This window comes from Mesoplodon bidens, assembly GCF_964165515.1.
Source record: "Mesoplodon bidens genome assembly, chromosome: 2".
Classification (NCBI taxonomy): Eukaryota; Metazoa; Chordata; class Mammalia; order Artiodactyla; family Ziphiidae; genus Mesoplodon; species Mesoplodon bidens.
The window spans coordinates 143,912,039-145,065,471 of record NC_138177.1 but is presented as its reverse complement, the minus strand read 5'-3'; the positions used below and the strand labels follow the sequence as shown (position 1 = coordinate 145,065,471).

At 39.6% G+C, this 1,153,433-nt stretch overlaps 7 protein-coding genes, 1 long non-coding RNA gene and 2 pseudogenes across 14 annotated transcripts; 6 read left to right on the top strand and 4 right to left on the bottom strand.

The window, feature by feature from the left end:
• Positions 1–182,284: 182,284 nt before the first annotated feature.
• DMRTA2 (DMRT like family A2) lies at positions 182,285–187,956 on the bottom strand. Of its 2 annotated transcripts, XM_081224841.1 has the most exons (3): positions 187,886–187,956; positions 185,782–186,345; positions 182,285–184,260 (listed from the first exon to the last, which is right to left on the bottom strand). In XM_081224841.1, the coding sequence occupies exons 2-3, from the start codon at positions 186,335–186,337 to the stop codon at positions 183,209–183,211; spliced, it is 1,608 nt and encodes a 535-aa protein (XP_081080967.1). In that variant the 5' UTR covers positions 186,338–186,345; positions 187,886–187,956; the 3' UTR covers positions 182,285–183,208. The 2 variants fall into 2 exon arrangements, with proteins under 2 accessions (XP_081080967.1, XP_081080966.1); XM_081224840.1 differs by lacking the exon at positions 187,886–187,956 and having other exon boundaries at positions 185,782–186,821.
• A 16,842-nt stretch (positions 187,957–204,798) lies between these two features.
• Positions 204,799–690,986, bottom strand: FAF1 (Fas associated factor 1). The gene is made up of 19 exons (XM_081223886.1): positions 690,829–690,986; positions 592,263–592,331; positions 518,730–518,776; positions 506,921–507,132; positions 482,752–482,843; positions 471,470–471,561; positions 446,784–446,898; positions 400,308–400,394; positions 351,131–351,226; positions 340,366–340,492; positions 339,337–339,400; positions 338,090–338,171; positions 324,303–324,457; positions 304,045–304,181; positions 299,443–299,531; positions 250,943–251,023; positions 249,801–249,878; positions 245,808–246,023; positions 204,799–205,199 (listed from the first exon to the last, which is right to left on the bottom strand). The coding sequence occupies exons 1-19, from the start codon at positions 690,871–690,873 to the stop codon at positions 205,116–205,118; spliced, it is 1,968 nt and encodes a 655-aa protein (XP_081080012.1). The 5' UTR covers positions 690,874–690,986; the 3' UTR covers positions 204,799–205,115.
• On the top strand, positions 592,756–594,070 carry LOC308612661 (proline-rich protein 3-like; annotated as a pseudogene). The gene is made up of 2 exons: positions 592,756–593,164; positions 593,387–594,070. The product of its transcript is annotated as a proline-rich protein 3-like (transcript).
• Positions 690,987–695,248: 4,262 nt separating the features above from the next.
• On the bottom strand, positions 695,249–697,707 carry LOC308612249. Its single transcript, XR_014015092.1, has 3 exons — positions 697,138–697,707; positions 696,593–696,772; positions 695,249–696,496 (listed from the first exon to the last, which is right to left on the bottom strand). It is a non-coding gene; the product is annotated as an uncharacterized lncRNA (long non-coding RNA).
• A 162-nt stretch (positions 697,708–697,869) lies between these two features.
• Positions 697,870–704,132, top strand: CDKN2C (cyclin dependent kinase inhibitor 2C). Its single transcript, XM_081226334.1, has 3 exons — positions 697,870–699,065; positions 699,524–699,663; positions 703,099–704,132. Exons 2-3 carry the CDS (start codon positions 699,535–699,537, stop codon positions 703,474–703,476), a joined length of 507 nt encoding a protein of 168 aa, XP_081082460.1. The 5' UTR covers positions 697,870–699,065; positions 699,524–699,534; the 3' UTR covers positions 703,477–704,132.
• A 199,833-nt stretch (positions 704,133–903,965) lies between these two features.
• LOC308612213 (rho-related GTP-binding protein RhoQ-like) lies at positions 903,966–905,111 on the top strand. The gene has a single exon (XM_081224557.1). It carries the CDS (start codon positions 904,064–904,066, stop codon positions 904,655–904,657), a length of 594 nt encoding a protein of 197 aa, XP_081080683.1. The 5' UTR covers positions 903,966–904,063; the 3' UTR covers positions 904,658–905,111.
• Positions 905,112–925,205: 20,094 nt separating this feature from the next.
• LOC308611786 (uncharacterized protein C1orf185 homolog) lies at positions 925,206–953,801 on the top strand (the record flags this gene model as incomplete). Its single annotated transcript, XM_081223819.1, has 5 exons — positions 925,206–925,263; positions 933,102–933,207; positions 937,138–937,273; positions 952,082–952,118; positions 953,326–953,801. The coding sequence occupies 5 exons, from the start codon at positions 925,206–925,208 to the stop codon at positions 953,718–953,720; spliced, it is 732 nt and encodes a 243-aa protein (XP_081079945.1). The 3' UTR covers positions 953,721–953,801.
• Positions 953,802–1,022,966: 69,165 nt separating this feature from the next.
• On the top strand, positions 1,022,967–1,025,185 carry LOC308612411 (serine/threonine-protein phosphatase 1 regulatory subunit 10-like; annotated as a pseudogene). Its single transcript has one exon. The product of its transcript is annotated as a serine/threonine-protein phosphatase 1 regulatory subunit 10-like (transcript).
• Positions 1,025,186–1,037,470: 12,285 nt separating this feature from the next.
• RNF11 (ring finger protein 11) lies at positions 1,037,471–1,076,094 on the top strand. Its single transcript, XM_081225609.1, has 3 exons — positions 1,037,471–1,037,632; positions 1,072,331–1,072,500; positions 1,074,166–1,076,094. The coding sequence occupies exons 1-3, from the start codon at positions 1,037,510–1,037,512 to the stop codon at positions 1,074,335–1,074,337; spliced, it is 465 nt and encodes a 154-aa protein (XP_081081735.1). The 5' UTR covers positions 1,037,471–1,037,509; the 3' UTR covers positions 1,074,338–1,076,094.
• A 6,831-nt stretch (positions 1,076,095–1,082,925) lies between these two features.
• Positions 1,082,926–1,131,695, bottom strand: TTC39A (tetratricopeptide repeat domain 39A). 4 transcript variants are annotated; one of them, XM_081224387.1, is made up of 18 exons: positions 1,131,594–1,131,695; positions 1,124,460–1,124,564; positions 1,116,199–1,116,330; positions 1,115,227–1,115,303; positions 1,113,885–1,113,952; positions 1,111,966–1,112,030; positions 1,109,815–1,109,914; positions 1,100,536–1,100,601; positions 1,099,086–1,099,194; positions 1,098,575–1,098,642; positions 1,098,434–1,098,493; positions 1,097,111–1,097,272; positions 1,092,266–1,092,357; positions 1,090,195–1,090,357; positions 1,087,891–1,088,002; positions 1,087,356–1,087,470; positions 1,086,315–1,086,431; positions 1,082,926–1,085,779 (listed from the first exon to the last, which is right to left on the bottom strand). In XM_081224387.1, the coding sequence occupies exons 1-18, from the start codon at positions 1,131,629–1,131,631 to the stop codon at positions 1,085,656–1,085,658; spliced, it is 1,773 nt and encodes a 590-aa protein (XP_081080513.1). In that variant the 5' UTR covers positions 1,131,632–1,131,695; the 3' UTR covers positions 1,082,926–1,085,655. The 4 variants fall into 4 exon arrangements, with proteins under 4 accessions (XP_081080513.1, XP_081080516.1, XP_081080514.1 ...); XM_081224390.1 differs by having other exon boundaries at positions 1,090,195–1,090,315; positions 1,131,594–1,131,646; XM_081224388.1 differs by lacking the exon at positions 1,124,460–1,124,564.
• Between the last annotated feature and the right edge of the window lie 21,738 nt (positions 1,131,696–1,153,433).

The following is a 1,153,433-nucleotide window of genomic DNA, read 5'->3' as shown; positions in this document are numbered from 1 at the left end:
CCTAGGGGGAAAAGACTGCCTAAGGTATCATGAAGTCATATTAAAATATGCTCTGAACTTTACAGATGAGCTTTTCAGTGATTTCCTAATATGATCATTCATTGATGATCTACTGTCTGTCTTTTTCATCTTCTCACTAATTGAAAATTCATAATACCCCATAAAACATCACATCACCATCCACAAACTGACACTTGAAGAAGAAATGCCCCCACTGATGCAGATGAAGGAATAGTCAGAGTCTCTTCCATTTCTCATTAGCTCCTTTTTTATTATTATATTAAATTACCTCAATGGTTGGGATAATTAAATTCAGGGCAAAGAATAGGATTTAATTAACCAAGCTAAATATTAAAACTCTAAGTCAGCCTGAACTTCGCATACTTAAAGGTTCTCCTTTTAGTTTTGTCTTAAAGACAAGCTGCTATGTTCGTTTTCTGAAGAGAAATGAGCATTCAAACTAATTACTACCCCCAGGCATAACAGAGCTTTGCAAATGTGTACATAGGGTCTAAAACTGTTGCTGCCAAACCTATGATAGTTATTACCAATCATCACCACCCCTGCTCCTTAAAGGGGTCATTTTAGTGCACTTTAAACAAATGGATACTTATTTTGGAATATTGGAAGTTGATGGGATCTTACCAGTTCATGTAGTTCATTCCCCAGCCTCCAACAGATCTATCCTGAAAGTTTCACAATTATCTGTAGATGTTTCAATAGATCTTTAAAACATCCAAAGAAGGACATTCTACATATACTCTCTTGGCAACACTTCCCATCATCAGCACAACTTGTCTGCCTAACATCTAATAAAAAATCCATCTTGCTGCAAGTGTAAGCCTGTTAACCTCAAATCTCCAGGCAAACATTGTATAGTTTCTGTACGTGTTTGTAGGAAAGGTCTAACAAATCACAAGAATGCAGAGATTATTAAATTTCTTTCAGGTCCTAGGTACATTATGTTTTTTTTTTTTTTTTGGTACATTATGTTTTGCTTGGATGAAGAATTGCATGCCAGAGAAGGCTGAAGGCATTTACTTAGTGTTATTTCTGTCAAAATGATAGGAAGAGAAGAGGGCCAAAAACACGTGCTGGTGTCTATAACCACCCCACATCATCACCACCAGCATCAAAACTACTTACATCCACTACCAAAGATCAAGCACTGACCAAATGATGGTTGCAGCCAGCAGTTTTTATCAACTTGAGTCCTGTTTAAATTTCTTTCATCAAGATTCATCATTATTTATTGAATAAAACATTTAAACCCCAAAGAATAACATTTAAAAGTACGTTTGACACAAAGTCTCCTGGGGCCCCTACTCAGTCAGTATTTGGTTCTGGCTACTTTATCCTTGTCAAAATTCGGCATTTAATTGCCTTTTACCATAGAAGATTCAGGAAACTCCCAGTTCCTGAAATTGTTTTGTCCTGACTTTCCGTAGGCACTATGCATTTGTTCCCTAACAGACATACACGTGCAAACACACAGAGGCAAACATTTGTACAGTTGAATAGGAAATGGGGTTTTCTACTTTCACCTGCAAAGTCAAAAATCAGATCTAACAAGACAGCATTAAAAGCAAGAGTGTGATTTCTAAATGGAAGAGCCATTAAAACCTTAATTTGAGGGCATCCTTCCTGGATCCATTCCACAGCCTTAACAGGAGTTCACAGAACACAGCTGTATAATATCCTTACACCCTTCACTGCCTTTGTTCTACCTGAAAAAGAGAATAATAAAAGGAAATTACATTTTATTTCCAAGAGCTAAAATCAAGTTTTAATATTGTCCAAAAATGGCTCGTACTGTTCCTTTATCTTATTAACTTTTTGGCATATTAGGTAATAAGATAATTTCTCATGGTATAGTATTTATGTTAGAATCATATTTCTCTCTGTGCAGATCACTTACAGAAGTGTCTGTTAACAGGAGAGAATGATGCATAATCAGCACTTAAGATTAAAATAGACCTGAGAACATAAAAGTGTTCCTTCAATTAAAGGAATAGCATTTCTCCAGTCTCATCTTTTTTTGTTTCTGCAGCAGAATGAAAACTGGCTTAAAATCACCCAACCCCAGGTTAATTACCAAACAGCTTCCCTATGCAAGTCCAGCTTGATCTACTAGTAGTTCAAATACAAAGTGGACTCACATGCCACTCCAAGGTGCCATGTAATTATTTTAAAGAGTTTCCAGCAAAGTCCTCAAGGTTTAAGCAATGGTTTCTAGAAAGAGCACTAGCATTTATTATCTTTCCAATATGCCAGACACTATACATTTAGCATTTTGTCCTTCCGCCAACCCAGTGAAGGGTAACATCACCCGTTAACATTGAGCACAAAGAGATTCAGAGAGATCTGATATCTTGTGCAAGTGAATAGGTGGTGAAGACAGAATTCAAACCCAGGCCTATCTGGCCCCAAAGCCCCCGGTTATACCACCCTGGCTATGATCCAATTCTGTCATAATTAGAGCTTCATTTCAATTAAAGGTGGAGATGAGTCCTGTTCTGTAATGAACAAGGGAAATAACATTAATGCCCTGTGCCTGGGGCTAACCTTCTCCCCAAATCTTTAATGGAAAAACAGATCCAATAATATTGGTTTTCAAGCAAATTGACAAAGAAAAACTAAAAGTAATAGTATTTAAACACTGTTTGCTCAGCAGTGCCAAAAAACAAGATTATTTGTTGACAGATCTATTTAAACCACCAAAAGTCATTGAGGTAGAAAAGAGTCAAGGATAGGATCAGAAGGTAAGAATGTTTACAAGCCACCTCAGCTGCCTTTGGCGCTGGCCCTATGAGTCTTCCTACAAATTAAAGCATTTTGTGAACCAGTATTACTGTGGTGGGAGCTCCTTCACTACCTGGGTTGCCCCCAAATCCTCAAAACAATTCTGGGAGGCACATAACATAATCCCCATTTTACATCTGACAAAACAGACTCAGAGACGTTAAGTATCTTGCCCAAGGTTGCGCGGAACTGGAATTTACACCCATGCCATCTGGCTCCAATCCACTGTCTTTCCACTAAAGCACACTGACGGCCTTTTAATGTGACCACCACCATCAGTTGAACACCCACCTACTTGTGAGGTACGGCAGGGTGGTGGGGGGAAGGGAGAAACTCACCTAAGCCTTGTCTACACTAGAATCCTTACCCTGAACATCTGCCACATGCCAGGCACTGAGCTAGGGGCACACGATGAGTAAACATATTCAGCCTTTTTTTTTTTCTTCCACCTATTTCGTGCATGACACTGTGCAGTAGGCTATGACAGAAAACAAACAAACAAGAAACAGGAATGGAAGTTTGGGATTCTGTTACAAAGACAAAATGTATGAAACAATTATTTAGCCATGCCAGAGAGTTTCTGTGCTGAAAGGGGAATTACACGAAATTTTATAAAATCTGTGGGGAGGGCTTCCCTGGTGGTGCAGTGGTTGGGAGTCCGCCTGCCGATGCAGGGGACACGGGTTCGTGCCCCGGTCCAGGAGGATCCCACATGCTGCGGAGCGGCTGTGCCCGTGAGCCATGGCCGCTGAGCCTGCGCATCCGGAGCCTGTGCTCCGCAACGGGAGAGGCCACAACAGTGAGAGGCCCGCGTACCGCAAAAAAAAAAAAAAAAAAAATCTGTGGGGAGTGAAAGGAGTATTCTGGGGCCCAGAAAGGGAAGAGAATATGGCCTGGAGGTAAGAGGAGAGTTCTGGTGAAAGAAAGTTCTGGGTTTGAATTCCCTGGCAAATTGTTTAATGTCTCTGAGATTCCTGATCAGAGAAGGAAGGATTAGAGATAAAATACGTCAAGTCTCTGGCGCTCAGTGAAGAATAGTAGGAATTAAACTGTAGCCAGAAAGATTCCCAGAGGAAAAGACCTTGGACAGGGCCGACTGGCCAGGTTGGTGGATGCCCCTGGATGTAAAGAACAGAGAAACCCTCAAGTAAAGGAGGAACAAAATAGTAGGGATGCGTGTGGGAATAAGCTCTTGGAAATCTCCCTTGGTCTCATGGCACTTCAGCTGCTTTCGAAATACAATAACTCCAGCCGCACACCAGCAGAGGCTCTGATTGCTCCTCAGCAAACAGAGAACAAATTGGTCTGTCCTCTGGAGCCCGGCCACTACAGTGACTCAGCCATTTCCTTACTCCCTGTGGCTCTTCAGTGATTTCTCTTTACCAGAGGTCCACTTTTCCCTGAATAAACAGTTCAAATTCCAGAGAGAGGGACCGGATTGGCCCTGGTTGGTTGGTGTTTACAAGTTGCTGGTACCATTAATTCACCTTCTCACAGCCCAACCTGGTCCAAATAGCTGAAGCCAGGGCTGGGGTCATGTGCTATACAACATGGCCCGCTGGTAAAGAATGGCTTGGTCAGGGCAGGCAGCTTGAGCAGCCTGTGCAGTACAGTGGGGAGTGGTTGGGCAAGGTGGAACTAAGACAGGCCTTCCTGGGGTTGGTGAAGGGATGAAGGCAGGTGCTGAGGAGCTTAGGTAGGCAGTGGTGGGTGGATGGCAGCAGAATAAGAGAAAAAGAGTTGAATTCTCAGGCTGAGGCAGGGGACTTCTTTAGAAAAGCAGGATGCCAGAAGGCTTTGGAGCAGAGAATGAGGCACTTCCATTCATAAGCAAATACCTGGGAAAAGACTGTTATCCCCAAGCCCTACTCCTCCTGGCTGTAGGCACAAGAGTCATAAGTTCTGTTTCACCCAAGATGATCCAATCAGACTACCTGTAAAGGGCAGCCCTCCCCAAATTGTCACACAATTGGTCTTGGCCTTGCCTGCTTTGTTAGCTGTGGAAAGTCCTTGGAAGTCAGTTCAACCTCCTTATTTGAATCCTTCGGAGAAAAGGGGCTTTGGGTTGCCCCCCAACCCACCCACCATGTGAATATCTCATTATCCCAACTCACAAATATTAAGATTCCTCTCCTTAGAATGCCCTGCCCTCCACCACCAGGCCCCATTTCACTCAAAGCACACACAAACACACATGTACCACCCACGTGGCTAATCCAGCTTGTTCAGCTCATGATTCACTGCCTCCCGAGAACCTTCCCTGAACCTCAGGCTGGGTTAGAGATTCCTGGACAATCCCACCTCTCTCTGTTTTCCTGTGTCACAGCACACTTCACACATCACATCTGTACAGAGGAATCAGATACAGTGCTTGCCTTGGAAGAGCTCAAATTTAAGCTGAGGGCTTCCCTGGTGGTGCAGTGGTTAAGAATCCACCTGCCAATGCAGGGGACACAGGTTCGAGCCCTGGCCCAGGAGGATCCCACATGCCATGGAGCAACTAAGCCCATGAACCACAACTACTGAGCCTGTGCTCCAGAGCCCGCGAGACACAACTCCTGAAGCCAGGGCGCCTGGAGCCTGTGCTCTGCAACAAGAGGGGCCACCTCAATGAGAAGCCTGCACATGGCGATGAAGAGTGGCCCCTACTCGCCACAGCTGGAGAGAGCCCATGCGCAGCAACAAAGACCCAACGGAGACCCCCCCGAAAAAAATATATAAGCTGAGCATCGCAGGGCAAGATCAAAGCTGGAGGGTGTTTGGGGAGCACAGAGAAAAGAGCAGTCAATTCTAACTTTGGCAGGGTGGGATGAAATTGAGGTGTAAAAAGAAAGGCATCCTAGAGATGTTTAGGAATCAGCTATATCTTGAAGGATGAATCATACTTGGATAGGCAGGCATTGGGGCAAGGTCAGGTGCATCATACTGGGAGCCATGGAAGTAACCCAGAACCAGGGGTCAGAATCTTCAGCTCTTCCTCTGACTTACTGTGTGACATTGGGCAAGTCACTGCACCTCTTTGGGCCTCAATTTCCCAAAGATTTAAGGAAAGTGTTGGACTAGGTGCTGTCTGACAGTCTTGCTCCTGCTTTTACTCCTAGACTCATCTTCCCCTATATTTTTTATTGATTCAGCAAATATTCATTGACCCCCTACTATATAGCACTGAGAATACAATGAAGGGACAAAAGAGATGTTTGTATACAGTAGTGGGTAAGTGCTGTTAAGTGCAGGCTACTCTGACAGTGAGTAACAAGGACACCTGCCCCGTTGAGGACAGGAATGCCCTGATACTGTGGCATTTCAGCGGAGATCTGAAGGATAAGGTGAGTATGTCCCACCCTAGGCAGAGGGTAATAGCCTGGGCAAAGGCCCAGAGGTGGAGAGGAACGAGGCTCAGCTGAAAGGAGCCCCCAGTGACTCAGCACTGGAGGTGGGGATGGGGCTGGGATGGGAGTGGTAGAAGGGACCTGATCACCAAGGGCCTCATGAGCCATGGAAAGATATTGATATTTACCTGAAGAGTAGTGGAAAGGGGGACTTCCCTAGTGGTCCAGTGGGTAAGACTCCGTGTTCCCAATGGAGGGGGCCCAGGTTCGATCCCTGGTCACGGAACTAGATCCCGCTTGCATGCCGCAACTAAGAGTTCGCATACCTCTGCGAAGATCCCACATGACACAACTAAGACCCAGCACAGCCAAAATAAATAAATAACTATTTTTTTAAAAAAAAGAGTAGTGGGAAGGACCTAAATTCCAGCCAATGGATCATCTTCTCAAAGCCTCAGTTTACTCATCTAGAAAACAAGGATGATAAAGTACCCACCTTACATGGTATTGTGAGGATCAAGTGCATTAATATGTGTTAAGTGCTTAAAACACAAACTGGCAGATAGCAGTAACTAATAAATGTTTGCTTTTATTATTATTATTATCATTATTATTCATCTGGTTAATTCTTACACATTCCTCAAAATTCAGTATGGATACTGTCTCTTCTGGAGCTCCCTCCCCCGCACCGACCGCCCACACCAGATTATGTACCACTCCTCTGGCTTCCCAAAGCCCCTGTTCTTACCTCTCTCACCCTGCACAGTAATTTGCTATTGACTTCTCTGCCTTTGCCCCTAAATCGTGAGTTCATCAAGGGCAAGGATTGTGCTCTATTTGTCAGGCACAAGGCTGAGCACAAAAAGAATGAAGGTGCTCAGCTGTGGTAGGCTGAATAATGGCCCCTCCAAAGATGTTCACATCCCAATCCCTGGACCTCAAGGGTATGTTACCTTACATAGTCAAAAGTACTTGGCAAATGTGATTCTGTTGAGATGGAGAGATTATTCTGGATTATTATATCTGGATTATCTAGATGAGCTTAATGTGATCACAGAGTTCTTATAAGAGGGAGGCAGGAGGATCAGTCAGTAGTAGGAGATGTGATGATGGAAGCAAAATGTGCTGGTGATGTGAAGAAGGGCCCACAAACCAAGGAGCACAAGTGGCCTCCAACAGCTGAAAAAGGTAAGGAAATGGATTCTCCCACAAAGACTCCATAAAGAACACAGCCCTGTCCTCACCCTGATCTTTTTTTTTAAATATTTATTTATTTATTTGTTTGTTTGTTTATTTGTTTGTTTATTTATTTCTGGCTGCATCAGATCTTAGTTGCCGCATGCGGGATCTTTCATTGAGGCATGCAGGCTCTTTGTTGCAGCACATGGGCTTCTCTAGTTGTTGCTCGGGCTCCAGAGCACGTGGGCTCAGTAGTTGCAGCACGGGTTTAGTTGTCCCATGGCACGTGGGATCTTAGTTCCCCGACCAGGGATCGAACCCATGTCCCCTGTGTTGGAAGGTGGATTCTTAACCACTGGACCACCAGGGAAGTCCCTCACCTTGATCTTAGACTTCAGGCGTCTAGAACTCTAAGAGAATAAATTTGTATTGTTTTAAGCCACAAAGTTTGTGGTAATTTGCCATAGCAGCAATCGGAAATTAACATACAAGACAACCATGAAGCAGGGATTAGAGAAAGAATAGTTGTGGGGAGAAGCTGATGCTCAGTTCAGGCCCTCCCTGATCCCCAGCATCAGTGAGAGCAGGGCTGGGCTTTATGGTGGCCCCATCTGCCCACCCCCTTAGCACATCCTCGTCAAACTGGGCCCTCCAGGAGCAAGGTGCTACCATCATATTAACTTCATCTCTGGGCTCTCATGACTTGGTGAGTAGAGAAGAGAGAGAAGAATCAGTGGATCCAACAACATCAGTGGACCGTTTTTCCTGGCTCCAGAGGATAGAGGTTGGAGAATAGAGTAATGGAAAGAACACTGGCCCAGTAGAGCTGGACTCAGTTCCTAGCTCTGCCACCAACATCCTGTGAGATTTTGAACAAATTATACAGTTGACCATTGAACAACTCGGGGATTAGGGGCGCCAACTCTCCTGGCAGTTGAAAATCTGAATATAACTTATAGTCAGCCCTCTGCATCCTGGATTCAACCAACCATGGATTGTATAGTACTGTGGTATTTACTATTGAAAAAAATTCGTGTATAAGTGGACCCATGCAGTTCAAACCCATGTTGTTCAAGTGTCAACTATATACTCCAGACCTACTTTTTCTCTTGTATTCCTCATCCCAAGAAATGGGGGAAATCCAGGGGTATTTCTAAACTCCAACCCCTTTCCCCTAACTATACAATCATTTACCAAACCCTGTCATTTTTATCCCTGAAAATTTCTCAGATTCTTCCCCTCCTCCCCCTCCTCATGGCTGATATCCTAGTTTAAGTCTTATCATCTCATTCAGAGATTAACTGGAGACCTTCTATGTATGTACATGGATTCTGATACTAACCTCATAGGAGACCTCCCCTCCTCAACATCTGCACTCCTTTCCTCCCCTCAGCCAGAATGATCTGCCCAAAACACTGATCTGACCAAATCACTTCCCTGCCTACATCCCATCAGTGGAGTCCCATCACCAAGGTGATATGGTCCAGAAGCCTGAGAATGACTTCCAAGGCCCTGCATCACCTAGGCTCTGATGGCTCAACTAGCCACATCCTTCTCCTCTTCCTGCCTCACAGTTTGTGGTCCAACTATGCAAAACTATGTACCATTCCCTGAATACATGCAGCATTTGTCACAGGTCTACCCACATTTCTTCTACCTTTCTAACAGAACTCTGATTTTATTGGGGCAACAAAACGCTTAGCTACAAAACACCTTTCAGTTTTCCTTACAGTTAGAGGTGGCCACATCACACAGCTCTGGCCAATGAGGTGTAACAAGTCCTTGGTGAGGCTTTCAGGAAAGCTCTTTAAAAGATGACGCAGGGCTTCCCTGGTGGCGCAGTGGTTGAGAGTCCGCCTGCCGATGCAGGGGACACGGGTTCGTGCCCCGGTCCGGGAAGATCCCACATGCCGTGGAGTGGCTAGGCCCGTGAACCATGGCCGCTGAGCCTGCGCGTCTGGAGCCTACGCTCCACTACGGGAGAGGCAGCAACAGTGAGAGGCCCGCGTACCGCACAAAAAAAAAAAGATGACACAGTGTTTTCCCTTTGCCATTGCCCTCCTTCCCCTCTTCCTTCCTCCCACTTGGAATGCTCATGTGATGTCTGGAGATGAAAGTGTCTTGTTGCAACCATGAAGGCAATAGTCAAAAACTATGAACAACAGATTAGAAGCACATGAGGCGCCTAGGTCCTCGGTGGTATCTCTAAGCTGCTACAGCAACCCTGGATTATCTCCCCAAGACCTCTTCTTACTTGAGAAAAATACATTCCTTACTGCAGAGCTTCCTAACCAGTGAATACATTTTATTGATGTGTTCAGTTTATTTCCTCAACCCTCTGAGCAGCCAGGGAGTTGGGCTTTTACAACCCAAGCCCTGGGCTCTTACAACCCCCAATCCATTCATCTCTGGCCCCAAACAGTCTGTCCCTCTACTCTACTGGGACAAATACATATTTTTGTACACACACCACTATGTGACAAAGATTAGAAAACTTTGTCTCAGTGGTTTAAGTTTGCTTATTACTCTGTCCCACTTGGCCATTGCCTGTGTCTCTCAGTTTGACCACTTTGATGAAGCCTATATTGGACTTCAGGTTCACCCCAGATGTCCACTGCCCCTACTGTCTCCACTGCTATGAGTTCCATCCCAACTCACCTCCAGATTGTCATTGCTGCATTGCTGCCTGCATCCGTCTGCTGTGCAGCCAGGGCTCCTCTTGGGCTACCCATTCAGTGGCACTGACCTACCTTTGACCTCTCATGCTCCATGTGGGCTCAATCCCTGTCATCCCACTAACTCAGCATCTTCGCTCACCTCCAGATCCCCAGGGCTATCTCTCTTTCTCACCTGCTCTCTCACTCTTGCTTATCATTAGGGGTGCACCCTTTATCTCTCTTATCCCACTTTGCTGGACCCCGAGTGTCTTACTGAAATAGTTTTCTGGCCAGACAAAAGTGGGCTAAGAAGAGCTTTACACTATGTCCACAACTAGTGCTCCTTATCTTCAAGCCACTTTACCAACCTGGTCTGCTGTGCCAGCCTCCCTCCACACTTAGAGTGATGTTTTCTCTCGGGACCCCCTTGTCCTCGTTGTGATCTGGCTTCCAATGCCTCCTTTCCCCACAACCTCAATATCCATCAGATATGCTTATATACATCTGAACCTCAAATATGAACAATCCAAGTTCTTACTTGTGGAGTCTATGCTAACCTGGGGATGCAGCTAGACACCCAAAGGGCCTAGAATATGTGCAGAATCCTGAGCCTCCTGTGACAGAATGAATATTTAAATTCTCTAGGCCTCAGTTTCCCCATTTGTAGATGCAGGAGCAGGACTACCTGATCTTAGCTTCATCAGTCTGATACCAGGAAGAACCCCGGGGGCAGGCTTGAGGCCCCAGAATACATTAGAAGAAGTCTAGGATCTGGGAGAGGGGGAAAAATGAGGGGGAGAGGAAGTTTTCAATCAGGTGCTGAGCTTTCACTGCCAAAAAATTTCCCACAAACAAACCCACCCCAGCAAAGGAAGTTACTGTCGGCTGGCACGCTGCAGAAAAGAAGGCGGGCACGAGGCCTCATTAATCCAGCAACTGTGGGATCAGCTGCAGATACCCCCAGCCCACCCACTTCTCACCATCTGCTGCTGCCGCCGCAGAGCTGAAGGCGTGCGGCTCTGGTGGGAGTCCAGCCTGAAGCCCACAGAAGGGCCTGCACCCTAGACTACGGGGCAGCCTCGCAGCAGGGACCCGTAAGTTCCCTTGAGGCCAGGATCGTGCCCCAATCTTGTCTCCCAACCTCCACCTCAACCTGAAATGCAGTGTCACAACCCTCCACGGGGCCCTCCCTTGGAAGCACCTGAGGGAGAAGCCCCAGCGCCCTGAATAAATATTAAGCAAATAAGTGATCAAACTGCATTGATTGGGAACCCACTGTGTGCCAGGCACACACTTTATCCCCCATAAATACTCCCCAAAACCACACTAAGACTCTCCAAAACTAATCTGTCATAATTCTTGATGATTTCAATATGCACATAGATGATCCTTTCAATATCCTAGCTTCTGAATTCCTCAACCTCTGCTTCTCCTTCCCCCTCATTACTCCCTTCCTGCTCATACCTTAGGCCTTAAGACCTGAATTTCAATTTCAAGCATCCTCTTGTCAATGCCTACTTCCTATCCCACTCCCTTTAGTACCCTGACTCAAAATAACCCTTCAGCCCACTGGGACCTTCAATTCACTTTTTACTGTCCGTCCCCCTCCCACCTCCCATGTCCCCAATTCCCTTCCTATTCAGTTTAAATCCATGATCAAACATAAAATCCCATCCTTGCAAACATCCTTTTTTTGAGCCCTCCCTCATTTCACTGTATTCTAGTTCATTTGCACTCTCTCGCTCCTAGATGATGTCTTCCTGCTTTCTCCTCTTTCTTTCAAACCTCCAATACCTCCTCCCTCATCTTCATTCTCAAGTGAAGACTCTGCTTCCTATTCCTACCTTTCTGGCCACCTCTCAATTTCTTCCTCATCTCTTTGAACTCTAAATATTGGAGGCTCTTGGACCTTTTCTCTAACTACATTCACTTCTCAGAATCACTCATCCAGGGTCATGGCTTTTAATATAATTAATGTTCAGAAGATTCCCAAATATATTTCCATCCCATATCTCTCCCCTTGACTCTGGAGACATATATAATATTGTCAAGTTGACATCTCCACCTTACTGTCTAAAGGGCATCTTAAAATTAACATAGCCAAAAACCCATTCCTTTTTACCTTCTCATCCACTGAACCTACTCTCTTCCCCATTTTAGCAAATGGCATCACCATCCTTCTAGTCTTTCAAGCCAAAACCCTTGGAGTGATCCTTAACTCCATTTGTTTTTCTTCTCTTCCCTAGACATTTCCCCCATTGTGCAGAGACTTGTATCATTGTTCACTATTGTGACCTCAGCTCCTGAAAGAGTGGCCCTTAGTAGGTGCTCAATAAATATTTGCCTAATAAGTGAATAATTAAATTAATTGAATTGAATGACTTGGGTACCAAGTCATTAATCCATCTGTTCATTCAATAATTAAAATAATTACAGATTGTGATAAGTAAGGGCTGGGAAGGAAAATACTATGGAAGAAATAGCAGAGGGGATCTACCTAGGCAGGGTAAAAGTCTTTTCCCTGAGAAAAGGACTCAAAATGAGACCTGAAGGATGAGAAGGAGTCACTGTGAAAGAGACAGGCAAAGAACATCAGTGCAAAGCCCTGGAGGTAGTAAGAGCTGAATACTTTCTAGGAAATAACAGATGGCCAGAGGGGCAGAAAAACAGGGAGGGAAGGGACGAAGATGCCAGAAGACATTGGAGAGCTGGCCAGATCATGCAGGCTTTTGCAGACCCGAGTAAGGACTGTGGATTTTATTCTAAGGTCACTGACTTCATATGTCTTGTCAACTTTCTAAACAAAGCGTATGGAGTAATATTAAGACCTGAGGATTTGGATCCCTGTTCTGCCAGGCTTACACTATACGACCTCTACCAAGTATCTCTCCCTCAGGATAACCATTTCTGACCTGCTTACTTTGTAGCATTGTTTTCAGGTTCAAGTGAGATTAGCCAGGGATCTTCAGAGTTGTCATTGCCAGAACTTATAGGACATTTTAACCAGATTGTTAAAGACACAGACCAAGCAAAACAGAAAGCTAGAAATGGATTGCATTTAAAGAGGTTAAATATAGTTTAAATGAGCAAGGACTCTTCTGCTATGGTGCAAGTTAAAAGGCATTATCTAGCAATGCCTGGGGATTTCCAGCCAAGATTCCAGCTATGTTCCTGGCATTTGAGAAGGCAGGTTGAGAAGTGACCTACTGACAGGAAATTACCTGGAGCCTGGAGTTCTGTCCTGTTAAGGCCACAAAGTTGGGGCTTACTTTGCCTACCCCCAGCTCTGGCTTGGCCATTAACCCTCACCCCCAACCTTCTCCCTCTGCAAAGACTTGTTGGGCCCCATCTCTGTGCTCAGGGAGAGTTAAATATAAACCTAATTAAACTGCCTTGAAGTCAGGGCAGCCCCAAGAAGAATTATAAAAGGATTAGGATATCTGAATCAGGCTGGCCAGACCTATGTGCACTGGCGACCTAAGAGAGCCAGGCTAGAGTTCTAGCTCAACACCGGTTGGACAAGGTGGTGGCTAAAGGTAGCTACAGCTCCTCCCCTCCATCTTCATACAGTTGCTCACAGGTGCCCAAAGGAAACTGAAGCAGTTCAGGGAAAAGGAATAGACTTGCACACGCTAACATGCCAGGCCAAGCCCAGGCATGGGGTCTGGGAGCTCAGAGCAGACTTAATAACAATGATGCCTTTTCCTGAGTACAAACCAGGAGACAGGAGCTTTAATACATTATCTGTCATCTTCTTACACCCCTTTGAAGTACATAGTATTTTTTGCACTTTACAGGTGAGGAATCTGAAATGCAGAGGAGTCATGTGACTCTCCCAGGATCTACAGGTTGTCCGTGGAGAAGCTGGGATTCTAGCCCAGTCTGACTCCAAATTTTATGTACTCTCTGCTAAATAGCATTACCTCTCCCAGGATATTTGCTTCCTCCTCCTCTTACAGAGGGAGAGGACAGCTAAGGCACTTTTGCAATGGAAGCCTTTGCCCCTCAAAGGTGGAAATTTAAGAATACTTACTTTATCATATTGTCAGGAGGATTTAATGACTTCGAACACAGGCGAGCACACAGTGAGTGCCTAATGAATGTTGACCCTAGTCATCATCGTCATTGTTTTCATTATCATCATCGTCTAGCCAAGATCCCTTCCTATGCAGCTGTGCCTTTACACTCAGGAGACCTCAGGTTCTTCTTCTCTCATTGGGGTGAAATCCTTGAACCTGGTATAAGAGTTAAGGCAGTGATTCTTAAAGTGTGGTCTCCATACAAGCAGCATCAGCATCACCTGATAAATTGTATAAAAAATACAAGTTTTCAGGCCCCATCTCAGGATCTATTCAATTGGAAATTTGGGGTGGGGCCCATTAATCTGTGTTTGACGAGCTCTGCTAGTGATTTGGGTGTATGCTGAAGTTTGAGGATCACTGAGTAAAGGTATCTACTAGCTACTGTAACAGATCACCCACCCAGTAGCTTAACACAGGGAAGTTTATTTCTCATTCACACAAAGTCCTAATGGGTGTTCCCGATGGGTAGGAAGCTTTCCTTTAAGTGGAAATATGTAGACCCAAGCTCCTTCCATCTTGTGGCTCTGGACTCCTCCGCATCTAGTCAGCTGACAGGGGACGAGAAAGAGATCACATGTTGCAGGTTTCTGTGGAGCCACTCTAACTGCAGGAGAGGCTGGGAATGCAGTCAAGCTCTGTGCTCTGGAAGAAGAGGAATCACGTAGAGATTTTGGTGACCCCAGCAATGACCGCACTTGGTATTTGAGGCCTTCCATGACCTTAAGCTTGCTTATCTCTCCAGATTCATCTCCTGTCTTGGCCCCTTTCACTCTGGAACCCCAAAGTCCTCAAAATGTTATGATACCCCAGGAATTCTATGCCTTTGTACATACGATTTCCCTGCCTGGGATGCTCCTTCCTCACTGGCCCTCTCCACCCACATTCCCACTCGCATCAGCAGTGAACCTGCTCAGGGTCTGGTCCTCCCTCACTCTAGGCCCTGGAAGAGGCCTCCACCCCACCCACCACGTACGCCTTAGAGTCATTCTGTCTCCTCACTGCAATGTTAACTCCTGGAGGAAGCAACTAATACACTTGTGTGTCCACAGAGCCCAGCAAAGGCCTGTCACGGAACTGGCCTCAGTAAATGCTTGCTGAATGAATGGAGGAGGTAGGGAGTGCCTAAGAAGAAACTCTGAGCCAACAAGGGACAGGCAATTTCAACAGCAGAATTACACCTGCAAACACTGGGTAAGAAAAGCATTTCCATTTGCAAGTGGCACTTTCTCTCCTGTCACTGGAAGGAACAGCTGAAACCTGCAGCTAAACCTGCCCACTATGAGGTATGTGGGAGATGTGTGCTGGGGTGGCACTGGTGACAGAAGCAGAACTGTCACTGGGGCCTCTCCCAGGGATCAAAGGGAATGGAAGTGGTAGATCAGAAGCAGAGAATCAGAAATGTGAGGTGTAACTAGTGAGAGGGGTCAGGAAGTCTGCCATGGTAGAACTTGGCCATATGGAAGGACCCCTGGCACTTGGTGATTTGCCCACCTCCATAGCAGACCAACACTTGTATCCCTTTCAATTTCCCATTCCCTGTCCTAGCCAGTTTCCATCTCTTCCTTCGTCTTTTCTAAGAACCCCTGACATGCTGCATAGCTGCCCTTCTCCCAGCCCCATCCCACATACATAAACCAACTCTTCTTTAAGGTAAGACACAGGCACTGTAGAAAAAGCATGGGTTTGGGGTGAGACCTAAGTTCAAATCCTGACTGGGTCACTTACTGACTTTGCAATGGTTGGTTTCCTTGTCTAATAAAATAGAGAGAAAAGTATTAACCTTAATGAGTTGCTGTGAGAGTTAAATGAGAAAATGTATGTCAATCACACATAGTAGATAAGAAAGCTATTTTTGTTATGCTGATCTTATGACCATGTGTTAAATCTTCCCTACTAGATTAAAAGATCCTTGATAGCAAGGACATGGCTTCTTGTGAACACTGAATCCCTGGCGCCAGCATCTAGGGCAGTGTCTGGAACCTAGTAGATGGTTAAGAAATATTTGTCAATATAAACTGTTTTGTTAATATAAAAAATATGCTGATACATGACAAGTAGCACAGATACACAAATCCAAAGCTTGACCCATCCTCTGAAACTGGCATCCAGCTGTCATCATTCTTATACACAGCAAGAATTGGACTCATTATTAAAATCTCTCAAAGTAACTTCCCTACCAGCTGTCCTTCAGGCTGCAATAAGATGACAAAGATCTGACATCTTCATCACACAATTACTAAAACATCCTTCTTGAGTTGCCATTTTTAAATGTTTGCCTAATTTAGCTGGAGTTTGGGTTTAACTACAGGAAGAATGTGGGCTTGAATTTGGGAAAGGGAGGAACAGATAACTAGGTCCCTTTCACTCACTGAAAGACTTTTGTTAGAGAACTCCCAAGTAAGACTCGCCTAGTCAAATAAAACAAGCAACACACAAAAAAAGGAACTTGGAAAGAAAGAGGTCTTGGAACAGGAGTCTGAGAAGACCTCACTCCAGCAAAAAATCCTTCAGTGTCTCTCTAGGGCCTCAGAACACAGGTCAAGATGCTTGGTCTGGCGTTCAAGCCTTCCAGGATCTGGCTACACCTCCAATCTCTGCAACCTTGTCCCATCCTCCCAACTGTCACCCCCATCACTACGCACCCAATTGATTATGTGGAGCTTAGGGCTCTTCCAGCTTCTATCCTGACCAGGGGCCAGTTTTATTTCTTCTGTGCAGTGGGGCTGGTCTAGTCCATCAGCCAACAAAATGTTTATTGGAGATTTGCTATGCACTCAGCATGATTCTAGATGCTGGGGATAAAGCAGTTAACAAAACAGATAAAATTCTCTGGCCTCAAGAAGGAAACAGATGATTAAAATGACCACATAAATAAACAATACAGTCATTTAAATGGTGATAATTGTTTACTATATGAGTTCCTTCTTCCTTTGTGCTGGCACTGGTGAGTGAAAGTGGCAAAACAAAACTTGTGCTTGATTCAACGTATAGTTGGTTTTGGGATTTTTTTCTGGCCACACCACAGCTTGTGGTATCCTAGTTCCCCAACCAGGGATCGAAGCTGGGCTCACAGCAGTGAAAGCAACAAGTCAACCACTGGGCTGTCAGGGAATTCCCTCAATGTATAGTGTTAAACATCTTTCCTGGATGTTCTAAAGACTCAAAGAAATGCTCTGTACCTTCTCCTAGCACTGCATTGAGGCCCATTAACTGATATTTACAGCACATTATCTTGTCCTTCTGACTAGATCGGTAGCTGCCTGAGGGCAGGGACAGAGTTTGACTTTCATGAAGGCACCAGAGACGACCTGCTGAATGAATGAGAGAAGGATTGTGCCAACCCTGGGCTGTCTTTCCACTGACCCCCTAGTCGTAAACCCTTCTCAATATTTTTCAATCCTTTAATTCTTTTCTGCCCTACAAAGTTTCTGCTACTCTTGCAGTGGGCCTGTCCTGGTTTCTGAAGGGGTCTGCTGGGGATAAAATCCCTTGGAGCTGAGATCCCTGCAGACATTAAATAGCATCCTGGAAATAAGCATGGCTATTTTCTAAACCAACTCAATGAAAATATTGATTGCAAAAGTCATCACCTAGTGAGCATCTTCTATTGCCACGCACCATGCTAGGCCCTCGACATAGAATGTCTTTCTAAAAAGTAAAAAATTCTCCCTGGTAATCCTCACAGCGCCAATAACCGTGTGAAATACATGGAAATTACTAGCTGCTATCAATATTACTGTGTCTAAAACTACCGTTTTCCCCTACATTAGAACAATCTGAACATTGTTAGGCAAAGACATCTAAGCAATTTTAAAATTATTTGAGTCATGACAGAGAGACTCACAACTGAAATATTTACCTTTCAATTTCAGGTGAGGATGTTCCCAGAGATGGAAGATGTGACAAGTTCTCGCATCGTGTGAGCATCGGAGAAAAGTTCCCCTGACAAGTCACGTGCAGAGCTGGGAACTGCTGATTAAGGAGAGGATTAATTTTATCTTCCAAGTATTTCTGCCAAGGAAGTACTCTTAGATTTGTAGAATGGTGAGGCTGGAAGGCTCTCTTGAGGTCTCCTGCTCAGCTCCTTTGCCTTATGGATGGGGAAACAAAGGCCCAGCAATCATAAGGGCATCCTAATTGTTCAGACTGCCTCTTTACAGTCTTTACTACACTCCAACCCGTATCCCACACGTATCCTAGAGTTCACTGCAGGAACAAATGGATAAAAATAAAGGGGGAGTTTTGATCTTGAGTTATCCATTAGTTTACTTAACAAATATTTATTGAGTAGTTTCCAGGCACTTTTCTGTTCTGGACACTGGAAATATAGCAGTAAACAAAGCAGACAAAAATCTCTGCCCTCATGGACCTTACATTCTAGAAAGAAGAGGAGGACACTAAAAATATATACATTCAAATGTAAATTGCAAAGACTGTTAAATGGTCATAAAAACTAGAGAGAAGAATAAAGCAGGAAGGAGATAGGAGGGCCAGTGGGGAGGGGGTAGGAACTTAAGTAGAATAGTCAGAAAAACCCTCACTTAGAAAGTGATAGAAAAAGGAAGGGAGCCATGTGGATATCTAGTGGACAAAATACAGACAGAAGGAACAGCAACTGTAAAGGTCTGGTGTGTCCAAAGGACACTGAGGAGGCCCATGTGGCTAGAGCACAGGGAGTGAATTGTAAGATTTTGGACATGAGTTCAAAGAGATAATAGGGGGCTGGAGAGGGGTGTACCATATCCTGAGTGTGTGTGCCATCAATGGCTGGTTCCCTCTCATATTCATCCTTCTCTGTACCTCTCCCTTGCTCTCTGGCTTCTGGCTAGGTTTGACCAGTGGGAGGCACTGGCAGGAGGTTAGAGAGAGAGGGAAGAAAAAACCAAGTATATCTCCCACTCTTCTCTGTTTCAAGTGGTATATCTAGTAGGGGCCACAGCTTCCCATGGCTCCAGCTCCCACCAGACAGGCCCACCTTGGTTCTGGCTCCAGTGGGGCAGCTCCAGCCCTTGGGCTCCCTTTATTCCTGCATCCCTAGGGGAAGTTGCATTCCCCTGCAATTGCAAATCTCAGGGTTGCCTCACCTTCCCTTTGTTGCCCTTTTAGCTCTTCTAATGCCCTTGTAACTAACTCCCTGTATTAAACAATCTCTACTAAATTACCTGGTGTGGGTTGTTTTCCCAGCTGGACCCTGACTGATGTAGGCTCCATAGGCCCCTGTAAGACTTGAGCTTTTACTCTAACTGAAATGGGCAGCCATTGGAGGGTTCGAGCAGAGGTGCACGAAGGGCCTGCAAAGCCCAGATGAAACATTTGTGCTTCCATCAGTATTTCTTGAATTGAAGGCACCTGCCCAAAGTCACACAAAATTTGTGATTGAACAGACCCCTGGTGTCTGCTTCTCTGCTCTCCACTCAGTGTTCAACAACTGGCATTGAGGAGCCAGAGATTTCAAAGACAAGGAAACGTATTTGCATATTTTTAAGCAGTTTTGCCCAAGACTCCAAGTCTTTGAAGTCCTTTGGAGGTCAGGAGGGGAGACGACACTGTGCAGAGGAAGGCTTTTCTCTATTTGGTTTCCCAGGAATGCCAGCAGAGATGAAGAAAAGCTAACCCTTATAGGGAGTCTCTGCAATATCCTAGGCACCCTGCCAGGCAATTTCACATCCAATGGCTCATTTAATCCTACAAGGACACTACTCAGTAGGTGTTATTATCTTTATTTTGCAAACACAGCTTTTGAGCTTCAGAGAGGTTAGGTAACTAGTCTAAGATCACACAGCCTCCTATTCCATTGACAAGTAGATGAAGGATTAATTCAAACCTTCAATGTGGCCATCAGGGCAGTGGAGTAGGGAAGTCTTTAGGGAAAGTCATTGGACAAGAGGCCAGATCTTTGGACTAAAAGTCATTTTGCCTCCCTGAGTCTCAATTTCCTCATCTATAAAGTAGGAATAATATCAATGATACCCATTTCAAAGGATAGTTTTGAAGGTTAAGATAGGCTACTGCATGATAAAGACTTTATACATTTTAAAGCTCTATACCAGGGACTTCCCTAGTGGTGCAGTGGTTAAGAATCCGCCTGCCAATGCAGGGGACATGCGTTCAATCCCTGGTCTGGGAAGATCCCACATGCCATGGAGCAACTAAGCCCATGGGCCACAACTACTGAGCCTGCACTCTAGAGCCCACAAGGCACAACTACTGAGCCCACATGCCACAACTATTGAAGCCCATGTGCCTAGAGCCTGTGTTCCACAAAAAGAGAAACCACCGCAATGAGAAGCCCGCGCACCACAATGAAGAGCAGCCCCTGCTCGCTACAGCTACAGAAAGCCCGCATGCAGCAACGAAGACCCAACGCAACCAAAAATAAAAACTAAATTTAAAAAATAAATGAATTAAAAATAAAGCTCTATACCAAAAGCTCTGAACTTGAGGTCCATGCCCGAGCTTTGAAGTCCATGAACCCCTTGAAGTTGATGCCAAAATTTGTAAGTACAGGCAGAGATCTGCTGATCCTGCCAAAACATCTGACTTTCTTCATGCCTCTTCTACAGATAAGCATCTTGCTGTGTGGGTGGTGATTCTATTATTTAAAGAAAGGCTTTGAGCTCCCTTCTGCCTTCCCCAAATGATGATACAAGAAGTTGGAAGTTGAGGATTGGTACAAGATGGCAGAGTAGAAGGACATACACTCACTCCCTCTTGCAAGAGCACTGGGATCACAACTAACTGCTGAGCAGCCATCGACAGGAAAACACTGGAACTCACCAAAAAAGATACCCCACATCCAAAGACAAAGGAGAAGCCACAATGAGACAGTAGGAGGGGTGCAATCACAATAAAATCAAATCCCATAACTGCTGGGTGGGTGACTCCCCAACTCATTCTACGAGGCCACCATCACCCTGATATCAAAACCAGAGAAAGATACTACAAAAAAAGAAAATTACAGACCAATAACACTGATGAATATAGATGCAAAAATCCTCAACAAAATACTAGCAAACAGAATCCAGCAACACATTAAAAGGATCATACACCATGATCAAGTGGGATTTATCCCAGAGATGCAAGGGTTCATTCAATATATGCAAATCAATCAATGTGATACACCGTATTAACAAATTGAAGAATAAAAAACATATGATCATCTCAACAGATGCAGGAAAAGCTTTTGACAAAATTCAATACCGATTTATGATAAAAACTCTCCAGAAAGTGGGCATAGAGGGAACCTACCTCAACATAATAAAAGCCATATATGACAAACCCACAGCCAACATCATTCTCAATGGTGAAAAACTGAAAACATTTCCTCTAAGATCAGGAACAAGACAAGGATATCCACTCTCACCACTATTATTCAACATAGCTTTGGAAGTCCTAGCCACGGCAATCAGAGAAGAAAAAGAAATAAAAGGAATCCAAATTGGAAAAGAAGAAGTAAAACTGTCACTGTTTGCAGATGACATGATACTATACATAGAGAATCCTAAAGATGCCACCAGAAAACTACTAGAGCTAATCAATGAATTTGGTAAAGTTGCAGATACAAAATTAATGCACAGAGATCTCTTGCATTCCTATACACTAATGATGAAAAATCTGAAAGAGAAATTAAGGAAACACTCCCATTTACCACTGCAACAAAAAGAATAAAATACCTAGGAATAAACCTACCTAGGGAGACAAAACACCTGTATTCAGAAAACTATAAGACACTGATGAAAGAAATTAAAGATGATACCAACAGATGGAGAGATATACCATGTTCTTGGATTGGAAGAATCGACATTGTGAAAATGACTATACTACCCAAAGCAATCTACAGATTCAATGCAATCCCTATCAAACTACCAATGGCATTTTTCACAGAACTAGAGCAAAAAATTTCACAACTTGTATGGAAACACAAAAGACCCCAACTAGCCAAAGTAGTCTTGAGGGAAAAACACGGAGCTGGAGGAATCAGGCTCCCTGACTTCAGACTATACTACAAAGGTACAGTAATCAAGACAATATGGTACAGGCACAAAAACAGAAATATAGGTCAATGGAACAGGACAGGAAGACCAGAGATAAACCCACACACCTATGATCAACTAATCTATGACAAAGGAGGCAAGGATATACAATGGAGAAAAGACAGTCTCTTCAATAAGTGGTGCTGGGAAAACTGGACAGCTACATGTAAAAGAATGAAATTAGAACACTCCCTAACACAATACACAAAAATAAACTCAAAATGGATTAGAGAGCTAAATGTAACACCAGGCACTATAAAACTCTTAGAGGAAAACATAGGAAGAACACTCTTAGACATAAATCACAGCAAGGTATTTTTTGATCCACCTCCTAGAGTAATGGAAATAAAAACAAAAATAAACAAATGGGACCTAATGAAACTTAAAAGCTTTTGCGCAGCAAAGGAAACTATAAACAAGACCAAAAGACAACCCTCAGAATGGGAAAAAATATTTGCAAACGAATCAACGGACAAAGGATTAATCTCCAAAATATATAAACAGCTCATGCAGCTCAATATTAAAAAAACAAACAACCCAATCCAAAAAATGGGCAGAAGACCTAAATAGACATTTCTCCAAAGAAGATATACAGATGGCCCAGAGGCACATGAAAAGCTGCTCAACATCACTAATTATTAGAGAAATGCAAATCAAAACTACAATGAGGTATCACCTCACACCAGTTAGAATGGGCATCATCAGAAAATCTACAAACAACAAATGCTGGAGAGAGTATGTGGAAAAGGGAACCCTCTTGCACTGTTGGTGGGGACGTAAATTGATACAGCCACTATGGAGAACAGTATGGACGTTCCTTAAAAATAGAATTACCATATGACCCAGCAATCCCACTACTGGGCATATACCCAGAGAAAACCATAATTCAAAAAGACAGATGCACCCCAATGTTCATTGCAGCACTATTTACAATAGCCAGGTCATGGAAGCAACCTAAATACCCATCGACAGACGAATGGATAAAGAAGATGTGGTACATATATATGCAATGGACTATTACTCAGCCATAAAAAGGAACGAAATTGGGTCATTTGTAGAGACGTGGATGGATCTAGAGACTGTCATACAGAGTGAAGTAAGTCAGAAAGAAAAAAACAAATATCGTATATTAACGCATATATGTGGAACCTAGAAAATGGTACAGATGAACCAGTTTGCCGAGCAGAAATTGAGACACAGAAGTAGAGAACAAATGTATGGACACCAAGGGGGGAAAGCGGTGGGGGTGGAGGTGGGGGTGGGGGTGTGATGAATTGGGAGATTGGGATTGACATGTATACACTGATGTGTATAAAATGGATGATTAATGAGAAAAAAAATTTAAAAAAGAAAAAGAAAGGCTTTTCCATACAACATGGTTTCCAAATGTAAACCGACTATCTGCTGTATAGACTATGTACTCTGGACTTTAGAGGAAATTCAAAGGATTTGCAAGGGTAATTTCGATTACATATGATTTTTGCTTCACAGACTGTCTTTAGAATCCAACTCCTGTATATGATGTGACTTCTCTGTGTGTTTGTGGCAGGAGGGTCTGTGACTTCCAGTAGCAGATTCTCAAGGGAGAAAGTGACCCAAAGTTGGCTGGGAAGCACCATTCTAGACAAATCTTACAAGTATTACGATGTTAATAATGATGACCATGCTATGGTGATTGTCACTACGTATACGTTTACTGAGCACCTACTGTGTGTGTGTCAGGCATAATTCAAGAATGAATTAGAGAGATCCATGACCCCACATGGCTCATAGTGCTGTGAGGATAACGAACCAAGTGTAGCTGGCAGGTTTCTTGGAGGAGGTGGAATATGAGCTGGATCCTAAAGGACGCAAGGAATCTTAACAGGTGAAGATGATAGAAGTGCTTGCCAGGCAGGAGGCAAAGACATAGAGTAACGAAGGTGGCCGGGTCTCCTTAGAGAATGCTTAGGTGTGACTGGAGTACAGGCTGAGATGTGGGATGAGCAGAAATAGAGCCTGGCTATGGATACCTTCCGTGTCAGACAGGATAACAAACTCTCCTCTCTGTCCCTACTTCCCCAACTCATTCAGCCCTTTCTCTCCGCCAGCACCCATTCCAGGGCTGAATACCTATGGGTGCTTGGAAGAGGGAGACCCTTAACCTAGATAAAAGCAAGACAGACTTGGATTCCTGTCCTAGTTCATCTACTATCCAGATATGTGACCTTGGGCAAGACCCTTCCTCTCTCTGAACCTCAGTCTCTTCATCTCTAAAATGGGAATAGTCATACTTCTTGTGCCAATAGTACCTGGTAGGGTGCTTGGCACTTAGTGGGAGCTCATTTCATGTTAGTTGAACTGGGCTTTTGGAGGGCATCAAATGAGGTGGTAGATGGTTGCGTGATTAGGAAGAAAGACCAAAGATGGCCTCAAAGCCCTGCATTATTGCCATGGTCACTGACCTTGAGCTGCTCTCACTCCAACCAGAGGCAGCAAACTCTCAGCCCTCTCTCTTCATGCCAAGCTCCCGCTGCTGCAGAGGAGACAGGAGGGAGATTCATCAATTGCCTGGACTGATGCCAGACATTGGAAATCTCCGGGTGCATGCTAATGCCATCGACCTCGCTAGGATGTGCTGGGTTTTCAAACAAGTTTATTTGACTCTGATTCACCTCTGAAGAAAAGAAAGGTTACATTATTGCTATGAAGAAATACCAAGAACAAAGTCATCCAAACAACAACAATTCTCCCCAGGCTTCAACTTTCCCAACTTCTGTTTACGTTTAGGTGACATGCTCTTCCTAGAGAGGCCACCATCCACTTACTTGATTAACAAATGCTCACTTTGAGCAGACCCTGAGCCAGGCCCTGAGAGCACCAAGAGAACACAGAGCAGACCCAGTGCTAAAGAAGCTCCAGGTCTAGGGGCAAGAAAAGGGCAGAGCTATGGACGCAGACAACTGGGTGTGATGGGTCGTAGGATGCGGTAGCCCAGAGTGCTGTGAGAGCCAGAGAAGGGAACACTCACTAGCCTGAGGTGGGCAAGGCCAAAGAGGTTTTAAAGGTACCGGACCCTCTACAGGCTGGGCCCGACTGCGGCCACGGTGCTTCTTTCTCTGCACCTGCCTGCATCCTCTGCATCACCACGCCAATGACCTGCAGCCTTTCATCTGCTCCAGGCTATTTCATGCAATCACACCGATGATAAAGTATGTAAAGTGAGGCTTGGGAACCGATGAGTGAAGCCTCTTCCTGAAGAGGATTCAGACAAGGTCTCATAGGGAGATGCTTGAGTTGGCTCTTGGAATGAGTAGGAGTTCACCCAAGGAGTCGTCCAGGGGTTCCTCGTGGCATGTGAGTAGGAAAGAAAGCATGTACAGAGTTCATTGTAACTGGAGCATAAGAGGAGTGTGGGGGAATGTGGGAGTTGAGGCTAGGGGCAGGGAAAAGGTAGCTGAGGGCCTTGGATGCCAAGCTAAAGAGTTAAGACTTTATCCTGTAGGTGATAGGAGCCCTTTGTGGGTTGTAAGCAGGGTAGTGACTTGATCAACCCTCAAAATGATCCCAGGGTCCTTGAAGTAGGTCCAGAAGAGGCCAGATTTCTACAAACTAAAGGAGAAAATGCTGAAATCGGACTCAAAGGCAAGAAAGTGCATTCCAGGCCCCAACAGAGGCTCAACCAGTGTGTAATCGCTCCTCCTGCTATGGCCTGTGGGGGGCCAGGACTTCCCAAGGTCACCTTTCCTGATGGCCTTTGATGTCTCCAGCATTTCTCCCCCACTCTTCTAAACCGTCGCCTTTCAGCAGGTTCTGTGCCAAGGACAGATTTGATGGCGAGCAAATGGCCCGCTGGAGAAATAAAATGCTTGTGTTTCTTCAGCAGGGAAAGCTGTTGGGGTTTTTTATTATCATTATTTTTATATTTTTCTGAGCCACACAAGTGGCAGAACATAATAATATCATTTATTCTAACTCACTCTTGCAAATCAGAACTTTTTAATATTTTCCTTTCAAATGAAAATGCCATTTATCATTATCAAATGAAGTGCTAATGAAAACAACATGTGTAAGAAACACATTCACACAGCAGAGCGTGATGGAGCACCTTGTCAGCAGTCCATAGTCTTGCCGTTAATTTGATTTCTGCCAAAAATCACTTAAGTGAGACTTGGAGATTTTTTTCTTAGTGCTCCAGGCCCTTCTACTGAGGCCTGCTTATTCCCCTCTCCTGAGAAGGCTCTGAAATCCCGAGCCTGTTTTAATCTGACTTTTAATGGAACTCCTATTGATTGCATGAGGGATGTGTACATGTTGGGGAGATGGGGCTACGCTCGCCTGTCTGTGTGTTATTGCTCATTTATTTCACCCAACACGTATTTGGCTGGTGGACTTTGGCTGTGTCCTTGTTGAGGTACGTGTGTGTTTGTGTACTTCAATCTGGGTGTGCCTCTGTAGGTGAGGCCTACAGAGGTGTGTTTGTGTCCTTAAGCCACTCGGACAGTAATTATATCTATTCATTCCCCATTCAGGCCCAGCATCCCGCCTATTGCCTGACACATGGTAGGCACTCAATAAATATTTGTTAAATGAACATTAAGTGAATGTGCCCACATGTCTTCATGAGGCCTGTATTTTTGTCTGTATGGGCTCATATCCGTGTGACTTACTTGTGTGGAACCTTCAGGGTAGGAACTATCCCTAATCTATTGTGCTTCATACAGTGCCTGGCACACAGAAGGCACTCAGTAATTATTTGTTGAGTGAATATGTCTGTGGGTTTCCACATATGTTTTTTTAATCAAGGTAAAATTTGCATAATATAAAATTAATCAATTTCAGTAGCATTTCGTACACATTCACAATGTTGTACAATCATCGCCTCCATTCTAGTTCCGAAACATTTTCATCATCCCAAAAAGAAACCTTGTACTCATTAAGCAGTCACTCCACTTTCCCCTCCCCCGAGCCCCAGGCAAACACTAATCTGCTTTCTGTCTCTATGGATTTACCTATTCTTGATATTTCATATAAATACAATCATATCACTTTTTGTGTCTGGCTCCTTTCACTTAGCATAATATTTTCGAGGTTGTCCGTGTATGTTTTTACATCTGTGTGTATTTAAGTCATAGACGTGTGTTCACGTGTGGGACATTAGGCACCACTGCTGTGTCCCTTGCATAGGGCGCGACAATGAGGAAGACTTCGTTTGCCATTCCTCCATCCTCTTTCCTGCCTGGTACCTCCAAGCCTTTGCGTAGTCGGTTCCTCAGCCCAGATCACCTTTCCTCACTCCCACCTCTGCTATTGCCAGGCTACTCTGAATGATTCCTTGGTGATCTGTCCAAGTGTTATCTACTCCAGGCAGTCTTTCCTCACCCCAGGCTGGGTTGCAAGATCCTCCTCTGGTCTCCCACTGCCCCTGTGCTTTCTTTTGTCACTACCCTGCCCCACTGTGCAGTCACTGTCAGTCTACTTGTCTCTCTCCCTCTACTGGCTCATGGCCTCCTAAAGGACAGGGGCTGTATCTTCTTCACCTTTGCAGTGCCAGTGCTTAGCATGTTTAGCTTAGAGTGAGTAGCCCATAAGTGTCGGTTAAAAAAATGAATGGTTTTTTAGTAAAAGACATTCCACGTAGAGAGAACAGCCTGTACGAAAGCCCTGAGGCATGAGAGGATGCGTTCATTTTCAAAAACTGCAGCAGTTTGGTATGACTTGAACCCTGGTGTGTGTGAATGAGGAGGAAAGTGAGAATTTATATAAGGCGCAAGAAGTGGGAATGGGTCTATCATGAACCATGCTGAAGCCAGTGGGGAGTCCCAGGAAAGTTTAAGCAAGGGCATGACATGGTCAGATTTATGCGCTAGAACAATCCATCTAGTTATTAGGGGGAGGATGGCTTGGAGAGGACCAGAATGCATGAAGGTGGACCATTTAGGAGACTGTTGCAGAAATAGGCAAGTAACAGTGCTCGCTTAGTCCAGAGCGGTGGTAGTGGAACTGGAAACAGGGGCTTGAGCAGTGCTCAGCAAAGAGTGTTCTGTGAACTGGGGCTGATCCGTGAGCTATAACCAGTCCATAATGACAGAAGTACAAAAAGGGAAAGGTGAGAGTAGGGACCTAGAAACCTTTATAGCAATTTGATATTGCTAAGACTTTTTTATTATATTTTACAAGAGGGTTGGTCCAAAACATAGCAGAAATGGAAAAATAAAAGGTCCTTCACCACAGATAGTTTGGAGGACATGTTAATGAGTGGGGCATGTTAGGGAGTGGCAGAGAGGAAGCAGGGATGTCCCCTGAAAGACTGTCAATGACACAGGCCATGTCTGAAGCACGTCTATGTCCTCAAAACCCCTTGGGGAGGAAAGGAAGTCCCAGGGTTCATCAGGAATTGATGCTCCTGAACAATGCCAAGGCTCCCACAGAATGCCAGCAAAGACATCTTAGTCTGTTTGTGCTGCTATAACAAAATACCAGGCTGGGCAGCTTAAACAACAACAAAAAATTATTTCTCACAGTTCTGGAGGCTGACAAGTCTGAGATCAAGGCATTGGCAGATTTGGTGTCTGGTGAGAGCCTGCTTCCTGGTTCATAGAGAGTCATCTTCTTGCTGTGTCCTCACATGGAGGAAGGGGCAAGGAGCCCTCTGGAGTCTCTTTTATAAGGTCACTAAGCTCATTCATGAGGGCTCTGCCTCATGATCTAATCACTTCCCAAAGGCCCCACCTCCAAATATCATCACATTGGGGGTTAGTTTTCAAAGTCTGAATCTTGGGGTGACACAAATATTCAATCTATATAGAAAGGGAGGACAAAAAGCTGGACCCAGAAAGAAAATGGGATCCGAGTCTAGGTGGTCAGGAGCCACAGAGGAGTCCAGCCGTGTTTCCTTCTCCATTTTCCCCCAGCTTTGGCCTTGCTCTGCTTAAAGGCACAAGACACTATGAGCTTCTATAGAAACTGGGAGGCATGATGGACGCTCCCTTGTCCCACACTTAATCAGCCACCAAGCACTGCGATCTCAAGAGGCAGTAGAATGTGAGGTTGAGAGCATGAACTCTGGAGCCAGACTGCCTGACTTTGAATCCTGTCTCCACCACTTACTAGGCATATAACCTGGAATATGACATATACCTCTCTGGGCCTGTTTCTTTGGGTTATTGTGAGAACTAAATGAGTCATATGTCCAGTGCTTAGAACGGTGCTTGGCATATGGTGAGAGTTCTGTGTGTTTGCTGTTATGGTTAATGTTATTATATTGGTTGCTTCTACTTCCTCAGTGTCACCCAGGCAAACCTGCCCCTCTTTCCATGCCTTGTTCTACTGCCCCAATCCAGGACACCACCATTTCTCCCCAGACACAGCAGCCTCCTCCACCGTGGCCTCCATGTTTTCCACTGGATAGTCCTTTGCTCCACTCTGGCCCCAAAATGCTATTTCTGAACCATGAGTCTGGCCATGTCACTTCCCTGCTTAAAACCCATCAGTGGTGCTCCACTGTCCCCAGGAAGAGGTCTAAGCTTGCAGACATAACTCACAACGCCCTTCATGAGTCAGCTCGTTCCATCCTCTCACAGCCTCAGCATTTGCCTCGATTGCCTCTGCCCTCTATGCATCAGCCACCTGAGCACTCCTCAGCTCCCCAAATGGCTTTTGCATATTCTGATCTCTGTGCCTGGACACCATCCCCAACTCCTTTATCAAACCAGGTGCTCTGTCTCCTTCAAGCCGCAGCTCCTGAGATGCTGTGCCTGACCCACCAGGCAGAATTAGGAGCCCATGTTCTGTGTTCCCACAAGCCCTGTGCCTCCTTGACATAGAGCTGACCACACAGTGCTTTCTTCCTGTTTCATATCTGCCTCTCCAGATTTTGAGCTCCTCCAGGGTAGACTCTGGGCCTGACCCGTCTGTGTAGATGCTCGACAAACCCACATAAAATAGGATTGGATTGGAACCAGCCCAGTATTGCATTTAAAGAGCCAGAAAGCGGAATAAAGTGGCTGGATCCAACTTCTCCAGGAGAGGCTCGTGCGTGGGCAAGGGGAGCATGAGATGTTCTTTTCTCACACCGTCCTCTTCCTGCTGCCAACTCCCTCCTAGCCGCGTGAGTCTCGTGAGTTGACTCCAGATGGGATGGGCTTGGCAGTGGCTGCCTGGCTGTGTGCCCTCCAGCCGTGGGCGCCCAGGAAACACTTGCTGAAAGGAGCTGAGCCCCACCCAAGCAGTCCAGCCCTCCAACTCCTACCATAGGGCATCGGAGGCAGGAGTAGGTGGCAAGCAGAAGGTAGGTCACCTGAATCTACAATATCTCTATGAAATGGAGTCAATAATCCCTGCTGTAATGGTCGTCAGGGGCAGTCAAGGAGGTCACAGATGTGGGCACATAATGGGCACTTTCTACTCTTGCTAAACCCCTGTTAACTTTCTTGGTATCACAGAGGGAAACTGAGGTGAAGAGAGTGAGGAAAAGCACAACTTTGGGTAGGATCCCACTTCATTGCAGTGTAGATAGGAAGGTTCTCTGCAAATGTACAATATCTTCCAAGGACCTGGCCTGTTTTTAAAAGGCCCTGTGCGTGGTAAACTTGGGCACTGATTCGTAATGTTTAGGAAGCAGAGGTAAGCAGTTCAGGAAACATAGGGTTGTGAGTATATGGAAGGGAAGTGAACTGAAACACTCTTGCTGACAAGAGCTAACATTTATAGAGAGTACTTACTACGGACAGAGACGGTGTTAAGTGCTTTATGTGTATAATCTTATTTAAGCATCACACTAGCCCTAAAAGGATGGTACTATTATTATTATTATTATTATTATTATTATTATTCCCTTTTTACAGATGAGAACACTAAGTCAGAGGGAGTTAAGTAAGTTGCCCAAGGACCCTTTAATGTAGAGCCAGGATCTGAACCCCAAAGCTATCTGATTCCCAAGCCCTTGCTCCTTCCATCCTGCACTGGATGTTGTCATTGGTCTTCAGCCCTACACCTGCTGTTCTATACTCTTCTATGCACCATTAGGGCTGGAAACCTGAGAACTACATTTTTCAAGGCTCCGTGCCAGCTGGGTTCCAGTCTGGTTCTGCAGTTGGAAGGCACACATGAGCCATAAGAAGACAGGAAGAAAATTGAAGCCATTTTCAGCTTCCATCACTGCGAGTGTATGAACTCTTGGATTCCAGGAGCTGTACTGACATCGGTTCCATGAGTGGCTGCAGGGGTGCAGCCTCTACTCTCCCCCTTTTACTTCTCCAGACCGAGGAGCAGTAATGGCTTCCTTTCAGTAACTGATTTCTGGGGAGCATCCCCTTTAATCCCCTTTTACTCTCCAGCCCATCCAATAGCTTTGTAACAAAGTCTCTCTGCTTAAAATATCTAGAGGGGTTTGCTTCTCGACTAGACACCTGCTGACGTGGTATTGCTCTTAGTACTCCTTTAATCAGAATGAATAACCAGTTATATATAGAATCAAGGTATCAGCCGAGCAGGCTGAAGGTTAAGCTGAGGGCTCTGGCAGACAATGGAGATCCATCAGGGAAACTGAGGCAAGCATCCACTGGGCCAACACCAAGAAAGGAGGTTGCAGGTCAGAGGGCTCCCAGCAGGTATCCAGCATGGTAGGCTGGCTGTGAGCCTAATTCCAGGACCCACCCACTACTGAGGCTGAGCCCCAAAGCATCCCACCAGAATTAGGATGGCTCAGGGCCTGAGTGCCTTGGGGCTGGCAGCTGAGCAGGGTAGGAGATGAAAAGCCAACAGAGTACCTTCTCCCAGCCTCCACTACCCCTAGACACTCACATACACTGGGTTGACTGTTCTTTTCCTTTGGGAACTTGACTGAGAACAAGCTTTGGAAATTTTACAAACCTGAGTCCACATTACTGACCAGCTAGTTCTGTTAATCACTTACTTAGCCCCTACACCACCCTAACCTCAGACTCCTTGTTTATAAAATGAGGGCTGTCGTGCCCACCGCACAAGTGTGAGGATTGAGGGAGATAATGTATGTGAAGTACGTAGCTCAGCACCTGGTCAGTTGCGGCTGCTAAATAACTGTGCATTCCCACTCCTTCTTACCCATCCTAATAAGCTCCCTTATTTACTTATTTAACATATCCTGTATGTGTGTCTCTCAAGCTCCATTATAAGGTCTGAGAAAGTAAAGACCGAGTTGTAGCCTTCCTTGCCTTACTCACCTAGTTCATTTTAAAATAATCATATGTCTTCAATAATAAATAAACCTTCACATTCATAAAAAATAAAATGAAGACGGGGAAAGAGAAATGAGGTTCCTCCATTCAGCCTGAATATGGTACACTGAGAAAGACTGCAACTCTAGAATCTGCTCAGTTTATTTTAATATAATTATTGCTCTTTCCCCACCTTTCTCTTTCCTCCCCTCCCTTCCTTTCTCCCACAGATACTTATTTTCCAAGCCTGGAAACACAAAGATAAATAAGATATAGTCCTTACTCTGAGGAGTCCAGTTTCTAATGGGGGAGACGTAGTGTAGACAGATGTCCACAACACATGGGCGCATATAAGGTGCATTGAGATACATGCCCACAGCAGAGACCAGCGCCATGACAGAGGGAAGCACAGTAGTGTGGAGGCCACAGAGGACACCTGAGCAGCCAGAGGAGGTTCTCTGGAAACTTACTCATGGGCTGGATCTTAACAGAAAAGTGGAAAAGAGCCACTTGCCAGGGGAGGAGTGAGAATATACGGTAAAAGGAGTACAGCCACCAGAGTCAAGCAGACTGCGGTCAGAGTCTTCTCAGCTGTGTGGCCCAGGGTGACTCATGTACCCTCTATGGAACTCAGTTTCCTCTTCTGTAAAGTGGGGTAATAATACCTGCAGAAAACTTTATCATGGGTTTAATGGCAATACAGAAAGGACCTGGCATAAAGTAGGTGTCAGTGGATATTAGGTCCGTCCCACCAACCACCACTGGGACAATGGCCTATCCTAAAAGAGATAGGAGCTCAAAGCTAGAAGTGTGTGCAGCCAAGACACCTCTTGAATAAGCTTTGCTGGAGTTCTACACATGCAGAACCACTCCACACCTTCCCCAGTGGATCTCCTTCTGAACGGAGCTTATTGCTAATTATAAAACAAAAAACAGTGGATAATGAAGAATAAAATCCCTGTCCCCAACTCCAACACACACAGCCCTGAGGTTAGAACCACTCAGAATACAGTCAGGCCAAGAGACTCCCCAGATTTCAGTGAGCCACTCTCAGCTCACACGTCCTCTGCTTTTTTAGATTTGGGACACACAGCTCAAGAAAAAAACATCCCTGACTTTTTCCCTCCCTTTTCAAACTGAACAAGTTCCTGAACTTGTCAAACATAAGTGCAAAATTATGAAAAAACAATCATAAGTGAAAACTCCAGTTATTAAAATGTATGGGGACTAATTATTGATCTGATGATATGCTGACTAAAAAGAAAGTGACACACTTGGATAAAGAGGAATCTTTTAAAGTCATAAATATGTATGTGTTTATTTTCCTCATCTACACTGGAAGCTGCGGTAGGGCTGTATTGCCTAACAGATTAGAGGGGGTGACAATGCCATGTTTTTTTGTTTTTTTGCGGTACGCGGGCCTCTCACCGCTGTGGCCTCTCCCGTTGCAGAGCACAGGCTCTGGACGCGCAGGCCCAGTGGCCATGGCCCACAGGCCCAGCCGCTCCGCTGCACGCAGGATCCCCCCAGACCGGGGCACAAACCCGTGTCCCCTGCATCGGCAGGCGGACCCCCAACCACTGCGCCACCAGGGAAGGGCAGACAATGCCATGTTAAGCCTGACGTGTGGTGTCTCTCTGCTCAGACTTATTAATTTCTGCCAAATTAAAACAAGGGCACTCCCACCACCATGGCACACAGGGATATGTAATGCAAATATGGAATGCCACTAGGAAGACCTTGCTAGGGGAGCCTTCACACTGACCTCAAGTTGTTTCAAAGGAAACTGCTGGCATTCCCCACAGAAGGTGCTGCCAAGAGGGGTAGCACCTTGGTTCTATTCCTGGAAGGGTGGCCCTCTGCACCAGCCCTGTCTTTCCCCCACAGACAGTCCTTGAACCTACCCACCCCCCATGTCACACCACTGCCCTGCATCTCCCTTCCAAAAGGATTGCCAGGCTTCCCTGGTGGCGCAGTGGTTGAGAGTCTGCCTGCCGATGCAGGGGACACGGGTTCGTGCCCCGGTCCAGGAAGATCCCACATGCCGCGGAGCGGCTGGGCCCGTGAGCCATGGCCGCTGAGCCTGAGCGTCCGGAGTCTGTGCTCTGCAAGGGGAGAGGCCACAACAGTGAGAGGCCCGCGTACGGCAAAAAAAAAAAAAAAAAAAAAAAAAAAAAGGATTGCCACCTCTCTGAACCTTGGTTTTCCCATCTGCAAACTGGGTCTTCTGATACCAGGAGACTTAGTACAATGGTGTGGTGAGGAGCTGAGACTCCATCCAGAGTCAGGAAGATCCCACATTCTAACTGCGTGATCCTGAGCTGTCTGTCTAACCTCTCTGAGCCTCTGTTTCATCAGTTAAATGGGGAAACGACAGTCATGTTAACCCTATGGGATTGTCTGAGAATCAAAAAATACAATACACGAAAAGCACTTAGTCAGAGCTAGGCTACGTAGTAGATCCTCAAAATTTGTCAGCTACTGTTGTTATTATTGCCTTCCTCACAGTTAAATTAAATCACGTAAAATATGTGAAAGCAATAAACATGATGCCTCTTCAAAATATTTTCTCAAATTTAAAAGAATGGTTCTACCGTCACTCCCTCAAAAAGACCTCACAGCTCACAGATATATTGGCCAGGCTGGTTGACCTCTGACTGTCAGGTCTGGGCCCCAGGACTTAGCATAAGGCCCAGCCCAGGAAAATGTGCAGAATAGCTAAAATTTACCAGACATTTGCTCTGCGGAAGGCTCTGGGCTAACCAATTCACAAACACAATCTCACTGAATCTAATAGTACTTCATAAGGTAAGAAGAAGCACCACATAGTTTAATGTAGGCTCAGAGAAGTCAAGTCCCTTACCAGAATTCACACAGCTAGTGAGCAGTGGATCCTGATCAGACTCTGTGTCTTTCTTCCCCAGAGCTTTAATCACTTCAGAGCCTAACCTTAACCACTACTTCTTAGAGGGGAGGGAGGGAGGAAGGAGGAGAAACTGCTTCACTCACCTCTCTCAGCTTTGACTAGGGCAGGGACATTTGTTGAGAAGCTGTTTCCAGCATCCAAATGAAACGTGACCACAGCCTCAGCAGTTGCGCGTGAGGGGAGAGCAGGTGGTGGAATGGAGAGATGTTTCAGAAGGGGAACCTTCAGGATTTGTTCACTTGCTAAGTAAGGGAGTGCTGAGGGAGAGGGATGGATGGATGAGTAGGTGGTAGTGCTGCTGTCAGAAATGTGGACTGTGAATCCTCACCTTCATCACTGCTCATCATCACTGTCATCATCATTGATAGAGAGAAGTAATTTCATGCCAGGCACCATACTAAGTGCTTTACATACATGATCCCATTCAGGCCTCACAGCAAGCAGCTCTATAAGAAGGTATTATTATCCCCAGTTTATAGATTAGAATATGAAGACTTCCAAGCAATAGCTTATTTGGGACACTTTACATTGAAAATGACTCGAACCTTATAAAATAAATATTTTACCAGCCCCTTTTAACCATGAAATATATTCCCTGGCTACTCAGGCCCTCCCCCTGACATAAAGAGGTTAGGGTGTCCTATGCCCCTATTTTTGCCCCACAGTCACAATCCCAGCATCCTGGGACCTGACTGCCCCTCCTAAAGTGTTCCTCAGGCACCTCTCCCAGCAAGTTTAGCTGTTCTACAAACAGAACTTGAAGGCATCCAGGAGTTCTCAAAGGGGACAGGCAGTCAGCATCTCCCCACTGATGTACCCAAATTACTGATGTCCACCCAATGTCTACATTCCACTGTTCCTGAATCCCCAAATTTCCCACCCCACTGGATCAAGGACTCACTCTACAGCCTGGGTGTCAAGCTCACAGCTACTTGGAGCCCTGGTCCCTGGAGAGCTATCACAATTGGGTAAATGCAGCAGTTCTTTGGAAGGAGTAAGTTGAGGGCACTTAGCAAATCAACTTCCTAATGAATCTTTTCAGGTCTGGATGGAAGCTGTTCCATTACTATGGAACTTGGCTTGATTTGGAAATTAATGTGGTAATTTACAGCCACTCTGCCAGGCAAGACGATTAAAAGAGAGGGAGAGAGAGAATGAGGGGAGAGAGATGTGCAGTGGCAGAGCCTCAAGAGACACCAGCCTGGGGCATGTCTGGAGAGCTGGGCCACACACACTGGTGCACTAGGGTGGCTTCTGCCAGGCTGGGCCCACGTGGGTCACAGGCAGAGAAAGACACTCCTCAAAGCATATCCTAAGATTGATGTCCTAACTCCTCCTTAGGGATGTGAGAGAGGGAGAGAAAGAGAGAGAGAGAGAGAGAGAGAGGAGGGATGGGGGTGGGGGAGGAAGGAAGATAGAGATAGATGATAGAGAGATAGAGAGATAGACAGATTTTTTTCATTGCTGTGTTTCTCTAACTTCCAGGATTTACTTCTCAGTATCGCTATTTTTGCCATGTCCATAAATCACCAATACCATTATTTAATTTATATTTTTCTTTAAATTTATTTGCTTTTTATCTTAAGTAAATTTTATATCACGTCATAAATGGAAAATCAATATTACATACCAGGAAGAGAAAAGTAAATGTAAAATTAATTACATTGAAAACAAAATTATTACATTCTAGACAGGCCCTTGCCTGCTAGAGGTTCTGAGTCTGAAGCCTGCCTTCTATTTGGGAAAAAGCAAGTCTTAGAGAGATGCTCAAGACATATTAGTGTGAAACCAAGGTGTATGTACCTCTTGATGTAATCAGACAGATTGGAAGAGAAGTTAAATGGAATCCACTTTCTCAACGTATGAGTTCAGTGCTGTTTAATGCAATGACCTTTGCAGTTTACTTATTTAACAAATAAACAACAAATGTTATTTATAATATATATGTTATAACATATTTGTTCAAACAAATAACAAAATTTAACAAATAACAAATGTTTACATAGTACATACTATTTGTCAGAGGCTGTTCTAAAAGATTTTTTTAAAACTGACTTATTTAATCCATTTAATTCATCTAATAGTCCTATGTGGTTTATCATTCTTCCCATTTTAGAGAGAAAAAATTGAGGCATACAGACGTTCAGTATCTTGCAAAAGGTCACCTCAAACCATCTTACATATCACCTAAAATCAAGCATGCTTTGGTGAGTTACAGTGGCCCAGGCCACTGTCCAGGCCTGAGCTGCAGGCACATGGCAAGAGATACTGCTCTGACTCAGAGTTCTGAATGGCTGCCGGCTGATTCCTGCAGGCGGCATCTGTGGTCCACCCCCTTCAGGAGCTCCTCCAGGGCCCTCTGGGGCTCTCCGCCTGACTGTGAGTCTGAATTCTATGGTCGGTGGGGGAGAGAGAGTTGGATGCTGATCCAGAGAAGAGTTTCCAGAAGGAGAGAAGGGAGTGGATTTTGGGGTGTTTGGTTTTTTTAAAAATAAAGAAATATAACACAAGCCCAAGAGCTGCTGCTTTTCTCTGTTAACTGTTGAAGGATGTCTCTGAACAGTGCTCTGAGGACCAGACCAGGGCTGTAGCTGGAGATCAGGTGGCTGGATCTGCGTTCCCTACAGGAGTGGCAGCAAGGGGTGCAGTTGGGGCCTGTGGAGAGACGAGGGGCCGGCTGCTGAGGGCTTCTGTGACCAGCTGCCTCTGCAAGTGCAGGCAGGTGCCCTCAAGGGGCCCCACTCCAGCAGTCCCGCCCAGGATAGCCTGTGCCTGGTTCTGGCCTCGAGGTATAAGATGTGCTACAACCTTAGCCACAGCCTAGAGTGGATGGTGTGAGCCTGCATCTTTAATACAATAATAAAAGTATAGCAGAGGCAACATTTTGGAAATTATTAATGCATTATTTTCTTTTGCTTCTCCAAGTACATGAGCCTTGCCCAGTCTAATGTAAAGTTGAGAATCTTCCAGAAAGAATTCCAAGAGAAAGATGAAGTAATATGTAGCCTCTGACATTAAAAAAATAGCCAGAATTTTATCTTGGTTGGAACCTAAAGCTATATCTTCCCCATAACTAGCAGGGGGAGAGAAGGGAGTCTCAAAAGGAAGGCCAGATCATCAATAGAAAACATAATGCAATCTTTCTGCAGAGTTGGGCTGGAGTGTGAGTTAAATTTGAAACCTACTGTAATAGTTAACATTGGCTGAGCATTTCCTTTGCATCAGATCGTTCATTTGCCAAGTGTTTTGCCTACACAGTCTCATTTAACCTTCTGAATAATTCTGAGACTGGTGCTACTATTATCCTCATTTTGTGGCTAAGGAAAGGGAGGAAGGTTAAGTAACTTGACCAAGGTCAGACACCCAGGAGGAGGTAGAGCAGAGATTTGAACCCTTGGTGCATTTCTCTAGACAGCAATTTTCCCCAAGAAGCTACCAGTCCTATTGGCCACTATGACTCAATTCGCAGGAGCAACCAGAATACATCTTAGGAGAGAGGCTGTCTCCAAGACCAACATTCTTAGGCTCATGTCAGTCAAGGGTTCATGTCGTGTCAGTCTTGGCTCAGTCAGTCAATGACTCACCCAGGGAACTTCCAGGTGAGAGTCTCCATCCAGCCCCTCCCAGGTGCTAAAGCCCATAGAGGTTATAAAGGCAACTGGAGATGCACAGACCCTGCACAGGGAGATGTGGACTGTAGGGGCACCTGCCTCCTCTGGGCGCCTCCTGGGACCTTAAACAGACCAGCACCTGCTCCCACATTCAGGTTCCAGATCTATAAATAATGCCAGGGCTTGACCCGTTTACTTGGTAGCCCAGTGAGCCCCTCAGCTGCCAGAGGCTCCAAGCATCAGCGCCCCCAGCCCACATGAGTTACCACTCCCTTCCTCCCAGGGGGCAGATCAAAGGTCAAGCAGGACCTGGCTTTCCCTCTGACTCTTTGGACATTGAAGAAGGCCTATCTCGCCTTTCCACCATTCCCCTGTCCTCTGCCCTCCAGACACAGTCCAGCAGAGAGGGCTGAGGCTGGGTTTATGTGCAAGCTCTGCCCCTGGGGTACCCAGAGCTCTTCTCTCCCCTCAGGCCTTGGGCCTGGAGGTCAGCCTGGCTCTGCTACTACCTACCGCATGACCTTCAACTGGGAAGTTACCCTCTCTGCACCTCGGTGTCCTCATCCACTAAGTAAAAGGTGGAGTCTCTGATGTTTAGTACCTCCTGTTCCCCCTGTCTGGCAAATCCTCCCTCCGCTTCTCGACTGGCTAACTCCTGCATCTTCCTAGACTCAGCCCTTGTTATTAGATCCCTTCGGAGGTCTTTCCCCAACTTTCATCTTCTAACTCCTATCCCAAGCTGGATTGCATCCCCCCATGCTAATAGTGATCTTATAAAGCATTTACCACATGCCAGGCACTGCTCTAAACATGCCACGTATATTGATCTATTTAGTTCTTGCAACACTACCACAAGGTGGGTACTATTAGTGTCCTTATTTTACAGAGAAGGACACTGAGAAATAGAGGCAAAAAGAATGACTCAAGTTCACTTAGCAAATAAGTGGTAGAGCTGGAATTTGAACTCCTGCATGGTTCCCTTGAGTGATGAAAAACTCTGAGGAGGTAAAAGGAAGCCACCTTGCCTGGTCAGAGTCTCCGTTTTGATAGATGAGCCTGTACAGGGAGGCTCAAACAAAGTTTTTTAGCCAAATTACATCTTTTTTCTGGGCAGTTTTATTCCTCAGGGATAGCCCCAAATCCAACTTTCTGGCCAAACTCCCAACATCATAATTCTATCCGTCACAAGTGTCAAGCTGACCCTTGGTTCACTCAGAACAGAAGTCCTAGGTGTGGAGGCACAAGGGCATGGCAGAGCTGTCAGAAAACTTGGGGTCAGCATCTGACACTGTGTGTGATTTTAGACGAGGTCCTGCTCCTCTCTGAGCTGGTTCCTCATCTGAAGAATGGGCATACAATACCTACCTTAAAGGTTGTGAAAGGATCAAAAGCTCATTGAAGCCCTGGGCAAAAGAGAAATGATTCATTCCACAATTACTCAGCCAGCACCTACCTGTGTCTGTTGATGTTAAAACAGACAAAAAAAAAAAAAAAAGACCTGCTCTCTCAGAGTTTACATTTGAAGGTGACATTTGCAATGGAGTTATTTCCCAGACCAGCTCTTCCTGAAGGAGCCGGTTTCTATGAAACCACCACATTCCCTGACACATCAGAACCTCAGGATCCTCACTGACAGGGACCCACCACCCCACTGACTGCCGTCCCCTCTTCTCCCTCCCCTGCCCCCCACCAGGTTCAGGAGTGGCCTCTGCCCATCCCTCCCCTACTCTGGGCCTGCTTCCTTCTCTCGAAAATAAGGAGCTGGGGTCAGATGGATTTCCAGGAACTTCTAAGTGGCCGTCAGTGATTGTGTGGTTTGTTACTCTTTCCTAGAGGGGATCTCCCCCTTGCATGATGAGGTGAGAGTGGGCAGGAAGATGAGCCCACACATCCAGAAGGACCTTTAGAGATTACCAGGCATGACCTCATTGACACTGAGGCACTAAGTTTTACTCCCTGGCCACATCAAACATCTTCAAGTTCCCTTCACCTCCTGCTGAGATCACAAGCTGCTTCCTTTGCCTAGGAGCTCCCCTCCGGTCCTTGCCTTCCTGGCCAGGCCCTATATTACCTTTAAAACTCAGAGCAGAAATCACCTCCTCCCTAGTCCGTCTATTTTTGCACTTATTGCACTGGAGTATAATTTATTGATTTGAACATCTGTTCTCCCACCACACTGAGAGCTACTCAAGGGCAGGAACTATATTTTATAATGTTGTGTCCCCAGGCCCTAGGTCAGCGCGCAGCTCATAGCGGGTGCTCAATTGGTATTGAATGGATTAAACTGAATGTAATTTAAAGTCACCTGCTGAAGTGCTTAGTTTCAGGAAAAGGCAAGACTGGGACTAGAATGCAGACCTGGAGAAGCCAAGTCCAGCACACATCATCTCCCTGCAGCTGTCAAGAGCAGCACAGAGGAGACTCACCCGGAGAGGAGGGGTATCCAGACCAGCCACTCTCACTACTCTTCCACCAGGGCAGGGATGGTCTCCAGGATCCAAGCTGCCAGAGACGGTCCTCAGGATGCCCTGAAGCCCTCTGTCCATGCCGGCATTGCCGCCCATCCTGTTTCCTTCCCTGTTCCCCTCTCAGCCCCCACCAACTCAGCCCCCGGCTCTCTGGGGGCTGGAGCCAAACCGCCCTTTCCCCTTTCTGCTCTCTCTCCCCGAACCTCTATAAATATGGTGGGAACCCAGCGTTCTGAATGAGGTGGGAGGAGACGAGAGTCACCCACTCCCATGCCGCATGTGGAGCGCCCAGTTCATATTCCTGCTGCGACTGTATCTAAATTTTCAAATTGTCACCCCATGCCCCACCATCATGTGTCATCTTTTATGCATGGCCACCTCTGCCGTGCTGCTCGGTCAGTTGCTACGCAACCGACGACAGCGCCGCAGGGGCCTGACATTAGTGAAAGCAAATTGACCAGAGGAGACCTCATCCCGCATGCAAAGCAGCCGGGGCCTCCCTGAGCCACGCTTTTTCTCTCCACGGCCAGACCCTTGGACCACAGCCTCCTCAGCCTAAGCTGTGGACCCAGGAAAACCCCCGCACTCCTACTCCTCCAGAAAAAGCTGAAATCTGGCCAGGGACAAGAGCTACCTCCAAAGGGAAAGGTGGAGCCAATGTAGCTTCAGGTTCTAAAATTCTGACCCTCCAGTGGGATGGACATTGGTTCCTGCAGGAAGGGAAAGAGCTACTATTCGCTGAGCGCGTACTATGTGCTAGGCATGGTGAGAACAGTGCAATGCAAAAAGCTCTAACTTCTTGGATTCCAGCCCAGCTCCACCATTTCTCAGCTGTGTGTTGTGCATGCAAATCATTTATCAGGACTGAGACCCAGCCACGGAAATAGGCTGTCCCCAGACATCTCTGAGTGTGATAAAAGGCTGGTTAACAGGCTGGAGGGGAAGGGAGGCCAGTAGAACAGCAGGGGTGAGAAGATGAGAGAAAGGAAGGAGGGGAGAATACTGCCTTGCCCACCTGGTATTGCAGGCCTCTGAGCCTCCTGTTGGGAGGAACAGAGGAAATCAGGAGTTGGCAGTTCTGGTCTCTCCTTCTGCTCAATCCCTCATGGTCCCCACCCGCAGGAACTTGACCTCACCAATTTCCCACTTGAGTATATACCGTTTTGCACTGGGTGGCAGCGAGCTGTGCTAGAAAGAGCAAGGGTTTTGGAAATGATTAGAGCTAGCCTCAAATCTTCAAATCCTGACTCTCACCCTTCCAAACTGTGTGACTGTAGCAAGTTACTTCTGCCTTTTGAATTTCTGTTTCTCAGTCTGTAAAATGGGCATGATGATACCTACCTCACAGGGTTAAATGGCTGACATATGCAAAGTGCTTATTGGGAAATCAGCAAATGCTACTCTTCTCCCCCAAACTTTAATGACTCCCAATTGTCAGAAGAACAAGTCTGCTTCCTTAGCCCCACCTGGTCCCCACCCACTGCCCAACCTCTCCCTCCCCTGCTCTCTGAACCTCTGAATATTTGCTCAGGCTGCTGCGTCTGCCTGGCAAACCCTTCCTCCAGCTGTTTGCTTTTTGAAATCTGGTCTACCTCTCAGGACCCAGAAAAAATAAAATAAAATTCAGCTCCAACAGGCAAGCCTGACCCCAACCCCAAGGCCATACCCGAATCTACTGAAATTTCCCAGCAAAAGAAGGAGCAGGGAACCAAGAAACAACCTTCCCCTCTTCAGGAGTGAGTTTGAGAAGCTTTCCCAAACTTTATGATGAGATCTCTCAAAGCTCAATCATTTATTGAGGAATGCCATTTCTGTGACTCCTGGAACTGAAGGGCTACAGCTCACCTCAAGGACGGGCATGCCCTGAGGATGGGCACAGGAGCAACCCCAGAAGGCACGGCTCACAACTTGCTGGGCACCAAGCATGGCTCTAAGCACTATAGCATCTTGGACTTGACCAGTGTCTAACACTTCACAACCGCCAATTAACTAATTCACAGCTATTTGTTAGCATATTAACAATGTCTTTAATTTTCATAAAAATCGGTGAGGTAGATATTACCCCCATTTGCTGAGGAGGAAACTGAGGCTCAGAGAGGAAAAGTGACATGCACAGGGTCACACAGTGGCTTGATAATGATAAAACTGGGGCAGGAACACAGTTCTATGTGAAAACAGACTATGAGGCTGTAATGTATGGACTCTGTCTATTATCATCATTCACAATTAACACTTCGGATTAATTTACCCATTTTTAAAACCCACAGGTTACCAGGGAAAGCCATTTACCTATTTCTTGTCAGGGCAGAGCCTTTACCAAACCCAGAAAGGGACAGCATGGAGGGTGCTGAGAACACTAGCTCAGCTCTGTGCCCCTGGGCAGATGACCCCATCCTCTCAGTCTGAGTTTCCTTTCTCTGAAATGGAAGGTAAGGTGGCCTACCTGCTTCCATGTCTATTCTAAAGGGCAAAAATGATACAGACACCAAGGACTAAACTATGAAGCCTTGTTAGGTGTTAGTATCCCCTTAGAAGAGGCATCCACCCAAATCAGAAGTCTACCTGTTTCTGACATATGCGTTTCTTTAATTATTCAATGTTGTGAACTGTATTGTCATTGTTGTTTAAAGGAAACATGCCAATTGTATTGCCTTCGTGTTGTATTGAAAAGCATTTCTTCGTTATTTGGACTAATTTCCAAACAAGTTAAAACTGTTGTAGCAGTCAAGCTCTGACTGCTCCATCTATTAGATTCAGAAGATGGCAAATTCCTTAAACACAGATATAAACAATTCTGGTAACACAATCTGATTTTATAATCAGATTTTAATTTTCTGCCTGGGAGGACGAAAGTTCTCCTTCCCACTTGCTTTGCCCTCAAGTTACTGACAGTTCTCACAGTCTGGCAGACTTTTGGTTAAGGAAAAGCAGATTCTGTTACATGGGATTCTGTAGCATGTAAAAAGATAAATCTTCTCAAATGTCCTTTGATCACAGAGATGGCCAGGGTAAAGGAAATCAGGAAGTTCCTTTATGATCTGACCTTATTGGTTCCTGTTTCTTGCCCAGTGCAGCCACAGTAAACACACCTTCTCAGCAGCCTGCAGAGGCTCCACCCTGGGCTAGCTGTGGGGCAGACATGCCCTGGGGGTGCTCAAGGGCTAATAGAGATGTGAGGTTGAAACAGGTGAAATAAGGGGGAAACATATGCAAGGAACAGTTTAAATAGCAAGAGAGTTGGCTGGACTGAGCCCCTTGTGAAATGATGGGCGTATTAGATGGATCCAGGGTCTAGTCTACGACCAAGATCAGGACTCAGTCTGGGGCCAGGTTTATGGCTCAATATATGGCCAGGATCAGACTCAGGCTAGGACCAAAGTCAGGGCTCCGATTGTGACCAAGATCAAGACTCAGGCTATGAACAGGATTAGGGCTTAGTCTCTGGCCAAGAATTGAGGCCTGGGGCCCAGAATCAGTCTCTGGCCAGAGCCAGGTTAAATTGTGATCAGGATCATGGCTCAATTTGTGACATGACAATAGGATTCATAAACGACTTTTTTTTTTTTGGCCACACTACTCAGCAAGTGGGATCTTAGTTCCCCGACCAGGGATCGAACGCTCGCACTTGGCAGCAAAAGCACAGAGTCCTAACCACTGGACCACCAGGGAAGTCCCCATAAACGATTTAGACCTAGTCCCTGCTCATGGATTTCATAGTCTAGTCAGGGAGACAGTAAACTGAAATTACCAGCTATTAAGAGTTGTGAAAGAGGGTAACAGGAAACAATAAGAACACAAGAGAGGGCCAGATTGTCCAGTCTTGGAGGCCAGGGAATACCTTCCCGAGAAGGTGATGCTAGAACTGTGAGTGCATAAGAACCTGAGCAGCTTCATATCATTGTTTTGAGCATGTGGCCTCATTCACGTAGTACGTTCTTCAATTGACCCCAGTACACTGTGAATGCAGAGTTAGTTTTAAGGGATACTCATGCTCTTCCTCTAGCCAACAAGGTCCTGAAGAACACACAGTTTTCTTCAACCTCGGTACTTCCCAGTATTTTCTGTCCACCATTCAGGTACTCTGTTTAACCCTGACACTAACTCCCAGACACCTTTGTGTCTTTGGTTTGGTTGGATGCACTGGATTTCTATGCAGGAATCCATTTACTCCCTGGTACTACTCATCTTCATCTTGTAGCACAAAGGTATAAACCTTTTCCCTAAGTTTAGATACAGTGTCCCTCAGAGGAATAGAATGGTGAAGAAAATCAGACAGTGAAATCAAGGAAACCAGGTGAGTTCTGTGCCCTCCAGCAAGCCACCCAATCACTCTGAGCTTCAGTTTCCTCGCCTGTTAAGAGGAGCTGGAGTAATCCTTGCCCATATTGCAGGACGTTTTGGATGACCTGTGAAAGAACTGATGTAAGAAGGCAGAAGAAGTTCATTTCAGCTTTATGGGATTGGTCAATTCTCACTGGGGTCCTAGAAGGTAGGATCCATTGTCCCCTGTATCTATTCACAGACCTGGTATGTGGGGAGGGGGGAGTGTGTGCTTCTGAGCCACTGCTTTGGGGCATGAGCACTGTTTGTATGCCCAATTGTATATCAATGTGTATACCCACGTATGTGTCTTACATTGGCTTCTTCAGAGCAGACTCTGAGATGGGGATTCATGTGCAAGTGATTTATTAAGGAAATGCTCCCAGGAGAAACTAGTAAGGAAGTAGGAAAAGCAGGACAGGAAGGGAAAGGAGCCAAACAAAGGTGTGATCTCAGGTAAAAGTCCTACAGAGAGTATATTTTAGCCTGATCCTGCAGGAGAACTCCAGAGTGTAAGTTGTCCCAACTCAAGAGTAGAGCTGGACTTTCACACTCTCCCTTCCAACAACCCAACAATCATCAGTCAACTCCCAGATATTTTTGGCTGTATGTGATAGTGGGCTAGTGCTAGCATCCACTAGCCTGAGAGCCGTCCTCTGAAGAAAAGTCACAGGTGCCATTGAAGCACATGAAGTGAGGTGTGGGTATATAAGGAGACCTGTGTAGAGGTTTTCATTTGTGTTGGTTTCCCCCAGGCTGTGTATTGGTTTCCCAGTCTCTCCGTCTAACCCTTCTCATTTTCCTATAAGAACTCCACTTTCTCTATCACTTAAATGTTGGTATTTCAGCTGCTTAAAACCTTTCCCTGGCTCCTGACTGCCTACAGGATAAAGTCCAAGTCCCTTCACAGGATAAGAAGCCCCTTCATGATCTGTCCTCTGCTGAACACCCCAAGCCTCATCATTCACGTGGGCCCCTCACTCTAACCCAACAAAGAACTTGCTGGTATGGAGATCATATGGGGTTCTGGGGAGCCCTCAGACTCCTCATAGCCCAGTAGGGAAGACAGGGGTATGACAGGAAAATCTAAGAGCTTTGGGAATAGAGATAAGGTACATGACTCAACCTGGGTTCAATGAAGACTTCCCAGGGAGACTAATGTGAAGGATATAGAGGAAATATGGCAGAAAAGAGTTATCTTGGCAGTATTTGCAGCATAGGGGAAAGGCGGGAAGAGGTATAGGAGCAGACCTGGCAGAGAGTGGTCACACATTAAATATCAGTGGAATAAATAAATGAATGAATGACTATGCATTACACAGCCTGGGCTTTGGAATTCAAAGGCCTTGATTCCCGACTCTTCTGCTTACTCACTGAGAAACCTCCAACAAGTCATTTAATTGCTCTGAGCCTCAGTTTCCTCATTTAGAAAATGGGGTTAATGAGAATATCTGAGACAATGGATAAAAATGCTTTGTATGCTGCAAAACCCTGCTCAAAGGTTAGTTTTCATTTATTCATTCCTTCAAAGAATATTTTTGAGTTCCTACACTCTGCCAGGCCATGTGCTGGAAATCCGCCTACAAACAGGAATTAGATGGGGACTCTACTTATAGATGGAGAGGAGACAAGTTTAGGAGAGTAGACGAGGAGAGGAGAAAAGTTTAGCTCCTAATGAGACAAGATGCTGTATTCAAGATCTGGGAGCTCAGAGACAGTTTGACTTACGTTGTCTAATGAGGAAGTTTCCCAGAGAAGGTAACATTGTATAATTGTGCCCTGAAGGATGAGTGGAGACTTGCCGGATGAAGACTAGGTCTGGGTAGAAGGAACATATGTAGAGACACAGAGACATGAAAGAGAGGTGTGTTTAGATCATCAAGACTGGTCCAGATGGCAATTGTGTATATGGGATGGTGTTGAGACCTGAGAGGAAATGGGTAAGTCTCTTGAGGTCAGATAAGATAGAGGAATTGTGAATACTTTTCTACAGGTAATGGGGACTTTCTCTGGCATGAGAGTTGCAGTGGCATTGAGATGAGAGGAATAGGTGGACAAAGTCTGTTTGGGGCTGAGGAAGAAGAGTTGTGGCAACTTGTACTTTAAAAACTGGAGAAACGTCTGGACCTTCATAATCATTACCACCAACATACAACCACAACACCACCACCACCACACTTCAGTGCTCTCTCCCTTAGACAGCTATCCATTGTGGAAATACCTGCTCAACCTGGTTCTTCTTGAAAATTTTGCTCCTACACCAAGTAGTCATTACACACCCACTCCCAATGAGCTTTGTTTGTGATTCTATTGGCAGGGTATAAGCTGAAACACTTTCTAATTAGTCCTGAATATCCCCCTGAAGAGGTCTTAACCAGTTATCGATTGCTGTGTAATAAACCATCCAAAACTTAGTGGCTTAGCACAACCCTAGCTCAGGACTCTGTAGGTTGGCAATTTGGGCTATCCTCAAGTGGGTTCTCCTGCTGGTCTTGGCTGGGCTTATTCATCTGTCAGTGTATAGCTGTGGGTCAGCTAGGAAGTTTTGTTTCTGGAGGGTTCACTGACTATCAACTGAGGGTAAGGAGGTCAACGGAGCCACATATTTTTCATCAGCTAGCTGGCTAGCCTGGGCTTGGTCACATGGTGGTAGTCTCAGTGTTCCAAGAACACCAAGAGAGGAAGCTGTGAGGCCTCTTGAAGCCTAGACTTAAAACTCTCCCAATGCCATTTATTCTATTGGCCAAAGCAAGACATAAAACCAGCCTGAAATGCACTACACCTCTTGATGGAAGAATTTGAAAGCATTGTGGCCATTTTTGCAATCCACCCTAAGGTTTAAGAACATTTTTCTGTTAATCCTGGCATATGCAAGGAAAAAAGAATGGAGAACATTCCAAAGAAAGTTTTTATTATTTTTGTTAATTGAATTATTCCCTATAACCATAACATATACTAAGAGTATGGTGAAATCCCTGTGGTTTAGTTATTATTATATGTTATTATTATTTACTGAGCACCTCCTATGTGTCAGAGCCCAGTCAAATAGCAATGGAAAAAGCATACACAATACTTTTTCCCATGGAATTTACAGTGTAATATAGAAAACATCTTAAACAAGTATCTATAATAATTTGACAAGTATTATGTCTTTATGGCTTTACTAATCTTTTCCTTTCTGATTTCTGTCTTTAGAGTCTTGACTTTTAAAGCCTTCCATAGCCCCAAGATTAAATAAACATTTACTTGTCCAGATGGGTTTGTGAAAGAAGGAAGGTAGATCCCCGGCTGGAGGCCCTCTTAATTTGGGTCCCCAGTGAACAAACCCAGGCCCAGCCAGAAGGCCAAGACCAAAGGAGGCGAAACCCTAGTTCAACGCCAGACCCAGGTCTTGGCCCCTCCCGAAAAGACTGATGCTGTGTTCCTTTCACATACGTGGCCTTCCCAGGTGGACACTATTAGAGAGAGGTTAGAGACCCTACTTATATCAGCCCAGACTTGATGTCGACCCAACTCTAGGCTGTTTTCTGTTACCAGATCTCCTGTTGGGCCCTTCTCACAGATGTTTTAATGCACAACCTGATGGATAATGGGACCTCTCAGTAGCATTTGACTGGATTTCATTCAAATGTATACATTCCTATATACCTACATAGCTGTACATGATAGATAGGCAGATAGATAGATGATAGATAGATAGATAGACAATAGATGATAGATAGACATGATAGATAGATATAGATAAACAATAGATAAATAGATAGTTTTGTATTTTTCTTTTTTCCATTTAAAAATGTATTAGGAAAATTGCCACATACTGTTAAATAAATCTACCCTGAGGGATATAGAACAAATAAATGAATATTAAAGAACCATAAAAGAGAAGTTGTTTGGGGACTTCCCTGGCAGTCCAGTGGTTAAGACTTCGCCTTCCAATGCAGGGGGTGCGGGTTCGATCCCTGGTTGGGGACCTAAGATCTTACATGTCCTGGGACCAAAAAACCAAAGCATAAAACAGAAACAATACTGTAACAAATTCAATAAAAAGAATTTTAAAATGGTCCACATTAAAAAAAAAAGTCTTAAAAGAAAAAGAGAAGTTGTTTATCCAAGCACCTCTGTTTGGAGGGTCTCTCCAGCCCCAACCTCCCACTGCAACCAAGCATAGGGACAAGCACCCACCATCACTCCCTCCCTCCACTTTTCTGGGCATTGGATTAGCATTTCCTTGAATCATAGTGATAAGATACGAGAGCTGGATTTTAGCACCAGTGGCCTGCTGCAGTCTGGGAAAATACAGCCCGGATGAGCTTAGGGAAAGAAATTTACCCTGCGGCCCAGCTCAGCTCCCTGGAGCTTGGAGTAAAAACCTTAGTTAACAGTAAAGCATGTCTGGGCCTTCCAGTGCAACCTTGGGAGAGTTCTGAACCCCATTAACAAAATGGAGTTAGAAACAGTACATACTTTGTAGGGTTGTTGTGAGGACTAAGGCAATCAACACAAAGAAAGATTTTAACAGGGCCCGACACACACTAAGAGCTCACTCAGTGTTGACTCTACCCACCACTATTAACATTAATTTCTTTTATTGTTATTACTAAGTAGCCTTGAGTGAGTCACTGAGCCCCTTTGGGCCTGGGTTTCATTTTTCACCCTGACACGTTTCATGGCTTCATGATGCTTTTGCACAGACTTCTTCCTCAGCTAGAATGCCCTTTGTCTGTGCCTACTGGACACATTCCTGCTTGTCCCCAAAGTCCTCACTCAGCCATCACGTCCCTGGGAAACCTTCCTTGACCTCCTCAGATAGGCTTAAGTGTTCTCTTCAGAGCTGCTGCATAACGTACCGCCCTCGCCATGGACTGCTTCCTTCCTCATTTCTACTGTTTATTTCTGTGTTGCCCCACACCCTCCCCTCCTTCACCTCCTCCAAGTTTTTGCTCAGATATCACTTTCTTCAGGAGACCATCTTTCACCACCCCATTGAAAACTACGTCGCACAAGATATTCCTCATACCCTCCTCAGCTTTATTTGTCTTCTTATGTATTTCCTTTATTGTCTACCCCTCACCAGGATGTACGTTCCCTGAGGGCATGGATTCAGGTCTGTTTGGGTCACTGCTGCAACCCCAACCCCTCTAGAAGAGGGCCTGGCACATGGGAGACAATATTTAATGAACAAATAAATGAGTGAAGTGGGCCTCCTTCTTACAACATTTCATGCTGGGTGTTGGCAATATTGGTGAGACCAGCCCTCTAGTAGATGGCGCTGTGATCAAGAGACTCAGGACCAGCTGTACCCCACCATGCTGAAGTCTCCCTTCCCCCTTCCTCCCTCAGTATTTCCAGGGAAATACTTGCATAGGATGGGGATCAGCAAATCACAGTTTTAAGTGGTAGAGTTGAGCTTTGATGCCAGTGGTCTGGTTCCAGAAGCCACACCCTCTGTCTTTACAGCCCAGTGTGGACTCAGAACTGCATCTTTCTATTTCACCAGCCACTTCCCTGGCATCTAAAGGCCAAAAGTTCATTTGGTCCAGCCCTCTGCCTTTGGACTGGTAAGATATGAATGTTCTCATTTGAAAGATGAGGCCCCTGAGGCCCAGGGAAGATAAGAGCTCAGCCAAATTCACACAGGTAATAACAGAGACCATTTTTGTATCCAGGGCATGTGGCCATCAGGCCACCTCACAGTGGGCTTTCTTTTCTTTACAGATGAAGATCCTAGAGTTCATCCAGTCCACTATTTCTCAATCTTTTTTCCATTGTTTACTACCTAAGAGTGTTTTTAAACAGTTTTTTCTCTTAATCCCCTCTGCCCCATGAAATTTTAATACTACAGATGCACTGTGTATCTGTGTACTCTGTGTATCTGTGTTTTATACATTTTTGAAAGAGTAAGCTTTTTTCAACCCCCAAGAACCACTTTTCACTCTCTTGGGGTAAAATGTCGCCACTTTCTTGGGGGCAATATTGCCCCCTTTGAGAATGCAGGATCTAATCTAAACTTCTCATTTTACAGTTGAAGAAACTGATACCAAAGAGTGCAAGGCAGTGCCTCAAGGTCACTTAACTCAGACCTATGGAGTCAAGAGCAGATCCAGGATTCCTGACTCCTCCACTCCACACTGCCTCAAATATAGCTGTGGAGGCCTTTATACCTCCTGTCTCACTGTCACCCCTGCCTTTCCGTCCCCATCTTGGGGCTCTATCCGAATTCAGACCCCCAACTTTCTAAGAGCAAGATCATCTGCAACTAAGGATCCAGGTGCCTTCTAGACTGAGTCATGGACCAGTCCATCAGGAGGCCCAAAGGGTCATCTGGGGCTTCCTTCACAGAGGGCTGGCGTGAAGGGACAAGCACTGCTCAGCTCAGGTCTTCACCATGGAGCCAACAGATCACATTACCGCTTCCTTGGAGGTTCAGCCCCATCACCTTTTCCAAATGCAAGACAAGCATAAAACTATTGCAGCAATGAAAAAAAAAAAAAACTTGGAAATAATTAAACAGCAAGGCAGCCACCCATAATGATATTCTGCAGCACACTTTGGGGACAGTTTGCTGCAAAAGCGCCCGAGCACTCCGGTTGTTTAATTAACATTGAAACGGCAGTTCCACAAGAACTAAAAACCCTGTTAATTTATGTGTCTCTTAATGATGCTCATTTAAATACTGTCAACTTTCCATCGGTTTAATATTCATGATTTTGAATCATTAAAACACCCTGATGGGGGGGTTGTGGGTGGGGCGGGAGACGTGACTTTCTTATACACCCAAAAAACACAAACTGTCTGAGACAACAATTTCCAAATTCCTACCTTTCCATCCCTCCCTCCGAAAGCTTAGCTCATTAAAGAAGCTGTAAAGCAGCTTGGGTGATTTGGGGGTTGCCGACAAGGCAGGGGCCTGAGCGCAGTTTCACCATTTACCGCCCACTCCCCTGCAGAACCAAGCTGGTCCACTCTCACTGCTGGTAGTCACAGAGCTGGGGAGCTCAGCCAGCGAACGCAGGCTCTTGATAAAGCACCAAGAGGCCAGACTTCAAACCCCACGGTGTTCAGAACTATCTCAATCACGGCTAGGAGACAAAAGTTACCTTGAAATGTATTTCTGAAAAAGAGGGACATTTAGGATTGGTCAGGATATGATGCCAATGAGGTGAAGAGGCACAGGGTTCAGAAGGGGCTGTGGATGCCCTTACAGGAAACATACAGATGCAAGACCCCACACAGGAGCTACACGCCTGCAATGCAAACTATGAATGAGCCCACACAAAAACCACAGACTCAACACACACAAATGCTCACAGAGACACATGCAAACTCTGTAAGAGCATGTAAAAATCAATAAGGAAAATCCGAATCAATCCAGTTCAAGATTACCACATTCTGACAGCAGCCCGCACACTATGCTGGGCTCTGAAGATACCAAACTGATCAAGTAAGGAAGACAGACAAATGAATGGGCAAGGACCAAGAGTTGTTCACCATGAGATAAGAACCAGGGAGATGAAGGTGGGAGCGTGTTGGGAGCACAGAGGAAGGGGCATAGGAGGGGGAAGTGGGACTGGCATCAGAACCCCAGGCTGTCAGTGGGCACTTCCTAAGTGCTAGTTCACATCCCCTCCTCAAGATCTCTCTCTGCAGGAGCATTCTACAACACTGGATCCTGCTTCCAATGAGTTAAAAACCAAGTACAGGGGTAAGTCAAGTCTATCAGCATCTCTATTTATACATTCTTTCCTCAAGGCAGACAGACCATGATTAAGTGTCTTAGGAGCAGGGAGCAGAGGGCTGGCCTCAACACCACCCAGAGCTGGGCTCCACTTACTGTCCTTATGAGCCTGGGCAAAGTCAGTTAATAAATAAATATGAGTCTGAGTTCCTCATCTGCAAAAAAATGAGATAATAGCACCAATATTATTTTTTTATCATTGAGGTATTTTTGATGTATAATATCATATAAGTATCAGGTATACAACACAGACTCAATTTTTAAAGGTTATATTCCATTTATAGTTATAAAATATTGCCTATATTCCATGTTGTATAATATATCCTTGTAGCTTATCCATTTTATACATAGTAGTCTGTACCTCTTAATCCCCTACACCTATCTTGCCCCTCCCCACTTCCCTCTCCCACTGGTAACCACTGGTTTGTTCTGCACATCTGTGAGTCTGTTTCTTTCATGTCATATTCACCAGTTTGTTTTATGTTTTAGATTCCACATATAAGTGATATCATACAATATTTGTCTTTTTCTGTCTGACTTATTTCACTCAGTAATACCCTTCAAGTCCATCCACATTGTTACAAATGGCAAAATTTCATTCCTTTTTATGGCTGGGTAGTATTCTAGTGTGTGTGTGTGTGTGTGTGTGTGTGTGTGTGTGTGTGTGTGTCGCATCTTCTTTATTCATTCATCTGTTGATGGACACTTTGGTTGTTTCTATATCTTGACAATTGTAAATAATGCTACTATGAACATTGGATCACCAATATGATTTTTATTGAAAATAATCTGTTGATAGGTGTATCTTTCCATTAGAATGTGAGCTACCTGGGGGCAAGAACAATGTATGATTTATCTCTATATTTTCAGAGCATGGCACATAGTAGGGACTAGATAGATGTTGAACTGAACTTCCCAGTTCACCTCAGAGGGATGCCATAATGAATAAATGAAATGAAGTATGTAAAGAGCACTTAGTAGGTCCTCAAAATAAATTACTTTTGACCAGAGAAGGGGTCAAGGAAGGCTTCAAGAGAGAGTTTGAATCTAAAGTGGACTTTGAAGGCGGTGTGAGGCGGGCCAAAGAGAAAAACATCTTACGTTGAAAGAGCAGAGTACACAAAGAACCAGGCCAGGAAAGCCCAGCCCCGCCTGTCCCTTACTCCGGCCTGGTTCCCCCCAAAGACTCCCTGAACATACCATGTTCTCTCACAACCCCCTTTCTGTCCTCAGGATTGCCTGTTATTCCTCAATCACCCAGTTATCTCCTACCCAGGTTTCAAGAACTGGTTCTGGAGTCACCTCTTCCAGGGAGCCTCTCTTTATTCCCAACCTCCCTCTGGTGTCCTCTCTGGGCTCTTGCAAGTCCTCTGTCCCAGCCTTATCACACCATATTGTCATCACTATTTATACGCCTATTTTCTCACTTGGAGGTCAAGGCTCACTTCTGAATCACCACTGCCTGCCCAGTGCCTAGCACAGAGCATGGCACAGGAAAGTTTTTGCCTAATAGATGGAAAGCAGTCTGAGTAAGAATGGTGATTAGAGAATGCAGCCCTCAAATCCACTGTACACAGACAAGTGTCAGAAGTGGACACCTGGGCCAAGTTGCCAAGGCCTGGGCCAAACCAGCTTCTTCCTCTCCCTCCCCCACCCACTACACAATCATACTCTGTGCTGGGAGTATCCTCTTCTCCCAGATAACATCTCCTCACATTTCAATCTCAACTTCAATGTCACCCCCTCCAGGAAGCCTTTCCTGATGCCCCTCAGGCTGGCCCAGGCCCCCTCCTGTCTTCCCTGGGTCCCTCTCTTTGGACATTGGGCATTTGTCAGATGAGAAGGAAGGTGCTCAGTTAGTCAGTGGTAACATTATGGGACAGGAGGGAGTCCTCCGGGGGGCCTGTTCTCTCCTGGCTTATTTCACTCTAAGGAGTAGCTCTACGTAGACCCCCAAGCATGTCTGTGTGGGCTTTGCCAGGGGAGGGGAGCTGCCACAGCAACAGCGCCTTCCTCCTGACCTTCTGCCTCTGCACTTTCCCGTGACTCACTGATGGAAAACATCCACCGCTTCTGGGCCTCTTCCTTATTTCATCACTTTAATAAATTAAGAACAGATTGAAAGGCAGGAAATATTGTCTCCTGGGCCCCAGCACCCACATTCCAACTCAATTACAGGATTTGTTTTTCGGGTCTGGCCAGAGGCAGTGGGATGTGGCAGAAAGTGCAAGAGAAAGAGTTTAAACCAAGAGGCCAGAGAAAGCAATTCAGATCTCAGCTCAGTCTCTGACCAGGAGCCTCAGGGAAACTCATTCACCTCTCTGAGACTCCTCATCCACGCCTAGAAAATGTGTGCTAACAATGACACGCCCTTCATAGGGTGTCGGGAGCATGTCAAATGAGCTACTAGAGAGTGTAAAAATGCTTTGTAAACTGTCGAGTTCTAGGCCACGTGAGAAATAGCACTGCCAATTCTCTTCATTAAAGTTAACATGGCATCAGGCCCGCTTTCCCTTCTAATAACTTAGCTCTGGGATTTTGAACCAAGACTCCTGAATTCCTTGAGGTAAAGTCTTCTTTCTCCCACTCCTTGCTGCAACTAATACCAGGAAGAGGGACTCTATGAATCTTTAGCCATAGATTCAATTGTTGCTCTTGTTTTTTTCAATTGATAGCCAGAGTGCTGTATTGGAAAAAAGCTTAGGTCTGGGTGGGAGATGGGAGACAGAGCCTTGTTCCTGACTGTACTACTTGTTTTCTTGCCAATTGTATCACTTCTGTGGCTTGCAGTCTTAGTTTCTCTGTGTACAAAGTGAGGGCAGAGAGGGAATGAGTTAATAATCCTTGTCTTGATAATCTCAGAGGGTGGCGATTAAGATCAAATTAAACCTTTTACAAGCTGTAGAGCTGTATACAAATGTACACTGCTGTTAAAAGGATATTAATAATTTAATTACTACAATAGCAAGTAAGTAGTGATGAAGAAGAAGAATATTCCAGCTAGATGATAATGTCTCCTCTTCTTCAGGGAAGAGAACTGCATGGCTTCCTTTAATCACCCCTTCTGAGTTCTTTACAATCTATGATACTGGAAGTTCTCCCTTCTCTAACCCAATTATCCCATGCTTTAGGTTAGACCATTCTCATTTTCTGCTCTCACTTGGAAAGAAGAATAAGGTCACCATATCCTCTACGAAACTTTCCTCCAATTTATGACCATTCGTAAGACACACTTCTTCCTTCTAACATGCCATCTGAGGAGAGCACATTGGAGGAAAGTGATAAATTCTGTTTTGGAAAGGTAGGTCAGAGGTACACATAGATCTTTCAACTGAGATGCACAATAGGCTAGCTGGAAATAAAGTCTGGAGGTTCAACAGAATGCTCTGTGCTGAAAATAGCGGTTCGGGAGGCCTCAGAATAAAAGTGGCAGCTGAATAGCTTCAATCTTATTAAATGATTCTCCATTTCCTGGCCAAGTCATCTACTCTCATGCCCCCCTGCCTTTGGTCCTGCTGTTTTCTTTGCCTAGAATGTCTTCTCCCTCTTATCCACCCATGAGATCCTATGTATCACCTCCAGAGAGGTCCTAACATTACCAGAGATTTCATTCACCTTTCAACAAAGTGTTGCAAGCTAGCTGTACATTCCAGGCACTGCACAAGGTGCTTTGCTAGATCTATCTTACTCAGTCCTTACAACACCACTGTAAGCATCATAAACCTCAATTTACAGATGAGAAACTAACTAACCTGTCCAAAGCCATGCAGACAGTTTGTGATAGAACTAGGATTCAAACTTTCATCTTCAGATGATAATTCCAGAGATTTTATTACTACAAGATTCTGCCAACCATTCCGACAGCAAGAGATGTAAGGCAGAGGTGGACTAGCTTCCAATTCTCAGACTCAGACTCAGAATCTCAGATAGCAGCCCGACCTGAATTTAGAACAGAGTTACTCAAGCTTAGGGTTGAGTTGGCCGGGCAAATCAGCTGGTGGGCAACCAGGGCACTCCTTTGCTTCAGGCGCTCTCTTCAGAGGTTGGCCTCCCTTGGAGCTCTCCATGGTACTGACAAGACTTCCATTTGCCAGTCCTAAAAGCCTCACACATTCTCTCCATAGGCATTAAGTAGGTTTGTTAGGAATGGCACTTCAGCCATTTCCCACTTATGATCTCTTCTCCACCACTAGAATATAAGGCACAGAAGGGCAAGGATTACTGTCTATCCAATAATTTATCCCCAGCAACTAGAAAGGTGTCTAGCACATAGTAGTTGGTCAATAAATAATTGTTGAGTGATTAAATGAGTTATCAAGTTATAGACAAACAGCATTATAACATAAAGAGAGCATTATGATTTCATTTTATATATAAGAGCTTGGGCAAAATGACTTCTCACGGGTGTTTCTTGTCCTTTCTAGATCCAAATTCACAGTGGACTCTGAGAGAACTGAAATATCAGAGTCAGCCTGAAGAAAACAAGCAAGGTAGACCCTACAATTGCCCCAACTTACTGCCTCGAGAGAGTTTCTAGGCCTCAGAACAAAGAGGGAGTACCCAAGGAGAACCTGGTGGACTCCCTGAGTTAAGAAGTCAGAGCTGACAGTCCAGAGAGAGCAAGGCAATGAGAGTTCACAAGACAGAATACTGGGGAGGGGAAGCACCACATAGAAATCCAGAGATCTAGGGAGGTTTCTCCTTGAGAATTGAGTGCATGTGTGTGAGAAAATTACACAAGGCCCAGGAAAGACCCATCAGTGCCCAGCACTCACACAGGGTCAGAAATAGCGTCTGTTTCCACCAGTCAATTTGAAAAAACAACACATAATTCACGGGGCATTGAGTAGAGCATTCAGAAGGGTCTTACCTTAATAATGGGAAATAGTTAGCTCTAGACTAGAAGCTGCTCTGGTCTGACTTAAAAAAAAATCTTAAAATCAAGACCCAAAAGGATCAAACTGTTGCCAAGTAACTTAACCATATTCCAGAACAAATCTCAAGAATATTTAAAGAAAGGCAAAAAATATCCAGCCCCCAACAAGGTAAAATTCACAGTGTCTGGAATCCAAGTAAAGATTACCAGGGATGCAAAGGGGCAGGAAAATATGAGCCATACTGAGGAGAAACATAAATCAGTCAGAACTGACACTGATATTAGAATTAGGAGACAAGGACATTAAATAGGTATTATGATTAAATTTCTTCTGTTCAAAAAGTTAAATAGAGTCATGAAAGACATGAAAAAGAGACCCAAATTAAACTTCTAGAGGTGAAAACTACAGTGTCTAGGATGAAAAATCCATTGGATTGGATTAAAGGCAGACTAGACCTCCCCCCCCAAAAAAAAACAGTGACCTTGAAGAAATAGAAACTATTTAAAAGGAAACACAGACAGAAAAAAAGAAGAACTTTAAAATTAGAAGATCATCGGTGACCTGTGGGACAACTTCAAGCAGCCTAATATATGTATAATTAGAGTCTATGAAGGTGGGGGAAGAAAATTTATCTGAAGAGATAATGGCTCAAACATTTTCCAAATTTGATAAAAACTATAAACTCATAGATCTAAGAAACTCAGTGGACCCCAAACACACACCAAAAAATGAAGAAGACTACATGAAGACACATCATAACAAGATTTCTCAAAACTAGTAATAAAAGAAAATCTTAAAAGCAACCATAGAAAAAAGAAACATTAAGTACAGAGGAAGAAAAATAAGGTGAAAACAGATTTTAAATTAGAAACAATGTAAGACAAAGACAGTGGAGCAGCATCTTTAAAGTATAGAAAGAAAGCTGTCAGCCTAGAATTCTATACCTAGTGGAAATATCTTGCAAAGGGAAAAGCAAAATAAATCTTTTTCAGACATACAAAAGCTGAAGTAATTCATCACTAACAGAACAGTACTATAAGAAATGTTAAAGGAAGTCCTTCAGTCAGAAGGAAAATGAAACCAGATGGAAAAATTGTTCCTCACATGGAGTGAAAAATACCAGAAATGGCAACTACTTAAATGTATAAGATTTTTAAATTGTCTAAATCTCTTTAAAAGATAATTGACTTTAGGGCTTCCCTGGTGGCGCAGTGGTTGAGAGTCCGCCTGCCGATGCAGGGGACACGGGTTCGTGCCCCGGTCCGGGAAGATCCCACATGCTGCGGAGCGGCTAGGCCCGTGAGCCATGGACGCCGAGCCTGCGCGTCCGGAGCCTGTGCTCCGCAACGGGAGAGGCCACAACAGTGAGAGGCCCGCATACCGCAAAAAAAAAAAAAAAAAAAAAAAAGATAATTGACTTTAATAGGTATAGAATTTCAGTTTTGCAAGATGAAAAAGTGCTATGGAGATGGATGGTAGTGATGGTTGCACAGTATTATGAATGTATTTAATAACACTGAATTGTACTTTTAAAAAAGGTTAGATATGGGCTTCCCTGGTGGTGCAGTGGTTGAGAGTCTGCCTGCTGATGCAGGGGACACGGGTTCGTGCCCCGGTCTGGGAGGATCACACGTGCCGCGGAGCAGCTGGGCCCGTGAGCCATGGCCGCTGAGCCTGCACGTCCGGAGCCTGTGCTCCGCGACGGGAGAGGCCACAGCAGTGAGAGGCTCGCGTACTGCAAAAAAAAAAAAAAAAGGTTAGATAGTTAATTTTATGTGTATTTTACCACAATAAAAGAAAAGTTAAGATAACTGTTTAAACAAAAATAATAGCAATGTATTGTGGAATTTACAGGCACAATGCATGACAAAGTTAGCATAAATATCAGAGGGGGAGAAATAGAAGTACACTATTGGAAGGGTCTTATACTCTATGTGAAGGGTTCCAATGTCACTTGAAGGTACACTGTGACGGTAAAGATGTTTACTATAAACTGTAAAGCAACCACTAAAACAGCACACCAAAGAGTTAATAAGCCAATAAAAGAGATAAAAATACTGTCCATCCAAAAGATGACAGATATAAATCTACCGCACTCTGCATCAGTAATTACATGAAATATAAATGGCTCCTTTCCTCCCCAGGCCTGTTGAAATGACCATGTGATTGAGCACTCATCTCTCATATCTGGATTCAATCCTCAAAGCCATTTCTGAGGTAGATAGATCATGGTTATTGTCTCCTACCACAGATTAGGAAACCAAGACCTCCTGTGGGAAGATAACTTGCTCAGATCAACGGCAAGTTAGCAAATGAATCCCTGACCTCCTTCCGCCCAATTTGAAGCTGCTTTGACCAAGCCCAAAACAGACTCCTCCCTTCAAAAACTCATTTATTCCCACCTACCCCCACTCTTCTCTCTCTCTCTCTCAAAAAAAAAGAAATACAATTTGCCATGAATTAGTGATGAGCCTGCCTGGCCAATTACCAGGGCTAAGTGCTCTCCCGCTGGGAGCACCCACACAAAGCACTAAATGATGTGGGTCTAGCCAAGGGGGCCCCGCCCAGCCAGGCTAGTGCCCTCCTGGGTCCAAGCTTAGAGGAAGCAGCTTTCCAATTAGCTCTTGCCAGACAGACTGGCTTCTCCGCACAGCAAATTGGGTTACAGAGCTCTCCTCCAGTTGGCCTCTTTGTCTGGTCTACCCACCCCAGCAAAGAGGGAGCTAATCAACTGTGAGGCCAAGCCTGCAGGCTTCAGGCCTCCATGGAGGGAGGTGGCACAGATCTCAGACCTCTTCCACTAAGGTGGCACTCCAGAAGCTGGGAAATATGCCCTACACAAGGCAGACAATGGCCTCAGAGCCCTGGAGTCCAGGCTCCTGAGCTAATCAGAGAAAACAGTGCTCAAAGGAAAGAACCCAAGGTCTTACACTTTCACCCTGCCCGTAGCCACCCCCTTTAATAAAGCAGAGAGTTAGGACTGCCCCCTGTGCCTTCAGCCTGGGCTTTTCTATTTTTTTCTCTTCTAGCACTTCAGAGGTAGCCCAGACGTCATCTGAATCTGGAGAGAAAGGTGAGCAGAGGGGAGACTGGGACCTCATCATGATATGTCTTGAACCCTGAATCCCCTCTTTCTGGGCCAGCCCAGGTTCTCAGCGCTGGCACCTCCTGCCCACAGGGCTCTAACGTGGAGGGCCTGGCCTGCTCTGCCATCCCCTCTAGTGGGCACTGCCGCATTCTAGTGCTGAGCTTCCCCTCAAAGAGAGGGAAAGTACGGGCACGCCACTTCACAGTTTACTGTAATTTCAGGGACACCGTTGCACCTGATCCTCACAAGAACTCTGTGAGGTAGGCTGAGCAGGGCTTGTGGTTCCACTTTTAGAGCTCAGGAAACAAGTCTGGACAGGTGAGGAGATTGCTCAGAGCCAGCGTGAAGCAAGGGTGGTACCGAAGCCCAGGTCTCTCTCCAATCTGCAGCTGCGCCTTCTCAGCTCCCCTAATGACAGTGTGTTTGATTTGCCCTGCGAGCCTGAGGGTTGGGTGTATCTTCTTACGTGCTGTAACCCTCGGCCTCGTACCTCCTGCGCACTAAGGTTTGACTCGGAGCAACAGAGAAGGTCCTAGCACAATGTTCCCACACAGCCAGACGGCCAGCACAGACCTGGGTGCCTGTCACGAGCCAGGAACTCGGACTCCAAAGTGAATTAGACCAAGTCACTGCCCTCAGGGAGCCCACAGCCTTTTTGAGAAAATAGACAGACAATGACACCTTGTGAACAGCACCATGATGGAGGTGCCACAGTGGTCAGGAGATACAGAGGACAGGCTTCTGGCTCCCAGGAAAGGTGACACCTGAACCAAGCAGAAGAGCCAGTAGGAATTCATTGGGCAAAGGTGGGGGGATAGGCAGGTGGAGACAATTCCAGGCAGAAGGAACCATAAAGAAAAGGGAAATCACAAGGTGTCTTCAGGAAACTTTTCAGTCTGGCGGTAGCCTGGAGCGTGAGGGTGCAGAGAGGCAGGGCATGGGGCTGAGATGTGGCAGGGCCACACCAGGAGACTCCCTGTATCCCCGGCTGTCCAGGTAAGGCTTTCTCAGGGTGAGCTTCCTGTGAGGTGGTGGCTGTAATCCCACAGTAGGTAGGTTTATGGCCAAATGTTCTTGTACCCATCGGGGAGCTGAGCAGACCCAGGGCCTCCGGGGAGGGAGCTGGTGACGCTGAAGAGTGTCTGCCAGGAGGATTCAGCTGTGAACATTTCCCATCCCCAAGAGGTCAAGGGACCTTTTGTTCCTCCCTGGTGAGGGCCCTGAGATCACCCTGTCGTTCATAATTCACTCAACAAACACTCACTGTGCCTCATGCCTGTGCCAAGTTCTGAGCCAAGCTCCAGGGACATCGATATAGAAAGACGCGGTCCCTGCTTTGGAGGATGCACTATCCTTGGGGTTGGGGGGAGCCATAGGGAACAGAATGGGAAGTTATTGCAGTGCAACGGGAGGTGGGCACAGAAGGGGAACAGCAAACCTTGTATGGGAGCCAAAGAGGAGAGGGAGGTTGAGCTATGTGCTAGAGGATGGGTAAGAATTTGCCATCTAGGAAGCAGGAAGAGTCTGTAAACCGTGAAGACAGAAAGGGGCATGGAGAGGCAGGGAGAAGCAGGAAGCAGCTGTGTGTTGAGGTGCGTGGTGGGGGATCAGGCCACAGGAAACCAGATGTGCCAGGTTGAAGATCTGGGGTGCTGTCCTAGGTTGGGTTTTGGTTTTTAAAGATAACTCCAGCAGAGAGAGAGTGGCTGAAGCCGAGGCCTGGAGCAGGAGGCTTAGATCTGAAAGGTATGAAGGAGGCAGAAATGGCAGGGCCAGGGACTGACTGACTGACAAACCATGGGGGGAGACATTCATTTATATCTTGCTTTTTTAAAAATGTATATTTATTTATTTATTTATGGCTGTGCTGGGTCTTCATTTCTGTGTGAGGGCTTTCTCTAGTTGTGGCAAGCGGGGGCCACTCTTCATTGCGGTACACGGGGCTCTCTTGTTGCGGAGCACAGGCTCCAGACACGCAGGCTCAGTAGCTGTGTCTCACGGGCCCAGTTGCTCCGTGGCATGTGGGATTCTCCCAGATCAGGGCTCGAACCCGCATCCCCTGCACTGGCAGGCAGACCCTCAACCACTGTGCCACCAGGGAAGCCCTATATCTTGCTTTTTAAAATTGCCAAGCTCTGCTAAGCGAACCTCTTCTGCAAGGCAGATATGAGGATTCAAAGAGCTAAGGTAAGTGAAAACCCCTGATACAGACATCCTCACTACCACACCCAGTAAACATAAAGTCAACACTCAATACAGATCTACTGTAGCTGACTCTGGACATGACTCAGTGAGTGAGTAAATAATGAATGAACAAGTGGCTGAGGGAATTGATGACCTGTGGGCCCCTAGCAGGTAGCATCAGAACTACACAAGTCTCTTTGTCCTGCCAGAAGTTCGGGAGAGATGCTACCCAGAAGCCTTGCCTAGAGGTTTGTGTTGCTGAGAGGACCTGGGTGAGAGTAAATGTCAGGGGCTGTCCTGGAGCTCGGGGTCCAGCTGACCCTCCTTGGAGTGTCTAGCCTTCATTCTTTTGGCTGGTGTCAGGCAATGGAGGCGTGACATATCTACACCTGACTCTGAGGGGCCCCCTCTCTAGGATTCAGGTGTGGGCCCTGCTGTCCCATCGTCACTGTGCAAACCTCAGTAAAGTCAGAAGACAACATGTGAGGAATGGAAGAAACCTCAGGGGAGTCACTGACATCACTTAGTCCTACAAGGCACAGGCACTGTGCTAGGTATATTATATATGTTATCTCATTAAATACCGCAATCCTGAAAAGAAAGGGATTTTATCCACATTTTATCGATTAGGAAACTGAAGCATAGAAAGACGTAACCTTTCCAAGGTCATCCAATGACATCCTGGGCTAAGTCCACCAATTTATTTATACTTAAGCAACTTATATAAAGTTGGAAAAGGAGACGAAAAGGGCTTAAAATTTCAGCATCCTAACATAGCAGGTATTATTTTGAATAGCTCGTGTATGCTTGGTATATATATATAAGTACTTGGGATTTTATTATTCATAAAATTTTATCTTACTTTTTTCTTTTTTAAACATTTTATCATAAGCATTTTCCCAGGTAACTTTGTTGCCTTCAAAAACCATTATTTTTCATGGCTGCAGACTGTCAAATCAGGTGTAAATACCAGAATTTACTTAACCATTTCCCATGGTTGGGTACTTAAGTTGCTTCCAATGATTTGACATTATAAATAATCACTCTTCTTTCTTTTATTTAGAATGGTCTTCTTTCAGCAGGATTATTTCCTTATGGCAGACTCCCAGAAACAGAAATAAGAGGTCAGAGGGTATGAATATTTTAAGGCCTTTGATACCTGCTACAAATGCCTTTCTCACGGGGCCTTTCTACTTCGCTCCCCATGTCTGAATGCCTTCTTTACCTCTCCCTCTCTCTCTAGTCCCCTCTGCCCAGGCACAATACTTCCTTGACCCTCAGTCTCCTCATCTGTGAGATGGAACTAATGACCCTCCTCTGCCAACCTCAGGGGCTGGAGATAAAAGTGATTCAGAGACCCTAGTAGGGAATAGAATGCTATACTCTGCCAGATAGTAGCTCTACAGCATGGCCTCTGGCACCAGACTACATAGATTTGGAGCCCAGATCTGTCGCTCAGAAGCTGTGTGACTTTGGGCAAGTTCCTAACCTCTCCATACCTCAGTTTCCTCATCTGCAAAGCAAGAGTGAAGAAAGTAATGGCAACCCCTTAGGGTTGTAGATGAGACTCTAAGGACTTATTCTGTGCAGAAAGCACAAAGCAGGAGCTGTGGCTGTTATGAAAGCGATGTCTGATGTGGGAGGCAGCACTAGCAGAAAGAACTTCAGCACCCCGCCTGCAGGGGCTGCCCCGACGGGAGGGGGCACCTGCCGCATGCCCAGCAGACAGGCTCTTTGTGGAAACAGCTGACCTAGCTCTAGCGGCAGTGACCGTTACACCTTCCCTGCTGCCTGCCCAGCACGGGGTCTGCGTCTCTCTGCCCCCCCGCCCCCTCCACGCTGCCCTCTGGCTGCTGTGGCCTGATCTTAGCCCTCTTTCATCAGGCTACCTAACTGACCAGAAAATGCACACGCATCCCTGAACGCTTGCAACCTGCAGTCCCATCCCCCAGCCCTCTCCCCCCCTTCCAGGAAGCCCAGCCGCAGCGCCAGCCTGACGAGCAGCACTTAATTCTTTATTGAAAACCATTAACTAGAGTTCAGTTCTCTGAGCCCCAGTTTCAGATTACCCACAGGAAACGCCAGACTGAGAGAGCCGCTTTCAAGGGCAGAGCCATCTCCTCTAAGAGACTGGTTCCGGGACCCCGGCTGTGGGGGCTTTTTTATTTTGAGAGGCAATAACGACAATGACAACAGCAACAGCAGCAATCGTTTCAACTTCTGGACGCCTAAGAGCCGACAGAGCGCTCTCCTCTTCCTGCTCTTCCTCTAACAATAACCCAAAGCAGTGGGTCTGGCAGGAAGTATTATCACCCATGATGGATGAGAAACTGACGGCCTTGGGGTCACACAGGCAGGCAGGGGTTGAACTGGGCTCCAGATCTCCCTGCCAGTGAGCCCCATGACCCTCCTGTCAGAGCACTTCATGGACCACCCACAGTGGGGCCTGACCTGTGACAGGCACTGCAAGGGAGACAGGTGAGGGAGATGGGACCCTGGCCCTTGACCAGCGACCAGTACTGATTGGGAGAAGAGACAATGCAAATGACTAGGGCCTAAGAGACTCTGGTTCTATCCTGGGCCTGCCACTGACTTCCTGGCACATTGTGGCGTTCATTATTATTCACGGGACATGCAAGGAGAGGTAAGGTGAGGGGAATATGGACAGGATTGAGGGAACTGAAAAAACGTGTCCTCAGCCCTCTCTATCAAGATTTCTAGCCAAATAGAAAGTAACTTCATTCATTCATTCATTTTGAATTGCTTAAGGCCACCTGTGTTCCAGGCACTGAGCAAAGTAATTTACAAATAGTTCTCACTGACTCCTTCAAACAGCATTTTGAGGTGGTACTATTACTCTCCCCACTGACCAATGAGGAAAGTGAGGCTCAGAGAGTTTTGGTCACTCACTCATGACTACACATCAGTGGCAGAATTGAACCCAGGTCACCCTGACTTCATGATTCCCATGACTTTTTTGTCACCATCACAGTCACGATTTTACAAACACCTGCATTGTGACCCAACAAGGGCACAAAGAGAACAAAGTCCTCTGTGGAAGTTTTCCCAGAGTTGAAAGGTGGGAAAGACTTGGCCAAATGAAAAAGGCAGGGGAGAAAATTCCACGAAGGGCAATAACACAGGCTGGGTTGGGGAGTATCACAGCATGTGGCATGTTAAGGCAAGTCAGGAATTGCTGAACCGTCTGAATTAAGCACAGAGGGTACAGAGGAATGCTGCCCTCTGAGAGTATGCAGCCCAGGAAAGAGACGGAAACATGTCAAATGACAGTATTTGAGGCAAAAATTGGGTAAGAATTTTTATCTAGGAACAAAGAGCTTTCTGCTTGTATATCTTGCCTTCTCCTCCAAGGAGCCTGAGAAGCAGCTGAACAAGGAGGCCTCCAGCTGGGGAAGGGAAAGAGTTTTGGCCTCAGAGACCAGGGGCCTGCTTCCAGGAGGTTGTGTGACTTACCGCCTCTCTGAATCTGGATTTCCTCTTCTCTACAGAGAGCCACTAATGCCCCCTTCCCAGCACTGCATGTTACTATACCTGACAGTAGTTTGAAAAGAACGAAGAGATTGGGTTTTATTCTAATTTACTTCGTTATACAAATGTGAATGCTGAGGCTCAGAGACATTAATAACTGGCCTATAGGCATACTCAGAAAATGCTTGATCTGAAATTTGATCTCAGATGTAATGGATTCCTCTGCCTCTTTGTCACTTCCACCCACAGACCCTAGTTTAGCCCTCTGGAGCCCAATGCAGTAAGCCTGCTCCTCTGTCCACAATGCCCCTTTGGGTGGATGAAGACAACAGCTGTGTCCCCAGATCTCCTCTTTCCAGCTAAACAGTCCCAGGTTTATCACCCTATATGATTTCCCAATTGTCTACAGGATTTAGCTGCCTTGAGGAAGAAACAAGAAAGAACAAACAATAGAAGTAGCTCCCTAGTGCCCTGACCAGATGTGAAGCATCCCCGGCCTCAGGACCAGCAGCTAGAACCGCAGCAAAGTTCCTGCAGAAAACAACAGCCGCAGCCTGTTTGCCTTCCCCAGTCCATCAACTGCCATGGCCAAGCTGGACACCAGCTTTGAAACTCAAGGGATCTGTCTCCAGCTAAACCTTGTCTCTTCCCTACCCCAGATGGCCCTTATCTGAGCTGGATCCATTTTCTTGGCCACATTGCTGAATGCGGTGCACACTCATTCCAGAAAATGCCGACCTCTGCTCCAAGCCGCCTTGTCGGCAGTTTCCCAGACATAGCTGGACTGTTTATTTATTTTTGTGTTAGCAAAGAGGAGAAAATCACATCGGCCTAAAATGAATACTAATGAAATGCCTTCGTTAACTTCCTTTGTGATCAGAATGAAAAATCGGATTTCCGCAGAATTGCAAGCCATATATTTCTTTCCCCCGACGCTTTTTCTTTCTTTTTTTTTTGCCCTTTCCTCTGATAGGAAGATTAGGGACAACCAAGAAGGAGAGTAAAGTCATTTCATAAAAAATATCTGCATTTTTAAGTGTGTGATTGTTGCAGAGGGATGTGGAGATGCAATTTCTCCAAACCCACTTTTCTCAGCCTGTAAAGCAAATGTACCTATTTGTCCTCTGCTGCAACAATGCCAGCTGCATTCAATCAACTGAGAAGCTGCAAGCCATAAACCTTCTTCCCCAGCTAGGGGGGTGGGGATGGGGGGAGGGAGCAAGCAAGAGAGGAGGCATGCCATAAAAATTCATCAGAATAATGTAGGGATGAGAAGTGCTCAGATCGCCAGCAAGCAATCAACCAATCAGTCATCCTGTGGCATTCCCCTGTTCCTTAAGGACAATTGATTTTTCCTGATTCCATTAGCATAACGGCATGGAAAATGTCTGCAGTGCAATATTTCTGGAAAGTTCCAACAAGTAGGCTGGGCACTGGAGTGTGACCATCTCCATAAAGCTTCCTCAGGCTCTGCGGCAGACGCCGCCACAGCCGCTGCAAAAGGCCCAGAGAGAATGGCATAGCCTCTAAAACTTGGGGGCCAAGGGCACCTCAGGGGTGTCGAACCAGGTAATTGACATCAATATAAAGCCCCTCATCTTCTCATCCCTGAACACAGAAGCATCTTTTCCTGCAAAACAGGGTACTATGGAGTGATAAGGAGCATGCAAGACCCACCCAGGCCAGGAAGGACGATGTATGTCTCCCATCCTGGGTCCATTTGTGGCCTTCCGAAGCTCCTGGATCTGGGAGCTGAGAAAAGAATGCTTAATGTGATTATTCCTTCATGTGTGAACAGGAGGCTGCAGGAGTGGGTGCCCAGGAGTCATTATTCTGCTCCTCTGTCAGCTGGATCTCCACTGTGTTCTCCACTGAAACAGCATATACATGAGGAGGGAATGTGTGGAGTTTGGGGCCAGGCAGACCTAGGTTCAAATCCTGCTTCTTTTTATTTTGTGTGTGGCCATGGGCTACAGTTAATCTCTCTGATCCTCAGTTTCTCTGTGCAAATTAGGGGCCTCATTAATTCACAGGTCATTGGGAGAATTAAACGAGAATGTGATAAGCACCTAGCATGGTGCGGATGCATAATGACTATTTCAACAGTTAAATTCTTGTCCCTCCCCCTTTCTCCAGACTTCAATTCCCTCCTCTCCATCAGCAACTCAATTCTCTCACTGTGTCAGTTTCAGCTGGTCAAGGTCAATCTTGACAGTGCCAAAAGGAAACATACAAAACCTAGAATGTTTCCATCTACTCTTACAAGCAAGATGAAAACCTGGCTATGCCTTTTAGAATGTGCTTGAGGAAACTCCGTACTCTTATTCAGTCTCCTGAGTCAGCCCCTCTCTTCTCTCACCCCCTTCTTTATTCTCACATTGCACCAGGGGGAATCTTTCTAAAACACACGTGTGACCTGGTCATGGCCCTGCTTAAAACCCCTCCATGGTTCCTCACTGCCATTTGCTCTCGTCAAGATCCCTCTCAGGCTGGGCCTCCTCCAGGAAGCCTTCTTTAATCCCATGACCTCTGTGCACACCTCACACTTTGTTATGGTTATCTGTGTCTATGTCTTCTCCATCCTAGATGGTGGGCTCTGTCTAGGGCAGTTTTCCATCCGTATCTCTGGCACCTCTCACAGCACCTGATAATCAGTAGATGTTCACTCCATGTTTGTTGAGAAAACCAACTTACAAACGCAGTGCTGATCTCATTGGCTAAGGCTCTACACTTTGATTTCAGGGTTTGTAGAGGCTGTTTGGGTGCTGGCCATGGTCCTGAATCTTTAAGCTCTGAGGAGAGGAGAAGGAAGTAATAAAGAAACCTTGAGTGTGGTGAAAACAATCCACATTCAGATAACCTCTAACAGCCAGCCTTGGGAGAGCAGAAGGAGGGCAGGGATTCTGGGCACTTCCAGTCCTGGATCTGCTGTGAATACTCTGCTCAAGACACAAAACCTTTCTGGATCTCAATTTTTCTCATCTGTCAAATGGAAACAAATCTTGACCTACCCATATCACAAGATTGTTCTAAGGGTTACAAAGATGATGTCTGTGGGTACCTTAGTAATCTTTTTCGAAATTGCCTTCCATGACTGTCCTCTAAGTTTCCTTCCAGCCCTTTAAGTGCTCACTGTTCAAGAATTATCTACAACTGACCACCTCCACTTCCTTACCTCCAGCTCGCTCCTCAGCCAACTCCTGTGTGGCTTCTGGGCCATCACTCTGACAAAACAGCTCTCAAGAATGACCTCATGCTGCTAAACTCATTGGCATTTTTCAGTCCTTATTATACTTGCTCTCCTAGGACCATGTTTCTTGCTCTCAAGCACTTACTTCAGGATATAATTATGCATTCATTTGTGTGACTGTTATATTAATACTTGCTCCCCAGCTAGATGTGAACTCCATGAGGTTAGGAATTACATCTGCTTTTGCTCACCAATGCACTCCCAGGTCCTGGTACAATGTTCACAGGGAGAAGCCTCCGCCATGACTTAGCAGGAAGGTAGGCAATATGCCCAAAGCAGGCCTGGCCATATCCGGCACTGACTGAGACACCAACAGAAGGCTTGAAACCTCTCTGGAAGTCCCAGAGTCAACTTCCCAATGCCAGCACTTCCGCCTAATGGGACTTGGAGCTCGGAGAGGCCTCCACCCTCTTAAGGAACATGGATGGTATGATGAAGATTGGCATGGTGCCTATCAGCAGGAGTGCAGTAAGTATCAAGAGGTAAGTATTGTGGGATAAGATCTGGGGAAACTACTGAGCCCAGATGCTTTGCTGTGTGAAAAATGAAAACACGGCCAGAGAGTAAATGTGATCTGTCTAAGATCTCATAGCGAGTTCATGTCCTCCATAGTACAGAGAGAGAAAGAGGCAGGAAGTGTATCTCTCATATCCCTTGGGCTCCCTTCTCTGGGCCACCATGACCTCTGGGCTGCCCTCTTTCATAATCTATGTCTCCTTGGGTGTTCATTTTCTGTTCACATGTCTGCCTCCCCCTGGAGGGCAAAGATAGTATCTGATTGATAGTATTGTATTTCCTGGGCCTAGCTCAATGTGTGATACATAGAAGGGGTCAACCAATGTTTCTTGAATAGACATTGGATGGTGAAGAGGTTGGAGGGGTGGGTGTAGAAGTATAAGAAGGCTGACTGTGAACAAGCTTCAGAGCCCCACCCAGCTCTAGAGCCCAATAATGAGAGATGGTCAGTCTCAATACTGGATACGCCCAAGATCCAGCCTTGGGCTCCATGGTGAAGCCCCATAGATAAGCTATTGCATTCCTGCTGAATTTTCAGCCTTTTCACCCAAGAAAGCCCTAGCCATTTCATAACCTTCTGAGAATGACAGAACTTCAGAGTTTATGATTCATCTTTACAAGTAACACAAAGCAGAGAATATTATATCTGTCTGCATTTGAAAGCCAGGAAACAGGTTCTTTCATCCATGCCATTGGGAGGCAAAAGCAGGGATTTTGCAGTCAGAACCCCCAACTGTGAATTCCAGCTTCTTCACTTACAGCTGTACAACCCAAGTCCCCAGTGTGAATTTATGAGGATATAGAAGATATTAGCTTTGCCTTCAAGGAGCTTGCACTCTATTAATAAGAGAAAAGGCATGTCTACAGGAACTCTATTGCCAGGTAGAATGTGATTAAAAGCACCCAAACAGGATGGTAGGGGAGGCTCATAGCCAACTGGGAAGAAATCTTTATGGAGAAAACAGCCTCTCATCTGAGTCTTGAAAGATGCATGGGGTTTTAATGGCATAGAAAGGAAGAGCATCCTGGTGAAGGAGGAAGCGGGAGAGCATGGGGCATGTTCCTGGAATGAGAAGTAAGTTTGTTTGACTGGAGGGCTTAGGGGATACATGGAATATAAGTGGGAGCTGAGGCTATAAAAGTAAGTTGGGCCAAAGTAAAGAGAGACTTGAATGCCATTTAAACACTCAGAGAGGTTAAATAACTTATCCAAGAGCACACAGAGTTAGTGGGGGATCTAGGACTGGACTCCTGAGTGCTTCCCCTTTGCCTCTTTTCCCTCATCTTCAATATGGGTAATGGCACAACAGTTGGCAGAGTCAGGGGCTGTCCCGTTTATAAAAACACTTGAAAAAGAAATAACCAGCATTAGTGTGGCTGATTGTGGGGGAGATGTTTAGAGACTCTAACAAAGAAAAGTGTGAATTACAGTATGAAAGCAAGGAAATATGTTTTGCCCTGCATTTCTGCAAGTGGCGTATTCTACTGCGCATCAAACTCATGCTTAGAATAACTCACTTCTAAGAACGGATATGAATCTTTGCCATGGGCACATCATGTTAATACATTTAGTATCAATTAAACATCGCCATTGCAATTTTTTCCTCAGAAATATTTACCTTTGCTAAGACTTTTCATGGAAAATGCAATGGCACATTTCAGGTCAGCTCACAAATTCTGAATTATCACAAATTGTGAATTTGTTGGTGGAGAGAAGCTGAGATTGGAACCAGGTTGGTCGATTGAAATATTCAGCAGTTTTGGAATGCTCTATCAGAATGTTCTAGCACACCCCAGGCTCTAACCAACTGACTTAGCAGAGTGGTAGCATGGGCTCAGCCAGAGCCATGTCCAAGGATCCACTCAGACACTGCCTGGCTATGTGATCAAGCACTCCACCTTCACTCCACCCCCCTGGGCCCATCTCATATTGTGAGGACAAAATAAATCAGATAATGGATTTGGAGTCTGTCACCGATCTCACAATCTGGAGGGAAAGACAGCAAAGAAACAAAACAGGTGAAATGGGATGCCTCAGCTCTGTAGGAAGGGTTCCAGGCCAGAGCAAGGGAGCTATTTGTGTGCTGACAGCAGGCATGAAGTCACCTTTTCCTCCTGCCTCTCTGAGAGGCACTAAGCTTACCCTTTTATATAAGTTATTTATTATTGTTGTGAGGTAAATTATTAAGTCTCCATTTCACACAAGAGGAGACTGAAGCTCAGAGATATTAATATCTTGCTTAAGGTCATATGGCAAAGTAACGGCAGGCTTAGATTCTAACCAACACCTCTCTAAGGGTAAAGCCTTTATGTGCCGTCTCTAAGTTATGCCGCCTTCCACTTGAAGCCTGGTGGGTATCACCATGGAGACCTACTCTGCATATCCACCTTGGAAGCCTGGGATAGTAGAAATCTTTCTACAGTGGAACCTTGGAAGAAATGGTAAAGGGAACTTTGGAACTGATGCTCATGTAAGAGTTACAAACTAGAAGAGGAAATAAAGGCTGTCTAAACTCAGGATGGAGGACTAGGGTGGAGGCTCCTTTCGAAGTAAGAGACAGTTGAAATATGAGTGTCTCAACGGGGAAACTAAAGGAGCCCCAGGGTTCCCAAGGTCTGGAGGGGAGCTTCCAGCTCAGGGATTCAATAGCAAAGTGGGGGTGGGGGAGCAGTACTGGTCCCAGGTCCAGGCTCTCAGCTACTTCCTGCTCCCCACCAGGAAGAAGTAAGACTCCTGGTGTGGCTGAGGATAGAGGTAGAGCCTGAGTGTGTCTTGCTGTGGAGGGGTGTGAGCTAGAGGAAGAAGCTAAAAGTTTGGTAGAGACAGATGCTCATCCTCATAGGAAGGCACACACCTAATCAAGAAAGTGCAGTACCCAACTCTTCAGCATCCTTAAAACCCCGCTTGAACTTCATTGGCTCTGAGATGCATTCCATGACCTATTCCCTAGATGTGATCAATCTCTCCCTCTGACTTTCTGTTGTGACATCTTCCTCACCATATAAGCCACTGTCAGTTTACATGTCCATTGCCTTGTCCAAAGTGAGAGATTCCCTGGGGCAAAGACTTACATCTGAGGCATCACTGGGTCCCCAGGGCCTGGAATAGAGTCCTGCTCAAGGGACAAGCTCAGGGACTGTTTGATGAACTGAATAACAAAAAGAGTGCTCACCCAAAAATAACTGCATAAGCATGAGAAGATCAGTAGTGTGTGTGTGTGTGTGTGTGTGTGGAAGGAGAGCTTCTTGGAGGAGAGACATGAGGAAAGGAAAGCTTTGTTAAGGGAAGGGAAGAGGTTAGACCCTGCCCCTGCCTTTTGAGGGGAGCAGAGGTCATTTCTAGGACTGCAATGACCTTCCTGCCCACACCAGTTCCAGACAACTTTCAGCTGCCTTCGCAGCTTCTAGGTTGAACCTTTTGCAATGGGGTTCATCAGCAATTACTGGTGTTTTCTAATGAACTTCAACTACTTAAAACCAACCTCAAGCTGATGAACACCTTTGGAGATTTCCAGAAGAAATGCAGATAGACACCCCACCCTTTGCAGAGAGGTCCTCAAATACTAAATTGAGACTATTGTCTGGACAGAGTTTTCTGCATGGCCATCTGAGGGATCTTTCCTAAGCCTGTCCCCATCATGGCCAAACTGAAAGTCAAATTGTAAGGTTTGATAAGCCCTCTGCCCCAGCCATACTGCTCTCCTGGCCATTCACCAAGCACAGATTGTTCACATGTCTGTGCCTTTGCAGATACTGTTCCCTCTGTCAGAAATTCACTTCCCATCTCCCAAACCTCACTTCATCTACCCCAATCCCAAGCAAAAAATCTGATACACATTAGGAACTGTCTTAGTTTGGGTTTCCCCAGAAGCAGATTCTAAAACAAGGATTCAAGTAGAGGTCGTATATTTGGCAAAGGGTCCTAGGAAACACTAGAAGGAAGCTTGGGAAGTGAGACAGGGAGGGAAAGGCACCAAAAAACGGTGCATGTTTAAGCAAGCCACCCCCATGAGTAAGTAGAACCTAACTGTGGAAGCCAGTGTAGAACTCTTGTCTCAGAGTTCTCCCACCTGGGGGTGAGGGAGCTGGGATATTTATCCCTCATCGGCTGAGAGCTGCTCTGGGGGAGGTGGGATGTTAACACCCCTGGTACTTCTGACCTGCCCCTTGTGCTCAGAAATGGTAAATGCTGGGGGCATGTGGGTGGGCACTGACAGCATCTGCTTCAGATACTTAGAAATTTTGCTGAATGAATGGTTGACACACAAACAACTCAATGATGATGATAATAATTACTATAATAATTAGTAATAGTTTGCTATGTGTCAGGCACAGTCTAAGTACTTAATACTTTTTTAACCCTCCTAACAACCTTACAAGTTATTACTATGTCTGTTTTACAGATAAGGGAACAGAAGCACAAAGAGCCAGGTAACTTGCTCAAGGTCACACGGCTAACAATTGACAGCACCAGGATTGGACCATGGCAGTCTGGCAGGTAGGTGCCCCACTAACGCTACCTGTACCATCTGGAGATGCTCCACTTTGGAACCCTGGGGCTGCCATCTCATGGCCATGTAGTCTTGGACAAGTCACCAGTCTTCCAAGCCTTCGTTTCCTGATTTGTAAAATGGAGGGGCCACGTCACTTGATTCCTGTACACACAGCAGAAGCTAATGTATTAGGACCGGGACAGAACTTGGTCTCCATCTGTCCAAGGAACTCTAAAGCCTCTCCCGTCTCCGACACTCTGCAGTCTTATAACTCAGCTTCCTCCACCCTCCTGTAACCCCCTCACCCGGATGCACAGTCCCTCCTGAGCCTCATTTGTCTCTTTCGTGAAGGAAAAGTGACCCCAGCATCATCAGGGGAGAGGAGCTTGTCTTCCTGCCACCCACTCCTCCCACCGAGCTAAGAATCCTGACCTACTGGCTACAGGAGACTCCAACCCAAATCCTGGGCTAGGGGTCAGGTTCAAATGCCAACTCAACCACCACCAGCTGTGGGGCCTTCAGCAAGTCATTCATGCAAGTCTCAGCTTCTCCATCTGAAACATGGAGATCACGGTCCCTACCCCCAAAGGATTGTGGTGAGCTTGACGGAAGCCCCAGCACATAGTAGGTGCTCAACACAGGCAGTTTCACATTCTTTGTTATGAAGAAGTACGCTGATATATTTCCAACAGGGAGAAAAAAAATCTTAACGTTCACTTTAATTCTAAGCCCCCGGAGGCCTTTAGCAGGGCTGACAACTTCGTCTGGAGGATGGTAAATATTTGTCTATTTCAGAGGCAGCATTTATCTTCTAAGGCGCTCATGCCAGTGCCCGTGCTGACAAGCAACTTGTTTATTTATTACCCTAATAGCAAATAGATTGTCAGGCCCGGAGGCTCTGCATGCGCCATTGTTGAGTTTGGGCCTGCTTCAAGCCCCAGTCGCCCAGGCTCTGGCCAGCTTTATGGGACCTGGGGACCTGGGGGGTGGCGGCCAGCAGGGACCTAGCTCCCTCCATGTCCTGCCATTTATATTTTTATTTGTTCTATCCAAAAACTCCCCTTACAGAGCCCATATCATGAGCCTTGCCCTGAGCTGGCCCTGAACTGTGAGCAAGAACCACACACAGCCATTGCCCTTAAAGGGTTTGCAGTCCTGACAGGGGGAGATGGTGAGGATAAAAATAATAATAATGCTGCTAACAGAGTAGCAGCAAACACTTAGTCTGTGCCAGGTCCAGAGCAAGGTACTTTGTATACACTAACTCATTTGATCCAACCAACAAGTAGATACTGTTATTATCCCCATTTTACTGATGAGGAAACTGAGGCATGGAGAGGTTAAAGGACTCGCCCAAGATCATTTCTATAAAACTTATGGCAATAGAGAGCAGGGGTAGATACTAGAAACTATATAATAATTATATAATAGTAATACATATACACTTTTTGGTGACAGTCACGTGTCCTTCTAGCTATCCCTCCCACATGCCAGGCACATTCCTGCCTAAGGGCCTTTGCACTTGCTGTTTCCTCTCCTAAAACGGTCTTCCTCCAGACATCCACCTCACTCACCTCCTTCAAATATTCATTCAAATGTTTCTTTTTCAGTGAGACCTCCTCTATCTGCAGTTGCAGCCCCACCTGACCCTCCCTAACTTTTTTGCTTAATGAGCCTCCAGAGCACTTACCATCATCCGTCATACTACATATTTTACTTTTGTGAATGTCCACCTCTCCACGCTAGAAGGCACCTCCACTGGGCAGGTTTTTTTCCTGTCTTATTTTCTGCTGCATTCACAGCATGAAGGGCAGAGCCTGGCACACAGACAGGGCTCAGTTTGATGAATGAATGAATTACACCTGAAGAGAGCATCTCTGCAGCCCACCCCTGTACTTCTGGTCTCCCTTCAGGTCCAGTCTTTCATCATCTTTCCTGGTGTCACCAACATTCTCCCTGAGGAATTTCACCCCCTCCCATGCCTTCAGGTTCTTCCCTCCTCTGAGGACTCTTGGATCTTTATCTCTAGTCCAGAGCCCACTCCTGAGCTCACCTGTATAGGCAACAACCCAAGGGACACCTTCACCCGGGTCCCACCTGAGTCAGAGACCAAAACAGATCTCACTATGTGCTGGACTGTAGGAAGGCTAAGGGTCCTAGGGGAAAGGCCAGGTCAGCTGCTGCCAACTGGTGTAGAAATATTTCAACATTTTGGCAGTCAGCAGGGCTCTGTTGGTATAGCCCAGCCATTAGCCCTGGCCACACCAATGAAGGGGACCTAAGGCTTTGTCCTGAAGGAGTTTACTCCCCAGTGGGGAACTAAGGGGCCGAGCAGAGAGGTAAACACCAGTTACCACCCAGTGAAACAAGTGCTATAAAAGGACCACATGCAAAGCGTGATGGGAGTCCAGTGAAGGAGAACCTGGACCGTTGTGGTGGAGGGGCGGTGTGGTTGTTTTAGGTAGGCTTCGGAGCTCTGGCTGGGCAGATGAGGGGGACCCAGCACCACAGGCAGTGTGAGCAGCAAGGGCAGAGGCCTGGAATTGGGAATGTACGGGGCATGTGGAGGGAACGGGGCCAGCAGGGAATGTGGGAGATGATACTGGAGGGCAGGCAGGGCTCAGACTCAGAAGGGTGAGACACTTATGCCCAGCCAACAAGTTTGGAGTTTTGTTCGGTTGGCAGAGAAAAACTAAAAGTGTTTTTTAGACAGGTGAGTGACGTGGCAAGAAAACTGATCTGGCTTCAGTGTGGACACTGAGTTGGAGGGGGCCAGATAAGAGGTAGGGAGGCCAAGCCGGGCCCTGGTCAGGGCGGATGAGGATGAGAGCAGGGAGTGACCAGTGAGACAGAGAGAAGGGAAGCTGGGCAGTGTGAGTGGGCAGCACCATCTCAGAAGAACATCAGCCACGTTAGGCCAGACTCGGCCAGCAGGAATTGTTCAGTTTCTGGACTGAGGGAACCTGGAAGGCATCTGAGAGCCAAGGGGAACTTGATAGGTGAGGATTTTAATCCTCATGCATTTAGCCAACAAACAGGGGAAGATTATTGGTGGTACAGTACAGCTCCTAGGCATGGCTATCTATCTGAACCACTGTTGTAACCTCCAGGCCTTGAAAAGGAAAGGGAGAAGTAGCTCCAACTCATTGCAGAAGATTAATCGCCATTTATCTTTCACTAAGGGACTCTGTGGGTCAGAGCAGTTCTAGAAGGCTCCTGGATTATCATCCAACCCATGAAAGAAATGCTGCAAAGCATGGAATCAAAAGGCTGTTGTTTGAGGCTGAGCCCTGGAAAGATTTCTGGGCCAGGAGTCCTGTTGCTGTCACTAATAGGCAGTACGACCTTGGGAAAGTCAGTCCTCTGACCTTTAGCCTCAGTTTCCTCATCTTTAGTGGAGGACCATTCAGCACCTCACCTGAGGATGACATTTCTGCTCTTGGCCCATCTCTTGCTCTGTGGTAACAAGCCAGCTACACAACCCCTCAGCTGGCACACAACAAAAGCAACCATTTATTAAGCACCTATCGTGTGCCAGACTGTGTAAAGAGTACCACACACACACACCTACAATGCAGACAGACACTATTCTCACCATTTTAGAAATAAGAAAATAAGACTCAGTGAGGTTCAGTCTTATTCAAGATCAAGGGCAAATCTGGGATTTAAACATAGTTATGTTGGATGCTAACATGCACGAGTTTTCTGCAAGCAATGCAGGCTCCTGGATACAAGAATGTAAATGGGACTCAGAAGAACTCAAGATTCCTTGTCACAGTCAGCAAACTGGAGGACACTTCCACTCCCTCACTGCTTGCTCTCTCCTCTGAAATATACACAAACCACCTGAAATGCCACACTTAACCACCCGCCCTCTCATCCTTTAAAATAAGTCCTTCAACTTCCCAGGGGAACGTGAAAATACGATTATGATCCCCATCTCCTTAGTATTCTTAGAGTCCAGCAGTTAAGAGTTTAGGCTTTGGTCTCATTCAGACCTGTCACTTACTACATGTGTGACCTTGGGCAGGTCAATTAACCCCTAGGAGCCTGGAGCTCCTCATATGTAAAATGACGACCATGACAATTATCTGCTTCTCATAGGTTTGTAGTTAATCCATGTGGAGTATGTAACTTTGAGTCTCACCCACAATAATGCTCAACAACAATACTGTCCACAGCACAGATTCTGCAGCCAGACTGGGTGGATTCCAATTCTGCCTCCACCACTGGGTGACCTCAGACAAGTTATTTAATCTCTCTGAGTTTCAGTTTTCTCATTTATAAGATGGGATTTTTATAGAACTTATCTTGTAAATGGTTGTGAAGATTAAATGAGTTAATATATGTAAAATGCTTGGAAATTTTCAGGCACATCATCAGCACTCGATAAGTGCTGTCTACTATTACAGAATAACCTTCACCATCTACTATAAGATATATTACAGAAAACTCTTCACATATGCAGCCAGTCTTATACAAATATCTGGTACCCTATCAGAAATAATGAGAACAAAGGAACTTAGAAGGGGGGAAGAAGGAAGAAAAGGGGGATCAGTTGAGATCATCAGGGTTAAAGGGACAGGTAGATATTGGAAGGTTGAAAAAGAATTCATAACAAGATGCTGGCTAAGACAGAAAGAGCAGCCTCTCTCTCTCTCTCTCTCTCGATTATTGTAAGAATAAAATAGAATGATGTGTAATGGAGACTGGCTAGCTCTTTACCAACCCCACATCCTCTTCTTCTGGGCACATGGCTACACCACACTTTCTAGTCTCCTGTCACTGGGAGAAGCCATATGACTCAATTCTGGCCAATGGAATGTGAGCAGAAGTGATGAGTGCCACTTCTTGACCTGGCACACAGAGACCCTCCATGCTCTTTCCCCTTCTGCTACTGGGTGTAGACAAGAGAGTGTTTCCACAGCCACATGTTGAACTTGACAGACCCACAGTGTGTAAGGAGCCTGGGTCTTTGACTCACAACTTGGAGGAGAGCTTCCTCTCAATCAGGAACACCCATTCTGTGGGTAAAGAAGATATGGTATATATACACAGTGGAATACTACTCAGCCATAAAAAAGGAACAAAATAGTGCCATTTGCAGAAACATGGATGGACTTACAGATTATCATACCAGGTGAAGTAAGTCAGAAAGAGAAAGACAAATACCATATGACATCACTTATATGTGGAATTTAAAATATGACACAAATCAATGTATTTATCATAAAACAGAAACAGACTCACAGACATAGAAAACAAATTTATGATTACCAAAGGGGAAAGGGGATGGGGGAGGGATAAATTAAGAGTTTGGGATTAGCAGGTACAAACTACTATATATAAAGTAGATAAACAACAAGGCCCTACTGTATAGCACAGGGAACTATATTCAGTTAGCATAATGGAAAAGAGAAAAAAAGGTACACCATTCTGGACTTTACCAGAGGATAAAATAAACTTCTATAACATTTGAACCATTATGCTTTCATGGGTTTGCTTGTTACAGCAGCTATTGCTAGACACTAGCACTTACACTAGCTAAAGCTATTGCATACACTAACTAAAGCTAGTATTTGCAAAGAGTTTAGTGTAGTACCTGGAACATGGTGATCACTCAGTTTATGGTGGCCAAGAATTCAGGAGGCCAGAAAGCCCAACAACATTCGCAGGAGACCATAATATATCAAAGTTCACCATGGTTCCAGGAAACAAGACTTTTGTTCTCCGTCTTTTCTAAACCCACAAAAGAACAGAGGGGTACATCTCTGGCTCTCTGTAAAATAGAATAAGTAATCCCCATCTGACAGGGCAGCCCTGAGGAATTAAGGGAATAATTATAATGACTGCCATTTTGTCAAGATACTTATTGTGCCTCAGGCACTTAACTAATGTCTTTACCTACATTATCCTATTTCTTTTTCCTAAATACACTAAGAATCCCCATTTTACAGATGAAGAAACTGAGGCTAGGAGGTTATGTAACTTGCTCAAGTCACACAGATGGTAAGTAAGTAATGAAGCCAGGACTTGAACTCAGGTCTGATTGACTACAGAGCCAGAATCTTTAACCACTGGCCTTCCCTGGGTGAGGGGATGCCCTCCAGGGCCCATCTCAGGCTGATTGGCTCCACAGCAGGACCCTCAGCTAACAAGGAAGGACAGTTAGGTCTGGGGTCACAAGGCCTGATAAGTTGAGTCTCAGTGTAAGATTTGGGAGTCTTACTGGCTCAATCCATCTCTCCATGCTCAGCCCCATCCATATCTCCTGGGACCCAGCCAGCTACTGCCTGACCAGCATTGGTGAAGCATGTAAAACACCGAAAAGAAAATGGAGAAAAACAGCTCCACAGTAGGGAGCAGGGAATTGTCACCCAACTCCCTTCCACTCCATTCCCAGACTCCCAGGAGGCAGCTGGAAGTTGGACCCTGGCTTTCTCCCAAGGTCACCTTCATGACAGTTCCACCAGGGCTCTGGCTGGCAGCACCTGCCAACGCCAGGCTGTGATGGATTACTGCTCCTCTGACTACTGTTCATTGCACAATCCAATCTAGGAGACACACATATTTCTCAATTCAGGGACTTCTTTTATTTTATGAAAAATCAGCCAGCCGCTCAGGCATGAGTGGTTAGGCTTGGCAAGCGCTTGGATTTTGTGAGCCTCCTCCAGCCTTGTTGCCTTCCCAAATTCCCTTCCCTCTGCCCTACTCTACCCATTACCCACTCTTGGCCCTGTAGAGTATAGAAGAAAGAGCACAGTCTGGGGAGTCAGATAGCCCTGGGTTTAAGCCCACCAACTTCTGCCACTTATTGTCTGAGAAATTTTGCATGCGTCTCTTGCCCTTCCTGATTATGATGTCATTACCACACTTGAGAGTTTTTTTGTTTGTTTGTTTGTTTTTTGTGGTACACGGGCCTCCCACTGTTGTGGCCTCTCCCGTTGCGGAGCACAGGCTCCGGACGCGCAGGCTCAGCGGCCATGGCTCACGGGCCCAGCCGCTCCGCGGCATGTGGGATCTTCCCAGACCAGGGCACGAATCCGTGTCCCCTGCATCGGCAGGCGGACTCTCAACCTCTGCGTCACCAGGGAAGCCATTTTACAAGGCATAAATGAGTTGTGGGTGTGGAGTTCCTGGCACAGTAAATAGCTCACCTGCACCTACTGTGCGCAGGAACTTAGTGTCCTCTTCTCCATCTCTATTCTTAACCACTTGGTCTTCATTCTCTCTGTCCTCTGCTCTCCCTCCTTGTCCCTTCTCTCTTCTCTGCTTCACTGTACTTCATGTCAATCCAGAGGAACTCCCAGACTGCTCTGTTCTAAAAGTCAGACAATTACTACCCCAGGCCTCTCTGAACTAAGTTTGTTCTTTATTTTCTATTTTTATCAGTTTGTGTTGTCATTAGGACATAATCCTTATGACTCAGACAATAGTGATTCTGAGACTGCGTCACTAACTTCCAAAAAGGCTGATTTCAATGTCCCTGAAGATCTCTTGTCATTATCCTTTCAAATTCTGGTGAATCATTGTTCCCAGCTCTTCACCTGCTCTTTATACTTAACACCTCAGATTTGAATGGGATACCCCTACCAGCTCAAAGAGGGAGGAAATTATTCTCTTGTGGGAAGTAACCAGGAGATTATCTTTATGGAGGCGGGTAAAAGCAAAATAGCAGCTTGATCTGGACTATGAGCCCAAGTTCCCCCACACTTCATGGATCATCTGAGTCATCTTAATGACGAACTTTCAAACAGGCAAAAAATCAAAAAGATAGGTTATATACAAAATCAAAGCTGAATTAGTGCTATAAGAGAAGATAAAAATTGAGGACAGCCTTATAAGACATCCCTGGGTCTCCTTCTGCTGATGCCAGCTTAAGGGTTAGAGGAGGTTGGTCCTTCAAGTCAAGAGAAACCAGAGACCCTAAGTCCAGTGCAGCCACATCCTGAGCACTGGCAACAGCAGTCAGAACAGAGTCAGAGGTGCTGAGTTGCCTGACTCATCTGTCACACATGTCAACACCAGAACACAGCATCTCCCCAAACATCCTTGACTTCGCAAGTGGACCTTCCCCACACAGACACCCAGCCATTCTTCAAGCATCACCAGTTCTACCCTCCTCTCTCCCTTCATAGTGCTTCTGCCCCATTCCAGGCCCCATCGTTTCTCTCCTGGGTCACTGCACCAGCCTCCTTCCTGGTCTTTCAGCCACCCACACCCCCATCCTCTCTGCAGAGCATCTTTCCAAAATGCAAATCTGATCAAGGCCCTCTACTCCTTGGAACCCTTCCATGCTTGCCACACCTCTCAGGTTAATCTGACTGGTTAGAACAGCAAACATTCTCTGTAAAGGGCCAGGTAGTAAATATTTTAGGCTTTGTGGGCTATATGTACTCTGTTGTAACTGCTCAACTGTGACATTGCAGCAAAAGTAGGCATTGACAATAATCCAGCAAATGGGTGTGGCATGTTTCAATAACATTCTCTTTATAAAAACAGGCAAGGAGCCAGGTTTGGCCGGAGACCCATAGTTTTCCAACCGCTGGGATGTAAACCAACCTCCATGCCCTGAGTCACTTGGCCACTACCTCACAGAGATTAGCCTTGTCACTCACCATGCAGTGAGGTTTACTGGCCGGCCATACAATATGACTCAGTTCCTCCGAACAGGCTCTGTTTTATCAAGTGCCACGCCTCTGCTCATGCTGCTTCTTATATGTCCATGACCTTACCTCACTATTTCCTACTCATCTTAAAAGACTCAGCTCAGTATTTGAAGAGAAATTTGGTATCAGCCAAGTTTGGTATCATCCAACACACATTCCTCTTTGACTCAACAATTCAACTTCCAGGAATTTGTCCCTCAGACAAGCTCCTCTACAAATGTTCAAAGGCATACCTATGAGTATGTCTGTTGCATTATTGTTGCACTATTGTTTAGCGTGTGAAAATATTAAATGTTCATCAGTGGGGGTGATTCAATTATGGTATACACATATAATGAATAGTATGCTGGCATTAAAAATAATGGAGCCGGGGACTTCCCTGGTGGCATAGTGGTTGAGAATCTGCCTACCAATGCAGGGGACACGGGTTCGAGCCCTGGTCTGGGAAGATCCCACATGCCGCGGAGCAACTAGGCCCGTGAGCCACAACTACTGAGCCTGCGCGTCTGGAGCCTGTGCTCCGCAACAAGAGAGGCCATGATAGTGAGAGGCCCATGCACCACGATGAAGAGTGGCCCCCACTTGCCCCAACTAGAGAAAGCCCTCGCACAGAAACGAAGACCCAACACAACCATAAATAAATAAATTAGTTAATTAATTTAAATAATAATAATAGAGCAGATCCAGATGTTCTGACAGGAAATTAATTTCAAGATGTATTAAGAAGGCAAGATGCAAAACACCATGTATGACATAATCCCATTTGTGTATAAAAGGATACACACACACACACACACACACACGCATGTACACACAAATGCTTGATATGTATAGAGCATCTGAAATGATACATAAGAAATGTAACAGTGGTTACCTCTGGGGAATGGAACTGTAGTTGAAGGATTGGAGCAGGGCTATCAGGTATGGTTGTAAAGCCTGTGCACTGTGCAAGCCCAGATGGAGCCACACATCTAGACCACGATAGCAATGGTGTCCCCTGCAATTGTGTAATACATCAGCAGCCCTGATTTTGGAGAAAATAAATATTTTATTACCTACACTTTTATACCATTTGAATTTTTACAACATCAAATCCTAGACCCTGAGAGTGGGCCCTGGATTTGAAGACTGCACTACTGCCAGGCTGTACGTCTTTCGAGGAGAAAAAGCCTGCCTTATTCACAGCACAGTGTGAATCACACCATCGAAGACGAGTAAAAGATACAGAGACCACAGATTTACCTGACTTGGAGCTGAATCTTGCCAGAGGAAAAGAAGTTGCGCACTCAGTAGGTGTTCAGAATAATATAGAGAAATAGACTTCATGTGTGCAGATGGGTATTAGACTTAACAAACAGTTCCTCAGATCTACCATGTGCCAGAAAGCATGCTGGCCAAGTCATGGTCTTCTGAACAAGTCACGTACAGTCAAGGCCAGCCATCCAGAGCTGGACATGTGATGGCCTTCTGTGCAGGAAACAAAGACGAGAACAAGCTCAGATCCCCTTAATACAAGGTAAAATGTTGCTGGCATCCCGGAGGTCGGAGGCAAGAGACAACTTCTGATAAGGGCTGTCAAAGAAGGCTTCATGAAGAAGCCGGCATAGGTTGTGATGCGTGGAGGATGAGGAGGGTTTCGCCAGGCAGAGATTGAACAAAGCGGGACAGAAGGGAGTGACATTTTAAGCAAAGGAAGGGAAATTAATAAGAGAGCCCAGGACATGTTCAGGTCGCTGGAGCAGAGAGCTGCATGAGAGGAAGGCTGTAGAGGAAGCAAGTGAGGTTGGTTGGCTAGATGAGGAGGTCTTTGAACATGAGGCCAAGGATACTGGCCTGTTTCCACACCATTGGTAGAGTCTGGGTTTCCAGCTGACATTCTCGGAAGCCGAGGGTCATTATCCAGGACATTAAGCAGCTAATGGGCCCATCCCAGTGCCCTGTGCAGCCTGGAGCACGAATGTTTTCCAAATGCTGTTTTTATCTCTTGGCAACAGCGAGGCCAAGCCCTCTGAGCTAAAAGTCGTTCACTTGCTGTGGTTCACTCTCCTCTCCACCGCCCAGGGCCTAAAGCCCTGAGAACTATCTCCTCATCATTGCCATCGCACCCCACCCCAGCCCCAGCCCAGCCTAGCCCTTCCCCGGAAACAAAGCCAAGCCCCCACACCTGCTCTCTCTGACCTCATTTCTTCCTCACTAATTGATCAGAGCACAATAACAGCAGGCAGCAGGAGGGCTAGTCCCTGGTGGATGCAGGGCTCGGGACAGAACCTCAATTATTAATCCTGCACCAGCTGCTGGAGCCAACAGGCCACCTGGGTGCCCAGAAGAGTGGCCTGGTCCCAGGTGGGTGTGGGATCAGGGCTGGGGGTAGATGAGTAATACCCAGCAGCTCCTAGGCACATCTGGAGTAACTGTGGCAGCACGATCTGGTGCCCAGCCTGACTGAGTGGGGAGACCTGCTGGCTATCTTGGCGTTGCTGAGAGGCAGGCCATTTGAAAGACCCTGAGGACACTTTCCCACTTCCCTTCCGCCCATCTGTAGCTGATGACCTTCTTGCTGCTTCCCCTTCCCACAAAGGCCCTCTGGACAGAACCAGAGGAAAAAGAACAGCAGAGAGCTTGTCCAGTCATCTTGGCCAGGTCCAGGCCTAGTGCCTCCCAAGTTTTCTCTCCATGGTTCAGGTCTTCTCCCCATGGCTCAGATCAAGGTCTTCCTTGGGAGCTGGGGTAGGGACACAAATATTCCTCTAATGCCTCTGCCTGCCCTAGCTGTACCCAACCCCCATGGCCAACCTACCCAGGCCTCACCTCCTCCAGGAAGTCTTCTCTGACTGCTTCTGCCTTCCCTGGCTCCGTTCACCCCTGAATTCATTTTACTCTCTGGCACTCCATGGAGTCCACAGGATTATAGCCTGTTTTTCTTTTATGGCTCTGAGTTAGCCATGGTATCCCTGTAAATTTTCAAGTGCAAAGATCTGCCTTCTTCTTGCTTGTGGGAAAAAGGGAAAGGCATGGAACTGGGAGCCACAGGAACAGAGTTCAAGCCTGGCCTCTGCCCCTAATAAGCTGCATGACCTCAGAGAAGTTGCTCAGCCCCTGTTAGCCTCAGGGTGTCAGTCTGTAAATGAAGAAGACAGTAATGCTAGCCTCCCAGGTAAACTGTGACAGGCCAGTGGGGCTGTCCTTTCCATGTATCCTAATCAGAAACTCCACCTACTCCACCTTCCCCAATGGGTCCACTCCCCCAAATACTGTGTGCTCCCAAAAGAACCTTTTCTCTACTTAAAAATCATATAGGGGGCACACAGTTTTGAGAGGCAGGAGTCCGCTGTGTTCACCTCTTTGCCTCGCAAAGCAATAAAGCTATTCTTTTCTACTTCACCCCCAAAAAAAAAATCATATAAAGCAATACATGTATTAATGATTTATTGCACCCTCCAGGCTGCCGATGTCACTTTAGGGGCATGTTCTAACCAAGGTGGGTTTTGTGCTCAATAAAGGGATGGATAATTATAATACTTCTTAAAATGAAAGTCCCTGGTAGAGAGGCCAGGAACCAGGCATGACCCTGGGATACCTTTTAGAACTCATTAGGCTGCAAGAAAGGGCTGAGGGATATGGGACTCAAGACAGCCATCCAGAAGTAGCCCAGGTCCTAGAGTCATCAGACCTGAGTTCAAATCCTACCTCTTCTTTGTCAGTTCCCATCTGAGCTTTGGTTTCCTCATCTAGAGGATAATCCCACCGTGAAGTGGTATTAAAAAGAAGGGAAACAAATACTGTAAAATGCCTGGCACGTAGTGGATACTCAATAGACAGTAGCTAGGGGTGTTTGATTTTGTGAGGGGGAGTCATCAGCTTTCTTGAGGTATATACCAAGATACATACCATAAAATGCACCAATTTTAAGTGTATAATTCAATGAGTTTGGCCAAATGTATCCAGTTATGTAATCACCACCACAGTCATGACATAGAACATTTCCATCACCCCTGCAGCACACTTTGCCCCTGCTCCCTTTCAGTCAGTACCCTCCCCCTACTCATGGCCCCTAGAAACCACTCATCTGATGTCTGTCCTTATGGTTTTCCTTTTCTAGAATTTCATATAAATGGAATAACACATTATGCCATCTTTCATGTCTTCCTTTTTTCATTTATCATAATACTTTTGAGATTCATCCACGTTGTTGAATGTATCAATAGTTCATTCCTTTTTATTGATGAGTAGTTTTCCATTGTATGGGTATACCACAATTTGCTTATTCTTTCCCCAGTCTGATGAACATTTGAGTTGTTTCTACATTTTGGCTCTTATGAATAACTGCTATAAACATTGTCTACAAAAGCCATGGTTATTATTTATTATGGAATCGCAGAAAATCAGAGCTGGACAGGTGCTCAGAGATCACCAGGTCTAGTGCCTCAAAGATAAAGAAAATGAGGTTCAAAGGGGAAAGCTCATGCTTTAGCTCCTTACTACTCAAAGTGTGGTCCATGAATCAGCAGCAGCAGTGTCACCTTAGAGCTCATTAGAAATGCAGAATCCCAGGCTCCATCCCAGACTTTCTGAATCAGAATCTGGATGTTAGCCAGATCTCCAGGTTCCTCCTAGGCACATTCAAGTTTGAGAAGCACAGGTCTAACCAGCAAGCGATCCATACAGGACTAGTACTAAGTCATCTGACCCCCAGGCCAGAGCTGCTTTCCCCACGTTACAATGATTGGCAGTGGAAGTAGTGGGTCATGAGGGCCCAAGGCTTCAGGATCTGGAAACCCCTTTGAATCTGGGTCTGGCTGGTCTAGCTAAGGGCAGAACTGCAGCTGCCTCTGTAGCCTCATGGGGCCACAGGGCCTCTCAGTGTCTGGGTCAGCTTGGCTCCCAGAGGTCCTGGGCTCCTTAATTGAAAATCATAATTATTTATTTAGGTAGCAGTGCTGTTAGCATGTAGAATTAATGACAGCCACGTGGCCTATGTTGAGGGAGGCAGAAGGCAAGAGCAAAGGAGTCCTAGGTGGGGCTCTCAGAGCCCAGAAGTGCTCAGTAAACTCATCTCCCACAGACACCTCTTAACTGTGTTGTGTCTATTAAACAGATACATGTGAACATAAGCGCACTTTCCCTAAACAGCTAAGGAAAATAATAATATTCATTATTATTATTAAATTATATAATAACATTTTATAGGTTTTTTATTTATTTTTTTTTTTGCAGTACGCGGGCCTCTCACTGTTGCGGCCTCTCCCGTTGCAGAGCACAGGCTCCGGATGCACAGGCTCAGCAGCCATGGCTCACGGACCCAGCCGCTCCGCGGCATGTGGGATCTTCCCAGACTGGGGCACGAACCCATGTGCCCTGCATTGGCAGGCAGACTCTCAACCACTGCACCACCAGGGAAGCCCCATTTTATAGTATTTTTAAATAATAACTATGAACTGTTTCCAGTTTTAACAAATTATAACAGCTCGTTCTCATTAATGGGTGATAATTTCAGCATGGTAAGTTTAGAAGTGAAAATAATATTGCTAATCATGAAATTTTCTTTTATGCTGTGATTGGCTATTACAGTATGTTTCCCAGCTAAGAAACAAGGAACAATCTGGTTCACCCCAAGATGGACATCAGGTGGTAAACTCAGAGGCTTAGGGCCTCTCTAAGAGAGAGGGTACCACTGATCTTTAGACATCTGCTGAATGTCCATGATGTTCTGCTAACTGAAAGCAGCGGGTAGAGAGATGTAGAGATGTGAAAGAATCCTTGCTCTTCAGGAGCTCACAGTCTAATGGGGGAGAGGGGAGGATAAATCTAAGACACAAGTAAATAACTATACAAGGCATTCTGCCCATGACCAGTGAGTAGTACAAAATGTCAGTGCCTCTGTAGCTCAGAGGAAAACAAAATCTCTGTGGTTGGAGCAGCTATGCAATACTTCCAGGCAGAACTAAGACTGAGCAAGGTCTTAAAAGGAAAAAAGGAGAGAACGCACCAGAAAGGGAGAACAGCTTGAGCAGAGGGGTAGAGGTGGGAAACACACATGTTGCAGTCTTTGCATGGCTAGCATAGGGCGTGGTCGAGGACACGGTGTGAGATGGTCTCATGGTGTGAGATGAGTCCAGACACGGAATTGGGGGCCAGCACCCAGCCAGGCTAAGAAAGTACGTCTTTATCCCCAAAACAATAGGAGTCACCGAAGAGTTTCACACAGGGGCCAATATGGTCAGATTTGTAACTTATCTTAAAAAAATTATAGACCCACAATATATTAAATCTAGGAAGAACCAATTTGTTCACATGGAGTGTAGTCCACATGTCACAGTCACCTGGTTTCTTATTAGCAGTACAGAATCCTGGGCCCCATTTCATGTCCAATTAATTAAAGTCTCTGGGGTGAGGCCTGAGAATCTGCTTGAGTTTAAGAATGCTCACTTTGTTTGAGAATATTGATTTTAAGTCCCTCATTTTCCAGAAGAGGAAACTGAGGTTTAAATGGCAGATTAATTTTCTAAAGGTCATACAACCAGTAAGTGGCAGGGGCCAAGACTCCAGACTCCAAAATCCTGGAATGGCCTGCCTCACCAAATTGATTTAGGTTTTATTTTATTTTATTTTATTTTATTCTATTCTATTCTAGTTTAATTTAGTTTAGTTTAGCTTAGTTTACAAACACTATACAGTACCAGACACTGTGTTCTGTAGACATATCTGGTAGGACTATCCTATCTATAACCTCCCCAAGAGGAAGCATTCTGGTACTTTCTGCTCACCCTTCTCCACTGGTTGCCCTCCAAGCTCTCCTCCCACCCAGGCCACTCAACACAGACCAGCCAAGGCCAGTATGGATCAGCCTTCAGCAGGCCTTCCTATTGCTGTATAGAACACTAATGCCTCTCAGCATCCTCTGGACGCAGGTGATGGGTGTCACATGATCAGATTAAGGGTAAAGAAAGGAGTCATTCTAATTGCATTTCATGTCACATAGCACAGAGACTTCATTAAGGGTCAAATTTTGCAAAAACCAGTTATAAGTTCTCCTACGCAATCTTCCTTGCCTGCTCTGCCCTCCATCCCCAGACACTTGGAAGTCATTCTCACAGCTAAACCTGGGGGAAGGGAGAAATAGAATCATAGTTTCTAATGTAGGTAGACATGTTTTACATAATGCAAAGGCCCGAAGTACTCAAAATAATAACATCCAACCTTTATATAGCACTTACTCTGTGCTAGGCATTGTTTGAAATGCTTTACATTTTTAACCCTTGTAACAACTTATGAGATAATTACCATTATTACTTACTCCCACTTTACAGATGAGGAAATGAAGACCGAGAGACAATAAGTGACTGGCCCTGGGTCTTCAGGCTAGTGAGTGGTCAAGCTGGGAACCAAACACCAGGCAGGCTGGCTCCAGAGCCCACACTCCTGATCACAATGCCAAACCCACCATGTGCCAAGCCCTGTGCTGGGAGATGGATACAAAGATGAACCAGCACCAGCAGCAGAGGAGCTCACAGTCTCATGGAAGGAGAGAGTCACTAACTGTATAACCACACAGTGTGATAAGGGCTGGGACAGAGAGAAGCCCAGGGATCTGGGAGCCTGGAGGAGAACCGCCCCAATGCAGCCTGGAGATCAGAGATGAATCCTGAATGAAGGGGTGCCTGGGTTGCCCTTGAAAAATAATCATCTGTCAATAATTGTTCCCCAGGAGGCAGGCATTAGTGTTTCCTGTGCCTGAACCAGCTCTGGTCCTGATAATCCCTTCCCCTCCTAATTGGATCAGTATGCTTCACACCCAGATCCTGCCCTTGATGAGAGAAGACTCAGTAAAACCCTACTTCCTGGATTCTCGATACTCAGGCCTCATAGAAGGCTCAGCTTAACAGTCTCCCAAAGTTCCATGGCCACAGTGTGAAAGAAATTTTTTGCAGTAAACCTTCTACCAAAACATAATTCAATTATGTCCCCCAAATCCCAAAATAGAATAATTCTCCTCTTCTCCCTTCTTTAGGATCTTTATGGAGAAAGGAACACACATGGGGCCTGGCTTAATCCAGCCACTGGAAGGTTTCAGCAAAGGAGGAGCATGAACAGAGATGTAGACAATAACCCCTAGGTTCCTGCCTAAATAATGGAGAGGACAGTCCTCAACTGAGATCAGGGACAAAGGAGAGCATGTCATGGCTAAAACAGCCTAAGAAACTGAAAACATACTAAGGAGTGTGCCAGCTGTGTCATTCTCCCATCTGGAATCCTTTGAACAAAGAAAAAGGTACAGGTGACTTCATTTATTAGTTTGCAAGGGCACCCCATGCAGGTGAGACCTCTAACCAATTTCTGGGAAAGAGATTTTATCAAGCACCCCTAGGGCTAAAAACTGGATGGGGGCAAAGACCAGTATTGCTCCCCAAGGCAAGGGAGGAGTCCAAAAGAACAAGACTTTGGCCTGTCTTCCAAACTGACTTGCATGAAAGCAGAGTTCTGGGCACTAGGACACTGGGGGTGGGCTGGAAATGCAGGAGGGGAGGGGAGGCTGAGGCTATATTGAGATTCAGCCTCCGGGCTCATACTTCTGCTGAGTCTCAGTTTTCTCATCTGTGAGATGAGGCTAATAATCTGTGATAGGCTCACCCCTATAGGCTCATCTCACAGAGCTGTTAAGGGAATTGGATGGGATAATGTCTGTGAATGCTCTTTGAAAATGGATTCAAGGTACAAATGTAAGTTTACAGTAGCAATGCCCAGTTTGCTTTCTATTCAGTCACTGATCCCTATCCAGGAATATGGTCATACTTTTTGTTTGTTTACACCTATCATTTTATCATGGGTATTTTTCACTTTATACCATTTCTTTAAGGTAGTTGGGACAGGTATCATCTCATTCCATAGACAAGAAAGCAGGAGACCAGAGAGGTGATTCAACTATGAGAATTAGAAGAATTGTTTCTTCTGCATCAAGCTCTATACAGGAGGAATAATAACAATTCACATATATATTACTTTATCATATATCAAATGATATCAAATATTATATATTTATAATTAACTAAGCACTTACACTTAGGTATTTTCTACAATCATCCCATGACCTTGAAAGGCACAAAGTAGTCCCTCCCTCGATTTTATATTGAAACAACTCAGGGTTCTAGAAGTGGGAGTAGCAAGTTCAACGTCACACAGTCAGAAAGAAACAGAATCAAAACTGGAACTCAGCCCTTCAGATTCCAGATTCAGTGTCTGCTTCTCTCCACTGTTCCAGCTTAAGCTACTCCTAGGAAGATATTCCTTCTAGTCAGTGGTTGCAGAAGTTGGGAGATGGATTTTGGCATTTGCTACCTAACCTTGATTGACCTTGACCAGTTCATGTGAATTCCTTTGACCTTTGAGTGGGCTACTCTATGAGAGTGCTACTCTATGAGTACCCCTTCTTTTCAACTGCACAGGCCACACATAGACTCTATCCTTACCTCTGTGACACCTGAATGTGCCTACTTGTTTCCATGTCCCTCCTTCTATCAGCCTGGGAACCTTCTGAGAGCATGGACTCTGTCTTACCTTCCCTGTGTCCCCAGCGTCTACACATAAAAAGCCTGCCTTAAATGACTTCATAATACTGAACAACTCCCTCAACTCTCTCGATTTCAGTTTCCCTGTCTATAAATGAGGGAGCGGCAAATGATCACCTCTAAGTTTCTTCCAGCATTAAAATTGCCTGGTTTCATGTGACTGATGTTCTCTCTACCTATCACAATCACATTCACCCTCCAGTGCCAGTTTGGCTCCCACCTGCTCTCTGAGGACTTCTCCAATCTTCCACAGGACTTTGGAGACACTTCCTCTCCTGAAATCCTGGAGCAGTCACTCTCTGTGCTACTCACCAGCCCTTGGCCATACCGCCTCATCCATTACCTGTTTCCTGAGTACCTGTACCTTGTTTCCACACATCAGATGGTGTAGATTATCTCCATGATTGGATTGTTTAATAGTTTGCAAGGAGCATCCACGTACCACCCTTCAGTTTTTGCTCCCCAATGTGTTAAGTGCAGCCCTGGGTTCATGACTAGGAGTCAGGAGAGTTGGATCCAACTCCCAGCTTCTTCACTGACTCTCTGTGTGACCTTGAATAAGCCACTAGACCTATGAGCCTCAGTTTCCTTAGTTATAAAATAGAACTAATATTATTGCCTACAGAATTATTGTGATAATCAAAGTAGATAACAGATAAAAAAGCACTTTGTCAACCATAATAACCTTACAAATATAAAGAATTATGTTAGTGTAATTGGTATTATGGTATGGTTGCTATTGAATGTATTTGACTAGGGAGGAATAGAAATAACATGCATGTATTCATTTGTTCAAAAAGTTTTCCAGACACTAGGATCAGTGAATAAGACATGGCCCCTGCCCTCAAAGGCCTCTCTGACTACAGGAACATCGTAGTGGAGGAAGCACTGAATTTAGTGTCAGAAACTTGGGCTTCGATCTCAGTTCTGTCACTTAGAAGTTGTGTAACCTTGGGTCAAGTCATTTTAACTCTTTGAAGACCAATTTCCTTTATTTATAGTGAGGAATTTGGAACAGTCCATGCCTCCCAGATTTCAGAGTCTAAGATTCCATAAATATAAGAAAATTCACAACATCTTTTCAAACTCTGGAGGATCTGTGGGAGTGGGAAAAACACATGGTTAGCCTCTGAGTGGCTGCTGTCATGCATAAGAATAGAAAAATGCACCATGCCTAGAGTGGAAGATACTGTCCTCAAAAACGCATCTCCTAAGCACTACTGGGCCCTGGCCTGCCTGTGCTCTTTATCGAGGCCGTGAGGCATGTGTTTCAGCACCGTAGATAGCTCCATGGCACTGCCCTCATGGCCTGGAGCCTAAACAGGCCTTTCCACCACCAACCAGATGTTCCTGCTTTCTCAGCCAGCTTAAGGCTAAAACAAACCTTTTCAAACAGGGTTTATCAGAGTTTCTAAATTACATACTGGGAAGAAATTTAACTGCTTTAATTAAGAAAGTTTATTTCATGGTAATTCAGTTGTGTTATGCTGCAAGACTTAATGTGTCCTCTGGTGGGAGAGTCTATTATAAATATTCATTGCCTCACTCAGATACCCTCTCCCGGCCCTCATCGCCCTCCCTTACCCCACAGAGTTTGAAAATGTGTCTGAAGAATATTGAGAAAAGTGAGGCCTTCCTGAGCAAGGACACCAGGCCAGGACAAGGTCAACTGAGTTCAGTCAGGAAGGCATAGAAGGTAAGGCTTTTACAGTGTGTTACTCCTGCATTTTACAAATAGGGAAACTGAGGCCTGGAGGGGGGAAGGGCAGGTCATATACTTAGCGAATGGCAGAGCTGAAACTATGGAGCAAGTCTCCTGATTTCCAATCCATGGCTCTCATATCCCAGTTTCTAAATTCAGGCTATTTTCAAACGAACTCTAGAGATCGTCTGGTCAACTTTCTTACTACGAAGGGGGACTCCTAGACAGGGCTGACTTGCCCTAAGCCACAAACAGCCCCGTCTACCTCCCTCCCACTGCAGGATTCCGTAAGTCCTGAGAGTCATGCAACTCCTGCCAGATTACCTCCGGTGAAAAGCAGCTCAGTGTTACATTTGCCCACCTATGCTATTTGTAGTAAGGAGATAAAATTGAGATGTGACATTGCCTTTCCTTGGAGGAGCTAACAGTCCAGTTGGGCAAAGGAAACAAAATGAAAATAAGAAGCAAGATGGTAATAATGAACACTTGTTTTGCATTGCCACACCCTCCTCACAGTTCCCCTAAGGTGCCCCATTATTTCATGCTTTTGTGCCTTTGTCCACAGAGATCCTTCCCCAATGCAGCTGCCTAGTCAACTCCCATACATTCTTCAAGACACCAGAAAATCTCCCCAACCCCTCCCCTCCCCTCTCTCCCCCATGCCCCACTGCACTCTACCATCCTATCTCATAGCATTTATCACACTGAACAGTTCCTTTTTCACTTGTCTGTCTCCTCACCTTGGAATCACAGTGCCAAGAGCACTGTCTGGCAAAGACTAGAAGCTCAGCAAATCGTAGCTAAATGGATGAGTATGAAACAGATTTACTGTGGAGTTTCAGTTCATTGGGGTGTAAACCTGGAATAGTTTTATTTTTTCCAATAACTGCTACCAACTGTGCTTGGATGAACCCTCCTTTTTCCCGCTGGGTAGCAGGCCGCCTTAACAAGCTCTCATTTTGAGGCCACAACTTTTCAGTCACTTTCAGTTATGAGAACAGTCTCATCTGGGTTCCTTAGGACTCAATCCTATTTATTTATTTATTTTTATTCTCATGTTGGGTTCAAATCCCTTCCTACCCAACCCCTGTGGTTCCCTGCCCGCCGCCCCTACCATCCCTAACCCAGATCAAGCATCTGACTCTAACTGGGGGTGGGAGGGGCAGGGTCTGCTCCCACTCACCTGCTCTCTCTTCTACTGCTCTGATATTGGGGTGCAAGGAGGGCAGGAAGAGGTAGTGGACTCCTAGTGTGACAGCTCACAGTGAGGGAGTCCTCTCCTAACTATGCCTTAGCCACTGACCTGGTATGTTGCCTCTGGGATCCCTGTGGGTGGCGGGGAGGCTCTCATACACTCAGCGATGCGGGTCCCCTATGCACTGGTGATCCCCACTGGGATTCACCTCATCACTGGTTAACACCCTCACATCCTGTCTCACAGCTCAGTCCCCTGATACCCCTCACTGTATGAGACCCTTAATCTCATCTAGTCTCTGTAGCTCCCACTCAGAGGCCTGTGAGCATATGTGAGAACTGAATCGGGCAGGGGGGCTGTCCTTGCCCCTTTTGTTAGACCAAACCACCGCCTGTCTCTCCTTTGCTCTTCCACTGCCAGAGCCAGGCCAGGTAGTTACATGGAGCCAGGCCAGGTAGTTACATGGAGAAGCAAAAATTCAGTCTACCCTTTCCTTAGGGCTGTGTCTCAGGGAGGGAAAATCCTTTGTCTCCTCCAGGGCATCGGGATGGGAAAGTAACAGCTTTTCCCCCTCTCAATCCTCCCCTTCTAGAGAGAAGAGGTCAGAGTAGGATTGATTTTCTAAACCAGGAGACTCTCAGCCAGCAGTGGTCATCCTGACTCCTGGTCAGTCTCTTTAAAATGTAGAGACTTGGTGTCTTTTTTCTAAGCTGTAAACTCTAGTTGTCAATTCCTGGGGAAGAAAGGATCCACTTTGCATCTCACTCTCTCCTACACACTATTTCCTGGAATTGAGGCTAGCACAAGAGAGGTTCAGAAAAGAGCGATTCCTGGGGGTAATCTGGGGAAACTTCCTGAAGGGAACAGTCTGAAGCTGAACCTTAAAAACTAGACAGAATTAGAATTTCTGGAGAAATAGTAGTCTAGCCATGTGGAAGAGGAAAAAGAATGATTATGACATTTTACAGGAGATAGCACAGAGCTCAGCAGTGTGGGCACTCAATAAATAACACAATTAAACTGATCCCCCTTCAGCTGGAAGTTCTCTCTAGAAAAAAAGTAAAATTGCAGGGACTGTGCAGCCAGATAGACTGAATTCAGATCACCACCCTCCCATTACTTTGGCATCTTCAATAAGTCATTTGACTTCTCTGAGTCTCTATTCCCTCATCTGGAAAAAAAGAGAAAGGATAATAAAACCATTTAGAGGATTGTTATAAACATTAATAAGGTACATGGCACACTGTTGCTAAGAAAGTGCCATGTGTCCACCACATTGGTTTGTTTTCTTCCTGGACACAGAGCTTCATTTCATTTCCCAGTTCCTACTAGGAACCATGGGACTGAATTCTGGCCAATGGAATGTGGACAAAAAAGTGAGGTGTACCACCTCCAGGCTTGGCCCTAAATCCACCATGCACCTTCCGTGCTTCTCTCACCCTTGTCAGTGAGGCTAAAAGGGAAAGACTCCAGGAAAATAAAGTTAGAAGAGAGCTGCTCCCAAGAGCCATCTGGCCAACCTCTGACTCTGAAGGGCAAGAAATAAATCTTTATTGTTTAATCTACTGAGATGTGAAGGTTGTACGTTCCAGCAGCAAGCATTAATACCTCAACTAACACACACACATAGAAAGTGCTTGGTAAATGTTGGCCATTGTTATTAATAATATTTTTATATCACTGTTTAGTTTATAAGCGGTTTATAAATAGCTGATCCTCACAGCACCCTTGTGAATGGTGTATGGAGAAAGATTACAGCTCACTTTTATAAATGAGGAATCTGAGATCAAAGCGTGCTGGTGAATGGAGGTACCCACTAACCACACACAAGCAAGGAAGTCACACAACCAAGACCAGAAGCATTATATGTGACTCAAGCCCCTCTTACCCTGCATGCCCCTGAATGCTTGTTCTGCTAGGCCACATAAAGCACTAGCCCCCCAAGTATCCATCCAGGCCAGGGGGTGATAGTAATCTTTGGGTCAGTGGCAGGACACAAAGGGTTAGTAATTCCTGACAAGCCTTGTACAAGGGCAGGTAGACAGATACTAGAGCCAGGTGAGTTGACATCATCATTGGTTCAGAAGCCCACATGCCACCACAGAAGGAACAAGGAGATGTGGATTCTAGTTCTGGCTCTGCCACCATCTTTCTGAGTGACTCTGGGCAAGTCACTGTGATCTCAGGACCACAGTTCTGAGCCAAAGTGTATAGGGTAACATCAGGACAGAGGGTGTAGCCTTCCCCCAGAAGTCTGGGGCCCCCATGGTTACCAGGTGTTCCCCACCTCCAGGAGACCTTGAGAATCCCCTTAGAGGCCCTCTGAGAGTGGTCCAGCTCCAGCCCCCACCCCTACCCCACACAGCTGCTCATGCTCCAAAACCCCAGTCAAAAGGCGTCTGTCACCAGAACAAGTGGTCCACCGTTCTAGCAAGCGGCAAGAGCTGGAAACAAACGGTGTTTTGTCTAAATAATTGTTTCTAACAGCAATTCCCTTTCCAGGATGACTTTTATTATGTTATTATTATTATCATTGTTATTATTATTATTATTATTAATATGCTTGTTCACTAATTGGGTTGAGACACATAAATATTTCCAGTGTACAGGTAACAAATGCCTCCATCTGAGGGAACCAGCTGCCCTCAGACTGCCAACACTGGTGAATTACCACCTGCCAGGGGAGGGACCTCAGAACCAGAGACTGCAACGTGAGATCCCAGGAGGGGAGGGCCTTGCAAAAGGTCACACATAGATCAGAGGCAGGGCCAAGACGAGAATGGAGGTTATCTTGACCCTGACAGCAGTGACTAGCTGGTAACTGTTACTAATATTGATATTATCATACTTTCATTGCCGCTGTTATTATTTTAGAACAGATAGACCTAGGTTTAAATCCTGACTCTCCACTCACTAGCCACATGCCCCTCTTTAAGTCTTAGTTTTCTCACCTGCAAAATGGGTAAGTAATTTTCATCATCTCAGGAAGATCCAATTAAAAAAACATACTAAAGTCCCTGGCCTGATCATTCTTAACTAACATTTAAGCATAAGTGGGAAAGGTCCCAGAAGAAAAAAATAGCATTGTGGTTAAGAGCACAGATGTAGAGCTGGATTGCCAGGGTTTGAGCCTAGCTCTACTATTTATTAGTGGTGTGTGCTTAGGCAAGCTACTTAACTCCTGGAGCCTTGGTTTCCTTCATCTTCCAAATGGGGATGATGATGGTGGTGGTGGTAGCATATACAGTATAGAGTTACAGCTGCACACAGTAAGTACTATAAAAGTGCCACCAATTGCTATTTCCAATTTACCTCACTTTTATTCAACCTTTAAAGAATTTTCGCATTAACCTCTCTTTGTGGCCTGGAAGGTGGGAGGGCAAAAATTATTTTACCCATTTCACAGAGGTGACAAGGAGGCTCAGAGAAGCCTAGAGACTTGCCCAGGTCACACAGGAGGTGGCAGAGCTAGAACTTGAATTCAGTGCTCCAGCTATGAGTCCTGAGATCGTCCTGGCCTCTGACAACAGCTGGCCCAGGCCATAGAGCAGAGCGAGGAGAAAGAGGCTCCTGCCCCTTTCTACCAGCTCCAGCCCAGGCCTGTGCCAGGCACCCAGTGGTTGAAAGTGGACCTAGGGGACACATGAAGTGAGGAGATGAGTGAGAACAGATAATGCTGCATGGCTAACTCCTAAAGTGGGCAGGGGGAAGGAGAAGGCAATAATTCTAACTGGATTGATTTCACCTGTAGAGCCATTAACTTAATGCTGCCCACTTGGTTAGGAGCAAAGCCAAGTGCAGCTTCAGGTCCTTGCAGCCTGCTGCCTCTGCCCAGGTTAGGTAGAAGAAAGGGGTCGCCACCAAGGAGGAGGCCAGACTGGGCTAGAACAAGGGTGAGACAAGAAAAGAGGCACTCACCCTCAGGATTTTTCAAGTGCCTCCCTAAATTTGGCACCCTAAGCACCTCACTTGCCTTACCCCATCCCTGACCCTGAGCAGAGAAAAGGCCCCAACCAGACTGGGGATCGGGACCCCTGACTGCAAGTCCTGTCTCGTCTGCTCGCCAGACTATTAACCTAGGCAAATGGTTTTACCACTTCCCAGAAATGGGGTTGTGCAACCCTATAATGAAGGACTGAAGAGTGACACGAAGCCTAGATGAGAGAGCTCAGCTCTCACAGCAGATGGCAGCCTTTAGTTACTACCTGCTCTACAAACAAAGAGACCTGCTCTTTGTTCCCTCCCAAGGTCAAGGCAGGTTGAGGTCACCATCCTCCTCCTTACCCACTCCCCTCCATTGCCCAGCCTGCATATTCACACTTAGTCCAGCCCCCATAACCTTGCCCAGCCTGCATATTCACACTTAGCCCAGCCCCCATAACCTTGCCCAGCCTGCATATTCACACTTAGTCCAGCCCCCATAACCTTGCCCAGCCTGCATATTCACACTTAGTCCAGCCCCCATAACCTTGCCCAGCCTGCATATTCACACTTAATCCAGCCACCATAACCTTGCCCAGCCTGCATATTCACACTTAGTCCGGCCCCCATAACCTTGCCCAGGTTGCTCTCCCTCCTTGTCTTCACTCTAGGCCACTAAAACCCTAATCTTCTGGTCCCTGACCATCCCGGTCTTCTGCCTCTCCTCTAAACACCCCATCTTGCACCCTTTGGCTCCACAGGACACACAGGAGTGAGCGTGCATAGAGAGAAGGCCATGTGAGGGCACAGCAAGAACGTGGCCACCTACAAGCCAGGAAAAGAGGCCTCATCAGAAACTAACCTTGCCAGCACATTGATCTTGGACTTGCAGCCTCCAGAAATGTGTGAAAGAGTCTGCCTGCCGATGCAGGGGACACGGGTTCGTGCCCCGGTCCAGGAAGATCCCACATGCCGCGGAGTGGCTGGGCCCGTGAGCCATGGCCACTGAGCCTGCACGTCCAGAGACTGTGCTCTGCAACGGGAGCGGCCACAACAGTGAGAGGCCCGCGTACCAAAAAAAATTAAAAAAATAAAATAAATAAATACTGGCTCAATAAATAAATGTGAAGAAACCAAACGGTAAGGTTATCACCTTGGCTATACCCTTGGTCTATAAAGGCAATCTGGTTCCCCACCATACTGGCAATCCCCCTAATTACTTCTTTGACCCTCCCAACCAGCCACAACCAAGTAGAACCAGAACCAGAACTCAGATCCTCCTAGTTAGGGATCGTGTGCTATGGAGGGGTGCTTTCACACTCAATACTTCATTTTATCCCTTCAAGGACCGTCCTAGGTAGAAAGATCAGCCCCACTTTGGAAGTGAGGAAACTGGGGCTCAGAGGGGTTCAAGCAACTGGCCTAAGGCCACCTGGGCTCCCTTACTCCATCCCACAGCTTCTTGTCTCCTTGGGGGCTGAGAACTTTTTACCTTTGATAGAGAACAAGAATAAATTCCTGGAAGTCATCTGCTGCACCATTTGGCTGGAAAATATTTCTTTTAAAAGATATCCTGTTGTCTTCTCCTTTTTTCTTCATATTTCAGAGTCTTGGGCCACAGCTTTTAACGTAATCTGCTGGAAAATACAGCCTGGCCATGCATCCTGTCACTCTGATCTGAGGCGTGGCTCTCAACCACAAATTATTTGCACTTCTCATTAATAATATTCATTCATGGGACTTCCCTGGTGGCGTAGTGGTTGAGAGTCCGCCTGCTGATGCAGGGGACATGGGTTCGTGCCCCAGTCTGGGAAGATCCCACATACCATGGAGCGGCTGGGCCCGTGAGCCATGGCCGCTGAGCCTGCGCGTCTGGAGCCTGTGCTCCGCAACAGGAGAGGCCACAACGGTGAGAGGCCTGCATACCGCAAAAAAAAAAAAAATAATAATAATAATAATAATAATATTCATTCATCATATAACATCCAGGGCCCACTTATCCTTCCCGAAGCATATAATTAGAATAAAATTGGAATTTCAGAGTATCAGAACTTCCTCTGGCCTGCCCCTTATGGTCAGATGGGGAAACTGAGGGGAAGGGACTGGCCCAGAGTCACACAGCCACTCAGAGGCAGAGCTGGGATTTGAACTCCAGTCTTCCGGCTCCGCATTCAGTTTTCTTCCCACAGCCCTTGCATACTCTCAGTGAAGCCAGAAACCAGCAGGCCACTCTCGTGGGTCAGCTCACTGCCTCCTTTGAGACAGATTTTCTGTGGCTTGATTCCTGAGGCTCTGAGCTGCCCACTGAGCTCTCCCTTTACTCGCTTCTGAAAAGAAGAACTACGCAGCAGAGCCACATGCTGACACCATGGTATGAAGAGCCCAAGGAACAAGAAAAGGTGAGTGGAAAGGGAGTTGGGGCAGCTGGAAAACAAGGCAGGATCCAAAGATCAAAGAAACAAATGAACCCACATTTTTGAACATCTGCTCTTGCCAGGCACTGTGCTAGACAAGGCGCATTCATTTCCTCATTTAATCCTCATGTCAACCCTATGGGGTGAAGATTATTAATATCCCCATCTTAAAAATGAGGCACAGGGCTTCCCTGGTGGCGCAGTGGTTGAGAGTCCGCCTGCCGATGCAGGGGACACGGGTTCGTGCCCTCGTCCGGGAAGGTCCCACATGCCGCGGAGCGGCTGGGCCCATCAACCATGGCCACTGAGCCTGCGCGTCCGGAGCCTGTGCTCCGCAATGGGAGAGGCCACAACAGGGAGAGGCCTGCGTACCGCAAAAAAAAAAAAAAAAAGAGGCACAGAGAGGTTAAAGTAACTTGAAGGTCACTGTGCTGCAAGTGGTGGCAAGGATCCCAACCTGTCTGACCCCAAGCCCAGTGCTCAGTCTACATACCTGGCTCTCCCACAGGCACAGGATGAGTGGGTCCTCACCCTGTGTGGGCCTCGTGGCCCCATATGAAAATGAGACAGGTGTAGCGAGAGATCTAAGGGGAATAGAACAAGAGGAAAAACCGCAAGGAAGCAAGGGAGCGCTGAGCCCCTCTGCCCACTGCTGCCATCAACAGAAAACTCTGCTACTCAGAGCAGAGCAGGATTCTGCACATTTCCACCTCCACCCCCTCCCCAACCTCCACTTGAACCTGACTCAAGCCCTCCCAGATAGCTCTTTGGCTCTTTGGAATGTCCCTCCACCAAGAATGGGACCTCTGATGGGCTTCCCCTCCCCTGAACTTGACCCCCAGACATTTTTAGGCCCTTGCTGCCAGGCCAGCAACAGACTCACAGCCTCTCTTCCTGCCAGGGAGGCCAGGAAAGGGAAGGAAAGGGACTGGGGAGCCTGGGCCTCTCCCACACACCCTGTGAGCAGGGCCAAGTCACCACTATTCCAAGTACTACAATTTCACAGTCATTCACGTGTCTGCCCTGTGTGAGGCCCTGTGTAGGGACAGAAATGCACAAAGCTGCAAACAAAGAAAGTTAATCTAGTTGAGCCTGTTTCCTCACCTGTGTAAAATGGGGACAAACCTCCTCATTTAATCTACACACAACCCCATGAAGTAAATATAATTGTTTACCCCATGGAAGTTCTGCTCAGTTCATAGGAAATGCTCAGTAGACTAGAACTATTATAGTACACAAAAGCACAGTCCCTGCCCTCAAAGAGCTCCCAGCTTAATGAAGACGCAGACCTACTTGAGAATGGACTTGAGGATATGGGGAGGGGGAAGGGTGGGCTGTGACAAGGCGAAAGAGAGGCATGGACGTGTATACACTACCAAACGTAAGGTAGATAGATAGTGGGAAGCAGCCGCAGAGCACAGGGAGATCAGCTCGGTGCTTTGTGACCGCCTGGAGGGGTGGGATGGGGAGGGTGGGAGGGAGGGAGATGCATGAGGGAAGGGATGTGGGAACAGATGTATATGTATGACTGATTCACTTTGTTATAAAGCAGAAACTAATTAAAAAAATAAATAAATAAACTTAAAAAAAAAAAAAAAAAAGAGCTCCCAGCTTAGTGAGAGAGGCCCATATACCCAAGCAATAACATTTGCTACCATTCACTGAGCAACTTCTCTCTCCCAGGCACTATGTCTACAGTATCTGTAACCTTCACAGAATCCTACACGACAAGCCCTGGCATCCCCGCATTTGACACCCAAGGAAACTGAGCACCCCCAAAAAGAGAGACAACTTGCTAGGAATTTGACCCCAAGATTCCAAGTGTCTCCTCTCAGCTCACTCTGTTACAAAGCAGGCTTCAAGAAGCTCTGGAGTTGAGATCCAAGCCAGAGGCTGTGTCATCCATCACTGGCCCTTTTGGAGGACTGAGATTAAAGACAGAAAGAATCCAAGAGGAAACCCCAACTAGCCCCACTGAGGACTGACCCAGGACTCCTGAGCAATAGAGGCCCAGGTGCAAGTGGTTGGCCCAGACAGAGTGCCTGGGCAATCGCGTGGAGTTTTTAGAAGGAGCCATGGGAAGAACCAGGCTTCCTCCCTGCATGAGCTCTGGGAAGGACGGGCAAGACCCAGAAGGAGGTTGGGCCACAGCCCAGGGGGCAGAGAATGAGGCCTCACCTGATGGCTGTGGAGATGGAGAGGAGGGGAAGGCCCATTAGCAAGCATCCACAGGACACCATTTGCATCTTCATCCTTTGGAGGAACAAGGGAAATGTTTGAAGCCCTGCCCTCCTAGAAGCTTCACTCTCCTATGTGGGCAGAGGCCTAACCACTGGAGAAGGGAATAAATTCTTCATAACAACCTTGTGGGCCGAAGTTATCATCAATCCTGATTGACAGATGAGGAAACAAAGCTCAAAGAGAGGAAGCAATCTGGCCCCAAGTCAATTTACCCCCAAGCTGAGCCTTCTCTTGCCCCTGTGAGTCTTGTGCCTTGGTCCCTCATCCAGTTTCTCTTGTCTTTAGAAGAGGAAGGAACCCATGGGTCTCCACCACAGAGGCCTAGGGATTGACTGCATGAGATACACTTCTGAAGTTCTTGAAAATACTGATCCCCAGGTCCTGCCCCTAAAGATTCTGATTTGAATGGTTTGAGCAGGGACCCAGGACTCTATTCTTAAATAAATGCTGAAACTGATTCCAATTTGCAGTGGTGGCTAAAAGCGAGGGGACCCCTTTGAAATATCCATTGACTCCCACCTCCATCCCAAATCCCAGTGAGGAGTGTGGAAGAGTCACCCCCATGGTATGAGTTGGGAGGGCTTTAGGGAAAACAAGTGTTTTCCCTAAAGTCTGTGAGAATTCAGGTTTAATTATTCTTTAGGTCTAAGAGACTAAGATTCTATGATTTTGTGAGTTTGCCCAGAGGTCTGGCTAAGCAGGGGATGGAGGTGGACTCTGCAGTTTCCTGCTAAGGAGTAAAGAGAAGGCAGGCAGAATGGGCTTGGGGGTAGTGAAACGGCCTTACCAATCTTTTATACCATTTCACTAGCAACTAGCTCAGTGGCTAACATAGCATAGGTGTTTAATAAATACTTGTTCAGTGAATAAAATATTTGTCAGGGTTACAAGTGTTGGAAACCCAGTTGAAACTTGCCAAGATAAAAAAGGGAAGGATACAGGGTGTCCCTTATGACTGAGGTGTAGTTGGGCCTCAGGAAACCCAGGAGTCAGGGCCTCAAATGCTGCCAGGTCTCTCTGTCACCCATCTCGTCCTCTCTCTGCATATCAGTTTCATTCCATCCAAGAAAGGCATGCTTTCCCCCATCTGGCATGAAATGTGACAACCTACACCTCCCAAGCCTCACATTCAACAACTCCCACTCTCACAAAGAACCTAAGATTTCCCTCCTTTCATTCCAGTTTGAAAAATCCCAGAGAAGCCCTCCAACTGGCCCAGCTGAGTTAGGGATGCACCTTTGACCAGGTGGGTGGGATTACATAGTACAGACACTATTCCTAGAAAAAGGAATTGTTATGAATCAGGCAGTTACTCCTACTGGTGACTATTACCAAAAAAAAAAAAAAAAAAATTATATGAGTGCTTTCCATTGTATAGCATAGTATAGTCCATTTTCCATTTTCACATTATCCTATTTGGTCTTAAAAACAACCATGGGGACTTCCCTGGTGGCGCAGTGGTTAGGAATCTGCCTGCCAATGCAGGGGACACAGGTTCACATGCCGTGGAGCAACTAAGCCCATGTGCCACAACTACTAAGCCTGCACTCTAGAGCCTATGTGCCACAAATACTGAGCCTGCATGCTACAACTACTGAGCCTACTGAAGCCCGTGGGCCTAGAACCCGTGCGCCTAGAACCCGTGCTCTGCAAGAAGAGAAGCCACTGCAATGAGAAGCACACGCACCGTAACGAAGAGTAACCCCTGTTCACCGCAACTAGAGAAAGCCCGCATGCAGCAACGAAGACCCAACGCAGCCATAAATAAATAAATACATTTATTTTTAAAAAAACAGCCATGATTGGATGATTGGGGGTGGTAAGAGGAAGCATCCTTTATTGTTTGACAGATAAAAACCCTGAGGCTCAAAGAGGTTAAGTGGGGCCCAAGGTCACACAGCTAGGTTCCAGGGCTGGGACTAGACATCATGTCTTCTGACTCTTAGTCACATATTGGATGAGCAAATGGATAAATAAAAAACAACAGTAATAGCTGCCGTGTACTAAGTGCTAGGCCCTTTACATAAATTATTACATTTAACTCCAACTACCCTATAGGTATTATTTTCACTCCCATTTTATAGATGAGAAATTTGAAACTCAGAGTGATTCTGTGGCATGCTAAAAATTAGCTCAGAAAGAACAGAGCCAGGATTGGATCCATGCTGTCTCCAATGTGAAAACCTGAGCTCTTTCTCCTGCCACATGCTGCTAAAAGGTCATAATATCAGAGCCATGTAATTTTGGAAATGCCAGAAATTTCCTCCTCTCCAAACCCTCTCCCCCATTTGCCAATTACAAATGTTCAGCGTTCCTACTACTGTAGAGCACAGGGAACTATATTCAGTATCCTATGATAAACCATAATGGAAAAGAATATTTTAAATAAAATGTATAAAAAAATAAATAAAAAAAATAAATTGCCCTATTAAAAAAAGAATGTAGGGGCTTCCCTGGTGGTGCAGTGGTTGAGAGTCCGCCTGCCAATGCAGGGGATATGGGTTCGTGCTCTGGTCCGGGAGGATCCCACATGCCGTGGAGCGGCTGGGCCCGTGAGCCATGGCCGCTGAGCCTGCGCATCCGGAGCCTGTGCTCCGCAACGGGAGAGGCCACAACGGTGAGAGGTCCACGTACCGCAAAAGAAAAAAAAAAAAAAAAAGAATGTATATACATGTATAACTGAAGCACTTTGTTGTATAGCAGAAATTAACACAACATTGTAAATCAACTATACTTCAATAAAATAAAATAATAAATTCAAATTGAAGGAAAAAAATGTTTGACATTCCTTCCAATTAATATTATAATTCTTTGAGCCCAAGTCTGCTCCTGTTCAGGTGCATATACACCAGAAAGAGGGGTAACCACTCTAAGCCAGTGGTTCTCCAAGTATGGTCCCCAGACTGGCATCACCTGGGAACTTGTTAGAAATGCACATTCTAGGCCCTCACCCCAGGCCTACTGTTATGGGTTGAAATGTGTCCCCCTCAATTTCATATGTTGAAGTCCTAACTCTTCAGTATTTAGAATGTGACTATATTTGGAGATAGGTCTTTAAAGAGGGAATTGACGTTAAGTGAAATCATTAGAGTGGACCCAGATCTGACATGCCTGGTGTCCTTATAAGAAGAGGAAATTAGGACACAGACACACACAGGGGGAGGACCACGTGAGGACACCAGAAGAAGATGGCCATCTATGAACCAGGGAGATAGGCCTTCAGAAGAAACCAACCCTGTCAACACCTTGATCTCACACTTCTAGCTTCCAGAAGTGTAAGAAAATAAATTTCTGTTGTTTAAGCTACCGCAGTCTGTGGTACTTTCTTATCGCAGCCCTAGCTAACTAATACACCTACTAAATCAGAAATTCTGGGACCTAGCAGTTTGTGTTTTAACAAGCCCTCTAGGTGATTCTGATGCACAGTAAGTGTGAGAACCACTGCTCTAAGCCGTAATCAGACACGTATACCTCATTGTTGCTAGGATGTGTGAATATAAGCCTGGACCTGGCTTCAGCTGTGGTTCTAGCCTGGTGGGGGCAACCTGTTTGAGAGAATGAAGTCAGAAGCAGAGAGAAGCAAAGATGAAAGAAGGAAATGGAGAGAGAGAGAGCAACAGTGAGCAGAGAAGGAAGAAGCAGATGACTGTTCAAGTCCATAGGAGGCCACTCTGGGATAAGCTTGGCCTGCTCACACCAAAGTTTTGACACTTAAAAGACATCTTTGTCAGTTTCATGTCTGTAAATAGAGTATAGGTTCCCAACAGATAATGCCTGGTTCACTTCCCTTATATTCTCCATAGCTCTGAGCACTAGGATCATAGAATAACAGGTGTCTTCTAAGTAACAATTGCCTGGTGAACTCTTGCAAAGCCACCCCTCCTTCCCATCCCCATGGCCATGGCTGAGTGCTGGTCTCATCGACTCCTGCCTAGATCCCTGCAACAGCCCCTAACTGGTCTTCTACATTGAACCTGTCCTCCTCACCCTCCCACATCCTTCCACGTTGCAGTGGAGTGAGCCAAGTAATCCTCTGGCACTTTCTGACCACATTGCTGCCCTGATGACCTCCCTCCAATGGCGCCCCACTGTCTTCAAATCAAGATCCATCTCACTGGCTCCTCACCTAAGTCCTCACCATTGACCCCTGCTCATCTGGGTGGGGTCACCTCTTAACACCCAGAACCTGGGGCAGAGACCAGATAGCTAGTCACCAAATCCATTTTGCCTTCCTTCTGGGAACACATCTAGACTATATTACCCAAACTCCCTTGCAGCTAGGTGTGTCCATGTGTTAAGTTCTAGCCAATGAAATGTAAGAGGAAGTGATGTGTGCCACTTCCAAGCTTGGCCCATAAAAACTTCCTGCATGATCCTCTACACACTTTTCCCCTATCTGCCAGCTGGAGGTAAATGCCCAGGGTGACCTTGGAAGCCACAAGGAAGATTGTAGAGCCTCAGGGAAGGTTGTTAGCCTGGATTAATAATGGTGAGGCTCAGAGTACCCCTACTCCCCCACTGTCACTGACTGAACTTTATGTGAGAAAGAAATTAATACCTATTTTGTTAAGCCATTTACTTTTTTTTTTAACATCTTTATTGGAGTATAATTGCTTTACAATGTTGTGTTAGTTTCTGTTGCATAACAAAGTGAATCAGCTATACATATACATACATCTCCATATCTCCTCCCTCTTGCCATTGACTTTTTAGAGTTTTGTCTGTTACAGCAGCTGGTGTTAGGCAGAAACCATGGCCTCGATCATTCCAGACTTGTTTGGGGGCCTCAGAAGAGCCTTGCTGTGTCTTTCTGTTCCCTCCGCCTCATCCTCCTGTCCAATCCCATTCACCCTTCATGTCTAGCTCCAGTCTCCCCTCCTCCACAGTGACTTCCCTCACCCCCCATGCCCCACACCCGGGTTCAGTGGACCCCCCTTTCTCTGCACTATGAACTAGCTAACATTTATTGAGCACTCACTATGTACGAGGCTCTGTGCTAAGGCTTCACAATCATTATTTCTTTGAATCCTCGTGACCACATGAAGTGGAAGCAACGATTCTCCCCATTTCAGAGACGAAGCACAGAGAACTAAGTGAGTTGCCCAAGGTCACACAGCTCGTAAGTGGCAAAGTTAGGATTTCAACTCACAAAGACTGGCTCCAGAGGCCCTACTCTCAATGGTGACATGACACTGCCTCTACATAGCCCCATCACTATTCTTACACCAAGTAAGAATGTCTCCTATGGTGAGATTTTTTAAATGCAAATTAAATATAATGTGATCCTTTAATTAGAGAGCACAATTTACACTGAGCAGATCAGGGTTGGTTATAACACAGTGGAGAGGAAGAATCAGCTACAGGGGAACTAGTGGAGGAGGTGGGTGGGGGGATGGCAGTGCCCTGATGTCTCTAGGATGCTTCCTTAGAGGGACTTGGCCCTTTGTTGCTCCAGCAGTGGATGGTCAATGTAAAGGAAAGAGAGAGAAATTTGCCCTAGGACAGTGCTGGGGTGTCAGAAAAAGAAAGGCTGTTCCTCTTAAGCAAAAGCATGGGGAATTTCTAAGGCTGGATTTGCTTGGTGATGTTCAGGTTTTACAGCCGTACACTTATAGCTGTAAAAGCACCTTTATTATTGACATTCCTGAAGGAAAAGTAACTTTGTTATGGCGAGTCTGAAACTACTTAGGCTTTAACCTCTTTCTCTCCATTGAAGCAATTGTCTCTATAATTCCTTTTTTTTTTTTTTTTTTTTTTGCGGTACGCAGGCCTCTCACTGTTGTGGCCTCTCCCGTTGCGGAGCACAGGCTCCGGACGCGCAGGCTCAGTGGCCGTGGCTCACGGGCCTAGCCACTCCGCGGCATGTGGGATCTTCCTGGACTGGGGCACGAACCCGTGTCCCCTGCATCGGCAGGCAGACTCTCAACCACTGCGCCACCAGGGAAGCCCTATAATTCCATTTTTTATAACACAAGATTTCTTTGGAATGCAGCCTCTGCATCCTGATAGAACACAGCACATGACTGGTGTCTGTTGGGATGTATGTTCCCCCAGTTGAGCACCCTGAGGGTGAGGCCAAGTCAGCTCCATTGCTGGGGCCTCAAAGGTTGTCCCAGAGCATGGGATGGAGCAAGTGCCCAATGGCTGTTGGCAGTGCATTGCCTCTGCCACCACCCAACATCCCTCCTGAGAACCCACTCTTCTTTACTCTTCTCTGTCATATCTTTTGGCAAATGAAACATCACCAGCTGGTCTGACCCACCTGGTCTGTCTCCTGTACACAGCCTGGCTCATTGCAAACCAGTATTGCCCAGAGCCCATATTCATGTGAAATCACACCCCACGTTATCACACGTTGCACCATTACTATTACGAAACTCACAGCAGCCCAAAGAGACCTGGGTTCAAACCCCAGCTCCACTACTTCCTAGATCAAAGATTTTGGGCAAGTCATGCAGCCTCGCTAAGCCTCCGTTTCTTCATCTGTAAAATGGAGATAATAAAATACCTAGTGCTCAGGGTTGCTGTGAAGTTAAAATGAGATAATGTATAGAGCCTGGCATAACACTTGACATATAGGCATCAAATGAATTGTTGTTTAGCACTGTTTCTTCCTCACAAAAGTCCTGAGAAAGCAGCAGAGTTGGTCCTGGTATTAGTTTTGGAAGAGGAAACTGAGGCACAGGTGCCTAGGTGCTGAGCCCTGGATCACACAGGTCCTGCAGACTCTACTTCCTCCCTTCCTGCTTCAGTATCCAGTGGGCCCCAGAAGCCCACTCAAGGAAGCAGACAGGGGAGGGCAAGAAGTTTTGTGGTGGCTGAGGGTCTGGATGAGCCAGCTAAATCTATAAACTTTGGCCCTGTGAGCTGGACCTGCCTTTTGCCTCAATATCTCTCAAAAAGCCCAGGACCACATGAGCCATGGGATAGTGACCCCCTGCTCTGGCCACTAACAGGCCTGCACCAAGAGGAGGGAGCACGAGCTTCTACCTTCTACTCCACAAGGCAGCAGGTGTGTGACTTTAGGAAAGTCACTTCCCCATTCTGAGCCTCCATTTCCTGACATATGTCTCTCCAGAAGTAATAATACCTGCTCTGTAAAGTTATACAAAAATCCAGTAAACTATTGCACATAAGGTACCTAACACAGGACACAAAGCCTTGTCCACACAGGTGTGCTCTATAAGCAGAAGCTGTTTGACAACAATGATGGTGGTGGTAATAATGGTGGTGTTGACGATGATGATACAAAATCTCTTCTCAGCAGAGTGGGACCAAGGCCTCAGAGAGATTTGGGGACCCCTGGATAAGCACCTAACATGTTTATCCTGCTGGGTCAGGGGACACTATCAGAAACCAGGGTGAATCCAAGTGCCACTGGATATTACTGTGCCCAAACCCTGCCCTGCCTCCACCTATCTCTTACAAGTCCCTGAATGAAGAAAGAACCCAGACAATAACTAGAAAAGGAATGGCTTTGTTACACTGATTTTTAAATGCAGACTTGGCCCCAAACCCCGTGCTGAGAACGGGGCTGGGCTATGGAAAGTCTCCTTCACGTGAGTGAGCTGGAACAGGACCTAGGCATGCCCCTGACTAGTTATTCCAGCCCATGACCAAACCCAAGTCCCAGCAAACAGCCCCTCTGTACCTGGGTAAACATGGGAGGAGACCAAGGGCAGAGGAGAGAGGCTGCCTGATGCCCAGAGTAGTGTGGATATCCTGGGGGAGAAAGCGAGCTGCCAAGGAACCAGGGAGCGAAGGAACTCCAAGATCAAGAGATGGAGGAGGACTGCAGCAGGGAAGAAAGTGCAGCTACACCCATGGGTTGACCTTGATCACCTCTGAAAACTCCAAAACTCCCCAGACCCAGAAAGGACCCCGCAGATCAGCTATCTTCTAAAGGCTGAGTTACCCCCATACTCCACCAGAGCCTCTGGGGATCCAGTCATTTGCAGCTGGTGTGAGAGCTGCAATGCACCCCAGATGTTGAGCCCACATTTCATCTCCTGCTGTCCCCAGGTCTCTGCTCCATCCAGGCCATCCCCTTGCTGGACAGACAGCAGTGAGAACTGGTTCCAAGAAGCACAGCTTCTGCACATTGGAATCTGTCCCAAATCCTTTAGCCTTGTGCTTTAGGCCCACGTCTCTCCTACCCACGGCCCCAGGCCCAGTGTGTCTGCACTTCACTCATCCACAGCCCCATCTTCCCAAGCCCACTCCAAGTCCTGCTGGCTCCAGGAAGCCCTCCCTGTCCACCCTAGGCCCCTCCCTCTTCTGAGCTCCCACAGCCCTTTCTGTCTGCTTCCTCATTTAATAGATTGGCCATATAAAAAACAAAAAACAAAACAAAAAAACCCACCTTAACAGAAAGCACCTTGTATTGTCAGCAAACAGATTTTTAGCACCTATTTTATGTTAGAGGTGTGGGGAATACGAAGACAAAAGTACATGGTCTCTGACTTCAAGTTAGAGTGCGGGCAGCAAACACACTCACTCCTAACTAGAATCCGTGATGGCATGGTAAAAGGGTAAGAGACAGACAAGCCTGTGTGGCAGGGGTTCAGAAGAGAAAAGGATGTGGGCAGGCTTCTTGGGAGAAGCAGCATTTTAGCTATGTCATCAGAGATGATTGGATTCCAGCAGGCAGATGGAATAGAGAGAGCATTTGAGGCAGGAGGATATTGTGGGCAAAAACTTGGAGGAGGAAATTTCCTATTTGAGAACAGCAAGTAATTCCATTTGCCTGGAATGTATGGTACTAGTAATGATGTAGAAGATTCAGCTGATTGAGTCAGCCTTTGGTGAAAGAGCCTTGAATGGAGGAATGATACACTTGTTCCTAGTTCTTCTGAGGAAAAAAACAAGAAAGAGAAGGAAAAGCCTCTGAAACATTTTGAGGAGGAACAAACATGACATGATCAAAATATCATCACAGAAATATTAATCCAGCAGTGTGAGGAGGATGGATTAAAATGGGAAGAAACTGAGCACAGATAAACCACAATGAAATACTGTTTCACATTCATTAGGTGGGTAAAAATAGAATGCCTGATAACATCAAGTGTTGGGGAAAATATGAATCTATGCAAATTCTCAGATGCTAGTGGTGGAAGTGTTCATGGTCACAACCATTTTGGAAAACAATTTGGCATTAACTTATACAGCTGAACATTTGCATATGTTCATATTCAACCCTTTGACTCAGCAATTTCACTCTCAGACCAATATTCCCTAGAGCAGCAATTCTCAAAGTGTAGTCCAGGGACCCTGAGACTTTTTCAGGGGAATCCATGAGGTCAAAACCATTTTCATAATATATTTGAAAGACATTATTTGACTTTTTCTCTATTGTCTCACAAATATACAGAGGAGTTTTTGAGAGGCTGCATGATGTATGATATCACAACAGACTGAACACGGAAGCAGATATGAGAATTCAGCTGTCTTCTATTAAGCCAGACACTAGAGAGATTGGCAAAAATTTAAACAATGCTACTCCTCTTACTTAATTTGTCTTAGAAAATGTAGTGATTCTTCATTTAAAATATATGACCTATGCTAACATGTAATGAGTTTGTTATTGCCATTTTTAAATGAATTAATAAATAATACAGTTATATTTTTCTGTTTTAATTTCTAATATAGTAAAATCTATAGCTATAACCCACATAAACAAAAGTTCTTTGGGATACTGAAACTAAAATGTTTGATAACCACTCCCTTAGGCAAACTCTTGCCCATGTGTACCAGAGACTTGAACAAGAATACCTGTAACAGCATTATCTTCACAAGATACTTGTAGTAGCAAAAACTGGAGACAACTGAAATGTCCACAAACAGGAGAATTGATAAAATTATTATGGTATAGTCACACAGTGAAATATTATACAATAATAATGAAAATAAATGAACTACAGCTAAAAAACCAACAGGATATTTCTCAGATTTATTCTGATTTACATTGAGTAAAATCAAGGCAGATCACAGAAGAACATACTTTGCAATATCATTCTTATAAAGCTCAAAAAAAACCTATAAAATAAACACGCATATTTAAGGACACATACATATGTGATAAAACTTTTTTTAAGCAAGAGAATAACAAATACACAATCCACCCTCTTAGAGGGAAACTGAAGTCTAAGATAAAAGAGGGGAACCTACACAATGAACTGTTGTTGATAAGGTTCCATTTCTTAAAATGGACAGTAGCTAATGAGTAGCCATTTTATTATGATGCTTCATAATTATATATATGGTACATATCCTTTTTGTAGGTATCAATTATAATATTAAAAAATACTGTAACCCCTAGTACCCAGACTCTGGTCTCTAAATACCATTTCCCACTAAAAAGAAAGGGAGACAATAGATAAGTAGCATTTTAAACCAGGAGCCTACTGAAGACCCTTTTCACCTCAAGCCCTTGGAGAAATGGCTGATTGCAGGTGTGAGGCAGGAAATGCACAAAATGGAACATCTTGTCATTCTAGAAAGCAGGGAAGCTAGTCTAGACTACCGAGGTCAAAACCAAAAGGACCTGGGAGCCCAACTGAAGAGGTTCCCATTAACCAAAGATGGGACCATTTGAGCATCAATAATGATAAAAACTGAAATGGATTGAAGCACATCACATTTATTCAAATCCATGAGTTCATAATGATACAATATCATCTCATTAGTCACCTTTGGGTAATGCTAGGGAACTAACTCATTATTTTTAAAATTGAAAATAAATGGAAAGAATCAAGCACTTATCCTGCCTTTCCTATACGAACTGTACCTCAGGGTATCCAAATAGTTTACAAGAGGATGTTACTCTTTAAACAAGTCCAGCTAAAGAGCAAAGGAAAAAAATGACACTGTGGTGGTTATCATTCCCCTTGAGTCTATGAATACCTAGATGTCTAACATATCACTTGGCAATGCCTCTTAGGTTATCCACCTGTGCCCCCAAACTGCCCATAATCAAACTGAAACACCTCGTTGGTCAACTCCCCTGAATTTATATCAGCAAGTTAGAAGGGTCTTACCAGAAGGCATTCATGATTCAGGATTTGTTTCCTTGGGCAGGTCCCTACTTCCCTGCTTAAGAGAGAGTGGGAATGAGGTTATAATCAGGAAACTCTCCTCAACTCTTGAAGATATTGCAAAATCCACTGCTAAAGCAATAAGCTGCCAAACAAAACTCCTAAGCCTCTTTGGCCAAAGTTGTTCTTGATAATAGGATAATCCTTGATTACCTTTCAGCTGAGCGAGGAGGTATCTACTGTGGCCAATACCACTTGCTACAGCTAGACTAATATTTCTGGGGAAGCTGAAGCCCAGCTACTTAAGATTACTGAACAAGTCACTTGGCTTAAGAAAGTGACTCCTTCAATGGGGTCTTTCTTTGACTTATTTGATGTTGACTGGTTTGGGTCTTGGGGACTGTGGCTCTGAAGTGCACTCCAGATATTAGGAATTATCCTGTTTATAACAATCATAACAGTCTCCCTGGAGCACTGTATTCTCTCAAAACTTTTAAATGCATGTTTGCAGCCACTAACCACCAAGCAAATGATTTTCCTAAGACTGGAACATCAGAAAAAGAATGAAGAAGATGACCAAAAATGTGAACTTGAAGTCATGAACTATGAATACCAGAGATTCTGCAGAAAGACCTTATGACCTGTGAACCCCACACAAGATTAGCAAAAACAGCAAGAACTTCAGAGCAGTAGCAGGGAGTGGTGCTAAGGCCCTAAATTTTCATCAGATCTCTGTTAGGCTCTCTCAGTTAAGACAACATCCCAAAATGGAGTCACTTACACTAAGCCCCACGTCACCAAACCAAGACTTAATACTTAACAATTACGGTTTCAGCCTCTCCCAAGAATGGAATCTTCAACCAGTCAGTCAGGAACTACCTGGTCAGAACTAGTGAGGCAATCTGCCTGATAGACCCCTGCCGTCCCCTAAAGGAAGGTGACCTTGCCAGAGCCAGTTCGCTCCCTTCTGCCTGTAAACGTTTTCTGTTTTGTTCAGCTCCGCAGAGCTCCTTTCTATCTGCTAGATGAGATCCTGCCCAATTCATGAATTGTTGAATAATGCCAATAAGATCTTCAAAAAACTATTTTATGATAGAATATCATTATTGTGCAAACGCTGACGAAATAATGGATCGATGGCAGCAAATGACAAAAAGAAACATGACAATTAGACAATTCTGTGCCTCATGATAAAAGTTCACCCCACCTCCTCTGAAGTATTCTTAAAATACTCGAAAATCAAATCTGATGAAGCCTCTAGATTTAACTAATAATATACAGGAAGCACAGGGGACAAAATAAACATATCAAATGATACCATGGGATGCAATCAGCAAAATCCAGATGTGGGAAACAGGATGAACAACCCAGTTTCTTCAACAAATATAGACCTGGGGAAAAACAAGAGGAGGGGGTAACCTATAGATTAAAAAAGACTTAAAAGACACTATAACCTAATTGTAACATATAGAACTTATTTGGATTCTGAATCAAATAAAATTTAAAAGAAATAAAATTATGGATTAACTCAGGAAATTTGAACACTAACTGCATATTTGATGATATTAAGGATTTTTTTATTTTTAGGTATGGTAATGACTTGATATATTTTTTCCAATTTTTTATTGTGGTAAAATATACAGAATATAAAATTCACCATCTTAACTATTTTTAAAGTTCAGTGGTATTAAATATATTCATAATGTTGTGCTACCATCACCACCATCCATCTCCATAACTCTCTTCATCTTGTAAAACTGAAACTCTGTACCCACTTAAACACTAACTCCCCATTCTCCCCTCCTACCAGCCCCTGGCAACCACCATTCTACTTTCTGTCTCTATGACTTTGAGTACTCTAAGTACCTCCTATAAGTGGAATCATACAGTGTTTGTCTTTTTGTGACTGGATAATGCCTACAGTTATGTATTTTAATGCATCCTTATATTTATAGGCATGATGATATGCTATCTAGTCTAGGCTTTGCTTTAAAATAATCTGGGCGCATGGTAGGGTGGGGAGAGTGGGCAGGAGTAGATGATACAAGGCAGGCCATGGGTTGATAATTGTGAAGTTGGGTGACAGGTACACAAGGGTTCATTAGTCTCTCTACTTCTGTATGAGTCTGGATTTTCCATAATAAATCTTTTTGTAAAGAGCAAAGGCAAAATAAAGATATTTCCAAGTGACAGCAGCAACAGAAGAAAGAATACGGAAGCAGGAGGGGATTACAGTCATGCAGGTGTAAGACAGTGATGCCATCGCGAGGGGGAGAGAGAGAGAGAGAGAGGGAGAGAGAAGCAGTTTGGGAGGAGCAGTGACGAGTTGGGTTTTGCACATGTTGACTCTTGCATTTAAGCATCCAAGCACAAATCAATGCATCTTGGAAAGATCATTTCCAGGTCATTTAAGGAAAACTTCAAAACCAAACAAGTTCCAACACCACCATGGAATCCTCTATTCAATCCTCCGTATTCAATCCTCTATGCTTCCTATCTGGGAAAGCAGTTGTTTATCTCTGCCCTGTGTTTCCTGTCCATAAGCCAGTTCCGCATCTGTGACAAACAACTTCCCCGGTCCCATGGTGACTCAGATGTGATGCAGTAACATTCGGTACCTTGGAAACCATGGAAAAAGGGAGGAAACCTTGACAGGGGTCCAGGGGCGCTTCTCAGAGAAACGACTTCACCTCACCTGACAGGGAAACTGAGGCTCGGAGAGCTGAAGTAGCCCACCAAGCACAGAGCTCATCCCTGGCAGAGCCACGAGCAGAGCTCAGGGCTCAGGGTTCTCAGCTGAGAGGGACTGGGACCAGGAAGCAAAAGAAAAGTGGCGGGCTTCCCTGGTGGCGCAGTGGTTGAGAGTCCGCCTGCAGACGCAGGGACGTGGGTTTGTGCCCCGGTCCGGGAAGATCCCACGTGCCGCGTAGCGGCTGGGCCCGTGGGCCATGGCCGCTGAGCCTGCGCGTCCAGAGCCTGTGCTCCGCAACGGGAGAGGCCACAGCAGTGAGGGGCCCGTGTACCGCAAAAAAAAAAAAAAAAGAGAGAAGTGAGAGTTTAAACTACCAACGGAGGACCCTTTTCATGCCAAGCCCTCTGGTCACCCTACAGACAACCCATCACTCCTAGCAACACTGAAAGTTCAAGTTTACAGGGACTGAGACCTGCTGGACATCAGCAGTGGGGACCCCCCCACCTCCCATGCCCTGCCCCTCAGCTCCTGCAAAATGGAGCCCCTCTTCCCAACCTCGTATCAGGGAGGCCCCACCATCGACCCAGGCACCCAGGCAGAAGCCAAAGGACCAAGCCTTATGTCATGTCCCAGCCCCTCATACCTCACAAGGATCCATCCACCCATCCTCCATCCATTATTATTTTCTGAGCACCTGCCATGTGCCAGATACGCTTTTATGGTTGACAATGTGTCAATGAACAAAACAGAGAAAAATCCACGCCTCTGTGGAACTTACACTGCAGTAGAGGTAGACAGACAATAACCATAACAAGGGAGTTAATTATGCAGCACATTTAAAAGTACGGAAAAGGAGCAGGGTAGTAGAGATTGGGGCTCTGGGTGGACAGCGGTCAGCTACTGAGAACCCTCTCTGCACCCTCACTGCCCTGAACCAGGCCTCCTCCTATCCATCTTGCAGTCAAGTTCATCTTGCTCAATCTCAGATCAGATCATGTCACTCCTTATGTAAAACCCACTTATGACTCCCCACTGACTGTAAATCCCTCCAGGACCTGGACCCACGTAGCACCTGCCTGCTCAGCTCATCGCCCACCACACACTCCACACACAGCCCTGCCTTCCAACCACACCAAGGAATGTGGCATCCCTGCCCCTCCTGCATGGACGTCAGCCATTGCTGCATGGACGTCAGCCCCTCCTGCATGGACGTCAGCCCCTACTGGATCCTGAGTTCTGCAACAACCACCCTCAGCCCAGCTTTCCTCACCCTGCTGATGAATCCTGCCCCAATATAGCCTGGGAGCTCAGGATCTCCACTACCTGACAAGGCAGCAAAAAATCAAGGACTGTGGCTTCTGCCTTACCGTGGGCTTCCTAGAAACAGACTCTCAAGTGAGGAGTCGTGTACAGAAAGGAGTCCTCTCTGGATTTACACCTGTAACTGGGCAGAGGGACAGCTGACCCACAATGAATTGCAACTGATATCTCAGCAGATCCCACAAAGAGCCCCGGAGCTGCGATGGCCCCTCAGAATTATCCCAAATGAGGGAAGAGGACTGGGCTCTTATACCCCGACATGGGCCAGTTCCTGGCCATGGTGATCCCCTGAGGTGAAGCGCATGCAAGGGTGAGGTAGTTCCTACAGCCAAGGGCAATTTCCAGCAAGCCACCAGCAACCAATATCCCCAGCAGCTGGAGGATGGTGTGCTGACCCTGGAGAGGGGATCTAGCCAAAGCACCACAGTATCCACTACCGCCTCTGACAGATCTGAGTTTGAAACTTGCTTCTGTCACTTACAGCTGTGTGACCTTTTGTGGAGGTAATAATAGTCTCTGCCACTCACTGGATGTTGGGAGTCTTAAATAAGAGAGAATTGTCTGGATAAAAATGGCAGCTTGAACTTTAATGTTTATCTTTTTTCCCTCTCTACACCTCCTCCCTTAAAATGACAATAAGGAAAAGAGAAGATATAAACCCAGAGGACAGGAAGAAAAGAAGAGGAGTCATAATGGATGAGAAAGTTCAACAAATTTCTGTAAGATTGAAAGGGGCCGAAGGAGTGAGTGGTACTTATTTTGCAGAGTGATGGAACCTAAGCTCTCACGCTCCACCACCGCTGAACGAGTGCTCTCAGAATAGCCACACTTGCCTTCTCCCTACAAACTCTAGGGGCTGAAAACCCCTGTCTGGTAGGATGTTCCTTAGAACGCCTATATATATATCTCTTCCAGTTAATTCATCTGCTTTCCCAGAAACAATTGCTTATTCCCAAACCTGTTTATGCCAGTTGTACTTGCTTTTATAATTATGTGATTCAATTTAATATTAATAAACCAATAAAATATGATTGTGAAAGGGAGTTGTTTTATGAAACTAAGTTGAATGCCTTGAAAAACTCAGTGAAGACAGATTGCTATTAAAAAAAAATGTTCAGATGAGTTACAGACAAGCCATTGTAACAGATTGGGAGGAAATTATATAAATCTAGAAGGAATCTGCGTTCAGATTGTTCCTTAAGTTCCTTTATGTTTAGCTGCACTATAAAGAAACAGATCAGGATCTGGTAGACAATGCTTTTAGCTCTGGGGTTTGTTCAAGAAAGACCTTACAGAGTTCCTGAGAACAGACCCATACTCATATAAAAGGGAATAGGCATTTATATGTTTCAGGTTAAAATAAAATGTTTACAATGTGTGTTTCACTTTTTAATGATTTCTTGCTTGGAACAATTTTTTGATGAACTAAATGTGCACTAGTTTCTACTGAGTCAGATAAGACCTGCAGAAGGTATACCACTGAGAAGAAAGGAAGCCAACTGCTTTGCTGAGCCGGGAAGGGGGCAGGGAGTAGGAGATAAGATTTTGAGACCAGAAAGGTCAGAAAACAGGAGGATTAACTGAGAATCTACACAGGGGAACAGTCAGACCCCACAGCCCTCTCCCCTATTCTGTAGAGAATGAGGCTGAGCGCAGTGACCCCAAGACCCATCACTGTGTACCAGGCTAATAGCTTTACAAACCCAACAACCCATGGAGTAATATTCTTATTAGGTCTAATTTACATATAGGAAACTGAGGCACAGGGAGATTATGTGACTTGTCCAAAGCCACACAGCTAGTAAGTGGCAGAGCTGGGACTCAAACCCAGGTATTCTGGCTCCAGAATCCATACTTTTAACCACATCCATCCTGCCTAACAGAGCGGTCCCAGAGAAAAGAACTCCCCTTGTTGATATTTCTCTCTCTCCTAAACAAAAGGCCAGGCCCTGCCTCATCCACCTAAAGGGAAAGTGGTACAACTGCCTTCACAGGACATCCAATGCCAGTCAACTTCTTGGACCCTCGTCCCAGCTGTGTACAAAAACCTAGGACCACCAAACATCTGAGCAACCTCCAACATGAGGAGGGACATGGAGCCAGAGAAGACCACAATAAACCAAGCAAACAAAACAGGTAAACTAGAGGCAAAGAAAAGTCAGAGAATAGGCAAGGGAAATCGTTAAGTAATATCCTCAGAGAGATAAAGAGGTTATAACTATTGTTTTATTTGGGGGGGGGTCATGGGAGGGGGAGAACAGGGAACAAATAAGAACTCTTGGAAATTAAAAATATAATAACTGAAATTAAAAATTCAATAGAAGGATTAGGACAAAAATTTAAGGAAATAATCTAGAGAGTAGAACAGAAAGACAAGGACAAGGGAAATAGGAGAAAAGAGACCTAGAAGATCAGGTCCAGGATCCAACTCATAGGAGTTCCAGAGAGGAAACAGGGAGAAGAAAATTATTAAAGGAAAAAAATGTTTTAATTCCATAGAACTGAAGGACATGAGTCTCTAGATTGAAAAGGGCCACCCAAGGACCAGCACAATGAATGACAAAGTCACCAACATGTCACATACATTGTAAAATTCTAGAATTCCAAGGATAAAGAGAAAATCCTGAAAAACGGAGAGGCGGAGGAAAAGAGAAAGAGAAAAGTTACTTATAAAAAGAAATCGGAAAGCATGAAGCTTCTGAACAGTAATGCTAGGTGCAGAAGACAATGGAGCAGAGTGCAGAATTTCTGAAGGAGAATAACTTCCAACCCAGAGTTCTATGTTTAGCTAAATTATCAATCAAGTACAAGGGTAGAATATAGATTAAGGCCACATACATGAAAATTTTCCACCCCTGCCCAATTTCTTAGGAAGCAAATGGAGTTTCCAAAAGAAGGCAGTAAACCAACACAGACAGAGGACCAAGAAACAGGAACATGGGGAGAAAGCCTTGGGGAAGACAGCCCCTGCAGATGGCTGGACAGTGCAGTCTGGGAGGGAACACCCCTGGGAAAAGGAAGCCCAAGTCCGAATATGGAACGTGACAGAGCTTTCGTGAGGGAAGATATGCGTTGATAGGTGGAAGGAAGTTCTGATAGAGCTTTTGGGGAAATGAAAAGCCACATTTTCTTAACAGGAATGTTGATCACCTAGTTACCTGAAAACAGTGTTCCAGATATACTGGGTAGATAGATGGGGTTGGAACACAGCTAATTCCTTATTTATTACAAAAGGAAGACAATAGATAATGTCTGAAGTTGGTAAATGGAGAAACAGCTGTATAAGCATATTACTTCAAAATATATAGGTAAACAGTAGAAAACACAAGTTAAAAGGGCTCAAACAGCTGCTACCCTGGTGCGGAACTGGGTGAGCAGGGTATAGCTATTTTTCAATAAAAGCATCTGGCCCAGCCCTCAGATTTCCTAAAGCATTTTCACATGCAATATCTCATCGGCTTCTTAGAAACTTCCTGGCAGAGACAGGAAACCCAGGCTCAGACAGGGGCTGTGACCTCTCAAGGTCAAAGAGCAAGTGAGACCTGACCTCCCAGAGCTGGTTCCTTGCCCCCTGCCCCCACCCACACACCGAGCTCCAGAAACGGGCGGAGGGCCAGTGGGTGCGCCGGGTGGCTCGCCCCCAATCCCGACGCCCCAGACGGTGTCTCGGAACTACTGCAGCAGCAGTGTGGGCGCGGCAGGATTCAGCCAGCCACTGCCCCTGCGCCGCCCGCCGCGTCCACACTGTCCTTGGGAAGACGCGCGGGGAGCCGCGCACAGTGCGGCAGCGCCCCCTGCCGGACGCCGGGCGCTCCGCTCCCAACCAGCCCCGCGCTGTACTCCGGGAAAAGGGATGGGACCCCTACTCGTGTGGCTCTCACGGGTAGGCTCAGACCTCGGCTGGGCTCTGGACCGTCCATGGCCGAGGGATGCGGTAATGACAGAGGGACCCTCGCTAGAATTACAGGACCCCTTCCTTGGACGGACACTGGAATGGGGAGGGTGACGACCTGCCCAAGGTCACACAGCACGTCCATGGTACAACTGGGACTAGGACCAAGACCTCGTGTGGAACCTTCCAGGGACCCAAACCTCCTGGTTTCCAGAGCCCCCTCGAACTGGCCTCTTGGGCTTTGGGGACGAGCCAGGGATGAAGGGAGTTGAGGTCCCGCCCTGTTAGCACGGACTCCTGGGTGACCTTGGGCGGGACCTCCCCGCACCCGGGGGCCTCGGTGGGCGCATGACCTCTAAGGGTCTTTCCCGCGCCGAGCCGGGCTGTGTTCAGCGCTTGGCAGCCGCTCACCGCTCACCAGAGCCGCCAACAGCGGCCGGGGCTGACCCCTGCCGGCCGAGGGAAGAGTCGCAGCGCCGGGGACAGGCAGCGAGGCGACACCCCCCCGCCCCCCCCCAACTGACCGCGCCCGCTCAGAGTGGGTGGGACCCCTCCCGCCCAGCGTGAGCATCAACAAGCAGGAGTACATCGGGCTGCGCTCACGGGGAGCAAACAGGCTCAGACACGGGCCTGGGCCGGCATAAGACGCCTAAACACCCTTCCCAACTGCAGGTTTTAGATGAGGAGAGACCTCCACAGTGTTCCCACGAGGGAGCCAGGTCTTCAAATTCGTCTTCAGTAAGAGCAACACAATAAGGTGGTTAAGAGCCTTGACTTCTAGAGCCCAAACAACTGGGTTTGAGTCATACCTTTGTCCCTTCTCAGCTGTGTGACCTTGGGCAAGTTACCAAAACTCCGTGTCTCAATTTTTGCCACCACAAAGTGAGGATAATACCTAATATGTAACTCTTTACATATGTGAACTCATTTAACCACATTGCAACCCTGTTGTGAAGTAGGTACAGTTATTATCCCCATTTAACAGTGAGGCACAGAAAGGTTAAGCAACTTAACTAAGGTCACACAGGAAATAAGTGGTAGAGTTAGAACAGAAACCCAGGTAATCCAGCTCCAGGATCACTGCTCGTAATCATCATACTGGGATGATAACAGTACCCACATTATAGGATTGTTGTGAAGATTTTATGAACTGATAATATGTAAATTGCTCAAAACAGTATGTGGCAGTAAGCACTGGGTCAGTGTTACTATGATTGTTCACTGAGCACCTACTGTGTGCCAGACACTGTACTAAACCTCAGAGTCACTGCCCTTGTGAAGCTGCCAGCCTAGAGAACAGACATTGAACAGGCCTGAGGAACATACAGGGTCCTCTGAGAGTCTGGATCCCAGACCAGAGGATGGCCCAGACCCGTACATGGCCAATGATCCAAGGGTGACTGAGAAAAGTGTAAAATAGATGCAGGAATCCAGTACAGAGAGGTCCCAGAGTAGGAAACAAATACCTCAAGCTAGGGCTGAGGAAGGCACTCAAACAGGGTAGCTTCTGGGCTGAGCCAGGGAGGTGAGATATTTGCCAGGCAGAGGTGACACCAGGTAAGGGACCCCTGTGGCAGCCGTCCTCTCCATCCCCACCTGGAAGTGCTCAAGTCCGCCATCTAAAGCTGGGAATCACCTGCAGGTTGGTTTGGATGCACAAGTTATCTTGGTTTAAAAAACCACCCCAATAACCCAGAGGAAATATCGGATTAGCCAAAAAGTTCGTTTTGGGTTTTTCCGTGAGCTGTTATGGGAAAATCAAAACGAATATTTTGGCCAACCCGATATTTGTTGTGTGAGAGCTGGGGGCCCAGCTTGAGGCCTGAGGGAGGGAAGCTCTAAACGCCTCCCTCTGGAAGCAAACAACTCAACCCCCTCAGAGGTGAGCAAGAGGCTGGAAAGCCACCAGCGGGAGCTTGTGTGTGGAGAGGGTGATGGGACAGTCTGACTTTCCTGGTTCCTTCCACTGATAAAAAGATTGCTCTTTTAAAATGTCCTTGTTGATGCCTCCCAAAGGGCTAAAGGGACACCCATCTCTCTCCCCTAGTGCCAACCAATTTAATCAGATTGCTTTCCTAGTGGCTCCTGATTGCAGCCTGAGCTTGTAGGAGAAGAGGCATGTTAACCAGGTAAGGAGTGGTTTTAGGACTTCAGGGCCCTCTTAGGGAGAACAGACAGGAGAACTTTCAGAGGGAAGGAAAAGGAGCAAACATCTGTTGAGCCCTCTTTTGTGTCAGACCCTTAGCAGGTGCTTTACCTCTATGATTGTTTTATTCTTAATCCTCATAGCAGTCATATGAAGGTAGAGGTAGCATTTGTTATTCCCCATTTTGTATGTAGCGGAACCAAGACTCCATTAGTGGTATAACTTTCCCAAGGTCACAGAGCTGGAAAGCTGGAGGGGAAAGATTTGAACCCAAATCCAGGTGATGTTGGAATGGGAATCTTTCCCACCACATTCCATTGCTTTCTTAGAGAAGCCCAGTGGCAGGTAGGGATGATGGGGCACAGGAAGGAAGAAAGGATAGAAGAGGGGTTTTTGCCAGGCCAGCAAAGGCAGAGAAAGGCAGGTTAGAGGGAGTCAACATCTTCACCAAGGTCTTCATTTCCCTCCCGAGCCACACAAAATCAGCAAGGCTGGGGCCTCCTGCCTCTGCAGGGTATTTTTAAAACGATCCACCTCTAAAACTCCTCTGTTCCCGTGCTTTAAAGTTCCTCTGAAAAGTTGGAATAAATTTGCCTGTCTTTTCTCCCAAACAAATGCAGAGGAGGAAAACAAAAAGAGCACATATTTTATGAGGGCAAATTTGGGACAGTGACACCTCCAATCATCATTTTACGGCACAATGATATACAGTAATTAGGTGTCAGGAGTAATCTATGGCCATAAGAAGAGAGTCATCTCTGTGAGAAAAAAAACCTTTTTTCTTCCCAGAAGGAAATCTGAGCAGCAGGGAGAGGGAGACGGTGGGAACCACAGCCTGCAGAAGGCAGGGCACAGCTGTCCATGGGGCACAGGGTAGCTCGGGTGGCACCCATGAAGTAGAGAGGAGAGGGGTCGCAAGGAGGACTGGATTTGAGTCCGGCCTCCTGGCTGTGATCTTTTGCAGTTGGTGATCCTGGGCAAAACTGTTTCCCGGGCTTCCCTGGTGGCGCAGTGGTTGAGAGTCCACCTGCCGATGCAGGGGACACGGGTTCGTGCCCCGGTCCAGGAAGATCCCACATGCCGCAGAGCGGCTGGGCCTGTGAGCTATGGCCGCTGAGCCTGCGCGTCCGGAGCCTGTGCTCCGCAACGGGAGAGGCCACAACAGCGAGAGGCCCGCGTACCGCAAAAAAAAAAAAAAAAAAAAAAAAAACTGTTTCCCTCTCTGGAAGGCATTTCCTGGATATGCCAGGGCCCGGAGCCCTCCTGGAGGGTTTCCTGAGGAGTGAAGGAGTGGAGTTAGAGATTGGCCCTGAGAGATGGGAGAATATGATTGTCCCAGTGAAGCAGGAAAGACGTTCCAGACTGAGAAGCTGGCCCAGGCAAAGATGTGGAAGGGGGAAATCTGCCTTGAGGACCCTCTTAAGGGGAGAATTGTTTTTAAGGCTGCATCATTCAAAGCATTGCCAGTGTAATCCTTTATGAGATAAAATTCTGGGCTTTTGCCTTTATTTTCTTCACAAAAACACCACCCAAAGGGCATTTTGTCCCTGATAACTTGGGGTCAATTCGTCTCTACCACTTCCTCAAGTAAGTCGCCACTCAGCCTCAGTTTTCTGATCTATAACAGGGGGATATTGAATCTGAGGCTATTGTGAGGATTACATGAGATAATATAAACCCACGCATATAGTCATAATTTTCGAGAAAGGAGCTAAGAATAAACAATGGGCAAAGGACAGTCTCTTTAATAAAGGTGTTGGGAAAACTGGACAGCCACATACAAAAGAATGAAACCAGACCACTATCTTATACCAGACCACTATCTTATACCATACACAAAATCAACTCAAAATGGATTAAAAACTTGAATGTAAGACCTGAAGCCATAAAATTCCTAGAAGGAAACAGGGGGAAAGCTCCTTGACATTGGCAATGAGTTTTTGGATTTGACACCGAAAGCAAAGGTAACAAAAGCAAAAATAAACAAGTGGGACTACATCAAACTAAAAAGCTTATGCATAACAAAGGAAATGATCAACAAAATGAAAAGGAAACCTATAGAATATGAGAAAATATCTGTAAACCACATATCTGATAAGGGGTTAATATCCAAAATATACAAGGAACTCATACAACTCAGTAGCAAAAAAATAAAATAAATAACCAAATAACCAATTTTAAAATGGGCAAAGGATCTGAATAGACATTTTTCCAAAGAAGACATACAGATGGCCAACAGGTACATGAAAAAGTGCTCAATATCACCAGTCATCAGGGAAATGCAAGTCAAAACCACAATGAGATATCACCTCACAACTATTAGAAAGACTATTATCAAAAAAGACAAGAAATAACAAGTGTTGGCAAGGATGTGGAGAAAAGAAAACCCTTGTGCATTGTTGGTAGGAATGTAAATTGGTACAGCCACTATGGAAAACAACCAAGATTCCTCAAGAAATTAATAACAGAACTACCATATGATCCAGCAATCCCATTTTTCAGTATATATCCAAAGGATACAAATTATTATCTCAAAGAGATATCTGCACTCCCATGTTCACTGTAGCTTGGGCTTGTTATATATGATCTTTATTATGTTGAGGCCATTCCATCTATACCTAATTTGTTGATAGTTTTTATGAGATGATCATATGATTTTTGTTAATATGGTATATGACACTTGTTGATTTGAGTATGTTGAACCATCCTTGCATTCCTGAAATAAATCCCATTTGATCGTGATATATGATCCTTTTGATGTATTAATGAATTCAATTTGGCAATATTTTGTTGAGAATTTTTGCATCTATGCTCATTAAGGATATTGGCCTGTAATTGTCTTCTTGTCTGGTTTTGGTATCAGGGTAATGCTAGCCTTGTAAAATGAGTTTGGAAGTGTTCCCTCCTGTTCTATCTTCTGGAAGATTTTGAGAAGAATTGATACTAATTCTTCTTTAAATGTTTAGTAGTGAAGCCTTCTAGTCCTGGCCCTTTCTTTGTTGGGAAATATTTGATTATTGATTTAACCTCCTTACTGGTAATCTGTTGAGATTTTCTATTTCTTCATGATTCAGTCATGAAAGGTTGTACAATTCTAGGAATTTATCCATTTCTTCTAGATGATCTAATTTGTTGACATGTAGTTGTTCATAGTAGTTTCTTAAAATCCTTAGTATTTCTGTGTTATCAGTTCTGATGTATCCTATTTCATTTCTGATTTTATTTATTTGACTCTTCTCTCCTTTTTTCTTAGTCTAGCTAAAGGTTTGCCAATTTTGCTTTTCTTTCTAAAAAACCAGTGTTGGTTTCATGATCTTTTCCGTTATCTTTCTAGTCTCTATTTATTTCAGCTCTAATCTTTGTTATTTCCTTCCTTCTATTAACTCTGGGCTTAATTTGTTCTTTTTCTAGTCCCTTGAGGTGTAAAGTTAAGTTGTTCATTTGAGATTTTCATTTTTTTAATATAGGCATTTGCTGCTATAAACGTCACTGTCAGAACTGCCTTTGCTGCATTCCAAAAGTTTTGGCATGTTGTGTTTCCATTTTCATTTGTCTTAAGATAATTCTTATTTCCCTTTTGATTTCTTCTTTGACTCATTGGTTGTTCAGAAGCATGTTGTTTAATCTACACATATTTGTGAATTTGCCAATTTTTCTCTGGTAATTGATTTTTACTTTTATACTAATATGGTTGGAAAAGATGCTCAATATGATTTCAATCTTTTTAAATTTATTAAGACTCATTTTTGTGGCCTAACATATGATCTATCTTGGAGAATGTTCCATGTGCACTTGAGAAGAATGTGTATTCTGTTGCTTTTAGATGGAATGTTCTATATATGTTTGTAGGTCCATCTGGTCTAATATGTAGTTTAAATTCAATGTAACCTTATTGATTTCTGTCTAGATGATCTATTCAATGTTGAAAGTGGGGCATATATGTATTGTTCCTTTTAGTGATCACAACAATTCGAAGAGGTAGGCATTACCTTCTTTTTTACAGTGGGGGGAAACTGAGGCTACAAGTCAGTAGAAAAGCCTACACACAGAGCCTCCCTTACTATCATCATCCTGAGCCAGAGTGGTACATTTGTTACAATCAATGAACTTACATTGACACATCATTATCGTTCAAAGTCCATAGTTTACATTAGGGTTCACTCTTGGCGTTGTACTTTCTATGGATTTTGACAAATGTACAGTGACATGTATCCACCATTATAGTATCATACAGAATGGTTTCCCTGCCCTAAAAATCCTCTATGTTCCACCTATCCATCTCTCCTTCCCTACTAATCCCTAGCAATCATTGACCCTTTTACTCTCTCTAAATTTTTGCTTCTTCCAGAATGTCATATATTGAAATTATGTGGTATGTAGCCTTTTCAGATAGGTTTCTTTCACTAGCAATATGCACTTAAGGTTTCTCCATGTCTTTTTATGGCTTGATAGCTCATCTCATTTTCTTTTTAGTGCAGAGTAATACTCCATTGTCTGAATGTCCCACAGTTTATTTATCCATTCACCTACTGAAGGATATCTTGGTTGCTTCCAGGTTTTGACAATTGTGAGTAAAGCTTCTACAAACATCCATGTACAGGTTTTTGTGTGGACATAACTTTTCAGCTCATTTGGGTAAATAGCAAAGAGTGAAATTGCTGGATCATGTGGTGAGAGTATAGTTAGTTTATTAAGAAACTGCCAAACTGTCTTCCAAAGTGACTATATCATTTGCATTCCCACTAGCAATGAATTAGAGTTCCTGTTTATCCAAATCCTCACCAGCATTTGATGTTGTAAGTGTTCTGGATTTAGGCCATTCTAATAGGTGTGCAGTGGTATCTTACTGTTGTTTTAATTTTCAATTCCTTAATAACAATATGATGTTTATTATCTTTGCAAGATATTTGTATATCTTCTTTGATGTGGTGTCTGTTTAGGCCTTTTGCCCATTTTCAATTAGGTTGTTTGTTCATTTTCTTATTTTTGAGTTTAAAGAGTTATTTGTATATTTTGGATAACGGTCCATTGTCAGATGTGAATTCTGCAAATATTTTCTCCCAGGCTTGTCTTCTCATTCTCTTGACAGCATTTTTCACTGGCAGAAGTTTTTAATTTTAATAAAATCCAGCTTATCAATTATTTATTTTGTAGATCATGCCTTTGATATTGATTTTAGAAAATCATCACCAAACCCAAGGTCATCTAGATTTTCTCGTTTCCTTCCAGAAGTTTTATAGTTTTGCACTTTACATTTAGGTGTATTAGCCATTTTGAGTTAATTTTTGTGAGGAGGATAAAGTCTGCATCTAGATTCTTTTTTTTTTTTTTTGGTATATGGAAGTCCAGTTGTTCCAGCACCATTTGTTGAAGAGACTATCTTTTCTCCATTGTAATGCCTTGACTCCTTTGTCAAAGATCAATTGACTATATTTAAGTGAGTCTATTTTTGGACTCTCTATTCTGTTTCATTTATCTATTTGTCTATTCTTTTGCTAATGCCATACCATTTGGATACTGTAACTTTATAATAAGTCATGAATTTGGGTAGTGTCAGTCCTCCAACTTTGTTCTCCTTCAATAATTTGTTGGCTATTCAGGTTCTTTTTGCCTTTCCATATAAACTTTAGAATCAGTTTATTGGTATCTATAAAATAACTTGGGATATTCATTGGGATTGCATTGAATCTATAGATCAAGTTAGGAAGAACTGACAATATTGAGTCTTCCTATTCATGACTATGGAATATCTCTCCATTTATTAGGCTCCTCTTTGATTTCTTTTCAGAGGTTTATAGTTTTTCTCACATAGATCTTGTACATATTTTGTTATATTTATATCTGAGTATTTCATTTTGGGGATTGCTAATGTAAATGATAATGTGTTTTTAATTTCAAATTCCACTTGTTAATTACTGGTATATAGGAAAGTGATTGACTTTTGTATACTAACCTTGTATCCTGCAATCTTGTTAAAATTGCTTAGTTCCAAAAGCTTTTTTGTAGATTCTTTCAGATTTTCTACATAGATGATCATGTCATCTGTGAACAAAGACAGTTTTGTGTCTTCCTTCGAAAAATGTGTAACTTTTATTTCCTTTATTGTCTTATTGAATTAAGACTTCCACTGTGATGTTGAAGAGGAGTGGTGAGAGGGACATCGTTGCCTTGTTCCTGATCTTAGCAAGAAACCTAATAGTTTCTAACCATTATGTATGTTAGCTGTAGGTTTCTTGTAGATGTTCTTTATTGAGTTGAGGTATTTCCCTCTATTCCTAGTTTGCTGAGATTTTTTAAAAACTTTTATTGAAGTACAGTTGATTTACAATATATTAGTTTCAGGTGTTCAACATAGTGATTCAATATTTTTATAGATTATATGCTTAGAGTTTTTATCATGAATGAGTGTTGGATTTTGTCAAATGCTCTTTCTTTTTTTCTTTCTTTCTTTCTTTCTTTCTTTCTTTCTTTTATTTATTTATTTATTTATTTTGGCTGCGCCAGGTATTAGTTGCGGCAGCAGGATCTTTGTTGCAGCATGCGGATTCCTTAGTTGCAGCATGCAGACCTCTCAGCCATGGCATGTGGACTCTTAGCTTCAACATGCAGACTCCTAGTTTTGGCATGCATGCAAGATCTAGTTCCCCGACCAGGGATCGAACCCGGGCCCCTTGCATTGGGAGCGTGGAGTCCCACCCGCTGGACCACCAGGTAATTCCCTGTCAAATGCTTTTTCTTCATCTGTTGATATGATCATGTGATTTTTCTTCTTTGGTCTGTTGATATGATGGATTACATTAATTAATTTTCAAGTGTTGAATCAGTCTTGCATGCCTGGGACAAATACCACTTGGTCACAGTGTATACAAACCTCTCAATATTATAAAAACATTTTTACTGTGGACATTTTTTTAAATATACAAAAGTAGGGAGTATAGTAAACCTGCATGAACCCATGTCCCAGCTTCATCAGCCATCAACCCCTGGCCTGTCTTGATTCATCTACATTTCTACCCACTCCTCTTCACCCCCAGCCCCTGGTTGTTGGGGGGGGGGGGTTTAATTAAATTCCATTCACTTTATCCCTAAACATTTCAACAGGTACCTAAAAAAATAAGAATTCTTTCTGTTTTAAAATATACCCTTAGCCTACCTTAAAACTTTAACAATTATTAGTATCATTAAAAATGCAATCAGCACACAAATATTTTTAAGTAAACTGTTTTGTTGATGTATAAAATAGATACAGAAAGTGCACTAATCATAAGTTTGCAGATTGATGAATTTTCACAAAGCCCACTGCCTGTCTAACTAGCTCTCAGATCAAAATGCAGAGCATGGGGCTTCCCTGGTGGCACAGTGGTTGAGAGTCCACCTGCCGATGCAGGGGACACAGGTTCGTGCCCCGGTCTGGGAAGATCCCACATGCCGCGGAGCAGTTGGGCCCGTGAGCCATGGCCGTTGAGCCTGTGCGTCCGGAGCCTGTGCTCCGCAACGGGAGAGGCCACAACAGTGAGAGGCCCACATACCACAAAAAAAAAAAAAAAAAAAAAAAAAATGCAGAGCATGACAACACCCCAGAAGCCTCCCTTGCCACAGAGTAATTCCACTGTTCTTTAAATCCTAAGGTTTTCAGGGACACAGTCAAGCAAGAGTAGGCCCAGCCCTATGGCTCTACGACCCCAGCACTGAGAACAACAATTTCAGATAGAAGCAACACAACCGATATCTCAATTACTTCTCCTATCAGTCAGCTCTTTGAAGTTTTTAAAGATAGATTTTTTTTTTTTTTTTTTTTTTTTTTTTGCGGTACGCAGTCCTCTCACTATTGTGGCCTCTCCCATTGCGGAGCACAGGCTCCGGACGCGCAGGCCCAGCGGCCATGGCTCACGGGCCTAGCCGCTCCGCGGCATGTGGGATCCTCTCGGACCGGGGCACAAACCCGTGTCCCCGGCATCAGCAGGCGGACTCTCAACCACTGCGCCACCAGGGAAGCCCAAAGATAGATTTTTAAGTACTCCTTATGTCATTTCATCCTTGCACTGACCTAGTGAGGAAGGCACAAGAGCTTGTCCATTATTTCTCCCGTTTTATCAAGAAATTGAGATTTGGAGAAGTGGCATGATATGCCCAGAGTCACACAAGTAGAGAGAAAGGAAGGAACTCATACGTGCCAGGTTATTTGTAAGATTTATGTCATGTAAACCTCACAACAGCCCTAAAGGAAGCTGAGGTCCAGAGAGGTTTGGAATCTTGCCCAGGCCACACAGCTGATAAGTGGTAGAAGCTGGGATTTGAATACAGGTTTACTAGAGTCTAAAACCCAGCATCACCCACCCCACCCCAGGGCCATCCTTCCTCTGGATTCTGAGACTGAGCCTCACCCACAGTTGCTGACCACCACCCCAGCCCCTTCCAGTGAACGCATCCACTCTGTTCACTCCAACACAGTCCCTGAGCAGCTACAACTCGGCTCAGACCCACACAAGTTGCCTCCTTGTGTCCAACACCAGGCCTTTCCCGGGGCCCTGAGATTCGTGGACGCAAAGGACAGTTCCCACCTTCTGAACCCCAGAGGCAGGCAGAAGGGCAGGGAGAAGAGGATCCCCAGGGCACCACCCATCTTACACCCTCCCTCAGCCCCTTCCTTCCTCCTCTCCAGCCCCTCCCCCTTCCCTCCTCTTTCCCTTCTCCCTCCCCCATGATTCCCCCCTCCCCTGCCCCTCTTGCCCCTTCTCTCCTCTCTCCCTTCTCCCCCCCACCATTCCTTCCTCCCTTCCCCCTCAGTTCCCTCCTCTTCGGCTCCCCCACCTATTTCTTTCCCCTCCCTCCCCCTCCATCCCACAGCCACCACCCCCACCCACCACCACCCCTCCTGACAAACTTCCTGACCCCCAGTGCCTTCAACAAGCAAGGGGAAATGTTTTCATTTAGAGCCGAGCCTGAGAAGGGAAAGACCAAGGAGGAGGGGAATTAAAGCGGCTCTTGCACCGGGGTTGGTGCTGCCTCCCGGAGCAGTGCCGGCAGAAGGCCACTCTGGACACTGCAATTCCCTCGGTTTCTCATCACCATCGACCTGTGACCAGCCCTTCTCAAAACCAAAGGGGGGAAAAAGGAAGATAACCAGGTGTGGGAGTAGGTCTGTGGCATGTGAGTAATATCACTTAATTTTAGCCACCTCTAATTTTCCATCTTGTCATCACATGCGATTTCTTCTTCCGTCCTCATTCCCAGCTGAACAATGACTTCCAAATTAGTGGCTCATTCTGGCCTTATCATAGAACAAATAGGTGGGCAGACTCCAAATAAGGCAGTGCACCGAAATGGAGGATGGGGAGAGAGGGGTGCTTATCACCCATAGCTACCTGACCTTCAGTAAGTTATTTAGCCCCCGTGGCCATCAATTTCCTCATCTCTAAAGTGGGGATAGATAGAGAGCAGCTACCTCATAAACTTGATGGAGATTAAAGGAGTTAATATGTGTAAAGTACCTCCACTGCCAGGGACATACTAAGTGCTCAACAAATGCTAACAAATATCATGATGAGCAACGTCCCCAGCTGCAGCTCCGTGGGGGACTCTGTCCATCTCTGAAGCACCGGCTGCCCCTAGGGGTTGCAGAGCTGCTATCTCAACACTCCTAGGTTCCACTTAGGTAAGGACTGCAGCTCACCTTTCATGCCTCTGGGTTTTTCATGTGCTGTTTGGCTGAGCAATCTTTACCTCTTTCTCTTTTCTCTTTTTAATTTTTTACATCTTTATTGGAGTATAATTGCTTTACATTGTTGTGTTAGTTGCTGCTGTATAACAAAGTGAATCAGCTATACATATACATATATTCCTATATCCCCTCCCTCTTGTGTCTCCCTCCCACCATCCCTATCCCACCCCTTTAGGTGGTCACAGAGCACTGAGCTGATCTCCCTGTGCTACGCAGCTGCTTCCCACTAGCTATCTATTTAACATTTGGTAGTTTATATATGTCCATGCCACTCTCTCACTTCGTCTCAGCTTACCCTTCCCCCTCCCTGTGTCCTCAAGTCCAGTCTCTACATCTATGTCTTTATTCCTCTCCTGCCCCTAGGTTCTTCAGAACCTTTTTTATTTTTTTAAGATCCCATATATATGTGTTAGCATACGATATCTGTTTTTCTCTTTCTGACTTACTTCACTCTGTATGACAGACTCTAGGTCCATTCACCTCACTACAAATAACTCAATTTCGTTTCTTTTTATGGCTAATATTCCACTGTATATATGTGCCACATCTTCTTTGTTCATTCATCTGTCGATGGACACTTAGGTTGCTTCCATGTCCTGGCTATTGTAAATAGTGCTGCAATGAACATTGTGGTACATGACTCTTTTTGAATTATGGTTTTCTCAGGGTATATGCCCAGTAGTGGGATTGCTGGGTCATATGGTAGTTCTATTTTTAGTTTTTTAGAACCTCCATACTGTTCTCCATAGTGGCTGTATCAATTTACATTCCCACCAACAGTACAAGAGGGTTCCCTTTTCTCCACACCCTCTCCAGCATTCAATGCTTGCAGATTTTTTGATGATGGCCATTCTGACCAGTGTGAGGTGATACCTCTTTGTAGTTTTGACTTGCATTTCTCTAACAATTAGTGATGTTGAGCATCCACTCATGTGTCTGTTGGCAATCTGTACATCCTCTTTGGAGAAATGTTTATTTAGGTCTTCTGCCCATTTTTGGATTGGGTTGTTTTTTTTGATATTGAGCTGCATGACCTGCTTGTATATTTTGGAGATTAATCCTTTGTCAGTTGCTTCATTTGCAAATATTTTCTCCCATTCTGAGGGTTGTCTTTTGGTCTTGTTTATGGTTTCCTTTGCTGTGCAAAAGCTTTTAAGTTTCATTAGGTCCCATTTTTGTTTTTATTTCCATTTCTCTTGGAGGTGGGTCAAAAAGGATCTTGCTGTGATTTATGTCATAGAGTGTTCTGCCTATGTTTTCCTCTAAGAGTTTGATAGTGTCTGGCCTTACCTTTAGGTCTTTAATCCACTTTGAGTTTATTTTTGTGTATGGTGGTAGGGAGTGTTCTAGTTTCATTCTTTTACATGTAGCTGTCCAGTTTTCCCAGCACCACTTATTGAAGAGGCTGTCCTTTCTCCATTGTATATTCTTCTTTTTTTTTTTTTTTTTTCGGTACGCGGGCCTCTCACTGCTGTGGCCTCTCCCACTGCAGAGCACAGGCTCCGGACACGCAGGCTCAGCGGCCATGGCTCACGGGCCCAGCCGCTCCATGGCATGTGGGATCCTCCCAGACCGGGGCACGAACCTGTGTCCCCCCACATCGGCAGGCAGACTCTCAACCACTGCATCACCAGGGAAGCCCTCTCCATTGTATATTCTTGCCTCCTTTATCAAAGATAAGGTGACCATATGTGTGTGGGTTTATCTCTGGGCTTTCTATCCATTGATCTATATTTCTGTTTTTGTGCCAGTACCATACTGTCTTGATTACTATAGCTTTGTAGTATAGTCTGAAGTCAGTGAGCCTGATTCCTCCATTTTTCTTTCTCAAGATTGCTTTGGCTATTCGGGGTCTTTTGTGTTTCCATACATACTGTGAAATATTTTGTTCTAGTTCTGTGAAAAATGCCATTGGTAGATTGATAGGGATTGCATTGAATCTGTGGATTGCTTTGGGTAGTTTAGTCATTTTCACAATGTTGATTCTTCCAGTCCAAGAACATGGTATATCTCTCCATCTGTTTGTATCATCTTTAATTTCCTTCATCAGTGTCTTATTGTTTTCTGCATACTACCTCTTTCTCTTTTTGGAGAACTCCTGTGCATCTTCAAGACCCAGCTCACATGTCACCTCCTCTATGAAGCCTTCCTGACTCCCCAGACCATTAGTGCCTCTCTGCTCAGTGTATCCCTGACATGCTGTGCAGAAGCTCAGTTGAGGAAACTAAAGACCAATCCAAGTCCAAAGTGTTTTGTAATAGTATCTGCTTGGCCTCTTCCAGGGCCAGGTGGTCAATACGTGTTTCCTGTGTGATAAGAAGTCCTGGAGGACGGGGCCTTGATTGTCAACATTCCACTCCAGATAGTTACTGAGGACCTGCTGTGAGCCAAGGACCACAGACTGAGTCTTTTAATCTACAGCTGAGGAATTACTTATGACAAGAAATAGTCTGTACCACAACATCCCAAACTTCGAAAATGTAAGATGTTTGGTAGAAAACAGGAATCATGATATCTTCACCCCCAGAGTCTTTGTTCTGCTCAGCTCAGCTTCTATGTCAGTAGTAGAGAGAGAAAGAAAATAGAGAAATACAGCAAACCCAAACTAGAGCAAACCCAGCTGTCACCGGAGGGAATGGAAACCAGCACTGTCACGCATCCATTGGTTGCTGGGACTTTCATACATTCCTTATTTCATCACTGTAAGGCAGGAACTATTACCTGCTCCCTGATAAGAAAACTGAAGCTCAGAGGGGTGAAGTGACTTTCCCAGCCTCACGGGCAAAAGTGGCAGATCTGAGACCGCAGCCCAGTGTGTCTCAGGGGAAAACATGATTGGGGCCATCCCATAATCTCCCCTCCCTGGGTTGACTTGCCTTCTCCCTGACTTCCTTCCCTGTTCTCAGGACACATCCCTGTTCCGAGGTTATTTATGAGCTCCCCATTAATCAGAGATCGATTTCCACATATCTTTTGACTTTGCAGCAACTACAAGGGAAACAAACAAATAAACCAGGCCTTCCATATACTCAAAGCTCTGTGTCACTTAGGGCGCCTCTCACACACAGGTGATCGAGCGAATTGCCAGACATACTAGTCAGGGATTCGGTGAGATTCCGGAGAGGACTCCTGTGAACAAGAGAATTAAGTGTCTGCTGCACATCACAGCAGCTGTGACTGGGCACTGCCATAAGGTTAAAAACATCTAATGGAAGGTAGATACTACATTTCATCCCTATAAAGCTCAGGTTAAAAAGGTGACATAAATATTTTAGTCTTTTATCTCAGGCTCAACCATTAGAGAATCACCACCTCTTTCAGCCTCTTTCCATTTTTTGAAATTATATCCAAACTGAAAAACTTCTCTCAAATCTCTAAGGCCTTCCCCTGTGTTCTAAAAATAACAGCTTGTAAAGTCCACCTCCGCCCAGCTCGCCGTCTGTCCCCTGCCACCCATCTGAAATGGGGAAGCTTTTATGTAGCTGCAAAGATGTTTGCTGTTTAGAAGGCAACTCAAGTAGAATCCATTAGTATCTAAACATCTTTCAGTTGGAAGCCTCCTGCTCCAAGGGACAGCGAAATTGCACAGGGACTGCAGCATTGCATGGTGACAGAGCCTGCCTTTTTATCTCATTATTTACACAGGACAAATGCGCAGTGTGCATGGCCCTTGCAAACAAGCGCTAATCTGTAGGGAGCAGATATCACATGTAATGTTGCTGACTTCTCGGCCATGCCAGCTGGAGGGGAAGGCCATCCTGGGGACAGGGAATGATGAGTCCAGGAGGCCGCAGCCTCCTTCTGCTGGTCCCTGGGGAGGCTCATGATTTCTGTTTGGTGGCATCCAGAGTTTTCCAGCTGCCTGTACCAGCACTGCCATCTGGGAGTTCTCTGCCCCTGCATCTGCTGGCCTCCTCCATGTGGGCCCTGCACCAAACTAAGGGAAAGACCTGAAGACTGCTGTTCCAACCCCAGCTCTGCCAGTTAATGGCTGTGTGACTTTGGGGAGGTAACTTACCCTATCTGAACTTCAGCTTCTTTAGGTATAAACTGTCTGGGCCCAGTTTATAAAACCAGATTGCCCCAATTCTCATTTCTGGGTTTCTACTAAGCACCCTTGCCATTCCCTTTAGGAACCTGGAGTGTTTGCTGGACGGCTGCCTTGGAAGCCACTTCAGGGTCCCTGCTCAGAAGTGCTCCCCTCCACTGAAGACAGATGACTGACTGGGCCCAGCTGCTGCCTCTCCTGGACACCCTTCCCAGAGTCCCCTTTTCTTTGACTCAAGTCCTTAATATTAGTGTCTGGAAGCTAAAGTTTTCATTCCTGGTCTTTTTCCCAGAAAGTTAGTGCATCCCCATGAAGACTGGAATCCTAGTGAACCACCCTAATACCAACACCAACACCCAAAAGCCACAGCTGATAGAATGGGATGCTCACTGAGGTCAGGCCCAGGTCTGAGCATATTATGTGTAGTATCTCATTAATCCTTCATGTGCCCCTTTTACAGATGAGGCAACTGAGGCATAGAGGAAGGAGTGGCTAACTCTGGAGGAATGAAGGAAGGCATGCTGGAGGAGGTGGCTTGGGAGTTCTAGTTGCCAGATAGAGAAGAAAAGGAGGGTCTTCCATGTAGAAAGGACAGGGTTCCACTTGCCCCTCTCCCCTGACCCCCACTACCTTTGTAGCCTAGTGGTGAAGTTCATACAGTTATTTTTAAAGTTAGGATCCCAGGGTGTGAGCCACACCCTGGCAGAAGCAAAGGTTCTTATCCACGTGCCCATTTACTTGTCCAGCTAGTGCAAGCTGAAAACACAATCTCTCCCAAAACAGTTGAAGCATAGATTACAAAAAGTTTCCTTCCACAAGGAACAGACTGTATTCCTAATTCTGTTGAAGCGATTTCTGCCCTCTCCTGAGGGCTGCCCCGGGTCCTCAGGCCCCAGTTCCAGCTGAGCTGGAGGTGACTTTATCCAAGAAGAAGAAGCAGCCTGTACCACCTGGCAGGCACACTCAGAGTAGAGGGGGAGGGTCGTGCAGGTGCAGGCAACAGGGGAGATATAGAGGAGCACACAGTCAGGTGCCCCACTCCCCGCCAACACCCCCACCCCAAGGGAAAGAGCTGGGCCCAGCTCATTCCAACAGAGAAAGAGAAGCGGAGAGGGACCTGGGCCCACCCTCAGGATGGGGTCCTCAGTCCCACAGTCAGAGCAGTGACAACATCAACTCCAGCCAAGGTTTTCCTATTTGTTACAGGGTAAGAAGAGGCAGGGACTCAGCCACAGAGGTGTGACCATAGCAGACAGCCTTAAGCCCCTCCTGCCAAAAGCTGAGTTTGGGGCTCAGGATGGGGAGGGCCTGGACCTGCATGTTGGGGGCATCATGAGCCAGCTGCAGGGCTGTTGAAGGTGATGAGAGAGAAATGCCGAAGATGGGAGATCATAGGGAAAGGATGGGAAGGAGACTCTATCAGGAAAGTTTCCCATCTGCCTTCTCATCTGCCCCAAATTACCAGCTGCCAAATTAGATAAATCCTGAAATATCAGTGGCTTAACACAATAAAAGTTCAGTTCCTGCTCATGTTCCTGGCTGGACAACCTTCCACATGCTCATCTAGGGACCCAGGCTCCTTCTATATTGTTGCTCTGCCCACTGATAGGTCCTTGGTATGCTCTCCATTCAGTCAAGAGATGGAAAAAAGCAAGGGCAGGCAGGAGTCATGGGAAGTTCCTGGGGCAGGCCTGGCAGTGGCCACATCACTTCCACGCTCCTTCCTTGGCCAGAACTCAGCCCATGGTCACACCTAACTATGAGGGAGACTGGAGAAAGAGTCTGTGTGCTCAGGAGGAGAGGGAAACAGGTTTGGTGAACAGCAAGCCAGTGTTTGTCACTTCAGATCACCTCTCAACACTTTAGAATCACAGAACCTTAGAATCATAGACCCATAGAATGTTAAGGCCATGAATTTAGAGAATCTTAAAAATATGAAATCCTAGAACTTCCAAGTCCCATAATCAAAGAATTTTGAAATAATAAAATCCTGAACTCTGAAGAGTTGGTTATAGATACATCCACCTCCTCCGTCAGATTATAAGTTAAGTGAGGGACGGGGTGTATGTCCCACAAGTGCATATCTCCTCAGCACCCACCACACTAATCACAAAATGCTCATAGAGGTGGCAGAAACGGACACAATGCCTCCTATATGCCTGGCACTATTCTAAGCACTTCGAATGTTTAAATTCATTTACTTCTCACAACAACCGGGGGGGGGGGGGTGTTATTATTATCCCAATTAACAGATGAGAAAACTGAGGCAGAGAGGTTAAGGAATTACCCTGGAGTCAGACAGCTAGTAAGCATTCAATAGTTATTATTGATGTGTAAATGTTGAACTAATATGAATTGCTATCCAAATGTGGAACGTTTTCCTTTCACTTTATCCCTCTATCATAAAGGAGAAAGACAGTGACTTGTCAGGGAATAATTGAAATATAAAAGAGGCCCACAGATGGAGAACAACTCATGTTGTTTGCTCCCCAAACTTCTGCAATGAATTCCCCATCACAATGGGAAAATTGGCAGGGCCTCATTAATTTCTGGGAGGGGGTTTGAAGCGGGAGCTACGGAAGGGCTTATCCACCCGCTTACTGAGGCTCCATCTAATTAACAATAAACCAGACGCCAACGCAATCCACCTCTACATCTGTAACACGCTGACAGTCTAAAAATGCCAGCCTCCTCCTTGTGTGTCAGCTAAATGTCACTGGCGACATTTGATGCAATTCAGAGATGAAAGTAAATCCAATATTATCGCTGACTAAATAACCACAGGCCCAATCGGGGGCCCCAGGCCCCAGAGCAGGAGACAGCGCAGCAGGAATGAGGGGGAGATAGCTCCTTCCGAGATGAGCCAGCCCCCAGCTGCCCACCCGCAGGAAACTCCGACTTGCTGGCCCACTCTGCTTAGGAAGATCAGGACTGAAAACGCCCAGAGCCTCCTGGTTAGCCACAGGAGGTTGTTTCCCCTCTCCCAGCCTCAGTTTTTTCACCTGTTAAGGAAGCAGAGCAAAACACTGCCCCTAGGGAAGGGTTGATGCAGCTCTGATGATCGGCATTCGTTCAGTCAACCCCTGCTTACTGTGTGACAGGCACTGATCTAGACGCTGGGGACGCAGCAATCTGTAAGCATCATGAAGGTAAGCACCAGCTCTCTCTTGCTCACCTTTGTAGCCCCGCCCCCGCCCACGGACGTGCTCAGTAAATGTGTGTGGAATGAATACATGAAAAAATGAATGAATGAGTCTACTTGTTTCTCCACCCACTCACCTGGGAGCTTCTTGGGAGGCTGTGTAGTCCTCAAGGGCAGGCATTAAGTTATCACTTGTCTCCTCATGCCCAGTTCCCAGCAGAGCGATGACCACCTTGATGCAAATTCCCAGTTCCCACCGCACAGGCCCCTTCTCGGTGGCATCCAGCATCAAAAGTTAACATCACCAAAGATGGACATCGAGCACCTCCTGATGTTACCCTGAGAAGGACACAACATCACCTATGCAGTGTTCCAGCCACAGAGGTAGCACCTGAATCTAATCACAAGGAAACATCAGACAAACACAAAAGGAGAAACATTCAATTGAAAAAGGAGCAGGGAGCAGGCAGACTGTATCTTCAAAAATGTCATTGTCATAAAAGACAAAGAAGTGCTGAGGAATTGTTCCAAGTTATAGAAGTCTAAAGAGATATGACAACTAAGCACAATGTGTGACCATAGACTACAGGGGGAAAATGCTATAAGGCAGCAGTCCCCAATCTTTTTGGCCCCAGGGACCAATTTCGTGGAAGACAATTTTTCCATGGACCTGGGCGGCGGGGAATGGTTTCGGGATGATTCAAGCGCATTACATTTATTGTGCACTTTATTTCTATTATTATTACATTGTAATATATAATGAAATAATTATACAGCTCACCATAATGCAGACAGGAGGTGGAGCTCAGCTGTCTGAGCGATGGGAAGCAGCTGTAAATACAGATGAAGCTTTGCTCGCTTGCCTGCCACTCACTTCCTGTTGTACGGCCCCGTTCCTAACAGGCCACGGACCAGTACTGGTCCGCGGCCCTGGGGGTTGGGGACCCCAGCTATTAGGGATATTACAGGGTCAATTGACAAAATTAGAATACAGTCAGAATTGATTAAAGCATTAATATTAGTTTCTTGGCTGCCATAACAAATTATCACAAATTTAGTGGCTTAAAACAACACAAATTTATTTAGGACATGGACATCTTTGGGGGCCATTATTCTGCCAACTCAGTCAATAATTGATAAAAGGATGACATTGATGATAAATTTACTGAAGTTGATAACTGTTTATCAGTTATGCTTATGTAAGAAGATATTCTTCTCCTTCAAAAATATACACTAAAATATTTAGAGGCAAAGGATCACAATGTATGCTACTGTCAAATGGTTCAGGAACAATAAATAACATACAGAGAGAGGGGGAATGGGAAATGATAAAGCAAATGTGACAATTTACAACCGGTGATTCAAGATGAAAAGGATATGGTATTCTTTTGACTATATTGAAACTCTTCTGTAAATTTGAAATAATTTCCAGATTAAGTGTGTGTGCGTGTGTGTGTGTATGTGTGTGTGTGTACTGGATTCTCAATGTGAGACTGCCAAAGAGCTGAGATAAGAGGTTTCCTGTGTCTTAGTTCCGTCTCACCAAGTAGATGGAGAGCTCCTCAGGGACTCCTCATTGTAGAGGGAAGAAAACCCTGTGTCCTCAACATGACATTCAGGCTCATCTTCTGACAATCACATCTTCCATCTCCCATCTATTCCTTTATCCACACCCAATTACTCATCATCCCTCAAAACTGCATCATAATAATTTCTCCCTTTATTAAGAAACTAGTATGCACTTCATCCAACCCCATGTCATTTCATTTAATCCTCAAACAGCCCTTCAAGTTAGGTACCAGTATTTTTCTCTTACAGATGGCAAATCAAAGGCTTAGAGAGCCTAAGTAAGTTGCTAGAGCCAGAGTTTAAATCATGTCTATCTGATTCTAAAGCCAGGCTCTTTCCCACATACTGCACTGTCCCACCCTTCAAGTGCTGATTCAGTAAACATTTCCTAAGCACGCACTCAGTGCTGGGCTCTGTGACGGGCACTGGGAGTACAGATGCAATCCACTCCACCCCCAACCTCCAGGAATGTATGATTTAACCAGGCAGACAGGGCCAGGGCTGAGACTGGGGTTAGGTAGGGTCAGGCTCAGTCAGGTTTCCAGAGTTTGGCTCCCTGACCCTAGGAGCAGAGCCTCAACCAGAAGGCTGTGCCTGGAACCGTGGTAGTCGTGCAAGTAGAGGGGGAATACTTCTGCCCACCCTCAGGTCCCATGGTCAAGCCTGGCAGCAGGCTTCAGCCACTGGTCCCTGAGCGAAGGTTTTACTGACATTTTCCTTTTTAGTCAAGTCTCTGCTGCCCTCTAGTGGGAAATGTGGAGATGACAGGAGGAGAGGCTTCACCCAGAGGACAGGGAAAATTCACAGTAACTGGGCCTCTGCTCAGCCTGGGGTCTGCTAGGTGGTTCCCAGGCTTGTAAATGGAGAGGCCTGGGGTTGAGACTCCAGTCATGCAGGGGTCAGTCTGCTGCACCAGGAGAAATGCTCAACTTTTCTCAGGTCATATACCGAGCCCCAAAATTAACTCCAGATGGAGCCCTGCAAAGACTGGGCCACGATGAAGGTCACAGCCTGAGCCTGGCCTTATCCACAGACTGAGTTCTGACCTTAATTAGAGACTACAGCCACCCTCAGAGCCCACCAGACCCTGGCCTCCTCCCCAGTTGTTAAATACAGCCATTATTAAAAACTAAATTCTACATATTTACAATTAAATAAGCTGTATAGAAAAACAAAGGTGATACATATTCAAAATGTATTACTGCTGAATTATTTTATTATATTTTACTCTCCTCCACGCTCTTGAGGATATTTAAATCTACTGTATCTGTATGGCCCAAATACTGCATAACGGTGAGCTGCCGTGCTTCTCTCCCCACCTCTGTCTCTAGGGACGTCACACTGGTAGCTTGAAATCACCATGATGAGAGTATTTACACCACAGAAATCAGTAAACACAACAAAGTCAGGCCTGAGTTATTGTTTTGTTGATTGTCTAGACCAAAGCACAGCCAACATGCTATTTTTGTATACTGACCTGAGAATGATTTTGACATTTTTAAAAATGCTAAAAAACCATATCAAAAGGAGAATATGCAACAGAGACCATAGGAGTCTCACAAAGCCCTAAAATATTTACTCTCTGGCCCTTTACAGAAAGAATTTGCTGACATCTGGTCCAGACAAAGAAAGTGATGGAGAAAATGTTAATACTGCGGATTATTAACATGTCGGGTCTATAGCTGTTACATCGTAAATCACACAAAATATTGAAGAAATATTTTTCCAGCATTTGAAAGCTATTATCTAATGCAGGAAAAAAAAAAGTCATTCACATCTTTCAAAAACAGGTGAAGTTCCAAAATAGGTAGTACTGAAGCCAAAAGAGGTTTAAATTTAATGACTACAATTTGTATGAGGTTTAGGAAACGATTTCACAGAAGAACATATATCTGATTTAATGACAATAAATTTATATGGAAAAAGAGCAGATTGGAATGCAACCCTGTCAAATTATGGTTGAATCACAACCATGCATTAGCTACAGGTGAAAGAATTTGGCAAAAATCAGTGAAAGTATTCTGTGAGAATCAATCAGCTAGATAGAATTTACAACAAAGAATATTGTATATTTTATTATTGTAAATTTTGTGTTACTCATATCAGTAAAATTTATAATAAACTTATGGATGCATACACATGCACACATTTTTGGAGAGCTGGTTGTTAAAAAACTTTTCAGCACACCCCTACCCAACAACTCTCAAATACCATACCTGAAAACTTCAGCTCTATCCCTCATTTGGTAAAAGACCAGGTTTGCCCATGTCTACCAACAAACCGCCTCTCTTAACATGGACCTCAACACCATTTTCTCTCTTCTCTTTTTCTAGAACTCCTACCTTTCAGAATTTGGACCTCTGTTTTATTTTTGCTCATATATTTTCCATTTCTGTCTTTTTGCTTCCATTTTAGGATATCTCCTCATCTTTATCTCATAGCCCTCAATTGATGTTTTCATTTATGCTCTCAAATATTTAACATCCAATAGTTGTTTCTCCACTAATCATTCTTTTTATGGCATCCTGTTCTTCTTTACTGGATGCAGTGGCTTCTCCTGATTCCTTGAGAATATTCATGATAGTGTGTTGAATATTTTTTAAGTTTTTATCTCCCTCCATAACCTCTGTTTCTGCCAAGTAGCTTTTATCTGTTTGTGTTTGACTGATCGATTGACTGATTGATTTTGTCTTGTCTCTATCTTTTCTACTAGACACTTTCCTTGGCTCTCTGGCAAGCCTTTGTTGTCTTCATTTGAAACATTACTAAAAGAATGAAGTCTCCTTGAAGAAACGTCTGATTCCTGAACTAGGGGAGAGAAAGTAGTAAATGAGGCCAGAATATGTTTGTGACAGATGTGCTCAAAGAATGACATAATGATGACATAAGAACCAGTTTGAAGGAGCTCTCACAGGATAAATCTGGAATAGAGTAGATATAGATGCAGACTGATAGACGTCTCAATAGTAACAGACTATAACTCATTGATTGAAATGAAATCCATGAGTCCACACTGGTATAACTTTATAAATAAATACACGGGAAGAAGAGGAAACTCTTCCTCATCCTAGAAAACCAACTAATAAATGTAAAAGGAGTGGTGAAATTAGCAAATTACCACCAGATAACATCATGATAACAAGTGATTCAAACAAGAATCAATGATGCTGAAACTAGTGAGTGATCAATAGTTATTAATTATAAAGGGAAAAACAATAACAACACTGGAGAAATCTGACATACACCTCCTTAAACAGGTGATTGAAGCTAACATCACTGACAATGGGATAAAGAGACGCCATGTGCCTCCTGAATGATATAATGAGAACACATTTCCGAGATGTTCATGCCAACAGTGCATAAATCAGGAGGAAACATCAGAGAAATCCAATCTGAGGGACATTCTGATAAATACCTGTCCTGAACTCTTGAAAAAAAATGTCAGTGTCATGAAGGCAAAGAAATACTGAGGAACTGCTTCAGATGAAAAGACATTAAAGAGGCATGATAACTAAATGCAGCACACGATCTGGAATTTTCTGCTCTGAAGGATATTATTGGCACACTCTGAAGGATATTATTGGTGAAATCTGAGTAAGGTCTGTAGATAAGATGATAGTCCTGAATCAATGTTATTACCAATGGTAAAAAGAACAAAAGAACGTCCTTGATTTTGAGAAACACTCACTGAATTATTCAGGAATAAAGGGATAATGTTCAGTAAAATAATAATAATAATAATAATAGTACATATTAGGGCAATTTGGTGAAGAGTAGACAGGAATTCTTGCGATTTTTCTCTAAGTCTGAAATTAGGCAAAAAAAAAAAAACAGTTAAAAGAAAAAATTGGGCTTCCCTGGTGGCGCAGTGGTTGAGAGTCCGCCTGCCGATGCAGGGGACACGGGTCCGTGCCCCGTGCCGGGAAGATCCCACTTGCCGCGTAGCGGCTGGGCCTGTGAGCCATGGCCGCTGAGCCTGCGCGTCCGGAGCCTGTGCTCTGCAACGGGAGAGGCCACAACAGTGAGAGGCCCGCGTACAGAAAAAAAAAAAAGAAAGAAAAAATTAAAAAGCTGACTGGGTGTGCACATCGGTGGGGCTTGTTGACAGTGGGCATCCCTGGGGTGGACGCCGTGTGCCGCCCCTCTTCCTAGGATCAGATTCCAATCTCCTGTATCTACCAAGGTGTCTGCCTGACTGCCAGGTGCCAGGAGCTGAGGCGAGCAGAGAAAGGGGTGTTATCGTGGGGACTCAACATTCAGCATGTAAACGTTCACTTAATCTCCTGTTTTCCCACCTTCAAGTCTCCCCTCCCCCCAGGTCAGAAACCCTCTGTTTTACCTTTTCTAAGGAATAAACCTCTCATTTTCTGCCCACTTGGGGAGGGGCGTCATCTGGCCGCGGAGGAATGAATCAGGGAGTCTAACTGCTCTTTGTTTTTAGCCCACCTACTTCTAGAAGTGCCTGAGCCTTGGGAGGGTTCCCAGTGTAAATCCAGTTGCTTGTAGAGACCCACTGGGGAGTAAGATGCAGCTTTCTGAAGTCTTGGGACTCAAACGTGCTCTCTCTGCTCCCAGCTTGCAAAATGCTGCTGCTGGCATCCCCTCTCCTGTTCTCTCTGTTCTTGTGGCTTTAAATATATTAATCAAATCTCCTTGCTGTCATTTTAGTGGAGTTTCAGGAAAGAGCGTACGTTTCCAACCCGTCATCTTTAGTTGGCAGCCCTTTGCTGGGTTTTCTAATGTTTCTGCAACGACCACACATTGCTCATGCAATTTTAAAATATATTTAAGCACTTGAGTTAAATGTTGTGAAACCATATAAAACAATTTAAGAAGAGGGTGTTCATCAGGTTTCCGACGGGAGAATATACCTCAGCTTTGCGAAGGGTCTGGTTAGTGTAAGAAAAGTATTTATTTCGAGATGCCAGCGCTCCGAGTCCGTGCGCTGTCGCTCATTGGCCCTGTGCCACGAAGGCGAATAAATTCCTCTGCGTACGCATGGTGACCACTGTGACCTTCAGTTACAACAGCAGCAATTAAAAGGGAGACCACTGGGTGTGGCGGGGAGAGCGGTCCTTGGGCGGAATGAGGCTAGCGAAAGACCATCATAGTCCCTGAGTTCAAATTTCACCGAATTCTAGAGGCGGCAGCACGCTCGCGCACCCAGGCCGAAGCCTTCCTTCGGGCTGTGGCTCAGGAAGGAGCCGGGCAGCGACCACAGCTGCTCCGGCTGGGGGGAATGGGAGGGACGGGGTTCACACAGAACCGAGGTTAGAGCCCGGCCTCTGGCCCCCGCACCTAGACGAGGTCACAAAGCTCCGCGGGTGAGCCAAGTCCAAGGATGGGTTCCAAACCCACACGCTCGTCCGACGGGGGCAGACGGCGAGCTTCCAGCGCGGTTCCACATCTGGATCCAGCAGCGCTCGCCCCCAGCTGCGTCCTCCGGAGCGCAGCGCCCTAGACGGGTGGGGTCCGCGAGGAGCGGCCTTTCTACCTTGGGCCACAAGAGGGCAGCAGAGGACAGGAGAAAACTGAGAGGTTCTTGGGGATGGGGGTGGGAGAGGGTAGGAGACTGAGAAAGAAAAGACCTACAGAGAGCTAGAAAATACACTAAAAAAAAAAAAATGAAAGTGAAGGCAGTAAAATGAAAGGAGGGGTGACAGACAGACACTCAGTGAGGGTGAGCCTGGAAGTCCCAGAGGCATAGGGGGACCAACCACTACTAAACATAACAGTAATCCCTCAAGGTGCTGTTGGTGCATGTTATTGAGTATTGTGAACCCATTTCATAGACGAAGAAACTGAGGAAGAGAGAGGACGTGGTCAGCTGTAAAGACACAGAATTGGCACTAGATCGTTTCCTGGCTGGGTTATTTAACTTCTCTGCCTCGCTTTCCTTACTTACCTCACAGGGTTGTTATGAGGATTAAATGAAATAACATATGTAAAGTGTGAGACTAGCCCTCAGTACATAGTAAGCACTCCATAAACACCAACTATTATTATTATGGTTTTGTACGTTGTGCCAACAGGTTAGAACAGTAACTTATCCATTTAAAAACTTAATTATCTTTTTTTTTTTACTTTAAGTTTTTTCTATGAAATAATTTATTTACGGACATCTTCCTCTTCCCTTATCCCTTCTAAACCTTACACGTATCACAGAATCAACCAGACTGGTTGCCTACTCTGAAATCTGAATCCTAATCAGTGATAAAAATGTTAACATTGTTGGCACATCACACCTGAAAAATATTTGTATCATTTTGTAACTTAATTTCTAAATATACCACATGAATTTATAATTTAATGTCTTAATTGTAATGCTCGAATAAAAAAACTAGGATGGTTCCTTTAAAAACTACAAGTAGAACTACCATATGACCCAGCAATCCCACTACTGGGCACATACCCTGAGAAAACCATAATTCAAAAAGAGTCATGCACCACAATGTTCACTGCAGCTCTATTTACAATAGCCAGGACATGGAAGCAACCTAAGTGTCCATCGACAGACGAATGGATAAAGAAGATGTGGCACATATATACAATGGAATATTACTCAGCCATAAAAAGAAATGAAATTGAGTTATTTGTCATGAGGTGAATGGACCTAGAGTCTGTCATACAGAGTGAAGTAAGTCAGAAAGAGAAAATCAAATACCGCATGCTAACACATATATATGGAATCTAAGGGGGAAAAATGGTTCTGAAGAACCTAGGGCAGGACAGGAATAAAGACACAGATGTAGAGAATGGACTTGAGGACATGGGGAAGGTGAAGGGTAAGCTGGTACAAAGTGAGAGAGTGGCATGGACATATATAGACTACCAAGTGTAAAATACATAGCTAGTGGGAAGCAGCTGCATAGCACAGGGAGATCAGCTCGGTGCTTTGTGACCACCTAGAGGGGTGGGATAGGGAGGGTGGGAGGGAGATGCAAGAGGGAGGAGATATGGGGATGTATGTATACATATAGCTGATTCACTTTGTTATATAGCAGAAACCAACACACCATTGTAAAGCAATTATACTCCAATAAAGTTGTTAAAAAAAGAACTAGGATGAACTATAACATGAAGGGATTTTCATCTTAGTGTTTTTGCTGTATGAAAGATAATTTTTATATCACATTTTGGGAGTAATAACAGCTTTTCTGTACTATGTAAATACTAATGGAGATTCTTCTGTAACTAACAAAATGATTATTGAAAAATAATAATCTCAAAACATTGAGCGGGGGCCTTGGTTTCCAGGTTTGCGCAGTGCTGCTGAAAATATTCCCTCCATCCTATAGATGGGGAAACTGAGGCAAGGAGGGATTCAATGACTTTAGCATATGGATCCAGAGTCAGGACTTAAAATAAGGTCCTTTGACCTTTTCTTCCACAGCTGGCTGACTCAGCAGGGGACAGAAAGTGCCTGCTCAGTCCAAGTGGCTGAAATTTGGTTCCACTGTCTTGCTGAGCACAGCCTGCCGCCAGGCCCCGGCTGGGGCTCTGCGGTGGCCAGCACGGTATTTTGCTCTCAGAAGGCTTGCTGACAGGCTTGAAAGGACAGCGCTGGACAGCGGTGGGAAGTCTTTTGGACGTGCTCACCGTCCCCGTCGGGGACGAACGTCTGGACAGTGAACACTCCGAACAGGTGGCATGGGAGGGGCACACGCTGGAGCAGAAGGAGGGCTGCACCTGGTCTCCAAAAGCTGGGCCCTGGGTGCAGCTGGGTGCCCCGGGCTCAGGTACTTAAATTCCCTCCCCCGCCCCACCCTCTTCATCTGCAACATGGGGATAACGATGATCTTCTCTTCCTCCACAGGGCAGGCAGGAGGGTGGAATGAGGTGAGGTGACAAATGCAAAGGGCCAACCTGGTGCACAGGATAATCCAAACAAGGAGTTCCATTATTATTCCTAAAAGAGGAATAGTAATACTCTCACAGGATTATTTCAAAGAGTAAAACAAATGAAGATGTTCCAGTGCCTCAGACACAGTAGATGCTCAAAGGAGTCTTCAGCTGCACCTGCTGCCATGCCTTGGAGCGCTGGAGACCCCCAGGGGGATGCATGCCTCCACACAGGTCAGTCTTTTCAGCCAACAGCTGTAACTTGTGGACAGAGCCCCTGGCACCCCCCAACCAGGCACTTCAAGAAGAATGTGTGCACAGAACAGTGAGGCCTTTGTAGGAGAGTGAGCTTTGAGGCTCCCTCAAGGAGGCCCTGGTCAGCCCCTGCTGTGCCCACTGGTGGTAAATGGTGCTCTCTCCTTGGGCACCACCCTCACCCCCCAGCCCTCACTCTCAGCAGGTGACCCCAGGCCCTGCCTCACAGTCAGCTGTGGCCCCAGCTCTCCCCTTCACCGGTTGTCAGCATCCTCCTGCCATCCTTGCCCCGTCCTCCTGTCCCTCTGAAAATCAGGATCCTTCCTCTTGCCCAAAGCCACCGCGAAACCCCTGCACCTCTTCCATCAGCTCCTCCTTCTCTGAGCACTTCCTTACCTGCATTTAAACCTGCCCCCCAACACCAGCAGGTGGCCCTCCCACATTCGTTGCTTCCTCTGCTGCAGCCCACATGCGCCTCTTCCAGCCCCCACCAGCTTCCATCCCCAGTCCACTCAACAAGGGTCCTTGTCCCCTCCTGTCTCTGACCCTCTCTGAAAAGCTTTGTGAGTTTTTCAAACAAGCAAATGAAAGAAAACCTTCTTTCTATTTGCCAAAGCAACCCCCTGGCAGCCTGTGGCAGTGTTGACCTCCCTCCTTCAAGAAGGCCCCATGCCCCCTTGATGTGGTCACTCCAGGTTTCCCTCCTACCTCTCTGGCCACATTCCTTCCCTGCTGACAATTCCCAAAATCTCTGTCTCCAGCCCAGAGACCTCTCCTAAGCACGGACCCGCATGCCCAGATGCTCCATCTGTCTCCACTTGTGTGTCCCACAGAAACCTCCAACTCAAGATGTTAAAACCTGAGCTGACTTCCACTCAAACTGCTCTTCCTCCCCACCTTGGACACTGCCGTCTCCACACCCTCTGTCAACCAAGCCCAAAACCTCAGCCTAACCCAGCACTTCTTTCTCTCACCCACCCGCAACCAATTCACCTTTGCCTCCTCAGTCAAGCGGGACACATTCCTCCAAACCACCACCCCTGGGAAGCCTTCCCTGCTGCCCCAGGCACCACCAGCAGCTCCTCCTTAGCTCCCCTGCCCTCTGTCACAGCAGGTCCCAAAGCCAAGGGTGTAAACTGGCAACTCAGGGACCAGCCTCCAGAGGTGTTTTACCCCCCTACCATGGGGGGCAGCACAAAGCATTTAAAAATGAGTCACTGCCAACTGTATTAGTGTCCTAGGGCTGCCATAACAGAGTGCTACAGACTGGCTGGCTTAAAACAATAGCCAGGAGATGTCAGCAACCTAAGTGTCCATCATCAGATGAATGGATAGAGAAGATGTGGCACATATATACAATGGAATGTTACTCAGCCATAAAAAGAAACGAAATTGAGTTATTTGTAGTGAGGTGGATGGACCTAGAGTCTGTCATACAGAGTGAAGTAAGTCAGAAAGAGAAAAACAAATACCGTATGCTAACACATATATATGGAACCTAAAAAAAAAAAAAAGTCATGAAGAACCTAGGGGTAAGACAGGAATAAAGACACAGACCTACTAGAGAATGGAATTGAGGATATGGGGAGGGGGAAGTGTAAGCTGTGACAAAGCGAGAGAGTAGCATGGACATATATACACTACCAAACGTAAGGTAGATAGCTAGTGGGAAGCAGCCGCATAGCACAGGGAGATCAGCTCGGTGCTTTGTGACCACCTAGATGGGTGGGATAGGGAGGGTGGGAGGGAGACAGAAGAGGGAGGAGATATGGGGATACATGTATATGTATAGCTGATTCACTTTGTTATACAGCAGAAACTAACACACCATTGTAAAGCAATTATACTCCAGTAAAGGTGTTAAAAGAAAAAAAAAAACAGAAGTTTATTCTCTCGCAGTTCTGGAGGCTAAAAGTTCAAAATCAAGGTGTCAGTAGGGCCTTCCCCTCCCCCAACCCCCGCCTAAGGCTCTAGGGAAGAATCCTCGCTTAATTCTTCTAGCTTCTGGTGGATGCTGACAATCCTTGGCACTCCCTGGCTTGAGGCAGCACAAGTCCAATCTCTGCCTCTGTCTTCACATGGCTATCTTCCCTCTGCATATCTAAGTCCCTGTTTTCTCTTCATATAAGGACACAGTCATTGGATTAGGGTCCACTCTAAGCCATAGGACCCCATCTTACATCTGCAAAGACCCTATTTCCAAATAAGATCACATTGCGAGGTTCCAGATGAGCATGAATCGGGGGTGGTGGGGGTGGTGAGGAGGACACTGTTCAACCCAGTACATTTAAAATCAGGAGATTATACATAAATATCTAGATTACCACTTTTCTTTTCTTTTTTTTTTTTTTTTTTTGCGGTACGCGGGCCTCTCACTGTTGTGGCCTCTCCCATTGCGGAGCACAGGCTCCAGACGCGCAGGCTCAGCAGCCATGGCTCACGGGCCCAGCCACTCCACGGCATGTGGGATCTTCCCAGACTGGGGCACGAACCCGTGTCCCCTGCATCGGCAGGCGGACTCCCAACCACTGCGCCACCAGGGAAGCCCGGCAGGTGGATTCTTAGTCACTGTGCCACCAGGGAAGCCCCACCACTTTTCTTTAAAAAAAAAAAAAATCTGACCCCACATCATCTTGCACCCCAGACTCCCACATGGTGACGAGTGGCTGGAGCAGAAAAGCCTTCTTATTCCCACTTATACTGGGCACACGCTGTCCACCCACCACAGTCCCTGCCTCAAGGGGTCTAACAACTCTGACAGCAGCCCAGGATCAAAGACAGCCTCCACCCACATGCATCCTCCTTAAAACTAGCAGTGACTTTCTGTCAGAGTAAGAGGGACTGGCAAAGCAGAGGGTAGGCAACTTTTAAGAGGCAACTGCTCTCCACCCAAGCATTTCTCTCTTTTACATCACTTACCTGGTCCTTGGAATTTTCACCTGGAGGCTGGCCGTACAGTGACGACATGTATATGTGACTGTCACTGGCTGGATGTAGCAGTCACTCTCCACTCTCCACCCACAGCCCTTGTCCTTACCACTCCACGGCCAGCATCTGCACTGCTTTCCCTAAGGGCCTCCTCTGGCTACCGGAGCCCGTTTTCCCCACCCTCGTGACCGCCCTCAACCGCTGACTGCCAGAGTCCCTGTATAAACAGCACAGCTCCCTCACCCTCAGCGTGAGAGCTCTAAGGCATGTGTTCTGCACAGGAGTTCCCAGGGTTTCCTAGCGCGATGAAGTTCCAGCTGCTCACTGTGGGGACATGAGCTTCAGTGACACAGCCTCAGGTGGCTCTCTGCCTGCTTGCCTCAGTTCCTCTCTGTCCTGGGAAAGTGCTTTCTGGGATCACCTCTCAGATAACCTATTTGCACAAGAGCCATTATCTCAGGGTCAGCTGCCAGAGGAACTCAGATTTGAGGACAGAGACGTGGTATGCCTGCCTTGTTCATTTCCACAGCACACAGCACCTGAATGGGCACATCATGAAGAACACTTATTAGTCATTCATTTATTCAACTGTGTGTGTCAAGCTCCGCCATCTCCTCTTGGGCCGGGCCTGGCTTAGGTGCTGGGAGACAGTGATGAAAAGTCCACTATGTTTCCTGCCCTCCAGGAGTTTCCAATCCAGGGAAGAGAGCAGAGATGGCTGCCTCCCTAGAAGCCTACAGCTTGGCCTTGGAAAAACTTAGGAATGTGAAAAAGTGGGGAAATAGCACAAGCTAGCAAAGAGTGAGAACTACCTGGCAAATATCCACTGAGTGTTCCTTCAGCCTCTCCTGGCAGGGGCACAAACACGTAAACAGGCAAACAGAACACCAAGGGGTCAGTGGTCTGATAGAGAGCCCAGAGACTGTGGCAGCACCAAGGAGGGGCTAACTCGGCCTGGCAGGGCAGGAGGACTCCCTGGAGGAGGTGTCACCTAAGCTGAGTCTTGAAGGACAGGAAGGCATTTGCAAGATATTGAAAGGAAAAAGCTTTTTAGACAAAGAAATCTGCACAGAGAAAAGTAGGAAGTTATGAAGATGGGTCTGTTTAGGGAACTGCAAGTGGCTTGGTATGGCTGAGACAAAGGAGAGGGCTCAAAGTGAGGAAGAGCAGACAGGGACAGCATTATGAAGGGTGTTTCTGTGCCAGTCAGAGTCTTTCAAACCTCTTTGGGACTCAGTTTTCTCCTCAGTGGAATGAACATGATGAAGCTCTTGTAAAGATAAAATGTACTAATGCAAAAGCAGACCTTTATACAACATCTGGCATTTTACTGGCCCTCAGGGAACTGCAGCTACTCCATCCTGAGAACCACAGGAAGTCATTGTAGGATTTGAAACAGCACAATGGCATGGTCAGCTTGGAGCCTTGGGACACACCAGGGAGGAGGTTGTGGGATCAGAAAGGAGATGTGGGTTGCCTGGAGCCCTACCCTACCCTGCAGAGTGCCAATAGCTTATGTCTCTGCCTGACAACTTTCTCTAGTAGTGGAGTCTTCTCAGTCACATGCAGGGCCGCCCAGAAATGCTGAGGAGTTAATACTCCAGAAACAACCTAACCCAAGAAGAGCCTGGACTTTGGTGGGTAAGACCTCCTGCCTGCTAGCCCTTAGAGGGTCCCCAGTTGTACTGAGCTGCAGGTGATGCCAGAGGTAACCCACTCATTAGCATAACTTTTATTAGCTTTTCTCCATTTCCTACCTCATTTTTATACTCCCTCACTGTGCCTCCTAGAATCACCTTCCAAATAAACTACTCACACCCAAATTCTTGTCTCAAGATCTACTTTCCGGGAAACCCAAACTGAGTAGCTGGTAACAGAAATGACCCTAGAAAGCAGATGTTAGGAGGAGATTCCAGAATTATATCACTAACCAGTCACATGGCAAAAAGAATCCCATTCCTGCTGGGAAGTGGGATGCTTTTGCAGCATTATAATTCATGACTCTCACCTGCGATGGACTGGGCAGATATGTAAGTGGAAAGGGAATCAAACGCTATGTAAATCTCCAGCACTTGAAAGGTATGGAGGCAGTGACAGCTACAAGGATCATGGAGCTGGTTAGCTTTTGTTGTCTGCCTCAGAAGCCTTGAAGACAGAGAATCTGACTGGCTCAGTAAAGTCCACCAGCAACTCAGGGTGCACTGTGAAAACCAGAAGGTCTCCATGGCACAATTTAAAGAGACATTTATCCCTTGCAGCTGGAGGACAGACTGTGCCAAAAATCAGCCCAAGATTTTATTGTAAGCATGGCCGGGTAACCAGAGAGACTGAATCCACAGCCCCAGGAAGTCCTGGGCTAAAGTTAGGGTCCACGGGGCAGAAGAGACCCTGAGACTTAGGATCCAGATTAAGAACTTCAGACCTCCACATTCTCCTGAACCCTGTATGTTGGCACAAATGCCTCCCTTCTTCTCCTCACAGAGAAAAGAAGCGTCCCATTGCCAAGAGACCATGCAAAGTCCTCACCTAAGACAAATGCCTCCCAAGACAATGGTTCTCCTCCTGCCTCCCCCCGCCACCCCCCGCCAACTCTACCCTACTGCCCATAACATGTAGACCAAAAACTATGGTCTGATCTCAGCATGACTTGATGGCGCAGTACCGGCCTTTATATGGAAGATAACAGATTCTTCACCATCAGAGCTACAGGAACTAACTAATAAATAGTTCCAGGAGGAACTGGAAGATTATACATGTGGGTGTTCGACCGTGGTGGAAGAAAACTATAAGGGTAGACAGGAGATAGTTTATTGAAGGGGGTGCTCCTGTCACTCAGAACTTCACAACCTGACAAGGATGTTCAAAGTCAACCTTAACACGTTGCTAGGATGGTTCCTTGAAACTTGGAGAGGACGATGGTCTACAGTAAATGAGGTGGAAATACCATAGCTGCCTCGGCAGAGTATTGTGGAAGAGGTCAGAGGCTCAGAGTAGTGGGCACGCTAGAATGGATTTATGATGTAAGACCAGACAGCCACCAACTGACTAAGTTCTGTAGGAGGGCTAGAAGACACTCACTCTACAGAATAACAAGGGAGGTTCTAGAAGAAACTCAGTGGTGGCTTCCTCTGTAAGCCAAGTCGATGGTAAAGACACAGCTATGGAACTGGGCTACCTAGTGGTGGTAGGAATATAGAAATCTGAACTCTCAGAGGCCAGGTGGTAGCACTTAAAACATCAGAGGCAAGGTGGGTGCTATGGGCAACAAAACTGGAATGTAACCAGAGACTCTGACCCATAAGTATGTGTGGTGATGGCTAATAGACCAGTGTTTCCAGAGATGAGATAGATAGGCAGCCTTCCAGAGTGTAGACTTATAAACCAAAAAGTACCAAAGCATGGAAGCAGGAGGCTGATAATCAGTTGACACAGTGGAAAATGATGGTCCCTTGCCCAGTTTCTAGACTTGAGCCAGTTCTCAGATCCAGAGTCCATTAATTGAAGGAGAGGCCAGGTCCTCTTGAGGAAGGAGCTGGCAGTGCCATAGCAAATATATATAATACATATTATCCCCCTTTCCCCCAAAAGCCCTATAACCAGTTATAAGACTAATTACATACTGGAGAAAGGGAAACACCCAAGTCCCTTGAGAGCTATTGAATAAAGTGCCTGAACTGGCACTCTTACCAAGAAACACAATATGCCATCATGGCTCCCTTGCTGGGCTGGGATTGTATGAAGGCCAGATGACACAGGGAGTCCTGGTCCAAGTCCATCTTACAGTAATATCCATCCTGTGAGAAAAGGTCAAGTGAGAGCCCCTGAAACTGTCCCCTGCCCTGGCCAAGAGAAGGAATCAGAAGCAGTGCTACATCGTGGGTAGAACAGCAGGAATTAGTTCTACCCTCAGTGATTTAAAGGATGCAGGGGTGATGATTTTTACCATAACCCTCTCTAATTCACCATTATATCCCCTGCAAAAAATAGATCATAGTGGACTACCAGAAACTTAACCAACCACAGCCATTGTGCCAGATATGTATGGTACCTCTGCTAGAATCAATCAGCACTTGGTATGGATCTACTGATTCACAAATGTACTTTGTAATCCCCATCAAAAAGGAAGATCAGCAGTTCACAGTTCTCATTTCACATTCACCAAGGATGAGCACCAGTACACACTGACCTTCTTGCCCCAGGGCAACGATAATCCTCCTTTCTGTCTCAGTATAAGTCAAAGAAACATTGATCATTCTGACCTTGCCACAGAATATCATCATACTGATCCACCAAGCTGATGATATCCTGTTAATCAGATCTCATGAGCAGAAGTACTCTTGGAAAGAAACTTGTGTGCCAGAGAGTAGATTCACCCTACATAGATTAAGGGGCCTGCCACATTAACAACACTTTAGTAGTCTAATGGCATAGGGCATTGGAGGACATCCCACCACCCCAAAGTAAAGGCTGTTATTGCACTTTAATCTCCTACAACTAAGAGTTACAGCCCTTAGCAGGCTAGCCTACACTTAGGTATACTGCTCTAATCCATTTTCTGGGTGACTTAAATGGTTACCTACTTTGAGAGCTCTCTACAGCTGGTTCAGGTTGCTGTAAAAGCTGCCCTGACCCTGGGCTATATGACCCAGTAGATGCAATGATGTTAGAGGTGTCCATGGTAGACAAAAAGACCATGCGGAATCTCCAACTAGCCTCAAAATAAGGGTTTCAGTGTAGGCTTCTAGGATTCCAGAAGAATGGTATTCATATTTCTACAGCAGAGAAGTCTTCATTATTCAAAGACAAGTTCCTGGCATGTTACTGGACCTTAGGATATAAACCAAGCACCTGACCTAGAATATCAGATGACTATGGAATCAGAGATGCTTATCAAGAGATAGGTATTATCAGATACACCAGCAATTCTATGACATAATTTAAATGGTACACTTGGTATCAAGCTTGAGAAGGTACACATAGGACCCAAACTCCATGTCTCCTACCTCTATTGCATTGAGGCCTCTCCATCAGCTTGACCTATGGCTTCAGAGGTTTGCAGCAAGCAGCTGATGGGAAGGAGAAAAACCCAGGCCTTGTTCATGGACGGATAGACTCAATGTATTTGTGCAAGCTGAAAATGGACTTTTACACCACAGCCCATTCATGGGTGGCTCCAAGAGAAAGGGGGGAACAGAGTGGAGAATATGCATATTTTCAAATTCTGAATTTATACTAATATTACCAATTCAAGTTAACATTATAGGAGGTTTACTTAACCCCTTTGACTTCTTAACACTAACTGTATGGATGCATAATTTACATGCAATAAATTTCACTTGTTTTAGGTATACAACTGTGTAACATCCAACACCCTAAAATATTCCCTCGCGCTCCTCTGCAACTGGTCCCACCTCTTGACCCTTAACCTCTGGCAACTACTGATCTGCTTTCTGCCACTTTAGTTTTGCCTTTTGTAGAATTTTATATAAATGGTATGTGATATATAGTCTTTTTTGTTTGACCTCTTAGCATAATGTTTTTGAGATTCATCCATACTTTTGCATATGTTAATATTACATTCATTTTTACTGCTGAATTAGTATGGATATACCACAATTTGTTTATCCACTCACCAGTTGATAGATATTTGGATTGTTTTCAGTTTGGGGCTATTATGAATAAAGTGGCTATAAACATTCCAGTACAAGTCTCGATGCGGACACGTTTTTATTTCTCTTGAATAAATACTTAAGAGTAGGATTTGGGGGAAATATGATAAATGTGTGTTTATTAAACACTGCCAAACTGTTTTTCAAAGTAGTTTAGCTATTTTGTATTCCCACCAGCAATGTATGAAAGTTTTGATTGTTCCACAAACTTGTCAACGCTTGATACTATCACTTTTTCACTTTAGTCATTCTAGTGGTTGGATAGTGGCATCTCATTGAGCATCTTTGCATACAGAGATTCTCTGATTGTATCTTTTTTTTTTTTTTGTGGTATGTGGGCCTCTCCCTGTTGTGGCCTCTCCCGTTGCGGAGCACAGGCTCCGGACGCGTAGACTCAGCGGCCATGGCTCACGGGCCCAGCCGCTCCACGGCATGTGGGATCTTCCCGGACCGGGGCACAAACCCACGTCCCCTGCATCAGCAGACGGACTCTCAACCACTGAGCCACCAGGGAAGCCCCTGATTGTATCATTTTTTATTGCACTGGTAATCTTGATTGCTAACAGCTATTTGTCTGCATTGATGGAATTGTTTCTCTCTTTTCCGTTGCTCTCAGTGCTGGCTGTAAAATACAATAATTCATGGGAAGCAGAAAAGTGGGAAAGTGAGGGTTTTGGAGTCTGGCAGACAAGTGGACCCTGAACCATCACTTTCAGGCTGAGTGATCTTGGGCAAGTCCATTAAACTCCCTGAGCTCCAGTCTCTTATTTTCAAAATGGGGATTGTCATCATCAACAACCAGTAATTATTATTAGCTACCATTTATCAGCACCTTTTATGTGCCAGAGTGTATTATTTATATACTAAGTAAGTGTGCTTATATTATGTAAAGTGCTTAGAACAGTGCCTAGAACATAGTAAGCTCTACATTAGTATAATATTTTTTTAAATTTACTTTTATTGCAGTAAAATATGCATAAATGTTACCATTTTAGCTATTCTTTTCTTTTTATAAATTTATTTATTTATTGTCTGTGTTGGGTCTTCGTTGCTGCACATGGGTTTTTTCTAGTTGCGGTGAGCGGGAGCTACTCTTCGTGGCTGTTACTCTTCGTGGCAGTGCGTGGGCTTCTCATTGCAGTGGCTTCTCTTGTTCCGGAGCACGGGCTCTAGGTGTGTGGGCTTCAGTAGTTGTGGTTCGCGGGCTCAGCAGTTGTGGCTCACGGGCTCTAGAGCGCAGGCTCAGTAGTTGTGGCGCACGGGCTTAGTTGCTCTACGGCATGTGGGGTCCTCCCAAACCAGGACTCAAACCCGTGTCCCCTGCATTGGCAGGCAGACTCTTAATCACTGTGCCACCAGGGAAGCCCCATTTTAACTATTCTTAATGTACAACTCACTCAGTGGCATTAATTACATTCACATTGCAAACATCCCCATCATCCATCTCCAGGACTTTTTCATCATCAAAAACTGAAATTCTGTACCCATTTAACACTAACTCCCCATTCTCTCTTCCCCTCAGCCCCTGATAACAACTGTTCTACTTTCTTTTGGTTGTTGTTGTTGTTATTTATTTATTTATTTGGCTGAGTCAGGTCTTAGTAGCAGCACACAGGATCTTCGTTGAGGCACGTGGGATCTTTTGTTGCAGCACGCGGGCTTCTCTCTAGTTGTGGCATGCAGGTTTTCCCTCTCTAGTTGTGGCCCGCGGGCTCCAGGGCTCGTGGGCTCTGTAGTTTGCAGCACGCAGGCTCTCTCGTTTAGGTACATGGGCTCAGTAGTTGTGGCCTGCGGGCTTAGTTGCCCCGTGGCATGTGGGATCTTAGTTCCCCGACAGGGATCGAACCCACGTCCCCTGCATTGGAAGGCGGATTCTTTACCACTGGACCACCAGGGAAGTCCCTGTTTTACTTTCTGTTTCTATAAATTTGGCTATTCTAGGTACTTTATATAAGTGGAATCATACAATATTCGTCCTTTTGTGACTGGCTTACTTCACTAAGTACAGTGTCTTCAGGCTTCATCCATGTTGTAGCATGTATCAGAATTTCATTCTTAAGTCTGCTTTCCTTGTTTTCTGTCTGGTTTTTCCATCCATTATTGAAAGGGAAATATTGTAGTCTCCAACTATTATTGTAGAACTGTTTCTCCCTTTGATTCTGTCAATTTTTCCTTCAGACATTTTGAATCTGTTATTAGGTGCATAAATTTATTATTATTATTATGTCCTCACAGCAAACTCTGAGGTAAGACCACCATCATCCCCATTTTGCAGATGAGGTAAAGAAGACTTACAGAATTTATCTTGGCTGAGGTCAACACATATCATAATGATCCTCTTTAAAAATGCATTTATCACCATTGGAGATAGCTATTATACCCACTCCTAATTCTGAATTTTGACAATTAATAGGAAAATATAAATCATTTAGCCTGCCTTTTCGACTCAAACTGCCTGTCAAATTGCATGTAACCAAATATCTTGGCTAATGAGGAAAGGTCTTTCCTTACAAAAGAATTTCAACTAGAAAATATTGATGGAAAGATGGAATTAGAAAAACACTATTTTGCAAGCCCTCATGGAATAATGTTCTAGGTAATGATGATCAATGGATGCAAAACATATTCGATCAAAGTTTGGTGGATGTATTCATTTTCTATTGCTACTGTAACTACACATTTAGAGGCTTAAAGCAACATAAATTTATTATTTTACAGTTCTGGAGGTCAGGAGTCTGAAATGAGTCTCAACGGGCTAAAAATCAGGATGTCACGAGGGCTGTGTTCCTTACGAGGCCCTAGGAGAGAATCTGATTCCTGGCCTATTCTAGGTTCTAGAGGACGCCTGCATTCCTTGCCTAGCTGCCTCTTTCTCCTTCTTCAAAGCCATCAGTGTAGCATCTTCGAATCTCTTTCTGACTTTGACCCCTCCCCCCATGCCCTCCTCTTTAAAGAACACTTGCGCTTACACTGGACTCACCTGGTTAATCTAAAATAATCTCTTTATCTTAACATCAGTTGATTATCACCCTTAATTCCACTGCAATCTTTATTCTCTCTTTCTAGGTAACAACATATTCACAAATTCTGGAGATTAGGACACGGACTTCTTTGGGGGAAAGGTGTTATTTTGCTTACCACAATAATGAACTAGATGCTTGCAAGGTATCAGATTATCCATTTACAGATTACTAAGAGGTTATAAAGGGGGGAAATGCACCTTATCAATCAAGGAGTCAGACTGTCCCCAACTAAACCCACTGATCAATTTTAGCATCACTATTGGTGTGACAACAGATGGACATAGTATGCATTCTGATGTTGTGTAGTATGAAATAAAAAGTATCACCTATGAAGTATTCTTAACAAGGATGTTTTACATGACTTTAAACAACCTTTTATGACTAACTTCTAGTTTACTAGAAATACAAGGGGGTGAAAAAAAGAATTAAATGACACCATGAAGAAACAAGAAAATTGCCTCAGTTTCTTTAGTAAATCACTGACATTAAAAAAAAATGCCCAATGGCTGTTCTAGATTAAATAGTAATGGTTCCCCCAGAAGAAGACTCTGATATACGGATTTGAGTGTATTTGGGAGGTACTAGAGTACCAAGTAGGGAAGCAAGGAAGAGATGCAGGGAAGGAAATGCAGGGTTTACTAATGCAGGGTTTACTGTTAAGCCAGCTACAATAGTGCGCAGCTGGATCTCACTCTCATGAGGAAACTCTTGGAAATGGCACAAAACATAAGACTCAGAATTACCCCCACCCAAGAAGCAAGGGAGCTGGAACAGTTATATACCAACTGGCAAAAGTCATTTGTAGAGGACTGATCCCTGGGAGTGCTAGTTCCTTGGCCTGTGACAAGCAGGTAAAGCAACCTTGTACAGTGGTATACCTAATATATTTGATACTTGCAATGGATCATATTTAACCCCTTTCACTATATGAAAAAATTATTTTCAATAATTAATATGAAATAAAATGAAAAATAATCAGATAGAAAAGAAATATAGTGAAAAGTTTCTTTTGTTGAACTTTGTATGTATAATCATGCCATTAAAATTAAAAATAATAAAAAATAAAACAAGTATTATAATACCAAAAAGCAAAAAGGAAAGATAAATGCTTTCTAAATACATCAATGTGGTTTTTAAAAAAGGGGGGAACATACCCCCTACTGATCTATTGCAATAATGAATAATAACAATAAAATTTATTTTCAAGCTTTAACTTTTACAAATTTGCAAGTGACTTCATCAAAATTATATTCTTCACATATGCATGTTAAATAGACAGTATAACCTATCAATCTGTCTTTACTCCTTTCTATCAGTTTTAATTTTGAAAAATCTCTTTTACATGAAGCAACCCATAAATACTTTGATGGAGATTCTTAAAAACCCATTTCACAACAAATTCCAGAAATCATAACGCTGCATATTACTTTGTTTTTGGAGGATGCATGCTAGTGGATTTCAGTTTGTCTCCAGAGTCAAAAATTTCCACTAGAGTATCTTCACCATTCTACTATGCCTGGTAAAAATCTCCATTTTTATTCAGCAAAATAAGATGAAATGGCTGAATGATAGCAGATATTGACATTATTTGAGTCATTGCTTTAGAATAAGTGTCCAGTTCTTGGTAGAAATGATCAGAGTATTCAAACATTGCCTTTTTACTTCTTCTGGCACCTTTTGTCATTTCTCCTGGAATTCTTCTTCAAAATTTGTTTCTTTTTTTCCTTGTAAATGTTCATTCCTTTCATTTTCTGTTATATAGCCAATGACCTTCTCTACAATTTTTATGTGCCAATCTTCAAGCATGAATTTTACTATACATTGTTCAAGGTTGATTCTGGCCCTCTGCAAACATTTGTGTCTTACTAACCTCATCTAAAATTTCACACCAAATATTAAAATATAATTCAGAAAACAAATCATGTGGGGCAAAGAACAAAACATGAGTTGATCCTCTTATGTCTATGCTTTCTTTTAGATTGCACAGTATTTCAAAAGCTAACATTAACTTTCAAACTTTGTTCTTATTATGCACACGCTTCATTTGCCTGGAATAGTCGTTTCACCAATATACCTACATTCAGCAGCATTTTTAGTAGACAAGGTGATATTGAAAAGAAAGGATCATTTTTTTTCCCAAAGTTTAAAAAAAATCACACATTAAATAGGACTTCCAAAAGTGTGAACTCCATAAATGTTCGGAGAATATTGTAAAAGGCACAAATAAGGATTTGGAATTAATATCTTTGATTTTTACCTGAACTACAGCATGCTTACCAAACCAAAATATTGTACCTCAAATTTCACTTTGTTTTCCTGTTTTAAATTTCAAACACAAACAAAAATCTCCAAGAGGTCACATACAGTGACAAAATTAACTCAAGTTCTCATTCTTCATCTTTACACTCACTATGCTATTATCATTTATTTCAGATCTGCTGTTTAAACACAGGAATATGTAGTTCCACAGAGGCTGGAATAATGGACGGCATACTAAGCAAGCTCCAATGATTCCAAACTTCACTAACTTATTTTTGAAACAAATGCAAGTAGCTGAGTCTGCATATGTTGGGAGTCGACTGTATACCCTGGATTGTCCTGAATTAACTTCCATGTGCTTGTTAAAGTATAAGTAATTAAAAGGTGATCATTTGGCTCTGGTTCCAGTTAAGATGGAGTAAGCACATTCCACCCTATCTCTGCCATTGTATGCAACCAAAAAAATCCCAGAAAGAATACATGGAACAGTTATCTGAGGACTCTGAAAAGTAAAGAATAGCAGGAGGGTTGAGGAAGGAAACCAGAACTTGAAGAACCACTAATCCAGTGGTGAGTCTTCTTGTTTTACTCCTCTAGTATCTCCCAGCCTGGACTCAAAGCTTGCCTGAAACCCAGAACTAATATCATATTTAAGGGTGAAAGACTAAATCTTTCCCCCCTAAGATTAAGACATGGCAAGGATCTCTACTCTCATAACTCCCAATCAGCATTGTAGTGGAAGTAAAACTATCCCTACTCAAAGATGACATGATTATTTATGTAGAAAGTCCCAAGGATTATACAAAAAAAGCTCCTATAACTAGTAAGTGAATTTAGCAAAGTTACAAGATACAATGTCTGCTTATAAATATCAAATGTTATATCTATATAATAGTACTGAACAATTGGAAACCAAATGTTTAAAAGAGCACTTTCAATGGTTCCCCCCAAAATGAAATAGTTAGGTATAAATCTAACACAAGAAGTTAAGAATCTGCGTGCTGAAAACTATGAAATGCTGATGAAAGAAATGAAAGAAGATCTACATGGAAGGAGAGCCATATCATGTTCATGGGTTGGAATATGCAATATAGTTAAAATTCAGTTCTTCCTTGAAACTGAAATTGAGCTATACATTCAACACAATTCTAATCAAAATGCCAGCAGGAATTTTTGCAGATACAGACAAACATATTTTAAAGTTTATAAGGAGAGCTAAAAGGAACTAGAATAATCAAAGCAATTTTGGAAAAAAAAGAATAAAGTTGGAGGATTCGTGGCACCCAATTTTAATATTTACTATAAAGCTACAGTGATGAAGACAGTGTGGTATTAACAAAGGGATAGATACATAAATCAGTGGAACAAAATAGAATCCAGAAATAGACGCACACAGACATGGCCAATTATTCCTTCAACACAGGTGCAAAGACAATTCGATAGACAAAGGATAGCCTTTTTAACAAATAATGTTAGAACATTTGGTCATTCTTTTGGTATGCAAAAGAATGAATTTCAACCTAAACTTCATGCCTTATACAAAAATTAACTCAAAATGGATCATAGGTCAAAACGTAAAATGTAAAGCTATTAAAATATTAAAAGACTGGAGAAAATCTTTATGACTTTGAGTTAAGCAAACAGTTTGTAGATATGATATTAAAATCATAATTCTTTAGAAGTTGATAAATTGAACTTAATGAAAATTTAAAACTTTTGCTCTATGGAAGGTACTGTTAAGAGAATGAAAAGATAAGCTATAGACTGAAAGAAAATGTTCGCAAATTACATATCCAACAAAGGACTTGTATCCAGAATATATAAAAACAAATGCTCAATATTCAATAATAAAAAGAATAAATCAAACCCAAGGAAAATAGAGGAAGGAAATAATAAACATTAGAGTGGAAATTAATGAAATACAGCATAGAAAAACAATATGCAAAATAAAAAATAAGGTTTTTTTCTTTAAAGATTAACAGAATTGACAAGCCTTTAGCTAGACTGACCAGGAAAAAACACTAAAGACTGAAGAAAAAAGACTCAAATTACTAAAATCAGAAATGAAAGAGGGGGATACCACTACTGGCCTTACAGAACTTTTTTAAAGGATTATAAGGGAATATTGTAAAGAACTATGTACTAACAAATTAGATAACTTCAATGAAATGGACAAATTCCTAGAATGATGTAAGCTACTGAAATTGATACAAGAAGTATCAGAAATTTTGAACAGATTTTGAATAGATCAATTACAGGTTAAGAGATCAAATTAGTAATCAAAAAACTGCCCACAAAGAAAAATCCAGGCTCATATTGTTTCACTAGTGAATTCTACCAAACATTTAAGGAAGAATAAATACCAGTTCTTCACAAACTCTTCCCAAAAATAGAAGAGGTGATAATATTTTCCAACTTATTCTATGAAACTGATATTACCTTGATACCAAAATCAGACAAAGACATCACAAGAAAACTACAAACCAATATTCCTTATGAATATAGATGCAAAATTTCTCAACAAAATGGACTAAATCCATCAACATACAAAAAGTATTATACACCATGACCAAGTGGGATTTACCCCAGGAATATAAGGTTGGTTTAAAATCCAAAAATTGATTAATATAATACATCATATCAACAGAATAAATGATAAAACCATATGATTATCTCGATGCATAAAAAGCATTTGACAAAATTCCACACCACTTCATGATAAAAAACATCCAACAAATTAGGAATAGAAAAGAACTTTCTCGACCTAATTTAGGCATCTACAAAAAATGCACAGCTAACATCATACCTAATGGTGAAAGACAGAATGATGCCACCCTAAGATCAGGAACAAAATAAGGATGTCCAGTCTTGTGGCTCTAACCAACATTTTATTGGAGATTCTAACCAGGGAAATTAGGCAACAAAGTGAAACGAAAGGCATCTAGATTAGAAATGAAGAAGTAAAACTAATATCTCTGTTTACAGATGACATAACCTTGTATAGAATACCCTAAGGAACCAGCTACAAAAAACTATTGGAACTAATAAATGAGTCAACAAGGGTGCAGGATACAAAGTTAATATACAAAAATCGTGTTTCTATACACTTGTAATGAACAATCCAAAAATAAAATTAAGACAGCAATTCCATTTGCAATAACATCAAAAAGAATAAAATACTTAGGAATACATTTAACAGAATAAATACAAAACTTATTCCTTAGAAACTACAAAACATTGTTGCAAGAAATTTTAAAAGACCCAAATAAACAGGACACCCCATGTTCGTCAATCAGAAGACAATATTTTCATGATGGGAATGCTCAAATTAATCTACAGATTCAATACAAGCCACATCAATTTTCTGACTTTGTAGAAATTGACAAGTTAATCCTAAAATTTATATGGAAATTCAAGAGACACAAAATAGCCAAAACAATCTAGAAAAAGACAAACAAAACTGAAGGACTCACACTTTGCCGTTTCAAAACTTAGTACGAAACTACGGTAATCAAGACAGTGTGGTACTGGCATAAAGATAGACATATATTAACAGAATAGAACTGAGAGTTCAAAGTAAGTCCTCACATTTATGGTTAATTGAGTTTTGACAAGGGTGCCAAGATAATTCAATGGGGGAAAGAACAGTCTTTTCAACAAATGGTTCTGGGACAGTTAGATATCCACATGCAGAAGAAAGAATTAGGTCCATTACCTCACACATATACAAAAATTAACTCAAAATGGATCAAAGACTCAATTTAAGACTTAAAACTATAAAACTTTATTTTGAAGAAAATAGAGGTGTAAATCTTCGTGATCTTAGTTTAGGCACTATTTCTTAAATATAAAACCCAAAACACAAGCAACAAGGAAAAAACAGATGCATTGTTCCTTATCAAAATTAAAAACTTGTGCTGCAAAACACACCACCAAGAGTGGTTAAGAATCCGCCTGCCAATGCAGGGGACACGGGTTCGAGCCCTGGTCCGGGAAGATCCCACATGCCACAGAGCAACTAAGCCCGTGCACCACAACTACTGAGTCTGTGCTCTAGAGCCCACGAGCCACAACTACTGAGCCTGTGTGCTGCAACTACTGAAGCCACGAGCCTAGAGTCCGTGCTCCACAAGAGAAGCCACCGCAATGAGAAGCCCGCGCACCACAATGAAGAGTAGCCCCAGCTCGCTGCAACCAGAGAAAGCCTGTGCACGGCAACGAAGACCAAGTGCAGCCAAAAATAAATAAATAAATAAACTAATTAAAAACATTTTTTTTATTTTTAAAAATTAAAAAAATATAGACACCACCAAGAAAGTGAAAAGATAACCCTAGAATGGGAGAATGTAAATCATCTAGCTGATAAGGGGCTCTATCTGGGATATATAAAGAATTTTTACAACTCAGACAAATAACCCAATTTAAAAATGGGCAGGGCTTCCCTGGTGGCGCAGTGGTTGAGAGACTGCCTGTCGATGCAGGGGACATGGGTTCGTGCCCCGCTCCGGGAGGATCCCACATGCCACAGAGCGGCTGGGCCCGTGAGCCATGGCCGCTGAGCCTGCGCGTCCAGAGCCTGTGCTCCGCAACGGGAGAGGCCACAAGAGTGAGAGGCCGGCGTACCGCAAAAAAAAAAAAAAAAAAAAAAAATGGGCAAAGGACTCAGCTCTGAGCAGGCTCTGGTCTCTGGGCCCCGCGGAGGTCGCCCCCCGCCACTGACATGGGATCGAGGTGGGCTGCCCTCTCCTCCTAAGCTTCCGTGCTTAGCTCTTGCCAAAAACCCAGGCACCTTGGAGAAGAACACTGAGCGTCAATGGAACAAGATCCTGAATAATACAAGGAAGGTCAAGGAAGACTGCAGTGCCCCTCAGCCTGCCCCTTCTCTCTCCCCACCTGCCTCAGAGACTGCAGACTCCCTGCCCCTGGCCACTCACCCTTTGGAGGTCCCTACTACTACCACCGACTTGGCCGACCTATATTCCAGGTCCCCCATCCTGTCTTTCCCTCCACCTTCCCCAACACCTAATATTGATCAGGAAACAAGATACACAGTCCCTAAGTCCCCTCCTCTTGCTATTCCTGCTGATTCTCTTCCTCCTGCAGCTTCCAATCCCATTTTGGGAATTCCACTTAAGAAGAATGAAGGCCCTTTTCATTCAGTCACAGCCACAAAACCTCTTATTTCTGACCTCCCCACACCTCCTAGCATCCCAGCTTTCTCCTTCCAGCCACCGTCCCATGAAAAGGAACCCCCAACACCCATTTGTGTAGATTCTACCCCTCCTTTATACTTACCTACCCCTCTTCCAGTCCCTACCATCAATCCCCCTATTTTAACTGGGCAGCCCATGACTTCTATGGCAATCCCTTCCACTAGCATGGTCACGGTATCTGGAAGTTTGACCTTCCAGCCTACTGTAGATCCTGATGTCACTGACATGGACACTCCTGCCCCTTCCCAAGCTGTCATTTTTAGGTCTCCCCCAGGTTTCAGGATGGAGCAGAGGCACCCTGCAGGGGTACCAGTGTCCATCACCCGACCTGTGCCCATGGTCCCCTGTGCCACCCCAATTTTTAATCATCCCTTTGGCCACAAAACCAACCCTCAGCCCATATTTGGGACCTCTGATGGGCAGCAGAGGGCCTCTCTCCCTGGTGCTCCTGTTTTCCCCAGCCCCCCATTTATGGCTTCGGCCGTCATCGGTGCTTCAGTAGGCAGCACCTCTGACACCAAAGCTATGGACACCATACCTCCTTCTTAGGCTGTCATTTTCCAGTCTGCCCCTGTCTCCAGGTAGAATCACTACCCATTTCATGCGGCTGTTCCTATTTCTGGGAACACACCATCAGTAGTAGCAATGCCTCAGCCCATGCCTCAACTCATTTACCTACAACATCGGCCAACAGATAGACCAGCACTTCAAGCTTCTCTTGGACCCAGGTGTCCCGTCTCAGGCCACATCTGGGGCTAACGATGGGCAGAAGCCTAACGATTATTTTCTATTGGGAAACCCAGCAGCCTCAGCACAAGATAAAGTCCTAACCTCTCCTGCAGCCCAGCCACTGCGAGTCAGCATCATGCAGTCAGCTTTGCCAGCTCCCCTATTGGTCACCACCAGCAACACGCAGCCGGCCTTTGGCAACAACCCAGGCATTCTCCACAGGGCTGTGTCCATTGCTACTGGCTTTGGAGTTGCCACCAGGATGCCCAGTACTGGGGACAGTAGCTGGCTGTTTGCCGATACCACACCGGGCGCACTGTTCATGGGACCTGCAGCCCCTATGGCTGGTGGGAGTCTTGGAGTCGGTGTGTCAGCCCCAGGCCTCACTCATTCAGAGGCATCCAGACCACTTAACTTTGGGGCAGGACTAAGTTGGGCACCCAGCACCGCTTCTGTTCCTACTTTGGGCCAGACAACCTGTGATCTACCTGACCACAGCAAGGCTGCTGCAGTAGGAGGGGCAGGCACCATCCCAGCATTTGGGAACATACCTGATTCCACCTAAATCCAAATACCTGGGGCCTACCTAGGCTGAATACAGGTGGTACGGTGATGGCAGGGGAAAACACCATCCCCACGATTGGAGGCCACTTTCCATCACTGCACCCAGGGCCCATCTGGATGTAAAAAATCTATGTTTAAAAGTTCCATCACCAAGGAGAAGAAATCTGTGTCAAGGGACATGTCAGTTTCCACCTTCCATCAGAGCACACCACATCTGTTGGAGTTGCAAGTGTGGGTACCACCCGTGGGTTTCAACACACTTCTAGTTCTACCTTATTTCCAAACACAAGGGGCCCACCTGCTCACAATCCAGGTGGTAGTCGTACAGGAGGGAACAACATCATGCCCATGATTGGAGGACCTGGTATTCCCGCTTACAACTAGGACCCACCTGGCCAATACACAGGTGGTGCGGATGGAGGGCACAACATCTCACCGGTGCTGGGAGGCCCTGTGTCAATAACTGCCATCAGACTTGGAACCTATCTGTGCAGAGAACAGGGCGGGGGCCATGGGGGACAGCACCACACCTGCTGTGACTGGATACACATCTGGTGCCGCATTCATACAAAGCACCTGGGGCCCCCCCTGGCCAAAACCGAGGTGGTGCCATGGGGGATAGCACCATCCATATTTAGAGAGGAACCTCTACTCTCAGTAAGAACACTGGGGTCCCCAAGTCAGGACACCCCTCTGACTTAGACGAGCCAGCATTGTGTTTGGAGGCTCCTGGTCAGGGCAGCTGTGCCTGTGCTCATAGGAGTCTGGCAGCCTCATAACCTGCCCAGGGCTTCATAGGAGCCATCAGCGAATTCCTTTCTTCTGTGAAGAAACTCAACAAATGAAGAGCAGATCTTATTCTGCAAACTGTGTGTAACCATGAATGGACTTTGCCTCACTGGAAAGCGGCTCAGCCCCTTTAAGTGAAACTTAACCTCTCTTCCTACAGCAAGCCGGAGGACCACACCTCAGGGGTGTGCAAGCGTGTGTGTGTGTGTGTGTGTATGTGTGTGTGTGTGTGTGTGTTGGAGGGTGAGGAGCATATGAGCCCACTTCAGAACTACACCAGACTTGAGAAGTTCCAGTTAGGAGAATGGAAGAGAGCTGCATGTATCATCCACTGTGCCATCCCTGGCTTCACTGTTAACTTGGCCGACCAAAGCTCCCGGCCAGTTTTCCCTAGACTTGGAACTGGCAGGATGCCCACTGCTGTTTTCAGATGCTTTCTCTCCCCCTATGCATTTGCCTCAATGGGTCCTTCTCTTTCCCAGCTTTATGTACATATATATATATGTCAATAAAACCTTGTTCATATTAAAATAAATTAATTAATTTAAAAAATAATAAAATGGGCAAAGGACTTGAAAAGACATATCTACAAAGGTGACATACAAATGGCCAAAATGCACATGAAAAGATGCTCAGTATCATTAGTCATCAGTGATATGAAAAACCACAATGACATACCACTTTCACACACACTAGGATGGCTAGAATAAAAAAGACAGATAATAACAAGTATTGTCAAGGATGCAGAGAAACTGGAACCCTACTGCACTGCTGGTAGGATTGTAAAATGGTTCAGTTGCTGTGGAACACATTTTGGCAGCTCCTCAAAAGGTTAAATATAGAGTTATGATCCAGCAAGGCCACTCCTAGGTATATAACCAAGAGAAATCAAAATGTATGTTCACAGAAAACCTTGTACACAAAATGTTCATAGCAGCATTATTCATAATAGCCACAAACTGGAAGCAACTCAAATGTCCATCAACAAATGAATGGATAAACAAAATGTGGTATATCCATTTTATGGAATATTATTCAGCAGTAAAAAGGAATGAAGTACTTATCCATGCTACAATGGATGAACCTCAAAAACATTATGCTCAGTGAAAGAAGCCAGACACAAAAGACTACATGTTTTATGATTCCATTTATGTGAATTTTCCAGAACAGACAAATTTATAGACCAAAAGTAAATTAGTGGCTATGTAGAGTTGGAGAGTCTGAGGCAAATGAGTAGTAACTGCTAATGGGCACAGAATTTCTTTTGGGGTGATGAAAATAGTCTAAAATTGATTATGGTGATGGTTTCACAACTATGGAAATATATTAGAAACGATTGAATTGTACACTTTAAAAAGTGAATTGTATGGTATATGTATAATTTCTCAAAAAGCTGTTATTTAAAAATATTCAACTGTAAGAAAACAAACAATTTAACTTTTTAAAAATTGGGCAAAATAGCTGAACAGACAATTCAGCAAAGAAGATATATGATAAAAAATAAATACATGAAAAGGCGCTTAAGGTCACTAGTCATTAAGGAAATGCAAATCAAAACCACAATAAGATACCACTGCACTACTATCAGAATGGCTTTAAAAAAATGAGCCAGACAAACCAAGAGTGATGATGCAGCAACTCTCATATGTTGCTGGTGGGAATGAAAAATGGTATAACCCCTCTGGAAATATCTTATAAAGTTAAACATACACTTAACCATATGAATTGGCAATCATACTCCCAAGTATTTACCCTGGAAAAATGAAAGCTTGTGATCACACAAAAGCCTGTTCATGGTTTATAGCAGTTTCATTCATCTATTCACAATCACCCAAAATGAAAACAATCCAAATGTCTTTCAACAGTGAATGGATTAGCAAACTGTGGTACAGCCATACAATTGAATACTACGCAGCAATAAATAGGAATGAACTATTGACACAGGCAACAACTTGGTTGAATCATAAAGGCGTTATTCTGAGTGAAAGAAGCCAATCTCAAGAGGCCACATACTATATGATTCTATCTATATAACATTCTGGAAAAGAAAGAACTGTAAAGACAGAGAACAGGTCAGTGGTTGCCAAGGGTTAGAGGTTGGGGAGAAGGTTTGATTATAAAGGAGCAGCAGGGGGAAGTTTTCTGGGGTGATGGAGTTGTTCCAAATTCTGATTTTGATGGTGGTTACGCACATCTATTTGTGTGTTGCAACATGTAGAAATGTACTACAAAACAAATATTTAAAAAATGAAATTTTAAAAATTATAAATCAAATTTTAAAATATATGAATATATTTTACATATGTGTGTATCTATCTGTATACACACAATCACTGCAGGGACTGTTTAGAACTTTGACCACCAACAATTTTTTTGAGGTGAGTAATATTTTCTTCCTGAAATTTTTCAGAATTGCTGGGCTATGGTGATAATTTAAAGAGCTGACCAACTTGTAGTCAGTTTTATTATTGTTTTAAATTCTCTACAAGGGGCTTCCTTGGTGGCTCAGTGGATAAGACTCTGCGTTCCCAATGCAGGGGGCCTGGGTTCGATCCCTGGTCAGGCAACTAGATCCCACATGCATGCCACAACTAAGAGTTCAGATGCCACAACTAAGGAGCCCATGTGCTGCAACTAAGGAGCCAGCGAGCCGCAATTAAGGAGCCCGCCTGCCGCAATTAAGACCCGGTGGAACCAAATAAATAAGTAAATAAATAAATATTTGTAAAAAAATTCTCTACGAACAATGCACCCTCTAATTGCCTACTCTGGGGAGATGGCTCCCACTACCCCAACTCTGGTGTGCCATCTGCTTCTGTGGTTCTGACCTTAGACATAGAGAAACTGTTTCTGAAAGCTGGAAATCAGTGAACTAAAAGGTCCAAGGGGTGTGAGTGGGACTCTGACAGCATCTGCTATAACTGACCAAATCCTGGTTCAAACAATCAATCGATAAGTTATATGTTATATGTATGTATGTATGTATTAACAAACAAACAAATAAGTCCATCCTCAGTGGGGGCAGTTGGGTAAATCTTAATATGTATTGAGTACTAGATAATATAAAGGAATTATTTTTCCTATTTATAGTGTATCAACGATACTGTGGTTCTGTAAGAAAATGTCTCATGTTTTAGAAATGCATACTGAAGCATTTCACAGTGGAATTTCACAATGTTGATAATTTATTTTTAAATACTTCAAAGAAAAATTTAGGCCAAACAAATATGGCAAATGTTAGTAATTATTAAGGTTATGTGATGAATATGTAAAGGTTTATCATACTCTTCTCTCTACTTTCTTATATGCTTGAAATCGTTCATAATAAAAGGTTTTCAAAATCTTAAAAATGCATTAGAAAATGCCAGAAATTTTGAGTCTCTTAGTGCCAGAGCCAATGAAACCTCATTCCAATAAGACCCCACAGTCTTATCATGATACATCCGAGATGAATTTGAATCAGAGAAAGTTTGGAGTATTTCACTGTCCCTTGAAAAAGAAAATGGAAAAGCGTGTAGCATGTTTTATAAAGCTTCCACCCTAAAATGCTAAAACAAAGACTAATAGGGCTAAAATGGGCAAACATTCAGCTGTCCTGAAAGCTTGGTTTTCCAGAGGCCCTATATCCTGCAGAAGCCTTAGTAACTGAGGACTAGCTTCTGCGAGGACATCAATTACCTCTTTTTAAGTCAGTGTGACTTGGGTGTCAGTCACTTGCAAATAGAAGAGTCTTGTTACATTCCTTGACCTATAAGGCTAGGTCATAAAGGACCATGTAGCTTTCAGTTTGTTCACTGAATATCTGCTCTTGGAACCCTGACATGTAAGAGGTCAGATACCCTGAGGCTACCATGATGAGGGGCTACATGTAGGTGCTCCAATCAATGGTCCAGCTGAGCCCAGCCTTCCCGCTATCTATGCAAACGCACCAGACACGTGACTGAAGCTGTTACCCTCCAGACTAACACTTCCACCAGCTGAATACCACCCAGAGATCTCCATCAGCACTATATGGAACAGAAGAATGATCCAGCCATGCCCTGTCCAAATTCCTGACCCATGAAATTATGAGATTAAAAAAATGGTTATTGTGTTAAGTCACTAAATTTGGGGCCATTTGCTACGCAGCAATAGTTAACAGAAACAGGAGGCCAGAAGGTGTGACCTATGCTGTGTAGTGGCAGATGCAGTTTTTAATGGAGCCTGAAACTTTTAAGAAAAAGAAGCCACTTGACCATGTGCACAAAACGAAAAGAACCTGTACAGGCGAGGAGTCCTGAAGTTTAAGTTTTAAGTTACATTGGCGTCACAATAGATACATGACTGATTGCCCAGGGTCTTGCCCCAGGACAATGACCTTTAAAGGGTGCGAAGTTTTAGGAGAATGACTTTAATAGGCATGAACAAAAATGATGAGAGGCAGAACTCCAACGTCTGGGGTCTCAACACCCTTCCCTGGCCCATGGCCTCCACCAAGAGAGTCCTGTGTCCTATGGGGGGTGGGGGGAGGGATGGTGCTGAGCCGTTTCATCCTCCCAAGGCCCTGCTGCCACCCACATGGTGACTCTTTCCACCATTTGGTGTCCATTCCTAGAGGCCCTATAAGCCCTTCAAAGTCTGTATTTTCTTTTCTTTTCTTTTTTAAGATATTTATTTATTTATTTGCCTGCACCGGGTCTTAGTTGTGGCATGCGGGATCCAGTTCCCAGACGAGGGATCAAATCCAGGCCCCCTGCACTGAGAGTGCAGAGTCTTAACCACTGGGCCATGAGGGAAGTCCCCAACGTCTGTATTTCGAATATTGAAAATTCTTTCCTCACCCTCCAATCTTGCCTCTGTTCCAGGAGCACACGACTCTGAGTGTCACCCTCAGTGAGTCACCCAGCCCAGACACCTGCAAATCAGCCATGAGTCCTCCTCCCAGCTTGGATCAACGGTGGAGAGTCTGGGTCCCAGCAGTTCTTGAAGTCAACCTCTTCTCTCCCTGTCCCTGCTCCCACTGGTCATTTTTTGGTGCTGCCATCTCTCACGGCTCCCCCTCGGAGGGGTTCAGCCTTCCTCCTAACAATCTATCCAATCCAAACGCAAATCTCACCAGGCACTGCTGTCAATGGCTCCCGGTACCCACACTCTGAAAGCCTTATTCTGGAGTTCAACAATCTCCATGATCTGACCTCTAACCTCTAACATCACAGCCTGCCCCCTCCTCCTCCCTCTCCACCTGCTCCTTTAGAGGAACCCCTCACTCCCTCACCCATTTCCTGCCATGAATTGCAATGCTGCCCCTCATCAAGCCCCTCAGAACCCAGCTGCAGCCTCACCCCTTCTCAGAAGCATCTCCAGAACCCACACTCTCCAATTTGATGACCTTTCTCTATGGCCCCTTGCTCTGGGCAGGATGCCTCCCATAACTTGTGACACTTTAGAGGATTGATAAGCTGAACTTGCTCCGAGCTGTTCACTCCTCTGTGAAATGGGACAATATCCACACCAAAGAATCTGAGAATTATAATAATGGAAGCCTAGTGAGTAGGCACTGAGCCAAGAGCTCTTTGCACAATACCTCATTTAATCCTCACAGCACTCAAAGTGGCATACACTACTATTAGCCCTATTTCACTGAGAAGGAAACTAAGGTGAAGCACCTTGCCTAACTTGCCTTTCCCTGGCAGACCTCCCTGGCAGACCTCCTTGGCCCTGATCAGTGCCTCCTCCTTGCCTGCTTAGTTGCCTCCCCCACTCAACTCCCAACACATAGTTTTTATTGGGCAGGGATGGCACCTGTGTTGCACTGGGTTTGGCATTCAGTAAGTACTTAGCAAATATTTGCTGACTTGAGTAACCTGTGAATGAATAAACCTAGCCAGCGACGGAGCCTGGATCCCAGCTCTTGGCTCTTTCTCACCCACTGAGCAGGATCCTGTGCAGGGAATGTGCTTAGTACAGGACCTGGCACACAGTAGGCACACAGTGCTGCTGTTGGAGGAGGAGGAGGAAGAGGAAGAGGAGAAGGAGAAGATAATTTTAAAAGGACTACCATTTCGGTTGAGTGTGTCTCCCGCAAGGCACAGGACTGAGTCGGCTCCAGCCGGCTTAGGGGAGAGTTTGGAAATAAACACAGACAGTAGCGATCAGGAAGGGAACTCCTGTCCCATCTTCCCCTCCCAGGAGAAAAGAGGTGATGCTCCCACCTTTGTCCTCTCCATCAGGGGTGAGAACAACGCCCCAAGCAAGAACCCCAAGCTCCTCCCCAATACGGATCCCAGGGGAGCTCAGGCCCCAGCCCCCTCCCGCCCGCTGCGGAAGCTCCCTGAACCAAAGGTGCCACTCTTCCGCCCCTGCCACTCCCACCGCTGCAACCTAGCAACCCGGCTTGAGTGTCCTGGGCTCTGATTCTCGCTCCTCAGAGCCTGGATGTGCGACCCTGGGCCGGTCACTGTCAGCCTCTGAGCCTTAGTCTTCCTGACTGCTCCGTGGGCAGCGGAGTCCGGGGCCCCGAGGGTGCAGGACTTTGCCAGGCGCCTGTGGCTGACCACCCTGGGTTTCTATCGTCGGGCCAGGGAGGGGAGGAACCTTGGAACCCCACTACTCCACCCCTTCTAACTTCCACCGCGGAAGAACCATTCTGAGTTCTACGGAAGACGACGCTTGAAGCCCAAAGCTGAGGCCGCGGCCTCTCTGGGCGCTAGGAGCAAGCCGCTTCTCCTCTCTGGGCCGCACAGGTACACAGGAGGTGGGTTACCGCAGAGCCCCCGCCGTCGGCCAGCCGAGACCGCTTCACGGGAGGAGAGGGAGGAACAGGCCCACTGGGAGAATGGAAAGGAAAAGTGATTCAAGGTCCCCGGATGGTTGGACAAGTCCCTGAACCACTCTGGACCTCGGTTTCCTCCTCTGTAAAATGGAGACGATAATAAACAACTCACTGCATTTTCCCGGGTTTGCCGTGAGGATAAACTAAAATAATGACCTTGAAAGCTATTAAGCTCCAGGTGTTCTAGAGAGTGGGTAACGCGGGCCCACAGGCCGCCTCTCTCCGTCTGACCTGAGCACCAGCAGGAACCAAAAACTTCAGCGGACCCAGTATAGATCCCTCCTGAAACCAAGAGACCAAGACCGATCTTAAGCTCACCTAGAGTGGGGAAGAGGGCGGATGCCGAGGAGGGGGCAGCTGGAGCGCGGGTTGAGAGAGGACGCGAGGCCTCGGAAAACCTGGAGTGGGAGGAGGGAAAACCTGGAGTGGGAGGCTTGAGAGCGCACAGCCTTGAGGCGCAAGAAAGTTCACACTTCTAGAAGCTCCCGCGCACTTTCTTCCGCCTTCCTCTCTACTTCCTAGGTAACTCTCCCCTCTTTTCTTTCTCGTCTCTCTCTTCGTTCCTCCCTATCTTCACTGCCCGTCTCGCCCCATCTCTCTCTTGCCCCATCTCTCTACTCTCGCCCCTTCTCCCCCCACTTCCAGCTCCTCATCACCCTCGCACTTTATAACCAAACAGCCAAACCCCTTTCCAATTAAAGTGGAATTAGGCAACTCAATCAAATTAGTTCCCTATTAAAGCCCTTCTTTATTAAACCGTTTTCTTGTCCCTGCTATTAAGTTTCACCGCCTGGCGGAACTCGAGCCGGCCCCAGAAGTTTACCTTGGGAAGTCGCCGGCCCAGCCTAGGGGAGGGGACACCCTGTTTCTCGGAGAGGGGGAGTCACCCAGCCAGAAGCGGGAGGGACTCCGGGAGGCCGGAGACGGGTGTCGGCCCCGGAGCCGCCAATTTCCTCAGCTCCGCTTAAGGAGGGAAGGTAAAAAAGGGGCACGGAGTGAGGTCGGGCTGGAAGGCGCGTCCTCACCGCCGCTCTCAGATTACACTGTCTAGGGCGAAGGCAGCGCCCCACCACCCCAAAAATAACCCCCAGGCCGCTGGCCTCTGTGAGAGAGCGGTCTTAGCCTTCCCTCCCCAGCCGCCGTCTCGGCTGCCGTTCCTTCCAAACCTGAACAGGGAGGCGCGCGGCGGGCGCCCAAATCTGCGCCCCGGGGAGAACGGGAACCCGGCCGCCGGCCTCGCAGGACTCCGGGGACCGAGAGCACTGGCAAGGCGACCCCTCCGCAACCCGCGCGCCCGAGCGGGGAGTGGGAGGGGACACCAGGTCCCACAAGCACGGCGGGCGCCGCTCCTCCCGGAGTGCTGAGCGCGCGCCTCTCCCAGGCGCTGCAGGAAGTTTCCTCGCCCCGCACTCCCGAGGGTCGTAAGCACCCTCCGGACCTCGGTCAAGCTTCTCCCTGATACCGCGGTTCCGGCGAGGAATTAAGATTATCAACCCGGCCGCCCGAGAAGCGGGACGGGATTCGTTGCTGTTTTCTTAGAAAATAACATTTATTTCTAGCTTATGTCTAGGCAAAGGAAAGCACAAAGTGAGCCATTCTCTGCAGCAGCGTTTTCCGCTGCCGGCCCTTCGGCCGAGGTGCCTGGCGAGTCCCGCGAGGCGGGGATGGGCCCTCCGGCGGGCGGTTCCGGCTCAGTCACGGGTCACTCTGTTCCTGCTTCAGTGCGCACCTAGACCGCTCCTTAGGGAGAGACAGGCCGCAGGCAAGAGGGGCGGGTGGGCAGGATTCGTCTCGAGTTTACAATATATTTAATCTATAAAACCTGATAAGTACAATGCGCGCATAGTCTAATTTTTTTCCGTTTTGTCCTTTTTTTTGCTTGTTTTTGAATATTTTTCACGTTAATACCGAGGTCACCTACAGATTACAATTAATAACTTAGAATTCCATTTTATAACATTATACACTGGCTTGTATATATATGTATAGTTTATATATAGATTTATACATATATAAAAACTCACACTGCACCAAGGAAACCCATGCTTATCGGCATAAGCAACAAAGAGAGCGACAAATACCGCAACGAAGAAAGTGCACCTTAGAACTTGTTTCCTTTTTTTTTTTTTTTACAATTGATATCGATATATATGTGTGTCCCAAAGACTCGACTCAGTGCCAAGAGATTTATACATCCTAAATTTATATTTGTTAGAGCGAATATTAAAAATTTTTTAAGGGAGGGGGAGACACAGAAGACAGACTCTCGGACTATCCTGCCAACCATTTGGGAGCGCGGGCAGGTGTAACGAGCATAGCGACAGGAGAGGCAGGAGCTTGCGCAGCGGCTGCAGCCTCTGAATTCTCAAGAATTCCCGGCCTTCTGAAGGGATGGGGAGCCTTGATGGGGTCGCGGGACGAGGATGGGGGTCTCACATCCCCTCCGAGAACATCTGCATCTGAAGCTGCTCCTCTTTGCTCAGCTCTCCCCACCCACCGTCCAAAACAAAACTGAAAACCACCTTGGAGCGAGAGGATCCCAGCCGGGGCGCAGAGAGCGCACCAGGCAAAGACGGGCCGGCAAGCCCGCGGGGCAAGCCTGGGGTCCCTGTTTGGGGGCCGCCCGACTGCCGGGCCGCTCGCCCTACTGCTTCTCAGGGGCGCCATTGACCATGGGCCCGTACAGGCCGCCGCCGTAGGTAGGCTCCTTGTGCACAGCAGCGGCGGCGGCCGAGCGGTCGCGCATGAGATCACTGAAGGCGTAGTCCATGGGCGGGCGGAAGCCGAGTGTGGGCACCAGGCCGGCGGTGGAGTAGGGAGCCATGAAGGCCAGGCCGCGACTGTGCGCCGCCGCCGCCGAGTAGGCCAGGCGCAGGGGGCTGAGGCCGAGCGGCGCGCCTAGCGGGTAGGCGCCCGCGTCGGCGCCGAAGTGACTGGCGTTGGGCTGCAGTGGCGAGAAGGCCGAGCGGCTGCTCAGCGAGCCCAGCGCCCCGGGCGCCATGGCGCCGGCCAGCAAAGGTCTGTGGTGCGGAGGTGCGGCTGGGCCCGCCTGCAGCGGCGCGGGCAGCCCCGGCCCCCCGGCGGCCGCGGCGTCGACGCGGCCAGGCCACGCGTCATCCGCTGCTGCTACTGCCCCTACCGCGGCCTTATCGGGGGGCACGGCGGGGCCGAGGCCGGCCGCCAGGCCCCCGCGGTGGTGGTTCAGCACCTGCTCGATAGCCTGCACCACGTCGCCGCCGCAGCCCTGCAACACTAGCTCCAGGACACCCCGCCGGTGGCCCGGGAAGACGCGCGTCAAGATGTCTAGCGGCGTCCGCTGCCGTGGACCCGGGCCCCCGCCCAGCCCGGGCGCGGGCGCGGCCTCTGCCTCTTCTTTGTCGGCCTCGGAACCGGATTCTGAACCCAGAGGGCTGGCGGATCCCGGGCTGTCCTCCTCGCCGCCGCCTCCGGGGCCAGCGCTGCCTGGGCAGCCGCCACCTGCCTCCTTGGAGGCCCGGGCCAGGGGCGACCCAGAAAAGGACTCGCCGTCGCCGTTCTCCGAGCCCGAGCCCGCTCGCACCTCTGGGGACGATGTCCCGGGACCAGAGTCCGCGCCGTCGGGTGATAAGGGCTTTCCCGGCGGCGGCTGCGGGCTGCCTGCGCGGCCTGCCTGAAGCAGCGTCTTGGGAAATACGTCAAACTTCTGTAACTTGGCCTCTAGGAGGGGAGAAAGGGGTATGTAAAGGAGGGTTATCAGGGAAGTGACCGCACCCCACAGCACCAGAGCCCTTTGGAGTCCAGCTTCCTTTCCTTCTGAGCCTCACAACCCTCATTCACTGGCTCCAAAATCCTTCTTTCTTTTTCTTCCAGCATTCTTTCCCCTCTGAGCCCCTACAGCCCTGGCTCTTTCTCGGCTCCCAGAGCGCATTCTCTTTCTGTACCCAGAACCCCAACCACCTGTGCCCTGTAACCTCAGTGTCCAGTGACCCTCTTCCTACATCTGTGCCCAGTACCTTCACCCTTCCTAGTCTTGGCCTGCTCTGGAGAAGTGGCCTGACCCAGAGGTCAAACAGGAGCCAACACAACTTGCACCTGCACCGCACCCTGTATAGAAGACCTCACTCCACCCCTGTGATTCCAAGAGCCAACCCAGCCCTGGGTGCTCTGTGGCCCTGGGCAGCACAGCCTGGAGGGGAATGCACCTTGGGCATTTACAAGATCCCAAGCCTCTCTACAGGCAAAAGTAGAGCCTCTATTTCTAATCCATCCTTTCCAAAATTAAGACCTAAGTGGGACTTCCCTGGCGGTCCAGTGGTTAAGACTTCACCTTCCAACGTAGGGGGTCCAGGTTTGATCCCTGATTGGGAGCTAAGATCCCACGTGCCTCCCGCCAAAAAACAAAACATAAAACAGAAGCAATATTGTAACAAATTCAATAAAAAGACTTTAAAAGTGGTCCACATAAAAAAAATCTTAAAAAAATTAAGACCTAAGAAGTTCTTCCCTCCCAAGCTGGAAGCTGAGTGAGCCCAGGCCTAATTCCGCACCCCCTCCCCCAAAAGCCTAGGGAGTCTCGAAGAAGAGGGTGCGGCCAGAGCCGGACAGGGAGTGCACTGGGAAGAGGAAAGGGGATTGAGAGAAGGGAGAGAGCGCGTACTCTGAGAAAAGGGAGGCGAGCGGGGAAGGAAGCTAGAAAGAAGGAGCAAGGCGGTTGACCAGGGAACATTAGGAACAGGAGAAACGGAATCCTGCGGGGGCGGGGGGGGGAGTGGGGTGGGGAAGGAATTCGGCGTCTTCAGTACCTAGAGAAAGCGAAGCGGGGCGGGGGAGGGGACTTGGAGAGGGTCGGATTGCTGAAGAGAGTTGGGAAGGAGCGGAGGGATCTGCGGCTTGTGGAGAAGCGCAGAATGAAAGAAAAGATAGGACGCGTGGGTTCTCGCGCTGGGGAGCAGACCCAGCGAAGTGATCAAGAAAGCTGGGACATGGCTGCGTTCGGGTAGAGGCAATAAGATTAAAGCGTTTACATTTGGGCCTGCGGTGAGAGAAAGGAATAAAGTGCAAATGCTTCAGAAAGGGGAGAAAGGAAAGTTTGTGTGTTTGTGCCTCAAATCGGGGGCTTGGTGCGCGGGCAACTCCACCAGGTGGGGTGTTTGGAGAACGGGATTCTACTCTTTCAGTACCGAGACAAGTCCCTGGGCCGCGCGCCCCTGAACCCCGTCCCTTTTCCCCTCTCCTCACCTGAGCTCCCCGCGCCCGCGGCGCCGCCTCCGGTCCCCGCGGGCGCTCCCGCTCCCGGCCCCCCACCGTCGGCGGCGCACACTGAGCCGAAGACCTCGTAGGCGGGTCGCGGCGGGATGATGCCGTTGGCGGCGGCCAGCGCCAGGCCCTCGGCAGTGCCGTAGAGGAGCTGTAACTCGCGCGCCTCGTTCTCTTCCTGCGCCTGTTGCCTGCGCAGCGCCACCTGCGCCGCCATGACGCGCTGGCGCTCGGCGATGAGAGTGCACTTGGCGCACAGGCAGTCCTTCCAGCGGCAGTAGCGCTTGTGGCCCTTGAGCGCAGACACCACGCCGTGGTTGCGGCAGCGCGCGCACTTGGGGGTCCGCGGGTACTTCTCCGCAGCCCGCAACAACAGCGGCGGCGCTCGCAGCAAGCCGCCCGCCACGCTCACAGGTAGCGAAGCGGCCGCCGCCGCCGCCGCTGCCACCGACGCCACCGAAGCCACGGGCGGCCCCGTCGCTGTCGCAGCCGCCGTCGCCGCGCCGGGTACGCTGGGCAACTCGGAGCGCAGCTCCATGGCAGGACCTGGCGTGGAACACCGTGGGAAGAGGGGAGAAACTTGCGGTGAGGAGCGCATGGTGCGCTAAGCTAAAGCGCACCCTGGAGGAATCCAGGTTTAGAGAGGGGCATTTCGGCAGCGGGAGGTTTGGCTAGCAGTTGCCGAATCGCTGGGAGGAGATGCCTTTGGAGTCCCCTTGTAAATGCCCAGCTCCCCGACCCCACTCCCACCAGAGTTCTTATAACTGAATTATGTATTGGGTGTAAGATTTCATCTGAATCAGTGGTTCCACTGAAAAAAATTAAAAGACATATAAAGTTTGAAAGTCATTGGTTCAGATGAATGTAACACGGGTTTGGAAAAAAAAAAAAAGATCCCCCAGAGTTTAGCAGAACTGAGGTTAGACAGGCAGAGAGAAATGTTTGTTTGATGGGACTCGAATTAGAAAATTTTGACCCAACAGTTAGACTGATGCCAAGAGCAAAACAGGAAAACCCAAGGCGAAACGTTCAGTTTTGTAGAAGGGTGAAGAGGAGGGTAATATCAAAGCATAGAGTTCAGCTGGTTGGGCTGGAAGATTTTTTGCTGGTGGGAGCAGGAGTTGGAGAGAAAACTCAGGGTCGAGAAAAAAAAAAAAGCTCTAGGAAGTGGAGTGAAGGCTAGGAAACAACTCAGGGGCAAAGTTAGGCCCAGGAGCCCAGGGACCCGTGGAAATGTGGGGGTACAAGTTCCAAGGGGCGGGCCTCTAGCGGGGAAGAGAAAATGGTGTGGAGCGGAGTACAGGAGGCCTGGGGAGGTGGATTACAGAGGAAATGCAGTAGAAGCATCTTTCCTTCTATAGGCAAACCCAGCCCGAGGATTAGCTTGAGGGGCGAAGAAAACAGTGAGAAACAGGTAATATGGGGGTCTGGGACCCAGGGTCCACGCGGGAGAGAGGGGTGTGCGTGAAAAAAAAAACCCTCAGGCATAGGCTGGGCTTGGAGATGGAGTAAACCTGTGGCACAGTTTTTAGCCTTGTAGTCTGGAGTAGTCGGGGAGGAAAAAGTATCTTGCAAAAGTTAAGCATTGCAGGAGGGAGAGCCTTTTAGCTGACCAACTCACCCGGCCTTCCCCTCCCCTCCCGGTTTAGGGATCCTGTCGTCAGACACACCCTCTCCATTCTGGGGCACCGCGGGACCCCGCTCGGGAGCAGATTCCCAAGTTCTGGTCTCGGAGTTGGGTTCCTGGGACTTGAATGGCCCAGCAGGCACCACCGAGGCGTGGGAGTCGCCTCTGGAACTGGGTCTGAGAGAACGCGGGAGTCCCCCCTGCGCCGTGGCCTCAGAAGGCCCAAGCGGGCCCAACTCTAAGCTTCCGCCGCGGCCTCCTCTGGGTCCCCGGTTCCCCGCCTGAGCCCGAATCCTGGTGTCTCCACCCAAGAATTCTGGGCCCCGTTCCTTTGCGCGCTGCCTTCTTCCCTCAGGCCCCTCGAGCCGCGCAGTCCCCGAGGCCAGAGTGGCCCGGGCTTCATCAACAGGGGCGGAAGGCCGGGCCGCCTCCCCTGCCCTCCCTGCGGCCCTCAACTACCTGCCTTGGGCTCGGGGATCCTCCTCCGCGGGCGCTGCACGCGCCTCCCAGCTCCGCTCGCGACGCTGGCGCTCTCAGCCTCTTCCCCTTGCCCCCGGCCCCTTATCTGACCACGTCACCCTCCTTCAGTCACCATGTCCGAACTTCCGGACCCCCTCAGAACGCTGCGCAGTCCAACCCTTCCGTCGGAAATCGGAGCCGGGGAACCGTTTAGGGATCGACTGGCTGGAACCCACGACCCGGCCCTTGCCGCGCCGCGTCCCCTCGCGGAGCGCGCCGGACGCTGCACACAGTCTGGCCCCAGCTGCCCGGCGCTGCCAGACTCTCAATGAGCAGCTCCCCAGCTCTATTGTTGCTCCTTAGGGCTCCATTAGACAGAATTGGCCAACAATGTGGCGCCTGCCATTGGCCAGGGGAGGCAGACGGCGCTCTGATTGGCCGGGCCCGCGCCCGGGGAGCCCCGCACTCTACAGTGTCCGAAAGATTCGAAACTCCAAAAGCTTCTCTGAGGGCCTCGGGGAGGGGAGGGGGCGCTCCAGGGAAGGAGGGGAAAAAAGTGGGCAAGGAGGAGCGTTGAAAATACCGTGACAAGTAGTTTCCGTGTGCCCGAGAGCGTGTGAATTGCGCCTAATTACCGTGTCGGGTGCGCCTCTACGCAGACGTGTGTAACCCCTCGGTTTCTGGGGCGCGGGCTCCGCTGCGCCGCTCTCACTGGCCGGGGGCGCTTGGCAAGGTCAACCTCCCCAAGTAGCCCTGGCGGCCCAGGGCGGGATGGGGGCAGGTGACAATTTAATTACCGCGGTCGGGGTGGGGGTGGAATGGGAGCGCGGGGGTGGAGAAGGGAGGGTGCTCATGGCATAAATGCCAGGAAGATTTTTCCTCCATCCATCCAGCTCTGTTTCGGCATGCTCCCAAGTCCAACGCGTTTGGGGTAGTGGAGGCTGTTTTCCCCCCCTCCCCCCACGCCGCCTTTAAAAGGCAGATCCTTTATTTTTAAAGTCCTGGTACGATAGGCATCACGGAGGGTAAGTGTGGCTTGAGGATTTTCGTTTTTAAGGAGCCGGGAGAGGAGAAATGGGATAGCGCTTCCTGTCGGCGCCCGCCGGGGCAGTGCGCTCTGCGCCTTTCCTTTCCCAGCCCCTCTAACCCCGTCCTTCTGCCCATTTTTCTCTTTCCTTTCCTCACTTCTGCAGCATCTAGATATCTTTTCCGTCGTGGTGGGATTCTTTTCGTCGTTGTTTTAAGTTAACAATTTGATTTTCTTTTTTAAACGAAAGTAAAAAGTGGCTTCTCTCTGTCTCCCTATATCCTCTTGGACGCAGGACGCACATCAGTCTGCCTGTTCTTCCGGTCCAGAGACAAGGTCGCCGCGGGCCCCAATGAGTAGTTTTAACTTTCGCCTTACCCTCCCGTCCTGACGTCACGGCTCTGAGGAACAGCTCGGTGCGCAGAGGAGGTAACAGTTTCGGATTTTGTTTCCCTCTTGAATGGCAACATCTGGAATTAATGCCGCGGTCCTCAGGCGGGATCGCCTCGGGTTTCTCTCGCTGTGATTCTCTTTCCCTTTACTTTCTGTCTTTTCCTCATTCTAATGTTCTCTCACTCATTTTTCTTTTCTACCTTTCTCTCTCTCCTTCAGAGTAAAGAAAATTCGTTTAATTCATGAGAAAAAATGAGTTTTCCAGTCGTTCTCCCTCCACTCCCGACCAAGGGTTGCCGCGTTGCCCTTTCGAACTTCCAGGGCCCCCAGGCTCTGGCCCGCGCCAGCCGGGGCTCGGACGTACTGGGCGTGCAGACTCGGCCGGGGGCCTCGGAACGCAGCCCCTTCCACTTGGCAGGTCTACTGCTGCCAGCCCGAACGCCTCTTACGCCGGGGGCTGGGGATTGGGGTAGGAAGGCGAGACAAGCGAGGCCCCACCGCACAGCGCGGGACCTCGCGCAGGTTCCTCGGCGAAGCCAAACCGAATACCGGGGCGGGGAGGGGGTGGTGCGCGCAAGAGCCAGGCAGATTCGGACAGATTGCTTCCAGAAAGTTGACCAGGGCCGCGCGCAGCGTGCTCAGACCTTGACAGTCGGCGATAAGACTAGAAACCCGGCTGTTCGCTCCTAGCAAATTCCACTCGCTGGAGCCTGAGAACATGTTTGGGAGAGAGAAAGGGGTCAGCTCCCGCTGGGTCTCCCGCATGGACTGAGGGTAAGGGAGTGAGTCTGGGATAAAAATCCTTTAGGAGCGAAGGACCCAGACCCCACCTTCCAACAACTTGAGGTTATGAGGTCAAGGAAATCTATGCGTTAACTGCACCCTGGCAGGGCAGTGGGTGGAGGAGAGACGACAAAATCCGGCGCCTCCTCCCAGAGCTACCTTGGATAAAGTTTTCGAGACATTAATTTAAACCCCAAACGAAATGAACAATAGAAATCTGCCTAGCTTCCGGAGGGGCGTTGGCCCAAACACCCCTCTTCTCACTTGAGGCCAGGCCACTGTGAGATTTCCCCAGTCCGGTCCCAGTGATCCTGCGGCAGCCAAGCGTCAATCCACAGGATTTGGGATCCCCGCGTTTTCCCGCTGGCGTAGAAGGAATCTCATTTTCTTAAGTTGGGGAGAGGACACATCCTGGAACCCAGACCAACCAGAGGGAACCTGCCCACCCCTAGAGCAGTCACCTCCCTCCTTGGGATCACAGCCCAACAGGTCCGGGACCCACAATCTTTCTTTTGATATCCCCGAGGTTCTGATGTCCCCCCTGCTCATGGGAGTGAATGTGCCATGGAAGGAGTCAGAGTAACCGACCTTGGTCGAAGTCACTGCACTCACACCTCCATAGGCCACTCTGAGCTAGTCCTGATTTGGCCTGTGCTCTCAGAGGGGAGCAGACCAGAAGGGGGTGGCTGGACAGAGCTGCCAGCGGTGGGGAGAGCATGCCCAGACTGAGGCATTAGGGGCTACGCCCCTGACACACACCAGAGTGTGGCTTCACAGCTGGACACACAGTCTGCACGTGTGACCTCATTCTGCACAAGTCTTGGACACACCTCGTACCTGCACGGAGTGTCCGCCCAGTGGGTGCATGCATCTCTGACGCTGCTCTCCCACCCGAGAGGATCCCTTCGGAAAGTTTGATGGACTTCACAGCACTCTCATAAGCATGTCCTTATTCTGAGACATTCACTCGGTGAGTGACCTCTCACCCAGGTGTTCACAGATTCCCATCTCAGTGGCTGAACACCAGACCGGAGCATATGCTCGTGCACTTGCGCCATCGCTCGTCCACGGACCTAACCCTACCCGAGGGCCTTGCGGGCCGCTGGACCCTGAGCAGAGAAAGCCAGACCTCCGGGACAAATGAAGTGGCTGAGGGCAGAAAGCCCATCTTCACAGAGTCACACACATACACACTCACTCATGCACGTCCTCCTGGCTCAAACTCATTTGCTTACGCCTCTGCTGTGCCAGGGTGTGAGGGCCCCGGGGGAACACTCTGAGCAACGAAAATCCACCTCCTTCATGTCTGAGACTGGTCCCCAACCCTCGCCCCTGCCCAGGCAGTGGTGGGGTACAAAGGGATAGCCCTGCTGGAGACCCAGGGTGAGGCCGGGGCTGGGGACTGAGGGTATGGAGGGGGCTGGAGGCGCGGCGCGGTGGCGCAGAGTTGGAGCAGGGCCGGGGGCGCTGGTGGGGAACCCGGGTGGCATTGACTTTTGCGCTGTTTGCCCGCGGCCTCGGAGCAAGCAGACGCCATCTGTTTGCCGGCTGCGGCGCGTCGCGTTTAATTACCCTCCCGGCAGCCTAATAGAGATGATATTAAACTAAATCTTTCTGACATTAAAAGTAATTATCCTCAAACCAGTGGCTCCGGGACGGAATCGCCCCTCCCATCCCTACCCCTCCCCTGGCCGCGCCAGATTCCGTTAGTTTGGCTGAAACTCCTTACCCGGAGAGGGGCGTGGAGAAAAGAGGGAAGGTGCCTTTGGGAGGATTCTCCGCCGGCCGCCCCAAGCACGCTGTTTCTTGAACAACCACGGACGCTCTTGTGCATACGACACGCGCGTGGATACTCACACACCTGTATACGCATAGACACACGACAACATTTTCCTCCGGATCAACTCTCGAGCCACGTTAAGATGTCAGCCGCGTGCACCCCCAGATGGACAGGGAGAAGCGCAGCCTGGCTTGCAGTGCAGGTCCCCAGCCCGCTAAAACGGCTTTTGCGTGGTCAAGGCCACAGGTCCGGCCTAGGCCAGGACCAAGGACCCAGGTACAACTTTGCAGCCAGAAAGACCCTCTGCCATCGTGGCGCTTGATTTCTCAGGCGCTCTTCCTGGGAGGGACCCTGCGCCTCGCCCTTCCTTCACAGTGTCTTAAGTCGCACCACGCCCTGTCTCTTGAGAGGCAAGTCCAGTTAGCCCACTTGACAGGTGAGAAAACAGACTCAGAGAAGTGAGGCGACTTGACCCACATCTTACAACTAGTACAGGACAGAGCAGAATTCGAACCCAGGCGTACCAGGGGAGGCCCCTACCCAAGGCCCAAGTTCTGCCGGGGTCTAGGCGAGGGCTCGGGCTGGATGCGGGGGACGGATGTCTGGCCTGAGGCCCCTCTCGGAACACTTACCTCGCGCCCCCGCAGGACCAGTCCCTTCCCCGGCTCTCCGCCCCCAGGGAAGGAGTGGGCCGGGGCCCTAGCTGAGGGCGGGGGAGCCAGGGCATCCACGCGGGGTGTGCGGACGGAGCCCCAACACAGAGCCACAGCAGCAGCCCTCCTTTGGATCCAGCCCCGGTGTCTGCAGGTCACGCGCAGGGGAGGCGGCCGCCCAGGGTCGCCAGGCTTCCTGTCTCCACATCCTTCTCGTTGAGTGCATCTGAGCCTGGGACAAACGCGCAGAGTGGTGTTCATTGCTCAACTACTTGCTTCTAGTTTTGAGCGCCTACTGTGTACCGCCACTCTGCTAAACGCTTGGTGTGTGCTGTCTTGCTTGGTAGGCAGTCCTTGGGGGAGGTGTGACTTTCCGCGTTTCAGGGTTGAGTCGGCGAGTTTCCAAGGTTCAGCGAGGCAACGTAACTTGCCGGGGTTGCAGTGCTGCTGAGCCTAGAGGAAGAGAGGCACCCAGATCCCACTCCCACTCTCAGGCATTTTTCTTCTCACCTTCAGTTCTGGGCGGGTAGGAGCAGGCCTGGGGGCTTTCAGCCGATTCGATTCCATTCAACTTGCTGATTATTCATGAAAATTTGAATACTGGTCATTCATTCATTCATTTCACTAATATTGAGCACCTAGTATGTGCCTGGCCCTGAGGACTGGAGATAAATCAATCGTGATGGGCCCTTAAAGAGCTCGTTGGCCAGTTGTGGACACAGTCATCTGTCAATGACCTCACAGTGAGAAAAGGGCTGCGGTGGGAGTGGGCAAAGAAGGGTCAAGGGACGCTTCTGAAGAAAGGAACCCCTGATGCAAAACGTCAGGTTTCCCAAATGGAAACATTATTATTGCCTGTTCTGATAAGTAAAACATTATAAAACATTTTACACATTTCAGCAAAGAATATCTGGAATATATATATTTCTGTGTGCCTACATTTACAAAAATATACTTTTTGTTACTTGCTTTTTAATTTACAAATATAAGCATTTTTTCTTATCAGTCAATATATCTGCATAATCTTTTAAAAGAATTGCTATGAACTGTAGGTACATTGTATGAATGTACCCTAATTTATTTAGCCAATTCCCTATTAATAGGTATTTAAGTTTGTTTCCAATAATTGCTGTACTGAAAAAATGCTACAATGAACATCCTTTGTGAACTTGCCTAATTATTTTCTTAAGATAAATTCCTAGAAATAAGATTGATGGTCAGAGGGTCAGAGGCTTTTTTTTTTTTTTTTTAAGGTTTTGATAGCTGCCTGTCAGCCCTCAGGAAAAGTTGTATCAATGAACACACTCAACAGTAGTGCATCTGCTGATCTTTTTAATCTTTGCCAGTTCAAGCAGGAAAAATGTATCTTATTGTCACTGTAATTTTCATTTCCTTAGTGATTCCTTAGTTTTTCCTATATGTGTTGGTCACTCATGTTTTTAAAAAATCTATGTATATCTTTGCTTATTTTTCTAACGTATAGTTTCTCTTTTTCTTAATTTGTAATAGCTGCTTATATAGTAAAGGCAGCAGTATCCTCTTATATGGACATATGCTGCATTTCTCCATTTTTGTTTTTGTTGATCCTGTTTTGTTATTGTTATACCAAAATTAAAATTTTTCATGTAGTCAAATCTGTCATTTTTTCTTTATAGATTCTATTTACAGGTCATACTTAACAAGGGTTTTTCAAATCCAACTTTCTAAAAGCATTCTTATATTTTATATTAGAGCTTTTAAAATTATTTACATTTATATCTTTATTTGAAATTAATTTTGGTGGAATATGTGAAGTTTGTGATTTAATTCCCCCCCACCACCAATGATTTGCCTGTTATTACAGCACTACTTAATAACCCACTCTGTCCCCACTGACCAGATACCTACACTGCATTCTCAGGTGAAATTAGGTCCTCTCAGTGCTTTCTCTTCTAGGGAGCTATTTCCTTTTGCACTAGTGTCATATTTTAATTATTGTAGTTCTGTAATACTTTGAAGGGCAAGTCACCTTCTGATTTCTGATTCTTTTTTTTTTCTCCAAAATTCTCATGGATGTTTTGGAAAAACAGTTTTCTGAATAAATATGTTAGAATTTTTAAGGCTAGTTCCAAAAAGAAAGTGAAGTTTAAAAAGCCCTTTGGAAAGTTGGTTTAACTGCCTTTAGAAATTAATTTGAGGGAGATTATACGTCTTCACAGTATGGTATTTTTCCATCTAGGACCCAGAATGACTTTCACTTATTCACAACTTTTATGTCTCTTTGTAACTTTTATCATTTTGTTCCTATAGCTCTGTTCCTTAAGCATTCCTTGACATTTTATGTGGCTATTGTGAATGGAATCTTTTCACTCATTACAACGTCTAACTGGTTATGATAGGAGCAGAAGAAAGTTATGGATTACAGTATACTTATCTTGAAACCGGCCTCCTTTCTGACCCCTCCCCCTTTTAAATTAGTTCTCACAGTTTCCTGGAGCTGAGTTTGGAAGGACCTGGAATTGACCAGGCCGAGGAAGGGAGGGAGAGAGAGAGGCGATTCTGCCCAGACAAAACGGTGCAAAGGCCCAAGTGATTTGCAGGTCCTCCTGGGACTTTGGGGACGGTGTGTACACGCAGGGTGGTCTTCTTTGGACCTTCCTTCTCCTGGCCTCCATCTCCCAAGAGGGCCTTTGGAAACAGCGATTCCGGGAATCAGCCCTGGGGCCGACCCGCCAACCAGACTCCCCGCCATCCAGACTCGCGACTCGGGAGCCACCGCTGCTGTGACCCCCTCTGGGCTTGCCTCCCGGCCACACAGGAATCAGACTGCCTGGAGGATGGCAGTGGTCTGGCTACCGCATTTGGAGGGAAGAAAATGCGAAGAGGAAGGGCATTAGGGCTCGGTTCTTGGGCCGAAATCAGCCGGGTTTGAGTCCTGACCCTGCTTCAGAAGTGGAGGGATCATCTGTCAGCAGCCTGTAATCCCCAGGTCACTGACCAAAATGAAGACATGAGAGAGGGGTGTGGCTTGGAGGGAGAGACCTAATCCATCCTCGCTGGCAGCCTCAGACTCCCCCCGCCCCCCAGCCTATCTCCCTCAGATAAAAGAGCTCTCCTACTCTGACTTCCACCACCACTGCCCTGGGACCGCCCAGTCTTCTTTCATACTGTGTATGGTGGGTGAGTTCCAAGCTGCATGACTGGCTCAGGACTGGATACTGGTTGGCCTGGAGCCCAACATGTTCACTCTCTTCCCTGGCCAGGGCAGTGGCAGGGTTGGGGTTGGGAAGCTGGCTCACAAGTAGGCCCTTTTGCCCCAGTGGGTGGCTCAGACTCCAGGCTTGGGGTGGCAACGAGGTACAGACACCCCCTCCTGGTTCCCAGGCCCAGGCCAGTCAGTTACCTGGGAAACTTCTACTGGCTCTTTAGCACGCAGCCCCTTGGATGCCCCCTGTACTTGTCAGAGGTACCGTCCGCATAGGCTGACCCTGTGAGCTCTCCGAGTGCCTCTGCATTGCCCCCTCTCTCAAGCCATGCAGCCACCCATCTTCATCTCCAATTCATACTGAAGGAAACTGAGAGAGGAAGTGACTTTCCCAGGGTCACACAGCTGGGCGGGGGGTGAGGACGAGAACTGTTCTTTGCATCTACAGAAGAGACTGGTTGGAGACTTGGAGGTGGAGTTGAGGCCACTTCCTTCACCCCCATTTCTCTGAACTGATCCCCTGGGGATGGGTAGAGGAGGGGTGGAGGAAGGTGTTTGGAGCCTCTTTTCTTGGAGGTTTCTTCACTCCCTTCTGTGCACCTAGAACCCCCCTTCGCCCCTCAGGACTGACCACACTGTGCCCTCACTGCCAGGCAAGAGTCTGGCACCACCCTTCATGTATCCCCAGTACCTCTGGTCACAGGGCCTGGCTGAGCAGGGCTGCCAGTGTGGAAACAGACCTGGGCTGGAGTCCTGCATTTGTCACATTTCCTCCTACCTAAGATGGGAGTAAAAACAGTGCTTTCATGGGATCATTGTGAGGCTTCAGTAACACAATTGATGTAAAGTCCTCAGTGTCTGACACGTAGCAAACACACAGGTATATTGGGTATTATTATTTGTTAGCAGTTGTTGGATGAATGATTTCCTCTCTTTGCCTGCAGAGAGGAAAACCGTTCCTTTCTTGGTACCTTTTTACCTCCATTAGAAGGAAGACTGGGGAGCTGGGAGCTGGTGACAGGAAGTGCCTCTGCACTTGAACCATAATCTGAAAACTCCCTCAGAATCAGAATTCTGATGGATTTGCATGGCTCAGAGATCTTCTGGCAGGCCTGGGGTATCTCCCTCCCTCCCCACTCCACCGACCACCTTCTCCAGGGGCTCCATTAACCAGAACATGTTTGTCACAAAGCACAAAGCACAAAGTGGTACTGTGTCAGTAAGAAAGGAGCAGCCCAGCCCAGGGCCCACCCCCAGCCTCTGGAAGCATCCCCCACTCCTCTCTCCTCCTCCACTATTTGGAGCACACCCTGGCAACTGCTGGTTCTTAGTGGGGCTCCCCAAAGGCAGGGGCTGGGCTCTGTGCCCCCGTGGCACAGTACCACTTTTATTCCAGAGAACCTGTTCTTCTGTGTTCATGACCTCCCATAGCATATAAAAAACTCATAAAATGCACCCCTTTTTTATATGAAGAAACTGAGGCATGTAGGCAACAGCTGTGCAAGCCAGTTCCCCACTGATACTTGGTGTAGTTGAAGGCATGCCAGAAAGGAGGCCTTGGCCAAGTCACTTCAGTGCTCTGGTCCTCCATTTCTTCATCTGTAGAATGAGAAAAGGTAGACCTGCTGGATTTGGAAATGCTCTGAAATGAGAAATGACTATGCAGACCCAGCTAGGAAGAAGACGATTCCCATGTGGGATGCTCCATCCAGCTGAGGCCTTGGCATCCACCTCTGGAAATAGAGCAAAGTTCCTGGCCTCCACACCTGGTTTCCCTTGCATGTGCTTCCACCCAACTCCCAAAACACAGAAAAATTTCAGTAAGACTCTCTTTGTTGCCAACTCCTCAGGAAAGTCCTATGCAAATGTTACCAGTGTGTGCTCAAGTAAGGCAATAACATTTCCAGGGGCCTGGAGACCCGAGCCCAGAGGGGCAGGCTCCAGTCTGATCTTGTAGGCTGCTTACCTTCTCAAACTCTGGGATCTGACTGTTGGGCTTGGGTGGCCCCATTCATTACAGAGCGAACTCTGGCCAGAGCTCCTAGATGGGCTTCACCCCTCTCCAGAAGCCCTCTGACTGCCCGGACTAGGGGTCTCCTCTGGGTTCCCACAGCTCCTGGAACTCCTCTAGCATTGACCACACTGCCTTGAAGTTGGTAGTCCCACCCCAGCCTGGGAATTCTGGGCCAAGGGTAGAGGCTGAGAATCAATGTTTAACGAAAAGCCTAAATGATGAATGGATGGATGAGTCAAAACTGACCCAATCTCCATATGGAAAAGGGAACTTAAAAGTACTTAAATTAAATGCTGGTCTGATGAAAATGCATGGTGGGAAAAAACATTTACCTTGGAGTTAGACAGGGTTATGTTATATAGTAGCTATGAGATTTGGGGCAAGTGATTTAACCTCTCTAAGCCTCAGTTTATTAATGTAAGAGACAGGGATCGTATGTTCCACCTCAGAGGGCAGTTCTGTAGTTCATTCATTCGTATAACATTTACTGTCTGTGCCCTGTGCCAGGCCCAGTGGGGACAGACCTGTCGTGGTCTCCAGGGGAGACTTCTGTGCATATAATCACAGTAATGTCATAAGTGTTCTACTAGGGGTAAACACGAGGATTAGAAGGGGCCCTAACTTGTCCTGGGGATTCCATGAGGCTTCCTGGAGAAGTAGTGGGGTGGAGTGATAACTGCCTGAATTCTGGAGCCAAACTGCCTGTGTTTGAATCTGACTTCTTGGTTTACTAGCTGTATGACCCTGGGCAAATTACCTACCTAATCTCTTGTGCCTCAATTTGCTCACCAATAAAGTGGGGAGAGTAATAGTTCCTACTTCATGGGATTGTTGTGAGGAATAAATGAGTTCAGCAGACATGATATAAATGTTCACTCTCTTACCAACAGCCATTTATCAAGCACCTACAGTGCCAGGCCCGTGCTGAGGGATAAAACAACAAATCAGGTTGACATGGACTCTACCCTCATGGAATTTATACTTTAGGTAAAATCTGAATTGAGTATCAAAGTACAAATTGCCTCTTATCTAAGGAAAGTTTGGAAGAGCAGAGAGCAGAGGAAGGAACTCGGGCTGCTGACATTTCACAGGCAAGCAGAACAGGAAAACTACAGAGGGGACGGGGGGGGGTACTTTCAGACAGGTGGGAGGAAAACTAGGGAAGTGTGGCATCCTGGAAGGCAGAGGGGAGTGTGTGGGAATGTTTCTTATACTCTATCATCTGTAGGCTAGAAGTCACAGCTACTGAAGCAGCTCAGGGAGGGAGCCTCACTGATGAGGGGAGACAGAGCCGGCATGAGGGTTGGGCTCGGATCCAGACTGGAAAGGTCAGCTTCTCTCCCTACCACTGCATGTCTCTGGGACAGTGACATAATTTCTCTGAGCCTCAGTTTTGCTAACTGTAAAATGAGGACATTAACAGTAGTGACCTCACAGTGATTCTGAGGCAGCTGTGGGAGGACAGGGCATAAAGCCCCCAGCACAGTGCAGGGCTTACCTGGGTGCTCAACACCAATTCCCTTACTCTTTGTCTCTCCTCACCAGCTCCAGCTCCAAGCAATTAACCGCTTCAGTAACTACTGGGTGCATGACTGCTACGTGCCAGACCCTGGGCTGGCTAGGGGAATAAACAGACGACGACGACCTGGCTCTGCCCTCACAATGTTCCCAGATAAGCCGGATGTTAGAGATGGAAGTGACCACCTTATTGGTACATGACCATCATTGTTTCTTTGTTTGAATTCAGTTAATAAGCACAAATTTACTCTGTGCTTACTATGTACTAGTCATTTCACTAGGCCTTAAGGATATGAAGTGACTCAGACTCTTTGGGGAGCTCACAGCCTGCGGGTGGGGGAGGGAGGACATGAGAGCTGAGAGTTACAGTTCAGAGCAATCCAGTGCTTCAAGAAAGTCAATACAGGGCTGAAGACTCACAGCACAGGCACCTAACCTGCAGAGTGTGCAGAGGGTGTGGCAATGGTCGGGGAAGCCATCTTGGAGGAAGTGAAGTCTGAACTGAAAGTGAAGGCTGGATGGATGGTGGTAGGAGTCTAATGGTGATGGAAGAGCGCTCAGGGCAGAGGGAATAACATGCAAGGACAGAGGTGATAGAAAGCTGATGCCTTCAGGAAACTGTAAGGTAGTTCAGTATGTGTGTTGAGGGTATGGCTGGAAATACAGATGGGGAGGGAGGTAGGGAACAGATGACAGGAGTTTTAAATCCAAGCTGAGTTTGGATTTTATTTGGAGGGCAATGGGAAGCCTTTGTGGGGATCGAAGCAGGGGTGTAGCATGGTGAGGCAGGTGTTGTAGAAAGCTGTTTCTGACAGCTAGGTGGAGACAGGTCTAGAAGAGAAGGAACTGGAGAAAGGGAGATCAGTTAGGATGTGGTTTTATAACCCAGGTGAGAAATGATAACGGTCTGGAGGGAAGAAATGTCAGTGGGACAAAGGATGAAGGAGTAGGGAGTGGAGTTAGGAGATGTCAGAGGCAGAAGCTATGGGAACCTTCTTAAATCACTGCAAGTACTTAAAAATAAAAGGCATTGCTTAAATTCTGGCTCTTGACACACTGGGGAGTGAGTCATTTTTGGAAAGCTGAGTTTTCTATAAAACTGACTTTTTATCCCTTTTAGCATCCTCCAACATTTAAAGATGTTGTTATTGTAATTACTATTTGAAATGCCTTAGTTATGTCATAATTTCCTTGAAGGTAGCACTGCATCATCATAAACACAGCAGGAGCTTTGGAGTCAAAGGTCTGGGTCCGACTCTGCTCTGCTCGTTACTAGCTGTGGAACTTGGGCAAGTCACTTCACCTCTTTGAGCCTGTTGCCTCTTCAAGATGGGGTCAAGATCACTCACCCAGCAGGTTGTTGTGGGGTTACAGGAGGTAACATATGTAATGCTCTGAGCATGATACAGGGCTTATCCTGAGTGCTCAGCAAGTTAGTCCTCCTCCCCCTTCCTCCTTCCCATCATGCCCCGGGCTGATCCTTATGGACACCAGTAATGCAGTGACACTTTGTGCAGGGCTCTTCGACCTTCCCTGAAGGGCCCTAGGGCAGTGCTCCTGGATTTCTTGTAACCGCTTTTCATGTTTTCTGTGTCTTCCCCCATAAACTTCCACTTCTCACTGCTGTCATCACCCATTCTCTTTTCCTTTTGTAATCCCATGAGTTTGCAGACCAGACAGTAGTTGTTCTAACTGCTTTACATGTTAGCTAACAGTTAAGTGTTAATTCACTGAATCTCTACAACTTTATCAACCAGGTACTGTTATTATCCATTTTATAGCTAAAAAGCTGAGGGTAGGAAGGTGAGGTGACTTCCCAAGGGCACATGAGTAAGTGGAGGAGTGGCTTGAACCCAGGCAATAAGGCCCCAGAGGCTGTTCTCTTAACCACACATTATGTCACCTCTCAAAACCGAGAACCACAACTAATAGAGAGTCTGCAAACTGAGAGTTAATGGACTGAAGACTGGAGAGCAAGTCTCTTTTTTGGCGTCTCCTTTCAGAGCACACTTTCAAAATGCAAGAGCTATATGGCCAGTTGGGCTTGTTAAGGGTTATCTTCCAAAGCAGATTATGTGAGACAAGGGAGAAGCACTAAATGTAGAGAGAGGTTCAAGGCAAGAAAGCCTAGTTGTTGCATCTCACCCTCTTTGTGGCTTTTAGATTGAAAAAAAAAAAAAGGCTTGATGAGAAGAAGAATGGACAAATTCAACTTCCCAAATGGTCTGATGTTGTTTGCATAATGTAAGTGGTGGCTGTTAAATTTTGGCGGGTCAACTGAACCCACTGAGAATCTGAGAAATACAGACACCCCTCCTAGAAAAGTACACATCTAACTTTTTGTATACAATTGTAGGGGATTCTAAGATCCATTCTTGGACATGAAACTTAGAGGTTCTTTATAGAATAGTTGTGGCCCTGAAAGTCAGAGCCTGGGGCTTGAGTTCTGATTCTTCTACTGACATTGTGTGACTTCAGGCAAGTACCTACCCTCTGAGCCTCATGTACAAAGATGGAATGATCATGCCTGCCCTGCTTCTCTCACGGCAGTGGACTGTGATGATGGGTGTGGAAGGCGTGGTAAACTGCAAAGTGCTGTGTGAATGTTATCAGGGCACTGAGGCTCAGAGAAGTTACTCACCTTAAGGTCACACAGCTATTAAGTGGCAGAACCAAGTTTCAAACTGAAAGACACGGAGGTCTCTGGAATGTGTGTGTGTGTGTGTGTGTGCGCACGCGTGTGTGTAGATCTGCCTCCAGGAATTTTAAAAAGGATCAAATGGGCTAATGCATGTGGAAGGGCCACTTGGACTATAAAGTGCAATGCCCATGTGAGTTACTCCCCGACTGAATTCAGGATTCCATGTTCCATCTGCCTGTGGGATCCAGGACTGGCTGGATGAGGGGCTGAGAGGGACGGTGGAAGTGTGCCAATCAGAGATGCTTGCTTATGACAATTAAGACCCTTTCTCACAACCAAATGAACAACTTTTATGCTTTTGGGGAAATCTGCCAGAGCTCTGCAACCTCTTTAAAACCCATGTCATTGACCAGCACACTCAACTCAGAATGTCTAGCTTTGGGAGTAGCAATTTTAATGCAACTGCAAACTTATTTTATGTTTTTAATGTCACCAATAAAATCCATAAAAGCCTGATTCCTATTCTCCTACACTGAAAAGGGAAGATTCCATGAAAGAACTCAGACTTCATTCAGATGCTTGCAATTCCAAGACGAACACCTGTATGTCCCATAAAACTAGTGGTGCCAGAGCATGACAACATAGCAGACCAGAAAACTCCCCCAAACGGCACCTTCTGAGAGGCAGTGGGAAACTGGCAATACTTCCTTAAACCTTCAAACTGCTGCTCCAAACATACAAGTGGTAATCCAAGAAACACAGAGGAGTGAACTGGAATGGGGCAGGGATGACAGCAGCCCTGGAACTTCGCCCCAGACAGCTGGGCATAAGCACCCAGAGCACATATTCTGATTGACACATTTCTGCGTCTGGAGGCTGGGATATAAAGCCCAAGGACGTGTAAGGGTAGGAGGAAGAATTACAAAGGACTTTGCTATTTTTGTGGTGATAGTAAGACACTTAATGCTTTTCTTGGATCCTAACTTTATATAAGTCATTTTAATGTTGTATTTGTAAGAAAGGGCATAAAATTGCTCTGGCCTCCTGTTCTGGAGCTCAGTAGAACAGAATGGTATGAATGAACAGTGACAATTAGCTGAGGCCTTTCCTAGCAAAGGGGCCCATAGGATAGGATTTCATGGGACTGAGCAAGAAGAACCTTCCAAGGCAGGGTTGAAAAAGGGTGTGTAAACTTCATACACATTCAAGTAGCATTTACTAACTTTTATGAAATTGGTTTCAGAGTAAAGTCTGTATTATTGGAATGCAGAAGTGAAGATGATGGGGGAAACAATATGATGACGTCAAACCCAAATTAGATGGAACAGGTTAAACATGAAAGTGAATTCAGAGTCGTGTCTCTCCAATCCCCACCCACACATTGCTGCTGTTCCTGAGTATGGCCTGAGTTCGAGGTTGTGGCTTCTCTACAGCAGCTACAGAACACAGTCTCCCTGGGAAAAGAAAAGCTGGTGCCCTAGTGCATCTGTAGCATTGGAAATGACTGTCTCGTGGGGCCATTAGTTTAGGAAGGTGGGAGTGGAGCTGGACTGGAAGTGCTCAGGTTGAACTCCCCCACTTTGGGTCTCTTTTCCTTTCAGCCTCCCTGGAGAGACCCCTGGGGCCAGAGAAGGCCTGCACCCAGGCAGATATAGCACTAGTCTTTTAGAGACACATTCTTTGAAGAGAGTGTTCAGGGGAGGTCCCTGGTTCTGGTGTCAGAGAAGAGACACAAGGTGGAATTTTCCTGGCCAATGCCCACTTCTGGGCAGATGGAAAATGACCAGGCATATCTCAGGCTGTGGTTAGAGTCTTCTGAGAACCCCTTGGCTTGGGCCAGGGGGAAAAAACCCAGCACTCAGACTCTTTTGGACAAGTACAAAATGTCAAATTAGGATCCCAAACCCTAGGATAGAGACCACACTGGACACAAAAACAGATACGGAGAAACATTTCAGGACTGAAAAGAACTCATTGGCGGTGAAGGTATAAACAGTGCTTCCATGAACTAAACTCCAAACCCCAAATCCATAGATTAACAAGAATCCACATTTACTAAATCATCCCAAATTATTATATGCAAATTCAGGCAACACGTGTCTTCTGAGCTAAGACCCCAAGCCCCTAAGTCTCTTAAATATATGAAGTCAGAATTTTCAGCCACAGAATGAGATCCCTTTCATTTGAGATGGGAGTCTACCATCTAATACTGAAACATTAAAAGGATGAAATAGTGGAGCCAGTTCCTTATGACAGCAGGGCTCAGAGTCCATGGGGTGGCTGATCAGATTTTGGTGACAGTCAAGGTGCTTAAAGCACCAAGTGACAAGGTCCAAATGCGTGATGGAATAGAGAGAGCAGAAAGCAGGAGAGAGCTGTGTTGAGTGTACACTGATGGACCAGCAACCTGGGAGCTGGTATCCAGGAGGTTCTAACTGCCCAAATGCAAACCCAACAGCAGCTTCCTGCAGCTGGGCCAGATACTGAAGTCCTGGTACTGGTCCTCTTCACACTATCTCAACATTCACGTTGCAAGCTTAAATAGTTTCTTACACTGTAATGGAACAGCATATACCTCCTGGATGGAACCTGGGGACCCAAGGCAGGAGCAGTAAATGAATATCTTGCATATATGTCAAATGCAGTCCTCAAACACAACCTTACGTCTTAGTAAAGAAGTCAGGAAGTACCAACAAAAGTGATATGTTTTTTTCCTACAACAATGTTTAATCTCCATGCCAAGAAGTCCCATTTGACCTTTTCCCCCGCCTCTTAAAATTAGGTGACAAAGTAGAAATTCAGTCATGAAAAGAAAAAGGCAGAGGTGTATGAGCCCTGGCTCAATGAGACACATCAAATGCAGAGCAGCTTGGTGTCACAGGTCAGACAGAACTGTCCCAGACACTGTGGGGAAGATGGGCACTGGAGAGGTAAACATCCTACTTCATGATCACTCACACTTCAGCAGCGCATTAGTCACTGAACGAGGGCGAGGTGAAGGGGGTAAGAGAGGCAGAGCTATAGTTCTCTACGATGAGGGTTGGGAACATACACTCGTGGATGGGAAATGTTAAGTAGCGATGTTTATTATTACTTTTTTCCAGCAATCTTGCAAGAGGCAGAAGTGTGACACTGAACTGAGTGAGACGAGTGTGTAGGTGGCTTGGCGAGGAGCCCTTCTCCTGATGCAGGCCTCTGGCTTGTCAAGGAACGGCTGGTTCCACTGCTGGACCATGTTTACTCTTTTGCTTCAAGGAAAAGGGTTTCTTGAGGGAACAACTTTACCTCCAATAATGATTTATTTGGGTCCAGCTGGGTTACCTAAAAAGAAAGAAAACACATACTCAAAAAGACTGGAAGAAGCACTATTTTCTCTCACGGCATTCAGATCCTATCCTGCACATTGATTTTGAGCCTACTTTGCACAGGCACGAGCATTTTCACATCTCTTATATCATTTGATCCTCAAAATAACCTGTGAGGTAGGTGTTGTTACTCCCATTTTTTAGAAAAATCTTAATTTATATTTTTTTACTGCTTTTCTTTAATAAGCTTTAAAATTTTTTATTTATTTATTTATTTTTGGCTGCGTTGGGTCTTCGTTGCTGCACGCTGGCTTTCTCTAGTTGTGGCGAGCGGGGGCTACTCTTTGTTGTGGGGCGCGGGCTTCTCATTGTGGTGGCTTCTCTTGTTGTGGAGCACGGGCTCTAGGTGTGCGGGCTTCAGTAATTGTGGCACTCGGGCTCAGTAGTTGTGACTCGCGGGCTCTAGAGCGCAGGCTCAGTAGTTGCAGTGCACGGGCTTAGTTACTCCGCGGCATGTGGTGTCTTCCCAGACCAGGGCTCGAACCCGTGTCGCCTGCATTGGCAGGCAGATTCTTAACCACTGCGCCACCAGGGAAGTCCTGTTACTTTCATTTTATAACCGAGGAAACCAGGGCTCAGAGAGGTCAAGTCTCACAGTTTAGTGGAAGAGCTAGCTTTTGACCTCAGGGCCAGCAGAACAGGAGGGTCTTAGGAAAGGGTACTGATTACCAAACAACTCACTGGCATTGCTGGGGACCCGTGTCTGGTTAACTCCTGACAGTGGGGAGGGCCTTTTCTGCTTGGTGGGAAAGAGCTAAGCTTTGGGGGCTGATCTTCCGCTAAACATACCTGTAGTAAACTAGAGAGTGCCCATCCCGCCGTGCCCAAAGATGAGTATCTCCCCTGCTGAGAGGCTCCCTAGGGAGGCACATCACAGTCTCCTTGGTGGTGGTGGTGAAGATATTTAGTTCCGAAAAATGAGTCAAGTTCATAATATGACTTTATATTTTAGAAATAAAAAATGATTATTTTATAATATGAACTATGGAGAGAATAAAGCTAGACAAAATCTTCTTGGCTCATCTGGGATATGTTAATCATATAGGAACCCTACATGAGGTTTATGACCTCCTAGGTCAGGGGCAAGGATGTGATGTGGAGGTTTTCTGAATCCGAGAGTGAGAGAAAAAAACCCAAAAATTTCCTAAAGGGAACATAAATTTTAAAAAGCTGAGAAATACTAGGACAACGGGCTTTGGAACCAGAAAGATTCTGGTTTAAATCACAGCTGTGTTGGCTATTAGCTTTGTGGCTTTGGAGTTGGTATCAACCTTGTAGGACTGATGTGAGGATTAAGTGAGAAAAAATAAATAATTAGCACAGGGTCTGGCACAGAGCAGGTGTTCAATGCGGGCTGCCGTGTATGTGAGCAACTGTAAGGATGGACAACAGACACACAGATAAATGGACAGCTCCAAGTGTGTATGATGGGAGGCCGGGCAGTCTGCTCTGTCAGACATGTACAGGAGCTCTGGGCCCCTGGGCAGAGACTACAGCACCTGAGACGGACAATCTTGTCCTCTGCTCAACTCAAGCCATACCTAATGAGATGGCTCCACTGTCTTCTCCAGGCGGATGGGGAGGGGATGCCCTAGGGGCCTGAGTGTCACAGGCAGGCTGGCAAGCTGAAGGAGGAACACTATCTTTGACTGTATCCAGAGGGAAACCTGGTATGCCCAGGAGGGTCATTAAGGAGATACATCTGCCTCCAGAAACCTCTGTGCTTATAAGGAACCCATAGCAAGGCTGCTCTACTCGTATCTCTTGGGCTCTGGGCAGATGGGCAGGCAAGGTGGTGGGGAGGGCCTAGCCTGCTGTCTGTCTTCCAATGCACCCGGGGGCAAGCTGTTGGCAAATGTTTACCCACTTCCCCAATTAACATACAACACTCTGCTGGCTTCTGTCAACAAACACAGCTACTGCTGCCTCTGCTTCTGACTCATTGGCATTTTCTGCCCAGCTGTTTCTGCTATTGTTCTTAATTAACATGCCAGAGCTCTTCCGGCATCTTCTACTTTGTTATTTGTGGTTCGTAAATATGATGCTTGCTGGGAGAAACCAAAATCATACTGCTAGAGATGTGCATACTGGCAAAAAGATATGCTAGAAAGCAAAAAGGGGTTGGGAGGTTGGAGCCTTGTTGCCATGTTGTCAATATGCAAGGTTAGATGTTCAGAAAACACATCCAGTTTTCACTGTGTCTGAGAAAAGTTAAGTGATTTTCCCCAGTCACTTTAAGTGGGAGAGCTGGGACTTGAGAAGGAGAAAACTAGAATTTCTTGAACACCTATTACATGCCAGGCACTTTAAATATGTTATTTCATTTAATCCCTAGCAACCATGCAAGGTTGACAAAATTGAGGCTCAGCATGGTTGCCACTTGTTTAAGGCCACATAGTTAGTGAGGGTCTGTCTATACGGTATAATATTGATAGTAAAAAAGAGTGAAGCAACTAAGATTTAAACTCTAGCTCTGTTCCTTACTACCTATATGACCTTGATGATGTAATACAACCTGAGAGCCTCAGTTTTCCCACCTGTAAGATGGGAATAATCAGTTTCTCTTTTATAGGTTGTGCTAGTTAAAAGGAATAATGTTGATGAAGCCTCTGGTACACAGACTGAACCAGTAAGTGCTCAGCTGGTAGCAGCCATTACTGGCTGGAGCGTTGCCTTGGGTAGGGCCCTAGTCTGTCTAACTTCAGCTGGAGCTCTTTCCCCAAAGTCTCCGGAGACCAGGCCTGCACTAGGCTGTTTCTCTTATTTCCATCTTGCTGCTCAGCAGAAGGGCTCCCTTTTCCCTGATAGGCTAATGTCTCAATATCTGGAGACCCCCTTCTATAGCTTCAGTGGGGCTGTGCCATCAATGGACTGCTTCACATTAAAGATGGTTTTGTTGGGGCCGCTCCCTCTGGTGCCCTGTATCACAAGCAATTTTTTTCTTTGAAGGTCATTTCAGACAGAAATTTAAAGTGAACAAGGACAATTTTTGTTTCCATTCTCATCTGCCTGGAGTGGACAGAGAGACTATAGGGAACCTAGGGAGATGCAGGACACTATATTGTGAGTGGCCATATTGTGAAACGATCCTGCAGTGTTCTGGGCCCCATTCAGGAAGGATGGGGAGTGTGCCAGGAGGGACCTCCTGTTAGAAGCCTAAAAACCCCGTTTTCTAAGACACATCTGAAAAATGGGATATGTCTTCCTGAGAGAGGGCACTGCTGCTATAGGGGCAGGAGAGGGCTATCTCAGTCCTCTTTGAATGTCTGAAGGGCTGGCAAGTAGGACAGGTAGACAGAGTCCTGCAGTCCTCTGCCTACTGCAGTTCCAGTGGGTAGAGCTGAGACCGGTGAGGTAAAATTGTAGGGGAGCAGAACTCAGCTGGTCAGAAAAAACTTTTTCACAAAGCAGCAGCTGCTGGTGTGGCTACTACTTCACTTTCTTTTACCTTTCTTCCTTCCCCTCCTGTCTTGTATTTTCTTTTTGTTCTTCATCATCATCATCATCATGGTAGCAACCATCAATTACAGTTGACCCATGAACAACCTGGGGGTTAGGGGCACCACCCCTCCAAGCAGTTGAAAATCACATATAACTTATAGTCAGCCCTCCATATATGCAGTTCCTCCCATATTGGTGGTTCCTCTGTACGCAGGGTTCCACACCCAAGATTCAACCAACTACGAATGGTGTAGTACTGTAGTATTTATTACTGAAAAAAATCACATGTAAGCGGACCTGCATAGTTCAAATCCATGTTGTTCAAGGGCCAGTTGTATTTAGTGCCTCCTGTGTAGCTGGAACCATGCTAAGTACTTTATATAAAATACCTTAACTAGTCCTCAAAACAGCCGAACGAAGTATGTATTATTGCCATTTTAAAGTTGAAGATACCATGGGTTATCTTGCTCAAGGTTGCAGACAGAATAAGGTTTAAAACTCAAGTCCATCTGATTCCAAAGCTCATGATAACCAGAATGCTTCTGGCCTACATGTTGACAGGCTACCTTGGGAAAATAAAGGGGTAGGGAGGGGAGAGGTGAGGGTACTCTCTGCTGTCCCTAGAAGCATTCAAATAGGGGCTTATTTGTGGAAGAAGATCATGATGATAAAGCTAACATTTACTGAGCATTTAATTTGTACCAGGCATATTCCAAGCACTTAACATTTATAAAAGAATTTAATTTTCATAATAACTTAACATTTATAAAAGAATTTAATTTTCATAATAACCCTCTGATGTAGGTATAATTATTATTCCCATTTTATAGATGAGGAAACTGAACCATGGAACAAATTAAAAACTTGCTCAAGGTCTCAGAGTTGTTAAGAGCAGAGCCAGAATGTGAATCATAGCAATCTAGCTTTGGAATCCATACGTTTAACTACTGGACTATTTTGCCAGAGGTGCTGCTAAGAGTAGAGTCCACACAGAGGAAGAAGTTGGATGAGATGACCCTGAGGTTGTTTTCTAACCAAGCTTCTACGACATAAGATCTTCACTTTAAGAATGGCAAAAGGTCAAGGGTCAAGGAAAAAATCCTGAAATGTTTATAAAATACGAATACAGAAACGCAATCTGAGCTTATGTTCTGCCATTTACTTGGGATTTTACTGAATTATTGACTTTCTAAATCAACAGAGAAACCCACCCTTTGGGACTCCCTGGGGGGAGGAGGGGCATTCTCAGATGAGAGGTATGGCCTAACTTTGTCTATGTTAGAAAAGGAAAGTCAACCTTCTTGACATTTTATTCATTATACAGTACTTAGGAAACCTAAGTATTTTAGCAAATTGACTTTGTGAAACTTGTCTATGTTAACAAAAATGGGACATGTTCTTTGCCAAAGAGAGTTATTCTTTTCTAGGTCCCTTTTCTCAGCAGTTCGAACTTTTCATGTACAGCGTACTTCTATTATTTCCCTGGGCTTCAGTTTTGTTTTTTTCCCTGAAAAAGTGTAACATTGCTGCTAAGAAAAATGTTAATCAATGTGACAGATTCTCATTCTTAGGCCACTCACTCTGAGTGAGTTCCAGAATGTTAGGGTGGGAAAGCTCCTTGAATCCCATATAGTCCAACCCCTTCATTTCACAAGTGGGCAATCTGAGGCTCAGAGAGGTCAAGTGACTTGGCCCTGATCACACAGTTGATAAGTTCAGTATTCTACTCATTTCTGACTTCTGTTCTGGGGTTCTTTCTAGTCACACTATTCTGCTTCTCACTTAAAAAAACAAACAAACCTGAGCATAAATATAACACTACTACTAGGCTGGGAGCTACTTGAGGGCAGGAGCTGAGTAATACTAAAAATAACAGTAGCAGCAATATATGAATAGTACTTTATAGTTTGTAAGATATTTACACAAACATTAAATCACAATCTTGTAGGGTTGGTATTATTATCAATCCTTTTTATTTTATTTAATTTTGCCAAGGTAAGCTTTTATTTTGAAATTGAATAAAGGAAAGTCTAGATCTAATATTTTCACATTTAGAAAAAATGCTAGGTTCAACAATTGATTTTGGAATTGAACATCTGCATGCAGAAAAATGAATCTAGATGTGCAGACCTTACAGCCTTCACAAAAATTAACTCGAAATGGATTGTAGACTTAAATGTAAAACATAAATCTATAAAATTCCTAGAAGATAACATAGGAGAAAATCTAGATGACCTTGGGTAAGGTGATGGCTTTTTGGATACAACACCAAAGGCACAATTCATGAAAGAAATAATTGATAAGCTAAACTTCATTAAAATTAAAAACTTTGCCAAAGAAACTGTCAGGAGAATGAGAAGACAAGACACAGACCGGGGGAAAATATTTGCAAAAGACACACCTGATAAAGAGCTATTATCCAAAATATACAAAGGGACTTCCCTGGTGGCTCAGTGGTTAAGAACCCACCTGCCAATGCAGGGGACACGGGTTTGATCCCTGGTCCGGGAAGATCCCACATGCTGAGGATCAACTAAGCCCGTGCGACACAACTACTGAGCCTGCGCTCTAGAGCCCGTGAGCCACAGCTACTGAGCCTATGCTCTACAGCCTGTGAGCCACAACTACTGAAGCCCTTGTGCCACAGCTACTGAAGCCTGCACACCTAGAGCCCATGCTCCACAACAAGAGAAGCTACCACAATGAGAAGCCTGAGCACCGCAACGAAGAGTAGCCCCTGCTTGCCACAACTGGAGAAAGCCTGCGTGCAGCAACGATGACCCAACACAGCCAAAAATAAATAAATAAATAAATTTTTAGAAAAAGGAAAAAATATATATATACACAAAGAACTCTTAAAACTCAACAATAAGAAAATGAACAACCCAATTAAAAAATGGGCTGAAGACCTTAAAGACACCTCATTAAAGAGGATCTACAGATGGCAAATGAACATATGAAAAGATACTCCTCCACATCATATGCCATCAGGGAAATGCAAATTAAAACAACAATGAGATACCACCACACACCTATTAGAATGGCCAAAACCCAGAACACTGACAACACCAAACGCTGACACTCATATATTGCTAGTGGGAATGCAAAATGGCATAGCCACTTTGGAAGACAGTTTGGTGGTTTCTTACCAAATTAACCATATTTTTATTACATAATTCAGTAATCGCACTCCTTGGCATTCACCCAAAGAAGTTGAAAACCTAAGGTCCACAACAAAACCTGCACACAGATGTTTAATAAGCACCTTTATTCACAACTGCCCAAACCTGGAAGCAACCAAGATGTCCTGCAGTAGGTGAATGGATAAGTAAACTGGAACATCCAGACAACGAAATATTATTCAGTGCTAATAAGCTTTCAAAGTACTCTCACATATATTATCTAAACCTTAGAGCTATCCTAAGAGATTGGACTAATTTATCCTCATTTCTGCAGATGAGAACACCAAAACTCAAATAGGGACATTAGTTACATGTGGTCATACAGCTAGAAATTGGTGGAGCTCAGGTCTTCTCACTCAAATCCTGAGCTCCTTCTACTCTATGAGGCAGCACAAAGGCTGCATATGTAAATTCCCATATTATAGTAAAGCTAAATATATCTGCCCTTGGTTTTGTTCAAAATTAGCATTTACTTTAAACTTAGGAGAACAACTAATCTTTTTGGTAAGCTACAAGTAACATATTTTGTTAGTTATTTTGTTATAAAACATGCATATTAAATATTACAAGTTTAAAAAATAATTGTTAATGTCATCACTACCAAAAAAGTTACCATTTGTTTGGCATTTTATAAGTGCCAGGAACTATACTAGTTGTTCTATATATTACCTAATTAAATGGTCACAACAATCCTATGAGATAAGTACTCCCATTATTCTCACTTTATAGATGAATTCTCTGAGGTCAAAAATGGTTAAGGGACTTGCCCGAGTAGGTAGGTAGGAAAGATAATGCTGGAATTTGCACACAGGTTTGTGAGTGTTTAGCCTGTGTCTGATGCACTGCCCTTCACTGCCTCTTAACCTCTGATCCTTCTTCTAAACAGGGGACAGTTAATGTGACTAAAAGGCTTTCCCTTGGCCATAAAGAAAGCAGGCATTCTGCAGCTGTCCTGGCTCATGTCCCTGTTGTGGCACAGGCTTTGCTGTTCCCCACAGGAACATAAGCTAACTTTCGTTACCGTCAACTTGGTTCTAATAGCTAATTGTCCATTTTCTTTGAACACCTTTTGATGAGCTGGGAATCTTTAAAGAGGGCAGTTACACCCACAAAGTATCAGAGGGAGAACTTAAGAGCCAACCTGCTGGTCATGTGCTGATCAGGGTGTGAAAAGGCTTTGGTAATTGTAAAGTCTTTTGCGAACATAAGGGATTGATCATCATCATTATCCACAACACCAATTGTAGCTCCTACCAACCTCTCCTCTACATTTGCTGCAGGTGGTAATGCAACCCCAAAAACAACTTCCAATCTGGAAGGGTCCCACTATGGGACTACACTCTGGCTTATTTACATCCCAGCTTCTGGTGTAGTTTCTGGACCAATCTGCCTCATTGGATCACAGACAAGCAGTGGTACTGGGGTGAGGGTTTCCAGGAAACAGTGTCACATGCTATTCTTTCCATTATTAAAGTGTGGTAGAACAGCTAGGGTGCTAGAAAGTGAGGTTGGGTGGGTCCTCTGTGGCTGCAAAGCACAGGATGCTTCTACGACATTTTCTTTCTTTGACTTTAAAATTTTTTTTAATTTTAAAGTTAATTTTTATTAATTTTATTTATTTATTTATTTATTGGCTGTGTTTGGTCTTCATTGCTGCACATAGGCTTTCTCTAGTTGTGGCAAGCGGGGGCTACTCTTCTTTGCGGTGTGCGGGGTGCTTCTCATGGCAGTGGCTTCTTGTTGAGGAGCACAGGCTCTAGGTGTGTGGGCTTCAGTAGTTGTGGCTCGCAGGCTCTAGAGCACAGGCTCAGTAGCTGTGGTGCATGGGCTTAGGATTCTTAACCACTGCTCCACCAGGAAAATCCCTTTCCTTGACTTTTTCAGTTGGGAAGAAGGGAGAATGAAAGGAAAGCTAAAGGAAGAACAAAGGGAGAGAAAACTAAGGCGTAGGCTGCCCTATCTGTTCTTTGTTTTATCATATTACAATAATGATAACAACAGTTAACATTTACTGGGGGGACTTCCCTGGTGGTCCAGTGGTAAAGAATCCGCCTTCCAATGCAGGGGATGTGGGTTTGGTCCCTGGTCAGGGAAGTAAGATCCCACACGTTGCGGGGCAACTAAGCCCGTGCGCCACAACTACTGAGCTCGCATGCCTCAATGAAGATCCCGTGTGCTGCAACTAAGACCCTACGCAGCCAAAAAAATAAAGAAAAAAAGAACTGTTACTTAAAAAACAAACAAACCGGACTTCCCTGGTGGTACAGTGGTTAAGAATCCGCCTGCCAACACAGGGGACACGGGTTCAAGCCCTGGTCCGGGAAGATCCCACGTGCCACGGAGCAACTAAGCCTGTGTGCCACAACTACTGAGCCTGCACTCTAGAGCCCGCGAGCCACAACTGCTGAGCCCACACGCCACAACTACTGAAGTGCGCATACCTAGAGCCTGTGCTCCACAACAAGAGAAGCCAGAGCAACGAGAAGCCTGAGCACCACAAAGAAGAGTAGCCCCCGCTCCCACAACTACAGAAAGACGGCACGCAGCAACAAAGACCCAACGCAGCCAAAAATAAATAAATAAAAAAAAAAACCCCAAAACATTTATTAGGAGCTTACTAGGTGCTAACTGTTCCAAGTATTTTATAAGTACTACACAACCCTATGAGGGAGGTACTATTACCTCCACTTTAAAAATGAGGAACAGAAGCTCAGAGAGATTATATAACCTGCCTAAGCTTGCACAGGCAGGAAGTGACAGAGCAAGGATTTAAAACTAGGTCTGGCTCCAAAGTCTGTTTTCTTAACCACCACACTAGATACTTTTAGTACTGCAGTCATACACTAGACTATTTATTCTAAGTCTCTTGCTTGGAAAGACTATCCCTTCATGTAACTGAAGCATATACTTCCCCACAACAAAGTATATTACTACCTCGGGCATTTGGGGAAATTTCACTCATCTAGCTCCTCAGTTATCACAGACCTAGTGATTGTTAGAGCTGGATGGGTCTTTAGAGGTCATCTCTGTAACAGATGGGGAAAGAAAAGCCCAGTGAGTGGAAAGAACTTACCCAATGTTTCTCAGCACTCATGGCAGATCTGGGACCAAATCTGGAGCCTTCATTCCCAGCCTGTGCCTTTAGATGGGCTGTTAAATGAGGATACCAATTCTAAAGTGTTGCTAATGTCACAATGGCCTCAAACTTGGCACATTGTCAGGGAGATCCTAGGCACCAAACAAAAAATGTGACGCTTTCCTTGCACTGGTATCCCTGATGGTGGTTTTGGTCACTATACGAGCTTTTTTTTTTAAAGTGAAAGCAGGTTTATTGAGAGAGACACATATTCCAATGGTAGAATGCAGTCCATCTCATAAGGCGAGAGCAGCCTGGTCACTATACTATTAAACAATGTTAGTGGGGAAGGCCCAGAGGGAACAGAGGGACTTCTACCAAGAAGGGTAGGGTGCGGCGGAAAGCCGCTTTAGTCTACAAACACAAGAAGATCGAGGTCCTGTCCCTCTTGGGCTCTGGAAGACACAATTTCAAGTAACTAAGAGGAAGTCCTGCTTTACAGAGTGGTTTGCAAGCTCACTGTTTCTGAAAGCTTAATAAACAAGGTATAGGCCAATAATGAGTGAGGATTCTGGAGTGTGGCAACAGAAATCTAGTGCAGATCAGCCCTAGTGGTGTGCCACTTACAGGTGTACCACGATACTGGTCTCATCCCTCAAAGCAGCCAGAATCCTCAGGGCTGAGCTGCCTCTGACCCTGAGCAACCTGGTATGATTACTCCAATGACGCACACAAATATTTTCAGTGTGTGTGATGATCTGACACAGGCTGGGAGGCAATGATCGAGGGGACATGCCTCGCTTTCAGAGGCTGGTATGATGGAAGGTAGCCGGGCTCTTGTATAAAAGGCTCCGAGGACACCTCTGTTAAAAGACTGGTCCACAACACTAACCATTGTGTTTGGAACAGGACACTAAGAGACAAATGAAAGGAGAGAAACCTGTTAACCGGTCAGGTTAGAACTGCTACTTCAGCTTAAAAGCCCTCTGAGAAACCCTGATTATTGTTTGCCCCAGATCACCAGTAGACATGGATTAAATGCTAATTAGGGAGGCAGTAAGAAAAAGTTCTAGTGGATTTTGAATCTTGGCTCTGCATGAATACTCCTGAGCAAGTGATTTACCCTCCAGAAGACCCAAATTTCTCATCTGTAATGACAACATCATTCAACACCCAATAAGCTCTAATACATCATTTCTCTCTGGGTCTCTCCTGCCACTCGAGACAGAGTTGAACAAAGTATCTGAGCCTGCCTCTCTCCTACTTAAAACTCTTACATGATTCCTTACTACAACAGGATAATTCCTTTTTGCTTTGACCTCATTTCCCCCGATTTGTAAATGGGTGGTGTTTCTGGCTAGGCTCATAACACATCTGTAGTGGAAGACATGGCCAGAAAGACAGTTTGGAGATAGATTGTGAGGGGCTAAAATGCCTTATTATGTTTAGTTTAAACTTCTGGAAAAAACCTTTCTGCCTGGCCTCAGAGAGATCTGGAATGGCATACTAGATGTACTCTTCAGGCAGAGTACCTGGGGAGAAAGTAAGCATTTTGAATGCATTTTAATACTCAAGCAGGGCCATGCGAGCTGGTGCGTGCGTAACTCTGAACGCAAACACCGCTCAAGAGCTGGAGCTTTGAACAGGAGTTAAAAGAGTTGAGTCCCTAACGACATACAAAAGACTTGCTGGTGTGATTTATTCTGATGTATTTACTTATCCAATTACCAAAACAGCAGGAGATCATTAAATTTTCTAGTTACCAGATGCAGCACGTTCAATATCTTAAATGTTACCAAGGCTCTCTCTGAGCTATTTTGATATTACATTTCACCCACCCAAAGCTTATGAAACTGGAAGGCAGGAATCATGAACAGAGCAGGAGTTTCCTTTGAAGGTTGGTCCAGTGGACGTCTGTACTACGCCAAATTTATACCAGCTCCCAAACTCGTGGATTTAAGGAAAAGTACTGTGATAAGAAACAAAAGTATTTAGGAGAGAAGATGTTAAGAAAGTGGTACTTGAGGGTGGCTGGAGATATGCATTTTACCTGGCCAGAAATTTCTTCATGCTTGTTTCCTATCAGTTCAGTCCTTATGTCCACAGAAGGTCAAGCCTCAGAGTAGAGGAGGAGAGAAGGGAATAAGCACCCTCTGAGCGACCACACACCTGGCTCCTAACCCTAGCATACTATTTCTGACCAACTGTGTGATCATGAAAGTCACCTTTCCTCCTCTGAGTTTCCTTGTTTGTTAAACAAGGATGTTGACATCTGATGCACCACCTTATGGGCCTGCAGTGAGCATCATCACAGCCTGTCATCATGCAAACATCTCCTGGATAAGACTGAATAGCTTAAAGGCAGGACTGTTTCATGTATCCCCAACATCCAGCAAAGAATCTGGTGCATTATATGCTCTCATCAGTGCTTGATGAAAAAATGATCAAACCAGAGAATGTACATCATGGAACATCGAAAAATACAGAGCAAGCCTTTATTAACATTTTAGGAGTAAGTCACAAAATAGACATTTATTCTATTTTCTTTAGAAAAAAATCAAATAAGTAAAATCTGGGCCTAAACTTCTTGAAAGGGTGGTGGTGGCTTGGCCTCAACACTCTTTACTATTTTGATCTCTAAATACTATCCCCTCAAAGACCTTATGCTCCAGTTGACCAGAGCAGTTTGTTATTCCCCATTTACGTCTTGTGCTTCTCTTCTCTGAACCTTTGCTTATGTTGTTTCCACCACTGGACTGTCCTTTACGCCCAGTTCTACCTGTTGAAAACTTACACATCCTTCAAAGCTCAGCTCAATTGCTACTTCTCCCGTGAAACCAGGCCTAAGTGACAGAGCATCTTCTCTGATTCACTGGGCCATGGCTCCTGTGACAAAGGGGCCGTACATGTTCACTGTGGTCTCTCCATCATATTCCTATTCCACTGCCCTGCATGCGGCCAATTCATATGTGCTTAACTAATACCTTTGCTTCCCCTTATGCTTCTCAGACAAGGTGGCTTAAAGGTCTGCTGGCAGACTCAAGGTCAGTGTTTAAACTGGAAAACAGGCACAGGCAATGCCAACCTCGTCGTTTGTTAAAATAATACTCTTATACTTTGACCAGGCAAGGCAACCCATTTCTGGGGACCTACCCCAAAGGATCAGCTACAGTCTCATACTGAGTTATCTGTCTGTTCTGTCTCTCACGTTATCTTGCAATTGTCTATGAGTCTGTCTCTCCAGTTACACTGAATTCCGAGGGCATAAATGAGGTCTTATTGGCTATCTATCCCCAGGGCCTACTATACTGCTGGAAACAGTATGAATTCAACAAATGTTTGCTGAAAGACTGACCTACCGAATGACTGAGTGGAAGCTCCCCACTCCTCCCTAAAGCCTCCACCGACCCAAAGTCAAAAGAAGCCATATCCCCAGACCTCTTCCCGTAGCCTCACTCCTATGGCAGGCAGAGCCTGCCACTGATACCATCATCAGGTCACCCAGGCAAGTCCTCTAGCTCTGGACTCTCTCTGGCCCTTACCTCAGTCAGCCCTGCTGCACAGACATAGGGACTGAAAATAAGTTTGTATCAGTTGCCCTTTCAGAAGGGACAGATTTTTCCCTGTCTATTTAAACTGCTGTTGGAATTGGATAATTAGAAGGATTTAAAAAATCTTTAATACTCTAAACAGAGAAAACTGGTTCTGAATTATTAAGCAACATTTTCAATGCATTTGAATAACCTTAAGTGACTTAACTGCCACCTGATCCTAAGCTCTGGCTCAGATAAATAAATGTGAAATATTGTCAAAGCCCCAGCTTATAGGAGCTGCCAGCTACAGTAAATAAAAGCTTAAGTCACCATAAACTGCCTGGGACAGAGACATTCTCATATAAAAGGAGTGAGAAAAGATGATCTTAAATAAAGCCAGTAGGATGGGGAAGCCAATGGTTTTGTTTTAGTTTTCAGAAGAGAGTTGTCAATGGAGCAGGTATTATCTATATCCAGGTCATTTAGTTATAGAATCATATAGTATCAGAGCTGACAGAAGATTAAGAAAGCACTTATCTTAATCTCTTCATATTTCAGATGAGGAAAACAGGACCCAGAGAAGTATGTACCTTCCTTGAGATCACACAACAAATGGCTGGAAGAGTAAAAATTCTGTCCTAGGTTGCCTGGCTCCCAGCTTAGTCCCCTCTCCACTACATTCTTCTGAGAATGTCCTGCTGGAGATGTCAAAATAAGAGGCTGACAACTGACTGTTAAGAAACACCTGAAATATCTTTTTCCATCCCCTCACTTTCAATCTATGTGCATCCTTTGTCCTAAAGTGGGTCTCTTGTAGGCAGCATATTGTAGGCTCTTGTTGGAGGTTCCTTAAAAAGCTAAAAATAGAGTTACCATATGACCCAGCAATCCCACTCCTGAGCATATATCTGGAAAAGACAAAAACTCTAATTTGAAGAGATACATGTACCCCAATGTTCATATAGCAGCACTATTTACAATAGCAAGACATGGAAGCAACTTAAGTGTCCACTGACAGATGAATGGATAAAGAAGCTGTGGTATACATATACAACAGAATATTACTCAGCCATAAAAAAGAATGAAATACTGCCATTTGCAGCAACATAGATGGATCTAGAGATTATCACACTAGGTGAAGTAAGACAGAGAGACAGTCACATATCATATGATATCACTTATTTGTGGAATCTAAAAAAATGATACAAATGAACTTATTTACAGAACAGAAATAGACTCACAGAAATAGAAAACAATCTTATTGTTACCAAAGGGGAAAGGGGGGCAGGAAGGATAAATCAGGAGTTTGGGACTAACAGATATACACTACTATATATAAAGTAGAAAAACAAGAAGGACCTACTGTATAGCACAGGGAATTACATTCAATATCTTGTAATAATCTACAGTGGAAAAGAATCTGAAAAAGAATATATATACATATAGATATATGGTTGCCTTCCTCAACCATCAGGATACCATAAATTATATATGAGTTGCTGCCTGGTGAGATGAGAAATACAAAAACAATAGATGCATGAATGGGTAGGAATATTTTATTTCTTCTCATTAATTTACTAGACAAATATTTCCTGAGTGTTTACTACAATGTCAGAAACTGTGCTGGGCACTGAGATATAATAGTGAACATGGCACTATCTCTGCCCTCAAGGAGTGTAGAGTCTAGAGCAGGACGCACAAGAAATTGGCCCACTGCAATTCAGAACAGTAAAGGGCTACAATATGGAAGAGGGCAGCAGGGGAGCACAAGGAAGGTAAACACCTAACTTGCCCTAGTGTGTCAATCAACTACACATTGCTCTTTCCTCCTTGTCTCATTCTAATATGCACAACTGTTTCCTACAATCTAATTAACCATTTTACTGACATACTTTCATATACAATAAACCAGTATTAGTCGCTTAGTTATGTGCCAGGCACTGTACTAGGGAACATTCAGATGAATTAGACATAATCCCAAATAACTTCAGACTTCACGTGTACAATTCTTTTTTTTGTTTAAAAAAATGTATATCTTACCCTCATTTTGTGACTATGTAAACTTGGGTCAACAATTTCTGCTTTTGGTGTCTTTGGTTTTTCTATGCCTTGATCAAGTTACTTTCTTTCTCTGCATCTTGGTTTTCTCATCTATAAAATAAGGGTCTTTTCTAGTTCTCACAGTCTAAAATGCATGCATGGGGAAGGCCTGTTCACACAAGGCTCTTATAACCAGAGGACAGAAAGTGAAATAAATTTGGAAATATCAAAAGAATCTTCAGGTTTGAGATTCAGCCAAAGACACTAAACCTGAATCCTTGAGGTCCTGGTTCTGAGTGAAGAGCAGGGTGTGGTCTGGGTGAAGTAGGCAGGGGCTGGAGCTGGAACTGGCATTGCAGTGAGGCCCGGAGGATCTGGCATCATGATGCACATGCTACTGCACTGGAACTCCAGCACTGGCTTTGAAAATTACAAGGAGCGTCTAGAAAAGGTTAATCTGTGCATATACACATTTGCAGTTGTTTGTATTTAGAATGGGGTTATTATACAGACTTTAAGTGAGCAACACGTGTCTGCAGAAGCACCTGGAATACTGAGCACAGAACTAACGATTTTTTATTTATGGCCAGATGGAGCCAGATTGGATTGTATGTAGAGCCTTAACAAGTTTATTTGATTTCTGATAGAGCAATTTCAAATGATATAGTGCTTTATAAGCACCTTATAAAATTAAATTCTGGGGCAAAGTAAATAATTTTGGAAGGTTTAAATACACCAACATACCTATACACAATCCTAATAGTCACTCCATTTTATTTTCAGCATGGTGTAGGGAAAGAACCTGGGCTTTAGGAATCAAATACTGGTATTGATATTTATTGTGCAACCTTGAAAATTTAAGCTCTCTAAGCTTCTGTGTCCTCATCTGTAAAATGGGGGTGACATGCATCTTTCAGAAAACTAATATACTTGATTGTGCATATAATAGGCATAAAATAAATGGCTTTAGTCATTGTTATAACCCTCCACTGTTCCAAGTACTTTGTAAATGAGTTAAAAAGGGGCAAAGGTAGATTTTATTAAGAATCTGAATTCCACTCAGCTTCCATGAAATGCCTGCAATCACCTCAAACATATTTTAAAAACTCCTTTGTGTATTCCTTTGATCTGGTCAGGGGCATACAATGATGGGTTTTCTTATATAATATCACTGGTTCTCTCAATACCTTTGTGGGTTAGCAAGATCCTTTCCTCTCCTTACCGTCAACTTCATCACGACGGCTTAGATATACCGAGCATTTACTGTATACTAGTGCTTTACAAGTATCACTTCATTTTTACAGCAGCCCTGTGAAGTAGGTACTATCATTATCCTTTTCTTTTTTTTTTTTTTTTTTTTTGCTGTACGCGGGCCTCTCACTGCCGTGGCCTCTCCCGTTGCGGAGCACAGGCTCCGGACACACAGGCTCCGCGGCCATGGCTCGCGGGCCCAGCCGCTCCGCGGCATGTGGGATCCTCCGGGACAGGGGCACGAACCCGTGTCCCCTGCATCGGCAGGCGGACTCTCAACCACTGCGCCACCAGGGAAGCCCTATCCTTTTCTTATAGATGAGGAAATTGAGTTACATAGAGGCTAAGTAATTTGCCCAAGATTAAAAAGCTAGGAAATGCAGAGTTGAGATTCAGCCTGGGACTCCACAGCTTAGTCCTTTAACTACTGCCCTGTACTGTCTCTCTGTCCCTCATGTCCTTTAAATCTACTCCAGTTACTTCCAGGGGCCTTTTTTTTTTTTTTTTTTTTTTGGTATTAAACTAGTCTCACAGTTTAAATCTCTTTATCCTCTTTAGAAAGCACCACCTAGACTTTCTCCTGGCACCTCAGACTTAACAAATCCAAAAGTGAACCTGCGTCATCTGTCTTCTTTGATTTCTGCACATGGTAACTAGCATGTTCCTAGTAATTCAGGCTGGGAACCTCTAAGCACCTTTGAAAACTCCTTCTTCCTACCCTACCCAGCACCCTGACATAGCTGGACAATCACCAGATCTCACTGATTCTTTCTTCTTCCTGATTCTGTGCCTCCTCTTCACCCCCAATGCTGTCATCTCAGTTCTGACTCCCATAAGCCTGTTGTCTTGTCTACTTCAAATCCTATCTGGTTTCCCTTTCCCAGGCTCTCACTACTCTAATCCTTTCTGATAAAAATAATCAACAGGTTTGAGAAAAAAACAGAAATGGGGCATCAAAAGACCTAGCTGGAGTTATTGCTCTGCAACTTATTAGCTACCCAATTTGTGAGATATTTGACAGCTCTAAGTCTAAATTCCTCATCTTTAATACAAGGCTCAACATCTACCTTGACTTAACTAGTTCAAATTTCCACTAGAATTGGTTTCATGAGGGCAAAAACTTTGTTTAGCCTATTCACTACTGTATCCCCAATGTCTTATGCATAAGTGGCACTCAAATATTTGTTGGATTAATGCAAAGAAAACTCTCCAGTATTTTTCATCTCCTATCTCATTTTCCTCCATGCCCAACTTCATATCCTAAATTCAGTCATAGCAAACTGTGTGCAATCCCCAGTCAGTGGCCCCTAAGCATAGTGCTGAAGTGCTACCTAGTGTTCCTAAGTTTAAGAAGGCTGTGATGTGCCTTATGGAGACTGTTTGTGTGTTAGATAAGCTTCATTTAGGCATGAGTTGTAGTACTGCTGGCTATGAGTTCAATATTAATTAATCAACCTTATATATTAAATAAAGTGTCTTTAAACAGAAACACACATAAAACAAGGTTATGCATTGATTGATGAAAATGGAGGCTCATAGTAACTTAACACTATATTTCCCCTGAGGCAATGATTGAGTATTTACTAATTTAGTGTTTGTGACACTTTATACAACATAACTACAGCAAATCATAAAAACTGACTGTAACACTCAGTTCTAAAACCAATAGCTCCCACAGCCTTCAGAATAAAATTGTAATTTCTTAGCTTCAGGTACATTGCTCACTACAATCTGCACCCCTGACACAGACCTTTTTGTTCAGCCAAATCTGTGTATGCTTCATGTTGTGCCTTGTTTGGTGATATGTGCCACTTGCCTGCTAGGGTGATCTCTTGCTTATTTCCCCTACCAGACTTGGCCTTGTAGACCAAGGCCATGTTATAATTATCATCATATCCTCCACAGTGTGTATACCATCCACCCATCCTCCATCCACCCACAATTCAGGGAGCCCCTACTCTGTGATAGGCCTGTGTGGTCCCTGTGTCAGAAACAGGGGGTGCAAAGGCAAATAAGACAGTATAGCTACTGCCCTAACTGAGTTTACAAAGAACAGGTCCTGGAGGACGCTGACATAAATGAAGTAAGTCTCCATGAGAAAATAAGCCTGTCTTTGACCCAAGGAAAAATATCATAAACTAATTCAGGAATGTTTCCAACTATGAAAGAAATCTGCTGTCTTGGTAAAACAGAGTGCAGATATTAAACTCTAGATATTTCTACCTGAACACCCCTTCAACCTTTTGTTATTGGGCATGTAAGGTAGACTGATATCCTTCCTGGAAAAGCTGGTAGTTTCCAAACAGTTAACAGTGGATAAAGATTCCTTGTCTTCTTGAAACCAAAACACAAAAGAAAAAATAAGGATAGGAAAGATGGAATGGGAGTGAAGAGAGAAATAATCACCACTACCATCATACCAATTACCATTATTAGATTCTTACTCTGTGTTAAATGCTATACATATTAAACATTTTACGTTTATTCTTTCAGTTAATGCTCACAACAACCCTTTAAAGTAGCTACTGTTACTCTCATTTTACCAAGAGATTAAGTAATCCCTCTAAGATCACTCAGTGAAAAGTTGATCTAGAATTCAAGTCCAGGTCCATTTGACTCCAGGCCCGTGTATATGCTTGTTTCAGGCTACAATGCCTCTGAAATGTGATTGAAAAGAAGAGGTACTGTTAAATAAATCATCCTTACAGTGTTGATTTATACTTGCTTATAAGACAAGCAAGGAAAAATAAATACCAACAACTCCCCCTTTATTTTAAGTAGCCAGTTTGGATAAAATATTATATCTCTGTGGTGAGGGAAAGTAGCTGCAGCTTCAAGAACAACTGCAGGAGCCCTGAGCAGACCACTACAGATTTTGGGGCAAGTTTACATTGAATATGTTGGTACCCTAGAAAGTAGGAGATGGCCATCTCCAGGGACTGAGTTTCCCTCGGGTTCTCTTGAAAGTCTCCTTTGAAAATACAGGATTAACTGATGCCTGTTAGTATTTTGAAGCTGCTTTTACCCTTCACTACAGGACTAAGTTCTGCTACAAGTGAAGATGAGAGGCAAAGTCAAATGCTTAGAAGCTTCCCAGTTTACAGAGTTCCACCTCCATATCCAGTAGTAAACCCCAGAAGTGAATTTGAGATGTGACTATCTTAAAAAAATAAAACTATATGTGCACAGAAGAGGCCTGATGACTATTCTTTTGAAAGGCTTGTTTACAAGGTTGGCATCTGGGAACTTGGTTTTCAGGAGGATTCGCACTATTCTGATACTAGTGGTTCACTGTGCCTAAACTGCTTGTGCAAACAACATAGTTTATGCTGAACACCTGCTTTTTTTCTGGGACTCTGAGATTTTGGTATATACCAGGCAGAGGGTACCTACGTGATCAGCCCCCAATGAAACCCCTGGGCACTGAAGTCCCTAATAAGCTTCCTTGCTTGGCAACATTTCACATGTCTCAAATCATTGCTGGGGGAATTAAGTTCATCCTATGTAATTCCACTGGGAGAGGACCCTTCGAAGCTTTGCCTGGTTTCTCCTAGACAACCCATGTGCCTTTTCTCTTTGCTGATTTTGCTTTGTATCCTTTTGCTGTAATAAATCACAGCTGTGAGTATGACTACATGCTGAGTTTTGCTATGGAATCATGGAACTCTGGAGTGGTCTTGGGACCCCTGCCCCACAGATGGTGTCAGAAGTGGGATTCAAAAGCCTAACCCGGCTCATCAAAATATGGTGGAAGCACTGTTTTTTGGGGGAAAAAAAGGATGAAGAAGCAGGGAATGATGAACCTTTGGTGCCTGGGTGGATATAGAGTCATCTGTCCATGGTATGAAACAGCAGCTCAGCTGATGGTCTGTTGTAAGAGGTAAAATTTACCTCACGGAATTTTAAAATGATAGATCCAATTCCAGGAGAGTTGGTTTATTGGCTCCCCTGACTGCTTTTTGGCTGTACTGGCTAATGTGAGGGGAAAAAGGTACAGCCTTGTAATGCCTTTGGTTTTTGTTCTCTTTTCCAGGTGGCAAGAGATTGGATGGGTCAAAAATGTTAAAAGTTTGTACTGTTCTCTCCTTTAAGTGGGAGGGAAAAAAAAAGTTAAATCAGTTCCCTGGACTGGAGCACAATTTTAGATAAACCAGCGGGAAAATTAAGGGAGAAAAATACTTCAGCCATTTCTTGGCTGTTGTTACCCTTGCTGCAGCAGCCTAGTATGGCTCCCTTCCTGACTTCCCTTGCATTCCAGGAGGGATCTTCCCCCAGCAAATTTAATATCATCCTTCTAAATGCTAAATTTACTTCTGGAGGGTTAAGTAAATTTGCAATGAGGAAAAAAAGCGGGAATTAAAAAAATAATCGTTTTGTGGCTACTACATTTGGGTATATGGTAAAAATTGATATGAAACATTATACAGTACTAATTAATTTCATAAATGCTAAAGGAATCAGCTCAATTAGGGAAAGCCGCAAAGAAAAAGCGTTAGTAGAACACGATTGCCTTGCTTTTTGCTGCTGGTGAATGGGTTAGAATTTAAACTCTTTGAATAACAGAACAAGTCTCCAGAACTAATGATTTTTGCTTATTGGAGGCTCTGGAAAAAGGGAGACAACACAGACAAGAGAGGCAATCTCCAGATAGAGATACGTGTAGGGAGTTTTAAAAAGCAGTTTTTAGTTTGATAATGGTACTTATAAAATCAGATGTCTGATCTTTAGAGGCTAATGATTTTCCAGCATACTGTGCATATTTTTGAGTAGGTAAATTTGGACAAGACCAAAAGGGCTTAGGAAAGCCTGCTTGTCACTTGAACTTGTAACACAGCTGTCTGTCCCTCTAGCATCTTGGCTTTGCTGCTGCTGAAGAAAAGTTGTTGACTTCTATTGGAATCCTAACTCCACAAATGCTAACTGTCCAGACCTGACTCTAAACTAAAACCTGATATTGCCTGCTGTGAGTGGCTTCAGCATGAGAATGTACTGTGCTGAACTGCAAGCAAGCATAGGCTCAATGAACAGGACTTTGATTCTGGGACCACTGTAGATTTAGGATACCTGTGGGTGGCGCCTGAAATTGTGAAAGCATCATGGATGTTGTCTGTATCACCTGGGTCACATACAAATTCCAACAGGAAAGAGCTTGTTTTTTGATGGGACCATCTAAAATCAAGCTGCTGGGCTTCCCTGTTGGGGCAGTGGTTAAGAATCTGCCTGCCAATGCAAGGGACATAGGTTCGAGCCCTGGTCCGGGAAGATCCCACTTGCCGTGGAGCAACAAAGCCTGTGTGCCACAACTACTGAGCCTGAGCTCTAGAGCCCGCAAGCCACAACTACTGAGCCCATGTGCCACAACTACTGAAGCCTGTGCGCCTAGAGCCCATGCTCCGCAACAAGAGAAGCCACGACAATGAGAAGCCCGCACACCGCAACAGAGTAGCCCCCGCTCGCTGCAACTAGAGAAAGCCCACGCACAGCAACGAAGACCCAACACAGCCAACAATAAATAAATAAATAAATAAATTTATTTTTAAAAATAAGTAAATAAAATCAAGCTGCTGACGGGTTTATATTTGATGCAGAGACTGAATGCATTCCTGCAAGTTGGGGGAGAGCATATCACAGGGAGTGTGACCTCCTTGCCCACTCTTGACAGAATGGACTTTTGACTTCCTTTGGGGGATGTCTCACTGCTCATGACTTGTGTTCAACTTCCCAGAATAGTTGCAGTTTCCAACAGTGGACTAACAAATAGCTTGACTCTACTTCTTTCACCCTTCCCTGGGAGCACACACCTTAGAAAGACAGTCTGATTATTAAATGCAACTGTTCTCAAAAAGGGATTGATCTTTTCTAGGCTGCTCACTGGATGAATGAACAGGACAAAAAGGATGGGAGGTTATATAAAGTTGTTTTGAAAATTTTTCATAATTAAGGATTTTGTACTAACCAATTCCTAAACATGATGTGCCTTTCTGGTTAAGCTGTATAAAAATGATTTTCTATAAAAATCTTTGGCCCTGTTGCATATACAGTCCTTCCTGAGGAAAGGTCTGGGTGAAAGTAGGGGATAATCATAAAAAAAAAAAAGGTAAAATTATGACTGCTGAGACACAAGGATTTTATAAAGAAGATAAAACAAAACAAATCAAAACCCTGGCACCTGGCAGGGGAGGGGGGTGCAAAGGAGGAAGAAAGTGTTAAAATCTTTGCTATTCGAAACTGTTCCTGGAAACGTTCCCCTCTTCCTGAAGGAAAACTCTCCATGCTGCCTTTCCAAGCTGCTGCAACCACTTTGAATTCAAACTGACTGCTGAGTCTACAATCACACATGACAGTGGTGACTATGAGGCAGCCGGAGGTGGCCTCAGCTCCTTAACTTCCAAACAGAACGCATCCAGATGCCTTCTACATTCACGAGGTGAATGAACTGGTGTCACGGATAAGCAAAACTGAGACTGCCTTAGGCAGTCCCTCTGAAACCAAGGGCTGAACTAAATTGCTGACTGAGAACCCAATGGTGGGAGGTATCACAGTGGCCCTGACTAATGTATGTCCTGCTTGGGGTGCTCTAACACTTGTAAACTTTGTTTCCAGGGGTACCATGAATGCCCTCTGTGATTGTACTTCTGGTGTGTACCCTGATATCATGACACTGCCTCAGTATTGGAAGGCGTTCAAGTCAGCTTCATCTTGGCTAGAATTGTGCTGTACCTGAACCGATTCCTTGGGCAAGGTGAGAAAAAGGGTTAATACAGAAACTCAAAGAGGAAGCCATCTGGCTTTCTAAGACAGACTTTAATGGTTAATGGAATTTGTTTTAACTGGCTGAGTCCAGGATCCCTAAAAAGCATAAATAACTGAGATCAATACTACAGGTTTTTCTCACTCTGTGTGTAGCTTCCTACTGATCATAATTTTTCTGTAAAGATGCCTTGGTCAAGAGCAAAAGGCATGATGTCTGCAGAAAAGAGTTAACATATAGCAGGCCTGACTGCTATTCTTTGAAAGGCTTGCTTACAAGGTCAGCCTTTGGCTGGTGTCTGGGAACTTGGCTTTTAGGAGGCTTCCCACTATTCTCAGAACCGATAAGAGTAGCTCACTAACCTTAAATCGTTTGTGCAAACGATATAGTTATGCTGAACACCTGCTTTCCTTCTCGGATTCTGGAATTTGTTATGAACCAGGCAGAGGGTACTTATATAATCAGCCCCCAACTAAGCCCCTGGGCATTAAGTCCCTAAAAAGCTTCCTTGCTTGACAACATTTCACATGTGTTGTCCCACACCATTGCTGGGGGAATTAAGCTCATCCTGTGTGACTCCACTAGGAGAGGACCCTTGGAAGCTTTGCCTGGTTTTCCCTAGACTTGGCCCTGTGTGCCTTTTCTCTTTGCTGATTCTGCTTTGTATTCTTTTGCTGTAACAAATCACAGCTGTGAATATGACTATGCTCAGTCCTGTGAGTCCTCCTAGAATATCATGGAACCTGGAGGTGGGTCTTGGGGACCCCCCAACACATTATATGAAAACGTTTCCCGTTTAGGATAAACAGCATAGGCTCTGGAGGTTTAAATCACAAATATGTCAGTTACTATGTACGTGACCCTGGAAATGGTACTTAATGTCTCTTAGCCTCAGTTATCTTATTTGTAAAATGGGGCTACTATCTATGCTTTAGGGTTTGTATAAAGATTGAGAGAATACTTTCTAAAGTGTCTGGCACAGAGTGGCACATTAATAATTATTATTATCCTTGTCTGACTAAAAGCTGGAAAAGGCTGTGAGAAGCAAAGAGATCACCAAATCAGGCATAAAAATTTCAAAGAAAACTTTCACATCAGCAATCCCTCACTTTCGGAAGGCTTAGACCCAACTCGTCTTGAAACTAAGCAAAAAATTGTACCAACATATTTTACTGAAAACCTCTTTGGTGTTTAGTCACATTTCCATCCAATCCCAACTAAGAGGATTCTGCTTTATGGAAACAGTGATGTGGAAGGAGGAGGAGAGAATATACTTCCTCACAGGAAAGTCTGACTGAAAGTGAGATGGTGTGGTTTCATCCTACACACAGTGCCCTGCCCAGGGGCATGAGCATGGTGAGCTGTGTTATTCCTTCCCAGCACAAGGTCTACATGTCTTAAAGCCTCACATATCCTGAGTACCTACTATGTGTCATATCCTCGCTCTCAAATCACCTCACTTAATTCTTACAACCACCCCATAGGTGGCTATTATTATCTGCCTTTTTACAGGTGAAGGAACCATTTTACAGAGATTATGTGACACATCCAAGGTCCACCTGATAACTCGTTCTTTATACTATAGCATCATGCCCTCTCCCCCATCATGACTGCCAATGCTCAGAACACATTTTTCCTGCACTAAAGGAACTACAATAAATAGTGGACTTTCTTCCAAGGAAGGGTGTTTTATAATCCAAGTGACAAAGAGCAGGTCACCTCACATTAAGAATGAGGAATGTGTCTAAAAACTTATTTTTTAAAGGCAAGAGACAGGTCAAAAGCAGTGACTTCCTGGAGATGGATCAAAGAAACTCAGCATTACCCAATCAAATGGCATGGCCCTCTGCCATTTACCAAGTGTTTTCATTATCACTTTTGATCTTATCATCACAATATATCTGTGAGGATGCTTGATATTATCCTCACTTGAAAGATGAAGTAACTGAAATATAGAAAATAGAAATAATTTACTCAGTGTCACTCAGAAAGTGGATAGAAGTGCCAGCATTAGAATAGGATTCGTCTGACTCCAAGTATAGGGAGGGCCGGAAAAGCTATGGAACCATTTATCACAATACTTAGTCTAGGCATTAGAATTTACATACAACCATCTCTCTAATCTTCCCCTGCTTGGCTGCATTTTTATCAGTCTTATTTTAAGTACTGCAACATCCCCTGACTATTCTGGCTTCGGTCTTTTTCCATGTCAATTCATCTTTCCAAACTGCCAGTGAGATAGAACAGAAAAAGAATCAGCACCTTCATATTTAATTTCCAGCTCTGCCACTTCCTGGCTAGGTGACCTTGCTCAAAACCCTTAGAGTTTCACTTTCTGTATCTGTAAAATGGAGATAATATTTGCTTGGTATAATCGATTCTCGACCTGGGTTTTAAATCTGGTTTTTTGTGCCTTTAATTTTTTCAATTATGGAGTAAGGATAATACCAATCTCACAGGATTGTTGTAAGGATTCAATTAAATGATACCTGTGTAGTGCATAGCATAGCTGCCCAACACACAATGGGAACTCACACAGTGGTAGGCAGCATTATTATTACTTCGCAGGTTGTTTGTCTGCTTCATTCATTCATTCAACAGATATTTACTGATCATCGATTAAGTTCCAGGTACAGTTCTAGGTGCCAGCTATATAGCAGTGAATAAGTAAAGTTCCCACCTTCAAAAAGCTTTTTATTCTAGTAGGGTGTAGATAATAAACAAGTAAGTATCTATTATTACCTATGTCAGATGGTGATCAGTTCAGTAGAGGAAAATAAAGCAGGGTAAGAGGCATAGGGATTGCCAGTCTGGCAGAGTAGGGAAGGTGGCAACAGAGAAGAGGGAAGGAGGACTGTTTTTTTATATAGGTTGGTCAGAAAAGGCCTCAGTGGAAAGGCAATATTTGAGCAGAGACCTAAAGGAAGTAAGGGCATGAGCAATACGGATATCTAGAGGAAGACAGTACAAGTACAAGGAGCCAAAGTGGGAAAACGTTTCGTGGTTTTTCATAAACAACAAGGATGCCAGGGTGACTGAAAAAGATGGAGCGGGGTCAGAGAAATGCCAGGGAGTCACATCAGGGAGGGCCTTTCAAAAACTCAGAACTAGGTGGGGAGCCATTACAGGGTTTTGAGAAGAGAAATGACACGATCTGCTTTATATTTAAAAAAACACAAAACTATTTTTTTGTTTTGTTTTGTTTTTTTAGAAAAAAAGACTGAAAGGGGGAGGGTATGCAGGTGGAGGGAGGACACCATTACAATAATCTAGACAAGAAACCACAGTGGCTTGGACTAGGGTTTAGTTGTGCAGGCAGTGAGAAGTAGATTCTGGATATACATTTTGAAGGTAAAACCAACAGATTTGCTTATGAGTTGGATAGAAAAAGAGAGAAAGAGGAGTCAAGGATAAATCCAAGGTTTCTGGCCTGAACAAGACTGAAGCTGTCATTTAGTGAGGTGAGGATGACTACAAGAGGAGCAGATTTGGGGGAGGGTAGAAATCAGGAGTTCAGTTTTGACTGTGTTTAACTTGAGATGCCAATCAGACATAAAATGGAGATGTTGAGTAGGCAGTTGTATGTATAAATGTCTGGAGTTCAGGAGAAAGCTTGGGCTGGAGATACACACTTCAGAGCTACAACTGTATATATGGTAATTGAAGCCACAAGATGAATGAGATCCCCTAGATATTAAGGGTAGAAAGAGATCAGAGAATTGACATTTACTGAGCACCTACTATGTGCCAGGCAATGTGAATTTGTACATTATGGAGTAGTGTAGGGCTAACTGTTCTTATGTTGAAGATAACCATGATGACCATGTCATTCCCTTCCTCAACAAACTACATGGAATAAAGCCAAGCTCCCTTTCCTGATATTCTAGGTTTTATACAATCCCCATTCAGCCTTTTCTCAGAACTTTATAATACAAACTCCGTATTTCAATCAATCTGGTCTATGCTCCATTGTCTAGCCATGCCTTGAACTTTCCAAAGTTAGATTCTTTCTTTAAGCTGGCCCAAGGGCTGGAGAATGTTCTCCCCTATCAGCCCACCAGAAATCCTATCATCTCAAAATTTTGTTCATCTGCTACCTCCTTTACAAAGCTTTTCTTGGTCACCCAGGCCAGCTCTGACTTCTTTTGCCCTTTTGGTCTGACTACTCTTAGGACCCACTGCGTGAACTGCACTATGAGGATTATTTATATGAGAGGCCAGAGTATTCTCAAAGGAAGGACTGTACCTCATTCCTTAGTACTTAGCACAGTGCCTGGATAAACAGAGTATGAAATACAACTAAGTGTATACTTTACCTACATCTGGCTGTGACTTAGGAATAAAAATTACAAGGACAATATAAAGAAATCAGAGATAATGCAACCTTTCCAAATGTATAGAACTGAGCTTCATTTACACATTGAAAGTATTTTTCCAGATGATAAACTACCTCACTGATTTATTCCTTACCTGGCTCAGGAGCGTAATGGCATAGGGATTAAGAGCACAGACTCCAGAATCACACACACACAGGTTTGTACCCGGTTCTGATATATACTATGACATTGCGCAAGTTTTGTGCCTGAGTTTCCCCCCTCTCAGTGCGTACAGTATGAATACTGACCTTTAGAATAGTTTTTAGGATTAAATGAGATAATGCATACAGGACATAGTAAGCCCTCAATAAATACTATTAAAATTTTTTTTAATCCTGCACACTTGGCTATCCGAGAATCATCATGATCATCTTTACTCTTCATATTTGGACAGTATCTCACAGTTTACAAAGCACTCATATACACTGCCTTATTTGAGCCATGCTATGGTCCTGGGAGAAGCAGAATTTATTGCTTTTGTTTTATAGAAAAGAAAACTGGGATACAGAGAGAGGGTGTACCTTGTTGAAGGTTGCACAGCTAATAATCATGCGATTCTCAGTCCAAAGTTCCTTCCTCTATACCATTGTTTTCTCTCTATTCCCCTCTCCTCAATCACTCCAACGATAAAGTAGAGGCCCCAAAAAGCTATGAATTTTCAGATTGATTCTGCATGTAAGGCATTATTAAGGCAGAGGATGCTTCATCTCATTACTTAAAAAATTGAAACTTACAATTTAGAAAATAATAGATTTCTTAAAAAAATGAATAACCTGAAGAAATATACACCACCCTTGCTAGAAACAATATTCTTTTCCTTTAATTAGACTGCTGTTACGCCAGATTAGAGTTTCATATATAGACTTATTTAAGAAGCAGCTATATTATTCTTTTAAATCCCTTGCTATTTCGTTTCTTTTGTAAATATTATGTAAACAGTTTACCAAATGACTTCAACCTATAAACTCAAGTGTCCTGTGGTCAAAATACTCCAGGACCATTTTTCCTTACAAAGTTGCTTTTGGAAATAAAGCAATTGAGAAGCCTGGGCTGCAGTCCTGAGTGGTCATTAACTGAATGTGTGCTCTCAAGCAAGTCATTTCACCTCAGGCCTGCATATCTGTTGAATGGCACAGACTACCACCTATCTTGCTACTTCCCAAAGCTGACAAGAAGAGGAGTGCGATAACTGTGAATGTATCTGCATCTTAGTAAGATCTTTTGGTTTCTTTCATTCAAGAAGTTTATTGTGGCTAAATGGTGGGATGCATGTGGTAGAAAAGTAATGGAGGGAGTGAGAAGAACTGAGGGGTTGGGGATGGGGGGAGGAGATGGCATGAGATTATGAAGGCTTTTGTATGCTTTGGAAGGAGTTTACAGTTTTTTCCTGTAGGGCATTAGAACCACTAGAGGCTTCTAAGCAGGAGGGAGATGAGATATCATCAAACCTATGTTTCAGAAAAATAACTTGAGAGACAGTAGGAAGGACTGATAGGAGGTGGGGTAGGCAAGATTGGAATCAGCGAGATGAATTAGGATGCTGTGAGGTTTAATCTGGGCCATGAAGACTTGGGCAGTGGTGTGGGGGCAAGGAAAAGAAAAAAAACAGATTTGAGAGAAGTTTAGAGTCAGAATTAATATTGTGACCAACTAGATACTAATTGCATTCCATCCCACAATCATAGTTCTTATTCTCTGAATCTCGATTATTTAGGGATACTGGAAAATCTCAAATAATTAGATTTGGTGATATACAATATCTGTGGGGAATGGAACAAGCTCAGCAGTAGTAACTTTAACATGTATTTCATTGATTACATGCTTCATCTTGCTTTATCTTGAAGTCAAAGCTTTTAAGGTATAGGTAGTACAATGGTATTAAAGTTTTTCCTTCTGGTTCTTCTTCTTTTTTTAAAAAAAATCAAACTCAGTCTAACATAAATTGGAAATCAGTTCCACTGCAATATTAGAGACATTAACATATGAAAGTCACTGAAGTACAGAATATTTTAAAATATTGGTGCTTGGAGATGCAATTTATTGCATTTACTAGGTGGTCTCTAATGTTGATTTTTTAAGTTCTATTGTTCTTTGGCTCTAATTTTAAGGTGGAACTCTATAATCTATTAACAGAATTTTAAAAGGAGCCAATGATCTTAAACAGTAATGGCCATAAGAAAACTTGGGTTTTCGGGTCAGCTCTGCTATTGTAATTGACCACGTGACTTAAGGAAAGTGTATAATTTTACCATGCTTTGATTCTACCATCTGTAAAGTGAGTTGGCTTTGATATCTCTGAGATCCTTTTCAAACATGAGATATTATGATTCCAAAGATACATTCTTTTGTCTGGTTTGGAGCATTTGGATATTTTAAATGGAAATATCCATCATTGCTCTAGTGGAAGAATTCACCGCTATCATGCTTTCTTTAGCTGTAAACCTTTCCCACCTCTTCTGCCTCTCTCCACTTAGGACAGTTATAGCAGATACTGTTTATTACATGGCAGGGACATAGTAGTTTACATTCACTTATTTAACTTTTATCACAACTCTCTGAGCTAGATATTATTCTCTTTTAAAGGTGAAGAACTAAAAGTTCAGCAGGGCCAAGTAAGTTGCCCAATGTCATAAAACAAGTATGTGATGAGGTGAGATTCAGATACAGGTCTAAGTACCACTGAAACTTTTACTTTTAACTAAGCTATTCCGTTTCCATTCACCCAACAGCTCTCTGTGAAAGGCTCAGGTCAAATTCATTTCCTTTATAATGCCTTATCACTGCAGGCTGAAATTACCTATCCTTCCAACTGTCGGTATGATCTGTAATGCAATTTGCTTTACATGTGTGTTTTTACTAGAATGTGAACGCTTCAAGGTCAGTAACAATTCCTTTTATTTCTATATCATCAGTGTCTGGTATGGAGGTGGGCCAAGTGGTTGCTCAGCAAATGTTTTACTCTATGAAAGAATGAATACCAGCATGACATGCAGATTAACCTATTTCTATTTCCTTATGGTGGCAAATACGATATCCTTGTATTATCAATGAAGTCAAATGTCTTCCAGCAGTAGCTTCTGGATACAGACTGTAAGTTCAACAAGGGTAATAACTATGTTATTGTTTTTCAACACTGTGTTTCCAGTGCTGAGCTTAGTGCTTAGCTTGGTGCTTAGTGTAGCAAAGGTGGATGGGTGACTGAGGAAGGAATCTGTGTACCCTAAATTTGTAAGGCTTTCCTCCCAGTTCATTCAAAGAAACCTTTACTGAAGGTGTACTTTGTAAAAATCCCTGCTAGGAGTTTGTTTATACTCACTCTCCTGTTCCTCTTTGTTCTAGAATATAAAATTTCTGATAATGTATTTCTGCATGCATGTTTGCCTGTTTTGGGGGTTCACAGCTATAGATCTGGAGGAAGAGAAGTTCTTGGGGCAAGAATGGGGGCTGTGTGATTATGTAAGTGACAAGGCACACAGGCCACCAGTTCTGAAGCTCACTGCCATCACCATCCATGTTTCCCAGTAGGCTGCACTCCTTTGATAAATAGAAAGACCTCATGTTCCAGTTGTAGGTGGAGCTTCTCTGAGTGAGGTGGATATGAGTACGGAAAAGAAAGAAAAGAGAGGAGGCAGGAAGGAGAAGAGCTGTGGGATTAAACAAACAAAGAAAAAAAAGGAGGGAAGAGTGGAAAGAAGGGGGAGAGGGTTAAAAGGGTGAAGTAGAATTGGAAAGAAGATGGAGTGGTGGGAGAGAAAGGCAGAAAGAAAAGGGAAGAGGAAGGCTGGGAGATATTGACAACTTCACACTGAATGGTGCCAGACAGTTGCAGGTCCAGAGGGCAATTTGGGCCTGGAGGGGCCCCTTACTCTGACTCCAAGAAAGGGTAAGTAGTAGGGGGGGTCAGCTTTTAGACTCAATTACCTCACTGCCAGGGCAATGCCCGAGTAAGGCAAATGGGCCAATGATGTTCACATGGCTCGAACATACCCACCAGGTAGGGCTTAATGACGGCAGCTCTGAAATGAATATTACTTCCTCTCTTAGTAACTGTTATTAGCAAAATGGAAAACAACATAACAAAACTAACAAATAACACAGTGTTCTCAGTATCTTGACAATCAGCTTCTCCCAGGAAGGCCCGTGTCTGCTGCTATTTTGGTTGTCCCACAGCGCTCGGTTCAGTGGTATACCCAGCAGACATTTAGTAAATAGTTGGACAGTTGGGAAATCTTAACATGAAGTATTGCTTTGATTTGGGGGTGGGGATGCAGAAGAATGTTTAACAGGTCCTTTGGTGAGAAACTAGTCTCTGCTTTGTGGAAAAAAGGCTAAAGACACAGTAAGACTCCTAGAGCTAAGTCTTATGTTATTTGTTATTAAAAAGGCAAGGTCTTACGATGTGCTTTTTAACAGTCTTTAGTTTGGCTGTAATTTAAGATGACTTTTACAAATTAGATCCTAATCCTTGCAGACACAGATGGCTGTCACAGAATAGCCTTGCAAAAACACTAGTCATTAGACTTGGAAGAGCATTCAGAGAAGGATGAAGGGCCATTAACTCTCATCCCACCCCTAGGTCTAGGAGGTCTAATGAGTCCTGGGTGGGCTTTCTGGGTTTAGGCCTGGGTCTGGAATCTGGGAGGGCCTAGGGCACCGGTTCTCATTTGGAACAGCCTCTCTAGTTCACTCTGGAATCAGGAATTTAGGATCAGACCTGAGGTTATTAACACTTGGCAACAGTAACTTGAATACTTATATGTGAGGCACCAGGCTGGGAACTTCAGGGGAGATAAGACATGAACATGATATGGACAGTCTCTGTAAATGATTACAGAAGAAAAGGACAAGTCCTATGAGAGAGGAATGTATAAACTGCAACGGGTACATAAGTGAGGAGCCTGGGAGATGGGGAGGGCTTCCCAAAGGAGATGACATTTGACTGGGCATTAAAAGACAAGCTCAGGAGACTGGTTCAAGATGGTGGTGTAGAAGGACATGCGCTCACTCCTTGCGAGAGCAGCGGAATCACAACTAACTGCTGAACAATCATCAACAGGAAGATACTGGAACTCACCAAAAAAGTTACCCCACATCCAAAGACAAAGGAGAAGCTGCAATGAGATGGTAGGAGGGGTGCAATCACAATAAAATCAAATCCCATAACCGCTGTGTGTCTGACTCACAAACTGGAGAACAATTATACCACAGAAGTCCACCCACTGGTGTGAAGGTTCTGAGCCCCACATCAGGCTTCCCAACCTGGGGGTATGGCAACAGGAGGAGGAATTCCCAGAGAATCAGACTTTGAAGGCTAGCGGGATTTGACTGCAGAGCTTCGACAGGACTGGGGGAAGCAGAGACTCCACTCTTGGAGGGCACACACAAAGTAGTGTGCGCACCAGGACCCAGAGGAAGGAGTAGTGACCCCACAGGGGACAGAACCAGACCCACCTGTTAGTGTTGGAGGGTCCCCTGTAGAGGTGGGGGTTGGCTGTGGTTCACCAAGGGGACAAGGACACTGGCAGCAGAAGTTCTGGGAAGTACTCCTTGGCGTGAGCCCTCCTGGAGTCCACCATTAGCCCCACCAAAGAGTTGGTAGGCCCCAGTGCTGGGTTGCCTCAGGCCAAACAACCAACAGGGAGGGAACTCAGCTCCACCCATCAGCAGACAAGTGGATTAAAGTTTTACTGAGCTCTGCCCAACAGAGCACCACCCAGCTCTACCCACCAACAGTCCCTCCCATCAGGAAGCTTGCACAAGCCTCTTAGATAGCCTCATCCGTCCGGAGGGCAGACAGCAGAACAAGAAGAACTATAATCCTCCAGCTAGTGGAATGAAAACCAAATTCACAGAAAGACAGACAAAATGAAAAGGCAGAGGACTATGTACCAAATGAAGAAACAAGATAAAACCCGAGAAAAACAACTAAATGAAGTGGAGTTAGGCAACCTTCCAGAAAAAGAATTCAAAATAATGATAGTGAGGATGAACCAGAACCTCAGAAAAAGAATGGAGGCAAAGATCGAGAAGATGCAAGAAATGGGTAACAAAGACCTAGAAGAATTAAAGAAAAAACACCTAGAAGAATTAAAGAACAAACAAACAGAGATGATCATTACAATAACTGAAATGAAAAATACACTAGAAGGAATCAATAGCAGAATAACTGAGGCAGAAGAACGGATAAGTAACCTGGAAGACAGAATGGTGGAATTCACTGCTGTGGAACAGAATAAGAAAAAAGGATGAAAAGAAATGAAGACAGCCTATGAGACTTCTGGGACAACATTAAACGCACCAACATTCACATTATAGGGGTCCCAGAAGGAGAAGAGAGAGAGAAAGGACCCGAGAAAATACGTGAAGAGATTATAGTCGAAAACTTCCCTAACATGGTAAAGGAAATAGCCACCCAAGACCAGGAAGCACAGAAAGTGCCAGGCAGGATAAACTCAAGGAGAAACATGCTGAGGCACATAGTAATCAAACTGACAAAAATTAAAGACAAAGAAAAATCATTAAAAGCAACAAGGGAAAAATGACAAATAACATACAAGGGAACTCCCATAAGGTTAACAGCTGATTTCTCAGCAGAAACTCTACAAGCCAGAAGGGAGAGGCATGATATATTTAAAGTGATGAAAGGGAAGAACCTACAACCAAGATTACTCTACCTGGCAAGGATCTCATTCAGATTCGATGGAGAAATCAAAAACTTTACAGACAAGCAAAAGCTAAGAGAATTCAGCACCACCAAACTAGCTCTACAATAAATGCTAAAGGAACTTTTCTAAGTGGGAAACACAAGAGAAGAAAAGGACCTACAAAAACAAACTCAAAACAATTAAGAAAATGGTAATAGGAACATACATATCTATAATTACCTTAAATGTGAATGGATTAAATGCTCCAACCAAAAGACACAGGCTTGCTGAATGGATACAAAAACAAGACCCACATATATGCTGTCTACAAGAGACCCACTTCAGACCTAGGGGCACATACAGACTGATAGTGAGGGGATGGAAAAAGATATTCCATGTAAATGGAACTCAAAAGAAAGGTGGAGTAGCAATACTCATATCTGATAAAATAGGCTTTAAAATAAAGAATGTTACAAGAGACCAGGAAGGACACTATGTAATGATCAAGGGGTCAATCCAAGAAAAAGATATAACAATTATAAATATATATGCACCCAACATAGAAGCACCTCAATAAATAAGGCAAATGCTAACAGCTCTAAAAGAGGAAATCGACTGTAAAACAACAAAAGTTGGGGACTTAAACACCTCACTTACACCAAGGGGCAGATCATTCAGACAGAAAATTAACAAGGAAACACAAGCTTTAAATGACACAACAGACCAGATAGATTTAATTGATATTTATAGGACATTCCATCTGAAAACAGCAGATTACACTTTCTTCTCAAGTGCACATGGAACATTCTCCAGAATAGATCACATCTTGGGTCACAAATCAAGCCTCGGTAAATTTAAGAAAATTGAAGTCATATCAAGCATCTTTTTCGACCACAACACTATGAGATTAGAAATAAATTGCAAGGAAAAAAAGGTAAAAAACACAAACACATGGAGGCTAAACATAACATTACTAAATAACCAAGAGATTACTGAAGAAATCAAAGAGGAAATCAAAAAATACCTAGAGACAAATCACAATGAAAACACGATGATCCAAAACCTATGGGATGCAGCAAAAGCAGTTCTAAGAGGGAAGTTTATAGAGATACAATCCTACCTTAGGAAATAAGAAAAACCTCAAATAAACAATTTAACCTTACACCTAAAGCAACTAAAGAAAGAAGAACAAACAAAACCCAAAGTTGGTAGAAGGAAAGAAATCATAAAGATCAGAGAAGAAATAAATGAAATAGAAACAAAGAAAACAATAGCAAAGATCAATCACCTAAAAGCTGGTTCCTTGAGAAGATAAACAAAGCTGAAAAACCTGTAGCCAGACTCATCAGGAAAAAGAGGGAGAGGACTCAAATCAATAAAATTAGAAATGAAAAAGAAGTTACAACGGACACCACAGAAATACAAAGCATCACAAGAGACTACTACAAGCAACTCTATGCCAATAAAATGGACAACCTGGAAGAAATGGACAAATTCTTAGAGAGGTATAACCTTCCAAGACTGAACCAGGAAGAAACAGAACATGTAAACTGACCAATCACAAGTAATGAAATTGAAACTGTGATTAAAAATCTTCCCACAAACAAATGTCCAGGACCAGATGGCTTCACAGGTGAATTCTATCAAACATTTAGAGAAGAGCTAACACCCATCCTTCTCAAACTCTTCCAAAAAAAATTGCAAAGGAAGGAACACTCCCAAACTCATTCTGTGAGGCCACTATCACCTGATACCAAAACCAGACAAAGATACTACAAAAAAAGAAAATTACAGACCAATATCACTCATGAATATATCACTCATGCAAAAATCCTCAACAAAATACTAGCAAACAGAATCCAACAACACATTAAAAGGATCATACACCATGATCAAGTGGGTTTCATCCCAGGGATGCAAGGATTCTTTAATATATGCAAATCAATCAGTGTGATACACCATATTAACAAACTAAAGAATAAAAACCATATGGTCATCTGAATAGATGCATAAAAAGCTTCTGACAAAATTCAAAACCATTTATGATAAAAACTCTCCAGAAAGTGGGCACAGAAGGAGCCTACCTCAACATAATAAAGGCCATATACAACAAACCTACAGCAAACATCATTCTCAATGGTGAAAAACTGAAAGCATTTCCTAGAAGATCAGGAACAAGACAAGGATGTCCACTCTTGCCAGTATTATTCAACATAGTCTTGGAAGTCCTAGCCACAGCAATCAGAAGAAAAAGAAATAAAAGGAATATAAATTGGAAAAGAAGAAGTAAAACTGTTTGCAGATGACATCATACTATACATAGATAATCCTAAAGATGCCACCAGAAAACCACTAGAGCTAATCAATGAATTTGGTAAAGTTGCATGATACAAAATTAATGCACAGAAATCTCTTGCACTCCTATACACTAACAATGAAAAATCAGAAAGAGAAATTAAGGAAACAATCCCATTTACCATTGCAAGAGAAAGAATAAAATACCTAGGAATAAACCTACCTAAGGAGGTAAAAGAACTCTCCTCAGAAAAGTATAAGACAGTGATGAAAGAAATCAAAGATGACACAAACGGATGGAGAGATATACCATGTTCTTGGATTGGAAGAGTCAATACTGTGAAAATGACCATACTACCCAAAGCAATCTACTGATTCAGTGCAATCCATATCAAATTACCCATGGTATTTTTTACAGAAATGATTTTTTATGAACCAAAAAATCTTATAATTTGTATGAAGACACAAAAGACCCTGAATAGCCAAAGCAAACTTGAGGGAAAACAACGGAGCTGGAGAAATCAGGCTCCCTGACTTCAGACTGTATTACAAAGCTACAGTCGTCAAGACAATATGGTACTGGCACAAAAGCAGAAATATAGATCAATGGAACAGGATAGAAAGGCCAGAGATAAACCCACGCACCTATGGTCAACTAATCTATGATAAAGGAGGCAAGGATATACAATGGAGAAAAGACAGTCTCTTCAATAAGTAGTGCTGGGAAAACTGGACAGCTACACGTAAAGGAATGAAATTACAACACTCCCTAACACCATACCCAAAAATAAACCCAAAATGGATTAAAGACCTAAATGTAAGACTGGACACTATAAAACTCTTAGAGGGGGGCTTCCCTGGTGGCACAGTGGTTAAGAATCCACCTGCCAGTGCAGGAGACATGGGTTCGAGCCCTGGTACGGGAAGATCCCACAGGCCGTGAAGCAACTAAGCCCGTGCACCACAACTACTGAAGCCCACGTGCCTAGAGCCAGTGCTCCCAACAAGAGAAGCCACCACAGTAAGAAGCCTGCACACCACAACGAAGAGTAGCCCCTGCTCACCACAACCAGAGAAAAGTCCACGTGCAGCAATGAAGACCCAATGAAGCCAAAAATAAAATAAGTTAAAAAAAAAAACTCATAGAGGAAAATATAGGAAGAACACTCTTTGACATAATTCACAGCAAGATAATTTTGACCCACCTCTTAGAGTAATGAAAATAAAAAGAAAAATAAACAAATGGGACCTAATGAAACTTAAAAGCTTCTGCACAGCAAAGAAAACCATAAACAAGATGAAAAGACAAGCCTCAGAATGGGCAAAATATTTGCAAATGAAGCAACTGACAAGGGATTAATCTCCAAAATATACAAACAGCTCATGAAGCTCAATATCAAAAAAACAAACAGCAGAATAAAAAAAATGGGCAGAAGACCTAAATAGACATTTCTCCAAAGAAGACATACAGATGGCCAAGAGGCACATGAAAAGATGCTCAACATCACTAATTATTAGAGAAATGCAAATCAAAACTACAATGAAGTATCACCTCACATTGGTCAGAATGGCCATCATCAAAAAATCTACAAACAATAAATGCTGGAGAGTGTGGGGAGAAAAGGAACCCTCTTGCACTGTTGGTGGGGATGTAAATTGATACAGCCACTATGGAGAACAGTATGGAGAGTTCTTAAAAAACTAAAAATAGAACTACCATACGACCCAGCAACCCCACTACTGGGCATATACCCTGAGAAAACCATAATTCAAAAAGACACATGCACCCCAATGTTCACTGCAGCACTATTTACAATAGCCAGGACATTGAAGCAACCTAAGTGTCCATCAACAGAGGAATGGATAAAGAAGATGTGGCACATATATACAATGGAATATTACTCAGCCATAAAAAGGAACGAAATTGAGTTATCTGTAGTGAGGTGGATGGACCTAGAGTTTGTCATACAGAGTGAAGTAAGTCAGAAAGAGAAAAACAAGTATCGTATATTAACGCACGTACGTGGAATCTAGAAAAACGGTTATTGATGAACCTATTTGCACGGCAGGAATAAAGACAAAGACATAGGGAATGGATGTGTGGACACAGGGTGGGCGGGGGGGATGAACTGGGAGAATGGGATTGACATACGTGCACTGCCCTGTGTAAAAGAGGTAGCTAGTGGGAACCTGCTATACAACACAGGGAGCCTGCTCGGTGCTCTGTGGTGACCTAGATGGATGGGTTGGGGATGGGGGTGGGAGGGAGGGGATATGTGTATACATGTAGCCGATTCAGTTCATTGTACAACAGAAACTAACAGAACATTGTAAAGCAACTATATACCCCAAATTTAAAAAAAATGTATCTTAGAGATAAGCTAGTCTAAGCCCCTTTTCATATAAAGTAGGAACATATAAAGTAGGAACTCCAGGAATGACTCCTTCTCCCTATTTATCCATTACTATAAAAAAAGTGATAACTCAGTAGCGCTTCGTTATCTCCAAAAATAGAAAAATCACTACCTCACAACACAAAATATTCTTTTCTTAGAAAGTGGCTTTCTTACATTGGGCCAAATTTGCCTCCCAATAACTTTCAACTTATTGGTCCCACTTTATCATTGAAGCTGCACAAAATCAGATTCCTCTTTTTCATGGCAGGCTTTCAAGTAGCTGAAGACAAAAATCACATCTCCCATGGCCATACCTTCTCTACAGGAAAATATTTCCCCAAATGATATGATTTCCACTTCCCTTCCCTTCCTACCAGCCCTGTTCTAGATAAGCTCCTGTTGCTTTTTTTTTTTGGCCATGCCATGCGGCATGCAGGATCTTAGTTCCCTGGCCAGGGATCGACCCTGTGCACCCTGAACTGGGAGTGTGGAGTCTTAACCACTGGACTGCCAGGGAGCTCTCAATCTCCTGTTTCTTCAGGCGACAGCACAGAGTTTCAGCATGGAGTCTAAGGACTACTCAGGGGTAGTTTATCTTTGTAAACAGTTGACTACGACTTGTTATTCTCTTGTTGGGATTATACCTCTAAAAATGCAGCTGGCTTTTTGTTGGGAGTCACAACAGATTATTAATGTATATTCAGCTTAATTCAACCACAATAACCTCTACTAAAGCATGATTCTTTCATCCCAAACTTGAGCAATTGGTTTTCTAAGCCTATGGAGGCATCTCTTTCTATGTCTATATATTTCTGTAAAATTTTTCTAGGTTCATTTTTGCCTATTATTTCACTATTTTAAGGCTTTCTTGAATCTTATTTTTCATAATCCATAAACCTGATAACGTCTTCATTCAAGTTGCCAATAAGTGTGATGAGTAATAAAGAATTAAATATAGAGCCTCTTGTTTCCCTCCAGGGAGAGGGCAGTCTCTTAGTCAACAGTTTCTGGACACATCCATTTAATCAGCAATGAATCTACCTGCCGATTTACATCTCTCTATTTTTCCCCAGAATACTATGAGAGACTATCAAAAGCCTTGCTGAAATACAGATACACAGTGAATACAGGTCACCCTCCCTGACTTCCCAGGCTAGTAAGAACTGTCAAATCACAAAATACTCTTGGTTTAGCATGACTCGTTCACGAACCTATAATCATTGACCCTGATCTGACTGTTAAGCTGTTAAGCACATAATTCTCAGATCTACCCTAAGGTATACAGAGATGAAATCTTGGGAAAGCCTGTATGAGTGCTGGAATAGGGGAAACAACTAGGAAGGAAGACCTAGTACCTAATTTCTTACCTAGGCTACTAGGCACATGTCTGCTGGCCTGGGAAGCCATACCTTCTCCAAAGGCTGAGGAGAGAAAGGGGTGCAGAACAAAGAAGGACTCCTGAGTGTGTGGTCTTGTGGTAAGTTGTGCCATGGCACTTTTCTTGGACTACTTTGTCCAGCCCTAATGATGGGCTATCTCCCATCTGGACACACTTCCCGAGATAGGCATGGTAACTTACATCTCTCCTAGGAAAGGTACTCAGTAACTTGAATTCATCCCATGGAAATCCTTTGGAAGCTACAAAATCAAAGACGATCTGGAGCTTATTGCTGGCCAGGAAACGCCGCTCGAGGAACTCGCCACTGGGTGTCCGGATCCGCAGTTTGCTCACAGGCTCAGCATTTTCTTCCTTTGGCTCTGGAGGCAGGGCCTGCTCTAAGGAGAGTCTGATGGCCTAAAGAGGGCAAAAATCAGGTGTTAAACTGTTGATGGATGGAATTGTGGGGGGTGGGGGAGGGAGAGACAAGAAAAAACCTGCTGCTTTCTAGAAACTCATCAAAAGCTATTGCCCATTTATTAACTAAGCCTAATGCTTGGACAACAGAATTACGTGTTTTTCATTTTCTTAATATTAGCCCAATAAGCAATTAATTAAAATAAATCCCACCTTGATGACACATTAAATTGATAGGTAACTACACAGAGAAGAAAGGTAATTTATTTTTTACTGAAGGGCTCAGGTATTTGTGATTCCTTTCTAGGGTATGAATTAAGGCTATTAGAAGCATTTGCAAAAGACGCGTGCGCACGCGAACACACACACACACAGATGCGGGTGGAGAGAGAAAGAGAGAGGGAGAGAGAGATGGGGGGTGAGGAAAGAAGAGAGAGGGAGAGAGAGTGGGAGAGAGAGCGCGAGCACACAAAAGAGAGAGAGAACATACATTTCCCAAGTAGAAATGACTGAAGATTTTGTAGAATTCTGGATAATATATTAACGACAAAATGGAGGAAAGACTCTGTTTGGGGTGATGAAAATGTTTGGAAATAATGGTCGTGGTTGCAAGACTGTGAATTTAATTCATGCCACTTAACTGTACTTAAGAAGGGTTAAAAAGGCAAATTTTTGTTACATGTATTTTGTTACCATAAAAAAATGGAATGGAAAGAAATTAAAATATCAGGCTTATTGGGGGCAGGAGACTATGGTCCTAGTTCCAGGTTTGCCACTAAACTGCTGTGAGATTTGTCCAAGTCCACATTTCTGGACCTACATGTGGCACAGACTCAAACAGGTGCGGTAAACTGTTGGGAGATCTCATGGCTAGAGTTGGGCTCTAGTTCTCAATCTAGTATTACGTTGTTTCACATTCAAGATATTCCAGTGGAAGGAGTTTAAAGATCTCTGATGTCCCTGCCTGTGGCAGAAATTCACTAAAACCTTTTTGTTCCTAGAACTGTGGCAGGTTCCTTAGACAAGTAAGCCTGGTATTAGCATGCTCAGCTTCACAGTTATATTGTGTTCCTGGTTACTTTCACATTTCCATGTTCCCAATTTTCATCAATAGGGAAAACAAAAATTTCCCCCAATTAACATGAGTGAGAGAAATTGGGATATATGTTCTCTAAAATCTCAACACAATTTTCAAAGTTGGTGTCACTCCCTTTGGAGAAAAAACAACAACAAAAAACCCTATTAAACAACTCTTAGGTAAAAGGGGACATATAATGAAAATACAGAATATCTAGAAAACAACTGTTGAAATTTCATATTCATATTGGAATCTCTGGGATTCATTTAAAGCAGTGCTCAGAGGAAATTCATAGCCTTAAAATTCTTATATCATTCAAAAGGGAAGAATAAAAATAAGTTAATTGGGTCTTCCCTGGTGGTACAGTGGTTAAGAATCCACCTGCCAATGCAGAGGACATGGGTTTGAGCCCTGGTCCAGGAAGATCCCACATGCCGCAGAGCAACTAAGCCCCTGCGCCACAACTAGTGAGCCTGCGCTCTAAAGCCCGAGCCACAACTACTGAGCCCGTGTGCCACAACTACTGAAGCCCGTGCACCTAGAGCTTGTGCTCCACAACAAGAGAAGCCACAGCAATGAGAACCCTGCGCACTGCAACGAAGAGTAGCCCCTGCCTGCTGCAACTAGAGAAAGCCCATGCACAGCAATGAAGACCCAACACAGCCAAAAATAAATAAATAAAAATTAAAAAAAAAGAGAAATCTCTTCCCTTGTAGCTTGTTTTAATGGTCAATGAGTAAGCATAGGTAAAGCAGGTAGCAGAGTAGTTGATACACAGAAGATGTTCAACAAAATATTTTCTACCTTCCATTACTGAGAGTCCTCAGCATGGACAGATACTAGAGTTCGTCAGGCATAGTATTTCGTACTTGTGTGATAGGCACCTGATAAGTGTTTGAACATGAATAAACTCTGATTTCCAAACAGTGAAATCTTACACATCTCTCAAGACCTGGCTCAAATATCAGTTCTTCTGTAGTGTTGACTGATTCCAAAAGCTGTGAAAGATTTTTACTTTGCCCCTGAACTCTAAGTATTTTGCTTTTATTTCTCTTATGTTATTTAGCACGTTTTTCCTTGATTTGCTGTTACTTGTAGACATGTTGTATCTTCCCTACAAGATGTAATCTCTCCTTGCAGGCAGAAAATGTCTTACTATCCTTTGTTTCTCTTAGAGTGCCTAGAATAATTCTTGCTCAAAAACCATTTGCTGATGCTGGAGAGGGTGTAGAGAAAAGGGAACTCTCCTACACTGGGAGAGTGGGAATGTAAATTGGTGCAGCCATTATGGAGAACAGTATGGAGGTTTCTTAAGAAACTAAAACTATAACTACCATATGATTTAGCAATCCTACTCCTGGGCATATATCTGGAAAAGACGAAAACTCTAATTTGAGAAGATACATGCACCCCAATGCTCACAGCAGCACTATTTACAACAGCCAAGTCATGGAAGCAACTTAAGTGTCCATCAACAGATGAATGGATAAAAAATATGTGCTACATATATACAATGGAACACTACTCAGCCATAAAAAAGAATGAAATATTGCCATTTGCAGCAACATGGATAGACCTAAAGATGATCATACTAAGTGAAGTAAGTCAGACCAAGAAAGACAAACATTATGGTTACCATAGGGGGTTAGAGGTGGGGAGGGATAAATTAGGAGTATGGGATTAACAGATATACCCTACTATGTATAAAATAAACAACAAGGATTTACTGTATAGCATATATATATAATATATATATTATATATATATATATCTGAATCACTTTGCTGTACACCTGAAACTAGCACAACATTGTAAACCAACTATACTTTAATTAAAAAAATTTGTTGAATAAGTTACGAGGTGGCATTCTCTGACCAAGAGTGATGACTAATGGAGTTTTCATCAGCCCAAGTTAGGGCCCTCCAGGTCTTTCTATCACTTGTTAGATGGCTTCCTCTATTTATAAGTGAATCTTGTCATTAATCCCATGTCTAGAAAAAAGTTCTAAGAGCCGTTTTTTGTGAGTCATCCTAGGAAGTCATTTGACACCCCTTCTCTTTTTTCCCACTGCACTTTAGGTAAATCTCTATAATAACTTTTACATATAGTATGTAATTCTAGTTTTATAAGACTACAACTGGAGCACAGGGCCCACATCTGTATCCCTACTTCCTAAAAGATTTTGGGCACACACTAAGTAGTCAAAAAAATATTTGCCGAATGAGTGAATGAAAAAATTCTCTATATTGTCACAGACATGACCTGAACTCAGGGCGGAAAAAAATCAGCCAAGCTAAATGGATTTCTCACATATAGGGGCCCAGTGAAAGATGTTGCAGAAGTAACTCCCAGTGTCTTTTGGTGGGTAAAGTAAAGCCTGGGAAAAGGGGAGAAAATACAGTCTTTGTGTTTTTTGGGTGAGACAATATTTAGGAAGGATGGGAGTATTTGTCAGGCAAGAAAGGGGAGAGGAATTGAAAAGAATAGAAAACCATGAATCTAGTACAAGTTCAAGTTTTCTAAGAGTTCAACACAACAGTTTGGGAATGATTCTTCTAAAGAAAATCAGTCTTCCATATCAAAATGAATCTGGGAAAAGTAGAAAGAAGTAAGTTGTAGGAAATATTAACATCCTTAGTATCAAATGCAATGGAAGTAGACCTAGCATTTGAATAACTTTTCTCAAAATTATGCTCTACCTCACGTTCCTCTTCTTGTTCTTTGCGAATCTGTTCCAAACGAAACTGTTCTGCCATCTCTCTCTCATGAGCTTCCCTCTGTTGATAAAAGAGAAAGGAATCCAACACTTAATAAACACTGGCCTACTTTTTTAAAAAAAGAAAAGAAATAAAAAGAGAAAGAAAAAGAAAAGAAAAAAAGTTCATTTTCAGCATGGCCCAGAGGTACACTGTGGTAATGAAAGTGTTTCTCTCTGGAACAAGGATGGAAATAAAAGCAACAACAAAGCATACCTCTATGATCATGGTGGGTTCCTATTCAAACATTTAGGTAGCTCTGGGTAGTGTAGCATTCAAGATCCTTCAGACCTTTCTCTGGTCTTCCTTTCTGGTCTTTTCTGCCACCTCCCCTGTACCCAAATATCAAACTCTATTCACATCAGCCTCTATCTTGAACCCATGCTTTCTGGCCCCTTACTGCTAGCATACATTACTTCCTCTCCTACCCCCCTTTCTCTATCCAGTTCAAATACACAATCTCTTCTATGAAACCCTCCCTAGTACATTCCCATTTCTTGGCTCTCCAAAAAAGCTGGAAAAAACTTTCCACTGAAAATCCTGTTCATTGAACTCTCACAGAACTCAGTGCTTCCCTTACAACATTTAGGATCCTTGCCTAAGTGTTCCAGCTATCTGTGCCCTTGACTGAATCTACTCTACAGCACAATGTGAGCCTTCTTTTGAAGGCAGAAAGAGTGACTTATTCATTTTCCTCTCCTTCAACGCCCAGTACAGAAGCAGGTGCTCAAGAAGCATTAAATAAGTCAGTGGTTCTCAACACTGACTGCACATTAAAATCACCTGAAGAGCTTTTTAAACATTGCTAGATTTTACCACAGACTGATTAAAAACAAATGAAGTAAACACTAGGCCCATTTTTGTTTTCACTTCTCATGATTCTTGAAAAAATGTATCTTGTCAAAATGAACCATGCTTTAAGAACCTGAGGTAGAATTATATTCTTTCTGTTAATTGAAACTAGCTTTCTCCACTGCAAACCCAACTCTCTTAGGTTTCAAAATGATTAAAGGGCTGGCATTTAAATAATGAAAGACTATTTAGGATTGAGTTCTTTATCCCAGAAGTCCCCTGACCAAACCTACCTTTGCTCTGTCAGCCTCAAGTGAAAGGCGATAGGCCTCGTCTTGTTCTCTCTTCACATTTTCTCTGGCTTCTCGTTCGTCCTTAAAAGAAAGGAAAATATTCCAATGCATTTTACCACATTACTGGTTTTTAAAGAAAAAAACAATAATAATCCCCTTGTCTTACTCCTGTGTAAATGTATTATAGTTAAACAAAACACTTTTAAAGTGTACAATATAAATAAGCTAACAAATAATAAGGTGAGTAGCACAGTAGATAGTGAAAATAAGAATGTTTGAAGCCTAGTCTACCACTGACAAATTGTGTGACCTTGGGCAAGTTATTTAATCTCTTTAGGTCTCAGTTTCCTCAACTGTAAAAAAGAAATAACATTTGTCTCATGGGGTTGTGAGTATTCAATGCAATGATATATAAACTGTCTAGCAAAGTACCTGACATTTAGTTAATTTTCACTGATTAGTTCCCTTCTCCTTTACTCCTGATTTTTCTAAGATAAACTTGGAGATTATCAGCATTGGGACTAAGGGCTGGGAGAGAGTAAAGAACTAGGAAGTAATCTGGTCAGCACAGAAAGAGGCTGAAAGCAAAATACCCTGCTTAACTTTAGTCCACATCACACCACTAAAGCTTGGTTATCAAATAAGTATTTCCTGACAACATTCACACTCATAAAGTGTGGATAATGTAAGTTATCTAAGTTGAAGATCTTTTAGAATATTTTTAGTGTCAAGTGATTATGCCATCTGCCTACATTTTAATTGTGATTTCATATAAAATTAAAAGTTAATTCAACTACCAGAATTTCTTATTTGTTACATTCTGGAGTATAGCCAATATACATGTCCTTAAATTTAATAAATACCCACACCTGTTGACATTAGAATATAGGTTCCCTTTCTGGTCATTTTTTTTTTTTTTTTTTTTTGGCGGTACGCGGGCCTCTCACTGTTGTGGCCTCTCCCGTTGTGGAGTACAGGCTCCGGACGCGCAGGCTCAGCAGCCATGGCTCATGGGCCCAGCCGCTCTGTGGCATGTGGGATCTTCCTGGACTGGGGCACGAACCCGTGTCCCCTGCATCGGCAGGCGGACTCTCAACCACTGTGCCACCAGGGAAGCCCCCTTTCTGGTCATTTTGCACAATAGGCTGAATCATACATAAGTTACTGATATTTGACTGGTTTTGACCTATAAAAATGGAAATTTCATATGGTTTAACTTAATTCTTTCTTTTTGTCTCCTCAGTTCAATATATGCTTGCTCAGGCTGACTGTATGCTCAGCACTGTCTTAGGTACTCCCTCTGATATCTATTCAAGACTGGCCTTCTCCCTGAAGCCTCATACTCCTTTTGGTTTCAATGATTCCATTAAGTCCACAATCTCTGGTATAAATAGTAGTATTTCATTGATTCCTAATCTTTCAAATAAAAAATTAGGAAAAATTAGATGTTGTTGGCCTGAAGCTAATTGCTATACCATCTGTGATAAAAGAGTATGCCAGAGAAATTATATGTTGGGGCAAAATATCAGGAACAATGTTTAACCTGAGAGACCACTTAGGCTGCAAAGTAGTCAAGATAATTTATGTGTCATGTAATATGACACATGAATAAAAACAGGTTTTAAAAACTCCTACTTGGAGACGTACTTAGCCATTAGTATTTTTATTTTAAAGAAACAGAAGCATATTCCTTTAAAGACATTTTCACTGATTCCAACTGGGTATTTCCTACTTTGGTCTATATACTACAGTTTTACTATGACCAGATACAATCAGCCTGATAGGACTTATTCTGTATGTTTGTGTTTATATTTGCATTTATATTTACTCTGTAAACACCTTCACCTGCTCAATATACAAGCTTGTACAGACTGGACACTTAATAGTTCATTTGGCCATGGCTGATCTATAGTTGATGTATAATGTCTTCATTTTTTTATGTCACCAAGGAGAGGTAATGAGGAGATTAGAAGACCTGTGTTCAACTCCTAGCCCTGCTAGTAGCAAGCTGTGTGTTCTTGGGTAAACACTGTCTCCCTTTTCAGTCATTTATTAAAATAAAGAATTGAATTTTTAAGGAATCTGTGCCTCTCTGAACAACTCTATCTTTCCAAATTTAGATATTCCTAATATTATCAACAACCTATGGGAGTAATCTTATCTTTTTACATTTCAAATAGGGAAATATTTAAGATGTTTAGGATTTTAATTGTAACATACTTTCCTGACTCCACCTTTTCAAATTAGTTTAGATTTCTCTTGTAACATTCTGTTCTTTCCCTTTAAAACATTTATCACAATTGTATCAATTATCATATGATTATTTATTTAATGTGAGAGTCCCCCATGACACTGTAAGCACCATAAAGGCAGGGATCTTGTCTATATTACATACCTCTGTATTTCAAGTGTTTCACACAATGCCTAGCTTTTGGGAGGTATTTAATAAGCATCTGTTGAATAAATGAACCGTCTTTCCAGGCATAAAACATTTATTGTCTAGAGTAAAAATTAAGGAGGAAAATGATATAGCTCATTCATAAACTGGCCCTATCTGAGTCAATGAAATTGACTGGCTAGGCAGAAATGACCCGTTATGACACTATGTACACACACAAAGGGACCTTCTAAAAGCTACCACAGCTGGAAGCCCTCTCTGAGCACAAATACAGTTTGTTATAAAAGCATTCTAAGTAAACAGCTCTGTTTTAAAACAGACTGTTGCAGATACAAAAGGCCATTAAATACAGGGATCCCTGCCACAAAATGTGGCACCTGTTGTGAGAGGACTTCTTGAACCAGCTAACTTCCTTCCTTCCCTCCCCACTTCTCTCTCTTCTATTTCTCTTCCCTCCTTTCCTTCTCACAAATATTCATTAAGCACCAATTTTACTTTAGTCATCACACTAGTAGTGGGGTTATAGAGGCAGGCCACAGTTTAATAGAGTAAGACATAGATAATCATGCTTGGACCACCTTCATCATTATTTTATGGAGTCTACTGATTTTATTGTGAAGAGTTCAGTATTCAAGTTTTGCGTTACTTTCCTTTTGTTCCTTAAATAATGTCACTCTCCACCTGGAAAACTTCTTGTTTCATTGGCTCCATCACTCAAAATCCTACCAGCTTTTCATATACTTTTAGAAATATAAGATATCAACATGTCCAACAAAGCCAGTACACAAATGGAGAAACTGAAATCATATGAGGGTAAATAATTTACAAAAGACGATTAAGTCAGTGGCAGAACTGAGATGTGAATCCAGATCTCCGACATTTTCCTCTCCTCTCTCCTGGCAATCTAATTGCTCTTTCCCTTATCCACAGCTCTCTCTGACCGTCACAGATAGAAGTGTGGCTCAGGGAGAGCTGTGGATAAGGGAAATGATGAATTTTCCTAAACTCATCATGGCCATAGCTTCTTGCGTGTTTGGTAGTTGCTTGTGAATGGCTATTATTTCTTCTTTTCTGTCTTGTAGTTTTTATACTTGCCTCTCCAACTGTCCTATTCACAGTCATTTCTAATTTGGGGATTTAGAGAACATTGCTTAGCCTTTCCCTCATATTATTCTGTATAATTAGACTTTTAAGAAAATTCCAGATGCTGTGGTTAACAGTTCATGTATAAATTTGTTCTCATAAACTGTAAATGTGCCTCTTGGAACTTCTCCTGTGTCCTACAAATACTGTCCTTGCAGAGGTTCCCCCTGCTGCATCTTAGAGGACACATCAAAGTGATTAGAAATACTTTGTTGATTGTGTGGAGGTAGAACAGCTGGATGATCAGGTTCAGGAATAGTTTTCAGGTGCTACCTGGGTTATGGCTTGGGCTACTTGGTATGAAAACACTCCTTGTTATAGTAAAGTGAGAAGCTGGATTGCTCAGAACTAAGTGATAACCTCCACTGGAGCCTTTCATCTGTAGCATACTTGTCACTGCTCCCATGCTGCTTTATGCTACAGTCATCTGTATACTTGTCTCACTACTCCTACCAGAGCTGTAAGTTCCCAAAGGGAAAGGACTCTATATTTCTTATAGCATCCAGGCCACTATCTTACATATGGCAAGCACTCAATACCTATTTGGTAAATGAATAAGTGGAATTATCAGTGCTCAACAGTTTTATACCTGAAGTTCTGGAACCCCTAAGTATCCTTCAGACTAATAATTTTTTATTTAAGTGCATTTTTCCTATTCTGAGTAGTATAATAACTTGTTAAGAAGTGCTGGAATTAGTATTCAAACCTAGTCTTTCTCTCCTGAAATCCTGTGCTTTTTTTCCACTGTGGCACTCTGGGTTGCTCAGTATAGTTTTTTTTTTTTTTTTTTTTTGCGGTACGTGGGCCTCTCACTGCTGTGGCCTCTCCTGTTGCGGAGCACAGGCTCCGGACATGCAGGTTCAGCGGCCATGGCTCACGGGCCCAGCTGCTCCGCGGCATGTGGGATCTTCCCAGACCGGGGCATGAACCTGTGTCCCCTGCATTGGCAGGCGGACTCTCAACCACTGCGCCACTAGGGAAGCCCTCAGTATAGTTTTACATCTCTGAAACAATGGCCATTGAATTAGATTTCTCTACAACCCATTAAAAATAATGTCTATTAAAAATAATGAAAACATCTTATGAGCTATCAAATGGTTCCTAAATGAGGAATTTAACCAGAAATGAGATTTAAGTGTAACTTGTTACTCCTCAGTAGTGTTTAAAATTAGTAATCATCAATTAATTCTCAAAGGGCTAATGCAAAGTTTCACATTATCAAATTGAAGCAAGCTATAGTGGTTAGGCTTGTTTCAAATAATAACCAATTGCATACACAAATATACACATACATATATACATATGGTATTTTTTGTTCTTCTGAATGCCTGGGTTAGAATGCACACACTGTTCTTTGCCTTAATAAGTAGGACCTTGAAAACAGGGAAATGGTCCTGGTCTGTCTCTAAGGAGATATGGACCAAGATAATGTGAAATTCTTTCAATTTAAATACTTAGATATCTCTAGATAAAATATAGCAAAAATGTTAAAAAGTATTACTCAGCATGTGAGAAAGAAAGAACAAAGAAAAATTCCTAGGTACCAGAAATAAAGAGGAAATTAAAAATCAGCACTGTAAATGGTGAGGTAATATGGAACCTGACAGGCAGATTATCCATCTTGGTAATCTGAAAGCCCAGCTGGAACCAGAAGATCTCATTTTGGACCCAAGCAAGGTAGGAAGTTGGAGAAGTTATCTGTGGGATAACTTTTGGCAACCTAATGTAAGTGTAATTGGAGTCTGGAAATAGAGTGCAGGGAAGAGTGGGAGAAAAATTATTTTAAGAAATAATAGCCAACAATTTTTTGAATTTGATGAAAGCTATAAAGCCACAGATCCAAGAATGTAAATGAACATCAGGCAAAATACACATGAAGAAAGCTACACCAAGGCACATCATAACCAAATTGCATAAAATTAATATTAAAATGAAAAATGTTAAAATCAGTCAGACAAAAGAAAAGACATAATATGTACAGGGAAACAAAATGAGAATGCAATCAGACTTCTCATCCAAAACAGTGCAAATGAGAAAGACAGTGGAGCAACCTCTTTAAAGCACTGAAAGAAAAAGCCAAAACAACAAAAAAAACTTGTTAACTTAGAATTCTTTCTATACCCAGTAAAAATATCTTCAAAATTGAAGGTGAAATAAAGACTTTTTCAAATATACAAAACTGAATTAACTACCAGCATGTGTATGACAGTAAAAGTTAAAGGAAGTCCTTTAAGGAGAAGGAAGATAATACCAATCAGAATCTGGATCTACCCAAAGGAATGAGGAGAACTGAAAATGGGAGCTTCATGGGTAAATTAATAGACATTTTTTCCCTTACTATTTAAATCTCTTTAAGAAACAATTGAGTGTATCTCAATGGCATTTTTTATAGAAATAAAAAAACCATTCTAAATTCATGGAAACTCAGGGACCATAAATAGTAAAAAAAAATCTTGAAAAAGGAGAACAAAGTTGGAGGACTCACATTTTCAAAACTTACTACAAAGTTACAGTAATCAAAACATTGTGGTACTGGCATAAGGATATATACCTAAACCAGTGGCATAGAACAGAGCCCAGAAATCAACTCTCATATATACAGTAAATTTATTTTCAACAAGGGTGCCAAGACCATTCAATGGAGAAAGGGGAGTTTTTTCAACAAATGGTTCTGGGAAAGCTGGATATCCAGATGGAAAAGAACGAGGTTGGATCCTCACTTTACACCATATACAAAAACAGCAACTGAAAATGAATAAAAGATCTAAAATTGAAGAGTTAAAACTATAAAACTCTTAGAAGAAAACATAGGTAAAAATCTTCAAGACTTTGGATTAGGCAATGATTTCTTTAGTATGATACAAAGCACAGGCATTAAAAAGTAAAAATAGATAAGTTAGGTTTCATCAAAATTAAAAAATTCTACTGATTGACTTTGTTATAAAGCAGAAACTAATAAAAAAAATAAAAAATAAATAATAAAAAAAAATTAAAAAATTCTGTGTATCAAAGGACGTTATCAAGAGAGTGAAAAGACAATCCACAGAATGGAAAATATTTGCAAAATCATACACCTGGTAAGAGTTTAATATCCAGAATTCCTAGAACTCAACAACAACATAAAGAAAAAACAATCCAATCCAAAAATGAGAAAAGGCCTTGAATAGATGCTTCTCTAAAGAAGATATATAAATGGTCAATAAATACAAGTTCATAGCAGCATTAATCACAGTAGCCACAAATACATGTTCATAGCAGCATTAATCACAATAGCCACAAGGTGGAAACAAGCCAAATACTCATCAATGGACGAACAGATAAACAAAATGTGGTTTATACATACAATGGAATCCAGCCATAAGAAGGAACAAAGTTCTGATACACACTATAACACAGGTAAGCCTTAAAAGACATTATGCTAAGTAAAGAAGCCAGACACAAAAAGACAAATATTATGTTTCCACTTACATGAGGTAGCCAGAATAGGCAGATTCAGTGAGAACATTAGAGGGGAGGGGGAATGGAGACTTATTGCTTATTAGACTGGCTAGAATCTCCAGTCAGGTTCCATATTACTTCACCATTTACAGGGCTGATTTTTAATTTCCTCTTTATTTGTGGTACCTAAGAATTCTTCTTTGTTCTTTCTTTCTCACATGCTGAGTAATACTTTTAACATTTTTGCTATATTTTATCTACTATCTCTAAGTATTTATATTGAAAGAATTTCACATTATCTGGAATAGAAGTGATGTGAACAGGCATCCCTGCCTCTTTCCTGATCTTAGTAGGAAAACATTCAGTCTTTCACCAGTAAGCAAAATATTAGCTTTTAGGTTTTTAAATAGATGCCCTTTATCATGTTGTACTCTATTCCTATTTTACTGAAAGTTTCTATCAGGAATGGATTAACTTTTGTTTAATGATTTTTCTGCATCCATTGAGATGACTGAATGGTAAATCACAATGACTGATTTTCAAATCTAAGGCAAGAAAAAGAAATAAAAGACATCAAGAATGAAAGGAAAGAAGAAAAACTCCCTTTACGCAGATAAAATGATTAGGGATCTGGAAAATCGTATGGATTCTACCAAAAAACTATTAGAACTAATAGGTGGTTTTGGTAAGGTTGCAGGATATAAAATTGATATACAATAAGCAACTGTATTTCTATACACTAACAAATAATCAGAACTTATAATTATTTTTAAAAGCTATGATTTATTTGTTTGTTTGCTTATTTATTTATTGGTTGCGGCACGCGGGATCTTTGTTGAGGCATGTGGGATCTTTCATTGCAGCACGGGCTCTTCATCGTGGTGCGCGGGCTTCTCTCTAGTTGTGGTGTGTGTTTTCTCTTCTCTAGCTGTGGCGTGCAGGCTCCAGGGCACGTGGGCTCTGTAGTTGTGATGTGTGGGTTCCAGAGCACGTGGGCTCTGCAGTTTGTGGCACGCAGGCTCTCTAGTTAAGGTGCATGAGCTCTGTAGTTGTGGTGTGTAGGCTTAGTTGCCCCGCAGCATGTGGGATCTTAGGTCCCTGACCAGGGATTGAACCTGAGTTCCCTGCATTGGAAGGCGGATTCTTTACCACTGGACCACCAGGGAAGTTCCAGAACTTATAATTTTTAAGATGCCAGTTATAATATAGCATAAAATATATGAAATACTTAGGAATAAATTTGAAAAAACATGTACACTGAAAATTTCTAAAACATTACTGAGAAATTAAAGAAGACCTGAGAGAAATTAAAGAAGACCTAAATAAACATGACATATATCCTTTTCATAGATTAAAAGAGTCAATTTTTATATGTCAATTTTCTCTAAATTAGATTCAATGCAATTCTAATAAAAATACCAGCAGTATTATTTTTTTTTAGAAATTCACAAACTGATTATAAAATTCATATGGAAATGGACAGGATCTAGAATAGCCAAAACAACTATGAAAAGAAGAACTTCAGAGGACTTACACTACTTGATCTCAAGATTCATTATAAAGCTAAAGTAATTGTATGTGGTATTAGTGTAAGACAGAAAAGAACAATGGAATAGAATGAAGTCTAGATATATACCTACACATATACAATCAGCTGATTTTTGACAGAGATGCAAAAGCAATTCAGCAAATTGTGCTGGAACTACTGAATATCTATTATCTCCCTTTACCTCCCGGAAAAAAACAAAACAAAACAAAACAAAACAAAAACACCTTCAATCCTACTTTATACTATACATAAAATTTAACTCAAATGGATCATAGACCTAAGCATAATATCTAAAGGTATAATGCTTTTAGAAGAAACATAGGAGAAAACAGCGACCTTGGGTTAGGTCAATATTTCTTAGATATGATGCAAAAACATAATAAAAGAAAAAAATCTAACTTGGACTTTATCAAAATTAAAATCTTCTGCACTACTAAAGACAGGTGAAAATGATAATGAAAATTAAGCCAAAAACTGGAAGGAAAATCTTTGCAAATTACTTATCAAATGAAGGACTTGTATCTAGAACATATTAAAAAACTCTTAGATATAAAAATGATACAGAACACAATTTTAAAACTGGGCAAAAGATTTGAAAATACTTCATCAAAAAAGATATGGTGGGACTTCCCTGGTGGTCCAGTGGGTAAGACTCTGCACTCCCAATACAGGAGGCCTGGGTTTGAGCCCTGGTGGGGGAACTAGATCCCACATGCATGGCGCAACTAAGAAGTCTGCATGCCGGAACCAAGAAGCCTGCATGCTGCAACTAAGAGTCCACATGCCGCAACTAAGACCCCGCGCAGCCAAAATAAATGAATAATAAATAAATAAATAAATAAATATTTAAAATAAAAGATATGGATAGTAAGCACATGAAAAGATGCTTTATCTCATTAGTTATTTGGAAAATACAAACTAAACCCACAATAAGGCACCACTATAAACCTATTAGAATGTCTAAAATTAAAAAAGACTAACCATACCAAGTGTTGACATACAAAGTGGAGCCACTGGCAGTTTTACACACTGCTGGTGGAAAAGTAAAATGGTACAACCACTTTGGAAAACATTTTGGCAGTTTCTTAAAAAATTAAGCATATACCTACCATATGATCCAGTCATTCCAGTCCTAGGTAGTTACCGAAGATAAATGAAAGCATATGCCTATATAAAAACTTGTATATGAATGCTCATAGAAGCTTTATTTGTAATAGCCCCAAACTAGGAAATATTCCAATTATGTTCATGAATAAGTGAACAGATTTTTCAAAACGTGAAAAAATACAAACACTATTGAAAGCAGCAGTAGGGGCTTTGTCAAACCATTCCTTGTTCATAGCAATTCCCCTTCATAGGATTTCAGAGAATGAGAGTAGTAAGCCATTTACCAGGGACTTTTATGTAAATTTTAAGGTAATGATGAGTAGGTTTGCAGACCTGAGTTCTCTAATGAAGACCAAATCTCAGAGACTCAAAAGAAGAGGTATGCTCAGAAGTGAGTGATTTAGGTTCAGTTACTGAAGGTAACCAATACAAAGTGGGCTCCTCTCAAGACCCAAGACAGCACTGAAATAAATTGAGGGTTAAATGAGACCACCCAGCTTCACTCTCAAAACAGTGAAGACAGAGGAGATAAAGAGAAGATACAATTTGGTGAGAACTGAAACTACCCATTCTTAGCTTTATCTGCTTCATTTTACTAAATGAAAATGATGATGATGGTGGTGGTCACATACAGGGCTGCATCAAAGTGCAGACTGACAATCTTTCCACTGAGGACTAGGGGGCACATCAGTATTTAGAATGAATCAAGTAAAATCTGCAGTGTTTGTTTCAGTGACTGATGAGTACTAAGCTCAGGCAGTTCCCTTGCATGCACAAATTTTATAGTCATCATATTGCACAATGGCTGTTGGAGACTAGACTTGTTCTATATGTTGGCAGCCTGTTTTAGGATGCAGGATAGCTAACAATGAATGAAGCATTGGGGTCAGTTGGAATATTGCATTTCAGTATAGTGGAATATTCAAGCATTCTTGTGTGTGTGTGTGTGTGTGTGTGAGAGAGAGAGAGAGAGAGAGGGAGAGAGAGATGAGCTAATCTGAAAGAACAATATTGTGTAATCTGAGCTATTTGCTGTATTTTCTTTAACTTGTTTTTAAAAAGGCACTTATGCAAAAAGTTATAATGCAAATGTTAAATTATTCTTAAATGTAGCATTGTTAATATTGCTAGATGATGGCTGCACAACATTGTGAATACACAGACTGTCACCGAATAATGCACATTATAATAATTAACTGTATGCTATGTGAATTCTGCTTCTATTAAAAAATATTACTAGAATCAAAAAAAATTTGTAAAATTGCTGTATGTCCACACAACAGAGTACTACTCAGCAATTAAAAGGAATGAATTATTGATACATGCAACAGTATGGATTAACCTCAAAATAATTATGCTGAGTGAAAGAAGTCAGACTAAAGAGTATATACTGTATGATTCAATTTTTCATAAAACTTGAGAAAATGCAAATAAATCTATAGTGACAGAAAGATCAGTGGGTGCATGGGACTTGAATGGTTGGGAGGTAGAGGCAGAAGGAAGGGATTACAAGGTTCATGAGGAAACTTTTGAGAGTGATGGATATGTTCACTATTTTGACTGTGGTAAAGATTTTATTAGTGTATACATATGTCAAAACTTTTTAAAATTGGACAGTTTATATAGGTACAGTTTATACAATTATACTTCAATATAGCTTTAGAAAATAAGTGATTAATAATACTGAAAAAATTAATGTATGGATTAAACAGCAGCTTGGACACAGGTGAAGAGAGAATTAATAAAGTGGTAGAAACCTGAAGAAATTACTTAAACTGCAACATGGAGAGACACAGAGAAATAAGATATGATAGAGAAGTTAAGTGGACATGGAGGATATAATCAGAGTGCCTAATATGCATCTGCTAGGAACACTGGAAGGGAATATAAAGAATGGAGCAATACTCAAAGAAATAATGTTTTTGAATTTTCCAGTATGGATGAAAGATAAGAATAAGTGGCCAAGGACCATTTCAAATGGTAACCTCTAGGTCTATAGAAACTACCAAACTGAATAAACAAATAAATTGACTAAAGTCATCATAGTCAAACACAGCTTTGAATGCCACCTCACCTGAAGAAGACCAGCTCTTGATTCTGTGGATCCAGTGGTAAGACCTTGGATGACTGGGTTGTAATAACAGAAATAGTACTTAGAACCTTGCTAACAAAAGTGTGGTCCAAGAACAAGCAGCACTGAAATCAACTGGAAGCTTGTCAGAAATGTAGAATCTTAGGCTCCACCCGAGACTGACTGAATCAGAATATGAATTTTAATAAATTCTCCAGGTGATTCCTATGCACATTTAATTTAGAAAAGCACTGCTTAAGAAGCTTTGCTTAAAAGTAATGTATACTGCTTAAGTGACAAGTGGTTGGGATGTTATTTTTGCCTGCAGGAAAGCCATAAATGGGGAAAGTTCATCTACTCTGGTGCAGAAAAATAGTTAAGTACTAGGACCAGGACCTATCTTTTTTACATGGAAAGTCAAGCTAAATGCTCTGGAGATTTTTTTGGTGTGTGTGTGGGTATGTCTGTTTGTGTGTGTATGTGTGTGTGTGTGTGTGTGTGTGTGTGTGTGTACACGCATGCAACAGAGATGATGTAATGGTCTTTGATAAAATCTAGATACTACATTCTGTGCCCACTTCTCCAGTCAGGATTCCTTCCTGAAGACAGACAGATAAGACAGGAGGAGGAAGCTTACTTTCAATCACAGGTCAGCAAACTGTGGTCTTTGGGCCAAAGCTGGCCAGTAGCCTATTTTTGTAAATAAAGTTTTACTGGAATATAGCCATGCCTATTTGTTCATGAATTATCTATGGCTACTTATGTGCTACAATGATATAGTTGAATAGTTGTGACAGAGAGTATATGGCTTCCAAAGTCGAAAGTATTTACTATCTGACACTTCACAGAAAATGTCTGCTGACCCTTTAAAATCATTATAAATGTTGGTTTCAGCCTTTTTAATTTTTAACTTTTAGTAAGTAGAGAATAAAACCCTAATGAGATTTTAAAGTTCATAAGTCTAAGGGGAGCTTCAGTAAAAGGTCAGATGGAAAGAGTAACTGATTTGTTTATTACATACAAAAAAAATCAGAAGCCATAAACTAGCTCTGACATCAGTATGAAAGGTTTAAAGTCAAAGGTCTCATGGCAGCATATTTCAAATTTTACATGGGAAAGGGAGTTCATATCATAGATAAAAATAATTTCATTAAATGTAAGAATGCAAGAGAATTACATACTTGGACAGGTTTCCAGGTATCTAGGAAATGTGGAGGAATGATTTCTAACTCTAGACACATGTGAACAAATCATCTGTCTTAGAGGCTTAGGTATAGAACTTTTTGTTCTGCACCACTTGGTACCCTGGCTTAGTTTTAGGCAATGACTCTGTTGAACATCTACTATGAGTAATCACTGGGCCAGGTATTGTAGGAAAGACATATGTTAAACTAGTCCTACTTTAAAAAGTGCTTTAAACTTCATCTAAAAGAAACGGGACAAATGATTTGGGTGGGGCTATTTTTATGGAGATTTTGTAGTTATATCCTACTGTTATCAAATTTCTGTTGTTAAAAGCATAGTGTCAGACTTATTACCTTTCTAAAATGAAAATCACATCATAACACTCCTCTTTCTTAGCCTTCAATGATTTCCCCATATCTTCAGGATGAAGTCTAAATTTCCTAGCACAGGTGCCCTCAATTACTTTATCAGCTTCATTACCCACTTCCCCCTTCCCTATACGCTATGCTCTAGCGTTACAAGCCCTCTCACAGCTCCCTGAACAGACCAGGCTTTGCATGCTTCTCTGCCTTTGCATATACTTTATCCTTTGCCTGGAAAATTCTTCATCACTCCTCCTTCGGCAAAATCACACTCAACTTTCAGGCTCAACTTAAGTGTCTAGGCATTCACAAGTACCTCACCCTGGGTTGAATGGCTTCACTTCTGTGTTCAATTCACACTGTTTATTTAATCATATATTTACATATTTCTCTCTCAGAGTATACTGAGCACTGAGGGCAGGAATACTGTTTTATTAATTTCTGAATTTCCAGCATAAGTTAACACTACCAAGTTGGCACTTGATAGATAATAGCAGTTAACATTCAGTGAATGTTTCCTATATGCCAGGCATTCTTCTAACTACATTATTATCATATATAATCCTCAGATATATTGAGGGAAGGAGGAAAGAAAAGAGGTGACTATACATAAAAGAAGAAAGAAAGGGAAAGGGAGCTAAGGTATCTGTTCCAGGAACTGTCATGGACCTAAAAAAAGGCCAAAAGCCTTTGCAAGCTAAATGCTCTTGTTTTACTTCCCTCTTGCTACCATTACCCTAATTTGGGTTCTAAGATTTATAACACAGCTAGAAGCCTTGAGAGAAATAATAATAGGCAGGACGGGAATAAGAAAATAGCTCTACTGAGGAAAATTATCCTCTTGTGTAGGGTGCTAGATTATTCCAGGACTATCGTCTTTCTGTAACATAATCTGCAAGGGTGACAAATTTCTTTTCAGGGGACTCTTCATGTGATGACTGGGCACAGTGCCTGGCACATAGTAGGTATTCTACAAATGTGGACTGAATTGAACTGGGAGGACAATTAACTGACTCTTTCTGAGTCACTAAAACAGATATACCAATCCCTAGCAATTTTGTAGATTCAGTGATGTCAAAAAGAAAAAAGTAAAATAATTCAAATATTTGATCATTTAAAGCCAAGTTTTCAAAGCCTGCCTCTAAAGCTAAATTGATCATTTTATTTTCTAAGTAAATACCTGGTTGGTGTGAGAACAGAGGAAGCAGAGATTTTAGCTATTAAATTATTCTTAAGGGGCTAATTCATTAGGCACCAAAAAGATGTAAGATTGCCTCAATTTATTCTTTAGTATTTGGGTGGTAAAAAGCACCCCCCCCCTTTTTTTAAATCTCCACCTTATGGTCTAACTGGGACAGAATTGGAGTTCAGATATTTAAGATCTTATTTTTGAAAATTCTCAGGCCACAGGATGTTCTGATAATCTTGTTTACAGAACATTTAAATAGTATCTCATATTTTAACGTATCAGAATTAGACATTTCTCCAAAGAAGATATACAAATGGCCAACAAGCACATGAAAAGATGCTCAACAACATTAGTCATTATTAGGGAAATGTAAATCAAAACCACAAGGAAATACCACCTTATCCACTACGATGGCTATCATTTTTAAAAAGAGAAAAAAATGAGTGTTGGCGAGGATGTGGAGAATCCTTGTAACCTGCAGGTTGGAATGTAAATGGTACAGACGGTGTGAAAACTGTTCGGTGGTTCCGAACAGAATTGCCACATGACCCAGTGATCCACTTCTAGTTATATACCCAAAAGAACTGAAAACAGGGACTCAAACAGATACCTGTATACAAATGTTCATTCTATCATTATTCACAACAGCCAAAAAGTGGAAACAGTCCAAATGCCCATTAACAAATGGATAAACAAAATGTGATCTATCCATACAATAGAATATATTTCAGTCATAAAAAGAATGAGGTAATGATATATGCTACAATGTGGAGGAACCTAAGTGAAAAAACCAGTCACAAAAGTCACATATTGTATGACTGCATTTGTATGAAATATCGAGAATAGGCAAATCCACAGACAGAAAGCACAGTGGTTGCTAGAGGTTGGTGGGGGGCAGAGGGGGTTGGGGGAGTGACTGCTTAATCGGTTTGGGGGTGATAAAAATATTTTGGAACTAGATAGAGGTAGTAGTTGCACAACACCGTGAATGTAAAAAACACCACGGAATTGTAAAATGGTTCATTTTATGTTACCTGGATTTCGCCTAAAAATAAACCAAGTATCAAATTACAGAGCCAAGAACTAAATAAAAACAAAGCACTCTACTGTGTAAAAAGGAGAAGAATATTTATACTTGAAGTATAAATGATGAGGGCACTGCTTGAAAAAATGTGTTAAATTGGCCTTCAAAAGAAGTACTGCCTGGTAGCACTGCCTCCATGGTGTACTGTGGCCAGGACATTCATCTTCCAGCCAAACGGCTTGGATTCTAGTCCTTGTTCCATCCTGATGGCAAAACAGTTCAGGGAAAAAGTACAGCTTCAAACACAAACAACTCAACTTGGTCTGAATTCGAGGTCTGCGGCTTAATTTCTGTGCCCTTGGGCAACTTCTTTGAACTCTTTCAACACTGAACAATTTTATCTCCAAAACAGGAAAACTACCTCCTAGTTGGATTACTGGAAGGATGAAATGAAATGATGAATACATATCACCTAGCACAATGGGCATTTGATAAATGTTACCCTAATAATCATCACCATCATCATCATCATCCTAGTAATGTTAATCCTCTTCCTTGTAATAACTAAATGTGTAACCTCAGGCCAAACAGTTTAACTTCTCTGAATTTCTTCCAAGGACTGCCTGCGGAGGCCCTGGGGCAAATTATCCCTCATTAACAGCATCATTTTTTGATAGGTAAATTGGCAGTGGTAGAGGAGGGTAAACAGGGGAAGGTTCGCGAACAATTATATGGACACGAGTCTCAGGTCTCTGAAGCATCTTCCCATTGTTCTGTAGCTGACTGCTGTACCCTATCAAGTCTATGTACCAGGGTTCTGACAGATGTCCCAGGGCCCAAAAAGAACATTAGAGGTCCTAAGCAGAGATTATGCACCATATGTAATTTAGAAGAAAAGCAATATTAAAGTGTATTCAGAAGTCTGACAAAATTCTAATTTTTCTTAAGACTACTTTTTCTGAAATATTAAATTTCATAAAGGTATCTCTCTGTCTACATATATTTTTCCTGTCTATTTATTTGGTGAACCTACTTTGCTTATTCTATAAATGTTTGGTCTGCCTTTACGTAATCACATTCTAAGTTGCAGAGGAGGGAGACTTTTTAGTATGAGGGCCCAGGACAAACTCTTAAGTTTGCTCTATTTTCGAGTGACCTGAGCTGTAAGAATTAAATAGAAGAACACACGGTGGGATAGTGCTCTGAAATGGACTAAGGTTCCAGACTGAAAGGAATGATCATTTTGTTAATAGAATCAGGAATGACTTAGAAGGCCTCATCTACTCTGGGGTAAGAACGAATTCCTTGGCCCTAGGCCTAATTTATCACTGTGGTTTCCACGGCGTTAAAAGTTCTCACTTCCTTGTTCTTTTTTTTTTTTTTTTTTTTTTTTTTGTGGTATGTGGGCCTCTCACTGCTGTGGCCTCTCCCGTTGCGGAGCACAGGTTCCGGATGCGCAGGCTCAGAGGCCATGGCTCACAGGCCCAGCCGCTCTGCGGCATGTGGGATCTTCCCGGACCGGGGCTCAAACCCATGTCCCCTGCATTGGCAGGCAGATTCTTAACCACTGCGCCACCAGGGAAGCCCTCACTTCCTTGTTAATCAAAGCTACCACTGGGCTTCCCTGGTGGCACAGTGGTTAAGAATCTGCCTGCCAATGCAGGGGACATGGGTTCGAGCCCCGGTCCGGGAAGATCCCACATGCCACAGAGCAACTAAGCCTGTGTGCCCCAACTACTGAGCCTGTGCTCTAGAGCCTGTGCGCCACAACAAGAGAAGCCACCGCAATGAGAAGCCCGCGGACCGCAACGAAGAGTAACCCCCGCTCGCTACAACTAGAGAAAGCTCATGTTTAGCAACGAAGACCCAATGTAGCCAAAAATAAAGAACAGAAAAATAAAATTTTTAAAAAGCTACCATTAACCAAGTATTTGCAAGAAAAATGTAGTAAGTAGTACTGAATATCCTCCTGCCTATATCTTTATCTAAGACTTTTAATCCGTTAAAGTCTTATATTTCAAAGTTTACAAAGCACTTTCACATGTGATACTCACAATAATGAGGTTGGCCAGGAAGAGACTTTGATTCCCATTTAGAGATGAGGAAATTGCAACCGAGAAACTTCAAGTGATTTTTTCCAGGGTCACTCAGCTTGTTAAAATGTAGGTCATCTGTTACCTCATTTAGAGCTCTTTCTGCCATTTCACCTTTCTTCAACCTATACACTTATTGTGTTTTTCCCTCTCTAAATTTTCTTCCTTCCAAACACTGCAAATATAGTCCTTAAATCAGTGTAAGGAATAGTTATGGAATGATTTTCTTGGGACTAAACTGTTTTCACTTGCTGAATGATCTGAATAGGAAAAACAGATACAGGTTTAGTTTATTTCATTACCAACGGACTCTCCACCTAGAAGAGCAAGATGGTATAGAATGGATAGGTACCTCCAGCTTTGTATTATCCTGTAGAGTTGTCATCATCTATTTACATGTCTATTTCTCTTTTTAGACTCTAAGCAAATTGAAGAGACTTTTCCTTGTTTATCTCTGTATCCCTAGTTCCAATCCCAAGCAGTGCCTGGTACTACTTCCTAGATCCTTAAAAACGGAACAATGAATGAGCATTCTGGCTCCACCAGATATCTGCATTATAAGTTTATATTTGTTAAACTGATTTGCCTGTAAAATCATTAATGACCTGCTAGTGTTCAAAAATGGTGAAAGAAGGATTATGGCAAACCAGACACTTGATATTCTTTCAGGTTATATACCTGAAAGAATAGGTTTGATACCTGTTACATCAAGGACAGAGCCTAAATGTTAGACTACCTGGTTATTTTTTAAAATCTAGTTATCAGAAGTTTTAAACAGAGAAATTTCAAGATATTTGTATCTTGTTATCTATCACAGTCCTACTGCAGGACTATAAAAACAGAGAGATGAATTCACATGTAGCAAGTAACTTCCAAGTCCTAACTAAGACTGTCTTGCTTTGCTAGAATGTAAGTCTCTGGAATTTCCGGTGCAGATGTTTAGAAAAGATTCTTTTTCATCTGGATAGAAGTGGTATGCGGGAGTGAGTTGAAAAGCTGGATTTAAGACTGGTTTGCTAATTTCTTTATTGGCAGGGTTTCAAATGATGAACTGTCCTCTCAGTGTCTGCTTTAGAGGGAGTGGGCCAACTTGTGAGAGAGAGTTTATGTTAAGCTAAACCTATCCAGAGAGAATCTACCTATCTGCCTGGTAACATAGGATGAAATGTGAACGTTTTTCAAGCATGATATCTCAGTTCAGACCCTGGTCATCTCTTGCTTAGACTATGGCATTGGCCTCTTAGTAGGTTTCCTAACTTCCAGTCCCTTCCTATAAAATTCATTCATCCGTTCATTCACTTACACATTTATAAAACATTTATGCTCACCTACTATATACGTTAAGCTTTATGTTAGGGAATGGAAACAATGATTAAGAGGTTTTGATGATGGCCATTCTGATTGGTGTGAGGTGACACCTCACTGTGGTTTTGATTTGCATCTCTCTAATGATTAGTGATGTTGAGAATCCTTTCATTTGTTTGTTGGCAATCTGTGTATCTTCTTTGGAGAAATGTCTATTTAGGTCTTCTGCCCATTTTTGGATTGGGTTGTTTGTTTTTTTCATATAGAGCTGCGTGAGCTGTTTGTATATTTTGGAGATTAATCCTTTGTCAGTTGCTTCATCTGCAAATATTTTCTCCCATTCTGAGGGTTGTCTTTTTTATGGTTTCCTTTGCTGTGCAAAAGCTTTTAAGTTTCATTAGGTCTCATTTGTTTATTTTTGCTTTTATTTCCATTTCTCTAAGAGGGGGGTCAAAAAGGATCTTGCTGTGATTTATGTCATAGAGTATTCTGCCTATGTTTTCCACAACAAATGCTGGAGAGGGTGTGGACAAAAGGGAACCCTCTTGCACTATTGGTGGGAATGTAAACTGATACAGCCACTATGGAGAACAGTATGGAGGTTCCTTAAAAAACTAAAATTAGAACTACCATATGACCCAGCAATCCCACTACTGGTCATATATCCTGAGAAAACCATAATTCAAAAAGATACATGGACTACAATGTTCACTGCAGCACTATTTACAATAGCCAGGACACGGAAGCAACCTAAGTGTCCATCAACAGATGAATAGATAAAGAAGATGTGGTACATATATACAATGCAATATTACTCAGCCATAAAAAGAAAAGAAATTCAGTTATTTGTAGTGAGGTAGACGGACCCAGAGTCGGTCATACAGAGTGAAGTAGGTCAGAAAGAGAAAAACAAATACTCTATGTTAACACATATATATGGAATCTAAAAAAAAAAAAAAAGGTTCTGATGAACCTAGGGGCAGGACAGGAATAAAGACGCAGACGTAGAGAATGGACTTGAGGACACGGGGAGGGGGAAGGGTAAGCTGGGACGAAGTGAGAGAGTAGCAATGACATATATACACTACCAAATGTAAAATGGATGGCTGGTGGGAAGCAGCTACATAGCACAGGGAGATCAGCTCAGTGCTTTGTGACCACCTGGAGGGGTGGGACAGGGAAAGTGGGAGGGAGATGAAAGAGGGAAGGGATATGGGGATATATGTATACATATAGCTGATTCACTTTGTTATACAACAGAAACTAACACAACATTGTAAAGCAATTATACTCCAATAAAGATGTTAAAAAAAAAAGATAAGATGTGGTTTCCTTCTCTCACTAGTTTCAGGAGATAGATGTATAAAATTGGAAAGGAAGGCAATATGTATGAGGGCCTATTATGGGTTAGTTATTTTACAAGATGCTGTTTCTTTTCATTCTCACAAACTGTAATTATTACTTCCACTTCACTACGGGGAAACTGAGACTTGGACTGGCTACATAATTTGTCCATAGTGTGTAGCTTGTATGGGACTGAATCAGCTTTTATACTTAGGTCTATCTGTTTCTAAAGCCTGTGTTCTTTCCACTAAACCAGCGGTTCTCAGATTTTAAGATACAAAGGAGTCACTTGTTAGATAGGAGACTTGTGAAGACACAGATTCTCTGGCTCAACTGCAGAGATTCTGATTCAGTAGGTCTAGCAATGGAAGCTCAAAAGTCTGTACTTTTTTTTTTTTTTTTTTTGCGGTACGTGGGCCTCTCACTGTTGTGGCCTCTCCCGTTGCGGAGCACAGGCTCCGGACGCGCAGGCTCTGCGGCCATGGCTCATGGGCCCAGCCGCTCCGCGGCATGTGGGATCTTCCTGGACCGGGGCATGAACCCGTGTCCCCTGCATCGGCAGACGGACTCTCAACCACTGCACCACCAGGGAAGCCCCAAAAGTCTGTACTTTTAACAAATATGTGCTCAATGGACCACACTTTGAAAAGCACTGTACCTCAAAAAGAAAAAATAACAGAAGATTATAACACCAAAATAAGTACTATCATAAAGATATGAACAAAGTGATGAGCAAATAGCATAACCATCATAATTAGTTTCCTAAATTACAAATCTAATTATGTCAACTTCTTACTTAAAAGATGTGAATACTCACTGCCCACAGTCTAAAGTTCAAATTCTATAGCATAGCATAAAAGTACGGTGTGACCCTAATGCACATTTTTAGCCTTTTCTCTCCTCCCTTTCTTCTACCAATACCTCTTTCTTGCCTTGCTGAATTACTTCTCATTTCCCACATGTCCCAAGCCATTTCACATCTCCACGCTTATCACACTTCCACATTTTTTCAATGAACTTCTTCCTTAATCCAAATGATTATTTCCTACTCATTCTTCCAAACTCAGTTTATATGTTATTATTATAGAAAATATTTCGAAAGTACTTACTAGATGCCAAGTACCAATCTAAGCACTTCACATGTATCAACTGATTTAATCCTATCAAGTAACTACTAATTGAGGAAACTGAGGCACAAAGAAATTAAGATAGTTTTCTCAAGGTTATAGAGCTGCTAAGTGGCAGAGGTAGGGTTTGAATTCAGGCTATATGGCAACTTGAGCTCTTAACCACTAACTTACAGTTGCCTCTTATGAGACAGTGAGCTATTCTCAAGCAAGGACTCTCTTCCAGATAACCAGGGCCTAACTCAAACTATATTTCTCTTCATGTTCCTCTAGCCCACTCTTATCTCTTAATCTTCTGAACTAACTTCCTTCCATTCCACTTGTGTGAACTATCTCTCCCTGGTTTGAACCTAATTATTCTCTAACTGCTTCACATACTGAGATTTCATTTTTAGAGATTAAGTGGCAAGCTCTCTGAGGGCAGAAACTGTCACCCAGTGTAGCTTGGCACATGTCAGGCACTGAAAGAATTATTGTTGGACTGAAAAGCAGAGCAAGCATTTTACCAGCTAAACTATGGTCACTGATTAAAGAGAAAGCACGTGAATGGGGAATGGGGAATTCCTCCAAAGTGGAATGAGGGAGTGAGTGGGCAGCTATTTCTTAGTTCCTTTCTTGACAGAAGGCTGTCATTTTGAGAAGCAAGTATGAAAGGGCTCTTAAGCATATAAGGGATTGTTATCCATGGCTGGCTGGTCCTGACTTTCAAAGTGAAATTCTGGAGTTTGGACTCCTAGTAAATAGTAGTTAGATAGCTATAGCTATGCATTTAAATTGTTATTTGGATTTAAAAGCCTTATAGAAGCTATCACTTCCTTCCCAGATAAGAGATGTTCACAAATACTTTGGGTTGGTTGCAAAGCTGAATCTTTCTACTGCTTTGCATGAATAAACTAGTTCAGGACTATAAAGTGTATCTTCTTTGTCTTAGTCACACCTGCAATATATGCTGTGAATAGATTCCATAGGTTGTATTCTTTCACTATACACAAACACACAACAGAATATTATTTAGCCATTAAAAATAAGAAAATCCCATCATTTGCAACAACATGAATGGAACTTGAGGGCATTATGCTAATGAAAAAAGTCAGAAAGCGAAAGACAAATACTGTATGATCTCACTTATATGCAGAATCTAAAACAACAAACAAACAAACTCCAAGTTCACAGATACAGAGAACAGACTGTTAGTTGCTAGAGGCAGGGGGTGGGGAGTGTGCAAACTGAGTGAGGAGAGTCAAAAGACATAAACTTCCAGTTGTAAAATAAATAGGTCATGGAGATACAACGTACAGGATGGCAACTAACACTGTAGTACATCTGTGAAACTTGCTAAGAGAGTAAATCTTAAACGTTCTCATCAGAAGAAAACAAATTCTTCAAATATATATAATGATGGACGTTAACCAGACTTATTGTGGGGATCATTCTGTAATATATACAAATACTGAATCATTATATTGTATACCCAAAACTAATATAATGTTGTATGTCAATTACACCTCAATGAAAAAAACAAAAAGGAAAATGTTATTTAAAAACAAAAAGCGAGAATTCACAATCATTTGAAAATACTTCCTCCCAACCCCCCCACACCTACTGGAGGTGTCATTACAAGGGAAATACTTAGTTTCAATTAAGAGAAAATAACACTAAAAGGGGAAACAACAACAACAAAAGGTCTGACTCAATAAGTAATCTTGGGCAAATAACTTATATAGCTCTCAGTTTCCTCAACTGCAGAATGAAGTTAAGATTAAATGATCTCCAAAATTCCTTTCAGCTCAGCCTAGAGTGAAAATAGCAATAGATGATATTTATCTATATACTGCTTACTGAATACTGGGCACTAGTGCGTGCTTTATATGTATTATCTTACTTAACCTTCAAAACATGCATATCAAGGGAATTCCCTGGCGGTCCAGTGGTTAAGACTCCGAGCTTCCACTGCAGGGGACACGGGTTTGAACCCCGGTCAGGGAACTAAGATCCTGCAGGCCACATGGCATGGCCAAAAACAAACAAAACCACCACCAACAAAAACATGCATATCAAGTAGGTACTATTATTACCCCCATTGTATATAAGAGTAAACTGGAAACTGTCTCAATACATCAGAGGCCCTGGAACATGCATTTTAAACAAGCTACCCAGGTGATTGTGATGCAAATAGCCACTGCATCACATTTTTGAGTACTGATAACTCCAAAGGTTGCATTCCATATTGGTAAAGTTAGTGCAATCCCAACTGCTATGTATAAAATAAGATTTTGTTTCCCCCAATTAGTATCTGACTTGGGAAAGTCATTTAATTCTCTGCCCTCACCCGTAATGGGTATAACACCTGTCTTGAAGAATTTATACTAGACATGTAAATGGCCCAGTCCTATGCCTAAGAGTAGGGATTCAATACATGGTAGCTAGTATCACAGGCATCCAAAAAAAGTTAATACAACTAAAAGAGCAATAAAATTTCATTAAAGCCCATTTTATTTTTTTTAAATTAAAAAAAAATTTTAAATTGAAATATAGTTGATTTACAATGTTGTGTTAATAATGCCCATTTTAAAGTCAATTCTATGGACTGTTGATTTTCCTAGCTTTTAATCTTATTTTTTAATGTGAATATAAAGTAAAATGGATTATTTTTGATGTACATTTCTATATCTTTAACACATGTATAGATTCATGTAACCACTACCAACATAGGATACAGAACAGTTTCATCATCTCCAAAATATCCCTGGTGCTATCACTTTGTTGTCATCCTCTCCTGAATCGTAACTCTCAGCAACAACTGACTGTTTCCCTGTCCCTAGTTTTATCTTTGCAAAAATATAAAATAGAACTGTATAGTACATAACCTTTAGAAACTGACTTTTTTTTAAAACCAAGCATAATGCCTTTGTAATTTATCAAAGTTGCTGTACATATCAATAATTTCTTACTTTTTGATTTCTGAGGATGTAACATAGTATATTTATTTATTCACCCACTGAAGGTGAATTGGAGAACAATGAAGGATATTTTTGTTCCAGCTTTGGCAACTATGAATAAAGCTCTTAGGAACATTCATGTACAGTTTTGGTGTTAACATAAAATTTCATTTTTCTAGATTTAATAAATACCTAGGAAAAAGACTGTTGGGTCATGTGTTAAGTGTATGTATAACTTCCTGAGGAACTGTCAAACTATTTTTCTGAATGGCTGAACCATTTTGTATTCCCAGGAGCAATGAATGAGAGTTACAGTTGTTCTTCGTCAGACACCTTAGCGTTCTCCCTTCTAACTCACGGGTAATGAGCATCCCTAGTCCAAGTCCCCAAAGCTATGCAAAGCTGTGATGAGTATTTTAGCACACAAGCAGTAAATTGCTTCAATAAAACAATGTGCACAGGTGAGAACTCCAAAAGCAAATCCTCTATTAAAATAGTTTTCGCGGGACTTCCTTGGTGGCTCAGTAGTTAAAATTCCACTTGCCAATGCAGGGGACATGGGTTCGAGCCCCGGTCCAGGAAGATCCCACATGCTGCGGAGCAACTAAGCCTGCAAATCACAATTACTGAGCCAGAGTGCCACAACTACTGAAGCTCCCATGCCTACAGCCCGCGCTCTGCAACAGAGAAGCCACCGTAATGAGAAGCCCAAGTACCACAATGAAGAGTAGCCCCTGCACAGCAACAAAGACCCAATGCAGCCAAAAATAAATAAATTAAAAAAAAATAGTTTCCGCTAAAATTTTTTTTAAGGATATTTTCCTGTATCTGTCCAGACATTAAAACACACACACAGATAGCCTCATCCACCAGAGGGCAGACAGCAGAAGCAAGAAGAACTACAATCCTGCAGCCTGTGGAACAAAAACCACATTCACAGAAAGATGGACAAGATGAAAAGGCAGAGGGCTATGTACCAAATGAAGAAACAAGATAAAACCCCAGAAAAACAATCAAATGAAGTGGAGATAGGCAACCTTCCAGAAAAAGAATTCAGAATAATGATAGTAAAGATGATCCAGTAACTTGGAAAAAGAATGCAGGTAAAGATTGAGAAGATGCAAGAAATGTTTAACAAAGGCCTAGAAGAGTTAAAGAAAAACAAACAGAGATGAACAATACAAATAACTGAAATGAAAAGGACACTAGAAGGAATCAATAGCAGAATAACTGAGGCAGAAGAACGGATAAGTGACCTGGAAGACAGAATAGTGGAATTCACTGCTACGGAACAGAATAAAGAAAAGAGAATGAAAAGAAATGAAGACAGCCTAAGAGGCCTCTGGGACAGCATTAAATGCACCAACATTCACATTATAGGGGTCCCAGGAGAAGAGAGAGAGAAAGGACCCGAGAAAATATTTGAAGAGATTATAGTCGAAAACTTCCCTAACATGGGAAAGGAAAGAGCCACCCAAGTCAAGGAAGCACAGAGAGTCCCATACAGGATAAATCCAAGGAGAAACATGCAGAGACACATAGTAATCAAATTGGCAATAATTAAAGACAAAGAAAAATTATTGAAAGCAACAAGGGAAAAACAACAAATAACATACAAGGGAACTCCCATAAGGTTAACAGCTGATTTCTCAGCAGAAACTCTACAAGCCAGAAGGGAGAGGCATGATATATTTAAAGTGATGAAAGGGAAGAACCTACAACCAAGATTACTCTACCCAGCAAGGATCTCATTCAGATTCGATGGAGAAATTAAAAGCTTTACAGACAAGCAAAAGCTAAGAGAATTCAGCACCAACAAACTAGCTCTACAACAAATGCTAAAGGAACTTCTCTAAGTGGGAAACACAAGAGAAGAAAAGGACCTACAAAAACAAACCCAAAACAATTAAGAAAATGGTAATAGGAACATACATATCGATAATTACCTTAAACGTGAATGGATTAAATGCTCCAACCAAAAGACACAGGCTTGCTGAATGGATACAAAAACAAGACCCATATATATGCTGTCTACAAGAGACCCACTTCAGACCTAGCGACACATAGAGAGTGAAAGTGAGGGGATGGAAAAAGATATTCCATGCAAATGGAAATCAAAAAAAAGCTGGAGTAGCAATACTCATATCCAATAAAATAGACTTTAAAATAAAGAATGTTACGAGAGACAAGGAAGGACACTACATAATGAAAGGGATCAATTCACGAAAAAGATATAACAATTTTAAATATATATGCTCGCAACATAGGAGTACCTCAATACATATGGCAACTGCTAACAGCTATAAAAGATGAAATCAACAGTAACACAATAATAGTGGGGGACTTTAACACCTCACTTAGACCAATGGACAGATCATCCAAACAGAAAATTACTAAGGAAACACAATAGACCAGATAGATTTAATTGATATTTATAGGACATTCCATCCAAAAACAGCAGATTACACTTTCTTCTCAAGTGCGCACGGAACATTCTCCAGGATAGATTGCATCTTAGGTCACAAATCAAGCCTCAGTAAATTTAAGAAAACTGAAAGCATATCAAGCATCTTTTCTGACCACAACGCTATGAAATTAGAAATCAATTATAGGGAAAATATCATAAAAAAGACAAACACATGGAGGCTAAACAATACGTTACTACATAACCAAGAGATCACTGAAGAAATCAAAGAGGAAATCAAAAAATACCTAGAGACAAATGACAATGAAGACATGATGATCCAAAACCTACGGGATGCAGCAAAAGCAGTTCTAAGAGGGAAGTTTATAGCAATACAAGCCTACCTCAAGAAACAAGAAAAATCTCAAATAAACAATCTAACCTTACACCTAAAGGAACTAGAGAAAGAAGAACAAACAAAACCCAAAGTTAGTAGAAGCAAAGAAATCATAAAGATCAGAGTAGAAATAAATGAAATAGAAACAAAGAAAACAATAGCAAAGATCAATAAAACTAAAAGCTGGTTCTTTGAGAAGATAAACAAAATTGATAAAACATTAGCCAGACTCATCAAGAAAAAGAGGGAGAGGACTCAAATCAATAAAATTAGAAATGAAAAAGGAGAAGTTACAACAGACAGCGCAGAAATACAAAGCATCCTAAGAGACTACTACAAGCAACTCTATGCCAATAAAATGGACAACCTGGAAGAAATGGACAAATTCTTAGAAAAGTACAACCTTCCAAGACTGAACCAGGAAGAAACAGAAAATATGAACAGACCAATCACAAGCACTGAAATTGAAACTGTGATTCAAAATCTTCCAACAAACAAAAGTCCAGGACCAGATGGCTTCACAGGTGAATTCTATCAAACATTTAGAGAAGAGCTAACACCCATCCTTCTCAAACTCTTCCAAAAAATTGCAAGGGAAGGGACACTCCCAAACCCATTCTATGAGGCCACCATCACCCTGATACCAAAAGTAGACAAAGATACTACAAAAAAGGAAAATTACAGACCAATATCACTGACGAATATAGATGCAAAAATCCTCAACAAAATACTAGCAAACAGAATCCAGCAACACATTAAAAGGATCATACACCATGATCAAGTGGGATTTATCCCAGGGATGCAAGGATTCTTCAATATACGCAAATCAATCAAGGTGATAAACTATATTAACAAATTGAAGAAATAAAACCGTATGATCATCTCAATAGATGCAGAAAAACTTTTTGATAAAATTCAACACCTATTTTTGATAAAAACTCTCCAGAAAGTGGGCATAGAGGGAACCTACCTCAACATAATAAAGGCCATATACGACAAACCCACAGGAAACATCATTCTCAATGTTGAAAAACTGAAAGCATTTCCTCTAAGATCAGGAACAAGACAAGGATGTGCACTCTCATCACTATTATTCAACATAGCTTTGGAAGTCCTAGCCCCAGCAATCAGAGAAGAAAAAGAAATGAAAGGAATACAAATTATAAAAGAAGAAGTAAAACTGTCACTGTTTGCAGATGACATGATACTATACATAGAGAATCCTAAAGGTGCCACCAGAAGACTACTAGAGCTAATCAATGAATTTGATAAAGTTGCAGGATACAAAATTAATGCACACAAATCTCTTACTTTCCTATACACTAACGATGAAAAATCTGAAAGAGAAATTAAGGAAACACTCCCATTTACCACTGCAACAAAAAGAATAAAATACATAGGAATATACCTACCTAGGGAGACAAAAGACCTGTATGCAGAAAACTATAAGACACTGATGAAAGAAATTAAAGATGATACCAACAGATGGAGAGATATACCATGTTCTTGGATGGAAGAATCAACATTGTGAAAATGACCATACTACCCCAAGCAATCTACAGATTCAATGCAATCCCTATCAAATTACAAATGGCAATTTTTACAGAACTAGAACAAAAAATCTTGAAATTTGTATGGAGACACAAAAGACTCTGACTAGCCAAAGCAGTCTTGAGGGAAAAAAATGGAGCTGGAGGAATCAGACTCCCTAACTTGAGACTATACTACAAAGCTACAGTAATCAAGATAATATGGTACTGGCACAAAAACAGAGATATAGATCAATTGAGCAGGATAGAAAGCCCAGAGATAAACCCATGTACCTATGGTCAACTAATCTATGACAAAGGAGGCAAGGATATATAATGGAGAAAAGACAGTCTCTTCAATAAGTGGTGCTGGGAAAACTGGACAACTACATGTAAAAGAATGAAATTAGAACACTCCCTAACACCATACACAAAAGTAAAGTCAAAATGGATTAGAGACCTAAATGTAAGACCAGACACTATAAAACTCTTAGAGGAAAACATAGGAAGAACCTTCTTTGACATAAATCACAGCAAGATCTTTTTTGATCCACCTCCTGGAGTAATGGAAATAAAAACAAAAATAAACAAATGGGACCTAATGAAGCTTAAAATCTTTGGCAAAGCCAAGAAAACTACAAACAAGATGAAAAGACAACCCTCAGGATGGGAGAAAATATTTGCAAATGAATCAACGGACAAAGGATTAATCTCCAAAATATATAAACAGCTCATGAAGCTCAATGTCAAAAAAACAAAAAACCGAATCCAAAACTGGGCAGAAGACCTCAGTAGACATTTCTCCAAAGAAGACATAAGATGGCCAAGAAGCACATGAGAAGCTGCTCAACATCACTAATTATTAGAGAAATGCAAGTCAAAACTACAATGAGGTATCACCTCACACCAGTTAGAATGGGCATCATCAGAAAAATCTATAAACAACAAATGCTGGAGAGGGTGTGGAGAAAAGGGAACCCTCTTGCACTCTTGGTGGGAATGTAAATTGATACAGCCACTATGGAGAACAGTATGGAGCATCCTTAAAAATCAAAAAATAGAATTACCATATGACCCAGCAATCCCACTACTGGGCATATACCCAGAGAAAACCATAATTCAAAAAGACACATGCAGCCCAATGTTCACTGCAGCACTATTTACAATAGCCAGGTCATGGAAGCAACCTAAATCCCCATCGACAAATGAATGGATAAAGAAGATGTGGCACGTATATACAATGGAATATTACTCAGCCATAAAAAGGAACGAAATTGGGTCATTTGTAGAGATGTGGATGAGTCTAGAGTCTGTCATACAGAGTGAAGTAAGTCAGAAAGAGAAAAACAAATATCGTATATTAACACATATATGTGGAACCTAGAAAAATGGTACAGATGAACCGGTTTGCAGGGCAGAAACTGAGACACAGATGTAGAGAACAAATGTATTGACACCAAGGGGGGAAAGCGGCAGGGTGGTGGTGGTGGTGCTGTGGTGAATTGGGCGATTGGGATTGACATGTATACACTGATGTGTATAAAATGGATAACTAATAGGAACCTGTTGTATAAAAAAATAAAATTCAAAACTCACACACACACACACACACACAACCTCTAACAACAACAAAAATTTAGAAGTGTGGAGAATCATTTCTTCTTCGCCTTGACTACCTTTAGTGTGCTTTTTTTTTTTTTGCGGTATGCGGGTTTAGTGTGCTTTATGGTAAAAATGGTCTGCAAAGAGATAGATGAGTATAATAGGATGCGGAGGGTATATATGGCTATCATTGAAGTGAAATATCTAATCTGAAATTAGAATCTTTCTGCCCATTTAACCAAGTAGTCCTCATTTAATTATAATGTGTGTCTCTTCTGGCTGATGATGTAGTCTTCCAAACTAGCCATCTATTAGAAAGTACCTTTTTTTCTTCTGGAAGACACTTCCCTACAAGTCTACCTGCTACAATGTTGCTTTATAGAAAAGCTTCAACTTAAAAGAAATTTCCCTGATAGGCAGATTTAACACCCTACATCTATCTCCATCTTGGAATTATATCATTATACTGAGATCCTTTCGTCTGCATGTCACTGAACATCTAAAGGACTGTGTCATCCTTCTACCTACTAGTGCTTAGCAGAAATGAGGGCATATAGCAGGTCCTTAATAAAAATGTGTTGATTTAGGGGCCAAAGAAATGAATTAATGGTGGTTTACTTGGTGAACATCTACATATCATGTTTTAATATTCAAATGTTTTCACCTCTAAGAATTCTTTGTGTCACCTCTGTACTTTGTACTTATTGCCATTGCTGTGTTTTCATACTATATTGCAATTACTGTTTGCTGGCATGATAAGTAACTGAATAGGGTTAACTGGAATTAAGGTAAATTTGTAGCTGTAAGAATGGTGCCAAGGGATTCTCACGATCCCTCATGAGAGGCACAAAAATAAGAGAAAAGTAACTTTGGAAGGCAAAGGTGACTTGTTAAAAATACGAATGATAGGCAATTTAATTTCGCTTCCTTCTATTTTTTCTATACAAACTCTCTGTTTTATCTAAACTGGACCAACATGACTTCAACTTTTTTACACTATTCCTTTGGTCATACGTTCTCCACATTGTAATGCTCTCTCCTCTTACCTCTGCACATGCAAACTCTTCTGTCCTTTGCAGTACCAGATCCAATCTTACCTCTTCAGAAAAGTCTCTTCTGACTATACAAAATGCACTCCTGAATTCTTCTAAGTCATGTAACAAACATCTATTTTTGTAAGGATGTGCTTTAACTTTCAAATTATAGATTAAGTTCCTTAAAGAAAAATATTGTCCCTCACACTTTTTTTTTTTAAACCTCTCCAAAAACAACCAGAGGTAGGCCCTCAATCTGGTAGCATAAAAGTTCAAGGTAAAGGTAGAATGCACATGTACTTCCAGCTCCCAAATTCCTTCTAAGATAGCCATATATTTCCCAGTGGGAAAGAAAAAATCATCAAGGACATGACTGTCTCCAAAGACAGGGATTTAGGTAGCATTTAAGACATTAACAGTTTGCTCTGAATCTTTTTAAAGGATTTGCCTTAAGAGAGTTTCAGTTAACATTTTCTTTAGGTGCCTGTCAGGTTTATGACATTGGGAAAGTCTCAATAGCCACTTAAGAAGACTTTAGAAGTAGTAGAAGGCTTTAATTTTTATTTGGAGAACACTAAGATAGCTACTTTTAAAACAATGGTACATAAAAGAAAATACAACTAGATATACTTCCCCCAAAGCTAGCTAAGACTGTATAACTAGAAAAATAAACATACTTTGTTAGACTCTACTGCTACTAAAAACAAAAAGTGGACAGGTTGGGCCAGCTGTTTAAAAATGAGTGCCTTTACAGTAATAAATGTTGACAGCCCAAATAAAAAAAGAATGCATTACTGAGATATCATCAACTGTGGGCTGTCAGTACAAGGCAGCTCCACCCAGTCTAAGCTTGTCAAAAAGTGTTACTGTAATCCATGAAGAAATCTCCACCTCAGGCAAAGGAAGGAAAAATGTGAAGGGCTGGCTCTGAACAGGTGTGTTGAATTGTAATGCCAATGTTGAGTCATAAATCTCTTTACATTAGCTTCACAAATGACAATTAACTTCTACTCTGAGGTGTCAAGCATGAATGAACAGATCCATCAGCAGGCACTTTAAGAGCAACAAATGTAAATAAACAGGGTGTGGATATAATTTTTTAACAGTGAGCATTATTCCATGCTCAAGAGTAGACAGTTATGACAAACTTTTTTACTCTACTCAAGTGAATATGATATTTGGGAATCTGTGAGTGTCTGACCTACTCTTCAGGTCAGTCCACTGACTCTACCTAATCTTGATAAGAGTACTACTTCAGTTTATCCCATGAATCTCCCCCCCCCCACCGGTACACGGGCCTCTCACTGCTGTGGTCTCTCCCGCTGCGGAGCACAGGCTCCGGATGTGCAGGCTCAGCGGCCATGGCTCACGGGCCCAGCCGCTCCACGGCATGTGGGATCTTCCCGGACCGGGGCACGAACCCGTGTCCCCTGAATCGGCAGGCGGACTCCCAAACACTGCGCCACCAGGGAAGCCCTATCCCATGAATCTTTAATGTAAATGTAACTCAGCTTTACAAGGGATGATAATGTATGAAAAGCACATAAGTATGTATTCTGGTTTTGACACAGCTGTGTGACTCTGGGCAAATTATTTAACTTCTATAAGCCTCACTTTCCTCCTCAATAAAACAGGGATAATAAGTATCCCATAAGATTACCATGAAAGCTAAAAGACAGTATTTAGAGAAAGTAACTAGCATAGTGCTTGGCACTAGCAGACAATCAAACACATGCTTGTTCCATTCTTTAAGGTACTTCAAGTGACATCCTTGCTTCCCTAAGAGGTAGAAGTTTGGAATTTAATACAGAGTAATAAACTGCTCAGGATTAAAGCTCACGAAGGCAGAGCTGGAATCTTTCCCACTCTACGTCAGTCCCCAGTAGTGTCCAGTAAATTCTGAGCTCAAGAATAAACAAGATTGCCAGCCCACAGCAATCTCTCCATTCCCTGCACTCAAAAGTACCAAACATCCATGTGTATTGTGTTGTCCTTTAAAAAAAATTATTATAGTAAGATATGTGTAGTATACAATTTACTATTTTAACTATACAACTTAGTGGCATTAATTACAGTCACAGTGTTGTGCAAACCATCACCACTATCTATTTCCATAACTTTCTCATCATCCTAAACAGAAACTCTATACCCATTAAGCAATAACTCCCCAACCCACCCCATACCTCCAGTTCCTGGGCTCTAATCTATTTTCTGTTCTTATGAATTTGCCTATTCAAGACATATTAGTGGAATCATACAATTTGGTCTTTTGTGTCTGGCAGTTTTCATTTCAAGGTTTACAAGGTTCATCCATGTTGCAGCATATATTAAATCTTTATTATGACTGAATAATAATCCATTGCATGCATATACCACCTTTTGTTTATCCATTCATCTGTTATTAGACATTTGGATTGTTTCCACATTTAGGCTATTGTGAATAATGCTGCATGAACATTCGTGTACAAGTTCTGAGTCCCTGTTTTTGATTCCTAGAAATGGATTTCTGGGTAATGTGATAATTCTGTTTAACTTTCTGAAGAACTGCCAAACTGTTTTCCATGTACCATGTTACATTCTAACCAGCAATGTACAAGGATTCTAATTTCTCCACATCCTTGTCAACACATGTTATTTTCCATTCTTTTAGATTACAGCCATCCTAGTGGATGTGAGATGGTATCTTATTGTGGTTTTGATTTGCATTTCTCTAATGACTAATGATGTTGAGCATCTTTTCCTGTGCTTGTTGGCCATTTGTGTATTGTCTTTGGAGAAATGTCTATTCAAGTCCTTTGCCCATTTTGAATTGTGCTGTTTGGCTTTTTTGTTGTTGAGTTGTGGGAATTCTTTATATATTCTGGATATTAAACCCTATTATATATGATTTATAAGTATTTTCTTCTATTCTGTAGGTTGTCTTTTCACTCTCTTGATAGTGTTCTTTGATGCACAAAAGTTTTAAATTTTTATGAACTCCAAACTTATCTATTTTTTCTTTTGTTTTCTGTGCTTTTCATGTCATATTCAAGAAACCATTACCAAATCCAAAGTCATGGTGATTTCCCCCTATGTTTTATTCTAAGAGTTTTATAGTTTTAGCTCTTAAATTTAGGTCTTTGATCCATTTTGAGCTAATTTTTGTATATGCTGTTAGGTAAGGGTTCAACTTCATTCTTTTGCATTTAGGTATCCAGTTTTCCCAGAACCATTTGTTGAAGAGACTGTTCCTTCCCTATTCAATGGTCTTGGTGCCCTTGGTAAAAAACATTTGACCATACATATGAGGGAATATTTATTTCTGGGTTCTCTTTTCTATTCTGTTGGTCCATATATCTATCCTGATGCTAGTGCCACACTGTTCTGATACTGTAGGTTTGTAGTGAGTTTTGAAATCAAGATTGTTTCAGTGATTTGGGGTTTCCTGAAATTCTGTATGAATTTTAGAATGGGTTTTTCTGTTTCTGCAAAAATCACCTTTGGGATTTTGATAAGGATTGCACTGTATCTGTAGATCACTTTGGAAAGTGTTGTTATCTAAACAACATTAAGTCTTCCAATTCCATTATCAGGGGAGGTATTTCCATTTATCTAGGCCTTCTTAATTTTTTCCAGCAATATTTTTAGTTTTCCGAATGCAGGGCATGGGCCTCCTTGGTTAAGTTTATTTCTAAGTATTTCATTATTCTTAATGTTATTGTAAATGGAATTCTTTTCTAAATTTCCTTTTCAGATTCTTCATTGTTAGTATAAATACAACTGATTTTTAATTTTATACCCTGCAACTTTGTCAGATTTGTTTATTAGCTCTAACAGTGTGTGTGTGTAATCTTTAGGGTTTTCTACATATTAGATCATGTCATCTGTGAACAGAGATAATTTTACTTCTTTCCAATTTGAATGCCTCCTATTTATTTTTCTTGCCTAACTGCTCTATATAGAACTTCCACTACTGAATAGCAGTGGTGAAAGTAAACATAGTTGTCTTGTTCCTGATCTTAGGGGAAAAGCTTTCCAGTGTTTAACAACTGAGTATGAATGTCAGCTGTGGTTTCTCAAATATGGCCTTTATTATGTTGAGGAAGTTCCCTTCTGTAACTATTGTTTTGTTTGTTTTTATCATGAAATGGTGTTTGATTTTGTCAAATACTTTTTCCTCATCAAATGAGTCTCATTAATACCAGATTTACAGATTATGTTGTATAATAGTATGAACACACAATATTTGTGGGCATATTCCCAGTTCAGTCTTCATGTTAATTTGTGTACCTCATAATTCATTGGCAAAGAAACAGACTTTAATTCCTTTAAAATAGTGAACTTAATGATACTGGCCCATGTGTAAACCATCAATTTTAGGAAAATTTCTAAGATCATAATTTTTAGATAACAAAAATAAGCCATAATTTTTTTTTTTTTTTTTGCAATACACGGGCGCCTCACCGCTGTGGCCCCTCCCACTGTGGAGCACAGGCTCCGGACGCGCAGGCCCAGCAGCCATGGCCCATGGGCCCAGCCGCTCCGCGGCATGTGGGATCCTCCCGGACCAGGGCACGAACCCGCGTCCCCCACATCGGCAGGCAGACTCTCAACTACTGTGCCACCAGGGAAGCCCAGCCATAATATTTAAGTAATACTAGTAATAGTTTATTATCTTTACCTTTTAACTAAAAGGTAATTGATATTGTTTGCAATATTTCACCAAAGTTATTTGTATTCAGTTTGATGACTCCTAGTTTCAGCTGTAGGGTAGCTTTCATATGCCATTTCTTTTCTTTATTTCTAATAACTTAGAAAATTCCAATTAGAGATTATTAAGAATATAATCTAACGCTTGTTGGCTTTTTCAGTTGCATCTGAATATTTGGATCAAATAAGGACTCAAATTATAAAGACACTTCTCATACAGGGTTACCTTTTTTTTTTTTTTTGGCCACACAGAGAGACATGTGGGGTCTTAGTTCCTCAACCAGAGATCAAACCCATGCTCCCTGCAGTGCAAGTGCAGAGTCTTAACCACTGGATCACCAAGAAAGTCCTCATACAGGGCTACTTTAAGCTATGTCAGACTTAAGTCAATGAGTTTATCCCACTCAAGAGACAAAGAGTTGACCGTTTAACCTTGGGAGATAGTGGTAAGTAGATTCCTAATTCATTTTTTTGGGTGCTCTTGCTCTAAAAAGTAGTTCTTCTTGAAGCCTTAAGGGATTGGAAACATCCTCTATTATATATAATCAATTTCTTTTACTGAAGAATGAAGAAGATTATCAAGTTTTTGGAAAGAATCAAGCTCTTGATAATTAAAGCCATGTGCACCACAGTTCATTTTTTCCTAAGAAATCTTGAAATTTTATTCTCAAAATTAAAAACTATGGTATTTTTAGCCCCGAAAAACAGGTTTAGGATGCTCAAGAATATATTACTGAGATATAAAATTTGAACAAGGCCCTTGCATTTTTTACCTTTACTATTAGAGTCATAAAAAGTTTTTATCACATGCCTCATTACAAAAACTTATGCTCAAACCTTTCCCTTAGGGAAGAGGATTGCAAACTTTATTGTACAGCAGAATCAACTGGGGGACTTGTTAAAACAGATTACTGGGTCCCACCCTCATAATTCTGATTCAGCAGGTCTGGGGCTGGGGCCTGAAAAATTGCATTTTTAACAAGTTCCCAGGTGACACTCTGAGATCTGACTTAGATAACCAGCATACTTGTTTGAGAAGGAACGTCTTAGACTCCTTTTGCATTATTTAAATGGTTTACCAGAAAGATGTCTACTTGAAGCTGCCTAAGATACTAGCAATTTTCATTATTTTCTTCAATACCATATCAAGACTTGAGGGGAATATTATTAATTACTAGCTATTCATTTCAGTAAAGCAGTGTTTAGATTGACATTCAGGTGCAATCCTTGTCATCTGAATAGTCATAATCTTTCTTGCTGAACTTATAGTTTGTTTGTTTTTTTTTAAACCAGCTTGATTGAGATATAATACATTCATATCACACAATTCACACGTTTAAGGTGTACAAGTCAATCAATGGTTTAAAGTGTACATGTCATAGATATATGCAACCATCACCATAGTCAAATTTAGAACATATTCATCACCTCAAAAAGGAACCACACAGGGCTTCTCTGGTGGTGCAGTGGTTGAGAGTCCACCTGCTGATGCAGGGGACGTGGGTTCGTGCCCCAGTCTGGGAAGATCCCACATGCCGTGGAGCGGCTGGGCCCGTGAGCCATGGCCACTGAGCCTGCGCGTCCGGAGCCTGTGCTCCACAACGGGAGAGGCCACAGAAGTGAGAGGCCCGCGTACCACACACACACACAAAAAACAAACCTCTGGCTATCACCCTCCTATCTTCCAAAACCACTTACTCCCCACACCCAACTGTAAGAAAGCACAATTCTACTTTCTGTTTCTATAGAGTTTCCTATTCTGGACTTATTATATGAGTCCAGAACCATATAATATGTGGTCTTCTGTGATGAGCTCGTTCACTTAGCATAATGTTTTCAAAATGTATCTGATATTGTAGCATGTATCAGAATTTCATTCCTTTTTATGGCTGAATAATATTCCATTGTATGTATATACCACATTTTTCTAACTCATTCATCCCTTGATGAATATTTGGGTTGCCTCTATCTTTTGGCTACAGTAATGTTGCTATAAACATTCATGTACAAATTTTTGTATGGACATATCTTTACACTCCTCTTAGGTATATAACTAGAAGTGAAACTGCTGGATCATATGGTAACTATGTTTAATCAATTGAGGAAGTGCCAGACTATTTTCCAAAGCATTTTCACCATCTTATATTCCCACCAGCAGTCTATGAGGGTTCAACTTTCTCCATATCCTCACCAACACTTGTTATCTAACTTTTTGATTCTAGCCACTATAGTTGGTGTGAAGTGGTATCTCACTGTGGTTTTGATTTGCATTTGCCTGATTACCAATGATATGGAACATCTTTTCATGTGCTTATTGGTCATTTGCTTATTTTCCTTGGAGAAATGTCTATTCAGATCCTTTGCACAATTTTTAATGGGAGTAATTTACCTTTTAATTATTGAGTTGTAAGTGGTCTTTATATATTCTAGATACAAGTCCCTTATCAAATATATGATTTGCAAAGATTTTCTCCCAATCTGTGGGTTGTTTTTTCACTTTCTGGATGGTGTTCTTTGAAGTAATTTTGTCATCAATACTGATTCTACTTTATCTTTTAAAATCTAACTCAGAACTTGCAAAATAATCACTAAGTTAAAACTTCTCTGGTAATATACATTTCTAATTGATGAACAGAATGAAGAGATGATTCTACCTCATATATATATATATATATGTATAACAATATGCTAAGAACCGATTCTCACTTCGCACACAATAGTGGTTTTATCTAACCGAAAAGCAAGATAGTGAGCACCGTGTGGTCACTGCTCTTCCACAGACCATCCTATTGCCATTGCATGCCATCCAACAGTGCCATTTGATGAAGTACTTCCCTAAGAACTAATTCTCCTGTCTTGTTTGAGCATTTTTTTTTCCTATTGTTAACTTTGTAGTAACTGGATTTACAAGTTTCTTGTCAGGAGTAATATCTGAATCCATTTTTACCTCAAAGAGTCGAATTTGTAAGCAATTTCTCCTGGTTTGGTTGCTTCTCTGACTTAAGCAATAAAATTAAAAAATTTATTATAGTGGTAAGTATTCTTTTTTCTCTTGCTCTGAAAAAATCTATTGATTTAACAGAGAGGTAGGTCATTGGGCTTTACTTACAAATGAAACAAAAACTTTGAAGACCTCATGCTTTTATGAAAAATTTTATAACAGTGGCATTAAGGGTAAATAGATTGCTTTTCCTATATAATCAATTTTCATATATTTACTTCTCAGTCAAAATTTTCTTTTATAGAAGCTAGTGTGAAATCATCAGAGTCAGCTGCCTTGGCATTTCCTACACTAGCACTATAGTTCTCTGAATTATGTTTACACTGATGTTGAAGTAGTTCCAACTATCTGTACTGATTTACAGTATTTATTATAGTATTATTATTACAGTATTTATTATAGTATTTTCATCACTGTTTTTATGCTTCAATGAACCACATGTAAGCCACGATCAATTCTGGTGAGCTAAGAATATAATATAACTAATTTAGCAAGGAAAAATGAATGTAAACTTAAGAATAACACATGAATGTCATGAAAGTTCAGAAGCCAAAATCAACTGCCCCAGTTAAATGAGTATTTGTCAAGACTAAACAACCAATGCAATCCTTGTTGTACATGAGGAGTCTAATAAATCGTAAAAGATATGGTGAATGAGACAGGATTTGGAGGGATACCATAATTTATTTTACATTTCAAAATGTGAAATAAACATGAACAAAACTGATTATGTTGCTTGTTCATACCTAACTGCCTGGAATCCTTGATAGATAGCTGAGTACACCAATAGTCTAGGAAACATACTGAAAAACACTGCCTTAGAGATTAGAACTATACCTGATATATAGGAGGAACCTGAAGAATGACTACAATTATTATCTTATTTCTTACCTGTACTACCTGCCTCATAGCTTGCACTGGCAGAATGCAAGAGCTCTTCTGTGTTCCATGTTAAATTGCTTATATAGCATGTCTAGCTCACCCTAGCTGCATGCTCCTGGGGCTGCATCAACTTGGAACTGCTGGGCTGTAAGTCCAAGGACCCTGTCTGTCTTGCTCACAGCTATGTTACTGGTGCCCTACATCTGGTGCATAGAAAAAGACCAATAAATATTTATGAAATGAATATATACAAGCAAGATGAGCGAAAACATCATCTTCTGTGATCTGGGCCTAACTATGGAGAAAAATCATTGGATGAAGAACCCTTTTAAAATATTTAGGGACTTCCCTGATGGTCCAGTGGGTAAGACTCCACGCTCCCAATGCAGGGGGCCCAGGTTTGATCCCTGGTTGGGGAGCTAGATCCCACATGTATGCCACAACTAAGAGTCCACATCCCACAACTAAATATGCCACAATGAAGAGCCCACGTGCCACAAGTAAGACCCAGAGCAGCCAAAATAAATAAATGAATGAATGAATAAATATTTTTTAGAAATTAAAAAAAAATTTATGCACCCAACATAGGAGCACCTAAATATATAAAATGAATATTAACAGACCTAAAGGAAGAAATAGATAGCAACACAATAATAGTGAGGACTTTAATACACCGGTTTCATAATGGATGGATCGATCATCCGGACAAGAAACCAGTAAGGAAACACTGGAGTTAAACAACATGTTAGAGAAGATGGAGTTAACAGACATATATAGAACACTCCATCCACAAGCAACAGAATACACATTCTTCCCAAGTGCACATGAAATGTTCTCCAGGATGGATTATATATTAGGCCACAAAACAAGTCTTAACAAATTTAAGAAGAGTTAAATCGTATCAAGCATTTTTTCCAACTAAAGTAATGAAACTAGAAATCAATTACATGGAGAAAACTGGAAAATTCACAAATATGCAAAGATTAAACAACATGCTAATGAACAACAAATGGGTCAAAGAAGAAATCGAAAGAGGAATCAAAAAAATACCTTGAGACAAATGAAAAGAAATACAACATAACAAAACTTATGGGATGCAGCAAAAGCAGTTCTAAGAGGGAATTTCATAGCAACAAATGCCTACATCAAGAAACAAGAAAGGTTGTTGGAGAACAACCTAACTATATCTCAGGGAACTAGAAAAAGAAGAACAAACAAGACCTCAAGTTAGTAGAGGGAAGAAAAATAACAAAAATCAGAGTGGAAAGAAGTGAAAGAGAATAAAAAGACCACAGAAAAGATCAATGAAGTAAGAACTGGTTTTTTTAAAAGATAAACAAAATTGACAAACCTTTAGCTAGACTCACTAAGAAAAAAAGAGAGGAGTCAAAATCAGAAAGAGTATACATTACAACTGATACCACTGAAATATAAAGGATCATAAGAGACTACTATGAACAATTATACACCAACATATTAGATCACCTAGAAGAAATGGATAAATGTCTAGACACATACATAATGTATAGACTGAATCATGAAGAAACAGGAAATCTGAACAGATCGATTTAAGGAGATTAAATCAGTAATCAAAAAATCTCTCAACAAACAAAAGTCAAGGACCAGATGCCTTCACAGGTGAATTCTACCAACATTTAAAGAATTATTAATTCCAATCCTTCTCAAACTCCTCCAAAATACAGAAGAGTAGGAAACACTGCCAAACGCATTTTATAAGGCCAGCATTACTCTGATACCAAAACTGGACAAGGGCACCACAGGATAGGAAAATTACACGCCAATATTCCTGATGAACATAGATGCAAAAATCCTCAACAAGATATTTCCAAACTGAATTCAATGACACATTAAAAGGATATTACATCATGATCAAGTGGGATTTATTCCAGGGATGCAAGAATGGATTAACATATGCAAATAACTCAATGTGATATATACCACATTAACAAAACAAAGGATAAAAAACATATGATCATCTGAATAGATGCAGAAAAAGCACTTGATAAAACTCAACATCAATTTGTGATAAAAACTCTCAACACAGTGGATATTGAGGGAATGTACCTCAACAAATTAAAGGCCATTTATGACAAGCCCATAGTTAACATCATACTCAACTGTGAAAAGCTAAAAGCTTTTCCTCTAAGATAAGGAACAAGACAAGGATGTTCTTTTCTTTTCATTTTTATTCAATGTAGTATCAGAAGTCCTAGCCAGAGCAATCAGGCAAGAAAAAAAAAAAGCCATCAAAATTAGAAAGGAGGAAGTAAAACTGTCACTATTTGCAGATGTCATGATATTATATATAGAAAACCCTAAAGGCACCACCAAAAAACCATTTTTGAACTAATAAATAAATTCAGTAAAGTTGCAGGATACAAAATCAACATACAAAAATCTGTTATGTTTCTACATGCTAACAACAAACTATCAGAAAGAGAAATTAAGAAAACAATCCAATGTACGACTGCATCAAAAAGAATAAAATACCTAGGAATAAAAATGTTCATACTACCCAAAGTAATCTACAGATCCAATGCAATCTCTATCAAAATTCTGAGGACATTTTTCACAAAAATAGAACAAAGAATCCTAAAATTTGTATAAAACCATAAAAGATTCTGAATAGCCAAGCAATCTTAAGAATAAAAACAAAAAGCCAACAACAAAGATGGAGGCATCATGCTTCCTTGATTTCAAACTATATTACAAGGCTATAGTAGTCAAAACAGTATGGTACTGGCATAAAAACAGACACATAGATCAATGGAACAGAATAGAAAGGCCAGAAATAAACCCATGTATATATTGTCAATTATTTTACAACAAAGGAGCCAAGAATATACAAGGGGGAAAGAACAGTCTCTTCCAAAAATGGTGTTGGAAAAACTGTACAGCCACATGCAAAAGAAAGAAACTTGGCCACTATATTACACCATACACAAAAATTAGCTAAAATTGGATTCAAGACTTGAATTAAGATCTGAAAGCATAAAACTCCTAGAAGAAAACATAGGTAGTAAGCTCCTTATAATCAGTCTTGGCAATGATTTTTTTGGATCTGACACCAAAAGCAAAGGCAGAAAAAGCAAAAATATACACACAGAAGAGTACATCAAATTAAAAGGCTGTTGCACAGCAAAGGGAACCATCAACAAAATGAAAAGGCAAGCTACAGAATGGGGTAAAATATTTGCAAATCATGTATCTGATAAGGGATTAATATTTAATATATGAATAACTCACACAACTCAATAGCAAAAGAAACAAACAATCTGATTAAAAAATGGGCAGGGGTTCTGAATAGAGATTTTCCCAAAGAACACATACAGGTGGCCAACAGGTACATGGAAAGGTACTCAACATTACTAATTATCAGGAAAATGCAAATTAAAACCATGAGATATCACCTCACACCTGTTAGGATGGCTATTATCAAGAAGACAAAAAATAACAAGTGTTGAAGAGGATGTGGAGAAAAGGGAACCTTTCTGCACTGTTGGTAGAAATGTAAATTGGTGCAGCCACTATGGAAAACAATATAGAGTTTCCGCAGAAAAATTAAAAATAGAACTACCATATGATCCAGAAATTCCATTTCTGGGTACTTATCTGAAGGAAAAAAAACACTAACTTGAAAAGATATATGCACCTCCATGTTCACTGCAGTATGATTTATAACATCTCAGACATATAAGCAACCTAAGTGTCCATCAATGAATAAACGGATAAAGAAAATGTGGTGTGTGTGTGTGTGTGTGTGTGTGTGTGTATAATGGAATCTTATTCATTCATAGAAAAGAAGAAAGTCTTGCCATTTCTGACATGATGGACCATTGAGAACACTATGCTAAGTGAAATAAGTCAGAGAAAAATACCATATAATCTTACTTATATATGGAATCTAAAAAAAAAAATCAAGCTCATAGATACAGAGAAAAGATTGATGGTTGGCAGAGGTCAGAGTGAGTGGGCTGGAGTGGCTGGTTGAGAGGCGGGTAAAATGGATGAAGTTAGTTGAAAGGTACAGACTTCCTGTTATAAAATAATTAAGTCATGGGGGTGTAATGGACAGCACGGTGACTGCAATTAATAATACTGTTTTGTATATTTGAAAGTTGCTAAAAGTAGATCTTAAAAATTCTCTTCACATGAAAAAATTATAACTATGTGTGGTAATGGATGTTAACCAGACTTATTGTGGTGATCATTTTGTAATATATACAAATATCAGATCATTAACGTTGTACACCTGGAACTAATACAATGTTATATGTCAATGATATCTCAAAACAAACAAACAACCACCCTTTTATGAGCAGAAAGCAACCACCTACAGAAAGACATCTATGGTATACTCAGCTATCTATTTAGTGCTTGAATCATTAACAGCTAACTCAATTAGCTCTTCTTCCTTAAAGTTACTGCTGAGTATTAGATCTTCTCTGACTTTTACACTTTCAGTGAAAGTCTGATGTTTAAAAATACTGACTTTTGTTTTTGTTTTTAATCTCACATATAGATTTACATATAGCTATATCAGGGAAAAATCTCCTAACAAAACTATTGATACTATTCTTGCTAGCTTCAGGAAGTAGTCCATATATATATATATATAGATATATATATATATCTATATATATATATATTTTTTTTTTGAGGTACGCGGGCCTCTCACTGCTGTGGTCTCTCCCGTTGCGGAGCACAGGCTCTGGACGCGCAGGCTCAGCGGCCATGGCTCATAGGCCCAGCCACTCCACGGCATGTGGGATCCTCCCGGACCGGGGCACGAACCCGTGTCCCCTGCATTGGCAGGCGGACTCTCAACCACTGCGCCACCAGGGAAGCCCCAGATATATTTTTAAAGAAGCCTAATAGTGAAAGATCCTTTTAAAGGTTGGTCTGTTGTATATGTTTTGCTTTAGTTTTTGCACAAAGATACTGTTTTTATTCTCTATCTTGTGATGACTTACTCCTGTTTTAAAGAAAACATCAACAGAAGCCAGAATCTGTATCCTGTTTATCACTGTTAGTTCTGGAAAGAGAATGGGTATGACAATTGTGAGATTTTAAACAGATGAAAGGAAAAGGAGTGCAGTGCTTCAAACAGTAAGATAAAGACAAAACTTAAGACAAAAAAGTTACACATTCCATGGGGCAAACACAAAGCCAACAATTTCCTTTAGCAACACAAAAAGCTGCCTTGAGCCAATAAATCTACCCTCCCTGTGCTGTGGCATACTGTTTTTAAGTCTCAAATCATAATCCTTAAAGGGTAAGCCTAAAAAGGCCCCTCTGGCATATGTTGCCCATGTTCCACTAGTATATCCTTACAATTACCAAAGAAATGAGAATGCTGTTCCTGACCTTGAAATCTGCCCTGATCTACAACATTTGGGTTTTGACAATTACAGAGATATTGCTTAGATACAAATTAATCAGAGTGGTTAGGCTGGAAAGGGGTAATCCTTGCACCTACAATAGAGGATTCTAAGTAAATTAGTGTTGAATGGATGAACGAACAAATGAATGAAGCAACAAATAGATCAAGAGCTAAGTATAATAAACTCTTGATAATCAGAGGTTTTGAAATTATTCACGGCTAAAAAAACTGTGCATATGAAAAAAACTGACTCCATTTACATGTTAGAAAGCATCTATTGTTTGGAACCAAGCTGTAATCAAAAACAGATGCTAAAATGTGGCCACTGTCATATAGTGATATTTGCTTTTCTCCTCATCCCTTCTTTGCCAATAGTCCCTCACTAGAGCAAAGCACCTCTCTGTCCCCAGGACCTAGCCCAGTGCTATATTCTTCGTAGATGCTCAGTAAACACTTATAAAACCAAACTAATACCATTAATAAAAATGTTTATGAATATATCCATATGGAGATAGTTCTGTCAAAACAGAGGCTTATACATAATTTATAATTCCTGGTTAGAGACAGAACAATTAGCGATATAAAGGTTAGTCCATTCTGAGCCATTGAAGAATGACTCAGAGTATGAATATGCTTTGGGCTTGGTTTTATTTAATAAAAGCGTTATGTAATATAGGCATCTCTGGTTGCACTAATACAATGGTATCATTGAAGTGACGGATGTAACTGAACCAAAGATAAGTTTAAATAAATTCAGGCTTAGGAAGCCATCCTTCAAACGTGTTCACAATTTAATTTTAACTGTATGCTTAAGTCTTATTTGAAATTTTTTAAAAAGTAAAGCCAAATTCACAATTACAAGGGACAGTGCTTCTTATCACTTACTCAGCAGATACCAAATCATGATCTATGCATAGTCTAAAAGAAGTTTTTAAACTTAGAAAAGCTTTTCTTAGGAACTCTATTTATGACCTGAAAAGATAACTTTCATAAGACACTCTAAAAACAAAAACAAATCTTTTATCTCTTGCAGTTAAATTTCAATAAAAAATTTCAATTATATGGAGTCTTAGATTTTTCCTGCAACCCTCATATTAAGCTTTGTGCTCAGTATTAAATGAATTAAAGTCAATTTCCTTACCAATGAATTATGAGGAACACAAATTAAAATGAAAGAATGAACTGGGAATATGCATGCAAATATTGTGCATTCATATTATTATACAGCATACTCTGTAAATCGAGTACTAATGAGACTCAAGATTTAAATGGCTGAAGAATGTGTTTAGTGAATTATTGTCAATCAATGCCTCTATTCCAGGATAAATGTAATCTTGAATGGCAACACACCTATTATTACAAATTCCTAACTAAGTACAGTACTTCATTATTTCAAAATGTCAGTGTCAATTTATAAAGTAACAGATAAACATTCTACCATATACCCGATTACCTTTCCCTCAGAGTAAATGAAACACTACTAAGAAAAATTACAAACAACACTTTTACAGCAATAAAAGGAACCTACTGAGTATTAAAACTCTAGGTATAGTGCTCAGAATTTTCATATTTGTTAATGTGGATACATCAGGTTTTATATCACTGTAATCAAGTATTATTTTTTCAAGTCACATTTCATGTAAATTCTTTCAACTATTCATTTATTCAATCACTTACAAATATTTTTTGAGTGCCTACGTGTCCTAGGTACACTGTTAGAAGACAGAGTTACAAACATGAACACGATACAACCCTTGCTCTTAAACTCACAGTCTAGTAGAAGACAGAGGCAAGTAAATAAAGTTAAATACAACAGTACAAGGTTAAATGGAAACTGTTTACGTGTTTCCCATTTGTAATAGCTAAAGAGTATTGCATTGAAAACACTCATTATATGCGGAAACTTTTCATCATTGCTCAGAAATCAAACTCTCCTTTATTTTGTTCTACATAAATCTTTCTTTAAAAATTAAAAACAAAGAGAAAATTAAAAAGAATAATTTGATGGATATACGAACTTAGCATCTCAAATTAACAAATGATAAGATCTGTTTCATATTTTATCTTGAGACTGTTTTCCAAATCCAGAAATTTCTTGACTAATAAAGCACTAATAATACTTGAGATTATTATAGATCCTACTAGCTGTGTGACCCTTGGGTAAATTAACTTAAACTTTTTGATCCTCAGTTTTCTCATCTGAGAAGTAGAGATGACAATACCAATCTGTGTTGGATTATATTCCATTTGCCCCTCAGTATCCATGCTCTACCTAGCTTTTTGCCCAGGGAGGTTCACTTGCCTGTCTTTCAGTTTCTAGTTGGGTTAGGTCAATAGGAGGTACTAGCAGGAGATCAGAGTGTAAAAGGAAAGGGAAGCTATTCCTTAGTTTCCTCCTTACCAGGTCACCAAGGGTTGGCTATATCTCTCTAAAAGAAGCAATCCTCTTCATATACCACCCTCTCCTAGGCCTTTAGGCCTAAGGGTAGTAATGGCTTCCTTTAACCCTAGAGTGTACTATCCATTGTTGACTCCCATAAACTCTGCCCATATCTTTATAAATAGTTCCCTTATTAAACTCTTCTCAAATAACCCAGTTTGAAAGTGTCATCTGTTTCCAGTCAGAACTCTGACTCATATGCAGCCTCAAGGGATTGTTTTGAGGATCACATGAGATGATAAATGTAAAGTACTTTGCATAGTGCCTAGTACATTACAGATATTCAGTAAGTGTTGACTATTATTGTCATTATGAATATTGCTGTTATTATTATTCTATTTGAGGTTCCATGCTCATCTCATCTATACCATCTAAATATGTTCGGGAGACTGCTAAATTCAGAATTCTAGTGATCTTTTTACTAATTCTCACAGTGCTTCAAAAATATGTTCAAGTGTAAAATGTGTTTATTGCTAAACAATCTCAATACTTAAAAAGAGTAAGAGGACCTTAAAAGTGAGTGAAAAACCCATATAATAGATAGGATTTCCTGAACTGTAGTTTCTTCTGTAAACATGCTTCAAAATTCGTTTCCTGTAAATTGACCTCCTGCCATCAAATCTAGCAAAGTATAAATGTCCATAAAGTTAAACAAATTGTTGGGTCTTGGGTCATGAAAAGAATGGACTGAAAGGTAAATTCAGTGGCATAAAAACCCTTCGTTCATGTGGAAACACATCTTCATCAATGCCTTATTTATCCATCATGACATAGGCAAGCATCACCATTTGACAAATTATCTCAACAAAATCCTATTAAAGGTCTACTTAACCTTTCACCTTACCTCATCCTTTATATCTTCCTGTTGTTGGGCCGTGAAGATCTCCATTGCAGCCATGAGTCTCATCATTAATTCATCCACTGTTGTGTTACCTAGCAACACATGGAGATAGCCAAATTTAACATTAAGATCATTATAAAATGGAAAGTCATTCTAGAATTAATCAGTAAGGAATAACTACAGTCTAAAAAAATTACAGACTGGCATGCTAATAAAAACTTTCATGTTTTCACTGAAAAGTTTCATATTTTCAGAAAGAGAACAAAGCAGTATACTGGCAATTGAAATTTCAGAATACTTAGATTTGAGGGAACAGTCTGTTACTTAATAAGAAGGACTTTCAGCACTACAAGAAGAATATCCAAGTCATGAGGATCAAAGTATCTTTCAAGTTAGGAAAACATATCTACTTAATAATGCTAGCAACAACTACCATTTGTTTATATGCCAAACAAATTACATTAAGTGATTAGGTTTATAGATATAAAACCTCATTTAATCTGTACAACAATTCTATGAAGGTGTTATTATGATTTTGACTGTAAAGAGAAGGAAAATGAGGCTTAGAGAGCTCAAGTAACCTGACTAACCAACGTCAAATTGGTTAAGTTATAGGGCCAGGATTTGAAACCATATAAGTCTGACTCAGAAGCCTGTCTCCTTTGCCATCTTAGCATACTGTTTACTTAGAATTATCTCCTATCACTAAAAATTCTTTGGTGAAACAAGCAGTAATTAAATTTCTGAAAAAAAAATTTTTTTTTCCCAATTGATATTTTTCTCTTTCAGCTGCTTTCAATTGACTATGCTATAATCTTTATGGAGAAGGTAATGTTTGATTTTCTTGAATGCTATTTTATTCCCTGTCCAAGTTTGTAACAAACATATAGCACATATATGCCATTTCTTGCATGCATTAAGTTCTGTTATTTGCTTTGGATGCATCTACAAGAGAGAAGGAAACTCATGAAGATACATAAAGATATAGCAATTTTTCTCTTCTTTCAAACCTACAGGCAAAAGAGCCAGTCTTCTCCAGGGCCTGAGAAGGTGTCTTCTTGTCCCGTTAATGGAATGGCCACCAACGAGACAACAAATAGTAAGCATCCTTGCTTGTATTCTTCCAGAGTAGGGTTTGACTAACATAATCTTTCAATGGTCCTTTCCCAGTTTCCCTTATGACCCCTGGCAACATGCGGTTAGGGAGCAGCTGTGGTCCTTAGCCAAAGAAATAATCTAATTTGGTCACATCAGCACTACTCTCTCAATAAATGAGCTAGAGAACAAGTATTATCTTGGTGTGATATCATGTTACCAAGAAAGCAGAACTGGTTTTGTAGTCAGAGTTCTAACCCTAGTTCTGCTACTTATAACTACATCATCTGGTACCTAGAAGTTGCCTAGCACATGACAAGGGCTTAATAAATATTCACTTAGTAAACAAATGAATAAGAGAAGAGAGAGTGACTTTAGCTCTCTAATGATCAATTTCCTTATCTGCAAAATGAAGATAACACTACCTCTGTAAGGTTCTTAGAAGGATCAGAGATAATGTAAAGTGCCTGGTACATAGCACACACACAATCACTGATAGTTATTATTAACAGATATAACAAATGGCAAAAAGTTTAATAAGAGAATCTTCAATGTAGATTTTGTTACCAGGAAAATCTTTGGGTTCCCATTTCTCTCTCTTTTTTTTTTTTTTGGCGATACGCGGGCCTCTCACTGTTGTAGCCTCTCCTGTTGCAGAGCACAGGCTCCGGACGCGCAGGCTCAGCGGCCATGGCCCACAGGCCCATGGGCCCAGCCGCTCCGCGGCATGTGGAATCTTCCCGGACCAGGGCACGAACCCGCATCCCCTGCATCGGCAGGCGGACTCTCAACCACGGCGCCACCAGGGAAGCCCCCATTTCTTATTTGTAAACTGTAGTGACTAACAACGAGTATGGGGCATGAATACTTTGTGGAGGGTACTAGAATCATCAATGGGGAAATACTATAATTTCACAGGTGACTACACACTGGTCATTAATTTTCAGGCTTAAAGCCACTGCTTATCAACTATGCTTCAGCCCTAACTATATGGGCTCATTGCCAAACTGTACTTGAAGGTATTTTATACCTAAGCCCTTAATGATCCAAGATGGAGAAAGGTTCCAGTTAATGCAGTTCAGGGAAAATTTATTTTTTATAGCTTATTGCAACAGAACCTCTTTATACTCTTAAAAACTATTGAGATCCCTGAAGAATTTTTATGTGGGTTATGGTTACCAACATTTACTGTGTTAGAAATTAAAACTGAAATTTCTAAAACATATTTAACAATTCATTTAAAAGTAACAAAAATAACCCACAATTTGTTAATATAAATATCACATTTATGAAAAATGACTATGTTCCAAAAGAAAAAGTTCAGTGAGAAGAATGTAATTTTTTAAACATTTTTGCAAATTTCTTTAATGTCTGGTTTAATAGAATACAACTGGATTCTCATATCTATATCTACATTAAACCAGCTATAATGTGTTGTCTTGGTTGAAATTTATGAAGCCATTATGGACTCACACAGATATATAGTTAGAAAAAGGAGGAGCATTTTAATAGATAATTGTAGATTATTTTTCTTTAATACACCCAAACTGACAAGTGGAATTTTTTTCAAGGTTAGGTATGTGAGGAATTTGAAACCATTATCAATGAACTTATTGTACTTTGTTACATTAAAATCCACTGGTCTATTTTGCCCTTTGAATGGATCTTTTACTCATGCATGAGTTTATAACATTATGCATTGGTCATTTGGAAAATATTGGTTCACGGAGTCATGCATTTCTTCTGAATGTTGACACACCTAATTTTATGATATCAAAAAAATCACATTTATTGTCATCACCATTGACGTCACCAGAAAAGTATTTAAGCTGTCAATCTTAAATGGAGGATATAACTTTTTGCTTAAAAACTCAAATTTTATCATTGGCAACAAATGTTGTCAGTTCTTTTTCTTGAAGTAACAGACTCACTTTGTTCATCTTGGAGAAATATCTGCACATTGCATCATACAAACTATAAAGATGGTTAAAAATTAATAAAATAATAATTAAAAAAATGCACATACATGGAGGTGAAAAATATGACTACCAATACAGTTCTGTGTCATGGCCTTGATTTGTGCTAAGATGCCAGCAGTTTTACACAGCACTGATTTTGTGCCACTTAGTACAAATGTCAACACAGTAAAAAAAAAAAAAAAGCAAAAAAAGAGCCTATCAAAAATAGACCTTGGGGCTTCCCTGGTGGCGCAGTGGTTGAGAGTCCGCCTGCCGATGCAGGGGACACGGGTTCGTGCCCCGGTCCGGGAAGATCCCACATGCCGTGGAGTGGCTGGGCCCGTGAGCCATGGCCGCTGAGCCTGCGCATCCGGAGCCTGTGCTCCACAACGGGAGAGGCCACAACAGTAAGAGGCCCGCGTACCAAAAAAAAAAAAAAAAAAATAGACCTTGTAGATTCCCTGAAAGGATCTAGGGGACCTCTAAGGTCCGTGGACCATGCTTTGAGAACCACTACTGACTGTAATATTGCTGGAAATATTACAGCAAACAGGAATGAAATATTATCTTAATTAATATGAAAACAGGAATGAGATATTATCTTCATTATCTATTTACTCTATGCATTTTGTTCCCGCAGTAGGTCTTCTTTAACATTGTTTGTGAAAGTGAATGCTCTAGCTATAGAGAAAAAATAAGATACCAGAGGTTTTGTTTTATTTGAGTTTTAAAGGCACTTGAATTTATACCCCTTCCTCCATTACATTATCTGCTATAGAACTTGTGACTTAAATAGGGGCAGAAATTAAGTATCTCAGACACAAGCTTTAGCTTGGAGCATTTGAAACATCCTTTTCCCTGTGGCATAGAAAAGATACTGTTTTCAATTTAAGCTTTGCCATGTATAAAGGAATTTTTTATACTGATCCTTAGGATACATTAGTAACATAAAAAATATCACTCATTATTTTGGTAAAGAATGTGTGCACTGTGATTAAATTGACAGGCATCCTATAGCTTCACACCTCAGGGTTGAAGCATTCTAGACATGGATTCACACAAATGAGGAGAAACGACTGCCACTGTGAACTATTCAATTCACAATATCCAGTCACTGGTTTTTCCAGATAACTAAATATAAGGATTTCCTTCAACCAATCGACATTACAGCAAGAAATATATATGTGTGTGTGTGTGTGTGTGTGTGTGTGTGTGTGTGTGTGTGTATGAATGAAATATCATATTTGATGACTGATTATGGCTTAATTTCTAGTTTAGAAAATTTAGCGATTCTGAATATTTAACATGATTATCCTATGTCCCAAGGGCTGTGCAGTTTTATTAAGATGTTTCTGTTGGATTTTCATGCAGCGTATTTCATATTTCATAGCACCTATACTTTTTGAAGATATTCTTCTTCTGGGTGTTTTATATTTTAAAATGCAAAGATATTCACCAATCCAGAGAATTACTTTCAGCTTTGATGGTAAATATTATAAGGTTATCACATACATAAGGAGACACTCTACTCCCCTTGTGATATGTACTTTACCTTGTATCACATTTAACACTTCATTAGATGATCGCTTTCCCATAATAATCAGAAAAAGTGGAAACTGATCTGTTTTTTGAGTCCGAATGGTTTGTGCAACAACGCTGCCAAAGTGTCTATTGCACATTGTCAGAAATCTAAAATGAGACAAAATCCAAAGTTAGTTTCATTTCAGAGTTTAATAAATTTATCACTACGCTAAGAAAAAATTCATTAAGTGTTTTATTAGCTATATTAAAATTAGTCTGATATCAATATGTAAAATTATAATGTATTAAGTTTTCAACTACATCATAAATGCTATAGAAATGATTATCCTACAGAAAAGCAGGCCACACACCCTATATTACCCTAAACTATGAGAAAAACAAACAAAATGAATTTTAAGAGGAAAGAATTTCTTAAAGAGGACAAATACCAGGTGGTAAAAGTTAAATTAACCGGCATCAGGATCTAGTCTAAACAGGATCTAGCAACATTTTCACAAGTCCTTAGAATCAAGAATTGTACTTTAGAATTGTGTTTTCTCCAGTAGTAGGAGGTCTTCTAGTTTCATACTTGGTATGGGATAAAAATAATAATTCTAAGCTTTTGACCAAAAAAAGCTCAGAGATATTAGCATACTGAAGTCTAGCATTAGTATTCTTAACACGATCTGGAATAAATGAAAAAACTGATAAAGCTTTTCTCTTCTATTAGAGGACTGTTTGAAATTAGCATTTCTTTCAAGAGAAAAGGGTAGCTTATGATATGTTTTCAGATCTGATGGTAAAAAGTAAATGTCATAATAATAATGAATTATGAAAGACCAAATGCAAATATAGAATGCTTTAATAAGATCCAATTTAATAAAGTCTGTAAAAATAATGGACTTTTAATAACACAGGTCACAAAAGGCAAAACAGTGGAAATTCTGGGGACTAGCCACTGGTACTGGCTTATTAATTCTTAATTATGTTCATGAAAGGCAACTTAAATCGTGTGTTTTCTTATGCCTTATGATAATATTTTAGGTAACAACTCCTCTGAAATGTACGTTCTAGCTGATGAGCAAAGTCTTGTCATCACATGCATTAGAAGGTAAATCTATTTGAAAAGACAAACGGCATTAAAATGTCATGTGCTCAGATTCATTTGATATCCATATTCAAAACAGAATCAAACCTCTTAATTTTTAAAGCCAGTATATTTCTTGTCCATAGAAATTCATCCCAGAAGTTTAGGCTGAATCCTCCACAAAACCTGTGCGGTGACTACACACAGGGCCACTAGAACTGTTGGCAAGAGTGTCAAGACAAGTTAGCACCACTGCAATAAGTTCATTGGGAGGCAGGTTCATATACACATTTAGAGCAGCAATAACCGGACCCCATGGCAATCTGAAATGACAAGGCCTTTAAAAAACCAACTGTTGGCCATGAAATATCAGTGCCCCCATGAAAATTCAGATCTTCACATTCCACAACTATTGTGGGATAAAAGGTGCTCAAGCAGCCTAAGTCTCCATACCAAATTTCACACCCATATAGCTTTAATTCATCAGTGGAGACGTGTAGATCAGGAGACTAGAAAGTTAGGATCTCATTTTTCTTTCTGCTTCTTACTAAAATATTTGAAGTCAATCTTGACGCTGATCTGATCATTGGCAACCTCTAAAATTAAAGATGTCAAAAAACAGTTGGAATGCCATTTCCTACAAAAGGGAGAAAATAAGTCCTTGTTGCTTTCATATCAATGGATTAAGTGGATATCATACAGTAGATGGCCATCACAGCACTAGCCTCACAAGTGATATTAAGTACTAGCCAAACAGGAGACCCCCAAAAAAGGAAGGAAGGAAAGAAGTCAGGAAGGAAGGAAGAAAAGAAGGGAGGCAAGCAGGCAGGTTGGCTTAGTGGTTTTAAGAATTTGACTTCAAGACAATTCTGTCTGGCAACTGTGTACATCCCAAATCCTCTTTCTGTGAAAATGAGCTAGAAGAGAAAATAATTATGAAAATGTAGGTATCTTATTTGGTTTAAATTAATATATAACATAAATTTCAAAACTACACAAAACATATTCAAGGGAGGTACAGCTTTCAACATCACATTAACCATTAAGCCATTCAATTACTATAAAAAACACAGTGATCAGTTTTCTACCAGGTATTAGCAAATCATTCTAATATTTTAGAAGCAGTTGAGAAATATAAAGGGATCACACAGCCAGCTGATGTTTTCTAGTGGCCTTAACTAACAATCTGTTCTAATGAAGAGAGACTTTGTTAAAAGTTTAATTAATCTGATTAATCTCCTATGATCATGTTTACTTTGAGATTTTCAAATTGCAATCATTGACATCCTGTAGGGCCAATGGACATCCCCAAATTAAAAAATTCCTACTTGTCAGTTCCTTCCATTATAATTTACAAGAACTTCACAACACAAATATCAAATCTTTCTCGTGGCTGGGAGGTTCTGCTTCTTCCTCTCAAGATCATTCACAACACAAAGTTACCATTTGCAGCACACTACCAGCGGCAAAAATCCAGTTCAAAACATTAGAGCAATCAAACATGGGAAAAACAAGTTGTTTTAAGAGAACAAATGTGGTTCTTATATTTGTGGTATTTCTTCCTTTTGAAGATATAGAAGTGTGCCAGTGCATTTAGTGGCAACAACAAACTTGTCAATCTAACTGCATATGGTGTTCATCAGAGTCAGATGTCATGAAGGGAGAAATGATTTCTACAGCAATTGCATTCCTGCAACTCACTGGTCCCTGGAGGGGTGGGTGGGTAGGTCGTGGTGGAGGTGGTGGGGAGAGGGAGCGGGAAGCCTCACACTCTGGCCTTGGTAAAGAAACAAGATATAGGGAATTCCCTGGAGGTACAATGGTTAGGATGCTGTGTTGCCACTGAAGGGGGTGTGGGTTCAATCCCTGGTAGGGGAACTAAGATTCTGCATGCCGTGCGGCGTGCCCAAAAGGAAAGAAAAGAAAAAACATAATTAGTAGCTTATATTCACCAATTCTTGCTATTAGAAGGCTAAAATTGGAAAGATAAGATAAAGTGGTTTTAATCTAAAGTTTGGGGAGAAAAATAAACAGAACATCTGATGGCTAGCGTATATTAATCATTAGTAAAATTTTCAGTCTCTGAAGCAGAGATCACTTCTATCTTGCTAACGGAAACCAGGATTACTAATAAATCAGATATACGAAAAAGTAATCTCATTTTACTAAACTGTACTTCAACATAAAATACATACTAAAAGAAACACAGCAATTTAGGGGGAGGGTGATGAAATTCCACAAACACTTACTGCCTACCTACTGTATACCAGGTAATGTAAAGAGGCACGTTTGATAAAGAATGGAGGCTACAAAACTGCTAAGCCTCTGTGTGAGGCTTCCTGATTATGCATTTCAATGTGACTTCCATAAGTTTAAAAGAGCCTCATATATAAACTGGAAATAGCACATCTTTAAAATACGTATATTCTTGTAAGTTACAGCAAGTACTCAGAATTGTGCTTAGAATATGGTAGGCCCTAAAAATTGGTAGCTATTTAATCATTATTAAATGCATAATGATATTTAACATTTTTTATCATAATTACTTTCAGGATTAAAATGGTAGCTTATACCTATGGGCCAACACTGAAAGATTTTTTTGCATAGTAAGACACAGCATGAAAGAATTGTTGACTACACAAATACAGTCATTGGTTTTATTTTCATTCAGAGAATGAAAGGGTAGGTGTTGATATTTGGGAAATAAATAAGTACAATTATAAATGCTGTAATTTATGTTTAGTAATGTTAACTAATTTAAAACCAAGAATCAGTATCACAATTCCTGGCTGCTTACCCTTGAATCATTAAACACATTAAATGTCTTTCTGATAATGTGTGAACCATTTCTCCAAAACGAAAGGTCAATGAGCAGAAGAAATTCACATTCAACAGTACTATAGGACTTTTTCAATATGGGTTGCCAAGTGTTTTTTGGTTGTTGTTGTTTGTTTTTTATACTACTTCTTTTGAAGTCACTTTGATTTAAGGAGGCTCTTCTCTTTAAAGCAAACCAAGCTTGCAGTTTTTGCTATAGTAATAAGCCTCATTATTTATACATATTCATTCATGTGTTCAGGGTTGGTTAAAGAACATTTATGTACAACAGTAGAATAACCAGAACACAAAATAGAGAAAGGACCTTAGAGATCATACCTATCTAGCCAACACACAATTCTCCTTTCTTCTTCTTTTCCTTTTAATAGGGAAGTTAAAGCCAAGGCCCTTTAACGTGTGAAGTAAGTCTTATCAAGGTGCTAGCATTGTCAAGCATACCAAAACCAGCCAAAGACTTTTGTCTCCTTCCACAACATCATTTCCACAAGTCTGCATGCCTATCCATTGTTCAGCTCATTCCCTGAGATGATCTTCAGCACCACTGGCATATGTGCCTTTGTCCTTTAAGGGTGGCTTTGATTTTTTGAAATAGTCCTAAATCTTTGGTTCAAAATGAGTTAGGTAAACAAGCTGGAAGACACTGACTATAAAGGCAGTTATTTGCAAGCTTTAATGGCCTAGGAATCACCTATGAAGTTTATTCAAAAGGCAAGTTCCTCAGCCCCATCCCCCAGAGATTCTGATTCAACAGATGTGGGGTAAGGCCCAGGAAACTGCCTTTTTAATAAGCTCCCAACCCCATCCAAGGTGATTCTGATATAAGTGGTTAATGGAACACACTTTGAGAAATACTGCTTTTAGGACGCAGGACTGCTTTCCTTGAAAGGCTTTAAGCTCTCTCTGAAGGTAGCTTTTAAAGAAGTTGTCCCCTAAATGTTTTGGGCAATGGCATATTCACTGGACCAAGTGTCTAGTCTCCTGAGGTGATGACCACATTGAAGATGATAATTCTCACTTGCTTCATTTGTATAGGTGAGCTGCAATTCGATGTGAGACAAAATTACAGTCTGTGAGCTCCAGGTGATGGAGGAAAAACAAGGCGGGGGGGGCGCGGTTTGCAATATTAAATAGAGAAGTTAGGTCTCACTGAGAAGTTGATATTTGATCAAGGATTCAAAAGAGGTGAAGGAGGAAGTGGAAAACATATCTCTAGGAAGAGAATTCCAGGCAGAGAGAACAGCAAACACAAAGACCTTAAAGTTGGAGAGTATCTAGCATATTTGAAAGGTGACAAGAAGGTTAGTATAGCTGAAGCAGAGTAAAGCATAAAAGACAAAATTGATAATTTTGACTATTTTCACATGGTAACAAACACCATAGCTAGGCCAAAAGATAAATGATGAACAGGGGAAAAAATTCTGAATTTCAAACCACAGAAAAAGGGCTAATTTCCTTAATATATAAAGAACTCTTAACAAACAATTAGGAAAAGATCCACAAATAATATATAAAGACAGCTTCAAGAAATGGAAACAGTAATGGCTCATAAACATGTGAAAAAATATTCAAAATAGCTCATAATGAGTAAGTCCTAATTAAAGGTACACTAAGAAAAAAAAAAAAAAAAAAAGGTACACTAAGAAACCATTTTTCATCTGTCAGATTAGTAAAGACAAAAAAATTTTGGTAACACCTTGCATTGGCAAGGTTACAGGGAAACAGGCACTACTGTACACTGTTAGTAGGAGTGAAATTGGTACCAACTCCTTTGTGGGCAATTTGCCAGTGTCTATTAAAATTAAATATGCACAAACTCTTAATCTAGCACTCCTACAACTGGGAAATTAGTCTACAGATATATTTTCAGATGGAAACATATGTACATAGTTATTTACTGTAAGCTTGTAATAGCAGAATATTGGGCATAACCCAAATGTCAACCACTAGGATCTAGTTAAATAAATTATAGTACCTTATAGAATTCAAAGGAATATTATGTAGCCATAAAATAGAAAGGGTTCTTTATGAACTGATAGGAACTATCTTTTAAGATATAATGTTAGTGGGAAAAGCAGGGTGTTAAATAGTGTTTACCATTTGTGTAAAACTGGGGAAAAATAATTATGTATTTGTTTGCTTACATATAAAATAATCTCTGGATGGACAAATAAGAAACTTAAAACATTACCTCTAGAAAAGGTAACTTAGAAACAAGGATAAGTAGGAGACTTTTCATTACATACCTTTCTACAACTTTTGAGTTTTGATTAAAGTGAATGTATTGCCCAATCAATAAATAATTTGAAAGTAAGTAACTTATAAAAATAAAGAAAAATTGCATGCAATTCCAAACTTTTAACACAATGTTATTCACATTTGTCTATTTCTTATCAGTCTTTTGCCCAAATATATCTTTTCCTTTTTGTGGTAATCAGTGTTTGGTTGGATACAGTTTTTTAGCCTTCTATACTATAGTAATGAACCAGCATGTTAAACGGTTGAATAATATTCCATTGTGTAGATGTATACACTGTTATATTCTTACCTATTCACCTACAGCTAGATTTTTCTTTCTAATTTTTTTTATCATTATAAATAATACTTAGATAAATTCTTAAAGTATTTCCTTAGGGAAAAAAGCCTGTCTGTGAAGTGGAATTATAGGGTAAAAAGGTATAGAATCATTTAATGATTAGTGGTTCATATTGCCAAATTGTTTTCTAAAAGGATAGTATAATGCTTCTCCGTGCAAATGCAAATACTGTATCCATGTAAAGGCAAATTTAAGAAAACACAGGATGAGACTTTGGGAAGATTTAATCTGAAAAGCATCTCTCACCTGTCTGTGATTTAAGACTACCCAGTAACAGTAAACTGCTAAATTGTCTTAATAGACTAGTAGTCAGAGTTAAAAAGAAAACACAAATATCTCCTTGTTGTCATCTATAAATCACTCAAGTGGAAAGGCTCTGAGGCACTGACAGTTTAATGACAGGGCTATAACTAATCTATAGGGACTGATTTATACTAATTTTTTTGGAGGGACAATAATCATAAATAAATAGATAATTGGCTGCCTTCTCACCAAGAGTAAGAACATAAACATGTAAGTACCCCATTTTATTTTAAGTTGGGAGAGATACAGAGAACATTGAACCCAATGTCTTATCAAATGCAGAAATTCCTTCTCTAGCAGTGTAAAGAGAAGATTCATTTTCCAGGGGCTATACAAGAGAGCAAATTTATGTTAAATGCCAGATAATATTTCTTCTGTGTTCTGCCTTTTACCAATTGATCGGTATTTATGAGGGCCTATGAAATACACAACAAGGTAAGACATGGTTTGTGTCCTTAAGACACTAAGAATATTTAGGGTTATAGCCTCAAACAGGAAACATAGTCTGATATATAACTGGGGGCTAGATTTATTAGTTCAGATGAAGTGCTGGAAAAAATCAGAGAACGGAATGGGAGTTTAGAAATCAGGGAGAACTTTCTGTTCCAAGATAGTGCTCCTGGACTGCTGTTAGGAGAATTATCTCTTATTCACCTCTGCATTCCTAGCACCTACTGCCAAACAGTATGTATTTGCTACATGAATGGGCCAGTTCATGCTTTAGTAACCTTTATCTCCACCATGACAATGTTGACTATACAACCTTCCTTTTCCTCTTCCAACTACTTTGCTGAAATCAGTTTAACTTGGACAGTTGGTGTGAATTATCATGGTCTCCCAGGCCTCTTTAACTATGCTTCTACCTTGATAGGTCACTTGGTCCCATTTCAAAATAGCAGGTATTGTCCACAAGTTCATACTCTAAGCTTCCCTCATGACTTTTAGCATACTGCAGTTTTTACATAATTTCATCTTGCCACCACTCACTGAAAATGTGACTTAGAAGAGGTGTAAAGTTTCCAAATATTAACATAATAGAGAAAGTAGGAATTACTGCAAGCAGCATAATATTATGGGAAGAACAAAGACTTTGGAGTCAAATAAACCTGATTTTGTCACTTACTAGTTGTTTCTTTTTTTTTTTTGTGGTACGCGGGCCTCTCACTGTTGTGGCCTCTCCCGTTGCGGAGCACAGGCTCCGGACGCGCAGGCTCAGCGGCTATGGCTCACGGGCCCAGCCGCTCCGCGGCATGTGGGATCTTCTTGGACCGGGGCACGAACCCGTGTCCCCTGCATCGGCAGACAGACTCTTAACCACTGCGCCACCAGGGAAGCCCACTAGTTGTTTCTTTGGATAACTTAATCTTTCTGAGCCTTAGTTTTCTCACATATAAAGTGAAGGTAATGATACCTACTTTTGGAATTGGTCTGTGTGTTAATCAATACCTCTTCTTCCTTCCTTTTATATGCTTCAAAGTCAAAATTGGCTTTTCCTTTCTCTCCCCTTCCCCCCAAATTATTGATATGGCAAAATGTTTCCTAAAATAAGTGTTAACAGCAAATCTCAGACTCTTATCACTGAACAAATATATTATATTGCTGTATAACTTCTACAGAATCATCATAAGATTATTCCCTACTCTAAGGTAGAGACTGAAGATATATACATGTATTTTCATGCTATGTTCTCTGATTTGTTTTCCTCCTGCAAAATTTGGAGACTTTGTGATTTTATTATTATATACAAATTGTTCAGCATTATTACACAAAAATTTTTCAGAGTTGGTTGGTTTCTCTTGAAACCCTGACATTTATACACAATTTCCTTATGTATTTGAAAAGAACTATTATTCTAATGGATAAAAAAATGTGGGAGAGCATTAGTAGAAATCTTATACATAGGAGAAGTCTTTAAAACATAAATGACCAACAGCACAGAGTATTAGCACTTCAGTCACTCATCAAAGCTTTCAAGCAAGAATCGATTACAACCCAGCTCTTGACAAAGGCTCATTTGAGACAGCTGATGTCTGACAGAAAGAGCTGAATGAACAAGTTTACTATGTAGGCTTTTTCTCTAAGCTCTATACCTGTTATGAGTTAGATCATGAAAAAAAGGAATATCTAAGGGCCATATCACCTAAAGAACTACCTTTACTGAAAAACGAGTTAATACGGAGCTCTCTGTTTTTACAGGGGAGTGATATAAGAAACGTCTACTTAAAGTGATCTATTTTACACAAAACAACAGTAGAAAAATAACTGTTTATTATATTTCCTGATGATTGTCAAATAAAAAATCATGCAATAAAATTCTTCCTTGAATTCAGTGCCAGGAAATTTTGAGATAAACTATTAGGCTTCCTTTTATCAGACAATGAGAATTTTAAATGGTAATCTGTAAACTCTAAGGCATAGCACCTGGTGCATAATAGAAACTCAATAAATAAACATTGTATTGATAGATGAATGAATGAGGATATGCCTATCACATTTCCTTTTTCTCCTTTAGCTGCCAGAATTACAGAGTTGAATTCAGTGTTTATATACAAAACTTAGCTTCTGTTTATTTTTCTTAAAAATCAGGTGGAGTGATCATCTCCAGCAATGTTCAACTGCCAGGCACAGGCATAAGGAAGGTGAATAGTTGGGTTTAACAAATTGAGTGCAGTGGAGGAGGACAGAGGTGAGGGAGTTTAAAGTATTACAAGGAAGTGATAATGATGGACCTTGAGATTTAATTAGGACAAGGAAGGAAATGAAGATTGGACACAGGAAAGGGTGGATGGAGTGAAGTGGTAGGGGTCAATAGACTGAAGGGCATGATAAGACAAAAAAATTTTTAGCACTGGTGACACTTGAGCAAGTGAGCGGAAAAGGAAGTGCTGGTCAGAGCCAGATGTTTGAAATCCAAATATATAAGGTGATACAGTTTCTATTTATGATCACATCTAAGTGTGGTGAATAAAGAGAAGAAAAAAGTTTCTCTGGAGTTGGACAGGTCTGGGAACTGAGAGAAGTATCAAGAATGATAACAGAAGTAGAGATGATAAGAAGTTCAGTTATTGTTTATGAGTGATAAAATTTGGGAGAGTTAATAGAGAGAGTCCAAACTTCAAAAAATCTTGTCAATCAACTGCATTAGTAGAGAATGGCAGAGATCTGGTTTAATAACAACTCAGACCCAGCCCATTCTGGACCACCCCATACCTGAAATACTGCTAGGGGATTTTAGTTGACTCCTTCAGTTCAATAGGAGCCAATAATAAAATTACAGACTAGAATTGAGCATAGCGTCAGACAAATTTCCTCTGAAGCATTATGCTCGATTCTGGGCCCCTTTAGAATGGACTAGGTCTAGACACCCTATCACACGAGGAACAATGGAAGAAATAAATATATCTTGGTTGGAAAGGCAAGAAAATTAAGGCAGACAAGATAGCTGTGGTTAAACTGATAAAGGACTATAATGAAGAAGAGAAGTTAGGCTTATGCCAGGTAATTCCAAGGCCAAAACTAGAACCAAAAGGGAGAAAGTTGCAGAAACTCTCTATGGGAAGAAGTACTATAGCAAAAACCTTTCCCAGCTTCAAGAGCAGCTCAAAAATACACTATCTTTTGAAGCTTTCATTTCTCTGTCCCTACCAGTATTCAGGTAGAGACTGTAATAATATCAGTTAGACATAATACAGGGAAAAATGCCTGCATAGTTGCAAATTGGATGTTAACTAAGAATGCTTCTAGCCCACAACTCTAAGATTTGGTGAATTCCATGTTTACTTGTTACCTGAGCAAAAGATCCATGTCTTATACTTCTCTTATATCTCCCACAGGGCTATGCACAGTTATTTAGTACAACTTTGTTGGTAATAATCCAGCTTGACAAGGTCATGGGACAAGAAGCATTATGTAGCAGAAAAGCACAGGTAGATCTGGGATTTATATCTGGTACAATCATTTGTATGACCTTGGGTAAGTTACAGAATTTCTGAGCCAAAAATAGTTTCCTCACATGTGAAATTGGACTTTGCCATTTACCTTGCAGAATTGTGGTTAAATGGAGTAATGTATATAGAGTGAGGATTAAATGAGCTCATATATATATAGTGTCTGACACATAGCTGGGGCTTAATTAATGATTGCAGCTATGTGTGTGTTTTTTTAAAGCAGTAGCGGTAATCTTGATCTTAGCTACTGACACTCTAGAAGCTCCCATCACAAATAGCTAGAGCTTGAAGGACAGTTCTAAGGGTAAGGAAGATGCCTTTATTGGTGAAAGAGGTGGAAAATGACTATGGCTTCCTTAGCTATAGCCCATTAAGGTCACTCTGACTAGATCATAAGCTGGTAAGGGCAGTATGCTACAATCTACTTACAAACTTTACTTTCATTTTTAATCTTGCTTATATTGAAAACTATGTGTTCAAGTCATCAGAAAGTCACAGAATTTTAGAGATAAAAGTTCAAATAGGGTCACCCCTCCCCCATTTTCATAGAAGAAAAAAAATCTAGATGTTATACCACTTGCCTAATAACCCCTTGTTCTTCATAATCCCAGACTGACTCTTACCTCTTAACTGCCCTACATTCTATGACTGACATGTGACTGTCCGCATATAAACAGTGAAGAAACAGTTGTATTGAAAATCACAGTCTTTTAAGAACAGCAACTGACATGTTTAAATGTGAATAGGTTTTGCTTTAGGAACTAATAAATAATACTTACATAGCTTTTGTAATGTCCAAATAATAAATTTTTGTTGCTGTGGCTGTTAATTAAGTAACTTATTTGGGAGCAGCTCAGAACCTCCAATACCTTATTTGAAACTGGGACTGGGAAATATAATTTCTCATATTGAGATATAATAGTCATAGCATCTTTATTGTTCATATAAACTTGCCTCATCTCTTCCCTGGTTGAGATCTGTAGAGAAGTATGTTAAAGAGGACTTTCTTGGTGCTGATCACATATTAAGGAAAGGAAAGATACACAGAAGGCAACAATTTAGGAGGATTTAAAAAATTGTTGCTGTGGCTACAGACTGAGTCAGACAACAGCAGATAAATTAACGGATGGCTGTTTAAAAATCCCTATAGTTAATTCTTTATTTATAAATAATATAAAACTGTCACTTTATTACTAGAATGCAATCAAATACAAAGATACAAACATATGCTGAAGGATACCAAACCTATTCCCTAACAAATTACCCAGACATGTAAGAAATAGGATTTTACCTCACTCTCCAATCCAGACTAACAGTTATTTCCTCTTTCAATTTTTGGTGGTATATTTGGCAGATTCGATCATTAAGATTATTGGGCACTAAAACCTTTTTGCGCATCTATGTAGACTGACAGGCAAATACTGAAAAAATGTCGGAGGAACCAGTTTCCATAGGTGGTTTTACATGACTGAACTAACATGTTTCTTTTACAGTTTTTCTCAGTGTTTTACTACCAGTATTTATGAAAGAGAGAAATGTGCTACCAATTTAAATGGCATAGGTGACATGATTAGTAAAAATTCTTCAGAAACAACCATGAATATAAAAATTATCAACACTGACAAAGCAATTAAGAAAACAAATAAATCTCTTTAGATCTTATCAATTTCAGATAAGAAGAAAAGCAAAAGACATGATGGGGTATATTACTTTAAAAAATATTTTATTTTGGAAATGTCTTATTTTTAGAATTTGTTTCATTAGATAACTCATGTTTTGTAATCTATATATATAAACTGGATCGAGTACCTCTGGCAGTCATATTCATTTGAATCTGTATACCCTAAAATACGAGAATAACTAGCTACTGGAAGTGAATATTTGCACGTAACTATACATGAGTACACTGCAGGGAGTCACAGAACAGGTAAGGGTTTGGCAACACAGCACAAAGGGGAGAAGTCTTGGTGTGAAGCTCGAACTTGATATATCTTGAAAAGGCCACGATTCTTTCAATTCTATCACTCTCAAAATCAAGATCCCTAGAATACTCAAAGCACAGAGTGTTCAGGAGAAAGACCAAGAAGAACGCCAAGAGAGTAACAAGAAAAGTCTAGTGCATGAGGAAAATCGGATTTGATAAAAACTTAAATGTTCTTTTGGACTATCTTGTCAACAGTATCACCTTGTATTGTTCTTTCCTAACAACAGTTTTCATGTAGACTGTGAAAACAAACAACTGTATCTGAGTTAAATATATATTTCCCAAATAGCATTAATTTGATTAATGTCAAGGAAATAAACTTTTTTAACACAAATGCTTGATTCAGATACAATGCATGCACCACCAGGCAGTTATGATTATAGTATTAGGTAATAGTGTGGGAAGTATCCAAATCAGAGTTAAAAAAGCTTGTAAACTGGTAATTTAAAGTTATCTCAAAGAACACTTTTAAAAGGATAATTGTCTATTTTAAAAAGAGTAAAGAATGTATTATAAACAGTTTAGCCATCATCTATATACAGGCTGGCTTCTTCTCAATTGTAAGAGGCCATCACCTTTTATCCTTTCCTGCTTTTCCCTCCTTTCAGTACTATTAGGAAACTATTCACAAGTGCACCCTTGGACAATGCTGAGCAGTAATTATGACTTGCTGACAAAGAGATATGAACAATTACTGAGCCCATTTTGAAACCCTACACTAATAAAGTCATTAGATGCTGCCCTTGCCATGATCCTTCTAAAAGCTTCTGAAGTTACAAGAACACACGGCATTGTTTGCAGGGACAATTGCTGCTGGCAGAACGCAAACCTTGAGTTAAACCATGCTGCAAATTGATCTTGACATTCTGTTAAGACCGCCACTAAAAATCAAAAGCAGAGGAGAAAAGGAGAAAATGAGTGGGTAGGATGTAATCATGGAACAGGAGGGGTTCCTCCTCACCTTCTCTCCTCCCTCTTCACAAAACAAACCAGGGAGAAAATGACAAGCTCTCCTAGTGTTTTAGAACCTTTATTTTAAAGCATTAATTAAGCCTTGACCTGGGATGTTTAGGATGGCAATACACTTCCTTTACACATATGGGAAGGAAAACGTGTCACAAAGGAAATAAAGAAGTTTGGGCAAAATTATATGGAAATCTGGCATGAAGGCTCTCTGGAAGTCTTAGTACTCTGACCACAACATGTCCATCTGTTTTATCAGCTACTTTTGCAGAATCCATATCTCTCCTAGGGTAGCAGCTGGATATTAACACTCCTTGTGTCTCCCATGCAGACCCCACACCTGGGCTATATTTGCTGGATCAAATGGAAGTGTAGGGCTAGGGTAACATGGTCAGCTAGCTTCAGCCAAGCATGAACCAGTGAGTAGTTTGGAATTAAGGGTAAGCCACTATGATGGAAAGTGCAGGCAAAGACAACCTACTGATAATAAGAGATTTAAGCCAATTAACTCTTGCCAAAGATTATGTGGAAAACTATCACTTGATTATTAAGGCTAACAAGTACCTGTCAGCATAGAAGCAGAAGTCTACAGTGACCTGATATACTGCACCCAAGTGTATTAAATTCAAAAGCTAATACTGATAGGTAATAGAATTCTGTCTGTGAACATCGGTACTAACTGTGTATGCAAAATTTAATACAAAGCTATGTATGTTACATGCAAGCTGTGTAACTCAGGCACTGTCAGCAATTCCTAGGGAACACTGCTTAGAAATAGTGTGCAATGCCTGATTTAACACTGTGTAGCATGTACACTGATATGCCACACACTTTCAACTCAGGAACTTACATATAAGCAACTCATTTTTCAGCACTCGTAGCCGGCTAATTACCCAGTTGGCACTATCCTAGTTAAACTCAATGTTTAAATTTTCTAGAATTAGATAATCTAAAACAATACCTATATTGGATGTACTAAGTAAGACATTTGCCATGTGGGCCTGTTCAGAACAAGAGATACCCATTAACCCACTTATTACTGGTTAATATTGGTGGTTTATTGTGCCACATATGTTATATGGCTTTCCTTCATGAAGCAACTTCAGTCAAGAACCTGCAGTTCAGCACCAAGGGCACTCATGTGCCAATGTTCCCACTACCCAGTCCCAAACAGCTCTAATAGAGGTAAGCAAATCAATACTTACTGTGCTAGTGTTTTATATAGTTCTCTCTATATTTAATTCTGATGGTGCCCAAATGGACCTTTGCCTACCTTCTTGGCACAGCTCATCATGAAGCCAGTCCAGTATTCCTATATATCCTATGGGCATATTTACTTTAATCCATGTCATCACCAGTGCAGAAGGCTCAGAGTACCATCCCAAATGGCCCCATTTGAGAGGCCAATTACTTTAGAGATATCATAGAGACTTGGTGAGTCTGGGGAAGAAACTTTGGGACCAATGGACAAACTCATCTTGGTTGGAATTCAATCCTCTTTCCAGATGGTGGGTGCCTGGGGCACATGAGCATAGGCCACAATAGCCTGGGGTGCTATAGTGTCAGCAGAAGACGAGGTACCCAGTCTGGACATTTTTAGTTCATTCTGCAAGGAGAAGGCTTTTGAAGGCTTTTGCTTTATTATTCCTATTAATGGCTGTGTGTGGGGGGGTCGCACAATTAGAGGGATATGGTAGCCATTTCCAATGCTTTTTCTACTACCCAAGCTGGTCTCTCTTATCCATTATGTTTCAATAAGCCTATGAGAGATTATTGAGTTATTTACCAATATAACACTTATTTTTTAAAAGGCACTTTAATGCATTGAGATTATAGACATAGCTCCCTTGGGGAGCTGACAACCTAGTAGGGAGATAGACAATAAACATTCAGTATAATGAGTGCTATCAATACAAGTTAGTACAGTGAGTGATACCATGGGAGCATATAGAATGTGCATTTTTACCCAGACTGAGGCAAGGGAAGAATGGGAAGATGCAAGGCTTCCTAGAAGTGATATGTGTTCTGAATTTTAAGAAATTATTCTTTCATAGACCAAGCATTCATTCACTACATTGCGCTAAAAATACTCTTCTGCTCCACTGTCTGCATATAAGCATATGCCAGTACCAGGATGAATCATTAACACAACAACTTTTTGGAATCTATCCATCCTGGTTGGTTGGCCTTAAATCCTCAGTTTGGTTCAGACCACACAGGATTACATTTTTTCTCTATTTTTTTCTCTCTTCCACAATTCTGATAGCTAATTATGAGGTTTAAAATACCAATATCCTTTTATAAGAATAGCAAATACCTGCAACCCAACAAACTAGGAATGTGGCTAATATTAAAAATCTCTGAATAGGGCTTCCCTGGTGGCACAGTGGTTGAGAGTCCGCCTGCCAATGCAGGGGACACGGGTTCGTGCCCCAGTCCGGGAAGATCCCACATTCCGCGGAGTGGCGGGGCCCGTGAGCCATGGCTGCTGAGCCTGCGCGTCCGGAGCCTGTGCTCAGCAATGGGAGAGGCCACAACAGTGAGAGGCCCGCATACCGCAAAAAAAAAAAAAAAAAAAAAAATCGCTGAATAGAAAGAGTGAAATTCTATTATCACCTTCTTGTGTCATCTCTTTCAAGTCCTTCCCTGGCTCACTCAGGTAGAGTGACTCAGTATGAAGTTCATCTATACTCCCAAAGCACCTTGTACATATTTCATGTTACATATTAGCTCTTATGTCTGTCTTGCTTACTAGACCGTGAGTGTTTTAAGCATTAGCACTGTGTCTTTTTCAACTTTTCATCCTCAGTGCATAGCACCAATCCTGGTTCATATTAAACACTCAGTAAATGTTTATTCAATGAATAAACATGGAGGAATATATACCTTTCTTAAGATATTTTAGCCACTTCTAGAAGCGATATGCAAAATCTCTTTGTTTACCATTATCTATCTGTTTTTAGCTTTTTCTTTACCGGCATATCCTACTGTTTCTATCAGGACCATTGTTCAACTGGATATTTGGGAAATTATACCCTCCAGCACCTCTCAAGACTAACAAGGGCCTTCTGCCTGCTGCTTTAAGAAAGAATGGCTCTGAAATGCAACTACACATGGCAGCCAGTAAGACTATAGAGAGTTTTCCAAGAAAGAAATCTTATTTAGATATACAATACTGAAATTATAAGCAACATTCTTAAGTGGAATTAGAAGAATACATTCATTTGCCAAATTTTTATTGTTTCTTTCTCCGAGAATTTTGTAAAGTTCCTTGTCTAATGAGACAAAATAAGTCCTTCCAGAAGATCACGATTTAGTGAGGGAGAAAACAGGCAAGTAATCACTACTGCTAAAGTGTGATCTCTCAGTTCACATTTGGAATGTTCCAAGATCAATCTAGAAGTTATTCTAATCCATTATACAGATATAGGTTGGTTAACTTAAGTATTCAACTTAGAAAGTTACTAGACTCATTTTGAAAGTGGGAAATACAAATCATCAACACTACAGGGGTGTATACCAGTGACATTCTATAGTTCTTTTTTATTCTAGTTTGTTAGCGAAATCAGGTATTCTGGTTTGTTAGCAAAATCAGGAAATTTGACTTATAACAGCAATTCACATTCATATTCTAGTAACTTTACCAAAGCATTCACTTAGTTCAATATCTTTCACTTGTCTTCTAGAAACAGGAGAGATTCACAGTAAATTATGGAGGACTAATGTTTCTGGAGGCTTAATCCAAGTATTTCTTAAGCAAAAATAAATTTGCTTGGCAAGTCCCTTCCTGTCTTGGGCATCAATGTCTCCAGCTATCATACCAGAGGATAGTCTCAGAAAACCACTAAGGAAGCATCCAGGCTAAATAGCTTATAGGCTTAGGACTCTTGAAACTTGTAGGATTAGCCTGAACTAGGATAACTAGATATGGGACCAGACAAGAAATACACCAGGAATTTATTTCTAAACTTTAACATTTGTCATAAAGAGATCACAGTTGAAAGGAAACCCACAGCAACAATCTTATTTGTGATGTCTAGACATCTCTTCTGTATTTCCACATATTAATTTGTCCCATTTTAACTACCTGGTAATAGCAAATGATGGCACAAAAACTTTTGTTATATAGACCACTGACCAATAAACATTAGTACAGAAGACTTCTACTGAACTGAGAGAGGGAAAGTTTTAGGTTTTGTTACTCATTGTTAATCACATCAAATGGATGATGCAATCAATTTTCATGACAAACACTTTTGAATAAATGTGATAAAGATCCAAGAAACATCATAGAGATGGAAACTCAAATAATTGTATTTAGATTAATCTATGGTAGATGGTGAGAAAATTGCGGCTAAAGCTAAACTCTTTTTGGGGGGCAAGAAATCAGCCTAACTTATAACTTCGCATATCAAAAGGTAATCGACTTTTACTCTCTCTTAGGAATATGCCATTCCAGTGAATTTTCATCTTGTGTTTGTAAAATGTGAATTTTACCATAGGCCTTAACTGTAATAACGAGGAGATGTACATGAACAGTAGCTACATAATTTTATTTATTACTTTATAGAGAGAAATGTAATACCTTAACTTTAAATATCAATCAATAGTTTTTAACTTGTAATATGAATAGAACTTGACTTTGAATAAGGACGTCAAGTATCTTAAATCCTAGAAATTATGTTCTCTTTCTCCCCACTGCCCTGTTTTTTGTTGCTATAAATGTTTATTAAATTCCTAGATGTTTCTATTTAGTTTTTAATATCATTTCTTTTTGTTTTCATAACAGTAACCTAATAATGGGATGCCACATTTTTTAAAATGTAGATTGAAATATCCTATCATACTTCACAGTTGGTCTTGCAATTCACTGGGAAATAGCTCTAAAGCCTTAAACAAGGCCTTTATTTTGTGTTTTAAAAAAGTGTCATAAGGAGTTAATAGGACACAGCTGTACTGGTTCTTTCTAATAAGCAGCTTCTGTCGCTTTGGTCACCACAGGTGTCTCTGTAACCTGCAAACTCTTATTACTAGTGTATCAAAGTTGTGCTACTTAACAGACTTCTTTAGTAAAACATAACAAAGCAATTACATGGCTGTTGATTGCCAGTCATAAAAAAAAACCCCTCAAACACTACTTTTCAAAAGAAACTACACTGCAATTTTTTGTCATTGTAAAATAAAAGGAACTAAGGAATTAAATGGAGGATAGAACAAAATAACAGCAGGTAGCCCGCTGAACTTAGCCACTACAGATGGTTTAGAAATAGTGTTTCCTTCTCCATCAAGTTGTGGATAAAAGGAAAGGAGGAGATTCCTTACTGCCAGTGAATGGCAAAAGATTTAGCCAAGTCTCCAGTCTATGTATTTTGCCTCATGAAAGCCCTTCGATGCTGCATTTTTATCTGTTTTTGGCACTGCTTTTCATCACCTTTAACTGAGTGTGAATAATAACCTGATTTAATTTAAACAAATACAGGTGCTAAAGGTTCTTTATGTATAACAGGGAACATTTCCAAGGCAGAACGAAGTCATCCTATGAAATTTCCTAACCATTTACTTAAAGAAATGAAGTATTAGATGAAGAAATTGCTTCAACATTCTTTTGCTTCACATTTAGGAGAAGAATCATCTTTTTTTTCAGATTCAGATTACATAAAACAAAGTCTGAATGATGAGCAAAAATTCAGTGAACCATAAAATAATAAAAAGACAAATCAGATGATTTCTAATTGTTCTACAGTCATTTAAATTAGGTAACTACAATAGGATTGCCTTGAAATGAATGAATTTAATCGCCCTGTTCATAAACCAGCAGTCTGTGATGATGATTGTGTTAACACACCCAAAGTAGCATCACAGGATGTTATGGCCACATGTGTAATTAAACACGATGAAATATATTTCAGATGGCAAACTCAAATAGGCAAAATATGAATAATTATTCATCACTTACAAATATTATGATTAACAAACTAAGTAAATTTATCCTGACAGCTAGGAAGGGACTTTTTTTTTTTTTCCCATTGAGAATATGGACGTAATGCTGGCTGTGTGCAAAAGAATGTGTGCAATAAAGCGATTACATCAATTAGCATATGCTAGAGTTAAGCTATTACCAACTCCAATGGACTGGTCCAGAATGTCCTGCCTTCATCACTGGAATTATTAAAAACTAAACTTACTAGTAGGATTATATATTAGATTTTCCTTGTCTTTTCTGAATATTATTAGAAACAGATTTTAATATTCAACAACATATTAGAACATAAGGACATACAGTACATAGGAAGGTACTATATTATTATTATTGCAAAAAGACAAGAACAATGTATTTTGGTTTTGGTTTTCAGGTTATTCTTGAATTTAAGAAATCTTTTATTAGTTAAGGTATTTTTTCACAATTGAAAATAACTGCATGTTAACTACAACAAATAGCTTTTATCTAATTAAATGTAATAATAGAAAATTTAATGCTGAGGATGAAAATGTTTATGATGATAAGAAACCAAATACAATGATGACTTTTAACAATAAAAAAGCCCAACTTATAACTTGTGAACAACAGTATTACCTTGCTCTATTGGCGTCCTTTGTCAGGTCCCAAGCCCAGGTTATAAAATTTTGACTCAGATAAGAGACGATAGATTCAGCACAAAGCATTTGTGAGCAGAACACGTTGGTTAATACACTTTCATCGTGGTGGAGGTAGACAGCAAGAAGCTTTCTCTGAAAAGAGGGGGAAAGACTGATGAATTAAAATATGCACTAATGTAATATTTCTTGAATTCTGGAAAGGCACAGTCAGTCAATATAAACAACAGTAAAAATTAAATGCTATTCCCTAAAAGAGTACCTGACACCTGGAGCTCCTAAAGCATCTACTAATGTGAATACATTTTGCTTCCTTACACTCTGAAAAGCCTAGGATGATTGTATTGTTTTACAGACTGCTGTCGCAGATTCCTGTTAACATGTGCAAGCCTATCTCAAGCACAAATTGTAACAGAATGGCATTTTCTTTAAATAAAATGGAATTACCATTCTTTGTATTTAACACATACTTTATATGTAAAGGGAAAATTAATTCTGAACTATTCAACTATACAGAGAAAAAAATACTGATTAAGATTGGATGCCAAAATCTCTCTTATATATTTTTTGTTTTTAATCTGAGCACTAAATAGTCTCTTCTACTCGAAAGAAAAAGGTCTGAAATAAACTTGTTTTAGTTCCACAGGTAATTTCAAAGCCCTTAATGTGTTCCCATGTCAAAGTCCTTACTTAAGAGCATGTGACATCTAATTGCCATTTGAAAGGATGATAGAAAAATGTTCACTTCACATGAATTCTTTCTAGTTTATATTTCAGAAAATGTCCAGTGAAGTTTTTCATATGGAAAATTATTCTTTCCCTTTTGCCTGATAAAACTTGCTTTCAAGAAATGACATTTGCTCTCTTAAAAGTATCCTCTGTAATAGTTGGATAATCAATAAAATAACTGAAACTAAAAACTGAAATTGAGCAACATAATTTGCAAATGTCAGCTTTAATCACAACAATGATGATTAAAGAAACTAAACTGTCCTTAACTTTTTGGTGCTACCTCGTAGAAGAGCTGAGTTAAAGAACAGTCAGTTACCAGGACATGGAAAGATAAAACTTTATGGTAAGGACAATATACACATCTAATCTGTGAAATTCTGGTGAAGGAAAATTTCAAGGAAGTTGTAAGAATGTGATGAAGAAGAAATCTGCTGTGTGGGATTCTAAACAAAAGGAGGACATTTACAGGAAAAGGGCTCGTGTTGATGAAAGTCCGATGCTTGGAATTATCCTGATAAATAATCCAAATAATAATCCTAATAATCCTAATCCTAATAATAATAATTAAAATATTTTCTTCAAAGAGAAATTTTGTACTAGATGAGGGCAGCCAGAGGTACTTTAATCCCCAGAATAAACCTGTAAAATAGTATTCTTAACTTCATTAGCCTATGCGGAAATTGAGCTTTAGAAACCTGACTTATCCTAAATTCTACAACTAGTAAGTAAGTGGTACATCTGGGATTGGAACCCAGATTGACTGACTCCAAGCCTAGTGTTCTTTCTTTGGATACTGTAGCAGGGAACCTAACTGCACTATAGTCAAGACTTGGGGAGCTTGTAGAATATTAAGGCACGAGATGCTCATATATCAGTGCTTCCGGGGCCTCAGAGACAGCATGTAATGGGAATAAGGACAAAATGCTTCCATGTGTCCATTCATTCATTCATTCATTCAACAAGTATTGGTTAAAATATTCTTCCTGTCAGGCCCAGCAGGAAGCAGTGGTGATTAAATGCTAAACAAGAAAGATTTAGGGTTTTTTCATCTATGTTGATATATGCAGATACCAGTAGCTGGTATCTAGGAAGTTTGTAATCAGATACATTGTTGGAGAGATACTTATCTAGAAAACTCCTACTCATCCATTAAGGCTCAAAGCAAATGCCTCTGGGAAGCCTTCCCTGATTCCTTCAGGCAGCGTTAAGAGCTTCCATTACTGGGCCTCTATCTCTTCTATTTTAGTATTACAATTGTTTACCAGTTTCCCCTCTAGACAAAGTTTCTCAAGGGTGAGAACCAGGTCTCTTTCAGTCTTCTTTGTATCCCTAAGTTAGCACAGGTCTCAGCATGTTTGAGGAAAGAAACATGAATGCTGATATCAACCATAGCACTCTGGCAAAAAAGACACCAAATGGTAGCAGCAATGCCAAATCACTCTTAGTAAACAAATCTAGAAATCTGCTGCTTTAGGGAAAGGAACGTGAACCTGGCAGCACTAACAAATTCAGAGCTCCTCTTCTTAGAAGCTCTCTGGCCCAATAGACAGGGGGATATCAACCTTTAATTCTGCTTGATCGTATCTCAGCAACTACCTTTAATGAGACACTGGGAACAAGAGAGCTGTCCACTTTTGAATCAGCATATTTCTAACCAAAGAATAGCAATGGCTAAATCTTTAAAATGCCTATTTCTCTCAAGAACACTGCAATGGAATATTTAGACTTTGGGAAAGAGATTAGCGATTTACATTGCTATCTCACTGATTTAATTTAAATGCTCTTCCAAACCAAACACACATGTGCTGAAGAGGCTACTAGGAAACCCAACATGGAGAGTTCCCTATACGTGCAGCTGACAGTGTTGACTGAAACTAAACTTGGAAATCCAGGGCACTAATGCACAATATCAAGCAATAAAACAGCATCTCTTTGGCAATATTTAATTTAAAAAAGAAGAAAGAGGTAGGCGAAGATCAGGCACTGTTTTGGAGGATCAACCATTCTGCATTTCAAAGCATTGGTCCCTGCAATATCCAGGTTACTGTGCTAGAATCTCGACTATTATATCGCAGTTGTGAGAGGGAGGGCAAAGATGTGTTTACTCAGTGATTAGGCCCTTAGAATAAGCCTCTAGCTCCTAGAGAGACAGCTCACCACTTATTCATTTGGGCCAATTCACAAAGCCTAGGAAGATTAAACATCCATGCTGAGAAGACAAGCGAATGCAGACGGTGAAAAAGAAATAAAAATTCTTTAAAAACTCTGAGATGACTTCATTATTTTTCCACAAGGAAACTTTAGGAAAGTGTTTAGTTAGAGAAAAACCCACATTGACCTCTCTCTAAACCCTTAATCTTTCCTTTGTGGTGGCATTGCTTTGTGGTAAGCGACTGGCTCGCCTCACCCCTCTTTTCACTAGAAGCTGAGAGAAAAAAGGCTCTGGAGAAACAGTTTTCGTTCTAGGGACACAAACCCCTGACACTGTTAAACATGAGATGCCAGGAAAACACACTTAAAAAAAATTCTCACTTTAAGCTCTAAACTGTGAGAAAGGAGATGATACAAAGAGTATCAGAAAAGGATCTTCAGGTTAGGGGTACTCCCACAGTAGCTTTCAAAAGAGAAACTGAATAATCTTAAAATAATCTTTTCTCTCAAACACAGTAAGCTTTCAACAAAAATTTTTCTTCTGCTATTATGACAGTAAAAATAAGCAAAATATAAAGGCTCAATAATACGCAAATGCTACTAAATTTGGGCTACATAAATCTCTGATTAAATTATAGGCACACCTAAATGAACCCCAGACTCAGATTTCTGATTACTTTATTGAGCTCAACTAAACATGGTCCAAAACAGTGAGAACTGGGTTCAGCATATCAGAAAACTGCTTTTGTGAAGAAAGCGCATCTAGTACATAGAAAAAGCATAGGAAAATGTTTTGTTTTCCATTACTATAACCATTTTTCCCTTTGGCCCATTAATAATTTAGTTCAATAACATTTACAGAGTGCCTATGTGTTAGGCATTGAGAATACAAAGATGAATAAAACAAAGTTCCCTTGCTCTCTAAGAGTTGGGGGTGGGGAGGGGGTGGTGTATGGAGAAAGCAAAGAGTTAATTGCAGTATCATATGAGAAGCAATAAGATTGGGGCATTAAAAAACCCTACATTTTATTTGTCCTTCCTAATTTGGCAGAGAGGTGTAAGTCTGGCTGACGACAAAGGCAAGCAGCCCAGCTATACTCTCCTCAGACTCCCTCTTTGTGATCTAGGTTTTGGTTAACAGTTAAAGGAAAGTCTCCAAGCATTAAAATAACAGAAAGCTCTGTGCTAAACCCGGTTTTGCCACTCACCAGCTGTGTGACTGTGGGGGTTAGATGGGTGTTGTAACAATTGTGGATAAAGTAGGTAAAGTGCCTATTTACAATGCCTGGCCCATAGTAGGTGCCAAGTAAAATGCAGCTGTTAGGATCAAGATTCTGGAACTATCCATGCAAAATAAAGGATTTGAAAGCCATTTCAAGAGAAATGATAGCCATGAAAATGTATGAAAGATTATACAGCTCCTTCATTTCTCCTGCTGGCCATAGTGTTTGGGATGCTTCATTGTGTCTGTGCCTTCAGGGCCTCACTAATCTTCACATTCAAACCCAGGAGCTAAGGTACCGAGTTGATGCTTAGGAAGTGCCAAGCTGACAGCAACCAGTGTGACTTGGCCTTGAGCTACAGTAGCTATTGTATTTAGACACTTAGCATCACAGAACCACAGAACATTAGAGCTGGAAGAAATAAGCTGGCTATGTCTCAAAATAAGCCAGGCACAGAGCAGACGCTTAGAAAATATTTGCTGATGGACTGAAAAGGAAGTTGTCTAGTTTCATTTTAAGTACGAGAACATCTATAATCTGTGTGTTCAATGATTTTGAAGTTGATGTGACAAATGATTTCTAGAAATGGTATATCAGAGTTTTTTCAGTATAAGAATTAAAATAAATTAAAAATAATTTCCTTTGTATAAATTGGGAGCTGATTTTATTTCTCCTCTTTCAGTTTCCCTTCTCCTTTTCTATCATCATTATCATCACCATAATAATCAGAATTATCGCTGTTCTTTTCTTTTAAGCTTGGGGGTGGTTTACTGACACAAACAACAGATACACTGATACAACAATAAACACTCTTTTACATTTTACCTAGATTTATCAATTATTAACAGTTTGCCATATTTGCTCTATCATTCTTTTTATGCTTCTTTCCCTGAAACATTTAAAGTTGCACATATCATGACACCTCCACCCTACTTTAGTGTCTGTCTCCGAAGAAATAAGGACATTCCCTTACATAACCATAATTTCTTTAATCACACCTAAGACATTTAATATTGTTTACAATATTTAAAATTTAATATTGCTATAATCATCTAATACAGAGTCCATATTCAAATTCCCCAGTACCTCAAAATGTCCTTTGTAGCTGTTTTATTTATTGTTTTAAATCCAGGCTCTAAATAGGATCATCCTAGTACACTGCCCATTTCCACAATCCTGTTCCTGTATATGGATATTCATAGGTCCAGCCCAGTACCCAACCATGACTCAAGATAAGCACACTGTAAGAATAGAGGCAGGGCAGCATGAAGCTACATTGTCTGGATTCAAATTCCTGCTTTGCCACCACCCACCTGTGCAACCTTGGGAAAGCTACTTCTCTTTTCTGTGCCTTGGGTGACCCAGTTCTGGAAGTCCAACGCTCTGTCTAGATGGCAGTGATGACATGACTGCTATAATAGAGGTGGTCCTAGGGTCTAGGCGTGAACAACAGATTGGCTGCTTCTTTATGAAGGTGATACTTGAGCTGAATTCTAAATTTAGGTGATAGTGAGGAAAAGAAGAGTGAAAAAGAGGAAAAGCAAAGAGAAAAGGTTGGGAAAGGCCCTGTGCTGTCAATGGCCTGATGTGTTCAAAGAACTCCAAGCTAGTAATTTTTGAAGAGTGAAGAACCAGAGTGCAGATGGATTTTGGAAAGAATTGTGACACTTTGCCTTTTTTGTCTCCCAAAGCTGAGTTTAGGGACCAACAGGTAGCAACCAACTAGAGAGGTTCCAAAAGGAAACAGCCAGCTACTGAAGATGAGGAGACACCAGGATGGTACCTTCTTCCACTCACTTCCTGAAGCAGATGTTGGAATGGCACTCTTGAGGACACAGATGTACTTGAGTCTCACAAAGGGAGAACTCTCATATGAAAGTCACAGGTTAAACAAGCAAACAAACTGAAAAGCCTAAAGCAAAATCAAACTCTCTTCATAAAATAAGTTGACACATGTTCACTGGGTACAGAGCTTTATCAGTTTTCATTGTTCAAATGGTAATACTCAGGTTATAAAATACCTTTGAGGAAGATAAACTTGTGTCTAAAGTTTCTATGAATAAGGAAACTGGAAGCTCAAGTGATTGGCTGTTACAGCAAACTGTTTTTACTTTCCTTTTCTGTGAAATATTTACTTATATTGCTTGCCCATATTGGGTTGTTGTCTTCTTTTTATTGATTTTTAGAGTTCTTCATAAATGTATATGCTAGAGAAATTAAGTTTCCAATATCTTTAATAAAGATACTAGGCACTACTTAACATCAGAAATACTTTGATTTTCTTAATACAGTTATTTATAAATGATTGTAAATGACAAAGCAAATATAAAACCAACAGATTCTACTGAAATGCTTCACAGAGGAAAGAAAGGTCAAAACACATTACTGTAGGTCTATGACAAAAACAGTATTATTCTCTGTTTTGTTAGGTACTCCAAGAAGGGTGTGGGAGAAACAGGATACTAGAAGATACACATGTATAAAAAGGTATACAAAAGCTAACAGGCTGTGAAATGTAGGAGGCAAAAAGTTTGTAAACTACACTGTGCTATTATCATACTATGATTTTCTAATCATCGCCTGACACTCCACAATTACACATATACAAACGCACACAGTTGCTCAGTCTCTGCCACGAATTTCTCCCCTCCCAACCATCCTACAAACTGCCACCACATTACTTATTCCTCTGACAGTGTCACCCTCTTCTTCAGAACTTTCAAAAGCTAACCATTACCTAACAATAACAAAAGTCTTTACCTGGCATTCAGGGATTTCCATGATGAAATCCCAATCTATTTCTCTATTTTAGTCCTATTTCCTGCTGCTCCTTTACATGTAACAATTATGCAGGCCCACTCATCTTCTCTAACATGTGCATCTGAATAACTTGGTTACTGTTAAGGTAAGGGTCATTATTCCAAGGTGGGTTAATTGCCATGATATTTTAATCTCCATTTCAGAGAAAATAAAATGGAGGCTTATATAGCTAGTCAGTATCAGGGTCCAGTTTCAAATCCAAATCTGCCTGATTTATTCAATGTCCATCTACTATAAGCAAACAATCTTAAAGCTGTTTCACATACATGTTGAAGACATTTTACTTATATTAATTGCTTGTTAACCCTGTGAGGTATGTACTACAATACAAATTTTTAAATTGATGCTCAGAGAGATTAAATAACCTAGTTTTAATAGCACACAGCAAGTAAATGGGGACTCAGAATTCAAATATAAGAATTCCGATTATTTCTCTTTCTACCATGCCTTTTATCTTTAAGTGAAAATGTTTAAGATTAGATATGGAACAAACTTCTTGAATTTACAGATGGAATACTTAAGGGATCCAATTTAGCTTTTTATCCTTTAAAAACAGGTAATATGAATAACAAATACTTTCTAGGGACAGGGAGGGCTCTTTGAGAGAAATAATACAAATATGAATAAAGTCTACTAAAAAAAATCAGCCTTGTTTTTGATATTTTAATAAATTTTACCTATATTGTTTTTCGAATATGGTTATATGGTCCTCAAAAAAATGGTGAATAGCAGTAAATTGAGAAGAATGTTTTACACAGCAGCATATCTTAAAACTAACTTAATTATTAACTAAAAAATAATTTTATTATAAACATTAAAGATTTTTACAATTTTGCTTAGGTAGATCTGATTACTCAGTTGGAGAATTAGAGGCAAATTCTAAATATGATGCTAACAATATACTGTTTAGTGGAAATATCTAATTACAGAACAGTATATTTGGTACGGCTGCACTTATATAAAACTTAACTTTTTTACTGATATATATGTTTGGAGACTTTTTCAAGAAATCACATTTAAAAGTAAAAACATTTAATAGTGGTTATTTTCAGGTTTGGGATTATGACGCAATGCATTTTTCGACTTTAAATGCATCTGTATTCTTTTCTTTTCAAAAAATATTTTATTTGTATAATGAAAACACATTTCAAAACATTATATTAGCGTCATAGTTCTTATCTCACACATGTGCAGGATGCCGTCCTAGCTGTCATAAAAAATTACTCTAAAGACACTGTCTGCCTTTAAGGAATTTAAATTGAAAAGACAACAAAGACAAGATGAACAGACTGGGCATATTTTCCAAAGCACAAATAGGTTTGTTTGCCTGATTTTTCTGGATGATGGAGTGCTAGAAACTCACCAACTGCAGTTGTGGCTTCCGATTTGTATAGAGCTTATTTTGCCTAACAAATATTGACCAGTGATGGTTATTTAGGTTTCTTTTAACCTGAGGAAGTAGAAATAGCACTACTTTAAAATGGGTTGATTTTTAAAAATGAATGTAATAAAACTTGATAATGAACAAGCACTGTTAAAAGCAAAGCATTCATCTCAGTGCCATAAATGCTCAAATGGGTTCTCAAAATTCCTCTGTGGAACTGTTCTTAGAGCTAGTTCATGAACAATCAATTTTGTTACTTTATAAACACTTCTCAAATTTGTCCAAAACTGTTTAAAAAGCACCTTAGCCATGATGCTGGGTGCATTTATGAATAGATCTCATTTAATCCTCAAAACAACCACATAAAGTAGATATGTATTATCATCTTTTTTTCCCCCTAGATTAGAAACAGGCTCATTACTTGTTTGGGAACAGAGTTACTAAGTGGGAAATCAAGATGTAAAGCACTAGTTTCCTTAATTTATGTGTAATATTTGGAAACAGCACTGGGTGTGAAGTGAAGATCTAAGGAGGTGTAACAGGATTACTGATATCAAAGCCCAGTCTTCCAAAGGGCTGCTGGGATAGGAACAATCCTTCCCATGGGACATAAACCCTGGCACTGGGATTTTTATTGCTGTTGATTTTCAGTTACTACAAATGTCTAATCATTCTCTAGGGTACTTTTCGTTGTGAAGAGAACTCAGGGACAGCAGAACTGAGAGGTGCGGAGGCTCTAAGGAGAAAAAAGAAAACCTCTTTAAGAAAGTCCCAGGGAATCATGGTGTGGCCAGTGGTAACTCTTCTGCACATAATTAAGGAAGCTAACCACTGGCTCTTACTTACCTAAAGATAAAATATAAGGTTCATTCAACAAATATTTTTAAATGCCAGGTAATGCCAGGGCATCACAGTCCCCTCCATGCTCCTGTTGATGTTCCCAGCCTCATCATACCATGCAATCCAACTCTCTGTCTTGCATTTTTTTGCTCTCTGTCTTAATTTTTTTGGTTTTAATTCCCTCAATTGTAATCTTCTGGACTTTGCTTTTGACCTTCCTTCTGTTTAGAATTCTGTTATTTGCCTAAGTTTCATTTATCTTCTAAGATTCAGGTCAGAGATACCTCCTCAAGAAATCTCCCTGAATTCTAAGGCAGATGAAGTACCTCTCCTCTTTGCTTCCATAGCATGTTACACTATATGGAACTATTTATATTGTCTTATCATCCCTACTAGACTGTGAACATGTCAAGGGCAGGAAACCTCTACATCCTAGGTCCTTAATAGGCATATGATACATATTCATGGCCTTCAACTCAATGAACATCCCTAATAGTTAAGGGCAAGGGAGAAGATCATAAAACTGATCAACCCACTGCCAGAAGTTGAAACTTTGTCACAATATACTTAAACACAAGAACTTAGAATACCTGTTTCACTGAAGTTGGACTCTGCTTTGAACAGTATTGTAAATTCCTCATGAAAAAGGCAGAAAAAACTATGAGTGCTCTCACCAAGTGCTCTCAAATGAAATCAGTCTGAAGCAGTTTTCATTAAGATGGATTGAATGTGGCATCGTGAGAAACACTTTATCAAATGTAGTGTTTTACTTAGTGATTAACTATATACCAGTTGATGAAGCTCCCCAAATCCTTTGTAATCCCACCACTCCAATAAACATTTAATGAGTATATAAGTTCAAAAAGCCTAGCAGAGGATTTAAACCTTCAATCTTGTTTTTATTTACTCTTGGAACTCAATTTCTCACTTCAAGTGAAGAATGCTGGTGCTCAAGGCTCATCTGTTGCCCTGGTAAAATTAATGTGCCTCCCACAGTTTAAATTAAACATGCGATGTTTAAGACGAAAGAAATTTAGTAACAATGGCAGAGTATCGGTCATTCTTGCCTTAAAATATTTGAACATCAGCAAACTGTTTTCTTAAAAATGATTCATTCAGAAGTTTTTAAAAAAATATTGAAAACGATTTGTTTTCACTCTCAAATGTACAGTCTGAAAAGGAGAGATGAAGTTTGAGGATCGAATCTTGTAGTATAGCAGTTAGCACTGAAAAGCTTCTGGAAGTAAGGTGGTATAGTGTAAAACACACTTACATGTGTTGGAACACCTGCACTTTCATTTGGCCTCCACTACTTACCCTTGATTTGTCTTTGGTTAAGTCATGTAGCTTTTCTGAGTTTCCTCATCTCTACAATGAGAATATTGATATTATATATCCCCATCTCACTGGTTTGCTGTGGGGTTCAAATGAGATATGCATAGGAAGAAGCTTCATAAACCACAGAGCACAATATAAATCTAAAGTAGCAGTGCTATTTCTATACTTTCTATACAGCCCTCTCTATTTTTGAAAGGAGATGTATATAATTTGGTTGATGACTATAATAAATGTCCCTGCTTAGATCTAATTTTGAATAATTTACCCATTCTGTGGATGAATTTTACTTAAGTTTAGGGCAATGTAATAAATGATACATAAACTGTTATTGATCTTTAACTTGGGAGAGAGAAAAAAGGAAAGAAAAAAGCCCTGGACAAGGGGAAAAATATAAAGACAGTTTAGGAGTCCAAATAGGTCAGTGGATTTGGGTATCAATCTAATATGAAACAAAACACATGAACCAATGATTTCCAGTTGTTAAAATACCAACACACTCATCAAAAGCAAACAATCAATTGTTTCATTAGAAATACCCAGAAGTTAATAAGAGTTTACGCTCCTCTGGGAATCATCAGTCTGAATAAATCCAAATGCCAATTTACTATACAAAGACACTCAATAAAAAGTTCTTTCGTCTATTATACACTGTATATTTAAACAATGTATTGTCACAAAGTTATAATGTTTACAGTAGCTTTTTAAATGGAATTTAAAAGATGTCTATGCTTATTTGGGAGCTATATTTAGGTTATAAAAGGCCCTCACATCTTCTGGTTACTTCAACTGCTTAGCAATCTTACTGGAAAAGCAGAGACGACTTAATCCCAAATACATTCTTATCCAGGAATGAATTGAAAAATAGATTATTTTAAAGCTATAATTACTCTTTCAAACATATTTATGTGCAACAATAAGTGATTGTTTAAATATAATAACATTGCTGTACAATGAGAGACTTAATAACCATTAGAAATCCTGTTATAATAAAGTATTCAGCATTACTTACAAAGCATTCTTGCAACAACAACAAAAAAATTGACCTGAATCTAACAAAGCTTTTAGACTTAATAGCCATTTCTCAGGAAATACAGAGATAAAGGAACAAGTTAAATCATATCACAAGGAAACAATCACACAAATCCAGAATCTGGAACAATCTGTAAGTCATCCAGCATGATTCCTTCACAAAGCAAATGTCATAAAAAGGGGTGGGTGGGGGAAAAAAGCAGGTGTCTGCTTAAAAGGATTTAAGAAATCTAACAACCAAATGTAATTTGTGATCCTTGAGTGGATCACGGTTTTCAAAAAAAGAGCCAACTGGGGAACTTTGAATATGCACTGGATACTAGATGACATTAGGAAATTATTGTTAGTATGTTACATGTGACAATGGTATTGTGATTCTGTAGGGGAATGTCATTATTTTTGGAAAGTGCATGCAGATGTTTTTAGGGGTAAAATATGATGTCTGTGATTCACTTTGAAATGGCTTAGCAAAAAATAATGAATATATAAGAGTATCCTAAATGTTTTATGCAGTTTAAGTTTTAATAACTTCAAAAGTTTAATTGCTAGAGCTCCATTAAAACTTCGGGATGCCCTGTATATAGAAGAAGCAAATATGGAAAAATTTTAGTAATTGTTAAATCTAGGTATAAGGGATTTAGTGCTTATTGTACTACTCCTTTACTTTTTCTGTATTAAAAACTGTTTTAATAAAAGTTAAAATATTATAAAATATAATTAAGTAAATGATTATATAATATTAAAAGGTGAAGATAAGCTGTTTTAACAGGATTTTAACATGACCAATTTTATATTAAATATGCATGTGCTCTCAATGAAATAAATAATAAATATATGGAAAGAACATATAAAGTTAATCTGTGTTAGAATATATTCTTTTAGCTTTTCAGTATCTTCCATAAACCTGTATTTATGGAAACTATAAACCTGTATTACCATAAATATATATTTCTTCAAAAATAAAATCCATTTAATATAGATTTAATAGTTAAAAAATAGATATTTAAAATTGCCTTTACAATGGGATATTCCACTATTCTTAGGGTAGAGAACAGTTTATGTTTCTTAATCTACTTCATTGAACTATCAATGATAGATCTAAGCTTGATCACTAATTATTGTCTTGGAATTCAAGTTTTAAAACCTGTTTAAAATGAATTTTTCTTTCTTTAAGTCAGAGTTTAGGTCAGAGCTTAACATAAGTAGAAACTAGAAATTTCAGAGGCATCCTTGCACTCTATTCTCAAAATCCTTTGTCCTCTTTAATTCCAATAACTTTCCCTCTAACTCCACCTACACCTTATTCCTTCCTTCCTCTCTCTTTTTTCCTTCATTCATTAAACATACAGAGTATTTACTATGTGTAGGGATGTAAGGTACATCGTCACTGCCAAAAAGAAAATCAAATCTCTTGAGAAGACATATATATAAAAGAGAGAGAATGGATAATTAAAAGCAATGTGTTATCATTGCAAAGTACTAAAGGGTGGGTGTGGAAGAGCAGGAGTCAACCAGGTAACGAGCAGGATGAAAGGTATTCCTGACAGTGGGGCAGCATGAAAAAAAGAGTTAGATTATGGGGAAGTACAAATGGCACACTACTGCAAGATTTATTAAGTGTAAGGCAGGAAATGGGAAGAGCTGAAGCTGTAAAGATAGGCAGGAGCCAGATAACTAGGGTCTCGACTACAGTGTCAACATATAAATAGAGCAACAACACAGAATCTTTGCGCTCAAAATGTAACTTCTGATTTCTTGTTACATACTTGGATCTACTTGATTTCAAGATCACACGACCCATTTCTATATTTAAGGAAAAATCTTTTTCTTGTCTAAAATGACTTTTAGGAAAAAATACTACAGTTATAAGATATATACTATTAGATGGAATAATCATTTGGGGAAAAGACTGAAGGACAAATCACTTAGCAAGAAACTGTCAATCACATAACTGAAAAGAATACGAACACGTAGCCTGGTCCCTTCTAAGCATGTCCACCCCTTTCACCCCCTAAAAAAAAAAACCCCGTTTCAGAGCTTGACAAAGACTTCTGTAAAAGCTAGCAGTACCCTATCATACTACTGCCCCTCTGAAATGGGCAGCTTGGTGATGATTAGGTTAGTAGATGAACCAGAAACAAAATCAAGTCTTCAATCTGAAAAAAACAGAAAACATCAAGCATTGCCTCAGGCCTGGTGGTAAATCTATGGGATATACTTTTTAATCAGAAAAGGTAAGATTCCACTTACATCTCGGGCTTTCACATAGAAGGCCTCTTGAAAAGTTGCTTCTAATGAGCCAATAAAAAATACAGGATGGCAGTCACCATATCTATAGGAAAAATTGTGTCTATTAATTAAAATACATTTCAAATTTACTTCAAATTTCACAAGTCTAACCAATGAGTTTTAAGTAAATGTTGGGGCTAATGTCTCTTAAGTATAGACAAAACATTAAAACATTTCTTTAAAGGGTTAGGAATGGGCTTCATTAGCTTTTTGAACTCTTCTTGGCCTATACCGATATATCAGAACACTGGAATTTTAAGTACATCTAGCAAATGGACTTAATGAGTGCTATGAAACCATGCCATTTACAAGTAGCAATTCCTGGTTACCCACTTCCCTAAGATTTTCCTAGTTACAATAGCCTTAACTTTCCATTTTAGTTCATTTATTCTCTAACACAGAGGGAAAAAATGGTTCCTTGCTAAGTTTCCAAATTACATTATATCAGAAAATAGAACTAAAGAGAAATATTGTTTACATGAAAATTTAGGTTTAAATATTTAAATCTTTTTAAACACCTCTAGGTGAATCTCAAATGCATAGAAAATTTTATATTACACTATTAAAAGAAGAAATGCTAAATGATTCCAAAACAAAAATTAAAAGAAAAAATTCACTTATATCATTTTTAAATTATTTTTTTATTCAATATTACTTTTTAAATATTTTGTTTGGGGCTTCCCTGGTGGCGCAGTGGTTGAGAGTCCGCCTGCTGATGAAGGGGACACGGGTTCGTGCCCGGTCCAGGAAGATCCCACATGCCGCGGAGTGGCTGGGCCCGTGAGCCATGGCCGCTGAGCCTGCACGTCTGGAGCCTGTGCTCCGCAAAGGGAGGCCAAAACAGTGAGAGGCCCGCGTACCGCAAAAAAAAAAAAAAAAAATTTTGTTTGTCCCAGGATATACTAAAACTTAGTATCCTATAACCTAGTCCTTTTGGAAATATAGTCAAGATATTAAATTAGTAATCCATTTATTATGCTTCTATAAAGATATAGAGAGAAGATAAATACATCTCTGAAGCGGCACAGTTTACTAGTTATCTGACTTGAATACTCTGTATTCACTATTAGGACTATATATATTGATAAATGTATCCTTTGAATACTTTAAGAAGAAACTGAAAACAATCTAGGATTAAAGTTGCTCCAGAAAAATCACAGTAGCATTAAAAGAACATCAATTTTATATAGTTAATGTCCTAACCCTACCTTGAAGAAAACTCTGCTGTAAATTGTAATAAGGCATCTCCTTCATTTTCTGCGTTTTCTGGCACTAAAAAACAAACAAAAGAAAAAACAAAAACAAAAAACCAAAACAAATAGACACAAAAAACAAACCACATAACATCTAATCCCACATATAAGAAATATATTTAATCAATAAAGAGGAATTAAATTTTAGTTTCTGTGATACATCTGAGGAGACATTTTAACTCGACATACATTAGAAGATTTCATCAAACCTTAAAAAAGAACCTCAAAAAATTTTCAAGCTCATAAATTTTTGAAAACCAGCTGATACAATCCTGCTAGGTGTTGAAAATATGTGCCAGTCATCAATTATGCTTGAAATGACATCTTATGATTAAATTATATAAAAAGTTCTCAAATTATTCTAAAGACTTTATTAATCAGGAAAATAGTCATTTTATGTAAATATCACATCTATTTCTGCCCATGAATGTCCCCTAATTTCACAGAGTAAATGAGCCATTTATGGACTTATTTTAATAGTCATTTTGTATGACTATTATGTAGCACCACTTACGATCCTATACTATGCATCTTGTCAGGTGCAGGTGAGGGAGATGGCACATTTAGTTTACTTCTTTCCTTCCAAAGATGGGTACCAGTGAATGGAAAAGTAATATAACTACTGATAAAACTGATATCTCCAATAAGATGTGTGGTGACAAGTACAGTCACAAAAAGTACAGCTATTTTGTTTATCAATTTCTGGGTTTAAAGTAAAGAGATAAACTCATAGCTAATTATACGTGTGAAACAAAAGTTACATTCCCTTGAGTTTTTAATGAATTTTACTAAAGTATTGGGAATGGTTGGGCTTAAGATCAAAATTCAAGAGGCTCTAGTTCCTATGAATAATGTCTACTTCCTATATTTTCTCTCTCCAAACCTGAAAGTCAGTAAGAGATTTTTAAGTTCATTGTTCCTCATAAGTTTCTGCACTAGGAGGGAGAATTATAATGCTGGACCCAAAGAGCTATTAATACTCACTCATTGGAGATTTCCTCAAGGCAGATGACGCCATGCCGAATACTTCTCCATCATCCACCCCAAATTCGGAAGCATCTTCAAAGTCATCTCCATCACTATCACTAACCATATGAACATCGGTGCTTTGCTATTTAAGGAAAGTCCTATGATTAGTTTCATACTGACTTTAGGAAATCAAATTCCAAAATATAAATTATGTAATTACAATAGGACATTAGCATTATAAACGTTTTATTAAATAAGAAGCTATTTGCTAGAGTGAAGCTTAATATTTCTCATTTTAAGGCTTACATATATTTCTAATCTTGCTGTGATACCCCTAGACTAAAGGCTGGAGCCTGAGTGAAAAAGAAGAATGCTTACAAACTCAATGAAGACTGGGATTTTTATCTGTTTTACCCCCAGCCTATGGTATACAATTAGGTGCTCAAGAAATATTCGCTCAATAAATGAAGAAATGGGTACAATTAAGAGGTCAGAGATAAATAAGCTATACGAGTCTTTCAAAAAGCTCATGGTAGTCTAAACTTTTGGGCAGAAGTAATGGTAGCATTTAAAAATTTGCCTCTTCCCTACTGCAATGGTTCTCAAATTTCTCATTAGTGAAATATGGTACACTATCCCCACGTGTTATTGGAAGATAACATGAAATACACTATATACGAAAGCTCTTTGTAAACCGAAGGCCATTAAATATGAGATGTAATAATGATGCTTCAATTCAATAAACATTTACTGCAAATTTACTACATGCTGGGCACTAATAAATATGCTCTGTTTATTTTGTTTTCAGCAACGTCCATTGAGATATAAGGTAGTACAATGAAAAACATCAGTTTCAAAATATGAACTTGGCTCCTGATCTCTAAGTTAGAATGGGATTTCAAAAATACTGAGATTTCAAACATTTGAACTGAGTTGTGAATACTGACAAATATTAATGCCTTGGATAAGAAGGGGGTCCCAGCAAGGTATCTGGCTAAGTGCCTATCTATACCATGTTTAATAAATAAAGTCTACAAAGACCACTGAATAAATGAAATTTCTATCTTTCAAAATATGTTGCTATGTACCTAAATTATGAAAATGCATTAAAAGAAACGCAGAATCAAAGACTCATGAAACTTGGTTAGAGGGGATGTTAGAGTTCAGTCAGTCATAGAGTCATAGATTTTAAAGCTGGAAGGGATTTTAAAGATCTCTCACTAACAGTTTTCAAATTTCTTTTCACAGAGTTACCTCCCTCCCCTAGCCCCAAGCAAAATATTATGTAAAATTATAGTGCATACAATAGATAAAAGTAAGGCCACTCTGGTTGATGCAGGGAGAGGGCAACAAGTAGCCTAATGCTCCTGGCCTTGGCCTTTTCTTCCTCACATCCCTTTGATAGCTGGGGTACCTCTGAAGGCTCTCAGGATATTACGGAACAATTTTTAAAACTATTAATCTAGTGAGTCTAACAGCTCCAAATAAGGAAGGCAAGATATTTACTCCATATGACTCAGCAGGCTTAGCACGTCCTCCTTGGGCATAACCAAGCATTAATGCCCATAATTGTTAACATTTTCCCTCTTACCTTAAAGACAGTTTTCCCAATGGTTTGAATAGAGAAGGAAATGTACATATACTTACTGGATGAATAAAAATGAATGGTCCTTGCCCTAAGCACCTATCTGCTATTCTGACTATACCACTATTTCTCACAGAAGCCTTGGTTCTACTTGTACTCCTAATGCTACTTTAGTGTTTTGCTTTGTAGAGCCAAGACCTCCTCTTGATTTCAGCAATTCAACAGCATAAAAATTCAAAACCCTTTCTCATTTCAAAACAGTGAAGGAGCCTCCCCTTCAAAATAACACATTTACTAGGACTATAACTGTACTTGAATTCCATCTGTTTCAGGTAGGCAAATATCTGGAGCATGAACTTCCTTTGAATTCTTAAATGGGTAAAGGCTCAGGATCTAAAAGGTACACTACACATTCCTCCTTTAGGATACTTAGCCAGGTTTGCAGGCAAGTGGAAAGAAACAAAAGTCCAGTATGACAAACTTTCTCACATCTTTTGTCAGCTAGGCTATCATCTCAGCCTTCACTTAGTCTTGCCTAGTACTCACCCTCCCTTAAAGAGGCATTAGATTAAGGTTTGGAAGACACAGGGATGAAAAAGAAAGGAACTGTTCTATATATCATCTTTTTTTTTCTCACTGCTTTTACCTTACTCCCCCACATCTATCCTCTTTCTTCTAATCCAGCTTTCAGTCAAATAATAGCCCCTTTCCATAATAAGAGGACTAGGACAGTGATTTTAATTTTGTGCCTATGTAACACATTATTTAGTCTTCACAAAGTACAGAATTCCCAACTGTCTTAAGATCCCAGAAAACAAAATTCTACAACAACATCTTCAAAGGGAGGTATCTAAAAAGCCGATTTTGTTGAAAAAAAGTATATTTTGAATATGAATTATTGAAGTATCTGCAAGAATGAGCTACTTAATTATGTATAAGGAACTCCCAATCTCTTTCTTATCAGCCATCTAACAGGTTAGGAAAATCTTTTTCTAAAAAATGAGATAAACAATCTTTTTTCATTAATGTTTGCTGATGAGAATAGATAATCTCTTGGTTCAGTCATGGTTGCTCTAAAATTCTTTAAAACCAGAGAAGCTATTTATTCAAAAATTTTTAAAAGGTAAAAAAATTAGTGATTCTGGGCTTCCCTGGTGGTGCAGTGGTTGAGAGTCCGCCTGCCGATGCAGGGGACACGAGTTCGTGCCCCGGTCTGGGAAGATCCCACATGCCGCGGAGCGGTTGGGCCTGTGAGCCATGGCCGCTGAGCCTGCGTGTCCAGAGCCTGTGCTCCACAACGGGAGAGACCACAACAGTGAGAGGCCCGTGTACCGCAAAAAAAAAAAAAAAAAAAAAAAAAAATAGTGATTCTATTTTGGCTCTCTATTGCATTCATTTATTCCCTTTATCATTTACCATACATTCATAAACCCTACTAAATGCTACATTGCCTGGACTTGAGTGAAAGATATACAGTGTATGTTCTCTCAAGGAATACAATATATATATATATAGATATAGATAGATAATTATAATACCTAACAATAAGTGTTATGACAGGTAAGTTCAGAGGAGAGCACCTAAATTATTGGGAGTGGGAGGAATCAGGGCAAACTTCTTAGAAAAGATGATAACCAAACTGCTTGAGACAAAAATTTAGAACTCATACATGCATAAGACAAGCTTATAATTGAAGCTGATATTTCTTTCACCAACTACTTATTATGTCAAAGAACCAGGTTAAAAGCTTGGGGTACAGAGAGAAAACATGGTTTCAAATTTCAAGAAGTTCCCATTTTAAAGGAAGCTATATTTAGTTGCAAATATGTCTTTTCCAGTGTGTTACGAGATACAATAAAAGTATAAGCAAAGACTATTGGAGAATAAAGGAAAGAGTGATTAATTAGTTTAGAAGACTGTGAAAGGCCTGACGCAAGTGCTAATATTTAACCCATATCTTTAAAAAAGATATCAGTGTTGTGGAGTGTATGTAATGGAAGATTGGTGGGGAGGGAGTTGTACTCTAGGCAGAGAAAAAACACAAGCAAGAAACTGGATATTTTAAAAATCAATAAAGAATTCCAAAAAACAAACTGAATTATCAGCTCTATGTATGGAAGAGGAATGTGGACTGGCTATAAGGCCAGACAGTTTTCATGAAACTAGATTGTAGTAGTCCTTAAATTGGTACACTAAGGTATTTGGACTTTACTCTGATGGCAATAGGGAAATCATTAAAGGTTTTTAGGCGGAGGACTGTTCAAGGGAACAATTCTGATGGGTGCGTGTGTGTGTGTGTGTGTGTGTGTCTGCATGTGCATGTGCACGCATGCGCATGTGTTTGTGGTGGTTTGGCAGCATATGGCAGATTAGACTTGAAGACATGAGAAGAGATACTTATTTCAATGTTCCAAGTGAAAGGATTTGAGAGCCTATACTTTAGTAGTAGTGGGAATTCAATGAAGGGGACAGGCTTAAAATATACTTCAGTAGAACTGATAGGAATTGTCGACCAATTAGATTTGAGGATGAAAAAAATGAAAGAGGCATATGAAACAAAATTTCTAGTTTGGGTGACTGAGTGGTAGGGAAGGTCAGGTTTGGTGAGGAAGCATATTGTGGCCAGTTCTCAGATAGAATACATTTGAGGAAGCTGTAGGGCATCCAGGTAAAAACATCTAGTAGGCAACTGGAAAAAAAAAATCTTTTTAGGAGCTCAAGAAAGAGACCCAGAAAAGATTTAGATTTTGAAATAATCAGCAGATAAATAATAGTAGAGGCTACAGAAATGAATAAGATCATTCAGTTAAAAAATAAAGGAAGGACAGTGATAAGGATAAAAGTTTACAGAATATATATTTCAATTGGTGAAGAAAGAGAAACAGTAAAAGAGATGGAAAGTTAACTGTCAAAGATTAGGAAGGCAATTAAGAGAAAGAACATGAGAAGTAAGGTATGAGAAAATCTCAATGGAGACAAGCAATGTAAACAGATTCAGTAGGATGAGAATTAAGAAAGAGACAGTTATGGCACTATGACAAAAAAAAAAAAACACAGCACAACAAAGAAACCTGGATTTATAATCAAAAGACCTAGTGTTAAAAAAAAAAAAAAAGACCTAGTGTTGAATACTTTGCCATTTTCTGTATGGCTTTGGGCAAGCACCATTGCATCACCACTGTAGAAGGTGACCCACAGAGTTGGCTGTGAAAGTGAAAAAAGGTGGCATAGCATGGTATTTTATAAAAACTATTTTTTCCTGTCCCATACTTCTTTTTACTGAAGTATAGTTGATGTACAATATTATATGTTACAGGTGTACAACATAGTGGTTCACAACTTTTAAAGGTTATATTCTATTTATAGTTATTATAAAATATCACCTATATTCCCTGTGTTGTATAATATATCCTTGTAGCTTATTTTATATGTAGTAGTTTGTACCTCTTAATCCCCTACCTCTGCCTTGGCCCTCCCTTCCCTCTCCCCACTGGTAACCCCTAGCTTGTTCTCTATATCTGTGAGTCTGCTTCTTTTTTGTTATATTCACTAGTTTGTTGTATTTTTTAGATTCCACACATAAGTGATATCGTATAGTATTTGTCTTTCTCTGTCTTATTCCATTTAGCATAATACCTTCCAAGGCCATCCATGCTACTGCAAATGGTAAAATTTCATTCCTTTTTATGGCTGAGTAGTATTCCATTGTGTGTGTGTGTATACACACACGCACACACCAGGACCCCTGGGCTGGAGAGCTCATCGTGGGGCTCAGAACTTACTCCTGTGGGAGAACTTCTGCAATGTAATTATTCTCCAGTTTGTGAGTCGCCCACCTGGGACTATGGGACTTGACTATATCATGAGTCTGCCCCTCCTACCCATCTCATTGTAGTTTCTTCTTTAGGTCTTTAGTTGGAGGAGACCTTTTCTGGTAGGTTCCAGTCTTCTTCATCAATGGTTATTCTGCAAATAGTTGTGATTCTGGTGTGCTTGTGAGAGGAGGTGAGCTCAGGGTCTTTCTACTCCGCCATCTTAGCCGATCTCCCAAAAACTATTATCTGTCTCTAAAAGTTAAATTCAATTTTAGTCGCTCCGTAGAAAGAAGCCACGTTGTAGTGAGTTAAGTAAATAAGACAATGAAGAAATAGAGTCAGCCGGTACAGATTACTCTAAGAAGCTTGACTGTGAAAAAATAGAACAGATGAGCTAACGCATGAAGGGGAGCTAAGTTTGAAGGAATATATATATATTTTTAGGATGAGAAGATCTGAACATATTCTTAAGATGAAGAGAAGGAACCAATAGAGAGGGAGAGGATAAAAATGCAAGAGAGAGCCCTTAGCCCTCTCATATTGTGGGAGAGGCTAGTGGGGGTAGGATCAAGATAATGGGCAGAACATAAACTCTAATAGCAAACACCTCAACTAACAAATTAGGGTAAAAAATTTGATGCTGTCATAAAAATATCCTAATTTGAACAGTCAAAAAGGAAAGGATCATAAAAATCTTGATATATCAGATCAGTTGGGACAGTTTCAAAGAATAGCAGGTCCCTCTATGGCTGGAATAAACAGTTTTTGTCTTGGGTTGACAATGAGCATTAATAAGGGTGAGGAGATGGGTTTTGGGGGAGACATGGTAAGTTCAGTTTTATACAGAGTGAAGCTGTAGTGGACATTCAGATGGAGATGCTCAGGAGGAACTGAGTTATTATTTAGCTTGTCTGCCTGTGGTGAGTATGTGGCATTGTACCCATAGGCAAACAAGTTAAATACTTGTCTCAACAAGTTTTAAAAACTGAAACACAGATTTTTGGCAACTATCTGCATTCAATTTCATTTTGATAGGTACAAGCTCCTTTACAGAAAGACTGTGCTTTTTCCACAGCCATATTCCCAGCACTTATGCCAGTGTCAGGTGTAGAGTAGGTATGTAATCAGAATTTATCGAATGACTACTGATTGAATCTTTTCTGTCATTTAAGCCATAACCTACATATCCATATCTCCTCCCTCTTCCTTCTCCCACAGATCCTATCAGTTACCAATCCTACTGATTTTCCCTTCAAAATATATCCTGAATCCATTTCCTTCTCTCTTTTTTTAACTAGTGATGTTCTAGTTGAGGGTCTCATTATCTTCTGCCTGTACTAGCACAATAGATTCATATCTGATTTCTCTGTCTCCAGTCTTGCTTCCTTTACATCTAGCCTCTGCATAGCAAAGTGCTTTTCTCTAAAATGTCCATTTGGGAAAATAAAAAAAATCATTCCCCACTTAAAAGCCTTCTGTGCCTGCTCAGAGTTCAAGTTTCCAACTTGACATACAAGACCTATTCACCATTGTCTCATCTTTTATCTTTCTTTGTCTCGCACTTTATTTTTTTTTTTTACAAAGTTCTTTTTTTTTAAAGTCTTTATTGAATTTGTTGCAATATTGCTTCTGTTTTTTTTTTTTTTATGTTTTGGTTTTTTGGCCCAGGGCATGTGGGATCTTAACTCCCTGACCAGGGACTGAACATGCACCCCCTGCATTGGAAGGCGAAGTCTTAACCACTGGACCGCCAGGGAAGTCCCCTCCCACTTTATTTTGCATGAACAAACTGCACTCATGTCACCCCATATACTACATTATATCATGCTATTTCCTCTTAATGGAATACTATTTCCATGTTTCTTCATTTGTCTGACTGTGACTCATTCTTTTAATTCGATTTGGATGTCAACTGCTGTAGTTCCCTCCTCCCTCCACTCCTTCTTCTTTTTAAAAAATATTCATTCACAGATATTTATTCTGTGGCTGGTATATACCAGGTACTTTATTTTATTTTATTTTGCTTTTTATAAATTTATTTATTTCATTTATTTTATTTTTGGCTACATTGGGTCTTCGTTGCTGCACAAGGACTTTCTCTAGTCGTGGCGAGTGGGGGCGACTCTTCGTTGCAGTGCATGGGCTTCTCATTGTGGTGGCTTCTTTTGTTGTAGAGCATGGGCTCTAGGCATGTGGGCTTCAGTAATTGTGGCACGCGGGCCCAGTAGTTGTGGCTCGCAGGCTCTAGAGCGCAGGCTCAGTAGTTGTGGTGCATGGGCTTAGTTGCTTCGCGGCATGTGGGATCTTCCCGGGCCAGGGCTCGAACCTGTGTCCCCTGCATTGGCAGGCGGATTCTTAAACACTGTGCCACCAGGGAAGCCCCTCAGGCATTTTACTAGGTGTTAGGGCTACAGAGATAGATGAGGCAGACAAGCCTTTTGCCTAAAAACATTCCTGAAGGTTATAAAACCCTTCCCCCCATACATGTGCTCCCCTAGTATCTTATGCTTATCTCACTTTTCTCATTAGTTATATAATATGAAATTTTCAGTTTATATTCGTTTGACTAGCACATAGTAAGTATTCAATAGACATCTCTGTAACTGAAAATATAAATCAATAGTTTTAACATCAACTATATTTTAAATTTCTTTTTCTGTTATTCTTGGAATACCCCTCCTGCTCCTCCACTATCAACTGAGGATTGGACAACTCCTAAGGAACCTGGGTCCAGGGGGTCCCTATACTGTCCCACCCAAGCATCCATGATGAGGAGAGATAGGTACCTAGCTAGGTACCCAGAAATATGGGAAGGTCATTGAAAGGGGGCTCAGGAGCAAGGGGAGGATGGGAAGAAAAGAGAGAATATTAAATTATCATAAGGAAAATGTATTTGCAGGGCTAGAAAGAGGATGTAAGAAACAAAATTCTCCCAGTTAAAGAACACATAACCACAATGCATAAAATTCAAAACCTGAATTTAACTGCTGGTCTCAATTATCTTCTTCCTAACTCAAGGCTGAAGACAGTCAATAGCAAAATGGTAATTATCTTGAAATACATGAAGTCATATAAGAGAAGGGTTAAAACCAGAAGAAAGAAGCCGAACCACTGGGTGGAAGCTACAAGGTCACAGTTTCCAATTTAATATAAGGTTGGGGCCTCCCTGGTGGCGCAGTGGTTGAGAGTCCGCCTGCCGATGCAGGGGATACGGGTTCGTGCCCCGGTCTGGGAGGATCCCACATGCCGCGGAGCGGCTGGGCCCGTGAGCCATGGCCGCTGGGCCTGCGCGTCCGGAGCCTGTGCTCCGCAACGGGAGAGGCCACAGCAGTGAGAGGCCCACATACCGCAAAAAAAAAAGAAAAAAAAAATATATATATAAGGTTGATATCAACAGACAGAGATGCTCAACAATGGAACTGGTTGCCTCATGAGGACAGAAACCTGCCATTGGAGATAAAACACAGATATATTTTGAGTGAGCTCCTTTAGCACACAGACTGTGATCCTAATGTTTGGCATGAAGAAGACATTAAAAAAATGTTTAAATGAATGAGGGATGAATGGATGGGAGAGTGTAAATCAAATTTTAAAAATCCCTTCCAGTTTTATAATTCTATGACAACATAAAAACCAAGTCACAGCTTCTTTCCTGTTTCTCACCAGTCCCCTGGAGGAAGTGGTATTTACAGTTAGCCAGGGAAGGAAAAATAATGGACTCATCCCAGATAATCAGATTTAAAGATATTCCCAAGGGTGGCTGTTTTAGTTTTGCAAAGCTCCTAACCCTATTCTACCTTCTTCCATAATTAATCTAAAGTGTATGCCAGCCTCAAAAACGCTAGTCCTCAATATATGGCATTGACTTCTTTCCACTGAAGGGATTGCCCATATAACACATATAATGGTGAGGGTGAAAAAAGGAAATAAAATGAAGTGAAACAGTTAACTGTCATATCTCAGAGCATAGAATAATTAAGAATTTTGGGTGGAGCTAGTTGGCTCCCTTTTAATGTTAGCAGATTTATCCATTAAAGAGTTGACGCATAACGTACTTTAGTCATTAAGAATATACTCAAGCACTAGAAGGAAATATTTCAATAAATTATTTCTGGCAACTTCTGCCAAGCAATGAAACCCTATCATTTTTCCTTTCATGAGGAATTAGTGAGATAAAGTGCTGGAAAAAACGGTGTGGGCTCTTTAAAGGAAATTAACATTTTTAGTCTCAAGGAAACAGTACAGTAGTATTTGTAGTAGGAAGAAAACCTCCCTTCTTTGTGGATTTCCAAAAACCGAGTAGCAAATTATCATTTTCACAGGATGATCATAGACTAGAACTTCACTTATGCAGTCCCTTTTCTCTTTCACATATTTAAACGATATAAGCACTTATTCAGAGGATGGCTGCAGAAGTCTTGTGGCAGCTTCCATAATGAATGTCTAAAATACATAAGTTTAAATAAATATTTTGCAACCATATTTTGCATAGAATGTAAGTGGGAAAAGGTTTTACTGGACGAGCTCAAGCTTTTGAATACTTGGATCAGGTACTAGCCTAAAAAACACTGGTATAAATAAAGTTTTTTGTACTATTTATTTATGACCTCTGTTGCATGCACTTTTTAAGTCATGGTGATGATTTTTCCTAGTACAGAGTAGCAGCTTAATAAATACTTTTAAAACAGATAAACTGTAATGTCCAGGCTCTCTTTCCCATTCCCTTATAACCAAAGTCATGGTTGGACACAATGCTATTGTAGCCAAGGAAAAGATACTGTCTTTTAATATAGTTCAGACCCACAAAGACACATGCAGGCATATCACATACATAAACATGTTCAATGTCCTTGCTCCTCTTTGTTTCTACAGCACCCTGTATGCACTGCCATCACTGCATTTATTACATTATGTCATTATTATTGGTTTACTAATTTATCACCTTTGACTGAGCACCTTGGTATAGGTACATTGTTATTCATCTTTGTTACCTAGTATTGAGGACAATGTCTGGCTCATAGAAGGTGCTCCAACTCAATGAGTTAAAAGACCTTCAGGATGAATCCTAATAAATGTACTGAACTATATGGTCAGCAGCAAAGAAAATTCCTTTGTTAACCTGACAGTTCTAAGTAAAAATTATTTCAACCAATCCACCCAAATTCTGTCTGTTTGAAACATGAAACTTACGGAACAAGAAGGAGCACATTAGCAATAATCTCGCATGGAAAGTTTCTGCCTTTAAGAATTTACTGAGACTTTATTCACGCTACATTAACTTTATCTGTTCACTGCTGTGGCAGATAAAAAAGAATAGGAAGTGGGCATGTGAGTGGAGGATAGGCCTTCTGTTCAATGAAAAGCAAGCAAACAGGCTTACCTCTTCGGATTGCTCCCGGGTCTGTGCAGGTGAAGATCTTCTTCCCACTGTAAGTCGATGGCACGGATAAGAGAGCCCTGATTCAGCAAGACACATCTGCAAAAAGTAGAATCCACCATTTGTAAACAAAATGAAGTCATATTTCACAAAAAAATTTTACTTTTCAGGTATTTTCTATTATTTCTGAAGCAAGATTAGAAAGTTCACTCTAGTAGCCTAGGCGTTACATTCAAAGGAAGGCTTTGAAAATTTGAAAATTTTTCCATATACAGATGTTACAACAGCAAGGCTATTTTTCATTAGACAATAGACTGGAGCTCCAGGAAACTGTAACAAGCCTAAAGTAAAGCTAATCATATACACCTCCCCACCCCAGCATGTCCGTTACTTTTCTGATTAGTATAATAACACCTCCATTTCCCAATTCCCAGGGCAGTACTTTATAAATCTATTTTGAACGGTACTTGAAGAGTGTTTGCCGAAGGCATTAAAAAAAAAAAAAAAACACATTTCTATACATGGTAACAATGTCATTTATGCTCTAATCAATATTAATCCACAATTTCAGATCATTATAGCTGATGAGTCTATAATATATGTAAAGCACCTAGCACAGTAGCTGGCACACAGACATTCAGTTTTATTACCATTATGATCTAAAACGCTAACTAAATTTAGCCAAAACAATGAAAGTAATATATATTTATTTCTATCGAATTTTATTTTGGGTCTGATATTAAATAACTATTTTGAGATTTAAATTAAATTTAGGAAAATATGAATGCATATCACTTTTGTCTGCATAAAAATATTAAAACAATATTAAATAGCCAAAAGACGGTATTTTCCTTTGGTGTTAGTAAAATGACACACATTTAATGTAATGATGATATACAGTGAAGTTCCTTTTATTATCATTAGAAATAAAATAGGGTATCCACTAGCACACTGAAAGCATTCATTGTAACTTTGGGGGAGGTGTGAATTAAATTGATATATGAGGAAACCCAAATATCTGTAAATTCATAGGGACCAGACACAGTAGTGGGTCAGTCCTAACTATAATTCAAACGTGTTATAATTAGGCTAATTATCTGAAGACAAATACTGGAATGGAAAATGCAAATGTCACCTAAATATCCAGGTATTTTCAATCATGTATGGTGTGCACTGTCATATAGATTACACAGATAAAAATCATGTGTTTTTTTATTGTTATCTTTCCTTTAGTCTCATTAGAGGTTTTTGTTTGTTTGCTTTTGCACCTAGATATTTTGGCATTGTACTTTACAAATGCTAGAAGGTCTGATTAATAAAATAAATAAATAAAAGCAAAACTGCAATGACTGTCATTTCTATTCAATCATATCCATCAAAATAATTGTCACTATTAGCTCAATTTATTTCATTTCAGTACAAATAAAAGCAAAGCTAAGCTGGATAAGAAGCACAGGCAAAATTTCAAGACACGCTGCCTTCATTTTTTCATTTGAAAAAAGTTCTCCTCCCTCACTCTGAAATCCTCTGGTAATGAAATAGTAATGATGGTAAATGTCACTGACAATCAGAAGCAGTGTAGAGTAATGGAAAGAGAACTGGAAGAGCCAGAAAAAATCTCAATTTAAGTACCACGTAGCTTCCTGATCTTGGAAAAGTCATTTCTCTGTTCTAAGCTAGAGTTCCCTCTTCTATTAATTGAGGTGAGTAATCCCTGCCCTAACTACCTCAATGGACTTTTGAAAGGGTTAAAAAGAATAAGATAAGAAAAGATGGCTTTGAAACTATACTGAAATAGGCAGAAGAGCTGTTATCACTCCAATGGTCATTATTTTTAGGACCTGGCGAAGAGGAATGGTGATTAACTTCCACTGTCACTACCTTTGCATACAGAGCAATCGTAAATTAAAAGAGGACATATTTTGGGAGGAGCTGGAGGAAGGCGCTCACTAAAAGTACATGGTACTACAAATGGGCTGGCTCTTTAATGGGCTTGTCTCCACAGTTATCAATATTAACCTCCCCCATAGCTACTAAAATTCCTGAAGATAAGAGGACAGTGGCCAGCACTTTCTCCTTAGTCTATAGCTGAACAAGCAGGCCTCACTCTACACTGAGGAAATTAAAGGGTCAAGAATTTCTATGTGCCCGGCATTGATTAAATATAAGGTATAGTGTCTGTTTTAAGGGAACAGATATACCAGTCAGGGAGACAAGAGATACACATAGGAACAGAGACAGAAAAAGGAATACAAATGAGTCAAGCTGGAATTATATCACAGTCTCAGTAGAGCTGGGGACCCCTTGGAAGGGACAATAGTTACTTAGAGAGTGATTTCAAGAAGTTAGGGCTACAGTAAAGGTTTGCTGGGACTCATGACCAAAGCTGTAACAGATGTGAAGTCAGAAGGCGGAGGTTCCAGGCTGTCTAAAGCACTCAACGACAATGGGCAAAATCACTTAGAATTTCTGTACTTCAGTTTTCTTACTTAGAAAATGGTGTATTACAATTGTTCTATTTCTCTCACAGAGTTGGTATGAAGATCCAATAAGATAATGTATGTGAAATCAAATGGTTATGTAATTGTAAATAACCAATATTATTATCATTGGAGTATTTATTTTGCAAGAAATTACAAAAAGAAATTTCTAGGTTTGTTTGACTAGAAATTTGCAGGTTTGTTTGACTTTATAGTTGAAAATTTACATTTAGATTTACATACATCATATTAGTTAATTAACCTCTACATAATGGTAATCTTTCAATCACAAGATTGCTTTAACCTACTTTTTCACCAACCTCTCCCAATCCTTAAGTATCCAGAAGATTATACCCCCAGGTGTGCGGCAAGTATGTAGAATTAAACAGTAAAATAAAGGAATCTTGACTTTATCCTATATTGAATTTTTGAACCCATTTTGAATCTCTGCATCTGCCATGATGGGAAGTCAAAGAATTAAGTCTAATATTGCCAGAAAAAAACTGAATAAAGAGTTGAAATAGATTTTGAAGTGAGTCACAGTCCTTCACTGTACTAGGTTAAAGCAGTTTTTCCCCAGAAAGTAACACTGTGAGTTATACTCTTTCGTTACCTACTTGAACTTGCATATTTAAACACATTGGTGGGGTGGAAAAATTTGTAAACTGGTAATCTCTAGGAACAGAAATACTCAATAAAGGCCTTCTATATAAAGAACAATGATCCCCATTTGAGCGAATACCATAAATTTAAGCTTGAAATTATACTGGAAATAAACACAGACCTTTGCTATGTAATGAATAAGAATACGATAATATTTGTAACTGAAAAGTGGAGAGGACAAAAAAACCTGTAAGTCTAGCTTAACACTGTAGAAGGTTCTATGAGGGCAAGAACAGGGCCTGTCTAGTTCTCTCCTAAGCTTATCATTAAGAAAATTGTTAACAATCCCTACAGTTGAGTGGAAAAAGAAAAATATCTCTGAGATTAAAATAAATGGCTCTAATGTACATGGAAATCAGATATGAGTATTATGAAACCTAAAAAATATAAATTGTAGGAGAGACACAGAATCAAAGAAATTCCATAAGACACTTATATACCTAAAACACCAAAATATAAGTTTAGGTCGTATCTAAAATTCTTCCTCCGAAAAGGCTGCCTTATATTTGTGTTTACAAAGGTTCTCATATTACAGAGTGCTCCCTCAAATACTTTAATTTTAACTACAATAGACTGTTTGGGAAAAACAAATTAGCCTGAAATAACCCTTCCCCTCTCCTGTCAATGATGCTTCAGGTGCTTACAGAGCTCATCTGTCAGAATTGGTTAATAAAAGAGACAAGGATATTTAACACCAATTTCATGATTATTCTTAGAGGTATAATCTCACAACTGCAAGTGTTGGAAGTCCTTATAAATAAGCCTTTAAAAGATATTCTGGAAAATGTCTTGGGGAGATGATGAATATACACCTATAAGACAGATGAAACTAAACAAATAAAAAACAAAAAAACCATAGCTGCCCTAATGATACATAATAGAGATAGTATTAGACTAGTACTTTCTCACAGGGTTGGGATAAGCCTGAGCTAATATGTGTAAAGCATTAAGAACAATGCCTAGCCCACAGTAGATGCTCAACAAACACTCTTTTTGTTATTCTGTGAATGAGTACCTGTGGCTTGGGATAAAATGACCAGTAAGAAAATAACACTGATTCAAAATAATGCTAAATTAATGAATTAATTTGACAAGTATATATTCTACTACATTAACACAAAAAGCTTATATATTTTAAACTGTTCAACAAACTCCTCTTTACAAAAATAAGCAATTTTACGGTATTTACATTTTAAAAATAAGACCACATTTTTAAGCATGATAGCCACTGTAGGCAAGAATTCAAGCTGATTCTTCTTGTCAGCTGATGACTGAAAGTGTAACAGGGAAGAACAAATGTGACCCCATATTGGATCTGTTTCTTTTACTTTAACCTCTGTATTCTAACTGCTTTTTCTACAAGTTTGGAATGTTGCCTATAGCCTGAAAATATACATGATAGCCCATTCTCAAGGCTCTGACCTTCAAAGGTATAAAACGTTTCCATTCATATACAGATAAAAAGCTGCAGAACAGAAAATAACATTTGTCTTGTTGGAGGTTTACAGGAACACTGTGACTGGACCTATCTATGTGGACAGCTGCAAGAACAAAGGATTCCGGGACTAAGAAGTTTGCAACAACCAACAACACCCCTCCCCTTTTAGTATAAAAGAAGTCTGAATTCTAACTCAGGTAAGATGGTTCTTTGGGACACTAGTACACCATCTTCTCGGTCTGCTGGCTTTCCAAATAAAGTCACTATTCCTTGACTCAACAACTTGATTTATTGGCCTGTCATGTGGTGAGCAGTATGAGCTTGGACTCAGTACCATAAGGATGTCAAATTTGTTTTTAAATTAGACTTGAAGAGGGCTTCCCTGGTGGTGCAGTGGTTAAGAATCTGCCTGCCAATTCAGGGGACATGGGTTCGAGCCCTGGCCTGGGAAGATCCCACATGCCGTGGAGCAACTAAGCCTGTGAGCCACAACTACTGAGCCTGAGCTCTAGAGCCCGCAAGCCACAACTACTGAGCCCACATGCCACAACTACTGAAGCCTGCATGCCTAGAGCCCGTGCTCCGCAACAAGAGAAACCACCGCAGTAAGAAGCCCACGCACTGCAACAAAGAGTAGCCTCCGCTTGCCGCAACTAGAGAAAGCCCATGCGCAGCAACAAAGACCCAACGCAGACAAAAATAAATAAATAAATAGATAAATTTATTTTAAAAAATCAGACTTGAAGAAAAATGACCAAAATCAAGTAAATCTGCAGTGTTAATAAATAATCTAAGGAAAATGCAGGCACTTAAAAAATTCTTGTGGATTGTTAAAAGCAACTCTTTCTATTTAATAACAGGAGACAGGTGAATGTAGCATGGACCTTTTGAATTAATAATATGTATTTAAAGTTCATCTATGTCTTTTCATGAATTGAGAGCTCATTTCTTTTTAGTGGGGAATAATATCCCATTGTCTGTTGTCTGGATGTACCAGATTATTTCTACATTCACCTACTGAAGGACATCTAGGTTGCTTCCAGGTTATGGCAATTATGAATAAAGCTTCTATAAACATCTGTGTATAGGTTTTTGTGTGGACATAAGTTTTCGACTCCCTTGGGTAAATACCAAGGAGCACAATTACTAGATCATATGGTAAGAGTATATTTATTTTTGTAAGAAACTGCCAAACTGTCTTCTAAGTGGCTGTACCATTTTGCATTCCCACCAGCAACAAATGAGAATTCCTGTTGCTCTACAACCTCACCAGCATTTGGTGTTGCCAGTGTGCTGGATTTTGGCCATTCTAATAAGTGTATAGTGGTATATCACTGTTATTTTAATTTGCATTTCCTGATGACATGTGATGTAGCATCTTTTCCTATGTTTTTTTGTCATTTGTGTATATTCTCTGGTGAGGTGTCTCCTAAGGTCTTTGGCCCATTTTTTTTTTTTTTTTAAATGTTGGGGGTTGGAGTTTTATTTATTTATTTATTTATTTTTGCTGTGTTGGGTCTTCGTTTCTGTGCGAGGGCTTTCTCTAGGTGCGGCGAGCTGGGGCCACTCTTCATCGCGGTGCGCGGGCCTCACTATCGTGGCCTCTCTTGTTGCGGAGCACAGGCTCCAGACGTGCAGGCTCAGTAGTTGTGGCTCATGGGCCTAGTTGCCCCATGGCATGTTGCCCCCAGACCAGGGCTCGAACCTGTGTCCCCTGCATTAGCAGGCAGATTCTCAACCACTGCGCCACCAGGGAAGCCCTGGCCCATGTTTTTAACTGAGTTGTTTGTTTTCTTGTTGAGTTTTAAGAGTCCTTTGTATATTTTGGATAACAGTCCCTTATCAAATATATCTTTTGTAGATGTTTTCCCCCAGTTTGTGGCTTGTCTTCTCATTCTCTTGAAAGCAAGGACTTTTAAAGTCAGAGTGTCCTGAGTTCAAATTCACTTCTGCTAGTCACTGTTCTACTATTTACTCCAATCAATATTTTATATCTCAAAGCTCAGTTTCTTCATCTATAAAAATGGATAATATTACCTCTCCTAACAGGCTTTCTGTGAGAATGGCTTAAAGAAGAATATTGAATACTCTTAAAATCTACTGAAGTTCTTTTCTTTTCTTCTTATAGAAAGTATTTAGTATTTTCTTAGGAAGACATTATGCCAATGATTCTCAAAGTGTGGTCTATAAACACAAGGTTCTTAAGAACCTTTTAGGGGTTCCACAAAGTCAAAATAATTTTCTAAATAAATACTTATATAGTATTTGACTTTTTCACTATGTTTTTTACACTGATGGTAAAAAAGCAATGGTGTTGGGCTTCCCTGGTGGCGCAGTGGTTGAGAGTCCGCCTGCCAATGCAGGGGACACGGGTTCGTGCCCCGATCCGGGAAGATCCCACATGCCACGGAATGGCTGGGCCCATGAGCCATGGCCGCTGAGCCTGCACGTCCGGAGCCTGTGCTCCGCAACAGGAGAGGCCACAACAGTGAGACGCCCGTGTACCACAAAAAAAAAAAAAAAGCAATGGTGGGCAAAACTGCTGGTGCCTTAGCACAAACCAAAGTAGTGACACCATATCGTGTTAAAGTCTCCAGTACCATGTACTCACTGTAAAAATGCCAATTTCACTTAAGAATGCCGCTGTTGAATGGGCAAAAATTATTACTTTTAATTAAACTTGACTCTTGAGCACATGCCTTTTAATATTCTATGTGACAACTGGGAAGTATGCATAAAGCACTCACACTGCACAGCAGAGAATTAAGGTTGTGCTGAGGGAAAAGCACTTGTATAATTGAGTTGTGTTCTGAACCAGCTACTTTTTCCATGGAACACTATTATTACTTAAATGACTGGCAGACGAACTATGGTTATTCAGATTTAGGTATTTGACAGGATTCTCCTCCAAAATGAATGAGGCAAGCTTGTTATTTCAAGGCACAAGTCTGGAAGTATTAATTGTCAATGACAAAATTTGAGTTTTCAAAATTAAAAATTAAAGTTTTGGAAAACCATCAGCCACCATGGACTCAATAGCTCCCTAATGCTTAAAGACTTTTCTAATGAGATCAGTGGTGATACTAGCAGAAGTAATTTTTTTTTTTTTTGCGGTATGTGGGCCTCTCATTGTTGTGGCCTCTCCCGTTGCAAAGCACAGGCTCCGGACGCGCAGGCTCATCAGCCATGGCTCACGGGCCCAGCCGCTCCGTGGCATGTGGGATCTTCCCAGACCGGGGCACGAACCCGTGTCCCCTGCATCGGCAGGCGGACTCTCAACCACTGCACCACCAGGGAAGCCCCAGAAGTAATTTTTTGATATTATATAATGAAATCTTTCAACATTAGAAAATCTGTATAACTCAGAGGACCAATACTCTCCAAATAACAATGAATTCATGACGTTGTAAAATCAGGCATGGATAAAGGATCTACTCAAAGTGCAAGACAGACCAAGGGATATTGCTGTAACAAAGTTCAAAAAGTACATTGATATGGCTCCAGATTCCACATTGAAACCAGCCTTTAGAAAACTATCACTTGTCAGTTTAGTATCAAAGAAGAATATTCACAATTATCTGAAAAGGCTATTAAAATACTCCTCCCTTTTCCAACTACAGATCAGTGTGAGGACAGAGTTTCTTCATATACGTCAACAAAAACAACATATCAGAACAGGCTGAATTCAGAAGATATGAGAATACAATTGTCTTCAATTAAGCCGGACGTTAAGGAGATATGTAAAACTGTAAGACATCACTCTACTCACTAATTTTATTTTTTGGAAAATACAATTACTTTCCATTAAAAATATACTATTTATATTAACATATAATCAATTTATTATTGTTCTCTTAAACATTTAATTTTTCTCAATATTAATTTTGAATATGACAAATGTCAGTAGATATAATCCACATAAACCAAAGCTCTTTGGCATCTTGATGACTTTTTTTTTTTTTTTTTTTTTTTTGCGGTAAGCAGGCCTCTCACTGTTGTGGCCTCTCCCGTTGCGCAGCACAAGCTCCGGATGCGCAGGCTCAGCGGCCATGGCTCACTGGCCCAGCCGCTCCGCGGCATGTGGGATCTTCCCAGACTGGGGCACGAGCCCGTGTCCCCTGCATCGGCAGGCGGACTCTCAACCACTGCGCCACCAGGGAAGCCCCTTGATGACTTTTTAAGAGTACAAAAGGATCCTGAGACCAAAAAGTTGTGAACTGCTGGAGTATGCAATGTGCACAGATGAAACCAATTTTCATAAATAATAATGGCAATTATTTGAAACAATTGAGAAGCCTCCAAAGCACATTCTTCTATGAAGTTTGAGAATCTTCTCAATGTTTCCTCTTACATAATTTCCTTATAAACAAATTAAAATGAAATACCAAAACAATGTGCAAAAGACAACTCCTGTAAATCATCATAATTAATCACTGGCTATCTCTGACAAGTATTATTATTATTTTAGGCCCTTCTAAGTAATGCTTTCTCTAAACATATGGATTAGCTCTTAAAAGTATTTTTATTTTGTAGCCAAATTTTAGCCTTTTCCCAAATACCCACTTGTAGCCTGTCTTTATTCCTCACTGTTAATGACATGTTAAGACATTTAAAAAGTACTGAACAAGAATTTAGGAAGCCAGGTTATGGGACCTTGAGCCAGTCATCAGGAGAATTAACATTCTCTTTTGCAAAATATGGGAGCAACCCACATGAATGACCTCTGAGATCCCTTCCAACTCTAATGGACTGTGATCTTAATACGTCACTAAGAAAACTCAGTTCAGTCACCTGCAGGATCCTCACCCTGCATGTGACACACTTAGTAACACACACTAACAGTTCTGAAAGTATAGCTTTACTATATGTATCTTTAAAAAATCAGTTTGTAAAATACAATTCCCTTGTGTTTCAAAAACAACATTAATAAAAGGAAGTTTTTTTACAACCATGTTTTCAAGCTTGTCATCATCTTGACACCAGCATAATTAATTCCATCCAGGTTTGGGAATGCTACTGGGCACCAGAATTGAATACAATCAACACAATATGAAGAATATATAGGGGCTTCCCTGGTGGCGCAGTGGTTAAGAATCTGCCTGCCAGTGCAGGGGACATGGGTTCGATCCCTGGTCTGGGAAGATCCCACATGACGTGGAGCAACTAAGCCTGTGTGCCACAACTACTGAAGCCCGTGCACTTAGAGTCTTGTGCTCCACAACAAGAGAAGACACTGCAATGAAAAGCTCCTGCACTGCAAGGAAGAGCAGCCCCCGCTCGCCACAACTAGAGAAAGCCTGTGCACAGCAACAAAGATCCAACACAGCCAATAAATAAATAAATAAATAAATAATTAAAAAGAAATAATGTTTTAAAAAAGAATATATATATACATACCACATATACACACACAATCACTAAGTACTTCTTTATCGAGGTATAATTGGTCCACAATAACTACACATATTTTGAAGAGTATCATTTGATAAGTTTTGAAATATGTATATTTACCCATGAAACCACTCAGTAGTTTTAAAAATATTTTTTAACTAACTGCTATTATTGAGAGTTTAGTGTGTATTGGTATTGTGCAAATTGCTTTATATGCATTACTCCACTTAACCTGCCAGATAGGTATTATTATAATCCCCTTTTTAAAGATGACGATACTAAGCCTTACATAGATTAAGAAGCTTGCCCAAGGTCATACAGGTACTGAGTAGCAAACCAAAATTAAACTCAGGCAGTCTTATCTCAGAGCCATTTAAAAAGAATTCTATCAAACAACTATTAAGGCCCTACTATATGTTGTCTTATGGTCTGATAAACAATAATTACTTTCTTTGGCTTAATTAAAACAGCTACTCCTAGATACCATCAATTTGCCAGGTACTATATATTAAGTGCTTAACATATGTCTACTCTACATGATGATCCTACAAATTAAAGACAATCATGACTGTATGAATCATAAAACAGCCTTAGAGAGGTAGAATAATTTATGTAAGATCAATCAACCACTAAGTGGCAAAGCAGATTTTACTCCAAAGGCCATGGAGTTTTCAACTACATCATGTTTCCGAGCAACACGAAGCCTTTTTACGGAGCCCCGAAGATGACTGCTGGATCAACCCTTTAAAATTTACAGAAGCTCACTGCTTAGCTAGACAGATTATTAAGGTAGTTTTAAGCAAAACTGAATCATGAGGCTGAAGTTTCATTTACTGCCAACCAGAGTGCAAATCAAAAAAGCTTATTTATTCACAATCCAAGCTTTTTTTTTTTTTTAAATCACTTATGTGCTAGAAAAGTCACAGAGCTTTTAATTTGTGGCAGGTTGAAGCAAGCTTATTAAGAATGTTAGTTACCAAGTGCACCTCCACTTGTCTGGACTAGCCCATTGTCACATTCTTGTAGCAGGGTTAAATAGCAGTTTAGTCACCTCATAAAAAAACACACTGTTAAAAAGGAAGTGACTAATAATAATCTGGAACCAATAGAATATCATAAGAGATGTATAAGTCAAGATCAATTATTTACAAAACTCCTGTGTAAATAGCTAAAAAACTGTGTCCTCTGTCTGGCCTTGCTGTGTTATAGTGCCCAATTGATTTGGCAAGTTGGTAAGGTTTAATGAAATAAACCAACAGTAACAAATTCTGAGGTTTTTTTGTTATGTACATAAACATGAATGTTATCATATAAGAAAGCAGAGTTGGAAGAAACAAGGATGGCTTCCTACAGATGGCTTCATTTTAGACTCATAAGATACTAGAGTCAGAAGCGTCCTTAGAATTCATCAATTGTTGGCATCCCAGGCAGGAGACCACAGATCTTGAGGCCTTAACTGAGTTAAGCATTGCTGCCATACCCTCCCTGTCAAGCATCCCCAGCTCCATTCCAAGCTAGCACTGAGAATCTCCAGAGGGAAATGTATCAGCAGCCTATTCTTAAACTTATTCTATCAGGAGTCCCATCATCCTCAACAGATTCCAAATGAAAGGCAGTTTCTTCTCACAAGATCTAGTCTAATCCTCGCATTTAACAGGGAGAGGAACTGAGATGTAGAGAGGTAAAACTGTTTGCCTCAAGTCACATATCTGCTTAATGATAGCATAAACATATTCTCTTGACTCGTATCCTACATCTTTCTACTAAATAATGTTAACATAACATTATTATGTTATGTTATAACATATATAACAGATAACACATTATAACATCTGTGTTCTTCAGATGTTATAGTTAGTTGTAAAATAATAACTATCTTGATTTAATTACCTCAAACTTCTAAAAACTTTTAGGAAATATATATGAAAATAATCAAAAATGCTTCTGACTTGTTCTTTGTTTCTTTTAATCTGCTGGGAAGCTTCAGAACAAGGAGAATCACCTGATGCTACTCTTCCACATTATGATTGCCCACCTTCATGCTTCTCTGCACTTGGTCCAACATTACCTTGAGTTCTTTCTATCAAAAAAAAAAGGATGCTCAACACAAAAGGTTTTTTAAAAAATCTTCTATTGCATCCTAGCCCCTAAAACCAGATTACACCATAGGGAGATAAAAAGTTGCCCACTGCAACAGAATTAGATGTATTTTTATAAACAGATGTATTTTTATAAACTAAATATATAGATAATAACAGCATCCTTGAATCCTACTATTTATTGATTCTAATGAGTACACTTAGAAGAGTATCTGAAATACTTCAGAATACTAGAATACTACTGAAGAGCATTAAATTATGCAAGAAATACTGCCCTATTAGACCATCCTGATGCTGCCTAGTGGCATAGTCTTTCCCACACCTATTTAGCAAAAATGATCAGGTTTACTTGCATAAAGATAGTAGGACAGACAAGCAGACAAGTTGTTATTTGCAAGGCAACTTTAAACCGAAGCTATTTCAACTGAATCAAGAGTTCTGTTTTAAAGTCAACCATTTTGCACAGAGGCCAATTATCCATGTTGCGAATTAAAATGGTACTGGTTTCTCAATTTCTGTCTCTACTGCTTTGTTATTTAATTGCTTATGAGCACCCTCTGGTGGAGGGCAGAAGAGAGAAAATAAGATATTAAATATATTGCTTCTAACCCACAAGACTGGTGAGGGGGAGAAAGTAATCTGAAACATGTGCAGATTTCTCTTGACTTTGCCCTTCTTCCCTATAATTACTTCATAATTTAGAGCTATTTGCTGAATAAGCTATACTAACCATATCGTTACTCAGAGTCTATAACTTAGTCATTCAATAAACATTTATTAAGTTCCTATTATATGCCAGGTAACCTGGCTTAGGATCCTAGTTTTGATATTTAATGTCATTTCCCAGGTAAGTCACTTGACCTCGTAAGATTTCAGTTTTGTCATATGAGAAATAAGAATAATATCTTGGTTGACAACATTAAAAGATGATAAATAAAAAGGTGCCTAGAATAGTGGACTTAGTTAATTTTGCAATTTGAAACACACACACACACACACACACACACAACTTAATCTTTGGCTCTTTGACAGAAGGAAGGACTATCGTATAGGTGTTTCCAGATGCAATGCACAATTATTTGTCTTTTAAGAAATTTAAGCCTACTCACAGATATAGGGAACAAGCTAGTGGTTACCAATGGGGAGGGGGAGGGCTGATTTAGGGGTGGGGGAGTGAGAGATACAAACTATTGGGTGTAAGATAGGTTCAAGGATGTACTGTGCAATGCATGGAATATAGCCACTATTTTGTTTTGTAATAATTGTGAATGGAAAGTAACCTTTAAAATTGTATAAAAATTAAAAAAAAATTTCTTTAAAGAATTTAAGCCTAGATGCCAATAATTGGTATTGGTTAAGTGTTTATTGGTATAAGTTAAGTGTTTTATACCTTATTGGTATAAGTTAAGTGTTTTACACCTTACGTCAACTACATTTAACTTAGTTAATATGTATTCTGAAACATACACAGAGCAACCAAATACATTACTTAATCTTTTCCATACCAAAGACATCCAGATGTTGACCAATACTTAGTAAAATAGTTTTTTCCTAGGTGAACAAAGTTTATTTAGATGTTTCTCATCTCTTCTCAAGAGCTTATATGACATTCTTATAAGTGCCACCCAGTGGAGAGTATGTTTATTTAGATATATTTTGGCTCTCAGTTTGTCTAAGAGCTCATCCCTGACATTCACTCTCTGCTTACGACTGGGATTTTTAAAAGTATATCTTATAAGTGATGCCCAAAAGTGGAACTTTCTACAAGTTTGCCATTTAACTCCAATGAAGTGAAATTAACTGAGACTGAGAGATAGGAAAATAGATTGTTGGGGGTACAGAAAAGTCACTGCTGTAGTGATTTTAGGAGACCAGTTAAGCCTACTGAGAACTTTCAGCTTAAATACACTTAACGAGCCTATAAGCTACTTCTCTTCTGTCACCACCATTAGAGCAAAGCAAGTATTGTTCTTTTATGTCTTAAGGCTGCATGGTGCCTTTTTATGACTTTCTCCCATCAATGCTGCCTGTGATATGATTCCACGTGTTTAAAAATATTTGTGGCTAATATATGGAAAGAGCACTGTACATAGATAAAAGGACCTGGGTAAAAATCCTAAATCTGCCTCTTACTAAAGTGATTTCTGGACTTCCCTGGTGACACAGTGGTTAAGAATCCGCCTGCCAATGTAGGGGACATGGGTTCGATCCCTGGTCTGGGAAGATCCCACATGCCGCGGAGCAACTAAGCCCATGCACCACAACTACTGAGACTGCACTCTAGAGTCCACAAGCCACAACTACTGAGCCCGCACACCACAACTACTGAAGCCCGTGTGCCTAGATCCTGTGATCCGTGACAAGAGAAGCCACTGCAATGAGAAGCCCGCGCACCACAACGAAAAGTAGCCCCTGCTCACAACTAGAGAAAACTCGCGCATAGCAACGAAGACCCAATGTAGCCAAAAATAAGTAAATTAAAAAAAATAAAGTGATCTCCAAATTCTTTTCTCACACTCTGAACCAACTTTTCAAGGCTGTAACATGGCCTACCTTTCCAGCTGTTATGCTTCACTAATTTTTATACTGTATACAGGTTTGTTTGCTCATTGATCCAAAAATATGCCTTGCACTTGTCTAATCCCAGGCTTTTGCTCATGCCACTACTCTCTCCTGGGCTCCTCTCCCCATTCTTCTCCACCTGTCCACCTCATAGGTTTGTTAGGATTATTGGAGAAAAGTAAGTAAAAGTACTTCTTTAAAACTCTGCTCAATCTCCTCATGAAAACCTTCTATAACCTCCCCAACCTCAAAACAGTTTCTGTTCTCTAAAACACCCGGTGTCTTTTGGCAGTCAGTCATACCTAGTGACACTTTGACAAATATTCCACAGACAAACATCTTTCAGTCAGCTTGTTACTTGAGGGGCATACCAAAATCACAGTGGGAGCTGGGTAAAAGGAGACAGTGGAGACTTTAGAGACAGAGGTCTTACATGGGTAGGTCAGGGGCTGGGTTGAAGGCACTGAAGCCTGGTTCAGGAACTGGACTCAACCGAGTGGAAAAGCCAAATACCTAGGGATCAAAACTCTGCCACTCTACATTGGTGGAAGTCTGCCCAGAACATAGCCCTGTGTGATATTTCTGTCACTGGGGAAGAGGTGGTCCCAAGAAAGGCAGTGACACTACTTCAGTGGGTAAAATAGATCAGGGAACCTGCTGTTCTAGAAGGTGAGGGAGTAAGGGAATATCCTACTGAATAAGGAAGGAATCTCATCCCCAAAATGTACCCTATGTCTCCTGATTCATTTGTACAGGTGACAAGGAAATTTCTAGAAAAAAGTGTGTCACTGTAAGGCGAATTCTTTGGTAATCAGGTGCCACTATACTTGCTTGGAGAGGTATATAAGCAGAGTGATTATGAACTTGACTCCAAAGCTACACTGTCAGTGTTTGAAATCCTAGCTCTGTATGACTCTGGATAACTCCTATCTTCTCAGTGCCTCAATTCCCTCCTCTGTAAAGTTTCTAAGTCAAAATACTGTTGTGAGGGCTTCCCTGGTGGCGCAGTGGTTGAGAGTCCGCCTGCCGATGCAGGGGACACGGGTTCGTGCCCCGGTCCGGGAAGATCCCACATGCCGCGGAGCGGCTAGGCCTGTGAGCCATGGCCGCTGAGCCTGCGTGTCCGGAGCCTGTGCTCCGCAACGGGAGAGGCCACAACAGTGAGAGGCCCACGTAACGCCAAAAAAAAAAAAAAAAAAAAATACTGTTGTGAGACAAACTAGTGAATATAACAAAAAAAGAAGTAGACTCACAGATAGAGAACCAGTGGTCACTCGTTGTGGGGGGCAGGGGGAGGAACAAACTATCAGGTGTGAGATGGGCTCAAGAATGTACTGTACAACATGGGGAATAAAACCAATGTTTTGTAATAACTGTAAACAGAAAGCAACCATAACAAATTGTATAAAAATTAAAAAATAAAAACATTTTAAAAAGTTGTGAGGATTATCGTTTATATGTATATATTATATAAATGTAGATAGGTATAGGTAAAGATATATATAGATATATGGTCGATGGTAAGGATTTTGGTATATAATTCTGAGGAAAAGACAAACAGATGGTACTAAATTTGTTTTAAGTAAAGTGCAAAATATACTATTCATTCACTTAAATAATCGTTTCTGAGCATCTACTATGTGTCAAGAACTCAGCTGAGCACCAAGGACACTGCCAATAGTCAACAGAGTTTCTACTTTGATAAGTTAATAGCTTTCTAGGCTACAGGTTTGTGAATGAACTGAAGACCATGTTAGCTCTATTTTATTCTGCTATACCTAATCCTTGTTATCCCCTAAATGAGAATGCACTTGGCCTAGTTTGCTACAGTCCCATTCTACAGGAAAGAAAAATGAAGCTCATATTTTCACACAAGATCTCAGAGCTAATAAACACAGCAGTCAGGATTAACATATGTTGTCATTTTAAAAAATGACATCACCTCCACTTTAAATGTGAGCCAACCTGGCGATCTTGTTAAGCCTCTGATACATTGGGTGGAGGATAATGGTAAAGATGAATTATGAAAAAAATTTAAAAGTCTCTAGATGTCATTAGATCACCTGAAATCATAACTCTAGAAAGGCAATGAAAGAAAGATAGCAACTTATGCTGCAAAATCTCATCTGTTTCTTTGCACAGTTAGCTTCTAGAGACTGGAAATTTATAAAGAAAAATCATACTATAACTTTCCTATACTTTTTTTTTTTAAGGACATTGTGATTATCAGCACATCCATCATGGGGTACAGGAGTGGTAATACATGTGCCACAGATTTACCATCTCTGTTTTCTGGAAGAAGTTCTTTCAAACCAACCTCACAAATTTCAAGAGACACTTTCTTAATAAAACCCTCTGTGCAAAAGTTCTTAGAAACCCATTCTTCTGTCACCGTCAAGTATTACATTATATTTTATATATAGTAACTTTTATACACTTCTCTTTCATTTTTCAGTCCAACAAATTTTAGATGTCAATAAAGCCTACAGAGAAAATCATTAATTGAAATCCAAAGAAACATCATTATGGAATATGTAAGTTAAAAACAAGAAAGACTAAACAGGACCGGGAATCAAACTGGCAGTAGGAAAGCTTAAAACAATCATGGTTTTTTTTTTTTTTTTTGCAGTACGCAGACCTCTCACTGTTGTGGCCTCTCCCGTTGTGGAGCACAGGCTCCGGACGCGCAGGTTCAGCGGCCATGGCTCACGGGCCCAGCCACTCCGCGGCATGTGGGATCTTCCCGGACCGGGGCACGAACCCGAGTCCCCTGCACTGGCAGGCGGACTCTCAACCACTGCGCCACCAGGGAAGCCCACAATCATGGTTTAAAAAAATAAGAAAGGAAGATATGAATGCAATCAAATAATAGTTATGACAAAGAAAATTATCCAGCATAATTTTCCAACTTCTGTTGCAAAGTCTCATCTGTTTCTTTGCACAGTTAGCTTCTACAGACTGGAAATTTATAAAGAAAAATCATACTATAACTTTTCTATACTTCTTACATTAGGTAAACACAATCATTATGCCATTTGAATTATTTTTTAAGTAAACTAAAATCTACTTTAAAAATACCACTGTCAAAGAAAATGACAATGGATGGTGCTTGAAAAACAGATTGAAAAAGATTTATCAAATCTTCCCTGGATCCTACTCCACTCAAGAAGTATAGTGCTGTTATACCTCTCCAAGGAAGCATAGGCAGCAGTGCTGATATGATGACTTGCATTTCATTCAGCTCATTCATATATATTATTCTGTTTTATATGGGCAAGTCCAATATACTGAACACCTCTCAAAGTATCTGAAAACCAAACTTTCTAGCTTTTTTTGTGCTAACTGTGAAAGTATCCTTTCCCAGAAGATAATTTTCTATAGACGATTTGAGATTTCACACCATAATGGCTTACCAAAACAAGAAGCATGAAAAAAAAAGGTTGTTACCAAAACTACCACTAAAAAAAAAAAAACAAAAAGAAACCATGTGTTAACCTAAAAAACAAATGCATGTCTTCCAGAAATTTATACTTCATGATAATAATTATTGTTATGGTTTAATTAGGCTCCATGAAAATACCTCTTGAAAGGTATTCAGCAGTTTATGTTAAATGGGTGAAAAATCTATCTTGGGTCCAGTGTGTTCAGGTTATAAAAGCACCAGTGCTTATTTTATCTCCCCACAAAGTGTTGCTGAGATAATTACTGCTGACAGCTTTATTCAAGGTTCATTTCACTTTTTCTGCTATTTTTCTCTGGTTAGAAGTTCAACAGAGCCCATGGGAAGCCACACCCCTCACACCTGTTAGGCTTCTTCATGTTACGGAGGGCCAGTATGGACATGTCACTTCAAATTAGCATTGTACCAGGGCGCTAACTGTGACAATTACTTATCACAGGTTTAACTAAAAAAAAAAAAAAAAAAGTTTCTAATTCAACCACAAAAACAGTGTCACAGAATGTAATTTAAACCTGTAAAAGCAGGTTGCATAAAAAACGTTGAGAGAGCAGCAGCAAAGGTTCCCAGGGTCGAGCTTTGGGCTATATCTGAATTATGCAGGAATGCTCTGCAACTGAACACTTCCTTTAAAACAAAACAAAACCAAAAAGGTAAACAAGGAAAAGCCAGCAGTTATACTTTAACAGCAAGCAATGGTGATGAGTGGGCCTCTCTAAGTTTTCTTCATGTTTCTCTCCCAAGCTTGAATATTTTTTTCATTTTGCTAATTCTTTTGTGTCACGTAACTAAATCAATAATCAAATTTCCAGCTAAAGCAAAGCAGCTACTTCTAGATTTACCAAAGGAAAGACAAAGCTCTAGAACTTGGCAGGACAGAACACTCCAAATATTTGTGTTTTTTTTCCACTTGCAAACCAGAAAATTATCATTAGAGAGGGCAGACGTTAACTCAAAAGGAAAAAGGAAAAACCTCACACTTCTTAAATGTGTTTCAAGCTGGTTATTATAAGTCTCTCTGTTTCGAGTGCAAAATAATCTCAGAATTAGGCCACCTCTGAAAGACCTGGGATGGCTGGAGGTGGTTAACACAGACTGCTGTGAGGCTAATTGTGGATCCTGAGTTAATTACTCTCTCCTGACAGGGGATTTTAAAAATAAATAAAATGGTCATTTACTCAGTTTTTACTTCAATTTGGACTTAAGGAAACGCCACACGATGATGGCTAAGCTCTGGACACTTCATTATTTGTTGCTGTTATTTAGATGAAGCAAGTCTGGGAAATAAGTATGTACACATCATAATCAATGCTAACGTGTGCTAACAAAACAACAGCGAATGGCTCTGTACTTGCCACAGCGCGTGCACGATTTGATTCACAAATGCCCAGTGTCTGTTACCTGGGCAGAGTTAAAAGGGATTCAGTGTTGCTTCGCACACACATACATGCACCCACACACGCGTGCACGCACGCATATAAACATCAACAACCTGGTTGGAGAATGCAAGCCAAAGCTCATGGAGACTTCTTTGAAAAAGAATCTGGAATCATTAAACATTCATGAAAAGCAAAGGACAAAATAATGATGCTGAGAAGGAATTCAACAGAAGAAATCAGTTGCTAATTTTTAGCAAATCACATCGATTGGTGAATCCATAGTAATTTTGGTATGGCAACATAATTTCAATATCTTAACAGTTCCAGAAATTTAAAAACCATCATATACATGAATGATGCAGTAGAAATACAGAATTTTTCTCAATCCGAAATACAGAAGGGGTATCTTAAAAAAAAAAAAAAACCTCCTCATATTTTTCTTCATTTTTCTAACATTTGGAAAGTCATTTATTAACAAAAGCATATTAAGTCAACATAGGAAATATTGATCATAAGAACCCAAGATCTTATCAAAACAAGCCCTTTGCCTTATTCTATAATCACAACATATTCACAGAGAATTAAGACAAAATCTTTGGTTAGAAAGGTGTTTTTTACCTCAAGCTGGGTCCTCATTTTAAGTCTGATGAAGAGGTACTGTTAGTGGAAAAACCTCATTATTTCAGAGAGCTACTGTATTAATCAATGGTGGCTTCAGCTCATCATAATCACAGAACCTTCAAATCTACAAGGATACATCTCAAGCCTGTTTTGTATGTGTAAAGAGTACCAACCAGCCATTTGGCACATATGTAGTCAATAGTGGGATGCCATTTACCCCACAACACTGTGGAACTCTTTGGACAGCAAACATAGGAGCTCTGAATATTTTTCCAGCAGCATCTAATTCCTTGGCAAACTCAGGCAGTTATGCTAACAGCTTTGGTCTCGGCACATGGACATAATGCTGCTGGGCATCTTGGCATGGGTTTTCCTCCCGGGAAAAATGGAGTCAGAATTAACTACACAAAGTTAGGCACAGCAGCATAAGTGGGTGCTATCTAGAAACTAGAAAGAACTTCACCTTTCTAGTTAATCCATGCCTGGCCCATCCAAGCCAAGTGATTTTTCTCCTTCTGTTCAACTCATATACCCTTACTGTGAACCTCTAGAACTCTTGGTTTGTGGTCCTTTTCACTTTGCTTATGTCTGTGTTTAGGTCCTGAAGTCCTTGAGGACACAGCATGGATCTTATATTCTCATTTTCAGCCCCCATAGGGCTTAGTAGGTTGCTTTGATGGGCCAGCCACATAATAAATGTTTACTGCTTTAATTTAAATGGGTACTTTCCTAGACAAAATAAAATGCAAAAGATACTTGTAATTTTCTAGAGGAATACATAATCTACCTGGAGAGGACGCTGTGCTTGGAAATTATTCCAAAGTGAGGTAAGAAACAGTAAAAACTATCATCAGAGTACTATTTTATTGACCTCTGGGTTTGAGTGAAAAGTATAAGGCTCAAAAGGATTCTGACATAAGATAGGTTAAATTTAATTCAGTAGTCACTAATAACTTGAAACTAGTCAAAATAAGTAAAATACAGACCACTCAAATTCAACATCAATATAATTTGAACTTATACATTTTCATTTTTTGAAAGGCACATTAGTTTCATTTCATATTTAATGTTTCTCTATAATTATCTTTCCATTCTAATATATTTCATCTCTGTGTACTACACAAGAATTAGGGTAATTCAAATGTCATTTAAACTCTACTTTGTAAGACATGATGGCTCTCAAATTTATGAGGATGCATAATATAGCTAATAAAAATGTTTTCAGATTGGTAGAGAAACTATCCAGTAATGTACACTATACATCAAAATACTCTAACACATTTTAAATAATGTCTCATATAAAAATAATAGTATACCAGCATTATTTTACTGTTATATTTTTTAGGACTCACACTCAGATAAATACAAGAACCAATAAGTAATCCCTCTATTATACATGTGTATATGTTTACTTACTGGTTCACTGGTTCTTGTACACAAACAAGCTGACACACACACACACACACACACCAAGAATAATATTTTATATTAAAAAAATAGGAAAATCCTCAAATTCAATAATCTTTAAAAAAATATTTGACACAAGATAAAATAATGCTTCTTTCCTGAGTCAAGCATGTCTTCTGTCGCAGATTCATACCTGTAGCACTTATTTATGTCAATGCCAAAAAAATTATTGTAAAATGAAACTGTGCTAAAGTGTTAATTCTCCAAAACATGCAGTAATCATTTTTGTGTGCTAATTACAAGTCCTAATTTTCAAAAAACTAATCAACATGTAACTTTGAGCTAAATAAATTTACTGAAAAGCACTATAGTTAAAAAAAAAAAGAAAAAAGAACCTTTAATGTGAGTATAACAAAACTAAAAAGTAAAAATTTTTCTCCAGAGGCTAGGAATAAATCATTTTATACAAAATTATTTTGAGCAACATATAGTGAAAATGTTAGAAATACTCCCTGAAAAACCAAACAAAACAAATTCTCTAGAGATTGCTCAGCAAAATGAAAGCAAGAAATGATCTGAGAATTAAGGAAAGTTTTATTTTTTAAAGAACACTAGTAAGGTTGTCATTCAGGAGTTTTTTATTATTTGAAATTTACCTACTTTTAGTTGATCCATTTCATTTGCTGAAGATTTATGTATTAGAATTGTATATAGTATTGGAAAAGTTTAGAGTTAAGGGAAACCTTGGAGTTGAGGGTAGGGAAGATGATGGAAAGGGAAAGGATTCCAATATTTATTGAGCAACTACTATGCACTAGACACTTTAAATTCATCTCCCCACTCCCCATTAACATAAGGGCTCTATGAGGTAGGTATTATTAGCCCCGTTTCAGGAAACAGAAGTCCTAAGAGGCTATATGCTCCTGATAGGGTTGAGATTTAATTTTAATTAAAGATGTTCTGATTCTAGAATCTATATCTGTTCACTCATATGAAAGAAACTTTTATTCAGCAAAGCAATCCATATTCATGAACTCATTTAATCCTAAAACTGTTAATACTGCCACATGACAGTTGAAAACACAGGCTTAGCAAAATTAGTAAATATATCTAAAGCTACTTTAAGATCTATTATACATGGTCATATGCATATTTTCTAATATAACTCATTTGTCTGCTAAGAAAACCAACATTCAGAGGACTTATATGACTTTTCCAAAATCAAAAAGGTGGCAAGTTACAGAGGGAAGACTATGAGGGAGGTCTACCGGTCTCTATACACCATACTTTTTCCATTCTTTGTCATTCAAGATACACATTTCACCAAAACTTAATCCAAGAGCCTCCTAAATGATGTCATATAAACTCTTCTCCAGCAAAAAAGACATTCAAAGCTATGTGACAAGACCAAAATAATGTTACCCAAACTTGACCTTCTCCAATTTCCTAACACTAAAACCTTTACCCAGTTATGGCCTGGGAGAAAATAATACCATGCTGTAGCCAGTCTTTGGTGAAGTCTGCTAGGAAAGAAGGATAATGAAAGTATCTCCTTGCTTTGCTAACTCAGGAGGCATTCACCAAGGTTGGTTTCTTGGAGCTTAATAATGAGTAGGCTGCCACTTTGGACACATACAGGAAGCTAAGGAACAAGTGGCAGTGATCAACTCTACTAGAGTTGGATATCTTTGGGGATACCATGAGGAGAGGGGAATTTGGCTTCCCTGGGGAGCCTTTGATAGTATCGCTGTGTATGTCTGGGAGCAGCGGTAGTCACAATTGGGCAAAACTGGGAGGTAGCCTAGAGCTTCTTCTACACTCTATCCCTGTTCCCCAAATCCTCTTCTAGGATCTGGTTCTCTCCTTCATCATCCTCGACTTGGTAACTCCATACTGTACCCTAGGCTCATTAATATTATCTTCTCCTATACCATGACCCTGCTGCTCTTACCATCTCCCAACTGTACTGAATCTTATCTGTGTTGAGTTTCATCTCCTCAGTGCCTCAAGTATCAACTAACTCAACAGAGGCACCAAGCCTGAACCAGCCCATATCAAGTAAAGAGCACTTGAAGACTTGGCTAGATTTATATTCATTCATTTTAACTGTATCATTTGAGGGACAATGTTCCACTTTGAATGTAATTTGGAAACTTTCAGAATTTTTGGCTCAGGTTAAAAAATTTCTTACAGATCAAAGCACAAATGGCATTGCACTGGTATAGCCAACCAGAAAGGCCAGGTGGCTCCATGGCAGGCATTCTGGTAGACAAGTCAGTCTAGTCCAGACTCCGTGACTTTCTAGTGTTCTTGCCAAAGTCCTTTACCTCTCTGACCCTCAGTTTCTTTACTTGTAAGAGAAAACAATAACCCTTCTGCCTGATTAAAAAGATTATGAAAGAACAATGAGTTAGTTCATGTGAAATGACTTTAAAAACTGAAAAACAGGTGATTGATTTTATTCCTTCAACATTTGCTAGGCTCATCCTATGTACTATATAACATGAGCATAGCTTTAACTTTTTGTATATGTTCACCTTGGTTACCTTATAAGACCTCAAAGTAAAACTCAAATGTCATATAGTAAGCAGATATGCAATAAAAACGTCAAACAGTTAAGTTGATCTTGATGACACAATAAGAACCCTAACGAGCTAAAGTCAAATGCACTGTAACTCCCCCCTCTATATAGCACCAGGATCCTGCAGCTGACCTCAGTCTTAATAATAATAATAGACGGAATCCACTATACAACATGAATTTGACCTTACGCATCTTCCCATACTTTAAAATCTGATGATTCCTCATTCCTCTTGGTCACTCTTCTCCTCTAATCAGCCTGTCAGTAAATCTCAAGTATCTGCTATATGTCTATGGATAGAGAGATTAAAAAGAATAGTATCCCTGCCTTTGAAGGGTTCACAATAACTAGTGAAATGTACTTGTACATAAGAAGTGTAAATAACTAATTTTACCAATGTGGTTAAGTCCCTTAATATGTGCTTTGGGAAGAAATGTCTAACTTTGCCTGAGGACTTCAAGAGAAAATGTCATAAAGGAGTACCAGCTGAATCTTAAAAGGATGATATGATTAAGGAGTAGACCAAGAGGAGTACAAGCACCTTATAAGAGAAGGAATATGATATCAGCAATGGCAAAGTGGCAAGAAAGAAGGTAACACATCTAATAAACAAGTAGTTTAGTGTTGCTGGAGGGCAGGTAAGGTGGAAAAGGGTGAGGGAGACAGGTAGAAGGGAAAGCATATGTCAGATCATGCAGAGTCAAATATGCCCCATTAACGAGCTTAGATATCATCCTGTAAGCAATGGGAAACCATAGAGTGATTTGAACTAAGGGAGTAATATGATGCAAATGCATTTAATAAAGATAACTATACTGAAGAAGGGAGGATGGACTAAGGGAAGCAAGAGAGGAAGATCTGGAACAGGGAAACCAGGAGAAAAGATGAGAGTCTGAACTATGGCAGGAATGATGGAATGACTGGAACCAGATCAACAAACCAAAAGAATGAGAACTGAAACCACAATAACTTTTGCCATTTGTTTGCATAATCTTAGTATCACAGCAAAATTTAATAATTTTAATCTTTAGTAGCAAGAATCTATCTGCTTGGGTATAATAATACCAGTTCCTTACATTTCTTTAGTGTGCTGTATTTTAGGGTGTATTTCCACATATTTCCACATATATTATCTTATTTGAACCTTACAACAATGTTGAATAGCTGTAAGAATTGGAAACCAATGCTCAGAAAGGTTTATTCATTCAACGAATATTTACTGAGCACCTTCTATCAGAAAGCATTAGTTATACAAAGGTGAACAAAAATAGACATCTGCCCTTATGGAACTTAAGTTTATGTGGTAAATAATTACTTAAATAAAATACAAAATCACAACTGTGTTAAACACAATGAAAAAATGGCTTCCATGGAGCAGTGACCGAGTTGGAAGAATGAGCAAGAAATATACAGAAGAGACTGGAGGGAAGATGACTGTTCCAGGTAGCGACAACAGCATTTGCAAAGGCCCAATGATGGTAATTAGGAGAACTGACAGAAGACCAGTGTAGCTAAAGAAAAACAGGCAGTGTAATATAAACAAACACTAAAGAAGTAAGAAGGAATCAGACTATACAGTGCCTGGTAGGTTATGTTAAGAATCTTGGTCCTTATTTGGAAGATTTAAACAGGGACATTACTTAAGTAAATATATATCTTTTTAAAAAAGGATTATCCTGATGTAGTATGAAGAGTGGATTGAAGGGGAGTGAGAGTGGATATGGGAGCCCAGTTTGGGGTCTCTTGCAACAGTCCAGATTCAAAAAGTTGGTAGCTTGTATTAGGGTGATGGCAGTGGGGATGGATAGCAGAGAATGAATGAGAGATATATAAGAGCTAATATTGACAGGAATTGATGATTTGGATACAGTCAGCAAGGGAGAGAGAGGTATCAAGAGTAGCTCCTATCTTCGCTTGTGGACTGGATAAGTGATGATGCCACTCATGGAATTAGGGAACTTCAGAAGCAAAGGTATGGCCAGGGAAGAACATGAATTCAACTTTGGATATGTTGAATTTAAGGTCCTTTGGGACCTCTAAGTGGAGAAGATAAGCCTCTTCTGGAGCTGACATGTCATGACTGGGCTAGAAATACAAATTTGTTAGTCACCATCACATGGGTGATAATTTAAACTACAGGTGTGATGAGAATGCCAAGGAAGAATATACGAAGTAAGACAAAATGAGTAAATGGGGTTGAGCCCTAAGGAACTCCAATATTTAGTGACAGGGTAGAGAAGGATGAGCTTCTAAAGGAGACAGAAAAGGAAGGAGCACCACAAGGGAAGGGGAAAAACCAGGACAGTGTGGTATCCTGGGAGCCAAGGGAAGAGCATTTCAGGGAGGAGTTTTCAACAGGGTCAAATGCTGCTGAAACGTATTTAAAATAGCCCAGCAGTAGAGACTACCCAAAGGCCCCATCAACAGTAGAAGAGATGAATAATGTGGAATATCCACATAAAAAAATGAGAATGAATGAACTATAACTACATATAAGAATATGGATCAATCACATAAACATAAGGTTGAAAAAAAAGGAAGGAAGGAGGGAAGAAAGGAAATAAGGAAAGAACTAGACAAAGAATATATACTATATGGTTCACTTTATGTCTGGAACATACTATATGTTCCACTTATGGTTCCATATGTTTAAAACAAGGCAAAACTAATCTTTGGTCTTATCTCCTAGATAAAGGGGACATGAGAGGGTTTCTAGATGCTGGAAATGTTCTCTTTCTTAGTCTGGATGCTGGTTACCTAAGGGTATTTACTTTATGAGAATTCATCAAGTAGTACGTTTATGATTTGTACACTTTTATGAATAAATGTATTTCGATAGAAAGGTTTTTTTTTTTAATGCTGCTAAGAGGCCAAGTACAATGAGGTTTAGCAGTCATTGGTAACTGAAGAAAAGCTATTCTGGTGGAGAAATGGATTGAAGGCCAGAGTCGTGTGAGCTGAGGAATTAGTGGAAGACAAAAAATTAAGATAGTAACTATAGATAACTCTTTTAAAATTTTGGCTGCAAAGAGGAAGAGAAAGTAGCAGCTAAAGTCAGAGAAGATTTTTGTCTTTGTTTTTATTGCATGTATGTGTGTGTTTCTTTTAAGGTAAGAGGCTTTTCATGTTTAAATGTGGATAGAATATCTAGTTACTTTGAGATTAGTAAAAATACTAAAGAAGAGATTATTGATAATGATAATTGATAATTATTAATAGTTCTGAGAATACAGAAGGGGATGGGGTACAGAGCACAGGTAGAGGAATGATCTTACTCAGCTTAGACTAGAAACAAGGTTTTCTGACCCTCAAATCCAGTGTTCTTTTTCTACACACAGTTATCTGATTTGGAAGTGTGGGTTGGGGCTAGTGGCAATATCCTAATGTTCAGTGTAAAGGAGTTTCTAATTTTTAGTCCTGTCTCTGTGGCCTTGGACAAGGTTTTAAATAACTAGTCACAGTATTTTCCACGTTTAAAATGAGGATAACATTTCATATCACTTCTGGAGTTTTATGATCAATTAGTAAACTGTCAGCTAATATTGCTTTAGAGATGAAAAAGACTGGAATGATGATACCTTCTTCTTCATGGATGTTAAAAGCTTATGAGTAATTAAACAACTGTCTCCAGACCAATGAAACTAAAAGAAAAATAAAGAGAATTGGCAGACATGGTGCCTACTGTGGTTATACTTCACAGTAAATTGTAGAAAGATCCAGTTTCCATTTCATGCTTCATGAAAGTAGAATTATGGCCACAATGAATGTGGCATGTTCATCCTTGGGTTGCTCCACAGTGAACATTACAGCATGGTGAAGAACAAAGATGATGGATAGGCTTTCACAGATGTCCTGTCACTGATCTTCCTCTGTTATTATGAGAGGAACAGGGTAAGGCCATGAACTCTATTCTACTTGGGTTCAAATACCATTGCCACTGATTATGAGGTCATATAAATATGCCTCAGGTTGCTCATGTGTAAAATGAGCAAACAAAAACCTTTACCTCATGGGGTTGTTAGGCAGATTAAGTGAGTTATACTATTAAACATATATTGCTAAGACTAGTGCCTTGTATATGGTAAGTATTTTTTAAGCACTATCTTATTTTATCATTATTTGCAGAGACACAGGTCTAAGATGAGCTTAAGGCAAAGGGACCAATCTTATGGGGATAAGACAGATTAAGGAAAATATCTGAATGTTCATAATAGGTAAAACTGGGGAACTATGCTAGGGAAGAAAAAATAAGGACCTGGAGTTTAAGGTCCATAAGGAAATCCCTATGGTACAGTGCAAAGAGGTAGCCTTTAAAGTAAAACCTGGGACAGGATCCCCTTCCCACACTTCTTAACTGCGTGTTGTTGGGCAAGTTACTAAACCACCCTAAGCTTGAGTTCCTTCATGTGCAAATATGGGGATAAAAACATCTACCTTTCAGGATTGATTAATGAGAAGACTAGAGATAAAACATATAAAGGTCCAGCAGAGTGCCTAAAAGAAAGTAGATAAACAGATATTATTCCTGTTATTCCTGTTGTTATTAAAACAACCAAAATAATAATTACAGAAGTAAAGAGAAATGGTTACATTTCATCTAGACTTTTTTTTTTACTTCATAGGGTCAAGTCACAGAAGTATTTCATATTGTGATGTCACATTGCAAAAGGCTAACTTTCATTAAATTATTTTGACTTTACAGTTATCTGAAAATAGATAAACATCAAAGGCAAAAACTATGATGAAATTTTTGAGTTTCTGAATTCAGGGGATAGGTTGTTGTGTTAGTAAAAAGGAACAATCCCCTTAATATAATAACCATTTTATAGCATGGTGTCACCACAGTTTTTGAGAGACTACATGCCCTTTTCCTCTATCCTATAGGTTTCATTACTTTGGTTTGTTTGCTTGCTTGCTTGTTTTGTGTTTTGTTTTAGTAAAATTTATAAACTGATATTTATGAGTTCTAAACTTTTGTGGGAATGATATGGTCTTAAAGACCTTTTCAGTGGATGACTAAATTTTGAGACAGACTCCTAAGTGTATAACCACAGCACAGAAAAGCACACGATATAATAATACAACTCTTACAAATTTCTCTATATCAAAACAAATGATTGATGATTAAGTTAAACCATAAGAAGTAAGGAATGCAATGAACATCACAGGGTAACACAGTGTTAATAAAGGTCTACTAAATATCATTTGAAAATGTCATATTTGTTTGTCACTAGTCTGAAGGTTTGTCTGACTACAAATATTTGAATTTTGTGAGAGTGAGTTTATATCTGCTTGAAATGAGCCTAAAAGGTTAGAAAGTAACAAAAAGTAGATCTCCCGCTTTTCAATTGCACAGTTAATCCAAGATAACCAATTAGATTTTTAGGCCAAATTTCTCTTCTGAGCCCTCATTCATGTGCTATCCGTATGCTTGTTCATCTAGCATGGGTTCACCAGCAATTTTGAAACAAGGGAACACATCTATTCTTTTTCATCTCTTCAGATTCTCAAGTTACTTCTCTATTCAGCTAGTTCTACTTGCTTCTTGTTTAACTGCAAATTACATTTAAATTTTAGGGGTAAGATATTTAAGTGCTTTATAACTCCCTTCAGATTTGCATGGTTTAATTTGGGTTAGTGTTCCTCTTCTTCGTGGTGTTCTTTTTTTGGTGTCTTTTCAATAACATCAACTACGCAGACAGTGGTTTCTTGCTCTCAAAGTTTCCTATAATTACCCATTGTCACTGGAGTTCTCCTTCTTGCAGAATAACGACTATTAACTCTCCTAGCTTTAAGAGTCTATGGGAAAAACATGGCTTCTTAAGACATCTATATTTTTTCCAGGTAAGATTCCATTTTCTCCAGTTGTTTCTTGAAATGTACCCCCCCATCCACCATGCTCCATCATAGTGTTTTCTTCAGAATTGGAGGTACTTTATACAAGCTATTTAAAAAATACTCAGTTTTAATTATTCCACTGCTGAGAATACTAAAAAGAAATTGTAATAACCCTGACTAAGAATGCTTCCTAATAAAGCTACCTGCCTCTAAACAACAAAATGTTAAAGCAATAGTTTCAAATGAGAAAATGATATATAGAAATGAAAGATAACTTCTAAACTTTGAGATGGAACAGCTAGCATGGTTCACCAAGCAATTTAGAAGTCAGGTGCATTTACTTATTGAGCAAGTGACTAACTACATCATCACAATAGCTTAAAATGTCCAAATTAATTTGTTACGTATGGTTATGAAACATGCATTGGCTCTTTAAAGTTTTATTTGTAGTATCAGTCCTGTATTTTCTAACCCGTCATAATTAATTCACTCCCCTTGCACTTTGAAATCTCCACAATAATAAGAACTTTATCAGGCTGGTGTTGGTATGAAGTGGCACAGCAAACCGAAATCCCACTGGGAGCAGTCCACAGACTTCTCTTCTAAGCAGCAAAAAGCTGTTATCATTTTCTGAATTACAGGAACTATAAAAGGACACTCTACTCAAGCTGCCGCTGAATGTCACCTGAAAAGCAATCACAAAAGGGCTCTGTCTTGGCTTATCTCTGAGCTCTGTCACTACGGCAACCAGCAGGGAATAAGTATCTGTGGGTCTATGAATTTCAGAATCCCATAAAAGCCAGGGCTAAAAAGGCATGTGCAGCCTCTCAGAGATTGACTGCATTAATACATTAGCAAATACTGTGAAACACTGGATAAATGTCAGCAATTATGGAAAAAGCATCTAATAACGATATTCGTTGCCTGTCAAACCCCCATGAGGTTTGATATGTAACTGCCACTCAAAGTTGTCTGTAATTTTATCTCTTTTATACATCTGAATCCACAGCATTCAAATTTGTACTTTGAAAGTAATAAACTGTAAAGCAGTTCATTCCATGTTGATCACAACTGTCAACAAACATACAATGAAAGAACAAAAAGACTTTCTTTGGCTGTGGGAACAATCAGTACCAACAATCTCTTGTGGATGATTATCAAAAAAACACCCTTATATATTCTACATGTAGAATATTAAACAAAGTCATGATGTGGGGGCAGCAATTGATTTGACTATTGATTAAGTCACCTGGAGCTCAAAAGGCTACTTATCATGCATACGTTTTCATTTGAAGCCTTCTCTTTGGGTTAGAAAATTCATAAGAATTTAGCCAATTAGACACAGCTGCAAACATCTCTTTTATTTGCACATCAAAAAATGCCATGGAATTTTTGTTAGCCAAAACAGGCTACCATGCTATCTTTACTACCTTTCTCAAATACAGAATTATGGGCAATTGATTATATCAAAACCCAAAGATCTAAAGCACAACTTAACAAGCTGGGAATAGTACTCTTCATATTTCAGTTGCTCAAGAAAATGACTTATTAAGAGATCTTATCACATATGTTACAGCTGTTCAAATGCAAAAGACAGCATGTTAACTTGAAAACACAAATGCCAGAGGTTAAGCACTGCACATATGTATTATAAACAACCTTCCATTTCTCAGTTATAGAATAGGGTTGGGTACAAGAGTTCCAATGAGACTTTTCTCAGTTAACAGAGGAAAAGAGCTTGGTTTCTTGAAAAAGAGCAGGGGTGTCTCTGAAGAAAGCAATGATAGGTATTGGAATACTAGGCCAGCAGTTTTTATAGCAATTTAGTGCCAATCACTTGACTTTTCAGTGTTAAATTTAATATAAATGCAAGAAACATATACTGAGTGTTTATTTTGTGCCGGGGCTATGCTAGGCACTTGAGACATAAAAACGAGTAAGACATGCTTACTGCCCTCAAGGAGCTCATAGTCTCATAGAGGAAAGTGTATGTAAACAAGTTACCACAAGTACTCTTTCTAAGAGGTAGCTATTAGAAAAATGTGGTTTGAAGAAACTCTGAGGAAAATTTACAATAACAGATAGTAACTGTATTCCACTGTATACTATTTCTATCAAAAATTATTTATTTATAATCTACTACTTGGCTCAAATGAGATCATGTATATGAAATATGCTTTGTAAACTACAAATCACTATATACATGTCTCTTAATAGACTCACCTACCACTATGTTAAGTAACTATGGGTACCAAAATAGAGTATTGCTGCTCATTCCCTGCCACCTTAATAATATGGCTACTATTCAAAACACACACGCATATAAGCAAAAGTGCTCCAGTGAAAATTTTAAATTCATTTATATTCAAAGACTCCTAAGTGCCAACTTAATAAAGGAAAATAAAGGCAAGGTTTGTTTCTCTGTTTCTGTCTCTTACTGAACAACTGTAAAACTTCAAACCAGTATGAGTACCATTCTGGAAAAAATTAGACTGGGTATTTTAAAACTGGAACTACTTTAAACAACATGGAATACATAAGGACTAGCATGGCACGAGAGAAAGACATTGGCATCAGGGATGGGGGCAGATTGAGAGTTGAATACTGGTTCTGCATTTCACCTTCTCATTTACCAGTTATGGTTTCAGATCAACATATTCATCCTAAACCGCTAGTTAAAATTAATTGAGGTCCAGTTACCTACAATAAAACACACCCATTTTAAGTGTGCAGTTCAAGGAGTTTTGGCATACACACACACACACACACACATACACACTCTTTTAACTACCACCACCACAATCAAAATTTCAAAAAGTTCTATCACTCCCCCAAATTCCCTTGTGTTATTATTTAGTTGTAAGACTTCTTTACATAACCTGGATAGAGGCCCTTTGTCAAATATATGTTTTGCAGATATTTTCTCCTAGTCTATGGCTTGCTCCCTCCCTTTTTTTCTAAATGGAGTCTTCTGAAGAGCAAAAGTCGCAAATTGTGATGAAGTCAGTCTAATTTATCAGGTTTTTTTTTTTCCTTTTATGGCGAGGGCTTTTAGTATCCTCTCTAAGAAATTTTCCATACTCTAAGGTTGTGATTTTCTCCTGTATTTTCTTCTACCAGTTTTACAGCTGTAGCTTTTGCACTTAGGTCTATGATCCATTTTGAGATAATTTTTGTGTGTGGCATAAGGTAAAGGTTGAAGTTGTCCTTATTGATATCCAGTTGATTCATCACCATTTGTTAAAAAAAAAAAAGACCATTCTCTCTCTCTGTTGCATTACTTTGGTATCTTTGCACAAAATCAATTGACAACATGCATATAAATCTATATTTGAACGCTTTGTTTTATCCATTGATCTATATGTCTATCTTTGCACAAATACCACACTACCATGAATAATGCATTATATTTTGAAATCAGGCAGTGTAAGTCTTCCAACTTTGTTCTTTTTCAAAATTGTTTTGGGAATTCTAGGTCCCTTACACTTCCATATAAATTTTAGAATTAACCTGTCAATTTCTACCCCAAAAGGGCTTACGGATTTTTTATTGGGATTGCAGTGTGAGAAGAACTACCACCTTAAAAATACTGTGTTCCAATCCATGACCATGATCTATTTATCCATGTTTAAGGACTTTATTTTTTCATCAATTATTAGTAGTTTTCCAAAATGAAAAGCCAACCCACAGAATGGGAGAAAATACTTGCAAATGAAGCAACCAACAAGAGATTAATATACAAACAGCTCATGCAGCTCAATATCAAAAAAACAAACAACCCAATCAAACAATCCAATGGGTGGAAGATCTAAATAGACATTTCTCCAAAGAAGACATATGGATGTCCAAAAAGCACATGAAAAGATGTTCAACATCACTAATTATTAGAGAAATGCAAATCAAAACTACAACGAGGTATCACCTCACATTGGTCAGAATGGCCACCATCAAAAAATCTACAACAATAAATGCTGGAGAGGGTATGGAGAAAAGGGAACACTCTTGCACTGCTGGTGGGAATGTGAATTGGTACAGCCACTATGGAGAACAGTATGGAGGTTCCTTAAAAAACTAAAAATAGAACTACCATATGACCCAGCAATCCCACTACTAGGCATATACCCTGAGAAAACCATAATTCAAAAAGAGACATGTACCAAAATGTTCATAGCAGCTCTATTCACAATAGCCCGGAGCTGGAAACAACCTAAGTGTCCATCATCGGATGAATGGATAAAGAAGATGTGGCCCATATATACAATGGAATATTACTCAGCCATAAAAAGAAACGAAACTGAGCTATTTGTAATGAGGTGGATAGACCTAGAGTCTGTCATACAGAGTGAAGTAAGTCAGAAAGAGAAAGACAAATACCGTATGCTAACACATATATACAGAATAAAAAAAAAAATGTCATGAAGAACCTAGGGGTAAAACGGGAATAAAGACACAGACCTACTTGAGAATGGACTTGAGGATATGGGGAGGGGGAAGGGTAAGCTGTGACAAAGCGAAAGAGAGGCATGGACATATATACACTACCAAACGTAAGGTAGATAGATAGTGGGAAGCAGCCGCAGAGCACAGGGAGATCAGCTCGGTGCTTTGTGACCGCCTGGAGGGGTGGGATGGGGAGGGTGGGAGGGAGGGAGATGCATGAGGGAAGGGATGTGGGAACAGATGTATATGTATGACTGATTCACTTTGTTATAAAGCAGAAACTAATAAAAAAAAATAAAAGGAGAAATTTGGCCAGTTGGGAAGGAGCTGAAGTAGAATTGTATGCCTAGCACATCGTAGTGATTTTTCTGGAATATACTAAAATATTGCCAAAGAACTGTGGATTACTGCAAGTAGACTGTTATCAATTTCTCTATATTATAGGGGTGACTTTCAAGATGGGGATTTTTCTTTTTTTGTCTTCTACTATAAATGTATATCTTTTTCTTTTATCCCCACTTTCTTGACCCAGCTTTTCTGAAACATAATCAACAATTTATTTTTCCTTGGGTTGCTTTCTGTTTGTACATCTTTCAACTCAGTGTATTTCTCAAGGTAACTACATGTATCTCTTGCTTTGTTCAAGGCACACAACTGAATTCATTTTATACATGAAACAAACAAAACATGGGATGGACATTTCTAAAAGATGACATTCCATCTTGGTTCAATAAAATAAAAATAATTCTCTTTTTTAAAAAAAAATCTACAACAATAAATGCTGGAGAGGGTATGGAGAAAAGGGAACCCTCCTACACTGTTGGTAGGAATGTAAATCGGTACAGTCACTATGGAGAATTGTACAGAGGATCCTTAAAAAGCTAAAAATAGAGCTCCCATATGATCCTGCAATCCCACTCCTAGGCATATATCCAGAGAAAACCATAATTCAAAATGAAACATGCACCCCAATGTTCGTTGCAGCACTATTTACAATAGCCAGGACGTGGAAGCAACCTAACTGTCCATCGACAGAAGAATGGATAAAGAAGATGTGGTACATATATACAACTCAGCCATAAAAAAGAATGAAATAATGCCATTTGCAGCAACATGGACGGACCGAGAGATTGTCATATTGAGTGAAGTAAGCCAGACAGAGAAAGACAAATATCATATGCTATCGCTTATATGTGGAATCTAAAAAAAAATGATACAAATGAACTTATTTACAGAACAGAAATAGAGGCAGATGTAGAAAACAAACTTACGGTTACCAAGGGGGAAAAGAAGGGGGGAGGGATAAATTGGGAAATGGGGATTGACATACACACACTACTATATATAAAATAGATAACTAATAAGGACCTACTGTATAGCACAGGTAACTCTTCTCAATACTCTGTAATGACCTATATGGGAAAATAATCTAAAAAAGAGTATATGTATATATATATATATATATATATATATATATATGTATACCTGTTGCACTTTGCTGTACAGCAGAAACTAATACAACATTGTAAATCAACTATATTCCAATAAAAAATTTAAAAATAAAATAAAATCACTTTCCGTTAAAAAAAAAGTTTTCAGTGTACAGATTTTACACATATTTTGTTAGATTTATCCTTAAATATTTCATGTTTTTGGATGGAATCATGAATGGTACAATTTTTAAACATTCCATTTTCAAATGTTCTTTGGTGCTATATAGTAACCCCCCCCCTTTTTTTGTATGGCTATCTTGTAACCTGTGACCTTGGTATAACTTCACTTGTCACTTTTAGTAGCTTTTTGTTGATTACATTGGATATCCAAAGAAACAAACTACTAAACATTTTTTATAAAAATAAAGGTAACTTATGTAAATTACCAAAATTATAAAATATGTAACTTAATTTTGTTTTGGTCAGAGAGAATACTCTTCATTTCAATCCTCTTAAAATTCACTGAGACTTTATGGTCCGGGCTATGGTCTATCTTGGGGAATGTACCATATGCACTTGAACAGAATGCGTATTCTGCCATTGTTAATGAAGTGTCTATAAACTTCAAATAGGTCAAGTTGGTTAAGAGTGTTGCTCACATCTATATACTTATCTGTCATTTTCCTGTAAATTGCTGAGACAGAAATGTGAAACCTCTATAATTGTGGATTTGTTTATTCTTTTGGTCCTGTCAGGTTTACTTCACATATTTTGAAACTGTTATTAGGTATATACACATTTAAGATTGTTATGTCTTCTTGACGAGCTGTCCTAAAATTCTTTTTTTATAATTTAATTATTTATTTATTTATTTTTGGTTGCGTTGGGTCTTCGTTGCTGCGTGCGGGTTTTCTCTAGTTGCAGTGAGCGGACGCTACTCTTCCTTGTGGTGCATGGGCTTCGCACTGCGGTGGCTTCTCTTGTTGTGGTGCATGGGCTCTAGGCGCGCGGGTTTCAGGAGTTGTGGCATGTGGACTCAGTAGTTGTGGCTTGCAGGCTCTAGAGCACAGGCTCAGTAGTTGTGGCACAAGGGCCTAGTTGCTTTGCAGCATGTGGGATATTCCTGAACTAGGGCTTGAACCCGTGTCCGCTGCATTGGCAGGTGGATTCTTAACCACTGCGCCACCAGGGAAGCCCCTGTCCTAAATTTAATTGTCATGAAATGTTTCTCTTTAGTCCTGGTAATATTCCTTGTTCTGTATTTTGTCTGATGTTAATATAGTTGTTAGAGCTTTCTTACATTTAGTGTTTACCTGGTAAATTTTTCCCACTCATTATGTCTAACTTACTATTGTCATTATATTTAAAGTATATTTCTTATAGGCAGCATATAATTGAGTCCTGCTGTTTAAAATTCATTTTGATAGTCTCTGCCCTTTAATGTGTAGACCATTTATATTTACTGTAATTATCAAAATGGTTGGATTTAAACCTACCACCTTGCTATTTGTTTTGTACATATTTCACCTTTTCTTTGCTCCTTTTTTCCCTGCCTGATTTTTGAATGTTTTTTTAGTATTCCATTACATCTCTTTTAATGGCTTATTATCTATACATTTTTGCGTGGTTTTTTTTAGTGGTTTCTCTAAGGTTTACAGTTTACATTTTTAATATAATAGACTACCTTAAATTAATATTATACCATTTCAGGTATAGGATAAGAACCCTACAACCATAAAATTCCATTCTGTCTTTTGTGCTATTGTCATGTATTTTACTTCTATATATGTTCAAAACTCCAGATTACTTGTTATTTTATGTTTCAACAGCTATCTTGTAAAGAAATTAAAAACATAAGGAAAAATGTCTTTTATATTTAACCACATTTTTACCATAACTGGCACTCTTCATTCTTCTGTATAGAGCCAAGTTTATTCTGATATCATCTTCCCTTTGCCTAAAGAACATCAATATTTCTTGTAGTGCATATTTGCTGGGCCCAAATTCTCTCAGTTTTTGTTTGTCTGAGAAAGTCTTTATTTTTCCTTCAGTCTTGAAAGATTATTTTCACCTGATATAGAAGTCTAAGTTGTCAGTTTTTAAACACTTTCAGTAGTTTTAAAATGTCATTCCACTGTTTTTTTGGCTTGCATTATTTCTGATGAGAAATCTAAAGAGTTTATGTTACTTCCCTTGTGTAATGTATATTTTTTTACACTCTCTGCTTTGAAATTTTTCTTTTTATCACTTGTTTTCAGCAATTATGATACTCCTTAGTGTGGAATTTTTCTTTGTGCTTCCCCTTCATGGCATTCATTGAGCTTCCTGGATCTATAAGTTTTATTGTTTGCATCATATATGGACAAATTTCAGAAATTATTTTTTCAATTTTTTTGGTCTTTCTTTGACCTCCTTCCCCCCATCCTTTCTCTCCTTCTAAGACTCCAATTGCATGTTAGATGGCTTGATTTTGTCCCAGAGGTCACTGATATTTTGTTAATTTGTTCTTTTTTTTTTCCTCTGTGCTTCAGTTTTGATAGTTTCTATTGCTATATCTTTAAGCTCATCGTTTTGTTTTTGGTTTTTTTTGCAGTTTCTAATCTGTTGTTAAGCTCATCAGTAAAATTCTCACTTCAGATATTATATTGTTTATCTATCTATCTTCTTTTATACATCCTACTCTCTCATTAAGTTCATGTTTTCCTTTAAATTCTTGAGTCTATTCATAACATTTACAATAGCTGAAATCCTTATCTGTCAATTTCATTATTTATGTAACTTCTATGTCTATTTCTTTTGACTGATTTCTCTCCTGGTTAGGGGTTAGATTTCCCTGCTTGTTTGTATATAAAGTAACTTTTAACTGGATGCTGGATTCTGTTCTTAGAGGCGGTTACCTATTAATCAGCTTATTCCTTTGGAAAGTTGTTTTTAAGCTTGTGGAAGGGCAGTCCTAGAGTAGCCTTCACTCTAAGTCTTTTTTATCCACTCCACTAAGGTGTGACTCTCCTGTGGGTATCTCCTGAATGCTCCATGTATTCACTGAGGTGTCTCTACTATGGCTTGTGGGAACTCAAACTATTCCCAGTTCTGTGTGAGCTCTGAGAATTGTTTGCCTTACAGCTCCCAGTTAATTGTTCTTTTTCCTGGCAGTAGTTCTTTGCCCAATCTCCTGGAATTTCCTCTATGAATGCACAGATTGGTATTCAGATAAAGACCAGGAGAACCCTATATAGACTTCTGGAGCTTTTTCTCTGCTAGTACTCTGCCTTGCAAAGTCTAGCTGCCTTGACCTCCCTAAACTCTACTCTCTGTCTCTTCAAACACAATAAAATCACCAGATTCTGTTTTGGTTTCCTCTCCCTGTCCTGGGACCCAGAAACTGCCTCCAGGCAGGGCTCATTTGCTTCCTTCTTCACAGTCCTGAACTACCTGTTGTCTAATATCTGAAAACAGTTGTTTCACATATTTTATCCAGTCTTCTAGTTGTTTACAGAGGGAAGAAAATTCCCATAGCAGTTACCCCTTCATGGGCAGAAGCAGTAGTCTTCATGTTTCGGATTTTAATAAACTGAAATCAAGATTAACAACATCAGATCTTAATGCTTGCAAATGTCCTGCTGAGGGCTCACTTTCACGTGTTCTCCCTCATATTTACTGAGTAAATATGTCCCTTGACTGCTTCATCCACCCTCTCGAACTTCTCATTCTCACTGTTCAGGGTATAGCCCATTTCAAAACTTTCCATTCCTTTTAAACTTAAACTTTCTTCTACTGCATTCAAAGCTGTTCTTTCTGTCTGTTTAGTCTTTGCCTGTGTTATTTGTAAAAGACTCTATATGTTGACAAGGGTAGTGAACCCTCTGAAGCTACTGAGTCTCACCACTGTTAGAAGCAACATTATCCATGACCTTGCCAAATAAAGAAAAAGCCAGTGAAAATGTCCAAAGATTGCCTGAATCTGTCTGACCTAGGACAGGCTAAGAAAGTAATTTAAATAGCATAAGATGACCCTGAAGCTACTCAAAGAATGCTTCTGATTCTGCATGTGTAGGTGATATAAAGAAGGTGCTTACTCAAGGGAAAAGGAGCCAATGTTTGTTGAATGCCTACTAAATGCCAGATATTACACCAGGGGTTAGCAAACTTTTTCTGTTAAGGGCCAAATAGTAGATATTTTAGGCTTTGTGGGCCATGTGGTTTTGTTGCAACTAAACATCCCTGCCATTACAGTTATAGTGTAAAAGCAGCTGTATACAATACATAAGCAGATGGTGTGACTGTGCTCCAATAAAACATTATTTACAACCGTCTTGGTGCTGAATTTTTGGATTTGACTCTAAAAGCAAAAATAAACATGTCGGACTATATCAAACTAAAAAGCTTCTGCATAACAAAGGAAACCATCAACAAAATGAAAAGGCAACCTACTGAATGAGAGAAAATATTTGCAAATCATATATCCTATAAGGACTTAACATCAAAAATATAGTAAGAACTCAAACAACTCAACAGCAAAAAAACAATCTGACTAAAATATGGGCAGAGGATCCAAATAGACATTTTTCTAAAGAAGACCTACAGATGGCCAACAGGCACATGAAAAGCTGTTCAACATCATTAATCATCAGGGAAATGCAATTCAAAACCACAATGAGATATCACCTTAGATCCTGTTACAATGGAGATTATCAAAAAGGCAAGAAATAACAAGTGTTGGTAAGGATGTGGAGAAAAGGGAACCCTTGTGCACTGTTGATGGGGATGTACATTGGTACAGCCACTACAGAAAACAGTATGGAGGTTCTGCAAAAAAATTAAAAACAGAACTACCATATGATCCAGCTATTCCACATCTGGGTATTTATCCAAAGGAAACAAAAACACTATTCAAACAAGACATAAGCACCCGTACATTCATCGCGGCATTATTTACAATAGCCAAAATGTGGAAACAACCTAACTGCCCATAGATGGATGACTGGATAAAGAAGATGTGGGGTGTGTGTGTGTGTGTGTGTGTGTGTGTGTGTGTGTGTGTGTCTAATACTACTAAGCCATAAAAAAGAAGGAAATCTTGCCATTTGTGACAATAGGAATGGACCTTAAGGGTATCATGCTAAGTGAAATAAATCAGACAGAGAAAGACAAATACTGTATGATTTCAGTTATATGTGGAATCTAAAAAAGCAAGCGAACAAGCGAAACAAAATGCATAGTTACAGAGAACAGACTGGTGGTTACCTGAGGAAAAGGAGTTTGGAGGGTCGGTGAAATGGGTGAAGGGGGTCAACTGTATGATAATGGATGGTAACTAGACTTATTGTGGTGATCACTTTGCACTGTATACAAATATCAAATCATTATGTTGTACACCTGAACTAATATAATGTTATATACCGATTTTACCTCTATTAAAAAAATTTTTACAGGACTTCCCTGATGGTCCAGTGGTTAAGAATCTGCCTTCCAATGCAGGGGATGTGAGTTCAATCTCTGCTCAGGGAACTAAGATCCCACATGCCGCGGGGCAACTAAGCCTGCACACTCTAGAGCCCACGCATCACAACTATAGAGCCCGCACGCCACAACTACTGAGCCCGCGCACTCTGGAGTCCAAGTGCCACAACTAGAGATCCTGGGTGCTGCATCTACTGAGCCTGCACGCCACAACTAGAGAGAAGCCCACGTGCTGCAACGAAGAGCCTGCATACTGCAACTAAAGACCCAATGTGGACAAATAAATAAATAATAAATAAAAAAAATATTTTAAAAAATATTTAGGGCTTCCCTGGTGGCGCAGTGGTTGAGAGTCCGCCTGCCGATGCAAGGGACACGGGTTCGTGCCCCGGTCTGGGAAAATCCCACATGCCGCGGAGCGGCTGGGCCCGTGAGCCATGGCCGTTGGGCCTGCGCGTCCGGAGCCTGTGCTCCGCAACGGGAGAGGCCACAACAGTGAGAGGCCCACATACCGCAAAAAAAAAAAAAAAAAATTTACAAAAACAGATGGAGTAGGGTTTGGGATGAATTGCCAAACCCTGCACTATGTTATGTGCTTTACATATTAGGTAAAACCATGTGGAAATGCTAATATTCAACCATTTTATCCTTTAAAAATAGAAATTTCATATGGTTCAAACTATTATGTTAATTCATTTAATCTTCAAAATAGACTTTCAAGTGTATTAACATCATCTTCATTTTGCAGATGAGGAAAATGAAATTCATATGATAAGTAACTTATCCAAATGAGAGCAATACTGGGATTTGATGAACTTGGATTGTCTGCTTGCTTGTTTCTCTCACACACACACACACAATTAAACATATGCTGATAAAAATTCGCTCGGTGTAGTGGCTCCCCCATTCCTAAATTTGTTATTCTACTTACCAATAAAGAAATATCGAGTTTTGATAATTTTTATTAGAAAGAAAATAAACCTGATTCTCACACGAGTCACTTTCTTCTTTATCAAGTCACTATAATCATACCAATTCATCATTTGTTTATTGTCATAGATGTCAACTTAATGGAGCTCTGAACAGCTCAGATGAGCGAATGTATAAAACACTATGTTTAAAAAATATATACTACATTTGATCCTGCAGAGCATACAAAAATGAGGAAGAGACTTCTTACTCCCAATATTTAGAATTTACAAAAGGGAGGAACACATGTATACAAATTAAAATATAATTAGGTTTGTTTAATTTGTTTAACTTAAGGGACATTTGGTTCCTTTCTCTGGGAAGCCATTTTTTCTCCAGCCCATCTGTTAGAGAAATTGGTTGTTTCCTCTTCTATGATCCCACTGCATTTACATGAACTTCAATTGCCACTGTTTATATATCTGTCTCACACTATACTTTGCAAAAAACCTGAGGAATAGGACCCTATGCTTGCAACTTTAAGGGCCAGTGTGGTTACTGGCCTATAAGAGTTGTTACACAAATGTCAAGTGAATGAACAGATGGATGAAAGAAAGAGTAATAGCCAAAGGTCAGCCATATATTAGACATTACCTAGTACAGACTACTTCAATCTTCAAAATAAATGTAGGAGTAACTATATTTGTAACTACTGACTTAGTTTTCACGAAACTCTGGGAGTATTATTTGTGTTTTATGGTTATAGAGACTGAGACCCAAAGGGTTTAATCAAGTTATTTGTGGTTAGTCAGGTAAGTAATGGAACCAGGTGAGAGGAATAAGGAAGGAAAGAACAAAAATAAGGGAAAATAAAAATAATTTAAATAGAAAAACAAATAGAAACTAATTTCTAAGATGGTTGAAGAAGGTGGCATGGGAAGAGGGATATAGGCTAAGTTTCTTAAGGAAAGGTCTTGAAGAAAAGAAATAATTGTTATAGGTATTCTAGGTAGAAGGAACAGTATGATTAAATAACAGAGTGGAGCACTAAATATGTCTGAAGAACAGCAAAAGGAATATTTAGCTAAAGTGGAGATACATGTGGTATCATACTCAATCATTTATTCAAGAAATATTTATTGAGCAATTACTCCGGGCCTGTATGGGAAAATAAACCTAGAAGGGAAGTTTCAGACTACAGAATGAAGGTTTTAAATGACAGCATAAAAATCTATACAGACATAAGCACGTATTGGGTTGCCATTGAAGATAAGTAAGGCTGAATGTGACTTGTTCTGCGCTTCAGAAATATTAACCCTGCAGCAATGGATGAAATGACTATAGTAGAGGTTATGAGTTTACTTAGTTGGTAGGTAACTATAGCTTGGTAGGTATGTGGTAACAGGGAGAGTCTGTACTGGGACAGCAGCTCCTATAAAGTGGAGGGTGGGGATCTAGTATCAGGGGAATGTTTATAATTCAACACCTGCCAAACACAAATCATCAGGGAGAAGTTACAGGAGAAAATGGTCTCCATCAGAAGGATCAAAGTAGATGACATTCCCTCATTCATGAATTCTTTTTAATTAAAAAAAAGGAGTAAGTCATGTGTATGATTTTTTATTTTTATTTCATAGAAAAGCCACTGTATAATGATTCTGTTTATAAATGATCGTATTTTCAATGTGAAAATATTTAGTATTTAGTAAGTAGCTTTCTGACTCCTAACACATGTCTAAAGATATCTGGTCCTAAAATCCCTAATTTCTCAAATTCTGAATGAACATTCCTCAGCCAGTGATGGAACCACAGAAGACCATTAGTAATCTCAAAAGAAAAAAAGGGGGTGGGGCACAACAAAAAAGTATTAAAAACTGAAGGATTTTTCTTCCATTGTATAAGTATTATTAAAACCTCGAGTTTTAAAAACTACATATATTCAAATTGTCTGCATTATAATAAGGTGCCTTGACATAATTCACAGTGTTAAAATTATTTCTACTCTCTGGAAACCAAGAGCGTCCTTGTTAAAGTGTAAAAAGATTTCATCTACTCCCAACTCCTAGTTCTCACAGCTGAACTGTCACAGCATGAAAACATTCCCCTATTGGTGAAGCTTTAGATACCTATTTCCCTGGTCAAAGAGTGCAAAAGGAACTGAAAGTTATTGACAATTCATACACTATCCCATATCCCATTAGAGTACAACTACAAGCAAAGAAAATATTTTAACTCTGAAGACAGATGGGGCAACAATGTTTTAAATGATTGTTAACTTCACTGAGTAGTACTGCAAATGTCAAGATTGTAGTCTATCAGGTCTGAAGGAGACTCAAGATTATACAAGAATCTACTTATAAGAAGTCTATTTCTTTGTCCTGTTTGCTAAGTAAAAGGTTAACGAGAAGTACATTGAAGAAAACACCTTCTGTGTTACTGCAAAGTATTTCTCATGCAACATAAAAACGTAAATGAAAAAGTATTTTAATCTAGTTCTTCACTAACTTCCTTTAAAAAACAGCTTTACTGATGTATAATTTACATGCCATAAAATTTACTCTTTTTTGTGTGTATTCAATTCAATGATTTTTAGCAAATTTACAGAGTTGTGCAACCATCACCACAATCTAATTTTAGAACATTTCCACCATCCTAAACTTTTTTTTTTTTGCTTGCTCTTCTTATTTTTTAACATCTTTATTGGAATAGAATTGCTTTACAATGTTGGGTTAGTTTCTGCTGTATAACAAAGTGAATCAGCTGTATGTATACCTATATCCCCATATCCCCTCCCTCTTGTGTCTCCCTCTCACCCTCCCTATCCCACCCCTCTAGGTGGTCACAGAGCATCGAGCTGATCTCCTTGTGCTATGGCTGCTTCCCACGAGCTATCTATTTTACATTTGGTAGTGTATATATGTCAATGCCACTCTCTCACTTCGTCCCAGCTTACCCTTCCCCCCACCCCCGTGTCCTCAAGTCCATTCTCTACATCTGCATCTTTATTCCTGTCCTGCCCCTAGGTTCTTCAGAACCTTTTTTTTTAATTAGATTGCATATATATGTGTTAGCATACAGTATTTGTTTTTCTCTTTCTGACTTACTTCACTCTGTATGACAGACTCTAGGTCCATCCACCTCACTACAAATAACTCAATTTTGTTTCTTTTTATGGCTGAGTAATATTCCATTGTATATATGTGCCACGTCTTCATCCATTCATCTGTCAATGGACACTTAGGTTGCTTCCACGTCCTGGCTATTGTAAATAGTGCTGCAATGAACATTGTGGTACATGACTCTTTTTGAATTATGGTTTTCTCAGGGTATATGCCCAGTAGTGGGATTGCTGGGTCGTATGGTAGTTCTATTTTTAGTTTTTCAAGGAACCTCCATAGTGTTCTCCACAGTGGCTGTATCAATTTACATTCCACCAACAGTGCAAGAGGGTTCCCTTTTCTTCACACCCTCTCCAGCATTCAATGCTTGCAGATTTTTTGATGATGGCAATTCTGACCGGTGTGAGGTGATACCTCCTTGTAGTTTTGATTTGCATTTCTCTAACGATTAGTGATGTTGAGCATCCTTTCATGTGTCTGTTGGCAATCTGTACAACCTCTTTGGAGAAATGCCTATTTAGGTCTTCTGCCCATTTTTGGATTAGGTTGTTTGTTTTTTTGATATTGAGCTGCATGAGCTGCTTGTATATTTTGGAGATTAATCCTTCGTCAGTTGCTTCGTTTGCAAATATTCTCCCATTCTGAGGGCTGTCTTTCCGTCTTGTTTATGGTTTCCTTTGCTGTGCAAAAGCTTTTAAGTTTCATTAGGTCCCATTTGTTTATGTTTGTTTTTATTTCCATTTCTCTAGGAGGTGGGTCAAAAAGGATCTTGCTATGATTTATGTCAGAGTGTTCTGCCTATGTTTTCCTCTAAGAGTTTTATAGTGTCTGGCCTTACATTTAGGTCTTTAATTCAACTTGAGTTTATTTTTGTGTATGGTGTTAGGGAATGTTCTAATTTCATTCTTTTACATGTAGCTGTCCAGTTTTCCCAGCACCACTTATTGTAACTTCTTGATCTAAGATATTTCTATCAATTCATGGAAGCCACTGGTATCTAAAGCTACTATATATTCAAAGCCACACAAATTTCTGCAACTGAGCAGGAAAAGTACAAACTAACCTCACTTTTAATGACCTTTATAACCAATCCTCTATGCTGGCACTGGGAAGAAAATGTTCAGGTGCTTTCTCTGAAAGTTAAACCATCCTAAATATTCAGTTATGGCACATAGTCTTGGAAAGAAATTAATTATATTTTTGTTGGTAACACATTGCAGGCTGTTTACACAGCTGACATTTCTCAGCTGTACCCAATTCATACCCTAAGCTGTGAGGACGATCTTATTTTGTAGCAGATGCCTCCACTTGAGTGATTTAAATAAGTATAAAAACACCATCATTGCCTGCAACAATATAGATTACAAGCACCAGCTTTATGAGTTTTTATAGTCCTAATGAAAGAAAGGTTTCATGACATTTCTTTAGGTAGAAACTCCTTAAAAGACTACAGTTATAAGCAATTTTTGCCAAAACTCAAGCACTGGAGTTAGTGGAGCTGCTATGGCACTGATTAAAAGCAGCTTGGCCCTAAACATCTTTGTTGTATCAATCATGAAGCTCAAGGCAACATCCTGACAATGTGGCAACATATGCTCTGGGGAGGTATAGGCAGGCATCACTTGACAGGTTCTGGGACAAGGTGGAAATATGAAAAATGAGGCAGTAAGATCAAGCTTCTTAATGGAGATTTCCTCTTGTGTCTGCTGTGACTTATAGTACCAGGTAGAGCCACAGACTTCAATATGGTAAGTTTTAGATGCTTTCCATATTTTCCCATGGTAATGAAATTGCATAGAACTCTTTGGTAAAAAATTAAATAAAGATCATTAAAATGTGAGATCATTAAAATGTGAGACAGTGCCAACTCAAGTCAATGCTTTACAACTAAAATGTATAAGGTACTATGTTACAGAAGAATTTATTGTATTTCACTGATTTTGCCTATCCCTCTTGGAACTTGCTTCTGATAAGCCTATTTCAGCCTGGTTTCTACAGGTGTGGAGCCCAAGAGCAGCTGCCATTTCCAACCCTATTAAGACCCACATCTCTGGACCTTATTACCTTAAACCAGACAATTATTTTTGCTTCAAACTTTTTATTACAGAAAATTTGAAACATACATAAAACTTGAGAGAATAGTATAAAAAAATCAAATATACACATTACTCACCTTCAATAATGATCAATAGACAGCTAATTTGGATTTATCTATATCCCCACTCACTCCCCCAACCCCAGAGGTTATTTTGAAGCAAATCTCAGGTACCATTTCATTTACATAAACCAGCCAATTGCTGCCTGCGATCTCTTTCTGAGTTATGTTAATTTTAATTATAATACTGACTCTCATTTACTGAGTGTCTACTAGGAGGCAAGTACTGTATATATATATTATCGCTAATCCTCATTACAATTCTTCAGATCAGTGAGGTAACTGAAACTCAGAGAATTTAAGTGACATGCTCAATCTTAATTATTTTCTTCTATTAAAGTTATTATTTATTGTAGCAGGTTATTAGACAATGCTAAGAACATTTCTGGTTTCCTCAGTCTTCTCAGGTAAACAGAAAGCTATTATTTATGTACGTTACTCTCTTAATTTTATAAAAATAAATGTATCACATCTTCTATCAGTCTAATGGCGAAAAAACAAACTAAAAACAACAACCACATCCTTACTACTTAGCCATGGACAACCAACCAGTAACTCTAATGATATACTATAATGTCAATATTAAAATCAGTTGTTTATAAATAAATGTAACTGCCTATACACAAATAATTTTTTTCTGAAGGGTTCATTTAAAAAACAAATTTTACTATCTTCTGATTATTTTCAAAGTTGCATAATCCATAAAACATTTTCCAAAGGCACAGTGTTTAGATTGTGGAATAATTAGACTCAAGTGGCATCTACATAAACAGATAGTTCAACAATGTTTCTGTCTTCCACAAAGAATTCCTTTAGATTAAAGTATATGATGGTAGTGCTAAGAGAGGAGTAGTAATTATTATCCAGATAGAAATGTAATATTTACTAGAAAATAAGGAAAGGTAATTAAACTCTTAGCCATAATCATTATTGGGTATTTATTCTTAGAAGATGTTTACAAAGTCTTAACATCTTTTTAGCCCTATTTACTTTAAAATTAAGACTTACTTCAAAATTCTTGAAACATTCTAATTTTTTACTTTAAAAGAAAAATGGGTATCTGGTTAGAACAACCAAGATTATGATAAAAGTAGCCAAAATGGCCTCCTCAGATGATAAAATTCACTCTCTTGGAAAATAATAATCACTGGAAACAGGACGGAGATAGGAAACATTTCAAAATTTACAACAGGAAATTTATTACAAGTAGACGTAATAATAGTTAAAAATTACAGACTAGGTCTTTTCTTCCAGTTTTTTATGGTAGTGAAAATTATGAGTGTGTTTAAGAATAGAGTGCTATTAATATTAACTATAAAAAGTAACTTTTTAAAGTACAGGTCTAACTACAGGAGATGCAGTTTTAAAATTAAATAAAATGATTAGATTGATTTTGAAGTATTTGTAATTTAGGGAAAAATTTTTGTGTTTGGGACATTTCATTAGTAATATCTGAATATCTGTATTTTTTTAATCAAGGAAAAATTTAAGTCAAATCAAGCAGCATCAAGTTCCTGATACTGATGTTGTAACATTACCAAGAGAATGCTGATATACTTGGCTTATGACACCAGTTCTGCAAGTGAACTCAAATTATTACAATTCGTCTTATCCTCAACATTATTTGATTTATAAAATTCTTCCAATGGATTCAAAGCATTTGATTCTGCTTAATATCACTGCCAATTAGACTGAAAGTGGCAAAAGAGAGAGGAGGATATAAAACTGCCAACTCAACTGTCACTTACAGAGTCATCTGTGGCAGAAGTTGGCCAGCCCTCCCACAACTGATGGCGAACAGGGATACTCGTAAGGTCATACACATTTCTCTTTACCTATAAAAAGAAAGAGAACAATTAAAATAGGGTTTCCACGTGACTTATGTTAGTTGCCAGTCAATTTATGTGATACACTGTGTTTCCTCTGTTTTCGAGATTCAAAACAAGAATTTGAAACTAGAAAAACACAAATCATAAAAATTTTATTAAAAAATCTAAACCAAATTTAAACCAAGGTTAGATGAAATAATAGTTTAAGCCACAACCCCCCACCCCACCCCGCTGATTATTTTTATGTTCCTGGATGGCTTCAAGTTTCTTTTCAGTCAAGAAACTTCAGGTACACAGTTCATGTAGGACAGACTACATGACCTAATTTATAATTATACATTTTTATAATCTATTTAATTTTAACAATGACTCAAGATATGCAATGGTTCAAATAAAAGATACGTTTCTGGTTTCTAAGTGGGACAGAAAAGGGTGTTAGTTTTTTTTTCAGTTTTTTTTCCAAGGGGGTGGAAGGAAAAACCTGAAGTTTCCTTCATTGTTTTATGTACGTTTCAAGGATATAACAACTTATTAATAAAGCAGCACAGGGTTATTTCTTTCAAATCATTCCAAATTAGAAACTATTTCAACAGAATATTTATTAGCTGAGAGCCATCCATTAATATGCTATTTAGGCCTTTCCCCAAAAGAAAGTATAGTAATGATAGTTTTTATTTTAAATACTGGTAAAGTTAAAAAACTGTTTCTCTCAAAAGTAACATTATACCTTTTAACTTTGTTTGTTTGTTTATTTTTGGCCACACCCACGTGGCTGGTGGGATCTTAGTTCCCCAACCAGGGATCGAGCCTGCGCCCACAGCAATGAAAGTGCAGTCTTAACCACTGGACTGCCAGGGAATTCCAAATACCTTTTAACTTTAAAAGGAGAAGAGGTAAGTAATTTATCAGAATAAAGTGTTGGAAGGTTAAACTCTTTTACCCAGTAATTATCATATCTTTCTTTAGTTTTTTTTCTAAATAGATTACAAAAATTCTCTTTCATTCCATATTTACGAATAAAATAAATTATCAAATTGTAAGAATGAAGAGATCATCCACCTTAGCTAACTCTTCAGGTTAGTTCTGGGGTTACCCTGCTGTAACAATGAAGCTAATTTTGAAATGCTGCACATAATAAGTTCTATAATGACTTCAATGTGGAAAACAAGCAGCATTCATTCATGTTTTTAAAATGCAGAAGCCTGAAGTATCATGCTGTCCAATTACAGCATTTTGTATCACATTACTGTTTGCTATACATAAACACATCTAAGTTACCTTTCCAGTGAAAGAGAGAAATATATTCACTGGGGAAAGAAAGAAACAAAACAAAACCCAGAACTTAATCTATTTTTATCTCTAATGTACACCTGTGAAAAAAGACTTAGTAAATGAGAACTGAGGCGCTTGGGGGCATGGCTTGATCCCCACTCAATTCAAACACACAGCTTTTTTTCACAGATTCTTAGCAATGGCCAGTCTACCATGCAGTATCTTGTTTATGGTCAGTCACATCAAGTTTGGAAATTTTCATTAGTCATTATCAACCCAACAATTTAACCAAATGCAATCTAACCTCTTACCACTTCCACTAGCTAGGACTATTCTGTCACTCTTAAACATTGGTGCTCTTGGGGGAAAGGTGTTCCATACACACGAAATATTATTACTATTGTTTATTAATAAAAGAAAGTGAGAGGACAGAAGAAGGGAGTATGAGGAAATTTTAGGCCTCAAGGCAAAAAATTCCTTTCTTAAAGTTAGTTTTAATTATGTTGTCTAGATAAGCCAAGGGTCAGCAGCTATTTTGAAGGTGGAGGGGAAGGCAGGACAAATATTTACATCTGTTGGAAAGGTGGCAAGGCTACCCTTGCACTGGAGAATATACACAAATACTATGAGTTGAGTATATAAACAAATAACTCTGGAGTGGGATTCTTTAAATTCCACCTTAATTCCCAAACACAACAACACGGTATTATGAAATAAACAGTATTTTTCTTCTTTCATTAACTCATCTGTAACTGCGCTGAATGAATAACATTCCTTTGCTATTCTAAGCCTGAAAAGCATGTTCTGGCTATAGTGTTATGTTGGTATAAAGCACAACGCCAGACTGATGTGCTGAACAAAAGTGATCAAAGTTAGAGTAATGTTAGCCATTGCACAAGTATTTGGCTTCATTGTTCTCCCCAGAATGACATCTGTTAAGCAACTTGTCATAGAATAAACTGGTTAATGCAGAAAGAACTTGGCTGAGAGGGTACAACGTAAACCATATTTGGCTAATGTTTGATTGTTCCAATGGAAAAGCTAAATTCACAGCGTTTCTGAAAGTAAGCCAAAAGAACCTTGCGTTAAACCATAATCACTAAACAACAACATAAGTGAAAACAAGTTAGTTTTTCAAAAATAATTCCATGTTTATCAGTGCTGAAACCATAGGCAGATTTTACCATTATATGGAAGAAAGACAAGTGATAAGACAGCAAAAGTACATAATGAATGATGGTCTTATTAATAGGGATTAAAAAATTCTACTGTCTTTATTGATGGTCTTATTTAATTAAAATTTTAAGTGACAATTCTGTAGGGAAGAAAAAAAATCAGAAATGTACACAAAGCAAAAGTAAAAATGATTCTTTTAAAAAATTAGTATTCTAGGAAAGCTGAATGACAAAATATAGCTAAGTATAAAATGATGCAGATGAATTTATGGTCCTCATGAATCAAATGAAGGACACAGTTTTCTCAGAGAGAGAAGGATGGAGGAACAGAGGAGGGAGAGAGGAAGGACTAAAAGGAAGGGGAGAAAAGGGGGGCCAGGCGAGGGGGAAGGTTGAGAGACTGATTGATTTGAGAGATTTAAGAGCACTTGAGAGAGGCAGAAAGAACACACATACAGGCTAGGATGCTGTAGCTGGCATGCCCAGCTGCAATTACTGTGCTACTTCTGATGGAGTTTCATCTTTAGAGATTTGTGTTAAATTCCAGTTAAGGACAAGTGGCACTTCACAGGGTAACATTTCCTAAGGGCCTTTTTGTCTTACATACTTTCTTTGATCAGCATTGGCTCAAGATTATGCTGAATCTTCATAATCTTTTCAATTCTTGTTATGCATTAAGCTCTAAATCTATGAGATTTTAGGCTGCTAAACTATGCAAATGTTTCAATTAGTTCTGAAAAAATTTAATAAATGCTTTGATTACCAGCTGAACATTAAAATTATGTTACAAACTATACTGTATTTGGATTAAGTGTTCTAGATTGACAACAGATTTTCCAGAGCTTATTTTCCAGATTTTCTAAAAGGACAGTTTCACTTCTCCCCCATTGCTTCATATAAGACAGTTGTTTGTGACTAAGAAAAAAATATTTGAATCAGATTACCTTGAAATAGTACAGAATTAATGCAGTATTGATTTATTTCCTTATATTTGTTTTCATTGTTAATAAAACAATGTAAGCAATGATCTCCACTTCAAACTTCATATTTCCTCATTGTGGAAATTTCAATGTTAAACACAGCACTGGGAAAAAGATCATTTTTTTATGACCTGCTCAAAATAAAATTATACAAGACATTCATCTCCCACAAAATTTTGAGTTCCATAAATTTTCAAATAGTTTTATATTTCAGTTAAATTTTATCAGAATTTCTTAGAAAAAACATTCTTAGGAAGTTACTCTGCTAAAGGCCGAATTTTGAGTCTCAGATTAGCCTTAAATGAGCTGTCTGTAGCTATTCAAACTGAAAAATATAAAACTTGGTAGATAACTTTGTCAGCTATATTTTATAGCTAAATGTTGTGAGCTAAATGTTGGTCACACTACTGAAAAACATTTTAGGGAATTTTAAATTTCATTCAGGTATTATCCAAGTGAAAGCAGATTCTGATTATAGAAAAGCCACAAAGTTTGAGGTATTGTGGCATAATGAGAGGCAGAGAACTAGATTTCTAGTCCTAATTCTGCTGTTACTGTGGTGCAAGTTGGTGGAAACTGAGACCTAGTTTATTCAATATTCGAAAAGAATAAAACAAGATCACTACTGATTTTCAAAGCTCTAAAATTCTATGATTTTTTGAAAATACTGGAGTTAATCCCAGATACAGGAAAAGAAGAGCTAAATATATTTAAGATAAACAAATAAAGAGGGAAAGTTTAAAACCATAAGACTAGAAAATGAAAGAAAAATAGTAAAGAGTGATTAATATAACACATCAAAAAGGAAAATTGCAAATAATTTCAGTTAAGAAATACAGATATAATAAACATTTTAAGTGAATTTTTTTTCTTGGATAAAGAAAAGTCTTAGTTTTTGCTTTTAATTACACTGAAAAGTCTAGATTATTTTTTTTTAAGAAAAGACTAAATAATACTCTTCTCCCAGGAGATCTCATTTAAAAATAAAACCTATCATACTGGTTTTCCAAATAACTATTTCATCAACCAAACAGGTTATGGTTTTGCCAGAATACTACAAGCTAAGTGATACAGTTGTAAAGTTCTATTAATTTATTTCAACATCTTTAAAATTTTGAAATCTGGCCTATGACTTTTCACATATCAAATATTTTAATATGGCAAAAAATAGAAACCAAATATTTCATTGCCGTGGGCTTAGAACAGTTATCAATTTGTTAGCACTCTAGTTTCTAGATTTTCTGAATTAAGAATACGATGACAGATTACAACCCTTACGAAAAAGCACGCTGAAACTACATATATGTATCTCATTTTCTTATCAGTCTTAGAAGAAAGAGGCCTTTGGTCATATTAGAACGCGAGCTTATCCAAATTTTAGAGTATCAAAATTTGAACTCCAAGTAATTCACACCATCAAATGATGCTCCAGTTAAGAGTTTGCTAAATAATAACTGCACTGAATAAATAAGTATTTGTGTGTGTGTGTGTGTGTGTGTGTTTTAAATAAGACATACAGACTAGGCTTAGTTCCAGTTTCTTAGCAATCACTGGTGCTCTGAAAGGCTTATAATAGTTAAGAAACCAATCACTTCTGATACAGACTGGGTTTGAACACATACTTCATATCTAAGGACTTTTTCTTTTTTTTTAACATATTGTATACTCGTTGCAATTGCACATGGATTTGTTTTACTATGATGCAAGTTAAAACCCTCCTAAAAATCCTTCCTGAACAAAAACACTTGAAACCGGATGGTGCAAGGGGAATGAGAAGGTGGCATCAGTAATCAAATGTTAATTAGCAAGCTTTTTTTTTCCCCTTTCCCTCAGGGCTGGCCTGTGTTGGAGAATTCAAATCAGAAATCAATGCTTCAAGTGTTTAACTATTACTTCTTCTCATTAACCATTTAAGAGACTCAGCAATTCTCTCCTCATAAAAACAGTAACTCGAGACATTTCTTTTTCTCAAATACCATCTTTCCAGAAAACAATGAGGATGTTGTTTGAAGAAAACTGTAAAATTGAAGTTGCTTTCAACCAGGCTTTAGGCTGCGTTCTGTTCTATTAAAGCATTTTTTGGCTCTAACTGAATTCTTCATTCCAAAAACTGTAACTAAGTTTTGCTTTGTACCATACTTTAAAAACTTATTTCACCTCTTACTTGTCTGCAAAGAAATCTGACAACCGGCATCTTAAGAGATTACTGGGAATGATGACAATAAAGCTAAGCAAATACGGAAACTAGTTTGAATGCATATAGTTAGAAATGGATTTTAGCCATCTTGAAAAACTATCAAGGATAAAATTTAACACTTTCATTAGAAACATGGTTATATTCAGAATTTCCTATCCTAAAAGTTTGGTGTGGGTGAAAATGATATAAAAATTGCAATGTTAGATCATAAAGTAACTGAACTAATGGCCATAAATTTATTAAAATTAATTCATAGCTTTAGTTAAAGGTTAAGCCTGGATTTTAAAAGAGAACTCTTAAAGAGTGAAGAAAACGTTTATAAATGAGCAAGGTTGAGTATGTTTCACAAATGGGAACAATTATTTTTCTGCATCTGTGGTTCTCAAAGTGTGGTACCTGGACAAGCAGTATTAGTATCACCTGGGAACTATTAGAAATGAAAATTCAGGGGACCCGTCCCAGGCCTAGTGCACTGGAAATGCTGGGACCCCACCATATGTGTTCTAACAAGCTCTCTAGGTAATTCTTACCAAGCCAAAGTTTAAGAAGCATTGTGTGAGTTATAGGCTCTCCCAGATAGCCATGTCTTTCTAATTTACTGATTCAAAAGTTCTTTGAACTCTTGCCTAAGGTAGCTAGTCCTTTTGAGAATGAACATGATTAATAATGATTTGTTAGGGAAGTTCTAGAAGTGCTGTAATTTTTTCGATGATAAAGTAATTATTTTTAGTCTAAGAAAGTAATGAAAGATAGCACTACTTCACTACAGACTCCATAGCACTGAAATAATTGATAAATAGTAATCTTCATCATTGAAAATCTGTGTTGATCTTCAGTTTTTCTGCCTTAAGTTTAAGTGTGATTGCTTTCTGGCTATAATATATATTTGGTATTGCAGTAAAACTGCAAATCCACAATAAATGATCTATTGTCACACTAAATAAACTTGGAAGACACCTGTACCTATCAGCTGAATTCAGGAAATGTCCCTAAAGACCAGAGAACTGTTTGAAGCAAAGGAAAGACTAAACAGTTTTTGGCTTGTTTTTTTGGTCTCTCTCATAGGCTACCTGAAACAAGACCCAAAGGAAAAACAGTGGGAGGTTAACCTCATATCAATCAGTCAAGACCTTATCCTAGAAGGCAATATTTCCTCTCTATACTTTATGGAAACAGTGTAAGAGCAAAGTTTTTCTAACAATGGCCTAATAGATACCATAGAGCGAATGTTTTTTATTGTCCACAATGAATCAAACATCAGTCACTCATTAAATGCTCTTAAAACTTCCCCTTTTAGAATTAGGTAAATTAATTTATAAGTCCTTCCACAAAGGAGAACACTAATTAAGTCAAAAGTTGATCCTAGGGACTTCCCTGGTGGTACAGTGGTTAGGACTCTGTGCTCCCAGTGCAGGGGGCCTGGGTTCAATCCCTGGTCAGGGAACCAGATCCTACAGGCATGCCACAACTAAGAGTTTGCATGCCACAACTAAGGAGCCCGTGAGCCACAATTAAGAAGCCCACGTGCCACAACTAAGGAGCTCGCCTGCTGCAACTAAGACCTGGAGCAACCAAATAAATAAATAAATATTTTTTTAAAAAGTAAATCCTAGAAATAACTGGAACAATTATAAGAACATTTTTACGGAGTTTTACTTTAACCTTAAACCATTTTATAAAGTTCAATTTTATGTACAACTTTAAAAATTGGTCACATAAACCAAGAGATACTTGTATACCAGAAGTACTTTGATTTTTAAGTCTCAATTTTAGTAGACAAACCATTTGTTATAATGTCAGAAGCGGTATACAAGTTAATCTTAAGGACATAATAGTACATGTAAGCCAAATATTTAGCTACAAAGATATTCACTGCAGTCTTGTTTATTATCTCTCTCTCTCACACACACACACACAACTGGCACAAATTTAATATCCAGTAATAGGCTAAATCCAGTCTGCTGTCTGTTTCTGTAAATGAAGTTGTATTGGAACACCACTATCTCCATTTGTTTACATACTGTCTGTGGATGCTTTTGTACTACCATGAGGGCACACTTGAGTAGATGCAACAGAGATCACATGTCCTGCAATACCTAAAATATTTATCATCTAGCCCTTTGCAGAAAAAGTTTGCTGACCCCAATAGAGAAGAATATTTAATAACGTAAAAAGTTGTTAAATATTAAAGAAAAACAAGTTACAAAATTATGCCCATTTCTGTTTATTAAGTTATACATATACATATATGTATGTACACTATATATATGCACAGAAAAAAGATATAGAACAAATGTTAAAATTTGTTCCCTCTGCATCATGGGATTATGACTCACTTTTATTTTCTGTGTATCTATCTTTTCTAAGTGTCTATTACTTCTGCAATAAGAAAATTTAAAAAAAATTTTGTTTTCATTCAAAGTAAAGACATGTACTTGGAGTCAGAACAACCTGGTGTTCACTTCAGCTGTGCCACTATCTGAGTGACCCTGAGTAAAGGAAAGGGAAAGGAAAGAGAAAGGCAACTGAACATTTATTGAGCATCTTCTATACACCAGGAACTAGGTTTTATGTTAACATATCCTCACAATAAACTTTTACATGTATTATTATCTTCGTTTTACAAATAAGGAAACTGAGGCTCAGAGACAATAAATAATTTGCCTAAGGTTACTCCAGTTAGTAAATGGTGAAATTTGGATTTAATTGAGTTCTACAAGACTCTAAAGTCTAGATTCTTTTATGACTATGACATATCTTCTCTGAGCCTGAATTTCCTCTTCTATAAAATAAAGGGTTATTATCTTAAAAATTTTTTTTTTCACCTGACACTTTTATAATTGTAACGGGTAAGAATTTTCCATAAGACTTGGGCTTCCCTGGTGGCGCAGTGGTTGAGAATCTGCCTGCTAATGCAGGGGACACAGGTTCGAGCTCTGGTCTGGGAAGATCCCACATGCCACGGAGCAACTAGGCCTGTGAGCCACAACTACTGAGCCTGCGCATCTGGAGCTTGTGCTCCGCAGTAAGAGAGGCCGCGATAGTGAGAGGCCCGCGCACCGCGATGAAGAGTGGCCCCCGCTTGCCACAACTAGAGAAAGCCCTCGCGCAGAAACGAAGACCCAACACAGCAAAAATTAATTAATTAATTAATAAACTCCTACCCACCCACCCACCCCCCCAAAAAAGAAAAAGACCCTGTCTAGTTCTTAAAAAAAAAAAAAAAAAAAAGAATTTTCCATAAGACTCATTACCCTTACTCTGAACGGTGAGTATTAACTGGTAACAAGTAAGAGTACGAGTGACCAACTATGGGTGAACCCTCTGTCAAGAGAGTAACTGAGCCTCTTCATACCTGTTGTGCTGTAACAGGCAATGAAGAGCAGTTACAGGCTGTCAGTTCTGTACTTTAAGTTAGAGGAAGGACAACTGCAAGAATAAATAGCAACTTGTTAGTGTTTCAATGACTGAATGCTGCCTTCACAGTAAGAGGGTTCCTGGTGTCACACACAGCTGGGAAAGAAATAGCAAGATAAAAATTTTTCAAGGAAAATAAATCAAGGTAAAAGGAGAAGAACAGTTAAAACAGTAAATAAACTTTAACGTGTGAGGGTTAGCAAAGGCTCTTCCTTGTGTAAACTTTTGCCCAGTGCCGTCTGAGTCTCTACCCAACACTAATGATAAGAGTTTCGTCTGGAATAAAAATATAGGAAGACATTCACACTATGGGCCTGCTGCTTCTACTTTGCCAATATACAGTAAATCAATTTGCCCCATCTTGTTATTCCAGTTTTCCCTCTCTCAACGGTTGGGCACTGTTGCCAACCCCTCTTCTGTGCTTTTGATTTGAACAAGTGAAACTCTGATCAGATATGTCTTATTTGAAACCTCTTTAAGTTCTAAAATAAAATTGCATCTATAAGGAAGAGGATGTAGGGCGATGCCATTAATCTACTCTGCTAATTTGTTTTTCACAGAACTGTATTTTCTTTTAAATTTTACACACACACACACAGACAAATTAAACCACTTGCCTTGCAAATGTCATTCACTTAGTTAATGCCTAAGTCAGGATGATAATGCAGATTTTAAAAATTCTTAATCCATTTCTTCTTTCCTCGTAAGAATTTTTTTCTTTCCCTTAAAGGACCATTGCTTCTATAGAAACTTCAAATTTTTTCAGATGCTGGCAGTCTTACTGTTTTTGGTGAAGACCCATATTTATATTTTGATGAAGACTGTGTGTATCCTTCCCCACTCTGGTAGCACCACAATGATGCTCAGACATAATGTTTATGTTTGCTTTGCTGCTGTCTGTTGCCCATCCAGGCTTTTGCCTTTCTCTGAGATGTTGAAAAAAGTGGTGGGAACCATCAGCAATGGGACCTCAGTCTATAATCAGGTCTCTAATAATTTTATCTTTTCTTGTTAACAAAAAAATGCAAAAAACAAAGACAACAAAGGGACTTAGTGTGGGGGTCTGCCATGAATACTAAAGTGCCTGGGGGTGTGGCTCATCAAGTGAAAATAAACCATTCAAGTCACCCACATCAAGGAGAAAGTTTGGGAACAACTAGGCCAGTGTTTGCATTTGGGGCCCTGGAGTCAGGAGAGTTACATTTCCCTTCCCTCTGCTTAACCAAGGCACCAAAGACAACCTACTTAACCTCTCCTTTTGGAAATATTAAGTAGTCTCCAAAGAAGAGCCCTGAGAGATATTTAAAAGTGTGTCTGGTCAGGATTTCTGCTTTTAACTTGCTACTTTCCAAGATCAGCTTAATTTTAGCATTACTCTCTCTGAGATAAATGTGGGTGGAAGGGCAGAAAGGATATCTTAAGAAAAGTAGCTGCCTTCGCCAAGAGCAAAGTTATAATAAGAGGATAACCACCAAAATTACATACCTAGTTAATTTTAGGTGAAGGAGGTAGAGTTGGAGACTGGTTCCAAATGACAAGTTAATTAAACCTTTCAAAGTGAATTGACACCATGAACGAAAGTCTAATACTGTACACTAAACCCTAACTAAGGACTGATGATGCCAGTGCTCAGAAGCTCCACACAACTGGCTTTTAATTGAGGCAGTTAAAATCGCACCCCAAAGGTTTTACTGTTAGGACTGGCTCTGAAATGAAAATACAGCTGGTTTATAAAGAAAATAACAGGAATACCTTAGTATCACCTCTTAATGTATTATTAAGATCAGAAAAAATTTTAATCACATGATTTATCAAATAAGCAGGCATTCTAAATAAACAGCCTGAAGTCTCCTGTTAAAAAAAATTACTCCTATTTATTCATTAACAAAGCTATTCCTTAGCTCATCCCTGCCATAACCTACTCTATTCAAAACCATATGGGAAAGGACATTAAAAAACCGCCACAAACCATGGACTTCTGGTATTAGTGCTACACACTGCATACCCCTATTCATTATTCTACCTCCCTTGTTTAATCTATCATTAAGATTCAGTGACCCTACACTAAATTTAAAGCAGATCCTTCCTTCCTCCCATGCCTAAATTCACATACTTTTCTAGTTGGGGATGCCCTCAAGTATTAACAACTCTATGGGGTTTCTCTAATCTCAGCTCTGAACTATGTCATGCTATAGAACCAAGAAATTTGCTGTTTTACATCTCTAACTATGAAGGCTTCCATAAAAAAGGTCCATATAATTTACTTAATAAGATAAAGGGGGGAAAAATCACCATTTAATAAGCATTTTTTTCATTGTATATGGTAAAAAAGGCACATGGAGACATTATCATATGTTGTGTTGTCTTAAAAGTGAATAATAACTAAAGGCTGTATTCATCACAGAATTTAGAGTCTTAAATAATGATGAAAATGGCACGTGTTGACTATCTTAATATATGGAAAATAGAAACATTGTTTTAAATATATAGTTGATAAAACAACCATTTTGGGGAAAAGAGATTTCAAGAAGTTAAGCAAGGTAGTATTTCTAAGACATATTAAACTTCATTTTCAAATTACAAACAAAAAAAATCTAATGTAAATGTGGCAAAATAAGGGATAAGAAATTGTGTATATGATGGCCTACCAGCTGCTAAAAGAACTTTCTGTGGTGACAGAAATGTTCTATATCTGTGCTGTCCAATAGGGTGGCCACTAGTCCCATGTGGCTACTGAGTAATTAAAACACAGCTAGTGTGACTAAGAAAAATGTTTTCAAACTTTATTTCACTTTAATTAATTTAAATTTAAATTGCCACATGTGGCTAGTAACTACCCTACTGGATAGTGGATTAAAATGAAGAAAGTAGAGAACATAGAGCAACACAAAAATATACCACTGATGTTTACTATACTATATATACATGCTATATATACTATGTATACTATATATACATACTATATACTTAAACATGCTTCAACTCATTCTTATTTCTTTATAGTCCTTGAGACACAAAGAAGAAATATTGTGCTAAATTAATTTTTCATACTTATTCTTTCATTGTTTTTAATAGGAACTATATGCACTAATTCCACATAATTAAAGGAATAATGATAGAATACACATAATGATACCTTACTTGAAAAAAAAGAAAAAGAGCAATAATGAACTATAACATATTATAGTAATTAAATATCCAAGACAGTAGAATATTCTTTGGTTAAAAATGTAAGCTTATAACTTACATAGCTGCCACATTATATGGGTCTAATTATTCATCAATTCATGCATTATATATAAAATGGTTACCTGGGAATGACTACAATGATTTAGATGTCACTATAATAAATCATGTTTCCTGTACACCTGGCAGGTTTTTTTTTTTATTTAAGTGAGTGATGATTCAAAATTAATTCCTTCTTTTGGGCCAAGATACCTAAAACATTCAATAAAAGCAGAGCTGGAAAGACAGGTGTAAGGGATGCTACAGCCACTACCAGTCTCATACGCAGTCCTTTATTGATTCAATAAGTTCTTACTGAGCATCTATTAATTAAGTGACTACAATACAGCAAAGAAAGTGGTGAGTAGACAAGATACAGATTTCTACACTCCCTTAAGGAACCAAACCTAGTTGGGAAGAAAATGTATGAATTGTTATTTACAACACACATACACTTGTTATAGGACTTTTATTTTAAAGGTAATGTAAAATTTTTATTGTAAAGGTAAAATGACTGAATAAATGAATGAAAAAGTTGCAGATAGGACTGAGTTAAGAATTAAATATAAAACTTTTGCCTCCTTACAAAAGCCATTTCATCTCTTTATTAGTGCTAAAAATTAGGGTGACAGTAAAATATATTTTTAAAGAAATACATAATGTACTGCTTGCTAACAAATTGCTAGGAGAATTTCTCACTGGACTTATCAATATAAGCAACTAATAAACCTGGTCTAAGTTTAACAAGTACATTCACTGAGTGCTAATAATTCATGAGCATTCATTCAGCTGTCCAGCGAGTCAACAAACATTTATTGAGTGTGTCTACTAGAGGAAGGCACTATTTGGTAGTAGTGACTAAAAAGACATGACTAAAAAGACAAAGTCTCTGTCTTCAGGGAGCTTATGTTCATTCTACCTAGTAGGTGTATGGTGGGGGGAGGGGTGCGAAAAGAGACAAAAAAGAAATATGAATATATAAACAAGATAATTTCAGAATTAGGTTAAGTTCTACTCCTCCCAGTCATTCTCTACTTTGGATGGGTTGAATCCTGAATGAGAAGGTACAAATCCCAGAAAGAGTGTTCCAGGCAAAGAAAACATGAAATGCAAAGGTTCTGTCAGATGCTTTACATACATGTATATATTCTCTAATTCTTATTATCAACGTCAATGCAGTTTTTATTCTTTATAGAAAATGCAACTGAGGGTCCAAATTCTCCAAGTATGTAGCAGAAGCAGGATTCGAAAAGAAACCTATGGGACCCTGAGGCACTTTCTCTTTTTCACTGTTTATGATATTTCCCCCCAAAACTAAAACTAGTTTTCCAGTAGACTATTACCCCCCCACCAATCCTTACCAAAGAAATGTTACCCATACTTTTCACTTACTTGGCTAACCCCTCCGTCACAGACATGCATCAGTTCAACTAGACTAAATAATCATAAATACCAAATTACTGTCAGGTACAAATTAATAAAGTTTATTATACTAAGAGCTAACTCAAAGGAATATTTCAGAGTTCTGATCAAAGATACCTTGTCTTCAAACACAGTTGGGTGTTGTTTGTATGTTTTGCTTAAGTGAAAAGATATTGTCATGCACTCCAAAATAAATGGCAAGTGCATTTGATCATATTTTATTTTGTTAAAATAAATTTATTTATCTTTTTATTTTTGGCTGTGTTGGGTCTTCGTTGCTGCACACGGGCTTTCTCTAGTTGCGGTGAGCGGGGGCTGCTCTTTGTTGCGGTGCGCGGGCTTCCCACTGCAGTGGCGTCTCTTGTTGCAGAGGACGGGCTCTAGGCACGTGGGCTTCAGTAGCTGTGGCACGTGGGCTCAGTAGTGTGGCTCACGGGCTCTAGAGCGCAGGCTCTAGCTCTAGTAGTGTGGCGCACGGGCTTAGTTGCTCTGCAGCATGTGGGATCTTCCTGGACCTGGGCTCGAAACTGTGTCCCCTGCATTGGCAGGAGGATTCTTACCCACTGTGACAACAGGGAAGTCCCCATATTTTACTTTTTGTTATGTTTCACTGCATTATACTAGTAGTGAATAAATTTGAGGGTGTCTATTCTTGAAAATGTGGCAGCCTAGTAATCACATCCAATGAAAGCCAGTTATTTCAGAGCATCATTCTCTGACCGCCCCCCAACATAACCATTCCTTCCTCATGCTGTATATTGAAAAAGATGATGGGAATAGCTGTTGCTAAAGTACAGCTAGACCCCTATCACCTTCGACACTTTAAAGTAAATCTGGTAAACCTTCTATACGTGCATGTTTATGGTTCTTTCATTCATTCATTCAGTCAACAAACATTTGTTGAGCACTTCCTAAGTTCCAAACCCTGTTGTCACTAGAGCAAGCTTTCTCATATGCAAGTGTCTAGAGTAGCCAGAGAGGAAACATAAACGAGTGAAATGTGATGGGCAAACGGCATTCAGCCTTAGTTGTTTGTTTGTCTGTTTGTCTGTTTGTTTGTTGTGGTACGCAGGCCTCTCACTGTCGTGGCCTCTCCCGTTGTGGAGCACAGGCTCCGGACGCGCAGGCTCAGCGGCCATGGCTCACGGGCCCAGCCGCTCCACAGCATGTGGGATCCTCCCGGACTGGGGCAGGAACCCGCGTCCCCTGTATTGCAAGGCGGACTCTTTACCACTGGACCACCAGGGAAGTCCCCATAATTTTTCATTTTTAAACTACTTTATTGAGGTATGATTAAAATACAAAAAGCTATACAAATTTAATGTGTACAATTTGATGAGTTGAACCCACGAAACTATCAACCCAATTTATGCCATAAATCCATCCCTCACCTCCAAAAGTTTCCTCCTATCCTCTTCATTTATTATCATTACTATTACTTTTATTTTGTGATAAGAACACTTAACATAAGATCCACCCTCTTAGCAAATTTTTAAGTATACAATACAGTACTGTTAACTATAGACACTGTGTTTTACAGTAGATCTCTAGGAATTATTCATCTTGTATAACTAAAACTTTGTGCCCTTCCACTAATACCTTCCCATTTCCTTCTTCCCCCAACATCTGGCAACCACCATCCTACTTTCTGCTTCTATAAATTTGATTATCTTAGATTCCTCATATAAGTGGTATCATGGAGTATTGTCCTTCTGGTCTGTCTATTTCACTTAGCACAATGTCTTCCAGGTTCATCCATGTTGCTGCAAATGGCAGGATTTCCTTTTTTAAGGATGAATAATATTCCATTATATTTATAAATCATATTTTCTTTATCCATTCATCGAGAGATAAGGCATCTGAGGCACAGAGAGGATATGTAACTTAACCACCATCAAATAACAATAAGTTCTAGAAGTAGTATTCTGATCCAGGCATTCTGGCTCAGTAGTCCATACTTTTAACCACTGTGCTATTCTGCCTCTCTATATTTTATTCCAATTATGATATAGTAAAAAGAGCAATAAATTATACACTACAACATATAGTTGGTCTACAGTAAAATTAACAATGTGAATCAAGTGTGTCAGTGTCATTATAATATAACTGTTACTATATGCATGTTAACTAATCACTTTTTAATTCAATAAATGCTAAAATAATCTGGTTTGGAAACTACTATAATATCACTAAGCTAATGATACAGAAAGAAAAGTGTTTAATTTCAGGTAATTAAGGAAATGCATATTAAAACAAAATATCATTTATATCTTTCAATTAGGAAACAACTAAAAATATTGACATAGTCCATTGTTTGGTAAGAATACAATGTAACATGCATGCTTAATACTGCTGGTGGGTGAAGAAGTAGGTAAAGATTTTTGAGGGGGGGATTTGGCAATATCTATCAAAATAAAGTGAATGTAACCTTTAACCCAGACATTTCATTTCTAAGTAGCTATCTCAGAGAAACCCACCCAATTCACAAAGTAGGACGGTCATGTTTTATTTTTTAGACTCCTGAGTTCCTGAGTCATTTACCATGAAAGTATTATTCATGTATTTTTTGAGTAATAAAAAAAAAAACTATGATGGAAAAATTGTTGTTATACTTTTCAATGTCAACCTGAGTGTATGGGATACTTTCCTCACTTTATTTTACATTAATACATTTTAAAAAGTATGAATTGTGAAGCAAATCTAGGCCACATGTGTAAACTACAAAAGAAAAATAATCAATTTGTATTTTTTGGATAACTTAAGACTATTTGAGATAGCCACTATCCATTCAAAATTAACACTTGGCATCAGGCCCTTCCCCTGTTATAAGCAGCTTTAACCAACCCCTAACCCCCCACCTCACCCTTTAAGATATCTCAAAATACAGAATCTAAAAACTGCACAAAAATCGAATTTCTCCAATCTCTCATAAATCCAAATAGCATTAGCCTCATAGACAAGTGTATAGGGACTGAGTAACCAGGCAACTGTATACTATTAAAACCGCAATGTCATTTTTATTTAACTCATGGGTCAGGCAATGTCAAGCATATATCTAAGGGCAAGTTCATTAGTGTTTGACCAGGGTACTAAAGGGAAACCTTTTCAACTCTAGCCTACACATTTCACAAAACTCACCGATTTTTATGAGTAAAACAGAAGGAAGAGGGCAAGAACTAGACAACCTGATAAAGTAAAATTAGTTGCTCTTTAAAAAACATTTTCCTATGCCAGAATCTTTATCTACCAAATATGATAAATGAACACACGGTACATTGTTTTGTAGTTGCTAAATGTGGCAACAAAATTACATAGGGAAAGTAAGCCAGTTCCAATTTTTTAAAGGGTGTAGTTATTAGGTTTTTAAATATCAACTTCATTCATTTATTCCTTTATTCATTCAACTATTAAATGCCACATGCTTTATACATTACCACATCCCTCAGTATCCTTATTAAATATATGGCATTATTTCCACTTTAAAGATGAGAAAAGGACTTGTCCAACTTATACACCTGCTTCTCCACACAGACATTTAATAGACAATGAAAATGTAACAGCCAAAACTAAATTATCATCACGTTCAGTCCTCCCTATTTTAATAAATGACACTACCATTCACTCAGTTACTCAAGTCAAGATTTCAGGAATCATTTTTCATTTTCCCCTTAATCTCACCATCCATTCCCTTTTAATCCAAAACCAAAGCAAGACTATCATAATCTCTCAGCTGGACTATAATAAGAACCACCTTACTAGTCTAGGTGCTTTCACTTTGGCCTTCTGCAATCCACTCTACACACAGAGCAAAAAGAGCATTTTTAAAAATAAAAAACTAGGTCATATAATTTCTCTATTTAAAACCTCTAAAGGCATCCCACTGTTCTTAGAATGATTTGGCCCCCACCTACTTCTCCAAAGTAATAATTTACTATGATCCTATCACCCACCAAGTTATTTGTTTAAAGATTAATATGTGACCCAAGCTGAGTCACTTAAATCAGCAGCAAGAATTCTGCTGTAACCATGAGAAAGGCAAATTTCACTAAAGTTACTAAACTGGCAGAATAAACTCAGAGTTTTATGTACTAGCCACTATATCACTACTTGGGAAGTTACTGACTAAGAATAAAGATACTTCAGAAGAAAGTAGAAGCAAGAGATGGACATAGAGAACAGTTTATGCGGACTTGTACTAGACTCAAATCACTTCGTTTATTATTCAAACATTAATAACTTTCTATATGTCAAGCACTATGCTGGGTAGACCCTGACAGAATTTGAAGATAAAAGAAAACTTTTTTTCTATGTATATCAAAAAAAAAAAAAACGTTTCCCTAAAACGTTATTTTAAAGGAAAAATAATTTTCATGCCTCCATGCTTTCTCCTCTTTCCCCTTGGAAAATTCTTACTCATTTTTTCCTTTTAACATCTTTATTGGAGTATAATTGCTTTACAATGGTGTGTTAGTTTCTGCTTCATAACAAAGTGAATCAGTTATACATATACATATGTCCCCATATCTCTACCCTCTTGTGTCTCCCTCCCTCTCACCCTGCCTATCCCAACCCTCTAGGTGGTCACAAAGCACCCAGCTGATCTCCCTGTGCTATGCGGCTGCTTCCCACTAGGAATCTGTTTTACATTTGGTAGTGTATATTTGTCCATGCCACTCTCTCACTTCGTCCCAGCTTACCCTTTCCCCTCCCCATGTCCTCAGGTCCATTCTCTATGTCTGGGGCTTTATTCATGTCCTGCCCCTAGGTTCATCAGAACCATTTTTCTTTTTAGATTCCATACATATGTGTTAGCATACGGTATTTGTTTTTCTCTTTCTGACTTACTTCACTCTGTATGACAGTCTGTAGGTCCATCCACCTCACTACAAATAAACCAACTTAATTTCTTTTTAAGGCTAATTAATATTCCATTGTATATATGTGCCACATCTTCTCTATCCATTCATCTGTCAGTGGACACTTAGATTGCTTCCATCTCCAGGCTATTGTAAATACTGCTGCAATGAACATTGTGGTACATGACTCTTTATGAATTATGGTTCTCTCAGGGTATATGCCCAGTAGTGGGATTGATGGGTTGTATGGTAGTTCTATTTTTAGTTTTTTAAGGAACCTCCCTAATATTCTCCATAATGGCTGTATCAATTTACATTCCCACCAACAGTGCAAAAGGGTTTCCTTTTCTCCACACCCTCTCCAGCATTTATTGTTTGTAGGTATTTTCATGATGGCAATTCTGACTAGTGTGAGATGATATCTCATTGTAGTTTTGATTTGCATTTCTCTAGTGATTAGTGAAGTTGAGCATCCTGTCATGTGTTTGTTGGGAATCTGTATATGTTCTTTGGAGAAATGTCTATTTAGGTCTTCTGCCCATTTTTGGATTGAATTGTTTTTTTGATATTGAGCTGCATGAGCTGCCTGTAAATTCTGGAGATTAATCCTTTGTCAGTTGCTTCACTTGCAAATATTTTCTCCCATTCTAAGGGTTGTCTTTTCATCTTGTTTATAGTTTCCTTTGTTGTGCAAAAGCTTTTAGGTTTCCTTAGGTCTCATTTGTTTATTTTTGTTTTTATTTCCATTTCTCTAGGAGGTGGGTCAAAAAGGATCTTGCTGTGATTTATGTCATAGAGCATTCTGCCTATGTTTTCTTTTAAGAGTTTGATAGTGTCTGGCCTAACATTTAGGTCTTTAATCCATTATGAGTTTATTTTTGTGAATGGTGTTAGGGAGTGTTCTAATTTCATTCTTTTATATGTGGCTGTCAGTTTTCCAAGCACAACTTATTAAAGAGGTTGTCTTTTCTCCACTGTATATTCTTGCCTCCTTTATCAAAGATAAGGTGACCATATGTGCGTGCATTTATCTCTGGGCTTTCTATCCTGTTCCATTGATCTACATTTTCGTTTTTGTGCCAGTACCATACTGTCTTGATTACTGTAGCTTTGCAGTACAGTTTGAAGTCAGGGAGCCTGATTCCTCAAGCTCCATTTTTCCTTCTCAAGATTGCTTTGGGTATTCGGGTCTTTTGTGTTTCCATACAAATTGTGAATTTTTTTGTTCTAGTTCAGTGAAAAATGCCAGTGGTAGTTTGATAGGGATTGTACTGAATCTGTAGATCGCTTTGGGTAGTATAGTCATTTTCACAATGTTGATTCTTCCAATCCAAGAACATGGTATATCTCTCCATCTGTTTGTATCATCTTTAATTTCTTTCACCAGTGTCTTATAATTTTCTGCATACAGGTCTTTTGTCTCCTTAGGTAGGTTTATTCCTAGATGTTTTATTCTTTTTGTTGCAATGGTAAATGAGAGTGTTTTCTTGATTTCACTTTCAGATTTTTCACCATTAGTGTATAGGAATGCCAGAGATTTCTGTGCATTAATTTTGTATCCTGCTACTTTACCAAATTCATTGATTAGCTCTAGTAGTTTTCTGGTAGCATCTTTAGGATTCTCTATGTATAGTACCATGTCATCTGCAAACAGTGACAGCTTTACTTCTTCTTTTCCAATTTGGATTCCTATTTTTCTTTTTCTTCTCTGATTGTTGTGCCTAAAAGTTCCAAAACTATGTTGAATACTAGTGGTGAGAGTGGGCAACGTTGTCTTGTTCCTGATCTTAGTGGAAATGGTTTCAGTTTTTCACCACTGAGGATGATGTTGGCTGTGGGTTTGTCATATATGGCCTTTATTATGTTGAGGTAAATTCCCTCTATGCCTACTTTCTGCAGGGTTTTTATCATAAATGGGTGTTGAATTTTGTTGAAAGCTTTCTCTGCATCTATTGAGATGATCATATGGTTTTTCTCCTTCAATGTGTTAATATGGTGTATCACATTGATTGATTTGCATATATTGAAGAATCCTTGCATCCTTGGGATAAACCCCACTTGATCATGGTGTATTATCCTTTTAATGTGCTGTTGGATTCTGCTTGCTAGTATTTTGTTGAGGATTTTTGCATCTATAGTGATATTGCCCTTAGTTTTCTTTCTTTGTGACATCTTTGTCTGGTTTTGGTATCAGGGTGATGATGGCCTCATAGAATGAGCTTGGGAGTGTTCCTCTGTCTGCTATATTTTGGAAGAATTTGAGAAGGATAGGTGTTAGCTCTTCTCTAAATGTTTGATAGAATTCACCTGTGAAGCCATCTGGTCCTGGGCTTTTGTTTGTTGGAAGATTTTTAATCACAGTTTCAATTTCAGTGCTTGTGATAGGTCTATTCATATTTTCTATTTCTTCCTGGTTCAGTCTCGGAAGGTTGTGCATTTCTAAGAATTTGTCCATTTCTTCCAGGTTATCCATTTTATTGGCATAGAGTTGCTTGTAGTAATCTCTCATGATCCTTTGTATTTCTGCAGTGTCAGTTGTTACTTCTTTTTCATTTCGAATTCTATTGATTTGAGTCTTCTCCCTTTTTTTCTTGATGAGTCTGGCTAATGGTTTATCAATTTTGTTTATCTTCTCAAAGAACCAGCTTTTAGTTTTATTGATTTTTGCTATCGTTTCCTTCATTTCTTTTTCATTTATTTCTTATCTGATCTTTATGATTTCTTTCCTTCTGCTAGCTTTGGGGTTTTTTTCTTCTTCTCTCTCTAATTGCTTTAGGTGTACGATTAGGTTGTTTATTTGAGATATTTCTTTTTTCTTAAGGTAGGATTGCAGTGCTATACACTTCCCTCTTAGAACTGCTTTTGCTGCATCCCATAGGTTTTGGGTCATCATGTTTTCATTGTCATTTGTTTCTAGGTATTTTTTGATTTCCTCTTTGATTTCTTCCGTGATGTCTTTGTTATTAAGTAGTCTATTGTTTAGCCTCCACGTGTTTGTATTTTTTACAGATTTCTTCCTGTAATTGATATCTAGTCTCATAGTGCTGTGGTCAGAAAAGATACTTGATATGATTTCAATTTTCTTAAATTTACCAAGGCTTGATTTGTGACCCAAGATATGATCTATCCTGGACAATGTTCCATGAGCACTTGAGAAAAATGTGTATTCTGTTGTTTTTGGATGGAATGTCCTATAAATATCAATTAAGTCCATCTTGTTTAATGTATCATTTAAAGCTTGTGTTTCCTTATTTATTTTCATTTTGCATGATCTGTCCATTGGTGAAAGTGGGGTGTTGAAGTCCCCTACTATGAGTGTGTTACTGTCGATTTTCCCTTTAATGGCTGTTAGTATTTGCCTTATGTATTGAGGTGCTCCTATGTTGGGTGCATAAATTTTACAATTGTTATATCTTACTCATTTTGAAAAGTCCACCTCAGATACTGCTTCCTGAAAAGGCTTTCTTCCACCCTGTAGGTAAAGCTAATCCCAGTCTCTACAGTCCTTCAACAGACTTCTGTTACAGCACTTATTAAATCATCTTTAATATGTATGGGTTTACCTTGGATAGAAAAGTCCACATGGAAATTATCCTTGTGTTATAGGCTGTTAGAATGGTGCTTAGCACGTGATTGGAGCACCAGGGATATTTGTTGAATATAAGAGTATATATAGGGACTTCCCTGGTGGTCCAGTGGGTAAGACCCCATGCTCCCAATGCAGGGGGCCTGGCTTCGATCCTTGGTTAGGGAACTAGATCCCACATGCATGCCACAACTAAGAATCTGCATGCCTTAAGTAAGAGCCCACATGCCACAACTAAGAAGTCCACATGCCACAACTAAGAAGGTTGTGTGCCGCAAGTAAAAAGATCCCGTGTGCCGCAACTAAGACCTGGTGTAACCTAAATAAATATATTAATTAATTAATTTAAAAAAATGTTTAAAAAATAAAATCAATGGATAATAAAAAAGAGTACATATATATACACATACATATGTGTATATATATGTGTGTGTGTATGTGTATATGTATATATAAATATTTCTTTTACACAGGCAGATCTTTATACAAATATCCCAAATTTAAGATACTACATTATTAAGTATCAAAAGAAAGTCATTCTATCCCTATGAAAGATTAGCAAAAGTTTTATGGAGGTGGCACTTTTGAGCATGGATCTTAAAAACTTTCTGGATATGGACATGGAATGTAAAAGCAGTCAGAGCCGAAATAGTATGAATAAACAAAGGTACAAGAAGTTGCAGGAGTGTGTTTCTGAAGAATGCAGAGCATCCCTGAGTGGTGGTTAGAGCTTCTGGTGAACAAGGGAGAATAAAGGTGAAATTGTTTTTAGCTCACACGAACACTCAGACATGAAGAGAGCAATTATTATTACACTGTAGATATTTAGGGGATAGAATCAAGCATCAAATTGGTGTTGAATTAGACTTCAACTTGCTACAGAACATTGTACTAGATAACAGTAGTATAGACAAATAAGTAAGATATATCCACTATCCTCCTGAAGCTTACAGTGAAAAGAGAGTAATGGACACAGCAATAAAAGAATTTCATACAATCTAGGCAATAATACACCTTAAAATAATGTAAAAGCATGTGTTGAGGCTTATTATGTTTTAGTATTGTTAAGAGATTTAGATACACTAATATCTTTGTAACAACCCCCCGAGATATGTCATCTCAGAGATGAGGAAACTGAGGCAGGAAGAGGTTAAATAACTCTCAAGGTCAGAGAGTTTGTAAGTGGAGGATCTAGTACAATGTTCTATATCAGTATAGGAGAGGAAGAGAGTGACTTTGACTGGGAATGTTTCTTAAAGGCAGTAAAATTGTGCTGTAGATATTGAACTAGGTGCTTGGGTTATGCCAGGGAATGAAACAACATGGTTTTACTCCCATGAAGCCTACAGTCTAAGAGAAAAAACAAATAAGCAAATATATAATTACAACTTATGATCAGTCCTATGAGAGAAGTAAACTAGGTTTAATAATGGAAACTAACAAAGGAGTGGAGACCTACTTAAACTGGGGGGACGGTGGCAGAGAAGGTCAGACGATATTTAAACCAAGACCTGAAGAATGAAAAGCCAATCATGCAAAGAGACAGAAGGGTAAGAGGCAGGAAAGAGCCTTATGTGGTTTTTTTTTTTTTTTTTTTTTTCTCGGTATGAAGGCCTCTCACTGTTGTGACCTCTCCCGTTGCGGAGCACAGGCTCCAGACGCGCAGGCCCAGCAGCCATGGCTCACAGGCCCAGCCGCTCCGCAGCATGTGGGATCCTCCCAGACCGGGGAACGAACCCGTGTCCCCTGCATCGGCAGGCGGACTCTCAACCACTGTGCCACCAGGGAAGCCCAAGCCTTATGTGTTTAAGTAAAGGAGGCAATGTGATAATTCTCAGTAAATAATATTTTATTTCTATCAGTTGTATTTCAATTTAGTATTGCTGAAAACACATTTTTACTGATTAATAAAATAATAACTCTATGCAATTAAAGTGTAAAGCACATAGTAGGTAAACAGAAAATAAAAATATCTTTCCACCTTCATTTGCATGTCACAGATATTCTAAATGCAAACCGTTTTTGTCTATGCATTTATGTATAGTCTGAACCACACATCTTGGCAGTTAATACAACTAATAACAATATCACACAGACCAACAAATATATTCAATTTCTGATAAATGACCTAAACAGGAATAAGTTCTAGAGCCTGGAACTTATACCTTTGCTTCAAAATAAGTAATATTTTGCCTTGAGATAATATCTAGCTAAAAAAAGGAAAAACATTTTCACTGTGATATATCTAGCACACTTAGTAGGTGCCCAAGAAATCAGTTTTGTTTCATACTGAATTAATTATGTTACAGAATTAGGGGGTCTTAAAAGATTAAATAATGTTTTCCAAGTTGAAGAAATCTTAAGCTCTGATAGTGTATGACAGACTGGTAACAGGAATATCTAATTAATGTTTGTAGAACTAGTGTTCAAGTGTTACTGACAGTTAGCTTTACCATTTTAATTATAATTTTTTAGTTTGTTCCCTGCTATACATTATTTAGATAAGATGCATTTTATCAAAAAGATACCTTTGAAACAGAAGTTATAATGCTCTATCATATTATTAAGGAAACACTTTGAAAATCCAACACAGATTCTAAGAACTTTAAAGCTAAAAGTGACCTATGGGATCATCTAGTCAAGACAACTACTCAGTGCAGTGGTCTCCATAACAAAATTCTCTCACAAGTGATTAGAGTTTTGAGAGAATTTCTATCCCTCTCCAAGATACTCAGATCAACTTAAAATACTTCTAATTTTCCCTCTTTGCAAACGAAGCAACTGACAAAGGATTAATATCCAAAATATACAGGCAGCTCATACAGCTCAATATCAAAAAAACAAACAATCCAATCCAAAAATGGGCAGAAGATCTGAATAGACATTTCTCCAAAGAACATATATAGATTCCCAACAAACACATGAAAGGATGCTCAACATCACTAATCATTAGAGAAATGCAAATCAAAACTACAATGAGATATCATCTCACACCAGTCTGAATTGCCATCATGAAAATATCTACAAACAATAAATGCTGGAGAGGGTGTGGAGAAAAGGAAACCCTTTTGCACTGTTGGTGGGAATGTAAATGATACAGCCACTATGGAGAACAGTATGGAGGTTCCTTAAAAAACTAAAAATAGAACTACCATACGACCCATCAATCCCACTACTGGGCATATACCCTGAGAAAACCATAATTCATAGTCATGTACCAAAATGTTCATTGCAGCACTATTTACAATAGCCAGGACATGGAAGCAATCTAAGTGTCCACTGACAGATGAATGGATAGAGAAGATGTGGCGCATATACACAATGGAATATTACTCAGCCATAAAAAGAAATGAAATTGAGTTATTTGTAGTGAGGTGGATGGACCTACAGACTGTCATACAGAGTGAAGTAAGTCAGAAAGAGAAAAACAAATACTGTATGCTAACACATATGTATGGAATCTAAAAAAAAAATGGTTCTGATGAACCTAGGGGCAGGACACGAATAAAGCCGCAGACATAGAGAATGGACCTGAGGACATGGGGAGGGGGAAGGGTAAGCTGGGACGAAGTGAGAGAGTGGCATGGACATATATACACTACCAAATGTAAAACAGATAGCTAGTGGGAAGCAGCTGCATAGCACAGGGAGATCAACTCGGTGCTCTGTGTCCACCTAGATGGGTGGGATAGGGAGGGTGGGAGGGAGATGCAAGAGGGAGGATATATGTTTATATATAGCTTATTCACTTTGTTATACAGCAGAAACTAACACACCATTGTAAAGCAATTATATCCCAATAAATATGTTAAAAAATAAAATACTTGTAATTTTCCCATTCTTATAGTTAGACCACTTAAGCACAGAATTTAAGCAAACTAATTATATGCAGAGTCTACACAAAGCTATTCTGTAATCTGAACAGTTGCTTCTACAGATATAAATTGACCATATATTACAGATCACAGATACATTAAGAATTCTAATTATTTTAACAAAATGCCTTTAAAAAGAAAACTCTTAGTCATATGCTTAATTTGTGATGACCTTGACTTTGTCAGAAAGAAAGTAGTTAATTTTTTATGTTTTGATTTATTATAAATTTTAAATGTTTATTAGTCTCTGGATGTTTCAATAATATTCTCATATTCTCTCACTTGAAAAGAAATTCTAACACACTATAAATTTTTAACCCAAACAAGAATCTCCCATTTTTCTGAATAGCTTCTTTTAACTATTCCATAAAAATAGGTAAGGTTTTATTAAAATGTCATCACTCTATTATTATCCTTGAATCAAACATCTTTAGTATCTGTGGTACATTAATTCTATACAGCACAAAATTTCAATGTGCAACTGAGTAGCTGATGCTGAAAGATGTACCTCCAGAGATTGAGTGCACTTGCACCTAATTAGAACTGTTTGAAATTTTTCACACTTTCAATAAAACCAACAAATATGCCTGTTGTCTAATGTCATTTTCTGTCCGTCTCGATTTTAACCAACAAAATATTTAACCTATTGTGTAAAGTGAGAGCAGAACTTGAAAAATAAAAAATTATGTTAGTAAGTGATTAGCCTATTTACCTCCTTGATTACAAGTGAGTCTGCTACATATTTAATACATAGTGGTATTCTCATCAGCCCTTTTAAAAGCAAATTAAAGTACTATAAGTCACATAAAATATGGTGTATAGAACATCACACTTACTGAGATCTTCAGAGAGTAAGTTGGTATATTTCATTCTTTTAATAATTAGTGTTGAGATCTGAACATAGTGTTTTCTTCAAATTTTAAAATAAATTAGAAATGGTTTCAAGTTTAGATGGTAATAGATAGCACATGGAATGGTCAGAAAGCTAGCATTATTTTTAAAAAACGTATATGCATCATCATTATGGAGGATGTTTTAGAAAAAATTACAAAGTCAAATGACTGTTAACATCTTTAAATTTCATTTTATATGTTATGTTGATAAAATCAACAGGAAAATTAATAAAAAGAACAGTACAAGTTGTTTTAATATAGTAATTTTTAAAGTAATATTTTAAAGTCCTAAGACATTATATTTTCATTTGTTGGTATTTTTAACATCCATGACAAGAGAGAATTAATTGGTTAGTTACCTCTTATAATGGGAAAGAAAATCTTTCAGCTAATTTGAGATGGTTCACACTATTGGTTTCCAACTTGGAAATTAAAAGGTAAGTCAGTCAGTTAAGCAATAGATGCCAAAAACTTAGTAGGCAGCAAAGTCATAGCAGGAGTAGCTTAACAAGGTGATAATGGGCAGAAATGCCATCCTTACCGTGCTATTGAAACATGTGTGTTTAATAGCCTTATTTTCCAACAGACACTTTTTTTGGTTCAAACTATTAAGCAGAAAGAAAACTGCAGTCCATGACAATGGGTCATTTCAGAACTTGGTCTCAAAAAATACATTAGATTCTAAAATTTAGTTTCTGCTAGCAGAAGTCAGACAGTAGAGGAATAAGGCAGTTGATATATTCAATCATTTATTTATTCATTAATTCAGCAAAGAGGTTTCCTATCACAGGCCAGGCACTGAGGCAAAGATGAATCTGAAGAGTTCACCATCTACTGGGGGTAGAGACATACAACCAGTAGTGTGCTAATAAATCGGCTCTCCAAACAAAAAGCTGTGATTTGAAAAGTTTGCTTATTTCCGTGGTGTAAATACTCTCACTGTGGCCGATTTCAAGCTAGCAACAGTTCATCAGGTTCACAAAATTCCTGAATATCTCAGTTAATTTCAACAAACGCCTTTTCTTCTATTCTAAAAGCATTCTGTTCTGTTCTATATAGAGAGAATATAAAGATCAGAAGATGTAGTATAATCCCTCTCTTCTCAAAGAGCATATAGGCTGGACAATGGGCTAAGACAACTACACGTAGAGTGTATGAGGCACATATAACACTTTCTGGCATATGAGGACAAAATCAAGAGATAAGGATAGGTTACATTTATAATAGGACAGAGGATTTTAGGTTTCCTGGAGGATGTATCAGCTAGGTATGGTCTTCCTGAAACATATAGGGGTTTTTGAACGGTGTGAAGAGAAAGGGTCAAGCAGAAGGAAGAGAGTTAAAGGAACCTTTTTAAAAATGGTGGGGTGTGTTCAGACACAAGTAAGTAATATCATTTAGTAAAAATCTAAGGTATGTGGAAAGAAGTGAGAATAACTCCTATAAAAATATTTTAGAGCTAATAGTTATATTCACCTATTTGTCTCACTTTCATTCTCACAATTAAATACCTGTCAGGCAAGTAATATTACCACTATGCTAACTTTAAAGATGAGGAAAGAGTCTATGTAGAGACAAAAGGAGGGTGAAGTAGGTTACTCCTCAATATAAACCTCGTTAATGGATTAAAGATTTAGGAAATGGAATCACTGAAGGCACTACAAATCATACAATGGGAAAAAGCAGTGATTTTATTGAGGACTCTTGGAGACCACTTACCTACAATCTGCATCAGTATCTCTATTTATATAGCAGGAAGAGTTACCATCAAGTCCCACATTCACATGCTCATCAAGACCACAGCTTTCAGGAGGTGCCATTTTCAACCTGCATAGCCATATGCAGCAGGCCTGACTCTAGTAGAGCCTATAAGAATCAAACGAACTAAGGCAGGGGGAGGGGAATTGAAAAGTATAAAACACTAACCCAATGTGAAGCTTCCTCCTCTTTCCCCTCAATGAAGCTACCAACAACTTTAAGGTTAATAGCCAGAATATCACTGACTAGAAAAGTCTCCATAGAAATTCATCCAAGAATTTGAAAAAGAACAGATACATGAATATGTATAACTGAATCACTTTGCTGTACACCTGAAACTAACACAACATTGTTAATCAACTCTACTAAGAGTTAATCAACTCTCCAATCTAAAATAAAAATTAGAACTAATACACTACTGAAAAAAAGAAAAGAAACACACAAATAAGTCCAAATAAAACTAGGGAAATCTGAATTGAAAAAAAAAAAAAGAAATTCATTCAAATTACTGTGAAATAAAAACCATTCCAGTTTTTTTTTTTTTTGGTACGCGGGCCTCTCACTGTTGTGGCCTCTCCCGTTGCGGAGCACAGGCTCTGGACGCGCAGGCTCAGCAGCCATGGCTCATGGGCCTAGCCACTCCGCGGCATGTGGGATCTTCCCGGACCGCAGCACGAACCCGTGTCCCCTGCATCGGCAGGCGGACTCTCAACCACTGTGCCACCAGGGAAGCCCCTATTCCAGTTTTTAATGAGCCTCTACTAGATTATAGATGATAGATAATTTCCCACAGAGAATATGTTTTTTAACAGACTAATAATTAATATCTTTATTCTTCATACAAAGTATTCATTCCATGCTCAAATATGCTTCAACAACAATACTGATGAAGAAGCACTATGCAAAATTAAATCACAGAAACTCGTATGATGATGTCATCAGTACCGTTTAATAGTACCTCTGTCCATGTTACCACCAAAAAAAAAAAAAAGGGTATTAATCCACTTGGGATATTATTCTAGTCATGCAATAGACTTGCCATCAAGTAGAAACAAATAATCTGTCCTCTTTTAAATATTTAACAGAAATGCTTATGAAATGTGATTCCATAAAACTCTCCAATGCTTAATAATATCAAACTCAAGAAAAATTCTCTCCAACATTACCAAGTCTGTTTTCTCTTGGTTTAACTTCAGTAGAAAGGGGGGAAATCTAGTTACTTGTCTCAAAAAGAGTTCTTTAAATTCTTGGCGAACATTGGTAAATTGAAACTTGGTGTTCTTATATACTTTATCCTAGTGGCATCATCCCCAGTTCTTTAACCTTCCTTTTTGGTACAATTTTTCTATTTGTAGGTGTAGCACTCTCATTAGCTCTCAGTTCTCCATATCCATTTTTTTGTTTGTTTGTTTAGCTTACATTTTTACTACTTTTAAGTGTACAATTCAGTGATTTTCAATATGTTCACAAACTTGTACAACCATCATCACTAATGAATTCCAGAATATTTTCATCATTGCAAAGGAAACTCTCCCCAAATGGATAAAGGATTTACATGGATATTTCTCCAAAAAAGATACACAATAGCTGATAAGCGCATGAAATGATGCCTGCTCAGTATCACTAGCCATTAGTAAAATGAAAACCAAAACCAAAATAAAATACCACTTCACATTTACTAGGATGGCTATTATTAAAAAGACAGGAAATAACAAGTGTTGGTGAGGATCCTGGAATAACTTTGTGCATTGCTGGTAGGAATGTAAAATAGTGCAGCCACTGTGGAAAACAGCATGATAGTTCCTTAAAAATTTAACATAGAATTACCATATGATCCAAAAATTTCACTTGTGGGTAAATATCCAAGAGAACTGAAAGCCGGGGCTTGAATATTTGTCCACCCATGTTCACAGCAGCATTATTCATTATAGCTAAAAGGTGGAAACAACCCAAATGTCTCATCAGTGGATGAATGGATAAAACAAAACGTGGTACAAAAATATAATGGAATATTATTCAACCTTAAGATATTCTGACACATGCTATAACATAAATGAACCTTGAAGACATTATGCTAAGTGAAATAAGCCAGTCACAAAAGGGCAAAGAGTATATAATTCCATTTATATGAGGTACCTAGAGTAGACAAATTCATAGAAACAGAAAGTAAATGGCGGCTGCCAGGGGCTACAGGGGAGAGAGGTACAGGGAGTTATTTTTAATGGGTATGGGATTTCAATTTGGGAAGATGAAAAAATTTCTGGAGATGGATAGTGGTGATGGTTGCACAACAATGTGAATGTACTTGATTCCACTGAATTATATGCTCAAAAATGGTTAAAATGATAAATTTTATGTTTTGTAAATTTTACTAAAACCATGGAAAAATCATATATATGGCAAATTCAGATATTTTTTAGAAAGCCAAAAGTATTTAGAACTTTGAAAATTTGCTTAAGTAGTGAGAGACATGCACACAAAAACAAATGTGTACACAAATAAACATGAAGATTTAAACTGACTTTCCTAATTTATTAAACATTCTATGGGTACCCATATGAAGACCACTGTGCTGCATTTAAATTACATTATATTTCTCATTATGAAAACTGCTGCATGTAAATAAATACACAATTATTTAAATATATCTAGTATTTTTAATGCATTGTGTTGCATACCTAGTGGTTTATTATTAATGAAGTGTAAAAAACAAAAACAAACAATAAGACAAAGGAAAACAACAACTAAAAAAATATATTCATTAGCAGCCATGACCCATTCCCCTTTACTACTCAGCCAGGTACCCCTGGAAACCATTAATCTACTTAAAAAATTTTTTTAATAGGCTTTATTTTTTAGAGAAGCTTTAGGTTCACAACAAAATTGAGCAGAAGGTACAGAGTTCCCATATACCCCTTGCCTCCACATAGCCTTCCCCATTATCAACATACCCTACCAGAGTAGTATATTTATTACAACTGGTGAGCCTACACTGACATGTCATTATCACCCAAAGACCATATTTTACATCAGGGTTCTCTCTTGGTGCTGTACATTCTATGGGTTTGGACAAATTTATAATGACATGTATCCACCATTACAGTATTATACAGAGTAGTTTCAGCCCTACTAATCTACTTTTTGCCTCTATACATTTGCCTATTCGGGCATTTTATATAAATGTAATCACACAATACAAGGCCCTCCTTGTGTCTGGCTCTTTCACTTAGCAAAATTTTCTCAAGATTCGTCTATTTCTTAGCATGTGTTGGTACTTCATTCCGCTTTATGACTGAATAATATTCCATTTACGATGTATCATATTTTGTGTACCCATTCAACAGTTGATGGATATTTGGATTGTTACCATGTTTTGACTATTAAGAATAATACTGCTATACACAGGGAGAGCAGCTCAGTGCTTTGTGACCACCTAGAGGGGTGGGATAGGGAGGGTGGGAGGGAGATGCAAGAGGGAGGGGATATGGGGATATATGTATACATATAGCTGATTCACTTTGTTATACAGCAGAAACTAACTCAACATTGTAAAGCAATTATACTCCAATAAAGATATTAAAAAAAGAATAATACTGCTATAAATATTCATGTGTACATTTCTGTGTGGACATATGTTTTCAATTCTCTTGGTGTGTGTGTGTATCTGTGTCTGTGTGTATCTATCTATCTATCTACCTAGGAGTGGAATTGCTAGGTCATATAGTATACTCAATGTTTAACTTTTTGAGGAACTGCCAAACTGTTTTCCAAAGCTACTGTATCATTTTACATACCCGCTTGTCTGAGGCTTTCAATTTCTCAACATCCATACCAATACTGTTATTGTCATCTTTTTTACTCTAGCCATCCTAGTGGTATGAAGTGGTATCTCATTTTGGTTTGGGTTTACAATTCCCTAATGACTAAAGATGTTGAGCAACTTTTCATGTGTTACTGACTGCATATCTTCTCTTGAGAAATGTCTATTCAAATATTTTCCTCATTTTAGTATTAGTTTATTTTTCTTTTTGAGTTGTAAGAATTCTTTATATATTCCAAATACAAGTCTCTTACCAATATATGACTTGGAAATATTTTCTTACATTCTGTGAGTTGTCTTTTAACTTTATTGATGTTGCTCTTTGAGGCATAAAAGTTTTTAATTTTGATGAAGTCCAATTTACTTACTTTTCCATTTGTTACTTATGTTTCTAAGCAACCACTACCTAACCCAAGGTCACAAATTTATTCCTATATTTTTCTTCTGAAAGTTTTATAGTTCTAGCTTTTACATTGGGGTCTTTGATCCAATTGAGTTAATTCTTATATATGATGTAAAGGAATAAGCCAATTTCCTTTTTCTGCATGTAGATATCCAGTTGTCCCAGAACCATGAAATTTTTTTTTTTTAATTTTATTTATTTATTTATTTATTTTTGCGGTACGTGGGCCTCTCACTGTTGTGGCCTCTCCCGTTGCGGAGCACAGGCTCCGGACGCGCAGGCTCAGCTGCCATGGCTCACAGGCCCAGCCGCTCCGCGGCATGTGGGATCTTCCCAGACCGGGGCACAAACCCGTGTCCCCTGCATCAGCAGGCAGACTCTCAACCACTGCGCCACCAGGGAAGCCCCCAGAACCATATTTTTAAAAGACTATTCTTTCCATGTTGAGTTGTCTTGGCAATCCTGCTGAAAGTCAATTGACCCTGAGGGTAAGGAGTTTATTTCTGGACTTCTAATTCTATTCTACTGATCTATATGTCTATCCTTATGGCAGTACCATAGCCTTGATATTCACATAGAATTTTAATTCACTTACCACAAGTGAAGTTAATGACATCAAATTAATAACACTTTTATTGTATCTCAATATTTAAAAACTCTTCTTATATATTAGAAAGACTTTCTATGTTTGCACAATTCACTTTTAAAGTCTTGTTGCATCATATGTATTTAAAAAGGTAAAAGTCTACTTTAAGATAAAAATAAAACTATTCAGAAAAAAATCTTAATTATAGAAGTTCAAACATCATGGCAACAGAGGCCTCTATTTCAACCTTAAACCTCTTAAATAACACCTTAATGAATAAAGGGATATTTACATTCCACAGTGACAAATATGCATATTTACATACACAGTTATTGCCTACTGACCAGTTTTCTCCTTTGCTCCCTCCCACTCCCACACACAAGATTGACTTGAAGCACATATGAAATTTTTAAATTCACATGTAATCACCAAATTTTAGAACTAGAAAAATTTTCAGAAATCATTTCCTATTTTTCATAGATGACCCAGACCCAGAGTAGTTAAATGAACTGCCCAAACTCATATAGGTAGAAAGCACAATATCAGATATTAGAATCTAGGTTTCCAAACTTCCTTTCAACCACTGGATGCTGACTCATGTAAATATTTGCTCATTCAACAATCATTTAAAAGGTGCTAGCCACTAGGCTTAGTGCTGTAAATATGAAGATTAAATGACTGAGACCTGCCCTCAAGGAGCCTACCATGATAAGGTAAAGAAACACAAAGCAAATAAAAGGACAGAAGTGCTGCAACAGAAGTGCTACAACAGATGTGCCTGATAGGTTCAATGGGACACAGGGAGTTTATGCATATTTTAAGGTTCTAAGACACTTTGTATTTTCACTAGCAAAAACTGAGCTTCTGCAGTTCTACACTATGAAAAAGCCAAACAAATGAAAAAGAAATATCAGGCCACTCAAGGCTAGACAATCATATAGCTTGTTAGTGGCAGGGGGTTAGAACTCAGATTCCTTATACCATAGTGCAATAATCTTTCCACTACCACAAGCTAACTAATTGCCAATTGAGAAGTACTGTTAGTTTGATTAAAATCTGTAACACTGCATCCCTAGATTCAGAAAACATTTTTTAAAAATCAGTTTTTATTGATTTAAAAAAATTTTAAATCAATTTTTACAATCTCATTTAGAAGGGAAACTACAAAGAAGTTACCTGGCAGACACTAGAAATTAAGGATAACATAAATCTGCCTTAATACTTGGAGTTTTATTTTTTACTGCTGTGCACACTACCTATTCTCAGCCTCATTTTTAACAAATGAGAATTTAGGAAGCCAAATCAGAGAGATCCTCTCATAATAATCCCCTTGAGAAAGTACATATTCATGTCAACATTAATCCTTGAAATGCTTGAAATATTCAGACATACTTGGATAACTTCACTTTTACAAATGCCTCTCAGTTACAAATAATCTCACTGATTTATAGATTCTTCTTTTTTAGTTGTCATTCATTAAGCACACCTACTCTGTGACAAATTCAGTGAAAGGCCTAGAAACAAAGAGATAAATTCAATACTTTTCCTATTTTTAAGGTGCTCTTAGTCTAACAGGAGAAATAAATCAGTAAACAGATAATTGCAAATGAGTGTGGTAAATGCTCTGACAGATACATGTTCACAGGGAGAGGAGGAGCTCAGCAAAGAGACACCTAACCTGAATAACCACAAATTTGACCACTCAGATTAAATAACCACCTGGCTCACAACTTTTGGCTTCAAATTACTTATGGCAGTTTCAACAAATCAGTTTCCCCTCTTCACAGGACAAAGACAGGCCATAAGTGAGGTTATTCCACAAAACAAAACAGAACAAAAAAACCCCCCATCATAGTCTCTAGAGCCAGTTCCTGGAAATTCAGAGTAATTGTTGAGCAACAGAGGGTATGTATATCAACAACAGAAATGACTGATTTGAAGGAGCAACATTCATTTAAATTTTTGACATGTATGCATGTCAATATATCAATCACATTTACTTTAGAGTGATACTTCATACATTGCTCCATTCATTACATACAAAAATGGGTTACAATATTTGAAATTACAATTACCAGTAGAAACTAGGACTCCTAAGACATTTTACTGTATTTCTGAAATTTCTAATTCCAAGCAAAGTGATCCATGAGTATACCTGTTATCATCACAAAAGTTTTTACCTGTAAGAAAACAGCAGCCTTTAAAAACACCTTATTAATATTCTCTTGTTTACAATGTGAAGTATAAGGGAAACATCTCCTAATTCAACAGAAATGAACTGATATTTCACTGATATTCTATTATTAAATATTACAAGTATACCTCTTAGGTGAAAATATTTCACATTTTCATCAGGCAAAGGCAGGGTGGTAAATGTAAAGTGCTTTTGATAACAGAACACCAAAAGGACTAGAAACAAATGGCAACCCGCATATTTTGAATTTTACATACATAATCTATAACTCTAATATTTGTTTTTGAACTGGAATTTTTATAAAATTATTAACAAGAGAGTCAGGAATCCTACTAATTATCTCACAATTTATTTAAATATAATGATGAATTTTTTTCCCTTCATAATGATTACTGGATCTCTTCTATATTTACCTCAGTAACTATCATAATGTGATAACAATACAACCTACAAAAAATTATGACAAGTATTAAATAAAATAGAAAAAAAGTCAGCAAGACAGAGGGAAAGAGGCTAAGAAAGTCAGTGTGTAAAACAAGATTTCAACTCATCTGAAATAAGCTTGACATATAGAACTTTAACTTTCCTAAATACTTTAAGAGTTTCCATCATTGTACTAACACTTAGAACAGGCTTATCTCTATCAGAGAACAAGAAGAGGTTTACATAAATGGACACAGACTGGAAATGTGACATATTCAGGAGGTACAGCAGGTATGTAAAAATTCAAGAGCTGCTTATCTTTAAAATCTACAAAATGGGGGAGGGTGAAAAAAGAAAAAGAAAAAAAAAATCTACAAAATGGAATGTTCAGTCCCTTTTATAATATGGTTTCTCTCTCTCTTTATTAAGCTACCTGCTTTTCTTTTTTTTAGGCTCCCTGCTCATAAAGCAAGAAAAATTTTATCAGTATCATTAAATATTCTCCTCATAGACAACTTGAAAGCAATTCAGATTATTTCAGTCAAATAGGAAGTCATGGTTCCTTGATATCTAACAATGAAAGAGAAATTACACGTACAAGAGTCTTATTTAGAATATTTTCTTGTCCTCTCACTCCATAGTTTAATCTTGGACTTCATGTGGAGTATAACTTATGCTGCCCTCCCAAGATACATAAATAAAGTTTGTACTTTCTCAAACAGAGGTTGTTTAATCCTAAATATCCCCTCACAAATATAAGTAAGCTTCATCTCCCTTCGTATGGTCTTTGTCTTGGTGAGAGAAAATATTCTCTTGGATGCCTACAGTCATTTCTATTCATTCCTAGGAGTTAACTAGGAGGTTCCTCTCTCAGCTTCTTCTGAAATTGTTCCAATCACATTTATTTCTTCACTGTTTTTTTTTCCCCAAAGTCTCTAAATCAGCCCCAACAAACATCTGGCTTTTATTCTTATGTCTTCAATTACTTCTAATTTGTGGGCATCTGACTTTTCTAGCATAAATTTCTAGCAAATTACTCCATAATCAATGTGTGTAATAGCTGTAGCTAAAAAGGAAAAGATTTCTTCCTTGTGTTCATCCTCATGGATGCCATACCTCTAGACACTGAAGACTACAACTCTGATGGCATTTAAAAATTCTATTTTGCACTGTATGTGCAAATCTAATTTGTTTTCCACTGTCACTCATAGGACTTTCCCGGCATTATTCTTTTCCAAAGAACCTTCTTCCCTCTTGTTTCCTTCATCCTTTTCCATCTAGTGTCCATGTTCAGTATTATTTCTCCCCCTGCTCTCCCTCTACCCCCATGCATTAGCTGTAAAATAGATGTAAAGCTTGGTGTAAGTCCAAAATTTTTATGATCAAAATACATACTTAGCAAATTGTTTGGCTAAATCTTTCATGTATGATGAAAGATTATTACCACAATTCATTAGCAAATTATAGACTTTGAAATGTAGGCAGACAAATATTTGGCCCTGTATCAATCAATTTGGACCAGCTGGGTAGAAATTCACACAATCCTAGGAAACCCAGGAAGTGAGGTGCTCTTTCATTTTTCATTCACTTGAAACATTAAAGAAAAATTACCATTCTACAAAAATGTCCACTTTTTGAGATTTTAGCAGCGGTATTTTAGATTGAGTTTTATTTTCAGTCAATTACTACTTTAGTGACCAATAAACTGATCATTTTTCTTGCAACTGACTGCAGAAGAATAGTGCCTAATGCACACATAGGCACCTTGCTATCTGACCATTATATTCCAGTTTAAAAGCTAAATATTTAATAATGGTTCTATTGCCCTAAAAAGCAGGCAGGGGGCTACTTCTACATACACTAAATCAGCCTGGAAACTAATTTTGCAGTTATTCATGATAAATAATATCATTAACATTCTTCCTCTGAGCCTCTCTTGCCTAGTGAGGTGACCCTGTACAAAGATTCTGATTGATCCTATGTCTGTCTGTTTTGGTAAAGCTATCAGGCTGTATATGGGAACAGCTGCACTTTGGGAGCAACTTAAAACAAATTTCATCTTAGTGGCATCTAATCCAGTCCTTGGTACAAGACACATGGAAAAGTCAGTGTCAAAATTAAACAATGCCGTCTTTGCAATGAGCAGATGCTTTTGCCTTGCAGCTGTAAAAACCTTAAAACAATCCAGTACTCTACTGTCTGGTCACGCAATGACCACAAAGCAAGGAATACATTTTGTCATTTAGGGAAAATGTTTACTCTGAGCTTTTAAAGTCTTTTTTCTTTAAAAAAAAAATCTAAGAAAATAATAAAAGGAATATATTGAGGGTAATAATAGGGTAATACAGCCCTAAATTGATCAATAAAAAAATTTTAAGCATATTTGCCAAAATAAATATGTTTGAAAAAGAATAACTACTTGACTAAATAGTATTAGGCCATACACAAAACACATTAGACAAAAGAAAAATTACCATACACATGTTTTAACAGGTTATAGACAAATAATCTTTGGTATATAAGGATAAACATGTAAATATTTTCTATATGCAGGCCTTATCTTAATATACCTAGTCTTAGTCTAGCTTATATTTATGAGCATTTTATATTCATTTACCTACCCATCCTTTGATTTACTTCCTTCTTTGTTTTTACTTATGTTTTTGCTGGGGGAGGGTGGGGTGGGGAGAAAAATGGGGAGGTTATATAATTCTTATTTTATGGCTAGAGGATAGTTAAATGCTAAAACATTTCTCAGCTTAAGTAATGTGGTACTTATCAAGGTCTATAAAGAAACGGCAGCCTTTTCCAACCTTTACCCTATAGAAGAGAACCTTGCCTCTGACATTCAGAAATCTAGGGGTTAGTATTTTAATACTGAAATAAACTCTTCTTCATGAGGAGAAACACCCCAACTACTGTGTGTGGGAAACCAAAGAACTAGCCCCACCTAAATAAATGACTACATGGTCATGATCAATCCACTTCTGCTAATTGAGGTTCTGTTTAAAGATAGTTTTTTATGGTACCTACAAGAAAGAGAATCTAATAGTCTTACCTTTATTTTAAATAGTCTACTGGAAAAATATTTTTCAGTAAGTTTTTCCTAATCAGATTTTTTTCTTGAAATCCCTTTTTCCCAGAGGATATCAATTCATTAACACCTCATTGCTTATAAATTTCATTGGATATTTTGTTAGTTGAAGGTCTGGGGATTCCCCTTATGTTCCTCCCCACCCCACAACGAATATTTCAATGAACAAGTCCCAAAGTAATGACCACATTAATAGGAAGTTAATTAAATTTAATTTAAATATCAAAGAAGGCATGTTATCCTATCCTCTTCATTAAAAGTCTTTGAGAAGTAAAACTTTAAATATTTTTGTGGTTGTCTTTGTATTTCTATATTTTATTTTCTAAAAATGTAATTAAAACATGTTGACATATAAAGCATATTGATGCATTATGCCAAAAATACAAATTCTAGACATTCATTTTTTGTAAAATGTTTACAATTATCCTTAAGTCATAAAATACTATTGGTATGATTTTGTTGTATTCTTTGTTAATGGTTATAATTGAAATAAAGTTGAATTACAGTGTCAATAATACATGTCATCAAACAAAAGTAAACCATGGAACAAAAATATATCACAAGAGAATTATACTTGAAAGTATAAAAGCATACAAAATAACTGACATGTATTCCTAGATATGATCCCTTGTATTTTAACCCACATAAGCTAAGAATAAGAATTGATCATTCTACAGTGTCAGTGTTCCAAATTATATACAAACGGCTTTAAGGATAAGAAATAATTATAAATTTACACAAACTGGATTTGCTTATACTTTCTTGTTATTTTTATAATAACTTTGGTTAATAATCAGAATTATGCTAACAAGAACTGTGCAAAAACATTTTGTTTGGAAGTGCATTTGAACTTGTTATTAATTACGCAATTCCAATTTACATTTAATGGACTTTAATACATTACATATTTTTTATGGGAACATGTGGAGATCTGGAAAAATGGTTGGCTCGAATAAGTGGTTCTCTTTTAAGTTCATTTTATCCCTTTGGGTTCACTTAATAACAGCAATATATTTTTAAAGTATATATTTTACTGAAAAAATACATAAGTAAGTCACAAACCAAAAGCTAACAGATGTGTGACTTCTAATTAGTTATAATAATCTCTGCTTCGATGCCATTAGAATGAGCCTTTCTTTTCTTTTGAAAACTAAAAAAGCTTTCCTTTGAATTTTAAACTGTCAGGGTGCTTCAAAGTCAGTGTACAAAATCTGCTTTGATTAAAATTTTAGACATCTACAGTGATAACTTTATGAAAGGAAAATATTAAATTATAATTATCCTAAACAGACACAGTCTTGTGAAACTAACCCTACATTCATGTTAAAACACAAAGAGTTGAATATAATGAATTTGATTCATCCTCGAACACAAAGCTTCACCACAGTAAACTCAGTCAACTGTTGCTCTTGCGCCTATATTCATGGTGCTTAAATAGCTCACTTTAAAACAAAAAAAACTCCAATTGGCTTTTCATATATCCACCCTCCCCAAAAATAACGCACTTGAAAAACTCAAATGATATGAAAGGCTTCAAGGCCTCTTTTCTCCCTTTCATACCCCTTTTTTTTATTTCTGTTTGCAGTAATCTGCCTTTCTCTTTCTCTTTCTCATTGCTACAGAGCAAGCGAGGAGGCTCAGAGCTTTGAAAAGGGGGCTCAATGTGTAATGGGTCCACTAGAATTAATTTACTTGCACCAAATCCATTGAGCACAGAGGGTTTTTTTTCCCCCTCTCTCTCTCCCTCTCACTCCTCAAATCATTTGGAGTCGAACGCAGCCCCCAGCCTTTGTAATTCTAGTAAAGCACTTAAAGTGCACAGTAGGTGTTCATGAGGACCATCTGGTCAAAAGCAAAACAAGCTGCTGATTTTGCCTTTGAATAGAATGAAGCAAGTGTGAATTAGTCTCTTCAATTAGCACTATTACAACCTGTCAAGTGCATATTGTAAAACAGGATTATTACAGTATTGGTCACCAGTGCAATTATTTACTCTCTGCCTTTTCTTGCATATAAAAATGTCTTATGTTTATTAGTTTCTGATAACTGAACATAATATCTCTTAACCCAGGCATTTTAAAACTACCAACACACAAATCACAGATTATGAAATACGGTCGGCCAGGAAGCTGTCAGGATACACTTATCTTAAGTAACAAAGGTCTAAAGAGCACCGTCGACTCTTAACAAAATTTCATTGTTTCTACCTTCTTGAAATGTAGGTGAAGAAATACTTACATGGCTAAAAAAAAATGTCCAATAGAGATTATTCTAAAATACTTTCAGAGGGAAAGAAAGACTTGTCAGTTCCAAATAGCTGCATTGTAAATATTACTTAAATTTATTTCCTAAGGGGATAATTTATTAAGCATTACAGAAAACCCCAAAGTTTATAAAATGATCATTACTGATTTGAAGTGGTATAACTTCAACAGATCTCAGTGACAAAGTGCAACTTGAAACTTATATACATGCAAAAGAAACTCATAGTCTCCTTTTCTGAAAGCTGAAAAAAGGCTCAAATTCATTGCCCAGTTGCTTAAGAAATCATCTCTTTCATTCTTCCTAAGATGTCATTTGTGATTTCAAATTTTTAAAAATCAAACTATGATACACGTAAATTAAAATGGGTTCATTCTAATTGAGCTTATATATGCCATTCATCTTACAGTAAAAATAAACCACGTAAACTTTTAATTAAATAAGCACACAATTTAATTTACCCTATTGCATATGCACATTCTTATCTCTCTACTCTTCAGTTCTGTGCCAGCAGCCCCCACCCTCTCCATACTGGAAAACAAACAAACCAAAAAATAAACAAACAAACTATACATAAAACATATACAGAAAGGGCATGTTAGTTAAGAAGTGTTAGTCAACCCACTACTAGAAAATTGCTCTTTAGTATAATCTGTAAAAGACTACAAATGTACTGTTAACAACGTCCAGCATTAAAGGAGAATAGTTTGAAATATGTATTAGTTAAGCAAGTTGAGTAAGTAGCAAGAGAAATATAGAAACAAAAAACCCAACAGGAGTTTCAAATTTGCAGAATCAGAATTAGTCTCATGATTTCACAATTATTTAGCCAACATTATTTTTAAGAACCGGTATGATTTATTTAGTTCACTTCTTGTTGCTAATTCAAAAGTAGTGGCTTCCCACTTAACAACTGCTAGTATTAGTAGTGAAATGTTTTACTATTCCATGCAAGATATATCTTTATAGGTTGTCGATTTTTCCCTTTAATTACCATTGAGAACTAAATAAACACTAATAAGAACAGTGAGAATTCTAGGGTAAAGTGAAACTCAGAAAAGGACTTAAATAATTCCAATAGTGCTTCTCGCTGTAAGAGATAAGGAATACTCCATGATTCCGTACCAAAAATACTTTGGTTTTTTATCAGTGTTATTCTGGGTCATGTGTGTATTCCTTAAGTTTGTATGACATCTAAAAGAAAAGTGATATTTTGTCTAATAGAAGCTTTTGCAATAGGAAGATGGACAACAAAGAATTCGTTTCCAAGAAAAGTTGGCTTGATTTCAGGGACTTTATTTCCTTTTCCACACCTGGGTTTAGGATCTGAAGTAGGCAAATCAATTTTTTCCCCCTAATTTAACCAATCCCAAGTGCATTTGTAGCCACAGATCTTTAAAAATCAGAATTACTGAAATCTGTACAATTAACTTTAAAAATCTAAATTCTCAATGTAGAAAATTCATTAAAATAAGGTAAGCTTGTTTAAATTTTCAGGGAAATTCACTAATTTAAAGTGTGTCAACTAGGTAATTAAGGGTCCAAAAAGGTAGAAAGACAGATCATCACAAAGTTATTGTTACATTATTTGATAATTTTTATAAACTATTTTGTCATAATGGAAAAAGGGAAAGGATTTTTATTCTTATGACTACTTGCAACCCTCCATTCTGACCTTTTTATACTATCATTGCCTTTTCCTCAAGTAGGAGGATAATATAAGTGGAAGGATTTGTAAAGAGCTTAAAAAAAATAACCTCAATATCTAACTAGCTTAAATTAAAGTCTAGAGCACCCAAAGGATATAAGTCATGCATTGTGAGGCAAGAGACCAGAGACAGAATGAACAAACACTTGTACAACTATCGGTTTATCACCACTAACCTGCATGAACATATGGTCACTGAAGAGTTATTTAAAATTCAAACTGCAGCTAAGTTCTATTTTCTAAGTCAGTATTTTTTAAAATGTATTTTGTTAATTAAAAGTTGAAATTATAGTGCCTTTGTGAATCCTATTTCATTTAATAGAACTTTCCCTCTGGGGGGAAAATATTACAAGAGCTTTCTTTTAAAAATGCAAGGCTTTCAAAAATTAAAAATACTAGAAAATGGTATTTTTTTCCCCACCTACAACAAAAATAATATACAACTACACTGGAAAATAAAATCAGTTTTTTTTTTTAATTTCTTCCTTTTCTCTTATATGTTGGTTGGAATTCATTCTTGAACCTATTAAACAACACTGAAAAAAGATTTCTGAAACTGGTGACAAAAATGAATTTACAAGTTAGGATATATGGTATCATTAAGCTTCCAAATTAATAGCAAAAATTCTAGCATTTATAAAATAACACTGCAAAATCATTTCAAGATTATATTTTTATTGTGTTGCAACCTGACTTTCAATCATGCAACAACAAAAATACATGTACTTAAGTGTCACTGTGGGTTGCATGGCTGTAGCATAAGAGCATCTTGTCCTCCTTGAACCCCATTCCAGATATTCCACAAGTTGAAGGAGAAAAGTCTTAGGATTAGGCCTACAGAGTGTGACCCTAGGCCTAGAGAGTATAATCCACATTCCTTTTCTAAACTGTACAGAATAAAAGAGTTTATGTGTATCTGTCTGCCCACAGAAAAGCAACAGATACTAGAAACAACTGCATTTATTTTTTTCCTGGCAACTAGCATTTCAAATATTATTTTAAATCAACTTTTAAAAGATAAAAAAAGGAAAAAAGAAAAAAAAGAAGAAACCAAACTCCTGTTGAGAAATACATAAGAATATTTGCAAAAATATTTTCAGGACACTTTTCATTTAGAAAATGGTATAAAAAGATTCAGTGTTTTCAAGTCCTTGAAGCTTAAAATATATTTGGTAATCTAAATAGCAGGATGCAGAGAACAGTTTCAGCCAACTGTGGCACACAATGGCACATTTACAGAATTTTAAATATTTCTTTTAATAATTGATGTAGTCATTTTGAATCGTTCTGCATAGGATATCAGGTGTGAGCAGATTGCATTAACGCTGCTTAAACATTTCAACTTGTCAGTATGGCCAACTCGATTTCGGAAATATTTGCAGTATTTTCCCATCGAAACAGTAATAAAGGCAAAATAAATATATGCCACTACTTTATAATCACCGAGCATTAATGAATATTTTATGTCTTTTTAAATCTCCCTGTTTAATTTGAAAGGGTGAAATTAAGTCTCCTCCCTGCAATATGCCAATTATCTGTAAATCAAACAATAACTTGGCTATTATGCTCCTTTTTGTTAATATAAGAGAAGCTAATTTGAAAACACTGAATGGCATTTTTAGACTATCAGTTTAATAGTCCTCTCTGCCCTCTTGTGGGAGAAAGTTGAAACACACTCAAACTATAGAAACTGGAAATGTTAAAACAAAAATGCAAAAATAACAAAAAAAGGTAAAATTCTGGCTATAAATATTGCAATCAGAAAAAAAAAAATAAGGCAGTCTATATGTACCCTTCATGCGATATACTAGTCTTCAACTTAAAAAAGGAAATCAGAATGAACAGACAGAAGGAAACGACAGAATGAAATTTACCTCTTATTATCTTTGCTGTTAACTGGGGTTATTTATTTTGAAACTGAATTTCTTATTTAATTTTATTCAATATATAATTTAAATTTCATAATCATGAGGTTCCCAGAATAACTCTGCGATAGGGCCAGAGTTAAACATTATTTTTAATATAAAAATGACAATGATTCTTCAAGGAATTAACATTTTAAATTTAGAGAACAGAACATCCATTATAGAGATTAAAAATGAAATGGCAATTAATATATTTAAAATCCTGAAAAAAATCAAATAATTTAAACCTATGATTCAAATTAGGGGCCAAGAAAAATCTTAAAGATCTTAGTTACTAGTCAACGAACTATTCAAGTGATAAACGGAGAAAATAAACTTCAAGTAATGAGTTATTTATGCCAAATTCAGAAGTTGAAATTTATTGATAAAACAAGAAAAACCATTAACAGTCCAGCCATTACTGAAATAATTCATATACTTCTGAAAAATGAGTAGGGTGAAAACAACTTGTTCTTTCAATATGACATTAATAATTAGTTGAAGCAATGTAGTCCAAGAAAAAATTTATGAAATAATCTAAGATTAAACAAGATTAATTTTCTTTATAAAAACATGAGTGGACAATGACTGTTGTCTTCATAACTTACAAGGGGTAATGTGACATAATCAACATTTCACTGTCTCTAAACACAAGTCTTGTCACATAGCCTTACACATTTTCCCCCCCAAAGCAGATAAATTACTAGCTTTTAGGTGGGTGGGGCCACCTAAAGAGGTAACAAGAAGTTACCTCTTCTCTCTTGGGGGAGGTTCTTTTTGAAACAGTGGCCCTGGTTGGTCACATTGAAGAAAATATTTACACTATAAAGAGATTCTTCTTAGATACTCTGAGCTAAATGACTGGGTTCCCTACAGCATCTCACGAATACTGCCCAAGGCTGGAATTCAACTGCTTAAGAAAAGCCTCCTCAATTCCTTTTGGAAATAGGCAGGATACACACTATAAATAATATATTTGAGAGCAACCTTTCAAATAAAGTATACGCATGTTCGAAAATGCATGCTGTTGATAATTTCCAAATTAATATTCTGAATAATTACTATAAAACTATGAAATATATAACAATGTGTTTTTTTAAAGCAGGGTTTTAAAAGTTGACTATTTTAAGAATTATCAAGAGCTTTCATTTACTACATCTATCTTTCTAGGTCAAGTCATTTAATGTATCTACAGTAATCACTGATGCTCAAGTTAATTAAAATTAAAAACCCAATAATGAAACATAAAGAGAGTTTCCAACCAGAACACATAAGCCCTCTTTAACAGGGTCAACATTAGCTATAATGAGCTACCTTTATTCGTTAGCTGTGAGACATAACTCACCTCTTGAATGGTACTGCTTCCTGAGAAGTTCAGATTGTACTCCCGCTGGACTTCTCGGTGGGTGATGATCAGCATGAAGTTTTGATTTAATGACTCCTGCAGGGCACTGAAAGGGCTGAAAGAGAAACAAGGAACTCTGAGATGAACAAGTTCTAGCTTGCTTTAGGTTAGCTGCAAAACCCCCAGGAGTACCATAACCTCCACACAGGCATGTCCGGGCCCAATGTTATCATCTTTTCAGCTCCTAAAGGCAAAAGAGCAAGCTGAGAACAACCAAGGGGAGCTAACCTGTTAACTCCTTCTCTACCAAGGTGTTTTTAAACTTCAGTTATAAATACTTTGCATACATAAGAATTTCGACAAGTCATGTGCTACTGTCTGCATGTGTATTTTCTCCAAGAGAAGCAAATTTGTCAATTATATTAAATTCCAAATATGCTACTAAAATGTATACTCAAAAACTCTGGTTCAATTCCAAATGAAACAGCAGTTCTTGAACAGAAATTTGAAACTATTGTTTATACTCATGAGTGTCATATAGGTATAGAAATACAGTTTCAGTAAAAATTGAGAAAGTATGGAAATCTACAGAACTTTAATTGCTATACCGAAATTCTTTCGAAATAATTGTGCTTTCACTTACAAGTCAGAAATACCGAGAATTCAGAAATTGGAGAATTCAGAGCAATATTAAACTCTGTGCCAAAGTTCCAAAATGTAAGAAATGTGTCAGAAACATGAAGAATAAATGAATTTAGCCACATCAATTAAGAAAAATAGGCCATGGTTCTATTTGTTTATAACAATATTAAAAAGCACCATCGTCAATGAAAATAAAAATCTGTCACCATTATGTACAAACAATCTGTATTGCTAGTCTCAAGTGTAGTGCTAGTCTCTCTTCCATGCTATGTTTTAGAAGCAAAAAAAATATATGGTTCTGGCCTTCATCACTCCTCCTTTGCCAATATGTAACTATGTGATAAATATACATGCAACATAAGATTAGAATTAGGCAGTTAATCTGTGTGTCCCAGTGTCGCCCATCGAGTTCACAGGTAAATTACAGATTTAAAATACCTAGGAAACACCTATATACAGCATGAAATATTATTGATCAAAGTCAAGGGAAATAATACCCCACTAAAATAGAGTTTCTTTAGGCAGGGACCTTTGTCTTTCATCCTTACCACTTAAGCATAATGCCTGGCACACTGCAGATAAATATTTATTTAATAATGAATAAACTGTAAATTTTCAGAAGGCAAGAGTCTTACTCATCTTTGTATTTTACACAGCAATGTTGCCTTCTGGAAAACTACCATGGGAATTAAGATTTTGATTCACTTATTTATCTACATTAACTGAATGCCTCGCGTTATTCCAGATGCTAAGGAAACCAACCCAAATAATACACGGTTCCTGTCCATGAAAACCTTCACAATCTAATGAGGGTAGACAGACACGTAGACAGCCATAGTATAATGTAATAGATACAACTGAGAAATTGAAAAAAAATACAACGAAAACCAAGAAGGAAGTGCTTAACTTTGTCTCAGTGAGAGGGGGGAAAGGGTTAAGGGAAAGCTTCAGAGAATATAAATTGAAATATAAAGGATAAATAGGACCTTAGAGTTTATTAATTGGAAGGGACTAAATTTTTGTTTTATTTGGGGAAGGGAGATGGGTGGCACTTTTTAGACTAGGAAATAATAAATGGAAGAACACAGCATGTTCATTCACTCAGTTAACATATATTTATTGAGCACATACCTATGTTTATGACACTGTTCCAGTTGCTAGGGACACAGTTATGAACAAAAAAAAAATGGTCCCTGCTTTCATGAAACTTATATTCTAGTAAAGAAAACAATACTCAAGTAAATGAATAAGTAACTTTAGAGAATGCTAAGTGCTATGAAGAAAATAAACAGTATTATAAAAGGTAGCAGAAGGGTGGGGGGAAGGAAATTATTTTCAACATAATAGTTGGGGAAGACATCTCTGAGGAAATGACATTTAAGTTGAGGTTAGTATAAGAAAGAGATAGCAGGAATCTGATCATGTAGGTCCTTGTAGACCACAGTGAAGAACTTGGTATTTATAGTAATTGCAAAGGAAAGCCATTGGAAGGTTTTACACTGGGAAATGGTTAAGATCTGACTTACATGTACATTTATACAACATTATTCTGGTTGCTCTGGCTACAGTACGAAAAGAGTCAAGGCAGGGCTAGTCCCAGCAAGAAGTGATGGTGGCTTACGCTAACTATAGAGGCAGAGTGAAGAGTTGTCAGGTTCAGATGTATTTTAGCGGTAGAAGCCAGACAACTTACGATGGAATGTGAGAGAAAAACATAACTCCAAGGTGGTCGGAGCAAGTGGAGAGATGGAATTGCATTTAACAAGGAAAACTGGGTTAAGAACAGGTTAGGTAGAAAGTTTGAGAGTGAAGTTATGTATATATCAAAGTTTAAGGTGCCTATTAGAGATCCAAAAAGAGATACCATGTATAGCTGTGTATAAGAGCTGAGGGTCAAGTAAGAGAGCTCGGAGGAGGAGAATCGACAGCACATACAGGAGGCTGCCCGCCCCCCCCACCCCCTTATCTTCAGTTTCCGTTTCTGCAATTTCAGTTACCTGCAGTTAACCAAAGTCTGAAAACATTAAATGGAAAATTACAAAAATAAACGATTCATAAGTTTTAAATTGCAGGCTGTTCTGAGTAGAGTGATGAAATCTCATGCCCTCTTGACCCATCCTACCTGGGCCATGAATCATCCCTATGTCCAGAATACCCTGCCCCTTAGTCACTTAACAGTTATCTTGGTTATCAGATAGACTATCATAGTGCTTGTATTCAAGCAAACCTTATTTTACTTAATAATAGCCCCAAAGCACAAGAGTAGTGATTCTGGCAATTCCGATATGCCAAAGAGGAGCCATAAAGTGCTTCCTTTAAGTGAAAGGGTGAAAGTTAAGAAAAAATTGTACGCTGAGGTTGCTAAGACCAACAATAAGAATTAATCTTCTACCAGTGAAACTGTGAAGAAGGAAAAAGAAGTCTGTGCTAGTTTTGCTGTCTCACCTCTACATGCAAAAGTTATGGCTACAGTGTGTGATAAGTGATTAAGATGGAAAAGGCATCATATTTGTACAATAAGATATTTTGAGAAAGCCTGCATTCACATAACTTTTACAATAGCACATTGTTATAATTTTTCTATTATTAGTTATTGTTGTTCATCTCTTACTGTGCCTAAGTTATAAATTAAACTTTATCATAGGTATGTATGTACAGGCATACCTCATTATATTGCACTCTGCTTTATTTCACTTCACAGGCTGTGTATTTTTTACAAGTTGAAGGTTTGTGGCAAACCTGCACTGAGCAAGACTATTGGCATCATTTTTCCAACAGCATTATTTTTTAATTAAGGTATGTACATTGTTTTTTTTTGGACATAACGCTATTGAACACTTAATAGGCTACAATATAGTGCAAACGTAAGTTTACATGCACTGGGAAACCAAAAATTCATGTGACTCACTTTATTACAATATTTGCTTTATCGCAGTGGTCTGGAATTGCATCCACAATATCTCTGGGGTGTATGCCTGTATAGGGAAAGATATACCACACGTAGAATATGGTACTCTCTGTGATTTCAGGCTTCCACTGGGGGTCTTGAAATGTACTCCCCATGGATAGGGGGACTACTACAGATAGTATATAGATTTTGTAGCCAAAAGAAATCACCTAGGCAAACAGTGCTCTCCTCCCAAATACTGCACAGCTTTCAGACTACCTCATGTCCTACCATTAGTATTATTATAGACTGCCTCTCCTCTGAATTCATGTATCATATCCCTTATTTAATACTTATTTATAGTGTTTTGTATGGTTTGCTTTGTTTCACATGTGGAAGTCCTGAATTCAAGACTACAAGCCTTTTGAGAGTAAGTATCTTTATTATTCATCTGTATTTCCCTTGACACTTAGCATACTAAAAGGTGATTCAAGGCAATCCTATAAACACTTAAGGAATAGTTCTGCATATTTGGAACTCCATACAAAGAATTACTAATTCTCATTTTTTAAGCCTACCTTTGAAGTGCCATTTTACTCACAAAATTGTAGTTCAGAAAGGTTAAGTAATTTCCCAAGGTTATGCAGCTATAAAAAGATGGAAGCCAGTTTTTAAACTATATTTGATTCTATGTTCTTCAGCATCCTATCTCCCAAATGGCTAGGCTGCTTTAGGGATACAAAGATGAGTAAGACCCTGCCTGCTAGGAGTTCACAATTCATTCATTCTTTCTATAATTATTTGATTCTTATTTGTAGTAATACAGGAATCAAAGATATAGTCACTGACCTCAAGACAGACTATTCTGAGAGTTAAAACAGATGTGAGGATTGCGGAGAAGAAAAAGAGTACTTTGAAGTACTATGAAGAAGAAAGGATAGTAAAGGAGGGTGGGAGGGAGGGAGACGCAAGAGGGAAGAGATATGGGGACATATGTATATGTATAACTGATTCACTTTGTTATAAAGCAGAAACTAACACACCATTGTAAAGCAATTATACTCCAATAAAGATGTAAAAAAAAAAAGAATGGATAGTAATTTGACAAGTATATAACAGAGGTGATTTCAGACATAGACTAGTTTGAGCAGAGATGAGATTGGAGAATACAGGGAAGGGTGGAGAAAGCAATGAGGAAGAAGTATAAGGGGATGTAAAGAAGGGTTTCTGAAAGAGGAAACTTGAAAAACGTTAAAGACCAACATTATGGGGGCTTCAAATGCTGGGCTATGGAGCTCAGAATTCCAGAAGTCTTGATTATTATATAGATAGATCCTCCTTTATCTTTACATATGAATCTATACAAATGCTTAATACCTTTAGTGCTTGCCTTTATGCAGTTCCTTAGATATGTTTCTTGATGTTGACTGGCAGACTTGTGCAATAACTTTGTAGAAAGGTTGGCCAGGACCAGCACTGACTGCCAAACTACGTTAGAAGAACACCAATTTAGTCTAGTTCTATAATTTCCCAGGAGCCCTGGGGAAGGGTAAGTTTGGCAAGAAAAAACATTTATGGCTTTAAACTCCTTGGGAGTCACAGAGTCAGATTTGAATTCCTGCTCCACTCCCCACTATTTGTTTGACCTTTGTCTCCCACCCCCACAATAATAATTCTTTCAATACTATTTATTTTGTGTCTACCATATACAGGCCCTTATTTTAGGCACTTAACTACTCTGTAAATTGTTTCCTCTTCAGAAAAAAGAAAATAACCTTTACCTGATAAAACTCTGAATATTAAATTTTACAAAGCCAAGTGGGAATTTTTATTACATGTAAGTTTTAAGGTGGTCTATTATTAAAAATAGAATACTTTTGAGGGGTACCCATACTATAAAATCTTACAATGACAGTAAAACATTAACTAAAGTGTCTATGGTGGTTTTGTGGCAGTTATTTTTCATGTTTTAGTTTCATTTCTCTGTAGGAGTTGATAGAGGGTAAAATCTTTTTATTTATTTATTTTTTATTTTATACTGGAGTATATTGATTAGCAATGTTGTGTTAGTTTCAGGTGTACAGCAAAGTGATTCAGTTATACATAGACATGTATCTATTCTTTTTCAAATTTTCCCATTTAGGTTGTTACAGTAGGTCCTCCTCGTTGGTTATCTATTTTAAATATAGCGGTGTGTACATGTCAATCCCAAACTCCCAATCTATCCCCCCTCACCCTCCTGGCAACCAAAAGTTTGTTATTTAAGTCTGTGAGTCTGTTTCTGTTTTGTAAATAAGTTCATTTGTATCATTCTTTTTTAGCTTCCACATATAAGCAATATCATATGATATTTGTCTTTCTCTGACTTATTTCACTTAGTATAATAATCTCCAGGTAAAACCATTTCTGATGCATGGAACATAACTGTACATTATGCCTAATGTTATCCAAGCTCACAGGGTTCTTTTTAACACAGATCTTTTTGGGGGTTGATATACCACATTCATGTTCCTTGTGAGAATGGTTTTTATCTGCAATCTCAGACTCCAGCCTGGTTCATTCACTTAGCCATTAATAATAATGGCTAGCCTTTAATGAGTGCTACTATGCATCAGGCATTAAGGGCTTTGGGTCAACTTTATGAAGTTTATTATTATCATTTTCTTGTTACAGATGAGGAAACTGATGTTAAGTTACTCACTTAATGTCACACACAAAATAAGTAGTAGTAACTCTTCTAAGGTCTAACTCTTATGATTTGTCCTCCAGATACTGGGGAAGAGGACCCAGTAAGATATTATTTCTGCCTTCATTGAGTTTATTGAGGAATGCACAGACAAGCAAACCTACAACCCATATATGGTACCATTTGCTAAGGGCTCTAATATCACTTTTGCTAAGGTGGTATGGAAATACAGAGGAAGAATACCTAAATTAGACTAAGGAGGAGGCAAAGGCTGTAAAGGAACTTACTATGGTGATTTGCATAATTTTCAAAGACTTTATTGCTAAAATATTATCTATAGAAATTGATTCTAGCTGCTGCTTAGCAGAATATGTTGAGCCCTTAGTTGCTGCACCTAGGAGCAATTTTCTCCACAATAGTGTCTTCTAATAGTTGGTAAGGATAGTTAGCCACAGTTAATCCACCTTCAAGCAGTCTCTCTTTTACCTTCAAAATGCAAAGTCATTCATGCTCCTTCAACTTTGACCTTCAGAATAGCTGAGGGTAATTACCAAAGTAGGTGGATGAGAAATAATACAAAACAGTATTTTGTTGCCCTTAATGGCATGTTTTCTCTTCAATAAGAGGGAGAAGGAAAGGTGTAAGCAAATGTAGAAATTTTTTAAAAGCAGTTGAATTTTAACTCAATGCAAGAAATGGATTTAATAGAACATCTATTCTCTCCTTACTGGTTTTTAATTTTTCATTCTCTATTATGATTTTACTTTCAGTTTGAATATTTGTATTTACCAACAACGAGGTGGTTGTTTCTACAAATAGACAAGTCATTAAAACTTACCGTTGTTGTACCCTCAAATACAAACTGAAATTAATGTTTGAAATGTAATGAAAATCATATACATTGTCCCCAAGCTTTGAACTGGTGGTTATTTGCAAAAAACACAACACAGTGAATGTTAACATTTTAAAGCAATTAGTGGCAAAGTGCTAGACATTTTCACATATACCATCTCATAATTCTCCTAGCCAGTTTCTTAATTTTCAAGTTGGGGGAGGGACAGTGGGAGGCATGTGAGAGGGAACTACAAAAAGATAGATAGATAGATAGATAGATAGATAGATAGATAGATAATCTACCTCCTTAAAATTTTCAGTAGTATAACTAAGCATTAATATCTAAGCCACCAACAAAATTCTAGAAATAGTTTCAGCAGAACATCCCTTCTCTACTTTCTTTTCTGTCCACAAGTCTTGGACATTCATTTTGCTAATGAATGTCCACCTATGCCTGGGGGGATCCCATTCCAATTTAACTATGAGCATTTATCAGGAACAGAGAAGTTATCTGTAAAATATGTCTTATAGTGAGTAACAACTTCACTTTAATTCACTGACTTAGTTTAATACATTTTATATTGCCATCCAGTTTTTTTTGGGGGGGCGGGGAAGGACAGTATGGGGAAAATTAGTGTACAGCAAATTTTAACACAGGCCCCAATAAATAAACTTGAAGTTACAGACATTTTTTTATACCTGAGAACATAAAAAGCCATAAATTATTGGCCTCCATATGTCAAGTACTGATGAAAGCAACAACATTAAGAAAATATATATAACAGCCTTTACTGTCTTGACTGCTTATTTCACACTGAGAGAGCACTTTAGTGATCCACTTACGCAGAAAGCACATGGATATTTTAATATGTATGACACAGTGATTTTTCAAGGTTAACTTAAGATTGCATTATGGTAGTGAAATGATCATGTGATCATCATGTAGCTATATAACTGTCATTAATTCCTGATTAAGAAGAGGAATGGCTTCCTCCTGACAAATAGCAGCAGGCCCATAGGGTAGAACAGTAAAAGGCAGGGTGTCTTGCATCAAGGATAATAACAGTAATTTTAAGGATTTCTTCTTCAGCAATTCCTTGAATCAAGAATTCCCTCTTAAATCTTCAGTGGGCAGAAGATTTGGCCAGGCTAAATCAGAGCCTTCCTATTAAAACAGTAACAGTTCTAGGGGAAGCATTCATTGTTATAAAGTATAAATCCATCAAGATTAAGCAACTAGACTAGGAAAAACAACACATTCAGACTTGGGTTTCAGGGCTGTTATGGACTGAACGTTTGTGTATCCCCTCAAATTCACATGCTGAAAGCCTAACCCTCAATGTGATGGTATTTGGAGGTAGGGCCTTTGGAAGATGATTATGTTTATATGAAGTCATGAGGATGGGACTCCCATGATGGGATTACTGTTCTTATAAGAAGAAGAAGAGAGAACAGAGCTTGGGCTCTCCCTCTGTCAAGTGAGGACACTGTGAGAAGGCAGCCATCTATCTGCAAGCCAGGAAAAGGGCTCTCACCAGGAACCAAATCTGTCAGCATCTTGATCTTGGACTTCATAGCCTCAAGAACTGTGAGAAATAAATGTCTGTTGTTTAAGCCACCCAGTCTAGGGTATTTTGTTATAGCAGCCTGAGCTGACTAACGTAAGGGCTTTTAAGAGTTCTGAATTCATAGCACTCAAAGTAAACAGATACCATCAATTCTGCACAGGCTTCTACTGAATGGCTTATCTGTTTGTTAAATGGTATATACACATCCAAATTAAAATTCCACCCATTAAAATCCATTGTAGAAAACAATAAGTGTTTGTCAAAACTCATATAACTGGGGAATACTTAAGAACCCATTTATTATATGTAAATCATATCTCCACAAAAAAATTATAAGCCGTAAAAAGTACCTGAACAATTGGATAACTACTATTTTGGCAATTAAATGGGTCCCATATTTTTAACTTCAAAAATACAACACACTTTTTATCAACGTAAATGGAAACCATGGATTTTTTGCCATTGCTACTTAATAATACTATATGACCACTGACACATACAGCTGTTGTCCGTGAAATTAAATTTCTCAAATCAATGTTGTATATGTAATTAAGATGAGTAAAATATTAACATCAATACAGATATCAAAAAATCTCCTGTTTCATTCCTGCTGTGTGTGTATGCTTTCTTTTCTTGCACTGGATATTTTAAACAAATATCAATGTAAAATAACATGTTTAGAAGGTTCATTTCCAATACTTTTATTTTTTAAATATGACCTGATATTGAAGCCAAAAAAGTAATTTTTTCAAATTATTGTGACTTTTTCTTATAAAAATATAAATAATAATCTTAGAATGTGCTATTGAATTTTTCATTAATAATTTACAAATTATATCTTTCTAAAAGGCCCTACAAAATTTTGTCTCCTTTATCTCTTTGGGAATATTTTATTATCTACAATGATCTTTTTATCCTTTCAGATATATCAAGCTTTTAAATTAAAAAGCATGACACATGGCAATTTAAATTTCCATTCTAAACTTACAGAGTCATATGAGCTCTTGTCAACAAAAGACCAAATTTACTATAATTATGGATTATTTACACTAAAACAAAATAAGAAATCAATATGTAAATGTAATGTTTGTAGTAGCTAATGCAGCCAGCAATGACAGATTAGGTTCAAACAGCAATCAGTTTGAAAATCTGGCACATATGTAAATGAGCTAGGGACTTGATGTTTACATTTGACTGTATTTCATTCAGGATTTTTAAATTGTCTCAGGAACAGCACAAAAATAAAATGTTAATCTTTCCACTACAAATATAACTTGAGCCCTCATCATAACTGAAATTAGGTTTTGCTCCTGTCCAGCTAAACTAACATATGATACTAATAATTCTGAGCTGCAGATTACATCATTCTTAATTAACACTCTGCTACAGTTGTTAACATCCTCCAAGACACCATGTTATCATCACCACAAGTTCTGTAACAATCTTAAAACCACGTTTAACAAAGGTTGGCCTCTTACTCTGCAGCTACTTTTAATTGCTTTATTTGCTGGCAATTAAATATGTCTATATAAACAAACATTCGGTTTCACATAATTCTTAACAACATTTTCATGAAGATTTCAAAGTTCAGGTGTCCTTATGTCTATAATTACTGTTTATCAATATAGAGATATACTGGATTCAGCAAAATGTACTAACCAAAGTATATAAAATTAATCAATGTGGTAATTAGCAGTGATAGTGATATATTGTGATCCATCAAGTAGTTCATAGCAAAACTGTCAAAACATAATTCTATTCATCTAGACAAACCACAAAGAAAGAAAAAAAATTTACAGATACAATGATTTTTTTTTTTTTTTTTTTTTTTTTTTTTTTTTGCGGTAGGCGGGCCTCTCACTGTTGTGGCCTCTCCCCTTGCAGAGCACAGGCTCCGGATGCGCAGGCTCAGCAGCCATGGCTCACGGGCCTAGCCGCTCCGCGGCATGTGGGATCTTCCCAGACCGGGGCACGAACCCGTGTCCCCTGCATCGGCAGGCGGACTCTCAACCACTGCGCCACCAGGGAAGCCCGATACAATGATTTTTGTTTCATAAATTAGTGACCAAGTTTCCGACTGTCCATTAAATCAACCATAGAGAATACCTGCAGTTCTTTTTCGAAGTGTGATGTTAACAAGCTAATCTTAGTACTCACTGACCTATCAATAGGCAGTAAACTATATAAATGGGTTTGCTACATCAATCCAATTAGATGTGTTGTGATCTCCACCAATGCTTTAATTGGGGACAAGTTTCTTTCATCCAGAATGCATAACTATAGGGAAATGTCCTCTTCTTAAAATAAGCCACTTTTCAAGTAGCCCCTTATTAAGAAACACTTACCAATCCAATACTTCCTAATTTCACTTTTACAAAATCTAATAATAATGCTCACAAGAATTAAAGTTGAACAGTAATCACCATAATGAACTTGAAACACTGATTATATTAATTTATCCTTAAGAAATGATGAGTTACTTTAAGAATGATACAGCGAATTGTTATCAAATACTGTACTACTTACAACACTGGTAAAACATTTTCACAGATGAATATCCTTTGTGAAAACAAACAAAAAAGAAGTTGTTTTGTAAAGCATTTTGGAAGAAAAAATTAACCAATCCTTTCAGAACATTTACTTGCATATATAAAGTTTCCCCTTTCTGTACCTCAGTTCCCCTAGTCATAAAATGCGACTAGATTAGATGATTGCTTTAAATCCTTCCAAAGATGATACCCTAGAGCTTTCTTCTAAGTCAGAGCTCTGATGGATATGACTCTTGCATTAAGGGAGAACACCAAAAATTGAAATAGCAGGATATAGACTAAAAACAAGTGAAAAATATTATAAGGATTAACATCTGTGCCGAGATTGTGAGGTGTTGAGGAAACAGAAGTAGGATGAGAGCTATCTGAGAGCATCCTTAGAATGTCCTTGTAGTAAGTGAACCCCACAATTGTTCCATGATACTGTTCAGTTATCTTTTTAGTTGGGATAATGGGGGGTAAACAAGTATCCTGAATGGCCTCAGTACAGGGTGGGAGAGATGGGAAAAAGAAAACAAAAAAGAAAAAAATAAACTGTTTGTATGAGTATCAATACACGTACCACCCAGAGGGTGTCACCTCTTAGCTAAGACTGAGGCTAGAAGCACAGCTGGATACCTATTACCACAGCTAGTTATAAGAAGCAGAGATAGAAGAGGAGTAGTTGTTTTTCCCTTAATTATACCAGGCTTAATGGCTTTAGTGAAGTGCATATCCAACGTAGAAGGTTAGAAGAGACCTCAAAGATCATGAGAACAATGTTTCATTTGCTTTTCTTCAAGCTTCTGCCTCTGCTTACACGGTGAATACTATTTCTGCCCATGCTGCTTCTCCTCACAAAGGAAGTGTTTTAACACTTGTAGCATTTTCTCCCCATTCTAAACCTGCCTCCTCCAGAGAAAAGAAGAGACTATTATAACTATTCACAAGGTCACCTGTACTAGGTTAGGTTTCACAGAAGGCAGGGACGAGAACAGCAGCTTCCTCTTCCATTTCCAATGCCGTAGTGCACTAAATTCCCTTCCACTTTTTATCCTCTGTGGTGAACACCCCTGGACAAGGTTTGCCATGAGCTCTCTAAGCTGTTTCCTGCTGTGACCAGGTTGGTGAGGCAGGTCTATTGCATCAGTCCTTAAGGCTCTGAAGACCCAGTCATAACTCTTTTTATAGGTCACTTGAGCATGTGGGCCCTAAGATTTAGATCTGGAGTGAAAGGTAGAAGACCTCACTTAGGACTCAAGTCTAAGCCACATGATCCATTTGGTGCTTGTCTGGCTACTAAAGCAGTTTCTTTTTCCAGTCATGGAGCCTCTTTATTTTCTGGTAGCATCTGAGGCCTGGAGCAGAGGAGTGACCTGCCCCAAGTCAAACAGTGATTCCATGGGAGAGCTGGGGCTAGAACTCAGATGGGGCTAGGACTCAGGTATCTTGACTCACTACTCCTCAATTTCCTTCCACAGTATCCAGCAGAAAATATAATACCCTACTCTCACCTAATTCAAGGCTACTGTCACCTGCTTTCCCATCAACGGTTTTCCAAGGACAAAAAAAAAGGCCACATATTTTAACACCAGTGGTTTACTTAACTATCACAGGAGTCCCAATTAGAATTTACTAATTGAATTTACTAATTTGAATTTACTAATTGAATTTACTGAATTTACTAATGCTTGCACAAATAGCAACTAATTCAAAGTCAGAATTAAAAGCAACTTCACAACTCAGAGGCCACACAAGAGGACCATATGCTAGACTGCATGACCAGAGCTCAACAATACCCTCATAGAACTCATCGAAATATTAATGGGAACCATCCTCCCAGTATAAAAAGGTCAAAGTTCAAAAGAAAGACTCAATTACTACTTGTAAAAGGGACAGCTACACATAAGGGATACCTTATTTTCTGTCGCCCTCCCATAAAAATGAAGACAATCTATATAATTAAAATGGAGCTGGACATTTTAAGCACTTATTAGAATAAGACCAAAGCAAGTTGAAAAGACTGTCTTTTATTACCAAGACACCCATTCAGTCCTTTTCTAGCAAGGTGATCATTAGTAATACCAAATCCAAAAATACTAAACCTTCTCCATTTATATTTATACATGGCCTGTGGGCTTTGGCACTAGTTATATTTCCCTTGCCTAAAATACTATTCATTCTGCTCTTCACTTTAATGGTTCCTCAATCATTCATGTCTCAGTTGAAACAGTACCTCTTCTGAGAGGCCTTTCCTAACCGTACAACTTACAGTAGTCACCCAATTACTTCTTATCATGTCACTCTATTTCAGTTTTCTGCAAAGCACTTGTTATCATCTGATAACTTTTCTGGTATATCTTATTTGTAGTTTGTTGCCTGTCCCTCCACCCTACCCCCATGTCTACACATATTATATTGTAAACTCCATGAAAGCAGGTACCTTGTTGTCTCGTTTCTCATTGTATCCCTAACACCTAGAACAAGGACCTAACACATTTTAAGATGGTACTCAATCTATATCTAGTAAATGAGTAAATAACTGACATCCTGCATGAATAAATGAGATGGACTCTCCATTTATCTGAAAAATACTTTATGATGAGTTTGACAAATAGCAAAACAGCCAATGGAGAGACTACACATGCATGGATAAAAAACTAAATCCCTCAATTTGTCATGAAACTTTTCATATTCATTACAACAAATGTTTATTAAGGGCCTCTATATAGATGGCACTCTCTTGAACTGAGGGAGATGCTCAGTAAGAATGCTCTTGCTCTTTATAGCTCAGGATCTGGTTGGAGAGAGGACAGCCATATAAGAAATAAAACTAGGAAAACTAAGACTCAGAGAAGAAAGATGTTGCCTGAGGCCACAAAACCAATGTAGGACAGTTATAGGATAAACAGCGTCTCACTATAAAGCCAGAGCTCCTTCCATCACTCCATACTTTGATGAGAAAAATGAAAAGGAACACTGGACAAAAAAGGCTAAACTCAGGTCAAGGAGTGGAGATTGCCTAGTTCATTACATTTATGGGACACTTGTAAGACCTTTGGCTCCCCAAGTATCTTATATCTGTTCCGCATGATGCTTGATATCCCTCCATTAGAACTTTACTTCTTACCTTTGGTCTCTCTTAGGAGGCAAACATCCTTAGGCATGTAGCACTTCACAGTATTCATTCCACAAATAGTTCTAAGTACCTACTATGTTTCAGGCCCTCTTTTAGCTGCTGAGGATACAACAGTGAACAAAAAAAAAAGTCGCTGATTTCTTACAGCTTTACATTGTGATGAGGGACACAGACAACAAATATGAATACATTACTAATATTACTAATATAATGCATTGTTGTGATAATGTAAGATAAAGGGAGAATGTATAACAGAGGGGCTTTTGTAGCCAGGGGAATCAAGAAAAGCCTATCTGAGGATGTAACATTCGAGTAGAGGCCTGAATAAAGTAAAGGAGTAAGCCAAGTTGATAAGTGATAGATCATTTCAGGCAGGGGAATAGCAAAGTGCAAATGTCCTGAAGTTGAAGCACACTTAGAATGTTTAAAGAAGAGCAGGGAGGCCAGTGTGGCTGGCAAGATACAAGCCAGAGATGAGAATGATAAAAGATGAAGTTAGAGAGAAAGTCAGGAACAAGATTATGTAAGTCCTTTATATACCTTAGTAAGGAACCTGGATTTTATTCTAAGTGCAAAAATGCAAATGGAGGGGTTTGAGCAGGGGAGAGACATAATCAGGTTATGGTTTTTGGTTCATTTACATCTTAGACCATTTGAATGCTGGGAGAGGTGCCATTTGAAGTAGTGCAATAAGGACAGGGGAAAGAAGAGGTCATTAAATGGTAAGGCTGAGAGAAGGCAAAGAAAAGTTTACTGACTCATTTTTATTACCTATGGTTATAAGTGAGAATTACACACAATTTTTTCTTACATTATCTTTTTCTAGTTTTGGTAACAAGATTACATGAACATTAACTTTTTTAAATAATCAATTAATTAATTAATTAATTTTTGGCTGTGTTGGGTCTTCGTTTCTGTGCGAGGGCTTTCTCTAGTTGTGGCAAGCGGGGGCCGCTCTTCATCACGGCACGCGGGCCTCTCACTATTGCGGCCTCTCTTGTTGCGGAGCACAGGCTCCAGACGCGCAGGCTCAGTAGTTGTGGCTAACGGGCCTAGTTGCTCCGCGGCACGTGGGATCTTCCCAGACCAGGGCTTGAACCACTGTCCCCTGCATAGCACGCAGATTCTCAACCACTGCGCCACCAGGGAAGCCCTACATGAACATTATAAAATAAGATAGGTAGCAGTCTCACTGGGAAGAGTTTGTGTAAAATGTCTTTATGGAAATCCTCTGGGGTGGGGGAGGGGGAAGAAGTGGCATGTGAAATTTTTGACTACAAATTCAATTTCTTTGATGGCTATCACTTTTTTCAGGTTACCTATTTCTTGTATTCATTTTAGTACTTGATAGTTTATACAAAATTCTCCATTTCAACTAAATTTCAGATTTTAATAAGTCATAAAGATACGCTTATTTTATTATTATTCATGCATTTTTGTTTTAAAACAATTTAATTTATTAATTTATTTGTTTTGTATTAACTTATTTAATAATTATTTTATTAATCAAATAATCTCTTCTGAATCTGTAGTTAAGTCCCCTTTTTCATACCTAATATTTTTGTGCTTACCCTCGTTTTTTCTTGGGTTGATTTTTCAAGCAGTTATTACTTGTTGATTACTTCTATCATTAATTACTGCTTTTAAATCTTTCTTTCCTTCTATTTTCTTCAGACTTACTCTATTGTTATTTCTCTATTTTCTTAAGTTGAACATACATTGCAATTGTTTTCTATCTTTCTTTTTTTTGCGGTACGTGGGCCTCTCACTGTTGTGGCCTCTCCCGCTGCAGAGCACAGGCTCCAGATGCGCAGCTCAGCGGCCATGGCTCATGGGCCTAGCCACTCCGCGGCATGTGGGATCTTCCCGGACCGCAGCACTAACCCGTGTCCCATGCATCGGCAGGCGGACTCTCAACCACTGCACCACCAGGGAAGCCCTTCTAACTTTCTTATCTTCTAATTAGTGGACTTAATATTACAAATTTCCCTCTAAGTACCACTTTTGCTATATTCAAAGTTTTAGTATATAGCACTCTTATTTATGTTCACTTCTGAACAGCTAGTGGTTGCTATCATGATCTCATTTTTACCCATAAATTATTTTGAAGTAAATTATTTGTAGTATCCAAATGTATGGAGAATCTCAGAGATACCTTTTTATTATTACTTCACTCCTAATTTTATTGCATAATGGCCAGAGAATGGGTCAGCATGATAGTGATTCTTTGATGTTCTAATACGTGGTCAATTTTCATAAGTATTCTATATGTGCTTAATCTGGTTATTCAAATAATATATAGCCTACAAAGATTTACTGCTTAATTCATTAGTTTCCATAAGACATTTGTATATAATTGTGGTTGAACTATTTCTCCTTATAATTTTGTCAATTTTTGCTGATTTGTGCACACAAGTTTACAATTGCCATATCTTCTTGGTAAACTGTCCCTCAATATTATTTGCCTTAAATTCAATTTTATGTGATATTAATATTGCCACACTACATTATAAAAATTAATATTTGGCTTAAATATCATTTCTTATACCCTTTATTTTCTCTTTTCTGTGTCATTTCTTTAAGAGATATTTCTCTGATAAACAACATATAGCTGACTATTCTTTTTTCTTCTAGAAGCATGCATGTTATTTTTCTTTAGTGTTTATCCCCTAACATTTATACCTAGATTTATATTTTTCTAATGTAGTCTAATTTAATCAGTAGCTCTAGCTTTCTTCAAACAAGAACCTAAACAAGCTCTCAATAACTACCCTCTCTCTGCCATCACCTAACCACTATCCCTAATTCAGTTTACCCATCTGCAAAATGTGACAAAGAACACCTATCTATGATTTATTGTGAGGATTTAATCAGATAATATATATAAAGGGCTTGGCAAAAAGCCTGTCTTCATAAATGATAACTGTTGTGTCACTATCACTTACCAAATACTTTAACTTCATATTTAACATCCTTATTCTTGTAACTATTACCTATCTTCTACTGCAGTATTATCTATAATTTACACTTTTCAACAACTATTACTTAACAGCACTGAAATCCAGAATCCAGAAATGTTCTCCATTTGCTCCAATCTTCTATCCTTCTACCTTTTCTACTGTCTCTAAACCTGCCAGCTAACTTCAACACTTAACCCCTGGACTCCACCCTGCCTCCCTGCTATAGACTGAACTGCATCCCCCAACCCTAGAAATCTTATATTGAAGCCCTAACCCCCAATATGGCTGTATCTGTAAACAGTCTTTAGGAAGTAATTAAGATTAAATGAAGTCATAAGGGTGGGGCCCTAATCCAATAGGATTGGTGTCTTTATAAGAAGAGGAGGAGAGCTAAGAGGACTCCAGTACTTGCTTGCTCCCTGCCTCCTCTACTTCCCTTCCCCCACTTCCCTTCCCTCCCTCCTTCCCCCCATCCCCATCCCCCCATATGAGGATACAGTGAGAAGGCAGCTGTCTGCAAGCCAGGAAGAGAGCTCTCACTAGAAACCAAATCTCACAGGAACCCTGATTGGGCTTTTCAGCCTTAAGAACTGTGAGAAATAAATGTCTACTGTTTGTCACCCAGTCTATGGTATTTTGTCATTGCAGCTTAAGTTAAGATACTCCTATACCCTTTTTGTCCACCAGCCCTTTTTGGTTTCACTTTTTCAAATTTTTCCTATTTGCTGTCTCTTCCTCCTCATAATTCTAATAATTCTTCAGTCTCTTGACCCTACTCTTCCCTCAACTTCTCTCTCCCTTCAGAGTTGAATTTTCTGAAAATAACAGTAACTCTAATCCCTCATTTCTCACTTATCCATTAAAATCTACTACAACCTGGTTCTTATTCTCATCTTCCTACCAAAAATAATCTTAATAAATGCACTAATTACTTATATACCAAACGGATGATCTTTTAAATAATTATCCTCCTACTTGGAATACACTGCAATATTTTGTAGCATTGTACATTTGAGACAAAATATATAGGCAGTAAGTAGTACATATTTTTCAGGATTGTCTCAGTTCTAGACATGTGACTGAATTACATATGGGACACACACCAGTGAAAAGCTTCATTGGCAAGTAGGAAACAGGTGTTTATAAATAGAGACTTGTCATCTATATATGTTTTTGGAAACTGAAGTATTGAGAGGAGATGTCAGGGAGAATGTACAGTAAGAGGGACTGCTGAAAACAGAACTCTGGGGAACACCAACTTTTAGAAAAGATGAAGAAAAGAGGTGACTACTGGATGAATCAACCTGAGTGGCACACAGAACACCAAAACAATGTTGGAAATTTTCTTTAAAGAGATGAATTAAGGGGACTTCCCCAGTGGCACAGTGGTTAAGAATCTGCCTGCCAATGCAGGGGACATGGGTTCAAGCCCTGGTCCAGGAAGATCCCACATGCCATGGAGCAACTAAGCCCATGAGCCACAACTACTGAGCCTGTGTGCTTAGAGCCTGTGCTCCACAACAAGAGAAGCCACCGCAATGAGAAGCCTGTGCACTGTAACGAAGAGTAGCACCTGCTCACTGCAACTAGACAAAGGAATGAAGACCCAACACAGCCAAAAATAAATAAATAAATAAATTATATATATATATATATATATATAAAAGCTTATATATACCTTAATGAATAGGTTATAAGCTCCCACAGGACAGAGCTTGTTTTCATCTAGTAGGTAATCAATAAATCTTTGACAGATTGAATCTTTCTTATAATAATATGAAACAGGTATAATTGACAGTCCCCATCCCTTCTGATTTTACTATGATTTACAGTATAATCCGAAGTTGTGCCATAGGGGTACTGCATCACCTTTGAATTAATTAGTGAAATCCGATTTATTTAAAAAGTTTTTAAATGCTTTTCAACTGTTATAAAGATTACGATTAAAGAGTTTGCTCTTAAATTCTCAAAAAGCCTGAAATTTTGTTTTCTGAAAAACATTACTTACTTTAAAATAATTCTAAATATAATTCAGTTATAGACACTTATATGGTAATTTTACTGCTCTTAGCTTTAAAAAAAAATGTAAATACAAAATAAGACTCAATTAACAGGCACCCCCTAGTGGCAGTAAAATCAAGTTAAGAAAAAAAAATTTTATAAGAACATGGTTTAAGATATAGCTCTCACCAAACCTTGAGAGTAATATTGTTTGTCAGTAAACAATTTAAAAGCATGTTATTTTATATCTACATTTTACTAAATGATTAATAGTGTACGGTAACTAAAAGTTCATTCACATACCGAAATTTCATTAATATTCTTGAGAACTACAGTAAGTGAAATAATGTATATAAATACCCTTTAACAAGTATATAATGACAAATTACAAGATACTTTTTTTAAATCTCATTATAGAGAACAGCTTCCAAAAAAGAAGGCACCTTTGGAATAAAGCTTTATATATTTGTGTCAAGAAACTGGAAGCTATAGTAGATGGAGGGTCAGATGGAGATTTCAGCATCAGAAGTATTCACTGATGACCTTGAACAATCCACAAAACTCTTTTAAACACCTCAATTTCCTAATTTATAAATTAGAGATATCAAAATCAGCCTGTAATCTTGTAGAGTTGTTATAAAAATCAAGTGAGAGTTGAATGAAAAAGATTACTATTGGTATTTACTAGCATAAATAATTGTAATAATCATGCTTTGTAATTTGTGATTTCAAATATAATGTACCTCTCCTGCTTAATGAATTTTTACAACCACCCTGGCAACTAAAATCAATGCTTCCTATTTTATATATGAAAAATCTAAGACCCTAACCAAGCTGGGAGTGTAATCCAGGATTTTTCTCTCTAGGTCTTGTTATCTTTTATATGACGAGATAGATTATAATCATATTACTTTTCTGATTTGGTCATAATAAATTTTGTTTAGGAGTGATACTATAATAGCAGTGTTGTCTATAATAGCAGTGTTGTCTAGTCCATTGAGAGAAGACTGATACTCTATAAAGAAAGAACCTAATATTTGCATTGCATTGGAATTGGAATGGTGGAATCCAGCAACAGGACCTCGTCATAGTTCTGCACTGCAGTTAACAGGAAGTTTATTATGCAGTTCCCCTCAGTCTTCCAACATCCACTGACTTGTGTCAGAGAAATAAAAGAATAAAACCAATTAAATATCAAACCAACCACCTAAATAAAATATACTTTTAAAAAAAATTCCAAATCTGAGGTGAAGAGAAGACAATTCAGGGAACAGGGTAGAAATATAAATTAGAGATATTAAATTGACAGTGCACACAGACGACACTTAAAAGCCATGACACTGAATTTAGTAATGTGGTCATCAGTGACAATGGCAAGTCCACTAGCAGGTCCCTACTTAGACTGGGCTCAAGAGAAACAGGAGGAAAGGAATTAGAGACAACAAATATAGACAAATCTTTGGGGGAAGTTTTGTTATCAAAGGGACTAGAGAAAAGGAGTGATTGCTGGAAGGGGAGGTGGGATCAAGAGAAAAATGGAAGAAATAACATCACGTTTGAATGTTAGTGGTAACACTCTACTAGAGGGAAAAACTGATAATGTAGGGAAGAATTAAAGTGAAGGAAGTCCTTGATTTAGGCCAGAGGGAATACAGAATGTAATCTGAAGCAAACATGGAGGCTTGGTGTTAGACAGGAGATTGGACATGCCATCTAGAGTAACAGGAGAAAAAGAAGAGTATGTGTATAAGATGCAGGTAAGTAAACAGAGACCAAGTTGGAAGCTTGTGGAAATTCTCTCATGATTGCCTTCATTTAATCAGTGAAACAAAATAGGAAACGAAGTCATCAGCTGAGGGTGAGAATACGGGAGAGGTGTTTTAAAGTTCTGAGGAAAAGATAAGTGTAAAATGGCCTTTTAGGAGAGTGTGGATAAACCAGGTAAATACGCTATCACTGCCTAGCAACATTAGGGGGCTCTCTAAAGATTATGGTCATGAATTTAAAGATACACCAATCAGCATGATTTTGTTTGTCTCTAGTCACATTTAACTGTGAGGCCCAGAATAGACAGAGTTGTATTTATCCAAGGTAAGGATTTTTGTCAAGCAAGATCCATGAAGCAAGAATTGAGGCTACATGCAAGAAAGTGATTATAATGAATGACCATGGGATATTGCCCACTCTAAGGAAGAAAGAGAGGACATGAAAGAGGTAATGATCACGAAAAGATGGTAGCCAACAATGGATTGGAGGCCTGAAGGATTGTTAGGGTTAGGATACTAAAGGAAGTGGGCTAGAAAGATGAGAGATGATTAGCAGGAAATGGAAGCTTGAAATCAGTATTTAAGAATTGTTTAAATTAAATGACAAGACCACAGGAAGATATGGCTAATGTAGGACGGGAAAAAAGATCATCGTAGAAAATGAGTTCAAGGAACTAAGAGGCCAAGGTGTTAGAAGAATCTTTCCTATTTTTCTCTACCAATTTCAGATCTCTTCTATTCATTTGCCAATTCTCAAATATAACACTAAGAATCAGAATTACCTTTTATTTTCTCCTTTTTAGATTATAAATTAGGTTACAAATTACAATAAGATTTGTATGAATACACCAATTATAACAAAATTTTTCAAAAACAAATCAATTTGATTCATTATGGAGTTTAGTGCAGAGAAATTTTATGTCTCCCATATTTGATAATATGATGTGCTTTATAACTCAATACTAAATTACTTTTGGACTCTATTATATAGTTAAGATGTCAATAATTATTTTTATTTGATAAATACAAAATGAAAATCAGAAGTTAAAAATAATTATTACCATTAGCTTTTAAATTTTTGTATGGATTTTGTTTTTTTAAATTGTTTCTCATGAAATCAGAATTTAAGATATACATCACACACAAAAAAAGAAAAATAATCTGTAGTTTTATAGAAAGATGTATTAACACACCTAAAAGAAACACACCTTGACTTTTTAGTTAGATTTTAATCAAATGTGCCCTAATATAACTTTTTCATCAAATGTGCCCTTTATAACTTTTTCCAGCTTTCAAGCAGGAAAGCTCTAATTCCCCTCCTCTCACTAGCCAGATAGACTGTGCTTTGTGACTTTTATTTGGCTTTGAATTTTTATGTCTTTCTTGTTGTTCCAACACAGGAAAAAGCATTACTGTAACTTGCTAAAAATCCATAAAGCCAACTAGGGAAGACTACTTTAATGCTATATAAAGTACTCATTCTCCTATAAACACTGTATTTCAGAAGCACTGTAGGCCCCTGCCTGCCTAGGGACTGAGCAAGTGGCAATCAAACTAAGGTCAGCCACATGGCAATGAAGAACATTTCCATTAGCTCAGGAAGACATTTTGATAAATCCATTTAATCATGTTACGGGAAAGCAATAGATTATAACAAATGATGTCTCTTACCTACTTGTAATTATGTGGATTATATATTGGATGACAGTGATTACACTCTGTTAACTAACCTAAAAAATAATATCCTACATGACTAGATACAGAACCCATACCTATAATCTCATCTGGTATTTATATCAACATTACTATAAACACGAGGACTACAAGTACTGTTTGGCTGTTTGTAGTAGTATGCAAATACAACTTCCCATTAATATATGATCTGAACATAGAAGATAAAGAGCAACCCAAGAAATCTTTAAATTCTTAGCCTAAAACCTTTAACAGACTATCAGATAAAATTATATTAGATTTAACTTTTTTCAGTTCAGTGATTTCTACTTTGGTAAAGTGAAATTTAATTTTCTTTTTGCTACTATCCACCTGTGATGGTATGATCTATAAGAAATATACATTTGGTTTTCTTCCCCACTTAGACCTCCTAAAATCTTTGGAATTTTTTAAGTGATAAGAGTGATAAAGGTGAAAAAAGAGAGGTCTCTTTTGTTATTCATAATGAGCCACTGTCAACCACACCTGGGTTTGTTAAACAGATGATGTTTGGAAAACCCCTCTAGAGAGAAGCTGGTTGCCAGGGGAGCCAAGCTCACGATTAGAGGACTGGACCTTTTAGCCTGCACCTCCGCCTCCAGGAAGGAGAGAGGAGCTGGAGGTTGGGTTAATTACTAATAGCCAGTGACTCAATTAATCATACCTCTGTGGTGAGCCTCCATAAAAAATCCTAGCTGAAGAGCTTTGGAGAGCTTCCAAGTTGGTAAACAAGAATGCATTCGTGTCCTGGGAGGGTGGCACACCCCAAACATTACAGGCACTCCTGTGCTCAAGACCCTTTCAGATCTTATCCTATGTATCTCTTCATCTGGCTGTTCATTTATATCCTTTAAAATATGCTTTATAATAAATTGGTAATAGCAAATAGAGTATTTTTCTGAGTTCTGTGAGCCATTCTCTCACAAATTACTGAAGGGAGTGGTGGGAACCTCCAACCTATAGCCAGTTGGTCAGAAGCACAGGTAACAACACAGACTTGCAACTGGGTCTGATATGGGGGCAGTCTTGTGGGACTGAGCCCTGAACCTGTGAGATCTAATGCTATCTCCAGGTAGGTAGTATCAGAATTTAGTTAAATTGTAGAACATCCAGCTGGGAATGAAGAACTGTCTCATGGTGGTGGTGGTGGGGGGGACCCACACATCTGGTGGCCAGAGGTGTTCTGTGGGTAGGGTACCAAAGAAAAACAGGACTTTTTTCCTTGTACTACATTAATAATAAAGGTATTTGGTAGGTGGTGGGGAAAAATTGGACAATATTCGAAGTTTAGGAACACCAAGTTGCATTAAATAAAAAGAGAAAATGTGCAAAAAATGGTGAAAATCTAAGAACAACTTAAACATAGTTCTGGAAGGATACTGTACTCATTAAAATTATTACTCTATCACTACCTTAATCATTCACTTTAGATCAGGTTGCTTCATCAGGCAATAATGTAACATACAATTAAACATTAAAATCATCTGATCATTCTATAAATGTACTGCGTTTCACTGTGAATACTGAAAAAAGAATGAGACCCTCTATTCCAAATAGAGAGAAAATCTTAATAAAAATTTTATATCAGTGTTTTTCAAGCTGTATTCTGCAGAGCCCAAGAATCTTCCTCAATGCTTTGTTTCTTTAGCCATGGGAGACACTGGAGTTCCAGTTACTCAATCTCTTCCCTCCAACTCCAGTTCTTCCCCTTCAAACAGAGAAGTGCCATTTTTGACTCTTTCTTACATAATAGAGTTTTGCTAAAGCTTTTCTTTGTAAAAAGATTCCATCACTAAAATCAAACAAATAAACTACCCAAACCAAATAGTTTGAAACTTTATATAGTTAATAGCTGTTGCTAAGTTAAAGCTTCAACAAGATTTTGATTTTGATATTTATATACAGTAAAGCAACTTAACAATCAGACTTTTTGTTTCAGATTCCCAGGAAAAGTAAACACCTTACCCAGCATGACTAGATGATGAAGGTGGTGGCAAATCTGGTGTAAGAACATAAAGGCTGTTGTTTTTTGGCAAGTGTAGTGATTTTAAGACCGTCTGAAAAACAAAAAATAAAAACAAATAAAAAATAACTATTGATTGTGCATTTTTAATCTTTTTCTATAATTCTTAGAAAATTATCACTATTGTAGTTTGGCTTTGCATCTTTTGACAATTTCTTAAATAGGATAATACAGAAGAACAATTGAATTGCAAAAAATCTCTATCTCATAAATATCATAAGTTAGCATAAATATGAATATTAAAATAAAATACAAATTCTTTAGCTCATGAAATGATACAAACATATAAGAACACAGTCGAGAATCATTAATTTCTTCATTGAAGAAGCATATCCTTGCAACTAATATCCACTTCATTCAGGATCATTATAGCAAAAATTAGCGATGTAGGTGTTCAGAGATCATTAGACCTAGAAAAGATCATTGAGAGTACCTCAACCTAAAGACTTTATAGATGAGGAGCTGCAGCCTAAGAGGTGAAATGACCACAGGAAGGTATGGCTGACATAGGACGGGAAAAAAAGATCACTGTAGAAAATAAGTTCAAGGAACTAAGAGGCTAAGATGTTAGAAGAATCATTTACAAGGCTATATTACTAAGAATTAACACAGAGAGCAATTATAAACCAGGAACTAAAAATCATCAGAAAATGAGGACTCAATCAGTAAGTGATACAATTTTTTTTTACATGAAAGTCAAAGCTGAAGGTTTTTTAGAGAGGAAGGACTGGAAATGGAAATGAGGAAAAATGAGAACACACGTTTTACCAGTTAGTCCAGTGGTATGACGGCTACTGGAGAAAAGCAATTAACACTGAGAAGCCTACAGGAAAACAATGTGATCAGAAAGGCAGATTTCAGTCAGAGGTAGACGGTGAAGAGAATGTGCAGGGAAGAGGTTGACAATAAGAGGAATTTGGTTAATGATGAATAGTTCCACAGGGCATAGCAAAAAGGTTTCAAGCACTGTAAAGGAAAAAGAATAGAGACAGATATGGGCTGTGCAGAGACTATGGAGGTTTGAGTGAGGAGTGAAGTGGGAATCTGAGTAACTTGCATAAACAGGAGGAAAAGGCATAATGAAATTGGTTCTGGTTGAATCAAAGCAAATAATAATGTCAGGGATGAAAGTGTTGGAAAGAAAGGTGGAGTAGATATCAAGGAACCCCTTTTAACCCTGCAGATGGAAGTAGGGACACTTGGGAAGGGCTGATCTTACCCAAGCATAGAACATAATGAACTTATTCTTGACCCCTCCGTGAGAGGGCCCATCTTACTAAGAGGGCACAGTCTTCCTTCACAGGCCTTGGGACTTACTCTTGACTCATATTAGTTATTTCTTAAATAAAAAGAAAGACTTACTCATTATTTGCAATACACTCTGACATCTTTTATCCTATTTCTTTTTCTTTTAATACTGGCTATAACCCACTCAGTTAACTTCAAAACTCACTAATGGCTTGTGACCCATGGTTTGAAAATAAGACACTGTACATCGGATGAATGGGTAAAGAAGATGTGGCACATATATACAATGGAATATTACTCAGCCATAAAAAGAAATGAAATTGAGCTATTTGTAATGAGGTGGATAGACCTAGAGTCTGTCATACAGAGTGAAGTAAGTCAGAAAGAGAAAGACAAATACTGTATGCTAACACATATATATGGAATTTAAGAAAAAAAAATGTCATGAAGAACATAGGGGTAAGACAGGAATAAAGACACAGACCTACTAGAGAATGGACTTGAGGATATGGGGAGGGGGAAGGGTAAGCTGTGACAAAGTGAAAGAGCGGCATGGACATATATACACTACCAAACGTAAGGTAGATAGCTAGTGGGAAGCAGCCGCATAGCACAGGGAGATCAGCTCGGTGCTTTGTGACCACCTGGAGGGGTGGGATAGGGAGGGTGGGAGGGAGACGCAAAAGGGAGGGGATATGGAAACATATGTATATGTATAACTGATTAAATTTGTTATAAAGCAAAAAATAAAAAAAATTAAAAAAAAAAGAAAATAAGACACTGTAGTAGGTAATTAATCATAACTTCACAATCATCCAGGAAGCCCTGAAGTTCTAAATCTTTTTGTCAAATATATGAAAGTCCTTTTGAAATTGATCTATGTTACCTTTCAAGAGTTCATGTGCAAACAAAAAAAAACCACATGCATATACACACAGGAAAGTTATTTTTACCATTTTTCATCTTTCATTATTTTACTTTGAGGATTATTGATAACTGCTTGGTCTTACCACTTGATCATTATTGTCAGTTTGCCATGCCATCATCCAAAGATTTTCCGCTAAACATTCCTTCTCAAACCACATATGATATGATGAAATAAATGGATGCTTTCTTTAAGTCATTCAGTCATTCCACAAACATTTATTTGGTGCCTGTTATACCAAGCACTGGATATCTAATGGTGAAAGAAACAGACATGGTCCCTCTACTTATGGTGTTTTGATGGGAGATGCTGGGATGGGAGCCTTTTATACAGAGGTCTGTTACAGAAAGTAACATTTTAAGCTGAGACTTGAAAGATGAAAAAGAGCCACCCATGTGCAGAATTGGGGGTACAGTATTCCAGGCAGTTAGACAGCATCTGTCAGGTAAAGTTATAGAGAGCTTGAGCCTATTAGAAGAATTAACAGGAGGTTTCTATGGCTGCAGCTTGGAAAGAAAGGGTATGAAAGGCTGAAGATGAGGCTGTAGACGTGAATAGAGGGTAAATAATACAATACCTTTTAAACAATGGTGAGTATCTTGAATTTTATTCAAAGTGCAATAAAAAGTTATGTTTTACCAGGAGAGTGATATAATTTGATTTATATTTTCAAAAGCTCATTCTGGCTCCTGTGCTGAGAATGCATTGGGAGAACCCAAGAAAAAAAGCTGGAAAAACAATAATGATAATATTACATTGTTCCAGGCAAGATATGCTAATAGTCTGGATTAGGTAGTGCAATAAAAATACTGAAAAGTGGCCATGGTTGAGATATATTTTGGAGATAGATGCTACAGGGCTTACAAAAGGATTAGGTGCTTTTGACATTTTTAAAAAATTTATTTTATTGGGGAATTCCCTGGCAGTCCAGTGGTTAGGACTCAGCTCTTTCACTGCCATGGCCCGGGTTCAATCCCTGGTCGGGGAACTAAGATCCCACAAGCTGCACAGCATGGCCAATAAATTAAATTAATTAATATTTATTTTATTGAAGTATAATTGATTTACAATGTTGTGTTAGTTTCTGAGGATTAGGTGTTTTTCAAATGGGAAAAGATTAATGCCCACATTTTTGGATTTAGCAGTGGTGATATAGTTCTGCCATTTATAGGGGAAGACTGGTGGAGAAATAGCATGGGAAGGATAATCAAGAGTTCCATTTTAAACATGTTAAGTTAAAGATGCTAATAAGGTATGCAAGCTTAAAGTGAACTACCAATTTGGATATGTGAATTCATAGAAGTATAACCTAGAAATATAAATTTGGAAGCAGTCAGAAAATTAATGGCATGGAAATAGCAGAAATCACCTAGGGAGAAGAGTACATAGAAATAAGTAACTGAAAATATTATTGATAACAAAGACTAAGTTCAAATACAGTCAGCCCTCCATATCCATGGGTTCCACACATAAGGATGGAAAATACTCAGAAAAAGAAAAATTCCAAAAGTTCCAAAAAGCAAAACTTGAATTTGATGCACATCAGCAACTATTTACATACCACCTACATTGTATTAGGTATTATAAGTAATTAAGAGATGACAAAGTATACAGAGGATGTGTAGGTTATATGCAACTAAAATGCCATTTTATGTAAGAGATTTGAGCATCCATGGATTTTGGTATGGGGTGTGGTCCTGGAACCAATCTCCTATGGCTACTGAGAGACAGCTGTATTAGAACACATAGCTCTAAGAACATTTTCAACATAATTGCCTTTCTCTTCACAAACTACCGAAAATGCCATGTAAGGCTGATTCACATCCACAGGTCTCTCAATAAATGAACGAATAAATGATATATCTATGTAAACTAATACATTTTGGTGTTTTACTTCTGCCAAAGTTGTTGATTTACTCAGTCAAGACTTATTTTTATTTTTTAATTCACGTTTCAATTATAGCAGCCATAAAGCAGCAGGGATCAGTCAACTATGGCCTGTGTGACAAATTCAGCCTACTGCCTGCTTTTGGATGGCCTGTGAGTTGAGCATGGTTTTTACATTTTTAAATGTTTGAAAACAAATCAAAAGAAGAGTATTTCATGATATGTGAAATTATAAAATGCAAATTTCTGTGTCCACAAATATTGATTTATTGGAACAGTCATGCTCACTCTTACACATATGGTCTGTCATTATTTTCAAGCTATGACAGCAGAATTGAGTAGTTGCAACAGAGACTGTATGACCCAAAAAGCCTAAGACATTAACTACCTGGCTCTGTACAGAAAAAGTTTGCTGACCCCTAATATAGCACATCACTAATTTGTACCTAATTTATAAATATATTGCCAACCTGAAATTTCTATAAATAACTTACTGAAGTACTCAGAACATCTCCATATATCAAATGAACTCACATATAAGTATTTATAAGCACAGTGTCTACCAGAAGCAATTGACAAAGAATTGAACCAAAAGATGAGGATTCTAAGTTTCTGCCTGGTACTGAAGTACCAACTCAGTAACTACTGTGAAAAGATTTGATAATTATTTCTACCTCAAACACCTAAAACTCTGGATTAACTCATTTCCTTCCATCACTCCTTACTCTCTCTGCCAGAAAAAGAGGAAGTGTGTGAAATATTTTATGCCTAAGGCTGCTACTGGGTCCTTGAGAATAGCAACTACTACTTTAAAATTACAACACTTTGTACAAATTCTTAAAATATAACTCATTCCATGCACCTGACCCTATCCAAGTAAACAAAGAAATATTCTTACCATTTAAATTTTCCGAGTTAAAAAGATTTCCTATTATCTTCTTTGTTCCATAAACACTACTGGACATAAATGTATATACTGTGTATGACTTCTTTCAGGCCAATAAGTAATTGTTCATAAATTATTATTCCAGGCTTTCCCGCTTAAGGCGGGAAATGAGCTGCCGACTGGAGTGGTGAGCAGCCTTGCTGAGCATCAGAAGAGTGACCTAGTAGAGCCAATCTGCAAGGACTGGAAAGGAAGGGCCAGATACAGCAACTTTTTCATGGCTATAAAAGGGAGAGCTTGACATGCTCACACCACTGGACCTCTAGAAACTTTCCTGAGCCATGTGGCTGACAGGGTCTTGGTGCTCCGGCCAGGTATCAGGCCTGAGCCTTTGAGGTGGGAGAGCCAGGTTCAGGACACTGGATCACCAGAGACCTCCCTGACCCATGTAATATAAATCAGTGAGAGCTCTCCCAGAGATCTCCATCTCAACGCTAAGACCTGGCTCCATTCAATGACCAGAAAGCTCCAGGGCTGGACACCCCATGCCAAACAACTAGCAAGACAGATATATAACCCCACCTATTAGCAGAGAGCCTGCCTAAAAATAGTAATAAGTTCACAGACACCCCAAAACATACCACCGGAAGTGGTCATGCCCACCATAAAGACAAGACCCACCTCATCCACCAAACACAGGCACCAGTCCCCTCACCCAGGAAGCCTACACAAGACACTGAACAAACTTACCCACTGGCGACAGACACCAAAAACAATGGGAACTACGAACCTGCAGCCTGCGAAAAGGAGACCCCAAACACAGTCAGTTAAGCAAAAAGAGAAGACAGAGAAATACGTAGTAGATGAAGGAGCAAGGTAAAAACCCACCAGACCAAACAAATGAAGAGGAAATAGCCAGTCTACCTGAAATAGAAGTCAGAGTAATGATAGTAAAGATGATCCTAAATCTTGGACGTAGAATGGAGAAAACACAAGAACCGTTTAACATGGCCCTAGAAGAACTAAAGAGCAAACAAACAATGACGAACAACACAATAAATGAAATTAAAAATTCTCTAGAAGGAATTAATAGAATAACTGAGGCAGAAGAACAGATAAGTGACCTGGAAGATAAAATAATGGAAATAACTACGGCAGAGCAGAATAAAGAAAAAAGAATGAAAAGAATTGAGGACGTTCTCAGAGACGTCTGGGAAAACATTAAATGCACCAACATTCAAATTATAGGGGTCCCATAAAAAGAAGACAAAAGGAAAGGGGCTGAGAAAATATTTGAAGAGATTATAGTAGAAAACTTCCCTAATATGGGAAAGGAAATAGTCAATCAAGTGCAGGAAGTACAGAGACTCCCATACAGGATAAATCCGAGGAGAAACACTCCAAGACATATGTTAATAAAACTATCAAAAATTAAATACAAAGAAAAAATATTAAAAGCAGCAGGGGAAAAGCAACAAATAACATACAAGGCAATCCCCATAACGTTAACAGCTGATCCTTCAGCAGAAATTCTGCAACCCAGAAGGGAGTGGCAGGACATAATTAAAGTGATGAAAGGGAAAAACCTGCAACCAAGATTGCTCCACCCAGCAAGGATCTCATTCAGATTTGATGGAGAAATTAAAACATTTACAGACAAGCAAAAGCTAAGAGAATTCAACACCACCAAACCAGCTTTACAACAAAAGCTAAAGGAACTTCTCTAGGCAGGAAACACAAGAGAAGGGAAAGACCTACAATAAGAAACCCAAAACAACTAAGAAAGTGGTGACAGGAACATGCATACTGATAATTACCTTAAATGTAAATGCACTAAATGCTCCAACCAAAAGACACAGACTGGCTGAGTGGATCCAAAAACAATACCGTATATATGCTGTCTACAACAGACACACTTCATATCCTAGGAACACTTACAGACTGAAAGTGAGGGGATAGAAAAAGATACTCCACGCAAATGGAAATCAAAAGAAAGCTGGAGTAGCAATACTCATATCAGATAAAACAGACTTTAAAATAAAGACTCTCACAAGAGACAAAGAAGAACACTACATAAGGATCAAGGGCTCAATCCAAGAAAAAGATATAACAATTGTAAATATTTATGCACTCAACATAGGAGCACCTCAATACATAAGGCAAATGCTAATAGCCATAAAAGGGGAAATCAATAGTAACACAATCATAGTAGGGGACTTTAACAACCCACTTTCACCAATGAACAGATCATCCAAAATGAAAATAAATAAGGAAACACAAGCTTTAAAAAAGAGGGACTTAACTGATATTTATAGGACATTCTATCCAAAAACAACAAAATACACTTTCTTCTCAAGTGCTCATGGAACATTTTCCAGGGTAGATCATATCTTGGGTCACAGATGAAGCCTTGGTAAATTTAAGAAAATTGAAATCATGTCAAGTATCTTTTCCAACCACAACGCTATGAGACTAGATATCAATTACAGGAAAAAAACTGCAAAAATATAAACACGTGGAGGCTAAACAATATGCTACTAAATAACCAAGAGATCACTGAAAAAATCAAAGAGGAAATCAAAAAATACCAAGAAACAAATGACAATGAAAACATCATGACCCAAAACCTATGGGATGCAGCAAAAGCAGTTCTAACAGGGAAGTTTATAGCAATACAATCCTACCTCAAAAACAAGAAAACTCTCAAAATAAACAACCTAACCTTACACCTAAAGCAATTAAACAAAGAAGAACAAAAAAAAACCCCAAAGTTAGCAAAAGGAAAGAAATCATAAAGATCAGATCAGAAATAAATGAAAAAGAAATGAAGGAAACTACTGCAAAGATCAATAAAACTAAGAGCTGGTTCCTTGAGAAGATATACAAAATTGATGAACCATTAGGCAGACTCATCAAGAAAAAAAGGGAAAAAGACTCAAATCAACAGAATTAGAAATGAAAAAGGAGAAGAAACAACTGACACTGTAGAAATACAAAGGATCATGAGAGATTACTACAAGCAACTCTATGCCCATAAAATGGAAAACCTGGAAGAAATGGACAAATTCTTAGAAAAGCACAACCTTCCAAAACTGAACCAGGAAGAAACAGAAAATATAAACAGACCAATCACAAGCACTGAAATTGAAATTGTGATTACAAACCTTCCAACAAACAAAAGCCCAGGAGCAGATGGCTTCACAGGCGAATTCTATCAAACATTTACAAAAGAGCTAACACCTATCTTTCTCAAACTCTTCCAAAATATAGCAGTGGGAGGAACACTCCCAAACTCATTCTACGAGGCCCCTACCACCCTGATACCAAAACCAGACAAAGATGTCACAAGAAAAGAAGACTACAGACCAATATCACTGATGAACATAAGATGCAAAACTCCTCAACAAAATACTAGTAAACAGAATCGAACAGTATATTAGAAGGATCATACACCATGATCAAGTGGGGTTTATCCCAGGAATGTAAGTATTCTTCAATATATGTAAAACAATCAGTGTGACACACCATATTAACAAGTTGAAGGATAAAAACCATATGATCATCTCAATAGATGCAGAGAAAGCTTTCGACAAAATTCAACACCCAGTTATGGTAAAAAACCTCCAGAAAGCAGGTATAGAGGGAACTTAGGTCAACATAATAAAGGCCATATATGAAAAACCCACAGCCAACATCGTCCTCAATGGTGAAAAACTGAAACCATTTCCACTAAGATCAGGAAAAAGACAAGATTGCCCACTCTTACCACCATTATTCAACGTAGTTTTGGAAGTTTAAGCCACAGCAATCAGAGAAGATAAAAAAATAAAAGGAATCCAAATCGGAAAAGAAGAAGTAAAACTGTCACTGTTTGCAGAGGACATGATACTATACACTGAGAATGCTAACGATGCTACCAGAAACTACTAGAGCTATCAATGAATTTGGTAAAGCAGCAGGATACAAAATTAATGCACAGAAATCCCTTGCATTCCTATACACTAATGATGAAAATTCTTAAAGACAAATTAAGGAAACATTCCCATATACCATTGCAACAAAAAGAATAAAATACCTAGGAATAAAACTACCTAAGGAGACAAAAGACCTGTATTCAGAAGACTATAAGACACTGATGAAAGAAATTAAAGATGACACAAGCAGATGGAGAGATATACCATGTTCTTGGATTGGAAGAATCAACATTGTGAAAATGACTCTACTACTCAAAGCAATCTACAGATTCAATGCAATCCCTATCAAGCTACCAATGGCATTTTTCACAGAACTAGAACAAAAAATTTCAAAATTTGTATGGAAACACAGAAGACCCCTAATAGCCAAAGCAATCTTGAGAAAGAAAAATGGAGCTGGAGGAATTAGGTTCCTTTCCTTCAGACGAACTACAAAGCTACAGTCATCAGACAGTATGGTACTGGCACAAAAACAGAAATATAGATCAACGGAACAGGATAGAAAGCCCAGAGATAGACCCACACACATATGGTCACCTTATCTTTGATAAAGGAGACAAGAATATACAATGCAGAAAAGACAGCCTCTTCAATAAGTGGTGCTGGGAAAACTGGACCGCTACATGTAAAAGAATGAAATTTGACACTCCCTAACACCGTATACAAAAATAAACTGAAAATGGATTAAAGACCTAAACGGAAGGCCAAACACTATAAAACTCTTAGAGGAAAACATAGGCAGAACACTCTGTGACATAAATCACAGCAAGATGCTTTTTGACCCAACTCCTAGAGCAATGGAAATAAAAACAAAAATAAACAAATGGGACCTAATGAAACTTAAAAGCTTTTGCACAGCAAAGGAAACCATAAACAAGGCAAAAAGACAACCCTCAGAATGCGAGAAAATATTTGCAAATGAAGCAACTGACAAAGGATTAATCTCTAAAATTTACAAGCAGCTCAAGCAGCTCCGTATCAAAAAAAAAAACAACCCAATCCAAAAATGGGCAGAAGACTTAAATAGGCATTTCTCCAAAGAAGACATACAGATTGCCAGCAAACCCATGAAAGGATCACTAATCGTTAGAGAAATGCAAATCAAAACTACAATGAGGTATCACCTCACACCAGTCAGAATGGTCATCATCAAAAAATCTACAAACAGCAAATGCTGGAGAGGGTGTGGAAAAAAAGGGAACCCTCTTGCACTGTTGGTGGGAATGTAAATTGATACAGCCACTATGGAGAGCAGTATGGAGGCTCCTTAAAAAACTAAAAATAGAACTACCATTTGACCGAGCAATCCCACTACTGGGCATATACCCTGAGAAAACCATAATTCATAAAGAGTCATGTACCACAATGTTCACTGCAGTTCTATTTAAAACAGCCTGGACATGGAAGCAACCTAAGTGTCCATCGACAGGTGAATGGATAAAGAAAGAATATGTGGCACATATATACAATGGAATATTACTCAGCCATAAAAAGAAATGAAATTGAGTTAGCTGGATGGACCTAGAGTCTGTCATACAGAGTGAAGTAAGTAAGTCAGAAAGAGAAAAACAAATACTGTATGCTAACACATATATACGGAATCTTAAAAAAAAAAAAAAGGTTCTGAAGAACCTAGGGGCAGGATGCGAATAAAGACGCAGACATAGAGAATGGACTTGAGGATACAGGGAGCGGGGAGGGTAAGCTGGGACAAAGTGAGAGAGTGGCGTAGACATATATACATTACCAAATGTGAAATAGATAGTTAGTGGGAAGCAGCTGCATGGCACAGGGAGATCAGCCTGGTGCTTTGTGAACTCCTGAAGGGGTGGGATAGGGAGGGTGGGAGGGAGACTCAAGAGAGAGGAGATATGGGGATATATGTATATGTATAGCTGACTCACTTTGTTATACAACAGATACTAACACACCATTGTAAAGCAATTGTACTCTAATAAAGATGTTAAGAAAAAAATTATTATTCCAAGGCACTTACTGACATCATATGAGGTTTGAGAAAAATGTAAAAGCTCTCAAAAAAGAATGTGAAATTAACTCCTATAAAATAGTTAAAAGTAGGAAAATCATGCCACTTACATATCTAACTCACTTAAAACTGTTGTTGGTTTACTATGAAAATGTTTTAGCTTGAAAAACATTGTTTGCTGATTCCTTAAACTCAGCTACTATTACCAAACCTACATCTGTCATATGTAACAACATTAATAAAAAATAATTTTATACATCATTTAGTCAATAGCATAACTTAATTTTTTTTTATTTTTAGGCAGTTACTAAACTCACACTGTCTTCCACATCTCCAGTCTTCCAGCCTTTTAACAGCATTTTAGACACAGGTATCTGAAGTTCATTTTCTAGAATCTGTTTAATTTCTCCTGTACGAAAAAGAGGAGACCAGATATTACTAACAAAATAATGCAATAAATATTTGTTCATATCCAGAGCTAGCATTAATATTAGGGATATGGTCCACAGTCAATGACATTTGTCTGATGAATGCATATGAAAAATTTCAGTAGTCCGAACTTCAAATCTTGATCATACAACATGTTGTCCCTTTGAAGAACTAAGGCTCCACCATTATGATAAAAGACTCCACAATTACTTAAGTACCTTTTTAAAAAGAAACAGATATCAGTGATTGGGGGTTTGAAAAGAAATTATCTATTTTAAACCAACGAATCATATCTATATGTGCTCAGCATATGGTAGGAGTAGTCGGTAAAGTACAAAACTTGAGGCATTATAGTATAGGGAAAGCAAATTGTGGAATGAAGACTTGGGCTGAAGTCTTATCTTGAAGAAATCAAATAACTTGCCTTTTTTTTTGCATCTATAAAATGGGGAATAATATTGCTTATCTTATCTACCTCTAAGATAAGATTTTTTGCATCTATAAAATGGGGAATAATATTGCCTATCTTATCTACCTCTAGGGTTCAAGGGTGAAAGGAGATAACATCCATGAATGTAGCTGGAAAAAAATAATAAAGTCAATGTATATAATCTAGAAGACAATTTAAACTGTGTTGGAGAGAAAAGCAGCAGAATTTCAGAAAAGAAAAAAAATTATGTTGGATCAAATAGTCAGAGAAAGTTTTGTGAGACAGATGAGACTTAAACCCAGTTTGTAATACAGCTGCATTTAAACCAAGCTTCAAGTATAGCCGGGTTGTGAAGGAGACCCAAATCAAAGGCCAGGATATTCTATTCAGTGAAGACAAAGACCAAAAGGTAAAAAGGAAAAAATAAAAATGATGCTAATGAGAAACAGTGAGGAATCACTATTTTCCCAGTACTCCACAAATTACTTTTCAGGAATCGAGTCTACTTATAAATTAACCAGCTAATTTCTGATACTACAGTATAATAAACAGATCATTAAATCAGAATGTACAAATATTTCATATATATGCTTTTATTAGGTTGGTTAGTCTATAATTATAGATTAACATAATTCAATTTCATTTATATTAAGTGACTGAACACTGCAGAAAATGATTATACTATATATTAAAAGTAATTCCATGCTGATAAAGGAAAAGATGGAGGGTGAAGCTTACACTACACAAGTTCTACACTACACAGCTGCCTAAGCAAGCAATGCTACAATCAAACCCTTCACGGCCTTAGTGACATATTTTTACTTTCTTAAAGAAAATTCCTATCTAGGCACTTTGGATAGCGATTAAACATCATAAAAAGAATTCTGATTCAACATTATATTTTAGAAGCACAAAATTTATCAACTTTGACCTTCAAAAATATCACTGCTGACAAAGGATTGTTCTGTTCATGGAAATGAGAGAAAGGTGAGCTATACTTCTTTTACCAAATACATATAAACACTGCCTTTTCATTTGTGACTAAGGTTGCTATTTCTAAAGCTGTACCTATCTGGAACTGGGCTTATGCGCTTACAAGCCTGCCCAGTGCTTTCCTCTTAGAAACTTATCTTCACCTGACACTTCCTGCTTAAACTCTTGGAGACACCCTTAGCATTCATAACCTAAAAGAAAGGAAAAACAAAAAGAGAGTTTAAGTTAAAGTCCCAGTTAGTCTTTGCAGCAAGCTTGGGTAACATATAATACAAAAAGTCTTTTGTTCCACAGGTAGAAAAGAATAGAAAACAAACCCAGAGCCATCACAGCAACTGAGTTCCTCATATTCAAAAAATTCTTCTCTTTTGGTCTCAATTTCTTCTTCTCTAAAGTAGAAATAATAACTATAGTACCAATATTTCATTGGGTTGCTGTATTAAATGACATACGGAATGGAAAATACTTTGTGTTACTATGTGTCCAATACATAAAAGGGACTCAAAAAATGTTGTTAGTTTTAAGTCATATTAATTAAGGTAATACACACATAAGTGTCTAGCATAGTATCTGGCCAGTATAGGTTCTCAATAAATAGTTGTTGTTTCAAGAATATCCAAAATATTTTAGGGCAGTGAAATGCTAGAATGCAGCAAGTTTCAGAGCCAGTTTTTATATCCAGGTCTGCCTGACTCCAAAGATCTTAACACAAGATGGCACTCCTGTATGTTACTTCGAAAACTGAGAAGATATGCAGATGCCATCAAGGAACAGTCCACTGACTGCAAACCATATATATGATAAGGGTTTAATACCCAAAATATATAAAGAACTCATAAAATTCAATAACCCCAAAACCCCCAAATACTCCAATTAAAAATGGGCAAAGGACTTGATTAGACATCTTTCCAAAGAAGATATAAAAATGGTCAATAGGGGCTTCCCTGGTGGCACAGTGGTTGAGAGTCTGCCTGCCGATGCAGGGGACATGGGTTCGTGCCCCGGTCCGGGAGGATCCCGCATGCCGTGGAGCGGCTGGGCCCGTGAGCCATGGCTGCTGAGCCTGCACGTCCGGAGCCTGTGCTCCACAACAGGAGAGGCCACAACAGTGAGAGGCCCGTGTACCGCAAAAAAAAAAAAAAAAAAGGCCAATAGGTACATGAAAAGATGCTCAACATCACTAGTCACTAGGGAAACGCAAACCAAAAACCATAATGAGGTATCATCTCATACCTGTTAGAATGGCTACCGTCAAAAAGTAAGAGATAAATGGCGGCAAGGATACAGAGAAAAGAGAACTCTCGTGGGAATGTTTCCTTCTATTCTTACTTTGCTGCGAGTTTAATTATTTAAAAACAAAAAACACGAAATTTTAAATATTGTTGTTAAATACTGTCAAATGCTTTTTCCTCCATCTATTGAAATGATCAAATGAATTTTTTCATTCATTGTACTAATATACGGTGAACTACAATAATGGATTATATACAAATTGTTGAACAAGTCTCATTATATTCCTGGATAAAGCCCACTTGACCATGAGTTATATTATATACATATGTATGTATTTTACTATATTTAATGAATTCAATTTACAAATACTTATAAAGGATTTCTGCCTCTATGGTTGTAAGAAATAGTCTGTAATAGTTTCCTTTTCCTGTAATGTCTTTGTCTGGTTTTAGTATCAGGGTTAATGCTGGTTTCATAAAATGAATTAGGCAACATTTCATCTTTCTCTATTTGTGAATGACTGCTAACACTTCTTCCTTAAATATTAGACAAACTTTACCAGTGAAGCCATCTGGACTTGGGTTTTCTTGGGGAAAGGTTTTGATTGTTAACTATCAATAACTTTATATATTAGATGTAGAGTTATTCAGATTTTAAATTTTTGCTCATGTCAGCTGTAGTAACATACACCTTTAAAAAGAGTTTTTCTACCTTTTTAATATTTCATGTAACCTTTCAATTTACTGGCCTAAATTTGCTCTTAATGTTGTCTTATAATCCATTCAGTGTCTGTAGGTACCTTTCATTTTCAATGATTAACTTGTGTTTTCTCTCTTGTTCTTATTCACATTAGCAAGAGGACTATCAATTTTATTGATCTCAAAAAACAGCTTTAGGTTTTGTTCATTTTCTCTACTGTTTATCCATTTTCTGCTTTATTGATATCTGTGTGTGTGTGTATGATTTTTTTTTCTTTCCACACTTACTTAGGGTTTGATTTGCTCTTTTCAAAAAAATTTCTTAACAGCTTTATTATGATTGATATAAAATACTGCACATATTTAAAATCCACAATTTGTAAGTTTTGACAAATATACCAGTGAAACCACCATCATAATCAAGATTATGAATTTATTCATCTCCCCCTAAAACTTTTCTTATGCCCTTGTTAACGCCTTCACACTTCCCCTACCATATCTCCAGGGAACCAGTGATTGATTTGCGACTATGAATTAGCTTGAATTATATAGAATTTTAGATAAAAGGAATTTCAGGATGTTCTTTTAAAATCTGGCTTCTTGCACTCAAAATACATTGTCTGAGATTTTTCGACATTGTTACACGTAATGATAATCCCTTTCTTATTACTAAGTAGTATTCCATTGTATGGATATACAACAATTTATTTATCCATCCACTGGTTTATGGACATGCTGTTTTTTCCACAGTTTGAGGCTATTACAAATAAGTTGCAATGAACAGTAACATACATGTCTTTGATGGACATATGATTTCATTTCTCTTGGGTAAATACCTAAGAGAGGGATGGCCAGTGTATTTTTCACTTTGTAGGAAACAGCCAAACTCTTTTCCAAACTGGTTTCTACTGTGATGTCTTCAAGTTCACTAATCTTTTCTTCTTGAATATCTAATCTTCTGTTAATCCCATCTCAGACATCATGGTCTTAACCTCTAGACATTTGATTTGGGTTATTTTTACTTTTTCAATTACTTATGATTTTAAATCCTTCCTCTCCCTTTTTGAACATAAGTAATATAGCTATAATAACTGTTTTAATGTACTTAATCTGTGAATTCCAACATCTATGTCAATTCTGGGTTGTTTTTGGTTAATTGATTTCTCTTCTCAGTATGGGCCAGCTTTTCTCCTTCTTTGTATGCTTGGCAATTTTTTACTGGATATGAGACATTGTGAATTTTACCTTGATGGGTGCTGAATGTTTTTTATTCCTATAAATATACTGAGCTTTGTTCTGGGAGGCAGTTAAGTTACCTGGTAACAGTTCAGTGCTTTTGGGTCTTTGCTTTTAAGATGTTGGTACTACCTGTGCAGTATTTAATCTATGGCTAATCTTGACACTACTGAGGCAAGAGCCTTCTGAGTACAGCTGACCCTTGAACAACACAGGTTTGACCTGTGGGGGTCCACTTATACCTGGATTTTTTTCAATAGTAAATACTACAGTACTATACAATTCACAGTTGGTTGAATCAGTGAATGAGGAAATGCAGGTACAGAGGAATGGAGTACATGGAGGGCTGACTATAAGTTATATGTGGATTTTAAGCTGTGCAAAAGGTTGGTGCCCCTAACCCCAGTGTTGTTCAATGGTCAACTGTATTCTATCCAAAGAATGAGGTCATTGGTCAACTGTACTCTATCCTCTATGAATTATGAGGTTTTCCAAACTAGCTGGTAAAGGTAAATCTGGTTCCTGCAAGCAGAAGGGTGGGCTGGGGTGGGGTAGGGACACTTTTCCTATTTCTTAGCTGGAAGCTTTGATCATTGCCTTTGGAACTACCTTCTTTTGTAATTAAGCATGTGAACCATAAACTTCCATCTCAATACCACTTTGTCAGCATCAAACAAACATTGATACGCCACGTTTCCATCACAATTCAGTTCAAAATATTTTCTAATTTCCTTTGTGATTTCTTCTTGGACCTATGGTTTACTTAGAAATATGTTGTTTAATTTCCAAATATATCAGGATTTTCCAGATTCCTCTGATTTCTATTTTAATTCCACTGTTGTCAGAGAATATACCTCACATGATTTTTAAGCCACTTTAAGTCACTTTCTGTGACGTTTAATGGCTGAGCATATTTTCTACCTTAATGAATGCTGCAAATGCATGAGAAAAGAATATGTATTTTCCTATGGTTATGAGAAGCATTTTATACATTTCAAGTAGGTCGAACTGGTTGATATTCTGTTCGTATTTTCTGTCTGTTGTTCTGAACATTACTTTAAGAAAGGAGTGTTATCTCCAATTATAATTGTGGATTTGTTCTTTTCTCGTTGCAGTTCTATTGATTAGTTTTGTTTCACATACTTTCAAGCTTTTGTTATTATATACACACACATTTAGGATACTTATGTTTTTGTGATTAATTGACATTTTCATCATTATGAAATGTTCCCATTTATCCCTCATAATATTCTTTGTCCAGAAGTCTACTTCATTTAATATTAGCATAACATAATGTTGTTAATATAACATATATATTGATTACTATTTTCTTACATGTATATCTCAATCTTATGCTTTATACTTAAAGTGGGTTTCTTGTACATATATAATTGGTTTTCCTTTATTATCCAGTCTCACAATCTCTACCTTTCTCATAAGGATGTGAGATCATTTATATTTATTGTAATTATCTATAGTCTTATTTGTTTTCTATTTGTCCTATCTGATTTTTTTCTTTTATCATCTTTTTCTACCTTCATTTGCATTTATCAAATAGTTTTAGATATTCCATTTCATTTCAAACCTTGACTTAATAACCATTATGTGTGTTTTATTTTTAGTGATTACTCTAGGGTTTAGAATATGCATATTTAACTTCACAGAGTCCACCTTCAAGTAACACAGGACTTGTCTTACAACAGCATACTTCCTTTCCCCTTTCCTATTCTTTGCGCTGTTTCATACATTTACCTCTACATAATTTACAAAACACACAATACATTGCTCTTACTTTTACTTTATAATGTCATTTATCTCTTAAAGAAATTAAAAAGAAAGAAAATATTTTGTATATACCCAAATTTTTACCATTTCTGGTGCTTCTCATTTCTTTGTGTTAATCTGATTTCCCATCTGGTATCATTTTCTTTCAGCCTGAGGAACTTCCTTTAATATTTCTTGTAGTTTTTGTTTGTGCGAAAAAAATATCTTTATTTAGTCTTCATTTCTGAAAGATATTTTTGTTGGATATAGCATTCCAGGTTGACATTTTATTCCTTCGGCACTTAGAAATATCACCAAGTTGTTTCCTGGCTTGCATTGCTTCTGATAAGAAGTCTGTAGTCATTATTTTAAAATCTTTTTTTCCCTATATGGAATGTGTCTTTGTCTCTTCACCTCTGGCTACTTTAAATTTTCTTCTACGACTGATTTTCAGCAGTCTTAATATGATGTGGTTTTCTTTGAGTTACTCCTACTTGGAGTTACTAAGCTTCTTAGATCTGTAAGTTTATAGTTTTCATCAAATTGGGGTTGTTTTCTGTTATTATTTCTCTAAAATTTCCCCCTTTCTATTAGCTCCTCTGTTTGGGGGAATCTAATCACACATATATTAGGCCACTTTTTATTTCATGACAGGTCACTTAAGCTCTGTCCTTTTCCCTCTCCCCTGTATTTTTGCTGTGTGTACTTCACTTTACACTGTTTTTATTGCCATGTCTTCAAATTCATTGATCTTTTCTTTAATAGCATCTATCTGTTAAATCCTTCAGGGTAAATATTATATTTCAGATCTTAAATTTTAACTCTAGAATTTTCCTTTGGTTTTTTTCAATTCTTTCTTCAAGTTCTCGATTTCTTTTAAATCCTTAAGCATATTTATAACAGCTGTTTTAAAATTCTCCTAATTCCATTATTTTTGCCATTTATGAATATGTTTTTTTTTTTTTTTTAATAAATTTATTTATTTATTTATTTTTGGCTGTGTTGGGTCCTCGTTTCTGCGTGAGGGCCTTCTCTAGTTGCGGCGAGCGGGGGCCACTCCTCATCGCGATGCGCGGGCCTCTCACCATCTCGGCGTTTCTTGTTGTGGAGCACAGGCTCCAGACGCGCAGGCTCAGCAGTTGTGGCTCACGGGCCCAGTCGCTCCACGGCATGTGGGATCCTCCCAGACCAGGGCTCGAACCCGTGTCCCCTGCATTGGCAGGCAGACTCCCAACCACTGCGCCACCAGGGAAGCCCATGAATATGTTTTTATTTTCTAATTTTTCTTCAGGCTATGGGCCACATTTTGCTACTTCTCATGTCTCCTAGTTTTTGACTGAACACCAGACATTATGAAAATTACATTAATGAGGGTCTGCATTTAATGGTTTGCCCCTAAGGAGTGTAGAAGTTTATTTTGACAGGTCCTTACATTTCATGCATATAGGTTGATCCTTTTGAGACATCTTTATGACATTATTTTGGTGCATCTAAAGCAGTGATTCTCAAAAGTATAGTTCAGAAATTTGGGGGATTCCTTGAGACTGATTGTACAAAAGTAATGATCACTAGGTTCAAAAGCATTATCCCAATTCTATCACTAAGTGACTATTAATTACTGAGCCAATTTATAGGCCCTCTCTGGGCCTCAAATTCCACATTAATTTTTTTTAAAAAGCTAAGAATACATTTAATGCCACCTTTGTTCCCTTTTTTTAAATTAAAAAAATATCAACACAATGTGGCACCAAAAAGTAAGAAACGCCCACAAAGAAAAATGAGACTTAGTCTACCAGTAGACACAAGAAAATCAAACCTGTCACCTAGAAAAAACAAAATGAGAAATAATATATCATGTGGATTTTTCTCAAGCACAATTCTCAAAAACGAATTTCTTCCTCCTTTGTTCAAATCACATTTTTTGTAATGTCAGAAATCTTCTATTGCCTCCATTCATTTCCTTATTTTAAACATTATAAGCCACCAACCCCTACAAACACTTGTTTCAACTGTGAAACTATTCTTTTGAGAAAAATCAGATTAAGATTCTATAGCAGAAGCAACATTAGACTTTCAGGGCTAGAAAGGACCCAGCTCAGAGGCTGTTTTAAATCATTCTGGGATATGACTTACCCAAGAACAAGTAGTAAGTTAATGGCAAAGACTACAAGGCAATGTTTCATTGCTTTTCCCTCTACACCTTCCCATCTCAGATGTTCAAAGATGCAGCCCTTGTATATCTTGATGCTCAAACTTATAAACAAAAAGATCATTTCCATAACACCTATAATTATCAACAAGAATCATAAATATGTGCATATGTAGGCAGTCTGAAACAAAAGGATTCCAGAAAATGCTACTCATTTTTAGGTTATTTACAGTGTGTCAATGGGTCTAACAGGATTTGAGATTATACCCAACAATGCATACAAAACACTCTATCAGAATGCTATAAAGGCTGATGTTTAATTGTGTCTGTAAGATTAGAAGACAGAAGTCTTTTTTTCCTAAATATTAATGTTCCCCTTAATACAGAAAGAAACCTAATGATTATTACTAACATATAAGGGAAGTATTTAAAATAATTTTACAGGGAGCAAAAGTTCCAGTCATTTATGAAGCATAATGATCAGTAAAGATTATCAAACACTTTTCATTAGAAACTTTGTTTTCTGTTTACCTCTTTGCTTCTTGTATTGTAGAACCTTTACCCAAATAAAGACACTCTGTGCTCACTATCCATATAGCAGAATTGTTTTAGTTCAGTGGATAACAGACTGGGCTAAAAGTCAAAAGACAGTGACTGGCTGTTCTGGAGTCTGCTACTAACTACCATGGCAGGGCAGCCTCCCTGAGTTTTAAGCTTACATACCTGTAAAATAAAGCATTTAGACTAAATGTCCTCTAAGGGTTCTTCCAGTTCTAAAACCTCACATTCACATTCTACCCAATATGTGTACGGCACTAAGATAAGCACTTTGGAAAACACAGAAACTAAGTAATATGTCAGAATGGGAAGGGCTTCCTAACCACAAACATAGAAAGAAAAACTGTGAGGGAAAAGTTCAATACTGTAAAAATAAAACAACTTCTGTATCTCGAAAAGCACAATAAAATGAAAATGTAAATGGGGAAAATATTTGCTAAACAAGTAATGGATGAAAGTATAATCTCATTAATATACAAAAAATTCTTATAAATCTAAAAAATTTTTTAAAGAAAGTCACAATAGAATCATATAAACTTACATACAAAAGAGCCAATAAACCTAGTGTATTAACTGAGTAGTAAAAGAAAACTGAACTGAAAACATAAGATACCATTTATTTCTAAACTGACAAAGCTTTTTCTTTTCTTTTTTATTGTAATAAGATATATACCATAAAAATGTGCCACTTTAAAGTGTACAGTTCAGTGACATTAAGTACATTCCACATTGTGCAACCACCACCACTATCCATCTACAGAACTTTTCATCACCCCACAGTGCAACTCTGTATCCATTAAATAATTCCCCATTCCCACCTCCCCCCAGCCCCTGGTAACCACTATCTTCTTGCTGGAATCTGACTATTATAGGTATCTCTTATAAGTGGAATAATACATATTTGTCCTTGTTGCATCTGGCTTATGAAACATTCAGCATAGTGTCTTCAACATTCATCCATGTTGTAGTATATAGCAGAATTCCACTCCTTTTTTTTTTTGCGTTATGCGGGCCTCTCACTGTTGTGGCCTCTCCTGCTGCGGAGCACAGGCTCTGGACGCACAGGCTCAGTGGCCATGGCTCACAGGCCTAGCTGCTCTGCGGCATGTGGGATCTTCCCAGACCAGGGCACGAACCCGTGTCCCCTGCATCGGGAGGCGGACTCTCAACCACTGTGCCATCAGGGAAGCCCTCCATTCCTTTTTAAAGCTGAACAATATTCACTGTATGTATATACCACATTTTGCTTATCCATTCAACAGTCAATGGTCACTTGGGTTGCTTCTATTTTTTGTTCTGTTTTTCTGTAAAAGTTCCTACATTCAATTATCTGGGGTATATACTCAAAAGTGAAATTGATGGATTATATGGTAATTCTATGTTTAATTTTTTAAAGAACTGCCATACTCTTTCCCCAGCAGCTGCACCATTTTACATTCCTACCAGCAATGCACAAGGGTTCCAATTTCTTCATATCCTTGCCAACACTTGTTACTTTTTGTTTGGTTGGTTGTTTTTTAGAACAGTCATTCTAAGGGGTATGAAGTGGTATCTCATTGTGGTTTTGATTTGCATTTCGCTGATGATTCATGTTGTTCAGCATCTTTCCATGTGTTTACTGGTCACCTGTATATCTTCTCTGGAGAAACAACTATTCAAGTCCTTTGCCCATTAAAAAAAAATTTTTATTAAGATATCATGGACATATAACCATTGTGTAAGTTTAATGTATACATGTGTTGATTTGATACATTTATATATTGAAATATGATTACGATTGTAGCATTAGCTAACACCTCTATCATATCACATTATTATCATTTCTTTTTTGTAGTGGGAACAATTTTAATTGGGGTTTTTTGTTGTTGTTGAATTGTATGAGTTCTTTATATATTAGACCCTTATCAGACATATGGTTCAAAAATATTTTCTACCATTCTGTAGGTTGCTTTTTCATTCTATGGATAGCGTCCTGTGATGCATCAGAATTTTGAATTCTGATGAGGTCTGATTCACTTACTTTTTCTTTTGTTCCTGTATTTTAGTGTCATATACAATAAATCACTGCCAAACCCAATGTCATGAAGCTTTCCCCTTATATTTTCTTCTAAGAGTTTTATAGTCTGAGCTCTTATGTTGAGGTCTTTGTTGGTTTTGTTTTTTTAATATCACAAACTACTGGCAAGACTATAAATTAGTATACTGTTGATGGCAATTTAAAATAAGATTTCTCTAAAGAGTAATTTGGTAGAATATATCTAAAACTTTAAAAATGTGCATCCCTTCTCATGCAGAATTGCACCTCTAGGCAACTCTATGTAGAAAAATAATCACTGAGGTTCAATAAACTTCACTGCAGTATGTTACAGTGAGAGATCAGGAATGGAGGGGAGCTCAAAATAACCAGCAAAAGGAAAATGGTACAATAAATCATAGTACAGTCTTTAAAAACTGTGTGCTTCAAGAGTATTTTAAAATATGGAAAATGACGATGATATAACAGTACAAGTAAAAAAAAAGCAGATTCTAAAGCATCAAATATAGTTTATCTCAATTTTGTAAAATATAGATTTATACAACAGACATAGAATGAAACTGGAAGTAAATGCAGCAAAATGCTAACTGTAGTTAAAAGTAGAATTACTGGTATAATTTTTACTTTTTCCACACTTTTGTCCATTTCATAAAGTTTCTACAACAAACAATGGAGCAGGAATGCGGTTGGAAATGAATTATTCAAAAACAGAGGAAGGCAACTTCTATCCTAGGACTCAAGAAAGAAAGTGAACAAAGCAACTAATATCTGTTGCAAGTCTTTCTCCTAAGTGCCAGATTTCAACCATGTATATTGAGGAACTTGTTACTCATTCATTTTAAGCAAGAAAATCTAGCAGTAGAGCGAAGAATTGAGTGGGAAACAGAAAAGAGGAAAGCTATTAGCAGAGGGTATTAAAACAGCAAGATAAGAAAAAGTGAAGGAAGGTATAAACTGCTTATGTTGAAAATGGAAAAGGTGATGCACAAGACAGTAATCTGTGAAAAAGACTCTTTAGCAATGTTTCTTAAGACATAGTTCTTCAATTTCATCAGAATCACCTGTACTATTTGTTTTCAAAAATGCAGATTTGTGGGCTCTACCTCATTACAGAATTAGAATCTAAATCTACAGGATTTGGCCCAGGACTTATACATTTAATCAACCCCCCATTCCCTTCCCAAGGTGATTTTTATGCATATAAAATTAGAAACACTCCTATGGAGTTTAATAAATGGTAGAACCTGAGGATGAGAGGGATGGAGGAAAAGAAGAAATGGCTTAGCTATCAAGCATGTTGGTACCAGCTAGATGTTGCTGTGGACTCTCCATAATCCACAGCTCTGCCACAGAACTACTGCTTCATACTCGTTTACCTTAATAATCACTTCCGTCTAAAGGTGGTGGCTTTCTGTCATACTACTCACTGCTTAATTTGTCCTTCGGGGACTGTATTTTTTTAACGCCTGAAACTGCTTACCGTAAGAGCTTAACTAACATTTTAATGTCAAGCCTATCCTTAAACGACTAGAAGAGCACCTGGCACATAGTAGGCATACAATGAAATCAGAACCAGGTATTTACAAGGGAAGGAAAGCAGTAGGGCTAGAAAGGTAGGATAAGACCAGATAAGAAAGGGCGTATGTGCTAGGGTAATGCACTTGAACTTAGCCAAGAGGCAGTTTGATGAGATGGTATCTGACAAATGTATACTCCTGTAAAACCACCACCACAATCAAAATAAAGAACACTGCTGACCTGGGCTCTTTGGTGGGGCTAATGACAGACACTGGGAGGGCTCACGCCAAGGAGTACATCCCAGAACTTCTGCTGCCAGTGTCCTTGTCCCCACGGTGAAACAGCCACTCCCGGCCTCTGCAGGAGACCCTCCAACACTAGCAGCCATTTCAGGGGAAATGTAAGCAATCTGTCCTGTTCCTCTGATCTTAGCCTGGAGTTCTGGTGTCTGCAAGCACTTCTCATCTCTCAGAAAATACATCAGAAATACATCTACACGTGGAACAACTCCTACAGAACACCCACTGAACGCTGGCAGAAGATCTCAAACCTCCCAAAACACAAGAAACTCCCCACATACCTGGGTAGGACAGAAGAAAAAAGAATAAACAGAGACAAAAGAATAGGGACAGGACCTGCACCAGTGGGAGGGAGCTGTGAAGGAGGAAAGGTTTCCACACACTAGGAAGCCCCTTCTCGGGCGGAGACTGTGGGTGGTGGAGGGGGGAAGCTTCGGAGCCGCAGAGGAGAGCACGGCAACAGGGGTGCAGAGGGCAAAATGGAGAGATTCCCACACAGAGGATCAGTGCCGACCAGCACTCACCAGCCTGAGAGGCTTGTCCACTCACCCGCCGGGACGGGCAGGGGCTGGGAGCTGAGGCTTGGGCTTCGGTCGGAGCGCAGGGAGAGGACTGGGGTTGGCAGTGTGAACACAGCCTGCAGGGGGTTAGTGCACCACTGCTAGCCGGGAGGGAGTCCGGGAAAAAGTCTGGCCCTGCCGAAGAGGCAAGAGACTTTTTCTTCCCTGTTTGTTTCCTGGTGCCCGAGGAGAGGGGATTAAGAGTGCTGCTTAAAGGAGCTCCAGAGACGGGCGCGAGCCACGGCTAACAGCGCGGACACCAGGGACGGGCATGAGACGCTAAGGCTGCCGCTGCCGCCACCAAGAAGCCTGTGTGCGAGCACAGGTCACTATCCACACCTCCCTTCCGGGGAGCCTGTGCAGCCCGCCACTGCCAGGGTCCTGGGATCCAGGGACAACCTCCCCAGGTGAACGCACAGAGCGCCTCAGGCTGGTGCAACGTCCTGCCGGACTCTGCCGCCGGAGGCTCGCCCCGCACTGTGGCCCTCCCTACCCCCAGCCTGAGTGAGCCAGAGCCCCCGAATCAGCTGCTCCTTTAACCCCGCCCTGTCTGAGTGAAGAACAGACGCCCTCCTACGACCTACATGCAGAGGCGGGGCCAAATCCAAAGCTGAGCCCCAGGAGCTGTGCGAACAAAGAAGAGAAAGGGAAATCTCTCCCAGCAGCCTCAGGAGCAGAGGATTAAATCTCCACAATCAACTTGATGTACCTGCATCTGTGGAATACATGAATAGACAACGAATCATCCCAAATTGAGGAGCCAGGAGTCAGAGCTGTGCCTCTGAGGTGGGAGAGCCAACTTCAGGACACTGGTCCACAAAAGACCTCCCAGCTCCACATAATATCAAAAGGCGAAAATCTCCCAGAATCCCCATCTCAACACCAACACCCAGCTTCACTCAACGATCAGCAAGCTACAGTGCTGGACACCCTATGCCAAACAACTAGCAAGACGGGAACACAAAGCCACCCATTAGCAGACAGGCTGCCTAAAATCATAATAAGTACACAGACACCCCAAAACACACCACCAGACGTGGACCTGCCAACCAGAAAGACAAGATCCAGCCTCATCCACCAAAATACAGGCACTAGTCCCCTCCACCAGGAAGCCTACACAACCCACTGAACCACCTTCAGCCACTGGGGACAGACACCAAAAACAACGGGAACTACGAACCTGCAGCCTGCAAAACAGAGACCCCAAACACAGTAAGATAAGCAAAATGAGAAGACAGAAAAACACACAACAGATGAAGGAGCAAGATAAAAACCCACCAAACCTAACAAATGAAGAGGAGCTAGGCAGTCTACCTGAAAAAGAATTCAGAATAATGATAGTAAAGATGATCCAAAATCTTGGAAATAGAATAGAGAAAATGCAAGAAACATTTAACAAGGACCTAGAATATCTAAAGATGAAACAAGCAACAATGAACAACACAATAAATGAAATTAAAAATACTCTAGAAGGGATCAATAGCAGAATAACTGAGGCAGAAGAACGGATAAGTGACCTGGAAGATAAAATAGTGGAAATAACTACTGCAGAGCAGAAGAAAGAAAAAAGAATGAAAAGAACTGAGGACAGTCTCAGAGACCTCTGGGACAACATTAAACGCACCAACATTCTAATTATAGGGGTCCCAGAAGAAGAAGAGAAAAAGAAAGGGACTGAGAAAATATTTGAAGAGATTATAGTTGAAAACTTCCCTAATATGGGAAAGGAAATAGTTAATCAAGTCCAGGAAGCACAGACAGTCCCATATAGCATAAATCCAAGGAGAAACATGCCAAGACACATATTAATCAAACTGTCAAAAATTAAATACAAAGAAAACATATTAAAAGCAGCAAGGGAAAAACAACAAATGACACACAAGGGAATCCCCATAAAGTTAAGAGCTGATATTTCAGCAGAAAACTCTGCAAGCCAGAAGGGACTGGCAGGACAAATTTAGAGTGATGAAGGAGAAAAACCTACAAATAAGATTACTCTACCCAGCAAGGATCTCATTCAGATTTGATGAAGAAATTAAAACCTTTACAGAGAAGCAAAAGCTAAGAGAGTTCAGCACCACCAAACCAGCTTTACAACAAATGCTAAAGGATCTTCTCTAGGCAAGAAACACACGAGAAGGAAAAGACCTACAATAACAAACCCAAAACAATTAAGAAAATGGGAATAGGAACATACATATCGATAATTACCTTAAATGTAAATGGATGAAATGCTCCCACCAAAACACAAAGACTGGCTGAATGGATACAAAAAAAAGATCCATATATATGCTGTCTACAAGAGGCCCGCTTCAGACCTAGAGACACATACAGAATGAAAGCGAGGGGATGGAAAAAGATATTCCATGCAAATGGAAACCAAAAGAAAGCTGGAGTAGCAATTCTCATATCAGACAAAATAGACTTTAAAATAAAGACTATTAGAAGAGACAAAGAAGGACACTACTTAATGATCAAGGGATCAATCCAAGAAGAAGATATAACAGTTGTAAATATTTATGCACCCAACATAGGAGCACCTTAATACATAAGGCAAGTACTAACAGCCATAAAAGGGGAAATCGACAGTAATACATTCATTGTAGGGGACTTTAACACCCCACTTTCACCAATGGACAGATCATCCAAACTGAAAATAAATAAGGCAACATAAGCTTTAAATGATACATTAAACAAGATGGACTTAATTGATATTTATAGGACATTCCATCCAAAAACAACAGAATACTCATTTTTCTCAACTGCTCATGGAACATTCTCCAGGATAGATCATATCTTGGGTTACAAATTAAGCCTTGGTAAATTTAAGAAAATTGAAATTGTATCAAGTATCTTTTCCGACCACAACGCTATGAGACTAGATGTCAATTACAGGGAAAGATCTATAAAAAATACAAACACATGGAGGCTAAACAATACACTACTTAATAACGAAGTGATCACTGAAGAAATCAAAGAGGAAATCAAAAAATACCTAGAAACAAATGACAATGGAGACACAATGAGCCAAAACTTACGTGATGCAGCAAAAGCAGTTCTAACAGGGAAGTTTATAGCAATACAATCCGACCTTAAGAAACAGGAAACATCTCGAATAAACAACCTAACCTTGCACCTAAAGCAATTAGAGAAAGAAGAATAAAAAACCCCCAAAGTTAGCAGAAGGAAAGAAATCCTAAAGATCAGATCAGAAAAAAATGAAAAAGAAATGAAGGAAACAATAGCAAAGATCAATAAAACTAAAAGTTGGTTCTTTGAGAAGATAAACAAAATTGATAAACCATTAGCAAGACTCATCAAGAAAAAAAGGGAGAAGACTCAAATCAATAGAACTGGAAATGATAAAGGAGAAGTAACAACTGACACTGCAGAAATACAAAAGATCATGAGAGATTACTACAAGCAACTCTATGCCAATAAAATGGACAACCTGGAAGAAATGGACAAATTCTTAGAAATGCACAACCTGCCAAGACTGAATCAGGAAGAAATAGAAAATATGAATAGACCAATCACAAGCACTGAAATTGAAACTGTGATTAAAAATCTTCCAACAAACAAAAGCCCAGGACCAGATGGCTTCACAGGCGAATTCTATCAAACATTTAGAGAAGAGCTAACACCCATCCTTCTCAAACTCTTCCAAACAATTTCAGAGGAAGGAACACTCCCAAACTCATTCTATGAGGCCACCATCACCTTGATACCAAAACCAGGCAAGGATGTCACAAAGAAAGAAAACTACAGGCCAATATCACTGATGAACATAGATGCAAAAATCCTCAACAAAATACTAGCAAACAGAATCCAACAGCACATTAAAAGGATCATACACCATGATCAAGTGGGGTTTATTCCAGGAATGCAAGCATTCTTCAATATACGCAAATCAATCAATGTGATACACCATATTAACACACTGAAGAAGAAAAACCATATGATCATCTCAATAGATGCAGAGAAAGCTTTCGACAAAATTCAACACCCATTTATGATAAAAACCCTGCAGAAAGCAGGCATAGAGGGAACTTTCCTCAACATAATAAAGGCCATATATGACAAACCCACAGCCAACATCGTCCTCAATGGTGAAAAACTGAAACCATTTCCACTAAGATCAGGAAAAAGACAAGGCTGCCCACTCTCACCACTCTTATTCAACTTAGTTTTGGAAGTTTAGCCACAGCAATCAAAGAAGAAAAGGAAATAACAGGAATCCAAATTGGAAAAGAAGAAATAAAGCTGTCACTGTTTGCAGATGACATGATACTATACATAGAGAATCCTAAAGATGCTACCAGAAAACTACTAGAGCTAATCAATGAATTTGGTAAAGTAGCAGGATACAAAATTAATGCACAGAAATCTCAGGCATTCCTGTACACTAATGATGAAAAATCTGAAAGTGAAATCAAGAAAGGAAAACACTCCCATTTACCACTGCAACAAAAAGAATAAAAAATCTAGGAATAAACCTACCTAAGGAGACAAAAGACCTGTATGCAGAAAATTATAAGACACTGATGAAAGAAATTAAAGATGATACAAGTAGATGGAGAGATATACCATGCTCCTGGATTGGAAGAATCAATATTGTGAAAATGGCTCTACTACTCAAAGCAATCTACAGATTCAATGGAATCCCTATCAAACTACCACTGGCATTTTTCACAGAACTAGAACAAAAAATTTCAAAATTTGTTTGGAAAAACAAAAGACCCCCAATAGCCAAAGCAATCTTGAGAACGAAAAACGGAGCTGGAGGAATCAGGCTCCCTGACTTCAGACTACACTACAAAGCTATAGTAATCAGGACAGTGTGGTACTGGCACAAAAACAGAAAGATAGATCAATGGAACAGGATAGAAAGCCCAGAGATAAACCCACACACATATGGTCAACTTATCTTTGATAAAGGAGGCAGGAATGTACAGTGGAGAAAGGACAGCCTCTTCAATAAATGGTGCTGGAAAAACTGGACAGGGACATGTAAAAGTATGAGATTAGATCATTCCCTGACACCATACACAAAAATAAGCTCAAAATGGATGAAAGACCTAAATGTAAGGCCAGAAACTATCAAACTCTTAGAGGAAAACATAGGCAGAACACTCTATGACAAAAATCACAGCAAGATCCTTTTGGACCCACCTCCTAGAGAAATGGAAATAAAAACAAAGATAAACAAATGGGACCTAATGAAACTTCAAAGCTCTTGCACAGCAAAGGAAACCATAAAGAAGACCAAAAGACAACCCTCACAATGGGAGAAAATATTTGCAAATGAAGCAACTGACAAAGGATTAATCTCCAAAATTTATAAGCAGCTCATGCAGCTCAATAGCAAAAAAACAAACAACCCAATCCAAAAATGGGCCAAAGACTTAAATAGGCATTTCTCCAAAGAAGATATACAGACTGCCAAGAAACACATGAAAGAATGCTCAACATCATTAATCATTAGAGAAATGCAAATCAAAACTACAATGAGATATCATCTCACACCAGTCAGAATGGCCATCATCAAGAAATCTAGAAACAATAAATGCTGGAGAGGGTGTGGAGAAAAGGGAACACTCTTGCACTGCTGGTGGGAATATGAATTGGTACAGCCACTATGGAGAACAGTATGGAGGTTCCTTAAAAAACTAAAAATAGAACTACCATATGACCCAGCAATCCCACTACTGGGCATATACCCTGAGAAAACCATAATTCAAAAAGAGACATGTACCAAAATGTTCATAGCAGCTCTATTCACAATAGCCCGGAGATGGAAACAACCTAGGTGTCCATCATCGGATGAATGGATAAAGAAGATGTGGCCCATATATACAATGGAATATTACTCAGCCATAAAAAGAAACGAAACTGAGCTATTTGTAATGAGGTGGATAGACCTAGAGTCTGTCATACAGAGTGAAGTAAGTCAGAAAGAGAAAGACAAATACCGTATGCTAACACATATATATGGAATTTAAGAAAAAAAAAAAGTCATGAAGAACCTAGGGGTAAAACGGGAATAAAGACACAGACCTACTTGAGAATGGACTTGAGGATATGGGGAGGGGGAAGGGTAAGCTGTGACAAAGCGAAAGAGAGGCATGGACATATATACACTACCACACGTAAGGTAGATAGATAGTGGGAAGCAGCCGCATAGCACCGGGAGATCGGCTCAGTGCTTTGTGACTGCCTGGAGGGGTGGGATGGGGAGGGTGGGAGGGAGGGAGACACAGAAGGGAAGGGATGTGGGAACAGATGTATATGTATGACTGATTCACTTTGTTATAAAGCAGAAACTAATAAAAAAACAAAGAAAGAAAATGTAGTATATACATACAATGGAATATTATTCAGCTTTTAAAAAGGAAGGAAATCCTCTAATATGCTATAACATGGATGAGCCTTTCACTTATCATATGAAGTGAAATAAGCCAGAAAGACAAATGTTTCGTGATTCCACTTATATAAGGTATTTAAAGTCGTCAAACTCATAGACGCAGAAAGCAGAATGATGACTGCCAGGGGGCTTGCAGGAGGGGAAAATGGGAAGTTGCTGTTCAGTGGATATAGAGTTTCACTTACTCAAGATGAAACAGTTCTAGAGATCCACTGTACAACAATGTACCCATAGTTAATAAAACTATACTGTATATATCTCATTTTTAAAATAAAAAGGAATGTATAGGAGAATATTTGGGGGCATGGGGATGGGCACAGGGAGAAGGGACTAGACTAGGGGAGGAATCCAGGCAAAAAAAGAAACAAGTACAAAGGCCCTGAGCTAATAACCTATTCAAGGAACTGAAAGAGGTCCGTCACAACTCAGACATGGTGAGTAAGAAGGAGTCATGTTAAAAGATTTGAATTTTATCCCCAAAACAATGGAAAGTTTCTAAATGGTTTAAAGTAAGGGAATAACAATCTGATTCATGTTTGGGAATGGATCACTCTTTTAACAGACTTGCTTTTCTCTGTAATGCAGCGGTCCCCAACATTTTTGGTACCAGGGACTGGTTTTGTGGAAGACAGTTTTTCCACAGACGGGGTGCGGGGATGGTTTCAGAATGATTCAAGCACATTACATTTATTGTGCACTTTATTTCTATTATTCTTACATAGTAATATATAAGGAAATAATTATACAACTCACCATAATGCAGAATCAGTGGGAGCCCTGAGCTTGTTTTCCTGCAACTAGATGGTCCCATCTGGGGGTGACGGGAGACAGTGACACCCAAAGTGTGTTGCTTATGTCCAGTCTACTCCGTAATCTCATTTTGGTTGCTGTCACTGCAGAAAACCCTGCTTCACAAAAATAGGATGTTGGAAATGGAAGCAGCCTTTTCAGTGCTTTTGTGGCAATCTCAGGATATTCCTTCCATCTTGACTTTCATCCAGAACGTATGGAGATTTCAGGTTGTCTCACGCATACTTTTAAGGCCACCGTCATTTGCGATCTCAAGCAGTTGATCCTCTTCTAGCACGGACAAAGTCGATTTACCTGGCTTATTCACAAATAGGTCATGGATCCATTCCTTCCCAGTTCAGTCTTCTGTGGTTGGGAAGTAATGCTCAAACTCTTTTGAAAGCTGAGATAGGTGATCACGCACCAGCTGGGAGAAAGAAGGCCCTGGCTCAGTCTCTTTCAAAATCTCTGCTAATGTTTGAAACATGTCAAAAATCCCAATGTTCACTTGTTGCCCCCATAGTTCAAGTTTGGCTTTGAATGCAGCCACTTTATCTGCCGACTTGAACACAGCTGTCGTTCTCCCCTGAAGTGACAGATTGAGTTCGTTGAGCAGGTGGAATATGTCACACAAGTAAGCAAGTTTGTGACCCATTCTGTGGCACTGAAATGTGCTGCCAGTGGTGACCCTTTTTCTAAAAGAAATCTCTGGAGTGGTTCTCATAACTCAAAAACTCTGGCCAGTGATCTACGTTTAGAAAGCCATCTCACTTCTGTGTGTAAGAGAAGACGTGTGTACTCTGCATCCTCCTCCTCACAGAGCTGCGTGAACAGATGTGAGTTAAGGGCATGTACTTTAATATGGCTGATAATTTTAATCACATCCTGCAAAATGCTGTTAAGTTCAGGTGACATTTTTCAGCTAGCCAGCATTTCTCTACGGATGATACAGTGCATAGACTTACATTTGAGAAACGACCTCTTTGACCCGAGTTGCAAAACCAGAAAGCCGTCCAGTCATGGCAGCTGCTCCATCCATGCATATACTGACACAAAATGACCAATTCAGTTTTCTTAATATGTAATAATTCAAAGACTTGAATAGTTCTGCAGCTGTAGTGTTGGTTGGCAACAAAAATGCACATAACATACCCTCATGAGCATCCTCTAGAAAAATATATCGCACAAAAACAAGCACTGTTGCCTTGTTGTCAACATCGGTAGACTTGTCAACCAGGATTGCGTACCACAGTAACTCATTAATCCTGTCTAACAATTATGCCTCAATATCCTCTGCTATTTCATCAATTCATCTAGTTATGGTGCTAGCTGAAAGAGGAACACGTGCCACCTTTTGAACTGCAGCCCCTCTGAAAAGTTCATGACAAATGTCCTTAGCAGCAGGCAGGATCAACTCTTCACCAATAGTAAGGGGCTTCTTAGCTTTAGCAATGCAGTTAGCCACTAAGAATGATGCTCTCAGTGCAGACACATTTGATGAAGTGGTGGCCTTCAACAATTGCTTCTCTTCTTGTGTTCACATTTTTTTCTTTTGAAAAACTCCAAAGGCTTGTCTTTTAATGCAGGGTGCTTGGTCTCCATGTGGCAAAGCAGTTTTGAAGGCTTCACAGCTGCATTGGATAACCAGTTGCCACATATTATACAAATCGGGGTTAGAGAATGTCAATCACCTGTTGCAATGAACCTGTAATTTAAGTAGGAGTCTTGGTATATTCTTTTATTTTTTTATTTTATTTTATTTTTTTTTTTTTTGCTGTACGCGGGCCTCTCACTGCTGTGGCCTCTCCCGTTGCGGAGCACAGGCTCCGGACACACAGGCTCCGCGGCCATGGCTTGCGGGCCCAGCCACTCCGCGGCATGTGGGATCTTCCGGGATAGGGGCACGAACCCGTGTCCCCTGCATCGGCAGGCGGACTCTCAACCACTGCGCCACCAGGGAAGCCCAGGTATATTCTTTTAAATGCAGCTTTCTTTTTGTGGGCAGTCTTAGAGTCTTCTGCTGTCTCATCATTGGGTCTTTGCCCCTTTTCAAAGAAGCTCTCCAGCGACGTTTGTTTTTTACTCATTTTGGCTAGGGTTAGCTCGTGGGCTTACCAAAACTGTGACTGAGACAAGTGCGCAGAGTGGGAAAGAGGCGCGGATAGTAGTGGTAAATAAAATAATGGGCGGGCCACTCATGGACTAAAATAAGTGTCGGATTCTGACTTAAAGCCTGCCACCAGACACTGCTATACAATTGAAGTACATCAACTCACTTGCCACTATAAAGCCTTGCCACCACATCCAGCTTAATTGTCACTTGCCACTCACTGATAGGGTTTTCATAAGAGTCTGCAAGCAATTGATTTATTATGGTCTCTGTGCAGTCAAACCTCTCTGCTGATGATAATCTGTATTTGCAGCTGCTCCCCAGTGCTAGCTAGCATCACCACCTCAGCTCCACCTCAGATCATCAGGCATTAGATTCACCTAAGGAGCGTGCAACCTAGATCCCTCGCATGCACAGTTCACAGTAGGGTTGGAGCTCCTATGAGAATCTAATGTCGCTGCTGATCTGACAGGAGGCGGAGCTCAGGCAGTAATGCAAGCGATGGGGAGCGGCTATAAATACAGATGAAGCTTTGCTCGCTTGCCTGCCGCTCACCTCCTGCTGTGCATCTCAGTTCCTAACAGGCCACAGACTGGTACCTCATTTAATAAAATGACATAAAATTAGGAAAGGATCTCCCCAAAAAGGAACAAAGGCAAAAGTTCAGAAATATCTAAAATTTAGATATAAGGCAAAACCATATTAAAATAGAAATTAATATAATTTCTAGTTCTACAACAAACATGGATCAAATAATCTGAATCAAACATGAATTCAACATAGTTTCTCTACAGAACTTTGGTAAAGTTTGTCTGAAAATGGCAGGCATACACTATGAGTCTCCTTTGAGAGAACAGTCCTACTCATTTATTTAGCTGGCAGGGAGAAGAAGTGATGGAAATGTCTTATTTCTGATTTCTCATTAATCATAGTATTAAAAATGAAGGAGCTTCAGCTATAAAGTCTGATATCAATATACTTAATAATTCTGGTGTTTTTTAAAGCTCTGAGATGTTTGATTTGTATCTGCCCTAAAACAGCTTCATATACCATTCTGCATATGTGGAACAAACAAAAATTATTCTCAAACTTACCTCAATCTGAAGACAGTATTTAAAATGAGAACACAATAATCTGTATGAAACAATATCAAACTGGTTTTTTTCCTTCTTGTCAGCAGTCAACTCAAAAGAAAAGAATATAAACTGAATGTTTACCTAATGAATTATATGTGGAGGCTATATGGTAGGAAAAACCTTACCAACGGTACAGCTGTCTTCAAGTACCACATCAACATTTCTGTCTCTGTACTCAACCCTGAAGTCCAGCATCCGAGGTTGCCTTTCTACAATTTGCCTAGATGGCATTACAGGTCGAAATGCTGAAGAGGAAGAGGGAGCAGGAGCAGGAGCTGGAGCTGGGTGACTTGCTGGATCAAATGCAGGTCCTGATATAGGCTCACCCCCATATTCACTGAAATATTGACATAAAAGAAGGATTATCATCAACCAAATAACTACAGATTACCACTAAGGACCCACTCCATACAGTAAGTCCCCTACATACAAACCTTCAAGTTGCGAACTTTCAAAGATGCAAAAGTATTATAAACCTATTACAGCACAATACTATATGGCCGATTGTGTTAGTTGGGTACCTAGGCTAACTTTGTTGAACTAACGAACTAACTGGACTTACGAAAGCACTCTCGAAACAGAACTCATTTGTATAGAGGGGACTTAACTGTACTTGGCTTGTGTTGTTCTTCATATCAAATTTACCTACCTGTGCATCATGGACTAAGTAAGTTCTAATTCTTCCACAAAATCTCTCCCAATGACTGAAAGCCACATTACTCTCCCTCCCATCCTTGCCTTTCTATGTCTGTTAGCAGTATCACACATATCTCATTTAATTAGATTTTTGCCTTATGCTGTTATGATGCTGATAAAACATCATTTTCAACTCTGTGAATTACTAACAGTGTCTTCTTAACCCACTCTCATTTACTTACCGAATCATTAATTGATTCATTAACTCTACTTTCCACAAAAACTATTCTGAAACTTTACCATCATTAAACCTCCATTCTCCCTCTCACTCCTCAGTCTTAAAATATATTTTTCGTACTTTGCAGAGAAAACAGACGCCATCAAGAAGAAATTCCCTTACCTTTCTAACATCAAATCCACAAACTAACCTGCATATGCACTCTCTTTCTCTAAATAGAGAAGACATGATTCTATACGCATCTACTCATTAGCTTTACATTATGGATTATCCCTTTCCCTTCCATTATCTTCAACATCTCCTTCTCTTCTGGATTCTTCTCAGAAACATTTAAACATGGTTGAATCTCTCCCTTCTTAAAGAATAAAAATGAAATCGTGGCTCTGTCCACTTAATAACTGTCTCATTTGTAAAATAGGAAAATTAATTATATTTGTAAGGATTAGATCAAATAATGTGTATGAAAAGCTTAGCACAATGCCTAGTACTTAGTAAGATCCCAAACCTCAAACCCAGTATAGCCAAAGTTTAAACGATGAATGTTTCCCCAAGCCTGATTTTCCCATTTATTCCACATATTAGCTACCCAAGCTAAAAACCTCTGGCATTATCCTTGCCCTCTTTTTCTCTCTCAACTCCCACATCTAACTAGTCCTTTCAGTTTTACCTCCTAAATATCTTTTAGATAAGTCATCTACCTTTCCCCTCCGAAGCTGTTACCCTAGTCCAAGCCACAGTCACCTCTTACACGGATTAATGCAATAGCCTAACTAATCTCTCCATACATACCCTTACCTCCCTGCATTTCATCCCATACCACCACTAGAGTGAAATTAAAGACAAATGTCTTCATATCATTTTCTTCTATACTCCCCTTTGCTCTTCATATAAATGGTCAAAGTGGCGTACAAGGCCCTATATGATCTGAATCCTATCTACCTTCCCATCGTCATCTTGTGCTATGCTATCTCCATCTCTCTATGCTAATAGCCAGAACAGCCTTTTGTTTTTTGTCTTACCTTGATCCTTCCTATTTCATGAGGTAACATAAAAACTATTCCTTCTAAGAATATTCTTTCCTTCCCATCCCATCCCCAAATTCTATCTTTCTTCTAGCTAATTATATTTATCTTTCATATCTCAGATTGAGTATTTTTCAACTCAGAGCATGTTTTACTACCTCAGACTAGTTCTAACATCTCACCACTATCAATAATTATGAAGCTCACATTTGTGTTTTTAATGGCTGTATCATCTGCTGAGTTCAAGATTTTATACATAGAAGATATACAAATATTTGACAAACTAATGAGTACAGAAATAATTATGAAGAATTTGGATTTTTTTTCTCTGACTTAAGTTATCATATATATACTGTTACTGTTTTTCCCCCCTCAGTAGGAAAAGTAGGGAGGGAGGAAACATAAGAAATGCTCCCATTAAATATCATTATTGTATAATTTTTCTCCACCACCAGAACTACAAGCTCAGTTCTAAAATATATTTTTTCTCACCCTGAATTTAAAGAAAAATAATGTGTTGGGGGTCCGAATAGGAACAACAACAAAAATGACCAAAAACTTGCCAAGTTAAGCATTGTTTATACAATTAAGAAGGAGAGAATATTTACATTTACTTCACACTGTTGCTTTGATCAGTGTTTATCAAATTATAGATTACATAATTGATTGAGTTGTGGTAAGTCTTTTAAAGAATACAATCAGAATAAGATTAAGAACAGAAAAGAATAGGATAGGATAGAAATTATCAGTATCTCTCACTAAATAGTTAGGACCAAGTATTATTTCATAAAACTTTTGATTCTGGGACATATTTGTAATATGTGTATTTTGGACTGCAAATATTTCTCATTGTAGGTCTTGTCAAAAAAGTTTGAAAGTGACTAGCTTAGATCTCACCAGAGTTCAGACACTCTAATCACTGATCCAAACAAAAAACTATTCATTCTCCCAGTTGTCAGAGTCAAGGAAAGTAATGTGGGAAGGAAAACATGAGAACAGAGAAAATGTCCAAAGCAGGAAGAATGTCACTGTTTGGAAGCCAAAGTGAGCTTTCTAGGCATCTATGAACAGAATCTGTGCAATAATACTTCACATATATAAATGTTGTCACAACTTCTCAGAACCTAAGAAAAACAGCTAATTAGCAGTTTGGTCACTGACATTGTTTTCTTAACTCCAAATTCATCCTTCTGTAGTCTATTCTGTAATGCAGGGGCTAGGATTCTACAAAATTATATTTTTCCTTTGGCATATGGTTTCCTGATAGACCTTTGTCAAATAGAGGATACTAGGTAGAGATTAGTAGTTAGGAGGAGGGGAGGAAAGACTTCCTTCTTCCTGTTTGCATGCATTTCAACCAGCATCACCCTACAGCTTTCAGTCTCCTGCTTTTTTCAGCACTCTTATAACCAGCTTCTTGTCATTCCCTCTGAGATATCACTAATGGCTGGACAGTATACATTCCACAGAGGTCTGATCCTCAGCTTCAAAGAGCTCCTCTGAGTTTCAAAGTTCTGTTAATCCCTTTGTTCCCTACACCTTCAAGCGGTAACTTCCTGAAGCAGTTATTATATCTAGGTTACTTCAGTTTTACTTTTTTGCTCTTCTAGTCTTCCACACCTGTGTAACCAATCCTACATTAAATCCCCTCTGTTAAAAATACCCTAGTGTGGTTTCATTTTCTTGATAATGGAGGTGTCCCAGGAAACAAAGGATTCAGGAACTGGCTTGATTATGGCCTTGACCTTCAATGCACTGCTGAGCTCCTTGCCAATGGAAAATGGGATACTAGTGATCCAAGCCATGCATTGGCATAATGATTAATTATCATTATTGAAACAAGTGCCGAAGGGAACCAAATGACTATCTGACCTGACCATTATGGTGGTAATAATGACGACAAGGACTATGAGCAGGCTGCTTCTGACTCTAAAGAAGAGCTTACAGAATAAAATGACACACTTGGGGTTTTTAAATTTCAGTTCAATTCATGACAAGAAAGTTACAGAGTTTCTGAAGTGGCACTTTAAAAAGAGTTTCTTATTTCTTGTAACCACAGGTATGATCTTCCTAATTGGACTCAAAATTTAATTTTGCAGCTTGCATACTTACAGTGAAAGTTGAATATACATACTTTCTACGTCTCTTTTGTGAAAGTTAAGGCACTGTTGTGGAAGGAGTGAGAACCTAAGATGTGAAATGGGGATACCTGAGTGGATTCAGATGAATGTTGGAATCTTGAACCCCTGGAGTCTCTCTGAGCCTCTTCTGTAAGCAGAAACAGCTCCTCCTCCCATGACTGAGAAGATTAGCCTCTTGCTTAAAAACTATGAATACTCTTACCTGAGACAGTTGCCTTGAAGGGGGATGTCTATTCTCAAAACCTACCTCCACCATTCCTTATTACCTCTAAAATGAGATGTAGGCATGTTCCAAGAAAATAAGTACGATGTCTTAACTGAGAAAAGACAGCTTACATCCAAAAGTAATTATAATATTTTGATAAATTATATCAGCAAAAACCTAGGGAATAGTTGTAGAAATGAATTTTAAGTGAGTTTGACCAAAAGAGTTTGAATCGGGCCAAATATAATATATTTGCTTAAGCAGTTTTAAGTATTTCTAATAGTTTCCTTGTCGACTGAATGAAACTTAAATCCCAAAGGAGTCTACATTTAATGAGGAGGAAATGCCCAAACTTTCCTGGCAAAATGTAGAACTCCAGATGCTTAGAAAAATATGAATGCTAAAGTGGATTAACCATGTACAACCTGAATATATTATACACATCCTCCTACTACATAATCCATGAGGTCCCAGAGAACACTGCACTAAAGCACTGAAAAATACATTAGTGAGGGAATCTACATCCTTGAAAAAATCTGTAGTGGCTGTCTTCTGTGGGTTGGGAATAACATGGGGAGATGACACCACTGAAAAAGACTCCCTAATAGGCATGACGAGATCCCAGAATGCATAGGTCAAATGGCAGAGTTTAACAAGAAAAAGGAGGGAGCAATGATGTTAACGGACAGCATGGACAAAATGTGGCAATCAGAAGATTTCAACCTGCAGAGACCTTTAGTAGTGCTTTACTGAACTTGGTACTTCTAAGAAACAAAATGAAAAGTCAGTTGACTAAAATATTACTTGATCTATAAACAACAGAAACCTAGATCTGGCAGCCTAGATCCTAACTTCTATAACTATAATGGAGGGTCACAGTCACTCCCAGTTGCCAAACACAAAGTCCTTGGTCCCCCGAAGACAATGCAACAGAGCCACATATGTGTATTGTAAATTTTCCTCTAAGAATTTCCCTAAGAGACCTGTAGCCATTTACTAGGGGTTTGTGTACTGAAAAAAGGAAAATATCTAGAGCTTTAGGGGATTACTAGATGCTAACTCTAATACTAATTCCTGGGGATACAAAAATGGAAGTTATGGTGGTAAATGAGGTTTTGGCCTAAATCCAGTCATAGAGTGGTCATTCAATCTATTTAACCTACCCTGTAGTTTTTTCCCCAGATCCCGATAGATAGCTCATATTGACTTCCTAATTCATGGAATTAGGGTTATTATGTAGGAGGAGACAACAGGAAGCAACTAAACTTGCATAGACTTTTTTTTTCCCTCTATTTTAATTTGCAAGCACCATGACAAGCATTTTGCTTCCTCTCAGCAGGGTAAACAATATACCTTCACTATATTTTCCTGAAGATTATAACAACTCTCTTGCTCTTTGGCATAATAATCTAGCCTGGATAGATCTTGATAACCCAGGTATTCCACAAAACATTATGGTGATGACAATGTAGATTGGTCCTGAAGAGCAAAAGTAGCAAGTACTTAGATGCTTTGGTAAGATACATGCATGCTAGAGATTAGGAGATACACACCACGAAAATGCAGAGGCCTTCACCATGGTGAAGTTTTGGGGTCCAGGGGTCAGAAGCATATTACGGTACATGGCTGGCTGCTGCACCTGGTATTTCTCATCAGTGCATAAGAGATATCTAAGCTAACTGAGAAAGAAAAACATTTGGACTGGGAAAGGAAAAAATGGTTATGTATAATATGCTGGTACCAACCAAAAACAGACTGCTGAAACATTACAATCCCAATCAAAGATATCCCTGAAAGACAGTAGTGAAAGAAAAGCCTCCCAGTGGGGAGAACTTAAGGTTGTACCACAGGTTGACCACTTCATTTAGAAGGAGAAATAACCTGAGATACAAATCTACATTGAATCACGGGCAATAGTTAATGGGCTGCCCAGCTGATCAGAGCTTGGAAAGAATAAAAAGAAAATTGGCTGACACACAAGTCTGGGGAAGAGGATTGGAAATGGATCATTTAGAATGAACACAAAATATGAATATATGTCATGGGGTGACTGCTATCTACAAGCTATCCACTTAAAAAAAAAAAGGCTCTCAATATGGATAAGATGACATTGTTCTGTTGATGTCAGTTAGCTTATTCCCTTACTACCCCAGGACTACTCAATGCATTAATGTACAATGTGGCCATGCCAATAGGGATAGAGGTTAGGCATAGGCACAACAGCATCAACTTACCCTCACCAAGTCTGAATCTGGCTAAGGAAACTGAGTGCCTAAACTGCAAACAGAGACCAATAAGGAGCTCTCAATACGGCCCCATTCCTCAAGGGTCTGGTAACGGATCATTTCTATAATGGAGGGGGCAGTGATCTGTTCTTACCTAAAAAGACACTTTTCTGAATATGAAATTGACTCCCCTGACAGCAATGCTTCTGCCAGCACCACCATTTATGGATTTAGGGAATGCCTTATTGATCTATGGCTTCCCACACGACACTGGTTCTAACCAAGGAACTCATTTCACAGTAAGAGAAGTGCAGCACTGGTATCACTGGTGTATATCATTACCCAGAAGCACCTAGCTTGACTGAACAGTGTAATGGTGAAGATAGTTATGCCACAGGTTGGGAGAGAATATCGTCAAAGCTTGGGGCTCCACCTTAAAGGATGTGGTATATTCTTTATATCAATGACCAAAACACAGTGATATATCTCATATTGCCAGGAAAAAAATGAGTATGGGAATTAAGTCGTGGTAAGGGTTCCCCTTTTTATGCCTAATAACTTACCAAATTTTTGCTTCCTGCAAATTTGGGCTCTGATGGTTCAGAGATCACAGGATGTAATGTTTCCACAGTACTTCCACTGTATTAGAATTTGAGAATGCCGGTTGGCCATTTTATACTCCTCATGCTACTGAATCAACTAGCAAAGGAGGAGGTACTAGCTGGTCTTGATTACCAAGGAAAAAAAATCAGGTTGTTGCTATGCAATGGACTATTTTCTAGAGTATGTCCAAAATTAAGAGTTAGTGGGAAACTACAACCAATTTTTTAAAAAGGGTAAGTCCACTGAGGATTCTAACTCTTCAAGAATGAATGTTTGAGATGTCCCACGAAGCAGAGAACCTTGACTATCTGAGGCACTGGCAGAGGGAATATAGAATAAATAGTGGAAGAAACTGGTAAATATCAACCATGGCTTTATGATCATAACAGAAACAAGGACAGTAACAGCACACGTGTACGCACACAGACACAGACAAAATTCTCTTCTTATAGTTTACACACTGATCCTATCAACGTTACCCTAGCAGTGACAACACCGTAACAATGACACCCACTTTGTTTCAATATCAACCACTGAAGTTAGCTTCTATTTTCTTTCAATACTTCGAAACAAGCCTCTGCATCCTGTCAGAAATACCAGTATCAGCTGAGCAGGACTTCTTTCTCATATGTCTGGGGCCAAGTTCCTAGGGCCCTTCCTCTGAGCTCCAAAGTTCTGCTAACTTCAACCTCTCCCAAGCTCTTTCCTTTTTTCTTCCAGTACCAGGAGTGACCTTGTGCCCTTTGATGGTCAATAGGGGCCTCTTCTGGGCAGGTCTGTCCTAGAGCAGGCTTCCTGGAGTGGGTGCCATGGATCTGCCCCATACAGTCCCGGCTCTGCCCACCCTTCTCAGCTTTAAGTCTCCTCCTGTCCTAGGCTCCCTTCCTCATCGACCAGCAGAACCCACCCCCACGTGGGCCTGATGGTCCAGTTGTTTCCTGCAGTCATTACTGCTCTTTCAACCTACTATATATCTGTGTAACTCATTCCCTATATGAAATCCCCTCTGTTTTGAAAGAGGTGCTAGTGTGGTGCTTTTTTTCCCTTTACCAAACCCTAACTCTAGAAGATAGTTTAATATTTCTAATCAGAGCACGCTCTTTGGTATGTTTCTCAGCCACAAAGAGGATTTTTTTAAAGCTATCTCTTGAAATTTTTCTTATTAGCTATAATTACTCTATTTCGAGATCAACAAAAATAATGAATTTACATTAGTTTTTTTTTACTAGCAATCAAAAGAAAAAAAGAGAGAGAGAGAGAGGAAAAGAGATTACCGGTTAATGAATGATTTTGTTAGTTGTGACTAATGTTCACTGATATCCAAAGAGTGCAAAGGCATCCAAAACTGTTGAGTCAAAAAAAAACTGTTTTTAAGATTTTTCATCTATGAAGACTACCATCCTATAATTTAACCTTCTCACTATTCTTTTCAAGTTAATAAATAATTTAAAAGAAAGAGGGAAAAAAAAGACACTGGGTGGTAAGGCAAACTCTATGGAGAAATCTATTTTAGATCTAAACTTCAACTAAAGGAGTGTTTTTATCCTTACTCAACTTTCCTCTACAAACCACACAGATCCTTGGAAGACAGTGAACAAAGCAAAGTAAACAGAAACTCTACACTTGTTTATTTCAATTTTTAAAAGTCCATCCCATGGTAAAACCTCTAGGTGCAAAAAAAATGTGTCTTAAAGATAAATTTGTCTCTAGAAAAAGATCAGATTTTTTAAATGGGTATCAGAAAAGACAATAAATAAAGACTAACTGGCCAAAACGGACAGTTTCTAAATCAGAAAACCTCAGCACTTATATATTCTGAAAGCTATTATAATAATGCTCAAGATTTGAAAACAAACCTGTCTTCGCTAGGTTTCCTCAATGAATTAAACAATAGACAAAGAAATATACAGTATATCTGTCTGGATCATAAAATAAATGAGTTGATAAATACCACCCACTTAGTCAATGAGTAAAATTACACTATTAATTCATAAAATTTTTATAAAACATAGCATCTACTCTCTACTAATACAAGTAATTCATTAGTGCTCCTTTCTAACAATAGTTTTCTCCAAAAAATAATTTTTTAAAAGGCTCTGGACAATATCCTGAATAAATAAAATATTACAACAAGATGTAGTAAATATACATGTACATACTTGATGTTTGCTTATGACTAAATGAATGGTTTAGATTATGACTGCATATTTTTACACTTTATAAATACGCTGTATTAGCAATGTATTGTCTAGTGAAATAAGCCTTGGAAGACGAGATGGAAGACTTGCTTACTGACTCATCAACATCATGCTGTATCATCTGAGCCAAGTCACTTCATGCCTTATTCTCTCTACCTGTAAAATGCCTTTACTTGCCTACAAGTAAAATAATAACTGTTAAAACAAAGCTGCGGAAGAAAGATGTTATATACGTGTATTAAATTTCAACTTCTTTACCCAAAGGAAAAAATCTTAAAAGTTGTGACATGCCTGGGTTACTGACCTTGAAGAGGACAGAGTGATATGTGATATGTCCATATTTTTAAAATATGTCCATTTTAAAAACCAGTTTTAAAAATGAGAAAATGTGTTCTTAAAATGAGAAAATCCAGACTTCACCAGCTACTATATTTGTGGCCTTCAGTGAATCTATAAATTCTCTAATCTTGAATTTCCTCATCTATGAAATATGAGCATTTATTTCTTAAGGGTTTTAATGGGTATTAATAAAGAAAACCATATCAAATACCCAGCACAGTGCCTTAAGTATTTAAAAAAGTTAGTTTCTTTGCCTTGAACTTATGGGCACATTAAAAAAACAAATTCCCACTTTTGAATTCACATAAACATCTGATTTCAAGAAAAGCTATAAAGCGCAGAGATTAGGTTCTTCTCCCTCCAAAAATAATTCATATTAAAAAAAAAACAACTCTTTTTGGTAGCTCTTTTCTCTGCTAAGGTATAAACTGACAAATTAAGAGTTAGTTGTCTTCACATACTATAATCAACTTACTACAAATATCAAACACACAAAACAAAGATCCTTTTAAACTGCCTACATATACCATTCCCAGCATTGTGTCTTCCACTTTCAGTGTTAAATCTATGAGAAAGTACAAAGAGCCCTCTTTCCTTTCTGGTCAGTAGACATATAAGAGTAATTTTCAGTTCTGTCAAATCCACGGTGATTTCAAAACTAAAGAACAAAGTTAGGAAGGAAATAGTTGAAAACTATTACTTTCTTTTGTGGACATATGATTCATTCCTTTACCAAGCAAACAAAACAAACAAAAACCCATTCTGATGAAAGTTAAACCCCAAATATTATAGTAACCTTATTAGAAATCAATTCCCTACTGAATCTCTAGCTATAAAATATATTACCCAAAAAGTATCTTCTGTGACAGGAGAGATGGGATGTTTCCAGGGATGAGGGAATTTCTACAGTTCACCCATAGCAAATACTATTAATTGTAAGATATATCCAGTTATGTACTCAGAACCTAGCAGCTGAATCCACAAGGGTTTAGCAAGCAAAAATTTGAGCACAAAAAGTGGAATAACATTTACTCAAGAATAAAACTGGAGCCATATTTAGCAGTCTAAAACCTTCTAAAGCAAGGAAAAAAAATAATCTTGAAGGAAGTTTTTGTAATCATCTGGCTTGCTTTCTAGACAAGGTCTTCAATAGAACTGAATGCTTCTGACCAAAAAAAAAAAAAAAAACAAACTAACACAGAAAATTTGGTACAGACTCTGGAAATCAGCCACATTTACTCTGGATGAAATTCTGTCAGTTTTCAAAAAAGAAAAAGTGAAGAATAGGTCTGTTTATCATTGCTTTCACCTAAAAACCATTAATCACTAAGGGTGGCAGGTACCAAACAGAATTTTTCTTCCTTTCTAAATATACACAGTTTCCTATAAAGTACAGCACATTTTGCAGTTCATGGTAAATTTTTTGATGTTTTTGCAACAGCACTTTTCTTCCTCTCCAAAACAACCTCATTCGTGGTCTGCTGTTTCTGTTTGCCTCATCTGCACTTAGCAGATCATGCTTCAGTGACTTAGAAATCCCAGCCACCAAAATTCAAGCCAAAGTTTGAACTGCGGGGGGGACGGGGGGGCATATCAAGTAATTAAACCACACTTGTAAGGGAGAATGGTTTTACCTCCTATGACTTTATAATGTGCTCTTTTAATCCAGAACCAGTCTCCAATTTTAAGAAAAGTTATGAATTTATTTTTAATTTAAGGAATTATTTTGTAATTACTATAGTTCTCTTGGCATCATCTTCCAATTTTACCTTCTGGCAATGACACAAAACCAGGAAGACTATTCCACATGTTAACACCGTATACTTCAGGTAAAACAGCTCAGTGCTCTGGGAAGTTTCATTATTAAGGACTTACTCAAATTGTTGCAAATTAACATAAATTTAATTTAGAAACCAAAGGGAGGAAAAAAAAAAGAATTAGTAAGGTTGAAGATAAAGCCTGTATAGTTAGATGATAACCATGCTCTGGAGTTCCTGAGACATGTCTCATTTTCTCACTACTAACAGTTTAAAGGATTCAGTTCCTTCCATCTTATGAATTAGAAGATGACCTTGAAAAGTTTCCTTAAAAATAAAATAAAATCACATTTAAAAGTGGTATCACCCAATCTGAAATAACATTATACAGTTAGACACTGGAGACTTTAGGAAATTAATATGACTAATAAAAATGTCTGTAGTAATGAACTTATACATCAAAGATCATCACAAAGTGCTCTATCAAAAAGTGAAACCAAAAAAATTAACAACTGTCTCTTTTTTGCTTTGCTAAATTCTCATTTTACTACTAAGTACCTTATAACATACCTTCTCAGAATGCCATTTTCCTGGGGTATTACACCATTGATAGCTGCCTGCAAACAAAAAACAGAGAAGACATTTAAAGAAACAGAAAAATGCTCAGGGGTGGAGTGGAGTGGGGTGGAAAACACTGTAAAGGAAAATAAGTATACTTTGAAATTTTAAACAAAATAATAAGTGTTTCCTTAGTGATAAAAAATATTCTCCATTAAATGTTTTTCTCCCTCTCTATAATAAAACTATGTTTTAGATAATTTAAAAAACATACATTTGGCATCTAATATCTCCAAATCTTGAGTCATAAAAAGCTTAATTCCACGGTCCTCATTCAAGCAAAACACCCACAGAACCAATGTTTAAGGGTGTTAGAACAAGTAAAATCAGTACCTTAAAGTAATCTTTTAACATTATTTCCTTCCTCAGATTGAGAGAAGCAAGATATAAAATCACAAATGAAAAATGCCAATACGAATTTTTAAATTAACTCAGGAATTAAATTCATTGTGTTTTGTTACAATCATTATTCTTAAAGAAAAGAATACTTAGAAGGAAAAAATGTATCAAAAGGTCTTTGATAAACACACCACAATTACATCAGGTTACAAAAGGAGCATGAGCATCCCTGGGGGAGTCTCCTTAAATAAAACATTCCTGAAATTGGTCTCTAAGCTAACAAGTCACCAATTACCTAGAACACAGGTAAACACATGTGCCATGATTTGGACATTTTTGAAGGCTACTAAGCAAACAGGCTGTTACTTCCTGGATTGTGGGTACGTCATTACAGTGTAATAAAGAAGATTCTCTGGAGGAAAATAATGACTCTTCCAACTTTGCCTTTGCATCGTAACAACTTCTTCCCTCCCCTTTCCCATCCACATCCACATCAAAATGGGAGGAGGGGGGAAGCTAACACTTGGATGTTTTATCAGCTGTGTGGAGATCAACTGCAAAAAGGAGTTTGTGTATTTTGTGAAACGTTAACTTAAATTTTTGCCAGAGGTAGGTCAAGTTTACAAAGTTATACTGTTGAATGGAAACAAAGTAGAGTGTAAGATACTTGCTATGAATTTTGAAAGTTTTAACACTTCACTGGCAAAAATCAAAGAAATCCACAGATTATTAAAGACAGTGGATACCACAGAACCCTGACAACTCTGGAGGCTCAGAAATCCTTAGAGTCAAGGAAATGCTAAAATCAGTTTTCAAAGCCACAAATTCAATAGAAGCATCCCTGCCTGGTGCCAGGTCAATTATCCCTTTTCTGTTGACGGCAATGGTTCCACATACAAATATCTTCTTTGTTAAAAAATAGAAAATGGTCAGAGAATATTCTATGATGTTGGAAAAGAAACAAAATACCAGAGTTTGGAAAGATTTTGTTCAAATTTTCACTAGGGAATGCCAAGGTATAATGGGAAGAACACTAAGAATTTATAAAGTCCAAAATTTCAATCTAGATTCTCCCATTTATTACTTTGATGACCTTAGTATATATTCTATACTCATTGAACCTCCCTGAGCCTCAGTTTCCTCATCTGTATGAGTAAATACTACATTTTCAGCCAAAATGGCCCTGCCTTTTTGTTCCTTAAAGGCATCAAGTTTTTTGTTTATTTCTTAGGGCCTTTTAAGATACTATATCTGCATGGAATGCCCTTTTCCCTATTCTTTGTCTGGCTGAATCTCAATCATCATAATTGATGTTTTTGTTAGATATACTTTTTCCAAAAATTCTTCTCCGATCAACACCCCCCCAATAGGTTTACTCTCACAAAGAACCCTGTACTTTTTCTTCATAGCAATTGATAATTACTTACTTAGTGATTATTTGTTTTATGTCTGCCTTTCTCACTAGACTGTAGTCTCCATGATGCAAGAGATGATATCAATTTTGTTCACCACTTTATTCCTGCTGCTTGGCACAATGCCAGTATATAAAAGGCACTCAATAATCACTTGCTAAATGAATGATGCTAGAGGAGTACAAAGAAAAGCAGCACAGTGGAGACTTGCTTAAGGCTCACAGAAAGCTTCCTGGATGAAGTAATGTCTCAACTAAGACTGAAGGGTAAATGAAAAGTAGCAAGATGGGGAAGGGGGCAATACTATTCAGAAGGTACCAGGACACACCTCCACTTGCTTTTTTAAATATTTATTTATTTATTTATTTTGGCTGTGCCATGTCTTAGTTGCGGCATGCGGACTCTTAGTTTTGGACTCCTTAGTTGCAGCACGTGCACTCTTAGTTGCGGCATGCATGCGGGATCTAGTTCCCCGACCAGGGATCGAACCCAGGCCCCCCACATTGGGAGTGCATAGTCTTACCCACTGGACCACCAAGGAAGTCCCCACGCCTTCACTTTCAACCCTTTTCCTCTTCTAAGATCTTATATTATTTTAAATAATGTATTTGCTTTGGGATAGAATGTTAATCCCTGACCTCAACCTTATGTACATAATAAACTCTGTACATAAATAAATAAAATGTAATTCAGAATGAAGATACAATAAAAGTATGATTTGCTAAAGAAATATAGGATAGGGAGAGTGCTTTTTGACTGTGAGGATTAAGGAAAGTTTCAGAAAAGGGACAGCATTTGATATGGACACTGAATAATGGGTAGATGTAGAAGCAAAGGAAAATTTCAGATGAATTCGACTTTGAACAATGTTAACTTTGAGGTAATAGTAGGATATCATTTGTTGACTTCACAAATATGTACTGCAGTTGACCCTTGAACTACACAGGTTTGAACCACACACAGGTCCACTAATATTTGGTTTGTTGTTGTTGTTTGCAATAAATACATTCGACGGTACTACAATCCACAGTTAGCTAAATTCGAGGATGCAGAACCACTCGGAGACTTGAGCTTGAGCATCTGTGGACTTTGGTATCCCCAGGGGCACCGGGAAGAGATCCCTCACGGATACCGAGGAATGACTGTAATTGCCAACTATGTACCAGATATATTAATGGACATAACACAGCATGTCTTCTAGCATGGAAAAAAATCCATTCAACAATTAATTTTACTATGAGAAGTTCAGGTAATATCCAAAAGGAGACAAAAAGTAATTTTAAAAATCAGAGCCAGATTAAGTAAAACACCTGCTTATTTGAAGCCCTAGAAATACTTTAATTCCCTCCCTCCTTTACTCTCTGGTGAAGAAAAGTGAGACAAAGAATCTTGGGGAATTCATATATGTAAAAAAAAGAGAAGAGAAAGCTAGAAACAAAACAAAACAATAAAAATGGAAGGGTTAGATAGAAAGGGAAGGACCAGGAATATGTCATAGAGAGGCAATGAAGGTACTATAAGGAGGGATTAGACAAAATAAAAAATGTGAAAATAGTCTAATATAATGAGGCCTAAGAAGAGACTGTTAGACATATTTGAAAACAGTTTTAGCAAAACCTATATCATAAAAGGCTAAGAAATACAAGGGAAATAAGAAAGTAAGTAAAACTGATTCTTGAAACAATATGAAAAGTATAAAGATAGGACCTGCAAGAAGAATGGCTTCGATAAGTTTTTGTTTTCCATTTTTTTTTTTTTTAAAGAATAGTGATTTCTTGAGTTCAAAGAGAATTCATGGAAAGGGAAACAATAAAGACTCAAGAAATAAAGGGTAAAATTAAAAGTTTGGTTCAACAAACTTACCAAAGGCCTATTCATTGCCAGGCACCATGCTAGACTTTGGGTATGCCTGGTACCTGATCTAGGGCTCAGGAGAGCACAGATAGAGGGGATACCTTTAGAAAAGGGATTAGATTTAGAAAAACCTAGATTATAGACTAGAAATGATACTGATCACATAAGAACCACGTTATCATTCGCTAAATGTAAATAATCCCATTGTTAATTTGTTTTTGTTTTTTTGTTTTTCTTTTTTGGCTAGGAAGATATTATATCTCTCATTCTACAAACAGGAATATAATAATAGGGAATGATTAAATATTTGGCCAAAGAAACAGAGAATAAACACAATATTTCTATTTCTGGGACCGACTCAAACACACTACAGTGTATCTTCAGCAGACTGCAACATATTTAAAAAACAGTATCTTGCCTTGACCTAGTTTATGGTAGTATGAAAATCCATTTTGGTATAACTATTATTGCTTTTATGCTAATTATGTCCATGACATTTTTAATCAGTTAATTTACCACAATTAGAATCCCAGCCTCTAAATTCTCTTTAGCAAAACTTGACAACACCCTCTGAATCGTTATTTCTCAGAGTCCACTGGAAGACATGTGAGGTATGTTTAAAGTATAGTGGAAGTCAAGGTCAGAGGTGGCTGTAAGAAAAATTCTTATCTTCAGCCTTAACAGAAGGAGAAAACCATGACACTCATGGTGGGCTTTAGACCTTTTGGGGGAAGGGAAATGGCAAACTGGTAGATTATAAAACTACAGCATCATAAATAAATAAATAAATAAATAAAATTTGAAAACTACATCATCTAATATAAATCATCCCCTACACATATAGAAAATCTTGGCTTTGGTCTTTTTATATTTTTAAACAAATGACCCCTAAAGAAAATGCCAATGAGATATCTTGAGAGGGGAGGGAGAAGAGACAGGGATGTACAGACAGCATCCAAAAACTTCAATGATAACTTCTGAGTAAAGGAGTTGTAGTAACAATAAAGGTAGCTAACATTATATAGTTTTTACTAGGTGCTATGTATTCTCTAGGTGCTTTACTCATATTAGATCATTTAACTCTCATATTACCCCCTCATTTTACAAATGAGGACACCAAGAAAACACAGTGGGAAATCGTGACAACACTGGCTAGGCAAAAGATGAAAGAAAAAAATGACGAATTTCAAAATTTGCTCTTTGAAAGACACCTCTAAGAAAATGAAAAGGTAAGTCACGGACTGGGAAAAGTATTTGCTATGTATAAATGTCCAAGAAGGGATTTATATTCAGAATATAAAAAGAATTCTTATAACTCAATAAGATGACAAACAAGTCAGTAAGAAAATGGGCAAAAGATTTGAACAGAAACTTTTCAAAAAAAGATATATGAATAGCCAATAAGCATATAAAAAGCTGTTCACATTAAATAGTCATCATAGAAATGCAAATTAAAACCATGATAAGAGACCACCACATATCTAATAAAATGGCTAAAATTAAATAGGATGATACAAGTTTTGGCAATAACACTGAAAGTCTCATATATTGTACAATCACTTTCAAAACTGTTTTATATATAAAGGTAAACATATAACCTAGCAATATTACTTTTAAGTATTTATCTAAAAGAAATAAAAACATATTTCCCAAAGACTTGTATACTAATGTTCATGGCAGCTTTAATCACAATACCCAATAACTAGAAGCAGCCCAAATGCCCAACAACAGGTAAATGTTGTTTTGGGTGTACCACAGTGTCTGGGTGCAATGGAACACTACTCAGCAATAAAAAGGAACATACTACAGATACATTCAACTACATGGGTACATCTCAAAAACATTATGCTAAATGAATGAAGTCAGACACGAGAAAATACTATATGATTTCAGGTATGTGTTACTCTAGGAAAGACTATTTTAATCTCTAGTTAAAGAAGGCAGATAGATAAAGGATTCCTTAGGATCAGTGGGGAATGGTATGGAAGGGACAATAGGGAAATTTAGGGATAATGACTGTGGTGGTGGTAGTAATGTAGGTACTTACATCTGTTGAAACTCATCAAATTGTACACTTAAAAGGGGCTCATTTTATTATCAATAAAGTTAATTTTTAAAAAGAGAACCACAAAGAAATCTGCTTCAAACACACTAAAGTGGTTGAAATTAAAAAGACTAACACCACCAAATGATGGTGAGGATTTGGAGGACTAGAACTCTCACACATTGCTGATGGGAATGTAAAATGGCACAACCACTTTGGAAACAGTTTGATAGTTTTATATAAAGTTAAACAAACACTTAACATATAGTACCACAATTCCACTCTTAGGAATTTACCCAAGAGAAATAAAAACATATGTCCACTGAAGACTAGTATATAAATATTCATAGACACTTTATTCATAATACCAAAACACTAGATACAACCAAAATATCCATCAACCAATGAATAAACAAGACTGTGGCATATTCACACAAAGGACTGTTATTCAATAATAAAAATGAATTTCTGATACATGCAACAATATGGATGAACCTCAAATATTATGTTGAGTAAACAATGCCAGACACAATAGACTGCATAGTATGATTCCATTTATATGAAGTTTTAGAACAGACAAAACTACCAAAATGTGGCAATATAAATCAGATCAATGATTGCCTGCAGCAGCGTTGAGGGTTACTGACAGGAAAAGAGAACAAATTTTCTAATACGATGGAAATCTTGAAGGGAGGGGGACTGGATACACAATGTATACATACACAATGTGTACATGTATCAAAACTCATAGAGTTGTATACAATTAAAATCTGTATACATATATAAATTAGTCATTGACAAAGTTGATTTAACAAAAGAACACTAAAACTCCGGTTTAATTCAGTTTCATGAAACACTAGAAAAATGCAATCTCAGATGCATATATTGTCCCATTAGCTATTATTGTGCCCCATCTCTGGTTTGTACCAGCCCATCATCACTTCCCTCTTTCCTTTTGATATAGATCATGTGTTTCTTTTGGAGAACTACTACTCCTGCCTCATCCCATGTGATACTGAAAATATATTAATCATGGTGACTCAATCTAGACCAATCAGGCTCTCCTGGGAATGTGGCTCTTGAACGAGTGACTAACTAGTTGAAGATGTGTCCTGACAACGGCGCTCAGTGGTAAGTTTCTGACAGAGCAACTCGGCTTACTGGTTTTCCTAAGACTTGGTTTGGTTGTTCAAGCTTTCTTTCAAATGTGTGAGCTTCTCAGCAACCTTCCAATAAACCCTGCTTCCTATCCTCCCTCCCAAATTCTACTTTGTATTCAAAGACTGATAAACCAAGATTAGATGAGGTTACATGACAAACTCAACACAATACACGTTAAGTTACTAACAGACCACCATTTTTCCAGTCTTCAACAATTATGTCATAGCATTATCATTAGCTTAATTCTTACAGCAGTCTCCTCAGCTGGTCAATCTCTAAATTAATTACTGATTGCAGATCAGTGAAACTAAACACTTAATACATTTCAAATATAAGAATTTATAAACAAGTAGAGAAAGGAAACCTGTTAAATTTTAAAATTTATGAAAATAGAAATGACAAATACATTTTCATTATATATAATCATATATATATATATTATTACTAGATAGAATAGTATAGGCAACTCTGCATGTTCCACATATTTAGAAAGCCTGTGAACTAGAATAATTATGATTAGAATATTAGCATTGTTTCTATCTCTTGAAAATATTTAAAGTATAGAAAAATGCTTTCTAAATTCGTGCACTTTTGTTTAATTTGAAATCATTACTCTATGGTATGTCAGATTTCAAGTATTTTCAAAATATCTAAATAATAGGTGTCAAACCCACAAAGTACTAGTATTTTAGCATTTACAACTCTGATCTTGCCATCAAGTGAATTCTTCCAACAAAACCCAGGCTTTCTCTTCTCCATAATCAAGGCAGTGTTTTAGACACTGGAGGGAATACAGGATGACAAGACACATTCCTCCCAAGTTGAGCAGTTACAGAAACAATTTCAATCCAGCATGAGAAACAGTATGGGATCACAAAGGAAGGAATGCTTACTGTGTACTAGTAGAGCTCAAGACCCAGACTTGAATCATTTTCTCCAAGAAAATTTAACTGACTCACACCACCTTTTTCTCAATGACTTTTCATTGTGTTGTACTGACACAGCAATCATTCTCTTATTCATGCATTCGAATACTGCATTCATTCATTTATTCTACCATTGTAACCCATTCAACAAATATTTAATGACTAACGTGGAACTATTCTAAGCACTGAGGAAAAAACAGTTGTGAATAAGACAGAATCATCCTCCTCTCATGTTTTTGCCATAAATTGGGTCAATGAGAAATTCTGAAAGAGACCATCATCTTACAGCTGTGAATTGTGGAATTTTCACCTTTGACCTTGTATGGGGAAAGAACGCACCACAGTCTACTACAACTCTACTTCATTTCTGACACCATATGTGTGGGTTTTCCACACATCAAGCAATTCTGTAACACCAGGTAGGTGTCCTTGTAACTTAACTCAATTCTGACACTATCTTCCTAGAGATAGAATCAGATCCCACAAGTTAAGGGCTCAGTCCCACAAGACAGTTCCTATTTCAGATGCTAATCGCAAGTTCAGGTTGTCACCTGTGCTTCTGACCAACCAGCTATAAATCGGAGATTTCCACAACCCTCTCCCCAATTCGATTAATTTGCTAGACTGGCTCATACAACTCAGGAAAACATTTTACTGACTAGATTACCAGCTTATTATAAAAGGATATAACTCAAGAACAGCAGATGGAAGAGATGAATAGGGTGAGGTATGTGGGAAGGGGCACAGAGCTTCATGCTCTCTCCAGGCATGCTACCCTCCTATGTGTTCACCAGCCCAGAAGCTCCCCCAACCTGTACTACTGGTATTTTTACAAATGCTTCAACATGTAGGCATGATCGATCATTAACTCAATCTCCAGCCCCCTCCCCTTCCTAGAGGATAGGAGGTGGAACTGAAATTTCCAAGCTTCTAATCATGGCTTGGTCTTTCTGGTGACTGGCCCCTTTCCTGAAGTTATTCACAAGCCCAAGAGTCTCCTCATTAAAACAAAAGACACACCTGTCACCCAGGAAGTTCCAAGGGATCTGGGAGCTCTTTGTCAGCAACCAGGGTCAAAGACCAAATATTAAAACAAAAAATGCTACTCTTATCACTTAGGAAATTACAAGGGTTTTAGAAGCTCTGTGCCAGGAACCAGGACAGACCAATATAAATCTCTATTATTTCACAAACCTCATTAATATGATGTTAACGAAGTGAGCTATGAGAAAGAGATCTCTTTTGGGATGAAAATTTCCCCAGCTACAGATGTGACGGGGCAAAGAAACAATAGATTTAAGTGTCCACACTAAAGAAATACCATGAGATTATGGCTAGAAGCCAATGAGGCCTCAAAAAGATGCTTAATACCATTTCCCCCTCTTTCTTTCTGGGCAGAAAGGAAAATCATTTTTCATAAATAATTATTTAATTTTTCATATCTGTAACAGACCATTTCCAACAATCTACTATATTTAAATTCTTCTAAATGTACCTTCAAATTCCTATTTTCCAAACACATTAATCACTATGATACTCTTCTCTAAATTTTTCTCAAGTACTCCACTGTATGACTCCAAAGCTGATGACTCTTTCCTCCATTTATTATGGACTTCAATAGAGAAATATATAAGATATTCTAAAGGCAAAAAAGTGGACGTACTGTGAATGTTCGGAGAAAAGCTGGGAAGAAAGGATGATATTTGAATCAAGTATTAAAACAAGGCTCTTCTAGGGAAAAGAAATTTGACTGAGAGCATTCAGGAAGAGTTTTTTTTTTTTTTTTTAAGTGCAATGTATGAATCTACTTAGTCTACCCAGGAAGCTAAAAGTAGTTCTGTGTGGCTTCAGCAATGGTTTGCATCAGGAAGCAGTGAGAGGCCAGCTGGAAAATTAAGTAAGAGTTAGATTATGAGAGGCAGGATAAAGGCATTAATAGTTTTACTTAATCTGAAGATAATGGGGAGGCAACTGCTGCAACTCAAATTTACCTTTTAGGAAAATCATGTGGGTAGCACTGCGAGGTGTGAATTGAAAAGGAAAAAAATGCTGGAAATGATGTCCAGGCTTCTGACTTGGGTGACTGCTCCTGCCCCAGTCCTCTCAATCATTAAAAATGGCATGCAATTCTAATGATTCCATTGCTCAAGTAAAAAATCATGTAATCACCCTCAATTCTTCTTTCTCACATACTCCACATCCAATCTATGACGAATTCTTTATTCTATGTCCAAAATGTAGAATCTCACCAACCTTCTCTGCTTCCACCCTGGTCTAAATCATCATCTTTCCTCTGGGGTAGTATTCCAATAGTCTCCAAACATCCTTGCCCCACACACTTGCTCCCTATTCACATAGCAGCCAGCATGATGCTTATAAATGTCAAGCCAAATAAAACCCTTTTCCTACTCAAAATACTCTTATGCCTTCCCATATCATCAGAATCGAAGTCAAAGTCCTTATTCTGACCTTATAAGACTACATATTCTGGCTCCAGCTTGCTCGCTCTCTCTCTCTCTCTCTCTCTCTCTCTCTCTGACATCATCTTCTACTAACCCCACTGAGTTGTTCTGGTTTCCTTACAATTTCCTGCACAAGCCAAGCATGCTCCCACATTAAACTCCTTAACTTATTCTTCCCTTTGTCTGGAATGCTATTCCTTTAGGTAACCACATACCTCACTCCCTCACTTCAGTCAGGTTTCTACTCAACGGTCATCTCAGAGAGGTTTTCCTTAACCCTACTGTCTCCTTGTTTGTTATCTGTCTTTCCTGACCAGAATATAAGCTCCAAATAACTTTATTTTGTTCACTGATGTGCCCTCATCATGAACAAAAGGGCCTAGTACCTAGGTGGTGTGAGTTAATATACACTGAATACACAAGTGAATAAATGAAAATGCCATAGAACATGAGCAAAGGAACAGGCTGCGGAGGATAGGGAGGTTTGAGCCTTCCAGCTTTAGGCATGTTGATTTTAAAGTATACATGGGACATTCACACAGAGATGTCCAATAGATTGTTAAGAATCTTAAAATGTGTGAGTTCGAGATACAGAGTTTGGAGTCATGAGTCATTCACTTTAAACATACTGGGGGAAAACAGAACTACCAAATTTATCCAGCAATCTCACTTCTAGTTATATATCTAAAATAATTAAAATCAGGGTCTCAAAAAAGATATTTGTATACTCACGTTCACAGCAACATTATTCACAATAACTAAGAGGTAGAAGCAACCCAAATGTCCAGCAATGGTAATGGATTAAAAAAAAGTGGTACATACAAACAATGAAATATTATGCAGCCTTAAAAAGGAAGGAAATATTGTCACGGGCCACTGTATGGATAAATTGTGAGAACATTGTGCTAAGTGAAATAAGCCAGCCAAAAAATAACAAATACTGTATGATTCCACTTATATAAGGTACCTAGAGTAATCAAATTCATGGAAACTGAAAGTACATAGAATGGTGGTTACCAAGAGCTGGGGGGCAAAGGGGGGCTTATAGTTTAATGGGTACAAAGTTTCAGTTTTGCACAATGAAAAAGTTCTAGAGATCTGTTTCTCAACAATGTGTATATATTTAACACTATTGAACTGCATACTTAAAAGTGGTTAAGATGGTATATATTATGTGTCTTATATCTCAATAGTGTTTTTAAAAAGTATTTGCAAAAGTCTTAGGCGTGGATTGAGTTTACCCAAAATGAGAGGTAGCGTGAACAAAGAAAAGCCTTCACTGATGGAACCTTTGGAATGCCAACATTTACGTAGCATGTAGGAAATATCAGAGAAAATATTAAACAGAAGTATCAGAGAAGTAGAAGGAGATATATATGGGCACCTGAGCTTCAATACAAACCTCAGTTACAGTTACATATATGCATCAACCAAGTTGTTAATACTGAAATGTTGGCCTTAGAGAATCCACCAGGTATGATAATTTATTGCCATTAATAGAAAACGGATAAAAGGCAGATGGCATGCAAATACTAATTTTTATATATTCATTTTATTTTATTTTTATTTTATTTAGTTATTCATTTTTTGGCCGTGTGGCCTGTGGGATCTTAGTTCCCAGACCAGGGATGGAACCTGGGCCCCCTGCATTGGAAGCGTGAAGTCCTAACCACTGGACCACCAGGGAAGTCCCTATATATTAATTTTATATCTTTGTTTTTAAGCAAAGAAAAAAACTACAGTAACAATTCATACTCAGTATGAGTGATCTACTATAATTTAACTAGGTCAATTAAGGCAATTTCTATGTTCTGTAGTTTAAGTCTGTTTTCAAATCCCGGTTCTATCATATATTTATTACCTGTGTGACTTTCGTCATGTTAACTTGACTACTCTAAGATTTAGTTTCCCATCTATAAAGTGGAGGTAATAATACCAACTTATTTCATATGGCTGTTATAAGGATTAAATGAGATAATACAAGAAAAGTACTCTGCAAACGTTAGCCAACATAATTATCCATCCCCATTACATGGTGTTTTTGTTTTAATCAGTTTTGTTATGTGCTGTACATCAGTGGTGCATAAATATCTGCCTCACGCTGGACTAGAAATCCAGATATATAAAGTCCTGCTCCCAATGATCCAAATTCAGATGGTCTGAAATGAGGCCCAGAAATCTTCCCCCACAACACACAAACTCCTCAAGTGATTCTGATGCACAACAAAGTTTGAGAACAACTATAGAGAGTTTATAGCACACATTTTAGAGACCCATATAAAGTCTGTTAGTCTGCCATTACACACAGAATCTATTATTTCCCCCGAACCCTTTATTATTTTGGAAGTTACTTAATGTCTAAAGGCATAGGTTCTTCATAAACTCACTCATGTTATTAAATATGCTGAAAGTGAGGGTTCTTGAGCCAGAAAGCCGTATATCCCAGCCCCATCATTTACTAGTTGCATAATCTTTAGAAAGTCACTTAATGTCTCTCTGGCTCAGTTCTCTCAACAGTAAAATGCGGGGTGATACTTGCACATTGGGTTTTTATGAAACTTGTTAACATATATAAAATGCTTAAATGGTGTTCAATACATAGTAACATACCCAATAAAGGTGAGCTGCCTTTACTGTAACTGTTGTCATCCTGAGATCTACCCTTGTTTGAAATCACAAGTAGTTTTTAATCACAAAATTTTCAAGGCAAGGAAAGGACACTACTTAAAAATAGAAAATTTGGGGCTTCCCTGGTGGCGCAGTGGTTGGGAGTCCGCCTGCCGATGCAGGGGACACGGGTTCGTGCCCTGGTCTGGGAAGGTCCCACATGCCGTGGAGCGGCTGGGCCCGTGAGCCGTGGCCACTGGGCCTGCGCGTCCGGAGCCTGTGCTCCGCGGCGGGAGAGGCCACGGCAGTGAGAGGCCCACGTAACGCAAAAAAAAAAAAAAAAAAAAAAAAAGAAAATTTTCCACTCATAACACTTACCAACTGTAGACAACTTATTTCTGGAGATGTTTCCTCTTTCTCTTCACTATTTAAATAATGGTCTACCATCATCAACATACTCTAACAGTTACAGATAAGATGATGAGACTAAAGTAGAAGCGAGTAGTTTAATATCCCCTACAACTAACCCTAAACTCAAATTTCTTTTTATTAATCTTGCTGTTTACTTTTGCAATAGAAAAGAATTCCAATTGGCAATCCTGTAACAGGTCCTAATAGCAAATATTTGGTTTTAATAAGTGCTAATTTGATTTTTTTTTCCAGGGGAAGAAAACAGAAAGCAGAACAATTTAAGAAATATAACCATTCCACAATTTGTTTTTAGTCTAGTGCAAAAAAAGTTCACTGTATCTTTCCAAGCAGATATCACTATCAAAATAGCCCAACATGCAGAATCAAGACTGGTGCAAACCAAATTAAAGACAAAGGAATACGAGGGAGATCCTAAGACTACTAATGGTAGCTGAGAGCCTCACCCTTGTCAAATAAATATCTACAGATGAAAAAACAAATAGCAAACTGGGAGAACCACATAGCTAAGATCAAAACGAACTGACAACCAAGATCTCATTTACTAAAACCAAAATGCAAGAAAGGTAGTTTCTGGTACAGTCACTTTCTTTCCCTAGATTCTTTACTCTTCCTTAGGCAAGTGGATGGTACTTAGACTCTGGTCAGCATCACATAAAGGCCTACACAACCTCTCTCTCTTCCACCTATTATAAAATAACTGCCTTCTGCTCTATCCAACAGCTGTGGGAAAAGGAAGGGAGAAATCCACTAATCTGCCTTTTCTAGATTCAACTGGCAAGCTAAAGCACAAAAGAAACAGAAATGTCTGAAGGTTAGCCTTTTGAAGGCTTTATGGAGGTAGACATCCTACAGTATTCAAGGGAAGACTTTTAGTTGGTTGAGCAAAGCCAACAAACCAGATATGCTTTATATTATAAGCAGCAACATAAGGAAAACATTCTTCCTAGTTATCAGCAGTCCTGAATACAGCTACCTCTATTTTGAGACTGATGTTCATCTAAAAATCAATTTAATTCAGGAAAGTAGATTGCAGTTACTCTGTGCAAAGAATTGTAGATAACAAACGGGCAAGACAGCCCAAACCTTGGGAAACCAGGAGGAGAAATAAGAATACAGCATTAAGAAGAATATATAAAGTGTCACTAGCTTAATAAATGGCAACTCCATTCTTCCAGTTGGTCCAACCAAAAACCTCAGAGTTATTCTTGACTCTCTCTTTCTCTCACTATTCCCTCCTTCCCCACTCATTAACAAATTCTGATTGCTGAAATGTTAAAACACATTCAGATTCTGATCACATTTCACTGCTATCACTCTGGTCCAAGTCTCCATCTTCTCTCTCCTCCATTATTATAACAGCCTCCTAGTTGATTTCCTGGCTTTGCCCTTGCTCACCTTTAGTGTATTCTTATTTAATAGTAAAGTTATTAGATCATGTCAATGCTCTACTCAAAATCTTCCACTGATATTTTCTCTAGTATAAAAAGACAACATCCTTAAGATTCCTTATTCCCTCCCTCACTCCCCTAATCTTTCTAACTTCTCCTCCTCCTCCTTTCCTGAGGCATACTTGTCTCCCTGATGTTCCTGGAAAAATGTCAGGCCTGATTTCTCACGTAAGGATTTTTGTGGTCACTATTCCCCCTGCCTGAAACGTTCTTGCCCCCAGATACATGGCTCACTTGCTAATTCCCTTCCTCCAAGTCTTAATCTGTCACCTGTCCACCTTTTCTAAAAACTGCAGACCACCACCCAACATAGTTCACATCCTTCTTCCCTGTTTTATTTTTTTTCCTTAGCATTATCATTTTCCGATACATTATATAATGTTACTTACTTATATTATTTACTGTCTGTCCCCCATTATGAAAATATAAGCTCCATCACGGCAGGGAGTCTTATCTGTTTTGGTTAACTGTTATTTTCCTAGCACTGAGAAGAGAACTTTACATATAGTAAATGCTCAATAAATATTTTCCAGTGAATTTCTGAGTGAAAGTGTTAAGTGAATAAATCTACATTATTAGATGTCTTTTGGGACATTAAGAGGAATGAAGAGGAAAGGGAGCATCTGACATGTACAAGGCATTATGTAAAGTAATTACACATCATTACCTATCTCATCTAATCCTCACTCTATGAAGCAAGCATGTTAACAGATGAGGAAAATGACATTCTGGAAGATTAAGAGATTGATCCAAAATCACACACAGTAGCATTCAAACTTAGGCCTCTCTGAGTCCAAAAAGTCCTGCTCTTTTCATCATAAAGCAAGTTGAGGTCTATTTCTTGACAACAACATAGAGGAAAGGGTGTACTTTGAGTATCAGATCAACACAATACAAATCTCTATAATACACTAGCAATACTAATATTTACTATAGTTCCTTGGGTCACTAAGTCTATTTTAGGAACTGAGAAATCAACCCACCTCTGATCTGTGTCTATGTGGAGGAAGGGAAGGTGACAGCTGAGTTGGAGGGCAAGGTGGGGGGGGAGGGGGCTGACTGCTACCACCAATATGATTATTCCTAGAAATCTCTGAATTCCTGAGGCTATAGAACATCTTCTAGACTAGTGCTACCCAACAGAACTTTCTGCAGTGATGGAAATATTCTGTATCAGCACTGTATGATATTATAACCATGATGTAGCCCTACATAGCTACTGATCACTTGAAGTATGGCCAGTGTGACCAAGGAATTGAATTATAATTTAATAATTTACATAATTATTAAATTATTCATTTAAACTTAAATACCTACATGGGGTTAGTAGTTTCTGTATTGAACAGCATTGTACTAGACTCTCCATTCCACTTCAACTACCTCTTCACCTTACTCACTAGCTCACTTGTAATACTTTGATCAATTTTAGATGATGACACTGAATACAGGGCAAAATTCTTTTCCCAAAACTATCCCAAAGAAAAGAGGAAACTGCCCTATAGTTGAGTCTTTACAGTATTTTATTTTTGAAGAAAAAAAACTGTTTAGAAAAGACACAGAGCCTAAAACAACTTCAGACAATACTAGTTTTGGACACTGAAAACAGGTTACCAAATGGAGTCAGTTAAAAAGAATGGCAGAAATTCAACAGATTTCATATTTATTTAGCGGGGGGGGCAGGTATTAGCTCACAATTAAAACTTTAGATGTCATTATAAATAAGCCCATTAAAGATTACTTGAAAGGGTTTCATTGTAAAGCTCATGAATAGCAAATGAGTTCTTGTGGCTTGATATTAAAATTCCCAGAAAAAGTACCATATCCAGATTTTTTAAGCACTCTATCTCAAATCACTTAAGCAAAAATTAAGATCATGTGCTCTGGAAAACTGAGAGACTATTTCCAGTAATGAGGAAGACACGAACATTTAAAATGCATGTGAAAGGTTTGAATAATGTTTCACTAAATGAGTGTTTTTAAAAAGCAATATTTCTAAAGTAATAGTTTATATTATCTAACTTAAAATACATATGTATAACTTAACAAGCTAAACTTAATGACTATTTCATATACAAGCTTTAAAAAGTTTATATATTCAGGCTAACGAAAATATTTTATTGGGACTTCCCTGGTGGCACAGTGGTTAAGAATCTGCCTGCCAATGCAGGGGACACGGGTTCGAGCCCTGGTCCCGAAAATCCCACATACTGCAGAGCAACTAAGCCCATGAGCCACAACTACTGAGCCCACCTGCTGCAACTACTAAAGCCCATGCGCCTGGAGCCCATGTTCCGGAACAAGAGAAGCCACCGCAATGAGAAGCCCGCACACCACAATGAAGAGTAGCCCCTGCTCGCTGCAACTAGAGAAAGCCCACGTGCAGCAACGAAGACACAACACAGCCATAAATAAATAAATTAATTTATTTTAAAATATTTTTATTATCTTATCATTGGGAAAATGAGAATCATCTCATACTCAGACATATACAATAAACCCTCATTATTTATTTTAAAAGAAGCTAAGCTCATCCACTTCAGTCAATAGTCATGAGGCCCAATGCAAGTCTCTATCCCATACCCTGGGCATTCTCAATCATTCTCACACTCTCTCAATTTTTATTGCCAAAATCTATTTGAAGACAGTTATTTTATGGGCCGTTCACTTAGCACATATTATATTTTGACTTATAATGTTAACCCTTTTTCTCCCAGCTATGTGTTTTGTGTCCTCAATTAGAGTCTAAGCTCCCACAGGCAAGAACAATGTATTACTTCTTTGCATTCATCATAGCACTTAGAGCTGACTGATTTTCTAGAGGATAGGAAAGCTGTGTATCCAGTGCTCCAAATATACAAAAGAATGACCAAACAAAATTGTCTTCAATCTATTATACAACAGATCTGCAGGACAATTACCTCAAGCTCAGTAAATCTGACCAATTTGTACAAGGAAAGCACTACTAAAATCCAGGGTCTTTCCAATCCCAATTCCTAATTGTTGATCCTCTACTGACTGATTACCATCTTCTTTGCACACTTTAAATATTAGTACTCAGAAATCAAAGTGCTAAAGGAGGTCAAATCATTAAGTTGGTTATATTTTTTCCTTTTTTAGTCCTACAAACTAACAAGTAAGCTCCCTTCGTAACTTTATGTAACTGAAAGTAATATGCAACTCAATGCTCTGCTTACTTCCACCTAGATGAAAAACTCTTCTCCACACCACTACCCTCTCCCCCTAGCTCCCTTCCACTGGTACTACAGGAAGAGATAGAAGGCAAGAGAAACAGGAAGGTGGAGGAGGGATAATAATAGTTAGTGGCAGCAGAGAATGTACATGTGACCACGGCACATAATTTCATGGTAATGTGTCCACTTTGGGAATGTCTTGGGTAGCAATGGTCAGACAACAGCCCAGACATTTTCATTCAGGAAATAATCAGTATTAACAAAAGATAAGGGCTTATAAATAACCAATGAAGAGAAAAGGCTCCAGGCTGATGAGAATCAAAAGTTCACTAAATCCAAATCTCTTCTTCATTGCTTAGTATCAATAAGGAACAGGAATAAAAGAAATTTATACAGAGAATGCAGCATAGTAATTAATCCCAATTCCAGATTTAGAGACCTAAATTCAGATAACAGGTCTATTGTTGACTGTATGTGTCATCTTAGGCAAGTCATTTGCCCTCCAAATATGCAAAATGAAAGACATTCTAATAATAATACTTATTTCCTAGGGCTGTTGTGAAAATTAATGAGAAAGAAGGATACAAACTACTTAGGACAGAACCTGATATATGGAAAGGACTCAATATGCTTATTTTTTATTTGAAGTAAGAGAGGGTGAGCTTTTCCATTTGGTTTTATAGCTCTGGGCAAGGTATTATGTCAGGTAATAAGAGTGTTGAATTGGAAATCAAGAGATGGGTTCATGTCATGGCTTTCTCAATAACTTGATCTTTGACCCTGGCCAATTTCTTTCTCTCTATGAGCCTTTATGTTACCAAATCTGTAAAAACAAAGGGGTTGGGCTAAATGATCTTGTGTTACTCAGAGTTCTCCAGAGAAAGAGAATTAATACGATGGAGAGAGAGAGAGAGAGAGAGAGAGATAGGAAGAAAGAAATTAATTTTAAGGAACTGGCTCATGCAATTATGGAGGCTGGCAAGTCTAAAATCCGCAGGGTGGACCAGCAGGCTGGAGACCTAGGGAAAAGCCAGTGTTGCAGTTCAAGTATGAAGGCCATCTACTACAGACTTCCCCTTGCTCAGGAGAGGCCTTCAACTGATTGGATGAGGCCTATCAACATTATAGAGAGCAATCTGTTTTACTATGTTCACCAATTTAAATATAAATCTCAACCAAAAACATTCTCACAGAAACATCCAGAATAATGTTTGATCAAATATCTAGGCACTGTGGCCCAGCCAAGTTGACACATAATATTAACAATCACAGATCTCTAGGGTGCTTTCCAGACCTAAGATTCCATAACCTTTGACCTTTGCACCTGTGAAGGTGCTTACTTCATGAAGTCTACTGATATATCCCTATGGGATTCTTCAGGGAAATTAACCACAACAACTATATATATATATATATATATATATATATATATATATATATATATATATATATATGTATATCAATAAAGTTAAATCCACTTAAATTAACAGGATAACAGGAAAGGAAATGAAGCTGGACTAGATGTAAAATCTCCAATGACTCTTTGTAGGTTTTTAAAACTAGCCACAAATTCTTGGATAACACTCCCATCAAAAAGTGGGCTCTTAAATCTACATAGGCTTGTGACTGCTTTGACCAACAAAGTACAGCAGTAGTACACTACGTGACTTCTCAAACTAGGTAATAAAAGGCTATAGAGCTTCTATGGTTTCCTTAAAAGTTCATTCTTGGGAAACTCCCTTTCAGAACGTAGCCCCAAGCTGTCAGAAAAGTGCACACCACATGGAGAGGTCATGTAGAGACGATTCAGTTTACTGTCCTAGCTGAGCTCAGCCTTGTAGTCATCCCAGCACAGGTTCCAGACACATGAGTGATGAAACCATCTTGGAAGCAGTCTAGCCCCAGATATTCCAGCTCCCAACCATATGAGTCACACTAAACCATTTGACTCATCCCAGCTGAAGCTCTGGACATCATGGAGCAGACATGCTATTCCTAACATAATCTTTTTAAATTTCTGATCCATGGAATCTGTGAACATAATAAGCTGCTTATTTTATGCCACTAAGTTTTCAAGTAGTTTATTATACAGCAACAGTAACTGGAATGCTTTTTCATATCCAGGACTTAATATCAAATTGGATTCAATTTGACAAGCACATTGCTAGGAACTTTCCATATGTAATTTTGTTTAATCTTAATAACCTTGTGAAATAATTATGATTACCTGAGGATTAAAGCAGTTAATTTAACCAATTAGCCATGCTCTTACAGTAAATATTAGAATGGAGCTGTAAATCAGGTCTTTAGGCACCATGTCTAATATTATAGCGTCACCATGTTCTCACAGTCATCTCTAAAAGCCTGTATTTATTCAAACCCTTTCCTTAAAGCCATTTTTCATAGGGATCTGTAATAAGTATCAAGACGGGATCATTTTGATAAGTATGACACTGAGAGAGGAAGTAGGGGTAAGGTACTGAGATGGATATGTGAATAAGAGAAACAGAACCTCAAAAAGTAGGGATTTGGACTTACGGCAACTGCAGACTGAATGACACAATGAACCAACACCCTTCATTTCCGGGGTATTCTCTTTAGTGTTTTAACCAGATGTTGAGAGAAGCTCATAGAAACTGCAGACTTGGCTGGAGGTGAGGCAGGGCTCTGTATCAAGTTCCCCAGGTGATTTTTAGTTCACTGAAGTTTAAGAATCACTGATTCCCAAACTAATTAGACGAATGCCAAGAATCAGTGATATTCTCTTGGTTTCAAATTTCAACAGGGAAATCTACATTTTCCCTGACATGATTTAATGGCTTACCTAAGAAGTCCTCAAAACAAAATAATACCAAGTATTAGAGCTTAAGGGGTAAAAGTGATGTTTATTTGACTTTCACAAATTAATCATATGGTATATTTTTGCAAGGTTGGAACTATTACACTTGGTTGGGATGGGGTTGCAGTGGTTTAAAAATATTTTTTAAATAAATCCTAATAATTAGAACTCTGAAAATCAATAGATCTAGCCAAATAGACTGAGCTAAGGCAAATGCTGTCTCTTCCCAACTAAATAAATAATATAACTATTTTATACACATAAAATATAGCAAAATTATTCAACATCTGAAAACATACTGGCCATACAGAATAAATAGCTGCAATTAATAATCCTGAATTGATTTAACTGTAATAACCCAAGATTTTTCTTAATCAATAAGAGTGTAGAGTACAATTCTCTACAGGAATGTGGAATTGCTATAGATGATTCCATCAAACATTCAAATACACTTGTACAGGCCTTAAGAATTTCTGTGATGTTTGTTGAACTACAATCCATACAAAACACCAAGACAAATAATTTTGTTTCATGCACACTCTATCCTTTTAACAATACAAAAAGATGACAAAATATACCCTTGGCACCTTATCTGCTAACTGGTACACAGATGTTAGTCACAACAGCAACAGAGCACATCTGAACATTTAACAACAGTCTGAAAATACAAATAACATAAACTGCAAAATGACCAATTATGCTCCTTGAACATGCTGAAAAAAGTAGCCACCATCTCCCCTATCTTTGGCACATATTAAAAGATAAAAAATGCAGTCATCTTTTCCTCTAGTTCTTTTTTTTTTTTAATTACGCTAACAATTTTATGACTTCTCCAGTCTCACATCAAAGCACTGAGATAGGGCTTCCCTGGTGGCGCAGTGGTTGCGAGTCCACCTGCCGATGCGGGGGGCACGGGTTCGTGCCCAGGTCCGGGAAGATCCCACATGCCGCGGAGCGGCTGGGCCCGTGAGCGATGGCCGCTGAGCCTGCGCGTCCGGAGCCCGTGCTCAGCAACGGGAGAGGCCACAACAGTGAGAGGCCCACGTAATGCAAAAAAAAAAGCACTGAGATTGCAAAATCACTTGACTAACATTTGATCTCAAACCCTCTCTAAAGGACCTCTTGCCACATTTTCTGTCTACTTTCCCACATGGTGCCATCTTAACACTGGGCATGACGAGAGATAGAAAGCAAATTAATAGATAACCAAAAAGGACCTACTGTAGCACAGAGGACTCTGCTCAATATTCTGTAATAACCTAAATGGGAAAAGACTTTGAAAAAGAATAGACACATGAATATGTATAACTGAATCACTTTGCTGTACACCTGAAACTAACAACACTGTAAATCAATTATACTCCAACATAAAATTTTAAATTATTTATTTATTTATTTATTTATTTAAATTAGTTTCTGCTTTATAACAAAGTGAATCAGTCATACATATACACCTGTTCCCACATCCCTTCCCTCATGCATCTCCCTCCCTCCCACCCTCCCCATCCCACCCCTCCAAGCGGTCACAAAGCACTGAGCTGATCTCCCTGTGCTCTGCGGCTGCTTCCCACTATCTATCTACCTTACGTTTGGTAGTGTATATATGTCCATGCCTCTCTTTCGCTTTGTCACAGCTTACCCTTCCCCCTCCCCATATCCTCAAGTCCATTCTCAAGTAGGTCTGTGTCTTTATTCCCGTTTTACCCCTAGGTTCTTCATGACATTTTTTTTTCTTAAATTCCATATATATGTGTTAGCATACGGTATTTGTCTTTCTCTTTCTGACTTACTTCACTCTGTATGACAGACTCTAGGTCTATCCACCTCATTACAAATAGCTCAGTTTCGTTTCTTTTTATGGCTGAGTAATATTCCATTGTATATATGTGCCACACATTCTTTATCCATTCATCCGATGATGGACACTTAGGTTGTTTCCAGCTCCGGGATATTGTGAATAGAGCTGCTATGAACATTTTGGTACATGTCTCTTTTTGAATTATGGTTTTCTCAGGGTATATGCCTAGTAGTGGGATTGCTGGATCATATAGTAGTTCTATTTTTACTTTTTTAAGGAACCTCCATACTGTTCTCCATAGTGGCTGTACCAATTCACATTCCCACCAGCAGTGCAAGAGTGTTCCCTTTTCTCCACACCCTCTCCAGCATTTATTGTTTCTAGATTTCTTGATGATGGCCATTCTGACTGGTGTGAGATGATATCTCATTGTAGTTTTGATTTGCATTTCTCTAATGATTAATGATGTTGAGCATTCTTTCATGTGCTTCTTGGCAGTCTGTATATCTTCTTTGGAGAAATGCCTATTTAAGTCTTCTGCCCATTTTTGGATCGGGTTGTTTGTATTTTTGCTATTGAGCTGCATGAGCTGTTTATAAATTTTGGAGATTAATCCTTTGTCAGTTGCTTCATTTGCAAATATTTTCTCCCATTCTGAGGGTTGTCTTTTGGTCTTCTTTATGGTTTCCTTTGCTGTGCAAAAGCTTTGAAGTTTCATTAGGTCCCATTTGTTTATCTTTGTTTTTATTTCCATTTCTCTAGGAGGTGGGTCCAAAAGGATCTTGCTCTGATTTATGTCATAGAGTGTTCTGCCTATGTTTTCCTCTAAGAGTTTGATAGTTTCTGGCCTTACATTTAGGTCTTTCATCCATTTTGAGCTTATTTTTGTGTATGGTGTTAGGGAATGATCTAATCTCATACTTTTACATGTCCTTGTCCAGTTTTTCCAGCACCATTTATTGAAGAGGCTGTCCTTTCTCCACTGTACATTCCTGCCTCCTTTATCAAAGATAAGTTGACCATATGTGCGTGGGTTTATCTCTGGGCTTTCTATCCTGTTCCATTGATCTATCTTTCTGTTTTTGTGCCAGTACCACACTGTCCTGATTACTATAGCTTTGTAGTATAGTCTGAAGTCAGGGAGCCTGATTCCTCCAGCTCCGTTTTTCGTTCTCAAGATTGCTTTGGCTATTTGGGGTCTTTTGTTTCTCCAAACAAATTTTGAAATTTTTTGTTCTAGTTCTGTGAAAAATGCCAGTGGTAGTTTGATAGGGATTCCACTGAATTTGTAGATTGCTTTGGGTAGTAGAGTCATTTTCACAATATTGATTCTTCCAATCCAGGAGCATGGTATATCTCTCCATCTTTTTGTATCATCTTTAATTTCTTTCATCAGTGTCTTATAATTTTCTGCATACAGGTCTTTTGTCTCCTTAGGTAGGTTTATTCCTAGATTTTTTATTCTTTTTGTTGCAATGGTAAATGGGAGTGTTTTCTTGATTCCACTTTCAGATTTTTCATCATTAGTGTATAGGAATGCCAGACATTTCTGTGCATTAATTTTGTATCCTGCTACTTTACCAAATTCATTGATTAGCTCTAGTAGTTTTCTGGTAGCATCTTTAGGATTCTCTATGTATAGTATCATGTCATCTGCAAACAGTGACAGCTTTACTTCTTCTTTGCCAATTTGGATTCCTTTTATTTCCTTTTCTTCTCTGATTGCTGTGGCTAAAACTTCCAAAACTAAGTTGAATAAGAGTGGTGAGAGTGGGCAGCCTTGTCTTGTTCCTGATCTTAGTGGAAATGGTTTCAGTTTTTCACCATTGAGGACGATGTTGGCTGTGGGTTTGTCATATATGGCCTTTATTATGTTGAGGAAAGTTCCCTCTATGCCTACTTTCTGCAGGGTTTTTATCATAAATGGGTGTTGAATTTTGTCGAAAGCTTTCTCTGCATCTATTGAGATGATCATATGGTTTTTCTCCTTCAACTTGTTAATATGGTGTATCACATTGATTGATTTGCGTATATTGAAGAATGCTTGCATTCCTGGAATAAACCCCACTTGATCATGGTGTATGATCCTTTTAATGTGCTGTTGGATTCTGTTTGCTAGTATTTTGTTGAGGATTTTTGCATCTATGTTCATCAGTGATATTGGTCTGTAGTTTTCTTTCTTTGTGACATCCTTGCCTGGTCTTGGTATCAAGGTGATGGTGGCCTCATAGAATGAGTTTGGGAGTGTTCCTTCCTCTGAAATTGTTTGGAAGAGTTTGAGAAGGATGGGTGTTAGCTCTTCTCTAAATGTTTGATAGAATTCGCCTGTGAAGCCATCTGGTCCTGGGCTTTTGTTTGTTGGAAGATTTTTAATCACAGTTTCAATTTCAGTGCTTGTGATTGGTCTATTCATATTTTCTATTTCTTCCTGATTCAGTCTTGGCAGGTTGTGCATTTCTAAGAATTTGTCCATTTCTTCCAGGTTGTCCATTTTATTGGCATAGAGTTGCTTGTAGTAATCTCTCATGATCTTTTGTATTTCTGCAGTGTCAGTTGTTACTTCTCCTTTTTCATTTCCAGTTCTATTGATTTGAGTCTTCTCCCTTTTTTTCTTGATGAGTCTGGCTAATGATTTGTCTATTTTGTTTATCTTCTCAAAGAACCAGCTTTTAGTTTTATTGATCTTTGCTATCGTTTCCTTCATTTTTTTTTCATTTATTTCTGATCTGATCTTTATGATTCCTTTCCTTCTGCTAGCTTTAGGGGTTTTTTGTTCTTCTTTCTCTAATTGCTTTAGGTGCAGGGTCAGGTTGTTTGCTCGAGATGTTTCCTGTTTCTTAAGGTGGGATTGTATTGCTATAAACTTCCCCCTTAGAACTGCTTTTGCTGCGTCCCATAGGTTTTGGGTCGTCGTGTCTCCATTGTCATTTGTTTCTAGGTATTTTTTAATTTCCTCTTTGATTTCTTCAGTGATCACTTCGTTATTGAGTAGTGTATTGTTTAGCCTCCATGTGTTTGTATTTTTTACAGATCTTTTCCTGTAATTGATGTCTAGTCTCATAGCATTGTGGTCGGAAAAGATACTTGATACAATTTCAATTTTCTTAAATTTACCAAGGCTTGATTTGTGACCCAAGATATGATCTATCCTGGAGAATGTTCCATGAGCACTTGAGAAAAATGTGTATTCTGTTGTTTTTGGATGGAATGTCCTATAAGTATCAATTAAGTCCATCTTGTTTAATGTATCATTTAAAGCTTGTGTTTCCTTATTCATTTTCATTTTGGATGATCTGTCCATTGGTGAAATAAAAATTTTTTAAATGTTAATAGTAGAATCTAGGTGGCAGGTATATAGGTGTTCACTGTAAAATCCTTTTAAATTTTCTGTATGTTCAAACATTTTCATAATAAAGTGTTGAAAAATAAAAAAAAAAACAGAAAGCAAATTAAGGTTTAGCAAAAGACACCCCCTTGTTTATCTACTGCTGTACACAAGAAGAAAAAAAGAGAAGGGATAATTGGAGCACCTCCAGTATACTCTCTTACTATCTGAAAATTGGTTTTCTACCCACAGCACTATTTTCTCTTACATTTGCAGCCATCTTCACTTCTTTTTATGTACTTCCATCATTCTCCTACCTCTCAGATCCTTAATAAAGGCCCTCAATGGCACCACATACATCTTATAACTGCCCCTTTTCCTGTTTCAGGACAACTCTCTTCCTGGAATAAACATACAGTTACTTATACAAAAGACTTATTTCTAAGAATCAGCACATTACTCTACTGCCCCAATCGTTTCCAGGATTGTAAATTTGTAAGATTTCTAGCATTAGTGAAAGAGAAAAGCATATTAGCAACTACGAAAACTAGAAGATTGTCAAACTTCTCTAATGCAACATGATTCCTTCAGCCATTGGCAACAAAAATAGATTCCAGAAAGGTGGAGTGGTTTGCTCCAAGCCTATTATTAGTGACTAAACTCATATCATATCTACCACAGTAAACTTATTTATCAGATATCCAAATATAAAGACAGAAAAAAGAAGCAGACAAGAGAGTGTATTGCTGTAGACCGTTTTTGTATAGATATTTAAGAACTGTGTAACTCTTTCAACTCTTTCATACGAAAAGTTTTTTTAAAAAATTTTTTTGGTTAAAAAGAACTTCAGATAATAAAGCACTTTACCAATAATGCCTGACGACGGAGTTTTAATAAACACTCGTCTTAATCACAGTATGTAAAAGAAAAGATATGAGAGGAAATGAGAGACAAAGAATTGAAAGTAGAGTCTTAAAAAAGATATTTGTACACCCAGGTTTATAGCAGCATTCTTCACAATAGCCAAGAGGTGGAAGCAACCCAAATGACTATTGATGAATAAATAAAGAAAATTTGTTATAAACCTACAATGAATGGAATATTATTCAGTCTTAACAAGAAAGGAAATCCTGTCACAGGCTACAACGGGGAGGCCATTATGCTAACTGAAATAAGCCAGTCACAAAAAGACAAATACTGTATGATGCCACTATGTGAGGTATTTAAAGTAGTCAAATTCACAGAAACAGAAAGTAGAGTGGTAGTTACCAAGGGTTGGGTGCAGGGGTGAATAGAGAACTTATTGTTTAAACAATATAGTTTCAGTTTTGCAAGGCAAAAAAGTTCTGGAGATCTGTTTCACAACAATGTGAATATGTTTAAAACTATTGAACTGTACACTTTTAAATGGTTAGGATGGTAAATTTCATATTGTATCTTTTTTTTTAACCACAATTTAAAAATACACACACACACAAAAAGATTCCTGCAAAGGAAAGAAACGATAAAGAAATAGAAGGGAGGAAAGATTAAAATAAACATTCTCCGAGAGTAGTTTCCTTTTAGAAATGCCAGTAATATATAAACTTAAACATTACTTACATTGGCAGATTCTTATGTTGGTTAATTGATAGTCTACTGTTTCTAGTAGAGGCTTCTTATCAAAAGCAGGTGAAAACAATTAGTAATGTACTCATTACAGACCAATTTACTGTAAAGGTTAATAGCTCCTCATTTTGATAAGATTGCTAATAATCCTGTGATTTGTGACATTCCTCAGCACTGTATTAAAATTTCTCTCATACCAAAAAAACAGTACAACAGTAATGGTCTCTGTCCTCATGAAGCTTGGAATTCCTCAAAACTTATAAATAATAAACAAGAAAATAAACATATAAATAAATATTTCATCAGTGTCCAGTACGGAAAAGGAATCAATACCAGATAGATCAATAGAGGGACATCAATAAGGAAAACTTCTTTCAAGAGTGTTGGAAAATTTAAAAGGTTGAAAACACTACATTAAGTGAAAGAAGCCAGACACAAAAGGCTACATGTTATATAATTCTTTTTGTATGATATATCTACAACAGGCAAATTCACAAAGACAGAAAGCAGGTTAAAGGCTACTAGAGGATAAGGGAAGGTGGACTAGGAAATGGGGAGGAATTACTTAATGGATACAGGGTGTTTTACGGGGTGATGAAAAAGTTTTGACACTAAAGAGAGCTGACAGTTGCACAACACTGGCAATACACTAAAGGCCACTGAATTGCACTTTTAAATAGTTAATCAAATGTTATGTGAATTTCACTTCAATTTTTTTTAAAGCTTATGTGAGGCAACCTAGCAATTAGCAAGAACACGAAGTCCCTACTACCCCAATTAGGGTGGAGATACCAAGGAAAGGAATATATTAACAAAGTCCATTAAGCCAAGGCTGCCTAACAGGAATGGGGATCATGAAGGCTGTCCAGCATGAGATGGCACTCTGAAAAGAGCTGGAGGCACAAAAGAAATGGAATCACTGGAGACTCTACAGAAATAGGGAGAAAAGGGGAGAATAGCCTAGTTTCTCACTGTCCAGTCTCTTGACACTGCCTGTCATTGGATGATAGCTGAAAGCCAGACAGCAAGAGAGCTTGGGGAATGGAGCTTATGTGAGTCAGCCTTGTAACTTAGAATGGAGAAGGAGACAGTTAGAAAACTGGCAAATGATGAGCACAACCATACACTGAACCAAGCACTAGAGAGGAGAAGCACTGTCACGCAGCAAAAGCATGTTGAATGAGACATCCTTCCTCAAGCAGTATTTCTCTACCTCCGGGATAAAGTGGTGGAAAAGCCAGTCCTGGAAAATGGCCTATGTAACCCAGGCTTTGGGGTTACTCTTCCACACAACAGGAAGAGAGCCCTTGGCTATGTTTTTAAAGCCTCTTGGGTTCTCTGAATGATAAACTAAGAAAGGCTTCAGCTTCCTATCACCGGAAGCATTGCCACCAAACAACAGAGTTAGCCTATCCTTTGCTGCTTTATATCCTGGCATCAACTTTTCCTCCTTACTGAGGTAACTTCGATCTGGCATCCTCTTCCAGTACAGTCCTGTCTCATCCACATTAAAAACCTGCTCAGGTAAATACACGCTTTCATCAATAATTTCTCAAAGTGTTTCAGGAAATTCCCGGGCAGCTACCGTATCTGTATTTTTACATTGTGAAGGTTAGCTCTAGCCTTGAACCGTTGAAACCAGCCATGGCTTGCATTAAAAGATGTGCCCTCTGATTCTTTGCCATGTTTCTTTTTCAAGTCTTCATAAAGGCTTTTGGCTTTCTCTTGAGTCAGCATTAAGCTGAGTGGGACTCGATGCTCATGCTGATCCTGCATCCACACACTGAGAACTTTCTCCATCTCCCCCATCACTTTTCCATGCTTCTTCGATATTATTGTTGACATCATAGGCACAGCAGACTTCACAGGTTCTATGATCTTGTCCTCGTTCTTTAGAATCGTGCTGATGGTTGAATGAGTCATGTTATAAGAACAAGCGACATGTACCATCTTTTTGTCTCACTCCACTGTCTCAATTATTTTCACTTTTGTTTCCATCGTTATCGCTTGGCACTTCTTAATAGTACCAGCTACATCACCACTGCTTTTACGCTTGCTTCCAGAGGTCCTGGGCTTGAAATAAAGACACTGTACTACTGTACTCTAGATAGTACTGTACAGTAAAGTACACAAAAGCACAACCACTTGTAGAGGATGCATGCATGTGACAATGTACGCCAGACAATGAACTAATAACTTAAGTGACTGGACATGCAAACAGACATTCACATCTTTGAAAGTTCGCAACCTGAAGGTTCCTATGTAGGAGACTTACTGTAACTGAAATTAAGAACTTTGTAGATGAGTTTAACATCAGAATAGACACAACTAAAGAGATAATTAGTGAATAAAAGGTAAATCAGAAGAAAATACCCAAATGAAGCATGGAGAGACAAAATAATGGAATAATAGAATAATGAGTAAAAGAGAGTTATGGGACACAGTGAAAGGTATAACACATATGTAACTGGATTTCAGACCTAGAAGAGAAAGAGAATGGGACAGAACCTTTATTTAAAAGGACAGTACTAATATTTCCTAAAATTGATGGACATCAAGACACGTATTAAATAAACCCTATGAACTCTAGGCAAGATAAATAATAAGAAAGCCACAACTAGGCATATTAGTTAAATTGCTAAAAACCAAAGACAAGAAACTCTTAAAAGATACTAAAAAGAAAACAGTATTTACCTTCCAGGAACAAAACTAAATCTAAAGTTGCTTTTTTTTCCAGAAACAATGGAAGCCAAAACAAAACAAGATGTTTTCAAAGTAATGAAAAATAAACTTTCCAATCCAGAATTCTATATCCAGCAAAAAACTCTTCAAAAATGAAGTTAGAAAAAAATAAGACAATAAATACATTTCCAAAAACATTTAATTTTTTGTTAATAGACCCATAATAAAACAAAAACTAAAAGATGTTCTTCAAGTAGAAGAAAATGGTACCAGATAGAAGGAAGGAAATGCAGAAAGAAATATAAAGCAACAGAAAGAGTAATTAGAATGTAAATCTAAATGCATATTACAGGATAAAACAATAATAATAATGTCTTATAAGACTTTAAATGTACATAGAATTAAAGTATATAATGAAATACGTAAAACATAAGAAGCAATAAATGGATGCTGTGTTGTTCTAATGCCCTTGTTTTTTCTGGAAAGAGGTAAAACTCTTCATTTATATTAGGTTTTAAAAAATCAGGGGTACAATGTTTAACCTCTATCATAATCAGGTTAAAAAGAATAGAATATATAATAAATAAGAATTTAATATCCTTATAGGATACGCGGTCAATATATAAAAATTAATCTCTTTCCTATATACCAGCAATGAACAATTCAAATTTGAAATTAAAAACATAATATCGGGGCTTCCCTGGTGGCGCAGTGGTTGGGAGTCCGCCTGCCGATGCAGGGGACACGGGTTCGTGCCCCGGTCCGGGAAGATCCCACGTGCCACGGAGCGGCTGGGCCCATGAGCCATGGCCGCTGAGCCTGCGCGTCTGGAGCCTGTGCTCCACAACGGGAGAGGCCCACATACTGCCAAAAAAAAAAAAAAAAATTAAAGTGACCTCCATATGATCCAGCAATCCCACTCCTGGGCATATATCTGGAGAAAACCATAATTTGAAGATGCATGCACCCCAGGGTTCACTGCAGCACTATTTACAATAGCCAAGACATGGAAGCAACCTAAATGTCCATAGACAGATGAGTGGATAAAGAAGATGTGGTATGTATACACAATGGAATATTATTCAGCCATGAAAAATAATGCAATAATGCCATTTGCAGCAACATGAATGGACCTTGAGATTATCATACTAAGTGAAGTCAGTCAGAGAAAGAGAAATATCATATGACATCATTTATATGTGGAATCTAAAAAAAATGATACAAATGAAGTTCTTTATAAAACAGAAAGAGACTCACAGATGTAGAAAACAAATTTATGATTACCAAAGGGGAAACATGGTGAGGAGGGATAAATTATGAGCTTGGGATTAACATATACACACTACTATATATAAAATAGATAATCAACAAGGACCTACTGTATAGCACAGGGAACTCTATTCAATATTCTGTAATAACCTATACGGGAAAAGAATCTGAAAAAGAATGGATATATGTATATGTATAACTGAATCACTTAGCTGTACACCGGAAACTAACACAACACTGTAAATCAACTATACTCCAATATAAAATAAAAATTAAATTAAAAAAGTATATAAAGGAACTTCTCTTCATTAGAGGAAGCATGCCATTGCCAAGAAGAGTTCACACAGGGAGAGGACAGAGCAAGCTCAGATCTGGCCCTGCCTCTGAACAGAGGGAGGATGGTCACTGCTGGTGCACATGGAGGCAGTGGTTTAGCAGCAACCTGGGGCTCTGATAAGCATGCCAGGACCATCCCAGCACCTGCCCCAGTCAATGCAGGGTACTCACTCTGGCCCCTCTTGCTCTGGCACTGCTCCCCACTATGGCAAAGGTGTTGTTGCTAAAGGAGGTATGTGCACTTAGAAGAAGCAGAGGCTGGTGGTAGCTGCCAGCAAACCCTAAGGGAATACATGACCATGCTCACTTCAGATCCAGTTCTACTACCAAAGCCACTGAGCACACACAGATGCATAGGGACACTCCCACACAAGGACACACTTTCAAGACTGGGATAGGTAACTGTGTCATTTAATTTCATAGAGACAGAGAAAGTTAAATAAAATGAGAAGACATGAGTTTGTTTCAAATCAAAGAACAAGAAAAAACCCTGAGAAAACCTGTAAAGAAGCAAAGATAAATAAAGTACCAGACAAACAGTTCAGTGCATAGGTGAAAAGAATGCTAACTGAACTTGGGAAAAGAATAGATGAACACAGTTAGAATTTTAACAAGGAACTAGAAAATATAAAAAAGAACCAATCAGAGCTGAAGAATACAATAACTGAAATGAAGGAAGGAAATAACAGCAGGCTAGGTGATACAGAACACATAAGCAATCTGGAAGACAGAATAATGGAAATCACCCAACCAGAACAGCAAAAAGAAAAACAATTTTTAAAAAATGAGGATAGTTTAAAGAGCCACTGGGACAACATCAAGTGTTCTAACGTTTGCATTACAGAGGTCCCAGAAGGATAAGGGAGAGAAAAAGGAGTAGAAAATATATATGATGAAATTGTGGCTGAAAATTTCCTGAAGTTGAAGAGGGAAACAGATTTCCAAGTACACGAATCACAGAGAGTTCCAAACAAAATGAATGCAAAGAGATCCACACCAAGACATTTCATAATTAAAATGGAAAAAGTTACAGACAGAGAATTTTAAAGGCAGCAAGAGAAAAACAAAGAAGCACATACAAGGGAACCCCATAAGGCTGATTTTTCTGCACAAAATGTATAGGCCAGAAGGGAGTGGCATGATTTATTTAAAGGGCTGATGGGGGAAAACCTAGAACCTAGGATATTCTACCCAGCAAGATTATTACTCAGAATTGTAGAGATAAAGAACTTCTCAGACAAGCAAAAACTAAAAGAATTAATCAACAGTAAACTGAACCTACATGAAGTATTAAAGGGTCTTCTCTAAGTGGGAAAGAAGGCTACAAGAAGAAGTAAGACATTATAGGAATGTAAAAATCCCACTAGTAAAGGCAAATATATAGTAAAGGCTGTGTCTCAACCACTTAAGTAACCTAGCATGAAGATGAAAACACAAAAATTATTTAAAAAAAAACAAAAACCACTGTAACTACAATAAACAGTTAAAGGAAAAACATGAAGATGTAAAAATCACAAAACATGAGGGGAAGGGGAGTAAAAAATGTAGATCTTTCAGAACGTGTTTAAACTCAAATGACTATCAGTTTCACTTTAAACGTTAATAGACAATGCTCCAATCAAGAGACACAGGGTGGAAAACTGGATTAAAAAAAACAATATACCATTTACAAGAGATTCACTTCAGAGCTAAGGACACATGCACACTGAAAGTAAGGGGATGGAAAAAGATATTTCATACAAATGGAAACAATAAGAAAGCTGGGGTAGCAATACTCATGTCAGACAAAGTAGCCTATAAAACACTATAACAAAATACAAAGAAAGGTATTATATAATGATAAAAAGGTCAATACAAGAATAGAATAGAATATTCATTAACATATATGCACCTATTATACAAGTACCTAACAATATAAAACAAATACTAAGAAAAAAGGGGAGAAACTGACAGTAACGCAATAATAGTACAGGACTTTAAAACCCCACTTACATCAATGGACAGATCACCCACACAGAAAATCAATAACAGTGCTCTTAAATGATACATTAAACCAGTTGAACTTAATATCCAAAATCAGCAGAATACACATTCTTTTGAAATGCACATGGAACGCTCTCCAGGATAGATGACATGCACAAACCAAGTCTCAACAAATTTAAGAGGACAGAAATTATATCAAGCATTTTTTTCCAACCACAACAGTATGAAACTAGAAATCAATTACAGGAGGAAAAAATGGGAAAAACACTAACACGTGGAAACTAAACATGCTACTAAGAAACCAATGGGTCAGTGAAGAAATCAGAAAGGAAATGAGAAAATACCTCGGGACAAATGAAAATAAAAACAAAACTTTATAAAACTTATGGGACGCAGCAAAAGCAGTTCTCAGATGTAAGTTTATAGCAATAAAGGCCTACCTCAAGAAAACAGAAAAGTCTCAGATAAACAACCCTACCTACCATTTAAAGGAATTTTAAAAAGAACAAAGCCAAAAGTCAATGGAAGGAAATAATAAAGATCAGAGAAGAGTTAAATAAAATAGAGACAAAAAAATGGAAAAGATCCATGAAACCAAGAGCTGGTTTTTTTTGTTTGTTTGTTTTTTTGAAAATATAAAACTTCTGAGCTTTTAGTCAGGTTCATTAAGAAAAAGACAGACAGGACCCAAATAAAATAAGAAATGAAAGAGGACAAATTAAAACCGCTATCCCAGAGATACAAAATATCATAAGAGAATACAGAAACAGTTATATGCCAACAAATTAGACAACTAGAAGAAATGGATAAATTTCTAGAAACATATAATCTTCCAACACTGAATCAGGAAGAAAAAGACATTCTGAACAGACTGATCACTAGTAGTGCAATTGAATTAGTAATCAAAAAACTCAGAGCAAACAAAAGTCCAAGACTGATGGCTTCACAAGGGAAATCTAACAAACATGTAAAGAAGAACTAATGTCTATCCTTCTCAAACTATTCAAAAAAACGGAATAGAAAGGAATACTCCTAAATTCATTCTATGAGGCCACCAGCACCCTGATGCTAAAACCAGACAAAGACACTACAAAAAAAGAAAAATTACAGGCCAATATCTCTGACTAATATAGGTGCAAACATCCTCAACAAAATATTAGCAACCAAATTCAACAATATATAAAGAGAATCATACACCATGATCAAGTAGGATTTATTCTAGGGATGCAAGGATGGTTCTATATCCATAAATGAATCAACATGATACACCACATTAACAAGAGGGAGGATAAAAATCACATGATAATCTCAACAGATGCAGAAAAGGCATTTGACAAAATTCAACATCCATTCATGGTAAAAACTCTCATCAAAGTTGGTATAGAGGGAGCATATCTCAACATCATAAAGGCCATACATGACAAACACACAGCTAACATTACATTTTCACAACAGTGAAAAGCTGAAAGCATTTCCTCTAAGATCAAGAATAAGATAAGGATGTCCACTCTTGCTACTTCTATTTAACATAGTATTGGGAGACCTAGCCACAGCAATCAGATAAGATAAAGAAATAAAACATATCAAAATCAAAAGAGAAGTGAAAGTGTCACTATTTGCAGATGACATGATACTACACATACAAAATCTAAAGGCTCCACCAAAAAAAGTTTTAGAGCTAATAAATGAATTAAGTAAAGCTGCAAGATACAAGAATAATGTACAGAAATCTGCTGCTTTTCTAAACACTACTAACAAACTATCACAAAGAGAAATCAAGAAAACAATCCCATTTAAAACCCCTTCAAAAATAATAAGATACCTAGGAATAAACTTTAAACAAGGAGGTGAAAAACCCATACTCTGAAAACAATAAAACACTGATGAAGGAAACTGAAGATGATACAAAGAAGTGGAAAGATATCCCACGTTCATGGATTAGATCAATTAATATTTTTAAAAAGCCCATACTACCCAAAGCAATCTACAAATTTGATGCAATCCCTATCAAAATACCCATGACATTTTTCACACAACCACAAAAAGTAATCCTAAAATTTATATGGAACCACAAAAGACCCCAAATAACCTAAGCAATCTTAAGAAAAAAGAACAGAGCTAGAGGTATTATGCTCCCTGACTTCAGGCTATACTACAAAGCTATAGTCATCAAAACAGTATGGTATTGGTATGAAAACAGACACATAGATCAATGGAACAGAAAAGAGAGCCCAGAACTATACCCATAAACACACGGCCAATTAATCTATGACAAAAAAGGCAAGAATATACCATGGGGAAAAGACAGTCTCTTCAATAAGTGGTGCTGGGAAAACTGGGCAGCTACAAGTAAAAGAATCAAATTAGAACATTTTCCCACATCAAATATATAAAAATAAATTCAAAATAGATTAAAGACCTAAATGTAGACTAAAAAATCATAAAAACTCCTAGAAGAAAACAGAGGCAGATACTCTCTGACATAAGCCATATCAATATTTTTTGGGGGTTAGTCCTCAGGCAAAGAAAAAAAAAGCAAAAATAAACAAATGGTACCTAATTAAACTTAAAAGCTTTTGCACAGCAAAGGAAACCATCAACAAAACAAAGAGACAACCCACTGAATGGGAGAAAATATTTGCAAATGATATGACCCATAAGGGGTTAATATCCAAAATATATAAACAGCTCAGACAACTCTACATCATGAAAAACAAATAATCTGATTAGAAAATGTGCAGAAGACCTGAATAGACAATTTTTCCAAAGAAGGCATATATACATGGCCAAAAGGCACATGAAAAGATACTCAACGTCACTAATCATCAGGGAAATGCAAGTCAAAATTCCAATGAGATATCACCTCACTCTTGTCAGAATGGCTATCATCAAAAATACCACAAATAACAAATGTTGGCACGGGTGTGGAGGAAAGGGAACCCTAGTATACTGTTGGTGGGAATATAAACTGGTACGGCCATTACAGAAAACAATATGGAGACTCCTCAAAAAACTAAAATAGAACTACCATATATCTAGCAATTCTACTCCTGAATACATATCTGAAGAAAATGAAAACACTAATTCAAAAAGATATATGCACCCCGATGTTCACAGCAGCATTATTTACAATAGCCAAGATATGGATGCAAACTAAGTGTCCATCAACAAATGAATGGATAAAGAAGATGTGGATATATAATATATACAATGGAACATTACTCAGACATAAAAAATAATGAAATTTTGCCATTTGCAATAATGTGGAAGAACCTGCAGGGTATTATGCTTAGTGAAATAAGTCAAACAGAGAAAGACAAATACTGTATGTTATCACTTATATGCGGAATCTAAAAAAATAAAACAAACGAATATATATGACAAAACAGAAACAGACTGGCAGATATAGAGAACAAACTAATGGTTACCAGTGGGAAGAGGAATGGGGGAAGGGGAGGGACAAGTTAGGATTAAGGAATAAAGAGGTACAAACTGCCATGTATAAAATATATAAGATAAAAGGATATACTGTACAGCACAGGAAATACAGCCAATATTTTATAATAATTTTAAATGGAATATACTCTATAAAAAATATTAACTCACTATGTCGTACACTTGAAACCAATACAATATTGTAAATGAACTATACTTTAATAAAAAAAAGGATAACAAACGTGCTCATCAGACTGGCAAATATATACCAATATATTTACATACATATATATTTGAAATACATATCTACTTACACACACACACACATACACGAAAATATGGTATTGCTAAAGACATAATGAAAAGGATTTCTTTTATAATATTGGTGGGATTGTAAATAATGCAGCTTCTCTGGAGATAAATTTGATATAGTATCAAAACCATTAAAAGGGGTTGGGGGGGCAGAGTCGAGATGGCAGAGTGGGAGGAGGCAGAGTTCACATCTCCCCAAAACTAGGGCACGTAGCAGACACTGGTTGGGGACCTCGACACCCAAGGAGACGGGAGGAACCCCCAAGCGACCGGGTAGGACATGGGGGGGCAAGAGGGGGGAGGGGAAGTGGAGGCTGGATGGAACTGGCACTGCTGAAGGGTGGCTGTGCGAAGGGAGGGATACCCATGCCTAGAGGGACCCTCGGGGGCCTGGAGGTTTGGGGGGAGTGTGGCTAGTGTTCCCCCTGCCCATTCAGGCCCCAGGAATTCTGACAGGGTCCAGGCCGGGTCCTCCACTTTCTGGGGTCCCCTCTGGCCGCGCTGGTCCTAAGGGTGTGTGCGGGGGTGGGGGGAGAAGAAGGAGGCGGACAGGGAGGGCCCCTCCACAATCAGAGGATGGGGGTAACAAGCCTAGTGTTTCCCCTGCCCAACTGGGCCCCAGGGAGCCTGCTGGGCTTCTGTACCTGGTCCTCCACCCTCCGAGGCCCCCTCTAGCCACGTGGGTCTTAGGGGCGTAGGAGGGAGGAAGGAGGGGGGAAGAGGAGGAGAGGTGGATGGGAGAGGGACACGCTGGGACTAGACCATCAGGGGAAGCATGGCGGGTATTTGCCCTGCTCATGTGAGCCCCAGGGAGCCTACTGGGCTCCTGGGCCTGGTCTTCTGCCCTCAGGAGCCCCTTTAAGCCACAAGGGTCCTAGGAGTGTGGGGTGGGGGGGGGAAAGAAGAGAGGGAAATGGGGAGGGCCCTACAGGAAAGAAGGATTGGGGGGAACACACCTAGCGTTTCTCCCACCCACTCGGGCCCAGGGAGCCTGCTGGGTCTGGTCCCAGCCTAGTCCTCTGCCCTCTGAGGCCAGAGGCACTCCTGGGACCCTCCGGCTACACTGAGCCCAAGCCCCGCCCCCGATGCCCCAGGGACTTCTCGGGTTGTATGGATACTAAACCTAGACCCCACCCACGGCCTAAATCCCAACCCTGCCTAAGCTTCTCCCCACCACCAACAAGGCCTTTTCTAGCTTGTTTTATTTCTACTTTTTGCTATTGCTGTTCTGTTTTACCTTCCGGTTGTTGTTCATCTATATTTCTTTTTTTCTAACAAATCTGTTAGTTTTCTAATCTCATTTTATTTTTTACTCTGTTATGGTTCTGGTCCTTTTTTGGTTGTTGTTGTTGCCCCATTCGGCTTGCAGGATCTTGGTTCACATGCCACGGTTTAGGCCTGAGCTCCTGTGATGGGAGATCCAAGTCCGAACCACTGGACTAACAGAGAGCCTCAGACCCCAGAGAATATTAATCAGAGTGAGGTCTCCAGGAGGTCCTCATCTCAGTACCAAGACCTGGCTCTACCGAACAGTTTACAACTCCAGTGCTAGAAGCCTCAGGCCAAACAAACAGTATGAAAGGAACACAATCCCACCCATCAAAAACCGAAAAAAACAAAAAAATGAGACAACAAAAAAATACGTTACAGGTGAAGGAGCAAGGTAAAAACCTACAAAACCAAATAAATGAAGAGGAAACAGGCAAACTACCTGAAAAAGAATTCACAGTAATGATACTAAACATGATACAGAATACCGGAAATAAAATGGAGGCACAGACCGAGAAAATACAAGAAATGTTTTATAAAGATCTAGAAGAACTGCAACAAACAAAGATGAACAACACAATAACTGAAATGAAAATATACTAGACGGAATCAATAACAGAATAACTGAGGCAGAAGAACAAATAAGTGACCTGGAAGACAGAACGGTGGAAGTAACTGTTGAGGAGCAGAATAAAGAAAAAAGAATGAAAAGAACCGAAGACAATCTCAGAGACACTGGGACAACTCTAAATGCACCAACATTCAAATTACAGGGATCCCAGAAGAAGAAGAGAAAAAGAAACGGTCTGAGAAAATATAAGAAAAGATTATAGTCAAAACCTTCCCTAGGGAGGGAGGGAAACGCAAGAGGGAAGAGATATGGGGATATATGGATATGTATAGCTGATTCACTTTCTTATGAACCAGAAACTAACACACCATTGTAAAGCAATTAGACTAAAATAAAGATGTTAAAACAAACAAACAAACAAACTAAAAACTTCCCTAACATGGGAAAGGAAATAGCCACTGAAGTCCAAGAAGCAAAGAGAGTCCCATACAGGATAAACCCTAGGAGAAAAACACCAAGACACATATTACTCAAAGTAACGAAAATTAAATTCAAAGAAAAAATATTAAAAGCAGCAAGGAAAAACCAAAAAATAACATACAAGGGAATCCTCATAAGGTTATCAGCTGATTTTCAGCAGAAACTCTGCAGGCCAGAAGCGATTGCAAGATAAAGTGATAGAAGAGAAAAACCGACAACCAAGATTACTCTACCTGGCAAGGATTTCATTCAATTCGAAGGAGAAATCAAAAGCTTTACAAACAAGCAAAAGCTAAGAGAACTCAGCACCACCAAACAAGCTTTACAACAAATGCTGAAGGAACTTCTCTAGGCAGGAAACACAAGAGAAGAGAAAGACCCACATAAACAAATCCAAATCAATTAAGAAAATGGTAATAGGAACATACATATAAACAATTACCTCAAATGTAAATGGATTAAATGCTCCAACCAAAAGACAGAGGCTCGCTGAATGGATATAAAAACAAGACCCACATATATGCTGTATACAAGAGACCCATTTCAGACCTAGGGACACATACAGAATGAACGTGAAGGCATGAAAAAAGATATTCCAAGTAAATGGAAATCAAAAGAAAGCTGCAGTAGCAATACTCGTATCAGATAAAATAGACTTTAAAATAAAGAATGTTACAAGAGATAAGGAAGGACACTACATAATGATCAACGGATCAATCCAAGAAGACGATAAAACGATTATAAATATTTATACACCCAACATAGGAGAACCTCAATATATAAGGCAACTGTTAACAGCTCTAAAAGAGGAAATCGACAGTAACACAATAATAGTAGGGACTTTAACACCTCACTTACACCAATGGAGAGATCATCCAGACAGAAAATTAATAAGGAAACACAAGCTTTAAATGACATAACAGACCAGGTAGATTTGATTGATATTTATAGGACATTCCATCCGAAAACAGCAGATTACACTTTCTTCTCAAGTGCACACAGAACATTCTCCAGGATAGATCACATCTTGGGTCACAAATCAAGCCTTGGAAAATTTTTAAAAACTGAAATCATATGAAGCATCTTTTCCGACCACAACACTATGAGATTAGAAATAAATAACAGGAAAAAAACTGTAAAAAACACAAATACATGGAGGCTAAACAGTGCGATACTAAATAACCAAGAGATCACTGAAGAAATCAAAGAGGAAAAAAAAAATATAGAGGAACAAATGACAAAAAGTACATGATGACCCAAAACCTATGGGACACAGCAAAAGTAGTTCTAAGAGGGCAGTTTATAGCAATTCAATCTCACTTCAAGAAACAAGAAAAATCTCAAATAAACAATCTAACCTTACACCTAAAGCAACTAGAGAAAGAACTAAGAAAACCCAAAGTCAGTAGAAAGAAAGAAAGCAAAAGATCAGAGCACAAATGAATGAAACAGAAACAAAGAAAACAATAGCAAAGATCAATAAAACTAAAAGCTGGTTCTTTGAGAAGATAAACAAAATTGATAAACCTTTAGCCAGACTCATCAAGAAAAAAAGGGAGAGGATGAAAATCAATAAAATTAGAAATGAAAAAGGACAAATCACAACTGACACCACAGAAACACAAAGGATTAGAAGAGACTACTACAAACAACTATATGCCAATAAAATGAAGAACCTGGAAGAAATGGACAAATTCTTAGAAATGCACAGCCTTCTGAGACGAACCAAGAAGAAATAGAAACTATGAACAGACCAATCACAAGCACTGAAATTGAATTGGTGATTAAAAATATTCCAACAAACAAAAGCCCAGGACCAGACGGCTTCACAGGCGAATTCTATCAAACATTTAGAAAGGAGCTAACACCTATCCTTCTCAAACTCTTCCAAAATACTGCAGAGGGAGAATCACTCCCAAACTCACTCAACAAGGCCACCATCACTCTGATACCAAAACCAGACAAAGATGTCACAAAGAAAGAAAACTACAGGCCAATATTACTGATGAACATAGATGCAAAAATCCTCAACAAAATACTAGCAAACATAATCCAACAGCACATTAAAAGGATCATACACTATGATCAAGTGGGGTCTATCCCAGGAATGCAAGGATTCTTCAATAAATGCAAATCAATCAACGTGATACACCACATTAACAAAGTGAAGGAGAAAAACCATATGATCATCTCAATAGATGCAGAGAAAGCTTTCCACAAAATTCAAAACCCATGTATGATAAAAACCCTGCAGAAAGTAGGCATAGAGGGAACTTTCCTCAACATAATAAAGGCCATATATGACAAACCCACAGCCAACATCGTCCTCAATAGTGAAAAACTGAAACCATTTCCACTAAGATCAGGAACAAGACAGGGTTGCCCACTCTCACCACTATTATTCAACATAGTTTTGGAAGTTTTAGCCACAACAATCAGAGAAGAGAAAGAAAAAAAAAGGAATCCAAATTGGAAAAGAAGAAGTAAAGCTGTCACTGTTTGCAGATGATATGATACTATACATAGAGAATCCTAAAGATGCTACCAGAAAACTACAAGAGCTAATCAATGAATTTGGTAAAGTTGCAGGATACAAAATTAATGCACACAAATCTCTTACTTTCCTATACACTAACGATGAAAAATCTGAAAGAGAAATTAAGGAAACACTCCCATTTACCACTGCAAGAAAAAGAATAAAATACCTTGGAATAAACCTCCCTAGGGAGACAAAAGACCTGTATGCAGAAAACTATAACAAACTGCTGTAAGAAATTAAAGATGATTCCAACAGATGGAGAAATATACCATGTTCTTGGATTGGAAGAATCAACACTGTGAAAATGACTCTACTACCTAAAGCAATCTACAGATTCAATGCAATCCCTATCAAATTACCAAAGGCATTTTTTATGGAACTGGAACAAAAAATCTTCAAATTTGTATGGAGACACAGAAGACCCGGACTAGCCAAAGCAGTCTTGAGGGGAAAAAATGGAGCTGGAGGAATCAGACTCCCTAACTTCAGACTATATTACAAAGCTACAGTAATCAAGACAATATGGTACTGACACAAAAACAGAAACATATGTCAATGGAACAAGATAGAAACCCCAGAGATAAACCCACCTTATCTTTCGTCACCTTATCTTTGATAAAGGAGGCAAGAATATACAATGGAGAAAAGACAGCCTCTTCAAGAAGTGGTGCTGGGAAAACTGGACAGCTACATGTAAAAGAATGAGATTAGAACACTCCCTAACACCATACACAAAAATAAACTCAAAATGGATTAAAGACCTAAATGTAAGGCCAGACACCATCAAACTCTTGGAGGAAAACATAAGCAGAACACTCTATGACATAAATCACAGCAAGATCCTTTTTGACCCACCTCCAAGAGAAATGGAAATAAAAACAAAAATAAACAAATGGGACCTAATGAAACTTCAAAGCTTTTACACAGCAAAGGAAACCACAAACAAGACCAAAGGACAACCCTCACAATGGGAGAAAATATTTGCAAATGAAGCAACTGACAAAGGATTAATCTCCAAAATTTACAAGCAGCTCATGCAGCTCAGTATTAAAAAAACAAACAACCCAATCCAAAAATGGGCAGAAGACCTAAATATACATGTCTCCAAAGAAGATATACAGATTGCCAATAGACACATGAAAGAATGCTCAACATCATTAATCATTAGAGAAACGCAAATCAAAACTACAATGAGATGTCATCTCACACCGGTCAGAATGGCCATCATCAAAAAATCTACAAACAATAAATGCTGGAGAGGGTGGGGAGAAAAGGGAACCCTCTCGCACTGTTCATGGGAATGTAAATTGATACAGCCATGATGGAGAACAGTATGCACGTTCCTTAAAAAACTAAAAATAGAACTACCATACGACACAGCAATTCCAGTACTGGGCATATACCCTGAGAAAACCATGATTCAAAAAGAGTCATGTACCGCAATGTTCATTGCAGCTCTATTTACAATAGCCAGGACATGGAAGCAACCTAAGTGTCCATCAACAGATGAATGGATAAAGAAGATGTGGCACATATATACAATGGAATATTACTCAGCCATAAAAGGGAACGAAACTGAGTTATTGGTAGTGAGATGGATGGACCTAGAGACTGTCATACAGAGTGAAGTAAGTCAGAAAGAGAAAAACAAATACCGTATGCTAACACATATATATGGAATCTAAAAAAAAAAAGGTCATGAAGAACCTAGGGGAAAGATCGGAATAAAGATGCTCTCCAACTAGAGAATGGACTTGAAGATACGGGGAGTGGGAAGGGTAAGCTGGGACAAAATGAAAGAGTGGCACGGACATACATACACTACTACCAAACATAAAATAGATAGCTAGTGTGAAGCAGTTGCATAGCATAGGGAGCTCAGCTCAGTGCTTTGTGACCACCTAGAGGGGTGGGATAGGGAGGGTGGGAGGGAGGGAGATGCAAGAGGGAAGAGATATGGGGACATATGTATATGTATAACTGATTCACATTGTTATAAAGCAGAAACTAACACACCATTGTAAAGCAATTATACTCCAATAAAGATGTCAAAAAAAAAAAAGAATTGGCACAAAAACAGAAATATAGGTCAATGGAACAGGACAGAAAACCCAGAGATAAACCCACGCACGTATTGTCACCATAATTTATGACAAAGGAGATAAGAATATACAATGGAGAAAAGACGGCCTCTTCAATAAGTGGTGCTGGGAAAACTGGACAGCTACATGTAAAAGAATGAAATTAGAACACTCCCTAACACCATACAGAAAAATGAACTCAAAATGGACTAAAGACCTAAATGTAAGACTGGACACTATAAAACTCTCAGAGGAAAACATAGGGAAAACACTCTTTAACATAAACCACAGCAAAATCTTTTTTGACCCACCTCCTAGAGTAATGAAAATAAAAACAAAAATAAACAAATGGGACCTAATGAAACTTAAAAGCTTTTGCACAGCAAAGGAAACCATAAATAAGATGAAAATACAACCCTCAGAATGGGAGAAAATATTTGGAAACGAAGCAACAGACAAAGGATTAATCTCCAAAATATACAAACAGCTCATGGCACTCAATATTAAAAAAAGAACCCAGTCAAAAAATGGGCAGAAGATCTAAATAGACACTTCAGCAAAGAAGACAGACAGATGGCCAAGAGGCACATGAAAAGATGCTCAACATCACTAATTATTAGAGAAATGCAAATCAAAACTACAGTGAGGTATCACCTCACACTGGTCAGAATGGCTATCATCAAAAAATCTACAAACAGTAAATGCTGGAGAGGGTGTGGAGAAAAGGGAATCCCTCTTGCACTTTTGGTGGGAATGTACACTGATACAGCCACTGTGGAGAACAGTACGACGGTTCCTTAAAAAACTAAAAATAGAAATACCATATGGCCCAGCAATCCCACTACTGGGCATATACCCTGAGAAAACCATAATTCAAAAGGACACATGTACCCCAATGTTCACTGGAACACTATTTACAGTTGCCACGACGTGGAAGCAACCTAAATGTCTATCGACAGACGAACTGATAAAGAAGATGTTGTACATATATACAGTGGAATATTACTCAGCCATAAAAAGGAATGAAATTGAGTCATTTGTAGAAACGTGGATGGATCTAGAGACAGTCATACTTAGTGAAGTACATCAGAAATAGAAAAACAAATATCGTATATTAACACATAGAGGTGGAACCTAGAAAAATGGTACAGATGAACCGGTTTGCAGGGCAGAAATTGAGACACAGATGTACAGAACAAACGTATGGACAGCAAGGGCGGAAAGTGGCGGGGAGGTGGTGGTGGTGGTGTGAAGATTGCGAGATTGTGATTGACATATATACACTAATATGTTTAAAATGGATAACTACTAAGAACCTGCTGTATTGAAAAGTATATAAAATAAAATTCAAAAAAAAAAAGAAAGAAAGAAAAGGGAATCCTCTGGCACTTTTGGTGGGAATGTACATTGATACAGCCACTGTGGAGAACAGTACAACGGTTCCTTAAAAAACTAAAAACAGAATGACCATATGGCCCAGCAATCCCACTACTGGGCATATATCCTGAGAAAACCATAATTCAAAAGGACACATGTACCCCAATGTTCACTGGAGCACTATTTACAGTAGCCAGGACACGGAAACAACCTAAATGTCCAACGACAGATGAATGCATAAAGAAGACGTGGTACATATATACAATGCACTATTACTCAGCCATAAAAAGGAATGAAGAGATGTGGATGTAATCTAGAAAAATGGTACAGATGAACCTATTTGCAGGGCAGGAATAGAGACACAGACGCAGGGAACGAACATGTGGACACAGTGGGGGAAGGGGAGTGGGACGAATTGGGAGATAAGGATTGACATATATACACTACCATGCTTAAAACAGATAGCTAGTGGGAACATGCTATAAAGCACAGGAAGCTCAGCTCAGTGCTCTGTGATGACCTAGATGGGTAGGATGGGGGGTGGGGTGAGAGGGAGGTCCAAGAGGTAGGGGATATAGCTGATTCACTTCATTGTACAGTAGAAACTAACACAGCATTGTAAAGCAATTATACTCCAATAAAATAAATAAATAAAAATAAATAAAAAGCGTTAGGGAGGGAGATCCCTTTAAACCAACAAATCTATCATTAGGTATTCAGTATAAGGAAATAATTAGGAACTTTTTACATGATTTTTCTACATAGATATTCTCTTTGGTGTTTATATTGTAAAAAATTAGAACAAACAAACAATAACTGGAAGCTGGTTAAAGTCTATGTTTCATGATAGGATGTGGTGGGGCCATTGAAAATCACGCTTTATGAAAAATATTTCATGACCTCTAAAAAGAAATATTAAAAATAATTTATAAAAGAATCTTTTGGGGGAGAGACTTATTTGAGCCAAATTATTTGTAGTATTTATTTATAACTGGGTAGAGAGAAGGCAACTTTATATTTTCTATATTTCATAAAAATGAATCCATGACTTTTATAATTGTAAAAGGGGTTAAGTTTGAAATACATAATTACATTTGAAATATATTTTCAGCCTGAAATGTAAAAGTAGCAACCAGTTTCCTCTGCCATTTTTAATTTGGGGAGATATCTAAAGGAAATTTTTTAAAATTATGCCAGGATAGTATCTGCTGCAATAATAAACAATACCCCAATTTCAGTGGTTTAACAAATAAAAGTCTACTTCTCACTCATGCAAAATCTGCTGAAAGTATGGGCAACTCTCCAGTATATCTGTCTTCCATACAGTAACTCAGTCATTCAGGCTGCTCCAGAATTGCTGCACCACCATGTTAAAAGAGTTTCCATCGAGTTTCCCTGGTTGCGCAGTGGTTGAGAGTCCGCCTGCCGATGCAGGGGACACGGGTTCGTGCCCCGGTCCGGGAAGATCCCATGTGCCGCGGAGCGTCTAGGCCCGTGAGCCATGGCCACTGAGCCTGCGCGTCCGGAGCCTGTGCTCCGCAACGGGAGAGGCCACAACAGCGAGAGGCCCGAGTACCGCAAAAAAAAAAAAAAAAAAAAAAAAGAGTTTCCATCAATGGCCACAGCTTAGAAGGAAGCAAAAAAGAAGGGAAGGAGGAAAGAGTAGAAGAAAGCAGGTGGGGGGTGGGGATGTCCCCATGTAACTTCAAAAGGGCTAGAAAAATGTTTTCTGTTTTCCCAGGAAGGAGTCATATGAAAAGAGATTTGGAGAAATTTATTATAGTAATATCTTTGCCACAATGTTCATAGGATTACTGCAGTCAGGAAGTCAGTGTTGTTAGAAAACAGAAGTTTTATTATTTGTTCTTATTCCTCCATATGCATTCTATGGTTCGATGACACCTTAGAACCTATGGTTTCCTAAGCCGCTCTCTTTCAACCTACAGTGCCTTGTTTACACCTGATACTACCTCTATCTCAGCAACCTCCTTGTCTTCCTTCAAGATTCAAATGTCATCTCTTTTTTAAAATCTTTCCTGACTCTCCTCTTACCTCCTCCCTCCTAGGTCCCTCCACAGCAAATACAGAATTAATACAAAGATGTATTCGGCATCTGGTATAAATCTCTATTACCCAGCTTTTCATATTGCACTGCAGATACTGGGGTCTGTATATGCCTTCCAACTACATGGGAGCTCTTTAAGAAAAAAGAATCTAACTAGTTCCTCTTTCTCTGAACCTACTCCTCATACAGTGCTAGGGTTCATTAAATGTCTGGTAAGCAAATAAATCAATACGGTCAAAAGGAAACAATGTCTCTAACAAAAAGTTCTCAAATTGCCAGCACTTTACTGTAGTGGGTTGAGTAGTGTGCTAAAAAAAAAGTTCATTTCTACCTATAACCTAAAAACGTGACCTTATTTGGAAATAGGGTATTTGCAAATGCAATTCGGTTAAGGATTAAAATAATCCTGGAATAGGGTGAGCCCCAATCCAATAAGAGTATTTTTATCAGAGACAAAAAAGAACACAGATAAGAAGGTCATGTGAAAATGGAGGCAGAGATTGGAGTTATGCTGCCACAGGCCAAAGAACAGCAGGAGCCATTAGAAGCTAGAATAGGCAAGAAAGGATTCCCCCCTAGATCCTTCAGAGGGAGTGTGGCCCTGACAACACCTTGACTTTGAGTTTCAGCCCTCCAGAACTGTAAGTGAGTAAATTCCTCTTGCGTTAAGACACGAAGTTTGTGGTAATTTGTTAAGGCAGCCCTAGGAAACTAATATACTTGCTATCAGAAATATGAATGTGCAGTGTGACAGGAAAAATATGAAGGATGAAACTGGGAAAAACAACATATTTCCTCTCAAGATATTTACAAATCCAGTGGAACCATTTCACAGCTTTTAGAGTAGTAGAGACATTAGCAACAGCTACCTCAACAGTTGTTACCATGGTCCTATACTGCCACAGAACCCAGCAGTAGTGAAAGGAACAGAGTGATCAATCACTCATGGCACTTCTCAGAGTTAGTATCAATTTTGATACCAGAGAGTTTTCTGGATTTCTTGACTGGAGAAAAAAGAGCCAGCAGCATCCTTACAGTATAGTAGAGATGTTTTCTAAAGCTTTCTGCTGAACAAGTATGAGAGCTCAACAAATATTAAATTTAAGTGTGCAACTGCAATAATACTAACAAGGAGACCTTCTCCACAGCTATGTTCCATGAGGAAAATCTCAAAACCAAAACTTCATAGCCTTTGAACTCAATGAGCATGTTCAGAGAGTTGTTTCTTTCTGTTTTTTTTTTTTAATTAGTTTTCCCTTTTTTTCCTGTCTTTATGCTGCCCCTGACTAATAACCCTCTCTCTGTGTTCTTAAGGAACTAATTCTTCAGGTGGGAAAAAAATATATTTTCTGTATGAATCTGGAAATGACTATTTCTCTGGTTATGAAGTTCCATTTCTTATTCTCTTTTGAAGCTAAGGCTGAAATCAGAAAGAAATTTAAGCTATTTACTCCCCTAGTTATATTTCCCTCAAAATAGAAAATCTAGTTTCCTATAGAAGTCAACACAGGCTTTGAATCTTGGAATCCATTTGGGGCTGTGGGGGGTGGGGTGGGGGTGGAAGACAACTCACCTTAAAAAACTAAAAATAGAACTACCATATGACCCAGCAATCCCACTCCTGGGCATATACCCAGAGAAAGCCATAACTCAAAAAGACACATGCACACCAATGTTCATTGCAGCACTGATTACAATAGCCAGGTCATGGAAGCAACCTAAATGCCCATCAACAGAGGAGTGGATAAAGAAGATGTGGTACATATATACAATGGAATATTACTCAGCCATAAAAAGGAACAAAACTGGGTCATTTGTAGAGACATGGATGGACCAAGAGACTGTCATACAGAGTGAAGTAAGTCAGAAAGAGAAAAACAAATATCATATATTAACGCTTATATGTGGAATCTGAAAAAATTGGTATAGACAATCTTATTTACAAGGCAGAAATAGAGACACAGACGTACAGAACAAATGTATGGATACCAACGGGGAAAGGAAGAGGTGTGGTGAATGGGGAGATTGGGACTGACATATATACACTATTGATACTATGTATAAAATAGATAACTAATGAGAACCTACTGTATAGCAAAGGGAACTCTACTCAATGTTTTGTGGCAACCTAAATGAGAAGGAAATCCAAAAAGATGGGATTATGTATACGTATAGCTGATTCACTTTGCTGTACAGTATAAACTAACACAATACTGTAAAGCAACTATACTCCACTACAAACTATTAAAAAAAAAAAGTGGAGGAAAAAAAAAGTCAACACAGGCTTCAAATCTTGGAACCCATTTGGGAGTGGGGGGTACGGAAGACAACACTTTACTCTGCGCTTACCATTTTAAATTGTAACCCTTCCTTCATAATTATTTCTCTTTCGCCCAATACTGATTCTATCCCAAATGCTCATCAAACCTCATTAACTGGTCTCTCAGAATCTATGCAGTCTATCTCCTTCTAATTCACCCTACACATTCTGTCAAAGTGGAACTCTTACAACACACTACTGTCAATGTGTCACATCTCTGCTCAAAAACCACCCAGATGAAATTATAAAATCAGAGTCACTGGGAAAGATGGATGGGGGGGCAGGGAAGGGCAGAGAACATTTAATTCAACCTGTCATTAACTGGATGAGGTAACTGAGGCCTAGAAAATTAACAGGGACTTGCCTAAGACAGTGCATCAAATACCAGAAGTCAGGTCCCCCGGTATACCATTCCAATACCAGGGATGAATAAAATAAATATAAAAGTCACAACAACTCTGTGAAAATCCAATTTATGCCAGCTTCCCTAAGGAAAGGTATTTTTACAGTGTTACTATTAGATGGCAATCCATTAACATTTACTGACCCTAAAGAGTTCAGAGCTGTATAGCAAAAGGCATGAAAACAAATAGTTAAAACAAAGTTCTATAACAGAAATATGCATAGGGCAAAGAAAAAGCACCTAATTTAGCTAGTGAAGCTTTTGTGAAGACTTCCAGTAGGAACTTATACTTTAGAATCTTGAGTAGTATGTGTAACAGATAATGTGGCAGATAGTGAAAGAACTAGAGTAATAACAAATATGAGGGCATGCAGACATAATAGACTATAGCAGTTGCAATTCAGTTTTTCATTGTGGCTGGAGAGTAGGGTAGATGTGAGGAAGCACAGATGAGGAAAGAGAAGCAGGTAGGAACTAGGTCATATAAAGTGCTTTGTTTGCTGTTTTCATGCTATCAATGAAAAGAAGCAATATGACTAGATTTGTTTTGAAAAAGATCACTCTTCAACAGCTTGGAGGCTTAACTAAAGGAAATGTGGTTGATAGCAGAAAGACTGATTAAGTAGGCTCTTTCAGCAATCCAAACTGAGACAAACAATGGTAGTATCATTGAGAGTAAGAGAAAAGTTAAGAAAAATTTGCTTAGGAACACTGGAGAGAATGAAGACTTTAGAAACTGGAAGACCTAAGTTCAAATCTCAGTCACTCCTTACAATTTAAGTCCAATCACTTAACTTCTTTGAGCCTATTTCCTAATTTCTACTATAGAACTGCAAAACTGGAGACACTGTCTAACCACAGGGGTTGCTGAGAGGATTTAATAAGATTTATGAAAATCAGCAAATAGGGTATTGAATAGGTATGTGAAAAATACTAGTTCTCTTTCCCCGTTTCTTCTCCCCCGAAGCCAATTAGATAAAAGGACAGGAATTGTAGGATGATACGAAGGTGCCTGGCAGATTCATCTGGGTAGATCAAAGCACCACTAACTACAGAATACAAAGAGAAAGGAATAAGTTGGTGGCACTTTGCATTTAAGATATCTGTGGGACATCCAGGTGGCTAATGAGTGATTAGAAAGAGAAAGGACCCCAAAGGCTTAGGAGAGAAGTCTGGGCATGAAGGTAGTTGCCTATGACCTTAGGCATGGTTCTCCAAACCTCACAGTATTCATATGTAAAATGAAGAAAACATCATCTATCTTACCTATTCCACAAAATGGGAATAGAGTGTATATAATCCTTTACCCATGTTCTTTATAGAGTTACCATATGATCCACCAATCCCACTCCTGGGCATATATCCAGAGAAAAGTCTAATTCGAAAAGATACATGCACCCCAATGTTCATAGCAGCACTATTTACAATAGCCAAGACATGGAAGCAACCTAAATGTCCTTCAACAAAGGAATGGATAAAGAAGATACGCTATATATACAACAGAATATTACTCAGCCATAAAAAAGAATGAAATAATGCCATTTGCAACAACATGGATGAACCTAGAGATTATCATACTAAGTGAAGTAAGTCAGACAGAAAAAGACAAATATATATCACTTATATGTGGAATCTAAAAAAGTGATACAAATGAATTTACAAAACAGAAATAGACTCACAGACATAGAAACAAACATGGTTACCAAAGGGGATAATGGGGTGAGGGGGATAAATTAAGATTTGGGGATTAACATATACATATCACTATATATAAAACAAGTAAGCAACAAGGACCTATATATACAAAGAATATATAAAGAATTCCTATAATTAATAAGAAAAATGATGCAAATATAATGCACATAAGATCTGAATAGACACTTCACCAAAAATATAAATGACCTATAAACAATGGAATTTTTCCTGTGGAATCTTTCTGTGACAATGGAAATGTTCTATATATTGACTGGAGGTATTAGTTACACAGGTGTACAGAACTGTCAAAATTCATCTTACTACAGACTTAAGATCTAAGCATTTCACTTATAAAAATTGTAACTACTAAAAATATTACATAATGCCTAGTGTTAGCAAAGATAAACTTTGTTATCTATAAATTGATACATTTCTCAAGTGCAATCAGGCAATTCATATCAAATTTAAGCAATTTCACTTCTAGGAATATAACACAAGGAAATTGTCAGACAAGTAAACAGGAAGGTATTTAGTGCACAAATGTTTTGTTTATAATAAATAGAGAAAACTTAGGAAGAGCCTAAATGTATGTCAATAGAGGATTAATTATATAAATTATGGTACATCCTACAGTGGAATACTACTCAGTTGATAGAAAATTATAACATGGGTTATTAAGGTAAGACTGGTCCTGGCACTACATATTACTGAAACTGAAAGTCTCTCAGGACCCAGTCACTGGGTACATGGGTGTCATACTTTGTCAAAAATATTTAGCTAACAGTGGACATGAACTATGAGAATGGTACATCCTAACTATAGCATTACCATGGCCAAAAGGTATGGAGCAGCAATGGCTCTACTGCAGAAGAAGAAGATCTAAAGGAATAAGGTTCAGCAACAACACATGCCGGTAAGTGAAAAGACCAGTGCTGATATATTAAATCCTGAATTCTCCTGAAGATATATATCAAATTTTGTCCTTTGCTTTTAAGTACTTTTCTGTCATCCATAAGTTACAAAATATTTTAAGATATTTGTGACCCAAAACAGTTTAAGAACTGATACATAGATATGCATGCTTACACATAAACATAGGAGGGGAAAAAAGACTAGAAAAAATATATCAAAATGTCAAAGAAAATTGTAGTGTAAGATTATTCGTGACTTTCTCCTTTGTTGCTCTTACATAGTTTTCAATTTTTTCAATAATATCTATGTACTGTTCATGTATTTAAACACAAATATTTATATTGTAAAAATATAATTAGTAGTAAACTCAAAAGAAACAGACTAAACCTAGCTATGTTTTTCATTTGTTTCTTTGCCTTTAAGGTTTTATTAAAAAGGAAGATAAGGGTAAGAACTCTAGGGCTTTGGCTAGCAAAGGAGAAAAAAAGAGAAAATGATATGAAGTTACTTGAAAAGCAACATTTTGAATTAGCCAATCAATTAATATGAGACAGAAATATATGGAGGGAATGAAAGGCCAGATAGTAAAAGATTTTTAAAAAGAAGTAATTAAGGCAAAAAGAAAAACCCAGATATGAGGCATAAAATTTTAAAGAGATCAATCAAAATCATGGCCTAAATAAATTAATGACTCCAAAACTTCACTTTAACCATTTATTTCTGTTTCCTTTCCATCAAACCTTCATACCAGTTGCTAAGCAGTATCTGGCTAAGTGCTGGACTAGTATACTTTCTGACTAACTAGGAATGCTGGATCATTACATTTCCAGACTAAGTAAGAGATTTGGACTCTATTACATTTCCTGACTGACTAGGAATGCAAGGGCCTCATTATACTTTCTAACTTCCTTGGAATTCTGGACTACATTTCACTTACTGACCAAAAATATAAGACCCTGCTATATTTTGTCTAAGTATATTGAGTTTTGTTACCCTAAATAAGATTGCTGGGTCCAGATACACTAACATACTATAAGCCTCATTACACTAAGAGTACTTACTTAACCATTTCACACTGACTGACCAGAACCAATACTTTCTTTCTGTTGTGGATTTTTTTTTTCTGTTGTGGATTTTGAACCCTTAGATCAATGCAGTCCAAAAGGTGAAAGGCAGGTAGGTACAAAAAGAGCTGAGGGTCTGAGTAGTGATTTCTTCAGTACAGTAATGAGTTCTTTCATTGTTTCTTCATTGACAGGTATTATAAAACTTGTCATTTGAAGTCTACTGTAAGAGAACACTACTTTGTAGTCCAAACCAATATTATTTTCTATCATTCTTAAGCACGTGTTTAAATGTTTAATGTATTAATGAGAAAATCATTTTTGGATTATGAGTTATCAAATTGACATATTCTTGATACACATAAAATTCTCATCTATAGAGTCCTACAAAATCGGGTCCCTATCTCTTGTTCTGAGTTCTCTTAGCATTCTCTCCCCTTTGCTCACTATAGCCACATTAGAGTTCCATCTCTTCCTCAAACACTTGTTGGCTCTCACCTCAAGGTGTTTACATTTGCTCTTCCCTCTGTCTCTGCAATGCTTTTCCTCAGATCTTTACATGGCTGGCTCCTCATTCCCAGGTGTCAACTAACATGCTACCCCATAAAATAACCTTACCTGAATCCACAATATAAGATAACCCTCTCTATGTCTTCAGTCCTGTTTGGTTTTCTTCATAGTATTATTTTCTAAAATTATATTGTGTGTTTATAAATTTATTTGCAGATAATATGGCTCCCACCCAAGACTGTAAGTTCCAATAAGAGTATGGACCTTGCTGGTCTTGTTCACTGCTGTATTCCCAGTGCCTAGGAAAGTGCTGGCACATAGTAAGGACTCAATATATTTAAATTAATCAATTAATAAGTGAAGGAGATAAACTCATTTTGGAATTATATATTAGCTTCCTAGAACACATCATGGCAGGTGGTGGGAGTAGAGATGCAAGGTCAGTTATCTTTGTCTCAAACCAAAACCTATATGTATAACTGATTAAATTTGTTATAAAGCAAAAAAATAAAAAATAAAATAAATAAAAAAAAAAAACCTAAGATTGCTTTTTGAACTTCAATGCTAGTGAACACACTTGATTTTTAAGACACTTTGAAACAAACGTGGTTGCAAGGAAAAATATATGTCCATGGTAGGTATTCACAAGCAATTATGTCACTTTTTCCTACTAAATCTGGACATGACCTCATAAACCTTAATGCACTTCTTCAGACAGACACTATCAACTGCCTTTGCACACAGTGAAAAAAAAAGAAAAATCAACAGAATTGGCTTACATGTTAAAACCATTTGCCAACTCTAGTATAGTGGAATCTGAATCTACAGTCAGAAGACCTGGACAAAGTTTTGGCCCTCCAGCATTGTCAATATAATGATAGAAGCTAAAATTTTGGTCAAAAAAGGCAGATACACAAGATCTGAAAAATAGTGTAAAGGTGGCAGAATCAATGAATTGATTATTGATCATCAATCAATGATCCTAGTGTGCTTGAAGGATTTTCTAAGTCTGGTTTTTAAAGGGTATGAGATGGGGGTGGGAAAGAGGGATGTTTGAAATTAAGATTACAAAGGATGGGGTAGTGATTGGTAATGAAAAGGTTAAGAAAAAGATTACAACGAGAAGGTGCCTAAGGCAGGATAAATGTTTGACAGGCTGGGAGGAAGGAAAGGTTTGAAGTACCAAGGAATGGCACTGCAAACAAAGGATTTAATAAGAAAAAAGGTACAGATATATAAAATTTGGTGGGACTTGCAGGTAACAAGTCAACAATGGCTGCCTATCTATCATGCAATATTTCTTTCTGTGTCATTTATCAATTTATTGACTCAGGTCTGAATGCACATTTCAAATATGTTCTGGGACAGGGAAGGAAAGGGAAGGGAAGGGAACAATTCCTTTAACATTTCTTTTAAAATGAGCACAATCATGGGAATTCCCTGGTGGCTGAGTGGTTAAGAATCCACCTGCCAGTGCAGGGAACACGGGTTCGAACCCTGGTCTGGGAAGATCCCACATATCATGGAGCAACTAAGCCCGTGCACCACAACTACTGAAGCCCATGCACCTAGAGCCTGTGCTCCTCAACCAGAGAAGCCACCGCCACGAGAAGCCCACGCACCACAACGAAGAGTAGCCCCCGCTCACCACAACTAGAGAAAGCCCGTGTGCAGCAACGAAGACCCAACACAGCCAAAAATAAATAAATAAATAAAATAAAATGAGCACAATCTTAAATTTTCTCAGTAGAGGGCACTAGAAGGATACTGCAGAGGGAACAGGCTCTCCTGCAGTTTCTGGCTGCAGCATAGGAGCTAGCAGTGTGGGAGTGAGGACACCCAATGGAGCTCTGTCCCTGTCATGGGCCCAGAACATGGTCTTTCTGCAACCTTGCAGTCTTGGCCTAGTGATAATCTTTTCATGGCCCTTTCAACATAGAAACCAGTGTTCAAAGGTTTCCTGCCCCCCCACCAGTACCTTGACTCCCTCTACAAGCCCCTGTGCACAGCCTGCCTGTGGTCAGAGGGTTCACACCGTGCTGCCACTCCTTCTGCAAGTACCCCCCACATGCAGCCTGCCTGTGCCCAGAGGATCCCCAACTCCATACAAGCCCACTGCACACCCACACTACCGATTGCTGATTTGCTCCTCCATCTGCACACCAGAGGGTGCCAATTACTTGCCCAGTGATTCAAACCATTTCTGGCTTAGCCATACAGTGAACTCTTCTTCTACTGAGTGAGTTGAACCACTTCTCCAACAAGGTCTGAATCCCTTCAAAGTATATCCTTCCTTGGGTACTCTCCCTTAGCTCTACAAGTACAATATACAGTTTCCTCATATCTTATCCTTACTCGTTTATCATAGTTAATAATTCATTATATTAAACTTCACCTGTTTAACCAACTTTGTGATTTTATATATCCTGCTTGGACTCAGACTGTTACACTATCCATAACAATACTATTCAACAACAAGGGGAAAATAAAGCTAAACAAAGAGAATATTGAAACTTGAAAATAACTGTGAATAAAAAGAGAAAAATTACCAAATCCTAGTGCATGATCTCTCATATTCCTGGTCCCACCCCTACCCCACAAAGACAGACACAGAAAAAATGAGGGGAAGACAGAAGAGGGAAGCTAGAGAAAGAGATTAAAATTGCTCTAAAACTACTGCCTACAAGCCTAAGTCCAATCTGTCTGAAAACACTAAAAAGTGTATAAACAGATCAGAGCAAAGATTACAAGGAAAGGACTTGAAATAAAGCGCAACTTAAAGGGGTAGACATAACCTAAAGGGCAGGTTAAGAAACACATAGCTTCTGCAAAGAGAAAAAAAAGCAAGAAGAAAGTGAAATGCTCCCTATGGCAATGGAGTGGTAAAAGGGAAAAGAGGCAAAAGAGAATCATAAAACCAAAGCACTTGTTACTCCTCCCCACCCCTCCCCACCAGCCCCCCACACACCAAAACAAACCAACCAAAAAACTGACTAAAGTTATCTGAATTTTGCTAAACTGACAGAAGAGGGCGCCATTAAATAAAAACCTTGTAAATCACACCATTATCATAAAAATGTGTGCATACACACACACACACACAAACCAACAGATATATAAGAGGTATTGCAAAAAAAAATCAGGAAATGAAATTTCACACATATCTACTAAGGAAAATTCCCTCTCACAAAACAACTATGAAGCAGGAAAAACCTGTCAATCAATGCTTCAAACAGTATATTGAAATATACTTAAATAAGCATCTGAGAATATGAAAAATCACCTTGAATCCGAAAATTCAAAAATTATGAACAACAACAAAAAAAAGGCAGGGAAAAATGAAAGAAAGTTGATGTCACCTAGGAAAGAAAGAAAGAAAATTCTCTCAGAAATGAAGAGTAAATCACAAGATGCCCAAGGGAAAACAGATGCCGACAAAATTTAATGCGAGGCATTGAAGAAAGGCAAGAAACCAACCAAGAGAATGAAAATAACATAATGATCAAAGTAAAATGAATCAGAGAGAAAGTAGTGGAAGTGGAAGAGAGATAAAGTAATAATATTCACACTGTCAAGTCCCTGAAAAAGAAGAACATAGCAATGGAACAGACCTAAAATTTAAAACTATAATCTAAGAAAACTTTCCAGAAATACAAAAAGACAAGAAACTATATATCGAATAGCTCACTGGATGCCTCAGAAAATTTAACCCAGAATGACTCTGAGACATATTCTACTAAAACTAAGTTTCAAAAATAAACTCAAGGCCTCCAGGCAAAGATCAATAACTTACAAAGGCAAAAGAATAAGAGTAGCATCAGAGTTTCCAAACCAATACATATAACAAAGCAATAATGAAGCAGTATTTCTTTAAAAACACAATTAAAGAAAGTATGAACCAAAGATTTTTATATGCAGCAGAGCTGTCCTTCAAATATCAGGGTGACAGAAAAACAGTTGTCAGTATACAAGAACTTAAGGAATTGTGCATCAATCAGCCCTTCTTGATAAATCTACTAGAGAAAGAGCTTTATCCAACTGATGACTAAGAAAACTTAAGTAAAAGGATCAGTGATGAGTATTTTTTAAATATATAAATATACACCACTAAAACAAAGGTGGGATGCAGGGTGAAAGACAAATAGATAAATTTTAATGTTCTGAAAAAGTATAAGTAATGCAATTTTTAAGTAAAAGAAGGAGGAGGGAAAGGAAAACAGAATAAGCACATTAATTGCTATATACCCAAAAGGTAGGCTTAGAGAGTACAGTACTTGAAAATTGGTAAGTCATGTAGTATTTCACAGCACAGCAAGTACAACAAAGCATGCATAAATAATATGACAACATTGACCGAACACATCAATCATATTAGTGAATATGAATGGACTTAACTATTAAAAGAAAAACATTTTCAATTTGGCTCACGAAACAAGACTCAACTTATGCTACATACAAGATATATACCTAAAACAAAGCGATGACTAAAAATAAAATTAAAATTAAAATATCAGGCTATTGGAAACAAAGAGAGTAGGAGTAGCCTACTGATATTAGACAAAACAGAATTGAAGCCCAAAGAACTAAATGTGATAAAGGTCACTTTTTACTGCTTAAAGCCACACTTCACAATAAAGGTATAACTCTTATGAATATGTATGCATGAAATAACACAGCAATCAACTTCATGAAGGAAAAACTATAGGAGATTTAAAAAGAAAAAGAAATATACTAAATAATGAGACTAAATACACTATTCTCAATACAAGACAGATCAAACAGACAAAAAATAAGAAAGAAGGTAGAAGATCTTAGGGACATACGTATTGAACTCTACATTTGATAACAGAGAACACACCTTTTCTCAAAAGCCAAAGACACATACACAAAAATCAATCATATGTGAGGTCATAAAGAAACATAACTGCCACAAAATTGAAACATTATAAACAATACTCTCTAAATGCAACACAAAGGAACTAGAAGTTACTAACAAAACAAGAAAATAGAAAGGACCCTGCATCTGAAAATTTTAAAACCACCTTTTAAACCTTTGTTGGGAAAGAAGTACAAAGTGAAATTACAGTAGGTTTTTCAAGATAATGACAATGAATTATTAGAGAACTGGAAAGCATATTGCTTCCAACCTTATAATGAAAGAGCAAGAGCACAAGTACATGACTTTTCTGAAACCCATTAAAATGCTAAGATCACAGGGCAAACAACTGGCCCAAAATCTAAGACAGGTGTACGCAGAGAGAGGCAAAATGTGAGCACTGGCTTACTAAAGTGAAAGTTACACTAGGGTGGCTGACAAATTGGTAGAGGCTAACAATGCACTGGTAAGAAAGTTAAGGCAAGTACAGGGAAGGGATCTGCAAGTTCTTGCAGGCTTTTACTCCATGAACACCACGAAGTGCTCACAGAAAGAAAAAAAAAATTGGCAAAGTCCCAAGAAAGTCCCTACTAGGGGATAGAACAAAGAGAATCAGCAGATACTGTGGGAGGGGCACAAAACTGCCAGGACCCTTGCATCTCCCTCACAAAACAAAAGCATTAATCTGAAGGGAGAAGGGCAACAAACATTATCACCTTGGGGCACATGTGATATCCACTGCAACCAGAAGGAGGAAAGGGGGGAAAATCCTCTGCCCCAGGAAGAAGAGCAGGAAAACATGCTGGGCTCAGAATTATAGCTGGAGAGAGACATGAGCTTCGTGAAGGCCACAAACCGAAGGCCCAGGGACTCAATGCCTGCAGAAGACTGAAGTATTATCAGAAACAGAGAATGCCCCCACCTCAGTCCCCATGGCCAGAATAGCAAGCAGAGTAACAAGCAACTTGCAAGAGATACAACCTCTCTGAAGCATAGCTCAGAGAGAAAACCAAAAGCTAAGGAGTGAGCATAAAAAAAAAAAAAAAAAAAAAAATCTCGGAATTCCCTGGTGGTCCAGTGGTTAGGACTCTGCACTCTCACTGCCAAGAACCCGGGTTCAATCTCTGGTTGGGAAACAAAGATTCCACGAGCCATGCAGCCAAAAAAATCTACCAAACCACTCGACACCCTAAACACCATGTATCAGGAGAGGAATTTGAAGACTTTGGTATATTGAACAAAGCCATAGGACAAATAAGTCTCAAGCACAACCCAACTCAAAATTAGATAAACTCAAACACCTGCACTAAACTCTTAGAATTCAGAAAGGCATGCATGTCAATTTCCACACATAAAAATATTTACCTTAGTCTCTACTATTCTACATGAAATGTCCAGCTTTCAACAAAAATTGCAAAGCATACCAAAAGGCCAGGTAAAGTACATTTGCAAGTGACAAGCAATCATCAGAAACAGACTTAGGTAGGATACTAAAAACTGACAGGGAATTTTAAATGACTGTGATTAAAATATTAAATGCTCTAATGGGAAAAATGGACAACAGATAAGGCCAGATGGGTAATTTCAACAGAGAGAGAGAGAGATACTACGTTAGGAAAAAAAAAAAAAAAGAACTACAGTAACAGAGATGAAGAATGTCTTCAATAAGCTTATCAGTAAAACTGACATAGGGAAAGAATCAGTGAACTTGAAGACAGGTCTATAGAAACTACTCAAACTGAAACACATTTAAAAAAAAGGGGAAAAAACAGAACAAAGCATTCAAGAGCTGTAGACAAAATCAAACTTTTTAATATATGAAACACAAAAGGAGAAGAGAGAAAGAGCAGGAAAAAATAATAACCAACAACTTTCAAAACCAACTAAAGAGAGCTGGTGGTGGCACAACACTGTGAATACACAATGGTATTTATATGCAATGGAATAAAATTCCATGGAATACACAGTAGTATTTATAACACTGAACTATATACTTAAAAATGGTTAGCTATATGTACATGAATTTAGTCCCAATTAAAAAGAAAAAAGAATCTTCAAAGTCACAGATCTAAGAACATCTAAGCTACACATACACATACACATACACACACTTGGGTAGATCATAGCCAAACCGCTGAAAAACAAACACAAAGAGAAAATCTTGAAGACAGCCAGAGGAGAGGAAAAAGACATTACATACAGAAGAATAACTACGAAAATAGCAACAGACTTCTCTCCAGAGACCATGCAAGCTAGAAAATAACAGCATGACATCTTTAAAGTGCTGGAGGAAAAAAAAAAAAAAAAATGTCAATCTGGAATTACATATCCATTAAAAGCATCTGTCAAAAATGAAGACACAATAAAAACTTTCTCATACAAACAAAAACTTGTAAGAATATATTGCCAGCAAACCTACTCTACAAGAAATATTAAAGGAAGTAGTTAAGGCAGAAGGAATATGATACCAGACAAAAACTTAAACCTACACAAAGAAGTAAAACAAATGAAAGTAAAATAAAATGAATATAATGATTTCCTCTTATATTTTATTGCTCTAAAAGATAACTATCTGAAGAAAAATAGTAGCAACATATTGTGTTTTACAGCATATGGGAAACTAAAATACATGACAATAGTACAAAACATGGGTGAGAAGAATTGGAAACACAATGCTGTAGGGCCATCACACTACATATGAAGCAGTATATTATTATTTAAATGTAGATTTGGATGGTTGAAAAATTATATTTTAAAACCTAGGACAACTACTAAAAAAAAATTTCAAAAGAGGTATAATGATAAATCAATAGAGGACAAAAAATTAGTGAGCAAAAGTTTAATGAAAAACAGGATATTTGGGGACTTCCCTGGTGGCACCGTGGCTAAGAATCTGCCTGCCAATGCAGGGGACACAGGTTCAAGCCCTGGTCCGGGAAGATCCCACATGCCACAGAGCAGCTAAGCCCATGCACCACAACTACTGAGCCTGCAAGCCACAACTACTGAGCCCGTGTGCCACAATTACTGAAGCCCGCATGCTAGAGCCCGTGCTCTGCAACAAGAAAAGCCACCACAATGAGAAGCCCGTGCGCCACAACAAAGAGCAGCCCCCGCTCTCCACAACTAGAGAAAGCCTGAATGCAGCAACGAAGACCCAAAGCTGCCAAAAATTAATTAATTAAAAAAAAACAGGATATTTGTGTTGTCTCAATGTATCTCCTCACAAGATATTTACTAATTACAAAGATGGAGAAACCTGGGAGACATCATCTTAACCAAGTGTCAAAGTTAACATCACAAATAATAAGACATTCATTCATTCATTCATTCATTCATTTATGGCTGCATTGGGTCTTCATTGCTGCACGCAGGCTTTCTCTAGTTGCAGTGAGCAGGGGCTACTCTTCCCTGTGGTGCACAGGCTTCTCATTGCAGTGGCTTCTCTTGTTGCGGAGCACAGGCTCTAGGCGTGTGGGCTTCAGCAGTTGTAGCTCACGGGCTCTACAGCACAGGCTCAGTAGTTGTGGTGCATGGGCTTAGCTGCTCCGTGGCATGTGGGATCTTCCCGGACAAGTACTCAAACATGTGTCCCCTGCGTTGGCAGGAGGATTCTTAACCACTGCGCCACCAGGGAAGCCCAAGACATATTAACATCATGTACCTCTTGTTACACTGAGAAAGGCACAAAATTACATCTGTGGTAGTCTTGCCAAGAATGTATAAGCTCAGTCTCTCATGAGAAAACATCATACAAATCTAAACTCAGGAATATGCTACACAATACCTGAAGTGTTGTGGTCTCCAAAAGTGTCATGGTCATGAAACAACAGCTGAGGAATAAAATCACAGACTGGGGACTCCCCCAGTGGCACAGTGGTTAAGAATCTGCCTGACAACGCAGGGGACACGGGTTTGATCCCTGGTCCAGGAAGATCCCACATGCCACGGAGCAACTAAGCCTACGTAACACAACTACTGAGCCTGTGTTCCAGAACTACTGAAACCCGCATGCCTAGAGTCCGTGCTCTGCAACGAGAAGCCACCACAATGAGAAGCAAGTGCACTGCAGCAAAGAGTAGACCCCACTCACAGCAACTAGAGAAAGCCCATACCCAATAATGAAGATCCAATGCAGCCAAAAATAAATAAATAAAATATAAATTTTTTAAAAAAATTTCTTTAAATCACAGATTGGAGGAGGCTAGGGAGACATGAAAACTAAATGCATTGTGGATCTCAGATCAGATTTTGAACCAAAAAAAGTACATTAATAGAATATCTACTGATATTCAAATAAGGTCTGTTGTTTAGTTAATAGTATTGTACCAATAGTACAACAGTACTATTGTAATAGTATTATACCAAAATTACCAATAGTACTATACCAATTATACTGTAATTATGTAAGATGTTAACATTAGAAGTTTGATGAAGTATATCAAGAACCCTGCATTATTTTGCAACTCTTCTGTAAACGCCTAGAATTTTTAGACATTCTCATATTCTACACACACTGTTATCAGTCATTATACATTTTTAAAAATTCATCCTCTATACATTAAATCAATTACTAAGAAAAAAAATCCCAGAATTCAAGCCTAAAATTTGTGAGAATGCTATTAGACTTGCGGTGTACCTAAAATACAGGCTATATCTCAATTTTGACATTAAGAAAAAAATAAACTTCCTGGTTTAAAAATAACAAAGTCAAAATGCCAACACGTAGGTAATAATGTGGCAATAAATAAGGACTAAGATATTCTCAAAGGCCTCTTCTACATAGCTACTAGCCAAGGATTTATTAAAGGTATCATGTAATACATTTTCCCAGCTGCATCTACGAAAGTGTATATCCATATAACTTCCTTACACACCCTAACTGGATGTGTAAATTTTAATTCTTTAAACAATTATTTCACATTCTCTTTCAGCATGTGTGTGTGCAAGCGCCACACATGAAGCATGTGTTGGGGTGAAGGGAAGGGGAATAATACAGTAAAAGCTAAGTGTTATAAGAGTAGTACCACAACACCCTTGTTGTGGTACGAAGCTTCAGAGACAGGTGTCCCTACTGAGAGAAGAGGCTGTTAGGGAATAGAGGGGATTAGACTTCAGGTGAGCCTTAAAGGAAGGATAACATCTAGATGGTCAGGAAGGAAGAGGGGAAAAAATTCATGGGAGATCTAGAAGCAAAAGCTTGGCAGTAGGAATACATATGGCACGTTATAGGCTAGTTTGGCTGTATTAAGTCATACAGGCTCCAGAGTTATGGAAACTCACTCATAATGAAGAGGCAGTGTTAAATGGTAGAGGGCTTTCAACATTAAGCTAAGAAAGATGGCCCAAATTCTGTAACAGAGGCATTCAAAGAACAACTCCACTGTTCAGTTTCCTGTAACTAAAATGGATATAGAAAGAGCATAGTTAATCTTAGAGTGCCTTGGTATGTTAAGAACCATGAAACTATGTTTATCACTGTTTACCATGGAGAGAGATTTTAAACTTGGCTATGATTTTTTTAAAGACAGAGCAAGTCTGTGTTTGAGAGAAATCCATCCACAAGAAAGAAAGAAGTATTAGATGAGGACCCCAAAATATATAATTAAAAAATTACTAAAACATCAAGTTAAAAAAAACCTAAACCAAACAACAAAACACAAAAATAGATTATTAAAAGAGAATGAAGTTGTTAAGAGTAGATCTTAAGCATACTCACCTAGAAAAAAAAATTTTTAATAAGAAAAATAAATAAGAGGGAATGAAGAAAATAAGAACCTCGGGATATATAGGAAGGAAATATAAATGTTCTTATGTGAAAATTTTAAGTACCATTTTACTTAAAAATAGAAATACAACTAAATTTTTTTAAAAAGTATATTACCATTAAGTAGCAAATTATTAAAAATTATCAGTATAGGGCTTCCCTGGTGATGCAGTGGTTCAGAGTCCGCCTGCTGATGCAGGGGACACGGGTTCGTGCCCCGGTCCGGGAAGATCCCATGTGCCACGGAGTGGCTGGGCCCGTGAGCCATGGCCGCTGGGCCTGCGCGTCCGGAGCCTGTGCTCCGCAACGGGAGAGGCCACAACAGTGAGAGGCCCGCGTACCGCAAAAAAAAAAAAATTATCAGTATAAAGTTGTAAAAGTAGGAACTTTAAATGCCATATTATTTTTTCTTTTCCAAGCACACACTGGTTTATGTCAGCTGATCCTTGAAACCAGCAGGAAGAACTGCAAGTCATCACATTTACAGGTGTAACCACTAAACCACTGATTTTTCTGCAATGGTATTTTGTTTAAACCACTTCCAGGAATAGAAATAAATTAGTTAAATATCATATCAAGGCAACTTTTGAAAAAAAACCCATTTTTTAAATCAAGTTAACTAGTAGGTTAGCAACTTTATAAAATATGAAGATCAAACTATATCCGCTTAAACTGAACAATTTTAAAAACAAAACCACTGAAATTTTTATTTTCTTTTAAATGTTCAAATCATAAGTAGCATATACTACTTCTTTCAGAATTAGCATAAAGCCTTCAGCTTAGTTTCATAGCAGTAAGGGGACTCCTTACTACGTACTTCATTTAAAAAGTTTAACTGTGCTCTGAAGCACAGGTTAGATAAGTAGTACTAGAAATCAATAAACATTAGCCACATTTCCAAATTTCATTTAAGAATGGGCATATCACTTCCTGCTAGGGGATTAACACACCACGTTCCCACTAGGTCTTAAAGCCTCTGAACTATTATCTACCATAGGTTTTATAAAAGAGGAGATGTTTGGTTCATGCAATAAAGTAATTCTAGAACTAGATTATATTCAAAGGAAAAGTAACAACATATGAAGCAAGAACCAATGAAAAAACAAGCAGAAATTCAAGTTGCAGTCTGGGAAAAAATGTGGACCACAAAGAGTTTTGATTTGATAATGTGAACCACTAACTGTAAGTTTAGTAAACTGAGAACTTCATGTTTGTAAAAACTTAAGTTTTCCTTTGAAAGGGAGAAAACAATTCTTTCATACCCACTTAATTATACATTAAGTAACAGCATTCTTTTATCACACTTAGTTTTCTCCTGAGAGGCAGAACTGATGAAAAATTTCAAATAGGTTGGATATAATGAGCTTTCTTTAGAGTAAAATGGTACAACCAGAAATAAACAGGAGAGAAAAAAAATTTTTTTGAGATGCCAAGAAAAAAATTGCAAAGAAAAGGATTTATTTGTGAATAATATTTCTCAAAAAGCTACAACAGGAAGAAACCATCTAGATTTTATCCATGAGATAATGAAATCAGGCCAGTCTTATTCCTTGAGTATCTGGGCCTTCCTCTTTCCTCAAATCTTATGTTTGCCAGATAAGGAAGACTGATAGCAGTAAGAGTCATGAGTCTTAATAGCAAAGACTTTTCAAATACCCAAATAATGGAAATGGAAAATAGATTTAAAAGTAAGTATGCTAATAATAAAATCAGTCAAATATTTTATTAAACAACTACCATGTGCCAAGACAAAGTTAATAAGAAACATAATTCCTTTCCTCTAGAATCTTAGAATCTATTTGAAAGCAAAGCATAAACATATTTAAAGTACCATTATGTAACTACAGCAAAAGCTCTTTCACTTGACAATGTGAAATTAGTTGTGAGTGGTAGAAAGAAAAGTATAGGAATTCAGAAAAGAATAACACACTGGGTATGGAAAATTTAATAACCTTAAACTACAATTTTAAAACTATTAAAATTTTTATGGAGAGACCTGGGTTCAAAAATCACAGTTTTTACCCCTTATCAGCTGAGTGAGCATGAACAATTTACTTAAATCACTGGGCCTCAGTTTCTCATCTGTAAAATAAAGATAATACCTACCTAACCACACCTTTAGGGACTGCTGTGAAGATTCAATGAAATAATGTAGGTAAATCATTTGACATGATACCTAGCACAAAGTAGACCCTCAATAAAAGGAGAGATGGTAGAGGAGGACGGATGATGGCCAAACTACAAACTGAGAAACTGAAAACTTCTGTAGAATTTTAAGGGGCTTACAGTCCTTTGAAAACAAGGGAAACAAAGAAGACTATAGCAAAATAGGAGAAATTGATATGATGAGATAATCCTTCATGGTAACATCTCTTTTGTCACAGCAAAGATCTGTGCAAATATAAGCCAGGATCTAATGGCCATTGATAAAGGGCAGCACTCAATGTTAGGCTGCTTTCTGATGACAGAGACTCATTATGTCACTGGTTAGACTAGTTCATTCATAAAACTGCAGGTGTTCATAACACTGTATAAAGTATTGATAGCAAAGCAATGCACATTCGAGGAACTCTATAGCCACATCCTGAGTAGGGTAGTAGAAGAAATTGTTCTAAGGCATTTTAGGGTAAGTATTAAAACACATTTCTTCAAAAGTGAAAACTGGTGGAATGGAAATGTCTCAGAGCACCTCAATGAATCTCAAAATGAGACAGATTATGTGCATAATTTGCCTTGGGTTTGATTCTTCAGAGTTACTGACTTTATTATAAGCTTCTATTAATACAAAACTATCTTTGAAGACTAGAAATTCAGTAACAATACAAAATTGGATAGGCTTATTTGTTTCATTTTTGCCCTAAGTTGGGACATGCAGTTAAAGATAAATACAAGCACTCTGAATAGAGTCTTTCTTCAGCAGAGCACCTATGTCACCTCAGGCAGCAAATCAGAGCAGAAATTGAGTGCAAAGTTCAAAAATCATTTCCTAAGAGCATAGAGTACTTAAAATGTAGTATGGCTAGGTTAATGTTTACTTGTACTTTATTTCACTTAGCACTGGGTTATCAAGTGTATGTCAAATAGCCTTCCCTGGATCTCCTAGAGCTTACTGGAAATTTTAATTTATTGAAGGAGTTTCATATATACAGACCTTCCATGAAACAATTAGCACGGTATCTTGTCTGGCCATTATCTACATCATAAAGTTGTTCAAAGGATTCATCAAAATGGTATACATACAAGTGTTTCAAACTTATAAAATTCCATTAAAATGTTTACTTGTATTACTATTCATAATTGACTGCTTTTGTAGAATATTAAAAGAAATTAGGACATAAATAGATTCTTCATAAATATTTCACGTATCAGGGATCTTGACTATAAACTAGCCCAAACCCCTTATTTTATATGATGTTCAGAGAGAAGTAACTTAGCCTAGGCCATACTCAATAAAATAATGACAAGAGTTTTGAAAAGCCAGGGCTCCTGATTCAAGATGAATGCAGTGGGTTCACCACTAGAGTTAGCTGTCTCACACTTTGATTACTCAAAATTAACACGAGCTGTACAGAGTCTATTCTCCACTGGCCCAAATTCTTCTATACTGAAAACAGAAAGTGAGCAGTGGGTCAATTCTGGAGCCCAGATTTATAATTTATAATATATAGTGATGATGTAGCATGCTTCCATGTAAGAAGGCAATCCTTTGGTAAAAGATTCTAACTGATTGTTAATAATTCTCCCTCAGGTATTCATCTTTCTGGATGTATACTGAAAATACTTGTCTGCAATGAAGGAATCAACTGCAATGACATTAATCTCCTAACTAAAAGTGCAGGACAATGTGAAAAATGAAAGTCTGAAAAAGATGGAGGTATGGGGAGGATTCATGTCAAGTAAATCAGTATCCCAAGATGCTTACCAATAGTGTTAAAGTTCATGTTATTTTGCTTTCAGAATTTAGCATTTATAACCCAAATTGCAGTTGCCCCAAAATAAGTAGTCAATTGTAGGGTACTTAAAATATAGGTTTTGGAAGCACTGCTCTGTGGATAGCTACATAATGAAAATAATGTACAGTATCAGGGAAAGACTAACGACTAAAGTTGCTGGGACTGGGCTATATTTTCATATAGAACACTTTTTCATCTGTGTGTCTAAATCTATAAAATAGCAAAAATATTTGCAATCATTACTTTTTCAGGAAGTTATTCCCATTTCTGAGTATAATATACATGTATAAAAGACCACCTGTCTTATCAATTTTTCAGTATACTTCTCAAAGTCAGACATCATATAGTGTTAACATGTTTTTAAGCTTTCACTGTATCTAGCAAAAATCTGGGTATACTGTAAGCATTCAGTACCGACAGAATGAGTTTTCTGTTATTGGACTTTTTTTAATTCATCACAATCTGGAATTGTGATGCCTAACTCACATTCCTCTACACATCTCTAGCAAAATATGCACAAAAACACTGCAGAAGTCTAACTGACTATGTACAGAAAATTTAAAATACAGACATGTCCTAAGTTAAAAACTCAAACTATGCAAACTGTTCCACAAAGCCCATAAAATACAAAGCAGTGATAATTATAATTTACAAACACAAAATATAATGCACAGGCAAGATATAAAAAACACCATATAAAAAGTTCCATGATCCTAATGAAAGTTTGAATTAGTAATGGGTTATTCAAAATACTTGCTTTATTTTTCAAAACCCACAATGTAAAGTGAGTGCTGTATAAGAACAAGGGAAGTGAGAAATTTTATAAAGCAAGATACTTACACAGCACAGCAAATGTTTACTGAGGATAAAAATGCATTATTTACAAGAAAAGCCAGCTAAGACATATATTTCAAAAGAAAGCCGAAGTTTAAGACTGTGAAAAATAGCCTGATGCTTTTACTTGGGCCCAGCACAGAATAAGACTGCATTTCTGCAGAAATATAGCACCAGTGTTTTTAGCTCAAGTGCTATTTTAATATTTTTCCAAAATCAAATAACTCAGAAACAGTTGGAGAATACCTGTACCATTCAATTATTTAACACTATCTGGGAAAAATTCTCTTCTTGCAATACTCTAGATAGATTATTGTACTGAGAAAATATCCAGAACCAATAAATGTTTAACCTCCAAAACTAATGAACATGGACCAATAGAGAGCAGATAAGGAAAGAACTTATATCCATCCTCCAAAAATGGTAATTCTCACTTCAGAGACCTGGAGTCCATTACTCCTAGTCTACAACCTCCCTTTACTCCAGCCCATATATCTCTCATCAGCACCATGCAAGAGTGGCTTGGTGGGATTTTTAACCTCAACCAATAATCTGCATCAGCCTCTCCAAGAGATAGCCTAAGAATATACATACTAAATAAAGCAATGCTCTTGCTATTGCAAGAGAAATTTCAAGACAAGAAACCTGGTGATATCATTCCAAATAAGTTGCTGCCCCTTCCCCCACACAGAAATCAGGAATATGTCACTATACTGTCCTTTGTTAAGAGAATAACACAGTGATAAAAGGATGTATTTGAAGTCAGGCCATACAAATATTTGTAAATTTTGACAAGTGCCAGAACACGAAAAAATAAGATAGCATTGGTTTAATGAAACAGGCAATCTTAAAAATTTATAGAGTTGGTAGAAATTTAAATTAGTGCAACCATCCTGGAAGGCAATATAAGTATCCAAAAACCTAAAAATATGTGTACAGTTTGACCCAGAAACTCAATTATTAATTGAATTTATTCAATGTCTTCTAGGAAAACAATAGGTTAAGTAAGCAAGGATGAATGTACAAGAATGTCCTCTAATGTGCATAACTCCAAAATACCACAAAAACTCTAAATGTCTAACAGCATAGGACTGAATGGTAAAATTATCATGCCACAACCATACCATGAAGTACTATCCAAACATTAAACATTCAAAAGAATGATGGGGCTTCCCTGGTGGCGCAGTGGTTGAGAGCCCGCCTGCCGATGCAGGGGACACGGGTTCATGCCCCGGTCCGGGAAGATCCCACATGCCACGGAGCGGCTGGGCCCGTGAGCCACGGCCGCTAAGCCTGCGCGTCCAGAGCCTGCGCTCCGCAACGGGAGAGGCCACAACAGTGAGACGCCCACGTACCGCAAAAAAAAAAAAGAATGATGAACAGTCACATTTACTTGGATAGAAAGACATTCATGATAGGTTGTTAAGTGAAAAGGGCAGGTTACAAAACGATAGGAATAGAACAATCTAATTTGTATTTTTTTAATTTTAATCATATAATTAAGAGAAAACATTCTGGAATAATATACCCAAAAATGTTAAACAATAACTATCTCTAAGTGATGGAATTAAAGGTGATTACTAATTTATTCTTTGTAAATTTACACATTTTCTCATTTTTTTATAATGATTTATTACTTTTACAAGCTGTAGATAAAGTTTTTTTATATTTTGAATTTAAAAAATAATAGCAGTAGGGGGCTTCCCTGGTGGCGCAGTGGTTGAGAGTCCGCCTGACGATGCAGGGGACGCGTGTTCGTGCCCCGGTCCAGGAGGATGCCACATGCCGCGGACCGGCTGGGCCCGTGAGCCATGGCCACTGAGCCCGCGTGTCTGGAGCCTGTGCTCCGCAATGGGAGAGGCCGCGACAGTGAGAGGCCCGCGTACCACAAAAAAAAAAAAAATAATAATAATAATAATAGTGGTAAATCTATACAAAACAAATAGCTTTTTAACAGTTGATTATGTAAATCCATGTATGGACTTGAATATACCTACACAACTAATCTCAGCTCTATAATTATACACCTTGAGTTTTGACTTTCAAAAATTAGCACTTCTTCAAAATTCTAATTTAGATGTTTTTCGGATTTCAAAGGTATGGAGAGAACTCTGTGTCATCCTAACACAACCAATACTGTTCCTATACTGTTGTACAATTTATTTTTAGTTTGCTTTGCAATTGTAAATAAATTACAGTTTTGTCAATGTGCAGTGCTGTGCTGTGCTGGGCCTTGCCTTTTGAGTTACTGCTCACCCCCCCTTAAAAATACTAAACCACTTCTATAATAAACTGCCTGAAGTTCATAGGGAAAGCCACAGCAGAATGCCACTGGCTCACGGGCCCAGCCGCTCCATGGCATGTGGGATCTTCCCGGACCGGGGCACGAACCCGTGTCCCCTGCATCAGCAGGCGGACTCTCAACCACTTCGCCACCAGGGAAGCCCAAAATGCCACTTCTTTAACAGCTTTAGAAAGGAGTAATCATCAGTGAGACTCCCCACCCCCACCCCAAGAAATGAAGGAGAAACATCAAGTAGAGTTATTCAGACATTCAAACAAGTCTGATATTTCTCTCCTTCCAATCTCCACCACAATACTACAGGGGAAGACGAACCTTAATATACAGTCAGAGAAGAGAAGTTTAAAAATAACTTAAATTACCTGAGATTTCATAATAATTTATTAATCTAATACTAAACTAAATAGGAACCTCATATTAAAAATACGACATTTAGATTTTATTCTTTCAGATTCGAATTATAGACAGACTATGTATGGTATGCTGAACTACCTATAAGGAATGTTAAAGACATTCAAGAATACATAAAGTTTCATTACTTGTCATATAAAGAAAAAAGTACTTGAAATAAGTCAGACAGCGAAAGACAAATACTGCATGATCTCAGTTATATGTGTAATCTAAAAAGAAAACCAAATCATAACAACAGAGTAAACTGGTAGTTGGCAGGTGTGGGTGGAGAATGAGTAAAGGTGGTCAAAAGGTACAAACTTCCAGTTATAAGATGAATAAGTTCTGGGGATCCAATGTACAGCATAATAACTATAGTTAAACAATACCTCATTATATACTTGAAAGTTGCTAAAAGAGTGATCTTAAAAGTTCCCACCAAAAAAAAAAAAGAACTACGTGAGGTGATGAATGTGCTAACTAACCTTTCTGTGGCTATCAGTTTGCAATATATATGTATATCAAATCATCACATTGTACACCTTAAACTTACACAATCTTATATGTCAAGCACATCTCAATAAAGCTGAAAAAAGAAAAAAGAAAGTACTTACCACTAAGTCCCAATTATTTTGTTCAAGCAATGTAATAGCTTCATCAATGTTTTCAATGCCAGTACATGCCTAAAAACAAAGTAAGAATTTCAGATAGGATTTGGGGAATGGAGAGGTTAATTAGTGTTAAAAAAAAAATAAACAGCATAATGTGTAATTTAAGTTTGAATAGGTATATGAATAAAGCCAATACACTAAATGCCTAAGACTTCTAAGCATTTTACACGGACGGTTTGAAAATTGTTAATTACAGTGTAAATTTACATTACACTGAAATAAAAGACAATAAAGTAATAAAATATGCTTAAATGTTGAGCTCTGGAGCCCAGGATGATCTCTATATCTCTAACTGCCCAGAACAACTTTATTAAGAGCTTCTGATGGACAGCCATGTGTTAAAAATGAACTTCAATCCGTACTTTGTACTTTATACAAAAATTAACTCAAAATAATAACAGACGAAAACCCCGCTGCAGCCACTGCCACAACCACAATGCTGAAGTGCAAGAAGCAGAGTCAGCAGCAGCCCCCACTGCCAGAACAGGAAGACACTGGAGAGGGATGAAAGTCCCATCGGACCACCCAGCCTCCTGGGCCCTCCCATCATGACCCATGGAAACCCTGGTGACCCCAAATCAGCTCTGCACAGAGGTCCTCCAGGGTCAAGGGGACCAATGATTCCACCACTGCTGAGTCTCCCACCTCCTCCCTGGAGGAGGGACCGAATTTGGGGAGGGCTGAGCTCCAAATCTGGCTCATATGGTCATAGTTGGTGGAGGGGCTAGTGCTAAACTTCCTTTTCCTGGACCAGGCCATGGAGATCCCTCCAGGGAGGCTTTCACAAAGAGCAGAGAAATCCTCAAAGCCTCAAGAGCTGGTCTCTTATCAAGAATACCTGCCCAGGGCTTCCCTGATGGCGCAGTGGTTGGGAGTTCACCTGCCGATGCAGGGGACACGGGTTCGTGCCCCGGTCTGGGAGGAACCCACATGCCACGGAACGGCTGGGCCCGTGGGCCATGGCCGCTGGGCCTGTGCGTCCGGAGCCTGTGCTCCGCGGCGGGAGAGGCTGCGATGGTGAGAGGCCCGCGTACCGCAAAAAAAAAAAAAAAAAGAATACCTGCCAGTCCAAGGATGGACCCCAGGTTATGGAAGACAGATTCAACCACCCTGTCTGCTGGCACTTTACCAAAAAGGTCCACTGTCCATATGAGGACTGAGCTCTGTGCCTTCTACCACGCAGAGTCCATGGACCTCTTCGTGAGACTGTGCCTTCCCATCCAGGCTTGAAGGAGCCTTCTGTGACCTAGTGGCCATATACTTCCCTGTGGCCCTGTGATGGCTACTGTGGGGCTGTTCCAACTACCACCCTCAGTCAGTGACACCTATCCCCATGGCCACCTCCCCCATGTGGGGTCCAAAGTTGTGTTTCATCACTGGTGCACGGTGTGCGCTCTTTCTTTTGATCCAGCCTCCAGAGCCTCATCTTCAGGACCCCATCTTTGCTCCATTCAACTGCCTCCTGGATCCTCTTCCCCCTCGCCAATGGACGGCTGAACAGGAAACCTCTTTAGTGCTGTTTCTTGTTCATCTGTCCACCAAGCCCCCAGTGTTGCCCTTGATTCCTGAGAGCCGTAGAGCAGTTTCTTACCATTCCCTTCTTCTAGCTGCTTGCTTTAAGTCCATTACATGTCACGACCCCTACCCCCAATGTTGTCACCTGCTCTGTGAAAGTCATCAGGTTGTCTGACCTGGGGTCAATTTTAAATGACTGGTACAGAGTTACTCCCTAAAAGGCTACACTTCCTGTTTTGGGGTTTTGTAATTTGTGTGTCAATAGCATGATCACCACTGCTATGGTCTGTGGTCAGTGCACTTTGTGAAACTGTACGTCCCCTCGTAGCCTTTCTCAGTATCCACGGCATCTTTGTGACTTCCAGCAGTTGAGTACATTCTTCTGCCAAATTGAGTGAGGCCACTGGTACCCTCTAGACGTTCCCCACCTCCCAACATGGAAGAATTATGAAACTTTCCACAAGACTGCCTCCCTGGCCCTCCCCATTCTTTTTCTAGTGTCAGTTTCTCTGGGTTTGACACAGGCTCAAAAGATGTCCTCTAAAGCCTCTGATGGTCCTACCCTATCTCCTCTCCAGCCCGTTTTACTTAGACTACATCACTGTGAGGCCACTAGCCCTTTTGTTTGAACTCTGTGAATCTCCACTTAGCCTACCTTTGGATAGAACCTGGGCAGTACTCTTGCCCACTTCCAACCTTCTTCTCCTACATCCCTGGCACTGGTTGTTTTCTATGAAAATGGCAGTGAACAGGTTCAGTTTTGAACTGGCCCTGAGGAAACAGGTCAGGAGTTGTGCGGGCAAGAGGGAGGGATGAGAGCCATTGGAGAAGTGAGAATGAATTATTTTCTTAAATTTTTTTATATTAGTTACAAACACAGTGGAAAATAAATACATACATACCTAAATAAATAAATAACCTAAAGTAAAACCCCAAACTACAAAGCCTCTAGATCTGTGCTGTCAGATATGGTAGCTACTAGACAGATATGGCTAATGAGCCCTTGAAATGTGGCTCGACTGAGTTAAGATGTGTTGCATTAAATACACACCAGTGTAGGACTTCGTACAAAAATAAAAATGTAAAGTATCTCAATAATTTTTCTAGTAAATAAATGTTGAAACGATCATTTAAAATATATTAGCTTAAATAAAACATAAATGTTTAAATTAATTTCACCTGTTTCTTTTACATTTTATGCTTCTTAATGTGGATACTAAAAAATTTTTAATTACATATATGACTCATTCAATTTCTAATGCCATTCTAGAAAAAAACATAGAAGGAAATCTTTGTGACATTTAGATTCAACAGCAAAAGTACAATCCAAAAAACTGATAAAGTGGACTTTACTAGGAACTACTACTCAGGGCTTCCCTGGTGGCGCAGTGGTTGAGAGTCCGCCTGCCGATGCAGGGGACACGGGTTCGTGCCCTGGTCTGGGAAGATCCCACATGCCGCGGAGCGGCTGGGCCCGTGAGCCATGGCCGCTGAACCTGCACGTCCGGAGCCCGTGCTCCGCAACGGGAGAGGCCACAACAGTGAGAGGCCCGCATACCAAAAAAAAAAAAAAAAAAAAAGAACTACTACTCAGAAATTTCCTGGCAGTCCAGTGGTTAGGACTCCGCACTTTCACTGCCAAGGGCCCAGGTTCGACCCCTAGTCGGGAAACTAGGATCCCACAAGCTGCGTGGTGAGGCCAAAAAAGAATAATAAAGAGAAGCTTTTAAAAAAAAGAACTACTGCTCTTCGAAAGACACTGTTAAGAGAATGAAAAGGCAAGCCACACGCTTGGGAGAAAATATCTGCAAAACACATGTAACAGAGGACTAATAACCAGAATATAAGAATTTTAGGGCTTCCCTGGTGGTGCAGTGGTTGAGAGCCCGCCTGCCGATGCAGGGGACACGGGTTCGTGCCCAGTTGCGGGAAGATCCCACATGCCGCGGAGCGGCTGGGCCCTTGAGCCATGGCCGCTGATCCTGCATGTCCGGAGCCTGTGCTCCGCAACAGGAGAGGCCACAACAGTGAGAGGCCCGTATACCGCAAAAAAAAAAAGAATTTTAAATTCTCAAAACTCAGTTTAGATAAATTGTAAGTAGCCAAAGATTTTAACAGAAACTTGACCAAAGATGATATACATATGAGAATCAGGACATGAAAAAACACTCAACATCATTAGTCATTACGGAAACGCAAAACAGAGAGATACCATTTCCATATGTTAGAGTGACAAAAGCCCAAAATACAAACAATATCAAGTGATGGTAAGGATGCAGAAAAACTGGAACTCTCATATACTGTTGGGGAGGAAGCAAAATGATATAGCCACTCTGGAAAACAGTGCTAACAGATTAGCAGTTTCTTAGAAAGTTATGACACAGTAATCCCACTCCTAGGTACTTATCTAAAAGAAATAAAACTTATGTTCACATGAAAATTATACATGAATGTTTGTAACAGCTTTATTTATAATCGCTGAAAACAGACCACACCCCAAATGGCCTTCAACTGTACATTCATACAATAGAAAACTACTCAGCGACAAAAATGAACAAATTACTAACAACACAAAAGAATGTGGATAAACCTCAAATGCTAAGTAAAAGCGAGACCCAAAAGGCTACACACTGTATGACTCCATTTATATGACATTCTAGAAAAGGCAAAGTTAAAAGAACAGGAGACATATTAATGATTACTAGGGTTATCAGGTGGGAATAGGGGTTGACTACAAACACCAAGAGGGAATTTTGCAGGGTAAAGGAACAGTTTGAACCCCGAATAACATAAAAAAGCAACAAAAGACAACCAAGTAAGACATTTAAAAATGCAATCTTCATCTTAAGCTACATGAAAAGACAAGGATAAACCAAAGGCTCGAAAGTACTAATAAAAGCTACTGAGAACAGTTAAGGTAGGGCAGAAGTTACACAGAAGGAAGCAGAAAGAAAAACTACAGGGAGTGCAGAGCAAGCCTAACAGCAGCAATTATCAGAAAGCACAAGCAAAAGTACACCTCCTTCAATGACATCACCATTTGTCTTCAAAAAAAAAACAAAACACAGTGGAGGACGTAGTTCCAAGAGCCCATCCCTCCATAGAAACATGAAAAAATTGAGCAAAAACTGTCAGAATCAAATTTACCAAAACTCTGGAAAACAGTCAAAGTTATACGTCAACTAAGCAAATGCTGAAACAAGAAAAAGGTGACATTGTAAAAACAGTATGAAAACCCTGAGGCATTTTTTTCCCCCTTCTTCACTCTTGGCTCAAGAGCAGTCTTGAATGCACTAGCCTACATTCCAATGGTTGGACCCTGGACCCTGGTTCTAGAGGGAGCCGAGAAGACTTTGTTCTCAAAGACTGTTTGTCTCTTGTGACCTATCGGGCTACCTGAAGGACTGACTGAAGGCACTCTCCTTTGTTTCATCAACTTGGATCTCACTTAAGACAGAAAAGTAGCTATCAGGGGGCAATTCTTCAAAAACACTTTAAGGCTGGGGCTTCCCTGTTGGCACAATGGTTAAGAATCTGCCTGCCAACGCAGGGGACATGGGTTCCATCCCTGGTCCGGGAAGATGCCACATGCCACGGAGCAACTAAGCCCATGCACCACAACTACTGAGCCTGGGCTATAGAGCCCGCAAACCACAACCACTGAGCCCACACACCACATCACTGGAGCCTGAGCACCCTACAGCCCGCATGCCTCAACTACTGAGCCCACGTGCTGCAACTACTGAAGCCTGTGCACTATAGGGCCTGCGTGCCACAACTACTGAACACACATGCCACAACTACTGAGCCTGCAGGCTGCAAACTACTGAAGTCCATGTGCCTAGAGCCCGTGCTCCGCAACAAGAGAAACCACTGCAATGAGAAGCCCGTGCACCACGATGAAGAGTAACCCCGACTCACCACAACTAGAGAAAGCCTGCACACAGCAACAAAGACCCAAAGCAGCCAAAAATAAATAAACTTAAAAAAAAAAACACTTTAGGGCAAATGGAAACTCCACTGCCACCTGAGACAAAATATTACAGTTGAGTCAAACAACAGAAATGTCCAAAACCTGGAGGAAAAGCTGCAAAGTGAGTTTCTTTGGGAAATTAGGGCACTGAAAAACATTTGGGCAATTTTGAAGGGCATGCACATGTCCAAGGCAGGACACCTACTCAGAGAAAACTACTGGCTCATCTCTACGCTCAGCAAAAGCAGGAAGTGAAGGCTAACAGAGAGTTTTAAACAGCCTAGCTGAGTGTTAGTGCCCCAACACAGAGCCAGTCTACAAGGGCTAGGAAAGGATTTTCTTCCTTCCTTTCTTTTTCTTTCTTCTTATCTTCTTTTTTACTCTACGTGTTCAGGAAATCTCTCTCACAACACTAGCAGACCGCAACTAAAGAAAAAGAGATTTCAGACACTGTTACATACTAAATGTTTATGTTCCCCCAACCCCCTCAAATTTATATGTTGAAGCCCTAAGGCCCAGCGTGATGATACATTGAGATGAGCCTTTGGGAGGTAATTAGGTTTAGATGAGGTCATAAAGGTGTGTAACAGCGAAGAGCCAATTTTGACATCATGTTGTATCTGTTTCTTTGACTTTAACCTTTGCTTTTCATTGGTTTTGTTATTATGATCGTATATGATGGCCTGCCTCAGGGAACCCTGTGCCTCTGCCTGAATGTTAAACTAAAGTGTCTTTGTTCAGCTCAAAGGGAGACAATCTGACCCTGCCCACCTGTGAATGGCTGCAGAAAAGAAGAAATTAACACATCCCCTCTTATTCTGCAAGATAAATGGCCTTTTTACTTTACTTCCTCACCTCCTCTCCCTCTCTGTTCTATAAAAGAAACTGGCACCTAGATCCCAATAAGATGGTTATTTTGAGACATTATTCTGCCACCTTCTCGGTCTGCCGGCTTTCCAAATAAAGTCGTTATTCCTTGTCTCAACACCTCGTCTCCCGATTTATTGGCCTGTCATGTGGTGAGCAGAGTGAACTTGGACTTGGTGGAGCCCTCAGGATGGGATTAGTACCCCTTAAAAGAAGAGACAAAGAGAGGCTGCTCTTGCTCTCTCATCTCTTTCTCAATGCCATGTGAGAACAAAGAGATAAGTGGCCATCTGCAAGTCAGGAAGAGAGTTCTCACCAGAATCCAACCATGCTTGCACCCTGATCTCAGACTTCCAGCCTTCAGAACTGTGAACAAATAGATTTATGTTCTTTGGTATTTTGTTATGGTAGCCTGAGCAGATTAAGACAGAAACCACTCATGATGAAAAAAATTTACAAAAATAGTTTAGAAAAGTCACTAAACAAACAGAAAATAAAAACCCATAGAGAGCACTAAAAACAAACCATGAATAATGGGGAAGAATCTGATTTCCAGAGTTTTCACACTGTAATACTTTAAATGTCCATTTTTCAAAACCAAATTGTGAGACATTCAGGGAAACAAAAAGTATGGTCCATTCAAAGGAGAAATTAGTAGAAACTGTCTGTGATGGAAGAACAGACAACAGACTTACTAGACAAAGACCTTCAATCACTATCTTAAATATGCTCAAAGAGCTCAAAGAAACCATGGAAAAAGAACTAATGAAAACCAGAAGGATGACATGTCAACAAATAGAGAATATCAATAAAGAGATCAAGATTTTACAAAACAACAGAAAAAATCTAGAACTGAATAGTACAATAACTGAAATGAAAAATTAGCTACAGGTTTTAAGAGCAACTTTAGGCAGGCAGAAGAAAGATCAGAGAACTTGAGGATAGGTCAACTAAAATTATCCAGTCTCAGAAGCATGAAGAAAAATGAACAGAGCCTAAGAGATATATGGGACCCCACCAAGTGTACCAACATATGCATAACAGGGGTCTCGGAGGGAAAAGGAGCAGAAAAAATATTTGAAGAAATAATAGCTGAAAACTTTCCAAATTTGATAAAAGACAAGAAACTACATATTCAAGAAGTTCAAGGCTTCCCTGGTGGCACAGTGGTTGAGAGTCTGACTGCCGATGCGGGGGACACGGGTTCGTGCCCCGGTCCGGGAAGATCCCAGATGCCGCGGAGCGGCTGGGCCCATGAGCCATGGCCACTGACCCTGCGCGTCCGGAGCCTGTGCTCCGCAACGGGAGAGGCCACAACAGAGAGAGGCCCGTGTACCGCAAAAAAAAAAAAAGTTCAATAGGTTCCAAGAAGGATAAATACAAAGACACCCATACCAAAACATATTATGATAAGCTATCAAAAGCCAAAGAGAATCTTGAAAATAGCAAAAGAAAAGTATTTCATGTACAAGGAATCCTCAATAAGATTAAAAGCTAATTTCTCATCAGAAACTATAAAGGCCAGAAGGCAGTGGGATAACATTTAAAATGAAAAACAAAAACTGTGAACAACAACAACAAAAACTGAAGGAGAAATAAAGACACTCCTAGATAAACAAAAGCTGAAGGAGTCTGTCACTACTAGACCTATGCTACAAGAAGTACTAAATGAGAAATGAAAAGATACTAGACAGTCACTGGAAGCCATACAAAGAAATAAATAACACTGGTAAACATAAGTACACAGGTAAATATATTGGGTGGGCCGAAAAGTGCCTTTGATTTTTTAAGTAAAAATAAAAGATACATTTTTCATTTTCACCAAGAACTTTATTGAACAACATATTCACCCTTTTGTTCCACTACCTCTGCCATTTTTCAGGCAACTCCATAATTCGATCTTCCCAAAACTTTTTATCTTTTTGAGCAAAGAACCATTCCAGGTACTTTTATAGTCTTCCAGGGGATTGAAATTTTTTGCATTAAGAGAATTTTGGAAAGACCGAAATAAACAGAAATCCGAAGGTGCAACGTCTTGTGAATACGGCAGATGAATCAGAACTTCCCAGCCAAGCTGTAACAGTTTTTGCCTGGTCATCAAAGAAATATGCAGTCTTGCATTGTCTCATTGGAAGATTAGGTGTTTTTTGTTGACTAATTCTGGATGCAATAGAGTGCCACTTTCAGTTGGTCTAATTGGGAGCAGTACTTGTTGGAATTAATCGTTTGGTTTTCCAGAGGCAGCTCATAATAGAGGACTCCCTTCCAGTGCCACCATATTCACAGCATCACATTCTTGGGATGAAGACCAGCTTTTGATGTGGTTGGCAGTGGTTCATTTTGCTTGCCCCATGATCTCTTCCATTCCACATTGTTGTACAGTACCCACTTTTCATCGCCTGTCACAATTTGTTATAAAAACAGAACACTTTCATTACGTTTCAGTAGAGAATCATATGCACAAATATGGTCAAGAAGGTTTTTTTCACTTAACTTATGTGGAACCCAAACATCAAAGTGATTCACACAACCAAACTGATGCAAATGATTTTCAGCATTTGACTTGGATATTTTGAGTATGTTGGCTATGTCCTGCATGGTATATATAACGTTGATTGTTCTCAATTATTGTTTGCATTTGATTGTTATCAACTTCAACTAGTCTACCCAACCATGGAGCATCATCCAGCGAGAAATCTCCAGCATGTAACTTCGCAAACCACTTTTTACATATTCGATCAGTCACAGCACCTTCTCCATATACTGCATAAATCTTTTTGTGCATTTCAGTTGCATTTTTACCTTTCCTGAAATAATAAAGCATAATATGCCAAAAATGTTCCTTTTTTCCTTCCATCTTCAATATTAAAATGGCTACACAAAAATTCACCAATTTTGATGTCTTTTTTTAAATCCACGCTGATATGATAGCTGTCATATAAAATCTAACAAAATTGTTTCAAATGAAATTAAGCCAACTAAGTGCTACTAGAGCCATCTTACAGAACAAAAATGAAAGCAACTTTTGGCCCATCCAGTAAAAGCCAGTATTATTGTGCTTTCGGTTTGTAACTCCTCTTTTTTTCTGTATGATTTAACAGAAAAATGCATAAAAAACAGTAATTACAAAATGATATTAATGGGCATATAATGTATAAAGATGCAAGATGTGATTACAACATAAAGGAAAAAAGAGAGGAGCATAGTTGTATACTGTTGAAGTTGGTATTAATTCAAATTAGATTGTTATAAATAGAAGGTGTTACATGTAATTCGTAGAGCAACCACCAAAAAAACTAAAAAATATACATAAAAAGAAATGAGAAAGGAATCAAAACAGTACAATACAAAAAAGTCAAACACAAATGGCGGAAATGAAGGAACTGAGCAGGGAAGAAAGATACAACACATAAAAAACAACCTTTTATGATAAAAACACCTAACTATGAATAAAAGGGAACTTCTTTAACATGATAAAACACATTAATGAAAAACCCAGAACTAACATCATACTCACTCATGAAAGAATAAAAGCCTTTATTTACCATATGATCAGGAACAAGGTAAGAATGCCCACTTTCGCCACTTCTATGCAACATTATATTGGGAATTCTAGCCAGATCAATTAGGCAAGATAAAGGAAATTAAAAACATAGAAACTGGAATAGAAGTAAAATATCCCTATTCCCAGATGACACGATCTTATACAAAATCCTAAGGAATTCACACACACACACAAAACAAACAAAAACTATGAGAATTAATAAATTCAGCAGAGTTGCAGGATAAAAGATCAACACACAAAACTCAGTAATATTTCTATATACTAGCAAAGAACAATCTGAAAAGGATGTTAAGAAAATAATTCTGGGGTTTCCCTGGTGGCGCAGTGGTTCAGAATCCGCCTACCAATGCAGGGGAGACAGGTTCGAGCCCTGGTCCAGGAACATCCCACATGCCGCGGAGCAACTAAGCCCGTGCGCCACAACTACTGAGCCTGCGCTCTACAGCCTGCAAGCCACAACAACTGAGCCCACGTGCCACAACTACTGAAGCCCGTGTGCCTAGACTCTATGCTACGCAACAAGAGAAGCCACTGAAATGAGAAGCCCATGCACCACAACGAAGAGTAGCCCTCGCTTGCTGCAACTAGAGAAAGCCCACACGCAGCAACAAAGACCAAACACAGCCATAAATAAATAAATAAATAAATAAATAAAATTTTTTAAAAAGAGAGAGAGAACAATACTACCCAAAGTAATCTACAGATTCAATGCAATCCCTATCAAAATTCCAACAGTATTTTTTGTAGAAATGGAAAAAGCTGACCCTCAAATTCATATAGAACTGCAAGGGATCCATAATAGTGAAAACAATCTTTGAAAAAAATATCAAAGTTGAAAGACAGGGGGCTTCCCTGGTGGCACAGTGGTTAAGAATCTGCCTGCCAATGCAGGGGACAAAGGTTCAAGCCCTGGTCCAGGAAGATCCCACATGCCGCGGAGCAACTAAGCCCATGCGCCACAACTACTGAAGTCCACGTGCCTAGAGCCTGTGCTTCGCAACAACAGAAGCCCCCACAATGAGAAGCCCGCACACCACACTGAAGAGTAGCCCCCACTCACTGCAACTCGAGAAAACCCGTGTGCAGCCAAGAAGACCCAATGCAGCCCAAAATAAAATTAATTAATTAATTAAAAGAAAAAAAAGTTGAAAGACTCACCCTTCCTGATTTCAAAACTTACTACAAAGCTACAGTAATCCAAACAGTGTGATAACAATGTACAACAGATATAAAGACATATAATAGAATTGAAAGTCCAGAAGTAAACCCATACATCTATGGACAACTGACTTTTCAAAAGTGTGCCAAAACAATTCAATAAGGAAAGAATAGTCTATTCAACAAACGCTGCTGAGACAACTGGATATCAACATGCAAAATAATGAAGTTGGACGCCTACCTCACACCATATACAACAATTAACTCAAAATGGATTAACAACATAAATATAAGACCCCCAAATCATAAAACTCTTAGAAAAAAATATAAGAATACAGCTTTATGACCTTGGATTTGGTAATGGGTTCTTAGATATGACATCAAAAGCATGAGCAACAAAATTAAAAATGCATATAACTAGATTTCATGAAAAATAAAAATATTTGTGTGGCAAAGAACACTATCAAGAAAATGAAAAGGCAATCTACATAATAGGAGAAAATATTTGCAAATCACATGTCTAATAAGGGTCTAGTATCCAGATTATACAAGGAACTCTTACAACTCAACAACAAAAAGAAAGACAACCCAGTTAAAAATAGACAAAGCATTTGAATAGGTATTTCTCCAAAGATATAAAAATGGCCAACAAGCACATGAAAAGATGCTTGATATCACCAATCATTAAGGAAATGCAAGTCAAAACCGCAATGAAATACCACTTTATCACACTCACCACGGTGGTTGTATTTTTTTAATGGAAAATAATACACGTTGGCAAGGAGTTGGAGAAATTGGAACTCTTGTACACTGAACGTGGAAAGGTAAAATGATTCAACTGCTGTGTAAAACAGTTTGGTAGTTCCTCAAAAAGTTAAACAGTTACCATATGACCCAATTCTACTCCTATAGATGCAAGAGAATTGAAAACATCTATCCAAACAAAAACGTGTACATGAATGCTCATAGCAATATTATTCATAATAGCCAAAATATGGAGACAACCCATCTGTCCATCAAATGGATGAATGGATAATGCACTATATACACACACAAAAGTAATGAAGTACTGGTATATGCTACAACATGGATGACCCCAAAAACATACTAAGTGGAAAAAAACAGACACAAAAGGTCATATATTGTATGATTTCCATTTATATGAAATGTCTAGAAGGGGTAAATCTATAGAAACAGAAAGCACATTGGTGACTGCCAGGAGCTGGGAGGAAGGAAAACATGGAGAGTGACTGTGTCATAGGCACCAGGTTTTCTTTCAGGGTGATGAAAATGTTTTGGAACTTGATAAAGGTGATGGTTGTATAACAGTGTGAATTTACTAAATACTACTAAATTGTATGCTTTATTTATTTACTTATTTATTTTATTTTATTTTTTGTTGGCCATGACATGCAGCTTGCAGGATCTCTGTTCCCTGACCAGGGAACTGAACCCAGGCCATGGCAGTGAAAGCCCAGAACCCTAACCACTAGGTCACCAGGGAACTCCCAAATTGTACACTTTAAAATGGTAAATTTTATGTTAGGTGAATTTCACTTCAATTTTTTAAAAATATATTTCTTCAAAGTAAGGGGCTTACCTGGAATGCAAAATAATATCCCTTGTTTTCAAAAACCAGTAGTCAATCTGGGAAAGCAAGGGCAGGATCAGACAGAAGGTGTGCAGGAAGAGGTGTAAGCAGGAAACTAGGGAAATGAGGAGTCCAATGGAGGCAGATATCAGAAAATACCAGTCAAAAAAATAAGTGTACTTTCTAAAGGTTAATGGCTGATTAGGAACGAGGGAGCTATACACTCATATGCAGTAGCTTAGAACTATAAAAAGAATCATACAGGGCTTCTCTGGTGGCACAGTGGTTGAGAATCCGCCTGCCAATGCAGGGGACATGGGTTCGAGCCCTGGTCCCAGAAGATCTCACATGTCACGGAGCAACTAAGCCCGTGTGCCACAACTACTGAGTCCGCACACCACAACTACTGAGCCTGCATGCCACAACTACCGAAGCCCACGTGCCTACAGCCCATGCTCCGCAACAAGAGCAGCCACCGCAATGAGAAGCCCGGGCACCACAATGAAGAGTAGCCCCCACTCATCGCAACTAGAGAAAGCCCACGGCGCAGCAGCAAAGACCCAATACAGCCAAAAATAAATAAAATAAATTTATTTTTTTTAAAAAGAATCATACAAAGGAAATATATTTAAGGAACTGATTGTCTTTGTGTCAGAGAAAGAAAGAAACTTTAGTTTGTAGTGCCTAGAAGGATATTCTAGGTCTCTCTCACCACAGAAATCTCAAGGGCAGGGAGGATGCGGGGGCAGGGAGGGTAGTCTGATCCAGAAAAACCCAACACATGCAACGATAAGTAATTTTTTTAAAAAGGGACGCTGCATCAATACAAAGATACTAACAGAACAAAAAGGATAACGGAGGCAGAAAAGGGCAGCAAAATATAGCAAGAGACAAAAATAATGTTACGAAGCAGATAAAAAATTGTAACCAAACATCCTGCCGTAAATGTAGCATATTTAATAAAGCAATGAACTCTATGAAGACCATAAGGACAGACATCAAAATTCAAGGAAGAGAGTATTTAAAAACAGAAAGAGATAAAGCACAAGGTAGCAAAATTGAGGAAAGAAATTGAGGGGAGATAAAAAACACTAAATGGGAGAAACAAAGGGGTGAATAAACCTTGCAAAACACTGGAGGCACTCTGGAAGAGTGAACAAAATGAAATTTAAATTAAAAGATAAAGTAAAAACGCTTGAAACAAAATGATACATTGGCAAAATTCTGCAGGTGTAATGGACACTCTACTGGTAAGGATTTGTAGCAATAGCTAGAATTCTCCATTTATAAGAGAAGTGTAATTTGATATAGCCCTGAAAAAAAAAATCAGAAAATATCTATCAAAATTTCAAATGTAAATAATCCTTTCACCCAGCAGTCCCACTTCTGGGAACTTATGCATTTGTACACTTGCAAAATGATAAATGTACAGAGTTATTCATTGTAGCATTATTTATAATAAGAAAAATTGGAAATGATCTACCAGTGAGGCTTGCAGTTCCTCCAGCTCCCACCAGCTCTCATCCTTTAGCCTCTCTGAATCTCCAGCCATGGAAACGGCAAATAGTACCAGCTTCTTCTATTTATCACCCACATCATCAGGGTTAAAGGTGGTGTCAGACATAGACATGGCTCCAATTTGTCCTCTTGAATTTAAGCTTTTCTTCCTAGCTTCCTGTTCTACCGACCTATAATGACTTCAGGCTCACCACCATACACAGAGGCGGCAGCTTTCCTTAAACTTCTTCACCAGCTTCCCTTTGTGATACCTGGTGACTTTTCCCTCTTCTTCTGACTTTCCCTATTTGGACCTTTACTTCCCCCCCAGCTTTTCCACAACTCTGTAAAGGCTAATCCTTGTAATAAATCCTTTATTCCACACTCATAGTGATCCACCTTCCCTAATCTGACTCTTAACTGATGCAATGAACCAAAAGTGAAAAGACAGAAGAGTTTTATAGGTCTGTTTGCAGATGCTGTTTATGCCTCATTCAAAGTGTCTTTCCCTGGCTGTTGAACCCATTTCTCACTTGTTACACGTATCAGCTGTCAAAGGCTCAAACTTGAACTCTTCCCTGGAGGAATATCCTTTGCTGATAGGAGCCATAGAGTAGAGATGCCTGAGAGGTTACATGCTCCTCCCCGGGAGTGGGCCCTAGCCAATTAATTACTGATGCAGAGGTAAAACAGTGCTGGCTCCTTGACCCTGGGTGATTCCATTCTGTAGTAAAATTTTAGGTTCCAGAGCTCCCTATGTAAACAGTCTGAAGATATACTTCTGAAACCATATGCCTCCACCTAGTTTCTTCCTCTGCTCTTACTCCAACAGGTTTTTCTGAAGTCACTTCCTCAATAAATTACTTGCACAAGAAGCCCTGTCTCAGACTTTGATTCTAAGAAATCTAAGCTGAGACAGTTCTCCACACTTGAACATATAAGAAAGACGGAATCAATCCATAGTGAATGCTATCAGCTGTCTGTAACTATTCCTATTTACCAAAACTTGGACAATATTGAAATTTTATTACAATTACCAATTTTTGTTAGTTACACTGGTGGTTTCTGACACATTAAAATTGCTTTAACTAGCAATTATTTAATCAAGTATCAGAATTCCTACTGATTATTATTTCACAATAGAAATATTTACTCCCAGTGAAATATTCCAAATTGTGGTATATACATACAATGGAATATGATTCAGCCCTAAAAAGGAATGAAATTCTAATACATGTTACAACACAGGTGAGTGTGGAAAACATTATGCAAAGTAAAATAAGCCAAACACAAAAGGACAAATACTGTCTGACTCCACTTTTATGAGGTACCCAGAATAGGCAAATTCACAGAGCCAAAAAATAGACTAGAGATTACCAGGAGCTAGGCATAGAGGGAGAGGAAAAGTTTTTTTGTTTTTTGTTTTTTTTGCGGTACGCGGGCCTCTCACTGTTGTGTGGCCTCTCCCACTGTGGAGCACAGGCTCCGGACACACAAGCTCAGCGGCCATGGCTCACGGGCCCAGCCGCTCTGCGGCATGTGGGATCTTCGCGGACTGGGGCAGGAACCCGTGTCCCCTGCATCGGCAGGCAGACTCTCAACCACTGCGCCACCAGGGAAGCCCAAGGAAAAGTTATTTTTTAATGGGTACAGCACTTCTGTTTGGGATAATGAAAAGTTCTGGAATGAAAGAGCGGTGACGGTTGACACTGTGAATGTACCAAATGCCCCGTAATTGTACACTCAAAATTGGTTTAAATGGTAAATTTTATGTTATGTATATTATACCACAATTTTTTTAAAAAGAAAAAGAAAAAAGAAGTCCTTTCCCCACTGAATCACCTTGGCACCTTTGTAACAAGTCAATTAATTACATATGTGTGAATCTATTTATGGCCTCTACTCTGTTCCATTAATGTATATGTCTAATCTTCTGCCAATATACTATATAAGAATACTATATTAAATCTTGAAAAGAAACAGTGTAAGTAATTGAACTTTGTTGTTTTCCAAAACTGTTTTGACTAATTTAAGTCTTTTCTTTTCCATAAAAATTTAGGATCACTATGTCAATTTACACTTAAAAAAGCCAGCTAGGATTTTAATTGGGATTGCAGTAACCCTATAAACAATTTGGGGAGAACGGATATCTTAACAATATTGAGACTTCTGATGAATAAAAACCTCTCCCATTTAATTTACGTTTTATTTTTTCAAAAATGTTTATCTTGCACGTTTTATTGAATTTATCCATAAATGCTGCTTCTCTTTTTTTAATTCTTCTGTAAATGGTATTTCTAAATGTCTATTCTAAATGGCTGGTATACAGAAATACACTCGTTCTTGTATAGTGCCTTTGTATATTGATTTGTTACTTCAAGCAGGTTTTATGTAGATTTCTTATGATTTTAGTACACAGAACCCTGTCATATAAGAATAAAGATACTTTTTTCTTCCTCATTTTCAATTTTCAAATTGAAGTCTTTCATTTCTTTGTGTTATCGCATTGGTGGTTTCTGATACACTGAAACTGTTTTAACTAGCAATTATTTAATCATGTGTCAGAATTCCTACTGATTATTATTTCACAGTAGAAATATTCACTCCCAGTGAAATATCCCAACAAGTGTATACACATACAATGGAATATGATTCAGCCCTAAAAAAGAATAATATTCTAATACATGCTATAACATGTATATGAATTCAGATATAATTAGCAATATTGTTCTGTGTTTTTATTTATTTATTTATTTATTTATTTTTTGCGTTACGTGGGCCTCTCACTGCTGTAGCCTCTCCCGTTGCGGAGCACAGGCTCCAGACGTGCAGGCTCAGCGGCCATGGTTCACGGGCCCAGACACTCTGCGGCATGTGGGATCTTCCCGGACCGGGGCACGAACCTGCATCCCCTACATCGGCAGGCAGACTCTTAACCACTGCGCCACCAGGGAAGTCCTGTTCTGTGTTTTTAAAGCCCTATATAAATCTTCTCAATCTGAATCCATTCTTTCATTACAACGGTACTTTTTCAGATATGGATACATTTTGATTATGTAGATCTAGTTCATTTAAATTATAGTAGAGTATTATATTGTATGAGTATCCCACAATTTATTTTAGTTTTCATAGTAAAGATTGCTTGCAGCAGCAAAAACAGAGGCCAGCTGCAGTAAACATCCTTGTTTATGTCCTCTTGTGCACATGTATAAGAGTTTTTCTTGAGTAGACACCTAAAAGTGAATTTAATGGGTTGTAAAATATATACATCTTCAATTTTTCCTGGTTTACCAGATTTTTCTTCCAAATCCTCATATTAATATATATATGCACCAGATTTCAATGAGAAAGTATCTTTATTTGCTCAGCATGGTGCCTAGCACATAGATGTTTACTAACTTCTTACTAAATAAATGAATAAATTAATGAAGAGAAAAAATTTTGACTACTTTATGGCTACACGTGATTTCACCTTGTTGGTTCCATGTATCTTTTCATTACATGTACTATATTGTCATTATATCTATACCATTACATTAGGTCTGATTTGACACAATGGGGTCTATTTCAGAAGATATATGTATAGCCTCCTAGAATGGAAATAAAAATAAACAAATGGAACCTAGTTAAACTTAAAAGCTTTTGCACAGCAAAGGGAACCATACACAAAATGAAAAGGCAACCTACAGACTGAGAGAAAACATTTGCAAATGATGCTACCGACAAGGGATTAACTTCCAAAATACTCAGCTCATACACTTGATATCAAAAAAACAAACCACCCAATCAACAAATGGGTAGAAGACCTAAATAGACATTTCTCCAAAGAAGGCATATAGGTGGCCAACAGGCACAGGAAAAGATGCTCAATATCACTACTTATTAGAGAAATGTGAATCAAAACTACAATGAGGTATTAACTCACACTGGTCAGAATGGCCATCATTAAAAAGTCTACAAATAATAAATGCTGGAGAGGGTGTGGAGAACAAGGAACCCTCCTACACTGTTGGTGGGAATGTAAATTGGTGAAGCCACTATGGAAAACATCATGGAGATTTCTTAAAAAACTAAAAATAGAGTTACCATATAATCCTGCAATCCCACTCCTGGGCATATATTCAGAAAAGACAAAAACTCTAATTCAAAAAAATACATGCACCCCATGGGGCTTCCCTGGTGGCACAGTGGTTCAGAATCTGCCTGCCATGCAGGGGACACGGGTTTGAGCCCTGGCCTGGGAAGATCCCACGTGCCATGGAGCAACTAAGCCCGTGCTCCACAACTACTGAGCCTGCGCTCTAGAGCCTGTGAGCCACAACTACTGAGCCCGCGCGCCACAACTACTGAAGCCCATGCGCCTAGGGCCCATGCTCCACAACAAGAGAAACCACTGCAATGAGAAGCCCGCTCACCACAATGAAGAGTAGCCCCGCTCACCGCAACTAGAGAAAGCCTGCACACAGCAACAAAGACAGAACACAGCCAAAAATAAATAAATTTTAAAAAAACACTTAAAAAAATGCATGCACCCCAATGTTCATAGCGGCTAAAAAGTTCCTTCAGTTTTTAAGTAAAAATAAAATACACACTTTTCATTTTCACCAAGAACTTTACTGAACAACATATTCACCCTTTTGTTCCACTACCTTCTGCCATTTTTCAGACAACTTCGTAATTCCATCTTCCCAAAACATTTTATCTTTCTGAGCAAAGAACTGTTCCAGGTGCCTTTTACAGTCTTCCAGGGAACTGAAATCTTTTCCATTAAGAGAATTTTGTAAACACCGAAATCAATGGAAATCCGAAGATGCAACGTCTTGTGAATACGGCGTATGAGTCAGAATTTCCCAGCCAAGTTGTAATAGTATTTTCCTGGTCATCAAAGAAACATGCGGTCTTGCATTATCCTGATGGAAGAATGCTCTGTTGACTAATTCTGGGTGCTTTTCGCCCAGCGCTGCTTTCATTTGGTCTAATTGTGAGCAGTACTTGTTGGAATGAATCGTTTGGTTTTCCAGAGGGAGCTCGTAATAGAGGACTCCCTTCCAATCCCACCATATACACAGCATCACCTTCTCTGGATGAAGATCGGCTTTTGTTGTGGTTCCTGGTGGTTCATTTCGCTTGCCCCACGATCTCTTCCATTCCACATTATTGTACAATATCCACTTTTCATTGCCTGTCACAATTTGTTTTAAAAACAGAATGTTTTCATTACGTTTAAGTAGAGAATCACATGCGGAAATATGGTCAAGAAGATTTTTTCACTTAACTTATGTGGAACCCAAACAATAAAGCGATTAATATAACCAAGCTGGTGCAAATGATTTTCAGCGCTTGATTTAGATACTTTGAGTATGTCAGTTATCTCCCACATGGTATAACATTCATTGTTCTCAATTATTGTTTTCATTCGATCGCTATTAACTTCAACTAGTCTACCTGACCGTGGAGTATCGTCCAGCGATAAATCTCCAGCACAAAACTTTGCAAACCACTTTTGACACATTCGATTAGTCACAGCACCTTCTCCATACACTGCATAAATCTTTTTTTACATTTCAGTTGCGTTTTTACTGTTCTTGAAATAATAAAGCGTAATATGCCGAAAATGTTGCTTTTTTCTTCCATCTTCAGTATTAAAATGGCTACACAAAAATTCACAAATTTTGATTTTTTTTTTTAAGGCACACTGATATGACAGCTGTCACATACAATCTGACAAAATTGTTTCGAATGAAGTTAGACAACTAAGCGCTACTAGAGCCATCTTACGGAAAATATGAACGAACTTTTTGGCCAACCCTTCCTTGCAGCAAAAGATAAAACCTTGAAGAGACTGAAGACATAAAATCTGTCATGGCCTCCAAGTGAGCTCTTCCAAATCACTGGCTTCAGAACTGCAAATAGCTGAGATCACAGGCAGTAGTTTCCAGCTAGCCCTATAATCACTTATTTCCTGAAAGCAAAGACCTTTCTTCTCTAACCCAGCCAAAGGTTTCATTAGCATCTAATTCCCTTCCTGATTAAAATGCCTAGAGGTCTACTATTTTTGTTTTTTACTGAACTCTGATGATACAAAATGGTCTTCCTTTTCATATGGCCTCCACTGAGCTATAGTTGTATTAAAAACAAAACAGGTTAGGCATAGTAGTAATATGCAGTCTTTCAGACTCCAGTTTTGATAAAACCATGTCCCCCCTTTAAGTATCACTACCACTACCTCTTTTCCTCTCAAAGATGAGTGTTTTCATTTTGTTTGATTTTTTTTTTAACAAAAAGAATGCCCCAATCACTGCCCTGAAAAAGCTCCATGTCTAGAAGGGTAAATAAACATGTAAACAAACAATACTATATGAGGATATGTGCTATAACAGCATGTAAACTGTACAAAAGGATTAAAAGGAAAAACGAAATGACTCAGAGAAAATTAAGGAATGCATTCCAGCAAAAGAAGTACTTGAGCAGGCTTCTGAAAGATGAAATGGGAGTTTAACAGGCAGATGAAAGGTGGAGAACATTCCATACAGAGAAAATATCATGGCCAAAGACATGGATGCATGAAATTACGGTTATGTTTTAGAAGAAAATGTAGGTCAAAATCAAGAGCACCTAGCACCCAGATCTTGATTTCTAATACTATTCTCCAATGGGGGTTCCTTGGAGAAATGGCTGATTCTAGGACTGGGCAGACAATATACAAGATGAACCTGGAACACCTTGTAGTGCCAGAAAGGAAGTAAGTGCTTGAATACAAAACACACACACACACACACACACACACACAAACACATATACACACACACAACAGGAATATATCAAAGGGATACAACAGCTAACTGAAAGAGCCCCCCAGAGTCAAAGCTGGAACAGCTGAGCAACAAAATACATACAGTAGTACTAGATTATAACTGAAATATACATGTATATATGTATAAAGTACAATGTGTGTATATATACACACACACAGAAATAAACAAACAAGAGACAAATCTCCCATGTAGAACTACAAATAATTCACGTAAATACATAGCCTTCACAAAAGTGGAATGTAATTCCCCACTCACTAAGTGTGAGATGCACACAGTGACTTCCTTTCAAACAGTACAATATATGGAGTGGGGGAATAACTTTACAGTGGAGAAACTTAATAAACATTATCTCAACCAGGGGATGAAGGTCAATATCAACAATGCTAAGCCATATAATGATATGAAGTGATGTGATGAAAATGGTAATTTACCTCCATGGTCTGCCTCCCAAAAAATCATAACGCCAGTCTAATCATGAGAAAAACATCAGACATACCCCAACTGAAGAACATTCTACAAAATACCTGACAATGACTCTTGAAAAGTGTCAAAGGAATGTCTGAGAAACTATCACAGCAAGCAGAGGCTAAGGAGACATAACAACAGCTAAATGTGGTATGCTGGATAGAATCCTGCAACAGAAAAGAATATCAGGTAAAAGCATAAGCATTATATATTACATATAACGCAAAATATCCAGGTACTAAATGTGCCACTAGTTACACTGTTCCCTCTTTATACTGACACGTAACAATTTGGCTCTAAAAGTACCCTCCTGGCCTGGAAAAAATGCTTCTTCATTCCAATTAGCTGTTTTCTCCCTTCAGTTTACTGATGACTAACAAAAATGGCTGTGTTCTTTAAGACAAAATGAATTTTATCAAGTATGAAAGCTGTTTTGATGAGTTACAGGTGTTGTTTATTAATAGGTAAAGCTATCTGCTTCCCTAAGAAGTACTCAGGGAACTAAATTAAGCTGTTACCCAAAAGCCCATTAAACCAATAAAAGCCTAGGATTCTAGCAAGAGAACTCATAGCATTTTGAAGCAAACATAGAGGTATCTTCTCTAGTTGGTTTCTTCTCATTTCATCCTAAGATCTAGAGATAAGATATAAACATTAACTATCAGAACTCAGCAATCAACACTCAAGTAACAATAATTCTCAAATGAGGATAATGCAGAACACTCAAAATTGATTTGTTATGGCATAAAATTCTTACTCATTAGGAGCTAACTAACAATAAGTTATTTATTATAAGCCAAGTAGGGCTTCCCTGGTGGCGCAGTGGTTGAGAGTCCGCCTGCCGATGCAGGGGACACGGGTTCGTGCCCCGGTCCAGGCAGATCCCACATGCCACAGAGCGGCTAGGCCTATGAGCCATGGCCACTGAGCCTGCGTGTCTGGAGCCTGTGCTCCGCAACGGGAGAGGCCACAACAGTGAGAGGCCCGCGTACCGCAAAAAAAAAATAAAAAATAAGCCAAGTAACTTACGTTATTGTTTAATCCCCTCAAAAACCGTAACATGCTAAATATTCTGTCCATTAATATCCTTAATGATAAAAATCTAAGTTACTTATTATGAGCCACGCAATATACATTATCTAATTTAATACTCTCAACAACCCTATGAAGTAGATACTACTACTCTGCCCATTTAAGCAATGAGAAACAAGTTTCAAGGATGTTAAGTAACTTGTACAGAATCACACTGCTAGTAAATGAAATTAGAATTCAAAAGCAAGTACTCAGTACTCTTTCCACGCTACAACACAGCCTCTCTCAAGGAGGTTTTGCTAAATGAAAACATAAATAAAGAGATTAATGTAATTCACCTGTGACTAAGGTTGACCCTTAAACAATACAGGTTTGAACTGCACAGGTCTACTTACACATGGATTTTTTTTCAACAGTAAATACTACACTTTCCAAGAAGGTGGAGAAGTAGGAGGATGTGGAGTTCATCTCTCCCCACAAACACATCAAGAATACATCTACAGGACTCGTTCAGGATAGCAGAGTAGAAGGACATGCTCTCACTCCCTCTTGCAAGAGCACCGGAATCACAACTAACTGCTGAACAATCATCGAAATGAAGACACTGGAATTCACCAAAAAAGATAACTTACCACATCCAAAGACAAAGGAGAAGCCACAGTGAGATGGTAGGAGGGGCGTAACCACAATAAAATCAAATCCCATAACTGCTGCGTGGGTGACTCACAAACTGAAGAAGACTTATACCACAGAAGCCCGCCCACTGGAATGAAGGTTCTGAGCCCCACGTCAGGCTTCCCAACCTGGGGGTCCAGCAACTAGAGGAGGTATTCCTAGAGAATGAGACTTTAAAGACTAGCAGCATTTGATTACAAGACTTGGACAGGACTGGGGGAAACAGAGACTACACTCTTGGACGGCACACACAAAGTAGTGTGCACATCGGAACCCAGGGGAAGGAACAGTGACCCCAGGGGAGACTGAACCAGACCGACCTGCTAGTATTGGACAGTCTCCTGCAGAGGTGGGAGGTGGCTGTGTCTCACCGTGAGGACAAAGACACTGGCAGCAGAAGTTCTGGGAAGTACTCCTTGGCCTGAGCCCTCCAAGAGTCTCCCATTAGTCCCACCAAAGAGCCAGGGTAGGTTCCAGTGCTGGGTCACCTCAGGCCAAACAACCAACAAGGAGAGAACCCAGCCCCACCCATCAGCAAACAAGTGGATTGAAGTTCCACTCAGCTCTGCCCACCAGACCAACAGCCACCTCTACCCACCCACCACTACCTCCCATCACAAAAGTTGCACAACCACCTTAGATAGCCTAATCCACCAGAGGGCAGACAGCAGAAGCAAGAAGAACTACAATCATGCAGCCTGTGGAACAAAAAACACATTCACAGAAAGACAGACAAGATGAAAACGCAGAGAGCTATGTACCAGATGAAGGAAAAAGATAAAACCCTAGAAAAACAACTAAATGGAGATAGGCAAACTTCCAGAAAAAGAATTCAGAATGATGATAGTGAAGATGGTCCAGGATCTTGGAAACAGAATGGAGGCAAAGATCGAGAAGCCGCAAAAATTTTTAACAAAGACCTAGAAGAATTAAAGAACAAAAAAACAAGAGATGAACAATACAATAACTGAAATGAAAAATACACTAGAAGGAATCAATAGCAGAATAACGGAGGCAGAAGAACGGATAAGTGACCTGGCAGACAGAATGGTGGAACTCACTGCTGCAGAACAGAATAAAGAAAAAAGAATGAAAAGAAATGAAGACCTCTGGGACACCATTAAGTGCAACAACATTCGCATTAAAGAGGTTCCAGAAGGAGAAGAGAGAGACAAAGGACACGAGAAGATATTTGAAGACATTATAGTCAAAAATTTCCCTAACATGGGAAAGGAAATAGCTAGCCAAGTCCAGGAAGCGCAGAGTCCCATACAGGAGAAACATGCCGAGTCACATAGTAATCAAATTGGCCAAAGTTAAAGACAAAGAAAAATTATTGAAACCATCAAGGGAAAAACAACAAATATATACAAGGGAAGTCCTATAAGGTTATCAGCTGATTTCTCAGCAGAAACTCTGAAAGCCAGAAGGGAGTGGCAGGACATATTTAAAGTGATGAAAGGGAAGTACCTACAACCAAGACTACTCTACCCAGCACGCACCTTATTCAGATTCGATGCAGAAATCAAAAGCTTGACAGACAAGCAAAAGCTAAGAGAATTCAGCACCAACAAAACAGCTCTACAACAAATGCTAAAGGAACTTCTCTAAGTGGGAAACACAAGAGAAGAAAAGGACCTACAAAGACAAACCCAAAACAATTAAGAAAATGGTCATAGGAACATACACATGGATAATTACCTTAAATGTGAATGGATTAAATGCTCCAACCAAAAGACACAGGCTTGCTGAATGGATACAAAAACAAGACCCATATATATGCTGTCTACAAGAGACCCACTTCAGATCTAGGGACACATAGAGAGTGAAAGTGAGGGGATGGAAAAAGATATCCCATGCAAATGGAAATCAAAAGAAAGCTGGAGTAGCAATACCCATATCAGATAAAGTGGACTTTAAAATAAGGAATGTTACGAGAGACAAGGAAAGACACAACATAATGATCATCAGATCAACCCAGAAGAAGATATAATAACGATTATAAATACTTATGCACCCAACATAGGAGCACCTCAATATAGAAGGCAACTGCTAACAGCTCTAAAAGAGGAAATCGACAGTAACACAATAATAGTAGGGGACTTTAACACCTCACTTACACCAATGTACAGATCATGCAAACAGAAAATTAATAAGGAAACACAAGCTTTAAATGACATAATAGACCAGATAGATTTAATTGATATTTATAAGACATTCCATCCAAAAACAGCAGATTACACTTTCTTCTTAAGTGCACGTGGAACATTCTCCAGGAGAGATCACATCCTGGGTCACAAATCAAGCCTCGGAAACTTTAAGAAAACTGATATCGTATCAAGAATCTTTTCTGAAGACAGTGCTACGAGATACAAAATCAATTACAAAGAAAAAAATAGAAGAAACACAAAGACATGGAGGCTAAACAGTGCGATACCAAATAACCAGGAGATCACTGAAGAAATCAAAGAGGAAATCAAAAAATACCTAGAGACAAATGACAATGAAAACACGACAATCCAAAGCCTATGGGATGCAGCAAAAGCATTTCTAAGACGGAAGTTTATAGCAATACAATCCTACTGCAAGAAACAATAAACATCTGAAATAATCTAACCTTACACCTAAAAGAACTAGAGAAAGAAGAACAAAACTCGAAGTTAGTAGAAGGAAAGAAATCATAAAGATGAGAGCAGAAATAAATGAAATAGAAACAAATAAAACAATAGCAAAGATCAATAAAACTAAAAGCTGTTTTTTTGAGAAAATAAACAAAATTGATAAACCATTAGCCAGACTCATCAAGAAAAAGAGGGAGAAGACTCAAATCATTAAAATTAGAAATGAAAAAGGAGAAGTTAAAACAGACACTGCAGAAATACAAAGCATCCTAAGAGACTACTACAAGCAACTCTATGCCAATGACATGGATAACCTGGAAGAAATGGACAAATTCTTAGGAAGATATAATCTTCCAAGACTGAACCAGGAAGAAATAAAAAATATGAACAGCCCAATCACAAGTAATGTAATTGAAACTGTGATTAAAAATCTTCCAACAATCAAAAGTCCAGGACCAGAGGGCTTAACAGGTGAATTCTTTCAAACATTTAGAGAAGACCTAACACCCATCCTTCTAAAACTTTTCCAAAAAATTGCAGAGGAAGGAACACTCCCAAACTCATTCTATGAGGCCACCATCACCCTGATACCAAAACCAGACAAAGATACTACAAAAAAAGAAAATTATAGACCAATATCACTCATGAATACAGATGCAAACATCCTCAACAAAATACTAGCAAACAGAATCCAACAGTACATTAAAAGGATCATACACCATGATCAAGTGGGATTTATCCCAGGGATGCAAGGATTCTTCAATATATGCAAACCAATCAATGTGATATACCATATTAACAAATTGAAGAAAAAATACCGTATGATCATCTCAATAGATGCAGAAAAAGGTTTTGACAAAATTCAACACCTATTTATGATAAAAACTCTCCAGAAAGTGGGCATAGAGGGAAACTACCTCAACATAATAAAGGCCATGTATGACAAACCCACAGCAAACATCATTCTCAATGGTGAAAAACTGAAAGCATTTCCTCTAAGATCAAGAGCAATACAAGGATGTCCACTCTCACCACTATTATTCAACATAGTTTTGGAAGTCCTAGCCATGGCAATCAGAGAAGTAAAAGAAATAAGAGGAATCCAAAGTGGAAAAGAAGAAGTAAAACTGTCACTGTTTGCAGATGACATCATACCATCCATAGAGAATTCTAAAGATGCCACCAGAAAACTACTAGAGCTAATCAATGAATTTTGTAAAGGTGCAGGATACAAAATTAATGCACAGAAATCCCTTGCATTCTTATAAACTAATGATGAAAAGTCTGAAAGAGAAATTAAGGAAACACTCCCATTTACCACTGCAACAAAAGGATAAAATACCTAGGAATAAACCTACCTAAAGAGGCAAAAGACCTGTACTCAGAAAACTATAAAACACGGTTGAAAGAAATCAAAGATGACATAAACAGACGGAGAAATATACCATTTTCTTGTATTGGAAGAATCAATATTTTGAAAATGACTATACTAACCAAACCCATCTACAGATTCAATGCAATCCCTATCAAATTATCAATGGCATTTTTTACAGAACTAGAACAAAAAGTCTTAAAAATTGTATGGAGACACAAAAGACCACAAATAGCCAAAGTGGTCTTGAGGGGAAAAAAAAAGAGCTGGAGGAATCTGGCTCCCAGACTTCAGACTACACTACAAAGCTACAGTAATCAAGACAATAGGGTACTAGCACAAAAACAGAAATATAGATCAATGGAAAAGGATAGAAAGCCCAGAGATAAACCCACGCACCTGTGGTCAACTAATCTGTGACAAAGGAGGCAAGGATATACAATGGAGAAAAGACACTCTCTTCAATAAGTGGTGCTGGGAAAACTGGACAGCTACATGTGAAAGAATGAAATTAGAACACTCCCTAACACCATACACAAAAATAAACTAAAAATGGATAAGAGACATAAATGTAAGACCAGGCACTATAAAAGTCTTAGAGGAAAAACACTCTTTGACATAAATCACAGCAAGATCTTTTTTGATCCATCTCCTAGAGTAATGGAAATGAAAACAAAAATAAACAAATGGGGCCTAATGAAACTTAAAAGCTTTTGCACAGCAAAAGAAACCATAAACAAGACAAAAAGATAACCCTCAGAGTGGGAGAAAATATTTGCAAACGAATCATCGGACAAAGGATTAATCTCCAAAATACAAAAACAGCTCATGCAGCTCAATATTAAAAAAACAAACAACCCAATCCAAAAATGGACAGAAAACCTAAATAGACATTTCTCCAAAGAAGACATACAGATGGCCAAGAAGCACATGAAAAACTGATCAACATCACTAATTATTAGAGAAATGCTAATCAAAAGTACAATGAGGTATCACCTCACACCAGTTAGAATGGGCATCATCAGAAAACCTACAAACAACAAATGCTGGAGAGGATGTGGAGAAAAGGGCACCCTATAGCACTGTTGGTGGGAATATAAATTGATACAGCCACTATGGAGAACAGTATGGAGGTTCCTTAAAAAAACTAAAAATAAAATTACCATATGATCCAGCAATCCCACTACTGGGCATATACCCAGAGAAAACCATAATTCAAAAAGACACATGCACCCCAATGTTCACTCCAGCACTATCTCCAATAGCCAGGTCATGGAAGCAACCTAAATGCCCATCACTAGATGAATGGATAAAGAAGATGTGGTACATATATACAGTGGAATATTAGTCAGCCATAAAAAGAAACGAAATTGGGTCATTTGTAGAGACGTGGATAGATCTAGAGACTCTCATACAGAGTGAAGTAAGTCAGAAAGAGAAAAATAAATATTGTATATTAATGCATATATGTGGAACCTAGAATAATGGTACAGATGAACCAGTCTGCAGGGCAGAAACTGAGACACAGATACAGAAAACAAACGTGTGGACACCAAGGGGGAATGTGGCAGGGGGGTGGTGTGATGTGATGAATTGGGAGATAGGGATTGACATTTATACACTAATATGTATAAAATGGATAACTAATAAGAACCTGCTGTATAAAAAAATAAATAAAATTTAAAAAAAAAGAAAACATCTACAAATGGGAAACTTCTCACTGAGCACCTGCTGAACATTAGCAGAGGACCTCAGACACCTAAAACAATAAGCAAGATCCCCATGTAAGCAGGTAGGATGAAGGAAGGAATTAGGGAAAAAGAAGAGGAGAGAAAGCAGGACAGGACCTGCACCCCTGGAGGAAAACTAAAGGTGAGGAGAGGTTCCCACATCTGGGAAAGCCCACTCACCAGCAGGGAGATCAACTGGGACAGAAGGGGAGCTTCGGGGGTTGGCAGGAGAGCCCAGCAACCAGTCTGTGGCAGGCAGGCAGGACCGAGTGAGACAAACAAAGATGGTGCATGCCACAGCCCTGTGTGCCCCAGCCTGAGACGGGTGTCTGCTGGTGTGCACATGGGCTGGGTGCTGGAACATGGGGTTTGGAGAGTAGACTGGGGGAGGGGACTGCTGTTGGCTGCAAGAAGACAGCCTGAGAGGACAAAAGTGAGGAGCTCCGCAACCAGGAATGCTTGTGGAGGAAGCCTGGACTGCCACAGAGGCGAAATGCCGTACTGAGTGATGCGCAAAGGGCAGGGCCGCCGTTGCAGCCTCTCCCGTCACGGACCGGACCCTACCTCCATGGGCACTAGGGAGGGCTCCCGCCAGAGCCAGCTCTCACACCCCTGCCACTGCCTCCTCCGCCCCCTCCCCCCACCTAGGCAATCCACTCGCCCCAATCGCTGCCTGACAGGCTCACGTGTTCCAAACGCTACCCTAGTACCCTCCTGCCTGGGTGACCTGCTCACCCCAATCACTGCCTCGGCTCCTTCCTGCCTGATGGGCTTGGGTGCCCCAGCATCCTCTGAAGCAGACTCCAGTGGGAGGAAAACATGCAGAGGCAGGGCTGAAACCACAGCTGAGCCCCAGGTGCTAAGTGACTAAATAAGAAGAGATGAAATCTCTCTCACAGCTGTGCAAACCACGGAGTTATACCTCCACAGACAGCTTCCTAAATACAGTGCCTATGAAACATCTGAAAGGAAAATAAGTGTTCCTGCAGCTGGAACGGGTCTGCTTTAGCATCTATGTTCTTTGTGGGCACGTACATGTGAGAGTTGGGCCAGGCCACAGCCTGACCTGCCTCCACAGCCCCAACAGCAAGTTGAAGTACACGATCACTGCAGTCCTGGGACCTGACCTCAGTTGATCTATGCCAGTGGCCTGGTGTAAATAACACCTGAGAGTCACCAGGCCCAACTGCCAGCATACCCACAGTTAAGGTGGGACCAAGAGCAGTGCCAACAATAGTGTACTTTCTTAGCCTGCACAATGGGTGAAAGGGGACACAACAGAGCATATTCACAGGTGAACAGCTTCAGAGGAGGAATACGCAGTGCCTTCTCTCCCAGTGGGAGTGCTCCAATCTCTCTTACCTTGCACCGCAGATCAGAATCACAGCTAAGAAATAGCTCTGGGAGCCTCTACTCCAACAAACAGGGAGCAGACCCCACCCCTGACAGGACAATGACAACCACAGAGCAAAGGGGAGGCCGCGCTCAATATCCAGGGAAGGTCCTGGTCACTGCAACACCAGTCAAACACCCTATCAAGGCGATGATGGCACAAGCCTCTGGACCAACCTCAACCACCAGGGAGCAGACACCAGAAGCAAGAGGAACTATGATCCTGCAGCTTCTGGAAAGGAGACCACAAACACAGTGAGTCAGATAAAACAAGACAAAGATATATGCTGCAGATGAAGGAGCAAGATGGAAACGAACAAGAACAACTAAATGAAGAGGAGATAAGCAATCTACCTGAAAAATAATTCAGAGTAATGGTAGTAAAGATGATCCAAGATTCCAGAAAAAGAAGGGAGGTACAAATCGAGAAGATAAAAGAAATGTTTAACAAAGATCTAGAAGAACTAAAGAACAGACAAACAGATGAACAATACAATAGCTGAAATGAAAAATACACTAGGAGTAATCAATAGCAGAATAAATGAGGCAGAAGAACAGGTAAGTCACCTGGAAAACAGAATGGTGGAAATCTCTGCTGCAGAACAGAATAAAGAAAAAAAGAATGAAAACAAATGAAGACAGTCTAAGAGAATTCTGGGACAACATTAAACGCACCAACATTTGAATTATACAAGTCCCAGAAGAAGAAGAAAAAGAGAAAGGGCCTGAGAAAATATTTGAAGAGATTATAGTTGAAACCTTCCTTAATATGGGAAAGGAAACAGTCGCCCCAGTCTAGGAAGCGCAGAGAGTCCCATACAGGATAAACCCAAGGAGGAACACACAAGACACATATTAATCAAACAAACATTAAATACAAAGAAAAAACATTAAAAGCAGCAAGGGAAAAGCAACAAATAACATACAAGGGAATCCCCATAAAGTTATCATCTGATTTTTCAGCAGATACTCTGCAGGCCAGAAGGGAGTGGCATGAAATATTTAAAGTGATGAAAGGGAAAAAACTACAACCAAGAATACTCTACCCAGCAAGGCTCTCATTCAGATTCGACAGAGAAATCAAAAGGTTTACAGACAAGCAAAAGCTAAGAGAATTCAGCACCACCAAACAGTTTTACAACAAATGCTAAAGGAACTTCTTTAGGTGGGGCAGCAGTGTGGGGGTGGGGGAGGCACAACTATAAACAAGAAGAATCACAAATGGGAAAGCTCACTGGTAAAGCCAAACATATACTAAAACCAGGAAATCATACACAAATATGGTATCAAATCCAGCAACTGTGAGGAGAGTATAAATGCAGGAAATGGGAATTGCATTTGAAATTAAGAGACCAGCAACTTAAAACAACCCTGTATATATACAGACTGCTTTATCAAAGCCTCATGGGAAATGCAAACCAAAAAACTAAAATGGATACATACACAAAAAAGAAAAAGCAACCAAAAAACAACGCTAAAGATGGTCATCAAACCACAAGAGAACAGAACAAAAGAGGAAGGGAAGAAAAAATACCTACAAAAACAACCCAAAACAATTAAGAAAATGGCAATAAGAACATACACATCGATAATTACCTTAAATGTAAATGGATTAACTGCTCCAACCAAAAGACAAAGGCTGGCTGAATGGATACAAAAACAAGACCCATATATATGCTGTCTATAAGAGACCCATTTCAGACGTAGGGACACATACAGAATGAAAGTGAGGGGACAGAAAAACATATTCCATTTAAACGGAAGTCAAAAGAAAGCTGGAGTAGCAATACTTATATCAGATAAAACAGCCTTTAAAGTAGAGACTGTTACAAGAGACAAGGAAGGACACTACCTAATGATCAAGGGATCGATCCAAGAAGAAGATATAACAATGGTAAATATATATGCAGCCAACATAGGAGCACCTCAAAATATAAGGCAAATCCTAACAGCCATAGAAGGGGAAATCGAAGGTAACACAGTAATGGTGGGGGACTTTAACACCCCACTTACACCAATGGACAGATCATCCAAACAGAAAATTAATAAGGAAACACAAGCCTTAAATGACACAATAGACCAGATATATTTAATTGATATTTATAGGACATTCCACATTCCAAAGCAGAATACGCTTTCTTCTCAAGAGCACACGGAACATTCTCCAGGATAGATCACATCTTGGGTCACAAATCAAGCCTCAGAAAATTAAGAAAATTGAAATCATATCAAGCTTCTTTTCCGACCATGCTATGAGATTAGAAATCAATCACAGGAAAAAAAGCTGTAAAGAACACAAACATATGGAGGCTAAATAATATGTTACTAAATAACCAATGGATCACTGAAGAAATCAAAAAATGGCTAGAGACAAATGACAATGAAAACACGATGATCCAAACCCTATGGGATGCAGCAAAAGCAGTTCTAAGAGGGAAGTTTATAGCAATACAGTCTTACCTCAAAACACAAGAAAATTCTCAGATAAACAACCTAACCTTACACCTAAAGCAACTAGAGAAAGAAGAACAAACAAAACCCAAAGTTAGTAGGAAAAAAGAAATCATAAAGATCAGAGCAGAAATAAATGAAATAGAGATGAAAACAATAGCAAAGATCGATGAAACTAAAAGCTGGTTCTTTGAGAAGATAAACAAAATTGATAAACCTTTAGCCAGACTCATCAAGAAAAAGAGGGAGAGGACTCAAATCAATAAAATTAGAAATGAAAAAGGAGAAGTTACAATGGACACCGTAGAAATACAAAGCATCAAAAGAGACTACTACAAGGAACTATATGCCAATAAAATAGACAAGCTGGAAGCAATGGACAAATTCTTAGAAAGGTACAACCTTCCACGACTGAACCAGGAAGATATAGAAAATATGAACAGACCAATCACAAGTAATGAAACTGAATCTGTAATTTAAATTTTTCCAACAAACAAAAATCCAGGGCCAAATGGCTTCAAAGGTGAATTCTATCAAACATTTAGAGAAGAGTTAACACTTACACTTCTCAAAGTCTTCCAAAAAATTGCAGAGGAAGGAACATTCTGAAGCTTATTTTATGAAGCCACCATCACCCTGATACCAAAACCAGACAAAGATATCACAAAAGTAAAAAAAGAAAATTACAGGCCAATATCACTGATGAGCACAGAGACAAGAATCCTCCACAACATACTAGCAAACAGAATCCAACAACACATTCAAAGAATCATACACCATGATCAAGTGGGATTTATCCCAGAGAAGCAAGGATTTTTCAACATCCACCAATCAATCAGTGTGATACACCACATCAACAAATCGAAGAATAAAAACCATATGATCATCTCAATAGATGTAGAAAAAGCTTTGGACAAAATTCATCACTCATTTATGATAAAAACTCTCCAGAAAGTGGGCATAGAGGGAATCTACCTCAACATAATAAAGGCCATATACAACAAACCCACAGCAAACATCATTCTCAATGGTGAAAAACTGAAAGCATTTTCTCAAAGTTCAGGAACAAGACAAGGATGTCCACTCTTGCCACTATTGTTTAACACAGCTTTGGAAGTCCCAGCCATGGCAATTAGAGAAAAAGAAATAAAAGGAATCCAAATGGAAAAGAAGTAAAACTGTCATTGTTTACAGATGACATGATACTATGTGTAGAAAATCCTAAAGATGCTACCAGAAAACTACTACAGCTCATCAGTGAATTTCGTAAAGTTGCAGGATACAAAATCAGTACACAGAAATCTCTTGCATTCCTATATACTATCAACGAAAGATCAGAAAGAGAAATCAAGAAAACAATCCCATTTACCATTGCAATAAAAAGAATAAAATACCTAGGAATAAACCTACCTAAGGAGACAAAAGACCTATCTATACTCAGAAAACTATAAAACACTGATGAAAGAAATCAAAATGACATAAACAGATGGAGAAATATACCATGTTCTTGGATTGGAAGAATCAATATTTTGAAAATGACTATACTACCCAAAGCAATCTACAGATCAATGCAATCCCTATCAAATTACCAATGACATTCTTCACAGAATTAGAACAAAAATTTTTATTATTTGTATGGCAACACAAAAGACCCCAAATAGCCAAAGCCATCTTGAGAAAGAAAAAGGGAGTTGGAGGAATCAGGCTTGCCAACTTTGGACTATACTACAAATGTACAGTCATCAAAACAGTATGGTACTGGCACAAAAACAGAAATATAAATCAATGGAACAGGAGAGAAAGCCCAGAGATAAACCCATGCACCTATAGTTACCTAATCTATGACAAAGGAGGCAAGAATATACGATGGAGAAAAGACAGTCTTCAATAAGTGGTCCTGGGAAAAATGGACAGCTACATGTAAAAGAATGAAATTAGAACACCCCCTAACACCATACACAAAAATAAACCCAAAATGGATTAAAGACCTAAATGTAAGGCCTGATACTATAAAAGTCTTAGAGGAAAACATAGGCAGAACACTCTTTGACATAAACCACAGCAATTTCTTTTTCAATCCACCTACTAGAGTAATGAAAATAAAAACAAAAATCAACCAATGGGGCCTAATTATACTTAAAAGCTTTTGCTCAGTAAAGGAAACCATAAACAAAATGAAAAGACATAATGAGAGAAAATATTTGCAAACAAAGCAACCGACAAGGGATTAATCTCCAAAATTTACAAACAGCTCATGCAGCTCAATATCAAAAAATAAACAAGCCAATCAAAAAATGGGCAGAAGATCTAAATAGACATTTCTCCAAAGAAGGCATATGGATGGCTAAAAAGCACATGCAAAGATGCTCAACATCACTAATCATTAGAGAAATGCAAATGAAAACTACAATGATGTATCACTTCACACTGGTCAGAATGGCCATCATCAAAAAATCTATAAACAATAAACGCTGGAGAGAGTGTGGAGAAAAGGGAACCCTCCTACAATGTTGGCGGGAAAGTAAATTGGTACGGCCACTATTGAGAACAGTATGGAGGTTCTGTAAAAAAACTAAAAATAGTGCTAACGTATGATCCAGCAATCCCACTCCTGGAAATATAGCCAAAGAAAACCATAATTCAAAAAGATACATGCACCCCAATGTTCACTGCAGCACTATTTACAATAGCCAAGACATGGAAGCAACCTAAATGTCCATGGATGGAGGAATGGATAAAGAAGATGTGGTACATATATACAATGGAATATTAGCCATAAAAAAAGAACAAAATAATGCCATTTGCAGCAACATGGATGGACCTAGAGATTGCCATACTGAGTGATGTAAGTCAGGGATAGACAGACATATATCATATGATATCACTTATGTGTAGAATCTAAAAAAAAGGTACAAATGAACTTAGCTACAAAACAAAAGTAGAGTTACAGATGTAGAAAACAAATTTATGGTTACCAGGGGTTAAGGGGGAGGAGGGATAAATTGGTAGATTGGGATTGACATCAACACACTACTATACATAAAACAGATAACTAATAAGGACCTACTGTATAGCACAGTGAACTCTACTCAATACTCTGTAATGGCCTATATGGGAAAAGAATCTAAAAAAGAGTGGATATATTATATGTATAACTGATTCACTTTGCTGTACACCTAAAACTAACACAACATTGTAAGTCAACTATACTCCAATAAAAATTTTTTAAAAATAAAAAAACTAAAAATTTTTTAAAAAAGTAAATACTACAGTACAACATGATCCAGCAGTTGATTGAATGTATGGATGGGGAACCGCGGATGTGGAGGAAACTCGGATAAGGAGAAACGATGTTAATGGAGGGTCAACTATAAATCATACGTGGATTTTCGACTGGTTAGAGAACATGCGCTACTAACCCCTTCTTGTTCAAGGGTCAACTACAGTGACCTCAATTCAGGAGAAGCCTATTGGATTTGGTGAGTTCTCTGTGATGAGGAGGGAAGGGATACAAAGATGACTATGATATAGTCCCTGTACTGAGGAATTCACAATTGATTACACATGTGAACAATTAGCTCTACAAACCAGACTGAAATGATTGCTATAATACAGGTTAAAAACTACACCTGATGGAAGAGGAAAGAAAAATTCACTCTAATTGGATGATGGGGAAGCTCCAAAGGGCAGAAAACATTTAAGCTTGATTATGAAGGATGACCAACGTTTCAACAACTGAAAAGGGGGAAACAGGTGGTTCAAAATGCTACAAGTGTATTTACATTGGGATGACAATCTTAAATGTCCTTGAGGCTAGATTAAATTTGTGGTTCTCAAAGGGCTATTCACAGACTAGAAGCATCACCTGAGAACTTGTTTGCAATCTAATTTCTCAGGCCCAACCCCATACTCCAGAATCATAAACTCTGGAGCTAGGGCCCAGTAATCTGTTTTAACAAACCCACAGACGATTCTGATTCATGCTCGAGTTTGAGAACTGCCTCAAATACCTGAGGCAGCCAGGTGTAGTTAGTTAACAAGAAGTGGAAGGGATTATATGGAGAAACCTGCTTAGAAAATTCAGATTTCTAAAAACACTATGCCAATAACAACAACAAAAACATGGGTCCTGACACAGTAGAGAAAAACACACATCATTTTTTCTTCTCTATTATTCACGACAAAGTGAACATAAAATACAGTCTGGGTTAAACTTCAATTTTGGCCAAGAGACAACTGCTGATAACACACTCCTTTGTAAGTTGCTAACAGTAAGGGATGTTACTCTTGGCCTCTAAGCGGAATGCTTTTACGAAGAAGAAAATGGACGGCAAGCAACAAACAGACCAACCAAGGAGGTGATATTCATGTCATGGATAATGAAGCAATTTTCTTTTCTGTCCAAAAAAAAGCAAAGGACTGTGTAAGAATGCCATGTTTCAACATACAAAGTGTTATAGACAATGTTTGCATACACCTAAAATTTGTATGTTAAAGCCCAAACTCTCACTATGGCTGTATTTTGAGTATGGTATTCGAGTATGGAAGTAATCAAGGTTAAATGAGGTCTTAAGGGAGGAGGCCCTGATCCCATCAGATTAGTGTCCTTATAAAAGGAGACACTAAAGAGTTCACTGGCTCATTCTCTGCACACATGCATGAAAGAAAGGCCATGTGAGCAAACAGCAAGATGGCAGCTGTCTGCAATCCAGGAAGAGAATCCTCATCAGAAACCCAACCAGCCAAACCTCAATCTTGGATTTCCAGCCTCCATGATTGCAATAAAATTAATTTCTGTTGTTTAAGCCACCCAATCGATGGTATTTTGTTATGGAAGCCCAGGCTGACTAGTACATACTTAGGTACCAAGAAATAAATACCTAAAAATGTGGATGTGGCTTTGGAATTGGGTGATGGATGGAAGCTGAAAGAGTTTTGAGGTGCATGCTACAAAAAAGCTAGATTGCTGAGAAGGGGCTGTTGGTAGAAATATGGATGTTAATGGTGATTCTGGTGAGAATTCAGTAAGCAAAAAGGAGAGATGGAAAGAAAACCTCCATCTTCTTAGAGAATACATAAATAATTATGAACAGAATGTTGGTAATGGATGATAAAGGCCATTCTGGTGAAGTCTCAGAACTTAGGAATAGGTTATTAAAACTGGTGGAAAGGTAATCCTTATTACAAGTGGCAGAGAACTTGGCAGAACTGTGTTCTAGTGTTTTTTGGAAGACAGAACTTAGGAACAATGAAAATGGGTATTTAGCCAAGAAGATTTCTAACCAGAGTACTAAAGGTGCAGCTTGGGTCCTCCTCAATGCTTATAATGAAATGTGAGAAGAGAGAAATAAATTGAAGAAGGAATTATTAAGCAAAACGGAACCAGAACTTGAAGATTTGGAAAATTCTCCACCTATATATGTTGCAAAAAATGAGAAAGCTTGCTCTAAAGAGAACAGTGAGGGTGTGGATGAACCAGCATTTGATAAGGAGATTAGTATGGGTGTGAACCACAAATTTAATCCAGAATTTAATCTGCCACTTCAGCAGAAGCCTGAATAGAAATGGGATTATACTGCTAGCTGGAACTAAAGAGAAACTAAAGACAGACACAGAGCTATCTGTCTGCAAAAACTTGATATCCGTTAAGAAAAAGGAAGCATGACCCCCAGAAAGCAATTTAGAAATCTTCATAGATGCAACTCCCATCACAGGTTCTGGAAGCAAGGCAGCCTCCACTTGCATCTACAAGCCAAAAGGAGAGCTCTCACCAGAAACCTTTTCGGCCAAACCTTGAGCTTGGACGTCTAGCCTCTAAAACTGTGAGAAAATTAATTTCTGTTGTTTAAGACACCCAGTCTAGGGTATTTTGTTATGGCAGCCCAAATTGACTAACATATGAGGCAAGCTAAAATATGGCATAACTTAAGAACAACTAATGTAGCAGGGAACAAAAAGAGAATAAATTTGATTTGTAAAAATATGATGAATTTCATATGAGTGGTCCAGTTATGAAATTACCATCTTAGAGAAGAACAAAAAGGAAATTCTAGCACACTAATTGGCTCTTCAATCTCAATAAGGGAAATTATATTTATTAGTTTTCAGCTTCAGAATCAAATTCTGGCCCAGCCGTTCTCAATCTGGCTACCTAAGAGAATTATCTAAATACCTTTTAAAAAATATCAGTGTCGGGCTTCCCTGGTGGCATAGTGGTTGAGAGTCCGCCTGCCGAGACAGGGGATGCGGGTTCGTGCCCCGGTCCGGGAGGATCCCACATGCCGCGGAGCAGCTGGGCCCGTGAGCCATGGCCGCTGAGCTTACGCGTCCAGAGCCTGTGCTCCGCAACGGGAGAGGCCACAACAGTGAGAGGCCCGCGTACCGCAAAAAAAAAAAAAAAAAAAAATCAGTGTCACTATCCCACACACTCAGAGATTGTTTTGATTTAATTAATCTGAGTGGGGTTCAAGAGTTAACCTTGTTTAAAAAGGTCCCCAGGTGACTCTAAAGTGAAGCCAGAGTGAGAACCACTGCTCTAGACAACATGCAGGTATAATTTTCCTAAAAATTAAAAATGAAAGAAAAATGAAAATTCCTAGACCCCACTCCTAGAGGCTCTTTCAGGTAATTTATAGAGGCGCCCAAGAATCTGCATTTTGGAAATTCCCCTAGGTGACTCTAATGCAGGTGATCCCATCATATAAGAAGTGTTTTGTTCTTGTGCACCCGCTGTTTCCTGTTTGGAAATTGCTTCCAAACTTCTCCAGCTGGTGAAATCATCTTGGAAGCCTGAGAACTTAAATACTGTCCCAACTTAAGTTTGACAGTAATGCCTGAATTAATTACTCCAAAAATCTGCCTGTCTTCTCTTCCTTCCACTCCTCCACATTTGCCAAACAAAACACTGGAGTTTTGAGTGAATACTACTAGGGCAAATCAAGAAGTTGAAAGCAATACTCTGGAAAATTCTTGGCCACACATGCAGGTACTTGTCCAGACCTGGAGTTGCTGTCCATAAAATAAGTAACAAGCTCATCACTGTTATCGTCTTTCCCAGCTATACAAGTAGTTTCTAGAAAACTGAATAATTTCATCTAACACAGAGGAAAATATTCAATATCTTAAGAGATTTCAACTCTGAACTGAGGAGTTCTTTCATCACTATATAAAAAGTACATTTAAGAAAAGGCAACATTAATATACATGTTGAAAACATACACAAATGAAGCATAACTTTTAAAGCTATAAACACTGATATTGGTAAAGTTTTTGCTATTCCATTGATCTATTTGGAGACTATGATTTTTTTTTTTTTTTTTTTTTTTTTTTTTGCGGTACGCGGGCCTCTCACTGTTGTGGCCTCTCCCGTTGCGGAGCACAGGCTCCGGACGCGCAGGCTCAGCAGCCATGGCTCACGGGCCTAGCCGCTCCGTGGCATGTGGGATCTTCCCGGACCGGGGCACGAACCCGTGTCCCCTGCATTGGCAGGCGGACTCTCAACCACTGCGCCACCAGGGAAGCCTGAGACTATGATTTTAAGTGTATTTTAATGGTGACTTCCCACAAAAGACATTGTTTCAAGAACCATTAAAGATGATAATGCATAAGAAACAGCCTATAAAATGTGCAAGTCATTATACTGAGCAATGATTAATGGACAGAAATAACACACATATTTTTTAAAAGAAATCAAGTCCTATATAATTACACCTGAGTCCTAAATTAAGCCCAAAAAGAATAATACACTGGAAAAAATGTATTTGGCCAACAAAAGAAGAGTGGCTAATTTATATTGTAAAAAGATCTAAAATATAAGATTGAATTCTTGCAACAAAGAAAAGGAAAGACTAAAATGCTAGACTGACTTTGAAATGCAGCTAAGAGGTCTAGAATCAGGATCCATGTATGCCCATTAGATTTGACAGTTAGGAGAACACTGTTTAGCCATACCTGGAAAACCCTATTTACTCTGTTAAGACACAATTCAAATACCACCATAAGTGTATGCATTAGGCCAAAACTAGTAACTGTATAGGACAATTTGAATATCAAAAATAAAAATGTCTATACTTGATTGTAATATGTTGAATAAATAAAAATCTATGAATCCATGTTTATTATTTTAAAAATCGGATCTTTCTGAAGCTAAGTGTAGAAGAAATAATTGAATAAGCAAACTATTGTTTTGCCATTCCAATGTAATACCTGATTCTAGGAAGGATCATAAGTAGAGGCTACATTATCCAAAAGGTTGTTGGAAATCAGGATATTTCTAAAACGCTAAAATATCACCCCCAGATCACTTGTTAATTTTCAAAATATTCACCACCTAAACCAAATCATCAAACTAAACATCACAAACAGTGAAACCACATGATGTTATAAGCTTTCTGATGTGATAAAACATGAAGTTTACAAAAACATCACTCATCAAACATTTCTGCCAAAAATGTTCAACCTAAGTCTAATCAAGGCTCTAGATCTATACGAGATAGAGGAGCAAGTTGAATGACACCATAAAGAAACAACTGTACAAATCCAAAATTTGCAACATTCTACAAGACTATCCTGGACTTTTCAACATTTCAGTGTAGAAAAGTCCCCATCCCCAAAACCCCTTAAAAATAGAGTTAGAAGAACATTTCTAGACTGAAGAGACTAAAGACAAAGCTACCAAATGCAATACATGAATTGCAATCGGACCATGGTTAAAGAGAAAAGGTTTTTTTTGTTGGTTTTTTTTTGGCGGTATGCGGGCCTCTCACTGTTGTGGCCTTTCCCATTGCGGAACACAGGCTCCAGACGCGCAGGCTCAGTGGCCATGGCTCACGGGCCTAGCCGCTCCGCAGCATGTGGGATCTTCCCAGACCGGGGCACGAACCCGCATCCCCTGCATCAGCAGGCGGACTCTCAACCACTGCGCCACCGGGGAAGCCCAAGAAAAGTTATTTTTAAAAATTTTGGCATAATTGGGAAAACTTCAATGTTGACAGATGAAACTACAGAATTATTAATTTTCTTAGATATAGGAATGGTATCGTGTATACAGAAAATCGTCCCCGTTCTTAGGAGTTGCAGGCAGAAGTATTTAACAATGAAGTATAATGATGTCTACAAGTCACTTTCAAATACAAAGCAGCAAATATATACATGTATATATAGAGACAAACAAAGCAAAATAACAAGATGTTAATTCTTGAATCTAGGTAGAAGGTATACAAGTACTCATCATGCTATTTTTCAACTTTTCTGTATGACTGAAAATCTTCATAATAATAAGTTGAGGATAAAGTAAAATCATTTCTTCTCATCTTAAAATAATAAAAATTTCATTTTAAAGGAACTTTCGGTAAATTAAACAGCAAAGCAATGAAATCTACCAGGCTTCAAGATAAATTTCAAAGACTTTGCATTAAGAAAATACAAAACAAAAAACACTGGATTTGATGATATCCAACACCTATTCATGATAAAAACACACAGCAAACCAGGAAGAGAAAAACTCCATCAACTTGATAAACAACATCTACAAAAAACCTACAGAATTTAGGATGTCACCAAGCATGAGCAAGGAAAAGCAAAGTTTCAGAAAAAGACCTGAGAAGACCTTAATTATAAACCTTAGTCTGGTTCCTGGACCAGAGACAGCTTACAACAATTTTAAAAAGTAAACAAAAAGAATTAACAAACAAAACATCAAACCCTAAAGATGAGGGGGAATTTGATTTCAAGAGTTAGTTACCACATTACTGGATTCAAACATCCAGTTTTCAACAAAAAAATCACAAGGCATATAGAGAAATAGGAAAGCAGAGACCCATTCAAAAGGAAAAAATAATCCAGCAGAAGCCATACCTGAGCAAGACAAGATGTCAGACCTACTGGACAAAGACTTTAAAACAGCTATCTTAAAGATGCTCAGAGAACTCAAGGAAAATATGGAGAAAGTCAAGAAGATAATGTATTAACAAAATGGAAATTTTTTTATCTCAACGAAGAGATAAAGAAAAATTCTAGAGAAAAAATTATGCTATTAAAAATGAAAAATTCACTAGACAGATTCAAAGGCATATTTGAGTAAGCAGAAGAAAGAATCAGAGAACTTGAAGATAGGACAATGGACATTATCAAGTATGAGAAATAGGAAGAAAAAAGACTGAAGAAAAGTGAACAGAGCCTGTGTGACACTACAAACAGACTAATATATTTATGCATGGTGTTCAAGTCCCAAAATGATGAGAGAAAGAGAAGGAGGGAAGAGAAATTCTTTGAAGAACTAATGGCCAAAAAGTTTCAAATTTGATGAAACACATGTATATAAACATCCAGGAAGCTCAATGAACTCCATGTCGGATGAACTTGAATAGACCCAAGAAAGACACATTATCATCAAACTGCCTAAACACAAAGATAGAATCTTGAAAGCAAGAAGAAAGAAGCACCTCATCACATACAAGTGTTCCTCAATAAGATTTTCAGCAGACTTCTCATCAGAAACTTTGGAGGACAGAGGCAGTGGGCTGGTATACTCAAGGTGCTGAAAGAACAAAACAGTCAACCAAGAATCCTATATCCATCAAAACTGTCCTTCAAAATGGAGGGGGAAATCAAGACATTCTCAGGAAAACAAAACTGACAGAGTCAATTACCACTAGACCTGCCCTGCAAGAAATGCTAAAGGGTGTCCTGCAGATTAACATGAAAGAACACTAGGCAGTAACATGAAGACACAGGATGAAATAAAGATGACAGTAAAGGTTAATACATGGAGAATTACAAAGACTACTATTATTGTAAGAAAGGTGTGCAACTCCACTTTTTATTTTCTACATGACTTTAAAAACTCATTTTTAAATCATTATTAGTGTAAAACCTAGAATTATTGTAAATTTGGTTTGTAACTCTAGTTTTCTACATAATTTAAGAGATTAATACATTAAAAACATTATTAGTTTATGGCTTTGGACATACAATGAATTAAGATGTAATTTTGTAATATCAACACCTGAAATGAGCAGGGTTAGAGTTATTAAAGGAGCAGAATTTTGTACGATACTGAAGTTAACCTGGTATGAATCCAAATTAAGAATATTATTACTTTAGGATGTTAAAGTTAATCCCCTTGATAACCACAAAGAAAACAGCTAAAGAATATACATAAAAGAAGATGAAAAAGAGATTTAAACATTTCAATACAAAAATTAACTAAACACAAAAAAAGGTAACATGAATGAACACTGAGGACATTATACTAAGTAAAATAAGCCAGACACAAATAAGACAAACACTGTATGGTTCCACTTATATGACAAAATAGTCAAAAATCAAAGAGACAGAAAGTAGAATGGTGATTACCAGGGGCTAGGGTAATGGGGAGTTGTTGCTTAATGTGTACAGAGTTTCAATCTTATATGATGAAAAGAGGTATGAAGTTGGTAGTGATGTTTGCACAGAAATATGAGTGCACATAATGCCACCAAACTGTGCACTTGAAAATGGTTAAGACAGTCAATTTTATGTGTTCTTTACCATGGTTAAAAAAAATTAGGAATAAAGGATGGTGCCAATGGTGCACAGGTCAGATTTGAGAGAAACTTTTTAGCTATAACCAATACATACTGAATCCAACACTTTTGAGGCATTTGTAGGATTTTCAGAATGAATTGGAAATCCAGATCTGGAACTTTATTTTGGTCAGTGTATGGATCATAGTTGAAGCCACTGGTATGGATGATATTACCCAGAGAACAGAACTGTATTAGTTTCCTATTACTGCTGAAACAAATTACCACAAAACTTAGTGGCTTATCGCAACACAAATTTATTATCTTACAGTACTGGAGGTCAGATGTCCTAAAATGGGTGTCAACAAGGCTGCTTTACTTCTGGAAGCTCTAGGAGAAAATATTTACTTGCTTCTAAAAGCTTCAGCTTCGGAAGGTTGTCTTCAATATTTGGCTCCTGCCTCACATTACAGACCCTTTTGTCTCTTGGGTTTTGATGTCAAATCACCTTCTCTCTAAATCTGACCCTATTGCCAGACTCTTATAAGGACCCTTGTGATTACACTGAACCCATCTGGATAATCCAGCATAATCTCTCCATCTAAATATGATTAACTTAAATTAATCATTTTCAAAGTATTTTTTGTCATGTTGGAAACATATTCATAGGTTCTTGAGATTAAGACATGAACATCTTTAGGGGCCCATTATTCTTGTATCACAAGAACCTCAAGGAAAACTTAAGGTGAAAGACCCTTCAAAGGCTTCTTTGTTTATATTAATGAAACTATCATTTTCCCAATCATTCAGATATAAACTTTATTATCTTTGAATCACTCGTTACCTAACTTCTACTCCTATTCCCATTTGGCCACCTAATTTTGCTCACCCTTTCTCAGTGATGTATTAGAAATCCACTCCTATTCCACTCCACATATCACTACATTTGCTTAATTCTCAGTACCAAAAACCTGAAATATTATGGTAGTGTCACTTCTGTGTGTTTTCTATTTTTCCTCTTTTGGTCCATTCTGTCTACCAATTTCAGATTAATTTCAGATTAATCTTTGTTAATTACTGCTTTGGCCATTTCACGTCTTCTATTTTAAAACATTCTATGGTATTCAAAGCCCTCTATAGTCTGGCCTCTACAAATTGGTCTCCCAACACATGATACTCACTTGCACACTATGATTCCCATCTTGATTTTCCTATCTGTTCTCTCGTCTACCTCTTCCTTATTAACCTTTCCTTTAAGACTGAGCTATCACGTGTCCATCATTATGCAGCTCTCTTCTTAACTTCTACAGCATTTAGAATATATGTGTCACTACTTGACAATTAGTATATAGAACATTATACACTTTGTTTCTATGTATATATAGTGTGGTGATTTCAGGTGCTGTTTACCTGAATTGTTTTCACAACCAGTTCTCTTTCCCCTTTAAATTGCCAGCTGAGATTATCTTGTTTGAATATTACTAAGCCACCCAAGACATTATACTAAGTAAGATCCTGATTAACCCCCAGGTGTGGCGCAGCTAAATAATGGAGAAAGGAGGAAAAAAAAACCATAGTGGAGCTGAAAAAGAACATGGGGATAGCCTGAATCCACATTCTTTAGCATGGCAACAAAATGCAATTTCATGTATATTGAAAGACCATCTCTGTAGATAGCTGAGGTTTTAGCCACCATACTGGAACCCCCTACCTAGAGGACACCCCACTGAACAGGAGTACACTAGGTGAACTGCTGGTAATGGGACCTGGGCTATAAAAAAAACATGCATAATACATAAGGTAACTAAGGAAACTGTCCTAGTTCCAAGGAAAATCCCAAAAGAAGAAATTATAGTCACAGTAACTATTCAGAGAAGAAAGTTGGCCACATCTTAGGTCCTGTGACACAAAAGAAAGGGAGCACCTAGGAAGTTAATTTGTTTTTTTTTTAATTCATTATTTATTTATTTATTTATGGCTACGTTGGGTCTCTGTTGCTGCATGTGGGCTTCCTCTAGTTGCGACGAGCAGGGGCTATTCTTCATTGCGGTGCATGGGCCTCTCATTGCAGTGGCTTCTCTTGTTGCAGAGCACTGGCTCTAGGCGCATGGGTTTCAGCAGTTGTGGCTCGCAGGCTCACTAGTTGTGGTGCATGGGCCCAGCTGCCCCGCGGCATGTGGGATCTTCCCAGACCAGGGCTTGAACCCACATCCCCTGCACCAGCAGGCAGATTCTTAACCACTGTGCCACCAGGGAAGCCCAGTTAATTTGATTTTGACAAGAAGACTGGATTAAAAGGACTATTCAAGTGTAATCACATCTTGGCTATCCTTTTTCTTTTTCATATATTGTTTCTCTGTTGTTATTGTTGTAGAGGTGTTGATAATTATACTAACCCAATGATTATCAAAAGAATCTTAGTTCCTTTCAGTCACAGAGAAATGAAGCTATCATATTTGCCCCATGATATGGGTCTTGTGGGAAGAATCTGACAGGGTGAGGAAACTATAAAGTTAGTCTTCATGTACCTAGTGATTTAGGATTAAGCGATAATGGTGCCACTTGTCAATGAGCTCTTTTTGGTTTTCCCATACTACTCTGATGTGTGTCAGAAGGGAAAAAATAATCACTACACATATGTAACCAAGCAATTGACCCTGAAGAATGTTCCGTGTCTACATGAGAAGAATTATATTCTGTTGCTTTTGGATAAAATGTTCTGTATATGTCTGTTAAATTCATCTGTTCTAAAGTGTTGTTTAAGGCCAACACATTTCCTAATTGGTTTTCTGTCTGGATAATCTATCCATTGATGAAGTGGGGTATTAAAGTGCCCTACTATTATTGTATCACTATTTCTCCTTTTAGGTCTGTTAATATTTGCTTTACACATGTAGGTGCGCCTATGTTGGATACATAAATATTTACAAATGTATCTTCTTGGATTAATGCCTTTATCATTACATAATGACATTCTTTGTGACTTATTGAAGTCTTTGTCTCAGACTCTGTTTTGTCTTATATAAGCATAGCTACCCTAGCTTTCTTTTGGTTTCCATTTGCACAGAATACCTTTTTCCATCCCTCCACTTTCAGTCTGTGTGTTTCTACTTAAAGGTGAAGTGAGTCCCTCATAGGCAGCACATAGCTGCGTCTTGTTTTTATACCAATTCAGCCACTTTAGGTCTTTTGATTGGAGAATTTAGTCCACTTACATTAAAAGTAATTATTCATTGGAATGGACTTATACCACTTTGTTAATTATTTTCTGGGTTTTTTTGTAATTCCTTTGTTCCTTTTTTCTTTTCTTGATCTCTTCCTTTGTGATTTGATGATTTTCTGTAGTGGTATGCTTCGATTCCTTTCTCTTTATCTTTTGTTATCTACTATAGATTTTTGTTTCCAATTACCCTGAGGCTTATCATAAAAACAGACTGCTGCAAATAAAAGATGTTTTAAGCCGGTAACAACTTGTTTGAAGGCATCCTAAAGCTCTACATTTTTACTGTTCCCACACACACACATTCTGATTTTGATGTCACAATTTACATCTTTTTATCTTGTGTACCCATTAGCAAACTACTGTAGTTACATAGTTATTTTTACTACTTTTGTCTTTTAATCTTCATACTAGATTTATAAACAATTAACCCACCAGCATAACATTAGATTATCCTGAATTTAACTATAAGTTTCTTTTAACAGTGAGATTTATACTTTCATATGTTTTCCTGTTACTAATTAGCACTATATCATTTCAGCTTAAGGAAGTTCCTTTAACATTTATTTAAGGCAGATCTATTGGTAACAAACTCCTTAAGTTTTTGTTGTCTGGGAAACTCTTTCGCTCCGTCAATTGTGAAGGAAAACTTTGCCAAGTAGAGTATTCCTGGTTGGCAATTTTTTTCTTCCAGCATCTTGAATATATTGTGCCACTCCCTTCTGGCCAGCAAAGTGTGTGCTGAAAGATCTGCTTACAGTTCTATGGGGGTTCTCTTATACACAACAATTTGTTTTTCTCTTGCTGCTTTTAAGATTTTCTTCTTTTCTTTGACAATTTAATTATAACGTGGCTTGGTTGCATCTCTGGATTATCTTATTTGGAACTCTCTGGGATTGCTGGATCTGGATGTCTCTTTCCTTTCCCACATTAGGGAAGCTTTCAGCCATTATTTATTCAAATAAGTTTTCTGCCCCTTTCTCTCTCTATTCTTCTTCTGGGATGCCTATAATATGAATATTAATTCATTTGATGTTATCCCCTAAATTACTTAAGCTATCTTCACTCATTTTCATTCTTTGATTGGATGAATCCACTGCCCTGTCTACAAGTTCACCGCTCTTTTCTTGTGCTTCTTCTGGTCTGCTTCTGAACCCCCCTAATGAATTTTTCAGTTTGATTATTGTACTCTTTAGCTCTTTGATTTCTCTTTGATACTTTCTTATATTTTCTATCTCTTTGTTGAAATCTCCACTTTGTTCAATTATTGTTCTCCTGACCTCGGTGAGCATATTCATGACCATGATTTTGAATGCTTTATCAGGTGAATCATTTATCTCTGTTTCATTAAGATCTTTTCCTGAGGTTATATTGTGTTCTTTCATTTGGAATATATTCCTCTGTTTCTTTACTTTCCTTGACTCTCTGTGTTGGCTTCTGTGCATCAGATAAAACAGCCACCTCTCCCAGTCTGAAATGAGTGGTCTCATGTAGGAGATGAACCTTATCATTCAACCCTACCCTAGCTCTTGGCTCTCTCAAACCTCTGTGATTATCCAAGCAGCCTTCATTGTTCTTACTGGCTCCCAGTAGTTGAGGGTGTACCAAGACCTGTCAGTGTCCCAGAGGTGAGGATCTCAGTCAGCACCTAGATGCAGGCTGATTGGAAGCTGAATCCTTAGGCAACAGGTATAATTAAAGTATGCAAATATACCTCTTCCAGGTGAAGACTAGGAGATTGGCCTGTCTGTCTGCTCCCTCTATATTGAGCCCTGGGGTGACAGCCAGTTAAGAACAGTTTGTTTGCTAACATCCCATTGAACCTATGAACAAACTCCACTGGCCACCAGAACCACACTATCAGGGTATGTGTCCTCTGGGCAGCAGTCACAAAAGCCAGGGTGGCAGATGTGTGCACAAGCTCCTTTCTCAGAGAAAGGAGACCTGAAACAAGGCAGAGGGAGAGTGAGAAAATGGTGCCTACCAGCCTCCTCAGTCTCTGAAGACCATTACAGTTGGCCCCTAAATGGGTTTAAAATTAGAAACCTGTCCCTCAGGCTTTTAAGATAAGCAAATAGGCCTCTTTCATGTAAAGACTAGGCAGGCTTCAGTTTGCTGCCAGTGCACTGGTCCCTACAGGGTGAGCCACAATAAATCTGTATAAGCTATTTAACACATTACTGACTGGTGGATTTTTGCAGAAACTAACACCCGTGGCCCTAATACGTCTCTGGTCAAAAAATGTGTTAAGAAGTCTCTGGGTTCTCTATAGCTTTGAGTGTCTCATGGACGCAAATCCCGTTGGCTTTCAAAGCTAGATGTTTTGAGGTTCCATCTCTCAGGTGGAAGTCTTAAATGGTTGGGCACCAAATGTGGGATCCAAATCCTTCACATGTCAAGGAGAAGCAGGGAATTGTTCATTCCCTCCTGGTTGTGTGCTGCTATGACAGAGGTGGGTTTTATGGCAAGATTGTGTCTCAGCCTCTCTTAACCTTTTTGATGTGGATTTTATTTCATTTCCCAATGTGTAGGAGTCACTCAACTAGTTTCTGGATTTCTTTCAGAGGGAACTGTTCTGTATGTAGCTGTAAATTTGGTGTGTCCACAGGCAGAGGCAAGTTCAGGATCCTTCCACATCACCATCTAGAACCAGCAGTCTACATACCAATTCTAGTCTTCATAAAGTAGGTAAATATTGCACAAAGGTAAAAACTCCATCTACAGTTCTGTCTTAGTATTGAGGCCTCTGTCCTAGGTATTCCCCCTAGTTTGGAGCTTGGTTCTCAGAGAGCAAGACTCTTTTAATATTTTTTAAGGGATTTTTTGGTTTTTTTTAAATTGAAGTACAGTTGATTTACAATATGATGTTAGTTTCAGGTGTACAGCACAGTGATTCAGATAGATAAGATAGATAGATTCCTTTTCAGATGCTTATAGGTTATTACAAAATATTGAGTATAGCTCCCTATGCTATGTACTAGGTCCTTGTTGGTTACCTACTTTATATATATATTAGTGTGTATATGTTAATGCCAACCTCCTAATTTATCCCTCCCCCAACCCCATTTCCCCTTTAGTAACCATAAGTTTATTTTCTACGTCTATGAAGACTGCTTAAATATTTAAAACATTTTCCCAACCTTGGAGCATTTCCAGAGTCCTTATTCTTTCTCCCTACCACAATGCCTCTTACTAAGAACACTTATAAGCTAACTCTCAAAACAAAAAAGCCCTTAACTGGTAAGTTTCTTACATTGCTGGTGGAATTCTAAAACGGTAAACCACTTTGAATAACTGTTGGACACTTTCTTAAACAGTTAATATATTACCTTATGACCCAGCAATTCCACTCCTACATATTTATTCAAGAGAAATAAAAATCTTCCTAGAGGGCTTCCCTGGTGGTGCAGTGGTTGAGAGTCTGCCTGCCAATGCAGGGGACATGGGTTCATGCCCCGGTCCGGGAAGATCCCACATGCCACGGAGCGGCTGGGCCCGTGAGCCATGGCCGCTGAGCCTGTGCGTCTGGAGCCTGTGCTCCACAACGGAAGAGGCCACAACAGTGAGAGGCCCGCGTACTGTAAAAAAAAAAAAAAAAAAAAAATCTTCCTAGAATGAAATGTGCACAAAAAGATTTGTATAAGAATCCTAAAATTGGTTTTATCCATGATAGTCAAAAAGTAACTAACAACCCAAATATCCATTAACACGTGAATAGATAAATGAATTCTGAGCTATTTGTACAATATAATACTACTCAGGAATGAATTTCTGATACATGTATCAACACAGATAAATCTCAAAAATATTGAGTGCAAGTAGTAAATACAAAACAAGTATATGCTACATGATTCCATATACATGATATTCAAAACAGGAAACACTATGGTGTTCTATGGTGACAGAAATAAGGACAATAATTGCTTCTGGAGGTGAAGAACTAATGGGATGGAGACATGAAGAAACTTTTCAGAGTGATAGGTGTGTTCTATATCTTAACTACAGTTATGGCTTCATGAGTATACTTTTGTTGAAGTTTATCAAACTGTACTCTTAAGATCTACGTATTTTGTTTGCTAAAGGTATAACTCAACAACAACAACAAAAGATACTGGGGAAAAAATTTAATGAGTGATAGGTCTCCCCAACCCCATCTCACTCCATGCCTTCATTTATTCACTCAACAAATATTTATTGAGCATCAACTATGTTCTAGGAACTGTTTTAGGGCTGGGGATACAGTGAATAAATATAGAAAATCCTGCTTTCATTACACATACATTGTTATGGGGGGATACAGACAATAAACAAGATAAATAGAATAAATACATATATATATTTAATATTGTAATAAATTGAGCATTAAAGCAAGGGCAATAGGCAACATTGGGAAAGGAATGAAATTTCTGATAGGTTGACCAGTGAAGACCGACACTAGGAAGATAACTTTGGGCCTTATATCTATGACTTGATTCTGTAAATGTAGTATAACTGGATATGGCATTATAGTTTTGAGCCTAAGCCTTTAGAGGTATCTTAAGTTTCTGCTTGTCCTCTTACATCTGTGTCATCACCACAGATGTTAACCCAGACAATCACTGGGTTATCTGCAGTCCCTTAAGAGGATATTAGAATGAATATGTATGGAACAAATCTGAGCCCAACTAGCTCAGGAGCCAAGTTCAACTAGATCTGTAACTTGAAGCAGAGCCACCCTGACAAAAAGCCTAGATCAGTCAACTCATAGCAAGTGCCTGAATGAAAATAAATAATTGTTGTTTTAAATTACTGGGCTATAGTGTGGTTTGCTGCTCAGCAGTAGCATTAGTGTGGAAGAAAATATTATGTCTGAGATTTACATTTTAAAAAATACTCTAGCAGTACTATACGATTACAAAAATTGTTCTATATATTACAAAGAAGAGACCTCCAGAATGTACCCTTGAGTGGAAAAAAAAAAAGTTATAGAAAAGTTTGTGTAATATGCTATCATTTATTTAAGATTAATAAGAATATGAAAATATAACACATTCAATTCTACTTTTTTACAATGAGAAAATAAAGAAAATGTTTTTAATGTTAAAAAGTGGGGGAATGGGCAAAAGGAAAAATAAATAAAGCTAGACTGCTTTGAATATACGTTGATTTATAGATTTCACTATTATCATGTAAATATTTTACATTATTAGTCAACCACAAAAAAGGATTCTCAAAGATAGAATAACTAGATTTACTCTCCTGTCTGAAACAAATTTAAAAATCAAAATATTGACAAAAGAATTCAAGTCAACTCACAGTGATCCAAATACATTAAACTTTGGCAGTTATTTCTGATAATCTAGGTCCTTCTCCCTACTATTCTCCAATGAAACTTGGGCATTTATCAGACTGTATTACAATTATTTGTTTAAAAATCTCTCTTTTATCTTCCCTACTAGATTCTGATATCCTGAAATGTGGGAACCATGTCTTAGTAGTCTTTTTATCCTAAGTGCACAGCCAAATAATATTTCTTCATATCTAATGCATTTTCAAACTAGCCCCACCATTTGCTCAAGTTATTTCCTATGTTTAAAGCGTCATTAATGTCTTTTCTACCACTCAAGACACCTCATTCTGTAAAGTCTTCCCTTCCCTAAGCACCTCTAGCCTCTATAACCTGAAAGAATTACTTACCTGTGTCTTCTTAGGACTTTGTGTATCTCAAAGTCCCTGAGATATATATGCACCCATATATATTATAATAAATAATCATTTACATATTGTCCCCTCAAAGATTTGAACAGTGTCTTACTCATTTTTGTAGCTTCATCATCTATAACTATGTCTAGTATAATTGGTGATAATAAATGCCTTTCAAAGGAATTAAATAATGCATTTTTAGTATATGCATGAATTAAATCACTGTGCATGCACTAACAAAAATTCTAGTTTCTAAACAAAAAAGTTGGAATATTTGGATGTCTAATACAAATTGCAATAAATAGAGAAGTCTAGGTATAACAGGGGATTTAAAGGGAAGAGGGGAACAGAATAGGAAGGACTCCATTTGCTAACCAACCATGTTAGTTATATGGTAATATACCCCTGGAGACAAACCCAGTAGCAGCAATAGATACTACGAGAGTTTAATTCTCCCTGGCTTCCTAGAACAGGGACTGACTACGGAATAGTCTCTACTACAATCTTTGTAGTCTCTTACTGTCTTTGTTTCCAGTTTGCTCTCTCAAAAGAGTGTAGATATAGGTTACTTCCTCTAAGTTCCTCTTCTGGCATCTCACAGAACTAGCTGTATAAATAAAACCTGTATAAAAACTCTGTGTACTCTGGTGCGCCATGTCAGTATACTAGAATCATTCTGTAGACACTGGTAGACACTGTATTCTACACTATCACACACTTGCAGGGAAAAAAGATGATGCAGTAAAAGTGATCTCTGAAGTAAGACACAAACTCCCTGGTTTTCCACCTTTCCAGCCAATGGTCCTTTGTGGGACCAGGTCCTGGAACCAATTTCAATAGGATGCTTGAAGAAATCAAATATTCTCTGTCAACCAACTCCATTTCCACATTTGGTCTTTTCTATTCTTCCTTAGTTACCTTTCCTCCTGAGATAAGTCTTTTAAATTGTCATTGCCTTAGTACAGGAAACAATATAAAACTGTGAGAATAATTTTTCAGATTCTTAATTTTAGCACTTTCAATCTACTTAATTTCTTTTTCAATACGTATAATTTATTGCAGGCTCAGCGTTTGTTGCCATTGTATGAAACTGAGTTCTATATTATTGCATGCAATTATTTATGTAGTTAGTTTTTAAACATCTAGTTTGCATTAATTTAAATCAGGCACTGGTATCATGTTTCTGTACTTATTTTCCTTACTTGAGCATTTCCCATCCCCCATTTTGAGAAAATAAGTATCACTGCACATTTTCTTTAAAAAAAAATTCTGTTTAAGTATGGCAGTCCTACAGGGGGGAAGGGGAAGCTGGGACAAAGTGAGAGAGAGTAGCACTGACATATATACACTACCCAATGTAAAATGGATGGCCAGTGGGAAGCTGCTGCATAACACAGAGAGATCAGCTCGATGCTCTGTGACGACCTAGAGGGGTGGGATAGGGAGGGTGGGAGGGAGGCTCAAGAGGGAGGGGATATGGGGATATACGTATACATATAGTTGATTCACTTTGTTGTAGAGCAGAAACTAACACAACATTGTAAAGCAATTATACTCCAATAAAGATATTTTTAAAAAGCATGGCAGTTCTCAAAAAATTAAACACAAAAGTACCATTTGATCCAGCAATTCTAATTCTGGGCATATACCAAAGAATTGAAAGCAGGGACCTGAATAGATCTTCGTACACTCATGTCCAAATCAGCATTATTCACAACAGCCAAAACATGAAAGCAACCTAAGTGTCCACTGATGAATGAATGGATAAACAAAATGGGGTACATACATATGACAGAATATTATTCAGCCTTAAATAGGAAGGAAATTCTAACACATGCTACAACATGGATGAACTCTGAAGACACTATACTAAGTAAAACAAGCCAGACACAAAAGTACAAATATTCTATGATTCCACTTATAAGAGATAACTAGAGTAGTCAAATTCATAAATACAGAAAGTAAAATGGTTGTCGCCACATGCTGGGGAGACGAGGGAATGGGGAGTTATTGTTTAATGGGTACAGAGTTTCAGTTTGGGAAGATGAAAAAGTTCTGGGGATGGATGGTAGTGATGGTTACACAGCAATATGAATGTACTTTTTGCACAGAACTGTAAATTTAAAAATGATTAAAATGATAAATTTTGTTATGTATATTTTATTACAATTTTTAAAATCCTGTTTAATTAAGACAAGCCCTTAGCAATGCTTAGTTGTGCTTAGAGTTTCCTACCAATCTCATAGAAGCCAAGTGTTCAAACATCTCCTAGTGATTTTCATTTTGGGGTTTACCATACCAAGTACAGAAACCTTCCCACTTACATTACAAATGGTCTTAATAATAGTCAGTTTATATTTCAGTTTTCCCTATTTTGAGCAAAGATGAACAACCAGTTTCCAAATACCTACTGATACTAATATACTCGCCACCCAACTTAAAAATTACATCATTTTCAGCATCTCTGAAGTCTTCCCAGTGCTACTTCCTAATCGCCTTCCTTTCTCCACTAGTTTAACTACTATCCTGAGTTTTACCTTTATTTTGTCTTGTTTTTCTTAAAGAAAAATCTCCTTCCATGAATGGGTTAAACAACTATGAAACTTATACTTGACTTACAATATTGAGAAAATTCAAACCATATTATTCACTTATTCATTTTATGTATTAAGCACCTACTCTATTCCAGGCTTAAGAAGCTCATAGTTTGCTCAGAGAAACATAAACAGCAGTGATGAGAGGAAGGAAGAGGTAGAGAAGACAGTAAATCAAACGAGGATATAAAGGAAGGGAAAGAGCATTCATGTTAGGAAACTGAAAATAATTTACTTTTATTAAAGCATAAATTTATATCAGAGAACATTTTTTAAGTTAAGAATTTTGGGGAAAAAAAGAAAAGAGTGATAGCTAACATTTCCCCATATTTTGAGAAAATTCAGATATATCCAAGGATAATACTCAAAAGCAGAGCACTTAGACAACCAAAGCATAACACAGAGCAGACAATTACTGTCAGTGCTGCGATGGTAAGAACAATATGATTTCAAGAAGGCCACCAACTTCAGAAAGATAGACAGAAGGGCTTGAGCAGCACCAAGACAAGTCACTATCACAGACAACAAAAGAGGCAGCATTGTGGACTAGAGTGTTATTTACAGTATAGTCCTCATCCTTCCTGTATCAGGTTTACCTGGTATGCTTATTAAAAATACAGAGTTTTAGACTATGCCTCAGACTACTGAATCAGACTTCTTGGAAGTAGGGCTCTAGAACATATGTTTTACTAAGCAACCCAGGTGATTCTTTCATAGACTAAAGTTTGAGAACCACCAGTACAGTGGGAAGAGAGCCTTGCCTACCTCTTACCCCCAGCTAGATATTTTCAAGTAAACCATTTTGTTTAACTCAGTACAGAAGTTTGTTGGTTGTTTAAAAGAACTACTGAATTACACTATTTTAATTTTTACCAAGCATGGTTGTGCTGTTATTGTTCTTTCTTAACATCATTAGTATGGTTTTAACAACCTACATAGTTGCTTCCACTGGCAATGTGACTAGGAAAAATAAATTATGTCTTTACAATTTCCCAAAATAAGATGCCATATGATTCTACACTGCTGCAATCTATTCACAAGTTTGTGAATGCTTATAAATGCCAAACAATGCCACAATGCAGGTGCACACACATTCTGTCAAAGAGTAGTTTGATATCAGAAAAAACTGAGTTACTGACCCAAGTTTCAGTTTCTTAAACAACTTGTCTTTAAAAGTTTTTCATAAAACTTTAAGTTTTTCTTTAAAAAAAGAAAGAAAGAAAAAAAAACTTGAAATGTAGAAGCCACACCAGAATTTACTTCTGATTAGCTATGCTTCATACAAACATTTCCTTCATGTAAGTCATGCATGCATTCAATTCACAGAAATGAACCAGGCACTGTTACTAAGTTGGGGGACTTAAGCCTTGAAAAGTGTTAAAGATTTTGACACTGCATTTGTTAGGGCACATCTAAAAACACTTATGAATATGCTTTTATCACCTACTATAGCACTTAGCACACAGTATTATAATTGCCTGTTTATGTGCCTCTATCACCCACTAAACTGTAAATGCTATAAGTGAAGAGATAGCTGACTATCATGGTCAGTATTGTAACCCCATTCATAGCAAACTGCCTGGCACATAGGTAGATCACTCAATTAATACTTATTGAAAGGATGAATAGATGGGTGATTTTTATACAAATACATTTCTTACACACTTTTCAAGTGTTTTAGTCACATTAATTCATAACTGTCTCATCATCCTTACAAGATAAAGTATCACTGATGAGAAAACTTAAGCTTAAAGAGATCAAGCTGCATACCTGAGTTGCTCATCTACTTGGTGGCGAAACTAGAATCTGAATCTAGAGCCAGAAAACCAAAGCACCCAATCTTTCCACTACAACCCTGCAAATTTCATCAAGGTGTTAACATCAAAAAAGGAAGAGTATCTGCAGCACAGTCTTAGGAAGTCTTGGGTTGTTCCCCAGTTTCATCAAGAAGAGCAAATTGGGCTTCCCTGGTGGCGCAGTTGTTGAGAGTCTGCCTGCCGATGCAGGGGACGCAGGTTTGTGCCCCGGTCCGGGAAGATCCCACATGCCGCGGAGCAGTTAGGCCCGTGAGCCATGGCCGCTGAGCCTGCGCGTCTGGAGCCTGTGCTCTGCAACGGGAGGGGCCACAACAGTGTGAGGCCCGCGTACTGCCAAAAAAAAAAAAAAAAAAAAGACCAAATTGTCGCTTCTTTTTCCTCTTCCGGGGACAGTATCTAGAGGCATTCAGGATGGTCCAGTGTGTGACATACCATTTTAGGCTGTCCTATAATACAGCCTCTAACAAAACCAAGCTGTCCCAAACCCCTGGTAATAGAATTGTTTACACCAAGAGGTTGGAAAAGCACCAGAATCTGCATGTGGCGTGTGCCCAGGCTAACTTCGAGGAGTTCTTACTATGACAGCTAAAGTTCTTAAAGGCTGTCTAAAACGAAAAAACATGTCAGCCGGGACAAACACAACATTGTAAAACAACTATACCCCAATAAAATAAAATTAAATTAAATTAAATTTTAAAAAGTGAAACTTTTTGAGTAATAAAAAAATCAAAGGGGGGAAAACCGCAGTGGGGTGGAGATGGTGGTGTGCTGAATTGGGCGATTGGGATTGACATGTATACACTGATGTGTATAAAATTAATGACTAATAAGAACCTGCAGTATAAAAAACAAACAAACAAAAAAAAACAACTAATACTAAACTTTCTTTGGGTTATTTACATGGAAATATGTTAATATAAATGTTTCAGACATTACATGAAATTTCTAAAAATCTTATATGTTCTGATATAATAAGTCATAATTCTAGTTATTACTTTAAAATGTATATCTCAGAAATAACTAAATTTCCTTGTCAATTGCATTATTATGAACTTTCATCAAATCTTTAACCGTGGTCATTTTTAAGTCTTTTGTCATTTACAGACAGTTCTGGGCGTACTCTGATGCTTTTGAAAAATGTTCCTATAAAAAGGTTTCATCTTCAAAGAATTCATGGAAAAGACTCTGACAAGTACAGGTTTCTGGTAACTGACTATACTGCTGAACTGAATGAATAAGCATTTTCAGAACTCTAATGGAAAACTGATGAATTCATAAAAGTGCTAACAAAAGATCAAGATGAAAAAATAATTAATTACATGGGACTGAGTGAACTGATGAGGATGATTATAATTTTTGTGACTTTCTGTTTGAATAATAAAAAAAAAATCCTACAAGGACTCAGAGGCAAAAAATATACAAATCAATTTTCACTGCAAAGTAAAGGAGCTGTTACAGTGGAGGATTACTGGACTGAATGTCAATATTATGACATAGTAAGAGTGTGTTTCGTGTTTGGTAATTGCAATCATTGTTGCTTTTGTTGTGGTCATCCATTTACAATGTTTGGTGTCAGTTTATCTCTTGTAAAAATAAAATACAGTGTGTGTGAGTGAAAAAAAAAAAGAAAGAACCATCAAAAAAAAAAAGCAAAAAATAAGAAGAGCAAACTGTCAGTAACAGGAGATAAGTATCAATCAAACTAATCATATTAATATATGCCTTAAGTAAATTTCTAACAGAAGGGTACCAATAATATAGGAAAAGAAGAACCAGGAAGTAAGAATTTGTCCATTACTGACCAAAAAAGCTACCATAAAGATATCTTAAAGATAGTAATCATGGAACTGATGGTCTGAATATCCAAACACTAGAAATGGAACAGGAATAATTCCCTAGACTTAACCATGGCCTGGGTAAACCATCCCCCAAAACAATCCAATTATTCTGTTCTGCTTTATGCTTACCAATCTATGCTCTGATGACCACACTGGTTTCTCAGGCATCCTAATACCAGGAAGAGGATGTTCTGAATAATAACTAAAGGCATTGTGGTCAATGTATTGCACCGGGCAAAAAGTTTATTTGGTTTTTTCCGTAAGCTGGCTCCAGCAGAGCTTAGTTGTCTTTAACTTCATTTGAAACAGTTTTGTTACACTGTATTGTGACAGCTGTCATGTCAGCATGCAATTAAAAAAAAAAACTTATCAAGAGACTTCCCTGGTGGTCCAGTGGTTGAGACTCTGCGCTTCCGATGGAGCAGGCGGGTGCAGGTTAGATTCCTGGATGGGGAACTAAGATCCCACATGCCGTGTGGTGTGGCCAAATACAACAAACAACAACAACAAAAACAAAAACTCTCAGCGTTTTGCTTTAAAAAAACATAATTGCGGGGCTTCCCTGGTGGCGCAGTGGTTGAGAGTCAGCCTGCTGATGCAGGGGACACAGGTTCATGCCCCGGTCCGGGAGGATCCCACATGCCGCGGAGCGGCTGGGCCCGTGAGCCATGGCCACTGAGCCTGCACGTCCGGAGCCTGTGCTCTGCAACGGGAGAGGCCACAACAGTGAGAGGCCTGAGTACCGCAAAAAAATAAATAAATAAATAAAAATTTTAAAAAATTAAAAAAAATAATTGGGACTTCCCTGGTGGCATAGTGGTTAAGAATCCACCTGCCAATACAGGGGACACAGGTTCAAGTGCTGGTCCGGGAAGATCCCACATACCACAGAGCAACTAAGCCCACGCACCACAACTGCTGAGCCCGTGTGCCACAACTACTGAAGTCCACGCATCTAGAGCCCATGCTCCAGAACAAGAGAAGCTATCACAATGAGAAGCCCACGCACAGTGATGAAGACCCAAAGCAACCAACAATTAATTAATTTTTTTAAATCTAGTTTAAAAAAATGATCAACATTGGTGAATTTTAGTGTAGCCATTTTAATATTGAAGATGAAGGAAAAAAGCAACATTTTCAGCATATTATTTCAAAAAAGGTACAAATGCAACTGAAACGCAAAAAAAAAGATTTGTGCAGTGTATGGAGAAGGTGATATGACTGATCGAACGTGTCAAAAGTGGCTTGCAAAGTTTCGTGCTGGAGTTTTCTCGCTGGACAATGCTCCACGGTCGGGTAGACCAGTTGAAGTTGATAGTGATCAAATCGAAACAATAATCTAAAAAAATCAATGTTGTACCAAGCGGAAGATAGCCAACATACTCTAAATATCCAAATCAAGCAATGAAAATCGTTTGCACCAGCTTGGTTATATTAATCACTTTGATGTTTGGGTTCCATGTAAGTTAAGTGAAAAAAACCTTCTTGACCATACTTCCGCATGAGATTCTCTACTGAGACGTAATAAAAACGTTCCATTTTTAAAACAAATTGTGACGGGCAAAGGAAAGTAGATACTGTACAATAATGTGGAATGGAAGAGGTCGTGGGGCAAGCAAAATGAACCACCAACAACCATATTGATGTTGATGTTGTGTATATGGTAGGATTGGAAGGGAGTCCTCTATTGTGAGCTCCTTCCGGAAAACCAAACGATTAATTCCAATAAGTACTGCTCCCAATTAGACCAACTGAAAGCAGCACTCAACCAAAAGCGTCCGGAATTAGTTAACAGAAAATGCATAATCTTCCATCAGAATAATGCAAGACTGCATGTTTCTTTGATGACCAGGTAAAAACTGTTACAGCTTGGCTGGGAAGTTCTGATTCATCCACTGTATTCATCAGACATCGCACCTTCAGATTTCCATTGATTTCGGTCTTTAATGGAAAAAATTTCAATTCCCTGGAAGACTGTAAAAGGCTCCTGGAACAGGTCTTTGTTCAAAAAGACAAAACGTTTTGGTAAGATGGAATTAGAAAGCTGCCTGAAAAAATGGCAGAAGGTAGTGGAACAAAACGGTGAATAGTTGCTCAATAAAGTTCTTGGTGAAAATGAAAAATGTGTCTTTTATTTTTACTTTAAAAACCGAAGGAACATTTAGGCCAGCCCAATGAAAGTGTCTATCCTGTTGTAAATTAATATTCTAGTTAACAAATCAGTCTCCTGTGAATCTGTTATTCTCAATCAATTTTCTAGAGCATTATCACTGATGGATAATAAATAAAAATTAAATATATAAATCTGCAAAGCATAGAACCAGACAATGGATTCCTTATAAGTCAGCCAACTTCTCTCATTATTTGAGCTACATTTCACAGAAATTCAGAACCTAGCATAAACAACTATGATTCAATCTTACCTGTCTTTTTCTCCATTCACTTTCAACTACACCAAACAGGGAATTTTGCTTATGATGCCACAGGCATCTAAATAAGTGTACAAAATTATACAGGCCAATAAAAACCATTTTTTAATATAAGCTAAATTTCTCCCAAAGTAAGTATATGATAACAAACAGAGTGAATCAATGCTACTCTCTAGTGTCCAGCATCAATTCTTCTTCAGACTTAGCCCACTGGGAAACTGCTTTTCCAAAACTACTGTAATTAGAGCATCAAAACAAAAAAATCTGAGTGATTTACTTAGCATTTAATCACATTCCATTTTGAAATGTGAAAGAGAAAAAGCCAAAAGATGACTTGGATTCTAAGCCTTAATCCCTCATATAAGAAGCCCTTGAAAAACACGGTTCTTTCTTTTCTATTCTCTTATGATTCCCTGTAACAATCACTTTGCATTTAATTCTACTCTGCCTTATACTATTATTTGCCTCATGATGTTATTAATGAAATTTGGGAGTCCTCAAACATAATGCCAGTTTTCTGGTAAGTAACATTTACTAAATTCTAGGCATCTACAGGTTAGAAAGTTAAAAACCTAAGTTAAAAAAAAACCTCTAAAGAAAAGAGCATAATTTTTGGCGGTCGTACCAGAAAAAAATTATACTTCAGAAACAGCAGGGGGGCAAGATCTCAGACAACACACCAGGCTCTAAGGTAAAATAAAAAGGCAAGACACAGACTGGGATAAAATATTCATAATACATGTATCTGATGACCCTCAAAAGCATTAGATTGAAAACAAAAGTCAGACTTAGAAGACTGCATGCTATGTGATTTTGTTTATATGAAGTTGAATAAACTAATCTACGGTGATAGAAGCCTGTGGTTTCCTATGAGGCATAGGGATTGACTGGAAGAGGGCTTGGGGGAACCTTTCTAGAGCAAGGAAAATATTCTATATCTTTATTAGGATAATGGAATACTACTCAGCAATAAAAACTACATATACTCATACATGGATGAAACACAAAAGCATTATGTTGAGGGAAAGAAGCAAGATGCAAAAGACTGTGTGACTTCATTTATATGAAGAACAAAAAAGGGCAAAACTAATTTACCATGATAGAAATCAGAACAGTGGTTTCCTATGAGGCATGGGGACTAACTAGAATAGAACATGAGGAAAACTTTCTGGAACAATGGAATATTATGTATCTTTATTAGGGTGATGGTTAGAGGGGTATATACAGTTATTAAAACTCATCAAATTGTCCACGTAAAATGAGTGCATTTCACTGAACATGCATTTCACATAAGTTAAAATTTTTTTAGTTATAAACAGCAAAATAAATTTTACTTATCAAAAGAAAAAAGCAGAGTAATAAAATTATGAAGAAGCAGAGACTTAATTTCCCTAATGATTTTCTTTAATACTCTTTGCCAAAATGTTTTACACACCCAACACAGTTAATTTTACCACTGCATCTAACTCCTTAATAAAAAGTTAATATATAAATAATTAAAAGGCAAAATAAAGAAATTTTCAGATAAACAAAGGCTGAGAGAATTTCTCACCAACAAATCTTTCTTGGTACAAGAAATAGTTAAATTTTTTATGCTGAAGGGAAATGATACCAGATGGAACTTTTACACAAGGAGTGCCAAAAATGGTAAATATATGGGTAAATATAAAACATTTTTTCTCATTTCTTATATTCTTTAAAAGAGAATTAACTCTTTAAAGGAAAAATAATGGCAATGAATTGTGATGTTCATAACATACATAGAAGTAAAAATATAAGAATAAAACAAAGGCTAGGAAGGGATAAATTGAAGCGTATTCCTATTATAAAGTTCTCTCATTATACATGAAGTGGTATAATATAATTCAAGTCTGACTGTGCTAAGAAAGCTATGTATGCTGTAACAACAAGGGGAAAAACAAAGAGATGTAGGAGGTATGGCCAAGATGGTATCAGCTGATCTCAGACTTACCTAAGTTGAAACTACATTTCTGAAAATTTCTTCCCTCAGTGGTTTCGGGTCAGGAATAGCCATAAGAAAAATGTGTGCAAGATTTAGAAGGCAGAAGAGAAGCAGCAGACAAACTACCCTCAAAAAGACTAGATATGGCCCAAGGTGCTATTGTAACTCATACACATTGTCACTGATCCACTGGCTCACCTCACTAACATGGAGCAGAGAGAAAGTCTACAATTTCTCCAGATCTGGACTAATTTTCTTCATGGATATAGATGCAAAAATCCTTAACAAAACCAAATCCAGGAACATACAAAAAGGATAACACATCATGACTAAGTGGGGCTTCTTCCATCAATGCAAAGGTGGTTTAACATGAAACAAAGATATCTTTTATCACAAATAACTATACATAGAAAATCCTCTGCATTCTTTTAAAAAGAAAAAGTTTCCAGGGTGACAGGTAAATTTTTAAGGTCACGGGATACAAAATATATGACAAAAACCTACCATATCCTCAAAAAATTAAACACAGAACTACCATTTCACCCAGCAATTCCACTTCTGGGTATATACCAAAAAGAATTTAAAGCAGGGACTTAAACAGATATTTGTAGATTCATGTTCATAGCAGCACTGTTCACAATAGTCAAAAGGTGGAATCAACTCACATGCCCATTGACCAATGAATGGATAAACTAAATGTGGTAAATACATACAACAGAATATTATTCAGTCTTAAAAAGGAAGGAAATTCTGACACATGCTATAACAGGGATGAACCATGAGGTCATTATGTCAGAATAAGCCAGACACAAAAGGACAAATATTGTATGAGTCTACTTATATGAGGTACCTAGAAAAGTCAAATCCACAGAGACAGAAAGTAGAATGGTGGTTGCCAGGGGCTGGAGGGAGAGGAGAATGTAGAGTTAATATTTAATCGGTATGGCATTTAGTTTGGGAAGATGAAAAAATTCTGGATAGATGATAGTGATGGTGCACAACAGTGAGAATGTACTTAATGCCACTGAATTGTACATTTAAAAATGGTTAAAAAGGTAAATTTTGTTATGCATATTTTACCACACAAAAAGAAAGCCTAGGGGCTTCCCTGGTGGCGCAGTGGTTGAGAATCTGCCTGCTAATGCAGGGGACAGGGGTTCGAGCCCTGGGCTGGGAGGATCCCACATGCCGCGGAGCAACTAGGCCCGTGAGCCACAACTACTGAGCCTGCGCGTCCGGAGCCTGTGCTCCGCAACAAGAGAGGCCGCAATAGTGAGAGGCCCGCGCACTGCGATGAAGAGTGGCCCCCGCTTGCCACAACTAGAGAAAGCCCTCGCACAGAAACGAAGACCCAACACAGCAAAAATAAATAAAGTAATAAATTAATAAACTCCTACCCCCAACATCTTCTTAAAAAAAAAAAAAAGAAAGTCTACATATGGTTTCACACAATTTAGTGTTTTTTTTCAGGCAAAACTAGTATATATAATGTTAGATTCAAAGTATTGGGTTTTCTTAGAGCGTGGGTGGGGCGGGGTACTGACTAGAAGGAGGCTTCTGTAGTTCTACTTATATAGTTTTCTTAACCTGAATGTCTTTCTCATGGATGCATTCATTTTGTACAAGTTCATGAAACTATATTCTTATGATCTATGTTCTTTGCTGTATGAATATTATACCACAACAAAGTTTTGGTTTTCTGTTTGCTTTAGTTAATGACAGATAAATCGTGATTTTGCTGAGGTGAAGACTGGATCATGGTTCACAGCTAGACAGGTTTCAGGAGCACACACCTGTCTAGTAAGTGAGCCCGATTAAGAGTCCAACATCTACACTAAAGTGAACCTTTATTGCATGCTACTTGCCTTTGGCACACAGAGTACAATTCTTCTCAAGTGGTGAAAATATTGTCTCCATTCCAAAAATAGTCTAAAATGAAAGTCAACTTCTATTAATGACAGAGGTAAATAGAAAATGAAGAGGTCTAACAAAGTAAGATGAAAGTCTCTAATTATATAGAGAAAAGAATGTCAAGGATACATACATGTGTTAAAAAGATTTTTCTACATGTCAAAGCATTCCCAAGGCTCAGATGCTTATAGTCTCAGTTGGATTAAGTCTTTAGAATAAAAATATTATGCACTGGGCTTCCCTGGTGGCACAGTGATTAAGAACCCGCCTGCCAAGGCAGGGGACACGGGTTTGAGCCCTGGTCCGGGAAGATTCCACATGCCGCGGAGCAACTAAGCCGGTGCGCCATAGCTACTGAGTCTGTGCTCTAGAGCCCGTGAGCCACAGCTACTGAGCCCGCATGCCACAACTACTGAAGCCCACGTGCCTAGAGCCCGTGCTCCGCAACAAGAGAAGCCACGCAATGAGAAGCCCATGCACCACAACGAAGAGTAGTCCCCACTCGCTGCAACTAAAGAAAGCCCATGTGCAGCAAACACCCAACACAGCCAAAAATAAAATTAATTAATTAATTTTTAAATATATATATACATATTATGCATTAGAAAAAAACCCGTTTGGACAGGTGTTCTAATATTAAAAGCTGTGGAAGGCAAGCAAATTGATTAAGCTTTTATTTTTACTTTGATCAAAAAAGTAATGCTTAACACAATTAGGAAATTATACTCTCAGTAATACTCTCACATACATACAAAAATATCTTATGTGGTTTTGGAATTAAAACAAATTAAGTTATTTCACAATTCATGTAATTTATATGCAGAATATTAGAAAGGGTGTGCTCAAAAAGTGCTACTAAGTTCTGGCTTGAATAATAATATACAAATTTTATCTTGGACATTACACAATGATACTTGAGCATGAATTCTGTGTGTTTTAGGAGTGTATGTGGACTAAACATTTTACTGAGTTGATAAAGTTGTATGGATTAATATCCTTCCAAAAAGGGAAAAAATATGGTTCACCTTTTAGAAAAAGAAACAAGAGAATAGACTTATTATAAGAGCTTACATTCTCCTTTATATCCACAAGAGGGAGCAAACACTTAATATATCTTTACGGGAACTGCCTTACACCACTAATTTTTACATAAGACTTTTAGGAACAATAATCAGAAAAAATAATAATAAAACTACCAAAAAGTATTTAATTGAGTGTCTACCACGTGTCAGCAGTGTCTGGAACAACAGTGGGTAAAAGATATAGTCCTGCTCTCAGGCTTCATAGCATTTCAGGCAACAAAGTACATCTAGAGGTTTGTAAAATTCTTTAATAAACACAAACAAATCATACTTAGCTTTTTATAGCATTACTGTAAGCTAAAGTTTATAAGTACTCAGTCTGACCAGAAACTACAAACGTGATGAAAAAGATTAAACAAGTATCAGTAATGCACAGTCTTCAACTTTAAGAGGCAAATAATATACATTATGCAATTTATCATATGAAGAATTCACAGTAGGCTACAAAATGCCAATATCTTTCCCATGTGGACTTCAATGATCTAAACTACTTTGTCTTTTCATTTAGCTTAATCAAAATGACAGCAAATCAACACTGACCTAGGGGAATTTGGGGCTGCATTTAAAGTGTTTCAGGAGACGGCATCTTTGAAATGTACTGATTACTAGTAAAATCATAATGCCAACACTGAAAAGTCTCAATCACAACCTATTAATAACATTTGAATACAACTATTTTTATATGACTTAAAGAAGAATGGGTTCCAAAAGGGCAAGATTAAATAGGTAGATAAATCGGGAGAGATCTTCCAACTAGGTGTGTCTATACAGAAGCAAAATATATGGATATAGTCCTTTTCACGAGGGTATATTGGCAAGAAACAATGTATAGTGAAAAAAAATCAAGTCTGAATCAAAGCAGAACTGGCTTTAAATCCACATTTTGCCACTTACTAGCCCTGTGACTTTAGGAAAGTTACTTACCTCTGAACCTCAGTATTCTCACCCATTCAATGGGAATAACAATCATCTTGCAAGGCTACTACAAGGACTGATGATAATGCAGGTAAAGTGCCTAACATAAAAACTCAAATATTAATTGCAATTTATAGATGAGAAATCAAAAGAAGGCCATATGATTTACCCAGGATTAAAAAGCAGAAAAATAGTAGGCCAGAACTTCCTTATTTCTAGTAATATTCCTTATCTTAAAGTCTACTTGGACTGACAGTAACACATTATTGACCAGGGGGTTTTTGCAGAAACTAATGCCTGTGGCCGTAATACGTCTCTGGTCAAAAGTGTGTCAATTAATCACACCAACTTTGGTATGATTAGTGTCTATATAACACAGCTTTTTTCATCCTTTTATTTCCAACCTAATTGGGTCTTTATATTTCAAATGCCCCTCTTGTAAACAATACAGATCAGTTTTTCTTTTTTATCCAATCTGACAGTCTCTACCTTCTGATCACTGTTTAGTCTATTTATATTTAATGTAATTATTAATATGGCTGAGTTTAAGTCTAACATCTTTTTTGTTTGTAATCTGTCCCAATTCTCTTGTTTAGTTATTCTTCCTTATCAGCATTCTTTAAGGTTGAGCCTATTTTTAGTATTCCATTTTATCTCCTCTATTGACTTTTTAACTATATAGTTCTTTTATTTATTGTTCTATTTGGTTGTTCTAAAAATTATGATATGTATCCATAACTTATCAGTCTACCTTGAGTTAATATTATTACTACATCCCATATAATCTAAGAACCTTACAGGAGAGTTCAGTTACTTCTTTTCTTTCAGCTTCTTGTCATAGAGTTGACCCTTGAACAACATGAGGGTCAGGGTACCAACCCTCCATGCAGTTGAAAATCTGTGTGTAACTTCACAGTGGATTCAACCAACTATGGATCACATAGTACTGTAGTACAAATTTATTGAAAAAAAATCCATGTGTAAGTGGACTAAGTGGACCCATGCAGTTCAAACAGACATTGTTCAAGGGTCAACTGTATTTTTTTTTAATTTATTTATTTTGGCTGCATCGGGTCTTTGTTGCAGGCACACGGAAGTTTGCTGAGGCATGCGGAATCTTTTCGTTGTGGCATGTGGGCTCTTCACTGCGGCACTTGGGCTTCTCTCCAGCTGGGGCGTGGGAGCTCAGTAGTTGTGGTGCAGGGGCTTAGTTGCCCCATGGCATGTGGGATCTTAGTTCCCCAACCAGGGATCGAACTCACATCCCCTGCATTGGAAGGCAGATTCTTTACCACTGGACCACCAGGGAAGTCCTGGGCCAGCTGTATTTTAACTTCTACATAAAATATAAAACTCCACAAGGTAATGTTGTTGTTTCTGTATTACTTGTTTTTTAAAGAAAATATGCAAAGAGAAATACAATTTTTTTATATTTAGCCACATACAGGAATACTTCATTTTACTGTGCTTCACAGATATTGTTTTTTTTTTTTTTTTTTTTTTTTACAAATTAAGCAAGTCTATTGGTGCCATTTTTCCAACAGCATTTGCTCACTTTGTATCTCTGTGTCACATTTTGGTAATCCTTGCAGTATCTCAAACCCTCCAAGAGCAAAAAGATTACAACTCACTGAAGGCTCAGATGATGGTTAGCATTTTTCAGCAATAAGGCATTTTTAAATTAAGGTATGTACATTGCTTTTGTAGGCATAATGCTATTTCAAACTTAACGGACTACAGCATAGTATTACATAACTTTTATATGCACTGGGAAACCAAGAAATTCATGTGACTCACTTTACTGTGATATTCACTTCACTGTGGTGGTCTGGAACAAACTCATAATATCTCCGAGATATACCTGTATATGCCAATTTTTTTTTTTTTCCGTACGCGGGCCTCTCACTGTTGTGGCCTCTCCCGTTGGGGAGCACAGGCTCTGGACGCACAGGCTCAGCAGCCATGGCTCACGGGCCCAGCCACTCCGCGGCATCTGGGATCTTCCCAGACCAGGGAACGAACCCGTGTCCCCTGCATTGGCAGGTGGACTCTCAACCAGCACCACCAGGGAAGCCCTGTATATGCCATTTTCAGTTCTCTTCACTCTTCCATAGATCCACATCCATCTGGTATTGTTTCTCTTCAGCCTAAAGAACTTCCATCAGCACTTCTCATAAAGTGCAGGTCTGTTGGCAACAAATTCTCTCAGGTTTTATTTTCTGAAAATGTATTCACTTTCACTTTTGAAAGATAATTTTGCTAGATATAAAATTCTATTTTGATAATTTTTTTCAGTACTTAAAGATATCATTTCACTGTCCCCCGTATTTCATTGCTTCTGATGAGAAGTTACCTAACATTCTTGTCATTGTTCTCTTTACGGAATGTCTTTTTTTTCCCTCTGAATATTTTTAAGACTTTTCTCTTTATCTTTGGTTTTCAAGAGTTTGACTTTTATATACCTATGTGTCTTTGTATTAATCCTCCTTGGTGTTCTGTTCCTCAAGCTTCTTGAATCTGTAAATTTATGTCTTGCACCAAGAACCATCAAAAATACTAAGGGATTTTTTTTCAATACAAGGAATGCTTGTATTGAAATGCACTTCAAAAGAGGAGAAAAATAGAAAAATTAAGACAACTATTACTTTGCTATCAATTCCTAACAAATTTTAGAACAAATTCTTGAAGAGATGCTGGCCAATAGATCCTTAGAAGGAGAACTGATACCATTATGAATAAATGATGCCCATTTTTTAACAGATGGTTTGACTTGCATGTCAGGAATATAACATATATTTCCTAAATCTGGATTTCAATAAGGCAAGTGACGAAATTTCTCTGACTTATTCTTAACAATTAAATACAGAAATAAAGATGAATGTTACCAGTCATACAGAATCATTGCAGCATGAATGCCTTCATCTAATTTCAACTTGACTTCTTTCAGTTCAAAAAACACTGGTAGCCTGACATTTGGCAGGCACTGTGTTAGGTACTAGCCATACAGAAGTGAATATGATACAATTCCAAATCTCAGGACACTCAGAGTGTTAACTAACAGACTGATGTTCATTTACATATACGAATGACACAAAGATAAAGTAGCTAATACTCTGATGATAAAACCAGGATCCAAAAACTCAATCATATCCTTCTCATCATACTTCATCTTATTTCAATAAGCTCAAAACTAGTTACGTTCAATTTAATACTCAGTGAGAATACACTATGTGCCAGAAAGTGTGCTAAGCATTAGGAATACTAAAATGAATAAGATCTAGTTCCTGGCTGTAAAGAACTCACAAATTAGTAAGAAAGACAAACAGATATGTATAAAGTAATGTGACAGCTGCAATAGCAGATGTATGTATAAGAATGAGAAATACAGAGGAGGGAGGAGTAAGTAACTGCCAGGGAAGACTTCACAGGAGATAACGCCTATGCAGAAGTCTAAGGGACAAACAGAAGACTAAGAGGCAAGCAACTGAGAGAACTGGCAAAGGCAAAGAGACATGAAATAATGAAGTTCACGAAAATTACAAGCATCAAAGTATCATTATAATACAAGGTATTGGGAAAGGTATAGGCTACCTTGGGCCAAATCACAGTGAGCTCTGTTAACCAAGCCAACTAACCCGACTTTCATCCTTTACAAGCAATCGAATATAGATTCAACAGAAGTTAGGAATGAGGCTGCTGCTTTGAAAGTCAATAGCACATATAAAATGGATAGTTAAAACCAAAGAAAAGATGATTATTCAAAGAGACCATATGCAACAGGGTAGGGTGGAATGGAAAAGAGAACAAGGATAGACACTTAAGGTACATTAATACTTAAAAGAAATATGGGGGGAATAGAGAGAGAAATATGGAAGCATTCAGAATAGGACATAGAATCAATAAAGGGTATTTTTAAACTGAGAGAAACCTGGCAAGTCTTTAAATTGGAAATAGGTTGAGAAACAGGAACCAGTAGAAAGGGAGATTCAGAAGCCAAAGGAAATGTAAGGAAAAATTGATGTGGAGCAGACTCCTAGACAGATGATTAAGAGCACATAGAGGGATGGAAGTTAACAAACATCAAGTTCTCCACTTAGTTTGAAAAATTCAAATGATTAAATTTAAAGTGAAGGAGATATACCTCATCTACTCATACTGAATTTTAAGTTACTACCCATTGAACATGTGTCAAAAATTTAAGGTAACTGCATTAACAGTAATATAATGTGCAAAATTAGGGGAGAGGCATTCTACTCTACTCCAAATCTCTCTTGGAATATTGTGTTAACTCCAAAGCTCCTCCTCTGAAGTGAGCCATTAATAAGTAAACACATCCAGAGGAAAGCAACCAAGTGATAAGTGGTAGAAAGAACTGGAAAATTAGGGATCAGATAATAAGCATTAACAGTAACATAGCTGCCTTCATGTGGTGGGAAAATAAATTCTGCACAGCTCTAGAGTAAATTGGTAAATTACAATGAAACTTTTATTAGCTATCTTAGTTGCCTTATGAACCTAGTGATCTCCCAATTACCTAGTATAATGCCTGGCACAGAGCAGGTATTCGATTTTGTCAAGTGAGTGAAAATATTCATGAAGACAGTCTCAGATAATATATATTTCTTGGTATTCTTCATACCCTCACATCATATCCTCACATAGCAATATGTGACATGTAATATTAAACACTCTATTCATTAATCGAGCACTATCACTAATACTACCAAAACTCCATGATATTCCCATCTCTTTTATCTCACTTATCTGACCACAATAACAACCAGAAGAGAGGTATTTCTGAGGAAATGCCTTGTTGGGCAAGTTCAGAGAATCCTATCTGGGATAAGTGAGAAGAGCAACCTAAATACATGACTCTACAGTTTCATACTTTCCTCATGGGTAACAAACAGCAGCTGCAACTGTGAGATGTGCCCTGGCCAGCAGGGAATTCCTGGCAGCTATCTTCACGAAGTCTCCTAAAAATTCAGGAGGACTGCATATGGAGCTGAGTCCTAGGACCAGCTATGTATGTTACCACTGCCCTTTAATCAAAGGATGACTCTATAACCATGTTAAGTCAGCATACCTTCAGGATCCATCCCCTGGAAATGCCAAGGCTCTGCTATCATCAATCAATCTCTCTCTCTCTCTCTCTCTCTCTCTCTCTCTCTCTCACACACACACACACACACACACATGCACGCATACACAATGCATGCACTGAAAAAAGAGTAAAGAAATAAAAATCCTCTAGTAGACATGCCAGGAAAGTATGTGGTTGTTTCTTGGCATATTAATATTTTTATCTTGGCAAATTAAATTACTCCTGGATTATGGGTCAGGTTTATGAGCCAACAAAATCTTTAATCTTAACAATAAAACATACTTCATTTTGTCATAATCTACATTTTAACTTTACATACTCTTCATGCCTGTTCAAGTGGGAAGACTAATAGCTTATGCAGTATTTCTCTGTTCTTAAAACAAAGCCATATTAAACATGTTTTATGAGGCCAGCCAAATGTCCATACTACCCTGATAGCAAAACTGGGCAAGGACACCACACACACAAAGAAAATTACAGGCCAATATCACTGATGAACATAGATGCAGAAATCCTTAACAAAATATTAGCAAACCAAATTCAACAATATATAAAAAGGATTATACACCATGACGAAGTGGGATTTATTCCAGAGATGCAAGGATGGTTCGATATCTGCCAATTAATCAATGTACACACCAAATTAATATAACAAAGGGGAAAAAAATCATATGATCACCTCAGCAGATGCAGAAAAAGAATCTGATAAAATTCAACTTCCATTTATGATAAAAACTCTCAACAAAGTGGGTACAGAGGGAATGTACCTCAAGTGAAAAGCTGTCAGGAAAAAGACAAAGATGCCCACTATTGCCACTTTTATTTAACACAGTATTGGAAGTCCTAGCCACACAGCAATTTGAAATAAAAGGAATAAAATAATAGAAATAATAGAAATAAAAGGAATATAAATAAAAGGAATCCAAACTGGAAAGGAAGAACTAAGACTGTCATTATTTGCAGGTGACATGATATTATATAGAGGAAACCCTAAGGGCTCCACCAAAAAACTACTAGAACTAATAAATGAATTCAGTAGCCACAGGATACAAAATTAATATATAGAAATCTGTTGCAATTCTATACACTAACAATGAACTATCATGAAGAGAAATTAAGAAAACAATTCTATTTACAACTTCCTCCAGAATAACAAAATGCCTAAGAAAAAATGTAACCAAGGGAGGTGAAAGACCTGTATACTGAAAACTATAAGATAAAGATAAAAGAAATTAAAGAGAACACAAATAAACGAAATGATATTCCATGCTCATGGATTGGAAGAATATTGTTAAAATGTCCATACTACCCAAAACAATCTACAGATTCAATGTAATACTTCTCAAAATTACAACGGCATATTTTACAGAACTAGAACAAATAATTCTAAAATTTGTATAGAACACAAAAGATCCTGAATAGCCAAAACTTGAGAAAGAAGAATGAAGCTGGAGGTATCATGCTCCTTGATTTCAAACTATATTACAAGCTATATAGTATGGTACTGGCACAAAACAGACACGGAGATCAATGGAACAGAACTGAGAACCCAGAAATAAACCCACACATATATGGTCAATTAATTTATAACAAAGAAGCCAAGAACAAACAACGGAGAATGGATAGTCCCTTCAATAAATGGTGCTGGGAAAACTGGACAGCCACAGGCAAAAGAATGAAACTAGACCACTATCTACACTATACATAAAAATTAACTCAAAATGAGTAAACACTTGGATGTAAGACCTGAAACCATAAAATTCCTAAGAGAAAACATAGGTGATAATGTCATTGACCTTAGTCTTAGCGATGTCTTTGTGGATCTGAGTCCAAAGGCAAAGGAAACGAAAGCAAAAATAAACAAATGGGACTACAGCAAGCTAAAAAGCTTCTGCACAGCAAAGGAAACCATCAAAAAGAAATGGCAACCTGAATGGGAAAAGATATTTGTGAATTATATCTGGTAAGAGGTTAATGTCCAAAACAAGTAAAGAACTCATACAACTCAACAACAAAAAACCCCAAACAACCCAATTAAGAACTGGAGGGACTTCCCTGGTGGTCCACTGGTTAAGAACCCACCTCCCAGTGCAGGGGACGTGGGTTCGATCCCTGGTCAGGGAACTAAGATTCCACATGCCTCAGGGCAACTAAGCCCATGCGCTCTAGAGCCCGCGTGCCTCAACTACTGAGCACACACACCCTGGAGCCCGTGTGCCACAAGCAGAGAGAAGCCCATGCACTGCAACGAAGAGCTCGTGGGTCGCAACAAAGATCCCGCGTGCCTCAACTACTGAGCACACACACCCTGGAGCCCGTGTGCCACAAGTAGAGAGAAACCCATGCACTGCAACGAAGAACTCGTGGGTCGCAACAAAGATCCCACGTGCCACAACTAAGACCCGATGCAGCCAAATAACTAAATATTTAAGAACTGGGCAGAGGATCTAAAAAGATATTTTTCCAAAGAAGACATAGAGATGGCCAACCCACACATGAAGAGGTGCTCAACATCTGTAATTATCAGGGAAATACAAAACTAAAATGAGATATCACTCCACAGCTGTTAAAATGGCTTTTATCAAAAAGATAAGAAATAAGAAGTGTTGGACAGGCTGTGTAGAAAAGGGAACCCTCATACACTGTTGGTGGTATTGTAAACTGGTGCAGCCACTGTGTAAAACAGTATGGAGATTCCTCAGAAAATTAAGACTAGATCTACCATACGATCCAGCTGTCCCACTTCTGGGTATTTATCCAAAGAACACAAAAACACTAATTTGAAAAGATACATGCACCTCTGTGTTTGCTGCAGCATTATCTACAACAGGCAAGATATGGAAAATACCTAAGTTTCCATCAATGAATGAATGGACCAAGAAGATGCGGGGTGCGTGTGTGTGTTTGTGTGTATAAAACACACAATGGAATACTACTCAGCCATAAAATGAATCTTGCCATTTGTGACAGCACGGATGGACCTTGAGGATATTATGTTAAGTAAACCAGAAGGAAAAACACAAATACCATATGATTTCACTCATATGTGGAACATAAAACAAAACAAGGGGCTTCCCTGGTGGCACAGTGGTTGAGAGTCCGCCTGCCGATGCAGGGGACACGGGTTTGTGCCCCAGTCTAGGAGGATCCCACATGCCGCGGAGCGGCTCAGCCCGTGAGCCATGGCCATGAAGCCTGCGCGTCCGGAGCCTGTGCTCCACAGCGGGAGAGGCCACAACAGTGAGAGGCCCAGGTACCGCCAAAAAAAAAAAAAAAAAAAGATGCCAAATTATAATTTGTACACCTGAAGCTTATATAATAATTTTTAAAAAGCCATATTTAAACATTAACATCACATACCATTCTATTGGGACAATAAAGGCAGAATGAAGAGTAAAAAGTCATTGCAAAAAACAGATTGCATCAATACACACAGAAAATGACACATCATCTAACGGGCCTTTCCTTTTTGCTTAATACATTTTTTGTACATTTTTGGGTTTCTGATTTTGTTTAAATATTGCTTAAAAAAGAGAAAGAAGCTGTTAGCACCTCTTTGCCAAAATAACACTTGTCTTCAGTTATTCAAATTTAGCACATGAACTTAATTCCTTACAAGTTACTTTTTTTTTTTTTTTTTTTTTTTTTTTGCCATACGAGGGCCTCTCACTGCTGTGGCCTCTCCCGTTGTGGAGCACAGGCTCCGGACGCGCAGGTTCAGCGGCCATGGCTCACGGGCCCAGCCGCTCCACGGCATGTGGGATCCTCCCAGGCCGGGTCACGAACCCGTGTCCCCTGCATCAGCAGGCAGACTTTCAACCACAGCGCCACCAGGGAAGCCCCCTTACAAGTTTCTTTTATCTTAGTTAGAAAATTGATTATTTTTAGGAAACCATTATTCCAAGACTTCACCTAAGGCTTTTAATAAAGAAAATTTAACTAGTAAACTACTTTAAGTTTTAAAATGTAGAGAAAAATTTGACAAAAATTTACCAATTATATTCGTTGAATGCTGGGATTACATAACATTATTGTGACTGCTGTTATAACTTCCTTGTAACAGTCTCATTCCAACTCCTCAAATCCTATTGTCCATTAGAACATGAAGATATTATCCTAAAGTTTACAATCCCTCCAAGTCACTTTTCTTTTGGCATCTTTACTTTTTATTATGAAAACGTTCAAGCATATACAAGAGTAGAGGTAACAGTAAAATGAACAGCCATGAACACAATATCCTCTTCAACAATTACCAAGTCGTAGCCATTTTTGTTTCAGCCCCCATTAACCCCTCAAAGCCCTCCCAGATTGTTCTGAAGTAAACTCCAGATATCATTTCAACCATAAGTATTTCAGAATATATCTCTAAAGGATAAGGACATTTTCTTTAACATCTTTATTGGAGTATAATTGCTTTACAATGGTGTTAGTTTCTGCTTTATAACAAAGTGAATCAGTTATATATATACATATACCCCCATAGCTCTTCCCTCTTGCATCTCCCTCCCTCCCACCCCTCTAGGTGGTCACAAACCACCTAGCTGATCTCCCTGTGCTATGCGGCTGCTTCCCACTAGCTATCTATTTTACATTTGGTAGTGTATATATATACATGCCACTCTCTCACTTTGTCACAGCTTGCCCTACCCCCTCCCCATATCCTCAGGTCCATTCTCTCGTAGGTCTGTGTCTTTATTCCCGTCTTACCCCTAGGTACTTCATGACCTTTTTTTTTTTTTTTTTTGCTTTGATTCCATATATATGTGCTGGCATACGGTACTTGTTTTTCTCTTTCCAACTTACTTCACTTTTATAACAGACTCTAGGTCCATCCACCTCACTACAAATAACTCAATTTCGTTTCTTTTTATGGCTGAGTAATATTCCATTGTATATATGTGCCACATCTTCTTTATCCATTCATCTGTTGATGGACACCTAGGTTGCTTCAATGTCCTGGCTATTGTAAATAGAGCTGCAATGAATATTTTGGTAAATGACTCTTTTTGAATTATGGTTTGCTCAGGGTATACGCCCAGTAGTGGGATTGCTGGGTCGTATGGTAGTTCTATTTGCAGTTTTTTGAGCAACGTCTGTACTGTTCTCCACAGTGGCTGTATCAATTTACATTCCCACCAACAGTGCAAGAGTGTTCCCTTTCCTCCACACCCTCTCCAGGATTTGTTGTTTCTAGATTTTTTGATGATGGCCATTCTTACCAGTGTGAGATGATATCTCATTGTAGTTTTCATTTGCATTTCTCTAATGATTAATGATGTTGAGCATGCTTTCATGTGTTTGTTGGCAATCTGTATATCTTCTTCAGAGAAATGTGTATTTAGGTCTTCTGCCCATTTTTGGATTGGGTTGCTTTTTTGTTATTGAGCTGCATGAGCTGCTTGTAAATTTTGGAGATTAATCCTTTGTCAGCTGCTTCATTTGCAAATAATTTCTCCCATTCTGAGGGTTGTCTTTTGGTCTTGTTTATTGTTTTCTTTGCTGTGTAAAATCTTTTAAGTTTCATTAGGTCCCATTTGTTTATTTTTGTTTTTATTTCCATTTCTTTAGGAGATGGGTCAAAGAGGATCTTGCTGTGATTTATGTCATAGAGCATTCTGCCTATGTTTTCCTCTAAGAGTTTGATAGTGTCTGGCTTTACATTTAGGTCTTTAATCCATTTTGAGTTTATTTTTGTGTATGGTGTTAGGGAGTGTTCGAATTTCATACTTTTACATGTACCTGTCTAGTTTTCCCAGCACCACTTATTGAAGAGGCTGTCTTTTCTCCACTGTATATTCTTGCCTCTTTTATCAAAGATAAGGTGACCATATGTGCGTGGGTTTATCTCTGGGCTTTCTATCCTGTTCCATTGATCTATATTTCTGTTTTTGTGCCAGTACCATACTGTCTTGATTACTGTAGCTTTGTAGTATGGTCTGAAGTCAGGGAGCCTGAGTCCTCCAGCTCCATTTCTCGTTCTCAAGATTACTTTGGCTATTCGGAGTCTTTTGTGTCTCCATACAAATTGTGAAATTTTTTGTTCTAGTTCTCTGAAAAATACCAGTGGTAGTTTGATAAGGATTGCATTGAATCTGTAGATTGTTTTGGGTAGTAGAGTCATTTTCACAATATTGATTCTTCCAATCCAGGAACATGGTATACCTCTTCATCTATTTGTATCATTTTTAATTTCTTTCATCAGTGTCTTATAATTTTCTGCATACAGGTCCTTTGTTTCCTTAGGTAGGTTTATTCCTAGATATTTTATTCTTTTTGTTGCAATGGTAAATGGGAGTGTTTTCTTAATTTCACTTTCAGATTTTTCATCATTAGTGTATAAAAATGCCAGAGATTTCTGTGCATTAATTTTGTATCCTGCTACTTTACCAAATTCATTGATTAGCTCTAGTAGTTTTCTGGTAGCATCTTTAGGATTCTCTAGTATCATGTCATTTGCAAACAGTGACAGCTTTACTTCTTTTCCAATTTGGATTCCTTTTATTTCTTTTGCTTCTCTAATTGTTGTGGCTAAAACTTCCAAAACTATGTTGAATAAGAGTGGTGAGAGTGGTCAACCTTGTCTTGTTCCTGATCTTTGTGGAAATGGTTTGTTTTTCACCACTGAGGACGATGTTTGCTGTGGGTTTGTCATATATGGCCTTTCTTATGTTGAGGAAAGTTCCCTCTATGCCTACTTTCTGGAGGGTTTTTATCATAAATCAGTGTTGCATTTTGTCGAAAGCTTTCTCTGCATCTATTGAGATGATCATATGGTTTTTCTTCTTCAATTTGTTAATATGGTGTATCACATTGATTGATTTGCATATACTGAAGAATCCTTGCATTCCTGGAATAAATCCCACTTGATCATGGTGTATGATCCTTTTAATGTGCTGTTGCAGTCTGTTTGCTAGTATTTTGTTGAGGATTTTTACATATATGTTCATCAGTGATATTGGCCTTTGGTTTTCTTTGTGACATCTTTGTCTGGTTCTGGTATCAGGGTGATGGTGGCTGTGTAGAATGAGTTTGGGAGTGTTCCTCCCTCTGCTATATTTTGGAAGAGATTGAGAAGGATAGGTGTTAGCTCTTGTCTAAATGTTTGATAGAATTCACCTGTGAAACCATCTGGTCCTGGGCTTTCCTTTGTTGGAAGATTTTTAATCACAGTTTCAATTTCAGTGCTTGTGATTGGTCTGTTCATATTTTCTATTTCTTCCTGGTTCAGTCTTGGCAGGTTGTGCATTTCTAAGAATTTGTCCATTTCTTCCAGGTTGTTCATTTTATTGTAATAGAGTTGCTTGTAGTAATCTCTCATGATCCTTTGTATTTCTGCAGTGTCAGTTGTTACTTCTTCTTCATTTCTAATTTTATTGATTTGAGTCTTTTCCCTTTTTTTCTTGATGAGTCTGGCTAATGGTTTATCAATTTTGTTTATCTTCTCAAGGAATCAGCTTTTAGGTTTATTGATCTTTGCTATCGTTTCCTTCATTTCTTTTTCATTTATTTCTGATCTGATCTTTATGATTTCTTTCCTTCTGATAACCTTGGGGGTTTTTTGTTCTTCTTTCTCTAATTGCTTTAGGTGCATAGTTATGTTGTTTACTTAAGATGTTTCCTGTTTCTTAAGGTAGGATTGTACTGCTATAAAGTTCCCTCTTAGAACTGCTTTTGCTGCATCCCATAGGTTTAGTGTAGTCATGTCTCCATTGTAATTTGTTTCTAGGTATTTTTTGATTTCCTCAGTGATCACTTCATTATTAAGTAGTGTATTGTTTAGCCTCCATGTGTTTGTATTTTTTACAGATTTTTTCCTGTAATTGATGTCTAGTCTCATAGCGTTGTGGTTGGAAAAGATACCTGATATGATTTCAATTTTTTTTACTTTACCAAGGCTTGATTTGTGACCCAATATATGATCTATCCTGGAGAATGTTCCATAAGCACTTGAGAAAAATGTGTATTCTCCTGTTTTTGCATGGAATGTCCTATAAATATCAATTAAGTCCATCTTGTTTAATGTATCATTTAAAGCTTGTGTTTCCTTATTTTTTGCCATTTTGGATGATCTGCCCATTGGTGAAAGTGGGGTGTTAAAGTCCCCCATTATGATTGTGTTACTGTCGATTTCCCCTTTTATGGCTGTTAGTATTTGCCTATGTATTCAGGTGCTCCTATGAAGGGTGCATAAATATTTATAATTGTTATATCTTCTTCTTGGATCAATCGATTGATCATTATGTAGTGTCCTTGTCTCTTGTAATAGTCTTTATTTTAAAGTCTATTTTGTCTGACATGAGAATTGCTACTCCAGCTTTCTTTTGATTTCCATTTGCATGGAATATCTTTTTCCATCCCCTCACTTTCAGTCTGTATGTGTCCCTAGGTCCTAAGTGGGTCTCCTGTAGACAGCATATATACGGCTCGTTTTTGTATCCATTCAGCCAGTCTGTGTCTTTTGGTGGGAGCACTTAATCCATTTACATTTAAGGTAATTATCGATATGTATGTTCCTATTCCCATTTTCTTAACTCTTTTGGGTTTGTTATTGTAGGTCTTTTCCTTCTCTTGTGTTTCCTGCCCAGAGAAGTTCCTTTAGCATTTGTTGTAAAGCTGGTTTGGTGGTGCTGAACTCTTTCAGCTTTTGCTTGTCTGTAAAGGTTTTAATTTCTCCATCAAATCTGAATGAGATCCGTGCTGGGCAGAGTAATCTTGGTTGTAGTTTTTCTCCTTCATCACTTTAAATATGTCCTGCCACTCCCTTCTGGCTTGCAGAGTTTCTGCTGAAAGATCAGCTGTTAACCTTATGGGGATTCCCTGTGTGTTATTTGTTGTTTTTCCCTTGCTGCTTTTAATATGTTTTCTTTGTATTTAATTTTTGATAGTTTGATTAATATGTGTCTTGGCGTGTTTCTCCTTGGATTTATCCTGTATGGGACTCTCTGTGCTTCCTGGACTTGATTATTTCGTTTCCCATATTAGGGAAGTTTTCAACTATAATCTCTTCAAATATTTTCTCAGTCCCTTTTTCTCCTCTTCTTCTGGGACCCCTATAATTAGAATGTTGGTGCCTTTAATGTTGTCCCAGAGGTCTCTGAGACTGTCCTCAGTTCTTTTCATTCTTTTTCTTTTATTCTGCTCTGCAGTAGTTTTTTCCACTATTTATTCTTCCAGGTCACTTATCCGTTCTTCTGCCTCAGTTATTCTGCTATTGACCCCTTCTAGAGTATTTTTAATTTCACTTATTTTGTTGTTCATCATGGCTTGTTTCCTCTTTAGTTCTTCTAGGTCCTTTTTAAATGTTTCTTGCATTTTCTCTATTTCCAAGATTTTGGATCATCTTTACTATCATTATTCTGAATTCTTTTTCAGGTAGACTACCTATTTCCTCTTCATTTGTTAGGTCTGGTGGGTTTTTACCTTGCTACTTCATCTGCTGTGTGTTTTTCTGTCTTCTCATTTTGCTTATCTTACTGCGTTTGCGGTCTCCTTTTTGCAGGCTGCAGGTTCGTAGTTCCTGTTGTTTTTGGTGTCTGTCCCTAGTGGCTAAAGTTGGTTCAGTGGGTTGTGTAGGTTTCCTGGTGGAGGGGACTAGTGCCTGTGTTCTGGTGGATGAGGCTGGATCTTGTCTTTCTGGTGGGCAGGTCCACGTCTGGTGGTGTGTTTTGGGGTGTCTGTGGCCATATTATGATTTCAGACAGCCCCTCTGCTAATGGGTGGGGTTGTGTTCCTGTCTTGCTAGTTGTTTGGCATAGGGTGTCTAGCACTGTAGCTTGCTGGTCGTTGAGTGAAGCTGGGTCTTGGTGTTGAGATGGAGATCTCTGGGAGATTTTCGCCATTTGATATTACGTGGAGCTGGGAGGTCTCTTGTGGACCAGTGTCCTGAAGTTGGCTCTCCCACCTCAGAGGCACAGCACTGACTCCTGGCTGGAGCACCAAGAGCCTTTCATTCACACGGCTCAGAATAAAAGGGAGAAAAAAGAAGAAAGAAAAGAAAAAGAAAAGAAAAGAAAAAAGAAAGAAAGAGATGGAGGGAGGGAGAGAGAGAGAAAGAAACAAAGAAACAAAGAAAGAGAAAAAGAAAGAATAAAATAAAATAAAGTAAGGTAAAATGGAATAAAGTTATTAAAATAAAAAATAATTAAGAAAAAAAAATTTTAAGTATAAAAAAAAACCAACGGACAGAACCCTAGGACAAATGGTGAAAGCAAAGCTTTACAGACAAAATCTCACACAGAAGCATACACATACACACAAAAAGAGGAAAAGGGGAAAAAATAATGTATCTTGCTCTCCAAGTCCACCTCCTCAATTTGGGATGATTCGTTGTCTATTCAGGTATTCCACAGATGCAGGGTACATCAAGTTGATTGTGGAGATTTTATCCGCTGCTCCTGAGGCTGCTGGGGGAAATTTCCCTTTCTCGTCTTTGTTCGCTCAGCTCCCCGGGTTCAGCTTTGGATTTGGCCCCACTTCTGTGTGTAGGTCACCTGAGGGCGTCTGTTCTTCCCTCAGACAGGATGGGGTTAAAGGAGCAGCTGATTCGGGGGCTCTGGCTCACTCAGGCCGGTGGGAAGGGCGGGGCATGGAGTGCGGTGGGGGGGGCGGGGCCTGTGGCGGCAGAGGCCGGTGTGACATTGCACCAGCCTGAGGCGCGCCATGCGTTCTCCCGGGGAAGTTCCCTGGATCATGGGACCCTGGCAGTGGCGGGCTGCACAGGCTCCTGGGAGGGGAGGTGTGGATAGTGACCTGTGCCTGCACACAGGCTTCTTGGTGGCGGCAGCAGCAGCCTTAGCATCTCATGCCCGTCTCTGGGGTCCGCGCTGTTAGCCGCGGCTCGCGCCCATCTCTGAAGCTCCTTTAAGCAGCGCTCTTAATCCCCTCTCCTTGCGCACCAGGAAACACAAAAAGGGAAGAAAAAGTCTCTTCCCTCTTCGGCTGGTCCAGACTTTTTCTCGGACTCCTTCCCAGCTGGCCATGGTGCACTAACCCCTTCAGGCTGTGTTCACGCCACCAACCCGTCGTCTCCCTGCGATCCGACCAAAGCCCGAGCCTCAGCTCCCAGCCCCCGCCCGCCCTGGCAGGTGAGCAGACAAGCCTCTCGGGCTGGTGAGTGCTGGTTGGCACCGATCCTCTGTGCGGGAATGTCTCCACTTTACCCTCCGCACCCCTGTTGCTGCGCTGCCCTTCGCGGCTCCTTAGCTTCCCCCCTCCGCCACCCGCAGTCTCCGCCCACAAAGGGGCTTCCTAGTGTGTGGAAACCTTTCCTCCTCCACAGCTCCCTCCCACTGGTGCAGGTCCCATCCCTATCCTTTTGCCTCTGTTTTTTATTTTTTCTTTTGCCCTACCCAGGTACATGGGGAGTTTCTTGCCTTTGGGGAGGTCTGAGGTCTTCTGCCAGCATTCAGTGGGTATTCTATAGGAGCAGTTCCACGTGCAGATGTATTTCTGATTTATCTCTGGGGAGGAAGGTGATCTCCGCATCTCACTCTTCCACCACCTTCCTCAACTCCTCCAGGACATTTTTTTAACATAACCCAGTGCATTATCATACTTAAAAACCCTAAGTATTTAATTTCATCAAATATTCAGTGAGCCCTGGCAAAATATCTCTTACTACGTTATCCCATATAATCATTAAGTAATGCTTTCCTTTTCTTAAATACAATGCAGTGTAAAACAAAGTTTGTGTGTATCAACTTGGAATCAGCTTGCCTTAACTGGAATCGATTCTATTACTTTTGCCACTATGTCATTATAGTATCCAAGGATGTGAAACCTGCAGATAATGACAGTGCACTGTATTCATTGTACTACGCCATTTTACATAAGGTACTTGAGCATCCTCAGATTTTGGTATCTTCAGAGACTCCTGGAACCAATCCTCCATGGATACTGAGGGACAACTATACTTTAGTTTCAAGTCCCACTACTAGGACCTCAGGAAAATATCCAAACTGACAGCACTCCCCAAAATAATGCAAATTTACTTAGCATAAATATAGATACACAATACTTTACAGATGCTGATAAATGTAAAAGTGAAGTAAAAAAATACCAGTGACAGGATAATGTCTTGCTGAAGTACTAAGTAATCCCAACAGAAACCACTGCCACATACAACTTCAAGATAAGAAGTCAATGAATTCCAGTTTTTTTCTTCTTTGATCCCTCTATTAGCCTCAGTAAATCCAGGGACACCAGAAAAACTTTATTGTTCTTCTTTTTTGTGTTTCACAAAGCTACAACAGGATGAAGGAATCAAAAAATAACCAGATGCATCTTTGATTTGTATTTTTAAAAGGCAACCTTGTAAAGTGCACTACTTATTAATTTTTTACACTACTGTAGCCAGAATGATAGAGGAAGGAAAGCATGTTCCCTCATGGGAGGAGGGGAGGAGATGACCCAAAATGCAGGCAACATCTTTACAATTTCTTTGAAATTTCATCTTCTATTTAAAGTTCACGCAAATTTTATATTTACTTCATGATAATTGTTTTTAATTTTTAAAAAACATTTCTTTTTAAGTTATTCTAGTAAATTGGTGCTACAAGAAGATGTGCATATTTATTCTGTAGCTTTGATTACTCCTTAGCATACTCATTTGATAAATGTGGATATATAAGATCATGGACTTGACTTTGGAGTAAAGCAGACCTGAATTCCAAACCCAGCCTTGTTATGACTACTTGTCATTAGATAATTACTTAACCTCTTTACACCTCTACTTTTTCATCTTTAAAATGGGAATACAACAAGAGCTATCACAGATTAGGCCCAAATTCAATCTGTAAAATGAGGGATCATCAACCTTTCACAGTGGTAAGAACTGTGAAAGATCAAATATTCCACCGTACTTACTTGCAAGCTAACAATGCAGCTTGTTATAATTTCATGGATGCTGGACGAAGACTCAAGACATCTAGGTCAAGGACAAAGTACTTTATTAATCAGGGCAAGAGCAGCAAGTGTCAGCATTTTCTAGCACTGGTTCCCAAGTTCCATTTCCCGCAGGGTGACAGAGTGCTCCAGGTGACACCTGCACACGCAGTAGATCTGCATTACAAGAGAGGAACCCTGAGCTTAAGGAACATGAACCTTTTATAATGGACAGTAAGCATGCGGACTCTTTGCTTTGGAGGATCAAAGCACCTTTATCTTCCAGACTGTAAGCAAACTTGCCCTTTGGTCTGGAAGGAGACATTATCTAGGCTGGTAACAGTCCAACACCCTTGAAAAGATAGTCTGGAACAATCAATGTCTCTGTTCATAAGATGTGCAGAAATAGAACAGACATACAGAGAACTATCTCCCAAAATGTCTACCCCTTACTCCTAACCATCTTCACCACTGAACACTATGGCTTCTCATAAGCATGCCACTCCAACAGCCACTCTGATTAATCTGACAGAGACTAGGACGAAATCCATTTAATTTGTCTCGTACAGCATTTAATTAAGGCGACTATCAACAGCCAACAGGATGAGGCCAACCATCAGAATTTATTTCATCCATGTTTCTCAGGGTTCCACACCCAAATAAGATGAAGAAATCTGATAAGTCATGAGGGTTTACCTCAGAAAAGAGAGTCTGACAGCATTCTCCCTAAGTTTCTGTATTAACCTTTCCACTTGGCCAAAAGCATTAATCCAGGAACAACAGAATGAATTAACAATTATACAAACTCTGCCTTGGCCCAGAAGGAAGAAGTGTAGGGCAATTTTATCAACCATAACAACTCTGGTCAGTGACTTGAGGCTGACCTGAATGCTTTCCAGGGCCACTTTAGCTAAAAAGTTAGGAACAAATTTTGAAATACCTATTCTAATTGAATGACTTCTCTCAGAGAGATAACTGTCCACAGGATGCACATAAATAACAAATCAGAAATCACTCTGGGAAGCTTCCCCAAGAAACCAAGGATAGGCTCTCATTTTGGAGAGATCTACACAGTCATATGAAGGCTACAAGATCTACTGGTGGTGTTTACTTAACCATTTAAAAGGTGCAAGAGTCCATATTTTTAGGAGGGAGGCAAATTAATGCCTGGTTTCCATATATGAAATACAGTCCTCAGGGCAGACACAGTGCACCTAGATAGAGTGGGTTGTTTACAATTGTTGGGTCCTTCCAAGTGGGACCTATATCAGTCTGGGAGGCACTGTCAACTTCTGTCCCAACATGGCCTCCCATCCAAGTGGTGGTCCTTAGGCTTCCCAGTTCAATTTCAACAATTGAGCCTAGTCCTTGTTTTTGAAAGGAATTAATGAAAGCAGTTAATCTAAACTGACCCATTTGTGCAGGCCACCAGTAATCTGCCCCACAGAATCTCTGAGTGAAGGCTATGGTATGGGGGTGGGGTAGGCATCAGGAAGTGTTGACAGGTGTTTTGCATGAAGGTAAAAAAGCTGGGGGCCAACCCCTGGTATTTCCAATAGACCTGTCAGTAAGGTTAAGAGGAATGACAATCAAATAGCTATCACAGACCTCTAATGGGGTTTGGCAGACCCAGCAGTCGATTGAATTTAATGTGCCTGCAACAGTTTGGAAGAGCTGTACCAGGCATTTTCCTTCATAAGGAAGGCTTCAAGTTCGGTTCAGAAAAACAAAGAACATTAATGTCTTTCCTTTCCCGGAACTTTCTGGGGTCTAAGGTGATCCCTCCCCAGGCGTCAAGATTGTTGCTTTGCCTCCACTGCCACAAAATCATATGTCCCCTTCCAGTAGCTATAATTTCATCTTCTTTCCAATCATCTCCTTACACACAGGCCTTTTATCTGGAAATGTCAGGTGCAAGATGGTCAAGGGAATTTTCATAAAATGTACAGAAACCCATTTATGGTCCCTACTGATCCACATAAGCCACCATAGGGAGGCTCAGCAAGCAGTGTACTCAACCAAGTGGTCATTATCCTTATGATCTAGGACCGTGTCAACCCAACAAGAAAACCCAGGTAGCTGAACCAGAATTCAGTTTGAATCCCCTACACCACCTTTTGGCAAGCTGCCACATAGAAGGTATATCAACAGGCTGGCATTGAGTTGCTGCTAGGAGAAATAAAGAAGCATCATGCCCAGAAATGGTCAAGGTGGAATCCTGAATTTTCAAAACAGAGCTACATAACCTCCCACCCCTTCCATTCTGATCATTACCCAGGAAGTAGCCAAGATGAAATGATCCCTTTCTGGAGATAGCTGCATTCAGTGACCAAACTGGCTTACTGAGGAGGAAGTTATTCCAGCAGTCAACATTCGTCCACATACCAAATGCCTGTGAATGGTAGAGGGCATGAAAGGCCCCTCAAATATCTTGACTATCAGCTCACTAATGCAATAAAAATGGTGCAATAAAAAGTGCACCACTGCCAAACTGCAAATGGTCCAGAAAGCTGGAAAGCATAACACAATTAGTTTCAAGGGTCAAAATGGTGTAGCCAGTCAGCTAACTGGACTAACAACAACAAGAACACAACCAGAAAAAGTGTCAACAGCAGTGAGGCACCACTGATACCTCAGAGAGGGAGGTCAAAGGTCCAATTTATTTAATCTGCCAAAACAGGCAGGGGCCACATCCCATGTAATGAAGCTTCTCTCATTATATGACAAACAGGTCAACTTTTGGCAGGAGTCACAAGTCTGGCATGCAATGGTACCCCCTGCATCAGAAATACAGTCTTTTACTTTACACACTTTATGATAGTTGATATGCTGTCATATCTGATACAATGATGGATCCTGGCAACAATGATGGCTCTGGGCAGTGCAGGCTCAATCAGAAGCTTGATTCTAGGGGGCTTCATCAGAGAAAAGGCCCTTACTGTGGGCATCTACATGAGTGATCCAGACAGTTTGATCAGCAGCTATAATTTGTTTCCATAGTTCACAGCTTCAAAGAAAGCAGTCTTTAATCTGCCAGTCTATAGTTTCCAAGTGGCAGACCAAATAGCTAGGCCATTGGCAACAGGCCAAGGGTCAGCAAAAATACAAGTTCATGAAGGAGAGTATGAGCCAGACCTATAAGAACAGCCTTGAGTTCTGTCCACTGAACACAGCAATTACAGTCATTACCAGTCTGCATAGCTGGTGCAAAGGCTGAACAGCCACAAAAGATGAGCAGACACAGTCAGTTTCAGCTTGGCTGAACCACTGGTGAACCAGGACAAGGTTTAGGGAAACCTCAATAAATTGAGGACCTCATTGAGTCAGTGGCTTTGCTTCAGACAGTGAAGTTGGGAATAAAGCTTCCTCCAAAGGAGGGGCTGAGCCACAGGACATTCTGTACCCCCATCCTCTTATCTCTCAAACTAGTGAAAGTTCTAACAACTTTGCTTTCTGCCCACAGCAACTGCAAATTACACACATCTGTAAATGTCTGAAAGGAGGCAGAGCCTTCTGCCCAGCCAGGACAAATCTTAGTGCTAGTTGTTACATTGTGAGGAGTCCGAACCTGAGTCTGACTGACAGACTGGTGAAAAAAATTCCCTCTATCAGAGAGAATATTTGAGGGTTGTTGAGAGTTAGCCTCAACCAGAGGAATGTTCAGGCAGCTGTCTTCGAACCTACTTCCTGGTACTCAGTCTGCAACCACCTCCTTAATTCCTCCTCATTAACAGGCAAGAAAGTAGAGAACCACTTAACAATTTTGTCAACATGTTCACTACTAACTCCCATGGACTTCCCTCAAATTATTCCCCAGCCCATAAGGCCCTCACCCTTCCTCTTCCAGAAACCTATGTTTCTGTCAACATCCCATCCTTGTTGCCAGAACTATTAAGAGCAGAGAAGGATCTGAGATTTTTACCCTACTTGCAAACTAAGTTAGAGCCTGCCAGTTTCATAGATGCTGGCAGAAGAGCTAGACTCCTGGGTTGGAGACAATGAACTTTATGACTCATGGCAATATTTGTAGACAGAATATCAGAATTTTCTTGCACAGTTTCCCAGTCCTATTTCCCACAGGGTGACACAAAGTAGGCCAAGTGATACCTGCACACACAGTGGACTGTGTTACAGAAGAGGAACCTAGAGCCTAGAGAACCCAAATCTTTTAAAATAGACACTATGCATGCCTGCCCTTTGCTCCAGAGAGAGACATTACCTCTGTCTTCCAAGGCTGCTCACTATACAAATATCCTTGAAAACATAGTCAGAAACAAAAAGTCAGTGCCTGTGCTCACAAGACATTACAGAAGCCACAGAGAACTGTATCTCTGGATCCTAAGACAGGGTCACTGCAGAATTTAGATGTTAAGAACCTAGCACAGGGACTTCCCTGGCGGTCCAGTGGTTAAGTCTCCCGCGCTTCCACTGTAGGGGGCACAGGTTCGATCCCTAGTCGGGGAATTAAGATCCTGAATGCTTTGTGGCCAAAAAAAAAGAAAATTTCTTGAACTGAATAAAATTGAGAATACAACATATCAACTTAAAAAAAAAAGAACCTAGCACAATATCTGGCACATACAAATCAATCAAAAGCTATATGCTAACATTATTATTCCTTCCTCATTAAACCTAAAATAAAAATGCTCAATTGTGTCTCCATCTCACTTTAACTAGATGCCAAGGAATATCGCTAAAATTGGCTTAAAAAAAAAAAAGTTCAACCACTACTTTTCCCTTGGGAGAAAAGAGAATGGGGAGCCAGGAGGGCATAAGAGACAAAACTTTCCTCTCACTAACACTTTTCAACTTCAGTCATTAAACCAGGTGACCTGCAGAGGGAAAAAAAACAGGTGACTGGAACCTAACTCTAATGCCATTAAGGTACACATAACCTGCAAACGTTTTCACTTTTCTTTACCACAACTTGACATCTCATGCTTTCTATCTCAATTATTCCTCTATAACCACAAATAAGTATAAAGACAGGTACAATTATTCTGTTAATTTTGCTTCTTGCAATTATCTCAAACTTACCTAGAAGTCAATGACTAATGATTTAACATGGTAAGCAATTTTTATTTTAAATTAGAATTTCTGCCTTAAAAAACAGTTTGAGAGTGAAAACATAATCAGGAAGAATGGCTAACACGTAGCAATTCAGTAACAGCATTCAAATTTTACAAATATGGCCTCAGGCCGTATATTTTGTCACATTAACTGAGCCCTCTGTAAAAGGTAAAACAGAGTGTGGGTGTTTTGTACTTCTCTATAAATGCGTCACCTTGAAGTTATAACCCTCAATTTAATAAATAAGTCAAATTTGTATTCTCTCAGTGACAGATTTTCTTATTCAAAACCATATGTCAGAAAATGGTAAATGCTTAAAAATACATAATTTACAATTCTACTCCATTTCCTTGTACCATAACAGCCAATATTCATAATATTTCTTCAAAAAATATTCACTGAGCACCTCTTAATAGATACTATAGGAACAGTCGTTCAGACCCAAGCAGCTGACAGTAGGGAAAAGAAACATGTTAAGTGATTACTGACAATCTGATATAAGACTCAAAAGAGAAATTTTTGAGAATTTCAGAAATTTTTCAGAATTTTTTGAGAAATTCTCTTATTTCTGATATAAAAGAAATATGTACAAGATATATAAGAAGAAATGATTAACACTAACTGGGCACAGAGTACTGATGTTTTATAAACAAAAGGTAGGCAATAATTTTGAACAATAAATAGAAGCTTTCCAAAGGGACACGAAAACTAAGGGTTCAAACATATGGAGTCATGAAACAGCATGTTTTATTATGAGCATCCAGTATATACTGAAAAACTCAAATTTTCCTAAGTCATAAAAAATGGAAGAGTACTTAAGAGCACAAAATCAAACAATCACAGGAATGGATGTAACCTCAAAAATCATCTAGATCAGTTTTTCTCAAGTGTAGTCCTTGGATCCAGCAACATCAGCATAACCTGGGAACCTGGTAGAAATGCAAATTTGCAGGCTCCACCCAAGATCCACTGAATCAAAAATTCTGGGCTCCGGGTAACCTGTGATTTAACAAGCCCTCCCACTTATTCTTATGCAAGCTAAAGTTTGAGAACCACTGATTTAGATCAAGGGTTTTCAGAATTATTGAAATTCTTGGGCAGATAATTCTTCATTGTCACAGGATGTCTACTGCATTATACAATGTTTAGCAGAACCCCTGGCCTCTACCCACTAAATGCTAGTAGCACCCTGCAGTTGTGATAGCCAAAAATGTCTCTAGAAATTGTCTAATGTTCTCTGGGTAACAGAAATCATCCAAAGTTGAAAACCACTTATCTAGACCAGGGATCAGTAAACTTTCCTATATGGGGCAGGGTAAATATATTGGGCTTTGCAGGTCATGCAATCAATTATTCAACTCTGCTAATGAGGGCAAAAGTGGCCAGAGATAGTATGTAAATGAACATGCAAGACTGCCTTCCAATAAGACTTGCTGACAAAAAATTTGGTGATTTGGCCCTCAGGATGTAGTTTGCTGACCCCTAAGCTAGACAAATTACCTGAATTATAACTGAATGTCCTCAACCCCACTGCTGCCAAGTGATTATCCAGGCTCTATTTGAACACCTAATCTAGTCTAATCTTCTGTGTTCAAGTAGATATGGGTCTAAGCAGATCTACATTTTATAGACTGAATAACTGACACCCAGAAAGGATAAGTGACTTGCTCAGAAAACCACAGCCAAAACAAAAAAAACAAAGCAAAAAAATGAGCAGTCTAGTCTGCCTAAGTGCAATGTTATAACTGCCTCCTATAGAGAAGTAACCATGTATACCTGTGAGGCATTCAAATGTTCTAACACTTTGCAGTTACTAATACCTAGAAAGAAAAGTACCGATTTCAGGTGGGCGGGGGGGCGGGGGACATAGATAACTTTATCTTAAAAGCTCAAATAGTAAATATTTTAAGCTTGTGGGCCATTAAGTCTCTGTCTCAACTACTCACCTCTGTCACTGCAGCAAGAAAGCAGTCATAGACAACAGGTAAATGAGTGTGCCAATAAATCTTTATGTATAAAAACAGGCAACCAGCTTACAGGCTACAGTTTCCTGACCGCTGAACTACAGAATCCATAAAACCTGTCTGGCAAACAACAGGCATCAACCGAGCCATGCTCAACAAATCTAAAGTCTCTCCATTCCATGGCTTCTGATCACCAGTGAGCTTAGAAGCATGGCACTGAACTGGAATGAATGGCAGCTTAGGAATGATCAGTCCCTCCCTTCCTCCCTTCCTCCTTCCCACCTTCCCTCTCTGCTGGTATGTCTGCTATATGCTAGGCACTGTTAATTTATTTTCTATGTAAGTTTTATCAATTTGGACAAATTTCTAAGTGGTGGGTCTTGTTTTCCTCTAGACATCCAAGCTATCTGACAAATTAAGCTAGAAAATGAACACTCTTATGTACACCTGGATAAAATATTTGTTTCAAACCAGTTCATGACCGTGGACAAGTCACTTCCTTTTTCGGGGTCTCAACATCCACGAAAGGAAAAATGAGAAGCTAGAAACAGTGCCCTGCAGAGAACAAGTGAGTACTTTAAAACTGTCAACAATGAAAATAACAGCTAAAATGTATTAAACACTTTCTATGTCAGACACCTGTTCTAATCACTTTACGTTAACCCTTTTTTCATATGGGAAAACTGAAGCAAAGTGGTGTGAAGTAACTGGTCAAAAATCACAAGATGAGTGAATGGCAGAGCTGTGATTTAAATCTAAGTAATCTGACATCAAAGCCCATGCTCTTAACCACTAACTACTAAACTTTAATCTACATGCCAAAACCTTATTTTCCCAATGACCAACAATCCAGACACAAAACAATATGCTTTGTCCCTCTAAAAATGAAGGGGACTGAAGAAAGGAAAGAAAGAATACTAACAAGACTACTTTCTGCCATAGTACTCAATCTCCTACCCAAGGTAACCTCCCAGGAAATAAAGATGATGTTCCATGAATACTTAGTTTGGTCCCTGATCCACAACATCACCAAGGATACCTATCTGTTTGGATCGATACCATTTCTACTCGCAGTCTGGTATCCTCTTTTGTAGAAAATATCTCTTTGCGTCAAACTAAAAAAGAAAGAAGAGTGATTCACAGCTTCATTTAGAAGGAAAAAATGTAATGTAATGAAAGGGCAGAAATTACCTACAAGTAACTTACCAGTAGTGTAATGGAAGAGTCCACGCTTCAAAGAGGAGTTGACAGGCAAATGAAAACTCACTACATCCCATAGTGATAGTCCAATATATGTAAATGTACAAAGCAATTTAGGCAGCAAAGGTATTACTAGCTGGAAAGACCAGGAGTAGAAAACAAAGCCACAATTGTGTCATCCAGGATATACAACTGAAAGTAACCTCAAAATCAGTGCCAAACTAGAGAAGAAATACAGGTACTCTTAATATGTGACCAATGGAACTAGATTCAGAAAGAATACTTTTTTAGCAAGGCAGGTAAGTTTTGTTTATGATAAAGTCTGATAGAAAATATTACTACTAGTGAAAGTTGTTTTTTCTTCACTTGAGTAGAGCTATGATCTATGTATCTATATTATCAGTAACAAAGAAACATAAATAGAAAAAACATGAGACCCACATGTGACACTAATCTAAATGGGTACACCACTCATTTTGTTCTCAAAGAAAAATTATAAGTAAAAAAAAGTATCTTAGAGGAAAAAGAATTTACCATGGCATTAACTGAAAGGTTAAAGGGGTGGGGAAGGGAGAAGACTCATTTTTTTGTTCATCTAGACCCAAAGTAAGAGGTAACTAATTACTGAAATTATTAAATAGCAACCGCAATTTTGTTTGGATAACTGTTTTCACATCTGTAAGCAAATCGAATACAGTCTCAAAAGTTTGTTTGATCAAATGATTTTTGCTCTATACCTCTCAACCTTAATGAATTATACAATTACAAAAAGAAAAAGATTTGGAACTTGCACCTGAATGCATCTGTTATTAAAAAAACTTTAAGGAAGAAAAAAAAAATCTCTCTTGATTCATCAGTGTCTGCCTGTTTTTTAAACCCAGGAAATTCCTTTACACCCCCTCCTGGTTCTGGTCAGCCAGAACTGTAGGTGTACTAGTCTAGTCATTCCTTTACCAGTAATATACTATGCTAACACTATTTACATTTATAGCTGATTTTTGTTGGACTATTCCAAGTTCTAAACTCATTTGTTCAGAGTGGAATTTACAAATTAATTAAACACTACGCTGTCATTCTCTCCATTCAAACTTTTGGTGGTGCAGCCACTATGGAAAACAGTATGGCGGTTCCTAAAAAAAAAGTAAAAATAGAAATACCATATGATTCAGCAATTCTACTTCTGGGTATATACCCCAAAGAACTGAAAACAGAGACTTAAAGAGATATTTGTACATCCATGTACATGTTCAGCATTAATGATTCACGATAGCCAAAACTTAGGGAAGAAGTGTCCATTGTCAGATGAACAGATCAACAAAATATGGTAAATACATAAAATGAAATATTATTCAGCCTTAAAAAGGGAGGAAATTCTGACACATGCTACAAAATTGAAGCCATTATTCTAAGTGAAATAAGCCAGTCACAAAAGAACACATACTGTATGATCTCACTTATTAGAGGTACCTAGAGCATTCACATTCACAGAGACAGAAAGAATGGTGGTTGCCAGGGGCTGGGGAGAAGGAAGAATGGGAAGTTACTGTTTAATGGGTAGAGAGTTACAGTTTTGCAAGATAAAAAGAGTTCTGAAGATGGTTGGTGGTGATGGCTGCACAACAATGTGAATGTACTTAATGTCATTGAACTGGACACGTATTGATAAAAATGGTTAAGATGGCACATTTTATGTTATTGTGTATTTCACCACAATTTAAATTTTTTTTCTATTGGTAGCTGTTCTTACTTGGGGGAAAAAATCTTTTAGAGGACAATTTGGAATATATTTGCTTTGTAATTAGTTCACTCACCTACAAAGTCCCAAATTATCCCCTTAAGTCTGAGCTGAAATCTTCCATCCACTACTTACCTCATTAAAAGAAACCAGGCAATTTATTTTTTAAATTATAGCTCAAGACTTGGAATGTAGATGCTTGGATGATACTGACTTCTTCTATAACTGGTCAAATCAATTTTCCTACCCAAAAGTGAACATAGTAAAATTATGTTCTATTTACCTCATATGATTGTTAGCCACTCTGCCACTGATTTCAACAGAAGTCCTTTGTTTATTGAGTTGAAATAGAGAATACAAAATCCTTCTCAAAAACTTTCCCATATTTAGACATTGTATTTTCCAGCAATAATCAAAATCTTAAACTTATTTATTTTTAAAATATAGTCACATTTAAAAATCATGTCTCTTTCTACAAGAGCAGCACTGAGCTCTCAAAACTATTATTAATTTTCATAATCATATGAAGTAAACAGAACATAATTTTACTATGCTCACTTTGGCTGGGGAAATTGATTTGCCCAGTTATAGAAGAAGCCAGTATCATCCAAGCATCTACATTCCAAGTCTTGATCTATAATTTTCAAAATAAATTGCCTGGTTTCTGATAACTGGATAAATGCTAATTTTTTAAAGTTAATTCTACAAAGCTTTTACGTAATATTTTTTAAAGTAAGAAAAACCCTTTTTTTATTTTTCTTTCATAGTGGAGTATAGTTGATTTACAATGTTGTGTTAGTTTCAGGTGTACAGCAAAGTGAAGAATAATCCATTTTAAAACCAAGTCCACAAGAATAAACTCAACTGGAATCATCATTTGTAAGAGGAATACAAGGTTCCTAAAATACACAAAAGGCTAATGTGCTTCTGCATAGTTTTCTAAATAACTTTTTTCTACCAGTAATGTTCTCCTGCCTATTTGACAATATGCAATTAACTCTCACCATTTGGAAAACAATTGTTCACTGCAGATGCCATAAGCTTTTTCCATTTTGTAAACAATTGTTCACAGCATTGCCATTGGTTTGAAGAAAAAAACTTATTAGAATGTTTTCATGCAATCAAAATAAAATCCCAAATGCTTGTCAGGAAATCTTACTTTGCCTCTGAATGCAGGAATCCTGAATTTCCAGACTGGCCGATAAAACTAAGCATAATAATTGTCACAAATAGGAACTTCCCCAGCAGTCCAGTGGTTAACACTCCGCGCTTCCACTGCAGGGGGCACGGGTTGGATCCCTGGTCGGGGATCTAAGATCCCATATGACACGAAGCGTGGCCAAAAAATAATAATAATAATTGTCACAAATAATAAGAGGGCAAACAGCTACAAGTTATTAGAGGAAGTCAAAAGTTTGGTAAATCAAAACAAAGTTACAGTTACCTTAAAGCTTTTAATGAGGTAAACTATACTTTTTGTTGCCTAAAGCCATTCCTACCAGAGCAGAACAATTTTACAAAAGGATAAAATCATTCCTAGACATAGAGAGTCCTTTATCACACAACTACATTCCACATTAGATAAAAGACTAACTTGGAGAATGAAAAAAAAGGCGAAAGAATTAGGCAGAAAATCTCAGGCCAATCCTAATCCTACAAAGCACCAAAACCTTGTGGTCAACTTTTATTTTCAGAACTTCTTTCTGTTTGAGTCTGAAAGTTACAGTATAATCAAATGCAGATATATGCATATTCCTAATGTAGCAGATATGACTTGAATAACTAAATGAGCAAACTCTGGAAATGGCCATCAGAATATTTAGTTGTAAAAATAAGTAACTTTAAAAATTAGAGAAAGAAGAAAAGCCCAACAAAATATCAGTAAGGAAAAATATTGCCTACTATGCTAGCGTTAGACCATGAGCAATGATGGCAGTGTTAAAGGAGGGAAACGCCTGCCTATACAGAACTATAGCTTCTAAGTTAATGTCAAAATAAATGGTTAAAAATATCTCACTACAATATTTTCTTCCAACATCAAAAGGCAAAAGTGGTGTTTACAGGGTATTAGTTCTAACTCCAAGTCTTTCATGAAGCATACAGCTCTACTTTCAAAGGGCCTCCCTAAAATACTTATATGCCACTGTCACTACAGTTGAGTCAGTAAGAAATAATCTTTGCTCATCCTTAAAATTTCTCCTGGAGAAAGGACACCAACCAAGTAGTTCAAATCTGTAGAGGAAGGGAATCCACAAATATGAATTGGTAATTTATTAAAGCTTGTGAACTCACTGCAAAGATACTGTGATACATACAGTCTATTTGCCTCCTCCTCTTCCTACACCCCAAAGACTCCAATAAGGCATCAAGTCTCAAATGTTTATTTCTCCCTCAAAACCAGCACAATGTCCCGCTACCCTCACCACCTCCTCACCATCATTCTTTTTTACTCTCCCCTTAATACACCACACCCACACTCCATACAGCACACTCTCCTCACAAACCCAAAACTCCTCACCTAAAGCACCTCATACTTAAAAGCCCCACACTTATCCTCGAATTCTAAACATTACCTATAATACAGGAAACAATACAATCCACACACAAAACAACCCGACATAACACCCACTCACTCGACAAATGCCATTCAAGCCGTACATAAGCCATTCTACACACCCCCAACATAACATAGTCCCCCACAGTTCACAACACACACACACACACACACCACACTCACACACACCTCAAGCCAGGTACCGTATAAAAACTCAAACCACACAGCACTGCAGTGCTCAAACAAACGCTGGGAAGAGGCCACCCTTTGGGCACCAGGAACCCACGAGGTTGGAGGTGAGAGGGTAACTGGGCCCGATACTTCACCTGAAAATCTGCCAGGATCATCTCTCGGTCCATGTTGGACGCCATGGCGGCCGCCGAGTTCCGCGGCTCCGGGAGCGAAGCGCGCACCCGGGAGGGAGACTGCGCCTCCTGCGGCCGTCGCCGCCGCCGCCGCCGCCGCCGGGCGCCGAGGGGCTGGCGGGCGAGCCGGCGGGCGGGCCGGCGGGCCGGCGGGCGGGGCAGCGCGGGAGGCTAGGCGCTCATGCACTCGGTAACCTTCAGGCGCCTGGGCCGCTTGCCTGCGCCCCGCGGAGCCCGAGCCGCAGCCGCCCCGACAGGAAGGTTGGTAGGGATGTGGGTTCGGCCTTACTGTCGCCGGCCAGGGATGAGGGCTGGTTGCGACAGCACGCAGCCGGCTCCCTTCAACGGCGACAAGACCGGCGGGGGCGGGGAAAACGAGCGAAAAAGCAGGCGGGCGAACGCCACGGCCGCCTCCGCCTCCTCCGCTTCCTCCCTGGCCGCCGCCTCCGCCCCTGGTTGGCCAGCGCCGAGGCTGTCGCACATTTTGCCTGTCATCGAGGTCGCAAAGCGCCGCTTTGCGGCTGCCACGTGACTGCCCTCCTGTCAGGCGCTGGGCGCGCGACTACCGGGCGGAGATCCGCGCGCCGCCAGCGGGGACGCCAACCTGCAACTGCGGCAGCTTGGAGTCCCGCAACAGGTTATTCCGGTTTGAATTAAGCAAAGGCCTCGGGGTACCGCCTCCCCATGGTTGGGGCGGGGATCAGATTCTGCTCCTTACGTGGTTATATAGTAACACACAAACACGTCAAGCCTCACAAACCAACTCAGCACACCGTCACATTCCGTCTAACAAACATTTCATAAATGTACATTTTCTCTGTTTCACCAAAATACAACTTCACATAGTCTTTTATGCTCAACCTGTCAAACCCCACTTGCACACTGTCACACTCGATCCCAAGCCCTGACGCTTGCATCCTCAGACATTCAGTAACAAAGAATGGCAAGCAACCAGATTCCCACGGTAGTCATGGGGCAGACGTAGAAGCGGAGAAAGGTGAGAATATCGATCCCGAGAAAAAGATGATCAGGCTTTGAGCCAATAGTCGAAGACTATGTACAGTGAAGTGCGATAGTTTATGTCATTCCCGCTGGAGGAAGAGTGACAGTAGAATATGTTCAACTTTGACTTGGGAAAATATCTTCTGGACTGAAATAGAGCATGTACTTGCGGTGGAAAGTATGTAAAATCCTGAAAGTGTGAAGTAAGTTTGCTGATTTTGTGCTGTAGTGTTAAAATAGAAACTAGTGAAATCACCATATAGAATCTTTGTATTCCCTGAACACAAAGAGCACTGTGGTGTTCTAAAGACCTAGGTTTATTCTGCTTTTTTTTTCTTTAGACGAAAATAGTCTGGCCTACAACTCTCATGTAATGGTCTGTATTTAGACCAGAATGAGGTAGATAAGGAACAGAACCCTCCATAGTCACATGAATTGAAGGGTTTCTTAGTTAGTTGCCACCCCCAAGGAAGTAATTCCAAAATATAGCATGAATATGAATTAAGAGGTGAAACATAGTACCAGCAATTTAAGTGTGGCAATTCACTTGCCCCATTCATATATGTCATTCTCAGCACAAGGCAGGTGGATGATTGTCTAGTTACATGGCCAGGATTAATGCAGCCCTGCAAAGTTGAGATTTTTCTCTGTGATGACATGTGTGTATATCTCGAAGCCCATTCAAATCCAGTACTGCTCCCCTTCTCCCTCCTCTCCATCTGGAAATTAAAAGAATGTGGTAATACAGAAAGAGGGGAAGAATACACTAGACATTCAGGCATATGGTTTCTAGTACTGCTTTCCCAACTAATTAGCTGGGGGAACTTGGTTGGGTCACTTAGACTCTCTGACTTCAGCTTCTGACATGACTATTTCAGGTGATGAGAAAACAATTATGAAAATGCATGGAAGCGTAAAATATTTTTACAAAGCAAGCATAGATTTCATAGTCAGCATTACTAAGCTTGAGTTCTAGTTCTGCCGCTTGACAAAAACAAAGACAAAATACTTCTCTGAGTCTTGATTTCTTTACTTCTAAAATGGGGCTTATAAAACTTATTTCACAGAGTGATTGTGATTATTGAGTGATATAATGCTTGTGAAAACTTTTCAAAACCTTAAACCATATTAGTTGCTATTACTTTGTATACCAGTTCCTAAATGCTTTTCTTAGGATCACCTCTTTCATAATATTTACACCAACAAGGATTCTTCTCCTTTCTAATCACTGCTGTACTATCTTTACAACACAGTTTAATACTCTGATAAATTCTGTAATTTTTTTCTCTAATTGTTTCATCTCTGCATGTTTTAATCTCTCCTCAAAGGTTGAAAGTTCTTTGAGATTATCAGCCATTTCATTCCATGTGTTTTTATATTCACCATAGTTCATAAATAGCAAACTCTTGGGTACATAACAACCAATGCCTTTGGATTTATTTTTATTGGATGTCTAGTATGTACAGGTACTTCACACACTTTATCTCATTTAATTTTTACAACAACCATTTCACAGAATAAAAAACCGCTCTGATAGGCTAAGAATGTGCCCAAAGTCATGCTATACAGGGACAGACCTAGTATTCAAGCCAGGTCAAAACTAGTGCTCTTTCCACTCACCCTGTTGCCTCCCTGCATTTTACCCTCCATAGTGTATAATTCCTGAAGAGACTGATTCTTCCCTATGACGTAACTATTCATGGTTGGATACCCAGAATCCAGAGTAACTTTCCACTACAGAGAAAGGAATGAAAGAAAAATAAATACTGAATTAAGAGAAAATTCTGGACTTCTCTGGTGTTCAGTGGTTAAGAATCTGCCTTCCAGTGCAGGGGACGCAGGTTTGATCCCTGGTCAGGGAGCTAAGATCCCACATGCCTTGTGGCCAAAAAACCAAAACATAAAACAGAAGCAGTATTTTAAGAAATTCAATAACGACTTTAAAAGTGGTCCACATCAAAAAAATCTTAAAAAAAAAGAGAGAAAATTCATTTTCCCAGAATTCCTTCCTTAAAGGAAACAATTTCATTCCAGTGTCAAAAACTGAGAGAATAAAAATATAGAGATTCTCTGTCCATAAGCATGAGCAAAGAAAAATAATTTTAATCTATCCATTCTCATAGTTGTTTTACTGCACTAACTCATGGAGCTCAGTCTAATTCAAATATAGATCTTTTTCTAGAATCTCCATGTTCTTTGATCTTACCATTCTTCTTTTAAAAGGAATTTTATTTCATATTTTTTCAAATATATATAATAAAGTTTACTTGTAGTTATTTTGCTAAATTTTTATTTGAAATAATTTTAGATTTATATAACAGTTGCAAACATAGTACAGAATGCTCCTATTTACCTTTTTTCAGCTTCCTCTGTTACCATCTTGCATGACCATGGTACTGATATCAAAACTAAGAAATTAACACTGGCATTAATATTAGTAATTATGTTCTAGAGACTCTATTTGGATTTTTATATTAATGTACTTTTTCTGTTCCAGGGTCCAAACCAGCATACCACATTACATTTAGTGGTCATGTTTCCTTAGCCTCTTCCAATCTGTGACCGTTGCTCGGTCTTGACTTTTGAGGACTAATGGTCAGGAACTTTATAGAATCTCTCTCAGTTTGGGTTTGTCTAATGTTTTCTCAGAATTGTGCTGAGTTTATGGATTCAGGGGAAGGATTCCACAAAGGTGATGTGTCCTCATCACATCATATCAGGGACACATGACATCAACATGACTCATTATTGGGGGCGTTAACCTTGATCCCTTAAGTTAATCAAGCTTTTTAACAATGCTACTCAATTACAATCTAATTCCTGAGAAGATTAATGCTACTACAGTTAGATCCACACTTAAGTAATCCAAAATGTATTTCATATAATGATTTAATGTTCGTTAGGACACTAGTGCCTGATCCTGGACTCTCTTTTTTTTTAGCTTATGGTTACAATTTATTACAGGAAAAGGGGAAAGGATACAGGCCAAAACCAGCCAATGGAAGCACATAGGGAAAAGTCTGGGAGAGTTCCAAACCCAAAGCTTCCAGTGAACTGGACTCTTAAGTAATGGAAAAGGCCTAACATTTGGGGATGAATTCTGAGTTCAAATCCTATATCCACTATTTATTGGCCTTAGTCACATTCTCTATAAGCCTCAATTCCTTCACCTGAAAAATGGGGATAGTTATCATATTTACCTCCCAGAGTTGTAAAGATTAAGTAATGTGTGCATGATGTTATAACCAGGAAACACTACATAAATATTAATTGTTGCTATTATGTTTAAACTTTTGAGTTGCTTACTGGGCATTTTCTTTTCTTACTTTACAAAAAGACTTTCATAAGTGGCGTGAGAACCCATATGAAAAAGCCTGCTGAATTTCAGAAATAAAATCCCAAAGCCACAATAATGAAATGATAAAAAAGGCCCCTTGAGGGTACCAGTCTGTTTTCTACCTCTCTTGGATCTATAAATATAACAAAAGGAAGACTTGGGGACTATGTAAAGAAACTGTAAATGCCATATATACATGTCCATAAGTTAATCATTCAGAAACTATGCATACTTAAGTCAATGAGGGGAAAAGCACAAAATAATTTGACTGTAGTATTTCTATAAACCCTTTAAAATGAGTATGAACTGCTGAAAAAATTTCCATGACTGTTAGTATTTTATATCCAACTAAAAGGCTCTATTTCAGTGTTTGAGAGATATGTCATTACTGTGTTAAAAGACAAACTACTACTTTCAATATAACAGATGCTTAACTGTTAATCTTTTTTGTACATAATGTTAGAATGTAAGCTTATTGAGGGCAAAGATACTCAACTTTGACTTCAGTGAACTAGCCCTCAACATGAGATTTTCATTGGAGGTCTTTTGTAGTGCTTACTTACGCTTTCTGACCTAAGATTGTAATCTCTGTGCTGTCAGTTCTGGGTTATACAATAAGCAAACGAAGTATATGCTTCAGGACACTAGCTAAGCCAGAGTAGAAAACAAACAAACTTTCTTAAAGAATTTAATATTTCAGCAAAAGCATTGAAGTAGTCAACATGGGAAAAATCAGAACTTTGTTGGACTCCTTTACACTTATTTTTTGGTTTTGTATTATTTTTATTTACATATGAGGTGAGCTGTTGGGACATCAAAATCTTTTCAATGCTTACGAGCTCCAAAACTATTAATCCAGCTCTGTATGCATCTTAAATTACCATAAGTTTTATTTATCGTTATTCAGCAAAAAGAATTTTATTTCATGAAAATTATAACACATGTATACCTATACTTTACATGAGTACAATAGTCTTCCTTATTACAATGTCTTCTCTTGGCAAGAAACCATAATAAATGCTAGAAAGCAACTCTCATAAGTTGGACTAATGCCAGTTATCTCTTAACAGCCAACAGTGCTACTATATCATCACACCCTCCAGCTGTACTGAAAGATTACATACTAATTTCCCAGAATAATCAAAAGTAAATTATATTATTTATGGTATTTACTGGTATATATGGAATCCTAAATGTTCTATTTGAAATGTCTAAATATATGTAAGAAACGAGAGGAGTTAATTTCTTGTGTTGTAGTTCATGTTTGATTCACATTTCAAGTTTAGTTACCTAAGGAGAAAAGAGCTCTGGTTATTTTCCTCTCAACAATTCAGTTAAAGGAAACACTGCAGGATTCTTCGCAGTTTCAACTCTCCCTCTACCTACCAGGCAATCTGATGCTAGATGATTATCCAAACGTTGTTGGTGTGTTTCGTTGCTAATACTCCCAGTGTACTTCAAGGAGCTGGGTATAGATGTTGCTGGAGGACATGCTTGCTAGAGGTCGGTAATAATTAGACCACCTGTCATTTTTTGCTTGGTTTCATTTTGACCGCTGGGTGCATCCTGCAACCGTGTTGGATATTTTTAAGTACAAAAAATATAGAAAATAATAATTAATTAATCTTACATAGCTAAAAGAGGAAGTTAAAAGTACACAGAACTGGTGTCTCAGATGATTGAAATAAACGATTAGGAAGATGCTATTCCCTTACATTTAGACACCCCCCTCCCCCCCAAAACAAGTCCCATCTAAGTAGTCAGAGAGAACTTTGACAAGAAAGAAATGGCCTTGTTAGAAAATCCTTCCCAAGACTTTTTTTTTTTTGCTTTAAAGTTAATTGCTTTTCTCCCTTTCCCCAAAGAAATGGAATATTTCAGTTTCAAGTCCCTGTAACATTAAGGCTTCAGAGTTCGTCGTGATTTCTTACCTATACCATGCCTTTAGTTTTCGTAAAAATCAGTCTATAAAAGACTTTTGCTTTTCCTGAGCACTGGTTTTGCTGTCAGTCAGGTCTCTCCCTCCACCCCGCGGCCACCTCTGCCCACCGCGGCCCTGGGCGTTGAGCTAGCAGGTGCGAGGCCGAAGCTCTGCACTGAGAAAAGGAGGCCGAGTTTACACAGTGCGCGCCCCAGAGGAAGAGGCGGCAGCCGTAGGCCTGGCCGCCCGAACTTCGAGAGCCTAGCGGGGGAGCGCGGAGGCGGGCCGGGCTGCCCGGCCAGGGCCGGGGAAAGACTCGCTTTGCGCCAGCCTCCTCTCCGCCTTCCAGCAGTCAGCGCCGCCGAGCCTCCAAGGCCCTGCGGCTCTCCGCAGCCTTAATTAACAAGCCTCTTTCCTCCACCTCCGCCCCCGCCGGCCTCGGGGCAGCCAGGGGTTTCACATCGCAGACTCCATTCCGCCCGCCAGCCGGAGGGGGCCGAACCCGGCTCCGCGGGTCCGAAGAAGCCACTCCGGCTGGGGCCTGGCCGCTGGGTTAGCGGGTGGGAGCCAGCGCAGGAGACTGAGGGAGGAAAGCGGAGAACGAGGAGGCGGGAGAAAGGGCGCGGGGCGGGGGGCGGGGCGAGCCCGGCAGAGTGCTCGAGCGCCACCAGGGCGGAGGGCGGGGCGTGGGCGGTGCCCAGCCTTCCCGCTCCCGCGGCGCTGCAACTCCGCCGAGCCTCCTTAAAACTCTGCCGTTAAAATGGGGGCGGGTTTTTCAACTCAAAAAGCGCTCAATTTTTTTCTTTTCAAAAAAAGCTGATGAGGTCGGAAAAAAGGGAGAAGAAACCGGCACCGTCTCTGCAGCGGCAACAGAAGCAGCAATTGTTTGAGCGAAAAAAGAAGCGAGGGAGGGAGGGAAGGAAAAGACCAGAAAGGGGCACGACGCACAAGTGTCTGTAGGGGTGAAGGGAGCAGGGACCGGCGATTTGGGGGGGACCAGCTACAAAAGAAACTGTCACTGGGAGCGCTGCGGCTCGGGAGCAAGCGGTGCTACCCAGCTCGGCTCCAGGGCACAGCTGGCTGGCGGCCGCTGCCCTATCGGCTGCACAGGCTGGGGGCACAGGCCAGGGGACCGCGAGAGGTTGGCGAAGTGGCACCCGGCGCCGAAGCCGCTGGGTTCTCGCCAAGAGCGGCGGGACTGGCTGCGCCCTGGGATTGTGGCGACTCCCGATACTCAGAGCTTGGCCTGAGACTTCCCAGGACCCTCCCGATCTCCGGAGGCCCTCAGAAAACCGGGAAAGGAAGGAAAAGAGGCGGCGGCAGCTCAATGAGCTTCTACATTAGGAAGTCTGAACTGGCTCGGTCGTAGGCGGGAAGTTACCGGTGGGCTGCCCTGTGCAGCCGCGATGCTGCAGCGCGCTGCTTCAGCAGCCCGGGCCCCATAGACACTTCCCGCATCGCTCTCCCCCTTCCTCACGCTGCTGGGAGTCCCAGGACCCGGTGGGGCCGGCATGACCGGCTTGCCGGGGGCCCGCCGCGCGCCCGGCAGTCTCCGGAGACGCGCGCCGAGCCTGGCTCCCACGGCCTCTGAGGCTCGGTGGGGCTGCGGTAGCCCGGCGGGCGGGCTCCGGAGCCCTCCCGCGCGGCGTTAGCCCGCAGCTCGGCCTGAACGCGAATTAAGGCTCCTCCGGAGAATCCAAGGCCACCGAGGAGTCGTTACGACCTGTAACTTGAGGGCCACGGAACTGCTACTCTCATTTGCTTTTGGCGATCATCTTTAACCCCCGGAGCACCTCAGCATCCAGCCACCGCGGCGCTCTCCCTGCAGCGGAGGACTCAGGACTACCCCTTCGGCGAGACGGATGGAGACCGAGCCCCTTCGAGGACCTGCCCCTGCGGTACTGGTTCGCGCGGCTCAAGTCACCACCGTGAACAAGGGTGGGTTGATGCCTTTTCTTCCCCCCCCCAAATGTCTCTTTTTTCGCGGTATTTTCTGCCCTGATCTAGTGCCTTAAACCTCCGCACACATTCCTCACGGAGATCTGTAGTGTAGGTACGTGCCAGCTCTGCCTATATTTTACGTCCAGAGTAATTTACCAGAAATATATGTGTGCCTGTATATCTCTCAGTTTAATCACCAGAATTCTTCATAGGGGTTAAGCTAAAAAGCGAGGAGCGGAGCCCCTCTCCAATGGCTCAGTTTTGCTGAATAATCACGTGTGAATCGAGGGGCGGGCTTTTGGCAGGCAGATCTTACTAGTATTTACTACCAAGCTCTACTCCAGATTAACCATCCCAGTCCTTCTGTCAGTCTCCGATGCCATCATGCAGCCTGGTTAGGAGCGAAGGAAAGGGGAAAAAGAAAAACAACTAATTCATCTTTTCCCGATCGTCAGGACCCTAAAGAATGGCCGAGCCTTGGGGGAACGAGTTGGCGTCCGCAGCTGCCAGGGGGGACCTAGAGCAACTTACTAGTTTGTTGCAAAATAATGTAAACGTCAATGCACAAAATGGATTTGGAAGGACTGCGCTGCAGGTTGGTATCCAGAGAGGTGGGGAAAACAGGTCAACAATGTTGCCTACGTGACCCGGGTTTCTAGAATAATAGCTTTTAAGCTTTCAGGGGTACAAAATTTAACTGTTTTAAAAACTAGTTGGTTGCCATATTTTATATCTTTAAGTGGATCCAACTCCCCAAAATGACGTACTTTGAACAAACTCGTCAAATCCAATAACATCCTCGATATCAAGTGGGTTCCAGGTTTGGTCTTAATTTTTGGAATGTTTTTGTGACGGTGGGGATTCTGTAGCAGTCGTAGCAGCGCTGAGTTTTTTGGTTTTTCTTTTTTTTAGACAGCTCTGTAAACACGTTATTATGATTATTATTTGAAGTAAATACACTGCTATTAGTGGTTTCCGTACTTTGCTCCAATAATTGAGTTTAACGTTAATTTTCTTGACTACTGGCAAGGGTGTTTTTTCTTCAAATGCTTCAGGTTTTGACCAACGACCTTTCCTCGTTTGGAATGGGTGGCCTGGGCACGGGCACAGGATGTACATTTCACAGTTAATGTAATACCATCCACCCATTCAGGATCGAGGAGGAATAAAAAGTTGAATTTTCTAATCAGAGCTCAGTTTATAGTGTTTTTGTCTCTGCGGTCATACCCTGGTATGTTCTAATTTTTAGTAATTAGATTTACAAGCAACAAATGAAACACGTCCAGCTGCCAAGTATTGTACCTGATAATTTTTTTTCCTCCTCTGAACGTTATCATGTAACTTAGTTGAAAGGCTTAGAAACAGAAAAATGGCAAAGTAGCCTCAAACAGTTGCTTTATCTGAGTTCTGATGATATTCTTATAAGCTATGCGTATTCAAAATGCAACACTTAAAGCTGTTTTTGAAAATCCACTGGGGAGAGGGTTTTTAGAGTGCTTTGTTTTAATTGCAAGAATTAGAAATTTAAGTGGCAGGAGATGTACTATTGACAGATGAAGTCCATACAGCCTGTATATTTTAAATCAGAATACACTGACCTTGCAAAAATTTCAGTATTAAGGAAGCTTACAGATACTAAATTATTTATCTTGTTATTTCAGGTAGATTAAGTGGGGAAAGGATTTTTTTCTTTTTCCACCTAGTAGTTTTTAACAGGTTTTGTGATGATAGCAATGCCACAAATTTAATATATTGAAAAGTTTCCTATTGAACATTCAAAATATTATATAAATATCACAAAGAGTGAGCCACTTAACCCTGTAAGAATAGGATCTTGCAGGACTTTTGACGAGCAGGAAGACTGGGAGATTAATACTGCAAAAAAAAAAAAAGTTTTGACAAACATTTTTAATACAATTCTGCAGTCTCGTTTATATTAAACATACTTATCAAGATATTACCACCCACTTATTGTGGCTTAGTCCTAGTACATATAATGAAACACACACAAACAGGAGTCTCAAGGCTTATTTTCAGTATGTATAATCCTGACTCTGAAGTTGTGTCATAACTCAAGAAAGAACTTTCTTTCAAAACAATTTCCAGCAGTACTATTATTTTTGGTGAAATATGGCAAATTTTCTCCTACAATTATGTTTATTAACCCAATTACAAAAGCTTTTTCCCCCTTCCTAGTGTAAGCTTCTCAATCAGGATGATATCAAAGGCCTTAATCGTACATTTGCTTTACAAAGATCCAAGGTGTCTCTCTCTTATTTTTCCCAGTTCAGGTCCTTAGATGTGACTAAGTATTTAGAGGCAGCTGTGGTAAAAATTAGACTGTGTTAATTTTTCATAACCAAAAAGTATTTCATTGAAGTTCTTGAAAAATAAATTATGTATCATTTTTAACCACTGCCCCAAAGGAAGGGCTAAAAGTCAACAGGGTTTTATCAACGGGGAAGCTTAACATCTTGGCCATCTATAGAGTTTGCATTTATAAAATATTATTCATTCTAAATATATTTCATCATGTTCCTTAATTTGTGATTTTTTAAAACACATTCTAAAGAGATAAATCAGCTTTGTATGTATTGTCCAATGTATATTTAATTTCACAAACATTTGAGTGTCTACTGTGTAATGTATTATAAATTTAGGTTATTATGAATATACCTAAATATAAATTAAAACAATTAAAATGCTGAAATATTCTTGCATGTTAATGAGACTATATTTTTCACAATTAAATTATATGTATTGTACAACTGAATACTGCTCCACAAAATATTTTATAACTATGAGAGCCTAATAGTGATTTCTTATTAGCGTGAAATATATATAAACACCAGTAGATAAGTCTTTGTCATGTGAATTATTTGTATGTTGATAGCAAATTTTAATACCAAATTCTGGCTTTTAAAATGCTGGCAGTTTACACATAGCTATTCCTAAATGCCTGATAATAACTGCAAAAGGAAATAAGATGGGATCACCAGTTGATTAATAAATGGGCTGAAACCACAAGACAAAGCTGTCTGTGTCCCAAAATACACATTAAATATCTTATTTTCTCTTCTTTTGCTCACTTGAAAATTAGGAGGCTAGTTAGAACTTTAGGGAACAGTAAGTAATATAGTAGAATGACTGTTTCATTCTTTTCAAGAACAGTTTCCATACAGTCATTTCCTATCTAATACAAGACATATCATGAACTTAGTTTTAGATAAATACATTGACAATGTAGAACACTGTTGCTTTTTTTCACTTTAATAATCAGTAACATTTTTAAATTTCAAGTGAAGGATTCTAAGCACTAAACACACCTAGTAACCCATATGAAATAATTGCAAAGAAAAAACAACTATTTAAAAAAATACTTGGAAACTTGGGGCTGTATCTATTTGGAAAGAACTTGTGAAAATTAATAATTTAAGAAAATACCAGGTTTGGATTTTTAGGAGATCATTTTCACACTTATAAAATCAGACTAGATGGAGTCTGATGTGTGGAAGCACTTCTTTGAGGATTTAAAGAAACTCACTCTCCTTATTTCTTTTCAGCTATTTAGAAAATAAAATTTACCCACATTTTATTTTACAGAATTAACACCCCAGGCACATTTTATGAGCATGAACAAGCAAACAGAAGGAGACTTACTTAAATCTCAAGTTCCATTTCTTTCATTTTAATAAATTCATGAAATTACACAACTCTTTATGGGAGATAGAGAACCAAGTTGTCAGTGAATTTTATATAAGTCGGACTCATTCTATTTTATTAATCAATTTATCCTACTTTGGGGCCCGTTTAAGATATTCCATCATAGAAGCTCAATTTTTAGTTTTCTTCTACTTTTACCTAATAGTACTCACTTCCTGCAACTGAGCCCTTCAAACCCGATCATATGGGTCTTCCCCAAGCACTCCTTCATCAAAAATAGTTACATACATAAAAAGAGATGGATATTTTAAAATATTCTTGTAGTAGGAGCACTTGAAGGATTCTACCCTTTTTTCTTCTTTTCTAGGTTATGAAACTTGGAAATCCCGAGATTGCCAGGAGACTACTACTTAGAGGTGCTAATCCCGATTTGAAAGACCGAACTGGTTTCGCTGTCATTCACGATGCAGCCAGAGCAGGTTTCCTGGACACTTTACAGACTTTGCTGGAGTTTCAAGCTGATGTTAACATCGAGGATAATGAAGGGAACCTGCCCTTGCACTTGGCTGCCAAAGAAGGCCACCTCCCCGTGGTGGAGTTCCTTGTGAAGCACACGGCCTGCAAAGTGGGGCATCGGAACCATCAGGGGGACACCGCCTGCGACTTGGCCAGGCTCTACCGGAGAAACGAGGTCGTTAGCCTGATGGAGGGAAACCGGGCGGAGGGAGCTGCGAATCTGCAATGAATGTGGGGAGGGCTCTCCCACACTGCCTTCTATTTTGTCAGTTAATTGATTGGCTGTCCTATTTTAATATCATTTGTTAAAATTCAGTTTTGTCATACTTTAAGCAGCTAGTTAAATCTTCTGAAACTGCTAAGTGGAAATCTTACTACAGGTTTATGAATATATTTAAGCAACATCTTTTTCACCTGCAAAACCCTGAGTTCTAACATGTAATTGCAAATAGCTTTGGCTTTCATCTGAATATTTTATCTTTCCCTGACTTTTCTCCTTGCTTCTCCCTTTGCCAGTCTCAATACCCAACTTGAAGACTTTGTTTTAAAAATGGTTTGTCCTGATGCTTCTTTTGCCTGATTAAAACACTTTTTCAAAACAGGAGGACAGTGTTTTCTGTGGTTTCCACTCCTCTTATAATCCCCACATAATTTGCCTCTTGCTAAGGAGAGCTACACTAAAAGATCATGGTGTTTTAAGTCTTGAAGTTAGAAAAAGTAGACTAATTGAAAAACTAGACATATTCTATTGATGATTCAGTTATTCTTTTCTTTCTCTCCTCATGCTTCCCCTCAAAGATTTTACTTGGTGCCTAGTATGTCTGCTTTAAAACAGAATAAGGACAACATGTTTTGGAAATAAACCTGAAATTATTTCAGTGTGAATTTATCCTTATATATTCGATCTTCCCTTTCTCTCAAAGTTAAATAGTTGAAAAACAAGTTTCAGAAGTAGCGATCTGAAAGCAAATATATGTTAGCTCTAAAAGGCACTTTAAAAAGAAAATGCCATCTAAAAGTGCTTCCCATTAGTTGATTTTTTTAAAATCACAAAATGAAACAATTGGTTAAACAATACGTTTCCCAAAGTTATACCATAAGTATGCTAAGTGTAACACTGGCTTTTTCTCCCTGAAATATCAGAAGTGTAAAGTTACAAAATGTTTAAATATTAAAATATGCTGCAAATACCAATATTTAGGGGATAAAAAGCTTAGCAAGAACATACATATATTACATATAAGGGTCATAACTTATTTAGGGGCTACAGGATAATAAATATAGAAACTTTTACAATAAATAAATAGGCCACTCCCACATATAGCACTTGATTCCCACGAAGCTTTTTAGTAAAGGCATATAAAATCTTAAGAATATGTTTAGCTAAAAATAAAAAAATTTTGAACGAAATGGAAATATCAAATTTCCAAGAGAATTTTCCAGCATCTACTACTTACTCTGTTATTTTAAAGATTTCACCAAAGGATTTCAATGCAGTTTCCATTTATAAATTTCTAAATACTTTATTCATCATCTCCCACAAGAACAAAGATGTTTTATGTAAAAGTTCCCTCCTTCTGCTTTATAAGCTCCCTGCCCTCACTCCAAAAAGAAGAAAATACCTCAAGGTTTATTGAAGGACATGGTTCTGATGCCTGCCCTAACAAGGATTGGAAGGTGGCAGGCAAGTGGTTTTCAATAATTTATTTTCCATGATAGTATAAAAGAATATAGAGGAAAAAAATCCGAGGAAAAAATCCTTTTCATTTGGCATTTTAAGTTCACCTTCCCTATGTCAAGTGCAACAAGACTTCAACTTCTGCCACCTCAAACCACAAGTTACTGAGTAAATTTATTTTTGACAGCAACATGAAATTAAATGTAAAACATTTATTTTAAAGTTTAGAAAAAAGTGGAAATTGAGATGATTTTGAAGGAAAAAGGTGTAATTTGCATTTAAAAACTAGAATCAATACACAAAATACACCGCTTGAGTAAGCTGAATATTTCTAAACACAAGACTATTACTAAAACAAATAAACACTTCTTACAATTTGCAACTGTAAAGATGGACGTTTCTTAATTTAAAGTCGAGTTTAATGGACTTTTCAGTATCCATCAAGTATAAGCATTAAAATTGCTCTTTAGATATTTCAAATATAGGATGTTTATTAAAGTTAAAGAGAGGTACTTCTGCAGTTGCTTTATTCTCAGGTGGTCGGCGCACGAAAAGAGGAGAGGGAGCTCTGTCCCTCTTCACCAGCCTAAGACTTGCCTAGGCATTAGAACACCGCCACATTTCTTGGGCTCTTCACAGGAAATAGCTTTGCTAATCTAAGTATTTTAGAAATGAGTTGTGTGGTCTCCTCTAGGAAATATGAAAAGCCATTATTCAATCTCTCAAAAACCTCGACAATATTCAGTAAGACAAATATACCGAAATGTATAGAATGGAAGGAACAGTACTGCAGAGTTTAACGGGGTCTAGTTTACAGCGAGCTGAGACGGGGAAGGATCTGAACTTTTTCAGATGCACAGTAGAAAGGCAAGTGCTAATTAATGGAATGGCCAGAGCCCCAGGGGACGACGCCATAGAAAGAATGGAGGATAGTAAGCAGAGATGCGCTCTCAAATTCAGTTATTCACTGCGCCCGCATCCACGTCGGGAAACTCAAGGCTTAGCCTTTGCCCAGTAAGCTGAACCCCCGGCTTACACCTGGGGAAAAGCAGGGCCGGGGGTGGGTGCGGGAGGGAAACACCAACAGGACCTCAGTCCACGTTCTGGTCTCCAAGCCACTAAGCAACTGCATTTTACCATATTTCGGTAGTGAATCAATAGTTTCCTGATAAACAGTGTGCATCTCCTAATGGTGTGATGAGCTCCTACACACACACCACGCTGGGTGACTAATAAATGGATAAAATAATTCTGTCCCAGGAAAGGCATTTCAATTGGCAATATTATAAATGTCCTTGATCGTGTTGATCAAACAAACGTTGTGGAATCCGTGGTCCCGGATTGGTTTCGAAATCTCAGTTCCCAAAAAGGTGCTTTCGGCTTTTGCCGGGGGTAGAAGTAATAGTCCAGAAGCGCTGGAAGAGTACAGTGCTGGAGCGAGAAAGGGTCGTGCTCGCAGCCTTCCTGACTACCCTAAGCTACCTTCATCAAAAGGCGGGGCAGGGGGGGTTGGAGGGGGAAAGTCCGTCTCTTCGTCCCTCGAGACTGCTTTGATTTTACACCACAATTCCAATTCCAAAAAAACAGATCCACGTAGGGACCTAATGAGAGGCTGGAGACAATCTTCCAGCCTGAGACCCGGGGTAAAGCTTTGCGCACAGTCAACCCAAGCCCTCTATGGAGGGGCTGCGAAGTCATCCTTTCTGTCCCTTCGAAATTCTCCAGACTCCAACCGCAGCTCCCGGCTCCCTAGTGAGGAAGCTGGAGCCCAGAGCTCCCTCAGGGCGCGCAGAAAAGCCCGGGGTGGGGGTGGGGGAGTTTCAAAACCGTTAGCTCGCGTTGTGTGTTTTTTTTTTCCCCTCCCTCGCTAAGGTTTCTTTTCTTTTCTCTTCCTGTCCAAATATTTCAAATTTCCGCGCCTTAAATAACAGTCTCCTTTTATTTAGTTAGTTTCCTCGGCAGGTTTGGCCGCCCGCTTGTCTCTGCCCCCCAGCGGGCCCGGGGCGCCTCGGACGCCTCGGTGCTGCCTGCAGCCCCTGCGCGCTGCCCCCGGCCCAGCCAGCGCGGCCCAGAGCGCGCCCGCCGGAGCCACAGCCCCCTCTTGCCGCGACCTCGCTTGACCCGACTCTCCCGGCACCCAGAGCCAACTAAGGCCGCCCCCCGCCCGGACGCTTGTCTGCTCCCAGCTCGACTTCCCTCCCCGGACTTTGGAGTCTCTTCTACTTTGGGGTTTGGAACCCGGTCGCCCTGGAGCGGCGGAAGGGCCGCGGCGATAGGAAAGCAGCAGAGGAGGCCAGTGGCCGGAGCCTGCCCCAGCCCCCACCCCGCGGGTAACCTTGGAGGCGCCCTCGGAGTGAGTGTGTGCGCTGCTGCGCCAGCCGGCTGGGGCAAGCGGGCGCACGGCGCAGCAGGCAGGAGGCGGGAGCGGGGGCGGGGAGGGGGAGCGGGCCCCGGTGCCTCACTGCAGCCTCCGCGGCACCCTGGGTGCTACGGGCTGCCGGGGCGGCCAGGGTTCCCCGGCCCTGGCCCTCAGGCAGCGGTCCCCGAGGAGGCGGCGGCCATCCCACTGGATGGTTCCGGCGACCTGTGCCTGAGGACTGGGGCCCGAGGGCGACGTGGGAGCAGGGGCAAGCGGGCCGGTGAGTGCCTAGCTCTCTGCAGAGGTGAGCTGGCGGCGGGACCGGGCGCGGCGGCTGGAGCAACTCCATGCCCAAAGCCAATGCCAGCACTCCCCCTCCCCCCGTGACAGCTGAGGACAGCCGGGCTCCGAGCCTCGCGTCCAACAGCGAGGAGGCAAATGCCTCTCAGGCTTCTCACCCGCTTCGACTGCTCGGAAAGTCCTATGGTGTTGCCTTTCCCCCACAAATTACTAGACGTCCAGAACTGAAAATGCACGTTCATTCGGAAAGACCCTTAGCTTGAAACACTCAGAATTGCAGGCCCGTCGGGACTTTGGGTGGGGCTGGGACGCGCAAAACACCTAGAAGTGGTCGTGTTTTTTGAACCCGGAATAGATCCGACAATCGAGTATGGCTCTTCAGCAGTGCCTGAAAAGAATAAAAACTCCCCAGATCTGGAGATTCACTTGGTAAATCAAGGTTCCAGTGAAATGTTTTGCCATCTGCTATAGAAACATTGTGCGAGCTTCAGGTGTTAGGATGTGGGTTTGGAATTTTCTGTGCTGTCTTTAATCCTGAAAGACATTAAATAACAGCATGGTAACACACCCGGCAAGTGAGCAGAGGTTATCCTTGCCACCACAGCACCTGCAAAAGCACAAGTGGAACTCCTTCCTGAGTTCTAAAATGGCTTCTGGACCGTCCAGAGGTACCAGCACATACGAGGAGGGGGACGGGGGACTGGAGGAGTTTGTACATTTTTTAAAACTACACAGATATTATTAGACTTAGAGTGTTCCACCTCACCTCTCCTTTCTCCCAGTCCCCATTGGTCAAGGAAGAATTTTAGTGTAGGCCTATTCAATAATTCTACATTCAGCCTTTTTCTCTTCCCTCCTCCCTCCCCTCCCCCCAAAAAACCAGTCAGCCAAAAACATCAGCTCTTTTGGGGAGGAAGTAAAAAAACCACCAATCCTTATCCAAACTACCCGTCATTTCTTTTGAGCATAAAGAAGAAATCCTACATATAACCTATACTGTGAAAGAAGAAATAATTTACCAGGACCTCAAATGCATTCAGTTGGTATAATTAAAGTGATATTAATTAGCTTTTAACATTAAAATAATGGGACAGTTTCTGGAACTGATAGGTGAAAAGCTAAAAAAAAAACTCCATTGAAATGTTTGGAGACGGAAGCTTCTGCTCTTCTTTATATTTCATCAGTACAGTAGTTACTTGGAAAAAAACCTCATACTTTATCTTGACCATATAAAGCAGTATCATGCTGACTAATTTTATTTTAGTTATATGCCTTAGTTTTTCAGATTAGCTACAAGAATAGTGAAAGTTCACATATAAAGCAAAACTGACATCTTTTAATGTTAAAATTTTAATTTAGAAATGCAACTAAATTATCACAATTATATTAAAGTACAGTCCACTCCCTTGTTTCTTCTAAGTGTACAGTTTGCACAACTTGCTGGTAAAGAAATCTGTCCTGAGTTTAAAATGTATGCCTTGGAAACATGACTTCCTAAAGTAAAAAATAACTCACTGTTCTTTAGGAATAATTATTCTATAATTTGGCTATTCTGTGTATAGCTAATGTAACAATATCTCCTTTTACATTTTGGATCTATTGTAAAAGCCATTTGGGCCCAAATTGTTCTTGTTCCAAAATTTTCTCCTTCAGATATTTTTACTAAGAAGTGACTGTCCTCAGTGATGCAGCAGCATTCTGCTGCCCATTCTTCTAATTCAAGAACTTGAGACCAGACTTATACACGCCATTTAAAAGGAAACATTCATTTCTTCTTTTGTCCAAGTTCAGAACAGACGTGAATGAACGTTAACATTTGAAAGGCCTAGAATAATTAATTTGAAAATCAGTTATTATAGTTGATGATTCAAGATGAAATTTTTAAAGCCTTATGTATCAGAAGAAAAAGTGGGATCAAATTATTAAGCTAAGCAGCATTTGATGATGATTAATAGTACAATATTCCCTACCTCAATGTTCAAATAAGCAATAGTGTGTATTGTGGTATGATTTTTAACTGTGAAAGACAATATTATGTAATACTCATCATGATATATAAAAGGAATTGAAGTCCAGAATATCTTTTTTCAATATTAAGTAAAATTAAAACACATTAGCTAAAAAAAAAAAAAAACTACACTACCACCTATATTTTTGGCTGTTCCCATCTTTCTTTCTTTCTTTTTTTTCTACTTCTTTTACTTTTTTGTCTCTACATTATAGGTGATGAACAAAAATAGCATGTAGAAAAAGGTTTCCAATCCTCCTTTATTTCTGCTGCCTCAGTCATCCACTTCTCCATTTACAAACATTACTTCAACTTTAAAAACCATGTTTTGTGATGCTAAAAAGTAATTATACCCATTAATTAAAATGTATCATAGGCCTATAAGTGAAAAAGTATTGTCTGTATTTTATTTAAAATAAAGTGAAAAAAGTTTGGACATTAGGTTGTAGCAAGTGTGTATTTATGTTTTGAATATAAATTGTCAGAATCTTAAAACACATTTAATATTTTGACATAACATATGCTAAGATTAACAGTTTAGAATCAAGATCTAGAAAATATTAAATTTAATTTCTGGTCTTTCTTTGCAAAATAATTTAATATATTTTAATTTGCCATAGTAAGATAAGGCTAATTGTTTTAACTAATAAAAAATTAAAATGTTGATACTTGTAGGAAAATATGAAGAGAGGACTATGATATCAAATCCAAAGCAATGTTTTTTTTTAAATAAATTACTCCTACTGCTAAATTATATACTCTAATTGTAGTGATTATTATTTTATAATTAAATTTTGCACTTGGCACATGGACCAAAGTTCTCTATGTTTATCTATAAGCATATAGTTGGTTATGCAGTTAATCCAAATAATACTTTGTTGTCCTGTTCTATATGAGTATTTTTATGTATATATATGTATATTTAGATATTTCTTACTAACGTTCAGTACTGAATAAATAGATATTTTGAAGAAATACTACCAGTTCACTTCATATTGCTATTTTTAAAATGTTAAATTATGATCTGCTACAGAAATATAGGCTGATAATTTTTTAGATATAGGTAAGATCCAGGGAAGGATAGAAATTAAAATCTTAGAACTGAAAACATTGATGCAGATCCTAGTTCCACCTAGGTTATTGTTTCAAATTTTTATCATGAGGCAAATATACATGAAACCACTTAACATCCACAATTAATGTAATCAAATTTGAAATATTAGAAACAGAATTGTGATAGTGCTAAGAGGAAGAAAGGACATTTCAAGTTTTAGAAGCCATGCCTGTGGGTTAATTTAATATCAATTACATGATGGGCAGTTTGCTAAATAATCCAAAAGCAAGGACAAAACAAGACCAGTAAAAGATATTTGCCCAATAATTCAAAAGCAGGGCAAACAAGACCAAAAAAAAAAAATTTTTTTCCCATTATACCACCATAGGAAATATAAACAAATTAATGTGCTTGGTATGGATAATTTTACAGTTTCCAGTGAAGTGTGCTACTTTTTCACTTGGATAATGCTTTTAAAACACAGCTAGAAAATAACCACTTATTATTTATGGTCATATTTTAAAATTACATATGTGTTTTACTTAAATACAAAAATATATTTTCTGTCCAAAAATAGCAAGTTCAACACCATTCTGAAAGGGTGAGTGGATACAGCTGGACATCTGGACTAGACTGAGGGGCTGTTTAATGTGCAGCCCGAGTAGGGCCACAAGGGAGAGAGTACCGAACTGTCTGAATGCTGGCTAATTTGCTTAAGAGTAGTCAAAATGGCTCTGAGGTAGTATAAATTGCCTACAGTTGTTTAAATACACCATGTACCTAATGGAAAAGCAAATAACTTTACACAAAGACAGTTAAAAGAAGGAATATATATATTTTTTTGCATCCAGAGGGACATCACAAATGTCATGGGGAAATATTAATGTAGCAATATAAAAGAGAACTGTACATAATAACATCAGCTGAAGATAAATGATTGCTTTCATTTCTTTAAAAAGGCTTATTTATTATGTTTTAAATATTTAAAATGCACAGTTCTTCAACCATATGACTAATATCTGTAAAATATACAACACATACTAATTTATTAATATTTTAATTTTTAATTTTTTCTCAAAAAAGTAATCCAAAAGACCTATTGAAAGATCATGCACCATACCCTAAAATCAGCAAATAAAGTTTGAGGCTTAGCAATATAAAAGAATTGTAAAGATCAGTGCTTTCTAAGGAAAATGTTCTGTCTTGAATTATCAAGATAAAGATCTGGGAATTTTCAGCAGTACATTTTGTCTTCTATGAACTAAATATGATTATATTTAGGATCAACATAAGATTTATTTAACGTTTCTACAGTAAAGTAATATTTTATATCATTATTTTGAGTTTAAATATATAGGATTTAAACAACAGAACTCTGTATAGACATTGTGAGGTTTCTCCTTGCTTAGCAATAGGATAGACTAAAGAGAAATCAGATCAAAACATAAAATTCAGATGTAAGATTCAAGTTAAAGAACAACAATGATATTAAATCAACCAACAGAAGAATTGTCTCACACGAAAATCTTCCATTAATTTGGGGAAAAGGAGTGATAAGAAAAAATATTTAAAACCTTTTCCATTAGATTAAAAGATTACTGGTTTCTTATTCAATATTGTTGGAAATAAAATCCTAAATATTTAGGAAAGGGATATGAACATGCTAAAAAGCAAGTGAGTCTCTTGCTGTAGGAAGAGTTTAGGAAGTGTGATAGTAATTGATCTGAGAGGATTCTCCGAAGATATTTTAATATAGTTGTGAAAATGTGAGCATATAAAAAGTACTAAATATATTGAATTTTGTCATCATCTAGGAGGCTGTTAAATCATGTGTACACAAAGAAAATAAGAGACACTTTAGTAATTGTCTCTTCTTTTTGGTACTTCTTAATTTATACATATATTAATTCAACTTACATTTCAGTAAGAGGAGAGAGAAAAGAAACACAAAATCAAGCAAGTTAATAAATCAATATCTATTATTTAGTCTCTGTATTATCTAACTTAATATTCATAACCCCCTCAGGCATTGGGCTTTATTCTCCCATTTTTACAAATAGGAAACTCAGATTTAATGATGTTGAGTAAATTGCCCATGTCACAGGCTGGTAATTTATAGCATAAGGATACAAACTCATTTCTTTTATTACTTCATTATAGCCAGATGGAAAGATCTTTCAGAGAAATTACCACAAATCAGTCAACTCAATAATCACATATTAAGGACCCATCATTATAGTTGCTTAATAGGTTTACAATTTGGGGACTAATTATATCCAAAGCTTTCCACATCTGCAAAATGGGGGTAATAATACCTAATTTGTCATGTTATTGTAAATAATAAATGAAGTGTGTGTAAATTTCCTGGTACTCAGCAAGCCTTTAATAAATGGGAACTATTATTATGGGGACTCTAAAGTAACAGAAAATCCATTCTTGACCCCAAGGAACTTAAAAACTATTTGGGTAGATAAAGTTTACATGTGGCATACATATAACAACTGGAAAGCAAACAAGGTATAAGCAAGTACATGGTAGTATGTGATATAGATTGCACCAAAAGAGCAAACTTATTACCAAACATCTTATTAGACTTATGATATTGATTTGAATATCCTATAGTGGAAATTTTCCTTTATTGAGAAGAAAAAGGAAAAGCCACCACAAAATAATTGACTTCTTCTAGCACGTACTCTCTGAAGGTATCTATATCCAACAAATATAGCAGGTGAACAATGGAAAGTGACTGCATGGACAGAAAATATAAAAAACGTACATGCATAGGTATTTTGAAAGGTATCTTTCATTATTTTCGAATAAGTGACTATGATATTCTGACTCAAATGGGAATAGAAAAATACCTAGGAGTTTCATAATCATTACATAATGGGATCCATAATAAGTAGTAGAGGATAGTGAGTGAATGGCTTCAGGGCCAAATAAACTCTATTTCTAACTCTGGTACTTACTATGTACCTCACCTTGGAACAGGCACTTAACCTTTCTAATCCTCATTTCCTCATTTGTAAAATGGGTATAATAATAATTACTTCACATAGTTGTAATAATTAGGAATAATATTTATTAATAGGTCATTTAATACTTCAACATAGAAAACTTGGAAGGCTATAAAACAACAGGTTTCCTGAGATTTAGATTTAGTTAAATTAATAAGAAAGAAAAGAAAATCCCTCTTAGGTGAACATAACCTTGAGTAACACAGACATTTGTGGATTAAGAATAAAAACTTTGAATTTAGACTTAAAGTCGTCACTCCAAGCACCTATTCATGTGACCAATACACAAGTACATTCAGTTTAATAACCACACTTATTAAAAACTTATTAAAAATATGTAAGGTATTTTTCCATATGCTGAGTATATGAAGGTAAGACATCATCTCAGCCCTCAAGGAACTAGTGAGAGAAACAAAATACCTTATATGGAGTATAATAGGATATTAGGCTTAATGAAGGTACAAAATAAATAATAAATTAGATTTGGAAAGTAATAAGTACCTTTGAGAAACCAAACTCCATTTTCAGAAAGTTAACTCTAGAAGAGTCAAGTAGACTTTCATTTCCAACAAAATGAAGACTAGATTTCCTTTAAAATCTTCCCAAAACAAAACAGATAAACTGATGGATAAAAAATTTTTTAACATATTTTGGAATTCAGAGTTGCACTGGTAAGAAGGTATGGGAAATTTACAGAGGCCAAAAATGAGGGAAAGTGAGTCCTGATGCCAGGTGCTCTGGGGGGCATCCACTGATCTCTAGGGTGTTACTTTGCTGGGGCTGCTATAACAGAGTATCAAAAACTGAGAAGCTTAAACAACAGAAATTTATTATCTCACACTATAAAGCCTAGAAGTCTGAAATCAGGTTAGTTTATTCTGAGGGCTGAGGGAAAGTCTATTCCATTCCTTTCTCCTAACTTCTTGTAGCCTGAGGCATAACTTGGCTAGTAGATGCTGTTCTCCCTGTGTTTTTGCACTGTCTTCCCTCTTTGTGTGTCTGCCTCTGTGTCCAAATTTCCCCTTTTTATAAGAATACCAGCCATAATGAATTAGGGCCCACCCTAATAATCTCATCTTAACCTGATCATCTGCTAAGACTCTATTTCCAAACCAGAACACATTCACAGGTACTGGAGGTTAGGACTTCAACATCTTTTAGGGGGGCAAAATTCAACCAGTAACACCTGGTAACCTAAAGTTTTAGTTTTAAGGAGACTCAAGGAGAAGATAAAAGACAATGCTTAGGGCAATTGTGAGGTGGAAAGACTGACAGAAGGCTCCATTATAAAGCTAGAAGCCCCAAAGGGTAATACACTCAAGGAAAACTCAAAGTAAATGTCAAAATATTTTGCCCATTTTTATTTTTTGTTTGTTTGTTTTTACTTTCTTATTATTGAGTTTTGAGAGTCCTTTGTATATTCTGGATACAAGTCTTTTATCAGATATGTGTTTTGTAAATATTGTCTGCTAATCTGTGGCCTGTCTTTTCATTTAACCATGTCTTTTGAAGAGAAGTTTTTAATTTAATGTAGCACAATTTATCAATTTTTTTCTTTTCTTGTTCATGCTTTGTGCGATCCAAGAAATCTTTGTCTAAACCAGGGAAATAAAGTTTTTCTCTTAGAAGTTTCATAGTTTCAGAATTTACATTTAGATCTGTGATCTATTTTAAGTAAGTTTTTGTATATGGTATGAGGAAAGGGTTAAAGTTTTTTCTTAAAAAAACTTTTTAAGACTGGATATACATATACAAACTGCATATGTATATCCAGTTATTCCAGGATCATTTATTGAAAATACTATCCATAACCACTGAATTATCTTGACGTCTTTGTGGAAAAATCAATTGACCATCTATATGTAGGTCTAATTCTGACTTTCTATTCTGTACCATTGATCTATATTCTATCATTATACAAATATTATAGTCTTGATTATTATAGCTTTATAATAAGTCTCAAAATCAAGTAGTGTGAGTTCTGCAACTGTTCTTTTTCAAATTTAATTTTGATATTCCAGGTCCTTTGATTTCTATATACATTTTCAAATTTTAGATTTAACATGTCAAATTCTCAAAAAATGATTAGGATTATGTTGAATCTATAAATCAATTTGGGGAAAATTGATATCTCAACAATTTTGAGTCTTTTGACCATGAATATCTCACTACTTATTTAGGTTTAAACATTTCTTTCATTAATGTTTTGCCACTTTTAGTATACAGTTTTTATATATTTTACCAGACTTGCTCTTAAGTATTTCACATTTTTTATGCTATTTACATTTCAATTTGCAGTTTTTCATTGCTAGCATATAGAAATACAATGACTTTTGTATACTAACATTATATCCTGTAATCTTGCTAAACTCACTAATTATTCTAGTTTCTTTTTTTTGTAGATACTTTTTAATTTTCAACATAGATAATCATGTTTCTGTAAATAAAGACAGGTTAATTTTTTTTTCCTGTCCAATCTATATGCCTTTTATTTCCTTTTCTTGCCTTGCTGCAAGGCTATGACCTCCAAAACAATGTTAAATAGGAGTGGAAAGAGTGCACATTCTTGCTTTATTCCTGATCTTAGAGGGAAAGCACTCAGTCTTTCACTATGATGCTAGCTCTAGATTTTTCACAGATGCTTTTTTATCAGTTTAAGGAAGTTTTCTTCTATTCTTAGTTTGCTTTCAGTTTAAAAAAAAATCATAAATGAATGTGGAATTTGTCAAATTTTTCCTGCTTTTATTGAGATGATTGTGTTTTTTTTAGCCTGTTTAAAATGTGAATTACACTGATTTTCAAATATTGAATCAACCTTGCATTCCTAGGAGAAATCTCACTTGGTCTTGACGTATTTTACTTCTTTCATATTGCTGGTTTTGATTTATGAATATTTTGTTAAATATTTTTATGTTTCTGTTCATGAATGTTATTGGCTTATAGCTTTGTTTCCTCTTGACATCTTGAAATAGATAGAATATTTGTGTGCCCCACCTCCATAAATTCATATGTTGAAACCTAATGCTCAATGTGATGGTAGTAGGAGATGGAGCCTGTGGGAAGTGTTTAGACCATGAGGGTAGACCCCTCATGAATAGGATTAGTGTTCTTTTAAAAGAGACACCCCCAGAGCTCCCTAGTCCCTTTCACCTATGAACTAGAAAGCAGGCCTTCACCAGACATTGAATCTGCTAGAGCCATGGTCTTGGACTTCCCAGCCTCCAGAACTCTGAGAAGTTTCTGTTGTTGGGAATTCCCCGGCGGTCCAGTGGTTAGGGGACTTTCACTCCCGAGCCAGGTTCAATCCCTGGTCAGGGAACTAAGATCCCACAAACAGCGCCACACAGCAAAAAAACAAAAACCACCACCACCAACAAAAAATTTCTGTTGTTAATAAACTACCCAGTCTATGGTATTTTTTTAGAGCAGCCTGAAGAGATAAGACATATCTTTCTCTGGTTTTGGTACTACGGTAATGCTGACCTCATAAAATGAGTTGGGAAGCGTTCCCTCTTATTCTATATTATGAAAGAATTTATATAGAATTGGTATTATAACTTCCTTAAATATCTGGTAGAATTCACTGATGAAGCCCTCTGGGCCTGGAGTCCTCTTCATAACAAAGTCTTTATCCACAAATTCAAAATTTAAAATAGATACAGGGCTATTCAGGTAATCTGTTATTTAGTAAGCTTTGTTACTTTGTGTTTTTCAAGGAATTTGTCCATTTTATTTTTGTTGTTAAATTTGTTGAAAATACGTTGGTCATAATATTGCCTTATTTTTTGTGCCTGTAGTACAGGCAGTTACATCCTCTCACATCCCTAATGTTGGCAATTAATATCTTCTCTCTCTTTCATTCATTTATTTTGATCAATTGAAGATATCATCATACTGAACTTTTCAAAGAACCAGCTTTTGACTTCATTGATTTTCTTTATTTTTTTTTCTGCTTTCGGTTTCAGATTTCTGCTCTTACCTTTATTATTTTCACCTTTTTGCTTGCTTTCAGTTTAATTTGCTCTTATTTTCTTTTTTTATTTGAAGTTTAGTTGACTTACAGTATTGTGTTAGTTTCAGGTGGCAGCACAGTGATTTAGTATTTTTACAGATCATACTACATGATAGGTTATATTAAGATAATGGGTATAACTCCCTGCGCTATACAGTATAGCCTTGTTGCTTACATATTTTATGTACAGTAGTTTGTATCTGTTAGTCCCATACTCCTAATCTGTCCCTTCCCTGTTCCCTCTCCCCTTTTGGTAACCAGAAGTTTGTTTTCTATATCTGTGCGTCTGTTTCTGTTGTGCATATACATTCATTTGTATTATTTTTTTAGATTCCACATATAAGTGATATCATACAGTATTTGTCTTTCTCTGTCTAATTTACTTCACTAAACATAATATTCTCTAGGTCCACCCACATTGCTGCAAATGGAAGTATTTAATTCTTTTTTATGGCTGAGTAATATTCCATTTTATATATATACTGCATCTTCTTAATCCAATCATCTGTTGATGAGCACTTGGGTTGCTTCCATGTCTTGGGTATTATAAATAGTGCTGCTATGAACATAGGGGTGTATGTATCTTTTCAAATTTGCATTTTTATTTTTTCCTGATATATACCCAGGAGTGGAATTGCTGGGTCATATGGTAGTTCTATTTTTAGTTTTTTAAGGAACCTCCATACTGTTTTCCATAGTGGTTGCACCAATTGACATTTCCACCAACAGTATACAAGCATTCCCTTTTCTCCACATCCTCTCCAACATTTGTTATTTGTAGACTTATTGATGATAGACATTCTGACCAGTGTGATGTGACACCTCACTATAGTTTTGATTTGCATTTCTCTAATAACTAGCAACGTTAAGCATCTTTTCATGTGCCTGCTAGCCATCTGTATGTCTTCTTTGCAAAAATGTCTATTCAGGTCTTCTGCCCATTTTTTGATTGGGTTGTTTGTTTTTTTGATATTGAATTATATGAGCTGTTTGTATATTTTGGATATTAACCCCTTGTTGCTCACATCATTTGCATTATTTGCTCTTGTTTTCTTAAAGTGGAAGCTTAGATTATTGATTTGAGATATTTCTTATTTTCTAAAAGAAACAGTTGTTTCTCAAATTACCCTGCATCCAAGAAATTCTGATATGCTCTGTTTTCATTTTCAGTCAATTAAAAATGTTCCTAATTTCCCCTGTGACTTTCTCTTTGATCCATGGGCTATTCCCACTATGGCCATAAAATATACTTTGTATTATTTCAGTTGAGATCAAATACATAGGTCATATCAACAAATGTAAATGGGCTTGATTCACCTATTAAAAGAAAAAGATTTTCCAATTTCAGGACAAAAGTCAATCTATGCTTTATTTAAGATACATACCTAAAATTAAGTGAACCAGAAAGCCTAAACATAAAGGGATGGGCAAATATACACCAGGGAAATACAAATAATAAGAAAGTTTATGATGCTAACATCAGACAAATTAGAATTCATGCCAAAAAACATTAAATGAGACAAAGAAGGAAACTTTAATAATGACTAAAGACTACAATACACAATGAAGTTATAAAAGTTATGAATTATATGAACCAAATAAGACAGCAACTTCATAAATAACTTACGACCAGCTGCAAGGGGGGGGGGTGGGTCTCTGCAGTTCTGGCGGTGGTTTCACTAGCCCCGTGCTCTACCAGCCCCACCTACTGTGCGTGTGTGAGAGCATTTTAAATGTAAAACCCCTTACAGTGTTGTAGAGGCCATGTCTGTGCTGGTCTTACTGACATACAATTATCACAAATAAATACTTTCATAGTAAAAAAAAAGAAAAAAAGAACTTACCATCATAAATAAGTACCTATACGAGGTGTAAGGAGAAATAGACAAAAATGCACTACCATATGATTCTTAATCCAACACATTTCAATTTTAATAAAGATGTAAAAATTAAAAAGTCCTAAACAACATAAAAAATATGGTAGCCCTAATGCATATATCAAACTTTACACTCTGATAATAGAAAATATACCTGCTTCTCAAGTGCACATGAAGCATTTAGGAAAATTAGTCACATAGTGAGCAAAAAAAAAAAAAAAAAAAAAACAAACCCTCAACAAATATTATAAAGTAGATATATTACAAATAAGATTCTCTTATTCCAATTTAAGAAAACTAAAAATCAATAGTAAAATATTTTCTAAAAAAAGCTTCTTCCAACTACATATATTATAACTCTCTAGCAAACAACTCTTGGCTTAAAAGGAAAATACAAATGAAAATCTCAGAATTTCTCAAAAACTAACAATAATGTCTAGATGTCAGAATCTCAGTCACATAATTAAAGTAGTGGTCAGAGGAAAACATTCTTAAACACTTATATCAATAAAAATGAATATATTTACATGAATTAATTTTTCAACTCAAGTACCTAGAAAAAGAAAATAAATGAAATCAGAGGGAGAACATAATAAATGTAAAAGCAAATATTACTGAGGTAGAACACAGAGAAACTATATAATAAATAAATTAAAATTTCTGTTTCTTTGGAGAAAGTCAATAAAATAGAAAAACCACTAGCTTACCTAATCATGTGGGAGAAAGCACACATATACAAAGTAAGAAATGACAAATGGGAAATAAACATTGATATAGAGAGTATCAAAGCAAAAAATGAAAAACTATTTCACACAATTCTATGCAAACATATTTGAGTGTAGTTAAAAATACATAATTGCTAGTAAAATAAAATTTACTCACATTGACCTCAATGTAGACAAAAAGCGTAAATAGGCCAATTTCCATAGAAAAAAACAGAGAAAATTACCAAAGAAGTATCTCTCAAAAAGTATCAAGTCATATGTCTGACAGGCAAATCCTTCCAACCTCTCAAACACAAATAATGACAAGCTTACTTAAATTATTCCAGAACATAATAAAAGAAGGAAAATTTTTAAATGTTAAACTTGGTAAAGATAGGAGCAAAGAAAAATACTGTGGTAGGTTGAGTTATAAGACCAATTACTCAGTGCTCCCTGTATCTATATCCTTTGCCAGGTAAATTTGCTATTCTTCTCACAAGAGGCAGACTGTACTTTCCAGCCCCTTGTATTTAGGCTGTCATAAGATTTGTGACTAATAGGATAATAGGATTATATGCATTAGCTTTTGCTAGTTAACCAACCACCCCAAAACTTAGTGGCTTAAAACAATTAGATTTATTATTTAACGTGGTTCTGTGGATTGACTACAGGGTTCTTCTCATCTGGGCCAGTCACATAAGGCTGGAGAGTCTAGGATGGTCTTTAAACATCTGAAAAAATATTCAACTTCATTCAAAATTAGATAAATGCAAAGTAAAAGTATAATTCTCACTGATAACTTTGGTAGAAAAAATTTTAATTTGGTAAAAAATGTACAGTGCATTCTGTTGGTGAGACCATGGGGTAACAGTCACTCTATTCATTGCTGGTGGGAATAAAATAATGGTACAAATTCTATGAAGTGAATTTGGCAACATGTAATAAAAGTACATATGTGTTTGCATTTTAACCCTAGAATCTTAATTGTAGGAATTTAACCTGAAACTATGCCTTCAAAATAGGAAGAATATATGTAAAGTATTTCAATATGTGTGTTTGTAACAGCATTACAAACAAACATTATTTGTAATAGCAAAATATTGTTACTATCCTAAATGTTCATCCACAAGAGGCTAGTTAGAATAAACTGTAGCACATTTACACAATAGAGAATTATGCAGCCATTTAAAAGTTAGGAAGAGTTGTATAAACTTATTTGGAGTGATGAATGGATAAACAAAATATGATATATTCATAAAATGGAATATTTTCAGACATAAAAAGGAATGAAGTACTGATACATGGTACAAGATGGATGAACCTTGAAAACATTATGCTAAGTGAAAGGACCCAGACATAAAAGACTATGTATTGTATGATTCCATTCATATAAAATGTCCAGAATAGGCTATATACACAGAAAGTAGGCTAATTCTTGTCAGGGGCTATTGGAGGGGTAAATAGGGAATGACTATCACAGGGTACAAAGTTCCTTTTAGGAGTGATAAAAATGTTCTTGAACTAAATAGTGGTGATTGCTAAACACTTGCAAATATGCCAAAATCACTGAATTGTTCACTTTATTAAAAGGGTGAATTTTATGATATATGAATTATATATAAAATCTTTTTTAAAAAGAGAAAGAGGGAGGCAAAACAAAAATCAAACAACAAAATACACCAAAACCCAGACATGTGTCTACTGCCCTTTACTTGATATAAAGATGATGATGAGTCCAAGTAGGACATGTGCTTTAGGTAGCCCCTTCTTGGAGTGCTAAGAAGAGGCTGTTTCCTTATTTATTTCTCTCCATGAGAATGGGGAAATATGTTTCTTTTTGTCACCTTACTATCCCCAGTTCCTACCATGGTGCCTAGCACATGGTAGACACCCAGTAAATATGTGTTGAATGAAAAAGGAAAGTAGAATGAAGGAGAGAATTAAGAAATGCTATTTTGTAACCACCAGTGTAATAGTACTTAGTTAGAAATCATTGTATGAAAGTTGGCTGGGTAACAAGATATTTATGAAACTGAGCAGGACCCTGTGAGGCTCCTGGGCATGGAAAACTTTCCATGTCCCTTGTTTCTTATAGGGAATAGACTCCAGCCTTCATGACCTTCCTTGAGTTCCAAAGGGCATATTCGAAGAGTTGCTAATCAGGGAAGTGAGTGGATGCAGAGACAAGGGAGGAGTAGCCAAGAAACAGTGGTATAGACTTGGGGCAGGGTCCTGGTTCCACCTCAAGGGATACATATAACAATATCTTTGAGCTCTTTACAGAACTAAAACCCCCAACAAATGGAAGATGCTAGCATTCTTCATTCCAGAGAAGACCATGTGAGGTCAGATTAAAGGAACCAGAGAAGCTCATCAGGAGACTACCTGAGAACAGATTAAAGCAGTGTAGGCCCTGCACACACCCTAATCCTTATCAGCAACCCTACCCTTGAACCATTGCTATTAAACTCCTCGTCAAATCCTCCTGGGTGTGGGACATACAATTTTTTAGGGCAGGAGTCTACTGTGTCCCCCTTTGCCTAGCAAAGCAATAAAGCTGTTCTTCTCTACTTCATCCAAAACTCTGTCTCCAAGGTTCAATTCGGCACTGGTGCACAGAAGCCGACTTTTCAGCATCATTTACATGAACTCAAAGTATCACCCTTAAGATTACTTATTAATCCTAAAGGGGAAAACGTATTATTACAATGGAGAGATATTTTGGACATCACTTTAATCAAGTGATCATACTTAGAATGAGTGTAATGGAATGAATTGACATTAAGTACCTTCTGATATGATATGGTGGGAAGAACACAATTTTACTCATGAAATTTCTTGCCAAGAATGTTTAGCCAGAGTCTAACTTTGAAAGCAATCAGACAAAAACAGATTGTGAGATATTCTATGAGACAATTGGCTAGACCCTTTAAAAATATCAATGCTATCAAAGAAAAAAGCAGACAGGACTGTACAGATTAAAAGTGATTAAAGAGATGACACATGCAGCAACAATGCATGGCCTTATCTTGGATCCTTGATTGAATAAAAGACAACTTTAAAGGACATTTTTGGACAACTAGGGAAATTTTAATGTGGACTGTATAATGGACAAGATTAACATATCAATGTTAAATTTCCTGGGTGAGATAGTGGCATTGTGATTAGGAGAATATCTTTGTTAGAGGATACCAAAAGCTGGTTCTTTGAAAAGGTTAAAAATATTTGTAAACCTTTTAGCTAGGTTGATCAAGAAATAGCAAATACAAAAATTAATCATTACAGATTTTTAAAGAATAAAAGAAAAATTATGAACAAATTTATCTTAATAAATTCAACAACCTGAAAGAAAAGGACACATTTCTTCTTGAAGAAAACAGATAAATAAATTAACAAAATTGAATCAAGAAGAAATAAAAATTTGATGAGTTGAATAGCCTTTTAGCTATTAAAGAAATTGAAATCTTAGTTTAAAACATTTATTCAGGGACTTCCCTGGTGGTCCAGTAGTTAAGAATCCATCTTGCAATGCAGGGGATGCTGGTTCGATCCCCAGTCAGGGAACTAAGATCCCACATGCTGTGGGACAACTAAGCCCGTGCACCACACAACTAGAGAGCCCGTGTGCCACAACTACAGAGCCCACACGCTCTGGAGCCTGCACGCCACAACTAGAAAGAGAGAAGCCCATGCACCACAACTAGGGAGAAGCCTATGCACCGCAACGAAGAGCCCTCACACTGCAACAAAAGATCCCGTGTGCTGCAACTAAGACTCAACAAAGCCAGAAGAAATTTTTTAAAAAATTTATGCAAAGGAAACTCCTGGCACAAATGACATCACTGCTTTGACTTCATCAAGCTATTAAGGAAGAACCAAGGCTAACCTTACACAAACTCTTTCAGAAAATAGAGGAAGTAGAAATACTTTACAATTCATTTTATGACATCAACATTACCCTGATACCAAAACTGGGTATCAGAAGAAAATAAAACTATAGAATATCTCTCATAAACATGGATAAAACACTTCTTAACAAAATATTAGCAGGTAGAATTCAGCAATATATAACATAGCTTGAGGAAGTAAAGTTTAGCCCAGAAATACAAGGTTGGTTTAACATTCAACGGTCAATCTATTTAATTCACTATGTTAGCAGAATTCAGGAGAAAACTCATATAATCATCTCAATAGATGTAGAAAAAGCATTTGAGGAACTCAATATCCATGCATGATAAAAAGTAAAAAAAATAGTATTAAAATGGGACTTCTTTAACCTCAACAGGTCATCTATGCAAAAATTACAACTAACCTCATATTTAATTATTAGTCTGAACGTTTTCCCCCATCAGATCAAGAACACGGTAAGGATGTACTCTCTCACTGCTTGTATTCAATGTTGTATTGGTTATCCTATCAAGTGAAATAGGTAAGAAAAAGAAATAAAAGGCACAGACATTAGAAAAGAAGTTACTTATTAATAACACAAATTATTTACTGATAAACTTAACAAAATGTGTGCACAAGCTATACATTTAAAACCACAAATATTGCCAATAAAATTTAAAACTAAATGGAGAGATATAATAGGCTCATGGAGTGGAAAACTCAATACCACTAAGATGTTAATCTTCTCAAATTGATTAATGGATTCAACAGAATCACATCCAAATGCCTAGAGGATACTTTTTATTAGAAATTGACAACCTGATTCTACAATTTGTATGAAAATGCTAAGTTCCTAGAAGAGTCAAAATAATTTTGAAGAGAAAAATAAAGTTGGAGGACTAACTCTACCTGATTTCAAGATGTACCATAAAACTTCACAAATATTTTACACAGCACAGGAAACCATAAACAAAACAAAAAGATAACATACAGACTAGGAGAAAATATTTGCAAATGATGCGACTAACAAGGGCTTAATTTCCAAAATATTCAAACAGCTCATACAACTCAATAACAAAAAAACATACAATCCAATCAAAAAATGAGCAGAAGACTTAAATAGACATTTCTTCAAAGAAGGCATAGATGGCCAATTGGCACATGAAAAGATGCTCAACATCACTAATTATTAGAGAAATACAAATCAAAACTACAATGAGGTACCATCTCACACTGTTCAGAATGACCATCATCAAAAAGTCTACAAATAACAAAGGCTGGAGAGGGTGTGGAGAAAAGGAAATCCTCATATACTGTTGGTGGGAATGTAAATTGGTGCAGCCACTATGGAGAACAGTTGGAGGTTACCCAAAACACTAAAAATAGGTATTGGTTAAGTCTCCATGCTTCCATGGCAGGGGTACGGGTTCGATCCCTGGTTGGGGAACTAAGATCCCACATGCCATGTGGCGTGGCCAAAAAAAAAAAAAGGAAACAACTAAAAATAAAGTTGCCATATGATCCAGCAATCCCACTCTTGGGCATATATCTGGACAAAACTATAATCTGAAAACATAGATGCACCCCTATGTTCATAGCAGCACTATTTACAATAGCCAAGACATGGAAACAAACTAAATGTCCATCGACAGATGAATGGATAAAGAGGATGTGATATATGTATAATGGAATACTATTCAACCATAAAAAAGAATGAAATAATGCCATTTGCAGCTACATAGATGGACCTAGAGATTATCATACTAAAGGAAGTAAGTCAGAAAGAGAAAAACAAATATCATATGATATCACTTATATGTAGAATCTAAAATATGACACAAATAAACATATCTATGAAACAGAAACAGACTCACAGACATAGAGGAACAGATTTATGGTTGCCAAGGGGAAGGGGGGGTTGGATTGGGGGCTTGGAACTAGCAGATGCAAACTATTATATATAGAATAGATAAAAAACAAAGTCCTATTGTATAGCAAAGGGAACTATATTCAACATCCTGTAATAAGCCATAATGGAAAAGAATATGAAAAGGAATATATGTATATATGTATAACTGAATCACTTTTCTGTACACCAAAAACTAACACAATGTTGTAAATCAACTATACTTCAATTAAAAAACAACCATAATGGAAAATAATTTTTTTTAAAACTTCAGAAATAAAAGATATACAAATTGGAAAGGAAGAAGTAAAATCATCTCTGTCTGCAGATGATATGATATTATATGTAGATAACACTAAAAATTCTACACACACACACACTTTAGAGCTAATAAATCAGTTCATCAGAGTAGCAAAGTTGCAGGATACAAAATTAACACGCAAACACCAGTTGCATTTTTATACACTATCAATGAACTATTCAAAAAGGAAATCAAAATAATAATTCCACTTACAATAGCATCAAAAAACAATAAGATACTTAGGAATAAATTTAACTGATCTTATACACTGAGAAGCAGCAAACACCACTGAAAGGAATTTAAAAAGAAAGGAATTAAAGAAGGCATAAATAAATGGAAAGACACCCTATATTCATGTGTTGGAAGACTTAATATTGTTAAGATGACAATACTACCCAGAGTAATCTACCAATTCGATGCAATCTCTATCAAAATCCCAACTACATTTTTTTTTCAGAAATAGAAAAACTCATTCTAAAATTCATATGGAATCTCAGGGTACTCCAAATAGCCCAAACAACCTTGAAAAATAAGAATGAAGAGGGAAGACTCACACTTCCTTATTTTAAAACTTACTACAAAGCTACTGTAATCAAAACAGTGTGGTACTGGCATGAGGATGGACATAAAAACCAATGGAATAGAGTAAAGAGTCCCCCCCCAGCAAAAAAAAAAAAAAAAAAAGAGCCCAGAACTCTATTCTCACATATATGGTCAGATGATTTCAATAATGCTGCCAAGATCGTTAAATGAAAGAACAGTTTTTTCAACAAATTTTACTAGGAAAACTGTGTATCCACATGCAAAAGAATTAATTTGGAGCATTACCCTACACCACATACAAAAATTAACTCAAAATGAATCAAAGACCCAAATGTAAGAGCTAAAACCATAAAACTCCTAAAATAAAACATAGAGTGAAAGCTTCATGACATTGGTTTTGGCAGTGATTTATTTGATACAACATCAAAAGCACAGGCAATAAAAGGAAAAATAAGTCGAACTTCATCAAAATTAAAAACTTTTGTGAACCAAAGGACTCTATCAAGAGAATGAAAACACAACCTACAGAGGAGAAAATATTTCCAAATCATATATCCAGAATTAATTGATAAGGGATTAATATCCAGAATATATAAAGAACTCCTACAACTCAACAACAACAACAAAAAATCCAATTTAAAAATGGGCATAAGGGACCTACCTGGTGGTCTAATGGTTAAGAATCTACCTTCCAGTGCAGGGGACGTGGGTTCAATCCCTGGTTGGGGAACTAAGATCCTACATGCTGCAGGACAACTAAGCCCGTGCACTTTAGAGCCTGCATGCCACAACTACTGAGCATGCATACTCTGGAACCTGCGCACCACAACAAGAGAGCCCACACGCCATAACAAAAGATCCTACATGCTCCAACAAAGATCCCGTGTGCTGCAACGAAGACCTGATGTAGCCAAATAAATAAATTAATAATTTTAAAAATAAAAAATAAAAATGGGCATGCGACTCAAATAGACATTTCTCCAAAGAAGAAATACAAATGGCCAATAAGCACATGAAATGATGCTCAACATCACTGATCATTAGGGAAATGCAAATCAAAACCATGATGAAACGTCACTTCGCACCCATTAGGATGGCTATTTTTTTTTTTAAAAAAGGAAAATGACAAGTGTTGGTGAGGACATGGACAAATTGGAACTTTCATGCATTGTTGGTGGGAACGTAAAATGGTGCAGGTGCTGTGGAAAACAGTTTTCATGGTTCCTCAAAAAGTTAAACAGAGAATTACCAGATGACCCAGCAATTCTACTATCAGATATACACCCAAAAGAATTAAAAGCAGAGACTCAAACAGATACTTGTACCATGTTCACAGTAGCATTGTTTACAATAGCCAGAAGCCACAACCCTTGTCCATCAACAGTTAAATGGATAAACAGAATGTGGTATATACATACAACAGAATATTATTCAGCCTTAAAAAGGAAAGAAATTCTAATACATGCTACAAAAAGAATGAACCTCAAAAACAACATAAGTGAAGCCACCCAGGCACAAAATGATAAATATTGTGTGATTCCACTTATATGAGGTACTTAGCATAGGCAAATTCATACAGACAGAAAGTGGAATAGTGGTTACCAGGGGCTGGAGGGAGAAGGTGACGGGGAATTATTGTTTAATAGGTACAGAGTTACTGGAAATGGATAGTGGTGATAACTTCACAACATTGTGAATGTAACTTAGTTCCACTAAATTGTACTTATAAAAATATTTAAATGGTAATTTTTGTTGTATATATTTTACAATAAAAGAACAATTAAAAAAATTCACTAATCAAAAAATTGTGATCTTTGTGTAAGGACAGATATATAAATCAATGAATCAGAATCGAATCTGCAGAAATACTCCTATGCAATTATGGCCAAATGATTTTCAACATACCAAGATAATTCAAAGGAGTAAGTTTAATATTTTTAACAAATGATATTTAAATGGGAAAAATTAATCTTGACCCTTATAGCATGCACAAAAGCTCAAAATGGATTTTAGGGAAATATATGCAAACCATATATTTGATAATGGACTTGTATCCAGAATATATAAAGAATTTTTACAACTCAATAATAATAAAAAGACAAATGATCTAATTTAAAAATGGGCATAAATATTTTAATAGATATTTCTCTAAAGAAGATATGCTAATGGTTAGTAAGCACATGAAAAGATGCTCAATATCATTAGCAAACCAAAGTCACAGGGAGATACCACTTCACATACAGTAGGATGCTACAATCTAAAAGACTATGGTAAGTGTTGACAAGGATGTGGAGAAATTGAAATCCTCATTCATTGCTGGTAAGAATGTTAAATAGCAGAGCCACTTTAGAAAAGAGTTTGGCAGTTCCTCAAATTGTTAAACATAGAGTTACCATATGATACAGAAACTCTGCTTGCAGTGTGTGTGTGTGTATATATATATATATATATCAAAGAAAAGTGAAAACATACGTTCACAGAAATTATGTACACAAATGTTCATAGTAGCATTATTCATAGTAGACGAAATAGTGGATACAACTCACATGTTCATTAACCAACGAGTGAATAAACAAAATATGGTATATCCTTACAATAAGCAGAAGTTTTAAATTTTGATGAAGCCCTTTTATTATTTTTTTCTGTCATGGTTTTCAGGGTCCTCTCTGCAAAAACTTTGCTTAATTCATGATAATGAAGACATTTTCTTTTTTCTTCTTCTAATAGATTTAGCTCTTATATTTAAATCTGTTATCCAATATATCAGTGGTTGACAGATGGGTATTGCAGTCTCCAGCTATAATTGTGGACTTGTCCTTTCAGTTCTATCAGTTTTTACTTCACATGTTTTGCAGATCTGTTGTTTGGTGCATATGTATTTAGGATTACTGTGTCTTCTTGGTGGATTGAACATTATATAATGCATTTATCTGTCTCTGGTAATTGTCTTTGCTCTAAACTGTACTTTATTGATATTAATATAGCCATTGCTACTCTCTTTTAATTAATGTTTGTATGATGTCTCCTTCTCCATTCTTTTACTGTCAACCTGCCTAGATCATTATATTTGAAGTTTCTTTTAGACAGCAAGATAGTTGGGTTGTGTTTTTAAATTCACTCTGCCAATCTTCGTCTACTAATTGGGTTTTTTAAAAAATATAAACCTATTTATTTATTTTTTGCTGCATTGGGTCTTTGTTGCTGCATGCGGGCTTTCTCTAGTTGCAGTGAGCAGGGGCTACTCTTTGCTGCAGTGTGCGGGCTTCTCATTGTGGTAGCTTCTCTTATTGCAGAGCATGGGCTCTAGGCATGTGAGCTTCAGTAGTTGTGGCTCATGTGCTTAGTTGCTCCAAGGCATGTGGGATCTTCCTGGACCAGGGCTCGAACCCATGTCCCCTGCATTGGCAGGCAGACTCTTAGCCACTGCACAACCAGGGAAGTCCCTACTAACTGGTATTTAGGCCATTTACATTTAAGGTAATTGTTGATCTGTTAAGTTGCCATTTTATTTTTTATCTTCTGTTTGTTCTCTCTGTTTTTCATTTTTCTGTTTTTCTTTCCTGCCTTCCTTTGTGTTATTTGAAATTTTTAGAATTCCATTTTGATTTATCTATAGTAGGTTTTTTTTGACAGATGTGAAAAGATTTTATTTTCAGCATAGAACATTATTTGTGGATTCTATCAAGGAATCTCTGTACTATACCCTACTAGGAGAGCAAGTCTCTTTTAGAGGATACATACCCTCACGCAGCACGCCTGGGAAAGAGCCAATCTTCGGTTCTCACTTCCCTTTCCTTTTCTCTCTTCCTCTTCCCCCTCATGCACTCAGAAGAGCCCCTTCCTTAAACCCTAACTCCTTTTGTAAGCCGTCTTTGAAACCAACGACTTCAAGTGTGTTTTGTCCTCTTTATAAAATTGTTAGCATTTGCTGGGACTTCTCTGTTTCCTCACAGAGAGTTCTCCAGTTTTTTCCCAGATGGCTCTTTTTATTAACTGTTTTGTGTTAGGGGCAAGTCAGTTCGCTGGGGATAGGAAAATGCTGAAAAACACAGCAAATAAGACGCAAGCTAAATAAGCTGCAATTGCTATCCCAAACCTTGGATCTTTCAGCAGTGCCTTATCAAAGCAGCTGAACACGGTATAACCAATGGACATTCCAGCAAATCCACCTGCAATGTGAGCTGCAAAAGACACCAGGGACCCATTTGCAGGGACAAAGAACCTTCTGTAGAGAGCAAATCCCATGTCCAACACAATTATAAGGACGATGATGAGTAGTCTGATAATTCCAAAGGCAGGAATCATTTCTTGAAAATTCACTAGAACATTCATAAAATAGCCTCCCATCAGAGCATAGACTCCTCCTGAGCACCCACAAGAGATCTGAGTGGGTCAAAGATGGAGCTGGCAAGAGATCCTCAGCGATGCTGATGGAGATGATGAACACAGGGGTGGGAGGCAGTTAGCTCCTTCCAGGTATGTTCTTTGCATCGGTTCAGGAAGCATCCATTTTGAGACAATCCTGTGGACCATTTTAGGCTTGAAGGGATCTTTACCTGCCCTGTCCTCTCTCATTTTCTCCTCTTCCAGCATTTCTTTCATCTCTCTATCCCTATTCAGATTCACATCCTCCTCCATCTCCAAATTATGAGCAGCAGCCATTGTCCTGGGTCCACCCTCCACACTGCTTTAGAAGGAGGCTATGCAAGTAGAAGTCTGAAGCTTAAGCTTTATTAGTTTCACAAGTAATCCAGCCAAAACAATCCTGCTAGTGTTGGAGGGTCTCCCGCAGAAGTGTGGGTGCAGCTGTGTCTCACCGCGAGGACAAGGACACCGGCAGCAGAAGCTCTGGGAAGCACTCCCCGGTGTGAGCCCTCCCAGAATCCGCCACCAGCCCCACCAAAGAGCCCGGGCAGGCTCCAGTGCCGGATCGCCTCAGCTATCTGTAATAGTTTTGAGTGCGTCTATTCGTACAGTTTTTTTAGGGATTGCTCTAGGTATACCTCATACATATGTAACTTATCATGGTCTACTTGATGTCATCTTATCAGTTGAGTGGAGTACCTTCCTTTGTGTTTCTTTACGCTCCCCTTTTTATAATTGTTTTAAATATTTCCTCTACAGATATTTATAACCACATCAGTGTAACAATTTTTGTTTCAGCTGTCAAACATGTTTTAGAAACCTCAAAAAAGAAGGAAAATCTATTCTATTAAGCCATATATTGCTTACTATATTGTTTCATCCTTTCTGATACTCCGAAGTTGTTTCTTTTAGTTTCTTCCATTCTGTTTAGAGAATTTCCTTTAACCATTCTTTTAGTGTAGGTCTGCTGATAGTAATTTTTTAGATTTCCTTCATCTGAGAATGTCTTGATTTTCCCTTCATTTCTTAAGGCCATTTTTGCTGGATGTAGGATTCTGGATTCAGAGTTCTTATCTTTGGCATTTGAAAAGTGTTGTACCACTTCTTTCTGGCCTCTGTGGCTTTTCATGAGAAATCCACTGTCATTTGAATTGTTTTTCTCTGATAGGTAAGGTGTTGTTTCTCTCTTTCCTTGCTTTCAAGATTTTTAATGTCTTTAGTTTTCAAAATTTTAACTATGATGTGTTTTGGCTTTGATTTCTTTAGGTTTACTCAGATACTTGAATATGTAGGTTTACGTTATTTGCCACATTTGGTAAGTTTTAAGCAATTATTTCTTCAAGTATTTTTTCAGTCATGTCTTCTTTCTCTTTTCTTTCTGGGACTCTAATGACATAAATGTTAGATCTTTTGTTATTGTCCCACATATTCCTGAGGCTCTGTTCATTTTTTTAAGTCTATTTTCTCTTTGTTTTTCAGACTGAGTAATTTCTATTGTTCTATCTTGCAGTTCACGGATTCTTTCCTCTGATCCCTCTCTTCTGCAGTTGAACCCATCCACTGAGGTTTTTTTTTTTTTAACATCTTTATTGGAGTATAATTGCTTTACAATTGTGTGTTAGTTTCTGCTTTATAACAAAGTGAATCAGCTATACATATACATATATCCCCATATCCCCTCCATTTTGTGTCTCCCTCCCACCCTCCTTATCCCACCCCTCTAGGTGGTCACAAACCACCTAGCTGATCTCCCTGTGCTATGCGTCTGCTTCCAACTAGCTATCTGTTTTACACTTGGTAGTGTATATATGTCCATGCCACTCTCCCACTTCGTCCCAGCTTACTTTTCCCCCTCCCTGTGTCCTCAAGTCCATTCTCTATGTCTGCGTCTTTATTCCTGCCCTTCCCCTAGGTTCTTCAGAACCATTTTTTTGATTCCATATATACGTGTTAGCATATGGTATTTGTTTTTCTCTTTCTGACTTACTTCACTCTGTATGACAGACTCTAGGTCTATCCACCTCACTACAAATAACTCAATTTTGTTTCTTTTTATGGCTGAGTAATATTCCATTGTATATATGTGCCACATGTTCTTTATCCATTCATCTCTTGATGGACGCTTAAGATGCTTTCGTGTCCTGGCTATTGTAAATAGAACTGCAATGAACATTGTGGTACATGACTCTTTTTGAATTATGGTTTTCTCAGGGTATATGCCCAGTAGTGGGATTGCTGGGTCATATGGTAGTTCTTAGTTTTGTTTGTTTGTTTTGTTGCAGTATGCGGGCCTCTCACTGCTGTGGCCTCTCCCGTTGCAGAGCACAGGCTCCGGACACGCAGGCTCAGCGGCCATGGCACACGGGCCCAGCCGTTCCATGGCATGTGGGATCTTCCTGGACTGGGGCACGAACCCGTGTCCCCTGCATCAGCAGGCGGACTCTCAACCACTGCACCACCAGGGAAGCCCTATTTTTAGTTTTTTAAGGAACCTCCATACTGTTCTCCATGGTGGCAATTTAAGTCCTTTTGAGCATGCCATCCATTTAGTGCAAGGACTTTAATATCAATGATTTCAACATGGATTCTGAATGAAGGTTGATGCTAGAAATATTCAGATTCTGGTTAACTGTTGTGTTTGCGTAAATGCTTTGAAGAGCTAGCTGCTTATCTTCTAGAGTACCATTCCTGTCTCCTCCTTTATTCTCCATCTCAACATTGTAATTATTTCCATAATAACTTTTATCTAAAATTTAATTTTTTTTACTTGCTTATTTACAATCTTCTCTGGTAAACTGTAAGTTACATAGGGCAGAAACCATGTTTATTTTTCCACCATTGTATTGCTTGCGACTGGCATATAGCAGGTGCTTAATAAACATTTGCTCATCCACTTATTTAACAAACATTAATTGAGGACCTATTATGTGCCAGTCCCTATTTTGAATTCTGAAAACAGAAAAAATAAACAAGGTTCTTTCTCTTATGAAATGAATAAATAATTGTGTTCCAAATATCGATCTATGGGATATTAATAGCCCTTACATGAAAAAAGCAGTTTATGGACAAATAAATTTAGGAAGCAGTTACTAAAAAGTTGAAGTAATTTTTTTATTGCAGGTTTTATCACTTACTTTAATAAGCAAACATGAATTTGCAAAAGGGGATTGATATATATTCACTGTTTCTTAAGCTCTTCTATCACAGAGCTTCCTTTTCAATGAGCAGTCAAAGATAAAGATTTTAAAGTAAGCCATAATTTGGGGGAGGCATGGTTGTTGTTTTAAGTTTTTAAGTGGGGCAGTAAATTTGACTAGCGGTGCAATTACTCTATCTAATCCACTCCTATTTATTATCCTTTAATCAACTGATTTAAAATGTAGAACACAAAATGATCTTTATAATTTAAGAGCAAATCATGCCTCTTTTAGAAGATATAAAATTTAAATAGTCTTTCAGGTGATTCATGGAGTGGCATATAATTAATAACAAATTTTCAGTATAATAGTTTGCTCCTCAAAGAGGTACACACAACATTGAAACAATCCATGTTTAATTCAGGGCCATGCCAACAGAGCCTTAATCCACTTTACCAATTCACAAGATGGCCTACTAAAAAACCAAGTACCTTCTCATTTCCATCTCTTAAATGTTCTTTTTCTTCCAGAAGAAGTCCTAGTTCCACCTCTTAATCCCTGTGTCTTTGAAAAAAAAATGTATCATCTCTGAACCTCAGTTTCCTCAACTATAAAATGAGATAATAATTGTTATTCTCACAGGAATAAATAAGATCAAATATATATACATTTCCTCTTATTACTGGGAGGTTACAGAAAAGAAGAGCCAGGGAAATAGACTAGAATTATGAATGTGGTAATGGATTCAAGTTGAAGACATCAGTAAGAATGCATGTTTGATTAATATAGATACGGATGGGTAAATATAGCCTGGATCATCTTGTGGCACCAGAAAGTAAGGAATTGTTCAAAACACACACATACACACATTGAGTGGGACATGCCAATGGGGCACAGGAGCCAACCGAAAGAACTCCCAATGGCCAGAGCTGGAACAATTTGAGCATTGTTCAAATTAAAGCAGCATCTGATTATAACCAAAAGTATAATATAAATATTCATGAGTCCATATTGATACAAATAAATGACTGAATAAATTCATAAATAGGGGCGAACAGATAAATCTCCCATGCAGGAGAATTCCAAACAAATTATGTAGATACTCCAACTTAAAGGAAAGGGAGATAAGTTCCCACTCCCTGAGTGTGGGCTGCACACAGAAAATTTCTTCCAAAGAGTATAATATGGAAAGGGGGGAAGAAAGAAGAGCCTTACAGTGGAGAAGCCTGACAAACACTCCTTCAGTCAGGGGAGCAAAGTCAACATCAACAGTCATAAGTCATGTTGGTGGTATGTAACCTTGATATGATATAATAAAAATGGCACTTTACATTTGTAATCTTCTTCCAAAAACCCTGTAACTCATACCATTACACACCTATGACAGTGGCCAAAATCCGGAACTCGGACAACACCAAATTCTGGCGAGGATGTGGATCAACAGAGACTCTCATTCATTGCTGGTGCGAATGCAAAATGGTACAACCACCTTGGAAGTTTGGCAGTTTCTTACAAAACTAATATGCTCTTACTATGTGGGGATTTTTTTTCTTTTTTTTTTGCTAGTTTTTTTTCTTTCTTTTTAGCTGCACCGCAGGGCATGTGGAATCTTAGTTTCCTGACCAGCGATCGAACCCACACCCCCTGCAGTGGAAGAACAGAGTTTTAACCACTGGACCGCCAGGGAAGTCCTACTCTTACTATTTGGTCCAGCAACTGTATTGCTTGGTATTTACCCCAAAAGTTGAAAACTTATGTTCACACAAAAAGCTGAACACGGATGTTTACAGCACCTTTATTCATAAATGCCAAAACTTGAAAGCAACCAAGATACCCTTTACTAGGTGAATGGATAAATAAAGTGTGGTACACCCAGACAAGGCAATATTATTCACTGCTAAAAAGAAATGTGCTATCAAGCCATGAAAAGACATGGAGGAATCTTAAATACATGTTACTAAGTGAAAGAAGCTGATTTGAAAATGCTACATATTGTATGATTCCAACTGTGTGACATGCTGGAAAAGCCAAAACTATGGAAACAGTAAAAAGGTCAGTGGTTTCCGGGGGTTGGGTGTTTGGAGAGATGAATAGTCAGAGCACAGAGGATTTTTAGGGCAGTGAAAATACTCTGTATGACACTAAAATGATGGATGTATATTATATATTTGTCCAAACCCATAGAATGTGCAACATCAAGAGTTAACCATAAGGTAAAGTATGGGTTTTGGGTGGTTGTGACGTGTTGGTGTAGGTTTATCAATTGCAACAAATGTACCACTCAAGTAAGGGATGTTGACAACGGGGGAGACTATGCATGTGTAAGGGGCAAGGAGTATGTGAGAAATCTCTGTCCCTTCCTCTCAGCTTTTCTGTGAATCTAAAACTGCTCTAAAGAAATAAAGCTTTTTCTAAAAATTAACAAAATAAACCATAACTAATCTAATCATGAGAAAACCATTAGACAAATTCCAATAAGGGAACAACCTTACAATATACCTAACCAGTACTCCTCAACATTGTCAAGGCTTTCAAAGAAAGCAAAGAAAGTCTGAGAAAATGTCACAGCCAAGAGGAGCCTAAGGAGATAAACAAGTAACTTGGGATCCTGGAACAGAATAAGGATATTAGGTAAAAACTAAGAAAATATGAATAAACTGTGGACTTTAGTTAAAAATACTACAACAATTGGTTCATTAATTATAACAATGTACCATACTAATAATAAAAGATGTTTATAATAGGGGAAACTGTGTGGATAAGGGGGTAAATTGGAACTCTCTATACTATCTGTTCAATTTTTCTGTAAATCTAAAACTGTTCTAAATGATAAAGTCTATTACTAAAAAAGAAAAGGCCTCTCATGATGCCTGGTATGTGAAAGGTGTCCAATAAGTGCTCTGTGTAATGACTGTTATCATCATTGTAATTAATAATAATGTAGCTGATGCTTCCAGTTTGCACTAGATTATGGTCACAAATACAATCTTATTCATGATAATCATCCTGTTTTGATAGAAGCCGTTTATAGCATAGAGGGGAAGCATTTGAGCTTTAGAGAAAAGCAGACTGAGATTATAAACCTGGCTCTGAAATTTTATATTCTTTACATTATTATTTACTTTGCTTCTCTAATATATTTGCTACTTACTTTGCCTTCCTCATTTTTAAGATGGGGCTGAAAATAGCACCTACAATAATTGTCAGAATGAAATGAGGCAATGTAAATATTCATTCATTCATTCATTCATTCATTCTACTAATTTATACTGAGTGCCTACTATGAGGAAAACCAAGAAAGAACAGGGATTTGGGGTAAGGAGAGTCAGGGAATAGCAGAAGCTCAGTTTTAGATCTGTTCAACTTGAGATGCTTATTTGAGATATACAATGGAAAAATCAAATAAATGGTTATATATGAGTGTCTTAAACACAGAAAAGAGGTCAAAGCTGGATATGAAATTAGCCTTACAGTTTTGGGACTGAATAAATTGACTTGAGGAACACTTCGTGCTCAAGTACAAGAAGAATCTGCAAAAAAAAAAAAAAAAAAAAAAGCCTGAGCAGGAGGAACCAGAGAGGTAGGGGGAAAAATCAGGATACAGTGATGTCAAAAGATTTATAAAAAAGTTCAAGAAGAAAAGTGTTGAATACTGCAGAGAGATCAAGTAAAATGAGGAAAGAGAACTATTCATTGCAGTTGGTAATACTAAGGTTGTTGATAACATTGACAAGAGTAGTTTCAGTGAAATGATAAGGGCAGAAGCTGGAATGAAGTGGGAAGAATAAACTGGAGATGAGGAAGAATGGACAGTAGGTTTGACAACTTAAGAGAATTTTGCTGTGAAAGGGAGGAAAGAAATGAGGTGGTGACTGAAGGTGAATTTAGTGTCAAGGGAGGGTTTTTAAAGATGGAATACTAGAGCATGTTTGTAGCATTGGAATGATCCCATGAAAAGAAAGAAATTTTGCATATACCTAGGTACTCAGAATGGCTTTTTGTTGTTTTATTTATTATTATTATTATTATTATTATTATTATTATTCTAGGATCCCTAATCTCTCACCTTCAAAATCTCACCCAGTTATGTCTGGAAGTCTGAGAGTATCTCGTGTAAGATCATGAATAGTCCTTCTGCTACAACCTGTCATGTCATACTCTCCTGCCAAACTCCCTTCAGTGAAATCCCCTGACCTCCAACTGCCCATGAAATTATTTAATGATGCCTCTGCACTGACACTAGTCCTGAGGCTCATCTTGAATATTTTGATGTCTATTTCAAAGGCACTGCTTCCTGATGCTCCCAAGGCTGCTAGTACCAATATGATACAATCCTTTAGCTGCTAAAATCCTTTAGCTGCCAAAATACTGTTGGATTTCTTAGAGTTTCAATAGGCAATATTTAGGGCAGAAGAGAAGAGAATGCTCTTCTTCCACACTTTTTAAACCTGGGAATGAAGCAGTGCTGATTGTGACCCAAATTCTCCCAGAGTATTTTCTAAAAATAGCCTGTTCCATATCTTGTTAGAGTACCAAAGGGCTTCAAACCTAAGTCCATTAGTTGGACCCATTCTCTAAGACAAACTCCATGTTGTATTCCCAATTTTTCTTTTCACCCTACTTCTTTTATGACTTCTTTCCCCAAACTTTATGCAAAACAATTCATGCAAATTCCTAGTTGGCCTAATACACTGGTCTTTTCAGTCTAAATCTCAGAAATAAGGATATAGTTTAGGATAAAGTTTAAAACCTATCTAGAGTTAGTGGTGTACCAAGGATGGGACAGTAGGAGTAGTTTGCTCTGAATGAAGGCAATAAGGAGGTGAACTAAGTGTAGAGAATTAAAAACAATAATTAAAAACTGACGAAAGGTAGATCTGCCTTTTATTATCATCATATATCAGCACTTCTAAACCATATCAATGATAAAATATCCTGTCCCCCAAATCTTTTGTTAGTCTAAGTTCTAAATGATTGTGTTTTAATAATATATACATAAGCTTCCAATTAGCACATTTTTTGTATTCTTCTTTTTTGTTGTTGTTGTTGTTTCTATTTATTTATTTATTTTTACAGTAGGTCCTTGTTGGTTATCTATTTTAAATACAGCAGTGTGTACACGTCAATCCCAAACTCCCAAACTACCCCTCTCCCCAATTAGCACATTTTAAAATCATTTAAACATTGTATTCTACATGGAAGTTAACTTGGAATCAGCTTGAAACACACTCAGACTCAGCTACACATTTGTTTTTAGAGTAAGTTCATAATGGTTCAGAATTGTTTGAGTTCACTACATATGTCATTCTTGTCTCCAACCCCTGTGCTACTAAATATTTCTGCATTTAGACAGTAAATTTGATATAAATAATAAGACAGATTGTAAAGATGAAGAAAGGAAATTGACTTCTTCAATTCTGTCATTTTACATCATTATATGGAGTTTTTATTTGTGTTTACTATTTCAAATTTAAATGCAGAAACATTTGAAAGCTGCTAAAATCGATCCTGAAGAAGCAAAGATGTATAATTTCAAAAATCTATTGTAAAATGGGATTTTTGTAAATCTCTGCCAAGCTTATCCTTTTTGTTTAAGCTTTTTCCTAACTTTTTGTAGATATGTTGCTTCACTTGAAAGAAACTTTTCTAAATTAAAGTCAATAAAAAGATTTCTTCAATCAGTGAGTAAAAATAGATTGACAAATCTTTATACATTCTCTACTGAATATGAGTATGTGAAGAAGATCAATTTTGATGAAGTCATGGGCAAATAGGCAGACATTAAGTCTTAAAAACAAAATGTTATTCATTATTGCAAAATGTATTACAAAATATTATGTAAGTATAATTTTCTTTCCCCTTTAAAACTAAATTAATTAGGAATTTCCCTGGTGGCTCAGTGGTTAAGAATCTGCCTGCCAATGCAGGGGACATAGGTTTGAGCCCTGGTCCAGGAAGATCCCACATGCCATGGAGCAACTAAGCCTGTGCACCACAACTAATGAGCCTGTGTGCCACAACTACTGAAGCCTGTGCACCTAGAGCCCGTGCTCTGCAACAAGAGAAGACACTGCAATGAGAAACCCGTGCACCACAACAAAGAGTAGCCCCCACTCACCACAACTAGAGAAAGCCCACGTGCAGCAATGAAGACCCAACACAGCCAAAAATAAATAAGTAAATTAATAAATTAATTTTAAAAATAAATTAAAAAGCATTAATCTTTTATTTTTATTTTTCTGTGCTATAATATTTACTTTTTTATTTTTTGTTTTCAATAAAAGAAGATTTTCAATCCATGCATATATGGTCAATTAATTTACAAAAAAAGGATCCAAGCATATACAATGGGAAAAGGACAGTCTCTTCAATAAATGGTGTTGAGAAAGCTGGACAGTCACATGCAAGAGAATGAAACTAGACCACTGCTTTATATCATACCAAAAATCAACTTAAAATGGATTAAAGACTTGAACATAATACCTGAAACCATAAAACTCCTAGAAGAAAACATAGGCAGTGAACTCCTTGACATCTGTCTTGGCAATGATTTTTTTGGATCTGACACCAAAAGCAAAGGCAACAAAAGCAAAAATAAACAAGTGGGACTACATCAAACAAAAAAGCTTCTACACAGCAAATGAAACCATCGGCAAAAAGAAAAGGCAACCTATGGAATGGGAGAAAATATTTGCAAATCGTATATCTGATAAGGAGTTAACATCCAAAACATAAAGAACTCATACAATTCAACAGCAAAAAATCAACAATCCAAATAAAATATGGACAGAGGATTTGAATAGACATTTTTCTAAAGAAGACATACAGATGGCCAACAGGTACATGAAAATGTGCTCAACATCTCTAATCATCAGGGAAATGGAAATCAAAACCACAGTGAGATATCACCTCACTCCTGTTAGAATGGTTACTATCAAAAAGACAAGAAATGACAAGTACTGGTGAGGATGTGGAGAAAAGGGAGTGCACTTTTTTAGGGAATGTAAACTGGTGCAGCCACTATGGAAAACAGTATGGAGGTTTCTAAAAATATTAAAAATATTAAAATAGAATTATAAATTTAAAATATTAAAAATAGAACTACCATATGATTCAGCAATTCCACTTCTGGGTATTTATCTGAAGGAAACAAAAATACTAACTCAAACAGATTATATGCACCCTATGTTTATTGCAGCATTATTTACAATAGCCATAATATGGAAACAACCCTAGTGTCCACTGATGAATGACTGGATAAAGAAAATGCGATATATATACACAATGGAATATTATTCAGTCATAAAAAGGAAATCTTGCCAATTGCAACAACATATATAGACCTTGAGGGCATTATGCTGAGTGAAATAAGTCAGACAGAGAAAGACAAATACCATATGGTCTCACTTATATGTGGAATCTAAACAAACAAACAAGTCCACAAAAAATGAACCCATAGATACAGAGAACAGATTGGTGATTGCCATAAGCAGGGGATGCGGGTATGAAAAATAGGTGAAAGTGGTCAAAAGGTAACTTTAAACTTCCAGTTATAAAATAAATAAGTCATGGGGATGTAATGTACAGCATGGTGACTATAGTTAATACTGTATTGTATATTAGAAAGTTGCTAAGAGAGTAGATCTTAGAAGTTCTCATCACAAGAAAAAATTTTTTTAACTATATGTGGTGATGGATGTTAATGAGACTTATTGCAGTAATCATTTCACAATATATACAAATATTGAATCATTATGTTATATACCTGATACTAATATAATGTTAGATGACAATTATATCTCAACAAAAAAGAAGATTTTCACTGTCTGTCTTTTTTTTCTGGCCATTATGATTATTCATTTTATTTTCTGATTTTCACTAAAAATAATTTTGTCATCTAGAGGAGGAATATGTTAGCAAAATGATCCATTTCCGGTGTCAAATATACAAAGTACCCCACTTCCTATAGTAATAACAATTTAATATTTTAAGAATGAGGTTAGGAATATTTTACCTTCTTGAACACTCCATGTCTCTAAATTTGAGGCACTTTATTTTTTATATTTTATTCTGAGTCATTCACCAATTTGTACATCTTACAAAGTTGTCTTATCTCCCCAAATAAACTATAAATTCCATGAGGGCAGTTCATGTAATAGGAAGTCAACAAATATAAATGTAATAAATATTCTTACTGCATCCTAACTAGACCAAAAACTGAATTTGATTTTGAGAAGGAAAGAAGTTAAGCATTGAAATTCAATGATTCCAAATTTAGCTGTTCTTGTTCTGAGGCAACTCCATTCTTAATTTAAAATAGTAATTATTATAGCAATGGCACTCTCCCCTTTTGTAGCAGATAACTCTGGTACCACCCATATAACATATTCAGAACGTATCTCTGATTTAGCTATATCTGTGTTACATCATTCCAGTTCACTTCATATTGGCAGTGTCCTACTCAAATAAGTCTGCATTCTATCCTTAGGCTTCTCCAGACACCATGGAAGCTTGCTCAGCACATTTGGCAAGCACAGTACAGATGAGTGGGGGATTTAACCCCTATCTGGGGCAATTCTCAATTGATAAGGTGTGGGGTTTGTGGATAAATGCTCAAGTCTCTTTAAAGTGGATTACCAAAAAACTCAATAACACATCCTTATATTTGATTTCCTCTTTCGCTATTTCACTCTACTCACGCCTTCCTTTCTGGTTCCTGGGATTACCTCCTAAATAAACTACCTGCCTCCCAAATAAACTACCTGCATCCAAGACTGTGTCTCTGACTCTGCTTTCAGAGAAACACAAATTGAAAATACTCTCTACCACTATATTCCAGTAACATTAGGGATTTTGTAGTTCTGTGAAGAGGGCAAGCTGTTTCTTCCTTCGGGGCTTTTGTATATGCTACTCCTTCTATTTGTTATGCTTTGTTATCTCATCAGTCAGGTATCAACTTAAATATCATTTCATAAGGGAAAACCTTCCTGACTCCTTAGAGCAGGTTTGATGGCCCTTTGTTTAATGACCTTATATCAACCAGTACTTTTGTTTAATGGTACTTATGTAGTTGAATATTTATTTGGATAATTTTGTGTTTAAAGTTGGTTTCCTGAATTAGGCCATAAACTCCTCCAGGATAGGAATGATGGTCTGTTCACAGTAATATGCTCAACAACTAGTAAAAGTCTGGCATCCCGTGGGTAGTCAATAAATATGTACTTGGTGCCTATCATTTTTTCAGCACTTTTCTAGACTCTAGGGATACAGTAAAGAACAAATCAGACAAAACTTCTACCCTCATAGATCTTACATTCTAGTAGAGAGAATGAAGACAAAACACAAAATATACAAATAAAATATGTGGTATGCTGTAAGATGGCAAGTGCTATGAGGAAAATAAAATAGCAAAGGGAAAAAGAGTGTTGAAGGAGATGCAAATTTAAATAGGGTGATTATGGAAGGTCTCAATGAGGTGAAATTTAAGAAAACACCTAAAAATATGAACCAATATTAATATATGGGTTAAGGCAAAGGGAAAAATAAGTGCAAAGACGCTCAGGCAGGAGGATGCCTGTCATGGGCATATTCAAAGAAAAGCAATGGGACTTCCCTTGCGGCACAGTGGTTAAGAATCTGCCTGCCAAAGCAGGGGACACAGGTTAGAGCCCTCATCCGGGAAGATGTCACATGCCGTGGAGCAACTAAGCCCGTACGCCCCAACTACTGATCCTGCACTCTAGAGCCCACGAGCCACAACTACTGAGCCTGCGTGCCACAACTACTGAAGTCCACGCGCCGAGAGCCTGTGCTCTGCAACAAGAGAAACCACCGCAATGAGAAGCCCGCGCACCACAATGAAGAGTAGCCGCCACTTGCCACAGCTAGAGAAAGGCTGCACGCAGCAATGAAGACCCAATGCAGCCAAAAATAAATAAATTAATTAATTTTAAAAAAAGAAAAGAAAAGCAATGAATCTAGTATGGTAGGATTAGTAGAGTGAGTGAGGAGGAAATAGGAAGAGATTACATCAGAAGGGAGATAGTAAAACAGATAATGGATAGCATTGGAGAGTATTGTTAAGACTCTTACTTTTACCCTGAGACGAGAAGAAGCCATTGGAGTTTTTTTTTTTTTTTTTTTTTTTTTTTGCTGTACGCGGGCCTCTCACTGCTGTGGCCTCTCCCGTTGCGGAGCACAGGCTCCGGACACACAGGCTCCGCGGCCATGGCTCGCGGGCCCAGCCGCTCCGCGGCATGTGGGATCTTCCGGGATAGGGGCACGAACCCGTGTCCCCTGCATCGGCAGGCGGACTCTCAACCACTGCGCCACCAGGGAAGCCCGCCATTGGAGTTTTGAGGAGGAAAGTAATATGATCTGACTTCTATTTTAACACTATGACTGTGGCTGCTATGCTGACAAGGATGATAAAGACAAGGACAGAAACAGAGAGACCAGTTAGGATGCCATTGCAATAATCTGGGCAGGAGATTAAGGTAATTTGGACCAGGATGGTAGCAGTGGAGGTAGTGATAAATAATCAGATTCTAGGTATGTTTTAAAGAGAGAGCCAGTAGGATTTGCCTCCAAGGTTTTAGGTTTGAACAAATAGAACTGAGATTGGAAAGACTGTAGTAGAAGCAGGTTTGGGGGTAAGATATAAAATATGAGATGCCTATCATATATCCAGATGGAGATGATGGGTAGGCAGCTGGATATACATTAGTCTGGAGTTCAGGGGAGAAAGCCTGGCTGGAGATATAAATTTGGAGGTTGTCAGCATATACATGATATTTAAAAGATATTAGATTGGATGAGATGCTGAAAGTATAAGGTTAGAGAGAAAAATAGACGAAGTAAAATGTTTCTGCACTGAGACCTTCCAATATTTGAGGTCAGGGAAATGAAGAGGAATCAGCAAAAGAGAAGGAGAAGGAATAGTCAGAGAGAAACCAGGAGAGTGTGTTGGAGTTGTGGAAGATCTGTTCTGATTGCTTCAAATTTTTCAGTAAAACAGGAAGTAGAATTATTACACGAAAAGTGCAAAAGGGGGAGGAGTAGTTGGAGGTCTGAGGAAACAGGAGGTATGAATAGTTTTCTAGGAGAGTAGAAGAGCAAAAACTTTCCTACTACCCATACTAGAATAATATAGTATGATTTCTGAATAGCATTGAGTGTCCCTTGAGATTAGTGATTATGAATTTAAAGTGAGAGCAGTCAGTATAACTTATGTGTTTTTCTCGAGTCACATTTAGTGATGTGAGTGTAGTCAAAGGGTAAAAAAGAGAGTTGAATTTAACCAGTTTTGCCAAGGGAATATGAGTGAGAGAGAAGCAAGTGGGTTGAAGAAAATAATTATAATCATTGGCTATGGAGTTTAAATTAGGTAAGAATGGTTTGAGGTCATAAGTGGGATGAAGGACAATTAAAAGGTCATAGGAACAATAGGTTATAATTCTCAGGGGGCTTTGAGAATTACCAGAGTTAGGATCCCAGAAAGAGTGAGTAGAAAGACAGATGATGGTTGGAGAGTAGAATGCTTGAAACCAGCATTATAGGAAGTTTATAGTTATAGGTAAGACAAGGTCTAGGGTGTCATTATGGTAGTCAGTGACAGAGCTAGGTTGGAAGGAAGTCAGGTAATGACATGTACATAGTCCAATGGAGATTATACTCAGAGGTAAGAGGGATGACATAAGAGACCTGGGCTCTTTGTAGTGATTGATATAATGATTGATATAAACAGGGACAAATGGCACCACAAGATTACTTCTGATGGTCCCAAAGAAGATGTTTGTGGTAAAATAGTATTGCAAGAGAGAGGAACTCTTCCCAAAAGCTGAGAGTTTTGTGTCACACCTTGAATTCTGCTGGAGGCACTGAGGAATTCAGAGGGTCCCTGAATAACAAAATTGAACATTTATTGAATGTCAAGGCACTAAACTCAGAATCACTGTAAGAAAATCTTGTGGCCAACTTACTGAAGTCTGGCTTCAATCCTTACCACTGTACTAGAAGTGTGCCAGTGAGCCTGATTAGGTCTTCTTTAGAGGGACTCCATACAAAAGGACTGCTTTGAGGGTGAGGTGACCTCAACAGATGGGTGGACTGTCAGAAACTAAGGTTCAGGGAAGTTGTAATCAATAAAATGAAAGAGACATTGAGTATTATAGAGAGATTCCCCAGGAATTGGAAAGAAGTGTCCATGAAAAAGCCCACAAAAGCACTCTGTGAAAGATAGAGCCAATGATTGTATAACTGCCATAAAGAAGACCCTGAAGGAAGATTATAACTATATTAGTTAAGTGAGATTTTTCTGCCTCTTACCTGTCCTCTCTCTCCCTTGTTCCAGTCTGGATATAGTCTAATGAAAGGGGGAGAAGGAGTGAAAGTGAAAAATGATAAAGTAGAAGTCAATTATGTTACCCTTTCCATCACAGGATTTTATATCTGATAGAGGTCAAGCTGGGTAAAGGAGTTTAAATTGTATGAGAGTTTGAAGTAGGAGAGTTTGGACATTTTTAGTTTCAAAAAAGAGACTTCATTTATTTTACTGGGGGATTTTTTAAAAAATTACTGCAAAGTGACTTGCAAAGCCACGGGACCTCCTGAGGTATCATCCAGGGATGGGGAAGAAAAAGTTGAGAGAGCAGTCTTGAAGGAATCAGTGGGAAAGAAAAAAGTTACTTTCTGTTAGCACTGTACCAGGTTCAGCTTGTTTAGTAAAAAGTTACCATTATATTACAAGGTAGAAAATGGTAAGTATCATAGTAAAGGAAGGGGAAAAGTTCTTTGAGAGTTGAGTGAAAAAAAATAAATAAATAAAAAGAATCCAGGAAGCAAGATAGAAGAGGCAGCATTTTAACAGGACCTGAAAATAACATTGGATACTTCAGAGTAGATAGAATTTACAGGTGAGAAGGAAAGGCTACTAACTAACAGGCTGTATTAACCTGAGTTCCCTAGAAAACAAATTGTGAGGCAAAGCTGAAGCGCTAATGTAAGAGTGAGGAAAAGGGCAGTGAGGTAGGGGAAAGTTGGTAGCAAATATAATGTGGTATATTACTAAACTGGCCATTACTTCTCAAAGTTACACAACCAGAAACTTACCCAAACAGGACATCTCCAGGCAGGTATTACAGAAACACCATGCCTTAGAAAAATCTATTGAAAAAGAATGAAGAGAGAATTTACTAGCTGGCCACTCCTGTGTCCTCTCTCCCATTGTCAAAGTTTGCCCCTCACAGAATTAATTACCCTATACTTTCCAGTCCCTTGGCCACTCCTGTACTTTTTGTATAAGCAAGATATCATACTCTGTGCCATAATCCTTGATCTGAGTCTGGAATTTGTGGCAGGAGTCAGAGACTTCAAGATTCAGTTGTGAAATCACTTGGATCATTGGAGTCTGTAGAACTGGTCATGGAGGCAGTAGCTGGGGCTCAGCAAGCTGAGGGCCAGGAAGACTAGTGGAAAATCTGATGCAATGCATAAAAAACATCAAATATACTCCCCAATCCATAACCATGGCCTAGACAGTCCCACTTTTGTGGTCCACAGGAATCTTAATTTCAACATTTCCAAAATATTTTCAAACCTTTTTTATTATGATATATTACATATGCACAGAAAAGGTAAAAAAAGCCACAGAGGAAGGGAATATATTTGCAACACATAAAACTCACAAAGGACTCATTATAGAAAAAAAATATAAAAATCTCCTTCAAACCATCAAAACGTAGACAACCTAGTAGAAAAAACAGGTAGAAGACTATATACTTCACAAAAAAAGGGAAATCCAATGCCCATAAATACATGAAAATAGCTCAATTTAATTAGTAATCAGGAAAATTCACTTTAAATGAAAAAGATAATTCCACTTGTAGATAGGATATAGTGGGAAGGATAGACCAATGTTCTGCTGCAACAACTAGAAAAAAATGGATAAATTACAAAAAATCATATTTTAAAATACATCGATGTTCATTTAGATGAATTAAAATTTCAGAAGGCAGAGCCCTCTCCAGGTAAGCTGACAATAGCCAACTGTTTTCTTTCCTCATTGTACTTGCTAATTCCAGGCACAGACTGAGGAATTGGGCTTGGCCTAGTCAGAGGGACTCCCTTGGGAGAAAAAGAAACAGAAAGCCATTTGACAGCTGGCATAATGGATTGGAATTTAGAGGTACCCCAAATGTTTTTATCACACAGTTTATCACATGGGATTTTTTGAAAGAGTGAATCAGGAAGCTGATGGGCCTGGGCCAGGGAGGCAGAGTAAAATTTCATGGTGCTTAGGAGACAAAGAGTCTTGCTAAAGTGAATGGGCCTGCAACAAACACAACGGATATCCCTCTCAAGAAATTTGCTAAATTTAAAACATGCATGTGAAGAGAAACAAAAGAATTAAGTTCAAAACTACAAAGTTTTCAAAGAAATTTCCAAGGAAATTTCAGGACTGAGGAGACAGAAACTCACTTGGCTTTCAATCAACAACCTGGGAAGGCCACACCTGAGGATGGGGTTAAATTGAAAAGGTAGAGTAAAATCTTTTGTGGTTTCATGATATCCAAAATTCTGGATGAATCTCCAATAGTATTTCAGGCTTCTCCCACAGTAGGTCAGTACTGAAGACCTACCTAGCTTTCAATTGAAAGCTCAAAAGGGCCACCTCAGAGGTGGATTGAGTTTCATTAAAACTGAAACTCAGCTCCAACCTAGCTCAATCCAGATTGTACTGAGGTAATCTTCACCTTACTCCTTTATTTAGCAGAGAAAAGAGTGAACTATCTCTGGAAAATAACATCACCAGTATTCTCTATGGTCTATTAACACAATGTCTGCATATAATTAAAAATTACAATACATATAAAGAGAAAAAAAGAGACACCAATAATCAAGATAACAAATAGAGTCAGAACCAGAAATGATCCACATGTTGAAATTAGCAGACAAGGAGTTTAAAATCACTATTACAAATATGTTCTTAAAACTTAAAGGTGAGGTTTTTAAAAAGTGGGTGAAAATGTGGAGAACTTCGAATGAGCTAAAATTCATCAAAAGGATCATCAAATGGATAATCCAGAAATGAAAAATACAATAACTGAAATAATGAATTCATTAAATGCATTTAAAAGCAGACTAGAAAGACTAGTGAACTCAAAAACAGGTCCAGTGAAAATATCTATACTGAAGCACAGAAAGAAAAAAGAGTGAGAAAAACAGAAGAGTAATAAAAGACGTGTATACACAGTCAAGTAGTCTAACACACATATAATTGGAGCCATGAATGGAGAAGAGAAAAAAATGGGGCTGAAGCAATATTTGAAGAGATAATGATCAGGACTTTCCAAAATTGATAAAAAGATAGGAATACACAGATTCAAGAGCTTCAGGGTAGATGCAAAGATAATCATTCCCAGATACAATTTAGTAAAACTGCTGAAATCAGAGGAAGGAAACTTAAAATCTTAAAAGCATCCAGAGAAAAGGAAGCATTCCCTTTAAAAGAGCAACAATAAGATTTCTAACTGACTTTCAGCAGAAGGTGAAAATATCATGGAATGGCAATAATTAAATTGCTAAAAGAAAATAATTCCCAACCTAGAATTCTGTACCCAGCAAAAATATTCTTCAAAATGAAGTAAAATAAAGACAGAAAGCAAGTTAATGAATTTGTTGCCAGGAGACTCACACAACAATAAATCCTAAAAGATCTTCAGGCTGAAGGAAAATTATCCCAGAAGAAATACAGAGCTGCAGAATGGAGTGAAGTGTAAATATATGGGTTAGTGCAAAAGCATACAGATTTTTTCAAAAGACAACACTAACAATATATTGTCTTGTGGGGTTTATTACATATATAGAAATAAAATACATGATAATAATGCCACATGGGGAAGATGGGAGATAGATGGAGTTAAACTATTGCAAGATTCTTCTATTGTGCTAGAAGTTTTGATTTACTTTTGACTGTATTTATTGATTTACCTACTAATGATTATAAATCAAGGATAAATACAGAGGTCTCTAGAGTATTGTCCATTTGGTAGCTACTAGCCATATGTTGTAGTTGAGATGTATTGTAAGAGTAAAACACAGATTTGGAAGACATTGTATGAAAAAAGAATGTAGCATATCTCTAACAATTTTTATATTGATTACATTATTAAATGATAATACCTTGGGTACATTTTGTTAAATAAAACATTCTTTAAAGTAATTTCACTTCTCTCTGTTTGCTTTGTTAATGTGGCTACTAGAAAATTTTCATTACATCTGTGGCTTGTATTATATTTCTATTGGACAGCACTAATCTAGAACAGTGGTTCTCAACCAGGGTTGATTTGGCTACCCCAGGGAACATTTGGTAATGTCTTGAAATTTTTTGGATGTCACAACTTGTGGGGGGAAAGGTGCTGCCACTGGGTACAGGTTAGGGATGTTGCTGAATATCATGTAATGCACAAGGCAGCCTCCACAAGAAAGAATTATCTGGTCCAAAATGTCAATAGTGCTGAGATTGGGGAAACCCTGTTCCAAAGTGATCCTTAATACAATAGTATCATAAAATGTGTAACTAAAAATTCACTGGTCCAGAAGAAGAAGCAGATGATGATGACTACCATAGGAAAGGAGAAGTAAGAAAACAAAGACTGGATGACACAAATAGGAAACAAAAAATACGATAGCTTTAAATCTAAATATATCAGTACTTAAATGTACAGGGACATTCTGATTTAAAGACAAATATTTTCAGAATGACTGAAAAAACAGCACCCAAATATATACTGTTTATAGGAGACATGCTGTAAAGATAAGAACAGATAAAGGTTGAAAATAAACCCTAGCCAAAAGAAAACTATCACAGCTATATTAATGTGAGAAAAAGTAAACTTTAAGGCAAGATGTATTGCTAGATATAAAGGGAGACATTTGATAATGTTTAAAGTATTGATTAAAAGGAACACACAACAATCCTAAATATAAGCACCTAAAAACATAACTTCAAAATATATAAAGGAAAGAAAAAAGAAGGAAGGAAGAAAGGGAACAAAATCAGAATGGTCTTATATCTGTTAAAGAAATTGTGCTCAAAATTAAAACTCTTTCCACAAAGAAAGTTCTAGGCATATATGGCTTCATTGCTAAATTATTCCTAACATTTAACGAAAGAAATAATACCAATATTAACAAACTCTTTCAGACTATAGTGGAAGAGTAAATACTCACCAACTTGTTTTATGTTGCCAGCTTGAAGGTAACCCTGCCTTGTCAGATGATTGTTAGTATTTTTTAAACAATAAAGTATTTTTAAATTAAGGTATCCATATAGGTTTTTTTTAGACATAATGCTCCTTCACACATAATAGATTACACTATAGTGTAAACATAACTTTTATATGTACTGGGAAACCAAAAAACTTGTGTGACTTGCTTTATTGAGATATTTGCTTTATTGTGGTAGTTTGAAACCAAACCTGCAATATTTCCAATGTATGTCTGTATTATACTAGAGGTTCTAGCCAGTGCTAAAAAAATTTAATGTATGAAGATTGGAAAGGAAATAAAAGTTCCATTATTTGCAGATAATATGATTATATATATAGAAAACCCAAGGAAATCTACAAAAATAACTGAATTTAGCAAGGTAGTTAGATACAAGGTTAATATATAAAAATTAATTGTATTTCTATATGCTAGCTACAAATAATGGAAAGTGAAATTTATGAAGTTATACCATTGACAATAACATGAAAAAACTCAATTCCTAGGAATAAATCTAAAAAAAGTTGTGAAAGACCTCTACACTGAAAAGTCCAAAACACTGTCACAGAAATTTAAAAAGACCTTCATAAAAAGAGAGATAATCCATGTTCATGAAGAAAAAAACCTTACTATTATTAAGATATCAATTCCCCACAGTTTTATCTATATAATAAATTCAGCCCTGATCAAAATACCAGAAGGCCTCAATTTTGTAGTAATTGACAAGCTGATTCTAAAATTTATACGGAAAAGCAAAGGACTTGGGATAGCCAAGATAATCCTGAATTAGAACAACAAGATTTGAAGACTTACTATAAAGGTAAAGTAATTACTACACTTTGGTATTGGCAAAAGAATAGATATTTGTGTCTCCCCAAAATTTGTATGTTGAAATCTGAACTCCCAATGTGATATTATTAGGAGGTAGGGCCCTTGGGGTAGTTAGATCTCGAGGATGGAGCCTTCAGGGATGGGATTAATGCCCTTATTTAAAGAGACAGAAAAGCTTGCTCTCTCTCTCTCTGCTCTCCACCATGTGAAGATACAATGAGAAGACAGCCAACTGCAAACTAGGAAGTGGGCTCTCACCAGACATGTAGCCATGTTGATCTTGAACTTCCAGCCTCCAGAACTGTGAGAAAAAAATATTTGTCTTTTAAGCCACACATCAATGGTAATTTGTTATGGCAGTCTGAACTAAGACAATAGACATACAGACCAATATTGGTACAGAGTAGAGAGTTCAGAAATAGAGTCACATATATACAGTCACCTGATTTACAATGAAGGTGTAACTGCAGTTAAGTGGGGGGAGATTTTTTAAACAATGGTGCTAGATAAAGTGGATATCTGAGAAACAATGAAAATTTAACCCCTAATTCCTACCATCCATAAGAATTAGTTGAGATGAATTGTGAATCTAAATGTGAAGGCTAAAACAATTAAGTTTATAGAGGAAAACATTGGATAATATCTTTATGATTTTATGATAGGCAAAGATTTAAACAGGACACAAAGAAACACTAACTCTAAAATCTCTAAAATAAAAATTAATAAATTGAACTTCGTTTAAAACTTCAGTTCATCAAAAACACTGAAAAAGAAAGTTACAGTCCGGAGAAGATATTCACAAGAAATACATCTAACAGAGTACTTGTATCCTGAGTTTACAAAAAGTTCCTACAAATAAGATAGAGGGGAAAAATAATTTTAACTTAAAAATTGACAAAAGAATTGAACAAGTATTTCTAAAAGAAGATATCCAAATGGCCAATAAGGATCAATATCATTATTGTCAGGGAAATGAAATTTAAAACCACAATGAAATATCACTTTGCATCCACCAGAATAGCTAGTAATGAAAAAAGACTAGGGAATTCCCTTGCGGTCCTGTGATTAGGGCCCCGCGCTTCTTTTGCAAGGGGCATGGGTTTGATCCCTGGCTCGGATTCCCACAAGCTGTGTGGGTGGAGCCAAAAAAAAAAAAGAAAAGAGAAGAAAGAAAGAAAAAGAAGAAAAGAGAGAAAACGACTAAAAATAATCAGGTACTGGGGCTTCCCTGGTGGCACAGTGGTTAAGAATCATCCTGCCAATGCAGGGCACATGGGTTCAATCCCTGGTCTGGGAAGATCCCACATGCCGCGGAGCAACTAAGCCAGTGTGCCACAACTACTGAAGCCCACACACCTAGAGCCCGTGCTCCACAACAAGAGAAGCAACCACAATGAGAAGCTCGTGCACCGCAACAAAGGCCCAACGCAGCCAAAAAAATAAATTTATTAAAAAAATAATAACAATCAGGTACTGTCGAAGATGTGGATCAACTTACTCATACATTGCTAGTGAGCATGTACATTTACACCACTTTAGAAAAGCTTCTTGGCATTATCTACTAAACCTAGACATTCAATTTCACTCCAAGAGAATCCTCCCAAAAGAATAGAATGCATACATCTATCAAAGAATGCAAGCAGCATACCAACATATGCAAAGAATGTTTATAGTACTTCCGTTTTATTGTAGCAAAAAATTGGAAACAATGTAAATGTTAGTGAGCAGTACAATGGATAAGCAACTGTGATAAAAATCGTACAAGAGACTACACAGCAATGAGAAAATAAACTTAGTACTACATGCATTAACATGGGTGAATCTCACAAATGTTATGTTGAGTGAAAGAAGAGAGTCTAAAAAGAGTACAAGAACAGGCAAAACTAATTCATGATAATATAAATTAAGATACTCATTACCTGGGTGGGGAGTGGTTATAGAAGGAGAAGGGGCGTGAGAGAACCTGGAATGCTGGAAATGATTTATATCTTAATCTGGGTGGTAGTTAAAAAGGTGTTTATATATTAAAATTTTGTAGAGTTGTACACAATGCATTTTGCTATATGTATGTTATAGCTTAATGAAAATGGTAGTACGGCTACCATTAAACAGCCTGACCATGTGTCATATTCAGAATAAAATTTTAAGTTATAGGGTTTTATTGAAGACTCTTCTTGACCTGGACCTTGCCTTTCCAGAAATATTTCTTCATTCTACCAATAGGCTCCTGTTTACTTGCCACGCCTAAATATTAAGATTTTTTTATTATTATAATATACCACACACTCTTGAAACTCCTTTGCAAATGCTGTTTTCTGCCTGAAATATCCTTTTTATCTTCTTGTTCTGCCCCAAGTTTTCCCTAATAATTTACACAAAATTTTAAGTCTTAATTCAATCAGTATCTTATCCAAAAAACCTTCCCAAGCCATCTCAGGCACAATTAGGTACCTCTTTGCTATGTTCTTTTGGTACTCTACCATAGCATTTTCAAACAAACTGTATTTCAAATCTCACTAAATTGTATAGTCCTTGAAAACAAGCTTTTTGTTTTTTTAAAAAATTATTAATACATGGTATAGAGTCTGACACAAATTAGGCACAATAAAAGTTTTTGTAGTGATTGAACAAGAGAAGAATGAAGGAAAGTGCTTGTAGGCTACAGTATTGAGTTTATTCTACATGTTTAGTAGTAGAGTTTGGGGCTTATTTATGGTCCACAGGCTCAAATGACACAACTCTATAATTTCTGACTTGAACACTACAAGGATGGCACTAAATTTACTTCCTTCAAGGAGACATTAAAATATAGAAAGTTGTTCATATTCCGAGAAACAATTTTAGTAGCTAAGTGATTTGACTGGTGGACAGATGATTTTCCCCAAGACAGGCCCAGCAATCAGTAGATCTACAATCCTTCCTTAAGAGTAACCATGAGAGGAGGACTTCCCTGGCGGTCCAGTGGGTAAGACTCCATGCTCCCAATGCACGGGGCCTGTTTCAATCCCTGGTTGGGGAACTAGATCCCACATGCATGCTGAAACTAAGAAGCCCGCATGCAACTAAGTCTGCATGCCGCAAGGAAGACCCGGTGCAGCCTAAACAAACAAAGAAACAAACAAATAAATAAATATTTTAAAGAGTAACCATGAGAGAAATAAAAATGGGTAAATCAGGCTACCATAGCTCATTCTTATGCTCATTGATCGGGAATACAATGACATTAAACATTAGAAAGTATAGAAACGACTGTCTTCATAGCATTTTTAAAGTTAATGTATTTAAAATTTTGAAAATAACCATCTTCATTTAATCGTTAACGAACAGTATATTCTGAAAATATCACAGAGTTATACAGGGTTAATTGTCTTGTACCAAAATGATGGGAATTCAGTTGACAATCTGTGCAGGTATACCTAAAATTCAGCTTAGCAGTATTAATGCAGTACAAAACACTCTTTATCTTTAAATCAACAAAAGATGTTTTCAGTATCACACCAAAGCTTACTGGAAACCATGTTTTTGGTCTCTGTATTCATTTTTAAAGTAACTTCTAAATTGTAAAACATTAATTTAGCAAAAGTATAGTCAAGTGCATTTTCAAGACATGGTATTGTATTTATTTCATTGTAAACCTTTTTCTTTTTAAATTAGAAATTGAAGCTGAAATTCTCAAAAGATATAAATTGGCTGCCACCCTCTCAAATAACAATGTAACATCACATATCAAAATCTATAAAGTTGTATATTTTAATTTATATTTGAGATTGCCTCATCCATTACATTCATATTGGTTTTGATAGTGATCTGATGTAAATTTTTTACCAGACAATTCCTAGAACATGTTGTAAAATATGGTACAGTTTAGTCTAAATAACTTATGATTTAATAGCAGGAAATACTGTTGCTAAATTTGTCAATATTCATCTACTTCTACAAGGATTTTAATGGTAATTTGCTCTTATAAACATAAGGTCAAAAGTATTATTTGGGAATGTGTATGCAAACCAAGTTTGGAAGAAAATGTACCACAGTAAACTTTTAACAGAAATGCAGTTTAAGGATTTAGAAGTTTATCATTTTAATGACACTAGAAATAAGCATTTCTCTTAAGAAGCCACCTGTAACACATTAAGTATAAATCATAGTTTCTCAAGTGCTGTTTTGGGACATTTATGTTGCAATTCCAGATGCATAAGTTAAGTTGATTAAGCAAGGGTATTGCTGTATTTGGGATGAGCAAAAAGAAAGTGATGAAAGGCAGGCCTTAAAATAAGTTAGGCGAGAAACACTTTGGAATTTAAACTTGATATAGAGTAAATGTGGGGGAAAATAATATAGCATAAAGTAAGTAAGCTTTTAATGTAAATATAAACATCTACATAGCAGAGGACCATTGGTTTACTGATCTTATTAGACTTATTATTTTTAAACTGTATCTTGAAAAGATTCCCTCAAGCTGTGACAAAACGAAAGAGAGGCATGGACATATATACACTACCAAATGTAAGGTAGATAGATAGTGGGAAGCAGCCGCAGAGCACAGGGAGATCAGCTCGGTGCTTTGTGACCGCCTGGAGGGGTGGGATGGGGAGGGTGGGAGGGAGGGAGATACATGAGGGAAGGGATGTGGGAACAGATGTATATGTATGACTGACTCACTTTGTTATAAAGCAGAAACTAATTTAAAAAAAAAGACATGAGAATGTAAATATGTGCATATAGCTAACCAACAAATAATTTAAACTTTAAAAAATAAAAACATAAAATAAATAAAAATATAACAAAACAGGACCAAAAAGTCTAAATCAGAAGAAAAACTGTATTTAAGATGTAAATAAATGTACCATATAAAATACAGACTTCAGTCTCAACCCTAGAGCCTCTTAAAACTTTCACTAAAAATCCTCATTATTTTTGAACATTTTTATAATACTTACAAAGTACCAGTTATTATTCTAAACACTTTACAAATATGAAATCATTAAATCCTTATAATAATCTCATGAGGTAAGTACTACTATTCTCATCTTGCAAACGAGGAAACACATTGTTTTTGGCTGGCTAAAACCTCCAACACATTGAAGTTAAGCAACTTGCTCAAGGTCACAAAGCTAGTGAATGGTGGAACCAGACCAAAACTCAGACAATTGCTCCAAAGATTATGTATAATCTTATCTACTATATGCTATGTTGCTTCCTCAGTGCCTAATATGAAGTCTTTAGAGAAGTAACTGGCATCAGAAAATAATAGTGTATTTTGAAATTTTTTAATGGAATGAAATGTCAAAAAATATAAAGGCTAAGTGTGTATTAACTACTTTCTACTAAAACTCCACATAAATAGTTGAATTCCTGATGAAATTCTTCAACAAATCTCTATTATCATAGAGATTTTACCTAAATACCTCCAGCGACAGGGAACCCATATTGAGATACACAATTTTATTTTCAGAAATTATTTTTTTCTTGAAATGTTTCTCCTTCAAGCTTTTATCCTATATATATATATATATATATATATATATATATATATATATATATATATATCCTATCTTCTGAAGTCATATAAAATTAATCTTTAGTACTGCTGCTCTTCAAATATGTGAAAAAACTGATTATATTCTAATTTCCCCTGACCCAAGCTAAACATTCCATTTCCTTCAAAATTTCTTCACATATAAAGTGGAGTTTCCTCGCATTTCTACTTTTTCTCCTTTGGACATGCTCCAATCTGTCTTGTATCATTTAAAGTGCAGCATTCCCAAACCAAATTCCAGATTCAAGAAGTATTTGGGGGCTTCGCTGGTGGAACTGTGGTTAAGAATCCACCTGCCAATGCAGGGGATATAGGTTTGAGCCCTGGTCCGGGAAGATCCCACATGCCGTGGAGCAACTAAGCCCGTGCACCACAACAACTGAGCCTGTGCTCTAGAACCCATGAGCCACAACTGCTGAGCCTGTGTGCCACAACTACTGAAGCCCACGTGCCTAGAGCCCGTGCTCCGCAACAAGAGAAGCAACCGCAATGAGAAGCCCGTGCACCGCAACGAAGAGTAGCCCCTGCTCGCCACAACTAGGGAAAGCCCACACGCAGCAATGCACAGCTAAAAATAAACAAATAAATAAATAAATTTATTTAAAAAATAAAAATTAAAAAAAAATCATCCACCTGCCAATGCAGGGGACACGGGTTAGAGCCCTGGTTCGGGAAGATCCCACATGCCGTGGAGCAACTAAGCCCGTGTGCCACAGCTACTGACCCTGCACTCTAGAACCCGTGAGCCACAACTACTGAGCCCGCGTGCTACAACTACTGAAGCCCGTGCGCCTAGAGCCTGTGCTCCGCAACAAGAGGAGCCACAGCAACGAGAAGTCCGCGCACCGCAATGAAGAGTAGCCTTGGCTAGCCGCAACTAGAGAAAGCCCGTGCGGCAATGAAGACCCAATGCTGCCAAAAAAAAAAAAAAAAATTGTATTTTGGCCATAACAGAGTAGCAACATTACCTTTCATTGTAAATACTGTTTATGTAGATGAATATTGACTTTTTTAGACAGCAAAAATTTATAACTTTACACCAAGTTCATCATAAAATAAAGCCTCTAAGATTTTTTTCACATATGCTGCAGCTGACAAACATAATTTACTCGTGCAATTGATTTTTGGACATAAATTCAAAATAATTTAACTTTATGAAATGTATCCTATTGGAGATCAGTCTCTCATTCCAGTCTGTTGAGATCTTTTAAAATCTCGATTACCTTTTTAAACTAATGAGCTATCTCGTCTCATTTTTCTCTATCAAACTTGATTGGGACACTATCAGTGTTTATTCAACATCATCATTTATATACCAAACTTGAAAGAAACAAGCCCTACTACCAGTTTAGAAACTTATTTATTAAATAAACTGTTCATTTTATAACAGTTTTAGATATACTGAATTATGACAATGATAGTACAGAGAGATATATCCCACTCCCAGTTTCCTCTATTATTAACATCTTAAATTGTTAGTGTGGTACATTTGTCACAATTAATGAGACAATATTGCTACATTATTATTAAGTAAAGGCCATAGTTTACTCAGATTTCCTGCATTTTCCCCTAATGTCCTCTTTCTGATCCAGGATCTCATTCAGGATACCACATTATATTAAGTTGTCATGTCTCCTTAGGCCCCTCTTGGTTGTGATAGTTTCTCAGAATTTGCTTGTTTTTTATGACCTTGACCATTTTGAAGAGTACTGCCAGGTATTTTGTGGAATTTGTCTGATGTTTTTCTCATGAATAGACTGAGGTTATGGGTTTTGGGGAGGAAGACCACACAGGTATAGTGCCATGCTCATCATATCATATCCAATATGACAACTATCAATACTATCAGTATGACTTATCACTGTTGATGCCAGCTTTGGTCACTTGGCTTGAGATGTTTGTCAGGATTCTCCACTGTAAAATCACTCTCTCTCCTTTTAAAAAAATCTCTTTCCATAAATTATTCTTTGGAAGAAAGTCACTATGTGCATCCTACACTTATGAAGTGGGGATTTATGCTTCATCTCTTTAAAGGTGAATTATCTACATAAATTATTTAGAATTCTTCTTCATGAGATAATTGTCTATTCTCCCCCCATGTATTCATTTATTCAAACATTTATTTATAACAGTATGGGCTTATATATATATATTTATTTTAGGCTTTGGGTTATAATCAAATGCTACTTCATTAATTTTGTTATTCAAATTGTTTCAGCTATTGGGAACTCTTTCAGGTAGCTACTGCATCCTTTTGATATACCCCCATTATTCTGGGTGTTTGAGTACTTTCTTACTTTCCAGCACTACTTTCTTACTTTCTGGTTCATGTTGTAAATTTCTTCCCTCAGTAATAGAATTAGCCATTTCTCTAGGGCCTACCACTATTTTTTTTTAAACTTAATTTATTTATTTTTGGCTGTGTTGGGTCTTCGTTGCTGTGCGTGGGCTTTCACTAGTTGCGGCCAGCGGGGGCTACTCCTCGTTGCTGTGCACATGCATTTCATTGCGGTGGCTTCTCTTGTTGCGGAGCATGGGCTCTAGATGTGCAGGCTTCAGTAGTTGTGGCATGTGGGCTCAGTAGTTTTGGTACGCAGGCTCTGGAGCACAGGCTCACTAGTTGTGGTGCACAGGCTTCGTGGCTCCATGGCATGTGGGATCTTCCCGGACCAGGGTTTGAACCCATGTCCCCTGCATTGGCAGGCAGATTCTTAACCACTGCACCACCAGGGAAGACCGCTACCACTAACTTTTATGACCAAAGACTGCCTCTAGTTTAAAACACACCTATGATTCTTATTATTGTCTTTAATAAATATTCATTTTTAATAAACACTCATTTTATTGCTTAATTATCAAGTCAACATGTCTATGTTATCCACTATCTACTGTCAAAAGAGATTAGGTGCAGAGAGTGTTAGCTGAATTCCAGACACAACGTATAATGGTTTCCTTCTTCTAATAAAGGTCAATTCATTCTTTCTAATGACATTGTCCAAAGAAAAGAACAGGTTCTTCTTATTGAACACAGGCTATGTGCAAGTTTGACTGAAAAAGATTAAAGAACAAAGTATCACAACATGAAAATGAGTAATTAATTAAAGCTGTTAAAAATGCAGATAAAATCTCATCATCCAGAGGGTAGGATAATATGTGGCAAACAATCTATAATTATTCCTCTTTACACTGGATAGATACTTACTAGACCATTGTGAGCTAACAATACGTTCTATAACCTCAGAAAAACAGGGTTTTTAGAGATAGTAATGAAAATGATGAAAGAGTTGAGAAATAGGAATTACTAATAAAGGTTAAAGAACACTATATTACTCTGGAGAAAAGAAACATACAGGGTTATTTAATAGTGCTCTTGAAGATTAAGACAATCCTTTTTCTCTAGTTGCTTTAGGTGTAAGGATAGGTTGTTTATTTGTGATTTTTCTTGTTTCTTAAGGAAAGATTGTATTGCTATAAAATTCCCTCTTAGAGCTGCTATTGCCATGTCCCATAGGTTTTGGATCTTCGTGCTTTCATTTTCATTTGACTGTAGGTATTTTTTTGATTTCCTCTTTGATTTATTCAGTGATCCATTGGTTGTTTATTAGTCTATTGTTTAGTCTCTACGTGTTTGTGTTTTTTTACAGTTTTTTTCTTGTAGTTGATTTCTAATCTCATAGAGTTGTGATCAGAAAAGATGCCTGATATTATTTCTATTTTCTTAAATTTACCAAGACTTGATTTGTGGCCCAAGATGTGATCTATCCTGGAGAATGTTCCATGTGCACTTGGAAGAAGAAAGTATATTCTGCTGTTTTATGGGTGGAATGCTCTATAAATATCAATTAAGTCTCTCTGGTCTAATGTGTCATTTAAGGCCCGTGTTTGCATATTTTTCTGTCTGGATGAACTGTCCATTGATAAAAATGGGGTGTTAAAGTCCCCCACTATTATTGTATTACTGTCAATTTCTCCTTTTATGGTTGTTGGTATATGTCTTATTGGGGTGCTCCTATGTGGGGATGCATATATATTTACAATTGTTACATCTTCTTCTTGGATTGATCCCTTGATCATTATGTAGTGTTCTTCTTTGTCTCTTGTAACAGTCTTTATTTTAAAGTCTATTTTGTCTGATATGAGTATTGCTACTCCAGCTTTCTTGTGATTTCCATTTGCATGGAATACCTTTTTCCATCCCCTCACTTTCAGTCTGTGTGTGTCCCTAGGTCTGAAGTGGGTCTTTTGTTGACAGCATATATACAGGTCTTGTTTTTGTATCCATTCAGCCAGTCTATGTCTTTTGGTTGGAGCATTTAATCCATTTACATTTAAGGTAATTATCGATATGTATTTTCTTCATTGTCTTGGATTTGTTTTTGTAGATCTTTTTTCTTCCCTTTGTCTTTTGTTCTCTTGTGGTTTGATGACTAATTTAAGTGTTGTGTTTGGATTCCTTTTTCTTTTTCGTGTGTGTATCTATTGTAGATTTTAAGTTTGCAGTTACCATGAGGATTTCATATAGAAGTCTATAGATAAACAAGATTTTTTTAAGTTGCTAGTCTTTTAATTTCAAATGCATTTCCAATATCCTGCATTTGTGCTCTCTTCTCACAACTGCTGGTTTTGATGTCATATTTGTGTGCAGATGATTTCCTACCTTTATTTTATGTTTGCCTATACTGGTGAGCTTTTCCATTCATAATTTTCTTGTTTCTAGCCTTTTCTTTTCCACCTAGAGAAGTTCCTTTGGCATTTGTTGAAAGCTGGTCTGGTGGGGTGGAATTCTCTTAGTTTTTGCTTTTCTGTAAAGATTTTGTTTTCTCTGTCAAATCTGAATGAGAGCCTTGCTGGGTAGAGTATTCTTGTTTGTATGTTTCCCCCTTTCATCACTTTAAATATATCATGCCACTCCCTTCTGGCCTGCAGAGTTTCTGCTCAGAAGTCAGCTGATAACTTTATGCGAGTTCCCTTGTATGTCATTTGTTGTGTTTCTCTTATTGCTTTTAATATTTTTTCTTTGTCTTTAATTTTTGTCAGTTTGATTACTATGTGTCTCAGTGTGTTCCTCCTTGGGTTTATCCTGCCTGGGACTCTCTGTGCTTCCTGGACTTGGGTGACTGTTTCCTTTCCCATGTTAAGGAAGTTTTCAGCTATTATCTCTTCAAATATTTCCTCAGGTCCTTTCTCTCTCTCTTCTCCTTCTGAGACCCCTATAATGTGAATATTGGTGCATTTCACATTGTCTCAGAGTTCTCGTAAACTGTCTTCATTACTTTTCATTCTTTTTTCTTTATTCCGTTTCATGGCAGTGATTTCCACCATTCTGTCTTCCAGGTCACTTATCCATTCTTCTGCCTCAGTTATTCTGCTACTGATTCCTTCTAGTGTAGTTTTCATTTCAGTTATTGTATTGTTCATCTCTGTTTGTTTGTTCTTTAATTCTTCTAGGTCTTTGTTAAACATTTATTGCATCTTCTCAATCTTTGCCTCCATTGTTTTTCCGAGGTCCTGGATTATCTTCACTATCATTACTCTGAATTCTTCTTCTGGTAGATTTCCTATCTCCACATCACTTAGTTGTTCTTCTGGGGTTTTATTTTGTTCTTTCATCTGGGATATATTCCTCTGCCCATATCATCTTGTCAAACTTTCTGTGATTGCAGTTTCCATTCCACAGGCTGCAGGGTTGTAGTTTTTCTTGCTTCTGTTGTCTGCCCTCTGGTGGGTCAGTCTAAGAGGCTTGTGCAGGCTTCCTGATGGGAGGGCCTGGTTCCTGCCTGCTGGTGGGTGGAGCTGGGTCTTGTGCCTCTGGTGGGCAGGGCTGTGCTCAGGAAGAGTTTAAGTAGCCTGTCTGACATTGGGTGGGGCTCTGTTGGTTGTCTGACCTGAGTCATCCCAGCACTGGAGCCTACAGGCTGTTGGGTGAGGCAAGGTCTTGGGAGGGCAATGGTGGCCTCCAGGAGGGCTTCTGCCAAAGAGTACTCACAAGAGCTGCCACTGACAGTGTCTTTTTCCCCCTGCCATGAGCCACAGCCATCCCCCACCTCCCCAGGAGACCCTTCAATACTAGGAGGTAGGTCTGGCCCAATCTCTAATGAGGTCACTGCTTTTTTCCCCTTAGTCCTTGTGCATACCAGACCTGTGTGCACCCTCCAAGAATGGAGATTCTGTTTCTCCCAGTCCTGTGGAATTCCTGTGATCAAACCTCTCTGGCCTTCAAAGCCAGATTTTCTGAGGGATTCTCCTCCCATTGCCAGACCCCCATGCTGGGAAGCCTGACATGAGGCTCAGGACTTTCACTCCTGTGGGAGAACTTCTGTGGTATAATTATTTTACAGTTTGTGGGTTGCCCATCTGGCGGGTATGGGATTTGATTTTATCGTGATTGCACCCCTCCTACCATCTCGTTGTCTCATTGTGGCTTATTCTTTGTCTTTGGTTGTAGGCTATCTTTTTTGGTAGGTTCCAGTGGTTTTTTGTTTGTTTTTTGTAAATTGTTGCTCAGAAGTTAATTGTGATTTCAGTGTTTTCGTAAGAAGAGGTGAGCTCATTTCCTTCTACTTTGCCATCTTGCCAGCAATTCCTCTAAGATACTCCTTTTGGTGCTGGAAAGCAATTTAGACATTACTGAAAACATTAAAATCATTTGATATAGTGCATTTAAAACCTTTTTATTTTATAGTGGAGTATAGTTGATTTACAATGCTGTGTTAGTTTCAGGCATACAGCAAAGTGATTTAGTTACACATATTCATATATCTTTTTCAGATTTTTTGCCCATATAGATTATTACAGAGTATTGTTCCCTGTGCTACACAGTAGGTCCTTGTTGATTACCTATGTTATATATAGTAGTGCATGTATGTTAATCCCAACCTCCTAATTTATCCCTCCCCACCACCTTTGCCCTTTGGTAACCATAGTTTGTTTTCTAACTCTGTGAGTCTGTTTTGGTTTTGTAAATAAGTTCATTTGTATCATTTTTTTAGATTCCACATATAAATTATATCATATTTGTCTTTCTCTGTCTGACTTACTTCACTTAGTATGGTAATCTCTAGTTCCATCCATGTTGCTGAAAATGGCATTATTTCATTCTTTTTATGGCTGAATAATATTCCATTGTATATATGTACCATATCTTCTTTGTCCATTCCTCTGTCAATGGACATTTAGGTGGCTTTTGTGTCTTGGCTATTGTAAAGAGTGCTGCAATGAACTTTGGGGCGCATGTATATTTTCAAATTATGGTTTCCTACAGATATACACCCAGGAGTGGGGTTACTGGGTCAAATGATAGATTTACTTTTAGTTTTTAAAGGAACATTTATACCATTCTCCATAGTGGCTGTACCAATATACATTCCCACCAATGGTGTAGGAGGGTTACCTTTTCTCCACACAATATGGTACATTTTTGAGGAAAGCAGATGATACTTTTTTGTGATTCCAACCCATGAGTCTCTCTAGAAATCAAATTCAGGATGCAATTAATTTAATCACTTGGAAGCTGGGGCCAAAAATAAAACAAATGTAAAAACAGCTTATTGTTGGTATAACATGCCCCTCTAATAGTATGTAAAGGACTAAAACATCTGCTTATAGATAATTTTAGTCAATTGTTTTATTCCAAGTTTAAATATATACTACACAGATATCATAGCTTTGAAAGTTTTGGTGCAAGAACATGAAGGTGATGTGTGATAGTCATAGCTAAAGCATAGAGACAAAAGTACAAAATAAAAGGTACTAACTTGGAAAGGAGGAGGCAAAAGTATTACTATTTGCAGATGATATGATAAAAAATCTAAAGAATGTAAGAGAATAGACTGAAGATTTTTAGAAACATGAACAACTTTACTAAGTTAGTTGGTTACAAAATAAATATGCAAAATTACAAAGTTTCACTATATATGATAATAAAACCATTATGATGACAACATCACAAAAAATGTTTTTTAAAAAAACAAACCCGAAGAATTTCTAGTTATGAACTTGATAAGAAACCTAAGAATTATGTTGAAAAGCATAAGCCTGATGGATATAAAAGACACTAATTCAATGGAAAAACTATCTTACCTAAGCATAGAAAAATGCTATTTATCCTTTTATTAATTTGTACATTTAATATACTCACAATGAAAATTAATTTTTTGGAGTGAAATACATCATTCAATTCTTCTGAAAAAATTAATACATGAAAGGTCTGTTTCCAGCAAAATGTTGGATTATACACTCTAAAGAGTTTTCCTATTACATTATAATGGCATCCTGGATAAAATATAAGTTTTTTTTAAAAAGCTTTGCTGGGCATTCAATAAAGTGAAAGAAATTTCCAAGAGCCAAAATAAAGACACAGTAATATGAAATGTGAATTGTGAGAGGTTAGGAGTTTCCATTGGTGTTAAATGCCAATGACAACACTAATATTGGGAGGCAAAATATGGACCCTGCCCCAAAGTAAAAGAGCTGAACTTGAGACTCCAATAATTAACTAGAGTTCATGAATGGGGTAAAGTGGTCCTATATTTATAGCATCCCTGGTTATTATTAGAAGCAAGCATAACATGCTTTACTCTTTGTAAATTCTAATTTAGACTTTCATGATTCTGTGTATTGAATTCAATAAATTATATGAACTCAAAATACCAAACACACAAGGAAGAAGTTACCATGAGTAAGAGTCAGCAAAATGACAACAAATTTAGACCTTCAGGAACTTTATATATTAGAAGATCTGATAAAGAATATAAAATAAGGAAATTATTGATATGATATTTCTAAAATGTCAATAAATAAGAGACAATCAAAATGATTGGGCAAATTTGAAAGCAAATAAAACTTCTAGAAATGAAAAATAAATTTAAAAAAATTAGTTGATGAGTTAAGCGACAGACTAGCTACAGAAAAATGTAGATAATAGACATGAAATAGAAAGGAATATGTATATAAGGCAATTTCCAAGAATAAGTCACAAAGAGTAAAAAGGAAAATAGGAAGAAGAATTTAAGAACTAAAATATGTCTAAGTAGATTCCAAAAAAGAATGGAGGAGATGTAACATTTAAAGAGATTACAGCTTGGAATTTTCCAGAATTAATAAAATACATCATTATCCAGATATAAGAAAAATAACATGTACCACACAGGGTAAGCAAAAACAAAAACAAAAAAATCCACTCCTAGATATATTACTGAGAAACTTGGAAAAAACAACATAGATAAAAAAGATAAATCTTAAAAGTAGCCAGAAAAAAAAAGGACAGGTCACTTATAAAGCAGTAATACATAGGGCCAGAAAGAAGACCTCGCAGAAGAAATCATGGAAGAGAAGAAATGGAATAATATTTTCAAAGTGCTTAGAAAAAAATAACCTTCTAAAGTTCTATAGCAAAATTTTATTTCAAGAATAATGGTTTTCTTTAAAACACGCTTTTAGATTGGCAACATTTATAAGAGCTATCTACCAAGAAACCTAAACTAAAAATCTTCTAGAGGGTTCATTTTAGAAATAGGAAAAATGACCCCAGCAGGGTAGTCTACAATACATAAAGAAATAGTGAATATATATAAACATGTAGAGAAATCTAAACGAAAATTGCCTGATAGCAACAGTAACAACAACAATGTTTATTTCGTGGTGTGTAGTAGAATTCAGAGGGAAAGACTTCTAGCTGTAGCAGAATGAAAAGTTTGACAGACGTTTTCACCACAAAACAACTTAAAACTGGACAAAACTTCATAAAAAACAAAAACAATCTTCACAGACGAGAGGGAATCAACAAAGTGAGAAATGTTTGTGAAAACCTGCTGAATAGTAGGGATAATGTGGAATTCCTGCATGGAGCTGCTTGCATTCTCACACAAACAGGAAAATATGACCCATTCTCAGGAAAAATGCAGCCTACAAAAACTGATTTTAGGTGTGTTATAATGTTGCATTTAGCACGAAATGATTTCAAAGTAGTTATGAGTTCAAAGAATTAAAGGGACCCCCATTTAAAGATGAAAGGAAAATAGAATGACAATTACTGAACAAATAGGGAATATCAATATAAGCAGGAATTATTTAAAAGAAGCAAATGGTAATTTTAGAATTGAAAAGTAAAATAATCAAATGAAAAATTCATTTTGTTCAGCTGCATATTTAAGTGCCAAAAAAAAATCAGTGAACATCAGCTAGATCCATAGAAATAATACAAATTTAAGAACACAGAGTAAAACATTGAATAAAGATTAACAGGGCCTCAGAGACCTGTGGAACAATATCAAGTGTACCACCATACATATAGTGGAAGTCTCAGAGGAGAAGAGAGGGAGAAAGGGGCAGAACAATTATTTGAAAAATAATGGCTTAAACCTTCGCAAATTTGATTAAAAGAAAACATTGATTTAGACTTTCAAGAAGCTTGAAAAGCTAGAGGTACTAAGAGAAAATCTTGAAAGTAGCAAGAGAAAAAAGACTCATCAAGTACAGGTACACTTAAGCAATATTGTGGGTTCAGTTCCAGACCACCACAATAAAGCAAATATTGCAATAAAGCAAGTCACACAATTTTTTTGGTTCCCATTCCACATAAAAGTTATATTTATACTATGCCGTAGTTTATTAAGTGTGCAACAGCATTATGTTTAAAACAACAATGCACCTACCTTAATTTAAAAATAAGTTATCATTAAAAAATGCCAACCATCATCTGAGCCTTCAGCGAGTTGTAATCTTTTTGATGGCAGAGGGTCTTGCTTTGATGCTGATGGCCGCTGACTGATCAAGGAGGTGGTTGCTGAAAGTTGGGATGCCTGTGGCAATTTCTTAAAGTAAGACAACAGTGAAGTTTCCTGTATATATTGACTCTTGTTTTCACAGACAATTTCTCTGTAGAATGCAATGCTATTTGACAACGTTTTATCCACAGTAGAACTTCTTACAAAATTGGGGTCAGTCCTCTCATACCCTGCTGCTGCTTTATCAACTAAGTTTATGCAATATCCTAAATCAATTGTTGAAATGACAACTCCTTGGCCACAAGCCAAGGAGTGAGGGAAGCTTGGAGAAGACAGAAAAGGCAAGGGACAGATTCTCCCTTGGAACCTGCAGAAGGAATGCAGCTCTGCCCATACCTTGACTTTGACCCATTTCAGACTTCTGACCAGGACTGTACAAATTTCTGTTGTCTTATACCATTAAGTTGGTGGCAATTTGTTAGGAAATTGCCTAACAAATTGGTAATAGGAAACTCACACAGGCAAAGCACCCTGCTCTCTTGGGGGTTAATTACAGGCAGCTTTGCTAAATTAGTGTTGAGAGAACAGTAAGTGCTACGAACTCAAGGAAGAGGGATCCCTGAGGGCCAGGGTGTAAGAGCCTGAAGAACTTGGCTGGAAAGATGAATGGATGCAAACAGAGATGAAGCTCACAAGGGAAGTTGTGACAGTTGGAGGCACTTGTGGCAGGGCTAGCCAGAGGTGGGGGACGGACGAGTTGAACTCTGCCTGCCTGGGGAGTAAGTTCTCCAGGGTGGAACTAGCACAAATGGAAAAGAACTTCAAGGGAGGAGAGATTTCCAGCAGGGTTCATCTTTGCCTTTTCTTTGTATTTTTGTAGCATCTCTTCTCCTATGTCAACTCCACAGGAAAGAGAACTTTCTTGGCAATTTATGTTAATAAACAAACACGCCAGATTTCTCAAGCCAGGCTACCAGCTCCCAGCATATACAGCCAGCAGCTCAGCTAAAGGGAAGCCGTCCTCATCCACTTCATCTCATCCAGGGATATCTGTGGGTGAAATAGTATCTTCGCTTCCTGCCTTCATGATGACCATCAGAGTAATGAAGTGCCAACTATCAAAAGGATGCACAACTTCAGACTAATCTTCTCTTGTTCTCAGTAGGTATGACACCATATTATTATTGCCACAAAGTTAGGGAGGGCTCAAACCACTACATCTCATGGAGTTTTGGTCCTAGTAGCCCAGTAGGATTCCTGAACCACTATATCAGGAGCTGGGGTTCTAATTTTATAGATAGAAAGTTAAGATTCTATTTTTTATTGGAGTATAATTGATCCACAAAGCTGTGTTAGTTTCTGCCGCACAATGAAGTGAATCGGCCATATGTACACATATATCCCCTCCCTCTTGGACATTCTCCCCCCACCATCCCACCCATATAGGTCAACATAGAGCACCGAGCTGAGCTCCTTGTGCTATAGAGGAGGTTCCCACTCGCTATCTATTTTACACATGGTAGTGTATTTATGTCAAAACTAATCTTCCAATTCATCCCACCCTCTCCTTCCCCCACTATTTCCACCTGTCCGTTCTCTATGTCTGTGTCTCTATTCCTGCCCTGCAAATAGGTTCATCTGTACCATTTTTCTACATTCCATGCATATGCGTTAATATACGATATTTGTTTTTCTCCTTCTGACCCACTTCACTCTGTATGGTAGACTCCTGGTCCATTCACATTTCTACAAATGACCCTATTTCATTCCTTTTTATGGCTGAGTAATATTCCATTGCATATATGTTCCACATCTTCTTTATCCATTCATCTGTTGATGGACATTTAGGTTGTTTCCATGTCCTGGCTATTGTAAATAGTGCTCCAATGAACACTGGGGTACATGTGTCCTTTTGAATTATGGTTTTCTCAGGGTATATGCCCAGTAATGGGATTGCTGGGTCATATAGTAGTTCTATTTTTAGTTTTTAAAGAAACCTCCATACTGTTCTCCATAGTGGCTGTATCAGTTTACATTCCCACCAACAGTGCAAGATGGTTCCCTTTTCTCCACACCCTCTCCAGCATTTACTGTATGTAGATTTTTTTGATGATGGTCATTCTGACTGGTGTGAGGTGATACCTCATTGTAGTTATGATTTGCATTTCTCTAATGATTAGTGATGTTGAGCACCTTTTCATGTGCCTCTTGGCATCTGTATACCTTCTTTGGAGAAATGTCTATTTAGGTCTTCCGCCCATTTTTTGACGAGGTTGTTTGTTTTTTTGGTATTGAGCTGCATGAGCTGTTTGTATATTTTGGAGATCAATCCTTTGTCAGTTGCTTCATTTGCAAACATTTTCTCCCATTCTGAGGGTTGACTTTTCATCTTGTTTATGGTTTCCTTTGCTGTGAAAAGGCTTTTAAGTTTCATTAGGTCCCAATTGCTTATTTTTGTTTTTATTTTCATTACTCTAGGAGGTGGGTCAAAGAAGATCTTGCTGTGAATTATGTCAAAGAGTGTTTTTCCTATGTTTTCCTCTAAGAGTTTTATAGTGTCTGGCTTTTACATTTAGGTCTTTAATCAATCTTAATCTTATTTTTGTGTATGGTGTTAGGGAGTGTGCTAATTTCATTCTTTTACATGTAGCTGTTGGTTTTCCCAGCACCACTTATTGAAGAGGCTGTCTTTTCTCCATTGTATATTCTTGCCTTCTTTGTCATAGATTAGGTAACTATAGGTGCATGGGTTTATCTCTGGGCTTTCTATCCTGTACCATTGATCTATATTTCTGTTTTTGTGCCAGTACCATACTATTTTGATCACTGTAGCTTTGTAGTATAGTCTGAAGTCAGGGAGCCTGATTCCTCCAGCTCTGTTTATCTTTCTCAAGGTTTCTTTGGCAATTTAGGGTCTTTCGTGTTTCCATACAAATTGTAAACATTTTTGTTCTAATTCTATGAAAAATGCCCTTGGTAATTTGATAGGGATTGCATTGAATCTGTAGATTGCCTTGGATAGTATAGTAATTTTCACAATGTTGATTCTTCCAATCCAAGAACATGGTATACTTCTCCTTCTGTTTGTGTCATCTTTGATTTCTTTCATCAGTGTTCTATAGTTTTCTGAGTAGAGGTCTTTTACCTCCTTAGGTAGATTTATTCCTAGGTATTTAATTCTTTTTGTTGCAATGGTAAATGTGATTGTTTGCTTAATTTTCATTCTGATCTTTTGTTGTTAGTGTATAGGAATGCAAGGGATTTCTATGCATTAATTTTCTATCCCGCAACTTTACCAAATTCATTGATTAGTTCTAATAGTTTTCTGGTGGCATCTTTAGGATTTTCTATGTATAGTATAATGTCATCTGCAAACACTGACAGTTTTACTTCTTCGTTTCCAATTTGTAGTCATTTTAGTTCTTTTCCTTCTCTGATTGCTGTGGCTAGGACTTCCAAAACTATGTTGAATAAGAGTGGCGAGGGTAAACATCCTTGTCTTGTTCCTGATCTTTGAGGAAGTGCTTTCATTTTTTTCACCATTGAGAATGATGTTTGCTGTGGGTTTGTCATATATGGCCTTTATTATGTTGAGGTAGGTTCCCTCTATGCCCGCTTTCTGGAGAGTTTTTATCATTAATTGGTGTTGAATTTTGTCAAAAGTTTTTCTGCATCTATTGAGATGATCATACAGTTTTTATTCTTTAATTTGTCAATATGGTGTATCACATTGATTGATTTGCATATATTGAAGAATTCTTGCATTCCTGGGATAAATCCCACTTGAGCATGGTGTATGATCCTTTGAATGTGTTGTTCGATTCTGTTTGCTAGTTCTTCATTGAGGATTTCTGTGTGTATGTTCATTAGTGATATTGGTCTGTAATTTTCTTTGTCTGGTTTTGGTATCAGCGTGATGGTGGCCTTGTAGAACGAGTTTAGGAATGTTCCTCCCTCTACAGGTTTTTGGAAGAGTTTGAGAAGGATAGGTGTTAGCTCTTTAAATGTTTGATAGAATTCACCTGTGAAGCCATCCGGTCCTGCACTTTTGTTTGTTGGAAGATCTTTAATTACAGTTCAATTTCATTACTTGTTATAGGTCTGTTTATATTTTTTAATTCTTCCTGGTTCAGTCTTGGAAAGTTGTACCTTTCCAAGAATTTGTCCATTTCTTCCAGGTTGTCCATTTTATTGGCATATAGTTGCTTTTAGTAGTCTCTTATGATCTTTTGTATTTCTGCATTGTGAGTTGTAATCTCTCCTTTTTTATTTCTAGTTTTATTGATTTGCATCCTCTTCCTTTTTAAAAAAATTATTTATTTATTATTTTAGGATACACTGTGTCTTCATTGCTGTGCACAGGCCTTCTCTAGTTGTGTTGAGCGGGGGCTACTCTTCACTATGGTGCACGGGCTTCTTACTGCAGTGCCTTCTCTTGATGTGGAGCATGGGCTCTAGGTGCATGGGCTTCAGTAGTTGTGGCACGAGGGCTCAGTAGTTGTGGCTTGAGGGCTCTAGAGCGCAGGCTCAGCAGTTGTGGTGCACAAGCTTAGTTGCTCTGTGGCATGTGGGATCTTCCTGGACCAGGGCTCAAACCCATGTCCCCTGAATTGGCAGCCAGATTCTTAATCACTGCACCACCAGAGAAGTCCCTCCTCTCCCTTTTTTTCTTGATAAGTCTGGCTAAAGTTTTATCAATTTTATTTATCTTCTCAAAGAACCAGCTTTTAGTTTTATTGATCTTTGCTATTGTTTCCTACATTTCTTTTTCCTTTATTTCTTATCTGATCTTTATGAATTCTTTCCTTCTACTAACTTTGGGGTTTCTTAGTTCTTTTTCCTTTAGTTGCTTTCAGTGTAAGGTTAGATTGTTTATTTGAGATTTTTCTTGTTTCCTGAGGTGAGACTGAATTGCTATAACCTTCCCCCTTAGAACTGCTTTTGCTGTATCCCATAGGTTTTGGATCAGCGTGTTTTTGTTCTCATTTGTTTCTATGTATTTTTAAATTTCCTTTTTGATTTCTTCAGTGATCTCTTGGTTATTTCATAATGCACTGTTTAGCCTCTATTTTTTTTTTTACAGTTTTCTTCCTGTAATTGATTTCTAATCTCATAGTGTTCTGGTCAGAAAAGATACTTGATATGATTTCAGTTTTCTTAAAGTTACCAAGGCTTGATTTGTGACCCAAGATGTGATCTATACTGAAGAATGTTCCTTGTTCACTTGAGAAGAAAGTGTACTCTGCCACTTTCAGGTGGAATGTCCTATAAATAGCAATTAAATCTATTTGGTCTGTTGTGTCACTTAAAGCTGTGTTTCCTTATTTATTTTATTTCTTTATGATCTGTCCATTGGTGTAAGTGGAGTGTTAAAGTTCCCCACTATTATTGTGTTACTGTCAATTTCCCCTTTTATGGCTGTTAGCATTTGCCTATGTATTGAGGTGCTCCTATGTTGGGTGTATAAATATTTACAATTATTATATCTTCTTTTGGATTGATCCCTTGATTATTACGTAGTGTCCTTCCTTATCTCTTGTAACAGTCTTTATTTTAACGTCCATTTTATCTAATATGAGTATTGCTACTCCAGCTTTCTTTGATTTCCATTTGCACGGAATACCTTTTTCCATCCCCTCACTTTCAGTCTGTATGTGTCCCTAGGTCTGAAGTGAGGGACACATATGCAGCATATATATGGGTCTTGTTTTTGTATCCATTCAGCCAGTCCATGTCTTTTGGTTGGAGCATTTAGTCCATTTACATTCAAGGTAATTGTCAATATGTATGTTCCTATTGCCATTTTCTCAATTGTTATGTGTTTTTGTGGGTCTTTTTCTTCTCTTGTGTTTCCTGCCTAGGGAAGTTCCTTTAACATTTGTTGTAAAGCTAGTTTGGTGGTGCTGAATTCTCTTAGGTTTTGCTTTTCTGTAAACCTTTTGATTTCTCCATCAAATCTGAATGAGATCCTTGTTGAGAAGAGTAATCTTGGTTATAGGCTTTTCCCTTTCATCACTTTAAATATATCCTGCCACTCCCTTCTGGCATTCAGAGTTTCTGCTGAAAAATCAGCTGATAAGCTTATAGGGATTCCCGTGTATGTTATTGGTTGCTTTTCCCTTGCTGCTTTTAATGTTTTTACTTTGAATTTAATTTTTGTTAGTTTGATTAATATGTGTCTTGGTGTGTTTCTCCTAGGGCTTCCTTGCCTTGGGTGGCTATTTCCTTTCCCACGTTAGGGAAGTTTTCAACTATAATCTCTTCAAATGTTTTCTCAGACACTTTCTCTTTCTCTTCTTCTTCTGGGACCCTTATAATTGAAATGTTTGTACATTTAAAGTTGTCCCAGAGGTCCCCGAGACTGTCCTCAATTCTTTTCATTCTTTTCTCTTGATTCTGCTCCTTGGCAGTTATTTCTACCATTCTATCTTACAGCTCACTTATTCATTCTTCTGCCTCAGTTATTCTGATATTGATTCTTTCTAGTGTATTTTTCATTTCAGTTATTGTGTTGTTTATCACTGTTTGCTTGTTCTTTAGTTCTGCTAGGGCTTTGTTAAATGTTTCTTATATTTTCTCCGTCCATACCTCCATTCTATTTCTGAGAGTTTGGATCATCTTTACTATCATTACTCTGAATTCTTTTTCAGGTAGGTTGCCTATTTTCTCTTCATTTATTTGGTCTTGTAGGTTTTTACCTTGCTCCTTCTTCTGTGACATATTTTTTTTGTCATCTAATTTCTTTGATGGATGGGGCTGTGTTCCTCTCTTACTGGTTGTTTGGCCTGAGGCATCCAGCACTGGAGCTTGCTGGCAGTTGGGTAGAGCTAGGTCTTGGTGCCAAGATGACGACCTCCAGGAGACCTCACTCTGATTAATATTCCCTGGGGTCTGAGGTTCTCAGTTAGTCTAGTGGTTTGGACTTTGTGCACCCACCACAGGAGCTCAGGCCCAACTCCCGGCCTGGGAACCAAGATTCTGCAAGCCATGTGGTGCAGCAATAGAAAAAAAAAAAGGGAGCAGTACAATTACAGGAATAAAAAATAAAAGAGGGCTTCCCTGGTGGCGCAGTGGTTGGGAGTCTGCCTGCCGATGCAGGGAACACGGGTTCATGCCCTGGTTTGGGAGGATCCCACATGCCATGGAGTGGCTGGGCCCATGAGCCATGGCCACTGAGCCTGCGCGTCCAGAGCCTGTGCTCCACAATGGGAGAGGCCACAACAGTGAGAGGCCCACGTACCACAAAAATATAAATAAATAAAATTTAAAAAATAAAAGAAAATTAGAAAAATAAAAATTATATTAGAAAAAATAAAAATATAAGTGAAACAAAAACAACAAGGTCAAACAGAACCACAACAGAAAGAAAATGGGGTGGGGGTGGGGAACAAACCAAAAGGAGCAGAACAATAACAAAGAATAAAAAATAAAATAAAATTAGAAAAATAAAAAATTTATTAGAAAAAATATATATATATATGAAACAACAACAAGTTAAATAGAACCACAACCTCAAAAAAAAAAAAAAAAGAGAGAAAGAAAGGAAAAAAGGGCCAGAAAATGCTTTGGATGTGTGGGTGGAGCTTAGGCAGGGTGTGGGGCTTAGGTGGTAGGGGTGCTTAGGGTGGGGGCAGAGCCTAGGTTCAGGACCTGTGTAGCCGGAAAAGTCAGCATGGACAGAAGGGGCCTCTGAGTGCAGAGTTCGGAGGTAAGGCCCTGGGTGGGGATGGGGGAGTGGGGTTTAGGGGGTCTTGGAGGGCAGAGGATCTGGCCCGGGACCTCAGCCGGCTCCCTGGGGTCCAAGTGGGCAGGGGAAATGATGGCCGTGTTCCCTTCTGATCCTCCAATCTCCCGAGGATCTCTCCCCATCCCTGTTGCTCCCCTCATCGTGGGTGAGCCCCTTTGTGTATGGAAGCCCCTCCCATCCCACAGCCTCCCCTCAACAGTGCCAGTCCCATCCTTGCTCCACTTCTTCTTCCCCCTCCCTCCCCCCAAGTTCTGCTCAGTCACTCAGGGGTTCCTCCTTTCCTCTTAGTTGTCCGTGGTTCCCCATCTGTTCCTGGTAGGTGTCCTAGTTGTGAGGAACTATGACCTCCATGTCCTCCTACTTCACCATCTTAACTCTGCCCCTCAGTTATCCATTTTAAATATAGCAGTGTATACACGTCAATCCCAAACTCCCTAACTATCCCTTCCCCCTGGTAACCATAAGTTTATTCTCTAAGTCTCTGAGTTTGTTTCTGTTTTGTAAATAAGTTTCTTTGTATCTTTTCTTTTCAGATTCCACATATAAGCAATATCATATGATATTTCTCTTTCTCTGTCTGACTTACTTCAGTCAGTATGACAATCTCTAGGTCTGTCCATGTTACTGCAAATTGCATTGCTTCATTCTTTTTAATGGCCGAGTAATAGTCCATTGTATATATGTGCCACATCTTCTTTATCCATTCCTCTGTCAATGGACATTTAGGTTGCTTCCATGTCTTGGCTATTGTAAACTGTACTGCAATGAACATTGGGGTGCATGTATCCTTTTGGACCAGGTTTTTCTCCAGATATATGCCCAGGAGTGGTATTGCAGGATCTTATGGTAGCTCTATTTTTGCTTTTTAAGGAACCTCCATACTGTTCTTCATAGTGGCTGTACCAATTTACATTCCCACCAACAGTATAGGACAGTTCCCTTTTATCCACACCCTCTCCAGCATTCACTGTTTGTGGATTTTTTGATGATAGCTATTTTGACTGGCATGAAGTAATATCTCATTGTAGTTTTGATTTGCATTTCTCTAATAATTAGCAGTGTTGAACATCTTTTCATGTGCCTCTTGGCCATCTGTATGTCTTCTTTGGAGAAATGTCTATTTAGGTCTTCTGCCCATTTTTTGATTGGGTTGTTTGTTTTGATGATATTAAGCCAGAAATGCCACAGATTTTTGTATATTATACTTGTATCTTTCTACCTTGCTGAATTCATTTATTAGTTGTAATAGTTTTTGTGAGGAGACTTTACGGTTCACTCTATAGAGTATCATGTCATCGGCAAACAGTGACAGTTTTACCTCTTCCTTTCCAATTTGGATACACTTTATTTCTTTTTCTTGTCTGATTGCTGTGGCTAGGACTTTTAATACTGTGTTGAATAGAAGTGATGAGAGTGGGCATTCTTGTCTTGTTCCTGAATTTAGTGGGAAGGTTTTCATCTTTTCACTTTTGAGCATTATGTTGGCTGTGGGTTTGTCATAAATGGCTTTTATTATGTTGAGATATGTTTCCTCTACACCCACTTTGGTGAAAGTTTTTATCATGAATGGATGATGAATTTTGTCAAATGCTTTTTCTTCATGTATTGAGATGGTCATGTGGTTTTGTCTTTCCTTTTATTAATTTGGTGTATCACACTGATTGATTTTTATATGTTGAACCATCCCTGAGACCTTGGAATGAGTCTAACTTGATCATGGTGTATGATCCTTTTTATGTATTGTTGGATTCGGTTTGCTGATATTGTTTTGAGGATTTTTGCATCTATATTCTTCAAAGATATTGGCCTGTAATTTCCTTTTTTTGTAGTGTCTTTGTATGGTTTTGGTATCAGGGTGATGGTGTCTTCATAAAATTAATTTGGGAGTGAACTGTCTTCTTCAACCTTTTAGAATAGTTTGAGAAAGATAGGTATAAGTTCTTCTTTGTATGTTTGGTAGAATTCCCCAGTGAAGCTGTTCAGTCCTGGACTTTTGTTTGCAGGGAGTTTTTTTTTTCTTATTACAGGTTCTATTTCACTTCTAGTGATTTATCTGTTCAAATTATCTGTTTCTTCTTGATTCAACTTTGATTGGCTGTATAATTCTAGAAACTTGTCTATTTTTTTCTATGTTGTCCAATTTGTTGGCATATAACTGTTCATAGTATTCTCTTATGACTTTCTGTATTTCTGTGGTGTTGGTTGTATACTTCCCTTCCCAACCTTTCATTTAACCTCCCTTCCCTATCTCCCCTCTCCAAATGCCTGTGTCAAAGAGTAGAATTTTTGAAAGTATCAGAGAATAGAATATAGAAAAAGAGAGAACATGAATTATTTTTATGAGGCAAGGATAACCTTGACAGAGCATCCAAAAAGGATAGTACAAGAAACTTGCAAGCAGATTTCATTTATGAAAAAATGCCTGTAAAAATCTTAAATATTAGCTAACTGAATCCAACAGTGTATTTTTAAAATGTGATATGATATAATGGAACTTAGTAATGTAAAAAAACATTATTGAAATTAGTCACGTTAATGGACTATGGTAGATATTTTGGATAGTTCTCTCAATCTCAATTTCTCTCTTTATGTATTTGTAGAGGTTGGAAAGCTGTAAAAACTACATTTCCCAGACTCCTTTGCAGCTAGGTTTCTGGTTATGAGTCAGGTTCTACCAATAGAATATACCCAAAAGAGTTTTACAAAGTGAAAGTAAGATAGATGCCATGTAGCTGTAGTTCTGGTCTGCTGCTGCTAGAAAGCAAGTTTTGTAAACGTGCAGCCCTCTGAAAAAGCATTTCAGTGTCCATTACCCTGTGAGTAAAGAAATAGTAGTCATGGCAATGTTTCTGCATCTGAATTTATACTTGGTAATCTCTAGTTTGCTGTCTTAGACACTCATTCTTTGCCTTGTTGGGTGCAAGAGACCACTGTGGCAGCTGCTTCTTAAAGCATAGATGCTGTGGCCTCAGTGGTAATTGTCCCCTAGTGTATCACTTCAGACTTACTCTGGCAGTAGTCCCAGATTGCTTATTCAAGAAGCCACTCCTTTAACTCTCCAAAGATTTTGTAAGCACCTAATTCCCTGTATTAAATTCCTTCCTGCTTGAAATAAATTCCTTCCTTCTTGAAATATCTAGTCTTCTTTCTCCTATCTGGAGCAAACCCAGATTGATAGAGTATTTGGTATCAGTAATGGATGATGCTATAAGCAAAATTACTCAAATGTGCAGCATCTGCATTTGTTTAGTAGATGGAAAGGAAACAACTGCATGCTGGAAATTTAATTATTTTCATATACTGTGGAAAGACATTTGGTAAAATTGTTGTCGCTGTTATCTTGGAAGTAAAATTATGTACTAACAGAACCTGGAGCTCTAGATGAATAAGTTACAAAGTACTAGCATATAGTGTGTATTTCTTGATGCTTACCGCAAGATATTACAAGAAAGAAATCTCTTCAGACAAGAATTGGCCAATTTTCAAGCATAGATGAAAAACAATTCAGTTCTCTTAAGGGAGATCCTCCCTGCCTGTGGACTACAATCTAGGATGATTCATACCCAGCAGGGTTGGAAAACTCCAACTACTTATATTCCTCCAAACATGAGTATTTGGCTCCAGATTTTTCTCAAGCTTCATCCATTAATACTTCTCTTCCACAAAATGGCAGTTAGAGCAACTGCAAAGATTAGATTAAGGGTGAAGTCTTCCCACCCAAGCCTGTTATTAACTTAATTGGACTCAAAATAACTGCCATTAAATGAGGAAGAGATAGATCTTGCCCAGACCAGCCCCCCCAAAAAAGTAAATAAGTCTCAAAAAAACAACTTACACTGTGATTATTAGCACATAGAACTGTCTGGAAGTATATCAGAAACATACTAAATATTTTAGGAAATTGTGTTGCCAAAGAAACAATAATCCTAGTTTATAGAAACCAGTGATTATGTCTGGTGTGGATATCTTTGAGTTTATCCTAAATTTGGGTTTGTTTAGTTTTTCTGAGGTGTTGATTAATGTTTTTCACAAAGTTTAGGATATCTTTGGCCAAAATTTCTTCAAGTATTTTTTTCTGCTCCTTTCTCTCTCTCCTTGCCTTCTTGGACTACCCTTATGCATTATGCATTATACATATATACCAGTATGCATATGAGAAAGCATAATTGAGATTAGCCAGTCTAAGGAACAGAAAGAAAAAAGAATTAACAAAAATGAACAGTCTCAGAAACATGTGGAATACTATCAGGCATATCAACATATGCATAATTGAAGTCCCACAAGAAAAAGCAAGAGAGAAAGAGCATAAGGAATATTTGAAGAAATAATGCCCCAAATCATCCCAAACTTGATGAAAAACATTAATCTACACATCCACACAGCAGAATAGATTCCAGGTGGAATAAACTCAAAGAGATCTACACCCAGATATTTCAAAATCAAACTGTTGAAAGACAAAGAGAATCTTGAAAGCAGCAAGGGAGATGTAACTCTTCAGGTAAAAATATCCTAAATAAGATAAATAGCTAATTTCTAATCAGAAATCATGGAAGCCAGAAATCATGAGGCAACATATTCAAAGCACTCAAAAAAAAAAAAGACCGTCAAACAAAAATTCTATACCCTGTGAAACCATTCTTCAAAATTGAAGAAGAACTTAAGACACTCCCAGATAAACAAAAACTGAGAGAATTCATCACTAGCAGACCTGTACTACAAGCAATACTAAAAGGAGTCCTTCAGGCTAAAAACTACACTGTGATACCATTTCTCACCTACCAGATTCGCCAAACCTCACAAGCTTTTCAACACACTGTATTGGTGAGGCTTTGAAGAAAGAAGCACTTTCATACATTGCTGATGAAAATGAAAAATAATGCATTCTCTATAGAGGTGAATATGGCAATATCTAACAAGTTACATATATATATATATATATATATATATATATATATATATATATATATTCTATAATTTGACCAGCAACCCCATGTGTAAAAATTTACTCTTAAAATACATCTCCAGGGGCTTCCCTGGTGGCGCAGTGGTTGAGAGTCCGCCTGCCGATGCAGGGGACACGGGTTCGTGCCCCGGTCCAGAACGATCCCACGTGCCACAGAGTGGCTGGGCCCATGAGCCATGGCCACTGAGCCTGCGCGTCCGGAGCCTGTGCTCCACAACAGGAGAGGCCACAACAGTGAGAGGCCCATGTACTGAAAAAAAAAAAACTCCAAAAATATGAAAATACTATGCCCTGGGCTATTTATTGCTCCATTATTCATAATTACAGAATACTGAAAAAACTTAAATGCTCATACATAGGAGATTGTTTAAATAAATTATAGTATATTCATGCAATAGATTATGAGGAAGATCTGTTTAAACTGAAGGGCAATGATTTTCAGGATGTACTATAAAGTGAAAAAAAGCAAACTGTAAGAAGAGCAAATATAATATGCTATCTTTTATGAAAGAAATAAGGGGAAATGAGAGAATATATATATATCTTCTGATTTGTACCCCAAAAAAGTAGCATAGTAAAAACAAACAAATAACCAATTTAATTGACAATGTAACAAATGTAATGTAATGGGACAAGCTGACATCATCATTATATAGTATATGACTAAAATGAATAACCTGAATTTAATTGTGAGGAAACATTAAAAAAAACTTAAGGATATTCTGCAAAATAACTAGCCTATCTTCTTCAAAAATATCAATATCATGAAAGACAAAGAAAATTTGAAAAACCATTCTATATTAAAGGAGACTAAATGGACATAGCAACAAAATGCCATGTGTAATCCTGGACTGGATCCTGAATCATAGGGAAAATGCAAAATGACATTGCTGAGATAACTGCTAAAAATTGAATATGGACACTACATTAGATAATACTAATGTATTAGTGTAAAATTTCCCAAATTTTGTAAATGTAATTGGATATATAATCATATACTTTCTTGTTCTTAGGAAAAACACACAGAAGTATTTAGAGGCATTATGTTTATAACTCCCACTCTCGAATGACTCAAGAAATTATATATATACAAATACATATGTATTTATGATGTAGCAATTTCACTTTGGGCATATAACCAAAAGAATCGAAAGCAGGGTCTTGAAGAGTTTTTTGTACACCCGTGTTCATAGCGTTGTTATTCACATCAGCTAAAATGTGGAAGCAACCCAAGTGTCCATCATTGATAAATGGGTAAACAAAATGTGGTACATACATACAGTGGAACATTAATCAGCCTTAAAAAGTAAAAAATTTCTGAAATTTGCTACAACATGGATGAAACTTGAGAACATCATGCTAATTGAAATGTTAGTCACAAAAAGATAAACATTGTATGATTATACTTATATGAGATACTTAGAGTAGTGAAAATTACAGAGACAGAAGGAATGGTGGCTTCCAGGTGGTGGGAGGAGGGTAGCATGGGGAGTTATTGTTTAATAGGTATAGTGTTTCAATCTTACAAGATGAAAAGAGCTATGGAGATGGGGCTCCCCATCTCCGTAGCTCCATCTCCAAAGCATGTGATGGTTGCACAACGTTATGAATTTTTAATACCCCTGAACTATACACCTAAAAATGGTTAAGATAGGTAAATTTTCTGTCAAGTGCATTTTACCACAACAGAAAATTGAAAAATGCATATATGTGTATATGTAGAGAGAGTGAAAAAAAAGAGTGACAATTTAAAAACTAGGAAAACAGTAAAAATTCGTGAATTTGATGGAAGCATATACAAAACTTTGTATTATTCTTGAAAGTATTTCAAAGTATTCTTGAAAGTATTTCAAATTAAGTTTTTAAAAAAGATAACAGGGACTTCCTTGGTGGCCCAGTGGGTAAGACGCCATGCTCTCAATGCAGGGGGCCTGGGTTTGATCCCTAGTCAGGGAACTAGATCCCTCATGCATGCCACAACTAAGAGTCCACATTCCTCAACAAAGAAGCCTGCATGCTGCAACTAAGAGTTTGCATGCTGCAACTAAGAAGCCATCAGCCAAAAGAAAGAAAAGAAGGAAGGAAGGAAGGAAGGAAGAAAGAGAAAGAGTGAAAAGAAAGGGAAGAGGTTAATTTTTTAAAAAAGATATCGATTACTCATACTCATCAAATGTTTTTTGTTTTTAACCAGTGTCTGCATTAGATGAACGTATTTGATGATGAATAATGAGAAATGACTATTGGAAGACAGGAGGAAAGAGGCAGTAATTGAAGGGTTGCAAAATTAAGAATAAGTCCAAAAGAAAACAAGATTTTTGAATAGTTACATCACCAAAACAGAATTTATGAAAGGAAATTCTTAAGCAACAGATTATGTTGGAAGTAGGCTACTAGATTAAAATATGGGAGAGTATATAAGTTTTTAAAATAAGTAATTAAGGTTCTTTTTATAGGTTTTTGGATAAGTAATTCAGAAATCAGGTAGAAAATATATTAGACCTATTAAACAGATAAAGGAATGGCAAAATCTTGTGATGGATAAGTCGTAAAATAACTAGGGAAATCAAAGAAGACTTCAAGTTTCAAGCAGAGCTAACTAATAATAATTGCACACCATAATAGAAAAATGCAAAGAGATAAGAGTTCAGTGATAATTTTTTAAAATAATGACTTTTAGGTGTTTGTAGGGAATCCAATCATAGTATTTTCACAAAATTTTCACTTCACTTTTTCCCATGTCCTAGCTTCCCTCTTGAGCTGCTTTCTTAAATTTCACTGTATTCCTGCTGTATAACTGCCCATTTTGGCAAATTCTCCCCACCCACTCATCAAATTCTCCCTTAGGTTTTCCTTCCAAATACATCTTTAAAATGTTTATATTAGATATTTCATCAACAAAATCATTATTACTACAGCTATGGTGAACTCAAATTGGAAGAGCCTTAAATATTGTTAACAATTATAGGGACTTCCCTGGTGGTGGGTGGTTAAGACTCCGCCTGCCAATGCAGGGGACATGGGTTCGATCCCTGGTACGGGAAGATCCCACATGCCGCGGAGCAACTAAGCTTGTGCATCACAACTACTGAGCCTGTGCTCTAGAGCCCTCAAGCCACAACCACTGAGCCCACGCCCCACAACTACTGAGCCCATGCGCTGCAAATACTGAAGCCCACGTGCTCTAGGGCCCATGCGCTGCAACTACTGAAGCCTGCATGCCTAGAGCCTATACTCCACAACAAAAGAAGCCAGCAAAATGAGAAGCCCGTGCACTGCAACTAAGAGTAGTCTGCACTCGCCACAGCTAGAGGAAGCCCGCTCGCAGCAATGAAGACCCAACGCAGCCAGAAAAACAAAAAACAATTATATATGGTTAACATTTTATAAATAATAGTTAATTGTTATAAACTATATGAGTTTCCATCAACTGTGCAAACACGCCTTATTTTTTAATAATTTTTTTCTGCAGTTTTGGTAATTTTTGTTGTTTAAGACTGTTTTAGTCTGCTCAAGCTGTCTTAACAAAGTACCGTTGACTGAGTAGCTTAAACAACAGACATTTATTTTATCACAGTTCTAGAGGCTTGAAGTCCAAAATCAGGGTGTTAGTATAATCAGTTTCTGGTGAGAATTATTCCTGGCTTACAGAAGGCCACCTTCTGGCTGTGTCCTCACATTGTGGAGAGAGAGAACAAGCTCTCTGGTGTCTCTTCTTATAAGGGCATTTATCCCATCATGAGGGCCCCAATTATGATCTCATCAAAACCTAATTATCTCCCTAAAGCCCCATCATCAAATACCATCATACTGTGGGGTTAAACCTTCAATATATAAATTCTGTGGGGACACAATTCAGTCCATAGCGAAGACCTAGCCTATATATAAGATTAACTGATGCTAATTAATTGGACACCATTTGGATATTATTCTTAATTTTGGCAGTAAAGATGGAACAAGAGATCATTAAAAACATATCCATTAATTTGTAAAATATAAAAGGTCTAATTTATGTCTCTTTTAGCAACTTTGAATAGCATTTCATCATTTAATATTCCCTTTGAAGAAATATATGTTTACAAAGAATAAACATTTTAATACTAAAATATAATAATTTGAACATACGAAATGTATAAATGAGTATTATTATGGAAGACAAATGAATATTTGGTGGTAATTTTGTCATATTCAAAAGTGTGTCAAACACTTTTCTCCCTTCCTATTTTCAAATTCCCATGTTAACATGTTAACCACGGCACCATCTTGTGGATATTTATCAAATAGCTGAGCTGTACAAACATTTATTTGAAGGTATTGAAAATGAAAGTATTCATGAAAAAAATGAAAGTTTTAAAATGAAGTTTAGGTTAATGAAGTAAAACATTGACAAGTAATCTTCCTCAGTCTCTTTCAAAGTGCTTCAAGTATATAAATAAACTCTTGAACCAACTCCAGCATTTTTACTTTTTCTTTTTAAAGCATTTTCTTCATTAAATGTTTATATAAAATTTCAAACTGGCTAGTTGGTTCTAAATACACCAAATCGATTATATTTTAGTGTGTATGGTATGTGTATGTATGTTTACATAAATAAATATAAATGTTGTGTATGCTACTAAAATTTTATATTGATTTAAGATCAGGATCTGTTAAAATATGGGAACTGATACAGAGTAGGTTTTTAAAAACGAAAAAATGTTCTGTAAATTTAAGTTTAATCACTCACTGGCTATGAACCACTTATTTTTAAATTTACCTTTCTGAGGTAGAATGAAAAATACTGGTAATTGTCAAATATTAGAAGAGACATACCAAAACGCATCAAGCTCTGACAGTATCAAATCAAAAAGTATATATTATTTTCATAGGAAGGATTTAAATATTTATTGACTAATAGGAAATTATACTACATATGGTGGTATTTTAATTAGAAAAGTCTTACTCATGAAATGTTTTAATGACTTCTTCAGAGAACATACAGAAAAATCACTGGTGTAATTAATGTGATTTTTCAAAAAGATTACTGAAAGTGTTTTTCTGTAATATTTTCTTTTTAAGCTTTGGAATTTAGAGTTCACAATTACATTTAATGGTAGATCTCACTATAGGCTAGGCATTTAGGTACATTATCTAATACAATCCTTCCAACAATCTTTTGATTTGGTCCTATTATTTCTACTTTGCACGTAGGGAAAATCAAGACTGAGCAATTATATAAGTCACCAAGGTCACACAGCTAATAAGAAGTCATAATTTTAACCTAAGTCTTAAAAGTCCGAATTCTTGTCACAACACAAATCTGCTTCTTAGAAATTCAGATAAATATCAGAGGTTTTAATCAAGAGATTAAAACGGAATTTAAAAATCTGTTTACTGAAAGTTCAAAGGTATGCCAAATTAAAACTGTTAAATTTTTTTTCAAATTTTTAGTGGAATACAGTTGATTTATAATGTTGTGTTAAAAATTTTAACTTTTTTATATGCAATTTTTAATGCACTAAGTTTAAGATTATTGTACTTTGAGACAAAATTCTTCCAGCTATATAATACTGTAAAAGTATAGGAATGCAAGGTATATTAATCCTAGATAGCTATAACTAAGAATAGAACATAAATAGAAAGCAAATTTCCTTAATGGTAACTCTCTTAAGCATTAATATCCTCTTTTTAAAAATAAATTTATTTATTTATTTGTTTATTTTTGGCTGTGTTGAGTTTTTGTTGCTGCACAGAGGCTTTCTCTAGTTGCGGCGAGCGGGGGCTACTCCTTGTTGTGGTGCGCAGGCTTCTCATTGTGGTGGCTTCTCTTGCTGCGGAGCACGGGCTTTAGTAGTTGTGGCTTGTGGGCTCTAGAGAGCAGGCTCGGTAGCTGTGGCTCACGGGCTTAGTTGTTCCGTGGCATGTGGGATCTTCCTGGACCAGAGCTCGAACCCGTGTCCCCTGCATTGGCAGGTGGATTCTTAACCACTGTGCCACCAGGGAAGCCCAAGCATTAATATCCTCTTAATCATTATTTTCTTTTATTAAATACTATAGCTTAAAACTCTTTACAAGCCTTTTAAAATTAAAAAAAATTATGGTAGGGACACAATTTTTAACAAATTTTTAAGTGCATAATACAGTATTGTTAACTATAGGCACAATGTTGGACAATAGATCTCTAGAATGTATTCATCTTGTGTAACTGAAGCTTGATACCCGTTGAACAACAATTTCCCATTTCCCCTCCATTCTGTCCCTGGTAACCACCTTTGTACTCTCTGTTTCTATGAGTTTTACTATTTTAGATAGCTCATAAAAGTGGAATCATTCTTTATTTGTCCTTCTGTGACTGGCTTATTTCACTTGCATAATGCCCTCCAGGTTTATCCATGTTGTTCCAGGATTCTCTTCCTGTTTTAAGGTGGAATAATATTCCATTGTATGTATATAACACATTTTCTTTACCCATTCATGTGTTCATGGACATTTAGGTTTTTCCCACATCTTGACTATTGTGAATAGTGCTGTAATGAACACTGGAGTGTTCATCTGAAATCCAGATTTCAATTCTCTTTGATATATACCCAGACGTAGGATTCCTAGATCATATAATAATTCTATTTTTATTTTTTTGAGGAATCTCCATACTGTTTGCACATTGGTTGCACCAGTTTACGTTACCACCAACAGTATATAAGTGTTCCAATTTCTTGATGATAGCCATCCTAACAAGTGAGAGGTGATATCTCATTGTGATACTGATTTGCATTTTCCTGATGATTAGTAATATTAAACACCTTTCCATATACCTGTTGGCCATTTGTATGTCTTCTTTGGAGAAATATCTATACAAGTCCTTTGCCCATTTAAGAAATATGTTATTTGTTTTTTTTTTGCTGTTACGTTGTAAAAGTTCCTTGTATATTTTAGATATGAATCTCCTACCAGATATATGGTTTGCAAATATTTTATATTCTGTAGGTTGCCTTGTCACTCTGTAGATTGTTTTTTGGTTTGGGGGTTGTTTTTGTTTGCTTTTGCTGTGCAGAAGCTTTTTAGTTTTATGTAGTCACACTTGGCTTTTTTGTGTTGCTTGTGCTTTCTGGTGTTATATCCACATCAGTATCATATATCAATCATTGCCAAGGTCACTGTTATAAAGCTTTTCTCCTATGCTTTCTTCTAGGAGTTTTACATTTCCAGATCTTAACATTTAAGTCATTAATCCATTTTGAGTTGATTTTTGAATATGGTATAAGAGTTCAATTTTGTTCTTTTGCATGTGGATATCTAGTTTTCCCAGCATTATTTGTTGATGAGACTGTTCTTTTCCCATTGTGTGTTCTTGGCTTCCTTGTCAAAGATCAATTCATCATATATCCATGGGTTTATTTCTAGACTCTATTATGTTCCATTGCTCCATATATATGTCTGTTATTATGCCAGTCATACTGTTTTAATTACTATTGCTTTGTAATATATTTTAACATCTAGAAGAGTGATGCTCCAGCTTTGTTCTTTTTCCTCAAGATTACTTTGGCAATTGGGGTCTTTTGTGGTTCCATATGAATGTCAGAATTGTTTTTTCTATTTTTTTAGAAAACTGCCTTTGGGATTTTTTTTTCTTTTTTTTTTTTTTGCGGTACGCAGGCCTCTCACTGTTGTGGCCTCTCCCGTTGCGAAGCACAGGCTCCAGATGCGCAGGCTCAGTGGCCATGGCTCACAGGCCTAGCCGCTCCATGGCATGTGGGATCTTCCCGGACCAGCGCACGAACCCGTGTCCCCTGCATCGGCAGGCAGACTCTCAACCACTGTGCCACCAGGGAAGCCCTGTCTTTGGTATTTTGATAGAGATTTCATCAAATCTGTAGATTGCTTTGGGTAATATGGACATTTTAACAATATCAAGTCTTCCAATCCATAAACATGGGAAGTGTTTCCATTCATTTGTGTCTTCTTTAATTTCTTTCTTCAATGATTTATACTTTCTATAGTACAAATCTTTAATCTTTGGTCAAGTTTATTCCTATGTATTTTATTCTTTCTGACACTATTGTAAATGAGATTGTTTTCTTTTTTTTCTTTTTTTTTTTTTTTGCTGTACGTGGGCTCCTCATCGCTGCGGAGCACAGGCTCCGGACGCACAGGCTCAGCGGCCATGGCTCACGGACCCAGCCGCTCCACGGCATGTGGGACCCTCCCAGACTGGGGCACGAACCCGTGTTACCCTGTATTGGCAGGCGGACTCCCAACCACTGCGCCACCGGGGAAGCCCGAGATTGTTTTCTTAATTTCCATTTCAGATAATTTGTTCCTAGTGTATAGAAGTACAACCAATATTTGTATGTTGATTTTGTACCCTGTAACTTTATTGTATTCATTTATTAGTTCTAATAGTTTTTTTTTGTGTGTGGAGTCCTTAGGATTTTCTATACATTAGATCATGTCATTTGCAAATAGAAATAATTTTACTTTTTCCTTTCTGATGTGGGTGCCTTTTATTTCTTTCTCTTGCTTAATTTTTCAGGCTATGACTTCCAGGATTATGTTGAATAGAAGTGGAGACAGTGGACATCCTTGCATTTTTCCTGATCTTAGAGGAAAGGCTTTTAGTTCACTGTTGAGTATGATGTTAGCTATAGGATTTTCATGTTTGTCCTTTACTACGTTGAATTAAATGCCTTCTGTACCTACTTTGTGGAGAGATTTTACCATGAAAAGCTGTTAAATTTTGTCAAATGCTTCTTCTGCCTTTATTGAGATGATCATGTGATTTTTATTCTTCAATCTGTTGATTTGGTGAATCATATTAACTCATTTGCATATGGTGAACCATCCTTATACCTCAGGAATAAATCCCCTTGGTCATGATGTATGATGCTTTTAATGAGTTAGTGTTTTTTGTTTGTTTTCAGAATTTTTACATCTACATTCATTAGGGATATTGGTCTGTAGCTTTCTTGTAGTATTTCTCTGACTTGGGTATCAGAGTAATGCTGGCTTCATAAAATGAGATTGGAAGTGTTCCCTCTTCCTCAATTTTTGGAAAGTTTAAGGACTGCTGTTAATTATTAAATGTTGGGACTTCCCTGGTGGCACAGTGGTTAGGAATCTGTCTGCCAATGCAGGGGACACGGGTTTGATCCCTGTTTCCGGGAAGATTCCCAAATGCCGCGGAGCAACTAAGCCCGCAAGCCACAACTACTGAGCCCACGTGCCACAACTACTGAAGCCCGTGCACCTAGAGCCCATGCTCTGCAACAAGAAAAGCCACCAGAGTGAGAAGCCCCCACTCGCACAACTAGAGAAAGCCCGCGCACAGCAATGAAGACCCAACACAGCCAAAAATAAAATAAACGAATGAATAAATTTTTTTAATTTTTATTTATTTTATTTTTATTTTTTTCATTTTTTTATTAGTTTCTGCTTTATAACAAAGTGAATCAGTCATACATATACATCTGTTCCCATATCCCTTCCCTCTTGCGTCTCCCTCCCCCCCACCCTCCCTATCCCACCCTTCCAGGCGGTCACAAAGCACAGAGCTGATCTCCCTGTGCTATGCGGCTGCTTTCCACTATCTATCTACCTTACGTTTGGTACTGTATATATGTCCATGCCTCTCTTTCACTTTGTCACAGCTTACCCTTCCCCCTCCCCATATCCTCATGTCCATTCTCAAGTAGGTCTGTGTCTTTATTCCTGTTTTACCCCTAGGTTCTTCATGACATTCTTTTTTCTTAAATTCCATATATGTGTTTTAGCATACCGTATTTGTCTTTCTCTTTCTGACTTACTTCATTCTGTATGACACACTCTAGGTCTATCCACCTCATTACAAATAGCTCAGTTTCGTTTCTTTTTATGGCTCAGTAATATTCCATTGTATATATGTGCCACACCTTCTTTATCCATTCATCCGATGATGGACACTTAGGTTGTTTCCATCTCCGGGCTGTTGTGAATAGAGCTGCAATGAACATTTTCGTACATGTCTCTTTTTGAATTATGGTTTTCTCAGGGTATATGCCTAGTAGTGGGATTGCTGGGTCATATGGTAGTTCTATTTTTAGTTTTTTAAGGAACCTCCATACTGTTCTCCATAGTGGCTGTACCAATTCACATTCCCACCAGCAGTGCAAGAGTGTTCCCTTTTCTCCACACCCTCTCCAGCATTTATTGTTTCTAGATTTCTTGATGATGGCCATTCTGACTGGTGTGAGATGATATCTCATTGTAGTTTTGATTTGCATTTCTCTAATGATTAATGATGTTGAGCATTCTTTCATGTGTTTCTTGGCAGTCTGTATATCTTCTTTGGAGAAATGCCTATTTAAGTCTTCGGCCCATTTTTGGATTGGGTTGTTTGTTTTTTTGCTATTGAGCTGCATGAGCTGCTTATAAATTTTGGAGATTAATCCTTTGTCAGTTGCTTCATTTGCAAATATTTTCTCCCATTCTGAGGGTTGTCTTTTGGTCTTGTTTATGGTTTCCTTTGCTGTGCAAAAGCTTTGAAGTTTCATTAGGTCCCATTTGTTTACCTTTGTTTTTATTTCCATTTCTCTAGGAGGTGGGTCCAAAAGGATCTTGCTCTGATTTATGTCATAGAGTGTTCTGCCTATGTTTTCCTCTAAGAGTTTGATAGTTTCTGGCCTTACATTTAGGTCTTTCATCCATTTTGAGCTTATTTTTGTGTATGGTGTTAGGGAATGATCTAATCTCATACTTTTACATGTCCCTGTCCAGTTTTCCCAGCACCATTTATTGAAGAGGCTGTCCTTTCTCCACTGTACATTCCTGCCTCCTTTATCAAAGATAAGTTGACCATATGTGCGTGGGTTTATCTCTGGGCTTTCTATCCTGTTCCATTGATCTATCTTTCTGTTTTTGTGCCAGTACCACACTGTCTTGATTACTGTAGCTTTGTAGTATAGTCTGAAGTCAGGGAGCCTGATTCCTCCAGCTCCGTTTTTCGTTCTCAAGATTGCTTTGGCTATTCGGGGTCTTTTGTTTCTCCAAACAAATTTTGAAATTTTTTGTTCTAGTTCTGTGAAAAATGCCAGTGGTAGTTTGATAGGGATTGCATTGAATCTGTAGATTGTTTGGGTAGTAGAGCCATTTTCACAATATTGATTCTTCCAATCCAGGAGCATGGTATATCTCTCCATCTATTTGTATCATCTTTAATTTCTTTCATCAGTGTCTTATAATTTTCTGCATATAGGTCTTTTGTCTCCTTAGGTAGGTTTATTCCTAGATATTTTATTCTTTTTGTTGCAGTGGTAAATGGGAGTGTTTTCTTGATTTCATTTTCAGATTTTTCATCATTAGTGAACAGGAATGCCAGAGATTTCTGTGCATTAATTTTGTATCCTGCTACTTTACCAAATTCATTGATTAGCTCTAGTAGTTTTCTGGTAGCATCTTTAGGATTCTCTATGTATAGTATCATGTCATCTGCAAACAGTGACAGCTTTACTTCTTCTTTTCCAATTTGGATTCCTTTTATTTCCTTTTCTTCTCCAATTGCTGTGGCTAAAACTTCCAAAACTAAGTTGAATAAGAGTGGTGAGAGTGGGCAGCCTTGTCTTGTTCCTGATCTTAGTGGAAATGGTTTCAGTTTTTCACCACTGAGGACGATGTTGGCTGTGGGTTTGTCATATATGGCCTTTATTATGTTGAGGAAAGTTCCCTCTATGCCTACTTTCTGCAGGGTTTTTATCATAAATGGGTGTTGAATTTTGTCGATAGCTTTCTCTGCATCTATTGAGATGATCATATGGTTTTTCTCCTTCAATTTGTTAATATGGTGTATCACATTGATTGATTTGCATATATTGAAGAATCCTTGCATTCCTGGAATAAACCCCACTTGATCATGGTGTATGATCCTTTTAATGTGCTGTTGGATTCTGTTTGCTAGTATTTTGTTGAGGATTTTTGCATCTATGTTCATCAGTGATATTGGCCTGTAGTTTACAAATGAATAAATTTTTAAAAATTATTAAATGTTTGGTAGACTTCACCAGTGAAGCCATCTGGTTCTGGGCTTTTCTTTGTTGGGAGATTTTTTTTTTATTAGTGATTTTTTAAAATTTGATATTGGTCTGTTCCACTTTTCTAAACCTTAATGATTCTGTCTTGGTGGATTAGTTGTTTCTAGGAATTTAGCCTTTTCTTTTAGGTTATCCAATTTGATTGCATATAATTGTTCATAATAGTTTCTTATGAACTTTTAAATTTCTGTGGCATCAGTTGTAATGTCTACTCTTTCATTTCTGATTATATTTATTTTAGTTTTCTCTCTTTTTTTCCTTAGTTTAGCCAAGGGTTTGTCAATTTTTAAAATCTTTTTAAAAACCAACTGTTTTTTTTTTAAGTTTTTAAAAAAATTATTACTATTTTTTTGACCACGTTGTGCATCTTGCAGGATCTATGTCAATTATGTCAGTCCTCTGCGTGAGGTGAAGTAGAAACCAACCCCTTGGGCAGTGCACTGAAAGACTGGTAACTTTGGGGGCATGCTCCACTCTTTCCCCTCCATTCTGGGAGAGAAGCCTCAGTTACATGCCTTTTTCCAGTCTTGCAGAGCCATGCTCGCTGCAAAAAAATGCTGTCCGTTCCTTAAGCTACCTGAGACATCTGGACTATACCAGTTCTTTCCATGCTCCATGTGAAATGAGACTAAAGCTGGTCCCTCTGGGAGTCTACTGGAAGGCCAAGGATGTTGGAAGTTTGCCCTACTTTTTCTCTGTCCCCCCAAAAAAGAGGAGTCAGAATCTCTCTTTGTGCTTTGTTGTGATACAGGTAAAGAAAAATCGCTCTGTTTAACCTGTCTCAGTGCAGCTGATCTCAGCCTTGTGCTTGTCTGAAGTACAGTAACTTCTTAACTGAATTATATACTGCTCATAAGCTTATTTTGTTACTTATGTTACTGTTAAATCTGTGTATCTGTGAGGAAACAAGGACTAGGACTTCCTATTTTGCCATCTAGCTGATGTCATTCCAACATGTCTTTTAGACATAAATTCTCTGACTCATCCATTATGAAGATAAATGTACTAGAGTTTTGATAGAAATTGTTCAATTTTGTTCTGTGTTACATAAATAGTTAGGTCACTGTAGCCATCATATATAAGTAGAATAATTGTTCTTTACAAATCTTCCCAATTCTTTTTTGGAATTTCTTTTTCAAAATAATCTAAAATTAAATGACAGAAGTATTTTCTGGTCTACAACATCATTCAAAACACATTCTGAAATTCATTTTTTTCCCTTAAAAAGTCTCCTAGCAACAGACAGCTCACAGAAATAAAATATCAGTACTTCAAACACATTATTAAAAAATCTTCTTCATAATAAGAAAAATAAATCAGAACTACACTCTGATAGTTTCCTTATAGTGACAAAAAAAGTTTAATATAATACCATATTTGTGAGGATGTGGAAAAATAAAGGCATCCTCATACATTTTTTTAACTGAGCATTTTATATGATTCCATTTTCTCTCTCTCTCTTTTTTTTTTTTTTTTTTTTTTTGCCACACTGCCCGGCTTGGGGGATCTTATTTTCCCAACCAGGGATTGAACCTTGGCCCTGGAGTCTTAACCGCTAGACTGCCAGGGAATTCCCTCAATTTTCTCTTTCTTAGCACATCAATTATACTTAAAAATGTGTTTTTCATGGCTACTTTAGAATTTGGAATATACATTAACATCTAAGTCCAGTTTCAAACAACACTGTAACACTTCATGGGTAGTGTGAGTACCATAGCACAACAAAATAACCCTATTTCCTCCCTCCCATCCTTTGTATCATTTTGTTAGTAATTGTACTTATATATAAGCATACACACATAATTAAACACATTGTTGGTATTATTTTGAACAAAATGTTATCTATTAGATCAATTAATAATAAGAAAAATAAAAATTTTAAATTATTCCTTATTTCTTCTCTGATGATCTCCCTTTCTTTTTTCTTCTTTCTTTCTTTTTTTTTTTTTTGTGGTACATGGGCCTCTCACTGTTGTGGCCTCTCCCGTTGAGGAGCACAGGCTCTGGACACAGAGGCTCAGCAGCCATGGCTCACGGGCCTAGCTGCTCCGTGGCATGTGGGATCTTCCCAGACTGGGGCATGAACCCCTGTCCTCTGCATCGGCAGGTGGACTCTCAACCACTGCACCACCAGGGAAGCTCTTTCTTAATGTAGATCTGAGTTTCTGCTCTATATGATTTTCCTTCTTTCTAAAGAACTTCTTTTAACATTTCTTGCAAGGCAGATCTACTAGCAACAAATATTCTCAATTTTTGTTTGTCTGAGAAAGTCTTTATTTCTCCTTCATGTTTGAAGGATAATTTTGCAGGGTACAGAATTCTAAGTAGTTTTTTTTTTCTCTTAACGCTTCATATATTTCTCTCTGCTATCTTCTTGCTTGTATGCTTTCTGAGGAGAAGTTGAATGTAATTTATCTTTGTCCTGTTATAGGTAAGGTTTTCCCACCCCCCACCCTGCCTCTGGTTTCTTTCAGGATTTCTTCTTTATCTTTGATTTCCTATAATTTGAAAAAATATGCTTAGGTGTAGTTTCTTGGCATTCATCCTGCTTGATGTTGTCTGAGTTCCTGGATCTGTGATTTGGTGCCTGACATTAATTTGGGGAAGATCTTAGTCATTATTATCTTAAATACATCTTCTGTTCCTTTCTCTTTCTTCTCCTTCTAGTATTCCCATTACACATACATTATAGCTTCTGTACTTGTCCCACAGTCCTTGAATATTCTGGGTTTTTGGCAGGCTTTTTTCTCTTTTCTTTTTAGTTTTGGAAGTTTCTATTGATATATCCTCAAGTTTAGAGATTATCTCCTTGGTCAGGTCTAGTTCACTAATAAGCCCATCAAAGGCATTCTTCATTTCTGTTATAGTGTTTTCGATCTTTAGCATTTATTTTTGGTTCTTTCTTAGGATTTTCACCTCTCTGCTTACATTGCATATCTGTGCTTGCATGTTGTCTACTTTATCAATTAGAGCCCTTAGCATGTATTTTAAAAATTTTTTATTGGAGTATAGTTGATTTACATAGATCCCTTAGAATATTAATCACTGTTGTTTTAAATTACCATTCTGATAATTCCAAAGTCCCTGCCATATCTCATTCTGATTCTTGCTCTGTGCCTTCAAAGTGTGTTTTTTGTCTTTTAGTATACCATATTATACCGTATAATTTTTTTTCTTGATAGCCAGACATGATACGCTAGGTAAAAGGAACTGCTGTAAAGAGACCTTTAGTAATGTGCTAGTAAGGTGTCAGGGGAGGGGAAACATTCTATAGTCCTGTGATTAGGTCTTGGTCTTTTAGTGAGCCTATGCCATTGGACAGTGAATTTCACAAGTGTATCTCATTTATTTTCCCTCTTGGTTGAGGCAGAATGGCTAGAGGGAACTGGAGTTGAGCATTCTCCTTCCCCCAGGAGAGTTAGGCTCTGATAATATCCCAGCAGATTAGGCTCTGATTAACCAGTTTTCCCTGATATCAGGTCTTGTCAAGAAGAACGGAATGATCTGGCATATTTCACACTTATTCCTTTTCCCCTCCTGCTGGAAACATGAAGGGATTTTTTTTCTCCCATATTTGCTGTGGGAACTTGGTGGAACTCTAGGAGAGAAATACAACAACATTGTAGGTTCGCCCCTATGACTTTGTCCCCTGGAGTTTTTAACTCTCAGACTTGCTGCATTGAGCCCCAGCAATTCATCAATGACAGTTCAGGTTCTCCTATCCTGACACTGGTTTCTGGTTCATTTTCTGCTCAGGCAGGAGTCTCTGTTCTGGTAAGCTGTGATTCCCTGTATTCAACTGTCTCTCTCTCTAATCTTGGGGGCAATGGTTTGCCTTGTGTCTTCCCCTCTCTTACAGATCCAAAAGGAGTTTTTTACTTTTCAATCTGTTCCGTTTTTTACTTATTGTTAGGATGGAGTGATGACTTCTAAGCTCCCTACATGTGAAACTGGAAACCAGAAGTCCTCATATATTATTGATGGAAGTGTCAATATATAGTGGTATTTCCATGGAAGACAGTTTGGCAAAATCTATCAAAATTACAAATGAACATATCCTTTAACCCAACAATTTTATATATGAATTTATTCCATAGATTTATTCATATATATATATGAAATGATATATATAAAAGGTTATTCATTGCAACAGAGTTTGTATTAGCAAAAGATTGGAAGCAACTTGATATTCATCAACTGAGAGCTAGTTATCTTCATATATTCATGGGATGGAAAACTAATCAGCCATACATATGAAACTGCTAACACTACTTGCCTGAGGAGAAGGGAACCACAACAGAAGGTAGATATTTCATTATTCACCCACTTGTATCTTTTGAGTGTTGAACCACCTGAATTTACAAGCTCTTAAAAATAAATAACTGAGTTAACCCCCTGCTCCCCAAGCCCTCTGCACCTGCCTGCTCTGGTTCCCCAAGGACCTTACACCTGAGATGGGCATGTCTAGGGTGATATATACTCATTCTGGAGATCCAACTACATGATATAGATGATCTCTGCAGCACAGTGGCACCCTGGCCCCTTGCCTCCCTATGCCCCAACTCCTTGTAAGATCAGTCTTTCCAAGCTCTGGGTGCTTCAGTGTCCTAGTTGGGGTCAGATTTGCAGCCTACAATTTGAAAATGCTAATTTAAGTCTAACATGGACCCAGGGTGGGGCAGTGACTTGTCCAAGGTCACACAACCAGTAAAGTCCCAGAAATATATCACCTGCCTCCCAGACTGTGGTCCTTTCTTCTGCCCTTCATTAAACACTTTAGACCTTTGGGAATAAATGAATGAATGAATCTCTAAATGTTGGAGTACTCCAACACTCAGTTCTTAGACAACATTTTTTTCATAACTCAAGCCTAGACTTCTCCCTTGAACTCCAGACCTGTTTATCTAATTGCCTACTTCGCATTTTCACTTGGATGCTTAATAGCATCTCAAAATTAATGTATTAAAAACTAGCCTTGATATTCACCCTGTGAAATAAAATTCATATTTTATGGCAAGACAAGAAAAATTTAAACATAAAAAATTTTTTTTCTGCCCTTTGGCTTCCTCTTTTCCCTCTATTGTGCATTGTGTATCTGCATTATATCAATGCATGGACCAACTTTTCCCCATCAGCAGAAATACCTGCTTAACCATAAAGAACAATATTCTCCCAGCACCAAGGAGACAACTCATAAAGAGATAACATTCCCTCTTAATCTTGTAAGGGGCTATGGTGACCCATAACCCACTACTCGCTAGATTGTGTAACCCGTCAATAATACGTCATTTAACGTACAGCCCTGTGTCTCAAAAACTTATTTAACTGCTATGACCTCTAACCGGCAGAACAGTTCTCAGAGATTTCTGAGAAGCTGTTCCCAGGGTTCTAATCCTCAATTCAGCTCGAATAAAATCTTCCATTTCTTTTTAGAGCAACTGATTAATTTTTTCATCAAAATATCCTCAAACCAACTCCTCCTGGCAATTCCATAATTGCATTTATACAGATAAAATATTTGGTGTCATCTTCTGACTCCTTTCTCTTATATCTCATATTCAGTTAGATAGCAAATTATATTGACTCCATCTTTAAAATATATCCAGACTTTTATCATTTTTACAATCCCCATTGTTACCACCCTGGTCCAAACTGCCATCATCTCTTATCTCAGCTATTTTAATATCCTCCCTTAAGTGATCTCTTTGCTTCTGCTCTTCTTCCTCAACCCAGTTTCCACCTCCCAGTATCTGTTCTCAATACACCAGCAGAGTAATCCTATTAATCTGCATATAGCCAGATAATGTCACTTCTCTCTTTAAAACACTCCAATGAATTTCCATCTCACTCATAGTAAAACCTAAGTCCCTACTATGACCTAGATGGCCTTCATGATCTAGACCTCCCTCTCTTTACTACTCCAACATTATATTCAACAATTCTACCTTTTTCTCACTCCACCCCAGCCACACTACCCTCCTTGTTGTTCCTTGACATGTCAAAGATGCTTCAGTCTTCAAGGCCATTTGCATCTGCTTTTCCTTCTTCCTGAAATACAGTTCCCCAAGAAGTAACATAGTTACTTCCCTCACTTTCTTTAGGCCTTGGCTCGAAAGCTACCTCCTCAGTGTGGTCTTTCCTGACCAACCTATCAACATTTCAGCTCTTTCCCAATGCCTTCATATCCTCTTCCCTGCTTTAATTCTAATCACTATCTTAAATATATGGTATATCTAAAGATAAATATATGTATTTATCTTGTTATTGTCTGTTCCCCCATTACAATGCATGTATACTGAAAGAATGGTTTTGAATATTTTATTCACTGTATCCCTAGCACCTAGAACAGTGTTGAATATCTTTATTGTTTATTTATTGTTGAATAAATAAATGAAGGCATGAAGTGAAATAGGGTTGGGAAGAACAACTACTCATTAGTTTTTCCCCCAGTTCTTTTCCTGTTGAGGTATACTTTTATAAAATAAAATACACAGATCGTAAGAGGATAGTTTGATGAGTTAATAAGTGTATACTCATGAAGCCATAACTCCAGTCAAGATATAGAACACTTCTATAACCCTAAAAATTTTCCTCATGTTTCTTCCCTGTCAGTTCTCCCACCTCCAGAAGCAACTACTGCTCTCATTTCTATCACCAAAGATTAGTTTTGTCTAATTTTGAACATCATGTAAACAGAATTTCCTACTTGTAGTAACATAATGTCTAGGAGATTTATCCACATTCAGGCGTGTATCAGTAATTCATCCCTTTTTACTATCAAGTAGTATTTCATGTTACGTATATACCACAATTAATTAATTAATTAATTTGTTGATGGATATTTGGATTGTTGGCTATTTCTTTGGCTATCATGAATAAGGCTGATATTAATAGTCTTGTACAAATCTTTTTGTGGACATTTCATTTTATGAAAATTTTCATTTCTCTTGAGTACTTAGGAGTGGAATTGCTGAGTCATAAGGTAATGTATTAATTATTTAAGAAAGTGACAGTTTTACAAAATGGCTTACCATTCTGGAATTCATTAAGCAACGCATGAAACTTGCCAGTGAAGCTTCTTTTTGTTTTGTTTTGTTTTCATAGTTTTATAATGTTCTCATTAAGAAGCAATGTGGCAAGAAGAAAGAATGAGGACTCTGGAATTAGTCCAAGTTTGGAAATATTTTAAAATATTAGAGCAATCTTGCTGTCTGTTTGAAAACCAGGGTCCCAAATATATTAATTTTATATATATATAATTATAAAACTATATTATATAGTTATTATTTATATATTATATAATATATAAATATATGTTTTTATATTGAAATAAATATTAATTCTATATAATATGCAACATATATCATTATATATTAATATAATACATGTTATTATAGTTAATATGATATATATATTTAGAAAGAATATGGATATATGTATAAGATTTAGATATATGAATTTTATAATATATAGATATATATACAAATAAAGATAGAAGCCTCAGTACTGAGGACACACTGTAGATGGAGTTTCTTCCTATGTCAAACACCTAGCTATTTTATGAAGATTAGAATTAGTATGTATAGTTTCTAGAAATGTTTCTAGTGATAGAGGTTCATCAATAAAGGTATTGGATGAATGAATACAAATTTATTCCAGTCTAGTTCAGATTTATACTGCATAACCTGATGTGTAAGACTGGTTGTTAGCCAGAAAATTCAGACAGCACAAAGAGCTACTTCAGAGAGGTCATTTATTTGCTAGCAAGTTGAAGGAAAATGGATTATTAATCTTTTTCCTTTCAATCACTGAAACTAATAATTTAACTAAATAATTAATATTCAGGGTTAGGATTCTTTCAAAATATTAATTGGAATCACAAGTAACTAACATTAAAATTGTAGACTCAAGAAAAAATATAGAATTCTATTATATTCATTATTTTCCTATTAGCAATCATCTAAAGAATTTTATTTTGATCCCTGCTCAGTGTGGTGAGAACAATTTTCTTTGCAGCTCAGGAGCTGATGTGGTGTGTTTTCACTTCGTGTGCCAGGAGACTCAATGACTCAGAAAGAGATAAGTTTAAAAACCAAAAAGAATTTTATTTTGATATTTGAGAGAGTTACTCTCATTCTGCCAATGAGTCAAGTTAGATTAAATGAGATGAAGTTTCATATCAAAGTTAGGATATCTTAGCTGCTAGTAGCAGGACAACATTTAGTTTAATGTGTGGCCTATCATAAATACTTAACTAACACTTGTTGAACTGGGAATAGCACCAATTCTTCTGACTTGTAGTTTGGCACTCTTTCTACTATATCACACCACCCCCCATAATTCCCAAATTTGCAAAGAAACTGTTAGATTTTCAGAAAAAAACCCTCAAACCTTTTAGAACTAACAATTAAACAATGATTACTTTTTATGTAATTTCAGTTCTTTTCTTAGAAACTTAATTTCAAATACAATAAAAGTCAATGATAATGAGGCCCACAATAAGATAAATTTGAATATAATACAATTGGGAATTGGCTCCAGTCTTCTCCCAGCCCCTGTTCTCAAACATGGAAAAGCTAAAAAATATGTGTATGTGTATATATATATATATATATATATATATATATATATATATATATATATATATATATATATATATATATAGGCAGTGCTGTGTGGCATGCAGGATCTCAGTTCCCCAACCAGGGATTGAACCCGGGCTGAAGCAGTGAAAGCCCAGAATCATAACTACTAGGCTGGCAGGGAAATTAAAATTCTTATCGTTGTTTATGTGTGGGAGGGAGGGTGGTAGAGGGGTATAGGAAAGGAATATGGACCGAAGGCAGAAGCCATAAAAGGAAAAAGTAGTCAATATCATTAGAGAGATCAGTAGGGGGGAGTGTGGGTCTCCAAAGCCCCATATTCTCCTGGCCCTATCTCCCCAGATCAGTGTAAAAACTCGGTGTCAACTAAAGAGGAGATTCCTGGAATCACAGCAGCTGTCCAGAAGTTCCAAATAAACACAGAACCCATAATTATTTCTGTCAATATTTCAGCCAGAATAAACAACTGCCAGTACCACACCAGTATCTGGATGGATTTGAATGGTATAAACAGACCTGTATCTATGGGACATTAGCTGCATAAGCTTACCTCTATTTCATTTCAGAAGTCTCACAATATTATGACCTTGTATTTTATGCAATAAAAAAATTTGAAACCTACTAGTTTCACATCAAAATAGGGTTTTGCCATACTCAAAATAGTCCTATTATAGGACTGTCCAGAAAGTTTATCACTTGTCCTTTGGTTATACATGTGGTAATATTTTTCCCTTCTGACACACTCATCCAAGTAACAGGAGAATACCAAAAAGAGCTCCATTTACAAGTGGCACTGCTGCCTCCTAATTTGAAATCACAAGGTAAATAAAGACTAACTTTATAGGCTTCTCACCTTGTCAGATTCTTCCCATGACACATCATGTGGCAGACATGAGTGACATTTCTATGAGTGACAAATACTAAGACTCTATTGACAATCATTGGTTTAGTATAATTACCAACACCTCTATCAACAACAACAGAAAAACAGTGTATGAAAAAGAAATAGACAAAATGTGATTACATTTGTATAGGCCTTTTATTTTATTTTTTGTCAACATGCAAAAATCAGTTGTATTTCTACACACTAATAATGGACAATCTGAAAAGGAAATTCCATTTACAATAGCCTCAAAAAATATAGGAATTAACTTATCAAGAAACTTGTACAATGAAAAATCTAAAACATTGCTGAGAGAAATTAAGGAAGACATCAATAAATGGAAATGAATTCCATCTTCATGAATTGGAAGATAATATTGTTCAGAGGTCAATACTACCCAAAGCAATCTACAGATTCAGTATAACCTCTATTAAAATGAAATTTAAATTTTTGTATTTTTTACAGAAATAGAAAAGCACATCCTAAAACTCATATGGAATCTCAAGGAACCCTGAATAGCGAAAACAGTCTTGCAAAAGAAGAACAAAGCTGGAGAACTTAATATTACTTGATTTCAAAACTTCCTACAAAGCTACAATAATGAAAACAGTATTTGCTAATGTTTTACTAGCATATTGACAGACATATAGACAAATGAAATAGACTAGAAAGACCTGAAATAACCCATGAATATATGGTCAAATGATTTTTGTATCCATTCAGCCAGTCTATGTCTTTTGGTTGGAACATTTAACCCATTTACATTTAAAGTAATTACTGATATGTATGTTCTTATTGCCATTTTGTTAATTGTTTTGGGTTTGTTTGTGTAGGACTTTTTTCTTCCCTTCCTCTTTTGTTCTTTTCTCTTGTGATTTGATGACTATTTTTAGTGTTGTGTTTGGATTCCTTTTTCTTTTTTTGTGTGTATATCTATTGTAGATTTTTGGTTTGCAGTTACCATGAGATTTTGATATAGCAGCCTATATATATACAAGATTGTTTAAGTTTCTGGTCTCTTCATTTCAAATGCATTTTCAGTATCCCGCATTTGTACTCTCCTCTTCTCATTATTGTTGGTTTTGATATCATGTTTGTGTGTGGATGATTTCCTGCCTTTACTGTATGTTTGCCTTTACTGGTGAGCTTTCCCATGCATAATTTTCTTGTTTCTAGTTGTGGCATTTTCTTTTCCACTTAGAGAAGTTCCTTTAGCATTTGTTGTAAAGCTGGTTTGGTGGCACTGAATTCTCTTAGCTTTTGCTTGTCTGAAAAGCTTTTGATTTCTCCATCAACTCTAAATGAGAGCCTTGCTGGGCAGACTATTCTTGGTTGTAGGTTTTTTCCTTTCATCACTTTAAATATATTGTGCCACTCCCTTCTGGCCTGCAGAGTTTCTCCTGAGAAGTCAGCTAATAACTCTATGGAAGTTCCCTGGTATGTTGTTTGTTGCTTTTCCCTTGTTGCTTTTAATATTTTCTCTTTCTCTTTAATTTTTGTCAATTTGATTACTATGTATCTCGGTATGTCCCTCCTTGGGTTTATCCTGTATGGGACTCTCTGCACTTCCTGGACATGGAGGACTGTTTTCTTTCCCACGTTAGGGAAGTTTTCAGCTATAATCTCTTCATATATTTTCTCATGCCCTTTCTCTCTCTCTCTTCTTCTGGGACCCCTATAATGCGAATGCTGGTACATTTAATGTTGTCCAGAGGTCTCTTTAAACTGTCCCATTTCTTTTCATTATTTTTTCTTTATTCTGTTCTGCAGTAGTGATTTCCACCATTCTGTCTTCCAGCTCACTTTTCTGTTCTTCTGCCTCATTTATTCTGCTATTGATTCTTTCTAGTGTATTTTTCGTTTCAGTTATTGTATTGTTCAAATCTGTTTGTTTGTTATTTATATCTTGTAGCTCTTTGTTAAACATTTCTTGAATCTTCTCGGTCTGTGCCTCCATTCTTTTTCTGAGATCTTGGATCATCTTTACTATCATTACTCTGAATTCTTCTTCAGGTATATTTCCTATCTCCACTTCACTTAGTTGTTCTTCTGGGGTTTGATCTTGTTCCTTTTTCTGTAACATATTCCTCTGCCACCGCATTTCGTCTAACTTCTTGTGTTTGCACTCCCACAGCCTGCAGGATGTAGCTCCTCTTGCTTCTGGTGTCTGCCCCCTGGTGGGTAACGCTGGTATAAGAGGCTTTTGCAGGCTTCCTGATGGGAGGCACTGGTGCCTGCCCACTGGTGGGTAGAGTGGGCAGGTCTGTGTCAAGGGGTGTGTTTAGAGCTGTGGGCTCAGGAAGACTTTAAGCAGCCTGTCTACTGATGGGTGGGGCTGTGTTCCTGCCCTGTTGGTTGTTTGGTCTGAGGTGTCCCAGCCCTGGAGCCTACAGGCTATTGGGTGGGGCTAGGTGTTGGGGGGGAAATGGTGGCCTCCAGGAGAGCTCATGCCAATGAGTACTCCCCAGTACCTATGCTATCAGTGTCCTTGTCCCTACTGTGAGCCACAGCTGCCCCCCGCCTCCCCAGGAGACTGAGACCCTCTAACACCAGCAGGTAGGTCTGGCCCAGGCTCCTATGAAGTAAGTGCTGCCTCCCCTGGGTTCCAGTGCACATGAGACTTTGTGTGTGCCCTCCAAGATTTGAGTTTCTGTTTCCCACAGTTCCCACAGAGTTCCTGCGATCAAGCCCCGCTCGCCTTCAAAGGCAAGTGGTCTGTGGGCTCCTCCTCCCAATGCCAGACCCCCAGACTGGGGAGCCCATCATGGGGCTCAGAGCTCTCACTCCTGTGATGTAATTATTTTCCAGTTTGTGGATCGCCCACCCAACAGGTATTGGATTTGACTGTATTGCAAATGTGCCTCTCCTACCATCTTGCTGTGACTTCTTTGTCTTTGGAAGTAGAATATCTTTTTTGGTAGATTCCAGTCTTTTTTGCTGATGATTTTTCAGCAGTTAGTTGTGATTTTGCAGTTTTCATGAGAGGAGGTGAGCTCAGGTCCTTCTATTCTACCATCTTGTCCAAGCCCCCTATGGTCAAAATAGGCCTTTTAGTTTACAGTTTGTCAAAACCAAATGAACAACACAGTGCTTCCTCTTCTTGGTGTCACAGGTCCTAAGATACACAACAGTCTTCTCCTCTTAGTAGCTATGACTACAATCTCATCTCTTAGGATTTTCCTCAGAAGTAGCACAGTGTCCTCAGTTAGCTTATATATTATCCACTTCTTTTTACATCCATAGGCCCCATTACCAACAGTCCACCTGAATCCTCTTGAGGCTAGAGTACTGTTGTTCAATGGATGTCCTCTAGGAAGGGGATTCCAGCATGGTGACAGAATTCCCATCTTTTAAAGATCCTACCATCATTCTCCTACTCCTTTTTCCATTCCTTAGCTATACCAGGCCAGGGGCCAATCAGGATCTCAATTGCTTGAGTGGCTTATCAATTTTCAAATAAGAAAATCTCCAGTTCACAACTTAAGGGGGAAAGAGAAAAGTCTAGGCAAATTTATTATTTATTATTTTTTCGCTGCACTGGGTCTTCATTGCTGTGCACAGGCTTTCTCTAGTTGTCGCAAGCGGGGGGCTACTCTTCATTGTAGTGCACAGGCTTCTCATTGCAGTGGTTTCTCTTGTTGAGGAGCATGGGCTCTAGGCGAATGGTCTTCAGTAGTTGCAGCATGCGGGCTCAGTAGTTGCGGCACGTGGGTCCTACAGCATGTGGGCTTCTGTAGTTCAGGTGCATGGGCTCAGTAGTTGTGGCACGTAGGCTCAGTAGTTGTGGCTTGGGGGCTCTAGAGTGCAGGCTCAGTAGTTGTGGTGCACAGGCTTAGTTCCTCCACGGCATGTGGGATCTTCCTGGACCAGGGATCAAACCTGTGTCCCCTGCATTGGCAGATGGATTCTTAACCCCTGCACCATCAGGGAAGTCCCTTGGCAAATTTAATTCAGGAAAGTAGCATCCTAAATCATCATGGTATATACATAAAAACAAAGTTTATAATATAATGTTGTATATACATTGTCCAGTAGTGACATGTATACTCTAAATGCTATAGAACTTAAGATGAGAGCTAATTAGTAATGGACGAATGATAGTTCAGTCTTAAAGGAAAGGTTGATAAGGAAGGACAGACAGACAAGAGTACAGATAGGAAAATCAAGGTGGGACTCATAGTGTGCATGTGCATGTCATATGTTGGGAGCCAAATTTAACTGTAGTTGAGTGGAATAGTTTTGTAGAGGCTGGACTATAGAGGCTTTGAATACCATGGAATACTTTTAAATAGCAGAGGTAAAATGGCCAAAGCAATGTTTTATAAAGATTATTCTGACATTGGTGGTTAGAAGGCACCAAAAGGGGAAATGAAAAAACACAGAGAGAGCAATAACACTATCACAGTATTTCAGGCATAAGGTACTTATGATCTGAACAACTGTAGTGACATCTGGAATGAAAAATGAGTGGATTTCAAATACATCACTAAAAAATAATGAACAAAACTCATCACTGAATGGGAGTGAGAGTAGAAGATAAGGTGAAGGATGGAGTCAAAGATAACTAAGGTTTATATCTGGATAACTGGTAGAGTGATAGTTCCATTAATACAAAGAAGCCTTTGTGGGCTCTTTAATCTTAAATTTTCTTCAGTTTCCTAGTGATAGACGAGAAAAATGACCTCCCTCAAAGATGTTCATGTCATAATCCTTAGAACCTATTAATATATTGCCTTGCATGGCAAAGAGACTTTGCAATATGATTAAATTAAGGATATTGTGATGTGTATATTATGCTGGATTATCCTGATGGGCCCAATATACTCACAAGGGTCCATATAAGAGTGAGGCAAGAGGGAAAAGTTGGAGAAACTGCCATGTGATGACAAAGGCAAAGGGACACAGCTATATAATGTGGGGTCAGGAGCCAAAGAATGATGGTAGTCTTCAGAAGCTAAAAACAAACACGTTCTCTTCTAAAGCCTCCAGAAGTAACACAGCCCTACTGGCATCCATTTTAGGAGTTTCAATCTCTAGAACTATAAGATCATAAATTTATGTTGCCATAAGCCAATAAATTTTGTTATAGCAGTAATAGGAAACTAATACAGTTCTATTCTCAGTCTTCTTCTTCCTCTCCTTGAGTAATATCATCCATACCAGTGGTTTCAACTATGACCCATACACTGATGACTGCCCAAAATAAATTTCCAGACAAGCATTTCCAAATCATGGACTACACATCCTGAAAATCCTACAGATATCTCAAAAACATTAAACTCAATTTATATAAATCTTAACTCAATAATTTCTCTCAAATCTGACTCTTCTGTGCACCACTGCTACTGCCTTAGGTTTGGTGCTCATTTATTCTAGTTTTGCTAATTATAGTAGCCTCTTAACTGATTTTTCTGCCATTACTTTCTAATTCCGGCTATCTTCAACTGTGCCATCAGATACATTCGTTAAAAAATGAGATTATGTCACTTCTCTGTTTGAAAACCTTCAACAAACCACCTGTTGTAGGGTGTATAAAGGCTACAACCTACTTCTCTAGTCTCATTTCCATCACAGCACCATGTTCCAAAAACACATGCCAATTGAGGCACCACAATTGCTGTTATATCCTGAACACTTTTTCAGTTATCACGAGGCCTTTCGCTATGACTACAGGGAATGCTTCCTTATTTCCATGAATATCTTCAATATAAACTCTTAATGGTGATACTTGAAAAAAATTAATTTTCAGAAAGATAATCAGAGTTAAAAAAATCAAGGCAACTGGTTTGATTTGTAATATCTTGGACAAATTACTTATTTTCTGTAGTTTTACAATGATATTTGTTTTCCATCTTCCAAAGAGAAGAAAATTCTACTGGTGAACATGTGGAGAGAGCATCCCAAACTGAGATAATGAAGGCTACATGGGGTGAGGAGGGTATCCTTATAGGAGATCTGTTAGGTGTAGAATATCAGAGCTTGAAAAGAATAACAAAAAAGAAGAGGCTGACAAGGGATGTAAGACCTCAAGCAGGGTGAGGACTTCTATGCAGGTGAGGGGTCCAGCATGAGGCATCCAAATCTGAGTACAGTGAGAATATCTGCAGAGAGCTGACTCCCCAACACAGGGTGTTAAAGCCCAAGTAGGGTGGGAAGTATGTTCCTGTGGAAGGACAGCCCTATGAAGAATATCAGATCCTGAGTGGAGTGAGAAAGGCATTTTCATGGAAGGGTGGCTTGGCTTAGGATGTTGGAACCTGAGTGGAATGCAGATGGATCATTACAGGAGAAAGTAGTAAGAATGGGAGGCTGGAGTCATGTCTTTTCCAGAATGTCACGTCAATAAAATCATACAGTAGTATGATTTTGCATTTGGATTCTTTCTCTTAACATGATGCTTTAGTGATTCATCCATATTGTTGCATAAATTAGTGGTTCATTCTTTTTTATTGCAGGGTAGTATTTCATGACATGGATACAGACAGCATGATTTGATTATACATTCACTGCTGATGTACATTGAATTATTTCTAGTTTTATCTATAATGAGTAAAACTGCTACATGAACAGTTCTTTGGGTACACCTGTATTTGTGTTTCTCTTAAGACCTATGAAGACGGTTGCTAGTAAGCCTATATTTAACTCTCTAAGAAACTGCCAAACTATTTTCCAAAGTGAATGTACTATTCTCTATTGCCATTGGTAAGTAGGAGAATTCTGTACCCTTGCCATTACTTGGTATTTGTACGGGTTTTTTTGTTTTGTTTTTTAGCCATTTTAATGTAGATGGATAGTGGTATCTCACTGAGGCTTCAATTTGCATTCCCCTAATGACTATGGATTTTAAGCAAATTTGCCACTTATATATCCTCTGTAATATTTGTATAAAACTTTTGCCCATATTTAAAAATTGGATTTTGCACCTTATTATTGAATGGGCACAAGTTCTTTATCAGATATGTGTTTTATGAACATTTTTCTCACCATCTGTGGCTTGTCTTTCCATTTTCTTAATATTATCTTTCAATGAGCAAAAGTTTTTAAATTTGAAATAGACTAATTTATCTATTTTTCTTTTATGGTTTATGCTTTTGTGTCCTAAGAAATATTTGCCTAATCTAAATTCATGAAGGTTTCATTCTAGAATTTTTGGAATAGTTTTAGCTCTTACAGTTTGGTCTATGATTCATTTTATGTAGAATTTTGTATATGGTATGAATTAAAGTTTGAAATCAATTCTTGGGACTTCTCTGGTGGCACAGTGGTTAAGAATACGCCTGCCAATGCAGTGGACACAATTCCGATCCCTGGTCCGGAAAGATCCCACATGCTGCGGAGCAGTTAAGCCCATGTGCCACAACTACTGAGCCTGTGCTCTAGGCCCACAAGCCACAACTGCTGAGCCTGCATGCCACAACTACTGAAGCCTGCATGCCCAGAGCCCTTGCTCTGCAACAAGAGAAGCCACCACAATGAGAAGGCCATGCATGGAAATGAAGAGTAGCCCCCGCTCGCCTCAACTAGAGAAAGCCCGCGTGCAGCAACAAAGACCCAATGCAGCCAAAAATAAATAAGTAAATAAATGTATTTTAAAAAATCAATTCTCTTGCACACAGATGTTCAATTGTGCCAACATTTATTGAAAAGTTTATCTTCCCCCACTGAATTACCTTGGCACTTTTCTTGATATAACCATATATAGGTGAGTCTATTCTTGAAATATCCATTCTATTCCCTTGATCTATATCTATTCTTAGGTCAATACCACACTGTTTTAATTACTGTAGCTTTGCTGTAAGTCAAGAAATCAGAGACTGTGAGTCCATCACTTTGTTCTTCTTTTTCAAAATCATGTAGTATAAAAACTTTTGTACATGGATCTTTTCCCTTACTTAGCATGATTTTTTAGAGATTCATCCATATTGTTACAAAAAGTAGTGGTTTGTTCCTTTTTATATCTGGGTTGAATTCCATGATAGGGATGTAGTACCATTTGTTTATCTATTCATGGTTGAGCAATTCACCAACTGTTTCCAATTTTTACCTGTAGTGAATGAAGCTGCTATGCATACTCACATAAAGATCTTTGTTTAAAACTATGTTTACATTTCTCTTCTATATAAATTTTAGGATCAGCCTGTCAATATCTTTTTAGAAATTTTACTGAGATTTTGGTTGAGATTACTTTGAATCTACATCAATTTCAGGAAAACTGGCATTTTAACTATGTTGAGTCTTATGATTCATGAAAATGTCATCTCCCCACTTATTTTGATATTTTAAATTTTCTATCAATATCTTGCACTTTTTAGCTTATAAATCTTGCACATATTTTGTTAGATTTATCCCTATTTATTTTTATACTATTATAAATTGTGTTTTTAAAGTTTCAATTTCAAACTCTTCATTGATAATATATATAACTAAAATTTAGTTTTGTATGTTGGTCTTGTAACCTTTGACCTTACTATATTCATTTATTAGTTTTAGTAGCTTTCTATAGATTCTTCGAGATTTTCTACATAGACTATCCCTCCATCTGTAATAGGTTAATTTCTTTCTTTCCAATCTGCATGCCTTTTGTTTCCATTTATTACCTTATTGAATTGAATAGGACTTCCAGTGCAATGTTGAACAGAAGTAATAAGAATGGGTATCCTTGCCTTGTTCCTAATCTTAGGGTGAAAGCATCCAGTATGCTAGCTGTAGATTTTTCACAGGTATCTATCAAGATACCTGTTATGGATAGGAAACTTTAACAAAGGCTTTAATTACTCTGTTAAAATGATAGTTTACTTAAAATTTTTCTCTCCTGATATCCTGAATAAAAATGATTGTTTTTTAAAAAATTGAAGTAGTTTATTTACAATGTTGTGTTAGTTTTGGGTGTACAGCAAAGAGATTGTCATATATATATATATATATATATATATATATATATATATTAATGTTTTTCAGATACTTTTCCATTACAGGTTATTACAAGATATTGAATATAGTTCCCTGTGCTATACAGTAGGTCCTTGCTGTTTATTTATGTTATATATAGTAGTGTGTACCTGTTAATCCCAAACTCCTAATTTATCCCTCCCCGCTTCCTCTGTGGTAACCATAAATTTGTTTTCTATGTCCATGAATCTACTTGTTTTGTACATAAGTTAATTTGTATCATTTTTTAGATCCCACATATAAGTGATGTCATATGATATTTGTCTTTCTCTGACTTACTTCACTTAGTATGATAATCTCTAGGTCCATCCATGTTGCTGAAAATGGCATTATTTCATTTTTCATGGCTGAGTAATATTCCATTATATATACATAGCACATCTTTTTTGTCCATTCATCTACTGATGGACATTTAGGTTGCTTCCATGTCTTGGTTATTGTAAATAGTGCTGCAATGGTCATTGGGTGCATGTATCTTTTTTCAAATTATGGTTTTCATCTTTTCTGGATATATGGCCAGGAATGGGATTGCTGGATCATATGGTAACTCTATTTTTGGTTATTTATAGACCGTCATACTGTTCTCCATAGTGGCCATATCAATTTCCATTCCCACCAACAGAATACGATGGATCCCTTTCTCCACACCCTCTCCAGCATTTATCACATGTAGACTTTTTATGATGGCCATTCTGACTGGTGTGAGGTGATACCTCATTGTAGTTTTGATTTGCATTTCTCTAATAATTAGTGATGTTGAGCATCTCTTCATGTGCCTGTTGGTCATGTGTATGTCTTCTTTGAAAAAATGTCTATTTAGGTCTTCTGCCCATTTTTTGATTGGGTTGTGTTTTTGATATTGAGCTATATGAGTTGTTTGTATACTTTGGAAATTAATCCTTTGCTGATTGCATTGTTTGCAAATATTTCCTCTCATTCTGTAGGTTGTCTTTTAGTTTTGTTTATGGTTTCCTTTGTTGTGCAAAAGCTCTTAAGTTTGATTGGGTCCCAATTGTTTATTTTTGTTTTTATTTACATTACTCTAGGAGATGGATTTTAAAAAATTGTTGTGACTTATGTCAAAGAGTGTTCTGCTTATGTTTTCCTCTAGGAGTTTTATAGTATATGGTCTTACACTTAGGTCGTTAATCCATTTCAAGTTTATTTTTGTATATGGTCTTAGAGAATGTTCTAATTTCATTCTTGTACATGTAGCTGTCCAATTTTCCCATCACCACTTACTGAAGAGACTGTCTTTTCTCCATTGTATAATTCTTGCCTCCTTTGTTGTAGATTAATTGACCATTGATGCATGGGTTTATTTCTGGGCTCTATATCCTGTTCCATTGATCTCTGTGTCTCTTTTTGTTCCAGTATGATACTGTTTCTTCTAAAAATTGAAGTATAGTTGATTTACAATGTTGTGTTAGTTTCAGTTGTACAGCACAGTGGCTCAGTTATATAAATATACATATATATTTATATATATTCTTTTCACATTCTTTTCCTTTATAGCTTATTATAAACTATTGAGTATAGTTCCCTGTACTACACAGTAGGTCCTTGTTGATTATCTATTTTTTATATAGTAGTGTGTATATATTAATCCCATACTCCCAATTTATCCTTCCTTTGTTTTCCCCTTTTGTAACCATAAGTTTGTTTTCTATGTCTGTGAGAGTACCATAATGTTTTGATGACTGTAGCTTTAATAGTATAGACTGAAATCAGGGACCACGATTCCTCCAGCTCCATTCTTATTACTCAGAGTTTTTGGCTATTTGGGGTCTTTTGTATGTCCATACAAATTTTAAAATTTTTTGTTCTATTTCTGTGAAAAATGCCATTGGTAATTTGATAGGGATTACACTGAATCTGTAGCTTGCCTTGGGTAGTATGGTCATTTTAACAATATTGATTCTTCAATCCAAGAACACAGTATATCTTTCCATCTGTTTATGTCATCTTCAATTTCTTTCATCAGGGTATTATAGTTTTCAGAGTACAGGTCTTTTGCTTCCTTAGGTAGGTTTATTCCTAGGTATTTTATTCTTTTCGATGTGATGGTAAATGGGATTGTTTCCTTAATTTCTCTTTCTGATATTTTGCCATTAGTGTATAGAAATGCAACAGATTTCTGTATATTAATTTTGGATCCTGCAACTTTACTGAACTTATTGATGAGCTCTAGTAATTTTCTGATGTTGTCTTTAGGATTTCCTATGTATAGTATCGTCATCTGCAAACAGTGACAGTTTTACTTCTTCCTTTTCAATTTGGATTCCTTTTCTTTTTCTTCTCTGATTGTTGTGAATCATTGATTTTCAAATGTTTAACCAATCTTGCATTCTTGAGATAAACCTTGCTTATTTATGATGCAATATCCTTTGTATATAACACCGGATTATATGTTATTAATATGTTAAGGATTTTTGCAACTGTGTTCATGAGGAATACTGGTCTGTAGTTTTCTTCTAACATGATTTACTGGTTTTGGTTTCAGGGTATGCTGATCTCATAAAATGAATTAGGGGACTTCCCTGGTGGTCCAGTAGTTAAGATTCCATGCTCCCAATGCAGAGGGCCTGGTTTTGATCCCTGATCTGGGAACTAGATCCTGCATGCCACCACTAAAAAAAAAAAAAAAGATCCTGCATGGCTCAACAAAGATCTCGCATGAAGCAAAGAAGATCCCATGTGCCACAACTAAGACCTGACACAGCCAAATTAGTTAATTAATTAATTTAAAAAACTTGTTGGGAAGTTACCTCCTCTTCTGTATTCTGAAAGAATTTGTGAAGAATTGGCATTATTTCCTCTTTAAATGATTGATAGAATTCACCAGTAGAGTCATCTGAGCCTACAGTCTTCTTGTGGAATATTTTTAATTAAAAATTAAAATTTAGTTGATAGATATATGGCTATTCACATTATATATTTATTCCTGAGTGATCTTTGTTAGTTCCTTTCAAGGAATTTGTCAATTTGACCTAAGTTATCAAGTTTATTGTAATAAAGCTGTTCATTATATTCTCCTTTAAGGTCTGTAGTATTTTTCTCTCTTCATTCTGAATATTGGTAATTTATGTCTTCTTTCTGTTTGTTCTTGATCAATCTTGTTAGAGGTTTATACATCCTATTGATTCTTTCAAAGTACCTGCTTTTGTTTTCACTGAATTTTCCATGTTTTCCTCTTAGCAATTTCATTCATTATTCTCTTTTCTTTATTTCCTCCTTCTTCTTGCTTTGGGTGTAATTTGCTTTTCCTTACATTGGAGTCAAACATGTATTTAAGACATTTCTTATTTCCAAATTTCCCTCTAACCACTGCTTTAGCTGCATTTCTCAAATTCTAATATGTGTGTTTTCTTTCTTTTCTTTTTCTCCTCAGGTTGCTTAAAAAGTTTTTTGAAATATAATTTATACATGATTCAATTCACTGATTTAAAGTATACAATTCAATAGATTTTAATGTATTCATAGACTTGGTAACTATCATAACAATCTAAGTTTAGAATATTTCATCACCCTCAAAAGAAATCTTGAACCAATTAGCAGTCATTCCCCACACCATCTAGGCAACCACTAATCAAATTTCTGGCTCTATAGATTTGCCTTTTCCAGATATTTCACATAAATTTAATCATACTATATGTAGCTTTTCATGTTTGGATTCTTTTGTGTAATAATGTTTCTAAGGTTCATCCATGTTGTGGCATGTATCTCTACTCCATTCCTTTTTCTGGCTGAATAATATTCCATTGTTTGAGTATACTACATTTCATTTATTCATGTGTTATTCATCAGTATAAAATCAGTTATACAGCTCTTCTCAAGTTTTTAATGGTGGCATAGTATTCCATTGTACTACAGTTTACCACAGTTTATTCCAACCAGTTCCCTGTGAATGGGGAGTAAGCTTTTAAATTGGGAAGAGCAAGTATTTGAACTTTCTTCCTATTTTTCAAGATTGCATTGATTATTCTGAGTTCTCTGCATTTGTAAATGAATTTTAGTTATCAACTGATCAATTTCTGCAAAAAAAGAAACTTGGATTTTGTTAGAGATTGCTCCCCATCTGTAGACTAATTTGAAGAGTATAAACATCTAACGATATTAAATACTCCAATCCAAACATATGGGATGTTTTCCATTTAGTTCTTTTATTCTGTTTGATGTCATTGTAAATGAAATTTTCTTAATTTTCAGATTGTTCATTGCTAGAGTATAGAAATACAATTGACTTTTGTATATTGATCTTGTGTCTGCAACCTTGCTGAACTATTTTATTAGCTCTAATAGCTTTTTCATGTGTGTTCAAAAATTTTAGGACTTTCTATATATAAGACCATTTCATATTCAAATAGATATGGTTTTACTTCATTTTCAATGTGAATACCTTTATTTAAAATTTAATTTATTTTATATATAGCAGGTTCTTATTAGTCATCCATTTTATACACATCAGTGTATACATGTCAATCCCAATCTCCCAATTCATCACACCACCACTAACCCTACGCCACTCTCCCCCCTTGGTGTCCATACGTTTTTTCTCTACTACTGTGTCTCAATTTCTGCTCTGCACCAGTTCATCTGTACCGTTTTCTACAATCCACATATATGTGTTAATATACGATATTTGTTTTTCTCTTTCTGACTTACTTCACTCTGTATGAGAGTCTCTAGATCCATCCACGTCTCTGCAAATGACCTACTTTCGTTCCTTTTTATGGCTGAGTAACATTCCATTGTACATATGTACCACATCTTCTTTATTGATTCATCTGTTGATGGGCATTTAGGTTGCTTCCATGACCTGGCTATTGTAAATAGTGCTGCAATGAACACTGGGGTGCATGTGTCCTTTTGAATTATGGTTTTCTCTGGATATATCCCGAGTAGTGGGATTGCTGGGTCATATGGTAATTCTATTTTTAGTTTTTTAAGGAACCTCTATACTGTTCTCTATAGTGGCTGTATCAACTTACATTCCCACGAACAGTGCAAGAGGGTTCCCTTTTCTCCACACCCTCTCCAGCATTTGTTGTTTGTAGATTTTCTGAATGATGCCCATTCTAACTGGTGTGAGGTGATACCTCACTGTAGTTTAGATTTGCATTTCCCTAATAATTAGTGATGTTGAGCAGCTTTTCATGTGCTTCTTGGCCATCTGTATGTCTTCTTTGGAGAAATGTCTATTTAGGTTTTCTGCCCCTTTTTGGATTGGGTTGTTTTTTTAATATTGAGCTGCATGAGCTGTTTATATATTTTGGAGATTAATCTTTGTTTAATGATTCATTTGAAAATATTTTCTCCCATTCTGAGGGTTGTCTTTTCATCTTGTTTATGGTTTCTTTTGCTGTGCAAAAGCTTTTAAGTTTCATTAGGTCCCATTTTTTAATTTTTGTTTTTATTTCCATAACTCTAGGAGATGGATCAAAAAATATCTTGCTGTGATTTATGTCAAAGAGTGTTTTTCCTCTAAGACTTTTATAGTGCCTGGTCTTACATTTAGGTCTCTAATCCATTTTGAGTTTATTTTTGTGTATGGTGTTAGGGAGTGTTCTAATTTCATCATTTTACATGTAGCTGTCCAGTTTTCCCAGCACCACTTATTGAAGAGACTCTTTTCTCCATTGTATATCCTTGCCTCCTTTTTCATAGATTCATAGTTGACCACAGGTGCATGGGTTTATCCCTGGGCTTTCTATCCTGTTCCATTGATCTATATTTCTGTTTCTGTGCCAGTACCATATTGTCTTGATTACTGTAGCTTTGTAGTATAGTCTGAAGTCAGGGAGTCTGGTTCCTCCAGCTCTGTTTTATTTTCCCTCAAGACTGCTTTGGCTATTCAGCGTCTTTTATGTCTCCATACAAATTTTAAGGTTTTTTTTTGTTCTAGTTCTGTAAAACATGCCATTGGTAATTTGATAGGGATTGCATTGAATCTGTAGATTGCTTTGGGTAGTAGAGTCATTTTCAAAATATAGATTCTTCCAATCCAAGAACATGGCATATCTCTCCATCTGTTGGTATCATCTTTAATTTCTTTCATCAGTGTCTTATAGTTTTCTTCATACAGGTCTTTTGCTTCCCTAGGTAGGTTTATTCCTAGGTATTTTATTCTTTTTGTTGCAGTGGTGAATGGAAGTGTTTCCTAAATTTCTCTTTCAGATTTTTCATCATTAGTGTATAGAAATGCAAGAGATTTCTCTGCGTTAATTTTGTATCCTGCAACATTACCAAATTCATTGATTAGTTCTAGTAGTTTTCTGATGGCATCTTTAGGATTCTCTATGTATAGTATCATGTCATCTGCAAACAGTGACAATTTTATTTCTTCTTTTCCAATTTGTAGTCATTTTATTTCTTTTTCTTCTCTGATTGCCGTGGCTAGAAATTCGAAAACTATGTTGAATAATGCTGTTGAGAGCGGATATTTTTGTCTTTTTCCTCATGTTAAGAGGAAATGCTTTCAGTTTTTCACGATTGACAATGATGTTTGCTGTGGGTTTGTCATATATGGCCTTTATTATGTTGAGGTAGGTTCCCTCTATGCCCACTTTCTGGAGAATTTTTATCATAAATGGGTGTTGAATTTTGTCAGAAGCTTTTTCTGCATCTATTGAGATGATCCTATGGTTTTTACTCTTTAATTTGTTAATATGGTGTATCACATTGATTGATTTGCATATATTGAAGAATCCTTGCATCCCTGGGATAAATCCCACTTGGGCTTGGTGTATGATCCTTCGAATGTGTTGTTGGATTCTGTTTGCTAGTACTTCATTGAGGATTTTTGTGTCTATGTTCATTAGTGACATTGGTCTGTAATTTTCCTTGCCTGATTTTGGTATCAGGGTGATTGTGGCCTCATGGAATGAGTTTGGGAGTTTTCCTTTGTCTGCAATTTTTTGGAAGAGTTTGAGAAGGGTGGGTGTTAGCTGTTCTGTAAATGTTTTTTTTAATACAGCAGTTTTATTATGGTCCAGAGTTAATAAAGCATCTTTTTTTTATGGGTGCATATATATTATTTTTATTGTAATGTAATTGGAATATTTTTTTTTTAGTTTCTGCTTTATAACAAAGTGAATCAGTCATACATATACATCTGTTCCCACATCCCTTCCCTCATGCATCTCCCTCCCTCCCACCCTCCCCATCCCACCTCTCCAGGCGGTCACAAAGCACTGAGCTGATCTCCCTGTGCTCTGCGGCTGCTTCCCACTATCTATCTACCCTACGTTTGGTAGTGTATATATGTCCATGCCTCTCTTTCGCTTTGTCACAGCTTACCCTTCCCCCTCCCCATATCCTTAAGTGCATTCTCAAGTAGGTCTGTGTCTTTATTCCTGTTTTACCCCTAGGTTCTTCATGACATTTTTTTAAAATTCCATATATATGTGTTAGCATACGGTATTTGTCTTTCTCTTTCTGACTTACTTCACTCTGTATGACACACTCTAGGTCTATCCACCTCATTACAAATAGCTCAGTTTCGTTTCTTTTTATGGCTCAGTAATATTCCATTGTATATATGTGCCACACCTTCTTTATCCATTCATCCAATGATGGACACTTAGGTTGTTTCCATCTCCGGGCTGTTGTGAATAGAGCTGCAATGAACATTTTGGTACATGTCTCTTTTTGAATTATGGTTTTCTCAGGGTATATGCCTAGTAGTGGGATTGCTGGGTCATATGGTAGTTCTATTTTTAGTTTTTTAAGGAACCTCCATACTGTTCTCCATAGTGGCTGTACCAATTCACATTCCCACCAGCAGTGCAAGAGTGTTCCCTTTTCTCCACACCCTCTCCAGCATTTATTGTTTCTAGATTTCTTGATGATGGCCATTTTGACTGGTGTGAGATGATATCTCATTGTAGTTTTGATTTGCATTTCTCTAATGATTAATGATGTTGAGCATTCTTTCATGTGTTTCTTGGCAGTCTGTATATCTTCTTTGGAGAAATGCCTATTTAAGTCTTCGGCCCATTTTTGGATTGGGTTGTTTGTTTTTTTGCTATTGAGCTGCATGAGCTGCTTATAAATTTTGGAGATTAATCCTTTGTCAGTTGCTTCATTTGCAAATATTTTCTCCCATTCTGAGGGTTGTCTTTTGGTCTTGTTTATGGTTTCCTTTGCTGTGCAAAAGCTTTGAAGTTTCATTAGGTCCCATTTGTTTACCTTTGTTTTTATTTCCATTTCTCTAGGAGGTGGGTCCAAAAGGATCTTGCTCTGATTTATGTCATAGAGTGTTCTGCCTATGTTTTCCTCTAAGAGTTTGATAGTTTCTGGCCTTACATTTAGGTCTTTCATCCATTTTGAGCTTATTTTTGTGTATGGTGTTAGGGAATGATCTAATCTCATACTTTTACATGTCCCTGTCCAGTTTTCCCAGCACCATTTATTGAAGAGGCTGTCCTTTCTCCACTGTACATTCCTGCCTCCTTTATCAAAGATAAGTTGACCATATGTGCGTGGGCTTATCTCTGGGCTTTCTATCCTGTTCCATTGATCTATCTTTCTGTTTTTATGCCAGTACCACACTGTCTTGATTACTGTAGCTTTGTAGTATAGTCTGAAGTCAGGGAGCCTGATTCCTCCAGCTCCGTTTTTCATTCTCAAGATTGCTTTGGCTATTCGGGGTCTTTTGTTTTGCCAAACAAATTTTGAAATTTTTTGTTCTAGTTCTGTGAAAAATGCCAGTGGTAGTTTGATAGGGATTGCATTGCATCTGTAGATTGTTTTGGGTAGTATAGCCATTTTCACAATATTGATTCTTCCAATCCAGGAGCATGGTATATCTCTCCATCTACTTGTATCATCTTTAATTTCTTTCATCAGTGTCTTATAATTTTCTGCATACAGGTCTTTTGTCTCCTTAGGTAGGTTTATTCCTAGATATTTTATTTTTTTTTGTTGCAATGGTAAATGGGAGTGTTTTCTTGATTTCATTTTCAGATTTTTCATCATTAGTGAACAGGAATGCCAGAGATTTCTGTGCATTAATTTTGTATCCTGCTACTTTACCAAATTCATTGATTAGCTCTAGTAGTTTTCTGGTAGCATCTTTAGGATTCTCTATGTATAGTATCATGTCATCTGCAAACAGTGACAGCTTTACTTCTTCTTTTCCAATTTGGATTCCTTTTATTTCCTTTTCTTCTCTGATTGCTGTGGCTAAAACTTCCAAAACTATGTTGAATAAGAGTGGTGAGAGTGGGCAGCCTTGTCTTGTTCCTGATCTTAATGGAAATGGTTTCAGTTTTTCACCATTGAGGACGATGTTGGCTGTGGGTTTGTCATATATGGCCTTTATTATGTTGAGGAAAGTTCCCTCTATGCCTACTTTCTGCAGGGTTTTTATCATAAATGGGTGTTGAATTTTGTCGATAGCTTTCTCTGCATCTATTGAGATGATCATATGGTTTTTCTCCTTCAATTTGTTAATATGGTGTATCACATTGATTGATTTGTGTATATTGAAGAATCCTTACATTTCTGGAATAAACCCCACTTGATCATGGTGTATGATCCTTTTAATGTGCTGTTGGATTCTGTTTGCTAGTATTTTGTTGAGGATTTTTGCATCTATGTTCATCAGTGATATTGGCCTGTAGTTTTCTTTCTTTGTGACATCCTTGCCTAGTTTTGGTATCAAGGTGATGTTGGCCTTGTAGAATGAGTTTGGGAGTGTTCCTTCCTCTGAAATTGTTTGGAAGAGTTTGAGAAGGATGGGTGTTAGCTCTTCTCTAAATGTTTGATAGAATTCGCCTGTGAAGCCATCTGGTCCTGGGCTTTTGTTTGTTGGAAGATTTTTTTTTTTTTTTTTTTTTTTTTTCTTTTTGCGGTATGCGGGCCTCTCACTGTCGTGGCCTCTCCCGTTGCGGAGCACAGGCTCCGGACGCGCAGGCCCAGTGGCCATGGCTCACGGGCCCAGCCGCTCCGCGGCATATGGGATCCTCCCAGACCGGGGCACGAACCCGTATCCCCTGCATCCGCAGGCGGACTCTCAACCACTGCGCCACCAGGGAGGCCTGTTGGAAGATTTTTAATCACAGTTTCAATTTCAGTGCTTGTGCTTGGTCTGTTGATATTTTTTATTTCTTCCTGGTTCAGTCTTGGAAGGTTTTACCTTTCTAAGAATTTGTCCATTTCTTCCAGTTTGTCTATTTTATTGGCATAGAGTTGCTTGTAGTAGTCTCTTAGGATGCTTTGTATTTCTGTGGTGTCTGTTGTAACCTCTCCTTTTTCATTTCTAATTTTATTGATTTGAGTCCTCTCCCTCTTTTTCTTGATGAATCTGGCTAAAGGTTTATCAATTTTGTTTATCTTCTCAAAGAACCAGCTTTTAGTTTTATTGATCTTTGCTATTGTTTTCTTTGTTTCTAATAAATTTATTTCTTCTCTGACCTTTATTTCTTTCCTTCTGCTAACTTTGGGTTTTGTTTGTTCTTCTTTCTCTAGTTCCTTTAGGTGTAATGTTGGATTGTTTATTTGAGATTTTTCTTGCTTCTTGTGGTAGGCTTGTATAGCTATAAACATCCCTCTTACAACTACTTTTGCTGCATCCCATAGGTTTTGGATCGTCGTGTTTTCATGGTCATTTGTCTCTAGGTATATTTTTATTTCTTCAGTGATCTCTTGGTTATTTAGTAGTGTATTGTTTAGCCTCCATGTGTTTGTGTTTTTTACTTTTTTTTCCCCTGTAATTGATTTCTAATCTCATAGCATTGTGGAGCAAAGATGCTTGATATGATTTCAATTTTCTTAAATTTACTGAGGCTTGATTTGTGACACAGGTTATGATCTAGCCTGGAGAATGTTCCGTGTGCACTTGAAAAAGTATAATCTGCTGTTTTTGAATGGAATGTCCTATAAATATCAATTAAATCTATCTGGTCTATTGTGTCATTTAAAGCTTGTGTTTCCTTATTAATCTTCTGTTTGGATGATCTGTCCATTGGTGTAAGTGAGGTTTTAAAGTGTCACACTATTATTGTGTTACTGTCGATTTCCTGTTTTAGAGCTTTTAGCAGTTGCCTTATGTATTGAGGTGCTCCTATGTTGGTTGCATATATATTTATAATTGTTATATCTTCTTTTTGGATTGACCCCTTGATCATTATCTAGTGCCCTTCCTTGTCTCTTGTAACATTCTTTATTTTAAAGTCTATTTTTTTCTGATATGAGTATTGCTACTCCAGCTTTCTTTTGATTTCCATTTGCATGGAATGTCTTTTTGCATCCCCTCACTTTCAGTCTGTAGTTGTCCCTAGGTCTGAAGTGGGTCTCTTGTAGACAGCATATATATGGGTCTTGTTTTTGTATCCATTCAGCGAGCCTGTGTCTTTTGATTGGAACATTTAATCCATTCATATTTAAGGTAATTATCAATATGTATGTTCCTATGACCATTTTCTTAATTGTTTTGGGTTTGTTTCTGTAGGTCCTCTTCTTCTCTTGTGTTTCCCATTTAGAGAAGTTCCTTTAGCATTTGTTGTAGAGCTGGTTTGGTGGTGCTGAATTCTCTTAGCTTTTGCTTGTCTGTAAAGCTTTTGATTTCTCCATCAAATTTGAATGAGGTCCTTGCCAGGTAGAGTTATCTTGGCTGTAGGTTCTTCCCTTTCATCATTTTAAGTATATCATGCCATTCCCTTCTGGCTTGTAGAGGTTCTGCTGAGAAATCAGCTGTTAACCTTATGGGTGTTCCTTTGTATGTTATTTGTTGTTTTTCCCTTGCTGCTTTCAGTAATTTTTCTTTGTTTTTAATTATTGCCAATTAGATTACTATGTGTCTCAGCATGTTTCTCCTTGGGTTTATCCTGTATGGGACTCTCTGTGCTTCCTGGACTTGGGTGGCCATTTCCTTTCCCACGTTAGGGAAGTTTTTGACTATAATCTCTTCAAATATTTTCTCGGGTCCTTTCTCTCTCTCTTCTTCTGGGACCCCTATCATGCGAATGTTGTTGCATTTATTGTTGTCCCAGAGGTCTCTTAGGGTGTCTTCATTTCTTTTCGTTCTTTTTTCTTTATTGTGCTCTGCAGCAGTGAATTCCACCATTCTGTCTTCCAGGTCACTTATCCATTCTTCTGCCTCAGTTATTCTGCTATTGATTCCTTCTAGTGTAGTTTTCATTTCAGTTATTGTATTGTTCATCTCTGTTTCTTTGTTCTTTAATTCTTCTAGATCTTTGTTAAACATTTCTTGCATCTTCTCGATCTTTGCCTCCATTCTTTTCCCGAGGTCCTGCATCAACTTCACTATCATTATTCTGAATTATTTTTCTGGAAGATTGCCTATCTCTGTTTCCTTTAGTTGTTTTTCTGGGGTTTTATCTTGTTCCTTCATCTGGTACATAGCCCTCTGCCTTTTCATCTTGTCTACCTTTCTGTGAATGTGGTTTTTGTTCCACAGGCTGCAGGATTGTCGTTCCTCTTGTTTCTTCTGTCTGCCCTCTCATGGATGAGGCTATCTAAGAGGCTTGTGGAAGTTTCCTGATGGGAGGGACTGGTGGTGGATAGAGCTGGCTGTTGCTCTGGTGGGCAGAGCTCAGTAAAACTTTAATCTGCTTGTCTGCTGGTGGGTGGGGCTGGGTTCCCTCCCTTTTGGTTGTTTGGCCTGAGGTGACCCAACACTGGATCCTAGCCATGCTCTTTGGTGGGGCTAATTGCGGGCTCTGGGAGGGCTCATGCCAAGGAGTACTTTCCAGAACCTATGCTGCCAGTGTCCTTGTCCTCATGGTGAGGCACAGCCACCCCCACCTCTGCAGGAGACCCTCCAACACTAGCAGGTACGTCTGGTTCAGTCTCCTATGGGGTCACTGCTCCTTCCCCTGTGTCCCAATGCACACAGTACTTTGTGTGTGCCCTCCAAGAGCAGAATCTCTGTTTCCCCCCATCCTATCGAAGTCCTGCAATCAAATCCCACTAGCCTTCAAAGTCTGATTCTCTAGCAATTCCTCCTCCTGCTGCCGGACCCCCAGGCTTGGAAGCCTGACGTGGGGCTCAGAACCTCCACTCCAGTGGGTGGACTTCTGTGGTATAAGTTGAATACCTTGTCATTAAATTATGGTTGACATACAATATTATGCTAGTTTCAGATATATTACATAGTGATTTGACATTTGTATACACTATGAAATGACCACAACTATAAGTCTAGTAACCATCTGTCCCCATACAAAGTTTTTACAATATTACCATATTCCTTATGCTGTATATATTACATCCCTGTGGCTTATTTTATAACTGGAGATTTGTTCTTCTTAGTCCCCTTCACCTATTTCAGCTCTCCCCACTCCCCTCCCCTCTGGCAACCACCCATCTGTATCTATGAGTCTGTTTTCATTTTGTTTTGTTTGTTGGTTTTGGTTTTTAATTCCATATATGTGAGATCATAAGGTATTTGACTTTCCAGGTCTGACTTATTCATTTAGCGTAATACCCTATAGATCCATCTGTGTTGTTGCAAATGACAGGATTTCTCTTTTTTATGGCTGAGTAGTATTCCATTGTGTTTGTGTGTACACACACATATATATATACTTCTTTATTCATTAATCTATCATTGGACACTTAGGTTGTTTCCATATCTTGGCTATTTTAAATAATGTTGTAATGAACATTGATGTGCATATATCTTTTCAAAATAGTGTTTTTGTTTTCTTTGGGTAAATACCCAGAAGTGAACATGCTGGATCCTACTGCAGATTTATATTTAATTTTTGAGAAACCTCCATACTGTGTTCCATAGTGACTATACCAATTTATAATCCTACAAACAATGCACAAGGGTTCCCATTTCTTCATATCTTTGCCAACACTTGTTATTTGTTGGTTTTTGATGATAGCCATTTTGACAGGTGTGAGGTGGTATCTTGTTGGGGTTTTGATTTTCTTTGCTCTGATTATTAGTAACATTGAGCATGTTTTCATGTGCCTGTTGGCCATCTGTATTTTCCTTGTTCAGAAAAATGTCTATTCAGCTGTTGTGCCCATTTTTTAATCAGGGGTTTGGGTTTTTTTGTTTGTTTGATGTTGAGATGTACGAGCTTTTTGTATACTTTGGATATTAACCCCTTATTAGGTATATCAGTTGCAAATATCTTCCCCATTTAGTAGGCTGCCTTTTTTGTTGATAGTCTCCTTTGTTGTACAAAACCTTTTTAGCTGTATGTAGTCCCATTTGTTTAATTTTGCTTCTGTTTCTTTGCCTGATGAGATAGATCTTCCAAAATACTGCTATGCTTGATGTCAAAGAGTGTGCTGCCTATGTTTATTTCTAGGAGTTTTATGGTTTCAGGACTTACATTTAAGTGTTTAATCCATTTTAAGTTTACTTTTTTATATGGTGTGAGTAAGTAGTCCAGTTTGATTCTTCAGCATCTAGCTGTCTTGTTTCCCCAACCCTATTTATTCAAGGGGCTGTCATTTCCCTATCGTATATTCCTGTCTCTTCTGTCATAGAGTAATTGACCATATAAGCATGGGTTTATTTCTGTGTCCCAGAAATAAACTCTTCTTTAAATGTTTAGTAGAATTCACTTGTGAAGCTGTTTAATCCAGGACTTCTGTTTTCTTAGGAGTTTTAAAACTTACTGATTCAATTTCTTTACTGGTAATTGGTCTGTTCATATTTTCTATTTCTTCTTGATTTTGTCTTGGGAGATTTCACATTTCTAGGAATTTATCCATTCTTTCTAGGTGTCTGTTTTACACAGAAGATTGTTCATAGTAATCTCTTATGAACCTTTGTATTTCTGTGGTGTTGGTTTGTATCTTCTCTTTCATTTCTGACTTTATTTATTTAGGTCCTCTTTTTTTTCTTGACAAGACTAGTTAAAGGTAAGTTATCAATCTTGTTTATTTTTTCAAAGAACTAGCTTTTAGCTTTATTTATCGATTATATGTTTTTAGTTTCTATTTCATTTATTTCTGCTCTGATCTTTCTTTCCTTTTACGAAGTTTGGGTTTTGTTTGTTCTTTTCTAGCTCTTTTAGGGGTTAGATTGTTTATTTAAGATCTTTCTTGCTTTGTGAGGTAGGCATTTATAAACTTCCCTCTTAGAACTCTTTTTTCTGTGTCCCATAAATTTTATATCATTATGTCCCAGTTTAATTTTGTTTCCAAGTAGTTTTTAATTTCCTCTTTGATTTCTTTAGTGACCCATTGGCTGTTTAGTGACATATTGTTTAGCCTCCACATGTTTGATTTTTGCAGTTTTTTTCCGTTATACTTGATTTCTAGTCTCATATCATTGTGTTCAGGAAAAGTGCTTGATATGATTTCAATCTTCTTAAATGTGATACTTGTTATGTGCCCTAGCATGTGATCTATCCTGGAGAATGTTCCATGTGCACTAGAAAAGAATCTGTATTCTGCTGCTTTTGGATGAAAATTTCCATATATATTAAGTCCATGTGGGCTAATGTGTCATTTAAGGTCAGTGTTTCCTTATTGATTTTCTGTCTGGATTATCTGTCCATTGGTGTTAAGTGGAGTGTTAAAGTACATTACGAATATTGTATGTTGGGAACAGATGAGGACACCCCAGATCCTGCCCTGAGAGGGAAGCCCAGTTGCCGGACACAGGACCACACACACATGTGCACACACAGGCCAGCCCTGTCGGTACCTCCCCTGGGCGACTTGGAGGGTTTCTGAGAATCGTCTGGGAGAGTGGCCCTCAGCTGCTGACCCCAAATAGCTGATTCCTGGGGAGGCCACTGTGAATGGTTAAGAGCTGCCAGGGCCAGCTCAGGGGGTGGGGGGAGGCCAGGGCACCCACCAGGGGACAGTGATGGCAGCCTGGGGCCCTGTGGAGGTCAGAGATAGCAGGGTCCAGGTGCTCAGCCCCACCATGCTCCAGGGGCTCAGAGTAAAGGATCAGAGCTGGGGGAAGGGGAGCCCCATCCCAGACCCTCTGCCAAGTCAGGGGCTGCAGGCTTCCCACAGCAGGTCATGAGAGTCCTGTGGGAAGCCCCATCTCCAGGCACAAGATGGCCCTGAAACTCCATGGTGGCCCTCGGAGGACAGAATCAGGTGGCTCAGACAGGGGGACTCTGACACCTGATCATCTCCCACACCTCACCCCAGTCTGCAAGGGGGCAGGTGGGAGGCAGCCTTGAGTTGCAGCCCTGAGTCATGTTCCACAGCTGAGGTGTCTGGTGCCTGGCCCAGGGCTCTGGTTGCAGGGCCAGGAGGTGGAGGAGGGGCTGGGTATGCAGCTGCAGGCATTCCTGTGTGTGTGTTCATGTGTTCGTGTTCATACATGTGTGGTAGCAAGTGTGTGTGTGTGTTTACTCCCATTGAGGGTGGGGTCCAGGTAGCACCTGTGTGGGTCCAGCTCCGCACTGTCCTGCACCCTAGGTGACCCCATAACACCCTCTGGCATCTCCCTGAGCCTCAGCGTCCCCTCCATAACCTGAGGGGGTGGGCCCCATGCCTGCCCCCTTGCAGACTGGAGTGAGGTGTGGGAGATGACCAGGTGTCAGACTCCCCGTCTGAGCCCCCTGAGTCTGCTGCCCGAGGGCTCCCATGGAGTTTCACGGCCATCTTGTGCCTGGAGATGGGGCTTCCCACAGGACTCCCATGACCTGCTGTGGGAAGCCTGCAGCCCAACTCGGTGGGGGGGGTAGGGCTCCCCCTCCCCCAGCTCTGATCCTTTGTTCTGTGTCCCTGGAGCATGGTGGGGCTGAGCGCCTGAACCCTGCTATGTCTGACCTCCACAGGGCAACTTCCCTATTTATGTCTGTTAGTATTTGCTTTATGTGTTAGGTGCTCCTATGTTGGTTGCATACATATTTACACTTGTTATAAATTCTTCTTGGATTGATCCCTTGATCATTATGTAATGTCCTTCTTTCTTGTTATAGTTTTTGTTTTAAAGTCTATTTTGCCTGATATAAGTATTGCTACCCGAATTTCTTTTGATTTCCATTTGCATGGAATACCTTTTTCCATCAGCTCACTTTCTGTCTGTATATGACTTTAGATCTGAAGTTAGTCTCTTATAGGCAGCATATATATGGATCTTGTTTTTGTATCCATTCAGCCAAACTATGTGTTTTGATTGGAGCATTTAGATCATCTACATTTAAAGTAATTACTGATAGCTACTGATATTTTGTTCATTGCTTTGGGCTTGTTTCTGTAGTTCATTTTTGTTCCTTTCTTTTTTTGTGTGTTATCTATTAGATTTTTTTGTAGGAGACATGCTATGCATCCCAGCAGCACATTTCCCTCTGGTTATCAGAGCCATATGCTCTAGGGGTGCTCCCTATGTGGGTTACATGGGTCCTTCTGTTGTGGTGTGCTGACTACTGTGAGTGGTCTGGTAGGTGTGGCTGTCCCCTGGTCTCGTTGGTTGCCAGGCCCTGTCTTGCATGGAGCCTGCCAGCTGCTGGTTGGCAGGGCCACATCACAAGGCAGCTGGCTGCAGAAACCTCGTGGATCCCAGGGCTAGTTCTGGCTCACTGGTGGGCAGAGCCAGGTTCTGAGGTAGGTGGTTGCATGGCCAGTGTTCCCAGATCTAGTGTTGGCCTTCTGGTGGTTGGGACTGGTTCCTGACATGGTTGGCTGTGGGTTCCAGGGTGTGCCAAAGTTGGTGTTAGCCTAATGATGAGTGGGGTTGGATCCTGGGTCAGCTGGCTGAGTCCAAAGTATCTCAGAGTCAGTGTTAACCCGCTGGTGGACAGGCTGGGTCCTCGGTTCTCTGGCTGCAGTCACCCGGGAGGCCCAGGGCTAGTGCCTTCACACTGTGAGGCAGGGTCCTGGTCCTCTGGTGGACAGGGATGTGCCCCAGGGTGGCTATGGGCTCAGAGGGTCTTAAGGTAGCCTGCCTGCTGATGGGTGTGGCTGTGTCCCTGCCCAACTAGTTGCCTGGCCTGAGGCATCCCAGTACTGGTGCTAATAGGCTGGTGGATGGGGACAGGTCCTGGTGCTGATAAGCTAGACGGAGGATTCCAAAATTGTGCTTGCCAGTACCAGTGTCTACATGGTAGAATGAGCTCCTAAAAATGGCTGCCGCCAGTGTCTATGTCACCAGGATGTGCTCCAGTTCACTCTTGCCTCTCCAGAGACTCCTCAAGATCAGCAGGTGGGTCTGACCCAGGCTCCTTTCAAATTTTTGCTTCTGCCCTGGGTCTTGGAGTGTGTGATTTTGTGGGCGCAAAGTGGTGTCTCTATTTCCCATAGCCTGAAAGTAAGCCCTGCTGGCCTTCTAAGCCAAATGTTCTTGGGGATTGTCTTCCCAGTGAAAGGGCCCTGGGCTGGGGAGCTGGCGTGGGGCTCAGACCCGTTGCTCTGTGGGAAGAACCTCTGTTGTTGTAATTAACCTCCTGTTTGTGGGTCACCTACCTGGGGGTATGGATCTTGACAATACCATGACTCTGCCCCTCTTACCCATCTCGTTGATCCTTTTTTGTATCTTTAGTTGTAGAAGGTCTTTTCTGCTAGATTTTGCTCTTTCTCATCAATATTTGCTTTGTAAATAGTTGTAATTTTGGTGTGCCCATGAGAGGAGGTGAGCTCAGGGTCTTCCTACTCTGCCATATCGGCCAAGCCCCAACCCCTGTTTAGTATAATTTTAAAAAAAATAAGGGATCCAGAATATGGATAAAGAGCAAGAGAATATTTTTTAAAACAACAAACATAACATGTAAAAAACAGATTTCTAGAAATGGAAAATGTTAACTCAAAATGAAGACTAGGAAGATGAATTTGAAGGAATTATTTTAAATTTAGCATGGGAAGAAATGAAATTGATTAAGACAAATGAAGGATAGATTGAGAAGACCTAATGTGCATCTAATCAGTTTCAGGAGGAGAGGATAGGGAGAATGGAGAAACAGCAATGCTTTAAAAGAAAATGCCTTAGAATTTTCCAGAACTTATAAAATATGTCAATCTATAAGTTCAGGAATCCCATCAAATACCAAGCATGATAAATAGAAAATCTTTACTTAGGTACCTTATAGTGAAACTGTAGAATCGAAAATCCTGAATGTAGCTAGAGGGAAAAAAACATACTGCCTACAAAAGAACTGCTATTATACTGACAAGATGATTTCTTAACAGTAACAACAAAAGCTGAATGAGAATAGAGAAAAGAAGTTTCAACCTAAAACTGCCATTTTGGTGAAAATATCATTTAAGAACAAATTCAAACTAAAGATAATTTCAAACATATAAGAATTGAGAGAATTTGTCACCAACAGATCCTCAGTAAAAGAAATTCTAAAGAAGAAACTTCAAGTAGAAAGTATTCACAGATGCAAAGTCTCTGAAATGTGAGATGAATTATATGTAATAAGGGATAAATAATTCTAAATCTAAAAAGAGTAATAAATTATCCTTACCTTTAAAGGTAAGTCTAAACACATATTGATATTATAAAATAATAACATCATCATTAAGGATTAAAAAAGCAGAACTAAAGTACAGGAAAAAATTGTATTTAATCAGGAGGTTTTGATCTGAATTCAAGTATTCTAGCATTCCTGTGTTGTCTGGGAAAAGGATAAGAATACTGAATAATTTTAGTCTTTGATATGTTAAGTATAAATATTAAAATATAAAAAGTAATCCTTAAAATATTAGAAATAGAGTATATACTTTTGAAAATAGTAGGGGGCAAAAAAATAAAATGAAAAACACCACAAAGTTGCCAAGAAAGCAGGAAAAGAAAACACTAAAAAATAGGATCATAGATAACACAAAATAAGCTGGTAAGACAAATCCAAGTGTATCAGTAATCACAGTACATAAAGGTGTATAAAACGTCAGTTAAAAAACAAAGATTGACAGACTGGATGGAAAACAAAATGAAGCAATATCTGGCTTGCTAGAGACACATCTAAAACCAAGTAATACAGTAAGGTTAAAAACTAAATGGATGGACAAAGATATAACAGGAAAATATTAACAACAAGAAAGCTGGTGTCATTATATTAATATAAAAATAGACTTCAAGGGAAAAAAACATTAACAACATAGAGAATCATAACACAATTTACCAGAAGATTTAATCATTCTAAACTCGTATGTTGGGACTTCCCTGGTGGTCCAGTGGCTAAGACTCCATGCTCCCAATGCAGGGGGCCCGGGTTTGAACTAGATCCCACATGAAGCAACAAAGATCCTACGTGCTGCAACTAAGATCCAGCGCAGACAAATAAATTTTTTTTAAAAATCTTGTATGTTCCTAATAAATTGCCCTCTTCCCCCACACCCCCTTAGCTCTTTCTCTCTATACACATGTATTTATTTATTTATTATTTATATATGACAAAACTGAGAGAACTACAAGGAAAAACAAGCAATTCTATGAAGCATAGTGAGAGATTTTTTAAATTCTTTTTTCCCCTGTAAAATAAAACACAGATCAAGAACAATACATGAATGTGTAGCTTACTGAATTATTTTAAGGTGAGCACCCTTGAAACTGGTTCAGAGGAACATGCAATTCAGTGTTCCTCTGACTCTTGTATTTCCTTCAAGTTGGCAGCTGGATCCTGAGGCTTGAACAGACTCAGGTTTATTCACGTTGGCAAGACCACAGGTGGTCTTTCATTAAGAGGCGCATCATGTCTGACTGTGATTTAACAACTATTGCTGCTGAATGCTTTTAGCCACTGAGTCACTGAGACTTCCAAAATGCTGATATTCTAATTCTAACATTTTCTTTTTTATTAGTTGAAATACTTCATTAAAGTGATGTTTCTCTTCATCTATTATTTGGTTACCAAATGATACAGTTCATGTAGGAAAGGCAGAATAAATTCTCTATCTTTCCCTTTGCCAGTTTCCAAGTAACAAATTTGTTTCCTATCATTCTCTGAAAGTGACTAATATTTTTTATCACTATGAACCCATGGATTCTATGAGTTTAAATCTATTGTGATCATGATCCTTACTGAAGCTCAGTTTGTCCCATATCTGGCCAGTGGGAGCCTCTTCAAGTTTAGGCCTGTATCTTTTTCATTTAATCTTAGTAGTCTTTGATGGCTTCCTTGCTATCTAGTAATGATAAGATATTCCAGATTCACCTTTCGTGTTTCTGGAATAAACCATTTTTCTAAAATGCCCTGGTTTCTTTGAATGGCAAATGTTAATTCTAGACTATAATCTGGGAATGTGGGTGCTAGGGTTGCTCATTATTATTGGGTTGGACATTTTCTACTCCTTTTTGGTGGACAGAGCTAAACACATACAGATATGTATATGTACATACACAAACATATATACACAAACACATACGACACCTCACAAGTTCATATGAATACTTCCAATTCAAATTTAATACTAGTGTTTTTATGTGACCTCTTCTATTTTCTGTATTACTTCTCTATTTCCTCTCTTCCATACTGAGAATCCCAGTTCTTAAAGACACAGGGTATGATAGTAATAATGGGGGATTTAAACATAGTTCTGTCAGTAACTAATAGATCATAGATTTTTTAATGCAGTAATATAAAATATTTGGACATAATTAACAAGCTTGATTTAATGTGAGTACTTAATATATTGTATCCTAAACTGAAGAATTCATGTATCAATTAGGGTCTCAAGAAGAAACAAATGGCACACTTCAAAAAGATAATTCAATGAAGGTTTATTTATAAAGGAATATTTATAAGATGTAGATATAGGAAAAGCACAAAGGATAGTTCATTAATCCCAAATTTAATAGTAGCCAAGCTATCATCACCCCAAAGAGAAAAGGGAAAGGAAAAAACTGTAGAATTACCTATCTTGAAAAGGACAATGGCCATTAGTCAAGAGACACAGCCAGGTGACCTGGCAGGAAGTAATCCCTTTACAGGGGAGTAATTATCCTTGCCTTAGTCTTATACCTACTCTGCTCTCCTGTTGAGGATCTTTTATCTGGATTACTTACCTCATAACTGGTATCCATGCTTCCTCCTTGCTCCGGTTCAGTATATTCTCAGCAGAGCAGCCAAAATGATCCTGTTAAAACATAATGGAAAGAGGATTCTGGGAAGATGGCAGAGTATGAAGCACCAGGAATCTGCATCTCCACCCAAACAGCAATTGCACTGTCAGAATCTAATATAACTCTTTTGAAACCCTGGAGTCTTAAAGTCTTGCACCTTCCATGGCAAGGCTTGGCCAGTAAAATGTGATTAATTTCAGTCGATTTCAGCTCTTAACAGAGTAGCAGCTACCTTTTCCTCACCCCCAGACACATGGCAGGCAGCTGTGCAGGAGTTCCTGGAGCAGCTTGTACATAGCATGTGGGAGGTAGAATGGGTAAAAAGAACTCTGTCCTCCAAATATTGGGGATCTGTGTTCTGATTTCTGCTCTCCATTTTTTGCTTTCCCCTTTTCAGGAGTCAGACATTAAAGATTAAACATTCAAAAACAATTGCATATATGGGGAAAATTACAACATGACAGTGAATGCACAGGGAAAGGCTCAGAGAAGACCTAGGAACATACTAAGTTTACATGTCAGGCTGCTCCTTGGCATAGAAACAGCCTACAACAATAACAACAAAAAACAAAACAAAACAAGCCCCCCCAGCAAACACTGGGAAAGGGGGAGAATCTGATTTCCAGTGTTACCACATTTTTTGGATTCAAGTGTCCAATGTTCAACAAAAAAATCACAAAACATACAAACAAACAGGAATCTGTGGTCCATTAAAAGGAAAAAAATGAACCAACAGAATCTGTCCCTGAATAAGACTTAATGGCAGATATATTAGACAAAGATTTTTAAACATCTGTCTAACAGATGCTCACAGAACTAAAGGAAGATGTGGAAAGTCAAGAAAACAACATGTGATAAAAATGGAAATATCAGGACTTCCCTGGTGGCACAGTGGTTAAGAATCTGCCTGCCAATGCAGGGGACACGGGTTCAATCCCTGGTCTGGGAAGGTCCCACATGCCGTGGAGCAACTGAACCCATGTGCCACAACTACTGAGCCTATGCTCTAGAACCCGTGAGCCATAACTACTGAGCCTGAAAGCTAAAACTACTGAGCCCACATGCCACAACTACTGAAGCCTGTGAGCCTAGAGCGTGTGCTCTGCAACAAGAAGCCCCCTCATTGAGAAGCCTGTGCTCTGCGACGAAGAGTAGCCCCCACTCACTGCAACTAGAGAAAGCCCATGCATAGCAACGAAGATCCAACACAGTGAAAAATAAATAAATAAAATAAAATTATTTTTAAAAAAGGAAATATCAATAAAGAGATAGAGGTCAAGATGGCAGATGAGAAGGATGCAGAATTCGTGTCTCCACACAACTAGGGCACCTATCAGGCACTGGTGGGACCATGGACACCTAAGAAGACAGGAGGAACCCCCAGTGACCAAGTAGGATGTGGTGGGTAGAGAGGGGGGAGGAGAAGTGGAGGCCAGATGCGATCAGCATCCCTGAGGGGTGGTTGGGGGAGGGGAAGGGATCCCATGCCCAGAGGGGGAAAGGGGGTGCTGCTGGGAGGGCAGAGGATCAGAAGGAAGCATGGCCAGCATTTCCCTTGCCCACTTGGGCCCCGGGGAGACTGCTGAGATCCGGGCCTGATCCTCTGCCCACTGAGGCCCCCTACAGCTGCGTGGGTCCTGAGGGAGTGGGAGGGAGGGCAGGGGGAGCAAAAGTAAAGGCGGGAGTGATGGGACCAACCAGCACCCTTGAGGGGTGGCTGGGGGAACAGTGGAGTTCTCACACCTGGTGGGGCCCAACCATGGTTAGGGGTTCAGCAGCGAAGGGGGAGACACTCAGGGGAGTGGAGGAATGGAAGGGAGCATGGCCAGTGCTTTCCCTGCCCACTTGGGCACTGGGGAGCCTGTTGGGCTCCTGGGCCCAATCCTCAGCCTGCGGAGGCTACCTCCAGCAGTGCAGAGACTAAGCCCCGCTTCTACATGCCCACTCAGGGCCCTACCTCTACACGTGGCACTCTGAGACTCCCTCTGAGACTCCTTCAACTGTGCTGGGCCTAAACCCTGCCCACACACCCCCACCCAGAGCCTTACCTCCAAACTCCGGAACTCCATGCTCCAAGGCTCCCCTCAGGCTGTGCTGCCTCCCCCACCACACCCCTGCCACACAGGTACTAAGCCTAGGCCCCACCCCACCCTAAACTCCGCCCCTGCCTACATTCTACCCCCCATTAAGGTTCCGCCCCTACAGCCAAGGCCTTTTCTAGCCTCTTTTTTTTCTTTTTTCCTCTTTGTTTTTTTTTTCTTCTTCTTTTAGGGTGTCGTTCTGTGTTACCTTGTTGCTGCTGATTCATTTATATTTTTATTTTTTTCTAATAAATCCTTTATTTTTATGATTTTATTTTATTCTTTATACCTTGTTATTGTTCTGCTCCTTTTGGTTTGTTCCCTTTTTCTTTTTTTTCTTTCTTTTTCTGTTGTGGTTCTGTTTTACCTTGTAGTTGTTTTAATTATATTTTTATTGTTCCCAGCATTTTTTTTTTTTTTTTTTTTTGTGGTACACGGGCCTCTTACTGTTGCGGCCTCTCCTGTTGCGGAGCACAGGCTCCGGAAGCACAGGCTCAGCAGACATGGCTCACGGGCCCAGCCGCTCCGCGGCACGTGGGATCTTCCCGGACCGGGGCACGAACCCGTGTCCCCTGCATCGGCAGGCGGACTCTCAACCACTGCGCCACCAGGGAAGCCCTTCCCAACATTTTTTAATCTTTCTAATTTTATTTTATTTTTTGTTCTTTGTTATTGTACTGCTCTTGTTTTTTCTTTTCTTTTGCCATGCTGCGTGGCTTGCAGGATCTTGGTTCCCAGGCCAGGGGTTGGGCCTGAGCTCCTGTGGTGGGAATGCCGAGTCCAAACAGTGGGACTAACAGAGAAACTCAGACTGCAGGGAATATTAATCAGAGTGAGTCTTACGGGAGTCCTCATCTCTGCACCAAGACCCGGCTCTACCCAACTGCCTGCAAACTCCAGTGCTGGATGCCTCAGGCCAAAAAACCAGTAAGACAGGAATACAGCTCCACCCATAAAAAAATAAGATGACAAAAAAATATGTTACAGACAAAGGAGCAAGGTAAAAACCTACAAGACCAAATAAATGAAGAGGAAATAGGCAATCTACCTGAAAAAGAGTTCAGAGTAATGACAGTAAAGATGATGCAAAATCTCAGAAACAGAATGGAGAAAATACAAAAGACATTTAACAAGGACCTAGAAGAACTAAAGAGCAAACAAACAGTGATAAACAACAAAATTACTGAAATTAAAAATACTCTAGAAGGAATCAATAGCAGAATAACTGAGGCAGAAGAACGAATAAGTGAGCTGGAAGATAAAATGGGGGAAATAAATGCTGGAGAGCAGAATAAAGAAAAAAGAATGAAAAGAACTGAGGACAGTCTCGGAGACCTCTGGGACAACATTAAACACACCAACATTCGAATTATAGGGGTCCCAGAAGAAGAAGAGAAAAAGAAAGGGACTGAGAAAATATTTGAAGAGATTATAGTTGAAAAATTCCCTAACATGGGAAAGGAAAGAGTCACCCAAGTCCAGGAAGCACAGATAGTCCCGTACAGGATAAACCCTAGGAGAAACACACCAAGACACATATTAATCAAACTGACAAAAATTAAATTCAAAGAAAAAATATTAAAAGCAGCAAGGGAAAAGCAACAAATAACATACAAAGGAATCCCCATAAGCTTATCAGCTGTTTTTTCAGCAGAAACTCTGAAGGCCAGAAGGGAGTGGCAGGATATATTTAAAGTGATGAAAGGGAAGAGCCTAAAACCAAGATTACTCTACCCAACAAGGATCTCATTCAGATTTGATGGAGAAATCAAAAGCTTTAAAGACAAGCAAAAGCTAAGAGAATTCAGCACCACCAAACTAGCTTTACAACAAATGCTAAAGGAACTTCTCTAGGCAGGAAACACAAGAGGAGAAAAAGACCCACAAAAACAAACCCAAAACAATTAATAAAATGGTAATAGGAACATAAATATCAATAATCACCTTGAATGTAAATGGATTAAATGTTCCAACCAAAAGACACAAACTGGCTGAATGGATACAAAAACAAGACCCATATATATGCTGCCTATAAGAGACCCACTTCAGACCTAGGGATACATAGAGACTGAAAGTGAGGTGATGGAAAAAGATACTCCATGCAAATAGAAATCACAAGAAAGCTGGAGTAGCAATAATCATATCAGATAAAATAGACTTTAAAATAAAGACTGTTACAAGAGATAAGGAAGGACACTACATAATGATCAAGGGATCAATCCAAGAAGAAAACATAAGTTATAAATATTTATGCACCCAACATAGGAGCACCTCAATACATAAGGCAAATGCTAATCGCCATAAAAGGGAAATCGACAGTAACACAATAATAGTGGGGGACTTTAACACCCCGTTTACACTAAAAGACAGATCATCCAGACAGAAAATAAATAAGGAAACACAAGCTTTAAATGACACAGTAGACCAGACAGACTTAATTGATATTTATAGGACATCCTACCCGAAAGCAGAAGAATACACTTTCTTCTCAAGTGCACATGGAATGTACTCTACTTTGGGTCACAAATCAAGCCTTGGAAAACTTAAGAATATTGAAATCATATCAGCCATCTTTTCCAACCAGAACACAATGAAATTAGAAATCAATTACAGGAAAAAAATGTAAAAAACACAAACATATAGAGGCTAAACGGTGCTCTGCTAAATATCCAAGAGATCACAGAATACATCAAAGAAGTAATTAAAAAATACCTAGAAACAAACGACAACAAAAACATGATGATCCAAAACCTATGGAATGCAGAAAAAGCAGTTCTAAGAGGGAAGTTTACAGCAATTCAAGCTCACCACAAGAAACAAGAAAAATCTCAAGTAAACAATCTAACCTTACACCTAAAGAAACGAGAAAAAGAAGAATAAAGAAAACCCAAAGTTAGTAGAAGGAAAGAAATCATAAAGATCAGATCAGAAATAAATGAAATAGAAACAAAGAAAACAATAGTAAAGATCAATAAAACTAAAAGCTGGTTCCTTGAGAAGATAAAGAAAATTGATAAAGCTTTAGCCAGACTCATCAAGAAAAAGAGGGAGAGGATGCATATCAATAAAATTAGAAATGAAAAAGTATATTACAACTGACACTGCAGAAATACAAAAGATTGTAAGAGACTACTACAAGCAACTACATGCCAATAAAATGGACAACCTGGAAGAAATGAACAATTTCTTGGAAAGGTACAACTTTCCAAGACTGAACCAGGAAGAATTAGAAAATATAAATAGACCAATCACAAGCAATGAAATTGAAGCTGTAATTAAAAACCTTTCAACAAACAAAGGCCAGGACCAGATGGCTTCACGGGCAAATTCTATCAAACATTTAGAGAAGAGCTAACACAAATCTTTCTCAAACTCTTCCAAAAAATTGCAGATGGAGGAACATTCCTAAACTTGTTCTATGAGGCCAGCATCACCCTGGTACCAAAACCAGACAGAGATATCACAAGAAAAGAAAATTACAGCCCAATATCACTGATGCACATAGATGCAAAAATCCTCAACAAAATACTAGCAAACAGAATCCAACAACACATTCGAAGGATCATACACCAAGCCCAAGTGGGATTTATCCCAGTGATACAAGGATTCTTCAATATATGCAAAACAATCAATGTGATACACCATATTAAAAAATTAAAGAATAAAAACCATATGACCATCTCAATAGATGCAGAAAAAGCTTTTGACAAAATTCAACACCCATTTATAATAAAAACTCTCCAGAAAATGGGCATAGAGGGAACCTACCTCAACATAATAAAGGCCGTATATGACAAACCCACAGCAAACATCATTCTCAATAGTGAAAAACCGAAAGCATTTCCTCTAAGATCAGGAACAAGACAAGGATATCCACTCTTAGCACTATTACTCAGCACAGTATAGGAAGTCTTAATCATGGCAATCAGAGAAGACAAAGAAATAAAATGGCTACAAATTGGAAAAGAAGAAGTAAAACTGTCACTGTTTGCAGGTGACATGACACTATACATAGAAAATTCTAAAGATCCCACCAGAAAACTACTAGAACTAATCAATGAATTTGGTAAGGTTCCAGGATACAAAATTAATGCTCAGAATTCTCTTGCATTCCTATACACTAACAACAAAAGATCAAAGAGAGAATTTAAAGAACAATCCCATTTACCATCACAACAAAAAGAATCAAATAGCTAGGTATAAAGCTACCTAAGAAGGCAAAAGACCTGTACACAGAAAAACGATAAAACGCTGATTCAAGAAATCAAAGATGACACAGACAGATGAAGAGATATACCATGCTCCTGGATTGGAAGAATGAATATTGTGAAAATGATTATACTATCCAAAGCAATCTACAGGTTCAACGCAATCTCTATCAAATTACCAATGGCATTTTTCACAGAATTAGAACAAAAAAATTATACAATTCGTATGGAAACACAAAAGACCCCAAATAGTCAAAACAATCTTGAGAAAGAAAAACAGAGCTGGAGGAATCTGGCTCCCCTGATTTCAGACTATACTTCAAAGCTACCGTAATCAAGAAAGTGTGGTACTGGCACAAAAACTGACATGTAGACCAACGGTACAGGATAGAAAGCCCAGAGATAAGACCACACACCTATGGTCATCTAATCTATGACAAAGGAGGCAAGAATATACAATGGAGAAAAGACAGCCTCTTCAAAAAATGGTGCTGGGAAAACTGGACAACTACATGTTAAAGAATGAAATTAGAACACTACCTAACAGCATACACACAAATAAACTCAAAATGGATTAAAGACCTAAATGTAAGACCAACCAGACTGTATAAAACTCTTAGAGGAAACATAGGAAAAATACTCTTTGACATAAATCACAGAAATATCTTTTATGACTCACCTCCTAGAGTAATGAAAATAAAAACAAAAATAAACGAATGGGACCTAATTAAACTTAAAAGCTCTTGCACAGCAAAGGAAACCATAAATAAGACAAAAAGATAACCCACAGAATGGGAGAAAATATTTGCTAATGAAGCAGCAGACACAGGATTAATCTCCAAAATATACAAACAGCCCATACAGCTCAATATCAAAAAAACCCGAACAACCCAATCAAAAAATGGGTGGAAGTCCTAAATAGACATTTCTCCAAAGAAGTCATACCGATGGCCAACGAACACATGAAAAGATGCTCAACATCACTAATTATTAGAGAAATGCAAATCAAAACTACAATGAGGTATCACCTCACACTGGTCAGAATGACCATCATCAGAAAATCTACAAGCAGTAAATGCTGGAGAGGGTGTGGAGAAAAGGGAACCCTCTTGCACTGCTGGTGGGAATGTAAACTGATACAGCCACTATGGAGAACAGTATGGAGGTTCCTTAAAAAACTAAAAATAGAACTACCATATGACCCAGCAATCCCATTACTGGGCATATACCCTGAGAAAACCATAATTCAAAAGGACATGTGTACCCCCATGTTCATTGCATCACTATTTACAATAGCCAGGATATGGAAACCACTTAAATGTCCATCGACAGATGAATGGATAAAGAAGATGTGGTACATATATATAATGGAATATTACTCAGCCATAAAAAGAAATGATATGGGTCATTTGTAGAGACGTGGATGGACCTACAGTCTGTAATACAGAGTGAAGTGGGTCAGAAAGAGAAAAACAAATATTGTATATTAATGCATATATGTGGAAGCTAGAAAGATGGTACAGATTAACCTATTTTCAAGGCAGGAATAGAAAGGCAGATGTAGAGAATGGACATGTGGACACAGGTGGGAAGGGAAGGGTGGGATGAATTGGGAGATTAGGTTTGACATAAATACACTACCATGTGTAAAACAGATAACTAGTGGGAACCTGCTGTATAGCACTGGGAGCACAGCCTGGTGTTCTGTGATGACCTAGTTGGGTGGGATGGAGGCAGAGGGAGTTCCAAGAAGGAGGCGATGTTTGTATGCATATGGCTGATTCACGTCACTGTGCAGCAGAAACTAACACAAGACTGTAAAGCAATTATACTGCAATAAAAAATAAATAAAAGCAATGGAAAAATTTTTAAAAAAATAAAGAGAAAACTTAAAAAAAAGCTAAAATAAATAAATAAATTCTGAGGCTGAAAAGCACAATAACTAAAATGAAGCATTCATTAGAGAGATTCAAAGGCAGATTTGATTGAGCAAGCAGAAAGAAAAAAAATCAGTGAACTTGAAGATAGGACAATAGAAATTACCGAGTTTGAGGAACAGAAAGAAAGAAAACTGAAGAACAGTAAACAGAGCCTAAGAGACCTGTGAAACATCAACAAGCAAACCAACACACCCATCATGAGAGTCCCAAAAGGAGAAGAGGGATAGAAAATGGCAGAGAGAATATTTGAAGAAATAATGGCTGAAATCCAAATTTGAGGAAAGACATGAATATAAACAGCCAAGAAGCTCAGTGAACCCCAGTAAGATGAACTCAAAGAGACCCACATCAAGACACATCATAATCAAACTTTCAAAAGACAGAGTGAATCTTCAAAGCAGCAAATCATAAGCAAATTATCACATACAAGGAAGACAATAAGATAACAAGAATATTTCTCATCAGAAACTTTGGAGACCAGAGGCAGTGAGCCAGTATATTCCAAGAACTAAAAGAAAAAAAAAAGTCAAAGAATAATCCTACAGCTGTCAAAACTGTCCTTTAAAAGTGAAGTAGAGGGACTTCCTTGGCAGTCCAGTGGTTAGGACTCTGCATTTCCAATGCAGGGAGCATGGGTTCAATCCCTGGTTGGGGAACTAAGATCCCACATTCTGTGTGGCATGGCCAAGAAATTTTAAAAAAAGAATAAAATAAAAAAGAAAAGTGAAGTAGAAATCAAGACATTTCCAGATTAACCAAAGCTGAGCTAGTTCAGGATCACTAGACTTGCCAGCAAGAAATGCTCAGGGAATCCTTCAAGGTGCAATGAAAGGACACTAGACAGTAACTTGAAGCTGTGAGGAGAAATAAAGATATCAATAAAAACAAATACATGGGCAATTTAGGCCAGTATTATTGTAACAACGGTCTGTAACTGCACTTTTTGTTTTCTACATAATTTAAGAAACAAATACCTTGAAAGATAAAAAAAAACAAAAAAAAACAACTAGTGTAAAAGCTAGTATTACTGTAACTTTGGTTTGTATCTCTACATTTTGCTATCTACATAACTTAGAAGACTAATGCATTTAAAAGAATTATTAGTTTATGTTTTGGGGCACACAATGTATAAAGATGGAATTTTGTGACATTAACAACCAAAAGGAGTGGGGATGAAGATGTAAGAAAGCAGAGTTTTTGTATGTTACTGAAGTTAAGCTGCTATAAATTCAAATTAGAAGTTTATAACATTAGGATGTTAAATGTGATCTCCACAGTATCAACAAAGAAAATATCTACAGAATATATCCAAAAGGAAATTAAGAAGTAATTTTACCATTTCACTACAAAAATCAACTAAACACTAAAAAGACAGGAATGCAGAAAATGTGGGAGATAAAAACTATAGGGCATATAGAAAACAAATAGCCCAGACACAGAAGTAAATCCTTCCTTATTAGTAATTACTTTAAATATAAATGGATTAAACTCTCCAATCAAAAGACAGAGAATGGTAGAATGGATTAAAAATACATGACACAACTATATGCTGTTTAAAAGAGACTCCAGATCCAAAGACACAAACAGGTTGAAAGTGAAAGTAGGGAAGAATATATTCCATGCAAATATTAACTAAAAGAGAGCAGGAGTGGCTATACTAATAACAGACGAAATAGACTTCAAATCAAAAAAGTTTATGAGACAAAAAGGAAATTATGTATTAATAAAAGGTTCAAAACAGCAAGAAAATATAACAAGTATAAACATTTATGCACCTAATGACAGACCATCAAAATATATGAGGCAAAAACTGACAGAACTGAATGGAGAAATATACATGTGTACAATGATAGTTGGAGACTTCAATACCTCTCTCACAATAATGGGTAGAACAACCAGGCAGAATATAAATAAGGAAACAGAGGATATAACCAACACAATAACTCAACTAGATCTAACAGATGTATATAGAACAGTTCATACATCAACATCAACAACAACGTACTCAATCTTCTCAAGTGCACATAGAACATTTTCCAGCATTGACTATATGTTAAAGCCACAAAATGAGTCTCAATAGATTTTAAAAGATAGACATCATACAAAGCATCTTCTCTGTCCAACAGCATGAAATAAAAATCAATAACATAACGAAAACTGAAAAATTCACAAAACTGTGGAAATCAAACAACACACTTTTAAACAACCAATGGATCAAAGAAGAAATCACAAAGGAATTTGAAAATACTTAGAGACAAATGAAAACAAAACCACAACATACCAAAACTTATGGGATGCAGAGAAAGCAGTGCTAAGCAGGAAATTTATAGTTTTAAATACTTACATTAAAAAGCAAGAAAGATCTGAAATCAATGACCTAACTTTAAAGCTTAAGGAACTAGATAAGGAACAAAAAACTCAAAAGCTAGCTGAAGGAAGGAAATAATAAAGATGAGAGCAGAGATAAACAAAATAGAGAATATAAAAACAATAGAGAAATCAACAAAACCAAAGGTTAATTCTTCAAAAAGATCAACAAAATTGACAAACCTTTAGGTAGATGAACTAAGAAAAAAGAGAGAAGACTCAAATTGCTAAAATCAGAAATAGAAGTGGGACATTATTACAGATTCTGCAGAAATAAAAAAATTACAAGAGAGTACTATAAAAAATTGTATGGCAAAAAATTGGATAACCTAGATGAAGTGGATGAATTTCTAGAAACACAAAACCTACCAGACTAAAACACAAAGAAATAGAAAATCTGAACAGACCTATAACTAGTAAGGAGATTGAAAACATAATAAAAAATCTCCCAACAAAGAAAAGCCCTGGACTTTATGGCTCCACTGGTGAATTCCACCAAACATTTAAAGAAGAACTAATCCAATCTTTTTGCACATCAAATCCTTTTTGTACATCAAAAGACACTATCCAGGGCTTCCCTGGTGGCGCAGTGGTTGAGAGTCCACCTGCCGATGCAGGGGACACAGGTTCGTGCCCTGGTTTGGGAAGATCCCACATGCCGTGGAGCGGCTAGGCCTGTGAGCCATGGCTGCTGAGCCTGCGTGTCTGGAGCCTGTGCTCCGCAAAGGGAGAGTCCACAATAGTGAGAGGCACGCGTATCCAGGGAGTAAAAAACAACCCACAAAATGGGAGAAAATATTTGCAAATCATCTATCTGATAAACCAGCCGTCCCCAACATTTTTGGCACCAGGGACTGGTTTCATGGAAGACAATTTTTCCATGGACCTGTGTGGGTTGGGGGGCAGTAGGGATGGTTCAGGTGGTAATGCGAGTGAGCAATGGGGAGCAATGGGGAGCAGCAGATGAAGCTTCACTCGCTCAACCGCCACTCACCTCCTGCTGTGTGGCCTGGTTCCTAACAGGGGGTTGGGGACCCCTGTGATAAAGGATTTATATCCAGATCAGAGAACTCCTTAAACTCAACAACAAAAAAACAAACAATCCAGTTCAAAAATGGGCAAAAGACTTGAATATCAACATTTCTGCAAAGAAGATATACGAATGACCAAAACGTATATGAAAAGATCTCAACATCACTGGCCATTAGGGAAATGCAAATCAAAACGACAGTAAGATTCTACCTCACACCAGTGGGATGGCTAATTAAAAACAAACAAACAAACAAACAAACAAAAAACCACCAGAAAATAAGTGTTGGCGAGGATGTGGAGAAATTGGTACCCTTGTGCACTGTTGCTGGGAATACCAAATGGCTCAGCCACTGTGGAAAATGGTATGAAGGGTCCTCAAAAAGTTAAAAATAGAATTACCATATGATTCAGCAATTCCCCTTCTGGGTATATATCCAAAGGAAATGAAAGAAGGATCTCAAAGAGATATTTGTACACCAATGTTCATGGCATCATTATTTTCAGTAGCTAAGATCCAGAAACAACCTAAATGTCTATCAACATATGACTGGATAAAGAAATGTGGTATATACATACAATGGAATATTTTTCAACCTTAAAAAGGAAGAAAATTCTACCATATATTACAACAAGGTTAAACCTTGGAGACATTATGCCAAATGAAATAAGCCAGTCACACAAAAAAAATACTATCTGATTCCACTTATATGAGGTACTTAGTCAAAATCATAAAGAAAGAAAGTGTAATAGTGGTTGGCAGGGCCTAAGGGGAGAGAATGGGAAGTTATTGTTTAATAGGTATAAAGTGTCAGTTTTACAAGATGAAAAGAGTTATGGGGATGGATGACGGTGATAGCTGCACAACAATGTTAATGTATTTAATACTACTGAACTGCACTCTTAAAAACCTGTAAGATGGTAAATTTTATGTCATGTGTATGAGGCAAATCAGGTTGCTCATCAGTTCAATATCGTTTAACAGTTTTATCTCAGAATAAAAGTCAAAGTCCGCATTATGACCCACAAGGCCCTTCATGATCTGAACCCCCTCTCTTTATCACTCCAACCTCATCTTACTATCTACCTCTCCCATACTCTGTTCCTGCCACACTGGGCTCAGGGCCACTGCACTTGACAGTCCATCTCTTGAAATGTACTTCCCATAGATATCAGCTTGACTCCTTCTCTTATCTCCTTCAGGTAAGGTCCTCCTTGGCCACCCTACCTAAAAATGAAACAAACCCTACCACATACATCCTATCTCCATTCACTACTTCACTTTTCTATTTAACACTGAACATCTAACATGCAACATACTTTCCTGATTTATATTTATCTTGCTTATTGCCTGCATCTCCAACCAGAATGTAAACTCCATGAAGATAGGGATTTTTGTCTGATTGATCCGATGTCTCACAGGAAGTAAGAGATCAATGAAATTTATTGGATTAATGAATTAAAGAACGTGAAAAAATATGAATGAAAGAAGCCGTAAAGAAGTAAATCTACATTTTATATATATTAAAAATGGTTCATTTATTTTCACCAGTATATATAATGTTTTTCTGTTTACAGGTACTAAATGCCAGCCTGGGCTTGTTAGTTATAACAGAACACTGCCTATTTCACTAGATGTTCTCTTCTTTTCCTCCATGCCATAAATGGGGCTAAATGAACTTGGAAGCAAAGGCCAAAAATATATAGAAGTACACAGGCATAGGCTTTGGAATCAGACAGACCTGGATTTATATCCCAGATACTCCACTTGGTAGGGTAGGGGTTTTAACCTCTATGTGCCTCCATTGCTGTAAAGACAGTGTGAAATAGTGGAAAGAGTACATTGGCTTAGGAATCTGAGAGTCTTGGATTCTCATGTATTTGTAACTTTGGGCAAATTACTTACTATATTGCTCAGTCTCAATTTCCGCATCTACAAAGTGGGGATAATATCTCTTTCATAGGGTCCTTGTAAAAATGTAAAGCACCTGACACAGAAGGTAACCAGTAAATGTTCATTTCTGTTACTAATATAGGATAGTCATTAATTTTCTGCCCAAGATAACTTTGTTCATTGGTAAGAAGGCATCCACCCTAGAGGTAAGTTTTTTTTTTTTCATGACTACTACTCTTGAATGAGCTATGCTGATTGTTTTTCATTATTACTAATAACCCCTACGGCTAGACACTAAAGCCAGAAGCATATTCCAATTAGCAATACTTTACCCAGAAATATACATTCCTAAGGGAATGGAGGGCAAGAGCAAGCTCTGCCAGCTTACATTTCTTTTGCATCCACTCTCTGTTTTCTATTACAGGTGGGATCTCATTTTAATGAATACCATTTTAAACATCTGTTTCTACATGGTGAGACTATTTTTGTGTTCTAGGATATGGGCCACAGGAACTGTGCTTTGTTGACTTGGCTAAAACAAATTCTACAAAAATAAAGAGAAAGAAAATTCTTTCTTTACAAGGACTGTCTATGCAGAAATAAGTATTTTAATAAGAGGTAAGTATCGTTTGTAAGTGAAATACCTGGCTTGGCTACTTCCAAGAAAACAGAACATGAGCTGGTGGGTAGAAGGCAAAGTGCGCTGGAAAGCAAGAGAAAATAAGAGAAAATGGAGCAAAGCCCTCAAGTGAGATCTGTTAGAAAGTTCAAACCTTAAGCCGGAACTCCACTTGGAAACAACCCCTCCTCTTCCAGGGCATACTTCACAAGTTACTTCCTCTACAAAGCTTCTTCCAATTCCCTCTAGACATATAATTCAATTCTCTGTTTCCTGTACTCCCACTTGTTCTGAATCTGTGAGTAGCATTTACCAGTGTCCATCTTATACCTTTAAAGATAATTGTTTTGTGCTCTGTCCCTTTCCCTCACCTAGACTGTAAGCTCAGATCTCTAAGACAAAGATTGATTCAACTTCCTAAGACCAAAACCTAGCAGAGCTTAATACATAATAGCTATTTAATAAATTATCATTGAATTTGATACATATGAAGAAATATTAATATGCTGAATCCAGTATTTTTACCTATCTTGGATGCTCCTAGATAGCAAAAAACATGCTTCATTTCCACAGGATTTGACAGACTGATGTTCAGTGCCAGGCGCTGGTTGAAAAAAATTACTGAAATTAATATGCCAAAGTTGGCAAAAACCAAAATCAACCTTTTTACCTTTAATTTCTTTCAGGACTTGGATGCACAAAAATCTACTACATGCTCCTGAATTAAACACTAACAGTAAGTGACTAAAGTATACTGAGCGCTCTGGGAAGACCCAGCTTAAGGCTCTTCATCCTTGCTATGGGAGGGCGTGAGTGTGTGGTGGGGTGGCGGGGAAAGGCGAAGCTCCCAGGATAGGCACTCGGAAGGGCTTGACAGACCATTGGCGCTCGGCAGGCGGCAGGGGCTAGTTACCTCAAAGGAACCGAAGGCCAGAACGCGGACTGTGAAAATGGACTCAAAGGAGCCTCCTGGGAGCACATTAGAAGGCTTGATCCCCTTCCCTCGGATAACAACAGCCCAGGTGCTGGTGCCAACTTGAGCCAACCATTCTGAATGAGCCAACCATTCCAGCTTCCAACCTCCCAGCCCCAGGTTCCTCGCCATCACGGTTTGTCTTGGCGCTGCCTGCTTGGCCCAGGCTTTCGGCCGCTCGGGCTCCTATTTCCGGCTGCGAGGCTCCGGCTTCCGGCCGGCCGTGGAGGCACCGCCCAGTCCCGCAAAGCGACGGCGGTTGCGGTTGTTTGTCTTACTGCTCCTCTCTCGCCCTAGAGGATCTCTTCTTTTTCTCCCTTTCTGCCGTCCCAGCAAGCTGCAAACCCTCTGAAAAAAATACCTCTGCACCTCTCTCTCTTGCGGAGGTTGGCGTCTTCAGCGGAGTCTCCTGTTGCTGGTGTGAGTTAACGACCTGGCACCCATTTTCGCCCGTATTTTCTTTTGCTCCCTTTGTTTGGCTCCCCTCTCTGACTTAGAGTTCCTGAAAGAGCCTGTGCTTTAGTTGACTCCTCTGGTTTGTGATGAGGAGCCCCTTGCCATGTTTGTAAGGGAAAGGTGAGAATGTTCTTAAAATGATAAGCAAAGTGCTAACTCTAAATTTAAAGAGTTGCCCTATTCTGGCCGTTCCAGAATGGTCTTGGGAATAGTGAGATAACCCTCTTTTCCTCTTCCTTACATCTGAACACTCTCTGGAAAGAAGCTAATTTCCTACCACGTGCTAATTAAAGTGGTGGTCAAGAACCTCTCCTTCATGTGTGACCTTGCTTTTCAGGGGCTGTAATGGAAATGAAGTGTAAACTTTCAGGGTATAAAGTAATATCTATGACTGACTTATTCCGAAATTAAAGTTTGCTGACCCTTAGGACATGAAACAAGGTATACCTCTGAGATATTGCAGGTTCAGTTTTAGACCTGCACAATAAGTGAATATGGCAATAAAGTGAGTAACACGAATTTTTGGTTTCCAAGTGCATATAAAAGCTGTGTTTACACTATGCTGTATTCTGTTAAGTGTGCAGTAGCATTATGTCTAAGAAAACAATGTACATAACCTAATTAAAAAATACTTTATTGCTGAAAACGCTAGACTTCCCTGGTGGTCCAGTGGTTAAGAATCCGTGCTTCCATGGCAGGGGGCACAGGTCTGATCCCTGGTTGAGGGGCTAGGATCCCACGTGCTGTGCGGTGTGGCCAAAATAAAATAAAATGAAATAAAAATAAAACAGCTTTAAAAATGCTGACCATCACCTGACAATGCAGGGTTGCCACAAACCTTCAATTTGTAAAAAAAAGTGCAGTATCTGTGAAGCACAATAAAATAGGGTGTGCCTGTATAGCATAGAAAATGAAAAAAGCAACCAATTCTACTTGAATATATTTTTCATTATTATAATCCATCAAATATGTTTTTCAAAATGTAGTTCATTTTATTCACTGTCAAGAATGTGTATTCAAAACTAGTATTCTACTCTTGAACTTTTATAGCCCCACTCTTCTCTGAGTTTATGCCACATATAAATTTAATTGTGGGCCTGACCAGCAGGAAAAAGAAAGTTCAAAACAGGTTAGGAGATGATATAAATATTGTAGAGTGTGAGTTATGTAGAGTCAGATGGACTTACACTCACTATTTATTAGCTATGTATGAATTTAACCAACTTCTTTATCTTAAGTTGGGTTCTCCTACAACTAAGACCCTGAGATAAGGATCAGGGTACTAATTCCCTTCCGTCAGTGGTTGAGGGTTACTCTTGGGATTGTTAATTCTCTGTTGCTTCCCTAGGCAGCCTTCCTTTGAGTAGCATGTGCCTGCTGCTAGAGAAAACCCTCAGGCAGAAAGACAAATGGTTGAGATGGGAAGCCATTGGCATAGCCTTAATGGAAATTGACATATAAAACTGCAGGTAGACTCCAGGGTGGCAAAGGGGGATATGAGCTGGGCACTGACGATGTCTGAAACATTCATTAAGCCTTAATTTCTTTCTCTGTAATCTAGAGATAATAATTAGAGATTATAAGTAGAGTGATGTTAAGACTCTAGATCATAAAAAATACTTTAAATTTTTGAATATGTTAATATAATAATGTTGTATCATAATAATTAAGCACCTCTTTTAAAGATTTTATTTATTTATTTATTTATTTTATATAACAGGTTCTTATTAGTCATCCATTTTATATACATCAGTGTATACATGTCAATCCCAATCGCCCAATTCATCACACCATCACCCCACCCCCCCATGGCTTTCTCCCCTTGGTGTCCATACGTTTGTTCTCTACACCTGTGTCTCAATTTCTGCCCTGCAAACCGGTTCATCTGTACCATTTTTCTAGGTTGCATATATATGTGTTAATATACGATATTTGTTTTTCTCTTTCTGACTTACTTCACTCTGTATGACAGTCTAGATCCATCCACATCTCAACAAATGACCCAATTTCGTTCCTTTTAATGGCTGAGTAATATTCCATTGTATATATGTACCACATCTTCTTTATACATTCGGCTGTCGATGGGCATTTAGGTTGATTCCATGACCTGGCTATTATAAACAGTGCCGCAATGAACATTGGGGTGCATGTGTCTTTTTGAATTTTCGTTTTCTCTTGGTATATGCCCAGTAGTGGGATTGCTGGATCATATGGTAATTCTATTTTTAGTTTTTTAAGGAACCTCCATGCTGTTCTCTATAGTGGCTTTATCAATTTACATTCCCACCAAGAGTGCAATAGGGTTCCCTTTTCTCCACACCCTCTCCAGCATTTGTTGTTGTAGATTTTCCGATGTTGCCCATTCTAACTGGTGTGAGGTGATAACCTCATTGTAGTTTTGATTTGCATTTCTCTAATAATTAGTGATGTTGAGCAGCTTTTCATGTGCTTCTTGGCCATCTGTATGTCTTCTTTGCAGAAGTGTCTATTTAGGTCTTCTGTCCATTTTCAGATTGGGTTTTTTTTTTAATATTGAGCTTCATGAGCTGTTCATATATTTTGGAGATTAATCCTTTGTCCGTTGATTCATTTGCAAATATTTTCTCCCATTCTGAGGGTTGTCTTTTTGTCTTGTTTATGGTTTCCTTTGCTGTGCAAAAGCTTTTAAGTTTCATTAGGTCCCATTTGTTTATTTTTGTTTTTATTTCCATTACTCTAGGAGGTGGAACAAAAAAGATCTTGCTGTGATTTATGTCAAAGAGGGTTCTTCCTATGTTTTCCTCTCAGAGTTTTATAGTGTCCGTTCTTACATTTAGGTCTCCAATCCATTTTGAGTTTATTTCTGTGTATGGTGTTAAGGAGTGTTCTAATTTCATTCTTTTACATGTAGCTGTCCAGTTTTCCCAGCACCACTTATTGAAGAGACTGTCTTTTCTCCATTGCATATCCTTGCCTCCTTTGTCATAGATTAGTTGACCATAGGTACGTGGGTTTACCTCTGGGCTTTCTATCTTGTTCTATTGATATATGTTTGTTTTTGTGCCAGTACCATATTGTCTTGATTACTGTAGCTTTGCAGTATATTCTTAAGTTAAGGAGTTTGATTCCTCCAGCTCCATTTGTTTCCCTCAAGACTACTTTGGCTAGTCTGGGTCTTTTGTGTCTCCATACAAATTTTAAGATTTTTTGTTCCAGTTCTGTAAAAAATGCCATTGGTAATTTGATAGGGATTGCATTGAATCTGTAGATTGCTTTGGATAGTAGACTCATTTTCACAATATTGATTCTTCCAATCCAAGAACATGGTATATCTCTCCCAACTGTTGGTATCATTGTTAATTTCTTACAGCAGTTTGTTACAGTTTTCTGCATACAGATCTTTTGTCTCCCTAGGTAGGTTTATTCCTAGGTATTTTATTCTTTTTCTTGCAATGGTGAATGGGAGTGTTTCCTTAATTTCTCTTTCAGATTTTTCATCATTAGTGTATAGGAATTTAAGAGATTTCTGTGCATTAATTTTGTATCCTGCAACTTTACCGAATTCATTGATTAGCTCCAGTAGTTTTCTGGTGGCATCTTTAGGATTCTCTATGTATAATATCATGTCATCTGCAAACAGTGACAATTTTACTTCTTCGTTTCCAATTTGTATTCCTTTTATTTCTTTCTCTTCTCTGATTGCTGTGGCTAGGACTTCCAAAACTATGTTGAATAATAGTGGTGAGAGTGGACATCCTTGTCTTGTTCCTGATCTTCAAAGAAATGCTTTCACTTTTTCACCATTGAGAATGATGTTTGCTGTGGTTTGTCATATATGGTCTTTATTATGTTGAGGTAGGTTCCCTCTATGCCCACTTTCTGAAGAGTTTTTATCATAAATGGGTGTTGAATTTTGTCAAAAGCTTTTTCTGCATCTATTGAGATAATCATATGGTTTCTCTTCTTCAGTTTGTTAATACGGTATATCACATTGACTGATTTGAAGATATTGACTGATACTGAAGAATCCTTGCATCCCTGCGATAAATTCCACTTGATCTGGTGTATGATCCTTTTAATGTGTTGTTGGATTCTGTTTGCTAGTATTTTGTTGAGGATTTTTGCATCTATATTCATCAGTGATATTGGTCTGTAATTTTCTTTTTTTTTTTTTTTGTAGTATCTTTGTCTGGTTTTGGTATCAGGGTGATGGTGGCCTCATAGAATGAGTTTGGGAGTGTTCCTTCCTCTGCAATTTTTTGAAACAGTTTGAGAAGGATGGGTGTTAGCTCTTCTCTAAATGTTTGATAGAACTCACCTGTGAGGTCATCTGGTCCTGGACTTTTGTTTGTTGGAAGATTTTTTTTTTTTTTTTTTTTTTTTGCTGTATGTGGGCCTCTCACTGTTGTGGCCTCTCCCGTTGCGGAGCACAGGCTCCGGACGCACAGGCTCAGCGGCCATGGCTGTCTGGCCCATTCACTCCACGGCATGTGGGATCTTGCCAGAGCGGGGCACGAACCCGTGTCTTCTTCATCGGCAGGCAGACTCTCAACCACTGCACCACAAGGGAAGCCCTGTTGGAATATTTTTAATCACAGTTTCAATTTCATTACTTGTGATTGGTCTGTTCATATTTTCTGTTTCTTCCTGGTTCAGTCTTGGAAGGTTATACCTTTCTAAGAATTTGTCCATTTCTTCCAGGTTGTCCATTTTGTTGGCATAGAGTTGCTTGTAGTAGTCTCTTAGGATGCTTTGTATTTCTGTGGTGTCTGTTGTAACCTCTCCTTTTTCATTTCTAATTTTATTGATTTGAGTCCTCTCCCTCTTTTTCTTGATGAATCTGGCTAATGGTTTATCAATTTTGTTTATCTTCTCAAAGAACCAGCTTTTAGTTTTATTGATCTTTGCTATTGTTTTCTTTGTTTCTATTTCATTTATTTCTGCTCTGATCTGTATGATTTCTTTCCTTCTGCTAACTTTGGGTTTTGTTTGTTCTTCTTTCTCTAGTTCCTTTAGGTGTAAGGTTAGATTGTTTATTTGAGATTTTTCTTGCTTCTTGTGGTAGGCTTGTATAGCTATAAACTTCCCTCTTACAACTGCTTTTGCTGCATCCCATATGTGTTGCCTAGTCGTGTTCTCATGGTCATTTGTCTCTAGGTATTTTTTGATTTCCTCTTTGATTTCTTCAGTGATCTCTTGTTTATTTAATAACGTATTATTTAGCCTACATGCTTTTGTGTTTTTTACGTTTTTTCCCCCTGAAATTCATTTCTTATCTCATAGTGTTGTGGTCAGAAAAGATGCTTGATATGATTTCAATTTTCTTAAATTTACTGAGGCTTGATTTGTGACCCAAGATGTGATCTATCCTGGAGAATGTTCTGTGTGCACTTGAGAAGAAATTGTAATCCTCTGTTTTTGGATGGAATGTTCTATAAATATAAATTAAATCTATCTGGTCTATTGTGTCATTTAAAGCTTCTGTTTCCTTATTTATTTTCATTTTGGATGATGCGTCCATTGCTGTAAGTGAGGTGTTAAAAGTCCCCCACTATTATTGTGTTACTGTCAATTTCCTCTTTTATAGCTGTTAGCAGTTGCCTTATGTGTTGAGACACTCCTATGTTAGGTGCATATATATATATATATATATATATATATATATATATATATATATTAACATCTTTATTGGAGTATAATTGCTTTACAATGGTGTGTTAGTTTCTGCTTTATAACAAACTGAATCAGTTATACATATACATATGTTCCCATATCTCTTCCCTCTTGCATCTCCCTTCCTCCCACCCTCCCTATCCCACCTCTCTAGGTGGTCACAAAGCACTGAGCTGATCTCCCTGTGCTATACGGCTGCTTCCCACTAGCTATCTATTTTACATTTGGTAGTGTATATATGTCCATGACACTCTCTCACTTTGTCACAGCTTACTCTTCCCCCTCCCCATATCCTCAAGTCCATTCTCTAGTAGGTCTGTGTCTTTATTCCTGTCTTACCCCTAGGTTCTTCATGACCTTTTTTTTCCCCTTAGGTTCCATATATATGTGTTAGCATATGGTATTTTTGTTTTACTCTTTCTGACTTACTTCACAATGTATGACAGACTCTAGGTCCATCCACCTCACTACAAATAACTCAATTTCATTTCTTTTTATGGCTCAGTAATATTCCATTGTATATATGTGCCACATCTTCTTTATCCGTATACCCTGAGAAAACTGTAATTCAAAAAGAGTCATGTACCAAAATGTTCATTGCAGCTCTATTTACAATAGCCAGGAGATGGAGGCAACCTAAGTGTCCATCATCAGATGAATGGATAAAGGTGCATATGTTTTTATAATTGTTATATCTTCTTTTTGGATTCATCCCTTGATGATTATGTAGTGTCCTTCCTTGTCTCTTGTAACATTCTTTATTTTAAAGTCTATTTTATCTGATATGAATATTGCTACTCCAGCTTTCCTTTGATTTCCATTTGCATGGAATATCTTTTTCCATTCCCTCACTTTCAGTGTGTATGTGTCCCTAGGTCTGAAGTGGGTCTTTTGTAGACAGCATATATATGGGTCTTGTTTTTGTATCCATTCAGCGAGCCTGTGTCTTTTGGTTGGAGCATTTAATCCATTCACATTTAAGGTAATTATCAATATGTATGTTCCTATGACCATTTTCTTAATTGTTTTGGGTTTGTTTTTGTAGGTCCTTTTCTTCTCTTGTGTTTCCCACTTAGAGAAGTTCCTTTAGCATTTGTTGTAGAGCTGGTTTGGTGGTGCTGAATTCTCTTAGCTTTTGCTTGTCTGTAAAGCTTTTGATTTCTCCATCAAATTTGAATGAGAGCCTTGCCAGGTAGAGTAATCTTGGTTGTAGGTTCTTCCCTTTCATCACTTTAAGTATATCATGCCACTCCCTTCTGGCTTGTAGAGTTTCTGCTGAGAAATCAGCTGTTAACCTTATGGGAGTTCCCCTGTATGTTATTTGTCATTTTTCCCTCACTGCTTTCAATAATTTTTCTTTGTCTTTAATTTTTGCTAATTTGTTTACTCTGTCTTGGCATATTTCTCCTTGGGTTTATCCTGTATGGGACTCACTGCACTTCCTGGACTTGGGTGGCTCTTTCCTTTCCCATGTTAGGGAAGTTTTTGACTATAATCTCTTCAAATATTTTCTCGGGTCCTTTCTCTCTCTCTTCTCCTTCTGGGACCCCTATAATGCGAATGGTGTTGCATTTAATGTTGTCCAGAGGTCTCTTAGGCTGTCTTCATTTCTTTTCATTCTTTTTTCTTTATTCTATTCTGCAACAGTGAATTCCACCATTCTGTTTTCCAGGTCACTTATCCATTCTTCTGCCTCAGTTATTCTGCTATTGATTCCTTCTAGTGTAGTTTTCATTTCAGTTACTGTATTGTTCATCTCTGTTTGTTTTTTCTTTAATTCCTCTAGGTCTTTGTTAAACATTTCTTGCATTTTCTCAATATTTGCCTCCATTGTTTTTCCGAGGTCCTGGATCATCTTCACTATCATTATTCTGAATTCTTTTTCTGTAAGGTTGCCTATCTCCACTTCATTTAGTTGTTTTTCCAGGGTTTTATCTTGTTCCTTCATCTGGTACATAGCCCTCTGCCTTTTCATCTTGTCTATCTTTCTGTGAATGTGGTTTTTGTTCCACAGGCTGCAGGATTGTAGCTCTTGCTTCTGCTGTCTGCCCTCTGGTGTCTTTTTCAGATTTTAAGCACACATTAACATTTGTGGTGTCACTCTATTTGTGGAACACATTCCCATTTCTTCTAGTCTACTTCTATTCACACTTATAGGAGTCACACATTACCTGGAAGATGTTCCTAAACCTGATTCCTTAATACCCTACTCCCCCCCAGAATGATTTGTCTCCCCACTAGACCATAGTGAGAACAAAGACCATGTAATTTATACTTCAACAAAAATGTATGAAGCACTGTGACAAACTGGAGAACATAAAGACCAAAAAGAAAGCCCCACTCTCAGGATTTTACAATTCAGACTGGGTATAAACAAAAACTTAAACAACTAAAGTACATCATGATACTCAGATAAAGGCAAATGCAAGGTTTTAAAGAAGCAAATAGGAGGAGTTAATTCACCTTGTCTTTGAAAGTCAGAACTTTAGAAGGAAATTACTTCAGCTTACAGTTAATGAGTAAATAGAATTTAGTCTGGAAGCATACAAACCAGACTATTAATAACAGTTACCTGTGGAGTGGGAAGTGTGTGTGTGTGTGTGTGTGTGTGTGTGTGTGTGTGTTTAATTTGGAGGAGACAGGGCAAGATAAATACTTAACTTTTTACTCTGTGTATTTTTGTGTTGTGTGAATCCTTTATACAGAATGTGTACTCATCATTTTCTTGTGTAATTAAAGAAAAAAACATTAGTTTGATTGAAGGGATACCAGAGAGGAAACAGTGAAGGCAGAGACTTTAGCTCAGGAGACTGCATCATATTCAGGGAAGTACATGCAGCATAGTATGGCTGATGAATAATGAGCCTAAAGGAAAGTGTCAGGAAATCAAATTAGATAGTTAGATTTGGGCCAAACCAGATTGGTAGGCTATTGTAGCAGTCAAATGGAAAAGCATGAGAGCATAAACTAACAAAAGTGAGAGGAGGAGGAGTGGAGGATACCAGAGATAGAAGTAAAAGCCAAATAATTTGGTGCATAGATAATAGAAGGTAAATGAGCACCTATCTCAACTGAGTTCTATGAGAGAATTAAGCCCTTGTGCCCTAAGGTATCTATTATATGCAATGAATTAATTTCCTATGCATCTGGAACAGTATTAACTATGTACTGATCCTTGGAAAAGTTGAGAAAATAGTCACTTAAATAATTTTCTGTGCTCAGATAAAGAACATGGATTGAGAAAGACCTTGGTAATTGTATGGAAGATGGTTGCTTATTATTGGCTAAAATGTGTCCTATATGTGAAGAAGTAAATTTGAGTTCAGTTTTCAATATATTGAATTTGAGGTGTTTATGGGACATTTAGGAGGAGAGATGTGATAGTTGAGTAAAAAATTCTGGAGCTTGTACTAGATATCTAAACTGGAAAGAAAGTGTAATAAGTCCTCAGCATATAAGTATTATAATTAAAGCCATAGATTCAGTTGGATCACCCAACTAATGTGAGAAAAAACACAAAGATTTAAAATTGAATCCTAGGGAACTATGACATTTGGGAGATAGGCATTAGAAGATGAGCCTGACAAGAAGACTAAAGCAATATCTGGAAACCTGAAGAAAATTATGGCATACAAGTCAAGGAAGAGAAGGATTACAAGAATGATGGAACAGTCAACAGTGTCATTACTGCAGAAATGTGTCCATTGGTCATGGTAATACGGAGATCAATGTTGACCTTAGAGCAGCTTTGGAAGAACTGCATGGGCAAAAGTAATATTAGAGTGAGTTGGGAAGTGAGAAAGCCAAATAGTGAGAGTGAACATCTCTTCCAAGGTGCTTGGTTATGAAGAATGATAAAGGGTTTATTTGTCTTGAAGATGGAAGGGACATGTATAGTATATTTATATGTTAAGGGAAAAGATCAATAGAGGAGTAGCAAAGGAATAGTACAGAAGGAAGAGAGAAGTGATGATTAATGATTTCTGAGCTCAGGTGGAACCTTAAGTCATAGATAGAAGGGGGAGTCTCCACTGAGCCTGGAAAGAATGAGATAAAGATGAGTACTGATGCAGATTAATTTATAAGTGGTATGGAAGAAATGAAAGGAGTTTCAGCCTAATGTTTCCAATTTTCTCTATGAAATAGGAAATTAGATCATCTGCTGGGGTAGTGTGAGGGAACAGTTAAATGAGAATTTGAATAAAGAGCTGAAATTTTGGAAGAGTTACTGAAAAGAATGAGGAAAAGGAACTAAGATTTATCAGAAGTCTAATATGATAGCCTGCATGGTAAATGCTTTATATACATTATTGCATTTAATTCTAACAATCATCATTATATATATATCATATCAAGAGAGGCTCATTTCAACAGTGTATGTGAAAGTGCTTTGTACATTGTAAAGTCCTAGATAAATGTAAGGTATAATTGTAATAATGGTAATGAATTAAAGGCACTTTTATTATAACCTTGTCAATAGTTATGGCATTTTTATCCTAAATATAGCTATATCATGCTCAGTGTAATAAAAGGTTTTCTGAAAAACTTTTAAAAAAGAAAGAGGCTCATCTGTTACAAATAGTAAATAACAGTCAGAATTTGAACCCAAAGTTTTTCTGGCTTCAGATCCTGTGACAGATACACTTCTAGGGTTTAACAAAACCCAAGGGAATGCAGTTAGACTTGTGGACTATGGGGTCTTATATTGGACAGGGAAAGAAGTAGGACTGGAAGTAAAGCCAAGGAGTGGTAATAAATTTGGGGAAAATGATAAGATCAAGGGTTTGGAAATATCAATGAAGTAAAATTAAAATTACAGTGGTATTAAGCAAGTAAAGGCTGAGATAGTGATCAGAGAAAAGCGTATTATGGCCAAAACGCAGAATATAGGAGTTAAAAATTCAGAGGTGAAGCAGTTTGGGACTGAGCTGGGATGGAGGTGGAGGAGGGCATGGAGAATGATTATTGCTAGCATTTATTAAACTTTTAGAATTCTAGATACTATACTAAGCACTTTATATGCATTATCTTATTCTCACAATCCTTAATGAGGTAAATACTATCATTATTTCCATTTGATAGATGAGGTGATTTTTATTGTTACTTTCCTAAATTAAGCTCATAGAATCAGATTTTATAAGGCAGCTTCATTTAAAAAATTTTTATTTTATATTGGAGTATAGTTGATATACAATGTTGTATTAGTTTCAGGTGTACAGCAAAGTGATTCAGTTATACATATGCATATATCTATTCTTTTTAAGATTCTTTTCCCATATAGATTATTATAGCATATTGAGTAGAGTTCCCTGTGCTGTACAGTAGGTCCTTGTTGATTATCTATTTTATATATAGTAGTGTGTATATATTAATCCTAAACCTCTGATTTACCCTCCCGCCACACCTTTCCCCTTTGGTAACCATGTTTGTTTTCTATGTCTGTAAGTCTGTTCATGTTTTATAAATAAGTTCATTTGTTTCATTTTTTTAGATTCCACATATAAGTGATATAATGTGATATTTGTCTTTATTTGACTTACTTCAGTTAGTATGATAATCTCTAGGTCTATCCATGGTGCTGCAAATGACATACCTTTTGCATTTACATTTTTTTTATGGCTGAGTAATATTCCGTTGTATATATGTACCACATCTTCTTCTTTTTTCTTTTTAATTGGAGTATAGTTGCTTTACAATGTTGTGTTAGTTTCTGCTATACAGCAGAGTGAATCAGCTATATGTATACATATATCCCGTCTTTTTTGGATTTCCTTCCCATTTAGGTCAGAGCATTGAGTTCCCTGTGCTCTACAGTAGGTTCTCATTAGTTATCTATTTGATACATAGTAGTGTATATATGTCAATCCCAATCTCCCAATTCATCCTACCCTCCCTTCCCTGCTTGGGATCCATGTTTGTTCTCTACATCTGTGTCTCTATTTCTGCTTTGAAAATCAGTTCATCTATATCATTTTTCTAGATTCTGCATATAAGCGACTTACACAATATTTGTTTTTCTCTTTCTGACTGACTTCACTCTGTATGACAGTCTCTAGTCCATCCGTGTTTCTGCATATGACACAGTTTTGTTCCATTTTATGGCTGAGTAATATTCATTGTATATATGTACCACATCTTCTTTATCCATGTTGATGGGCATTTAGGTTGCGTCCATGTCCTGGCTATTGTAGACAGTGCTGCAGTGAACATTGGGGTGCATGTATCTTTTTGAATTATGGTTTTCCCTGGGTATATGCCCAGTAGTGGTATTGATGTGTCATATGGTAGTTCTATTTTTAGTCTTTTAAGGAAACTCCATACTGTTCTACATAGTGGCTGTATCAATTTACATTGCCACCAACAGTGTAAGAGGGTTCCCTTTTCTCCACACCCTCTCCAGCATTTACTGTTTGTAGATTTTTTTTTTTTTTTTTTGCGGTGCGTGGGCCCCTCACTGTTGTGGCCTCTCCCACTGCAGAGCACAGGCTCCGGATGCACAGGCCCAGCAGCCATGGCTCACGGGCCCAGCCACTCCGCAGCACGCGGGATCCTTGTTTGTAGATTTTTTGATGACGGCCATTCTGATCAGTGTGAGGTGATACCTCATTGTAGTTTTGATTTGCATGTCTCTAATAATTAGTGATGTTGAGCATCTTTTCATGTGTTTGTTGGCCATCTGTATGTCTTCTTTGGAGAAATTTCTATTTAGGTCTTCCACCCATTTTTTGATTGGGTTGTTTGTTTGTTTGGTTTTTTTGATATTGAGCTGTATGGGCTGTTTGTATATTTTGGAGATTAATTATTGTTGTTTGCATCATTTGCAAATATTTTCTCCCATTCTGTGGGTTGACTTTTCATTTTGTTTATGGTTTCCTTTGCTCTGCAAAAGCTTTTAAGTTTAACTAGGTCCCATTTGTTTATTTTTATTTTTGTTACTGTAAGAGGTGGATCCAAAAAGATATGGCTGCAATTTATGTCAGAGAGTGTTCTGCCTGTGTTTTCCTCTAAGAGTTTTATAGTATCCGGTCTTACATTTAAGTCTTTAATCCATTTTGAGTTTATTTTTGTGTAGGGTTTTAGAGAATGTTCTAATTTCATTCTTTTACATGTAGCTGTCCAATTTTCCAAGCACCACTTATTGAAGAGACCATCTTTCCCTATTGTATGTTCTTGCTTCCTTTGTCATAGATTAATTGACCATAGGTGCATGTGTTTACTTCTGGGCTTTCTATCCTGTTCCATTGATCTATAAGTCTGTCTTTGTGCCAGTACCATACTGTTTTGATTACTGTAGCTTTATAGTATAGTTTGAAGTCAGGAAGCCTTATTCCTCCAGCTCTGTTTTTCTTTCTCAAGATTGCTTTGGCTGTTCAGGGTCTTTTGTGTTTCCATACAAAATTTAAGATTTTTTTGTTCTAGATCTGCAAAAAATGCCATTGGTAATCTGATAGGGATTTCATTGAATCTGTAGATTGCCTTGGGTAGTATAGTTATTTCACATTACTGAGGCAGCTTTATTTTATGATTAATTTTCTTACTACATTCTTCAGCAGATTCTTTCTAATGGGATTTTTTACTAATTCTTAGAATTTTTCAAAGTAATTTTAATCATCATAATATATGATTTAATATTGAATAACAAAGTGATTTAAAACATCTGCTTAATTATGGTTGTATTTTACTATGATTTTCAGGTCACATAAAAGGGAATCAATATCAGTGCTGAACTAAACTACTTATATTGGACAGCTACCATCTTCAAATTCAGAGCAGGCCACACTACAAATTCAGAGCAGGCCACACTTAAATAAATAAAAAATTTAATTTATTAAAGGTCTGGGAAGGAAAATTATTTTATGGATGTTAGAAAAGCAGAGTTTCAACAGAAAATACGAAACAAAGGCAAGAATTGGCAACAAAAACTTTTATTTGAAAATATTTTAAGAATAATTTAATATGGTAAACAAAAAGAATATCAGTGGAATTAAAATATCTATTTAAAAAAGCTAAAAAGAAAAAAAGAAAGTTCTGCTTTAACAGCAAAAAAAATATTGTTTAGAATTATAAGAAGTTTGAAGAAATACATATAAGATGTATCAGATAACATACTATGAAGGAATTTTAAATTACTTTACCTGAGTAGGCAGTTGAAAAGAATACCAATTCAACTAACTTTAATAAATATTAACTATGTGCTCTGACATATGGTTGGTAAATGCATTAAGAAAATCTTGTGGGAATTAAGCATCTCAGTATTAAATTTAACCAACTCTTTTCAGGACAATGAAAATAATCATTTCAAACTAAAAATGAAAAAGATACTATGTTTTTACTGCATTGCTAACATTTCTTAACTCAAACATAATTCATCAGAAGTTTCAGATCATAGAAACCATATGATCCATTTAAATCACTGCACTTAAAAATGTTTTATGTGTTAAACGGGAAAATAAAGGTAAAAACCCCACAGTGTTTTATTTAAAGAATGTCATGGAGGATTATGGTTTTAAAGTAGTTTAATAAATGGTTGAAACTCTTGACAAGTATTCTCAGAATTTACCAGATTTACCCCAAAGGGAAAATAAAGATTCTTCATCCTTACTAACCTCTGTTAAACAAAAATCAACCTAAGTGCAAAAGAGTCACCAAGTTATAGAAAATGTAGGTTTGATTGTAATCGAACAAGCATACACAAGGTAATTCAAGAACCTTTGTAATAAAGTGAGTAACAGATTTTCAAACAGTTACTCAGTCTATTTTAAAATGCAAAAGCAGAGCAGCAGCTTGAGAATTTGTTCAAGAAAAAATTCCTATGTTCATTTAAATTGGCAAAGATTATGAGATTTAAATATAGTCATACGATAGAATCTTCAGAACATTTTGAAAGAATTTCACCCAGATCTACAAAATAATGTTTTTAAGGCCAAATGGAAAATGTCACAAAAGAATCAGAAGTTTTATATGATATATTTAAATTGATAAGTGACAGGAATGAATCACAGAAGAGACAGGTATCTAAGGTAAAAAATATTCTTGTAAAGAAGCAACATGTAAATCTGGAAATGTGATCTAACGTCAACATCGCATTTCTTACTAGACACATTCAAATAATGCAAATATATCAAACAGAGTAATCAGTACATTTATGGGAGTATTAATGACAGTCTTCTAAAAGTTGAATATATTACTTAAGGCTAGAAAATTGTAGTCTTCTCATAAATATATTATTTTCTTTTAAACTACAAAATTGCAGCTTCAGTGGGAAACACAAATTTGTTATTACACAGTTATGGTAAGTCAGGACTCTGGGCCTAGATTAGCTAGATTCTCTGCTTAGGGTCCCACAAGTCTGAAATCAGTCTTGGGTGGGGCTGTTACCTCATTCAAGTCTTGGGGTCCTCTTCCACATTTATTGGTTCTTGGCAGAATTCAGTCCCTTACAGTTGTAGGATTTAAATCCCTATTTTCATGCTGTCTGTCAACGAGGGCCATTCTCAGCTCCTAGTGGTTGACTACCATTCCATGCTACATGGCCCTCTCTACAGTATGGCAAATTGCTCCTTCAAGGCTAACAGGATACTCTCTCTAACTTATTCCAACTGTGACCTCTAAATCCTCTTTAGAGTTCACCTGATTAGGTCGGGATCACTCAAGATAATCTCCCTTTTGATTAATTTAAAGTCAGCTAATAATAAGTCTTAATTATATCTGCAAAATCTCTTGACCTGTGCCCTATAATATAAACTAACCACAGAATTAGTATCCCATCATATTTCAGGTCCCACCTGCATCCGAGGAGAGAGGATTATACAGGGCATGTACACCAGAGGAAAGGAATCTTAGGGACCATCTCAGAATTCTAACAGAATTAGGATGAAGATATATGAATGTTAACTTGCAGCAGATTAATAGAATATTGAAAGGAGTGTTCTGGGTATTTTTTTCTGTTGATCACCAAGAGAAAAAACATTGGATTATAAATTCCTGAGTTCAAAGGGCACTATACTATGCACGAGATAAAAACAAATGGGAGGGACTTCCCTAATGTTCCAGTGGGTGGGACTCCACACTCCCAGTGTGGGGGGCCCGGGTTCCACCCCTGGTCAGGGAACTAGATCCTGCATGCATACCACAGCTAAGAGTTCGCATGCTGCAATTAAGAAGTCTGCATGTGCCACAACTAAGACCCAGGGCAGCCAAAATAAATAAATAAATAAATGTTTTAAAAAAACAAAAACAAATGGGAGCAAAAAGAGAGTATAAGAACTGGTTTGTCTTAAAGCTGCTGGAGAATTTTAAAGTGGAGTGAAGAGAAAAGAAAGAGTGGAATAGTGTAAATTGTGCACGTGCGCCTGTGTGTGTGTGTGTGTGAATTGAGGAATCAAAAAGGAGTGCAGATACATACTCTTGTTTTGGCTAGATTTCCAATAGGTAGTGGACTAAGAGCAGCATCCAGCATTATTTAGAAAATGAGAGAATGAGGAACCAGAAAAATGGTGGAGTGGCACCTCTCAGTGGGAAAGAGTAGGGTACAGCCTGATTCCCTGGCTTGATGAGGAGGAAATGTAAAATTCCCATATGCTAAAGAGAGGAAGGGAAATGAGAATTGAAGGAGAAAGATGATAATGACCAAGGGATCTTAATCATGAGAGAGAGGCAAAGTGACCCTGTAGTATAGGACTTTAGGGTGGACTACTAGATGGAGAGTAAGACTGAACCTTCAACATCAGACACTGCCTATACAGAAAGAAGATACTATAAGGACATCAGTTATTGTACCAACAGCCTAGGTGAAACCAAGATGGACCACATCCATAGTAGTGATGTCTTGGATGGCATGTGTGAATTAGACTACAACCGAGTACAATTTATTTTTAAAACATCATAGAATTGAAATAAAATTACTAGAAAGCATCTAGGTTAAGGTTTTTGCCACCAGTAGTCAAACTACTTAAATAACTAAGACTTCAATTTTTGCCCCTCTGAATTTTGTGGATTATTGCATGCCTATTAAATATTACAGCGTTTACATAGAAACTCATGTAACAGAGTTCTACTATAAAGAACTCTTACTGTGTAAGATAACTCATCTCTGGACAAGTTTATTATTAGTCATCACTTTCCCGAATTCTGAAGGGAAAGTAAAGCACTAGATTTTAGTAGTAAAGTTACATCCATGTTGCTTAATTCTGACCATCAAAGATTCACTTGTGCTTTGGAAATAAAGATTTAAGTGATCTGTTTATTATTAGCTTTTTAATCCTACTGGTATTAGATCCATCTTCATAGTCATTAGGCCAATTATAGCAAAGAAATCCATCATACATCAATATCTTCTTTCTTCACACTCTGTAAGAGAAAATTCTTGAGAGGTTTCAATCTATAGATGGGGCTTAAGTCTTTTAGGACCTTCAAGATGGCGGAGGACTAAGACATGGAGATAACCTTCCTCCCCACAAATACATCAGAAATACATTTACATGCGGAACACCTCCTACAGAATGCTGGCAGAAGACCTGAGACTTCCCAAAAGGCAAAAAAATCCTCAAGTACCTGGGTAGGGCAAAAGAAAAAACAGAGATAAAAGAATAGGGATGGGAACTGCACCTCTGGGAGGGAGCTGTGAAGGAGGAAAAGTTTCCACACACTAGGAAGCCCCTTCACTAGCAGAGAAGGGGGGGATGGGCGGGGGGGCAGCTTCAGAGCCACGGAGGAGAGCACAGCAACGGGGTGCAGAGGGCAAAATGGAGACATTCCCACACAGAGGATTGGTGCCGACCAGCACTCACCAGCCTGACAGGCTTGTGTGCTCACCTGCCGGGGCGGTTGGGGGCTGGGAGCTGAGGCTCGGGCTTTCGAGGTCAGATCCCAAGGAGAGGACTGGGGTTGGCTGCACGAACAAAGCCTGAAGGGGGCTAGTGTGCCACAGCTACCCAGGAGGGAGTCCAGGACAAATCTGGAACTGCCTAAGAGTCAAGAGACCATTGTTTCAGGGTGCACGAGGAGAGATGATTCCTTCCCTGTCTGCCCACAGAAGGCAGAGCACCGACTAAACAAGCTCCAGAGATGGGCGCGAGCCACAATGATCAGCTCGGACACGAGAGACGGGCATGAAATGCTAACACTGCTGCTGCAGCCACCAAGAACCCTGTGTGCAAGCACAGGTCACTATCCACACCCCCCTGGGAGCCTCTGCAGCATGCAGGGGCCTGTGATCCAGGGACAATTTCCCTGGGAGAACACACAATGTGCCTCAGGCTATTGCAACATCATGCCGGCCTCTGCCGCTGCAGGCTCGCCCCACATTCCAATTATAACTACCTTACCACTCCCTCCCCCCAGCATGAGTGAGCAAGAGCCCTCTAATGAGCTGGTGCTTTAACCACCTCCTGTCTGGGTGGGGAATAGATGCCCGAGTTTGACCTACATGCAGAGGTGGGGCCAAAATCAAAGCTGAACCCCGGGAGCTGTGCAAACAGAGAAAGTTCTCCATGCAGCCTCAGGAACAGCAGATTAAAACCCCACAATCAAGTTGATGTACCCTGCATCTGTGGAATACCTGAATAGACAACAAATCATCCCAAAATTGAGGTGGTGGACTTTGGGAGCAATTGCAGACTTGGGGTTTGCTGTCTGCAACTGACTTGATTCTGATTTTTATGTTTATCTTAGTATAGTTTTTAACGCTTGTTATCATTGGTGGATTTCTTTCTTGGTTTGGTTGCTCTCTTTTTTCTTTTTTATTATAATTTTATTTTCATAATGTTTTAATTTTAATTATTTTATTTTTTATTTATTTTTTATTTGTTTTTTTCTCACTTTTCTTCTGAGCCATGTGGCTGAGAGGGTCTTTGTGCTCCAGCCTGGTGTCAGGCCTGAGCCTCTGAGGTGGGAGAACCGAGTACAGGACATTTAACCACCAGAGACCTCCCGGCCCTATGTAATATCAATTGGCGAGACCTCTCCCAGAGATCTCCATCTCAATGCTAAAACCCAGCTCCACCCAGCAGCCAGCAAGCTCCAGTGCTGGACGCCTCATGCCAAACAAATAGCAAGACAGGAACACAACCCTGCCCATTAGCAGAGGGGCTGCCTAAAAATAATAAGTTCACAGACACCCGAAAACATACCACTGGACGTGGTCCTGCCCACCAGAAAGACAAGACCCACCTCATCCAGCAAACACAGGCACCAGTTGCCTCCACCAGAAAGGCACGCAACCCACTGGACAAACCTTACACACTGGAGACAGACACAAAAACCAACAGGAACTACAAACCTGCATCCTGTGAAAAGGAGACCCCAAACACAGTAAGTTAAGCAAAATGAGAAGACAGAGAAATATGCAACAGATGAAAAGCAAGGTAAAAACCCAGCAGACCAAACAAATGAAGAGGAAATAGGCAGTCTACCTAAAAAAGTGAGAGTAATGATAGTAAAGATGATCCAAAATCTTGGAAATAGAATGAAGAAAATACAAGAAATGTTTAACAAGAAACTAGAAGAACTAAAGAGCAAACAAACTGATGAACAACACAATACATGAAATTATAAATTCTCTAGAAGCAATCAATAGGAGAATAACTAAGGCAGAAGAACGGATAAGTGCCCTGGAAGATAAAATAGTGGAAATAACTACTTCAGAGCAGAATAAAGAAAAGGAATGAAAAGAACTGAGGACAGTCTCAAAGACCTCTGGGACAACATTAAATGCACCAACATTTGAATTATAGGGATCCCAGAAGAAGAAGAGAAAATGAGAGGGTCTGAGAAAACATTTGAAGAGATTATAGTTGAAAACTTCACTAACATGGGAAAGGAAATAGTCAAGTCCAGGAAGCACCAAGAGTCCCATACAGTATAAATCCAAGGAGAAACATGCAAAGACACATATTAATCAAACTATCAAAACATAAATACAAAGAAAAAATATTAAAAGCAGTGAGGGAAAAGCAAAAAATAACATGCACGGGAATTCCCATAAGGTTAACAGGGGATCTTTCAGCAGAAACTCTGCAAAGCAGAAGGGAGTGGCAGGACATATTTAAAGTCATGAAATGGAAAAACCTAAAACCAAGATTACCCAGCAAGCATCTCATTCAGATTTGATGGAGAAATTAAAACCTTTACAGACAAACAAAAGTTAAGAGAATTCAGCACCACCAAGCCAGCTTTACAACAAATGCTAAAGGAACTTCTATAGGCAGGAAACACAAGAGAAGGAAAAGACCTACAAAAACAACCCAAAACAATTGAGAAAATGGTAATAGGAACATACATATCAATAATTACCTTACATGTAAATTAATTAAATGCTCCAACCGAAAGACATAGACTGACTGAATGAATACAAAAACAAGACCCGTATATATGCTGTCTACAAGAGACACACTTCAGACCCAGGGACACATACAGGCTGAGAGTGAGGGGATCGAAAAAGATATTCCATGCAAATGGAAATGAAAAGAAAGCTGGAGTAGCAATACTCATATCAGATAAAATAGACTTTAAAATAAAGACTATTACAAGAGACAAAGAAGGACACTACATAATGACCAAGAGATCAATCCAAGAATATGATATAACAATTGTAAATATTTAGGCAGCCAACATAGGAGCGCCTCAATACATAAGGAAAATGCTAACAGACATAAAAGGGGAAATCAACAGTAACACAATAATAGTAGGGGACTTTTACACCCCACTTTCATCAATAGATCATCCAAAATGAAAATAAATAAGGAAACACAAGCTTTAAATGATACATTAATGAAGATGGACTTAACTGATATTTATAGGATATTCCATCCAAAAACAACAGAATACACTTTCTTCTCAAGTGCTCATGGAACATTCTGGAGGACAGATCATATCTTGGGACAAAAATCAAGCCTTGGTAAATTTAAGAAAATTGAAATCATATCACGCATCTTTTCCGACCACAATGCTATGAGACTGGATATCAATTATAGGGGAAAAAAACTGTAAAAACCACAAACACATGGAGGCTAAACAATATGCAACTAAATAACCAAGAGATCACTGAAGAAATCAGAAAGGAAAAAAAAAAGAAACTAAAAAAAATGACCATGAAAACATGATGATCCAAAACTTATGGGGTGCAGCAAAAGCAGTTCTAAGAGGGAAGTTTATGGTGATACAAGCCTACATCAAGAAACAAGAAAAATCTGAAATAAACAAACTAACCTTACACCTAAAGCAGTTAAAGAAAGAAGAGCAAACAAACAAAACCAAAGTTAGCAGAAGGAAAGAAATCATAAACATCAGATCAGAAATAAATGAAAAAGAAATGAAGGAAACAATAGCAAAGATCAATAAACTAAAAGCTGGTTCTTCGAGGAGATAAACAAAATTAATAAACCATTAGCCAGATTCATCAAGAAAGAAAGGGAGAAGACTCAAATCAATAGATTTAGAAACGAATAAGAAGTAACAACTGACACTGCAGAAATACAAAGTATCATGAGAGATTACTGCAAGCCATTACATGGCCAATGGAAGAAATGGTCAAATTCTTAGAAAAGCACAACCTTCCAAGACTGAACCAGCAAGAAATAGAATATATAAACAGACCAATCAAAAACACTGAAATTGAAACTTATTAAAAATCTTCCAACAAACAAAAGCTCAGGACGAGATGGCTTCACAGGCGAATTCTATCAAACATTTAGAGACGAGTTAGCACCTATCCTTCTCAAACTCTTCCAAAATACAGCAGCGGGAGGAATACTCCCAAAGTCATTCTACAAGGCCACCATCACCCTGATACCAAAACCAGACAATGATGTCACAAAAAAAGAAAACTAGAGGCCAATATCACTGATGAACATAGATGCAAAAATCCTCAACAAAATACTAGCAAACAGAATGCAACAGCACATTAAAAGGATCATACACTATGATCAAGTGGGGTTTATCCCAGTAATGCAAGGATTCTTCAATACATGCAAATCAATCAATGTGATACAACATATTAATATATTGAAGGAAAAAATCCATATGATAATTGCAATAGATGCAGAAAAAGATTTTGACAAAATTCAACACCGATTTATGATAAAAACTCTCCGGAAAGTAGGCATAGAGGGAACGTACCTCAACATAATAAAGCCCATATATGACAAAGCCACAGCCAACATCATTCTCAATGGTAAAAAACAGATAATTTCCTCTAAGATCAGGAACAAGACAAAGTTGCCCACTCTCACCACAGTTATTCAACATAGTGTTCAAAGTTTTAGCCACAGCAATCAGTGAAGAAAAACAAATAAAAGGAATCCAAATTGGAAAAGGAGAAGTAGAGCTGTCACTGTTTGCAGATGACATGATACTATACATAGAGAATCCTAAAGATGCCACTAGACTACTATAGCCAATCAATGAATTTGGTAAAGTAGCAGGATACAAAATTAATGCACAGAAATCTCTTGCATTCCTACACACGAATGATGAAAAATCTGAAAGAGAAATTAAGGAAACACTGCCATTTACCATTGCAACAAAAAGAATAAAATACCTAGGAATAAACCTGCCTAAGGAGACAAAAGACTTGTATGCAGAAAACTATAAAGCACTGATGAAAAATTAAGGATGATACAAACAGAGGGAGAGATATACCATTTTCTTGGATTGGAAAAATCAACATTGTGAAAATGACTATACCATACAAAGCCATCTACACAATCAATGCAATCCTTATCGAACTACCAATGGCATTTTTCACAGAGTTAGAACAAAAAATTTCACAATTTGTATGGAAACACAAAAGACCCCACATAGCCTAAGCAATCTTGAGAAAGAAAAATGGAGCTGGAGTAATCAGGCTCCCTGACTTCAGACTATACTACAAAGCTACAGTAGTCAAGGCAGTATGGTACTGGCACAAAAACAGAAATAGATGAATGGAACAGGATAGAATGCCCAGAGATAAACCCACGCACATATGGTCACTTTATCTATGATAAAGGAGGCAAGAATATACAATGGAGAAAAAACAGCCTCTTCAATAAGTGGTGCTGGGAAAACTGGAGAGCTACACGTAAAAGAATGAAATCAGAACACTCCCTAACACCATACACAAAAATAAACTCAAAATGGATTAAAGACCTAAATGTAAAGCCAGACACTATAAAACTTGTAGAGCAAAACACAGGAAGAACACTCTTTGACATATATCACAGCAAGATCCTTTTTGACCCACCTCCTATGAAATGGAAATAAAACAAAAATAAACAAAATGGGGCCTAACGAAACTTAAAATCTTTTGCACAGCAAAGGAAACCATAAACAAGACTAAAAGACAACCCGCAAAGTTGGAAAAAATATTTGCAACCGAAGCAACTGACAAAGGATTAATCTCCAAAATATACAAGGCAACTCATGCAGCTCAATATCAAAAAAACTAACAACCCTATCATAAAATGGGCAGAAGACCTAAATAGACATTTCTCCAAAGAAGACATACAGATGGCCAAGAGGCACATGAAAGGATGCTCAATGTCACTAATTATTAGAGAAATGCAAATCAAAACTACAATGAGGTACCACGTCATACTGGTCAGAATGGCTATCATCAAAACATCCACAAACAATAAATGCTGGAGAGGGTGTGGAGAAAAGGGAACCCTCTTGGTGGGAATGTAAATTGATACAGCCAGTTTGGAGAACAGTATGGAGGTTCCTTATAACACTCAAAATAGAACTACCACTTGACCCAGCAATACCACTACTGGACATACACTCTGAGAAAACCATAATTCAAAGAGAGACATGTACCACAATGTTCATTGCAGCACTATTTACAATAGCCAGGACATGGAAGCAACCTAAGTGTCCAACAGATGAATGGGTAAAGAAGATGTGACACATATATACAATGGAATATTACGCAGTCATAAAAGGAAACTAAATTGAGTTATTTGTAGTGAGGTGGATGGCCCTACAGTCTGTCATACAGAGTGAAGTAAGTCAGAAAGAGAAAAAGAAATACCATATGCTAACACATATATAGGAACCTAGATGAACAGGACAGGAATAAGGAAGCAGACGTAGAGAATGGATTTGAGGATATGTGGAGGAGAAGCGTAAGCTGGGACGAAGTAAAAGAAGTAGAATTGACATATATACACTACCAAATGTAAAATAGATGGCTAGTGGGAAGCAGCTGCATAGCACAAGGAGATCAGCTCAGTGCTTTGTGATCACCTAGAGGGGTGGGATAGGGAGGGTTGGAGGGAGACACAAGATGGAGGGGATATGGGGATATATGTATACATATAGATGATTTACTTTGTTATACAGCAGAAACTAACAACATTGTAAAGCAATTATACCCCAATAAAGATGTTAAATTTTAAAAAATGTCTTTTACATTTGGTTTATTGAGATACAATTGACATATAATATTACATAAACTTAAGGTATACAAACATGATGACTGATACATGTATGTATTGTGAAATGACTACCACAGTACAGTTAGTCAACACTTCTGTCACCTCACATAATATCCTTTTTGTTGTGTGGTCAGAATATTTATAATCTATTCTGTTAACAACCTTCTAATATTTAACACTATTTTTAACTCTCATCACCATGTTGTACGTTAGATCCCCAGACTTATTCATCTTATAACTGAAAATTTGTACCCTTGACCAGCATATCCCCATCTCCCCCAGCCACCAGCCCCTGTCAACCACTATTCTACTCTGTTTCTATGAGACTGGAATTTCTAGATTCCACATACAAGTGAAATCATACAGTATTTTCTTTCTCTGACTGACTTACTTCCCGTAGCATAATGCCCTCAAGTTCTATCTATGTTGTCACAAATGTCAAGATTTCCTTTTTTTATAGCTGAATAATACTCCATTGTGTATATATACAACATTTCCTTTATCCATTATTCCATTGATGAGTGCTTCAGTTGTTTCCACCTTGTGGATATTGTAAATAATGCTGCAGTGAACATGGGGGATGCAGATATTTCTTCAAGATAGTGATTTCATTTCCTTCAGTTAAATACCAAGAAGTGGGATTGCTGGATCATATGATAGATCTCTTTTTAATTTTTTAAGGAACTTCTATACTGTTTTCCAGTGGATGTACCAATTTACATTCCCACTAAGAATGCACAAGGGTCAGCTTTTCTCTACATCCTCACCAACACTTGTTATTGCTTGTCTTTTTGGTAATACCCATTCTGCAGGTGTATTGTGGTTTTAATTTTCCTTTCCCTTATGATTAGTGATTTTGAGCATCTTTTCATGTACTTGTTGGCCATTTGTATACCTTCTCTGGCAAAACGTCTATTCAGATCCTCTGCCCACTTTAAAAATCAGATTATTTGTTTTATGCTATTGAGTTCTATGGGTTCCTTATATATTTTGGATATTAATCTCGTATCATGTAAGTGATAAGAGAATATTTTCTCTCATTGTAGGTTGCCTTTTCATTTTGTTCATTGTTTCTTTTGCTATGCAGAAGGTTTTTTAGTATGATGTGGTCCCACTTGTTTATTTTTGCTTTTGATAATCATCAAGGTCAATTTCAGGGAGGTTTTCCCCTGTTTTCTTCTACTAATTTTATGGCTTCAGGTCTTACATTTAAGTTTTTAATCCATTTCAAGTTAATTTTTGTAACAGGTATAAGATAGGGATCCAATTTCATTCCTTTCCATGTGAATATCCAGCTTTCCAACACTATTTATTGAAGAGACTGTCCTTTCCTCTTTGAGTATTTTTGGCTCACTTGTCAGGTATTTGTTTACCATATATGCATGGGTTTATTTCTGGGCTCTCAATTCCGTTCCATTGGTCTATGTGTCTGTTTTTATGCCAGTGCTATACTGTTTTTTTTATTTGAAGTATAGTTGATTTACAATATTATATTAGTTTCAGATGTACAACAGTAATTCAATATTTTTGTAGATTATACTCTATTTAAAGTTATTACAAAATAAGGGCTATATTTCCCTGTACTGTACAATATATCCTTGTTGCTTATCTATTTTATACATAATAGTTTGTACCTCTTAATCTCATACCCCTATCTTTCCCCTCCCTTCTTCCCTCTCCCTACTGGTAACTAGTAGTTTGCCTCTGTATCTGTTTCTGTTTTGTTATATACTTATATTTGTTTTATTATTTGGATCCCATATATAACTGATAACATAGAGTATTTGTCTCATTTGACTTATATCACTAAGCATAATACCCTCTAGGTCCATCCCCATTGTTTCAAATGGACGGATTTCATTTTTTTATGGCTGAATATTATTCCATTGTATGACTATATCACATCTTCTTTTTCCATTCCCCTGTTGATGGACACTTAGGTTGCATCCATACCTCGGTTATTGTAAATAATGCTGAATATAAGAGTGCATGTATTTTTTTGAATTATTGTTTTTGTTTTCTTTGGATATATACTCAGGGTTGGAATTTCTGGATTTTATGGTAGTTCTAGTTTTAGTTTTTTTGAGGAACCTCCATAATGTTTTCCATAGTAGCTGCACCAATTTACATTCTACCAACAGTGTATAAGGGTTGCCTTTTCTCAAAATCCTCACCAGCATTTGTTATTTGTTGTCTTTGATGATAGCCATTTGGATAGGTGTGAGATGATATCTCACTGTGGTTTTGGTTTGCATTTCACTATCAATTAGCAGTGTTGAGCATCTTTTCATGTGCTTATTGGCCATTTGTATGTCTTCATTGGAAAAATCTCTCTTCAGGTCTTCTGCCCATTTTTTAATTGGGTTGGTTTTTTTTGATATTGAGTTGTGTGAGCTGTTTATATATTTTGGATATTAATCCCTTGTCAGTCATATCATTTGCAAATATTTTCTCCTATTCTGTAGGTTGTTGTTTCATTCATTGATGGTTTCCTTTGCTGTGCAAAAGCTTTGGAGTTTAATTAGGTCCCATTTGTTTATTTTTGCTTTTATTTCTTTTGCCTTAAGAGACAGGTCCTAAAAAATACTGCTACAATTTATATTAAAGAGTGTTCTGTGGGGCTTCCTTGGTGGCGCAGTGGTTGAGAGTTCGCCTGCCGATGCAGGGGACACAGGTTCATGCCCCGGTCTGGGAAGATCCCACATGCCACGGAGTGGCTAGGCCCGTGAGCCATGGCCACTGAGCCTGCGTGTCTGGAGCCTGTGCTCTGCAACGGGAGAGGCCACAACAGTGAGAGGCCCACGTACCACAATAAAAAAAAAAAAGGAGTGTTCTGTCTTCTCTTCTAGGAGTTTTATGGTTTCAGGTCTTATGTTTAGGTCTTAATACATTTTGAGTTTATTTTTGTATATGGTATGAGAAAATGTCTAATCTCATTCTTTAACATGTAGCTGTCCAGTTTTCCCAGCACCACTTATTGAAGAGGCTGTCTTTTGTCCATTGTATATCCTTGCCTCCTTTGTCATAGATTAATTGACCATAGGTGTGTGTGTTTATTTCTGGGCTCTCTATTCTGTTCCATTCATCTATATGTCTGTTAGTGTGCCAGTATCAAGCTGGCACAATAGTATGATATTTTGATGACTGTAGCTTTGCAGTGTCTGAAGTCTGAAGTCTGAAGTCAGGGAGCATGATACCTCCATCTTTGTTCTTTCCTCTCAAGATTGTTTTGGTAATTTGAGTCTTTTGTGGTTCCATATAAATTTTAGGATTATTTGTTCTAGTTCTGTGAAAAATGTCATGGGTATTTTGATACAGATTGCATTAAACCTGCAGATTGCTTTGGGCAATATGGCCATTTTAACAATATTAATTCTTCCAGTCCATGAACATGGGATATCTTTACATTTCTTTGTATCATCTTCAGTTTCCCACATCAGTGTTTTATAGTTTTTAAAGTATAGGTTTTTCACATTTATGTCTAAGTTTATTCCTAGATATTTTATTCTTTTGTTGAGATTTTAAACAAGATTGTTTTCTTTCTCTTTCTGATAGTTCATTATTAGTGTGTAGAAAAGGAAAAGATTTATGATATTAATCTTGTATCCTGCCACTTTACTGAATTCGTTTATTAGTTCTAATAGATTCTGTGTGGAGACTTTAGGGCTTTGTATATATAGTATCTTGTCATCTGCAAATAGTGACAGTTTTACTTCTTCCCTTATAACTTGAATGCTTTTTATTTCTTTTTCTTGTCTTATTGCTGTGGCTAGGACTTCTAATACTATGTTAAATAGAAGTGGTGAGAGTGGGCATCCTGGTCTTCTTCCTGATTTTAAAGGAAAGACTTTCAGCTTTTCACCATTGAATATGTTAGCTGTGGCTTTGTCATAAATGGCCTTTATTATGTTGACATATATTTCCTCTGTACCAACTTCAATGAGAATTTTTATCATGAATGGATGTTGAATTTTGTCAGATGCTTTGTCTGTGTCTATTGAGATGATCATGTGATTTTTATTTTTTCTTTCATTGCTGTGGTGTATCTCATTGATTGATTTGCAAATATAGAACCATCCTTGCATCCCTGGAATAAATCCCACTTCATCATGGCATATGATCCTTTTTATATATTGTTGAATTCAGTTTGTTAATATTTTGTTGAGGATTTTTGCATTTATATTCATCAGAGATATTGGCTTATAATTTTCTTTTTTCTTTTTTTTTCTAATCTCTTTGTCTGACTTTGGTATCAGGGTGATAGTGGCTTCATAGAATGAATTTGGGAGCATTCTCTCTTCTTCAATTTTTTGGAATAGTTTGAGCAGGATAGGTATTACCTTTGTTTATATGTATGGTAGAACTCCAGTGTGAAGCTGTCTGGTTCTAGACTTTTATTTGCTGGGAGCTTTTTTTTTTAATTACATATTCAATTTCACTACTAGTGATTGGTCTCTTCAGATAGTTATTTCTTCTTGATTCAATCTTGGCAGGTTGTATGTTTCTAGAAATTTGTCCATTACTTCTAGGTTGTCCATTTTATTGGCATATAGCTGTTCATAGTAATCTCCTATGATCTATTGTCCAAATAGCATATAATTGCTTGTAGTAGTTTCTTATGATTTTTTGTATCTCTGTGGTATTGGTTGGTATTTCTCCTGTTTCATTTCTTATTGTTTATTTGGGCTTACTCTCTTCTCTTCTTGAGCTTGGCTACAGGTTTATCCATTTTGTTTATCTTTTTGAAAAACCACCTCTTGGTTTCAATCATCTGTTTTTTTTTCTTTTTTGTATCTGATTTATTCCCTCTCTGATCTTTATTATTCCCTTTCTTCTGCAGACTTTCAGCTTTCTTTGTTCTTTTTCTAATTCCTTTAGATTGTACGTTAGGTTGTTATTTGAGATTTTTCTTCTTTCTTGATGTAAGCTTGTATCACTGTAAACTTCCCTCTTACAACTGGTTTCACTGCATCCTATACATTTTGGAAAGTTGTGTTTCCATTTTCATCTGTCTTGAGGTATTTTCTGATTTTCTCTTTGAATTCTTCATTGACTCAGTGGTGTTTTACTAACATGCTGTTTAGTCTCCAAGTGCCATATTGTTTGCTTGTTCTTTTTTAACATCTTTATTGGAGTATAATTGCTTTACAATGGTGTGTTAATTTCTGCTTTATAACAAACTGAATCAGTTATACATATACATATGTTCCCATATCTCTTAACTCTTGCATCTCCCGCCCTCCCACCCTCCCTATCCCACCTCTAGGTGGTCACAAAGCACCGAGCTGATCTCCCTGTGCTTTGTGGCTGCTTCCCACTAGCTATCTATTTTACGTTTGGTAGCATATATATGTCCATGACACTCTCTCACTTTGTCACAGCTTACCCTTCCCCCTCCCCATATCCTCAAGTCCATTCTCTAGTAGGTCTGTGTCTTTATTCCCGTCTTGCCCCTATGTTCTTCATGACCTTTTTTTTTCTTAGATTCCATATATATGTGCTAGCATACGGTATTTGTTTTTCTCTTTCTGACTTACTTCACAATGTATGACAGACTCTAAGTCCATCCACCTCACTACAAATAACTCAATTTCATTTATTTTTATGGCTCAGTAATATTCCATTGTATATATGTGCCACAACTTCTTTATCTATTAATCGGTTGATGGACACTTAGGTTGTTTCTATGTCCTGGCTATTGTAAATAGAGCTGCAATGAACATTTTGGTACATGACTCTTTTTGAATTATGGTCTTCTCAGGGTATATGCCCAGCACTGGGATTGCTGGGTCGTATGGTAGTTCTACTTGTAGTTTTTTAAGGAACCTCCATTCTGTTCTCCATAGTGGCTGTATCAATTTACATTCCCACCAACAGTGTAAGAAGGTTCCCATTTCTCCACACCCTCTCCAGCATTTATTGTTTCTAGATTTTTTGATGATGGCCATTCTGACCGGTGTGAGATGATATCTCATTGTAATTTTGATTTGCATTTCTCTAATGATTACTGATGTTGAGCATTCTTTCATGTGTTTGTTGGCAGTCTGTATATCTTCTTTGGAGAAATGTCTATTTAAGTCTTCTGCCCATTTTTGGATTGGGTTGTTTGGTTTTTTGACATTGAGCTGCATGAACACTTGTAAATTTTGGAGATTAATCCTTTGTCAGTTGCTTCATTTGCCAATATTTTCTCCCATTCTGAGGGTTGTCTTTTCACCTTGTTTATGGTTTCCTTTGCTGTGAAAAAGCTTTTAAGTTTCATTAGGTCCCATTTGTTTATTTTTGTTTTTACTTCCATTTCTATAGGAGGTGGGTCAAAAAGGATCTTGCTGTGATTTATGTCATAGAGTGTTCCGCCTATATTTTCCTCTAAGAGTTTGATAGTATCTGGCCTTACATTTAGGTCTTTAATCTATTTTGAGCTTATTTTTGTGTATGGTGTTAGGGAGTGTTCTGATTTCATACTTTTACATGTACCTGTCCAGTTTTCCCAGCACCACTTATTGAAGAGGCTGTCTTTTCTCCACTGTATATTCTTGCCTCCTTTATCAAAGATAAGGTAACCATATGTGCATGGCTTTCTATCCTGTTCCTTTGATCCATATTTCTGTCTTTGTGCCAGTACCATACTGTCTTGATTACTGTAGCTTTGTAGTATAGACTGAAGTCAGGGAGCCTGATTCCTCCAGCTCCGTTTTTCGTTCTCAAGACTGCTTTGGCTATTCAGGGTCTTTTGTGTTTCCGTACAAATTGTGAAATTTTTTGTTCTAGTTCTGTGAAAAATGCCAGTGGTAGTTTGATAGGGATTGCATTGAATCTGTAGATTGCTTTGGGTAGTAGAGTCATTTTCAAAATGTTGATTCTCCCAATCCAAGAACATGGTATATCTCTCCATCTATTTGTATCATCTTTAATTTCTTTCATCAGTGTGTTATAATTTTCTGCATATAAGTCTTTTGTCTCCTTAGGTAGGTTTATTCCTAGATATTTTATTCTTTTTGCTGCAATGGTAAATGGGAGTGTATTCTGAATTTCACTTGCAGATTTTTCATCATTAGTGTATAGGAATGCTAGAAATTTCTGTGCATTAATTTTGTATCCTGCTACTTTACCAAATTCATTGATTAGCTCTAGTAGTTTTCTGGTAGCATCTTTAGGACTCTCAATGTATAGTATCATGTCATCTGCAAACAGTGACAGCTTTATTTCTTTTCCGATTTGGATTCCTTTTATTTCTTTTTCTTCTCTGATTGCGGTGGCTAAAACTTTGAAAACTATGTTGAATACTAGTGGTGAGAATGGGCAACCTTGTCTTCTTCCTGATCTTAGTGGAAATGGTTTCAATTTTTCACCATTAAGAATGATGTTGGCTGTGGGTTTGTTATATATGGCCTTTATGATGTTGAGGAAAGTTCCCTCTATGCCTACTTTCTGAACAGCTTTTATCATAAATGGGTGTTGAATTTTGTCAAAAGCTTTCTCTACATCGACTGAGATGATCATATGGTTGTTCTCCTTCACTTTGTTAATATGGTGTATCACATTGATTGATTTGCGTATATTGAAGAATCCTTGCATTCCTGGGATAAAACCCATTTGATAATGGTGTGTGATCCTTTTAATGTGCTGTTGGATTCTGTTTGCTAGTATTTTTTTGAGGATTTTTGCATCTCTTTTCATGAGTGATATTGGCCTCTAGTTTTCTTTCTTTGTGACATCTTTGTCTGGTTTTGGCATCAGGGTGATGGTGGCCTCGTAGAATGAGTTTGGGAGCGTTCCTCCCTCTGCTATATTTTGGAAGAGTTTGAGAAGGTTAGTTGTTCACTCTTCTCTAAATGTTTGATAGAATTCACCTGTGAAGCCATCTGGTCCTGGGCTTTTCTTTGTTGGAAGATTTTTATTCATAGTTTCAATTTCACTGCTTGTGATTGGTCTGTTCATATTTTCTGTTTCTTCCTGCTTCAGTCTCAGAAGGTTGTGCATTTCTAAGAATTTGTCCATTTCTTCCAGGTTGTCCATTTTATTGGCATAGAGTTGCTTGTAGTAATCTCTCATGATCCTTTGTATTTCTGCAGTGTCAGTAGTTACTTCTCCTTTTTCATTTCTAATTCTATTGATTTGAGTGTTCTCCCTTTTTTTCTTGATGAGTCTGGTAATGGTTTATTAATTTTGTTTATCTCCTCAAAGAACCAGCTTTTAGTTTTATTGATCTTTGCTATCATTTCCTACCTTTCTTTTTCATTTATTTCTGATGTGATCTTTATGATTTCTTTCCTTCTGCTAACATTGGGGGTTTTTTTGTTCTTCTTTCTCTAATTGCTTTAGGTGTAAAGTTAGGTTGTTTATTTGAGATGTTTCTTTTTTCTTAAGGTAGGATTTTATTGCTATAAACATCCCTCTTAGAGCTGCTTTTGCTGCATCCCATAGGTTTTGGGTCATCGTGTTTTCATTGTCATTTGTTTCTAGGTGTTTTTTGATTTCCTCTTTGATTTCTTCGGTGATCTCATGGTTATTAAGTAGTGTATTGTTTAGCTTCCATGTGCCTTTATTTTTTACAGATTTTTTCCTGAAATTGATATCTAGTCTCGTAGCATTGTGGTCGGAAAAGATACTTCATACGATTTCAATTTTCTTAAATTTACTAGGGCTCGTTTTGTGACCCAAGATATAATCTATCCTGCAGAATCTTCCATGGGCACTTGAGAAGAATGTGTATTCTGTTGTTTTTGGATGGAATGTCCTATAAATATCAATTAAGTCCATCTTGTTTAATGTATCATTTAAAGCTTGTGTTTCCTTATTTATTTTCATTTTGGATGATCTGTCCATTGGTGAAAGTGGAGTGTTAAAGTCCCCTACTATGATTATGTTACTGCCGATTTTCCCTTTTATGGCTGTTTGTACTTGCCTTATGTATTGAGGTGCTCCTATGTTGGGTGCATAAATATTTACAATTGTTATATCTTCTTCTTGCATTGATCCCTTGATCATTATGTAGTGTCCTTCTTTGTCTCTTCTAATAGTCTTTATTTTAAAGTCTATTTTGTCTGATATGAGAATTGCTACTCCAGCTTTCTCGTGATTTCCATTTGCATGGAATATCTTTTTCCATCCCCTCACTTGCAGTCTGTGTGTGTCCCTAGGTCTGAAGTGTGTCTCCTGTAGACAGTATATATACGGGTCTTGTTTTTATATCCATTCAGCCAGTCTATGTCTTTTGGTTGGACCATTTTGTCCATTTACATTTAAGGTAATTATCAATATGTATGTTCCTATTCCCATTCTCTTAATTGTTTTGGGTTTTTTAATGTAGGTCTTTTCCTCCTCTTGTGTTTCCTGCCTAGAGAAGTTCCTTTAGAATTTGTTGTAAAGCTGGTTTGGTGGTGCTGAATTCTGTTAGCTTTTGCTTGTCTCTCAAGGTTTTAATTTCTCCATCAAGTCTGAATGAGATTGTTGCTGCATAGAGTAATCTTGGTTGTAGGTTTTTCTCCTCCATCACTTTAAATATGTCCTGCCACTCCCTTCTGCATTGCAGAGTTTCTGCTGAAAGTTCACCTGTTAACCTTATGGGGATTCCCTTGTGTGTTATTTTTCCCTTGCTGCTTTTAATATGTTTTCTTTGTATTTAATTTTTGATAGTTTGATTCATATGTGTCTTGGCATGTTTCTGCTTGGATTTGTCCTGTATGGGACTCTCTGTGCTTCCTGGACTTGATTAACTATTTCCTTTCCCAAATTAGGGAAGTTTTCAACTCTAATGTCTTCCAATATTTTCTCAGTCCGTTTCTTTTTCTCTTCTTCTTCTGGGACCCCTATAATTCGAATGTTCATGTATTTATTGTTGTCCCAGAGGTCTCTGATACTGTCCTCAGTTCTTTTCATTCTGTTTTCTTTATTTTGTTCTGCAGTAGTTATTTCCACTATTTTATCTTCCAGGTCACTTATCCGTTCTTCTGCCTCAGTTATTCTGCTATTGATCCCTTCTAGAGTATTTTTAATTTCGTTTATTGTGTTGTTCATCATGTTTGTTTGCTCTTTAGTTCTTCTAGGTCCTTTTTAAACATTTCTTGTATTTTCTCTATTCTATTTCCAAGATTTTGGATCATCTTTACTATCATTATTCTGAATTCTTTTTCAGGTAGACTACCTATTTCCTCTTCATTTGTTAGGTCTGGTGGGTTTTTACCTTGCTTCTTCATCTGCTGTGTGTTTTTCTGTCTTCTCATTTTGCTTAACTTACTGTGTTTGGGGGTCTCCTTTTCACAGGCTGCAGGTTCGTAGTTCCCATTGCTTTTGGTGTCTGTCCCCAGTGGCTAAGGTTTGTTCAGTGTGTTGTGTAGTCTTCCTGGTGGAGGGGACTAGTGCCTGTGTTCTGGTGGATGAGGCTGGATGTTGTCTTTCTGGTGGGCAGGTCCACGTTTGGTGGTGTGTTTTGGGGTGTCTGTGGCCTTATTATGATTTTAGGCAGCCTCTCTGCTGATGCATGAGGTTGTATTCCTGTCTTGATAGTTGTTTGGCCTATAGTGTCCAACACTGTAGCTTGCTGGTCGTTGAGTGAAGCTGGGTCTTGGCTTTGAGATGGAGATCTCTGGGAGATTTTTGCCGTTTTATATTATGTGGAGCTGGGAGGTCTCTTGTGGACCAGTGTCGTGAAGTTGGCTCTCCCACCTCAGAGGCACAGCCCTGACACCTGGCTGGAGTACGAAGAGCCTTTCATCCACATGGCCAGACCACGTTCAACCAAAGTTGTGATACTTATTTCCCTTGTAGGAGTCCACATGATATTAAGGGGCACCATGGGAAGAGTATATTAGTAGCTACCATATCTTGGGTCCTGTGGATTACGTTGCTAAGTGAAAGAATCCAATCTGAAGTGCTACACACTCTATGACCTCATTTATATGACATTCTTTTCCGTCAGCCACACCACCTCCCAGCAGGTCCTGAGGAGACGGGGCTCCCGTCAGTGTGAACTGGACTCCAGAACGTCCCAAAGCCGAAGCGTCAGCAGCTCCTGAGGAGACTTGGCTCCCATTAGCATAAACTTGACCCTGTGTTGTCCCGAAGGCCCCACGCTGTCAGCATGGACTCAGCCCCATGTGTTCCAGAAGCCAAAGCCCCCATGGGTCCTGAGGAGACCGGGTTCGTGTCAGCTACCTGGGGGAGCCAGGTCCACAGGCAGATCCTGCCATATTGTTTTTATTACTATAGCTTTGTGGTATCATTTGACATCAGGATGTGTGATGCTTCCAGGTTTGTCCTTCTTTTTCAGCATAACTTAGATTATTCAGGGTCCTTGTGGTTCCACACAAATTTTAGGATTTTTTTTCTATTTCTATAAAAAATTCCTCTGGAATCTTGATAGGGATTACATTAATTTTGTGGAGTATGAACAGTTTAACATTAATTTTTCTAATTTACACAGAATATCTTTTCATTTATTTATGTCTTATCCAGTTTCTTTCATCAGTGTTTTGTACTTTTCAGTGTACAGATCTTTCACCTCCTTGGTTAAATTTATTCATAAGTATTTTATTGTTTTTGATGCTATTGTAAATGGGGTTATTACCTTTATTTCTTTTTTCAGGAAGTTTGTTGTTAGTGTACCAAATGCAAATGATTTTGTATCCTGAAACTTTACTGAATTTTTGTGTTATTTCTAACGTTTTTCTGTTTTTTGTTTTTTTGGCATGGAATCTTCAGCACTTTCTAACAAATAAGATAATATTTTCACACAGAGACTACTTTACTTTTTCCTTTCAGATTTTGATGTGTTTTATTTCTTTTGCTTCCCTAATTGCTCTTGCAACAACTTCCAGTACTATGTTGAATAGGAGTGATGAGAGTGGGCACCCTTGTCTTGTTTCTGGTCTTAGAGGAAGAGCTTTCAACCTTACACCACTGAGTAAGATGTTAGCTCTGGGCTAGTCATATATAGTCTTTATTATGTTGAGGTTCATTACTTCTATAACCAATTTGTTGAGAGTTATTATCATGAAAAGACACTGAGTTTGTCAAATGCTTTTTCTGCATCTATGGAGATGATCATATGGTTTTTTTAGGTGAAATTAATTCTGTTACTTAAATAAACAGGTAATATGTTTTATTTCAACCAATGTATCTGAAGTATGTTATCAATCTAAAAATCAACGAGAAATTCTACTTTTTTGGCAGTATTCTTTTCTTTATTGAAGTATAGTTGATTTACAATATTATATTAGTCTCAGGTATATAGCTTAGTGCTTTAATATTTTTATACATTATACTCCATTTAATGTTACTACAAAATAATGGCTGTAATTCCCTGTGCTGTATAACATATCCTTGTTGTTTATCTATTTTATACATAGTAGTCTGTTTCTCTTAATCTCCTACTCCTATCTTGCCCCTTCCCTCTTTTTTCTCTCCACTGGTAACCACTAGTTTGTTCTCTATATCTGTACATCTGTTTCTGTTTTGTTACGTTCATTCATTTATTTTTTAGATTCTATATATAAGTGAGAGAATAGAATATTTGTCATTCTCTGTTTCATTAAGCATAATACCCTCTAGGTCCATCCATGCTGTTGTAAATGGTAGGAGAGAAGTTCTGCTTTTTTTAACCTTTTGACCTCCTTCACCCAGCATATGATGTTTATCTTTCATTCTATTAATGTGGTGTATCACATTTATTGACTTGCGTATTTTGAGCCATCTTTGCATCCCAGGGGTAAATCTCACTTGATTATGGTTTATGGTCCTTTTAACATGCTGAATTCAGTTTGCTGGTATTTCATTGAGAATTTTAGGATCATTCATCTGATATATTGGCCTGTAATTTTCTTTTCTTGTAGTGTCCTTATCTGGATTTGGTATCAGGGTAATAATGCTGGTCTCATAAAGAGAGTTTGGGAGTGTTTCCTTCTCTTTTGGGTGTTTTTTTTTTTTTTGAGTTTGAGCAGGACTGGCATTAATTCTTCAGTAAATCTTTGTTGGAACTCACTAGGGAAATTATCTGGTCCTTGGGCTTTTCTTTGTTGGGAGAGTTTTGATTACTGATTCAACTCCTTGCTCATTCTTGGTCTGTTCAGATTTTCTGTTTCTTCATGTTTCAGTCTTGGTAGGTTGTATGTGTCTAGGAACTTATCCATTTCTTCTTGTCTATCTAATTTGTTGGTGTATAATTGTTCATAGTAGTCTCTTATGATCCTTAGTATTTCTGTGTCTTGTTTTTCATTTCTGATTTTATTTGAGTACTCTCTCTCTCTTTTTCCTTAGTCTACCTAAAAGTTTGTTAATTTTAGTTATCTTAAAATAATCCAGTTCTTAGTTTTTTGGGTCTTTTCTATTGTGTTTCTCATCTTTATTTCATTTATTTCTGCTCTAATCTTTGTTATCTCCTCCCTTCTGCTAACTTTGGCTCTAGTTTTTCCTTCTTTTTCTAGTTCCATTGCAAACTTAGGCTGTTTATTTGAGGTCTTTCTTTTTTTTCTTAATGTAGGCATTTATCACTATAAACTTCCCTCTTAAAATTGCTTTTCCTGCATTCCATAAGTTTTGATATGTTATGTTTCCATTTCATTTGTTTCAAACTATTTTTTATTTCCCCTTTTTATTTCTTCTTTGACCCATTTGTTGTTCAGGTTTGTGTTGTTTAATTTCCATGTATTTGTGAACTTTCCAGTTTTCTTCCTCTTACTGATTTCTAGTTTCATGCTCTTATAGTTGGATAAGATACTTGGTATGATTTTAGTATTGAATTCATTAAGATCTGTTTGTGGCCTAATATATTTTTTATCCTGGAGAATATTCCATGTGCTATTCAGAAAAATATGTATTTTTCTGTAGTTGGATGAAATGTTATTTCTATGTCTGTCAGGTTTATTTGGTCTAATGTACAGTTCACTTTCCATGTTTTTGCAATTGTTTTTTAGTTTGGATGATCTATCCATTGTTGGAAATGGGGGTTTGATGTCCCTTAACTATTATTGTATTGTTGTCCATTTCTCTCTTAGTATTTGCTTAATATATTTAGGTGCTGCCATGTTGAGTGCATGCATGTATACAATTGTTATATCCTATTGATGAATTGATATAATGACTTATTTTGTCTCTTGTTACAGTTTTTGACTTAAAGTCTTAAAGTCTATTTTGTCTGATGTAAGTGTAGCTTGAAAAAGAGAGCAAGGGTTATCTCTTTTGGTTTCCATTTGCTTGGAGTATATTTTTCTATCCCTTCACTTTGGTGAATGTCCTTGAAGCTTAAGTGTTTCTTTTTCCTTATTATTATTTTTTGGCTGCACCATGTGACATGCGGGATCCTAGTTCCCTGACCAGGGATCGAACCTCTGCCCCCTGCACTGGAAGTGCGGAGTCCCAACCACTGGACTGCCAGGGAAGTCCCTGAAGTGTTTCTTTTAGGTAGCATATAATTGGGTCTTTTTTTTTTTATCCATTGAGTCATGCTTTGCCTTTTGAATGGGGAAGTTAATCCATTTACTTTAAAGTAATTACTGATTGGTATGGATTTACAAATGTCATCTTATCGTTTTCTGGCTATTTTTTAGTTCCCTTGTTCCTTTCTTCTTTTCTTGCTACTACTGTAGGTCTTTCCTTTGTGGTTACCATGTGACTTACATAAAACATGTTAAAGATATAACAATTTATTTTAAGTTGATATGAACTTAACTTCAGTTGTGTACAACAACTCTACACATTTTCTCTCCCTCCCACATTTTATGTTCTTGTTGTCACAACTTACGTCTTTTTATATTGTGTATTCATTAAGCATTATTAATTACTTTTAGTACTTTTATTTTAACCTTTTTGCTAGAGTTGAATAATTAACACACCACTATATTACAGTATTGGAATATTCTGATTGTGACTATATACTTACCTTTACCATATGTTTTCATGTTATTCTATAGTGTCCTTTCATTTCAGCTTGAACTCCTTTCAGCATTACTTGTACGTCAGGTCTAGTGGTGATGAATTCCCTCAGCTTTTGTTTGTTTGAGAAAGTTTTTATTTGTTCTTTATTTCTGAAAGACAATTTTGTCAAGTAAATTATTCTTGGTAGGTAGTTTTTTCTTTCAGTACTTTGACTATATCATCCCACTCTCTCCTAGCTTGCAAAGTTTCTGCTGGGAAATTCACTAATAGCTTTATGGGCCCTTGTAGGTGAGAAATTTTTTCTCTTGCTGCTTTTAAAATTCTCTCACCTATTTTTTTATTTCAGACAGTTTAATTATAATGTGACTTGGAGAAGGTATTTTTGAGTTGAGTTGATTTCAGTTTGGGACCTATAAGCTTCATGAACTTGGATATCTGAGTCTCTCCCCAGATATGGGAAGTTCTCATCCATTATTTCTTTAAATAAGTTTCCTACCCCTTTCTCCCTTTCTTCTCTTTCTGAGAATCCAGTAATTCATAGATTGTTTCTCTTAATGGTATCTCAAGTTCATGTAGGCTATCTTCACTCCTTTTCATTTTTTTTCTTTGTTCTATTCTGACTGGATAATTTCAAATGACCTGTCTTCTACTTCATATATTTTTTCTTCTGCTTGATCAAGTATGCCCTTAATGTTCTCTAGTGCATTTTGCATTTTGCTCATTGTGTTCTTCAACTCCAGAGTTCTTGGTTTTGTTTTATGATTTCTATCTCTCTGTTAAACTTCCCATTTTGTTTATGTATTGTTTTCCTGATTTCATTGAATTGTCTTTCTGTGTTTTTTGTAACTCATTGAACTTCCTTAAAACAACATTTTGAATTCTTTATAATGCAAATTGCAAAGCTCCATTTCTTTGGGGTGGTTACTAGAAATTATTGTGTTCTTTTGATGGTGTCATGTTTTCTTTATTCTTTCATGTTCCTTGAAGTTTTGTGTTGCTGTTTTCACATTTTAAGAAACAATTGCCTCTTCTAGTTTTTTTTATTATTATTGAAGTATAATTGCTTTATAATATTATGTTAGTTTCTGCTGTACAATGAAGTAAATCAGCTATATGTATACCAATATCCCCCTGTCTTGGATCTCCCTCCCATGACACCCATCCCACATGTCTAGGTTGTCACAGAGCATGGAGCTGAGCTTCCTGTGCTTTATACCATGTTCCCACTAGCTGTCTATTTTACGCATGGTAGTGTATATATTTCCACCCTAATCTCCAATTCATCCCACCCTCCCCTTCCCCCCTGGTGTCGACATGTCTGTTCTCTACATCTTCATCTATATTTCTGCCCTGCAAATAGGTTCATCTGTACCATTTCTCTAGATTCCACATATATGTGTTATAATACAATATTTGTTTTTCTCCTTCTGGCTTACTTCACTCTATATGACAGACTCTAGGTCCATCCACACCTCTACAGAGGACCCAATTTTGTTCCTTTTTATGGCTGAGTAATATTCCATTGTATATATGTACCACATCTTTTTTAGAGTATAATTGCTTTACAATGTTGTGTTAGTTTATGCTGTACAACAAACTGAATCAGCTATATGTATACATATATCCCCATATCCCCTCCCTTTGAGCCTCCCTCCCATCCTTCCTATCCCACAACTCTAGGTCATCACAAAGGATTGAGCTGATCCCCGTGTGCTATGCAGCATCTTCCTACTAGATATCTATTTTACATTTGTTAGTGTATATATGTCAATGCTAATCTCTCACTTGGTTCCAGCTTCCCCCTCCCCCCACTGCGTGTCCTCAAGTCTGTTCTTTACATCTGCATCTTTATTCCTGCCCTGGCACTAGGTTCATCAGTACCATTTTTTTTTAGATTCCATATATATGCATTAGCATACAGTATTTGTTTTTCTCTTTCTGACTTACTTCACGCTGTATGACAGTCTATAGCTACATCCACCTCACTACAAATAACTCAGTTTCGTTCCTTTTTATGGCTGAGTAATATTCCATTGTATATATGTGCCACATCTTCTTTATCCATTCATCTGTCAATGGACATTTAGGCTGCTTCCATGTCCTACTATTGTAAATAGTGCTGCAATGAACATTGGGGTACATGTAACTTTTTGAATTATGGTTTTCTCAGGATATATGCCCAGTAGTGGGATTGCTGGGTATGTGGTAGTTCTATTTTTAGTTTTTTAAGGAACCTCCATACTGTTCTCCACAGTGGCTGTATCAATTTACATTCCCACCAAGAGGGCAAGAGGGTTCCCTTTTCTCCACACCCTCTCCAGCATTTATTGTTTGTAGATTTTTTGATGGTGGCCATTCTGACTGTTGTGAGGTGATACCCCACTGTAGTTTTGATTTGCATTTCTCTAATGATTAGCGATGTTGAGCATCTTTCTATATGCCTCTTGGCCATCTGTTGTCTTCTTTGGAGAAATGTCTGTTTAGGTCTCCTGCCCAGTTTTTGATTGGGTTGTTTGTTTTTTCAATATTGAGCTACATGAGCTGTTTGTATATTTTGGAGATTAATCCTTTGTCCATTGATTTGTTTGCAAATATTTTCTCCCATACTGTGGGTTGTCTTTTTTTTTTGTTTACAGTTTTCGTTGCTGTGCAAAAGGTTTTAAGTTTAAAGAGGTCCCATTTGTATTTTTGTTTTTATTTCCATTACTCTAGGAGACAGATCCAAAAAAATATTGTTGTAATTTATGTCAAAGGGTGTTCTCCCTGTGTTTTCCTCTAAGAGTTTTATAGTGTCTAGTAGGTCTTACATTTAGGTCTTTAATCCATTTTGAGTTTATTTTTTGTGTATGGTGTTAGATAGTGTTCTAATTTCATTCTTTTACATGTAGCAGTCCTGTTTTCCCAGCACCACTTATTGAAGAGGCTGTCATTTCACCATTGTATATTCCTGTCTCCTTTGTCATAGATTAGGTGACCATAGGTGTGTGGGTTTATCTCTGAGGTTTCTATCCTGTACTATTGATCTATATTTCTGTTTTTGTGCCAGTACTATACTGTCTTGATTACTAAAGCTTTGTAGTACAGTCTGAAGTCAGGGAGTCTGATTCCTCCAGCTCCGTTTTTCTGTCTCAGAATTGCTTGGGCTATTCAGGGTCTTTTGTGTTTCCATACAAATTGTAATATTTTTTGTCCTAATTCTGTGAAGATCGCCATTGGCAATTTGATAGGGATTGCACTGAATCTGTAGATTGCTTTGGGTAGTCATTTTCACAATATTGATTCTTCCAATCCAAGAACATGGTATATTTCTCCATCTGATTGTGTCATCTTTGATTTCTTTCATCAGTGTTTTATAGTTTTCTGCATACAGGTCTTTTGACTCCTTAAGTAGGTTTATTCCTAGGTATTTTATTCTTTTTGTTGCAGTGGTAAATGGGATTGCTTCCTTAAATTCTCCTGTGATCTTTCATTGTTAGTGTATAGGAATGCAAGAAATTTCTGTGCATTAATTTTGTATCTTGCAACCTTACCAAATTCATTGATTAGTTCTAGCACTTTTCTGGTGGCATCTTTAAGATTTTCTATGTATAGTATCATTGTCATCTGCAAACAGTGACAGTTTTACTTCTTCTTTTCCAACTTGTAGTCCTTTTATTTCTTTTCTTCTCTGATTGCCGTGGCTAAAATTTCCAAAACTGTGTTGCAAAAGAGTGGTGAGAGTGGACATCCTTGTGTTTTTCCTGATCTTAGAGGAAATGCTTCCAGGTTTTCACCATTGAGAATGATGTTTGCTTGGGTTTGTCGTATACTGCCTTTATTACGTTGATGTAGGTTCCTTCTATGCCCATTTTCTGGAGAGTTTTTATCATAAATGGGTGTTGAATTTTTTCAAAAGCTTTTTCTGCATCTATTGAGATGTTGATATGGTTTTTATTCTTTAATTTTTAAGTGGTGTATCACATTGATTGATTTGCATATATTGAAGAATTCTTGCATCCTGGGGATAAATCCCATTTGAGCGTGGTGTATGATCCTTTGAATGTGTTGTTGGATTCTGTTTGCTAGTAATTTGTTGAGGATTTTTGCATCTATGTTCATCAGTGATGTTGATCTATAATTTTCTTTTTTTTATATCTTTGGTTTTGGTATCAGGGTGATGATGGCCTCGTAGAATGAATTTGGGAGTGTTCCTCCCTCTGAAGTTTTTTGGAAGAGCCTGAGAAGGATGGGTGTTAGCTGTTCTGTAAATGTTTGATACAATTCACCTGTGAAGCCATCTGGTCCTGGCCATTTGTTGGAAGATTTTTAATTACAGTTTCAATTTCATTACTTGTGATTGCTCTATTTATGTTTTCTAATTATTCCTGGTTCAGTTTTGGAAAATTTTACCATTCCAAGGACTTTTCCATTTTTTCCAGGTTGTCCATTTTATTGGCATATAGTTGTTTGTAGTAGTCTCTTATAATCCTTTGTATTTCTGCAGTGTCAGTTGTGATTTTTCCTTTTTCTTTTCTAATTTTATTGATTTGTGTCCTTTCCCTTTTTTTCTTGATGAGTCTGGCTAAATGTTTATCAATTTTGTTTATTTTCTTGAAGAAATAGCTCTTCATTTTATTGATCTTCACTCTTGTTTTCTTCACTTCTATTTCATTTATTTCTTATCTGATCTTTATGATTTCTTTCCTTCTACTGACTTTGGGTTTTCTTAGTTCTTCTTTCTCATGTTGCTTTAGGTGTAAGTTTAGATTGTTTATTTGAGATTTTTCTTGTTTCTTGAGATGAGATTGAATTGCTATAAACTTCCCTCTTGCAACTGCTTTTGTTGCATCCCATAGGTTTTGGGTCATCGTGTTTTTGTTGTCATTTGTTTCTGTGTATTTTTTGAGTTCGTCTTTGATTTTTTCAGTGATCTCTTGGTTATTTAGTAGCACACTGTTTAGCCTCCATGTGTTTGTGTTTTTACAGTTTTTTTCCTGTATTTGATTTTTAATCTCATAGCATTGTGGTCAGAAAAGATGCTTGATACAATTTTAATTTTCTTCAATTTTCCGAGGCTTGATTTGTGACCCAAAATGTGATGTATCCTGGAGAATGTTCCATGTGCACTTGAGAAGAAAGTGTATTCTGCCACTTTCGGTTGGAATGTCCTATAAATATCAATGAAAGTATCTTATCTATTGTGTCATTTAAAGCTTGTATTTCCTTATTTATTTTCTGTCTGTATTATCTGTCCATTGGTGTAACTGGATGTTAGAATTTTGGATCCTTTCTCATGCAAATTGCATAGCTCCATTTCTTTGGGTTGGTTACTAGAAATTATTGCATTCTTTTGATTGTGTCATGTTTTCTTCATTTTTTCTTATTCCTGGAAGTTTTGTGTTGCTGTCTTTACATTTGAAGAAACAATTGCCTCTTCTAGTCTTAACTGACTGGCCTCAAGAGATAAATACCTTCTGTCTGACCTATTAGGGATTCTGTGGCTTTCTCAGTCCTTCTCTATGTTCCACACTTCTTTTTCCCTTCTGGTGGGGAATTCTTAAGTCTGTGCGTCTTTTCTTAATCCTGCAAAGTCGGGTCGGGTACTGACAACTTTCCATTTTCTTTCCTTAGGGCAATGTTGAATGCTTGTTTGTGTGCTTTGTTTCAATTCTACAGAGTCAGGCCAGCATTCTGCATATGCTCACTAGCCATCTGCAAGGACCTGCTCTCACTTCTGAGGGCGTGCACAGGGAACCGGCTTTGAGGTGTCAGGGTGTGGATGAGGGCTGCAGAGTGTTTGGGCTGTCCATGGGCCAGCTCTTGTATCCTCAGAAATGGCATCACCACTGGATTGTGCGTGGGCTTCCTGATGGAGTTCATGAAGTGGTTAGTAGGATCTGTGTCCCTTTGTTATGTTGTATTCTGAGCCCTGGGTTCCATTCTTTCAGCCCCTCTCTGACCCTCTGTTGTACAGTTCGTGACAGTATTCAAGGGAGAAATGGGCCTCTTTGGCAGCATCCTGAACAATTAGGGAAATCTGGGTGCTTACTCACATACTCTCACTTTTTCCCATGGGAGAAATCATGGACCAAGAAGATCTCTTGGGACTGAACTGTGCCGCCTTGGGGGTAAAGTAAAACTGTTCCTTTTACCTTCTTCAATGCATCCAATCTCAGATTTCTTTTTTCCCTCCAATGACGTGCTGGAAGTTCTCAACTGGACTTCCAGACTTCCACAAAGGCATTCTCATCCATGGGTGGTTGTCAAAATTGGTGTTCTTTGAGGGGAAGATGGTAGAAAACTGTTATTTCACCATTTTGTTGGCATCACCCCCCAGTCAATAAAGTCCTTTATTTTAACTTCAAGGTAGGAATGTATTCAGAATGTAATCTAATCTGCTAATCAGAAGAAAATGAGTAAAAGTATATTTAATAAGATGAAAGTCATTCACAATTATGCATAGTGTAAGCTGTGAGAGTCGTGATTAAATTTATGAAATAGCAGTTTTGTGATGTAGTACAAGAAGTAGGAAACTTCTCAAACCATTTAATTATCTTTAGCAGTTTTTAGTTGATGATCTGTGGACATTATTGGTCATTATTTTTAACCCACCCAGATCTGGGCAGGACAACTAAGAATTTTAGTGGAATTTATAACTAAAGTATAAAAAACCAGAAAACTGGGAGATTTAACATTTTGACTGAATATTAAGTCCTTGAAATTAACACAATTTTTAAAATTTAGTGTCACTAAGAATTTTTGCTATCTATAATTTCTATCTTTTCTCAGACAAGGTAGATATCTATTTTTTTAATATTGGCTTCAGTTTATAATGTTTAAGAAACAGCATTTAATTTTTATATCTGGAAAACTTCAAAAATGAAGAGATCCCCGGTGGCGCAATGGTTGAGAGTCCGCCTGCCGATGCAGGGGACACGGGTTCGTGCCCTGGTCCGGGAAGATCCCACATGCCGTGGAGCAGCTGGGCCCGTGAGCCATGGCTGCTGAGCCTGCGCGTCCAGAGCCTGTGCTCCGCAACGGGAGAGGCCACAACTGTGAGAGGCCCGTGTACCGCAAAAAAACAAAACAAAACAAAACAAACAAACAAACAAAAAAGATTAATAAGGTGACAAAAACTAACAGTCAGAATGTAATGAGTGAGGCTGGGGGCTTTGGAGTATAGATCAAAGTCAATGAAAAAAATTATCTATGCCTAAAAAACTGGTGAAGGGAGGGGGAAAAAAGAAGTATGTGTGTCAAGCAGAAGCTTTTTCTTGTTTTCTCTAAAACTATTTATTTTTAAAATTAATTTTTATTGGAATACAGTTGCTTTACAGTTTTGTTTAGTTTCTGCTGTACAGCAAAGTGAGTCAGTTATACATATACATATATCCCCCTTTTTTTAGATTTCCTTCCCATTTAGCTCAACACAGAGCACTGAATAGAGTTCCCTGTGCTATACAGTAAGTTCTCATTAGTTATTTATTTTATACATAGTAGTGTATATATGTAAATCCCAGTATCCCAATTCATTCCACCACCCTGCCCCCCTTGGTGTCCATAAGTTTGTTCTCTACATCTGTGTCTCTATTTCTGCTTTGCAAATAAGTTCATCTGTACCATTTTTCTAGATTTCACATATAAGCGACATTATATGATGTTTGTTTTTCTCTTTCTGACTTAACTTCACTCTGTATGGCAGTCTCTAGGTCTATCCACGTCTCTGCAAATGGCACTATTTTGCTCCTTTTTTATGACTAATATTCCACTGTATATATGTACCACATCTTCTTTATCCATTCCTCTGTTGATGGACATAAAACTATTTTATGATGAAAACTTAGTCTGGTTGTAGACACTTACAACTCTGAGTAGGAAGTAAACCACAACTTGCTGTCAATCTTCAATTTACTTTACATGTAGATAAGGTAGGATGGCACTGGAATATTATTAATAGGAACACTAAAAAGATAATGGCTAAAGTCTCTTCCCTTTCAAGTTGTAATTATTTTAGAGGTCTTTTTTGGGGATGAGATGAAGAACATCAACAAAGCAAAGTGAAATACATTAAGTGAGTGTGTGACCAACCCTACTTAGTATTTCCCAGACTGTTTTTGTTATTCTACACCTAGATTTACTTCTAGTACAAGTAATAGTATACTTGTGAAAATAGCATATTTAAAAAGTAACTTCAGCTCTAGCAGCCCAGCTCATTAGCTATTACATCTCCTGATGGGGATCGCAGGATAACCGGAAAAAGAAAAGATCAAGTATTATAACTATGCTGGCGGTTCAATTTATTAAATTGTTTAATTTAACATTTCCTGGCTTGACGTATGCAATGTTTCAAGTTTTCTTGCATATAGGTCAACTTCTGCATAATGTGCATACAGTCATCTCTCAATACCAAAAGATTTTGTTCCAGTGCAAGGGATGGTAGGAAGTTTTTCTTCATTTGTGCTTATTTTTTGTTAGATTTCAGTTAGTCCTTCTACCTTGTTGCCTTGCTTATCCAACATGATTATTTCTTTGTAACAATTTCTTCAAAAGATAGTTTAAATTGTTTGAAAGATTTTTCTTTGTTTATTAATATTGCCATTTAAAAAATCAAACTTAAGGATCGAATTTTTTGATAATAAAAGATCAAATGGTAAAGTTTCAGGTTCAGCATTATTAGGTTAATACATGCATCACTGGAACTGTGCTAAAATAAAACGGTAGTTACTGGGGTAACATACAGTCACTTTAGCTGATTTGTGGCAGCTCCCAAGTAACAGGACATAGTTGTCTATGATAGAGCCATAGACCCTATTGACAACTATTACTGACACTTGTTTTTTGTCTGTTTGGCCACGCCATGCAGCCGGCTTGTGGGATCTTAGTTCCCTGACCAGGGGTTGAACCCGGGCCCAGCAGTGAAAGTGCTCATTCCTAACACTGGACCACCAGGGAATTCCCTATTGACACTTGTTTTATCCATATTACCTTGAATGAGGTATGTGAGGCCAGATTCAGATCAAAAGAGAGAAACCAGAAAGACTTTTACAGTTTATTATACTCACAGCTCCCTAGAAAGAAGCAGTATGCCACACAGGCCCACTCAGGGGAAGTACCAGGGTAGATCACAAGGCAGAGGGAGAGTTGGGGACAGTAGGCAAGTGCCTCTGTTTTGATTTCTGTGAGAAGGAATAGGGTGAGACAGGGTAAGGAGGCTTAAGGTGGGCTGGTCTGAGTAATTTCATAGGCTTTGGAACATAGGGGCTGTTCTTGGTTGTCTGTTACCTGGCCCTGGAGCAGTTAGGGTGAGTGTACAGTGATTTGAAGTGTGAGAGCTCTGTAACGGAGGTTGTTGGGGGTATGAATTTCTTTGGCTTCTCAAGAAAGGGAACTGACCAGCCTCTAGCCAGGGCCTCAAAACTGAGTTAAAATAGTCTTTATAAAAACTATATTACAACAGTGACTATAAGGAAATCTTTCACATACATATTTTCATGAATGGAATTATATAAAACATATTTACTATAAACAGTTATATCTATATGGTTGCTTGCGATGTGGTTTGCTGATTGTACTGACCTGATTCTCTAAGGCTTGGAAGTTTCTGCTGTAGAAAAGATTAGTCTACTTTATTTTTTCCTTTTTATTCTTTTGTACTTTTGAGGAGGTTAAATTAATTTATAGTCATATATTTGATAAGTTCATAATGTATAATGAGCTTAACATATATGCTTATTTTATTTCAGAGTTTCTTATCAGGATTAGAAAGGAATGGGGAAAAAAAGTAGTAGTACTTTCAGTGATAAAATTTCATGGAATTGTGAAAGTGGAGTTCAGTCAGTTCAGTAACAGTTTAGAATAGAAACTTCAGGAAAGTAAACAGTCACATTTTAGGTGGCAATCAGAGCACCAATCTTAGATAAAGTGTCAGCTTAGGATAGCAGAGATTTATAAACTTGAAAATGCCAAACACTAGCAGCCATTTGAGAGATCTTAAAAGTAACATAAGAATGCCCTGGTTAAGAAAATAAAAACCCAATTCAAAAAATATATGTACATCTATATTCATTGCATGCAGCATTATTTATAATAGCCAAGATATGGAAGCAACCTAAGAGCCCATTAATAAATGAATGGATAAGATGTGGTGTGTGTGTGTGTGTGTGTGTGTGTGTGTGTGTGTATATAATATATATGTATATATTTAAAGTGGAATATTACTCAACCATAAAAAAGAGTGAAATCTTGTCATTTACAACAACATGGATGGATCTAGAGGGTATTATGCTAAGTGATATATATAAGTCAGATAGAAAGACAAATACCATATGATTTCACTTATATGTGGAATCTAAAAAAGAAAAGAAATGAACACACAAAGCAAGACAGAAACAGACTTATAAATACAGAGAACAAATTGGTGGTCCCCAGAGGGGAGTGGGGGGAGGTGGTTGGGTGAAATAGGTGAAGGGGATTAAGAGGTACAATCTTCTGGGCTTCCCTGGTGGTGCAGTCGTTGAGAGTCTGCTTGCCGATGCAGGGGACATGGGTTTGTGCCCCGGTCTGGGAAGATCCTACATGCCGTGGAGCGGCTAGGCCCATGAGTCATGGCCACTGAGCCTGCACGTCCGGAGCCTGTGCTCCGCAACGGGAGAGGCCACAACAGTGAGAGGCCCACGTACAGCAAAAAAAAAAAAAAAAAAGGTACAAACTTCTAGTTATAAAATAAGTCACAGAGATGTAATGTACAGCATAGAGAATATAGTCAATAATATTGCAGTAACTTTGTATGGTGACAGATAGATACTAGAGTTATTGTGGTGATAAATTCATACTGTATAAATGTTGAATCACTCTGTTGTATACCTGAGACTAACATGATATTCTATGTCAACTATACTTCAGTTAAAGAAAAAAAATGCCCTAGTGATTCTTCTAGGCTGGCTAACCACTTATCTTATACTCGTGGTTTTGTTTTCTGTGCCCAGATAGCAGCTGTAATTGCGCCTCTGGTTAGAATTTGGCAACTCTAGAGTACCCCTCTTGATTCATAAGCATTTGAGTCCCTCTTTCTTTTATACTTACTCTTAGCTTATGCATCCATTAAGTTCTGACTTAAGTGCCATCTTCTCTTCAGTTATTTGTTATAATAAGCATTTATGATGTGTTAACCACGCATAATTTACTCTCCTGGCATTCTATCCCTGTCTCTGATATTGGAATCTCAGGGCTCTGGGATGGGTTTCCAATTAATCCCACTATCACAACTTTGTCTTTGTTCTCTTGAGACCTTTTTCCTTATTACAGGTTCTCCTTGGAAAGCAGCAACATCTATAACTAGAAGGAAATAGATTACAGAAATGAAAAAGCACTAATCTCCAACTTTTCTTATATGTTCTATTATAGATTATCAGTACCTATTTATGAGATTGAGTTGTAAATCATCCTATAAAAACTAAGAATCTTTGCTATTTGTTTTATAAATTATGCTGTTTTATTTCATTAATTTTGTATTACTCATTAGAAACAATAAATTTTTGTCCCATTGGCTAAAAAATTATATTAAATAACTTATTTTACCCTTTTCAGTTGTGCTTTTTAGTTTTTCTGAATAGCTAATAAATGTACCATGGGATAGAAGTCAAAATATGTAAAAGGATAGGGTACAATTAGAGAATTTAAATCTCATGATAAATTTTTGTTTTTCCCTCAAAATTCAACTGAAGATTTTCCAGAATAATGTATTACCATTTATCTGTAGTAGTGTCATTATTATTTGTACTTATGTAATTGCATATCTCTCAGATGCTTGTTTAAATTTGACACTAAGCACTAACATAATACTTTGTGAAGTTGGTAACTTAGTGAAAATAATGAAGCACTTTATTTCTGTGCTAAATGTCATAAAAGCTATTTCTCAAAAACTGTAAAAGCTTTTCTCAAAAGCTATTAAATAAAATAATGCCCACCAGAGGATGCTGCAATTGCATGAAGAAGAGAAAACAATGGCCTCAATGATATTACACCTATCTAATTCACATCAGGGAAACTAAAACTTAAGTACTTATCCTAGCTGGTGATATATGTTTATCTTTTGGCTTATGATCCACTCATCTTTTGGAAGAAAGGTTACAGTGAAGAGAACCTAGGAAAATGCAGAGGAAACTTAAGAGATAAAAATAGAAGACTACCTTAGTGAAAGTCAAAAGACTGTTCTATTGTTCATATAATGAGCTTAAATAACATAATTGCTTGTGTTATTTTGATGCTCTAATGATACAGTGTTCAACATCTTCTACTTCTAAATCCTTAAATGAGACTCCTTAGCATTGTTTTAAAAAAAGTGCCCCCAAAGATTGAACTGGTGATATAGGCAGTATCCCTTTCAAATTGACAATTCAGATCTTTTCATGGATGGTAGTATGAAAATACACATTATCTTGAGGTATCCTTTCCAACTTCCACCAGGTTCTCAGGTGATTTCTTCAAGACCTTTATTACTCTCTGAAAGTATCTTATTTGCTTATGTGTTTATTATTTGTCCTCTCCTACTAAAATATGAGTCCCAGGACCGTCATCTTGTTCATCACAGTATCACTGGCTTCAAAATGGTGTCTGGCACATGGTAGGTGCTCAGTAAATAATTATGGAATTAATGAATTCCATTCCCATTGTGTAGCAATTCTTCAAATGATAATATGAGCCATTCATAGTTCAATTTCTATTGTGTACTATGCTGCAAGCAAAATTTAAGGATAAATTTTAAAGTGCCCAGGGACACAAAAGTGAATAGTATGGGGCCCTTTTCTTTGAAGTACTAACAAAGTTCTAACAAATTTAAGAAATGTATAACTTTCTTACTTTCAGAAAGGATTTAAAGTAGCTTTCAGTAAAAGTTTTATAGTAGAACTGACTAAGATATAAAAGTTAAAAATGGAAGGAGAAATAGAAGAGTCATAATTTTAAATTTTTAGTTAACATAATTCCCATAATCAAGCATAAATTTTAGTTTGAACTTTCTTGTATTCAAGGCAAGGAAACACTGGTTATATAATTCTTATATCTGACAAATGAACACATTGTCAGTTGGTCTAAAAAGACTGTTTCTTGGGCTTCCCTGGTGGCGCAGTGGTTGAGAGTCCGCCTGCCAATGCAGGGGACACGGGTTCGTGCCCTGGTCCAGGAGGATCCCACATGCCGCGGAGCGGCTGGGCCCGTGAGCCATGGCCACTGAGCCTGCGCATCCGGAGCCTGTGCTCCGCAACGGGAGAGGCCACAACAGTGAGAGGCCCCCGTACCGCAAAAAAAAAAAAAAAAAAAAAAGACTGTTTCTTGATATTGAATTCTAAAAGAAGTAAAGAGAAGAAGAAAAGAGAGAGGACCCAAATAAACAAAATAAGAAATGAAAGAGGAGAAATAACAACCAATACCACAGAAATACAAAAAATCAAAAGAGAGTACTATGAACAGTTATATGCCAACAAATTGGGCAACCTAGAAAAAATGGACAAATTTCTAGAAACATACAGCCTGCCAAAATTGAGTCAAGAAGAAACACTAGAAGTGAAATAGAATCTGTAAAAAAACAAAAACTCCCTGAAAACAAAGTCCAGGACTGGATGGCTTCACTGGGGAATTCTACCAAACATAAAAAGAATTTATACCTGACCTCCTCAAACTATTCCAAAAGATTGAAGAGGAGGGAACACTCCCAAATTCATTCTATGAAGCCACAACCACCCTGATAATAAAACCAGACAAAGACACTACAAAAAAGGAAATTACAAGCCAATATCTCTGATGAATACAGATGCAAAAGTTTTCAAAAAAATGTTAGCAAACTGAATCCAATGATACACAAAAAGGATCATACACCATGATCAAGTTGGACTTATTCCAGGGTCTCAAGGATGGTTCAACATAACACAGATCAATCAGTATGATACACCCCCTTAACAAAAGGAAAGACAAAAACCACTAGGTCATCTCAATAGACAAAAAACGTGACAAAATTCAACATCCATTCATGATAAAAACTTTTACCAAGGGACTTCCCTGGTGGCGCAGTTGTTAAGAATTCACCTGCCAATGCAGGGGACACTGCATTCAATCCCTGGTCCAGGAAGATGCCACAGAGCAACTAAGCCCATGCGCAACTACTGAGCCCACGTACCACAACTATTGAAGCCTGTGTGCCTAGAGCCTGTGCTGCACAATAAGAGGAGCCACTGCAATGAGCAGCCCATGCACCACAACAAATATTAGCCCCCACTCGCTGCAATTAGAGAAAGGCTGCATGCAACAATGAAGACTCAACACAGCCAAATAAATAAATAAATAATAAAAACCCTTCCTCTGAAAGCCATCAGGTAGTTTGGGTCTTTACAAAAAACAAACAAACAAAAAAAACCTCTTACCAAAGTGGGTATAAGGGAACATATCTCAACACATTAAAAGCCATTTATGACAAACCCACAGGCAACATAATACTCAACAACAAAAAGCTGAAAGCCTTTCCTTTAAAACCAGGAACAAGACAAGGATGCCCACTCTTATGAATTCTATTCAACATAGTATTGGAAGTCCTAGCCACAGCAATCAGACAAGAAAAAGAAATAAAAGGTATCCAAATTGGAAGGGAAGAGGTAAAACTGTCACTGTTTTCAGATGACATGATACTCTATAGAGAGAACCCTATATTCTCCCCACAAAAACTATTACAACTAATAAATTAATTGAGCAAGGTAGCAGGCTACAATAATAATATACAGATATCTGTGGCATTTCTTTACCAATGAAATATCAGAAGGAGAAAGCAAAAAAACCAACCCCACTTAAAATTGCATCAAAGGGCTTCCCTGGTAGTGCAGTGGTTAACAGCCTGCCTGCCAATGCAGGGGACATGAGTTCGAGCCCTGGTCTGGGACAATCCCACATGCCGTGGAGCAACCAAGCCTGTGAGCCAGAACTGTGAGCCTGCGCTCTAGAGCCTGCAAGCCATAAGTACTGAAGCCCATGTGCCACAACTACTGAAGCCTGTGTGCCTAGAGCCTGTGCTCCACAACAAGAGAAGCCACCGCAGTAAGAAGCCCTCGCACCGCAACGAAGAGTAGTCCCTGCTCACTGCAACTAGAGAAATCCCGCACACAGCAATGGAAGACCCAATGCAGCAAAAAAAAAAAAAAAAAAGGCGTCAAAAAAATAAAATACCTAGGAAGAAAGTTAATCAAGGAAGTGAAAGATCTATGTGCTGAAAACTATAAAAACATGATAAGGAAATTGAAGATGATTCAAAGAAATGGAAAAATATCCCATGCTTATGGATTAGAAAATCAACGTTGTTGATGATCCAGAGGATCCTCCTGGGGAGGCCGGGCCGGGGAGAGGGCGCGGGCGCCGAGCGGCGGGGGAAGCGGGCGGGCGCGGCGACCGGGGCCCGGGCGAGGATCCGGGCAGCGACCGAGGCGGCGGCAGCGCCCCGGGCCCGCCGCCCCCTCCCCTCGGGCGGGGGGAGTCGCTGCATGGTGCCGGGGGGTCGGCCGTGCTGCGCTGAGCGGCGGCGGCGGCGGACCCCCCAGGCGGGCTGGGGCTGAGCCCGGGGCCGGGGCGAGGGCTCCGGGGGGACCATGCCCGGAGGCTGGCCGGCAGCAGCGTGGCTCACGGGCCCGGCGCACTGATGCTCAAGTGCGTGGTGGTCGGCGACGGGGCGGTGGGCAAGACGTGCCTACTCATGAGCTATGCCAACGACGCCTTCCCGGAGGAGTACGTGCCCACCGTCTTCGACCACTACGCAGTCAGCGTCACCGTAGGGGGCAAGCAGTACCTCCTGGGACTCTATGACACAGCCGGACAGGAAGACTATGATCGTCTGAGGCCTTTATCTTATCCAATGACTGATGTCTTCCTTATATGCTTCTCTGTGGTAAATCCAGCCTCATTTCAAAATGTGAAAGAAGAGTGGGTACCAGAACTTAAGGAATACGCACCAAATGTACCCTTTTTATTAATAGGAACTCAGATTGATCTCCGAGATGACCCCAAAACTTTAGCAAGACTGAATGATATGAAGGAAAAACCTATATGTGTGGAACAAGGACAGAAACTAGCAAAAGAGATAGGTGCGTGCTGCTATGTAGAATGTTCAGCTTTAACCCAGAAGGGATTGAAGACTGTTTTTGATGAGGCTATCATAGCCATTTTAACTCCAAAGAAACACACAGTAAAAAAAAGAATAGGATCAAGATGTATAAACTGTTGTTTAATTACGTGAGAAACGTCTTCAGTGGCCAAGTAAACTGTCCATTTCTCAGAAAGCATATGAAATGCTAAAGCTATACCCAGACCTCTTAAAAATAATGAAGCAGTTTAAAACTTGAAAGGAAAAAAAACAAAACAAAACCCTGTCCTCAGAATTCTATAAAGTTGATTAAGAATGTTTCTTAAAGGTCCAAGAAGCAACAAACAGCATCTGAAGCCACAATCTATTATAAATACTTTATTTCAACTAGAAGTTTCTTTCTATTCCAGTATATCCAGAGTGGTGAAGTAACAAGGCCAGCCACGTAGCCAAAGGTTGCTCCAAGCGTGCAGGAGATGGGCCATTCCTGAGGAGAGAATGTATGAGATCGAGAAGAACAAATGTTTTATTATTACTTGAGCACAAGTGTAACCTAAATATTTCTATATTAAAGCTTAATGTGCTTTCTTAAAAAAAAAAAAAAAAGAAAATCAACGTTGTTAAAATGGCCAGACTTCCCAAAGCAATCTACAGATTTGACATGATCTCTATCAAAATACCTATGACATTTTTTCGCAGAACTAAAACAAATAATCCTAAAATTTATATGGAACCACAAAAGACCCAGAATTGCCAAAGCAATCCTGGGGGAAAAAGAACAAAGCTGGAGGCATAACCCTTCCACACTTAATACTACAAAGCTGCATAATCAAAACAGCTGGTTATTGGCTGACATACAGCTCAATGGAACAGAATGGAAAGCCCCAAAATAAACCCACACACCTAAGGTCAATCAATCTATGACAAAGGAGGCAAAAATATACAATGGAGAAAAGGTAGTCTCTTCAGCAAGTGGTGTTGGGAAAGCTGGACAGCCACATGTAAATCAATGAAGTTAGAACACTCCCTCACACCATACACAAAAATAAACTCCAAGTGGTTTAAAGACTTAAATATAAGACATGACACCATTAAACTTCTAGAAGAGAACATGAGCAAAACATTATCTGACATAAACCATAGCAATATTTTCTTACATCAGTGTCCCAAGGCAAAAGAAATAAAAACAAAAATAAACAAATGAGACCTAATGAAACTTAAAAGCCTTTGCACAGCAAAGGAAACTATCAACAAAACAAAGACCTCCTATGGAATGGGAAAAAAACATTTGCAAATGATGTGACAGACAGGGAGTCAATATCCTAAATATGCAAACAACTCATTCAACTCAATAAACAAACTATCCAAGTAAAAAACAGGTAGAAGACCTAAATGGACCTCTCTCCAAAGAAGACATACAGATGGCCAACGGCACATGAAAAAATGCTCAACATCACTAATTATTAGAGATAAGAAAATCAAAACCACAATGAGGTATCATCTCCCATCTGTCAGAATGGCTATCATCAAAAAGTCTACAAATGATATAAGCTGGAGAGGGTATGGATAAAAGGGAACCCTCCTATACTGTTCATGGGAATGTAGATTGGTGCAACCACTGTGGAAAACAGTATGGAGTTTCCTTAAAAAACTAAAGTAGATCCAGCAATCTCACTCCTGGGCAGACTGAAAATATGAAAACTCTAGTTCAAAAAGATACATGCATCCGAATGCTCATAGCAGCACTATATGCAATAGCCAAGACATGGAAACAACCCAAGTGCCCATCAGCAGATGATTGGTTTAAGTAGAAATGGTATATATATATACATAATGGAATATTACTCAGACATAAAAAAGAATATTGCCACTTGCAACAACATGGATGGACCTAGAGAATATAATACTGAAGTGAAGTAAGTCCAAAAATGTGTTTTTAATTTTATTAGCTAATTTAATCATTCCAACCTTTCCCCCAACCCCACCCAAGGTAGACATCAAGAAGCAGAATCGGAATTTAGCTCAGAATTTCTGCTTTGAAATCTGGTACTTTTCCCCTTAGGGCTAGCCCATCTTCAAAAACAGATGAGCCCCAAGAATGTCTACAATGATGACTACACTTTCTTTATTGAAGTATCAAGGGGTTTTTATTTGTTTTTTTTGTTTGCTTGTTGCTGTTGTTTTGTTATTGAACATGGAATAGATTGTTTTGGGCTGAACTCTTTTCTGAAAGAATTGTTGTTATAATTGGCATCAGTCATTAAAGACTTGCTTATAATTTCTGCCCATCTGATTTTTAATATTATGTCCAGATAAACCTTCAGGATGAGCTAGCTGTAAAACTTACCCACCCAATGCAAAAGTTACAGATCTAATGAATAAAATTAGTTAGTATTATCCACTGGAAAGTGGAAAGCATTTTCCCTAAGTAGAAATATTAATTTTGTCATATTTGATATTAAACTGTTCTTCCTGGTTTGTGATGGTAAGGCTAGGGCATTAGCTTTAAGTCATGTACTGGCCTTTTTTTTTCTTTTAATTTTTAAATTTTATTTATTTATTTTTGGCTGCATTGGGTCTTTGTTGCTGCTCGTGGGCCTTCTGTAGTTGTGAGTGGGGGCTACTCTTCGTTGAGGTGTCAGGCTTCTCATTGCGGTGGCTTCTTTTGTTGCAGAGCACACGCTCTAGGCACTCGGGCTTCAGTTGTTGTGGCTCACGGACTTTAGAACGCAGGCTCAATAGTTGTGGCACACGGGTTTAGTTGTTCCACGGCATGTGGGATCTTCCTGGACCAGGGCTCGAACCAGTGTCCCCTGGCAGGTGGATTCTTAACCACTGTGCCACCAGGGAAGCCCAAAGTCATGTACTGGTCTTTTATGTCAAGAATGCAGCACAACTTCCCACAAGGTCTTATAGCAAGAACACATTCAATAATATAATAGAAATAAGGAGTAAAGATTCAGAATTGGCAAAATATTTTTTTGAAATAGAAAGTCTTCATATTAACTATATTTAACCTAAAATTTAAGTCTGAGCTTCCTAGAAGACAAAATGTAAAAGGAAACATGGTCAGCTACATTATTCTCCTTGACAAAAAGAAAAATAATTTTTTTGAGGCACAGATATTTTTCTTATGATGAGAACTTTTTAAGATTTACTCTTAGTAACTTTCAAATATACAAGACAGTATAATTAACTATAGTTACCATGCTATATATTACATCCCCAGGACTTATTTATTTTATAACTGGAATTTTGTACCTTATGACCACCTTCATCCATTTCACCCACCCTCCACCCCACCCCCCACCTCTGGCAACCACCAATCTGTTCTCTGTATCTGTGAGTTCTGGTTTTTGCTTTTGTTTGTTTTGTTTTGTTTAGATTTTACATGTAAGTGATATTATATGGTATTTATCTTCGACTTATCTCATTTCACATAATATCCTCAACCCTCAAGTGCTGTCCATGTTGGCACAAACGGAAAGATTTCCTTCTTTTATGGCTGAATAATATTCCATCGTGTGTGTGTGTGTGTGTGCGTGTGTGTGTGTGTATATATGCAGTATTTTCTTTATCCATTTATTCATTAATGGATAATTAGGTTACTTCCATGTCTTGGCTATTGTAAATAATGCTGCAGTGAGCAGAGAGGTGCATATATGTTTTTGAGTTATTTTTTTTGTTTCCTTTGGATAATACCCAGAAGTGGAATAGCTGGATCATATGACAGTTCTATTTTTAACTTTTTGAGGAAACTCCATACTGTTTTTCATACTGACTGCACCAATTTACACTCCCCAAAACAGTGCACAAGGGTTCCCTTTTCTCCACATCCTCACCAACACTTGTTATTTCTTGTCTTTTTGATAATAGCCATTCTGACAGGTGTGAGGTGATATCCCCATTGTGGTTTTGATTTGCATTTCCTTGATGATTAGTGATGTTGAACAATTATTGATGTACCTGTTGTCCATCATTCAGATCATCTGCCCATTTTTTGATCAAATTGTGGTTTGTTTGGTTGTTTTTTTTTTTTTTGTGGTACGCGGGCCTCTCACTGTCATGGCCTCTCCCATTGTGCAGCACAGGCTCCGGACGCACAGGCTCAGCGGCCATGGCTCACGGGCCCAGCCGCTCCGCGGCACATGGGATCCTACCAGACCGGGGCACGAACCCGCGTCCCCTGCATCGGCAGGTGGACTCCCAACCTCTGCACCACCAGAGAAGCCCAAATTGTGGTTCTTTGCTGTTGAGTTGTATGAGTGCTTTATATATTTTGGATATTAACCCCTTATCGTATTTGCAAATATTTTCTCCCAATTTTTACAAGTCTTTTCATTTTGTTGATGGTTTCCTTTGCTGTGCAGAAGCTTTTTGGTTTGATGTAGTCCCACTTGTTTATTTTTGCTTTTGTTGCCGTTGAAAATCCTATTTCTCACATAGGATTTTTATTAACAGTCTATTTGGTGATATGGCAAATTGCATCCCCAATAAACATTTTATAGCAAATACAATAACGTTTCTTGTCAATTCATGTAAAAACTGAATCAAGTTATTTAAAAGTAAATTTAAGAAGGAAAGTTGAAATATCATCTTGTTTTATATAAGGAAAGAGTTTTATGCAATTCCTGTAACTATAAGGTTTATAACTTTTATGTTTTAAAAAAAGATTTTCTCTTTTTCTTCTTTTTACATCTTTATTGGAGTATAATTGCTTTACAATGGTGTGTTAGTTTCTGCTTTATAACAAAGTGAATCAGTTATACATATACATATGTTCCCATATCTCTTCCCTCTTGCGTCTCCCTCCCTCCCACCCTCCCTATCCTACCCCTCTAGGTGGTCACAAAGCACCGAGCTGATCTCCCTGTGCTATGCGGCTGCTTCCCACTAGCTATCTACTTTACGCTTGGTAGTGTATATATGTCCATGCCACTCTCTCACTTTGTCCCAGCTTACCCTTCCCCCTCCCCATATCCTCAAGTCCATTCTCTAGTAGGTCTGTGTCTTTATTCCCGTCTTACCCCTAGGTTCTTCATGACCTTTTTTTATTTTTCTTAAATTCCATATATATGTGATAGAATACAGTATTTGTCTTTCTCTTTCTGACTTACTTCACCCTGTATGACAGACTCTAGGTCCATCTACCTCATTACAAATAGCTCAATTTCGTTTCTTTTTATGGCTGAGTAATATTCCATTGTACATATGTGCCACATCTTCTTTTTTTTGTGTGTGTGTTACGGGGACCTCTCACTGTTGTGGCCTCTCCCGTTGCGGAGCACAGGCTCCAGACGCGCAGGCTCAGCGGCCATGGCTCACGGGCCCAGCTGCTCCGCAGCATGCGGGATCCTCCCGGACCGGGGCACGAACCCGTGTCCCCTGCATCGGCAGGCGGACTCTCAACCACTGCGCCACCAGGGAAGCCCCCACATCTTCTTTATCCATTCATCCGATGATGGACACTTAGGTTGTTTCCATCTCCTGGCTATTGTAGATAGAGCTGCAATGAACATTGTGGTACATGACTCTTTTTGAATTATGGTTTTCTCAGGGTATATGCCCAGTAGTGGGATTGCTGGGTCATATGGTAGTTCTATTTGTAGTTTTTTAAGAAACCTGCATACTGTTCTCCATAGTGGCTGTCCCAATTCACATTCCCACCAGCAGTGCAAGAGTGTTCCCTTTTCTCCACACCCTCTCCAGCATTTATTGTTTCTAGATTTTTTGATGATGGCCATTCTGACTGGTGTGAGATGATATCTCATTGTAGTTTTGATTTGCATCTCTCTAATGATTAATGATGTTGAGTATTCTTTCATGTGTTTCTTGGCAATCTGTATATCTTCTTTGGAGAAATGTCTATTTAGGTCTTCTGCCCTTTTTTTTTTTTTTTTTTTTTTTTTTTGCGATACGCGGGCCTCTCACTGTTGTGGCCTCTCCCATTGCGGAGCACAGGCTCTGGACGCTTCTGCCCATTTTTGGATTGGGTTGTTTGTTTTTTTGTTATTGAGGTGCATGAGCTGCTTGTAAATTTTGGAGATTAATCCTTTGTCAGTTGCTTCATTTGCAAATATTTTCTCCCATTCTGAGAGTTGTCATTTGGTCTTGTTTATGGTTTCCTTTGCTCTGAAAAAGCTTTGCAGTTTTGTTAGGTCCCATTTGTTTATTTTTGTTTTTATTTCCATTTCTCTAGGAGGTGGGTCAAAAAGGATCTTGTTGTGATTTATGTCATGACTCTACTACCCAAAGCAATCTACAGATTCAATGCAATCCCTATCAAACTACCACTGGCATTTTTCATAGAACTGGAACAAAAAATTTCATAATTTGTATGGAATCACAAAAGACCCTGAATAGTCAAAGCAATCTTGAGAACGAAAAACTGAGCTGGAGGAATCAGGCTCCCTGACTTCAGACTATACTACAAAGCTACAGTAATCAAGACAGTATGGTACTGGCACAAAGACAGAAATATTGATCAATGGAACAGGATAGAAAGCCCAGAGATAAACCCACACACATATGGTCACCTTATCTTTGATAAAGGGGGCAGGAATGTACAGTGGAGAAAGGACAGCCTCTTCAATAAGTGGTGCTGGGAAAACTGGACAGGTACATGTAAAAGTATGAGATTAGATTACTCCCTAACACCATACACAAAAATAAGCTCAAAATGGATTAAAGACCTAAATGTAAGGCCAGACACTATCAAACTCTTAGAGGAAAACATAGGAGGTTTATAACATTTTAAAATGCTTTTAAGTAAGAGGAAATTCATGCTTTAAAGCATGAAATGGACAGAGGTCATCTGAAATTAAGGATAGTAGATAGGATTTTAAACTTAAGTGTAAAGGAGGAAAATTAGAGTATCTACAGTGGAGAATAAGTGGGAAAATCTATATAATTTATTGTATTTAATTTACTGAAATAAAAAATAGGCAAAGCAGAAGTTATCAGAGAAATAATTATTTCTAAAGCCTCTGACTATCCATATAAGCCTAGATTATAGGATCTAGATCTATAGTTCATTGAAAACAAACTTCTCCTTATTCATGGTAGTTAGGTTCTATAAAGTTGCTGTGAAAACTGAATTAACAAATACTTAAACATTACTCCTAGGGGAAAATACAGGGTTAGGTTCCTGCAAGCCTCTGATTACAACATTTTCATCAAACAATGAATGTATTATATTATTCTGTGTGTGCTTTTGTTTAAAGACACTTCATAAGGTATAGTGCTGATTCATTAACATTGAACTCACAGCCGACAGCAGCAATATAACTCATAGCTGAGCAAAATTTATCTAGCACACACATTTTCTCTTTAAGGCATATCACAGCCATCTCGCACTTAGGAACACTGGACAGTGTTCTGCATTATGCTTGGGGACCATTTTAAACAGCGAACTCACCAACAAAAATTACAAAAATGCAAAAATCATGGCAGTAAATAAATCACAAAAAGAACTATTGTTTATAGTATGAGAGCTGCAGCAAAAAGGCAGAATGTTGCCTTTTTGAGCTCAGTTAAAAACATGCACTTCAACTCAAAATTTTCACCACTGCCCATATGCAGGTCTGTAAACAACCACAAAAACACTGTGAGTGTTTATTTTTGTATTACAAATAAATGTTAGTGTGTAATGAATTCACAAATACAGAATCCACAAATAATGAATATCCAGTATAATTACTTTAGCAAGTTTTCATATCCATCTTTCATTGTAGAATTTAAATGGTTCTAAAAACAAACAAAAAGAAAGTTCCCAGAGACTCTTCTATTTATTTATTTTTTAACATGTAGCATTTATTTCATTTTCATTGTGTTCAAATTTTCTTTCATCTCTTCTTTTAAAATATTATAATTTAATTTTTACTTAAAAAACTCCTTGAGGAATAATTGAAACACATTTTTGACACTTTTGACAAAGTTTTGACATATGTATAAATATACATCATCACAATCAAGATAATGAGCCTATTCATTACCCCAAAAGTATCTGTGTACCCTTTTTTAATCCCCACTTCCCACCCTTCTCTGTCCCCCATCTCCAAGCAATCACTCGTCTGCTTTCTGTCACTGTACATTAGTTTGCACTTTTTAAAATTTTATGAAAACGATATCATATAATATGTAGACTTTTTTTGGCTTTTTTCTCTCAGCAGAATTTTAAAATTTATTCATGTTGCATGTATCAATAGTTTATTTCTCTTTATTGATGAGAATTTTACATTGTATGAATATATTACAACTTGTTTATCCATTTATCTGCTGATTGTCACTTGAGTTGTTTCTAGTTTGTAGTAGTTTTCTATTGCTGCATAACAAGTTACTACAATCTTAGCTGCTTAAAACAACACCCATTTATTAGTTTTTAGTTATGTAGGGCAAAAGTCCAGGCACACTATAGCCAAACTTCTCTGCTTACGGTATTATAAGGCTGAAATCAAGGTGTCTGCCAGGCTGCATTTCTTTTTTGTGGCTCTGGGGAAAAAGCCACTTCCGAGCTCATTTATGTTGTTCACTAAATTTAGTTTCTTCTAGCTGTAGAACAGTGGTCCCCATTTTCTTGCTGACTGTCAGTTAGGGGTCTCTCTCAGCTGCTAGAAGCTGTCTTCATTCTTTGTCACATGGCTCCCTCCATCTTCAGACCAGTAGCAGAGAATTTTTCATACATGAATCCCCCTCATGCTTCAAATCCCTGACTTTACTAGTCTGACCGCTAGACCCAGATTTAAAGGGCTCAGGTGATTAGGCCAGGCCCCTCAGGTCATCCCCCTATCTTAAACTCAACTGAGTTGGGACCTTAATAACATCTGCACAATCTTTTCAAAGTAGTACCTGGATTAGTAGTACTTTTTTAATAACTGGGAGAAGGTAGGTGCATTTATACCAGGAGAGTACATGCAGGAATCTTGGAACCAACTTAGAATTCTGCCTAACACACAGTTTTTGACTGTTACAAATAAAGCTGCTATGAAAATTGTATGGATGTATATTTCTTTTTCTCTTGGATAAATATATAGGAATAGAATGGCTGAGTCACATGGTAGGCATATGTTTAACTTTTCATGAAACTGTCAAACTATTTCCAAAGTGGTTGTATCATTCTACATTCCCACCAGCAAGGTATGAGAGTTCCAATTCCTTGTCAATCTTTGGTATGGTCAATCCTTAATTTTAGCTGTCCTAATTATGTGGGGAACTTTCTCATACACTTATTTGTCATATATGTATCTTGTTTGGTAAAGGGTATGTTCATAAAATTTGCTTATTTTTATTGGGTTGTTCATTTTGTCACTGTTGAGTTTTTCTTTTTTTTTACTGTTGAGTTTTGAGATTTCTTTATATATTCTGGATGCAAATTCTTTTTTAAATTTAATTTTTATTGGATTATACTCGATATACAATGTTGTGTTAGTTTCTGCCGTACAGCAAAGTGAATCAGTTATACATATACATGTATCCACTCTTTTTTAGATTCTTTTCCCATATAGGTCATTACAGAGTATTGAGTAGAGATCCCTGTGCTATACAGTAGGTTCTTATTAGTTATCTATTTGATATATAGTAGTGTGTATATGTTAATCCCAATCACCCAATTATGGATGCAACTTCTTAATCAGATATGTGCTTTACTAAGATTATCTCCCAGTCTGTGGATTGTCTTTTCATTCTCTTAGTAATGTCTTTTGAAGAGCAGATGTTTTAAAATTTGATTTGTCCATCTGTTCTTTTTGAATTGTGCTTTTGGTGTCATATCTAAGAAATCTTTGCCTAGCTCTGTGTCACAAAGTTATTTCCCCTATGTTTTCTACTAGAAATTTATAGTTTTAGGTATGCTTAGGTTTTGATTAATTTTGAGTTTAAATTTATATGAGATTTTTGTGAGATATAGTTCTGTTTATTTTTTGCATATGGTTATCCAGTTGTTCCAGCACTACTGTATTGTCTTTGACACTTGGTCAAAACTCAGTTGTCTTCCTATATGTGGGTTTATTTCTGCAATCTCTATTTTGTACCATTGATCATCTGTCTGTCTTCATGCCAACACCATGCTGTTGTATTGTTGTTGTTGTTTTGTTTTGTTGTGTTTTTTAAATTGGAGTATAATTGCTTTACAATGTTATGTTAGTTTCTGCTGTACAACAAAATCAATCAGCTGTATGTATACCGATATCCCCTCTCTCATGGACCATCCCACCCATCTGGGTCATCACAGAGCACCGAGCTGAGCTCCCTGTGCTATACAGCAGGTGCCACTAGCTACCTATTTTACACATGGTAGTGTATATATGTCAATCCTAATCTCTCATTTCATCCACGTTTCCCTTCCCCTGTGTCCACCCGTCTCTTCTCTGTGTCTGCGTCTCTATTCCTGCCCTAAAAATAGGTTCATCTATAACATTTTTCTAGATTCAACACATGCGTTAATATACGATATTTCTTTTTTCTCTTTCTGACCCACTTCACAATGTATGAGAGACTCTAGGTCCTTCCACACCTCTTCAAATGACTCAGTTTCATTCCTTTTTATGACTGAGTAATATTACATTGTATATATGTACCACATCTTCTTTATCTATTTGTCTGTCAATGGACATTTAGGTTGTTTCCATGTCCTGGCTATTGTAAATAGTGCTACAATGAACACAGGGGTACATGTGTCCTTTTGAATTATGGTTTACTCAGGGTATGTCCCAGTAGTGGGATTGCTGGGTCATATGGTAGTTCTATTTTTAGTTTTTAAAGGAACCATCATACTGTTCTCCACAGTGGCTGTATCAATTTACATTCCTACCAAGAGGGCAAGAGGGTTCTCTTTTCTCCACGCCCTCTCCAGCATTTATTGTTTGTAGATTTTTTGATGATGGCCATTCTGACCAGTGTGAGGTGATACCTCATTGTAGTTTTGATTTGCATTTCTCTAATAATTAGTGATGTTGAGTATCTTTTCATGTGCCTCTTGGCCATCTGTATGTTTTCTTTGGAGAGATATCTATTTAGGTCTTCTGCCCATTTTTTGATTGAGTTGTTTGTTTTTTTTGATATTGAGCTACGTGAGCTGTTTGTATGTTTTGGAGATTAATCCTTTGTCCATTGATTCATTTGAAAATGTTTTCTCCCATTCTGAGGGTTGTCTTTTCCTCTTGTTTATGGTTTCCTTTGCTACTAAGTTTAATTAGGTCCCGTTTATTTATTTTTGTTTTTATTTTTATTACTCTAGGAGGTGGTTCAAAAAAGATCTTGCTGTGATTTACGTCGAAGTGTGTTTCTCCTATGTTTTCCTCTAAGAGTTTTATAGTGTCCAGTCTTACATTTAGGTGTTTAATCCATTTTGAGTTTATTTTTGTGTATGGTGTTAGGGAGTGTTCTAATTTCATTCTTTTACATGTAGCTGTCCAGTTTTCCCAGCACCACTTATTGAAGTGACTGTCTTTTCTCCATTGTATATTCCTGTCTACTTTGTCAAAGATCAGGTGACCATAGGTGCATGGGTTTATCTCTGGACTTTCTATCCTGTACCATTGATCTATATTTCTGTTTTTGTGCCAGTACTATACTGTCTTGATTACTGTAGCTTTGTAGTATAGTCTGAAGTCAGGGAGCCTGATTCCTCCAGCTCTGTTTTTCTTTCTCAAAATTGCTTTGGCTATTCAGGATCTTTTGTGTTTCCATACAAATTGTAATGTTTTTTGTTCTAGTTCTGTGAAGAATGCCCTTGGTAATTTGATAGGGATTGCATTGAATCTGTAGATTGCTTTGGGTAGTATAGTCATTTTCACAATATTGATTATTCCAATCCAAGAACATGGTATATTTCTCCACCCATTTGTGTCATCTTTGATTTCTTTCATCAGTGTTTTATAGTTTTCTGCATACAGGTCTTTTGACTCCTTAGGTAGGTTTATTCCTAGGTAGTTCATTCTTTTTATTGCAATGGTAAGTGGGATTGCTTCCTTCAATTCTCTTTGTGATCTTTTGTTGTTAGTGTATAGGAATGCAAGAGATTTCTGTGCATTAATTTTGTATCCTGCAACCTTACCAAATTCATTGATTAGTTCTGGTAGTTTTCTGGTGACATCTTTAGGATTTTCTATGTGTAGTATCATTGTCATCTGCAAACAGTGACAGTTTTACTTCTTTTCCAATTTGTAGTCCTTTTATTTCTTTTCTTCTCTGATTGTCATGGCTGACTTCCAAAACTATGTTCAATAAGAGCGGTGAGAGTGGACATCCTTGTCTTGTTCCTGATCTTCGAGGAAATGCTTTCAGTTCTTCACCATTGTGAATGATGTTTGCTGTGGGTTTGTCATATACAGCCTTTATTACATTGACGTAGGTTCCCTCTATGCCCACTTTCTGGAGAGTTTTTATTATAAATGGGTGTTGAATTTTGCCAAAGCTTTTTCTGCATCTATTGAGATGATCATATAGTTTTTACTCTTTAATTTGTTAATATGGTGTATCACATTGGTTGATTTGCATATATTGAAGAATCCTTGCATCCCTGGGATAAATCCCACTTGAGCATGATGTATGATCCTTTGAATATGTTGTTGGATTCTGTTTGCTAATATTTTGTTGAGGATTTTGGGGTCTATATTTATCAGTGATACTGATCTGTAATTTTCTTTTTCTGTGATATCTTTGTCTGGTTTTGGTATCAGGGTGATGGTGGCCTTGTAGAATGAACTTGGGAGTGCTCCACCCTCTTCAGTTTTTTGGAAGAGTTTAAGAAGGATAGGTGTTAGCTCTTCTCTAAATGTTTGATGCAATTCACCTGTGAAGCCATCTGGTCCTGCACTTCTGTTTGTTGGAAGATTTTTTTTTTTTTTTTTTTTTTGCGGTAGGCGGGCCTCTCACTGTTGCGGCCTCTCCCCCTGCAGAGCACAGGCTCCGGACGCGCAGGCTCAGCAGCCATGGCTCACGGGCCCAGCCGCTCCGCGGCATGTGGGATCCTCCCAGACCGGGGCACGAACCCGTGTCCCCTGCATCGGCAGGCGGACCCTCAACCACTGCGCCACCAGGGAAGCCCTGGAAGATTTTTAATTATGGTTTCAATTTCATTACTTGTGATTAGTCTGTTTATATTTTCTAATTCTTCCTGGTTCAGTCTTGGAAAGTTGTACCTTTCCAAGAATTTGTCCATTTCTTCCAGGTTGTCCATTTTATTGGCATATAGTTGCTTGTAGTAGTCTGTTATGATCCTTTGTATTTCAGCAGTGTCAGGTATAATTTCTCCTTTTCCATTTCTAATTTCATTGATTTGAGTCCTCTCCCTTTGTTTTTTTTTTTTTTTTTTGATGAGTCTAGCTAAAGGTTTATCAGTTGTTTTATCTTCTCAAAGAACCAAATTTTAGTTTTAGTGTTCTTTGCTATTGTTTTCTTCATTTCTATTTCATTTATTTCTGCTCTAATCTTTATGATATCTTTCCTTCTACTGACTTTGGGTTTTATGTTTGTTCTTTTTACTCTAGTTTCTTTAGGTGTAAGGTTATGTTTTTTATTTGAGATTTTTCTTGTTTCTTGAGGAGAGATTGAATTACTATAAACTTAGAACTGCTTTTGCTGAGTCACATAGGTTTGGATCATCATGTTTTCATTATCATTTGTTTCTGTGTATTTTTAAAATTTCCTCTTTGATTTCTTCAGTGATCATTTTTTATTTAGCACTGTTTAGCCTCCATTTGTTTATGTTTTTACAGTTTTTTTCCTGTAATCGATTTCTAATATCATAGCACTGTGGTTGGAACAGATGCTTGATATGATTTCAATTTTCTTAAATTTTCCAAGGTTTGATTTGTGACCCAAGATGTGATCTATCCTGGAGAATGTTCCATGTGCACTTGAGAAGAAAGTGAATTCTGCCACTTTCAGGTGGAATGTCCTATAAATATCGGTTAAATCTATCTGGTCTGTTGTGTCATTTAAAGCTTGTGTTTCCTTATTTATTTTCTGTCTGGATGATCTGTCCACTGGTGTAAGTGGGGTGTTAAAGCTCCCCACTGTTACTGTGTTACTGTTGATTTCCCCTTTTATTGCTGTTAATATTTGCCTTATGTATTGAGGTGCTCCTATGTTGGGTGCATAAATATTTATAATTGTTATATCTTCTTGGATTGATCTCTTGATCATTATGTAGCATCCCTCCTTGTCTCTTGTAGCAGTCTTTATTTTAAAGTCTATTTTATCTGATGTGAGTATTGCTACTCTAGCTGTCTTGTGATTTCCATTTGCATAGAATATCTTTTCCATCTCCTCACTTTCAGTCTGTATATGTCCCTAGGGCTGAAGTGGATCTCTTATATGCTGCATAAATATGGGTCTTGTTTTTATATCCATTAAGCCAGTCTGTGCCTTTTGGTTGGAGCATTTAATCCATTTACATTTAAGGTAATTAGCAACATGTATGTTCCCATTACCATTTTCTTAATTGTTTTGGGTTTTTTGTTTTTTTTTTTTTAACAATTTTTTTATTTTTTATTTTTTGCAGTACGCGGGCCTCTCACTGTTGTGGCCCCTCCCGTTGCGGAGCACAGGCTCCGGACGCGCAGGCTCAGTGGCCATGGCTCACAGGCCCAGCCGCTCTGCGGCATGTGGGATCTTCCCGGACCGGGGCACGAACCCATGTCCCCTGCTTCGGCAGGTGGACTCTCAACCAGTGTGCCACCAGGGAAGCCCTTGGGTTTGTTTTTGTGGGTCTTTTTCTTCTCTTGTGTTTCCTGCCTAGAGAAATTCCTTTAGTGTTTATTGTAAAGCTGGTTTGGTGGTGCTGTATTCTCTTAGCTTCTGCTTGTTTGTAAAGCTTTTGATTTTTCTGTTAAATTTGAATGAGATCCTTGTTGGGTAGAGTAATCTTGGTTGTAGCTTTTTCCCTTTCATCACTTTAAATATATCCTGCCACTCGCTTCTGACCTTCAGAGTTTCTGCTGAAAAATCAGCTTATAACCTTATGGGGATTCCCTTGTATGTTATGTGTTGATTTTCCCTTGCTGCTTTTAATATTTTTTCTTTTAATTTAATTTTTGTTCGTTTGATTAATATGCATCTTGGTTTGTCTCCTATGGTTTATCCTATATGGGACTCTTTGTGTTTCCTGGACTTGGGCAGCTATTTCCTTTCCCGTGTTAGGGAAGTTTTCAACTATAATCTCTTCATATGTTTTCTCAGACTCTTTCTCTTTCTGTTCTTCTTTTGGGACCCCTATAATTCAAATGTTGGTGCATTTTGTGTTGTCCCAGTGGTCTCTGAGATTGTCTTCAATTTTTTTCATTATTTTTTCTTTATTCTGCTCCTTGGCAGTTATTTCCACCATTCTGTCTTCCAGCTCACTTTTCGTTCTTCTGCTTCAGTTATTCCGCTATTGATTCCTTCTAGTGTATTTTTCATTTCAGTTATTGTGTTGTTTATCACTGTTTGTTTGTTCTTTAGTTCTTCTAAGTCCTTGTTAAACATCTCTTGTATTTTCTCAATCTGTGCCTCAATTCTATTTCTGAGATTTTGGATTTTCTTTATTATCATTACTCTGAATTCTGTTCAAGGTAGGTTGCCTATTTCCTTTTCATTTATTTGATCTTGTAGGTTTTTACCTTGCTCCTTTGTCTGTAACATATTTTTTTGTTGTCTCATTTTTTTGATGAGTAGAGCTGTGTTCTTGTCTTGTTGGTTGTTTGGCCTGAGACGTCCAACACTGGAGTTTGCAGGCAGTGGGATAGAGCTGTGTCGTGGTGCTGAGTTGAGGACCTCCGGGAGACCTCATTCCAATTAATATTCCCTGGGGTCTGAGTTTTTCTGTTAGTCCACCAGTTTGGACTTCTTGCTCCCACCACAGGATCTCTGGCCTGTCCCCCAGCCTGGGAACCAAGGCCCCCAAGTCAAACAGCCCTGCAAAAAAAAAAAAAAAGGTAACAAGGAAAAAGGAGCAGAACAATAACAAAGAATAAAAAATAAATTAATTTAGAGAAATAAAAAATATATTAGAAAAAATAAAACTGAATGAACAACAAAGCAAACAAGAACAAAGGAAAACAGAACAAAGGAAAACAGGGGGGAAAAAAAGCCAGAAAAATCCTTGGTAGTGGGGATGGGGGGAGTTGGTGGGGGCGGGCTTAGGCTCAGGAGCTGCATGGCTATAAAATGCCTTGGGGGGCCATGCTTAGTCTCAAGACCTGCATGGGTTGATGGGTCCCCAGAGGGCAGAGGTTCAGGCCCAGGACCTCAGCAGGCTCGCCGGAGCCTGAGCTGGCATGGGAAATGCTGACCACATTCCCCTCCAATCCCCCAATCTCCCAAAGGTCTCTCTCTGTCCCAGCTGATTCCCTCACTGTGAGTTGGAACCCCTCCTCTTCCCCAGCTGCCCCTCAGTGGCACCAGTCCCATCCTGCCTCCACTTTTCCTTCCCCCTTCCTTCCCCCCAACATCCCACCCAGTTGCATGGGGATTACTCCCATCGCTTTAGGTCTCCGAGGTCCCCCACCAGCGCCTGGTAGGTGCCCTGGTTGTCAATACCATGCTGTTTTGATTACTATTTTAATTATAATAAGCCTTTAAATCATGTAGTTATCCCTCCAACTTTTTCTTCTTTTTTTAGAGGTGTTTTAACTATTCTTGGTCTTTTGCATTTCCATCTGAATTTTAGAACCACCTTATCAATTTTTATAAAAAAGCCTACTGGAATTTTGATTGGGATTGCATTGAAACTATAGATCAATTTAAGGAGAATTAATATCAGAACAGTAGTATGTCTCTCAACCCATGAGCAAGGTATGTGTCTCTTTTTATTTAGTTCATCCTTAATTCCTCTTAGCAATATTTTGTAGTTGCTTATGTACAGGCTTTTCACATCTTTTATCAGATTTATCCCTAAGTATTTCATATTTTTATGCTGTTGCAAATGGTAATTTTTGAACATTTCAGTTTCCAATTGTTTTTTGTTTTTTTTTGTTTTTTTCTTATCCTAAACAGAAGGAAGGCAAATATTATGGCACTTTTTTTTTGAATTTTTGAATTTTATTTTATTTATTTTTTTATGCAGCAGGTTCTTATTAGTCATCAATTTTATACACATCAGTGTATACATGTCAATCCCAATCACCTAATTCATCACATCACCATCCCCACCCACCCGCGGCTTTCCCCCCTTGGTGTCCATACATTTGTTCTCTACCTCTGTGTCTCAACTTCTGCCCTTCCAATTGTTTTTGATAGTATATAGAAAGACTTTTCTTTTTGTTTTGTCTTTTTAAAATTTTTTATTTTATTGTGGTAAGAACACTTAAAAAATTATGAAATCTACCCTCATAAATTTTTACGTGTGTAATACAGTACTGTTAACTATAGGAACAGTGTTGTACAGCAGATCTCTAGAACTTATCCATCTTGCATAGTTAAGACTTTATGCCCATTGATTAGCAACTCTTCATTTCCTTCCTTCCTCCAGCCCCAGGCACCCACCACTCTGTTTCTATGAGTTTGATTGTACCTCATGTAAATGGAATTACACAGTATTTGTCCTAATGTGACTGACTTATTTCAGTCCTTCAGGTTCATCCATGTTGTCATATTTTGCAGGATTTCATTCTTTTTTAAGGCTGTATGTATATACTACATTTTCTTTATCCATTCATACACTGGTGGATGTTTAGTTTTTTTTACACATTTTAGCTACTGTCAACAGTGCTGTACTGAACATTGGAGTGCTAATGTGTCTTTGAGATCTTGTTTTTATTTCTTTTGGATAAATACCCATAGTGGGATTGCTGAATCATATGGTAGTTCTAATTTTAATTTTATAAGGAATCTCAATACTGTTTTCCATAGGAGCTGCACCACTTTGCATTTCCACCAACAGTGTACAAGAGTTCCAATTTATCTGTATCCTCTTTTGTGTTGTTGTTGTTGTTGAAAATTGTCATTCTAACTGGTGTGAGGTTATATCTCATTATGGTTTTGATTTACATTTCCCTAAGCGTTAGAGATGTTGAACATCTTTTCATATGCCTATTGGCCATTTATGTGTCTTCTTTGGAGAAATGTCCATTCAAGTCTTTAGCCCATTTTTAAGTTGAGTTATTCGTTTTTTGCCATCGAGTTGTAGCTTTTATATTTTGGAAAGTGACCTCTTATGGTTTGTAAATATTTTTTCCATTCTGTATTTTGCCTTATCACTCTGTTGATTGTTTCCTTTGCTGTTCAGAAACTTTTTAGTTTGATATAGTCCCACTTGTCTATTTTTGCTTTTTTATCTATGCTTTTGGTATCATATTCATGAAATAATTGCAAAGACTAATGTCATGAAACATTTTTTTTGTTTTCTTCTAGGAGTTAACAGTACCAGAAGACAAATTTTTTTTGTATATTGTTCTTGTATCCTGCAATCTTATTAAACTCACTTAATTTTTGTACTAGTTTATTTAAAATTCCACAGGGTTTTCTACATAGATGATCATGTTCTCTGTGTGTCTTAGTCAATTCGAGCTGCTATATCATAATACCGCAAACTGGATGTATTATAAGCAACAGAAATTTATTTCTCACAGTTCTGGAAGCTGTAAATCTGATATCAGGGGGCCAAAATGATCAAGTTTTGTGTCTGATAAGAGCCCTCTTCTTGCTTCTTGATGTGTTCTCAAGTGGTGGAAGGGGCTAGGGAGCTCTGTGGGATCTTTTTTCATAAGAGCACTAATCCCTTTCACAAGGTCTCCACTCTCATGACCTAACCACTTCTTGAAGGCCCCACCTCCTAAAACCATCACATTGGGCATTAGCATTTCAACATATGAATTTGGGGGGCACAGAAACATTCAGACCAAAGCACTGAGAATATAACTCTTATTTTTTCCATTTTACTCTAGATGCTTTTTATTTCTTTTTCATACCTGGTTGCACTGGCTAGACCCTTCAGTGCAGTGTTGAACAGAAGTTGTAAGAGTGGACATCCCTGTATTGTTACTGATTTTAGGAGGAAAGCATTCAATCTTTCACCATTAAGTCTGATGTTTTCAATAAATGACTTTTCTCAGGTTGGGGAACCTGATAACTAGGATAGAGATTCCCTTCTATCCTAGGTTCTGAGAGCTTTTTTTAAAAAAAATCAGGAATGGATGTTTCAAAATTTTTCATGTCCATTGACACAGATCCATATTGATCACATGGGTTTTCTTTTCTAACTTCTTAATATGGTGAATTGCATTGATTGGTTTTTTCATGGTAAACCAACCTTGTTTTCTTGTGATAAATGCCACTTGGTCATGATGTATTATTCTTTTAATATAATGTTGGACTTAATTTGCTAAAATATTGTTTAGAATTTTGCATCTGTGTCCACAGATGCATTTTGCATATCTGTTCAGTTTGTAATTTCCTCTCTCTCTCTCACTTCTCTCTGTCTCTCTCTCTCTCTGTCTCTGTCTCTCTCTCTCTCTCTCCCTCTTTTTTTCCCTGGCTTTGGTATCAGGGTAATGTCAGCCTCATAGGATAAATAAAAAAAGAATTCTCTTGTCTTCAAATTTTTGGAAGCATTTGTGTAGAATTAATACTATTTTTTCCCTTAAAGTGTTTGGTAGAATTTACCAGTGAAGCACCTGGACATGGAGTTTCTTTTTAAGAATTTTAACTACAATTTCAATTTATTTAATAGATGTGTGTCTATCTATGTTATCTATTTCTTCTTGAGTGAACTTTGAAAGTTATATATTTTAAGGAATTTTCCCTTTCTTCTAAGTTGTTAGATTTATTAGCATAAAATTGTTAATAATATTGCCTTATTATTCTTTTAATATCTGTAGAATCTATAGTAATGTCACATCTCTCATTTCTTTTTTTTATATAAATTTACTTATTTATTTTTGGCTGCATTGGGTCTCTGTTGCTGGGCTCGGGCTTTCTTTAGTTGTGGCAAGCAGGGGCTACTGTTTGTTGTGGTGCATGGGCTTCTCATTGCAGTGGCTTCTCTTGTTGCAGAACACAGGCTCTAGGCGTGTGGGCTTCAGTGGTTGTAGCATGCAGGCTCAGTAGTTGTGGCTTGTGGGCTCTAGAGTGCAGGCTCAGTAGTTGTGGAGCATGGACTTAGTTGCTCTACAGCATGTGGGATCTTCCTGGACCAGGGCTCAAACCCATGTCCCCTGCATTGGCAGGCAGATTCTTAACCACTGCACCACCACAGAAGCCCTCTCATTTCTGATATTGATAATTTGTGCCTTTTTTCTTTTTATTGGTCAGTCTAGCTAGAAGTTTATCAATTATATAGATCTCAGAGAATCAGGTTTTTGTTTCATTGATTTTCTTTATTGTTTTTCTGTTTTCTATTTCATTGGTTTTCACTTGGTCTTTAGATTTTTTTTCTTTTCTTTACTTTGGGCTTAATTTGCTCTACTTATTTTAGTTTTTAAGGTTATTCACACATTTTTTCCCTAATACTGCAGTTTTTTGGTATTGATTTTCCCCTACATACTGCTTTGGTGGCATCCCACAAATCCTGATATGTTGTGTTTCATTTCATTTGGGTTGAGTGTTCTGTAAATGTCAATTACATCCATGATGATACATGGCTTCCAAAGTTCCCTGGGGTTCATCTCCATCCCAGTCAAACCTAAAGGGAGAAAGAACACGGAGAAAGGTGCTTGGGAGGTTTTTATGACATCACTTCCATTCAAATTCCATTGGTTAGAACTCAGTCGCATGGCTTCACCTAATGGTATGGGAAGCTGGGACATGTAGTCTAGCTTTTTGCCTGGGAAGAAGAGGAAAATACATTTGGACAAACAGCCAGAAACCTCTTTCTATTCTCTGGAAGGGCTTGTATTAGATACGAAATACTTGAATCATGGGTATACAGTAGAAATTGTAAAGTTATTGGGGCCTGCTGTTTTCTTTCGGGGAAATTTTGTAACTGTTGATTAAGTTTAATGGATACATGTTCATTTAGGTTTTCTATTCTTGAGTCACTTTTTGTAAGTCACTTTTTAGGTATATATAATTTAGTATAAGTTTTAGAATATACTAGCATAATTTGTTGAAAGTATTTTCTTATTTTAATTTCTGCTGTAACTGTAATTATGTTCTTTCTTTATCTTTGAAATTGTTTACCTGTGCCTTCTTTTTTAAAATTTGGTTACTCTTACTAGAGATTTGTTAATCTTGTTACTGTTTACCTAAAATCTTTATATTTTTCACTAATTTCTGTTCTTTTTTATTTCCTTCCTCCACATTATTTGGACTCACTTTGCTTGTCTTTTTCAACTTGCAATCTGAATGCTAAGCTCATTTTTTTTCAGCTTTTTTTTTCCCCTTGAATTTGTCTTCAGCTTTGTTGCTGCAAGCATTTATACATAGTGCTTCATTATTGATTAGTTTTATGTAATTTCCAAATTTCCATTGATTTCTTCTTTAATGCAAGAGTTATTTACAGTGAGATTAAAAATTTCCAAGTATGGAAGCTTTTCCTAGAGTATGTATTAGGTTACTAGTTTAAAATTAATTTTATTATTGTCAGAGAATGTGGTATCTGTAATAATCCTATAAAACTGTTGAGTCTTGCTTTATGGCCTGGTATAGGCATGCTGTTTGAGATGTCATCTTCTTTACTATTTTAGTAATTCCTTGCAACATTATCTTATTTATTCCTTATTCTAATTATGTGAGACAGGTAATATGACTCCCATTTTTCAAATAATAACATTAAAATCCAACCAGCATAAGTATCTCTTCCAAGTACAAGTTCTTCCTAGTTAGCTTTGTATTCAATCAGAGGAGCCACCAACTAAAAAAAAATCAGTGTGGTCAACTTTTTATACCAGTTGTATATGAGCCCTGCTTATATTTCATTATAGAGTTTTAAACCTCAGGGTAAGGATTCATTCTTACTTCAATGGCCTTTTATCCCTCCCTTGGTGTCTCAAACAGTATCTCACACATATTTGGTGTTCAATAAGCATTTGTTGAACTGGAGTAAACCTGAGACGAAATCTGGCAAAACCCCAAGAGAATATAATAAAAAGTTATTGAATACTCAAAAAATAAAACCGAACATTCAGTTCTGGAATCACTACAAAAGATAATCTGAAACTACTCCTGACACAAATATATAGTAATTCTGGTTAAAGATATAGGCATAGATACAGATAAATAACCTCTATATCCATGTCTATATTTATCTATATCCTTTATATATCTATATATATCCATATGTAGATATGTTAAAGGATATGTATATATCTAGCTATAGATAGATAGGTTAAAGGATAGACAGACTGGGGAAGAGGAACCTATAAAGGCAATAACATTATAGACAGAGAAATGGGAAAAAACCAAGTGAATTTATTTTACTTACGCCAAGGTAAGAGAGAGAGAGAATGGTCAATAGTGACCTTTCAATTTTACATTAATGAAGTTATTAATGACCTTGGGAATAGAAGTTGTGAAGTAGAAATTCTCATTTTAAGAGTTTTGGCTGCAAATGGTAAGAAAAGGATCAACTGTAAGCTGGAGGTTACTGTGCATAGAGAGAAAGTTTTGTTTATCTTAAGGTGAAATGGTCATACCCTGGTTTAGGATTTAATATCTTTGGCTAGCTATCTCTTACTCATTCTGTAAGATTTAGCTCAGGTGTTCTCTAAGAAACTGTTCCTGCACTTAGTCAAAGTGTCTCTGTTGTCTTAGTGCTGTCAACAGGTCATTATCATAGTAATTAGAATATTGTAACAAATATTCTGTTTAAATGTTGTACCCTCCAGATTTTAAACTCTATGACCATGTGTTACTTATCTTTTAGTCACCAATTCTTTTTTTTGTTGTTCGTTTATTTATTTATTTATTGGCTGCGTTGGGTCTTCATTGCTGTATGTGGGCTTTCTCTAGTTGTGACGAGCAGGGACTACTCTGTTACGGCGTGCGGGCTTCTCATTGCAGTGGCTTCTCTTGTTGCAAAGCACAGGCTCTAGGGCATGTGGGCTTCAATAGTTGTGGTGCATGGGCTCAGTAATTGTAGTGCACAGGCTCAGTAGTTGTGGCACATGGGCTCAGTAGTTGTGGCTCATGGGCTCTAGAGCTCAGGCTCAGTAGTTGTGTCGCATGGGCTTAGTTGCTCTGCAACATGTGGTATCCTCCTGGAACAGGGATCGAACCTGTGTCCCCTGCACTGACAGGCGGACTCTCAAACACTGTGCCACCAAAGAAGTCCTCAGTCACCAATTCTTGGCAAGGGTTTGGCCATAGAAAGTTCTCAAACCAAGTTTAACTAGACTATGGAGTTTAAAAAAATTTTTCTCCTATCTTTTTACAGATCTTCCTGTATCTGTATTTTCTATTTATTTCTTCCATTATAATGCCTATAATACCTTTTTAATTGCACTTATTCTTTTTCACATATATGAACTTCCTACTAAACCACATACCTAGGGACTTCCCTGGTGGTCCAGTGGTTAAGACTCCACACTTCTACTGCTGGGGGTGCAGATTTGATCTCTGGTCGAGGAACTAAGGTCTTGCATGCTGAGTGGAACAGCCAAAAAACAAAACAAAACAAAAAACAAGAAAAACCCACATACCTTTATTATTCATTTTTCTAATACTAACATGTAGCACAGTGCCTATCGTTTATTCATTGAATAGTCAATCATTTTTGAGTAACCAGTCATTATTCTAAACTCTAAGAATACCAGAGTGAAAAAGATTTATCTTCTTGTAGAAGAAGACAGACAATAGACAGTAAACCAATAAGTAAAGAAGACTATTTATTATAGCAATTATTAAAGACGAAGAAACAGCATCACATAATAAAGTGACTGTTGAAAGTGAGGAGTCATTACTTTAGATAGCATACTTAAGGGCAGAGTCAAGAAAGTAAAAATCCTACCTCTGTATATAGTGTTTCTTTAACTTATATATTGACTAAATCTTCAAAGTGAGAGGGGATCTTAATAATCACAGAGTCAAGCCTTTTCATTTTACAGATTGATTTATAGATAAAGTGTGATTTGTTGGAGGTATTAGAAAATATGTAATTTGTCTTTCTCTTGGTAAAGTGGTTTGGGAACGTTCATATTCTCTATAGCTCACTGGAATTCCCCTGAGATATAAATGGCCCATTTAAGCCAGGGACTAGAATGGTGTTTTACTAATCACACCTATTTTCTTCCCTAATGGAGAATTACAAAAAGGATAAAGAGGAGGGCAGAGATCTTAAGGAGGAGAAAGCTAAGTAGGCTGTAAACACAGTGATAACAATAGAGAAGTTGCTGCAATGAGACTTGTACTAAGTAAAGGAGTCAATAATCACATATGAAGATTAAAAATTTTTGTTCCTGATTTTTCTAAGATTCTCATGCTAGAAAATCTGAATATACAGAAAGGTCTGGAGTGGAAAATTATAACTAAGCCCTCACCCCAGGAGTAGCCAATATTGATTATTTTCCTTGTAAAAGTATGTTTCTCCCTTTTTCTTTTTTTTCCTTTCTTTTTTTTTTTTTTTTTTTACAAAATTGAGATCCTATTGTTTTTATATTTGAGAAAACCAGAAAAGTAAAAAGAAAAGGACAAAGAATAACAAACATTCATGTAATCTTCTACTAAATAAATATTTTTTGGTCATATAAACTTCAGATTTTAAATTTTTTAAAGAAAACATTACAGGTAAAGTCTTAAGTTTATATTCAATCCATAGTCCCATTCCCCTCATTTCCTCCCCAGACACAACTAATATCATGAGTATGGTATATTTTAATACTTCTGTCACATTGTTTTTTAAAAAGTATCATTTTGTGTTTTCTTTTAATGTGCATAAATGGTATCAGTATGTGATTAGAATAATTGAATATAAATTTATGGAAATTGCTTTATTCACTGAACACTAGGTTTTTCAGTTCTGTTTATGATGATACATATAGATCTAGTTTAATCATAAGTCATAAGTGTTAAGCTTGAATTTTCACTGAACACATCTCTATAACCAGCACCCTGTTCAAGAAACAGTACATTAATTACCAGCATCCCTGGACTCCCCCCTGATGTCTTTGTTTGCCTTCTTTTGCCCAACATTATTTATGAAATTTATCCACTTTGTTGTGCATAGTTGTACTCTCTTCTTTCCCATTGTTATAGGACATTTTGCTTCCTTAAATCAATTAAACTTTTAAAATTTATCCGTTTAACTATCAGTGGGCCTTTGGGTAGTTTCCAGTTTGTGTCTCTATCAACGTACACACATAAAAGTGATGCTGTCAACATTCTAGCATATATTTTTTTTTTTTTTTTTTTTGCGGTATGTGGGCCTCTCACTGTTGTGGCCTCTCCCGTTGCGGAGCACAGGCTCCGGACGCACAGGCCCAGCGGCCATGGCTCACGGGCCCAGCCGCTCCGCGGCATGTGGGATCTTCCCAGACCGGGGCACGAACCCGTGTCCCCTGCATCGGCAGGCGGACTCTCAACCACTGCGCCACCAGGGAAGCCCCCTAGCATATATTTTTAAGAAAATATATATGTACTTCAGTTTGGTATATGTCTAAGAGTTGCTGGGTCATAGGGCATGTATATGTTCAGCTTTAATAATAGTGCCAAACAGTTTTCCAAAGTATTATAGAAAATTACATTCCCACCAACAATGAGTGAGAATTCATGTTACTCTGCCACCTTGACAGCACTTGATATTTTCCATCTTTTTCATTTTAGGCATCGTACAGGGTTGTCGTATTGACTCATTGTGGTTTAATTTGCATTTCTGTGATTATTAATGAAGTTTTCATATATTTATTGGCCATTTAGATATCCTCTTTTATGATACCCTTAAATATTTAGCTTTTTTTTTTGCGGTATGCGGGCCTCTCACTGTTGTGGCCTCTCCCGTTGCGGAGCACAGGCTCCAGACACGCAGGCTCAGCGACCATGGCTCACGGGCCTAGCTGCTCCGTGGCATGTGGGATCTTCCCAGACCAGGGCGCGAATCTGTGTCCCCTGCATCAGCAGGCGGACTCTCAACCACTGCGCCACCAGGGAAGCCCATTAGCATTTATACTTAACTGTTTTTCTAACAAAATCTAAAGATATTCATTGTCTATACTAGGGAAAGAAGGACTTTAGCAATTTTTTAATTACTATTGTTCCTTCATTTATTGGTTGTATGCCTGATGGAAGTTTTCTGTAACTTGGTTGTGGTGGTGATTAAATACTTTTTATATTTGTCAAAACTTACAGAACTGCACACACACACACACAAGTGAATTTTAGTATGTGTAAATTGAAAAAAAGTTTTTTAAAGAAAAAACCTTCTGGGCTTCCCTGGTGGCACAGTGGTTAAGAATCCACCTGCCAATGCAGGAGACATGGGTTCAATCTCCAGTCCGGGAAGATCCCGCATGCTGCGGAGCAACTAAGCCCGTGCGCCACAACTACTAAGCCTGTGCTCTAGAGCCCACGAGCCACAACTACTGAGCCTGCGTGCCACAACTACTGAAGCCTGTGTGCCTAGGACCCATGCTTCGCAACAAGAGAAGCCACCGCAATGAGAAGCCCACGCACCGCAACAAAGAGTAGCCCCCACTCACCGCAACTAGAGAAAGCCCGCATGCAGCAACGAAGACCCAACGCAGCCAAAAATAAATTAATTAATTTTTGAAAAGGAAAAGAAAAAACATTTTTAGGCTGTATCTCTTAATATTGCTTCTCTGCTACTTCTCTATTCTCTTTTGGGACCCCTATTAGTTTTATGCTATATGCTCTTAATCTTTTCCAAGTCTCATAATTTATCATATTTTTCACTTTTTTATGTAATTGAGTGAATCTCTCAGTATTATCTTTCATTTCATTAATTCTTTGTATTTAAAGAAGCATGTACTCCATCTTAAAATTTTTAAATTTATAATTTCCAGGATTCCTCCTTGGTTCTTTTTTGAGTTGGTCATTCACCACGCCAGAGGATGGCTTGGTCTGGGAATTCTCTCACTGATATTCTCTGCTTCTTCTAGTTAATTCCTGCTTCCAGATCTCGGTGCCTAGCATGCTTGTAGTTTTAGCTCCTACTTATTTCTGTGTGTTGTTTTTCTTCTTTTGTCCATAGAAATATTTATCTTATATTTGAGTACAACTATATCTTTAAATTTTTAAAAAATATGTGTTTTATCTATCTTGCTTTTATCATTTAATACTATCTGATATTTCCTTATACCACTATGCCTGTGATCCTCAACTGAGGACAGTTCTGCCCCTCAGAATGCATTTGGTAATGCCTGGAGATATCTTTGGCACAATGCACAGGACAGTCCCTCACAACAAATTATCTGGTCCAAAATATCAATATTGTTTCATATATAAAAATGAAAATTGGAGGTGTTTTTTCATATTGTATCACTTTGATAAATAGCCTTATGTTACTTTTTTGTACCATTAATTAATTTCCAAATGTAGATATTTCTGAACCCAAAGAAAACTAAGATTTGAGAGGCACCATCTAGAAAGTTGGAAATTACTTAGAAAACAACAAAAGTATGGGAACAACAAAGTCTTTATCATGTCATACCCTTAGTGGAACTTATAATATGTTCACACATAAAGATCTTCTATTAGTTTTATACTTTAAACCCCTTTTCCCCCAAATAATATACTCCTAAGTTGTCTTAAGGCCCTTCAAATTCTATACAGCCTTCTGTGAAAGCTTTCTACAGCTTGCTTTATGCTTAGGTAGCAGATTTCAGAATCTTAATGAATACTTGACCAACCTAACTATAAATATCTCATGCTTTCTTTATTCTTAATTCTTTTTAATACATACCAGTATTAAGATGTTTGGTAGCAGGGATACGATAATAGAAAAAAACAGAGGATTGCCCTTAATTTGCTGCATGACCTTACTTCACTTACTGCTTTCACCTGGGCCTCAGTTTTATCACCTGGAAAATGAAGGAGTTATACCATATAATTCCTGTAGGCTTTTCCAGTTATAAACCTGTGATGTATCATTATTTACATTGTTTTTATTTAGCTTTTGGCTATGATCTTTTACTGTTCCTGAGAAAAAGTAGAGATAAAATGTTTAAAGATTTCTAAGATCTTTAAAAATTCCTCATATTTGTTCTTTAGTACCCTCATCTACCTCCTTGTAGTGACTGATAATAAAAATCTTAAAATGGAAATCCTCTTATGTTGAAGGACTGCAAAGAATGATACTGGAAAAGTAGCATAAAATTCACAGCTGGACTGGAAAGGGAGACAGCTAGATAAGAAGCAAAGAGGTGACAGCTGTATAAAAACAAGCAAAACCTAGGTCTCAAATTTTGATAGGGTCAAAGAAATGTGCCCTGGGCCCTAATGAGGATGAGGCCCCGAGTAATTCTCAAACTCAGGGTCTTGAAATTTATTAGAATTACAAAGGACCAGAATTCAGGTCTCCCAACCTCCTCATTAATGTCTTAAACACTACATTATGGGTTATTATGTGTTATTAATGCACATTATGTGTGTTTTTATGGGTGTTAATGTGTATTAACACACATTATGTGTTATTAACACTACATTATGTGTTAAGCTATTATGTCATTTAATTTTACATAGAGAATGAAGGTATATGCCTGAAATAATCTTTTATAATTTATTTGTATAGGTTTTTTAAGCCACTTAACCTATTTTCTGGCTGCTGGTGCTGTTACTTTGGGAATTGGTTTCTTGGCTTTGGCATCAGCTTTGTGGTTCCTGATTTGCAAACGAAGGTAAGATTTATTAGAACATTTGACTTTTTTTCTTTTAAAAATTCAGTGAAAGATTTTCTCAAATGGTATTAAATTTAAAAAACTATAATGATATTCATTCTGTAATTTGATTGGGGAGAGAAAACTTTACATGTTTAGAGTAGCCTGAAAAGAGAAGTCCTAGTAGTATAATAGTCCGAGCAGTATAATAGCAATCTTCATGCATTAAAATTTTAAGGAATAACGAGATCTATTTTATTCCGTAGAAGACATGGGTTTGAATTATAATAGAAGGCTAGAAAACTTTTAAAATTTTGACTACTAACTTAGAGGTTAAAAACATTACTGAGAGAAAAAGACTCTCTTTAGGAGATATTTAAGAAGAGAGCTGACAGAATCTCTGGTATGGTCTAAATGTAGTCTTTTACCAGAGATGGAAAAGATACTTGATACCTCAGTTCCTTTCAACCCTAAAATTTGGTGTTTTTTTATTATTTAATTGGTTCAGTATTTGCTTTGGCTCATGTTAAAATATTTAAATTGTAATACGATCTTCCCACACACTCTTCCAGTATTCCCTATTTCAGCAAATGAATACATACTATCCACTTGCACAAGTCAGAAAACCAGAAATTATTCACTAATTCATTCTTTCACAGACTTGCAGTGCCACTGGGAGGAGACAGATAATTAACAAATAAAGTGGTCAGGGAATGTCTCTTCAAGTGGGTAGTATTTAATCTGAGACTTAAGTTAAAAAAAAGAAGCCAGACATGTGACAGCCCTGTGGAAGAGCTTTTTTCTAAGCTAATGGGATAGCAAGTACAGAAACTCCAAGTAGGAATGATCTTGGTATTGTTCAGTAAACAGAAAGTCAGTGTGAGTAGACTGAAGTGAGAGGGAAATAATGATGTGATTAAAGAGGGAGATAAGGGTCAAATCACACAGGAATTTGTAGGCTAAAACATGGAGTTTAGATTTTATTATTTCTGCCATCAGAAGGTTTTAAGCAAGGGAATGACATTATCATCATAATAATAGCTAAAATCAAGTGTTTACTGCACGCTGTTCTAAGTGCTTTATATGTAGTTATCTCATTTAGACCTCATAACTGCCCCATGAAGTTGCAGTAATATTATCCCCATTTTAAAGACTACCATGCCACCTATAGATGATTTACATTTTAATAACACTTAAAAATTTGAGATACAGATTTTAAATATATGATGTTGAATTTCAACAAATATATTCCCATGTAATCACAACCCCAGTCAAGATATAGACATTTTCTATCATCCTGTAAGGATCCCTCATCCTGCTTTCCAGCAATTTCTCCCCACCTCCTACCCAGAGGCAGTCATTATTCTGATTTTTATCACCATAGATTAATTTTACCTATTCTTGAACTTCATATAAATGGACTTTTTATGTCTGCTTTTTTCACTTAATGTAATATTTTTGAGATTCATTTATGCTGTTGCATTTATCTGTTCATTCTTTTGATTAATGAGCAGTATTACATTGTATGAATTTACCTCAGTTTGTTTATCCATTTTTCTGTTAATGGACATTTAGGTCATTTCCAACATTTAGTCCTTAGGAAATAAGGCTGCTGTGAACATTCTAATCTTTTTGTACATGTGCTTTCACTCCCCTTGGGTAAGAGTGGAATTGGTGGATAGTATGATTAGCTTTATAAGAAACTGCTAAACAGTTTTCCAAGATGTATGTACATTCCCGTCAGCAATGTATGAGAGTTCTGATTCATATTTTTAAAAGAATTTTCTTATGTCTTTATGAATCCTGTATGTTAATGGAACAAGAGTAAAAGCGGAGAGGCAAGTTAGGATGCTACTGCACAGTCCATGTTAAGGATGATTGTGTCTTAGACTAATATGGAAGTAGAGGAGATGAAGGGAAGGGGCTGGAATTGGGGTAGTTTTGCAGGTAAACTTAGCAGGTCTTATTGATGGATTGGATGAGGTAAGGAAAGATAAGTGAAATGGCAGAGTTAATGCTAATACCCACATTTTTATCATGAGCAACTGACTAGTTAATCATGCCATTTATTGAGATGAGGAGGTGATTGGGAGGGAAACAAGTTGAGGGAGTGGTGGTAAACTAGGAGTTGTATTTTGGATGTAAGTTTGAAAGCCTACGAAACATCCAAGTAAAAATGTTAGACAGTCAGATATACATGTGTGAACTTCAGGGGAGAAATCAGGCCTGAAGATTTAGGTTATCAATGTATAGAGGGTATATAAAATCATACAACTGGGGGGCATGGAGTCAAGATGGTGGAGTAGGAGGACATGGAGTTTGCATCTCCTCACAACTAGGGCACCTACCATACGCTGGTGGGTGGCCTTGACACTCAAGGGGATGGGAGGAACCCCCAAGTGACTAGGTAGGACGATGGGGGGAGCGAGGGAGGAAGAGAAGTGGAGGTGAGATGGTACTGGCACCCCTGAGGGGTGGCTGGGAGAAGGAAGGGGTTCCCATGCCTGGAGAGACCCATTCACAGCAAGGGGGTTAACAGGGACAGGGAGAGACCCTCAGGGGTTTGGAGGATCAGAGGGGAATGCGGCCAGCATTTCCCCTGCCCACTTGGACCCCGGGGAGCATGCTGGGGTCCCAGGTCTGGTCCTCCACCTTCTGAGGACCCTCCATCCACATGGGTCCTGGGGACGTGGGAACAAGAGAAGGGGGAAGAGTAGAGGTGAACAGGGAGGGACCCTAGGGGATCTGAAGATCGGGGGAATGGGACTAGTGTCCCCCACCACCACTCAGGCCCCAGCAAGCCTGCTGGGGTCCTGGGCACTAGGTCTTTGCACTTGATATTCTCTCTGACTAGAATATTCTTACTCCTACAACTCCCCTCCTCCACTACATTCTATCTAATAACTACTCCCATTTCTTCAGATGCCTAATTCAATCATCTCATCCTCAGAAAAGCCTTCCCTGACCTCTCTAACCAAGTCAATTCCCTTTCTTATAAACTCACAGAGTAGCAGGTAGCTTTCCTTGATAACACTTTCCACAGTTGTAATTTTTCATTTTCTTGTGATTGTTTTATTCATACCTGTCTTCCTTGCTAGTATTTAAGCTCCATGAGAGCTTAAACAATGACAGTTCCATGAGTATAGTGGCTGTGCTTTTTTTTCCCCTGCCACTGTATATACAACATCCAGCATAATGCATGGCGCATAGTAAGTACTCAGTAAATATTTGTTAAGTCAATTGAATTCAATAAATGAATGAATTTTAATTGTTAATAATGCAATAAGTAACATAATATGATTTCTTGAATTAATTTGGAAATTTTCTAGGAAAGAAGAAAAGGCAATCAGCATTATTTTTTAAATTGTTAAGTTTAGCATTACTATTAGAAACTACATTCCTTTATACTTAACTGTCTGATCCGCTTTGATCAGTTTACTTGCTGCTTCATTATTTCTAACCCTCTCTCAAAATTACTTGTGGCTGCATGCATAAAGATCACAGGTACTCTTCCCTTGTAAGTCATTAGTTTCAATTCAGTTTCCTTCTACTCACTTTTGCCAGAGACATTATTAAATATAAAATTGGCCACTGAGTTCCATTTCATTTAATTTCCTTTGCCATTAAAAGCAAATCTATGAAAAGACTAATTGACATTAAAGTCGATTAATTATCTCACAACCAGAGAGAAGGTTATCAAAGACTGATGGTTAATCTTCAAACTGGAAATATTAACCCTGCGAAGAAGTAGCTTAATTTATGTTCTATGGACAAAATAGGTGTAATGAAATCAGTAACATATGAAAAGGGAATATATAAGTTGATTTGTGCTTTTAAAAATAAATATATAATATATTCTGATTTTAAAACGTTTTTGTAGAACTGTTGGAAACAGAATAATTTTGTTTTATAATTCATGTTTAATAATATTCTCTATAAAATATTTTTCAGAGAAATATTTCAAGATTCCAAATTTAAAACAATTGATGAGAGATGCAGACAAAGACCATCAAAGGCAAAGATTAAATCTCATTCTCCATGTGTTTTTATTTCTCAAAATTTTCATACTGGAAATTTCCAATTACAGGTAATGTGTAATATTTTATAGCAATGTTTTCAAATAATTTCTTTTGACACCATGTCATTAGCATTGTTGTCTTTAAATTATTTAAATTATCCACTATTATTTTTAAATTTGAGGTACACTAACAAGGAACTAAATTTAAATTACCCAAACTAGTTAGAGTTTATATTACAGGAAACTGAAAGACTAAATGAAAATGTCTCCTTCTACAGTTGCTTCTCTGTATCTCTAGCCTGAGAACTTGTATTCCCCACATTGGAATTGTTACAGGGATGAAGATAAATGGCATAAAAAAAACAAAGCAAAAATTGCCAAGCCTATCAGAAGAAAGAGATTTGGAGATAAGAGGATACTCAGATAACCAAATAACCTAACCAAACCAACTAATTGAAATTAACTACAAAATATTAATTGAAATTCATAAGGGTTTATTAAGGCTTCATTACATTCTGAGCTCTGGGCCCTACCTATTGAGGATAGTAAGATACAAACCCTACCTTAAAAGTGCTGGTGTAGTACAGGTGGGAAAGGCAGACACATAATTAACTTCCTGTTATATGGCATCAAAAGAGTTGTATGGAGAAAGTAAAACAAGGGAGACACCAGTAGAAATTTAAAACTATGATATAGCTAATCAATGCATTATTAAATTTTATATGTTTTGGACTCCATGTCTAATATAGTCTTCCCTTTTTCTATTACATTTCTGAGACTCATCCAGGTTGGTGCATATACCCATCGGTCATCATTTTTTATTGTTATATCATATTCCATTGTATTAATATATCAAATTTTATGTTATGGACATTTGAATTGTTTTCAGTTGGTTTTTTTGAAGGAAATTTCCCTAGGGAATGTGCCTAACAGTAGAATCACTGGCTCATGGGGTTTGTGCATGTTTAATATTATTAGATAACTTCAAATTATTTTCCAAAGTAGTTCTGTCAATATACATTCCCCTCAGGCATGCATAGTTGCTAGGATTGCTCCATATCAACAAATACTGATGTTTTTAAGCTCCTAAATTTTTAACAATCTGATGGATGTGTAATAGTATCTCACTGTAGTTTTTCTTAATAGACTTAATTTTTCCAAGCAGTTTTAGGTTCACAACAAAATTGAGAAAAAAATAGAGTTCTCATATACTCCTTGCCCCCATACAAGTGCAGCCTCCTCCACTATCAACATCGTGCTCCAGAGTGGTACATTTGTTACAACTAATGAACCTACACTGACACATCATCACCTAAAGTCCATTGTTTACATTAGTATTCACTCTTGAATCCTACATTCTATGGGTTTTGACATATCTATAGAGAGAGAGAGAGAGTCAGACAGACAGACAGGCACACACACACATACACACAGAGAGAAACAGGAACAAAGAGACGGAAAGACAGAGAGACAGAGATGTATGCACCATCATAGTATCAGACACAATAGTTTTACTACCCTAAAAATCTTGTTCCATCCCTGTTCATCCTTCCCTCCAACCAGTGATTGTTTAGCTGTTTCCATAGTTTTGCCTTTTCCAGAATGTCATATAGTTGGAATCATACAGTATGTAGCCTTTTGGAGCTTCTTTCTCTTATTAATATGCATTTAAAGTTCTCTCTGTCTTTTCAAGGCTTGATAGCACATTTCTTTTTGGTGCTGAATAATATTCCTTTGTATGGATCTACTTCAATTTATTTATCCATTCACTTACTGAAGGACATCTTGGTTGCTTTCAAGTTTTGGCAATTATGAATAAAGCTGCTATAAACATTCATGTGCAGGTTTTTGTGTGGACATATATTTTCAACTCATTTGGGTAACTACCAAGAGCATGACTGCTGGATCAAATGGTAAGAGGTGTTTAGTTCTGTTGCCAAACTGCCAAAATGGCTGTACCATTTTGCATCCCCAGCAACGACTGAGAGTTCCTGTTGCTCCACATCCTCACCAGCACTTGGTGATGTCAGTGTTTTGGATTTTTGCCATTAAAATAGGCATATAGTAGTTTTTTGTTGTTTTAATTTTCCCTTTCCCTAATAATATATGATGCTGATAATCTTTTCATATGTTTACTTGCCATCTGTATATCTTCTTAGGTGAGGTGTCTGTTCAGATCTTTTGCTTATTTTTTAATTGTGTTGTTTGTTTTCTTATTGTTGAGTTTTAAGAGTTCTTTGTATATTTTTAATAACAGTCTTTTATCATATATGTCTTTTGCAAACACTTTTACCCAGCCTGTGGCTTGTCTTCTCATTCTCTTAATATCTCACTTTAGTTTTAATTTATATTTTCCTGCTAAAAAATTAGGTGATTTTCTTTTCTAGAGTTCATTGGCCATTATGGTTTTCTCTTATTTAAAATGTCTGTTCAAATCTTTTACCTCTTTTTCTATTAGTCTTTTTATTATAAAACGTTAAATGTTTTATATTAATATAAATGGATTATATTAACATGGATACCTAATCCTTTGTCAGTTATGTTCATTTTGATATCTTCATTTTGTGGCTTTTATTTTCACTATTTTTTAATATTGAAGTATAGTTGATTTACAATATTGTGTTAGTTTCAGGTGTACAGCAAAGTGATTCAGCTTTTACATATATAATGTATGTATATAATATATGTATTATTTTCCAGATTCTTTTCCATTATAGGTTATTAGAAGATATTGAATATAGTTCCCTCTGCTATTCATTAAATCCTTGTTGTCTATCTATTTTATATATAGTGGTGTACATCTGTTAACCCCATACTCTTAATTTATCCCTCCCCACCCCCAATTTTCCCCTTTGGTAGTCATAAGTTTGTTTTCTATGTCTGTGAATCTGTTTCTGTTTTTGTTTCACCGGTTTATGGTGTGTTTTGATGAACAAAACATTCTTTAATTTTTAAGGTAACCTAATTTCTCAGCCTTTTCCTTTAATATTTATTTCCTTCCCTACTCCAAAGTCATAAAGATACTCTTCTATGTTGCCATCTAAGAGTTTTATAGTTTTGACTACATAGATCTTTAATCAATCTAGAATTGATGTCTGTGTTTGGTGTAAATAGCAAGCCAATTTCACTTCTTTTCCATGTTTGCCCAACTGCCTAGTAGCATTTACTGAAATTCTTTTGGAATTTTGAGGGGAACTGCAGTGCAGTTTTAGATCAATTTGGGAAAAGCTGATTCTCTATATTAAGTTTTCTAATCCATGAACATGTTGTTTCTCTGTATTTACATATGTTATCTTTAATATCTTTCAATGAAGCTTTACAATTACCTTTATAAAAGCCTTGTACAACTTATACTAGCTTTTTAAAAATTTTATATTTTATTGAAGTATAGTTGAATTACAGTGTTGTGTTAATTTCTGCTATATAGCAAAGTGACTCAGTTATACATATATATATATATATATATATATATTCTTTTTCATATTCTTTTCCATTATGGTTTATCTCAGGATATTGATTATAGTTCCCTCTGCTATACAGTAGGACCTGTTTATCCATTCTATATATACCAGTTTGCATCTGCTAATTCCAAACTCCCAATCCAACCTCCTTCTACACTATGCTAGCTTTTATTACAGGAAATTTTATATGTTTATGCTTTTATGATATGATGTTTTTGCGGTACACTGGCCTCTCACTGTTGTGGCCTCTCCCGCTGCGGAGCACAGGCTCTGGACGCACAGGCTCAGCGGCCATGGCTCACGGGCCCAGCCGCTCCACAGCATGTGGGATCTTCCCGGACCGGGGCACGAACCCGTGTCCCCCGCATCAGCAGGTGGACTCTCAACCACTGCGTCACCAGGGAAGCCCTATGATATGATTTTTAAGTAAAGTATTTTGGAATGGTTTTTGATTTACAGGAAAGTTGCAAAGGTAATACAGTATAGAATTATCTTGTACTTTACCCATTTTTCCCTGACGTTAAAAATCATTTTACCATGATACATTTGTCAAAACTAAGAAACCAACATCGTTACATCACTATTAACCAACCTTCAGACTTTATTTGCATTCACCAGTTCTTACATGAATTTACTTTTGCTCTTTCAAGACCTAATCCAGGATACCACATTGCATTTGTCTCTAATTTCTTCTGCTCTGTGACTGTATCTGTCTCCTTGTTTTACCTGAGCTTTACAGTTTTGAGGAGTACTGGACATATATTTTGTAAAATATTCCTCAATTTGAATTTATCTGATGTTTTTCTCATTATTATACTGGGGTTATGGATTTGGGGGAAGAATAACACTGAAGTGAAATTGATATGATTTTTAAAATATTTTATTGATGTATAATTGCCTACAATAGAATGCAAGACCTTAAATGTTCCACTCAGTAAATCCTGACAATGATATATACATTTAAACAACACCAAAAACAAGATACAGAATATTTTTATCATCTAAAAAAGTTCCCTCATGTCCCCTTCCAGTCAATTCCTCTAACCATCCCGTGTAAGCACTTTCTGATTTATATCAACAAAGTTTAGTTTTAATCTGTTCCTAGATTTCATACAAATGGAATTGTATGATATATATCTTTTACATATGGCTTTCACTTAATACATATTTTGGGGATTCACCCATGTTACTGTATGTGCTAAAACTTTGTTCTTTCTATTAATAAGTAGTATTCCATTGTATGAATATACAATAACATGTTTATATATTCTCTTATTGATGGACATTAGTGTTGTTTCCAGTTTTTGACTAGTATGAATAAGACTGCTGTAAATATTTATGTACTTTTAGTAAACATATATTTTTATTTTTCTTGGAAAAATACCTGACCGTGGAATTGGTGGGGCTTGGGTAGACATATGTGTATTCTTATAAGAAACTGCCAAACAAGTTTCCAAAGTGGTTATACCTTATTTCACTCCTGTCAACAATAAATGAGTGTTCCACTTGCTTCACATCCTTGCCAACATTTGGTGTTATTAGTTTTTTTACATTTTAGCCATTTTAATGGGTGTGTAATGGCATTTCAGTATGCTTTAAATTTACATTTTTCTGATAACGAAAGATGTTGAGCACCTTTTCATGTGTTCATTGGCCAGTTGCATATTTTTTTGTGACCTGCCTTTTCAAGTTTTTGCTTATTTTTAAAATTTTTTTAGTGGTTTTGTTTTGTTTGTTTTTTAACTTAATGACTTGTAGGAGTTCTTAATACAATTTGGAATTAGTCTATTGTAAGATATATATGTTGTGAATGTTTTTTTCCAGACCATGGCTTGTCTGTTCATTTTTATAATGGTATCAGTTGTTAGGCAGAAATTTTTAATGTTGATAAAGAACAATCTATGATTTTTTTCTTTTAAAAGAAATTTGTATCCTAACAAATATTTATCTAAGTTTGAAAAAATATTCTATATTTTCTTTTATCTTTGCTATATAGTGTTGAGTTCTATGTTTAGGTCTATAAGGTAGAAGTAAAGTTTCATCATTTTCTATGATGATATCCAGTTGTTCCAGAAAATTCTGTTGAAAAGACATTCTTTCCCCATTGAACCAATTAGTCACTTTGAATGAAAATCAGTCTATTGTATATGTGTTGGTTTATTTGCTGAACTCTATATTTTTTTTTTCAGTGAACTATTTGTCCTTAAACAATACTATACTGTCTTGATTATTGTAGCTTTATGTCATGGAATCAACTTTATTCTTCTTTGTTCAAGAATATTTTGGCTAGGGCCTCCCTGGTGGCGCAGTGGTTGAGAGTCCGCCTGCCGATGCAGGGGATACGGGTTCGTGCCCCGGTCTGGGAGGATCCCATATGCCGCGGAGCGGCTGGGCCCGTGAGCCATGGCCGCTGGGCCTGCGCATCCGGAGCCTGTGCTCCGCAACGGGAGAGGCCGCAACAGTGAGAGGCCCGCATACCGCAAAAAGAAAAAAAAAAAAAGAATATTTTGGCTATTCTAGGTGCTTTGTTTTTCCATATAATTTAGAAAGCAGCTTGTTTAGTTTTTCAAAACGGCCTGCTTGAATTTTTATTGAACTGCCATTGAATCTATAAATCAATTTAGGGAGAATGGATATATTAATATTGATTTTTCTATGAGGATAATATTCCTCTACTTTTTTTTTCTAGTGATTTTTTTTTTTTTGCTGCATTGGGTCTTTGTTGCTGCGCACAGGCTTTCTTTAGTTGTAGTGAGCGGGGACTATGCTTCATTGCAGTGCATGGGCTTCTCATTGCGGTGGCTTCTCGTTGCGGAGCACGGGCTCTAGGCGTGTGGGCTTCAGTAGTTGCAGTATGCGGGCTCAGTAGTTGTGGCACGTGGGCTCTAGAGCACGCGGGCTTCAGTAGTTGTGGCACGTGGGCTCAGTAGTTGCAGCTCGCAGGCTGTAGAGCGCAGGCTCAGTAGTTGTGGCACACAGGCTTAGTTGCTCTGCAGCATGTGGGATCTTCCCGGACAAGGGATCAAACCCGTGTCCCCTGCATTGGCAGGCAGATTCTTAACCACTGTGCCACCAGGAAAGTCCCACTCTACTTTTATTGACTTCTTCAATTTAAATTTATTAATTTAATTTGTTGAGGTGTTCTTTTTAGTTTGTGGTTTTCAGTATAGAAGTCCTTCACATTTGTTTTAGTTTTATTTATAGTTATTTTTATGCTATGGTAAATAGTATTGATTTAAAAATTTTATTTCCCAACTGTTTGTTGTTAGTAAATATAAATACAATTGATTTATCTTATTCTGAATTACAGACGAAAAAGTTGCAGAAAAATTACAAAGATGTCCTGTATGCCTATCACCCGCTTCCCCCAATGACATGTTATATAAGTATACTTTATGAAAAGTATACTGTATACTTTATTATGAGTATACATTATCAAAACCAGGAAATTTAGGCTACAGACCTAACTCAAAGATTACCAGTTTATGCATGTACTCACTTTTTGTTGTTTTTATATATAATTCTATGACATTTTATCATATGTATAGGTTTGTATAACCACCACGACAATCAACATACAGAAGAATTGTTCCATCACCATAAAGGAACTCCCTCATACTACCCTTTATAGTCACTCCCCCACTCCCTTTCCCTAACCTCTGGCAACCACTGATCTGTTCTCCATTGCTATAATTTCTTCATTTCTAGAATGTTATATAAATGGAATCTTATAGCATATGGCCTTTTGAGCTTGGCTTTTTTTCACTTAGCATAATGCCCTTAAGATCCCTCCATATCACTGCATGTATCAATAGTTTTTTCCTTTTTTATTACTGAGTAGTGTAACATTGTGTGGAGATATCACAGTTTGTTTAACCATTTATCCATTGAGGAATATTTGGGTTGTTTCCATTTAGGAGCTATTACAAAATAAGGATGCCATGATCGTTTGTGTATAGGCTTTTTGGAAAACATTAGTTTTACTTTCTCTAAAATAAATGTCCAGGAATGCAGTTTCTGGATCATGTGGTAAATATGTTTAATTTTTAAAGAAATTTCCAGATTGATTTCCAGATTGTACCATATTACATATCCACCAGTAACGTATAAGAGAATCATGTTTTTGCATCCTCTTTATCACTGGGTAGGTACTTAGCAGCATTTTAAACTTTAGCCATTTAAATGTGTTTAGTGATTTTAATTTGCATTTCTTTAACGGGTAGTGATGTTGAACAGCTTTTCATATTTTTAATTTTTTGCCATCCATATATCTTCTTTGGTGAAGAGTCTCTTCAAGTCTCTTGTGCATTTTCTACTTGGATTATCTTTCTATTTAATTTAGAGAGTATATTCTGGATACAAGTCTTTTTGTCAGATATGTGATTTACAAATATTTTCTCCCATTTGATGACTTGTGTTTTCATCCTCTCAAAATGAAAAACAGCATAAGTTTTAATTTTGGTAAAGTCCAATTTATCCATTTTACCTTTTTGTTTTGTTTTGTTTTTATTGAAGATGGTTGATTTACAATGTTGTATTAATCTGCTGTACAGCAAAGTGATTCATTTATACATATATAGACATTCTTTTTTTATATATTCTTTTCCGTTACAGTTTACCATAACATATTGAATATACTTCTCTGTGCTGTACAGTAGGACCTTGTTGTTAATCCATTCTACATATGAAAGCTTACATCTGCTAACCTCAACCTCTCACTCCACCCCTCCCCCAATCCCCTCCCCCTTGGTAACCACTAGTCTGTTCTCTATGTCTGTGATTCTGTTTCTGTTTCATAGATAGGTTCATTTGTGTCATATTTTACATTCCACATATAAGTGATATCATATGGTATTTGTCTTTCTCTTTCTGACTACTTCACTTAGTATGATAATCTCTAGTTGCATCCATGTTGCTGCAAATGGCTTTATATTTTGTTCTTTTTTATGGCTGACTAGTATTCCATTGTGTATATATATATACCACATTTTCTTTATCTATTCATCTGTCAATGGACATTTAGGTTGTTTCCATGTCTTGGCTATTGTGAATAGTACTGCTATGAACATAGGGGTACATGTATTTTTTTGAATCATAGTTTTGCCCAGATACATGCCCAGGAGTGGGATTGCTGGATCATATGGTAATTCTATTTTTAGTTTTCTGAGGAACCTCCATACTGTTCTCCATATTGGCTGTACCGACTTACATTCCCACCAACAGTGTAGGAAGGTTCCCTTTTCTCCATACCCTCTCCAGCATTTGTTATTTGTAGACTTTTAAATGATGGTCATTCTGACTGGTGAGAGGTGGTACCTCATTGTAAATGATTTGCATTTCTCTAATATTAGCACTGTTGAGCATCTTTCATGTTCCTATTAGCCATCTGTATTTCTTCTTTGGAGAAATTTCTGTTTAGGCCTTCTGCCCGTTTTTCATTGGGTTGTTTGCTTCCTTGTTGTTGAGTTGTATATTTTTCCTTTTTGAATCATACTTTAAGTGTCATGTCCAATAACTCTTAGTCTAACCCTAGGTCACAAGGATTTGTTTCTAAGTTCTCTTCCAAAAGTTTCTTAGTTTTAGGTTGCTTTGTTTTATATTTAATAGCTTTATTGAGATATAGTTCACATACCATACAATTTGCCTTTTTAAAGTGTCTAATTCAGTAGTTTTTAGATAGATATTCACAGAGTTATAGAACCATCTTCACAATAAGTTTAGGACACCTTTATCACCTCAAAAAGAAACCCTGTATGTTTAGTAATCACTGCCCCTCCATTTTCCTCCAACCCTCCTAGGCCTAGACAACCACTAATCTATACTTTCTGTACCTATAGATTTGCCTATTCTGGAATTTCTTATAAATAGAAATATACAATATAAGGTCTCTTGTATCTGCCTTTTCATTTAGCATAATGTTTTCAAGGGCCATCTGTGTTATTGCATATATCAATATTTTATTCTTTTTCATGGATGAATAATTTTCCATTGTGTGTGGATATATCACATTTTGTTTATCCATTTATCAGTTGAAGGACATTTGAGTTGTTTCCACTTCTTGACTATTATGAATAATGTTACTATGTATATTTGTATACAAGTTTTTGTGCAGGTATATGTTTTCATTTCTCTTGGGTATATACCAAGGAATGGAAATGCTGTGTCATATGGTAACTCTATGTTTAATCTTTGAAGAATTGCCAGACTGTTTTCCAAAGTGCCTGCACCATTTTATATCCCCACAGGCAGTATATGAAGATTATATTTTGTGGCACCCTTGTTAACCCTTGTTTTTTTTTTTTTTTTTTTTTTTTTTTTTGCGGTACGCGGGCTTCTCACTGTTGTGGCCTCTCCTGTTGCGGAGCACAGGCTCTGGACGCGCAGGCTCAGCAGCCATGGCTCACGGGCCTAGCCTATCCGCGGCATGTGGGATCTTCCCGGACCGGGGCACGAACCCGTATGCCCTGCATCGGCAGGCGGACTCTCAACCACTGCGCCACCAGGGAAGCCCTAACCCTTGTTTTTAACCTGTCTTTTTTTATTATAGTTATCCTAGTGGGCATCAAATGGTATCTTGTCATGGTTTTGATATGCATTTCCTTAAAGCCTAATGACGTTGAAAATACTTTCATGTGCTTATTGGATATTTGTATATCTTCTTTAGAGAAATATCTATTCAAAGCTTTGTCCATTTTTTTTATTTGGGCTATTTGTCTTTTTGTTGTTGAGTTTTAAGTATTCTTTATATATTCTAGATACATATCCTATATCAGATATATGATTTGTAAAAATTTCCTCCCATTTCATGGGTTGTCTTTTCTTCTTATGGTGTTGTTTGAAGAACCAATGTTTTTAATTTTCTTGAGTCCAGTTTACCTATTTTTTTCTTTTGTTGCTTGTGTCTTTGGTGTCATATCTATAATCATTCCTTAATTGAGGTCATAAAGATTTACACCTCTGTTTTCTTCTAAGAATTTAATAGTTTTAGCTCTGGTATTTAAGTGTTTGATCCATTTTGAGTTAGTTTTTTGTATATAGTATGAGGTATGGGTCCAACTTCACTTATTTGCATGTATAAACCTAGTTGTCCCAACACCATTTGTTGAAAAGAGTATTCTTTTCCTATGAAATTGTCTTAGCACTTGTGTCAAAAATCAACTGATTGTAAATATGAGCATTTATTTCTGGAATCTCAGTTCTATTCCATTGATCTATATATCTATCCTTATACAAATACCACACTGTCTTCATTGCTATAGCTTTGTAGTAAGTTTTGATATCAGTAAGTTCTCCAACTTTGTTCTTCTTTTTCAAGATTTTTTTGGCTATTATCGTTTTACATTTTATATTTCTATCTCTGATCCATTTTTAGTTAATTTTTGTATAAAGTGTGAGGTTTAAATCAAAGTTCATTTGGGGGAGCTATTGATGTCATATTATTCCAGCACTATTTATTGAAAAGGCTATCCTCTTCCATTGAATTGTTTTTGCAACTTTTGTGAAAAATCTGTTGGGCATATATGTGTTAGTCTGTTTCTGCATTCTCTATCTGGTTTATTGACCTGTGTGTCTATCTCTACCAATATCACACTCTAGCTGTATAGTAAATTATAAAATTGAGCAGTATGATTTCTCCAATTTCATTCTTCTTTTTCAACATTGTTTTAGGTTTTCTTATTCTTTTGCGTGTCCATATACGTTTTAACGTGAACTTTAGCTGGAAAAAATCTTGTTGAGATCATGATGAAAATTACCTTTTTTTTCCTTCTTTTTTGGCTGCACCACGCAGCATACCCCACACCACATGGGGGTCTTAGTTTCCCGACCAGGGATCGAACCCGTGCCCTCTGCAGTGGAAGCGTGCAGTCTTAACCGCTGGAATGCCAGGGAAGTCCCAAGAGTTACATTTAGTTTATACATTAGTTTGTAATGAATTGCCATCTTTACTACAGTTGACCTGTGTTCTATGACCTTTATAAATAAATTTATTTATTACTTCTAGTAGTTTTTTTGAGGACCACAAAAGTTTTTTTCATGTACAAGCATGAGATTTGTGAAAAACATCAGTTTTATTTCTTTTCCAATGTTTATGCTTTTATTTTATTTTCTCATCTTACTGCATTGGATAGGACCTCCAGTATAATGATGAACAGAAGTACTGAGAACAGATATCCTTTTTCTATTCTGATCTTAGAATACATTCAGCTTTTCATCATTAAATAGGAAATTAGCTATAGAATTTTTGTAGATGCATATAGTCAGATTGAGGAAATTCCCTTCTATTCCTAGTTTCCTGAGAGGTTTGTCTGTTTGTTTTGCCATGAAGGGTTGCTGATAATTGCCAAATGCTTTTCCTGCATCTTTTAAAATTGTTCACATGGGTTTTCTCTTTTATTTTGTTAATGTGAATTACATTGAATTTCAAATGTTAAATCAACCCTGTATTCCTGGAATAAACCCCACTGGGTTTGATTTACTAATATATTTTAAATAACTTTTGCACCTATGTTAACGAGGGATATTATTTTATAATTTTCTTATTTTGTAATATCTGGTTAGATTTCAGTATCACAGTTCTTTCTCGTCACAAAGCAATAGGGAAATGGTTCCTGCTCCTCTACTTTCTGAAAAATTTTTGTGTAGAATGGGCTATTTTGCTTTCTGAAACTTTTTTCTAGAATTCACCAATGAAGTCATCAAGGTCTGGAATTTTCTTCAAGAGAAATTTTTTTTTTTTTTTTTTTTTTTTTTTGCGGTATGCGGGCCTCTCACTGTTGTGGCCTCTCCCGTTGCGGAGTACAGGCTCCAGACGCCCAGGCTCAGCAGCCATGGCTCACGGGCCCAGCCATTCCGCGGCATGTGGGATCTTCCCGGACCGGGGCACGAACCCGTGTCCCCTGCATCGGCAGGTGGACTCTCAACCACTGCGCCACCAGGGAAGCCCGAAAAAATTTTTGACTATGAATTTAACTCCTTTAACAGATGTGGAACATACAAAATATTTCTATTTTGTATGTTTAGAAATTTTTTTCAGTAAATTTGTCCATTGTACCTAAATTGTTTAGTTTATTGGCAGAAAGTTTTTAGTAGTTTCTTCTTATTATGCTTCTAAAATCTATAGTATCTTTAGTGATGGTACTCTTTTTATTCCTGATAATATTTCTCTTTTCCTGAATCAGTCTTGCCTGGAGTTTTATGCTTTATTATTCTTAGACTTTTGTTCTTTTATAATATAAACATTTAATATTTAAATTTTCCTCTAAGGCCTTCTTTTGTTACATCCCACAAATTTTATGTTTGTTTTCATAATTATTTAGTTCAAAATATTTTAAAATTTCCTTTCTTTGTCTTTCAATGATATTGACACTTTTGAAGAATACAAGCCAGTTATTTTATAGATCATAGACTGTTCCTCAGTGTGACTTTTCCTTGCAGTTTATCACATCTGAAGGCATACAGTGTACATCTGCTCTTCACTGGTGATTTTAGTTGATCACATAATCAAGATGATGTCTGTTCTTTCTTCACTGAATTATTTCTGTTTTTACCCTTACAGTTAATAAACAAGCTGTGTGGTGACACTTTGAAAACATGTAACTATCCTCCTCTTCATCAAACTCTACTTATTAGCTATATAAATTATTATTACTTGAGATAATCTTTACAAAACTGTAACAATATGATGATTTTCTAATTCTGCCACTCCCATCCATATTTGTCACTTGGCTTTCTACTGTGAGAAAGAAGCCCTACCCTCTTCCTTATTTTATTTATTTATTATTAGTATAGACTCATGGATTTCTATTTTATTCAGCAGATTATAATCCATTACTATCATTATTTTGATGCTCAAATTTTCCTAAATTTAACCAGTGAGCCACTTGTTTAAGATTATTCCTCTGTCTTTTTTATATGTCCCCATCATTTTTTGAGTCTTTACTTACTTCTGATACTATAGTATCATTTTGAAAGAATACTCATTGTATTAATATCCACATATCCTAACATATTTAAAGATTTCCTTACTTTTAGAATTTTAAATTGTAGGTTTTAAAAATGCTAAACAGTGTTGTGAGGAACATTCTGGTAACTGAATATTTATACAAATCCAAAATTATTTACCTGGCATAATAAATTTCTAGAAATGGATTTGTTAAGTTGCCCTCCAGAAAAAGTATACCTATTTATATATAGCAATATATAAGAATGCCCATTTTGTCATTCCCTTACTTTGGGTAGAATTTTAATCAGTCTAGGACCTTACTCTGTGGTTCCCAGACCAACAATATCAGCATTACCTGGGAGCCTTTTAGAAATGCAAAATCTCAGACCCCACCCCAAACCTACTGAGTTAGAATATGCATTTTAACAAGCTCCCCCAGGTGATACATAGGCACATGAAAGTGTGAGAAGCAATGTTCTAATATAATTTGTACAGGAGTCACAAATTGAATTGGTCCTAAATCCAGGCAAGGTAAGTCAGGAGCCTATACTGGCATTTATATTAATAAAAGTTGAAAATGATCAAAAAGTAAAGTAACTTGTAAAAGAAAAAGTACTTATGTGTTATCCTATATATATGTATATCTCATATAAATGTATACCCTATATATATGTATATCCTAAGCAAGCCTTTTTCGGTGAACAAGACAATGAAAATCAGCATAGAATACCCACACTGTTCCCCTATAACACAAGAGACAGTGTTATCTCTCTGTCTTCACCCACCGCATACCAAACACCCTATGCACTAGCTCATTGTTTATCTAGTGGTCTAAGGAAAAACTGAATCAGAACCGCTTGAGGAGTGTGTTACACTGCATACTCCTAAACCCTACTGCCAGAAAATCTGTTTTAGTAGGGTCTGATATTATGTCCAAGAATCAGCATTTTAATAAACACATCAGGTGATTCTGATGCCCTGCTTGAGAACGACTACACCACCACACTTCCCAGAACACATCTGGAATGTATTGTTTGATCAAATGTTTTACTTGCTTCAAAAGAATAGTCGCATTTTTATAAAAGCCTTCTGCCAGAATTCACTTTTTTGTTGTTATTAGTTAATAGAATGAGCAAGTCTAGGAATTGTAATTACTTTTTAGCCCTCTCTAGTTTTAACCAAGTGACTCTAAGTTAGTGAGAATGGAGAGAAATAATCCTGTTGAACTCTATTTCACCCTTCATTCCCTATCCTGGAGACTGCCTTCTTGAACCAATTCACATTCTTTTCAGATGATACCTCAACACTTTTTCTTTCCTGTCTATATAGTTTGGTAAAATAAATTCATATTGTGGAAAATATGATTCTATCAAAAATTTATTATGATGTTAAAATATATTATTATCATATAAATATATATCAAATTGTTTAAAAACTTATTTTTTAAAACAAATAACGTTTTTTTTTATGTAGGAGGAGCAAAGAAAAAAGGAAACAGCACATATAAAAGGTACTTTCCCTCAACAATTTATTAGAATAAATTGTAATCAACTTCCAGCAATTCACATTTTAAAGAATCAAGAGGCTATCCTAAATATATCCTAAATATCTAAATATTTTTAGAAATCATAAAAATTCAAGGGAAACATTTATTAATATATGAATGGGCATATATTTTTTAGAAAACAAAATTTATAATGTCTTGTCTTAAATTAAAATGTGAAATTTTAATTTTTGTCCCTTCTTTATATAAAGGTATCACAGTCAATGCCATATAGTAATGATGGAGAGTTAAAAGACATGAGTGTTTTGTAACCCTTTAGATATTGACTTAGTACCTCAAATCATTACCCTCCTACATAATTTTAGAAGTGCTGAATATAAAATGTAATAAGGTATTTAAAACAGCTTTAACAATTAATGTTATATATTCATATCAAAAATTAACATGTAAAATATTATAAAGGATATTTTAGGATATTGTGTAAATGTGATCTTTTCTAAAACTTAACATTTTTTATTTACAACTGTGCAGCATAACTAATGTAGTGGGAGAAGCATGGGACTTAAAGTAACACAAATCTAGATTGAAGTCCATTTTGTATCTGATTTTGGTGACATTCCTTTAAGTCTCAGTCTCAGTCATATCTTTTGTGAAGTAGGGCTAATAACTACCTTGAAGAATAAATGAGAGGATAAATGAGATCTGGAAGTATATTGAACTGCTTTGTAAATTGTAAGGCACTATATGAATGTTAGTTGTTACTTTAATTGGTATAAAGCCAACCCATAGGCCCTTCCCACTGTGGATCAAACATGTTGTAATCTACCTGCTTAAGGAGGCATTTTAAAATTTATTTTTTAAATAAGATAATATTTAGCTATAAATAGTTAAGAAACTGTCTGCCATCTCTGATTTTAAGGGACATTCCAGAACTGAGCTTTCTAGCCTGTTTAGAATCGTCTCCTGTTAAAACAGGTTGATTTTATTTAGAATAGATTTTTGTACTCTTGATTATCATGAAAATATTGCTGATTCCCCATTACATACTTAACATTGTATGGATGATGACAGCAACTTAGCATTTTCACTGTTGCATCATCCTGTTCATTAAAACCCTAAGAAGAGTTTGAATTTTAGAAAGTAACATTATCCTTATAATTAAGATTTGGCTCATGAATATGTAATATTCATAGTAAATCTAATTTTTTTACAGCAATTAAAGGTTATTCTAAAGATGAATTCTGCCTTGCAACAAAAAAGGTCATTTGTGACCCCTCAGAGACTACCTCGGCAACAAATCCCAGCAGTGCTACCTTAAGCTTATCAACGTTACCATCTGATTCTTATTACAGCCAAAGTATAGAAGTAGCTGATGACTGGTTTTCTGATGATTCCCTAGTGAAAAAGAGCCCTCCAATGCCTTTTCTCGGGGAGCCTGTAATGGAGAAAATATTTTCATACTTGTCAACCATTCCATTAGAAGAATGTACTGGAAATGTACTAAATATGACACTTTATGATGATCAAAAAGGTGACAACATTAAGGGAAGATTTACACGAAGAAATACAGAGGTTGAAATACAAAACCTTCAACATAATATTGAATGACTTTTTTCTTTTGAAACTTTGTGTACACTGAAATCACGTAAAGTTAAAACTGAATTACCAGCTTCTGAGTCTCTTAACATGTCCATGCTAATATTGCTTTTCTTGATCTTTACCATAGAGTGGTCCTACTTCCCTTACCAATTACTTCTAGAAACAAAATTACAGGAAGAACTAAAGCAATATCATAAACATTAAGTTTAACTCCTTGTATCTCATCAAAGGACATAATAAATAATAGGAATGTATTTCAACACATAGGAGAAATACTTTAAGAAATCTTCAGCACAAATACATTTTTAATAAAACATTTGCAACATTTCTTTATACTTTGACATTTTCAGTTTTATTTCAATGTGGGTAAGGCTGGGCAGAATACTTCTGTCAGCTATTCTGAATTTTAAATACATAAATCACCTACCGTTTAAATCTTATTATGCCATGACTTTCGTAAGCAATATAACTTTGCTTCTCTAGGGGAGCCTGGAACACTGTGAAGAATACAGAAAATAATTTTCTTTGCCCTTTCCCATGTCTGTTTCTCAGAATAGACCTCCAGCCCTTACCCCACAATGATGAAGATGTGAGCAGTTATGTTCATAGACATGTGACGCAAGCTAGATGAACCAGAATTCCTCTCTAATTTGAGAGACCCTTGGTCAAATTTCTATTTATGGTGCTGAGGGATTTCTGACACCCACCCTGTAATTAATCTCTTTTCATCTCTTTCTCACAAATACTCTTCATGTAATTAGTCTCTGTTTTTCTTTCTCTTGGGAAAAACAATTAACAAAATATAATATTACCTTTTGTGCTTAAAATACTCATACCAGGACCTGTGCATATCTTCCCAAGAGATAAATCATGCCTATTACAATAAATGAAAAGAAACTTGTCTCAAATATGGTAGTAGCATTATCCAGGCCGATCACGTCCCTCCTAGGGGAAATATTAAAAAGTATTAGAACACCTCTCTCTGTTGAAGCACCTGGTCATTTCTACTGGTTATAGTTGTGAGAACGTCTCATGGGTTGTGAGAACATCTCTCTATATCCATTCCTAAATCAAAATAAGCTATTTCAGCTCAAGGTTTGTAAGGAGTGATAAAAAGTATTTTGAATTGGTCTCTGTCTCTTGGTGTTCTACCAACTTCTGTCTTACTACCTCAGAGAAGAAAGTCATCTCTAAATCAGGTAAGATTCTAAAACTTCCCTAGGAATTTGGGGTTGAAGACAAGAAATTCTAGCCTTGGTCTGACTCATCTCTGGAATAGAGGAAACATAAATTAGGTAGCTATGAGTTGCCATGTCCCACCCTGTGGTTTAAAAAGAAAAAAAACAGGAAATCTGCAGTGAGAGAGCAGTGAAATATTTGCAAAGTGAAGAATAGAGATGAGAGATCAGGAGAATGTGATTCCTGGCTTTCTAACAGTGCTCCATTCCCTTGTTCCAGCCCTTCATGTTCCCCGCCCTTGGCTTAGTAAGGCAACCTTGTATCCTCATTATAAGTTCCCCTTTTTGCTTAAGCTAACAAGATTTGATTTCTAGCCACCATCCCTGAGCCCTGTTTTTAACTGTTTTTCTTAGCTTTGGTAAGATACCCTTGTAATTTTTAAATAAATTACCTCTTTTGCATAAAGTAGAATTTTGTTTCTGTTACTATAACCAAAGCATCCTAACCAAATTCTTGTCATTACAAATGAGAAAGAGATCTATGCTTTTCAAGTAATTGTTACACTGTAGTGATAGAATAAACTGAGTTTATTTCTTCAAAACCTAATACATTTACTTGTTTATTAAAATGTTACTTTGTATCATAGGTATATACATTGTTCTATTCGAAAAGCCTAATGAGCAGTTCATATGAAATTACACCAGTCTAAAATAATCTTATTTTCAAGAACTATGAAGGATCTGAGATTTCACCATCCATACCATCTGACAAGTTAACCTGCAACAGTTTCATGTCTCTTAGGTCAGCGACAAAGGACAGTCATAGCAATAGCAATAGCCAAAGTATCATCATTTTTGCCTCATTTCCTGAGCCCCAGTTCCCACCGGGCAGTAGGAAGAGGCCCAAATAATACCTGTACAGTGGATTGCATAACGGGAAAGGAACACTGAGTGAGGGAAACATATTTTATAATGGGCAGTAAGCATACGTGCCCTTTGTACCATAGGAAGCCACAATATATTCCAAAACTCTTTACTACATAAACACCCTTGAAAAGAGTTTGGCAGTCTGTGTGTCTGCTCACAGGCATGAAGAAATACAAGAGATCCGTAATTAACATTGCCATAGGGTGTTGGTTACAGGTTTTTTTTATCACAAATACCTGGAAACAAACGCAAATTATCTTAGGAAAAATTTTTATTTTGTAAATAGAATCAAATAATGGTTAAGCAACTAAATACAAGAAACACAAGGTTGTAACTGGGCCTCAGGAACAGACAGAACAGGCTCAAAGTCCATCAGGAATTTCTCTATTCATACCAGTCAAGTTTTGATGGGGGAAAATGAACCACTATCATATATGAGAAAAGGGATTTATTACAGGAATTATATCTTACATGTTGTAGGAGAAGCTGGGGAAGTGAAGTAAGTTTAGAAGTCGGAGAATCAGAGAAGTCACCAGTCAGATGATCTGAGAAGCCACTTGTCCAACTGCCACAGTGAGACTGTGGAGTGGGGGGAGAGGGGTGGGGGAAAGGCTTGTGAGAATATCTACAGGAAGATGTGCCTCTGAGTAGCTACTGCCTTGACAGTATTTTGCCAGCTCTCTGGTGGTGGCCCTGGGGCCATAGTTTGTCAATAGGGTCAGCAGTTAGGAGGAAAAGCTGGACATTGGGAAGAAGGACTGGAAACACAACAGAGTGAGGGCAACTTGGAAACCACTGTCCTCTCTGTTGTTGCCACATCTAAGCATGATGACCTTCACAGAGAAATGGCTTCTGCTTAAATTCTGCCTTCCAGATGTTGCACAGATTCCTCTCTTGGCCAACTCTAACCTGGAATCATACAGGGAAAAGGATACTGGGTAACATAATTCGAGCTTAATGAGTTAACAGAGTACAAATCACCTCAGTTCACTCATCAGTTTGGCATTCATTTACACTTTAACAATATTTAAAACTTCTGTATAACAAAATATCAATCATGTTCTTACGTTCCATGATGCAAGATCCCTCCTATAATAAACAATACACCAACACTCTCCCCAGTGGAGGATACAAAGCCCCCTATGTCACTTTATCCATCTTTGAGTGATGTTTCTCTTCTAGTGAGACAGATCTCCATGGATACTCTGTAACCTAAATAATGAAATACAAGGTTAGCCACAATTCACATGTGCTAGCAGGGGAATGAGATAGGGGAAGAAAAGAAAAAGAACTGATATATATTCATTTCAAAGTAGGAGTGAAATGCCTGTAACTACTACCATCATTTTTGTAACTTGTCACATGGTCACAGCTGAGACAGAAAGTAAAGTATTCACTACTGGATGACCAGGAGTAATAGAAGAGTCACTCTCATTTTCACCCTTTCTCTCTTGGACCTGAGAATCCTAGCCAAGAGACAAACAGCACCATATCTTAGTACCTGAACATATACCACATCCTGGAGGATATTATCTGTCTGGGCCATGAAAAGTATTGCCACTAAAACTGGATCTTCAAAAAGTGCCCCCCACCAACCTCCACACCATTCTATCGGCTCTTGCTTTGGGTAATGGGGAAAATGGTAAGAAGAGTTAATTCCATGAGCATGACCCTACTGACATACCTCATTTGATGTTAAGTAAAATTATTTTCTGGTCAGAAACAATCTTTTCAGATACCATTATGGTGAATGTGGTACCCTGAAATCCAGGGATGGTGGTAATGGGAGAAGCACAGTAGTCTAGAAAGGCAAATCCATATCCAAAGTGAGTGTATATTCCAGTGAGAACACAGGTGATGTCTTTCTCTTGGTAGAAGCGGTCTGATGTAATCAACCTGTTATCAAGTGGCTGACTCATACTCCCCCCAGGGAATGGGAAATCAGTGTTAGTCTCTGCTGTTGGCAGATGGGGCTCTCAGAAGTGGCTGTAGTCATGTCAGCCTTAGTGAGTGGAAGTCCATGTTCCTAAGTCCATGAGTAACTTTCATCCCTTCCAACATGGCAAGTTTATTCATGAGTCCATTGGGCAAAGACAAGGGTAGCTGTTGGAAGAGGATGACTAACACCCATGGAACAGATCATCTTGTCCACTTGATTATTAACGTCTTTTTCTGATATTGCCCTTTGGGGAGCATTTACAAGGGACTCAAATTTATCTTCACATTCTGTGCCCATTCAGAGAAATTTACCTACATATATCTTCCTTAGACTCCTTGTACTCCTTACAAGTCTGCAACCATCCAGCCAAATCATTAGCCACTGCCAATGAATCAGTGAAAATCTATACAGTCTGAACATTTGTTCTTCCAAGCTATACAGATAGGTCACTGCTCAGAGTTATGCCTACTGAGACTGTCTTTCACTACTGCCCATCAGAGCCATACATGAGCAGGGCTATGGTACTCCAGCTGTGAATTTTTAGCTGATGCTGGCATACCATGCAGAACTATCTGTGAACCAGGGTCAAGGATTTTCTTCTTCAGTCAATTGGTGACAAGTCATAGATATATGTTGAAAGAGAGAAGACCATGCAGCAGCAGTAAGAGCCACAAGTATATTAACCATTTCCTCATACAATTCCTTTGTGCCTTCAGAATCCACTCAAATTCAATTTTATATGTTTTAATGCCATTTTTGATCTAGTGTAGATCTGTATGCCTAACTTTACATATTAGTGAATCAGAGAACATTCAGTTCATGGTGAGCAGCTCAACTCAAAGGTAACTTGGTGGCCATGGTCATATGGTAAGTCTCTACTAGTCTAATGGCAAGCTAGGTGGTGTTTCCAAAAGGGGAATAATTATTGGCAGGTGATAACATAGCTTTGTTTGGAATGCTATAAACTCTGATCAACCTATATTTGCCTGCTAAAGTCTTCATACAGTATCCCTATCTGCCAGACACTTCAAGTAACATGGATCTGCTGGACCATATGGCCCAAGGGACAGAAAAACTAACTTGGTAACCTGTACCTGCTGCAGAGCCTTCTATTCTTATGGGCAATACTCAGAATTGGAACTCTTCCAAGTTATTCAGTGAGTCAAAGCACACCCAAATGAGGTTTATGTTGCCTCCAATATCCATTGTGCCTCTTTCTTAGTGGTTGGAGGAGTCAGATGCAGCAACTAGTTTTTCATCTTGGAGCATCTGGACATGCTCCAGACCACTGGATGCCTAGAATTTACTGAGACAACAGGCCCTTGAATTTTGTGGAACTTCTTTCTGCCCTCTGATGTGCATATATCTTATCAAATTATCTAGAATAGTTACTAATTCTTATTCACTATGTCCAGTCAGCATGGTACCACAAATATCCTGTGGTGTCCATTCTTGTGTAATGAAGAAGATCAAGACCCATTTGGACTAGATTATGACAGGAGGTTAGAAAAATAATCTAACCCTGGGGTGGAACAGTGAAGGTGTAGTGCTGATCCTTCCAGATTAAACAAAACTACATCGTGTGGTCATACTAACAGGAATAAAGGGGGGGAAAAGTATTTGCCAAAGGAATGCCAGATACCAGATACAAGGGAAAGTGTTGATTTTTTGCAGCAATGAAACAACACCCAAACAGCTGTAATTAGAGGGACTACGTGAATAAGTCGTTTGGAACAATCCACTTTCATTTTCTAGGATCTATCTGTCTTCTGCACAGGCCAAATAGGCAAGCTGAAAGAAGATGTGGCAAGGATCACCATCCCTGCATCCTTCAAGCAACATTAATCTCTCCAATGTCTCTATGTGCTATTGCTTTTGGTTTATTATTTTGGTATGGGGAAGCACCTCTAGTGCTTTTCACTTGGCTTTTGCTACCATAATAGCTCTCATTCCATGGGTTAGAGAACCTATATGGAGATTTTGTTAAGTATGTCTATTCCAATTATGCTTTCTGGAACTGGAGAGAGAACCATGGATTTGGTTTGGAATTTACTGGAGCCATTGACATGGACCCAAACCACCACTACATTAGTGACCTGAGCTCCATAAACCCCTATTTGAATAGTGGACTACTGTGACATTTTAGAACTCCAGTAATTAGTGTCAGTTCACAAAAATTATCTAGTAATCTTTTTAAAATCTGGTTATTTCCCTTAGCCTAATGCACCGTCACACTGGCAAATGATTGCAAATATTTTGGGGGGAAGCCTAGGAGGAAGATTTACAGTGTCACTTTTTAGGAGAGCAGCAAGGTCCTTCGTCAAAGGCCATCTTTTATCCAAAGGGCTCTGGGTCTGAGAACAAGCTTAAATCTGGGATGTGGTTGAGGAGCCACCACTCAATTATATTGTAGTGATTCAAATTAGACCTATTTATCGAGCTAGAGCTTTTCCTCTTATTCAGATCAAGTTAGTCTTTATAGGTTAAATCTGTCTCCACTGTGGTAGACAACAGCTGAAGTGTCTGTTTTGCTCTTTCAGCTCTTGTTTTGCCCCTGGATAACTTGGATTTTCACCTATGTAACAGTTCAAGAGTGAGCTGTGGCAGAGGACCAAAACAAATATTTTCCCAAAGAAGACATACAAATGGCCAACAGACACATGAATAGTTCCTCAGTATAACTAATCATCAGAGAAACTGAAATCAAAACCACAATGAGATGTCACCTCACACCTTTTAGAATGGTTGTCATCAAAAAAACAAGAGATAACAGGTGTTAGCAAGGATGTGGAGAAAAAGGAACACTTGTGCACTGTTGGAGGGAATGTAAATAGGTGCAGCCATTATGGAAAACAGTATGGAGATTCCTCAAAAAATTAAAAGTAGAACTACCATGTGGTCCAGCAATTCTTCTGGGTACATATCCAAAGGAAATGGAAACACTATCTCAAAGAGGTATTTGCATCCTTATATTCATTGTAGCATTATTTACAGTAGCTAAGACACTGAAACAAGTGTCCATCAACAGATGAATGGAAAAGGAAAATTTGGTATATATACAAAATGGAATAGTGTATAGGACTATAGTGGACATCTAGCCGTTTGTGACAACATAGATGGACCTCAAGAGCATCACGCTAAGAGAAATAAGTCAGAGAAAGGCAAATACTGTATGATCTCACTTATATGTGGAATTTCAAAAAGCGAAACTCATAGAAACAAAGGACAGATTAGTGGTTGCCAGAGGCTAGGGATGAGGGGTGGAGGAAATGGGTGAAATTGGTCAAAAGGTACAAACTTGCACTTATGAGATAAATAATTTCTGGGATATAGTGTACAACATGGTGACTTTAGTTAACAACACTGTATTATATATCTGAATGTTGCTAAGAGAGTAGGCCTTAAAAGTTCTCATCACAAGAAAAAAAAACTGTAACACTGTGTGCTGATGGATGTTACTTATTGTGGCAACCGTTTTGCAATACATACATGTATGAAATCATTATGCTGTACACCTTAAACTAATATGTCAATTACATTTCAATAAAACTAGAAAAAAAATTTTAAATAAATAAAAATAAATTTTAAAAAATATTGCGCCCTGGATTGCAGGGGCATTTATTTGCAGATTTGGGGCTCCACATCAATTTAAGCAATCACCCACAGATGAAGGTACATTTGTGAGAGTCCAGGAATTCAGTGGAGAAGTTCCAAAACACCATCAAAGAAAAAAATGTCTGAAAATAAATATATTGAAGAGGGTTAGAGAAAGAGTTTCATTTTGCCCATGTCACCTCTACCTCAAGGTGGCAGGACTTGGTGTCAGGAAGACCCCCACAGCCTGTAATTTTTCCCGCAGGAGAAAGGGAGAGCATGTGAGTGAGTGCCTGCCTCTCCCAGCTGTTCTGGATGCTGCCCAAGGGGTCCACTTCTTTCTTGCCTAACTCAGGTTACTGAGGTGATCTGCAAGGCTGTGTGATTGGGAGAGGAGGGGAGCACAGGGACACAGTTGTGTCCCTTTGATGTACTTGGAATATATCAAAGGGACACAACTAACAGCTTCACACTTCTTCCTACCAACTGATCTTTGGATTCTATCTAAAAGGCCAACCATGAGACACTGGGAATGCCTTATCTTAACTGACTCATGAGAACCCTCAACTCTCTGTGCATCTCCCCTATACTCACGACCTCCCCATGGCTGGTTCCCAGCATGAGCTCCTATGGACAGTGAGAGCTAGCCCTTGCAGATGTCTAGCAAACAAGCACAGAAAGTGATCCCAGCTCTGTGGGACTGGGAGAATGCTCATAAACTTGAGTATTTCAGGGCACTGCCCAAGGGGGAAAAAAAGGAGGCCCTCAGCACCCAGTCTATCTTCGCAAGATTGAGAAAAGTCATGCAGTCTTAAGAATTCTCCCCTAAGAGAGAGCAAGAAGTGTAGACTGGGCACATCCATAGAAAAGATCTGTAAAAGCCTCAGAATTCCTTGCTGGACTAACAAATGAAGGTATCTCCCTCCTGAAGCCAGTCAGTAAATATTGGAGGAGCTGACTTCTTCAAATGTGAAGAAAACAATGCAAGACTTCAAGAAATATGAAAAAATCAAAGAAATAGTATACCACCAAAGGAACACAATAATTTTCTAGTAACCAGCCCCAAAGAAATGGAGATCAACAACTTGCCTGGCAAATAATTCAAAATAATTATTTATGTTTGTTTTTTGGCCAAGCTGCATGGCATGTAGAACCTTAATTCCCTGACCAGGGATCAAACCTGTGCCCCCTGAAGTGGAAGAATGGAGTCTTAATCACTGGACCTCCAGGGAAGTCCCTCAAAATAATTGTTTTAAGGAAACTCAGCTACAAGAGATCACACAACTCAATGAAATCAGGAAAACAGTATGTGAACAAAATAAGAGGTTTAGCAAAGAAAGAGAAATTATTTTTTAAATTCTGCAGCTGAAGAATAGAATGAATAAAATAAAAAATGTGATAGAGAGCATCAACAATAGACTTAATCAAGCTGAAAAAAAATCTGTGAATTCAAAGACGTCATTTGAAATTATCCATCCATCATCAGAGGAATACATATTTTAGTTTATTTAGCTAATTTTACACCTCAAGGAACTAGAAAAAGAACAAACTAAGGCCAAAGATAGCAGAAGAAAGAAAATAACAAAGATCAGCATAGAAAAACTATCAATATATGGACCAGAAAAATAGTAGGAAAAAAAATCAATGAAACGGAGCCGTTTTAAAGAACAAACAAAATTGACAAACTTTCATCTTGACTAACTAAGAAAAAAGAGAAGATTCAAATCAATAAAATCGAAAATGAAAGAGAAGACATTACTACTGATACTGCAGAAATACAAAGGAGCATAAAAGACCATTATGAACAATTATATGACAACAAATTGGACAACCTAACAGAAACAGATAAATTCCTAGAAATATAACATGCCAACATCAAATAGATAAAAATTTTTAATCACTATGTTGTACACCTGAAACTAATATAATAATATTATAAATCAACTATGCCTCAATAAAAATTTTTAAATAAAATAAAATTTTATTTAATTTTTGAAAAGACTGAATCATGAAGAAATAGAAAGTATGAATAGACCTGTAACTAGTAAGAAGATTAAATTAGTAATCAAAAGTCTCCCAAAAAAGGAAAAGTCCAGGACAAGTTGGTATACCTGGTAAATTGTACCAAACATTTACAGAGAAATTAATGCCAATCCTTCTCAAACTCTTCCAAAAAATTTAAAGTAGATGGAACACTTCCATAGTCAACTTTCAAGGCCAGCATCACCCTGTTACCAAAGCCAGACAAGGATATTACAAGAAAAGAAAATTACAGACCAACATCTCTGATGCACATAGATGCAAAAATCCTCAGCAAAATATTTGCCAACCAAATTCAACAATACATTAAAATAATCATAAACCATAATCAAATGGAATTTATTCTGGGGATGCAAAGATGGTTCAATATCCACAAATCAGTAAACGTGATACATCACATTAACAAAATTAAGGATAAAAATCATATGATCATCTCAATCGATGCAGAAGAAGCATTTAATAAAATTCAACATCCATTCATGATAAAAATTGTCACCAAAGTGAGTATTGAGGGAATGTACCTCAACATAATAAAGACCATATACTACAAGCTCACAGCTAACATCGTACTCAATGGTGAAAAGCTGAAAGCTTTTACTGTAAGATCAGGAATAACACAATGATGCCCACTCTCACCACTTTTATTCAGCATAGGTCTAGAAGTCCTGGCCAGAGAAATTAGGCAAGAAAAAGAAATAAAGTTATCCAAATGGGGAAGGAAGAGTGAAATTTTCTCTATTTGTAGATGACATGATATTATATATAGAAAACCCTAAAGACTACCAAAAAAAACTGTTAGAACTAATAAACAGATTCAGTAAAGTTGCAGGATATAAAATCAACATACAAAAGTCACTTGCATTTTGATATGCTAATGACAAACTATCTGAAAGAGACATTAAGAAAGCAGTTCCATTTACAGTCACATTAAAGACAATAAAATACTTAGGAATAAACGTGACCAAGGAGGTGAAAGACTTGTACACTGAAAACTGTAAGACACTGATGAAAAAAACTGAACAAGACACAAATGGATTGGAAGAATTAATATCAATAAAACACCCATGCTCCCCAAAGTGATCTATAGATTCAATGTAATCTTTATTAAAATTCCAACGGCATTTTTCACAGACACAGAAAAAAAAACCCTAAAATTTATATGGAACCACAAAAGACTCTAAATAACCAAATCAATCTTAAGAAAGAAAACAAAGGTGGAGGTATCACACTTCCTGATGTCAAATTATATTACAAGGCTATAGTAATCAAGACACTATGGTACTGGCAGAAAAACAGACACTTAGAACAATGGAATGGAATAGAGAAGCCACAAATGAGCCCACCAACTAATCATTGACAAGGGCACAAAGAACATACAATGGGGAAAGGATAGTCTCTTTAATGAATAGTGTTGGGAAAACTGGATATTCACATGCAAAAGAATGAAACCAGACCTCTATCTTACACCACTCACAAAGATTAAAGACTTAATGTAAGACTGGAAACTGTCAAAACTCCTAGAAGAAAACACAGGGAAAAAATTCCTTGATGTTGGTCTTGGCAATGGTATTTTGTATTTGACACCAAAAGCACAGGCAACAAAAGCAAAAGCAAACAAGTGACACTACATCAAACGAACAGGATTTTGCACAGCAAAAGAAACCAATAACAAAATGAAAAGGCAACCTGTGGAATGGAAGACACACAAGTGGCCAATCTTACATGAAAAGATGCTCAGCAAAACTTATCATCAGGAAAATGCAAGTCAAAACCACAGTGAGATATCACCCCACTCCTATTAGAAGGGCTATTATCAAAAAAACAACACAAAACAAATGTTGGTGAAGATATGGAGAATAGAGAACTCGTACACTGTTGGTAGAGTAATAATAATGTAAATTATTACAGCCATTATGGAAAGCAGCATGTAGTTTCCTCAAAAAATTAAAAATAGAACTACCACATGATCCAACAACCCCAATTCTGGATATATATCTAAAAATAAATGTCTTGAAGAGCTATCTGTGCCTCCATGTTCATTGCAGCATTATTTACAATAGCCAAGATATGGCAACAACCTAAGTACTCATTAATGAATGAATGGACAAAGAAAATATGGTGTATATATACATATATACACACACACACACACACACACACACACACAATAATGGAATATTATTCAGTTACAAAAAATAAGAAAATCTTGCCATTTGCCACAACATGGATGAACCTGGAGGCCATTATGCTAAGTGAAATAAGCCAGGTAGAGAAGTCCAATTACTATGTGGTATCACTTATACTTGGACTCTAGAGAAAAAAAAGTCACATTTATAGAAAGAGAGAGTAGAATGGCAGTTGCCAAGGATTGGGGAAATGGTGAGATGTTGGTCAAAAGGTACAAACTTATGTTATAAGGTGAATAAGCTCTAAAAATCTAATGTACAGCATGGTGACTGTAGTTAATAATACTGTATTGTATACTTGAAATTTGCTAAGAGAGAAGATCTTAAGCTTTCTCACCATACACACTCAAAAATGGGTAACTATTAAGGTGATGGACATGTTGATTAAATTAATTGTGGTAAATATTTCACAATGTATCAATATTTATATGTCAAATCTATCATATACACTTTAAATATATACAGTTTTCTAATAGATCTTTACTGGAGTATAATTGCTTCACAATACTGTGTTAGTTTCTACAACAAAGTGAATCAACCATATGCATACATATATCCCCATATCCTCTCCCTCTTGAGCCTCGCTCCCACCCTCCCTATCCCAACCCTCTAGGCGGTCACAAAGCACCAATCTGATCTCCCTGTGCTATGCTGCTGCTTCCCACTAGCTATTTTACATTTGGTCGTGTATATATGTCGATGCTACTCTCACTTCACCCCAGCTTCCCCCTCCCCACCCTGTGTCCTCAAGTCCATTCTCTATGTCTACGTCTTTATTCCTGCCCTGTCATTATGTTCATCAGTGCCATTTTTTTTTTAGATTTCATATATATGTGTTAGCATATGGTATTTGTTTTTCTCTTTCTGACTTACTTCACTCTGTATGACAGACTCTAGGTCCATCCATCTCCCTGCAAATAACTCAGTTTCATTTCTTTTTATGGCTGAGTAATATTCCATTATATATATGTGCCACATCTACTTTATCCATTCATCTGTCGATGGACATTTAGGTTGCTTCCATCTCCCGGCTATTGTAAATAGTGCTGCAATGACCATAGTGGTACATGTCTCTCTTTTAGAGTTATGGTTTTCTCAGAGTATATGCCCAGTAGTGAGATTGCTGGGTCATATGGTAGTTCTATTTTTAAATTTTTAAGGAACCTCCATACTGTTCTCCATAGTGGTTGTATCAATTTACATTCCCACCAACAGTGCAGGAGGTTTCCCTTTTCACCACACCCTTTCCAGCATTTATTGTTTCTAGATTTTTTGATAATGGCCATTCTGACCAGTGTTAGGTGATATCTCATTGTAGTTTTGATTTTCATTTCTCTAATAATTGGTGATGTTGAGCAACTTTTCATGTGTTTGTTGGCCATCTGTATGTCTTCTTTGGTAAAATGTCTATTTAGGTCTTCCACCCATTTTTTAGTTGGGAGTGCTTGTTTTTTTGATATTGAGCTCCATAAGCGCTTTGTTAAATACATGCAATTTTATTATATTAAAATTGTTTTCAATAATTATATTCAATAATTATTCAATTATAATATATTCTATTATATTTGAATATGATATATAATATATTCAATTCAATAAAGCTGGAAACAAAACAAAACATCTCCCAAAGCTGTTCCATTAAATTCTATGGCTTCAAGAAACTGTTAGATGCTCATTGAATATCATGATAATATCTTCATCAGCAACCTATAGATTTAAAAAAATAAAAAAGATAACAAACTTGTGTTCTTTGGGAAAAACAATCTCATCTGGTTTGCTTGTTTTTGTATTTTAAAATACAGAAAAGTACCATAAAAATTATAATAAAAAGTCATATGTGAATTCCCAGAGTAAACAAATATTGATATTTTCTCAAAAAAAAAAAAAAAAAAGATTTGTTAGGTTGCATCCAGATGAGCCTTTACTGTAGTCCTAATAAAGCTCCACAACTAAGACATTCTTCTTCTGAGAACTCTATCTGATGCCTTGTGTTTTATGATGCCTCCCCACTCCAGCTTTGCACACAAAATATTCCCAGCCCTAGATGAATGTGGGAATTGTTTGGCCTACTGCTTTCTAACAGACTTTCCCCAGCCTCAGATAGTGTCCTCATTTGCATTCACAAATTAATGCTCATCAAAAGACTCAGGGGGAACGCTCTGCAGATCTCCAAAGCTCTTTCTTTCTGCAGTTCCCTCCTCTCTGGCACTCTGCTTGGCTAATAATAGCTGCCTTCACCTCCAAAAACTCCAGTATCTATCTCCTCAACTCAGCAAGACCACCAGACTCTGAATTTCCCTTCCCTCCACTGCAGTGTAGAAACTTCCTCCAGGGAATAAGTTGAGGAAATCAAGGGGTTTGCTTCATTAATTTCCCATTTCTCAGGGTTCACAGTCTTGCAAGGCCTGTTGCCCAATGTCTGAAACATAGTTTCACATATTTTGTCTGGTTTTCTAGTTAAGTGGAAAGGTAAATCTAGTCCCTGTTACTGCCTCAGGGCTAAAAGTGTTAACTCCCTCCTAACTCTGGTTTTGCATTCCTCAAATCTATCTTCTTCCTTATAAAGCCAGAGTGAAATTTCATAAATGCAAATATAACATTATCTCTCCTCACTTAAAAGTCCTCAATTGCTTCCACCTGACACTAATCCCATTCTTAAACTCTAGGTTCCTGTCATGCTAAGCAGTCCTGGAATTCATCAGGCTGTTTCATGCACCTGTGCTTATTTTACTCCCCACTCCTTTAGCCTTTAAAAGATAGCTCTCGGGCTTCCCTGGTGGCGCAGTGGTTGAGAGTCTGCCTACCGATGCAGGGGATACGGGTTCATGCCCTGGTCCAGGAAGATCCCACATGCCGCGGAGCGGCCAGGCCCGTGAGCCATGGTCTCTGAGCCTGCGCGTCCGGAGCCTGTGCTCCGCAACGGGAGAGGCCACAACAGTGAGAGGCCCACGTACCGAAAAAAAAAAAAGATAGCTGTCTGTGGTCAGAGGGTAAAAACTTCCAGTTAGAAGAATAAGTTTGGGGGATCTAATGTACATGATTATAGTTAATAATTTGTATTATATACTTGAAAGTTGCTAAGAGTGACCGCCTGGAGGGGTGGGATAGGGAGGGTGGGAGGGAGGGAAACGCAAGAGGGAAGGGATGTGGGATCAGATGTATATGTATGACTGATTCACTTTGTTATAAAGCAGAAACTAATAAAAAAAATTCATGTATCAATCCCATGTTCATAGTTAGCATTATGTAAACTTATTTCTAATAAACATATTAATAAAAATTAAAAGAAAGTTGCTAAGAGAGATTGTCAACATTCTCACCATAAAAAAGAAATGGTAGGGACTCCCCTGGTGGCGCAGTGGTTAAGAATCTGCCTGCCAATGCAGGGGACACGGGTTCGATCCCTGGTCCGGGAAGATCCCACATGCCGCAAAGCAACTAAACCAGTGCGCCACAACTACTGAGCCTGCGAGCCACAACTACTGAAGTCGAAGTGCCACAACTACTGAAGCCTGTGCACCTATAGCCCAAGCTCCACAACAGGAAAAGCCATGGCAATGAGAAGCCCGTGCACCACAACAAAGAGCAGTCCCCGCTCCCGGCAAGGAGAGAAAGCCCGTGTGCAGCAACAAAGACCCAACGCAGCCAGAAAGAAAGAAAGAAAGAAGAGAGAGAGAGAGAGAGAGAGAGAGAGAGAGAGAGAGAGAAAGAAAGAAAGAAAGAAAGAAAGAAAGAAAGAAAGAAAGAAAGAAAGAAAGAAAGAAAGAAAGAAATGATAGTATGTGAGATGACAGAGGTATTAGCTAATGCCATGGTGGTAATCATTTTGAAATATAGAAGTGTATCAAGTCAACATGTTGTACACCTTAATATTACACAATGTAATATGTCAATTATATCTCAATGGGAAAAAGAAAGGGACAGCTCTCTGTACCCTTTATGAATACTTCAATAACCACTCCCTGCATCTGGCACTGTCAATTCCTTCTTCCTTTGTACCGACATTTTATCTAGTACTGAATTCAGTTCTTGTTATTATTGTTAACTCTATTATTATCTGTTCATCACACATATATTGAAATTAGTTGTGGGCGGATGCTACAGAGAGGTGTAGAGGAGTGAGACCCTGGCCCCTGACGCTCCTGGCCCCTGAGGTCACCCCGCTTCTCCACCTCTTGGGCCTGACTGGCCAGCCCCAGGAGTGCTGCAATGCCACCAGACCCTGGACACCTGCGGGCCCCACATGTCCCCAGAGCTAGACCTAGGTCAGGCGGCAGCTCAGTGGCCAGGCTGGACTCTGAGCATCCTGGTGGCAGTGGCGCACTGACCTAACGGCTCTGGCCAGAAGTACCAGTTGGTGGTGGATGGTGGGGTGGCTTGGGCAAGTTGGCGCTCCCCATCCGACTCATACAGTCCTCTTTTGTAACAGATGTGAGCCAACAATCTGCTTTGTGTGTGTGTGATAGATGACAGAGCAGCCCAACTAGATGTTCTGGGTACAATAGGACAAGGAGTTTGGAGCTATAAGAGAATAGTTCCTGAGAACTGATGAGGGTTTCCTATTGCTCTTTTCAGACATGCATAGAGGCAGTTTTGAAGAAATCTGTGAGTTTCAAAGACAGACTTTCAGAGTAAAGGATCATGATGAGTTCCAATGATTTTAATTGGTAATAAAGCAGACCTGGATCATCATAGACAGGTAACATAGGAAGAATAGCAGTTAGCCCACAACTTAAGGTAACATACTGTGGAGGTGTCAGCAAAGATTAGGATGAATGTAGATAAAGGTTTCCATGAACTTGTCTGGGTTATAAGGAAATTTCAAGAGTGGGAATGTCTTTCTTCACCAACGAGGAAAGAAAATGACAAGAAAAGCTGCCATCGTGTCATTTTCTAAGAATTATTTGAGTTTTAGATACCCACTGCCAGGAAAACCTGCATCTTCTCCTTCTCTCCTTACAGTTTACATCATGTTGGTACCTTTCTAGCCTTAGACAAATGATCCTGGTAGCCTTAGACCAAGAAGCTGGTTAATCCTTTCCATGAAGCTAATCTTATGGTCATTTCAAGACAAATTTAAAGGAAACACTAAGGATGCTTCAAAAATTACCTGATTCCATATATAAAATGAACTCAAATGAATTGAAGACTTAAATGTAAGACCTGAAACCATAAAAGTCCTAGAAGAAAATATAGGTGGTACACTCTTTGACATCAGTCTTAGCAATATTTTTTTTGGATATGTCTCCTTAGGCAAGGGAAACAAAAGCAAAAATAAACAAGTGGGACTACATCAAACTAAAAAGCTTTTGCATATCAAAGGAAACCACCAACAAAGTGAAAAGGCAACCTAATGAATAGGAGAAGATATTTTCAAAAGATATGTCCCATAAGGGGTTGATATGCAAAGAGCTCATGCAACTCAGTATCAAAGAAGCCCAAACAATTTGATTAAAAAATGGGCAGAAGACCTGAATAGGCATTTTTCAAAGGAGACATACAGAAGGCCAACAAGCACCTGAAAAAGTGGTAAACTAATCATCCAGGAAATGCAAATCAAAACCACAATGAGACACCACCTCACACCTATCAGAATGGCTGTTATCAAAAGGACAAGAAACAACAAGTGTTGGTGAAGATGTGGAGAAAAGGGCACCCTCATGCAAGGTTGGTAGGAATGTAAATTGGAGTAACCACTATGGAAAACAGAGTGGAGGATTCTCAAAAAACGAAGAAAAGAACTACCATATGATCCGGCAATTCCACTCCTGGATATATATCTGAAGAAAACAAAAACGCCAATTCAAAATACATGCACTGCAGTGTTCATTGCAACATTATTTACAATAGCGAAGATATAGAAGCAACTTAAGTGCACATCAATAGATGAATAGGTAAAGAAGATATGGCATGCATATATATATATGTAATAGAATACTACTCAGCCATAAAAAAGAATGAAATCTTGCCATTTGTGACTATATGGATGGACCTAGAGGGTATTATGTTTAGTGAAATAAGTCAGAGAAAGACAGATACTGTATGATTTCACTCATATGTGGAATCTAAAAAATGAAACAGATGAACAAATGAAACAAAACAGAAACAGACTCATAGATACAGAGGAAAAACTGGTGGTTGCCAGAGGGGAAGGGAGTGGAAGGATGGGTGAAATAGGTGAAGGATATTAAGAGGTACAAAATTCCAGCTATAAAATAAATAAGTCACAGTATGTAATGTACACATAGGGAATATAGGTAATAATATTGTAACAACTTTGCATGGTGACAGATGGTAACTGGGCTTATTGTGGTGATTATTTCATAATGTATAAAAATATTGAAACACTGTTTTATATCTGAAACTAATATATTATTGTATGTCACATATAACTTGATTAAAATAAATAAATATATATATAAAATATTTTTAAAGTTATCTGATTCCTTTTAAATATGTTTCTATATACACAAACATATTCTTTTGTAAGGGCTTTTATTTTAGTAGAAATGGATCAGTTTTGGAACCTAAGCTGTTTGCCAAGCTGAAGTCATAGGTTGTGAAATAACTTTTATCTTCTAAAATCATTGCCTACTGTTATTCTAAATAGAATCATAGGGAGTTTATTTAAAATGTGATTTTTTGTAAGTCAGAAAGAGAAAAACAAATATCATATATTAACGCATATATATGGAATATAGAAAAATGGTGCAGGTAAACCGGTTTGCAAGGCAGAAATAGAGACACAGATGTAGAGAACAAACATATGGACATTAAGTGGGGAAAGTGGGGGGTGAGATGAATTGGGAGATTGGGATTGACATATATACACTAATATGTATAAAATAGATAACTAATGAGAACCTGCTGTATAGCACAGGGAACTCCACTTCTCTGTACAATAGAAACTAACCCAGCATTGTAAAACAACCATATCCCAATAAAAAAATAAAATATGAATTTTTGCCTGTCTGAAAGTTTTGATGTCAACTTTAGTTAACCTTAAATACACGAATTGAATCCACAAAAGTGAGGCGACTCAAAACTTCACTGATGCTATAGCCTTTGTTTGCCAGTTGCCAAAATACCAAAATGTCTACTGTATTTGCAGATGAAAAACTGCTTGTAAGGCCTTTATTATTACTCCTACTCCTAAAGATGATAATATTCTGTGTGGTCAAGTATTTGGACTCATTCTGGACTTGGGTGTTTCAATGTTCTTGTTTTTTTTAAATAAATTTATTTATTTATTTATTTATTTTTGGCTGCGTTGGGTCTTAGTTGCTGCACACAGGCTTTCTCTAGTTGCGGCGAGCAGGGGCCACTCTTCATTGTGGTGCACGGGCTTCTCATTGCGGTGGCTTCTCTTGTTGCAGACCACGGGCTCTAGGCACATGGGCTTCAGTAGTTGTGGCACATGGGCTTAGTTGCTCTGCGGCATGTGGGATCTTCCCAGACTAGGGATCAAACCTGTGTCCCCTGTGTTAGCAGGCATATTCTTAACCACTGCCCCACCACGGAAGTCCCGTTGTTTTTTTAATTTAATGTTTTCAAAGCCATGTTGAGACTAAAAGTAATTTTTTCTGCCTTTCTTTTCAACCATTTCTAGATAAGGAATTCAAAAAACCCAAAACTGGTTTTGTTTGTAATATTAAATATGGAATTGATCTTTCCAGGGTCAGAGGTTATTAATATTTTTGCTATATACTTTTATAGATTATTTTCTTATTAAACTAGTTAACAAGTATTTTTATGTTTGTAAACAAATATGTTTTCACAGCATACCTTGTGTATATGTAAATATAAATATTTAATTCCCACTGTTCATTTTTAACTGACAAAGACAAAAAAGTGAAAACTACAGAAACTGTGATAGAACTTTACTTGCTATTCTGGTCCTGGTTGTACCCACATTTGGCCAGTCACCTACTACTCAAGAAACCTTCCCAATAGAGTACAACAGGATGAGAGTCTGAAATCACTTTCAATATCCCATTCTAGATATTTACTGTTGTATCAAGTAGTAAGTGTAAAACTTTTGACAATTTAACTGTGGATGGCTTATTATTTTGTTTTTAATTCTACAGATTGTATTTAGGCAATTCAAAAGTATGTTCCTGATTTGAGATACTAAGTGTTATTGCACAGCTGTCACTTTATTGAACATGTACAACAGTCCCATGACATTTATAAAGTGTACCCTTGTATGGCTTCAGGTTCTAGAACTAAAATTGATCTCTTATCACATATACAAACAATTTATTTGTGTATCTATCCCCACTGCTAAATTATGAGTTCATTAAAAGTAGGGCTTATCTTATTTAGGGTTTCTATCCCCAGGACTTAGCACAATGCATAGCACATAGTAGATGTATAATAACCATTTGAGAATACAGAATTAGTCCAATTAGTTCTACCTTCAAAGTTTATCTCAAGATATTCTCTTCTATCTAATCTGTTGCTACTCTAATTCATCATTTCATCTTGCCTACATTACTGCAAGTCTTATAAATATCTCCCTGCTTTATTTCCCTTGTCCTTGAACAATTTATTCTCTATACAACATCCAGAGTAATATTTTGAAACATAAATCAGATTATTGCAATCACCTTCTCAAAAACTTTCGGTGTCTTTCAATTGTGCTGAAATTAATTCCCAACTCCTTACCATATCCTTTAAGGCTTTATATGAAGCAACTATTACTGCCTACCTCATTGACTTCATTTCAAACCACCTTCCTGTAGCTCAGTATGTTCCAGCCACTCTGGCTATTCTGCTTCTCAAATATATCACACTTATTTCTGCCTAAGGCCTTTGTGTTGTTCCCTCTGCTTTTAATGATCTGCTTCTAGAGTTTTGCATGGCTGGCTTCTAAATATTATTCTGATTTCATTTCAAATATCACTTCTTTAGTGGGACCTTAGCTAATCTTCATACAAGTTAGGACCACAGAAGAAAATTTAAAAAAACATGTTGTGTGGTATTGGGTTAGAATTAGAGGTATCTGTATGTATGTATATGTATTGTGTGTTTGTGTGGGTATTTATTTATTTACACTGATACCTCTAACACTATTATTAGTATTAGCATATTCATACTATATATGTTCATACTGTATATGTTAATACTGATACCTCATTCCAAGCACAGCGAGCACAGTTAATGCCCAGATATTGGTTTCTAAAAACTATTCCTCACTCAATGGAAACAACATTCCTTGAAGAAGTGGCTAATTCTAGGGCTGGGGCAAGGAAAGTAAAAACTGAACCTGGAACATTTTCTTGTGCCTAAAGTAATGAAGTACTCATAAATTGTTGGGACCAGGACAAATGGATACATGAGCCATCTTGTAGGGGCTCCCACTGGTCAAATTCAAGAAAAATTGAAATCAAAATGAATAATAATAGACTATAACATATTGAATAAAAAAGAATCCATGAGTCCATACTGATAACTTTTTAAAAATTTAAAGGAGATCATGACAGAAAGCCAAGTAATAAATGCAGAAAGAATGATAAACTTAGGACATCACCATTTTGCAAACTTTTTAGCAATAATTGATTTATGCAGCAAGTCAATGTACACTAAAACATTAGGTTTAAGATCGTTGAGAACATGAGATTTGCAGTCTCAAAGAATCACTCACAGATTATGTATAAAAAGGGAAGAAAGTGCTTTTACAATGAAAAAAATCTAAAAATGAGCAAACGAAGTAATCAAAATTATATCACCCAAAATGGGACCAATTGACATTGTTTGCCTCCAGATAGGTTTGTACAGAGGAGGACACAACAATTCCTATTTAGTATTCTTGACGCCCCTCCAAAATAATCTGAGTGTAATCATGAGAAGACAATAAAATAAATCCAAATTAAAGGATAGTCTATAATACAATTGGCCTGTATTCTTCAAGAATGGCAATGTCGTGAAAGACTAGTGAAAGGCTAGGGAATTGTTCTTTATTAAATGAGAATAAAGAAACATGTCAACTAACGTGATACTTGATTGGATCCTGGATCTCTCTCTCTCTCTCCCTCTCACACACACACACACACACACACACACACACATATGCACACACACACATATCACACACACATAAACACATACACAGAGCTATAAAGAATATTATCAGGACGGTTGGGGAAATTTGAATATAAACTATAAGATAATAATATTGTATCAATGTTAAATTTCATGTGTGATAACTTTATTGTGATAATGTAAGAGAATGTCCTCATGCTTAAGAGTCACATGTTGAAGTATTTAGGAATGCTGTATTTCCCACATCTATAACATAATTGTTTAGTTTACCATCTTGAACTAGAAGCCCCAGTTGGTAGCTGATAATAAAAGGATGGAACAGGGCTTCCCTGGTGGCGCAGTGGTTGAGAGTCTGCCTGCCTATGCAGGGGACACAGGTTCGTGCCCCAGCCCGGGAAGATCCTACATGCTGCGGAGCAGCTGGGCCCGTGAGCCATGGCCGCTGAGCCTGCGCGTCCGGAGCCTGTGCTCCGCAGCGGGAGAGGCCACAATGGTGAGAGGCCCGCATACCACAAAAAAAATAAATAAATAAATAAAATAAAACAATAGTTTTAATAAGATTGGCTTAAAAGTGATATGCAAGATGGACTGCAGGGAAATCGTTTAAGAACTTGCTCTAGTATAATAGAAGCAATCTGAGCTGAATCTTGATCTATGACCAGTGTTTTACTTGGCAGTGAAGTAGGAGAAGAGCAACACAGGCAGAAGAGTCAACATTACGCAGCAAAGGGAACAGGAACTTGTTTGAAGATTAAGTTGTAGTCTAATGTGGCATGAGCCGGAGTATGGTAAGGGACAGAATGATGGGAGATAAGACTGGAAAAATAGATTGCAGCCACACTGTGGAGAGCTTTGAATGCTAAGATTCTATAGGCAATAGGTGACATAAAATATTTTTTTAAAGAGAAAGGTGTTTTGGAAAGAAAACAATAGAAGAGTATTGAAATGTTTTTCTAGTTTTTCTATACCCAAAGTCAAAATTGAAATTTTTAAAATTCAAGATATAGAAAGTTTTCATTTTAAAGGATAAATACTATTTCCCTGTCACTTTTCCTAAATTTAGATTGTCATAAATGACATTGTGTGCTTTAACAAAACAAAGTGACAAAGAAAATCCCAGGAAGCCAATATTCTTAAGGAGATCTAAACTTGCCCGTTGGTTTATGTCTCCTCAGATAGGTTTATCAAGTATTAAAATATTTTGTTCCTTTCTTGGAAACTGCTAAAGATGTATTTTTGAGTGTTACATCTGATTATTTTTGTAACTCCTGCATTTTTAGAATTATGCTTCATTTGCAGAGTTTCTAATTTCCGAGGGAAAATAATTATTGTTTTAGATTCTTATTTTTTAGCTCTTCTATTCAAAAACACAAAAGAGTCTTTGTTCCAGTCTTGGCAACACTATTCTTATTAGGATTTTACCAACATGCTTCTCTCTTTTCTGGTGTTATTCTTACACACACACATACAAAAGCTAGACCAACAAAAATACAATGAAAGTGGCATTTAACTTACTAAATTAAGCAAACAAGAGATTTTGAAACGTAACAAAACAAATTTTTCCATAGAAATCAAACAAAATAGTAGCATATGCAGTTGCATTGAAAATAAGTTGTGGGCTTCCCTGGCGGTGCAGTGGTTAAGAATCCGCCTGCCAATGCAGGGGACACGGGTTTGAGCCCTGGTCCGGGAAGATCCCACATGCCGCGGAGCAACTAGCTTATGCACCACAACTACTGAGCCTGTGTTCTGGAGCCCGCGAGCCACAACTACTGAGTCCGTGTGCCACAACTACTGAAGCCCACATGCCTAGAGCCCATGCTCCACAACAAGAGAAGCCACTGCAATGAGAAGCCTGTGCACCGCAACAAAGAGTAGCCCCCGCTCGCCGCAACCAGAGAAGAGCCTGCGCGCAGCAACGAAGATCCAACGCAGCCAAAAATAAAATAAATAAAATAATTTTTTTAAAAAAGAGAAGAAAATAAGTTGTATGCTTTCCTGGATGATGAAAAGAGGAACTGATAAAATCAGTTATAGGAAGAACAACAAGTTGGAATCTTCACTAACTTGCAGTCTTCCAAACAGTGGAGTACCTAAATTTTTAAATTTCCAAGTCCTGTTGGAATTATATTCTTCATATTTGATATGTGTCATATACATTGATATTCTATAGGATTGTATACAAAAAAAGAGTGGTGTATACAGTACTTGACTTGGCATTTTAAAGGGTAATTTTGAGTACATTCAATTTTTGGCTTAGGCTTAACCTTAAATACAATTATTCCCTCTCCACATCTACCATTAAGATAGGATTCAAATGTATATTTACCTCTTTCTTCCTAAAAGAGTTTCATTTGTTAATTTTTTGTGTGAAACTTTTATTTCCTGAGGCATTTATTTCCTAAGAGAAATGCCAGTTTTTATTTATTAAAGTAACAGTAATACTGTGGGTTGACTTTTGGCATTACTTTGGCAGCATGAGATGCTATCTTCACTCACGGAAATATGAATAATAATGAACAAAAGAATGTTTGTTAAAATAATACTCACCTTAAATAATACAAATCAAAATGCTTCCATATGAAAGAGTATGAGTCATGATAGCAATACCTGAAACACTTAGAAATAATATTTATAATGATTGTCCCCAAGCAAATAAACTTCTGCAAAAGAAAGCACGATTATTGTTTTTGTTATTGTTGTCATCAAGGGGGAAAGATACAATCTAACATTTTATATTCACCAGGATTATCATTATACAAAATTATAGCATATAAAGCCTTGAAAAGATTGGGAAGAAAAGGAAAATACTTGCTGAATTAGGATTTAGAGATCGTTTTTATTTCTAAAAAAATTTTAGAGTTTAATTAGAAATAACCATTATTAACATTCTATTTATAAGGCAAGTTAAAGATCAATCTCTATTTTGCCATGTTAAAGACAGAAAATATTTTAAAACTTTTAAGAATACTGAAAATAACAGAAAGTAAAATCTTTAAAATATTCTTTTAAAAAACAATCAATTCTTTTAATCAAAGAAACTGTCGAGCTTTCAGGGTGGGAAGAAAACAAAGGATTGAGATGAAAGCACTCTTTGATTTGTCCAAAAAGGATTTAGGCATTTAAAAATTCCATATGCTTCTATAACCTTTTGATTTATTTAGTCTTATGTTTCTAGTTTCATAGTTCAAACTTCCATAGCTGGTCTTCATAAGAGGTGTGTGTCTACATTAACAGAAGAAAGGAACATGTGTTAAAGAACTGCCACATTAATTTTCCATTTTGAATACTTTTTAAGAAGGCTAATAATGTTTCTTTTCTTTATCCAACAACTTTTGAGAGAAATTTTGCAATTTTTCATTTTTCAAAAGGTTAAAATAGTGTCTTGGATGCAAAGTTTGAATGATGTAGTCAACAGTATCAAGTTTTCAGAATCTTAGGCAAAAACCTGCTGCTGGATCCAGATATGAAGGGGACAACAGTGACAATCTCAAACATGGAGAGGAATCAGCTACTGTTGAATTATCCTAAGATATTTATTGACACAGAAAGTCAATCACTGTCCTCAGTCACAAAGACTGAAGAAGATGCCCTTTTCATTTTGACATTCTCCTTTGCCTCAGGTGAGAACTTTCAGTATTATCCCTGCTGTGTATGGGGAGGTGAAGAGGGCAGACATCTGGCAGGAGGTTGTGAGATGGCAGAGACATGGATTATAGTGGTATGGTACTGCAGTGAGGACCTTTCTGGGGAGGGAGACAGAAAATCCCCCTTTTCAAAGGAGGAGAAATGCAGGTACAGTAAATGTGTTTCTATGTGACTGCCAAGCCCTTTGCCCCTTCTTTGAAATCTCACCCAGCTTCAGCCCTTTCTTTAGGGGTTTGTTGGCAATGGCTGTATTAGGTGACCCCTCCTCAGCATCCTTTTGACTACAGCAGAACAGATCAGAGTTCACACCTGGTCCAAGTTGAGACAAATTCTTTTTCTCATAGAAATTTCAAGTTTGTATTCAAAGGTGATAGGATTCAACTAGGGAAACCTGAGGTTATCTGAATGTACTCCCAAATTAGAGGGTTGCTGGGCTTTTTCAGAATGTCTGTGTGAGGGTGAGGGTAGGTCAGGGCCATTTAAGGCCAGGCATTCTGAATTTGAATTCCACCTTTGCCATATACCCGATGTGTAACATTGGGCACAGTAAGTTTCCAGATAAAAAAAATATGCAGTTAAGGGTGTTTACCTTACAGCACTGATGTGAGGATCAAATGAGATAAATGATGTGAAATCAATGTAGTTGGTCATGGGCAATGTTTTAGTAATGAAATTGAATAAAGTAGAAAATATCAAGCTATATAACACATAGTGAGGGTTAGTATTATATTATGAAATTTTTTTTCAGATATATATGTATATAAATGTGTGTGTGGACTAAATCATGCTGTAAAGTGTATTTCTTACTATAGGTTGTAGTATTTTTTTCTTACGTTTAAAACTGGTGCTGCTTAACATATTGTCCAGAGACATCTACATTAGAATCATCAGGATGCCTGTTAAAAATGCAGATTCTTCAACTCCACTGCCCAGAATCAGAATTTCTGAGGATACAGTTCAGGAATCTACATTTCAGCTACTTCTCCAGATAAGTCTCACACACACTGAAACTTGAGAACCAGTGCTTTAAACCTACAGAAAGTACTCAAATGTTAGCTATTATTATATATTTAAACTCATTTCTGCCTTCAAATACAACTGTACTAGGAGCTCCGTGAGGGACATAGAGGAGGGGGCAGTTAATCTATTTTGAATAATGTAGCATCTATCAACATAGTGCTCTGGTATTTTGGTTGGTCTGATATGTTTTGCTGCATTTGACTTCTTGTTTACAAAAGACAACTAACTCTCAGGCTGGAATTCCCAACCACTATACTGTACTTCAGAGTTCACAGAGGTTCCCAAAGTATTGATTTCCCCAGTTCTCAGAAAGCTGAATTAGGAGAAGCCTTCTATATTTACCCCAGTGTATCATTTTGGGAAGCACTACCAAAGGCACAGGATGATAAAAATTTTGTAATTAATGGTCAAATGTGGATTAGAATTCATGTACACTAGAGCCTGCTACTGAAAATGTGGTCCACAGACCAGAAGCACTGGCATCGTCTGGAAGTTTGTTAGAAATGCAGAATCGCAGGCCCGTCCCAGACCTACATTAAGGTTTGAGAAGCACTGTCCTAAAGAAATCATGTAATCAGTTACCTAACTTTTGCCAACAACTTCACACAAAGGTAACAATTTTCTGAAAAATAATTATTTAAAGTATACCCACTGCCCCATCAGCAAAAACACCGGTGTTTTGTATGTACTGTTTGCTGACTGTAAAATCAAATGATCATTGTAGAGATGTTTGAAAATTCAAAAAGTATGAAAAATTTTCCACAATAAAAAATGCATTCATAATTCTATTCCCTTTTCTTCTCTAAAACATAAAAATATACACATTTTACAAAATTGGGATCACACCATGTATAAAACATACATATCTTACTCTTTTCATTTAATTTATCATGAGTATTTTTAGCAGTGCTTTAAAAAAAAATAGAGGGTACCTAGTTAATACTTCCTTAGTATTGTAAATAACGTAAAATGATGAAGGTAGGCAGGCCATAAATGTGACATCCAATTCTAAAATGTCAGCGTTTAAAAGGGCCTTAAATATTATTTTGTTTAAACTTTTTAGTTATATTTGGAGAAATTTAAGCCCATGAAGCAAAAGTGACTCACCAAAGATAATTGCTTAGGTAAACAAATTAATTGATTGAATATCATTATGTTTCAGGATCTGTGGCAAAGTGACTAATTGTTCAGTTTGCCTGGAAATGTGGGGTTCCGCAGACATGGGGCTTTCAGTGTTAAAACTGGAGCAGTCCCAGGGAAACCTAGAATGTTGGACACCTTATTGCTATGCATTAGAGACAGAACAATTTATGAGATCTGACCTCTGCTCTCAAGTCAGAAAGACACCTTTGTGAACAGGTTACTACAATATGGTGTGATAAGTAACAGAAGAGCATTCAGACTGTGAATGAGGCAAGACGACTGGGATCCTGAAACCTATAGGATAAGAAGGGAGTTAACAAGACAAAATCTAGAGTAGGAATAGGACAGTTCAGAAAACATTCTAGTCTGAAGGATCACTACAATAAAAGACACAGTAGTGAAAAATAATACCAAAAATTTAATGAGAATTTATTGTACCAGGCACTATGCTATTTATCATCTCCTTTAATCTTCACAATCCCATAAGATTAGATTTGTCAAAGGAATGATAAAGATGCCATTGGAGGGTTTTAAGCAGGAGAGTAATATAATTGTGTACTTTAAGATAAAGGATCACTCTGGCAGTATGTAAACTGCTTTTTTAAAAAAACTACTACAGGAGAGGGGGAAGATGGTGGAAGAGTAAGACGTGGAGATCACCTTCCTCCCCACAGATACACCAGAAATACATCTACACGTGGAACAACTCCTACAGAACACCTACTGAATGCTGGCAGAAGACCTCAGACCTCCCAAAAGGCAAGAAACTCCCCACGTACCTGGGTAGGGCAAAAGAAAAAAGAATAAACAGAGATAAAAGAATAGGGAGGGAACCTGCACCAGTGGGAGGGAGCTGTGAAGGAAGAAAGGTTTCCACACACTAGAAGCCCCTTCGCGGGCGGAGACTGCAGGTGGCGGAGGGGTAAAGCTTCGGAGTAGCAGAGGAGAGCGCAGCAACAGGGGTGCGGAGGGCAAAGCAGAGAGATTTCCGCACAGAGGATCGGTGCCGACCGGCACTCATCAACTCAAGAGGCTTGTCTGCTCACCCGCCGGGGGCGGGGTGGGGCTGGGAGCTGAGGCTCGGGCTTCGGTCGGAGCGCAGGGAAAGGACTGGGGTTGGCTGCATGAACACAGCCTGAAGGGGTTAGTGCGCCACGACTGGCCGGGAGGGAGGCCGGGGAAAAGTCTGGCCCCGCCGAAGAGGCAAGAGACTTTTTCTTACCTCTGTTTCCTGGTGCGCGAGAGAGGGGATTAAGAGCGCTGCTTAAAGGAGCTCCAGAGACGGGCGCGAGCCGCGGCTAACAGCGCGGACCCCAGAGACGGGCATGAGATGCTAAGGCTGCCGCTGCAGCCACCAAGAAGCCTGTGTGGGAGCACAGGTCACTATCCACGCCTCCCTTCCTGGGAGCCTGTGCAGCCCGCCACTGCCAGGGTCCCGGGGTCCAGGGACAACTTTCCCAGGAGAACGCATGGCGTGCCTCAGGCTCGTGCAACATCACGCTGGCCTCTGCCGCCGCAGGCTCGCCCTGCATCCGCACCCCTCCCTCCCCACGGCCTGAGTGAGCCACAGCCCCTGAAGCAGCTGCTCTTTTAACCCCGTGCTGTCTGAGCGAAGAACAGACGCCCTCTGGCAACCTACATGCAGAGGTGGGGCCAAATCCAAAGTTGAGCCCCGGGAGCTGTGCGAACAAAGAAGAGAAAGGGAAATCTCTCCCAGCAGCCTCAGAAGCAGCGGATTAAAGCCCCACAATCAACTTGATGTACCCTGCATCTGTGGAATACATGAATAGACGACGAATCATCCCAAACTGAGGAGGTGGACTTTGAGAGCAAGATTTACTATTTTTTCCCCTTTTCCTCTTTTTGTGATTGTGTATGTGTATGCTTCTGTGTGAGATTTTGTCTGTATAGCTTTGCTTTCACCATTTGTCCTAGGGTTCTATCAGGCCATTTTTTGTTTTTTTTCTTAAAAATTTTTTTTTCTTAATAATTATTTTTTATTTTAATAACTTTATTTTATTCTCTTTCTTCCTTCCTTCCTTTCTTTCTTTCTCTCTCTCTTTCTTCTTTCTTTCTTCTTTCTTTCTTTCTTTCTTTCTTTCTTTCTTTCTTTCTTTCTTCTTTTTCTCCCTTTTATTCTGAGCCGTGTGGATGAAAGGCTCTTGGTCTGCAGCCAGGAGTCAGTGCTGTACCTCTGAGGTGGGAGAGCCAACTTCAATACACTGGTCCACAAGAGACCTCCCAGCTCCACGTAATATCAAATGGCAAAAATCTCCAGAGATCCCCATCTCAACACCAGCACCCAGCTTCATTCAAAGACCAGCAAGCTACAGTGCTGGACACCCTATGCCAAACAACTAGCAAGACAGGAACACAACCCTACCCATTACCAGAAAGGCTGCCTAAAATCATAATAAGTACACAGACACCCCAAAACACACCACCAGATGTGGACCTGCCCACCAGAAAGACAAGATCCAGCCTTATCCACCAGAACACAGGCACTAGTCCCCTCCACCAGGAAGCCTACACAACACACTGAAGCAACTTAAGCCACTGGGGACAGACACCAAAAACAATGGAAACTACGAACCAGCAGCCTGCAAAAAGGAGACACAAAACACAGTAAGATAAGCAAAATGAGAAGACAGAAAAACACACAACAGATGAAGGAGCAAGATAAAAACCCACCAGGGCTAACAAATGAAGAGGAAATAGGCAGTCTACCTGAAAAAGAATTCAGAATAATGATAGTAAAGATGATCCAAAATCTTGGAAATAGAATAGAGAAAATGCAAGAAACATTTAACAAGGAACTAGAATAACTAAAGATGAAACAAGCAATGATGAACAACACAATAAATGAAATTAAAAATATTCTAGATGGGATCAAAAGCAAAATAACTGAGGCAGGAGAACAGATAAGTGACCTGGAAGATAAAATAGTGGAAATAACTACTGCAGAGCAGAATAAAGAAAAAAGAATGAAAAGAACTGAGGACAGTCTCAGAGACCTCTGGGACAACATTAAACTCACCAACATTCGAATTATAGGGGTTCCAGAAGAAGAAGAGTAAAAGAAACGGACTGAGAAAATATTTGAAGAGATTATACTTGAAAACTTCCCTAATATGGGAAAGGAAATAGTTAATCAAGTCCAGGAAGCACAGAGAGTCCCATACAGGATAAATCCAAGGAGAAATACGCCAAGACACATATTAATCAAACTATCAAAAATTAAATACAAAGAAAATATATTAAAAGCAGCAAGGGGGCTTCCCTGGTGGCGCAGTGGTTGAGAGTCCACCTGCCAATGCAGGGGACACGGGTTCGTGCCCCGATCTGGGAAGATCCCACATGCCATGGAGTGACTGGGCCTGTGAGCCATGGCCGCTGAGCCTGCACGTCCGGAGGCTGTGCTCCATAATGGGAGAGGCCACAACAGTGAGAGGCCCGTGTACGGCAAAAAAATAATAATAATAAAATAAAAGCAGCAATGGAAAAACAACAAACACACAAGGGAATCCCCATAAGTTTAAGGGGATACCCATAAGCTGATCTTTCAACAGAAACTCTGCAAGCCAGAAGGGAGTGGCAGAACATATTTAAAGTGATGAAGGAGAAAAACCTACAACCAAGATTGCTCTACCCAGCAAGGATCTCATTCAGATTTGATGGAGAAATTAAAATGTTTACAGACAAGCAAAAGCTGAGAGAGTTCAGCACCACCAAACCAGCTTTACAACAAATGGTAAAGGAACTTCTCTAGGCAGGAAACAGAAGAGAAGGAAAAAACCTACAATAACGAAACCAAAACAATTAAGAAAATGGGAATAGGAACATACATATCGATAATTACCTTAAATGTAAATGGATTGAATGCTCCCACCAAAAGACACAGACTGGCTGAATGGATACAAAAACAAGACCCATATATATGCTGTCTACAAGAGACCAACTTCAGACCTAGAGACACATACAGACTGAAAGAAAGGGGATGGAAAAAGATATTCCATGCAAATGGAAACCAAAAGAAAGGTGGAGTAGCAATTCTCATATCAGACAAGATAAACTTTAAAATAAAGACTATTAGACAAAGAAGGACACTACTTAATGATCAAGGGATCGATCCAAGAAGAAGATATAACAATTGTAAATATTTATGCACGCAACATAGGAGCACCTTAATACATAAGGCAAGTACTAACAGCCATAAAAGGGGAAATCGACAGTAATACATTCATAGTAGGGGACTTTAACACCCCACTTTCACCAATGGGCAGATCATCCAAAATGGAAAAAAATAAGGAAACACAAGCTTTAAATGATACATTAAACAAGATGGACTTAATTGATATTTATAGGACAGTCCATCCAAAAACAGGAGAATACACATTTTTCTCAACTGCTCATGGAACATTCTCCAGGATAGATCATATATTGGGTCACAAATCAAGCCTTGGTAAATTTAAGAAAATTGAAATCGTATCAAGTATCTTTTCCGACCACAACGCTATGAGACTAGATATCAATTACAGGAAAAGATCTGTAAAAAATACAAACACATGGAGGCTAAACAATACACTACTTGTTAACGAAGTGATCACTGAGGAAATCAAAAAATACCTAGAAACAAATGACAATGGGCGCACGATGACCCAAAATCTATGGGATGCAGCAAAAGCAGTTCTAAGAGGGAAGTATATAACAATACAATCCTACCTTAAGAAACAGGATACATCTCGAATAAACAACCTAAACTTGCACCTAAAGCAATTAGAGAAAGAAGAACAAAAAAACCCAAAGTTATCAGAAGGAAAGAAATCATAAAGATCAGATCAGAAATAAATGAAAAAGAAATGAAGGAAATGATAGCAAAGATCAATAAAACTAAAAGCTGGTTCTTTGAGAAGATAAACAAAATTGATAAACCATTAGCCAGACTCATCAAGAAAAAAAGGGAGAAGACTCAAATCAATAGAATTAGAAATGAAAAAGATGAAGTAACAACTGACACTGCAGAAATACAAAAGATCATGAGAGATTACTACAAGCAACTCTATGCCAATAAAATGGACAACCTGGAAGAAATGAACAAATTCTTAGAAATGCACAACCTGCCAAGACTGAATCAGGAAGAAATTGAAAATATAAACAGAACAATCACAAGCAGTGAAATTGAAACTGTGATTTAAAAGCTTCCAACAAAGGAAGGCCCAGGACCAGATGGCTTCATAGGCGAATTCTATCAAACATTTAGAGAAGAGGTAACACCTATCCTTCTCAAACTCTTCCAAAATATAGCAGAGGGAGGAACACTCCTAAACTCATTCTATGAGGCCACCATCACCCTGATACCAAAACCAGACAAGGATGACACAAAGAAAGAAAACTACAGGCCAGTATCGCTGATGAACATAGATGCAAAAATCCTCAACAAAATACTAGCAAACAGACTGCAACAGCACATTAAAAGGATCATACACCATGATCAAGTGGGGTTTATTCCAGGAATGCAAGCATTCTTCAATATATGCAAATCAATCAATGTGATACACCATATTAACACATTTAAGGAGAAAAACCATATGGTCATCTCAATAGGTGCAGAGAAAGCTTTCAACAAAATTCAACACCCATTTATGATAAAAACCCTGCAGAAAGTAGGCATAGAGGGAACTTTCCTCAACATAATAAAGGCCATATATGACAAACCCACAGCCAACATCGTCCTCAATGGTGAAAACCTGAAAGCATTTTCACTAAGATCAGGAACAAGACAAGGTTGCCCACTCTCACCACTCTTATTCAACATAGTTTTGGAAGTTTTAGCTACAGCAATCAGAGAAGAAAAGGAAATAAAAGGAATCCAAAACGGAAAAGAAGAAGTAAAGCTGTCACTCTTTGGAGATGACATGATACTATATATAGAGAATCCTAAAGATGCTACCAGAAAACTACTAGAGCTAATCAATGAATTTGGTAAAGTAGCAGGTTACAAAATTAATGCACAGAAATCTCTGGCATTCCTATACACTAATGATGAAAAATCTGAAAGTGAAATCAAGAAAACACTCCCATTTACCATTGCAACAAAAAGAATAAAATATCTAGGAATAAACCTACCTAAGGTGACAAAAGACCTATATGCAGAAAATTATAAGACACTGATGAAAGAAATTAAAGATGATACAAATAGATGGAGAGATATACCATGTTCTTGGATTAGGAGAATCAACATTGTGAAAATGACTATACTACCCAAAGCAATCTACAAATTCATTGCAATCCCTGTCAAACTACCACTGGCATTTTTCACAGAACTAAAACAAAAAATTTCACAATTTGTATGGAAACACAAAAGACCCCGAGTAGCCAAAGCAATCTTGAGAACGAGAAATGGAGTTGGAGGAATCAGGCTCCCTGACTTCAGACTATACTACAAAGCTACAGTAATCAAGACAGTATGGTACTGGAACAAAAACAGAAAGATAGATCAATGGAACAGGATAGAAAGCCCAGAGATAAACCCACACACATATGGTCCCCTTGTCTTTGATAAAGGAGGCAGGAATGTACAGTGGAGAAAAGACAGCCTCTTCAATAAGTGGTGCTGGGAAAACTGGACAGGTATATATAAAAGTATGAGATTAGAACACTCCCTAACACCATACACACAAATAAGCTCAAAATGGATTAAAGACCTAAATGTAAGGCCAGAAACTATCAAACTCTTAGAGGAAAACATAGGCAGAACACTCTATGACATAAATCACAGCAAGATCCTTTTTGACCAACCTCCTAGAGAAATGGAAATAAAAACAAAAATAAACAAATGGGACCTAATGAAACTGCAAAGCTTTTGCACAGCAAAGGAAACCATAAACAAGACCAAAAGACAACCCTCAGAATGGGAGAAAATATTTGCAAATGAAGCAACTGACAAAGGATTAGTCTCCAAAATTTACATGCAGCTCATGCAGCTCAATAACAAAAACACAAACAACCCAATCCAAAAATGGGCAGAAGACCTAAATAGACATTTCTCCAAAGAAGATATACAGATTGCCAAGAAATAAATGAAAGAATGCTCAACATCATTAATCATTAGAGAAATGCAAATCAAAACTACAATGAGATATCATCTCACACCGGTCAGAATGGCCATCATCAAAAAATATCTAGAAACTATAAATGCTGGAGAGGGTGTGGAGAAAAGGGAACACTCTTGCACTGCTGGTGGGAATGTGAATTGGTACAGCCACTACAGAGAACAGTATGGGGGTTCCATAAAAATCTACAAATAGAACTACCATATGACCCAGCAATCCCACTACTGGGCACATACCCTAAGAAAACCATAATTCAAATAGAGTCATGTACCAAAATGTTCATTGCAGCTCTATTTACAATAGCCAGAAGATGGAAACAACCTAAGTGTCCATCATTGGATGAATGGATAAAGAAGATGTGGCACATATGTACAATGGAATATTACTCAGCCCTAAAAAGAAATGAAATTGAGTTATTTGTAGTGAGGTGGATGGATCTAGAGTCTGTCATACAGAGTGAAGTAAGTCAGAAAGAGAAAGACAAATACCATAGGCTAACACATATATATGGAATCTAAGAAAAAAAAAGTCATGAATAACCTAGGGGTAAGATGGGAATAAAGATACAGACCTACTTGAGAATGGACTTGAGGATATGGGGAGGGGGAAGGGTAAGGTGTGACAAAGTGAGAGAGTGGCATGGACATATATACACTACCAAACATAAAATAGATAGCTAGTGGGAAGCAGCTGCATAGCACAGGGTGATCAGCTCGGTGGTTTGTGACCACCTCCATGGGTGGGATAGGAAGGGTGTGAGGAAGGGAGACACAAGAGGGAGGATATATGAGAACATATGTACATGTATAACTGATTCACTTTGTTATAAAGCAGAAACTAACACACCATTGTAAAGCAATTATACTCCAATAAAGATGTTAAAAAAAAAAACTACTATATATATGCTATTTGGAAATACCTGTAATTAACATCATTCCCCAAACTCAGTTTTGTAAGAGAGATTCCAGATTCCAGTTAAAGTTTAAAATCATATTGTCCAATACCTTAACTCCTCTATTCTATTTCTTCTTTTTCTTTCTGTTTCTTCTATTGGCTTTCTAAAACATTCTATAAGGAAATTATGTTATTAGGTTTTGTAACATGGGCTCCCTCTGTTGACCGTGTAGCAATAAACAGCAACCATTTGACATCCAGCAGAAACAATTGCTTTGTATCTTTACCGTAATTCTTTTTTTGTTTGTTTTTAGAAAAATCAGAGGTCTTTGCCCCTAAATTACAATAATTTATAAAGTATTCAAGTGCATATATGACCCAGTTATTGGGTAATTTTAGTTTTTATTTATTTATTTATATTTTATACAGCAGGTTCTTTTTAGTTATCTATTTTATACATATTAGTGTATATTATGTCAATCCCAATCTCCCAATTCATCCCACCACCACCCCTCCCCACTTTCCCAGTGTCCATACGTTTGTTCTCAACGTCTGTGTCTCATTTCTGCCTTGCAAACTGGTTCATCTATACCATTTTTCTAGATGCCACATATATGTGTTATATACGATACTTGTTTTTCCCTTTCTGACATATTTCACTCTGTATGACAGTCTCTAGGTCCACCCAGGTGTCTACAAATGACCCAGTTTCATTCTTTTTATGGCTGAGTAATATTCCATTATATATATGTACCACATCTTCTATATCTATTCGTCTGTCAATGGGCATTTAGGTTGTTTCCATGACCTGGCTATTGTAAATAGAGCTGCAATGAACACTGGGGTGTATGTGTCTTTTTGAATTATGGTTTTCTCAGGGTATATGCCCAGTAGTGGGATTGATTGCTGGGTCATATGGTAGTTCTATTTGTAGTTTTTTAAGGAACCTCCATACTGTTCTCCATAGTGACTGTACCAATTCACATTCCCACCAACAGTGCAAGTGTTCCCTTTTCTCCACACCCTCTCCAGCATTTGTTGTTTGTAGATTTTCTGATGATGTCCATTCTAACAGGTGTGAGTTGATACCTCATTGTAGTTTTGATTTTCAGTTCTCTAGTAATTAGTGATTTTGAGCAGCTTTTCATGTGCCTTTTGGCCATCTGTATGTCTTCTTTGGAGAAATGTCTATTTAGGTCTTCTGCCCATTTTTGGATTGGGTTGTTTGTTTTCTTAATACTGAGCTGCATGAGCTGTTTATATATTTTGGAGATTAATCCTTTGTCTTTTGATTCATTTGCAAATATTTTCTCCCATTCTGAGGGTTGTCTTTTTGTCTTGTTTATGGTTTCCTTTGCTATGAAAAAGATTTTACATTTCATTAGGTCCCATTTGTTTATTTTTGTTTTTATTTCCATTACTCTAGGAGGTGGGTCAAAAAAGTTCTTTCTGTGATTTATGTCAAAGAGTGTTCTTCCTATGTTTTATAGTGTCTGGCCTTACATTTAGATCTTTAATCCATTTTGACTTTATTTTTGTGTATGGTGTTAGGGAGTGTTCTAATTTCATTCTTTTACATGTAGCTGTCCAGTTTTCCCAGCACCACTTATTGAAGAGACTGTTTTTTCTCCACTGCATATCATTGCCTCCTTTGTCATAGATTAGTTGACCATAGTTGCATGGGTTTATCTCTGGGCTTTCTATCCTGTCCCATTGATTGATATTTCTGTTTTTGTGCCAGTACCATATTGTCTTTATTACTGTAGTTTTGTAGTATAGTCTGAAGTCAGGGAGTCTGATACCTCCAGCCCATTTCTTCCATCAAGATTGCTTTGGTAATTCAGGGTCTTTTGTGTCTCCATACAAATTTTAAGATTTTTTGTTCTAGTTCTGTAAAAAAATGCCGTTGGTAATTTGAAAGGGATTGCATTGAATCTGCAGACTGCTTTGGGTACTATAGTCATTTTCACAATATTGATTCTTCCAATGCAAGAACATGGTATATCTCACCATCTGTTTGTGTCATCTTTAATTTCTTTCATCAGTGTCTTATAGTTTTCTGAGTACAGGTCTTCTACCTCCTTAGGTAGGTTTATTCCTAGCTATTTTTTCTTTTTGTTGCAATGGTGAATGGGATTGTTTCCTTAATTTCTCTTTCTGATCTTTTGTTGTTAGTGTATAGGAATGCAAGGGATTTCTGTGCATTAATTTTGTGTCCTACAACTTTACCAAATTCATTGATTAGCTCTAGTGGTTTTCTGGTAGCGTCTTTAGGATTATCTATGTATAGTATCATTGCCATCTGCAAACAGTTACAGCTTTACTTCTTTTCTAATTTGTAGTCCTTTTATTCCTTTTCTTCTCTGATTGCCGTGGCTAAGAGTTGCAAAACTATGTTGCATAAGAGTGGTGAGAGTGGACATCCTTCTCCAGTTCCTGATCTTTGAGGAATGCTTTCAGTTTTTCACCACTGAGAATGATGTTTGCTCTAAGTTTGTTGTATACAGCCTTTATTACGTTGATGTAGATTCCTTCTATGCCCACTTTCTGGAGAGTTTTTATCATAAATTGGTGTTGAAATTTGTCAGATCTTTTTCTGCATTTATTCAGTTGATCATATGGTTTTTATTCTTCATTTTGTTGATATGGTGTATCACATTGACTGATTTGCATATATTGAAGAATCCATGCATCCCTGGCATAAATCCCACTTGATCATGGTGTATGATCCTTTGAATTTGTTGTTGGATTCTGTTTGCTAATATTTTGTTGAGGTTCTTTGCATCTATATTCATCAGTGACATTGGTCTGTAATTTTCTTTTCTTGTAGTATCTTTGTCTCATTTTCATATCAAGGTGATGGTGATGGTGGCCTCATAGAATGAGTTTGGGAGTGCTCCTCCCTCTGAAATTTTACGGAAGAGTTTGAGAAGGACGGGTGTTATCTCTTCTCTAAATGTTTGATAGAATTCACCTGTGAAGCCATTTGGTCTGCACTTTTGTTTATTGGAAGCTTTTTAATCACAGTTTCAATTTCATTGCTTGTGATTGGTCTATTCATATTTTCTGTTTCTTCCTGGTTCAGTCTTGGAGGGTTATACTTTTCTAAGAATTTGTCCATTTCTTCCAGGTTGTCCATTTTATTGGCATAGAGTTGCCTGTAGTAATCTCTTATAATCCTTGTATTTTTGCAATTATCAGTTGTGATTTCTCCTTTTTCATTTCTAATTTTATTGATTTGAGTCCTCTCCCTCTTTTTCTTGATGAGTCTGGCTATAGGTTTATCAATTTTGTTTATCTTCTCAAAGAACCAGCTTTTAGTTTTATTGATCTTTGCTATTGTTTTCTTTGTTACTATGTCATTTATTTCTCCTCTGATCTTTATGATTTCTTTCCTTCTACTGACTTTGCATTCTCTTAGTTCTTCTTTCTCTAGTTGCTTTAGGTATAAGGTTAGATTGTTTATTTGAGGTTTTTCTTGTTTCTTGAAATAGGATTGTATTGCTATAAACTTCCCTCTTAGAACTGCTTTTGCTGCATACCATAGGTTTCGGATTGTCGTGTTTTCATTGTCATTTGTCCCTAGGTATTTTTAAATTTCCTCTTTGATTTCTTCAGTGATCTGTTGGTTATTTAGTCGTGTATTGTTTAGCCTCCATGTGTTTGTGTTTTTTATGGTTTTTTTCCCCTATAATTTATTTCTGATCTCATAGTGTTGTGGTCAGAAAAGATGCTTGATATGATTTCAATTTTCTTAAATTTACCGAGGCTTGTTTTGTGACCCAAGATGTGAACTATCCTGGAGAATGTTCCCTGTGCACTTGAGAAGAAAATGTAATCTGCTGGTTTGGGATGGAATGTCCTATAAATATCAATTAAATCTGTCTGGTCTATTGTGTCATTTAAAGCTTGTATTTCCTTATTTTCCATCTGGATGATCTGTCTTTTGGTATAAGTGGGGTGTTAAAGTCACCCACTATTATTGTGTTACTGTCCATTTCCCCTTTTATGGCTGTTAGCATTTGCCTTATGTATTGAGGTGCTCCTATGTTGTGTGCATAAATATTTATAATTGTTATATCTTCTTCTTGGATTATCCCTTGATCATTATGTAGTGTCCTTCCTTATCTCTTACAGCAGTCTTTATTTTAAAGTCTATTTTATCTGATATGAGTATTGCTACTCCAGCTTTCTTGTGATTTCCTTTTGCATGGAATATCTTTTTCCATCCCATCACTTTCAGTCTGTATGTGTCTCTAACTGTGAAGTGGGTTTCTTGTAGACAGCATATATATGGGTCTTGTTTTTGTATCCATTCAGCGAACCTGTGTATTTTGGTTGTGGCATTTAATCCATTCACATTTAAGGTAATTATTGATATATATATTCCTATGACACTTTTCTTAATTGTTTTGGGTTTGTTTTTGTAGTTCCTTTTCTTCTCTTGTGTTTCCCACTTAGAGAAGTTCCTTTAGCATTTGTTTTAGAGCTGGTTTGGTGGTGCTGAAGTCTCTTAGCTTTTGCTTGTCTGTAAAGGTTTTGATTTCTCTGTCAAATCTGAATGAGATCCTTGCTGGGTAGAGTAATCTTGGTTGTAGGTTTTTCCCTTTCATCACTTTAAATATATTGTGCCACTCCCATCTGGCTTCTAGCGTTTCTGCTAAGAAATCAGCTGTTAACCTTATGGGGGTTCCCTTGTATATTATTTGTCATTTTCCCTTGTTGATTTTAATAATTTTTCTTTGTCTTTATTTTTTTTCAATTTGATTACTATGTGTCTCAGCATGTTTCTCCTTGGGTTTATCCCGCCTGGGACTCTCTGTGCTTCCTGGACTTGGGTGGCTATTTCCTTTTCCATGTTAGGGAAGTTTTCGACTATAATCTCTTCAAATAAATTCTTGGGTCCTTTCTCTCTCTCTTCTCCTTCTGGGACCCCAATAGGACGAATGTTGGTGCATTTAATGCTGTCCCAGAAGTCTCTTAGGCTGTCTTCATTTCTCTTCATTCTTTTTTCTTTATTCTGTTCCTTGGCAGTGAATTCCAGCATTCTGTCTTCCAGGTCACTTATCCGTTCTTCTTCCTCAGTTATTCTGCTATTGATTTCTTCCAGTGTATGTTTCATTTCAGTTATTGTATTGTTCATCTCTGTTTGTTTGTTCTTTAATTCTTCTAGGTGTTTGTTCTCTAATTCTTCTAGGTTTTTGTTAAATATTTCTTGCATCTTCTCGATCTTTGCCTCCATTCGTTTCCAAGGTCCTGGATCATCTTCACTATCATTATTCTGAATTCTGTTTCTGGAATGTTGCCTATCTACACTTCATTTAATGTTTTCTCTGGGGATTTATCTTGTTTTTCTGGGGTTTTATCTTGTTCTATCTTGTACATAGACCTCTGCCTTTTCATGCTGTCTATCTTTCTGTGAATGTGGTTTTCATTTAGTCGGCTGCAGGATTGTAGTTCTTCTTGCTTTTGCTGTCTGCCCTCTGGTGTATGAGGCTCTCTAAGAGGCTTGTGCAGGCTTCTTCATGGGAGGGACTGGTGGTAGGTAGACCTGGGTGTTGCTCTGGTGGTCAGAGCACAGTAAAACTTTAATCCACTCATCTGCTGATGTGTGGGGCTGAGTTCCCTCCCTGTTGGTTGTTTGGCCTGAGACAACCCAGCCCTGGAGCCTACATGCCCTTTGGTGGGTCTAATGGCAGACTCTGGGAGGGCTCACTCCAAGGAGTACTTCTCAGACTTGTTCTGCCAGTGCCCTTGTCCCTGTGGTGAGCCACAGCTGCCCCCCGCCCGCCTCTGCAGGAGGCCCTCCAACACTAACAGGTAGGTCTGGTTCAGTCTCCTAGGGGTCACTGCTCATTCCCCCTGGGTCCTGAAGCCTTGTGTGTGACCTCCAAGAGTGGAGTCTCTGTTTCCCCCAGTCCTGTTTAAGTTCTGCAATCAAATCCCAGTAGCCTTCAAAGTTTGATTCTCTGGGAATTCCCCCTTTCATTGCCGGACCCCCAGGTTGGGAAGCCTGACGTGGGGCTCAGGACCTTCACTCTAGTGGGTGGACTTCTGTGGTATAATTGTTCTCCAGTTTGTGAGTCACCCATGCAGCAGTTATGGGATTTGATTTTATTGTGATTGCACCCCTCCTACCATCTCACTGTGACTTCTCCTTTGTCTTTGGATGTGGGGTATCTTTTTTGTTGAGTTCCAGTGTCTTCCTGTCAATGATTGCTCAACAGTTAGTTGTGATTCCAGTGCTCTCTCAATAGGGAGTAAGCGCATGTCCTTCTACTCCGCCATCTTGAACCAATCCTGGGTTGTTTAAGTTTTAAACAAAGAAGTATTTTCATACTTGCACTCACTGTTTTCACTGCCATTGTTCCACTTTTTCATCAAAGAACCATTTACACTTATTAAGCTGGACAGCTATTTGAAATTCTTTTTTTTAAGATATATCTTTTTTAAAATTAATTAAATAATGTATTTATTTTTGGCTGCACTGGGTCTTCATTGCTGTGCAAGGGCTTCTCATTCTGGTGGCTTCTCCTGTTGTGGAGCATGGGCTTTAGGCACGTGGGCTTCGGTAGTTGCTGCATGCGGGCTTCAGTAGTTGTGGCTCATGGTCTCTAGGGCACAGGCTCAGTAGAGTGCCCATGGGCTTAGTCGCTCTGCAGCATGAGGAATCTTCCCAGACCAGGGATCAAACCCATGTCCCCTGCATCGGCAGGTGAATTCTTAACCATTGTGCTACCAGGGAAGTCCCAGCTATTTGAATTTCATAATAGAATTATCTAGACTTTCAATTCCTATTATGCCCATAGTCATACAAATGACCTTTATTATTATCACTTATCAGTAATAATCGCTCATTAAGAAAGTCATTTCTATACAACTCCCAGATTGCCTAAGTCCAGCAGCTCCAAATACCTGGCAGAGGCTGCAGTGAGAGATGCACCATGTGGGCTTCCCCTATAGGACTATAGACAGAGTTATTTAACAAATACCCAATGGCACTTGCTCCAAACCAGCTCTGTGCTTGGGAGACAGATTATAACATAGACCCTGATCCCAAGATTCCCTTGGTATAGGGAGGGAGATATTTGATATCTGAAAAATACATCTACCTTGCAGCAGAACTTAAGGATAATTACAGTGGTACAACATGCCATAAAAGCAGAAGGAGATATTAACTATGATTTAGAAAATTCAGGCAGACATCTTAGAGAGGATACCATTTGGCCTAAAAAGGACATAAGCTCCATGATGGCAGAGTTATTTTTCTGTTTTGTTCACTGTTATATCCTAAGTTCCTACAACTGTGACTGGCACATAGTAAATGCTTAATAAATAGCTATTGAATGAATGGGTTGATCTTGAAATCAATAAGAATTTTAATGACAAAAAAAGCAATGGAAAAGAATTTCCCTTTTGAAAAGGCTTATCTTCAAAACCATGATTATTACCTTTTGTTTACTCTTGACTCTCCTTTATCTTTAGGATAAAATACTGTCTCCTGTCCTCTTCTCCAGAGTTATATCCATGTATCCCATTCCAAGCCATTAGGGTCTGCAGACATCTGACATGGAACTGGACATCCTGTATTTCATCTATCTGTCTGAGAAATAAAAAATACAAAATATATTATGGTATGAATTGTTCATGTACCAGCTAACATAAAATATAATGTAAGTTATAAATGAACATACTGATTCTGTGTATATGTGTTTCAAATTGAAATCAATTCAGTTTCAAGTAATAGAAAATCCAATTCAAATTGGCTTAACCTAGTGAAAAGATTTATTGACAAATGTAACTGAAAGTCGAACAATAGGGTGGACTCCAGGGCAGTACAGTCAGGGCTTTTCCTCAATTGTTCTTCAGTTGTCTCATCTCTGACCTCCATGCACGTAGCCTGTAATCCTTTCTTGCCCACATGCAGAGGGAGAGAGCATTGCTTCTCAAAACTAATGAATCAAAGTCCCAAACTACAGTTTCTGTAGCCAGAAACTGCCAGATTTGACTGATTTATACCTGATTTACCAGAACAAATCACTGTGTCAAGGGGCTTAAGATTAGTCTACTTGGCTTCTGTCAGTCAGAGTCACCTCTAGAGCTGGGATTGTAGTTAACCACACAAGGAGGAAGGAGTAGCTCCCAGAGGAAAATATGAGTATGATTAGGAAGAGGAGAGGGAAGGTAGATGCTGGATAGTCAACTAATGAGAATCTCTAATGTGTTATCTTTTTGATTGGTAAGTATGTATCAACTATTGCTAGTATTTTTGTTGAGGTCAACTGGAATTCCTGCTGGTTGTAAAACTACAAACAGGTCTGAACTTTCTTTTATCATTGCCCCATTACATATTCATCTCTCTCTCCTCAGGAACCCCCTTTTGCCCAGAAAACTCTTATTGACCTTTAAGAACTATTCTTCCTTGGAAAGGTTTCTCTGACTCTCAATCTGGTTAGGCATTGACACAAGGCTCTCACGGTCCCCTGGTTTTCCTCCAGGGCAGCACTTGACATACTGAGATGTGTTTGTTTGTTTCTATGTCTGGCTCTCCCACAGGCAGGGTTCTCCTCAAGGATAGTGTTGTCAGATGCTTTGGCTGCAAATAACAGAAACCTAATGCAAACTGACTTAAACAATAAGAGAATTTATTATTTCTCAAAATAGAAAGGCTTTGGGTAGGGCAGGCTCCAGAATTGGTTGATATAGTGGTTCAATGGTATCATCAAGAACCCATGTTTTTTCCCTCTCTCTGCCATCTTTAGTGTTAACTTCATCCTCGGGCTGTTAACAGGATGGCTAAAAAGTTTCAGGCATCACATAATCCAGAGAAAGAAGAGGAACTTTCTATTTCTTCAGAATAAGGAAACATATCCCAGAGACTTCCCTGGTGTTCCAGTGGTAAAGAATCTGCCTTCCAATGCAGGAGACAAGGGTTCAATCCCTAGTCAGGGAACTAAGATCCCACATGCCACGGGGCGACTAAGCCCGCATGCCACAACTACTGAGCTCGTGTGCCTCAGCTAGAGAGCCTGCATGCCACAAACTACAGAGCCCACGTGCTCTGGAGCCTGTGCACCACAGCTAGAGAAGAGAAAACCCACACGCCACACTAGAGAGAAGCCCATGCTCCAAAACAAAAGATCCCACATGACTCAACAAAGATCCCTCGTGCCACAGCTAAGACCTGACGCAGCCAAAAAAAATTTTTTAATTAAAAATAAATAAATAAACAAATATTTTTTAAAAAACTTTAAAGAAAGAAAGGAAACATATCCCAGACTTGCCCTCATCTTCTCAGCCACCCCTATATCAGACACTGGGAAGGGAAATAATGTTATCACAAAGAGTTTAAGCTAATCATCAAAGGCTGGGTGGAAATTGGTAAATGTTTATGTAAATTACTACAGTAAGGCCTTGCTGTTAGTCCTCATCTCCTGAACTCTGATACTCTATGGTTCTGTGCATCTGCTTTTGTGACTCCATTTTCCACCTCAGCCCAAATCTCACCGACATGGTCATACCATAGACCCTATCCTTACCAATAAATACACCCCTCCATAATTTCACTTTCAATCATCTCAATCTCTGGCTGACTCTATTTCCAGCTTATTTTCTTTAATACTCCAACTCCAGCAATCTTTCAGTCCCACTTATATTCCACTGATGACTGACATGTTCCATTGATGTTCCTACCACCTTTTCACTGTCCTTCACCCCTTTCATGTCCTCATTTCCCTCCCTACCCAGCTTAAATTTCATGGTCCATGATTATAATCACTCCCTTGCATATTCTATCAACTCCCTTGCCCCACTTCATTTCATGATACTTTTTTGGTAAGGCTACAACCGTGCCCATACCCAACTTAGCTTATTCTGTGCATCAAGACCTTTAAGTGTGGCTGGAGAAAAAAACATTGCAAAGTCAACTAGCCCTACTCTACTCTTAATGGGTCTTTACTGCTGAACAGTAAAGCTGCTCAGCAATCACAATACATTTCACTAGTCTGTTTTGTCTTTCATTCTCCTAGATGATCTTCCATCTCTTAAAACCTCCAACACCTTTCATGTGCTCAATTTTAGCTGCCTACTCTGCTGCTTATTTTATTGAGAAAGAGCAAAGTTGACTAGAAGAGAACTTCCTTAGATTTCTACCACCACATCTAGCCACCCAGCTGCATCTGTGCCCATAACCTCTGCTTTCTCTGTTAATGTGGATTCACAGTCTATAAAACTAGTGGACCCATCCCTCTTCTTGTGCCATAGGTCCCATACCTTCTCATTAACTCAAGGATATTGCCCCAGCAATTCTCCAATTTTCTATCCAGCATCACCAATATTTTTATTTTCTACTAAGTCACTGGTTCTCAGCTATGGGTGATTTTGCCCATTTCCTTCCCTCCATCTCTCGGGGAACATTTGGCAATGCATAGAGACCCTAATGGTTATCACAACTGGGGAGATGGGGGGATGCTACTGGCATCAAGTGGATAGAATGCCAGGGATGTTATACTTAGAATCTTACAATTCAAAAGACAGCCCTCCACAACAAAAAATTATTCAGCCCAAAATGTCAGTAGTGCCAAAGTTGAGAAACCCTAAACTAGAACATTCCTATAAGCACACACATAGATGCTGATATTTCTCCCATATTAAACTCCTATCCCTGTCCTAACTCCATATCCCCTTCCAACTTCAACCCTATTTTCTGCTTTACTGAGAGAGTCCTCAAAAGTCTTATCTAATCTCACTTTGTCTCTTCTTTTCCTCTAAATCTCATTTAAACTTTCCAGTCTGGCTATGCCCCCAACATTCCATAGGAATTTCTCTTCAAGGTCACCAATGACCTCCATATTGTTAAGCCCAACAGTCAATTCTCAGCAGCACATAACTGAGTTGATCACTCCCTTTCCCAGGAACATTGCCTTCTTTTGATTCTTAAAATCTACCCTCTCCTAGTTTTCTTTCTAATTTTAATAATTCTTCCTCAGTCTTCTATTCTGGTTTCTTATGTCCTGACCTCTAAATCTTGGAGTGCCAAGAGCTCAGTCCTTGGTCGTTTTTCTTGTATACACTCCCTTGGTGACTTCATGTAGCTTCAAATAATCATCTACGTGCTGATGAATCCCAAATTTTTATCTCTAGCCTGGACCTCTCCCCTAACTCCAGACCCATATAATCCAATTGCTTACTCATCATCTCCACCTGAATATTTAATATACATGTCCAAACTAAGCTCCAGATTTTTCCCTTAAAACCTGCTTCTTCCTCAGTCTTATTCAACAAAGTGAATTACAATTCCACCTTTACATTTCCTTAGGGTAAAACCTTGGTGTCATCCTTGACTCCACTCTTTCACACCTCAATTTGATCCATCAGCAAACTTTACAAGCTCTTCCTTTAAAATACAGTATATTCAGAATCAGACCACTCAGTACCTCTACTGCTATCATCCTGATCCTAGCCACCATCATCTCTCCCCTACAATACCAGCTAACTGGTTTCCCTACCTCCACCCTTATCCTTCTTCAGTCTATTATCAACATAGCAACCAGAATAAAAATGTGACATCATAAAGCAGATCATAACACTTCTTTGTTCAAAAACCATCCAATGGCTACCAATCTCTCTCAGAATAAGAGTCAAAATTCTTATAATACTTAATCTTTCCCAGTTACGCTGGCCTTTTTGCTGTTTTTGGATCACGCCAAGCACTCTTCAGACTCAGGCCCTTTGTACTTACTCTTTCCTCTACCTAGAATGCTCTCCTTTTTGTGAAAATGCAAGGTCTTTGCTCAAATATCACCTTCCTAGAGGGGCCTTTCCTGATCTTGCTATCTCATTGATACTTCCTGCCCCCTTCTCTTCTTTAGTTTTCTTCCTGATTCTCATCACCTTCTAAAATACTATATATTTTACATATTTATTTGTCTGTCTCTCCCTAATAGAACGTAAGCTCCATGAAGCCATGTCTGTTTTGTTTACTGTTGTATCCCCAGTGCCTAGAACAAAGCCTCAATCATAATATCTTCTCCATACTTATTTGTAGAAAGAATGAGCCAACCCCAATGACCACTACTGGTAGGGACTGTGTCTGACTCTAATCCAAATCCCTGGTGACCAGTAGAGGCAACAACAGGAACTAGTAAAATAAATAAATCTTCGTTGTTGTTTTAAACAGTTGTGGCTGTCACGTGTTTCAGTGTTTCATTATTGTTTTAAACAGTTGTGCCTGTCATGTGTTTCAGACCGCTCTGGGCACTTCTTCCCAGATTCCTTGGTATCTGGGGAGCTCTCTATTTCCTTTCTCCTCTTCCTGGAGCTTTTACCTCATGACTCTTTACCCCAGCCCAGCCCTGGGCATATATGACACCATCACTTCTTTGGGTTCCATTTCTAGAACCACCTGAATTTTCCACCTAATTTTGGGTTCTTAACACCCTTATTAAACTGATTTCTCCTTCAGGGCAAAGATGATATTTGACTTTTTTGTGTCCCTAGTACTTAGGATAGGGCCCAGAACATACTAGGTCTTCTATAAATGGTACTTGGACTAAACCTTTGCCTATTTCTACTTTATTTACTGCCATTTTATAGACCTCATTCTCTCCATACTACCACACAGCCACCATAATACCTTAGTAAATTTATTAGTAAACATGTCTCAGTGGTGTTGTGATTAAGAGCATAAGCTTTGGAGTCCAATAGACTGAGTCCTGGCTCTGTAATTTACTGGTTATATAATTTGGGGCAAGATCCTTAACCTCTGTAGCTTCTCTTTCTCTACTGCTAAAATGGAAATAATGCCACAGAAAGATATGGTGAAGGTTAAACTCAATAGTGTATACTAAGCCCTAGCACTCTGGAGCATAATAGCTCAATGAATGATAACACTAATGTTCTCTAGCCAAAGATAATAATAATAATACAAATATGAGTATCTTGAGGGGCAGGGTCTATATTTCTAGCATCTAGAGCATATAGACCTTGTGAGGGAAGGAAATGATGAGAGATGGGGCTGGTGATGCCAGTTGGGGCCACATTATGAATTGTTAAACCTTTATTCTTTAGACAATGAAGAATAATCAGAGTTATATAACACCTTAAAGCAAAAAGAAAGTTAAAGATCATATTTTTGAGTACCAAATGAGGAAGGCCAGGAGAGCTGCATGGGGCCATGTTAACAACTCATTGAACTTTATGGTGACTGACAACAGTAATGCACTCAGGCTATAGTTACATGATGTCAGCCTTCAGATGAAAATAGAAAACTTCAGTCAAACATCTGGTTGTTTAGTCTACCCAACATCAAAGACCTGGCTGTTCTGAAACTTTCAGATGTTTGACTGAATGGTTTAGTTTTCATCTTCATCTAAGGGGTCTGGTAGACACAATCACTATGATTTTTGTCAGCTTTAGGCTTGAGAAGTTTTTTTTTTAATTATAAAAACATTTTTATTGCAACATAAAAGGAATTTTTTTAAAAGAAAAACAAAACCTTCCTAATTCTACCTTGCTAAAACAACTGGTTCTATTTTTGTATATTCCCTTTATAGCATATAAAGTTTACATTGCTTACCCCCAGTGAACATATGTTTGTATTTTCTTTGCACTTAGTGTTATATTATAATATTTAACTGTTAATGTAATCCATGTTGGAAAATAATTACTATATAATACTAGCATCTCAAACTAGACATCTACTGAATTTTAACATCTTAAGATTGTTAGAAATTTTCATTGCCTTTAATTTTTCGTTAAAATTAATAACATTTTTGTTGATTAAATTTTTCCCCTAAAAATTTCATAGGATAATTAGTTAAAGGTCAAAGTATTTTTATGACTCAATATAGATTTCTATATTCCAAAGGAATTATATTAATTTATGTTGATAACAATAATGAATGAGGGGGACCTTCAAGATGGCAGAGGAGTGAGACGTGGAGGTCACCTTCCTCCCCACAAAGACATCAGAAATACATCTACATGTGGAACAACTCCTACAGAACACCTACTGAACGCTGGCAGAAGACCTCAGACTTCCCAAAAGGCAAGAAACTCCCCTCGTACCTGGCAAGGGCAAAAGAAAAAAGAAAAAACAGAGACAAAAGAATAGAGACAGGACCTGCACCTCTGGGAGGGAGCTGTGAAGGAGGAAGAGTTTCCACACACTAGGAAGCCCCTTCACTGGTGAAGATGAGGGTGAGTGGGGGGCGGGGGGGAAGCTTCAGAGCCACGGAGGAGAGCACAGCAAAGGGGATGCAGAGGGCAAAGCAGAGAGATTCCCCCACAGAGGATCGGTGCCAACCAGCACTCACTGGCCAGAGAGGCTTGTCTGCTCAGCCACCGGGACAGGTGGGGGATGGGAGCTGAGGCTCGGGCTTTGGAGGACAGATCCCAGGAAGAGGATTGGGGTTGGCTGTGTGAACACAGCCTGAAGGGGGCTGGTGCACCACAGCTAGCCGAGAGGGAGTACGGGAAGATGTCTGGACCTGCCTAAGAGGCAAGAGACCATTGTTTCGGGGTAAATGAGGAGAGGAGATTCAGAGCACCACTTAAACGAGCTCCAGAGACAGGTACGAGTTGCAGCTATCAGCACGGACACCAGAGATGGGTATGAAATGCTAAGGCTGCTGCTGTAGCCACCAAGAAGCCTGTGTGCAAGCACAGGTCACTATCCACACCTCCCCTACTGGGAGCCTGTGCAGCCCACCACTGCATGGTCCCATGATCCAGGGACAGCTTCCCTGGGAGAATACATGGCATGCCTCAGGCTGTTGTAATGCCATGTTGGTCTCTGCCGCTGCAGGCTCACCCCGCATTCCATGCCTCTCCCTCCCCCCCAGCCTGAGTGAGCCAGAGCCCCCGAATCAGCTGCTACTTTAACCCCATCCTGTCTGAGCAAAGAACAGACATCCTCAGGTGACCTACATGCAGAGGTGGGGCCAAATCCGAAGCTGAACCCCAGAAGCTGTGCGAACAAAGAAGAGAAAGGGAAATCTCTCCCAGCAGCCTCAGGAGCAGCAGATTAAATCTCCACAATCAACTTGATGTACCCTGCATCTCTGGAATACCTGTATAGACAACGAATCATCCCAAAATTGAGGCAGTGGACTTTGGGAGCAACTGTAGACTTGGGTTTGCTTTCTGTGTTTAATTTGTTTCTGGTTTTATGTTTATCTTAATTTAGTATTTAGAGCTTATTATCACTGGTAGATTTCTTTATTGATTTGGTTGCTCTCTTCCTTTTTTTAATATATATATATTTTTTTCCTTTTTCTCTTTTTGTGAGTTTGTATGTGTATGCTTCTTTGTGTGATTTTGTCTGTGTAGCTTTGCTTTTACCATTTGTCCTAGGGTTCTGTCTGTCTGGGTTTTGTTTTTTTGTTTTTTGGGGGGGGGTTTTTAGTATAGTTTTTAGCGTTTGTTATCATTGGTGGATTTGTTTTTTGGTTTGGTTGCTCTCTTCTTTCTTTCTTTTTTAAATTACGTTTTAATTTTTTTATTTTTAATAATTTTTTAAATTTTTTATTTTATTAACGTTATTTTATTTTATTTATTTATTTTTCTTTCTTTCTTTTTTCCTCCCTTTTCTTCTGAGCTGTGTGGCTGACAGGATCTTGGTGGTCCAGCCAGGTGTCAGGCCTGAGCCTCTGAGGTGGGAGAGCCAAGTTCAGGACACTGGTCCATCAGAGACCTCCCAGCTCCACGTAATATCAAATGGCGAAAGCTCTCCCAGAGATCTCCATCTCAATGCTAAGGCCCAACTCCACTCAATGACCAGCAAGCTACAGTGCTGGACGCCCTATGCCAAACAACTAGCAAGACAGGAACACAACCCCACCCATTAGCAGAGAGGTTGCCTAAAATCATAATAAGGCCACAGACACCCAAAAACACACCGCCAGATGTGTACCTGCCCACCAGAAAGACCAGATCCAGCCTCATCCACCAGAACACAGGCACTAACCCCCTCCACCAGGAAGACTACACAACCCACTGAACAAGCTTTACCCACTGGGGACAGACACCAAAAACAACGGGAACTACAAACCTGCAGCCTGTGAAAAAGAGACCCCAAACACAGTAAGTTAAGCAAAATGAGAAGACAGAGAAATATGCAGCAGATGAAGGAGCAAGGTAAAAACCAGACTACCAGACCAAACAAATGAAGAGGAGATAGGCAGCCTACCTGAAAAAGAATTCAGAGTAATGATAGTAAAGATGATACAAAATCTAGGAAACAGAATGGAGAAAATACAAGAAACATTTAGGCAGGACCTAGAAGAACGAAAGAGCAAATAAACAATGATGAACAGCACAATAAATGAAGTTAAAGATTCTCTGGAAGGAATCAATAGCAGAGTAACTGAGGCAGAAGAACGGATAAGTGACCTGGAAGATAAAATAGTGGAAATAACTATGACAGAACAGAATAAAGAAAAAAGAATGAAAAGAATTGAGGACAGTCTCAGAGAACTCTGGGACAACATTAAATGCAACATTTGACTTATGGCGGTCCCAGAGGAAGAAGAGAAAAAAAAGATACTAGAAAATATTTGAGGAGATTATAGTTGAAAGCTTCCTAATATGAGAAAGGAAATAATCAGGTCCAGGAAGCACAAAGCCCCATGCAGGATAAATCCAAGGAGAAATGCACCAAGACACATATTAATCAAACTATCAAAAACTGAATACAGAGAAAGAATATTGAAAGCAGCAAGGGAAAAGCAACAAATAACATACCAGGGAATCCCCATGGGGTTGAGAGCTGGTCTTTCGATGGAGACTCTGCAGGCCAGAGGGGAGTGTCAGAACATATTTAAAGTGATGAAGGAGAAAAACCTACAACCAAGATTACTCTACCCAGCAAGGATCTCATTCAGATTTGATGGAAAAATTAAAACCTTTACAGACAAGCAAAAGCTAAGAGAATTTGGCACCACCAAACCAGCTTTACAACAAATGCTAAAGGGGCTTCTCTAGGTAGGAGACACAAGAGAAGGAAAAGACCTACAATAAAAAACACCAAACGTTAAGAAAATGGTAATAGGAACATACATATCGATAACTACCTTAAATGTAAATGGATTAAATGCTCCAACCAAGAGACATAGACTGGCTGAATGGATACAAAAATAAGACCCATGTATATGCTGTCTACAAGAAACCCACTTTACACCTGGGGACATATGAAGACTGAAAGTGAGGGGATGGAAAAAGATATTCCATGCAAATGGAAATCAAAGGAAAGCTGGTGTAGCAATTCTCATATCAGAAAAAAATAGACTTTAAGATAAAGACTACCACAAGAGACAAGGAAGGACACTACATGATGATCAAGGGATCAGTCACAGAAGAAGATATAACAATTGTAAATATTTGTGCACCCAACATAGGAGCACCATGGTACATGAGGCCAATGCTAATGGCCATGGAAGAGGAAATCAATAGTAACACAAAAATAGTAGGGGTCTTTAACACCCCACTTTCACCAATGAACAGATCATTAAAAATGAAAATAAATAAGGAAACACAAGCTTTAAATGATACATTAAACAAGATGGACTTGATTGATATTTATAGGACATTCCATCTCAAAACAACAGAATACACTTTCTTCTCCAGTGCTCACGGAGCATTCTACAGGATAGACCATATCTTCTGTGGCAAATCAAGCCTTGGTAAATTTAAGAAGGTTGAAATCATATCAAGTATCTTTTCTGACCACAATGCTATGAGACTAGATGTCAATTACAGGAAAAGATCTGTAAAAAATACAAACACATGGAGGCTAACAGGGCACTGCTGAATGACCAAGAGATCACTGAGGAAATCAAGGAGGAGGTCAAGAAATACCTGGAAATGGATGACAATGAAAACGCGATGACCCAGGGCCTGTGGGATGCAGTAAAAGCAGTTCTGGGAGGGAGGTTTGTGGCAATGCAATCCTGCCTCAAGAAACAAGAAACATCTCAATTAAACAACCTAGCCATACACCTGAAGCAATTAGAGAAAGAAGAACCAAAAAAACCCAGGGTTGATGGAAGGAAAGAAATCATAAGGAAGAGATCCTAAATAAATGAAAAAGAAATGAAGGAAACATTGGCAAAGATCAATGAAACTAGTGGCAGCTTCTTTGAGAAGATAAACGGAATTGATAGACCATTAGCTAGACTCATCAAGAAAAAAGGGGAGGGACTCAGATCAATGGAATTAGAGATGAAAAAGGAGAAGTAACAACTGACACTGCAGAGATACAAAGGATCGTGAGTGATTATGACAGGCAACTATGTGCCAGTAGAATGGACAACCTGGAAGAAATGGACGTGTTCTTGGAGGGGCACAACCTTCCAAGACTGAACCAGGGAGAGGTGGAAAATATAAACACACCAATCATAAGCACTGAAATTCAAACTGTGATTAAAAATCTTCTGGCAGGCAAAAACCCAGGACCAGATGGCTTCACGGGCAAATTTTATCGCTTTTGGAGAGGAGCTAACAACTATCCTTCTCAAACTCTTCCAAAACATAGAGAGGGAGGAACATTCCCAGGCTCATTCTGTGAGGCCACCATGACCCTGATACCAAAATCAGTCAAAGATGTCACAAAAAAAGAAAACTACAGGCCAATATCACTGATGAACATAGATGTAAAAATCTTCAACAAAATACTAGCAAACAGAATCCAAGAGCACATTAAAAAGATCATACACCATGATCAAGTGGGGTTTATCCCAAGAATGCAAGTATTCTTCAATATACACAAACAATCAATGTGATAAACCACATTAACAAATTGAAGGAGAAAAACCATATGATCATCTCAATAGATGCAGAGAAATCTTTTGACAAAATTTAACACCCATTTATGATTTAAAAAAAAACCTGCAGAAAGTAGGCATACAGGGAACATACCTCAAAATAATAAAGGCCACATATGACAAATCCACAGTCAATATCATCCTCAATGGTGAAATACTGAAGCCATTTCCACTAAGATCAGGAACAAGACAATGTTGCCCACTCTCTCCACTCTTATTCAACCTAGTTTTGGAAGTTTTAGCCACAGCAATCAGAGAAGAAAAGGAAATAAAAGGAATCCAAAATGGAAAAGAAGAAGTAAAGCTGTCACTGTTTGCAGATGACATGATACTATACATAGAGAATCCTAAAGATGCTACCAGAAAACTACTAGAGCTAATCAATGAATTTGGTAAAGTAGCAGGATACAAAATTAATGCACAGAAATGTCTGGCATTCCTATACACTAATGATGAAAAATCTGAAAGTGAAATCAAGAAAACACTCCCATTTACCATTGCAACAAAAAGAATAAAATATCTAGGAATAAACCTACCTAAGGTGACAAAAGTCCTATATGCAGAAAATTATAAGACACTGATGAAAGAAATTAAAGACAATACAAATAGATGGAGAGGTATGCCATGTTCTTGGGTTGGGAGAATCAACATTGTGAAAATGACTATACTACCCAAAGCAATCTACAGATTCAATGCAATCCCTGTCAAACTACCACTGGCATTTTTCACAGAACTAAAACAAAAAATTTCACAATTTGTATGGAAACACAAAAGACCCCGAGTAGCCAAAGCAATCTTGAGAACGAAAAATGGAGTTGGAGGAATCAGGCTCCCTGACTTCAGACTATACTACAAAGCTACAGTAATCAAGACAGTGTGGTACTGGCACAAAAACAGAAAGATAGATCAATGGAATAGGATAGAAAGCCCAGAGATAAACCCACGCACATATGGTCCTCTTATCTTTGATAAAGGAGGCAGGAATGTACAGTGGATAAAAGACAGCCTCTTCAATAAGTGGTGCTGGGAAAACTGGACAGGTATATATAAAAGTATGAGATTAGAACACTCCCTAACACCATACACACAAATAAGCTCAAAATGGATTAAAGACCTAAATGTAAGGCCAGAAACTATCAAGCTCTTAGAGGAAAACATAGGCAGAACACTCTGACATAAATCACAGCAAGATCATTTTTGACCAACCTCCTAGAGAAATGGAAATAAAAACAAAAATAAACAAATGGGACCTAATGAAACTGCAAAGCTTTTGCACAGCAAAGGAAACCATAAAGAAGACCAAAAGACAACCCTCAGAATGGGAGGAAATATTTGCAAATGGAGCAACTGACAAAGGATTAATCTCCAAAATTTACATGCAGCTCATGCAGCTCAATAACAAAAACACAAACAACCCAATCCAAAAATGGGCAGAAGACCTAAATAGACATTTCTCCAAAGAAGATATACAGATTGCCAAGAAACAAATGAAAGAATGCTCAACATCATTAATCATTAGAGAAATGCAAATCAAAACTACAATGAGATGTCACCTCACACCGGTCAGAATGGCCATCATCAAAAAATCTAGAAACAATAAATGCTGGAGAGGGTGTGGAGAAAAGGGAACACTCTTGCACTGCTGGTGGGAATGTGAATTGGTACAGCCACTATGGAGAACAGTATGGAGGTTCCTTAAAAAACTACAAATAGAACTACCATATGACCCAGCAATCCCACTACTGGGCATATACCCTGAGAAAACCATAATTCAAAAAGAGTCATGTACCAAAATGTTCATTGCAGCTCTATTTACAATAGCCAGGAGATGGAAGCAACCTAATTGTCCATCATCGGATGAATGGGTAAAGAAGATGTGGCACATATATACAATGGAATATTACTCAACCATAAAAAGAAACGAAATTGAGTTATTTGTAGTGAGGTGGATGGAACTAGAGTCTGTCATACAGAATGAAGTAAGTCAGAAAGAGAAAGACAAATGCCATATGCTAACACATATATATGGAATCTAAGAAAAAAAAATGTCATGAAGAACCTAGGGGTAAGACGGGAATAAAGATACAGAGTCAATTACTAGAGAATTGACTTGAGGATATGGGGGGGTGGGTAAGGTGTGACAAAGTGAGAGAGTGGCATGGACATATATACACTACCAAACGTAAAATAGATAGCTACTGGGAAGCAGCCACATAGCACAGGGAGATCAGCTTGGTGCTTTGTGACCACCTTCGAGGGGTCAGAATGGGAGGGTGGGAGGGAGGGAGACGCAAGAGGGAAGAGATATGGGAACCTATGTATATGTATAACTTATTCACTTTGTTATAAAGCAGAAACTAACACACCATTGTAAAGCAATTATACTCCAATAAAGATGTTAAAGAAAAAAAAAAGAGAAAAATTATTAAAGAAAGAATACAAGAAAAAATTTCCAGACTAAAGAATACATATTTCCAGTTTGTAAAGGCTTATCAAGGGCTGAGCACAATGGTTTTAAATAACAAAAACAAAAACTATGTCAAGGTGCATCATTAAGAAATTTCAGAGCACTAGGAGATTAAAAAAAATATGCTCAGACTTCCAGGGGAAAATAATGGTATCATGCAAGGGACTGAGAGAGGTTGAATGATATTAAATTTCTCAACAACAAATACTAGAAACTAGGATACAAAGTAGCAATGCCTTAAAAGTTCTGTGCAAAAACTTTTTTCAACCTAGAATTCTATATCCAGAGAACTACCAATCAAGTGTGAAGGTAAAATTAAGGCACATTGAGACTTGCAAAGTCTTAAAAAAATATTACTTCCCATACCTCTTTTCCAGAAAGCTACTACGGGATATGTGCCACCAAAATGAGGGAGTTTAAAAATAAAAGAGAGAGAGAGAGAGAGAGAGAAACATGGGATTTGTAAAAAAAAAGAAACAGGAAGTATAACACAGGAGAGAGGCAAAGAGAATCCCCATGATGATTTTAAAAGGGATTCCTAGGATAACCACTGTTTAGCACGTAAAAAGATTGGAACAGGAGAATAGAGGGCTCCAGGACTTATGTCTTCAGGAAAATAAATGGAACAGATACATTATCTGATATATTTGATAATGTAGAAAATAGTGACATAGAGAACTAAGCAAATTAAAAAATAAAATTATTAATGTCTCCAGTGAGAAAAGTATGTACAAGAAAGGAAATATAATTATAGTACAGAACTTAGCTTAGCAGCAACCAATGCTTAACACTAATTCAAAAAATGAATTTTGAATTAGTCAAAAGTCTTATTTTAACTACATAAGGGAGAGGAAATAGGGGCCTACGGTGATGGAAGAGATGAATCCTCATCTTCCAAAATAGGAATTCAAAAGATAATGTCTAAAACTGATAAATCAAAAAGAATCAGTATAACTATATTATTTTTTAATGGAAGTAAATACTAGAAGAAATAGCTAAAAGAGTTTGAGCAGGGAGTTTGAGGTTAAGAATGGGTGGAACTGGAGATTGGGAGTTTTCATAATAAGCATTACAGCATTTTTTGACCTTATAAACAATGTGAATATATTATTTTTATTACTTTTTTAAAATTTTAAATATTTTTTAAACATATTTTCATTTAAATTTCCTAACTGAAGTCTTTTTATCATGTGTTTATGTGCTGACTGCAAGTTACTCAACAAACATTTATGTATATATTTGGTGTCTTACCTGGCACTGGAGATAAATACATGAGGAAAGTTAAAGATTTACCTTTAAAGAAATAGCTCACAGCACAGGTGAGGGAGAAAGATAAATAACCAAGTAGCTATTAAATAGATGACAAGTGCTATAACAGAGAAATATGAAGGGCACTAGCAGAAAGCAGTGCATATCTAGCTTTGCCTTGGGAGAGGTGGATCTGAGCTGCTTCACAGAGGAGGATAATGGAAGGGGGAGCTTTCCAGGCAAACGGAATTCATGTGAAAAGGGTTGGAGGTGTCAGCAAGTTTCCTTTGTCATGTTTGTTAAGGCTAGAAGGTAGGACATGCAGAATGTGAGCTTGCCTCAGCTTTTGTTTAGTTTTATTTGGGTCAGGTCAAGTTTTGTGGCTTTCTGTGGACATTTTCAAATCTCAGAAAGGTACCTGTTATTAAAATGCAGCTGGCATCCTGTCTGAGGTAGAAAGAAGGCACACAGCTATACATGGCATAGTTTCACAAATGGGATGGCCAGGAAAACACTAAAGTGTCCAAACTTTTTTGGTATGTGTATCCTCTTACGGTCTCAGTGTGTCTGATTTGCCCTGTGTGGAAGACCACTGAGTTGTAAGCAGAGTTCCTGACTTTCCAAATACTCTCTCCAAGCAAAACCAGCAGCATTATTCATCTTTCAAAATATTATGCCCAAAGGGAAATAGACATCGGCTATGAAAATAAGCTCTAGTCCACATGGTCCTCGGTTCCCTTTCCTCCATCCTCGCTACCATCATCCTAGTTCAGGCCTTGATATCAGACACTGCAACTGAGTCCTGACTCCCTTCTGTATGCCTCCAGCCTCTTCCATTCAGTCCATTTTTCCTTGCCATCAGATTACTCTTTCTAAAACACAGACATAATCATTGCATTCCTTTGATTAAAAAAGAACAAAAGAGGGCCTCCCTGGTGGCGCAGTGGTTGAGAGTCCGCCTGCCAATGCAGGGGACACGGGCTCGTGCCCCGGTCCGGGAGGATCCCACATGCCGCGGAGTGGCTGGGCCCGTGAGCCATGGCCGCTGAGCCTGTGCATTCGGAGCCTGTGCTCTGCAACGGGAGAGGCCACAACAGTGAGAGGCCCGCGTACAGCAAAACAAACAAACAAACAAACAAACAAAAGAGGGCTTCCCTGGTGGCACTGTGGTTAAGAATCAGCCTGCCAATGCAGGGGACACGGGTTCCATCCCTGGTCCGGGAAGATCCCACATGCTGCAGAGCAACTAAGCCCATGCACCACAACTGCTGGGCCTGCGCTCTAGAGCCCGGGAGCCACAACTGCTGAGCCCACGCACCACAACTACTGAAGCCCACATGCTTAGAGCACATGCTCCACAACAAGAGAGGCCACTGCAGTGAGAAGCTCATGCACCACAACGAAGAGTAGTCCCCGCTCACTGCAACTAGAGAAAGCCCACATACAGCAACGAAGATCCAACTCAGCCAAAAATAAATAAATAAATAAATAAAATTTATTAAAAAAAAAAAAAGAAGAAAAGCAACTTCAATGCCTCCACATAGCCTACAAGATCAAGTCCAAATTCTTTTGTCTAGCATCCAGGCCTTCTTACCTGGCCACAAACTACTGGGTTAGCCAAAAGGTTCATTCGGTTTTTTCCATAAGATGTCTCTAGTAACACTTAGTTGTCTTTAACTTCATTCTAAACAATTTTGTTAGATAGTATTGTGACATCTCTCATCTCAGCATGCATTTTGAAAAAACTTATCAAAATTGGTGAATTTTTGTGTAGCCATTTAAATATTGAAGATGGAGGGAGAAAAACAACATTTCGGCATTTTATGCTTTACTATTTCAAGAAAAGTAAAAACACAACTGAAACGCAAAAAAAGATTTATGCAGTGTATGGAGAAGGTGCTGTGACTTATTGAACGTGTCAAAAGTGGTTTGCAAAGTTTCGTGATGGAGATTTCTCGCTGGACGTTGCTCCACAGTCGTGTAGACCAGTCGAAGTTGATTGTGATCAAGTCGAGACATTAATTGAGAACAATCAACACTATACCACGCAGGAGATAGCTGACATACTCAAAATAGCCAAATCAAGCAGTGAAAATAATTTGCACCAGCTTGGTTATGTTAAGCACTTTGAGGTTTGGGTTCCACGTAAGTTAAGCGAAAAAAACCTTAAGCGAAAAAAACCCATATTTCCGCATTCGATTCTCTACTTAAATGTAACAAAAATGTTCCATTTTTTGGTCTTCCCTGGTGTCACAGTGGTTGAGAGTCCGCCTGCCGGTGCAGGGAACACGGGTTCGTGCCCCGGTCTGGGAAGATCCCACATGCCGCGGAGCGGCTGGGCCCGTGAGCCATGGCCGCTGAGCCTGCGCGTCTGGAGCCTGTGCTTCACAACGGGAGAGGCCACAACAGTGAGAGGCCCGTGTACCGCAAAAAAAAAAAAAAAAAAAAAAAAGTTCCATTTTTAAAACAAATTGTGACAGATGATGAAAAGTGGATATTGTACAATAATATGGAATGGAAGAGATCGTGGGGCAAGTGAAATGAACCACCACCAACCACACCAAAGGCCGGTCTTCATCCAAAGAAGGTAATGTTGTATATATGGTGGGATTGGAAGGGAGTCCTCTATGAACTCCTTCTGGAAAACCAAACAATTAATTCCAACAAGTACTGCTCCCAGTTAGACCAACTGAAAGCAATGCTCGACGAAAAGTGTCCAGAATTAGTCAACAGAAAACGCATAATCTTCCATCAGGATATGCAAGCCTACATGTTTCTTTGATGACCAGGCAAAAACTGTTACAGCTTGGCTGGGAAGTTCTGATTCATCCACTGTATTCACCAGACATTGCACCTTCAGATTTCCATTTATTTCGGTCTTTAAAAAATTTTCTTAATGAAAAAAATTTCAATTCCCTGGAAACTGTAAAAGGCACCTGGAACAGTTCTTTGCTCAAAAAGATAAAAAGTTTTGGGAAGATGGAATTGTGAAGTTGCCTGAAAAATGACAGAAGTTAGTGGAACAAAATGGTGAATACGTTGTTCAATAAAGTTCTTGGTGAAAATGAAAAATGTGTCTTTTATTTTTATTTTAAAACCAAAGGAACTTTTTGTGCAACCCAATACATTTCTAGCACCCTCTTCTATCATTCTTCTGTAACCCTCTCTCTCCACTTCCTACCACACACACACACACACACACACACACACACACAATGTTCTTTCTCTAAATTTCCCTAAACTTCCCTGAAATCCTATTCTTAGAACACAGTGAACTTTCATACCATCAAGTATCTGCATTTGTTTTTCTCTCTTAAATGCCCTTTGGTCCACAAATCTCCCTGTCTTAAGGCCCAGTTTAAATGTCCCTACTTATGGCTAAAACATGATGTCTGACTCACTAGGATCCAACCCAGGATTACTAAATGTGTGACTTGAACAAGTTACCTAAGCTCTCTTTGCTTTAGAAATAAAAGTAGAAAATAACAGTACCTGTTTCACAGGGTTGTTGTGAGATATCAATAACATGCGTAAAATGCTTAGAACAATGGCAGGTACGTAGTTTGAGCTCAGTGAATGTTAGCTCTGGTTTAAAATAATAATAAATGAATAACGAATAAACAAATGTCCTCTTTTCTAGGAAGCTTTATTCACTTCTCCAAGGAAAATTAATCATTCCTTCTATTTCCCAGAAGGAAAATAAATCATAAGTAATTCATATTGCTTGTGACATTTACTTTCACATTTCTTCTACTTTATACAATTTCAGTCATGTAGAATATGTTCAAAATAACTTTTAAAATAAAGTTATATTAACTTCTGAAGTCTTTTAAAATATCGTTTCAAAGCTGTTAGACATGGATTCAAATCCTGGATCAACCACCTATTAATAATGTGATCTTCGGCAAGTGACAAAACCTCAGTTTCTATATGTATAAAAAGAAGAAATACATCATTTATCTGACTGAGGATTCAGTGATAATTTTCCTTCAGAGGTCTCTCTGGGTCTGTAGAAAAGCCTAAAACACTTGGCCAGGCACACAAGTCCCTCCATCATCTGGCCCTTGTCTATCTTTCCAGCTTCATCTCCCCCATTCTCCCTTGTACTTGCTACTTCAACAATTCTGAAATGCTTTCAGTTTCCTAAGCTGTCCAGGTTTTTGCATTTTTGTACATGCTGTTCATTCTGCCTGAAATGTCCCTCCCTTGACTTCTACTTACCCAGTTCTTCTTCGTCCTTCAAAATTCATTAAAATATTTATTGGATACCTAATAATATATGTTCTATGTCCTGCTGGTCATTCAACAGATGTCCAAATGTCATCTGGTGTAGTTCAACTGCCTTCAACTGCATTGGGACGGAAAATCAGAGCTATTAAGATCCTTAGAGTTCAGCTAACCTAGCCCAACACTGCCCAAGTTGAAGAAGTAGTTCTAGAGAGAAGAGACTGACCCAAGGTCATGGAGATCTCAGTTACCTACTGTTGTGTAACAAAGTATCCCAAAGTTCAGCAGCTTAGATCAACAACCACTATATTATTTCTCACAATTTTATGAGTCAGGAATCTAGTCAAGGCTAGGCTAGTTGCTTCTTCTGCTCCACGTAGAGTCAAATGAGATCTCTCCATGGTATTCGTTTGGCTTCACCCAATGCCTTGAGCCTTGGCTTCATTTGGCCTCCTCTCCCCTTCCAGAGTGTCTCAATGTGATATCTCCAGCAGAGTGTATGGCATCTCAGGGCTCAAAGAGAAAATATTCCCAGGAGACAGGAAGTGGAAGTTACCAATCTCTTAAGACCTGGGCTTGGAAACTAGCACAGTGTCATCTCTACAGTATTCTATTGGTCAAAACAATCATAGAGCCCATCCAGACTCCAGAGGAGGAGACATAGACCCCACTGTCAATGGGAGGAGGATCTAAGAATTTACAGCCATCTTTAATTTGTCACCGTCTGCCCTCTGGCCACAAATCATTTACATTCTTCCCACAGCAAAATACATTCACTTCCTCAAAGGACCTACCCCTCCAAACTCAACCTATTACAGTGTTAGGCTCAGGATCAAGGTCCATGATCTCATCATCTGAATAAGTTCCAGATGTGGATGAGTTTCCTCAGATGTAGTTCCTAAGGTGTAGTTTCTTGAGCACTGTTCCTTTCCATTGAAAATCTCTGAACAAAAGAGAAAAGTTATCTTCCCCATATATACCCAACTACAATAGTGAGACAGGCATAAGGTAACTGCTGTAGACACTCCTGTTCAAAAGAGGGTGGGGTGGTGGTGGTGGGTAGAAGGAATGGAAGCACAAAGCAATCACTGGTGCTTAGAAATCCTGAAATCTAGCCAAACACATGATGCCAGTGCTTTAATTAAGGGCTAGTTCTGCTCCCTGGGAATGAGACTCTGTGACTTTTGGTTCTGCCCTCTGAGTCACCATTCTTTTTCCATAAGAAATAGCCCATTTTTATAGTTGAGTAGTTTTTTCAGCCTGCTCTCTGCCCATAGTAGACTGGGAGTCCAAAGACCTCTTTTCATTTCATACTGTCTCTGTGAGCTTCAGGCCAAGCTAACGTAATCCTTTTAAAATTTGGGGGGGTTTCCTGTGTATCAAATTATACTCTACTCCATTATCCAAAAAACACACCCACAAATCTTTCAGGTAGCCTTTCTCGACCTTGGGCCCCCTATGAACCTGTTGTGGAACAACACCCTTAAGACTCTTAGAAATCCTGTTGTTTAACATAGAGGGTCCATGAGGCACAGCATTAAGATCCACAGAAAGAATTTTTTTCCACTAGGAATAACTTTGAAAGCATCTATCAGACACTGCCTTAAATCTTTCTGACCTACACTGCTGGTGAGAATGTAAACTGGTACAGCCATATGGAAAACAGTATTGGGTTTCCTCAAACAATTAAGAATATAACTATGATATGATCCAGTTATTCTACTACTGGGTATTTATCCAAAGAATATGAAAACACTAATTAGAAAAGGTACATATACCCCTATGTTCATTACAGCATTATGTATGATAGCTAAGATATATAAACAACTTAAGTACCCATCAACAGAAGAATGGATAAAGAAGATGTGCTATACACACACACACACACACACACACACACACACACACACACCAGTGGAATACTACTCAGTCATAAAAGAGATGAAATCTTGCCATTTGCCACAACATGCATGGACGTTGAGTATTAGGCTAAGTGAAATAAGTCAGAGAGAAAGACAAACAACTTATGATTTCATTCATATATGGAATATTTTAAAAAAGTAAAATAAAAACAAGCACATAGATACAGAGAACAAAGTAGTGGCTTCCAGAGCGGAAGAGGTATGGGGGGAGGGTGAAATGAGTAAAGGGGATCAACTGTATGTGGTGAATGGAAACTAAACTTCTGGTGGTAAGTATGCTGTAGTGTATATAGAAGTCTAAATATAATGTTATACACATGACTGTTATCAACCAATGTTACCTCAATTAAAAAAATCTTTCTGAGGTCTTAACAAAGGACTTTACGGTTGCATCCTCGACTTGTCTTTACCCTGTGATCTCATTTTGCTAGCAACACCTTAGAGCTGATCTTTACTATGAGGCCATTTTTTTCCACTGAGATTCTTGTGCTGCCTGGAAATACTATCCTGGGTCCTTTTTTAGTTTACCTCTCTCTTCTCATATTTCATTATAAATAGCTAGAAAAAGCCAGCTGACACTTTGGACTTTCTGCCTGGAAACTCGCCAAACAGATCCTCAAATTCATTAGGTACCTTTCTATTTTCCCTGTTACCACAAGTAACCTTGTTGCCAAACCTTTGTCTAGCTTCCAGTAACAATTCCTTTACTGTTCTGAAAGTGATCACCAACACCTCCTCCAAGTCTTTCTAGCTTTCACTGACAGACGCCTCAAGGCCCTTCAAGTCCCTACACATTGCCCGGTCTCAAAGCCAATGTCACATGTTTGGGGTTTTGGGTTATAGAAGTGCCCAATTCCCAGTTATCAACTTCTGTTGTGGTTATCAGTTGTTGCCTAACAAACCACCCCAAAACTTAGTAGCTTTAAAAACAAAATCATTATATGTCTCGATTTTGTGTGTCAATATTTGAGGTAAGCCTTGAATGACCAGTTCTTCAGCTCCACATGAAGTGAACTGGGGTCAGTTTTGATATTCAGTTGGCGGTTGGGCTGGTCTGAAGGATCCAGGATAGCTTCACTCACATGACTGAGACATTGGCAAGGACAACTGGAAGGCTAGATTCAGCCTTCTCTTGAAGGCCTTCTCTTTTTCTCTCTCTTGAAGGCTGGGCTCAGTCAGGCCCTTCTCTTCTGCATGTAGTCTCAAAGCCTGCTCATGAAGTGTGTCCAGAAGGGATGTCAAACATCTTATGTGACACCCAAGGGATCCAGGAGGCAGTGTTCCAAGAGATAAGAAATGGAAGCTTCCAGTTTTTTAAGTCCTGGGCTTGGAAACTGGCAATGTCATTTCTGCCATATTTTATTTATTAGCTAAAGCAGTTACAGACTCTGCTCAGATTCAAGGGGAAAGTATATGGACATCATCTCTTAATAGAAGGAGCATCAAAGAATTTGTGGCCATATTTAATCTGCCACATAAAGAAAGTTAGCAGTAAAACAAAGAGTTGAACCCAGATCTTCTGCCTTCAGATGCATGCATGGGTCATAGCACTCATTCATTCTTTCTTTCATTCATGATCCAAGAAACATTTCTGAAATGCCGCTGTCTGTTAGGTACCATGTTAGATGCTGAGCAGGATATAAACATTATCTTCTATTCTAAGATAGCCCACAGTCTAATGAGGTTAGTAGATATGTTCACAGATAATGCTAGATACTAATAGAGAGTTATGCCAAATGCTGGGGGAACACCGAAGATGAGGGAATATCTACACTGGGAAAGAGGGAATATCGGGAAGGCTTGCTTGAGAAATGATCTTAGAGCTGAGATTTAAAAGCTGAAGAGAATTTGCTGAGAAGAGAAGACAGTGAAAGACTTTCTAGGCATGGGTCAAGAAGATGCGGGGTGAGAGAGCATGGTATGTTTGGGAAACATTGAGGAGTTCACGTGATTGATGTGGAGAATGTGAGGAGTACAAACCTGAAATTATTTTAATGTTTTTTTCCTGAGGTAGTCAGAGAGGTATAGGGAGAAGGTGATTGGAGACTTCATTTCAACCTAATGTTTTTCCTATTGATTCTAAGAGTTGTGACTCCAAAGCTTTTCTTTCTCTGTTTCTATTTGCAACCCTCCCACCCTGTTTCTTCATTAAATCATGGCAATAGGATCAGAGGAAGATAAGGTCATTTAATATTCTATATTTACATCCAGCATATAAACTTCGGTTTTCCAACATGTGTGCAAGTCTGGGTAACTGTGTGTCATAAATATTCATCCTGCCTTTTCATATGGTTATTTGAAGGCTACATATTAAGCCTGACCTTAGTCCTTAGTGGAGTGGAGATTGGCGTGGTTCAACAAAGAGGTATTTTACTCAGCAACAGACTCCAACATGCTAAGTCAAAGACCCATTCCAATACCTGTCCCCTGCAATGCCTGTGTGAAAATTAGAAAAATGTATATTCTCTGGGCAGATACAGGCTCACACCAGGTTTCAGTGGCTTGGAGAGTAGAGCGGGGTCTGAATATCAGCTGCCATTTGTTTCCTGCCTCTGGCACCTTTGTGACATGTACAGAATGTGTGACTCTAATGTTCTGGCTTTGGCTAGTTATTGGTGTTCTATTGTTAAATGCAGAATAGAGCCTGTGGAAACAGACCAGAGAAGCTAGTTTCTGTCCCCTGCTCCTCACATTCTTTAATTATAAAGTATTCTGTGACTTACTGTTCAAACACTAAGCAAATCATTCCCCTTCTTTGTCTTTATTGTCCTCTCTGAAAGTTCCAGGGACTGTTCCTTCCTACCTGGAATATAGAGCCCAATTTGTCAGGAATAAGTTTGGTAAGCATAATATTCTATCCATACTTTCATCTGCCTCAGGAAAATGACTTTTTTTTAAAGTTGTTTTTTTTCAGTGTACAGACAATTTTGAATCACTAATACCAGGAATAAAGAGAAAGAGGGGGAGAAAACATTGCCGACAATCCTGTCTCCTATCGTATAAACTGTTTTCATTTCTCCACATAACCTTGGTGACCATTGTCTCCAAGTTCCTAAATTCCAAACTCTGTCAATGTGTGTCATTTTTTATTGTTTTAATGGAAGAATACATTTCATTTTCTGCACTTTTTACTAAATAGTATGACCCCCAAAATTTCATGTTTCCTTCATGCATATACCCAACAAATATTTGCTTAGTTCTTATAATTTGCCAGGTTCTATTTTAGATGACAAGGATTCAGTAATGAATATGCCAAAGCTCTTACCCTGAGGACTTAATGTCAGTGAGAGAGACATACAACAAACAATGCAAATGTCAAGTGCTATAAAGCAAATTAAAGCAAGGCAATGGAACAGAAAGTAATGTAGAGAGTGACCATTTTAGAAAATACCTCTTGTAGTAAATACACAATTACTTAATATTTCCCTATGATCAAACATTTAGATCGTTGTTTCTGAGATTAGCTGTCAGTGAAATATATATATATATATATATATATATTTATTTATTTATTTATTTATTTATATTTTTGGCTGTGTTGGGTCTTCATTGCTGCTCAGGCTTTCTCTAGCTGTGGCGAGTGGGGATTACTCTTCGTTGCGGTGTGTGGGCTTCTCATTGCAGTGACTTCTCTTGTAGAGCACTGGCTCTAGGAGTGCAGGCTTCAGTAGTTGTGTCATGAGGGTTCAGTAGTTGTGGCTCACGGGCTCTAGGGCGCAGGTTCAGTAGTTGTAGCACACGGGCTTAGTTGCTCCGTGGCATGTGGGATCTTCCCGGGCCAGGGCTCAAACCCGTGTCCCCTGCATCGGCAGGTGGATTCTTATCCACCGCGCCACCAGGGAAGCCCTATGTATTTATTTTTTATTTTAAATTTTCCTTTAGAATGAAACTCCAAAAGAGGACTACTGGCAGTTTCAGCTCCTGGTTTTACTGTAAGATTGTAATCACCACAATTCATCTTCAGAGCACAAAACGTTAGCAAGAGAGGATTCTGGGAAGACGGCAAAGTAGAAAGCACCAGTATTCTATCTCCCCACCTAGACAACAACTTCACTAGCAGAATCTGCCTCATGTAACTATTTGGAATTCTGGAGTCTATTGAAGGTTTGCTTACAACTTCCAGGGGAAGACTTGCTTCTGATCACAGAGCTGCAGACAAAGAGGCAGGCAGTTGTTGCTGCAAATCCCACCCTGTTGCAAGCTCCTACCCATATAGCTAAATTCCAGGGGATTTAAAGGGCTGGCACCCCTATTTCCTCCCCACCCCCATTTTTCTCTTTTCCTTCTGATGGAATTGAAGGGAGAAATAGAAGGCTCGATTCTGGGGTTCTTTTAGAGGTTTGAATTTTCTCAGAGAAAGGACGGCCATGAGGAAAAAAGAAACAAATGGCAGCAACATCGAAGACCTTGAAAGGAACTTGAGGGTGTCAGGGGAGGGAAAACAGCAGCCACAAGCCCAAGCACTTGTGTCTTCTACCCCTTGCCACCTATCTTGCCCACCCCACCAGCCCACTCTGCCTGGGACTTGAAATCTGTGGCTGAAGGACCATCACCACGTAGCTTCAAAAATAATTAACAACCCTCCCTTCCCAAACACATCCAAATTCACTCATCCAGCATTCACTTTTTTGAATCCACTCAGAACTTTTTTCTACAACCCCCCTCCCTAAATGGAGTTGGTTGGGGTGGGGGGATGAATACTGAGCTAGCCTTAGTTTTTTTTAAAGAGACTTTTTGAGCCAATGAGGCCCCCCAAATAATTGAGTTTGGGGTTCTGGTTGGTAGTTTTTTTTTTTTTCCCCAAATTTTAACCCCCTCCACCCCAAGCCCGATAAAACCTCGATCATGGGTTCAGGTCCCATAGACCCCAAAGAGCCTCCTTAAGCTTAAGGAAGCTGGATAGCTTCCTTAACTGAGATGGGGAAATCAAGAGTGTGGATGGGATTTCGAAGATCTTCAGTATGATAAAGGAAGCACGAAAGATAGTGAGTCGATGTATTTACTTGAACACTCTCCTGCAGACCTGTTCACTAGAAATATTGGTCAAGTTTACTGATGTTGGTAGTTACAAGTTTCTTAACAATTGGCTGACGTATTCAAAGACAACCAACAACATTCCCCCCTTGAAGCAAATTCTGCTGATGCTGCAGCATCTACCACTCACTGTTGACCATCTCAAGCAGCACAACACAGCCAAACTGGTGAAGCAACTGAGCAAGTCAAGTAAGGATGAAGAGCTCTGGAAATTGGCCTCAGTCCTTATCAGCGACTGAATGACTGTCATCCACTCCCAGAGCAGTACCCAGCCTGCTGAGAAAGATAAGAAGAAATGGAAAGAAGAGGGAAAGAGTTGAACCACCCCTCCTGAGTGAACTTTGACTGACGTGAAGGCTGAAACTCAGACTGAGGAGGCCCCAGAGAAGAAGAGGGAGAAGCCCAGGTCTCTCTGAACCATGGTGCCCCGTCACGTCACATTCCTTTCCACTAGGCTAGAGCTGGAGACTCCGTCTTTGGTGCCTTTAAAGAAGAATGCCAGTGCAGTGGTGGTTTCTGACAAGTACAACCTTAAACCCATCTCCCTCAAGTGTCAGAGTTCCACAGCTGCCCCAGGAGATGCTGCACCCCCTGCAGAGAAGAAATACAAGCCACTCAACATGACACCCAATGCCACCAAAGAGATCAAAGTGAAGATCATCCCACCATAGCCTATGGAGGGCCTGGGCTTTCTGGATGCGCTAAATTCAGCACCTGTTCCAGGCATCAAAATTAAGAAGAAGGTGCTGTCACCCACAGCTGCCAAGTCAAGCCCGTTTGAATGGAAAACAAGCACAGAACCAAGCACAGGAAACCTTCTTCCCCAGAGCCAGCACCTCCTTCTGCGGCTATGGACACAGAATGTCCAGGGACCCCAGTTCCCCCTGTTGAAGTCCCAGAACTCATGGATACCGCCTCTTTGGAACCAGGAGCTTGGGATGCAAAGCCAGTGGAGATCTTAGCCAGCTGACCGGGAAAGGCAGGAAGAGGAAAACTGTGACGTGACCTGAGGAGGGCAAACAGAGAGTATTTCTATTTTGAACTGAATGAAACTGAACGAGTAAATGTGAATAAGATCAAGGACTTTGGCAAGTCAGCTAAGTGAGAGATACTGTCAGGCCAACACGCATTTGAGGTAGCCCGGTGTCTGAGCAACAACAACATGGAGGAGAATGTGTCCTGGGTGTGCCCCCGGCTCCCGGTGCTGCTCTCGCCTCTCATCACCCCTGGAAGCAGTAGCCAGGATCAGTACATCCAGGCTGAGTAGAAGAAGGGGATGCTTCAGGAGCTCTTCCTGAGAAAGGAAAGTCCTCACAATCCTGATCCTGAGCCCTATGATCCTATCCCTCCAAAATTCATGCCCCTAGATGAGGAATATTCCATGGATAAGACCCCATATGTTGATACCCTGGAGCCTATTAGGTTGGGTGGGCTGTGGTTCACCCGACAGGGTAAGTGTTTCCAAGTTGCCTTCTGTTCTGGACGATCTTATGGAAAACATAGGTGCCGGGAAGAGCCCCCCGGGTTCTGGAGGAGGAGGCATCGATGTGCAGGAGATCCTCCCTCCATCATGCGTAGACCTAACAGTCATACCGCAGAGGAACTGCTGAAGCAAACAGACTATTCAGACAAGGTCAAGCAGATGCCGGTGCCACACATACTCTTAGGCCCTGATCTGATAGCCAGTGGTTTTCTACCAGGAGGCCCCAGGAGCCCCCAAGGGCATACAGCACCTCCCCCCCCGGACCTAGGGGACCTATGCCAGGTCCCCATGGAGGCCCTGGGGGCCCTGGTGAGCCAGTGGTCCACATCTCCTGGGTCCCCCACCCCCTCCCTGGAGGCAGTGCAATCCCTTCTAGGGTGACCCAGGTTTCCCCATTCAGTGTGGCCTGATGCTGGAGGTACCAGGACCAGGCCCTGGACCATCCCATAGAGTCCGTGGTGGCCAAGGAGGAAATGAACCTCTTCCTCCTCTTCCGTTCTGAGGGACCAGAAGAGGCTGCTCTGGAGGAGGACCCCCAAATGGATGAGGGGGCCCTGATGGGGGCATGGTTGGAGGCGGTGGGCATGGTATCCATGAAGGCCCTGGTGGAGGAATGGGTGCTGGTGATGGACATCAGCCCCATGAAGGCCCTGTATATGGGGGGCCCCATGGCCACTGCCTCATTATGTCCCTGGTCACTGAGGCCATGACCATCGAAGGCCACCCCCTCATAAGTACTGTGGCTATGATGGCCCTGGCCATGGAGGAGGGGGTCACCAAGGGCATGATGGAGGCCACAGCCATGGAGGAAACATGTCAAACTGCCCTGTTTGTTGACATATCATGATGTTCTCATAGCAACTGCTGCTATGAGAACAACTGTGCCTTCTACCACCCGAGTGTCAATGGCCTCTCCTGTCCTAGGGAATCAACTGCCTGCCCCATCCACACACACCCTTATGTACTGTAGCCTTTCTCCTTCCACACTTTTATGGCTTCTGTGAGGCCCATTTTCCCCTTTCCCCAGCTGATGAGCTGGCCCCCTCAGGGCCCACCTGCCTGGGTTCCTGTGGGTTTTCTGATCACTGGTGCACATTGATATACATATTTTCCTCCAATCTGGGGAGGAGAGAGACTGGACACATTCTGTACCTTGGACTGCTTAAGAGGAGACTCAGTTGCCTTCACTTTTTGAGGAGATTTGCCCTGTATCCCAAGCTCCTTTCTGGTATTACCCTTGATGCCTGAGAACCTAAAGCTGGTTATCCTGGAGAATACCTCTACTCTCCTATTGTGGGTCCTCCTCATGCACACAGAACTCTGATGCAAGATCAACTGCACTTATGAAATCGTCCCAGTCAAGTTCATTCTTCCTTATGGGGTGAGGAGACGGCAAAAGGGGCATTGTGTATCCTACTGCACTGAGAAGGCTCAATCCAGCTGGATTTGAGTTCTGGAGTACACATCATGTCCACCCCTCCTCTGACACAAGCTTTACATTCTGAGTCCTTTCTCAAGTAAGACTTTGCAATCTTCTGTGAATACCCAAGTTTGCATCATGGATCTGCTAGGTTCAATAATGGCAAATTCATACTGGCATCCAGTGAAAGTTTCAGCTTGCATAGGTGAGGCCATTGATGGTGGTCTACAGCTCATTCTGGAAACTGTAAAACACTTCAATGAGACCAGCTTTCTATCAGCTGAAGCCCAGTGTGCTGGACCTGACAGTCACACTACTTGCACTCCTCTGGGAGTTAGCTTGCTCCTGGCCTCCACCTGGAACCTTGTCAGTGTGAGGCCTCCAGCTCCCTTGCCCTGTCAGCCATCTCTGAATCCCCACCAAGTGCTTTCCTGGGTGGATTCAATAAGATGACTTGCCTTCTCACAGCCCTCTCCTTCACTTGTCTCAGCATCAGTTGTTTTCTAAGAAAACAGTGCATTGTTTGGATTTTGTGCACAGTCTTGGGCTAGAGCCACAAAGAATTTGAGGATGAGTATTTTCTTTTTCTTTTCATTTTGTATATTTTGTACATTAATAATAAACAGTGGAAAGAGAAACAGCTTATTAAAAAAAAATAGTACGTTCTACAACAATAGTTGGCAAAACACACATACCAAAACTTATAGGGATCAGTGAAATCAGTTTTAAGGGGAAAATTTATAGCTATAAACACATTAAAAAAATAAAGATCTCAAATCAACAATTTAACTGTACAACTTAAGGAACTAGAAAAAGAAGAACAAATTAAACCCAAAGCTAGCAGGAAAAAAAAAAGGAAATAATAAAGATAAAGCAGAGATAAATGAAACAGAACATACAAACAATGGGAAAAAAATCAAGGAAACAAAAAGTTGCTTCTTCAAAAAATTAACAAAATTGACAAACCTCTAGCTAGAGAGACCAAAAAGGAAGAGAAAAGACTAAAATTACTAAAATCAGAAATGAAAGTGGGGACATAACTACAGATTCTACAGAAATAACAAGTATTATAAGAGATTACTATCAACAAGTATATAGCAACAAATTGGATTACCAAGATGAAATGGTTAAATTACTAGAAAAATAACCCATGACTAAATCACAAAGAAACAGAAAATCTGAATAGATGTATAACAAGTAAAGAGATTGAATTCACAACCAAAAAATCTCCCTACAAAGGAAAACTCCCTTCCTGATGCCTTCATTGGTGAATTCTACCAAACATTTTAAAAAGAACAAACACCAATCCTTCCCAAACTTTTGCAAAAAATTGAAGAGGAGGGAACACTTCTTAGCTCATTCTGTGAGGCCAGCATTACCCTGATACCAGAGCCAGACAAAGATACTATTAGAAAACTAAAGATCAATATCCCTTACGAGCATTGATGCAAAAATCCTCAACAAAACACTGGCAAAGCAAATTCAGCAACATGTTAAAAGGATTATACACCATGACTAGGTGCAATTTATTCCTGAAATGCAAGGATGTTTCATTATATGAAAACCAATCAGTACAATACATCACATTAACAGAATGAAGGGGGAGAAACCCACATGACCATATCAAGTGGCACAGAGAAAGCATTTGTCAAAGTCAACACCCTTTCATGATAAAGAACACTCAAACTTAAGAATATAAGGAAATGACCCCAATATAACAAAAGCTGTATATGAAAACCCACAGCTAACATCATATTCAATGGTGAAAAACTGAAAGCTTTTCATCTAAGATCAGGAACAAGGTAAGGATGGATGCCCACTTTCACCACTTCTATTCAACATAGTACTAGAAGTGGCAGCCAGAGCAATTAGGCAAGGAAAAAGAAATAGAAGCATCCAAATTGGAAAGAATGCAGTAAAAGTATCTCTATTTTCAGATGGTATAATCTTATATGTAGAGCATCCTAAAGATTCCTCCCCCCAAAAAAACTTGTTAGAACTAATTAATTAATTCAGCAAAAAAGCAGGATACAAAGTCAACACAAAAATCAGTTGGATTTCTACATACTAAGAATGAACAATTTGAAAAGGAAGTTACAAAGAAAATCCTCTTACAGTAGCATCAAAAAGAGTAAATTACTTAAGAATTAACCAAGGAGGTTGAGTATAATGAAAACTATAAAACATTGCTGAAAGAAATTAAATAAGACATAAATAAATGGAAACACATCTCGTATTTATGGAATGGAAGATTTAATATTGTTTAAATGTCAATATTACCCAAAGCAATTTACAGATTGAATGTAATCCCTACCAAAATTTCAACTACTTTTTTTTTTTGCAAAAATAGAAAAAAAGCATATTAAAATTCACATGACATCTCAAGAGACCACAAATAGTCAAAACAACCTTGAAAAAGAAGAACAAAACTGGAGGACTCACACTTCTTGATTTCAAAACTTACTAAAAAGCTACAGTAACCAAAACAGTGTGGTACTGTCATAAATACAGACATATAGACCAATGGAATAGAATAGAGAGCCCAGAAATAAACTATCACATATATGGTCAAATGATTTTTGACAAGAGTCCCTAGATCATTCAATGGGGAAAGAACAGTCTTTTCAACAAATAATTCTGGGAAAAATGGATATACATATGCAAAATAATGAAGTTGGACTTTTAGCTAACATAATATAAAAAAAAAAATTCCAAATGGATCATGGACCTAAATGTAAAACCTAAAAGAAGAAAACTCTTAGAAGAAAACATAGGACAAAAGCTTCACAACATTGAACTTGGAAATGATTTCTTAGCTATGAATTAAGAACATAAATAAAAAAAGAAAAATCAGACAAATTGTACTTTATGAAAAATTTAAAATTTTGTGCATCAAAAGGCACTATAACAGAGTAAAAAAGAAAACAACAGAATGGGAGAAAATATCGGCAAATCATTTATCTGATAAGGCATTAATGCATAGAATACATAGAGAACTTCTAAAACTCAACAATAAAAAAGCAACCTGATTCAAAAATGGGCAAAATACTTGAAGAGACATTTCTCCAAAGAAGATATACAAATAGCCAAGAAGCACACAAAAAGGTGCTCAGCATTGCTGATCATTAGGAAAATGTAAATCAAAACTATAATGTGGGGCTTCCCTGGTGTTGCAGTGGTTGAGAGTCCGCCTGCCGATGCAGGGGACATGGGTTCGTGTCCTGGTCCGGGAAGATCCCACATGCCGCGGAGCGGCTGGGCCCGTGAGCCATGGCCGCTGAGCCTGCGCGTCTGGAGCCTGTGCTCCGCAACGGGAGAGGCCACAGCAGTGAGAGGCCCGCGTACCAGAAAAACAAACAAACAAACAAAAAAACTATAATGTGGGGACCTCCTTGGTGGCACATGGATTAAGACTCTACGCTCCCAATGTAGGGGGCCTGGGTTCAATTGCTGGTCAGGGAACTAGATCCCACATGCATGCCACAACTAAGGAGCTGGCGAACTGCAGCTAAGCAGCCTGCAAGCCGCAACTAAGGAGCCCAGGTGCCGCAATTAAAGAAGCCAGCCGGGGTGGGGGAGGGGTTGTGGGATGAATTGGGAGATTGTGATTGACATATATACACTAATATGTATAAAATAGATAACTAATAAGAACCTGCTGTATAAAAAATTAAATTAAATTAAATTAAAAAAAAAGAAAAAATGAATATAAAAACAATAACAGCAAAAGAAGCCAGCAAGGTCCAGCACAACCAAATAAGTAAATAAAAATAAATATTAAAAAAAACCTATAATGTGATATGACCTCACACTAGTTAGGATGGCTGCTATCAAAAAAACAGAAAACAAAAAGTGTTGACAAGGATGTGGAGAAATTGGAATGCTTGTGCACAGTGATAACTGGAGAGTTATTTTTTAAATAGGTATCACTATACCTATTAAGTTTCAGTTTTACAGGATGAAAAGAGGTATGGGAATGGATGGTGGTGATGGCTGTACAACAATGTGAAGGTATTTAAAACCACTGAACTGTACACTTAAGAATGGTTAAGAGCCCGTGAGCCACAACCACTGATCCCACATGCCACAACTACTGAAGCCCGCATGCCTAGAGCCTGTGCTCTGCAACAAGAGAAGCCACCACAATGAGAGGCCCACACACTGCAACCAAGAGTAGCCCCCACTTGCCACAACTAGAGAGGGCCCATGAGCAGCAACAAAGACCCAATGCAGCCAAAAATAAAAATAAATAAATAAATTTGAAAAAATAAAATAAAATAAACATTTAAGTAAGGAATTATGCCAATTCTCTCAGTGTTTTTCAGAAGATAGAGCAGCAGGAATAGTTTCTAACTCATCCTATGAGGCCAGCATTACTATAATTACCAAAACCAGAGAAAGACATTACAAGAAAAGAAAACTGACCCGTCTCTCTCATGAACATAGATGTAAAAAGCTCTCAACAAAACATTAGTAAATAGAATCTAACAATGTATAAAAAGAATTATATACCAAGTGACATTTACCCCAGGTATGCAAGGTTCGTTCAACATTTTAAAACCAATTAATATAATCCATTACATCACAACCTTAACAGTCTCAAGAAGAAAAATCATATGATTATATTAATAGATGTAGGAAAAGCATTTGACAAAATCCAACACCCATATATGATAAATACTCCCAGTAAACTAGGACTAGAGGGGAACTTCCTCAATGGGATAAAGAATATCTACAAAAAAACCTGCAGTAGCATTATACTGAATGGTGAGATTCCAACATTAGTGAGAAGATTTTCCACTGAGATAAAGAACAAGGAAAGGATGTACCCTCTCACCACTGCTTTTCAGCATTGTCCTGGAAGCCCTAGTTAATGCAATAAGACAAGAAAAAGAAATAATTAGGGGAGAAAGGACACACATATATGTATGGCTGAGTCCCTTTGCTGTGCACCTGAAACTATCACAACATTGTTAATCACTATACTCCAATATAAAATAAAAAGTTAAAAAAAAGAAAAGGAAATCAAAGTTATACAGATTGAGAAGAAGGAAATCAAACTGATTTTGTTAATAGAAAACATGATTATCTCTATAGAAAATTCAAAAGAATCAACAAAAAACCCCTCCTGGAACTAATAAGTGATTATAGTAAGATTGGAGGATACAGTGTTAACATACAAAAGTCAATTGCTTTCCTATATAACCAGCAATGAACAAGTGGAATTTGAAATTAAAAACACACTGTCACTTAACATTAGCACTCCTCAAAATGAAATACTTAGATACATACCTAATAAAATACGTATAAGAACTATATGAGAAAAACTACAAAATGTTGATAATGAAATCTAAGAAGAACTAAGTGAATGGAGAGATAGTCCATATTCATGGATAGGAAGACTCAATATTGTCAAGATGTCAGTTCTTCCCAACTTGATCTATAGATTCAATGCAATTCCAATGAAAATCCCAGCAAGTTATTTAGAGGTTATCAACAAACTGATTCTAATTTTTATATGGAGAGGCAAAAAGACCCAGAATAGCCAATAGATTATTGAAAAAGAAGAACAAGTTGGAGGATTGATGCTACCCAACTTCAAGACTTACTATAAAGTTACAATAATGAAGACAGTATGTTATTGGTGAAAGAATAGACAAACAGATTAATGGAACATAATAAAAGCCCAGATAGTCCCACATAAATATAGTCAACTGATCTTTAACAAAGGAGCAAAGACAATACAATGGAGAAAAGATAAACTTTTCAACAAATAGTACTAGAACAACTGGGCACCCACATGTGAAAAAATGGATCTAGACACAGGCCTTACACACTTCACAAAAATTAACTCAAAATGGATCACATCTAAATGTAAAATACAAATATATAAAACTCCTAGAAGATAACATAGGAGAAAAATCTAGATTATTTTGGGTTTGCTGATGATTTTTTAGATACAATCCATGAAAGAAAGAATTGATAAGCTGGACTTCATTAAAATTAAAAATTTCTGCTGGGCAGAAGATGCTATCAAAAGAATGAAAATACAAGCTTCAGACTGAGAAGAAATATTTGCAAAAGACATATCTGATAATGGACTGTCCTCTAAAATATATAAAGAACTCTTATAACTCAACAAGAAAATAAACAACTCTTTTAAAAAATGGGCCAAAACCTCAACAGACACCTCACCAATTAAAATATACAGATGGCAAATAAGCATATGAAAGGAAAATTTAAGGGAAATGGAAATCAAATAACAATGAGATACTACTATGTACCTATTAGAATAGCCAAACCCCAAACACTGACAACATCAAAAGCTGGTGAGAATATGGAGCTACAGGAGCACTCATTCATAGCTGGTGGGGATGTAAAATGGTACAGCCACTTTGGAAGACAGTTTAGTAGTTTCTTACAAAACTAAGCACACTTTTACCATACAATCCAGCAATTGTGTTCCTTGGTACTATCCAAATTAGTTGAAAACTTATGCTCACATAAAAACCTGCAAACATACTGTTTGAAGGAATGTAAAATGGTACAGCTACCGTGAAAAAACAGTATGACAGTTCCTCAAAAAATTAAACATAGAATTACCATATAATACAGCAATTCCACTCTGGGTGTATAATCAAAGAATTGAAATTAGGGTCTTGAAGAGATATTTGTACATCCATGTTCATAGCAGCATGATAGTAGCTAAAATGTGGAAGCAATCCAAGTGTCCATCAATGAATGAATGGATAAGCAAAATGTGGTATATACATATAATGGAATATTACAGCAGTCAGCCTTAAAAAGGAAGGAAATTCGCAATACACTATACCATGGATGAACCTTGAAGACATTATGCTAAATGAAATAAGCCAGTCACAAAAGGACAAATGCTGTATGATTATATTTATATAAGATACTTCGAGTGGTCAAAATCATAGAGACAGAAAGTAGGATGGTGATTGCCAGGAGCTGAGGGGAGGGGAAAAAGGATAGTTATTGTTTAATGGGTAGTTTTGGTTTTACAAGATGAAAAGCATTCTGGAGATGAACGGTGGTAATGGCTGCAAAATATTATGAACGTATTAAATACTGAACTATACACTTAAAAATGGTTAAGGTGGTAAATTTTATGTTAAGTGTATTTTACTACAATTAAAAAATTGGGGAAAAAACCCTATATGCAGATATTCATAGCAGCTTTATTCATAATTGCCAAAACTTGGAAGCAACTAAAACATCCTTCAGTAGATAAATGAATAAATCAACTGTGGGACATCTAGAGAGTGGAATATAATTCAGTGCTAAAAGGAAATTAGTTATCAAGCCATGGATAGAAACAGAGGAACCTTAGTTTTCATTTAAGTGAAAGAAGCCAATGTGAAAAGACTACATGCTGTATGACATTTTGGAAAAGGTAAAACTATGGAGTCTGTTAAGAAATCAGTGGTTGCCAGGGGTTAGGGGCAAGGGAAGAATGAATAGGCTGAGCACAGAAGATTTTTAGGGCAGTGTAACTATTCTGTATGACTCTATAATGGTAGATACACATCATTATACATTTGTCTAAACCCATAGAATGTACAACACCGAGAGTGAACTCTAACTTAAGCAAGGATTTTGTGTGATAGCTTATCAATGTAACAAATGTACCACTCTGGTGCAGGGTGTTGAAAATGGGAGAGGCTATGCATGTACAGGGGCAGGGGTATATAGTAAATCTCTGTACCTTTTGCTCAATTTTGATGTGAACCTAAAACTGGTCTAAAAAGATAAAGACTATTTTTAAAAATCTGGCTCAACAGAGGGTACTAGATTTTCATATCGGCTTCTGCATTAGATCTCCTGCTGTCAGAGAAAACCAGAACCAGACAAGTTAAAGCAGTGAAGGCAAATTTTATTCAGGACCTATTGCAAAAGGGGAAGAGAAACCTCAGTATAGAACTGGACTTCACTCTGTATTACACAAAAAGGACAAGTGGGGATTTATGGGCAAGGACTAGGGTGGGAGAAAGTGGGTGGAAAATTACAAAGAGGAAACATCAGGGTTGAAAGGGAATTCTGGCTAAACCCATTGATAGGATTGCTGCTGAAGGCAGGCCAAGGTGGTCAGATACTTAGGGAGGGGGATTCTGGCTAAACTAACTCAGCTAGAATCTTGCTAAAACTGGAATAAGTGGGCTAAGCACAGAACCCAAGGTTAGAGCCTTGAGGGCTTAGAGGAGCCTGACTAGAGTTGGGTCTAGGAGAGTCTTTGTCACTTCAATAGTCTTGGTTACTTGTTTTATTTAAAATTATGTTTTGTGATTAGATCACACTCTCTGGTCTACAGGACACTTCCCAAGGGTTCTTTTCTAAATCTGGATTAGGAAGAAAGATCATTGAAAAACTACTTCCTTACAAAGGTACATGTAGATGCTAAAGGCATTCAAGATAAGTCTTCCCCCATTTTCTTGTTTTTATACACTGAGAAAGGAATATCAGGATGAAAAAAAGTTGTAGTTCCCTCCCACAACCTAATAAAGGCAACTGGTATATAATTCAAATCTTGGCTTTACCCCTGAATAGCCATGTTTCTATTCCTATAAAACAGGAATGTCAACATTAACCTTTCAAGGCTCAGGCTAATAAATGGAATTTATGATTTTACATATATATATATATATATATATATATATACACACACACACATACACTCACATATATACATACATATCTGTTTATATATATGAATTATGTTAAAATATTCACATATGTTTTATAGATATACACAATATAATACAATAATAGATCCCATTTATTTTACATAGTTATATATATTCCAACTAAGTGAAATAAAGGTCAGCTACATGAAGAAGGTAGTATTTAAGGAGGGTCTTAAAGATAGTTGGATTTCAACAGAAGGGAACAGCATGGCAAAAGATCAGAAGTGGAAAAGCACGGTAAAAACTGAGGGCATGGTAAGTAGTGTGATATGGCTGGAATATAGAATGCCTGGTTGGAGTCAGAGTCATATGGGAGATCAGGATGGGACCAAATGGTTCAAGGCCTTAATGCCATGCTAAATTTCTGAACCACGAGTCTATGAATGCTCTCTGATTACATTTTTCATGGCAGTAGTGTGGAGAATGGATTGATGGTGCAAAGGCAAGGGCTTCATTCAGAAGTTGTCGCAATAGTTCAGAGGGGACAAGGAACATGGCAATAGGAGAAAAGAGGCAAATGCCTGAAAATTTCCTCCCAAATGATCCAATAATTTTATTTGTCCAAGCCAGAGAATTAAGTAATGATTCTTGGGGATGTGTAAAAGATTCTGATAAAAAACATGGCATTAGGGATACACCTATTTAGGTGGAAGCCATTAATAGGAAGGAAGGCAAGTCTTGGAAGAGGGTAAATAGAAAAATGGTTATATTTAATATGAGATATGAGTGCATTTAAATAAAATATGTGATTTTATAGAATAGGGACTCCAAAGTTAGAGCACTTAGGCCCATGCCAGTTTGACACAGTTCTGCTTCCAAAAATCCTATCTGATCCTCACCCAATGGTCTAATCACTCCCTTCTGTGCCCTCTAAAAACCTTTGGTGGTGGGTGACTGAAGAACTCATCTGTTTACTTGTCTTCCCAGCTGGATTCTGGGCTCCATCAGGAACTAGTCAGGTTTCCCTAGTGCCTAGCATAAGGTCTAGGGAAAAAAAAATCAGTACATGATGAATGAAAGAAATGGAGTCAAGACCCAATTTTAGTCTCTTGTTGAATGAATGACTATTAGGAGCATTCTCATCTTTCTTATTTCCTTCCTTTACATACATTGCTTCTTGAGCTCTTTGTTCATTCAACCAAGAAGAAAGCCTACACTGCCTTAGGCAATGTGCCAGGCCTTGCACAGAGGAGGTACAGATGATTCAGCTTGATCAGGCTGTGACAGAGAGAAGCTCAGGGACTGAGAGCACAGAGGAGGCAACTAACCCAGACTGGAGGGTTAGGAGAGGCTTCCCAGTGGCACCAAAGTTGAGTCCAGGAAGACAAGTGGGGATAAAGTTTAGCTTAATGGGCGGTATAAGGTCAGGAGTGGGAAGAAGTAAGTTTCTGTCAGAGAAAAAATATGGGTAAAGGCCTCAGCCAGAGGGAATAGTCCTCTAGACAACTGAAACTACTTTATTTAGACATCCTAGAGTTTAGAATATGCAGGGAACAATGCCGCTAATGAGATCGGAAGGGTAGCCAGATTTGTAAACAATCTAACAATTAATATTTAGTCATAACAGCATTGGGAAGCCATTGAAGGTTTTAAAAGGCTTAAATTCCCCCTAGGGGAATGACATGATCATATTTACATTTAAAAAAGATAACTCAACTGTACAAATAGTGGATTGAATGGGAGCAATGGTGAATACAGGGGAAAGAGTTCAAAGTATTACAGCAGAGAAATGATGGTAACTTGTACTATGGTGGTGGGAATGGAAAGAAATAGAACAATTGGTAGAAGAATCTTTCTGGCTGTGATGTAGGAGGTTTAGGAAGTGACTGGGGGAGGTAGGGAAGGTTCATTAGTGAGTTTGGACTCTATTCTGAAGGGATAAATGGTAAACCTTTTAACATTTTAATCATGGGAGTGATCCATTCAGATACGGGTTTAAAAATAGATCACTTGGCTGAAGGTGGTGAGAAGACTGTCAAAACAGCGCACAGGTAAGGGCTGAGACAAGCGAGGTGGGCGCAGTGCGTCTGGGGAGGCACGGGAGAGGCAGGAGAGGTTTCGGAGTCACGTCTCAGACTGTCAGAGAAGCAGAAACTGACGCAGGCCCAGGAACAGCTGCTGGGGACTGGAGAAGACAAGAGAGGCGGGGTGGGGGGGGACACGCAGCTGTGAGCCGCCCACGCCTCCCAGCGCCGGGGGCGGGCCCAGAGCACGCACGGCGGCGTGACGCAGGACCGCAGCTGGCCTCGTTCTGGCCGCCGCCGCCGCTTTCAGGCGGAGTAGGATGAGGCCCGCGGCTGCAGCTCCGGCGTCGGCGGGGGCAGCAGCAGCTGAGGCAGCAGCTGAGGGAGCCGCGACGGCCGCGCCCCCCCCTCCTGACCTGGATTAGGCCCAGCAGCTCCGTGGCCGCCGCCGCCCCGCGGGGGGGCGGGGTGGGGAAGTGCTTCGTCTCCCCGCCCCCCCCCATCGCCGCCGCCGCCGCCGCCGCCGCCGCCGCCGCCGCCGCCGCCTCGTAGGAGGCTACCGCCGCGACCCCAGGGAACCCGCGGCCCAGCCTTAAGCCCCCAACCCCGGGGGCTGGCATGAGCGGCTCTTCGGCGGCGCCGGGGGGCGGGTTAGCCGTCGCCGCCTGAGCCCCGGCCTGCCGCCCGACCCCACCTCGCTGACCGAGGCTGAGCGCGGAGCGTGCGAACGACCCCGCTACTGCTTTCTTCCTCCCTCAGATCACACATCCCAGCCCCGGAAGATGGGGAACTGCCTCAAGTCCCCCACTTCGGATGACATCTCCCTGCTTCACGAGTCTCAGTCCGACCGGGCTAGCTTTGGCGAGGGGACGGAGCCGGATCAGGAGCCGCCGCCGCCATATCAGGTAGGGGAGGGTGTGTGTTGGGCAACGGGGGTGCGAGGAGTAGAGGCAGCTCTGGCTGAGATTGTGGGATCTTCGGGGCTGTCACTGCCCCTGGCCTGAGGGGCACTGACCCCCTTAGGGCTGGATATGAGGGTGATTGCTCCCCACCCTCAGGATAGGGGGAATCCTTCACCTCCCCTCAAGCACTGCGTGGGGATGGTACTTGTCCTTGAGTTCTGGTATTCGAGTATGTGTGATATCCCCTTGGCCTGTGGCTGGTGGTTAGATGGTGGAGTTTGGAAGTGATATTTTCCTGCCTTTATGCCTGAACTGTGAGGTTTGGAGGTGATTTCCTCATCGCATCGGCAGCTGGATTTTGGGTTCTGGATAGGTGGTTACCCCCTCCCCCCCGTTTATACTTTCAAGTGCGATCATCCTCTCCTCCCTCCTGTCTGCCTGTATTCATTGGATCTGGTAGGCGTTCATTTCTCCCTCTGCTTGGGAGAAGATTTCCAAGTAGAGATTTTGGTTCCAGCAACATCGAGTTACTTGTTTTTATATATGTTTATATTAATTTTTAATCCCTCCTTTTGCTCCACCCCTATGACACACCTTTTAAACGCGCTGACTTAAGAGAACTTGCTTATCTTGAACTTTGGAAACCTTCAAACCTTACTTGAGAAATACCTTATGTTACTCGTGGTTCTCTCTTTGTATCAAAGACTTGTCTTCTAAATAGCTTCACTGCTTTTTGTACAGCAATCAGCAGCTCCAGATATCTTTACACAATTAATAAAGAGCTAAAGACTGCTTTAGAAGACTCAAAATAGATATGCAGATGTTATAATCCGTAATATATATAAATCTTTCCTCTACTTTTTCAATTTTAAATGATGCTGATTAAAAACTTTTTCCCCAGAAGGGCTTGGATAGTTAAGTGGCTTAATTTTTTTCATGAATGGGGTTTAATTTTCAAACTGGGCAGTCTCCTTTGTTATTTCATGTGGTGACATCATTATCTAGTGTTATTCTTTTCTCATTCCTATGTAAATCAGTGTCTCACCACACCAGAAAAACCTGATCACATATGCTGGTTTTCTGAATAAAACCCTTCAGGGGCCTTTCATATATGCCAGTAAAGTCTAGTCTTTTAATTGTGGCGTAGAGAAGTCTCCATGATTTCTCTCCCACATTCATATTCCAGGCCTATCAAATACAACAGCCTGTTCACACATCTCTGCCTTAGCTCCATTTGCCCCCTCTGTTTGGAGCCCTTCCCCCAAGGTCAGCACGTGAACACGTAATCCTCTTTGAGGACTCAACTGTATCTGAATTCCCTACATTCCCCTCCCTCTCACCCTGAATCCATTACTCCCTTCTTTGTGTCCCCCCTGAAGGAAATGTCCACACTTTCATAAACAGCCCATTTAACACTTGAATGTTATCCTTGTTTAGTTAGATGTGTGTCTCATTCTTGAGGCATTTCCCTCCTTCTCCAGTATAAGCTGTATGCAGGTAGGGACCCTGTGTTTCCTGTTTGTTGTATACGCAACATCTGGCTCATAGTAGATGCTTAGTAACTGGAGTGAGTGAAGACTGTAAGCCCTTGAGAACAGGGACTATGCCCCCTTAGTGCAATTTCTGGCACATAAGCACTTAAATGTTGAGTGAATTAATGAATTTGAATTCAGTTGTTTTGTAAATTTACACACCCATTTCTTCCAAAGAATTGTCACAAGGGAAGTCTCTTAAAAAATCCAAGCTAAGCCTAGATGTTTTTCTGAGTCTTTGAAGCAAGTAAATAGTTTATATTTCACTCTTGGTTTCCTTCATAAATGCTATAGGACAGTGTGCTTATTTCAGTTTCATAAGCAAATTTTTTTAGAGGTATGAGTTTTTATTTCAAAATCTCCTTCCATGTTCCCTAGCCCCCTTCTAGGCAAGTCAGATATCTTTGACTTTCTACACTCTTTCTCTTATATCCTTATGATAAATACAGTGTTAAGAATAACTTCTTTAGAATTTATGGGAATTGTATTTGCCTTTTCCAGGAGGATAAGATGATAAGAGGGTTTTTTCAGTGTCATGAAGGAACGTTTTTTGAAACATGTTGTTTGTGACAGCGGGAGTTTTTTGTGGTTGCCATTTCCTGAAATGAACGACCCAGATACTGATATGCAAATTTGCATCAATTTGAAAGAAGTAATTTCTTTAAAGATAGAAGCATAAAAAGAGGTACTTTTGTAGAAATTTGTCTTACCTGAAGGAATTGAAGTTTTTAGGAATGTAAATCAGGTGATCTGAGAAACACTAATCCAAGGTAAATGATTTATATTTTCAGTGGATAGAAGTGACTTATTTTTTTCTTCAAAAATAGTGTATAATTGACAGAGCTACAGAAATATTGGCTTTTTTCCTTAAAGAATAGTCTCAGTTACAGTAGGATTTTTAAAAAATTCATGGAGGGAATAACTGATTATAAAGGAACACATTTGGTATTTCTCTGTAGTGAGTGGTTAAAAGAAAAGATGTACAATGTATCTATATGCCAAGAGCTCTATATAAAAAACTTCTGTAACATCCAGTTATTTCTTATTAGCAGGGTCTGAGATTTGTTTTATCTATTTATGCTTAAATGTAAGCACTGCACTACTGTGATCAAAGTTGATGGGAAGTACATATTTCTCTCCTGGGTTTCTTTTGTAGCCTCCTAACTGGTCTCTCTGCTTTCACCCTTACCCTCCCTTTAGTCTGTGCTTAACCCATCATCCAGAGTGATTATGGTAAAACAGATCATGACACTCTACTCAACTTTCTGTGGATCCTCATTTCGTTCAAAGTAAAAGGCAAATTCCTTAGTGTCCCATAAACCCTACATGATCTATACCCTCTGCTCCCATACATAGCTCTTATGACACCTCTTACTACTCTGCCCTTTGCTGGCTTCCTCTGGCCTCCTTGTTTCTAGGATACTCCAGGACCTTTACTCTGGTTTTTTCTGTGCCTTGAGCACTCTTCCCCCAGGTATCATCATGGCTGACTCCCTTACCTTCAAGTTTTTAGTCAAATGACACCTTCTTACACCCTCTCTGACCACCCTATTTAAAAGTGCACTTGCCTTGGCACCCTGGAATTCTTGCTTTTTTTCCCATAGCATTTATCACTTTCTAACACATTACCTTTACTTATTATATTTATTGTTTATTATCTGTCTCCTCCTGCTAGGTGGTAAACTCCCTGAGGAAAGGGGAGTTTTTAAAAAATTGTTGTTTCCCAAGTGCCTAAATAGTGCCTGGCACACATTAGGCACTCAGTTGTTGGTTGAATGACTGGATTTCTTTTAAATGAATTAATATATTTATTTTGAGGCAAGTGCAGTAAAATGTTTTATAAGAATTATGCACATTCCTAGTGCCTTTTTCCTTTATAATGGATCATTTTTAAGGAATCAATTCTAAAGATCAAATCCCAATAATACTAAATATAGGAATTGGTTTAAAATAATTATTGATAAAATAGGTTTTTTCCACCTTGTTTATATTCTATAACAAAATGTTTATTTTGTGAGAAAGAACTTAAATCTTTGTCCTTAAAGAAATTGGAGGGAAGAGGTTAGAGCTTTTCTTGAATTAGAAGGTAAAAAACAAAGAAATTTGGCATGCCGTCTACTCTTTCCTTCCTGAATGTTTAAAAAGAATACAGAGGAAATCTGCCCATCAAGGGCAGTCTTAGAAGGGTTGTGAGAGGGAGGATAAGTCATGAAAGGCTGAGGAATGAAGGTTGATAAGAGGAAAGGGCCAGGTAGGTAGCCCAGCTTTGAAAGGTGTAAGTGAACAGATTGAGAAACCACTAACTAGTCACTCTAAAACCCCCATTTCTCATGGCTAATTTGGGAGTGGCACTCTGTTAAATTAATATTCATTGACAACAAAAAAGCACTTTACAGTACTTTAATCTGAATATATATATACATATATAAATAAAGTGGTATCTCTCACTTCTGCAGTAGTTATGTAGTTTGAGATTTACTCGTCTCTTCCTTCTGCCGTGCACTTTGTGATTAATACATTTGAGATTTTAAAATCAAAAGAAAAATTATTGGTAATACAGCACTGAGTGCAAGTGTAGCTCTGGTTTTGGAGTCACATGGGTCTGAGTTCATATCACTTACGTGTAAAATATGAAGAGTTTCTCAGATTATGTTGTGTCTTGAAGAACTTCTTTCACAAATAACAAAACATAACATTTTGGATATTTCAAACTGACTGAAGGTTACTTTTTTTTTTTTTTAAGGCTTGGTCTCTCCTATGGAACTCATTAAAAGTAACCCCTCTCGTTTAAAGATCTAGAATATAAGAAAATACTCATTTTTAAGCATTCAGAGCTGTAATAGTAATAATACCTTGTTTTTCTGGTATCTTTATGAAGTTAAGTTCAGGTAGTTGAATTTTTTTTTATGTATTAGTGTTTTGTTTACTATTTTGTTGGAAATTACCTCAATGTATCTCACATATCTTGCTCTTATTAAACAAATTATTTAACTTAAAAAAAACTCCCTTTGTGTGAAATTTTATCCCTCCCCTCTTGAAATTTTACCTTTTCTTTGAGGTGCAGATCAACTCCAACCTCTTTAATAAAGCCTCCACTGACCATTTTTTTCCCCTCTCCTGATTTCTTCAAGTGCAGTATTTTCTGTTTGTAATATTTATCTGGAAATCATATATTATCTTATTAGCTCTCGGTGCTTTAACATTTATTATTTTTCCAGATTACTGTTTCCTTAAAAGTGAGAATGATGTGTTAAGATTTTAAAAGTTTCTCAGTGGAGTGGAATGGTACCTTACACATTGTAGACACCTGGTGTCTAACTTAGAACTCTGCCTTCTCCCTCTTACACTGTCACCACTGGAACTGAGGTCTTCATGACCTCTCACAATTACCTATTTGATGTCTCCTCTTCCATGCATTTCATCCCCAACCATTTATTGTTCAGTAAATTCTATCCAAAGCAGATTCCCTTGCCTCTTAATCCTTAATGATTCTTCCCGACTCATCACTGAAGATCTGTCGTAGCATTCAGAGTTATGAGCTGGCTTCTTTTATACTTTTCCAGCTTTTCGTAGTCTTATATAAAACCTATACTCTGGTCAGACTGGAGTTTGCTATGTTCTGTATATGCCTTCTGCTTTCCAGCCTCTGCCTTTGCTCATTCTATTCCTGTTGCCCAGAATACTCCTCTTTATACACTTCTTTACCCTTCCTATTTGATTTAACTTATTTATAACAATGTTGCCTGTATCCTACTAGAATCCAAGTCTGATGATTCATCTTTGCATTGCTAGAACTGTGCTTTTCACATAGCAGGCACTCAAATACTTGAGTAAATGTGAAAATCAGTTATTGTGTTTTTCTGTGAGTGTGAAGTCTTACGGTTGTTCGATTATTTATAAATTGTTCCCAGAATCCTGTGCTTTAGTGTTAGGCTTTTGTACTTTAAAGGATTCTGCTATTTTTCTCTCCCACATTAACTATTTTATCTGACTATATTCAGTTTTGTCCTATCACTTCTAATTTATAATGTGCATAAGCTTTGGGAAAGTTAATCTGTTTACCTCGTTTTCATTTGAGTTTAGTCTGTGTTCTGTGTAGCTCAGCTTGCCTCTTCTTTTTTTTTTAATAACTAAGCAAATATCTTTGCTTATTTATTTGTAACCATTGTTACAAGGGTTTTGTTTGTTTATGCATGATCTACCCCTCTGGATGTCCTTTAATTAAGGCTGATTCTTTGCTATTAAGAATGTATGAGCACCTTTAAGAGTAGGACAGTCTGCGTGTCAATTTAATTCTAGAGCCAATTATAGGGTAACTTGAGAAGATAGGGGTAATGAGTACTTGGTACATAAGGTCTGAGACTTTCTTAAAATATTTTTTAGTTAGCACTTTCTAGTATATATTTTTGTAAAATTTAGATCTTTTAAAAATCATAATATAATACTTTAGGTAGAAGGGGATTGTTTTTTTAAGATCTTAATTTTATTTGGGTCCTTCTACATAGAAAAATTGTCACAGAATGGCTACTATAGGTTTTCCCTGACTTTTTTCCTTCAACTTGTACCACTTCTTTCTGTCTTTACTGTCTCAGCCAAGTTCAAAATTTCTAGAAATGAGGAAGGAAGTGAAAAGAGGATGATTGTAAATACAGTTGGAATTAGATGTTGTATTTCTTTGTCATCTTGCCTCAAGCCATTTCTGAATGTAATTATCTTCTGTGTATTACCTTTCTTAAAGCAAAGAGTTAGGGATTATGTGTTTCTGTCCTGTATCAACAGATTATTAAAAAATAGGCTGTAACAAATTTCCAGAAGTTGATTCCTCGTCAGTAACTTTTAATATTGAATTTAACAAATATTTATGACATTGTTAACCTGTTCAGTATTCAGGATTTTTGCAGTTGTGATGTAAATGAAATCAAGAGTGAGGTGGTAAAGATACTAAAGACTCAGAGTGGAAATGTGAGTGAAAGATGTGAGGAAAAGCTAGCATATAGATAGCCAAAGTGTGTGTGTTTTTAATGGCAGAAGAAATTGCTACATGCAGTTGAAAAGTAAAGTGATAAGGGAGAACTAAATATATTTTCTGCTCTTGGAGAATCTGCCTGACCTTTTGGTTTTGATATTCAATTTGACTTTATGGTATGTTGCTTTTCAAGTCTTGGAAGAGTTCCTTATTGTAACCAATTGAAAATACTTTGAGTTCATTTTAATATGAATGCACATATACCTATCTTTTAATTAAATAGCCAACATGGAGTGTGCTCCCAGGGGCAGTTGAGTAATTATCTTGTTACTTAATCCAGAGAGCATACAGTAAGGTAAGTAAGGGATATGAAGGTGTGGGAATGAAGAAAGCAATCCTCCAGATATATTAGTTCCTAAATTTATTAAAACTTTATGAATTCTTATGAAGCTGAATGGCTTTAAGAAGAATGAGACTTTTATAATTGATCCATTTAGTTAAAATTACATGTAATTTTGTATAACAATTTAATTCTTACATATGTGGCAAAAAAAGCAGTTTACCGTAAACTGAATAGCAAGGATTTAAGGATAAAAACCAGGACACTTGATACTTCGTTTCTTCTATCGGTCAGCAGGTATGTGTTGGGCACCAAGGTGAAAGGAGAAATGAGTCCTTTACCCTTAAGGAGCTACCACTTTAAGGAGACAAGATTAATGTATATACATGAAGCATTTATTCAGTGTGAAACAGTATAATCAAGTATTAAACTTGAGGCTTTTTAAGTTAGAGGATCAATTTATGATAGGGCAGTGAATCAAAAAATAACTCTTTAGCTTCTGAAGACATCAAATGATGAACATAAATGTAAAAAATAATAAAAGCAAAAGAACTGCCCTGATTAAACTATGAGTTGGGGAGCTTGGAGCTGGAAGAATAATCAATAGGTGGTGAGCATGAATTTAGAGGGAGTTGTATAATGTTGTACAGTTAAAGTATAATACGTGCGTGTGTGTGTAAAACCTTTTTATTGCTTATATACAATACAGAGTATATCTTTAATAGTATAAATAACATCTTAACTATATAGTCCAGTGACCTTTTACATATTATAACCACCATCAAGATATAGCCAATATCCAACCCCCCAAAAGGCTCCCTCATATCTCCTCTAACAGTCAATACCCCTTCCCCAAAGGTAACTACTGTTCTGACCTCTTACCACCTTCTATTTGTTTTGCCCAGTTTTGAACTTAATTTGTTCAGCGTTGTTTGTGAAATTCGGTTATGATGTTCCATATTTGTGGCAGTAGCTCATATTATTTTTCATTGCTGTAGAGGATTCAGTTGTATAAATATACTTTTAAAATCCATTTTACTATTAATTCATATTTGGGTTGTGTTAGTTTTTGACTGTATGAATGTGCTGTGAACATTTTTTAAAATATACGTAAATATCTATTTGGTTTATATTCAGGAGTGGAAATGCTGGGTAATGGAACAGGTATATATTTAGTTTTTCCCACAATAATTTATTATGGAAATTTCAAAAACAGAGAAGTTGACAGAATTGTTTGAATACCCATATTCCTACCACTTAGACTGTAGTTAACATTTTGCTATGTTTGTTTTAACACATATCCAGTCCCTTTATCAATCCATCCTATTTTTGGATGCATTTCAAAATAAGTTGCCAAAGTGGTTTCACCACTTTACACTCCTGTCAGCTATATACGAGAGTTCTGTTTGCTCTACATCCTTACCAGCACCTGGTATTGTCAGTCTTTTATTTTAGACACTCTGATAAGTGTGTAGAAGTGTTTCATTGTGGTTTTAATTTGCATTTCCCCAATGAGAAGTGCATACCAGTATGCATACTAATGGTCTCTTACTGTTTTCAAGATTCATCTATGTTGTAGCATGTATTAGGACTTCATTTCTTTTATTGTGAAGTATTTCATTGTGTGGATCAACCACATTTTGTTTAGCCATTCTTCGTTGATGAACATTTGGGCTTCCATTTTTGGCTCTTATGAATGCTTTTATAAACATTTGTGTGCAAGTTTTTGTAAAGATATGTTTCCATATCTCTTGGTTATACACTTCCTAATAGAATTGCTGTGTCACATAATTCCATGTTTAACCTTTTGAGGGACTGCCAAACTCCAAAACACTTGTAGTATGGTTTTACATTCCCACTAGCAGTGCACAAGGGTTCCAATTTCTGCACATCATCACCAAAACTTATCTTTTTTTTTTTTTTTAATTATAGCCATTCTAGTGCCTATGAAGTGGTATCTCATTGTGGTTTGGGTTTTTTTTTTTAATTAATTAACTTATTTGTTTATTTATTTTTGGTTGCGTTGGGTCTTCGTTGCTGCGCTCAGGCTCTCTCTAGTTGCGGTTAGCGGGGGCTACTCTTCATTGCAGTGCATGGGCTTCTCATGCGGTGGCTAGATGCGGTGGCTTCGAGTCGCAGAACACAGCCTCTAGGCACGCGGGCTTCAGTAGTTGTGGCTCGCAGGCTCTAGAGCACGGGCTCAGTAGTTGTGGCACACAGGCTTTAGTTGCTCCGTGGCATGTGGGATCTTCCCAGACCAGGGCTCGAATCCCCTGCATTGGCAGGCAGATTCTTAACACTGCGCCACCAGGGAAGTCCTCATTGTGGTTTTGATTGCATTTCCGTAAAGGCTCCCGTTGAGCATCTTTTCACGTGCTTCTTGGCCATTTGTACATCTTTGGAGAAATGTCTATTCAGATCCTTATTGAGTTGTAAGAGTTCTTTATATATTCTGATCCCTTGTCAGATATGAGATTTGCAAGTTTTCTCCTGTTTTGTGGACTGTCTTTTCACTTTTTAAAAATTAATTTTTATTGGAGTATAGTTGATTAACAATGTTGTGTTAGTTCCTGCTGTACAGCAAAGTGAATCAGTTATACATATATCCACTCTTCTTAAAATTCTTTTCCCATATAGGTCATTACAGAGTGTTGAGTAGAGTTCCCTGTGTTATACAGTAGGTCCTTATTAGTTATCTATTGTCAATCCCAATCTCCTAATTTATCCCCTCCCCCCTTCCTCCTTGGTAACCATGAGTTTACCTTCCTTTAAATCTTTATGTCCCTTCCTCTTAGTTAATTACAGACAGAGAACATATGTGACATGAATAATCCTTCCATTGAAGGAGCTCAGAGAAAGAGTATGAAGTGGTATTTTTCAGAAGAACATAATGTTACTGGGAGCAGACTAACAGCTGTTTTGGTGATGACAATTTCAGAATTTTGGACAAATAAAGACAGACGATAGTCATCTACTCTGAGACTGTTTTAAGACTGTTGTCAGAATCTTTGGAAGTGAATGCAAACAAAAAGCCAGTAGATTTTGTAATTATACCCTATAAAGCTGTTTTCTGCTTCTAGAGACCCTAACAAGCATACCCTGTTCAATTTCATGTTTTATTTCTACTTTTCCATCATTTCTGCAAAAAAAACCCCTTCAAATATCATTATTAGATCTTTGTGAGTGATTGCTCCTGCTTGTTCCTACAGATAGACTAGTTTGGGGGTGGTGGTTTAATTTTTATGGGAGTATAGTTGATTTACAATGTTGTGTTAGTTTCTGCTGTAGAGCAAAGTGTATCAGTTATACATATACATATATCCACTCTTTTTAAAATTCTTTTTCCATATAGGTCATTACAGAGTATTGAGTAGAGTTCCATTTGCTATACAGTAGGTCCCTATTAGTTATCTATTTTATATATAGTAGTGTATATATGTCAATCCCTGTTGCCCTCCCCCCTTTTCCCCCCTGGTAACCATAAGTTTGTTTTTTACATCTGTGACTCTATTTCTGTTTGTAAATAAGTTCATTTGTAACATTTTTTTAGCTTCCACGTATAAACGCTATCATATGATATTTGTCTTTCTCTGTCTGACCTACATCACTCAGTGTGACAATCTCTAGGTCCATCCATGTTGCAAATGGCATTATTTCATTCTTTTTTATGCCTGAGTAATATTCCATTGTATATATGTACTACATTTTCTTTATAAATTCTTCTGTTCATGGACATCTAGGTTGCTTCCATGTCTTGGCAGTTGTATATAGTGCTGCAGTGAACATGGGGGTGCATGTATCTTTTCCAGTTATGGTTTTCTCCGGATATATGCCCAGGAGTGGGGTTGCTTATCCTATGGTAGCTCTATTTTTAGTTTTTTAAGGAACCGCCATAATGAATCTAAAAGAAAAAAAATTGGCTCTGACAAACCTAGGGGCAGTACAGGAATAAAGACGCAGATGTAGAGAATGGACTTGAGGACATGGGGAGGGGGAGGGGTAAGCTGGGACGAAGTGAGAGAGTAGCATTGACATATATACACTACCAAATGTAAAATAGATAGCTAGTGGGAAGCAGCTGCATTGCACAGGGAGATCAGCTCGGTAGAGGAGTCTGATGGGGAGGGTGGGAGGGAGATGCAAGAGGGAGGGCATATGGGGATACATGTATACATATAGCTGATTCACTTTGTTATGCAGCAGAAACCAACACAACATTGTAAAGCCATTATATTCCAATAAAGATGTTAAAAAAAAAAAAAAGGAACCACCATACTGTTCTCCATAGTGGCTATACCAATTTACATTCCCACCAACAGTGTAGGAGGATTCCCTTTTCTCCACACCCTCTCCAGCATTTATTGTTTGTAGATTTTTTGGTGGTGGCCATTCTGACTGGTGTGAGGTGATACCTCATTGTAGTTTTGATTTTCACCTCTCTAATAATTAGTGATGTTGAGCATCTTTTTTAAAAATTAATTAATTAATTTTTGGCTGCATTGGGTCTTTGTTGTGTGTGGGCTTTCTCTAGTCGCGGTGTTCATTGCGGTGTGTGGGCTTCTCATTGTGATGGCTTCTCTTGTTTCGGAGCACGGCCTCTGTGTGCTGGCTTCAGTAGTTGTGGCTTGCAGGCTCTAGAGCGCAGGCTCAGTAGTTGTGGTGCACAGGCTTAGTTGCTCTGTGGCATGTGGGATCTTCCTGGACCAGGGCTCGAACCCACATCCCCTGCATTGGCAGGCGGATTCTTAACCACTGTGCCACCAAGGAAGCCCTGTTGAGCATCTTTTCATGTGCTTTTTGGCCATCTGTATATCTCCTTCGGAGAAATGTCTATTTAGATATTCCAACCATTTTTCGATTGGGTTGCTTTTTTTTTTGATATTGAGCTGCATGAGCTGTTCGTATATTTTGGAGATTAATCCCTGTTGGTCACTTTCTTTGCAAATATTTTCTCCCATTCTGTGGGTTGTCTTTTTGTTTTGTTTATTTCCTTTGCTATGGTCTTTTCACTTTCTTTTTTTTTTTTTAATTTATTTATTTATTTTTGGCTGCGTTGGGTCTTCATTGCTGCGCGTGGGCTTTCTCTAGTTACCGCGAGCGGGGACCGCTCTTCATTGCTGTGCGCAGGCCTCTCATTGCAGTGGCTTCTCCCTAGCACGGCTTCTAGGCACGTGGGCTCAGTAGTTGTGGCTCGCGGGCTTAGTTGCTCCGCGGCATGTGGGATCCCCCCGGACCAGGGCTCAAACCCGTGTCCCCTGCATTGGCAGGCGGACTCTCAACCACTGGGCCACCAGAGAAGCCCTCTTTTCACTTTCTTGATGGTGTTACTTGAGCACAAAAATTGCTAATTCTGGTGGATCCAATTTATTTTTTCTTTTGTCACTTGAGCTTTTGGTGTTGTGTCTAAGAAAATTTTGCCTAACCCACATTCACAAAGATTTACTCCTGTGTTTTCTTTTAAGAGTTAATTTTTGTGTGTAGCGTAAGGAAGGCCCAAATTTATTATTTTGAATGTGACTATCCTGTCAGAGCACCATTTGTTCAATATTTCCCCATTGTTGTGCCCCACATTAATTGTCCGTTAAGTGTTAAGGGGTTATTTCTGGACTTTTCAGTTATGTTCCATTGATCTACATGTCTACGCTTGGCTTTTCTTGTTGTGGAGCACTGGCTATAGGCATGTGGACTTCAGTAGTTGTGGTGTGCGGGCTATAGAGTGCAGGCTCAGTAGTTGTGGCACACGGGCTTAGTTGCTTTGCGGCACGTGGGATCTTCCCGGACCAGGGATCAAACCCGTGTCCCCTGCATTGGCAGGCGGATTCCTAACCACCACGCCACCAGGGAAGTCCCTACATGTCTATTCTTTTTTTTTAAATTTAAATTTTATTTGTTTATTTTTGTCTGCGTTGGGTCTTCGTTGCTGTGTGCGGGCTTTCTCTATTTGCGGTGAGTGGGGGCTACTCTTTGTTGCAGTGCACGGGCTTCTCATTGCAGTGGCTTCTCTTGTTGTGGAGCACGGGCTCTAGGCACTTGGGCTTCAGTAGTTGTGGCACACAGGCTCAGTAGCTGTGACTCACGGGCTCTAGAGCACAGGCTCAGTAGCTGTGGCACACGGGCTTAGTTTCCCTGCGGCATGTGGGATCTTCCCAGAGCAGGGATCGAACCCGTGTCCCTTGCATTGGCAGGTGGATTCTTAAACCATTGCAGCAGCAGGGAAGTCCCTACATGTCTATTCTTTTTATTTTTTTTTGCAGTACGCGGGCCTCTCACTGTTGTGGCCTCTCCCGTTGTGGAGCACAGGCTCCAGATGCGCAGGCTCAGTGGCCATGGCTCACGGGCCCAGCCGCTCCGCGGCATGTGGGATCTTCCCGGACCGGGGCAGGAACCCGTGTCCCCTGCATCAGCAGGCAGACTCTCAACCACTGCACCACCAGGGAAGCCCTACATGTCTATTCTTAATGCTAGTCCTACACTAGTTTTGCAGTAAGTTTTGAAGTCATGAGGTGTGAGTCTTCAGACTTTGTTCTTATTATTCAACATTATTTTGGCTATTCTTAGTCCCTTATAATTCCATATGAATTTTAGGATCAATGTCAATTTCTGAAAATAAATCAGCTGGGATTTTGATAGGGCCACATTTGATTTTTTTTAAATGAATCTACACTAAAATATCATTATTATCCAAAATCCATAGTTTATATTAAGGTTCACTCTTGATGTTGTATACTCTATGAGTTTGGACAAATGTACAATGACATGGATTCTCCGTTATGTATAGTATCATACAGAATATTTTGCCTGCCTAAAAAATCCTCTGTGCTCCACATGTTCATCCCTTCCTCCTAACCCCTGGCAACCACTGATCTTTTACTGTCTCCATAGTTTTTCTTTTGCAGAATGTCATATATTTAGAATCATACAGCATGTAGCCTTTTCACATTGGCTTCTTTCACTTAGTAACATGCAATGAAGTTTATTCCACGTTTATCCATGGCTTAATAGCTCATTTCTTTTTAGCACTGAATAGTATTCCATTGTCTTGATGCACCACAAGTTTATCCATTTACCTACTAAAGCATATCTTGGTTGCTTCCAAGTTTTGGGAATTATGATTGAAGCTGCTGTTAATATCCATGTGCAGGTTTTTGGGTGGATATAAGTTTTCAACTCCTTTAGGTAAATACCAAGGAGCATAATTGCTGGATTGTATATGGTAAGAGTATGTTTGGTTTTGTAAGAAACCGCCAGACTGTCTTTCAAAGTGGCTGTGCCATTTGCATTCCCACCAGCAGTAAGGGAGAGCTCCTGTTGCTCCATCCACATCCTCGCCAGCATTTGATACTGTCAAGTGTTTTGAATTTTCACCATTCTAATAGGTGTAAGTGGTGTTTTTGTTTGCTTGTTTTAATTTGCAATTCCCATTGCTTCTCAGTGTCCGCCTCTACCCCCTTAGGTGAAGAAGAATAGAATGCTCTGGCATATATCAAAATGGTTCCTTTCGCACTCCTCTTGGGAGCATGAGGGGAATTTTTCTCTGATACTCACTGGGAACACCTGGTAAAGCTCATGGAAATAAAACTTACAAATTGACTGTGGGGTCCCCCTGGAGTTTTTAACTCAGACTTGTTCACACTGAACCCCTAGTAATCATACAGTCCCCAGAAGAATTACAGTTCAGGTGTTCCTATCCCAGCACTGGTTCTGCTGACAGGTTTCTGCTCTGGTAAGTTGTGATTTTCTGTATCCATCTGTCTGTCTCTTAAGTTTTGGGGTCAGCAGTTTGCTCTGTGACCCCACATCTCTGACCAATCTAAGAAGAGTTGTTGATTTTTTTGTTAGGGTGGTGTGGTGACTTCTAAGCTTACATGCTAGATCAGAAACTGGGAGTTCTTAATTTTCATAATAATTATATGAAAGTGAATGTTATTCCCATCTTATAGATGAAGAAATAGGTTTTAGCAGTAGAGCTAGTCAGCTATGAGAATTGAGTTTTAGATGGTAGAGGTAATTGCACAGCGTGGCAGAGGAATAGTAGAAGAATCAAAATAGATATGGTGGGGCTTCCCTGGTGGCGCAGTGGTTAAGAGCCCGCCTGCCAATGCAGGGGACACGGGTTCGTGCCCCGGTCTGGGAGGATCCCACATGCTGTGGAGTAGCTGGGCCCGTGAGCCATGGCCGCTGAGCCTGCGCGTCCAGAGCCTGTGCTCCGCAACGGGATAGGCCACAACAGTGAGAGGCCCGCTTACCACACACACACACACAAAAAAATAGATATGGTAACACTGGATTTGACTCAAAGGCAGTCATGGGGACCTGGGAGTCCTTTTCCAGTAAAGTGAATCTGTCAGAAGAATGGAATATTGGAATGAAGTGGTTTATACGTGATAATTGAGGTAATGAGACTCCTTTTATAATAAAGTGGGTCTTCTAAAAAGATCTCTTAAATCATATAAAGGTAAGTTTCATATAGCACAGCAGTGTTCTGCTAAATTGACAGAAACATCCCTGTGCGTAACATCTATTTTGTCATTTGAAAATACACACCACTGTCACTCAGTAAAATGCTAAAGTTAACAAAGTGTTTTTGGTGTTCCAATGTCCTCTTTCTATCCTCAATTGGTGATTCCCCTTTCACCTTTCTTTTCTCCCTTAGGTGATCAGGGCTCCCTGTCTAACCTTTCTCTCTCAAATCAAACATTGTACATTTGCCATTAATTGATATTAAGGCACCAATTCCTGATTGAGGCTAATTTATAGTATAGTGTGAATGTGTTTTATTTAGCATTATCTCCACTAGTCATTTGTATCCTAGTTTCTTGCCTTTTACTGTGATTTTTTTTTAATTTTTTTTTTTTTTTTTTTTGGCTGCGTTGGGTCTTCATTGCTGCACGCAGGCTTTCTTTAGTTGTGTCGAGCAGGGGCTACTCTTCGTTGCGGTGTGCTGGCTTCTTGCGGTGGCTTCTCTTGTTGCAGAGCATGGGCTCTAGGCACAAGGCTTCAGTAGTTGTGGCATGCAGGCTCAGTAGTTGTGGCTCGCGAGCCCTAGAGCACAGGTTCTGTAGTTGTGGCGCATGGGGCTTAGTTGCTCCGCAGCATGTGGGATCTTCCCAGACCAGGGCTTGAACCTGTGTCCCCTGCATTGGCAGGTGGATTCTTCACTGTGCCACCAGGGAAGCCCTGTGATGTTTTTTTAAACGTAGAAGTAATAGAAGTAGATTTGAAGCTTAAGAGGGCCCTGAAGCCATAGGTACTGATAAGTATTCTGTTCAGGGTAATGAAGGAGCAAGGTGACTTAAAAAACAAGACTTAAAAAGATGGGGTATTGAAATCACACAGGAGAGCTGAATGGATCCAGTTGTAGAAAGTACAACTGCAATTAGATTTAAGTGAAATTTTCCAATTCAAACAATTTATTTTGGATAGATAAGTTTTGGATAGAAACCTTCTAAAATATGTTTTACATTTTTAACTTTTTTTTTATTCCAGAACACTGTCTTTGGTAACAGGGTCTTTCTAAGACTGATTCGCAGCTGGGTCTTTTCAAACTTCACAATGCTCCCTTTTCATTCTCACTCCTTCCCCCATAAATCACTGAAATTCTGACTTATGAGCAGATTTTCATCTCATTTTACTGATTCAAAACATATTAGAAGGATTAGTTTATTATTCTCTGTAGGTGATAGAATGGTGCCCCAGAGTCTTATTATGTAGGAATATTTGTGTTACTGAATGAAATCTATCCTGCTTTTAATTCTTTTCTTTTTTTTTTTTTTTAATTGGTTGCACCAGGTCTTAGTTGTGGCTTGCCGGATCCTTAGTTTTGGCTCTCAGGTTCCTTAGTTGTGGCTCAGCAGCTCCTTAGATGCGGCACTCAAGCTCCTTAGTTGTGTCATGTGAACTCTTAGTTGAGGCATGCACGTAGGATCTAGTTCCCTGCCCAGGGATCAAACCCGGGGCCCCTGCATTGGGAGCGTGGAGTCTTATCCACTGTACCACCAGGGAAGTCCTTCTGCTTTTAATTCTTGTACCAGCATTTTATAATTTTTTTTTCTCATTGTCTTCCCACTGTCTGATGGTTCTTCATCTGCTGTTAATGCAGCTCCCCTTATAGTAACTCTTCTAATATTCTGCCTATTGGAAAATCAGATAATTAGGTTTGTCATAATATTACCTAGCAGCTGCCAGTAGAAGAGAGCCCAAAGGTAGTACCTATGAGTAGAGCAGCATTTTTATTTGTGAATAAACTGTTTGGGGATTTGGATATATGGGTACCTTGTACTTTTTTTTAAGGTTCAAAAAATTATTTTTAAGAGTTTCCATTGCAGAAATTTGCTTAAGTAAATAAAGTTGATTTTAGCAGGAAGTCCATATATACATGAGAGTAGAGAAATAGAGAAAGGGAAGAAACCTTCCTTAATATTGGGGTAAGCTTATCAGTATTTCATTTTTCACATACAGCTCCCATCCCCCACTGTGATTCATTATCTGGAATTTTCTCTTGTTCCTAGATATTTTTTCTAAAAATGCTTTGTATTTCTTAAAGTGTGCTTTAGTTACCTAGGACTTCTTACATATAAAATTTAAACTCAGTGTAATCTTTAGATTGATGAATACTTACCCTTAGGTCCACAGATCCTTATAGGGTCAAGAATAGAACTATATTTCAGTGTAACTAATTTCCTTGGTAATCTTATGTATCCATTCAAAAGCACTGTCTGAGAAGGGATCTATGACTTTTCATCGGATTGGTAAAGGTTTCCATGCCACAAAGAAGGTTAAGAATCCCTGAGAGGCAGTCTCTGAGTTGCAGGTAATGAGCTCATATCTCTGCTGCCAGAAACCGCAAAGCCTTTGGGGTTTGAACCACAGAGTTCTGATAGGTGTGTGGTATAGGTATTCAGTTAAATTTTGCTGTTGCAACACCGTTAGGTAAATTATCAGACCTTATTTAAGATTAGATAGTGTGAAATAGAGCCATTTTAAAATGGCTGAAATTCTGAAACCTATTGAAAGTTAACTTGAAGTATAATTTCTTAGTCATAGATGAAAAACATTGTATCATAGGAAAACAGTAGTATCATAATCTCAAATTGCTTAGACCATGGGTTCAGATATTTTTTTGGCAACTCAAAATAGAAAAAATACATTTTATACCATGTTTCAGTTTGTAAAAACGGAAACAAGTTTCATAAAACAGTATTGACCCTTACTATTATATATTCTGTATATTCTATTTCATTTTCTGAAAAGTCCTAGCTTTGACCCTCTAAAACTTATTTTACAGTCCACAATGGTCATGACCTGCAGTCCAGAGAAAGACTCCAAGATATTGTACCAAAAGGATAAGATTATGAAATACATTTAAAATATTTTTTATGTCTGGCATTTCAAACAAAATCCCTTAGGAATTCAAACTTGCCTCTCTAAAAAGAGCATTTTAGAGAAGTGGGTACATGTTTGTACCCTGGGAATAGTCATTAAGATGCTTGTGCCAGGTTCTTTACATTTCTTATCTTTATTAAGGATTTTGGACTTTATACTAGAACAGAGGAAAGCTAGCCAGTGAAGGATTTTAGGTGGGGTTGGGGGGGTATTATGTAAATTAAATTAGATTTGTATTTTTAAAGAAGGTCTCTGAGAACAAAGAGTATGTATACTATTTAGGAAGCCACTGCATTAGCAGATATTGTTAGCTAGGGTGTTGGCAATAGAGATGAAGAGTTATACATGAATTCTATTGATATTTGAGAGACAAAAACAGCAGAACTTAGTAATGGATTGTATGCTAAGAATTTTTCCAGGAGATTAAGATATAGAAACATCAAGAACAGATTATTTTGGGAGAAGATCGGCTGTGAAGCAGGGGAGGGGTATAGGAATAGGGCAATAATTAGATGTGGAATCGACGGTGGATTAGTTTGTTTTAATGAGAAAGACTTATGTTTATAAGCTGATGGGAAGGATGCAGTGAAAAGAAGTTGAATATGGAGAGCAGCAAAAATCTGTAGTATAAGGTTTCTGAGAAGGTGGAAGCACATGGAATCCAAACAGAGGTAGTAGGGTTGGCCTACACAAAAGAAAACAAGCTTTAAATTTATTTTTTAATGATTTTAAATAATATATTCATGTGGTCAAATTCTAGAAAAGTATGGATGAGACATCTTATTTGTTCTGTAGCCACTCAGTTCCACATCCAATAGGCAACTAAAGTTAATGTTTTTTGTATATCCTTCAAGAGATTTCATACACATGCAAACAAATACAAGTAGTCCTCCTTGACCCCTTTAAACAAAAAGTAGCCCGCAGTACAAAACAATTCTGCATGTTGCTTTTTTTCCCACACTGTATCTTGAAGCTGTTTTCCTATCAGTACATAAAAAGCTTCATTCTTCTCTAGGGCTGCATAGTATTCATTGTGTGTACTGTTATTTATTTAATCAGTTCCCTATTTGATGGACATTTAGGTCATTACCATTCTTTGGTTAGTGCCTCTATTTTAACAAGATGAAAAGACTAACTGGAGATAGGTGCACATGTGAGCAGGACTGTATGTTTGACTCTAAAAGTTAAGTGGTCCAAATGATCTGGATACAGAGAGGTAGGTGGTCCATTTTGGGGCCAGCAGACTGAACTTTAATATTCGGGTTAAAGATCTGATATGTGGAGACTCACTTGCTCAAATAAGCAGGAATTAAAATACCACATCTAGGGAAATCTGGCCAGGTCAATAAACTAGATGGAGGTAAGGGAGTCAGTCACTAGACCAAAGTTGGAGACAATAACCAGGAAAACTCCTTAAACTGCATGTTTGTCAGTCAAAAGTCACTTTCAGAAGTCACCTTTTGATAGTGAAGAATTAAGACTATTTTTTGGTAGCCTCAAATTAGGACCCTCCATTCAAGGTTAGATAGATCTAGCCCATCTGAAGTGAAGGGCAAGGAGTCCTTTTTAGGGCAAAGACTGTGTTTTGAGTTCAGAAGCTCTATGAGAAGGCATTACTGCCTAATTTCCAAAGAATTTCAGTTTTCTACTGTTGTTTTTTAGTTACAGAATGTGTAATTTTAACGTAAAATAGAAAATGCATTAAGTCTAAATTATAAATTTGTTTGCACTGACTTAAGGCACCTGAAAGTGGTTATAATTTTTTCAGTTAACTTTCGTGGATCTGGGAGGTCACTCTCACTGTTAGGTACCATGGGCCAAGTATGAGATCAAATATGAAACAGTACAAAGTCATACGGGTGACAGGTGCTAGAGGAGGCTTGAGGTGAGACAGCTAACTTTTGGTTACAGTTTTGTGAGATGGCTTCTTGAAGGACTGGGTGTTCAGGTGTCAAAAACCAAGATTTCTTTTATCTCTTTGTTTGAAATGTTTCCTTATATTCCTTCAACTGGTTTTTCTGTTCTGTGGCAGCCATCCAAGTTCACAGAAGTGTCTCTTAACCCTTTCATTATTTATTAACTCTTGGGAAGCTGAAAACCATAAGTCCTCTTCCTGGGAAGATGCACAGAATTTTGCATGCAATTTCAAGGGGTTTATGTACCCCCCTTAAGCCCAGATCTCAATTAACAACCTCTCGTCTATCATCTCAAACTTCTGTTCTTACTTTCTTTCATTGCCTTCTTCATTATATCTTGTCTACTGCTGCCAGGTCTCCTATTAAACAGTGATCCCTCAGTGCCAGCTATTTAATATAAAGAACAAAAATTTAAGAACATTTGATGTCCTGTACTCTTGGATATTTGACTGAATGGGTGTGATAGGGTCACACAGCTATTTTGTAACACCACAGTGAGCCATGTTTTCCTGACTTATGGTACACAGCATGTATCATTGGATTTCATTACATAATTCTAAACTAGAAGTGGTTTGTATACTTTAAAAAGATATTGTGCAATTTAACAATCCTTTTTCTTTGTAGTTTTACAATTTTAAGTATAAAAAACAAAGTTAATTTCCACTGATTTGTATACCTTTGCACTCCAAGTTGCATTGTTGAAACCAAATATTGTTTAGCTAATAGTACCCTACATGCAAGAAACTCAAAAGAATTATGTATGACTGGTTCACTGTATCTTAAAATTGGACTTAATACATACTACAGCATGGACGAAGCTCAAATATATAATGCTCAGTGAAAGAAGCTAGACACCCAAAAAAAAGTCATGTATGTAGTCTGTGATTCCATTTATATGAAATATCTAGAATAGGTAAGTCCATAGAAACAGGCTGGGGAAAAGGAGGAATGGGTAGTAACTACCTAAAGGGTACTGAGTTTTATACTTTTATCCCAAATGCAAATATTTTAAAATATGTATAATATTACTCTCTAATATTTTTTGCATACTTTTAGTTTTTACTCAGTGTCATTTTACAAGCATTTTCTCATGTTACTGTAGTTTTGAAAGCTCCAATTTTAAAAAACCATTAAATCTATAAATCTATTAAGTCCATATTACTCTTCTATACATTCAGGTTATTTCTTGATATTCCAGGATAAGTTTCTTGATTCTTGATGGTAGTAGGGGTAGAGGAGATGTTGAGATGTGTTTCTCATCTAGAAATTGTACCAGGGGAGCTTTTATGAAAAAGTAGTGTGTTGACAGTTTCAGTTTGAAAATAAGTTGTAAATAGCTGGCTGATGGGTAGATAGCCTTGCTTAGGGCAACTTTACATTTGGGAACATTAGTATCTCTCTAGTAATCTTAACTTCCGTTTTACTTACATTTGTATTAGGAAGCCTTCTTTTTTTTTTTTTTTGAGGTTCATTAGCAAAAGGACTTAAGCACTCTGTATTCCATATTCTGCTTACTAGTTAGAGATTTCCTGATGACCTGACCCCTGGAATTGAGCTTGAGGGAGAATCTAAAGACTAAACCTGATTTTCTAGTTTAAGACTTGTAGGTGCTGATACTCAGCATAATCTGAGCAGTCTAGTGGACAAGTATCAGCATCTCAGTATTTATTTAATACAGTCTCAAAGTTGAGATCCGAGGTGTCTGTGTCTTAAAGAGGATCACTGTAAAGACAATTATAATTTTTCTTTGTTTTCTATGTTAGGGTATGTTACATGAAACATCATGAACAATTAGAAGGCAAGTATTAAGGATATGGTATTTTTCTTAAATTTTCATTTTCATTAAGACTGGTTGAGCAGTATTTTTTTATGGATCATGCTTTTTAAAAATTTTATTTATTTATTTATTTACTTACTTATTTAGTCTGTGCCAGGTCTTAGTTGTGGCATGCAGGATCTTTAGTTGTGGCATGTGGACTCTTAGTTGTGGCATGCATGCAGGATCTAGTTCCTTGACCAGGGATCGAACCCAGGTCCTCTGCATTGGGAGCATGGAGTCTTACCCACTGGACCACCAGGGAAGTCCCAGGGATACGGTATTGAATGCATAGTCCATTAGAAAATAAGAACCAGCTATGTAGAAGCTTCAGCAGCTGATTTGACTAGAGGACATAGAAAACATACTTGGTCAGAGTAATTTTTTTTTTATGCCTCCTGAAGGGACCACGTTTGCTTAAAATAAGCAGTCATAAAATCCTTACTCCTTTAACCTCCTCCCTGAAATATTTCACTAGGCTTCTGGGAAAACTCGCATTAAAATATAGGCCTTTTCAAAACAATTTTCAACAGTTGGTGCTGGGACACCTGCATACTCACAAAGAATGAGGTTGGACCCCTTCCTCTCACCATATACAAAAATAAACTCAATGGTTCATATTACCTATACTATAGTTTTAGTAAGAGCTAAAACTATGAAACTCTTAAATATAGATGTCTTCTTGACCTTGGATTAGGTAAAGCCTTCTTAGATATGATACAAAAAGCACAGCTGACCAAAAAATAAATTTGGTGGATATCATGAAATTAAACACTTGTGCTTCAAAGGACACCAGCAAAGTGAAAAGACAATCCATAGAATGCAAGAAAGTATTTGCAAATCATCTATCTGATAAGGACTTATGTTCAGGATATATACAGAACTCTTTACAACTCAGTGAAGATAAAAATCCCAGTTTTAAAAAGGAGTAACAGGGCTTCCCTGGTGGCGCAGTGGTTTGAGAGTCCGCCTGCCGATGCAGGGGACACAGGTTCGAGCCCTGGGCCAGAAGGTTCCCACATGCTGCAGAGCAACTAAGCCAGTGCACCACAACTACTGAGCCTGCGCTCTAGAGCTCCCGAGCCACAACGACTAAAGCCTGTGCGCCTAGAGCCCATGCTCCACAACAAGAGAAGCCACCACAATGGGAGACCCGCGCACTACAACGAAGGGTAGCCCTTGCTCGCCGCAACTAGAGAAAACCCACACATAGCAACAAAGACCCAATGTAGCCAAAAATAAAATAAAATTTAAAAATTAAAAAACAAATTTTTGGAACTGAAGTTCACCAGTTTTCAGAGGGAATTAATTTTTTTTTGATGATGTTAGCCCTTCAAAAAATAACCCTTAAAAAGAGGGGGGAAGGTATCTGTTAGAGAACTTAGTGCAGTAAATGCAATAACAGACTTCCTGAGCTCCAAAGACAACGCTTGGCTGCGACAAACATATTCTTTTTGGAATTAACACCTTTTTAAGCTTTCGTCTTTTAACTCCATAAAGGCTGTGTATATTCTGACTCTGGTTTTGCAAAGAATTCTTGGGCTTATTACTGTTAGCTTTCAAGTTGTCATATATTTGAATCTTCCATTTAAGGATGAAAGATAGTTATTGAAATGTATATTCTTATTCTTTGAACTGGTAAAATTCAAAGATAGGATGCTTAAGTGAGAAAAATTCCAGTATTTTTTGGCTGTAGCAAAGAAGTGGTTCCAACAATAACTCAAGCACTAAGTCAGATTGGATATCTCTAGGCCCACAACTACCCTGGAGATCTGCCCCACTGGTAAGCAATTCTTTGTTAGTAAGTGGGTACCATTTCCCCTCTGGAAACCAGTTTGCTTGATGAGAAGGAAAAGGTGGTCTAATTTAGGTCTCATTCAGTAAAGAAAATAGTGGTGGTGCTTAGGAGACTCTTATTTTAGACAAAATTAACTCAGAGGAAACATGCTTTATTTTAACGATATACACATGGATTAGAATCAGACAGCTGTCAAGTAATCAAGGCAGCCACTTTCTCCCATTTTTCTTACCCAGAGGCTTCAGGATTTTTCATTTGTGGGCTTTCCTAATGTCTGCTTCACTCAGCATTTCTAATCTGTCTTTAATACAGTTTCCTCAAACCTCAGTTTACACACCTTGTATTTCCTGCTCAATGACCTTTCAGGTCAGTTAATTCAGTTTTCCAATTCTAATTCTCAGAGAAGACAGTCTGTTGATTCATCCTCTCTTCACCAGTCAGGAGGTTGCAAGTCATCAAATGTTGACTAGCCTATGGGTCCACTGGAATGTATGCCTGTCCCAGGAGTTGCCAGGTCATGGGCAATTTAGGGATAGTAGGAGCCATGGGTGAGGTAATCATCTTCTCTTGTTTGCTATATCTCTGTATCCCCCTACTGTAGGGGATTTAGGCTTTGTAAGGACAGACCTCATCTGTCTTGGTCACCACTGTATCTCCTTTGCCTAAAGCAGCATCTGAAATATGGTTGAGTATTCAAGAAATACTGTAATTTGTGCCTAGGCTCAAAATGTGACCTTGATTTCAGTTGTCTTGACCTTTAGATGGATTTATGACTTGCTAATGCTGAGTGCCTGTGGTGATGATGCCTACCAGCTCTCCACCAATTAGGATACTGTATATAACCCTGTATGACAAGTGCTCAGTGAATATTTATGTAATGAATAAAAGAAGCCAACTTTTTCATTTCTTTAAAAAATAAGCAAACAAAACAAATAAATGCCAAAACGCCTCCCTGGAAGCAATGCTCTTTTTCCATGCAGATCACTTCGGTTTGATCTCATTAAATAAAACATATCATTTGTCAGTATCATTGATGGGATGCTGGCTTTTTTCCCCTCTATGTATAATTGTTATCCTTTATGGTTCAGGAATTTCATTAATGCTAGTCTTTGGGGTTTTGTTTGTTTGGTTGGTTTGGGGGTTTTTGGTCAAGATTCATTGAACATCAGAGTTAGAATATGCATTGAGATCATTTATTCCAAATCCTCCATTTTATGGCCTTATGTTTCAGTCTGGCAAAATTCAGAAAAAAACATTCCCAGTAGGAAACTGCAGCTGGGGAGGGGGTGGTGCCAGCAGCAGTTTGTAAGGCTGTAAGGAGAAAATCAGAAGAGCTGACTCTTCGGGAGGAAAGGATACAGCTTTTGGTGACAAGCTGCATTCTTTGGCAGTGACTTTATTTTTCCTTCACCACAAACCAGACTTGTACTATTTCCAGCCTCAGCACATTATTTAGGCACTTCCCCACTGCACTGTTTTATTTAGTTTCTGAAATTATATCATATCCCCTAACCTGGGTCCAACTTTTAATGCAGTGCCTTTCAGATAGACAAGTTCACACTTTGATCTGTTTCTTTCTTGACTTGTAAGTTCTGAGATTGGGGCCCATTTTATTTTTCACAACATTCATCATTTTATAGATGATACATTATTTATTAACAAACAGTTGGAACGCTTCAGAGATTTTCCTCATCAGAAGGTCAACCTTGCTTTTTTGTGTGACTGACCCTGTCTTTGCCCTTTGCTCTGCCTCAGCACATTTTGTAATCCTTTGTTCCTTGTCTCTTCTACCCCTTTCCGTGATGCTGCATTTCTTTTCCTAACACATTTTAATTTAAATTTTTCCCTTTCTTTAAGGCAAATGCTTTTGCTTGGATTCTCTTTGGGGTTTTTTTTTTGTTTTTTTGTTTTTTGCATGAAGACGTAGAGAATTAAAGCATTAAAGAGGAAAAAAATGTTTAAATTTACTTGAAATATATTTGCTTCTCTTACTGTGAATCCCCTCTTTCTCAAAATTTAAACTCACAGGGCAGGTACATGTATGTCTCCTATCAACATTGAGAAAATGGTAGTTAGATAAGGCATTTAAGTAGATGCTGGGGATAAAGGGAAAGGGGGAAGAGATGTGTACCTTGGATGATTAATGATGTCATTATAGGAAGGCCCAGATATTTGAGCCCCTATCGTGATTGGTACATTTTCTTAGTTATTCCTTATAACATTCTTCTAAGATAGGTATTCTATTCATTTTTCTGATGAGGAACCTTAGGCTTAGAGGTATTAAGTAACTTGCCTATGGTCACATACCTGATAAGTGCCAGAGGCTGAAATTCTATGATATGTCTGTGTTCCTTCCACTATACTTTTCTATTATTAACCTAGATAGTGGGCATAGAAATTCTGAGCTTGAGAAGGATTGTAGAAGTAGAAGGAGATAATTAGTTTGATTTTGGACAAATTGAAGTTACTGGGATAGAAAGGTAGGTTGAAATTTCAGAGAGGCAACAAACCAGGTTATCACTTGGAGAAGGAATGTTGGTTGTAATTTATATCAGGTTTTCCTTTTTGGTTTTATTGTGGCATAATCCAAATCCTTAGCAAAATTTTCATAGCATGTTTACAAAATCCTGATAAGAATATATGACATGGATTACAGGAACATGAGTGCTTTGATTTAAATCATTCAGTTATCCAGTAATGCTTGAATCCCTACTATGTGAAGGATACTGTGCTAGGTAAATAGTATATATTGGTGAGCAAAACAGACATAATCCCTACCTTTATCAAGCTTATAGTCTAGTGGTGAAGGAATACATTAGTAAAATAGTCACGCAATCACCTTTTTAGCCCAGAGACAAAATACTTCATGAATCATATTCATAGACATAGAGATAGAGGTGAGGGCAGCCGACTGAACCACCCTTGAAGGTTGCCAGCATTTATATTAATTAGCAATTTACTACATTGGTGATTTAGATTTTCATAAACCCATTCATTTTGTACTAAGTGCCCTTGTACATTGTAAATGATTAATTTGCAAACGTTATTTTCCACAGGTCTTCAAAATCATATTTAGTGTTCACTTTTTGGAGGGATTGGTGGAGATACTATTATTATCAGTCATTCTTAAAGAATATACTTAGCAAAGCAAAAACAACTCTGTAATCCCAGTGTTATAGCATGTATACTAACTTTAATAAGTATAGAAACACTGAAATGAGAAGGAACACGGGAGTAAGTTAATGGGTGACTTTTTTTTTTTTTTTTTTTTTTTTTTTTGCGGTATGCGGGCCTCTCACTGCTGTGGCCTGTCCCGTTGCGGAGCACAGGCTCTGGACGCGCAGGCTCAGCGGCCATGGCTCACGGGCCCAGCCGCTCCGCGGCATATGGGATCCTCCCAGACCGGGGCACGAACCCGTATCCCCTGCATCGGCAGGCGGACTCTCAACCACTGCGCCACCAGGGAGGCCCTGGGTGACTATTTTTAGCTATTAGTAGATAACATTTTTAGTAGGTCATTTATTCATCTATCCATTCAGTGAGGAGCAAAAACAGACACAATTCTTATCATTGATCTTACAGTCTGGTGGGAAAGACAACATTTAAATTACTATAACTAAATATAAAATTACAAATATGACAGATGCTATGAAGGAAAGTTACTTGTTGTGTAAGAGCCTATAATAGAGGAGAATGGTTAGTTAGGGAAGATTTCTGAAAAAATAGAAGTTGAACTGAGCTCAGAAGGAAGAAAAAAAGAGGTATTTAAGCAGAGAGATGGTGGAGGAGAGTGTTTCATGCAGAGAATACAGCAGGTGCTATGACTTCACATAAGAGAGATCATGCTTCTTTAAATATCTGAAAGAAGGCCAGTGGGGCTAGAAAGCAGTGAGTGAGTTGTTAGATGAGGAAGGAGAGGGTGAGTGGTAGGTAGGTAGGTGTCCAGACTATGCAGGGCTTTGGAGGTCTTATTAAGGACTTTGGACTTCATCCTAAGAGCAGTGGGAAGCTATTGAAGGAGTTTTAAAGTATGTTGAGGAGGGCATAGGGTTGGATTTGTTTTGGAAAGATTGCTGTAACTTCTGGGTAGAGAACAAATTGAGATTTTCCTAGCTAATACTGTACACCAGGAAAGAAATGGGAACTTAGACTGGAGTATTGGCAATAGACATGGAAAGAAATGAACAGATTCCATCAGCATTTCAATAGAAAATAAATTCACTAGAACCCGGTGATGTATTAAATATAGGAAGGTAAAGGGAAGGGAGGTACCAAGGATGTTTCTGTCTTCCAGAACTAGAAAGGTGGTTGTGTCATTTACTGAGATAGGGAAGAGGACCAGGTTTTGGAGGGGAGTTCATTTTTGGACATCGAATTAGAACTGTCAAAGTAGAGCCTGGAGTTTAAAAGCGAGATCTAGACTGGAATATAAATTTGTGAATCATTTATATCTAGGTGGTAGTTTTAGCTGTCAACATGGATATAGTTTTGATGAAGAGTATAGGGCAGTAGAAGAGACCAGGACAAAAACAGTCACACACTCCAAATATCATCACATCATGAGGTTCTGGGGATTAGAATTTCAGCATAAGAATTTTGGGGGACACAGTTCAGCATATAACCCTTCTATGTCAAAGGTGTTTTTCTCTGTGCTAAATAATAAATGTTCAAAATATTAGTTCCTTCAAACTTGCTTTGAAAAAAGGAATAACAGAAGTACTGTGTAACTGCCATTGTCAAAATACACATTTTTCACAAAGGAGCATTTCTTTTTTTTTTTTTTTTTTTTTGTGGCCACACCACACAGCATGTAGGATCTTAGTTCCCCGACCAGGGATCAAACCCATGCCTTCTGCAGTGGAAGTGCGGAGTCTTAACCACTGGACCGCCAGGGAAGTCCACAAAGGAGCATTTCTAATGAACATCACCAAATAAATTGCTTGAAAACAAAGGAGTCAATGCAGGCACTATCCATCACTCTTTTTTTGGGTGGGGGAGGCGGGTAAGTGCCAAACCCGAGCCCCGTGCAGTGGAAGCGCAGAGCCCTAACCACTGGACCACCAGGGAATTCCCCCTATCACTCTTAACATTATCTAGAATGATCTTCAGTTCCATTGGAGGATTCATAGTTCTTAGCATATAATTGTAATCATAGCTATGATTTATTACTGCAAAAGACCACAAATCAAAATTGGTAAAGGGAAAAGGTGCATAGGTCCATAGGAAAGGCATAGGCTTCTAAGAGTTCTCTCCTAGTGGAGTCACACAGAATGTGCTTAATTCTCCAGCACTGAATTGTGCCAACATGTTTGAAGTGTTGTCTACCAGGGAAGCCCAAAGTACTGAGCCACTGCCTAACGTATAACAAAATTCTAGACTCCCAGAGGGAAAGCAGGTGTTCAGCACAAATCGTACTGTTCACACAAAGCATTTAGGCACAGTGAGCCATCAGTTAGGGAGTGTTGAGAACTGCCCCAGAGTCCAGATCTTTTCAACAGTGCTGGTTTTATATCCCCGTCCAATCTTCCATTCAGTGTCTTCTAGCTGACAGGAGAAACAAGTTTACATTTTGCCACCTAGAAATTACCATTGGATCTCTAGTTACTAAATAGTAATTCATACTTAAGGTCATTTTTAATAAGTATGATGGGAATTAAAACTAGGTGTGTGTGGTAAGAAGGGTGAGGCTATCTTTAAAATATCAGGAGCTCTTAGTCATTTTCTTCCCTATAGCAGGTTTCTGAAAAGTTGCATATAAACTGAAATTAGAATGGTGAATCACTTAAAATATCTAGAGGGTTTCTTTCATTTAACGAAAATACATCCATAATGTGAATAAGAGATAGGGGTTTTGTTTTTCTGTCTATTAATATGCTTCTTCGTAAGGTAGAGCTTTCCTTTTCTGTTCTGCTTTCTGTGTTCCCTGTTCCCATATGTGAACCACAAGACCAAAGAAATCTAGCCTCTTAAAAAGCACATGCTTAGAGACAGTTAAAGTCTTTTCGTTTGTAGTATAGGTCTTTTTGTTTGTAGTAGGTATGTTCAAGGATTAAGGAGTACCTCATTACCCACAGTCTTGTACTAATTGTTCCGCTGACTTCCGTTATGAGTCATATCTTGATGTGGATGGCAGCTCATCAAGACTGGTCAGTTGGTCTGGGACTGAGAATAATGAAAGGTAGTCTAGACTGGAAATCATAATTCAAGGGTTGAAATCTGACCTGTTGGGGGTTACAACAGAGGCCGAAGAGTTTCTTGTATTCAGAGATAAGCCAGAAAGATAGGACCAAAGCCAGGGGCAATAGTAGTTAGCTTCAAGTCTGCAAACCAGAGTCATTTGATGTTGGAGAGAAAGCAGAGGGTTAGAATAACTTACTCACTGCAGGAAGTATCAGAGACTCAAATCTTATAATTTAATTTTTCAGACTGAAAATTCCATATTCATAAATAGCAGTGTTTTAAAAACGGTATTCTATTGATTCCTGGGATTCTGAGAAGGTACCCCAGGTAGGAGTGGGGGTGTGGGATTCTGTTTTTCTTTCAGCAATAGAATATATTTTATGGGGCAGTTTCAAAATGGATTTGATGTTCTTTGAAATTCTTAAATTTTAGAAGTTTTTGAAATGATAAAACCTTTATTGAAGATGAAAGATCTTTATATTATTAGAAATTCTTTATTTTGATGGCTTTCTTAAAATGTCATTTCAATGTAATATAAATGGACAAGGTCCAAATCATTTAACTTGGAGAATCTCCTTCCTATCCAGCAACCAAGCATGATGTAGTGGAAATTACCAGCTTAAAAGGGAGACCAGAATTCTAATTCCAACATTGTCAGTAATTTTGTGACTGTAGGCCAAGCCTGGGCCTATAAAATGAGAGAGTTGTTCTTAAGTGAATTTCTAAGATTCTTTTTTGACAAGTTTTACTACCTCTGTCATAGTCTAGTCCATTTCTTCTTTTTTTAAAAAAATTGTTTTATTTCATTTTCAGCTTTATTGAGTTATAATTGACATACAAAATTGAAAATTCAGTCCATTTCTTAAACGTTGCAATGCTTTTCTATAGTCACATACTAGTAGAGACAGAATAATATTGTAGCAGCTAACATTTATTTAGCTAACATTTATTTAATGAGCTTTTGTATGTGTGTCTCATGCTGTACTGGGACACCAGTTACAAGTCTCTTTTAATTCTTACAGTAGTCCTGGTACTTTACACATAGAGAAACTGAGTCTAATAGAGGTTAAGTAAATAACTTGGTCAAGTTCTTATGACTGATAAGTACCAGAGCAGGAACAGCCTTTTTGACTCTGAACTATGAAACTTTTCTGCATCGAAAGTTAGCCTCCTAGGTATAAAACCTTAAAGAGGTGAATTTCTAAACCAGAGGTGCAACAGCCATTTTTATGATCTTTAATAACAGAAGGGTCATGTAACTTTTATATGCACTATAAAGCCTGGTCAACAAAGTTATTTTTCTAGTGCATAAAAGATTCTCTGAGTTTGACCTACAAACTGAAGATTTTTGTATATATACAGACTTGTTTAAAAGGAAATATTTGTTAAAAAATAACTTTTTATAAAGCAAAAAATTGCCTGTAGTCACAGTGGTGTAGATATATAGGGCTGAAAGAAAGTTTTCATACTGTGCTAAAGAAATGCAGTTTTGGGCTTCCCTGGTGTTGCAGTGGTTGAGAGTCCGCCTGCCGATGCAGGGGACACGGGTTCGTGCCCTGGTCCGGGAAGATCCCACATGCTGTGGAGCGACTGGGCCCGTGAGCCACGGCTGCTGAGCCTGCGTGTCCGGAGCCTGTGCTCCGCAACGGGAGAGGCCACAACAGTGAGAGGCTCGCGTACTGCAAAAAAAAAAAAAAAGAAATGCAGTTTTTAATTAGTTAATTAATTAATTTTTGGCTGCATTGGGTCTTCGTTGCTGCTCACGGGCTATCTAGCTGCAGTGAGCAGGAGCTACTCTTCGTTGCAGTGCATGGGCTTCTCATTGCAGTGGCTTCTCTTGTTGCGGAACATGGGCTCTAGGTGCGCAGGCTTCAGTAATTGTGGCACACGGGCTCAGTAGTTGTGGCTCTCAGGCTCTAGAGCACAGGCTCAGTAGTTGTGGCGCATGGGCTTAGTTGCTCCGCAGCATGTGGGATCTTCCCAGACCAGGGCTCGAACCCATGTCCCCTGCATTGACAGGCGGATTCTTAACCACTGCACCACCAGGGAAGTCCTGAAATGCAGCCAGTTTTGTACTTCACTTCCTCTTTGAAAGCTAGTTATTGACAGTCTCTTCTCACTTGATGACTGCACTTGTTAAAGTTTTACTGTATTCTGTATAATCGTCTTAATTCTTTTATAGGTAGACACCTATGTAATTCAGCTGAGGCTAGAGGCAGAGTCTGTCAATATTGGGTGGTAGGGAGGAGGATTGGGGAAAGCTTTAGGTCAACAAGCTGCTAGACGAGGTAGAATTTGGACCAAGGGACCTGCAGGGGATACTAGAGGGGATAGCAAGAACAAAGCCAATAAGATGGACAAGCATGAAACATAGGAAACAGCTAATTGGGCTGCAGTAATAAACAGCTCTTCGAATGCAGTGTTAATAGTTATAATAGCTACTGTTTATTGAGTTCCTGCCATTCCAAGGTTCACCATCTTTCTCATTTAAGTCCTATAGCAACCATATAAGATAGGGTAACCCAGATAGGTTAAATCACGTCAACATGGTCACTCTGTGAAGTGGCAGAGAGGTGACTTTAACCCAAGGTTATCTGGATCCAAGAACCATATTAATAATAAATCTTCTTTGCATGTAATATGAACTAAATAAATATTTGGATGAAGAATATAGTTCTGATAAGCACTTCACATGCTTGGTTATTATTTCCTAAATCATGAGCTAGAAGTATGAAAGTAACCATTAATGATTTTATGTGGAAATTCATAAAACATGAAACTTTGAACTACTGCCATTTTACCAGAGAATGTAATCTTAATTATTTGATAAAGGATTTACTGTGTTTTGAAATCTTTAATTACAGATTTGTTCTGAATCTCAGAGAAAAATATTTAAAGTCTTAAGTTGAACTGCCTTTGATAAGAAACTCAATAATAACTACTGTCAGAAAAGGGGTTTATAAGAATAAGGCTAATTTAAAGGGACATAATGGTATCTTTAAGCGACATTGTAGTGAAGTGCCTTTTTCCTTGAATTAGATATTTCAGTATTTGAGCCTACTTTATATGTATCTAAGACTTTCCCCTAAAATTTCTCTTTGAAAAGGATATTTATACTTGAGCCCTTATGAAGTCTCTAATTATGGGTGCATTCTTTTTTCTTTCTTTTTTTAAATTAGTTTCTGCTTTATCACAAAGTGAATCAGTTATACATATACATCTGTTCCCATATCCCTTCCCTCTTGCGTCTCCCTCCCTCCCACCCTCCCTATCCCACCCCTCCAGGCGGTCACCAAGCACCGAGCTGATCTCCCTGTGCTATGTGGCTGCTTCCCACTATCTATCTACCTTACGTTTGGTAGTGTATATATGTCCATGCCTCTCTCTCGCTTTGTCACAGCTTATGGGTGCATTCTTAATTATTTTATTTTGAACCCCAGAAGCCATTGGCTCAAAACAGCTTCAACTGATGCTAGTTCTGAATGCTTATGAAGGTTATTTCACAGAATTTTTTTTTTAAAGCTTAACACAAATTTATCAATTATTCCTGGAGACATAATCTCATACTTGCAAATATTGGCTGTCATTGTAAATGAGTGCTTAAATTGTAGAAATTATGAGTGATCGTACAGGATGAATGAAAATAACATTTTCTAATGTAATGTGATTAGGTAGTTGTGATTTAACATAAATTTTCCCATGGAAACATCATACATGGATTGAAAGTGTTATGGTTCAGTTTATGCAGTAGAGATGTTGTCTGAAACACCATATTAGGTGGCTCAAAAATGGTTTTAGCCACAATGAAATCATTAGGTCAGAGATGCACTGTTTCCCTCGTATTCATTGAGGTCTCTTCCCAAATGTCTCATCAGAGAGATTTTTTCTGAGTATCTTACCTAAAGTAGCATTCAATCTAGGAACCTGATTTTGTTTACTCTTCACTCCCCATCACCTCGCACATAATAGATACTCAAGTATCTGTTGAAAGACTGTATAGAGTGTGAATAAAGTTATCTCATAAATATGAGTAGGAAAAAAAAGCAATACAGTTGACCCTTGAACAACACAGGTTTGGACTGCACGGGTCCACTTATACACAGATTTTTTTTTCAACAAATACATACTACAGTACTACATGATCCATGGTTGGTTGAGTCCTTGGATGTGTATTCCATTTGGAAGGAAGGTGGCCTCATTTGGCTCACTGGATTATCATATCTAAATATGTATCCAAAAGCCTAAAAGAAATTTTACAGAAGTTTATTGCAATAATGTCCAGTCTTTCCAAATAAATAATAAATTAATGTTAAGATTGTTGTCTGTATGGAAAGAAAAAGTTTGAAAATAAGAGGAATCTACAGTGGCCAATTCTAATGTAAATAATGATACTGAGGCCACAAAACTCCATTGTGGCCTACAGAATATTGAATACAGTCCATTTGGTTAATTAATTAGTTATATTGATTTATCTTTTTGTGTATCAGGAATGAATATGTCTGTGTTATATGGTTTTCCTGTAGAAATACTTGAAGTAACATTCCATTCCAGTTTTTCTGTAAAGCTGTGTTTCAGTATCCTGTAAACGTAGGTCAGATATGCTAAAGTTAAGGCAGGGTAAAACAGAATCTCATGCTACTGCATACTTTTCCAGTCTCCTTCTCCCCAAGGCCCCCTCCCCCAGCCAAAAAAGGAAGAAACAAAAGGAAAACACTACCCCAGAAAACAAATTCTTAAAAAATAATTCTTTTCTCCATTTAAAAAAATTTAGGAACAAGTTCCAGTTCCGGTCTATCATCCAACACCTAGCCAGACTCGCCTAGCAACTCAGCTGACTGAAGAGGAACAAATTAGGATAGCTCAAAGAATAGGCCTTATACAGCATCTGCCTAAAGGAGTTTATGACCCTGGAAGAGATGGATCAGAAAAAAAGATCCGGGAGTAAGTTTTAATTTATACATATTTCAAAGATCTATCTTCAGGGATCTGATTTTTAAAAATACTCTCCTGCATTTTGGAAGTCAGATGTTTAATCAGTTCTTACAAGGAAATGTTTAGATGTAGCAATTAAGAAGAAGTTTCATGTAAAAATAGCTAAGAAATAAATGATGGTGTGAATTCTGACCATTTTATATGTTGCCTCTGTCCATTTGGATGACAGTTAATGTCAGTTAAAAATGATTTACCTGTGTAATAACTGTGAACTAGTACCAGCATTGCTGGTGGCCTAATCAGTTGGGAAAGCCATTTGGCCAGATGTCAAGGACTGGCCAAATGGATATCAAGGATCTAAACCCTTTGAAACAGTTAATTCTAGAGATCTATCCTAAAATATGTACCTCACTTCAATCCCTAGAGTTTTATGCATAAAGATAGTCACCATAGTTTTATTTAGTGAAAAATAACAGTAGAGGAATACTTTGGTAGGTTATGTAGCCATTAAAATGGTTTGCTAAGGGTTTTAGTGATATGAGGAAAATCCTATCCATTTCTTAACTTGTAGAATAATTGTACTAAGCCTGATTAGTTAAATATAAGGGAGATTTTGTCCTCAGAGCTCATTATTGTCTGAGAATCCCTAATGAGGACAGCCATTCTCCTTTTAGGTTGAGAATGGTCTTCACCAACACAGACATAAAGTAATTTACTATGTTGTGTTTGGCTGTTTGAGCTGTAGCACCATTTAGGGCTAGTACTTAAGATTATAACCTATCTAGAATATTGACTGCTGAATTGGGTTGCTTCTTGAACCTGTAGAAGAGTGCAGTGAGCTTGAAACTGGGGTTATTGAAGAGAACTTTAGCCTGTAGCAGCCTAGTAAGTAGGCTGAAATTAGTGGTTCTGTATTTACATACAGTTATTAAAGTGAAAACTATATGGGCTTACACTAAAAAAGCAGTTCAAATAAAATTAATCTAACATGGTTTCCTACGTACTAAAGCTTCACATTCTCCTTAAGGTTTCTTCTGTAATATATAGCTGTTTTACAAGTAAAATTCTAGCAGTGGACTTGATCCCTATGTGATACCTTTCTCTTTGCCCTGTTGATTGCTCTCAAACTCTTCAAATTCCCAGGTGATTTTTTTTTTTAAGATGTTGGGGGTAGGAGTTTATTAATTTATTAATTAATTTATTTTTGCTGTGTTGGGTCTTCGTTTCTGTGCGAGGGCTTTCTCTAGTTATGGCAAGCGGGGGCCACTCTTCATCGCAGCGCGCGGGCCTCTCACTATCGCGGCCTCTCTTGTTGCGGAGCACAGGCTCCAGACGCGCAGGCTCAGTAGTTGTGGCTCATGGGCCTAGTTGCTCCACGGCATGTGGGATCCTCCCAGCCCAGGGCTCGAACCCGTGTCCCCTGCATTAGCAGGCAGACTCTCAACCACTGCGCCACCAGGGAAGCCCCTCCCAGGTGATTGAAATAAGACATTGTGGCTGTATAACACTTACTAGGAAAAAATTCAATCTGGATGCTTAGGTGGTAGGATGACAGGCAAGCCATTTTCATCTGTTCATATTAACACTGTCTTTGTAATGGGGATTTTAAAGAGTATTCTAGATGGATCACTTCTCTAAAAATGCTTTCTTATTTCTCTCCCTCACCCTCAACAGGTGTGTGATCTGTATGATGGACTTTGTTTACGGGGACCCAATTCGATTTCTGCCGTGCATGCACATCTATCACCTGGACTGTATAGATGACTGGTTGATGAGATCCTTCACGTGCCCCTCCTGCATGGAGCCAGTTGATGCAGCACTGCTTTCGTCCTACGAGACTAATTGAGCCAGGGTCTCTCATCTGACTTCAAGTGAACCATCATTTTTGGTGGTTTTGATCTTTTGTCACTGAGCCCAAAGAGCCAGGGATTAGGAATTAAGATCATGCACAAAAGTCTCCTAAAAATTCCTGCATGGCTGCAGGAATTCCTGAATGGCTGCAGATGTTGGGGAAAAAAAGTATGTGATATTTTAGAAACTTAGGGGGAAAAGTAGGAAGGTATTTTTATGTAAAGCCTTGACCCAGTGTTCAAAAATATAATTGTATTTAGATCTTGTTATTGCTCCAGTACATAGGAATTGTGTAAAGTGTTAAACAGCAGCTGTATGTGTTTAAATTGTGTATGTTGAAGATTAGGAAAAAGATAGTGGTTGTTTTTCCTAAATGAAATAACTTTCTTCTTCCCCCCACCCAAATTCTTTTCTCAAGTTGCTGGCATTTGGGTCAAGGTTTTATTAAAAGCTACATTTTATAACACTGGCACAAAAAAAGTAGTTTTAAGCTTGTTTGCACAGTTCTTTTTTTCCATTGGAAATGGAATTCATTGCCTTAGGTCTTTTTAAATAGTGTATTATTATCGTTGGGGCTGGCTCTATGCTTGAAAACCAGTTTATTTATAACCTGTTATAAGTGCTATATCTGTTTGCAGTTAGGAAATGCAGAATTCAAAGTGATCTCCTAGCTTGTAAGCAAACTGAGATGCACTATCCCTTTTCTATAAAAAAATAAGTTAATGTGTCAAGAAACCAACTCTAGTAAAGTGGGGTTTAATATTACCCTTTCTTATGTGTTTCACCTAATTATTTTGGTTGTTAATATGGTGATAATTAAAAGTCAAGGTAAATTTTAAATATTAAGAATTCTGATTTATTGAGCTTGAATTATGCCACCATGCTTATGTAGAAATGAAAGTGGCACCATGGTTAAACTGAGAAAATTTCACAGTTGCAACAATTTTGATTTATTCTTTCCTGTGACCTCCTTCCCTGTTGTCTTGAACATAGCAAAAGGATACTGCATCTCTTCTTATTGTAGTGCTGAGGTTACTGAAGTTATATAAAACACATCTCTGTTTCTGTTAGAAGGACAGTCCTGCTAGTTGACTGACAATTCTAAGCAGGGAGAATTAAGATAAATGTGTTTCATGTTTTGCACACAAATGCAGAATTTGTATAACCACATGACTTCATAGTTGTGATCTCAAAAAAGAAGGAATTTCTCTTATCTTTTTCTTGCAGTTAATATAAGAACACTGAATCTCTAAGCTTCTGAAGTGTTAGAGGTAGAGATGGTCTAGTAAAGTTGTAGTTGTAATGTTTTATCCATTTAGCATGTGTTTATTTTTCTTTATGTACTCGAAGGTGACGTATTTGTTCAACTCAGTGATATTACAGCTAAAAAATCATTCATTAGCAAAAGGAGAAGCAATCTCAACCCAACAAATCAGAAATGTTTCTTTTTATTTTATATTGAGTTGAATATTTGACTTTAACACTTTTCTACATACAAAACACAAGTCTCTCGAAGGGTTCTTCATAATTGCATTATAGAAGAATTTAGTATGTCATAAGCACTTAAAGATTTGACATTCAACTGTAGCAGTATCCATGTTGGTTAATTTTCTTATGAGCCCCATGATGAGTTTAAGAAAAATTGAAAGAAATTAGATGATCAGGTTCTGTTAAATTGTTACATGTATCTTGCTTAAGTTTTTGTTCATTAATTTATATCCAATTACATAAAGCAAATTTGGAGGAAACACCTGAAGTTGTGCAATATTTTCAGCAGTATTACTTTTTCTATCTTTGTGTTTTCTACTTAAACATGATGTCTGTCATCAAGTATTATAGTCACTTTCTTTTTTTCTAGATTGTTAAAATTGGTAAATGAACTTTTTTTTTTTAATCATCTTCTATGTTGCTGTTAGTCTTTATTACAAGGCTTCTTTCACAGAAGTTTGGCAGTAATATTGAAGGAACCAGGATTGAGCTGAATGCTTTTTTTTTAAGGTATTTTGTATTCTTTAATTTTGATCTCCACATACCATGTTAAGAACCATCAGTTTTGGCTTTTACCAAGTTAAATAAAGTTATAATACAGTTGTAAAGGCTAAAGTTAGAATTGATTACATAAGAATATTCTAATCCTTTCTTTAAAACACATGTATAAATTTAATTACTTAAAAATTTCTAGGTATATATACTTTTGGGGAAGTATTTTTTTTATGGCTTGGCATTTAATACCATCTAATCATAAATTTAGAAGCTTGATAGCTTCTAAATTTTCTTAAGCCAAATAATAGGTACAACATATTTGGATTTGGGCAAGATATGTTCAGGCTTGGCTGTAGGATTTGAGATGTCTGGAAAGCCTGACCAGGAAAAAATAAAAGAATCTTACTCTTTTAAATGTAAACTGAACAATTTGAAATACTTTCAGATACTTGTAGTTTGGTTAACACAAACCTTTTAAATGCTATGAGTATTCTTTATAAGACATCTCAGGTATTAGAAGACTCTCCAACTACTTTCGGTGTCTGTGTAATATAAAACAGAATATAGTGAGCATTGAGGTAACAAATTTTCTGTGAACAAAGCTCCTTCTTAAGGAAGCATGCATTTTAAAAAAGGAATGACAATAAGGAGTCCAAAGCAGAACTGCCTATGGTCTTGAGACTGAAAATGGCAAACAGGAAAGAAGGTAAGTTTCTTTGGCATAATTCGGAAATGTAGGCAATTGGTGGCCATGTTTGCTTACAAAGGCATTGGCTAGCAATCAGTTTCTCAGAGTCAGCTGATGACACTTGCATGTTAAATGCATCAGAGCTAATCAGCTAATTTTTTAAGCCTTTAATTTTGAAATTGGTGGACATGAGAAAAGGTGGATTTTGGTTAGTATCTCCTGAAGTAACACTAAATTTACCTACCCCAATTTAAAGATCATCTATTCTTTTACTGGGTATGGAAAAAGTTAGTGAAGATAGTTTGTAACCCCTCCTTCTATACCCTATCTAGCCCCCCTGTTCTAGTCTTACACTCAACTAGACTTCCCTAAGACACAGGCCTGGTTCGGATGTCCCCATCATGTGAGGCATGGGCATGAGAGCCATCAGCGTCCTATGCAGTCTTATTCTGACTGCATTATATTATTCCTTTTGAGGACATAGCTGAATTCCTTATAATTTCTTCCCCCTTGGTCCCACTTTCTAAGTATTTTACCATCATTAAATTAATAAGTGTGGAGTAAAAACGTCCAACTACAAAAATTTCCATCTTTGCATTTAATGTCATTACTTATTGACCCACTGTTAGGTGATTTACCTAAGAGCTACCAAGAAATGGTCTCTGAAAGAATTTTTTCTCAGTTCTGTATTGTCAGAATAGGTGTTTGCTTATGGCCAGGCAGTGAGTGGTTTAATGCTCATAATTCAGATTTAGAGAGGACTTTAGTTTGTAGTAATTCAAGTGAAACATAAGGGTTTAATGGGAGGAGTAACTGTAAGTGCTTGATTACATTATATAAAACACCTTAAAACTACTTTTTCTGAGTGGTTTGAAAGATGTGGTAAGTTCATTTTACATATTTAGGGAAAGTTAACTGGACTATTTGTTGGTTCTCTCTTCACATAAAGTACTATTTTTAACTAGAGAAAAATACATCTTTTTTTTAAGCTCCTAAGAGTTACATTGTAACACATTAACTTTTATATTAAAATGACATATAGAAGTTAGTAAATGGATGAGGCACATGTATCTGGGGAATATTAATTTAAATATACTTTGTAATTCTTTTTCTGAGAGCCTCTGGTTCTAAAAACAGCAGTGCTGGGTGATTATTTATTCAGATATTGATTGTCCTGATACGAGTATCCAGACTTTGCTTTTCCATTTATCCTTTGGCTGTTTCCTTGCTCTTTAGCATGGATGAAAATCCAGATGAATCCCTTTACAACCCATTTCCTGATCCATAAAATTTTTGTTAGAGGCTTCAGTAAAATTTTACAAAAGGGGTTTGGATTTATCTGCACATCTTAATTGTCCACATTGTTCTTGTTTGCCTTATCACGCTAAGCAATGGTCATTAGCCTAGGATAATAACTGGATCCATCTAATTAATGTTACTGATAGACTGAAACCATCTACCATTTCATAAATTTTTTATGGAAACTTTAAGAGATACTAACTTTCTTTTACATTTTTGTTTTTTGAGAAAACTAACTGTCCACTGGAAGATTTAGTCATCTTTGGATGCTTTCCACAGGAAGTTTGGTTTTCTCTGCATATGAATGAAGCAGCATTATCAATAAGGTACAGATTTTAGGCATTTAAAACTGATTGTGATCAAAAGATGAGCAGTGCCTGTTTACTTTGAATACATTCTTATCAGTGTGTAACAGCAGTGCTTATTGACTAGATTTCTTCATGCTGAGAAAAAGAAGTTGAAAAAGGTAACTGAGGGTTTACCTCAAGAGTCTGGTCATAGTGATGAATGCTTACGAGAAGATGTGGTTGGCTAAGCAAGTGATGGGCCCAGCTTTTCTCTGGGGGGGGCCATATAGTAGTTAATCTAGTCATTCAGGATCCAAAAGCAAGTCTTAGGTGTTGTGTGAATTGGAAAGCCTGGACTGTGCTATCAGATTGGCTTCCAGCACTGTCCATACCAGAGGTATGGGGATAAGCTACATTCTGCCAATTCCAGGATCACAGCCAGTCTTCAGCTTTGAGATAGTGCAGAACAATGATCTTCTTTCCATGAGGGTAGCTGAACTCAAGCAGACAGGTAAGTTAATGGCTACAATTTTAGGGTATGCAGTGAAGGGAAGTTGTTTTTCACAAACCATTTGTCCTCATGGCCCTTGACAATCACTGTCCATGATGTTATTTTGATATGAGGAATAATAACCATTCTTTTCAGTAGTGAGATGGGTGCTAATGGCATTGTCAGGTTGGGCATTTTTGCAAGCCTTGTTCTCAGGATTATTTATTTCTGAAACTTTGCATTAATGGCATTGAAGATATCTTTTAAGTAAGAAATCATGTTTATGGGTTTGGTTGATTTCTCATGAAGAGTAAAGAACAAGAAATGCCAACTCACATTGACTCTTAGAGCCTGATTATCACTTAGCAGCATATTGAAAGTATTTTTTCCCCCTAAGTGTGGTAGCTGGTGCAGGGAAGAGGAGGTATTTTAATGGCAATTCTCATGAAGCAGAAGCAATTGGTGCTGTTGGCCTTTGGCATGGCACTGGCCTCCCAACTTCCATGTTTAACCCTGTATAGTACCTTCTTCACACAGCAGTTAAAATAGTTTTGAGTAAATTGGATGATGTCTTTCATCAGCTTAGAACTTTTAATTGCTTCCCATTGTGTGGAGAATAAAATCCAAGCTTCTTAATGAAGACAGTAGACTTTCTGCCTCTCCTTTCATAGTACTCTACTTTCTAGACTTTTTTGTGTGCTTTCTAAAATGGCAAGCTCTTTCCTGTCTTAGATCTTTTGTAGTTCCATCCTGTAGTTCACTTGCCCAGATTGTTTGATGGCTGGTTTCTTACCCTCTGGACCCCAGCCCCTGTTTATTTACTCCATGGCTCTAATTTGTTTACTTTCATGAGAGCAGGACATTTAGGTGCTCAACAGATGTTTATTAAGTGAAGGGAAGGAGAAAGCAGGGAAGAAGAGAAGCCCTAAGGAATCTGAGCATTTCTGATGGAGTGGGAGCCACCATCAAGGAGGTTCCCATTGGAAAATTGGGGTCTTACAAAGATTGTTGAGGGTTGCAAGGAGAAGGACAGAGGCAAAGCTCTTCCTGAATGGGCAGCTTTCTAATAAGCCTTGTCTCTAACCAGTACTGCCCTCATCCTCCCCTTCACCTGAGAATGTTGGCAGGTCATAGTTCCTGTATATCAACTTTTGAAAGAAAGGACATATTGGATACATGTTTTTGTCTGCCCAGTACCCCATCTTTTTTAGTAATAACTCCCAACTGAGCATGTAATCCAAGATAGACCCATTGTAGTACCTCACTCCCTTTCCAGGGCAGTGGTTCTCAGGCTTCAGTGTGCATCAGATCCACCTGGAGGACTTGTTAAGGTGGTTCGGCCTCACCCCTGCATCAGGGGGAGGGGGGCTGATAATTGCATTTCCAACAAATTCCCTGATACCTAATGCTGATCTGGGGAACCACTGGTCTAAGGGATGGACATTCAAGCCAAGTCACACTAATCAGAGTCCTTATCTGGGGATTTTTCATACTGGAGGTAGGAAAAGGAGCCCTTTTCTTGTCACAGAGCTGTAAGGACGTAAGGTCTGAACTGCCACGCAGAGAAGTCAGTTCGAGAGAATAAGTCTAACACGAGCAAAGCCAAGAGATGGAGAAGGCCTAATGGATGCACTAGAGCCATTGATTCAGTCATCCCCTAGGCCAAACTCACCACTGCCTTCCCACAGTATGTGTGGGCCAATACATTTACCTTCTTAATATCCTAAGGACTGTGCCGGGCTATTTGCTTAGTTGATTTCTTTTTATTCTCAGCAGCCCTGTGAAGCAGTTGGCATTGGCCCCATTTTCATAGAAGAGTAAACTGATTCTCAAAGCAGCAGAATAATTTGAATTCAGTCTGTACTTTTATCCACTATTATCCCATGTAATTAATAGAATTTAAAGTTGCTGTTTTTAGTACATCAGGCTTTTCTCTTATGAATTTGCTCCCCACCTCTTTTCCATAGATAGTTGTCTGAAAGTCACCTTTAGCCCAAGGGTGGCAGATTTCTGGCCCATGGATCACTTAGACCCACAGGTGTGATATGTTTGGCCAGCCAGCACTCTTAGGTGCTTAAACTTAAAATCCTAAGAGTGACTTAAGATTGACTTCAGCATCATATGCTTCCCAGTTTGTCAGTGTTCCTACCTCTTACTGCCTTACAGCAAACCTCTTCTAGCATATGGTTTGGACTCAAGCCTCAGTCCAGGCCTGAGCCTCTGCATCTGTTCACTACCCATCTCTGGAGTAGCTGACTGGAACTCTACCTATCCAGCTGGGGATTAGATCATGCCTTTTCCTTCAACATCCTGATGGTTTTATGAGCAATATGGTTGCTTAAGGATTGCCTTTGTCCAAGATAGACCCTGTCCCTACCTCATGACGCCAAGTGCCACAGGGGAACCATGCCACACAGGCATATGCTCCATGTGCTCCACGCCAAGGATTTCTAGTGTTTTGAGTTACCAGCCAGTACCTTTTCCATACTTAACAGTGGCCCAAGAGTCAATGTAAGTCAGATCGGACTTTAAGCTGATAATTTGAAAGCTTGACTAGCTGTTCAGGAAAGCATGAGCTTTAGAGTTCAGCTGCCTGACTTCAAATATTTCTGATGCATAATAGCTGTGTGGTCTTAAGGCAAGTTATTTAACCTATGTCTTAGTTTTCTCATCTGTAAAATGGCAATAATAGCTCCACTTCAAATGTAAAGTACTTAGAATCACAACTGGTAAATAGCACTTAATATTAGCTAGTATTATTCCCCCGAGGGCATATGGTATCTGGTGTTATGAAGTGTTTGTTCGGGACATGAAGAAAAAACCATCCTATCCAGTCATCTGTGAGGTGTTAGCTGTGATGTGTCTGATTAAGTTTGAACGTCAGCTTTTAGAAGTCCATAGCGACCTTCTGTAATTGCATGTCTTACCAAAATAAGGGCTCTATTATATTTTGTCACTTAAGAGCTGACTAGACAGTAGAAGCAACTCATAGTTTGCTTACTTCGAAATGGATTTTTCAGGCCCCTAAATGAGGCTCCTTGTTTGTGGACTGACTTAGCCTGTTGGACAGTGATGAACTTTGTACCAGATTTCCACAGAGCTGTGCTAACCCAAGAAGAAAGGCACTTTCCAACCTTGGAAAGCTGCATCTGAGGGCGAGGGTGAGAAGTTCCCATCTGCTGCTTGGTTTTCAGAATCCAGGCACCTCTCACTTATTACTGAATTAGTGTGATGGTGCTAAGGACATAAGAAAACTGTTGAAAAGGCACACTGTTGGGCTTTAAATTTGAAGCAGAGAAAGAAGACTGTTGTCCACTCCCTATCATCTTAGAAGAGATAAACTTGGGAGTAACTCCAGAGAAAAGTGTCTTTGGATTTTATTCCCTCGTCGAATGATTCAAGCACTCAGCGGGCTGGGGCTTTTTAAAATCCTCCTGATGCTCCCTTCAGTTGCTGGGAATCTCCCACCTGGACCTCAGCCTAGTGTTTGGTTGGCGTTGGCCTTTTAGGGTCCTGGCTTTGCTGTCAGGTCGTGGCTTTTTTGCTGTGAATGACGACAGCTGTCTTGGAAACACTCCCACTCTGACTTGAGAGATAAGGAATAGGGAATCCTGCCAACATATGGGAGAGCTGATAGGGACCAGCACAGTGCTGGAAGCTACCCTGCCAGTCCAAGGCCTGGGACCAGTGAGAGGCAGAGGTAGACTTTCTGTTGCAAAGAGCCTATTCAGAGCATGTTACACAGTTGCTGCTTCCTAACAACTGAGTTCCTCTGTGTGGCACAGGATTCAGACTTTCCCCACATGAGGATTATTTGCTCTCTGGGTGTCCTGGGAGGAAGGCTATCATCACTTCTGGTAAGCAGCCTGGTGGCACAAGCCTTTGACAAAAGGTAGGAAGGTATATATCTGTTGCCTGTTTTTGGAGACGAAAGCCCAGAAACAGACTTGACCAGAATTAGAATCAGAACTGTTGACAGCAGCAAAGAGCCTTAATCTCGTCCAAATTACTAATTTTTAGAGGGTCCATGACTTTCCCAAGGTCACTCTGAAAGGCAGTAGCAAAACAAGGGCTAGAATTCAGGTCTCCTTATTTCTAGGCCAAGACTCTCCTCACCTGATGAGGTGCCCCTCCAGGGCAGATGTGCTGGAAAGGTCTGCAGTGTTAGAGAAGCAGTGACCAGAAACGGCTCAAGACGCAGTGAGAAGCCCATGACAGAATTTTCACCTTCAGAGGCCTCTGCACAAGGATATGGTGGTGTCAGACACCCAGCATTTTCACCTTCACATACATTTTTTGTTTGTTTTTGGCCACGCCACTCGGCTTACGGGATCTTAGTTCCCCCACCAGGGACTGAACCTGGGCCACGGCAGTAAAAGCACTGAGTCCTAATCACTGGACCACCAGGGAACTCCCTCACATAACATGTTTTTGATGGACTAGCTCAAGCTGCAGGTAGGAATAAAGGAGACAGAACCCATAGCCAGACTGCAGCCAGAGGTAAAGGTGACAGAGGCTAATTAATGAAGCCCATCAGGAAACAGCAACAACTAGGAAACCATCCTGGCATAAAAATTTAAAAATGAAAGCACCTAAGATGAACACTGAGATGAAAGTGTTTTGAAAATGGCAGTTTTGCAAATTATATGTTTGGTATCCTGTGACCGGCGCTGCTTTTATACTGCAATGGGTAGCATTCTAATATGTGAGGGAGGACAACAGGCCACCTTCATTCAGCAGCCTGGCTCTAGTTCACCCCTTTCACCTGCCCTGCCCAACAACCTGGAAATAGGCTGGGCTCCCAGCATTCAGGCTGTGGAGGAGAGAGAGCTTGCAAAGGACTTGCCCTCTGTGGAAAGCATTCTTTTGTCTAGTTCTAACAAAATGAATAAGGAATCTTCCTTTCATAGCGTTTCTGCTATGACAGTACACTAAGTGCAAAAGAGGACCTCGGATGAGGGTTTTCGGCTTTGTTTTCCTAATGAGAATATGCTTTACCTAAAACCCATAACTGCATTCAGCATCAGTCACAGGAAGCTTGGTTGTATAGTAATAGATTAAACCACCTAGCTTCTGGCAAATGCTCAGAAGTGTTTGCTAAATACAGCAGGCTGGAAGACTGGAAAAGTTGTCTTGTGGTTCTTCCTTTACAGAAACTGCATTCAGTTTTGAGGAATCACATTTTCACAGATGAATATTTTTACCAGGAAAATGGTTAAGTTGAAGTATGCTGTTGTTAGATTGTGAATGGTAAAACTTGGTGTTTGTTGGTCACTGAACTTGAGTCCTCGCTTTAACAGTCCCACTGGGTGCAAATGCAGATGCTTTTAGGCGCCAGAAAGATTATAAGTGTTGAAAAGAGCCTCTACTCAGCTCCAACTGATTGTTGCCTTGTGGGAGTGAGGCCCAATGTTGCCAGATTATTAAAATAAGATGCCAGAAACCAGATTTATTTGTGAAATCTCCCCCATTTTAAAATGTTAGTAACTTATTCTAAAAATTTTAAAACATTGTTGGCTAAATAAAACATGCCTGAGCCATATGACTTCTGATTCAAACTTTCTGCCCAGCCTAAGAATTCAAGCAACAACATATTTTACTGAAATAGATGTTGCATGATCTCTTAAAGTGTATAAGTTTTATTACTTAAATATATCTTTTCTCTTAACTGAAAAATCTGAAACACAAACAGGCCAAGAATAACCATTCTGTTTCTAAGAAAAACGCTGTCAGTAAATAAGTGTACCTCGAAGGGAAGTACAGAAGATTTTTATGTTTCATAAATCATTCCCAGTGGTTTCAATTTGGCATATAGCAGACTGGTGTCTGAGAAACTTTACATGCCAAACTTCTTGGCTTTGGCACAGAAAGGGCCACAGGGCTCCCCCTTCCTTCAGGCCTCGGTATCGCTATTCCTTAGTGGCGAAGATCGATTTTTTTTTTTCCTACAGATGGACTCAAAATTATCTCACTAAAAAGACGTGTTTGATTTTTTTTACATTGGAAAGTTGTTACAAAGGGAGTGTAAGAAGGAAGGTAGTGGGAGTGTGTGAAACCTCTATGTCCAACCCCCAGAAACCTCAAAGCCTGCGGTGCAGATCCTCCTTTGGGTCCTTCCAGCCCTGGAAGCTGAGACCTCGCTCAAGTCTGAAAAGCACTTTGGCCCTTGGCATCATAGATTTACCTCCACATCAGTATGGGTTAAAACAATGATTTACAGGTGGTTGGTTGGTAGTTTTTTCCAAAGCCAACTTTGATCCCATCAGTGTATTTCTAAGGAAAATGTAAACTGTTTATACATTCTCTTAAACATCACAGTGAGAAACAAGTACCCGTATATGTGATAGGGCAGGCAGAGGGCTCCAGCTACTCTGTCCTTGGCAAAGGCCCTTGGCCACACTGGTGAAAATGCCAGCTTCGCTTCTGCACAGATACCTATGTCGTGTCATCCCACTGGAGCACCTGTGGACCCCAACGGCAGGGCAGGGGGAGGGGATCTTTTTGAAATGTTTCCAGGAGCTCTGTCCAGCTGACTCTGTCTTCCAGCCTGGGAATGCTGCACAAAACTACAAGGGCATTGATGAAACCATGGATCTGTTGCCATTCTCTAGGGAAGACTTGGCTTGGAGCGTGGCTGCCTGAATTCGAAAATGTGTCCTTGATTCCATAGAATAATTCTTATAATTTTGCCTGGAAGAAACCAGAGAATCAGACACATGAGGCTGCTCCAGGAAGTGCTTTTCCTTTAGTCTGAACTGTGGGAGCCCACTAGCCAAGGAATATTTTTAGAGGCTTAGATCCCTACCTCTGTCTAAAGAGTTGGGCCCTGACTAATAGGGATTACCTGTTACCATGCCCTCTGGTGCCACTCTTGGTCCTGTTGTTGGGTCCCTGTGCTTGAAGGAGTGGTTTCAAGAGGTAGATCCATCCAAGGGCTGGAAGGCAGGAGACCTGCATCTTCACACCAGCCCTGCAGCTGGCTTGTGGTGTGACCCTGGGTAACTCAGTCCCTGATGCTGGGATATCAGTTCCTCATTGGTAAATTGAGGAAGAGGCCTCCCTATGCCAGGTGAGAGCTGGGTTCCCCAGGGACATGGGCCCAGCCTCTGGGCTGCCTATACTGCCTCTGCCAGCATCCTCCTCCCTCACTGCTGCCTGGCCGCCTCTGCCCGTACCCTGCACTCAATGGGGAACAAAGGACAGACCAAGGGCAATCATGCCTTACTTGGCAGTTTCCAAGAGTTTGACAGCCTCTTCATTTCTGCCTTGCTCCATAAACAGCAGGGCCAGCTCCAGCAGGGCATTTGGGATCAAGTAGTGGTCATATTTAATCCTCTTTTCACTGCAGGACAGAGGAGAACATGGCGTACAGGCTCTGCTCTTGAGACATCCTTCAGGCACGTCCTTCAGACTCCTCCTGAGCCTCTCCCCAATGGGAGGATCCAACTCATGGTCTTGTGGGGTTTTCTGATCTGAATTCCAATTTGGGAGGGTTCCCACTACCTAGCCCTAGAAAGGCTTAAGATCCACAGCAAAGCCTTCCGATCCTCTGCACCTGGGGCCCCAAGTCCCTGACAACCTATGGCTCATGTCAATGTCCTTAGTTAGCCCACCCCCACCTCAGTCCCCAACCCTCCCTTTATTTCATCTGCAACCCTTTCCCTCTACAACCTCACCCAGGCAGGGAGGGACCTGACCACTGTCACCCAACCTCAGGTGTCTTTCCTGTGTCCAGGCATTTGCACATGCTCTACCTACTCCACTTAAAACTCCTCCTTCCTTGCTTTCTCTGCCTGGTGAACTTCCCAATTTAAGTGGCACCCCTGGAAAGCCTTTCCTGGTATCTAGCATTATTAGGTTTAGGTCCCTCCTCCTGGCACCTGCTGTCCTCTGCTTTCCTCTAGCACAGCCCTCACCATACCAGATTGAGTTGCCTGTAGCTGTCTCTCTCTAACATCTGCACTCCCCAAGGGCAGAGTTGATAAATTACAAACTCCAGTGGGCACCATTCACCTGAAACTCATTGCGGATGGGCTCCTGTAGTTGGGCAATCTGGTGGCCCTAGAGGACAACGTGGGAATGATCTGTGCCCAGCAAGGGTCCTGGCACAGGATAGACACTAGTACACGTGGAGCGAGTAGGGGTAGTCCAGAGTCAGGCACTGTGCATGTGTGCATGAGGAAAGAGAAGCCCAGAAAATGCTGCCCTGGAGCCACAGGCCCAGCAGTAGGCCATCTGGCGCGGGAGCGGCCACAGAGGCACTTACTTGGCAGAGATGCTCCTGAAATTCTCCTCGGCCTCCTGGACACGGCCCAGATATTTCAGACACAGGCCTTTCAGCAGCTTCACCAAGCACTCATCATCCACTGAGTACTCATTCTCTGAGAATAGGGAAGTGAGGGAAGATGACAGGTTTGTTCATTTTTTCAGCAGTTACTCATGGAGCCCCTACTCTGTGCTGGGCCCTGGGGAGACAGAGGCGGCTCACACATGGTCCCCATCCTCAGGGAGCTCACATCTGGGGAGGAAAGACAGATACTGAGACGATGACAATACAGTGATACCAGGACTGATTGAAGGAAGCCCGGGGGTTGTGGGAGCCCAGAAGAGGCCCTGACCCTACCTGGGGGACAAGGGACAGCTTCTTGGAGGAGCTGCCACTGAAGCTCAGTCTGGAAAGGCAAAGGACAATTACCAGGGTAGAGAAGTGAGGAAGGACATTTTGGGTAGAGGGAATCTTCAACTGTAAAGACCTGTGGTCTGACCCAGCCTGGCAGGTTCAAGGGCCTGGGGGTAGTCACCTGGGCCCTTTTCCAGCAACTCTTCAGCCTTGGTGATAATCTCAAGTATCCCGTCTGTGAGTTCCGGCTGCTTCCCAATCACAGCATAGCCATTCCAAATGTACATCATTTCCTGGGGGCAGGGGAGCAAGTCAGTCCCAGGTTTCCTCCCCAGTGGGGCCTCAAGTTTCCCCATCTGTAAAATGGGTAGCTCAGATCAGAGGATCACTAAAGGCCCTTCTAACTCTAGAAGTCTCAGCCCAGCCTTGACAAGTCTCAGCCCAGCCTTTGAAGCTGTGGACTTGAGGGAGTTATGGGGAGTCTTATCTCTTACTTACTATTGAGATCTCTCCTTACCCCAGTGAAAATTTAAGATGGACCCATATTCTCACTCTTCTGCTCATAGCTGCCGATAGTTTTCAGTTACTTTTCTGCTCATGGCTTCCTGGGGCACTACTCTGCTCTCTCCCAATCTCTCTGTGTCCACACTCTTCCCATTCTTTGAGGACCAGGTCATGCCCCACACTCTCCAGGGAGTCCTCCTCCTTGATCCAGCTAATAGGGCCTCCTATATTGGAGGAACCATAATTTAAGCACTTCAGGAGCTTAAGACCATGTTACCTTCTCTCCTATTTCGCCAAGGCACTGAGCTTGAGTATCCATCTATGAAACATATCTGATGCCTTTTTTTGCCTTAACTGCCAGGAAGTTCAGAATACTAAATTAAATTTTCATTCTAGTAATTCTGTTAGCTTAGATTAGCATTTCCTAAACTATCAAACCAGGCAATGGATGTGAAAGTGATTTGTATACATAAAGTTCTATAAAGACTTTTGTTATGGCTTTTGTTATGTTCCAGGGAGGGATTTTAAGTTTAGACAAGGTTTTATCAAGTTGTTATATGGTCTCAAGTTAGCAAGTGTTCCATTAAAAGATTGTTCTGTGGCCAAATAAGTTAGGGAAAAACTGCATCTTCAAGCTTCTCCTTGGAGACCTACCATGCAGATTAGCATACGAAGGCTTCAAGAAGGTCTACAGTATATAAACTTTGTTTAGGCCAGTCTTTCCCAAATGTATTTAATCACAGAAATCATTTTATGCACAAATAGCATTTTTCAGATTATAGTTTTGGAAATTCTCCCCAAAATTTCTGGTATAGTTGCTTCCCCTGCCCTTCCTTACAACATATGCCCCCATTTGATAATAGCTTTATTGTATATTTTAACCTGTAAAATAGCTCAAATTTTATTTAAAGATATTCAGGATACGAGCGCTAAATAAATTCTACATAAGTATTGAACTTTTTGATTTCTAAAGTGTTTAACATGTTTTATCAGCTGATTCTCATAACTGCCCTATAAAATGGGCAAGGAATATATATATTATTATTTACATTAAGGGAAAGGGGACCCTACACAGGGTCACACAATTAGTGAACAGCAGAGCCAGGTCTCTGAAGCAGCACCCTTTCTACCTTGCTGGCTGCCTTATTATTTGAATAACAAGGACTCTTAACAAACTAGAAACTTCTCTGATGCCTGCTCAAATCATGCATGGAATTAGCATCAAAACCGTGGTTCAGAATATGGGCTCTGGAACCAGACTACCTGGGTTCAAATTCTGGCTAACTCACTAGCTATGGGACTTGGACAAGTTATTTCATTTTTCTACTTATATCTTATCTACTTACTAGATATTTTATCTTCCTCCTTATCTATTAGGCTTTATTATCCCCTTCTGTAAAATGGAGATGCCACCAGCACCTACTAAGAAGGTTGTTGTGAGGATCAAATGAGGCCATAGGCAATGGGTATAAGGAGCCTTGAACACAGCAAGTGCCCAACAACAGTGCCAGCAATTGCTGTTATTTCAGAGTTGACTGTAATATAACATGGTCCCAGCCTCAGAAAATCTTGGTCCAGTGAGGGCGGGACAGTGTAAACAACAATTCTAATCGTGTGACAAGATAGAAACAGGTGGAAACATAAACAGCCAAGGGATGCCTCTGCCTGGGAACAGGGGTGTGGGGCTGTCTGGGGGGGCTGCTCTTTCTGCCTTGAGGTGCCTGCAGCCGACTCACCTGTCTCCCCACCCCCATCCCTAGTAGACCAGTGCTTTCTCAGAGCTTGAGGCAGGCTCCAGCTCATCTGTGTCCCCCACCCAGTACCAGGTGAATTGTGAAATCCTCTCCAGGCACCTGAGGCATGAGGTTTTCTTCCCTCATCCACTTCCCCCAGGGCCAGTGGCTATATATATCCCTGGCTCTCAGCTCATCCCCACAATCCCAAACTGGAGTTCAGAGCCAGTCAAGACCCTCCTACCCACCAGAGCAGGGATGGGCAATGAGATAGGTTTGGGGGAGAGGTAGCGTCTGGACTTCCGGATGGCAAACTTCTCTGTGGGTAGAGATTTCCCAGCAATCTTGAGTTTCAGGCCCGGCACAGCTCTGTGGAAGAGATGAGGAGGGTGGGGAGAGGGCAAGAAAATGCTAGAAAGGACAGAGTCCCCAGCCTGCCCAGCCTCTGCTTGGCCCCTCTCTGGGCCTCGGTTTCCCCATCTATATGATGAGAGTGTTGGACTCACAGCCTGTGGCTATGGCCTTATTTCACAAGCCCTGCCCCAAGCCCCGAGCACTTCGTAGGGCTAGGCAAGGGGCTCCTCCAGAAGCAGCCGCAGGTAGAGGTGAGACTGTGCACAAAGCCCCCAGGCCTGCTCTGCCTTTTAGTTGTCTCTCTCTACTCCCAGCCCCCATTTCCTAAGGGCCCAGTGGAAGTCTGACCCTACTTTCACAGAGGATATTAAAACTCATAAAGGGAAGGACCTGCCCAAGACCACACAGCACAAACCTTTCATTAACTTTGGCCACGTGAGTTGTGGCCTCCTCAGCTGTTCCCAAGGGTACGGTAAAATGTGGTATGCAGCTGGGCAAGCCTCCACATCTGGGGCCTCACCCACCCAGCTCCGCCTTACCCTCGATCTCTGCCACAATCATGGGGGTATGGCTGTGACCTTCAGAACCTGAGCTGTCCAGGCCCAGCAAACAGCTGGACCTGGTTGTGAGGCCCCCCACCTAACACCTCCCCTGCTTATTCACTGTGGAACCTCTCTGGGCCTGCTTTCTCATCCCTAAAATGGAGACAATGATATAAAAGGGAGAAGTTGTTACCCCCAAATATGCTTCTTTGGCATAAAGATTATTTTAGGCTGATTATTTTTAAGAAACAACAGACACACAAAAAGCTCTGAAAACCTAGTAGAAGTTAACTTTTTGTACGAGACATTTACATTTATAAGGGAAATCTCCATTTGTAAGGTTCTCTCTCTCTGTACCAGGAAGAGGAGGATAACTAAATCTCTAGAAACTTATCAGTGGAGAAGGCAGAGACTTAAATCTGCGTAACAACCACATACCCTCTTTTACCTGAAAACCTTCCACAACTGGCTCCCTATCCCCCCAAATCTTCTTTTGTCCTTTAGCTGGAGATGGCACTTAAGGTAATGGCTCGGGCCATTTCAGAGAGTTAACTCAGTTTTCCTGAGTCTCTCCCATGTATACAGGAGTTATTAAACTTCTGTTTGCTTTTCTCCTGCTAATCTTATTATGAGGGTCTCAGCCAAGAACCTAGAAGGATGGAGAAAAAATTACTCTTCCTCCCCCACAGATTCTTACCCTCACAGATCTTCTGGAAGAGTTACATAAGATGAGGACACAGTTACTCAGTAAATGATAAACACCCTGTGACTGTGACAGCCCAGGCAGCTAGGGTTACCTAGCATGTTGCATGTTGGGGCCAACCCTCACCATGACTGGAGGAAAGCCCTAGGCTCCATCCTCAGCCTGCCATGGCTGAGCCCTGCTCTAGGCCCTTCGCAGAAGGCAAACACAGTAGTGCAGATAAGAATAAAAACAGCCGCCATTTACTGGCTCCAGGCCCTACCCCAGGCTCTTTAAATCTATTCTCTATTTGATTCGCAAAACAACACTGCAAAGGCAGAGGTGGTTATTCCCATTTTACAGATCCTGAAATTGTCCAAGGTGACACAGCTAACAAATGGCAGAGGCTAGATTTTATCCTGTTTATGTGATTCCAACTCTGCTTTTCTGAGTGGATCAGGTTAACTCAGCCGAAGGAACCTCTCTGGACCTCAGTGTCCACATCTGTCCTACACTCCAGGTGAAAGAGGTTCAGTGGAAAGAATGTTGACACAACCACTTTTGTGAAAGAAAACCTCTGAACGGATTCCAAGGGCTCTCACCAGCAGCGACAGGAGGCCCCGGCGGCGATGGGAGGGAAGGACAGGCACGTGGGGTGACTGGGGGGGAGTGTCGGGGAGACGACAACCCCACCACCTCCCTCTGCTCAGGCTGGCTGTGGGCTGCAACGGTCAGACCCACCTGAACAACTCCACTTCGTCATCCCCGAACGGCTTGTAGTCCTCCTTCCCAAACATGCTGAGGTAGGCGGCCTTCATGTAGATGTAGGTGGCCTGTGTGAGGCACAGCAACAGTCAGGCGTGAGCAACCCGCCCTCCAATCACAGTCCTGAACTGGCACCAGTACCTTACTGGAACCTCACTATGGCCCAGCATAGTAGCTGACACTGTATTATCCCCAAGCCCCAGGGGAGAAACTGGGTGAGGAAGCCGAAGCAGCTTGAGGATTTGAGCTAGGAGTTAAATCCACGATGGGCCCTGTCTAAGCAGCTGCCCTCTCCACTCTGAAGTAGCAGGGCAGACTCAAGCAAGTAGAGGATGCACGGGGTGGCGCTGAGGATAGGATGGAGACACAAAGACAGGCTTCAGGGAAGCAGCCACTTCAGGCTGGGCCCTTGAAGGCCAATGGGAAGATTCACAGAGACAGAAAAAGGACCTTCCAGGCAAGGGGAACAGCCTGATCAAAGCCAGGGAGGGCAGAGATGTGTGTACGTAGGATACAAATCACTAGCATAAAGCATGGGATGTGTACAAGAAGAGGTGTGAGGCCAGAAGAATAAACAGGGCCCTGGGTCAGGGCTCAGCTCAGGGCCCCTTGGTGAAACTGCCTTGCTGTGTGCCAGGCACTCTACATACATCACCTCACTTGATCCCAAAGACAATGCCAGAAAAGAATCCGTACCCCACCTGTACTTCCTGGGACGGCAGAGCTGCTAGGAGCAGAGCTGGGAGTGACCCCAGGTTTGTGTGGCTTCAAGGGTCTGTCCACTGGATCCACAGCTGCCACTGAAAGCTGCCACAACCACCCCCCCACCCCCAGCCAAAAATCCATCCCCAAAAGCCGCTCCCCTTTGCCTGAAGTCCAGTGCCAAGGGAGTCTGGCTCTGTGCTGCCCTCCAGTGGCCAAGTCTTGAACCACAGCTCCTGCCACCTGGGGCAGTGACCCAGCAAACAAGTGTAGCGGGTGGAGGAGGAAACGGAGCAGGACATCCTGGAGTCTAGTCTTAGGAGAAGGTGGGAAGCAACCTCCACCTGGGAGCCCCACCCATGCTGAAGCCCAGGGCTACTCCCAGTTCGGGTCTGCCCTCAGCACCGCAGTCTGCCCTTCACAACATGAGGAAAAGCTGGTCTTTGTGGGGTGTGCTAAGAAGAAGCTCCCCTCTGTGAAATCTGTTCCCCATCCCATCTTTAACCTCCCAGTGTCATCTGTGCCTTCTCCCTCTCCCCGGCCCTGGTAGTGAGCCACCAAGCCCTCATGATTTTACCTCCCATATAGCTCTGAAATCCCACTGGCCTCGCCCTAGCCCTCGCCTCAATTATTGCACCAGCCTCCACAGCATCTCCCTGCTCCGGGCCACCAGGGATGTCTTTCTGCTGTCCTAGTCCACGTGGTTTCCTAACCAATCTCCTGCTCCCCCTCCTGGCCCTGCAAGCCATTTTCCACACCACCTGCCACTCTGACCTTTTAGAAGCAGATCACATCAGTCCCTCCTAGACATCATCTCACGGTATCCCATCGCACTTAGGAGAACATCCAAATGCCCTGTCACGGCCTGCGAGACCCTGTGCGGTCCACCCCATTTCCTCTCCAGTTCCCCTCCGCTGTTGCCCCCTCACTTGTATCACTCTAGCCACACTGGCCTCCGGGCTGCTTCCAGAACACAACTCACGGCTTCAGCTTCCTCCCCCTCTTGCCCTAATATCCACCAATGCCCTCTGCCTGGACTGTTCTTCACGGAGATGTCCACATGGCTTGCTCCTTCACTCCATTCTGGTGTCTTCTCAGAAAGGCCTCCCCTGACCACACTGCTCATCACGCCCTGCACCCGTACCTTACCCGATTTTTCTTCATCGCACTTCCTGGAACCTGACGTTATCTTACACTGTCCATCATCTATTCGTGTGGTTCTTGTCTCTCTCTCTTCCCACCAGAACATGAGCCTTGAGGGGATCTTTGCTTGGTTCATTTGTGTATGTCCTGCCCTAGAACAGGACCTGGCGTGTGAGCGTGCCCAGCGACTGCAGGAGGGATTTCTTAAAAGCACAAATCTAAACCCCAAGCATGGGCTCCCCGACTGTCAGACTGAAGCCCAAACAGCCACTCAGGGCCCTTGTGACCCACTTTTCTGGCTCCTCCTCTTCTGGCCACTCTTCCCCATCACTCCTGGAACTCACCTCAGGCCTTTGCCTGTGCTCTCCCTCTGCCTGGGATGCCATTGTCCTTTCTCTGCCAGGCTCGTCTGCTGGCTTCCTCTAAGAGCCTTCTCTTACTCCCCCGGGACAGCACACCCTCACTGAGTCCACAGGAATTAGGGTGGACGCAGTGACCTAGAGTTGTGAGACCCATGGACATCCAAGTTACCAGGGGATGTTCTGGGGCCACACTGATGGAAAACTGCAGCCACCTTCCCTGATGGGACTCCTGTCTCCCAGAGTTATCTGTTTGCCTATTGAGTCCACATATTTATTTGGCTGGATTATTCTACCAGGCTCTGTGATATCAGACAGTCCTTGTCCTCCAGAAGCTTACAGCGAGTGGCTTAGAGGGGGACGGTCCCTCCACAGTCCCTCTGCACTCCCACCCACAAACCCTACGCCCCTGCAGTTCTCTCGGTTTGGGGAGAGAACTTCCACTTCCTCCCCTCTGCCATCCTAATTCCTCCTCCTTCAAGGTTCAGTTCAGACATCTCCTTTTCCAGAAGCCTTCCTTGTCCCCTTGGCTGGGCTGCCCAGGGATGCCTCTGAGCTCCCCTCAGATTCCCCCGTTACGGCACTGAGCACACAGTCGTCACCATCTGGTTTCTGGTCACCCAAGCTGCGAGCACTGTGGGAAACGTGACGGGCCCAAAGGGACGACTCAGCATAGTACAGACAGAGAATAATGCTGAGCAGAGGGACCGGCACGTATGGCAGTGGCCACAGGCCAACTTCCTAGAGCTGGAAGTTGGTGGACTCTGGTGGCCAAGTGCTGGAGATTAGGGATGAATGAAGCCCCAGAACTCGGGGTGCCACAACCCCTACTTTCACAGGAAACCCTTCTGAGGAAAGCGTTGCAGAGAAAGAGGGGCTGACCTCCCCAAAGTCACAGAGCTGGAGGCTGAGCCAGACTCAGGAAGCCAGACCCCCTGACACCTGGAGGCCTCGTCCTCCCTCTGCTCCTCACAGCAGCTGTGTGGCCCAGGAAAGTCACACACCCTCTCTAAGCCTCAGTGTCCCTCCTGAGCCTGAAGGAGATAACGCCTGGGAACACAGAGCTCCGTGAAAGCCCACTCCTCCCGTGGGCCCCACCTGCCCACACCCAGAGAGTTCCCTTTCAGCTTGGGCCCCAGGTAGGGGGACTGAAAAGGGACTTTCATGCAGAGGTGGGGGAGAGATGAGAAATAAGGATTTAAGGTCTTTGAGACACAAGTGCTATGGATTTGACACTACCAGATGCTCTGTGATGATCTAGCTGATGCTAAGACCCTTGGTTCGGAAGTCTGTGCTATCGTTACTATGATGATAACGCCTGATACTTATTTCATCACTTACCATGATGTTATAAGCTATAAGATGCTGTGCTGAGCATCTGTTTTGCTTCATTTTGCCTACATGGCATCTCTTTAATGCCCACCCCCATCCACACTTATTCTGGGGCATCACCTCATTTTTCTTCTGGAGAACCACCCATCTCCTACTCCCAATCCATGAGGGGTCCTCCCACCCCTGTTTCCAGGCATTGACTTGTGATCTATGCCAGACCAGTGAGGCTCTATCCAGGGACTCTGGTTGAAACCAAAGGGAAGATGTGAGTTAGGGGCAGGCAGCCCATAGCCACCCTGCTGGCACATGGAGAGAACCTGCCTGTACGACAAAGATGTTATAGAGGAGGGCACAGTCCCAGGTGGAAAAAACAAGCCCAGACGACATAATATGAATTCCTGAATTCAGCCCTACCTGAAGTCAGATGTGCTTAGAATTTTCAGTTATATGAACCAATGAGCCTTTTATGTTTACACCCGCATAGTCAGGTACTATGTCCACTAGCTCCATGTAACTTTTTACATTTAAATTAGTTAAAATGGAATAAAATTGAAGACATCCAGTTTCCCAATTGCAGTAGGCACATTTCGAGTGCTCGGTGTGCACATGTGGCTAGGGACTACCACATTGGACAATGCAGAAATAGAGCATTTCCAGGACTTCCCTGGTGGTGCAGTGGTTAAGAATCCACCTGCCAATGCAGGGAACACGGGTTCGAGCCCAGGTCCGGGAAGATCCCACATGCCGCAGAGCAACTAAGCCCGTGAGCCACAACTACTGAGCCTGCGTGCCACAACTACTGAGCCTGCATGCCACAACTACTGAAGCCCGCGCACCTAGAGCCCATGCTCTGCAACAAGAGAAGCCCGCACACCGCAACGAAGAGTAGCCCCCGCTTGCCGCAGCTAGAGAAAGACCGCACATAGCAACGAAGACCCAACGCAGCCAAAAATAAATTAATAAATTAATTTTAAAAAAAGAAATAGAGCATTTCCACGGTAATGGAAAGTTCTGTTGGGCGACACTCATATAGACCATGTGAGTCACAACACACTTCTGTCCCTTGTGACTAAAAATCTCGACACACTATAGTTCTAAAGGTCATCTGTTCCTCATGGTCTTTAGTTTCTTCCAACCCTGAGGCCTAGTAGAATTTGTGGTTTTGGTTAAATACCAGCTGAGACATCTGCGTTCAGTTAGGGGTTTGGCCCTTGCTCTGGGGGCTCATGGCCAGTCTGGGTTGGCCTGGTCCCCCCTGTGCCCCCAGCACATGGTGTCAGCCCACCTTGGACCAGGAGTTCTCCTTGCTGAGCAGGTCTGCGTAGAAGTAGGCCATCTTCCACTGGCCCTTGTAGGTGAAGCACCACATCAGCTCCCAGTAGCACATGTGGTGGAACTGCTTCCAGTGCTGCTGGGCCTCGCAGCACTCCTCGAACCGCCGGATGGCCTGTGGGCACCTGCCGGTCAGCCTCGGTGGGCGTCCCCTGGCCCGCCCCCGCCCTGCTCTCTGCACCCTCTGTCCCCGCCCAGCTCCACAGTAGCCCCAGCCTCCTGCCGTGCACAGCGGCCCAGCCCTGTGCCAGGCACGGGCAGGGGGCGAGGGGCAGCATCGGGGAGACAGGAGTTGTGGCCTCCAGTCCTGGTTCTACCGCCTAAGTCTTACACGACCTTGGGCCCAGTTACTGCCCCTCCTGGGGACTCTGGTCTTGCAGCACAAAATGAAAGGGTGGGACAGAGCTATAATGCAGGGATAACAGGCAGTGGAATGTGCTAATCTTTTTTTTTTTTTTTTTTTTTTTTTGCGGTATACGGGCCTCCCACTGTCGTGGCCTCTCCCGCTGCGGAGCACAGGCTCCGGACGTGCAGGCCCAGCGGCCATGGCTCACGGGTCTAGCCGCTGAGCGGCATGTGGGATCCTCCCGGACCGGGCACGAACCCGCGTCTCCTGCATCAGCAGGCAGACTCTCAACCACTGCGCCACCATGGAAGCCCGGAATGTGCTAATCTTAAAGTGATCTAATAATAACGTCTATGTCTCAGAGCAAACTTCAAAGGTTCCAGAAGCCCCCACGAAGTGACCTGGACCTCGGGCATCTGTCCTGCTGCCTGAGGAACCACAGCCAGGACCAGTGGGAGACGCCAGAACTCCAGGTCATGGAGTCCGTCCTGGGCCTTGGCTTAATGCTGGGGATGCTGCCCGGACCGTGACCCTCCCCTCTCTCACCCCTTCGACGGCTCCCTCCCACCTACAGAGCCCAGACTCCTTAGCCAGACCCTCAAGGTGCCTGCTTCAGCCCCTGGCACCGGGTTCCAGCCTGTCGCCCTGCCCTGGACAGTGGGTCTTCCCACCTCTCTGCCTTACTCAAGGATGCCGTAGCCCTCCATCCCCCGGTCAAATCCTACTCACCACAAACGCCAACTCCTCCCTCGTCTTCCCAGACTGTCTCAGTCGGAAATGCCTCTCCTGCCCCCGCTCTCCCGTAAGTCCTCTCTCGGGGCCCTCCTCCCAGTCTGCCCTGTCCCTGAGTTCGTCTGTGTGTATCTGTTTCCCTGCTGGCCTGGGAGACCCAAGGGCCCTCCGGCACCGGCTCCGACCCCCATTACTCACCGCGTCAACATTGCCTTTAATGGCTTCAATCCGCCCCGCAAAGAACAGGAAGATGGCACCCTGCAACAACACGCATGTGGGTCCGTGTGGGTCCGCAAGGCACACGTGGGCTGGGAGTATCTGCCAGGAGGTAGGGCTCACCTTAGGGTATCGCTTCAGGTAGGGTCTCAAGAGCTTCTCTGCCTCCGAGATGTTGACGTTCCCAGTGCCTGAAGGAGGTGGGGGAACAATAGGACACGTCACCATCCTCCCTGGTGAGCCTCCTCCCAGCAACCTACCAGGGGCTTCTCAGGGTCTCCGTTTCCCCTCTGTGAAATGGGGATGATAACTCTTCTATCTCCAGGGTGATGTGAGGATTGAATTAGACAGTACAGCCTACAGCATCCTCACACCCTCTCTGAGGCGGGCATGACCCACTCCCATTTCACAGATGAGAAAACTGGGGCTGGAACCCAGTCACACTGTGAGGAAGCGAGTGGTCAGCAGGCCAGGCCCCAGGACAGTTGACTCGGCTCTGCTGTTTCTGGTTTCAGTGCCCCATCCCCAGTCCTGGGGGCCCGAGCAGGGTCTGCAGCCCCTTGCCCTCTCACCCCCGCCCTTAGAGCCAACCAAAGCCCAGAGGCCCCAGCACTTGCCCCGAGCGCGCTCCTACCGAGCACAAAGGTGAGGAAGGTGTGGTAGCACAGCAGCAGCATGACACAGAGCACGGCGCGGAAGCTGTGCCCCGATGCCCCCTCCTCCAGCTGCAGCAGCCCGTAGTCCTGGAGGAAAGACGGGGACTGGCTGAGGCCAGCAAGGCCTGAGCTCCCCAGGGTCCTCCACGGGACCCAGGGAGTGGGGGAGGGGCCTGGGAGGTCACTGGACAGGTGTGAGGGCAACACTGCCACAGAAGGGACCAGAGAGTGCTGGACTCCGAGTCTGGAGCCCTGGAGGCCAGGTCAGCTGCTCCCAGGCTGTGCAACCCTGAACAAGGGGCTGCCCCTCTCAGTGCCTCAGCCATCTTCCTGAGGGCAGGGGACACAGCTGCCACAGCCAGGGCAAAGGTGTGGGTGTCCCCTACCTCCTCAATAGCCCCTTCCCCATTCCCCCCTTTATTCACTTGTTCAGTCCCCATGGTGGGCACCAAGGCCCTGAGCAGCCCCAAGTCTGGTGGGGGAGTAGGAATGACAAGGAGGCAGATAATCCTAACCACAGGCTCAGGGCACAGACAGGGCTTTCGTAAGATTGCTCAGTTCCTGTAGTATTAATTGTTATGATTATGTTCTTATTGTGCCACATAATACGGGTTTTCTGTGTAGTAATATTTCCTTTAAATAAATTTAAGTAAAAAATATGAATCACATTTGAGAAAAATGATACATAAGTAATAATACAGAGGTGTGTGGACATGGCAAAAATCAGGAAGGGACGGAGAAAGTCCAAGTTGGAGAAACATTGACCTGATGTGGAAAAAAAAAAAAAAAAGCCCCTTGTTTTACAAAAAAAAGAGGCCCAGAGGAGGGCGGGCCTTGCTCAGACTCACAGGGAGAAGGGGATGAGGCTGGACTGACCCACGGCTCCTGACTTCCAGGTTAATGCTTCTTGTACCGCATCAGGCCTCCTCCACCAGGGAGCCCTCCCTGATCTGCTACCTGGCACTCAGGTTCCTGCCCTCAGTAAAGCCTCTGGGTGCTTGAGTCCTCTGGTTTCCACCTCAAGGCCCAGCGCACAGTAGGGCTTCCCTTGGGCATCTCCCAGATCAGAAAATGGTCCCAAGGTAAGGGACTTGCTCAAGGTCTTCTGAGGGGAGAAGGACCAGGTTCCTGACACCTGCCAGGCTCAGAGAATATGGCCCCAGGCCCCTGAAGGACCCCAGGAGCTGCTCTTCACACCCACCCTTACTTACCCTAGAGCCTCTCTACCCTAGGAAGGGATCAATGGCCCCATTTGCAGGAGAGGAGACTGAGGTCCAGAGAGGTCTGAGCCTTGTCCAGGGCCACACACTGAGGGGGGCTGAGCCAGGACTGGCACTCAGGCCCCGCAGTCCCTCAGCCTCACCCTGTCCAGCTGAGCTGCAGCCCTGGGGCTGAGCAGGTTGGGATCCCCAGAAGAAAGGTGGTTACCTTGTTTCCTGAAAACCCCACGAACTCTAGCAGCCGCAGGATCCTGGTAGGAAGCATGGACAGCGTCTGCAGGAAGAGGCAGGTGGACACGTGAAGGGGTGGGGGCTGACCCTCCCAATCTCCAAGCCTCCAGAGTCCTGGGGGTAATCCCAGAGGTGCAGGCCCTGTCTCTGGAATGCCCATGAGGAGGCCCTAGGTTTCCAAAAGCCAACTTCCCCAGATAGAGAGGCACTACAGAGGGACAGTTAGGAGCAGGCTGCGTCTAAATCCTAGTCTCACCACTCCCAGCTCGGACAGTTACATTTCCTCTCTCTGCCTCAGTTTCCTCATCTGTAAAACGGAAATAATAATAGCCCCTACCAGATGGATCAAATTAATATATGTGAAGCACATAATAGGGCCTGCACCTAGCAGTTAGCTATTATTATTACACTGAATCCCTACTTTGTACCAGGGGCTCTGTCATTGCATTTGATCCTCAGAACAGTCCTGCAAAGAAGGCATTACTAACCCCTTTCAACAGACGGAGAAACAGAGGCACAGATAAGTGACAGGATATGTCCGAGGCACCACAGCTCATCAGAGGTGGAGCCAGTTCTCGAACAGCAGACAGTCCAGATATAACCTGCTAAAGTATCTGATGCACTTGGCAGCTTGTATTTCCCAGCACTTGGGCCAGGATCACTGCTCCCATTTTACATATGGGGAATCTGGAACCCAGAGAGGGGCAGGGACCCCCTATCAGAACCGGCTTTGCCTAGAGGGGAGAAAGCCACCCCCTGCCACACTCACACTTTTGGGTAAGTCCCTGGCCACCCAGGGCCAGGAGTCTGAATTGTCAGAGAGCAGCTCCTCCTCCCAGGAGCAGGCACAATGCTTCTGAGCCTCCCTGCCTCAGCTCACACTGTTCCCTCTGCCTAGAATGCCCTTCCTGCCTGGAAAACTTCCCCCGCGAGGACATGCTTCAGGACCCCGGAGGAAGATGGCGGAAGAGTAAGACGCGGAGATCACCTTCCTCCCCACAGATACATCAGAAATTCATCTACACGTGGAACAACTCCTACAGAACACCTACTGAACGCTGACAGAAGACCTCAGACCCCCCAAAAGGCAAGAAGCTCCCCACATACCTGGGTAGGGCAAAAGAAAAAAAGAATAAACAGAGACAATAGGATAGGGACGGGACCTGCACCAGTGGGAGGGAGCCGTGAAGGGGGGAAGGTTTCTACACACTACAAGCCCCTTCGCGGGCGGAGACTGTAGGTGGCGGAGGGGGAAAGCTTCGGAGTAGCGGAGGAGAGCACAGCAACAGGGGTGCGGAGGGCAAAGCGGAGAGATTCTGGCACAGAGGACCGGTGCCCTCAGGCACACACCAGCCCGAGAGGCTTGTCTGCTCGGCCGCCGTGGCGGGCGGGGCTGGGAGCTGAGGCTCGGGTATCGGCTTTCAGTCGGAGCGCAGGGAGAGGACTGGGGCTGGCGGCAGGAAGAGAGCCTGAAGGGGTTAGTGCACCACGGCTAGCCCGGAGGGAGTCCGGGGAAAGGGTCTGGAGCTGCTGAAGAGGCAAGAGACTTTTTTCCCTTTTGTTTCCTGGTGCGCGAGGAGAGGGCATTAAGAGGGCTGCTTGGGGAAGCGCCGGAGACAGGCACGAGCCGCGGGTAAGGCACGGACCTCGGAGACGGGTGTGGGCCGCCGCCGCCGCCGCCCGCCGCCGCGGGCCGCCGCCGCCGCCGCCCGCCGCCGCCGCCGCCCGCCGCCCGCCGCGGCCCGCCGCCGCCGCCGCTGCCGCCGCCGCCGCGGGGCCTGTGTGCGAGCGCGGGTCACTGTCCGCCCCGCCTTCCGGGGGGCCTGTGCACCCCGCCACTGCCGGGGTCCCCGAGACCCGGGGACGGCTTTCCCGGGAAAGCGCACGGAGCGCCACGGGCTGCTGCAACGTCATGCCGGCCTCTGCCGCCGCAGGCCCGCCCCACACTGCGCGCCCCTCCCTCCCCTCTGCCTGAGTGAGCCAGAGCCCCCGAATCAGCGGCTCCTTTAAACCCGTCCTGTCTGAGCGAAGAACGGACGCCCTCCGGCGACCTACGCGCAGAGGCGGGGCCAGGTCCAAGGCTGAGACCCGGGAGCTGTGAGAGCAGAGGCAGGGAAATCTCTCTGTGCAGCCTCGGAGGCAGCGGATTAAAGCTCCACGGTCCATTTGATGTGCCCTGCGTCTGTGGAGTGCATGAATGGACAGCGAATCATCCCAAATTGAGGAAGTGGACTTTGAGGACAAGATTTAAGACTTTCCCCCCTTTTCCTCTTTTTACAACGAATTATTCCAAATTAAGGAGGTGGACTTAGAGAGCAAGATTTCAGACTTCTCGCCCTTTTCCTCTTTTTACAACGAATTATCCCAAATTGAGGAGGTGGACTTGGAGAGCAAGATTTTTGATTTTTCCCCCTGCTCTCTTTTTGTGAATGTGTATGTGTAATCTTCTGTGTAAGATTCTCTCTGTATAGCTTTGCTTCCACCATATGTCCCAGGGTTCTATCGGTCCGGTTTTTTTTTTTTTTCAATAATTACTTTCTAATTTTAATAACGCTACTATATTTCATACTTTATTCTATTTTACTTTACCTGCTCTTTCTTTTTTTCCTACTCTCCCTTCCTCCCTCCCTCCCTCCGCTCCTCCTTTCCTTCTTTCTTTTTCTTTCCTCCCTCCCACCCTTCTTCTTTCCACTTTCTTTTTCTTTCCTTCCTCCCTCCCTCCTGTCTTTCTTCCTTTCCTTCCTCCCTCCCTCCCTCCTTTCTTTCCTTCTTTCTTTCCATCCTTCCTCCCTCCCTCCCTCCTTTCTTTCTTCCTTCCTTCCTTCCTTCCTTTCTTCCCTTCTTCCTTTCTTTCCCTCTCTCTTTCTTTCTTCTACTAATTCTTTCTTCCTACTTTTTCTCCCTGTTACTCTGAGCCGGGTGGATGAAAGGCTCTTGGTGCTGCAGCCAGGAGCCAGTGCTGTGCCTCTGAAGTGGGAGAGCCAACTTCAGGACACGGGTCCACAAGAGACCTCCCAGCTCCACATAATATCAAGCAGCGAAAATCTCCCAGAGATCTCCATCCCAACACCAGCACCCAGCTTCAGTCAACGACCAGCAAGCTACAGTGCGGGTCACCCTATGCCAAGCAACTAGCAAGGCAGGAACACAACCCCACCCATTAGCAGAGAGGCTACCTAAAAACATAATAAGGCCATAGGCACCCCAAAACACACCACCAGACGTGGACCTGTCCACCAGAAAGACAAGATCGAGCCTCAACCACCAGAGCACAGGAATTAGTCCCCCCCACCAGGAAGCCTACACAACCTACTGAAACAACCTTAGCCACTGGGGTCAGACACCAAAAACAACGGGAACTACGAATCTGCAGCCGGCAAAAAGGAGACCCCAAACACAGTAACATAAGCAAAATGAGAAGGCAGAAAAACACACAGCAGGTGAAGGAGCAAGATAAACACCTACCAGACCTAACAAATGAAGAGGTAATAGGCAGTCTACCTGAAAAAGAATTCAGAATAATGATAGTAAAGCTGATCCAAGATTCTATTTCCATGATCCATAATCTTGGAAATAGAATAGACAACATGCAAGAAACAGTTAACAAGGACCTAGAAGAACTAAAGATGAATCAAGCATCGATTAAAAACACAATAGGGCTTCCCTGGTGGCGCAGTGGTTGAGAGTCCGCCTGCCAATGCAGGGGACACGGGTTCGTGCCCCGGTCTGGGAGGATCCCGCATGCTGCGGAGCGGCTGGGCCCGTGAGCCATGGCTGCTGAGCCTGCGCGTCCGGAGCCTGTGCTCTGCGGGGGGAGAGGCCACAACAGTGAGAGGCCCGCCTACCGCAAAAAAAAAAAAAAAAAACACAATAAATGAAATGAAAAATACTCTAGATGGGATCAATAGCAGAATAACTGAGGCAGAAGAACGGATAAGTGAGGTGGAAGATAAAATAGTGGAAATAACTGATGCAGAGCAAAATAAAGAAAAAAGAATGAAAAGAACAGAGGAGAGTCTCAGAGACCTCTGGGACAACATTAAACGCACCAACATTCGAATTATAGGGGTTCCAGAAGAAGAAGAGAAAAAGAAAGGGACTGAGAAAATATTTGAAGAGATTATAGTTGAAAACTTCCCCAATATGGGAAAGGAAATAGTTAATCAAGTCCAGGAGGCACAGAGAGTCCCATACAGAATAAATCCAAGGAGAAATACACCAAGACACATATTAATCAAACTGTCAAAAATTAAACACAAAGAAATCATATTAAAAGCAGCAAGGCAAAAACAACAAATAACACACAAGGGAATCCCCATCAGGTTAACAGCTGATCTCTCAGCAGAAACCCTACAAGCCAGAAGGGAGTGGCAGGACATAATTAAAGTGATGAAGGAGAGAAACCTGCAACCTAGATTACTCTACCCAGCAAGGATCTCATTCAGATTTGATGGAGAAATTAAAACCTTTACAGACAAGCAAAAGCTGAGAGAGTTCAGCACCACCAAACCAGCTTTATAACAAATGCTAAAGGAACTTCTCTAGGCAAGAAACACAACAGAAGGAATATACCTACAATAACGAACCCAAAGCAATTAAGGAAATGGGAATAGGAACATACATATCAATAATTACCTTAAATGTAAATGGACTAAATGCTCCCACCAAAAGACACAGAGTGGCTGAATGGATACAAAAACAAGACCCATATATATGCTGTCTACAAGAGACCCACTTCAGACCTAGAGACACATACAGATTGAAAGTAAAGGGATGGAAAAAGATATTCCATGCAAATGGAAATCAAAAGAAAGCTGGAGTAGCAATTCTTATATCAGACAAAATAGACTTTAAAATAAAGACTATTAGAAGAGACAAGGAAGGACACTACATAACGATAAAGGGATCGATCCAAGAAGAAGATATAACAATTGTAAATATTTATGCACCCAACATAGGAGCACCTCAATACATAAGGCAAATACTAACAGCCATAAAAGGGGAAATCGACAGTAACACAATCATAGTAGGGGACTTTAACACCCCACTTTCACCAATGGACAGATCATCCAAAATGAAAATAAATAAGGAAACACAAGCTTTAAATGATACATTAAACGAGATGGACTTAGTTGATATTTATAGGACATTCCATCCAAAAACAACAGAATACACATTTTTCTCAAGTGCTCATGGAACATTCTCCAGGATAGATCATATCTTGGGTCACAAATCAAGCCTCGGTAATTTTAAGAAAATTGAAATTGTATCAAGTATCTTCTCCGACCACAATGCTATGAGACTAGACATCAATTACAGGAAAAGATGTGTAAAAAATACAAACACATGGAGGCTAAACAATACACTACTCAATAACGAAGTGATCACTGAAGAAATCAAAGAGGAAATTAAAAAATACCTAGAAACAAATGACAATGGAGACACGACGACCCAAAACCTATGGGACGCAGCAAAAGCAGTTCTAAGGGGGAAGTTTATAGCAATACAATCCCACCTTAAGAAACAGGAAGCATTTCGAGTAAACAACCTGACCCTGCACCTAAAGCAATTAGAGAAAGAAGAACAAAAATACCCCAAAGCTAGCAGAAGGAAAGAAATCATAAAGATCAGATCAGAAATAAATGAAAAAGAAATGAAGGAAACGATAGCAAAGATCAACCAAACTAAAAGCTGGTTCTTTGAGAAGATAAACAAAATTGACAAACCATTAGCCAGACTCATCAAGAAAAAAAGGGAGAAGACTCAAATCAATAGAATTAGAAATGAAAAAGGAGAAGTAACAACTGACACTGCAGAAATACAAAAGATTATGAGAGATTACTAGAAGCAACTCTATTCCAATAAAATGGACAACCTGGAAGAAATGGACACATTCTTAGAAATGCACAACCTGCCAAGACTGACTCAGGAAGAAATAGAAAATATGAATAGACCAATCACAAGCACTGAAATTGAAACTGTGATTAAAAATCTTCCATCAAACAAAAGCCCAGGACCAGATGGTTTCACAGGTGAATTCTATCAAACATTTAGAGAAGAGCTAACACCTATCCTTCTCAAACTCTTCCAAAATATAGCAGAGGGAGGAACACTCCCAAACTCATTCTACGAGGCCGACATCACCTTGATACCAAAACCAGGCAAGGATGTCACAAAGAAAGAAAACTACAGGCCAATATCACTGATGAACATAGATGCAAAAATCCTCAACAAAATACTAGCAAACAGAATCCAAGAGCACATTAAAAGGATCATACACCATGATCAAGTGGGGTTTATCCCAGGAATGCAAGGATTCTTCAATATACGCAAATCAATCAATGTAATACACCATATTAACAAGTTGAAGGAGAAAAACCATATGATCATCTCAATAGATGCAGAGAAAGCTTTCGACAAAATTCAACACCCATTTATGATAAAAACCCTGCAGAAAGTAGGTATAGAGGGATCTTTCCTCAACATAATAAAGGCCATATATGACAAACCCACAGCCAACATTGTCCTCAATGGTGAAAAACTGAAACCATTTCCACTAAGATCAGGAACAAGACAAGGCTGCCCACTCTCACCACTCTTATTCAACATAGTTTTGGAAGTTTTAGCCACAGCAATCAGAGAAGAAAAGGAAATAAAAGGAATCCAAATTGGAAAAGAAGAAGTAAAGCTGTCACTGTTTGCAGATGACATGATACTATACATAGAGAATCCTAAAGATGCTACCGAAAAACTACTAGAGCTAATCAATGAATTTGGTAAAGTAGCAGGATATAAAATTAATGTACAGAAATCTCTGGCATTCCTGTACACTAATGACGAAAAATCTGAAAATGAAATCAAGAAAACACTCCCATTTACCATCGCAACAAAAAGAATAAAATATCTAGGAATAAACCTACCTAAGGAGACAAAAGACCTGTATGCAGAAAACTATAAGACACTGATGAAAGAAATTAAAGATGATACAAATAGATGGAGAGATATACCATGCTCCTGGATTGGAAGAATCAATATTGTGAAAATGACTCTACTACCCAAAGCAATCTACAGATTCAATGCAATCCCTATCAAACTACCAATGGCATTTTTCACAGAACTAGAACAAAAAATTTCAAAATTTGTTTGGAAAAACAAAAGGCCCCGAATAGCTAAAGCAATCTTGAGAACGAAAAACGGAGCTGGAGGAATCAGGCTCCCTGACTTCAGACTATACTACAAAGCTACAGTAATTAAGACAGTCTGGTACTGGCATAAAAACAGAAAGATAGATCAGTGGATCAGGATAGAAAGCCCAGAGATAAACCCACGCACATATGGCCAACTTATCTTTGATAAAGGAGGCAGGAATGTACAGTGGAGAAAGGACAGCCTCTTCAATAAGTGGTGCTGGGAAAACTGGACAGGGACATGTAAAAGTTTGAGATTAGATCATTCCCTAGCACCATACACAAAAATAAGCTCAAAATGGATTAAAGACTTAAATGTAAGGCCAGAAACTATCAAACTCTTAGAGGAAAACATAGGCAGAACACTCTATGACATAAATCACAGCAAGATCCTTTTGGACCCACCTCCTAGAGAAATGGAAATAAAAACAAAGATAAACAAATGGGACCTAATGAAACTTCAAAGCTTTTGCACAGCAAAGGAAACCATAAAGAAGACCAAAAGACAACCCTCAGAATGGGAGAAAATATTTGCAAATGAAGCAACTGACAAAGGATTAATCTCCAAAATTTATAAACAGCTCATGCAGCTCAATAGCAAAAAAACAGACAACCCAATCCAAAAATGGGCAGAAGACTTAAATAGGCATTTCTCCAAAGAAGATATACAGACTGCCAACAAACACATGAAAGAATGCTCAACATCATTAATCATTAGAGAAATGCAAATCAAAACTACAATGAGATATCATCTCACACCAGTCAGAATGGCCATCATCAAGAAATCTAGAAACAATAAATGCTGGAGAGGGTGTGGAGAAAAGGGAACACTCTTGCACTGCTGGTGGGAATGTGAATTGGTACAGCCACTATGGAGAACGGTATGGAGGTTCCTTAAAAAACTACAAATAGAACTACCATATGACCCAGCAATCCCACTACTGGGCATATACCCTGAGAAAACCATAATTCAAAAAGAGACATGTACCAAAATGTTCATTGCAGCTCTATTCACAATAGCCCGGAGCTGGAAACAACCTAAGTGTCCATCATCGGATGAATGGATAAAGAAGATGTGGCACATATATACAATGGAATATTACTCAGCCATAAAAAGAAACGAAACTGAGCTATTTGTAATGAGGTGGATAGACCTAGAGTCTGTCATACAGAGTGAAGTTAGTCAGAAAGAGAAAGACAAATACCGTATGCTAACACATATATACGGAATTTAAAAAAAAAATGTCATGAAGAACCTAGGGGCAAAACGGGAATGAAGACGCAGACCTACTTGAGAATGGACTTGAGGATATGGGGAGGGGGAAGGGTGGGCTGTGACAAGGCGAAAGAGAGGCATGGACGTGTATACACTACCAAACGTAAGGTAGATAGATAGTGGGAAGCAGCCGCAGAGCACAGGGAGATCAGCTCGGTGCTTTGTGACTGCCTGGAGGGGTGGGATGGGGAGGGTGGGAGGGAGGGAGATGCATGAGGGAAGGGATGTGGGAACAGATGTATATGTATGACTGATTCACTTTGTTATAAAGCAGAAACTAATTAAAAAAATAAATAAATAAACTTTAAAAAAAAAAAAAAAACTTCCCCCGCTTATGGATCCTTCCAGAATCAGCTCAAATACTATCCCCTCCATGAAACCTTCCCGGGCTCCCCCAGGAAGGAGTCCTGGCTCTCTGTTCCCTGTGGGTCGTCAGCTGTTTCCAGGCCTGTCTCCTTCCCTGCCACTGGTTAATGTTTAACCACCAGCCCTCCAGGGAGGAAAAGGCCCTGATGTATTGTGTTTGTCAGTTTCTGGTGCTGTAAATACTGCCACTATAGTGGATTTCAAGCTTTCAACTTGCCTTGGGAAGAAACGCACAGAAGGGACTCTGGAGCCACAGCCAGCCCCCATCTCCACCCCAGCTGTGAGCCCCCAGGCTGGCCACGTGTCTGCTTCATCACTGGGGCGCGGGATAGTAGCTCGGCAGAGGCCATGGGTAGGGCAGGGATGTGCAGGGGAGATTAATCTTGAGCCCAGACGCTGTGGATGTGGGGAGGGCATGCGCACTCACCAGGTTGAAGGCTCCCACACCGAGCTTCACACCTCCTTCAAAGTGCCTGTGGTTCTCTCCCTTGCAGTACTGTGAGGACTGCACGAGGCTGTCTAGCTCCCTGCGGAGGGATGCAAAGCCTGTTTCAGCCACATTTGCGGGGCTGGGTCCTCTTCCAGCTGGGCCCAACTTGCCCCTATACTCCTAGCTGATCTCAGAACTCCCTGGTGGTGGATCTGTAATCGTCTGGCAGTCCAGAGAGCTGATATTCGAGGAATTTCTAGCCCCATCTCCCATCATAATGACATACCGCTTGCTCTTGAATTCCAGCTATATCAGCCCCAGCACACCCGACTCGTCCAACATCTAGGCATTTGCTCACGCTCTGCATTCTGTCTACAACAGTTTCTCAACCTCGGCACTACTAGTATTTTAGGCTGGATAACCGGAAAATTTCTTTGTTCAGGTTGGGGCAGGAGGCCATTCTGTGCGTCCTAGGATGTAAAGCAGCAGCCCTGGCCTCTACCCACTAGACGCCAGGAGCAACCTCCCCCAGTATGACAATCAAAATGTCTCCAGACATCGCCAGACGTCCCATGGGAGGAAAAACCGCCCCCAGTTGGGAACCCCTGGGTTAACTCCAACACCGCCTCCTTGAGGAAGTCTTCCTGGAGTCTCTTGGTTGGAATCCAACGCTCTTTCTTCTGGTCACCAATAGCTCAGAGTCCATATCCCAGTCTGCTTGGGGCAGGACAGGGGCTTTAAAGATGTACCTGCCTCCCTTCTAGGCCATGAGCATCTCGAGGGCGTTCGCTCAGCAAACACGGACTAAGGTTTCTCTGTGCCAAGCACTGGAGGACAGCAGGGAGCAAAGCCATCAAGCTGCTGTCCTCACAACTCTCCCGCTCTTAGAGACAGACCCCTATCGAGTCACTGTGAGGATGAGGAGGAACCCTGGAGCCTGGCCTAGTTTGGGGTTCTGGGAAGGTTTCCTCAAGGAGCTGACATCTGAGCTGAAAACTGAGGGAGGAGGAGTTAGCCTGGCACAAAGTGTTCCTGGCAGAGAGGACAGTGTGGCCCGGGGCCCTGAGGTAGAAATCTGGCATGTTTGAAAACCTGAGGGAAGGCCCAAATGTCTGAGGCACGGTGGGACGGGAGCTATGGCTAGGAGGACAGGGGGACCTCCCAAGAATGACTCGGTAGGACCCAGGACTTTATTCTAAGAGCAAGAGCTGGGGGGTCTCAGGAGTTAGCAGGGACTGACTGACCTGACAAGGTTTGTGCTTTGAAAACATCACTCTGGCAGCTGGTAGGGAGACTACAAGGGCCAGAACACAGTCTGGTTTCCCTGAACAATTCCAGCAGGACCCACAAAGCAGTGTGGTGTCCATATACTGCATGGTGTGCTATACCCTAGTAATACCTGGAAATCAAACTCACCATCTCTCTGCAGGGAAATAGTCACATTAAGTGGGGAAAATAAAGATGATAGTCTCAAGTCAATTCAAGTCAACTTTTAATGGAAAAGGAGTTTCAATACCAAACTTGGGGCAGGGGGGAGGGTTAATTATTTTCAGAGCTTTTCTGATTTTGGAATTGTAGATAAGGATTGTGGGACCACATTGGGCAGAAGTGCTCTGGACTGAGTCTTAATTCTTTGCCCCATAAACATGGCCTACGTGTGGCCCAGTGCCGAGATAGCAATGGAAATAATCTGGCTCTCGAGGAGCTCCCAGTTTGGAGAGGTGGTATTATGTAAGCATCATCCCTGTGTACTGGAGGGTTCAAGGAAGGCTTTATGGGGAAAGCGGCATTTGGACGGGGCCTTTACGGATGTGTAGGAGTCCTGCTGCTATTCTCAAAATGACTGTTCCTGTGTCTTTCTCCCACCCCCACCAGACTGGGCTGTTTGTACAGAACACGTGCCTTGTTTTCCCCTAGCTCAGGGTCAGGCACAGAGTCAGCTCTCAGGGGGACCAAATGAACGGATACACCCAGGGGAATAATATTTCAGAAAACTGAAGTCCTGAGGGTGCAGAAATCTACCTGAGGTCACACAGCATTCTAGGTTTCCTGCCTCCAGCCAGTACCCTCTACCTCCCACAAAGCAGCCTGAGGGGCACACGGCAGTAGATGCTGTGGCCTCAGGCCCCCCAGGCCAGCCCCACTCACTTGTAGGTCTGGTAGCTGTTTCGAACTTTGATGCCACCCTTGATGAAGCTCACCATGTTCTCGTCCTGCAGGGGGGAGAGATGCTAAGAGCCGGGCCTGGGTGGGTAGCCACAGGCTTGAGAGGGATCATACAAGGCTCTGGATACTGCCTGGCCCTCCCTGGGCCCAGCTTTATGAGGGGCCCCACGTGGGTGGGGTCAGAGGCCTCCCCACTCTACCCCTGGTACTTGAGATGAGGGTCTTGCTTGCCAAACAAGACCTCCACAATGCCCAGGGCTCGACCACAACCTCCTGTAGCAGGCTCACATGTACATATACTATGTGCGTGCAGAGAGGCCTGGAGGAGATGCTCCCACCGGTTAACAGAGGAGGGACTGTGGGGAAGGAAGGGAGACGTTCATTTTTGGATTGCTTGTGTTTTTTTTACAACAAGCAGGTATTTATCACATTTGTAATTTAAAGCGCCAGTACCTGGGGACTTCCCTGGCAGTCCAGTGATTATGACTCCATGCTTCCACTAGAGGGGGCACGGGTTCGAACCCTGGTTGGGGAACTAAGATCCCGCATGCCACACAGTGCAGCCAAAAAAAAAAAGCACCAATACCTACAGTCCACCTAACAGTTCCACTCCCAGGTATACACCCAAGAGAAATGGATGAACATCTTCAAGAATGCTCACAGAATCACTGTTCATAGTAGCCAAGAACCAGAAACAACCCAGATATCCTTCAGCAGGATACTGGATAAACAAACTGGTATATTCATAGAAGGCAGTATTACACAGCCACGTACGGTTGGGTGAAGAAAGCAAGTCCCACACAGCTTGAGGCCTTAAGAAGCTCAAAGGCAACTAAAACGTAACAATATGCTGTTCAGACATGAACAGGAAGTCGAGAAAACCATTTTTAAAAAATAGGGCGGGGGATGATAAATACAAACTCTAGGTAGTGGTTTCCCCTGGGGGAAGGGAGGCAGAGCGCAAGGAGATGTACCAGCAGGGCTCTGTTCTCCGGTTGGGTGGGGGGTTCGTGGGCGATTATTTATTATGTGTAATAACAGAGTAAACAAACAACAGAAATAAAAGGCCAGTCATGGTGCAATTATTACAGTGATCCTAACGAAGAATTCAGATTAATCCAATTCTAATCATCTGAGGTCCAAAAAGCTAGAAAAATCACTAACAAAAATAAACAGTACCCCAACAATAAAATTTATATGTGCCTCCCAACCCCAGTACACCTATTTACATGACGATTGTATTTTATAATTATAATTCAGGCTTTTTGGTACAATCATGACGTGATGGTTCTCCTAATTTCCACCGTGGTGAGGAGCATAGGCTCTGAGTTGGCCAGACCTGGTTCAAATCCGAGCTCTGCCATTTGCTAACCATGTGACCCTGGGAAAGCAGTTCCTCCCCCACTAATCCTCCCCATCATAGGCCTGTGAGGTGCTGATTAAATAATACATAGAAATGTAGGTAAAAACAAACATGCAATGTGTATAAGGTATGTAAAAACAACATGCCTGTAATGTACATACAAAGCCTGGTATGTTGCAGGTTCTACAAGTTCTTGAAGGAATCACGTTTGATTCATTCAGACTAGTCTGCTGAATGAATCAAATGTAAAGCAGGCTCTGTCACCCCCGTGACATAAAAACAGCAGGGAAGCAGCAGTCACGAGATGGAAGCACATCCTGGTAGTGGGTGGGAACGTGTGTGCTCCGTGTGGAGGGGTAGGGCCCATCACCTCTGCCACTGAGCCTGCCCAGGGCCAGGAGTGTTGGGGTGACGGAGCCTCAGTCCTCGCCTCAACCCCAAGGGGGCTGGGCACGGCTGCTCTAGACCCTTCAGGCTAAGACGTGGTGATTCATCTTCTGAAACCCCCAGGCTGCTTGTACAAGAAGAGGGTTCCTACCTGCAGGAAGGTCAGGGCTGCTCTCTGCAGCAGGCACTCTGCGTAGCAGACCTCAGCGTGGATTTCCACTGCAGGGAGAAAACCAAAGCCCTGCGGCCTCCTGGGACTCTTGGCAGGAGGCTTGGGCCAAATCCTTCTCATCCCTCTTCCCAAAAGGCAAAGGGAGCCTGAGTCAGCACCTGCCTGCCACCTCCCGAATCCCCATCACCAGGCTCCTTGGTGGCACGCACCATTGCCCTGAATTAGCTCACACCCCCGACCCCACCCCCGAGAACGTCAGCACAGGGCCCTGGGCCTTGTTCTCTTGTCCCCCGGGCGTCACTGTAGGTGCTGTGCACCAACACCCCTACAGTGCTGGGATGAAGGGATCAACCCAGGGAAGCCACAGGCTGCAGGAGTAAGGAAGGAGAACTAACGCAGCCCGAGGAGTCAGGAAAGACTTCCAGAAGAAGACACCTGAGCTGGGCTGTTTGAGTTGAACGTGGGATGGAAGGATGAGGCAGGAAGAGCTTTCTCGGCAGAGGCCCAGGAAAGCCAAACAACTCAGGTGCCTGGGGGACAGCTGAGCCACAGAAGGTTGAAATGGGGTGGAGCAGGGAGAGATTTAGGGGACAGGGAAAGATGAGGGGCAGAAGGCTGGCTGTAAAGGGTCTTAAACACTGGTGGAGGCTTGCAGATTTGGTCCTGTGGGCAGCAGGGAGCCATGGAAGGTAGGAAGGAGGAAGCGGCACCATCATAAGCGCTGTTTCGCACTGGGACCTTCAAAGGGCTCTCGAGGTGGGGAGGGCCATTCACCCCTGCACTAAAGGGCCCCAAATTGCTCATGGTTGGCTGCTGCTGTCTCCAGGACTGCCACATGTGGTCACGGCACAAAGGTGCCACATGGCTCTGGCAGCCCAGACCTTCTCTTCCACGGCCCCCAGCTGTTTCATCTCAGTGTGTCAGCCTCTAGGACCACATTCCCCTCAGGAGCACGTGAGATCACTAAGATAATTAAACCAGTAAACCTAACTGCACACACAGTCCTAAGCCTACACTGGCCTGAGGAGCAAAGTGCACGGACCTTGCGACAGCATTTTCTTACCCAATTTCCAGCAGGTAATACTGTCAGGTAAGTGAGTCTCACCTGCACCCCCGCCCTCACCCCACCCCACACCCCCGCCACCTGAGACCAGTCCTCAAAAGGCCCCAGGTCTGACCCATTTGTGTCCCAGTGTCTAGGGCAGGGCCCGGCCCCCTGGGTGACAACTGGGAGGACAGCTGTCCCTTCCCACCCCTTCCTGGGCCTGGAACCGGGCTGCCTGGTGTCAGCAGAGTTGAGAGGACATCCCAGATGCCACACCTTCCGTGAACTGGTCCATAGTGGGGCGGTGCAACAGGCTGTTGAAGGAATCTGTTACAGTGGACTTCCTCCGGTGCCTGAAGAGGAAAACGGGGTCTCAGGTCATTCAGGGAGGGTGAGCGAGGGGCCTGGGCGCCTCCAACAGCATCTCCTGCCCCTCCCGTAGGACTCCACACAGTAAACTCCTGGCAACTCCCCCCAGTCCAGGCCTTCTCACACCCTTGCCCCTGCTGTTGCCTCTGCATGGAGCCCCCTCCCCTGCCTGCTCTACCCTGGCCAGTTCCTAGGCACCCTACAGGACCCAGCTCTGGCATCACCTCCTCCAGGATGCCTTTCCTGTTCCTCCAGCTGGACCCCCACGACCCCATGAGCCTCCCTGCATTGGGCTGGGGTGTTACTGTCTGTGCCTGTCTCCCCGATCAGGCAGTTCAGGCGTCAGAGGGGCCAGGGTCTGATGATTCCCTGGGTGGCCAGTGCCCAGCACAGGGCCTGGCCTAGGGCAGGCAGGGGTGTGTCCCAGTGAATAACGACTCCACCTGTGCATGAACCCTGAGGGTCTATTCATTCACGCGTTCAGGCAGTTAACATGTACTGAACACAAACTATGCACCAGGTCCCGTAACGGATGTCTTCATTCAGTCCCCACAACAACCCTGTCATCACACCCATTTCATGGATGAGGAAAATTCAGACCAGAAAGGGGCTTGCCCAAGGTCAGTGAGTTATTACGTGACAGAGCCAGGATTTGTCTCCTCCCAAGCCAGCCTGGCCCCTGGAAGCCCTCCGTGACTGGCTCAGACAACACAGCTCCTGAGGCAGTGCTAACAGGGACGGCTTTTAGCACTTGGGGACACCTTTTTTTAGCCAAAAGGAGTAGGACTAATAGTGGCATGTCAGGCACTGGGATAGGCCAAGGTGACAGAAGGATGGGCCTCACAACCCCTCATCCCTGTCCACACCCCCGGCCGCGACCTCTGACAGAGCGACTGGGCCTCCTTCAACATGTTGCCAGCAAGTAGGATGTCCTGGGGGTCAAAGGTCATCATGGCCTGCATCTCCAGGATGGTGGCATACGTCAGTGAGTGGTACATGCTCTCCTTGGTTCTGCCAGACAGAAGGGACACGAGAGCATAAACTCCTAGAACTCCAAGGTAGCTGACCCTGTGTCATCACCCACCGTCCCCTCCCCCATCCCGCATGGGAGGAAACACAGATCCAGAAAGGGGAAGGGACTCGCCAAGGGCTGACCCATTGCTGCTCAGAAGGCCTCGGATCCCAGCATCTCTTCTTCCTGCTGAGTGGCTCTAAGTGACTCTCCCAATCTGAGCCTCGGTTTCTCACCCATTCCATATGGACGGCAGCAGCAAGGCTGCCGTGAGGACTCCGAAAGAGCTCAGCAGTGTGCTGGCCTGAGGCGGTACTCCCCTGCTGCCCCACCTACCGCAGGTCCTGCCTGTGGGGTCTCTTCTCTCCTCAAGCCCCACCTCGGGCTTGCCCATCCTTGTTCTCTGGACCTCACTGACCTCGCCACCTCCTGCCTCTCCCCACCCCATCATCTGATCCTGTTGCTCTCTGGCTGAGCCCTCCCGTGACTTCCACATCCCATGAGACAATGCTGGGGGCCCGAGGCTCCACAATTCACAGGCCCTGCCCACCTCTCCAGCCCAGGCCTCTTATCACTTCTGCTTCTGACCCACCATCTGGTCACATTCAAGACTATACCACACTGAACCACACACACTCTCCTCGAGAAAAGCCCACATTTTCCCTCCTGCAGGGCTTTGTCCTTGCTGTTCCCTCAGCCTGAAATGCCCATCCCCTACCCCCGCATCCCCTGACTCATCTGTCAAGGCCCTCAAATGGCTCAAAGGCCACTGGGAATCCAGGGCTCCCTCCCAAAGGGAGCATGTGTCTATAACTGAGGCACAGGTCACACTGAACTTATATCAGCCGAGGCTCAGCTCTCTCCCAGACTGTGGGCACCTCAAGGACAGCGCTAGTGTGAGATTTATCTCTGACTCAGCACCAACGTGACAGGGCTGAGCGAGCCGGTTTCAGGAAGCCTCCCCGTCCTATCTCCCGGCTCCGCCACAGCCCCAGACCTCGCATCTAAAGGGTGTTGGCGGGGAGAGGGGTGGCATTTAGTCTAACACACGCAGAGAGCAACAGGCAAGGAAGGATGGGACCAATGCCAGTCCCCCTCTGTACGTGGGGAAGTCACAATGTATCTGGGCCTTGATTTATGCTTCTGCAAAATGGGGACAATAATGCTGGCCCACCCAAGTCCATGTGGGTCTGGCTGGGGATTACCCTTGCCTGGCACGCAGTAGATGCTGCAGCGATTTTTTGCTCCCTTCCCTACACCCCCTTATTAATTATTTTCCAAACTCCTCAGTGCCAGGCTTATGCTGGGAACTTCAGGGGAGAGAGAGATGACTAAGGTTTATAGACCATCTATTCTATCGTAAGACTTCACCCGTTCCTCATTCATAAAACACCTCTGTAAATTAAGTTGCTTTTTTACTTCTGGGTGATTCTCAGGTGATATTATCCTTGGAAGTCAAAGGTTCATGAAGGAGACCAGTCCTGGCAGCTGTCGGGACACCTCCCAGGTCTCTGCTAGAACTGCTTATTTGAGGGCAGCGGCTTGTGGAAAGGAGGCCACAGTCTGCAGTGGGGACAGAACTCAGGCTTCAGAGTCTCTCAGACACAGGTTGGAATCCTGGCCTCGCTAGTCCCCAGCTGTGTGATCCTCGTGAGTCTTGTAGCCTCTCTGAGCCTCAGTCTTTTCCTCTGTAAAATGGATACAATAACCCTTCTCTCCCAGGACTTTGGGTGGCTTAAGTAGGGTGCTCAGGCCAGGGCCATAACACCGATGCTCAATGAATGTGAGTCTGAGTCCCTCTGTGTCCTGCCAGGGTCAAGGGTCATTGCCCTACATAAAAACTTTCTCCCTGAGGAAGGGTTTCCCGGGCAGCACACAGATCCACCTCCCAGATAATCCCCTTCCCCCCAGGCCTCTCCAACTCTCACCCTCCTCACCCCCAGGTCCCAGGCCTGGGACTCAGCTCCACCTGCCCAGCCCAGTAGGAGGGAGAGCCCCTCCTGGGCAGCTGGCAGGCAAAGTGGAATTTCTAGTCTGAGGCCCAAGGCCCGGACAGGCACCTGCAGCTAGGAATCCTAGCCCCTCCCCAGCCCATGACGTGGAAGCCCCCAACTCTGGTCTGGACTGGGATTCAGGGCACAGAGGTATAACAACCCCCCAGACCTCAGGCACCCCAAGTTTAGTCTGCACTCCACAAAGTCCTTGTTGTACATATGGCGACCAGACCCCTAGAAGCAACGATCCCCTCACCTCTGAGCTAGACCCACCTCTAGGACATGATGCCCAATGGGGTTTCACCTGCCAGGCCTAGACCAGCTGTCAAGATGGGGAGGGCACTGGAAGAGCCATCAGAAGAGCAGGGTGTTGGGACCGGGGACTCCTTGGCCACCTGGAGGTCTGCTAAGCCCAGCGGCCTCTGGCCCTTCCCTCCTCTGCCAGTAGCCAGGGCTCAGGCCCTTGTCAGCTACTCGTCAGCCATCCTGTCCTCACCGTCAGGACGACTGACTCTGACCCAAACCCCACTGCTCTTTCCTGGGGACCCCCCTGCAGTCGCAGCCTAAGGCCTTACTTCCCGAGGACCTCTCTGGGCGAGGATGCCCCCCTGCAGCCTGTCTTAGAGACAGACCCCCTGCCTCCAAGCCACTTTCCTTCACCCTCATGAAATCCCCCCACGCCTCTCAGACCACCTCGCTGCCCTCCTCTCCAGCCCAACCACCTTCTGGGGGACTCATATCCCCAGTCCACCTTCCATCACCCTGCCCTCTCCCTTCTGGGACCTTCCCCAGCTCTCCCCACCCCAGCCAGGCTGACTATCTGTCTTCCTCAAATACACTAGACCCTTGTTCACTGCCAGGCCTTGGCACCGGCCGTTCCTCTGCCTGGAAATGCCCTCTCCATCTGGCTGACTCCTTCTCATCCAACCTCTCTCAACTTAAGTGTCACTTCCTCCAGGAAGACTTCCGGGGCTGGCTTGGCGGGTGTGCGATCTGTGCAGTCACACAGGGCTCCATGCTTGGTTTAATGCTCTGCTGTCACCGTCTTGAAACCCTTAATAATTTTTGGACAAAGAATTCCACATTTTCACGTTGCAGTGCACCCCGGAAGGTATGTGGCTGGTCCTAAAGCCATTATTACTTGTTTCACTGGTGCCGTGAGGAACCCTGAGAAGGGCCCACGCCCTGCTCGGTACTGCGGCCCCAGAACCTGGCCCGCCGCCGGCCACATGAGGGCACTCCTGAGGTGCTGCCGAGTGAACCGGCCCCAGGCGCCCAACTGCCCCATCCCATGGGTCACACCTTGACCTCCCCGTCAGCCCACAGGCCAGCTCTGCTTCTGGAGTCCTGCACGATACCACCCACCCTCCCAGCCACAGACTCCCCGCCTTCCGCCTGTGTGATCTCTCCAGTCACTCCCACTGCACCATCCCCCCACCTCCAGCCTGTCCTCTCTCCCTGACCCCCCAGCTGAGCTTCCTCATACCAGCCACTCTCTTGTCAAAACCCTCACTGCTGGCCTGCCAACTCCCGCTGCACTGGTTAGGAGCCGCGCGACCGCCTACTTTCTCCGCAGCGCTGCCACTGAGCAAGGCAGGAGGAAGCCGCCAGCCACACGGACAGGCATGCTGTGAGCGGGGCCCCCAACCTCGGCCCATCATGCCACTCATAAACTTCCGCCCAGTCCCTGTCACCTCCCCAGCCAAGCACCAGCCTGGCCCCTCCCTCTCAGCAGGGGACTTTGCTTCCTCCCTCAGAGGAATCCGGGACAGTGCAGGGGCACACCGCCCTCCCTCGGCCCCACACACCTGTTCTACCTCCTTCCCTCCCTCCTGGAAGAGGCGGCAGGTGTGAGGCCTTCTGTGCCAGGGAAACTCCACCTGCTTGAGATCCAGGATGGCCCAGGAGGCAAAGTGTGGGTTGTGGAGCTGAGTGGGGCTGGATGTGCATCCTGGTCCTGCTACTTATCAACCATGACCATTTTTTTCATCAAATGAGTAGTGTCGATACCATGTTCCAGAGACAGTGCTCAGGGACATACACAGCATGAAGTAAAATAAACTAGAAGCTACTCAAAGAAGTGAAAAAGGGAAAGCAAATGGTGTATATATGGTGACATATATACACCAATCTGTATAAAACAGATAACTAATAAGAACCTGCTGTAAAACAAACAAACAAACAACAAAGTAGTATAACATGCAGGTTCCGGTGTTAGTTTGGGGGAAAAAAAAAGAAAGAAGTGAAAAAGGGAAAGCAGAAGCTGGGGGGTTGGGGGGGGAGGCTTGAAAAGCCCAGTTACTCCCGGAGGGCAAAGTGTGGGTGACAGTGAAACAAGACACCATGCGTGCCATGGGGAGCAGTGGATGACACTGACCCCCAGCATCCTTCACAGCTTCAGTGGCTGTGAATGGGGAGAGGAGACCATTTTTGAGCAAGAATTATTTTATCTAGACCAGTGGTTCTTAACAGAGATGGGGAGGTATTTTTACTGAATCTGCCTGCCCCTCCCCTGACAGCTGGCAATTTCTGGAAACATTATTTGGTTGTCACAAGAAGGGGTGGGGAGTGTGCTCATGACATCCACTATTTGGGGAGGAAGTGCTTCAACTCAAAAGAAAACAAAGACCCTTTTCCGGAATGGGGCAGGAGTCAAGAGAAAGAGGTTACAGTGCCTCACGTGTGAGATGAAAGGTGGCCTCACAGGAAGCCAGTTCTCTCTGTGGTGCTTCCTTCAGGGCAGGCGTTGCCTCCTGGGGGCCTGAGTTGCGGGACCCCTAGTAGAGGGCCCTCCTGAGGTGAGGGAAGGTGAGGCAGCCCCTCAGCGAGGAGGGGGCTGAGGGGGCAGTGGCAGAGAGGAGCCACTTTGGGACGGGTAGTGACCAGGAGGGGAGGGGAGCCGGGGAGCCTTCCTAAAGCACTGGGAGGGGAACCTGGATGTTCGGTGATGGGGCAAGATGGGGCCTGGCCTGCCTCAGGCAGCGGCCCCACTCCTGAGCAGGCCTGGCCCTGCCGTACCTCAAGCCGGATCCCCCCCAGAGGGTGGGGATGAGGTGTGAGGACTGCTCGCGGAGTGACTATGGTACGACTCAGGACCACCAAGCCCTGGAGCTGCCCCGCTCAGAAGCTGGGCCACTGACCCCAGAGAGGAGATGGATGGGTCAGTCAGGTCTAGAGAAACTGAACAGGCCTGGCTTGGGGCTTGGGGAAAGCCGTACCCCTACCCCAGCACTTGCTTTCCCTGGGGACCTGGGGGAACCAGTTGTGGCAGAGGACAACCTAGAGCTGAAAAGAGGGGATCAGGCAAGCAGGCAGCAGACATGATTAGATCCCTGGCCCCTCACCCCTATCCCAGTCCCAGAACTCAGGCAGCCAGGGGCTCTCTGTCCAGATTGAGGAATGGAGGATTCTTCTCTGGAAAAGCTAACATCTGGGGCCCGCTCTCTGCCAGATCATCCAAAAGCTGAACCCACCAATTACAAGGCTTCTTGGCCCAGACTTTCCAGTTGGCCTTTGAGTGAATGTGCTCTTAAATACGACCAGACAGACAGCCAGGGACCATCGGGCATTTCAGGGTAGCGCCCCCCGCCCTACCATGAGGAGAGTACTCCCCCCATTACACAGAAAAAGGAAACCTGGAGAAAGCCAAGATTATGCAGGGAAAGAATAAAATATTTTTAAAAGAGATAATATTCTGCGATAATAGTAATAACAACAATAAATACTTATTAGAGGGCTTGCTACATGCCAGGTCCTATCCTCAGGACACTCATATTTTTAAATATACATATAAAGAACACAGTGCACTCATAAACAAAGAATAAGATGTTTTAGGAAAAAAAGAACATTCAGAGAACACTGAAGAGTACTAGGGAATTAATCATATGATTACACACAAGAAAGAAAAGTCAGTGGATTTAATGATAAGGTTGAGGAACTCTCCCATAAATCAGAGGAAAAAAGATAAAGAAATGCGAGGGGGGTGGTGTGCGGATAAATATCTTAGAAGAGGACTGATCCAGGAAGTCCAATACCTGCCTTAAACAAAGCCCAGGAAAGGGAAACAGAACGTGGAAGGATCATACAAGAGGATTTCCTAGAACTCAGTTTCCGAATAAAAACATACCAAGGGGACTTCCCCATTGACGCAGTGGTTGGGAATCCGCCTGCTAACCAAGGGACACGGGTTCGAGCACTGGTCCGGGAAGATCCCACATGCCACGGAGTAACTAAGCCCGTGCGCCACAACTACTGAGCCTGCGCTCTAGGGCCCGCGAGCCACAACTACTGAGCCCGTGTGTTGCAATTACTGAAGCCTGCGCACCTAGAGCCCGCGCTCGGCAACAAGAGAAGCCACTGCAATGAGAAGCCTGCACACCGTAATGAAGAGTAGCCCCCACTCGCTGCAACTAGAGGAAGCCTGCGTGCAGCAACGAAGACCCAGCACAGCCAAAACAAACGAAGAAAAAAAAATGCCAAGTAAAAAGACCTACATTCTGGCACATCATTGTGAAATTTCAGATTTGCAGGAATAAAAGAGAAGATCCTAAACATCTCTGGAGAAGGAAAAAAGACCCCATGCCACGTTAAGAAGAATTAGGATTCTCCCGGCTACGGTACATGCCAGAAAACAGGGCAGAAAACAACGCCTTCAAAATTCTGAGGGGGAAAGATCATATTCATGCAACTCTCTCTTTGGAAATTTCTAGAGGACATGCTCTAGTAAAATGAGGGAGGATACCGACATGAGAGAGAAAAGGCCAGGCCAAGCAAACAGGAGAGAAGCAAAGGGGATTCCAGGAGCCAGCTGGAAGGTGGCCAGTAAACAGGCCTGTCCTCCAGGGGAGAGGTTTCCAGGAAAAAGAGGGACTGAGGGCTTACCTGATACATCTGAGTATTTACAGAAAACCTCATGACTTGATGGAGTAGTTATAAAGAGGTCAGGATAAACGTATAGCGAATCAGGCAAATAAAAAAAACAAGACAATTATTAACTCCAGAAAGAAAATGTAATCTTATAATGTAAGACTTGTCTCTGCAATGAGCATAATTACATAGTTATAATAATGAAAACACTGATTACTGATTTAGCCAGATATTGTGATATAATGATAGGAGGAGGGAAGGGAGGTGAGGCAGGGGTATAAGAGAGCTAAATTCTTGTCAACCATCAGGTGATGTGTAAAAGCAAAAAGTAACAAGAGTGAATTTTATGGTATGTGAATTATATCTCAACTTAATTTCAGTTTTTAAAAAATTGAAGAAAGTGGTAAGTAAAGAAAGAGCACTCTAAGCATATTATTTAGAAATAAGGCAGGGAATTCCCTGGTGGCACAGTGGTTAAGAATCTGCCTGCCAATGCAGGGGACCCGGGTTCAATTCCTGGTCGGGGAAGATCCCACATACACAGAGTAACTAAGCCCGTGTGCCACAACTACTGAGCCTGCGCTCTAGAGCCCGCGAGCCACAACTACCGAAGCCCGTGCACCCTAGAGCCCACGCTCCGCAACTACTGAAGCCTGCGCTCTCTAGGGGCCGAGTGCCACAACCACTGAGCCCACGTGCTGCAACTACTGAAGCCCACGTGCCTAGAGCCTGTGCTCTGCAACAAGAGAAGCCACCGCAATGAGAAGCCCGTGCACCGCAACTAGAGAAAGCCCGCACACAGTGCAGCCAAAACAAGAAATAAGGCAGTCAACGCTAGAAGAGATGGCTACACTACTGTCATCAGTGCCCGAAAGCCTGGAGAGAAAGCAACTCAAGTCTTCCGCGCTTTGGAGGAAAATAACAAAAAGGGGCTGTTTTAGAGCTGGATTCAGTGGGAACAAGAAATCAAAGTGGAAGAAGCTGCAAGACCTGAGGGGAAGGAAGTCACAGTGACCTTGGGGAGGGCCTGGCTGTTCCTGGCTGTGGAATGGGGACCCTGAGCCATTTTTATGGGATTCTCAGGGGTCATAGTGACCCAGAAGGCTGAAGGCGTTGAGTTACACAGGGTTCCTCTCACATGAAACCTCTGGTTCTCCATCTGACATCCCCATCCCTACACTTACATGTGTGTGTACACACACACACACACACACACACACACACACACACACACACACACGCACACACAACCTGGGCTTAAGCCTCACCTGGGCTGGAGGTAGCTGAGTGCTTCTGAGAACTGGTTGGTGAGGAAGAGGTCCAGGGCAGTCATGCACTGGTCCAGGGACTCATGGAGGCTGCTCACAGGAGTCCTGATGAGAGAGACACAGGCATGACCTGGGAGCTCTCAAAAGAGCCTCAGTTGAGAGGCTCGACTGTCCTGGCTGGAACAGAGCTGTCCAAGGCCCACTCGAACTCCAAGGCCCACTTGAATGCCTGTCATGAGCTCCTCCAGGCTGCCCACTCTGTACTAAGACACAGGACAATTTGGACCTACCTCTAAGTGTTCCTAAAGGTGGGAGGGGGAGCAGAAGGGGGTGGTGTCATCTGAGATCGTGGGGAGGGGCTGAGGATGGGATGTGGTGGGTTGGTGCAAGGAAACCTCGGGAATAAATTTATCTTACTTCTCACAAGGGTAAAAGGAGTCTTTGTGGCCCTTCTGACCCATTGGACTTTTCTGCCCCCACTGGGGGGCACAGCCTACCCACTAAACCCCACTTCAGCTCTTTTCTTCCTCTTCCTTCTCTAGGCCTTCTCCTGGCCTCCTCAGGCCTGCACTCTAGAACCCTACAGGCGCTGTCACAACGGGCCATAGTGGGCAGCCACCCTGTAAGAGCTGCCCAGGGCCTTTTATGTTCAAGGGCCACCTTCCCAATGGCACCTCCAGTACACCCGACCTCCTTCCAGTCCTTACACTTCTTGATAGCTCTTATCACCCTCTGACATTTACTTATTTTTGTGTTTATTGTCTGTCTCCCTCCACTAAAATATAAGCTTCCTGAGGGCAGGAATCTTTGTTTTGTTCACTGCTGTATCACCAGCACCTAGTATCTGGTACAAAATGGGCTTTTGATAAATATAGCTTAAGTCAGTGAATGAATGAATGAATGGATGGATGGATGGAGAGTCTTGGGCTAGGAGAGCAAATCCCTGACCTTTCTGAGCCTCAGCTTCCCATCTGAAAGATGAGAGATGATCCCAAAAGTCCTGTCTGATGGTCTTATGAATGTCTCTTCTCAAGGGGTCGCTTTTAAGTAGAGAAGGTTCTAAAAAGTGTCACGATGATCTCACTGAAAGGAGATCCTTTTCCCCCAAAGTTAATAAAAGTTCTTTCTCCACCAGGTAAACTTCTACACCTATCTTAAGGCCCAGCTCTAATATCTCCTCCTCTGTGATGCATCAACAGAACTTCCCAGGCAAAATGAAACATGTTTTGGTCAGAACTGAACTTTTGTTTGTTCTCCCAAATCTGTTCTCCAGATTTGCCATCTCAATAAATAGTACCCCTCGACCAAGTTTCTCAAGTCAGAAATAGTCATCCTTGACACATCCTCCCCCTGGCCTCCGTCATCTACTCCATCAACAAGCCCTATCAGTTCTACCTCCTGAACATCTCTTAATCCACTTCCTTCTACACCCAGTGCCCCCCAGTCCAGGCCACTACCATCTGTACCCACATCTGATGGAAGACCCCTCCTGTACTCCTGTCCATTGCTAACTCTTCTCTCTCTCTGTTATCCCATTTTATTGTTTTTCATGCCTCTTCTCTCTCTTCTTTGCCGTCTCGTTCACTCTCTCTGTTAGATTCTAAGTAATTTCTTTAGATCTTTCATTTCGCTAATTCTCTTTAAGTGGGTCTCATCTGCTACTTATCCTCTACTGAGTTTTTAATTTCAGTGATTTTATTTTTCATCTCAGAAATTCCACTTGGATCCTTTTCAAATCTGCTTGGTCATTTTGGGCAGTATTTTGTTCCCTGCGTATCGTTGCAAGTCTACCTTTGATTTCTTTACACATTTTAAACACAATCAGTTATAATCGATATCTTATCACTCTAGGATCTTAGACTCTTAATTCTGCTATTTCTTGCTTCTGGTATCTATTGCTCACAGTGACTTGTTTCTTTGTGCGCTTTGTAATTTTACCATGAGCTCCTATTTGACCCCAAAGGGATCTTGAAATGAGAATCCATTCCTCCAGAGAGGATTTTCATTGACTTCAGCCAGGTTCCCTGGGGTGCTACCACCCCCAAGACCATTTATGTTACTTTTTTTAGTTTAGCATTTCCAGGACCACAGAGGTAGTGTATATTCAAACCTGAAATTTGTGTGAGGGCAGACCAACATGTATAACTGTCCAGGGAGCCTCTTTGTCCCCACAGGAACTGTCGTCTCCCTCTGTGGTGGGTGGGTGTTTTGTTCTAGTCAATGCCCCTATTTGCTGAGGATGCCCTTTGAAGGTGGCAGATTCACGTGAGGTGGTGGGAGGCTAAGTTCCAACTCTTCACACTGTCGTTGGGTAGCCCCAAGTCCTTATTTCCCATTCCTTAAGTGTCATTAAAACTCAAGATTCTAGGTTTCTGGAATTTGTAAATACCCTCACGTTGCTGTGGCTTCATCTTATTTACCAGCCTGATTTCAGCTCTCTCTTAATTCTTGGCTTGAGAGGATTTGTTACTTCTGCGGGCACTCAGGAATGTATTTTAAAGGATGTATGTTGTAACTCATCCAGCCTCTAGGTAGATTTTTTAAGGGATAATGTAGGAAGCATTATTCCCTTTACTCTGTCCCTCTCGTAATAGCCAAAATTATCTTTTTAAAACTGAAATCTGACCATGTCACTTCTGGATTTGAAATCCTTCACTGTCTTACTCTTAGGATAAAGATCAAGTTCCTTTCCAGGGACAAAAAGGCCCCACTGGAAGCAGCCTCCGCCCCCCTCTTCACGAGGCAGGGACAGAGACTTCCTTGGCACCCAGGGCTTAGCCTAGTGAATGGTGTTCATTCCACTGTCTCTGTTGCATGAATCAATGAAAAGGCAGTGACTACCTACTGCCCCAGGCATTCAACTGGCTCTCTGTGAGCCCTCACAAAGCCTTGTGGAGTGGGGTTATTATCTCCACTGCAGATGAGGAGACTGAGGCACAGAAGAGAGGTGACTTGGCCAAAGTCACACGCCTAAGCGTGGGTTCTAACCCAAGTTTCTGCCTGAGCCAGTGCCCACCAGCTCAGCCCCAGGAAGTCAAGCCCATTGTCCTGGCTTCTGCCCATCTCTAAACAATTCCAGAGTCGAGAGCCTACCTCCCACTTCTGCGCACACCCCGCTCCCACCCCCACCTCCAACCCCATCAAGAAAGAGGTTCTGCCTCCTTGGTCTACCTGGAGAGAAAGATGCACAGACAAATGGACAGACAGCACAGAAGCGCATAGTCCCTCCCCTGGCAGCCCCAGCACCACTTCCCCTTAAATGTCATGAGGTGGGTCTGCGGTGACCTCTGCAGACGGGCAGCTGCTTTGGGGCAGTCCTGGAGCTGATTTCTTCCCTGCCACAAATATCCACCGATCTCTGGCTCTGGGCCAGGCCTGGGGCTGGACTCTGGGGAAAGAAACTGGACCCAGACGTGGGCCTGCCCTTGAGGGCTACAGTGACGGCCAGAGCCATCAGGGCCGTGATCATGGGAGTCACTGGGGGGCTGGGGAGGCCCGGAAGTGAGAGGGGTGCCGTCAAGGAAGCTTTCTGGATAAGATGGCCCTGAATTGAGGACAAGATGGAGAAGGAAGTCCCAGAAGAGGAAAAGAGTGTGAGCAAAGGGCTGGAGGCACGATACCATAGTGAGGAGGGGGCACAGGCCATCATGGGGCAGGTGGAGAAGACAGAGGCTCTGGAAGGCCTGTAAGTGGACGGGTGGGATGGGGGCATCCCAGCTGGCTGGGGAGCTCAGGCAGGCTGGGGACATTGGCCCCATTTGACCTAATAATAGCATGAACAAACACCTATCACCACTACGAGAATATCACTTCAAGTTATCTAAATTGATGACTGCATTATTTCACTCAGTCCTCCCACTAGCCCCAAGAGCCAGATGTTCTTATCTGCACTTGATAGATAAGTGAGGACAGTGAAGACAGGAACCTGATGTCCTCCTCCCAGGAACCTGGGAGAAGACAGAAATACTTTCTGCAAAAGCAACCTGCCAAACCATTCCCCTCCCCTGGCTGTGACTGAGGTCCCCACTTCTCTGCAGGCTGTCCCATGTCTTTAAGGCCTTTCTGCTCCAAGCCACCCTGCCGGGGCCCTGGCCAAAATATTCCTGGGTTCCCAAGTGGTGATGGTGGCCTCTTTACCGTGCCAGGCGGAAACTCTGGTATGGGGAGGATGCTGAGCAGGGTGGAGCGTGGAGCATGGCTGGTGACTACTAACACCAGGAACTTTAGCGTAGTGGGGGAGGGGGCTTGAAGCCAAAGTGAGAAGAGGGCCACCCCACTCCCCTTTCCTCCCACGTCCCGATGGTGGTCTGCCTGGAAACCACTACCTTAGTGTCTGATGGGCAGAGCTGGGGGACCCTCTTCTCCGCTGGAGACAGGAAACCCTCCTACCCCGATCCCAGTCAGGGTGACATGGGTGGGGCAGCGGAAGCAGGGCGAGGCAGTCATTCAGAGAGCAGACTGGAACCAGAGCTGGCTTTTACTTCCTTACAGCATTCAGGGGGGACTTTTGGCTCAGGGGGTAAGGCAACCTGTACATGGGGATCTGTCACTTCCACAGTGACCTTTCTAAATTGCAAATATGATTGTGACTCTGATCCCAGACTCCCGCTTAGCTGTGCATAAAGCGAGTACCACGTGGCAGGGAGTGATGTGGTGTGGCCTAGGTAGCATGGAGTTTTGAAAGCAGTCAACCCTGGACTCAAGCTGCAGCTCAGCAATCACTTGTTGGAGAAATGTGGGAAGGTTCTTTAACCTCTATGAGCCTCAGTTTCCTCATCAATGAAATGGGAATGACCTACCTCCCAGGGTTGCTGGGAAGAATGACTGAGACAGTGGAAAGCACAATAAGAAGTATTCAGGAAACGTTAGCAAATTTTCTTTCCTAAGATTATGTATTTCCATCATTTCTTTTACCGAGCAGCACCACTTTTATAATGAAACTAAGTAACTTTAAAAGATTGAGTGCACATATCCTGTAAAATCCCAGCAATTCCACTCCTACCTGGCAACGTGGAAGAACACTCACATATGTGCAAAGGACAATCATTCAAGAATATTCAGTGTTTGAATAGCAAGACACTGGGAACCACCTCAGTGTTCACCAAGAAGCCTGGATAAATAAATAAATGATGGTCTCTACATCAGGTGGCATATCATACTTCAAGGCAAGTGGGGACCAGGGCTTCAAGGATCAAGAGAGCTAAATCTCAGTAACCTGAAGCTGAGTGAGAAAAAGCAAGCTGCAGAATGATTTGTGCTATATGACTCCATTTACAGAAAAAACTTAAAGAACTACATATTTTTTAGGCTTATACATACTCAGCAAAAGAATAAAAACAGAGAAATGATAAAACCAAAATTCAGGATGGTGACTATCTCTGTAGAGGGAAGGGTGGGCTGGTCCACAGAGATGGTTTATTTCTTACAAAGAATATGAAATAAACAGGGCACAATGTTAACATCTGAAAAAGCTTGCTGGCAAGGGCATGGAGTTCATTTTATTATTTGTGATATTCTTCTGAAGGCTGAAAATATTTCATAATTTTTAAAGTGGAGGAGATTTAAAGGTTGGTCTTTTCACCACTGAGCCTCACACATGGGGCCGGGCCCAGAGCAGGCCTGGGAGTGTTTGTTGACTGACTGAATGAGTGTCTATGGTGAAGGTGGAACTGCTTTGCCCCTGCTCTGCTCAGACCCCACCAGAATAGCACTGAACAGGGCCAGGGACAGATGGACCTGGAGGGCACGCAGGTGGGTAGGTATGGTTTAGTGTGAGGATGACCTGCCAGTGCTAGAAGGGCAGGCTCACTGCCCTGGAGGCCCAAGGAGGGGCCAGAGGAGCCCTGGGTTGTAGAGAGGCCTCAGTCAGGGATGTGAGTGTGCAAGGAAGGAGGATGAATGAGGGTTCTAGTCTGGGAGTTCAGGATTCTTTAATAGGTGCCCTGCTCCATGCCTGCCTTCTCTCCTGGAAACCATTTTTCTGGGCTCAATGGGGTGGTGCTCAGGACTGGGCAGAAGGGAAGCTTCCAGATTTACAAAGACCAGCCCAGAAAAGGAAGGGAGTAGCCAGCCCAGCCTCCCTGTATTTTCCAAAGGAGGGACCAGAAGTCTAGGGAGGATAAAGGACTTGGTCGATGTCATACAAAACACTGCCTGACTCACCAGGCAACCCTCCCCCAGGCCAGGGTGTCCACCGGCCACCCAACTTCCAAGCCCTCAGCCTGGGACACGCACAGGCCCTGTGGAGGCCTCCAGCTGACAGCTGGCACCAGCCGAGTCACCTCCCTGTTCATGTGTTAGCCCTGAGGCCCTAGGCAAACATTGTCCCTGGTGTTGAGGCTCCAGGCAGAATGGCAGCCCTCCCAGCTCACCTGCGCAGGATCTCCACCCAGCAACCTCCTAGCAGTGCCAGCTCCCAGCAGCAGGGCTCCCAGCCCCTATCCACGGGGGTCCAGGAATGGCAAAGAGTTGCTCCAGGTCTCCCAGCAGCTGGCAGCTGGCACTGCTACAGGGGTGGTATAGGGGTCCTACAGGGTTCCTCAACGGGGTGGGGTGGGGATGAGCAGAAGTGCCATGTTGAAAGTGACAACACCACCTTTACTACTCCTGTTCCTGTTGTGCCCGGTGGGCCGGGCCGGTTCCTATCTTAGTCATTTAACTCCTCCGAATATCCCCGAAGATGAAGTACTGTCTGGCATCGCTGGGTTCAAATCCCAGGCCCACTTCTCACCTCCTGGGAGACCTAAGACAAGTCATTTAAGAGCTACTGCTCAGTTTCCTCACCTGTAAGGGAAATGACAATAAGAGCCCACCCACAGGTGTGGAGGTGTAAACGCCACAAGCGGAGGAAGGAGGCTCTGACCCGGCCGTGGACACAGCTTCCTAACAGAGTTGGGACCCAGCGGGGAGTGACCGACCGACCCAGGGTGCCCAGGGCCTCCACCGTCCCCGCGCAGCCCCCTCCCCGCTCCCCGGAGGCGGAGGCGGCGGAACCCGGAGGCCGGGAGGGGCGGGGGTCGCAGTGCCGCCCCGCAGAGGCTGGAAGCCGCAGTGCGGGCCTCGCGGGAGGCCAGGCCCGGCGCCGCCCCCCGCCGCCCGCCCGCGCCCTCCGGGGCCGCTCCGCAGCGCACTTACCCTGCCGGCACGGCGCCCGGGGAGCCGGCCGTGGTCATCGCCGAGGGGGGCGGACAGCGTACCCCCGCGGACGCCAGCCGCGGCCCAGGTGCTGCCGCCGGAACCCCGAGCGGGCGCTGTGCCGCCGAGCCGCGGACGCGGCGGCCGGGGAGGGGCGCGCCGGGGGCGTGGAAGGCGGCGGGGCAGGGCCGGGCCTCGGTCTGCCCACCTGCGCAGTGGGGCCAGGCCGCCGCCCGCCCGCGGCCGACCGCAGACGCGGGCCCAGCAGCGGGCGGGGGCTGCTTGGGGCCGGCCCGCCAGCGGAAGGCGCCCCCGCCCCACCTCCGCTCTGACGGGTAAGACCCCGGGGCGCCCAAGGTCTGCCCGGCCCATGCCCCCGGGAGCGGGGGCGCGCTCCTTCCTCAAGGAGCCCCACCAGTGTGGTCCTGGGAAGTTCTCCTAGGCCTGAGGTCCACCTCCCTGCCACTCTCACCGCCCCCGACCCGAGCCCTTCATCATCCTACTGCATCGGTGGGGGGCATTCATGCAAAGAAAGACATGGCCTCCAGAGTCAGGCTTGGATTTTAATCCCACCCACTTGTCCACAGCTTGACTGTGTTTGCAGGAGACCAGAAGGCAGAAAATAACGCGGTTTAGCACTCACTGCTAGCCAGCAGTGCACACTCGCCTCCTCAAATAGTCCCCATAGCTGCCATTTTACAGATGGGGAAACTAAGGCACAGAGTTCACGTGACTTGCCCAAGGCCACTCACCTAAAAAATGGGAAGTCGTGATTGGAACTCAACCCTCCTGACTCCAAAGTGCACACCCTTGCCCTCTGGGACCCCTCTCCCCTGAATCCCCAGGGCCTATGTGGAGTCACCCATAACACTCCTCAGATGCCTACTGTGTGCCCAGCCCTAAGGTATATGTCTAGGACCAGGGTTGAAGCCGACCTGGTCTCCTGGCAGAAGAGCCACTGGCCCATGAAGAGTTAACCAGCTACCATGTCCGGGGCCCAGATGCTCTTAATCATGACTCATCAGAGCACGTGGCTGCCATTAGACCTGTCCCTTCACAAAGGCAGGGGACAGAAGGAGGAGGGACTCCAGCACCCCTGGATCTGCCCTGAGCTCCAGGATGTTAGAAAAGGAAACAGGAGGAGTCTGGAGAAGCAGCCATGATAGAAAGAGGGCTTGGACTAGGTCCTGGGAGAGCCAGGCAGACTGGGCCTGGTGGCAGAGGGGAGAGGTTTAGGGGATTACTGTTTAAATCTAAACAGGTTGCCTGGAAAGGTAGTGAGTTCTTATGCTGTCCATGTGTGAGCAGAGGCCAGGTGCTCACTAGCAAGGGTCATCCCACCTCTGGGATTCTGACATAAGCATGGAAAAGATAATTAACGACAAGGAGTGGGCTATGATAACATCCACTGTCATCTACAGAAGTCCAGATAAGGGAGAGTGCTATATAGGCTGGGGGCTTCCTGGAGAAGGTGGACAGAGTTGAGCCTTGAAGTTTGTATTATTTATACACAATGAAGTTGTAGAAAGGATGTACCAGATGGGTACATGGATGAAAAAGCATGGAAGTGGGCAAAGGTACACTGAGGACAGCTGGAGTTTGTGAAGCTGGTGAGAAGACCAGCACTGTGTGTAAAGAGGATCCTGGGTGAGGAGGCTGGCGGTGGGGGGGTGGGGGGTCTTGTCACATGCCAGGCACTTTCAGGTCTCTGGGCATTTGCACATGCTGTTCCCTCTGCCTGGAACACACCTTCTTCCTTGTCACATATTATTCATTCATTTAACCAAGGGATGATCCAAAAGCTTACAATTGAAAGGCTTCTTTTTAAAAAAAAAGAATACAAATTTACCAATATAAAATTGCCAGGGTCCTCCCAGAGCCTTGGGAGGGGCCAGGTGAGTAAGGAGTTCTGAAGGTTTATGCTACATTAGCTTCAAAGTAAATCTTTACTGTATTTGACCAACATTTATTAAAATCCTGCCCTGTGTGAAAGCTCCTACTCACCCTGCAGGTTTCAGTTCAGATGCCTCCTCTTCCAGGAAGCCCTCCCTCCCTAGATGGGTCAGGGCCTTCCTGGGCACACACTGCTCTAACCCACTTTGACCTCCCCTATCACCCTGGGTGAACACCATCTGTGTATGGTGGGGTGGAGTGAGGTTTGTATGTGACTGTCTCTGCCATCAGACTGGGACCTTCTGGAGGGTAGGGCCTGGTCAGACATCTCTGTATCAGTGCCTAACTAATCACCAAAAACTTTAACACTGAGCCTAGCACTTTACCATTTTCTTCTGAGGTAATGATTACAACAATGACTGAAATTCATCGAAGGCTTATTATGTGCCACACATGTTAAGTATGTAACGTGGATTATCTCGTTTAATGCACACTTTTAACCACCTCTCTGAGCCTCAGTTCCTCACCAGTAAGATGGAAGTACTGCCTGCTTCAAAGGGTCATTGTGAGGATTAAGCATTTATATGTGTAAAACACCCGGAATGGTGCCTAGCATGTGCTTACGGTGTTACATAAGTGCCCTGACGATGGTGGTGGCAGTGCCAAGGTAGACGCTATTATTCTCCCCCTTTTACAGATGAAAACTGAGGCTCAGCTTTGCCTTCAGAGCTAGAACTCTGCCCATGCCACAACGGTGGCAGTGATGCTGGGGCCACTCGCCTGGTGAGTCAGAGCATCAGAGTGGCCCACCCCTCCTGAGGGTTCCACCTGGGTAGTATCCGGCCCCCAAGAGCTCCTGCCTAGCCCCACCCCTGGGGAGCGTGTTAGTCACCATTATTTCTGCCTCCCAACCCCGGTGACCCTGCTCAGGTCTCCTGCTCATTCCCAGGGGACCAGGAGAGCATCCTGAGTCCTGGGTTCCCTCCTCCCCTGCCAGGGGACCTTTTTTTCTGGTGCTTTGTGCCTGGGAGATGCGAGGCCTGTTTTCCTCTCTCATCTTCTCCCCAGCCTGCAAGAACAAACCACTGGGCTCACTGCACTTCTCAGTGGCCCTGAGACGTCTCAATATAGACTGTTTTCACCAATACCATCTCTCAGCTTAAGAAGGCCTTCAGGAAATTCCCTGGTGGTCCAGTGGTTAAGACTTTGGTGCTTTCACTGTCGGGGCCCGGGTTTGATCCCTGGTCAGGGAACTAATATCCTGAAAGCTGCATAGCGTGGCCAAATTTTAAAAAATTAAAAAAAAAATAAAAAGAAGAAGGTCTTCAATAAGTATCTGTATACTTATTGAATAAGTATAACCTCCTCAGAATGCTCCAGAAAGCTCCATAGTAGCTTTATCTCCCATCCTACAGATGAGAAGACTGGGGCTTGGACCAAGTGTGACTTGGACTCAGGTCTAGCCATATCTTAAACCAGGTCTCAATTCTATCCTGTAGAGAAAATGTGTGAAATGTGTGTGTGTGTGTGTGTGTGTCACAGAAATAGGGGTGTGAGCATGTGAAAAGTGATGCCATCGTAGAAGGAGCTTAAGCTGTGAAGTCAGTTCTCCTCTCTGAATCTCAGTCTTCCATCTGTAAACCTGGGATAATAGTGCCAACCTCTCAGGGATGCTGGTAGTAATGCTTACTGAGCATTACTTGGGTGACCCCTTGTCCCCTTCCCTGTTCTCAGTGCCTTTCTCCAGACCTCTCCCTGGAGAAAGCCTCCACCCCCCAGCCCCACCCCCATTGTCTCTAAAGCCCAGAACTACCCACCTCAGACCCTAGAGCCCTCCCAGCCCAGCTGAGCTGGTGACTGTAAAGCAGGTTTTCTTAAAGTGAATGAGCCCCACCCAGCAGGTTACAGGCTTGGGCTCGTTAATAATTCACAAGTAAACAGGCCCATCCACAAAGGGCCCTGGAAGAGGGCTGAACCAGTCACAGTTCTTCAGTATTCCCTGGAGAGAGGCCCTTAGGGAGCACGAGGCCTGCTCCTTGGGCCGGCCCCCTTCCTCCTCAAGGACTCTGGCCCCTACTAGCTGTGAACCTCAGACAAGTTACTGCCTCGCTCTGGCCCTTGGTTTCTCTCTCCCCACCAAATATAAAAGGGAGAGAAGATTGCACCAGGAAGTCAAGGACCCTCCCCGCTCTGATGTTCTCAGTTCTGGGACCTGAGCTCTTTTATGAAAGTCTGGTCTCCAGGAGCTGCCAAGGGTGGGTCTAAGAAAGGAGCCTCCAGTCAGGCACAAAGGACCAAGAGCAATTCTGAATGAAAAGAAGATACAGAATGCTAATGAAGGGTTTCTGGCATCAGAGGTTAGAACTTGGGCTGCAGGACCAGGAAGATCTGGCTGGACTCCTGCCCCACCATGTCCTTGCTCCGCAGCTCCAAGCAAGTCAGTCACCCTACTAGCTCGAGGGAGGGCAAGGAGCAGTTCAGAGAGCAGGTTTGCAAGCCAGGGCTTATACCCCACCTCTGACACCCTGCACTTCATCTCTGAAATGGGGATGTTGATGGCACCAACCTCACTGGGTTGCTGTAAGGATGAAATGAGATAAAATACATAAAGCTCTTGGAATGGGGTCTTATCATTATTCTGTGAGCTTTAGTTTCCTCACCCATAAAGCAGGGATAACAAGATTGTCGTGAGCACTAAATAAGCAAATGAACCCAAAAGAGCTTTGGAACTATGCAAGGCTGTCCAGAGAAGAGGCATTTCCCCTATGATGTGCACCCAGACCTGGCCAGGTCCACAAGGACAGAGCAGCATCCATTGGACACCTACTACATGCCCTCAGGGCAAATGTGCTACCTCACTCACTGCTGGTGGGGGTAGAAAGTGGCACCATCTTTCTGAAGGGCAACTGGAATTATGGGCTGAAAGCCTCAGAAAGATGACCAGTAACACCTGGGTAGCAAACATGTCTTGAGAAATAATCACAGACACAAGGATTTATTGTACATTGATGTTCATCATAGTGTTTCCTATAATAAAGATACAGCTGGAAATAACCTAAATGCCCATCAATAAGGAATTAGTTCAGGGACTCCCCTGGTGGCGCAGTGGTTGAGAATCCGCCTGCCAGTGCAGGGGACACGGGTTCGAGCCCTGGTCCCCGTGTGCCACAACTACTGAGCCTGCACTCTAGAGCCCGCAAGCCACAACTACTGAAGCCCGTGCACCTAGAGCCTGTGCTCTGCAACAAGAGAAGCCACTGCAATGAGAAGCCTGTGCACCGCAATGATGAGTAGCCCCCGCTCACCGCAACTAGAGAAAGCCCGTGCGCAGCAACAAAGACCCAGCGCAGCCAAAAATAAATAAATAAATATATGTTAAAAAAAAAAAAGGAATTAGTTCAGTGAATTATAGTGAATTTGTAGGGTGAACTATTCTGCAGATATTAAATTTATAGAGAATTTATTTGCCTGGATTACTGCATTGTCTCCTAACTGTTTCCTCTGCTCTTATCCTTGTCCCCTTATTGTCTACTCTCTACACGGCACCAGACCCACTTGATCAGATCATGCCATGCTCCTGTTCACACCTCTGCACTGGCTTCCCATGGTGCTCAGTGAAAAAGTTAAAGTCTTCGCATGGCCACCAGGCCTGGATGCCCTGCACCCCCATCTCTCTCTCTCTGATATCATCTCCCTTTACTCTCTTATTCAGCCACACCAGCCTCCTTGCTTTTCTCCAAATATGTCAGGCACGCTCCCACCTCGGGAGCATGCCTTTGCACTTCCTGTTCCCTATGCCTGGAATGCTCTTCCTGCAGATATTCACATGATTAGTCCCTCACCTCCTTCAGGACTTAGCTCAAATGTTACCTTCTCTGTGAGGCCTTCCCTGACCATTCTATTTAAAATGGAACCATCGCACTCATTCTCCCAATTCCTTTGCCCTGCATTATTTTTTCCACAGCACTTGTTATCTGACATCCTGTATATTTTGCTTATTCGTTTAGTCTCTGTCTCTCCCTACTAACTTCTACACTCCACAAGAGAAGAGTTTGTTCTTGGTTTTTTTTCCAGCTTTGTTCTCTAACATATTTTCAGTGCCCAGAACAGTGCCTGGTACACAGTAGGTCTCAATAAATATTTATTGCATGAATGAGTTTTTGAAAAGGTGGAAAAATATGAGAAAAGCAGAATACAAAATTACACATCCAGTACTAAAAAGAAAACCCCAATGTCTATGCATTTGAGAAAGTATGAGGAGCCTTCAATTTCCTCATCTATTAGAATTGGAGACAACAGCGCCCCCGGTCAGAGTGGTGGTGCATTGAAGATGACGATGCATGTCAAGTCAGGGCACAGCCAAGGGCGGATCTCGCTGTTATTACAGGTCACTGTGGCAGCAGAGTTGAAGGGCACAGGGTCTTCTGGAGGCAGAGGCCCAGTTAAGAGGGTGTCGGGGAGAGAAGCTGTGGCTGGAGGGAACAGGGGCAAGTGCAGGCGGAGAACAGTGACGATTTGAGTGCCGTGCTGTCCTCAGAGCCTGGGGAGCCGCCATCCCCCTTTGACTGTCCTGGCCTGCACTCAGGGACAGTGCTTGGGTGTGCCCTTCAGTCACTGATATAAAGGAAGTACCCACCCACCAATTTTCTTGGAAAGAGAGCAGAGTTACTTCAATCTGACACTTGGATGCTCTATCTGGGGGAGGCTGTTTCTTAGCTGGAGATGAATTTTTACAGGGGATGGGTACTTGCAGGGCGACTCTGCGAGGGGGTAAGGGGAACACTTGAGGCTGTGGGAGGGAACATGCACGGACAAACTTTGTCTGATGGGGGAAAAAGGAAATCAAAAGGAATAGACCAGGGCTTCCCTGGTGGTGCAGTGGTTGAGAATCTGCCTGCTCATGCAGGGGACACGGGTCCGAGCCCTGGTCTGGAAGGATCCCACATGCCGCCGAGCAACTAGGCCCATGAGCCACAACTACTGAGCCTGCGCGTCTGGAGCCTGTGCTCCGCAACAAGAGAGGCCGCGATAGCGAGAGGCCCGCGCACCGCGATGAAGAGTGGCCCCCGCTTGCCACAACTAGAGAAAGTCCTCGCACAGAAACGAAGACGCAACACAGCAAAAATAAATAAATTAATTAATAAACTCCTACCCCCAACATCAAAAAAAAAAAAAGAGGAATAGACCAGACCCAGGTCTACCTGGACGGGTGCCTGGTGTCCCACCCACTGTCATAATTCCTAATATAATTGTCTGGGTTATAATATAACCAGCCAGTTAGTAGGCTGGGCAAAGGATTTTACCTGAAAGCAGTAGATTTCTGCACTGCTGTTCACCTGGGAAAGGGCTGATCTTGAGAAAGGAAAGGAAGGCTTGGTTGTCTTGGTTAAGGCAGAAATTTCCTCCTCTCTCGGGAGGGAAGATGCTGGAAGACATACATTGGGCCCTCCCAGAAGTGGAAGTTCTGCAGGAAGGCTCCTTCCAGGATGGTTGGCTTTGAGAGGAGCCATAGAATCATAAAACTCAGTTGCTCATTCCTTGCATCCCAAGGTGGCCTTAAAAGTTACAGCCTGGTCCTAGCCAAGTGGTAGGGAATTAGGGGAAAGGTCTGTCCCACCCTTGGGATGGGGTGATAAAGCAAAGAGCCTATACCCTCTCCAGGCCAGGGAGGTGGTGGTAGTCATGGAGAGAATGGGACTGGGGCTGGCAAAGCCACAATCGCAGGGGGTGGTGGGTGGCACAGGTCCCAAGAGGGGTTCATAAGGGACTAGTTCCCAGCTCCCAGGGGGTCAACAACAGCTGGAAGACTGAGACAGATGGGCAGCGGTGCTCCAAGGAAATCAATTTGGGTACTTCATGAAACTATGGCTTTATTTTAAGGCCTGCCGTGTGGCCACATGGATGCTACAACCCTCCCCGCCCTGAACCCTCCCCTGCCACCCACTTGTTTTTAGAGAACTGTTTCTCCTCCTCTCTCCTGCCCCAGTGGCTGAACGGGAGGTGCATTCTCTTCCTTGACCCCACCTCTCAGGACACAGTGGTTGGTTAAAGAAGAGCCAATTGGAATACTTCCCTGAGCTTTTTCATATTAGAGCTGGTGGAGAAGCCCCTTTCTCTCCTGGCCTGGGGAGACTAATCATAATAATCAGTAACACTCCTGGGTATAGCACCGACTATGTGTCAAGGACGGTCCTCTGTGCTTTGCATAAACTAATTCATGCAGTCCTCACAACCCTGTGAGGCAAGTCCTACCATTACCCTCACTTTACAGATGAAGAAACTGAGGCTCAGAGAACTTAAACAACCTGTCCAAGGTCACACGGGTAGAAAGGCCTGGAGTCAGGATTCAAAATCAACCTGTGTGGCTCCAGAGGACTTTCCACTGCTTTGTCTTACTGTCCCAGGACGTGAGCTTGGAAACTGCTGACAGCCATGTCTTGCATTGAGTAGAGAAGTAGGTGAGCATTAGGAGAGAACGGAGCTGACCACAGACAGAAACTGAGCTGAGAGGCAGAAATTTTCAGGGGAAGGACAAAGCAACTAGAGCTACAGATTGAAGAGATTTCAGGAAATGTGGCATGCTGGCAGAACTGAAATTGCAACCTAAATAATCTATTTTCCATTGACCTCAAGAAAGGACCAAAAATATCCCAAGTCAGAATCCCTCCATAACTGACAAAGGGTGACAAAGGTTACTTGGAGTTTTTCCATGGTATCCTCACCAGGGGTTGAGGATCTGAGGGACCACATTGTGCCTCCCACACCAGAGCCCTCTCCTACCCCATGCAGCTGCCCTCAGCAACAGGGGGTAAATCAGAATCCTGGGGTCAGTAGCTTCAACATCGTAGACATTTGGAATTTTAAATCATGAGTCTGGTGACCACAGATGCCTCAGCTCAGAGGATCTTAGAATCCCAGAGGTGAAAACTCAGCACTGGCCTTGAGTCCACATCCAGTCCCAAGGAAGGGACCCCATAGCTGCCCAATGATTCCAGTCACCAAATTCGAAACTCCCTACCTGGAGGCATCTGAGAGCTCCTTGAGCTCAGACTCAAACCAAGAGCAAGAAATCTGTCAACAACAGCCCAGCAGGCCCCCAGTCTCTTCAGCAGGGCCCCTCCATTCTTGGGGCGGCCCCTCCCTCCTACAAGCTCTGCCACTGAATTATTCTCTCAAGAGCGTTCTGCCTGGACTTCCCTGGTGGTGCAGTGGTTGAGAATCCACCTGCCAATGCAGGGGACATGGGTTCCAGCCCTGGTCTGGGAAGATCCCACATGCCGCGGAGCAACTAAGCCCATGCGCCACAACTAATGAGCCTGCGCTCAAGAGCCCACGAGCCACAACTACTGAGACCGCGTGCCACAGATACTGAAGCCCACTCACTTAGAGCCTGTGCTCGGTAACAAGAGAAGCCACCGCAGTGAGAAGCCCGCGCACCGCAACGAAGAGCAGCCCCCGCTCTACCACAACTAGAGAAAGCCTGCGTGCAGCAACGAAGACCCAACACAGCCAAAATAAATAAAGAAATGAATTAATTAATTTAAAAAAAGCGTTCTGCCTGCCTGCACTTCCCCCCCTGCTCCTGGTGCTGTCTCTTATGGGAGCAGCCATAGGGTGGGGGCAGGGGCTACTGGTATGACTGGGAAGGGACCCTGTTTGTAGGCCGAGTAGGTGGCCATCCCCATCTTAAAGTGCACAGACATCACTTCCCTCTCCTAACAGTCCCTGGCTACCCAGTCCTGGTGCCTGGAAGCCCACCATTGGCTCCCAAACCTTTCTGAATCCCCTCTGTTCAATGCAAATACCTCAGAAGGAAGATTCCCTCGTACCAGTGAACTCACATTTACTGGTCACCGAATATGCTCTGTGGCTCTTTGTTAGGTCCTTTACCAATGTGGCTTCACCAGGTCTTCCGCCACTTGGTAAGTAGCTACTATTTTATAGCTGAGTAAACTAAGGCTCACATGGGTCAGGCGACTGAATCAGGGTCATAGAGCCAGTATGTAAGTGGCAGAGCAGGGGCCGAGCACCCTCACAAGCCCTTCACCCCTCAGCCAGGCTGTGGGAGACAGGCAGCGTGGTGGGTGAGGCCTGAGGGTGGAGAAGTCACAAGTCCCGAGCTGAGAGAAAGGAGACCTGGTTTGTTGCCCCAGGTGTGAGATCTTGTGAGGGCAATTGGGAGTCAGAATTCTCTGAGTATTTGTGTCCAGCAAGTTCCAGCTGAAGTAGAAAGGTACATGTGTTCAGGCCCTCACCTACACTCCAGCACGCAGGGTGCCTGCAGGACAGAGCACAGCTGGGTTCTTACAGGAGGGCAGGCAGGCAAGAAATCCATGTAAACCCAGCCACTCCTCAGCACCCCAACTGTGATCTCACCCTCCTCAGAAATCATTCCCCCAGGTTCTCATCAAAACTGAAGCATTCTGTGCTGGGCTTCGGGGACATCGGGGCAGATGAACCCCATCCCCTCTCCATATGTGGTGGGGAGACAGAAAGGGGTGACCATGCCCCAGCGTTAAAATCCTTTCTCCATGGGATAGCTGGATCATCTTTAAATATGTGATTCCCCTCTTTAGCGCCCTCTAGTGGCTCCCAACACACAATGAAACCCAAACTCGGCCCTCTTCTGGGCAGCCTGCCTCCTGGATCCCAACAGGCAGGGATCCTCAACAACACACACACCTTTCTGCTCCTCAGACACATCTCAGGCTTTGACAGGAGCTATCCTCACTGCAGGGAATGCTCTGGGAAAGATGGATTTTACTGTCCATCACATGGCTCTATTTTAAGCCTTACACAGCATCTGTTTCTGGTGTTTACTTATTTGCCTAGCTGTTTAATCTGTCTTTCCCACTAGAACGTGGTCTCCTGAGAGCAGGGGCTTGTATGTCGTAAGTAACACCATATCCACAGCACCTAGTACAATGCCTGGAACATGGTACGTGCCCAACAATGTTTGCTGAAAAACTGAATGAGAGCCATGAGAGGAAAGCAAAGATGCTGGAGCTCAGAAAGCCTCTGAGCCTGACTCAGGGTGGGCTCAGAAAGGTTCTCTAAAAAAGGTCACCTAAAGTAAGACAGAGAAAGACAAATACCATATAATGTCACTTATATGTGGAATCTAAAATATGATACAAATGAACTTATTTACAAAACAGAAATAGATTCACAGACATAGAAAACAAACTTATGGTTACCAAAGGGGAAAGGGGTGGGGGAAGGATAAATTCAGAGTTTGGGATTAGCAGATACAAACTACTGTATATAAAATAAACAACAAGGTCCTATTATATAGCATAGGAAACCATATTCAGTATCTTATAATAACCTATAATGGAAAAGAACCTGAAAAAGAATATATATATATCCATATATATATATACATACGGATAACTGAATCACTTTGCTGATTAATACAACATTGTAAATCAACTATACTTCAATTAAAACAAACACACAAACAAAAAACCCACAAAAACAAAAAACCCCAGACAAATCAAGCCTATGGTATTAGAAGTCAGGATAGTATCAATAGTTACCTTTGGGGGCTTGCGGATGGGTGGGGCACAAGGGAGACTCTGGGGGCTGGTAATAGTCTGTGTCTTAATCTGGGTGCTGGTTACATGGGTGCTGGTTACTTTGTGAAGAGTCATTGAGTTGTACACTTACAATGTGTGCACTTTTCTCTATATGTGCTACCCTTGAATTAAAAGTTTATTTTAAAAGTAAAAAAAAAATTTTTTAATAAGAAAAGAGATCGCCTAAAGTTGAATCTTATAGGGTGAATGTCAGGAGTAGAGGATGGCATTCCGGGCAGAGGTAGCCCTGAGCAGCCCAGCACAGTTGTGAGAGCCCTACAAAGCCAGTCGTTCTTACTGGACCAGAGTGAGGGTCAGAGAGTGATGGGAGGCGGGCCTGGGCAGGTCACAGCTTCTCCCCTGGATAGCTTTGACCTTTCACTTCTGTGATAGAGAGCCATAGAAGAACTTTAAAGCAGAAAAAATGACATGGTCTGGTTTGTGCTTTAGAAAAGACAAGTCTGAAGGATGCATGGAAAGGGGGAGACTGGAGGAAATGGAAAAGTTAGGGACTATTGCAATAGTCCAGGGGGAATGAACAGCTTCGAGAGACATCAAAAAGATAAAATCAGCAGAACTTGGAGACCAGGGTGGAGGAGAGGGAGGGAGGTGAGAGGGATGACTCCCAGGTTCTAGGCTTGGGCAACTAGGTGGATGACTATGCCATGGGGACACAGGAGGAGGAACAGGTTTGGGGGTGAAGATGTGAAGTTTGATTTGGGGCTTGCCGAGTTTGATGTGCCCATGTGACAGTCAGATGGAGGTGTTGGGAAGGCAGTTAGATTGTCCTTCTCCAGGGAGTAGCAGAGTGAACTTTAAATATATAAAGGAAAGAAATTGGGGGTCACAGCTCAGAAGAGAGGTCAGGGCTGTCCCCTCTCCCCTTTCTCATGAGAACACATCTGGAGATACCAACTCACCCAGGAGGTGGGGACAGCTGGGAGTTGGAGGTGACACACAGGAGGCAATGACACATCCCTGAAGGGTTGACCTTGGAGGAGCTGTGGTGCACACAGTTCCACCATGGACAGGCACTGGGACGCAGGATTTCCCTCCACACTGCTGCCCCCAGATGTGGACAACCCCTGGTGGGGGATAGTGTATCTGCTCTCACCTGTCCGGGCACACGTACCCCTATCTCTGCTCATGCAACGCTGGGGAGGATCAGGAGCGTGAGCAACATTGCTAAGGCGAGACGGAGACGTGCCCAAACCTGATTCCCAGCCCGCCCGAGGTCCAGCTCACCTGAGTTGCCCTCACAGGTGGCTCACAGGTTGCAGCACCGGAAGCGGGGCTCGGGTGGGACCGGGGTGTTGGGGGTGTATCTTTTCACCCCCAGGCCCAGCCCTGCTGGGGGCCATAACACGCGAGCAAGGGATACGTGGTGGGGCTGGGGTGAGAGGGGCTGGGCTGCCTCTCCCCGGGCCTTTCGGCCGTTACCCCGCGGCCAGCAGCCCGCACACTTCTGTCTCCTGCTGTGTCCCATCGGCTGTTCTCCAGACGCCCCTCAGTCCCATCAGTGCCTCCCGCCGAGTCCCCGCCCCCGCCTGGTACCTGCGGTCGCTTTCCCCGGAGGCCGCCCCCTTGCAGGCGGTCAGAAAGGCCATGGACGCGGGCCGGACTTGGATGGAGGCGCGGGCGGCCCCTCGTGGCGGCTGTGGCGGTAGCGGCGGCTCCGGCGGCAGCACCTGGACGCGTTGGGCGGGGCGGGACCCGTGGCTCCTCCCCGCCGCGGCCGGGCGCCTCCCTGCATAGCAAGGACGTCGGTGTCCCGGGAGCGGACCTGGGGAACCAGAGCACGACCACTACTGTCCAGAGCCGACGAGACGCATCAGTATTCACAAGGAGAAACTGAGGCCCACCCAGGAAGGCCAGGGATTTGTCCAAGGTCACACAGAGGGCCAGTGGCAGCACCAGGACCGACCCCAGGCCCCTCCACTTCCAGTATAGAGCCCGTCCTCCATATCGATGGGTGATGGTGTCACCGATACCTTTCTCACCTGCCTAAGTGCAGAACCTGCCTTGCCAGGGCTGTACCTGGATGGGCTCAGGGGCTTGGGACTGCTCCCAAGTGCAGGGCACAGAGCAGGAGGGGCAGGCAAGGGGGCGGACAGACAGGAAGGAGCTACTTGGGCCTGGCAGTGGAGGCTGCTGACCAGGCGAGGCACTGGAAGGGGCCCTGTCCACAGACCTCTGATTCCCAGCGGAGAACGGGAGACAGAGGAGGATGAGCCTGTCTCCAGTTCACACTTTCTTTGAAACCCCGTATTTTGCCTTAGGTCATGTACATTTTTACTTTTTATTTTATTTTATTTTTTTTTGCGGTACGCAGGCCTGTCACTGTTGTGGCCTCTCCCGTTGCTCCGGACGTGCAGGCTCAGCGGCCATGGCTCACAGGCCCAGCCGCTCCACGGCATGTGGGATCTTCCCGGACCAGGGCACGAACCCATGTCCCCTGCATTGGCAGGCGGACTCTCAACCACTGCGCCACCAGGGAAGCCCTATTTTTTATTTTAAACAACTAACAAGTAGAAGAATCAGCTCTGGAGCAAGGTGAGCCCCTGCCAGTGCAGTCTAGCAGGCTTCCATGGGAGGCTCAACTAAAGGCAAAGAACAAGGGAGCACCTTGAGGAGGTATTTGAGAAGGATCACTCCGAGGTCCAGTGTGTAGGATGGATTCAGGGATCCCGGGAGACTTCTCTCCATGAGGGAGTATGGGGGTTGAACACAGATCAGGAACAGGGTGGCAATGGGACCATTGCTGTCTCCTTTTGGGCTGGGTCTGTATCCTAGGTCTTGTGCAGCACAAATCACGTGTCAATAAATGGTGACTAATTGTAATGTGCCAAGCCCTAAGCCTGGTGTTTTACACAAATTCTCATTTAATTTCACCTTATTAAATACTCACCCCCATTTCACAGTTGATGAAACTGAGGTTCAGAGGGGTTAACTGAATTCCCTGAGATCAAGCCTCACACCCAGATCTGTCTGCCCATCTGCGGCTCCTTCCCAACCCTGCCTGTGGTTTGCAGGTGGGCAGGGCATGGAGTGGGAGTCCTGGGCAAAGCAGAGGGCAGAAGCCTCAAGGATCATCTGGGCTGTTTCTCTCACTTTTCCTTGCTAAGCAGCAGAGAAAATACAACCTTTCCCCCTCTCTCTGAGCACTCATGTCATGGTCTAGGCAGATCAACAAGGGCCCACGAATGCTGCCTACCTGACCACAAAGCTAGAGCTTCCAGATCTGGAAATTCCAGTTCCAGTGCACGCATGGGCGCAAACTCCTCAGCTCACAGAGCTCTGCCCAGTTTGTCAGCACTGGGCACTGCAGATAGCCAACTTCCTCCTAGGCTCCCAGGCATGAATACCACAGGGCCTCAGAAGCCTGGTCTCCTATAGGCCCCGAGCCCAGTCTAATCCTGGGTGGAATTAAAGTCCCACCCAGCCTCCAAGCCCACAACTAACACCACTTCCTACAGAAAGCCCTCATGTATCTCCCCAGTGGAGGACTACCTCTTCCTCAGAGATTACATTTTTCTCTCAGAGCATTTAGCACTATATATTTTTTAATCCTTATATTGGTTATCAACGACCATATTAGTCTCACTCTTCAGATTTCTATCTGAAGGTACAGAGAATGTCTCACATTTGTGTCTTCCACACTGTTACACATAGTAGATGTTCGGTGTAGAGAGAATGAAGAAGGACCTAATATTTATCAAGCTTCTACTCAGTGGCAGGCACCATGCTGAGGGCTTTTACATACACTACCTCTGATCTGGGAAACTCTTGTTTTGAGAATATTTGAGTCAGAAGTTTAGAAATGTTCCTGAGATCGAATTAGGAACTGGGGGCAATTCTCTGGCGGTTCAGCGGTTAGGACTCGGTGCTTTCACTGCTGGGGGGTTCGGGTTCAATCCCTGGTCAGGGAACTAAGATTCCCGCAAGCTAAGCGGCACGGCCAAAAAAAAAAAATTAGGGACTGGGATTCAGTCCAAGGGTTCTCAAATTTCGAGGCTTCTTTCCTGTTCTTTTTCTTTGACATCTGGACATCTTCATCATCATGTTCTTCTTTATCTTCATCACCATCATTTGCTTAGAACTTTGTTAGGCATTATTCTAAACCCTTCACATGTACCGATTCGTTTCATCCTCAAAATAATCCTATCAGCTATGTCCTTTTACAACCCCAATTTTTACAGTTGAGAAAGTGAAGCAGAGGATGAAGCAATCTGCTCAAGACAGCAAAGGCTAGTTAAGTGGCAGGAGCTAGAACTCAACCCAAGCAGCCAGACTTGAGTCTGTATCTTAACCCCAGCCCCAGTCTGCCTGCTACACAAGCTCTTAGAATGCACACAGCATTTATGAACCACTTTCCCAAAGCTTAGCTTACTTTGAATCTCACAACAATCCCAAGGCACAGCAGGTTTTAGTCTTTCCCTTGCTCTGGAGCCAGACTGCCTGGGTTAGAATCTTGGCCTCAACACTTGATAGCTGCCTGTGACTTCAGGCAAGTTACTTAACCTGTCTGTGCTTCAGCTTTCTCATCTGTAAAATGAGGATAATAATAACACCTATCACAAGGGTTGTTGTGAGGACTAAATGAGTTAATGCAAACAAAAGAGAATAGTGTTGGACACACAGTGTGTGTGATAGTTTTATCCAGAATCAGTGGGGAACATTTAGTATCAATAAACTTTCAAGATAACTGAAGTTTATTCCCTTAATTTAATCTTATATAGACATTATCCTAAAATATTTTCCTTTTCTGTCTTCTTAAACACAGACATGACAGCTCTTACTTGGTGAGTATCTGCCACGTAACAGGAATGAAGACTTTATATCCATCATCTTTAATCCTCACAACCCTGCCTGGCAAGGACGTCGGTGTCCCACGAGCAGACCTGAGTAATCATGGCAAGACCACTACCGTCCAGAGCCGTCGAGACTCATCAGTATTCACAGGGAGAAACTGAGGCCCACCCAGGACAGCCAGGGATTTGTTCAGGGTCACACAGAGGGCCAGTGGCAGCACCAGGACCGCAACCTGTGAGCCACCTGTGAGGGCAACTCAGGTGAGCTGGACCTCAGGTGGGCTGGGAGTCAGGTTTGGGCAGCTACGTCTCCCCTCAGTAGTGCTGTTCACGCACCTGATGCTCCCCAACGCTGGTCCACTGAGGATCAGAGAGGTTAGGGGATTTACCCAGAGTCACACAGCTAGCAAACAGTAAGGCCAGGGACCTTCTCAGGAAGCTGCGATGCACCAGGGTTTTCTTTGAGAACATTAGTTCTTGCTTAGGGCCTGGGGTTGCTCTGTTTGATCTCTGTTGATGCTTAGGCTCAAAGGGCTGCTTTTAAGGCCAGGGATGCAAAAGGCAGCCTGGTGTGCTGGAAGAGTAGGTCTCAGAGCCAAGGCACCTGGGCTGAGGTCTTGGCCAAGTCACTTCCATCTCTATATACCTCATGTTATCTATCTGTTTTAGTGTTGTTAAGTAGGGTAACGTATACTAAGCGCCTTAGTGCCAGGCTCAGAGAAGTTCCTCAGCAAGTGTCAGCTATTTTTCCTTGTCTTTTCCTTTTTACAAAATAACTCAGTCCTCTCAAGTTTTGACTCCAGAGGAAATAGAAAGGAGAGGCTGAAACTAAGCCCTTAGGTCTTGGGCAACTGAACACATTCCATACACTTATTGCAGTGGGGAAGAAAAATAGGTGGGGTCTTCCAGCAAAGACACACCTTCCCTCCACGAGATAATCCTTTACATTAATAACCCATATACACAACAGTAGGACCCACATTTCTTACTTGAAAAGAGATAATTTAAAAAATCAGTGGCTTTCTTTTATCTTGTGACCCAGTATGTATTCAGTAACAAATTCTGTTTCATGATTTTTAAAATGCTGATCAGTAACATACTGAAAAATCTACAAATGAAATACAAGGTTTGCTTCAACATGACATGAAAGGGAAGTGTGTAGGAATATAGATAAAATAAGATTGGATGTGAACTGGTATTTATTGAAGCTGATTATTGGTACATGAGTGTTCATTCTGCTTTACAGGCATACCTCATTTTATTGTGCTTTGCTTCACTGCGCTTTGCAGATACTGCATTTTTTACAAATTAAAGGTTTGTGGCAACCCTGCATTGAGCAAGTCTATTGGCACAATTTTTCTATAGCATTTGCTCACTTTATGTCTCTGTGTCACCGTTTGGTAATTTTTTTTTTGAATTTTTGAATTTTTATTTTTTTACACAGCAGGCTCTTATTAGCTATCCATTTTAGACATATTAGTATATATGGTAATTCTTGGAATATCAAACGTTTCATTATTATTACACTTGTTATGGTGATCTGTGATCAGGGATCTTCAATGTAACTACTGTAATTATTTTGGCATTTTTAAAGCAATAAAGTATTTTTAAATTAAAGTAGGTACATTATTTTCTTAGACATAATGCTACTGCACACTTAACAGACTACAATGTAGTGTAAACACAACTTTTATATGCACTGGGAAACGTGTGACTCACTTTATTGTGATATTCACTTTACTGCGATGGTCTGGGACTGAACACGCACTATCTCCAAGGTACGCCTGTACTACTCTGGTTACATTTTTTCCATGTTGCTTGATTTACTAAACTGATTTCACAACCCAACTAAGGATTTACAACCTGCTTATTGAAAAACATCAAGTTAGAGAGTAAAATTATGCACATCCCCAAAGAATTCCATATGCTACAATCATATTAGAGTGCCTTTATTTCCTTAAGGTAGCATTTTCTCAAGATTCGTTTAAAGAGGAAAAAAAAAACCCAGCTTACATGTTCAAGCCATTACTGATTAAATATCAATCAGAAATTAAGGTTATGAAGGAAAAGCTTTCTAAGGGGTTAGGATTTTAACCTGAATGTGATGGGAATCAGTGGCATGTTTTATTACAGGAGTGATAGGGCAGATTTCGATTCTAGAAGAATCTGACTGCAACACGGAAGATGGTCTGGAAGCAGAGAGAAAAACAAGAGATTGGTGGCAAGGAGATTAGGAAGCTTTGGCAAAAGCCTGAAGAGAGATGATGAAGACCTGAATTGGGGGAGTGGCACTGGGGATGGAGAGGACAGATTTGAGAGATACTTAAAAGGCAGAATTGTTAGGTCATGTTGACGGTTTGGCGGAAAATGAGTCAGGGAGAAGGCCTGGCACATATACACTCAATAAATGACATCATCAATGAAAGGGTGAAGTCAGAGCCCAGGGAGTGAGATGTTTCTCTAAGAACTCATAAACTGGGGAAAGTCTGCCTTAGAAGGAGTTAAATACAGAGTCTACATACATGATGAAAGCAAAGATATGCAGAGTCACCCCTAAGAGACTTTATAGCTACCCAACCAGCCAAACCAGACTGTAACCTGATCAAACATATTAGTCTAAAAAATGTGTTCATCAGAGGGGCCAGGCAGCCCTGGCTGCAGAGAGTGAAGAAGCTCACAGGTAGGAGGCATCCAAGCACTGGCAGGGAGAAGGAGTCTTATTCAACCAATTGTGAGCACTTCAAGCCCTACAGCAACTTCTACTGGAAACTGACATTTTGGTCTTTACATCAGTCCCTGTGAACTTGCTTAATGGGAGCTTTGTCTCTCTTCTACTGATGAAAATCAGGTTTCTAAACTTGAAGGTCAGACCTTGGATAAGGTTGAATTCACTAAGTAATGAATGTCACTTAAATGAGGCTCCCTGGGAGACTGTCTGGCAGCCTTTTTCAGTCAACAGAGCTCTGACATCAAATGATGTGGCCTTGTGAAAGCTGTGTTTTTATGGTTATTGTTTTGTTTTAATTTTGACAGTTTCCATCTACACTTTTACTAATGCTAGGAGCAGAATACTGTGTCCTAGGGACACCTCGTCTGGGAAGCCTTCCCCAGTCCTCTCAGCCAGAACTATTCTCTCCTTCCTCTGGGTGTCCCAGCACTCCTATCATAATCTTCAATGTGCAGTGTTGTGAAATTAACTGTAAGTAATGTCTATCTCCCCCACTATACCACTGATGGCCTCATATGAGTTTTCTCTGTCTCTGACCCAGCACAGTACCCAGAACACAATACACCTTAGCAAAGGTGAACGGAATGATAATGATCTTCTCTGTGCATTCCCACAACTCAGATGATAAAGGGCTTTCTGGCAGTAAGAGGTACAATATTGAGCCATACATCAAAAGTATTTTAATATAAGTTTTCTTCAGTAGAGCAGAGTGATTAAGCATGGGTTCTGGATCTAGACTGCCTGGGTTTGAATCCTGGCTCTGACACTTTTTAGCTCTGTGATTTGGGCAAGTTGTTTAACCTTTTTGTACCTCAGCTTTCTCATCTGTAAACTGCAAATAACAGTAACTAACTTAAAGGATTGTTATGGACATTAAAATGAATCAGCATATAGATCTTCCTTGACTTATGATGGGGTTATATCCCCATAAACCCATCATAAATTGAAAATATCATAAGTCAGAAATGCATTTAATACAGCTAAGCTACCACATCAGAGCTTAGTGTACTCTACCTTAAACATACTCAGAACACTTAACATTAACCTGCAGGTGGGCAAAATCACCTAATGGGAAGCCTATTTTATAATAACGTGTTGACTCTCTCATGTAACTTACTGAATATTGTAGTAAAAGTGAAAAACAGAACAGTTGTCTGGGTACTGGGTGGCTGTAAGTGTACTGGATGTTCACCCTTGTGATCGTGCGGCTAACTGGGAGCTGTGGCTGCTGCCCAGCATCATGAGAGAGGATTGTACAGCACATTGCTGGCCTGGGAAAAGAGCAAAATTCAAAAGTCAAGGTATGTTTCCTACTGAATATATTACTTTTGCACCATCATAAAGTAAAAAAATCATAAGTCGAACCATCATTAAGTTGGGGACTGTATATTAAAGTGTTTCAAATAGTACTGGCACATAGTAAGTGCTGTTAGCCTGTAATTATTATTTTTAAAAACTCTCTTTATCCACAAGAAAGATTAGAGGTGCTTTACACTATGAAGCAGAAGCGACAGGTCAAGTACAGAATGACAAGGTGTAACAGCACCGCAAACTAAATGAGTACATCTAATAAGACGTGCAGGAGAACAGAGAGACCTGGAAGTCAGTCCCTATTCTAGTGGTTCTCAAAGCGAGGTCCCCGGGCCAGCAACATCAGCATTATCTGGGAACTTGTCAGAAATTCAGATTCCTAGGTCCCACTCTAGACCTACTGAAATCACAAACTTTGGGGATGGGGTCCACAATCTGTACTTTAACAAGCCCTCCAGGTGATCCTGATGCTTGCTGAAGTTTGCAACCACTCCCTTCCCCTCACCACCCATATCTAATCAGACTCTAAGGCCTGATAATTCTCTTAAATCAATCCCCTTTTCTCGGGCCTCAGCCACAGCCATATTTTAGGTACCTACCATCTCACCTGAATGACTCCATCAGCCTTCACCTGCTCTCCCTACCTTACCTGGTTTCCTTCTAAAGCAATCCTCCAAATCACTACCAGTGAGAACTTTCTTACACACAAACACAAATATTTCACTCTTTTGCCCACAAACCTAGTTACACTGAACTACTTCAATACTTGCTGTTTGCTAGCACACTATGTCGTGTCCTACCACTTTTTCTTTATACAACCATGGCCTCTGCCTAGAATGCCCTGTCCCTGCATCTGTGTGGCAAACTCTCCAAAATCTACTCTTTGCTTTTTTTTTTTTTTTTTTTTTTTTTTGCAGTACGCGGGCCTCTCACTGTTGTGGCCTCTCCTGTTGTGGAGCACAGGCTCTGGAGGCACAGGCTCAGCGGCCATGGCTCATGGGCCCAGCCGCTCCACGGCATGTGGGATCCTCCCGGACCGGGGCACGAACCCGTGTCCCCTGCATTGGCAGGCGGACTCTCAACCACCATGCCACCAGGGAAGCCCCTTTGCCTACCTTTTAATGTATTCTTTCCAGAGCTTTGCCAGCACTAATAAATTATTTTTTGTTTTTGCCAGCTTTTGTGGTTTTAAAATTTGTATTTCTTTAATAAAAGAAAGGTTGGCTATCTCCCCTATGTTCCGATTTATCATTTATCATAATATTGGTAACTTACACTGGTTGAGTGCTTTCATGTGTCAAAAACTGTTCTAAATCCTGGTAAAGATTAAATATGAAAATGAATTAGGAAGTGTTTTATAAGATGCCACGTGCTATGTAGTAGGTTTATTTCATTAATCCTCAAGAGCAGAGATTACATGGATTATTCTATTTATGATAGTTCTCCTCTGGCTTCTCACCTTTAACAGGAATAGAAAGCAGTCGTCAAAATGGTAGAGCCAGTCTCCTGGGTTCAAATT

What these genes read in the sequence shown, in the direction of transcription:
- TTC39A (XM_081224387.1), bottom strand. Translation starts at nt 1,131,631, where the DNA reads ATGACCACGGCCGGCTCCCCGGGCGCCGTGCCGGCAGG. An exon ending in AACAGCTACCAGACCTACAA is followed by an intron (nt 1,109,915 to 1,111,965) that starts GTGAGTGGGGCT and finishes ATCCCTCCGCAG; the next exon opens with GGAGCTAGACAGCCTCGTGC. An exon ending in GACGAAGTGGAGTTGTTCAG is followed by an intron (nt 1,090,358 to 1,092,265) that starts GTGGGTCTGACC and finishes TGTCCTTTCTAG; the next exon opens with CATTTTCTTGCCCTCTCCCC.
- DMRTA2 (XM_081224840.1), bottom strand. Translation starts at nt 186,397, where the DNA reads ATGCGCTCCTCACCGCAAGTTTCTCCCCTCTTCCCACGGTGTTCCACG. An exon ending in CGCGGGCGCGGGGAGCTCAG is followed by an intron (nt 184,261 to 185,781) that starts GTGAGGAGAGGG and finishes CTCCCCTCCTAG; the next exon opens with AGGCCAAGTTACAGAAGTTT.
- LOC308612213 (XM_081224557.1), top strand. Translation starts at nt 904,064, where the DNA reads ATGCTCAAGTGCGTGGTGGTCGGCGACGGGGCGGTGGGCAAGACGTGC.
- RNF11 (XM_081225609.1), top strand. Translation starts at nt 1,037,510, where the DNA reads ATGGGGAACTGCCTCAAGTCCCCCACTTCGGATGACATCTCCCTGCTT. An exon ending in AGCCGCCGCCGCCATATCAG is followed by an intron (nt 1,037,633 to 1,072,330) that starts GTAGGGGAGGGT and finishes AAAAAAATTTAG; the next exon opens with GAACAAGTTCCAGTTCCGGT. An exon ending in TCAGAAAAAAAGATCCGGGA is followed by an intron (nt 1,072,501 to 1,074,165) that starts GTAAGTTTTAAT and finishes CACCCTCAACAG; the next exon opens with GTGTGTGATCTGTATGATGG.
- CDKN2C (XM_081226334.1), top strand. Translation starts at nt 699,535, where the DNA reads ATGGCCGAGCCTTGGGGGAACGAGTTGGCGTCCGCAGCTGCCAGGGGG. An exon ending in TTGGAAGGACTGCGCTGCAG is followed by an intron (nt 699,664 to 703,098) that starts GTTGGTATCCAG and finishes CTTCTTTTCTAG; the next exon opens with GTTATGAAACTTGGAAATCC.
- FAF1 (XM_081223886.1), bottom strand. Translation starts at nt 690,873, where the DNA reads ATGGCGTCCAACATGGACCGAGAGATGATCCTGGCAGATTTTCAG. An exon ending in AAAATAATTGGGACTTAGTG is followed by an intron (nt 518,777 to 592,262) that starts GTAAGTACTTTC and finishes TTTTGTTTGCAG; the next exon opens with GCAGCTATCAATGGTGTAAT. An exon ending in ACAGCAGAGTTTTCTTCAAG is followed by an intron (nt 338,172 to 339,336) that starts GTAGGGTTAGGA and finishes TTTTTCCTATAG; the next exon opens with ATATGGTGACTGCCATCCTG.